At 50.3% G+C, this 1,070,444-nt stretch overlaps 10 protein-coding genes, 2 long non-coding RNA genes and 4 pseudogenes across 49 annotated transcripts; 7 read left to right on the top strand and 9 right to left on the bottom strand.

The window, feature by feature from the left end:
• Positions 1–120,393: 120,393 nt before the first annotated feature.
• Positions 120,394–125,335, top strand: Msx1 (msh homeobox 1). Its single transcript, XM_004847303.3, has 2 exons — positions 120,394–121,041; positions 123,174–125,335. The coding sequence occupies exons 1-2, from the start codon at positions 120,567–120,569 to the stop codon at positions 123,614–123,616; spliced, it is 918 nt and encodes a 305-aa protein (XP_004847360.1). The 5' UTR covers positions 120,394–120,566; the 3' UTR covers positions 123,617–125,335.
• Positions 125,336–144,337: 19,002 nt separating this feature from the next.
• LOC101717858 (polyhomeotic-like protein 2) lies at positions 144,338–145,471 on the bottom strand (annotated as a pseudogene).
• Positions 145,472–160,412: 14,941 nt separating this feature from the next.
• LOC110349670 (uncharacterized) lies at positions 160,413–161,418 on the bottom strand. The gene is made up of 2 exons (XR_002395823.2): positions 160,614–161,418; positions 160,413–160,529 (listed from the first exon to the last, which is right to left on the bottom strand). It is a non-coding gene; the product is annotated as an uncharacterized LOC110349670 (long non-coding RNA).
• Positions 161,419–171,870: 10,452 nt separating this feature from the next.
• On the bottom strand, positions 171,871–173,391 carry LOC101718200 (pre-mRNA-splicing factor 38A pseudogene; annotated as a pseudogene).
• A 58,125-nt stretch (positions 173,392–231,516) lies between these two features.
• Cytl1 (cytokine like 1) lies at positions 231,517–236,191 on the bottom strand. The gene is made up of 4 exons (XM_004847304.3): positions 235,896–236,191; positions 233,936–233,980; positions 233,653–233,781; positions 231,517–232,211 (listed from the first exon to the last, which is right to left on the bottom strand). Exons 1-4 carry the CDS (start codon positions 236,046–236,048, stop codon positions 232,128–232,130), a joined length of 411 nt encoding a protein of 136 aa, XP_004847361.1. The 5' UTR covers positions 236,049–236,191; the 3' UTR covers positions 231,517–232,127.
• A 19,344-nt stretch (positions 236,192–255,535) lies between these two features.
• Stk32b (serine/threonine kinase 32B) lies at positions 255,536–588,514 on the top strand. Of its 17 annotated transcripts, XM_087187325.1 has the most exons (14): positions 255,578–255,670; positions 260,855–261,021; positions 323,377–323,432; positions 339,145–339,296; positions 443,143–443,316; positions 480,274–480,462; positions 490,305–490,342; positions 503,525–503,614; positions 525,871–525,974; positions 531,773–531,889; positions 533,791–533,916; positions 536,695–536,826; positions 538,092–538,156; positions 555,109–556,176. In XM_087187325.1, exons 4-14 carry the CDS (start codon positions 339,178–339,180, stop codon positions 555,284–555,286), a joined length of 1,332 nt encoding a protein of 443 aa, XP_087043451.1. In that variant the 5' UTR covers positions 255,578–255,670; positions 260,855–261,021; positions 323,377–323,432; positions 339,145–339,177; the 3' UTR covers positions 555,287–556,176. The 17 variants fall into 17 exon arrangements, with proteins under 17 accessions (XP_087043445.1, XP_087043454.1, XP_012928513.2 ...); XM_087187319.1 differs by lacking the exon at positions 260,855–261,021 and having other exon boundaries at positions 255,536–255,670; XM_087187328.1 differs by lacking the exons at positions 260,855–261,021; positions 555,109–556,176 and adding an exon at positions 586,033–588,514 and having other exon boundaries at positions 255,537–255,670.
• On the top strand, positions 276,329–276,445 carry LOC147825054 (U2 spliceosomal RNA; annotated as a pseudogene).
• Positions 340,521–349,785, top strand: LOC101707569 (uncharacterized). Its single transcript, XR_205355.3, has 2 exons — positions 340,521–346,034; positions 346,948–349,785. It is a non-coding gene; the product is annotated as an uncharacterized LOC101707569 (long non-coding RNA).
• A 1,344-nt stretch (positions 588,515–589,858) lies between the features above and the next one.
• On the bottom strand, positions 589,859–694,400 carry Evc2 (EvC ciliary complex subunit 2). Of its 5 annotated transcripts, none has more exons than XM_087187305.1 (23): positions 694,048–694,400; positions 693,244–693,695; positions 684,125–684,179; positions 681,763–681,923; positions 679,906–679,974; positions 677,359–677,545; positions 675,427–675,536; positions 673,577–673,630; positions 662,256–662,390; positions 658,961–659,100; positions 644,779–645,103; positions 635,502–635,741; positions 632,701–632,876; positions 629,218–629,377; positions 626,731–627,185; positions 622,635–622,839; positions 621,636–621,752; positions 609,060–609,287; positions 600,791–601,005; positions 598,641–598,728; positions 597,369–597,565; positions 596,519–596,620; positions 589,859–594,917 (listed from the first exon to the last, which is right to left on the bottom strand). In XM_087187305.1, the coding sequence occupies exons 3-23, from the start codon at positions 684,165–684,167 to the stop codon at positions 594,650–594,652; spliced, it is 3,675 nt and encodes a 1,224-aa protein (XP_087043431.1). In that variant the 5' UTR covers positions 684,168–684,179; positions 693,244–693,695; positions 694,048–694,400; the 3' UTR covers positions 589,859–594,649. The 5 variants fall into 5 exon arrangements, with proteins under 5 accessions (XP_087043431.1, XP_087043432.1, XP_087043430.1 ...); XM_087187306.1 differs by having other exon boundaries at positions 694,103–694,400; XM_087187304.1 differs by lacking the exons at positions 693,244–693,695; positions 694,048–694,400 and adding an exon at positions 692,272–693,210 and having other exon boundaries at positions 589,859–591,744.
• On the top strand, positions 686,111–689,845 carry LOC147825053 (small ribosomal subunit protein uS7m pseudogene; annotated as a pseudogene).
• Positions 694,401–694,503: 103 nt separating the features above from the next.
• Evc (EvC ciliary complex subunit 1) lies at positions 694,504–742,047 on the top strand. 13 transcript variants are annotated; one of them, XM_087187314.1, is made up of 22 exons: positions 694,773–694,847; positions 695,473–695,663; positions 700,589–700,717; positions 706,043–706,126; positions 707,011–707,243; positions 709,213–709,297; positions 711,422–711,517; positions 714,921–715,058; positions 718,055–718,213; positions 721,840–722,056; positions 722,600–722,748; positions 724,124–724,222; positions 725,476–725,688; positions 734,188–734,297; positions 734,376–734,586; positions 735,229–735,435; positions 736,159–736,303; positions 737,476–737,578; positions 737,800–737,926; positions 738,652–738,745; positions 740,482–740,593; positions 741,029–742,047. In XM_087187314.1, exons 3-22 carry the CDS (start codon positions 700,691–700,693, stop codon positions 741,111–741,113), a joined length of 2,694 nt encoding a protein of 897 aa, XP_087043440.1. In that variant the 5' UTR covers positions 694,773–694,847; positions 695,473–695,663; positions 700,589–700,690; the 3' UTR covers positions 741,114–742,047. The 13 variants fall into 13 exon arrangements, 10 of the variants coding, with proteins under 10 accessions (XP_087043438.1, XP_087043436.1, XP_087043437.1 ...); XM_087187312.1 differs by lacking the exon at positions 695,473–695,663 and having other exon boundaries at positions 694,504–694,847; positions 725,536–725,688; XM_087187310.1 differs by lacking the exon at positions 695,473–695,663 and having other exon boundaries at positions 694,504–694,847; positions 738,652–738,727.
• Positions 742,048–748,177: 6,130 nt separating this feature from the next.
• On the bottom strand, positions 748,178–804,292 carry Crmp1 (collapsin response mediator protein 1). 2 transcript variants are annotated; one of them, XM_004847309.3, is made up of 14 exons: positions 803,846–804,292; positions 781,646–781,734; positions 779,444–779,628; positions 775,079–775,243; positions 770,669–770,730; positions 769,413–769,493; positions 764,805–764,873; positions 763,311–763,431; positions 760,765–760,921; positions 758,606–758,747; positions 757,962–758,132; positions 751,035–751,214; positions 749,419–749,584; positions 748,178–749,179 (listed from the first exon to the last, which is right to left on the bottom strand). In XM_004847309.3, exons 1-14 carry the CDS (start codon positions 804,224–804,226, stop codon positions 749,088–749,090), a joined length of 2,061 nt encoding a protein of 686 aa, XP_004847366.1. In that variant the 5' UTR covers positions 804,227–804,292; the 3' UTR covers positions 748,178–749,087. The 2 variants fall into 2 exon arrangements, with proteins under 2 accessions (XP_004847366.1, XP_012928566.1); XM_013073112.3 differs by lacking the exon at positions 803,846–804,292 and adding an exon at positions 800,416–801,285.
• A 5,305-nt stretch (positions 804,293–809,597) lies between these two features.
• Positions 809,598–905,417, bottom strand: CUNH4orf50 (chromosome unknown C4orf50 homolog). Its single transcript, XM_021260308.2, has 14 exons — positions 901,927–905,417; positions 900,129–900,529; positions 896,189–896,327; positions 893,737–894,228; positions 887,606–887,714; positions 886,008–886,135; positions 882,607–885,024; positions 868,352–868,537; positions 865,568–865,624; positions 864,026–864,208; positions 860,279–860,330; positions 859,570–859,691; positions 821,115–821,313; positions 809,598–816,136 (listed from the first exon to the last, which is right to left on the bottom strand). Exons 2-14 carry the CDS (start codon positions 900,413–900,415, stop codon positions 816,075–816,077), a joined length of 4,434 nt encoding a protein of 1,477 aa, XP_021115967.2. The 5' UTR covers positions 900,416–900,529; positions 901,927–905,417; the 3' UTR covers positions 809,598–816,074.
• Positions 905,418–905,507: 90 nt separating this feature from the next.
• Jakmip1 (janus kinase and microtubule interacting protein 1) lies at positions 905,508–1,025,033 on the bottom strand. Of its 5 annotated transcripts, none has more exons than XM_013073090.3 (23): positions 1,024,745–1,025,033; positions 970,323–970,587; positions 964,287–964,781; positions 949,716–949,925; positions 948,870–948,989; positions 945,490–945,636; positions 944,775–944,915; positions 943,196–943,255; positions 941,013–941,165; positions 934,842–934,970; positions 932,350–932,478; positions 931,219–931,302; positions 929,135–929,197; positions 927,316–927,414; positions 924,781–924,882; positions 924,111–924,164; positions 923,525–923,590; positions 918,287–918,355; positions 917,215–917,304; positions 914,037–914,240; positions 911,101–911,166; positions 906,774–906,849; positions 905,508–905,695 (listed from the first exon to the last, which is right to left on the bottom strand). In XM_013073090.3, the coding sequence occupies exons 2-22, from the start codon at positions 970,449–970,451 to the stop codon at positions 906,799–906,801; spliced, it is 2,661 nt and encodes an 886-aa protein (XP_012928544.2). In that variant the 5' UTR covers positions 970,452–970,587; positions 1,024,745–1,025,033; the 3' UTR covers positions 905,508–905,695; positions 906,774–906,798. The 5 variants fall into 5 exon arrangements, with proteins under 5 accessions (XP_012928544.2, XP_087043425.1, XP_087043426.1 ...); XM_087187299.1 differs by having other exon boundaries at positions 917,227–917,304; XM_087187300.1 differs by lacking the exon at positions 941,013–941,165 and having other exon boundaries at positions 1,024,745–1,025,032.
• Positions 934,977–941,006, bottom strand: LOC147825052 (uncharacterized). Its single transcript, XM_087187302.1, has one exon. It carries the CDS (start codon positions 937,377–937,379, stop codon positions 937,140–937,142), a length of 240 nt encoding a protein of 79 aa, XP_087043428.1. The 5' UTR covers positions 937,380–941,006; the 3' UTR covers positions 934,977–937,139.
• On the top strand, positions 1,024,940–1,063,681 carry LOC101710317 (uncharacterized). Its single transcript, XM_087187764.1, has 13 exons — positions 1,024,940–1,025,321; positions 1,032,011–1,032,436; positions 1,043,116–1,043,340; positions 1,046,311–1,046,474; positions 1,049,872–1,049,951; positions 1,050,805–1,050,928; positions 1,053,457–1,053,577; positions 1,055,045–1,055,103; positions 1,056,397–1,056,505; positions 1,057,973–1,058,176; positions 1,058,878–1,058,969; positions 1,060,478–1,060,607; positions 1,061,506–1,063,681. The coding sequence occupies exons 1-13, from the start codon at positions 1,024,940–1,024,942 to the stop codon at positions 1,061,508–1,061,510; spliced, it is 2,121 nt and encodes a 706-aa protein (XP_087043890.1). The 3' UTR covers positions 1,061,511–1,063,681.
• The last annotated feature ends 6,763 nt before the right edge of the window (positions 1,063,682–1,070,444 follow it).

Here is a 1,070,444-nt window from a genome sequence, read left to right as displayed (position 1 = left end):
ATCACTGAATAACAAATGCTTTCAAGGCTGTGGGGAAAAAGACCCCTTCTACACTGTTGGTGGGAATGTAAAGTAGCACAACCACCCTGGAGTCAGTATAGAGATTCCTCAAAAAAACTGAAACTAGAAATTCCATTAGACACAGCTATTCCCCTTCCAGGTATCTTCCCAAAAGAGTTAAAGACATTGTATTACAGTGAGCCATGCATACTCATGTTTAAATGAGCACAGTTCATAATAGCTAAGTCTTGGAAGCAGCCTATACATCTACTAACAGATAAATTGATAAAGATGTGGTATTTACACACCATGGAGTACTACCCTGCCATAAAAAAAGATAAACTTCAGTCACTTGTAGTAAAATGGATGGACCTTGAGATCATAATGTCAAGTGAAATCAAATCGGAATATAAGCTTAAATATTGCCTGGTTTCTCTTATTTCAGAACTCCAAAGTATACAAAGCAAAATAAAAGATAGAAAATTAGAAGTAGGGAGATAGATCTTTCTCAATTGGGAAGGGATCGACAGGGAGGAAGAGGAGGGAAAGGGGGTAAAAGGGAATGAAGCTGTGTCATGTCCATGTCCCAACTCCACACAAGGGTATAAACATGACATACTATAAGCACGTGCTAGTAAAAATTTAGAAAAATAAGAAAAAGAAAACCATAGACCTGAAATGCTAATCATTCCTGGTAAATTGTATATTCATGTCTCTGCTCTGGGCACAAGTTTGCTTCTCTGTTTAGCTAAGTGGCATTTGGAACCTTGAGCTCTTGCAGGATATTTCTAAGACCACATGCCGGTCTGCGATGGGAAGCAGCAATGCAGGTTTAACCTGAGGGACTCATGCAACCTTCACTGCCTACTCCCGTGTGGAGCAGCAAAGGGGTGGTTATCCACAATGCTCAGGAAGAGACACAGGGTTAACTTAGCCCTCTGACCAGCCAACTAAAGCCTAGCATGACCAGGAGAGAAAATTAGGGTAATGGTTTCAAGAAGGTCTGAGAGGAAGGTAACTAGAATGTTCCCAAATTTCTGAAAATTAAGCGATTATACTGTGAAATGTCAAAAAAATGTAATGAAATGTAGAAATTTCAAGAAATGAAGTGAAAGAGCAACAGAATCCATGGGGTGCACCTAAAGGTACACTTTGAGGAAGAGATTTAGCATCAAGTGCATCCATTAGAGAAAGGGAGGAGGTAGAAATCGTCACACCTGCAGCTGGTGCTCACTGCCGTCCAAACCTTCACGATGGATGCCTGAAACCCTCATTGTCCCCCTGCTGGTAATGTAGGTAGCTGACTGCTCCAAGATAAATCTCCTTGGGGCTATTGCCCTCGACTTAGGAGAACCACTTTGCCCAGGCTACACCCACTTCATGGAGGCCACTCACCTCCAATCACTAGACAACAAGGAAACAAAAGCCTGACCTCCTACTACAACTGTACCTTCAGGATTTTAAGTTATGGAGGCAACTGAGTGATAACACAGAGAGGCCAAGGCCTTGAAAGCTTTTTATTGCTTATACTTTCCAAGAGGAGGGGACATGCCACATGTGTCAGCCAGCTTACCACTGCCATACCAGATACCTCAGTTCATCAACTGAAAAAGAGAAAAGGTTTATTTGGGCTCATAGTTTGGAGGTTTCAGTCCATGGTCAGTTGACCCTGTTGTTTCTGGGTTTGTGGCAAGGTGTTTCATCACAGTGGGAGTATGTGACAATGGAAGCAAAAAGGAAAGAAGGGGCCAGGGTCTCCATATCCCCTCAGGAGCACATCTCAGTGACCTAATTTCCACCCACTGTGCTCCATCTTGGAAAGGTCCCACCACTTCCCCACATGACCTTTGGGTACCAGTTGCCTGGTACCTGGAGCTGGGCTGATTTAGGGCAGGGAAACCTGGAAGATGTGGGAGTCAGATAGGGAAGTGGTTCAGAATCAGCTCTGGACCACAGAGCCCAATGGATGCTCAGTGGACAAATGCAGAGTCTAAGAGCTCACTCACAGACACATGGACCCAACTCCAGGGCTTCATCCTCGGGATCTCCTGAGGCATTTTCTGGGATGAGATTGCAGTGAAGCTTCTCTCCCTGTGCAGTCCCACTTTTTTCCCTCCTTCACATGGATTGACCCTGCGGGCACTTCTTGTATCCAAATCTCTGTCTCAGAGTTTATTTGGAGGGAGCCTGCTCTGCACGGGAGTTCACCTAAATAAGGTCACATCTTAGCCTGTTTGGGCTGCTATAACAGACTATCACAGACTGAGAGGCGTGTGCACAATAGGAAGGCATTGCTCACAGTTCTGGAAACTGGTAAGTGCAAGATCAAGGCTCTGGCACATGCAGTGTTCAGTGAGGACCCAATCCCTGGTTCACATATGGCTGCCATCTTGCTGCTTCCTCACATGGTGAAAGGGGCACAGGGTCCACGGGAATCCTGTCTACAAAGGCACTCCTGGGAGGAGGCATGAGGCGACCTGGCCTGGAGACCGGCCCAGTGCGTAAGGCATGTGAAGGGCAGCCCCATTCCCAGCCTGCCTGGCAGATGCATGCTCCTCCTCAGGCCCACCCATGTCCAGGAGGCCTCACCATGTGCCTGGCCTTGTATTAGGAGCTGGGGCCCAGAGACGAGCCAGGCCTGGCCCTTGCCTCATGGAGCTTCCGAGTGCGAGAAAGAAGCAAACCCCACTGTGCCTGCACTGTAGGAAGAAGAGACAGTGACAGGGCCACTTGGCTTCAGGCCTCCTTGCCCTTGCATCTGCCGCCCCCCTGGTGTGCCCTCTCCTCAGCTACCCCTCCTGATGCCTTTGAACTCACCCTCGGGATCAAACTGGACTTTTCTCTTAGAAGCTGTTTCCCAGCTCCCATTCTCTGCCTCTGAGTCCAGTGCTGTCAAGGGGAAGGGCTCCTCCCTGTCTTGGGGACCCAGCTCTCCTGTCATGGTGGCACTGTGGGGACACAGGGTCTGCTTATTTCCCTCTGCTCAGAACCAGGACTGACATCAGTACAGCATTCAGGAAGCATGATTGGCTGGCTCAAAGAGCTAATGATCTGACTGGCACACTGGAGCAGGTTTCCTGACATACCCAGTCACTAGCACTTACCAGTGTCACTGGCCCACCACCGGGTGCCTTGTTCCTGCCATGCCTCAGTGAGCAGTCCTGAGCCTGACCTGCGTAGGCAGGGACTGCTTCCTCTCTAAGGTGACTACGTGACCGCTGGACTCCTCCCCTCACTCTGCGTGTGTCCCATAACCCTGAGGAGCCAGTCGCCCATGGCCAGCACTATCTGTGACCTCTCTGAGCGCACCTGTGGCTGAGGTGGATGATTTCAGGAACTCCCAGGTTCCCACCCCAGCATGGATCGCTCCATTTCCCTGCCTGAGGCTTTTGAGGTCCTCAGAAATGGGTGTCTGCCTGCAGGGCAGCCTGGGGGTGCTGGGGATGAGTGAGCCCCATGGAAGGCAGGAGTGAGTGGGTGAACCCCAAGCTCCTGTTGGCAGCTCCAGGAGGCCCTCCCTGCTCCTCAGAGGGTCCACATCAGTGCTGAGCTGATGCCCAGAGGGAGCCCTGCACGAACAATCTCTGCTGGCTTCCTCATGTCCATCTCGCTCCTCCTTCAGCCTGCTGCCCTCCAACACCTCCCAAATGAATTGTCTGCCCCCAAATCCTGTTTCATCACCTGCCTCCAGGGCACCCCAGATGGATCCTCTTAATCGCACCCTGCTGTGTCCCTCCCTTCTGAGCAGTGCTGCTGAGTGAGCTGGAGGAGAGCAGACCCCCGATCGGGGTCCATTGCTTGCGCATCTCTCGAATGCAGGGTGTTGTTCTCTCCCATCATGCATGTGCCAGCTTTCCATGCCTGTGATGAAACACCTGAGACCATTAACAAAGGAACAGGTTTATTTTGCTCGCAGTTTCTGAGTTCCAGTCCATGGTTGTCGGCTCTGTTGCTTTGGCCTGTGGGGAGGCAGGGCATCATGGCAGGCGTGTATATGGAGGGCACTATTCATCTCATGGCAGGCAGAAAGCAAAGAGAGAAAGAAGGACGAGGTGGTTCCAATACGCCCATTAAGACCACACCCCAGTGACCTCACTTCCTACCATTAGGCCCCACCCCTTAAAGGATCCACCAGCTCCCAGCAGTGCTGCAGGGTGGAAGCCAAGTATTCAACAGGTGGGCCTGGAGGAGATTCCAGGTGCAAACGAGAGATAACTGCTGACGTGGCAGGAAGGCGTTCTTGCCTCCTTCTGGAACATCCTGTGCACAGCAAGTCTGAAGGCCGCTCATAGTTCACAAGGGGCAGCAGCAGCCCTTGATCCCTTCCCATTTGCAAAAGCTCTATCTCGCCGTTTCCTATTAGCTATCTTTTATTTTGCCTTTAATTTATTTATACTTCGGTTGCTCCTATAAGAGAAGCCGTGCGGTATTTAAGTTTGTGTGTTTGATTTGGGGACCAAGAGAGGGAGGGAGAAGGAAGGGAGGGGAGAGGAAAGGGATGAAAAAGAATTAAGCTGCGTCGTGTCCATGTGCCAACTCCCCATGGTGAATGCGGTCATTGTGTACTGCAAACGTGGACCAATAAAAATAAAAAGGTGCTCAGGATTAAAATGGAGACAGGAAAGCATTAAACCTGGGGTAGGATGGGGATAGGCTGGGAGGTTCTGTGCGGGGGATTTGGCCGCAGCATACACCGCCTCCTGTGGCACACGGGGCTCATTGCTTTCTAATGGTCTGTGGGTCTTGTCTATTGCGTCCCGAAACATCGGCTCCCCACACCGCCATGTCAGCTTCACTCCCTGACAGTCCAGGCCTCCAGAATGGCTCTGCTGCTCCTCCAGCCTCCAGATAGCAGGTTAATGTTTGACCAGGAGGCAGAGGACCCATGGCTGCTGCTCTCACCCCTGCCAGGGTCTAGGACTGCAGCCCAATCCCCCATTTTGTTCGTGTCCACCAGCGCAGGACAAAGGTTAAAGCCAGTGCACGGTGAGTGCATGCTTTTTTGTTCATTGTTTATTTATGTATTTGAGGTGCTGGAGATTGAACCCAGGACCTTTGCATTGAGTGACATCCCCAGCCCTTTTAACTTTTATTTTTTAGTTTGAGCCAGGGTCTCGCTAAGTGGCTAAGTTACCCAGGCTGGGCTCGAACTTGGAATCCTCCTGCTTCAGCTTCCCAGTGTGCTGGAATTACAGATATGGGCCACCACGTCCAGCTTGCTACTTATTTTTCTTAGTTTCTTTCTTTTTTATTTTTATTGGTACATATTTGCAGTACTATTCATCATGGGGAGTTGGCACGTGGACACAACACAGCTTAATTCTTTTTCATCACCTTCCTCTCCCCTCTCTTCCACCCCTATCTCTTGGTCTCCTTCCCATTTGCAAAAGATCTATCTCCCTATTGCCTATTATATATATTTATTTTGCCTTTTAAATTATTTATACTTTGGGTTATCTCCTATAAGAGAAGCCATGAGTTACTTAAACTCTTGGGACTGATTTATTTCACTTAACATTGCTGCTCATTTTTAAAGCCTGGTGTAACTTAGAGTCTTTGGCCTCAATTTCCTCATCTGGACAATGGGGGGATCACAACATCCACCCTTGAGATGTTTGCTGCGCGACTGACACAAGCCATGGATCCCCTCAAGACAGGGTCTGGGGCCACAGGCTCCTCCCAGGGCTGCCACCTCCTTCCTAGGTGTCCCCTGGGGACAGAGCAGGCAGGGAGGGAGGGGGCTGCAGTAGGGAGGCGGGAGTAGACCCGCTCCTCATGGTGGTTTTGAGGCGATAACAGGAGAAAAGGGAGGAGACAGAGCCTGGCACAAAGTGGAGAAAGCGCCGCCTGGCCCCAGGCAGATGCACAGGCTGGATTGGCCCTGAACTTGCCAGCAGGCCAGGGGAAGTGACAGCAGAGAGGAGGCCGCCCCTGCCCTGCAGCCACCTCTGTTATGACTTACAGGATGTGTTTTGAAGACTCCAGCGAAAAGCTGCATAATTGATTTTGAAATATTTGAATTCTGGAACATGAAATGAAACCCATTAAGCTTTTCATGTCCCTTCTTCTCCCCCGTAACAACAAGAAGCTTATTTCAAACTTCAGAAATAACAAAAAGGACCCCCAGACCACCCCCTTAGCATAACTCACTGAGGCTGATGAAAGGCAGGCGTATCAAATTCACCCAGGGACAGAGGGGTTCTGAGAAATGGATTTCCACAATGTGGCAGTGGAGCCGCCTCTGGGATTCGGAATCCAGGAGGATCCGAGCTCCCGCTTGGCCCTCAGATGTCGAGGACGGTCAAGTTCACTGACCTGGAGCTGCCCAGAACACTTTGGATCCAGCTCGAAATGTTTAAAAACAACATGCAGCTCATGAATGAAACTGCTTGTCAGCAAGACTTTTTTTTTTAATTAATAGGCTTTGCTTTTTAGAGCAGTTTTAAGTTAGAGAAATTGAATGGAAAGTACAGAGAGTTCCATGGGCCGCATCCCCACCCCAGTTTCCCTTATTATTAACATCTTGGTTCTAAGCCACATTTGTTACAGTCGGAGCCAACATTGTTACTGTATCATGACCTAAAGCCTGCGGTTTACATTAGAGCTTATTCTTTGAGGGGTGCATTCTAGGGGCTTGGACAGGTATTATAATGACACCACAGTGTTCCCCAGAATAGTTTTACTGTCCTGAACATCCTGTGTCCCCCTTCACCCTCCATGCCTTCCCCGCCCCCCAGCCTCTGCCAACTGCTGATCCTTTGTCTCCACAGTTTTTCTAAAAATTGTGCCCTGAGTCGTTTATTGTGTCTTGGGGTAGAAGCTAATAACAGAAGGACATGCACGGAATTTACAAATAAATTAATCGACACACATTAACGGTCCAAATTTGTTTCCCTAAATGAGTACCAGATCAAAATAAATGGGAGATAAACTGATAGTGAAACAATTTTCTTTTTTTTTGGTACCAGGGATCGAACTCGGGTCCTTCTGCTTGCGAGGCAGGCAGCAGAACCACTGAGCTAAATCCCTGGCAAGTGAAACAATTTTCTAGGGGAGCTGACACATTTACACTTCAAAATTAAAATTCATTTGATAAACACTGTATTTTCACATCTGAGAGAAGCACTTTGGAATCTGCCAGGTGCTTTTGCCTCCATTTTTCTTCTCCATGGGATAAAAAGGTGAGGGCATTTTGAGCTCCATGTCAGTGGCGATGTTTGAGTGACTTTCTTGGTCTGCCAGCTTGTCTTCCTTGCTCTCCCTTTTCTGTCCCTTGAAGTGATGAGCTCAGTAACAAATGTTTTCTTCCACCACACTGGGCTTGTGCAGTGACCTCCCAGTCCCTGGCTGGGGGTAGAAGTATTCTTGCCGGTTCAAGTCGACTCAGTCATCTTGGTTTAGAATGTAGCTGCCTTGGTCAGTACTCCCTGGACTCTGGATTCTCTCCTTTCTACCAAATTCTTTCTCCTTCTACCTGGGGGCGATACACACCTTAGGGCTTAGTATTACATGCCCAATGGACCCTCCAGTTCCAGAACTGTATTTCATGCTCAATAAATGTTGAACAACAAATTAACTGCCTGCTAGCGATGGGGCCTGGAAGTTTGGAAAGCCCCAAACTAAACTGGTGGCTTCCTCTCCCATCCCGGCCACTGCCCTGCCTCAGGTGCCCTCCCCGCATGAGACCTGACTTCATTATCGAGCTGGTCGTTCAAGCCAGAAGTTGGTAGTCATACTTCAGAGTCTGCCCTTGGGTCCTGGCTCTGTCTTGGCTTTCATTGCCTCCATCTAATCTGCTCAAACATCTACAGGCTATAAAATAAAAACTTCTCATTGGCAGTCAGCTCACAGAACAGTAGGGACAGCCAATTTGTACAGCCTAAGTTTTCATTTTTGCAAATTTGTTCATGCAAACATCTGTGTCAAGGGGGGCTTCCTTGTGGGAGACTGGCTGGCAGTGCTTGTTCCACAGTAAGTAGGAGACAGGGACAGGACGAGCCACGAGCTGAGCAAGTCCCAGTTTTAAAGATGCCTCTCCCACCCTCACATCAGTGTTGTTCTGGGGTCAGGAAGACGCTGCTGACAAATGTGTGCTCACGTTCTTCAAGCTTGCTCAGTTCCGGGCCAGGGCTGTGGTCTCCTGACACGGCTGCCTCAGACCCAGGACCATGGCCACACTTTTGTTCCTTTCCTCATCTCCCTTTCTCTGGCAGCTTGTGAGGTGTACGGAGCAGGGCACCAGGAGGGTCCGTATTAATCTGCAAAATGGATCTAAAGAATTCTTTGCCAACTTAGTCCTTCTTGTGTCTCAGGCTCCTGGACAAGGGGCTTTCTGGATTTCAGACATGTGTCAGGAGCAGCGGCGGCTGGGGCAGAGGCTGGAGACCTAGCACTTTGGCAGGCTGCTACTCTCCCTTTCCCTGGCTCATCGCATGACCCTCCTCTTGGATTGGTGACATGGAGGCTGGCAAGAGGCCCCTCAGTGGCCAACCAGCCCACAGAGACCTGGAGCTGGCATGGTGGGGGCAGGTACCACACAGACACCGTGCAGTGGTCAAGCTCCAGGGAGGGGCCGGCCAGCCTCGGTCCCAAATGGACCTTTTGGAAGAAGCCACTCTGTTTTTGTGGTAGGCTTTGGCCCCGTAGTATCATCTCAACCTTACCAATGTGGAAAGTGCAGATAAGGAAATGCCAAGAGAGTAAATGACTTGTCCAAGATTCTGGAGCCAATGGCCAGAGCGGCATGTGGGGCTGGCTCGAAAGGCTCTGACTCTGAAGGTGTTGAATGGTGTTGGCCCCCGCTCCCCCGAGCATGCTTTGCCGTACAGAGCCAGACACTGCTGGGTCATCAGACTCGAGGTGCTCTGGAGCTGGCTAGCTCGGCCTCTGGTACTTAGAGACTCAGGAAGATAAAGTGACATTCCCAACACCATCTTTGTAGTTCATGGTAGACAGAGCCCACAGATTTGGGACATGGTCCAAATTTTTGGCTTTCTCATAACAACCAGATGGAATAAACTCTGAGTTCTCCATAAACTTTATTTAAATACAAAAAAGGCAGAACAGAGAAAAATTATTATTTTTCCCATCTGGGAGAAGCATAGCAATTAGGATTCCTGGGCCTTCATCCATTTTTCATAAAGGGACGATGGGAGAACAATATGAGAAATAATTGATGCTATCGAGCTCCCCTCCTGCACCACATCCACTTGGGCGGAGAGTCGATAGCTTGGCACCGTGGAGCACATGGTTTTGTTCCCAGCTAATCAACCCCGAAATGGTTTTAAAAGTTTGGAGTCCAGGCTGAAGATGAAGGCACAAATCCAATTTTACTTTTCTATTAAAAAATCACACACTTTCATTAAAACATTATTTGCACCGTGAGGGATGTAGCAGCTTTGCCACCAACTGGCCCTGTGACCTGAAGGGGTGGAGGCGTCTGGTGTCCTCTGTGTGACAGCAAGCTCCCCTCCCCGGGAGCTCAGAGGACCTGAGCTGCAGGCCGGTAGGTAGGATGCTCTTGGTGGATAGACTGACCTCAAATGACCTGGCCATCCCCATCTCTCTGGCTTGTAAGGGCGGCAAACACCTCATTTTTCCGACAGTGGGGAGGGAGAGAGCCCAGGCACCCATGGCTAGGGCCTGTTTTCTAAGCGTCCACTACCAGGGAAGACCAGTTCACCTGATCAAGATCCACAGGAAAGCACAGTGTGGTGGTGCATGCCTGTGAGCCCAGCACTGGGGCAGCTGAGGCAGGAAGATCTCTGTTAGTTCAAGGACAGCCTGGGCTACACAGCGAGAGGTCTGTGGACTTCCTTCCACAGGCAGGCAGAGACACCAGGGGCCCAAGCAGAACTTGTTGGGCAGTGAGCAGAGGCAGGGCCCAGACCAGGTCTCTGCTGAGGAGTGGGGCCAGGAGGGGCCTGTAGCCTGGGGAGAGGGAGGGGGGGAGCAGGGAGAGGGGTCTGAGTGACAGCTCAGGAGACTGCAGAGCCTGGCCAGGCCTTGCTGCGGAGAACCGGTGACTTTGCGCTGAGCTCACCAAGTTAGACGCTGATCTTGAAGGAGCAGCCAGGCAGAGATGCCCAGCGGTGTCTGACCAATATCTGGGCACCCCAGCACAGCCACAGTGGTGTAGAAGATGAGCCATGGCCAGGGTCCCCAGGTGGGTGGGTTTGGGCAGAATCGGGTCCAGTCCTGAAGATGCTCCTGGACCCATCACCGGCTCTGTGCATCTGTTGAGGGAGAGTGGCCGAGTGGGACATGAGAGCCCAACAGGCTGGGGTATCTTGGTGACGGGGGCAGGAGGACACTGAGCCTCTTCCAGCAATGACCTTCCGCCGCCATGACAGTACCCCTGAAGCAGGGACACATGTTGACCCCTGTTAAGTCTACACATCTGGAAGCCACTCTAGGAGGTGGCACGATGCCATGTGGGGAAACCACGGCGCAGCACCGTAACCATGGTCACAAATCCCAGGAGCGTCAGAACTGAAAAGGAGCCGATTCCCGTGCTGAATGGGCCCTGGAAACCAGTGGACTCTTGGGTATCTTCTTGGGAAGCTCCAGACCGTTCTCCGTACCCCCCACAAGCTCCTTGGTGTGCACACAGTATTTTTCCACAGTTTGCTTTCAGGAGGTCTTCTCAGAGGTCCAAGGAGGAAGATGGGTCTGATTGTTTTTCATGGCTCAGCTAACGGCAATCTGCAATTACAGGCTAGTGGGAAAGTTCCCTCTTGCTTTGTGGTAATATGGAGCAAATCCTGGGCTTCTCACTGAGGCCAGGCTGCAGGTAGAGCAGGGGCTGCATCCACCTCCTTCTTCCATGCCACAGGCCTCGGAGTGGAGCCTGTAGAGGTCTTGTCCCAGAACTGTGCAGGAAGACCAAAGCACTGATGAGGGAGTCGGTTTTGCAAAGGAAAGGCCTTAGAGTTCTGGGTAGCTTCCTTATACTAAAATCACAGAACGCTTCATACTCATCATACATTTTCCTTTACACGTATCTTCCCAAATAAAATCTTATTCCAACGAGATACTCCTTGCATAAACAATGTGATAAAAATGTGGTGTTTAAATTTTTAAAATGTATTACTCAAAATTCCCTTGCTTTGAACACACTCATTCTGTTGTTCTCGCCACTCTGTGAAGCAGCTCTGAAGTCCCTTTGTGAGTGCCTTTTGTTGCACTGTCGTGGCTGCCTCAATGTCCTGAATCGATTCAAAACGTTTACCTTTCATGGTCATTTTGACTGTGGGGAAGAGACTGAAGTCACACGGTGCCAGATCCGGTGACTAAGGTGGATGGGGGAACAGCGTCTTGTTTTTACAAACCTGCCTTTATGGCACTGGACAGCAGCATTCACTGCATTTTTGATCATAGTTTTAAAGACACTCGCGAGAGAGAATTCCTGAACTGCTTCAGAAAACCGTGAGAACGATTCAAGGAGTGAGTTCAAAGGGCGGGGGGTGCTCAGGGGATTCGTGGCAGTGTGTCATTTATTACATTTTAAAATGTAAACGATAGATGCTTTGTAGTTAAAAGTCTGCCAGTAGCAGAAGTCCTGTCGCCTCGAACCTCATTTTCCCCTCTCTGAAGGCTGCAATGACTTCCGCCCGAACTGCACGGGGGAGCTGACCGCAGAACCGGAAGTAAAGAGGGCGGTGAACGTGAGGTGCGGTTATTTCTCAGTCCTGACGCCCAGATCTTAGGCCACGCAGAGGAACGCCCCTTTCTGGGAGGCGCTGAGTAGGTCACATCTCAAGGCACTGCTGTAGCCCGGCCTCACCAACCGCGGTGGCTGCAACTGAGCACCCTCCCGTGGGGTCTGAGCGGGCAGGGCCGTGGCGGTGGCTGAGGCTGTAGGTCCCTTCCCAGGGCAGCTTTGCGAGTCCAGCTGGTCCCAGAGACTCAGTCTCCAGTGTCCAAATCCTGACACTGGTGTTTTCTGCCAGCAAAGGGCAGGTGGTTTTACTTCCCAGCTCCTCATGACCCAACAAGGATGGTGAAGGTCACAGTAGAAAGTCCCTCAAATCAGGAAATCAGGAGGTGCCATCCTGGCACAGGGAAGTGTTGAGAGGGCTGGATTTTAGGCAGCGTTTCTGTGTCTGTGAGTCCAGCATTGTCTCGGCTGCTCTGCATCTCCTGCCCACTTCACCTCTGTGGCAGGCTGCACGGCTTGTGCACAGCTCCTGTGAGCCCAGGCAGTGCCCCAAGCTGACAGGGAAAAGACTCTGTATTTGGCCTCACGTCCGGGAAGGGGAGCCCTGTCCCCATCTCCGGGCCCTGCCCTGGCTACATTCAGCTCCTCTGCCAGTCTCGCTGTGAAACCCCAGCCTCTTCCTGGAAATAGGAGTTGGAGCCTCGGCAGGAACCGGCCCCCGCCCCTCTCTGCTCAGCCTGGCTGGGCACCTGAGCTCTTGTCAGCCCCCTGGTCGCACCCACAGCTCCAGCTGCTTCTGCTTCCCCTGCAGCTCGAGCTGGGCTGGGGCAGCTTCTCCCAGCGGGGTTGGAGCCAGGCTCTCCCTCTGGAGGTGCGGGTCGGGGGGAGGAGGGATGGATCCCCCAGCCTGACTCGGTGCCCGCGTGGCTTCACCTCTGCTTCCTCTCAGGGCGGGCACCATCTCGGGTCCGTTTCACATCCTCCTCCCGCTGCCCCACATCCAAGTAGTCGATGACGTCCCTGTGTCTGTTCTGTCCCTGCCATGTGCCAGGGCATCTAGAGCTTACATCTAGAGGGGCAGAGCTGCAAAGACCGTCAAGTCCCCAAGCGCACGTCAAGCCCAGTGCACCCCGTGCAGCTGCGCAGCAGCCCCGGGCTCGCGAAGGCTGCGCAGGGCCACACGAGGGTCCACAGAACCCCGTGTCCCGCGTGCCCGAAATCTGGTCTACTCCCGGGCTGCAGCGGGTCCGGGGGATGAGTTTCTTCCCCGCTTCACGGGGGTGGGCTCAGCCGCCCCACGCGCTGCTCGGCCGGGGATCTCCGGGCCAGGATTAGAAGTTCATTTCGACCAGGGTCTGCTAACGGAGTTTCTGGTCCCCGCCAGAGGCAGATTACTGCGGAATCTCGGCGGAATGGATCCGAGGCCTGCTCTGGCGGTCGCTGTTTTAGCCAGGGAAAGATGACGAGTATGCCTTATCAGAGAGGAGGGTGCCTTCTTGTTTGGCTGCCAGAAAAACACCGTGAGGCAGAGGTCTGGAGACAGAAAACCCGAAGCTGTGTCGGCTGGAAAACTTTTGTTTTTATTTAGGAGACTGATTTGTATATGTTAAGGCCAATTGGTAGAAATTGGTTCATTTGCAAATTGGCAGGCACAGACAAATCTTGATTTAAGACTAAAAGCAACAAAGCTTAGGCAATAAAAAGAGAATCACTTTCATTAAGTTCAAAAAGCAGATGCCTAAGGGAGCTTTCTTTTCTTCTTAAATTCTTAACTTCTCTCACTGTGAAAGAGTTTGTGATTGTTTACAGAAATACAATGACAGCATACAAATAAATAGGATAAGAAATCAGGGAGAAGGAACAACAAGAGTAGAATAATAGAATGAACCCAGAGAAAAGATGATACACAGAAGTAAATATGATATTCTGGGGGACATCAAAATAGTTAATTTAAAAAATATTTACAGCATAAATGTATGTTAAGCATGAAAGCATTAAACCCAGCTCCGTGGCTTCTCCCACATGTATTTATCCAGGTGAGCACCACCAGTAGAGAGGTAGAGCACCGGAAGAGCCCGAGGGCCCTCCCTTCCGGTCAGTCCCTCACTGAAAAGCTAACCACTGTTCAGACTGTCCACGATGTATAATTGTGCCTGCACTTCCCACTTCATGTAAACAGCGTCACATGGAATGTTCCCTCTTGTGTCTGCCTTGTTTTCCTCCCATGATGCTGGGATAACAGCCACAGAGTAAGGGAGGAGAGGTTTATTTTTGACTCACATCTTTAGGAGTTTCAGTCCTTGCATGGTCTGCAGCATGGCACAAGGGGCAGAGCAGAGGAAAAGCTGTTCACATCGTGGTGGCCAGGAAGTGAGGAGCCAGGATGGGACACAGGCCTCCCAGGTCACACCCCCAGTGAGCCAGTTCTGAGCAGGCCCCACCGCCTAACAGCAAGCCAGCTGTAGTGCCGCCATGGTCCAGTCCCCTTTCAGAAGCCCCACCTGTGAGCACATGAGGCTTTGGGGAACACCTAAGTGTGAGCCACGGCTCCCCCTCTTACACCAGTAACATCAGTCCAGGTTAGTACATGTGGCTGCTGGCTGCTCTTGGCCACTGCTGTGTATTTTCTCTTGTATGAACCCACTGTCATGTGCTGGGCCTATCCCTTTTCCTGCTGATGGATATCTATAACATTTCCACCTTGTGGCTGTTATACGTACAACCACCATGAGCATTCTCGGACATGTCTCTTTGAAAGACAGCACTCCTTCCCTTTTGGTGGGCTGGTGGTTAGCTTTAGTAGGAACTGTCAAGCATTTCCCCTGCATCATTGTACCAGAAGCGCAGGGAGTGTTCCTGTTGCTCCACGTTCTTGTCAGCACTTTGTGTTATCAGTTTTTAATTTAGTCATTCCTGTATTCTAGGAGAACTTTCTCCTGTCCTAGGACACAGGCACTGCTTTTCAAAGGAATCCACCATTCACAAGCGCTGGGGAGAGCACACGACTCAGGTCTTAGCCAATCACTGCTCTGCCTTGCTTTACACTAGTGCAGTGACTAGCTGGGTGCGAGGTCCTCACATGGCCTCATAGTCCATTAGGAGGGGTCTGCAGCCTTTTGCTGAACTCAGGAGCACTAGGCAGGCACTCTGCAGCCACAAAGGGAAAGTCTGCCTGAGGACAGAGTCTACAGAAAGGGGAGAACCGGGAAGATGACGGGGGAAAGCAGCATCGGAGACCCTGCTTGATCTCTGCTTACAGTTGTGCCCAGATCTCTACCTGGCCATAATGGTGACATTTTCCCTTTCACAGTTCAATCAGGTTGAATGAGGTCAGTGACTGGGGAACCTCAGAGTCCCCCTCTGTCAGTCAAGCCTACAAACCCACTAAACACCAGTGAGGATCCAACTCCAGGCATCGCTCCTGTGAGCTATGGCTGGTCCCCTGGGGTGCCCTTTACAGCCTGGCTGGTCTTCCCATTTCCAAGCCTCCGGTCCAGGGCTCCTCCTCTCATGTCTGCCCACACTTGTGCCTTTTCCCATAGTTTATCTCATTTAGTGCTCATCGAGGGGCCCTCCCAACTGGCTGTGATTTTCATGGGTCAGGACCATCTCTGCTTTGTCTCGCCAGAAACCCCACACCTGGTCCATCGAAGGGATGTGGTCGATTTTTGTTGAGTGGATGAATAGGTGTTTACCTTGTTGTGGGCTCCCATCGACCTGGCATGAGACATCTCAGCATCGGGTGTGCCCCCAGCCCCATCCTACATGTCTTAGTCTGGATTTTCCCGGAGGTGGAACCTGAGATTGGGATTGGAGAGGAGAGGAAAGGAGACAAGGAGGGGAAGAATGTGTTATGAGCCAGGTTTGGGTGGATGCCTGCCAGGGACTTCTGGAAAGCGTGTTGTAGACAGGCCACCAGAGGGAGAGGGAGCTGTGGCTTTTGCACCTGACCTCCCTGAGCACCACTAAGCCATCCCTGGGCCACCGAATTCCTGACCTTCCAGCTCCTCCCGTGGTGGCCAGAGAAGCCGTGGTACAGGGAAATACAGGTGCTAGCCTTGGGCCACGGGGCAGTGAGTTCCGAAATGGCAAGGGAGAGGGGACAAAGGCAGGACATCCACAGGTGTGACACAGAGGTCTGTTGGCTGGGGTCCTTCCCACTCCCTGTCCTGAAGGTGCTCTCTGTCACTGGATCGGCCTTGCTCCTGCATGACTGTCTGGTCTCTTTACAGGGATGAGCTTCAGTTCCCTCCCCAGGATGTGGGGACACAGGACTCCCCCCAAAGGCTGTTGGCGGGCGCATTGGATGCTGCTTCCGGCTATAGGTGTTCACCACCACAGCTGCCCCCATACAACTCCCACCTCGGGCACTGCCTTCTCTCCAAGGCTGGCATGCGGCAGCTCAGAGCCACAGGTCTGCAGCCCAAGTCACTGAAATTGCCACGGACTCTGGCTCAGGCCATGGCTGACTCTTAACCCTGTGCTTCCCAACTCGAATCTGTCACTGAGGTGCACCTGAGACCTGACAATAACAGGGCTAAGAGAAGATGAGCCCAATTCTGGGAGCCCCCAGCCAGTGAAGAAGTATACAGGGCAATAGAAACATGCGGTAAAAGTTTAAATCTAAAAAGCTCAATATAGGGCTGGGGAATTTAGCTCAGTGGTTCTGCTGCCTGCCTCGAAAGTGCAAGGTCCTGAGTTCGATTCCCAGTACCAAAAAAAAAAAAAGCTCAATATAGTAAAAGACACATTGCCAAAAAATGATGGGATATGTGTGTATCCCCCAAGGGGGAGGATCTGGGAGGGTTAATAGCAAAGTGTCTTTTACTGCGGTAAAATGTTTAATGTATGCATTCACTGTATTTTTTTATCACCCTATTGGTGGACCACTTAAGTCAATTTCCTGTCAAATAAAAACACCACGCTGTGTCCTCATCCACCTTATTCACCTGATCTGGCACCGTGTGACTTCGGGCTCTTCCCCAAAGTCAAAAACCTCCACGAAGGGGAAACGTTTGGCAATGATTCCAGACATTGAGGCAGCTGTGACAGTCCAACTGAAGACTCTCAGGAAAGAGGACTCCAGAGCTGCTGCAGAAAGTGGTGAGGGAGATGGGATGAGCGTGTTCGAAGCCAGGGGGAGTATTTCGAAGGGGTGATGGCAGTGTGCATCTTTCCCTGTAATGAATCTGTGTAAAAAAATCTACACGTTCACTGTATTTGTTGACCATGCTGTCCTGTGCGTCCCACAAGGAGAGAGCCTGCTTGGTCTGATTCAAACAGCCCCTGCCCGCAGGCTGAGCAGCTACAGGCTGCTATGAGGCCCAGGAACACAGACTGGGCCTCCCTCTGAGAGCCAGCAGAAGATGGGATAAAACCCCAACCCTTCCCCATCTGCTAGAAGGATAAAATGGCCAGGACATCCCAGTTACACACCCTTTATAATCCTCACCACCCTTTTGCATCCAACTTTTCCTTTGATCCTTGAAACCAGCCCTACTGTGAGCAAATCTTGTATTCAATTTCACCCCCACCTAGGAGGCCCAGGGAGGGAAAGCAACCCACAGAGTGTCACACAGCGGAGCCAGGATAGGGAGCTGCATGTTGATTTCTGGCAGGGAAACTTTCCCCAGCAGGGCCCTCGGCACCCCAATATCAAGCCCTGAAGTTCCGGAAGGAAGGCGACGCCAGTCCCTTCCTGCCTTTTAAAAAGACCGCTCCCCTGGTCCCCACCCCCTTCTTCCTAGTAAGTAGAACCATTAGTTTTTATTGACGGGACTAATGCTTTTCATTTAGGGCCAATTACAATAGGAAGGGAGACGCTTAAGGGTAACTGGGCGATGAAAGGGCCCCATTAGGGAACAAGCTCTGGAGCTGCTGTTTCCCATTTGTAAGTCGGGCTCCACATGCGAGTTGTATTTAAGCCGTAAACGGTGGCGCCCAGGGAGCACTCTCGGCCGCCTTGAGAAACCCAATACTTTTATCAAATAGCCAGATGGCCCTGTATTAGAGGAACCATTTATTTCATGTAGTTTTTCTCTGCAGAGTTGCGAGATAATTCGAAGCTGGCTGTCCCTCACCCCGAGGACGGGCAGTAGCATCTCCGCTTCCCTTTGCAATAATCATCCTTTGGGTTTATTGGTGTCCTGCTGGCTCCTCATAAACTTTTGCTCATTTCTTTGCTTTTTGTGTTTTCAATTTTGCTCAGTAGGGGAAGATGAATGGGCCAGGCACTCCGTGCCTCCCCAGAGCCTGGGTGGAGGGGTTGGGTTCCACCCAGGGACCTTGCCCATTTCACAGAAAAGAGTAGAAGCAGGCGCGGTGGCGCATGCTTATAATGCCAGCACCCAGGAGGCTGAGGCAGGAGGATTGCCAGCCTGGGCTACACAGCGAGTTCAAGGCCAGCCTGAACCATGTAGTGAGACCCTGTCTCAAAACAAAAATCTAAAAAATAAATAAATAATTAAAAGTGGAGGCTGGGCTGGGAGTGAGTGTAAACAAAGCAAAGACCATAAGTAGCAAATCAGCCCAGGACAGTCAGGGATGGGCAGGAAGGGAATTCTATCTGCAGAGGGAAGGAGGTGGAGAGGGAAGCTGGAATCTGCTTTCAGAGTCCACAGGTGGACTGACACTGGGAGGGTGGACAGTCCAGAGCATGGGGACTCCTGCCTCCTGCTGGGGGCCAGAGGCCACTCACAGTGCGGTCAGAGGCAGCTGAGCCCAGGAGCTGTGAACACAGCCACACTGTCCTTCAGGTACCTTCGAGGACCAGAATTCTGGAGTCAGGATCTAAGAACAGGACGAGTGCATTTTGAATGCTGGGGTGGGTAAGAGTAACTCCCAGGCCACCTGCCCTCGGATCCTTTTTTGCACTGCTGGGGAACTGAACCCAGGACCTCATGTGCTAGGCAAGCGCTCTGCTGGGAGTTACAGCCCCAGGCCTCCACCCTTTGTAGCAGCCCTACAGGGCTCACTTTAGAGACAGCAGGTTGAGATCGGGCTGAACTTTTCTTCTAGGGAGCAAGTAGGAGGCTGGGATTTGAACCCCTGGTCAAAGTCTCTCTCTCTTCACTGGCTCCAGGAGGAGGAGGAAACAGACTCTAGGGCAAGCAAAGGATAGCTCAGCTTGAGGTCAGGGACGGCTTCCTGCAGGTAGGGGTGCGGGGCCAAGGGTCTGAGGATGGGAGCAGAGGGCGATGCAGGACATGGAGCAGAAGGGGGACCCAGCAAAGGCTGGAGGCTCAGCTCCGCCCATGGTGTCTGGGGACCTGACTGCAGGGTTTGGTATGAGGCTGAGGCAGTCAAGTTTGGGACTGTGGGCGGAGCGAGGAGGAGAATCCCACACAACCCTGCCTGTCACCCAGCCTGTCGACCTTTGCAGGGACAGCAGAGCATGCATGTGAGACGGGTGTCCAGGGTCCCTCTGGCCTCATCCGCACACGGCATCTGTGAGGCCCAGGGCGCAGACTTGGGCGGGAATTCTGAGGAGAGTTTGGTGAGATGCAAGTCAGGTCCAAGGGAAGGAGCCGCAGCCTCCGCTGAGAGAGGGGCAGAGATGGGATGCACTGACAGCTCCGTGAAGCTGCATTTCTGGTCCACCTAAACATGCCTCAGCTACAGTAAGGACACAGTGACAGTGTGAGAAACGCCAATGCAATGGCTCGGGCTCTCCTGTGGCTTCCTCGTATGGGCCTGGCTGTGCTACAATGGACGGCAAAGAATGGGAAAGACAAGACAAGCAGGGTCGCCCGTCCTCTCCAGCCCCTCACACCTGAGGAAGCTGGAGGCAGAGGTGGGAGGCAGTGTGCAGATCAGGAAGGGATGGTGCACGTCTGTAAGCCCAGCACTCTGGGAGGCTGAGGCAGGAAGATTGCCAGTTTGAGCCTCACCTGGGCACCTTCGTGAGGCCCTGCCTCAAAATGAAAAAATGCAGAAAGAGCTGGTGATGGAACTTAGTGCTTGGGTTCAACTGCCAGTACAGGAAAAATAAACAAACAAACGAATAAATAAATAAATAAATAAAAAGGGTCAGGGACTCAAAACCGCCAAGCCCTGTGCATGTATCCACTGCACAGGTGAGGACATACGAACACAGATATAAGACTGGCGCTATGGATGTCCAATGCCTGTAGTCTCTCCTGCCTACTAAGAGCTGTCCTAGGTGCATTTAAAACTGGCAACACACACTAGGAAGATGATAGAATGTAAAATTTTAATATGAACTGTTAACTTTGTTTCAAATTGAAAATGTCATTAACAACACCCATGTGGCAGGTGGGGACCGGAAGAACACTTATATTTCAGTTTGTTTTCTGGCACCCTCATCTTGCCTATGTGACAAGGGCCCCGAGCCACCTCTAGGGCAGCTCTGCTGCTAGGCGCTGTTCACTTTCTGGTCGTCCTTCCTTATCTCCCGCAGCATCGAGCGTCACAAAGCCTGGCACCTCCTTGGCCTCTTCTGGGTGCTGTTGAAATGAAGGCAGCGGGAAACAGATCAGAGTTGGGGACAGAGAAGGAACTCTGGCTGCACCGAGCGCAATGGGGCCTTGGGTATGTTGTCTCGTCTCTCAGAAGCAGCATTTCTTCGTCTGCAAAGAACGTCAAGGCTGACTGTGCCACGTGACGCTGGACAAGCAACCACACTAATGCCGCACAGAGCTGTCAGGAGACGACTTAGCAACATGGGGGGCAAAACAGTGACCATTTCATAGGCAAGTGGTTGCTTTTGTCTTGAAATGATTATCGAGGCGCACGGTAGGTGTACAGCCTCATAGCACCCTGCCTTTTCCCTGCCCACTTATCTCTTGGAGCAGCAGACAGTGACGCCCAGAAAGTTTTCTGTTCCTTGCATGGGGGCTCACAGTTTCCGGAGGCAGCCAGCCCTCCTCCCACGTGACTCCTCCTCTCCTCTTGCTGATTGGTCTCTGGTTGTCCCGTGACCAAGTCTGGCCAATCAGCAACCTCCAGTAGGATTTCTTAAATTGCAGTGGGCCATTTTTCCAGTAGTACCTGTTTCCATCAGAGGCTGTTTCCTGTTTTCGGCGGAGCGCCTCACAGTGGGGTTGATGCGGGAAGCACTGGCCAGAGCCAGAAAGAAAAGGGAGAAGCTACATCCTGTGGGGAGAAGGCCAGCTAGTTCTTATGAGACACAACTAAAGGTCCCTATGGTAAACTAAGATTGGGTATTCAGGTCCTTGCAGCCCAACATGTTTATAACTGATCCAAACTCCGAAAATGTGAATGCTGGAAGTGAGCAAATCCTGATCATTCCTTTCAGTCTAGATCAAAACTCCTGCTTCCCCACTTCACAGCCACAGACCTCCGTCAAGTTTCCAGGATTCTGCGTGCCTGTTTCCTCAAATGTATGTTACTAATAGCAGTGCTTGGTGTGATAATTTGTGTTTAGATTATCTCTGTAGGCTAGGAATAGAGGGGAGTAGCTCAACTTGATAAAATGCACCTGCAGAAGACCAGGAGCTAATGTCATGCATGACGGAGGAAGAGGAAATGAATGTTTTCCCACTAAGATCAGGACAAGGGGCATAGTGACTGTTCTCATCTCTCCTATTTCACACTGTGCAGTAGACTTCAGCTACTGTAATAAAGTAAGAAAAAACGGAAGACATTCAGACCAGAAAGGGAGAATTGAAACTCTTTATTCCCAGATATCATAATCATTTATGTAGAAAATTCTATGGAATCTACACAAAAGCTACTAGAACTAATAAGTAAGTTTGGAAAGGTTATAAGTTACAAGATGAATATACATCAATTAGTTGTGTTTCTGTATACTAGCACTGAATAACTGGAAATTGAAATAACAAAAGAATACTAGATATCAGGAGTCAGCACCCCTTTTCTGTAAAGGGTCAGATGGTAAAATGTTTAGGTATGTGGCCTATATAGTTTCTCCTTCACAGCTACGCAAGTGCTATTCAAGGGCAAAAGCAGTATGGATGACATGTAAATGAATGTGCATGCCTGTGTTTTAATAAAACTTTATTTACAAAAATGGGCAGTGGGCCACATTTGCCCTCTTGGGCATACTTTGCCAATCTCTGCCATATCCAATAGCAAAGAAGTATAACCTTTTAGGGCTACATTTGATCAAAAGATGTGTGAGCCCTACCCATTAAAATCCTCAAAGACATTGTCAGGGGAGATGAAAAAAGAGATCAATGAATGGAGAGATAGATTGTGTTCATGGATTAAAACTCAATATTATTAGGATTAATTCTTCCTAAATTGGTCTATAGATGCAGTGCAGTCCTAGTTAAAAATCCCAGAAGCCATTTGGGTTGAAGATGACAAGCTGGTTCTAAAATTGATACAGAATTGCAAAGGGTCCAGACTCGCCAAAACTTTTTAAAAAATGGAAGAACCTACTACTACTTGATTTCAACAATCATTATAAAGATACCATAAGAAGACTGTGCTATTGGCATAAAAACAAGACTAATAGCTAAAACAAATCAAACTCAATAAGTCAGAGAGTCTACAAACAGACTGCCAGGAGCTGAATGTTTATGTCCTCCCCAATTCACATGTTGAAGCCCAAATGGCAATATAAAGACATTTGGAGGTTGGGCATTTGAGAAGTGATTAGGTTGGGATTAGGCCACAGGGATGGGATCCTTGGGATGAGACTGGTGTCCTTGGAGGAACAGGAAGACAAAGAGATCTCTTCTCTCTTCACACATGTTCTCTAAGCCAAGGAGTGTGGTCCTCACACATCTCTGAATCTGTCTGCACCTTGATTTTACACTTCCCAGCCTCCAGAAATGTAAGAAGTAAATACCTGATCTATGTATTGTTATAGCCGCTTGAACTTGATTAAGACATGAACCTTCCCACACGACCCACATATGGTCTCCTGACTTCCAACAAAGGCATGAAGGCAACCCAGTGTCACCAAAGGCAGCTAGAAAAATCAGATATTCAGAGGCAAATGTTGAGTGGCAACTTACACCTTCCACTGTTCAAAGCCCTCTTCAAAAAAAGGATCACAGACTTAAAATTCTAAAACTTCTAGTAGTCTTGATTTTAGTCAAGATGTCTTAACTACAATTCCAAAAACACGTTGATAAAAGAACCATTAAAATAAACAACTTCTGTTAAGAGAATGAAAAAGCAGAGGCTGAGAGGAAATATTCATGATACTTGAATCAGCAAGAGTCTCCTATCCAGAATATATAAAGAACTCTTGGGGCTGGGGATTTAGCTCAGTGGTTCCAGTGCCTGCCTTGCAAGTGCAGGGTCCGGAGTTCAATTCCTGGTACCAAAAAAAAAAAAAAAAAAAAAAAGCTAGTGCTACATATGAATACCATGTATCACTAATATGGAAAGGGCCGGGGATTTAGCTCAGTGGTTTTGCTGCCTGCTGCGCAAGCACAAGGACCCAAGTTCGATCCCCGGTACCAAAAAAAAAAAAACTCTTCAGATTCAGTAATGAGAAAATAACTTAAAATTTAGGAAAAATGTGTGAACGGACACTTCAATAAAAAAAAAACATTCAGATGGAAAACAGCATTTTAAAAGATGCTTCCCATTATTAATATTTAAGAAATGCAAACCAGACCATGATGAGATACTACTGCATGCCAAGTAGAGTGACTGAAAGCAGGAAGGCAAACCACACTATGAGGGTGAGGACAGGAATCGGTGCATGCTCTCAGACCCTGCTGGTAGGAAGGCAGGGAGACAGGTGTTTAAATCGGGTTGGGATGAGCATCCCAATATAAGGCTGCTGAACTGGGATTCCCACCTCTTGATGTCCATGGCAGCCTTTGCCCCCCACCCTCAAGGAAAGCTGCTACTGACCCACGACGCCTCTTATCACGGGCTGTGTTTTAGCATGGAGGCAACACAGGTGCCTGTCCCCAGAAGCCACCCACATGGTATTCCCAGGAGGACGCTGCTTAAGGAGGTCACCCAGATTGTCCAGTGGTCTTTCATACCACTCCAAAGCCTTAGCCAGTATTTATTTTAAAAAATCATATTTATGTCCAAATAACGTAACATTTTCCCTAAATAAAATGATGAGCAGGAAAAATCTCCATTTTAAGTAGAATGCACAGACTCAGTATCACATCTGTGCCCATCAGCAAGCGGCGTGGGCATCTGAGATGATGCTGGCCCTGAGGGCCTGACAGCTTCCTCTGACTTGAGCCGTTCTGCACCATCCCGGGCTTGTGCAATTTGAGCAATTTGTTAAAATTATAGCAAGGAACGTGGTCATGGTAGAGGGAAGGGCTCTTCTGCACAAAGACTGTGTCTGCTGGCTGCTGCTGTGTGACAGGTCATCCCCAAAGCCCATGATTTCAAATAACAAGCATGGTAGCTGGAAGGGGCTGGTCCACCTGGATGTTCCAGGCAGAGTTGCCATCGACAGAGCTGGAAGAGATACTGGAATAAACAGGCTCAGGGGACAGGGTGCCTTGGGGCTGGGTGGAGGACCTGTGGAGATGGAGAGAACTATCAGACTTAAGCATGGGTGTTAGGCAGGAAGTCAGAGGCACCAGGACTGGAGAGACAGGTTTGGGGAGCCTGTGTGAGTGCACAATGCCACAGGTGGGATGAAGCCAGGCAGCAGTGAGCGGCCACAGATGTGAAGGAAAGGCTGCCAAGATAAGGAGGGTGGATTGCGGTCTAGGCTCATTCCACTCCTACAGGACTGAGGGCAGAGGAGGAGACCTGGGTGTCTCACAGTGGTGGCCCAAGAGCCATCCAATACCCAGAATGTGCTTCGTGCTTTTCAAAACTCTGAATTACGAGCAACATTTGAAAATCAAACAATTTCATCAAAAGCCTAAACTTTGCACTTCTTTTGTCAAAACAGAAGCTGGCCACATTGGACCTGCATTCTTCCTGGCCATACTCAGCCAGAGCTAAGAATCAGTGGCTGTGGACACAGTTGGACTCCTCAGTCCCTGGGGTCCTCATTAATCTCTAGTGCCTTATGCTGAGCCCACTTTGCCCTAACACCTGGTGACCATGAGTCACTACCATCTTGGCATGGCTCATGGGAGTTCTCCACACACTCCTACCTCATGGCCCAGGATTCCTGCCCCCAAAGAAGACATGACACTTCTAGAACCTTTCCCACCCCATGGGATGGGAGCCCCTTGGGAGATCAAATCAACTTTTCTACCACTGGAACAAAATACCTGACACTCCCAATTAAAGGATGAGAGATTTAATTAGGCTCATGGTTTCAGAGGGTTCAGTCCATGGTTTGTTGGCTCCAATGCAGAAACATCATGGGGGAAGGATATGGTGGAGCCAAGCTGCTTACTTCATAGTGGCTGCAGGGGAACAATGCCAGAGGAAGGAGCCAGGAACCAGACAGAGTGCCCAAGGTCATGCCCTCATGACCCACCTGGAAGCACTCAGAAGGGTGTTTTACTAATGTCCCAAAAGTCTCATCAAGTTGGCAGTGAAGGTTGACCATCACATCCCATACGTACCTTGATGCTCTGGGGGCCTGGGTTTGCTTCCCAGGGCCTAGAGTGTAAGAGTGGGATTAAGAATTGAGGAGCTTGCCTTCTAGGCTTGAGGGTGCCTATCTAGAATCCAGGTTTGGGCTGAACCTTCCCAAGGCCAAAGCAGGAAGAAAGAGAAGAGGAAGGAGGGAGGAGGAGGCCTTTCTCTGGGGGCCCCATCCTTTGTGGCCTTGCCAACCTTCCCTGGGGCTTCAGCCTGCTCTGGGGGTACCGAGATCTGAATGACCACAGCAGAAAAATGGTGAAGCGAATAGTTTTTCCGAGTGCTGCCCTCGAATGGAATGTTAAGTGGCTCCGGGTTGGGGGACCTGGCATAATTTGCAGCACTAAACACAAAGCAGATTTCAGTGGCGCAGCCTCTGAGCCTGGGCCTGGTTTGGTCTGGCATGTGTTGGACCAGCGAGGGGCAGCCAGTGGGAGATGGAAGAGTACAGGAGACACAGCTTTCTGGGGTCCAGACCCAACAGCCGAGTCAGTGCACCGCCATCAGCAGACACGCCCCTCTGCTCTCCTGGACCTGAATTTCCCATCTCTGAAATGGGAGAGGGGTGGCAGGTGGCAGCAACACCAAGGAAGTTTTTGCGACAGGATTCCAACCTTGGGCCTCAATACTGTTCCACGACACAGTGAGCACTGGTGTTTAGGGAGGTCGGGACCCTGGACTGAGTGGGACAGAGGGCACCAGAGGGCGTCCGGCACGCACCTCCTACCTCCAGAAGAGGCCTCCTGGGTCTTCTCAGCCAGACGAAGACAGAGGTCACCCAGCTTCCTGGCCTGGGACTTAATGGCCCGAACCAAAGTCCCCAGAAGCCAGGGGAGCCCATCAGCCAATCTAGGGTTCATGTGGAAGCTCCATCCTCTCACTCAGGTTACTATGGGGCTGCACTTTGGGTGACAAAGTCGATCCCATAGGCAGGGGTTGAATCAGCTCTTTGCAGCAGGCACGAAGGGTGGCTGGGAGCCCCGTCTAATTTGTGACAGTCCTGTGGTCGAGAAGGAAGCCCCCAGAAAAGAACAAAGCAGGCTTCTTGGAGGCCTGCAGTGTACCAGCAAGGGAGCACTCGCTTTCCCGTTCCCTGGCTCCCTTCTCCTGTGGCCACGGCTATGACCTGGCCCAGCTCTGGCTGAGCTGTCCAAGAGCCACACCGTGTTCCCCTAGGCCTTGATGCTGCCCAGGACAAAGAAGGGTGGGCTGGCAGCAGAATGGGAACCACTGAGAAGGAGCCACTTTTGGTATTAGATGGTGACCTTTGTGTCATATTAAGGCCATCGCATAATGAGAGGACAGGAGGAAAACTGGGTGGTGGCTGGAATTCTCTAGACTCTTTGTGTCATTTTAGGGCTAAGATGGAAAATGTAGAAATCCCTGGTGATTGCCACAGCCATCCAACATGGCCCTTCTGCATCTGCAGCCCCCTGCCAGCCAGGCCTAACATTGACTGCTTAAAAGCCTGACATATCTCCCCAGCAAATATGTTAGGGAAATCATTAGGCAGGGGGATAGGGAAGAGAATCTCAGGGCAGGAGGGTTTAACTAACTTACTTATATTCTCTGTTTTTAGACTCTGCCTCATGTTACAAAGGATTCTGAGACAAAGGGTTAGATTACTTTTAATGCAATAAGAAAGGAAAAGATGGAGGGCATTGGGTGCATGTGGAGAAGAGAAGTAGGAAAACAAAATAGAGGCAAGGCTGAGTTTTGGGGGAAGCACACAGGGCAGGGGAGGGGTAGTATGTGCCACATCAGAACTGCCAGGATGAATCTGTGCTTCCTGGTGGCCAAGACAAAGAGGTAAACATGCTCAGAGGCCAGCCTCACAGAGTTTGTAAGACAAAAATCAGCATCTGCTCAAGCTGGACATGGTGGTGGTGTCCATCTGTAGTCTGAGCACACTAGGAGGCTAAGGCGGAAGATACCAAGTTCTGGCCCACCTGGGCAATGTAGAACTTAGCAAGAGCCTGTCTCAAAATAATAATGATGATAATAATAATAATAATAATAATTATTATTATTATTATTATTATTATTAAAGGGCTGGGGATGTAGCTTGGTGTGAAGGCCTTGGGTTCAAGCCCCAGTATGGCAAAAATAATTAATTAAAAAATAATTACACACACACACAGAAAAAATAATTATACACATATATGCATACACACAACACATAAATGTCTGCTCAGGAAGTCCTCAGAAAGGGACTTCCCGGTTTGAGCTCAGCTTCCAACCCACTTATTTAATGGGGAGAATTTCTCAGCCAGAGGAAGAGGCTAAGCCTGGCCTGGCACTGGCAGGGAGCAAGGTATGGTGAGGGGGTGGGACATTGTGTCTGGAGCCCCAGGTGGGAATGACTAGGAGCTCTGCACCTGGAACACGACAGGCAGAAACAAGGGGTCCCTGAGTTTGAAGTCCTCACCTTTAGGTAAGAGGTGACTTTGTTCTGGGCTTGAGATGCTTCTGAACAGTTTGAAGTCAATACCAGGATGCCATCTTGCCTCGTGAATCCCTGAGTCCACGCTGCCCCACCCCTGGGGGGAGGGTCCCGTGGGTCATGTGACAGGCTTTGCCCAATGGAGTGGGCATGTGAGGAAGCCACACCCTTTCCACCTGGGCCTGGCCAGATGTGATGTCTCTGCCTCTCTCATCCTGGGACCAGGTGCCCAAGCTTGGAGTTGGCCAGGCAGCCATTCCAGAGACTCCTGCTGCTGCTGAGCAGCTCCTGGCACACATGTTCCCTGTACCACGTGTGTAAAGTGCCCAAGGCAAGGCGGGACAGGGGATGGGCCCACACCACGGTGAGTTCTCTGTACTCACCAGCGACCCCACTCTGGCTTGCCCATTGGCCTGATCCTGTTTGGCACGGAGAGAGAGCCAAAGGTGAATAACAAACCAAGTGGGCCCAAAGGGCATCTGTGCTAAGTGCCTGGCAGTGGAGCTCAGAGGAAGGAGGCCTCCCTGGGAGGTGCAACTGACCCGGATTTGCCCTGTGACCTCGGGTAAATCGCACAAGCTCTCTGAACACCAGTCATCTCAGGTGAGTAGGGCTGGCCAAACATGTGGCCACTCAGCTCTAACATTCCCTTCTGTGGATGGAAGAGCTGCATTTCCCACAGTGCCCTTCCCTGGATGGTACTGGGTTAAGGTTGCCTGGAGATAAGCCTGAGGGGGCTGTGAAAGGCAGAAGGGAAGCAGAGCCTTTGATTGGAGGCAGTCACAGCAACCAGACTTGGTGGCAGCCACAGAGTATTGTGATGGTCTGGGCTTGGCCTGCTGTCCTGTACTCCAGGTCCAGCTCCTCTTCCTGGCTGATGTTCCATTGATCAATGGTGATCCAAGCCCACCAGTGGCATCTGGTCCTGATACCATGTCTGTGGTTCTCCTGCAGGCTCCCTGGCCAGTGCCAGGCCTCTGTGATCATGCCTAGGACTCCCCAGCTTCACCTGCAGCACCTGTGTCCTCCCAGGTTGGGCTGCATGAACAGACTCCTGTATGCACTGCCCCATTCCCTAAGACCCCGGCAGCCCTGCCTTCCTGGCTGACCTGCTGGATGCAACACCACCCCTCCCCAAGGGTGTCACAGGGACAAGAGGGAGGCTGGGGGAAGACGACACTGACCATCTCCCTGGTAAACCATGTGTCTCCCCCAAAACCACTCCTGCTGCTGGGCAGGGATGGCCTGCTGGACAGCAAGCCACACCTTTTGTCCTTTTGCATTTGATCTGATAAGGGTGCTTCTGAAAGCTGAATGGGACACAGGCTCCTCTCGGCCAGGGTCCAGTGAGGCTTCCAGGTCCCACTCTGCCATGTGTACTGCTTGCCTAAGAGCTGAGCCAGGCTCTGCCGGGGAGACCAGGCCCAGGCTCTGGTGTGCAGGTGCAGGCTTATATCCAGAGCAGAGCCCAGCATTTCCCTGCTTTGCAGGGCCAGGGTCCTTTTGACCTTTTTATCTACCAGCATGGGGCCAGCTTTCCTGTGTCCCTGTAGATTCAGCACAGAGATAGCCAGGGAATGGCTGCTAAGCATTGCATTGACTATGGAACCCTTAGTTCATTTAAGGAGTCCCCTGTGGTTGGGACATCTGTTATTTCCAGTCCTCTAATATAACTAATACCATTGTGGATATTTTTGTTCATAGTCTTTATTCTGGAAATGGATTGTTATTATGGAAATATCTGATTATTTCCATAAGATGAGTTTCCAAAAGTGGAGTCATTCCCAAATCACAATTGAGACACTCTGTATAGAAAGTCAAATTGCTTTCGTAGAAATGAACTTTTACCAGAGAGATGAAGAAATGAGTCCCCGAGAGGGAGTAGGATTTGTTGCAGTCACAAAGCAAGGCCAGGCATGACTGGCCACTGGCATGGAGCGAGACAGCCCAGGGTTTGCTGGACCAGGGCTCTGACGGCCCTGGGGTGAGGGGTGGCAGGTGGCGGGGGTGAGGGGCTGTGGGGGCCGATTCTCCTGGTGGCTGGCCAGTCGCTTTCCACATTAGCTTTGTGAGCGCATGCTTGCATGCATGTGAGTGTGTGCGTGCGTGTGTGTGTGTGTGTGTGTGTGTGTAGATGGATTCATTTATTCCAAAGATGGATAAAGAAGCAGATTCAGACCAAGGATCATAACAGACAAGGATTGGAACTTGCTGCTATGCATGGTGTTGGGGTTTGGGGTAGGGCCTGAATTCCCCACGCCCAGTGAGCGGTCATGAAGTCCCCTTGCCTCTGCTTCCCTGAGCTGGCCTGGGACCCTGTGCATGCCAGGCTTCCTGGGTGCAAGGAGTGAGAAGCCTGGAGAGGGGACAGATGCCCAGAGCCACCCAGCCAGCTGGGCACAGTCTGCTGTGGGCTTACTGGGTCCTTTCCACTGAAATAACCTGACCCAAAGACAGGTGAGGAGGCTGGATTTACGGTACAGCGGTGGAACGGGCCACCTCCTTTGGGCCCTGTCTGGCGGGGCCCTGTCTGGCGGGGCCCTGTGTGTTCACCCTCCATTGGAGAAATGTCCCACCCAGGGCTGCTCCTCCTTCCCTGAATCCTTTGAGGATCTCCGGCCGCTCCCCAGGGCTGGTCCTGGGTGCACCAGCTGCACCACAGCTCTGGTTCTGAGTCGGGGTTAGGGAGAAAAGAAATGCAACCAAAGTCACTTGTGCAGAAAAAACCAGGACACGATCAATTCCCAAAGGCTGTATTTTATTTGCACCGTTTCCCTCATGTCTGTGGCCTAGGCAGGCAAGGAGTAATATATTAGCTCCGCTGGTTTAACTGGACAGCAGCATGAGCTTGTAATAAGGATGTGGTAATACACCACAAGATCTGTAGGCCCATAAAACTTGACCTTATAAATCTCCAAGTGTATGGATTCCATACAGCAGCCACTCCCTGCAGGGGAAGTCGCAGACTCCCAAAGCGGCTGTTGATAACACAGCAGCTCATCCCCACCCCACCTGCCTTCCTTCAAACTCCCCAGGACACTCCGATGGGGCACATTAATTTCTTCTGCGAACAGGAAAGCCACACTGGAACACTTACGACCCACTGTGGTTTCCAGGATGGGGGAATAGGGCCCTTTCTTTGAGGTTACCCACGCTGGTCAACAGTTAGGGTAACAGGACCTGAGGCTACTTTCCTCTTGCCCCCTGCAGCCTTGCTTTGGGGATGGGGGTGCCACTGTGTGACCTCTCACTCCAGATCAAGATTTGGCAAACTGCTGTTCAAGTCATGAATTTTTCATCCCAGCCTCTAACTCTGCTGTCATAGGGCAGAAACAGGCATAGACAATATGTAAATAATGGGTGTGGCTGTGTCCATAAAACTTTATTGACAAAAGCAGACAGGCCAAGTTTGGTCCTCCACCTGCAGTTCATCAGCAGGGTTTAGGTTGGCACCTGGGGCCTGCAGGGCCTCAACAGTGTGCGGTTTCCACTCACCATCTCGCCTGACTCTGAGAAAGAGGTGTTCTTGCCCCCTCCCATCTCAGAGGTGAGAAAACTGAGGTCTCCAGGGCTTAAACAATTCCCCCGGGGTTCCAACAGTTAGTATGAGCAGAGGTAGGATTTGAACCACCAGCTCTGAGCTCAAGTGCACAGGAAAGGGCAAGAGAGAAGGATACCACATGGGGAGGCATGCGGTGACATCATGCCATTAGCCTCAGATCCAAGTGCTTGCACATGTAATTATTGCTATATGCCCAGTCCTTTTCATTTTTTATTTTGAGGCAGGGTCTTGCTAAGTTCCTAAATTGCCCTGGCTGGGCTCAAACTTGGGATCCCCCTGCCTCAGCCTCCCAGCGTGTTGGGATGACAGGCCTGCACCATCACTCTTTTACTGTCTGAGTTTACACTCCTAGCTGTGTGGCCTCCGGCCAGTTACTCAAGCTCTCTGAGCCGTCCTGCAGGATTGTCACAAGGATTAAATAAAACATGTGGGAAACTTCTTGGGAGATGCTAAAATGTTGAGTAAATGTTAGTTTATCTAATTTTCATAAGGAGTCCAGGCTGATGGCTGGACAGCCCTCTTTTCCGAATTAAAAGGCTCTAGGTTGGTGTCTCCTTCCAGCGGTTCCTGGCTTTGGCACGAGTCTTTCACAGGTGGAGCCGAATGTGAATTTGATTAAAATCCCAACCCAGGGCTGAAAGTGGACATGAGCTGCTGGCTGAGCGGCCCCAGAGGGAGGCCTTTGAAGCCACTGGGACAGACAGGCGGGTGCAGGGGGCAGCTCCCTGCTGGCCCTGGCGAGGCGGCTCCCAGCAGCATGGGGTTCTGTTTAGGGCAGCGGCTTCCCTGTCTGGGCAGATGGCCTGCAGGAACGGGGCTCGGCTGATCTGGTTTCAACTAATTCTATTAAACGAAAAGTTCTGTAGAGCAGATTCCTCTGTGAGCCTCTGTCCACATGGTGATTTAATCGGGTAAATTAAAACATCGTTGCTTTCTGTCCGCCTCACTGCTTGCTGCAGTGGCCGACTAGGGGCTGGCAGGGCAGAGGGGAAGTCCGGATTTGTAGGGGCTTTGGCCACAGGGGCTGCTGGGAGCAGCACCCAGAGACAGAGCAGGGCTTGAGCTGGTGGCAGATGGCAGGAAGAGGGCATCGGGACCTGCTGGTGAGGGTGGCAGGGTGCACAGGATGCTTTTGGACTGTCCAGTCCAGCCCTTCCAGTGCAAGAGAAACTGAGGCCAGAGAGGGGTGTGGCTTGATACAGATCACCCAGGGATATGGTGCCAGTCAAACGGAGGAGATGGGGCCCCCAGGGCGTGGCAGCACTGAGCAGATCAGATGCCAGGTGCACCTCTGTTCCCAGGGCTCTGTGTGGCCCTGTCACCTCCTGGGAAAATGGGATTTGTTTCTTCTTTTTATTTGGCCAGGATTGGCCTCTCCTTCTGCTGGCCACTCAGCAGCAGCCCTGCCTATCTCGCCTGGGGTGATTTTGGGGTCCGTCTCCCCAGAAGTCCCTGACACTGAGCCATCTTGTGCTGTGGCCTTCAGAAGTCTCTGAAGGACTAGAACTCTCTTGTACTGAAATCTTAGCCTCCATGAGGCAGGAGGGGCCGAGCTGAGCTGGGAGGCCTGAGCTCAGCCGCCTGGGCCCTTTGCCCTGCCCCTATCTGACTCCCGAGGGGTGTCCCGGCCCCTCCAACTCACTTTATGGTCTGAACTGTGTCTTTTACTGGTCCTGTCATGTTCTCCTCCCCCATTCGGGTGGGCTGGCCAGGCCAGCATGAGGGTCACCCCATGTTATGGCAACCCCATGGGCCGAGGAGCCCAGATTCACATCTGGTGGTGCCGTCACCTGTCTACAGCTGGGAACAGAACAGTCATGGCACAGAATGCCCAAGAGGCTGTGCCACCAGGCTAGAGTTGGTCCTGGACAAAACTGCAGGTAGAGGAGGTCTGGGTTTCCGTGTGGCTGCCTCCAGCCACGCCCTTCCTCTAAGTCCCAGTCCTACCCAACACATCGTCCGTGCAGTTGGGTGGTGACCAGGCTGTGCCAGCTGCAAGGATGGGACTCAGGGTGGGATTCACTGCCTGGCAGAAGAGCAGCAACCTCCACCTGCACCCACAGGGGAAGCTGGCAGCCTGTCCCCTTCTGGGCCCGCCTCCTCCTGGTTGCCCTAAGAATGTGGAAAAGCTGGCAGCAGCTCCAGGGCCTCTCAGTTGTCATCTGTCCTGCTGAGAGGCCCTGTGACACGGCTGCCTGAGCCCGTCATGCAGGGTTCCAGGAGGGCTCATCCACCTCCGCTTCCACGGTCCCAACCCAATACGTGTGTTGATCTTATTGTCATCAAAGGGTCACCTGGGCAGAGCCCAGGCTTGCTCTGCCAGGCTGTCGGTGACGCTACTCCTGATGGTCACGCACATTAGGTGGGAAGCAGGCTGTGTGCACAGTGGGAGGGGCCTCAGTGTGCCACAGGTGGTGGCCACTGGGGCAGGCAGAGCTCTTCATGCATGGCTTGCTGATTGTCCTGAGAGGCTCAGGTCCTTGTCTGGACAGCTGCAAGCCTGCCGAGCACTTGCATCTTTAGGAAATGGGCTCTCAAGACTGAGGGGACAGGACTCTCAGCCTGCCTGTGCTGGGGACAGAGTGTGGGAGCCAGCAGTGGCATGAGCCCCGGCCCCGCATCAGGAAATCAAGCCTCCGGATTACGTGGACCTGGGGCAAAGCGCGTTTGTACAGGGGGTGATTGCTCATCCTTGGGCAATGCTGCAGAATTAGGAGGACCCTGTGCACATCGCTTGGGTGGGGTGCGTCTTTACACCCTGAGTCTTATCAGCACGACGCTCGCCACGAAGGCTATGAGAAGCCCACAGGCCAGCCACCAATGTGTGGGCTTTCGAGCCAGAACTGCAGGGATTGAGTGTGGGCCTGGATACGCGGGCCTTGAGCAGGTTGCTGGACCTCTCTGAGCATCAAGGGCCTTTTCACACCCAAGGGTACTACCATGAGACATCTCTGACTCAGCACAGGGACAAAAGCAACAAACGCAGAGTGTTCTTTGACCCTGGGGGCAGGCCGACCAGGAGGGCCTGAGATGTGCTTGGGGTCCCTGCTTTGTCCTTGTACGACCTTCAGGGCCTCCTCATCCCATCTGGACCAGGAACACTCAAGGCATGTTGCCCTTTGTCACCGGAAGTGCTTGCTTTGTTGCCAGAAGTATTTGATTCAGGTTTCTGCTGGGCCAAGGCAGGCCATTTTATTCCATTGTCTCTGGCACAGAAAACAGGACATGGATTTTACCCCTGTTGACATCATCACACTCGTCCCAGGCACACTGGCCACCCTTTCTACAGTTCGTGAGAGGTCAGTCACTTCCAGGCCACTGGGGTGGGCAGTGGGGAGGCAGCACCACATCGCCGCTGCAGGGAGACGGGCGAGGACTCCTCATCCCTTCAGAGTGGCCTCTGATCCTCTGCTCTCTTTCCAGGGAAGTGAGTCACAGCAGTGCTGATTTTGCTGTCTGTCACCTGTTCAGTCTTCTCTGAGTGCTGAGGATGGGCCAAGGAGTGTAAATGGCAGGCATGGTGCACACCTGTAATCCCAGAGGCAGGAGGATTCCCAAATTCAAGCCCAGCCCAGCTCGGATTTAGTCATTTAAGAAGATCCTGTTTCAAAATAAGAAAGAAAAAAGGGCTGGGGATATAGCTCAGCACAAAAGCCCTGGGTTCAACCCCCGGTCCTGCCAATGCCTTAAGAATACAGCCGCTCACATTAGCACTGCCCTCCCTGTTCACTGCTCATGTCCAACACCGATCTCTAACTGGCCCAGTCCAGACCCAGCCTTCAAGAGCTGCTTGGCTGCTCTATGCCACCGTGGATGCCTTAGACCCCTTCCGAGGCCTCCCTGTCTGAAGAAAATGAGTCAGTGGCCCAGCTCTGCCACTTAAAGTTCTGCTCTGTACTAGAAAAACTTTTCCGTCAAATTTCGAGCACAAAATTTACTCTGCATATTTTCAGAGACTTGCGTTTTATCCGTTTTTAATTAACTCATTCTGAAGCTTTCATACTTGCCCTCAAAATATTTTATTGGCATTTCATTGCCATTGTTTTCCCTGGGAAGGCCGCTGGGACCCCGGAGGAGGGTCACCCAGCAACACAGCTTGGCATCTGGACACGCTTTTGTTCCTTTCTCCCCGCCAGCCCTCTCCGGGGCACTTGCATTTACTGTTAAAATATTACAGAGGGCCGTGCGGCCATCGGCCCGGTGCTAGACTGTCTCTAATGGATTTCATTACTCATAATTGCCCAGCTGGGCCGATGCATACTGATGTGTGATTATGGGCAGCGGGTGGGGCTGTGGCCAATGGTGTGTCCCCTCCTGACTAGCAGAAGGGTCATGGAGTCACTGTGGGCCCCACACAGCCCGTGGACATTTGGACAACTCGTAGAAAGTTGGTGACTGAACCACTAAGGTGCTGGCATGAGCTCAGGGGCCACCGAGAAAACTCACTTTAATATGTGGGAATTTACAATTCTCGGTCCCGTGGAATTTAAAAGCAAAGGACACAGAATTGTTGGTGGGCAAGGGGTGGGAGGGAAAGGCAGGAGAAAGGCTGTTGCATGGAAGGCAGAAGTGCAGGCTCTGGAGTTGCAGATCCACAGGACCAGGGCACAGGGCTGTCTGCCCGCTGAGATGTCTGCAGAATCATGAATGCAGCCCTGCAGTGCAACCGGGCTCCTTGGGAAAAAAAACAAAGCCACCAATATCTGGGGGACATGGGGCAGGCCAAGGGATGCAGAAGCAAATTCCATCACAGGGAGACGAGATGTCATCAGCCTAAGGGTCTGTAATTGTCCCCATACGAGGCTTCTTAATTAATTCAAGACAAGTAAATGATATGAGCCCGTATGCATCGTGGGGCGGCTTCCTGGAGACTAATATTAGAGGCCATAAAAGGGGCTTTAACATTCTTGCTTCTTAATGGTCCCCAGTTGTCCTAGCCCAGAATGGCCCAGGTCCTTCTGTTTGTTTCAGAACATGGTGTGGGTGGAATTTGTGATGTTTTTGGACTTCTGGCATTTATACCTCCTCCTTCTTATTGTCTGAGCCTTGTGTCAAATCCCATTCGACAAGGAGGGAAACTGAGGTTCAGCAGGTAAAGTAACTCGCGGAAGATCTATTTCTCAGGGAAAGAGTGAATCGAGGACTCCCTTCCAGGAGCCCACCTTCACCCCCTCCCAGGAAAAGTTTCTAAAGAGCTCAGAACCTCTGTTTCTGTGTCCCTAGGGAGCCATCACAGTCTCAGAAGAGATGGAAACTGGAGGAGGAGGAAGAGGAGGCAGCTTCAAGATCACAGAGTGGCTTTCTGCTCACTTTCTCGTCCCTGTCCCTGATGACCCCCACAGAGTAGTTCCCCAAATCAGAGTGCAGTAAATCCCTGCAGTGTGAGTAGATGAGCCATGCTTGGGGAAACCTAGGCTGGGCGAAGTTAGGTGTCATCCTAGGAGGACCAGGACCCCACACCCCGTCATCCCATGCCACCTCTCCTGGGCCGCCCCTGGAGGGTCTGGGCAGGCAGTTTAATCGAAAGCAAATCCTAAAATAGTCCTCGAGATGATGAGCGGATCCTCAGCTCTGATTTGCCCTGCAGGAGCCTCGTAGGATCTTTTCTAAGAAAAACACAGGAATGGTTTTTTATAATCCAACCAACCGAACAGCTCCGTGACCCTAGAGAGAGATGGACGGGCAGCCAGCCGCAGCCTCTGTGAACTGCAGTGTATTATCAGAAGGATGTGATTTCACGTATTTATACACACTGATTCCGAACCAGGGAAGTTCAGGATGGCGCTGGAGCCAGAGAGAGACAGAGGCAGAGTCAGAGAAAACGAAAAGCAAAGCAAAGAATAGAAAGAAAAAGGCTTAAAAACTCCTGACAATAAGCAATTCTTCATGGGACAAAACTATTACAATAGCCAGTCTTTGATCTCACAGTCTCCTGTTGCCAATTGTATTTTGTCACCACCCGGCTGTCACCCACGAGGGAGCGCTTTTGAATTAAGCAGTCTACAGCAATTTAGCCCGCACGGGCTTTGAAGTGCCAACATCAGTCAGGCCAGGACTAACTTTTTTCATTAAAAATTTTTCAACTTCTCTAAGGGGGTTTTTGGCCTTTTTTTTCTTTCTAAGCCTGCCGGGGCATTTAGATAAGTTGGCCCTCCAACCCGTGGCCCCGAGACATCAAAAGGCCCTGGGCGCAGCAATGCTGGAGGCAGAGACCATTAAGCCCTAATGGAGTGCTTCATTAAGGTCGCTTCAAAGGCTCCTTGTTTACAGACTCGAGATTGACTAATTTACACATTGTGGGAAAATTGCTACCAGCTCTGCCTGGGCCCCAGCATGGGGAGACGCCCTCTTTCTTTGAAAGGCAGGAACTGCAAACAGACCTTCTGGGCCCAGAGTGGCCTCTTCCAGGCACAAACCTCCGGTGCTGTCCGACAATTTTAGAGCAGGCTGGCCAAGCACTGAGCATCACTGGCTGGGCAGAGTCAGTCTTCCTACAGATGGCTGGGTGGGAGCCCCACCCAGCTCCGGCCTCACCAGCCCGGAGACTTTGTGCAAGTGACTTAACCTTTCTGGGGCTCAGTTTCCCTCATCTGAAAATGGGTGTGGTCAACTCACCCCCCCAGAACTACTCCCCAGGTGGAGAGGGGAAAATCAGGGGAGAGAGTCAGGGCCCGCTGGCTGGTCTTACCTTAGCACAGTACAGATGCCACCCCTGAACCTGTGGCTGGGTTCCTGCACCTCCATTTCCGGGGCTCTTGGTCTGCTGGAATGCATCCGGGCACGGATGAGAGTCAGAGCCCAGGAAGGGGCAGCAGCGCCTGCTGCTCAATGTCTGGAGACCTCTGATCCGGCCCAGGGCAGTACATCATGGTGGCTCTGCCTGTCCTCCCTCCCATGTCGGAACTGGGAAGGGCGTGATGAGCATGCTGTCTTGGGATGCTTTTGTGTGGCCCCACGGTGCGGTCCCGGCAGCGTGGTCAGGGGAGGCTGGAGGGGACAGCACCAAGCCGGCACGGAGGTTCTCCCTCCCAGGCCAGGTCTGCCGCTTAAGTGCTGGGCAACATCAGGCCCACTGCCTGCCCTCTCTGGGCCTGAGAAGGTGGCGACTGGAGGAGCTCAAAGCTGCTCTGCAGCCTGCGCCCTGGGAGCCTCCCTCGTGTGGCCCCAGCATCACTGGGACCTTTGGCAAAACTTGAAGTCTTGGGCCTGCCAGGTGGGAATCCGCGTTGTCACAAGGCAACGACTGACTTGGGCATAGGGCAGGGCGCGTGGGTTGAGGAAAACCACAGTTATTCTCTCCCCAGGGCCTCCCACCCAGTGGCTCTGGCCTCGGAAGTCCTGATCTCTGCGACCGACAGCCTGGCCCCTTGTCTGCCACCCAACAGGGGCTTGCTGTCTTCATCTTCCTTTCCAGGGTCATTTGGGAAGCGAGTGAGTGGAAGGAGGGAAAAGGAAAGCTCCAGCGGCCCCTACTGTGTGCTAGGATCCTGCCGGGCACCACGCGGCTCAGGGATGAGTTCCCTAGGCATCTGCTCTTCCGGTTGAGTGAGCTGAGCGGAGGGGTTAAGTGACTTGCCCAGGGTCACACGGCCCGCGGGCTCTCTCCTAACCCTAACCCTACACCACAACACTCCAGGCCACCCCAACCCCAAAGAGGCCAGTAGGAGGGAAGCCCCAGGGTAGGGGAGCTTGCCAATTGCTTTGCTCCCAGGCCATCCCCCTCCACCTCCTATTTGCTGATCCTCCTAATTATAGGGGGAAAAATTCTACAGTCACTTCCTCTACCCAACCTTTCACTTAAAAAAAACTTCAACTCCCACCCCTTGGTTCCCAGCCTCGCAGGGAAGCCGCCCCGGCCTCGGGCAAGCATCGCAGCAAACCACTTAGCAAACCGCAAATTTCAGAGGCCTCCTCACATCTGCGTTTTATCAGCTTTTTCCGGATAGTATTACCCCGAGCAATTGTCTGCAGATCGGCCGACAGCTGAGACGTTCAAGCGCTGAATTACGGAGAAAGGGCCGGAGATAAAGCCGCGCGCACATGTATCCCATCAAAGTAATGAAAGCCGCCTGCCGCTGGGCCGCCCCGCCGCCTCCTTCCGAGCCGCTCCGCAGGAAGGCTGATTAACCCTTGCAGGGCAGGCGGGGAAGAAGAGTAGGGTCATTCAATACTCAGGCTAATCACAGCCCCCACAAGCAGAGGGGCCGGAGGGGCGGGTCGGAAGGAACAGCCGCTGCGCGGGGCCGCTCTGACCCTGGGATCAGCCCTGCCGCATTTCCTGTGGCAGGACTTGTGGGATGCGGGATAAGGGCAGCTCCCACATCCAAGGGGGAGGCTGAAGGCGACCATAGAGCGGAAGTGAAAGAAGAACTTGGTGCCGCGAGGTCGCCGGGACCCTGCCTGGCTGTGGGGCGATCTCCGAGCAGCAGGGGCAAGGGTGTCCTAGGCTTGAGCCTTGTGTCCCTGCAGACACCATGTTGGCAGAGCTGGGAACCAGTGTTCACTGAGCCCCCTGGTTCCCCTTGCTTCCTGTTCTACCGCAGAGTGGGGTGCACCCGGAGCTCTCCCTTGACCACCAGTATTTCCTAGTGAAGGGCCCCAGCCCTTGCTCCTGGGACAAGGCCACTTAGGCATCTGCTAGGGACGTGTGTGACAACTGCCTGCTATCCATAACTCCGAAGAGTGTAGTCTCAGGGACATGGGGTCCCCAGGTCTCCCTTCTCTTTGTGCTAAAAAGACTGTCCTGTCGACAGAGCACGAGAGCACTTGGCTCCCTGATGTCCAGCCAGCATTAGCTCATCCAATTGGGGTGACTTCTTTGAAAACGACCAACCTGCATGCAGTGGTGCACTCCAGTCATCCCAGCACTTGATTTTAAACGGGCTAAGGATGTAGCTCAGTGCAAAGGCCCTGGGTTCAATCCCCAGGACAGGGCGAAAGACCCCACCATTTCTCTTTTTGCTAACAAGCTTGAACATCTCATTATTCTTGTGAACCATTAGACCTCTTCTACCTTTTCACAAGCTGCGTCTCTTTTGTCTATTTTTCCACCAGTCTTCTTTTCCCTGTCATTTCATAAGAGTTCCTTGTACTTTCTAGGCAGTAACCATTGGTCAATTTCAGTCTTAGCAAGTACCAGTCTGTGCCCCCCATCTGCTACCTTTGCCTGTAGTGTCCTTTGTGAAAGGGAATCCTTGCTTTTGATGGAAACTCATCCTTTCCCCCATCTATCTTGTGTTTCAGGGTCTTCTGCAGTAGAGTTACTCCTTCCTTAGGCATAAAGCTATCTTCATATGTCTACTTAGATTAGCTCCACCATTTTAACTTCCACATTTAATCCCGCTGGAGCCCACCTTTGGGAAGGCTTTAGGTAGATAGTGTCGATTTTTACTGAAGCAAGACACCTCTGAATCAGACCCTTGATTTCTCAGCAGGGATCTCAGCTGTGGGCCACTGTCCTGGTTCTCTCTCCACCTGTGCGGTAGGAAGAGGTGCATCAACCAAAGTCTCCTTTCCTTCTTTCCCACTCCCATGACCTCAAGCTGCTGCTGCGACAGCTTCTCTGCTTTGTATTAAACCACAGTGAATGCGAGGAAAAGGAGACCAAGAGGATGGGAAAGTGTCACCGGGATGAGCGTTTCCCAGAGACCGGCGAGGCGAAGCCCACATTCTGTGTGGGACAGGCGAGCAAGTGTCCCATGTCCGGGCTGGTGCTGGGCTCAGTGTTGTTGGGTCCTGCTGGGGTTTGCAGTTAGGACTGCCGCCTTCGCCCTGGGTGCCGGGTCTTCACTCAGGCTGGGCCTTTGCCAGAGAGGATCTGCCTTTCCTCTGTCCTTCTGTCTTTCCTTCCATTGGACTGGCTGTCTCGTCCCTCAAGACTCTGCCTGTCGGTCTGACTGCCTGGGCATGTGTGGAAGAACTATGGCCACACTGCCTCTGCCGATGGCCCCTGGAGGGGAACCAGAGATGGGCTGTGGCAAGGCTTGGGGGACAGAAGGCGTGGGAAGACTCGACAAAGGTGCGAGGCTGGGATTGGGGTGGCTCTGGGCTTCTGGTTCCCGGCTGGTGGCCAAGAGGGTCAGACCCGTGACTGACATCCACCCTGGCCCTGGGCAGTAGGGGAGGGTTTGGTCCCAGAGGAAAACTTGGGACAGGGCTCCTGGGAGGCCAGATCCTGGCCATCCTTCATGGAGCCCTCATCCTGGACACAGGCTCTAAGAGTATGAGGGACCCTGGCATGGAGCCCCCAGTTCCTGCTCAAGAAGTCACAGCCAATAGGGCTGGGGATGTAGCTCAGTGGCGCCAGGCCTGCCTCACAGGGACCTGAGTGTGATCCCCAGTACCACAAAAAAAAGTCACAGCCAAGTGGAGGAGCCTGGCCACCAAGTGGGAGCGGGCTTGAAACAGCTTACAGGGTGCTAGGAAACAGGGGCCCCTAGGTGCAGGTGGGCATCCAGGAAGGCTTCCTGGAGGAGGAGGCGCTGGTTGGTGGGGAAGGCAGGGACAGGTGTTTTGGGTGAAGTGCATGAGCAGAGAAGAATCTCTGGGGTCGCCCAGGGCAGCAGGGGTGGGATGGAGAGGCCTGCAGGGCCAGGCAGGGGAGTCCCTGCCGATCGCTGCTGACTGGACTCCAGCAGGCTTGGTCTGAAGACACCGACTGGCACAAGAACCCCAGCCAGGCTCCTTCACCACGGTGCTTGGGTTCCACGGCTCCTCCTGCCCTGGGACTCAGGACGGGCCTCACAGCTCTACCTCAGCAGCAAATGTCTCAGGCCCCTGTCTCCACCACTGCCACGAGGCTCACTGGAGAAGCACAAATCCATGGTAAGGTCCCGTCCCAGAGGAGGAAACTGAGGCCCAGAGAGGGGAGATCCTTGGATTCCTCGTTGAGCCCCCCGGGGGATGGAGGCAGCGGGTCCAAGGCTTGTGTTACAAAAAGACTTTTTAGCTTTATTTAAAAACCATGATGTTACTTATTCACCGGCTAGGGTGGCTATGATCAAAAAAGGCAGAGCCAGGTGTAATGGCACACGCCTATAATCCCAGCACTTGGGAGGCTGAGGCAGGAAGAGCTCAAATTCAAGGCCAGCCTAGGCAACTGAGCCAGTATGAGGCCAGCCTGGGTACATAGCAAGACCCTGTCTCATAAAACCAAAACCAAACAAACAAAAAGAGGAAAACAAGTAAGCCTCCCCGGGGGCTACAGGGAAATTGGAACGCTGTGTATGACTGATGGGGAAGTTAAATGGTGCAGGCGCAGTGATTTCTCACAATGGCGCCCCCCAGCGTTCCCACAGGACGCCACAGTTTCCCCTGTACGCCTAAGAGAAAGGAGGGCAATGTCTGCCCAAAGACTTGTGCAGACACAGTCACAGGGGCACTACTAACAGTGTCCGCAAGGACGGACCAACAACGTCTGTCAGCTGATGAATGGGTTCCTCAGCGTGGCCACCTGTGTTGTGAAATATTACACAGCCGTGAAGATGAATGGACCACTGATAAGTCCTGCAGTTGCAGTGTGGGTGAGCCTCAAAGGCACTGGGCTGAGAGAGAGAGGTCACACGCAGGAGGCCAACTAGTGTATGAGTCATTTATATGAAATGTCTAGAATCTGCCCAAGCAAACCCATGCAGATGGAAGCAGATTAGTGATTGTCAGGGACAGGGATGGGGAGAACAGAGAGGACGGGAGAGTGGGTTGGGATTTTTCCCTCGAGAAAGTAGGAGTGTCTTGGGAGTAGAAGAGGTGGTTGTATGTGTAGATGGACTAAGGTGGCCCTGAAGTGTATGCTCTAGAATTGTTCATTTTATCTGGGTGAGTTTTCCCCCATGAAGAGAAAACCACATCGGCTGAAGACCAAGTGAGGGCAGAGGGTGGCACCTGCATTAGGGCAGGCCCTGTCCTCAGCCCCTTCCAACTCCTTTGCTGCCACCCTGTCACTGAGCTGCCCTCCACAGTGCCATTTTATAGATGGGGAAACTGAGGCCTGAATCCCAGGGTCATACAAGGACTGCTGCAGCTGGGATCTGAATCCAGAGCCCATTCCCTGAGCCCTGACTGCAACTCTGGCTTCGGGTGAGCCCTCTTGGTGTCACACGTGACAGGGCCAGAGGGAAGGGAAGGCACGGCCGGAAGGGGGGCCCGAGGGCGCTCTGCCAGCCAGCACCAGTCTCCCTCGCCTCACCTGGCCTCTTGCACACTCTGTGCACCTCAAGGTGTCATTTGGGAGCCTCCGGTGCCTCCCCTGAGGTTCTGAGTGACCACTGCTCCTGATGTGGGACAGTGTCCTCAAGGGCCCAGTCACTGCCATCTCCCCACTCCCCTCCTGCTGGACCCCTGCTGCGGGGGTCAGGGCAGCCTGTGGATCCCTTTCTGAGCTCTCTCAGGGGGCCATGCAGATGGACAGAAGAGGCTAAACCCCAAAGTGGATTTCTAAGTGGAAACCCAGGAGTAAGGGAGAGCTAGACCTTGGGGCCCAGGAAGGCCTTCATTGGGAACATCTGTATCAGCCGCTTGGACCTGAGTCTATCTTAAAACTGTGAGCGAGATTGCACTGGGGTCAATCAGTGGCTCTGGGACAGGAGTGGGGGTCCTCCCTGGGCCCCCAAAGCTCTTGTGCATTTACTTATACAGGAAAGCCGGTGTGGTCCCTGGATCATGCTGTTTTCTTCAATGCTGAACATTTTTTTTCATCCTGTGGGTACTAAGCAGTTCTGGAGCCCAAATGCATGTCATTCACCCACAAACTTGTATCCTGTGGGGAAGGGAGGATGGAAATCCCACTGATGGAACATCTGCCTCTTCTGCCCACGCTGCCCCCAGCAGGCCCTCATGGTCAGCATGCGAAGCTGGGCGTAGTTCTGCAGGTGGACATCTGAGGCCAGGGGTGGGGTGTCCTATGTTGGGGGGCAGAGCAGCAAACTAACCTCACTGTGTGATCCTGAGAAGGGGTGCCCTCTGACCCCACCAGACCTTCTGGGATGAGGGCTCTGGGGGCTGCAGAGTCCCTGTTTCCTCTGATCATAGGGATAAGCAATATCCTTTTTGTTTTTTTGGTACTGGGGATCGAACTTGGGTCCTTGTGCTTATGCAGCAGATGGTGAAACCACTGAGCTAAATCCCCCTCCCAAGGGATAAACAATATCCTGAAAAGAAGTCCTACTATTCTGGGTCCGATGGGGACACTGCTGTGTCACCATGGATGCAAATGTACTCAACAAGATCCTTCCTGCACGAAGGGAGAAATGCCACACAGACCATTGTTGGGATCATGAGTGAAGGCTGCACACGTGGGTTAGACGATAATACGATGCCCATGTCAAGCTTCCCCACTCTGACGGTGGGACCGTGGTTGTGTAGGAGAATGCCCTTGCTCTTTGGAAATCTGTGCAGGGCTGGGGTTGGTTCAGTTCTCTGTTATGTCCCAAACATGGGGACTTAAAAGGGCCTCCATTTATCATTCCTCACCTGCTGTGAGCTGTCGCTGGTGAGGCTCAGCTGGGCAGCTCTTCTGCTCCTGAGGCAGTGGTGGCTGGCTTGTGTGGTAGCACTCAGCTGGCAGCTTGGCGGGGCCAGCATGTTGTGAGGGGCTGGATCCCCCCTCTCCACTGGCCACCCCATCCGGTAGGCTCAGGGGAGCCTCTTCACATGGCTGCTGGGTCCCAGGCGGGCCAAGCAGAAGCTGCCACATTCTATCGGCCAAAGCAGGTCCTTAGTGTCCCAGCTTTCTGGGGGGGAAGTAGATGTCACTTCCTAAGTCACGCAAGGGTAGGATGCGAGGAGCTGGTGGCAGCCATCTTTGCAGGCCATCTAGCACCATGGAGTCCAGGGCTGAAGGGCACCATTCCTGCCCCGTTCTCTCAAATGTTCTAGAAAGCTACATGGATGTGGGAAGACAAGGCCCGAGACACCGAACCTGGGTGAAGGCTGGGCAAATGCTTCTTCATGCCCTTTCTAAAATTTGCTGCAAGCTTGAAATTATTTCTAAGGAAGAAATTAGAAGCAAGCTTTACCCCTTTCAGATTTGTGTGTTTCCCAATCCATAGAGACTAGGGAATGGCTGTCTTGTGGGGCTGGAGGCCTCTGCCCCACCGATAGGGTAAGGGCTGACAGCTCCAGGCGGACTAGACCGTCTTTCATTATTTGTTTATTTGTGCATGTTAGCAATACCCGACAGTTACATTTGTTTGGGGAGTTTGTATGTGTATATCGTATCTTGGTCATTTTCAGTTCTTTTACCCCCCCCCCGCCCACTGCCCTCCCCACATTCCTCTCACTAGCCGCAGAGTTCTTTTGAGATGGGAAGCCAAAGCAGCGAGGGACAAAGGTTTCTGCCCATGAATGCAGAAACCATGAACTAAGACTGGCAATGGCAGATATTAGTGCCTGAGCCCCTACCTGCTTTTTCCAAGCTCCCCTCAAAGAGGGCAGTGGTGCCTGCCTCCCCTACTCTCCCAGGCCCCCAAGAGGGAGACCTCTCATTGCTCCCCAGGGTAATGATCTGTGGCCTTCAGAGGCTGGGCACAGCCTGTCTCAGGTTAGCTGACAGTGCCTGATCCTGGTCAAGACAGGGTCTAGGTTCACAGGTGACCACCTGTGTGGTCTGTTTAACGTCAGTAAGAGGGAGCTGTTTCTTCCACTGCCAGGGCAGGAGCTCTTTTCTGAGGGATGCCCCTTGTCGTGGTTCAGATGTAATGTGTCCACCAAAAGTCTTCTGCGTTCAGAGGTGAAGATTTTGGTTGTCGTTCTTTTTTTTTTTTTCCTTTTGGTACCAGGGATTGAACTCAGGACCTTGGGCTTGTGAGGCAGGCGGTGGAGCCACTGAGCTAAATCCCTGGCCCAGGTGAAGATTTTGGAAGTTGATTACTCATCAGCAGATTCATCCATTGAGGAGGTCAAGGCTGAATGTGCTGTCAGGAGGTGGGGCCTGGTTGGAGGTGGTCACTGGGGGTGTGATCTGGAAGGGAGTGTTCTTGCTCTGGTTCCCCCTTCCTTTCACTCTGCTTCCTGGCCACCATTGTGTAAGCAGCTTTCCTCCACTAGGCCCTTCCACCATGCCATTTGTGCCTTGGAGCCAGCCAACCACAGACTGAACCCTCTGAAACTGTGAGCTAAACAAAGTTCTCTTCCTTTAAGTTACAGGTGTCAAGTATTATGTCTCAGCAATGGGAAGTGACTAATACACCCTCTTCAGGAAAAAACTATTTCAGAAAAACAACATTGGTGAGCTGTGTGCAAAGTGGAGAAATAGTTTCTTCCCTTTCTGCACAAAGAGGCTGCAGTCCTCAGGAAGAGGAGGCCTGGGGACAGTTTATCTTTATGGGATACTTGGGGCCCATCAGCCCACAGAGCTGGGTTCAAATCCTATTTCTTCCATCTGTGGGCCGAGGACTGAGCCTCTAAGATTCTGTATCCTCAGCTACAAACCAGGAACCACCAAAAGCAGCTATGAGAATTACATAGAAAGGTAAGTTGCAGGTTCCTGGCTCCATGGCTGTCACTATCAAGCCAGGGGACAGGACACAAATGACCCCGATTTTCCCAGGACCAAGGGGATTCAAAGGACACTGAAACCAGGAGAGTACCAGGCAGATGCGGGCACGTTGGTGGCCTGCTCGGCAGGCCTCCTTCCCGTGCTGCCTTACCCCCGTGGATTCTTACCAGGAGCCACCACAGCATTGAGGAGGAATGCTCATCATCTTGCAGAAGTGGAGCAGCACTGGTGTCGGCACAGACAAGAGCACCAGGCTCTATGAGGGAACACAGGCAGCAGGGGCCCAGGCTCAGGTCTCCACTGGCACTGGAGTGAACAAGCTGCACCCACAGAGGAAGCCCTCAGTATTTCAGGGCAGATGGGACAGCACCACGCGTCTTGGGTCAAGGGAGAATCAAGACAGTTTTACTTTGCTTTTTGGCCTCCCAAGAGGTGGGGTGAGCTATCCTCTCCTCCTTCCAGGCCTCCTTCCCTAGCGGGGCAAATGGCCCATGTGACAGGGATGAGAAGAGGGGACCAACCATACCAGTCTGCCCTGCACCGAGGGCTTTCCTGGGTCCAGGGACTTCAGTGTTAAAGCCGGGAAAATCCCGGGGAACGGGCCAGTTGCTTGTTATCCTTGTCTGTGACGCAGGGGCAGTGTCACCCCCCAGATCCCACATTCATCAGCAGAGTGCTAACTGGGCCCTCCTGTGTGCCAGCAGCTCTGGGGATTCATGAATGAACAAGACAGAACTGTCCCAGGGAGAGGTGGAAACGGGCAGCTGTGATGTCAGAAAGGGACAAGGGTCGTCCAGGCAGTGACAGTGCTGCCGGGAGGAAGAGGCCTGTGGCAGAGAGGACTTTGGAGGGCTGGGGAGAAGTAGCTCATGGGCCAGAGAATGCTTCCACCAGCAGATGGTTTAGAAACTGAGGCCAGAAAGTGAGAGGAAGCCCCTTGCAAAAGGGCCAGAAGCAGCACATTCCAGGCAGAGAATACAGTGGGTGCAAAGGGCCTGTGGCTGGCGCGAGCTTCCTCAACTGGCTTGTGGAAGTCAAGGGGAGTGAGGTAGAAATCAAGGCCAGAGTGGTGGGTGGGGGGCAGAGCATAAGGCCCTGGGAAGCCTTGATGAAAACTGGATTCTATGTGACTTGTCATGGGAAGTGGAAGGGAGTGTGGCTTGATGGTTAGGAAAGTGAGCCCAGCGCTGGATGGCCTGGGTTCAAATCCCAACTCTGCCTCTCCCTGCCTGGGTGACCCAGGAGCTAAGTAGAAGGAAGGGTGGGGACAAATGCCTAGCTTGATGCCCATCCCAGCCACTCTCCCTTCCCTGGCTCCCTGCCAGGCGCCCCAGAGTCACCTGTAGGCACCTCTAGTGAGAACTCACAGCTGCAGCCGCCCCCACTAAAGCACCGGAAGCCATGCAGAGCTTTAGAGGACAGACCAGACTCCACTTTCTATCTGTGTGACCTTAGCGCATCCTTCTGCTTCCTTTCTCCCACCCCAAACTCTGACACCAGTCTACTTCCGGCCTATAAACAGTCACAGCATAGGGCCGGGGATTTAGCTCAGTGGTTTCACCGCCTGCTGTGCAAGCGCAAGGACCTGAGTTCGATCCCCGGTACCAAAAAAACCCCAAAAAACAACAAAAAAAAACAGTCACAGCAGCAAATTAAGGAAAGCAAAAGAAGAGAAGAGGAAACCAGTCACTACAGGCACAGATGAAAAGACTTCGTCCCAGCCACTCCCCAGCTGTGTATCCCTTGGCAGTTTCCCCAGCCTCGCGGGGCTGTTTTCTTATCTCTAAACTGAGTGTAACAGGCCTACCTTGAAGGTATCACCCCTCATCCAATGTGAGGACAAACCCGCAAAGCAGGATTTGGCACAGTTCCTTGCAAATGATGCTCAAAAAATAGCTGTGTCATTGCCATCGCCATCCTCATCGCTGTGGTTACCACCAGCATCACTACGGTCCCTGTCATCGTCAGAGCGATAATGCCACTGCCATTGTGGTCAGTATTAGCATTGACTTCATCACCCTCCTCCTTGCTGTCACCACCACCACCACCACCACCATCATGGTCGCCAGATGGGCTGCCGGTGACTCCTTGTCACAGAATTCCCCTGGGGAGCCTGCTTGATGCTTTTAGAACTTGAAGCTGACTTTCCCTGGCTTGTGGCGGTTAAAACTACTGCCCTGGCATTCTTTCCGCTGTTTATTGTTTTAGAAAATCAAGTAGAAAATTGCTTTCTTCCCAATATGTTCTCAAATATGTGGCATCAGGATTTTCCACTGGCATCCAGGAATGTTCTCATCAGAAACTTTAAAGGCTCCATGGTTAGGCTGGAGCTGTGCCCCAGGGCATCTGGCAACTGAGCGGCTGAAACACGCTGTGCATGCCTGGCTCTTTCCACTTGCAATCCGTGTGGATAGCAAAGGCCTCTCGGAACAAGCCAAGCACACAGGGCCCTTGGAGGACAGTGAGCCTGGCTCCTGAATCCCACTACCTTCCTGCCTCATCACCACATGATCACTGTGCTTGTGCTCTGGCAATTGTGATGTCATGAACCATTGTGATGTCATCTGCCGCCAGGCCCTCACTAGGGGCCAATCAGATAAAGCCATGTAATCTTGGATTTTTCAGTCTTCAAAGTTTTGCCGTCTTCATAAAGTACTCTGCCTCAGTTATTTTATTATAACAACAGAAAATAGATTAATACAAATTGTAAGCTGAAATAGTCACTTTTTTTCATTGAACACCATTTCTATTGGAAAGTGTTATAGTTTAGATCCAAAATGCTCCCCCTAGAGCCTCACATCTGGATGTGGGGTCTTGTCAGAAGGGGCAGAACACTGGTGGCATGTGCTGGAAGGGGATATTCTCATCCTGGCTCGTTCCTTCTCTCTGCTTTCTAGCTGCCATGTGATGAGCAGCTTCCCTCCACCATGCCATTCTGCCATGCTGTTTCTTCCATGGAGCCAGCTGACCACGGACTGAATCTATGGAAACTGTGATCCAGAATGAGCCTCCCTTCCTTTAAGTTGTGAGTGTCAAGTATTTTGTCCCAGCATCTGGAAAGCTGAATAATTTAGAATATTGGTACCAGAGAAGTGCGGTCATTGCTGTGACTGTACCTGATGTGGTTCAGAAGCCTTTGGAACTGGTTTGGAGGAGGAGTTTGAAAGGGTTTGGAATGCCAGCTAAAGAAGCCTTAAAATGGTATAAACAGAGATTGATGGGAGATTCTAGTTGGAGCTCAGAAGACTAGAATATAGTCTTCTATAGAATAGAATATTAGGCTAGAATATAATAGACTAAAATAATAGAATTATAGAATATTCTATAATAGAATAATAGACTAAAATATAGTCTGACAGGTATGAAATAATGAAGGTCAGGCTCAGAAGGTTTCAGTTGGGAGTAAGAACTACACTGGCATTTGGACTAGAGGTCATGTGAGTTACACTCTGGCATAAAATTTGTCTACGATGTGCTCATGTTCTAAGACTTTGTGGGAGATCAAGGTCAGAAGTGGCAGACTAATTCATCTGGCAGAGGAAATGTTAAGGCATCTCAATGTTCAGACTGTGGCACAAGTACTGCTATCTGCTTTTACCCAGATTTACAGTGAAAATCAGGAACAAATAGTAGAGGTGAATGATTTGAAAAGTTGCAGTTTCACCAGAAAGAAAGTGCTGCAAAGTCAAGGCTGAGAAAAGCTTGGTTATGGAGAAGATTATCATTAAAAAGAAGCAAGTACTTTGCATCAGGACAATAGGGAAGATGGCTTGAAGGCAACAAAGGAATCAACATCACAGGCTTAAAGGTCAAAAAGTGTAAAGCTTTCATTTGAGAAGAGACCTCTGGGTCCCCTATGGGAGAAGGGCCTTCCAGGAAATTGGGTCCCTGGGATTAATTCCACCATGCTTGGCTATCCAGGCACTCAGAAGTCATGGCAGACATGGTCCAAATGGGGCAAGTACTGCTCAAACTATCAGCCAGCCTTGGCATCATCCACCTGATGCTGGTTTTTCAGGCGTGCAGAATGCAAGTTATGGGATCACAGAAGTGTTCACTCAGAATTCAGAAGAAGGCCAGAAGCCAGGCTACAATGTGTGGCAGAATCACAATCCCTGCTAGGAGCCCATGAGAGGGCAGTGCGTGAAGCTGTGAGAGGGATGCCAAAAGTACAGCAGAGAGCCTAGGAAGTTGTAGCTGCCAGGAATGTGGGTTTTCTGCTGATGAAAGCTGCAGACTATGAACAAATTCAGTCCAAGGGAGAGGCTCTGTGGGCTGCAACTGGTGATGCCATAGGGACAGGGCTTCCCAAGCCCATCGAAGCTTACATTTCACAGTCTGCCTCAGGTGCTGAACACAGAGCTTTAATGTTTACTGTGCTGGGTTTTGGCCTTGCTTTGGTCCAATCATTCTATTTCGCTATTCTTCCCTTTTGGAACAGGAATGTTTACCCTATGCCATTTTATGTTGAGAATAGCTGACTTTCTTTTGGATTTTTACGGGTACTCATAGCTAACAGTTTGCCTTGAGTCTCAGAGGATACTTTGGACTTTTCAGCAATGCTGGAATTGTTAAGACTTTGGAGACTCTTAGGGAGGGACTAAAACATTTTTCATAATGAGATTGACATACGCCTTTTGGGGGCCAGGGGCTGAATATTAAGGTTTGGATCTAAAATCTCCCCCCAAAGTCTCACTTTCAGAGGTGAGACCTGGTCAAAAGAGGCAGATCATTGGGAAAGGGGCTTGAAAGAGTCTCTTCTCATCCCTGGCTCTTTCCTTCTCTCTCTGTGCTTCCTGGCCACCATGTGGTAAACAGCTTTCCTCCACCATGCCATTCTTTCATGCTATTTCTGCCTTGCAGTTAGCTGACCATGGACTGAATCCACTGAAACTGAGAGCCCAAACAAATTTTTCCTCCCTTAAGTTGTGGGTGTTTAGTATTTTGTCCCAGCAATGGGAAACCTAAGACAGGAAGAAGGTTGACAGGTTAATCATGATTGTTAAGATTTGTGTTTTGTGCAGACATTTAAAAAAATAAGCAAAGTGAGCCTCATACTTTGAAGTGAACTAACAGCAGTATTTATGGCCAATGAGATTTAAGCTTTTGTCAAAATTTAGAATTTTGAAAATCTTGTATCTGTCATCCTAATCTTGCTCCTTAACACTGATTTTCCATGATGATAGTCATGAATGTGATTTTTTTTTTGATGTTGTAAAGTTAAATGTGTCAACACCTGGAAAATCTCATAAGTCAATAAACTAATATCTCTCACTGATGAATACATGATGTTTCAAAATCACACTTAAAAGATGCACTTAAAGAGCAAGACAGGTGAATAGATTTTAATGTAACAAAGAGCAGATGTTCACTGGTTTGCTTTTGTTTTATTCATTGCCACTGACTGATAAATACTGCTACTTGTCAAGTTGTGCATGATATCAAGACATTGTATGAAAAAGCTATAAAAATACTCTGTCCTTATCCAACTACACAAGTGCACAGGAAGTAGTTTGGGAAATGCTACATATTACGGCAACTTTTCCCACCAAGGTCATTGCCAGGGCTGAAGAGAACTGGATCTTTTGAATCCACAGGAAATGATGATCAGGGAGCTGGACCTGCAATCCGTGCCCAGGGAGGACAAGGATGATGGATGGTGGACTGGGCCTGGAAAGGGGCCTGATCTCACCCAAGTCTGTGCCAAATCACCCCATGAGCAGCTAAGAGACCTATCAGTGAGGAGAAAGCAAAAGAGGCCAGGCTGAGCATGAGGGAGTCTTTCCTGTAGCCTAGGCCATCCAAAGGTAGGGAGTAGTCTGGGGGAGGGGTGAGCTCCTCATCCCCATGGGTGTACAAGCCTGGCTGGAGGAGCTGTGGTAGGGATGCTGCAGAGGGACTCTGCCCTGGGTGGGGACCTCATCTTTGTGATATCCTGCATCCCTCATTCATTCATCATTCATTCACTCAGTGGTCCTGAAGGAGCACTGAGAGGGACTGGCCCATGTGTGGGATGCAGACAGGAATCCAGCAGTCCTGCTCTGGGGGAGCCACAGCCTCCTGTTTGCAGCCTGCAGCCCTTCCTTTGCCAGCTACTCCCAGGCAGTGTGGCAGACACCATCATGGTCTAAAGACAGGGGACCCGTGGGCTCCAGCATAGCACTGTCACTGGGAAGTAGTCTCCTCATCTGTAAAACAGAAAAGTGCATTGGGCATAGAGGTGCGTGCCTGTAGTCCCAGCACCCTAGGAGGCTAAGCAGGAAGATCTGGGGTTTGAGCCCATCATGGACAGTTTAGTGACTTAGTGAGACCCTGTCTTAAAATAAAAGATTTACAAAAGGGCTGGGGATACAGCTTAATGTGAAGGTCCTGGGTTCAATCTCCAGTACAAAAAGGAGGAGAAGGAAGTGCTAGAGACCCCTGCAGTTAGGTTCTAGTCTCCTGCTCAATTTGCAATGCAAGGCTGAAGGGAAAAAACTGAAAACAGAACTAAGAGAGACAGATAATGGGTACTGGAATGGCCAATGCTGGGTCCCCAGCAAAAGACCCTGTCAGTCTCATCCCCTGATTTTTATTGTTCATCAACTGAGGTAAAGGTGAGCTATGTGAACAGATGTGCAGCTTGGGCAGTTTCTATGGAAACTAATACAGGCAAGGCTTTAAAGAGAAGAGACAAAGCATTTTCATATTAGAAATAAGATAGACAAAATATATGGTTATAATTAGAACATTATCCTTCTAGTTACAAAGATACTAATTGTGGGTATGGAACTTGGGTGCGATTACTCTGTCCTCAGCTACAGATGTTATCTCGTATGAGCCTCACAGCTTCCTAGGCCATTACTCTGGTCTGGGCTGAGGCTGTCAGCGGGAAGGTCACGTTGACCTGTGTGCTACTGCAGTTCTCAGGAGGTGCTTCTGTGAGTCACATAGCTTCAGTCAGATTCATTTCTTAAAGTAAGTCAACTGAGGGATTGAATTCTTTACAGCCTGCGGTGCTTACAGCACGCTTTAGGCATAATCAATATTGAGGCTTCTGGCAAGGAAGTAGTGGAAGAGGAAGACATAGAAGAGGATATGGAGGAGGTGGTGGAGGAGGAAGAGGTAGAGGAAGAGGAAGAAGAGGTGGAGGAGGAGGTGGAAAAGGTGGAGGAGGTGTAGGAGGAGGAGGAGGAGGAGGCGGTGGAGAGCAGACTGAGCGGAGGGTCCAGCCCAGCCCTAGTCAGGCCTGGGAGCTGCAGAGCACCAAGACACAGTCTGAAGCTCCTGTGTGGCTTTCTTCTGTGCTCCACCCTGTAAGGCAGGTAGACAAGCTCACAGCCTTGCAGAAGTGAGGCTCAGAGAGGTTTAGCAATGTGGCTGTGGTCACAGAGCTGGGAGGCAGAGCAGGGCTCACAGCCTGAGTCAGCCTGCACACAGACCTCTGCTGGGCTATGGCTCTAAAGCCCCACAGGAGATCCCAGGAGCCTTCTCTGAAAACACGGATGGTAGCGAGATCTTCCGGCCTAGAATGATCAGTGGCAGACATTGGGGCAAAATCTTGGCCCTAGGTCTGATTGGACAGAGCAGAGTTCAAGCTGGAAGGGAATCCAGAGGCTGAGTCAGGCCCATGCTGATGGGCAAGTGCATCTCCCCGGCCTCAGCTTGCTCACCCCTGAAAGGGGGAATGGAGTTCCTGGTCACCACCTCCTGGGTGTGTTCTTTGTTATCATCTGTACATCGAGGGGTGGGTGCCTATTGTGTGTTGAGCTGTCCACTCTGAGAAGAGAGAAAGAGAAGGTGTCTGAGGCCAGGCTCCTGAACTGTAGCTCTGTGGTACCTGGGAAACATCCCCACAGTCTTAGCTCAGGAAGGAGGCTCAGCTGAGAGAAGATGGACCCCAGGAGCCCAAGTGCCTTCATTTTACCCACGGGGAAACAGAGGCCCAGAAATGGGAAGGGGTTTGCTCATGAGCTGCAGGCACACTGGTAGATAAACTTGTATGCTTGGCCGCCTCTTGCTTCAGAAAAGCAAGAGCTTTGGGTGCTATGTGTTGGGGGGCGGAGGGGACCTTCAGGGTTCAGGTGAATGGTACTGGCCTTGGCCAGAAGCCCCAGGTGCATCTGCCTTCGGCTTGGGGTTGCCGTTTGTCTTTAGCTATTTCACTTGTGGCTGGGATGAAGTAACAGACACCTGAAGCTAAAAGGAGAGGCCTATTTTGACTCAAGATTTGCAGAGGTTTAGTCCTTGCTTGTCTGGCTCCAAGGCAGGAAGGCACAGCAGGGAGGTCTGGCGAAGGAGAGCTGCTCAGGGCGTGGGGAACAGGAAGCAGAGGGTCAGAGAGATGGATCCACCCCGGTCACACCCCCAGGGACTTTCCTCTTTTACCCAGGCCCCACCTCCTAACAGCAAGTCAGCTTTAAGCCCCCTAATCCGTCACTTTCCCAAAGCCCCACCTGTAGGCACCTAAGGCTTTGAGGGGATAGAACTGACAGCCTCTGCCCCCTCTCTGCCCCGTGTCCCTCACATCCCCTCTCAAACCAAGCAAGGAACTTTGGCCAGATTTTCCCCACAGCAGCCAGCAGGGGATCCTGGATGGCACAGCTCAGCTCCACAAGCATTTATTAGGCACCAGCTGAGCGAAGAGGAAGGCCTAGTGCTAAAGCCGAAGTGCATAGTTTCTCCTCTCACAGCTGTGCAGGAGCTGAACCTGAACCCATAATTACCGTGAACCCTCAGCTTACGACCAGCCTAACATACAAGCAGCTTGAGTTACAACCTGAATTTTAGTTTTCACTTACGACCATTGTCTAGAGTTACGACCCGAATGCTGGCCGCTTGTGCTCCCAGTTGGTCTCAGATACAGATTTAACCCTTAAAGGGTTCTGGAAGGAACAGGACAACAGCCTCCCCTGTGTGGGGTTCACAGAGGAATCCTGGACCAGGGTCTCTCTAAGGACACTGAGATCCACCTGTGGACAGGAGAGAGACTGTGAAGGCCGTGTAGAGGAGCCTGAGCCTTCACTGACCAACCTGAGTTACAACCAGCCCTCAGGAATGAATTGAGTTTGTAAGTCAAGGGTCCGCTGTACCAGCAGGCCTCAACCTGAGGCTGGTCCTGCACCGAGGGCTGTGTGACCTTGAAGGACAGCTCCTCCAGCCTCAGTTTCTCCATCTGGACACAGCAGGCATGGCTCAGAGTCTGTAGGGGATGGAACACAGCAGGCAGAGGGGCCGAGTGCACCTCAGCCAGAGTCCTGGCAGCGAGTTCTCACCTCTCCACCTCAGCTAGGGGAAGAAGATTGCCCTTGGGTCCCTGAGCCTTTTGCACAGCTAAAGAAAAAGGGATCATAAAAAATAAACAGGAGGTCCGTGGGGCGGGCAGCGCTCTCCCAGGGGTGATTGCATCAGACCCCAGAGGTTGGGAGGGAGGTTATTGGCTGATAAGGCACCGCTGAGCATCCAGTCTCTGCCTCATCCAGTTTATGCATCAGATAAAGTGGGGTGGAAATTAGGGACACGTTTTCCGTTTTCCTGCACAGTTGGAAATGGCCTTGTCCTGTCTCCAGAGCTTTTTTGGTTTTTGGTTTTTTGAGACAGTGTCTCACTACGTACTTCAGGCTGACTTCGAACTTGCGGTGATCCTCCTGCCTCAGCCTCCCATGTGCTGGATTGCAGGCATGCATCATCACACTGGGCTCTTCCAGAGTTTTTTAGCTGCGCAATCCCTTGGTTCACTCCTGTTTCACATGATCAACCCCAAAACAGCTAGTGTGCACCCTGTGGTTCCCCAGGCCAGGGGTACACTGGGGCTCTCCCACGTAAGCTTAGTGGCCCTGCGGCAAGCACCTCGTCTATGAGCTTTGGTTTCCTGTCTGTGAATGTGGAAATCGCCTTACCCGAGGAGCAATGTTGCTGGGACATGGTGGAAACTGGAAGAAACCTTCAGAATATAAATTTAGAATGGGAGGGACTTGGCCTCTTTTGCTGAGGCTTCAAAATGTGCATAGAACATAGCAGGTGCTCATTAAAAGTTTACTGAGAGAACAGTACATAACTGCTCAATAAACGTTTGTTGAATGAGCAATTGAATAAGTATAGGTAAGGAAGTATATCTTTCCGGTTTTTACAGCATTTCCTGTTTTTGTTGTTGTTCATTTGTGTGTTGTGAGGTACTGGGGTTGAACTCAGGGCATTCCTACTGAGCTACATCCTCAGCCCTTTTTATTTTTTATTTTGAGATAGGGTCTCACTAAATCATTAAGTTGCCCAGGCTGGGCTCAAATTTGCAATCCTACTGCCTCAGCCTCCCAGAGTGCTGGGATTACAGGTCTGTGTTGCCTTACCTGGGTTGGAAATTTTTGGTTTTGAACGTTTTTTTGTGGAGACACTGTGTGCGTATGTGTGTGTGTGTGTGTGTGTGTGTGTGTTTATTGTAGTTGAGAGAAGTGGACTCAAAAAGTGATATGATATATCTGGGCCGGGGATTTAGCTCAGTGGTTCTGCTGCCTGCCTTGCAAGTGCAAGGATCCAAGTTCGATCCCCAGTACCAAAAGAAAAAAGAAAAAAGTGATACGTCCTGGCTCGTAGGCTTGGTTAGAGGCAGCCTTTCTCCAAACTCACTTGTGTTCAGTCCTATGCATCTGCCCAGTATGCCTGGAATTTTCTTCGAAGCCCTACCAGTTAGCAATGATTTCAACAGCCACTTGAGCAGGAAGGACACATGCTCCTCTCCCACAAGGACAGGTGGGAGGTGGCAATTTAATCTTGGGTCAGCCACTGACCCTTGGCATCGTGGAACCAAAACCATTTCATGTTTCTGCTCTGGCCTGCTCAGCCAACTGTTTTGTTTCTGTTTTTTTTTTTTTTTTGTCCTAATCTTGGTGCTTTATGGCCACAAATGGCTGCTACAGCTCCAGGCATCACAGCCAAGTTCAAAGGCAGGAAGCAGGAAAGAAGGAGGGGGAGGAACATTTCCTGAAGTGCAAAGGAGCATTGTTCTTATATTAGCAAAGTAGAAACGTCCCTGAGGCAGAGATCTCAGAAAGCTTCTTATAAAGCCTCACTAGCTGGACTGATTGTCCACATGGCCAGTGCTGGCTGCAAGGGAAGCTGGGATGTAGGCATCCAGCAAAGGCTGATGGGAGAGGCAGGCTGGCCCAGGCCAATCAGGAGGACTGTAACCCGGGGACGGGCTCACTGGGCTCCCTAAGCAGAGGCGCTGGGGCTTATCTGCCTTTATTTTCATCAGCACCAGTTTTCAGTGCGTAATCATCACAGTCCTCGTGGGGGGCTGGGGGCAGACATCACGCATCTCGGTTCTGCTCTCCTCCCCTTCCCCTTCCCTCCCCTCCCTCCACCTCCCGGTCCCCTTCCCTTTTGTGTGCTGGTTTCTTCCAGCACTAGCAGAGGGCAGGGTGCCCGGGAGGAGAGAGGACGTCTCTGTCCCACACCCACGCATGTGACAGGACCCTCGGGGAACCTTGCTTTCAGCTCTTGGCTTCTCTCCCCAGAGAAGGGACCGACAGTGCCCGAGTGTGCTTGCAACCTGGATTGACAAGGGGGAGAAAAGCTCTAAAGGATGAGGCCGAGTTTTTGGGGGATCTGAATGTGGATTGTGAATTAGCAATAGATCTGGGTTAATCCCTAGTAGTGGAAAAAAGAATCAGGTAATAGAATTAAGTCAATGTTAAATTTCCCAAGTGTGAGACTCATTATCATGGTTACGGAAGAGAACGTCTTTGTTCTAGAAGATCCTTGCTAAAATATTTAGGAGACAAGTGTCATGATTTTTGCAATGTATAAATATGTACATATGCAAACACATGCATATAAATGTACACACACACACATGGAATGCATACATACACATAAATACATGTGCACATAATGCTATGTATAATACATACACATACGGAGAGAAAGCAAATATAAACATTAATACCTGGTGAATGCAGACTTTAAATAAAAGGCAAATGGATGTTCATTGTACTAGTCAAGCAATTTTGTAGTAAGCTTGAAATGTTTCAAAATAAAAAATTGAAAAACAATACATTAGAATTTTTATAAGAGGGGCCGGGGATTTAGCTCAGTGGTGCTGCAGCCTGCCTTGCAAGTGCAAGGACCCAAGTTCAATCCCGGTATCCCCTCCCCAGCAAAAAAAAAATTTTTGTAAGAGAAAAACATTGTTTCAAACCTCACACACACCTGTTAATCAATGTCAGGGTGACGGGCAAAATCTGTGGGGTAGCTGCAGAGTGTGGAGGGGGACTTGGTGACAGTTTTGAGGGTATTCCCGGCATCCGGCAGCCCCATGTTGAGCCTGTCTCCTGCGGACAGGGACCCGGCAGGGTGTGGCGTACATTGTGACACAGTGCACAGGAACCAAAGGACCGGGTCACTCAGGGCTGCCGTGCATGTGGGGTGTCGTGGGCTGGACCAAGGTGTGCTTGGTGAGAGCTGGGTGTAGCTGGCTGGACCTGTGACTTCCCCTGAGTCCTGAACGGGACTTCAGGGGACTGTGGGCTCGCACCTCCACACTGCAACACACATACACACACAGGCACACACAAGGAGTCAGCACCCCAGGCCCCTGTGCATTGGGCGGAGCTAATTCCATTTCCCATCCCTCATCCCCCCAGGCCAGACCACCCCTCCAGGCACCCAGAGTCCTGTCCCCAGGCATTGCCTGGACGCCTGCCTGGTGTGCTAATCCCATTAGCACAAATGAAGATGTAATCACAACCCTCTCAAAGGCCCTGGCTGATCCCTCTTTGGAAGAGAAAAGAAACCGCAGTCGTCCAAGCCCCTGGCTTCCGAGGCAAGGCTCCTGCTGCGGTGAGGGACAGAAGTTACTCCAGGCTGCCAGCTGAGCAGGGCTGAAGCACCAGAACTGGGCCCTGGTGTGGGGATGAGCTCCCAGCTCGACTCCCACTGTGCGGTCCCTGAATCGGGCCATTAGCCTGCAGTTTTCTGCCCAAAGGATGCTACAGACTGAAGCTTCGTGTCCCCCCAAGATGTGCCTGTTAAAGCTCTGATCTCCTGTGGGATCGTCCTTGGAGGAGAGGCCCAGGGCGGAAGTGATGGTAGACAAAGTCCTGCAGGTGGCCTCAGGGTGGAGCTCACCCTCATGGAAAGAAGAGAACCAATAAAAGCTCACACTCCTCGCTGAGAGGTGAGTCCCAACCAGGAGGCAAATTGCAAACCGGAAGAGCCTTCACCAGACATCAGCCCTCCTACCACCTGATTTGGACTTCTATTAGACCCTCCAGTGCTGTGAGCAACAGCATTTGTAGTCTAAGCCCTACATTATGGCTTGGACCTAAGGTCTCTCCCAAAGGCCTTGTTCTGGGGATTTCAGAAGGTGACTGGATCATGAGGGCTCTGACAATATCATTGATGGGTGTCATGGCTTATATCCAGATGTCCTCTAAAGCCTCATGTGCTTACAGGTGGGGCTTTTGGGAGTGACTGGTCTTGGGTGTGTGATACTGTTAGTGCACTGATGGGTTTAGCATAGTTCTGTGTGTGGGTGATGGACTTACTGAGGAGAGAAGGCCCATTCTGGGTGTGGATGGCACTGACCAGTAAGCTTGCAGCCTGGATGGAATTAAAAAAGGAGACAAGAAGGAAGTCCATGCTGCCTTCTGCCTACCCTGCCGTGGACTGTTCCTCCTCTGCTCTGCCCCTCTTGTGATATTGCCCTGCCTTGGAGCCAGGCAACTATGGATTGAAACCTTTACAAACTGAGCTAAAATAACGGGTTCATCCACTGACAGAGTTCTAATCTGATGGCATTTTGGGAGGTAAGTGAAACAGGAAGTGGCGTGAAGGGAGTGGGTCATGGGAGTGTGACACTGGGGACTCTGTCTTATCCCTGGTCCCTTCCTCTCCGGTTCTGTCCCCCTCTCTCTGCTTCCCAGCTGCCACGAACTGAGGAGCTTTGCTCCACCACATCTTTCTGCCACATTTCTGCCTTGGAGCTGGCCCACTATGGACTGAATCTCCCTAACTGTGAGCCAGAATAAGCCTTTCCTCCCTTAAATTTGTCACACTGATAGAAAGCTGACTGGCACACCCATCTTTTTGTTACAGCAGCCAGTACAGTCTAAGATACCAGATGTCAGTGTCTAAGGAAACATTCCTCACTGGCATCCTGAATGACATCAGTGGTACATGATTAAATCTGTTAAATATTATCACTTAGGCATTTATTTCAATATGTGTTCAAAAATATTTCTGGCATGTTAGGAGCAGATTTCACTGCAAATGGCAAAATAAAAGAAAGCAATAAAAAAAAGAAAACACAAGCCAGTGGCACCAACAAGAATGTTTATTTCCCCTCTGGTGACACTCAAGGGCTGGCCTGGCTTCCCACAAGATCAAGGCCTCCCTCCTCCCATCTGATTGCTCACCTTATGGTCTAATCTGGCTGCTGTAGCTCCAGCTATCATGGCCATGTGCCCCATAAGTGTAACTGCTGTCATCAGCACGGCATTATGGGGGCTGTCATTGTTCATTCAGTCAGCAAACATCGACCCACCCGCAGGTGTACCAGACACTTCTTAGACTGTAGAGTTGGTAGTAAAAAAGGCAGAGCCCCTGTCCTGCTGGGAATGCAGACCTCAGATGATGGGGCCCACACTCAGGGGCTTAGGGTCGCCATCCATGCCAGGTGTGGTGACGGATAACGCCAGGGCACCAAGCTTAGCCAGCTGTTCCCTGGGGAGCAGCTGTCATGAGCCGAGTGCTTGGGAAGTGGCTGGAATCAGCCCAGTTCAGAGCGGGAGGATCTCACTGAGGCTGCACAGCAGGCCGGGAATGAAGGCCAGGAACAAAGTGGTGCTGCTGTAGTCACAGCTCAGCAGCCTCTGCCCCCAGGCCCAGGCTGGGACGGGGCCAGGCTGGCTCGGAGCAGGCACAGCCTTGGCAGATACCTGTGGACCGAGGGTGGGCAGTGCTGCTGGGCTGTCTCCCTGGCCCCTGCTTTGTGTGCCGAGTCCTGGGGATCTGGTTTCTTGGAGGCCGATGTGCAGGCCCACGATTGTTCTCTATCAGCAAGCCCGCAGGGCTCAGAGGACAGCGAGGCCCACACGCCTCTGTGTTCCAACTTGAAAAGAGCAGGCTTCTGTCAGTAGACGACACCCACCCGTTCTGTGCCAGCAGCCAAGCTCTTAATTGACTTGGGCTTAATGAATGATCTGGACATCATTCACCGTGAGCCTGGGCTCCCAGGGCAGGGCTGGGACTGGATGTATAATGCCAAGGACCACGGGGGCATTCTGCATGGAGCTGCCTGTGGTGGGTGGCAGTGCAGAGGGCAGTCAGGAAGGATTTGGTGAGAAATGCTCTCATTTGGGGGGGGAAGGTGTTTTTCTCTTTCAGACAGGGTCTCACTGTGTAGTCCAGGGTGGTCTCAAATTCACAATGATCCTCCTGCTTCAGCCTCCTGAATGCTAGGATTACAGGTGTAATCACACTCAGCTCATTGCCTGTGTGGGAGCTGTGCCTGCAGGGGCAGCCTGGACAAACCTGTCTTCACATCACCCCGAGAAAAGACACCAGTGCTCAGCGTCCTTCCGCAAAGTGACCCCCGAATGGGACCCGTCTTATCCTTGGTAGTTGTGACTCCTGAGAGAATTCTGCATGATTCCTTGGAATCCTCCCTGTGGTTTCTAGGAGAATTTAATGCAAATTCTGTGAACGTTTCATGGGAATCTTATTAGCATGCCACAAGGCTTAGTTGAGAATTCCACACTATTTCTTGGTTTTCATTAGTAGATGTTCACAGTCCAGAGTGACTGTGTTCACCGGGGGAGTCAGTACATGATCCATGATATTTCACGGAATTCACGGAGGATCGCTCCGCAGTGCTGGGTGGTTGTCGTGAAGATGCCTTGAGGATTGCACAGGTCTCCTGCGAACGCTCTGGGGACTCATGAGAAACAGGGCCTGCTGGTGTGGACCTCTGGGGGCGGCCCGAGAGGGTGTGGCGGGGCTTCCTGGAGGAAGGGGCCTCACAGACATCCATCCCATGCGCTCGGTTAGCAGAACCAGGGGAGGCTTTGCGCGTGTGTGGGAATTTTAACAGCACCCACGCTGCTGTCTTCTGTGGGAGTCGGGGCTGCATTCCTTCTGCTTCCCCCATGTTGGAACGCCTGCTTCCTGTCGCGGCCGGGGAAGTGCCCAAGATAAACGGCTCCTGCTGTCTTTCCCGTTCTTGGTTTCACTCTGGGGAAAGCGACAGATGACTGGCCATGGAAACACCAGGAAGGGAAAGAATCAGCACCACGGAGAGGACACTCAACCTCCTTGGCTCCCGAGCGTGTAGGGGAGAAGGTGGGGTGTGGGACAGCGCAACAGGGCCCGCAGCCCTGGGTCTACTTCTAGCTCTGCCATCACCTTGTGGGTAAGCCTGGGCCAGGCTCGTCTCAGTTTTTCCTTTTATAAGGTGAAGTTTAGGCTGAGGAACTTCCATGGGCTCCTCCAGCAGGGGCAGCCTGCGGTTCTGCCATGTGATGGGGCTGATGGTGGTGACGAGGCTGAAGACGGTGGGGAGATGGTGCTGCTGCTGCTGCTGCTGCTGCTGGCGACGGGAGGGATGGCTGTGAGAAAAGTGGTGGGGGTGGTATCTTGGTGACAACAAGGACTGTCACCACTGAGCTAATACATGTTGTGCCGAGCAGCTTCCATTTTTTGAGATGAGAATTACACTCTTCTCTTCTCATTTATAGATGAGGAAATTGCTGCCCTGGAGATGAGGGTCACATCGCTGGTGACAGTGGGCTCAGCTTCCAGTCTGGGAGTATCTCCTTCCCCAGCCCCCTCTCGGGCACCACACGGCTCCCTCCGCTGCTGGCGGTCCTAATCTTCAGGCCTCAGTGCGGTTCTCTAACACACCATGCCAAGGACCCGAGACAGCAAAGGCCTTCTTGAGGCCTCTGAGTTCCTCAGCTCTCGCCAGCTCCCGCCAGCTCCTGCCTCCCTTCCACTCCCTCCATTCTCCCTGTCCCGCTCAGTTTGATGTGCTCCCTCTGCTTCTGCCCTGGGACCCCGCCTGGTTCCAACTTCCCCCAGGGGCCGGGCGCACCCCCGGGGCGGGGCCTTCCTGCCGAGGTCTGTGCTCATCATAGTGTCCTTGTGCTCAAACATTTCCTGCGGCTCCTACTAACGAGGACTAGAGTAAGCGAAACTAGGAGCCCCAATGTCTTGGAGCTGCTTACCTCAGCCATCTACATCCCACGATGGCGCCTGAATGCCAGGGCTAAGTTCCACCTCTGCACTCTGCTGTGCAGCTGCTTCTGCCTAGAATGCCTTCCTCTCCTCTCCCTCTTGCTCCTACTCCTCCTCTTGCTTCTCTTCTTCTTCTTGCTCCTCCTCCCCTTTCTTCCTGCCTTCTCCAGCAGTGAGATTCCTGGGCCCCTCGTCTACATTCTGAAGCACAAAGAGTGCCCATTCCAGAGCAGCATGGTGTGACGCAGGGCCACACGTTGTTGGGGTCGCTCATTTCACATTGAGGAGACAGGGTAAGTAACTCAGGGCAAGGCCACACTGTGACAGAGACACTCAGACTGACCAGCTCTGTGACTGTGGGACAGTAGCTTCACTTCTCCTAGCCACTTTGGTCACCCATTAAAAAGTGGAATGGAAGCTGGGTGTGGTGTTGCATCCCTGTCATCCCAGCACTGAGGCTGGGAGGCTTAGGCAGGAAGACCACAAGTTGGAGACCGGTCAGGGAACTCAGCAAGTTAGTGAGACCCTGACTCAAGATTAAAAAAATAAGAAAGGGGTGGGGATACAGCTTAGTGTGAAGGCCCTGGGTTGAATCTCCAGTATCAGAAAAAGAAAAAAAAGGAATGGAAATAATTAATCCTAGCTGGCAGACATACGGTAAAAATGAAATGAGATGAAGCAGAAAGACCTTCCTGGTCTGCCTAGGAGTTTTAAAGACAATGGGGAATAGTAGGCACCGAGCACAGGGCTAGGAAAGGGATTTAGGGACACAAACGGATTCACATTGTAACAGGTCCCTTGAGCATAATACAAATGACCACATATTATGCACATATGTGTATCAACCTTCAGTATGCTAATATATGCTAATACTTATGTTTGCAAAGGAGTGGAGGAACAGAAAAAGGTAGAAATAATATTAGAAGAAACAGCAGCTAAACATTTTTAATTTTGCTGGGAACTGTAACCCACAGAGCCAGGAAGTTCAATGAACCTCAAAATGCAAGAAACACAAAAATTCATCAAGGCATATTATAATGCAATCACTTAAAAAACAATGATAAAAGCAAAGTCTTATGAGCAGTTTGCAAAAGCAAAAGGTGTATTTTATTTATTTATTTTTATTTTTTATTTTTTGGTACCAGGGATTGAACTCAGGTCCTTGCGCTTGCACAGCAGGTGGTGAAACCACTCAGGTAAATCCCCAGCCCCAAAAGGTGTATTTTATACAGAGGAAAAATGATAACAATAATAGCAGATTTCTTGTTCAAGCCAGAAACAAATGGAACAAAATCTTTAAAGTAGTAAAGGGGGGAGATGTCGAAAAACTGTCAACAAAAATTTTATACACAGTAAAACATTTTTTTTCTTTGAAAAGGAAGGTGATATTTATAAAAAAAAAAAGAAGCGAAAAAGATATACAAAGTTTAAAACAGCAGATCAGCAATGGAAGAAATAGTCAAGAAAGTTATTCAGGCAGAAGGAAAAGATCAGAAAGGGGAAAAACACTAGAAACAGTAAATATGGAAATGTGGTGGTTAATATAAAGGGTTTTTTATTCTTATTTTTTATCTCTTTAAAATATGATTGACAGTGTAAAGCAAAAAGTAATTATATATCAAGTGGTTTGTAACACATACAAGTTGAACATAAGACAACAGTCCAAAGGCCAGGAGGGTGTTGATTCATATGCGTGCAGTGATAAAATGCTACTCAAAGGTAAGTTATAGTAAGTTTAAAATGTATACTGTCAGGCCAAACTACCAGTAATAAAACCAGAGTTGTAATAAGCCAATAAATGAACTGCTGGGGCATAATTTTTAAAAATAAAAATAGACAACAGAAAAAAGGTAAAGTTAAAGAATAGATGAGAGTTAAAAAACCAAATAGCAAAATGGTAGATTTAGACCCAGCCATTTAAGTGATTATATTAAATATAAATGATCTAAACACTCCAGTTAATAGGCAGATATTCAGACTGGATAATAAAAAGTAAAATCCAACTCTTTGTTGCCTACTTGAGACTCACTCTTAGCATAAATATACAAATTGATTTTTACAAAAACAGATGGAAATGGACCATGCTAACCCTAACCAAAAGAAGGCTAGAGAGATTATATTAATAGCAGACCAAGTAGATTTCAGAGAAAAGAACAGTCCTAGGACTAAAGAGGGTAATTTAGAAATGGCAATGATAAGGAACCCACAGGTACCATGTGGTGCATGCCTGTAATTTCAGCGCTCAGGGAGTCTGAGGCAGAAGGACCACTAGTTTGAACTCGGTCTGGACAATTTAGTGACTTAGTGAGGCCTTGTTCAGAAATTAATTAATTAATTAAAAGGGCAGGAGATGTAGCTCAGTGCAAAGCCCTCAGTTTAGTTCTTAACACGGAAAAAAAAAGAATCCTAGAGAATGTGTAGTAGCAGAAAGAAGACCAAGGTTATGTTGGGTACATGGAGGAGCAGAAAGGGACCACAAAATGGGGGGAAACTTGAATGTGGGATGACTTTGATGTTTATTAACTTCACTGTGAGAACAGATTTGTGGTCATACAGATGCATTAATATTTTATTAAATTGTGCGCTCAAAATATGTGCATTTTAATGCATGTCAGTTGTATCTTATTAAAGCTGATTTTTAAAGATAGAACAAGAAGCTGAAATAATGGAGAACATTCAAAACTGAGTTGCAAATTCCAAACGTGACATTCTTCCAAGTAAGAGGACAATCATCCGGAAGTCGCCCGAGTTCCTAAGAAGGGGACCAGGGAGCGGGGCTGTGGGGTGCTGTCTCTGTGCCAACCCTTGGCCTTGGAGGGCAAGGTCATGGGTGGGGTGACCCCACTGCATGTTCCCAATCATGTGGTCCTCATTTCAGTGATGAGGAAGAAGCACAGAGAGGTGGAGTGACTGGCCCAAAGTTGAACAGCTGGAAAGTGGTCAAGCCTGAGACATGGCCCTTGACACCTTTCCCTTCCTGTCTCTGTTGCTCCTGATGCTTGGAGTTGTAGTACTCTTTCCCTGCCCCTCACTGTTGCTGCACTCGTTCAGAATGTCTGAGTTCCAGAACCTTCCAGAATCTTCCAGGCAGCTTCATGACTCTGTGTCTGCACGCTTGAGACTGTCCTGCTCGATGCCTTCCTCACTTTGCCAGCTGATCCAGCCCCTCATCTCAGTGTTGGCTCCTTTGTGTCCCTCAGGGGCCCTAGCCTGCCTTCCCCCAGCAGAACTGGCTCCTCTCCTCTGCTCCCATCCTGCGCCCCAAGGAGACTGTGGCAGGCAGAGCCTGGCTGTGAAGGATGCAGGACTCTGGGGAAGGAACCAAAAAGCCCACAGTAAATGACATGGGACAGGAAAAGGCTAATTGAGGTGTGAAACGTAGTTTATCCTATATTTCACAACATTTAGTCTCAAGAGATGAGAATTGCCCTTTCTGGAGGTCCCAACAAACCGTAGGGTGACAGGAAGCACCAAGTCAAGAGCACCGTTTTGTGGACTGTCTGAGGCTCTCACCAGTGTCCCCAGCACCCTTCATGGCTCAGGGGCATGACATGGTGAAGGTGCTTTCCACCATGTTCAAAGATGTAACTCCACCAGACCCTCACTTGTCCCAGTTTTACTTGTGACAGAAGACATTTTTGAAAAATAGAGTGGTAGGCAGAGAAAAGGTGCCAAGGCTGCCTACTTCCCGATCCTGGGGACCTATGAATGTGTCTCCTTGTGTGGGAAAGGAGACTCCGCGAGTGTGGTAATGTAAAGTATCTTGGGATCTGCAGAAGCCCTGGACTATCTGGGGGGCCCAGTGTCCTGAGAGGAGGCGGCAGGGCCAAAGTCACAAGCAGTAAGTGTGCGGAAGGATCCAGAGATGGAGCGTTGTGCTTTCAGAGGAAGAAAGGGCTGTGACCCATGGCAGACAGGCGGCCCCGGAAACCAGAGCAGGCCTGGAGTCAACTGCTGCTCCAAGGAACACAGCTTTGCCCAGCCCTTGATTTTACTCCCAGACAGACCTGCTGTAGATTTCTGACCTCCAGAATTGCAAGGTAATAACGTGTAGTTTAAATGACTAAGTTTGTGAACATCTGTTTTAGTAGCCAGATGAATCTGATACAAATACTCCCAGTTTTAGCCACTTTTAGAAAATCATGCATCTCTGAACTTTGCAATTGGCTTTTGTGATGTTTAACATGGACTGTCAACTTAATTGGCTTGGGAGCCACCTAGGGGATTAGTAAAGCCACTTCTAGATGTGTCTGGGTGGATCATGGGGCCTATATCTGGTCATTGGCCTGTCCCTCTGTGGCACTGTTCCCCTGCTCTGCTTCCCGGCCACCATCAACTAAGCAGCTTTGCTCTACCACACCCTTCTGCCATAATGTTCCTGCCCTGGAGCCACCAAGTGAGTTAGGAAACCATGGACTGAATCCCTTGAGACTGTGAGCCAAATCAAACCTCCCCTCCTTGTGTATGATGGGCAATTTGTCCAGCAATGGAAACTATGACTAACAGCAGCCGGCATGGTATGATCCGTGAATGCCAGAACCATATTCTGGCTTGATATGAGATGAACTCTCCTCCCAGCTCCAGGGCTCCCTCTCCGGGTGTCTCTGCCCCAGCTCACAAGACAGGACTCTCAGAGAGATTCCTCAGAACCCACGCCCCTCCCCCCTCCCCCACCCCGGAGACCACACACAGCACATGTAAGATTGCGGTGCTTGCTGTCCAGATAGCCGGATGGCCTCAGGGATCAGAAGGGAGCTTCAGACTTGCAACATAGCCAGGCACATGCTGGAGTGTAGCAGTGAGAGCTGCTTGCTGGGAATGCATTGTGAGTGGTCCCTCCAACGGTGAGACTCTGTTAGGAAGATGTTTGTTTCCTTCCACCACCTGTACCTGCCAGGATGGGTATGAGGAGCCCAGAGGTGGGGCTACCTTGCAGTGGCTTTCTACTTCTGCACTTCCCTTCAGCCCCGCCCAGCCAGCTGCCTGCCGAATGTCTGTAAGTGACCCCATCAGTGCCACATTCACCATAAAGCTCACCCAGGCCAGCCCTGACCCCTCACCCCCATCATGACAAAATGGGGTGTTTTGAGCCCGACTTTGGAGCTGTTTGTTGGGCAGCAGAGGGTAACTAGAACCCTGCTGCCCTTGCCTCTGACACTCACATGGGACATCATGTTACATGACTAGTAGACACCATGCAGGAATGGCAGGGCTGGGGGCATCTGCAAATCAGAAGGGCAAAAGAAAAGGTTTTGAGACTCCATGAAGTACGAGGCCCTGGGCCAAGCGTATCTTCCTCTGTTATCTCCAGGAGGCTGCCAATCACAGAGTGATATAGGAAGCCCTTTGTCCCTTCTGCCAAGGCCCGGGAGGGGTAAGGTGCCTTGCTGAAAGTCACACCACTAGTTACCAGCAAGCAAGTATTCATGCATGCACTCACTCAATCATTCAACAAACATCTCCTGCATGAGGTTCTGGAAAAGTGCTGGGAAACATCATGAAGGATGGTTAAGGATGGTTAAGGTTGGTTACAGGGCTTGGGAGTGTGTGTGGAGCGGGGAGGGCTTCAGGCTTAATTAGGGTGGCCAAGGTGAGTGATTCTAGAAGGAGAGAGGTAGCAGGACTGAGGGCCAAAGCCAGGCGGTCAGCACGGCAGCCCTGGGGCCCAGGTCTGCAGCCTACAGGGGACAGGTGCCCCACAAGCTCCTGCGCCCCTCCACCCTGGCGGTCCTTCCGTCAGGGCCTGGGTGGAGCAGGCAGCTTGGCACCAGATAATAATGGCTCCTGTCGCCCACACAGCCGTGCCAGCTGCGAACACCGTCCGGCGGCTGCAGCGTTCATTGCTCCGGAGCACAGGGGCCATATAATTTGGATCAAAAGGTCCCTTTCCATGAAGACATAATTGCAGCACCTCACACTGCCCTGGGGCCAGCTGAGCAGCCAGAGCGCTGCTTCTGGGGTAGTGTCTGGTCTCGGCTTTGGCATTTGCCCCTTTGTGTTTCTAAGCTTCTCCTAGCCTCAGTTTCTCACCTATAAAATGGGAGTGAAAAACTAACCCCTCAGCTACCTCCCAGCATCAAAGGTCAGGATCAAGCTGGGAGGTTTGTGTTTTAAAGAGTCCCCGAGTATATATTAACCTTAATTCTATCTGCTCTGGGCAACTTGCCATTCTTTGAACTCATCTTAAATATTTTTCTATCCATCTATCCACCCACCCATCCATCCACTCATCCATCTACCCACCCACCCACCCATCCATCTATCCATCCACCCGCCCATCCATCCCTCCGTCCATCCATCTACATGTAGGGAACAGGGAAAGGGGACGTTACCAGAACCTCTGCAGTAAGTCCTAGTCTCCTGCGAGCCACGGCAGCACACGGCGAATTACAGGAAATGTTCAAAAATGAGACTGAGAAGAAGCTGAGCTTTGGGTCTGATCAGTGCTGCTCTGGGCGGCAGAGATGAAATACCCCAGTTTATGCGCCTTTTATTCAGTACTCAGTACATCAGGAGAAACAAATGTAACAAATGACTTACAGAGAGTTCAGTACATCCTGCGTAAAAAAGATGTAACAATCCAAGAACAAGGAGGAACTGAGTAGGTGTTTGTTCCTCCCAGGATGTTTTCAGCTCCCAGGATGTTTCTTGTCCTGGAGAATCACAGCATCACCAGATCATTGAGGTCTCAGTTGTGACCGGAGGCCAAGATGCAATTATGTCTCGGAATTCCATAGCTGGGCTGTAGGCAGGAGAACTAGGCTAACCAAATGATTTTACCCTAAAATTAGGTAGCAATGCTCTCAACATCTACCCACCCAGTGGTGCCTTCTGGTCCCCCAGCTTCTGATGACCTGGCTCTGAAAGCCACAGGGGTTTCCCTGGGTAGCTGACTCCAGCCTCTTCCTTACTTCCCAGTGTCCTAACCCTCTGCATTAAATTGCCCTTGGAGCAAACAAAAGGGGCTCTGGGCATTGGTGATGAGGAGGCCCTGGGGACCAGTAAGCCGTGAGGTCCTGGGCAGGCTGGGGCTGGAGAGTGAGGACTGGAGGCTCCTGGGGTGGGCAGAGAAGCGAAGAGGTAGACCAGCAGCTGCTCCCTGGCCAGAACCTCCACTCCCATTGCCTTCTGCTCCCCCACCCCAGCCCCCAGGTCTCCTCCTGACCTCCAGAGGACTCCCTGACCTGCAGGCGTGGCCCCTTGTTGTGCACTTGTTATGATGCCTCATACACAGTCCTGTCTCTCTCGAGGACAGTGAGTCTGGGGAGGAACATAGGGCAGGGACACTGTGTCCCAGACTCCTGCTCTGTGCCTGAAGCAACAATCTCCCCAGCTGAGCAAAGCCCGCTCCATGCATTCTCCATTGGCAAAGACAGTGACGGGCGCCCTGTGGCCTAGGTACGGTGGCAGAGCCAGTCAGTCACCCAGAGCTTGGGCCCCTTGGGGAAGTGGAGGAGGAAGGATGACTGGGAAGGCCCCTGGACATCCCCATGGCTGGCCAACTTCCCCGGCTGCCTTCTCCAGCTCCATGGCTTCCTGTGCTGGGCAGGAATGGGGCCTGCTGACAGCACGTGTTTAGCTCCGAGTCCCTGAGCTGCACAGGGTGGAAAACACCCTCCTCAGGAGCCAGGGGACCTCAGTTCAAATCCCAGCTCCACCACTTACCAAAGCCTCGATTCACTCAGAATCTACAAAGGGCTTTTTCATTGAGGGATTTTACAAGGTGAGATTAACACATACAGAGAATGCTGCTGCCTAATGCCATTCAACAGAGAGGCAGCTCGTAAAATGATACTGTCCTCATCCACCTCATTCACTGGATCAGGCACCATGCAATTTCTGGCTTTTCCCTGAAGTCAAAATGACCATGAGAAGTAAATGTTTTGAATCTACTCATTCCCTTGAGGCAGCCACAACAGTGCACCTAAAGACACTCATGAAAGAGGACTTCCAGAACTGCTTCAGAAAGTGGCAGAAACAATGGAATAAGTGTGTTCAAAGTGTGTGTGTGTGGGGGGGGAAGTTGAGGGAGATTAGTGACAATGTGTTTTTACTGTGATTTTTTATTAAATTCTTTTATTGGTACATTGTAGGTATACAACACAATTACATTTCTCATTGGGAATTGTACCTTTATATAATGCATCTTGGTTCTTATATTTTTCCCCATTCCTAGCCCACCCTTCCCTATTTACAAAGACTTTATTTCCATTTTTTCCATTTCTCATCATTTTTCCTTTCCCTCCTTTCCTTTCCCCTGCCCCTCCCACTACCCCTACCCCTTTGGACTTTTTCTTCCTATTTTGCATTATCAATTATTCATTCTAATCATTGGTACATTTTAGGTATACAATATAATGACATTCATCATTGGAAATTTGCACCTTTACATAGTCTCATTTGGTTCTTATTTTTCACCCTTGCCCAGCCCTCCCTTCAACCTCTCCATTCCTCCCTATTTACAAAGATTTTGTTCCTATTTTTCCATTTTCTCATATTAATCCCATTCCCTTCTATCCTTTCCCCTAGCCCTCCCACTTCCTTCCCCTTTGCCCCTTTTCTTCCTATTTCACATTACCTATTATACATTTAGTCCTTATTTACACTTTCAGTTTCTCACACCAGAGAAACTATTTGGTATTTACACATGTGCGTCCTATTTATTTCACTTAAGAGTATTGCCTCAATGTGCATCCACTTAGCTATAAATTTCTCTAATTTCTCGTTTTTTTATGGCTGAGTGGTACTCCACTTTATAAAAAAACCACATTTTCTTTATCCAGTCTCCAGTTGATGGGCATTTGGGTTGTTTCCAAGTTTTAGCTATCACAAACTGTGCTGCTATGAACATGGGTGCACATATATCACTGTGGTATGATTCTTTTAATTCTTTGGGGAAGATCCCCAGCAGTGGAATAGCGGGGTCAAATGGGACTTCCAGTCCTAGTTCTTTGAGGTATCTCCATACTGATTTCCACAATGCTTGCACCAGTCTACACTCCCACCAGCAGTGGAGCAGGGTTCCTCTTTCCCCACAGCCCTGCCAGCATTTGTTATTGGTTGATTTCATGATAGCAGCCATTCTTTCTGGAGTGAAGTGGAATCTCAGCATTGTTTTCATTTGCATCTCTCAAATGACCGGTGATGTTGAACATTTTTTCATGTATTTATTTGCTAGTTCTACTTCTTTGAGAAATGTCTGTTCATTTCAGATGCCCATTTTCGGATTGGGTCTTCAAATTTGGGAGATCTGATCTTTTGAAGTGCTTTATAGATTCGAGATAGTAGACCTTTGTCTGAGGAAGAGCAGGTGAAGAATTTTTCCCACATTGTGGGTTGTCTCTTCACACTGCTGGTGGTTTCTCTTGCTGTGCAGAAGCCTTTTAATAAGAAGAGATCCCACTTGTTGATTGTTTGTGATAGCTCATGGGCAACTGAGGTTTTGTTCATAAAATCTTTTCCTACACCGATATCTGCAAGGGTTCTACCTAACTTCTGTTCCAACTGGTTCAGAGTTTCTATTTTAATATTTAGATCTTTAATCCATTTTGATTTTAGTTTAGTGCATGGTGAGAGATATAGGTCTAGTTTTAACCTTTGGCAAGTTGAAGCCCAATTTTTCCAGCACCATTTATTAAAGAGGCTATCTTTCCTCCAGTGAGGGTGTTTGGCTCCTTTATTGAAGATGAGATGGCTGAGTGTGTCTGGCATTGTTTCTGCATCTTCTAATCTGTTCCACTGGTCCTCAGGTCTGTTTCTTTGCCAGTCCCATGCTGTTTTTATCACAGTAGCTTTGTAGTATAGTTGCAGGTTGGGGATTGTGATACCCCCTGCCTTGTCTCTGTTACCTAGAATTGCTTTTGCTATTCTGGGTCTCTTCTGGTTCCAAATGAATTTTTGGATTGTTTTCTCAAGGTCCATGAAGTATGCTGCTGGGATCTCAATTGGGATTGCATTAAATCTATATAGCAGTTTTGGAAGTATGGCCATTTTCACTATATTAATCCTTCCTACCCAGGAGCAGGGGATGTTTGTCCATTTTCTGATATCATCTTCAATCTCTCTTTTTAGAGTGCCATAGTTTTCAGAGAAGAGGTCTTTGATTTCTTTCATCAGGATGATTCCTAGGTATTTCAGTTTTTTGGATACTATTGTGAAAGGAATTAGTTGTCCTATTTCTCTCTCAGTGAGTCTGTCATTGGTGTAGAGGAAAGCTATTGATTTTTGTGTGTTGACCTTGTAACCAGCTACTTGACTGAATTTGGTTATTAAGTCTAGAAGACTTTTGGTGATGTTCTTGGGGTCTTCTATATACAGTATCATGTCATCTGCAAATAATGACAATTTGACTTATTCATTTCCTATCTTTATTCCTTTTATTTCTTTCTCTTGTCTCATTGCTGTGGCTAATGTTTCCAGAACTATATTGAACAAGAGTGGTGATAGTGGACATCCTTGTCTTGTTCCTGATTTTAGTGTGAAGGATTTCAGTTTTTGACCATTTAGTATGATATTGGCTGTTGGTTTTTCATAGATGGCTTCTATCAGTTTGAGGTAGAGACCATCTATTCCAATTTTTTGTAGGGTTTTTATCATAAATGCATGTTGGATTTTGTCAAATGCTTTTTCTGCATCTATGGAGATAATCATATGGTTTTTGTCCTTGGCTCTATTGATATAGTGTATTACATTGATTGATTTGCATATATTGAAGGATCCCTGCATCCCTGGGATGAATCCCACTTGATCAGGGTATATGATCTTCTTGATGATCTTCTGCATTCTGTTTGCCAGTATCTTATTAGGGATTTTTGCATCTATGTTCATTAGTGAGATTGGCCTATAGTTCTCCTTTTCGGTTGGGTCTTTCTCTGCTTTGGGGATCAAGGTGATGCTTGCTTCCAGGAATGAATTTAGGAGTATTGCTTCCCTTTCAATTTCATTGAAGAGTTTAAACAGTAGTGGCAGCAGTTCCTCTCTAAATGTCTTGTAGAATTCAGCAGTGAAGCCATCAGGACCTGGGCCTTTCTTAGTTGATAAGTTTTAATTACGTTTTCAATTTCATTGGTTGATATTGGGTTGTTCAGAATTTTTAGGTCTTCTTCATTCAACTTTGGTAATTCATATGTATCTAGGAATCTGTCCATTTCTTCTGTGTTGTCCATCTTATTGGTGTATAGGTTCTGGAAGTAGGTATTGATGATCCTCTGGATTTCTGCTGGGTCTGTTGTCATTTCACCCTTTTCATTCCTAATTGCATGGATTTGGGCCTTTTCTTTCCCTTTTCTGACAAGGTTGGCTAAAGGTTTGTCAATTTTGTTGATTCTTTCGAAGAACTAACTCTTGGCTTCATCGATTTTTTGTATCATTCTCTTAGTCTCCATTGCATTGATTTCTCCTCTGATCTTTATAATTTCCTCCCTTGTATGAGCTTTGGGGTTGTCCTGCTCTTCTTTTTCTAGAAGCTTGAGGTTCAGCATCAGGTTGTTTAACTGGGCTCGTTCTGTTTTCCTAATATGTGCATTCACTGCTATGAATTTCCCTTGTAAGACTGCTTTCGTTGTGTCCCATAGATTCCAATATGTTGTATTGTCATTGTCATTTAATTGAAGGAACTGTCTGATTTCTTCTTTAATTCCCTCTGTGACCCATTGGTTATTCAGAAGTGGGTTGTTCAATTTCCATGTTTTTATGAAATTTTTTGAGTTTCCTTTGCTATGGATCTCCAATTTCATCACACTATGGTCTGATCGTATACAGGGGATAACTTCAATTCCCTTGCACTTACTTAAACCTGTTCTATGCGTGAGTATGTGGTCTATTTTGGAGAATGACCCATGTGCAGCTGAGAAGAAATGTGTATTCTGATTTTGAGGGGTGGATGACTCTGTAAACATCTGTTAAGTTCATTTGTTCAAGAGTTCGATTGAGTTCTAATATTTCATTACTTATTTTTTGTCTAGTTGATCTATCTATTTGTGACAGTGGGGTGTTGAGGTCCTCCACTACAATTGTATTAGTGCATATATGACTTTTCATGTCCGCTAGTATTTGTTTCATATAGTTGGGCACACTAGTGTTTGGTGCATAAATATTTATGATTGTCATCTCTTCCTCTTGAATTCTTCCCTTTATAAGGATGTAGTGTCCTTCTTCATCTCTCTTAATCAGTGTTGGTTTGAAATCTACTTGATCTGCAAAGAAGATAGCTACTCCTGTTTTTTTTTCAGGTTCCTGTTGCGTGGAGTATTGTTTTCCACCCTTTAACTTTCAGTCTATGAGTTTCCTTTTGAATTAAGTGTGTTTCTTGTATGTAGCATATTGTTGGATTTTGCTTCTTTACCCATTCTGCCAGTCTATTTCTTTTGATTGGTGAATTGAGACCATTAATGTTGATGGTTATAACTGAAACATATTGACTTGTCATTGTCATGACTTTTTCTTTTTGTTGGGTTCTCCCCCTTTACATTTAATTTCTTGTCATGCCAGATGGGTTCATTCTGCTTTGGTTTCTGGGGTTGTGATCCTCAATGTCTGTTCCTAGGATATTGTGTAAAATTCTTTGGAGTGCTGGTTTGGTATTCACGAAGTTCCTAAGGTGCTCTTTGTCATGAAAGTATCTTATTTCTCCATCACTTTTGAAAGATAGTTTTGCAGGGTACATCAATCTGGGTTGGAGGCTGTTTTCTTTTAGTAAAAGAATATGTCACTCCAAGCTCTTCTTGCCTTGATGGGCTTTCCTTTGTATATGATTTGTTTCTTTTCTCTAACTGCTTGGAGAACTTTGCTCTTCTGTTGAGTTTCTGGAATCCTAACAATTATATGCCTATGTGTAGATTTTTTTTGATCAAGGCTCTTTGGAGTCCTATATGCCTCACTTATCTGTATGTCAAGCTCTTTTCCCCTGCTTGGGAAGTTTTCTGCCATTATTTCTGTGAAGAGATTTTTTATGTCATCTGCACTCTCTCCTGTTTCTTCGTTGAGCCCAGTCAGTCTTATGTTATTCTTCTTTGCATCATCTAGCAGCTGCTGGATTGATTTCTCATGTTCCCTTAGAATTTTGAAGCAATTTTTCTTTTCCTGGTCACTAATTGCAATCTTATCTTCTATATCTGAAATTCTGTCCTCACATTGGCTCATTCTGCTGTGTAGACTTTCAGTGGAGTTTTTCATGTCCTGGAAATCTATTTGCATCTGTTTTATGGATTCCATTTGTTTCCTATGTTGGGATTCCATCATGTTCCTGAGCTCCTCTCTACATTTATTAATCATGTCTTGCACTAGGGGGACAATTTCTCCTGTTATCTGAGAAATTATTTCTGAGTTCATTTTTTCCAGATCCCCTTTTGTTGCCAGTTCAGTGGGTCCAGGTGGTTGAGTATCAGAGTGTTCCATCTCATTTCCCTTTGGGGTTGCTGTAGGTGATCTGGAAGTCTGGTTTTGAGACTTATTTATGTGTTTTCTCATTTCGACTGGGGGGTTGCTGTTGGCACCTGCACGAATTACCTCCTCTGAGTTGGGAGAGGTGGGACAGGGGCCGGGAGGGGCAGTAGGGATGGTGGCCCAAAAGCCCTTTCCTGTGGGCTAGGAGCAGCGGGAGGGATGGTGGCCAGGAAGCCCCTTCCTCTGGTCCAGGAGCAGTGGGACGGTGGCTGAGAAGCCCCTACCTCTGGGCTGGGAGCAGTGGGACTCAGTACCATGGTCTGGTGGTCCAGTGTCCTCTACGTCTTTGTAGTGTGGAGCCAGGTGGCTGTACAGAGGAGCGGGGTGGGGGTGCGGGGTCCAGTGGATTGTTGCCGGGGCGGGCTGATTCAGCGTGTTCCGCGCAACTCGGAACCTCAGTAGGGCATGCGCAGACCTGCCTGTCTTCAGCGGGCTCTCTAATTTTTCTGAAAGTTTAAATAGTCACTGTATTTTTCAATCACACCTCATAGTTCTCTATGCTAATGGATCCAGCAGAATGTCTGGACATTTGTAAGGGATCCATTTTCAGGGGACGCTATATAAACCAAGACTGAGCAACCCTAACAGGTGATAAGTGAAGGAGGTGGCGGCCATGGGAGAAAACAATCTGTCCCTAGACTCCAGAAGATGCCTTAACTGTGAACAAACAGACCTGTGGTGCACCAAGAGGCAAAGTCAAAGACAGAGCCAGGTGGCTAGGTCTGCTTTGGGCCTGTACATGTTTCCCAAATAAATAAACTGTTCACCAAGCAATTCCCCACTTAAAATAAACCCGCTTTCCCTGTGGAACATAAACTACAGCTTAGCATTTCTTGGCAGCCAATGGTTTCCAGGATTTCATGCAGGTTAAAAATAAAAATGCAAAGCACAGTGCTAATCCGCTCTGTTCTCCTGGCATTCCCCAGTTTGCAAAGTATTTTTTAGCCATCCTGCACTGTGACTCCTTCACAACAACCTTTTATTGTTTTATTCCAAATGACAAAAGAGAAAACTGAGGCACATAGGGCCCAGGTCAGCAAAGAAAGGTCACCAGGACTCAGCCCCTGCCCATTGGTTCCACATCAACACTCTCCCACTCTGCATATGTCTTTATAGAGAACCAAGGCCTGGGATCTTGAGAGGAGCTATTAGCAAATAATGTCTGGTTAAGGTACTGTGTGAGACTGCAAAGGGTTTTAAACATCAGTTCAAAGCTAACTGGCCAAATAGAGTTAGAATTTGTATCCTCATCTGCATCGGTCAGCTTTTTATTGCTGGGACAAAACACCTGGCATATATAACTTAAAAAAAATAAAAATAAAAGGTTTATTTGGTTTACAGTTTAAGAGGGTTCAGTTCATGGTCAGCTGACTCCAAAGCAGAAACATAATGGTAGAAAGCTGTGGTGCAACAAAGCTGCTCAACTTGTGATAGCCAGGAAGCAAAGAGCAGGGAAAGAGACAGAGAGGGAGACAGAAGAAGGCGCCAGGGACAAACTACAGTACACTTTGCAGGTCACAACCCCAGTGATCTACCTCCTCCCACCAGGCCCCACGTCCTAAAAGCACATCAGCTATGAATTCATCAATGGACAATGATGAGCATAGAGTCCCCATGGTTCAGTCACCTTCCAAAAGCTCCATCCTGGAATGCAGGAGACTTTTGAGGGGACTTTTTTTATTCAAACCATAACATCATCACTTGAAGCCAAGCCTAGGGGACATTTTCCAGTCTGCATTTTCCTTGGCACTGATGACGATGGGAAAGTGAGGGTAATTTCAGGCATGGTCATTTACGGAGGATTTGATGGTGAAACTATTTCCAAGATGATCAGCCTGGAGCCCAGGACACTGGAGAGGAAGAGGAGGCCTGTGAGCCCACTGGAGAGATGGGAGCTCTCACCACTGACCAAGAATACCATGAAAGTAATCCATGGCCTGGAAGTTGGACTGAGGTCACAGGCTGGTGGACAGATGGACTCAGGCAAAGGGTGTTAAGTAAAGCGCTGGCCAGGATTTAGGTCTCCAGAAATGGTGACTCAGAGAAAGACCTCTCCCCCTGGTGGGACCCAGCAGAAAATGGGATCTGGGGCTGAGCCCATCACTGCCAAAGTTCCTGGAGACTCTGGTCTCACTACCTTGGCAGATCATGATCATTCCACAATCCACTTCTCCACTGGCCAGCTGTGGGGTCATGCACTTGTTATGCACCCTGTCTGAGCTCCAGGTTGCTAATCTATAGCAGGGATTTCATGCCTGTGCTCCTGTCATTCACTTGTGCAAGAAAGGTGTGTCCGAAGTGCACTCGTAAAGTCATCCTCTGCGAAACGCCATGAAGGTACGTGTTGGGTGATGCCACGGAGTTTAGCCCTGTAGACACATAATTCCTGTTGCCTCTTGCAGGAAGTCTTCCCAGATGGATGCCAGCCTCCAGCTGAGTTTGGCATCTCTGCTGGTCTCCCACATTCCCCATGCCCGTCTCATAGCATTTATGAGTCCAGTCTTCAGGGTCCTTTTGTCTTCCCTTCCTTGACACCAGAGCTCTTTGAGAGCAGGGATCTTTTCTCTTGTTCTCTGTTCTCCCCATGCACAGATATGGCACATTTCCTGCCACATAGCTGTGCCCGGACTGAATATCTGTGTCCCCTTCAAATTCGTATGTTGAAATTTTAATCCCCAATGCAATGGTCATGGAGATGCTGCCTTTGAGAGGTGCTGGGTTGTGAGGATGGAGCCATCATGAGTGGGGTTATTGCCTGTATTAAAGAGACCCCAGAGAGCTCCCTCTTTCTTCTGCCTGGTGAGGACTCAGTGAGAAGATGCTATCTACGAACCAGGAAGCAGGCTTTTACCAGACAGTGAATCTGCCAGCACCTTGATCTTGGACTTTGAACCCTCCAGAGCTGAGAGAAATAAGTTTGTGTTGCTTCAGCTGCCCAGTCTCTGCTACGCTGTTCTAGCAGCACAAATGGCCCAATACAGGAAGACTGCCCCTCAGCAAGTGCTGAATGAATGATGAGTGAGTGAGTGAGTGAATGTATGGAAGAATGGATGAATGCATGAATGAATGAATGAATGAATGAATGAATCTGATCCTCCAGCAGCATCCTGAGCCAGGTGGAATGACAGTGCTGCCCCATCCTATAGAAATGGAAACATCCTGAGATCTGAGAACGGCCCCACTCCTCACCCACGGACAGGGCAGCAAGTCTGTAGCTGACTTCCGGTGGGAAAGTTTCAGCGGCTTCTGTGGGATGATGGACACTGGCCTCGACGTGTATCAAGCCGTCCACTGGGAGCCCTATCTTGGGGCCTGGGCAGTTCCTGCTACCCTGCAAAGGGCTAGGAGGAGCCCAGGGGCCCATGGCAGGCCAACAGGGAGAGAAAAATGTTTCTCACTGGCAAAATAATGGTGCCCAAATCCCTGCTTGCCTTATTTAATGCTCCAAATTTTCTTGGAGGCCCTAATTGAACATTCCTCTGCAGAGCCCTCTAGGTGGAACAATTAACCGGGCCCTTAGCAGCAAGCCGCTCCCTGGGCAGGCCCCAGATTTATGTCTCCCGGGGAGGCAGCCTATTAGCTGTTGCCATAAATCTTGGGGCCCCGACTGGCAAGGTGGATTTTAATAAAATCATAGGGGACGGAGCCAGGCTGGGGCCATGGATTTCTGAGGGGAGAGCCAACATTTGCCTGTAATTAATCCGGACGCCTTTGAGCTCTGGGGAAATGTCCAGGATTTTAATGAAAACTCAGGAGCTGGAAGCACTGACCAGTTGGCAGCCACAGAACCAGGGGAGCCTGGTCACCCCCACCCCGGGGGTCTTGAGTCAATCTTCAGTGGACACTGGGACGAGGATTCTGGCTGTGGAACTATTAGGAGACTTTGTGGTGGTTGGGAAGTTGTGTTCCCCAGGGCTGTCACTCTCCAGGGACCCTTGCCCAGGAAACCCAGGGCTGCTCATAATCCTGAGACAGAGGGTGAACGCCTGCCCAGAGAGGGGCCTCCTGGTTCTCCAGTCCTCTTTGCTCAGCTCAGGGCCTTCCTTTGCACTTGGCTGGCCCTTAAGGCAGAGTTACACTGTCAGAGGGCCCTGGAGCCCCTCCCCAGACCTCAGATTCCCCTTCTCTTGGGTCTTCCTTCCTCCCCTCTTCTTCTTTCCTTCTTTCCTCCCTCCCTGTCTCCCTTCTCTCAGTATTCTTACACATCTGTATCTCTCATCCTTACACTTGAACTCCAGGTTCACCTGCTTCCTTGACGTCTCCTCCGAGAGTCTGGTAGCCCCTCCTCTCCGACACGCCCCCCCCCCACAATGCCCCCCATGCCCGCCACCCACCCCGTCTGGACAGACCCCTCTACCTTCCATCTTTGCTCAGGCCAAAGCCTCGGCTGCCCTTGACTCCCCCCCCAACCCAGCCGGCCCTGCCAGCCCTTCCCGGACTTCCCAGTCCCTCCCGAGTCCGGCACAGCCAGCTCCTACTCCGTCTTTGTGTTTCCCTTCCAGCTGCCCTAGCTGCCCCACAATGACCCAAGGGAGCTCAAATGTCACCCCCAGAAAGGCCTCCCAGGCACCCTGTGGTCATAGCAGTGTCAGCTGACACTTCCTGCATGCAGGGCATCATCCCAAGCCCTGCACAGGCTCCTTGTTCAGCCCTCGGGACAGCCCTGTGGCAGTAAGCGCCGCTGTCCCAGTGGGGAAGCCAAGGCACTGGGTCGAATGGTTTACCCAGCGTCACACGGACAGTTGGCTTCAAAGGCCTCTGTGCCTCTCCATGGAGTCCTCCCCACCCCGGGCTCCGCCCAGCCCAGCCTCTTCCACCACTGGTGCCCCCACCCTAGTTTCCTCCATCCCTGGCCCCCTCCCCACCCCACGTCTCACCCATGACCCAAGTGTCCCCTGCCTGCTGTTTGTCACTGCCCCAATGCTTCTTCTCCTTGTGCCTGTGTGCTGTCTGCGTCCCCAGAGCCTGCAGCCTCCCGAGGGCTGGCTTTGGCAATGCAGGTCAGCTCTTGGAACATGGTAGCTGGGCCATGAAATGTGTCAGGTCGGGTCCATCTGTTCTCTGCAGACAGTGCATGGGAAACCACACGGGACCCCATGTCCCCTGTAGCAAAAGCGTTTTCCTGCCAGGGAAGGGATCTGCCTCCATGCCACAGAGTCCCACCTGGCACTGGGCATTTGGTCTTGGGATATGTCCTCCTGGGGAGTGTGGGGAGAAGATGTGTCCTCCTGAGGGTAAGACTGAGTATTTTCTAAGAGGGCAAGTCCTATGCTGAGCAGAAAGAGGGAGAGGGAGGGAGAGAGAGAAGGACAGGGGGAGAAAAAGCAAGAGAGAGTCAAACCGCTCATAGGAATTGGAAAGGATTTTAGAAAGCATCAACCATAATTTCACAACTCTATTGTATACCTGAGTGAACTTCGACAGTAAGAGGCTTGTTTGGCGCCATGGAAGTTTCTGGGGATGCTGAGACCAGCTGGAAGCCAGGTCCCCAACTCAAAGCCCGGGGTGTCTGCAGGTGGCAGACCCTGAGACTCATATGGCCTTCTCCTGGCCCTGGAGTGCATATCTGGAGAAGCTAGACCACATCTGGGGAAGGCACATTGGAGAAAGGCAGCAGAAAACTATACCAAGACTGATGTGAAGTCTACACACAGCAGGCTGGTGTCTGGATGGTGGGGCTTCAAGATGTGGAAAGGATTTCCCTCTAGTGAAAAGTATTTCCCTGGTATTTACTGTGTTCATGAAATTTGCTACCCATGACAAAGCCTTTTATTCCCCTAGATTTGATCAGTTTCTTTGTGAATGTCATGGGTAGGCAGAAAAAAACCTGGCAAAATCAAGCAAGATTTAAATGCCAGTTACACGGTATTTTCTTGATAATATCTTGTGACAGGAATAGTGAAGATGCTCTTGAAAGCCAGGGTGTGTGCGAGGGAGGTAAGGAAGGAATTCGGGATGAAAAATGTGAGCGCGTTAAAGGCAAATTTACCCTCACACTGCAAGGGAGCCCTGGGTTGAAGGCTCACACCTGAAAAGCTGTCATGCAGCGATAGCAGAGAAGCCGAAGTTGGACACAAATGGAGTTCGAAGGGGATGATGAAGCACAGATCTGCAAAACTAGAGCAGGAAAAGGGTTTTATAAAGACCTTGATTATCTAGACATTTTAGACAAATGAAATGGCTTGTCCCTTCAAAAGGAAAACAAAGCAAAAGAATCCCAGCCAACATAAAGTATGTCTGTGGGTTTGATGGCTTGTGTAAGGAATATATCCAGGAGATTGAAGGGCACTGTCAGAAATGCACGCAGATTCCAGGCTCGAGCTGGGCGTGGCAGCCCATGCCTGTAGTCTCAGCTGCTCAAGAGGCGGAAGCAGGAGGATCAGGTTTGAGGTCAGCTTGGACACCTTGGTGAGACCTTATCTCAAGATTTAAAAAATCTAAAAGACTGGGGATGTAGCGCAGTGGTAGAGTGCTTACCTAGAATGTTCTTTCCCTTCTGGGGCGTCTGTGCCAGGAACTGGGGGTGCCAGGGAAATGATTGTGAGAAGCAAACAATTCTATCCAGAGAGGAGCTTTTGCTAAAGGCTAACAAAGGCCTTTTGCTGGGTCCCTGGGCTGCCAGACAGGCAGTGTGAAGGGAAAGAGTGGGACAGATTTGCCTTCTCCTCCCTATTAACCCTGACCTCGGTTTCCCCATCTGTAACAGGGGAGCACATGTCTCCACCTGTGGGCCCACCTGGGGCTGCAACGGTGGGAAACAGGAAGGTGCTGTCGGGCCTGGCACAGTGGGCCTGGGCACAGGAAGGTGAAGCGAGCAGCAGAGCTGGGCCAGGCGGGATGTGTCACCCCTCGCTCTGGGTGCTGTCCCTTTGATTCCCGAGGATACGCCTCACTCCTGTGTGTCACCCTGAGACATGGGCCCTAGATGGCTGCACTGTTCCTCCTGCAGCCCCTGCCATAGCTCCTTGCACACATTAGGTGCTCGTGGGGCAGTGATGGATGACAGGGACCACGAGGGAGGCTGAGCTATGGGCCTCTGCTACCTTCTGCAAAACCAGGACCGAGCCCTTGGGAATCTGGGAGGACAGAACGAGATGAGGCAGTGCCAGGGCTTGGCAGAGGGAAAGCAGCTAGCCGGGGCCCACTGCACGAGTCCTCCCAGTGTCGCTCACAAAACACAGCACTTGGTCTTCACAAAGCACGGTGTCCCTCAGCCTCTGCGTCAGCCCCTCTGTGATGACCCTGCCGCTCTCCACCTTCTGCCAGGTCACTCTGATCACCTTCTTTGCCTCCAGAATCACTGCCTCGCTGACCACGCCCAGGCCCCTGCTCCTGGAGGGACCCAGCTCTGCACCTGCTGAGGACCCTCAGCTGTCATGTGTCACCTGTGCTGGGACAGCACACGTGGCCATTGCCATGGGGACACAGGGCGCCTCACAGCCAGATCCGCCAGCCTTGGGAGTGCTCACCCCAGAGGCAGACCTGGCCCCCAACGGGTGCGTCTGTCCGTGCCCTCATTGCTCCTTGCTGGCCTGTGCTTCCGTCTGTGCAGCTGTCAGCCTGGGCCTGTCTGCCCGACAGCTGTCTCTAGGCTTCAGCCCAAGCTGGCCACGCATGCAAGCCGCGGGCAGCGTTTTGAGGACACAGCACAAGAGCGGACCCTTCCGCTGGACACACACCCTGGGGTTAAGCAACAAAGGGCACCCAGAGAGGGCGCCTACCTGGGGCAGCTCCACTTCCTGTGGGATCAGGAACCCCTCTCCCCATCCACAGGGAAGCCGTGCACCCTTAACCAGCTTCCGGGCCTGCCCGGGAGTAAAGCAGCATAATTATATCTTAATAATTGTTTTGCAGCATAGGATTTATAATTACTAAATGTGTGATAACTGTTTCTTAAATGCCCATGCTCTTTAAAAAACCTAATTTATAATTTAAAAAGCTGACACTTCTCAGAGCGCTTTATTTTATCTTGTCGGGAGTAATGGAAGAGCAAGTTATTGAAAACCTTTATTTTTCATTAGCCTTAAATTCAACGACAATTAATGTGCCCAATTTGATTATAAACTGCACAAATTAAACAATAAAGAGCTGTCTAATGAGAAATTAATTATGAGGAAGGGAAGGGGAGCCTTGCAGGATAAAAGCAATAACTTACGGCCGGCGGCTTCGCGTGTCAGGTTTTAAAGGAGATGAAGGGCCGTCTCCTCAATGTGTGTCTTTGCTGATAGGACCCATCACAGATCAGTTGATCCAGAAACCATAACAGGCCAGTAATTGAAACTGCCGAAATCAATAGTGCTGACAGCCTTAATTAAATTAAATATGGCTGCTGTGGGCTCCCTGTGGCGGCGGCGGCGGGGCCACTTGACCCTGGCTCGGTGTGCCTGATCCAGAGCAGCCCGCAGGGCCGCATGATGGATCTGACCCCAGGGGACCGCTGGGGACCAGGCTTGCTCGGCAGGCAGAAGCTCCGAGCAAGGGAGCACTGGGTGCCGCCTGCCCCTGCTGCCTGGTGGAGCGGAGCGGGACTGGACTGACCAATTGGGGCCAGGATGCCTCCCCACTCCCAACTCCGGCTGGCTCTGTCCTTGGGGAGGTGCATCGATTTGGGGTGCAGGGGAGCCCCTGAGTTAGGGAAGGTGTGGAGAGGGGAAGCTTGAAAGTGCTGGTGAATTCCTCCTGACAAACGCTGCTGTTCACCTCGTCCTTGGTGAGAGGCATTTGCTTCTAGTTTATAGATGAGCTGCCAAAGTGAGCACTGAGGTATTTGCTTTTCACCCAAAGCCAAGGCAGGAGAAGCCAGGCAGACCCGGGTTCAGAGTGCAGATCTGCCATGGAGAAGGAGTGGGGGGACTTTGGCTGGGGGATTCACTGAGGCCGAGCCTCACTTCCCTCTTCTGTAAAATGGGTACACGGACTCAGAGTCAGTGCTGAAAGCACAAAATACGCACAGCTCATCGCAGCATTCTGGGAGGCTGAGGCAGAAAGAACGGAAGTCTGAGCTCGGCTTGGGCAATTTTGCAACTTAGAGAGATCCTGTCTTGAAATAAAAAATTAACAAATTAACAAAAAGAGCTTGGGATATAGCTCAGTGTGAAGGCCCTGGGTTCAATTCCCAGTACCACACACACACACACACACACACACACACACACACACACGATGCAGCTGACAAATGAACAAAGAAAGAGCAAACAGCTGCGGCTGCCACTGCCCAACCCTCCCCAGGTAACGAAATGAGCAAGCAGAGGCCCCGCAGGGGTCTACAGAGTTGGAGCTCAGCAGCTCTGACCCACACCATGCTCCTTGCTTCTTGCTTCTGCTTAGTGTTGGATGGACACTTTCCACACACTGAATCCCACCCTGTGTGCACAGTGGGGTCCCCAGCTCCATGTTCCAGAGGGGAAACTGAGTTTCAAAGTAGTTAGCAACTTGACTGTGGTCACAGAGTGGGCGAGAGCCTCCTACCCAGACGGAAAGGCGCCCAGAGATCGAAGCCCAGGATGGACGGCCACAGGGACCCCAGATGTGGGCCTAGGAGCCCTGGTAATTGCTGCACTGTGAGCCCCAGAATCTGCAGCCTTCCTTCCCTCTTCCCCCCAAACCCTGATGAAGGGGTCTGCTTCAGAAGCAGAAATACAAAACCAACTACAGCTAAGTTTTGTTTCTGTGGCTGCTCTTCCAAGAATTCCTTTTCTCCCCAGAAACCTTCAGGTTAATAAAACAAAAAAGAAAGATTTAGAGCACCCCCCAACACACACCTGCCACAACTGTGACGTTGGCTGTGGTTGAGGCCTCAGTTTTTGGGGGGTTCCCCAGAGGGAGGATCCAGTACAAAGTGGCAGAAAGAACTCAGGTATTTCTTAGAAAGCTCTGCTGGATGGCGCACACTTATAATCCTAGCACCCAGGGGAGGCTGAGGCAGGAGGGTTGCTGTGAGCTGGAGGCCAGCCTGGGCTGTGAATCAAGACCTTGGCTCAAAAAACAAAAAGCTCTGGTTAGATGTGAATCCTGGTTTCATCATTTGATAGCTGTGTGATGCTAGATCTGTCAATAAACCACGCTGTTTTCTTCCTCCACATCTGCAGGTGGGGACAAGAGCCACTTCCTCTCCAAACACGTGTGTTACTGAGGCAGATCAGGGGTCGGGGGCAAACGGTGGCCCCTCTTTTACCCTGACATTGGTGTCTGCTTGGCTTCGAGGTAGGTTAAATGAAGGAAAAAACAAAACAAAAAACCCCCCTGTGACCAGGTTCTGAGATGTTCTTTCCTGGTGGGGAAAAAAAATTCACCACTATGAAAAATGCTAGCCTCATGAACACTGGTCTCCACCAGAGGAAGCTGAACAAATAAGTATCTTCACAGTTTGCCCGGCTGTCGGCGGCTGGCCGAGCGGACTTCTGAGATGACAAGGCGAGGTGTTTCTGTCAGCCCTAACAAACTGTCCCTTCGGCACAGGCCTGCCGAGATCAGAGGCTCCGATGATGGACAGAGAGGCCTTTGAGAGGCCCAAGGGTTGCCATGACAACTGCAGGGGCGGGGCAGAGGGAGGAGGCTGTGGGCCTGGTCTGGGCAGGTTCCAGGCTGCTGCGGGGGCAGGGAGCAGATGACTCCAGCCCAGCACTTGGCCCGGGGACTGCCCGGCAGGCACCTGAGCTCACTGTGCCCGCCCCCCCCCACCAAGTCCTGGGGGAGGTGGGACCTCCTAGAGCCGGGGGAAAGTCAGCAGGCTGCGAGGGCCCACTTGAGAGTGAATTCAGAGCCTTTGCATAGAGCTGCATCCCCAGCCCTATTTCTTTTGCTTTTTTAATGTTGAGACGGGGTCTCGGTTTGAATTTGCAATCCTCCTGCCTCAGCCTCCCAGAGTGCTGGCATCACAGGCGGGCACCACCACACCTGGCTCCAATGTGATTTTCTTACCTCTGGTGCAGGCACAAAGTGAGCCGCACTGCCCAGCAAGGATGCCACGAGTGTCACTCTCGGCCACATCCCCACCCAGTGCCAACAGGCCCTGCTTTTGCCTCTGAACCCCACCAGGTGCGTGACCTCAGCAGATACTCGACCTCTCTGAGTGGCCTGCACTCACGCTGGCCGAGGCATCCTCACAGCTTCCACTGGACAGGCAGACTCCTCATCTGTAAAACAGGAACAGCAGCACCCAACCCAAATGCGTTGGTACCTAGGAAGCGTCGTTATGATTAAGAAAGTGTGTTGCTGGTCAGTATCCTCAGAACCAGCAGGCAGGCGGGCAGGATTCTGGTGCCTACACAGGAGGAATCTAAGTCTCACAAGGCTCAGGCTTCCTTGCCTGCACACCACGGCCCAAGCTCCCTCCACCAGGAGCCACAAGGACAGCAAGTCGCACACCCAGCACACGCACGTGCTGCCGTGGATCACGAGCTGCCAGAAATCATGGCTCCACTGAGAAAAGTTACAACAGCGCAGGAAAACTCACTGAGCCTCTCCCAGTAGCACTGCCCTGGCTGCTTACACAGAAGCCATCGCCAGCTGCTCTCGCCCCATACACCCCAGACTCCCAGGACACGGAGGAGGAAAGAATTTTCTCTCCTTACTGGGATTTGCAGTAGGAAATGGGAGTGCAGAGCCCTGGTCGGGTTCCTTCCTTCCTTCTCTCCTTCCGTGCACTGCCACAGGGTCCCTGCTTGGGAGGTGCCCAAGTGGAGATGCGTGAAATAAAGCATGGTTCCTTCCTTCAGCATCAAGAGCACCAAAACCTGTCCCCTTATATCCAGCAAAGTGCCGTGATGGAGTAACAGAGGGTGGTGTCGGTGAGAGCGTGGAGGAGCTGGAATCCCGTGTGCTCATGGGAGGGGAGAGGGTACATTTACTGTGGAGAACCCTATGTCTGTTCCTCAAGAAGAATTAACCCAGGATGCAGAAATCCTGCTTCTGCATACACCCACAGGATTCGCAGCAGAAACTCCGATGGATATTCGTACTGTGTACCTACTTTCGCAGCAGCCTTAATCACGCAAGCCAAAGGATGGAAAGAACGCAAATTCCCGGCAATGGATGGGTAAGTGAGATTTGGTGTAATGTGCTATAAAGTGTGTGCACATATGAGGTGTGATTGAAAAATACATAGTGTGTTTACATTTTAAATTGCTGGGAACGTAAACTAGTACCACCACTATGGCAATCAGTAGGGAGATTCCTCAAAAAACTAAAACTAGAAATTCCACATACCCCAGCTACTTCCTTTCTAGGTATCGTCCCAAAAGAGTTAAAGACATCATATTCCAGTGACCTATGTATACCCATGTTTATAGCAGCACAACTAAATAGCTAAATCTTGGAAGTGGCCTATATGTCCATCAACAGATCAATGGATAAAGAAAATGTGGTATCTATACACAATGGAGTACTACTGTGCCATAAAGGATAAACTTGAGTCATTTGTAGGAAATGGATGCACTCTGAGACCCTAATAAGTCAGGCACACAAGCTTAAGTATTGCATGGTTTCTCTGTATGAGAAATCCAAAATATAAAGAGCAAATTAAAATATAGATAACAAGAAACAGGGAGATAGGTCTTCTGTAAATGGGAAAGGGACTGAGAGACAGAAGGAGAGAGGGAGGGAGAGAGGATGAAAAACAAGTTCAGATGTGTTGTGGACATGGGCCAATTCCCCGCGAGCAATGTAATCATTACGTACTACAAGCATGCACTAATAAACAGTAAAATTTGGAAAAAAGTATTACAGTAAAAGACTCATTGCCATTAGTTCTCCTCAAAATATACTGATCCCATCGTCCTCGCCACTTCCTGCAGCAGCTCTGAAGTCCTCTTTCCTGAGTGAATTTAGTTGCACTGTCCTGGCTGCCTCAATGCTCTGAATGGATACAAAACATTGACCTCCATGGTCATTTTGACTTTGAGGAAGAGCCAGAGTCACACGGTGCCAGATCTGGTGAATAAGGTGGATGAGGACACAGCGTGATGCTTTTACAGCCCTGCCTTTCCACTCAACCGCACTCAGCACTAGCATTCACCCTGTTTTAATCATACTTGTAAAGACACTCAGGACACAAGACTTCTGGAACTCTTCAGGAAGTGGAAGAATGATGAAATCAGTGTGTTCAAAGCAAAGGAGAGTGTTTTGAAGGGGATTCATGACAACACGTCTTTTACTGTAGTAAATTTTTAAAATCTAAGCTTTCATTGTATTTTTTATCACTCCTGGCACATACCTATACATAACTGAATATTATGCAGCCTTAAAAAGGAAATTAGATCACATGCTACAATGTACAGTAGGTGAATCTTGAGGATGCTATGCTAAGTGAAACAAGACACTCACCAAAGGACAAACCTATAAAGTCTATAGGATTCCAGAGCATTGTAATTCACAGAGACAGGAAGTAGATGGGGCTGGATGGGCAGGCAGGTGGGAAGAGATGGGGACCAGAGTCCAGTGGGGACACTGTCACTTGAGGAAGATGGAAAGGTTCCTGAGATGCAGGGTACTGATGGTTGCACCACAATGTGAACGTATTTAACACCACCGAACTGTGCGTATAAAAATGTTTAAAATGGCAAATTTGATGTATATTTTACTACAATAAAAATAGTCTGGGCATTGAAATGAAAGTCTACACAGGAAATGAGACATACAGCAGATGGAAAGGCCAAGTGTGAACACCAAGCAGCCCACTGACATTTGGTAAGTGCCACTGGGTGCAAAGCAAGCAGTGTAGCAGGACAGGGCTTTGGGTAAGGTGGGTCCCTGCCTAGAAAGGGAGAAGAGCTCCTCTCCCTGCTGACCTGGCTTGTGAAAGTGCTGCTGCTCATCTCACTGGGCTGCACCAGCCGGAGACTCACATGTCCCACAGGCTCCCAGGCATTGCTGAAATACTACACTGCCCAGAACTCCAGAGCATGGTGAAGACAGAGTGGCCCTGTGTCCTCAGCTGGAATCATTTAGGGGCCTGTGTGAGGGAGAAGGCGGGGCAAAGGCTTGGTGTCAGTCCTGCATTGGAATCACTATTTTACTCTTTATCCATCCATCTGTCCATCTGTCTATCATGTCTCCATCCATGCATCTATCCAGCCATCCATCTCTCTGCCTAGCCTTCCACCCATGCACCATGGATATAGCTACACATGTATGCACACATCTACACTCTCCAGCAATCATCTGTCCATGTACTTGTCCACCCATCTGCCCATCCACCCATGCACCATATATGTACATCTGTCTATACATTACATACTTACTATCTGTCATTCCTTTATCATCTGGACATCTACCTGTCTAGCCATCCATCCAAGAACTCATTCACCTACCTATGCATGTATAATGTATTATGAATGCATGAATATATACGTGTGCATGATGTGTGTATATCTGCCTATCCATTCACCAATCCTCCTACCCATTCATTCATCCATCTACTTACCATCCACATATGTATGTATACACATACCCATTCAACTCTCCCTCTCTCCCTCTCCCTCTCTCTCTCTCTCTCTCCCTCTCTCTCTTTCTCTCCATCCATCTATCAAAATCTGAAGGCTGGAAAGGAGAGACTTTAAGGAATTGGCTTATGCAATGGTAGGGACTGGAAATCTGTGACACTGGTTGGGAGGTGGAAAACTCAGGAAAGAGTTGATGCTGAAGTCTTGAGCTCAGACTGCAGGCTGGAAATTCACACAGAGACTCTCCACTGTGGTCTGAGACCTGCCTCTTCTCCAGGGAAACGCAATCTGGATTCTTAGGAATTCAACTGATTGGACGGGGCCCCCGCACTAAGATCACCAGCTTCTCTCAGAGTTCGCTGATTCTAAATGCTGATCTCATCAGAGCAATGTCAAGCCTGGTATTTGACCAAATCAGTGGGCACCACGGCTTGGCGGAGTTGATGCATAAAAGTAACAATCGTGCTGCTCACTAGCTGTGTGAGCTCGGCAAGCTGCTGACACTCTCTGGGCCTTGGTGCCGGCCTCTGTAAAGTGGGGACGACCAAGTTCACAGAGCACAGCGGGCTGACAGGCTTGGCAGTGAGGAGCACAGTGCTGGGCACCCAGGAGGGGAGGAATCACAGCTCAAGCCTCCCACTGCTTTCAAGGAGCCTGAGCTTGGGAGCCCACTCACCAAGGGTGATCTCGTGTGCCCTGGGCTCCCTGACCCATGGTGACCTGGGACTGAGAGGCTCAGGACAGGCAGGGGTCTTGGCTGGAGGTGAGCAGGGCCTCCCTGTCTTCCAGACACAGGTCCTCCGCAGCAGGAAGAAAAATAGCTGCAGATGCAGGATGGATGCCCCGGCTGCAGCCACATTTCTCCGCCTTAGTTGCCTCTAAGGAATAAATCTGTAAGGTGTTGGCAGTGCAGCTGTAGCATCGAGGGTGAGGACAGTGCCCAGGGAGGCCCTCAGGGACCAACACCTACCTCCCTCGGCTTTGTTCTGCAAGCACCCTGTGCTCAGAGGCCCGTGCGCCCACGTTCCAGGAAGAGGACTTGTGATCGTTGGCTTCCATGTCGGCTCCAAGCCTCTGCATGGCCTTCCAGGTCCCCCAGGATCTGCCCACCTCTTCCTGTTCATCGCTGGCCAGCCCCCTCCACCTCAGTCACACTGAGAGGTCCGCAGCTTGTAACGGGTGGAACAGAGTCCCCGAAACTTCGCATCTACACGGGACCTGTAGAAGTGACCTTGGGAAATAGGGTCTTCATGCATGACATTAGAATGCGCCCGGTCCAGGTGAGGTGGGCCTCGTGCCGAGGGCTGGTGTCCTTCTCCAAGGGGCAGGAAGCAGAGACACGCAGGGAGAAGTGGTCAAGTGCAGGGGAAGGTGGAGGCTGGAGGAGCGCGTCTACAAGCCAAGGCTGGTGAGCGACCACCAGAAGCCGGAAGAGGCAAGGACAGATCCTCCCCCAGAACCTCAGAGGATCGAGGTCCTGGGGCCACCTGCCCTCAGGACTTGGCAGACGGTGAGAAAAAAATCCCTGCCATTTGAAGCCCTGGAATGGTGGCCATTTGGTTACAGCGCCCCTAGGAGGGAAAGGTGCGGCTCAGCACAGGACTTGGTGGCCCTATGCAACCTGGGACACACTGACATCACCCAATGCAGCAGGGACGCAAGCTCTGGGAAGCCTCCTCTGTGTCCCCAAACCCCAGTGCCTCCCTGTGTCTCGACGCTGATGACTGGTGACAGGGTCAGTCCCCTGTACCTCCCCAATACTTCATGATGGGGTTCCCAGGGCCTCGCCCCAGGATTCGGCAGCACCCAGCGCAACACCAGTAGGAGTCCCCCATGACCCCGGGTCTGGGGGCAGGCTGGGCTCCACGCTGAGGCCATGACGAAGTGTTTATTTCTGGCGTTGTTGTCCTGGAGGTGTAAACACATACCTGTTTGAGACACTGCCATTCCTATCTTAGGCTTCAAAATAAACTCGGGTCCATAATGGGCAGTCTGAGCATCAAGGGCCCTTATTAAGCCTGGCCGGATTTCCAAGGGCAGCGAGACTGGCTCCAGGATGTGGAGGACAGAGCCCTTTCCCTGGGCGGGGCCGGTGCCTAAGGAGGAGCCCAGCCCCTGCTCTCCCACTTCCCTCCTCCCAGGCTAGTGCCACTCTTCCTGGCCTTCCACTCCACCCTCCTCTCCCTCTACTCTTCCTCCCTCCCTCCTCTCTCTCTCGTCTCTTTTCTCTTTTCCAACTTTCCTCTCCCATCTCCCTCTTTCACTCTTCTTCCTTCCTCCCACCATTCTCTTCTCCGCCAGTCCTTCCCCTTCTCCTTCCTCTGCCCCCTACCCCACCCTGGGTTAAAGGAGCCCCTCCCCACTGTGCACCCATCCCAGGAACCTGGCAACCCTTCCCATCCTCCCACACCCCGCCAGCCCCAGCTCTGGATTCCCTGCTCCCCTCCACCCCCACAGGCCTCCTCTAGGGCAAAGCAGCTCCCCAACACTTGCCCTTGCTCTTTTCTTTCTCGAGTCTCAATCCTGCCTTTTCATTGAGCCAAGGGTGACTCAGTAAATCTGTCCCAGCATCTCCCCTTTGATGGCTTCCCTTTGTCTTCACGGTTAAAAATGGACTCGCACCATCCCATCAGCCTTTGGGAGATGGTTCCTGGCCCCAACCCTTCGTCATCTGCAAGCCTTCCTGTCCTCATTTGCTCACTCCACCTGGAGCTGGCCCATCACACACAGGGCAAATCCACCCCAGGACCTTTGAAATGCTGCTCTCTCTTCCCTACATCTTCCCAGGGGATCAGCTGCCTGTGCACCTGCACCAGGGGTCTGTGCTGTCCTGAGTCCTTCAATCTCAGAGCTCCAGGCATATTCTATCCTCAGTGTCCAGGCCCAGGCCCCTCTGTGGATGAAAGAAAGGAAGCAAGGAAGATGGGTGTCACAGCTGTGTCTAGATGTCCCCCAAAGCCTCATGCGGTCACAGGTGGGGCTTTTTCAGAGGAGGCTGAATCTAGAGTGTGTGACACTGGGATTGATTCATGGTGCAATGCTAGGCTCTAGGGCACCAGGATTAAGAGTGTGAGTGCTGCCCGCCCTAAGTAGCCTGGATAAGATATAAGGGACAGAAAGATCTGTGGTTGTCCTTTGCTTGCTTTTGCTTTGCTGCCTTCTGCCCACCATGAACTGTTTCTCCTCTGCCAAGCCCCTCTGCCCTGCCACCCTGCCTTGGAGCCAGCCAATGATGGACTGGAACCTCTACAAATTGTGATCCAAGTAAACCTTTCCTCCCTTAACTTTGGGTGTTGGGTATTTTGTCTCAGCAGCAAGAAAAGTAACTAAGACAGTGGGGAAGGAATGAAACTATACTCTATATATGCCTCAAGCATGCTCCCAAATACCCACTGTGATACTCATTGGAAGATTGGAGAGGCAGATGTGGAAACCAAGGCCCAGAGAAGCCCAGGTAAATTGCCCAAAACTACCCATTCTATGAGTCTGTGATTTGAATGCACATTGGTCTCATTCTTCCGATTGCCTGTGGCCAGGTCTGTGAACCTCAGTCAGCCCCTGCCTTTCCTGTCACTCTGTATAGTGAGTTTTTTCAGCACTGCTTCTGATGGGCAAACAGCTTTTTCATCCTAAAAGTAGTGTGTGCTCAAGCACAAGGACCTGAGTTCAATCCCCGGTAACAAAAAAAAAAAGTAGTGTGTGCTCATTTTAAAGAACCAGAAAAATAAAGAAAGGTATTTAAAACAACACATATAATTTCTATCAAAACCTTTATTCCAAGACAACCTCTGATAAAATTGTTTTCTTTCTAGCTTTTTCTCTATGTGCTTATTTTGCTGTGTACACAGCCAGGATCAGGATCTTTTTTTTTTTTTTTTGTACCAGGGATCGAACTCAAGTCCTTGCACTTGGGCAGCAGGTGGCAAAACCACTGAGCTAAATCCCCAGCCCCAGGATCAGGATCTTAATGGCAACTTAAATCCTACTTTTTCCACTTAATACTCTCCCTTCAGCATTTCTCCACATCCTTAGTGCCTCTTTGCAAGCGTAGCTCTTTAGCTTGCTTATTAAGCATTATCTGAGTGTCAAGCACTGTTCCCTATGTGGGTCTACAATTCACAACTCACTGTCTAGATGCCTCGTCATTTATCCTCTCTTGTGGTTAGGAATTTAAATGGTTTTGATTGTTCACTATGATAAAATTTCATAATAAACTTTTAATTTTTTTGGTACTGGAGATTGAACTCAGGATCTTGCACTTGCGAGGCTAGCATGGCACCACTGAGCTAAATCCCCGGCCCTCACAATAAACTTTGATGGGTAAAGATTTCTTCCCACATTTTGGTAAGCAGTTAGGTTCTGAAAGTTACATATTACTATAGACTGAATTGTGGCCACCCCAATTCATATATTGGAGCACCTAACCCCTCATGAGGCTTTTGGGAGGTAATTGAGGTTAAATAAAACCATCAAGGTGGGGTCTAACCCTACAGGACTGGAATCCTTAGAAGAAGAGAAGGTTTAGCTGAGGATAGTGGTGCATGCCTGTAATCCCAGCTACTCAGGAGGCTGAGGCAGAAGGATCACAGATTCAAAGCCAGCCTGGGCCACTTAGTGAGACCCCTTTCTCAAAATAATAAAATGAATAGGGGCTGGGAGTATAGCCAGTGGTAGAAGCCCCTGGGCTCAATCCCCAGCAGAGAGAAAGAGAGAGAGAGAGAGAGAGAGAGAGAGAGAGAGAGAGAGAGAGAGAGAGAGAGAGAGAGAGAGAGAGAGAGACTTGATCTCAAGGAAAGGCTGCCTTGCGCATACAGCTAGAAGGCACCATCCACACAAGCCTGGAAGCGAGCTCTCCCCAGGAACCAACCCTCTGGGATCTTGATCTTGGACTCCTGGCCTCCAGAACTGTGTGGAAGTACATTTCTGTTGCTTTCACTCTGTTTGTGGTGCTTTGCTCTGGCAGCCCAAGGAGACAAAGACAAATACTGTGAGCATGATTTGGGGTACAGTGAAGGTTAGGTGGGTGTCTACACTTGTCAAAACTAAAAACTGCACTTTAAATTCATATGTTTTATTTTATCTGATTGTGTTTGGAAGCTATTTTTAAAAGTAAATGTCGGGCTGGGGATTTAGCTCAGTGGTTCCGCCGCCTGCCTTGCAAGCAGAAGGACCCGAGTTCGATCCCCGGCACCAAAAAAAAAAAAACCAAAGTAAATGTCAATGTTTAGGCTGAACTGCACCCTATTTCACCTGGACGAGCCCCTCCCACCACTCAGAACTTTTGGCGACCCCTGAGGGACTCCACACTGGGCCCACCTTGTCTGCACCAACGGCACATGCTGGTGGGTCCCGGGCACCCCTGACTGCTTGTGCTTAGGCAGATCCTGTCCCTCTCTGAGCCTGTCTCCTCATCTGTGAAGTGGGATGGTTACCACTTCCTCTGGGTCACTGTGAGCTGAAGCCCATGAGCCGCTTTACAGGGCAGCTTTGGTGTGTGGAAAGAACCGAACACTTCCGGTATCATGAGGAAATCAGGAGGTGCTGGCAAATGCCTGCATCATCTCTGAACTGAGCACAGTCTCCCCAGGGGAAACTGAGGCCAGCTTCCTCCAAGTGCAGCCACTGCATCTGCATGACTTGGGAGCTTGTGTAAAATGTGGATTAAAGGTCTCTGAACTGGACTCTGCAGGGTGAGGGCCCTGGAGCGGGCATCGTAATGGGCACCCAGAAAGATCATAAGAACATCCTTAGCTCCTGTTTACGAGGACTGACCCAGCCAAGGCATGTCACTGAGAATACAAGGTGAATGATTTTCATGCAGGATGTCCACTGGGCACCCAGGAAGGGTGGGACTCAGTATCCCCATTTCACAGAGAGGCAAGGGAGGCTCAAACAAGTTGTCACTTGCTTCAAGTCACACTGCAGAATGGAGCTGGGTTTCCACGCCGGATCTGTCTTGTTTTGAAAGGCTGTGGTGTTAGTCACTAAGCTACTTTATGCACCTATTCAGTAATGGTGTCAACTAAATGGCAGGCATTTACCAAGTGCTGAGATCAAACCTGTTGTGCTAGAAACCAACAGCTAACAAAGCAGGCACAATCTCTTCTTACATTGCAAGAGTGGGTATTTTAAAAGTATGTTAGTGTGGGCTGGGGATTTAGCTCAGTGGTTCCAGCGCCTACCTCACAACTGAAAGGTCCCAAGTTTGATCCCTGGTACCAAAAAAAAAAGTATATTAGTGCACACACACACACAACTCCTGGAACTAATCAGCAGTCAAAAGAAGGTTGCAGGATATCAACTTCATATTTAAAATGCCAACTGTTATCCCCTACGCCAGAAGTGAACAGGTGCAATTTGGAATTATAAGCACGGTACCATTTATATTATCATCTCCCAGCATGAAACACGTGGGTATGAACCTAATAAATCATATACAAGCACTGTGGGAGGAAAACTCCAAAATACTGATGAAAGAAGGCAAAGAACTCAGTAAATGGAGAGGTGTTCTTTGTGTGTGGGCCAGAAGACCCAATGTTATCAAGGGGTCAGCTGTGCCCAATTTAATCTCTATTCAGTGTCATCTCAGTCAAAACTCCCAGCGAATTCCTGGACAGATATCAGCAAACTGATTCCAAAGTGTAAATGGAGAGACAAAAGACACAGAATAGCCAGCAAAACATTAAAGTAGAACAAAGTTGGAGGATGGATACTACCCAACTTCGAACTTGCTATTGAGCTACAGTCATCAAGACTGGCTTTGGCGTGCTGTAGAATGGGTTGGCATAGAATAGACAGAGCCGCAGAACAGAACAGAGAGCCTGGAAATAGATCCTCATGTAAATATCATCAACTGACCTTGACCATGAACAATGCAGTAGAGAAGGGTTGGTCTTTACAACAAATGGTGCTGGAACAAATGGACAACCACATACAAAAAATAATAATCTAGGGGCCGGGGATTTAGCTCAGTGGTTCCACTGCCTGCCTCGCGAGTGCAAGGACCTGAGTTAGATCTCTGGTACCAAAAACCCCCCAATAATAATAATAACCTAGGCACAAACCCTACACACTTTATAAAAATTAACTCAAAACTTATTATAGCCTTACGTGTGCAACCCCAAACTATGCAATTCCTAGAAGATAACTGGGGAGGAAACCAAGGTGATCTTGGATTCGATGGTGATTTTGCAGATGCCACAAAAAGACATAGTTGGTGAGAAAAAGTATTGGTAAACTGGACTTCATCAAAGTTAAAAATTTGTGCTCTGCAAAAGATGCTGCAAAGCCAGGAGTGGTGGCTCAGGCCCGTAATCCTACCACTCAGGAGGCTGAGGCAGGAGGATCATTGTGAATTCAAGGCCAGCCTGGGCTACATAGATGATGCAAAGTGATGCAAAGCAAATGAAAAGACAAAGCACTGGGAGAAAATATTTGCAAAACACATACCTGACAAAAAGACTATTTTCCAAAATATACAAAGAACTATTAAAACCAGTAATGAGAAAACAAAGAGCTAGATTTAAAAATGGGCCAAAGTTCATAACAGACATCTTATCAAACAAGATATACACATGGCCAAAAAGCATTCGAAAACATGCTCCACAATGTATATCACAAGGAAATGCAAATTAAACCAGCAGTGAGATGCCACTGCACACATATTAGAAAGGCCTGCATTCAGAACGCTGAAAATAGCAAATGTTGGAATGAGGTGTGGAGCAATAGGAACTCATCCATTGCTGGTGGAAATTTGAAATGGTGTGGCCATTCACCAAAACAGTCTGGCAATTTCTTATACAACTACATAAACTCCTCCCATGTGACCCAGCCATCATGCTCCTCCATATTTATCCAACAGAGCTAAAAGTTTAAATCCACACAAAATCCTGCACAGGATATTTATAACAGTTTTATTCACAATTGCCGAAACATGGAAGTAACCAAAATGTTTTTCCATGGGTAAATGAATAAATAAACTACAGGACATCCAGACAATGGGACACTATTCAACACTAAAAAGAAATGAGCCATAAAAAGGCACAGAGAAAACTTGAATGCATATTGTCAAGTGAAAGAAGCCAGTCCAAAAAGGCCAATACTCTGTGATTCCAATTGTGGGACATTCTAGAAAAGGCAAGACTCTGGAGAGAGTGAAAGGATGCGTAGTAGAGGGGAGTGAAGGATGACTCGATCCCTTGTCTGCATGGTGCTACAATGGTGGATATATGTCATTTTATATCACACATTGTATATTACATGGAGAATGTACAACAGCGAGAGTGAACTCTAGTGTACAATGTTGACTTAGGGTGATAATTCTAAGTCAAGGGAGGTTCATCAATTGTACCACTCTGGTGAAGGTTGTTGATAATGGGGTAAGTCATAATATGTGGGGACAAGGGCATATGGAATACCTCTGCACCTTCCTTTCAATTTTATTATAAGCCAAACTGCTCTAAAAATGTTTACTTTTTTTTCTTTTTAAAAAACAATGCATCAGTCAGTATAGGGTGGGTTATGCTGCAGTAACAAACAGTACCTTAGTCTCCATGCTTAGGCAACAAAATTCGATTTTCTTGTTCACACTGTGCATCTACCTTGGCTCACCAAGGGACCTCTGCTCATCACTCAGGACCAGACAAATGGAGCAGCCACTTCTCAAGTATTTCTGGTCACCCGGTCTGTGGGGAGACTCTCACAGCAGGTCTTAACTGTCACGTGGAAGCAACACAAGCCATTGCTGCTCACAGTCATGTGTCCCATCCACCCATGAGGAACAAGAAATGACTCTCCTCCACTCAGCATGTTTTCTGCTACTGCAACCAAATACCAGAAACTGGATAATATATAAAGAACTGAGATTCTTTAGCCCCATGGCTCTGGAAGCTCAAGGTCCAAGAGCGTGGCATTGCCATCTGGTGACAGCTGTTGTGCTACGTCAACCCATAGTGACAGGCAGAAGAACCAGAAAGGATGCACACCTTTTTTTTTTTTTCTTGAGGTTGGGTCTTACCAAGTTGCCTGGGATGTCCTTGAACTTGTGATCTTCCTGCCTCAGCCTTCTGAATAGCTGGGATTACCATGCCTAGCTGTAAACTCACCCTTGCAATCATTAACCCACTCCCACAGTCACTAGCCCACTGCTGCAATAAGGGTGTGAATCTCTTCCTGTGGGAATCACTTCGTGCCCCCAACACCCCCTCCCGGCCCCACTCTTAATACAGCTACAGCGGGCCTTAGACCGCACTGTGCACCTTCAAACACCGTGGTCTTGGGCAGAGAGCAGCACCACTGACAACTGCCAAGAGGAAGCTCTTGATGAGTGAAGACCATCACAGCAAGATGCAGCGGCAGCTGTGGTAGCTGCCATGAAAAAAACTACAGCAGAGTTGCGGGATACACAGAGATAGGGTTGGAGAGAGGGAGAAAGGAAAGAAGGGACCAGAAAAAGGTGAAAATAGAAGGAAAAATGGAAACAAAGCTTTTGTACATAGGGAGGGGAAGGGGCTTGAGGGGGATGGGATAAAATAAAATTTGATAAGAATTTAAAAGAGATTGAATGCAAAGGTCAGGGCGCCCCTTTAGACAGGCAGTCTGGGTGACTTTTGAGGTGATGCAATACTAACTGTGTGTTAATTGAGGTGACTGCTGCAATTAACTTCTCTTTGTTTGATGAATAATCTAGATTTACGAGGTTCAAATTGTTGAGAAACCCTAAAAGATCTTGGCTCTGTTACTTCTTTTGTCAATAAGCAGCTTAGAATTCATGGAAACACCTTTTCCCTTCCAGAATCTCAGTTTCCCTGCCTGTGAAACGGCCCCCTGCCAGCTGAGAGGTCCCGAATTGGCTGGGTGTGGTGGTACACACCTGTAGTTCCAGGTATTGGAGAGGCTGAGGCAGGGAGATTGCAAGTTCAAGGCCAGTCTGGGCAACATAATAAGACTCTGTGTCAAAATGAAACTGAGAAAGTACTGGGGATGTGCCTGGGGGTGGAGCACTTGCTTAGCGTGTGTGAGGCCCTGGGTTCAGTTCCTAGGGTTGTGCAAAACACAGAGGCCTCAAACTGGCTGCTCCAAGGACAGATCTCGCCTGTGGGGAGCTTGCTGCTGCTGTTGGTTGAAATGGTGACCAGTATTATAAATAAAAACATCCGGCTTCTCTCAAAATGCCCATGGGATGGGCCAGGCCAGCCCAGCCAGGACCTGCAGCCACAGTGAGTCTTGGCCGCCTCCTTCCCAAGGGCCAGCCCTGGGCAGACCAGCAGAGCGGGAAGAAAGCTGCTCCCCTGGACCTGAGGCTGCTGGGCATCCCTGGCAGCCTTAGCCACCTCAGAGAGCTGGGGATGAGGCAGGTGAGTGAGCGTGTGTGTGCGTGAACATGGGCGTGGGAGTTGCATGTTTGGATTGTGTGTAGGCCATGACTGTGCCTGAATGTGAGTGTGTGTGTGTTTGAGTGTGAGTGTGCTACAGGATGATGTGAGCACAGGGCTATGAGCATGTGTGCACGGTCAGGTGGTGTGTGTGCATGCGTGCTCGTGCATGACTGTGATGAGTGTGTGTGTGTGTTCAAATGGGAGGTGTTTGACGGGAGCACAAGGGTGCCCTGCAAAGTAAGACTGTGGCTGAGAGATCAGGATAAAACATTCACTTTTAAGACCCCAGGCAGGGCAAGAAACAGGATCTCCACACACACCCGGGCTCCTTAATGAGGCCTTTCACTGTGTAAGTTTACCTCCTGTTTTGCAAATCCTAATCCTGACTCTGACTCAGAGCTCAGCATTGGATGGAGGTGGAAGTCAATCTAACCGCCTGAGGTGATACCAGGTCTGTTTCTGGCAGCAGAAAGAAGGATGGAGAGAGAAAGTTCCAGGTGATAAAAGAAGCCAGGCTTAGCTGTGCACGGCACTCCATCCCCCCAAACACACACAGTGTGGTCCAGAGAGGGACCCAAGCAGGTTTGGAGGGGTGAGTGGGCCTTGGGCTCAGCACTCCCCAGATCCCTGGCCCAGCTGCCGTGAACCCTCTGCTGCTGGGCACCAGGGGCCCCCGGGAGATGAGGTGCAGCTAGGGAGCCCAGGTCAAGGGTCCCAGCCCTCAGAGACAGCTTGGCCACCAACCCTCTGACGCCAGGGCCTTGGCGTGTCCTCCCCCTCTCCCCCAAGCACTCAGACTGGGGGCACAAAGGGAGTGTTGCAGGTTGCTCCTCTTGGGGACTGCAGGGGGCACCCGGCCCTACCCCAGAGGAAGGCAACAAAGCCTCTACCTGGGCCACTGGCTGAGCCCAAATTCCAGGCCTGTGGTTGTTCTGCTCTTGTTTGTAATCATTTGGGTGAAGTCAGAATTGAAATCAGTTTCCGTGGTGAGAAAGGAGGAGGGACAGAAACACAGACACAGACAGGCACCAGACAGAGGAAGAAGGGAAAGAGGCAGGGTGGACCCAGGCTTCTGGCCTCCAGCTGGGCAGAGGGTGCAAGAACACGCAGTGGGGCAGTGATGGTGACAGTGAAGGTGGACCTTCAGGCCGCCTCCCCACAAGTCCCAGGAAGGCCTCCAGGAGTCAGGGGTTGGCCCCGGGGACACAGCTGTCACTGGGCTCTGCAGGCCAGGCTGTGTAGGTACCTCCCAGACTCCAGGGAGCATCCAGCCCTCGGAATCTTGTTAAATCACAGGCTCTGCTTCAGGAAGTCTAAACCCCAGATTCTACCCCTTGCCACCAATTTCCAGGTGAGGCTGATGCTTCCGGTCTGGGGGCTGTGCTTTGCAGCCCCCCTGGGCCTGAAGTGTTTATCAGTTTCCATCCATGTCACAAACGTGATCAAGACTGGAGGGGATACATGTAACCCCGCTGTTCCCCTGCTGGGTATGCTCCCAGAAGAATTAAAAGAATCGTACCACAGTGATATATGTGCACCCATGTTCATAGCAGCACAGTTTGTAACAGCCGAAGCTTGAAAACAGCCCAAGTGCCCATCGACTGGAAACTGGATAGAGAAGATGTGGTTTTTCTATAAAATGGAGTACTACTCACCATAAAGAACAAGAAACTAGAGACAATTATAGCTAAGTGGATGCACATTGAGGCCATACTCTTAAGTGAAATAAATAGGACACACATAAGTAAATACCAAATAGTTTCTCTGGTGTGAAAAACAAAAAATGTAAATAAGAATCAAAATGTATAATTGATATTGTGAAATAGGCAGAAAATGTCTAAAGGAGTAGGGGAAGTGGGAGGGGACGGGGAAAGGAAAGAAGGGAAAGGAAAAAATATGAGAAAAGGAAAAAATGGAAACAAAGTCTGTGTAAATAGGGAAGGGTGGAGGGGGTGAAGGGAGGGCAGGGGGATGGGGGAAAAAATAAGAACCAAGATGCATCATGTACAGGTACAAGATCCAATGATGAATGCAACTGTATTGTATACCTAAAATGTACCAATAGACTAAATGGAAAGAAAAAAAGAGAAATCTCTTTTCCTTATAGCTAATCGCAAAAAAAAAAAAATAATAATCAAATAAAAAAAACCCCAAAACTGGAGGGAATAAATCACCTTCTGAGGAGAGAATTTTGCCTCACAGTGCCAGAGGTTTCAGTCCGTGGCCACATGGCCCTGTTGCTTTGGGCCTGTGGTGACACAGGATATGATGGTGGGGCCACTGTGGTGGAGGACGCTGTTCACTTCCTGATGGCCCAAAAAGCAGAGAAAGACAGGAAAGGGCTGAAGTCCCAGCATGTCCTTCAAGGCCACGCCCACAATGACCTCACTTCCTCCCACTAGGCCCCACCTCCTGCAGTTCCACCACCACCCAATGCAGCCACCCACTGGGACCAAACCTTCAACATGCGTGCCTTTGGGGGACATTCCTGATCCAAACCACAGTACCTGGGCCTAGTCCTCCAATGTTGCAACCTGACAGACACTGTCAGGACGCCCTGAGTAGAAGCTGGGGAGCAGAAGGGCGTGAGTTGAAGACTGGAGGGTCTGGGTCCCGGGAACTCCGGGAGGACTGGTCACGGGCCATTGTTGGTGCCTCTGTTATGGGGACACTCAAGATGACTGAAGAGCCAGCCGCCAGGCTGCTTCCTCAGTCACCTAGGAGCTCACAGTTTAGAGGCAGATACATCCGGTTTGGGGTCCCAGTGACCCTGGGGAAGGTGCTTCACATTTCTGAGCCTTGGCCTCCGTGTCTGCATCATGAGGAATATCACACCCTCCTCACAGGGGTCCTCGAAGACTGAAACAAAATCTGACACCATTTCCTCGGGAGGAACAAAGCACTGCAAACTGGGTGCCTTTAAACAACAGACACATGTCCCCTCCCAGTCCTGGCGTGTTACGGTTTGGATTATAGGTGACTTTCAAAATTCTCCTGCGCCCAGAGGTGGGGCTTCCGGAAGGTGACGGGACCAGGAGGCCTGTAGAGCAGCGGGCCTGGCTAGAGGGTCACTGGCGGCATGGCCAGGAAGAGTTTCTGTCTTTCCTCTGTTCCTCCCTTCCTCTCTACTTCCTGTTCAGCACCACGTGAGCCCAGGCCCTTCTCCTGCCCAGGCCCTCCTGCCATGCTGTTTGTGCCCTGGAGTCAGCCAACCATGGATGGAAATCATGAGCCAAATGACCCTGTCCTCCTTTTTAAGTTGTGGGTTTCGGGTATTGTGTAGCAGCGACAAAGAAAATGGCTAAAACATGGAGGCCAGGAGGCCAGGGTCCAGCTATTGACCAGGCCCTGCCCTCTCTGCTGGCTCTCAGAGATATGCCTCCTGCCTCTTCTCCACCTTGGTGGTAGCTGGCAGCCCTCTGCTGTCCTCTGGGTCCTGCCTCAGAGGTCAGATCCCCCCTTCCCTGCATCTCTGGTGCACTCGGGGACTCCGAAGCTGTGGTTCCCACCCTGCACCCCCAGTTTCTGCTGTCAGGGGATTGCCAGGTGCTGGCCCCACCCCATCCACCTCTCCTGGGGAGGCAGAACAGTGAGCACAGGATGAGGAGGAGGCAGGTTTCTAGCTGCATTGGGCACCCCAGTTCCCCCTGAAGGGGCTGCATTTCCTTCCTGGAGCCCAGACAGGGAGGGGCATCCTGCCAACCTGGCACCACCTGCAGCTGCCAGCTGGGTCCTGTGGCTGCAGAACACACCCTTCATTTTGCCCAGCATCTCCCCATCAGAGCAGCATTTGCGGCTTTGTCATTTGTGCATGGAGGAAAGGACCCTGGAGTCCTCCTATGCTTCACTGTGCTGACTGCTTCTCCTGCGCTGTCTCACCTTGCCTTCAGCAACTCTCTAGGGAGGGCAGGGGATCACAACCTCGAGAGTATGTGTTAGTCAGCTTTCCAGCACTATAACAAAATACCCCAGAGAGTCAACTTGCGAAGAGGAAGGGTTTGTGTGGCTCACAGTTTCTGAGGTCCCAGCTCATGATGGACCAGCCTTGTGTTGTGCTGAAGCAAGTGCTGGGCCCACCCCAGGATTCCAGCCCAACAGTTCAAGGGAGGCAGGCTCTTTCATTCTCCTAGGCTGCCCAGTTACGCATTGCTGGTCCAGTAGGATAGGGTTTAAAGGGAGGAATGGTACGTTCAGAGAGGTAAAGTGATTTGCTCAAAGACACACAGCTGCTCACCTGTGCTTGATCTCACTTGGGTTGTGGCCAGTCCCCGACTAGTCTTCCTGGTGGCGTTCAAGACCCAACATGTCATCTGTCCCTGCAGTGCCCAACCATCCGCCCCACTCCCTGCCCTCCTTGCTGCCCCTTCTGTGCTCCAAGCCCCACGGCCCACAGCAAGTATGCCTTCTGCCCTCGGCCTTGAACATGGTGGCACCAGTGCCAGGTGACCAGAGCTCCAGCTGAGAACCACAGAGAGGTGTGAACGAGGCTGCTGCAGATGAGAACAAGCAGAACCGCGTGGCCTTGTGCAGGAGGGCTCTGGAGCCGGGCTTGGGAAGGAGCAAGGCTGCCAGGAGGACTCAAGGGCTCCATGGGCCCCACTGCCATGCATGACCCTCTCCACTCAGCCCCCATCTCTCTCTGCCATGGCCGAACACCCGAGGCTAGGTGATTTATAAAGGAACAGTTTTGTTCACTCGCGGGGCCAGAGCTGGTGATCCACGCACCTGACACCAGCCCCTGGGCGTCTGGTGGGGCCTTGCACTGGGTCATAAACTGGCACAGGGCTCCCACGGGAGATAGGCCTGGCTGCCAGCTCCAGTCTCTCCGCTTCTCCTTCTAAAGCCATCAGTGCATCATGGGGACATCTCTTGTGACCTTGGCTCCTCCTATTCACCTTCCTGTGACAGATGGAGTGAATCTGAGGGTTAAATTTCTGACCCCACTAGCCTGGACAGTCTGGCTCTGAGGGCCTGCGCTTGACCAGTGCCCTCCACTTCCCCAGGGGCAGAGGAGGGAAGGGGAAGAGAGGAGACAGGGAGGCCTCTGTCCCCAGGTTGAGTTGCTACTACTGTCATGGTCGCAAGCTGGGTGTGCAGTGACTGTAGCCAGCCAGGGCTGTCTGGTTTGTGACTGCTGGAGGTTACACACAGCCTTGGGCTGGGGAGCCATTCTTCAATTTCTAATAAAGTCCTTGAAGTGGGGATGACACACAGTAAATCAGCCTTCCTCGAGCCCCATCTCCGGGTAATCTTTTCAATTATCTGCTTGTGCAGTGCGCGTCCCCTAAGATGATCTGGAGGGTAGAGCTGGGATGCCGTCCCTGGGCGAGTCACCAAGCCTGGGTGGTGTGCGGCTCGGGGGTCCAGGCACCTGCATGACTCGGACTCCCCAGGCAGGGTCAAAGGCAGCAGAAAAGTGGGCACATGAGACCCGCCAGGAAGAGGCATCAGGGAGGGAAGAGGGGACCCGGGAGCAGCCAGGGGAGGCGCTCCAAGCACCCACCGTGTCCTGGTGCTGTGGACATAGCAGGGGCAACGCAAGGGCCAGGCCCACAGGGAGCTGGCCTTCCAGTGAGGAAAGGACCAGGGGCAAAGGATGGCACTGGAGTCTCAGAGAGAAGCTGAGTGCGACATACAGAAGGCACCCAGGAGGACAAGACATTGGAACTTCTCAAATCAGCTCTACCACCTAGTAGCATGGTGGCCCAGAGGAAGTAACTTAACCTCTCTGTATTTCCGTGGGGGCACCAAGAAGCACAGGAGACAAAAAGCCTGTGTAGGGGCAGTGGAGGGCTCTTCTGTCCACCATTCCCCGGAGCCTTCCCTGTCTCCCAGAGCCCCTCTCTCTTTCCTCGGTGGTCTCCTGCCTGCCCTTCTTCAGGTCAGCCTGCAATGCTCCTGGGACACACGTGAGAGTTCTCTCACCCCTACAAGACTGAAGGAGAATTGTTAGGGCCAGGGTCCTCATGTGACTTGACCCTGAGAACCCTGCAGGCCAAGCACAGGGGATGTCACTCAGCTACGCTACTCAGATATGGTGCCCATGCCAGTCTGCTGCCTTGATGGGTCCCTGGGTACGTGAACTGGCAGGTGCAGGGTAGATGTGTGGGTAGGCGAGCAAACTGATACAGTGATGGATGGATGGATGCATGGATGGATGGACTGGGAGTGGGTAAAGTGATGAATGGTTGGATAGGTTACTGGGTAGGTAGATGAGTGGTGAATGGGTAGGTGGTACATGAGAGCACAGATGGAAATGGAAGAGTTAACAGATAAAGTGAAGGGTAGATGTAGTATGGCTGATGGATGGATGGACGGATGGATGGAGAGTGAGTGAGTGAGTGGGTGGGCAAAATGATAGATGGATGTTGGAAGGGGTGGGTAGATGGTTACATGGAGAGCTGGATAGATGGGTTGTGAAAAGTGGGTGGAGAGATGGGTGAGTGAACAGGTGGATGAGTGAAATTCAGGACTTGAGAAAATAAGAGGATCAGAATTAAGGGCCATGTGAAGAAGTGTAGTTGTGCAGAGAAGGAATATTTCTTCTTAAGAGATGAGAACTTTGTTCTGAGGAGTACAGAAGGAATTTGAGAACACACCTCCATCTGTCGCTTCATTTATTCAAAAACTTTCTTGGCAGGATTCTGGGATCTAGGGACTTAAGGAAAAGGGTTGATGGTCGAATGAGGAAAGCAACAAACAAGCACACAGGGACCATGTGCTGTGGTCAGCACTGCTAGAGCAGCTCGTGGGTACAGCGGGGTCCCTTCCTGCTGGCTGGCACGAAGCAGGCTGGCACAGGATCTGCAGGCCAGGTGAGCCTCCATGCTAAGGGTCCTCAGTGCTCTGCGGGGGGCCACTTGGCACCTTTTCTTTGCCACCTCTGGTGAGTCTGCCTGTGCCTAAGCCTCTGCTCCGGAGCGCATGCCTGCCTGGGGGTTGGGGTGCCCCTGGGGACCGACTCTTGGCAGATGCTTGCAGAGAAGGAAACATTTCCTTCATCTACCCCATTGATCCCCATCTTGTGGAGGATCGACAGGAACCTCAGAAAAGAGATGGTTCTCACCCAGCTCACCCAGCTGCAGAACCTTCCCACCAGGCTGTGCCACTGCTCAGCATGGACGGCCCATCTCCGTTGCTAGGGCAACCTCTCTCCTGGCCCAACAGTCACCCCTCCTGGAGCGTGATTCCTGCACCTGACATCATAATCTTCCATGACATCTTAATCAGCTCCCAGGCAACTGACAGCACCAGGGCAATGGCATTAACGCCTGCCCTGTGAGTCAGTAGGACCTGGACAACCCAGCAGAGCCTCCTGCCCTACCCGATACTTACCCCTGCCTGACCACCCCAACCCCTAGCAGGCAAGGGGCTCGTGGGGGTTGATGTGGGATTCTGATAGCTTCTGTTTTAGATCCAAGTGCTACTAGGGATCTTTCTAGACTTTAGAATCCCCTTCTGCGAGTTGAGGATGGTGATGCCAGTCCATCTCATGTTCCAACTTCTAGAAGGGTTTTGCCAGAGGAGGTAGACGTGGCTGTGCCATCATCTTGCTGTGTCCAGTGGCACAGAACTTCCTACAGGTAGAAGAAGGGAACACACATGTGCTGTTGCGGATTTAACTGTGTCCCCCCAAAGGTTTTGTTAACCCCTGGTCCCTGGGAAGGTGGTCTTATTTGGAAAGGGGGCCTTTACAAGAAGAGAGTGTGTTAAGATGGGGCCATACCAGAGGATGACTTGTAAGAAGAGCAACGTTTGGACAGGACACGCAGGAAGCTGCTCTCGAGGTCACCTATGGTACCTCAAAGATGGCCCTGTGCCACGAGAAGAAAGACGGGTTCTCAGAGTCTGGGAGGGGGTGTGACCCTACGGACTCTGCAGCTCCAGACTTCTAGAACTGTGGAGAGAATCAACTTTGTTGTTTGAAGTCATACAATTTGTGGCATTTTGTCACTGCTGCCCTACAAAACAAAGACACCTCTTCTAAGGCCACTGCACTTCACAGTCCCACGTGGCAGGGCTGAGCATGCGCAGCAGGGACGCCGCTGCACTACCGGAGCTTTGCCAAGTCACCTGACTCCTTCTCCCAGAACCAGGCACCACGATGGCCACCTCACAGTAGCACGGGAAGAATAAATGGCCAGTCACAGTTGGGGTTATGTAATACACGGCGTTGTTACAAGCACTGAATTTTTAAAGTTCTCCTTGGGAAGCCCCAAGTCTGCCACCATGGCCCTGGCAGCCTGTAGAAGGTGGAAGGTGGTGGCCATCTTGGAGGAGGAGCCTTCTACAGGGCCCTCCCTCCTTTTAGGTTCCGCGCTTGCGCAGAGAAGGTGCCCTTGATGCGTGCTTCCTTCTGCTCCTGGCTTATTTGCCTTCTCCTCTCTCCCATCCTGGCTTGCTTTTGGTCTGACAGCTGGCACCTTGGGGCTCCAGGGCCGTTCTGTCCAAATGCTCTAGTCCCTGCTTGTGTGGGCAGGGGCACCCTGGGGGCTTTTCCTTCCGCTTTGGTTTCCCACGCCCTCTCCACTCCTCCACTAAGTGACAGCTTTTGCTAAATGCTGCTGTGCCCAGAATGACCTTGGGCCCGTTACTGCTTTCCCCATTTGTTCAATGGAGACCAGAGCACAGGCCCAGGTTGGCACGGAGCCTAAACCAGGTGACACCTTGAAGAGCCTACACATAGTGGATGCTTGGCAGGTGCAATGAGAGTAATTATTGCACTGTTCATTTTCTCCATGCACTGCACCGGTGAGAAGCAAACACAGCCCACTGAGCCACAGACCACAGCCTATTTGCTCCTCTGTTCAGTGGGCTCATGAGGGTTACTGACAACATTACCGGAAACAGTTCACCCAGAGGGAGCATCGGGTCTCCACCTCCTCTCCCCACTGCCTTCCTGTATGTGTTGGAGGGTAAGTTCAAAGGATGGTTGCAGACCCTTCCACATTCACCTCGCAAGATGCAAGCTCCAAGCCAGGCATTGTGGTGAGCACCTGTGATCCCAGCACTCTGTGAGGCTGAAGCAGGAAGACTGCAACGGAGAGCCCACCCCGGGCAACTCAGTGACTTAGCGAGACCCTGTCTCAAAATGAAGCATAAAAGAGGGCTGGGAGGTGGAGCTCAGAGCAAAGGCCCTGGGGTCAACCCCCCATATTAGCAAGAAAAGATGGAAGCCCGGGACACAGCCCCAGAGGCCGCCAATGGCCCGGCCCCAGGTAGGGCCTCCCTTTCTGGAAGTGCTGTCAGCAGGGGGTGATGGGGTCCTGGAGGGCGGCTGGTCTGACTGTCACTGCAGAGAGCCCAGAGCTGCTGTGCCCTCCTCCCACCTGCAGGAGCCCGGGCCCCTGGGCAGCTGGCATCACCCTGCCCCCCTGCCTCCCTGCCTTTGCCTTCCCTGCCTCTGCCTGTCCAGATCCCTCCACTTCAAGGGAAAGGGGCTGAGAGCTGTCCTGCAGGGAGCCCCGCCCTGCTGGGTCTGCTGTCCCCAGGACACACTGGGCACAGGTCCAAGCATGTGGACCGGGGCTGCCAGCCCTGGGCAGGGATTACTATCAGGGCAAGAGACTCCTGGGAATGGGAAGCAGCTCCTTAGCTGTGTGACCTCTCCAAGCCCTGTCCTTCTGCACGGGAACATCTCCTGGCCAGATCAGTCACTGCACAGCTTGGATGAAAGGTTGGACAGAGTGGCTTCATCTTCCAGGTGTGCTAGAAAAGCCCGGACCCAAAGCTGTTCCTGATACATCACTCTTCCCAAAAAGGAATCTTCTGGAAGGCTAGGTCCTCTGTCCTGGGGGAGGGGGGCGTGTTTCCTGCAGCCTTCTCCTGGCAAACACTTCATGTGCCTCCTCTGGTTTATTCCCCGCAGGAGGGTAGGGTGGGAGGCTTAGCAGGCCGTATCACAGAGAAGACTGGGTCAGAGGTGGTCAACAGTTTCCTAAGGCCACAGCGAGCTTGTCAAAGAGCCATTAGTCACCCAGAAATGCTTATCAAGCGGTAGTGTGTGCTCTGCTGTGTGCTGGGTGCTAGACCTGCGGATGCAAGACACAGGCAGGCAGCACCTGCCTGAGAGAGACAGGACAGACAGCAAGGAAACTGAGCCTCACTCTGGGCAGAAGGGCACCTGCGTCTGAAGAGACCTTGTGCAGGTTGGGTGGAGCCTGGCTTGAAGGGGCGGGGGTCAAGGGAAGCATAGGAGATGGGGAGAGGGCAGCCTGATGACTTGGGCAGGAGCCCCTGCAGGATGCCCACGCCGGCTTTGCCGGGTTGGGACACAGCAGACCTAAATCGTTGACCTCCCTGTCCCCTGGCTGTCTCAGTACCCGCCTTGCCGCGCTGAGTGGCTGCACGAACTCGCTGGACGCTCTGAGCCCACGCGGCTCCACACAGCCCAGAGAACTTCTGAGGCGTTTTGCGTCAACCTCACCTCCCTGGTAAACCGAAGCTCAGAGAGGCCCAGTAACTTGTCAGAGGCCCCAAAGCCCAAGGGGTGGAGCTGGGATTTGAACCCAGGGCGAAAACTCCGAGGGAGAGAATTCACTCTCTCTAGGGTTCTAGAGGGGGCTTCGTCGCGCTTGCTCCCCGGGTCCTTTTCCTCCTCCTGTCCCTGCCGGAGGGGCCTCCCCTACCTGGCCGCCCAGGCTGGCGCGGGTTACTGAAGGCCCCTGGGGTCTGTTTAATCGCGTGTCTGAGCAGGAAAATCAGACGGACCGGGGCAGCGCCGGACCACCCCGGGACTGAGCAGATAAGGCCGGATCTACTTTCACTGACCCGGACTGGGGCCAGGGGGCCACCCTGTGGTCAGACAGGGGTCTCCGGGGATGGGTCGGGTCCCCTCGGGAGGGTGAGGGACCTGTTCTTTCCTGAGGGCTGGCACAGATGGGGAGGGAGGTGCCTGGACCAGAGCCTCTCCGAAGTGAGGGCCTCTGGGTGAAGGTGCCCCCATCCCAGCCTCCCCAGCCTGTCTGGGTGCACAGCCAGGAGCAGCAGCGCCAGGGGCGAGTCAGGTCGAGACGCACACCTGGGGTCGGGCTATCTTCCTGAGCTGAACTCGGTGCCCTGCGAACCAGAGCTGAGCCGTTCCAGCAGGGCCAGCAACCAAGGAAGGGCAATTCAGCTTTCTTTTAGAAATGCCATTGGAGAAATAGTGGATTAATGCTCCTAGGGCTGTCCTCACCCTTGACCAGGCTCTGCCCTCACCCCCAGCCCAGTGTGGCCCAGGTAGAGGGGTGAGTGAGCTGGGTCAGAGGACCTGCTGGGGCAGAAGGGTCATCTTGCTGGTGGTCTCCCACTAGGGAGGGCCCCTCTCTACCGGCATTTCCAAAACAGGGCACCTCCATGTAACAGTGCACACTGCAAACCCCCTGGGGTGCCAGGATGGGTTCTCTACACTGAGCGACATCCCCATCCTTTATATGGATTTCTTTGTTTGTTTTGAGACAGGGTGTCTATTGCTAAGTCACCCGAGAGGGGCTTGAGCTTGTGATCCTCCTGCCTCAGCCTCCCTAAATGGAGACTTCTTAAGAAGAACACTGGTGCTTTTGCGTATGTTTTTGCTAGAGTGAGCAATTAAACTTGTTTCCCCGTGAGTCAGCTCAGGATAAAAATAGAGCTGCTGTCAAGGTTAAATGAGTTAGGACAGGTGAAGGGCTCAGACGGCACTTGGCAAAGGCAAAGTTCAATCACCCTGCGGACCACTATTAACCTTTTCCCGGGTCCCAGGACGCAGCTCCTCCTCACAGGCTGCAGGGAGGAAGGGGGCAGACCCAGCCCCTCACCCGAGTCAGCTTGGGGCTGGGGCGTTGGCTGGCGCCGGCCAACGGCCCAAGTCCCCTGAGGCAGGGAGGAGGTTTTGGCGCCCAGGACCCGAGGGCCCTGGCTGGGAAAGAAGCTCCACTGCCTTCCACTTTCCAGCACCAAACCTGTGGAGAGAAACAACCCCAGAGCCAGTGGCCTTTCCACCTTTCCAACCCTGTTCCCACCCGCCCCATGCAGAGGCCTGAAGGCAACACCGGGGGTGCCGGGACAGCGGCCCAGGGCCCTGGCTTCCAGTGCCGGTGTCCCCGTGCCGCACAACTAAGAATGCCACGCTCGCTCTTTTGCACCCGGGTCCCGCACGGATGTGGCCCTCTTGGGGGTCCCGAGGGCGCAGGCCTCTGTCATAGAGGACGGCGTTTAGGAGCCCTGGATGCCTAGGTTTCTCCCCTCTCTGGGAGGGGATGAGCGCCCCTGTGGTCACACTAGTTCTGCCAGTTTCCGCTTGGCTGGAGACCTGGGAAGTGACTCCTGTTTGCGCTCCCTTTCCTCAGCTATGGAAAGCGGGCCTTGCACCAAATTTCCAGTTCTCCCTGCTTTGGACGCCCCCACTCCCAGCCTGTGGAGGATTCAGCATTAGGCTTCCTGCCTCTCTGTCCTCTGCATCCCCACACTAGGTCTTGGCCACTTCTAACTGCCGGGCTCTGTCCGATTCCACAAGCAAGGACTCGGTGCTTATTGTCCACAGCAGACTTCACAGCTTCGGGGGACTGGAGGGTCAGTGTGAGAGGGCGCTGGGCACTCTGGCAGGACCGGGTCCTTTTTAGAGCCCTTCTGAGGGAAGTGAGAGCCCTGAAGGAAGTGGCTGGGGTTCATCTAAGTGTGCCGCCCTCTGCCTGCCCACTGTCCAGGAGGCTGCAGTCCCCCTGCCACCCTCCCGGACACTCCATTACTGGCCATGTCCATCTTGGGCTCCTGGGGACAGTGGGGGCGAAGAGCTCTAAAAGATCACCTCCTAAATTTGCCAGTTTTCCTTGGGTCCTCACAAAGACCCTTCAGAGAAGGTCCCTGGTGCAGGCCCTGGTCCAGACAGGGAAACTGAGGCTCAGAGTTTGCAATGACCAGCTGGAAGCCCTGGGCAGGGGAGGTTGGGGGAGGGACACTTCTGGCTGTCCCCAAGGTACCTCTGCTCCAGAGGGCATGCGCAGCTCTAGTGACTTGGGGGAGCAGTTCATACTGAATCCTGGCTGGGAGGAGGAGCACAGAGAGGGCGGGGAGACAGAGAAGGAAGCCAAGGTGACCCAGGGGGAGAGAACACCCCTGAGTAGGGTGGGGAGAGGACTCTGAGACAGACTGAGATGCTCAGAAGGACTCAGAGTCGGGAGACAGAAATGTGGGAAGCAGGGGAGGGAGGGTCCAGGCGACCTCCCCCCCCCCCGCCCAGTCCCTGTCCCCTCCCTTCTCCGCCTGGCTGGGCGACACCCCAGCAGCGCACACCCCAGGGTGCCCCAGCGGGTGGCTGGTGGACACGCTCCCCAGGGCCCTGGAGTCCCTGCTTTCCAGCCAGAGCTCCAGCCTGTCATAGCCTGTCCGGCCACCTTGCGGCTCCTTGAGCACCGCAGCATACCCAGGTTCTGGGCCTCACGATGCCAGTCCTTGGGTGCCTCTGCTGGGCTGTTTGGCCTGCCTCTCTCCCCACCGCTTCCACGTCAACTCCGAGCCTTTCGGAGCGGACATGAGCAGCCCCAGAAGCTTTGGCCCTCGGCAGCCTGTGCAGCGAGCCGCTGGGGCCGAGTTGACCTCAGATGCACTGGGATCGTGCACCTCTGATAAACTCGGGTTGGGGGGTGGGGCGCACGGACAGCGGCCAGGACGCCGGGGGCGGGGAGGTGGAGAGGGAGAGACCCATTTCCTGGATTGGGGGCGGGACAGGGAGGCGGTCCCAGCTAACCCTGCAAACATCCTAAGCGCTCCAGAGCATTTGATGTTTTGGAAACGCCCAGGGAGAGGCCGCTCCCGGGAGTGGAAAAAGTGGATTTTGGTGGTTCAGACTCACCAGCATCCAGAGCCTGACGCCTCCACTAATTGTGTGACCCTGAACAAGATACTGAACCTCTCTGATTCTGTTCTTTCATCTGGGGGCCTGAGCAGATAATAATACCATTTCCCACAGTCCAGAGAATTACATGAAGTCTGCGAAACCTGCACCCGAGGCCTGACTCCCAGCTCTCTCCCCGCATCCCCTCCAAAACCCTGCACTCCAGGCCAGGCTGGAACTGAGCTGGGGCCCTTGTCCAGCTGGGCAGGGCCAGGCTGGGGGCACTCGGTTGCCCCTGGAGCCTGGGGGTCTGCCCCACATCTCCAGGCTTAAATAACCGTGCGCCTTTGTTATTGGTAGGCAGCAAAGTGGTTCGTTACGCCTGATTGGTCTAATTGCTTTGAAATGGGATATATTATCTATAATTATAGAGCTCTAGGAGGAGCCCGACGGCCTCCGCTTTCATCTTGCCCAAGTGCACCCTCTTGTCCCGATCACATTAATTTGGGCCATTTGGGGGTGGGGGGGCTCTCTCTTCCCCGGATCCTACCTCCCACCGCTCCCCAATTTGAACACACAAGGAAGCAAATGGAGGAGGCTAGAGAGGGGCCCCGACCGGGGGTCTCTCTGTCTGTTCCCCTTTGGTGCTGGGTAGAACCCATCACTCTCGGGCAGATCCGCAGCAGATTGGGCCCTTGTAGGGGAGGAATTCGAGAGAAGGAGAGAACACTTCAAAAGAATAGTTATTTTGACATGAGTTCAAGGAAGAGTTCCAAAACTCTCAGAAGGCACACGAATTCCGCACAGGTCCCGGGCTGCCGAAAGCATCCTGCTCCCCATCTGCGTTGGGATCTTCAGTAGCTAGATTTCTCATCTCTTCGGCGGGCGGTTTTCTCTGGAAAGTTGTGACATTCTCCCAGAGTGTGTGTGTGGGGGGGGGCTCCCAGGCAGCTTCTCAAACCTGACTCCTGGCCGTCCTTTCACTCCTAGGGGACAGAGGCCCAAAGATGAGAGGGCGGGGTCGGGTCGGGAGGGCCCCTCCGCAGGTTAGCACAGCCAGGGGCGCAGCGTTCCGTCTCCTCGTCAACCCCCCACTCCCACCCTGGCACAAAATACTTCTTCGCTGCCCCCCTCCACCGCCCTCCCGGCGATTGGTGAATTCCCACCAAAATAAATCGTTCCGGGTAATCGGTTTTCATAGCACATTCATTCTATTAAAGAGGACTGTTCGGGGCTCCTAATTGCCGGGGGATCCCACTGAGCTGCACATTTTAAAAAGCGCACAAGGGATTCCTGGGCCCGGGCCACAGAATACATTGGAAAAGGGGGTGGGGGCGTAAAAAACTCTAGGGAGCCGACTACGAGTGCCGAAGCGACGGCCAGCCGGGGCCGCGCTCCAAGAGGAGCAGCCTTGAAAACGAAGTCCTGCTGAAAGTTAATTCTTGCCAAAGAGGGACGCATATCTAGGAACCACACCACCCTGCCACGAGGTTAGGTGCCCAGACAGCGGACGCAGGACAGCTGTCTTTAGGATGCGAGGTGCAGAGGAGCTTTGCTGGGGGCAGGCAGTGCCTTCGGACGAGGCAGACGGGAGGGGAGGGGCGGCGAGGGTGCCGGTGCTGGGCTTTATCTGCCGCAGGCCAGCCCTGCGCTTGCCAGGCATGAATTACAGCCTCGAGCCGGGCTCCGCCGCGGCGCCGGAACCGCGGGGCAGAAGCGCCCGGCTTGGTGCTGGGGGCGAGATAACAGGCGCAGCCCCAGCCCTGAAGCTCCTGAGCCCCCCAGCCCGGAAATCGGCGAAGGCCCGGACAAAAATCCAGGCAGGATGGGCCCTCTCTCTGCTCCCCAGCGCGCCGGCTCCCCCGGGAAAGAGCCACGGGCGGGCACGGAAACAGCGCGTCAGCCCTGTTCTCGCTCCCTCCCCCGGCCCCGCCGGCGCCTTCTCCGGGTGGCCCAGTGGCGGGGCCCGAGGAGCCCCGAGCTCTTCGGGTGCGCGCTCGAGGCCGAGCCCTTCGCTGGGCACACGCGTCCTCTCCGCCATGAGCCTTGTACCCCGAGGATGCGGCGGGGCTCGGGCCGCGCTCGGGAAGCAGCTCCGGCGTGGGGCCGGGGCCCGGGGCGCAGGCAGTTTGCTCCCTGGAGTAGAGGTCGCGACTTCAGGGCCCCCGCGCCGGCTGCAGCCTTTGATCCGGCCGCCGCTGGCGCCTAAAACCAACATCCTCGTCTGCCTGTTAGGCGCGCCGAGGGATCGTGACAGATTGTTTATCCCCGCAATTAGCGATGCGGCCCTTCTCAGGCCTCGGCCCCGGCCTGCGCCAGGCCTCCTGCGCCTGACCGCTGTGAGTTTTGCCAGAGTCCCCCCCGCCCCGCGCAGCTCCACTCTGGCGGTTCGAGCCCCCCTAGACCCTAACCCCTGACGGACTCCAAAAGGGTCCAGAGCCCCGGAGCTTGTCCAGTGCCAGAGATGCAGTTTGGCTGACGCGCACTTTCCCGACGAGGAAGGTCTTGGTTTCATCAGCTCCTCAAAGAGATGTGAGAACATTCTGAGTTGCAGGACGAGGGTGGAACAAAGCAAAGCCCTGACCGAAAGACACACTACTAAAATAGTGCTCTAAAAAGCTCAAGGGCCTGTTTCGCTCCCGCCTTTCCCCCAGCGGGCGCAGAGTGGGCTCTGCCTGAGGGGTTGGAGTGCTTATCCCGCCACAGTTTAATTAGAACTTCGAGGGAGAGTTCTTGGGCCCCGCTGGGCTTCGAACGAGGCGTTCCGCCTACAGCCTCGCGGAGCTGCAGCTCGCTTGGCTCTAACTGGGGACCGCACGGCCTTCTGCCCGGTATCCTCGGGCAAACTTCAGGGAACCCCAGGGCACCGGGTGTCCAGCCAGCGCGCCCGATGCCCCAAGCCCTGGCCAGCGCCCGAGGAGCTGCAATCTCCTCCGATCGCGAAGAAACCAGGGAGACGGTGTAAATCGCACAGATGCGAGTACTCGAGAACCCGCCCCAGGCCTCCGCACAGCTAGGGACCTGGCGTCCGCAGTCCGACCCCTTCCGCCAGGCCCGGACGCAGTCCCGGTAATAAAGTTCCTGGTCTAGTAATTCATTTTCCTTAATCTGGATGCCCCTAATCTACAGCTTCTATTGAGCCCAGTCAAAAGGCGAGGGAATTCGCTGTCGCTGCCCGCTCAGATAATTACCCCTAAACGGCCAAGGCAGCCCCTTGTGTTTCCTGGAGATTAGAACCCCGCGGCCCTCCAAGGCCGGCCGGGTGAGCCGCCAATCCCCTCGCCTTCACCCGGCAGCGCCGGCGGGGCCGGGGTTAGAGGCCATACAGGAGAAGGCAGAGAGGGTCGGGATCGCCCGAGCCTGCGGGACCCGCACGTCTCCCCGGCTCCAACTCATTTTCTCTGTCTTCCAACAGCAAAAATAAAATCACGTTTCCTCCGAAATTGACAAAACAAAAGTCTCCAGGCCGAACCCGGGGGATCCACTCCCAAGAACCGTTTTCCTTCTCCTGGCCTCCTCCCCGCGATGCGCCTTCACCGGGGTGACTAGCCACCCCGAAGTAGGGGCGTTTTGTTGTTTCCGCGGACGCCTCTGAGGTCACCTTAAGGCCAGATCAGTGTTTTGTTGACGTTTCTGTTGGTTTGATCTCGGTAAATGCTCTATCAAAAGGATCCGCCTGCTCCTTTCCCCGCCGGTCGGGGGTAGAGGCAGGACCCTCCCCGGGAAAGTTGGGGAGATGACGGTGGGAGCTAAACATAGGTCCTGAATGAAAACCAGTTCCAGATCGCAATGGCGTTGTCTGTTCCTGCGCCCGTGGGAACGGACAGCAGGTTTCGGCCAACTTTACTCCAACTCCTGGGTGGAGACAAAGGCCCACTTCTGGGAAACGTTGTGAAGATTGAAACAGGAATAAATTACGAGTTGTTAAAAAATATTATTCTGTCTTTCTACTGGGACAGATAGCCGTGCGCTTTTTTTTTTCTTTTACTAGAACAGGAATTTGTAAGAAATGAGCTCAAATTATTTGCTGGAGAAAAGGGCACAGATCGTGCAGGGGGGACAGGTAGAAAAAGCAGGATGGAAGGAGACGGTCAGAGAAACTGTGGCGAGAAACTGAAGGGAAGGGAAAGGGAGGGGAGGGCTGGGGCGATCAGAGAAGCGGGAAGACGTGAGCAGCGGGGAGCACGACTAGGTCCCCACCCCACCCCGAGCGCGGGGAGACAGGCGCAAGGGGATCAGGCCGGCCGGGCCGGGCACAGAGCGGACCTGAGTCGCGGGGCGCCCCTCCCGGCTCTGCGCCCGCGGCCGCCTCAGCCCCGCGCGCCCCCGGGCTCAGCGCCCCTCAGGGCTCGTCCCCGAGAGCCGGGCCCAATGGATCGCTCCGGGCCCGCCCCCTCGCGCAGTGATTGGTCGCCGCCGCGCGGGCCTCGCCTTATTAGCAAGTTCTCTGGGGAGAGGCGCGGGACCCCGAAGCGGCGAGTGCGCCCGGGAGCTCGGCCTGCGCGGGGCGGCGGCGGCGCGGAGCCAGGCCCAACGCCCCAGCTGCCTTCGGGAGCGGCGGGAGGCGCGCTCGGAGAGCAGCCCGGCCAGGGCCCCGGCCCGCCCGAAGCCCATGCGCGGCGGCTGGCCTGTGCTGCGGCTCGAGGGGCGCCCGGCTCTGCATGGCCCCGGCTGCTGATATGACTTCTCTGCCGCTCGGTGTCAAAGTGGAGGACTCCGCCTTCGCCAAGCCGGCCGGGGGAGGCGCGGGCCAGGGCCCCGCCGCCACCACGGCCACGGCCGCGGCCGCCGCCATGGGCGCCGAGGAGGAGGGGGCCAAGCCCAAAGCGCCCCCGTCGCTCCTGCCCTTCAGCGTGGAGGCGCTGATGGCCGATCACAGGAAGCCTGGGGCCAAGGAGAGCGCGCTGGCGGCCCCCGAGGGTGCGCAGGCGGCGGGCGGCTCGGTGCAGCCCCTGGGCGCCCGGGCCGGCTCCCTGGGCACCGCGGACGCACCCTCCCCGCCCCGTCCGCTCGGCCGTTTCTCAGTGGGAGGACTCCTCAAGCTGCCGGAAGATGCGCTGGTCAAGGCCGAGAGCCCCGAGAAGCCGGAGAGGACCCCGTGGATGCAGAGCCCCCGCTTCTCCCCGCCCCCCGCCAGTGAGTAGCTGAGTCCCGGCAGGGGCCAGGCTGGGAGGGGTGCGGGCCCTGGGCGCCCGGCGCCTGCCTGTCTCGCAGTCTGCGTACCTGTAGCTGGATACCTGGAGGCCACGCTGCGGGGTGTCGCGGGGTGGGGGGGCTTGGCTGCTGCCACCCAGGAAGAGCTCTCGGCCGGCCAGGCCCAGCTCCAGGTCTTTTTCCGCGGGCTTCTCGCCTTGGCGCCGTGACGCTGCGGGTGGGAGCCCCCTCCTTCCCGCACCCGAGAAAGGACCCTACCCTACCGTCTGACCCTAAAGCCCGTTACTTTGTATTTGTCCGAAGGATGGGTCGTAGGAGCCGGGCTTCCTTCGCTGTGCGCCGAGTTTCACTTTCTTCTCACAGCCTGTCCCTCACTCCAGCCGTTTAAAGTACTGTATCTCTTTACAGAAAGGTTCTTTGCTCCCTTCAAGTTTGAGGCAAATACTTGGTGCTTTGGGCGGATGGATGGTCGGAGTTGCCGTGGAGGGGGCGGGGCAGGCACCGAGTCTGGGGACGGCGCCTTCCGTCTGGTCCAGAGCTCCCAAGCTCTCCGACTGGGTCAGCGAAAAGGACACCAGCGGCCAAAGGCTCGTCCCGGGGCAGGCTAGTTCCAAGGCCTCGCGGGCCCCAGGCTTCTCTGCCCAGTGAACACTCCTTGGAGATATTTCAGGAGCACGGGAAATTCCCAAGTTTTCCTCGTTTCCTCCGATTATTTTGTGCTGCATAATGGCAGCACAAATTCAATGGCGTGATGGGGAGGAATGATTTTTATCTGGGGATTAAACGTCTTTGAAAAGCCGGCCCCTCCCTGGGCCTAATGGCCAGAGTAGGTGGCCCAGCACTGGGCTGTCGCCACCGAAGAAGGTGACGTCTCCCTCGGCGCCAGCCCCTCTGGCGGCCCGGAGGAAAGCGAGTTGGGGCCAACCGCTTCCCGGAGTCGCAGTGGCCTCGAGCAAGCCGGGAATAAGGGGATGTTAGCTCAAGATTTCGTTTGACTCACATCCTGGTGATCTGAGACCAAAGATCGTTGCGAAAAAAGGGGGAAAAAGGGAGGGGGCCCGAAGAAAAGCATGATCAGAACCCACGTGGTGCGCCATCCTCTGCAGTCCACCTTCCCCTAAGAAAGTTGCTTCCAGGGCAGAGCTTCCTCCCAGGCTTGAGAATTTGGCTTAGGGCTTTGGGCCCAGGGACCCTAAGGTGAACTGGATCCTGGTTGTCCTGGAAATACTCTGCTGCGTGTGTTTTATCTGTGTTCAGTGACCGGTGTAGCTTGGGGAAGTGCGCAGCGGCCCCGTCCTAGCCTGGTGCCAGCTCTCCGTCCACATCTCCGTCCTTGAGGGTTATCTGCAGGCCACAATCGAAAGACAGTTGGGCACCATGGGTGTCTGTGAACAGAGCCACAAGTGAAGTCGTCGTACACATTAGGATGTGTCTCAAGGCCCAAGAGAAAATGGAGACATCAGAAGCCGCCTTTTCCCCACTGCTCCAAGTGGCACTTTATATATTTCAGCGGGCAGCCCACAGTCCACCCTCTGTGACAGCCACTTCCCCCACCTAGGGACTGACCCCAGAACCCTGCAGCAACTCATTGTTTGAAGGGAGACCTGTGAAGTTTGGAGATCTGGAATCTATGCCAAATGGCAGCCCAACCCAGCTCTGAGCCTTGTGGGCACAGAGAAATGTCTGGCGATCGCATAGGGCTCGCTGCGACCTGGGCCGGGTGCAGGGTATCTTTCTATGTGTTTTGTTGCCTGTATTACAGTCCACCTTCCCTCTGTGTGTGGCTGTGGGCAGAGGTCCCACTGTGAAAGGCATCGTTGATCATAAAGGGGATTTTACCTGTGCCCAGCTGTGTCTGCCTTTACTGTGGGCACCAGGCTTTTGAACATCATTGTGTTTCCTCTGGACTCTTAGTTTGTTCGTTTGCAAAAAGTAGACAGGACCGGCTTCCTTGTGGGGTTGCAGTGGAAATTGAAGATATTTCTCAAGTGCCTTCTGTAGGCTGCTTGGTGGTATCAGGAGCTGGCACTGGTACTGACCGTTCCCATTTTATGGGTTGATTATGCTCCAGTGCCTCTCTTAACCCCCTGCCTTTTTCTCCCGTGGTCCCCTAGGGCGGCTGAGTCCCCCGGCCTGCACCCTTCGCAAGCACAAGACCAACCGCAAGCCGAGGACGCCTTTCACCACTGCCCAGCTGCTGGCTCTGGAGCGCAAGTTCCGCCAGAAGCAGTACCTGTCCATTGCAGAGCGCGCTGAGTTCTCCAGCTCCCTCAGCCTCACGGAGACCCAGGTGAAGATCTGGTTCCAGAACCGCCGCGCCAAGGCCAAGAGACTGCAGGAGGCCGAGCTGGAGAAACTGAAGATGGCAGCCAAGCCCATGCTGCCCCCGGCTGCCTTCGGCCTCTCCTTCCCCCTCGGTGGTCCAGCGGCTGTCGCTGCAGCGGCGGGCGCCTCGCTCTACAGTGCCTCTGGCCCCTTCCAGCGTGCTGCGCTCCCAGTGGCGCCCGTGGGACTCTACACGGCCCATGTAGGGTACAGCATGTACCATCTGACATAGGTGGTCCAGTGTTGCCCATCTGTGGTGCCAGCTGATTCTTCCAGCCCGAGCCATCTGTAAGCAGCAGGATTCCTACCACAGCTCCCCGCTCAGCACTGCTGGCCCCTTCCCTGTAACCCCCATACTGCACCCTGTTTCTCCTGGTTGCTCCCTGGTTCCTCTCCAAAGTCTGATCCTGTCCCAGAAGAGTGGCTGGAAGAGTCCATTAGTACTTTTCTAAAATCTAGATCTACACACACCCTCGAGTTACAGATGGGCAAACTAAGGCCAGACAGGCCAAGAGATTTCCTCAAGGTCCCGAGCAGAATTAGCCATGGGTGGAACAGGACTAAGAGGCCCCGAGTCTCCTGCATGGCTGCTCCTTGTCCTGACACCAAGCAGGAAAAGTGCAGAGAAATGAGAACAGTCTTGGAAAAGGAAGAGCACTGGGGGAGTTGGATGCCAGCCCCTTCATTTGGAAAATTTAAGAGAGATCCAACAGCCAAACATTGCTTTGAGGGGCAGGGCACACAGATGCATTTTGAAGGTAGGTTGAAGGGACCTCTCTTTTACCAGTACCAGAAAAAAATTGTAAAATTTTAAAAAATCTGTTTCTATTTAACAGTACATTTTCATGGCTCTCAAACATCCCTTTGGAAGGGATTGTGTGTACTATGTAATATACTGTATATTTGAAATTTTATTATCATTTATATTATAGCTATATTTGTTAAATAAATTAATTTTAAGCTACAAGAAATGATCTCTTTGGTGATTCAGTCTTGCATTTTAATTTTACTTCTTGCCTTCCCTTCACATATACAGTTGGTTTTTCCGTTTCAAGAGAGCTTTACACCAGCAGCTTCCAAAGGTGACAAGCGGATCTAGGGGAACACAGCAGGTATCATTTGGAACACACAGGACAGAGCTGCATTAGCAAAGTCAAGTGGAGAATCGGAGCAATTACCTAGGATAATTAGGCTCAATTTTCCAATTCACTTTAAGCTGAAATCGACACTTGCCCAGGCGACCCATAACCAACTCTTTCTTTTCTCTCTCCTTTTAACCTGTCTATGAAAACAAAGTGAGTCGCCCAAATGGTTTGAAGACTGTAGACAGCTAAAGGAGAGAATTCCCAGCTCCCTCCACTGCCTTTTTTGGGAGGCCAGGTGGGGGGTGGCAGCCACTGCTTCACTCCTCTACATCATCTCCAGGATAGGTTTGTGGAACTAACTGTCAGCTGCTGGAGTATGAGCAAATGCCTTTACACCCCTACTGCAATCTCTATTACAGAAATAGAAACACACATCACAGGGACATCAAACTTCACAGAAAACCCAGAGGGACCATACACCCTCCCTTGGCAACTTCTTTGCAAGGCCCTGCTTCACAGCGATCACAAACTTGGCTTTTCTTTTCGGTAGTAAGTCAAGTTCAGTGAACAAGTGCCAAGTTCGGCCTGTTGGCAGGAATTCTGCAAGGAGGTTGGAGACAGTAAATAAAGCCATTATGTTCCCCATACCTCTGTTCTCTTTGGTGTTGGGAGCCTCATTTAATTCTCACCAAATCTGTGCACTCCCTCTCCTAGCCTCTGTATGATAGGCAGTTTTTGCAACCAAACTCCAGGCAGGAAAGTCCTGATCAAGGGCTCCTAGAACCCTGACACTGGCACTGGACTTAAGGGGGAGCAGCCACCTCTCCAGGATAACAGGAGAAAGTCCAGAGCACACTGCCCTATCTAGCCCCAGGGTTGGAGATCGGCCTAGGAACTCCGAGGCCCCAGGGTTGAGAGGACCCAGATGTGCTCAGCACTGGCTCTGGGACCCCCGGCCCCTCCAGTCCCAGATGCTAGATAGAGCCAAGGTTCTGTCCCCTCCCAGTGGAGCTGGGACTGATCCTGGCACAGCCCCTGCCCTAAGAAAAGAAAGACAAACTTGCTGTGGAGCGCTGTCCCCCACCCCAGACAGTCTAAAGGGGACTGGGCAGTGACCCTCAGCCAGAACTGGGTTCTGGGACCCCTCATCCCCTGCCAGTGAGGAGTACTGCCCACCAGGTCTGACTTCTGTGCCATGGGGCCCTTAAAAGGCCTCGGAAGGCTAGCGCTCTCCTTTTTTGCTGCTTGCAGACAGACCCTTGTCACCTTTCTCTATGAACTCATCAGCTCCCCGGGGAAGCCTGCAGTGCACCCTCACCCCCAGAACAAATGTGGGTTCCTTCCTGAAGCCCCTCTGGCTATTCTCCGGGCTTGGGAATAGTGCTGAGTTAGAAATCAGACATGTGGACACGGTTCCCTGTGAGCCAAACCTGCCTGTTGCTGATTGTCTGGCCTTGGATAGGTTAGCTCGCGCCATCTCTCTACCTCGGTTTCCTCACCTGCGAAATGGGCCTGGGGATCCCCCACCAGTCCAGGAAGACTCCCAGGAAATACCGACCGGGTCTGAGATTTCTCAGCTCAAGCACGTTTGCAGCGCTAGAATCCTTTCCGCTCCTTGGGGATAGGGGAGTGGCGGGGCGGGATCGGGTATCTCCTCCGGCCGGGCTCCAGGGCCTCCTGGCTCCTCTGAATTTGGTAATTTAGGGTCGAGGCATATTTAGAGCAACATAATTGCGGTAATGAGCAACGGTTCGCGCTCTGCAGACGCTCCACGGCTCCAGCGAGGCTATAGCTGCAGGCGAGGCGGGCGCGCCTCCCCGCCCCCTGCGCCCCAGTCCCTGTGGAAAGGGCCTGGCCGCCCCGGGACCCCGCCCTCGAGTCTCGACCCTCAGTGCCGCCCGGACTTCCCTCTACTTCGGGCCCCTTGGGGTTTTTTGTTAAAATTTCTTTTCGTCGGGCCCTTTCTTTTTCCCCCGTTAGCCTCCGAATTCCTTTTCTCCACAAGGCGTGCGCACAAAAGGCGCTCAATAAATGCTGGCTGGATCGGGAAGGCGCGCAGCTCTAGGGTGACCCGGCGTGAGGTGACGCTCCGGGCCACATTCTGTCGGGTCGCGAGGGCATTCACTGCAGGGCCCCGCACTCCGCTTCTCGTCCACTCCAGTCCTCCAAACTCAGTTTCCAGTTAACAAACCACGGCGCTGCGCTGTGGGCAGAGGACCCGGGCCTGATCCTTTATGGATGTTTCCTGCCCCGGCTAGGACCTCAGGATTCGCCGTGCGGAGCAGCCGCCCACTGCGCTGCTCAGAGCCTACTGTGTGCCAAAGGTTACCGCTCGCAGCCGGCTCCGCCCTGCGCCGCAAACCTAGGAATCTGCACTTTTCCAGCCGGGAGGACTGCGGCCCGGCCCGGGAAGGGATCTGGTTTTCTCAAGATCTCACAGTTAAGAGGCAGAGCAGGGACTCGAACATAGACTTTACGCTCTCCTCGCTCTGCCCGTGCCCCTCAAGTGGAGGGTCACCCAGTGCCAGAATGGCTTTTCCCCAGTGCGAGTGTCCCTGGAAAACCGGGTGCTGGGGACCTGGGCCCAGCTCTGGGTCGAGCTGCTCCGAGGCCTGGCTCGCGGGGCTGCCCCGAGCAGTGACGGGCGTCTCGCCGGTCCGTGGGCGCTGGCGGGAGCCTCGGGCTGTGGGCTCGGCTTCTGACTGCGCCGCAGGACCAGGGCGTCCCTGGCCTGGACACTGGGCAGGGGCGAGGCCAGCGGGTGGCGGGGACCGGGGTGCCCAGCTCGGGACAGGTCGGCGGCATCCCGGCGTCTGACCCGCAAGGCTCTGCCCTCCCCGGGGAGCTCGCATCCACTGCGCTTCGTCCTAGGGTTTGCTTCTCCACTCGCGTCCTGAAGACGGCCACTCTCGAGGCGGGGACTGCGGGCGCGCATCTCACTGCTGTGTCCCCTTTCGTGACCCCAGACGCCGAGGTGAGCCCAGCCAGGTCCAGGCCTGCGCCCCGCCCGGAACCCTCGGGGGCTCAATGGGAAGCTGCGAGCAGAGGCCGCGGCCGCCTTTCAACTCGGCGGCTGGCGCCGGCCTGGCCGGGCCCCCGGGGCCGCGCGGCCTCTCTGGCTCCCTCCCGCCCTCCCGCCACTCGCTCAAACCACCGCTCGGCGGGGACAGTCCCCGCCACGGACGCCCCCAGAACCCCCACCAGGTGCCCCTCCCAAGTCTTCCGGGGCCCCCACCCGGACTCCCGGAAATCCCTACAGCTCCACTCCCCAGCTGGCGACCCCAGCGGGCACAGCGGCCGGGCTGGCCCGGGGGGAACTCGCGTCACCCTGCTGCTCCTCCACAGCGCCCTCCCGCGGCCCCAAGCCCTGCTGTCCACCGGCGCCTCCGAACTTGCTCGGCCAGCCTACAAGCGCAGCGCATGCGCCCGCACGCGTCTTGACCACGACGCGGCGGCAGCCACACACAATTCCGACACGCGCAGCACACGGAGCAGCCACGCCCACCCAACACACGCCGCACACGCGCAGTTAGCGCACGTCAGCAGCCGCACACAACCGAACCGGCACATTCGCCCAGCCGACGCACAACCGAACAGCGCCAGCACCCACACGCCCTGCACGCGGCCCCCACACAGCCGGACTTTATAGAGGGAACCATTCCACCCGCCGACGTCCATTCAGTTCTCAGACCGGCAACCTGCTGACCCGGAGACACCTAATCTTTCCGGGGAGGGAAGAGACCCAGAGTCAGACGTAGACAGATTCACACGAACCCCAGAAAGGAGGCCGGGGAAACTTCAGATGCAGGGATCGTGATTGCAGGAAGAGATCAACTCGGAATGGAAAGGCGCTGCGCCCGGCAGGAGGGAGAGGGGAGAGAGGGAGAGAGGGAATCCAGAGCCTGCTCCCACACGTGTGTGCAGGTCTCCCGCCTGCCTGTTCGCTCCCCGGCCTCACCGCGCCTGGGCTGCCTTGCTAGACCCTACACCCCGCGCCTGCTTGGGCGGAACCCAGGCCCGGTCCAGGACGTCCCTCCACCTGGCCTCGGAAGTCGGCCTGGGACCCACGCCGGCTGCCTGTCACGGGGGCAGCGTAAGCTCCTACCTGGAGCCGGCTCTCTGGGGAGGAGTTATGGTGCTTACTTCCTAGCTGTGCGGTTTGGGCCAGGTTACTTAGCTTCTCCGAGTCTCTCTCTCACGAGATATAAAGTGCGGACTTGCAAGAATGTTTTCCTGTTGGTATGGGAATAAACCAGAACGTGAGAAGCTCGCACCTCCAGCCATAAATGGCGATTGTGAATACTTAAAGAGGCGAATTTCGGAGCAGGGGTCGTGGTCTGCACCTCCCAGGAGCCCCGTGGAGTCCAGGCTTCTCCCCCGGGGTGGTGGCCTCCAGCGGGCCCCTGCGCCTCTCCTTCCCGAGATTTTGGAATTTGCCCCAGTGCCCGGCTCCCAGGGACACCAAAGACCTTGCGAGCCCTCGGAGAGCTGGGGGCGCATTCAAAATCCTGCCCTCAACTCGGGCCTCGTTAGGGGCAGGTGGCGCGAGACGCTCTGGCCCTGCGATCGGACCCCGCAAGTGCACCTCCGCGCGGGGCTTTCCTGCCCGTCTTTTAGGCTTGGAGCCTCTGGCTGTATCTGAACCCGGGATCGTGGGAGGCAGGGGTCGAGCCTTCCCCGCTTCCGTGTGCAGGGATTGAAAGACCTGGCCACCTGGCGGGGGGCCTCGCCACCCGCCCCGGGGGCGGTGCGTGGGTGCGCGCGTGCTCCTGCCGCGTGAGACCGAGGGAGTTGGTGTCACGGAGACTCGGGGAACCCGGCGACTCCAAAGCCTCTGCCCCAGCCGCTTCCCGGACTCCGAGCAGCGCCCTGCCGCTTTGTGGCCACCAGGGCTGTCCCCAGAGCGGGCGTTCAGTCCCTCGGTGTTGAGTCCTGAGAGGTTCGCGCCCGTTTCCCCCCGGGTGGGCTCCCCTGGGCTCCTGAGTGTGTGGGGGTGGGGGGGGGTGGGGGGTCTCCCCAACCCAGAAACACTGGAAGCCGGTGTTGGGGCAGGCTGAGACCCTGGGGTCCCCTCTCCCCTCAGGGCTTCTCTGTTAAAGACCTCACACAGTAGGGAACCCTGCAGGCTCGGTGGGAGCGGGAGGGACGGAGCTCTCTGCTGACCCTGTCTGTTTCCCGGGGTCCCAAGCTGGGGTTATCTTGTCCCCATGTCCTGCCGCAGCAGCGAGCTGTCCTGCAGCCTTGGCCGCACAGGGGTCTTCCTGAAGTCTCCACTCGGGCCACACCACCGAAGGCAAGCTGCCAGGCGCGCGTGCCACCCTCACCCCACTTCCCAGACGAGGAAACTGAGACACGTGGTGAAATGACTCCGGCAGGGTCACACAGCGGGTGAGGGTCCCAGCAGATCTCCTAACCACGCAGCCTTTGCCTGGGAGCTAAACCTCGGTTTTGCGGTTCGGAATGGAATCTCGCCCAGGCTGGGGCGAGGGAGCCGCGGTCAACGGGTTCCCACGCTCAGAGCGCAACGTGGAGACCAGAAGGGACGTTGCTCTGTGGCGGCCCCTCGCCGTCCTCTGAGGGAGAGGGGAGGGGGGTCTGAGGCTGGAGGGAGGAAGAAGGGGGTGCTCTGCCCCTGCACTTTGACAGGGAGGGTGGAAGACCACTGTCTGACCCGCCGCCATGGGCCCAGAATTAAGACACCGGTTTCGCCTACCAGGAGGAAGAGTTCCGGTGACCCAGACCAGGGGCCCGGGCAGGCAGAGGAAGTGACTCACTGAGCCTCACACGGGTGTCTAGGATAAGAGCCTGCATTCCCAGCCATCCCTTGCCTGCAGTGTGTATGCAAAACTGCACCCAAACGCCCCCCAGGCCACCGGGAGTGGCGAAGGGCTGGCCGGCTTTGCCTCCTCTGGGTGCCACGCTGGTGTCACTGTGGCCCAGCGTCTTCACTGGGAAACGGGCTGAAAGGGGTCCTGCAATTTGGTCAAGGGGGCAGAAAGTTCAGGCAGCACTGGATCTCGGATGCTGGCCCGGCGTTTGCTTGTTTGGTTTTCCCACTAATCCATGCAGCCTCGCTTGCTCTGCAAGACCCACCCTGGAACAGAGGATCTGAACTTCAGGTGGCAATGGATGCCTCCAAACTGGGGGTGACAGGCCACGCTGATGGGAAGCCCGGTTAGGGCTTATTTTCCACAGCGTGATCAAGCCCAGCCTCTGCACAGAGGCAGCTCGTGAGCCCAGACCAAAGGGAAAAGAGAAATGGAGTTCCAGGAATAGCCCAAAAGACATCTCCAGTGGAAACCTGGCATGGTGTCACTCGCCCGCCGAGAGCAGGAAGCTGAGGCTGAGGCAGGAGGATTGCTGACAGCTGGAGGCCAGCCTAAACTATAGTGAGACTCTGTCTCAAGAAAACCCAAAAGAAAACCCTGGAAAGGCCTTGGCAGTCGCAAAGTTCCCACGGTCAAGAGAGGCAGGCGGTGCTGCCACAAATGGGCTCTGGTGTTTCCAGTCCAAGGCCTGCGGAGGCCCTCTGCTCTTCTCAGGCATAGGGGAGAGCGACAGGGGTACAAGAAGAGGATCCGTGGGTCCCCAGAACATGGAAAGTGGTTGAGCCAGGGTTTAGTGCAGTGGTTCCGCCTCCTGCCCTGCAAGCTCAAGGATCGGAGTTGGATTCCTGGTACCGAAAAAAGAAAAATCATATGGAAAGTGGTGGTGATCTGGAGCCCTGGTGGTCAGGGGAGAAGCCTCGGGGAACCCCTCTTATCCTGTAGCGCCCCCCCTCCCCTGTCACTATTCTGTCCTGTCCCAGAGGATTCTGGGAGGAACTTCCAGGCTTCCAAGAGGGAAGCAGGCCCAGGACCGTGTGTGTTTCTCCTTGCCCTCAGCTCACCCAGCTCAGAGACCCAGCACTCCAGCTTGCATCGCAGGCCCTGGAGCACCCTGAATTCAGCTGCACTAGCTGGCCACACAGGGATGGAGGAGCTGGGCCTCAGCTGTGCAGCAGAGTATGCTGGGAGACACCCAGGGTCACCGGGACTCAGCACCTGGCCCTCCCTGTGACACCGGCCGCTGCTGCTCCCTGCCCAGCCCTGCACCAGCTGTGCAGGCCCTTGGATGTGCTCAGGTCTTTGTCCAGGCCCCGTGTCCACCCATGGCCTGGCCCCTAGGGTAGGAAGTTGGCTGCTGCCTTCTGACTGAGCAGCTATTGCCGGACCCTCTGCCAAAGTCTGGAGGGTGATACCACTTCCTTCTCACAAGGGCCAGCCAGGCAGGGTTATCCTTATAATCCCACCACACACACAAGCACACTGGCTCGGAGAGGCAAGGGCCTGACCAAGGCCTAGGCAGGCCAGACACCAACTCAGGAGGCCAGCCCTTGCCTGGGTGGCAGTGTCTAAGGAGGTACTGAATTGTGCAAGTGCAGGGTGGGCCTTGGAGGGGAGAGCGAAACGTCCTGAGGGAAGGTGTTCTCCAATTCGCCAAATACTTATCTCAGTTCCAGGCCCCAGCATCTAGCTATGCCCATTTCGGACAGGTGGAGCTTGAATCTCAGATTCTACCCTGCTTCCCACCAACTCCCCCTCCCGGCCAAGCTTCTGTGGCCCAGCAGCCAGATTTTATTCAAGCTTCCATTCTTGCACCAAGTAGCTCTGCCAGTCTCCTCTCCTCCAGCGAGCGATGGTGGGCACACTGTGGCTGAAACCCAGGACCCTGAATTTTTATTTTGCATGGGAGCCGCAAATTGCATAGCTGTCCTGCCCCCAGCTCCGTGGCTTGTGAGTGTGCTCCCTGGAGCTGCCACTGGAGCCAGGGCTGAGCACAAAGACACCTGGGTGCATGAAGAGCAGCTTCTCAGAGACACTCACACTTTCTAGGGAGGTGCTTGGGAAGAGGAAGTGAAATGCAGCCACCTCTGCAGAGCCAGGCTGGAATCAGAGTTGGAAGAACACAGGGTCGGCCACGGGGGAAACTGAGTCTCAGAGAGAGCCTGTGGCCATCCAGCATCACACAGATGGGGCAGAGCACTAGGGGGATCCGGTCCAATGTCAGCCTCTTGCTGAAGCCATCCAGGAACAAAAGCCTCTGCTACCCAGAGGGTTCTGCAGTCTCCAGGTGAATCTTCCTGGGTTCTGGCAGGGAATCATTCCAGGGTGCGTGCCCTGTGCCACCTCCGTGACCATGCAGGCCCTTGGCTCCTCATCTTGCCTCCTTTTGGCTCGGGCTGTCGTCCTCCCAGACACCCTGTTTGTCTTCTGGTTTTGCCTATGGTGATGTGAGCAGGGGTTTGCCAGTTTGGCTCATGGCGGTGACCCCAATGCCATCACAGGGGCCATTCAGGCAGTGTTTGTTGAGTGGATGAAGGAACGAATGAACCAGGCCACTCTCGGCTCCCATGCTTCCTCGTGCGTTCCCAGGAGCTGGGTGCTCATTACCTCGGGAAGTATTTAATTCATCCATCCATCCATCCATCACTGCCTCGCTCCTCATTCATCCTGTTCGTCATGGGCCCCAGTTAATTACTGTGCATCCCTATATGCCAAGAAGCTGGCTAGTGCCGGGGACACATGGCAAGGAAGGACGAAGACCAGCTCTGCGCCCGTGTGGACCCTCGGGCATAGGAGGAAACAGATATTAACTAAAGATTACATGAACGTGTGTAATAAAAATAAAAATAATAATCTTAATAATGTGACTGCTAGAAAGGCTTTAATGGTCATCATGCTATTTAACAATCCCCGTTAGCAGAAGGTCACGGAAGTCTTTGATGGTTTCTCGTCTCTCTCACAATAAGATGCATAATCCTTACCTGGAAACAAAGCCCTCTAGGACCCAGCTCCCTGTGACTCCCTGTCCTTGTGACTTTTGCAGTTACTCAGCCATTGTATCTTCTCTGGTCTCCTGGCTGACCCAGCCCTGCCTCAGGCCCTTTGCACTTGCTGTTCCCTTTCCTGGAGAGGTGTCCCTTGGAGCGATTGTAGATCTCTCTCCATCTCAGTTTTCTGTTGTAGTGTCTCAGAGAAGCCTTTTCTGCCTCTCTGTTTTTCTTCATATAAACTGCTCCAGGGCAGTAGAGGACACACTTACACGTTTGTGCATTCTCTGTCCCTCCTCAGCAGGTTCTCGGTTCCACGAGAGCAGGGACTTTTGAGGCAGTTCTCTGATCTCTCCAGCACCTCGGACAGTGCCAGCACACAGTAGGGCTTTGCTATAAATTAATTAAGTGAAAGATTACTCTCCCCTGGGCACGCCAGCAGGCCCTGCAGGCTGGGAGACTCTAAGCTCTGCTCTGGGCCTCTTTAGTGCTGCCTCTGGGGAGGCTCCAGAGGAAGAGGGTGGGCACTGAGGGTCAGCGGCCTTGCCCTCCGCTTCAGCCCAGGAATCCCTATTTGGGTTCTGCTGGCTGCAATCCCTCATGTCCCTGCTACTGTCCAGCGCAGAGCTGGGACACTGGAGATGGAGAGGCAGAATGGGCTCGGGGTGACCGGGTTTCCAGCAGAGGCGGACAGGAAGCGTCATTCTCCTGTCTTAATAAGCCAGGACCTTGATTTCCTCATTCCACCCCCACAGTGAAGCCGGAAGCTGGAATCTGATGGCGCCTCCCCTCTGCTCCTCAGACTGCAGACAATGTGGGCTCCTCACCCTTTCTCTGTAGTTGGAAATGCTCTCTGACATTTCCCAAAGGCTTCAGTTTTGTGGATATGAATGGGGAGTTGGCAGTCTGGAGCCTGGAAGCTTGGGTCAAATCCTGACCCTTCAGTAACTGTGACCCTGGGCACTTTTTTTCAGTGCTGGGAATCGAACCCACAGCTTCTCAGTGACCTGCACCTCCTCCTATTTCAGCTTCTCAGAGTGCTGGGACAGCAGGCAGGTGGCACCAAGCCTGGCTTGGGGACAGTCTCACCCTCTCTAAGTTACCAGTCTTTTCACCTGTACAATGGGAGTCTCAGTAGTTCCTGCCCTGCCCAGAGGATCATTCTGAGAATCGAGTGAGCTGATTGATGCAAGTGACCTCCTTGAGCCATCACTGTGCCCAGGCTCCGTGGACTCTGGAGCAGGAGGACTCAAGTTCTCTGCTCTTTCCTGGCTTCCCTTAGCTGGGTGGGCTCCCTCATCTTGTAGAGCCTCAGAGGTTGGTAAAGCTGAGGAGACCACCAGAAAGGGTGATCATTTTGCCCAGTGTTGCACAGCAAAGAATGAGACAGAATCAGGCAGACATGGGGATGGCTGGGCTAGAGATGTGTTCTGATCACACGTAAGCCCTGCACAGATCTGCTTTCTGCCTCGCAACTGGCTGATGCCTTTTTATTTTTCATTTTTTCAAGACTTGATGAGTTGGAGCCTTAAGATATAAGAGGGAGTCAGATCCAGTTTTACCACTAGCCTTCAGCCAGGTCCCACCCATGAAATTCTGTGACTTCTACAGGAGCTTTCTCTAGGCACTGTCAGACCATGAGACAATTATGACAAGAAGACGTTCCAAGAAGGGCCCAGAATGCAGGAAATGCAGGAAATCCAGCTTGGACGCGGTCATGGGGGGAGACACTGTGGTCCTTAGCAGTTGCCTACTTCTCGGGGTTTGGCTGACTTCTGATTACTGAGCACCTACTAGGTCACTCATGACTGTGCCTTAAGTTAATATCCACATCAGCAGCACAGGGAGGTGGGTGTCATGTTCCCATTTTTCAGGGAATCCTGGATTCCAGGGAGGGTGACTCAACTCCTTCAGGACCAGATCTGGGATTCAGATTAAGCCTGTCCGACTCTGGAGCTCACATACTCTTTCAACACACGCACACCAAGGGGCCTCCATTTGCTTTGGGTGCTGTCAAGCACAGAAATATGCTCCAAAATGACACTGGAGAGTGGTTGCAAAAAAAGTGGATCATGTATAATACTCAAAGGAAGAAGAATGTTAAAAGAAAAAGGAAAAAAAAAAAGGCAGAACCAAACCCAAACCCTCCCTGGGTGTTGGTGGCTTCACTAAAGAAGCAGAAACTCTTAAAGTCAGCCCACAGACTTGTTAATAACAGGCTGGTAAGAGGATGCTAATGAAACCTTATGAGTTTTTTTCTTGTTAAAATCTCATTTCAAATAACTCGTCATCCATTTTTTTTTTAATGAGGAACGAAAACAAATGTTTTCCAAAGCTTCAAACCAAAATCTCTGTGTGGGTTTCTAGTTTGGGGCCAAATATTCCATGTCTTCTCCCAGCTGTGAATTCCCTCCTCTCGCTCTCCTTTGGTCCAAGTCCTCCATGTCTTGCTGGTCTGAGCTCCCCGCCACTGCTTTTAGGTGACAGTCCTGTCCCCACCAAGAGTCAGAATCCTGGGTTCGAGTTCACCATGCATTTTAAAAATCATTAAAACTTAGTTTTTGTTTTAATACAAACCATACTTACACATATTTCCACTGTAGGATGAACAATGGATAAGGAGGACTCCAGAGCACAGGGCAGGGAATGTGGCTCAGTGGGGGAGCCTGTGCCTAGGATGTGTGAGGTGCTGGGTTCTAGCCCCCACTAAAAACCAAAAACCAAGCCCCCCCAAAAAGAAAAAAACCCAAAATCCTACATTTCCACTCCTCTCTGTAGAGTTTATCAGTTTTTTAAGTTTTTTGTAAAATTAATTTAGATTTTCTTGTATTAAAGAAGCTACACATACTTGTAAAAGTCAAATAGTTTTAAAAGACTTGTAATGCAAAAGAGCAGCCTAGACTGTGCCTCCTGCCTGCCCCAAATCTTTTCTCCAAATGTAATTATTTTCAGCTTGTAGTTATTTCTTCTAGCATTTTCCTACCTCCTTCTGAATAACATTTTACTCAAAAAAATCCTTGAGTTTTGGTATTAAATTTTGTCAATAGACTTTCTACTCCAAAGATTTATTCTTATACTGCTTACCCTAAATATTCTCTCATTCCTCTAATTATACTAATCAGTGTGCCATTTTTGGCTTAACTCAAATTCAGTGTTTACTGTAGTAACCATGTAAATGGTGTTCATAGTCATGCCACGTAATGTACTGACTTCAATTACACTTCCTGGCTTGTGTAACCCTTTGTTTTTCCTGGGGTTGATAGTTGCTGTTGTATTTTAGTTTCCTATGTTCCTGTTATTAATGAATCTCACCCTGCCAGAAATATAGAAATATTCTGGCAAATTTGCTCATACCAGGTGACCTCCCAGTTCCACTGCTCACTGGGAGTCATTTCTTCTGGGAAGTGTTGTCCTTCTGTGATTTTCTTCAGGTCACTGAAGCATGGCACTCCATTTTGAATTTCCCTTCTCCATCATCACAGAAGTCTCTTCCGTCTGTCTCTGGGGTTGAATCCCTAATTGATTGGGGTTCATGCCTTCCATTTGCTCAGTTTATTTCTTGTCGTGTTGATCATCTTTTGTAGTAACTTCCTGAGGCAGGGTGCATGGGAAGTAAATTGCGTGTCTGGCATATCTTCATTCTATCCTTACATTTACATTTTAGTGTGCTTGGGGGCAGAATTGTAGCTCTCTCAACCTTGGAACCATTTCTCTGCAATCTGACTTACAACTCTTGGTTGTCTGAATCTGTCTGATTTCCTCCTACTGTGGGTTTTTGGGATGTTTTCCTTAGATCTGCGGCTCAGAGATTTCATTGCCATGTACCTTGGTGTGATTCTTCTATTGTTTGTGTTGGGTCCCAGTGAGCACTTCTGATCTGGAGACCCTGTCTTCCTGGGTAAGAAAGTACTGCTCATTTGACCATTTATCCTTTCAGAATTCTTATTATGTCCTGAGAATTGGAATTGGATGTTAGGCTGCTTAGACTGATCTTTTAATTAAAAAAAAAATCTTTTCAAATCTCTTTTCTCCTATTTTAGCCTGGGAGATTTCTTCAATTTTATCTTTCATTACGTCACTTGATTCTTTCCTCTCTATTCTGATATTTGTAAAATTTATGAGCTCTTCTGTGTTCTTTGAATGTTCACTTTTTATAGCATTCCAGTCTTATTTATTTCACAGATGCAATATTTTATCTCTCTGATGCTTTGCATTACAGATCTAAATTTTTTTCTTCTTGGTGTGTTGTTTTTCTTTTCTCTGAGCTCCTCTGCTTGGTTTTCAGTCTTCTTTTATGTTGAGATGTGTTTTTCAAAGTGCTGGTGATCTGTGAACAAAAAAAGCTAAGAAGAGATCCCTGGGTGTGAGCTGGGCTGTGGCTAGGTGGGCTACATGGCCAGGCGACAAGTCTGTGACCAACCCAAGTTGCACTGGGACAGCCCCAGTTATAACGAAGCTGGAACTTGACCCTAGGAACAAGGCTGTCTTTTGACTCTGAGTCCCCACTCCCCTGAATATGCGTCTCTGGGACCTGGAAATGTCTTGCAATGGATCCACCCCTGAGCTCTACTCCCATAGACCCTGGGACAGGAGATAGAGTGAGCCCAAAGAAAGGAACCCACTTTAATAAGCAAGAGCTGCCTGAGCAAAGCAGCGAAGCTGGGTCAGAACCAGCCTCTGACCAGTATCTCCAGGGACAGGAGAGAGTGTCAACAGGTAAGCACCCCAAGTTACTGGTGGCCAGAAAGCCTGCCCTGACTGCCCTCAAGACACAGGCAGAGGAGGGCGGCTCAGGAGAGCTGGAGCTGGGGTCTCTGACAGAGTTGTGGAGGGCTAGGGTGTGCTATGGAGCCCCTGGGTCTCTTTCACCAGGGAGTGGGGCTGAACAGGCTGACTGGGCTAAGAGCAGTGGAGAGGGTGCAGGGGCTGGCTTGGGGGTCCTGCTGGGCCAGTTTCTGAATCTCTTTCTGGGGCCCCAGTTTCCCTGTAAGGACCCTGAGCAGGGTGTGAGGGGCGAGTCTGCCAGTCTGTGGGCAGCAAGGGCCTCGTGCTGTGTAGACTGAGCATCAGGCCCTGGGGTAGGAACACCTCACTTCCGGGCGGCCCCAGACTACCCCAGCAGCTCCTGGACTCCTCTGAGCCTCAGTGCCCTTGTCTGTTACATGGAATGACTACCCGCGATGACCCTTCCGAGGTTGATTAGGTTAAAGTGATGATGGCTAGGGTCCCGTCTCATACAAACACTGACATAAAAAATCATCAACTCTCCTGGTCCCATGTACCCTCACGGTCCCCTCCACAGTACTGGAACGCACTGGGTCATTGTCATTGTGTGTGTGTGTGTGTGTGTGTGCGCGCGCGCGAGTGTTTGGCCCTTGAACCCAGGACCTTCCCATTCAGCTATACGTCACAAAGTTGCTCAGGCTGGGCTTGAACTTACCACCCTCCCGCCTCAGCCTCCCAGAGGGCTGGGATTATAGGCATGCACCACCAGGCCCAGCTCATTGTCATTTCTAACATTTGTCTCCATTTTCAGGCTGAAGGCTTCGTGCCCGCAGGCTGCCTTCTGTTCGCCATTGTGTTGAATTCTCAGTTTTTAGCGATGCCTGATATATAGATCCCTAATCAACATTAGCTAAATGAATGTACTATCATTAGTGTGATATTGCAGGAGATAGAATCACAATACCTTTTGTCTTACGAATAGAGCATCATATACTGCAGTTGGTCTTCTAGTTTATCTGCAGGGACCATTTGCCAGTCTCAGATACTCTGCCTGTCTCTTTCTCTTCCATGACATTTTCATGCCAAGGCCTGGCCCTGGTCATACCTGGGTCTGGGCCCTCTGGAGCCCCTCTATTGGGCTCTGGTAGGACCCAGTGCCAGTCTCAGCGATGGACTGAAGCCACCACAGGCTGAAGGTGGGGGAGCCAGCCTCCTGGTCCAGAGAGAGATGTCAGAGATCTGAAATATATATATGCTTGGCAGGAGCCCTCCCTGCACCTCTGTTGAGCTGTCTTAAAGGAAAGGGTTTCTTTTTTCTTTTCTTTCTTTTTTTATTTGCATGCAGATTATCTGAGAGCTGCTTGGCACTTAGGAATTTTCCACTGGCGCGAGCGGAGCTTACTGGTGCCAAGAAAGGAGAAGAAAATCAGACAAAAAGGGTCCCATTCTCCCGCCAATCTCAATTTGAGAGACTTTTTCCATCCTTGGGGCCATTTGTGAGAAATTAAGCTTTGAGGCCTTCTAGGGAAAATCTTTGGACTTTTTCTCCTCCAGCGTGGAAATTCTGCACATTTGAATATTAAGTGGTGACTTGAGAAGGGAGTGCAGCAGCCGGGCCAGGACTGCTGCGTGCACTTTTTTCTGTTGTCATAGGGCAGCCATGTGGTTTCTGCATCCGGAAAGGGCGCAGCTGGGCTGGGGCTTTGCTACCTGCCTTGTGGGCTGGAGAGATCACCTCGTCTCCCGAGCCTCAGTGTCCTGCTCTGTAAAAGAGCTGATGGCACTTCCTTCATGGCTATTGTGAGGGGCTGTGTGTGTGTGTGTGTGTGTGTGTGTGTGTGTGTGTGTGTGTGTGTGCTGAATGCGGGACTTACCTGCATAATCATCTCTAAAAGGGTTTTCTGTTGTCAGCCCAGTGAAGAAGACCGGGTCCTCCCCTGGGAAGGCAGGCAGGGTGGAGCCTAACCACCGTGTCACCCAAGGCAGGTGTGTGTGGCAGGGTGGACTTCTGGGCCACCAGTGCTAAGAAGATGGACAGAAGCAGCTTAGAATTTAGCCAGGAGAGCCCGGCTTCATGGCGTGACATTGTTCCACATTCCTGTCCACATTTATCTCCATGCGCCAGTCCCTTGGCCTTTGAAAAAACTCCACAACAACTTGGAGTCCTGTCTCCACTGTGCCAAAGGAGATGGAGTGGAGAAACTTTGTAAAGAGAATGAAAACATGGGAGATCTGAGCAGACGGACAACTCAGGCTTCAAGCAGGTGTTTCCTCCTGCTCCTGCTGGGGTGGGGGCCAATGGGTTCATAGATGAGCCCCGAGGGAATTGGCTCAAGATCATCTTTGCTTTCGGAACACTTCCACTCCAGGCCAGACTTGCCCGCTTCGTGGGAACAGCAAAACATCTGCATTGCACTGAGCCCTCCCTAGTTGGATTAGACCAAACATCTGCTGATCTTCAAGCTTGTTTTCAGTGGATCTCATTTTTTAACCCATGGGGCCCCTTGCAGACTTTTTTCCAGCCATGTTGCAAAGTTTTATAATTCTTCCATCTTACTGTCCCAGGCATGATTTGGCTCCTTTTTATAGGCTGGCACTGGAGAGGTGCTCTGTTGTTGGTCCTCAAACTGGCTCTGAAAGGGTGTCTAAGAGAGACATTGCTCCATTCCTCCTCCTGCAGACCGGAGAGGGGGATCGTGCTAATAGCATGAGGTCCTTGAAGCACAGAATTGGTCCTTGAGGACCCCCACAACCCTCTGTGGGGATTTTCTCTCTGTTTTGAACTTTAAAGTTAAAGAAATAACATCAAAAATCAACAAATGAGATTCTATCAAATTCTGCACAGCAAAAGAAATAAGCAACAGCGTGCAGAGGCAACCCACAAGGTGGGAAAAATTTTTTCCAGCTGCACCTTGTACAGAGTATATATCTAGAATATATAAAGAACTTAAAAAAATTAGACCCCCCTACATGAAAGACCCAATAAAAAGATGGGCATCTGAAATGAATAGACAGTTCTCAGAAGAAGTACAAATTGTCAATAAATACATGAAAAAGTGTTCAATGTCGCTGGCCATTAGAAAAATGCAAATGAGGGCCGAGGATTTAGCTCAGTAGTTTCACCGCCTGCTACGCAAGCGCAAAGACCAGAGTTTGATCCCCGGTACCAAAAAAACAAAAAAAAAAACAACAAAGAAAAGAAAAATGCAAATGAGATTTCATCTTACTCCAGAAAGAATGGCTGTCATCAAGACATCAAATGAGAACAAATGCTGGAAAGGCTGCAGGGAGAAAGAAACCTTCTACAGTCTTGATGAGACTATAAACTAGAACAACCACTATGGGGATCAGTATGGAGATTCCCCAAAAAACTAAAACGAGAAATTCCATTTGGGCTAGCTATTCCCCTCCAGGTACCTCCCCCAAAGAGTTAACGATATATATAATATCCAGGGATACATGCATAGCCATGCTTATAGAGGGACAATTCATACTAGCTAAATCTTGGCACTGGTCTATCTGTCCATCGACAGATGAATGAGTAAAGCAAAAGTGGTGTTTACACACAATGGAGGAATACTCTGCTATCTAAAGGGATAAATTTGAGTCATTTGTAGGAGAAGGGATGTACCTTGAGACCATAATATTAAGTGACATAAATCACAGACACAACTTAAATATCACATGGTTTGTCTTATACAAGAAACTCAAAGTATAAATAAATTAAAGAGCAAAATAAAACACAGATGACAGGAAACAGGGAGACATATCTTTTGCAAATGGGAGGGGACCAAGAAGTGGAGGGAGAGGGAAGGGGATGTAAAGAAATTAAGATGTGTCATGTACATGTACCAACTGCCCGCAATGAATTTATTCATTGTGCATTCCAAGCATATGCTAATAAAAACTTACTTCAGTATATGAAGGAAACTGGCAGTTTACCATAGGTAAACACAGCACAGGTTCGACACACAGTAGGCGTTTCATGTGGAGCATGTGGTGCAGTGCCCATAAGAGTGGGCTTTTCAGCCAAACTTTCTGGTTTCAGATACACCCAGGATGCTCTGTGCGACCTGGGAAATGAGTATAAATCCTCTCCACCCCATCCCCCATCTGCAAGGCAGGGATGGTGGAGAACTTACCTCATTGCAGCTCTGAGGACTAAGGGAAGAGAGCTTTTAAAATGCTGGCCCTGGGAGTATCACAGTGTGGTCAGCAGAATGATGACCCTGAAGACACCCATGTCCTAGTCCCCAGGTACTGAGCCTAGGTAAGGTTCCAGGGCAGAGGAACTCAGGTGCCTGGTGAGGTTACAGAGGCCCACCAGCTACCTTTGGGATGAGGATGTGGTCCTGAGTTATCTCAGGGGCCCGCAGCAATCACAGGGTTCTCAGAAGCACAAGAGAGAGGCAGAGGAGACAGAAGCAGAGGCACATGGCATGGAAATGCTTGGGCCCAAAGATGCTGATAAAGATGAAGGAAAAGCAGGGAGTGAAGAAACATGCAAAGCCTGGAATGTTGCAAAGTCAAAGAAACCAGTTCTCACCTGCAGCTTCCAGGAAGGAATACAGCCCCGCAGCACCTCGGTTTAAGCTTGGACTTCTGACCTATAGGAACCTCCATTTGTGTAGTTTAAGCTGCTAAGTTTGTAGTGTGTTACAAGAGCAATAAAAAACCAATAAATGTATGGTGGGCATTGATGAAATATGAACTTGCAATTTTCCTTTTACAACATTTTAGATGTTTCTACTCTTGGTTGCTACTGGACAGAAATCGTTAATTATTTGCAGTGCCCAGCATCACCCTAAGCACATGGTAACTAATGAATGAGTAAACTAATCAATATGGAACTCTTGGCCAATTCTCATGGGTCATATTCCCAGTGTGACAGGCTGAATAATGCCTCCCTAGAGGGAGGCAAAGGGAATTTGCACATGTGATTAAGTTAAGGGTCTCGAGGTAATGTGATGTCTAATTTTATATGCTAACTTGACTGGGTTAAAGGATACCCAGACAGTTCATAAGCCATGATTTCTGGGTGTGTCTGTGAGGGTGTTTCTGGACATGACCAACATTTTTTTTTTTTTTTTTTGCAGATTTTACCAATTTATTTTTAAAAAATAGAAGGTTAAACGAAAGTCCTTCATTTCCAAACCTGCCTGGGGGTGTAGGTGGGGAATAGAACAAGCTGAGAACAGTGCCCACCCCTTCCTGGGAAGAGTCCGACTCTTCCCCCAGGAGCTGCTAGGACAGGGCAAGTCAGAGGCAGGCCCTCACCTTCCTGCCCTGCCTCCTCCTCAGGAACTGTTAACTGCTGCTAGGAAGTTTTACAAGCAAAGAAATGTGGAAATGGGAGGTCACAGGCTGTCTTCCTCACAGATCCTGCCTCTGGCTGTTCTCTCCTTTCAGCTCTTGGGCCCCACCATGGGGCTCCGAGGGTAGGCAGGTAGACCATCCAGGAGGCTCAGCCCAGCTCGGGCCCTGGGATACATGGCCCAGCCCACCGGCAGCTTCCTTAATGCTGTTTGTGAGACAGCAGGGCAGTCAGGGACATCACAGTGTGGGGAGGAGCTTCAGAGACCTCTTGACATGTCTGGAGAGGAAATCTAATCCCCATGGAGGCTGCCCTTCTTCTCTATTCCCCATCCTCAGGCCAAGAGGAGTCCAGGACAAAGCACTAAGGGGCCGTTTGTTACAAAACACCTGGCAATGCCACAGGGCAGCTCGTGGCCTGTCAGTCCAGGATCCTACACAGTCACTCAGTCACACACACAGCGTTAAGGCGTCTATGCCAGCAGGCATGGCCAAATTGGGGCCAGCTTCTCGCTCCACCTGCAGAGCGTACAGGGGGAGAAGCCCCTGTTGCTACCAAAATGGGCTGAGGGGGAGAAGCTGGCAACAGAAGGTTAACCAGGCCTGGAGAAGGAGGTGGGAAGAAGGAAGGCCAGGGCTTTCAAGGCCTCTACCCAGGCCTGCTGGCTGCCCTCGGAGGTAACCCAGCTCAAGTTGGGGAGCCCTGACCATAAACCCCCTGGAAAACGGGGGACAGAGAGAGGCGAAGAGAGCAGGGCTAGAGTATTGGGACTTTGGAGAAAGCCAGTGCTATCAATATTTACAAGCATAAAGCCCCATCTTCTACACCCCCGGCCTCTCTGCCCTCCCAAGAAATGAAAGGCCCCTGAGAGCCACTGAGGTGCCCAGACCTCCTCACCAGCTGCGCCCCTAGAGAGGCCCTTCCCTCTGACTGGGCCCATCTCCATGCCCCTCGGGAATGTCTATCTGGCTGTGCTCAGCTGGGAGCCCTGGGCCAGACCCTGCTGCCCCACCAGCCCTAGGAGTCCTTTAGCATACTGATGAGCGAGTAGATCTTCAGGGCAGGCCCCAGCTTGATGTTCATGGCACTCATCAGGTGGTCCTTGAGCAGCAGCAGGGCTTGCCCATCAATCTCCTGGGCATGAAATTCCGCTGTGATCTCCTGGTAGCCTGGCAGAGAGCGGATAAATTCATAGACATCTTCTTCTACGTTCCACTTGGTGGACTCACTTGGTAGGAAGTGGTGTCCCATGCCTACCAGACCCCGCATGTGCATGTCAGGGAGCTCCAGGTCCCGCTGACTTGTCACCGGTGGGAGGTGGAAGAGCTGGCTGAGATGGGTGACAAGGGTTCTTCATAGCTTGAGTTATCTGAGCAACGGTTGGAGTCTTCCTGACTGTGTCAGCTGCAATGCAGCAGTAACTGTTGGCTGCTTCTTGGTATCCTTGCTAAGTGTTGGCAGACTGGCCTTGCTAGCCCGGCAGCGGTTGTGGGTTGTGGCCCCTGACTTCTGCAGCTTGGTCCCATCTGAGTGGAAAAGTCCCACTTGCTTGGTGCACCCCACATTATACCTCTTTGCACCAGCCATGGAACAGAAGCGCTTGGACCGCTTGAACTTGCAGGCAAAGTCCACTCGGCCACAAAGCTCACACTTGAGTTTGAGGGGAGTACCCTCCTCTTTGGATTCTTGCAGGTAGGGCTCCTCCATCTCCGAGTCAGTGGTGGTGGTATGGTCTTGCTGTGGAAGTTTCTCAGGCAAGAATCCCTGTGCATACTTCTCCTTAAGATTTCCCACCAGCAGTGACGAGCGTCCCACCTGTCCAGGGCCCGGCTGGGCCTGTCCAGGCGGGGCCTACGCAGCCCCACGGCCCGGCGCCGCCTCGCGAGGGGTCCCCGGGCAGGGAGGGCCGACTGCTCTCCGCCGGGAGCCTCTGAGCCGGGGCCCAGGGCTGCCGCGGGGCATCGACCGCAGCAGTGGCCCGGCCGGCCTCAACAAAGGGCGACAGGAGCGCTGGCCCAGGCCGGGGCGCGAGGCCGGGCGGGGGGCGCGCGCGCTGGAGGGCTGCAGCTCCACGGAGACAATGCGGCGCGTCCAGGACGGCTCCCGCGGCCGCCTCCCGACCTGACCAACATTTGACTCAGTGGTGGCCATCAGGGAGTCCGCTGGAGGCCCAGAGAGAACAAAATGGCGGGGCATCCATCTTCTACCCTTAAGCAGTGGAGCTCCTGATTCCCCGGCATTTGGGCTCCAGCGCTTCTACCAGAAGAACCTTGAAGCCCCACACCTCAGGCCATTGGCCTCAGCCTGGAACACACATGGTCACCCCCTCTGGTTGTCAGGCTTTTGGACTCAGACTGAATCACAGTGCAGACACTCCTGGTCTCCACCTTGGAGACAGCATGTGGTGGACTTAGCTTCTATAACTACAGGAGCTGATCCCCACAGATCAGTTCCACGTATATCCGTACGTATCCTGTTGGCTCTGTTTCTCTGGAGAACCTTGACGAAGACAGACAATCCTTAATGACAGTTCAGTTTAGGATTTTTTTTTAAGCTTTGTGTTGAAGCAAAAGTGATGGGTGTTCAGGAGAAACTGTACTTTGAACTTGAAGTGTGATCGTTTCCCAGCTAAGACATGCAGTGTGATTTTCTTCCCCTTCTTCTCTCTGTCTCTCATAATGCTAGACAGTGATAGTGAGTTACAGGCTCCCATTGGCTACATGATCAAGAGGGGAAACAGCCCACACTTAACAGTGGCTGTGCTGCTTGCTGTGATGGTTGGTAGGGTGGGTGGATACAATACATTTCCCATTTATGATATTTTCAATTCATGGTGGTTTTACTGGGACATAACCCATCTTAAATTGAGGAGCATCTGTACAGATAGTTTTCCGCTGCTTTGTAACAATACCACACCACAAGTTTAGTAGCTTAAAAGAACACACATATAGCCAGGCACTGTGGTAAATGGCCATAATTCCAGGATTCAGGAGACTGAGACAGGAGGATGTTAAGTTCAAGGCCAACCTGGGCAACTTAGCAATTAAAGAAATTCTGCCTCAAAAAAAAAAAAGTAAAACACTAAAGCATACAGACATTTAAGCATCCTGGATTGTCTGGGTGGTCCAGTGTAGCCATGAAGATCTTTATGAAAGGAGTAGGAGAAGAGACAAGAATCGGAAAGTGACATGATGGGAGGAACAGAGGTTTGAGGATGTTACACTGCTGGCTTTGAAAATGAAAAAGGGACAGGAGCCAAGGAAGGCAGGCACTCTCCAGAAGCTGCAAAAGACCAGAAGAGGGGCCTTCCGGCCTCCAGAGGGAGCCAGCCCTGCCACATCTGCACCCTGGCTTCCGCCCAGCATGACTGGTTTCGGAATTCCAACTCCTGGAACAAAATGAATAAAGTTGTGTTGCTCTAAACCACGATGTCTGTTTATTCTGTGGAGGCATTCATCGAGAACCAAGCCAGCTGGGAACAGGAGATGGTTTCCTTCCCATGGGCTGAGTCTACACCTGGAAGGTGGTGCATTTTCCCCACTTTCAGCGGGGAACATGAAGGCCGGATTGGTTATGTGTGACTGCATAACAACACTACCACAACTTGGCAGCTTAACTGACTCTTATCTCATGGCTTCTGGGGGCCAGGAGTCTGAGTGAGGCTTCAGGTCTCTCAAGGTGGCGATGGAGCTGTGTGCTGGGGATGTGGTATCACCCAGAGGTTGCCTGGGAGGGATTCTCTTCCAAGCTCACAGGGCTCACCTGTTCTCTGCAGGCTGCTGGACTGAGAACCTTGCTTTCTTCTTTGGCTGCATGCTGGAGCTTCTGCTCACACTCGCTCGGGCAGAATCATCCCCTGGTAGTTCCTGCTGCAAGGAGCATGAGCCAGTGCTAGCTGGGTGGCCACGTGGCTCTCTCTAGGGGACGGCTTACAACACGGCAGCTGGCTTCGTCACATTCCACAAGAAGAGGTGCCGTCTAATGGCACCATGAACTCCCATCTCACACTAAGGGGAGGGGTCACGCACAGCCTGAACATTGGCGGGGGGTGGGGGGGCGCCCTAACCAGAAACAGAGAGATGGGGGCAGGGATTCTGTGACTCGAGGGCAGCAAAGTATTGTGGGACATTCTCTCTTCTCAAACAACAATGGCAACAGCAAAAGCAGCAGCAGCACTTATCACTAGAACAATTTCTCTATTAGAATGGGAAATGGACCAGTCCGATAAGACCTGGCACTACCTGGGAACCTGTGCTTCTCCTTATCTCTGCCCATGGTTCTTTCCCCCGAGAGTCGATGAGCTCACGTGACACTGGAAGCTCTGCTGGGATACTCAGGGATACTTTTGGCCCCTCTGTTTCTCAGGGCCATGCCTGAGAGGGTCTACGGTACTGCAGCAGTCCACTTCTATTCACACCCTGTAATGAACTGACCTCCTTCAGTTTTAGGGACACCCATGAATGATAAGTATGAGCTGAGGGAGAAATATTGGTGTACAGTGGTGGGTGACATCAGTGGCTGTCACTTGTTTGTTTGCTCAACATTCTAGGTCCCTTAGGACGCATGCTCAATCTCAGCTCCACCCCTTCCACCCAATGGGGAATTGTGCTGGGCACTCCTGTTTGCTGTCAGGCTCTGCTGCATGAGAGGGGCATTTTGTGCCTGTGTGTGTGTGTGTGTGTGTGTGTGTGTGTGTGTAACCAGGGATTGAACCCATGGCTTTACTCACATTAGCCAAGCACTCCACTACTGACCCCTTTTTATTTTTTATTTGACACAAGGTCTCTCACTAAATTGCTCAGGCTGGCCTTGTCCTTGTGATCCTTCTGCCTCCGTCTCCTGAATAGCTGGGATTACAGGTGTGTATCACAGTGCTAACTGTGGCAGGCACTTCTTCAGCATCATAACTCAGTGTCTTAAGGTTAGAAATCTCCACTGGAGTCTGCCAGCATGCTGGCTCCCACTTCCTGTGTGGGTTTTGGTATGCTCCTGCAGATGCATGGACTTGCACCCAAGGCCTAGGGGTCTGTACCGTGACTCTGTTTTTGAAGTTTGTAGACACCTCAAACAGTCCTTCCTGACTACAGTATCTCCAGATCCATATGTCCTCTGGATTATGTGCCCACTGGCTCAGGGATGTTTGAATCACAGCCTGAATCTGCTGCTGGGCTCTTTCTTAATCTGGTTTCCACTAAAAATAAGCAGCTTTTGTCTTTGCCTGACAGGAAGGCTGTGGTGGATTTCCAATGTGGAGTACGCCAATTCCAAAGCCCAATGTAGTCTACCAAGAGTTGTGCAGCAGTACTTTGGTCATGTTGGGGGGGATGTCTCAGTCTACCCTATTCCACTGAGCCTTTCAAAATTTCACCTATATGATGGCAGTTCCTGCTCTTTGGAGCTTATGCATCTCACCATGGAATCAGGTACAATGGGCAGGAGGCCACTGGTGTGGGGGACCAATGTAGTATCCTGAGCTACGTTAGATGGTGCAGGTTCCTCCAATCCATGTTGTGACAGAAGCAAGGAGAATGAACTTGGATCTGGGGGGAGGCATGAATGTGTACTCTTTCCCCTCCCACGAGCATGCACCCTATTTATGATCTAACAAAGAAAAAACAGCATATTCTGCACCTTGGTAGCCACGTAGGACAGATCAGAAGCTGGGGTAAATGTGTTCCAGTAAAGATGCAATGTGTATGTGGCTCAGCAACTGCAGTTGGAACTACTTCTATTTGTGGTCATCTGTCATCTGCCATGATCCACCCAGTTCCTCCAGAGGATATTCTGGTGAGTTCCATGGGCTATCACAGGGATGGCCATCTGTTTATTCTTCAAGTCTTTGAGGGTTTTACTAATTCCCCATATGTGAAATTGAGCTTGATTTACTATCCCAGCCAAAAGCAGAGTCTGTTTCCCACGTGTTTCCTACTATAAGGATTCTTATTGGAGTTCCACTCCATTGCCAAAGTTCTGACAATGCAACTACTCTGATTCTACTTTGGGAACCTGGAAACGGACCCAGGGGCTTACTGTGATGTGGACTGGAGTCCAGTCTTCTCTTACACCTGACACTCAGATGCCTCTATCCTCATAACAGAGCTACAATCATACTTGGGTATTTTTTGAAGTCATCTTGGACCATGTATTCAACAGTTCTCCAAAGATTTGGTCATTTCCTTTCCCTAGTATATGATTAGCTGGACAAATGTCCTAAGGCTTTTGTGTTGAAAGATCACAGAGAAGAATTTCAGTAACCCTTAAGCGTTACGTTGTCTTGACCATGGGAACTCAGATTCTTTCACAATCAATGGTTTTTTGAGAACTCATTCTTTAAAATGGCAAAGAGATTAGAACTTTCCATTGGGGCAATTCCTACCAGACTTCCGTTCGCTCATTCTTGACCTTTTTCTTCCCACCTCCTGTTACCACTTCTCCTCTGTGCTTTTGAGACTTTATCATTCCCCCCCTGCTGGGTAGCCCAGTTTATAACGATGCCTTCCACCATCAGCCCCAGGTTGCAGAACATAGCCACTGAAGTTTCTGAAAGGTGCTAGTGCCCTCCTTACCAGGGCAGTTCACGAAGCTGTGGCACATATTGTGTCTTTTGAGCTTTCTTGGAGAACAGAGTCACTCGGTGGTTTTCTGGTCAGATATAAAGGCCCTTATGGTACACTCACTTGCCCACTTCTCCTTTTGATTCTTTCTTCCAGCCTTCTGTCACTCTTCTGACGTCTCTGTATGATTAGATTTATCACTTTTTCTGGGCTTCTAAGAACAGGGTATTGGAGCCATCTCCAGGTCCTTTGCCAAAACATGAAACCCTATAAAATGGGAGTCTGTCCTCATCACAACACCCTCTACCCAGGTGCTGTTCCATTTGCTTGGCCAGCTTCTTGGGTACCAGGGATCAAACTCGGGTCCTTGCGCTTGTGCAGCAGGCAGCAGAACCACTGGAGCTAAATCCCCGGTCTTGACCAGCATCTTTAAGATCCAGCCACAGGAAGACTCTCAACTTCCTGCTAGTGTGTGTCAGCCAGTCCTGAGGTCTTGGGAGTACAAGGTTCCTCTTGGTCCTTAGGAGACTCAGTGCTTCTGCAAGTTGGCTCATGCTGAGATGTGGGCCTCACTATCCCTCTGAAGCTGAGAAGACTTCCTTTCTCAGTTCAGGCTGCTGCAACAAATGTATCTATCGCAGACTGGATGTCTCACACAACAGGAATTTATTTTTCATAGTTAGAGTCTGGGAAGTCCCAGGTCACAGTGCCAGGCAATTTGGCATCTGGTGAGGATTCTTCCTGGTTTGCAGACAGGTTTCTTCTGGCAGAAAGAGTTTCTCTTATGTCACTTCTTATAATGGCATCAGCCCCACCATGAAGATTCCACATTCGTGAGCTCAACTCTCCCTAGGTACCTCTCAGTGACCCCACCTCCTAATACCAGACAATCGGGGCTTAGGGCTTCAACATACAGAGCAAGGAGGACAGAGGCATTTAGCCCACAAACTTCTCAAGCTTCAGAGACCTGTCACGGGCCAGCGCCTCCCCTTCGCCTGTACATCGCCCCAGTGAAGACAGGTAAGGCTCTCGGCAATCTTGCTGCTTCAGGATGTCAGGGACAAAGCCCATTATGAGTGACAGGGCCCACAGGGATCCAACTCCAGATTTTTGTCCTTAGAGTCTGTTTCTTAGGACAATTCTAGCAACAAATGTGTTGTCTTGGGCACCCCAGGATCAGAGCCCAAGATAGAGGCCTTGTGCAATGCAGATGCAGGAATACTTTCGGATAAAACCAGGAAGAGAGCAAGGGACCCAGGACAGGGCATGGCAGGCCAGGTGTGGGTGCTGGCAAAGCTGCAGGCTCAGCTCAAGCCTGGGTTTAACATTTCCAGCATGGAGCTCTGGACAGTCTCATTTGAGGGAAGGTGGATGTGACCTGTATCTACAAGTTAGAAGCTGGCTGCAGGGTACCAGGCCAGCTTGCGACGGGCATAGTTCCTCCGATACATTCCCAAGGGTAAAGGGCAGGTCCCCATAGCAGGGCCTGCTGAGTCATGAGCAGAGTGTGTGTGGGGTGTGGACCCCACGGTGAAAGGGGCCTGGCCGTGGTTACCATCCATCTTTGGATAAACAGTTCATTCATTCTCTTGCCTTTTTCTTCATTAGCACCTATGATTTTTGTGCTAGAAATTCTAAAATAAAGTGAAACAAGCCACATGATGATGTGGAGCAAAGGACAGAGGGTAAAAGAAGGATTGAGCCAGGCCAGTGGAAATGCTTTGGCTCACAAAGCTGTTGCTACCTGCTAACCAAAGATCATTTTCACTGGACGTTTGCACTCGCAAATCTTTGCAACCCCAGTGGCCTACACAACTGCCTTGTGCACAGTGTCGTCTGTGTGTGGTCTCACTGTCCCCAGAGGACTGGAGTGACTGCTTCAAGGCCACCAAGCTGACAGGTGCAGAGCCAGAGAGGGAAGCCAGCCTCGGTCACCTCCCAGGTGCCGGGCTGTGGATGACACAGGTGCTATCCTTTGACCTACGTGTGGACTTCACTTGGAAGAACACACAGGTGAGTGCAGCCCATGCTGTCCTTGAACTACGATCTGCTGTTTCAGGGAAACAGATGTGACATCTAAGCTTTGGAAGGTGGCCACCAGAGCTTATCTCCCTATTAGTAGACATGGGGCCAAGGTAATGAAGCAAGTGTGCTTATCTGCCGATCTTTTTCTGCCTTGAACCAAGGCTCGCTTTGCCCTGCACTTGAGAACAGGGCTGGACATTTTGGTTTTGTTTTGTTTTGTTTGGTACCGGGGATTGAACTCGAGTCCTTGTGCTTGCAGAGCAGGTGGAGGAACCACTGAGCTAAATCCCCAGCCTGGGCTGGACATTTTGACTCAGGGAAACATTCGGTTCTGTCAGCAACTGTCTGCTTCTGGCAGCACCGTGGCGGATGCTGGCTTCCTCAGCGCAGTAGGCAGCTTTGTCCAGTTCTGTCTGGGGCGTGGCATGGCGGTGTCTCCAAGAAGATGTCCTGCAGCAGCTTCGTTATGCACAGCCGCCAATCACAATGGTGCGCCTTTGACATTTTCCTCACTGCAGGCTGGGCCAGTGGCTGCCTTTCCCCCTTTGCAATGATAGAAAACTACAGAATCCAACACGCAGGCCAGAGATCCTTTCTCCCACCCTGGCCGCAGCACGCCCAGTCCAGAGACCTCGCTTTTTGGTCTGGTCCAGCCTTGGAGCTCCTTTCCAGTCTCCCCCTGGTCTTTCTCTTCTCCAAGCTGATTGGTGACTGAAATTTGAGCATCCGCCCAGTCTCTGGCTCAACAATGTTCTCTGCTCTCTGCCTTGCTCCTGTTGCCATCGTTGTGTCCGGTTACAAGGTTCCTTAACTCTGCCCCTGCTATAAGTGACATCGCCAGGACTGGCCCCTCTTGCTCCCGTGGCACCTTTAGGGCCCTGGCACACAGTAGTACTCGGTAAATGTCTACTGAAGGCGTGTCTCGCGCTCTGAGTGCCTTGCACCCCAACCCTCCCTCCTCCTCTAGGAGACAGGAGACAGACCGATGGGAAGTGACTCTCCCGGAGGGCGCAGCCCATGTCACCGTGGTCTCCCCCAGGCTCATGGGCGTGGGGCTCACAGCTGTGTCTCGTGCTTCTTCTCGCTGGCCAGGAACTCTCATCTCCTCCGGAAGCTCCTGCTCACCACCACTCGGGGGGCACAAAGGATACCGAGGTCAAAGAGACCAAGAAGACAGGTAGGTAGGGGCTTGGGGACACTTTCTGGTGGATAAGAGGTCACCTAGGAGAAGGGAAGCCTGGTGGGGCAGTGTCCGTGCCGATCCCACACCCACGCCATGTGTCAAGGTGACAGCAGCTGAAAGCAGGGGGAGACGATGCCCTGGCCATGCACAAGGCTCCCCAGAGGCAAATCTGATCCTGGGCCTATGGAAGAGCAGTCTTTTAGACCTCGTTGCTGGGGCAGGTGTGGCTTAGAAGGGGCCAGGGTGTTAGGATCTTAACTGGAAGGAGGTGTTAGGAGGTGGGGCCTTTGGAGGACATCAAGTCCCGAGCACGGATGCGAATGGTGTCCTTAAGGGAGGCACAGAGCCAGTGAGCTCCCTCCCTGGCCGCCACACAAGGTGCACCTATGTCAGCCACCCGCACTCAGAAAGGCCCTCACCGCAGTCCGACCTCAGCTCCCCCAGCCTCCATACTGTGGGTCAGAAGCCGCCCAGTCCAGGTGCTCTGCAGTATTGGCCGGGACCGACTTAGGCAGACAGACTCGTGCCTGTCTGAGCACACAGCCACTGTCTACTTGTGGCACACGCCGTGGTGATTTCTCTGTCCATCTCTCTGTCTGCTTAGCATCTAACAATCCATCTCTGACTTGGTCCTCAGAAGATCTGAGAATTGTGACTTAAAACAAGCTGAGCAAAGAAAGTCAGGTCAAAGGGAAATAGAAGTGGGGGAAAAACTGGAGGTAAGCAGGGTGAACTTGGTCCAGAATACCTGGGCGGTGAAGTCAGGAGACTTGGCAGAGGTGGGTCCTGGATTCCGCTCTAACCTGCCCAGCAGCCAGTGCAAAGGGACACGTAACCAGGCCCGGGATGCAGGTGTCTGAAAGGGAAGACTAAACCAGCTCCTCAGAGCCCGTGCTGGCTGAGCGCTGTGACCCATCCCGGGGCTTCTCCTCTGGGTCTTCCAGGGTGGGTCCCTGACTGGGAAGAGGGAGCAACGTCCTCAACAGTGCCTGCCCTGTGACCGCAGTGGGTGTCGTTACAGCGTTCCCCAATGCAGCAAATAGCACGGCACCAGAATGGGAAATCAGGGGTGCTGGTGTCTTAGAGGGGCTGGTGGGATTACACTCAGGGCATACCCGGAAATGGCCAGACCCTCATCACCAGGAACTCCCCATCAGTACTTGCTTTTTCCTCCACTGAGCTTCCTGTACTTGGGTCCCTGGCACCCCATCTAAGGATACCATGATGCTCCCACTGGTGTGTGCCCCTCCACACTGGTCTGGACCCATCTCGGCCCAGCCCTGGGATGTCAGCATCATTCTCCATTCTCAGCGAGGCAAGAGGTCTGCTTGGCTGGACTGGGTTTGTCTCCAGCAGAACTTGCGTGGGGCTGCACCCTGGTTTGGGAGAACTGGGAGGAGAAGCTGAGTGGGAGGCATTTGGGTTTTTGGGGTAGCGCTCTCTGGAAGCCTTGAACTCCCTTCTCCAGCAGTGCTTGCTCGAGGGACCAGGTTAATTATCAGGAGAGCTGGTTGTCATAAAGCACAGCTCCCCCTTTGCCTTATGAGCCGTGTGCTGTTCTGCTCTCAGCCATGAGGTGATGAAGCTCCCCACACACGCCCAGTCTTGGGCTTCTAGCCAGACTTAACCTCGGTTCTTTATAAATCACAGAGTCATAGGTGTTCAGTTATAGCAACAGAAAATGAACTAAGACAAGACCAGACTAGCTCCATTTGTGCCACCAGGGAGCAGCAAACATGATTCCAAAGGCAGATGGGCCCCATTCATTCCCTGCCCAGCACCCTTGGGTGCTGCTCCTTGGGTGAGCAGCCCTGGTGAGGAAAGAGCACAGGGGGTTTCCAGACCCCTGCAAGGTGGCTGCACATCCCGCTGCACATGCCCCTCCCCTGTGTCCTCAGGAACCACCGAGCAGCCTGTTCTCTTGGGCTGGGAGCAAGCAGGATACATTTCAGAATTTCCTAACCAGGCTGTTCTCACCCCTGCCTTTGTGTGCAGCTCTCTTGCTTTCCAAACCCAGACCCTGACTGATGGTGGGCGGGTGCCAAGCACATCTGGCGCAAGGCATGTCGGGAGTGGCCAGTCATCCAGGTGTTGAGGAGGCACAGCCAGTGGGTCACCACGGTCAGCCGTGCAGCCCTCTGGTTGGCTCAGGCCCCTCCCTGCTTATCTGCCCAGCCTTCCTCTCCAGGACAGGCAGTGAGGGGGAGGCCAAGGCAAGACACTGGGCCAAACATTTGGAAATGCTTGGCTTGCAAAGACTCCGCCAAGAAAAGAGAGTCAAGCGTTTCTTCTACCCACACAACTCAGGAAAGCTTAGCTTGGAATTTCCTAATTTTTATGCTTAATTAAGATAAAGTGTCATAGAAGAACTTTCAGTTAAGACTCCCGTGAGCTGCCTGTGCTGGAGGCGGGTGGGGACCATGGAGACTCTGGGATGAACTCTGCATAGACACGGAAATGGCTGCAGAGGGAAAGGAACCTGCTCCTCATCACACAGAGGAGCGCACTGGGTTTGAGCCTGGGCCTCAGGAAACTTTGTTCTCCAGTGCACTCCTGCTTCTGCAAGGGGAGGGGCCTCCAGGACAGAGGGCACAGGCTGAGCTGGGCCAGGGCTGCTGGGTCCAGGGCCTTCCCAGCAGGGTCCGCCACATGGTCCTCAGACTACTGGCATCCAGTCGCAGAACAGCCATTGCTTTTCAGGTGCTGCTGCTGCTTACATCTGGGCTCAGAGCGAGCCAGTCTGCAGAGGCCCTTGGCGGGGTGACACTAGCATCCTGTCTGCCCGCCTCTGAGGTTACAGATGGGGACGTCAGGGCACAGGAAGACTATGAGACACTGCCACAGGGAAGAGCCAGGGTTTGCCTCCTGATGATTCTCTGCCTCCTTCCATGCTCTGGGCACCTGTGGGGCTTAGCAGAGTGCACACACTGCACACCCACTGTGTGCAGGCCAGGGAGCCGCTTCCACTGGAAAGGCCTGGGTTACAGTGATTTTGGAGGTTGCTAAGGAAAGCAGGAAGGGATGGGGAAGGGATGCTAAGGAAGGGATGAGGAGGCTCCCTGCAGGAGGAGCCAGATGTCAGTGCCTCCTCTGGGACCAGGGAGGCGATGGTGGCATTGGAGGCCAGCAAGAGCCACGGCGGGGACCTGAGTAATGCAATCCATGGCCTTGTCCCTAAAGATCATGTGGCATTTCTTCGAAACCCAGTCTTAACTGTCAACATTTATGAGCTAGAGACATCTGCTTAAATGCATCTCTGCCTTCTTTGGAGAAAGTGGAAAGATTTGGTACCAAATCTTTGGTAGACTTACATGCGTTGTAGCATCAGGTATGGTGGCATAGACTCCTGATCCTAGCACTCTGGGAGGCTGAGGCAGGAGGATTTCAAGTTTGAACTCAGCCTGGGCATCTTACCACTTAGCAAGGCTCTTGTCTCAAAAGAAAAAAACTTTTAAAAAAGACCCAGGGATGGAGTTCATTCAGTGTGAAGGCCCTGGGTTCCATCCTCAGCACCTTGAAGGAAAATAAAAGGGACCAATGGGAATGGAGAGCCAGGGAGAGGTGACTTTGCGGGGTCAACAGCACCATGGCAGTCCCCTCCTGCCCTGCTTCCCCAGGCTCTCGGGGCATGCACTGCAGTCTCCCAGGGGCCTTGCCCTCCACTATGGTGTCCCCAGCTCCCTCTGGCCTAGCACTCTTGACCTGTGACAGGGCCCAGCCTTCTCAGAGTCCATGCCAGGGAGCCCAGGGCCACTTCATGGTCAGTACCTTCCAGCAGGCAGCTAGAGAGGCTCTGTCCCTGAGGGCAGAGCTGCAGTCTGGGCTCCACCTGAGGGTTTATCGGTGATCCTGCCCTGTGCAAAGTACTAACCCAGCCGGTGTCCCTGCCCTACCCTGGATGGAGGCCAGCCTGGGCTGAGCGGGGATTCCACACACTCATCTTGCCCGGGTGTCACTGCAGGTCTCCCTAGGAAGGAGGTGGACCGGATGTGGAGAGAGGTTCCTGATGTCAGGTGGTGTTTTTTGTACAAAACTCATGGCAATCCTCCTGCCTCAGCCTCCCGAGTGCTGGGATTACAGGCATGCATCAACAGACCTGGCATCAATTTCAGCTTTTACATCTCACCAGATTGGCCGGACATCTGTGCCAGCTTGGCTTACAGAATGCCAGGACAAAGGTAGCTGAGTCTTGAAGAAGCTGAGCTCATGCTGGTGCCTGTGGATGCCACTTGGGCAGCCCCGGCATGGAGGCTGGGCCCTGCCCCTCTGGGCCCACAACTACAGTGTAGGCATCGTGATGCCCATCTGGAGTCTTCTGCTTGGCACGCAGGGCCATCCTGTCTGTTCAGCCCCTTCCTGTTCCTCAAAGGCTTCCTCCCCATCTCCAGAGCTGCCAGCCGTGCCCAAGCCTCTGGCTCCAGAACTGAACCCCAATGCTGTTGCCCCCACTTTGGTCACTGCTGCCTCTTGCAATCTCTGCCACCCACCTGAATGGGCCTTCAACCTGGGTGAATCACTAAATGCCGCCATCCTGATACCAACAGAAAGGAAGGCTCTCCAAAGAAGAGAATCTCATTGGGAAGAGCAGGGCAGGGGAAGCAGACCACAAGGGCCATGGTGAGCTTTTCATATGTTCAGGGTGGAACAGGAAGTGGGGAGAACTGACAGGTACAAGACCACTACATAAAGTGCCTTGAAACATTACCCTTGGGCACAGCAATCTGAGCAGGGTTGTGTCGCGCCCGCGCTGGACAGACAGCTGCTGGGCAGATGCCCTCGTGGGATGACTTTCTGTGGAGGCTGTGGTGGCCCTTGTACCAAGCTGTGGTCAGGCATGTGTGTGACAGCACTTCCTTCCTGGCTCTTCCTGGCTCCGTTGCATTGGGGTTTGGCACAAGTGGCTCCGTTCTTGGCAGACAAACTACACAACTGTGTCAGTTACTTTTCTCTTGTTGCTGAGACAAATACCAGACACCCAAAGTTGAAGAGGAAGAGGTTTATGTGGCTCACAGTTGGTAGGGGTTTCAGTCCATAATCAGCTGGCTCCAAAGCAGGGTGGTTGGCATCCCAGAGGAGAAACACGGTGTGCACCAGGTAGCAAAGGTGACAAGAGAAACTTCACAGCATCTTCTTGCCCTTTTTATCTTATTCAGGCTACTTAGGACAGCCAGCACGCACACCTTTCATCCTAGCCCCGTTGAGCCTAGCATTGCATCATGAATCCACTCCAGCTTCACACACTCTAGATCCAGCCTATGACCACATGAGGCTTTGGGGGGACATCAAGACCCGAACCATAACAACAACCCAAGACACATCCCCAGGGGCTCCCATGGGTTGGATCCACCCTCCAGGCTTGCAGTCCAGGATAGGGGTGGCAGAAGCATAAGCAAAGTATGCAGAGCCCCTGCCACCGGGAGATGGCACAGCCCTGAGGACCTAGCCATGCCGCATTCTTCCAGGTCTGGATCCTGGCTGGTGGTACAGAGCACACTGTGTCTTTGGCTGCGGGTATGGGACACCAGAGTGGCCAGCCCAAGGCCAGGAGGAACATCTCCTGGCTCGAGTCACCGAAGACAGCAGAGCAGATCAGTGAGTGCCCAGGCCAAGCACAGCTGGAAACAGTCTCTCTCCAGCTGTGTGTGCTTCTCTCTGCACACGGTGGCCGTTTCCTTACACCAGGATGACTCAGGACACACGGCCCCAGGCTCTGGCCTGGAGCAGAAGGGTTTTGTGTCCTGCCCCCATCCTGCAGGGCCTGGCAGAGACGCAGTTGGTCCAGCCGGGTTGTGAGCTCTCTTGGACCCATCCCATTGGTCTGGGGTGAGGCACCCGCAGGCGGCCTGGACATCCACGCACACCTCTGTGAGCAGGGTGACACAGGCACGTGCTGTGCTTAGAGAAGGAAGGAGGGGGTGGGGTCTCCCCCTGGGGTCTGGGCCCCACCCAAACTCCAGGGGCCCAGCCACCTCACTCCTCACGGGCCTGGGGTGGGGCCAGGTGCACCCCATTCTGATTACCCTGGAAGATCTTTGGAGCCGCTTTACTAAACACATCAGCTTTGTAAGCACACCGTCGGGGCCCAGAATTCTCAGAGGATGAATGACCTTGAAGGGCCAGCCTTCTGGGTGGCTTTGCCAGAATCTACTTCACTGGGAACAATCTTGGATCTTGGGTGATGAGGGTGGAAAGGCCCAGCATGCAAAGCAAGCAGATGGACTGTCGCATTGTCACAGGGAGAGGGAGCCTGACTACAGCAGCCGCCATGGGCTGCAGAGCCCACTCAGTGACACCGGAGCTCCAGAACGAGCAGCCCTCCTGTGGGTGGAGGCCCGGGACTCATCACTTGGGCCCAGCCTATCCGGTTCATCAGGCCTCTGGCTGCCCAGGCCAGGTCCCCGGTCCGCCGCCCAGCACAGCTGGGCAGCATTAAGGACTTGGCACCCTCGGAGCCGGCCGCAGCTCCTCGGGGCCTTTCTCTTGCTGGTGTTGTCAGGGGCTGATGGAGTCGGGAAGCAAGCGAGGGAGGAATGTGTCCAAGCCGGGCCAGGTTGACACCCAGCTGCAGGGCAGGGTCAGCGGAAGGTGAGAGCATCTATGGATGGCACACTTGGGCCACCAGCTCCAAGTCCCGGGTCCTGGGTCATTCAGTGCCCCAGGTAAGAAAGAGGGCTTCCGGGGACCCATACTATCCGTGGAGGGATGGGTGACCACACACAGGGAAGAGTCCAGAGCAGCCCTGTGCGTAGGAGCTGTGCAGCACAACTGGGCCATCCCTGTGCCTCAGTCTCCCTCTGTTCCCCCCGCTCTTCCCTCTGCCCTCCTCCTCTGCCTCTTCATCCACACAGGCCACAGTTTGACACCCACCTGCCCCTGACACCCTCTCAGGCCCACGTCACCAAGCTCTGCTCTGCAATCCAGCCTGGTCTAGAACCCCGGAACATTCCAGGTTCCAGGACACATTCTAGGCTTCCACGGAAGCCACTGGCTCATCCCGCCAGGCACATGTCTCCATGCCTGTGTTCACTCTGTCCCCTCCGCTGTCCCCACCTGCCTGCACCTCTCACAATGTCTTCCTCTCGAGGTGAAATCTGGGAGGAGACTGTCCACACACGTGAGAGACTGCCTCAGCTGTCAGCTCCTCCTCGAAGCTTTCCCTAACTTTGTCTCCACCCGAGGAGAACTGACTGTGCCTCCTTTGCCCTCCCTGAGCTCCAGGGTTGGAGAACCAGGCTGAGCCCCTGTCGGGGCAGCTTCTGACATTTTTTTTTGAGGAGAAATCAAGCACTGGCAGAAGGTGGAGGGCTCTCCTCTGGAGATCTCCAACGTCTTCCAATTTTCCCAAGTCCTTCATTGTTGTCGGGCGCTAACAGACCCGGGTGACCTTAGTGAAGAAACACTGGGCTTCCGTGTGGTAACAGTCCCCTCTTCTGTCCTCACAGGGAGGCTGGGAAGACAAGAATGATTTTCCGATTAAATGTAAGGTGGCCAGTGGGGCAGAGGCAGTGGGCTCAGCACCGGGACAACTCACAGATCTGGCTGTGACTTCTGCAGCTCAGAGTTACAAGAACTGTGCCATCACCCCCTCGGGCCTCCATTTCCCTCATCTGTGAAGAAGAGTCTAGGCTGCAGGATTTCACAGGCACTGCCCACTCCAGCTCCAGCCTTCTGGAAGACTGCATGCCCCATGTCCTCTTGACTTAGGCCCTTGGTTCCCACTGGATGTGGTGTGAGAATCTTCCAGAGGAGGCCGCCATTGGGATGCTGGCTCAGCACCCTTGTAGAAGCTTTGTCTCCTGTACCACATGGGCAGAGCCAGGCCTCCCACCTTCTGAGCTCCAGCCTGCAGTGACCTCTGACCTGGTAGCTCCCCTGATGGCTGGGCCATGTCCTGCTAGCTTGGCTGGTTGCACGGGGACCTCAGGTGAGAGGATTCCTGTGCAACCCACTCAGGACCAGGCATCCTTCTCAGGGGCTCTCTCTCCTGGTGGGCTTTTGTGCGTGTGATTGGAGGAGGACTTGCGTCCTAGGCCTTTCTGTTCTGCCACGTCCGGGCTGCGTAGTCTTGGAGAACCAAGGTCTCTGGGTCCCCGTGGGCAGAATGCTAGGAAAGGACACCCCTGCCCACCTTATCAGGTGGTACCAGGCTCAGAGGAGATGGCTGTGGAAGGGGCTTTATCATCCGAGGGAGGGGAGGCGCTGCCCTTGGGCAGGAGATGATGTTGCTGTGTTATGGTTACCTAGCAATGATAATGACAACACTATGCCGTGATGAGTCTCCTGGGCACCTTAGCCACTTAGCAAGACCCTGTCTCAAAATAAAAAATAAAAGAAGAGCTGGGGGTGTCGCTCAGTGTGAAGGCCCGAGGTTCAGTCCCCACTGCTATGCAAGATACATGTGATGCCGGTGGCAAGAATTTTACCAGTAGACAAGGAATTTAGATCAGGTACTCTGCCAAGAGGGACCGAGGGCACATTTCCAAGTGAGTCTGGGTGAGAGAGAGGGGTTTTTATTAGGGTTTGAGGATGTGGGGAAAGGGTCTAGGGAGCAAATGTGATTATCTAAAGAATGTCTTTTTTGTGGATCATTTAGCACCTTGCCAAGATCTTCTGGGAGCACCCACATTGTGTTTAAAATTATGTTTACAGTCACAATTTAACAAAAGCCATTTCCCTCTGGCTCACAGAGGATTTTAGCTTTAGATAAGGAGCTAATGAGGTCTGTGCATATCTTGTAGAGAAAGAAGTCAGATCCAGACTCATTTGGAGGAGTAGATTGGCCTTGCATCAAGAGGTTTGTTGCTGACTCAAGAGGTTTGTTGCTATCTGATGACCTCCTACCAAGAGTGAGAGATGTGGGTAAACAGAGTCCTTTGTTGTGGGATGGGATGGCTTTAACTGGATGCCAGGGTCTCACTCTTAAGGGTTTCAGTCCTGTTGCCAAGGGTGAGGATTATACCCATGCCAAAAAAGAAAAAGAGGAATGGTGGCAGCAGAGCCATGGCACAGGGAGCAAACACAGGAATGAGCATTGGTCCTGGCCTCCAGCTCCCCACCAGTTATCACCTCTGTGAGCAAGGGATCCCCAAACTGGTGACCCCCAAACATGGATTCCCCATCTACTAACCAAGAACAGTATGGGAGTATCCAGTAGTTAGAATGGTTTTCTCATAACCAGATCCCAGTATATAAATCTGATCAAAGAAATTGATTGGGTGATGGCCCAGGAAGGGAGAGGAGGGAGCTGGGAATGGAAGGTAGAAGGGATGGAGAGTCAGGGAAGTGGGAAAGGGCAAGGTGAGAAGGGCCTAGGAGCCTTTGGCAGAGTGTGGAAGACATCCAAGGGTTGCTCCCCGGGTGCAGGAACCTGAGGTGTTTACCCACCAGCCAGCTTCACTCTTAGTGTTACGGAAAAGTTTGATTGGCTTGGAAGCAACCCAGGGCACCAGTGGAGCTCACTTCTGGATGTACCTGGGTGGGTCATGGAGGCGTGTCCTTGGGGTCTATATTGGGTCCCTGGCCCCTTTCTCTCTGGCACTGTTCCCTGGCTGTGTTTCTTATTGCCATGAACTAAGCGGCTCTGCTCCACTAAGCCCTTCCACCATGATGCTCCTGCCTTGGAGTCAGCTAACCATGGACTGAATCTCCTTAAAACATAAGCCAAATTAAACCTCTCCTCCTCTAAGTTGTGGGCATTGGGTATTGTGTCTAGCAATGGGACAGCTGACTGATATGGTTACAGTGTTGATGCCTTAGAATCTCTGGCCTCCCGGGAGTGCCCCACCTCATGGCCCTGTGGCTGAGAGATGTTGGCAGCTGTGAGTGTGTTTGGAAGCCCTTGGGTGATGTCATGGCTTGTGTCTAACTTTGGGTGTCGGGTATTTTGTCTCAGTGAGAAAAGGAGCTAAGACAGGCAGGCTGAGGGTGGGCCAGTCCTGACAGCTACCACCAGGCCACCTTGTCTGGTGTCGTGAGAGTTCTGGGAGGTGATACCTGGCTTAGCACGTCCCTAACCCACAGTGTGCAGAACGAACAGTCTATTGTAAGTAGCTGGGCCCTTGCTCCCTCCATCCCAACCAAACTCCAAGGCTACCCTGAGAGCAACCCTTCCCCTGTGGCCCTGGCTAAAAGGGAGGCCATGACCCTCATCTCCAAGGCTGAGGTTGCGTTGGTCTCAGCCCACCATGTGCTGCTGGGTGTGGACTTGGGGTGCCATCCAGGTCTGGGGGACACCAGAGCACGTGGGCTCACTCCTGAGAAGCAGCCCCACAGAACACCTCAGGAAAGTGTGCGTGTGTCCCCGCACCTGGGCCACCTCAGACTCTTCTCCTGGCTCAGGTGCCTCAGCACAGGAAGGAGCAACATTCTGGTAACTTCTGGAAGGGGACCTCAGTCTGATAGCTCATTTCTAAGACCTCTCTCAAGCAGGCACCCAGATCCCAGAGTTAGCTCCAAGATCAGCTTCCTGGAGTCAGTATCCATGTGCTCCCTTCTTTGTGAGAAAGGAAAAAGAATGCGCTGGCATCTTGCCTTTAGCACTGCCTTTCCTGTCTCAAATTTGCAGTCAGCATTCGAGTCAAAGTGTGTGCTTCCCATGCTGACGTCTTCGGGCCGCCTGCAAAGAGGAAGGAGCTCACTGAGGGAAGAACCCAGAAGGTTGGAGGAAGAGGCCACATTCCTTCAAATTCACACCTCTGAGTCTGAGTGCCTGGCTTAGCCTTCCTCTAGCTCAGCCTCCTCCTGGGAGCCTGGGAGGCCCGGATGAAGTCACTGGATTATGAAGCAATGGACTTGGAATGAAGGGTGCGTGTTTTTCATTCCACAAAGAAACAACAGCATATATCTGGCTTTTTTCCTTCTTGGTCATTGATTTCAGGGTGCACACTGAATGCAATCAAGGTGTGGGAGGGCAGAGTCATTCTTGAGGTTGTCTTAGGGCTACAGAGCTGAGCAGTAGTCCTAATAAGCAAGACCATGGGCCTGGGGCTGGAGCAGAGGCTCATCGCTGACTCAAGGCCTTGACTGTGCTGGAGGGGCCTGGGGACAGCAGGGCACACACAGGACCAGAGATAGGGCCACCCTGGAGGCTGGGGCAACTCTGACGCCTTCTGAGTGGATCTTGGGGATGCTGTACTTGCCAGTGGGTTCATGCACTTATGAGTTCAGCAGCCATGTGCGGTTAGGAGGCGGAGCTTGGTTAGAGCTGGCTCATGGGGCGTGGCCTGGAAGGGTTAGGTCCCTCCCTGGCTTCTCCTCTCACTTCCTGCATCTTGGACACCGTGACAGGAGCTACTTCCTTTGGCTCGACCCTCCTACCACACCTTCCTGCCTTGGCTCACTAGGGACTGAGTCCACCTCTCTTCCTTTAAGTTGATGTCAGGTATTTTGTCCCAACAAAGAGAAAGGGACTAAATACCTGTGGGCCTCTGCGAGGTGAACGTTTGATGCTAACTTTATAAATGAGGAAACTGAGGCTCAGAGAGGCTTATCAGTTTGTCCAGGATCACGTGTTAGGTGCTAGAGTGGCCAAATATCCTAGTTTGTCATTTTAGCCCTGAAATTTCACAGCCCTGGAAACCTTCAGTTCTGAACAAACAAGGATGGTGTCACCATGTAGGTTCCAGAGCTAAGACTAAAGCCAGGGCTACTTGGGCCCCAGCCTGACGCTCAGCCTCCATCCACCCCTGCCAGTCTCAGGTTTCTTCCCTACAATGGCCTCACACACAAGGGGAAGCCCCTTTACCCGAAGTCACAGCAATAGAAAGCAGAAGAGGATGAACTTGAACCCAGGACCAGCTTTCTCCAAAGTCTGTTTTTCTGATCAGGCTGCCTGGACAGGACAGGAGCACCGTGTTGTTTGTACAGGAAGGTGGGAGGCTCCAGAGCACCTTTAGCCCAGTGGTGTGGCTGCACACAGCAAGGCAGTCCCAGCGGTACCCCCTTTCTCGGGTGGCACACACATCCTTGGGGGAGAAGCTGGGGTCTTTGCCAGGTCTGTGTCCTTGGAGCTGTGGGTGGCTCTAGCTTCGAGGGGCAGACAAGAGAAGAGATCACCCACCAGGGCTGCTTTTATTTCAATGGCAGCACAAAGTTCAACAGCTCTGTAATTGGCAGACATAAATACAGACATAAAGCAAGAGCTGATTTTAAAAGAGCTACAAACATGTGAAGTACAATGTAACTTTTCTCATTGGAATCAACACAGCCCCTCATTACTCTAATCTAACTCTGATATTCTCGGCTGGGCAGACTGATTTTCTCTCTTTCTGTATGTCTCTCTCTCTGCCTCTTCTCTCTCCCTCCTTATGAACACACACACACACACACACACACACACACACACACACACACCAGAATGAACATATTTATATTCATAGAGGTTTCCCAAGCTGTTTCTCTTTCACTGAAGCTGTTTTGAATTTATGAACAACTGCAGTGGAAAACTTGCTCTTTCATTACGACTGGCATTAAACACCACATTTAGCTGCTTGTCCTAATTATCCCGAGATTGTTTCTCTGTTCTGCTACTCCCCAGCATCCTGGTCTTTCCAGCTTCCCTAGTTCCAGCCCCACATCCTCATTCCTCGTTGCTAGAGCTGAGCCCAGAGCGGTGAGGGTGCTGGCAGAGTGGCTGAGTCTGTTTACAGTGACTCCTGCCTCCTGTCTGGTGGCAGGCTGCTGGCTAGTCTGATGTCCCTTCTCCTCTCTTCCCATGGTAATGGGAGCCTGCGTTTTGGCTGAGCACATGGCCACCTTCACAGCAAAGACTACGTTTTACAGCGCTGTTTGCCACCAACTGACTACTTGGCCCAGCTTTGACCAAAGAGTTGGGGACATGATTTGCACAAGTCCTAGCCGGACAGCTGTACCCCTCCCACACAATTTTTTCCCTTCCTGCTGTTTGGAACACAAGCACAGTACTGGTTGACTCGGGGAGCATTTGTTCATTCGTTCAATTAATGTAATGAAGAAAATAAGGAAATAAGGCTCCATGAGAGATGACCATCAGAAATAACAGACAGTAGAAGTAGACCTACAGCCTACAGCATCAGATATTGGACTGATCAGAGAAAGACTAAAAAAAAAAAATCATAGAGGTGACGAACAACAACAGCAACAACAAAAAGCAAGCTAGGAAAAGCACACAGGTCCGGGAAAACAGTTCTGTCTCAGACCTCTCCTGAGGTAACTGGCTCCACACCCTGGAAATGTGATCGTCTGGCTACTATTTTCACCCATGAGTTACTGTCTTCCAATGAGTGCAACAAGCGTATTGTGTGCACTATTGTATTTATTAGCATAGGTACAGTGTTAGCTTTCCACGACTTGCACATACTAAGATAACTCAACTTAGAAGGGGAAAAGACTCATTTGGCTCATGGTTTTGGTGTTTTGTCCCCTGGATCATTGGCTGCAATGCTTTGGGTCCCTGGGAAGGTAAACATGGCAGGAGCACGTGGCGGAGGACACCACTCTCCTCTCAGAGGCCAGGAAGCCAAAGAGCAAGAGAGGAAGAGACCAAGGTGCCTGACTCCCCTCCAGGGACACCCCAAAGGCCGAAGAGCTTTTCCTAAAGCTCTTAACCACCTCCCAGTGGCACTAACTTGGGGACCAAGCCCTTAGCACATGGGCACTGGGGACATTCCAGGGCCTGACTATAGCAGGTGCTGTCATGAAATAACTTAAGCTGAGGCCAAACAAAATCTTCAACTTCTAGGGCTTTTTGGAATCAGAATCTGAATACTTTTCTTAAAAGCCATTAGGAGGGGGTTGAAGGGAGGGGTGGGCAAGGGTGAAAAATAAGAACCAAGAGAGACTATGTAAAGGTGCAAATTTCCAACGATGAATGTCATTATATTGTATACCTAAAATGTACCAATGATTAGAATGAATAATCGATAATGTAAACTAGGACGAAAAGGTCCAAAGGGGTAGGGGGAGTGGGAGGGGCAGGGGAAAGGAAAGGAGGGAAAGGAAAAATGATGAGAAATGGAAAAAATGGAAATAAAGTCTTTGTAAATAGGGAAGGGTGGAGGGCGTGAAGGGAGGGCTAGGAATGGGGAAAAAATAAGAACCAAGATGCATTATGTAAAGGTACAATTCCCAGTGAGAAATGTAATTGCGTTGCATACCTACAATGTACCAATAAAAGAATTTAATACAAAAAAAAAAGCCATTAGGAGGCAATTGCAAGGGTCCAGAGACAGAGGTAGAACTGGTTAGAGAGGGTGATGGCAGAGGAAGTGTGCAGCATCTGACCTGTCCTGTGGACTTACAGGTGGGCTATCCTGTGAGTCCCAGAGGCTGACCCCACCCCACAGATGACCAGTGGAGGCTTCCTGACCAGGCTGGTCTCCCATGGTTTCTCAGTCACACTGTGCTTCCCTCTGTGAGGACAGCTTTGCATATGCTGTTCCCCATCTTGATACCCTTCCTACCTTGGGTTGCCAGACACTCAAAACAAAATTAACAAACAGGAGGCAAAATTAAATTTGAATTTCAGACACACAGTAAGGCATACTTCTATTATAAGCACGATCCACGCAACACGGTGATGTTCCACTAAGTATTAGTCACTTTCACCTGAAATCCACACTTAGCAGTGTGTCCTGTGTTTATCTGGTAGCCCTGCTTCTGTCCCAGTCCCTCAGTTTATCTGCATGTTCCCACTGAGCCTCCCTGTCCCAGCTCTGGTGCAGACACCTCAGGGGAGCCCTCCCTGACTTATCTCCAGCTCAGGCCCCTGTGTGACAGTGTCTCCCAGATTCCTCCTTGTCCGTGTCAGTCAGCTGTTCATCATTGTAACAGAACACCTGAGATCATCAATTTAAGAAGAGGAGAGGTTTATTTTGGTTTTTAGTTTTGGAGGTTTCAGCCCATGGTCTGTGGGCCCTGTTGCTTTGGGGCCATTGTGGTGGGAGTGTGTGGCTGGGGAACAAAAAGAAGAGGAAGGGGCGGGGTCCTAATATCCCCTTCTGGGGCCCCGCCTCCAATGACCTAATTTCCTCCCATAGCCACACCTTTTGAAGGCTCCTACCACCTCCCAGTGGTACCAAGGCGGAACCAAACCTTTGATACAGGGGGGGCACTTCAACCCCAGCAGCAAACTCTGAGCCCTTGTCTTCATATAACTGCTTGCTCAGCACCTTTCCCCTCAAGGTGACTGATTCCCTAGACGGTAGGTACACACTGGCTCACCATCACTCCTCTTCTCCCACCCCAGCACCGTGACCTGCACATCGTGGTTCCACAATAGATATTTGTGGAATGAAGTAAGTAGAGGTGGAGTAACTTATCTAAAGCCACTCACTTAGCAAGTAGAAGAATTAGGATTCAAATCTAAGGAGCAAAGGCATGAGGTGTTTTAAAGGAAACATAAGCCAGGTATGGTGATACCTGGCCGTACTCTCAACTGCTAGGGAGGCTGAAGCAGGAGGATTGCACTTTCTAGGACAGCCAGGAGAACTCAGTCAGACCTTGTCTCAAAATAAAATGAAAAGGCTGGGGGGTAGCTCAGTGATAGAACACTTGCCTAGCAAGGCCTTAGGGCCTGGGGGACACAGAAGTCCCCAGTCTCTAAGACAGAGACCAGAAGTGGAAGATGTGCAGAAAGATGACCCCTGTCGGACCTCCGGGGTTCGGCAAATGTCACCTCCTGCTGATCTTCGTGCCCTCGCTGTTTTAATAAAATCCAGTTGTGTGTTTGTGGGCACACACACTTGTCCCTATGTGTGGATTAGAAGGAGTGGCCAAGGGGGATTTAATTCAGGACAGGCATCTCAGAACGAAGCATCTCTCCCGCATGGGGACTGGTCAACCCTGGGAAGGGAAAGAAGGTATCAGTTAGGGTCTTCTTTATGTTTGCACTCAGCAAGGGCTCCTCCGTGCCAGGGCCTAGGCCCCACGGGGGCCAGATTCCAGTCCAGAGGGGCTGAAGGACGATCCACAATGCCCATAGAGCAACCAGGTGCTGGGAAGGGGGGCACAGAGAGCCGCGAGTCCACTGGTCTGTGGTTGAAACTGTCCACATCACAGTGTCCTCACTCAGGGCCTGGAAGGTGGCACGACCTCTCAGTCATTCTGCCCCACCCAGCGAGGCCAGCTGGAGAGGAATCGGAGGCTCCTTGTTCAAGAAAAGGAGAATTAGCTCAGTGGTTCTGCTGCCTGCCTCACAAGTGCAAGGTCCTGAGTTCAATCCCCGGTACCAAAAAAAAAAGGAGGGGGCACTCCTTTCAAGTTTGAAATCAACATCACGAAGACACTGGCCCTCCCTCGTGCATCTTGGCACTGCTCACAAAAGCCCAACCCAGGAATCAACCCAGGTGTCCACCTGCAGATGAATGGGCAAGAACACTATTCAGCCATGAAAAGGAGGGGATGCTGTCATTTGCAAGGAGCTGGATTCACCCAGAGATTTCGTTAAATAAAATATGCCAGGTACAGAAAGCCAATGCTACGTGATCTCACTCCTGGTCCCCAAAGGCTGGGGGTGGGGGTTGGCGTGGGGGAGCTGTTGGCAAAGAGCACATGGTTACAGGGAGACAGGAGGGACAGTCACGGAGTCTGACTGACAGCCTATGATGACACACTGTGTTCCTGAAAGACATAAACAGAGCGGATATTAAGTTTCTCGCCTCACAGATGGTCACTGTGTGAACTGATGCACATGCTGAGTAGCTAGGTTTAACCACTGCACAACAAATGCATGCTTCAAATGGTCATGTTGTACACAATAACACTGTCATCTGCATCCATTTGGAGACAAATTTAAAAATTCAAACATGGAGACCTGAGCTGTTTCTAGTTCACATCTTGACATTTACTGCGTTTGGAAACCCTGTAGCAGGCAGATTCCCTGGTACTGAAAGAAGGCCCAGGCATGAGGGCAGGAGCCCTCTCCCCAAGGGCCTCTGACTGTTTTCTATCGAATTCATGCTCACAAAGATCCACCTGGCTAACTCGCCTGAAAGTTTGCCCCTTGAATGTTTAAAGTCAGGAGCATGACATGTCTGTTTTCAGTTTTGCTTTTTTCTTGCAGTCACTTTTCTGAGGGTCCGGACTCGGACTCTGCAAACACAAAATGAAAACGTGAAGCACCCAATACAAATCTATCCGGACACCAAAAGTAGCCACCACTGGCTTGGAGACGACCGCTTGAGGGTCCCGTCACGCTGTCGTTTTCAGGGACGGCCGAAGATCTTGGCGAGTGCCTGTTCTTTCAGGGAGATCCCGCTGAGAGCTGCACTGCCCGGACCACACAGACAGGAAAGTGGGCCTGGGGGCATCGTCCGCAAGCCTGGCTGCACGGGCAAACACTGCCTGTTCCTGTTCTGAGTCAAAGCGGGTCCTGTGTTCTGTTGTGGCAGCAGCCCAGCCCAAGTCGGTGGGCCTGGGGCCTTCTCTTAGAAGGCAGAAGGTGGTACGTTTTCCGTGTTGATCACTTTTGACGACTAAAGCTGAAATGGGCTGATGAGTGCCGGGTAGTTGGAATTGGATCTCCTTAACCATGAGGGTTCAGCTTAGAGATTAGGAAACTGGGCAGGCTTAAAGCCAGGTGAGTCCTGGCTGGCCCGACTGTGGAACAATGTCTGTGAGCCTCGTGCTCCTGAGAGGTGGGGCAGAGCAAACAGCGGGCTGTTGTCCTCCTCAGCTATTTCCGTGTATTAGCACACATGTTCCCCAGAGCTCAGGAATTGCCTGGTTCTCTCCAGGCCTAGAAAATGTCAGTTTTATCTGAACGGTCATCCCTGGCCACCTGGGAGCTCAGCACAGGAGTGTCCGTGGGGACAGGTGAACTTCTGGAATGAAGACAAACTTCCCATCTTAGTGTCTAGGATCTAAAAGCACTCCCGTTATTTCCAGGCATGCTGGGTGTGGTAGAATGTTGTCTCCCGCACCCGCACACAGCTGAAGCAAATGCTGTTAGATACCTGGATTCTAACAATACTAAGCTGACCCATGATGCGGTTGGGGACATCAAGAGAGGGGAGTCCTGTCCCTGTGACCACCCTCCAAGGTGGATTCCGGGCTCGGCTAAAGTGCCTGGTCTACAGGGGCTGGCTGCTCAGAACAGAGAGGGTTCCTGTGGCCCGTCTGTGCTCCTCCTCCCCCGGAAATAGGTGGAGGGTTCCCTTGTTGCTTCTGGGCACAGTACTCCTCCTAGAGTTGACTCTCCAAAGAGGTGCTGTGCTTTTCTTTGGGCACAGATGACTCCCCCATATTTTCTGAATGAGTGTCCTGAGTGGACTTTAGGGCCACAGATGTCGCATCCTCACGCTGAGGTGCCCTGGCCAGATGCGCTGTTGGCAGGGACTGTGGGCAGCGACTGGGCTCCAGCCTGATCTCCAGGATTCTACAGCCAAGTGTGAGTGCCGCTGGAAGGCTGGGCCGTGGCTCCTCTTCAGGGGAGTGTTCGGCTGGGCAGGGCCATAAGGCAACCTTCAGGCCAACCAGGTTTTCCTGAAACCAGGCTCGTCTGTCACATCAGGCCTGCTCTTCTGGACTTTAGTATGGAATGGAACTGAATGAAAGTTGACATGAAACACTTTGACCTCAGAGTAGGTGGACTTCAGATTAAGCATCATGGGTTTGTCATAGACTTTCAATTTTTCTCACACCTGGCAGCATGAGATGCTACCAAATTCTCAGCTGGCCTGTTTGCGTTCACCATGTCTGCTGCTGTGGGTACACTGGGGTGTGTAAAACCTATATGGAAGCCACTGGGAGACAGGAAACTGTTGGCTTTGTCAGACTGTAGTGCTGTGTGCTTTCAGGCCAGACACGTGTGTGTCTGCACCCTGTGGTGTGTGCTGTATTCCGGTGTCCCTTGGTTTTTCTGCTCCCCTGTACTGCTTGTCTTAACATGAAGGAAGGCGAAGAAACATAGAAACTACTTCCCTTTTTTATTTTTATTGCTTCTCATTTATTTATTTTTCGGGGGTGTCTCAGGTTAAACAACAGAAAGGCAAAGGGTCACCAGGATGGCCAAATCTTTTCTCACTCACATCCCCAAGTCTCAGATCCTTTCCACCCCCATAATTTTGAATAAAGTTGCAAAAAGAGATACGAACTCAGCACCTCTCCCATAAAAAAAAAAAAAAAGAAAACGTGCGGAGGCAAAAACTGAAATACTCTGGCTGCCCGCAGAGCAGCTCTGAATCCTTCTCCATGTGACCCTCATATCCACAGCAGGCCGCTGGGACTCCTGGCCAGTTGAATTCAGGCCTCACTCCCTCTCCCGCCCTTCTTCTTCTTCTTGCTTTTCTTTGACCATTCAGGAGATTTGAGTGGCTCCTGTGTCTGTGAGTACGGTGATGACCCAGGGACTTGGAGCTGGATCTGAGTCGGGGAGCTGGGGGCTGCTTCTGCGCCGTCTTGGGCTCTTGCTGCGATGCTTTTCTCTGCGGGGTGAAGGACTTCTTCTCTGGGAAGATGCACTCCGCCTTGGCCTTCGGGGAGACCGGCTCCTGCTCCTCCTCCTCTAGCGCAGTGTGGGAGAGCCCTGGGGCTCGTCCAAGTCTCGGTAGCTTCTCCGGCCGTGACCTGGTGACCGCACGCTTTCCAGCTTCTCATCGTCTTCCTCTTCCTCTTCACTAGACTCCACATCCTCCATGTCTTCTTCTAGAGCACTCACTCGAGGCTCCAGTTGCTCAGCTTCTTGGAGCACGTAGCGTTTCTGTAGCCGGGGCAGAATGATCTCACAGACTGTCTCGCTGTGCAGCAGTACATCAATAAAGTCATCCACATGCATCAGTTCCAGCTCTCCATTTTGCTTCTGGCTCTTGATTTTGCGATAGTCCTTATACAAAGGTTCCAAGTACTTGTAGCAATCAATCGCAGTGCCGGTCAGCCTCGTGTAAAGTGCACCCAACAGGCGGACATACTTGCAATCTTCATTTTTTAGAAACTCTACGATGATCTCCTTCTCAGGTTGAATTTGCAGCATCTTCTAGGCCAAACACAGAAAGGGAGTTGGTTTGAGGTTTCCACGTAGACCCCGCCCAGAAGCCTTAAGTCCATGGCTCGATGAATTACAAGTTCAGCCGTAAGACCAAAGCACTCTTCTTTCCAGTACTTGGATTCGTCGATTCGTGTCCAAATGATCTACTCCACCAGATCCTGAGGGTTAGTGCCACGGATGCCGTGAGCGTCCTTCACTGTACGGTTCGCCATTTTAGAAGTGCGGTTCTGCGTATTTCTGTGGGTTGCTTTAGTGCATCACCTCCAGCTCAATCAAATGCCAGGAAAAGGATGGAGAAAGGTGGAGGAAAGGTCTCAATCGGCGGCCCAGCAACCCTCTTGGAAGCGGAAAGCTCAGCATGCAGAACTTCCGGAAAGCGCTCCAAAATCGAATGGATGGATGTTGGCTGTTGGCGCCAAGGGAAGTAGGTCGTGCTGTGCACCGCCCATTTGGGCGGGTACTTCCCTTGAGATTGCATCCGTTTCTTGCATGACACAGCGAATTTGAAGAGGAAGACGTGGGATGCCTGCGTCAGCCTCGTGGAATACGTGAACAGAACTCTTGCTTTGCTGGGATCTTTCACCGGAAACTTTCCCAAAGCCCGCCTGAGGTGGTCAGCGGTGGGTGTGTTAGGTAGCAGGCTGCTTCCCAACAAGAGCAGAGGGATGCTAGTGGGTGCAGTGAGCACTGAAGATAAACATCCCCTGAGCAGTGGTATTTGTGGCTCAGGGCACCAGGGCCACTCATTGATAGGGGACTCAGAAGGGGACTCGCGGGTCCCGTTCAGCTCGACAGCTGCGTCCCTCCTTGTCAGAGGTAGATGCATCTCCATCCTTCCTGGGGGCTTGGCACTGGGACTCTCAGCATGTCCCTTCCTCTGAACACCACCTCCCACTGCCCTGCTTCCAGATGGACATGGTTGGGGAGCCCCTTGAAGGATCTTGTGCTGTGCAGCAGAAAACCATGCGAGTCAGCTCAACTGGGGGCAGCATGACTGTAAGGCAGATGCAGGGCCAGCAGAGGGGTGCATCTGGTAGTAAGGCACTCACAGGCACACTCCGAAGATGCCACGTGGCTGGAGGGGAGGCCCAAGATGGCAGTGGGGAGGAAGTTGTGTGTAGGGAACAGGGGAAGGGGACGTTACTAGAAGTTCTGCAGTGAGTCCTAATCTCCTGCGAGCCATGGCAGCACACAGCGAATTACAGGAAAGGTTCAAAAACGAGACTGAGAAGAAGCTGAGCATTGGGTCTGATCAGTGCTGCTCTGGGCGGCAGAGACGACAGCCCCAGCTTACCACACCTTTTCTTCAGTACCTCGGGAGAAACAGATGTAACAATGACTCAGGACGGAGAGTTCAGTACAGTGGGAGAAACAAATGCGGCAGATGACTGAGGAGCCAGGGAATTCCTAGATCAATGAAGAGCTATGCAGATGAAGATTTTGTTCCTCCCAGGATGTCTTCAGCTGATGTAATCTTGTCCTGAAGCATCACAGCATCACTGGACCATTGAGTTCTCAGTTATGACCAGAGGCAGAAATGGAATTATGTCTCAAAATGCCATAGCTGGCCTGTAGGCAGGAAAACTAGGCCTAATCAAATGATTTTTCCCCAAAATTATGTAGCATTGCTCCCAACAGATGCCCATTTTCTCTTCTCCTTTGCCATCCTAGTCAGCATTGGGGAGAAAGGCCCGCCTAGGCCACGCCTCTCAGGACCTTGCTGTCCGGTGCACCTGGCCAGCTTCTGGCTCTAAAAAGAATGCAGACTGCCGCCTTTGCAGGGACTCCACACTGTCATCTCGGAGACTTGGGGCTTCTGAACTCAGCAGCATGGAGTCCCTGGAAATTCTGCTTCCTGGAGACAAGGGGCTCATGAAGCGGGGGCTCACACGGGCCCCGCCTCTGCTCACCTGCACCCTCAGTCACCACAAGGTTTTCATTCACAAACACAAACTCAGACGAAAGGGCGAAGATTTCATCTCAGAGGCTTCAATCATCAAGAATATTAATTTCAAGAAGATGGGCTGAATACAATATGCTTTTTTTTTTTTTTGGGTACCGGGGATTGAACTTGGGTCCTTGCGCTTGCACAACAGGCGGTGAAACTGCTGAGCTAAATCCCCGGCTACAAAATGCTTTTTTGGTGATGAAATCTGATGTATGATATTTACAGTGACATAAGCTTTCCTTTCTTCATGAAAAGCTAAATATGTTTTATGACATATATTTTTTTCTCAACATCTATTAAAGTTTTGAACCAAATGCGTTAAAGCTTACACTTTGCCATATAAATTTCCCAGAAGTGGAAAGTTCAACTGTATCTAACATCCAGCTATCGAGATCCGTCAGAAGTTGTTAAACATGGTTTACCATTTATCATACCTCCAGGTGCACACCTATAATCTCAGCTCTTTGGGAGGCTGAGGCAGGAGGATCACAAGTTTGAGGTCAGCATGGAAAACTTTGTGGGATCTTGTCTCAAAAGGAGAAAAAAGTCCAGGATATAGCTCAGTGGCAGAGTGCTCGCCAAGCATGTGTAAGGCCCTGGGTTTCATTTCTAGTACTAAAAGAAAAAAGGCATTGTTTCAACTTTGCATAGAGTTGTGCTATTTAATCCTAGGCACTATGCTGAGCAGCGTTCCAGTTACCATACATTGTGGCTTTACATAAGGAAATGTGTAGCTTTTATTTTAGACGTCTGTCTTATTTAAATACATTTATTAGCAAAACAAAAATAAAGAGAATTTCAAGGTGGGGACAGCAGAATGCTTAATGAAGCTTGGAGCCTAGGACTGTGGTCAGCTCCCCTGGGTCCTACTGGCTCAGGATCCATGCCCCACAGGTGTGGCTGAAGGCCCAGGCAGAGGGAGCCGGGCACAGAGGCCCCCTGGGGGGGGCTGGTGCTGCAGGTGGGAAAGCAGGGTTCCACTGGCATGCTGAAGGGTCCCGTGAGGCAAATAGGAAAGCTGCAGCCCATCCGCAAAGGACTTTGGTCTTCTACTAAGGACCTGGTCTGGTCTTCTGCTAAGGACCTGGTCTGCACCCCATGGCAGAGAGACACCCCTGAAGATGTGCTAGGTCTTGGCTCCCAGAGATGACTCTGTTGCAGGGTAGGTGGGCTGACGGCCAGGCTGCCCCCATCAGAGCATGGGGTTCGGACCCGGGTGTGCCAGGGGCTGGGAGGATCCCTTTGAGGGTCAATTAAGAGGGACCACCGAGAGCATGGCGGGCAGCTCCGAGGAGGCGGAGCTTGGAGCTCTGATCTGGACAGCCAGGCTGTAACTTGGACCTGGCCAGGCCTGGAGATCCTGCCCGGTTGCCAGACCCCTGGAAATCCCTTTGCGTCCTGCTGACTGCAGATTCTTTCTGCTCAGAACAGGGCACTTAAGCAAGGAAGGGAAAACACTGAACAGGCCATGTTGTTTTTTAGAAAACCCATTGTGCAAATAAAAACTGTGATATTTCAAGGCTTGGTTTATTTGCAGGGAAGCGACCCTGTCTGCCTGTAGGTTGCAAACATTGTCCCAAAGCCCACGGGGCTCTGTAAACACTCCTGGGTGACACAAAATAGCAGCACCATGTTAAGCCCCCTTGTTAGTGATTTTGGAAGCCCCTCTGGAGCAGCCTCTGGTGGTTCTCTTGAATTCCAAGAGACTTGTGATTCTGAAACAATGTAACTGCTAGAGGAAGACAGAAAGGCAAATCTGGGCAACAGAAAGTTGTTATTATTATTGATATTAGGTTTTGTTTTTTTAGGGTGCAAGCATCATCCATACCTTACACTTGCAATAGACAGTACTAAAACACAGCAAGATTCGAGGTGTGGTAGTTCAGGTTCTGGGAGGGAAGTTGGCAGTGGTTCCCTCTAAGGAGGAAAGTGTAATTTCAGACTAATAATTTATCTTAATTCGCACATACCTTGCGTCTCGCCGTATATTGTAACCAGGTGTTGTGTTTTTCTCTTCTCTGTGGTGTGAGGGACAGAATCCAGGGTCTCATGCACACCAGGCAAACACTGTTCCACTAAGCAACATCCTCAGCCCCAAGCACGTTTCTAACATAGAAAAATTTTGAATGGCTGTGGTTGTACAATTAATTTCCGGAAGAGAGCACTAGAAAAATATTTAAGGGAAAAGGAATCCTGGGAAGGCAGGAGTTCGCCTGATTTGGGAAGTAACTACTAATCTCCACGGATACGCTGGGCTGTTTGCTTCAGCAACCCCCGGCACACAATTAGAGCCACATTCAGTGCAGTATTTGTCTTTTCTCTTCAGCCAAGTAAAACAATTCTTCAAGCCAGAAGTCTTTATCTTTATTCTCCATGACACAGTCAATCCCCCAAACCCTGATAATCATAGAAAAGAGAAATTTGTGTGCTACTGATGGCCACAGAGCTGTGTGGCATTTCCAGATGCCGGCTCCCTTGGTTCTTGGAAGTTCTGAGGGAGGTGTTTGTACCCTTGGCTGACAGAGGGAGCTTGAAGGGATGGTGGGATTCCAACTCACTTTGGTCGGTTCTGGCTCTTCCCTGGCCAAAACTGGCATTAGAGACTTGTTATTTGATTACTTGATCAGTGACCAGAAACTACTGTTAAGATCATTTCTATTTTGATGGAGCAAAATGTGGGACAAGTATTCTTGGTGGCTCTTGTACCCTGGTTTTCAGGGCAGCATCCCTAGAAAATATTCTTCCTGATGATGAGGAGGTTTCTGGAATAGAATTCTCACTCTCTCTCTCTCTTAAATCAAAATCTGGACTTCAAATTAAGGAAGCACATCAGAAATTTCTAGGATTTTTCCAAATTTGAAAATGCTGCTATAATCCAGACTCTTGATTTTCCAGATGAGAAAACTGAGCTCCGAAAATGTGAGTGACATTCATTTTAGGGTCACCCAGCTAGGCGGTGGCCAAGTTTGAGTTTGTCAGGAAGTGCTCTGTCCCTAGGACCATGTGCCAGCCACTGCTCTCTCTGCCTCTCTGTCTCCCTGTTTTTGCCTCTCTCTGTCTTTCTATCTCTGTCTCATACACACATGCGCACACTCGCATGCGTGCACACACACACACACACACGCTGCCAAGCTGTGCAGGGCTGTGAGTCTGGGGCCCTGACAGCTCCTTGCAGGGAGACAACAGGCCACATTATCACCTCTGCCTGGGAGAGGGCATTGAACAACTGGTGAAGGCTGAGGCCTCGCTCCCGGATGCCACGGAGGCCGGGAATCTGTGGACACTTAGCACATTCACACAGCAGCCTTCGGCCTGCCATTTGAGCAGCTGCCCACGGGACCAGCTGCCCTCCAGAGGAGCTTTATTACAAGCACAGCTGAGCACAGAAGCTCTGTGGCTGGCAAAGAAGGGCCCATTCCAGGACAAGGACAAGCTGGATGCCTGAGGTGTCAAACAGGAAATGGATTCACGAGGCTGTTTCCGGTTGGCTGACTCCATGTGCGGGGGAAGCAGCCTGGGGTGTGATGCCTGTTTTGGCAGTCGTGGGCAGCTGGGGCCAAAGCTATGCTTCTCTCACACATGGCTAGGCCCTTCACAGGGCCCGGCTCATTCTGCCAGGTGACCAGCTCTGCTTCCTAAGACAGTGGGATCTGCGCTGGAGCACTGGGTCTGGCTTTACCACTCTCTGCTGTGGGATGTTGGGCAATCTACTTGGCTTCTCTCTGCCTCGGCTTCCTCTTCTTTAAAATGAGGACAAGAATAGTAGAGATCATTCACTTACATTAGTGGAGATTGAAGAACAAGAATTAGCTCATAACTCATTCACTTATGGAATTAAATTGAGTAATTTAGGCTTCGAACCACTCAGACAGAAGACATGCAGTCAACACTGGTTGATAATCTCACCATTTCTGACTTTGTCTCATCTGACCTTGAGACCAAGGAGAGAAGACTTTGGCTCCGAACACCTTTGGAAAGACAACCCTGCCAACACCTTGATCTTGGACTTCTGGCCTCCAGAACTGTGAGAGAACACTTATGTGATGTTGGAGCCACAAAGTCTGTAGTGCTTTGTTACACAGCCATAGCTGACTAATACAGCAGGTTGAAGTCAATGGCTCATTGCTGGTGGCAGAGCCAGATTTGAACCCAGGTCAGCTGACTCCAAGGTCCATTTGTTGATTTCTTCCCTATTGTGGTTAAGATGGAATGCAAACTTGATTGGTCTTGAGATCTGCCCAGGGGACTGGTGGAGCACACTTCTGGGTGTGGCTGGGTGGATCATGGAGATATGGCATTAGGGTCTATGTCTGGTCCCTTGCTCCTTCTTCTCTGATCCTGTTTTCCTGCTCTGCTTTCCAGCTGTCATAATTTAGGAGCTTTACTCCATCACAACCATCCACCATGCTGCTTCTGTCTTGGAGGCAGGTAATCATAGGCTCAATTGCCTTAAAACATGAGCCAAATTAAACCTTTCTTCCTTTAAATTATAGGTGTTGGGTTCTGTGTCCCATCAATAGGAAAGTTGGCTAATATAGAAAGTTGGTATCAGAGAAGGGGAATTGTTTAGAAGCCTTTGGCATTTTTGTGAGGAGTTTAAGGTTTAGAGATGTGAAGTAGACAAGCCTTAGAATGCTGCAGGCAGTGACTAATGGGTGATTCTGATCAGAACTCAGAAGATTAGAATGCTGATCAAAACACAGACAGTGAAGGCCAGGCTCAGGAGACTTCAGATGGGAACAAATTGGTAGTTTGACTAGAGACCGCGTTTCTTACATTCCGGCAGAAAAATTTGTCTATATTTTGCAGGACTTTGTAGGAGACTGAGATTAAGGACAGTGGACAAACTGATCTGTCAAATGAAATTTCAAAGCAGCCCAACATTCAGACTGTAGTGTGGGTACTGCTGCCTGCTTTTAATTAGATTTATACTGAGAAAAGAGGGCAAAAGACAGAGCAGAAAAATTTGAAAAACTTAATTTTGACTCAAAAGGAACAATGTGTAAAGTTGGGGCCAAGTAAGATGTGACTGCTAAAGAGATTAATACAATTAAAAAGAAACCAAATACTTTGTATAGGGACAAAAAAGAAAGATGCCTTAAGTGCATCTCAGGAATCAGCAAGACCCCACCCATCACAGGCTCAGTGGTGCAAAAGTGTAAAGTTTTATTTGAGAAGATAGCCCATGGGCCCCAGCTCCACAAGGTTTGAAGGGAATCAGTTCCCTGAGATTCACTTCACTGGTTGAGCTATCCAGACACTCAGAGGCTGCTGCAGCCATGGTCCAAGGGAGCCTGATTATGGTTTCCAGCAACAGCAGACATTGGTATCATCCTAGTAATGCTGGTTTCACTGACATGCAGTGTGCAAAAGTTGTGGGGTTAGGGAGGCTTGCACCCAGATTTCAAAGAAAAGCCTGGAAGGTCAGGCAAGGAGCCCCTGAGAGGGCAGTGTGTGAAGCTGTGGGAATAAAATGGGAGGTACAGTGGAGACTCCAGGAAGTTAGTGGTGCCAGGAATATGGAACATCTGTGAGGAAAGCAGTAGGCCATGAATAGAGCCCCCTAGAGAGGCCCTTGTGGCTGTAATCAGCAAGGACAGAGGGGTGGGACTCCCCAAACCCTGTGGAACTCACATTTTGCCACCATGTGCCCTAGATACTGGACACAGATCTATAGGACTTAATGTTTGCTCTGCTAGATTTCAGTCTTACTTTGGTCTAATTCTTTTCTATTTCCTTATTTCTCCCTTTTGGAGTGGGAACTGTTATGACTTAGATCTAGATGTCCCCCCCAAAGCCTCATTTGCTCGTATGTGGGGTTGTTCAGAGCTGGTTGGATCTAGGGCATATGATACTGGGATTAAGGATGTGGGTTACTAAATTAGTTCACTGATTAGAATTATCATAGTTCTGGATGTGGATAATGAAAGCCCCACTCTGGGTATGGGTGGAACTGATCAATAGGCTTATAGCCTGGATGGAACATAATGGGAGAGAGGGAAGGCAAGTTTGCTGCTCCTGCTTGCTGTTTGCTGCCTTCTGCCTGCAACACCATGAACTGCTTCTCCTCTGCCAGGCCCCTCTGCTATGCCACCCTGCTTTGGAGCCAGCCAACTATCGACTAAAACCTCTACAAACTGTGACCTAAAATAAACCTTTCTTCCTTTAACTTGTGGATGTTGGGTATTTTGTCTCAGTACTTAGAAAAAAGTAAACCAAGAATGTTTACTCTGTGCCATTGTACACAAGGGGTTGGTGTGGTGGTTAGGATGGTATGTCACATTGATTGGGGTTGGGATCTGCCTGGGGAATTGGTGGAACACACTTCTTGGTATGTCTGGGTAGATCATGGCTATATGGCCTTAGGATCTATATCTATTTCCTCACTTCTTCCTCTTTGGCACTATTTCCTTGCTGTGCTATCTGGCTGCTATGAACTGAACAGCTTGCTCTACTGTGCAATTCCACCATGATGTTCCTGCCTTGGAGCCAGCCAGCCATGGACTAAATCCCCTGAAACTGTGAACCAAGTTAAATCTCTCTTCCTTTCTCTTGTGTGTGTTGGTTATTGTGTCCATCCATGGGAAAGCTGACTAACGTACTCTCTCTCTGCAGACCAAGCTCTTCTTACATAACCTCTCATTTTCTTTTTAGAATAATAACCATACTTCTAATTACTTGACTTCTACTAACTGGCCTTCCCCTAGAAAGCAACTTGGGGGGCCGGGGATTTAGCTCAGTGGTTTCGCTGCCTGCTGCACAAGTGCAAGGACCCAAGTTCGATCTCCAGTACCAAAAAAAAAGACAGCAACTCTGTCAGCAAGAGAATGGTCATATGGAAGAAGACTATTGAGAGGCTGAGTTAAATACAATGCATATAACATCTGCTTACTGTTTTATGCTGATGAAATTTTTGCTGTAAAATCCATAAAACTACAGTGGCCCTCTGCACATCTTGTCTCAGGACTGAGTGCTTTATTGCTTCATTGCAACAAATGTGCCCTCATGGTTCCTTTGCATTTACACCAAGGAGTCCAATGAACATGCTGTGAGAGTTGGGGACAGAGCCCCACATCCCAGACCAGAATGCTTAAGCATGTCAACTATGAGGGGGCCTGCCTGGGCTCAAGTCCCCTCTTTACTAGAGTGACCTTGGGCAAGGTATCCAATCTCCCATACCTTAACTCGCTCCTCTTAAATGTAGGGACAGAAATCTTTATAATCTGCTTCTATATTTCCTTTTTCACCCCGAGAGGATTAAGTGAGGGGGGTGGTATGTGCCTGTGGTTACCGCAATGTCTGGCAGGTACCGGCTACTCCACCCGAGTGGGTTATTTTTATTATGTTCTTATTTTCCTTATGTCAGAAGATCTTGAAAATCTCAACAGGTCACAAAGGATCTTAAGTTATGAGAGTAATGTGAAGGTGTCTCACTCCTCCATCACAGAACATACCTCAAATGTTTGTGCATGTTACTGCCAAATGTTGTTCACACAGGAAAGCAGACACGCAGGATCACAAGCTTTCCCCCGCTCTCAACACAAGCCCTGCATCTCTGCCCAGCTCCTTTGTGTGCCTGGAGCTCTGTGGGGGGCTTTGTACACATGACGCCTCCCTCTCAGTGCCACAGCAGATCTGGGTACTGGGTGAGTCCCTGCCCCAAATCAGGAGCCAGGATGCTTCCTCCTGCACAGCCTGGTAGAGGCTGGCTGCCAACCACCTTCTCACTGTCTTCAAAGCCCTTCTTTGGGATGATTTCCATAGGGTCTAAGTCTCAGAACCCATTTTCCAGCCTCTGTGCTCTCTCTTACAGTCCCAAGGACATTATAATTCCTCAAAATCCCAGGGTCCAGGTTGAATGAATGAGGAAAACAAAGCAGTGGGTTTGATTCATGCCCTGCCACAGCCTGGGATGTCAGGGTAGACCTTCATGTTTTTAATTATTCAGCCAAGGCATGATCTGTTCTGCTCCTCCAGCTCCAGTGAGGGGAATCCCAGGAATGTGGACCCACTCTAGAGGCTGCTGATGGCACTCAGTTCACAGAAGGTGGTCCCAGCTCTGTCTCCACCAAGCCCTCCTTGGACAGGGTGAAGGTGTCCAGATGTTTCTTTTTCCCCAGGTGCTTTCTTCCAACTCTGCTTTCATCTGTACCTGGGATTGAGGCTTTGTAATCAAGGAACAGTTTGGGGATCTGGGACAACAGAGAAACTGATTCCTCTAAGGCATCTGCTGGGAAAGGGGCAAGAGGTGCATGAATTCCCTGGAGTTCCTGGAGCTGATATTAGTGTCTCATGGGGACAGTGGGAGGATGGACACAAACACTGGCTGTGATGCCATTGTGGACACCATAGTGACAATTGCTGGTGACAAGAAGTGATGGGTGAGAGATAAGTAGATGAAGACATGGAGAGTGATCATTAATCTGAAACTTCACACATGCCCCAAGGTTTGCAGTTGCTTCCAAAATGTGTCTGCAGCTCTGACAAACACATGCTGTTCTCTGTCGGTTAAACGTGAGGATTGAGGTCTCTCCTAAATCCATCTTGGCTCTAACTGCAACACTCTGTATTTCCTGTGATTTACTGGTGTAGTTTATATTGGCAGTAGGAGTAATGAAGATGAAACAAAATCTGAATAAATGTGTTTTACAAACTAAACTAATGGTCTGTTGTCCCCAGGATAAGGGGCTTTCTTTACACAGTGGCTCCAATGCTTGCTCCTGAAACATCTCAGGAAGGCGGGTTGCAGTGCCACCCTGAGACCTAGGAAAGTTCAGATGTCCCCGGGCCTGGCGCCTCCAGGCGCCTCAGGGACCTGCAGCTCTCACGCATCCCTGAGACCCCAGGACTCACTAGAGCCCTGACAGCCCCATCCCCTATCGGCTGTCACCTATCACTCTACTTCAGTCTCCCAGCAGTCCAAGGGACAGAAATGGTAAGCAAGGTTAATCCTATTTTTCAGATGAGCAAATTGGGATTCAGAGAAGTGAAGCTGCTTGCTGAGCTCACAGAGCCAGGGGTGACTGAGACAGGATTAAAGCCCAGGTCTGCAGTCTTTGCACTGACTTATCATTTCACTGAGCTTTGCCCCACACAGGAAAAACCAAGATCAAGGTATCTCCAGGCCCAGGCTGCCTCTACTCCAGGTTAACTATGGAGCCCCACACTGTGCAAATCAGGGGGACCAGGACACATTTCCCGGGATCCTCAGAGTCTCCTGGGACACACACATGCTTCATGACACCGGTCAGCTGTGCAGGGATGTGGTGGTGGGTGCAGCAGAGGGGAAGTGGCTTTGGGAGTAGCTGAGTGGAGTAGGCTGCTCTGTGGGTCACGCACAGTTCAACAGAGATGGGTTCTGTGGGACTGGCAGGACAGGAGCTGGAGAGTGTTACCAGACAGAACTTTCTCACCGAACTACACTCCTGCAATATTTGGGACATACTTAGACTAAATAATTATTGTTGTTTACCTGAAATTCAAATTTAACTGTGCACCCTGTATTTTTTATTTGCTAAATGAACAACTTTAGGTCTGGGTGACCGTCTCCAATACCACTGAAGTTTTGAAGGTCACTTGTGCTGTTCCTTGGGTTCCAGGAGGCTGGGGAATGAGAAGGAGGTGGGGAAATCTTGAGCCTTAAATGTGCCATGAAAGCAGCCCCATGGAGGAAGGAGCATATTCCTGACCATCTGCACCATCGTCGCCCCAGTTCCTGTGAGGTTGGTTCTTTTTCATATAATCCAAAGAGATCATCAGCAAATCGTTCATTTTGCTTCAGTCTATTCCTCCTGTTTTCTATACAGACCCAGTGAGTTATCTGCAAAGGCTCTGATTTGTTTCGTTTTCTTACTTGCTGAAGCAGATGATTTACAAGAATCTTCATCTCTTTGACTTTCTGATGGCAATAAAATGCTTTGCCTACCCCTCCCCTTTTTTTCCTGCTGGTCTTTGCTTAGGCTCCACCTCTCTCTGAAAGTGAATAAAGGAAGGAACCACTCTTTCTTATTATCTTGGGAGAAGTGGTTCAGGGCAGTGGTTTTCCTAGTGTGGTTCCAGGACCAACTGCATCAGCCTCCCTGCAATGGTTAGAAGCACAAATGATTGGAAACCCAGGATGTGGCTCTGTGAGCTGTTTCCACAAGGCCTCCAGGGCAGTCTCTGGCTTAGGGGAACCACCTTGAATGAGAAAGCCAGAGAGGAGTTTGGATCCAAGCACCATAAGCAAAGCCCTTGTTCTCCTGCAGTTTCCCTCAGTAGTGGCAGAGCAGAGGGTCTCGAGTCCCTGCTACTCTGCTTTGTGTCCTACCAGCCAATGTGGAAGCCTGCTGGGGGTCCCGGCACCATGCCACCAAGTGGGCAGTCTGATAGGCAGAGGACCATGATGCTTCTGGTCGGGGCCTCACCATGCCCGGTTCCCTGCCACCCAGCCTGCAGGTCCCCAGCCAAGAACAGAACGACACGTGCTGCCAGTTGGCCTTGGGAGGTGGCCCAGCGCCAGCCCCTGCTAATTGCTAATTTGCACTGAAACAGCAAACAAAAGGCCCTCAAGTGAATGCCCTGATTATTCGGTTGGTCCCCCCCACCCCAGACTCCTGTAGTTGCCACCCAGAGGGCCAGTCCCCAAATCTGGAGCCATTCACCCCAGGATTCCAGGAGGGCACTGAGGCCGAAGGCGCTTACCTAGCCCCAGGAGAAGCTGGCTTCTCCCTGCAGCTAACTGGGATAGGGGAGAAGCTGGCTATTACTCTGTTCTATTTCTTTCTAATGTTTATGCCTCACCATGAAGAAAAGAATACAATGATCTCCACCCCTCGTGGGCACAGAGCTCTTGGAGGAAAGAGAGAGGCGGAAGGAGCAGGGGCCTCAGCTCCTCAGCATTGCAACCTGGACAATTCCCAGCCTGTTCCAAGCTTCACTCAGACTCACACTGGCATCACAATGTGGGTGCCTCGCAGCAGGTGGGACCCGCTAGGAGTACCTTGAACCCCAATTCAGGGCCTCCAGGAAGAAATCTCAAAGCAGGCAGTCTGCTAACCCCAGGTTTTGCATTTTCCTGTTACAAGAAATAATGCCAGAGATGAAATATGAAATATTATATCTCCCAACCTGTTAACTGTATGATACGCCGAGTTCTTGTTCTCTAGAAATCGAAGAATGAGTCCTTGGAACAACGAAGGTTAAGAGTAGGAAGACATTTATTGATAGAAAAGCTTCCGAGGGGCAGGAGGGGTCCCGAGTGGGTAGCCCAGGGACCCCACTTTACAGAGGAGTTTTGTAGGGTGAAACCCACAGGGGTACAATGTGGGCCACAGCCATGAACATCCCATGAGGTTACAGGCACAGTCGCTTAGGTAATGGTGTCCAATTGGGAAACAAGTCACATAACAAGTGAGGATGGAAGAACAGAGATTCTCCTAGGAAGTGGTGGGTCCAGCGGTCTCTCGTCACCCTCCGGGGTGGCCGATGCCTATTGAGGCTTCGTTAGGCCCGGTGTTTGTCCTTTGAAGAAGTGTGCAGGTCTGGTCCTTTGTCTTTGTCTTGAGGCCTGGTTTTCAGCCGAGGTGTCTCGGTGCAGCTGTGGGGGGTTTCCGCTTCGTCCTGACCCTCTCCAGGACCTGGCCCTATCTGACGGCCTGTAGTACTTCTACCTAGCTCAGCTGTCTGTAAAACTCCTGGCTCACATCCTGTGTCCTTCTTCCTGTTGCCCTGATGCACACTCTGTCCCTTTGCCAGGCCCCACAGGACGGAAGAAATCTAATGCCCCAACTTTCAGTGATTTTGTAGCATTGAGGAAAAAATGGCAGGAGTGGAAAGGAGGACGGCGTGAGCTGCATGGCAGGTCCTACTCCTGGCTGCCCGCACAAAGCTTCCCCGGCTCTTGAGTGGCCTCAGGGCCCTGAGCCCAAGCAGGCTTCCTGACCACTGTCCCAGCAAGGCGACTGCTCCTCTCAGAGGAACTTGGCTTTCATGGACTGGTCCTTTCCTCCTCTCATTAGGTATATCTGTGAAAATGGACTGAGGCTCTGTCTGCTGAGAGCTTGTAGAGGGGCCAGCAGAATCTCACACACTCAATTGGATAAAGATTCAGATAGCAATAAGAGCCTGGGTTTGGACTGAGTCCCCAGTTCCTGCTTTCTAATTTGCATATCACTGGGACAAAAGCTTTAGGAGACAATATTTTTAAAAATAACTTTATTGAATATAAGTGACATACAATGAACTGCATTGTTGGTAAGAATGTAAGCTGGTACAACCACTGTGGAAATCAGTATGGAGATTCCTCAAAAATCTAGAACTAGAAATTCCATGTGACCTAGCTGTTCTCCTTCTAGGTATCTTCCTGAAAGAGTTAAAGACATCGTATCACAGTGATGTATGTGTGCACACCCATGTTTATAGCAGCACAATTTACAATGGCTAAATCTTAGAAGTGCCCATCAACAGATGAGAGGATAAGGAAAATGTGGTATTTATACATAGTAGAGTACTACTCCGCCATAAAGAAAGATAAACTTGAGTCATTTGTAGGAAAATGGATGCACCTTGAGACCATGACAGTAAGTGAAATAAATCTGACTCACAAGCGTAAATATTGCATGGTTTCTCTTGTTTGGGAAACTCAAAATATAAATAAAGAGCAAAATAAAAGACAGATAATAGGAGGTAGGGAGATAGATCTTTCTCAAATGGGCAGGGGTTTGAGAGATGGAGGGAGGGAGAAGAAGGGGAAGGAAAGGGATGAAAAAAGGAATTAAGGTATGTCTGATCCATATCCCAACTCCGCACAAGGTAAACATTATGTGCTGCAAAGATGGACCAATAGGTTTTGACAAATGTATACCCTTGTGAAGCCCTCATGGCCACTATAGTGAATGAATCCATTATCCCCACCCTTCTTCACGCTCCTTTTAAACATTTTTTAAAATTTAGTTTTAATTGAGGCATAGAATTGTATATATTTACCGGGCACCCAATGATGTTTCCACACGTTGTGTAATCATCAAGTCAGGGTGTGTATATTTACCTTCTCAAACATCATTTCTTTGTAGGGAAAACAATCAAAATCCTTTTTTCCCAGCTTTTTTGAAATATACATAGTGCATTATCATTATGCACAACCACCCTACTGAGAGACAGAACAGAACTTCTTTCTCCCTCCAGACTCTGACATGGAACCCACGGATCTAACTCCATCTCCCTCTCCCTCTCCAGCCTTCACCAATCCGCATTTTAATCTTGACTTCTTGAGATCAACTTTGTAACATTCCACTTTCTAAATTCCTCCCTCTGCTCCTCCTATCTCCTCACCATTCCCTTCCAGCCCTGGGCGACTGTACATTTACTTTCTGTTATCATAGATTAGGTTGCATCTTCAGGAATTTTGCATAAATGGAGCCATATGTTATACATTCATTATGCCTGGCTTCTTTCCCTTTGTGTAATTGTTTTAATTTTCATCTATGTTGGTATATTCATCAGTAGTCCATCCCTTTTTATTTCTGAGAATGTTCCTCTGGGTGGATGCATCATTGTTTCTTTCTTCATTTACCTATTGATGGATATTTGAATTGTTCCAATTTTTTACTATTAAAAATAAAGATGCCTTGAGCATTTGTGTATAAATCTGTGTACAGATACATATTTTCACTTACCATGGGGAAACACCTAGAGAGGAACAGTTACATCATAGAGTAGATGTATGTTTCACTGTTTAAAAACACTGCTAAATTGTTTCCCAAAGCAATTGCGTCATTTTACATTCTTACCAGCAGTTATGAGCCTTCCAGTCAGTCCACACCCTAGTCCAAATTTATACTACCAATATCTTTGATTTCAGACAGTCTGGTATGTAAATACTTAATACTGGTGTGCTTCGCACCATGTGATGACTAATAAAGTTAAATATCTTTTCAGCATTTATTTACTTTCCATATAGCGTATTGGATGAAGTGCCTGTTCAATTTTATTTTAACTATTCAAAAATCGAGTTGCTTTTTTTCTTACCATTGAGTCTTCAGTTTTCTCCACATATTCTAGATGGAAAGCCTGTGTCAGATAAATGCCTTACAAAGACTTCTTCCCTGTGTGTGCTCTTATCTTCTCTTTAACAATGTCATTTGAAGAGCAGGAGTTTTATATTTTCATGTAAACTAATCTATCAATTTTTTCTCTCCTGTATCATGCTTTTGGTGTCAGATCTAAAACATCGTTTCCAAGGCCATAAAGATTTTCTCTAGTTTTTTTTTTTTTCCCCCAAATGCTGAATGACTGTAGCCATTCCATTCAGGTCTATGACTCAGTTTAATTAATTATTGTATGTTGTACAAAGCAAAGATCAAAGTTCCATTTGTTTTGCAGAGAGGCCCAATTTTCCTAGCACTTGCTGTTGAGAAAACCACCCTTGCTTTATTGAATTGCTTCTGTGGTTTTATAGAAAATCAGCTGACCAATATATATCAAGAAATTATGTGCTTTATTTCTCAACCATATTCTATTTTATTGGTTTATTGGTCTATATTTTCACCATAATGCACTCTTTTCATTAAGGTAGATTTCTAATAAGTCCTTAAGACAAGTAGTAAAGATCCTCTAGCTTTATTCTCAATTTTTTTTGGTGTTCTGACGTCTTTGCGTTTATATACAGATTTAGAAATCAGTGGATCAGTTTCTACCAAAGAGTCTTGTGGGAAGAGAATAGGAAAGGGTTGATTGACTGTCTAAGTGAGTTGGGGGAGGACTGACACCTGAACAACTTAGTCTTCGTATCCACGGACACAGATTGTCTCTCTGTTTGTTTAGATTTTTCTTTACTTTCTCAGCAATGCTTATGTTTTCCGATATATAATCTTGCACACTTTCACAGACCTTTCCCCTGTGATTATTTATATCTTTTGGTACTATTGTAAGTGGTACTTTCAGTTTCAATTTCTGATTGTTAATTACTAGCAGTTAGAGATACATCTGGATTTTGTATATTGGTTTTCTAGCCTGCAATCTTTTTTTTTTTGGGGGTACGGGGGATCGAACTTGGGTCCTTGTGCTTGCTCAGCAGGCGACGAAACCACTGAGCTAAATCCCTGGCCCCTTCTAGCCTGCAATCTTGATAAATTAAATTATTAGTTCAGTAGCTTTTCTGGCTAGATTCTATCAGATTTTCTATATATAGGATCATATACTCTGTACCTCAAAAAGTTTTATTTCTCTCTTCTATCTGGATGTCTTGTATTTCTTTTTCTTGCCTTATTATATTGGCTACAACCTTCAGTACAGTGTTGAAGAGAGGAGGTGGAACTGGACATCTTTACCTTGTCCTTAATTTTCACGACTAATTAGAGTATCAACTCTAGATTTTTAAAATTATCATTATCACATTGAGGAAGTTCTCATATTCTGAGTTTGCTAAGAATTTAAAAAAATCAGATATGATAATTGGATTTTGTAAAATGTGTTTCATGAACATATGATGATATGTTTTTCCTTATTTGTTGTTAACAGTGTAAACTGCATTGATTCATTTTAAATTTTAAACCAATTTATATTCCTAATTGAAATCCCATTTAGTCATGACATATTTTTTAAATATATTGTTGGTTTCCAAAATTTTGATACAATTTTTTGCATCCGTGTTTATGAAGGATTCTGGTCTGTGGTTGTCATCTCATGCAACGTCTTGGGCCACTTTGGTCGTGGGCTAGCACTGGCTGTGGAGGATGGAAGGAGGGTGTGCACAGAGTTGACAGGAGCTGCTCCCATGTGTTTGGCAGAATTCAACAGTGAAACATCCTCAGCATGAAGTTTCTTTGTGCAGAGTTGTTAATTACAAATTAAGTTTCTTTAGCAGATATAGAGCTATTTCGGGTGATCTACTTCTTGAGAGATGTTGAGAGCTTGGCTTTCAAGGAGTTTGTTCATCTCAACCAAATTGTTGAATCCATTGGTATAAAGCTGCTTATAATGTTCTTATTTTCCTTTCACTGTCTGTAGAATCTGTAGTGAAGCTAACTTCGCAGTCTTAATGTGTTGGTAATTCATGACTTCTCTCATTGGTCCTGATCAGTATGGTGAGGAGCTTATTGGTAATACTGAACTTCTCAAAGAACCAGCTTTTGTTTGGTTTCGTTTTGTTTCAGTTTTTGCTTTCTTGATTCTATTCTGATTTATTTTCTTTCTTCTACTTACTTAAGTTTTGTTTCCTATTTCTAGTTTATTAAGGTAGAAATTGAGATCATTGATTAGATATTCCACTTCCTTTCAAATACAGACTTTCTGTGCTAGGTGTGATATTCTGAGACTTTAGCAATATTAAACATGTTCTCATTCAGTTGTAAGCATTTCTTAAGTTTTGTTTCCTTATGTTACCTACAGGTTTCTTCTCCCCACCCCCCCCTTTCTCTCTTCAGACTGAATCCAGGACCTTGGCATTGCTAAGTTTCCCAGGCTGGGCTTCAAATTTTGAGATCCTTCTGCCTCAGCCTCCCAGAGTGTTGGGATTATAGGCATATGTAGGCCACCATAGTACCCATATATACCATATATAGCTATATATACCCATATATATAGGACATCATAGTACCTGTGGGTTTCTTATCACTGTTTAGTTTCCAAAGATTAGTTGTTTTCTAGATATCTTTTATTACTATTTTCTAATTTAAATCTTTTATGAGCAGAAAACATACTTTGTATGATTAGATTTGTACAAACTTATTGTGACATGTTTTGTGGACAAGAATATGCACCACTATTTTTTGTTTGTGATCTGCTATTGTAAAGTAGAGTGTTTTCTAAATTTCAGTTAGGGTAAGTTGGTTGTTAGTGTATTTCAAGCACTTGCCATCCTTAGCAGTTTCCTCATTATTGTTTCTATCAGTTATTGAGGCAGAGTATTAAAGATCTGATATAACTGTGGATTTGTCTTCTTAATTCTGTCACTTTTTGCTTAGTGTTTTGAAACTCTGATGCCATAGTTCCACAAATGCTTAGAATTTTTATATCCTCTTAATGAGTCAACTTCTCATTACTGTTAAATTACCCTCTTTGTCCCTGGTAATATTCCTTGATTAAACACTACTGTTTGTCTCATCTGTTAATAGTTCCTTTTGTTATTCTTTATGCCTTGTTTTATATTGTGTATTTTTTAGTGATTCAATGTAATCAGTTCTTGATTTTGAAAGTGTGTGTGTGTGTGTGTCTGTGTGTGTTTTACTGGTTGATTTAGTTCATATTATGCTTCTTTTTTAAAAAAATAAAAATCTTATTATTTTTATTACAGAAGTCTCTGGATATAAATGGTTTTCTTTTTAGTATGAGTTGAAAGGTCTAATTTACCTGAAGAATTGAATATTGGTAGGGTGAAGCTATTGGTAAAATGAAAAAAGGAACTCTATTTTAAATAATCTCCTTTAAGAATATCAGACTTCCCCTACAATAAATATTAAAGATTATCCTTTGGACAAAAAGAAACTAATACCAGATGGAACCTGGGCTTACACAAAGGAATGAAGCACTCTAAACATCACAACTAGGTAGGTACATAGGAAACTCTTTTTCAGCTATGTTTAAAGATTTTTTTAAAAAGAATTAACTCTAAATTAGAGTTGATATTAATGCACATGTAATTTATAACATGTACAAGTTAAATATATAATAGCACAATGACTAAAGAGAAATAGATGTGGGGTTTCTTTTTTTTGTACTGGGGATCAAACTCGTGACCTTGTGCTTGTGAGGCAGGTGGTGGAATCACTGAGCTAAATCCCTAGCCCAGTGTGGGTTTTAAAATACTGCAGAGGGTAAGATTTTTTAAAACTTATAAGAGTACACCTCTCTCTCTCTCTCTCTCTCTCTCTCTCTCTCTCTCTATATATATATATATATATATATAATTTTTTTTTTTTTAAACTCAGACATTGTAGTTTTCAGCTCCATAAGTTAAATTTCAGCCTCTTTAGTGTCTTTTGTATGGCTTCTTCTTTTTTTTTTTTTTTGGTAACAGTGATCGAACTCAGGACCGCGTGCTTGCCAGGCAGGTGCAGAGCTACTGAGCTGAGCTACATCTCAGGCCTGTATTGCTTGGTTTTTTTTTTTTTATGTATTGCTTCTTAATATAGTCAATCTTTCATTTAGATTTTGGGTGTGTGGAATTCAACCTCTCTCCTCATTATGTGTTACATTTTCTTCCTTCTTTCCATGCCTAGTAAATTTTTAAAATTAATTATATTGGTACATTTAAGGTATACAATATAATGACATTCATTGTTGGAAATTTGCACCTTTACATAATCCATCTTGGTTCTTATTTTTTCTCCCTGCCCTCCCTTCAACCCCTCCATCCCTCCCTATTTACAAAGACTTTGTTTCCATTTTTCTTTTGCTCATATTAATTCCATTCCCTTCTTTCCTTTCCCCTACCTCTCACATTTCCCCTTCCCCTTTGCACCTTTTCTTTCTATTTCACATTATCTGTTATACCTCTTAGTCCTTATTTACACTTTGAGTTTCTCACATTAGAGAAACTATTTGATATTTACACATGTGTGTCCTATTTATTTCACTTAAGAGTATCACCTCAATGTGCATCCATTTAGTTATAAATGTCTGTAGTTTCTCATTCTTTATGGCTGAGTAATACTCCATTTTATTAAAAAGCCACATTTTCTTCATCCAGTCTCTGGTTGATGGGCAATTGGGTTGTTTCCAAGTTTTAGCTATCACAAATTGTGCTGCTATGAACATGGGTGCACATATATCACCATGGTATGATTCTTTTAATTCTTTGGGGAACATACCCAGCAGGCAAGTAGGTGGGTCAAATGGGACTTCCAGTACTAGTTCTTTGAAGTATCTCCATACTAATTTCCACAGTGGTTGCACCAGTCTACACTCCCACCAGCAGTGGAGCAGGGTTCCTCTTTCCCTACAGCCCCAGCAGCATTTGTTATTGGTTGATTTCATGATGGCACCCATTCTTTCTGGGTTGAGGTAGAATCTCAGCGTTGTTTTCATTTGCATCTCTCGAATGACCAGTGATGTTGAACATTTTTTCATATGTTTATTTGCTATTTCTACTTCTTTGTGTGAGAAATGTCTGTTCATTTCAGATGCCCATTTTTGAATTGGGTCTTTAAATTTGGGAGGTCTGATTTTTTTAAAGTTCTTTATATATTCTAGATAGTAGACCTTTGTCTGAGGGACTGCTGGTGAAAATTTTTTCCCACATTGTGGGTTGTCTCTTCACACTGCTGGTGGTGTCTCTTGCTGTGCAGAAGTTTTTTAGTAAGAAGAGATCCCACTTGTTAATTGTTTGTGCTAGTTCATGGGCAACTGAGGTTTTGTTCACAAAATCTTTTCCTACACCAATGGCTTCAAGAGTTCTACCTAACATCTCTTCTAGCCAATTTAGTGTTTCTGTTTTAATATTTAGATCTTCAATCCATTTTGATTTTAGTTTAGTGCATGGTGAAAGATATAGGTCTAGTTTTAATCTTTGGCAAGTTGAAGCCCAATTTTTCCAGCACCATTTATTAAAGAGGCTATCTTTTCTCCAGTGAGGGTGTTTGGCTCCTTTTCAAAGATGAGGTGGCTAAATGGGACTGGAGTTGTTTCTGCATCTTCTAATCTGTTCCACTTGTCCTCAGGTCTGTTTCTTTGCCAGTACCACGCTGTTTTTATCACAGTAGCTTTGTAGTATAATTGCAAGTTGGGGATTGTGATACCCCCTACCTTGTTTTTATTACCTAGTATTGCTTTTGCTATTCTAGGTATCTTCTTGTTCCAAATGAATTTTTGGATTGTTTTCTCCAGGTCTGTGAAGTATGCTGCTGGGATTTCAATTGGGATTGCATTGAATCTATATAGCAGTTTTGGAAGTATGGCCATTTTCACTATGTTGATTCTTCCTACCCAGGAGCAAGGGATGTCTTTCCATTTTCTGATATCCTCTTCAATCTCTTTTTTTCAGAGTGCTATAGTTTTCAGAGTAGAAGTCTTTGATTTCTTTTGTTAGGTTGATTCCTAGACATTTCAATCTTTTGGATGCTATTGTGAAAGGAATTGATTGCTCCATTTCTCTCTCAGTGAGTCTGTTTTTGTGTACAGAAAAACTATTGATTTTTGTGTGTTGACCTTGTATCCAGCTACTTTACTGAATTTGGTTATTAAGTCTAGAAGACTTTTGATGGAGTTCTTGGGGCCTTCTATATAGAGTATCATGTCATCTGCAAATAATGGCAATTTTACTTCTTTGTTTCCTATCTTTATTCCTTTTATTTCTTTCTTTTGTTTAATTGCTGTGGCTAATGTTTCGAAAACTATATTGAGCAGGAGTGGTGATAGTGGGCATCTTTGTCTTGTTCCTGATTTTAGTGTGAAGGATTTCAGTTTTTGACCATTTAGTATGATATTGGCTGTTGGTTTTTCATAGATTGCTTTTATCAGATTGAGGTAGAGACCATCTATTCCAATTTTTTGTAGGGTTTTTATCATAAATTCATGTTGGATTATGTCAAATGCTTTTTTTGCATCTATTGAAATGATTGTATCGTTTTTGTCCTTGGTTCTGTTAATATAGTGTATTACATTGATTGATTTTCATATGTTGAACCATCCCTGAATCCCTGGGATAAATCCCACTTGGTCAGGGTGTATGATCTTCTTGATGATCTTCTGCATTCTATTTGCCAGTATCTTATTAAGGATTTTTGCATCTATGTGCATTAGTGAGATTGGCCTATACTTCTTTTTTTTTGGTTGGGTCTTTCTCTGCTTTGGGGATCAAGGTGATGCTTGCTTCCAGGAATGAATTTAGGAGTCTTGCTTCCCTTTCAATTTCATTGAAGAGCTTAAACAGTAGTGGCAGTAGTTCCTCTCTAAATGTCTTGTAGAATTCAGCAGTGAAACCATCAGAACCCGGGCTTTTTTTGGTTGGTAAGTTTTTAAGTACATTTTCAATTTCATTGATTGATATTGGGTCATTTAGAATTTTTAGGTCATTTTCATTCAACTTTGGCAATTTACGTGTATCTAGGAATCTGTTTATTTCTTTTGTATTTTCCATCTTATTGATGTATAGGTTCTGGAAGTAGGTATTGATGATCCTCTGGATTTCTGCTGGGTCCATTGTAATTTCACCCTTTTCATTCCTAATTGAATGGATTTGGGCCATTTCTTTCCTTTTTTTGATAAGATTGGCTAAGGGTTTGTCAATTTTGTTTATTCAACTCTTGGCTTCATTGATTTTTTTTTGTATCGTTCTCTTAGTCTCCATTGAATTGATTTCTGCCCTGATCTTTATAATTTCCTCCCTTGTGTGAGCTTTGAGTTTGTCCTGTTCTTCTTTTTCTAGAAGCTTGAGGTTCAGCATCAGGTTGTTTAATTGGGCTCCCTCTGTTTTCCTAATATGAGTATTCACTGCTATGAATTTCCCTCATAAGACTGCTTTCATTGTGTTCCATAGATTCCAATATGTTGCATTGGCATTGTCATTTAGTTGTAGGAACTGTCTGATTTCTTCTTTAATTTTCTCTGTGACCAACTGGTTATTCAGAAGTGTGTTGTGCAGTTTCCATGTGTTTATGAAATTCTTGCAGTTTCTTTTGCTGTTGATCTCCAATTTCATCACACTATGGTCCAACAATATACAGGGGATAACTTCAATTCCTTTGCACTTACTTAATCATGTTCTATGAACTAGTATGTGGTCTATTTTAGAGAACGACCCATGTGCCACTGAAAAGAATGTGTATTCTGATTTTGTGTGGTGGAACATTCTGTAAACATCTGTTAAGTTCATGTGCTCAAGAGTTTGTTTGAGTTCTAGTATTTTGTTCTTTATTTTTTGTCTAGTTGATCTATCTATTTGTGAGAGTGGGATATTAAGGTCACCCACTACTGTTGTATTAGTGGATATATGACTTTTCATGTCCGTTAGTATTTGTTTTATGTAGTTGGGCTCACTAGTGTATGGTGCATATATATTTATGATTGTCATCTCTTCCTCTTAGATTGTTCCCTTTACAAGGATGTAGTATCCTTTTTGGTCTCTCTTAATCAGTGTTGGTTTGACATCCACTTTATCTGCAAAGAGAATAGCTATTCCTGCTTTTTTTCTGGTTCCTGTCACATGGAGTATTGTTTTCCACCCTTTAACTTTCAGTCTATGAGGTTTTTTTTGAATTAAGTGTGTTTCTTGTATGCAGCATATTGTTGGATCTTGCCTCTTGACCCATTTTTCCAGTCTATTCCTTTTTATTGGTGAATTTAGACCATTAACATTGATGGTTATAATTGATATGTATTGACTTATCCTTGTCATGACTTTTTCTTTTTGTTGGATTCTCCCCATTTGCATTTAATTTCTTGTTGTGCCTGATGGATTCATTCTGCAGGGCTTCCTGGGGTTGCTATCCTCTTTGTCTCTTCCTAGGATATTGTTTAAAATTTTTTGGAGTGCTGGTTTGGTATTCGTGAATTTCCTAAGGTGCTCTTTGTCGTGAAAGTATCTTATTTCTCCATCAATTTTGAAAGATAGTTTTGCAGGGTACATCAATCTGGGTTGGAGGTTGTTTTCTTTTAGGTCCTGAAATACATCACTCTATGCTCTTCTTGCCTTGTCGGGTGTTTTTGTTTTGTTTTGTTTTGTTTTGTTTTGTTTTGTTTTGGTTTTTTGTACCAGGGATTGAACTCGGGTCCTTGTGCTTGTGCAGCAGGCGGTGAAACCACTGAACTAAATCGCCAGCGCACCTTGTGAGTTTGTTTTGAGAAGTCTGCTGTGATTCTGTTAGGCTTTCCTTTGTATGTGATTTGTTTCTGTTCTCTGTTTGTAGAATTTTGTTCTTCTGTTGGGTTTCTGGAATCTTAACTATCATATGCCTATGTGTAGACTTTTTTTGATCATGGTTAGTTGGAGTCCTATATACCTCATTTATCTCTATGTCAAGTTCTTTCCCCCTATTTGGGAAGTTTTCTGCCATTACCTCTGTGAACAGTTTTTTTTTTTATGTCATCTGCACTCTCTCCTGTCTCTTCCTTGACTCCAATCACTCTGATGTTATTCTTCTTTGCATCGTCTAGCAGCTGCTGGATTGATTTCCTGTGGTTCTTTACTATTTGTAAGAAATTTTTCTTTTCCTGGTCACTAATTGCAACCCTATCTTCTATATCTGAAATTCTATCCTCACATTGGCTCATTCTGCTGTGTCAATTTTCAATGGGGTTTTTAATCTCCTGGAAATTTTTATGGGTTCCATTTGTTTCTTATGTTCGGATTCCATCATATTCCTCAGCTCCTCTATTTTTTTTAATCTATGTCCACTCTAGATTTATTAATCATGTCTTGTACTATGGGAACAATCTCTGCTGTTATCTGAGAAATTATTTCTGATTTCATTTTTTCCAGGTCCCCTTTCATTGCCAGTTCAGAGAGTCCAGGTAGTTGAGTATCAGGTTGTTCCATCTCGTTGCCCTTTGGTGTTCCCTTAGGTGATCTGGTTTTGGGAGTTCTTTACGTGTCTTCTCATTTCAACAGATGCAGCCTGCTGTGTCTTTGTTGAGGTGACTTTTTGCTCACCCAGTGGTCTTGAATTCTCAACAAGCCACCTAGCAGACTTTACTCTGCTGCTCACCAGTACACCAATTCCTGGGTTCAGAGTGGTGGCCTTCTGGATCCCTGAGCTAACCTGTTGTCTGGGCAGGCTTCTGGCTGGACCCTGAGCACACTTGGGATGGTATCTAGGCATGCCTTTCACTGGGGTCCCTATGTAGCTATTGTCTGGGAGGGCCTTTGGTTGGGATCTGTGCATCCCAGTTTCTGTTGTCTGCATAGGCTTTGGCTAGGGTCTCCTTGCACGTATCAATGGTATTGGGATGAGCCTGTGGGTATTGCTTGTGTACCTGTACAGCTCTTCTCCAGGTGGGTCCCTAGCTGTGGCCGTTGGTATGGAGAGCCTCTGGCTGAAGCCTGTGTGCCCTTGCAGCCTCTTTCTGGGCAGGCCTTTGGCTTGGGTGGGTGTGCCTGAGCCTCTGGGGTTGGGGTGGAGCCCCAGCTGGGATCCTTCTGCAGCCCCCACTGGTCTGGGACACACAGCTGCTCCCCAGGATCTGCACGCACTCACCAATGGAATGGCAGGCCTCTAGCAGGAGCCCGAATGCCCATGCAGCTCCTCTCTCCCTAGTAACTTTTTATTTGGTGCTAGACATTGTACATTTTACCTTTTAGGATACTGGACATTTTTATATGACCATAAATACTCTTGAGCTTTCTTTTGGTATATAGGTAAGTTACTCAAAAGAAGTTTAAATCTTAAGGTGTTTTATAAAACTTTGTTAGATGGGATCACAATATTCCATTAATCCAGGGACATTTTTCCCCCATGACTGAACATCTATCTGATTTTCACTAGCTAACAGGAAGAGTAACTCTTCTTGGACTCTTGTGAGCACCAGGGCTTTAGTGCCTTCACCTGTTCTGATGGTTCCTCCCATAGCCCAAGGTAGTTTAAGTGTGTTCCTCCATTTTCCTACATCTCCTGTGTGGTGCTTGTGAGCTCTGTAGCCTCACAGGACTCTTAGCTCAGACATTCTAACCCAGGGAGATCACTGAGCATACAAAATATCCAGCACCCAACAAGGTAAAACATGCAATGTCTGGCACCAAATGAAAAATTACTATGCATGCAAAGAAGCAGGAAAAGGTAACACATAATGAGGAGAAAGGTCAATCAACAAAAACAGACCTAAGAGTGACATAAATGTTAGAATATGTAGACAAGGACATCAAAGCTACGACAGTAACTGCATTCGCACATTCAAAATCTAGATGAAAGATCGAACATATTAAGAAGCAACACAACAATTCTAAAAAGACCCAAAGTAACCTTCTAGAGATAAAAACTATAATTTTGGAGATAAAGGTATGATAAATGGCCACTTCTAGGAAAGTCTCTCTAAACAGGGTGTGATAGAACAGCAGCCCCTCAAGAATTTCAACGTCCTAATTCCCAGAGCCTGTGGATATGTAATATTACATGCCAAAGGGAAATTCAAGTTGCAGATGAATCTAAGTTTGCTAATCCTTTGACCTTACAGAAAGGAGGTTATCCTGAGCTATCTGCATGGCTCACTGTCAACAAAAGCATTATTATATAGAAAAAGGATACAGAAGTGGCCGAATCAGAGAGACGTCAGCAAGAGGAGGTCAAGTCCAAAGACCATAAACCAAGAGATGTGGGCAATCTGCAGAAGGTGGGAAAGAAAAAGCAACATCCCCTTGCAACCTCTAGAAGGGGATACAGCAGCCTTGCCAACACATACTGTCAGCTCCTTGGGACCCACTTCAATGTCTGACCTCCTAAAAAGACAGATCATAATTTTGTGTGTGTTAGCCACTGATAAAGCAGCAACAGGAAATGACATACATATTTGGTACCACAAGTGAGGCGCTTCTGCAGCAAATACCTGAAAGTGTGGAAGTAGCTTTGGAATTGGGCAAGGGGCATAGTTCAGATGAATTTTAAGGCACTCAGTAGGAAAGTTCTAAATTGCCCTGAATGAAGTCTTAGTAGAAATATGGGTGTAACAGCTCTGTGGGTGAATACTTAGGATCAAGTAGAGGACATGCAGAGAAAACCAATAATGTGTTAGAGAATACTGAAATCATCATAAATAAACAGTAAAAATATGAATATTTTCAAAGGTGCTGCTGGTGAAGGCTCAGAAGGAAATGAAGACCATATTATTGAAATTTAGAGTGTAGGGGATCTTGTTATATAGTGGCAACAGATTTAGTGAAATTGTGACCTACTCTTCTGGAAAAGCAGAGCTTATAAGCTATGGAAGTGGGAATTTACTATGTCTGTTTTCATATTTCACCATTCTGTGTTTTTTTTGTATTAAATTCTTTTATTGGTACATTGTAGGTATACAACACAATTACATTTCCCATTGGGAATTGTACCTTTACGTAATGCATCTTGGTTCTTATTTTTTCCCCATTCCTAGCCCTCCCTTCACCCCCTCCACCCTTCCCTATTTACAAAGACTTTATTTCCATTTTTTCCATTTCTCATCATTTTTCCTTTCCCTTCTTTCCTTTCCCCCACCCCTCCCACTACCCCTACCCGTTTGGACCTTTTCTTCCTATTTTACATTATCAATTATTCATTCTAATCATTGGTACATTTTAGGTATACAGTATAATGACATTCATCATTGGAAATTTGCACCTTTACATAGTCTCTCTTGGTTCTTATTTTTCACCCTTGCCCAGCCCTCCCTTCAACCCCTCCAGTCCTATTTACAAAGATTTTGTTCCTATTTTTCCATTTTCTCACATTAATCCCATTCCCTTCTATCCTTTCCCCTAGCCCTCCCACTTCCTTCCCCTTTACCCCTTTTCTTCCTATTTCACAATTTGACCCCACTATTCCACTGCTGGGGACCTTCCCCAAAGAATTAAAAGAATCATACCACAGTGATATATGTGTACCCATGTTCACAGCAGCTCAGTTTGTAATAGCTAAAACTTGAAAACAGCCCAAATGCCCATCAACTGGAGACTGGATAAAGAAAATGTGGTTTTTTAATAAAATGGAGTACTACTCAGCCATAAAAAATGAGAAATTAGAGACATTTGTAGCTAAGTGGATGCACATTGAGGTGATACTCTTAAGTGAAATAAATAGGACACACATGTGTAAATACCGAATAGTGTCTCTGGTGTGAGAAACTGAAAGTGTAAACCATTCTGTATTTTTGGCATTTTAAAAAATGAAAAATTAGACTGTGCAAATTGAAAAATTTTGTGCATCAAAAGTTCTTATCAAGAGAATAAAAGCACAACACACAGGATGGTAAAAATATTTCCAAATCACCTATATAATAAGGGCTGATATCTAGAACATATGGAGAACTCCTAAAACTGAACACCAGCAAAAGAACTGTGTTCAAAATGGGCAGAGGACTCAGACTCAAACAGCTGTTTCACCAAAGATACACAAATGGCCAATAAGCGCCTGGAAAGATGCTCAGCATTGCTGATCATTACAGAAGTGGAAACCGAATCTCCATGGAATACTAAGGTCACCTCCGGGAGAGGGCTGCTGCCAATCCACCTGACAGTGAGTGTTGGGATGCGTGTACGGAGAGTGGGACCCCGGTTCGGTGTGGTGGGTGGTGTGCAAAATGGTGCAGCCCTTACGGACAGCAGTGTGGCGGTTCCTCAAATATTAAGAAACAAAATCGGCGTGTGATCCAGCAATTCCACTTCAGAAGGTTCTCTCAAAAGAAGTGAAAGCGGGCTCTTAAAGAGGCTTCTGCACACCCATGCTAATTGCAGCATTATTAGCACTGCAGTAGCTAAAACGTGGAAGCAACTCCAGCGCCCACTGACAGATCAACGGATAAACAAAATATGGTGTAGCTATATAATGGAGTACTATTTGACCTGAACAAGAAGGTTCTGATATCTGCTACAACACGGGTGACATTTGAGGACATTATGCTGGGTGGAATAAGCCAGTCATAACAAGATAAGTACTGACTGATTCCACTTGTATGAAGTGCACACAGTAGTCGGAACCATAAAGATGAGAGTGGAGTGGGGGTTTCCAGGGGCCAGGAGCAATGGGGAGTTGCTGTCAATGAGCTGCAGGTCCCCGACTGGCAGCTCCCACAGTAATCTTACTACAAATGAAGCCCAACCTCCTTGGATGGGGAGAAAGGGCGGTGTCATAGTTTAGTCTAATTTGTCCCCCCCAAAGCTCATGCATTCAGCGGTAATGGGACCATGGGGTGCTGTAATCATCAGTGGGTTCATCCCTAATGGTATCCACTATCCAGCCTCCCTGCATTGCTCCTCCCCGCTATCTTTTCTTTGTTCTTGTGCCTTTGAAGTCACATCTAAAAAGTCATTGCCAAATGCAGTGCCATAAAGCTCTGACCCCACTTATGTCAGGTGTGCAGGAGCTGAAGTTTGGAAACTGAAATTTGAAAACAAACCCAGGAGTCAGGATGATCTCTCAGCCTCACTCTTGTAGAGTTCAGCTTCCTCTGCCACTGTAAACATGCTTGGGAAACCTAGCAAGGCCTAATGAGGCTCATGGCTGCAGGCACCTTGGCCCTCACTGGTCACGGCAAGGGGGAACACAGCCTCTGTTATGGTTTAGATTTAAAATATCCCCCAAAAATCTCAAGTATTCAGAGGTGGGGCATCTAGAGGGTGACTGGGTCTTGGGGCGCCATACTCACAAGTGGGTTGACCCACTGAGTTCACAGGTAAATGTACTGTTAGGCGGTGGAGCCTGGTGAGAAAGTGTGTCACAGGGGCCTTTGGAGGGTGCATCTCCCTCCCCAGCTCCTTCCTGCTCTCGCTGCTTCCTGGCTGCCATGAGATGAGCAGCTCTCCTCCATGTCCTTCTGCCATGATGCTCCTGCCTTGGAGCCAGCTGACCATGGACTGAATATCTTGAACCATGAACCAAATGAAACCTCTCTTCCTTTAAACTGTGGGTGTTGGGTATCGTGTTCCAGTGATGCAAAGCTGACTAATGCAGCCTCACTGTCCTGCAAGTTGCTGGACATGACTGAGGGAAGGCAGCCATGGGAACAGATTTTTAACCTGTTAATCTGCCTGTTTGAGAGAAGTGGGTGAATTAAGGAACCTGACTATTTTCGGTGTTTTACTGCTGACAGCTTCTGTGCCTCAGCACCCCGCCCTTCCCTGATCTGGGCAAATAGATCCAAAACTTGGGGGCTCTGTCACAGACGCTGGCAGGAGAGAGCAGAGCCGGGCCATGCCATCCCCTGGCCACCACGCACCAGCCTCCTGCCCTGCTCTTGAGCTGTCTTGCACCTGTGTGAGAGGCCTGCCCTGCTTTCCCCAGAGATCCCTGTGGATCTTGCAGTGTGCCTGTGACATCGTCTCAACTTCTGGACACCATGGCTGGGCCCCATCAGCTGATGCAGAGGATGGCACATACCATCTTATCGACCAGAAAGACCACCCCATGTCCACATGTCATTTGCACACGTGATTATTTGGATAGCTGGTGCCACTCTCCACTATGTTGTGCACAAAGGAACCCTGGACTTGGCCTTGCTCCCTTGGGATAAGTTGTCAGGGGACTTCCTGGGGAGAATGAGCCTGATCTACTAGGGCTCCACAGTCACTGCCAAATTCTTTTCAAAGTGAGGAGGTGGCTTTGTTGTGAAAACTCTTGGTGGCCCCACTGGGGCCCTTGGGACTATGGAGCCATCCAGGACACTCCTACTACTTTCTCCCTCTCTTCCTTTCCGGGACAGGCAGGGACCATGGGTACACAGCTTTGCCAGCTGTCCTTGCCCCCTCGCCACTGTTTCCCCTTAAACAACTGGGGCTGAGGATTTAGCTCAGTGGTTCTGGTGCCTGCCTTGCAAGTGCAAAGTCCCGAATTTGAGCCCCAGTACCCTTAAACAACTGTGTGCCTTGCATCCCACCTCAGCATCTGCCTTCTGGGGTCCTAGACCGGCTCAGGGAGGAGGACGCACAGCTTCAGCCCTGACCTCTGAAATGCTGAGCTACAGGCTCACGTGGGCAGATGACCTGGCTCCTTCCAAACCCAGGTACTGCATCTGAAGAACTGGGTTGTGATACACACTTCAAAATGTCATCATTAGGCTACGTGTCTTGTCCAGGTTCTTGATATCCTAAACAAAGACTGGAGCAGGACACCCAAGAGTTGCATAGGATCAACGACTTATTTGAAAGAGAAAAGACAAGATCCACTCCACAGGGTGGAAGTAGGGCAGGGAGAGGTGCTCATGGCAGTGAGGTACTTGGTGCTGAGGGTTTTAAGCCTTGGGGTTTTACTGGGATTGAGGGTTTGGTTTGAGTTCAACTTCTGCTGATGCATGACCTGACCCAGCCCCTACAGCAGCTGGTGGAGCTTTTGACCATCTATGGCCCTTGGAGAAACTGGAGCCACATCCAAAGCCTGGGGGTCAGATCCGCACAGCCAGTGATGGATGATTAGGGTCAGGTCCTCCGGGGTCTCAGGAGACCCCCGGGCGTGTGCCCAGGACCCGCTGTGGGTGAGCTGGGTCACCAGGCCACCTCTCCCAGCGTGTGCAGACCTGGTGCCCCGGCCCTGGGCTAATGTCTGACTCCGAGTGGGTCCCGGGAAGCGGCTCACAGGTGGCTCCCTGCCTTCCCCGTTTCCCTAGCTTCCTCCCGCCTCCGTGTCACGGTGGAAACTTTAAAATGCACACGTGGCCCTGTTTCCTTCTTCCACATGGAACAGAGGTTTACCTCATGGAAAAAAGGGCAGCAGTGACCCAGAGGGCCGGCGCCAGGACACAGTTGTACTCGGGGCTGTCACATAGGACCCTGCAGGGCTCCAAGAGCCAACTCTGGACCCAGCTGTGGTGACTCACAGGCGGGCGGGGTCGAGGCCTCCTCAGTGTGACTCAGGGAGCGCAGCCCTGGGCCTGGCCGGTGACTCAGAGCTGACCACTGAGCAGGGTGGGGCTCCCAGTGGAGCGGCTGGGAGCAGAGATCAGCCCAGGGCTGAGACTTGCCAAGTCTCTGAAATCCGAAGGAGGGTTGCTGGGGCCCAGGGCAGGGCCTGATGTGTCACTCTGGGGAAGCCACTCCCTGAGCTTCTGCTTCTACTCTGCTTACCTTTTATGCATAACAGTACAGTGTGTATATTACGCAGTGATCAAACCCAGGTAATTAGCATATCCAGCCTCTTCAGCATCTATCATTTCTTGGTGATGAGATCATTCAAAATCTCTTCTAGTGGATTTGAAAAATACATTGTGCTGTTGTTAATGATAATCACCCTACTTTTCAACAGAACATGAGAATTACCCATCCTGTCTATTTATACTTTCTATCCCTTGACTAAGCTCTCCTGTTCCCTCTCTCCACCTTCTTCTCCCCAGTCACTACTGCTCTGTTTGCTGCTTCTAGGAGAGCTTTATAGATTCCACATACAATTGAGGTCATGTGGGACTTGTCTCTCTGTGGCTGGCTCTTTTCATTTAGTGTAATGTTGAGGCTCAGTTTTTAAATCTGTGGCATAAGAAGTCCTGGCTGCTGCTTATTCTTTGTTGGTTATCTTCTATTGTAAAAGTCCTGGAGTTTGACCTCCAATTTGAGAGAAGGTCATGAGTGAAAAGAGTATTGGATTTCCCCTTCCAGTGTGGCAAAGAGATGGGATAAGAAGTAATTGGTCAGCTGGGTGTGGTGCCCTTGTAATCCCAGCACTCCGGGAAGCTGAGGCAGGAGGATTGAAAGTCTGAACCCAGCCTGGGCAACTTAGCAAGACTTTGCTTCAAAATAAAAAATAAAATGTCCAGGGAATGTAACTCAGTGCAAAAGCCCTGGGTTCAATCCTTGATGCAAAGATAAAGAAGAGAGGTGGGAGGAGGAAAGTAGCAGAATAATGGTAACCATTAGAAAGCAACGACATTTGCTGAGTTACGTTCATGCACCAGGAGCTGCAGCGTCAGCCCCCTTAATCCTCTTCACCCTCCTGCCAGGCAGGTACTTATGCTGCCCTGTATTACAGATGAGGAAAGTGAGGCACAGAGGGGGAAGCTTACAAGCCAAAGTACGTGTTTAACTTTGATGGATCCTTCCTGCTGGTCCCAACCATTTTTTGCTTTTCTTTCTTGCTGTACTGAGTGTGGCTGTGATGGGTCCAGGAGAAGGCTCTGGTTGCTGTTCAGAATAAACTTTTTCTTTCTTTTTTGTTCTTACTTGAAAACAGTCAAACTTACTGCAAAGGATTCAATGTAATACAATAAACAAATACCTGTGCCCTATGTATCGGTTACTTTTTATGTTGCTGGGACAAAATACCCAACACCCACAAGTTAAAGGAAGAAAGGTTTATTTCAGCTCACAGTCTGTAGAGGTTTCAGTCCATAGTAAGCTGGCTCCAAGGGAGGGTGGCCTGGCAGAGAGGCCTGGTAGAGGAGAAACAGTCCCTGGCAGAGCAGACAGGAGGGAGGAAGCAGTGAGCCTTCCTTTCTCGTTTATCCCACCCAAGCTACAAGCCTATTGGATAGTACCACCCATACCCAGGGTGGGCCTTCTCATTATCCACTCCCAGCACTATGCTAAACCAACATGTGGACTAAGTTATTTCACACCCTTAATCCACAATCACACCCCCTAGATCCAGCCACCTCTGAAAAGACTCATCTATGACCACACAGGGTTTTGGGGGGACATCTAGATACAAGCCATAATATCCTACAACCATAATTTTCGAATCTTAACATTTTGTCCTATTTGGTCACATTTTTATTTTCTAAAGAAATTAAGCACTACAGAACCAGCAGGGGTTGAGCCTCTGCCTTTGTCTGGGCCTGTCCTCTCTGTACTGCCCCAGAAAACCCTGGGGTCTCCCTAAGAGGGTGACTTTCCCATCCATGTTTTCTGTGAATTACTCATATATTATGTTTATTTATTTTCTATTACATTATTTTTTCTGGTCATTTTAGAAAAATTTTAATTTGTTGCTTATTCTAAAGGTTACTAACATATTTTCTCAGGTTGGATTTTTGTCTTTCACATCTCTATGGTGCTTTTTGTTACATGGGCATTAAGTCTTAAGAAATCACATTTATTCATATGCTTATAATTTGTCTCGTGTTCTTATGGTCATAAAATATATCCCATGACATTTACCACATGAAGTAAAGTCTGTATGCAGTTCTGTGCCATTAAATCTGTTCGCACTATTTTGTAGCCATCAGCACCAGCCATCTTCAGAACTTTCTCATCTTCCCCGGGGGAAACTGAGACAAGCATTAAACACTAGCTCACCGTTTTCCACTTGTACTGGCCCTTGGAAGCCATCATTCTTCCTCCATCCCCTGGGGACCTCACAGACGGGGATCAAGACTGTTGGTCCTTCTGTGCCTGGCTCAGTTCACTTAGCAGAGTCTTCCAGGCTCATCCAAGGGAGCAGGCGCTACAGTTTCTTTTCTTTTAAGGTTGGATAATCTTCCACATGCACACAGAGATAGGCACACACGAGTATATGAACACGCACAGTTCGCGTATCCACTTATCTGTGGATGGCTGGTGGAGTTGTTTCCAAACTTTTAACTCTTGGGAATAATGCTGACAGAAAACAGGTGCACACATACCTCTTTAAGTCCCTGCCCTCACTTCTTCGGGGTGTGTGCCTTGTGCTGGAAAAACAAATTGTCTGTCTGTTCTCCTGCTTTCACACCACAATCAACACAGAAACTTCTGTGGCCCTAAAAGGTCTGAGTGTTTTTGGTCTTTTTTATTTTATGAAAGAATAAAACACAATTTCATAATGAAATAATAAGAGAATAACAATAGTCCATCTCCAAAGTAGTGACTCAGAGTACAAAACATTAACAGCAGGTTCTCACTTACAGAGAAGAAACAGATATTAGCATAAAACTTTCTTTTCAATGAACTAAGAGAAACTAGTAGTATAAATGAAACCAATTAGCATATATATTAGAATATCTTTGAAACAACGGCATCAGGTTTTCCCCACCAGTAAATAAGCTGTCACCAGGCACCTGCTGGTATCCTCTAAGTCCATTCAGTCAGCTCAGTGGACCCCGTCTACCTGGGGAGGGCGTCAGGCCCTGTAGGTGACAGCTCCACTTGAGTTGAGAGCCAGACAGTGACCTGGACTTCTGAGTGGGGCAGGGTGTGTGTGAATCCAGCTTCCCACTCCAAAACTCAGGGCAACACATTTCCTGCTTTACCGCAAAGGACTGAGAGGAAGCGGTATAGGGGGAGGAGGAGGGTGGAGGAGGGGCACGGAGCCTCCCTGCTCTCCAGGCACCTCTACCTGTCCTGCTCCACTCTCTGGAAGCACCCCAAACCCTGTCCTTTGGGTCCCTTACAGAGGCTTTGTTACCTAGGCATCACTGATGGAATCATCGGCCAGGGGTCCTCAACTTAACCTCTCTCCCTGCCCAGAGGTTGGGTGTGGCGCTGAAAGTCCCCACTCCATAATCCTGACTTGGGGTCTCTTGTGACCAGTACCTGTCCTGACCCAGCTAGGGGCTCCCAGCCTCAGTCAGCTGGCTGGCACACAGAGCACAATGCCACTGCAGAGTGAGCTTTATCCCTCCCCTCCCTCACCTCTCTCCTCTTCCTTCCTTCCTTCCTTCCTTCATTCCTTCCTTCCTTCTCTCTCTGTTTCTTCCTTCCTTCCTTCCTTCATTCCTTCTCTCTCTGTTTCTTCCTTCCTTCCTTCCTTCTCTCTCTGTTTCTCTTTCTTTCTTTCTTTCTTTCTTTCTTTCTTTCTTTCTTTCTTTCTTTCCTTCTTTCTTTCTTTTCTAAGGATCAAAGGCAGGATTTTTGCACTGAGCTGCATCCCCTGCCCTTTTTATAGTTTTTATTCTCAGCCACAGCCTCACTGAGTCCCATTGCCCACACTGAGCTCCAGCTTACCATCTTCCTGTGCCAGCCTTCAGCCCGCTGAGAGTACAGGTGTGCACTCCGGAGATGCAGAGGACTCAGTTATATGCCAGGAATGAGAAGAAGGCCGAGTGCGCATTTCACAGGGTCACCTGCTCAGGTGAAGAGTTGCTGGGTCATATTTTTAATGTTTAGATCCAGAGAACTGCAGCCTACATTCCCAGCTCCTGTGACTGTGGGCCCAGCAAGAGTCCACCGAAGTCCAGCTCTAGGATGAGTTTTGGAGGAAAGGAAGAAGGGACAGAAGGAAGGTAGGAAGGAAAGGAGAAAGGGAGGAAAGACAATAGAAAGAAGGAAGGAAGGAAGGAAGGAAAGAAAGAAAGAAAGAAAGAAAGAAAGAAAGAAAGAAAGAAAGAAAGAAAGAAAGAAAGAGAAGGGAGGGAGGGAGGGGAGTTCTCCTCTGGAGGCGCTCAGGGAACTCTAAGGGCAGCTCCGGCCTCACCCTGTGAGGCACTGATGTCAGGGCCTGGACGTCTTCCTGTGACCCGGATCCCACAGATTCCAGACTGTGCCCTTCCTGGGCTTTGCTCCCTTGCTTTCCAAGCTGTGGAAACTTCCAGTTCTCCCATCACAGCTCTTCCTGCTTCAGGTTCCCAGGTAGTTTCTTTTTTTCTGGTCAGACCCTGGCTGAATACAGTGCCTCCTTAGGCCTTCCTGTAAGTCGGCATGCCCTCTTGCTTGGTTGACCGAGTTCCATTTTCCTGCTTTGATAAAGGTAATAACATCTCCACGAGGTCCCGTTGCCCACAGTGCACCCGTGTAACTGCCATGGTCTGAATGCTTACGCGCCCCCCCCCCCAAAATTCATGTGGTAAAGCCTCATCACCAAGGTGATGGAGTTGGGGGGTGGCCTTTGGGGACGATTCCATCATGAAAATGAGGCTCTCAGGAATGGGGTAAAAGGAGTCCCAAGAGCGGCCTTGCCCTTCCCCCTGTGAGGACACAGCAGGATGTTCACATCCACCAGGAACCAGGAAGCAGCCCTCACAGGCCCAGCCCTGGCCTTGTCTTGGTCCTGGATGGTCCAGCATCCAGGCCCACGAGAGATGAATGTTCAGGTCACCAGCCACCCGCTCTGTGGCAGATGTAATGGCAGCTCGGAAAGCCTAAGACCCTAACACACACACTAGTTTCCTCCTTCCTTTCCCGTTTCACCCTCATTTTTCTATTCTTTCTTCCTCTGGTCTTTTTTCTCCATAAACTGCTCATACCTAAAGCCTTTCCCCCAAACAAAGAATGTCTTTGCTTGGGGGAAATCAAACCCAGACATGCCTCTACCCGGAGTCCTCACAGTGGTAGCTGCTGTGTATTGGGCACGTGCCCTGTGCTAGGCAGTGGTCACATGGAACAAACCTCATCTCCTTGAGTTCCCAACCTCTCCCTCCGGGGTGTTGCTCTCCTCTCTGTCCTACTGACAGGAAACCAGACAGAGTGAGAAAATCGGTTTTAGAAAGCAAGGAACTGGCAGGCCTGGCTGTGACCCTGGACTCTCGCTGCGCATCTCAGACCCTTGTCCCCTCACTCCCTCTGGAGGGTGCTGTGTGACCTTCGCAGATGGGATGGGACCCTCTCAGTGTCCCTTCTGAATGCCAGCAGGTTGTGGCTGAGAGACAGCTCCAGGATGCGGAAATCCTTCTGGAGGGGTCTGCAAGGGCCCTGCCCCTTGGCAACCCCCCGATAAAGGCTGGATCTGAGTCCAGACGTCCGTGGCTCAAGCAGAAAGATGGCACAAGCCTGGGCAGAGGGAATGAGCTTCCGGTGTGAGGCTGAGGGGCATGGGGAACCTCTTCCCCTTGCAGCCCCATGTGTGCCGGCTTCATGCTTTCCTGCACAGGGGCGGCCCACAAGGTGCACAAATCGAGCGCGGCTTGGTATTTATCGCCAGGCGAGGGCTCGGGAGTGCATTTTATATGTCTCTGTTTGTACGGCTTTAGCATCATACAGGCTGAAATTGATTCCGTGCAGGAGACGGCTGCTCACAAGCAGAGCCAAGAATTTCCTGAGCTGGGGTTGGGTCTGACTCTGGCAGCCACCGTGCAGTGATAAAGGCTCTCAGCTGGTCCCCCTCAGCCAGGGGCAACCAAGGCTGTTGCATGCTTTGGCTCCTGAGGGTTGTTTTGCCTTTTTCCAGAAAGCTGGGTGTGGAGCATGGGCTTGGAGTCAAGGCTGATTCACAGAGGGGAAGCGGACCCTGGCATTCCCCCTCCTTCCCTGGATCATTTCATGCACAGCCTGGTGAACGACAAACAGGTCAGCTACTGCCTGGTCCCAGAGCACCTGAGCCACGGGCCTGACCCTTGGCTGGCTCTGAACTTGGATCCTGGACAGTCACCCACGAGGGACCATTCTCCAAGCCCAGTGTCCTTGTTTCTGCCTCGGGTTGCTCTCATCCTCTTGTTTGCAAAGATCTTTCGGATGCTTTGTCCTCTCCAGGCCTCCCTGGAGCCCTGGGAATCAGGCAGTGATGATATTAGCACACTAATAGTCGCCAGGTCCTGAGCAGCTGCTCCATACCAACTTCCCACCCGCCCCTGCGCTTCTGCCTGGGCATGTGTGGCTTTGCCAGCGAGTCCGAGTGCAGGGTGAAGTGAGTAAGGCCGAGGCATCGCCTGGGCCTTGCATTCATGCCAGCCCCTCCACTCCCCGGTAGTTTCGCAATCCAGAACTACTGCACGGCTTGCCGCTTTCTGTGTTCATTTCCATCACTTTGCTGAGCCCCTTCCAGGTGCTTGCTTGGCGTTCCCTGGAAAATGCCACTGCATCCCCCGCAAGCCAGCTTCTGCGGTGTTTCCCTCAGCGAGCTCTCCTGGATTCTCCCAACTGATCGTACTGCTCACTCAACAAGCTTTTACTGGGGAGATTTCAAACTTCTAGCCAGCGTGCGCTCAGTTCAGCAGCTGCAGAGCATGGCCTGCCTCCCTCCTCCGAGCCCTGGGGACGGGGGTCTCACTGTCCGGTGCCTACCTGCTCCCTCACGCTCTGCCTGCCAGTTGGATGGCATCAGCAGGAGATGAAGGGAAGGGCCCTGCTCCCCTAGCTCCTCCTCGGGGTGGTGGATTCACTGTGTGTGTCTCTTATTTTCTGTCTTCTGATGCTTTGATCTTGCTGACAGGGTGGGCTGCACCTGTTGGGGCTGGACAGTTCTTACACACAGTGAGCAACTCACCCAGGGCACTTTCCGAATGCAAACAGTATTGCTTAGGGTTCTCTAGAGGGATAGAATAAACAGAAAGTAGATGTATGGCTACCACAGGATATATTAGGTTGGCTCCCAGGATCAGAGGCAGGACAGTCCAGCATGGCAGAGCAATGGGGGTTAAGGCCACAGTGCCAATCCGAGGTCGGTGTCCTGGACGCTCCCTGGAGAGACACCTGTGTTTGCATTGGAGGCTGAAGAAACCAGAGACCTAGAGGTCGATGTCCAACACAATGGCAGTGAAGAATGAACCTGCCTGGCAAGACTGGGGCTCTTCAAAATAGGCAGACTTCCTCCTTTCCCTTTTCATTCCATCCAGGCTACAAGCTTATTGGTGTGTGCCATACACATCCGGGGTGGGTCTTCCCCTTCATTTGCTGGGCTGCATGTCAATCATCCACAGACACACCCAGAGCTGTGCTTTACTAATCTGCTAGGTGTTTTTAATCGATTCAAACTGACATGGCATGGTTAATGGTCACATAAACCAACCATTCCAGAGCCCACACCTTCCAACCACTGTCCTTATGGAACGGTCACATTCCCAGCCCTCTGCACCCCTGCCCTGAGCATTCCTGGGCCAGGTACCAGACAACTAGGGGCAGCCGTATGTCCCAGTGAATTTTCAAATCAGCCACTCCTAAGCCAGTGTGCCTAGCCTGGCCTGTTTCTTCTTGCAGAAGCCAGAGTAAAAGCTCATGTCACAGGGCACCCTCCCTCTGCCCCACTGGACCCTGGCGCCCCCCATGGGGTGGCGTGTTCCCTCTTTTTGGGATCTGTCACGATAACAAACCATTTGTCAAGACAGGTGTCTCTTTGCCCATTGGCCTTACCACACTAAGCAATTATAAAGGATTTATCAGGCCCATGGCTTCTGGGGGTCTGGCTTCCTTCCAGGGCCTTGGACCCACACTTGGGCCCGCCTCTGTGGTCAGGGACCACTCCCATGATTCTCTTGAGGGACTGGGGGTAGTGTCAGCTCCTCCTACTGCCAGCCCCTGGGTTCCACACTGCCCGTTGTTGGGTACCCAGACCCCGTTCCCACCTTCCTAAGAGGTCTTTGAATTAGAGGATTCTTGGTTACCCTGGGATCATCTGTTTCCTGCCAAGACTGGGCTGAGACATCTGGGCCAGGCAGGATGGGCACTGGGGACTGTCTCGGTGCTGCCTCTAGCATCCAGCACCTGCACTTGTAGGTCTCCTATTCTACTTCTGGGCTCAGAGACTTGCAGGTCTCTAGATTCACCAGTGTTGGTGCCAGGCAGAGCAGGAGGGAGAAGGGAAATTCATCCAGGGTCTGACAAGTTGGAGGCTCCTATGGCATCTACACAGCCATGGATTGGTGGACGGGGGGGACATCATATGCAAAGAGAGACGAGAGTGGATCATGGGACCCGGGCCTACCTGTGGAGGCAGGAGTGAGGGCAGAGAGCTGAGCGGAGAAGACAGATTTGTTGAGCAAAGACCCTGGGTCCTAGACCATGACAGGCTGTGCCTTGGCCAGTGGGGCAGAGGCTGGCAAAGCAGCGAGGGCAGTGGAGGGAGGGAAGCAAGCACTGACCAGTGTGCTCAGAGTCAATGCATGTGCACGAGGAGCTCCAGGAGCACCTGGCGGGCCCGAGGGTGCATCATGAGCTGACTTGCGTCCCCCAAACTCACTCGGCAAAGCCCCAGCCCCATGTGACCCCATGTAGGGACAGCACCTTTGAGAGGCGATTACTGTGCGGTGAGGTCTGAAGGGTGGTCCCAGAGCCATGGGCCAGCGTCCTGGTGAGGGAGAGACTCCAGGGCTCCCCGTGAGCTCGAGCACAGGCAAGGACGCCTGGGGACATGGCGGGGAGGCGCCATCCACAAGCCTGGGGCAGGGTCCTTCTCCCCGATCCATCTCAGCAGCCCTGGTGGCTGGGCCAGGCGGGGCAGGGCGGGAAGGACGAGTGTGTGGGATTCACTGATAGTCAACTCAGAGCGCCCAGCCGAACTGAGTCAGCATGGTCTTGTGTGGAAGGCCCACCTGAGGATTGTTGCCAATGACATAAAAACAGAACCGGAGGGGAAGATCGGGGGCTGCCGATTTTCTTGGAGAAGCTCACCGTGGGCGGTTTCCTGATGCGGACTTGGCTGTTCTCTCCTCATAGGCGGACTTTGGGTGCTCGCCCTCACCGAATGGCTGCTGTTCTCCTCAGGGGAGCTCTGCTCTGCCTTGAACTTTGCTTCCTGGCTCCAGTGCAGACCCCTCAGCCCGGTGGCTCAGCTCAGGCTTTCTGGCTTCTACCACTGGCCTTGGGGCCTTCCCAGTGGACAAGCGTGAGACACTGCCATGGGCTCTAGGCCTCGGGCTGGACTCATGGAGGACACTGCCTTGGGCTCCAGGCCTTCAGCTGGACTTATGTGGGAGCTTGGTGTGGGATCCAGGCCCTCAGTTGGATTCTTTATGTTGTTAATGCGCAGCTCCATCTCTTGCACTCGTCTGCATTTGACCTTTGGGGTGAATATTATAAAATAGTCCTATAAATCATCTGTCCTGTATTAAATCTATTCCCTTGCAAAGCCTGCCTACAGCAGCGAGGAAGAGCAGGGAGCAGGGAGGGAAGCACAGGGCATGGCCTGTGGCTGAGCCAGTGAGAACGGCATTTCAGGCAGAGGGAACAGCAAGCTTTCGCGGGACGTGGAGGAAGTGGGACTCCCTGGAATACTGGAAAAGCCCACTATCGAGCAGGGTGTACGCACGTGCATGCGCATGTGTGGGTGCTTAGTCTTCCCTCGTTTTTCTTTCTTATTGGGCCTCACGTGCTGGTGCCTGAGCTCTCGTTTCCTGACACCCCGTTCGCACTGAGTGGGGAAAGCTTTTCTCTGCACCGACTTCTTCTTCTTCACACATACCCCATACCCAGGCCCTCCTCCTATGGGCGACCGTTCTGTGGTTTTCACATGTTACAAACTGTGTGCTGCTATGTGTATGGATCTAGCGCTAATTTCTGTATGGGGTTTGCTTGGGTCTTACATATCTGATGTCCGTCCTTCCTTCCTTCCTTCCTTCCTTCCTTCCTCCCGCCTTTCTTGTCCCACGGGGGCTCTGGGTCCATCCTGTCATTACACAGTGGTGGATTCTGTCCCTTCTAATTGCTATTCCTCTGCCCCCACCCCAGCCTGGACCCCCCCCACACACACACACATGCCAGGCTGTCTTCCTCTCTCTGTCCTGGGGTAATGGCAGAGCATCTGCGGAGGATGGAGGGAGAGGGGAGAGCAGGAGTCCCAGGGGGTTGTGGGAAAGGAAGAAGGATCCTCTGTGCCCTGGTGTGAGCTCCCGGGGGAGGACACGAGCAGACGATTCGCCAGGGCGGGGAAGCCAAGACTCAGAGGTGGCAGAGACTGCGGCAGATGATGCGACCCCTTCCAGAGCTCCCTTCCACCCCACGGCGAGCAGGGGGCCCGGCCTGAGTCTGGCCCGACACTGACCCACGGAGCAGTCCGCATCCCTTCAACACTTGGTGGCTTATGTGGTGGGGTGCAGGGAGGGACTGATTTTTATTAATAAAAACGGCATGCTGCTCTCTGTGCAAAATAAGAGATTTATTATATGCATTCATTAAGGGTGATTTTCCAAACCAGACAGCATCTTGGGAGGCGTATTAAAGAGTTTAAAGTGTAGATAATAAAATCAAGCCTGCATGTGGGGTGAGCAGCCCAACATAATACCTTGTTCTGTTTCTGATTCTTCGCTGGCAGCGCGTGCAGCTCTGCACTCCCAGCAGCCTGCAGAGCCTGGTGCATCCCAGGGCCGGATGGTTTTCTTTCCACTCCAGGCAGAGCCCTGAGGCAGGACCTGGTTTTAGGTGCCCACTTTGCCCTCTCTAAACCATCACATGTGCCACCCCTGGCCTGGCATTTCTGATCTACGCCTGTGACATTGCCATGCCCTACCTGATTGGTGCCCCAGGCAGACGTCAGCAGCCCTCACTTTACACACCACCAAGGCGGCTACTGTGACCCTCATCCCACGGCACAGGGGCTGAGGAACTTGCTGAAGGGCACCAGGGTCCTCCTCCATGGGGCAGGGTTCGATCTCAGAGCCCTATTTTTGCCCAGGGCTTCTTGGCATACTTACAGTGGCTTCCATTTTTGTCCTGTACTTTGATCTTGCTGCACCTTGCTGACCCTGCAGGGACTGTCCTCACAGGGTGGCTTGTCTTCCAAATTCAAGATAACCCAGCCAGGGCCCACAGCCCGATCACTGTCACCGGGCCTGATCACCCAGGGCCAGGCAAGGGACAGCAAGGGTCCTGCTGGAACGCCCCGCTCTACCCTTACCTTGCTCACCCTGCCCGCCGTGTCTTCCCATGTGTGGCGGATTAACTAGTGTTCAACTCGGAGTGCCCAGCTGAACTGAGTCAGTGTGGTCTGGGCGTGGAGGATCCACCTGAGGATTGTTGCCACTGGCATAAAAAGAGAACTAGAGGGAAAGAGTGTGGGCTGTTGGTTTTCTAGGAGAAGGCTGCTGGGGGTGGTTTTCCTGAACCAAACTTGTCTGTTCTCGTGGGAGGAGGAGCTCGGGGCCTCGCTGTTGCTGGGAATGGCTGCTGTTCTCCTCAGGGGAGCTCTGATCTTCACTGTGAGCATCACTTCCTGGCTCCAATGTAGAGCCCTCAGCCTGGTGGCACAAATCTTTCACCCCAGTGTAGGTTTTCTGGCTTCCACCACTGGCCTTTGGGGCCTCCAGGGGCAGATCCTCAAAACAGACAAGCACAAGACATTGCTGTGGGCTCTAGGCCTCGGGCTGGACTTGTGAAGGACACTACCTTAGACCTCAGGCTTCCAACTGGACTTGGGTGGAACATTGGCACAGGATCCAGGCCCTCGGCTGGATTCTTCTGGTCTCTAGTGTGTGGATAGATCTCTTGGACTCCTCTGCATTTGACGTTTTGGGTGAATATTATAAAATAATCTTATCAATTATGTGTCCTGTATTAAACCTATTTCCTTGCACACCATGGAATAAGACTCAGCACTGTGCACACCCGCAAGTGGCCCAGTGGAGCTCAAAGCTGCAGCAGCCTGGTGATGCCCCTCTCAGGAGGTGGCAGGTGGTGCTGATATCTTAGAAGATGAGGGCCTGCTGGCCTCTCACTATGCCCTGCATGTAAAGCTTCTTTTGCAAATGAGAACATCCACTTTACTGGGAGAGCATCCTGAGCAGCCTTCTGAATCATCACAGATATGGAGAGCAACCTGAGTGTCCAGCTCTAGGGGAACGGGTGGAAAAATGCACCGTGGTGGGTGCGCAACAGGCAGGATGGCTCGCTGTCTGACAAACGCTGCCCAAGGCTGCTGTTACTGGTGGGGAAAGTTGCCCATCCTCGGCGATTTCAAAAGGAACTTGTAAAATACGACACACATTGTGACCGTTTGGTCACATATTTGGAAATGGTCACAGGTACGTCTATTCATTGGGATTCAGGTGACTTTCATGTCTCTGACCCCATCCATGGGATTCTCTATTTCCATGTGAAACGAAATCATCTACACTTAGAACTGTCCCTCCCTGCTCTCTGCTAAGTCTAGTTGTTGGGCACGGGGATGGTCTGGGAGAAGAGAGGCCTGTCTTCCCCACTTGCGCCTCATACCTGACGCCTGCAACTTAAAGGAGGAGAGGTTGACCTTGGCTCACGTCCATAGTCGGCTGGCTCCAAGGCAGGACTGCATGGGAGGGGGCCTGGCAGAGGAGAGCTGCTCACTGCATGGGGGACAGGAAGCAGAGAGAAGAGAAGGGTCAGGAGGGAGACGAACCCTTCCAGGCCACGCCCCATGCCTGTCACTTCTGCCCAGGCCCAGTCTGGTAACAGCAAGTCAGCTATAAGCCCCATAATCCAGTCAGCTTCCAAAGCTCCATCTATGTGCAAATGTGGCTTTGAGGGACAGCTAGTTATAGACTGTAACCAGATCTTAGGGATACATGGGCCTGTCCCAGGGGCTAGGGATTGGATGCATCTCTTGCTCCCTGAAAACACCGCCCGGGCTCCAGGCTGGGCTGCCCTTCATCCTCCTGACTACCAGGTGACCTCACCTCGCCCTTGTCCTCAAGTCCCTTAATCCCAGTCTCTCTCACTTTGCTCTCTGGACAGGAAGGAGCAGCCCCTGTTGTGCATCTCCCCAAGCTTTCCCAGCAGTGTTACCTCCCGGGAGCTCCAGCACCTCCCAGGGGCGGAGAGAGCATCACGCTCCTCCTGCAGAAAGGGAAGCTGAGGTTCTGCCTGGCGAGCTGAACTCTGGGATCTGCCTGGGTGTCGTCTCAAGTCCCCGTGATCCTGTGTGTGCCTCGCGTAAGGACTGCGTCCCCTTTGCCTGGGCGCCGGGTGTGTGGTGATGCATCCCTGTGAAGCTCAGAGTGAGCAGGGCCCAGTCGGGGAGGACCCAGCACGGCGGTGGTCCCGCCTCCTGCCTCGCTGGTGACCAGCTCCTCCCAGGCTGGCACCTGTACACCCCGCGGGACCCTGAGGGGCACACACTGACCACCCCCAGGAACACAGTGGCTGTGCTATCTGGGCTGGGCCGGGGCCTGCGTGTCCTTGACAATGGCCTCAGTCCGCCGCACCCCGGGACAGGGACACACCGGCTTTCCCAGCCGAGCATCCTAAAGTGAGGGTCACAGCAAATTCATTTCTGCTCACTCAAGCGTCACCCGCCCAGTGTCCCCAGGCCCCAGGGAAGCCCAGCGTTTTCCCTTTGCTCCTGATGAACCAATAAGCTTGAAATTTTGAAAATAAAATGTCAGCAGCTCCCACAGCCTGCGAAGGCGGCGTGGCTTTGCAGACATTATAAAACATCATTAGATGGAAAATTGCCCCGGGTCCCTGTAAACGAAAATTACTCTTTTTTTATAAGGGAAAATGACCCTTAAAATTGCAACAAACAACGTTGGGCTCTTCCTTTTATGAACAACAGGCTCCCACGGCAACCCGTATCGGTTCTTCCAAGGCCCTGGCCCCAGCCAGCGTTTTAACAACATTTTGCTTTGCACAGTTTCACAGCATTGCAGCACGAAAAGGAGGCTCTGGCCCGTCTTTGGTTCCTGTCTCTGCTGCCCCCAAAGCCTCCTCCCTGTTGCTGGCTGGATGCCGCTGGCGAGGGGCGGTGGATGACGGAAGCGGCTGTGTGACTTTAGGCTGGTCGCTGAACCTTTCTGGGCCTCATTTCCTTCCACAGAGGAGGCAGTCGGACTGGATCCCGGAAGGCGCCCTCTGCCTCTGGCGCCAGCTACATGTGCCTGCGTGACGACGGTGGTGAAGTCCCTGTGCCCCCAGCTCAAGGTCAGGCCCAGGGTGGTGTCCATCCACCAATGTGCATGTTCCAACGTAAAAGTCCTCAACTCTCTTCCCTTCCTCTGGGATCTCATAGGAATATTTGGGGGACAGGGAGAACATGCTGTCGCTGGAGCATGGCGCTTCTCAAGTGGGGACCCATTGAGCTCCAGGGCTTTGGGCAGAGACGTCGGGAGTCGTCTTTCACGGTGGGGACTAGGGGTGTTTGTGCTGCTACTGCCATCTGGTGGTCGGAGGCCGCCACGCTGCACTACCTCCCGGGGGCCCTGGCCTGGCTGGGGGATGCGGGTGACCTGTCGGGGGGGACAAGAGAACTTCCGGTGCCGCCAAGCCCCAGCGGGGAGAAAGAAACGGGGGTGGGGTGTCGAGTGTCGGGGACCAGGGGACAAAGCAGCAGCAGCGATCAGGAAAGAACCACTTCCTGTCCCTGGCACGCTGCTTCCTTTCACAGCTCGGAGCGGGTAAAGTGAGCTCCTCCATGCCGAAGTGGCGCCCACGGAAGCCCAGTGGCCCCGACACGGGCCCTTGGATCTGCAGCTCGGAAACCCCGAAGGGTCGCCTTGTTCCATCCCCCAGTGCGGAGCCGCCCTCGGCTGGCTTTCTCCCCAAAAGGTGAGGCGGGGGCTCTTTCTCTCTGCTCTGGGGCGGCCGGAGAGCTCGGCCCTCGCCAGCCAGGCAGTGCTCTGGGCTGGGGTGCATGCTGGGACAGGAGCTCCTGGCTACACCCCATGGATACCACCTCCCTTGTTCTGACCACACTTCTCCTGTCAATGTGGACCAGGACGGTGCCAGCTATGACAGCAGTACCATCCAATGCACTCGTAATCCTAGGGGTGAGTCTCTGTGGGCTATTTTTTAAAGAGAGAACAAAGAGGGTTTCTGTGGTCTTACATCAGTGGGGAACCATCCAAAATGTCGGAGGGAATCTGCACAAAGACGAAGTGGTTCCAGATGAGAGGCACGGTCCATCCTGCTCACCCAGGGCACACTTTACGAGGTCCCGGAATCGACCCTGTCACCCCACTGTCCCTCTGCCTGCCGATCTGGTCCGCTGGCTTCTCATCCCCACAGCTATCGCCCCAGCCCCTGCCGCCGCCCCGCAGCAGCCCCGTGGTCTCATGCTGGGCACAGGTGCAGCCTCCGGGGCCTGCCCGGGCAAGTGCGCTGTCGGCTGCTCCGTGCCCTGCCCCTCCTAGCCGGCAGCCCCAGCGCGTGCCCAGACCCCCTCTGGGAGCCCCGGGGAGGCAGGAGCCAGTCAGGGCAGCGGGAATCAGACGGCCAGATCCAGAGAGGAAATCATTGGAGGCTTTATTTATTTATTCCTTTGCTCATTTTGGGCAGTGGTAGGGACTGAACCCAGGGCTTTCACGCTAAGCTACATCCCCAGCCCATTTGTTATTTTTTATTTTGAGACAGCATCTCACTAAGTCACTAAGTTGTCCTGGCTGTGCTTGAACTTTCCGTTCTCCTGCCTCAGCCTCCCAGAGCACGGGGATGACAGAAATCTCCTGAGTTTCAGCCCAGTCCTGATGATGAAGTCGGAACGTGGAAAGGGTAAGAAATAGGCCAGAGGGCAGGGGATTTAGCTCAGTGGTTCTGCTGCCTGCCTCACAAGTACAAGAACCCGAGTTCGATCCCCAGTAACAACAACAACAACAACTAGACAAGCTTAGGCCAGGGATTTAGCTCAGTGGTTTCGCCGTCTGCTGCTCAAGGATCCGAGTTCGATCCCCGGTACCAAAAAAAAAAAAGAAATAGGCCAGAGATCACAAAGCTAAAGGCCATGGGTGGCACCCATGTAGCCCAACCACCCGTCCCTCTCCAGGGTTAGGGCACACCTGGCCAGTGTGTATGTGTGTGTGTGTGCGTGCGTGCGTGCGTGCGTGTGTGTGTGTGTGTGTGTGTGTGTGTGTGTGTGTGTGTGTCCCAGGCTCTGGAACGGGTTTCTCCCAGAGCCGCCGGCGCAGCTTCGGGTCATTCCAGCCTGTGGCCACTAGAGGGCAGCGGTGCCTTTCAGACTGTGAAGCTCCCATCCAGGGCTGGGCCAGGCCGCCCTGGGGCCTCGCCGCTTCCTGGAAGGGACCCACCCCTCCCCACCCTCTGCGCACGCTGGAGAAGACCGAGCCCAGCACCCGGGAGGGAGGCTGGACAGGACCCCCGGGGCCACAGCCCAGACCCCCATCTTCTACCTGAGGAAGGAGGCCAAGAGAGAACAGGGGCTTGGGAGGCCACGGGGTCCCCGCGCCAGTGCTGTGGCTGAGCCTCTGACAGCAGCTCCGCCTTCTCCCCGGGAACCTTCCAGACTGTGGTGGGCGGGCCACGTGCAGGGACGCAAGGCCGATGGATGACCTGAAGGGGTCCCCGGCGGCCAGGAGGGGTCTGACTGGGAAGCCCCGGGCCTTCTCCTCTGTGCTTGATGCTCAGACTGGGAGCAAGGAGAGGTGATCCGTGCGGGGGACTTCGGCTCTCGGGTGTGCGTGAGTGTGCGTTGATTTGTACTCCGCGCACTATTGCAACGTGATCTCCGAGAATGCGCTGGAAGCCCGCGTGGATGCTCGCTCACAAAGTTCCTGTGTAAATATTTGCTAGCTGAGAACTGGGCTTGGTGTGTCAATGTGTTTCTAATTAATGACTGGTCAGGGCCCGGGCAGCTTCGAGGGTGGCTGGGGCTCCTGTCGCTGGCCTGTTCCTCTTCTCTGAGCCGTGTCCTCTACCTGCTCATCTTGGGGTTGGGTCTGCTCAGCTTGGTGCCCTTGGGCCCCTCTGTCCACTGCCTTCCTGCACCACGGGGTGGCAGGCGGCAGGCAGATGCTGTGCCCTGGGCGGTGGCTGAGTGCCAGCCGCTGGCCCCAGTGTCCTGCACTCAGTGCGTGTGGCTGAGCCCTTTTACAGATGTGGAAACGGAGGCCCAGAGATGTGAATCGGGGTAGACGAGGACTTGGGTGCAGAGCAGACCTCCCAAGAGAGAGTTCTTCCCCGAAACCCAGTGCGGTGCAGCCGGCAGGTTGGGCTGACTTCAAGGTCAAAGCAAAGCCCACTCTGCACAGAAAGCAGCATGAGCATCTTTTGGGGCACCTCATTCATTGTCCCAGTCCTGTCCCTGGCCTGGGTGATGTAGTATTTAACCTCTTCCCTGCCGAACACGGGACACGGAGAACTTTGCAGGATGATATGTGAAAACAGGCCTGAGAGAGGAAGGCCATTCTGCAGCTGCGGGTCCCTCACCAGCGCCCGGGCTTGGAAGGGGACACTCTCCTGGGGCTCCATCCCCTGGGAGAGGCACCCCCTGTGGCAGAGATAAGCGGGAGCCATAAATTCATTTCACCAAGGCCAGGATCCCAGGCTGCCCCGCTCCATGTGTGCCTTTATGGTATCGGAACTCCACCCCCAAAGCCAGCCTGGTGCCCGGAGAGGCTGGGCCAGCCTGAGAGAGCTCATCAGCCGTTTCAGGAGGCCTGAGGCACAGATAAGAGAGGAAGGAGAGCTCAGGACAGCACAGGGACCAAGGAGGGAGCCCTGGGGCTCTGGAGAGGACCCAGGGGAGGAGTGTCCACTCAGGCTCAGACCTTAGCAATCAAGGGCATCCTGCCCTGGTGGCATGCATCCTCTGGGCGATTCTCCCCAGGATAGGTCTGCAATTTGCCACCCTACTACTATGGCTCCAGATGAACTTTCCAGCATCCAAATTGCTTCCAAATTCGTTTTCTTTGCTCCATAATAAGCGTCTTAACCACGATATTCTGCCTTCCAGAAAAGGAGTTGCTGGATTTGACTAACTTTACAGTAATGAGTCCTTCATTGTCATTTCCGTACTCTTAATCAAAAGAGCAGTGTTTTCCTTATAAGATCGCTCCTCCCGGGGGTGAGTCTGCTGAATCCTTTGAGTCCCCTGCATCTGGGAGGACAGAGCAGGCGACGGTGCTAGAGGGAGGCTTGGGGAGGTGTCTGGGGCTGGGGGCCTCACTGCAATCCCAGGGACCCTGGGTCTAGGGGTGGCCTCAGAGGGAGGGAGGAGGAGGAGGAGGGAGTGGGTGAGGGCTGTGACTTCTCCAGGGCGACGTCACTTTCGAACTCCAAGCGAAGAGGGCAGGGGACCATCATGCAGACAGCCAGAGGCTTGGAAGGAACTGGAGCTGGCAGGGAGGTCAGGGACACGGAGCCCCGGCCCGAGCCCTCTTTCAGGCCCTGTGGGATGGCTGGGTGGGGGCAGTGTCCCCCTGTTTGGGAGATTCCTCTGACATCTTCTGGTACCCAGAACAGGGTGGCTCGAGGCCGGGACTGGGTGGCTGGGGGCACGAATGGGAAGACCCACGTTTGGCAGGCTCTGCCTGCTGTGTGGCCCTGGCTGGCCTCCCTGCCTCCCTGCCTCTCGGCCTTTTGAGCAATTGTTTAGCCTTCCGCCCAGCACCTGAACCCTCACTGGCGTAACCGCCATTCCCCCAAAGTCCTCCAGGGGGTTTTTCATGGAATTCCTCCAAAACTCGGAAGAGTGTTACAGTCAGGCTCTGTTTGCATCCCGGTCCTACCCCTGCAGCTGTGCCACCTTTAGCAAGTTACCAGCCCTCTCTGAGTGTCTGTCTCTCCAGCAGCTTTCTCTGACTTTGTTTTGAACGTTTTAAATTGACATTCACTCAAATCTTTGCAGGAAAACATGGTCTGTATATGAGGAATGTATAAACAAAAACGAAATCATTGAATACTTTTAATAGTAATTGGAAGTTGGTATCTGTTATTCCCAGGCATAGGATAATTTTAACATTTTAAATTCTGGAACACTGGAAACATTAAAAAAAGAGAATGACAAAAAAAACTCTGTGTACCCACCACTCTGGTCCAGTAAATGTTAGCATTTTCTTGTACGTGCTTAAATTTTTAAAATTTAGATTGTGGGTAAGGTTGAAATTCTCTAAGATTTCCCTTCCCCTTCTTCAGGTATGAGTGGTCTCATGAATGTGCTGTGTTTGAGTACATTCTCTATGCTTCTAAGACATTTTTGCATTTATGCATTCTCAGACATTTTTGAAAGTCTTTAAAAAGAGGCTGAGGCAGGAGGATCCTAAGTTCAAGTTCCCCCCGGGTAACTTAGAGAGAGCCTGTTTCAAAATAAAAAATTAAAAATGTAGGCCAGGGATTTAGCTCAGTGGTTCCATCTCCTGCCTTGCAAGCACAAGGACCCGAGTTCGATCTCTGGTACCAAAAAAAAAAAAAAATTAAAAATGGCTGGGAGTGTGGCTCAGTGCAAAGGCCCTGGGTTCATTCACTAGTACCACCTCCGAAAAAAGCCAGGTTAGGAGATTCATGTACACCATGGTGATCATAGTTAATAACACTGCTTTGTATTCTTGGACATTGCTGAGTAGATTTTTAAAAGTTCTTGCCACAGAAAAGGGGTTGGTGAGGTAATGGTTATGTTCATTGGTTTGCTTTAGTCAGGATGTATACATATTCCAAGACATTATACAGTACACTGGAAGTATGTGCAATTTTGTCAATTAAAAATAAACACAAATCTAAAAAAATATTCGTGCCAATTTACACTTCCAAAAGCAACACAGGAGACTTCCTGTTTCCCCCACGGTGCTAACAGTTGGTATTCGGAGACTCTTTGGCCCATTCATGGGCATAAAATTGTGTCGCATTGTTTTAATGTGTGTTTCTCTGTTTACCAGAAAGATTCAGCGACTCTTCACGTATTTAAATAACTGTTTAACCACTTCTCCTGTCAGAGCAGCAGTCTACATGCTTTCCGTCTTTTTTAATCTCTTCCCTGATTTGTAGACAATTTGGATAAAAATAGTAGTCAGTTAAAACATTATTTTTTCAAATTATGTGGTGTTTTTCCTTTAGCTTTGCTTATTTTGCATTTTAAAAGTTAATTATAGGTCTCTTCTACTGTATTTATCAATACTGATCGCACATGATCACTGTTTTTCTTTAGTAGGTGCTCTTAGGGACTTGTCTGGGGAGTCTCCCCTTCTCTAAGAGGGCAAAGGTGTTCTGTCTTGGGTTTGTCTCAGCATCTGAAATGTGGCTTTCCTCAGGGACCCTGTCATCCTGGTGAGTGGTGTGAGGGATGTAGAGAGATGGATTCTAGCTCCTTCTCCATGGGGGCTCTGTCCCCAGCCCAGCATGGCACTGTCTGTCGCCTCCCACCACCCATCCCTGTCCTGCACCTGCATTGCTGCCCTGCTGCGGACTGTTCTATGCGTCTCTGCTGTCTCCCCGGTTCCTCACTGTCCCGGCTGCAGTGCCCCATTTTGCTCCTCTCTGCACTTCACAAGAGGCCATGATACCCACAGCAGACGTGACAACTAACCTAGCCTTTCCCTCCCGTTCTTTCTCAAAATTTATTCTTCTTTTACATTTTTATACATGTGTTAGACTCAGTACAGAAAGATCCACTCTGTTGGATGTTCCCTGGAAACATAGAATTTTTCTTAAATTGAGGCTCATAAATATGGCTTATTATCTATTTACATAGGACACTGTTTATATCTTTAATAAAGTTTTTTAATTTTTTCCATTCAATTGTACATATATTTTCTCATATTGATTCTCAGGTCCCTTATAGTTTTTTTTGCTATGGCTTTCAGTGAGATTAGTTTTTAAATTGATTTTTCGTTTATGTATCATTCATTTTTATTATTAAATATTGGTTGAATTGTACAGATACCCAGAAATGGCAGAGCTATCACGTTTCAGGGGTGCCCATGCCTGGGTTTGGGGAGGAAGCGCTGCTGTTTTTTCGAAAGTTTCCCACTCCCATCCTCCTCCTCTGCTCCTCAGTGATCCCTTCCTGGATTTTGTCTTAGTCCCTTTTTGAACGTCTTTAAAGTCTGTTCTCATGTGTTTCTGTCCCCTCAAAATATATTTTTGCTTTTCCTGCTTTTGCTGTTGATGCGAATGGAGTCACTGGGCATACCTCTCTCCACAACCTTGATTTCCTCCTTCAGTGTCACACGCTTGCAGTTCAGCCAGACTCAGGTGTTGCTGTCGAGCAATAATTGCCATTATCCTTGTGAGACTCCACGGTTTATCGATCTGTTCCGTCACTGATGGGTTGGTTCCAGCCATTTGTTATTGTAAACATCCTGCCTTGAGAGTCTTTGTCGCATTTGCTGGTGCTTATGGAAAAGAACTTCTCAGGTCTATTTTGGGGTCACAATTTCCGGGGTCCTAAGATATACCTGCGTTCAAATTGCCTGGGCAGCATGAAATCATTTTTCAAGTAGCCTTCTTACCATGGGTCCTCACTGATGTTTCATTTGGTCAGATTGTAAAATTTTAAGTTGTAAGTAAAAAATTATATTTAATTGAAGATTCACTTTTAAATCTAGAAATGGAGATAAGCTTTCCTAACCCACCCATTCTCCAATATCAGTGGAAGCACTAAAGTTAACAAAAGGAGAGACTGTTGTGAAAATATTTTGTGAATTGGGACTTCCAGCACACACTAAGAGCGGCCACCCTCAGTGAGGAGAGAGGAATGCAGCATCCACAGAGCACGGTGTAGGAGCAGCTGCGGGACCGCCCTCCCCAGGTGGGCGACTTCCGGACTGTGAGTACTGTGCAGCTGCCAGGCCGGAGGAACATTGATCTTTGCCATCACAGTCACACTGCCCCTCCCCGCCACACTGGGGACCCTCCTGAACTGGGACCAGGAGCAAATGAAGTAAAGATTTGGAGCAAGTTTCTTTGTTTTTAGCTGGCAGCCAGAAAATTCCTGAAAAATAAGCAGAGCTACATTTCAGGAACTCGGCTGCAAACATGTTAGAAAGGTGTGTCTGGTGCCCCAAATAATTCCTGGAATGCCCTACCCTAAAGGAGCGTAAATCTAAGTCATTACCACTGACTCAGCCAACTTAGTAATTGCCCTTGATTTTTCTGTTTCTTTTTTCTCTCTTGCTTTCTCCTTTAACCCTTGATTGATGTCAGGGCCCTTCCTCTGTCCTTTGAGTTCTCAATCTGTAGACTCAAACATCCTACAAACGCAGAAGGCAATTTAGCATTCTTCGCATTTCTGGAGGTTGGGAGGCTTAAACTAAGGGGCTTTTTGCCTAATAATTCTCAGTTAGCTCAGATCGCCCCGGGGGTGAAGGTGCAGTGCTGACTTCAGCAAAGATCTGGGGAAGGCCAGAGTTGATGAGTCAGCTCTGAGACGCTCGCAGGAGGTGTGGGCTTGTTGGGCCTCCGCTGCTGGCGGGGGTCCAGACAGCTGTGTTTCATGGAAGAGTTCAGTGCCCCGTGAGAATGAATGTCCAGGAGATATTTGTGTCGAGAGTGTGGCGTGCGTGCGTGCATGCACACACAAACTGAACTTGACTAAACCAGCAAGAATAAGCAACTCTTACAAAGCACGTGAACCCAGCCATGAGGACCCGTGAACTTCACATTGCAAATAGCATGTATTTCATGGTACTTGCAAGATTTTAACGGGTGGCTCCTCTTGCCCCTCCCAGTAAGGGTGCAATAATCACAGATGTCCTAAGTCTGTTCACTGAGCACTAGTGTGTGTCAGGCCTGGTGCTGGTGCTGGAAATGAGAGCGTGAAGCAGGAAGACAGGATTCTGCCTGCCTTGGAGGGGCAGTCTAGGGGGAGAGATAAATACTTGCGTAAACAAAGATGATCCGGACTGTAGAATTAGAGGGTGCTTTCTAGAGAATAAGAGGGGAGGGATAAGGGTGTAGGCCTAGAAGTTCAGATTTCATTCAAAGTGGGAGCCATAAAAAGGAAGGAAGTGATTTAGTTGATGTTTTAAAGCCAACTGTCCTAGCTGCCCTTTGGGAATTGGATGTGAAGGGGGCTTGTGATGACCTGGATTTGTAGGTTAGTGATGGTTATAGGAAAAGCAGCACATGCTCAGTGGGCTGACTAGGGTTTTGTAGAGAAAGAGAAACAACGGAGTGTGTGTGAGTGTGAGTGTATGTGCTATTATAGGGAATTGGCTCATACAATTATGAGAGCTGATGGTGTAAGTTCTACTCTAAGTCAAAGGCCTGAAAACAAACAGAACAAAGAGTAGCAGAAGTTCCTGTCTGAGGGTGGGAGGTGGCATTCCCAGCTCAAACAGCCCAACAAGCCAGGTACAGAGGGACTCTGGCTCCCCTGCCTTTCACTCTGTTCTGATCTCCAGGGGGACTGGGTGGGTCTCAGCTGCTCTAGGAGGACAGGAAACATCCCCCGCAGACACATATGGAAATAAAGCTTAGCCAAAGATCGGTCTTTTGTGACCCAGTCAAATCGGCACATGGAATTAATCACCCCATCAATATATGCTTTGGAGGCAGAAAGTACAAGATTTGATGATTAAATGTAAAGGTTGGGGGTGGATGGGGAGAGAAAGGGAGAAATCGAGACACAAACCTGTGTTTCTGGGAGGAGCCGATGGCGTGCGGTGGGGCATTTCACTGGGCACAGGAGCCCAATGCTCGGAGGACCGGAGAGCCGACTGTGGAGGAGTTGGTGCAGAGGCACGCGTGACAGCCTGACTGCACACGGTGCGGAGCTGGGAAGTGTGAGCAGCCTGCGTGGGTGGGTGCTATAAACGAGGCTGATGGGGACCCCTGAGGAGTGGGCTGTAGAGAGAAGGGAAATGCTGGTCCAGGGAGAAACACTGGGGTGGGAAAAACGATCCCCCTTTATGTGGCCCCGATCATACAACTGGTGAGCGTCATAGTCAACACCATTTACCCATTGACCCTCCCACATCCGAAGCTCCACCACCTGGCTTCCCAACCACACCCCTGTGTTGGCCCTGTCCCCTCCGATGGAGCTCTCCATGCCTCTGGCTGTGTTGAGACAACTACAGTGGAGGATGGCCTTGGGTTCCTCCACCTTCTTCCAGCTCAGCAAGCTCCCAGTCCTGCTGCAAGGCCTGTCCCCATTCAGGTCCTCTAAGAGGACTTTCTTCCCTACCTCACAATTAGGTGTTTCTTCCACTGCTGTCTCCTAGATCTTGCAAATGTCTCTTTGGGGAGCTTATAAGGAAGAATTTCACTGCAGTGTTTGCCAAGTTCATAATAAACCCTTGATAAATATGGAAGAAATGAACTTATAGATGTCTAAAATGCTTAATTGAGTGCCTGTCTTTGATCACTTTGTCACCTACTAGGAACAAAAGGTCCTCGACCTTTGAACTGGACCCCTGCAGTGTCACAGTGAAGATGCAGAGAGCTATGGTCATGTGTGTGTCCTGTGCCAGGCACCCTGCCTCCCCTTTTCCTATGCCAGGGAGTGGCCAAGAGTTGTGGGGGTCATAAAAAGAGTATGTGGCATAGTCTTCCTCTGGGGAGGGGATATTTCTTAAAAGTGATTGTTGTACGTCATACTGGGTCTTCCAGAACTGTAAGTTAAAGTCCTAACCCCTCAGCTCTACACATGGTTGTAGGGTCTGTGCAGGTGCTGCCAATTTAGAGTGAAGCCAAGGGGCTGTAGCTCAGTGTTAGAGTGCTTGCCTGACATGCATAAGGCCCTGAATTCCATCCCCAGCTCTAAAATGTAAGATATGTGGTCATGCTGGATTGTGGCACAGCCTGATCGAATCATTGCTGCCTGTTAGGAAAGGGAAGTTTGGATCCCCCCTAGGAAAAGCACCATGTGTTGACAGGGGACTGAAGTGACTGTATCTAAATGCCAAGGGGAGCAAAGGATGGTCACTAATCAGAGACAAGAAGAGGCAGGGAGGGAGCAGACCCCAAAGCCTTCAGAGAACATGTGGTCCTGCTGGCACCTTGACTTAGATCCTGGGTTTCCAGCCTACAGGTCTGTGAGACACTGCAGTGCTCCTATTTGAACCCACCCAGTTTGGGATGCTGTGCTATGGCATCTCTAGGACTCCAGTACCTAATTTTGTGGTCTTGTACTTCTGAACAGAAAAGACCAGCCTAACCAGTCATTCTCAAGAGTCCTCTGGGAAGTCAGAGGCACCTGAGACCATGGAGAAGAAGCCTGACCGTGTATACAGAAGGGAGTAAAAGAAACAGAGATCCCAGTAGAGTGCATGGAACTTAATGAAATCAGCTTTTGAAGCATTTTTCTACCATCCAGTTGTTCAGCTGAGATTTTATTGTTGGGTTCATGAATTAACTAAATGAGCATGTTTCCTATGCAGGGAACCAGTTTTGGAGTGCTCTCAAGAGCAGAGGCTTTGGAGTCACACAGCCCTGGGTTCCACCCCAGATTCCCCACTGCTAGCTGGTGACCTGGGCAGGTCAAGTCCCTTAACCTAGGACAGCCTCCAACTACTCGGATGCCAATCCACAGGTTTCTGCTGCAGTCAAAGAACACAGGGCACTGTTCTGCTGTGGGTACAAAGCAACTGTCCCCAGCATCTACTCCCCAAAGGGACAGTCTGTCCCCAGCATGAATTGGAGCATCTTCAGACAATTTAGGAGCAGACATTCAGGGCAAGTGGGGTGAAACACAGCCAGACACCTGCACCTGACAGACACGTGGAGAAAAATGCAGCATGTGACACCTGGGAGCCCCCAGGGAAAGCGTGGAAAGAACCATCTGACACCACCAGGAACAAACACAGCGGGACACATACTTCTCACTGTGAAAAGGGTCTTTATTTGATTTCCACCACCTTTCTATGAAAGAGTGGTTTCTGTCAGCACTATAAATGCATCTCAAAAGCAGTAGTAAGATTTCTTAAAAATGAAAGGAAGGAGGGCTGGGGATTTAGCTCAGTGGTTCCGCTGCCTGCTGCGTAAGCAAAAGGTCTAGAGTTCAATCCCTGGTACCAAAAAAAAAAAGAAAAGCAAAAAAAAGAAAGGAAGGAAAGTGGTGGGAGAAGGTATAAAATAGAGGCTTGGTTAAGTGTAAGCAGGTTCCTATCCAGAAAGAAAAACAGCATGGTTCTTCCATCAGAGCAGGAATAAGGACACACTAGTTTGCTTGTTCTTGTTATTTGTTCACAAAGAGAGGCTGCTGAGCCTTTTTCTCCAGCACATCTAACCACTGTGGCAAGACGTAACCAAGCTGGCTTCTGACTCTGTGCTCCATGGAGGCTCCTGAGTAGGAGCCCCAAACCTACTTTCCGGAAGGGACAGACACGTGACAGGTCCAGACGCTACAGGAACAGGGAGGGAGGCCTGTGGGACGGAGGCACAGCTGGCGCAGCCCTGTCCTCTTGGGTTGTTCTTTGGCCTGGCTGCCTTAGCTCTGATGATCTGGAAGGCTGGTGGTTACTGGGATTGGGTATTCCAAGGCAGTGCAGTCATCCGACAGGAAGACCAAGTCCTGCAAAAGATGCATGGTGAGCAGGGTAGTCCTGAAGGTGGCCTGGAGCCATGTGTGAATGCAGGGCTTGGTCCTCCTTAGACCATTCAAATGTTCCCCGTTGTGTGAAAACGTCCCACCTCTGACTCCCCAAGGAGAGTTGGCCCTGTCTTTCTTCTCACTCTCGTAGGATCTCGTATGTTCTTAACATTCTTACATATGGGATTCACTCGTACATTGGTTTACCACATGCATGGGTGGTCAAATGGGCAGGAGAGTGAATGAATGATGAATGAATGAATGAATGTACCTGGACTACTGAGCAATGACTCAGGACCAGGCATTGGAAACATTGTGCAGAGCAGCACCAGTACTCACCTTTGGTCCCTTACAGTGAGTGCACATCACTTGCCAGACCATATCATGCTTGTATTATCTTTCCGTCTTCCCCCACTGTGGTGGTTAGGGCTGAACGTCAACTTGATTGGCTTGGGGATCCATCCAGGGGATTGGTGGAGTTCACTTCTGGGTGACTTGGGGGTCTATGTCTGCTCTCTCACCCCCTCCTCTCTGGCTCTGGCTCTGCTCCTAGGTCACCATGACCTAAGCACCTCTGCTCACCATGCCCTTCCACCATGATGTTTCTGCCTTGGAGCTAGCTGACCATGGACTGAACCCTCTGAAACCATGAGCCTATTCACCTTGCCTCCTTTAATTTATGGGTGTGAGGAATTGTGTCACAGTGACAGGAAAGCTGACATACACCCACAGACCGAGGAGAGAAGGGTAAAAGGAGGGTCAGAGCTTCAGAGGAAATATAGAACCGATCTTTGCTACAAGGACAAAGAAATGAAAATGTAATGTCTAATCATTAAAAGTTTGGGAAAGGCTTGCTGTGGCCAGCAGGTGCTAGGAACTCTAGGGCAGGTCACCCTGCTAAGCTTCCTAGGAGGGAGGCATTTGTGATATCGATGGCACACTGCAAGGGTATAATCAGTATTATCCTTCCAGCAATGGCAGGAGGTGGGCTCTGTGCTGTCCCCAGTTCATGTGTAAGGAGACCGTTCCTCAGCATGATGGGGAAGCTACCACCCAGTGCAAGGCACCTGGAGCTGGAGTCTGGGTCGTGAGGTCCATGGCTTTCCGTCCCCTTCCCTTCTCCTACCAGAACCACAGAGCACCTGTGGAGCCCCCTCCTCCTCAGGAAAGTCTCTCTGGCCTGCCCTGGGCAGGGAGGGGTCGCCCTGAGTGTGGCCCCACATCTGTGCAGCTCCTGGAGGTGAGGGGCCTCACCCTGACTGCATCACTCAGCTAGGGCCTGGGGTAGCCCAAGGGCTTTCTGGACAGGATGAGCCTTCTGAGCCTTCTAGCTCCTCCCCGCAGCCCACTCAGCCCCCTGCCCCCGAAGCTCAGCGCATCCAGCCTGGCGGCGAGCAGAGAGGACTCCCAAAGGCACACGCACCCGCCTGCAGAAGGAGTTCATGATGGTGTAGAGCTTCCGCACTTTGTCCCTCAGGGCGTCCACCTGGGCCACTTTCCAGCACTGTGGTGAGGCCACAAAGTCTCGCAGCTGGGCCAGCACGCAGTAATTCTGGGGTAGGCCACATGTGGGGGAAGTCAGCAGCCAAGGGGCGGCGCTAAGCTCCTCTCCTCCTGCACAGACCCCACCGACTCCCCACACCACGCTAGGCTTCAGCAGCAGGGGCTCAGACCCACCCCGCTCCCTCCCGAGGGCAGAGTCTTACGTGGATGTCCAGGTACAGACGGGGCAGGTACCGCACACAGGCCTCCTGCAGAAGAGACGCATGCTGGGTGCTCGCAGGGACACGCGTTCGGCCTGTCCCAGAGGGCCCTGGCAGCCCTGCCAACAGCAGCCCAGCCCGGGTCCCCGGCCCTTCCTGGTGCCACCACAGCCACAGTGCTTTCTTGTGCATGTGTCACACCTGCCCCAGATGGGGATCTGCTCTGGCAGAAATCAACTTTCAGAGCACAGCTCTCAAGATATTTGCTGTGCATTAGGGCACTCTATCACGCCTCCCCTGCCTATTTATATACACATATAAGAATTTTAGAGTTGTTTATTATATGGCAGTCATTAGCTATATTAATCTAGGCAGTTAGATATATTTATATATAAATAATATATAGTAACAAATGTATGTGATTTATGTTACTTATATCATTTACGTTCTTCAGTGGAACCTAGATTTACTAAAGTACAAAATATGGTAGTTGACAGGTACAGCTATCCGTGTGCTCCTACGCTGCTGTATGTTAGGGTTGTGTCTTGCAGGATGCAAGTCCGGGAGACGCTGTTCCTGTCCTACAGTAATTCCATGTGATTTGGGGCAAATAACTTCCTTTTCTGTGACTCCGTTTCTCAGCTGTGAAATCAAAGCAGTAGAATACATACATTTTCTTTCTACTTCCTTCCGGCTCTGCAGTTCCCAGCCTTTTCTTTTTTTTTTTTTGATTTTGTTTTTGTTTTGTTTGCCTTCTAAAATCAGATTCCTGTAAAAGATGAGCACTCTCTGTATTGGATAGCAAGGAATTGTGGCTAAGTAGTGCAACTATCCAACCAAATGCACAAAACAATGAACTGATTTGATGGTGTCATGAGTAAGTTGAAATTACGTGTGCCTTTGAATCTAAATTTTGTTGCACCCCCGTACCTCCAGTGGCATATATTTGACCACATCTGCTTAGACAGGAAGCAGAAATACCATCCTCCAGACCCTTAGAGCAGCAGTTACCTCTAGTGGTAGAATTACAAGCACTTTTTATTTTCTTCTTTGTCCTTTGTGCATTTTCAACAGTTCTACAAAGTATATTACTTTTATAGTGAGACATAAATGCATGCTCTTTTAAAAAGAAAATATAAAGAGGTGTGAGGGTACTGCAAGCCCCAACATCTGAGAAGCATTAGTTCTGTTTGAAGCCTTTACAAACAGTCCAGAGACACTTTAAAATTTTGCCCAAGCTCCTAATGAAGTTTAATGGCTTTGGTGTCTGTGCTGGATCCCGGGCCACGCTGCCCCTCGGGGCTTCTGCGCCAGAGTGCCTGGGTTTTGCTCCCTGCTAACCTCTGTCCTGCAGGCTCCTGTCAGCCTCTCTGAAGCCAGGCAGGGCTGGGTGCTCTTGTTACCCATTTCACAGAGAGGGAAACTGAGATGGGAGGCTGAGGGATCCGCTGCAGCCCCTCAGCAGGGCAGGGCAGGGCGAGGGCAGCTCTGTGTCACCCCTTGGCCCCGACAGCTCACCCACTGACATGGGGACTACAGAACGCTTACCTCTTCAACCCCTAATTCTTGGGTTTGGAGTCGGTGGAAGCTGATCTTTTCTTTTATTTTCTTTCCAGTTTTTTACATTTTACAAAGGCTTCTCTGGTATTTGCTAGCAAGTTCCAACACAACTTGTATCTTTGATTCCTTTTCTTCTAATTAAAAAGCCCCCCCCCTTCCGTACTGGGGACGGCACCCAGGGGTGCTCTACTCTCTACCCCTGAGCTACATCCCCAGTCCCCTCCAACCTTTTAAAAAAGTCTTGAGACGAGGTCTCCCTAAACTGCCCAAGTTGGATTCGAACAGGCAGCCGGCCTCCTGCTCAGCCTCTCCTGTGGCAGCTGTACTCACAGGCCAGCACCGCCACGCCTGGCCCTGGCCAAGGCTACGCTTCGGAGAGGAGATCTTTGCGGCCGAGACTCACCGCTGGCTCTGCAGCCTGCAGGAGCTGGAAGTCCCCCGTGATCTCGCGGCTGAGGCCCAGCATCCGGGAGTAGCAGGTCGGGGGTGCGGGCCTTCCTGCCGGGGGCCCGGCAAGGAGCAGCAGGAGGAGCAGGGCTGGCGAGCGGGGCGCCATGGTGCGGGCTTCCACCGGCACCGGCACCGCACGCCTTTATACAGCCCTGGGCTGGGGGTGGTCCAGGGCCAGTCCCGCCTCCGCTTCCTTTGGGCCCAAGGCGAGGGGTCCAGCTGGCAGGAGGAAGGTGCGCCACGCCCCCTGGCCCTCCCCATCCCGGGAGGGATCGGTTAGAGGACAGGCGCCTGGCAGGGAGCACCTGGAAGGGACGCAGCCTCACCCCTCCCGAGCTGGCGATCCGCTTCTGATGAGCGGGCTGAGAGAGAACACGGCAGCCTGGATCAGAGGCCAGGACGGGGCGGTCTGCCCGCACAGACAGGGCGGATTTTAAAGCTGGCTCACCTAGTGGAGCAGAACTGGGGGTTGGTGGACCAGATGTGACCCACCAAGCTCCTGCCTCCAGGCGGAGGGGTTTGGGGTCAGGCAGACTGGTGTCAGCCACCAGGGTCCAATCCCTGATCAGGCAGGTGCCCTGGGTGGGTCCCCACTTCCCCCCACATACAGGGGTCTTTTTGTCTGAGGCTGCCCTGGCACCAGGTGTGAGAGCCTCTCTGAGGCCCCTCACAAGGTCAGAAGTGGGCACAGGAAGGGCTGGGGCAGCGCTGGGGCAGTACCAGCTAGAGGAGGGAACCCCACTTAGGCACCTGAATGCCAGGGTGCAGAGCAGGGCCACTGTCTTCTGGCTGCATGTGGCCTTGGGCCAACTTCTCCTCCTCTTCCTCCTTGGAGATTAAACCTAGGGCCTTTGTACTGAGCTACATCCCCAGCCCTTTAAACTTTTCTTTTTTAAATTTTGAGACAGAGTTTTGCTAAGGCCCCCTTGCCCCAGCCTCCCAGAGTGCTGGGATTACAGCGTCACCACCACAGCCAGCCAGCCAGCTTCTTGTGTCCCCCTCTCCTCATGTGTGCAGTGGAGTGACAAGCGGCCCTAGCTCAGAAGTGCAAAGGAGATGGTGGAGGACTAAGCAGGACCCAGGCCAGACACACTGTGAAGATCCGGCAGTCCGAGCACTGAACCTCGCCATCTCCGTTGAATCCTACGAGTGTCCCTGCAGGCACTTGCCTCAGAGAACAGCCTGTTTACCAGTGGGGAAATGGAGGCCCAGAGAGCTTCAGCAGCGTGGCTGAGATCAGGAAGCCTAGATATGGCTCCATGCCTGTTCTCCTCACGTCCTTCTGTCCCTCCATGTGGAAGCCTCGGGGAGCAGGACCCTGGCCATTGGGTGAGTTGGATCCTTGTGCTGCCCCAAATCTGGGAACAGCCAGAAGGAGAGAGATCTCGCTCCCTTAGGCCGGCTACTCTTGCAATGCCCCGGGTGACAGACACCAAACCCAGTGGGCCATTGCCATTTCCCAGCAAGGAAGCTGAGGGGTACAGAGGGGCTAGGAACCCAGGCAGCAGTGGGCTGGCCTGGCTCCAAAGCCTTGTGCTCCAAGGGAGGGCAGGGGCAGGGCCAGGTGCCCTTGCAGTCCCTCAACAAACATCCAAAGATGACACCTGCAGGTACCAGGGAAACGGAGCGTGGTGTCCTGGGCTCCGGCGATCCTGTAAACAGGTAGAGTCACCCTGGCCGAAGTGTGCAGCCATTTCCAGTGCCCACGTCTTGTTGATCTAGTTTCTGGTGTGCACAGCCCAGGGCAGGGAGCAGAGCTGGGTCTTCCTGTTTTGGAGGCAGCGGCGTGTTCTCTAAACACAGCAAGTGGAGCGCCCGACCCAGACCCAGCTCATGTGTCTGGCAGCTGCTCGCAGGCAGACGGGGCAGGACTGATTGTGCTAGAGGCAGCCACAGCCCACAGACCTGTTTCCTCTGGACGGAGCATTCCAGCTCCCTCCCTGGGGGGTGGGGGGCACAGGCCTCCCTGGCTGACTTGAACCCAGATCGGCTTGAAATGCTCTGGCCTTCTGGGTGAGTTGATTACAGGCCTCACATTCAGAACTGGGGAGAAAAACAAGCCCAGGAGCCATCACCATGCTGGGAATTGGGGTCCTCTGCACCTGGTCTGGAAACTGAGAGTAATGTGTCGCTGGGAGGGTGACCTTGTTTCCCCAGCACATGGTACGGGGTTGTGGTCCCAGCTTCCAGGCACATGGGATTCTCGGAGCTGAGAGTTCGTGCACTTGTTTGTAGGGTGGAAGAGTGACAGGCTCTCCCCTCAGGTCTTCTTGTTCCAAATGAGATGTGGGGGTGCGGGGTCCCCAGGAGTCACAGCCCAGTGGGAGGCAGAGTGCAGGCCCCAGGCCACCCCACAGCCTACCCTCACCCTGCAGAGCCGGAAGCAGGGAGATGGGGAAGCTCCCAAGCAGGGGGAAAGCAGGTGTGCAGCTGTGTATCTGGGTGTCCCAGCTCCGCTAGGTCCCTGGGTCCTCTCCTGAGCCTGAGCATGGCAACACATGGGGTTCGCCTTACTAGTTGTGCCCTTCTCCAGGACTGGGCTGATCTGGTCACCCAGCACCAGCCAGGCAGAGGGGGACACAGTGAGATGGTGCCCGAGTGGCCACATGGCTGCTCTTGCGACTCAGTGGAGCACAAGCTTGACAAGAAGTCTGTGAAGTGGGGCTAGGAGTGGCTCAAAGGTGAGTGCTTGCCTGGTGTGCGAGAGGCCCTGGGTTCTATTTCCAGCATGGGCAGAACAGTGGAGAGAAACCCACATGCTCCAACTTGCATGGGCTGCTTGGCGGACCCTGAATGTAGACTGGCTCCGAGTGCCCGGGATACCCCTTCCCATCCAGCCCCTTCCAGGCATCCGGCTGAGGCCACCAGAGCCACGAGAAGCACCCACCTGTAGTCCCAGCACTCTGGGAGGCTGAGGCAGGAAGACTGGAAGTTCAAGCCCAGACTGGCAAATTGAGACTTAGGAAGATCTTGTTGCAAAAAAAAAAAAAAAAAAAAATTAAGGACTGGGAATGTAGCTCAGTGTAAAGGCCCTGGGTTCAATCCCCAGTATTGAGGGGGAAAAACTCCAGGCAGGAATCTCCCCATAGAAAACTAAGACCTTTGTTGTCCCCCAGAGGTCTCTCCACGCACAGACCCCATACCTGGGAGGTTCCTCCTTAGCCGCTCACCCAGAGCTCACGAGCCTGCAGGCACCTCAGCGAGAGCCATTGTGCTTCCCCAGGCACTGTCTACTGAGCACCTACTATGCGCAGAGCACTGTGGCAGCAGCCAGGATAAGACAGTGACAGACATGGGGCTGCTGTCCTCATGGAGGAGAATAGCAAGGGCAATGCACACGCCGGATAAGGACTCATGCTTTCCCGTCCCTGTCCCAGAGGCGACGCCTGCCCCATGACCACTGCAGCAGGCCTGGCTGCGTCCTGCCCTCAGCTCCTTGGCCCCCAGTCTCAGGGTGGCTGGCTGGCTGGGGGCTTCCTCTGGCCATGGCGCCCATCCTTGCCCCGCAGGGCACAGGCCAGAGGTAGCGGGTACTCTCAATGCCTCAGCCAGTAGGGGAAGGCTGGTTAAAGGCTTTACCTGCAGTCCCTGCACAGCCGGGTAGGGGGCTGCCGACCAGTGCGCTCTCCAGTCTCTGATGTCCCTAGCAGGACGCGGGCCCAGACCCCATGCTGGACCCCGAGATCCATTGGCTCCCTCCTGCCTTGTGTCCCTTCTCCACAGGAGCTTTGACCATCTGCATCCAAGTTCTTGCCTCAGTCTGCTTCTGGGGAACCCCAAACTATGACTTGGGGACTTGCCCAGCAAAGGCGTCCACCCCCAGCTGCAGCAGGGCAGATGTGATCACAGCTCTCCGCTCAGTCTGGGGATGGGTCGCAGAGCTGGGACATGGGAGGACGGTGGGCTGGGGGACGAGAGGTCATCACAATGTCCACTACACTCATCCTCTAACGTGGGCCACCACGGACCAAGGTTCCATGTCCCGCGGCCAATGCCCTGCGTCTCCCTGCTAAGCTTCTGCGATTCCCTACTGGCGGACACCACACCTCAGCTGCCAGAGCTGAGCTGCTCCCAGTGTGCTCTCTAGGACTTCTGCTTTAATGCGCCGGCTGCTGGGTTAAGTGTTAAGGATGGAGAGGAGGGAGCTTTGGGAAGTGGCTGGTCTTGGGCCTCTCTCTCTCATCTCCTCACCAGGAATTACTGCAGCTGTCCAGGAACTGGGTAGTGTTCTCAGGGCAGGTCTGCTGCCCGCTCTGTCTTCCCCCATGGCTGACTCACTAGGTGTCATCCCTTCTCCCTCCACCGTGGACGACCCCGTTAGATGGTGACGCCGTGCTCTGGAGTTCCCAGGCTCCAGAACCAGGAGCTAAATAAGCTGCTGTTACTTATAAACTACCCATCTCAGGTATTCAGCTGCAGAAGACAGATTCAGACAGCCCCCCTGTGTGCCCTGTGGTGTCTTCAGGGCTTGGGACACTTTTTTGGCATTGGTGGAGAAAGAGCACTTACTGAACCTTTTCCCTCGGGCTGTTCCAGACCAGCATGTTGCCACAGTGACGCAAGCAGCCAGGAAAGGACTCCTTGTTGTCAGCCCCAAGAGGGTGTGGGACATTCCTGAGGGTACCGCAGGAAACAGACAGGCTCTGGCTATTGCTCTGGCCCCACGGAGCTTGGCCCCACGGAACACAGACTAGCGCCTTTCCAGTCTGTGTCTCCCTGTTGTTACTTGTGACAGTGTCCAAGGCTGAAATCGCCACAGCTGATCTCGGTTCTCCTCTGTTGCCAGCTCTAGCCACAGAAGGAGTCTTTGCGGGTAACACAGGGATGACGCTGGTGGTCGCTTCCACAGGAAACGGTGCATGCGCTAGGTCACACAGAGTCCCAGCGAGCACCAAAGACCACTTTGACAGCAAGGGGCCACGTGTGTGTCTCCCCACTGCCACCTGCATTGAGGTCAGAAGCCAGGAGCCCAGGACATGGGCTGGCCCAATCCAGCAGTGCCAGCCTGGTGGAGTTGGGACAGGAAAGCAGTTGAGCCAGCAGCCAGGACACTGTGTCCTGTGTTCCCGCTGATGTTGGAACCCCACGGTTAAAAGCAGCACTTCTCCTGATGTTTATAGGACATGTTTTTAGCGTGTTACTTTTGCTCTTGGCAAACCCAATAGAAATTTGGCCCACTGGTGCAGAGGGAAGGAAGGGAGATCAACACTGAGGCTGGGCTTTGCTTTGGGGCCGGGATTATGAGAAGAGCCCTGTGTTTTAGAAGAGAGACCTCCCTCCGGATGCCCCCAAATACAGACTCATGCTCTCATAGGAACAGCATACAGGAGGGGCTCTGTCCCCAGTAACCCCCCCACACCTGCCTATGCGGAAGGGACTCAGCAAAAGCCTTTCGGGAAGAGTCCTGAAGTGTCTTCAGCTCAGATCCCACTTCTGTTAGCACATGACAGTGCAGATCTTGTCATCCTTTGGCAAGATGCAAAGATAACTTTGGTGAAGATGAAATAAACGTGAAACAGCTGGACTGACTCTGACAACCATGCTTTCATCCTCCCTCCCTCCCTCCCTCCCTCCCTTTTTTGTTTTTCATCTTTCTGTCCAATCAGCCTAGTCTTTAAACCTGTTTCGGAATAGTTCTTGCCTGCCTGTTGCAGGGATGGTGGTGGGCATATGGACCAGGATGGACCCATCAGAGTTTTCCCCGGGCTAGCAGATGGGCACAGGAGAGAGCCTCTTTCTCATGCCACTGCCATGGCTGTGTCATGGCTGCGCTGTGGCTGCCAGTGTGAGCCTCCTGCCTGGGAGCTGTCTGTCTGCAAGAGAACTAAGAGAGCTACAGGTGATAAGCAGAGAGGGAGATGGCCGGAGGAAGAGAAGGCAGATGGTGCTGCATTCCCATGTCCTCCACAGACACTGCAAGCTCCCTGGGTCATTTTCAGCTACAGAGCTAATACAGAGTCCTTTCAGTCTGAGGTGGTTTGGGGGAGGTTTCTTTCTGTCCCTTGCAAATGACAACCAATATGGCGCCCAGCAGAGTGGCTAGACAAAGTTGGAGCTCCTAGAGCTGTGCTCCTTTTGATGATTCCATGGTTGTGCCAGTCATTAGTGCTGGGCATCAAATGTGTCCAGCCTCCTCTTTTCTGGGCCCAGGTCAGGGGTGAGCCTCTGGTCCCTGGAAGTCACATGGATGATTTTGTGCAATGAGAAGGGAGAGCGGGAAGATGAGGAGGGTTCTTGTTTGGTGTTATCGTTAGATATTTATTTTTGAGATGAGGTCTTGTTATATGGCTCAGGCCAGCCTCTAACTCCTTGGCTTGAAGGTGCTCCCACCTCAGGCTCTCCAGCAACTGGGACTCCCGGCACGTGCCGCCATGCCTGCCCAAGGGGCTGGGTTTCTCTGCCAGGCAGAAGCCTTGAAAGCCTGTGCATGCTGTGCTGCATGCTCTGCCATGCTGTTTCCTCCTCCCTGCCATGTGAGGTCCTGGCTGAGGATATTCTCTCTCTCTCTCTCTCTCTCTCTCTCTCTCTCTCTCTCTCTCAATTTTAAAGAACTGACTCATCCAGTAGTGGACACTTGGTAAATTCAAAACTTACAGGGAAGGGAGGTGGACTGGAGGCCAAGGGAACAGCAGACTTTGCAGCTCAAGCCTAGGCAGTCTGGAGTCGGAATTCCTTCTTCCTCAGTGGGCGCCAGTCTTTTCCTGGGCCTTCAACTGATTGAACCAGGCCCACCTGCGATATGGTGCATAATCTGCATTACTCAGAATCTGTGATTTGAATGTGTATCTCATTTTTAAAATACCTTCACAGAAACATCTTAAATTGTTGACCAGCTATTTGGTGCTGTGGCCAAGCCACGCTGATGCATGCCATTAATCTTCATACTGTATAACCCCGGCTAGTCCCATGTTATCTTTGAACTTCACTTTCTATGGAAAATGAAGGTGGATTTTATTTATGGAGCAGTTTGGGGTCTGTTGCTCCATTCTCCTTGTAGAGATTCATTTCTCTGAAGAGTCCAGTTATCAGAGCACTCATTTCTCTTCTGGGAGTAGGCTGAGGTGACTGGCTGGGCCCTATCCAGTGCCACATTTAAGTCTGCCAGGGGTAGATGGCATTGACACCTGGCCTTGATCTCCTCAGCAGCCACACCAGGCTGCATTGCCAGCCCTGAAGTGGGCGCCCACCTTAGGCAGAAAGGGGTCCCCATCTTCAAAGCTGGTCTCCCCGCCAGACCCTCATCTCCGGAGCACTTAGAAACCCATCTGGTGGCAGAGACCACCTTGCGTGAGAGGCTGCATTTAAAGATGGCAGTGCTTTGCCCTTTGCTCTGTGTAGAGGATGCTGAATGACTCACCTCATAGACTCTTGCCAACAAATTAGCCAAACTGACTTAGCTGAACACGTTTGTGGTGTCTGCGTCCTGCGTCTGCAGCCTGGGACCGGAGACCCACAGCCACTGGGACTCCTGAGTTCCAAAATCAATCAATCCATCATCCAGACTGCAACTTCCATCTTTAGTGGTTCCTTTTATAATGAAAGATGATCCCTTATGTTTCGTGCAATGTAATAGTTATTTCCTACACTACGCTGTATTCCCCTGTACCCACGAAAAAATGCATTGCAGTAAAATATGCATCACATACATTAAAACCACTTTTACAGTTTGGTGGCATTAAGCACATTCACACAGTTGTACCTCCTCTGTCTCCAGAACTTTCTCATCTTCCCAGACTGGAGCTCTGCCCCCAGGAGACACCAACCCCTTGCAATCGCTTGCTATTCCTCGTTTTTTAGAAGCCTCTCCTACCTCTCCTACCTCTCCTACCAGCTCTGTCACTCCCTAGCAGGGTGACTTTTTCTTTCTCTTCATTTGTAAAGTGGAGTCAACGCTAGCATCTCCCACAGGAGGCTGAGAGAGGGCGTCTTAAATTTTTATTTTATTTACAGTTAGCACACAATGATGGTCCGTGCTGCTGAGGTACAACTTCATGCTTCGATTTACACGTACACTGGATTGTGGTCAAATCAGGGTAACTGCCGCATCCCTGACCCTAAACACCCGTCATTCCCGAGTGAGAGAACTCTGAGTCCTGAGAGAGGAGTAAGAGGGCCAGATGCACAAACCTCAGACTGAGTCTGGCCTGGGTGAGCACAGTGGCTTTGCTGTTACAGTTTATGTGACTGCCAGCCCCATAAACTTGGGTCCACACCGCCAAACACCCATGGGCACACAGGACCCGGAGGGGCTGGAGTGTGGGCTGGGCTGGGCCAGGACTCGGGTCCCAGCGCAAGGAGGACAAGGCCGGTCTGATGAATGAACAGATGATGCCCTTGCCTCCCCCTGTCAGCATGGCCGGCCACTTGGATCCGCAGCTGGAGGACAGGCTCCCAATAAGCCTTTTCCGGGCTGGCCCAGCCCCAGAACCCCTGCTCCCGGGCCTGTGGATGCCAGCATGTGAGGTTGGGGCTTCCTCCCTCCCTTGGGGAGTATCCTGAATGTTTTGGCTCCTGCGTCTCCGGGAAGCCCGCAGCCAGCACACACCAGGGTGGACAGAAAGCATTTCAGCCCTGGCAGAGACCGCTGTAGAAATTGGCTTGGCCTCCCGAGGATTCTGGCATGGTTTGCTGTGTCGAGCGTGACCTCCAGTTTTGAAAACTTTCATTTGAATAGGTCCTTCTTCTTCCTCCGGGAGGGAGACAGCTCCCGAGAGCTGGGCTTGCTGCAGCCTAAATAGAGAAGGTGAGAAGGGCAGAGACCTGTTGAAGCCCCGCGGCTGCTGCTTCTGGTAGTACTTTCTCTTTACAACCACTTTTGAAAAGGGATCTTGAAGATGCACAGGAGGGATTCCTCCTGCCTTTCTCACCAGGCACACCATAATAATAATCGCTTCGGTGTGGGCATCGGATGTTCACAAACCACGTGCCCCAGATTACCCCAGATTACCCCCTTCCCGCCTCCCTCTGGGCCTCTAGATGCACTATTCCTTATCCGGAGTGCTCTGAAAATACTCACCAGCTCCCCTTGCCCACATTCATGGGGTAATCAAAAACTACAGTGAATCTTTAGGTTTTTAAAAACTTACTACAGTAAAAGACCCATCTCCAAGTATGATGGGATGGGTATGTTTGAAGCAAGAGGGAGTATTTTGAGGGGGATTAATGCCAATGTGTCTTTTGCTGGAATCAATCATTTTACATAAGCATTCACCCTGTGTTTTGACCACCCCGTGTTGATCTAAAGTTTACAGCAATTTCTATCAAAGGAAAACATGACGCTGTCCTCAACCGGCAGATGGTCTGGGGCCATCTTGGATTCGCCACCAGGCTCCTTGGGGTAAGTGCAGCGGCCTCATGCAAGAGGAGGAGGAGGAGGATCATGTCAGGGGGACACTTTGTGCGACAGTGCTGGCTCTCACCGTGCTGGGCGACCCCGTGTACACCCACTGCAACATGGGGGATCCAGAGCATGGCTGTGGCTGAGGACTGTGCGCTTTGTCGGAAGTTGGGATAAGAACAGCGCAGCTTTCCAAATGAGAGATTACTAGGCCAGCCTTGGGGGCTAGGTAAGGTCCCCCAGGCAGGAAAGGGGTGATCGGGCTTCTCAGCAGGGACTTGGACTCATATTTAGTGAGCAAAAGTCTTTTACAAGGTTTGCGTTCAAAGTCAAAATAGTAGAATGTTTTTTGTTTTCTTTTTGAGACAAGGTCTTGCTATGTTAGCCCAGGCTGTCTTCAGACTCATGGCAGTTCTCCTGCCTCAGCCTCCTGAGAGCTGGGATGACAGGTATGTGCCACCACACCTAGCTCTGGAATGTATTTTTTTTTTTTATCAGAAATGCAAACTAAAGTAATTGTGAAAAACTCTGAAGGGCTCATGTTTGTTTTCAAAAAGTATAACTGGCTCACTTGTAATAAATATCGCTCCCCCGACATCGCAGGCTGGGGCAAAGCAAGCACAGTGGTGGCCGCTGCAGTCACAGAGCACAGAGTTCACTGGGCGGAGAGCCTCATTGTGCTCCTCCCTGCAGAACTCCCAGCCTTTTAGCACAGCCTTGAAGGGTAGTTGGTGCTCAACAAATATTGGCTGAAAAACTGCTTCCCTCACCATAGTTCACCCCTAGGGCATCATCACTGCGTTTCTCTCTGGACCCACCAAGGGCTCATTCTGGTTCTGATTATGCAAATTGGGTCTGTCCCTGGAATCAGAGAATAAACTCTGCAGTTGCAGTCAGACCGGAGCACAGGGATGCTTCCCGATGAGCCACAGAGCGGACCTGGGACACTTGGGTGAGGTCCTGGCAGCCACACGGACAGAAGGAACGGGAGCCCGGCTGCCACCACTTGGAAGCAAGTGCTTCCAGAATTCCCATGCAGTCACAGGCACGCTGTTTTATGATCATGTATTAAACCCCAAGGCAAGGCTGGCATTCAAATTGCACACCACAGGTCTCTAGTGAGCTGCTTTGTGTGGAGTTGGTATTTCGGGTGGTTTCTCCACAAAGACGCCTCTGAGTTAGGGTGGGGGCGCACTTCTGTGTTGGGGATGGGCTGTGCATTGTGGGATGGGGAACCCTATCCTTGGTCTCTGGGAGGGGCCAGCAGCACTGCTCCACTTCCACTTCAGTCACAACAATCAAAAATGTCTCCAGGCATTGTCAGGTGTGTGTGGGGGGGTGTCACGCCCTACTGAGAACTAGTAGGCCGCACCCCTGTGACTCATGCTCCCCACTCAGTGCCCACCATCATCACTGAGCCCTTGACAGGCTCGCTGTTGGGTATTTGACTGGAAGCTCACAGTGACGCTGCAAGATAGTGCAGTGTTGACATGGAAGTTAGAGGCTGCCTGATAAGCTGGCAAGGGACAGATCAACTGGGGAAAAGGCGAGCAAATTTATTGATCTGCATAAGAAGAGGGACCACAGATCCCAACAACCCAAGGAGATTTAGAAACTCCCATCCCTTCCTCCCAGAAGAGGGGGTGGTAGGGGTGTGGACAATTTGTAAATGGGTTTTCAGGGGAAATGACTGGGCCTAAAGGACAAGCGCTAGTGTGTGATAAAAGTTCCCCTGGGCTCATGAGGTGAGCCATGGAGGTCACTGAGAACAAAGCTGGCCTTAGTCTCGAGCTGCCCTTGGAAGAACAGATGAAGGTGTCTGGTGACAAAGTCCATCTCTTCCTCCCCAGTGATTAACATCTGCTTTCAGTTATGTCATGAGTTTCCTGGGAGGGTTTTGTGACCACTGCAATTCTTTTGGAAGAAGTCTCCTTGGTCAGGTGCCGGAAGTTCACAGGAAGCCTCTCTGAGCTTTGCTTTGGGAGGGAGAGAGGCTCTAAGATGACTGGGAGGCTGGGTGGGGGAGGTCAGAGGGACTTGGGTTCTGAGCCTGTGTCTCCAGCCCAGCAAGTCGGCATGTCAGGCTCTAGGGTATCATTTTCTGAGTCTGAACATTAGGAAAAGTGATCCCCATTTTGCAGATGAATAACTGGAAGCAGCAGCTTGTTCAAGCTGAAGGACTGAGTATGTGAGCCAGTGTCTTAGGGTCGGCAGAGGTGTGTACAGACAGCTACTTCTCTTCTTGCTGGGCTGGAGGCTTGTGTGCTCCTGAAAATGTCACCATGTTTCAGCTGGGTTCATCAGTGCTGCTCTTGTCACTGGGTGCTCCTGCCTTGACTCGAGAGGGTTGGCACAGGGACTATCTACACCTGCAGGTGCCTGGATGCAGTGGGCATTTGATTGTTGAGTGAATGCCTGATCAACGGAACGGACAGGAGAAGTGGAAGTGGTAGGTGTGTGCTCCATCTCCTTGCTCCCGCTGAGTCCTCCTCCGCCTCTGTCCTTCCTTTGGAAGACACTGGGGTAAGACAATGCCAGGCACCTTGAGTTCCTGGTCACACTTGGTTCTCAGAAGTAAGACGGAAGGGTTGCAGACATGGCCATGCTGGTTCACAAATCATGCCCGTGGTATTCCTGACTTGCCCATTAAAACCATGTGCTGCTCGTTTGTTCAATCATTCTGCAGTTTGCTGAACATCTGTTACATGCTTATGTCATCTCAGAAGTGAGGGAGGACAACAATGACCTTAGCCTCATCCTGTGTATATTAGTTAAGAAATGGGCTCAGGTAGTCAACCAAAGGAATCCCAAATCCACAATACAGGGGAATCGCCAAGATGGCGCACTGTTCTCCAGAACGGGGTGGGTGGTCCAAGTTCAGAAGGGTGTTCTGCTCCCAGAGCATGTCCTGGACTATGGTGCTTTTGCCTGGTTGCTCTGTCCCTCCGTAGGGGACTGTCCTCTCTAGCCTGGTTGGTGGTAGAGGGCAAGGAGAGTGCAGTCAATCTGCACATCATTCCTCATATCCTATTGGCTGGAGCCTATAATCACATGACCACTCTCACCTGTGAAGGAAGCTGGGAAATGCCATATCTAGCCAGGGGTCACATGCTCTGCTAAACCTGAGTGTATGTGTTGTCAGTACAACGAAAGAAAAGGAGCAAATAGATACTAAGGACCCAGTAGCAGTTTCTGCCACTCAGCCCAACTTCTTCATTTTTGCCGCTTGTAGATTGAGAAACTGAGGCCAGAGAAGGGAAGTAGCTTATTAAGGCCACAAGATGAGGCAGTGGCTGCAGACTCTCTGAGGCCCGTGATCTGCCTCCATGGTCACACACTTTCTGCCTCAGTATGTGGTGTCCTGTACTATGTCCTGCATCCTAATGGTGATTTCTGCTATGTGCTGTGCCTGGTTCCTGAGAGAAGAATCTTCTCCCAGATGCAGAAGATTCTTTGGATTAGTGCTTTAAGCTCTTTTCTTCAGGAAGACTCATACAGCCTTTTAAGGCGATGTGAAAGATCTGGACCACCTCCCCCTATGAAAATACTCAAATCCACATGTATGTGCATGCACGCACACACACACACGCACACACACGCACAAAGTTCCAGTACAGTTTCAGTGTTCATTGTGTTCATGGTGACTCCCTTAAGCTCCTAGGAATCCCCATAAACCCAGGCAGAAATCCAGGGAAACACACTCCGTGGATGTTGCATTTGGCAGTGAGGGGCCCCTGCTTCTGCCCCGGCCTGGTCTGCATTACAGCGGAGCTCTGCGCACACACTTCATTTGCGGTCACCATGGAGCTGCTATGCAAATTGTTTTAATGTAAGAAGGAGAAGCTCGGATTTGCTGGCCTACCAAGTTCCCAGCTCTGAAAATGCCTCTAGGGAGTTCCATAATGCCAAGATATGCAGACATACCACATTTGGAGCAATTTATGGACCCTTACTGTGAGTGAGCTTACACACACACACACACATACACGCAAGCATGCACACACACAACTCTTAACGACAAATGTCGTTTTGAAATTATTATTTCTTATTCATTAGGGATAATTCACCATCTGAGTGAGGTAATTTTCGTGCCAGCCCTGCATGTGCGAGCTGTTCCTTATCTTGGCAGGCCACAGAACACACATCCCATTTCTTTCTCTTTGTGATGTACAACACTGCCAAATGGAACATATTGAAACAGAGTTCAAGCAGACGGTATTTACTCTAAGTCAACAAGACTCAAGTTTTAAATAAAATAGGCTTAACGAAAACGATAACAAAATCTGATCCAGCAGACTCTAAAAAATGGCTTGGCACAGATGACACCCCACTCTCGGGAATCACATTAGCCTCTGGGGCACAATCACGTTACATAAAATTAAACGCTCCACCCATGGACACTGAATGCTCGAAATGGAATTGTCATGGATGCTGGGTCACGTTCTCAGTAATAGGAATAGCAGCTGCAGCGCTGTACAGTGCTTACATGCATTTAAGTCAGATTGAGGTGCTTGCATGTGGGATTGCAAAGTAGCAATCACATACTCAGTCTCTTGCCAGATTCGCAGAAGAATCCCCAAACCTGAGCTTCTGGGATCTCTCCATAGCCAACCTCGCAAGAAAGCCCAGCAGGCTGGGTGCAGAGAAGTAGAGGGGTTTTATTGTACCATTTAATTTTTGCACAGAGTTAGGAGACCACACAGAACGTTATCAGTTGTGAGCCAGGCGAGAGGGCCAGTCCCAGAGCCAGATTCATCTTAAGACAGCTGAGGTCAAGTTCAGAACTGCATCGTACAGGGTTGGGAGGAGGATGTGCTTGCTTCGGAGTAGTTCATCCAGGGTCCATTGGTATTAGGGGACAGATGCCTGTAGCCACAAGGAGTCATGGCAAGAGCGTCCTGGCTCCTGCTGCTAAAGGGATTGGGGATGGACAGGTGGTACCACATTGTCACCCCATCCCCTTTCCATTCCCAGAGACTTCTTCATGGAAAATGAGCCTTGCAGCCAGTGGAGGACAGTCCCGCTTGGGGTGTCCAGGTTACATGTGTGCCCCTGTCCCGTGACAAAAGATATCTTTACTTGAGCATCCGTTGAATGGTGTTCCAGTCTGGCTTCTGTGGGCAGCAGGCTGTGACCACAAATGTCCATCGAGTTTCCTCTGTCTCAAGCTTTCCCGACAATAGCTGCAAATTTTACTTCTGTGTGTACTTTAGAGCTACAAGCAGGAAGAGTTCAGAACTGCACCCTCTATTGGGAATGAAGACACACACTTGAACTTAGTAAATGGAGCACATTTGCCATGTGTTCTTGCTAACCGTGCATATAGTTTCATTTACATCTCTCACAAATCTGGAGCTCTATGTCTGACAGAGTCCTTGTGCCAAATGATTCCTTTATTCATGACTGCACACACAGAAGTCCGGCCTGTTTGCCTGAGAACTTCTGGGCTGGTCACAGGAGGCAGATTGTATTTACTTATCTTTCCTGGTCTGGCTCCTGCCCAGGGTCTGACACACAACCCAAGCTCAGAGCATGTTCGCTGAAGGAGGAAATGGCAGGGAGGAAGCCTTTTGCCAGCAGACGGCGGACCCCGCCCCATCCCAGCTTTCCTCAGCTTGGGTTGTCCTCCCACCCACCCAAGAGTCAACATGCATGGATGGTCGGGGAGGTACAGGTGCTGTTCTGCAGGCTTGTCTGGTCCAGAGCCCAGGTGTGCTGGGAAAGTGGGCCAAGAGACCAAAGAAAATACCCAGAGACCTTTCTTGTCAGCGACAGGGTTTCAGACTAATAGGCATCAGCTGCAACTTACTAGTGAGAGAGGTTCACAAGCAGCAGGCAGAGATCCAGCAACACTTCCTGGCCCAATCCCAGGGAAGGGGCGCACCAGTCAACAGTGAAATCAACAGGTGTGAAGTCCGCAGTGCTGCCTGGCAGGGTCAGCAGAGGGGTCAGGTGGTGCTCGGCAGCGGCTCTGCTCCAGGTCGCCGCAGGGAGGGGTTTGCAGAGGACCCCACAGGGCGGCGACATCAGAGCTCTTGGTTCCTTTGTGTGACTGGGACGCCCAGGAGCGGCAGGAGGGCAGCTCCCACAGGCAGCGCAGTTGTCTGTTCCCAGCCCCTCATATAACTTTATCCTCACACTCCAGGGCCTGTCTGCTGAGTATCCCCTTGACTTGTAGAGACTTGGGAACACCAAAGAGCATTTTGGGGACATGGTGCTAAGTGTCCTATATTCACCCCCAAGGACAATACATTGCCTTCTATGCGTCCACCTGCTCCAGCCACCTCTGGGGCGGGCGTCTTTCACTGGGCACAGGTGACCACACACTGGCTGTCCTCTGCGTGGCTCCCAGGGCCTCTGACACTTCTGACTTCCTCCACTCCGTCTCCTGGGTCCCTGGCTTGGCCTTGCATCTCCAAGGTCTTGGGTCTCCAACATTAGCTATCCACTCAGTACTCCTCATCTACATTTCTGGTCACAGTTTCTCCCCTGCACCCAGTCACATCTGCCCAGGGGCTGCCACCCCCCAGCAGACCTCTTACATGTGACCTGTCCTTCTGTCCTCCTAAGAGTTAACATGCATCGATGGTCGGGTCTATACCGGTGCTGTTCTGCAAGGCCACTCTTGGCCTCCACCTTCTTCCCCTGCCCACCACACCATGACCCCATCTTTATTCTTACAACTGTCCAGGCACAAAGCTTTCATCATCCTTTATGTCTCCTTCATTCCGTTCAACCAGCCCGTCAGGAAATCCTGTGAGCTCTGCCTCCAAAACCTGTCCAGGACCTGACTGAGCCTCACTGCCTCCCCCGTGCCTCTACTGGGTCCGCACCACCAACCTCGCCCACCTGCATTACATAAGAGACCCCAAAGCCACTGGATCTGCTCAGCATTCTGCCCTGCCTCAGTTTCTCCTCAACAGAATGGGACAGTCCTTTCACATACATCAGCCACACGCTTCATCCTGCTTACAGAGGGGGATCCTAGATCCTTGGACATGTGAAGTTGCCAGCAGAGGCTGGAGTCCTGCAGTCCCCAGCCAGGGACAGCTGAGTCACAAGGCATGGGGCAAATCCTCCTCAGGGAAGCAGTCCGACACATTCTCACTTCAGGTTTCTGGGCTCCAGAACAGCGACAGAAGACAGCTCTGCTATTTTGAGCCACTACGTGTGTGGTAAGTTCTTACAGCAGCCCTAGGAAATGAAGCCCCTTCACTGTGGCACTAGGGACAAGTTATTTGACACCTTGGGTCCCCCTCTTTCCATCTGTCAAGTAGGACAATTGTACCAACACCTTGTTATGCAGTCAATGTAGTGATAACCTGTGTCTTATCAGGGGTAGGTTAGTGTTTGAAAAACAATTTTTTCAAAGTGACAGTATTCATCATTGTTTCAATAAACGCTAAGATACTATGTAAATATGCATTTATAAGGGAAAAATTTTAAATTTGAATTTTACACCTGCAGAAATAGTCACACTTCATTTTGCAGTTACCCACGCAGAGCTGATACACGTATTTCACTTTTGAGTCCTAGGCCCACCATGCTTCAGCCCCTCCACCTGCCTCAGCCTCCTGGTGCCTCAGTTTCTCTGTCCCTAGATGATGACTACAACAACCTCCAGGGTCCTGGTAAGGATGGAAAGGGGCACCATGAGCAGCACCTGAAGTCTCTGGGGCTGGCACATTGTCTCTAAGTGGGGAGAGGAAGGAGGGTCACTGAGGCCCAGGCACCCCACTGAGTGTTAGCCCTTGCACAAGCACGTCACATGTCCTCACTGGTCACCCGTGTCGTGGGCGCCCCCAGGCTGCTGCCAGGTGCCCTTTCCGCTGGGCCCCAGGCTGGCATGGGCAGCCCTCTCTTTGCTTCTTCAGAGAGGAAAAATGTTGAACCTTCTTTGCTCTTCTAGTGCATAAATGCCACCTCTCCCAGGAAGCCCCCTTGGCCCTGGGTGAATTCTGGAGGCTCCTAGGGCTCTCCCAGCCCTGCGTTCTTCCATTCACACCATCAAAGCTGCCCCATGCCCTGCCAGTTTCTAAGCTGAACAAAGGAGGCAGAGGAAGGGACAAATGCTCATGAACCACTTCTGGGGATCTTCTGCCTTCCTGGCCCAGCAGGGCTGGGGCAAATGCCTCCCCTATCCCGAAGCCTTCAAGGCATTCCTTCTACCACAGCACGAATCAGTCATAGTTTTTATTACTGGTGTGCATGACTTGATTTCATGTATACACACCAGTCAGCTATTCCTATGATAATGCTTTAAAAAAAAATCCCCCAACCTCAGTGGCGTATGAGAGCACACATTTTTCTTGCCGGTGAGCCTGTAGGTGTGCCTCGGGATGCATGTGGGGCTCCAGTCTGCATCCTGGGCCCATTGATCTGCAAACACAGTCTACTCTGGTAGCTCTTCTCAGGCGGTCGGGGAAGCATGATAGAGGGCACACATGTGGCATCCCTATGTCCTCCGTGCAGGCCTGGCACAGTCACTTCCTCCTACACACCTACCTGCCCACATTTGTCCCCAGACTCTTGAGGCGCCTCCTTTGTGCTGTATTCAGTGTGGCCTGGCGTAGCTGGGCTGCACCACCGGGGCTTGCTGGCAGAGTGAAAGGCGGGAACTGTTTCCCAATCACTAATATGGTATTAGAAACATCATCAGGTAGAATCCTAACAGCAACCTGGGACGTTAAGGCCCACCCCATTTCACAGACAACTTCCGGGAACACACAGCTCCGGAAATGGGTGGTTAGGGCCAGGAGTCGGGCTGCCTGGGGCTGGGAGGGGCAGGTCCAAGCTTAGCTCCTCTTGTGCCGCTGGAGTCCTGTTCAGGAAGTCCTTGCCTGTGCTCGTGGCTTCAAGGGGCTCCCCTGGTTGTCTTCCAGCAGTTTCGATGTTTCTGATTTTACCTGTCTTCGCTCCATTTTAATTTAATTTTAGTACAGGGTAAGAGCTAGGGATCTAGCTTCAGTCCTCTGCACGCGGATACCCAGCTTTCCCAGCACTGTTGGCTAAAAAGGATGGATTTTCTCTGCTTCAAAAAGCGGAGTGGGATGGAGGTCTACCACTGATAGCTCACTTTAATTGGAGGAGCATTTTGCCAAGAGGCTAAGGATGATTCTTTAAACTTTTTGTGTGCCTTCCTGCGCTTTATAAAAATGAAAAGTAAAATGTGGAAATGCAGCCAATTGGAGTAAATCTTTTATAAGGAAATAAAAGGAAAGAGGAAAAGAAGACTTAAGTGGAAAGGCAAGGAAAGGAAAAGAGAAGAAAGGGGAAGAGATGGGAAGGGGAAGCGGAAGGGGAAAAGAAGAGAAGAGGAGACAAAAACCCAAACCTCTTTCTAGCAAAGCAAGCACCCAGCAGATGGCAGGACGAGGCCAGAGACTCGGCCGCGCAGCAGGAGGCCGGGTGGGCGGCCCCGCGCGGCCCTGAACGGTGTGGCGCTAGCGGAGGAGCCCTGGGCGGGTGCCACCCACCTGACCGGCGAGCCTGCGTGCATCCTGGCGCCCCAGTCCTTAGCAGGCCAGGTACCCGAGTCTTTTCCCCGTGAGCTCCGGCCGAGCCCAGGAATCCTGAAGGGAACCCCGCCCCTCAATCTGGTGCCCGTGCCGGCCAGGCAGTTTGGGGGAATCCCGAGGCCCACGCCCGGCTATCCCCAGGGAGACCAATTTGGGGCGGTAAACCACAGCTCCCTTGGGCCTCAGTTTCCCTACACGCAGAGTGGAATCAGACTGGGCCCGCGAGGTCTGGGCTCTACTTTCATTCATCAGGACACGCAGGAGCACACAAAGGAGCAGACGCCGCGCCCGCGTCTCCACCGAGGGCCCGGGGGAGGGGGCGCCTGGCTCCGGCCCAGGCGGGGCCCGCACTGCCCCCAGCGGGGAGCAGGGGTGTCTTCCTCTTGGCGTTGGAGGGGGGCGTGGATGGTGGCGCCAGCGCCGTGCAGCCGGCCGGCCCGTCCTCCTCGCCACACGGGGGCTGCGCTCCTCGGCCGCGCCCCCTCCGCGGCCCTCGCCCGCTCCTCGCTCTCCTCCTCCTCCTCCCCTCCCCGCCTCCACCGTCTCCCGCCCGCCGCAGCCTGCGAGCCGCGCGGCACGGTGGCCCGGCGCGGGGATCCCCGGTCCCGGAGCCCTCAGCCCGGGGGCGCCCGGAGGAGGGGGCAGCGGTGCGGACCCCGCCTTGCGAGCGCTCGGCCCCTCCGGCTCCGCGCAACTCCGACCTGAGGAGGGAGCTCGCCCCGCCCGCCCCGCGCGTCCCGCCCCCCGCGCCCCGCGCCCCGCACCCGCGCCCCGCGCCGGGCATGTAGCAGCGGCAGCAGCGGCGGTCGCCGCGGCGGAATATGGGCGGGAACCACTCCCACAGGCCCCCCGTGTTTGACGAGAATGAGGAAGGTAAGAGGCCAGGGGAGCCGGTCTCCCTCCCCTTCCCGCCCCGCTCGCCGGCTCGGGCGTCGGCCCGGCTCGCTTCTCCGCCGTCCTTCCCTGCGGGGCGCGGGGACCCAGGCGCGGCCACGTCGCAGCGCGCGCGGGCGGAGGGCCGGGCCGGGTGCCAGGTGCGGGGCTTCCACTCGGGCTACTCCTGGGCATCGCGTGCCCTTAGGGGCCGGACGCGGCGGAGCGCAGAGCTGAGGCGGCAGATTCGCAGAAGAAAGAGGGGCCCAAACTTGCGGTGTCGCAGAGAGGACTTGGCTTGGGCAGCTAGACGGGGCTTGAGGTTGCAGGAGGTGGCCTAGGCTGACTGATGCACCGTGCCTCTGTGTATGTGTGTGTGTGTGTGCGCGCGCGCGCGCGTGCCCTCCGCCCCGTTGGACCCGGACCCGTGCACGGCCTGGGACAGTTTAAGGAAACTTTCTTGGCTGACTCCTCGCTTTTGAGGAGGGCGTCCTGCTGGCCATGCCCTCTCTAGTGAGGAGGCTCCAGCCTCCTCCAAACTCCAGGGTTGGGGTCCTGTGGCTTAGGTCCATAGAGCTAGGCGTTCGGCCCAGCAGAACCCTTTTCCAGCGCTGTGTGTCCACTGGCAACTTATTAACCTCTCTGAAACACCTTCCTTCCCCTAGGAGCTCAGAGCATTACAGACTCCCCACTCCCTTGTAGGATTAAGTTTAACCACCAGCAATCCAGCTGGAAAGCCTTATCAATACATGCAAGAAGCCCAGAGCTGTACAAATACTGCTGGTTTTCTGTTCACAAACCTCTGCCGCAAAAACTTGACTTCCCCCTGGGCCAACCCCCATGTCCACTGTTCCCAAGGAACAGCAGGCAGCACTGAGCCTTGCTGTGGGCCAGGCACTATTCTGGGGTTCCTTCCCTGTGCCCCCAAGACCCACCCTGTTGTCCTCCCTATTTTACAGCCAGGAATGGGGCTGTTCTGTCACAGCTGACCTGGGGCTAAACAGTCTGCCTTTGGAAGCTGGCTTGTCACTACTGCTCAGGGCACAGGTTTGTATGCGCAGAGCTGGCTCCTAGAGCAGCCTGCACCAGGGGTGCTACGCAGATACTCCCAGAAGCCCCCGTGCATAGCCAAGCACATCAGCGAAGTCAGGGCAGCCAGGGCCTGCTGTGTGTGCCAGGCCTTCCTGGAAGGGTTTGCTTCTCTGCTGACACCAAATGACTATCCGTGGTGACCAGGGCAGTGAGGGGCCAGCACAGACCTGTGGAGCCAGAGAGAGGCCTTGGCTATTCCTGGCGTTTGGTGCTGGGAACAGAGAGAGAGAGATTGCAGAGGCTTTTTGAAGGCTCTTTTGCATCCTTGTGAGAGTGGACACCATGTAGCTTCACTCTCAATTTTAGGGATTCATTGTTCCAGCCTGGGTCAAGGTCTTGCTTTAGGTAATTTTTTCAACATCTTCCCATCTCTTTTCTCTTTCCTTTTGTTGACAGAGGACACTTGCTACCTTTGTATTGACAACTATCCTTCACCCCCAAAAATGTGCTTTAAAATATTTATTGGCAAAATTGTTGTTTCCAGTGTAGCCAACCTATTTTCCTACTGTGGTTCCTCGTCCTGAAAGTGGATTGGAACGAAGGTTAATTACCTGTTCCGGTGCCGGTTGAAATCCAAGGCTGGGGCTCTCTAGCCCTGTGAAACATTAACTTGTTGGATTTTGCCAGAGTATTTCTCACAGATCTACCTGTGCAAGCAGAGCAATGTTATTTGCCACCAACAGATGCATTTATTTCCTTAGCTTTTACTGCACATTTTTACTGCTCATAGCACCTACTCCCTGTGCTGGACGCCAGGAACGGGGGAAGAGGGAGGGTCCTCAACCCTGGCAGTAGTGAGGGGAGTCAGGGCTCACCACCCGCTTTTAGACTCAACTACTTCTGGAATGGCAGGAGTTATCCAGGGGAAGAAGTGGACAGTGGAAAAGAAAGGCCAGTGCAGAGGGAGGGGACAGGCTGCCGATGCAGCTGGCGAGGAGTAAGTGTGGCTCTGTGGGGGCCCCAGTGCTGGGCCAGCCTCACAAGATCCCTTGACCACAGGAAGGTGCTGGAGCTTGATCTTTAGGCAGTCAGGCGTCACCTCCGGATTAGGCACTTAGAAAGTGACACGGTCCAGTGAGCAACACTCCTGAACCTTAGCTTTGGCGGTCAGGTGGGTGAGAGCACAAACAGACGCTGACCAGGGCAAGTGTAACTTAAGCGCCTTAATGCTGAGCCATAGCTGGACACTCGCCGTTGCTCCAATGTTAGGGCAGAGCTTGGCTCACTGTGGACCCGCTCACTCCAGCAGGCTGATGTGACAGATAAGAAAGTGAGGGAGCTCTCTTATGGGACAGGAAGAGACCTGCCTTAGGTCCCGGGCAGCATTTCTTTCTTCGGGTGGTGCATGAAAGACCGATGTTTTTGCTGGCGATGGCAGCTGAGGTTCTGTGGAGAGTGGCCCCGTCACTGAGCCCCCTGAGTTGCAAATGACAGAAAGCAACATGAAGTGCTTTTGAGGGAATTCATTGGCTGTGGCCACTTCACAGCACCTTTGCTGCTACCACTCTGCTTCACGCTTGCATAGATTATTGCAGTGGCTCCTGCACTGTCCTGCTCTGCCCCACCGTCTCGGGGTTGCCTCAGTGCAGCAGCCAGGCGATCCTGCCGTTATCAGTCCTCTGCTCAGCCCCCACAGCCCGCCCCCACCCCTGGCCCAGTGCACCTCACATCAAGGAGACAGTAAAAGCTGATGTCCTTCTAGATGCCCAGTGGGCCCTGCCCTCAGACCTCACCTGCCTCTCCTGCTTCTCAGAGGCCCGGCACCCTCACACCTGGGCACTGGCACTTGCTTCTTCTGCCTGAGCTCCCACCCTGTGGATCTGCGTGGGGCCTTCACTGCTGGGCCTGTTTGAATGGAGCTCCCAGCCCTTTCCTTGCTTCGTTTCCTATCACTGCCTCTCAGACTGTTTGACTGTTTTCTTAGTTGCTGGTCTTCCTTCCCACCCTCAGTTGCAGATGCCTTAAAAGCAGTGGTTTGTGTGTGGTTGTTTGTCTCCTCCTAAAGAGTTACAAGCTCCTTACATTAGGAATCCTGTCGATTGGATTCAGTGTTGTATTCCTGAGACCTAAGGTAACGCCTGGACTATCCGATGCCCTGAATAAATGAATGAGTCAGCCGCATCAGCTGTGGTTGGAACTGGGGCCCCACGTGACAGCAGGGATCCTCCTCCTTGTACGTTCTGCCCTTCTGGGACTGTGGTCTTGGGCAGGGTCTCTCACCATGAGACCCCACCCACAGGCTCATAGCCTTGTAGCTCCGTGTGGAGAGAGTTCGAGGGGACTTAGGGTCCGTTCTGACTCAGATGCGGGACATCCTTGAACCATTTCCTGTACCCAGGGAGAGATGAGGCTCTAACTGGGGCAGCTGGATTACAGGCCCATGCTGGGAACAGGCAACAGACTCAGCTTCAGCTGAGGCATTTGTATGAGAAAAAATTCCCCAAGAAATATTGAAGTATCACCAGACAGAGGCTGAGGGATACTTCTGAGCAGGCAGCTTAAACAAGCAAAAACCCACCTGTTCCAGCACCTGTTCTTTGGAACACTTTGGCTTATCTCATTCAGTTGTTGGATTCCTCCTATAAATTTCTGTTGCTGTAACAAAATACCTGAGACAGCTGACTTACAAAGAGACGGTTTCTTTTGGCTCACAGGGTTGAAGGTTTCATTCCAGGATTGACTGGACTGCTGTTTTGGGTCTGTGGTGAGGCAGCACATCATGGTGGGAGTGCATAGTAGAAGAAAACCAAGAAGCGAAAGAGTGTGAGGAGACCAGGTCCCACTGTCCCCTCCACATGCAGGATCTCAGCGACAGCAAGTCCCCAACTGGGCCCGGCCTTGTGAAGGCTCCGTGCCTCCCAGCACTGCCCTGGAAACCAGGCCTTTAACATGCAGGTCTTTGGGAACACTCACTATCCAACTGCAGCCCACACGCACTTTTCACACTAGGCTGGGGCCTCTTAGAGCAGCAGTTACTTCGGTTTCATCTTTGCATCTGCAAGACCTCAAGCAGAGCCACTGAAGGCCTATGGCAGCTCTATTTTGAAAGACAGAGAGCTGTTTCTTTTTGAAGAAAAGATGAAAGCAGTCACTTACCGGGGGCGGATTTCCTGTAGATTTCTGGGTTCTGAAGCCCTCAGGAAGCAGCCCATCCATTTCAGGTTTGTCACCCATCAGGTTTGTTTGGAGAACATTCCTTGGATTTGAGCATGGCCTTCCTTCCCCTGTCGCTCAGTCTCTGTCTTGGGACTCCCTTGAGCAGAGAACTGAGCCTTCAGATTGGACCCTACACTTCCAGCAGGGGCTCCTGATCATGGTGCCCAGAGGACCCCTGGGAAACTCCTGCAGATTTAGGGTAGAATCAGCGGTTGTCAGACTCCCATGTACCAAGACTCAGGTCATCAGTTCTTCCCATCCAGAGAGAAAGCAGAGCTTCTCCCTACTCCTGTGCTGCCGGCAGCGGGGGTGGGGTGGCTGTCCCTTGGGGAGTGAATTGTTTTAGGAAGGAGGCAGGATTTCTGTAGAGTCCTAAGGAAAGGGATTAAAGGCCTTTAGAGAAAAGGGATTAGTATTTTAGGAGGATCAAACAGCGTAAGCTAGCACTGAGCTTAGGCATTTTCCCGGGAGAATCAGAAGGAACAAATATTCTTAGTAATACACAGTTAATCTAAAATTAGGATTTGGAGCAATCATACACAGAGGTGGAGAAACCGTTCAGATCCTGCCACTCTAAAGGGATTGGCTAGTTCAGACAGCAATAACAACAGGAAGTTGAGGGTACCAGACCTAAACTATCCAAGAAGAGAAGCCGAGGTTATTCTCTGAGCCAGAGCCACCCAAGGAAAGTGCAGAGGTCAGAGTTGTTACCAGGCCTGGAATCTTTCTCATTCTGTCCTTCCTCCCCCATCCTTGGAGTGTCCTTCTTCATTGAAGAGTTTGCCTTTTGCTCATCTTACAGAGATGCTCCATCTGTGAAGCCAGTGCTATAAATGTCCCATCCTCTCAACATGGGACACTCCCAGTGTCCCCTAGCACCTAGTCCCCCTCTACTTCCATGTATGCAAGATAAGTTATGCCTTCCCTTTCCTGCAGAGTTGTCTGGGGCCATGTGAATGGCTTGGCCAATGTGAGTGGAGGTGACGTGTGTAACATCTGGACAAGCGTAGAACTGCTGGTGTCACTCCATACATCTCCATCTTGGGCAACCACAGTGATCCAAAGGGGCCCGATTCCCAGACCTGGAACAACACAGAGCACAGGTGACGCCCTCTACCACCCAGACCCTAGTGGGATCCGACACCAGTGAGACCTTTACTTTTCCAACATGTTGACGATGAGGCCATAATTCATATGTCTTACTGCCAGGTGGCTTGGATTACCTGTGATACCTGCATGACTGACCCATCGGGTGACTTTTTATTAATTTTATTAGTAGAAAGACCTACAAAAGTGGTTAGATCCATTTAGACCAGCAGGTAGTTCAAGCCAGCGGAATGGAGTTAAGCCAGTGAGACTCGGGTTGCTTGTTCCCTCAGAATAAACCAGCCTCTCCTGATGGGCACACTTAGCAAAGCCAACCCCCACTCAACCGGAAAGCATTGCTATTTTATGGCTACCTTTTATGCTAACTCTGCTGTACTTGTGTATATGCTTCATCTTAAGAAGACATTTCTTTCAATCTTGATTTTCTGGTGGCTTACCTCCCCTGTTGGAGGTTGAATTTAACCAAATGCTTTCTATGCATCTATTCAAATGAGATATGGCTTTTCTCTTTTTTTTCTGGTCAGATTGAAAATTTTATTGATTTTAAAGGTTCCATTAAGTTTTTATTATTAGAGTAACCCCACTTCATCAGGATGTGATATATTCTTGGATTTGATTTGCTAATATTCTGCTTATAACTCTTCATAGGATGATATTATAAACATTATTATATGTTTGAAACATAAAATAACTATGCAGAAAAAGTACCACTTAATAAAAATAACATAAGTAATTTAAATGTCAGAAAAGTTCTATAGTTTTGTAACTGCTGCATCTGTAATAAAACTTTTAAATGAACTAAAATTTAAATACAGGTTTTTCTTCCTGTGGCCCAGATGTCTTCATAGGTGAATTAGTTCAAACATTAGAAATAATGATAACCCTCTACAAAGGCTTCTAGAGAATAGGAAGAAAGTACACATTTTTGATAGCTAGCTTTCTTCATTTTTTGTATCCTTATTTTTGTTTGTTTGTTTGATTGTTTTTTGGTACTGGGGATCGAACTCGGGTCCTTGCACTTGCGCAGCAGGCAGCAAAACCACTGAGCTAAATCTCGGCCCTATGTATCCTTATTTTAATGAGATAATGCTGGGCTCATTAAAAGAACTGGGATGTATCCCATATCTTGCTATTTTCTGGAAGAGTTTGTGAAGAACTGTTATTATTTCTAAGTGTCTAATATTTTGATATAATATTCATTATTTTTATTCACTATTTTTTCTCATTTTTATAAGATCTATAGTAATATCTCCTTTTTCAATTTTGATTTTGGCAATTTGTGCTTTTCCTTCATTTATTTGTATTGATTGGTTCCCACTGGGTCATCAGCTGTCTTTTAAAGTTTAAAAACAGTTTTTGGCTGTAATTTTTATTTGCTTGCTTTATGATTCATTGATTTCTGTTCTAATTTTATTTTATTTTATTTTTATTTTTATTTTTTTGCGTACTGGGGATCAAACTCGGGTCCTTGCGCTTGCGAGGCAGGCGGTAGAACCACTGAGCTAAATCCCCGGCCCTCTGTTCTAATTTTAATTGTTTTCTTTTGTATGTATTTTGGGTTTAATTTACTAGGTTATTTTCTAGGTTTTCAAGGTAGTCTTGGATTGTGGATTACATTTACTCACTTATGGCTCTTTATTCCTTATTTCTCTGTGAGTTTCCATTCAAATTATTTCCCTTTGACTGAAGTGTTTATTTAGCATTTCTTTTAGTGTATGCCTCCTGGTGACAGTTTTTCTCTTTTTACTTGTCTGAAAATGTTTTTATGTAGACTTCTATTTATAAATGTTTATTTTGTTGGCTATCTCAAAGTTTATATTTGCAGGTTTTTTTCTTCAGCAGTTTGAAAATATGACTTTAATGTCTTTTATCAGCCATTGTTTCTGATAGAAATGCAGCCATCAATACTACTTTTTGTTCATTTTAAGCATATGTTTTCCTTGTGTAGCTGTTTTTAAGCTTTTATGGTCCATTTCAGAAATCTAACACAATGGGCAGAAGTATGATGTTCTGTTTTCTGCTTGTGGCTGGTGCTTCTTGAATCTATGACTTAGTGGCTATGTTAGCTTTGTAGAATTTTGTCTTCAATATTGTGTCTGAAATTTTCTCTTCTCCTTAGATTATCAAACTCAATTTGCACAGGTGTGAGACTTTATCACCCTGTCCCCGTATGGTTCTTACACTATCTCTGTATTCTTCGTTCTTTTGCCTCTCTCTGAGTTTAGTAGGAATATTTTTTCCCAGCCTATTTAATTTTAAGTCACTTCAAGTCTATCTTTCTGCTAGTAAGTACAGATATTAAGTTCTTAACATTAATTATGCATTTCAGTTCTAGAATTACTAGTTTATTCTCTTCAATAGCTTTTAATTCTCTGTTGAAATTCTCAAAAACTTGCTTTTTAATTTCTTAAAGCTATTAATTTAAGTTCATTCAGAAGACATATTTGATAATTCCATTCTTTGGCAACCCAGTGGGTCCATTTCTAGTCTCTGTTGCTTCTTTTTAGACATACAGTAATACCTCAGTTAAAAACTGCCTCTATTCATGAACTGAATTGTTCGTGAACAGAAATATTGAGTGAAAATTTGCTTCCTTTCTCAAATTCCACATCAGATGACCACGGCCATCTTTCCCAGAAACATGGAATGAATTAAGTTTGTGAACTGAGGTACCACTGTAGTTTGTCTTCTCATTCTATGATCTATGCGATGTGATAGATAAATATGGTGAATGTTTAAGTTTTTAAAAAGCTCATTACAGTAGAAGACACATTGCTCTTATTCCCCGCAGAATTCTTCCCTTCCTTTGTAACACATTCCTCCCCTCACTCCTGCCACTTTCTGAAGCAGTTCTGGAAGTCTGCCGCCGTGAGTGTCTTTAGTTGCCCTGCTGTCATAGGTATCTGAGTGGCCCAAATTGTTTCACAGTGTTTAGCTTTCAGAGTCATTTTGGCTTTGGGCAGAGCCAGAAGTTGCATGGTGCCAGATCTGGTGAATTTCCAAGCCTGCCTTTTCATTGGATGGCACCTGACAGCAGTATTCATTGTAGTTTTGATCATACCGCATAAAGACCACATAGGTTATTTTACATTTTATACTAATACCATTATAAAAGTAGAAAAACAGGAGAATTTAATTTTTTTGGTAGATCCTCAGCCCTTTTAAATTTTTTATTTAGAAACAGGGTCTTACTAAATCACTAAGTTTACCCAAGCTGGCTTCAGACTTGCAATCCTCCTGCCTCAGCTTCCCAAAGTGCTAGCTTTGTAGGTTAGAATTGTATTGCCTAATTTTAGTGATACATTTTATTAAACCAAGTGTATTCAAGATATTATTGCAACATATACATAAGCATCAAAATTATTAATGAAATGTTTTACATTCTTTTATTGCTACCAAGTCTTTGAGGCTGTGTATTTTATATTCTCAGTACATGTTAATTCGGGTTAACACATTTAAATGACCCACAAGCCTCATGTGGTCCATGGCTAGCATAGAAGACAGCCTGACTTTATGGCCTTGCTGATATTTTGTTATAGACTGTTTCATATTTGCCAGTTGAAAGAGCATAAATTGGCATTCTGCTATTTTCAGTTGCATTTCCTCACTAACAACGGTGAGGTTTCTTCATGTATTTAGTTTCCAGTCATGTTTCTGCTTTTGTGAAGGACCTGTTCAAGGCTTTGTTGATTTTTCTATTAGAAGTCTGTCTTTCGTGATATATAGAGGTTCTTACAAATTTTCTGTCATTTGTGTGCTGCAAATATTCTCTCCTGATGTTACTTTTCTAGTCCTTTATGGTGCCTGCTGATACCATAAATGCCTTTATTTTAATGTCCTACCGATCAAACTTTCCTCATGGTTTATATTTTTGTGTATAAGGAAATCTTCTCCACCATAAGACTTATGCTTATTATTTATTGAAGCAGTTTTCCCCCTTTGATTCCATACCATTATGCCTTCCTGGGTTTCTCCCATGTCTCTGGCTCTTCCTTCTCTGCTTTGCAGGCCTGACCTCCTACCCCTGGCAATGAATCTCAGAGTTTCCCAAGACTGAGTACTTGGACTTCTCCCTTGGCTCTCTGTGCTGCTTCCCTAGTTGATCTGGTTGATCTCAACATGTTCAATCACACTGTATCATCAGGATACAGTCAGGAGCCCGAAGCCACACCAACTGTCACAAAGGGGAAATGTAATTCAAAGACCTGCCAACCAGTAAAAAGGTTAACTACTAAAGGAGTCAAAGAGAGCTCCAAGGGGCATAGCAGAAGCAACTTCCCAAAGGCAGATACTCCCTTAAGGGCTGAGGAAGAGTGAACAAGGAAAAGATGCTTATAACAGGGACCTCCACCTAATCCCGACCCACATCAAGGCTGGGATGCTTGTTGTCTTGGTTACCTTCTCACTGCTGAGACATAATATCCAATACCCACACCTTAAAGGAGGAGAGGTTTGTTTTACATCATGTTTTTAGAGAATTCAGGCCATAGTTGAGTGGCTCAGAGGCAGGAAGGGTGGTGGGTCTGGTAGAGGAAAACGGCTCATGTCATGGTGGCCAGGAAGCAGAGAGAGAGAGAAGGGAAGGGCCAGAGAGGAAGATACAGCCATTCAGGTCACACCTCCAGTGATAGGCCTCTTCTGACCAGGTCCAACCGCCTAACAGCACATTCAGCTCTGAACTTCTGATCTAATCACTTTCCAAGAGTACCACTTCTGAATACATGAGACTTGGAAGACATTCTAGATCTAAACCATAACATTCTATTTCTGGTCCCTAAAAGACTGTCCTTTTCATCATGAAAAGTGCATTTAGTTCATGTCTAAAAGTCACCAGAATCTTAGCAATTCCATCATTGCTGAAAAGTCCAAATCCAAAGTCTCCTCAGAGACTCAAGGCAAACTCTTAGCTGTGAGTCCCTGCAAAGTCAAAAAGAAAGATCAATACAGTACTTTCATCATATAGTGGCACAAGGTAAACGTTCACATTCCAAAAGGAAGAAGAGAGGGATAGAATGGAATGGAACCAAAGCAAGACTGAAACCCAGCAGGACAAACATTTAAGTCCCATAGCTCAGTGTCCAGTTCCTGGAGCAAGTTGTAAGCTGTGAGCTCCAAATGGCTGGTGTAGGTCCACCCCTATGGCATTGCTGGTTTCAGCCCTCAGGGCTTCTCCCCTAGAGTGACTCTGCTTACTGTATGCAGCGTTTCTCAACAGATGATCCATGTTCCTCTCATCTCCAGATTCCTGGTGTCTCCATTATACTTTCTGCCTCCCATGCTGCCCTCTCAGGAGCACACTGCCTAGTCTCCCAGGCCTTCTTCTGAAATCTAGGAGGAAGCTACCCTGACCCCACAACTCTTGCATTCAGCATGCCTGTAAAATCATCACCACATGGATAGCACCAAGGTCTTCTACTAGCTCAAGTGGTAGCCAGGCACCACTGGATCATAGCTGCAGAGGCCTGAGTGTCTGGATGGATGAGCACTGTGAACTGCATCCAGAAGAACAATGGTAGCCCTTCTCTAGCAAGGCACTTGGAGGCTCTCTTTTTTAAACCAAAGTCTTTCAAAGAAATTTATCTTTACCCTTTTACATCCTTGAGTCAGTGAAGGGTGGGACCTTGCTGATTTCTGAGATGCCCTCAAGCCATCTTCCCTATTGTTCTAATGTAAAGCACCTGGCTTCTTTTTAATGCTAATCTTTTCAGCAACCATGCTCTTCTTTGCCCCAACTTTGTAGGGGCTTCCCTTCTGGCAAAACTCTTAACTTTTCAAATCATTGAGATTTACCAAATCATTGAGCTCTACCATTTACTCCTGATTCTCACTGTAGATCTAGCTGAAAGCTCCCAGCAGTCCCCATAGTACAGCCTGAGTATTGGGATGCCCTGAAAGTTCCACTGCCAGATTAATTAGACCATTGTCCTTAATCTCAGTCTTCTGCAAAGTCTAAGAACATGGGTAAAATGTAGACAAATTTTCTATCACAGACAACACACATGGCCTTGAATCCAACCACCAATGGTGTCCTTATTTTCAACTGAAATCTCCTGAGCCTGGCCTTTATTACATACACTTCTATTAGCCTTCTGGTATTCTGAGATCAGAGCAGAATCTCCCATCAAATTTGGCTTACAGCATTGTAGGACTCCTCTACCTGGCTTCTCTACTAGTTTGTCCACAAACTAGTTCCAAAGGATTCTAAACCACATGATCAGGTACAGTCACAGTGAGGATCCCATTTCTCTCATGCCAAAACTTGTTTTAGCTAGTTTATCTTCACTTGAGCAAATACCTGACATCCACAATTTAAAGGAGGAGAGGTTTATTTTGGCTCAAAATTTTAGAGGATTTGGTGCATAATTGGCTGGCTTCAAGGCAGGAAGGGTAGAGTGGAAGGATCTGGTGGCAGAAAGCTGCTCATGTCATGGTGGCCAGGTGACAGAAAGAGAGGGTAGTAGCTCTGGCACAAGAATACACTCTTCCAGGTCACACCGCCAGTGACTCATCTCCAGTGAGGCTCCATCTTCTAACAGCACTTTCAGCTCTGATCTCATCAATGGATGAATCCACGGATGACTATAGTGCCCCATGATTCAATCATCTCCCAAAAGCCCCACCCCTGGACACATGAGACTTCCTGGACACATTCTAGATGTAAATCATAATACTTTCTCTCCGAAAAAGCATAGTTACCAGAAGAATTCACAGCCCATTTGGTGGCAGAGAAACTTGCTGGAGGCTGCTGGTTACAGCGGGTTCATGAGAGCTGCTGAGGAGTGGGCCTCACACCCATCTACTGGGTTCCAGGTGGAATACCACATGCCAGAAGGAGGAAAGTCCCTTCCTCCCAGCCTGTCATTGCAGGGTCTCTCCTGCGCCCCCTATTGGCAATGACTAACACAAAGCAAGTTGGAAAAGGAGAACAATCAGTGTAGGGACCAGCATCACAAATTTGATTTGGAGCTGAGAGACAGTAAATTATCAAAACATATTACTGTATGAGAGAGACTCAGTAACTAATTACCTTAATTCAGATTTCTCCTCTGGTTTCCAAATCTGTGTTTCTATTTATAATTCCACCTGGATGTCTCAAAATAATATCTCAAATTCAGCATGACTTCACCAGGCTAATTTTATTCTGGAGTTTACCAGTTTAGTATACATTATCATCACTCAACTGTGGAAGCCAAAATAGCTGAGGTTTTCCTTGACATATTCATCTCCATCACCTCCACACATTCACTTTGGCTCCTGGCTGTGCTGATTTCATTTCCTCAGTATTCAAACTCTGCTCTTTCCAGGCATACCACTACCAGCTCAGTTCACACACCACTCGGGAACTTGATCTGTGGAGCAGTGTAACTGTTCTCTTGTACACCCTTTCCACTGGCAGAGTGTCCTCCAACCTGCAGCCAGAATAACTGTAGACCACAAATACAATCATGATGGTTCCTTGTAACAATTACTCACTGCTCTTAGAATAAATACTAGAGTAGGTAATGTGGTCTTCAAGGTCTGTATGGCAGAACCTGCACACCCTCCCCAGCACATCTCATTTTACATTGCTCTTCACTGCGTGAGTTAAATCAGTCAATGCACTTAAAGTTCTTAGCTCAATCTCTGGCACATGGCATTCCTCCTATAAAGGTAGCTATTTCCTTCATCTTATAATCAATGTTAATGTTTATTATTGTTTGTACTCATTCAACCACACAGCAGTTCCTTTAGCTTCTTGAAAGTTTCATGTTTACTCCTGCTGCAGCGCTATTTTCTTTGCCTGAAATACTCTTTGCACCCTACCTGTTTGGGTTAGTCCTCCCCCTCCACCCTTCAAGGGTCCTTATCCCCAGGCTGGGTCAAATCTCTAACCGTCCCGCAACCCTGGCAAATTACCACATGATCTTTCATGGCGTTCATCACAGTTTTAAGTCTGCAGTTATTTTGGTGAATATTTCATTAATGTTTGTCTCCCCCTTGAGCCTATGTGATGCTTGTGGTGTCTCACTTGGATCCCATCACTTTAGAAGATGCCTGTCATTGTACCTGCTTTTTCTTGAGTTGTATCAGAAAAGACAAAGAAAACTCACTACGTAACATTTAAAGACTACAGATTCCTTCCAGGTGACAAAAGGAAATACTCTGGGGAAGAGAAAAAGAATTATATTTAATAAAAACTTACTATAGATGTCTTAGCTTTTCATCACTGGGACCAAATACCTGACATACACAACTTAAAGGAAAAGAAGTTTGTTTGACTCATGGTTTCAGAGGACTCAGTCCATGGTCTGCAGGCTCCAGAACAGTCATGGGATAGAGGAAGGGTCTGTTGAAGGAAAGTTGCTCAACCTTTGGCAGCCAGAGGCAGAGTGAGAGAATAGCACCAGAGAGGAAAGGAACAGGGACCAGATATAGGACCAAAGCTACACATCCATGATCCACTCAGACACATCCCAAAGTGTACTTTGATATTCCACTAGGTGGCTCTGAGCCAATTAAATGGACAGTTCAGTTTAACTGTCACAGTGGGCATTTTTCATACACAGTGTTATCTGATCTTTAGCAGTGTAAGAAGTATGTTGGGGATATTGAGATTAGCTAACTTGTCTCAGGTGATAAATTGTGGCACTTGATCTCACTTCCTTCTGTATACCGAAAAGCTTTTTCCTCACGCTGATCTTTCCCACAACTCAATAATTTGCATCCTGCCTGCAGATTTTTTTTTTTTTTTTTTGCCCCCATAGCCATGTACTACCTGTACTGTTACTTAATACTTTCCTCTATCCTGGCTGATACTACTTTAATAGAACTTTTTGCTGTGGAAATTTATATTTCTGCTTTAAATTAGAAATGGATTGAGACTTCTATAAATAGCAAGTAAGATCAAGATAGATGCAAAACAATGATATTTGGTGTAAGCTGTATTTTTTCCAGTTAATACATCTATCACCCTGCAGCTCTGTGTTTGTGTGTGTGTGTGTGTTGAGAACACCTGAGATATCCTATCTTGGCAAATTTCAAATATATTGACTATAGTCAGTAAGATTGTTAATCTTTTGGGGGAGTCTCAGCTTAGGACTTTCACAGTGGATGATTTAGAATGAGCTTGTAAATGAATGAACTCTCAGTAGTATTGGATGAAGGTTGTACAGGTGCAGGATTGGTGCTTAACTGAAATTTTGCATGTTGGTTCAGAGTAATAGAAAATCCCAGGAGGGATTGGGCATTACTCTCCACCCATCCCTGGAGCTGTAGCCTGATGCTGGATGAATCAGCTCTCTCTACCCTAAGTCCACACTCCACCTTCCAGCCCAGTCTAGAGCCAGGCCATGGAACTTGGGTCATGTTCCAGAGCCTCTGCCCAGGCATACCTTGGACTCTTCCAGCAGGAATGCCCCATGGGACAGTGGTTAAGGCCACAGATCCTGGAGCCAGTGAGCCTGGAGTCCACCGTTGGGTCTGCCATTTGCTGGATGAATGATTCTAAGTTCTTCACCTCTCTGACCCTCAGTCTTCCCATCTGTAAAATGAAGGTGAAATGGTATTTCATAAATTGTGAGGAATGGATGAGTTAATATCTGTAAATTGCTTACATAGTCTGATAGTAGTAAGACATCTATAAGGTTTATTAAAATTAAATTTGTTACTGAAGACCACCACATGGAGGTTAAGGGCACAGACTTTGGCATTACACAGATCTGAGTTCAAATCCTGTTTTTTCTGCATATCCGTGGTATCGCCTTGGAGGCCCTGCTGAACCTCTTGAGCCTTAGTTTCTTCCTCTGGAGGATGGGGGCACTGTGACATGGTTGGTAGTGGGAAGAGTGCGGCGGGGTCCGGTAAGTGCTCTGGATACTGTGTGTAGAAGTCAGGTGCAAGAGGAAGCTGTTTATTCACCCGAGAAGGTGCTTCTGACCCCTCCTGGCCAACATTCCATCCTGGCTGTCAGGAGGTTCGTTCTCAGTTCCATTCTCCTAGGAAACAGCGTGTGCTGCTCTGGCCGAGTCCTCACTGCACCTGTCACCTGGAGCCCGAGTGGGGGCAGCCATCCTCTGCTTCCCGGCGGGCGCCACCCAAGTCCATCCAGCTGACTGCCAAGCAGTCACAGGGTCTCGTTCTCGGTCAGTTTCTTGGCAGGCCCCGGAAGAGACTTGAGACTGGGGTGCAGGGATTCGTGAGGATTAGACACCAAGCCCCTGTCCTTTAGAAAATGTCTGTCATCGCAGGTGTTTGGGAGCAACAAAGAAAAGCCTGTGGATGCCTGTGGTTGCAGGCTGCTGTGTCTCCTGAAGTGAGATTCGCTGAAGCCCTCACCCATGGGGTAGAAAAATGAGGCTGACCCTCCCCTTTTCCCTCCAGCAGTCAGAGAGGGTGTCGTCTGACTGGCGCTGTTCATCCCTCCTGTCTCCCTGAGGTGACGCCCGGGGTCTTCCCCTCAGCTCCGTGGCTGCCCTCGCTGCAGCCGACAGGAGCACGCTCAGCAGACAGCCTCAACGCTTGCCCTTCTCGGGCTGTTCCAGCTGCCGCCACCTCTGAGGAGCAGCCAGGAAACTGCCTGAAAGGGATCAGGGTCAATCAGTCACTGATATCCCTTAAATTCCCAAACCCAGGTAGCCACAGTCAACCTGCCTGGCTCTCCTGGGGACTCCTCCATAGTGACGGGGATGGGCCATAATTTTAACCCTGCCATTTTTGCAGAATCACAGGAGCTGTTGTAATCAAGCAGCTGATTCTCTCCAAGTTTTGATGCCCCATGGCCGCTCAGAAAAACACTTGCTTTGGCCACAGGAGGCTTGGAATGTGGACTTCCTCACTGTGGTCAGGCTTTGGCAAGGGAATATATTTAATACAGGACACATAATTTATAGGATTATTCTATGATATTTGCCCAAAAAGTCAAATGCAGAGGAGTGGAAGAGATTAACCGCACTCTAGAGGCCCAAAGAATCCAGCCAAGGGCCTGGATCCCACAGCAGTGTCCCACACACGTCCAGCTAAAGGCCTAGAGTCCAAGGCAATGTCCTCCATGAGTCCAGCCAGTGGCCTACAGCCCGCGGCAATGTCTCGTATTTGTCTGTATTGAGGAACTGCCCTGGGAGGCCCCAAAGGCCAGTGGTGGAAGCCAGAAAACCTGCGCTGGTGGGATGAAGGATTTGTGCCACAGGGCTGAGGGCCAGGAAGTGGAGCCAGGAAGTGATGTTCACGGTGAAGATCAGAGCTCCCCTGAGGAGAACAGCAGCCATTCCCAGCAACAGCGAGGCCCTGAGCTCCTCTGACGATGAGAACAGCCAAGTTCACATCACAGAAACCATCCACAGCAAGCTTCTCCTAGAACATCAACGGCATCTGATCTTCCCCTCCAGTTCTCTTTTTATGCCATTGGCAACAATCCTCAGGTGGATCCTCCACGCCCAGACCACACTGACTCAGTTCAGCTGGGTGCTCCGAGTTGACCACTAGTTAATCCACCACATCCCCCAAGTGACCCTGCCCCATGACCTCCCAATGACCAAGCCGCCTCTGTTACTGCTCTGAAAGCACCCCTATGCCTGCTCAGGCACAGCTCCCCTCCCTGCAGATAAGCAGTGCTCCCTTAGACTCTTTGAACCCATGCAGCATGGTGTGCTCTGGTGCATTAACCACCCTGGACTATAGCATAGGTTCCAGTAAAGCCTCACCTGAGTGGTCCTGTTGCTTACTTGCAGTTCTTATCTCTGGTGGACTGAGATAAGAGGGCTGCATTAATAAGAGCTGCTAAGGCTCTTAGCCCTGAAGAGGTCCACAGAGCAGAGGAGCAGCAAAGAACCCTGACTGGTGCACCTGCCAGTGACCAGTAGACAGCCTCAGAGAACAATGGCAACTGGCAGAGACCCAAGGAGACCTGCAGGGAACCCCAGACAGGCAGCTGAAGCTGCTTGAAGAGCTGCAGTAAGCCGCCAGGTCTATGAGCCTTGGCTGCTGAAGAGCTGATGGGGTGGCTGGGAGCTGCCAAGAGCTGAACACTAAGAGCTGCAACAAGAAGAGCTAAGGGACGTTGGCACTCGAAGCTCAGGGATGTGACACGAAGGAGTGGGAACCATTGGCACCCATGGCTCAGATCTGCCAGCATCAGGAGAACCGCACTTTGCACCAAGCCCTTCTGGCTGTAGGGTTCCATGTGCTCGTACAGGTTATGTGCCCCTAAAGCTGGCTCTGATACTAGAAGATGAGGGGACTCACATGTCTTTGAACTGGGAGTGACCACCATATGTTCCGTTTGGAATGGTCATGCTACCTACAGACTGAAGGTTGGATTGGCAAGGAAAGATTGGTGGCATGAAGACATTAAAAAATCTGCAAGAAAAGGAGGAGGGTCCTAAATACCCATGGTATTGGACGTGTTTGCAAGTATATACAAGGTATGATCAAAAGTAGTGAGTAAACTTTAAACATTAAAAAATTATTCAGTAAAAGACACACTGCCATGAATTGCCCTCAGAATACTCCCCTCACTGCAAAAACACGTATCCCACCATTCTTACCACTTTCTGCAGAACGTCTGTAATTCCTCTTTCATTTCATACACTGTCACGGCTGCCTTAATAACCTGCATAGATTCAGAATGTTTCCCTTGCATGGTCATTTTAACTCTAGGGAAGAACCAGAAGGTGCACAGTGCCAGAGCTAGTGAAGAAAGTAGATGAGGACAGAGCGTTGTGTTTTTATGAGCCTGACCTGCTGCTGACAGCACTCAGCAGCAACACTGACTGTAGTTTTATCACACCTCATAAAGACACTCACGAAAGAGGACTTCCAGAACTGCTTCCAAAAGTGGAAATAATGATGGAACAAGTGTATTCAAAGTGGAGTGGAATATTTTGAGGGGGATTAATGGTTATATATCATTTACTGCAATAATTTAAAAAACAAATACTGTATATCTTGATCAGCCCCTGTACACAGTTCTTGTTACCACTCATGTTAACATCAATACACCTTCAGAGCCTTCACACACCTGCTAGCCCTTGATCCTGGGGAAAACTCAAGTGAGTTCCCCTTGTGGGCAGTATAGCTTATCAGATGTAACAAAATGGGGCTGTAGAAGAATTCTCTGCTGATCACTTAGGTGGTATAAGATATTTATAAATTCCATTAAAATGTAATTATTTTCAAATACACTTTTCAAACAAAATCGAAAAGTTGCTTCATGTTGTATTTAATAAGTTCCAACACAGTTTCCTAACCTTTCTCTCCAGAGCATAATTACTCCATCAGTCTTCCAGGAGAATCAAAAGAGCTCCATAGAACACACCTTTCATGCGTTAACCAGAATTGTGCTTGCTTTGAATTTGCATTTGAAACTGATTTGCATTGGCATTTGATTCTTCTGAAAATAACAAATGTTTCTGATCTTTCTGAAGTATCATGGTCTTAAACTGAGATTATAAATCTTGCAGAACTTTCATTTGACCAGTTCCCTTAAATTTCCGTGATATGAAATTTGAGAGAAACAAAACTATAATTCATGATTATTTTTCTTTTGTGGTGATTAAATAAGATGCAAGACAAGGCGTCAGTCTTGGGTAAGTTGGGAGTTTGTTTTCTTTCTTGGCTTGTACCTCTGGTTCCCTCTGCAGGAGAGTCCCCTACTCCCCATCTCTCTAGATGCATTTATATGTTTGTAAGAACAGGCTGTGACTTCAATTATAGCAGAAGACTGTAGTGCAGAGGTTCTCAGAGATCGTGATGATTTGAGATGAGTTGAAAGCAATATCTATTTTAAAAACCACTCCTATATTACATGCTGATGACTTCCTCTTTTTTCTGATGTTGTTTGTTTCCAGGGTCATTTTACCACCTGCAAGCTAAAGTTTTAATTAACAGCTCCAAATTTTCATGTGGCTCTCCAGTAGGAAAATCACATTTAGTGTCCCACACTTTTTTACTAGATTCTCTCCCTCTTTCCCAAATCTGCTGCTCCCAGTCTCCCCTGGTTCACCAGCAGTGATCCCAGAGTTATCTGGGCTTTGGTGTGCACATCACACAGCCCTCCGACTTGCGCTGCTTCTGCTCTTGGCCCTGTATTCTCATCTTTCAACCCCAAGGTTTCAAGGCCAAGACTGTGGTATCTAAGATGACTTTCCTCTCTGAGTTGTCCAAGAATCCCACTCCCAATACGATGTACTTCCATCCTCTAGAGCATATTGAGACTTCTGTCGCCGTAGTTTATGAGTCTTGATGAACAGGCCGTGTATATTGGGGAAGAACGTGCATCGTACGTTGACCTGTGCAGTGTTCCACGAACGTCATTACGGGTTGTTCTGGTCTCCTGTATCCTTATTGAATTTTGTTGCTTTTTATAAAGTAAGTACTGAATAAGGAGTGTAAATGTTTTTATTTAAAATTGTGAATTTTGGGGTTCTTAGTTTTGTCAAGGTTTATGTATTTTCAAGTTGTGTTAATGATTATGCACATTTAGGATTATTATGTCTTTTTTATGAATTGACTCTTACTATGAAGTGTGCTTTATGTCTGGAAAGGCTATTTGTTTTGAATCCTAAATGGCTGCTGTTAATGTGGTCACACCAGACTTTTACTATATCTATACCTTTGAACTTAAGCATCACTTTAAGCAACATATAGTTGGCTGTTCTTTTATGTTTTGTCTGAAAAGCTCTGCCTTTTATTTGGAGTAATTAGTTCATTTTTGTGTAATACAGTTATTGATGTACTTGGGTTTAATTTTATCCCTTTTTATTAGTTTCCTATCCATTCCCTTTCTTTTTTTCTTTTTTATTAATCTAATAACTTTTGCTTTTCATCCTATCTCAGCTATTGACTTCTTAGATAAATGTCTTTCTATTTAGTGTCTTTTTTGGGGATTATAATATACTTTAATTTACTGTTTGATTTGGATTGTTATACCATTACCTGTGTATTAAAGAGACTTCATCAGTATATTTTCATTATGTATTTTTATTTCTACAGGTGATATAAAACATGATAAATACCATGTGGTTATTATTATTCTTTAATATCAGTTGTTTGTAAGAAGAGAAAAATGTTTTTATTTACCCACACATATAATATTTCCAGTGCTCTTAATTATTTTCCTTAGATTCAGAGTTTTCTTATATCATATCCCTTTAGCCTGAAAAATTTCCTTTATGCATTTTGGTAATGCAATCTTTTTTTTTTTTGCTACCGGGGATCAAACTCAGGTCCTTGTGCCTACAGGGCAGGTGGCAGAACCACTGAGCTAAATCCTGGGCCCTTGGTAATACAATCTTGCTAGTAACAAATAACTTTAGTTTCTGTTTAATTATCGCTTCTCGGCCTTTTGGCTAAGATCAAGTGTAGTTTCTGTTTAATTAAAGTATCTTTTATTTTTGAAGAGTGTTTTCACTGGACCTAAGTTGACAATTTGTGTTAGCACTTTAAAGATATCATTACTTTATCTTCTTGATGTTGTTGTTTCTGAGAAATCATATTTTCCTCAAATCATGGTTCTTCTCTATGTAATGTTTCTTTTAATCCCTGTTGTTCTGAGGATATTTCTCTATTTTTGGATTTCATCAGTTTGCCTATGATGGCCCAGGTGTGGCTCTCTTTGTTGTTATTCTTCTCAGATTTGTAGAGCTTCTTAATTGTAGACTGACATTTAAAATTAGATTTGGAAAACTTTTGGCCAATTAGTTTTCTATTTTTGTGCCACGTTCTCTCTCTTCTGTCCTCTGATCTCCTATCTTAGCACTCAGACAACATGTATGTCAGGCCACTTGACGACATTCTGCAGGTCTTGGAGTCTGAGTGTGCATGTGAAATATGTTTCTCACCGTGTGTGCTTCAATTTGGAAACTTCTACATTGAACTATCCTCAGGTTCACAGATCTCTTCCATCTGCTCTTTCCATTCAGTGAACTTCACAATTTAAGATATAATGTTTTTCAGTTCTAGGGTTTTGGTTTCTTTTTCAAATTTTCCATATTTCTCCAAAAATTCTTCATGTCTTTATCCACTGTGCTTGGCTTTCTTCTTTAAATTCTTTGACAATTCTGCTAACTTTAACATCAGAACCCTGCTGGGTCTGATCTTATGGATGTTGTTTTCTTCACTGTGCAATGTGTTTTTCTGGTTCTTTATATGTGTAGTACTTTTTGTATGCTAGACATTGTAGGTGGTTCATTGTAGATGTCATATGCAAAGCACTAAACGTATGCCTTCCATGATAAATATTAGCAAGTATTATCTTAAAGTGTTTTATATATACTATTCCATTTTATGCAATGAACTTTTAGTTTCAGATGTTTGTATTTTTCAGTTGTATTACTTTCCTTGGCTATTGTCTTCCTCAGAAGAGTTGAATTTTGTTCTCATAGGAAAATGAATCACTGACAATTCATTTGGATTGTTAGGTATTTGTCTTCACACTTTGTTTGGATGGATCTCTTTTGGTTTTACTCTTCATTCTAGAGTGTAGCCTTTGCTTTGGGACTTGGTACTTATTCCTACTGGGCTGAGTTTACTCCTGATTCTGTGTCTCCAGCACTGGAGAGCTGGTGTAATCTATGCTCTGCTCTTTTAACTTTTGACCTGTTGTTCGACTGTATTCCTCAGAGTCTCACCCTACTCATGCCCATTATAGGAATCAGCCAGTGGTCTGCAGGGGTTTGTGTACACAGTTGGGGACATTAAAATTTATTTTTGTGTCCTGTTACTTCTTTAGCATAGAATCAACGAAATGTCATTATTGGACTAAAAGGTGTGAATGTCTTTGTAATTTATAATTCATAAGGCATTGACATTTCAAAACATTTGTCTTAAGATTTGGTGGTACCAGCACAGCACAAGCCATGCTGCAATGGAGTTAGGTCCATGTCGTGCAGCGTCAGAAGTGCAAAATGTGCAGGCCAGTGCTAAGGCACATTTCACACTTCTACTTGGGTCATAGCTATTACCATCCCATTGGGTAAAGTAAGTCACATGGCCAAACAAACCCAAGTCACATGACTATGAAGGCACAGTGTATATGTGAATGCATAGTACAGCTATGAGGATTGAAAAACAGGGGCAAATAATGCCATCTAAACAGTGGATAAATGTTATATTGTAACAATTGCATATTCTCCCATTGTGGGAATAAGCTGCAATTTTCTTAACTTATCCTTTCTTTTTGGCATTTAGCTTATTCCTAATTCTGCCTTCTTATAAATGAAGCCAAATTGGCCATCTTTGTTTATAATTTATTTCCTTTGCATTCAGGATCATTTTCTTTTAGTTGTTAATTTCCCAAGGCAAAATTACTGGGCCAAAGTGTGGGGGAATTTTTAGTGTATTATGAGTCACAGTGTTACTCTGGATCGCTTACAGTCATCTTTCTTTACATTGCTGTTTTCATCGACCAGTGTCCAGAAGGTTGATCTATACTGATGCAATCTGCATTTTGCATCTTATCAGCTAATACTGTGGAAAATGTGCTAAAGGGATTTTGAACGTTAAGCTGGTGACCTGTGCACATTGTAATTACAGGTTGCAATATGGTAATGATGATAAACTCTGCATGTGTAAATCTTTGCCATGGTTACAGTGGCCTCCTTATGGGAGGAGATACTGATATTATAAAGTACTTGGACTTTTTTTAAAAACTAAATTTGTTCAGAAGGGAAATCTTGATTCCCTCATTGTCAAATTTAACTGGGCAGTGATTTTCCTCTGAATTACGATGGAGGGCTAGGTCACTGAGTGCAGAAGGTCAGGGAGAAGAGAGAATAGGGAATTTCTGCAGTTCGGGTTTTATTATCTGGGGTGGTGCCCTGCTCAGATGCCGTTTCTGAGCTGCACCCTGGACGTCAGCTCCGTGTGAGCAGGAGCATTGCTCGCTGCGTTTCTTTCCGAATAATGAAACAAAATAGTGTGTGGCACACTGTAGTTTTCATGTAATGTTTGTTGAATGAGTAAGGGAGCCCGCTCGTGTTTGTTACTCATAGTACGGTCTGCCCAATGCCATTGTACCCATGACAGGGACAAAGCAGATTCCCAGCAAAATACTGCAGATTTCTCACTACCCTGTCCATCTTCCACTGGCCTGTCCATGTCTCTGTGCTGCCCCAGGAGACTTCCTTTTACGGCCCAGGCCTCTCGTTAGTGCTTCCTTATCCTTCAGTCTCACCCCAGCTGCTAACACATCACTACTGTGTGCTACCAGTTTCCTGGCCAGCTGAGAGAAGAGACACGCAGTGAACTCAGATTAGCTTCAGAACCCACCACCACCCCAGGATGCTTCCAGGAAGTTCTCTCCAGTGGTCAAAGCAGACCCTGGAGGTGAATCCTCTCCCTGGTTGACCCTGTTGTGAGCATCTCCTGGATCTCTTTGGAGGCTTCTACTCCCCTCCAGGTTAGATGCTTGAAATACCTATTTCCACACCCAAGACACCTGGCTCGAAGCTCCATGCTTGAGTTCCATGCAGTCCTTTGTAAAGTGGCTCCTCGGAAGGCAGGACATCAGGTTTCCTTCTAACATAAGAGGATCTCATCCAGAGGAAGTGGCCCAGGGAATGGCTTGGGATGCAATAGTCACTGAAAATCCTGGATTTTTCTTTCCTGCTCCATCACTCTCCAATTATTGGCAATTTCCCTGTAGGCCCATCTCTCAGGGTCCCTGTGTGGCTGCCCCACTTCTGCACATTCCCACATGACAGCACCCAAAGCAGGAAGGGAGTGGAGTGAAAAAGAGCTTTTGTTCCCTTGCCTCTCTCATCAGGCAGCACAACACTTCCTGGAAGCTACCTGCAGGCTTTCTTTTTGCAGCTCATTGGTCACTAGTAGGTCGTCTGTCCACACGCTGGACCAATCACTGGCCATATGCATTAAGTCCTAAACCACCATCTTTGTCCTGGATCAACATGGACTGTGCTGAAGACACCTGGAGCCTTCAGCCAGGAAAGCGGGAGGATCGCTTCAGTGTTGACAGACTCTGGTGTCTGTCACGGTCCCAAACAAAACAAAACTGCCATGATCTGAAGAGTGGAAGCTAAAAAATTCAGCCGCATAAGATGCAAGTTCACAATATGGCGAAAGTGGGATCTAAGTGCTGGGAGCCCGTTCCCCCACGGAGCAGAATCTTGGGCTTTGCCTCCCCAGCCCGAATCCGATCAGGGCCAGATTCCCATCAGGGACCTCACAGTGGGTTTTGTGCACTCCGGTTTGGAAACCACCTGGATGCCTCTGTTACTGGGTTTGGGAGAATACCGGGACGTGGGGGCCCCTGCGACTCCCCTTGGCAAGTCAGTGTTACCAGCATCTTTCTGCCTGGCCCCAACCTCCCCTCTGCACCCACCTTTTCCGGAAGACCCCTCACCCCATTCCCACTTTGCCCAGAAGACCAATCTCTGGGACCCAGGAAGGGGGCCGTCTGGGGGCAGGCAGTGTCAGAGGGGAGCTGGTGCTTTTCGTGTCTTTCACTGTATATCTGTCTCAAAGACCTGTGAGGTTAGAATAACTATCTGCACTAAAGTGAAATTGTTTTCATTATAAAATTAAAACAAAACCATTGGAAACGCTGCAGTCAGAAGAAAATAGAATTTTTATAACCTAGAGAAAATTGCTATGCTCTGGCAATTTCTACCCCTATTTTGTATACATTGTTTATTGTACATTGTAGCCATACTGCAATATATTTTACATTCCCACTTTCTTTAAAATTATATTCCAAATTCTTAATAAAAATTTTTAATAGCTGCAGAATATTCTGTTGTTGGGCATATAATACCATATTTAACTGTATCCCTACTGGTAATTTGGGCTCTTTCCAGTTTTTTATTTTTAGAAATCTGAGAGTAGGAACTTTACGCATCAATCCTTGATTATTCTTTTTTAAAGACTAAGTTACTTAAGGGAAATTAAAAAGGTGAGGTTTATGAGCACCACTCAGAGTCTTGGTTTTGGCTCCCGTACTATTTTTCATAAATTTTATGTCAGCACGTAGATACACACGTCCTGGCCAGCAAAGAGAGTTACCTAATATTTCAGGTATTTGCTAATTAACAGGCAGTGCTTCACCTTGCTGTTGCGTAGGGAGTTAGAATGTTTTCCCACATGGTCATTGCTGTGGGCACAGAGCTGAACTCGTAGTCTTTACCCCAAGCAGCTTCTGCCTGCAGTTCATGGATGGCCAGGCCGAAAGCTCAGGTTGTCCTTGGCTCTGGTTTCTCGCCCTCATCCCTCCTCCAGTCTGAGTCCCTCTTCATGCCCCCTACTGTTCCTCCCTGGTTCAGACCAAGTCATTGCAGTGGCCTCCTGATTGTTTTCCCTTTTGTGAGTCCTCAGCGTGGCAGCCAGGATCACCTCAATTGAGCTGCAGCTCAGATCATGTTACTGCAGTGCACAGAACCATCTATGGCTCCCCATTGCACTTAAAGCAAAGGCCAAAGGATCAAATTCTGTAAGCCTCTTTTTGACAGGGCCCTCCCTCATCTGAGACCCATCTCCTTTCTCCCCATCCCTTTCTTGCTGGTCCATGCATGTCTCAGGACCTCTGATCTTTCTGTTTGCCTCTATTGTATTCACTTTCTTGCTACTCTTGAATACTCCAGTACCACCTCCGGACATTTGCATTTGCTTTTCCTTCTGCTGGAAATGTTCTCCCCCAGGTAAGTCGCATAGGACTATCCTCTCTGCTTTCTTTAGAGCTTGGATGTTTAAACTTCTGGCTGGCCTGAGCTGCACTGAGTGAAGAGAAATTGTCTTGGGCCACATATAAAATACATAATGTGGTTAATAATATAAGCAACAAAACGTCCCTTTTTAATACTTTAGCTTACACGTTATCTTATGAAATAACTCAAGCCCAAGTTTAATAATTAAAGAACAAAACAGTAAGTGCCTGTGTTCACAGGCACACGTACGTAGGGTGAAATATTATTATCAATACTCGCTGCATTTGCCTTGCCAAGCCTCACAGGCCCACAGACCTCCGCGTGCACCTGGGTTTCTGTCAGACTGACTGTGTGAGGTGGGGACAGGAGGTAGAGTTAGTACTGTGCAGGCTCCTCCAGCACCGTGCACTCAGGTCAGGAAAAATGTGGCTATAAATCACATAGTAATGCTAAAAATCTATGAGCTTTGGGGCCGCGTTACTGGCTGTCCAGGGATTCGGTTGGACGTTCCTGCTTTAGAGTCTTTTCTTAAATGCTGCTTCTCTGTGAGGTCCTTCCTGCCCTTCCTATCTCAGCTTTCTATCAACACTAACATTTCACCACACTTTTATTGCCAACTACTATGCCTTCCTTATTCATCTTAATTGTTTGCAGCCCTGCCACAATCAAGCTATAACAAGGCAGAGATTACTTTCACCTTGTTGCGATGACAGGCACAGTTGTATATTAAGGCACGTAACATGTTCTGATACACATTTGCATTTGAAATGACTGTCACCACCAGTGGATTAACGTGTGCATCACCTCCCGTAATTACCTTCTTTGGTGTATGTGGTGAGAACCCTGGAGAGTCACTCTCAGCACATTTCAAGTCCATGATACATCATTGTTGACTGGAGTGATCTGGCTGTACCATGAGCTTTCTAGGACTTAAAAAAAATGTATATCTGAAATCAGTACCCTTTATCCAATATCTCCCATTTCCCCTACCCCACAGCCCCTGGTAACTGCCATTCTAGCATCGGATTCTGAGTTCAGCTTTTTTAGATTCCACAAATAAGTGAAATCATGCAGAATTAGTCTTTCTATGTCTGAGTTATTTCACTCAGGATAATGTCCTCTAGGTATATCCATGTCGAAGCTAATGGTGGGGTCATTGTTTTAAGGGTGAATATTATGGCATAAAAGCATACCACATTTTCTTTATCCACTTGTCTATCAGCAGACATGGAGGTTATTTTCATATCTGGGCTACTGTGAATAATGCTGTAATGAATGTGGGAGTTAAAAAATCTCTCTTCTGATTTCATTTCCTCTGAAGATATTCAGAACTAGAATTAAGGATCATAAAAATTCTACTTTCAATTTTTTGAAGAACACCCATAACATATTCTGTAATGGCTGTCCTAATTTACATCCCATCAACAGGTTACAAGGGATCTTTATTTTCCCCTGCATCATTGTCAAGACTTGTTGTTTTTTAAACCATTCTAATAGGTATGAAGTGATATCTCACTGTGGTTTTAATTTGTATTTCTTGGATGCTTAGTGAAACAGAGTTTTTAAAATACATCTTTTGGACACTTTTATGTTTTCTTTTGAGAAATGTCTATTGAGGTCTTTTGCCTTTTTTTTGGTATTGGGGTGTTTTCTTGCTATTGAGTAGAGTTCTTTATATATATTAGATAGTAATCCCTTATTAGATGTATTGTTTCAAAATATATTTTCCTATTTGGTCGGTTGTCTTTTTGGTGATTATTTCTTTGCTGTACAGAAGCTTCTTAGTTTGATGTATTCACATTTATTTATTTTCGCTTCTGTTGCCTGTGCTTTTGGTGTTGTGTCTCAGAAAATCATTACCTTTTTTTCCTGAGCTTTTTCCTCCATATTTTCTTCTCAGGATTTTACAGTTTCATGTCTTACATTTAAATGTTGAGTCCATTCTGAGTAGATTTTTGTGTATGGTGTTAGTTAAGGGTCTAATTTCCTTCTTGTACCTACAGATGTTTCATTTTCCCATCACCATTTATTGAAGAGACTCTTCTTACTGTATACTAGTTACCTTTGTTGGAGTTTAGTTGACCATTTATGTGTGAATTTATTGCTGGTCCCTCTTCTGTTCCATTAACCGATGTGTCTGCTTTTCTGCCAGCATCAGAGTGATCTGATTACTACACATTTGAAATATAATTCAGAGTCAGGAAGTGTGGTGCTTCCAGCTTTGTTCTTTTGGTTCAGGATTGCTTTAGCTACTCAGATCTTTTATAGTTCTGTGCTAATTTTAGAATTGTTTTTAATTTCCATGGAAACATCATTTAAATTTTGATGTGGTTGAATCTGTAGATTATTTTGAGTAGCGGCAATATTTTAACTATGGTGATCCTTCCAACCCATGTATGTGGGTAATTTTCAATTTATTTGTCATTTATTTGATTTCTTTCATTAATGCTTTCTAGTTTTCAGTGCACAGACCTTTCACCTTAATTAAATTTACTTTTAAATACTTTATTCTTTCTGATGCAATAGATTAGGGATTCCCTATCCAAAATGCTTGGGACCATAAGTGTTTTGGGTTTTAACTTTTTTTTTTGAATTTTGGAACATTTGCATACACAAAAGGAAATATCTCAGGGTGTGGGACTCAAGTCTAAGTCCTAAATACATTCAGGGTTCATATACACTTAATATGTTTAGCCTGAAAGTAATTTTATGCAATATTTTTAGTGTACTTTCATTTTGGCTGTAAATCATTCCATGTAGTCAGGGAGAGAGTTTTTTACTTGTAGCATTATATGGACACTCAAAAAGTTTCAGATTTTGGAGTATTTCAGATTTTTCAGAAAAGTGATACTTATGTACATGACCCCTCTCCCTCCTTCCTCCTTTCCTCTTTTCCTCTCTCCCTCCCACCCTTCCTTACATGGTCTTTCTGCCTCCCTTTCTCTCTCTCTCTCTCTTTCCTTCCTTCCCTTCCTTTCTTGTTTGTACATAGAAATGCAGTTGATATTTGTATGTTCACTTGAGAGCTTGAAAATTTACTAAATTTGCTTATTAGTTTTAAGAGGTTTTTTTTGCTAGAGTCTTTAAGTTTATACATACAAGTTCATGTAATCTGCAAAGAGAGATCATTTAACTTCCTCTTTTCAACGTGGGTACCTTTATTACCTTTTCTTGTCTGATTGCTTGGGCTAGGACTTCCAGTACTATACTGAATAAAAGAGTTCAGTTGAACTTACAGCTTTTCACTGTTGAGTACAATATTAGCTGTGATTTTGTCACGTATGCCCTTTATCATTTTCAGGCATATTATTCTGTATCTAATTTGTTGGCTTTTTATCAAGGAAGAATATTGAAGTTTGTCAAATATTTTATTTGAAATGATGTGATTTTATTCTTCTTTTAATATAATGTGTCACATTTACTGATTGCATATATTAAACCATCCTTATAGCTCAGGGATAAATTCCACTTGATCATGGTGTGTGATCCTTTTAATGTGCTGTGAATTTGGTTTGCTGCTATTTGTGAGATTTTTACACCTATATTCCTCAGAGATATTAAGTGTAATTTTCTTTCCTTATAGTATCTTTGTCCTGATTTGATATCAAGATAATGCTAGGTTCATCAAATACATTTGAAAGTGTTCCTTCCTCTTCAGTTTTCTTTGCAAGAGTTTGAGAAGGAATTTGGTGCTCATTCTTTAAGGGATTGGTAGAATTAACCAGTGAAGCCATCTAGTCCTAGGCTTTTCTTTTTTGGGAGGTTTTTGATTACTGATTGAATCTTCTCACTTGATATTGGTGGGTTATGATTTTAACTTCATGATTTAGTCTTGGTAGGAGTCTAGATAATAGTTCATCCATTTCCTGGGGTGTCCCCTTTGTTGGCATGTAATTACCAGTATTAGTATTTTATAATTATTGTTTGTATTTCTGTAATATCAGGTATGGATCCTCTTACTTTATTTTGAATGTTTTCTTCTTTCAGTCTAGCTAAAAGTTTGTTGATTTTATTAATTTTTTTGAAAAACAACTTTCAGTTTTGCTGATCTTTTCTACTGTTTTTCTAGTCTAATTCAGTGGTTTATACATTTGGTTATTTCCTTCTTCCTGCTAACTTTGGGGTTCATTTATTCTTCTTCTTCAGGTTCCGTGAGATGTAGTGTTACATTGTTTATTTGACATAATCTTTGACATACTTCTTTGACATACTCTTTAATGCAAGCATTTATTGTTGTAAGTTTCTTAGTACTGATTTTACTGCATCCTTGAAATTTTATCAAATTATGTACCCATTTTTATTTGTCTCAGGATTTAAAAATTTCCTTGACTCTCTTATTCAGAAGTATATTGTTGGGCTGGGGATTTAGCTCAGTGGTTCTGGCGCCTGCCTTGCAAGCGCAAGGTCCCAAGTTCAATCCCTGGTACCAAAAAAAACCAACAAAAAAACCCCAAAACAGAAGTATATTGTTTAATATTCACAGATTGTTAATTTTGTGGTTTTCCTTATGTTATTAATTTCTAGTTTTGTAGTATTGTAGTCAGAAAAGATATTTGACATGATTTCAGTCTTCTTGAAGTTGTTTAGATTTGTTTTGTGGACTAGCATATGATTATTCTGGAGAATGTTTTATGTATATGAAAGAAGAATATGTATCCTGCTGTTATTGGATGTACTGATAGTTCATACATTGTTCCCATATTGATTTTCTGTCTGGTTGACCTATGCATTATGTAAAAGTCGGATACTGAATTACCCGACTATTATGGTATTGCTATATTTTCTTCTTACATCTGTGAATGCATGTTTTATACATTTAGGTCCACCAGTGTTGGTATATACATATTTAAAATTGTTATAGATTGATGAATTGAACCCCATATCATAATAGCCTTCCTCATCCCTTGTTTCAAGTTTTGACTTCTGATGTATTTATCTAATGTAAGTGTAGTTACTGCTGCTCTTTTTTGGCTTCCATTTTCATAGAATATCTGCTTCCTCTCTTCTCTTTCAGCTTGAATTTTTCCTTTAAAATGAATTGATTCTACTGTAGGCAACATATACTTGGATCTTATTTTTTATCCATTTAGCCATTCATTGTCTTTTCATTGGAGAATTTAATCTATTTATACCTGAAGTAATTATTAGTAGTTAGGGATTTCATATTAATATTCTGTTAATTTTTTCCTGGCTATTTTGTGTTTCTTTTGTGTCTTTTTTCCTCTTACTGGCTTTCCTTGTGATTTGATGATTTTTTTGTAGCATTATGTTTTGGATTACTTTATCTTTGTGTATCAGCTATAAGTTTTTGCTTTGTAGTTACCATGAGGCTTATATAAATAATCTGTAGTTATAAAAGTCTATTTTGAGCTAATAAAAACTTAACTTTCATTGTATACAAAACTCTACTTCAGTTTTGCTTTGTATGTCACAACTGACATCTTTTTGTTTTGTAACTCTATTACAATCATTGTAAATATCATTATTTGTGATAGTTTTGTCTATGAACCTTCAAATGAAAGATATTACTGTGTCACACAACACCATCACAGTATGCTGGGTTTGACTGTGTACTTTGTTTTACCAGTGAGGTTTATAGGTTTTCTTTATGCGGTACCGAGGATCCAACTCAAGACCTTGTGTTTGCAAGGCAGACGCAACACCAAGGGGCTAAATCTCCAGCCCATTTATAGTTTTGTGTGTTTTTGTGTTACTAATTACAGTTCTTTTCTCTCAGCTGGGAGAACTCCTTTTAGCATTTATGTGAGACAGGTCTGTTGATGACGAACTCCATCAGTCTGTGTTTATCTCTCCTTCATTTCTGTAGGAAATCTTTGCTTGGAGCTTTGTTGTTGTTGGCAGTGTTTTCCTTCAGAACTTTGAGTAAATCAACCTGTGTTCTCCCTCTGTGTAAGATTTCTTTTTTTTTTTTTTCCATTTAGTTTATTGGTACATTTTAGGTATACAATACAACATTCATCATTGGGATCTTGAACCTTTACATGATGTATCTTGGTTCTTATTTTTTCCCCATTCCCCTGCCCTCCCTTCACCCCCTCCACCCTTCCCTATTTACAAAGACTTCATTTCTATGTTTTTCCTTTTCTCATATTTTTTCTTTTCCCTTCTTTCTTTTCCCCTTCCCCTCCCACGTCCCCTATTCCTTTAGACATTTTCTGCCTATTTTACAATATCAGTTATACATTTTGATTCTTATTCACACTTTTAGTTTTTCACACCAGAGAAACTATTCGGTATTTACACGTGTGTCCTATTTATTTCACTTAAGAGTATGGCCTCAATGTGCATCCGCTTAGCTATAAATGTTTCTAGTTTCTCATTCTTTATGGCTGGTTAGTACTCCATTTTATTAAAAAAAACCCCACATCTTCTTTATCCAGTCTCCAGTTGATGAACAATTGGGCTGTTTCCAAGTTTTAGCTATTACAAACTGTGCCACTATAAACATGGGTGCACATATATCACTGTGGTATGATTCTTTTAATTCTTTGGGGAAGATCCCCAGCAGGGGAATAGCGGGGTCAAATGGGACTTCCAGTCCTAGTTCTTTGAGGTATCTCCATACTGATTTCCACAGTGGTTGCACCAGTCTACACTCCCACCAGCAGTGGAGCAGGGTTCCTCTTTCCCCCACAGCCCCGCCAGGATTTGTTATTGGTTGATTTCATGATAGCAGTATAAAATAAGGAATTGATAATAGGAAAAGTTGGAAAACTTTTTTTTTCCACAAGTATGTGGAAATTAACCAACACATTTCTAAATAACCAAAATTAAAGAATAATTTGAGGTGAACAAAATAAAAATACAATACATCAGACTTTTTGAGATGCTATAAATGCAGTGCTCAACAAAATTTGTAACGCAATCCCCAAAAAGAAGAAACATCTCAAACCAATAACCCCTGACCTTCCATTTTAAAATCCAGACAAAGAGGAGCACACGAAACGCAGTGCAACCAGTGTGAAGGAAATAATAAAGGACATCACTGCAGTCAATGAAATAGAAAACAATAAAGCAACAGAGTAAAGAAATCATCAGAGCTAACAGTTTGCTCTTGGGAAGACCAACAGTTTTTTCAAGTCTTTAGCAAGGTTAAGAAGGAGGAAGACACAAAGTACTAAAATCAGGAATGAGAGTGGGGAATTTACAGAAGTAAAAAGGGTTGTAAGGGACCAATTACATGCCAATAAATTATAAAACCTAGGATAAATGGACAAATTCTTAGAAAACCAGAAACTACCAAAACCAATTTAACAACAAATAGAAAATCTAGACTTAAGAGTTTAACAAAAACAGAGCTTTTAATAGTAACAAAAAACCTTCTAACAAAGAGAAATTCAAGCCCAGATGGTTTCACTGGTAAATTTTGCAAAATATAAAGAAGAATTAATACCAATTCTTCTCACATTCCTTGAAAAATATGAGAGAGAGAGAGCTTCCTAACACATTCTGTGAGGTCAGTATTATCTTTTACCATAAGCCAGCCTTGGACTACCTAGCAACTTCTTATAGATGACCAAAAGCAGAAGCAAGCAAAGAAAAGAATAAGTTAATTTCATCAAAGTTGAATACTTTTGTGTGCCAAGCGACACTATCAAGAATGTGTGAAGACAAGGCAGAGAATGGGAGAAACTACTTATAAATCATATACATGTTTGAAAAAGGTCTATTGTACAAAATATTTTTTTAAAACTTTTGTAATTCAACAATAAAAAAATTAATTTCACAATGGGCAAAGGATTTAAATAAACATTTGTACACTCACATGCAAATGATCTATAATTATACAAAAGGGTGCTCAATATTACTAATCACTAGGGAAATACAAATCCAAACCACCACAATATACCACTTCATACTGACTAAGATGGAATAATAATAAAACACAGTGTTGTTAAGAAGGTGAAGAATTGGGACCCTTTATACACTGTAGGCAGATTTCTAGAATCCATGGACTGTGGAAGCAGTTTGATATTTTTCTCAAAACATTAAAGACAGAATTACAATATGATCTGGCAGTGCTAGTTCTAGGTATAGTGGCGCTTTGGTTCATGAACACTTTTGTTTGCAAACAATTTGATTTGCAAACAGAAGCATTTGGAAAAATTTAGTTTCTGTTTGCGAACTGCTTCAGGTGACAAACATGAGTGTGGCCATCTTTCCCACACAACACAAATGTGGCTATCTTTTCCAAAATTGTAGAACAAATTAAGTTTGTGAACTGAGGTATCACTGTATATAATGAAGAGAATTGAAAGCACACATTCATGTAAAAATACATAGAATTTTTCATAACAACCAAAAAGTTGGACCGACATGAATGTTTATCAACTAGCAAATGGATGAACAAAATGTGTATATCCATATATGGAATATTACTCAGCCACGGAAAGAGTGAAGTGCTGGTATGTGCCATGACATGGGTGAACTTTGAAAGCACGATGCTAACTGAAAGAAGTCTAGCACTTAAGGCCATATCGTGTGACTTCATTTGTAGGAACTGCCTAGAATATACAGATGTCCTTGTGTGATCATGCAGAACTCGATGTCAGGCTGGCAGTTTAGACTGTGACTTAATGCTAAGCCTAAAATGATACGGCTTTAAGAACATCAATAGAAATCATGTTCTATGGATATAACAGGGTTTATCCATTACAGTACTAAGCATTGATTAGCTTGAATAAGGGACTGCCTGCCCCACATAACCCTTCCATTGTGTGAATAGAAGTCTTTGTGGAAAAATGTTTTATAATGAACATCACATGTAACATGTTCCAGTATCCAAAGCTAAGAGAATGAGACTGAGGAGAGGATGTGCTATGATGTACTGTTATTCATCGTTCAGAGTCATTCCATTGGTAATTCGGGTTGGAAATGTGCAAGATTTAAGTGAGAAAGCAGGTTGAAAATAGACTGAAAAAATTACCATGGTGAATTATACCTGTGAGTTCATGGGGTGGTAGAATTATGAATGATTTTCATTCCCTTCTGCATACTTTTCTATGCAGAGAAATATTTTCTACACTGAGCATGTGTTACAGCCATAAAAATTGTTTAAAACACCTTAGTAATATTTTCTACAATGAACAAGTGCTGTAACAGTATAAAAATATTTAGAATGCTGTTTTTCTACAAGCTAAAACCTTGGATTGACACTAAAATATCCATCTAGACTTTTCAGGCAGCTGGGAGGAAGTGCAAGGAGAGTACTATCCTAGCACTTCAGGTTCTCTGCAGTTGTGCTAAGAAGGATAATAAAACATTCTCTCCTTTTGAGTGTGGTTAGCACAGTGCTGGAAAACCCAGCAGGAAATCTGCGTTTTTATCATCACTGTCAGGATGTTGACTGCGTAACCCATGGAAATCGACCTCGAGGTTTTCCTCATCCCAGATGGCATTCTGACAACAAAGAGAGCCTTGGGTGCACACGTCTGGCTCGGCTCCCTGAGATGCCCTCCTCTCACCCTGCATCTGTCGAGGGAGTGGCTTTATTTTTAGATCACCTCTGAATGAGAGGAGTGCCTTCCGTTAGTGTGGCTGTGAGCTTTGTGCTGCTTTTTGTTTGGGATTTTTTAGAAAGTCAGCATCTTCAGCACCCAATGCCACTGAGCCCCACCTGGAGCTCTACTTGAGCTTGTGGAGGGAAGCATGTGGGCTGCCCATGTCAGCCCAGGTCAGAGACGCCCCAGTGCCCTTTGCAGCTGGGGACTTGTGGACTGCCCCATAAGGAGGCTGGGGACTGCCAGTGGCAGAAAGACAAGAGTAAATCCGAGTTCTCCAAGCGCCTGAGACCAATTTCCCATTTGGAAAGGAGGAAGGACCAGTGTGTATCTAGCTCCTGCCAAGTGCCGGGTGCAGGCGCACCTGGCATCCCCAAGTATGTGTTTGGAGGTTCTTGTTTCCGCTTTACAGAGGACAAAATTGAAGCTGAAGAAGCACTGAACTCAGTCAACTCATATGACATGTGATAAGAAAAAAAATGGAAACAAAATCTATGTGAATAGGGAAGGGCGCACAGCTAATGGGGAAAAAATAAGAACCAAGATACATCTTGTCCAGGTACAAGCACCCAATGATAAATGTAAACGTGTTGTATACCTAAAATGTACCAATAAAAGAATTTTTTAAAAATGCAGTGAATGCTTAAATTTTAAAAATTATTGCAGTAAAAGACACATTGCCATTACTTCCCCTCAGAATCCCTTCCCCTTGATTTGAACACACTTATCCCATCATTCTAGCCACTCTCTGAAGCAGCTCTGGAAGTCTTATTTCCTGAGTGTGTGTAGTGTGCAGCTGTGGCTGCCTACTTCTCCTGAGTTGATTCAAAACATCTGCCTTTCGTGATCATTTTGACTGTGGGGAGAAGTAAGAAGTCACACAGTGCCAGATCTGGTGAATGAGGTTGGATGAGGACATACTGTAATGGTTTTTCACAAGTCTGCCTTTCCATTAGATGGCACTGGACAGCAGCATTCACTGGGGTTTTTTAAAATCACATTTTGTAAAGACACTCATGAAAGAGGACTCCAGAGCTGCTTCAGAAAGTGGCACGAATGATGGGATAGGTGAGTTTTGAAGCTAAGTGTGTTTGAAGCTAATGGGAGTATTCTGAGGGGGATAAATGGCAATGTGTCTCTTACAGTAATAAGTTTATTTATTTATTATTTTGGTTTTTTGAGACAGGGTCTCACTGTGGAGTTCAGGGTGGTCTTGAACTCACTATGTAGCTTGGGCTGGCCTTAAGCTTGTGGTGATCCTCTTGTCTCAGCCTCCCAAGTGCTGCAATGAGAGACATGCAACACCACACCCACTTACTGGAATAAATTTTTATTTTCATTTTATTTTATTTTTTTGGTACTGGGGATTGAACTCAGGTCCTTGCGCTTGCGAGGCAGCCAGCGGAACCACTGAGCTAAATCCCCAGCCCTACTGTAATAAATTTTTAAAATTTAAACATTCACCCTGTAGTTTGATGACACTCATAAATGGCAGAGCTGGGCTTTGAACCTGGTTGGTTCCATTCTCCAGGTGTGTTTCCTCTTGTCTTGTGCCTTTAGGAGTGTGAAACCTCATGGATTCATTCACATTGGCTTTCTTGCTCTCGGTATCTTCATGGTAGGTTGGGAGAGGGGATGTGAACTCGGCTCCTCCCTTGTTAGGGAAGCCTGCCTGGCCTCTGCCTGGTGTGGATGTGGACAGGCTGAGCCTGGTCTGAGCGCCTCCTCTGAAACCCGAGTTGAAAGTTCATTGCCATCGTCACAGTGTCGGGAGGGGGGGCTTCCACACGATTATTGAGAGATTGGTACCATCACCGCAGGGTGGGTTAGGTGTCTTGAGAGCGGTCGGTAGAGAAGTGGGTTTTCTCCTGCTGGCACCCTCTCTCACAGCACTCTTGCCACACAGTGGCCTCTGCCGGCTTATGACCTGGCATAGGCATCCTGTGCAGGTGCCGGCAGCTCGATGTTGGACTCCCCAGGCTTCGCACTGTTACGCATGCATACATTTCTTCTCTTTATAAATTACTCAGTCTTGAGTATTTTATTAGCAGAAAATGAACTACGATGCTTCGTCAATGTTTGCTGAATGAACGGATGATATACTTCAAATGCATAAGCCTTGAAAATGGTACAAATGTCATGAATTGGTCTTTCCTGAGGAGTCGGTAGAATTTAGACGAAATCCTCCACCTCCTGCTCAGGGAACTCATTGGCTGCATCCTGCAGGATGGCTTTTGGCAGGAATGCCTCCACATGGACATGTGGGCTCCATGGGTGCACAGCGGGGCCTTCCGCACAGGCCCCTTCTCAGCCCTGTGTTGTTCCCAATGTCCTGGCCCTGGGAACTGCAGTGCTGCCCGGAGAGGCGGCTGCCCAGGAATCTGTGTCTGTGTTGGGCGACTCCAACAGACTCTTTTCAGAGCACTGAAATAAAACATTGATACATAATAACTGTACCTGTGTATGGGAGATAGTGTGCTATTTTGATATCTGGATGTGATGCATGATTATAATCAGAGCAATTTGCGTACTCATCACCTCAAACATTTATCATTTCTTTGGGATGGGAACATTTACAATCACCATGGAAATCAGTGTGGAGATTCCTTAAAATTCTGTCTGACCCAGCTATTCCCTTGTAGGTATTTTCCCAAAAGAGTTAAAGACATCATTTAACAATGATACATGCATACCCGTGTTTATAGCAGCACGAATCAAATAGCTAAATCTTGGAATCAGCCTACATGTCCATCAACAGATGAATGGATAAGAAAATGTGTTTACACACAATAGAGTGTTTATTTCCCTGCCAAAAAGAAGAATAAACAAGTCATTAGAAGGAAAATGGATGCACCTTGGGACCATAATGATAAGTGAAATAAGTCAGATATGTGAGTTTAAATATTGCATAATTTCTCTTACATGAGAAACCTAAAGCATAAATAATTTAAAGAGCTAAGGAAAATATAGACAATAGGAAATAGGGAGATAGAGCTTTTGCAAATGGGAAGGAAACCAACAGCTGGGGGGATTCCGATCTTGTACTCATAACCAAGCTCTCCCTAGATTTTTCTCACTTTATATCTCCCAGTCTTCAGTAACCAAAATCCTACTATTCTATCAACTCTTTGATTTCCAAATATGAGAGAAGACACAAGGTCCTTGTGTTTCTGTCCCTGGGTGATTTCACTTAATATAATGGTCTCCAGTCCCATCCATGTTGTCCCAGCTGGGATGGTTTCATATTTTTATGGCTGAATAGTATTCCATGATGTGTAAGTACCATATTTTCTTTATCCGCTGATGGGCTCTTAGGTGGGTTCCATATCTTGGCTATTGCAAACAGTGCTGCATTAAACATGGGGGTGCAGATGTCTCTTCAACACACTGATTTCATACCCATTGGGTTTATACCCAGTAGCGGGATTGTGGGGTCAAGTGGTAGTTCTATTTTTAGAAATTTTATTTGGAGGAGACAAGATGCTGTTACCTGTGATAGTTGTATTTACTTACATTCCCACCCACAGTGTGCAAGATTTTCTCTTTCTTTGAATCTTTACCAGCTTTTTTGTTTTGTTTTGTTTTTTTGAGACAAAGTCCAGCTTTGTAGCCCAGGCTGGCCTTGAACTCATGGTGATCCTCCTGCCTCAGCCTGCTGAGGGCTGGGATTAATGAATGACATGACCCACCATGCCTGGCTTCTCATTATGTTTTTTTTTAATAGCAAAACATTTATTGGTATATTTTAGGCATACATAGTGGTAACACTTATTATAGGGAATTTGAGCCTGTACATAATACATCTGGCTTTGATTATTTGTGATACTGAATATTTTTCATATACCTTTAGAGCATTTTTATATCTTCCTTTGACAAATGTCTGTTTAGATCATTTGCCCATTTTTAACTTGGAAGTTTTGTTGTTGTTGAGTTTCTTCCATATTCTGGATAGCAATTCCCTGTCAGAAGAAGTTTGCAACTATTTTCTCCCATTCTGAAGCTTATCTCTTCACTTTAGTGATTGTTTCCTTTTCTGTGTAGAAATTTTAAAATTTGGTAAGACCCATTTATGTGTTTTTACTTCGGTTGCCTGTGTTGTGGGGTCATCTCCCCCAAATCTTCATATACATAAATGTCCCTAAGTGTTTCCTCTGTGTTTTATTCTTGCAAGTTTGTAGTTTGGGTCTTATATCTAAGTCTTTCATCCATATAGAGTTGACTTTTGCCTATGGTGAGAGTCGGGTCCAGTTCCATTCTTCTGCATATGTATATTTAGTGTTCCTGCATCATTTATTGAAGAGCCTGTTCTTTTTCCAGTGTATGTTCTTGGGACTTTTTTGCAAAATAAATTGGCTGGAAATACATGGATTTATTTCTGGATTCTCTATTCTGCTGGATTGGTCTCTGTGTCTGCTTTTATACCGATATCAAAGTTTTGTTTTGTTTTGTTTTTTGGTACTGGGGATAGAACTCTTGACCTTGTGTTTGCCAGGCAGGCACAGTGCCACTGAGCTACATCCCCGGGACACCATAGTTTTGATTAGTATTACTTAGTGTTCTATTTTGAAATCAATTGATATGATGGCTTCTGGTTTGTTCTTTTTGGTGAGGATTGATTTGATAACAGGGGATCTTTCGTGCTTCTATGTGAATTTTAGAATTGATTTTTCTATTTCTGTGAAGAATGCAATCTGCACTATACTTTTTCAAGGGGTTAAAGTTTATTGCTCTAAATGAGACCCTGATCATTTACTCATTGATCATCCTGATATGCAATTTGGATGTTTTTCCAGTCATTATAAAAAGAAGAGAGTGTATTAGTTAGCTACTGCTGCATAACAAATCACCCTAAACCCCCATGGCTTAAAACAAGAAGACTTGACCCTTGTTTACATGGAGCTCTATTTGTAGATTCTGTAAGTTGATGGGGTACTGTTGTCTATCTGGCTTGGGCTTAGATTGCCTCAAAAGGATCATTCATGTGTCTGCATGGTGCCAGTAGGTCAGCGAGGCACTGGCTGGTCTAAGCTGGCCTTGGCTAGAGTGAATTGTCCCTGCTGTACCACGTCTCTCCTCTGCAAGCTACCTAGCACATGCTCATAAGTGATGTCAGGTTTCCAAGGGAAAGGAAACAATTACAGAAGTTCCCCTAAGGCCAAGGCGTGGAACTGATAGGACAAATTTCCTATTACAGAGTATTGACAAAGTCAAGTCTCAAGCCAGCCCAGATGCAAGAAGAAAATGGACTCAATCATTTAATGGCAGGTACTGAGAAGTTACACTGCAAAAAGTGTGGTATAGAAAGCAGCGAAAAAAAAAAAAAAAAAAAAAAGGTGTCAGCCAATGATTTGGAGCAGAGAATTATTATATTCACAGTCATTCAGGGGAGGAGATAGGAGATCAAGAGCTACATAAATTATTTATCGAATGGAAGAACCCCAGAAACAAGTATACCCTGGGACTGGGCTAAGAACCAGAACTATTTCACTGGTTTTAACCCCCTCACCCCGGCATCAGCAGGGAATGGGGCGAAGTGTTGTCCTAGGAGTTGTCATGAGGGTGTGTGTGATGTGTGCACTGAGTGTGTGAAGTCAATCTCATGACCCCGTGCCTAGTGTGCACCAGTCATTTCTCAGCTTCTGCAAGGAGATCCTGCTAGTCCCATTTGAGACTCCTCAAAGTGCAGTAACTCATTTACGATCACCACAGCTACCAGGTGATGAGCCAGGATCCCTGCCTCTACCTTCTAGAGCTAGGTCCTATGCCAACTTCCTTTTCCAGTGTTTTCCCTTTTACAAGCTGGTTTTTTGTCAGGAGTATGGTGGTGTACCCCACTAACTCCGCAGTGTGGGGTGACCTACAGCACAGCAGTCAACTTGATACAAGTCTGAGATCTAGGGGAAGAGAGTGCTATCAGATTCAGCATCTACAAGTGTACATTAGTTTCTGCTTAGTGAAAGGGTGTATGTGTTTCTTATTGCTGCTGTAACAAATCACCACCATCATCAATGGCTTCAATACAACACACATGCACTGTTGTAGTTCTGGAAGTCAGAAGTCCACAGAGGATTTCACTAGAGTGGTATCAAGATATCTGCAGGGCTACCACCTCCCAGAGAATCAGGGGAGAATCCTTTCCTTGCCTTTTTGAGTCTTTACTGGCTGCCCACAACCCTTGGTCCTTAGCCTCCTCCTGTCTTCAAAGCCAGCAAAGGTGGAGTGAGTCTTCTCCCATCCAGCCACTGGGACTCCGTGTTGTGATTACACTGGGACTCCAACTAGACAAGCAGGGTCATGTTCTCATCTCAGTGTCAGCTGATTCGTAGCCTCAGTTCCATCTGCAGCCTTAATTCCACTTTCCCATGTAATGGAACATTGGGAGGTAGGTTTCAGGAAATAGAGTGTGGGCATTATTCTTCCCACTATAGAGAGACCATGGACAAGATTGGGAACACAGATGAATTAGGGTGTCTACCTTCAAGGGACTTATGGAGTATGGTGTATGCTGTGTGCATGTATGTGCGTGTGTGTACACATAGATACACATGTTCACAACTAAGTGGAGTAAGGTTGGTTGTGAAGAGTGCTGAGGCAAGATCCGCTGTAGGAGTGAGAGGGAGCAAGGGAAGAAGCATTGTTTCCAGTGGAGTTTGGATGGCTAGGGGCTTTGTGGTGCAGATGGTCTGTGAACTTGGCCTTGAAGGATGGATAGGGTTTCAGAACAAAGTTGGTAGGGAGAACATCCCAGGCAAACGGAATGGCTCAGAAACACAGTTAAGAAGAGGTGATCGCCATGTTGGAGTTGTGCATGTGGTGGTCCCCAGCTCAGCTACCTCCTAGGAGCAGTGAAGGGCTTGTCCCAGCCAGAGTGAGTCACCACCACCCAGCTCCTGCAAATTGTCCTGCAGGATCTTTGCCAGGATGGTTGCCAGATGATTGGTTTTCTGAGAAAGAAGCCAGAAATCTGGATACTGATGTGAAATGTTTAGATTTTAAAAGTTCGTATCTAATCAGTTCTTTAAATAAATACACTGACGAGGTCAAATAGAAGCCAGAGGACCTTGATTTGTAGATTTTGAAATGAGGCACAGAGAGGTTGAGTGATTGGCTGTGGCTACACAGCTGAGATGTGCCAAGGCCTGCGTAGTTAGCAATCTTGGACTCCTGATGCTAGCTGAAAATCTCACTGCCACAGTGGGCACCCACAGGAGGTGCCTAGATCAAGACGAGGTGGCTGTGTCCAGAGAGACAACATCACAGGAGCACTGAGGCATGAGAAAATTTCTTTCAACCCCGAGTTACTGTCATTGTGAGGGGATCTGGGTCCATCTTTGGCTTTCCCGGAGGGGCTGCACCTTTCCACAACATACAGTGAAGCCTCATGGGCAGATTTAGGTCTTTATGCTGCCATTTTCTCTCTGCAAAAGAGAGAGGGAGGGAGGAAAGAAACAGGGAAGTGGAGGAAGAATCAGGAGGAGAAGCTGAGAAAGAAAAACTAAAATGACTTCCTTTGTCAGTGCCCAAAAGAAAGACATTTGGCTCAAAAATGGCATGGGTAATTAGAACCATCATGGATATGAAAGTTCATTGAAAACTGTTTTGTTTTTTTTTCAAGAATGGAATGATAGAAATTATTCCTTTATCTTCATCTGTGATACAATGGAAATTTTATTCCATCTTGTACCCCAATTACTGACTATAATGACTTGGGCTTCTGAAAGAGCTTTTTTTCTTCTTTAATTCAAAACATTTCTTTAATTTGCATTTCCACCCCCTGGGACTGAATAACAGGCTGAGCAGTGATAAAACTGCAAACAAAATTCCAGCCTTCTGTGAATTGCAAATTTACATTTAGAGCATTTTTAAAAAAGCGAATATATGTTGTGAGTAAAATTCAGTTTTGTAAATATGTCTTGCTCCGTGTTATATGATGGGTAAAATCCAGCCTCAAGGAAGGCAGGCCTGAGTTCATTCATTCCACAGGTATTTACTGATAGACGGACCTTACTTCCTAGTTTATTCAGAGTGCTCCTGATTCTTCTAGCATCCCTCAAGTGCATATCCATCTACTTTTATTTTCAGAAGCATCCTGTTCAGATAGTAGAGTGGCCACACTATGGCGTGCTTTTTCTGAGTCCAGCCCTGCTCTCAGGGAGGGAAAGGGTAAAAGCAGACAATCCCTGCCCTTTCCTGATATAACCACGGCAGAGCTTTGTGACCCCAGGCAAGTTACTTAACCACTGTCTCTCATTTCCTTGTCTATAAAATTCAGATAGTTGTGTCTGCTTAACAAGATTGTGTGAAGACTAGATGACTTATCCCATACCAGTGTTCTGTGGAGTCCCTTGCACACAGAGAAAGCTGAATTCATGTTAGTGTCATAGTCTGTTTTGTGTTGCTACCACAAGATACCCAAGGATGTGTACTTTATACAGAAAAGAGATCTGTTTGAGCCTGTGGTCTTGGGAGCCAGTATCCCTAGAGTTGGTAAGAATCTCATGAGATGACCATAACCAGATAGGAGCATGTAAGAGAGCCAAAGCACATGGGGTGGCCTTGTTGGATAATGAGATCATTCTTCCTATTGTTTTCTCTCACTTGCCCTTATTTTAAATGCTAATTCATAGGATTCTGTCCATTTAATCTCACTGCTGTGCAGCATTCCCCACCATAGTGTGTTGACTCATGGTCTTATTGATGAGGGAGGTGGACATTCTCCTTTGTGTTTCCTTCTGCACATCCCGTGTGGAGTCTCTGTGTAGCACACACCATAGGACACTCGCTGAGAAATGGTGGGATTGCTGGGTGACAGGATTTGCTCAACTTGAGATTGACAACCTCTGGACAAATTACTACCCAAATGGGTAATTTGCATTTCCACTTGCAATTTTTGGTAGTTCCTCCTTTTCCATACCTAGCCAGCACTTGATAGTATCAGATTTGACTTTTATATTGGCGTGATGGGTGGTTTCTCACTATATATTCTTTAAATAGCATCTCCTAATACTAGTGAAGTTGAGCCTCTTTTGAAATATGTATTCTCCACTCATACTTCTCAAAGGCTTCTGAATGCTGTCCATTCAGATCTTTGCCTGTTTCCTCCAACAGGTTGACTTGTTGAGTAGCATCTGTAACAGGGGAAATCCTTGTTTTATTCCTGACTTTGGTGGAAATGTTTCTAAAGCTTAACATTAAGAATGATGCTAGTTGTAGGTTTTTGACAGGTAACTATTGACATTTTAAGGAAGTTCACTGTTTCCCAGTTTGCTAAGGGTTTTACGAAGCATTATGACTGAATAGTAATTTCAACTTTTTAGTTGAAGTACCAAGTACCTAAAAGTACATAAGAAATAAGTATAAAACTGGACATATTTTCAGGAAGTCCAGATATCCATGTGTTTAGCAACCAATCAAAGACAACATTAGCAATTACTTAGAATCTCCATTTCATGACTCTACCCTATATCTTCTTTCATAGGTCATCTTCATGAATTCCACACTATCGATCAGTTGTTAGGTTTGTGTTTAGATGTCCCCAAAGCCTCATGCGATGAGGTGGGATTTTCTTTATCAGAGGTAGTTGAATCTGGAACGTGTGATGCTGGGGTTAAGGGTGTGTGATTACTAAACCACTGCATGTGAGTGATTGGTTTGGCACTGCCCTAATCCTGGTAGTCTGAATAAGATAAAAGGGGCAGAAAGACACTGTTAAACACTCTTGTTGCTTTTGCTAGTGTGTGGATGCCATATTGTTTCTCCTCTGCAATGTCTGTTTGCCATCCTTGTCTTGGAGCCAGCCAATTATGGACTGAAACCTCTATGAACCTTAAGCCAAATAAAACCTGTCCCCTCAAAAAAAAGAAAAAAAGATAAAAGGGACAGAAAGATGCTTTTGAACTCTCTTGTCTTTGCTACCTTGTTTCTCCTCTTCGAGGCCTGTTTATCATCCCTGTTTTGAAGCCAGCTGACTATGGACTGGAACCTCTAAGAACTGTAAGCCAAATAAGCCCCTTCCCCTTCCCTTTGAATGTCAGGTATTTTGTCCCAGCAACGAGAGAAGAGTAACTAGAACATCAGCTTTGCCTGTTTTTTGAACCCTACAGAAAAGAATCACAAATGTGCATTGTTTTGTGTCTGACTACCTTTCCTCAACACTAATATTTGTCCATGTTGCATGTGGCTCCAGCTTACTGGTTTCCACTACTGCTATGTCCATTGTATGACTACATTATCTTGTTATTCCAATCTTGGTAAACATTTGTCAATAGATTAATACTCATCATTTAGCACTATGCCCACTAGTGAAACTTCCAGGGCATAGGATGTGCCCGTGCTTAATTTTCAAAAGCAGTTGCACCAATTTACATTTACTCATTCCATCCTTGCTAACAATTGATGTTTGTCATTTAATTGTAGATGTACTGGTAGATGTATAGTGACATTTCCTTGCAGTTTTCCCATTGTTAATGATGTGGAATACTGTTCACATGACCATTTGCATTTACACATTGTCTTCTGTGAAATTTCTCTTCAAGTCTCTTCCTTGTTGACTGATAGGAATTTTCTGTCAGTTCTCTGGGTATCATCAGGACCGTGGGGATCTTAGCTCTATGACAGAATTATCTCCTCCTCTCTCACTTTGTGCACCTGCATTCTCTTGCTGGTGTATTTTGACGAACAGCTATTCTTTAACTTAGTTTATTAGTCTTTTCCTTTAGGGTTGCTTTGCTTCCTTTAGCATCATGCAGACATCCCAGATGGAATATCTTTTGGGTTCTGCACCCATATTTTTTATTTTTTAGATCCATTTGTTGACTGGCATTATTAATGGAAGGTACCCTTAGGGTTATTTTATTCCCCCTTTTCCCCTAAAAAGTTGGTTTTACCAGTTATGCTCATGTCTACATCATACTTGAAATAGATTTTTAATAAAGATGTAAAATGAGATCTTTATCAAAATACAGTGAACAATAGCCACTTAATATATTCAGATTTCCTGTATGGCCTGAAGTATGTCTTTCAGAGAGTGTTTACTGAAATTAAGTCCGAACAGTGCCCCACCTATTCTTTGCTTCTTAGATGCTGTAACCTCTCCCATTTCATTGCTCCTTTTAGTCTATAAACATTGTCTCTCTTTAAATGTTACTTTTCCATTATATTTCCTTGTATGAGGTTTGTTTTCCTAAAAAGTGTTTCAGTATTGAATTTTATTCTTACTTCCCTGAGGGGTCATCTAATTTGCTTCCCTGGCCCATGTCCATCCTGTAGTTCCTCCGTTATATATTAAGTATGAATTAGACTTTAATTGGGTAATTTCAGCATGAGCTCTTCACATGTGGAGCTATGCACTGGATTCATTGTTGGGCTGTGTCATTTTTAGCAGTGCTCGGATTTATCAGTGGTTTAGGTAGTGACAGTATGATCCCTTCCTTATGATGTCCCTCCAGCTTCTACTTGGTAACTTTACCATCCAGCAGTGATCTCTCCAGAATCAGCAATTAATTGAAGAATTGAGAAGCGATAACATTAAATTCTGTCTTTTCTGTATTTACTAAGTGAAAGAACTCTACCTCACGCTCTGCTATTTGGTTACTCCAAAATAAAATTCATTCTAGAATGGCAGAGTAAAGGCTTAATTTTCCTCTTTATTTTTCAAATATCAGAGAAGTTGGGCTTTTTGCAAATTCCTGTATCATCCAGGGATATATTCTCCTCCCCTTTCTTCGTTTTATGTGTGTAGTACTGGGGATTAACCAATAGTCTCGCACATGCTAAGCAAAGGTTTTGCTTAGCATCCTCATTCTCTTTTTTTTGAAGTTCACTGTGAATCCAGTGTGTTTGTGAATCCCATGTATTTTAATAAATTGCAGCCACATTTCACAAAGATTGCTGAAGCATAACAAACACACAGATGATTGTGCAAGTCACCACGGAACAGCTCAAAGTGCTCCTCACCAGGTGACCATATCTGGAACCACTGCTCACATCAGTAATTCCAACACTACCAGCCCTGCAGGGCCCAATTCCAGTCCTTTCCACTGACCAGCTCCCACAGCTGACCACTGCCCTGGCTTCAGCAGCATCACTAGCTTGTTCCTGGTTTGGAACTTCATGTAAAGGCAACCCTGTGGGACGTCTTTGATATGTGACTTTTTCATTCAACACGATGTAGCTGAAGACGCCCTGTGCTGTTTCACATAGCTGTAGGTTTTCCATCTCTTTGGTACTTTGCATTTCAGCATGTCAGCATTCTACACTCTGTCCACCCTGCTACTGAGGGTCTTTGGGCTGTTTTCAGTTTGAGACTAGAACAAGTCTTGTTGATGTCTTACACGTGTTTTTGATGCACCTGCAATTTTTGAGCATGTGCTCTGGAGTGGAGCATGGTTGTAGCCCATTGCTCAGCCTTGGTTGGCATCATTATAGTTTCCCAAAGTGTTCTTCTCATGTTTTTGTGTCAGAGCTATATGGATCTTATAAAACTTGTCAAGTGTACACAATTTTAGTGTTCTTTCATCCTTCAGTGAAAGAGTTCACCACTACTGTCACCAGGGCCTGAAGATTTATTTGTGGCAATATGCTTAATTGTAGATTCAACTGATAAGCATGGGGCTATTGGAATTTTCTATGCATTTATTTTTGTGTGTCAAATGCTCAAGTAACTTTTACAGCAAGCACCTTAGGTTCACGTGCATGATGCATCTTTGCAGGACCACCTGAAAACACAAAGTTCTCCAAGGCCATGGTTCTGCTGACTCCACGAAGCAGGCACATCATCAGCCTCCTAGAACTGCAAGTGGAAATCAGGAGAAAACAGGAGAGTGACTAAAGCAATAATTAGGAAAGAACAGTTATGTTTAAGTCTGGAGTACTCATTAGTCATGAAGAATGGAGACCTTAAACAGCAATTTATATGCAGACAATCCCAAGGCTGGGGCTGCACAAGGCTGCATGGCATTATTAGCCATCAAAGACCACCACCAAGGAGGACTTGCCCCTCTCAGTCCTTCTTCCTTCCTAATTGCTGCAATCTCCCCAGTGTCCTTGTCCAATTAATGTGGCCCAAAGCCATGTTCTTATCCAGAGCCTTGTCTGGTAATAACACCACACATGATCTTTATTATCCCACCAGGCCTGACATCTCAGAATCTCAGGATGTAAAAGCCAGAAGCCACTTCCAGATGCCACACACAGAGTTTTATGCCTAACGAGGAAGCTGACATCGGGGAGGGGGAAGGCTGGTGTCTCGTGTTAATTTCTCAATCATTCATTCCTTCAACAGATACTTAGTGAAGAATGCCTCATACAAGGTGCAGGGACACAGGGAGAGATGTGCCCTTGTCACAGACATACTGAAATAATGAAGAAATGTAGAAACAATTAGTGAATACAGTGTGTGCTGGGAAGGAAATCTGCAGGGTTCTATGGTAGGGATGATGTGTGTGGACCTCCTCAGTGAGTGTGTCTTGGGTTGAGCTTTTCTACAAGTAGATCAGGAGACAAGGATCCACCTGCTACTGGTTTCTTTGGAATGTGGTCCCAGGAAACAGGTGAGGTGGGAGGAGAGTGAGACAGGGAAAGGAAAGCAGCCCCACAGCATGGTGGGCACCTGTGGACCCTGGAAGCAGAGTGGAACACACTCAGAATCATGCCTGCCTATGTGTAGGACACCTAGGATATTGATCCACCACACTCACCAATCCCTGGGCTAGGAGGATCCCAGGAGCCTTTACATTCTGGGCATTTCCCACTGCTGGGCAGGGCAGAGAGACCACTCATGGCAGGCTTTGTGTGAGCCACATGGCCGTTTACTTAACACCTGGGCCCCAGTGAACGGGATAAATCAGAACGGGAAGTCAGCATGGTGGGGGGCAAAGACTGTTAAGGGGGAGTTGGCAGGAATGTGGTTGTTGGCCTCGGTCTGGAGTAAGAAGTGTGGAGGCAGGGATAGGGTGGCCTGTGATCCCCAGCTGGATGGCAGTATAATGTTTCCTGGAACCGAGGGGGTGTAGCGGCTCTTTCCACAGGCAGGTAAGCTGCTGGCACGTGGGGTGAGTCAAAGCCTTTCTTGCTGGAGCTCGGTAATGGTTCTTCCCACTGGTGCCAGGCTGGTGGATGGCGACCAGGCTATGTCTTGTCACAGGCATGACAGTAACCACCCCATGAGGAAGTCCTCCTGCAGAGAGAGGCAGGACTGAAATAGCAGGGATAGAAGGAAATGGTCAGGACTCACAGTGTCTGCTACAAGTCTGAGTTCTCCAGAGAAACAGAACTAAGAGAAAGAGATTTATTGTAAGGAGTGGACTCAGGCAGCTGTTGGGCTAAGAAGTTCTCAGACCTGCAGTCAACAGGCAGACTGGGGGACTAGGAGAATCCACAGGCTCGAGACCCACAAGGAGCTGATGGTTCCATTCATGTTCAAAGGCAGAACACTGATGTCCCAGCTCAAGGCAGTGAGGCAGAAGGCCCTGTTATAGGGGAGGGTCAGCAGTTTTGTTCTTTTCAGGCCTTCAAAGGATTAGATGAGCCCACCTATGCAGGAAGGGGATCATCTTTCCTCCCAGTGCTTCCAATGGTAATCTCTCCCAAAACAATTTGAGAGATGCACCCAGGATAACATTTGACCCAATATCTGGGCATCCTGTGTCCAGGTTACGTCGACACATACAATAGACATCACAAAAGTGGTGTGGGGGAGAGATTTGAGCAGAGATTGGTAAAGGGAGACAGGGCTAGGTTCACAAAGCTGGAGAAGACAGTCCAGGGATGGATGGGTGAAGGGGCTTGCTGCAGGATCTGACAGGTGAGTGTGACTGATCAAAATCAACATGATCCATTTACTCCACGGATGTTATTGAGTGCTTGAACTGACCAGGCCCTAAGGATTAAAGCAGGAACAAAACAGACAAACATGCCACAGCTTAAGGGGAGAGACACACAAAACCAGGGAAATAGTAGTATAGTAGTGTAGTAGATGAGATGGAGCCTGACACCTGGGTCCCCGAGAGCTGTGGACTTGATGCTTATGTCTCCTCTTCCAATTCATACAGTAAACCCTAACCTTCAATATGATGGTGTTAGGAAATGGGGCCTTAGGGAGGCAATTAGGTCATGGGGTGGGGCCCCTATGAATAGGATTAGTGCCTTTATCCAAGAGCCCCAGGAGATCTTTCATCCCTTCTGCCATGTGAGAAAGACACAAGGTGGAACAGGAAGAGAAGCGCCCTCACTAGACACCAGACCCGCTGATGCCTGATCTTGGACTTCCTGGCTTCCAGATCATGAGCAGTAATGCCTGTGGCTTATGAGGCAGCCATCTGTGGTGGTTAATGTGGCAGTTTTAATACACTAAGACACATATGGGTGCATCAGGAAGAGTCCATGGCTGTTCCAGGTAGACACAGGCTCTGAGTGAAAAACAAACGAGTCTTGAGACACACCATTGAGAGTTCGGGTTTTGTTTGTTACACAGCATAGTTTGGCCATACTGACTAATGAGCTAACTTGTTCAATGGCAAAACCAAATCTGTTACTCTATCCCTTTACACATACACACACACACACACACACACACACACACGCACACACACACACGTCCCCTCAACCACTCAAACCTGCCAGACTCCCATTGCCATTAGGTTAAAGAGTATCCTCTTTACCAAAGCCTCCAGGTTCCATAAGCTCAGCGCCCACCCACCTGTCCAGTTTCATCTCCCCCACCCTCTTCTCTCTAGGGCAGCCACACTGGAATCCTGTACCCTTACCCTATCTCCATGTCTGCACTTCCCATCCTTCTACTTGGATTCGTCTCTCAGACCCTGCCCAGCTCCCCACTCTTTCTTCTGGACATTGCCCAACTCCCATGTATCCTTCTGGTCTCACTCCAAGGTCCACTTCCTCAGAGCAGCCTCCTGGCCCTAAAACGCTCTTTCCCAGCACATCTGTTCTTACAGTGCTTGGTGCCCTCTTTCAAGTTGCAGGTGCCCCTCCCATCTGGCGCCAGGCTTCCTGCTAGACATTAGTCTCTCCAGACCAGGATGATATCTGCTGTGTGTCGTCTGGCATCTCCAGCACATAGTGCCAACAATGACAAAGATGGAGGCCCCATCAACATGTGTGGGGGAATAAATAAAAGATCTTCCTGACACTTCCCACTGGAGTCCTTTTATTGAGTGCCAGATTTTCTTTATGAAAGAGTCCCGAGTAGAGACATAGAGATCACTTTCGTTCAGACCTTTCCACACAGCTCCTTTCCATCTCCCCAGAAAGGAGAGAAGCAGGGATCTATGATAATGCCAGCCCAGAACATGCCATTGCTTTCCAGGGTAGGGGCATGCTGATTGGAGCAGCACAGGCTTGTCACCTGCGGGGCAGTGGCCTGCTGCTGCATGTCAGGGTAGAGTCTGCCGAATGCTCGTGATCACTCAGCACCCTGATCCCACACAAGCCCTGTCTGGGCAACAGTTCCTGTCCCAATGACCCTGAGTGACCACAGGATGCCAGGCATCAGCTCTGCCCGGGAAGTCTTGCCAGCTCATTGCAAAAGCGATGGCAAGATGATTATTTCATCTGGCTGGAGGTTTCGGGGTTTGGACCATGCTCTGTGTGTAGGTGTCATAGCTCAAGCTGTCCTGTGTTACTGGTTGGCTTTGCTGTATTTGGTTATTGTCCAGCCATGACTGTGACCTTCTAGGCACAGTCAACAAGGGCCTCTCATGGTGACTGACACCCAATAGACTAACCCCAAGCCCCATTCCAACTTTTGCACCACTGTGCCGCTCCAAAGCCTCTGCCCTGAGAAAAGGATCAGTGTTCGTGGAGGAGACTTGCGTGCTTTCCTACCCTATTTCCTTACTCCAGGAAAGACTTCAGTGGCCCCATGGGCACTGGAAGTATAACAAGATGGCATAAATGGGCATCTTGATTAAGACAAAGAAGAAAAACAAGGCCAGAAACTGTGTTGTGTTGTGGATCTTTAAATTCCTCACACAGATGTGAGCTTCCTCATGGCCAAGGTAAAAAGAGCAACCTGCACAGTAATCCACTTCACAGATCTATGCAGGGCAACCAGAGGACAGTCCCAGCCCAGGAGAAGTCCCTCTGGAGGGACAGCCAAGGCACATTGTCCTCAAGAGAGCTGACCTTCACTGTGGTCATGGGGACATGGCGAACTCACTTGATTCCTCATAAAGTCAAAGAGAAGCATTTCTGTTCTGGCCCCTTCCAGTCCATCAATGAAGGTCCAGTGAAGGGAAACTGCTTTCTGAACCAGAAAGAACCATACAAGTGTGAGACTTTCTTAACTCCAAGATTGATGATCTTGACCTTCCCAAGCTTCTGTCATCCTAGCTGTAAAGGTACATAAAAATCTTCACTGGGTTTTTGTAAGAATATAAATTACTGGATTCATGGGAGACTTTCGCTGATCTGAATTTTCTCTGTCCTTGACTCCATCATTCACTAAGCAGGAGAGTCACACCTAAGACAGAAGAGGATCCAAGTTGTAATATTGTGGATTCTAAGTCAGACATGTCACACACACACACACACACACACACACACACACACACGTGCATGAGCAGTGTGCTATATCACCTACAAGCCAGAGTAGCTTCTTGGGTGTGTTACCTGGGCAGTTGCACAGGCTGCTCACTGAGAAGGGACCTGTGCTTAGTTTAATGCTCTATTGCCATCTTGAAATTCTAAATAAATTGTTCTTCTTTGTGTTGTGCATTCCTTTATTTAAACTGACAAAATTGTATATATTTGTGGTATACAAAGGGCTAACTCAGCTAATTTATACATCTATCATTCCATATACTTATTTCATAGTTAGAACATTTAATTTCTATCTCTTAGAAATTTTCATTTATCCAAAGTACTGTTACCGAGCATAGTTACCATGGCACGCAGTAGTTCCCTTCTCCTTATTCCACCCATCTCACTGCAATTTTGTACTCTTTGACCAGCATCTCCACATCTCCTTGCCACACCCCACCATCCCCTGCCATCCACCCTGCTTCTTGCTGTTCCTATGGGGTGAACTTCTCTTAGATTCCACAGATGCATGAGACCACACAGTATTTGTCTTTCTCTGCATGCCTTATTTTGATTACAAAAAGTTCCCAAGGTCCATTCATGTTTTTGCAATTGGCTTGATGGTATTTTCTTCATCCATTCACCTGTTGATGGACCCTTGCTTCGTTTCTGTAGCTTGACCATTGTGGGTAAGACTGCAATGAGCATGTGTGGACAGGCATTCCCTCATTGTACGGATAGCATTTCCTGCAGACAGGTACTCAGATGTGGAATTGCTGGCCTTCTATTTTTAGTTTTCCGAGGAGCCTCATACTGAGTTCCATATTGGTAGACTGATTTGCATTCCCACTGACAGTGTGTGAGGCTTCCTTCTTCTTCATGTTCTCGCCAGCTCTCATCTTTCCTCATTTTGATAGCGGCCATTCAGGCAATGAGAGGCGATATCTCATTGTGCTCTTAATTTGCATCTTTGATGATTAGTGATCTTGGGCACATTTCTGTCTTCTTTTGGGATATTTTTATTCAAGTCCTTTGTGCATATTTCAATTGAGTTATTTGGGTTATTTGTTTTGCTATTGAGTTGTTTGAACTTTTTTATGTATTTTAGTTATTAACTCTCTATTAGATGTATGGTTTACAAATACTTTCTCAGAATCCATAGGTTGTCCTTTCATCCTGTGGATTGGCTCCATTGTTGTACAGAGATTTTCAGCCTGATGCAGTCTTGTTCAAATATTTTTGCTTTTGTTACTTATGCTTCTTTTTTTTTTTTTTGTACCGGGGATCGAACTCAGGACCTTGCACTTGCAAGGCAGGCTCAGTGTCGCTGAGCTAAACCCCTGGCCCTTGTTACCTATGCTTTTGGTGCCATAGCTAAACAATTATTGTTGTCTTAGTTACTTTTCTCATAGCTGAGAAAAAATACCCAACAGCCGAAGTTAAAGGAGGAAAGGTTTATTTGGCTCACAGTTTGTAGAGGTTTCAGTCCATAGTTAGCTGGCTCCATGTCAGGGTGATGTGGCAGAGGGGCATTGCAGAAGAGGAAAAAACAGTTCATTCATGGAAGGCAGGAAGCAGCAAAAGCAGAAAGCAACAAGCAACAAGTGACCAAAAAAGTAGCCTTTTTTCTGTCCCTTATCTTCTGTCCAGGCTACCTGGCTTTAAGGTGAGTAGCACTGGCACCCAGGGAGGGCCTTCCCGTTAGCCACACCCTGAACTATGCCACACCAATAGTGAACTAATTTAGTAATCACACAGCCTTGATCCTAGCATCACACACTTAATTCCAGCATCACACACTCTTAATCCAGCCACCTCTATGAAGCCCCACCTATGACCACATGAGGCTTTGGGGGACATCTAGACACAGCCATAACAATTACAATTGTCTAGATCAGTGCCAAGGATATTTTTCTCTGTGTGTTTCTTCTAGTTTTGCAGCTTCAGTTTTTTCAGCTTCAGTCTTCAATCCATTTGAGTTAATTTTTTATATGGTGTGTTAGTCAGTGTTCACTAGAGAAACAGATTTAATGCAAGATATATAAATATATAAGGATTTACAAGGCAGACTTGCAAGGGCCACTTGCAGACTCAGGTATGGAAGAGTGTCAAAGGCCTGGAGCTCACTGTAGTGCAGTTCTGTACCAGGAAGCCAAAGGGTCTGTGCCGGAAGCTAGGAGACGATGTCCAAGGTGAAGATTAAGTCTGAAGGCCCTTTGAAGAAACAGAAGCAAGGCTTCCTTCTTTGTTTCCCTTTTATTCCATTTAGGCTACAAGCCTATTGGTGCCACTTAGACCCAGGATGAGTCTTCTCTCTTCAGTAGACCCCTTCAGCCACACCCAGAACTATGCCAATTCAATTTAGTTGGGAATTTCTTGCTCAAGTTAACACAGTTAGCTATCACAGTGTAAGACAAGGTTCTGGTTTAATTTTTTTTTTTTTTTTTTTTTTTTTGCATGTGGACATCCAGTTTTTCCAACACTCGACTATCTTTTTCCCTTTGCATGATCTTGCCACCTTTGTCAAAAGTTAATGGATTTTAATTGTGTGGATTTAAGTCTAGGCTCTCTATTCTATTCCACTGGTCTGTTTTTATACCACTATTATGCTGTTTAGATGACGTTAGCTCTGTAATCGAATTTCAAATGAGATGGTGTGATGACTCCAGTTTTGTTCATTTTACTCCAGATTGCTAGGACTCATCAAAGTATTTTGTCACTTCGTGTAAATTTTAGGATTGATTTTCTGTTTCTATGAAAAATGCTGTAAGTGGGCCGGGGATTTAGCTCATTGGTTTCGCTGCCTGCTGAGCAAGCACAAGGACCCGAGTTCGATCCCCGGTACAAAAGAAAAAAAAAAGAAAAATGCCATAAGAATTCTGATAGAGATTGCATTGATTCTGTAGATTCTCAACAATATTGATTCCTTTGATGCATGAAAATATATTTCCACCTATTTGTATCTTCGGTTTTCTTTGTCAGCGTCATAGAATTTTCAATGCACAGTTCTCTCAGACACTTGTTTAAATTTATACCCAAGTATTTTATTCTTTTCAGTGTTGTTGTAAATATGATTACTTTCTTAATTTCTTTTACAGATAGTTCATTTTTAGTGTGTAGAAATCAACCAGTTTTGTGTTGCTTTTATATTCTGCAAATTTATGAATCATTTATTATTTTCAACCTTCCTTGGTGGTGTCTTTAGGATTTGAGGATCTCTTTATGATAGGTCATCTACAAACAGAGATAATTTAACTTCTTCCTTTTAAATGTGAATGCCTTTTTCTTTTTCTTGCCTAATTTCTATGGCTGAGACCTCAAGTAGTGTGTTGAATAGCAGTATTAGAATGGGAACTCCTGTATTGTTCTTCATCTTATAGGAAAAGCTTTCAGCCTTTCACTGTTGAGTGTGATATTTGCCCTGGTCTTCTCATGCATTATATTGAGATGCATTTTTCTGAGAGCTTTTGTAATGAAGTTTGTCAGTCAACTTTTCATTGCTGTGACCAAACACCTGAGAAAAAGAACTTCAAAAGGAAGAATTTATTTTGACTCACAGTTTTAGAGGGTTCAGTCCATAGTTTGCTGCTCCCTTGATTTTAGGCCTATGGTAAGCTGAAACATCATGTTGGAAGGGCATGGTGGAAGAAACCTGTTCACCTCATGGCAGCTGGAAAGGGAAGACCCAGGCAGGAAGAGACCATCTATCGGATATAGTCCCTAGGGTTACACCTCAATGATGTACTCCCTTCAATGAGGCCCCACATCCTGTGTCACCCCTTACCTCCCAACAATGCCATCATCAATAGATTAATCCATTGATGAAGTCAGACTGGTCACAATCCAGTTGCTTCTCAAAAGCCCTTCAGCAACCAGAACTTCAATACAATGAGTCTTTGGAAGATGTATGTCCAAATCATAATGTGATGCAATGTTGAATTTTGTCAAATGCTTTTTCTGCATCTATTGGGATGATCATATGATTTTATCTTTCATTTGTTAATGTGGTATATGTCATGTACCTATTTGCATATGTTGAACATCTTCATGTCCTAGGGATACATTCCACTCAATTGTGGTGTATGATCCTTTTAATGTGCTGCTAAATTTGGCTTGCTGCTATCTTCTTGAGGATTTTATGTCTATATTCCTGAAGGATATTGGCCTATATTTTTCTTTCCTTGTAGTATCCTTGCCTGTATTTGGTGTCAGGGTAATGTGAGCCTCTTAAAACAAATTGAAAGTATTCTTTCTTTGATTTTTTGCAGAAGTTTGAGAAAGATGGGTATCCATTCTTTAATAGTTTGGTAGAATTCACCAGTTAAGCCACCTTGTCCTTTGGAAGTTTTTGATTACTGATTGAATCTTCTTATTTGCTATTGTATCAGTCAGCTTTCCCATTCCTGGGACAAAATGCCTGACACCTACCACTTAAAAAGGAGGGGAAGTTTACTTTGTCTCACAGAGTCAGGGGGTTCAGTCCAAGGTTTCTGGCTCCAAGCAGGAACATCACAGTGGAAGAATGTGATAGAGCAAAGCTGCTTAGTTCATGGTAGCTAGGAGGCAGAGCAAGGATACAGCACCTGAGAGGAAGAAGCCAGGGACCATATAGGAAATGTGATAAAAATGTACAGTAAATGTTTAAATTTTAAAAATTATACAGCAGAAGACACATATTACTGTTTATTCTCCCTCAAAATATGCCTCCTCATTTCAACACATACTTAGCACATAATTCTTACTACTTTCTGAAGCAGTTCTAGTTCTCTTTTATGAGTGTCTTTACAAGATGTGATAAAAAATATGGTGAATCCCTATTTTCCCCCCATTACCTGTGTGCCTTTCACCCTCTCCACCCTTCCCTATTTACGTAGACTTTGTTTCCATATTTTTTCTTTTCTCATAATTTTTCCTTTCCCTTCTTTCCTTTCCCCTTCCCCTCCCACCACCCTTACCCCTTTGGACCTTTTCTTCCTATTTCAAATGATCAATTATTTGTTTTAAGGAAAAAAAATACAGTGAATCCTGTTGCAAAGTGGAATCCAATGAAAGGGCAGCTCATAAAAGCATGACAATGTGTCCTTATGCAGCTTATTCGCTGGATCTGGCACCATGTGACTTCTGGTTCTTTCCCAAAGTCAAAATGACCATGAAAGGGAAACATCTTGAATCTCTTCAGACATAACAGTGCAACCAAAGACACTTAGGAAAGAGGACTTCCAGAACCGCTTCAGAAAGTGGCAAGAATGATGGGATAGTCATGTTGAAAGCAAGGGGGAGTATTTTGAATGAGATTAATGACAATGTGGCTTTTACTATAATACATTTTGAAAAAATTTGAACATTCACCGTGTATTTTGATTGCACTGCCTTTTGTATGTCTGATCACATAACCTGCACTTGTCTGTTTAGCCTGCAAGCAAATGAGATGATTTCCCAGCACCCGGTCCCCCTTCTTGCTGAGACAGGGTAGGCGGCTGGGAGTTCCATGGTGGGCATATCCAGAGCTTAGCCAGGCTGCCACTTCAGCGTCATGTCCACAGACCTGTGTGCTCCAGGACAGAGTCAGAGCACATCTCACCACTGGGCCCTGGGAACATTTCACTACTATGTCAAATCATTTTCCGTCTCCACATGGGAAAAAAGGGAAATAGGTTTTAAAAACAACTTCATGAAAATGAGTGCTCCAGAGTGCTGCTCAACAGTGGGAAGTATGGGAATTCCAGGAAGCTTTCATTTCATTTGTTTTCTCTGATACTGTCACTTCTTTTCAAACTTCTGTTCCCAAGGTTTTTCTCTTTCCAAGAATCTGACAAAACTCAAGCATATGCTCAGGAATTTGTGATATGACTATAAAATTCTGTTTAAAAGCTCTTTTTAAAATAAGTTAAATAAGATTCATGTTCAGTTCTGAAAGGACACACTGAGCTTATAAATAGGAGGAACAAACATCATATGTAAGCAAGTCAAGTTCGAAATGATGTCTTTATGTTCCGAAGATAATGTGATAGAGCTCCAAAAGTTGCTTGTTTTGCATAGATTCCATTATTTCCTTACAGTTTTAATAATTTTTTCTCTTCAATATACGTTTCTTTCAACATCCAATCATTGTATAATTACACAAAGACATCCAGGGATCAAATAGTCACTTGTTGAATGAACAAATGTAATGTTTAGAGACAATGTGTGAAATTATGAGAATTTTTGCGATTTCCTGCCAATGACAAAACAACAAAATGACAAATATTAGTGATCGACAACCTACCAGACACCACAATCTGTTCTAAGTATTTTTCTTTTTTAGTGCCGAGGATTGAACTGGGAATTGAAAATGCCTTTTCATTGAGCTCAATCTCAAGACCTTTTTCATTTTTTTAAATTTTGAGAGAGTCTCCCTAAATTGCTCTATTGTCAGGTGGGCTTGAACTTGTGATCTTTCATCCCAGGCTCACGGAGTGCTGAGATTACAGGTGTGCATCACCACATCCCTCCTCTCCTAAGCACTCTATCTGTATTGAGGGATTTGACCATACCACAGCTCTGTCATGTAGCTGTTGTGATTCCCATAATGCCTTTTGAAGGTGAGTGTATTAGTCTTATTCCTGTCACAGAGACATAATACCTGACACCCACAACTTAAAGGAAGAGAGGTTTATTTGACTCAGTTTCAGAGGGTGCAGTCCATGGTCCTCTGGCTCTAAGGCAAGGACATCATGGCAGAAGGTTGTGGCATAAGAACATAGCAGGGCAGGTGCTTAGTTCATGGTGGCTGGGGAACAGAGCAGGCAAACAGCAGAGAAAAAGGGGCCAGGGACCAGATAGAGAACCCAGAGTCACACCTCCCTGACCCGTTTCGATGCACCTAGAGGTGCGCTCTGCCATTCGCCTAGGTGGATCCCAAAGCCAATCAAGTTGACACTCTACCCTAACTGCTACAGTAAGTGATCTTAACTGTTCCCATTTTGCATACATGGCAACAAGGCCCTGGGTCATGGGGGGTGGAGGGGCTGGGGCTGGAGTTCAGCCAGCCTTGGACCAAGACTGTGTTCACTCTTCCTGCCAGCACTAAAGACTTCTGTCCCCAGTGATACGCAGAGAAAGGAAGGTCACCCTGCTGAAGACACTTGTTCTGAACACCAGTTGGCAGCCTGTGATGATGGAGGCCAGGAGAACTGAGAAGAAGCTCAGGCCTGTTCTGGAAGACCTCAGTCAGTTGGGGAGAGCAGCAGGAGAAACCGCCCTAGTACTGTGGGAGTGACTGTGTGTTCATCCACCATCATCCATCCCCCCATCCATCTTGCTGTCTACTTACCATCCCTGGGAGGCCGACTGCATGTAGGCCCTGGCTCCATCAGGATGCTGTGCTGTCCATGCCAGTGTGGTGGACTTTTCCCTTACTACTCTGCTGCCCTGGGGTTTGTGGTATTCTCCTGGCTCTCCCCTCCTCTCTGAACCCCTCCTCCTTCTCTTCCTCCTGAGTCCCTTCTCTGCTGCTGCCAGCTCTTGACTTAGGTCAGGCTCCATTCTCAGCCTGGTCTCCCCATGCTCTGCCTGGACCATCTTCCCTACTCCCCCCATGCCAAGAGCCCAGATCCCAGCTCCTTTTCCTGCTTCCTTAAGGCCCTCAGGCAGCTCAAACCCAGTGGGCCCCAAACCAAACTTACCATCCTCCCCACGAATTGTCCCTCTTTCTCCCAGGTTCCTTGTGGCCCCCATGAGCAGAGCGGGAGGTCCTCTCCCTTCTATGCTGCCCACAGCCAGTGCTCTTGATGTTTTGCTTCCTGTGGGTTTCTGTCTTCTTTTCTTCTCCACTCCTACCCTGGCTCCAGTTGCACATTCCCACTCTTGCCTCTGTACCATGCGTCCCTGAGCTGCTCTTTACTCCTCACTCATCTTCCGTGACCACACTGCAGTAGGTGCTATGGTCTGATCTAAAATGTCTCCCCAGAGTCTCATGTGTTTCAGAGGTGGGGCTTTCAGGAGGTGATTGGATCATGGGGTCCAAGCTGTACTTTTGGGTAGATTTGTCCATTGAGGACTTCCTAGATGAACATGCTGTGAAGAGGTGGGGCCAGGTTGGAGGAGATGACTTGGAAGGGTGTGTTCTTGTCCCCATCTCTCTCCCTCTGACTCTTTCTCTCTCTCTCTTTCTCTCTGACTGTTTCTCTCTCTCTTTCCCTGTTGCTCCTTCCCTCCATTTCTTTCCCTCTCCTTCTCTCTCCCCTCCTCTCTGTCTCTCTGTCTCTCTTCCCTGGATCCCAGGAGATGAGCAGATTTCCTCCACCAGATGCTTCCACCATGCCATTTCTGCCTTGGAGCCTTGCCAACCATGGCCTGAATTCTCTAAAAGCTTGAGCCAGAATAAGCCCCTCCTCCTTTAATAAGCCCCTCCAGGCGTGGTCTATTTTGTCCCAGCCACGGTAAAAGGATTAACACAGTGAGATGAACAGTTATTGGATGGGGAGTTTCCTCTATAACCCACGCCCCTGATGACAGCTCTTTGCTTTTTCACTAATGTCAGCAGGATGATCGACGTATTCACATCCAGGGCTGCCATAATAAAGCACATAACAACCAGGGCTTATACAACACATATTTATCTTTCAGGGCTCTGGAGACCGGAAGTCCAAGGCCAAAGTGTGGAGCAGGTCGAGTTTCTCCTCTTCCTTAGCTTGTACGCGGCCATCTTCTCCCTGTGTCCCCTCATGCTGGGCCCTCTGTGTTTGTCCATGCCATAATCTCCTCTTCGTATAAGGACACCGGATGTATTTGGATTAATCCTCACCCCAGTGACTCCATTTATCCTTAATCACCTCCTCAGGGGCCCCATCTGCTTTTGTAGTCACATTTGCGGCACTGAGTGATAAGATTTAGCGCATATATTTTGGGGGACATGGTTCAGCCCATCACAGTGATCATGATCACCGTCCTCCTCCTCACCAGCCATTAGGCTTTGTCTTCTCTCCCAGCTACCTTTTACTGATTGGTCCACGTGTGCCCACTGAAGCCTCTCCTTAGTGACCTCACTTGATCATTGCAGCGTACCTGTAACCTGCGTTTTACAGGCTAAGAGTGCTGAGGCTGATTCCCTTTGTCATCTACTCAGGCAAGGTGCTCTCTCTTGTCCTCTCCCCTCCCGCAATTTGCAGACCAGGGGGCTGTCATGCACCCCTCAGCTTGTAAAAGCAAACGCAGTTCTCCAAATTGCACCATTAGGCTCTCTCAGAGAGAAGAAGTCCTGAAACCTTTGGCTGATCCAGGTTCCTGCACGCTTTAGCGATCTGGAATTTCCCTGCACTGAGAGGGACCTGTGTGTGGCTCTCTACCCTTCCCTGAAACCATCAGCCTTTCCCCAGCTCTGTGGGCCTCGGTGCCCTGAGAGAAGTCTCGGCTTTCTTCCTCAGCCCCAGCCACGGCCCAGTGTGCTTCTCCACCCCTGGGTCTTATGGCTTCTATCTCGTGTCCCCTAAAGCCTCAGGTGATCATAGACAGGACCCTTGGGGGATGATTGGGCTATAGGGGTGTATAGCTGACTTGCTATGGGGAGGCAGGGTCAGGTGGGAAGAGGGAGATCACTGTGGGCCTGGCCTTAGTTCCTCCTTTCTCTCTGTGCTTACTGTCCACTGTGCCAGGAGTAGCTCTCCTCCACCATGCTCCTCTGCTGTGCTGCCCTGCCTTGGGGCCAGCCGACTGTTGACTGAAACATGAGCCCAAATCAACCTGCACTCCTGTAAGTTGTGGGTGTGGGGAATTGTGTCTCAGCGACGCAAAAGTGACCGTGATGCCACCGTGCTTACCTCGCCGTATCTGCTCACCCCCCAGACCTGAGTTGCCACAGCCTGGTTTGGCTGCTGGTCAGGAAGGAAAGACAAACAGATCTGTAGCCCTAGAGAGACACTGGAAACCAAAGAAATACAAGGTTTCAATGAGGCTTCTCACCTCCATATTCTGGTCTGTGTTGGTGAAGGAGTGAGGTTTGTGTGGAGCTGGGTGTGGGAGTACACTCCTGTAATGCCAGCACTCCAGGAAGCTGAGGCAGGAGCATTGCAAATTTGAGCCCAGCCTGGGCAAAATAGTGATTTAGTGAGACACTGTCTCAAAATAAAAAATCAAAAGGGCTGGGGATGGGGTTCAGTGAGAGGGGCCTGGGTTCAATCCAGAACCAACATCAAAAATATATATATATACATCCCTACTCTAGCGGATCCTAACAAGGGATTCATCATTTATGGGGCCCTGTAGAAGGTGGAATTTGCAGACAGCCATAATCTGCCCTCTGATGTTACTCCTGGGGCCATGATTCATTCTGCTGTAAAGAGGAGATTGTCAGGCAGACCTAATCTGATCATCAGAACCTTCTCAACGAAGAGGGGTGAGGGAGGCTTGAAGCAGCAGGAGGTCTGCTCGCCCCATTGCAGCCTAAAGCAGCCTCCAGATGCTGAGAAAACTCCCCACTCATGGGCAGCAAAGAGCCCAGGGAGCTGCATTCTGCAACGACCCCAAAGAGCCAGGAAGTGGGCTCTTCTCCTGGATGCTCAGGGGCAGCCCGGTGGACACTGTGGTCCTGACCTGGAATACCCTAGACCAGTGGTGGTGAACCTGTGACACTTGTGAATGCTCTAATAGCTTCTCCATCACTGCCCTAGGAAGAGATCCCCCAATCCTGCTCAGATTTCTGGCCTACAGGACAATGAGCTGGTTAGTAAGTGCCTGTTTTAAGCTGCTGTATTTGTGGTGATTTCTTGGGAGGCCAGGAAAACCAATCAGAGGCTTTCCTGTGGTGGCTCTGAGTGGGGAACAGGCAGTGTGGGGATTACAGGTCTTTGCTCACCTGCGCTCAAAGTCAGCTGCAGGAATCCGAGGTTCAGGTGGCCACAGAGGCCCCCTCTGCAGCGGGTGTTGGGGACAGTCCTGGGGACAGGGTATCCTCTGTGGGACCCGGCAGGGCTGCAGGGAGGATGTCAGGCAGGCTGACCCTGGGAGACCTTTCTTGAGTCGCTGGGCCACATGGATGTGTCTGGGCTCTGGCTCTGTCCAGGGCACCTCTCCCTGGCTGTCCTCTCTCCTGCTGTCCCTGAAGCCCCACCACCTCTCATTCTTCACCTGCCTCCATAAGGAATCTCCATCCCCTTCCTTCAGTCCTTGCCCCCAACTGCCAGTGTCACCATGTCTCCATGTGGGGCAGTCTCACTCCCTCTAGGTGAGCTGCTCAGTGACCTGGCCCAGCCCCCTGCCCAAAGGCTCCCCTTTGCAGTTTGCTGGGGCCTCCCCTGTGTGTTCAGCCCCTCAGTATTGGTGGTGATTCCTTAGGACTGATGGGGCACGGAGGAAGGTGTGTCTATGAGAGTTTGCTTTCTAGGAATTGACAGCTTCAATCCTGTCCTCTCTCTGAAACACATGCTTGATGCTTTTCTTATCATGGACTCCACATTTCCACCAGCACCCAGATCAGCTTCTGTCCCCAGGGTATCGCCATCTGATACTGTTCTGTATGATCAGGCAGGTGATCCCCTGCCTGCTGATAGTTCACTGTTTCTGCTGATAAGAGGGCAGAGTGAGAGGAAAAAGGCTGCAGGGCTTTATTAAACACATTTATCACCTGGAAAACAAAACCATTTTTACTGAGGCCAAGAGAAGCGGTCGAAGCTCAGTGCAGCACACACCATCTACTCTGCACCGGGCAGCATGTGGGCACCGGGCACATGGAGGAGAGCGGGAACAGTCTGCCCCGCACCATGGGCCCTGCACTGCCCTGCCAGCCACAGTGGACACTGGCCAGGAGCTGCGTTTCCCTCCAGCCCCAGCTCAGCTCTGGATGTGAACGTGAAGGAGATCTGTCGTGTCCCAGAAGACCCGAAGATGAAGAGCGAGGCTGCGTGTGTAGACAGGTCCACTCCAGGGCGGAGTGTGAGGATGGGCCTGTGAATGGGGCACAGCTGGGACTCCCGGGTGAAACTAGTAACCATCGGTATTTGGAGTAAGCCTCAGTGACTCTCGGGGTGTCTATCTGGGACCCCCTCAGATACCCCAATCCAAAGATGTTCAAACCCCTCACATAAAATGTATAGAGTTTGCCTAAGACCCACCCCACTACCCATGCTCTGAATTATCTCTAGATGACTTACACCGAATACCGTGGAAATGCTGTGCAAATGGTTGTCACAGCATATTGATTAGGGAATAGTGACAGGAAAAATAGCCTGCACATGCTTAGTCTTCTTCGGCCACTCCAGGCTTCTTACCACAGTCAGTGACCTGACTACCTGATGAATGAATGGACTCTGCATTCTTATGTATGAAGAACAAGACTTTTCAGAACTCTAGGATCAGGACAGAGGGCCTGTTCTCTCCCACTTACTCTACCAAGGAGAAGGTGCTTTGCTCCTCAGGGTGAGGGCAGCTTCACAAGACAGCAGGCGCCTCACCTCCGTGGTGTGTGGAGGGCCAGGGAGGGGTGTCTCCAGATAAGGGGTGTGGAGGGATGGCCTTCCAGGAGGGGACACAGCAGTGTGGAGACAGGGCAGCTTGGAGCATCACAGGGACTCTGGGGACCGGGACTGCTTTCTGGAGGGCAGCTAACACCTGCCTTGTGCCCCTCGGGGCCTATGGAGGAGACACATGCATTTCCTAGCACACTCATGGTTACGGCTCTGTGGTCCAAGCGCATTGCTTTTTTCCTCTCCTTGACCTCTGGTGAGCGGAAAAGAGGTCAAAGTCAGGAATTTCTTCCCCCGGCAAGTGATTCTGGGAATAAGCCAGTGTAGCTCAGAGAACAGGCTTTTGCTGGGTTAACCATTAACCCCATCTTTGTATTCTGAGCATGCTGGGCATTTGATAGCTCAGTGGATTCTGACTTCGACTTGACTGGAACACAGTTCAACACAATTATCCTCAGTCTCATATGTTTCATACACGAGGAGCTAATTGTATTCACCAACTTCCCCACACCCCTGCTTCATTATGGAGTGAACTAATCAATTCACTTTATCTCTGTAAATAATGTGTCTTTCCTAGTTATTGGAAACTGACTGTAATTCAATGTAATTCAGAAATATTTACCGAACACATTATGTAGCAGGAGTGGTGTGCGGCACTATGAATATGGAGATTAGCACATTCAATCATCCCTTTGGTTAATGAGTATTTATTGAATATTGTGTAGTAAGCACTCTGCTAGGTGCTAAGAGAACAACAGCAAAAAATAAACATGGCCTTTGACCTCGGGAGCTTGGAGTGTGGTAGGGAAAAGCGAACTTAATCAGATAAACAAATGCACGCAAAACTATTCAGAGTGGTGCATACGGAGAAAGTCTGGCTGCTCTGGGGAACTGCCTGGTAGGGGGCTGGGATGTGGGCTGGATGTGGAAGTGGCCCCTGGGGACACAGAAGAGGAGCAGAGCTGGAGTGCAGGGCTCAGAGAAGCACACCGGGGCATAGGGAGCAGAGCCACTGTTCCAGGCAAGGCAGCAGCCTAGCTGGAGCGATGGGTATAGGGTGGGGGCAGGAGAGGCAGGGGGTTTGCTTTCCTGGGGGGACACAGGGGTGCAGGAGGGAGTGAGGGAGTACCAGCAAGGCTGTCCTGCTGTCACACTCAGGCCAGGCCCGAGGGGCAGGTGAGCAGCCACCGTGACAGTGCAGGTGGCAGAAGATGGGCGAGACCTAGGTGGCCTCGGGGCCCAGAAGGCAGAGACACGGAAGAGGCAAACAGAGCCGCCCGGTAACGGACTGAGAGGCAGGTTGGGGGAGGAAGGGGGCCTACAGGATTTGAGCTGAACGTCACCACCACTCATCCGGGTTCTGCTGCAGCTGTGAATTTGAGGTGGCTTTGAAACCTCCGAGAGGAGCACCGGGGTGGCCAGAGCCTAGAGGCCAGGGACACCTTGGGTAGTCATTGGCATGTGACTGAAGCCTGTGGAGAGGAGAAACGGAGAGAAGTGAAGAGAACGGAAGCTGTGAGAGGAGGAAGGTGGCAGGTTGTAGGGTGGAGGTGGCCGACTGTGGCATTTGACTGGCCGAGCGTGCAGTGTGTCTGAGGTGTGGAGGGGACAGTGGCGCAGGAGAGGGTGGTCAGGACGAAGAGCACAGCCAGATGCCCAGGAGGCTCGAGGTCAGGACTGCACTCTTGACCGAAGTGGGCTGGGGGGCGCGGTGGGGAGCAGGAGGATGGAGGGAGCCCTGCAGGAGTGTGATGAGCTGGGAAGGCGTGGGCAGGGCCACGGCGGAAGGTGGTGTGGCCCAGCGACTCATCCTCCAGTGCCCACAGGCCAGGCCCGAGACAGGCAGGCAGGAAGGGACAGCAGGGTCGCAGGGACCGAGGTCTGGGGGCGACAGCACCAGGGGGACCAGGACCGGCGTGTGCAAGAATTTAAAAATCTCTGTGCTCAAGTGGTCCCTCCTGGGCCCCCCAAACCTGTCCCTTGTCTTGTGTGCCATTGCTGATGTTTTCGCTGCGTCCCGAACACGGGTGGGGAGAAAGTGGCTGGTGTGGAGTACCACGCAGCCCTCTTCAGGGCAGGGCCGGGGGCAGCTACAGCCAAGGCAGTGCCGGTTACACTGGAAGCCACTGAGGAAGTGGGTGGGCATGTGGGCAAAGGGGCTGAAGAAGCCAGGCAAGGTTTGGCAAATCTGATTTGTTTCCTTCCTTCTTCTTCCTTTGCAGTCAACTTTGACCATTTTCAGATTCTGCGGGCCATTGGTAAAGGGAGTTTTGGAAAGGTAAGACTAATGTATTTTATTAAAAAATTCATCAACAGAATATGAGATGTGATCAAACATATGGGGAATATTTAAATATAAAAAATTATTCAATGAAAGACACATTGCCATTGATCCCCTCATTTCAAAACACTTATTCCATCATTCTTGGCAATGTATCTTTTACTGCGGTATTTTTTTATGTAAGCATTAATCTTATTTTTCAGTCACTCACATATGAAAGTCTAGACTAGGCTTAAGTGTATGTGTAAATTTGTGTCTGTTTTGACGTCTGTTTCTAGGCACAGTGAATTTCCTGTCCACAGAAAGATTTCAGTTTGACAAATCTGAAAAGTGAAAGGGCGTCTGGACAGTTTCCTTGGGGCCCGGTGTAATTTCATTCTGAAAATTAAATTACCACAGCAGCCCTGGTTTAGGAGAATTGCAGCAGTAATTATTTTAAAATTGCTAATGGTGTGCCTTCCTTGGGAATCTAAATGAAGAAAGTAGAAATAAGAGCCCACAAATGATCACAAAAGTAGCTCTTCCGGCAGCATACACATTTATTTTTCAGAAAGTTCACGTTTGTGATCTTTGATTGCTTTGGATGAAACTCTATAAAAATTATGAGAATGCGGGGGCTTTTAGAAAGTAAGGGTTTCCCTCAAAAAAAGTGATTTCCTTGAGAACCTTTTGAATGCTAGGTTTTCTATGCTATTTAAATAAGTATTATAATTATTTGCATTTTACAGGTAGAGTAACTTAGAAGTAAAACCTGAGACTCAGTAACTCGAGAAACAGGAACATTGTACTTATGGCCACACAGGCAACAGGTTTCAAAGCTGGGATTTGAACCCAAGGCTGCTCGGTGACCAGGGACGCGCTGTGTCAGGAACCTCATATGGTCACCAGAGTGTTCACAGCTTACAGGGTTCATTGAGACGTTTGACCCAAGAAATTGAATAGACTCAAGCAACCCCTCTCTCCTTTTTCTTCCTCTTCTTTTATTAATCCAATCTAGGACTATTAATTGAATGCATACTTTGTACCGGGCACTCTGTTGATCAAAGACACCCAGAGCCTTTTCTCACCGATCGTTTAACATTTAAAAAGGAAACAGCTGGCAAAAAGATGAATGTGGACATTGGTGGTGTATTAGGCAGTGATCAGTGCATATGAAAAATGCAGTGGGGGATATGGAGTTTTAGGTGGAGAGGGACAGGAAGACATTGCTGTTTTATACAGCTGGGCTGCCAATCGGATCACCACTAACCACATGTGAATATTGAATTTAATTAATTAACATCAAGTGAAATGACAGATTGAGCAGCCCCTCAGCAGCACTGGCCACATGTCAAGTGCTCGGCAGCCACGTGTGGCCCATAGCTGCTTTGAAGAAAGACCCTTTTCTAATGAATAGGCAAAGCCCCGAGGGCGGTGACAGAGGTGACATGCAGGTTCCAGGCAGAAGGCTCTAGTGCAGAGACCAGGAAGGGGGTGTGCTTGGTGGTGCTGAGGGGCTTCCATGCAGTGGGGTGCTGGGAGGTGGGGTGCTGGGAGGTGGGGCATCGGGAGTCACCCAGCACTGGGTCGTGGTGGACCTCACTGGAGGTGGTGCACATGTTGGTCGTTTCTCAGAGGGACAGGGGTAGGCCCTAAGGGGGTTCAGATGTAGGAGTGGCACGTCTGTTTGTAGCTGTGGAGGAGCAATTTGGCTACAGTGTTGGGCAGAGCCTGGGAGGGCCAAGGGCAGAAGCGAGGAGCAGCAAGAAGGCCCCTGCAGTACCCAGGAGGGCTGGTGGCTCAGGTCAGGGTGTTGTGCTGGAGGTGGAGTGCAAGACAAATTTTTGTCTGGAGTATAGATACATTTTGAAGGTGTCACCAAATCCCACAGTCCACAGATGCAGGCTTTCTGATGGTCTGAAGAGGTTGCACAGGTTCTGTGTGTCACATTGTCACCCAACTAGGACTCATTTTGTGACTTTATAGTGAATGTCCATCCCAGAATCCCCCAGCAGAATTCTCCTCTCTCACTGGCTGTAACTGGTCACATTATCACACCTAGCTGCTGAGAATGCTGGGAATGGAAGCCTCTTTGTTCAGCCAGATGGCTGCAGGCAAGCTCTTTAGTGGAGAGAGTGGGAGAATAGCTGGGGCTACCAATGCCTTTGGGATGTGCAGTGTGCTGAGATCACTGTGCTTGCTGCTTGGGAAGCCAAGCTGAGTGAGATGGGCATGTCCACAGCTGCTGACTGGACCTTAGCAAAGCTGTCCTTCACTTCTATCCCTGACCCTCCTTGGTCCATCCTGGCCTCGTCCTCCACTGGGGCTCTTCCAAAAAAGTGTCTCAAGTGGATAATTTGCCTCTGGACACTCATTGCAAATCCATCCCCTCACCAGCCAGGGTGCAGGGGTGCCCATGGCTTCCCTCCCCCTATAAGCCAGCTCTCTCCCTGAGCCACACTCACTCCGCCCACCCTTCGAGTCGGGCTCTGCTGTGCAGGGATTCCGAGGCTACCTGATGGCTCCTAAGCATGGTATCTTTGGGCAGCAAGGGTTCCTCTTGGAGTACTTTCCAGCACGGTCACTAAGCATGTGAGGCAGCCTGGGACAGCATGGACAGCATTTCGCCTGTCAGGCAGATGGGGCACAGATGCTGACCGATCTGCGCTGAATCTCACTCTGAGTCTGTGTGTCACCTGTGAAGTGGGCGTGCCCTGTCTTCTGCACAGGGCTGTGGTGAGAAGTAAGAGATAGCAGAGGAGAGTGCCAGACATGGTTGCCACACCGAGGTCCAGCACATGCATCTCTTTTGCCTGGGGTACTTTTGCCCCTGGACAGTGGCAAGGGAGGAATTGAGGGCTTTGTACTGGGTGTGCTGAGTTGAAGTATGTGGCGTGGGAGCTTCTGCTTGGAGAGGCCTGCGATTGTACAGAAACCTGGCACTGGGGACTGCTGATAAACGGTGGCTCAGAACAAGGTCTGGCAAGGTTCATGCCCTCACGTGACACTCATTCTTCTTGGAAACACTCATTCGTTCTTGGCTTAACAGTAGTCTTGTCACTGTGCTGTCTCTGAATCTGTCTTCTCCAGCTATTGGCAGTTTGTGTGGATTTGGTTAAAGATTAGCTACAATCTGTTTGTTCATTCTTACGTTGACTCATCCCCATTCATCCATCCATCCCACCCATCTCATCCCAGCCCATCCCATCCATCCGTCCAACATACGTGGGGCAAATAGATCCTATTATAGGTTCTGAGGTTATAAAACTGAACCAGGTGTTGCCTGCTCTGTATCAGTTCAGTATGAGAGTTTGCAAACATACAGTGAAGGTGAAAGAATTTTATAGTGGACACCCATATCCACTATGTATAATCTATGTTAGCATTTTACCAAACTTACAGTATACCTGTCCTCTACCCATCTGCCAATCCATTTTGTTACGTCTCATAGCGAATTGCAAATATCTGTACACTTCCCTGTAAGTATTTCAGCATAGAGGTTTGCATATAGTTTTTCTTTTGAGGTAAAAGGTCCATACAACAAAATGCAAAAATTTTGACTTTTGAGAAATGCATTTGCCGAGTATGCAGAATCCCTACTGGAATGTGGAATATCAAAAGTCCCGTTTTTGATCCTCTCCAGCCAGAACCCATCCCCAACTTGACCACCGCATCCACTACAGGTTAGATTTGCCATTTGCAAAAGTTGCTATGAAGTGAAGCCACACAGTCACATTCTTTGCAGTACAGTGTTTTTGAGGTTCGTCCACATTGCTGAGCATCAATACGCTCCTCTTCCTATCAGTGAACAGGATTCCATTTTATTAATAGCTCACAGCTTATTAACCCATTCTCATCACAATAGACTCCAGGACTTTTTTGTAGCTTGAACTATTTTGCCTAAAGTTGCTATGAGACTTTGTGTAGAAGTCTTTTTTGGTAGACATACATTTGTATTTCTCTTAGGCAAATAGGATTGGACTGTCTGGATCATGCAGTAGGTATGCATATGCTGTATACAACACTGTTGAGTTTACAGTGTGGTTGAACCATTTTATTCTCCTGAGGCAGGAGGATTGGGCAAATTTGAGCAGTTCCTGGGCAAGTTCAAGCCCAGCCTGAGCAACTTAAGAAGACCTCGTTTCAAAGTAAATAATAAATCTGGGCATGTAGCTCAGTGCAAAAGTCCTAGGTTCAATCTCCAGTACCACAGGAAAAAAAAAAAACCCATGTGTTTCATTCTTTGCCAACATATGGTGGTAATTAATATTTTTAATGTAAGTTATTCTGATCAGTATTTTGTAGTAGCTCAACATAGTTTTAATTTGGGTTGGCCCTGAAAATGATGATGAACTTTTTTCACGTGCTTAGGGACCAGTCATGTATCTTTTATTTGTGACCTGTCCATTCAAAACTTTTTTTGCCACTTTTAAGAAATGAGCTGTGTTTTTATTATTGAGTTATAATATACATTTTCAGACGTAGTCCGGTGTCAGATATGTGAGTATTTTCTGCCAGCCTGGCTTATCTGTTAATTTTATGTATGACTAACATTTTTATTCACAGAAGGTTTCAAAGTTAATGAGGTTTTATTTCTTGAGTATTTTTCCTTTTAAGATAACTGCTTTATGTAGCTTGCGGAGGAAAATTTGGCTCAAGAAAGCATACTGAAGTCATGAAGTTTCCTATGTTTACTTTCTAGAGGTTTTGTGGCTTTAGCTTTCAGTCCTGTGATTAATCTTGAATTAATTGTTTTGTAGGGTGTGAGGCAGGGCCAAGGTTCATATGTTCCATATGGATATCCATTCCTTGAAAACATTTTCCCTTTTTCATTGGCTTCCTTTGATGTCTGTGTGGAAAATCAGATGACTTGGAATAGTAGGAGACCTTCTCAGTTCTTTGTTCCTTTGACCTACTTATTGATCTTATGCAAGTCCAGACTGCCTTAATTGCCATAGATTTCTAGTAAGTCTTGAAATTGGAAAATGTATATTCTCCAAATTTATTCTTTTACAAAAGTGTTTTGGATATTTTAGGTCTTTGGATTTTTCTAGAAACTTCTCAATTGTCAGTTTGTACAAAAGAAATATGATGGGGTTATCCTTGGGATCACATTAAATCTGTTTGCCCATTTGAAATAGTTGACAATGGTAGTGAATCTTCCAATCAATGCCCCTGGTATATCAGGCGGGGGCCGTAGCTGAGTATAGCACTCGCTCAGCATCCATGTAGCTCTGGGTTCAATTCCTAGAACTGAAAAACAAAATCTCATCGTTTATACTTATCTATTTCGGTTAGGTGTTTCAAAATGTATGTGTTAATCAGATTTCTGTCACCATGACAACATCCCTGAGAAAATCAATGTAAAGGAAGAGAGACTTATTTTAGCTCATGGTTTCAGAGGTTTCAGTCCATGGTCACTGGGCTTCCTTGGAGTGCATAACATCATGGTGGGGACTCATGGTGTGGGGAAGCTGCTCATCCCATAGTAGTGAGGAGGGAGGAGGTGTGTATGGATAATAATATACATCCTTAGTTTACTCCATGTTCTGTTGAGAGTTACCTTTTACATAAAATACAGAAACGCTGCAACAGTCCTTTTACTGTCTCAGGCTTTATTCTATAGTTGTCAAATGTACTGCTGTTTCTAAAATTTTAAAATTCCAATACCATACAATATAGGGGATTTTTTTTGGCTCAAAGGCATAACCTATGTCTTAATAACTATAATATATATGTTTGTAATTTGCTTTTAAACATTAGAGAGTGAATAGTCCTTGATCTTTTATAAAGATCAGAGTTACATCCAGTATAATTTCCATGTAACCTGAAGAGTACTCTTTAGTAGTTTTTGTGATGCAGTTCTCCTACTAATTAATTTTTCTTTTTTCTTTTTTGGTACTGGGGATTGAACTTGGGTCCTTGCGCTTGCGCAGCAGGCGGCGAAACCACTAAGCTAAATCCCCAGCCCTTTTCTTTTCTTTTTCTCTAAAGTATATCTTGTTCAGTTTCTTTCCTGAAGAATATTTCTGCAGAAAGTAGATTTTTGGATTGACAGATTTTTCTCATTTCAGTACTTTAAAGACTTTGTACCATTGTCATATCTGACGAAAAGTCATCAAATTTTGAATTATTGTCCAGTATATAATGTGTCACTTGTCTCTCTCCTTTCAAAAATTTCCTTTAATTTTTTTTACTTTTAAGAAGTTTAACTCTGATATGCCTAGGTGGGAATTCTTCATTTAAAATAATAAACTTTCACTCACTCTTTGATTAGATTTCCTTTTAGTTTGTTTCAACTATATTGACCTTTATATGAGATAGAATTATCATAATAGCTGCTTTCACATCCTTTATGCTAATTCTAGCATCTGAGCCATACATATTGAATATTGACCATCAATTCCATTGCGAATGGGTCAGGTTTTCCTGCTCTTTTTTTTTCTTGTCAGTACTGGGGGTTGAACTCAGTCTTCACACTGAACTACATCCCCGACCTTTTTTATTTTAATTTTTAAAATATTTAGACAGTGTCTTGCTACGTTGCCAAGTTGTTCAGAGTGGCCTCAAATTGTGAGGCCCTACCTCAGCCTCCCAGAGTGTGGAGATTACAGATGTGTACCGCCCTGCATGGCTCTCTTGGTTCTTTATAGGAGAAATATTTCGGGGTTATATTCTAGACTGTTACCTTGCAGAAACGTTGAATTATATTGGATTTCTTTAAAAATACATTTTTAACATACTCACTAATTTGGTAGGACTGACACACCATATTCTTGCTCTTCTGCAGGCACACTAACTGTTGTTCACTGTCTTTTCTCAGCTGGCCTTCTTTCAGGCTACACCCTACATGTGACCTTTTGGGGCCCACAAGCAATGGGCAGTGTATGGGCCATATTTGAGGTTCCTCTTTTCCGGATTTCTTAGCAGAGTTGTGGCCCAGTGAACTCAGGTTTACCACTGATCTCATAGATTGTGGCTGAACCTCAACAACAACAAAAACAACAACAGTAAAACATTTTAAAATCCCATTGAACCTTTACTTTCTGTTGTTTCTTATCTTGATGTTGAGATTTCCTAGCTCCAGGAGACCTGAGGCCTTGTATTAATGAGGATTCACCAAAAGAATGAATCAATATAAATAAAAATTTATGAGTAATTATGCAAGAGATTTATTAAGTAGGCTTACAGGATCACAATGGGAGGAGCCCCAGGGGCCATCTGTTGAATCAGAGGTGGAAGAATCTAAAATGGCCATCTGTACGCTGGAGAGTTGGAAGATCAAAGTTTGGAGCTAAGTTTGCAGGCCTGGAGCTCCCTGCAGAGTCTGGTGTGTTGGAAAGCTGAAGAGTCTGCAATGGAACCCTGAATGAGAGGCCAATATCTGAAGGAAATGGCAAAGACCAGGGCTCCACCAAAGAAAAGAGAAAGACTTCCTTCTTTTCCTTTTTATTCATTCCAGGCTATACACCTATTGGTTGGTCCCATCCACATCCGGGGTGGGTCATCCCTCCTGTTTGCTGGCCTACCTGTCAATCACCCGCAGACACATCCAGAGCTTTGCTAATCTGCAAGGTGGTTCTTACTCAAGTAAAGTTGACAGGTCACAATTAGTGATCACAGGCATCGCTTTAAATCTGTAACACAGTTGCTGTCAACAGAGGCATTTACCTTAATCTGTATTTCACAGTGGATTTGGTCCTGAGCCCTTTGTGCCCCCTTATGGCATTCACTCAAATCTGTTAGCATCTGGCTTTAGGGTTTTTAAATGGGTTACAGCCTGTTTCCATCCCTTGAACACTTTTTCCAGTTTTCTGCTTACACTTGAGGTGCTGTTTGGCTTTGGCTCTTGGAACCTGTAGTCTGGAGCGTAACTTTCTGAACACTATGGTTGTAATGGATCTTTTGAAAAGCACAAGCTTTCTACTATAGGGTCTGTTTTTAAGTCACTCAGGCTATAGCAATACCCTGATCATATGCAAATTCATGTAGAATGTACACAAACATCCAGTATTTGGGATGAGGTTAGCTTACTTTAAGGGAATAGAACATAGCCTTTTCTGATCAGAGTACCAAATAATTGTTCCTTTTTATGGTAAAATGCAGGTGAGGTTTACATAGCTATTACTAACTCAAGTTGAGGTGGCCTAGCATAAGATGAAGAAAACTATTTTCCTAACAATCAACACATATTTTGGTTTGGCTTTCTGTCTTTGGCAGGCCTGCTATCTAGTATTTATGAAGAATTTCAAGAAAGGTGTTTCATTGTAGACTATGACAATAGTGGTGGCTGTCAGGCCGCACACATGTGAGCTCCCAGAATCGCATTTTACTTTCATGCTGGGAGAGGTTGTGTCTTCCTGGTGGCACCTGCATAAACAGCACAGTGCAATCAGCTGATTTGAGCAAGAAGTTGCTGACAGCTTTTATAACCCTTGGGTGACCAAATTCTGGGGCAGTTTGGGCACAGTAGATTAATTTCTGTATGTCTGGTGCAGACACTAGATTTTAGGTCTGGCTGATTCTGATCTGAATTAGTTGTGGACACCTGGGAAAGTAACCCAAGCCCTCTGATGCTTGGTTTCCCCATCTGTAGCATGGGAAGGGGACAGAGGCCCACAGGCCTGGGTGCTGCTGTCTCCCTGACCAGCGTACCCTTTTGTTTTCTTTTCTAGTTTTTATCAGGATAGGGTCCCTTCCTTGAAGAGCATCTCCCCTGCTCCCTGTGGGCCCAGGGTGTCACTCACTCACCGCCATGGGATGTGATAGGAGCGGGCATGGTGCTTGGTCCATAGGGTGCCTGTGTGGTCCTAGCCGTACCGTTCAGGGCCCTTCCACGCAGTCAGAGAGGAAAGACTTCTGCTCCTCTTGTGTATCATGGGCAGTAAGAAAAGAGCTCTGCATTGGTTGGTGGTTATTTTCCTCACGATTGGAGAAGTTGAAAGTCTATTTATAGAAGGAAAAGTGTTTTAAGGCAAAGACATGGAGACAGGTATCAGGGGTGGGTGGGAGATGGAGCCCTGTGGGTGAGGGTCCAGGTTGAGATGGCACAAGCAAGCCCCTGTTCCCAGAAGGGGTGACCCCCAGCACCTCATCAGCCTCTCCTGGTTCTGGCCCTGCTGATGACTGGCTTGGCTCAGGTTCCTCCAGAAGCTGAGCTTGAGAGCTTTAATCCTTACACTCAAGATACACCCTACTCAAAACACACCTAGTATATAGATAACGCATTCACATGCACACTCTGCATTTGTCAGCTTCCCATTCCTCGAGCAAACCACCTGAGACGGACTGCTTAGGAAGGAAGAAGGTTTATTCAGTGTACATACTTTAAGGGTCAAGTCCAAGGTGGGGCAGCCTCTGGGTGGGGTGGCAGGTGGTGGGGCATGTGTTGCAGCTGGTAGTCATATCTCAAGCCAGGACGCAGAGGGGCACAGAGACCAGGTCCCTCAGTCCTCTTCTAGAGCACTGTCCCCGTGACCCAAGGACCTCCCCCAGTTGACGTCACCTGTTAGATGTGCACGGTGCTTCCCTACACTGCCCATCTTGAGCTCCATGCCTTTATATCTGGACCCTTTGGAGTCATGATCCATATTAGAACCAGAGCACACACACACACCCTCAGCAAACAGTGTATATATGTATACACACATATGTCTTACAAGGGATGATCAAAATGCACAATGAATGTTTACATTTAAAATTTATTACTGCACGAGATACATTGCCATTAACCCCCCTCCCTTTGAATGGCCATGGATGCCTCCATGTTCTGAGCCATTTCAAACCCTCTACCTTTCATGGTCATTTTGACTTTGGGCAAGACCCAAAGTTGCCCTGCCATAGACCCAGTGAATAAGGTGGAGGAGGACTCAGCCTCATGTTTTTATGGGCTGCCTGTCCAAGGGATGGGACTCGGCGGCAGCATTCACTGGGTTTTTATCACCTCTCATAAAGGAACTCAGGAAAGAGGGCTCCTGAACTGCTTCAGGAAGTGGCAAGAACCCTGGCATGAATGTGTTTAAAGCAAGGGGGAGGATTTTGAGGAAGATTAATGGCAATGTAAAAATGTAATAAATTTTTAAAAATTTAAGCATTCACTCTGTATGTTGATCACATGCCGTGTGTGTGTACGTGTGTGTATGTGTGTGTGTGTGTGTGTGTGTGTGTACGTGTACGTGTGCTCTGGCATTAGTTTCTAAAACACAGGGTCACCTCTCAAATTGTCCCCATACCACTCTCCCCGGCTGACAGAAAGAGCTTCCTCCGCAAGCCAAGTTCTCCATGTTGTTTCTGTGTTGATTCTTTCCTTCCTTCATCGGTTCACAGTTAAAACCTCAGATCTACTTTTGAGTCCCTGCAGCAGCTCCCCAGCACCTTCAGAACAAAAGCCAGAAGTTTGAGTTTGCTGGGCTGCTAGAACATGGCAGCCCAGCAGGAGCTTTAACTGTGGACACTGTCCTCAAAGGGCACCAGTTAAAGTGCCCTGTTCATCTAAAGGCACCCTGACACACATGCCCACAGTCAAGTTTGACCACGCATCAGTCACCACGGCCCAGCCAAGGTGATGCAGAATGATGAACCACACACCATGGTGAGTCTCCAGGGTCCTTTTTGGGTGTCTTCTGACCATCCCCGTCTTCACAGCAGCCACAAGGAGGGCCTGTTTCAGTCGTAACAAGGGATATTATGGTTTGGACTTGAAATGTCTCCCAAATTCGTGGTCACCAGCTGATGGGGTTTGGAGCGGTGACCGGATCACAAAGGCTCCAACTTCCTTAGTGTGTTCATCCATGGGTGGATTCCTAATTTGATGATGACATTGGCAGGTGATGGAAATAGGAAGTGGGGCCTAGATGAAGGGAGTGGGCAATGGGGGGCGTGGCCTTGGGGACTGTGTCTTGTCTCAGCCCCTCCTCTCTGGCTGCCTTGCTGTCTCTTTGCTTCCTGGCCACTATACTGTGAGCAGCCTTCTTCCACCATACTCTTTCACCGTGATGTTCCTGCCTCACCAGAGTCCTAAAGCAAAGAGCCAACTGGCCCTAGACTGAACCCTCTGAAACCACGAGCCAAACTAACACTCCCGGCTTTTAAGTTGATTCTCTGGTATTTTGTCCCAAAGCCAACCAACACAAGCAGCTCCCTTGTCTACCCTTGGGCCCTCTTAGCCCTTTCAGGTAGGCACAGCTCTCATCCCCATGACCCGGAGGAGGAAGTGGGGATGACACCAGCACCTCTGTCCCCATGAGGCCAGCCCTGGGCACCCGACATGCAGCCCAGACACCATCTTTGCAGGGTGCCCTCCCCAGTCCCTCTCTCCTGGAGTCCTTAGCCACTCTCCTGCAGCACTGCACCTCCTAGCGGTGGTCATTCCTTCATGGACCAGTGCCACCCAGGGGCCTGCTCTGTGATGGGCACTGAGGGACAACACGGAACAGAGGAGAGGTGAGTCCCTGCTGCCCGGGGCTTTGATGGGGAAATGACACGGTGGACAGTTGTGTGGGTGTGGGCTTAGGGCCACAGCACAGTGGTGGCACAGAGCCTGGGGACGGCCCTGTGGCCCCTGAGGGGACAGGACAGCCCCAGAAATGGCCTAGGGCTGGGTGGAGAGGAGGGAGCAGGGCCAGGCCATGTCTGATTGTCCCTAACCCTTGTATCCCAGCAGTGTGCGGTCTCCATGTCCCCCATGCTACCAGGCCTGCAGCAAGCATGCAGTATGTTTTTATGGGAGAAATATTCAAGCAAATGAGTGTTACTTGAGGCCAACTTTTTTATTCCTGTGGTACCGAAGACTGAACACAGGACCTTCGCACTGAGCTACATCCCCAGTAACACCCTCTTTTTGTTTTACTTTTTTTTGAAATAAGGTCTCCTTAAGTCACTAAGTTGCCCAGGTTGGGCTCAAATTTGCCATCCTCCTGCCTCAGCCTCCCAGATTGAGATCAACTTTGGATGACCCCAGTGAGGCCACCATTGACCAGAGCCCACATGGGATATGTGTGCTGTGAAAAGTCACAGTTTGTGTGTCAGTTGAGGTCAACAGCATGAAACAAAACCTGCCTCATGGTGGCTTAAACCAAGGGGGGGGGGGGGCTGAGGTTGCCTGTCCCACACCCCTGCCTGGCCCCTGTGGCTGCCAGGGCCTCAGTGTGAACCTGGCATGGGGCTGCGACACCCAATCTCTGCTGGCCCTCCTGTGGCTCCCACTGTCTTCTCTCCTTTACGCTTGTCATTTGACCCAGGTCCCCAAATCCTGGGTGTCTTCATCTTGGGACCCTTAGTTCAGTCTCAAAGGCGCTTTTCCGAGTGAGTCTGTCCGGGCTGCCCTAACCTCAGCACCAGACCAGTGGCGTTGGTTTCTCCCTCCTCTGGAAGCCAGAAGCCTGAGACCGGGGTGGCGTGGATGCATCCTGCCCGGGCGCTGCCAGGCTGCAGTCTGCTGACTTCTCACCTCGTTCTCCATGGTGAAGAGCAAAAGCTCTGCTGAGCACAGGCCCAGAGAGGGTGGGCCACTTCCCCCCAGTTGCACAGCAGAGAGGGGATTTCAGCCCTGGTCAGAGTGGCCCAGAGTTCAAGCCGTGTCTCCGTCCCTGTGTAGCCAGAGCTCTGTCCCCACTCTGTGCATCAGACTCTCCAGCCCTCTTTATTCCACATTAGCTTCTCTGTCTCCTAGTAGCTGGAGTTGAACTGGGTTTTGAGAGCTGCTCTAATTCCTGAGCCCTCATGGAGCCAAGGTCAGCGCCCTGCTGCCTTCCTGGCAATCTCTGCCCTTCGGAACCCATGGATGGGCGGATGTCTTTGCCTGGACCTCCCACAACTCTAGTCCCAGCCTCATGTTCTCAGCACAGTGCAGTGAGTCTGCTGGATGCCAGCCCCCAGCCCTCGAGGCAGCTGTTGGTGAGGACGCAGCAGAGAAGTGGAGACGAGAGGCCCGCGGCGCGGTGGCCTTGTCTTGCCTCTCCTGTCTGCCTTCTTTCGTGGGCTCCGGGGTGCAGAAATCAGCCTGGATCCCCACCACGCCGGCCTTCCTTTGCACGAGGCGTCTGTGCCTGCCTGAGTTTCTTTCTTATTTTCCAGTTTGCTGCCAATGGGAGTTCCACAGACCTTCAACCTCATGCCATCGATTGGATTTTTTTGGAGGTTTTGTGACATGTGCTGTTTAATTCAAGTGACATTTGTCACCTTCCTCATACTTCCTTGTTCTCCTTGAGGTTCACCCCATGGTGCAGGGTGAATCTAACTCGGTTCAGGGAGGACCAGAGCTAGAGTCAGATGCAGGCTTGGCCTCTCTGTCCTATCTCTGTCCCTGGAGATTACCAGCTCCTCAGAGATTATGTGGGTCTGACATCCAGCAGAAGAGCAACCCATGGAGCCAGGAGAAAACCTGAGCTCTAGCCTGGTCCCCCTGCCCACTGTCTTCCTGCCAGGGTCTTCCAGTGCACCCCTTTCCCAGGAGATAGGGAGCCTGAGCTTCAGACTTGAGCCTAGAGCAAGGACTGGGCCCTCCTTTCCCTTATCTGTGGGTAGGGATAGGAATAATACCAGGACTATTTGAATAGCATCCCCCAAATTGGAATCCTCCTGAAACCCCAGAACCTAACCTTATTTGGAGGCATAGTAATCTCCCTTAAACCTTGGGGGATATGTTCTCAGACCTCCAGTGGTAAATGCCTGAGACCTCAATAGTACCAAACTATTCATACTGTATTTTTCCTATACATGCCTTCCAGTGATAGAGTGATAATTTATGGGTCAGGCACAGTCAGAGATCGCCAACAATAACATAATACAATGGAACCATCTTAATAATTACTGTAGTAAGGGTTATTTGAATGTGATCTTTCCTTTTCTCTCTCAGTATACCTTATGGTCCTCTGCTTGCCCCAATTGTGATACTATAAGATGGCACAAAATGAAGGAGGTGACACAGCTTCAGGCTAGTGTGTAAGGGCTACTTGGACCCAGGCAACGTGGCATCACATCAGTCTATATGACCACCTGGAGGGCTGCCAAATGATTATCGTGTGGGTAGTATATACAGCATGGATACGCTGGCACAGGGATGATGCATACCCTGGAAGGGTAGAGTGGGACAATGTGGGATTTCACTGTGGTACTTAGAACAGCATGATATTTATTCATCTCTGAAATTTTCCATTCAGGATTTTCAGGCAATAATTGACTGTAGGTTACTGAAAACAAAGAAAATAAAGTATAGGTTTTTTTGCAGATATAAGTATTTAAGATGGGTCATACTGGATTAGAGTACACCATAAACTGCTGTGATTGGTGTCCATATTAAAAGATGCAAATTTGGGTCCTGAGACAGACACAGAGGTGGGGGAGCCAGGTGTCCTCCCTGTGATCCTTCAGAGGGAGCTGCCCTGCCTGCACCTTGAACTTGGACTTTTGGTCCCCAAAGCTTGGAGACCACATGTTCCTTCTGTGTAAGCTGCCTGACCTGTGGCACTGAGGGAAGGGACACTGTTCCTCACCACACTGTTGGAAAGAGTGGATCCCCAGGCCTGCTACTGTTCCTGTTCTAGGCCATGTGGCCCACGTATGTCTCTGGCCATGTGTGACTCTGAGGCACCACCCGTGCCCCATCCCTGCTGCACTGCACCCCCTTGCCCTTGGCCCATCCTGTCTTTTCGTGCTCTCCTACATGGATTCCTGGGCAGATCCATCTCAAAAGCCTGTCCCCACCCCACCCAGGGACTCACTCTTCGTCACCAGACATGAGTGTGAATCCTACCCCAGCATGCAGTGGCTTCAGGGAATGTGGCAGGTTCATCATGACACCTGGGCTTCTCCCACTAGAGGGAGGGTGGAGGCGTGCCCCACAGATTACAGAGTTGATCAGAGACAGTTGTCAGTACCTGGCCTGCACCAGGGCTCACACTACGCGGGGCTGTCATGGCTCCCCAGAACCTGGCACCATGGCTGGCATTCCCCAGAAGGAGGGTCTGAGGGAAGGAAGAGGAGACAAAGAAACCTCCCGGTGAACTGGGCAGGGAATAGGGGAGGAGCAGCAGGAGGACCCGTGCGAGGAGGAAAGTCAGGCCTGTTCCCCACCAGCCCTGGCCTACTGCGGAGGCAGCAAGAAACACCAGCCTTCGACTTCCCACCCAGCAGACAAGGGCACCTGGGTGCTGGACCCCTTCCCTTCAGTAAAGGGCTTGGGTTGAGAACACTGATTTTCTGGCATTGCTGCTCTGTTGCCTGGGCTGGAGTGGGCTCTGCTTGGCAGGGAAGTGTCCCCAGGCAGAGGGGAGACAGATGCCAGGCAGGTGTGCTCCGAGGTGGGGAAGGCACAGGAATCACTCAGGCACAGATAGGGTTTGCAGCTCCCATGCACACCTGTGCTCCAGGGCTGTGTCACTGGACAGGTCCTCAGCGCGCCTGCATGTACACAAATGTCCCAGGGGCACAAATGTCACTAGGACAGGGTCTGGCACAGGGTGTGCACACGCGAGTTCCAGGGCTGTGGTTGCTGGTGCCCTTGCCTGCTTTCCTCCTGCTTCGAGCTCTCCAGGTCACACTGCAGCTTCTGGCTCCTGAACCTGCTCCTGCTTCCCCAGCAGAGCTGCTGATACTAAAGGGATGACGCTGGGCCCATGCCACGCTTGACAGGCGCAGGGAGGTTTGGGCTTCCAGGTGCACAGAGGAGACTGGAGCCCGGGTGTGAAGCGCAGGGAGGGGCTGACCTTGCTTTTCGTGTTCTGCTGGTCAGGTGTGCATCGTGCAGAAGCGAGACACGAAGAAGATGTATGCCATGAAGTACATGAACAAGCAGAAGTGCATCGAGCGCGATGAAGTGCGGAACGTGTTCCGGGAGCTGCAGATCATGCAGGGGCTGGAGCACCCGCTCCTGGTCAACCTGTGGTGAGTGGCTGTGCCAGCTCTGGACGCCCCGTCCCTACTGGATGCACCCCCTTGCCGCTGCGCACCCTATCTTTTCGTGTTCTCTTTCTGCATGGATTCCCGGCCAGGTCCATCCCAGCCCGCCTGTCCCCAGCCCACCCAGGGACTCACGCTCTGGTCATGCGTCATGGGTGTGAGTCCTGCCCTGCGGTGTGTGGCTTCAGTGAGCATGGCCATGAGGCGGGGATGAGATGCCCAGGTTCCAGCGTCCAGGGCCCTTGCCGCCTTCGCTGGCTGCTGAAGTCTTAGGCCTGTGTTTCGTGTTCAGTTTCACTCTGTTCTCTGATCTGAGGAATCTGGGCTGAAGATAGGTTTAACAGAGAAGGTTTTGTGCATTGGAGAAAATACATGGCATGTGGTGAGACCATGCCTCGTAGCATCTTCACAGGGAGTCCAGCTCTTCAGAAGGTCACTTCTGTTGTGCCAGTCACAGGAGGACAACTGGGAGCCCGAGTTTCACTCCATGCAGAGGGAGCACAGCATGGATGGATGTGCTCAATTCCAGGTCCTGAATCTGGCCCACAAGGCCTGTCGTAATCCGCATTCCAGAACCTTCTTTATTTTGAGACAGGGTCTTGCTAAGATCCCCAGGCTGGGCTAGAACTTCCCATCCTCCTACCTCAGCCTTCCAGAGTGCTAGGATTACAGATGTGCACTGCCTGTATGAAGCATCTCCTTTTCCTGGAGACCTTGCGTCCCCATTTCCTTCAGTGACCCATCCAGCTCCTGCACGTTCCTGGCTCAAGCATAGGTACCCCCAGCACAGGAGCTGTGGCCGCCACATGGGCTGGGTGAGCGTTCCTCATGGCCTCTGCCTTGCCCGTGTGGACCCAACACAGCCTTTGCCACCGAGCACCCACATTGCTGGTTTTCTCACCGTCTCTGAGAAATGCCTCCTCCTGGGAAGCTGGGCTGCTTCCTGTGCTTCCCTCTGGGAGTCTAACCCAGCCTCCACAGGGCCGGCTCCTCGAAGTTTCTTAAGCTGGATTTAGTGGGAGGAGTGAGGGCTGGCTGCTCTGGGAAAGGAATTCAGAGTGGCTCCTTCAGCAGCTGCGTTCACTCCTGACCTTGACGGTGGCAAGGCGACCCCGATGGGAACGTCCACCATGTGCTTCTTGCTCGCTTGCTGGCTCCGGTGAGGTCCACGCTCTTCGTACCCAGAGGCACTTGGAGCCTTAGGTGGGTGAAGAATAAGAGGGCACACAGGTCTTTCTGTCTGGGAAAATCAAGGTGGGTGTGGTGTGGGCCCCAATTTGGCATTTCCACGTGGAAAACCCTGGCCAGATATGGGGCATCAAGTCTGGGTAGGTACAGAAAGTTATTCATCCGACTCTTCCATCATTTGGGGGAAGTAACCTTACTATTTTGATACTGGACAAGAGAATTTAAAAAAAATAAATTTCTTTTGTTTTTTTGGTACCGGGGATCAAACTCAGGACCTTGTGCTTTCAGGCAGGCGGTGGAACCACTGAGCTAAATCCCTGGCACAAAAAGAAATAAATTTCTAATCAGAAAAATAACCTCCATTCTTTGCAAAATACAGAAGATAAAGTATATAAGAAAGCGACAATGAGCCAGAATCCCACCAGGCCTGCATATTTCCACCTGTTTTGCAATGAAGCCAGTCTCCTGAGCTTCAGACAAACACAGCAAGAGAGAATGAAAAAGAAAAATCACCCCAGAGAGGGAGGGTGGCCTGGGGAGGGCGCTGGAGCAGAGGACAGGGGCTCAGCACGTGGCTCCAAGGTCTGACCTCCCGGTCCAGTCCCAGCTCCACCTCACCAGCCCTGAGGTCGCCACGGACCAGTGCGCGCGTCCCTGATTGGTAGACTGGGTCCCTAACTTCACAGTAACCATATGTGGAAATGGGGAATTGTGGAGGTGAATATGGCTGAAGTCATAGAGGGAGGCCGTAATCTGCCAAGATGGTGGCTGATGCGAGGGAGAGAAAGGAAGCTGAGAACACAGTGAGAAGGTGGCCGTCGGCAATCCCGAAAGAGACTCCTCAGCAGGCCTGGATGCAGCTGCTGCCCTGAGCCCAGAAGCCCAGCCTGCAGAGCTGTGAGAACCATGATGCCAGTCCGCTGGTGTTGGTGCAGCAGCTGGAGCTGGTAACACTGAGACCGTAAGAGTAAGGCCATTTGCCTGTCAATGTCTGTTTCCTTATTTGTAAAACAGAAATGAAAGAATAAAGAAGTCCTCAAGTTGTTCTATAAATTAGACAGGTGATGTGTACTCTTGGCCACTTTCCTCCTGGCTGAGACACAACATAGGACCCCCACAACTTAAAGGGAAAGAGGTGTACTTAGGCTCATTTCAGTCCCCAGTCTGCTGGCTCCAAGGCAGGGCAGCACGGCGAAGGGGCCTGGTGGAGGAGAGCTGCTCACGGCTTGGGGCCCAGGAAGCAGAGAGAAGGGAGGGACCAGGAGGGAGATGAACCCTTCCAGGCCACGCCCCAGTGACGCCTCTTTCCACAGGCCCCGCCTCCTAACACCCAGCCAGCTGTGATATCCTTGTAATCCAGTCACCTTCCGAAGGTCCTGTCTGTGATCCCAGGAGGCTTTAGGGGGTCATCTAGTAGAAACCAAGTATCCCTAAGTCTAGGACAGGCAGAACCACCCAGGAAGGCCTGCTGGGTCACTTGTGTCCGAGGTCAGTTCTGGCTGGCTGAGCCCTTAGCAGTCAGGTGGCTCCGGTCTCGGGGTGTGGACTGTGTGCATCTCCTACAGCACCGGATGTGGAAGCTTTCAGTTTCCTGAGCTTTCAGTGCCAGACTATTTCCTGAATGAAGGTTCATGAGTAGGTGGTTCATGCGTGTTTTCATACTGTGTCCAAAATTCATTTCCATTTCCCCATTTGGCTGTGTTTACTAGACTCATTGTTCAGATGCTTTGTTTACAATCAACAAAGGGGCACCTGCTGCTCTGTCAACACAACTTGACTGGAAACACCTGGCCGGTGTGTTGGGGCTGGCGACCACAGATTCCTGAAGCTGGCACAGCACTTCTAACTGCCCTTTGTTTCTAGAGCCTTCTGTGAGTGGTAGTCAATACCCAGATGTCTACATGTCACTGTGAGCCAAGAAAGCCACAGAAATCGGTAGCAAGGTCTTAAGTGTTGAGACCTTCAATTAAGAGGAAATTAAATAAATATTTAAGGGCAGAGCTGCCCTGGCTGAAGCAGGGGGCAGCCAAAGAGGCTGGGGGAGCACATTGACTGGAGGTCCCTGGGGACCCGTGACAAAGGATTTATCTGCAGCTGCCAAGCTGCATCGTTCTATAGAAGTCATCGTCACTGGCTCTGGCTGTGGCTCCAGCCTCTTAAGTTGCATTCCAAGCTTCAGCCACAGTTACCTGTCCCCACTTTGCCCTATGGGAGGCAAATCTTGTTTATCAAAGGGCCAACTGAGCCTGCCACTCCTCTGCCAACGGTGCCATGGGGGCTCCCCGCAGGCCCCAGAATAAATGCCCTTGTGTGATGCGGCCTCTGCCACCATGTCCAGTCCTGCTGCCATCTTGGTTCCTGGGAGTGGCAGCCACTCTGATGGGCTTGTGGAGTGTTTGATACATATGTGCTGCTGTTCTTACCCCTCCATTCTCTCACACACGCTGCTGCTCAGCCTGGAATGTGTATCCCCCCTCCCCTGGGCCCACTCTGAGAATTCTGCTCCTTCTCAGGTATCTACTGGGCTTTGCTGGTGCCAGGTACCGGCCTGATTCTCCAGGGTCCAGAGATCCAGACCCAGCATGGCTGCTGTCCTCTTGGGGGTCCTATGCAGCCACCATCTGCTCCTTTGAGCTTCTGCAGGATGCCCCACTCCCAGTGGTGGCCTCTTCCAGCCTGGCGAAGGCCCAGCAGCTCCACTTCGCTTCTGTTCCCTGCATTAGCAGTGAGGCACTCCAGGAGGGCACTGTGCCTTGTTCACAGCTGTGTTGCCAGCACTGCTATCAGTGAATGCATCCGTTTGGTCTGTTATGGGCCCGTGATGGGCCAAGTGCTGTGCTGGATGTGTAGAACAATGCGACCCCTCATCACAGAGCCTGCTGATGATGGAAGAGCAGTGTCACACTGACTGTGCCTGTGCAGTCCTGTCCTCCTCGCCCATCTTCAGTAGTGTCCTCTGGTGACCCAAGATCACTTTAAAATGATAGATTTCAAACTCCCACCATGCCCTGTGTATCAAGGGGTGTCCCGGTCCATTCCCCATACTCAGAGAGGAGAAGGCCAGTTCCAACTAGTAGGGTTTTCTTCAGTCTCTGGCATCTCTGGGACACTCTCATCACCATGGCAACCTCAAGCATCACAGGGAAGAGGTGATGCTCAATGTCCAGGGTCCATTTCTCATCCTGGTCTATTTTGACTCATGCAGCATCTCTGTGGCTTCAGCCATGCTTTGAGGGTGCTAGATTCCTGACCTTTCTTTGGTGGCATGGGGACGGGGCTGTGATTCTGAAGGGGCAAACTGGGGCCTGCGAGTGTGAGCTACAGGAGGTGCCAGGCTGCACCCTGACATTCAGAGAGCCCCACTGAGCTGCGGGAGGGGAATGTGAAGAGCCAGGGGCTACACATGGCTCAGAGAGGGTGCAGCTGGGCCAGGGACTGGTCCCCAGTGTGCTGGGCAAGTCCTGTGAGCGGGTGGGAGACCCAGCAATCCACCGGGCAGCCATGGGGGTTTATTTGTTTACTGAGATTGCAGAGCTCATGAACGGCGGCCCTGGGAGTAGAGGCAGTGGTGTACCAGTCAGTGCTTAGCACCCGGCTCCCTGGGGTAAAGGAAGGGACACAAACCCTGATCTGCAGTGTGGCCATTCTCCAAGTGTGACTCCCCCCAGCGTGCTTGATTTCCGTCTACCAACCGTTCTGAAATTCAGCAGCTGATTCACAAGGGCCAGCAGGAACTGGCTCCAGGATGGACCTCCCGGGCCCAGACAGAACACCAAAGCTAGGGCCCCTTGAAACTCCCCTTCTGGGGGGCAAGCACAGAGCAAAGCCCTAGAAGTATGAAGATGAGTAGATAATGGGCCTTCCCCGGGGGAAGAATGGCTTCCCACAGGAAAAGGAGGAAGTGTCAGGTCTGTGCTCCTGATGGGAGTGGCTGTGGGAAATCTCCCCCGGGGTGCACATCCCTGGGAAACCTCAGTTTTCTCCCCTCACAGACACACCAGGGAATGTGCTGTGCTGATTTTCAAGGCATCTTTCAATCCAGGCAAGTTGACAGCCAAGATGAACTGTCACAGTCACCGTGCCATACGCTAAATCCTCAGACACCTGTCGGTCTTGTGACCAACGTTCCCCTTGTCTCCTCCTCCACTGCCCGGCTGACCTCCTACCCTCTGCTTCTACGAGTCTTACTTTTCTAGAACCATGTGTTGGTCCATTTTCTGTGGCTGTGAGAAAAATCCGAGCCTGGGTCATTTTAAAGAACACAAGTCATTTGGCTCACGGTGCTGGAGGCTGGGCAAGTACGTGCAGGGTGCTGGCTTCGGGCAAGGACTCTAGCTGCATCGTAGCCTGGCAGAGGGCAGCTCCAGGGAGAAAGGGCAAGTGTGCTGGCTCATCTCTTCTAGCCGTCTGAAGCCACTAGTGCCGCCCGGGGCCCCTGCTCAGGACCTCCTCTAACGCTAGCTCCTGCCCAGTATTATCAGCATACAGGTTTGAGGAACGACTTCAGACCTCAGCAGCGTCTCAGAGGACGGACCCAGGTCCAAGCTCTGTGCTGCTGTCTTCCCACTCTCTGCTCCCAAGGGTGGTCCCAGTCTCCCCCATCCCCTCCCTTCATGCAGCCACTGAGGAAGGCATCCGCCACCCCCTGCCCTTTCCGAGCATTGCTGCCCCTCTCGGAGACGTCCAGGCCCGGACCCCAGCACACTCCCTCGCTCTGTCTCTGTCAGTCCATTTGCTTGTATCTTAGACTGTTTCCCATCACCAACGGGCGCAAACCCTCTGCAGCCTGGGCTCCTGCTTGCAGTGCTCTCTGCAGCAATCCCAGGCTCTAAAGGAGGATCTGTCACCGTGGCCGCCTGACAGTTCATTTGTTATGTTGCATTGGATGTTTGTACCTGGCCCACTGCTCGGGACACGGTGGGTTGGGAGGAGCTGCCCATCCCAGTGGGCTGTGGGACCCTCATGGGACAGGAACCTTTCCCTGTGCCTGTCCTAAGCCTTCGCTCCCAGCACGGGAGGACACACTTTGCATGGGAGATAGATTATCCCCATAACGTGCTGAGGTTATGTGCAGACCCTCATGCTGGAGCAATTAAAGGATGAACTTTCATGTTTCTTGATCTCAAATATTCTTTCCAGTTTCCATTTTTCATTATTCTGTCTGTAATTCATACTAGGAGCATATTTCCTTTCTGATTAGTAGGGCACACATCTTTGATTTTCCAATGGGTTCTGCAGAGGTCTGTGGCTCTTCACTCACCAGAAGTAGGGAATTCCATGTTTATAAAATGTACATCAATCAGACTCATACCTGCTGGCTTTCCACTTCCTCCCCTCCTACTTTTCCTTCCCTGGGCCAACAACCTGGTGCCCTGGACACATTGCACCAGTAAAAGAACTGTTGAGTGACCCTGCCAAGTGATTACCCATTTTCTAGATGGCGATCCAGTCTGTGACACCCTGGAGAAGGGCATCAGAAGGCCCAGGGTTACGTGCTGCGTGTGCACTTTTTATCTGAGAACTCTGCATTGTTAGGTACTTGACATTTTCATATCAGCTCACTTTCGTGTTTATATGGACTTGATTTCTTATAATGTGATATTTCCCCTCGAAAAAACTAACTTCAGTTGTCTTAAATAGTAAGCTATCCTAAAAATACATACCAGAGAATTTGCATGGTGTCATTAGACCCTTATGTGGTAGTAGTCATTTATCTTCATGCCAAGCCTGCCGCACTTCCCCTGTCTAAGGTGGAGGTTGACGGGGACAGGAAAGTGGTAAGGACAGGCCAATGTCAAGCCACGACTGTCCCTCCATATCATCAGTCTGCAAATGCAGATGAGTTATTACTGAGCAAGAAAACAAAAAGGAAAAATGAATGCATGGCATGAATATGCAGCTAAGAATAAATCCAAGTACACAGTACCGCCCTTGCTCATGCTGACCTTGAGCCAAGCAGGCTCATGACGCCATATAGACCTGGTCCTCTCCTTTCCTTTCCAATGCGTTTACAAGCAGCAGGTTCCTGTGCAGCCAGGACCTCTGCTAGTCTCTGTCCATGAGCAGGAGGGCTTGGAAGTGGCCTTTGAAAGCCAGGCCCCGCCAGGACTCACTCAGACGCCGGCGGGGCAGGCAAGTGGGAAATGAGTGGAGGGTGTGGGGTGAGAGATTCCAGGGAGTGGTGGGGACCTTAGCACATCGTCACCTTGTGGGTGGCATAAGTGACGCTGGGGGTGGAGCTGGTAGGGGCACCCAGCTCTGTAGCTCACTGGCTGTCTGGCTGACTCTGTGCCACAACTTGTCATCCTCTTGGTGACAGATGGTTCAAGCTGGACTCTCTTGCAGTCCTTTAATGCCATACGTAGTAGGGGAATTAAAGGAGAAGATGCAGTGGGCAGGATCTGAGGATCAGGAATGTCCTCATTGTTTATCTCCTCTACCAAAATAGAGGCACCATTTTTGGACCACGAGAGATTTAATCACAAAGAATCCACTCAAGCAATATTGGAAGAATGGGAGAATGATGCAACGAAGAATACGTGTTCCACCTTTCCAGTAGTGACATCCTTCACTTGTTCCCATGTTGGGCCACACCGGAAGTCTTTGGATGTTATCTTTTCATTCTTGTTTTCCTAAGAAGGTTTTAAAATTGATCTTTGGAATTGACTTTGAATTTTATTAGATCCTTTTAATGAACCATCAAGATGCTCAGATGTTTGGATTTCTTGATTGTGAGATATGGTTAATCACATTATAAATTTATCATCCACAATGCACTCTCCCTTCTTGGGATAAATCTCATTTTGTCATATGTCATGGTGGAACATTGCTGTGGTTTTCAGCAAGTGACGATGACAATAATAAGAGTATCTGAAGCCCACTGCCTTCCCTCTACATCTCAGTGTCTCTTCTGTATGCAAGATGTGGCTGTTCTTGTCATCCTTCCACCCTGGCATGGACAATTCCTCCTTCACAAAGGGAAGAACTTCACACAGTCTACCTGGGGCCAGGACATGGTGCCCAGTGGTGAGTGGTGGGTACACCTGAAAGTTAGCTCTCATTAGTGATGTTCACTGTGCACCTGATTATTTGCTAGAATATAAATTCATAGACATCAGTAAGCACTCTAGATCACACAGGCTTTTGAAATGTGCTATAAAATTGCCTTTGAGAATTTGTACCAGACAGAAAGCCCCTTCCAGCTCTTCCCGCTAACTCCTTGCTCATTTGTTGGAGGATAAAGATGGTGCCTTGGAGGAGTTTGCATTCACATGTCATAGGCTCCTTTTAATGCTGGTAATTCTTTTGGAAAGTCACTGGCCATTAGGTCGCTGGGTGCTGTCCGAATGAATGTGTGAGTTGCATCCTGGGGACAAGAGGAGAAGCCACTGCTGTGCTTCAGCCTCTGGGGTCTCCAAGCGCCTGGAGGGTGAAGGGTGGGGAAAGACCCTTTTCCGCCCCACGTGCTCCACACTGAGCCTGACCGTCCCTGGGGTGACAGTGTCACACTCCGTCCCCAGGAGGCAGCAAAGAAGAGACAGGCAGCACGGGGGTGGGGGTGTGCGCCCTCCCTGCCCGAGCTCAGGAGGCACTGTCTGCTGAGAGACACCCCTGGAAGGCGGAGTTTGGTGTTGGGCCAGTGGGAAACTCCTGCTATGCAGTCTTTATCTAGTGGCAGCTGCTCTATCTTTCTGCACTCCTATCTGGGGTGCAGTGAGGGAAAAATCACTGACCCTCTCATGATTTCCGTTTCGCCCACACCCTGAAGGTCTGTACCAGGAGCAATGAGATTTCCGAGGAGTCACAAGGCAGGCGTGGGGTTTTGCACCCAGGTGACAATCGAGGGCATCCTGGCCTTTACAGGACCTTGCAGCAGGTGGATGGCTGTGGCTTGTCTTCTCACCCTCACGCCCAGCTAAAGGCAGGCACATGAAATGAGGATCATTTTAATTAAGGCAGCAAGGTGGTGATTTGTGCAGAAGCCACCTGAATGAACAGGTCTCCCTGCATCAACATCATGCAGAAGGTAGAAGGACTAATAAGGTGTGTGCAGAAGTGGTACCTCGGGGACCTACTTTAATGAATATATGAAGTGCTTGTCATTAGCATATCTTCGTTGCTATGTGACCACATACAGCTGAAAACCCATTGGTTCCTTATGTGCTGTGGAACTGGCATCTCCAATCTTGCTTCTATTGTAAATCTGCCTTCCAAATGCTTCCATTTACCTCTCTGAATTACTGCATGTTCCAAATTAGTGGAGCTTGTTTTAATACGATTTTTTTTTTACCTCTTTGAATTAAATTTTCTTTTCTTTTCTCTTTGGTTTTCCAAATTGACCAAGCTTAAAAACATTATTAAATTAGAGAATCTCACATTGCATGCCACACATCCTGGCCTCCAACACCAGCTGCTTCGTATGGGGACCCAGGCCCTTGTGTGTGTTTGTCCAGAATTTCCTCCCACCCCTGCCTGCCTGGTGAGTTTCTGTGTGTGCCACAGAGCCCCACCGGCTGTTCCTCTCTCAGCCTTCCTCAGTTCTGCCCAAGAGATGACGTTTTCTGACTTTAGTGCTTGAAAAAAAACTTGTTTTTCCTAGGGAATTGAAATACTTGTTCCTTTCTGATAATGACGTGTGTGTGCGTGTGTGTGTGTGTGTGTGTGTGTGTGTGTGTGTGTGTCATTGCTAACATTAGGGCTTTAAATGTCTACCACAGGGCCTCATGTTGGGGCTTGGCTGAGGACTTCTGGGAGGTGACAGAACCTTTAAGGGGGGGCTAGGAAGTGGTCTTTGGGCCCTTGGGGTACAGCTTCTAAGTGGACTGTAGGCGTCCCACCCCTTCTACTTCCTCTCCTTTGCTTCCTGCCCATGGGGTAACCATGGCTAGACCATAACTTCCTGTCTGAATGTACCCTACAAGCAACAGGGCCCCTGATCGTGGACTGGAACCTCCAAAGCTGCAAACCCAAATAAACCTTTCCTCTTCATAAGCTGTTTCTTGTGAGTATTCATTATAGTGACAGAAAGCTGACTGCTAAACCACCTTGGAGAGGCCACCCAGTGCCTAAGAGCAGAGACTCATAGCCAGGTCACAGCTACGAGACTTCAGACATCTCTTGAGTCTCAATTGCATCATCTCTAACACAGGGATCGTGTAGTTCTTTGATTGAAATCGCACACATAGAAAAGGGCCAGGGATTTAGCTCAGTGGTTTCGCTGCTTGCTGCGCAAGTGCAAGGACCCGAGTTTGATCCCCGGTACCAAAAAAAAAAAAAAGAAAAGAAATGAAAGTCGCTGGTGGCTCTATGGCCTCAAAGAATCTCAGCACATACCCCACTTCCTGCTTTGATTTGAGTCTGCATTTTCCACTCTCCTTCCCATCGTTTTTCTTGCCACTTGACATTCCAGTTCCTTGCTCCCAAATCTCTATTTGCATCTTTATCATACTTGGTTTTCTCAGTGGATGTTGTGAGCCACCTGAAGTCATTTGTGGACCTGGCCAAGATGTCTGGAAATAAGCCATTCTATTTTTAAAGCGGTTGAAAGTCTTTGGTGCTCTTTGTGAGGGAGACTTGGTGCCCAGTTCCTCCCACGCACCACTCTTCTCCAGGATGCGGGGTGACACACAGGTCCCCAGGGATCTCTGGCAGATGGGACAGCGCTGCCTTATTAATATATTGGCAAGCACCTCGCGTCTCCCCACACTGTTCTGCCAAGAGCAGTTTTGGAGAGCTTGGCTGAGGTTCCAAAACAAAATGAAGCCTTCTTCCTCCACTCGAATCATGAACCCAGAGGCAGCTGCAGAGAGGGGTGAGCCACAGTGAGTACTACATGGCAGCCCCATGACAGCCTGGCTTGCCCGAGCTTCCTGTTGCCCAGGGTTCAGAGCCCCACTCCCCGGATGTCTGCTGATCTGAGACTGGAGCCGGGCATCAGATGTTAGCGAGCTCCCATGGGACCCTAAGGTGCAGCCACGGAAGAGCCAGCACCTCAGTACCGAGTGGTGTGCACGGCATGGTGCCGAAGCAGGGGCCAGGCCTCTCCTTGGGACCCCTACATGCGGCTGGCTTTGGCTGGAGATGCAGAGGCTGACATTGGGAAGCAGGCTCAGCAAATGAGGGGATCCACTGGGTGGGCCCCATCTCCCCTGGGGCAGGAGAGTAGGTGAAGCAGGAGGAGAGTGACCTGGGCACACTCAACAGGTCCTGGAGGAGGGGGCAGGAGCTCTTCTTGGACAAGGGCAGCTTTGCTGATGGGCAGCACCTGGTCCTAGCACCTGCCCTGTGTGTCGTGGGCACCACCCCAGCCCTGGCTCTGAGTGGGCCCCACAGGTATGAGGGTGGACAGCTTTGGCCCAGACTCAGCCAGGGAGGGAGCTTGCCCTGTTTCTTGCTTAGGAAATGTCTCTTTGGAAAGCCAAACGCAGCTCAGTGATGGGGAGTCGGTTGTACCCCTTAGTGTAGCTCCTGGCATCTTGGACTTTCTGAGCAGCTTGAGTGGATCAGCAGCAAACACGGCTTGGGAGGCTTCTCTAGGCTCCACCTCCTTTCTCCAGAGATGGTTGAATTTAGGCATCAATTTGATTGCACTCCGGATGGCCAGGGAGACAGTAAGGCATTGCTGCTGGCATCTATGGGGTCGCTCTGCAAGGGATTCATGTTGGAATTGGTGGGGTGGACTTGCCTGCCCTCCCCGTGTGGACATTAGCCACTCCTCCAAGGTGCAAAGAAGTGGAGCAGTGAATTCATTCTCTTTTTGAGCTGGACATCCACTTCTGCCCCCAGACGTCAGAGTTTCCAGGTTCTCTGGACTAAATCAGGTCCCACTAGGACTCACTCCATGGTCTATCTTGCTTCTCAGGCCGGCCCTGAATGACACCAGTGACCTTCCTGGGTCTCTTGCAGATGGCAGATGGTGGGACTGCTAGGCTTCCTTGATCCTCTAGATAGATAGATAGATGATAGATAGATGATAGATAGATGATACATAGGTGAAAATGAGATGATAGACAGTAGATATAAATAGCAGCTATAGATAGATAGATATAGGTAGACAGACAGAGAGATCTCATTGGCTGTGCTTCACTGGGAAACTCTCCCTCACTCTCTCCAAAGACAAGGCAGGGTCTGGGGCCTGGGAGGACATGGGAGAGGAGGGTAATGCTCATGGATCTCACTGGCCTGTGAGGTCTGGGTCTCAGGCGTTCAGGGCTTCCCTGGGCTCTGGTAGTGCAGGTTTTTCACATTTGCTGAGCTGTAATTGAAGAGATTTGGGCCTGGAGGGGTGAGGGGGCGGGTGAGGATGGGGTGCAGTGGCAGTGGTGGTGGTGGACTGCGTGCGTGCGTGCGTGCGTGCGTGTGTGTGTGTGTTATACTTTTCCCTGGGAAGGCCTGGGATTGGGCAGTGCCCACATCCAGTACTGGGGTTTTAGGGAGAAATCCTTTGCTGCCCCAGAAGATCCCCTCTCTTCCTCTCTCCATCAGACAACTCAGGGACATACAGTTAGGGTGGAGACCTGGGGTAAAGGAATAGAACAGACCAGTTCAGACCCTTCGGGCATCTCAGCCAGGGCCAGAAGGAGTGGTCTCAGCACAGGCGGCCCAGCCGAGGCTCCACAGAGGGCTGGGCCTAATGGCTTTGTAGCACTGAACCCCAGACCTGGCCCCGAGTGTCCTTTGCTGCTTCCTTTGGAGCTTATGCCAGTGAGAGACCGAGTGTTGTGGGCCATGGTCAGCTGTCTTCACACATCACGGCACCCAGCAAAAACAAAAACAGAAGAGAAAAGGAAAGCCTTTCACTCCAATGCGAGCTCCTCTAACTTTCCTCTCGTACAGTGGTTAGCTGGAAGCTTCATCTGGCCCCCAGGAGTGCCCGCGGGACTATCCTGCCGAGCACCCTCCTGTCACATCCCCTGCTCTGCGCTGCTTTGAGCCATGGTGCCTCATGAGACGGAGCCTGGCCAGGGCTGCCCATACTTATTGCTGGACAGATCGAAGCCCCACGCCATGGCTCCCCGTAGTAGCAATCATCTCTGTGGTGGAGGCAGTGGCTGGCTGGGGAGCCAGCAGATGGACAGACGGCTCGGTGATCCAGAAACGGGGAGTGAGGCACACTGCCGGGGAAGGCCAGGCGCATCTGCTCGATCTTTATGATCCCAGATCCGCTTCTGCCCACAGACAGCTCTGCCAGAACTGTGCAGCACCCATGGGGCCAAGCAAGACACATCCAGGGCAAAGCCCACGGCCAGGCCTAGGGAGACAGGGGCACAGGGCTGCTTGCAGGGCCTGCTGGAGTCTCTGCCTTGCTCCTCTGAGCCCTCTGCTCTCCTGATTCTCCTTGCTGCATCCTTCCCACCATGCAGCGATTCCTAGGCTGAGGAGCCGTTCCACCCTGCTCTTTCACAGCTTGGTTGGTTCTGAACTCCTTTGGATGCTCTGGGATTATTTTTTTTTTAAGTTTTAAGGTTTTTTTTTAAAGTTTTAAGTACGTGTTTGCAGTATGTGATGTTCACATTCATCCTTGGGAGTAAGTACACGCACTTAACACATCTTAATTCTGTTTATTCCCTTCCCCTCCCCTTCTGCTGCCCTTCACCTCTTGGTCCCCTTACCATTTGCAAAAGATCTCGTTTCCAATTTCTATCTTTTATTTTGTTTTTTAATTTATACTTTGGATTTCTCATATAAGAGAAAACATACGATATTTAAGCTTGTGTGTCTGATTTATTTCACTTAGCGTTATGGCCTCAAGTGCATCCATTTTCCTACAGATGATTCAAGTTGATCCTTCATTATGGCAAAAGAGTGACTCCGTTGTGTGTAAATACCCCATTTTCTCTATCCATTCCCCTGTTGATGGACATATACACTGCTTCCAAGAGTTCACACTTGGTAAATATGCACCCGCGACTTTTAGTCTCAAGAGCCAGTCAGCTATGGCTCCTAGGACAACTCTGGGTTCCTTGGGTGTATAAAGAAAGTTTCATTGTGATACAGCCAGCGCCACTCCTTGGCATTGTGTGTCTGCTGCAGTGGCAGAGCAGGGTTCCCAGGACAGGGACAGAGCAGTGGCCCTCTGGGGCTGAGCAGATCATTTCTGCTGTGTGCTCAGTCCTGGCAACAGCTGGCTGACCCCTCTGTCCACCCTCATGGTGGCCTCTGCCTCCGTCCTCTCTGGCCCCTGGGGACTGGCTGCCTCCTGCCTGGCCTTGTCCTGGGACCTGCCTCTCTGACACCTGCTCCCAGCCAGGCTAGCGCGGGGGCACAGGAGGCAGCACGGGCTCCAGCTTTCCTCCCAGGAATGGCCAGGGTGGCTTCCTGGGGCACCACCTTGTGAGAGGGGCCATGATGCTGCTGAAGAGGGAAGGTCCTCGGCAGGAAGGCGCTGAGGTCCCTTGGGGGAGCCAGAAGGTGTGCGTCACGTTTGATGTTTTTCCCTCCCCTCTGGACACTTCCTTTTACACCTTTCTTTTCTTTACTCCCTTTTTTTTTTGACATCACCAGTGAATGAGCCCAGGACCTTTACAGGGAACCACATCCCCAGCCCTTTTTGAGACAAGCTTTCATTAATTTGCTGATTTTTCAGGCTGAGCTTTAGCTTGTGATCCTGCCCCAGCCTCCCAGAGTGCTGGCATTACAGGTCTGTGCCTCCACTCCCAGCTTCCTCCTCTTCTTTTATCCTTCTTTCTCTCTAAAGATTCACTGGGACTTACCATGTGGTTACATCACAGTAAACCTATTGAAAATTGAGAATATTCTAAGCTGAAAATACATTTACTCTCAGTTGCTATTATGTTACAGCACAGGCACAGCTGTACCAGTCAGGATCAGCTAAGCTATGCTGCAGTAACAAAGGTCCCCTGCTTCTCAGTGGCTTAAACAACAAGGCATCCTCCTTGTTCCCACTGCAGTATGTTCAGCACGGGCAGGCAGAGGTCCTGTCCACCATCACAATCCAGGCACATGGGTGGGTGGTGTCTTCTGAGCTCTGCCCGTGTCAGGGCCCAGCCAGGAGTGACACCCATTTCTGCTCACAGTTCAGTTGCATGGCTCCGTCCAGCCACAGGAGTTCAGCAAATATATTTTGATCATGTGCCTTGACAGGAAAGTGCCAGATACTGCTGAGGAGGAGGGCGATCGTCATACTCTGGTGAGATAGAGGTAAATAAGAACAAACCATCTGATCTCATAGCAGCCATGAGAAGTTTTCCCCCTGGCTCAGTCTCAGGGCAGAAAAGCTGAGTCCCAGCAGGACTGGCTTGGTTAGAGCCACTCAGCTGGAGGGCTCGCAGGCACAACTCAACTTCCATGTCTGAGCTCTGTCCGAGATGCCCTGGGGTCCTCTACACCCTGCTCTCACCTTGCCTTGGGTTCCTGCCTGTGATGTAACAAAGCTGCTGGCCCATGAGGTAGCCGGGTCTCCTAGGAACCCTGGGCAGAGTGAGGAATTTACTGATTACCCTGTTTGTGTTGTGGTTTGGATCTTAAATTTCCCTGGAAGTTCCTGTGTGAAACCTGGGTCTCCAGCTGATGCCCTTATTGGTGGGTATCAGAACCTTTAGGGGCTGGGGCCTTGTTGGAAGAAGTTAGGTCATTGCAGGTGTGCCCTTAAAGGGACATGGTGACCCCAGCCCCTCCTCTTCCTCTCTCTGCTTTCTGGGCACCAGGAAGATGAGCAGCCTTGCTGTGCCCACACCGCACCAGTGCATCTGTCCAGCTACAGGCCCAAGGTGATGGGGCCAAGCGACCATGGATGGAAACTTCTGAAACAATGCAGCAAATTAAGCTTTCCTCTTTTTAAATTCTCCAGGGTATTTTGTCACAGGGTCATAAAGCTCACTAACAGTGGATAGAGAAAAGATGAATGATCGTACTCCTGACTTGATTTCACCCAAGTCAAGCCCATCTGGCAGATATGATTATTTTGCCTCTTGTGGGATAAATGATCATAGTGTTTCCAAACGATCTTCACTTGACTCCATTTTATACAAATCATTTCCTCCCCACTGTAAGACTCATCAATGACACCTTCAGGGCAAAGTCTGAATTTCTTTCTTAGGTTTTCCACATCATTCCTAGTTGGCACCCTTCCTCCTTGTTCAGTGAGCCCTTCTCAGCCTCTCCCAGCTGCCTCCCCTTGCTGCTGCTTCACAAACAGGGGTGCAGGGCAGAAGAGATACAAGTCTGGACCAAGACATTGGCAGGAGGACGGTAAGGGAGAGAGGGACGGAGACTACATATGAGGAAGGAAATTTGTGGTCCCCGAGTGGGGCAGTTGATGGGCAGGATCCCGCAGACAAGGCCAGCGAGGGAGAAACTTCGTGAGACAGATTCACCTCCACCCTGCCCTCTGTGCCCAGGAAGCAGGAGCCAACCTTTCTTTCTCCTGTCTCTCACAGGTGTGACACACAGGACCAACCACATGTCACATAGTCATTGTGTTGCGGCACAGCAGAGCAGCTCAGTGATAGCCAAGTGTTACAGCTCAGTGTTACAGCTGAGCACCACAGCTCTGAGATATTGCTGAGCCTTACAACTCAGTGTGGTGGCTCTGGAACACAGCTCTGAGGCACAGCTGAGCATTATAGCTCAGTGTGGTGGCTCTGGAAAACAGCTCTCATAATTTGAAGACTCGCAAATCTGATGGTCAGTTGAAGGGGTGGAGAAAAAAACCTTTATTACATAGGTGAGCTCTGGTGGCCTCACAGGAGTCTGAGGGCTCTATCAGAAGTAAGAGCCTCCTTATATAGGGATCTACAGGGTAGGCAAGCATGCTCACTGAAGCAGAGGGGCGGAGTTACAGAACATTCCTGAAGCAGAGGGGTGGAGTTACAGAACATTCCTGAAACACATGCTGTGTGAGCATGCTCACTGAAGCAGAGGGGAGGAGTTACAGAACATTCCTGAGGGGCGGGGCTTAACACAACACTCCTGAAAGGTCACACAGTTCAGTCACAAACCATTTTGATACATTGGGCAGGAGCCCAGCAGCACAAACTTACATTTCCAAAACAGAACAGTCTGTGGGGAAAAAACGGTGGCAAGACACAGGCCTGTGTTATCGTACAGCACTTCTCTATCATTTGAGTCACTCAGTGCACAGTCATTACTTGTAACCGAATTGACAGATATAAACACCTGCCAGCTGCAGGCTCTATGGAACACCTGCTGTATGTCAGTCTCTGTGCTAGACCCACGCTGCCTGTCTTAGGGAGCGTTCATGATACCTCCAGTCCACATATGGGAAGTGGACTGCATGTTTCCATGGCCTTGTCCAAAATTGCAAGGTGAAAATGAACCGGAACCAAGATGTGACCCCACAACTGTCTGCTCCCCGAGCCTATTCTAGACAGCTAAGAGCTAAGTTAGGTAGAAATACAGTAGACCCTTGACTTAGGAATTCAGTTCATTCTCCAGGGCTGGTTGTAAACTCAAGTTGGTCGATTGAAAGGTCAGGCTCCTCTACAGAGCCTTCAAAGCCTCTCTCCTGTACACAGGCGGATCTCAATGTCCTTAGAGACACATTGGCCCAGGATTTCTCAGCCCCACACAGGAGAGGATGTTGTCATGTTCCTTCCAGAACTCTTTAAGGGTTAAATCTGTATCTGAGGTCATCTGGAAACACAAGCGGCCAGCATTTGGGTCGTAACTCAAGACTTTGATCCTAAGCTAAAACTAAAATTCTAGTCGTAACCCAAGTTGTTCTTAGGTTAGACCAGTCATAACTTGAGGGTCCACTGTTTTATAGACAGATAGGGCTGGGCCCTGGAGAGAGTCAGTGCAAAAGATGAAAACAAATTACAACCATGCCCCAATAAAGTCTAGATAGACAGCAGTCACCCTGGTGGGTGACCAAGACCTCCAAATCCTAAAAAAATTCTTTGATCTTTCCATGTACACTTGCTATGTGACTTGCTTCCCCATTGGGTCAATATTACTTAATCAGCTGTACTTGTAATCTTATTGGTTGATCATAATTTTGACCCACATTGTACCCACTTTGTGATTTTGCTCTATAAAACTTCCCCTGTGAAGTGGTCCCTAGCAACTCATTCTGGTCCTCTCCTGTCTCTTTCAGGAGCTATCTCTTTCAATATATATTTCCTACTTTTTAACCTTTTTTGTCCTTAGAATTCATTCTTTGATTTTAGGGAACATGAACTTGGCATATCTGACATCTAGCAGGTTGGGAGTTATATTATTTCTTATATCATTTGGAGAGCCTATGGTGTCCCCAAGGGCTTCCTGTTGCTGACCCAGGAATTTAGGTCAAATACAAGGAGTGATCAAAAATTACACTGAGTTTAAGTTTTTAAAAATTTCTTACCGTGAAAGACACATTGCCATTAATCCCCCTCAAAATCATCCCCCTCACCTCATATGTACTTATCCATCATTCTTGCCACTTTCTGAAGCAGTTCTGGAAGTCCTCTTTCATAAGTGTCTAGATGTCCCCTAAAGCCTCATGCAGTCATAGGTGGGGCTTTTTCAGAGGTGGCTGGATCAAGAGTGTGTGATGTTGGAATTGATTCATGGTGCAAGGCTAGGCTCAAGGGCAGTAGAATTAAGGAGGTGAATTTTACCCCCCCCACCCCCAAGTAGTCTGAATAAGATAAAAGGGGCAGAAAGATCCAGTTAAGGTCCCTTGTTGTCTTCTACTTGCCATGAACTTCTCTGCCATGTCACTCTGCCAAGCCACCGTGCCTTGGAGCCAGCTGATTATGGACTGAAATCTCTACTAACTGTGAGCTAAATAAACCTTTCCCCCTTTAACTTTTGGTGTTGGGTATTTTGTCTCAGCAATGAGAAAAATAAGTGTTCCCTAAGATAACTGTCTTTATGAGGTGTGATCAAAAATACTGTTAATACCACCACCAAGTGCCATCCAGTAGAAAGACAGACTGCTACAAACATTGTGGTGTGTCCTCGTCCACCTTACTGACTGGATCACACACTATGTGACTTTTGACTCCCCCCAAAAGCCAAAATGACCATGAAAGATAAATGTTCTGAACCAATTCAGAACATGGGTGGCCAGTTCAGCTCAGCTACGGATACGCATTGAAGACTTCCAGAACTGCTGCGGGAAGTGGCCAGAATCATGGGATAAATGTATTCAAAAGGAGGGGGAGTATTTTTGATGTGTCTTTTACTGTAATACTTTTAAGAAAATTGAAACACACACTGTAGTTTTCAATACACCTTACGTGACAAGGTCTCCTTTCTCAGGTAAGGAAACTGAGGTTCAGAACAGTTAAGCAAACTGTCTCAGACCACACAGCCAGCAAGTGGAGGAGCCAGGCTGAGCCCAAGGTTTCCTGCTTCCAGAGCCCACACCCCTCACTGAGCCACAGGACAGTTCCTCTGCCTCCGAGAGCTCCTGGGTGATTTAAACCAGTCGTGAAAGATGTCAAGTGGCTTACAGCGGCCAGAATATGCTCAGGAAGGAGAAGTGGTTTCCATAGTTGTGGTGCCAGATTCAGTGCAGCTTTCTCCCCTCCCCCCTCCCCTCCCCTCCCCCCTCCCCTCCCCCCCCCTCCCCTCCCCCTCCCCCTCCCCTTCCTCCCCTCCCCCCCCCCCTCCTCCCCCTCCCTCTCTCCTTCTCCCCCTTCCTCCCCCCTCTCCCTCCCCCTCCTTTTCCTCCCTCTCCCCGTCCCCTTCCCTCCCCCCTCCCCTTACCCCTCCCCCTCCTCCCCTCCCCTTCCCCTCCCCCTCCCCCTCCCTCCTCCCTCCCCCTCCCTCTCCCCCTCCCCCCTTCCCCACACAGGGTTTCCAGGGAGCCTCTCACCTGTACCTTGCCTGCCGTACCTTCCACCTGCCCCCTTTCCTCGGGCAGCACACAACCTGGAACCCAGGCTCTCCGGCCACCTTGCCCATCCATACTGTTTCTTATCCCCACCATCTCTCCACACCCACACCAGTTGGGTGTCTGTCCAGACACTTCCTTTTCCCTGAACAACAACTTTTAAAATTCTTATGAGCACCTGTTTGCGGTACATAATGACCACACTCCTCCGTGAGGAGTTGTCCATCCATACACATAACGCGTCTTCATTCATTTTCTTCCCCTCCCCTCTCTTCTTCCTCCCCTCCCTCCACCCCTCAGGCCTCATCCTATTTGCAAAAGATCCATCTCCCTGATCCCTATTATCCACCTTTTATTTTGCTCTTTCATTTACTTATACTTTGGGTTTCTCATGTAAGAGAAACCAAGTGGTATTTAAGCTTGCGTGTCTGATTTATTTCACTTAACATTATGGTCTCATCCAAAATGGCATATCCATTTTCCTACAAATGACTCAATCTGTCGTCCTTTACAGCAGAGTAGTACTCCGTGCTGTCTAAACACCACATTTTCTGTATCCATTCATCCAGTGACGGACATGTAGGCCTCTCCCATGATTTAGCTTCTTGTCCTACCCTCACCCAGCTCAACTGAGCAGCTGAGTTTTGAGTCCTCAGGGGTCTGCAGAGAAGCTAGACTGAGGCTCCCGAAGGACTCATTGGTTCTTTTCTTACTAAGCTGCAGGGCCTGGTGCAGTGCCCTGCTCCTGATGCTGTGGTCTTTCAGAAGCAGATGAGTGAGCACTTCTTACCTCTCAGCCCTGTCACCTGGACCCTGGTTACACGCAGCATGCAGAAGTGCGTTCTACCCTCAGGTTTGTGAAGCCGACCAGTTAGAAGTGCTGGGCCCCCTCCTGAGGTAGGAGCTGAGGGCTCCAGGCTCTGACAAGTCCTGCATAACAAAGCTCCTCTTCATCTTTAGAAAATAGCAAACACTCATCATCAGCCCAGTTTCCCACAAATCCTCTTCAGAGCCCTTCCTTGGAGCCTGTGGGACAAACCAAGAAGCTTTCCAGGTGTAAGGCTCATGGAAGAGGTGCAGTTCTGCCCCGGAGAAGTTGTGGTTGTGGTTGTTTGTTTGGGGAAGGGGATGCTGTCAAATACCGGTCATTTTCTTTTCTTGTTTCCAGACTAGTTTCTCTTTTTGTTCGTTTTTGATTAATGTTGTCATTGCGTGTTTACGAGGTGCAGCAGGGTCCCTTGGTGCAGTACACAGTGTGTGCGGGATCCTTGCCTTCCCCTTGGACTCGGTCACCTCTCCGTGCTGGGGACCTTGACCCCTCTGCTGTGCTTCCCAGGGTGTGCAGTGGGTGCTATAAGAGTGGTCACCCTGCTGCACTGCTGTGGGACCCAGGTCTGCCCCTCCCCTTGATGCATTGGAGTCATAATTCCCGAGGTCAGAGCTGTCGGCTTCCACTTGTGAAAGAGAACGCACAGTGTCTGTCTTTCTGTGTCCACCTTATCATCTCACTTAGACCTTCTGTTCCACCATTTTGCCACAAATGACAGGATCCTGTGGTTTCTTGTGGCTGAATAGCATTTCCTTGTGTGTGTATATGTGTTTTTCCTTTTCCTTTTTTCTTCCGCACGCCTGTGTGTGTGTGTGTGTGTGTGTGTGTGTGTGTGTTACTGAGGATGGAACTCAGGGCCTTCACACTGAGCTCCATCCCCCTTTTTTAAATTGTTTATTTTGAGACACAGTCTTGCTAAGTCACTAAGTTGCCCGGACTGGGCTTGAATTTGCCATCTTCCTGCCTCAGCCTCCCAGAGTGCTAGGAATACAGTGTTACATTTCCTTTACCCACTTGTCTACTGGTGCACACTTTGGCCGATTCCCTGCCTTGATCATTCTGAGTAGTGCACCATGGAGTTTGGGGACATGGCTCCCAGATGGCAGCCTTCTCCCTGGTGTGGATCCACTGGCCCTAGGAGGTGGCCTCATCCACTCTGAGGGAGAAAAACACACCCACAATCTTGTTTGTTCCACAGTTTAGAACACTAGCCTGTTCATTAGCACAACAAGCAAGCTTGCATTAAAGAGAGGAACCAGCATGCTCTAAAACCATCAAGCGACCAAGCCACAGGTCTCCCGGAATGGAGCCTTTACAGTTCATTTCCTAAAGTGCCATTTATCGGTATTTGTCACTTTGTCTTCATGACAACCTTGGGAGTTGATGTCACCCTCTCTTCCACCAGGGAGGAAACAGAGGCTGGGAGGGTAGAGATGACCCCCACACACACTCGTGCAGCGCCACTGTGTGTCTGGTGCCGTCACAGAGCCCATGTGGGGGTCTCATTCTGTCACCTGCTAATCTGGCCTGAGCATGTGCTATGCACCAGGCACTGTTCTGGTTCATTTAAATCTTCGCAATTAGTAGGAAAATAGATACAATTACTGCTGACATTTAACAGCTAGGGAGACTAAGGCACAGGAGGCAGAAAAACCTGTTTAGTGTGACACAGATACCAAAGAAAGGACCAGGATTCAGACCCACATGAGCAGGATTATTCGTCCAAGCGATGCTCATCCCTGACATCTCACAAAATAAATGATCCACCATTCCCTGCAGCTGCCGCCTTGCTGTCAGCCTGATGAAGAGCTCTCGAAACAATCCAGGGCTCTCTGCACTGCGGTGACAGCATGGACTGCATGGGGTTCAGAGGTGTGAGCGCATCCCAGTATCCCCAAGGTTCCTCTAAAGAAGCCCTGCTGGCTGCCTAATCAAAGTTAACGGCACCCGAGAAGTCAGAATGCCCTGCACTCCTGTGATTTCACCCCAAGACTTTCCGATTTTGTTATCTTCCCAAAGGCCACCAGGCGATCTCTCTCACATTTGTCATTGGTCCTTAAAACATGATATAATTGGAAGTTGCTCTGTCGGTTGAGGGTAGGATGACATTTCCTGTGCACTCAGTTCGGACAGAAATGTCATATTTGCACAAGGTTGGGGTTGCTGTCGGCTAAGAGGATAAAATGTTCATGAGTGAGAGGCAGGCTGAGGAGAAACCTTAGGGGGTGAGAGGAAACCAGCTTCCTAAGACACTGCAGAGGCTGCCGGTGCGATGTTCTTTCTAAAGCAGGTGCTTGCTTTCTTTGCACTTTATTCTTCTGATGCTACAAAATAGTCCCTCCATCATCCAGGCTAAAACTCAAATCAAATTTCATCAGCATGAAATCACTTAAAAATATGTATGGACCCATGCAACCACTTATGGAGCAGGATGGTTTCTGGGAAACACGTTGGTAGGCAATTTCATAATGGCAGACATCCTAGGGTGTCCTGGTACCGATGTGGAAGGCACAGGTCTCCTCTGTTCACGGGCTCCAATGCCATCAGGAGATCCAGTCAACCCAGTCGGTGGAGGCTGCTGCCAGTGAGCAGGACAGGGCGTTGTGTTCCAAGTAAACTCTGGTTGGTAAGAAGAAGAATCCTCTAAAGTAACAACAGGTGAGCAGAATAAATACACAGTCCAGCAGCATAGCCATTTGTTACCCTCATCATCAGGTGTTACACACTGAACATAATTGTGTGTGCTCTGTTTTCTATGGCTGGCAGCACAGTGGGTGAGTGTACCCCACCCAGCATCAAACATGTGAGTGCTGGAATTCATCCTGCGGTGACATCCTGGTGGCTCTGATGTCACTCATTGTTAGGAACTTTTCAGCTCCATTATACTCTTACGGGACCATTGTCCTACATGCAGCCTGTTGTTGCCCAGAACACTGTGAGGTGTATGAGGTGTGTGTATGTGCGCGCGTGCATGTGAAACCTCGAGAAGGCACTGGGAACTCACGCCTCTATCTCCAGGACACCTTGTATCCATCACGCCTTTTCCTTTCAGTTTAATCCTAGGGCTCATCCTGGATTCCTTTTCCTCCCTCCCCTGCCACCTCTGTTCAGAGCAACAGCAAACCACAAAGGCCCTGATGGCTCATTATTTCTCTCCTGCTGCAGCCTGCCTGTCCTGGGTTAGGGCAAAAGCTAAACTAATGATCTTTTCCTTTATCTTTGTCCCTGCAGTTCATTCTCCATACAGCCACTGGGCTGAACCTCACAAAAGCTTAAGTCAGAGCATGTCATCCTTGTACTTGTTCAGTACCATCCGCAATAAGATCCAAGTTCCTCTCTATTGGGATTGGGGTCTAATAAACAATATACCCATCCGTTTTGCCTGCCCCAACTTAGACCCAATTGAGAAATACGCCCAGAAGTGAAGCAGATAGAGGTCAAAGTACCACATTTATGACTGACAAAGATTGCTAAAAATGTGGCTTGACTCTGCTTGTCATGTGAGCTTCCAGTACATCTTTTTTTTTCAAGGTAACTTTCTCCCCCTTAAGAGACTCTTATCTCTGTGCAATTATACATATTTCCTCTTCTTGAAGCTGTCTTGTTCCCTGCTTTAGGTTCCAAGCCTCCCATCTGCATTCAGGCCATTTTCAGCAAGGTTGTCTTTTCCTTACTAGTTTATGGGATTTATGTATGCAGTTTTGTAGCACGTGTTTCCATTTCATGATGACTTTTGGAAAAAAGATGTGTTTTAAAACAATTAAATTACCAGTCTTTTTCTCTGAAAGTTAGAGTATTTGATGTCTGCTTTGCAAAGTCCTTTCCAAACCTGAAGTCATAATGACATTTATTTCTCAGTTTGAAGCTTGGCTTTTCACACTTGATTCTTAAAATTAAGAAATGTCTGTGGATTATATGAGGCCTTGACTTTTGCAGATGGTGATATTTAGGTCCAGATTCAGTTTGTTCTTTAGCGAGAACCCTTTATCCCAGCATCGTTTATCACAGCTGCTCATGATAAACGATAGAGGGTCCCTCTCCCTTGCGGCCCCCAGTGCCACGCTTCCTTCTCTCTGTGGGTTGGCTGCTGGGTCACCCATCTTGTTTCTGTGCCCTATTTGCCCAACCCTGCATCACAGTCCCACTACCTTTATTATCACAACTTGACAATAATACAAGGCAGTTAACAAGAAATTGACCTTATGTGTCTTAGTCTTCATGCATTTGGGATTTCTTTTTAGTCTTTTGTTTATTCCTATTTTCTTATGTTCAGAAGCCTGAATGTACAGATTTGCATTTCCATTTTTTTCCATAACATTACATTTTGGTACATTTCACCCAATGTTCCAAATCTGTGCTTCTATTATGAGAGAGGCATGAACAGAATGTTAAAGCTTCAAGAGAAGACAGCAGAGCATTTTGATCTGGGAGAAATTGGAGAAGATTTAGTACATTTGTCTTTCCTGGTTGGATAGATGAGCTGTAACAATACATGGAAAAGGTAGGACCATTATTTAAAAGTCTGACACGAAGACGTCTAGGATTGATGGATGTATTCAAAGTCTGAACATCATTTCTCAAGTGTCTGTGGTGGGATCAAGCTACTTGGTATGCTCGATCATCACTGGACTATTTATTTCAGGAATAAATAATGACACAGAGACCTGTGGAAACCTTCTCTGCTGCCATGGGCCAGGAGCTCTGAGAACATGGTGTTCGACCAGGTTCTAAGTCACAGTGAAGTGTTCTGGAGTCTGCAGTGACATTAGGTGAAAGGCAGGGCTGCCAGGGAGCCCTTGTGCTGATGGTTGTTGGGAGCCAGTCACCTCGGTCAGATTTTACATCTTCCTTTGGTCTGCAGGACTCTGACATCCTGAGGCTCCTAGTGATCACCTGTGCACTCAGCCCTGATTAAGAGCCTGTGGTAGCCCAGACCACCTTTCACACCGGAGCAAGTTCCCTTTGATTTCCAAAGGAGGCAGCTCCTTCTTGTGGGATCTCCTGGAGACAGAGGCTTCTTTGTTCTGTGAAATAGCTTCCTACTTGGATTTAATTGAGTTCTTTATTTGTAGTCATTTATAAAGTCCACATTGCTTGGCTTCCCCGGGGGCAAAGGAGTGCTTATGGATTTTGTCATATTTACTCAACATTAGATGTTGTTTTATCCTAAGCCAACTCCATGCTTTATCGTATTTCTTGAAACCCCCACAGCAGGCAAAATTGAGGTGTCTCTAGGAGTCTTAGAGATGAGTGGGAACATAGAAACAGCTAACCTTGCCAGACTCAGATGCCTTCTGCCATAGTCATGTCGAAATTTATAAGTGCTACGTCCAAGCCAGAAAATGCACCTGCACAATCAGGTGCCTGTGGTTCTCTGATCACTCGTATTTCTTACAGTTTCTCTAGATGCCCCCCATCCCTGTAGCCTCATGCATTCATAGAGGGGGCTTTGGGGAGGTACAAAGCTTTTCCACCACCAGGCCCTTCTGCCATGCATTCTGCCTTGGAGCCAGGGTACTAGGACTAAGGCATGAGCTGAAATAACCCTCTCCTTAAGTTGTGAGTGTCCCAGAAATGAGGGAAATGACTAAAGCACATTCAAGTCCATTTTATCAAGGAACTTCCTAATCTTGAGAAAGTCCTGGCTGCCCTGTTCCTAGGACCGTGAGTGCCTCATGGTCACCGGCTGAAGTGCATCAGGATCAACCCAAGTGCTGCTTAGAGCTCAGGTCCCCGGGCCCCACCCCTGTTTCTGACCCTGCAGGTCTGGGCAGGGATCAGAGCATCTGCTTTCTAACAAGTCTCCAGGGGGTGCCGATACCTCCAGTTCAGGGACCACACTTTGAGAACTGCTGTTAAAGCCAATAGCGCCCCTTTATGTAGGTCCTAAGTATTTGGTTGGGTGGCAAGGATACTATGGTGATCACAGCAGGTAGGCTCTTGACCTTCATGGGGCTTCGGGTGCAGCTGAGCTTACTGGAAACATAGTCAAGAAGGTGAGGTGGTTCTTCTGATGCAGACAGGTTGAGAAACTATGAGACTATGAGGTAGGGAGCCTCATCTGCACCAAGGTCTCCTTGCAGCCATGATTTTGAGCTATTGCCTGAAAAATAGGCTAGAGTTTGTAAGAAAGAGCAGAAGAGGTAGGAGGAGGGAAAAGAAGCACTAGTGAGAAGGCAGCAGGGATGACTGTGGACGGTGTGTTCGTACATGACACACAAGCACAGCCAGGGCGGTGGGCTGGGCACGCAGAGGTGGGCAAGGCTGCAGGACCTGGAGGGCTTCCGGAAGCAGCTCCCTGGGTTTAGTTCCGGTCTTTAGCTTACCTGGAGCCCATCAAAACCCCACCCAGCTTCTCAGCCAGGTGGAGTGGGTGTGCTATGAACTGACTTGTTAGTCTACAAAGTAGTTTTTCTTTGCCTCTATTTCCTGTGTCTCCCATTCTGAAGCTTAAATGCTGTTCACCTTGTGCAACGTGGGTGCTTGATTTTTAGTGCTTTGGCACATGTGTGTTTGTGTGTGTGTTGAACACCTTCCTTTTTTAGGGCATCCATGTCTGCATGTACTGGTGACACAGTAAATAAATAGCTCTAGCACAGCAGAGTCACGTGAACTGCTTCCCTGCAGCTGATTGTATGTTCCCATGTGAATAACACCATGGCTCTGGCCCCCTTACACCATGTGTAATTTAAATTATAGATTACATTGATTTGGAGGAGGTGTAATTTTACATTCTTTCAGAAGTAGGACAAGATTATGATTGACTAATATAATTTAAGGTTCATAAAAGTAAGGCTGACCTACAGAACAGAAATATTTTGGTTCTCCCTGGCCAGGAGGTCATTTTGCATTTTGTGAGAGGGAAGCTGAATGCAAAGAGGTGGAGGGGCAGCAGGGGAGGAATTGTTTTGAAGAGTGGCCTTAGGCACAGACTTTGCCGTGACTGAAGTGACACAGGGATGCCAGCTTTATACCTCATTAGGAGTTTGGAAGAGCAGTGAGATTGGGAGGGAGGGAAGATGTGCTGGTGTTTGGGGAAGCAGTTAACATATGGTTTCAATTACAGAATTTGCCCTTGTGCTTATGGGAAGTTTCTTAGGGCAAGATGAATATCACAGTTGTGTAATGTGGCATGCAAGAGCCATGTGACTGATTGTTTTAATAATTTGGAGAAAATAAGAGCTCATCAACAACTGGACTCATCTCTTGAGTCTAATGTCTAAAAGTGGGGAATTGCAGCCCCTTAGTAGAAAGGAAGACTTGGGAATTTCTCATCAGGGTGGAAAGGAGAAGGACTAAGCCCAGATTTTGATGCCAGCTTCTGGTTTGTTGGGGAAATTAGTCTTTTAGAGCTCATGTGAAAAACAGGGCTAGGTATACTAACCACCCAGGACTTTGAGACCTAGGGAAATGTATATATATCTAAAGCTCTCTTAAAAGCTTTACTTTGCTGCTATTCATAGTTGTTGTGTTTTTCCATGTGTGTCAGTGGCTCAAGTGCCTGTTGTCCACCTTGCAGAGCCTTGTAAACTGCCGAAGTCTGTGCAACTGCTACTCAGAATCCAGTCCTGGAGGCTACACAGAGAGCCCTCTGCTACATCCTGTCACTAACCTGGGCCACTGTGCCAGCCCAGACTCAGAGAAGAGACAGGAAGTGATTCCTCTTCTTGCTAGGAGTAGAGGCAGAGAACAAATTCCAAGATGTCCATCTTACTACACAAAGCTGATTTATCATTTTAAAAGATGGAGTCTGACTGTTATATGGAGGATGGATTGAGGGGTGGAAGGGACAGGCCTATTTAGGAGGCTTCTGTGGTGACCCAGGAAAGACAATAGCATCGTAGGTAGGCATGCAAGAAGAAATAAGTGCAAAGTAGATAGATTTGAAATAGTTTTTTGATGTAGAGCCAGCGAATAGATGAAATCTCCCAGCAGGAACTATAAAGGGCAATCTAAAAAATCAGAGGGACCCCAGCAGTTGAGAGTCCCAGAGAAAATAGGATCACCCCAACTACACTCACTTAACATGGCCTCGGAGGCCTCAGCAAAGGCTTCCCGGAACTGTCCAGGGTCCTGAAGAGTTTCTGCCCTTTCATCCATTCAGCACTCTTGGGTCTCAGGCTTGGTGCCAGGCTTTGTGATGAGTGCTAGAACAGCGATCAGTAGGGTAGGAACCCAGCGCCCTATGAGCTCACAGTTCTATTATGACGAATGGCAAGAAGTTCCAGGGTAGTGTGGATCAGTGCTAAGGTTGAGAGCACAGAAAGGGGACCTACATCAGCCGGAGGACATTAGATAAGGCTTCCTGGTAAGGGTGACATGAAGCTGAGCACTGGCAGGTTTCGCATCAGGATGAAGCAGTGAGGAGGCCTCTCATGCATGCACAGTCACAAAGACAGCATGCACAAGGTCAAAGAGCTGGCGTACAGGCTAGAAAAGCAGGGAGGAGATCACCAAGGAGCTTGCATGGGAGGCTTAGGAGCTTACATTTCACCCTGGAGACAACACAGGGGCTTGGAAGTAGGAAGGGGACACATGACGTGATTGGCACCTTAGCTGGAACTCCTTGGGAGCACAGAATTGGGTGGCAGCAGAAACAGCAGAGGCAGGGAGTCAGGGAGGCCTCCATTGCAGTCAGCTAAGGCAGTGGCAGAAGGGATAGAAAATGTAGAGAGATGCATTTCCTCTCTCATTACTAAGCTGATCACTCAAACAGGAATTTCTACCAAAAATTCCATCCTTTAAAGAACATATGGAGGGACAAGCTATTAGCATCTCTTCCTACTGCTCATAGCCTTATTGGACTTCAGAGTTATTGTGCATTGAACATCACTTAGGCCTCCTTCTCCATGGGAACAGATGGCCAAATGGGAGGCAAGCATTGCTGTGATGGTGCCTACCTTTCCTGTTACCTGGAGATGGCTGTCCAGGAGCAGGTTGATGTCTTCTGTCTGTCGCTCCCTCCCTGCTCAAGGCTGGTGGGTTAAGAATCTATTCTACAGCTCCAACTCTTTCAATGCAGAGCTAGAAGGAGGCACCAGCTCACACTCCTACTTTGGCAATAGAGTAAGCTGCGTCCTCCACCTCGACTTTGTAGAAATAAAATGCATCCAGGATTCTTAATGGGCATGCACTCCTGAGATGTCAAAGCAGTAAAAACTGACAATTAGTCACCACATTTTTACAAGAGATGGGAGGCAAGGGAAGGGGAGTCCTGGATAACACCTACGCTTCAGTCTTGGAAGGATGCTGTGTGATCCTGTGTATAATCTGTCTTCTCAGGGAGACACGCTGGATGGGAGGGAGGTAGCTTAGCTCACCTGTGAAATGGGACATGGAAGATGCCACCTGTGCCCGTGCTCATGCCCACTGACACCCTTGCTGTGGCCCCAACATGTCCCCTCCACACTGCAGTGCTGTCAGGTGACAGTAACAAGAAGCGAGGCTGCTAAGAGGTGATTAGGCATGAGCTGTCCTTCCTCACGAATGGGATTAAGGACCTTTCCATCTTCCACCTTTTGCCATGTGAGAACACACAGCATTTCTGCAAAGGCACCATCCTGGAAGCAGAGGGCAGCTCCGACCAGGCACCCAACTTGTTCGTGCCCAGATCTTGGACTTCCTTGCCTCCTGATCTGTGAGAAAATTACTCTACACTCTGTATAAACTACCAGTCTCGGGTGTGCTGTTATAGTAGCACAAACAACTAAGACGATCCATTCTGCAGTTGTCAGCTCCCAAAGTACTTTGCTTGAGCTTGCCAGCATAGTTTTTGGGAGGGAGGGCTGCTCTCAGGCCACTGGTACCTTCTTTGCCTGATGACTAAAGAGCTGAAATCTCCTAGACTGGTGCGTTCTCCCGGAGAGCCTCGTGCACAGGGGTGTTAGTCCTACTGCCTTGCAGCCCTGGCAGGGACGCTCTGAGAAATGACTCACCACAGAGCACCCCTTTGGCACCTCCCTGGGCCCTGAATTGACATCACATGTCTTCTCCACATCTCTAGGCCCTGGTAGCTTTCTAGGATCCTTTCCTAGTGACTACTGTCAAACGAATTATAGAGAGAGTTGTGAGAATTCAATCGTGTTCGTAAAGCATTTTTTAGGGTGTTTGGCAATACTACACATTCCAGAATTGTTAGCTAATGGTTTTTTCAAAGTGAGGTTTTCAAAATGCTCCTTTGAGGTACCCATAATCATCCCTGCAGATATCCAATAGACATTCAGAGCAGTCCCCGCAAGGTGCAGTCCCAGGACCTCTTACGTTAGAAAAACTATCGATGCTCTCAAAGAGCTTTCGTTTAAGTAAATGATATCTACCGACATTGAAAAATAAAAGTTGAGAAGTTAAAAATATTTATCCATTTATGCATTTTTAAAAATAATAAGCCCTCAGGGCTGGGGATTTAGCTCAATGGTTCCAGTGCCTACCTCGCAAGCACAAGGTCCCAAGTTCGATCCTCGATACCAGAAAAAAAGTAATAATAAGCCCTCTACCCAAATAATATTTTAATAAAAATGTCTGGTTTTTTCCAAAACAAAACTATGGAGAAAATATGTCATTTACTCTTTGCAAATCTTTTTAATATCTGATTTTATTGAAAATAGTATTTTCATAACTGCTTCTGCACTCAATCTAACACAAGTGATGTTTTGGTTGAAATGTAAGAAAAAACCCCTCAATTTCTGATAGATAAGTTGTTAGAGAAATGAGAAGTATTTTAATAGCATATTTTTCAGATAATTTTGGATATTAATTTTTGGTATTGTGCCAAATAGAACAGATGGTTGTTCTTTAATGGTTAGTTCCAGTATAGAATCTGAAATCATGGCAGTGAGCTTTTCATTGTCTGTTGCACTAAAATCTTTCAGTCCATCTTTAAAATGTAAGTGTTTTCTAACCTATTCATGATTTTTTGACATAATACATTGATAATTTGAAAACAGCCACTGATTTACACAGATATTCCACGTGTTGGCATATTCCAGTATACAGTATTTACCAACCAACCACATTTCTAACACTATGCTAAGCTCATCAGAGAAGTCTGTAAGTTTTGGAAGCTATCAAACTTGTGATGGGCCCAAATTTTCTCCAAGTTTAACTTTCACTTGTAAACTCAAATTAGGTATTAGCCATGTGCGTATTTAGACATCTTCCTTGAAATGACCACCTTTCATTCATCCTCAGACTTGCAAGTCACTCATACTTTGAAGTAAAAATGATGTCCCGTGAAAAGCAGCAGTTTGCAACCTAATCACAGGTGCTTCTGTCTGGTCAGAGATACCTATGCATGCTTCCCATTTTGTCACGTAGAATATTAAAAAGACATGTTCAAGAGTGAAACCCGTAATAAGTTAACCTTTTCTTCCTGTTTCCTCAATGCCATTCCTAAGTGAAATGGCTTTTATTGAGGATTTTGTGGCCATGAGCAGTACATGCCTGGTTTGGCTTGGCACTGCCACCTGGATGCATGCAGGCGCGTGCAGAGGAACCTGCAGTGTTGTCCACCATGGCATTCTCGGCAGCAAGGAGGTCACATCATGCTGAAATTCAGCCTGACTGCATGTGGAATGAGGTGTCCACTCCAGAGGTCTTCACAATGGCTGGCGCTGGTACCAGATAACTGCAAGCCAAGCTGTGTCCATAGGTCCAGCTCTTTGTAAGACAAAGATGCACATCCACAGCTGAACGGTGACTCAGTCTTCATGTACACAGCTCAACCTTTAATTCCCAGGGTGACCATGTGGCTGGAACTTGGCAGTGCTGTTTCTGCCACTGACGTGTCAGCCTGCAGACTCTCCTGTGCCTCTCACCTCCTTTTCATGCTTCTCTGGCCAGTGTGATGTAGGACTCATCCTGTGCCCTGTTTCAGTGGCTTCTTCCTTTACAGTTTAAAAAAATCACAATACATAAGTGTTTGGCTTTTAAGAAACTTGTTCTGTCTCTGTTTAGCTGTTTAACTTATGTAGTTCTTTTTTCTTTAAACTCTGAATAATTGGTCACACAGTGATGCCATGGCTTGTCTAGTACCATAGACTTATTGCAAAGTGCTCTATTCCATAAGATGCAATGAGATAAATTATTCATATCTATAAAGCTAAAGGAAAGTAGTTTGCGTGGTTTCAATGCAGTTTCCTTTGTTATTTGACCCAGTTTCTTTGAAGCAGCTCTCTCTTAAGTTAAAATTCAAAGATATCAGTGTCATTTTTTCTAGCATCCTTCTCCATGGATGATACCATGATGGGCTGAGGGAGTGAGAACTCTAAATTTTTCAAGATGAATGATCTATCCATAAATATAAGAAAAATATATTGTGAATAATTCTTACTTATTTTAAAGTAGAATATCACTGCATTTTAAAATACCAATGGATTTGAGTATAAGATTTAACATTTTATATTTTTATTTTCTAGAAATTGTGAAATTATTTCTATTATCACAAAACAAGATACAAAGTACAGTTACTTTTTGTGTGTTTGAGTAAGTACAAAGAAAACTTGGATTTCAAATGAATCATATATTGGATAATGTAACAAAGATTAAGCAGGTACAGTTAAAGAAGGCTTAAGAACCCGATAAAAGTTCTGAGAACAAACTGAGATAATCTTTGAAAATGCACCTATTTATACCTCAAACTCTAGAAAACACAATATCGAAAAGCATGCATTCCACTTCACTTTCTGTCACACATGTCCACAGCCTGCAGAAAACTTGCACACTCAGGAGCAAGTGAACAGTTTGGCAAATAAAGTCTTAATATAATGAAAATAGTTCTGACCCTGTGGACATCCTGAAAGGGACTTGGAGGACCTCCCAGTACCCTGTTTTAAGTGCTGGTCTCACCACATCCTGGGCTGGTGACAGAGTATGAGAAGCACCTGGGCTGGTGCACCTGTGTAACATACCTGGTGCAGGTGCTGGCATGGAAAATGAAGGAAGCAGGGCAGCCATGATTGCAGAGGACAGAAGAAAATCTCCCCAGAATAAGATGGCAAAGAGCATAGAATGGAACGCTGGGATCCCCGTATTTAAGGAATGAATTGGAAAGAGGCTCCTAGAATGGTGGAGGTGGGGAGACCACGTTTGTCTCTCTGTTGGCTGAGACAAAGGAGCCAACACAGACAGAGAAGACAGAGACAAAAGAGAAAGGAGCCCCATGATAGATGTGATAAAAACCCATTCACCCATTCATTAACAAACACTAAAAGAGTGCTCATCTTGTGCTGGTTGGTTGCTGGAAATGCGGTGGTGAAGGATAGGGGCACATCCCTGCCATTGCCCTGCCTGGATCCCAGCCCAGACATTTGCATACAGGTGGACCTGGACCTCTTAGGGACACCTATGGATCCTATCTCAGAGTAATGCTTTTAACTGTATACAGCAGAAAAACACAGAACACACTACATCAGTGATATTGAGATCATTTTATTGAAACTCTTACAAAATAATTTTGTGACTTAATAATTTATAGGTTTCATTATTAATGTATTCACTAAGACCTAAAAGTGTGAGAAGGCAATGACAGAGATATGCATAATAGCTATGATGTGATATCAAAATATTTGCACTTTCTACTGTTGCCAAAACCACAGGCACTGCTAACACAGTTATGGTTGGTTACCTTCTTAATTAAAGGGCAGGCTGGTTTCAGTTAGATGTGAACTGGAATTCATTGATTTCTAAATTAAGGGACTTCCTAATTCTATCCAGTACCCTTGTCTGAAGATCCAGGTGCAGACCTCCTGGCAGAGAGGGTGCGGTGCACATGTTTTCTGGGCCTGGAGAGGACACTAGGAGCAGACAGTTCTGTCTTACTGACTTTTCTCATTTCTGAGACAAAACCCAAAACCCAAAGTACAAGGTGGAAAGATTTAATTCAGCTCACTGTTTCTAGAGGTTTCAGTCCATAGTCACTGGCTTCAAAACAGTGTGGCACGGCAGAGGGGCATCGTGAGGAGAAACAGTTCATGGCAGGTAGAAGGTAGCAAAGCAAGAAAGTAGCAAAGAGACAGTAGCCAGCCTGCCTGTTTTCTGTCCCTTGATATCCATCCAGGCTTCCACCATTTGAGTGGATAGCACTCACTGCCAGGGTGAGACACTCTTAATCCCAGCTTTGAACATTTAATCCCAGCATCATACATTCTATATCCAGCCACCTCTGAAAAGCCCCACTCATGACCTCATGAGGCTTTGGGGACCTCTAATACAAACCATAATACTGTCCACAGTGAGAGCTGCAAGTGTGGGCATTTAATATTAGTTTCCAGCAAGTAGGAGGTGGAGCCACTCACTGAGGGTTGAATGGTGGGGGGTGGACACGTCCCTCTATCCTCCAGCCGTGCTCTCTGTCCCACTTTGTGCTCTACTTCAGCCTGGTTCTGTTGGGTCAGGCCACTGGGGAGCACCAGTAGAACACTGAAGGAAGGAGGCAGGAACTGGAAGGTCACAGTAGCTCTCTCCGCACAGGGCCCATTTCCTGGGCTTTAGGATGTGATTCCTCTGTCACCAGTCTTGGGGATCACATGTCACAGTGGTTCCCCCTGCTCACACCTTTTATTAAAATGACTTCAGCTTACCTAAGGGATGCACCCATTTGTCTGCTGCTGTGACCTTGATGAGATAGTTTGGGAGATTTATATAGATCTTGAGAGCTTGGAGCATGGCCCTGGGGAATGGACAGACTGCGGGCAGCACTAAGATTTTGAATCAGATGAGGTCCACGTGGAGTTACAGGAACACGAGGTGGCATGGTGTTCTCCAGGAACCTTCGCTTGCAGGATGTCCCTTACCAGCACTGAGAGATGGCTCGTGGATGAAGGAGGCAGGAAAGCGTGAGCATAAGGGACCTGGGCTCTGGGCCAGATTGGAGACTTTATGATTCAAGACGAGAGCTGATATATTGCAAAACAGTAGAGGGCTTAAAGGACTAGACATCTCAACAAGGTTGAAGTTCAAGTGCAGAGGGGAGAGAGTGCCAGGGAGATGGAAAGCTAGGTGCTGGGGTCATGAATTTGATGTTTCAATAGTGGATCAAGAGGGTAGATAGTGAATCCCATATTAATGGATGGGTGGAATGGACAGTATCACTGGGGATGGGAAATCAAGTAACTCAGAGACCAGAGTGTGGGATGAGGCATGCGCATGGAGGCTGGACTTACCCACTCTGGAGGAAGGACTTCAGAGGACATCTGAGGGCCAGGACCTGAGGTGAAGAGAGTGGTGAATGGCAGAAACAGGAAGGGAAAGCAGATGGTGAGATCTCTAAGGAAGAAGATTCATCGAGGAGGTGGAGGACAGTATATGGGAATGGGAAGATGACTAGTGTGGATAAACATCCCACCTCCGTACCTGGCCTGGCTTGTGTCTTGCTGTCTTGACTCCTGGGACACCCTCTTACTCTGGCCTGAGTGTGCCCTGATTCCAGTGGAATCTGAGCCACTTCAGTGACCTCATGTCATCTGGTGAGGTTGAGCCTGTCCTGAGATCTCATCTGTAGTATAAGTCACACTTCATTCCAACATGGGATTAGATTATTAGAGGCATGGTGTACCCCAACAAGTGCCTGCTATTTTGAATCAACACCACTACTAACTTAGGTACAAATTTAAAACTCTGCCTGTATTTTGTTTTGCTCATGTGTAAAATGGGCATAATAATAGCTATGTCTGAAACGAGTTTTATACACAACTTGTTCATTGCACATTGCCTAGGACATAGGACAAGCTCAGTTACATGGTAGCTATTTTAAAGCTGCATGTTTTTGCAGACTAATCCAGAAAAAAAGATTAATTGACCTTCATAGATGAGCACTTATCCCTCTTCAGCACTGCTGTGTTCCATAAACAAAGTGCCTGGCACATGGGAGGGGATTCATGAATGTAGGTTCATTGGGTTAGTGCCAGTTGAAACTCATAAAAATGAACTTGTGGGTTTATAAACTCTTCTCTTTCCTTTTTACTTTTATGCTCTACCTAAAAAAGATCAGCTTGGGATGGGCTGATTCTCACTCTTACAGGCTTTTACTCTTTAGTTGTTTTCAAAGCACCTTCATCTGGCTCTGTGTTGAAGTCACAACAATCCAGAAGAGACAGTGACAAGGATATGGGTCCCTATCTTTGGGAAGAAATTGCAACAGATAGCTGTGTTTCTTGCCCAAGAGCACACAAAGCATAAAAGATCAAATTGGGGCTGCCAGGTGGGAAGAATTTTCCTGGGAAGTCCTTCTCTCCAAAGAATTTGAAATACTTCATGTCTTAATTATATTTCTCATGCTGGAACACAATACCCAACACTCACAACTTGAAAAAGGAAAGGTTTCTTCTGGCTCATGTTTTAGGAGTTTCAGTCCTTGCATGATTGGTAGCATGGTGGAAGGCCCTGGGTGGAGGAAAGCTGCTCACCTCATGGCCTCCGGGAAGCAGAGCATCAACAAAGGACCTGGGAAGGGAAATGTAAACATCCACAGTGACCCGCCTCTTCCAGGCCCCAGCTCCTAACGCAAAGCCAGCTAAAATGTCCCACAATCCAGTCACCTTCCAAAGACCTTGTTGATGACTGCATGAGCCTTTAGGGACACATCTAGATATGAACCGTAACTCTGGAAATACATCCATGGGTCCAACCAAATGAGTGCGTGTGGACATATAATTAGGAGGGAAAGAAATGGGCTTACTGAGAACTTGTTACAAACCAAGAACAGTGCAGGGAATTCTCCACATGGTGGTTGAGATAACTGTGAAATTAAGTAAACCTGGAGACTCCACTTTTGGGGCGGAGAATACATGGATGTGGAGAGGGGGTGGTCTTGGCTCTGTCCGTTGCAGTGGATCACCTTGAGGAAGAAGCTCTACCTCTGCACATTGCACTTTCCTCTAGCATGTGAGCATCGTGCTGCCTGTGGCACATGTGGATGTACAGAGTGCTGTGTGTGACACCTGGTGTGCAGCAGGTGCCAGCAACAGAGGTTGGTGGTCAAGAGTGTGCTCTCCAGGACCTAACTCCCTGGCTTGGAACCCCAGCTCCCTGCTCCCCATGTTACAGAACCTGCCCAGCCTCAGCTCCCTCCTGTTGGAAAGGGAATGACCACAGCGTGTCCCCCACTGTGAGAGGGAAGCTGAAGTACGTTTTAGTGGCAGGCTCTCAGGACAGTGCCAGGTACACAGGTCACCCTGGATTGCACCTCCAGCTCAACCTAGCAACTCCAAGGTCCTGTCTGTATGAAGAGACTTTAAGCAAATAGGTTCTACCTTTGCCAAATAGATCAGAAACTTGCTCACCCTGGAAAAGCTGGCCTCCTACTTTAATAAGTCCAAGTTATACTGCAACTTATTATTGTCTGGGTTAAAGAATCCACCCTTGTGTAAGAGTCTTCCCAGTGCAGTCTGCTCCGGTCCCCTTTTACCAAAAATAGAGGCTTCGATTTGAACCTTTGACTCCAGCAGCACTTCAGATGTGCAACATGGCTGATGACTGAGGAGGACAGAAAGGCAGCCAGGTGCAGAAGGGACAGAGTAGCCTTTCAGTTGCAGCCAGGGCAGGTCCTGTCCTCGTGCCAAGCCAGCTCTTCAAGCAAACTGAGTTTCTGGCAGGAGGGACACCAGCATCAAAGGACAGGGAGGATTCGAGCAGGGAAACAAGGTCTGAGATGGCCAGACAGTGGCATCCGGACTCTCCCTGGGCACCATCTGATTGGCCAGCCCAGCTTAGGCAGCTCCACCTGCAAAGTGATGGGGGCTTTGTGATTGACAGCTGCCTGAGAGACTATTGGAAGAAGGAAAGCACTCTGCAGAGGTTCGTTGTTCGTGTCCTGCTTCCATTCCACCCGTTACTGAGGAGCATGTCCACACCCCGGAGATTAGTAAGGAAGAGCTCGCTTCTTCTTCAATGAGGTCTCCAGACCCAGCTGGATTTAACTGTTGGGGAGTTGAAAAACCTGCAGATGTTTTCTCTGAGGGCTGCTCAGAAATATGAAGACAACAAATCTAGGATGAGGGAAAGGCCTCATTAAGAAAGGAAATGTGTGCAGGAAGGGAAGTGAGTGGGAGGTGCATGAGAATGGGCCCCTAGGAAGAGTGGGGTATGCTCACAGAGAGAAGCGGGCAGTGGCATGTCTCCTCCAGGACAGTGCCACTGCACAGGGGCCCTTCCCCATGGTGACCACGTCCAGGTGGTGGCGGTGTCTTCACTACCAGTCACGCCTGGTGATGTCGAAGATTTAGAGTGGGTTTTGTGGTGAATGGCCAAAGACCCTTTCCTTTGTTCTAACATTTCAGCATTTCCCTGGGTTAGTAAAATGGAAAGAATCAGAGTGACTGCATCGGGAGTCAAAGTTAGAAGCCTTTCTTTTCTCTCTTCTGCTCTTAGCTTTCTCATCAGAAATGAGGGTGTTGGCTGTGAGGATTCCACAGTGGTGTTGGGCTCCTGTTCTGGGATCCTGAGCTTCTTTGATGGAAACACGGAAGGGGGCAGAGCAAGCATATTGGTTTCCCAGGGCTGCCATAACAAACTACTGCAAATGAGGGGTCTTAAAACCACAGGTATTTCAGCTCTCACAGTTCTGGAGGTCAGAAGCTTGAAATCAGAGAGTCAGAAGATGTGCGCCCTCCTGGGCTCTGGTGGAAAACCTTCCTGGCCCTCGCAGCTCAGCTGCCTCTAGGACTTCCTTGGAATCTCACTCCAGTCTCTGCCTTGATCTTCACAGCAGTGCACTGTGGTTCTCCTCTCCCTCCTTGTCTCTTATGCACACACTTGTTGGATTCCAGGCCCGCTCTGCTTCAGAATGATCTCCCTCAAGACCCTTCATTGCACTTGCAGAGAACCTTTTCTTCAAATAAGTTCCCATTCACACATCTCCATGGATGTGCAGAAGTTCTGTGTGGCATCCGCTCAAGGAGATATTTAAATCAGCATCCACTGTGTACCAGGGATGGTGGTACATGTGCCAGCACCACCAGCATACATCAGAGCCATACACAAGTTCACTGCCTAGCTGAGAATTTGGGCAAGTAAGTCATTCGAATGTACCATTTGAGTGCCATACAGAAAAGAGAAAAAGTACTGTGGAAAGCAGAGGTTTTGTTTAAAGCTCTTGAGAGATTCTAGAGGTGCCTAAGTGAGGGGGCACGTTTCCTGCATTTGGGGGGATGACGGGGTTGGCATCTTGCAAAGACAGCATTTTGGAGCAGGAGTACATTCGGGGCTTCAGGGGGGCAGGGTGAGGAGCTGATGCTCCCTGAGCCCCACACGCATGATCGGGCGAGGGAGACAGGTGCCAGGAGAGGAGAACAAGGAGAGGGCTGGTTTCATGGCTAAGTCTGGGAAGCTGCTCGAGGGTTTTCACAAGCAGAAGAGATCATATTTTCCTGAAAAACTACTTCTCTGCTTCGGGGTCAGTCAGGGAGTGCAGGGGTTAGGGTCATCCAGGGGACGCCTAGAGAAGCCAAGGGGACAACAGAATTAGAAGAGGTGCACCACACTCTCAGGGCTTTTGTCCCCTTCCTGGGGAACTCACTTGTGGCCTGGTGGGTGGAGGGTTATGGGCAGCAGGATTCAGCCCCTGGGGAGATCTGGCCAAAGCGAGGTGCCGGCTCTGACTCCGCTAAGCCAAGGTGCTGGAGGCCCCAGGTCTAGAGTGAGACTTCCAGGGCTCTCCAGATAGGGTGCTGAGCAGGTGCGGTACCTGGCCTGGTCAGGTGCTGGGTGGGGCTGGCCTGCAGGTGGCGCTCATTTTCAGGAAGCCCAGAGGTGCTTTTCCTGGAAAGAGTCTCAAAGGCAAGTAGTAAGTTGTAGTGTTGTGCAGTACAGTGGGGGAACTGTAGTTCACAATAACTTGTTATATATTTTATGAATAACTAGAAGTTGAGCTCAAAGTCTGTGAACATAAGTGATGAGAAGACGTTGGAAATGAAAGTTGCTCTGCTTTGATCAGCACATATTGTATACATCTACTAAAATATGGCACTGTACCTCCTAATACATACAATGTTTAATTATCGACAATAATGTAAAACAAAAATTTTTAAGGAGATGGAAATTGCAGTTAACCTGACTTGGTCATTATACTGTATGCATGTATTTACTTATCTTGGTACCCCATAAATTTGCACAATTAAAATAATAATTAATAAAAATAAAAGATATGGGAATTGGCTAGCAGCTTTAACTATCTATATGGTTATAAAAATAACAGGGAGAATCTCCCCACTAATGACTGGAGGTTAGAACTGTCTCTGGGCTTCGACTTCATCCCCCAGCTGAACATCCGGGTCCCAGCAATATGAACCTGGATGTGTCACAGAGGCACTGTGTGCTCTTATGCCTGCCTGCCTGGGTCTCCACCTTGCCCCTGCATCCTCTGCACAACTCCCCTCCCATCCTTCACACCTCCCGAAGCTCTCTTCCCTGACACCCCAGGCTTCCCCAGAGGCTCAGTTTTTGTCCCCCACCAGCTGGGTTCTCGCATCACAGCACTTTGCTCTCTGCCACACCAGGGAGAGGAGCTCACTGAAGACAGGATCCATGGCCAACTTTTGTGGCTGGGGTTTTGATTCGAACCTAGGCTATCAGTAAATGGTTTTGAATGAGAGAGTAAGTTGCAAGAGTATCATTGAATAAAACTAAAGCCAACAATGGTGTTCTGCTCCAAGGAGACAGCTTTCTTCTCACATTAGGAGAGAACTTTCTCGCAGGTTCACCTGCCAGAGACGGAACAGGCTGCCCTTGGCATGGGCCGACCTCCATCTGAAGGTCAAGGCCATGGAACAGGGAGTTCCTGTCTCAAATGGGAGGCTGGTTGAAATATTTTTGTAGTTGTTTTAAGTTGCAATCCATCATTGATTTGTGGGATTGTTTCTATGTTGGTGACTTACAGGGATCTATTACATATTCTGGATATATAGGCAAAACCTCTAACTTTCTTTTTTGCTCTTTATTTACAAAATGAATCATGTCTAGAATGAATAGTATTTTCAGGAATGACAACTTATTGCCATTTATAAATAATGAAATCAAATAAAGTTAATTTGTAACTATATGCATCCAAAAGCATAAGAAAATGAAGTGGAGAAATTGTCTTTGACCACCAAATATCTCCTACTCATGTATCATGATTTTATCTCTAACAATCAATTATGTTTTTCATACTTATCATAGACTTTAATATATCATCTTTCAAAATGATAAATTGCAGAGTTTTTTATCCTGAAAATCTAAATTTGTAGTTATTCAATCATTAAAGCAACAAATATTTATTAGTACTTACGTATGCTGTGTGCTTTTTTATTCTCTCACTTAAAAAAATTCTGCAAAGTGTGCATAACCTTTCCAGTTGAGAATATTAACCAGTGAACTTATCTCTTCCACAAGATAATATGACCTTCTCCAGTTGTGATGTTTACATTAATTACTTTTCTGCATATGAGTATGTCACTAAGGAATAAGCTGTGTCATTCGCATGTTTTTAAATGTCCCCAAAATAATACATGTTTGCAATTTGCTTTGCTGCTGTTTCCTGTTTGGAGGTTTATCCATAGCAATATGCTGGACTCTAGTTTTCTCATTATTACAGCTACAAGGATTTTTTGCATGAAAATCTTGGAACATACATATTCATTCTTCTACTGGGAATACTGGTGTTGTTTCCAGTGTCCTGTTATTACAAATAATGCTGGTCTGAATCTTAACATGTTGTTGGATTGCGTGTGATGTGTTAGTGGGTCTTCGTGTTTGTTATTATGTCATGTTAGAAGTCATCTTACGGATATTGTGCAGCACCCTTTAGCATCACCAGTCTGATGCTGATTGGCAGCTCCTGGGGTGATTTTACCACCTTGTGTCACTTCAAGGATTCTGATCATTACTGTTGTTCCACATCCTCACCAACACATGCTATTTTGTATATTAAAGGACTTTGGCAATGTGATGTGTGTGAAATAATTTTGTTGTTGTTTTAAATTGCAGCCTGCCATTGATTTGTGGTATTGTTTGTAAGCTCTTGTTGACTTATGGAGTCTATTTCATATTCTGGGTATGAGTGCCTTTTCAGATGCATACTACAAATATTTTTCCACCAGTCCTTGGCTTGTTATTAACTTTCTTACTAGTATTTTGGTGAGAAAAAGTTTAACTTTTGATAAAGTTCAGTCTATCTCTTTTCTTTTTCTCTTGTGGGCTATTGCTTGTTTTTTCTGTCCTATCTAAAAAATCCCTATCTTACATGAAGCATCAAAAATTCTGTCCTGTGGACTGTTCTGTTTTTAGGTTTGTGGCCCGTTAACTTTGAATATGGAGTCATTGCGATAGAGATTCATTTTTTTCCTCACAAATATCTAGTTGTTTCAGTACCACTTGTTAAAAAGATTTCTTTCCTGCTGAATTGCCACTCCCCCATGTCACTGACAATCAATTGACAATGAACATGGAGATGTATTTTCTTTTTTTTTTTCCATTTAGTTTATTGTTACATTTTAGGTATAAAATACAGTTACATTCATCATTGGGATCTTGTACCTGTACATGAATATCTTGGTTCTTATTTTTTCCCCATTCCCCTGCCCTCCCTTCATCCCTCCACCCTTCCTTATTTGCAAAGACTTTGTTTCCATTTTTTTCCTTTTCTCATATTTTTTCTTTTCCCTTCTTTTCCTTTCCCTACCCCTCCCACTTCCCCTGCTCCTTTAGACCTTTTCATACATGGGGATGTATTTTCAAATTCTTTATTTTACTCTAATAACATATTTATCTCTATTTACTCCTATAACACATTAATTTGAACAATGTGGCCTTATAGTAAGTTTGAAAATCAGGTACTCCAATTTTATTTTTATTTTTCAAAGTATTTTGTCTATTTTACATCTTTTGCATTTCTGTATTATTTTTAGAATCCGTTTGTTTCTTTAGGCAAGTTCACTGCAATTTTGATAGAGATTGCATAGGAACCCATATATTATTTAGGAAGATACATAGTTTATCAATATTGAGTCTTTGAGAACATAAAATTGTATATTACTGCTATTATTTATTTCTTTGCATTTTCTGTTTGAAAAAATTTTTTTGTAGTTTTGGGAGGACGCCCTTGTGTATCTTTGGCTTATTCCTGAGTTTCATGTTTTTATTATTGTTGTAAGTTCTGATAGTATTAGGATCATTTTATATTGAGAAGTTAGATCTTCATGGTTTACATTTTGGTATGTGTTTAGTATGCATACATTTGCTTCTTCTGTTTTTCTCTTTTCCTGCTTTCTGAATAACATGTCTTTTTATTCCACTTTATCTTCTGTATTGACTTCTTCACTGGGCCTTTTTAAATGGTGTCTCTAAAGATTGCACTATATATTAAGTTATCAGAGTGTACATTGAAATTTTATTATACCCTGAATGAACAATATAAGAAACTCACAATATTAAAGCATTATTTGCCTCTCTTACCCTTTGTCTCTGTTTTCTCATGTGTTTCCATATAAAACCCAAGTCCCACAAGTCACTATTATTTCATTTTCAGTAGTTAACTTTTAAAGGTATACATATATGTGATTGTTGTATGTGCCCATGTCATATCCTTTTATGCTCTTCATTTCTTCCTGAGATCTTTGTTTCCGCCTGGCATTGTCCCCCTTCAGCCTCCTCTTGGCTCAGCTTTGTCAGCGTCTCTGTGGGGCAGGCCTGCTGGAAGTCACACCTCTGTTTCTGTTCTGGAATGTTTTCATTTCATCTTCAAGTATAAATGATATTTTCACTGGGTATAGTTTTGGTTGATATATTTCTCCTCTCAGTACATTACATGTCTGCTCTACTGTCTTCTGGGATTCATTATTCTTGATAGGAAGTCAGTTGTCACTCATACGTGGGCTGAACTGTACCGAGCTCTTCTCTCCTCTCTCCTCCCCTGCCCTCCTCCTCACCTTCTCTGTCCTCTCTCTGTTACTCCCTCCCCCTTTCCCTGTTTCGCATTTTCTCTGACACACACACAGTTTTGGCTTTGGCTTTAGCTTAGGGGTGTTTGACTGTCCTCTGTCTATATCTGATTTATTTATATTAACCTCCTTGGGATTCGTGAAACCTCTATTAATCTGTTTTCGCTTTTTCTTTTGGTACTAGTGATTGAACCCAGGACCTTTGCACTGAGCTACATCCCCAGTACATCCCAGTCCTTTTTATTTTGAAACAGGTTCTCTCTACAGTGCAAAATTCCCCAGGCTGGGCTTAAACTTAAAATCCTCCTGCCTCAGCTTCCCAGTGCTTACAGGCCTATGCTCTATGCCCAGCTTTGATTTCACTTTTATGTGTGTGAGTGTATTTCAATTTGAAGACTTCCCATTGTCTTGTCTTGAAATCAATTGATTTTTTTCCTTATATACTCGAGTCTGTATTCCATGACTTTTTCTATTTCTGATGCTGTAACATTGGTTCCTACCACTACATTTAATTCTTTTTTATAGTTTCATACCTCTGGTAAAATTTCCTATTTCTGCACACAGCCACATTTTATACTAGATCATTTAGTACTCATAATTATTTTAAAGTGTCTCTGACAAATCCAATTTCTGAGCAGCATTTGTGTGTGCTGTTGCGTACTATTTCCTTGATATTGAATGTCTTTATTTTTCCCTGTGTTTTGTAATTTTCATTGCATCCTGGAAATGTTGTATGAAAGAATAGTAGATAGTAAACTTAGGCATATTTATGTCCAGAAAAGGCTCTATGCTCTTTGTCAGGCCCCTGGAGTCAGAGGACAAAATTAATCTGGTCTATTGATCTGAGGTCTTCACCTTATTGCAGCTTTAATATATTTTATTTTAAAATATAGTTTAACCAACTTGGTGCCGTGGCACATGCCTGCAACCTCAGCACTGGGAAACTGAGGCAAGATCACTGTAAGTTTGAGACCAGGGGCTGATCATTGTGAACTACACGATGAGACCTTGTCTCAAAAAAAATCAAAAACTAAAAAGGATAGTTTAATGAAAAATTGCTTTATTTCTCTCCCTAAAGATGAAAGTAAGTAGACAATTAGTATTTCTCAATGACCAGTCACGAAAGAAGCAAAGATACCTGAAAGATACCATTCCTGGAATACAAGAAAGCTGAGTTGTTCTTTTGGGAATGAAATTATTACTGGAGGAACTCTGGCCATAAGCCAAATGCTAAGAGGAGAGTGTTTTCCCCCTTTCCTTTCTGAGCCTCGTATTAAGGTGTATGCATTGTGCATTGAATGGACTACAGCACGATACTGCACGCATGCACACGGGTGCACTGATCAAACTGGGTTGGCGAGCATTTCCAACCTGGTCGCTGCCCCTTGTTTGAAGCCCTGGAGCTCCTCCCTTCCAGGCCATCATAAGGTCTATAATAGCCCCTTGTGCACTACATCCCACTGTGTGCTGCTTTAACCTGACTCAGTTCATCCTGGCCTCATGTGCTGTGAATGTGGGCGTCAGGGCCCCTTTCCGCTGGGCTTGGGCACAGCACTGGTGACTCCGGAAGTCCTTTCTCCTTAGCAGCTGAGTTTCTAACTTCTCGGTGCCAGGGTAGGTAGCACCCTTTGCTCTCTAGCCTGGCTACTGGATTTTGAGTCCCTGGCAGCTTCTATCTCCCTCCAGCCCAGCCCAGGCCTCTATGCCAGGGGCCATCTCCACCCTGGCTCTCATAGGACTTCTCCCAGTTCTTACCCCAGCAGCCCTGGCAGGGACCTATCTCTCCCAGCTCTCCTGACCTGCCACTTTCAAAAGCAACCATCATGGCCTTGGGGAAGGTCTGTGGTCATGGAGGAAGGTCCCAGCCATTGTCCCTTCAGTCCTTTGGGCCTTTGACATAAACCCATGGCAAAGAGTTGGTGTTGGAGCCATCCACTCTATCTGAATTATCTGTATGTCTCAGTCTCTGATCAGCTCACAAGCTGATGCTGTAGCATCACCAAAGCCTCAGCCAGTTTCTCCCCACTGCAACCAATGATGCATTCTCCTCTTCCCCCTCCTGGTGCCCAGTCAAAGATGAGCACAGTGGTTGGGCCGAGGATTTAGCTCAGTGGCACCACGCCTGCCTAAGTGCAAGTTCCTGAGTTCAGTCCCCTGTACTGAAAATTTAAAAAGAAAAAAAGTGATGAGCACAGTGGTGTCCTCCTTCTGCACAAATGGCTCATTGCTTGTTGCTTTCTGTGATTTCATTCACTTTCATTTACACTCCAGCCTTCCCTGACGGGTTTAGAAAACAGTGATGTTACATTTTGGGGGGATTTCTTTTGACTGTTGGGTGGAGAGAATTCTCCTGCGAGACTTACCTGGAAGAGAAGACTTCTTACAATTTTTGGTGTATTCCGTTCACACTTGGGTTTACCTCTTTGTGACCTACACATTTTGTACTTTTGCATTTTCTTCTTGGCCATTGCTTTTTAAAAACTAACGTGTGATTTCTTTGTACAACATGGATAGTATAACCATTATCAATTAGATACATTACAAATACTTTCTCAGTCTGTGGCTTATCTTTTCGTTCTCCTGTGACCCCTGTGGATGCATCCAAGTTTCAGTTTAATGTGTGGGATTAACCACTCTTATCCATGATGATTGGGTTTTTTGACTGTGTTCTTCATTGATCTACAGACGTCCCTTCTGCCCTGGCCGTGTCTCCACATGGTTGTGGGTCTCACCTGAGCTCTCAGGTCTGTCTCTGTTGCTCAATCCCTTCATCAGTATCTGACTTTCTTACTGCTTGTTGCTGTATGAGACATCTTAGCGTCTGCTGAGGAAGTCCTTCCATCCTGCTCTCCTCCCAAATTCGTCTTCGGTATCTTCATCCTTTCTTCCTCCATACACTCTTTAGAATCAATTTGTCAAGTTCCATTGAAACTCTCAAGTTTTGGCAGCAGAAGCATTGAATTTGTAGATTAATTTGGCGAGAGCTGACATATTTATATTATCAAATCTGTGAACATGGCATTTCTCTCCTCTTACCTAGGTCATTTTACACCTTTCATCAAAGTGTTATAATTTTCTCCACAAATAATTGCACATCAGTTGTGGAATTTAATCCTAAATTCTGTATACTTCTCTACTGTTTAAGATTATATATTCTGTTTGTTTGATTCTGTTGGTGATTGAAAAGCAGTTTGTTTTTTGTACTGATTTCTATGCAGAAACATCATAATAGTTTGTATTAGATTCTGCAGGGTTTTTCTAGTTAAGCAATGATTTCATCTGCAAATAAAGATGGTCCTGTTTCTTCCTTAACAGACTTCATAGTTTCCATTCTTCTTTTTCATCACACTACTTTGGCTGAGATCTTTGATCCAATATCTTAATCCTGATTTAAAGGGAATGCTTCTAACATCTTTCCAGATTATTCCTAGTGTGGAGATTGTTATTGTTATGAACGAGTGTCCAATTTTATCATATGTCTTCCTGTATGTGTTAAAAGTGTAACATAGTTTTTTCTCCTTTATTCTGGCAATGTGGTTTATTTATTTTTTAAAATTTTTATTAGTACATGGTTTAGATACATAATGTTTATATTAATTGTAGGGAGTTGCTACATGTGCAGACACATCTTATACTGGTAGATTTTTCACATATTAAACTCTCTCTGAGTACCTGGCTTTATAGGACCTCCAATAGCTCTTCGTGTTGCATAGGCCTGAGGCTTGGACTAACCTCCTTGGGGTAATTAAAACACAGGCTTGTTTTCTTCTGAGTGCCACTAAGTGCTCAGGATTAGCTTCTACCTGCACCTTTTATTTTTAAGTCTGCTGCTGGCAGCCTCAGCCACAAATGCATCTATTCTATCCAGCATTTCTAGGGTAAGACAGTGGGTGTTCTTAGGATATGCAATCTGCCATATTGCTGAAAATTCAGCTTCCAGCATTCCCATTTTGTCGGTGAGAAATGGGATGCAGAGTGATAGGAAGGACCCCCCCACCCACTGTAACCCCGCTGGAGATGCAGGAACATAAACCCAGATGTCTGTGTCTGAGATCCACACTGTCTGCTCTGTGCACTCTCTTCTCCGTTAATAAATTCAGGGGCGCAGGCACTTTCCGCTTGCAGTGAGCATCTCTTCCCCAGGGCTACTCACAGGTTCCCAGGAAAGTGACCAGGACACATACTGTACCCTGGTGTGCCTCATGTAGGCGATTGTTATACTTTGCTAGGTAGGAAAGAGATTCATAGTTTTCCCTTTGCTTTCTAAACATAAGACCAAACTCTGCAAAACTATGCTGGTCAATTTCATTGCTCTTGTTTGTCCAGTTAGGTATGTAGGAAACTCTAGTCCTTTTATCCAGTGAGTACCATTGCTGGACTACTCTTCGGTGATTTATTTTAGAGGTTTTCCAAACTACAAATATAAAACACCACATCTTTCTATTCGAGTGTTTTCATTCTCTCCTGCTGTTGCCATAGACAAGCATTTTTACTGAGTTTGTAATTTACAGAAGGTTTCTACCTTCATTACCTCAGTGCCCAAAAGAATTCTGGCCAGTGGCTAATATTGCCCCAATGTAACAGATGGTAGAATGGGGCTCAGGGCCATTGGTTGATTTTATTAAGGTTACACAAGTAATAAGGTTCAAAGGGGAGCCACAAAAGTTTTTGGACACAAGGTCCTGAGTTTGAATCTGGTACCAAAAAAATTTTTTTGAATACATGGATTAATGAATGAATTATGACAACTGATATGATTCCTTCTTTCTTTCTTTTTCTCCTTCATTTCTTAATTTAATAAGCATTTGCAGAACTTATTATTTTTTGAGGTTGAAAAACATAAATCACACTGCTGTCTAATACATCTCTAGAACTTTTTCATCTTCCCAAGCTGAAACTCATCTCCCATCAAGCCCTCATCCTCCGTCCTCTCTCCCCAGCCTCTGGAAATCTCCATTCCACTCTGTCTCTGCGAAGCAACCTCCTATCAGTGGCGTCATGCACTGTGTGTCCTCTGTGACTTGCTTATTTCGCTGAGCATGATGTCCTCAAGGGTTACCTACTGTAGCACCAGACAGCATATGTTTCCTGTTTGGTGTTGAATCAGATCCCTGTGTCCGGCTGCACTATATTCCACTCTCTGTTGAGCTGTTGGTGGGCATTTGGGGGCTCCCACCTCTTGGCCAGTGTGAATAAGGCGTCTATGAACCTGGGACTGCAGATACCTCTTCACATCCTCATTCCAATTCTTTTGGATACTCAGAGCTGGGGTTGCTGGATTATTTGGTAATTCCATTTTTAATACTTTGGGGTCTTCTTGCTGTTTTCCATAGCAGCAACATTGTACCTTTCTGACAACTTGAGTGTGTCTGTGTGTGTGTGCGTGCGTGTGTGTGTGCGTTTTATAGTAGCCATCCTAACAGGTGCGAGGTGGTGTACCACTTTTATTTGCATTTTGTTCCTAGCACTTGGCACACATTTTCTTTAGACTCTGCCATTCTTTGCGTTAGCTATTGCACTGACAGGCATTTATTGTATTTGTGGAAACAGGGAATAGAAAAAAACTAAAGGATGCTCTATTATCAAGCATGAGAACTAAATTTGAAGCCTGGCATATCTGATTCTGGCTCATTACCTTTTAAAATATTAAAAATAACAACAGATATATACTGTTTCAGCATCAACCCTTAGATGGGTTACTTCTTTTTCGTACACATGTTATATTAGTGCATGTTTGTTGTTACATGTCCCCAGCACGTCTTATTTCACACACATGGGTCTCACGTATTTCTCTTTAAAAGCTTCTCAGAGTGTAAATGCTGCAGTTGCTGCCCTCGGGAAGCTGTGGCTCAGACAGCAGATGTGATTCTCTGACCTCCCTGTCTATCGAGCACCTGCTGTGTCCCTGTCCTGTGGGTACCGAGACAGGCACACCGCGGACCACAGAGTGGGGATTGGATGGGTCATTATGGCTTCTCAGCTTCTGAGGGGACAAAACATCAGTCCCACCACTCGTGGCTGGAAGGAGCCCTGTGGCAGGGAAATGCAAAGCTTGAGCTGTGTTCAGTCAGCGTGCGGAGAAAGCGCATTGCTTCCAGCATCTCTCTCAACCATGAGGGCTGCATGGGCTTCTCAGGAGCCACCAGCCACGGGCGTCAGCTCTGTGGGGCAAGCAAGCCGGTGGGCAGGGAGATGGGAGCCTTTCAGGCCAGTGAGAAAGACCTGCGCCCTTTGCTGGTCAGACAGGTCGGTGGTTTTTCCAATCACTGCTGAGAAATTCCTTCTAGGGGAGGAGTTTATCTTTCCAAAGTGTTAGATGATGGCGGAGGATTTCTCTTTGATTCAAACATGTACTCTTTGGCATTCAGCACATTCATTCAGCTGCTAGACACCAATAACTGAGTGTCAGTTCACTTTTGCGGCAAAATGAGCCCTTCCAAAATGAAAGAAGGCAGGGCTTAAAATAACTGTTAGTTTGGTTAGTTTGCTCACTGGCCAGGAGTTTTGGCTGGGCTCGGTGGGCTGTTGGTTTCAGCTGGGCTGTCCTCCGCATTTGCGGTCACCACCAGTCCCTAAAGGTCTCTGTATCAGCTCCGGGCTGGGAGCAGTGCTACCTCCTTCTCACCAGCAGACAGGGCCAGTGTGTCCACAGGGAGAGCAGCGGGTGAGCCACACCCACAGCATGGGCCCCGTGTGTGCCCTTTCTGTTCCCTTGGGCACCATCCATAATCAGTGCAAATCCCAGGATCGGTGCAGCAGGGATTCCTGACATAGTGGAGAGAGGCAGGTGTAACAAACAAGCCCTGGCTTTTACCAGGCCACCGCAAGGTATATGCCTGTGGCAGTGGCATTAAGGACAACCATGGACTCAGAGCCACACGGACCTTGGCTTGGGTCCCAGCTCTGCTGCTTAACAGGTGACATCTGTCATTTCTCTATCCCTCTTTTTCTTCCCTTTCTGTTTTTTTCTGGTACTGGGGGTTGAGCCCAGAGCCTGCTACATCCTCAACCCTTTTTAATTTTTTTATTTTAAGTCAGAGTCTCACTAAGTTGCTAAGGTGTCCAGTTTGGACTCAAACTTGCAGTCTTCCTTCCGCCACTTCCCAGAATGCTAGTATTACAGGCATGTGCCACCATGCCTGGCTTGTCACCTCTGTCTGTTAGTCACCTTTCCCCTCTGAAAAACAGTAGTGTGTACCTGGAAGGGATGCTCTGCTGACTAAATGAAAAGGGCCAGTGTCCATGGACGCACCTGGTCTGCAGCTATTACCCCTCCTCCTGTGTCCTGGCCCTCATCCCGCCTGGATTACAAACCCTTAGAGCTACATCTACAGGCTGTGCTTCTTCCTCAGTCTCTTTCTTTGATGCTGCCTCAGCCCCATCTAATGCACTTCTTGAAAGTGGTTTTGCAGACCTTGCCACATTGTAGTCTTTGCTCTCTGCTTCACTGTGACATCCTCAAGGACAAGGTCAAAGCCCTAAGCCTCCTATGCTCTCCCAGTCCCACTGCATTGTAGCACTGTGTCTTCACCGTAATTTCCACATCCTTTTGACCCCTTGACTCTGTGCTGTGCAGGGTGAAACAGGAGCCCTGTGTCACGTATTCTGGGTCCCAAAAGACTTGGTCATTGCCTGGCCCTCGCTCAGCCGGTTCTCTGCCATCTGGTGGTGTGAGACTGGCCTTTGTCCTGCTGTCCTTCCACCCGAACACACTGCCCTCTGTTTCTTCTGCTCACCTCATTCAAATTTACGCCACCCCCCCACCCCCGCAGCACTCGCCCGTATTTGAAAGACTGCTTCCCTTGGACCTGAACTCTCAGCGTGCCCAGGGCTGGCCTCTACCATGTCAGTTACTGTCCTTTATAAAAATGGCCAGGTCACCCACATAAAGCACCTACCAGTTCCTCAGTCCTTGAGGGAAGGGCTAGCGATGTTTGAGAGGATGAATGACACGTCCTTCTCCAAACCAGAATCCAGGCTGCAGCTCCCCAGGCTCTAATACCTAAAGATTGACAGTTGGATGTTCTGGGCAGCAGAGAGCAAGACATTTCACCAGGAGGGAGAGAAGAGCGATGGTTTTAATGTACACAAAGCATCTGTGTATCAGAGCTAATTAGAAGATGTTTTACTCTTGTTCTTATCACAGTCGAAGACCCTTCAGCCTCAACATCACCTCTCAGAGGATCTGTGTGAACTGGCCTGGAATGAAGTGGCCACTCTTGCTCAAACATCATTTCTCTCCCTGGATTATCCCCTCCTCTTCCTAATCTCAGCTGCTAGAAGCAAGCCCTTTGCTTTTTAGCTGAAATGAGTTATTGAAGCCCTTGCTGGTAAAACGTGTGGCACCTACACAGCGGGCTGGGTTCACTGCAGGGAGCTCCACGCCCTGGGGGCTCTGACGCCATGGAAAACCCACTTGTCCCAAGCGGTGTTTGCCAGACTCTACCACAGTTGGTGAGAAGCGGCAGGGGCTTTGGAGCTGGGCTGCATCCCAGCCTCACGGCAAGTCCCCAGCAAGCCACCAACCTTGGAGTCTCAAGGTCCTTCTTTACAAAGCACATGCAGAGGCTCACCCTACCTGTGGGCTGGAGCTTGGCTGCCGGATGTCGAGGGGGATCAGAGAGGTGGGGTGACCTGCCTGAGGGCCCAAATGGTAAGAGATGGTGTTCAAACCCAGCAGCCATGGTGCTGGAACTCAAACTCTACTTCCACCTTCTCACCCTCCCTCCTGCCCTACTTCCTTCCTCCTCCTTCCTTCCCTCCTTTTCTCTCCTTCTTTGGATGCTTCTCAGGTACCTGTATGCTGAACACTATGGCAAGCATCAGGGATACAACAGTGACCAAAGTTCAATGTGATTCATGCCCTTAAGAAGTTGATAGTGTGGGGGAGGGGAGTTGAAATTTTCAGGTTATAAAATTCCAAGGAACTATGGCAGAAATTAATCTACTCAAGAAGCACTGGGGACTGGGTAGGTGATGAGCAATACCGCATAGACGATGGGTGCCTCTGTGTGTGCCTACTGGGCTAGCAAACATCCAGAGCAACATAAGACTCACAGCTAAATGCACATTTAATATGCACTAAAATAATTTTCTCAGTATGATTTCACTCTTGATTTAGATATCAAGCACAGAGATGGATTAAAAGCTCTTTTCTTTAGTCGGAGAACCTGGCTTCTCAGCCTGGCTCTTCTACCTGTTTGTTCTGGGACCTTGGATAAGATGTCACCCCCGGGTGGGCACCAACCTCCAGGCCTTGGGGGCCCCCATGCCGTCGCTGCTCTTCAGCAGGTGATGGAGGAACAGGAAGGACTTTGTGGCAGCACTGAGAAGGCACACATTGTACCTGGACCTGTGTGAGGCTCACAGCCTTGAACTGCACCTGGATGGATCCCCAAGTGGTCCCTGAAGCCCAGCTCGGCTGTGCGGGCTGCAAGGCTTCTGCTCAGATCGCCTGGAGGAGCTGCTTGGAGAAACGGGAGAGGGACAGTGTTGCCCCCGGGACACAATACCTTTTCTTTGCCCAGAGTCCCTGATCTTTAGCCCTCCCTTCCCCAGTACAACTGCCTACTGGGTATTTGTTACATTGGCTGTACCAGTGCCAGGCAGGGAGTATCCTGTGTGTTCCCAGACCTGTGCTGGGCACACTGGACAAGGAATCTTCAGTTCTTACAAGAGAACCGTGAGATTGGTCTTCATGTCCCCATTTTACAGAAAAGAAAACTGAGGCTCATGGGCCCAATGACCCAGTAGTTGTTCCCACTTGAAAGAGCTGGACTTACGATCTGTATCCAGTATGACAAAGACAGTGCTACTGTGTGTCGTCCCAGAGAGTGGAACTGGCAGAGGATGAGTGAGTGGTACTGGGTAGACGGTGAGGGGTCCCACCTGCAGATCATCCTCTGGTCTGCCTCTTCCTTGGTCCTCACCATCTGATCAGTCTGCGTCCAGCCTGTCTGTCTGCTGCCCTAACCCATCCCCTCTCCTCTGGGCTGTTTGGCTCACACCTGGCTGGAAACCCCTGTATCGCTTCTGACCTGTGTGATATTAGTCTATTTGGCCTGTGCTCTGCCCCCATCTGCAAAATGGAGACTGGTGTCAGAGAGTTACAGTCACTGACCAGTACCCAGGGTGTGACCTCACGCTGAGCAGGGCTGAGTGAAGGTGAGTTACTTTCTGTTCCGCCCAGTTTGTGGTAAGCTGCCAACTGATCGGTGTGTTCTGTTCTCTAATTATTTGTCTCTTCCACTCCTTCCACCACCACTTGCACTGTAGTCTTCCCAGAGGCTTATCTTCGCTGCTCCGTGGCTCCCACACACCTAAATAACCACAGACTCTTCTTCCTGGCTTGTCAGGATCGCCAAAATCTGGCCTTCATGCCCCTTCCTGTGCTGCCCTGGGAGGCCTCTGGGAAGGCTTCCGGCAGCAGAGGGCCTCTGCTTGGTCAGCTGCCACCTGGGCCAGGTGTGCTGTCCCCTGTCCTGAGAGACCCCCTCCAGCTCCACCTGAAGAGCCTCCACCAGACCTGGCTGCCAGTGACACTTAATTTCAATACTGAGTGTTTTTGTTGAACAGAGGCGGTAGCTTTTTTATCCGACCTCTCTAGAAACTAGCAAAGTGTTTGTATTTCATATATATATTTAGCCTTCGTATTTCTCCACATGTTAGCTTTGGTAAACTATGCACTTGTAAAATTTTCAATTTATTTAAATTTTCAAATGTATCAGTTTTTCTTCTATTTGGAATGAATGATGATGGGATTTGTAATAATACCCTTTTAGTTTTTCATTCCCTATGTCATTTATATTGTTTCCCTATTTTCTTTCTCTTCATCTGTGTTGCCAGAAAATTATCCATTAGTGATTTCCAAGAACAACTTCCAGGTTTATTGGTTTTTCCACATTTTACATTTGTTTCTATTTTATCAATGCTGTCCTTTAAAACATTATTCCCTAACTTATAATGTGTTAATACTCTTTTCCTAATTTCTTTTTTTCCCCTGGGGATTTTTAAAATTCATTGTATTGGTACATTTTAGATGTACATAATAATAACATTCATCACAGGGGATTTGTACTTGTAATGATGTATCTTGATTCTTCTTTTTTTCCCATTCCCCTCTCCCCCTTTCAACCTTCTACCCCTCCTTATTTACAAAAACTTTCTTTCCATTTTCCCTTCTATTCTCTTTTTTTCCTTTTTCCTTCTTTCCTTTCCTCCTCCCCCTTCCCTCATTCCCCTTCCCCCTTGAACATTTTTTTCCTATTTCACAATATCTATTATACATTTTGGTCCTTATTTACCCTTTCAGTTTTCCTTAAATTTACAGATTCCTCATTAATTTTCAACATTCATTTTCATTTCCGTGATACACTTAAGGCTGTAAATTTTTCCTAAGCATCGCTTTTTCTGTGCCACACAGGCTTTAATGTCACATTCTCATTATCATTCCGTTCAAATTACTTTCTAATTTCCATTTTGACTCATGAATTTTGAGAAGTATTTTTTGTTTCCAGACCTTTGGGGATTGTTGGGTTTTCTTACAGAATTCTACCTTAAATTTAGCTAGAACAGACTGTTAACTGCCTGGTTCTAATGGCCTTGACCACAGTTGGGTCTTGTCCTCTGATTCATAGGCACTATGTTCTTTGATTACAATTTTTCAGATTTTACCCAGGCATTTTGTAAGATTATAAAAAATACAGTTAAAAGATGCAGATCATGAAACAAAGTAGAGGCTGCCATCTTGGTTTTTCTTTTAGGTTATCTTCAAGCCTCCATGAATATTCCATTTACAGGATTCCTCATTTATTTCTTAAAAACCATTCATTGATCATCTTTGAGACACTCATCTAGATGTTGGGAATGCTGGGGATTCCACAATGTGCAAAATCAGACCCCTCCCAGCTTCCATAGCCCAGTGGGGCCAACCAGACCAACATTAATCACACAGTCAGCATAACTGTGAGTTACTGTAAGCTGACATAGATGCCTTAGGAAAATGAACCTGGTTCCCTGGAAGCATGGAGCAAAGGATCTTGCCTGCCTCTCCAGGACTAGGGTGAGAATGGGAGGTCTGGACCCACACATCAGTTGTCACTGCGTGTCGGAACACTACTAAGGTTTGGAGTCTCAAAGACAAGGTTGATACTGCCTCTGCAGAATTCTTGAATTATTTTGAAACCATCATAACCATTTGATTTCTTTCTTCTGTTAATTAATATTTACCTCAGAAGGTTTTTTAATTTTACTGCTTTAGTTGAAGTAACATATGTACAGCTAAGTGATTTAATTGTAATGCTACAGGTCAATAAATTTATATACATGTTGGCATCTTCATGAGAGCCACCCAGTGAGGATGTGGGAAATTATCAGCCTCCCTGTGGCTCCCTCCTTCCCCTGTGCTCAGTCAGTACGCCACCAGGAGGCTGGTGCTATTCCAGTCTCCATCACTAAACATTAGCGTAGCTTCTCTTTAAGATTTATATGAGTAGAATCTTTGAATAAATATTCTCTTACATCTGACATCTCTCACTTAACAAAATGTCTTTGAGACCACTCGTAATTTCATTGGTACACTCATGTCAGAACCACATCCTCTTTAACTGCTGTGTATAATTCTGTGGTGTGAATATTCTGCCATTTAATTAATTATTGTACTCTTGTTGGACAGTTGAGTTGCTTATTATTTGAGACTGTTGTGAATAATGCTTCTGTGAACGCTCTCATCCACAGTGAACACATGCACTCACATCTCTCGGGCAATTTACACTCACTGGGTAAAATATACAGAACATGTAGCATTTGCAAAGGCATTTCCAGCCTCTGTGGACTAAGCATGTCGATAGTGGCTCTGGTTCTCTATTAATCTGACAGGAGTGGGAGGAAGCCGTGGAACATGGCTCTGGAGGTCGCTTTGATCTCATCAGGTGTCCCAGCTGTGCTGGCGATGCAAACACCAAGAGCTGAGAGAAGACAAGACCTTCCCACGACCACACAGTGATCAGTGGCTTCTGACCACCCCATGAGATTTGCTAACGTTTCATCTCCCAAACACAACATCTTTGAAGCCAGAGGCCACGTCTCCTCGATATGTGTGAAATTTAATTGACAGAAGTGTTTCACCATAGGCTGAAAACTATTGGAGCTGTTGACATAGTGTGAGCTTGGGCTCCCAGGATGAGAGTCTGAGGTTGCCTGGTGGTGGGGGGAGGAAGCTGAGAGGAGTTTGATGCTTAACAGAGGAGCCCACAGTGAGCATCTTTCAACCTCCCCAGCCCTCCTCCCTCCATGCTCTCCTAAGTACATCCCTTAGTCCAGATTTATTTTCTTCTTCGAAGTCTTGTCTGTTATTCCCATATGAGCACATAGACATGTAGGAGTTGGCTTAGTTCAGGCTATTCTTCTTTTTTTACTTTTTTGTATGGGATATACAGATGAAGGATTTCATTCTGGCAGATTTATACATGCACATAACCTACTTTGATCATTTTTACCCTTCACATCCCTTTACCCTTCCCTCCCCCATAGTTTCACATTGAGAGATGTTCAGTGCTTATAATATGCTGTGCTCATATACATCCCTCTTAATATCTACCTCTATATCCCTCCACCATATTCTTTTCCTCTTGTCTAATAATAGTCTCCCTGCTACTTTCTTGTTATCTTTTTAAGATTTCACATATTGGGGAGAACATGAAATATTTTGTCTTTCTGAGTCTGGCTTATTTCACTCCACGTGATAATGGTCTCAGTTCCATCAATTTTCCTGCAAAGGATATAACTTTTTTCTTCCTTATGGATGCCTAATACTCCATTGTGTATACATACCACATTTTCTTTATCCATTTATGTGTCAATGGGCACTAGGCTGGTTCCATGTCTTTGCTATTGTGAATTGTGCAGCAATAAACATAGGTATGCAGGTATTCTTGTAGTGTGCTGACTTTAGTTCATGCAGGTATATACCGAGGAGTGGTATAGCTGGATCAAATGGTAGCTCTATTTTTATTTTTTTGAGGATCTTCCATACTGATTTTCACAGTAACTGTACTAATTTACATTCCTACTAGCAGTGTAGAAAGGTTCCCTTTTCTCCACATCCTTTCTGGCATTTATTGTTTTTGTATTCTTGATGATAGCCATTTTGATTGGGGCAAGGTGGCATATTAATGTAATTTTGATTTATATTTCTTTAATAGCTAAAGATATCGAACATTTTCCAAATATTTATTGACCTTTTGTACTTCTTTTGAGAAGTGTCTATTCAATTCATTTATCCATTTATTAATTGAACTATTCAATTTTTTAGTGTTTTTTGGGTTCTTTATGTATTTTCAATATTAATATTCTGTTGGAAGAGTAGCTGGTAAAGATTTTCTCCCAGTCTGTAGACCAGTGGTTCCCACTCCTTTTTGCACCAGGAACCAGTTTCATCAAAGACAATTTTTCCACAGAACAGGGCAGGATGACTCAAGTGTGTGATATTTATTGTGCACTTTATTTCTATTATTATTATATTGTAATATATAGTGAAATAATTATACCAATAACCACAATGCAGAATCAATGAGAGCCCTGAATTGTTTTGCTGCAACTATCTGGTCCTATCTAGGGGTGATAGGACAGTGACACATTAAATGTACTGTTTATTTCCAGTCTACCCCATAACCTTGTTTTAATTGCCGTCACTACAAAAAAACCTGCTTCAGAAAGATCAGATGTTAGAAATGAAAGCAGGCTTTTCATTGCTTTTTGTGGCAATCTCAGGATATTTGGCCCTGTCTTTAATCCAGAACATATGGAGATTTGAAGTTGTCCCAAACATACTTTAAAGGCCACCATCATTGGCAGTCTCAAGCAGTTGATCCTCTTCTACCATGGACAAAGTTGATGTACTTGGTTTATTCACAAAGGGGTCATGGATCCATTCCTTCCCAACTTTTTTTGTTTTTGGTGGTGGTGAGGATAATGCTCAAACTCCTTTGCAAGCTGAGTTACATGATCATACACCAGCTGGGAGAAAAGGGGCCCTACCTCAGTCTCTTTTAAAAATCTCTGCTAATGTTTGAAACATGTCAAAAATATTAATGTTTTCAACCCCATAATCTAGTTTATCTTTGAATGCAACCACTTTATTTGCTGATATGAACACACTCATTGTTCTGCCCTGTAGTGACATATTGAGTTCTTTGAATAGGTTGGATATATCACAGAAGTAAGCAAATTTTGTGACCCATTCAGTGTCACTGAAATGTGCTGCCAGTGGTAACTGTTTTTCTAAAAGAAATCTCTGCAGTCATTCTCCAGAGAACTAAGAAGCTCTTACCGTGATCTATCTTTAGAAAGCCATCTTACTTCTGTGTGTAAGAGAAGATGTGTGTGTTCTGGGTTCATCTCCTCACAGAGGTGCATAAACAGATGTGAGTTAAGGGCATGTACTTTAATGTGTTTGATAATTTTAACCACACCTTACAAAACAATGTTGAGTTCAGGTGACAGTTTTGGCTAGCCAACATTGGGATGGCATACTGCATAGACTCACGTAGTGAAACCAGAAAGCTGTCCAGTCATGGCAGCTGATCCATGCAGTACATACCAATACAAAATTACCAATTCAGTTTTCTTGATGTACAATTAGTCAAAGATGTGACTAGTTCTTCATTTGTGGTGTTGGTTGGCAACAAAGGTGCTCATAAGATGTCCTCATGCACATCTTTCTGAAAAAATATATCACCCAGAAACATTGTTGCCTTTTTGTCAGTGTTAGCAGACGCATCAACCTGAATTGAAACCAAGGTGACTTATTAATCCTATCTAACAGTGCCTCAGTATCCTTTGATAGTCCATTAATTTGTCTAGCTATGGTGATACCCAAAAGAGGACTATGTACCACCTTTTGAACTGCAAAGTCCGAAAAGTTCATGACAAGTGTCCTTAGCAGCAGGCAGGATCAGCTCTTCACCAATAGTAAAGGGCTTGTTAGTTTTACCAATGCAGTTAGCCACTAAGAATGATGTTCTCAGTGCAGACACAATTGATGAAGTGGTGGCCTTCACGTACACTTTTTTCTCGTGAAAAATTCCAGGGGTCCACCACAGTGCTGGTCAGGAGGTGGGGGACCCTTTGGGAGCTGGGGCCTGGGACAAGCTCTTCAGGTCATCAGGGCCGTGAGGTGTTTCTCATGGATCCCTGTGGGCATTCTCTCTAGAGAAGGTCACACACAGACTGACCCCTCCACCCTGTTCCCCTTTTCTCTGCTCCTGTTCAAGATCTGGTCACTCCTCCTTCTGCCGTGGTACATCTCCATGTACCACCCTCCCCGGAGACCGAGCCAGTGGGGCTGCTGTGTCTTGGAATCTGTTTCCTCAAAGCTGTGAGCTGAATAAGCCTCCTCTTCTCTACAAGGAGCCTGTGCTGGGATAGCTCATTGCAGTGATGAAGAGCTGTCTGATACACACACACACGCGCACACACACACACACACACACACACACACACTCAGAACCTTATGCAGCACAATTTACAGCTGCCCAAGGTTTTTCTTCAAGTCTTCATTAAGTGAAACAAAAAGGAAGCTTCCAAATGCTGCTGAGTTTCTCCAACAGTGCCAATAAGAAACATCCTCACCAAACATCCATCAGTTTCCCAGCACTGGGCATGGGAAGATTTTTGTACATTAAGCAGAAATTTGCTAACCTCCCATCGTGTGCCAGACCCAGGGTGGGCACTGCAGTGATTGAGATGTAGCCAGAAGGGGTGCATGGCTGGGCTGGAAGCAGACAGCTAATTGGAGATCACAGTTCAGTGAGGTCAGCACTGCCCAGAGGCCCAAACAGCCCTCGCAGGCCAAGAGAACCCAGATCTTGGTTGCCTGGAGTGTTGGGGGGGGATCTTCTGAGCAGAGCCTCACTGCTGAGTGTGAAAGAGCCTAGAAAAGGAGGGAAGCGGGAGTAAGTCAGGGAGCTGCCAGGGAATGATGCAGTTGGGAGGGGAAGCCATCAGCACATGTCTGTCGCCAGGCAGGCAGGCAGATCTGCAAGAGCAGCCTGTGTGGCAAGGCAGTTACTTAGGGAGCAGACCCTGGGTGGAAACCAGCAGCAGGGAGTATACAGGGGGCACCTAATTAGGGACAGCCTGAGGGACCCATGTTTGCAGGAAGGAGTGGTAGGGAAGGAGAAAGAGTGGGGTAGGGGTGGACAGAGCGGCTGGCCTTGGTGCACACCAGGAAGCCTTGGTGACCTCACAGGCCCCCAAGCTGGACAGCTCCCTGGAGTTGGGCAGGGCCAGGTGTCCTATGGGGTGGCCCCAGGAAGGCCGCACCCTGGCCAAGGCAGTGCTCTGCAGCCCATGCTATTCTAAACCTGTGTCCTCAGCACACCCTAAAGCCGGGGTGAGTCCACAGTCCTCCGGGGCTCTGGATAGCCTCATTGTTCACGCCACAGCCTGGCCCAGTCTGTGCAGTCTGGAGGCTTGGAAATCGCCCTGCAGCCTGCAGAGAGCCATCAAATCTAGGAACACGGACAAGACATGCTCCTGGATTTGTGCGTTAGAAAGACCAGCTGTGAAGCAGTTAGTGGAGAGAGGGAGGGGACCGTGACTGCAGCTGGAGCTAGTTACATCAGCCCAGGGAGTGACAATGGGGCCTTCGCAAAGACAGAGACCATGGGGGCCCAGAGGGTTTCTGGGTGATTGAGAGAAATAACAGTCACCATGTGCCAAGCCCCTGCCACACACCGGGCCTTCTAGCCTATTGCTGTTCATAGTTCTGCACAACAGTTCTGCAGTGTGTGCTTTTTTAGACATGAGAATGTTGAGGATCAGAGAGGTTTAGAAAGTTGCCCAATGTCACAGAGTAGTACCTTTCCTGAAGTAACACAGTAGTAAAGAACTGAGCCAGAAATGAACTTCGATTCTATCAAATGCAAAATTCGGCACTCTCTTGTGAACCAATACCTAGGACAGCTCCGGAGACCCAACGGACGCTCTGACCAGTCATCCTGAGTATGACTGCCATCATCTCAACTGTTGCTGTCATTATTTGGCTGGATGAAAACTCTGATAGCAGATCTGCATTTCATTAGCAGAAGATGCACTGAGAATTGCTGACAGCTAATGATGATCTTGATGGTATTAGTGGCAGAAATATTCAAATGCAATTAAAAAATGACAAATATAATAATCAAATGTAAATGAGCAGCAGTCAACAATTACTGGTGCATATACAATTAGCACATATGGTAATTTAGCGGGAGGCATAACTCGCTTCATTTCATTGCCTCCAACAAATTGCCGATTCCCTGGCCCCTCCTTTCCCCTCTTCTTTGCCACTAACAATTTGCTCCCATGTTTGTCCACTCTCTCTGCTGGCAGACAGGAGTCTAATTAACTGGCCCCTCAAAGCCAGGATGCATCCAGTTGCAACTCAGAGGAGGAGCAGAGACCACAGCCTGCCCAGGGCTGTTGGGCAGGAGCTGAGGAGATAATGCCCTCGCTCTTGCTGAGCAGTGACTGCTCTGGAGAAATGTGGAGCATTCTCCTCTTGAAGAAGCACTTGCTCAGGAACCACGGTGTGCCACGGCCTGTGCTGGGTGCAGGAAATATGGGGGTGCACTTGTTTACCCCTGTGTTAATTTATCTACCGATCAGCTGCCAACCACCTGCTGCAGCCCAGCCTCAGGGAGAGACGGCAGGGACTCGGGGAGAAATAGGACAAGGCTTTCATCATTAGCAAACTCACAGATGCTGGCAAGAAAGTGTGGAGCAAAGTAGAGATCCCCTGCTGCCTGCCCTGTGGGGCTGCAGAGGGCGGGCTGTGTGCTGTGCAGTTTGACCCTGGACCTCCACCCTCAAGCTGGGTGATGTTGTCCACAGTACTTGCCTGTGCTGTGTGTTTCCCATGGTGATGATTAACAGAACGGACTCACAGGGGTGGTTGCAAAGACTAAGTGAGTTGTTACAGGTGAAGTACTTAGCACAGTACCTGGCACATAGCAAGTGCTCAGCAAGTGTCAGCTTGTGGCTCCTGTGGAAACTGGAGGGGGGTGGCTTGGAGCTCTGCTGGGAAGGAGTGGGATTCACCAAACTAGAAGGAGAAGGTGACATGCTGCAGAAGGTTGGAACAGAGTTCATGCTGTGGAAGGTATATGCCTCGCCTCAGCAGCTCATATGGTCACTTCCCTCGGCCTAGTCTCCACATCCTCAGCACACAGTTGGTCCTCATCATCTGTGGGTTGCTCTGGGAGCCACTTCATCCCTGTAGGCTGATATCCCCCATGAGTGATAGAGGGGAAATGGGACCAAAGCAGGATCCATCAGCAACATGTGGACCAGCCCAGGCATCAATGTCCCACCCAGAGGCAAGCAGTATCCTGCTACAAGCTTCTTCCTCCTCAAGGATATGGGCTTCCATCCTCAGCTGGAAGAAGGAGGGCAGACAAGGTGACAGGGACCCAGCCACTAGAAGCACTGTGGCTAGGGAGCCATGAGGGCCTTCCACCAAGAAACACCAGCATCTGCCCTGGGGAAGCCGCTCCTGCACCTGCAGTCAGTACCAGCCAGGGCTAACTACAGCCCAGCAGCATCAGCTGCACCAAGCGGGTCACTGTCATGTCACAAAGGCTCTGAGGACACTGCTGGCCCAGAGTACCAAGACTTGCATACTATGCAGAAGCAGGGCAAGTGGCTGCCAGAATAAATTTAAATGGGACCCTGAGTCTCCACGTATAAAGGACAAACGGTCCAAGATACAAAAGAAAATCACTCATTATACCAAGAACCAGAGAAATTACAACTTGAATGAGAAAGACAATGAGCTGATGCCAACAGGAGGCGAATCAGATGTCAGCTTTATCTAATGGGGATTTTAAAGCAGCCTTCACACAAATCCTCTAGCAATCAATTACAAAATATCTTGAGACAAATGAGGGGGAAAAAACGCTGAGCTAAGAAATAGAAGTTATAAAAAAGAACTGAAAGGACATTGTAGAGCTGAAAAGTACAATAACACAAATTATACCCATAGAAGAGCACAGATGACAGAAGCTAGCATCCGTGAACTTGAGGACAAATCAATAGAATTCACCAGTCTGAATAACATAGAAAAAAGGAGACTAGAATTTTTTTTTAAAAAAAGAATACCGTTTTAGGGATATTCATGTCACTAGAGTTTCAGGAAGAAGAAAAAGAGAGAGCTTAAAAGAGTATTTGAAAGAATAATAGCTGAAATTTTCCAAAATTTGATAGGAGACTGATATGGTTTAGATCTAAAACGTACCCCCAAATTTCCATTTGCATGTGTTCAGATGTAAGGCATAGACAGAAAAGACCACCACTGGGGTGTGACCTAGAAGGTTGTACTCTTGCTCCCAGCTCCTTCCTCCCCACTGCCCCCTGCCCGCCCCCCCCATTCCTGGCTTCCCTTCACCATGCTGTTTCCGCCTTGGAGCCAGCCGTGGACTGAACTGACTAAAGCCATAAGACAAAATAAACCTCTCCTCCTTTAACTTGTGAACGTCACGTATTTTCTCCCAGCAACAGGAAAGTGACTAAATACAGAGACCTAAACATATCATTCAAGGATCCCAGAAAACTCTGAGTAGGATAAACCCAGCGAAATCCACACCATGACACTCATAACTAAAAATCTGAAAATTAAAGACAAATTTCATGAAATCAGAGAGAAATGATACCTTATTTACAGGGGACACCAATTAGAACATCAAAAGATTTCTTTTGTCTGAAAACAACCAAGAACTCTACACTCAGTGAAACTATCCTTCAGAAATGAAGGTGAATAAGACATTCCCAGATCAAGGAAAACCAAAGGAATGCATCAGTCAGGAGGCCCACCTTTAAAAAATGAAGAACTTTTACAGATAAAAATAAAATAACGAAATAACTTCTCAGCAGCCGGAAGGAAGAAAGAATAACAGAAAAGCAAAGGTACAGGTATGAATATTAGACTATTCTTTTCTTATAGGAGTTTTATAAATCATATTTAGGGACTTAAAGTCATACCACCATACTATACACAGGACAATGATATTCAAAGTGGGAGAGGTAAAAGGATAGTCTTAGTTACTTTTCTCATTGCTGAGACAAAATATCCAACACCCACAAGTCAAAGGAGAAAAGGTTTATTTTGGTTCACAGTTTGTAGAGATTTCAGTCTGTAGCTAGCTGGCTTCAAGGCAGGGCATCCTGGCACAAGGACGTGGCAGAGGGGAAATAGTCCATGGCATGTCAGGCAGGAGGCAGCAAGGGCAGTGAGCCTCCCTTTTCCTTTTATCCCATCCAGGCTACAAACCCATTGGATGTTGCTGTCCACACCAGGGTGGGGCTTCCCGTTATCCACACCCAACTCTATGGTAAGCCCGTCAGTTGACTGATTCAGTTATCACACCTTCTTAATCCATTTTCACAGTCCTAGATCCAGCCACCTCCAAAAAGTCTCGCCCATGAGTGCATGGGGTTTGGAGGGAACATCTAGATGCAAGCCATAATAGGGACCTAGAAAAAAAATGAGGTTTTTCCTCTCTCCTTGACATGATGACAATTAGAACCAATAGACCGAGAAAAGTCACATACGTATATTGTAATACCCAGAGCAGCCACCAAGAAATAACACACAGAGAGAAACTCACACAGAACACCAATAGAAATCAAATGGAATGTTAAAAAGTATTCAAGTAACCCAATGCTATCAAGAAAATAGAGAGCACCGAGTGTCACGCCATACAGTCCTCCGGGATGCCCACCTTCAGGGAGCTCTCACTTGCTTCCTCCCTCTTTGGGGTCCCACACCTGTCTCCTTTCCCCCAGCTCACTCTGCTACTTCTCAGACCCATGTCTGCCTTTGTGTGTCCTTTGGCTTGGTTCCCCCTCACCTCTTTGGCCGAAAGACCTCACCTGGTTTCTGTCCTTCGCTTCCTTTAATTCTCTTACACTGAAACTTGGGTAGTTACTTGGATTTCTTGATCATCTTTTATTCAGAGATCACAACCTTGGAGTGGGAGAATGCTCGTCTCACATCCTGTCTGCCTCCAGGGGCCCATTCATTCCACCCACTCTGTCCTCATAGGCCACCCCTGAAATGCATCCCTGAGCCCCGCAGTCTGCCCAGACACCCGGTGCCCGTAGCCAAGTCGAGCTTCCCAATAGCTGTCCAAAGCGTCCTGGTCTTCGCAGGCAACAGCTCAAAGCCCGGACCTCTCCACCAGCGGCTCCTGGTGTTGATTGAGCCCCTGTGGTCTGGGCGGGAGGTGTCTCCCGAAGTGACCAGAATGGACGCCCAGGATCTCAGGCCGGAAGGCGACAGTGTACTCAGGCTGAGAGGAGCGATCCTGCTCAAACAAGCTGCTGGTGTCGCCCTGCTGAGTCCACCTTGTGATGTGCTGTTGGGGTCAAATGCAAATCTGTAGTCTCACCATTAAGACCCTGTGTGTGTCGACTGTCGTCTCCCATCTCAGCTGTCATGTGCTGTACATGTCCCCTTCCCCAGCTTCACAGAATGACGTGCTTCCCCTCAAAGCCTGATGCCTATTTCAGGCCTTGGCCTCTACAATCCTTTCTTCTTCTTCCCCTTTCATGTCTTCTTGGAAGCTCTTTCTTCTTTAAGAACAATGTAAACAGTTATGAACCATGCCAAGTAACTTGAAACAATTGTAAATGATCCTGGACAAATCTGGGTAAATAATGACATACCCTCTGGTATGGAATACTACACAGCCAATAAAATGGCAATGCAGACTCCCATAGGTTATAAAGAGCTAGCAACAATATCCAGTAAAGTACTTTTGAAAAATATACTTATGTGTACATGGGTGAAACAAGTACATAATGGGATCCCATTCTCACACTGAGTACACAGAGAGCACTTAACAGGGTGTCTGGCAAGAAAAAGCCCTGTGATGGTTTCCTAGCTTAGATTTGAATGGTAGGATCTGGGTCAATATTCGCTTAATACTTAGTGCTTTTTTCTACTTTCTAATTTTTTACAGGAAGCCCCTAGTACATTAATAATAAAGTAAAGCCAGTACTCATGTGGGAGAAGGCTTGGCTCAAATACCAATAGCTCTACCCTGAAGCTTCCCTCAGCCCCCCAATCCTAACAGCTGCTAGTCGCTTGCCCCCCGCCCCGTCTTAGCACTTATTAAATTTCCTGCACAGCCTTTCCCCACTAGACTGTGAGCCCTTAGAAGAGGGTAATGGGAACCAGTGCTCACTCAGGCCCTGAAGAGACAGAAGCCCCTCACTGGGGAAGCCCACATGGGTCAGCACAGCTCACGTCACGTGTGTATCACTGGGAGTCTCTGAGATTAGCTCTGATGTCCAGCTGATGACAAGATTGCACTCCACCCAGGCTCCTAACGCCACGGAGGGGTCCCAGCCCCTGTGTCCCCATGGGCCTCCACCCGCAGAACTTCTGTTGGAGCATGGTTGACGTCCATCCCCTCAGAGAACTGAGATACTGTTGCAGAGCTCCACTCTGTCCACCTGTGTGAAAGATCACCTGGCCTGGCAAACCATCACATGGATGCGGAGTATCGGGGGAGCGTGTCCTTGCATTCGACACGCACATGTGATGATGTACAAACACCTTGGTGTACCGTTCAGTTTGGGTGCATGGATTAGTTTGATTGTTTTTGGCGAATGGTCAGTTTTGACGAAAGTACCCACATCACCCACACTCTTAGCAACACATAGAGTATTTCTGTCACTCTCAGAATTTCTTTTACATACCTTTCCTGTCAATCTTTGTAACTATGTTTTGGGGAATCACTTTAGTATTTCTAGCACCATAGATTGTTTTGCCTATTTCAGAATTTCATGTGAATATAGATATTATATTTGGCTTCTTTTATTCAGATTATCAAATGAAATCTTCACTACTCTTTTTAATAGTGTCAGACTGTCTCATAATAAGAGTTTATCGTAATACATTGAGCCCCTCCCAGCCCACTATTGCTGGATATTTGGCTAATTTGAAGCTTTGGGGGCTGAGGTCTATTAGAACAATGGTAAAGAAATGCTCCTGACCCTATGTCTCTGTCAGTCTCGTATTTCTTTGGTATTTCTATGACATTTTTCATCAATTAATATTTTAACATGTTACAGTTATGCATGTTCAGGGGGTACAGGGTGATATTTCAACTTACATATATAGCATACACTTATCATCGGGGTCATTATAATTTCCATCTCCTTGTCCTTTCTTTCTGTTTGAAGACTGAGATTCTCTCTTTCAATTCTTTATAAAATCTATAATAGTTTTTTTGGCACTACAGTCGCCCCACAGGGCTGTGGGATGCTGCAAATTACTTCTATATAACTAGTTTTATTACCTGGTTTTCAAACTCTTCTATCTCTCCTCTTCTCATCTTTCCCAGGCTCTAGTAATTGCTATTCTACATTTGTGGCTTGGGTTTTTGTTGTTATTGTTTTTGTTTTTTCTAATTTCCACCTATGAGAAATAACGTGATATTAGTCATGTGGTGCCTGACTTACTTCACTTAACATAATGTCCTCTAGTCCTACCCATTTTGTTGCAAATGGCTCATTTCTTTTTTTATGGCTGAAGAGTATTACATACCTATCACATTTTCTTTCTGCATTCATCCATTGATGGACCCCAGGTTGATTCCATACGTGAATTATTATGAATAATGCCACAATAAACTTGGGAATGTATGTATCTGACATGTGGATTTCTAGCTGGGGCATGACAGATCTATTTTAGCTTTTTGAGGAACTGCTATATCATTCTCCATAATGACTATTCTAATTTACATTCCCACCAACAGTGTATGAGTTCCCTCTTTTCCACATCCTCACCAAAGTTTATTATTTTTGTCTTTTTTTAAATTGCCATTTTTACTGGGGTTAGATGATATCTCATTGTGGTTTTGATTTGCATTTACCCAACAGCTAAAGATGTTAAAAATGTACTGCCTTTTTTGAGACGTGTCTGTTCAAATCATTTGCCCATTTTTATTGGATTGTTTTGTTATTAATTTTTTAATTCCACATATTTTCTGAATAGTTATCCTTTGTCAGCTGAACAATTTACAGATATTTTCTCCCATCCTGCAGGTTGTCTCTTCTCTCTGTTGTATCCTTTTGTGATGAAAAAGCTTCTTTGTTGGATACAATCCCATTTGTCTGTTTGTTTTTGTTGCCTGTCTTTTTGGGATCTTATCAAAAACTGTATTGCCTATTCTGATATCTAAAAAGAGTTCTTCCTCCTTTTTCTTCTAGTAGTTTCATATTTCTAGATCTTAGATTTAGGTGTCTGATTCATTTTGAATTGATTTTTATATAGTGTGAAATCTAGGGCTTGGGTATCAGTTGTCCAAATATGGTTACCCAATTTTTCATCCTGCACCATCTATTGGAAGGCTGACCTTTCCCTGGTGTTTCTTTGGGGTCTCTGGTGAGCATCAGTTGAGTATAGATTTGTGGCTCCATTTCTGGGATCTCTGTTCTGTCCATTGGTCTGTGGGTAAGTTTTCATGCCAACACCATGCTGGTTTGGTCACAATAACTCTGTAGTAAGTCTTAACATCAGGCACCGTGATGTCTCTATTTGTTCTTTTTGTTCAGTGCTTTGGTTATTTAGGGCCTTTGTGCTTTTATATGAATTTTAGGATTGTTTTTTCTAGTTCTGTGAAGAATAACATTGATATATTTATGGAGATAGTATTGAATCTGAAAGTTGCTTTGAATAGTAATTCTTCCAATATACAGACATGAGAGGTTTTTTGTTTTGTTTTGTTTTGTTTTGTTGGGTTTTGTTTTTGTTTTTGATTTTTTGCATTTTAACATTTCTCCAGTGTTCTATAATTTTCATTATGGAGATCTTTCACTTCCTTGGTTAAATTTATTCCTAGATGTTTGTTGGTTGGTTGATTGGTTGGTTGGTTTGTCGTAAGTACAGTATTGTGAATGAGGTTGCTTTCCTGATTTCCTTTTTAGCAAGTTTGCTAATGGTGTGTAAAAATGCTACTTATTTTTGTACATTTATTTTGTATCCTGTGACTTTACTGAATTCAGTTCTAGTAGTCTTTTGCTTGGAGTCTTTCAGCTTTTTCTACTTATGGAGTCATATCATCTGTAAACAGGCATTATTGACCTCCCCTCTGTTTGTATACCTTTTATTTCTTTCTCTTGTCTCATTGTTCTGGTTACAATTTCCAGTACTGTGTTGAATAAGGGCAGTGAGAATGGATAGCCTCTTTTTCTTCCAAATCTTAGAGGAAATGCTTTCAGCTTTTCCCATACACTATGATGTTGGCCACGGGTTTATCAAATATAGCTTTTATTATGTTGAGATATAGTCCTATACCTAATTTGTTTAAGGTTTTTATCATGAAAAATGATGAGTTTTAGTGAATGTTTTTCTGCATCTTTTGAGAGGCTATGATTTCTGTCCTTCATTCTGATGCTGTGCTGTATTAGGTCTATTGATTTACTGAAATATCCTTTCTGTGATAAATCCCACTTGATCACAGTGAGTGATGTGCTGGTGGCTTCAATTTTCTAGAACCTGTATTTGGTGAGAATTTTTGCATCTATTTCACCAAGGATATTGGTCTGTAATTTTCTTTTTTACTGTGTCCTTGTCTGGTTTTGGTAGTAAGAGCAATGCTGGCCTCATAGAAAGTTTGGAAGATTCCCTCACTTTCAATTTTTTGGAATAGTTTGAGAAGAGTCGGTGTTAGTTCTTCCTTAAAATTGTGGTAGAATCCAACAGTAAATCCATCAGATCTTGAGCTCTTCTTTGTTGGGAAAACATTATTACTGATTCAATCTTATGATATGTTATGGGTCTGTCTCAATACAAGATATGATCAAAACTATGGTGTGTGATTGAATTAAAAATTATTACAGTAAATGATATATGGCCATTAACATCCCTCAAAATACTCCCCCATTGCTTCAGCACACTTCTGCCATCATTCTTGCCACTTTCTGAAGCAGTTCTGGAATCCTCTGAGTATCATTAGTTGCCATATGGTAGCTTCTTCAAGATCCTAATCAATTTTAAAAGTTTACCTTTCATAATCACTTTCACTGTGGGGAAGATCCAGAAGTCGCACATTGCCATATTCAGTGACTAAGGCGTATGAGGATGCACCATCATTCCTTCATGAGCCTGCCTTTCTGTTGGATGGCACTCGGCAGCAGCATTCACCGTATGTTTTATCCCACTATAAAAGACTCTCGTGAAAGAGGACTTCCAGCACTGCTTGGGAAAGTGGCAAGAACAGCGGATTAAGTGTGTTTAAAGGAGCAGGGCGTGCAGATATTTAAGGAATATGAATGGCTATGTGTCTTTTACTGTAATGCAATTTTAAAAATTGAAGCATGCTCCATATTTTTGATCATCCCTTGGAGGTTTGCCATGTCTTCGATTTTGGTAGGTTATATGTGTCCAGAAATTAATCCATTTCTTACCAGTTTTCCAATTTGTTGTTACTTACTTCTTCATAGTCATCCCTAATGATCCTTTGTATTTCTGCAATATCACTTACAATGACTTCTTTTTCATCCCTGATTTTATTTTGATTCTGTCTTTACACACATATGCACACACACACACACACACACACACGTACGTTTTCTCTCTTTAACTCAGGGCCTGCTGCATGTTAAGCACTGAGCTACATATTCAGCTTCCATCTCTATCTTTCTTGTTTAGTCTAGCTAAAGACTCATTTATTTTGTTTATTTTTTTCAAAAAACTAACTGATTCATTGATCTTCTGTGGGAGGTTTTGGTCTTTTATTTCTACTGTGATGTTTGGTATTCTTTTCCTCTTACTAATGTGGGATATGGTTTGTTTTCATTTTTTCATGTCCTTGAAATGAATCATTGTGTTTTTAAAATCTACCTTTTAGCATAGACATTTATTGCTATAAACTTCCATCTTGGTATTGCTTTTGCTGTATCCCATAAGTTTTGGTATGTTGTGTTTTTATTTCTTTGACATTTTAAAATTTCCCTTTTGATTTCTTCAGTGACTCACTGTGTATTCAATAACATATTGTTCACTACTCATATGTTTGTATAGTTTCCTAAATCTTATTTGGTGTTAACTTCTAGTTTTATTCCATTGTGGTCAGAAAACAATATATGATATGATTTTGATAGTTTGGAACCTGTTACACTTGTTTTGTAGTGTAGTATGCAGTGTATTCCAGAGAATATTTCATTTGCCAATGAAAAGATTGTATTCTGCAGCTGTTAGATGAAATATTCTTTAAAAGTCTGTTAGATCCATTTGTTAATACAGTTTTAATTGAGGTTCTTTTGTTGATTTTTGTCTGTAAGATAGTTCTGTTGATGAAAGTCAGGAGTTAAAGTCTCCCAATATCATTGTATTGGAATCTATTTTCCCTTTGGATCTTGTAATGTTTGTTTTATAAAATTAGGTTTTCCAGCATTAGCTTCATATACATTTACAATCATAACTTCTCATTAAGTCAATCTCTTGATCATTGTATAGTGAACTACTTTGTCTCTATCTGAATCATTTTCTCATCACTCTGACCCAATATCTAACACCCACAGCTTAGAGGAGGAAAGGTTTATTTTGGTTTAGTTTATAGAAATTTCAGTCCGTAGTCAACTGGCTCCCATAAGGAAAGGAATGAGGAAGGACCTGCAGAGGAAAGCTACTCAAGTCCTGGTGGTCAGACAGGAAACAGTCAAGGAGGAGCTAGGAAGGGATGTCCTTCCAGGTCATGTCAAGCTCACAGTGCTCATCCGTTCCAACCATACCCCACCTCCCAACAGCAAGTCAGCTATGGGACCCTGTAATCCAATCACCTTCCAAATACATGGGCTTTTGGGGACCATTTTTTATCTAAACCATAATGATCTCTTTATAGATTTTTGTCTTAAAATCTGTTCTGTCTGATATAAATATAGCTGTTCTTATTCACTTTGGGTTTTCATCTGCATGGAGTATATTTTTCATCATTTCACATTTAGTCTATGTGTGTATTTACTAGTGAAGTGCAATTCTTGTAGGCAGCCTATCATTAAGTCTTGTGGCTTTATTCATTCAGACAACCTGTATCTTTTTATTAAAGTTTCTGTCTATTTACATTCAAGGTTATTTGTTTTCTTGGTTTGTTTGTTTGTTTGGTACCAGGGATCGAACTTGGGACCTTGCACTTGCGAGGCAGGCGGCAGAACCACTGAGCTACATCCCCGGCCCTGTTATTTGTTAATTTTCTTGTGATTGTTCTGAATACCCTCTGTTCTTCTCTTCCTCTTATGTTGCCCATCACTGTAATTTGATGTACTGTACTGATGCATTTTTATTCTTTTCTCTTTTGTGTATGTGCTCTTCTAGTGGTTCTTACATATTCATGATGATAGCTATCTTTATTTCACTTCTAGTTGTAGGACTCCCTTTAAGCATCATTTATAAAGCTGGTCTGGGTATGATGAATTGACTCAGTCTTTGCTTGTCTTGCAATGTCTTCATTTATCCTTTATTTCTGAAGTATAGCTTTCCTAAATATATTATACATGCCTGGCATGTATAATATGCCAAAATTAGTAAAAATTTTTTCTTTTAAAATTAGTGAAATGTCATTCCATTCTCTCTTGGGTGTAAGGATTGTGCTCAGTTATAAGTCTTATGAAGCCTCGCACTTGGAGTCAGTGTATATTGATATTTCTTTGTGATTTTCTTTTTCTCTGATGATTAATGATGTTGGGAAATTTTCTTCTTATTACTGATAATTCTATATCCTTCCTTTGTGAAGTGCTTCCCAAGTCTTTTGTCTATTTTTATATTTTTTAATTGCTGAGTTGTAGAAGTCTTTTATACATTCTTGATAAACCTCTTTTGTCAGGGGTATGTTTTGTGAATATTTTATCTCAGTTGATGTTACCACAAGTAAGATTTTAATTTGGATGAACTACAATTTATCACTTTCCCTTCTTATGTTCACTGCTTCCTTCTCCTCTGTCTATGAATTTTTTTCTGCCTCGGATCACAAAGATAGTCTGCTCAGTTGCTTCCAGAAAAGTATATTGAATTCACAGATCTCTTATTTATGCCAAATTATCATTTGCCTATAGTGTGAGGTAGTTAGTGATTGTTATTTCTTTTATCCCATATAGATAACCAGTGATGTGATTGCTAAAATTTAGAAAATCGTTTCTTTTCCCAGCAACTCTCTTTGATCCTGTTAGAATCAAGGCAATGGTGTCTGACACCCACCTGAGAATCATGTCACCTACCAGATGAGAAACCGCGGGTATTTTGACCCATCCTGAGAGTAGATGGAGGCTGCTCCTAGGAAAGCATTAATTCTTTGCTTCTTCAACCTTCTGTTCACACCGATGTCTAAAAAATGCTTCTGAAACAAGGTTGTGCAGATACTAGCCATGGGAGGCGCCTTGGGCTGACTACGCAGTGAGGTCCCAGGTTTGTTGGAGGGCACGGACACATCTGCTGCGGAGATCACTTCTCAAGGGTCCTGAGTCACATCGCGAACACTGAGATGTTCCCGAAATACTCTGAGTCGTGACAGCCTTACTTTTATTTTTAAATGAATATTAACTTAAACACACAGATGCACCTACCCTAATCTGTGACTTCAGATTGAATTTTTCATTTCTATCTGGGTCATTGCATTCTTTGGCCATCGATATGTACTTTAAATTTTTTATCTTTATTTTCCACTTGATATATTCCAAGTACTTTTGTTGTAACAGCATAGCATTGAGTTTAACATCAGCATAATATTCCATAATAGGGATGTCCCAAGGTATTTAGTCACCCTCCTATTATTAAGTAATAAAATCAAATAGACATGATAGTTGATAATGTGGAAACTATTGATTTTGATTAATTTCTTTAAGATCATTTTCTAGGTGTTGGTTTCCTAGATGAAAGGGATAAGTATACGGGTATTTTGAGTCTCCTGTTATGCATTAGTCTCCTGATAATCAAATGTGTGAGTGGGCTTAGGACTTAAATCAAGGATGCTATAATGAATTATATCAATATTTTTCTTAATTTCCTAATAACAGCACATGGACAGCGTTAGAAGCAATTTCTTCTGTCTGGGTTTTGAAAAACCATATTCAGAGCTGCCACTGAAGAAACGAACTTTTTGAAATGGTGCAGTTAAAAACTCAACTTGCAAACTGGGCATATAATGTGGGGTTAAAATAAACAGTTCTCTTCAGAGTTGCACAGAGGTCTCCAAGGAATGGCTGAGGGTAAAGGGTTAGGTCTTGTTTCAAAGAAAATCTTAATTAATGATCTGGAAGATGGTGATGGCAGCTGGCCAATTAAATTCACAGTTGGGACTCAGCTGAGAGGTGGTGTGAACTCTGGGAAAAGGTGAAAAATCAGATAAAGAACTGCTGCAATTGCCAAGGAACACAAAGCAGAAGTCTGAGGGTTTGCAGTTGTCTGAATTCAAATAATTTGGTCTCCTGAGTTCAGTGGGGCCTCTCCTAACTTGGCTTGTGCAAAGGAGTGCTGAGTGTGGGGTCAAAACTGGGTGGGTGTCCCTTTCCATCATCCCTGGGGTCTTTAGCGTTTCCCCTGGACCTCTTGGAGGCTGAGAGTCCTGGCTCTCCACAGGGATACTAGCTACGCGGTCTTTGCAAAATGAAGTGAAAGCAAGAGTGAAAAATGCTTGGTCAACCTTCAACTTTCTTTACGTGGAATTCCTTTTCAACTTCCGGCGTCTCTTGCCCAATCATTGACCATATACTATTGTGTGCATGCATGTTAATGGTGTGTGTATGTGTGTGTGTGTGTGTGTGTGTGTGTGTGTTATTGGGGATGGAACCCAGGGCCTTTGCACTGAGCTGCATTCCCAGCCCTCCCTTTTTAAAATTTGAAACAGGCTCTCCCTAAGTTGCTAAGTTGCCTAAGCTATGTTTGAACTAGTGATCCTCCCAAAAGGCCTCTGCCCCCCAAGCGCTGGTATTACAGGCCTGTGCCACCAAGCCTGCACAAAAATATACTATTGGATATATTTTTGCCCACTACAGAACAAGGTAAATGAAAGCCAATCAAAGGTTCCATCCTAAACACCTGAACTCTTTGGGGACTATGGACCAACATGGGACCCGATACATGAGATCCTGGACCCTGAAACCGGAATGGGATGCGATACTTGGGTGGAGGACTTTGCATGAAAGTGGATGTGACTTGCAAGGAGCAAAGCCCATGTTCAATGCTTTCGTTGAAACTGAGTGAGGAAGATCTGACAGATTCCCAGTGAGCAATGAGTGGTAAACAGGAAAGATATGTCTGGTGCTTGTGATGGCTAGGTCTTGGGTGAGACGCTGTGACTATGCCCCTAAATTCAGTTGTCTTTGTACTTTTAAAATTGAATTAAAGGAAAAAGACTTGTCACAGCCTATGATCTTGATTCCTTTGCCCCCCTGCATGCCTTCCCTGAGTCTCAGCTCAGTGCCACATCCCCTGCATGGAAGTTTGTGTGTTCTAGGGCCCCATAGTAGGATGGGAAGGGCGTCGTTATCACCATCGTGGTCATCTGTGGCTTTCCAGAGAGCATAGGAAGATGAGAGAGCATCCTCATGTCTCAGGGAAAGAAGTGAAGTCTTGAATAGGTAAATGACATGTCCAAGGTCACGCAGTAGGAAGGTCACACTGCTGGGAATAAAATCAAGTTTACTCATCTGTCCTGCAAGTGACTCATCCAGTGTCACCGCCAAAGTGTAGAGTAGACACAGGACAAGCTGCGCTAGAGGGTGGCCAAAGGAAACTGGGAAATGGTTCTACTTATTACTGTAAATGGCAGCCCACATGAGAGAGATGTAGTCTGTACCACATTTTCCAATAAAAAGAGAATATCTAAATACCTCGTCTATGCCTCGACTCTCCACCTCTGGAAGGAGATGTGGCAGCTGCCCAAGGTCTTGGAGCTCTGCTGCCTCTCTTCTGAGGAGAGGGCAAGGGGAACAGATGCCAACTCAGAGCTCCCAGCACCTCTAGAGGTGGCCAGGAACATGGTGCAGGGATGGCTATGGTACAGCAGCTGGCCTGAGAGCCATCCCTGCTACCCTGTGTATCTCTGCTGCTTGCAGTGTGCCCCGTCAGAGGGAGGAAGGTCCGAAGTGACCCATTGACATTTCCTTCAGTGCCCCTTCCTCCACTGAGCACTGTGTGTTGGTTGACTTCATCCTCACTAAACCATGAGCTTGGCAGCTCAGGGACCTTTCGCCCTCTTCACCATATGTCCCTGTACCGACCCAGCCATGGTTGTTAATTCCACAAACATTTCCTTTGAAACATCTCCCTTACATCAAAAAATCAACTAGCTTCTGCCTCCAGTCAAGATGGAATAACAGGGACTAGATTTACTCTTATGCCTGAAACAACTCCCCTTCCCCAAAACAAAAAATGTAGGAAACCATGGTTTGGAAGCCTCTGGTTGCTGGGCAGTGATCCCCAAGCAATGGAAAATTAATGAAGGCAGCTTTCTGATGACCCCACCTTACTGGCTGAGGAGTTTTCAGGATGTACCTTAGGAAGGGGGCTCGAGGGGAGCCTAGAATGTCCCTGAGTAGAAGATATAGGTAGATGGAGACTAGGAAGACCATGGCAGGAAGAGCTCCTAGGACAGAGGAGGGTGTGCATCAGGTAAAGCCCTGGAAATACGAAGAGGACTTACCATGAGGAGTGGGCTGAATGATGACCGGGGATTGTATGGGAGAAGCTACCTGAGGCAGGGAAAGGACTTGATGTAGGTAGAGCTCACACAGGCTGAGAATAGTGCTGTATCCACAGGCAGCCAGCCCAGACAGCCTTGGAATTCAGGGGGCATTGGGTCTCAGGAGCAGGGAGCATGAAGCATTAGGTTGCGTACTGCTCCAGAAGTCCTAACCCAAAGCAAGCCTTAGAAGGATCAGACTGTTTCCAAGTGAATGAAATACGCTTGCAAACAAAGCGTGGGGTTTTTTTTTCGGAATGAAACAAGGTGAAAAATTGCACAAGACTCAGCCTGTATAAAGGCAGAAATGTATGAGACATCATGACCAAAATGATGTAAGAATCAGCAGACAAGGACATTAAAATGCTCTTTTCACTGTATTCTACACATTTGGAAGGTAAATAGAGACATGGCAAATATTTTTAAGAGACCTAGATCAAACTTCTAGAAATGAAATCTGGGATCTTTGGGTTGAAAGACACACTGGATGGATTAATGGATTAATAGCAGCTTAGACACTACAAAAAAAACTGTTGGTGTGCTTTAAGGTGTGGATTACAAACGTGTGAATAAAAGGATAAAAAATCAAATCCAATAAAATCTATAAAAATAGTAGAACTAGTGAAGTTAGCATTTGAAGTTAGGATAAAAATATAAAATTGTATTTCTATATACCAACAATCAGAAATTGAAATTTTAGAAGTGCCATTTATAATATCATCAAAATTGTAAAATACTAAAGAATAAACCTGGATAAACGTGTAAAAGACTCAAGTGGAGACACACATAGTGTTCATGGATTTTGAGACTTAATATTCTTTTTTTTTTTTTGGTACTGGGGATCGAACTCAGGTCCTTGCGCTTGCGCAGCAGGCGGCGAAACCACTGAGCTAAATCTCCAGTCCCTGACTTAATATTCTTATGCTATCAATTCTGCCCCAAGTGATCCATAGACTCCACATAATCTCCATCAAAATCCTAGAAAACTTTTATATAGAAATTGGGAAAACTCATTCTAAAATGTATGTGGAAATGCAAAGGCCCTAGAATAGCCAAAACAGCTTTAAGTAGTATAAACATAGTTACAAAATCAGTGTTACTTAGTTTCCAGACTTACTGGCATCAGGATGGACGTTGGTATCAATGGAATAAAGTGGCATCCAAAATAGGCCTACAAGATCCAGTCAATAGGTTTTGGGCAAGACCCCTGCCCTCTTTGTGGACCTAGGCTCCTCACAGTGGGGCCAGCATAGGACAGGAGATACTCAGGCAGACAGAAACCAGCTGTATGATGTCAAGGGACCCTGTGGAGTCAGCTTAGCCACTTCCTGCCTGAGTTCCATCATCACAGATACAGTGAATTGACTGTGTTCCAATTTGTCAGATTGAATTTTCTGGTAGGACATTGTTTTCCAATTATGATCTCAAGGGTCTGTTTTATTTAAAACTGTCACTAATCAATTTTGATGCAAATACTGTGGTCCATGCCTGGGTGCTCTCTAACCCAGTCTGGTCCAGGGGATGTAAAGAGCCCCGTTTCCAAGGAGACGCACCCTGGCACCCTGGCCCAGGTTGGAGTTGCATCTGCACCATCCCTCAGGGCCCCGTGAGTCCTCTGCTGGGCAACTCATGTTCGCTCTGCAGATCTTGCCTCCCCTGCCTCCCTGCCAGCTTCTGCAGTGGCTGGGCCTACAGGTGCTCTGGGAGCTTTGCCAGAATGGAAAGAGCGATGAACAGGGTGGCTGGCTGAGGTGAGGATGTTCTGGGAGGGCACCCCGTGAGCAGAACCTCCCTGAGCGTGGTTCACAGTGGTGGGCAGAGGGGGCTGGTGGGGAGGGCAGGGCCCACACCCAGAGCTCACGGAAGCCTGGGAAAGGTCCCAGGGTTTCAAGCAGGACCAGCCTGCAACACGCAGCAGCCAGCCCTTCGGTGCCTGGCACCATGCCTACCGCCTGCCTCAGAGGTGCCAAAGTGGTTCTTCATTGAAGAACAAAGTGGGAATACAGCCTACTTCTTAAACAACCTCGTTTTTATCAAGTTTGCCTCTCTTTTAAAAATTATGCCCACTCATGAAGTGCATGTCCCACTCTGAGGAGTTCAGTCAGGGCCCCCCTTTGGGGCCCCCTTTGTCATGCAAAGGCTCCACCCTGAAGTTTCCCAGCAGCTGCTTGAACACAGAGAAGCTGATGTTTCCAGGTCTCAGGTCAAATCGTGAAGGCGCTGGAATCAAAGGGTTGTTACACATCTTGGAGCAGGTTCTTTGCCAAGGAGAAAACCAAAGGACTTAAAATACAGGGGAAGTTTTTTCTTTAATTCACTATTTTAATAGAATCGTAATTGTGTCTACTTTTCTTAATGACTTATGTATCACAGATATCCTGTGCAGACATCTTCTCATCTGGCTTATATCACAGCCCTGTGAGTGCTTCTCACTCTACACTAACCCCATTACCAGGAAGGCAAATGCAGCCTGGACACAAACGCCCAGCCCTCGTTCCTTTCTCTGGTGGGCACCAAGTTGCCTTCCATCTGCATGGGAGCCTGCAGGGTGTCGCGTGTGTCCCTCAGCTGGCTGGGACAGAGGGTGACCTACAAACCCTCATCCCCACTCCGCACCTGGGCTGGTTCCGCTGGACCCGACGCCCACACTTTGGAAGGGACAGCATCTTCTCCACAGAACTCTCACCCCCTGGGACATCCCAAAGCCCGAATTTGCTCGGTATTGTTTCTGCCTGCCTGCTGGCTGGCTCGGTTAGAAGACATTAACATTTAATTTTGCCTCTTAGGAAGGGTGTGGGTAGAGAGGGTGCTGCGTGTTGCAGAACTCACTTCAGCATGCCGACTTCGTGGGAATTATTCTTTGCACCAGTGCACATCTTGCTTTTTATTTTCAGCAAAAGACATGGAGGAACTGTTTGAAAGCAGGTCGTTCACAGAACCAGAAAGCTGCCTGGAGCACCCGTTGTACGCAGCTGATCATTCTGCTTAAATGGCCTTGGAAGTGTTAGAATGTCACACTCAGACAGTGGTGTCTTAATGGGGGGCCAGTGGGTCGGCTGAAGCAGGAGGTAACAAGTTGCAGTCTCAGATTCTGTTTCTCTTTTGGCTCCCCTGGACTTATTGTCTCCTTTGTAAAATGTGGGCAAATCCTTTTTTCTCCTGCCCATCCTACTGTGCTGTGAAAATTAATAGGATGGCTGTTACTCAAAAAAATTAAAAGGCAATATAAAGAGCTATTCCTCATAGCTTCTACTTCTGCAGCTCGTCATAGATGGGCTGAGAGGTGTTCAGACTGCCAAGTTATCGAAGAGCTTTCACATTTTTCTTTTTCTTTTATATATTTGCAGAGGTTATATTGATAGACACAGAATTTTTTAAAGTATCTCTTACTCATAACTGGTAATCTGGTCCTTCTGGAGCCTGTCTTTGACCATCCATAAGGATATTTCTGGCCACACTAAGCCTCTTCTGTCACTCAGCACTCATTCAGTCATTAATCAGTTGTTCCATAAATAAATGCTTGAGTGACCTAGCAAGGGACATGGTCTACTGCTCGATGTGCACCTTACCACATAGCTGCCCTCAGTCGGTCCTGAAGGAGGACCACTGATCCGGAAACCACACTGCGCAGTAGCCATCACTGCTGATCAGGGACGAGCAGGTCCCAGGGCAGTGCAAGGGGGAAGAGCAGATGCGGGTGATGATGACACTGTGGCTTCCACTTCTGTCTGCAAGGAGATGGGCTAATACAGAACATAACGCCTATCTGCAAAACACCAAGAAATGCTGGGGAAAACACACACTTAAATTAAGGAGCTCAGCAAGGTACAGCATCATCAAATTATCGAAAAATCAAAGACAACAGGAGACACTGAAATCAGCAAGAGATAGGAAACACTGCACTCAAAGAAGCCACAGTAAGGCTTTGGCAGATTCCTCAGCGGGAGCCCTGCAGGCCAGGAGGGAGTGCTACAGTGTGTTCAGATTGCTCCTGGGGAAACCCGCCAACCAAGGGTACTTTATCTAGTAAAGCTGCCCTTCAAAAATGAGGAAGAAATAAAAACTTTCCTGATGGAAAAAAAAAAAACCCTCAGGTCTGCTTTACAGGAATCACTGAAGGCAATTCTTTTTTTTTTTTTTGGTACCAGGGATCGAACTCAGGACCTTGCGTTTGCAAGGCAGGCACTGGAATCACTGAGCTAAATCCCTGGCCCCAACTGAAGGCAATTCTTTAAGCTGAAAAAAAATTATAATTAATAACAAAAATATAAGTAAAGAGCTCAGTGATATAAGTTATAGAAACACTCAGAATTCTCTAATAACTGTCAGGGTAGTGTAGAAAGCAATTTTATCCCTATTAGGAGAGTTAGAAGACAAAACTATTTAAAAGCTATTTACTATAGTTGAAATAAAGGACACAAATTACAAAAATAAATGTAAGTTTTGACATCAAATTATAAAAGGTAAGGAAGAGGGAAAATATAAAGTGTCTGTGATAGAAGGAAATTGTTATAGTTTAAAGTAGTCTCTTCTAAGGATATTTTATGTTGACTTCATGATAATCAGAGAATATACTTCAGTTTAAATAATTTTAAATTTATCACAGTGTGTTTTCTGGCCTAACATATGTTCTATCTCAGAGAATATTTTATATGTACTTGACAATACATTTGTCAGAATTTTTGGATTGTACCGTAACTCAATTCTTCTATTTCCTTATTTATCTAAGATAGAAGGGGACTTCCTCATCTATAAAGAGCATATATCACAAGCCTACAGCTAACATACTAAATGGTGAAGGAATGAACGGGCTTCCCCCTAAGATTGGGCAGAAGCAACGACTTTACTGTCACCACTGTTATTTAGCCACTAGAAGTTCTAGACACTGGAATAAGTCAAGGAAAAATAAGGCATAGAGATTGGAAAGAAAACTGCTCCTGTTTTCAGATATATGAATGCATATAGTACATATATATGAATTGTATAGCTATATCAATTTACTAGTTCTAAAAAATTTTTATTTTAGTAAGCTCCTTGGGACGTCCTATATAAACTATCATGTCACCGGAAGTAAGGATAAATAAATATTAACTCCTAGAGCTCTGGGAGCAAGGTTGCAGGATATAAGATTGACACAAAAAATAATCACATTTCTATATACGAACAAAAATCACGTGGATGCCAAAAAATAAAAATGGTTGAAGTGCCATTTACATTTCGTTACTCTTTAGATAGCAAAATACTTAGATATACGTCCAACAAAAATATCTACACACTCTAGATGCTGAAGATTAAAGAAAACTAATGACAGAAATAAACGGAAAGCCATTTAATGTCCACGGATTGGGAGACTTAACATAATAAATACAGCAATTCATTTCCAAGTGACTTAACACAGTTACTATAAGTGCAAGAAAATTCTCATTGTCGACTTGAACTTGTTCTATAATTAATATTAGAATAGCTGTACTCCACAATAGCCAAAGAGTCTTGAAAAAGAAGAAAAATACTGGTGGAATCAATACTCACTGTTAGAACTTGTTATGTAGCTACATATTAGCTACATAATTGGAGGGGGACAATACAAAAATCAATGGAACATAACCCAGACAAAAATACAGTACGGATGTTCCTTGTTCAACGACCTACCTGCTGAATGACCGCTCAAACTTATGACCAAGGCATCCTTGGACTTAGGACCAGCATTTGGACTAACAACACAGAAACCTGAGTGGCAGTGCAGCTTTCAAGTGGCTTCTTCTACAATATAATACTGTAATTTTTTCTCATTGTACTGTATAGTACAGTACCATAGTTTTGTTCTGTTATACATTATAGTACTGCATGTAAGAGTTATGCAAATAAAAACAAAGTCACCAAGTTAGAGTTCCCTTTGACTGTTTCTTTGTTCTGAATATTGTAATGCACATACTACATACAATTCCTCATTTAGCAACCAATTCTTTTAACAACCCAGCTGCATGACCAGAAATTGGCCATTAAACAAGGAATGTTTGTATATCCAACTGATTTTTGACAAAGTTTCAAAATGAGTACAATTCAGAAAGGGGACTTTTTCAACAAACAGATGAAGGAAAAAAATAAGATATACACATTAGAAAAGAATCTTTCCAACTGGACAGCTGCAAGGCAAAAAAAATAATTTATGACCAAACCTCACACTTCATACTTTTTTAAAAACTCAAAATGAATCATGGAATTAAATGTAAACTTTAGGGAAAAAATCATAAGAGAGTATCTTCATTACCTTTGGGCAGGTGAAGAGTTTTCAGATTTAACACTAAAAGAATGATCTATGATGTAAAAACTAATAAATTAGATGATATTTAAATTAAAGATTTATGCTGTACAAAAGACTTTTGCAAAGATTTTATCTACATATATAAAGAATTCTCAAAACTCAATGAAATTTTAAAAAACTAGTTAAGTCTGGGGATGGATCCTCATGGTAGAGTACTTTCCTAGCATGTGCAAAGCCCTGAGTTTAGTCCTCAGCATTGAAAAAAAAAAAAACTCCAATTATAAAATGAGAAAAAAGACATGAACAGACATTTTATAGGAGGTCATACAAGTAAACAAATGAAAACCTTTTTTAGACATTAGGCAAATGCATGCAAATTAAAACCATCCATCAGCATGGTTAACTTAAAAGTGTTAAGAACAGTAACTAAGTCAAATAGGTCTACATGTATCAAGGATAATTCAGAAAAGAATTACCCAAGAGGGAAGATAAGTCACTAAATAGTGATAATACTCAGTAACACTTATTGAGTATTTATTCATATGTTAAATACTACAGTACTATTCATTAACTCTGTATTATATGAAACTGTATATGTTTATCTATTTTACTATTTTACACCACTTATGGATTCATATATTGTGCTAAAAGACAAAAAATTATATATATGGTATAGCCCAACTGAGAATGCTAATTATCTCCAGAGTTTATAGAGGAAGGAATGAATGTGGCATAGCAATTCTTGTAGGGTTTTTGTTATTTTCAAAGGGGACTAATAGCAACAGGGAAAAATGTAACATTTGTTTACTTTTGATGGGGCATGTGTGTGTGTGTGCATTTGCATTCATTCTATATTTTGTATGTAAATTTTAAATGATAAAAATATATAAAACTTGAAAAATATTTGAAGATGACATCAACATGCCCTCAACACTCTTGCCCGGAACAAGCCCAGAGCAGATCCTGGAGGATTATGGGACATCAGGCAAGGTACCACCTCAGAGAGTTCCTGGGTGATGTCTCAGGGGAGGCGACACTGGATTTGAGCTTGAACGATGCCAAAGAGTTGAAAGTTTACTGATTAAAACCGACTGAAGACCTACAGTGCCCGGTAGGCACTCATCTCATTGTTCAGATGGAATAGTGAAGAAGGTAGATCAGCACTTCTTGAAGTGTGGTCCCTGCACCAACAGCTTCAGCCTCACCTGAGAATCTGGCACCAATAAAAAATGTCAAGGCTCTTCTCAGACCTGCCAAGTCAGAAGCTCAGGCTGCGGGCCCAGCAATCTGTTTTTCCAGGCCCTCCAGAGCTTCCAGTGCTCAAGCTTGAGCTCCACTAGTGGAAACAGGTATGGCATTCAGGGCTTACACGTGTGTATATCTGTGTGTGCATGGTACAGGGAGAGACAGCGCACAATCAAATACATGTGTATACAGGTGATCTCAAATCAGGGTAAATATCATCAAGAAAAGCTTAAATGGTTTGGAATCATAGGATGTCAGACAGGAGTGGGGCATCTAAAGCTGGGTATCGAGGGAGGCTCGCCCTCTGAGTTGTGTTTTGAGCTGAGACCACGTAGTGAGAAGAGAGGACAGCAGGATGGAGAAGGGATGGGCTACTGACACTTCCACGTGGTTCAGCCCTGTGTGTATCCACCAATACATTTGCAACTGTTCTTTATGTTGAGAAAAATAGATTCACCACCCTAAAACTCGATACAACATTTTCAAGAAGGTGACATCAGGGAAAGTCTCAAGCTACATTCTACATCCAACTAACAACATGTCAGGACCATGGGTAGTCAATTTAAAAGGTCACACTAAGTATTAGTTGACAGAGGGGATGTGGGTCTTAGAGATACAATAGAGGGAAAAAGAGGCCATGTTACTGCAAAAAAAACTAATCAGGATGGAATGTTTAAAGCATTTTACATGTTAACGTATGGATGTTTGATCTATTTCATTGTGTTTGCATTGTATTTTAAGAAAGTACTTTGAGAATCTTGGGTTGATAGGTAATGCCTTGCAATTTTTCCCATTTTAAAATTTGTCTTCATAGAGAACAGCTGGCTTCCCAAATAGGGTGCTGATCTCAGTGGAGGATCCGTATATTGTAAATGAGAGGAGGGGGAAGCGCATCTCTGAGACTGAACCAGCAGTGTAGTAGACCATGAGGCCGAAAGGAAGGGTCCCTGGGAGGGCAGAGGGGGGCTGTGCAAAAGAAGTTCAGAGCAGCGGGCACCAGAGAAAAGCTGAGCATGACAGTGGGCGAGTTCCTCAGCTTCTCCGAACCTCACCAGTCACCCATAAAACGGAGATAAAATACCACCATGGAGACGAGGAAAAGGTTAAGCATGAGGAGCTCCTCAGAGCCCGGAGTCTCAGTAAGTGATGCTGAAAGCCCCTCTGACCACACCTGTCACTCAGGAAGCACTCAACACACGAGAGTCACCACGATGTCCCCCTGTCCTCTCTTCAGACAATGCCCCAGCTAAGAGAATGCAAGTTACAGATCTTTCAGAACATTGCCGAAGTGAAGCAGTCCGGCCCTCTCTCACTCATCAAACAGCAAGAGCCAGTCTTCCTTCCACATGGCCCTTCATTTTCTTTGCACCATGAATGGGTTCGAGCTACTACTTCAAGCTCGTAGTCTCTTGTCCCAGTGAACAGGCCATTTGCCTCCCTCTTGTTCCACTTTTTCCCTATCTCTTCCATCGTTACCACCTGTCCTGTGTCAGCCACCGCAGATCCTTTAGCATCTGAAGGCTATAAATTAAAACCAATAAAATCCTTCTCCGTGAGAACAGTCCTCTGCAGACATGTGGCTGTGCCCTGCGGGGTTTGCCCCACCCTTCTGGGTAAATGACAGGTGGGGACTCAAACTTGCCACTCATCTTGGCCTCATCCCACAGCTTCTTCTGCCTTAGCCTAAAGAGCTGGAAGTCATCTAGAGTCCCCTCACATAGTCAGCTGACCTGCGTGGGCAGAAGGCAGCTGACCAGCTTCATCTGACTGCTCAGGAAGGGGACAGCAGATGGAAATCAGCCTAGCAGGAAGAACAGTAAGAGCCATCATGTTTGAAAGAGTCAAGGACTTTTGTGGCTCAAGTCAACTTTTAAAAAGAAAGAGAAAAGCTTATTATTGTGAATGTTATTAAAAATGTTATTAAAGACTTCTATGTATCGAGCACCACTCAGGTTTGATTATCTCCTTTTTACTTGTATAAGATAACTGACAGCAAGTCTAGCCGCCCATTGTTGGATTTCTTTACCAGACAAGGCTATTTTTAGCTTCTTTCTTCTCTTCTTTTTTCTTTTTTATGAACTTAGGGCTGGGCTGGTTAGGCCTCACTAGCCACAATGAAATCAGATGCACCATTATTTTCTCTCACTTTATTTCTTGATCGTGGTGGTGCTGGGTTGGAGCGCAGGGCTGATGCATGCTAGCCAAGCATTCCACCACTGAACTGCGTCCCGACCCCAGCTCCCTTCTTGCTGCATGTTAAATTGATGAGAATCACTGGGGGTGAGCATGGTGGATGAGCCCCCCTCTCCAGTCGTGTCCTCAGGAGATGGATTGGATGTGAGATGATCTGGAGGGTCACTCTTCCCTTTGCCCCTGGCAGAGCCTCACAGGAAAGACCCAGGAGATGAGTACAGGAGACAAGGGCTTGTCCGACCACTGGGGTTTCCCCAGTGGCCATCCCTGGGGTCATCTCTGGGTACTCAATGACTTTTGCCACAGGAAGAAAAAGGGGAGGAAGATATCCAGATAGTCCAAGTGCCCTTTGGGTTCCCTGCAGAGGCCTCCTTTCCTTTCCCTATCCCCTTTGTGATTAATGACAATATTTTTATGGAAGTTCTTCTGGGTGCCAGGCCCTGGGCTAGGTGAGGTGGAGATTCAGTCACTTATGGAGTAAGAGAGGCAGCTGGACAGAGGTGATCTTTCAGATCTTCCTGTGTGTTTTTGTGCCCACTTCCGGGCTGCTGATAGAGACAGGTCACGCCTACCAAGAAGAGGTCAGAGGGTTCATGAAAAGTTCCTGTGATGGGTAGGGAAGAATGTCAACTTGAGTAGCTTGGGGATCTGTCCCAGAGATCGGTGGAGCACACTTCTGGTTGAGTCATGAAGGCACAGTCTTAAGGTCTACATCTGGACCCTGGCTCCTTCCTCTCTGGCATTGTTCTGCTCTGCTTCCTGGCTGCCATGAACTAAGCAGCTTTGTTCCACTATACCCTTCTGCCATGATGCTCCTTCTTGGAGCCAGCTGATCATGCACTGAAGCCCCTGAAACCATTAGCCAAATAAACCTTTGCTCCTTTAAATTGTGGGGGTCAGGTATTGTGTCAGCAACAAGAAAGCTGACAGAACATCATCCCCCTTCCTGAGTTTGGAGCTAATTGAGAGACAGACAGGAGTCTGACAGATGGAGGCAGAAACATCTACTTTGTAGCTGACCCAGTCGTTTGGAGAACCCAGACTTACACCTGCATCACAAAAGGCATACTGACACTTCAGCTCTGAAGCACAATCACACATAGCACCCAGGGCTGGAAACAGTGATTGCCTGCGAGCCTCATTCCTCAGCCAGACACTGGCCATGGAGAAGCCAGGCAGCTTCGTATGCTGAGCAGGGCTGCTCCTTCCTCCGGTCTTGCTCACAGATGGGTTATGTCTGCCCTCTGGGCTGCAGAGAGGGCAGGATGGGCCCTCTGACCAGTGGCAGTTCCCAATCTTTCACAAGAGGAAGCCAGAGAAGAAGGTAGTAACAGTAGGCAGTGGCGTAAATAGTGCCTGACACAGGGCTTTCCTTCCCCATCAGCCCCCTCCCCATCCATCATTCTGTACAACTCCTGCTTCTGTTGAGCATGTGAGCGAATTATGTGCCACACAGAGCATGGGTGCTTTGAGAGTCTGTGACCCATTCACAGGTGTGATGCTCTGGCCACATGCTCAATGCAAGGGACACAGTGTGGGACAGGCATCAGGAGAAGTGGTCACAATCCCATGAGGTCAGCATTCTGGAATAGCAAGCACAGACTGCAAATTCTGGAGATGAGCTCGCTTGTTCCAACTTCCAGCTTTGCCATTTCCCCTTGGATATGTTATTTAACCCCAGCCTTGACGGGTGCTGAGATAAAAGGATGATTCACAATAATATTACCTCAAAGGATCATTAGGAGAATTAAACTAGTGCATCTATAAACCATTTGGGAGGGAGCTGGGTATGGTGGGACACACCTGGAATCCCAGCACTTGGGAAGTAGGAGAATTGAAAGTTCGAGACCAGCCCTGGCTATATAGTAAGTTCAAGGACAGCCTGGACTATTTATAGTGAGGCATTGCCTCAAAAAAAAAAACCCAAAATGATAAAGCATTTAAGGAGGAGCCTGACACATCATAAGCACAATCTCTGTTATTATTATTGGGCACAAAGCAGATCTGCCACCTCAGTGTCCCAGGGTTAGAGAAAGCTGGTTTGGTATTTTTGTTTGGGGTTTTTTTGGGTACCAGGGATCAAACTTGGGACCTTGCTCTTTCGAGGCAGGCGGCGGAACCACTGAGCTAAATCCCTGGCCCAAGAAAGCTTCTTAAAGAAGGCAGCATCAGTCTGAAACAGGGTCTCTCATCTAGGCACTATGCACACTTGGGACCAGTCCCTTTTTTGTGACAGGGGCTGCTCTGGGCAATGTGGGACATTTAGAAGCATCTTTGGCCTCTACACACGAGATGCTGGCAGCCCCCTCCCAGTTGCAATAACAAACTAACTCCACATATTGTCCAAGTCCAGTGTCTCCTGTGGGGCAAAATTGCTCCCAGTTGGGAACCCTGTAAACCAGGAAGTGAATGACAGGCAAGAGGAGAGTGGTGGTACCCCAGCTAAGGAATACCGCAAGTGGCAGTGAGATGTGGGTACATGCAGAGGGCTTGATATGTGACATCAAATCCAGGTTCTTTTTTTTTTTTTTGTATTAAATTCTTTTATTGGTACATTGTAGGTATGACAACACAATTACATTTCTCATTGGGAATTGTACCTTTACATAATGCATCTTGGTTCTTATTTTTTCCCCATTCCTAGCCCTCCCTTCACCCCCTCCACCCTTCCCTATTTACAAAGACTTTATTTCCATTTTTTCCATTTCTCATCATTTTTCCTTTCCCTTCTTTCCTTTCCCCTGCCCTTCCCAAGACCCCTACCCCTTTGGACTTTTTCTTCCTATTTTGCATTATCGATTATTCATTCTAATCATTGGTACATTTTAGGTATACAATATAATGACATTCATCGTTGGAAATTTGCACCTTTACATAGTCTCTCTTGGTTCTTATTTTTCACCCTTGCCCAGCCCTCCCTTCAACCCCTCCAGTCCTCCCTATTTACAAAGATTTTGTTCCTATTTTTCCATTTTCTCATATTAATTCCATTCCCTTCTATCCTTTCCCCTAGCTCTCCCACTTCCTTCCCCTTTGTCCCTTTTCTTCCTATTTCACATGACCTATTATACATTTAGTCCTTATTTACACTTTCAGTTTCTCACACCAGAGAAACTATTTGGTATTTACACATGTGTGTCCTATTTATTTCACTTAAGAGTATTGCCTCAATGTGCATCCACTTAGCTATAAATATCTCTAATTTCTCATTTTTTATGGCTGAGTAGTACTCCATTTTATAAAAAAACACATTTTCTTTATCCAGTCTCTAGTTGATAGGCATTTGGGCTGTTTCCAAGTTTTAGCTATTACAAATTGTGCTGCTATGAACATGGGCACACATATATCACTGTGGTATGATTCTTTTAATTCTTTGGGGAAGATCCCCAGCAGTGGAACAGCGGGGTCAAATGGGACTTCCAGTCCTAGTTCTTTGAGGTATCTCCATACTGATTTCCACAGTGCTTGCACCAGTCTACACTCCCACCAGCAGTGGAGCAGGGTTCCTCTTTCCCCAGAGCCCCACCAGCATTTGTTATTGGTTGATTTCATGATAGCAGCCATTCTTTCTGGAGTGAAGTGGAATCTCAGCGTTGTTTTCATTTGCATCTCTTGAATGACCAGTGATGTTGAACATTTTTTCATATGTTTATTTGCTATTTCTACTTCTTTGTGTGAGAAATGTCTGTTCATTTCAGCTGCCCATTTTTGGATTGGGTCTTTAAATTTGGGAGGTCTGATCTTTTTAAGTTCTTTATAGATTCGAGATAGTAGACCTTTGTCTGAGGAAGAGCAGGTGAAGATTTTTTCCCACATTGTGGGTTGTCTCTTCACACTGCTGGTGGTTTCTCTTGCTGTGCAGAAGCTTTTTAATAAGAAGAGATCCCATTTGTTGATTGTTTATGCTAATTCACGGGCAACTGAGGTTTTGTTCATAAAATCTTTTCCTACATTGATGTCTTCAAGGGTTCTACCTAACCTCTGTTCCAACTGGTTCAGAGTTTCTATTTTAATATTTAGATCTTTAAACCATTTTGATTTTAGTTTAGTGCATGGTGAGAGATATAGGTCTAGTTTTAATCTTTGGCAAGTTGAAGCCCAATTTTTCCAACACCATTTATTAAAGAGGCTATCTTTCCTCCACTGAGGGTGTTTAGCTCCTTTGTTGAAGATGAGATGGCTGAGTGTGTCTGGCGTTGTTTCTGCATCTTCTAATCTGTTCCACTGGTCCTCAGGTCTGTTTCTTTGCCAGTACCATGCTGTTTTTCTCACAGTAGCTTTGTAGTATAGTTGCAGATTGGGGATTGTGATACCCCATGCCATGTCTCTGTTCTATTCTGGGTCTCCTCTTGCTCCAAATGAATTTTTGGATTGTTTTCTCAAGGTCCATGAAGTATGCTGCTGGGATTTCAATTGGAATTGCATTAAATCTATATAGCAGTTTTGGAAGTATGCCCATTTTCACTATATTAATCCTTCCTACCCAGGAGCAGGGGATGTCTGTCCATTTTCTGATATCATCTTCAATCTCTCTTTTCAGAGTGCCATAGTTTTCAGAGAAGAGGTCTTTGATTTCTTTCGTTAGGATGATTCCTAGGTATTTCAGTTTTTTGGATGCTATTGTGAAAGGAATTATTTGCCCTGTTTCTCTCTCAGTGAGTCTGTCATTGGTGTAGAGGAAAGCTATTGATTTTTGTGTGTTGACCTTGTAACTAGCTACTTGACTGAATTTGGTTATTAAGTCTAGAAGACTTTTGGTGGAGTTCTTGGGGTCTTCTGTATAGAGTATCATGTCATCTGCAAATAATGACAATTTGACTTTTTCATTACCTATCTTTATTCCTTTTATTTCTTTCTCTTGTCTAATTGCCGTGGCTAATGTTTCCAGAACTATATTGAACAAGAGTGGTGATAGTGGACATCCTTGTCTTGTTCCTGATTTGAGTGTGAAGGATTTCAGTTTTTGACCATTTAGTATGATGTTGGCTGTTGGTTTTTCATAGATGGCGTTTTATCAGTTTGAGGTAGAGACCATCTATTCCAATTGTTTGTAGGGTTTTTATCATAAATGAATGTTGGATTTTGTCAAATGCTTTTTCTGCATCTATGGAGATAATCATATGGTTTTTGTCCTTGGCTCTATTGATATAGTGTATTACATTAATTGATTTTCATATATTGAACCATCCCTGCATCCCTGGGATGAATCCCACTTGATCAGGGTGTATGATCTTCTTGATGATCTTCTGCATTCTGTTTGCCAGTATCTTATTAAGGATTTTTGCATCTATGTTCATTAGTGAGATTGGCCTATAGTTCTCTTTTTCAGTTGGGTCTTTCTCCGCTTTGAGGATCAAGGTGATGCTTGCTTCCAGGAATGAATTTGGGAGTATTGCTTCCCTTTCAATTTCATTGAAGAGTTTAAACAGTAGTGGCAGCAGTTCCTCTCTAAATGTCTTGTAGAATTCAACAGTGAAGCCATCAGGGCCCGGGCTTTTCTTAGGTGATAAGTTTTTAATTACATTTTCAATTTCATTGGTTGATATTGGGTTGTTCAGAATATTTAGGTCTTCTTTGTTCAACTTTGGTAATTCATATGTATCTAGGAATCTGTCCATTTCTTCTGTGTTGTCCATCTTATTGGTGTATAGGTTCTGGAAGTAGGTATTGATGATCCTCTGGATTTCTGCTGGGTCTGTTGTAATTTCACCCTTTTCATTCCTAATTGCATGGATTTGGGCCTTTTCTTTCCTTTTTCTGACAAGGTTGGCCAAAGGTTTGTCAATGTTGTTTATTCTTTCGAAGAACCAACTCTTGGCTTCATTGATTTTTTGTATCATTCTCTTAGTCTCCATTGCATTGATTTCTCCTCTGATCTTTATAATTTCCTCCCTTGTATGAACTTTGGGGTTGTCCTGCTCTTCTTTTTCTAGAAGCTTGAGGTTCAGCATCAGGTTGTTTAATTGGGTTCGTTCTGTTTTCCTAATATGCATATTCACTGCTATGAATTTCCCTCGTAAGACTGCTTTCATTGTGTCCCATAGATTCTAATATGTTGTATCGTCATTGTCATCTTCTTTAATTTCCTCTGTGACCCATTGGTTATTCAGAAGTGGGTTGTTCAATTTCCTCATGTTTATGAAATTTTTTGAGTTTCTTTTGCTATGGATCTCCAATTTCATCACACTATGGTCTGATAATATACAGGGGATAACTTCAATTCCTTTGCACTTACTTAAACAATGTTCTATGTGTGAGTATGTGGTCTATTTTTGAGAATGACCCATGTTCAGCTGAGAAGAATGTATATTCTGATTTTTGGGGGTGGAAAACTCTGTAAACATCCATTAAGTTCATTTGTTCAAGAGTTTGATTGAGTTCTAGTATTTCATTACTTATTTTTAGTCTAGTTGATCTATCTATTTGTGACAGTGGGGTGTTGAGGTCCCCCACTACAATTGTATTAGTGCATATATGACTTTTCATGTCCGTTAGTATTTGTTTTATATAGTTGGGTGCACTAGTGTTTGGTGCATAGATATTTATGATTGTCATCTCTTCCTCTTGAATTCTTCCCTTTACAAGGATGTAGTGTTCTTCTTCATCTCTCTTAATCAGTGTTGGTTTGAAATCTACTTGATCTGCCAAGAAGATAGCTACTCCTGCTTTTTTTCAGGTTCCTGTCACATGCAGTATTGTTTTCCACCCTTTAACTTTCAGTCTATGAGTTTCCTTTTGAATGAAGTGTGTTTCTTGTATGTAGCATATTGTTGGATTTTGCTTCTTGACCCATTCTGCTAGTCTATTTCTTTTGATTGGTGAATTGAGACCATTAACGTTGATGGTTATAACTGAAATGTATTGACTTGTCATTGCCATGACTTTTTCTTTTTGTTGGGTTCCCCCCTTTACATTTAATTTCTTGTCATGCCAGATGGGTTCATTCTGCTTTGCTTCCTGGGGTTGTGATCCTCAATGTCTGTTCCTAGGATATTGTGTAAAATTCTTTGGAGTGCTGGTTTGGTATTCATGAAGTTCCTAAGGTGCTCTTTGTCATGAAAGTATCTTATTTCTCCATCCATTTTGAAAGATAGTTTTGCAGGGTACATCAATCTGGGTTGGAGGATGTTTTCTTTTAGGGCTTGGAATATGTCACTCCAAGCTCTTCTTGCCTTGATGGTTTGTGTTGAGAAGTCTGCTGTGATTCTGATGGGCTTTCCTTTGTATGTGATTTGTTTCTTTTCTCTGACTGCTTGGAGAACTTTGTTCTTCTGTTGAGTTTCTGGAATCTTAACAATTATATGCCTATGTGTAGATTTTTTTTGATCAAGGCTATTTGGAGTCCTATATGCCTCACTTATCTGTATGCCAAGCTCTTTTCCCCTGCTTGGGAAGTTTTCTGCCATTATTTCTGTGAAGAGATTTTTTATGTCATCTGCACTCTCTCCTGTTTCTTCATTGAGCCCAATCAGTCTTATGTTATTCTTCTTTGCATCATCTAGCAGCTGCTGGATTGATTTCTCATGTTCCCTTATAATTTTGAAGCAATTTTTCTTTTCCTGGTCACTAATTGCAATCTTATCTTCTCTATCTGAAATTCTGTCCTCACATTGGCTCATTCTGCTGTGTAGACTTTCAAGGGAGTTTTTCATCTCCTGGAAATCTATTTGCATCTGTTTTATGGATTCCATTTGTTTCTTATGTTGGGATTCCATCATGTTCCTGAGCTCCTCTCTAGATTTATTAATCATGTCTTGCACTAGGGGGACAATTTCTCCTGTTATCTGTGAAATTATTTTTGATTTCATTTTTTCCAGATCCCCTTTTTTTGCCAGTTTAGTGGGTCCAGATGGTTAAGTATCAGAGTGTTCCATCTCATTTCCCTTTGGGGTTGCTGTAGGTGATCTGGAAGTCTGATTTTGAGACTTATTTACATGTTTTCTCATTTCGACTGGGGCGGGGGGCTGTTAGCGCCTGCAATGGATTACCTCCTCTGAGCTGGGTGAGGTGGGACAGGGGCCAGGAGCAGCAGTAGGGATGGTGACCCAAAAGCCCTTTCCTGTGGGCTGGGAGTAGTCGGAGGGATGGTGGCTGGGAAACCCCTTCCTCTGGACCAGGAGCAGTGGGATGGTGGCTCAGAAGCCCCTCCCTCTGGGCCAGGAGCGGTGGGAGGGATGGTGGCCCGGAAGCCCCTTCCTGTGGGCCAGGAGCAGCGGGACAGAAGGTGGCCCAAAAGCCCTTTCCTGTGGGCTGGGAGCAGCGGGAGGGATGGTGACTGGGAAGCCCCTTCCTCTGGACCAGGAGCAGTGGGACGATGGCTCAGAAGCCCCTACCTGTGGGCCAGGAACAGTGGAACTCAGTACCTTGGTCTGGTGGTCTGGTGTCCTCTACATCTTTGTAGTGTGGAATCAGGTGGCTGCCTGTCTGCAGTGGGGTGATTCAGCATCTTCCACGCGACTCAGGACCTTGGTAGCAAATCCAGATTCTTTAGAAACACCCCAAACTCTGGTGAGTGGCCACTGGCTGACCTCCTGGCTAAATTCTCGACTTTTTGCAAGGGCTTGGCAGGTGGAACCCATCTTCCCTGTTTGCCAGCATGAGCATGCGCTGACCATCATGCATTGCGAGGGCCTCCTGACGCACACTCAGGGCAGACCATGCAGCGTTTATCCCGGATAGCATCGTTTTCGTGGAGTGGGAATTTAATATCTCCAGGCTTCCTTGGACATCACGCGCTCACACAGATACATGGACATGCACACTTGAGCACATCCTTCACCCCCTTACTCTGTTTAGTGTGGTTTTATGTGAACATACAGTTCAGCATGTTACAGAGCAGCATCTTTACAAGAATCAGTGGGCGAAATTGTGCTCCGACACTGGTAGAAGGAAAAAAATTATCCTTTTCATTGTACATTTTGGAAAAACTACAAGAAAGGATTTCCAACATTCCCAAAACAAAGAAATGATAAGCATTTGAGGTGATGAGTATGCCACATACACTGGTTTTATCATTGTACATCATATACACTCATTTATGTCAAAATATCACCCTGGAACTCATAAGTAGAGTCATTATGTGTCAGCCAAATCATCATGCATTTCCTAAACAATTGATTGTTTTTCATAGGCTTGATCATAGTTGTGTCTTTGCTCCGGATATTGGGAAGGTTAGAGATACACACTGGGCCCATTTCAGGCAAGGACACAGAATCTTTGGGCATAAATTGGGGATATATTTGCCTACTTCCATTTACTTGGTTTTCTTTTTCATCCCTTGACTTGATCTTTGGCTTGCTTATTCTTAATTTTATGTTATGAATTTTGTAAGTCATTTGAATCCTTTGGAGGGCAAAGTTGGAAATCAATAAAATTTTTAAATGAAAAATAATAAACAAGTATTGCATTCTTCACATTGGTGTATTGCAACAGCGAGGCCAGGATCTATGGCTCCCCAGCTTACAACCCACTGTGTTTCTGCAAGGGAGACGTCATTGCTCAGACTTCTCTATGGGTCATGTTACTTTATCTGTGATTGCCATCATTTCCAGGACAATATGCAACACTATTATGAGAACATCATTATAATTCTAGACCAAGAAGAAGCAAAAAAGACAAAGACACAAAGTTGCAGAATGACACAAAACTCCCAGGAGGTCAACAAAAGGACATTATCTGTTCTCCAGTAATAACATTGAGTCTCCTTGGCCACAGGCCTTGTAGCCCAGGGCAAAATATGAATCTGTAGCAAGAAAAAAAAATCACAACTTGAATTATTGCTTAAATTATGGTTCCCTTTTCATCTTAGTATTGTTCTTTTGTCCTCTTTAGAATTCATTCCAGTTTGCAAGTTTCCTTCTGAAAATTCATGGTGCTCCTCCAAAGACTTCTGATGGAATATTGAGTTGCCCTTGACTGTTTGGCAGCGATGGAGAGTGAAGAGCACACTGATTGTTAATGTGATATTTCAATGATCCATCATCTATTAGAATACAAATTGGGCATCTGTGGGAGGTAGATTATATTTGAATCCTGTGGTTTCTCTTTGACATCTAAGACCTTCCATATAGTAGCAATACATGAAAAGATGTATCAGAAGACCTTTTGGAATCTGCTGTGATTTGACTGAATTCTCTCATAGTCCATGAGTTGGAAACTCAGCCATAAATTAATGGCATTTGGAGATGGGGCCTTTGGGAAGCAGTAAGAGTCAGATGAGGTCATGTGGGTGGGACTGCCAATGATGGGATTAGTGGCTTTACAAGAAGAGAAAGGGAGACCAGACCTGAAAAGCTTTCTGTGTCTCACCATGAGATGCCCTCTGCCGTGTTAAGAAGATCCTCACCAGATGCCTGCACCATGCTCTTGGACTTCCTGCCCTCCAGAATCATAAGTTAGATAAACTCCTACTCTATAAATTACCCACACTCGGGTATTTTGTTATAATAATGGAAAACAGACTAAGACAAGTTCCAAGTGATAGTAACACAATGTAAAATGGCTTAAGTCAAAAAGCCACAGTCAGTATCCATGTACATACAAAGTTCAAGAATGGATCTTTCTTCTGTCCAGGTTGGAACTGCACCTCCAACAGCACCCGTCTCTGTGTCCAGCCCTTGTCCTTGCTTGATTGTCTGCAGCCTCACTTTATAGAGAGGGCTTGTCCCCATGTGGAGCAGCAGGGTCCCAGGCAGACTCTCAGTCATAGCCTATAGCCTAGAAAAACTAGAGGAAGGGGGCTTTCCTTTCAGCAGCCTCATGAGTATCACAGAGAACACCTCACAAGGTCCTAATGGGTCACTGGCCACCCCTGGACCAGTGACATCTTACTCACGTGCATCCTACTCAGCTGGGGACATTTATTTCCCAGGTCTTTGTTGTGTAGAAAGAGTGTGAGTCACCTTTCAGCAACAAGAGGAAATACATTGAGTGAGGAAGTAGAATCTTAGATGAGTAGCAGTAGGGGAACAGAGAACTGTGTGAGACCGACTGTTTACAAACACACGTGACCTCTCATACACTCTTCTTCGGTGCCAACAAGAGGGTGCCAGCTAACAGCTCCACCCTTTGAGGCCAGTGCTACCATGGACAGCAAAACTGGGCCAGGACAATGGACACAGGGAAAAAAGGGTTCAGTCCCTTGGAACATCGGATGCTGCAATCCTAAATGAAATCTGTAAAATGTGTGAGTATGTACTTGTGTGTGTTTATTAATAGGTAGTGTTTAGTTCAGAAATGCAAAGACAGTTTACAATTTTTAAAAAACACTTCACCTGCTCATAATAAAAATTCTTAGAAGTGTGGAAAGAATTTTCTTATCGGATAAATGATACTCATCAAATTCAGCAAACAGTTTGCTTAATAATGAAGCATTTTTTCAAGTTTGATACAAGATTAATGTGCCTATCACTATTTCTTATAATCAATGTTTTATTGGAAGCCTGAAATACAAATACAAGAAAAACAAATTGGCATAAATATTGGAATAATATAAACATGGCGGGTTTTGTAGAAGATATAATCATCTTCATATAGTAACCCTAGAACATCAGATCAAAAGCATTAGGAGTAATAACTAAGGGATTGGTCAAGTGTCTGAATAGACAATAAACATACAATTCCAGAGTTCCACTTTATCTTCTCAATGACCAGTTAGTAAACCATTTTGAGGACTATAGTTATAATAGCAACACAACTATCTTTAAAATCTTGGGATAAAAATACATATATGCTGAATCTTTAAATAGGAAATTCTATAAAACATTATTGATAAACATAAATGACCAGAATAAATAGATGTACCATGTTCATGATTAAAAAGATTTAACATTGTAAAAAGGTTGTCTTTTTACATTTACCTGTGAATTCAATATAAGTTCAACAAAAGGCAGAGCGGAGGTTTTCAAGAAATGCTTTGCTTATTTTAGAATTGGATGGAAGAGAAAAGGTACACAGAAGGCTACAACAGCGTTGAAGAGGGAGATTAGGGAGGGATGTTTGTCCTATCCGCTGTCAAGGCAGCCGACAGCCACCTCCCAAGCTCCAAGGTGGCAAGTTTCCTTGTTTGATTTTTTATCTATTCTTGCTGGAGCCCAGGTGGGGCTTGCTTGCCCTGGTGGGCAAGTAGGAAGCATTGGGTCTACAAAAGACCCGTGCCTCCAGCCTGTGAGGCTCTGTGTGCACAGCCTTTGCTCCAGCACCCTCACATACCCAGTCTCCACCTGTACCCAGAGAGATCTTTGTGAAAGACCAGGCATCCCAGGTCACCTCCTGGACTAAACTCTCTGAAGATTTTCCACTTTCCTGAAAATGGAATCTGAAGTCCTTCGCTCTGTGTCTTAGTTCATTTATTGTAATAACTGAAAACCACAGTCTGGGAAACAAGAAGGAGGAGGAGAAGGGGAAGGAGAAGAAGGAGGAGGAGGAGGAGAGGGAGAGGAAGAGGAAGAGGAGGAGGAGGAGGAGAAGGAGGAGGAGCTTATTTAGCTCCCAATCTACAAGTCCAAGAGCACATCGCCAGCATCTTCTGCACCTGGTGAGGGCCTTGTTTCTGTGTCACAATAGGCCAGGGGGCATCACTTGGAGAGGCCGAGCAAGTGCAGCAGAGGGAGCTGCTTTGTAACAAAGCCATCCTGCCGGGATAAGCCTCTAATTGACCAGTCCAAGAGGGAGTTGATCTGTGTGTGAAGCCAGACCTGTGATCCAGTCACAGCCCTCTCAATGCCCCACCTGGCCCCACCCCTCACTGCCCCACCCTGGGATTAGATTGCAGCATGAGGTTGGGGGCCTTCACACCACAGCCCTTGGCCCCCAGGCCTCCAGCTCAGGCACTGTCCATTGTGCCCACTCTTCCTGGCCACGCTGGCTTTTCACTCACTGCTGTGGGATGCTCTTGGCTTTGTCTGGCCCCAGAGCATTTGCACTGGCTGACTCTCCAACAGAACACTGTTCCCACACTGCACCTTGCAGTCCCCAGCCTTGCACAGCAGTCTCAGCTCATGTCTGACTTGTGATTCCATGGTCCTTGTCACTCTCTGGTGGGCCATGTTTCCTCCCTGAGGACCTAAGCTCCATGGAAAGGACCAGCCCTGCTATGCTGCTGCAGCCCTATGGGCCCTGCTCAGTGTCTGCATGTGGAAGTATCACAGTGGGAAATGTTTGTCGAATGAACGAATGAATGCCCAGTGACAGGCAAATAGATCTAAGAAACAGAATATAAGAATATATTTTTTCTATGCATTTAAATTCTTGATATCACAAATTTTCAATTATATAAGAGAATTTTAAAAATGAAATTTTCTAGGCAAACAAATATTTTCTTACTGAAACTTCTAGAAATGGTGCCCTTGGACCCAATAACCACCAGATATTGGGATATCTAAGACCCTGCTGGGAGTCCCAGAGGCTCAGGCCGGGGAGGACAGGGAGCAGCCTGGCAAGCATCGCTCTTGGCAGTGGTCTCCAGTGGAGATCCATTCCCATCCCGCGGGCCTTGTCCTCATCTCCTCTCCATGACAGCATGGTGACTCCCTGAGATGGCTCACAAGGGGCCATGACTCCTCCTCTGAATCACAGCCCTGCTATTGTCCCTGGCCCGGGGCTCCCCTCCCACCCACAGCCACCTGCCTAGAGCTGACTCTTGCCCTCTCTGCCTCCCACTGCCCCACAAGGAAGCCTAGAGCTGCAGCCCAGGTGCCAGCACTGCTAGCCAGCCCTCTTCCTCCAGGGGCTGAATGCACCTTCAGACCAAGGACACTTTCCTTGTCCTTGTCCCCGGAACAGAGCCCAATGCCTATCAGAAGTAGGTGCACAGTAAACATCTGGGAAACTCATGATTTGGGGACACAATAATGCGCTCCCTCTTCCTGGCCTTTATCCTAGATGATCAGAAGCAGCACGGGGTGGACAAGGACAACTGTGAAGCCCCTCTCTGACCTCAAGTCTCCGTCACAAGAGGCTTCAAGGCTGGATGGCACTCAGTCCTTCCAGCCTGTTGGCAGGTAGTTTGTCGCCTCTCCTGTGACTGGATCATGGGTCAGGACCCTCCCAAGGCTGCTGGCCGAGGTCACTGAAACACTGCATACACAATGACACCCCAGTAGTGCAGGCATCATGGGGTGCTGGAGTTCTTGTCCCCAGCCTGACAGTGACCCCCTAGTCCCTCCTTCCCTCTGGGTCTCCCCATGCTCTTCTGTTGAGCAGGGAAATGATGCAGACCTAATACTCAGAGATCTAACATGCAGTTCCCAGCACCCAGATACCATTCTGTAATTGTGGGATTCTATTACAGGATTCCATGGTTACATTCTGTGAATCCGTAAGGAATGTCACAATGTCCTGTGATGTCAGATGCTATTCTACAACTGCTTGACAACATCTCAGATTCTGTGTGCTAGCTCCTCAGTCCTTAGGAAGCCCAAATGCACTTTTAAAAAATGAATTCAGTATTGTATCCATTTTCTGTTCAGAAACAAAAGAAAAAAGTTAAATACCACCCTAAAATATAGTGGGTCAGAAACAGCACATGTTTCAATCTCATGCTCTGTAGGTTGGCTGAGCTCAGCTGAGTGGTTCTTCTGCTCCATGTGAAGTTAGGCATCTGCAGAGGAATATCCAGGGGCCCCGGGGGCTCACATGTGGCCAGCCACTGGTGCTAGCTGTCCTTGGGAGCCTGGTGGGGCTTATCGGCCAGATTATTTCAGTTTCCCCCTCAGGGTCTCTCCCTGGGGCTGGGATCCAACTGTTCTCTTGGTGCCTGGACCTGGATGTCCTGGAGCATTGCTTTATTGAGGGATTCCAGAAGCAAACTCCCAACAGGGAGGAGCATCAGCATCCCATCACTGAGACAAATTACCTGAGGTGATCAGCTCATAGGAGCAAAGCTTTATTCCCGCTCTGGTTTCAGAGCTTTCAGTCCATGGCCACATAACCTACTGCTCTGGGCCTGGGGCAGCATTCATGTCATGGTGCAGGTGCAGGGGTACAGGAGTCTGCTTACCTCAAAGCAGCCAGGAAGTAAAAGAGGAAGGGGCTGGGTCTTGATATCCACTGTGAGGCCATGACCCTGGTGACCTCACTTCTTCCTGCTGGCCCCTCCCCCTAAAGGATCCAACACTTCCCAGTAGAGCCCCAGGCTGGGGACAAAGCCTTTAACATGGGAGCATTTGGAGACATTCCAGGTACAAATTATAGCCATGTGGAATCATAGCATCTGCTGAAGACAGTTGAAGCCACCCGTTGGAGCCTAGCACTGATTACAGCACACCTGTAATCCCTCTGAAAGGCTGAGGCAGGAAGATTGTGAGTTAGAGCCCACCATGAGCAATGTAGCGACTTAGAGAGACCTTGCTGCAAAATAAAAACTAAAAAGGGCCAGGACATAACGCAGTGTGAAGGCTCTAGGTTATAGCCCCAGTACCAGAAATAAATGTCTGCCTGCCAGAACCTGGGAACTGATGCCGGGTATCTTGCTTACTTTCCCCATGCTGAGGATACAGAGACCTCAAAGACATGCAGAGAAATGAAAGCCTTTCCCCCTTTTCCCTCCACTTCGAAGCTCTGTGACTTAGGCAACTTCAGCACCTCTCTCTGGGCCTCTGTTTGCTCTTCTAGAAGACGGGCACGGGTCTTGAGGGTGCTGAGAGCCTCCTCCCTAACCTCTGTCACCTGTGCTCCTAGGTACTCCTTCCAGGATGAGGAGGACATGTTCATGGTGGTGGACCTGCTGCTGGGCGGGGACCTTCGCTACCACCTGCAGCAGAGCGTGCATTTCACAGAGGGCGCGGTGAAGCTCTACATCTGCGAGCTGGCGCTGGCCCTGGAGTACCTGCAGCAGTGCCACATCGTCCACAGGTACCAGCTCGGGTGCGCCGGGGGCCAGGGCTTGCGGGGCGGCAGGTGCAACTCAGGGAAGATTTTCCCCTGACACTGTCTGGGAGTGGCTATGCCTGGGGACAATAAAAAGCAGGACAGCTTTCCTATTGCTTTTACCTTCTCTGCAGACAGCCACCTTCCTGCCTGGCTGAAGGAGAACTGCTGGGGACAGGGGCAGGGCTGGGGTTGGCTATGGCTTCACCCCAAGACATAACTCAATGTGGTGTCTGAGATGTGCTGTCCCTCCTGTCCCAGGTCAGCAGGGTCATGGTGACATTACTCCACTAATGAGTCAGGAGCGTGAGGGCTGCTATTCTCTTCCTTCCCATCCTTTGAGGGCTGTTGTGCATCGCGGAGGATTTGTGCTGCTTGAAGCCTCAGTGCTGATTCTAGGGTTGGATAAAAGCTTTCGCACTGCTGCTCCTTGGGCTCAGTGGCTTTCTTCCTGCCTGTGTCCAGCAGTGTGGTGCCCAACACAGGTGAACAAAGCAAGTTGGCCACAGAGCAGCAGCTTAGCAAGAGGCCTCAGAGCGCTGTGGCTTTCCCCAGCTGCAGGCAGGGCTGGGACAAAAAGCTCCAAATTTGTTTACCTGTGGTCTTGCACGGTGTCCACCTGACCTGCTTCTAATGTAAACCTTTGGAAGACCTGGAAAAGATAAGGACTTAAACTTCTAGGTGAAGAAGGCAGATTAAGTGTGTGTGCGCACACACACACATGCACGCACACACACCTCTATATTTTCTCCCTTCTAAAATCCTAATGAAATTGTTAACGTTAGATTCATAAGGATGAGAAAGTGGAATAGTGACTGTTGCACATTAGGAGATGGAAAGAAGATGCAGTCATGAATGGCTCAGGGCATCAGAAACCGAATTTTCAATTGTCTTTGGGGGAGTCAAGATTGGTTGACGCTAAAGAAACCTCAAAGGCTCACAGATTTGGAAAACCGGGCTATGGTAAGGGGAATTGTTGAAAACCTCCAAGAAGTCCCGAAAGCCCAGGCTTCTTTCTCTGCTCAGCATCACCACTGTCTCTGGCTGCCCCTCCATGCCCAGGAAGAAGACTGAAGGTTGGTCCCCAGGGAGAGTCATAGAGCTTCCGGGCTGAAGGTCAGCATCCCCGGCTGGGCATCTAAGCAGCAAAGCTGTCTAAATCTATGTATATCAGCTGCTGCGATAACACTGCCCTGTTCCGACTAGGGTCAGAGAACAGTGCCCGTGAGCCTGTATCCTCCAGGAAAAATACAAGCTCTTTCCATGGGAATGAGATGGAGCCATGAGCAAGGGATTGTGGTGCCAGGGGTTCCCATGACAGCTTAGTGTGTACCTCAGAGTGCACAAGCCCCACGTTCAGTACCCATCCCAGCTAGGTGGGTAAAACCAAGGACCGTCAGACATCCAGGGAGTAAGGTCCAAGCAAACGGGAAAAAAGAGAGCTAGAAATAAACAGTGGTTCAGAAAACATTAAAATAACTAAGATCAGCATTTTCAGAGGGATAAGAGAAGATTTTTGCAAATGTAAAATAAGAAAGGTACTTTCTTCAATTTAGAAAACAAACAGAGCTCTTATAAATTAAAAGAGTAAAAGCATAAATGAAAAGCTCAAAAGGTATGTTGGAAGATAAAGTTTCTGTACTCTTCCACAAAGCACAATAAAAAGATAAGAACAAGTGTGAGAGAAAAGACAAGGAAATTAGGGTCACAGTGCAAAAATTTTAACAACAGCAGAAGAGAAGACACAGAGGAAGAAATCACTAATGAAATAATTCAAGAAAACCTCCCCAACCTGAAATACAGAATGATCCTGATTGAAAGACCCTTTCATGGGCTCAGAGCCATGGCTAGAAAGAGAAGCACATCAAATAAACTTCCATAAGCTTCCAGGGAGGAGCCACTGACCATAAAGCCGGAAGGATTGGAGTAGTTTGGATTGCTCAAATGCTGGAAATGCACATTCCCATGAGCTACAGGTCTCAAAAACCATGCCTTCTGTACACATTCTCTTGAGTGCAAGAAAGGCAGGTAGACTCTAAAATGGAGTCAGTCAAGGAGGAGGCAGAAGAAGATGGGGAAAGCTGGAACTCTGGCCAAGAAGAGAGGCAGGAGGTCCCTGGGGTGGTGCAGAAGGGGTCTGGTGTCTACAGCATGGACTGGAGTGGCTGGGGAGACCCCGGAGAACCTCGCCAGGAAGGATGAGGTGCTGGGACTCTTGGTGGATCTGGCTGCTGTCAACGGAGATTCATTTAGTTGGCAAAGGATCTGAAGTTGAATTAAAATGAGGAATTCCTTCATAAAACCTCAACAACAAAAATTAGGACATTATTAATTCTAGGGAGTGAGAGTGTTGTATAAGACATCGTGTGCCATGCAGTTCACGTATGGGTCATCTCTGCATATAACACCTCATCAGAATTCCCCCAAAGTGGATCTCCTGATCCAGATACAGGAGTCATCTCCAGAGAACAGAGGAGGGGCACAGAGAGATGTGTCTCCGGGACTGTGGAGACGCAAGCCTGCCAGATTCTCAGCTTCCATAACAGAGACAGCCTGAAACTAAAATGTGAGAAGGGGTTAAGTCTATCATGCAGAAATGAGGGATAAATGTCAAATTTATAATCAGAAAAGGATGGATGGATGGATGAATGATTGCTAGAGAAGGATGAATAGTTAGAAAGTGGTAGGAATTGTCACTGTGCTATAGCAAAACTTACAGAACATTTGGTCCTGAATATTTGCATGTATAAATTTTTTTAAATTCTTTTATTGGGATGTTTTAGGTATACAATACATTTACATTTATCATTGGGTGCTTGTACCTGTACATGATGTATCTTGGTTCTTATTTTTCCCCATTCCCTGTCCTCCCTTCACCCCCTCCACCCTTCCCTATTTACATAGACTTTGTTTCCATTTTTTCCTTTTGTCATAATTTTTCCTTTCCCCTTCCCTTCCCATTTCCCCTAACCCTTTGGAACTTTTCTTCCTATTTCAACTTATCAATTGTTTGTTTTAATCATTTTAATCTTTATTTACACTTTCAGTTTCTCACACTAGAGAAACTATTCAGTATTTACACATGTGTGTTCTATTTATTTCACTTAAGAGTATGGCCTCAATATGCATCCATTTAGCTATAAATGTCTCTAGTTTCTTGTTCTTTATAGCTGAGTAGTACTCCATTTTGTAAAAAAACAAAAACCCACATCTTCCTTATCTAGTTGATGGGCACTTGGGCTGTTTCCAAGTTGTAGCTATCACAAACTGTGCCACTATAAACATGGGTGCACATATATCACTGTGGTATGATTCTTTTAATTCTTTTGGGAAGATACCCAGCAGGGGAATAGCTGGGTCAAATGGGACCTCTAGCCCTAGTTCTTTTGAGGTATCTCCATACTGATATCCACAGTGGTTGCACCAGTCTGCACTCCCATCAACAATGGAGAAGGGTTCCTTTCTCTCCACACCCCCACCAGCATTTATTATTTGTTGATTTCTTGATAGCAGCCATTCTTTCTGGAGTGAGGTGGAATCTCAGTGTGGTTTTCATCTCCATCTCTTGACTGACCAGTGATGTTGAACATTTTTTCATATGTTTATTTGTTGCTTTTACTTCTTTGTCTGAGAAATGTCTGTTCATTTCAGATGCCCATTTTTTAATTGGATCTTTGAATTTGGGGGGGGGGTCTGATTTTTTTTCAGTTCTTTATATATTCTAGATGGTAGTCCTTTGTCTAAGGTACAGCTGCTAAAATTTCTGTCCCACATTGTAGGTTGTCTCTTAGCTCTGTTGGTGGTTTCTCTTGCAGTGCAGAAGCTTTTTAATAAGATGAGATCCCAGTTGTTGATTCTTTGTGCTAGTTCCCATGCTACTAAGGATTTGTTCATAAAGCCCTTTCCTATGCCAATGTCTTTGAGAGTTCTACTTAACTTGTCTTCTAGCAAGTTTAGTGTTTCTGTTTTAATATTTAGGTCTTTAATCCACTTCAATCTTAGTTTAGTGCATTGTGATAGATATGGGTCTAGTTTTAATCTTTGGCAGATTGAAATCCAGTTTTTCCAACACCATTTATTAAATAAGCTATCTTTCCTCCAATGAGTGTGGTTTGTTCCTGTTTATTACACTCCTGGGTGTCTACACTACTGTAAAATATATACATGTGTAGATATAAATTTAAATATATGCATGTGTGTATATATATGCACATGAGGGCATATATATGTGCATGCACATATATATAGCATATATAAATATATTTCATAGATACACATAATATACACCCATGCACACACACAGAATCGTCTCATTAACCCTCGCTACAATAAAATGAGCTGGGTACTGTAATGACCCCCACTTGGTAGACACTGGGGGATTTGCCCCAGGACACAGCTGGCAGGTCATGGAACTGCGCTCCAAGCTGGGCCTTTCAGACCCAGATCTCAGAGTCTGAGCCACTGAACCGCACAGCTCCCTCCTCATTCCAGTTGCAAGGAGCTGTTTGTGAAGGGCCTGTAGGGTCGAGTGTGCCCAGATGTGTTCACATCCAGCTAAGCACACGTGGAGCCAGCCTGCGGCGTCCTCACACTCACCCCCAAGGAAGGCACTGCTCCCCTGGTGTAGGTGAGGCAGCACCATTTCTGGGGTTCACCTTTGAACCTAAAGTTACTGCCAGTGAGCCCTGGAATCAGAGCTCAGAAATGGAATCTGCCTTGCAGTCAAGGGCTCTCTCTACACCCACTGCTTTCCCAGGGCCAAAAGGCAAATTATAGTTATGTCCTGTCCACCGTCGCCTCCATCCAGCTAATCCACAGACAGCTCCATGTCAGACAGAAGAGCCCTACTTCTTTTGAGGGTGTTCCTGACCCTACTTTATCTGAGCTTGGTTCCAGCTGTGTGCCCCACTTCCTGTCCCTCGTGGTACACCTTTTGTCCCTCCTGCCTGACAGGCGACCCCAATGTCACTGATTCCTTGCTATTAGTCCTCATTTTTAGGCAGCCCAGAACATACCTGCCTGTCTGTAAGTCCTCAAAGACAGGCACATTTCCTATCTCTTTCATCTCCACATCTTCAAGACGTAACACAGTGAGTGCCTGGCTCATGGGTCATAGCTTCCTAACTACTGGTTGAGTCAGTGAAGAAATACAGTAATGAAGAAAAGAAGGGCCTATTTTTCTCAAAATTATGAGGTTATGGTTAAAAATATTGCAAATGTTTAACGCTTTTTAAGCCTGGGATCAAACTCAGGGCTTTGCACTTGCAAGGCAAATGTGATGCCACTGAGCTAAATCCCCGGCCCGTGTTTAACATTTTAAAAAATTCATTCCAGTAAAAGATATATTGCTATTAATCCCCCTCAGAATAGCTTTCATGGCCATCATGTCTTTGGGAAAGAACTGGAAATTGCACTGTGACACATTTGGTAAAGAAGATGGACGAGAGAGGCCGGGGATTCAGCTCAGAGGTGCCACTGCCTGCCTTGCAAGTGCAAGGTCCTGAGTTCAATCCGTGGTGCCAAAAAAAAATAACAGAAAAAGAAGGTAGATGCGGTTCCTTTAATGCTCTTATTTGACAGAAATTGCCATAAATGGTTTGAATTGATTCAGGACATTGAGGCGACTATGAGGACATTCATGAAAGAGGACTTCTAGCAGTGCTTCAGAAAATGGAAGGAATAATGGGATAAATGCATTCAGTGGGTGGAAGAATTTTCAGGGGGGTTAATGGCAATGTGTCATTTGCTGCAATTTTTTTTTTCACTCAAACACACCATATTTTTTAACCAGGCCTTGTGCTTAAAAACCAGGTTCACATTCACAAAGTCAATATCCACATCATGTGACTCTTCTGCCCCAATATTCCTTGATAGCTGGGGAGCTTGCTCTGGAAAGTTTGTGGTGGAGCCCATGTCACAAGCATGAAATTCCCCTGAAGTCTTGTTTGGTGTTAAAAATTTCCCCAAGGTGGGCCGGGGATTTAGCTCAGTGGTTCTGCCACCTGCCTCAAAAGCACAAGGTCCTGAGTTCGATCCCCAGTACCCCCAAAAAAAATCCAACCCAGAGTCCCATAAATATGAGGTAATCATTTGTTCACTGTTACAAACAGAGCAGTTATTAGTAATCAAAGTTGGTTTAAACAATACTTTTGGTAAAACTTTTCACCAGTGGAGTTGTCTGCATTAAATCATGGTCTGAAAATGCCTGAGGCCCATGGGAATGGTCAAGTTCTCCAACAGTACTTGCACCTAGAATCTCTCCACTACTTAAGCTTTTGAAAAGGAAAAATTACATGATCAGCTCTTGTAGAACGGTGAAACTATTTTTGCTTATGTCTGCAAGTAAAATATAATATTCTAAGTTGTGCCATTCAACTTCCTCTATTCTCGAAGCTCTTGGCTTTGCCAGGCAGACTGTTATATTCTGCAGGGTAGTGTGGACTGACCGTGTGTGGGTAGAGGCTGTTATTTTTGTATATGGACCATTGCCTTGTAGTTGTTCTTCTAAGTCCTACAAAGATAAACTATCTTGACTTTTGATAAACTGGCAAAATTGCCTGTTGCCTTTCCCAGAAAAGTGATCACAGAATGTGTCTGGGTTGTGGTCCCCATTTGCCATTAGCACTTAGTGGGAAGTCAAGTGTGTCCAAGTCACAGGGACAGGGATGACACCAAGTAGCACAATAAGGTCAGGCTCCCAGTCCCACATCCATGTAGGAAAAGGCTTTTCACTCAGGAATCACAGTGCAAGTCCAAGAATGGAAGAGTCCAGATTTTCCTAACCCACAGCCTTACTGGCTTTAGTTGAGTCTGGGGCAGTATCCTGCTCTCTCTGGACTGTCCAGTTTGCATCCCTTCTGGTGAGCCATGGAGTTCACAAACAAATCAAAATCTCTGATCCAGTCCTCAAGGTGATGAGACACAGGGAATGAGATTTTGAAGAGGAAAAACCCAGACTCCATAACCAAGGGCAGGAAGGGGCTGGGCAGCCCTGTGTGCGGGCAGGGCCTGGCCTGGCCACAGTCACTGTGAACACAGGGCTGGGAGTGCTCTCATCGTGTGTCAGCCCAGAGGCCCTGGGTCAGCCTGTTACAGCTCTGGAGTTGATGCTTCTGCTCTGTTACCAAGGGGGAACCATCACCTGGCACAGAGTAGCGGGTAGTAAGTAAGAGGATGTAGGCTCCATGGAAAGTGCTCTTTAATTGCAGCTCATTTGTCTTGTGAAAGCTCAGTGGTGAAAGCCAGGATCTGGCTAATAACAGCCTGGCTCCCTCAGTCTGGGCTCAGTCATATCATCTAATCTCTCCGAGGCTCTGGTTTATTTTCTGTAGCTAAAAACACCTGTGGTGGGCAGAAAAATACCTCCCTGAGATGTCCACATCTTAATACCCAGAACTTACAAATATGTTCCTGAGTGGCAAAAGAAAATGAAGGCACAGATAAAATTAAAAGTGTTCATCTGCTACCCTGAGATGGGCAGATTCTCCTGGATTATCTAAGTAGATCTGATTGTGTTAGTTCATTTCCCATTGCCTGAGGCTGGATACTCAGTAAAGAAAAGAGGTTTTCTTAGCTCGTGGTTCTGGAGGTTGAAAGCCTAACCTGCATAGAGCTGGCTCTGGTGAGGATCTCATAATTGATGGCATCACAGTGGCAGTGGGGGGCAGGATGTGATCACATAGGGAAACAGGAAACAGGGCTGCGGGGGGCGGGCGGTGAGAGCCATGTTAATCCTTTCCAAGGGCCCCAGTGACCTAACAACCTCCCACTAGGCTCCGTCTATTAAAGGGCCCAGTACTCTTCACATTGCAGTGCTGGAAACCAGACTTCCAACACACGACCCCTTGGGGAACACACTCAAACCACACCAAAGCATAGCACCAATGTGATCACAAAGGTTTTCAAACGTGAAAAAGAAGCAAAAGAGGAGGATAAAGTGACGCAAGATGAGAAGAACTCAACCCTCGACTATTGCTGGTTGACCATGCAGGAAGAGGCCAAGGGCCACAACATGCAGATGCATCTAGAACCTAGAAAAAGGAAGGAAACATATTCTCCCTAGGGTTCCCCAGAAGGAACCCAGCAGTGCTGACACCTTGACATTCCACATCAGACTCTGCCCTCCAGAACCGTAAGACAACAAATGTTATTGTTTTAAGCCGCAAAGTCTGTGGTAAGCCAATACTCTACTTTACTGGAAAACTGAAAAAACAAACTGGAATAATGTGTGTTACGCATTCAAACTCGGTACTTGGGAAGTGCTCAGTAAACATGAGCCTCTGCCACGATGGCACGTTATTCCATGTGGGAACCTTGGGCGCCAGCCTGCCTCCTGCCCATTTCCATGGTCCAGCCTCTTCAACCTCCTCTTCTGACTTAGCCCAGGCCTAGGGAGTGCACTCACCCGGGCTCCCTGCTTTCCTCCAGGCTCCTGCTGTCTTCCGTGATGATCTCCCTGTGAGACGTCTTCTAACATACCCTCGCCGCCTGGTTAACCTTTTCTCACTTGTCTGAACTCAAATGAGATTCAGGATTTCCCAGCCTCAGCACTCCTGACATTTGGATATTTCTTTGTTGGAGGTGCAGGGCCATCCTAAATGCCTGACGCTTTTCTCATGCTCACCCTCAAGTTGTGAGAATCAAAACTGTCTCCTGGCATTTTCAAGTATGTCCTGGAGGTCAGCATGGCCTGTGGTGGAGAATGACTGCATTGGGGGAATATTATCCCAAATTCTGCCCCAAACCACAGCCGAGCAGCCTTGTTGCTTCCTGGAGGAACACAACTCTACAGAAAATGCTTCGTTTTTAGTCCCAAACCTCATACAGACTTGTCTAGGATCAGAGCTGGATGATGTGGAGCCCCAACCCTCCAGAGAGTTGGGATGAGCACCTTCAGACCACAGGCAGGTGTGTCTATCCCACCCAGAAGTGCCAGAAGGGTGCCCAGTGCAGGCAGTGAGAAAGCCTGGCCTTGCCACGTGCTGAGCAGGCACACACCTCATCCCACTGGGGCAGGCCATGTCCTGGACACAGCTGCAGTAATGGAGAGGACGGAACAGGGAGAAGGTGGCTTTGACACTGACTGCCAGGAAGGGAGGACAGCGAACCACACATCTGTGCTCACCTTTGCAAACACAGGAACCAGCATCCAAGAAAATGCAGCCCAGTCCATAGCCTAGACCTTGACCTCTAAGAGGAGACAGTGGAGAAGAGGAGAGGCAGGGTAAGGAGCCAGTACTGAGTATTACGTTTGTTTCCTAAGGCTTCTGGAACAAATCACCAAAATCTTTCTGGCTGAAAGCAACAGAAATGCATTCTCCTGTAATTTTGGAAGACGGAAGTCCAAAATCAAGGTGTTGGGAGAACCACACTTCCTGAAAGTCCTCAGTGAGTGTCCTTCCTTGCCAGCTCCACGACTGCTGCTTTGTGAAGACCCCGCTGTTCCAGGGAGAGCTGGGCAGCCCCCTCCTTTGAGTGCCCACATGGGCTCTGTCCCTCCCTTAATAAGAGTTTCATCCAGTGGCACACTGAGGACAGGAGTGTAGAACTGGGAGCTCCTCAGAGCATCCTTCAAGATTATCTCCATTTCCTGCTTCTTAACACTGGTCCTGGAACATAGTAGGTGTTCAGCGAATGTGCAAGCCATAAGGCCCAAGGGATTAAAATGATTTGCCCAGGTAGTAAGTTCTTTCCACCCTGGTAGGAACTGAAGTAACCCAAATCTCAGGGTCACATTAGGTCAGTCAGTAAGTACTTAATAGTCATTTCTTCTGTGAGAGACAACAGAATGCAAACATGATACATCTGTAGATGCATGGTCCTTTCTTCATAAGTACACACTGAGCACGGCAATGCCTCTGCCACTTGGGTCCAGGTGGCCCAGGGAGACAGGTGTGGCCACAGTGCTAGCTTGTTCAGAAAGGGTGGGTCAGAGATTTCCAACAGTTCTGTAGAGTATGGAGCAGCAAGGATGAACCAGAGCCAAGGATCAACTAGACTTTTAGGGGATGGTGATATTGGGCTTAGCCTTTGGGAAAAGAGAGTACATCTTGACATAAAGCACCCTGGAAAAATGCTCCCTGGGAGGCCTGAGCACGCATTTGCTAGTGGAAGTAGAAATTGTTACAACCCCTTTGGAAAGATATTTGCCAATAAGCATCAAGTACTTTTTAAATATTAACATGCTTTGTCCTACTAATTTTGCTTACTGGAATCTATCTGAGTCTCCAGTCTGGTCTATGTAAAAAGTTGTAAACATCAGGATATTTAATACAGCATTGTTTAAGAAAACCAATAATTCTGAAAGAACGTAAAGGAGAGCAATTGGCTCAGTAGACTATACACATCCTTTTAAGACACTATGAAACTATACTATACCCATATATAATGCTTAAGATGAAAACCCAGTGCAAAGGGTTATTTTTATGATCTTGTGAGAAAATTATACCTTATGAAGTGGTGTGACTATGTAAAGAAATGTCTGCTTGTTACATAGGAAGGACAAAGAAGCAGTTTCCCAAGGAATTAGGATCAAAGGGTGATTCCACATAATTTCCCTCTTCTTGTTTTTCTACTTTGAAATTTTTTTAATCAGTATATCAGCCAATTAATGACAAAAACTCAAAGCATAATTAGCTTTCTCCCTAAAGGGAAAATGTTTATCAAACACAATCTTTCAATGGAATTCCCTGGTTGGAAGCCTTGTCCCACCTCTTAGCCAACTATAAGAAAGCCCAGAAAGTTAACCTCTTTCTGCCTTTCTTTTTCATCTTGAAAATGGGCTCAGGTGAGAATGAAATGATATGGTCTATGGAGAACACACAGCAAGATGTTGCTCGGCACCTGCCTTGCAAGCACAAGGTCCTGAGTTCGATCCCTGGTACCAAAAAAATAAAATGTTGCCTACCGCACACTGAGCTCTTAATAAGATCAGTAATAAAATAGCAACAAATAAACTATAAAATTAATATAACTTGCTTTTACACCCTGGATAATTCCCCCACCTCCTCTACTTCCATTGTACCAAAAACAAACTGTCATTTTCCATCCCCTTAAAGAACTACTCTAGTAGTTCTTCTTAATTACCCTGTGGTTCTGGAGTCATACAAACTTTAATATTAAAGAAATATTCACATAAAAATATTGAAGACATGCTGGAATGTCATTTAGGATGTAAATTCCAATTTGATTTCAGGAGTAATTTCATTACTTTGAGGCAGAGAACTTCAGTTTCCCTTCCACTTCCATTACAGGGTAGCATTTTGAGAATTTATGGCTTTGTGATGATAGAAGAGTAAGATACAAGAGAATCCAATTTATTCCTCAAAGGGATTGTTCCATCTCTTGGGTACAAATTGCACCCACAATTGGGTAGAGTGTTTATGTTAGATAATAAATTTTGAAATAGAGACCCAGGTCTCAGCTTAATGTCAAAGACATTGGAATGAAATCTGGGAGCAGAATATGAAAGGAGAAAACAAATCTCTGAAAAGATCCAATAAATTACAGGCTGTTTTACAGAGGATGTTCAAAAGCAAGACAAAGAGTGCAGCATCAGAAAATCACATCAGCATTTTTTGAAATGTCAGCATGCAATAAGAACACTCGGATTTCTAAAGTTTAATTCCTGCATTCCCCCTATAGCTCTGAGTTCCTTCCCTGAGTGGAATCTTTCACTGCTTCACCCAGTCATTCAATGCACTATCATGGGGAAGTTCAAAGCTTGGGACAGAGACATTAAAAAAAAAACAAAGCAAGGGAATAAAACCTCTGTATTTGAGAAGATTCAATCCTTATGGAAGAAGCCCACTAGTTATTATAAGCAACAGTTACCATATTTTTACACACACAGAGGGAAGGGGACAGGGAGGGAGGAAAGGAGGGGGAATAATTAGAATGATTATAGAATCATAAGAGAGATGGGTAAGGACAGAGTGCTCTGAGATCTAAGAGTTCCAAGAGGGGACAAATGGAATATGCTCTATGCTTTTCCTGGGCTCATGAAGGAGGTGAGCTTTGATGTCTCAATAGCATTGTGACAAGTGCGCATGGTGGAGAACATTTTCCAGAGGAGTAATTGACATAAATAGGGGCTTGGAGATTCATAGACCAACAGACTTTCTCATGTGTTTACTTCAGGTCATTCTGTGCAGGACCTTGAGCACAAAGTTACTAAATGTGGGCTCTTTCTTGGAAAAGTTGTCAGAAGGATTGTTGAAATAATTCCTTACAGTCAGTTGGGGACTGAGATGAGGAAGACCTGTATATTTTCCATATTTACACATTGGTGATTCCTACCATGGAACTTCAGTTATCTCCCTTGTGCTGGACCTGGCTTCCTGTGCAGTCTGGGAAGAGCTCAGGTATTTACCCATTCATCTATTTATCCACCCACTCATCCATCCATCCGCTTGGCCATTCATCCATCCACTCATCCATCCACACTCATCCATCCACTCGTCCATCCATCCAGTTATCCACTCATCCACTATTCATACATATGTACGTACATACATCTATCCACTCATCCATCCATCTGTCCATGAATCCATGCATCCATCCACCTGGCCATCTACTCAATAGTGAGTTATCAGGAACCTACGTCATGCCAGGCTAAGGATCAGTGAAGACTGATCTTGTGTCTGCCTAATTAATGGATACATTTTCATAGAAAGAAACAGGTGACAGACACCCACATGTGCTTACAATATGTCAGGTGGTTATAAGTGCTGTGAAATACTAGAGCAACATAGTCAAAACCATAGGAGAGGATCTGGTTTCTTTATAGGAAACAGTTAGATAAAGAGGCAGGTTAGCAAAGAGCTGAGGAAGTGAGTGGTGAAATGTGGCCATACAGATAATATTTCTAGATAGAAATATGGTGGTTTCACAAATGAGTGTGCTCAGCATTTCTCAGGAACAGTGTGGAGGCCAGAATGACTGGAGCAGTGTGGACAGCAGGAGAGTGGTGGGAGGCTAGGCCGGGGGGAAGGTGAGACAGAGGATGACGGGGATTTATAGCCTTTGCTTTTACCCTGAGGGAGTGGAAAGCTATTGCCAGGTTTCCAGCAGAGGAATGACATGATTTGATCTATGCCTTCAATAGAGTGGCACGCTGGGTGCTCCTTACCAACTCATTCTGGCTGCAGAGTGGAAGGTGAACTGCGGGCAGAAGGAGGAGAAGCCTCCCCCTACCCATAGGAAGAAGACAAAAACTTTTGCTGGAAACCAGAGGAACATTCTGATGGAAACCTGGGTAACCTGTGTCCATTTCTCTTTTGGACAAACCAATCATGGTTCTATCATCTGGAAAGACTCAAAGGCCACTTGTCCATTTAAAAAATTGCACTGTGGGATGCCAGATCCAGTACCACATTTAGGGGTGACAGAATTGAGGGAGAACTGTGCTAATTTTCAAAGCATGCTATGCTTTGGGGACATCTCACAGGCAACAATAACAAGGAGGAAAACCCCACATGCTTTGAGAGGGGAAACCCTTTGTCTGGGTGACATCACTGTGGACCAGACCTGGCGAGGGTGTCCAGAGGGGCTAGGACAACTCTTGGAGCAGGAAGGGCGTGTGCCCTGAATGATGGCCTGGTTGCTTTGTGATCCCTGGCGATGGTGATGGTTGGGGGCATCACAGATCCGGGAGCCACAGGATCTCTTTTGGGAGGTGTCATGAATGTGGCTTTATATCTAGAGAATGAAGCTGCAAAGTTGAACCAGAATATTTCTTTTTAATTGTGATAAAATACACATAACCTAAAATTTACTGTCTTAACTATTTTGGGTGCACAGTAGTAGTGCTAACTACATTCACAGTGTCATACAACCAGTAACCAGAACTCGTATCATCTTGCATTATATAGTAACTCCCTATTTCTCATCTCCACCCCGCTCTGGTCACCACCACTCTACCCCTGTTTCTGATGTTTTCTATCCTAGGTACTTCACACAAATGCAGTCCTACGGTATTTGTCATTTTGTGACTGTCTTATTTCGCTTAATGTAAGGTCCTCAAAGTTCATCTCTATTGTAGCATGGATTAGAATTTCCTTCTTTTTAAAGCTAAATGAATGTCATTGTGTGGCTACACGTGTTTGTTTACCCAGTCATATGGTAATGGACATTGGGGCTGTTTTCAACGTTTGACTATTGTGAACAATGCTGCTATGAACCTAACTGCACAAATCTAAGATCTTATTTTTAATTATTTGGGGTGTATACTCAGAAGTGAAGTCACTGGATCATATAGGAATTCTATTTTTAAGTTTTTAAAATAACCACCTGGACCAGAATTTTATGGTGCAGATCTTCAACTGCTGGATTAAACAATTTGGGATTTATTTTGTAGAACATAGGACATGAATTGTAAACTCTGGGGAGAGGAACATCTAGCGGCTACCCACAGCAAGTATCCTAACAAGAGAGGTTTAGAGCAGGGTACCCAATTAGGAGATGGCTACAAATGTTAATGCCTACTGATTCCCACCTAAAATGAAAATTGAGGTCATTGCACCATTTGAAGCATGCCAGACATTAGATTAATCTTTAATACCCACACTAATTAAGATTTCTTCCTTTCCAGCACCATCAAAGGGACTTAGATATTCTGTTTTTATATGAAAGCCAGATTTCTGTCTGTGATAGTAAGCAAGTCTTTTTTTTTAATATATGAAGAACTTCATCATCGTCGAGATGCATAGATCATTGGTTTTATTTAAGCAATAAAAATTGTGTATTTTGGGAATAAAAGAGGTAGAAAGATGCGGTGAAGCTCCCCCTTGTTACATTTGGTACCTTGTGTGCACCATGTTGTTTCTCCTCTGTGAGGCCTGTTTGTCATCCCTGTCTTGGAGCCAACTGATTATGGACTGAAACATCTACAAACTTTGTGCCAAATCTTTGGAATGTTGATGGAGAAGTCACTGTCCTGGAACAGAAGCCTGGAGAAGTTGCTGAAGAGCTAGCAAGCTCCTACGAAAGGAAGCTCATCGAGCCTCGCACGGAATTTTGAAGAATTCTATATCAGGAGCACAGAGGAGGCCTCCAGGTTGGCGCACCATGGCTCCCAGCCCAGAGAAGACTTCCGGGTTGGTACACCACAGCTCCCAGCACAGAGGAGGTGAGTAGCATGGGCGCCAGGAACACACACACACACACACACACACACACACACACACACTGCGTCAAAATGAGAAGGCAGGTAAACTAGCCTCAGAACCAGACTTCCAGATCACCTACAGCAACCCCAAAGGGAAACGAGATGGAACACTCAGATACTCAACCACCTGTACTCCCTGAAGTAGCAAAGAAAGAGAATCTGGAAAAAATGAAACCAGAAATAATTTCTCACATAACAGCAAAGATTGTGCCCATAGTGTAAGATGTGATTAATGAATCTAGGGAGGATATAGATAAAAAAAATAGAGGAGCTGAGGAACATGATGGAATGCCACCATAGGAAATAAATTGAATCCATAAAACAGATGCAAACAGATTTCCAGGAGATTAAAAACTCTATTGAAAGTCTATGCAGCAGAAAGAGCCAATGTGAAGACAGAATTTCAGATACAGAAGATAAGATTGCAATCAGTGACCAGGAAAAGAAAAAATTCTTTAAAATTTTAAGGGACCATGAGAAATCAATCCAGCAGCTTCTAGATGATGCAAAGAAAAATAACATAAGACTGATTGGAGTCAATGAAGAAAGAGGAGAGAGTGCAGATGACATAAAAAAAACTTTACAGAAGTGATGGCAGGAAACTTCCCAAGCAGGGGAAAAGAATTTGACATACAGATAAGCAAGGTATATAGGACTCCAACTAGCCTTCATAAAAAAAAATCTACACATAGGCATATAATTGTTAAGATTCCAGAAACCCAACAGAAGAACAAAATTCTACAAGCAGTGAGAGAAAAGAAACAAATCACATACAAGGGAAAGCCCATCAGAGTCACAGCAGACTTCTCAGTGCAAACACTCAAGGCAAGAAGAGCTTGGAGTGATGTGTTTCAAGCCCTAAAGGAAAACAACCTCCAACCCAAATTGATGTACCCTGCAAAACTATCTTTCAAAATTGATGGAGAAATAAGATACTTTCATGACAAAGAGCACCTTAGGAACTTCATGAATACCAAACCAGCACTCCAAAAAATTTTAGACAAAATCCTAGGAAAAGACAATGAGGATCACAACCCCAGGAAGCCCAGCAGAATGAATCCACTGGGCAGGACAAGAAATTAAAAGCAAAGGGGGAGGATCAAACAAAAAGAAAAAGTCATGACAATGATAACTCAATATGTATCAGTTATAACTATCAATGTTAATGGTCTCAACTCACCAACTAAAAGAAATAGACTGGCAGAATGGGTCAAGAAGCAAGATCCAACAATGTGCTGCATACAAGAAACACACTTAATTCAAAAAGATACTCATAGACTGAAAGTTAAAGGGTGGAAAACAATACTCTATGCAATGGGAACCAAAAAAAAGCTGGAGTAGCTATCCTCTTTGCAGACCAAGTGGATTTCAAACCAACACTGATTAAGAGAGACAAAGAAGGACACTATATCCTTATAAAAGGAACAATCCTAGAGGAAGAGATGACGATCATAAATATCTATGCACCAAACACTAGTGCTCCCAACTATATAAAACAAATACTAACAGACATGAAAAACCATATAAGCACTAATACAATAGTAGTGGGGGACCTCAATACCCCATTCTCACAAATAGATAGGTCAACTAGACAAAAAGCAAGCAAGGAAATACTAGAACTAAATCAAACTCTTGAACAAATGAACTTAACATATGTTTACAGAGTGTTTCACCCCACAAAATCAGAATAAACATTCTTTTCAGCTGCACATGGGTCATTCTCCAAAATAGACCACATATTCACACATAGAACGTGTTTAAGTAAGTGCAAAGGAATTGAAGTTATCCCCTGTATATTATCAGACCATAGTGCAATGAAATTGGAGATCAACAGCAAAAGAAACTGCAAAAACTTCATAAATACCTGGAAATTGAACAACCCACTTCTGAATAACCAATGGGTCACAGAGGAAATTAAAGAAGAAATGAGACAGTTTCTTCAAATAAATGACAATGACAGTACAACATATTGGAATCTATGGGACACAATGAAAGCAGTCTTACGAGGGAAATTCATAGCAGTGAATATGCATATTAGGAAAACAGAGCGAGCCCAGTTGAACAACCTGATGCTGAACCTCAAGCTTCTAAAAAGAGAAGAATGGGACAACCCCAAAGCTCATACAAGGGAGGAAATTATAAAGATCAGGGGACAGAAATCAATGCAATGGAGGCTAAGGAACAATACAAAAAATCAATGAAGCCAAGAATTGGTTCTTCGAAAGAATAAACAAAATTGACAAACCCTTAGCCAACCTTATCAGAAAAAGGAAAGAAAAGGCCCAAATCCATGCAATTAGGAATGAAAAGGGTGAAATTACAACAGACCCAGCAGAAATCCAGAGGATCATCAATACCTACTTCCAGAACCTATATGCCAATAAGATGGAAAACACAGAAGAAATGGACAGATTCCTAGACATGTATGAATTACCAAAGTTGAATGAAGAAGACCTAAAAATTCTAAACAACCCAATATCAATCAATGAAATTGAAAACATAATTAAAACTTACCAACCAAGAAAATCCCGGGTCCTGATGGCTTCACTGCTGAAGTCTAGAAGACATTTAGAGAGGAACTACTGCCACTACTGTTAAAACTCTTCAATGAAATTGAAAGGGAAGCAATACTCCCAAATTCATTCCTGGAAGCAAACATCACCTTGATCCCCAAAGCAGAGAAAGACCCAACCAAAAAAAGAGAACTATGGGCGAATCTTACTAATGAACATAGATGCAAAAATCCTTAATAAGATACTGGCAAATAGAATGCAGAAGATCATCAAGAAGATCATACACCCTGACCAAGTGGGATTCATCCCAGGGATGCAGGGATGGTTCAACATATGCAAATCAATCAATGTAATACACTGTATCAATAGAGCCAAGGGCAAAAACCATATGATCATCTCAATAGATGCAGAAAAAGCATTTGACAAAATCCAACATGCATTTATGATAAAAACCCTACAAAAAATCGGAATAGACGATCTCTACCTCAATCTGGTAAAAGCCATCTATGAAAATCCAACAACCAATATCATAATAAATGGTCAAAAACTGAAATCCTTCACACTAAAGTCAGGAACAAGACAAGGATGTCCACTATCACCACTCCTGTTCAACATAGTTTTGGAAACATTAGCCAGAGCAATTAGACAAGAGAAAAAAATAAAAGGAATAAAGATAGAAAATGAAGAAGTCAAATTGTCATTATTTGCAGATGACATGATACTGTATATAGAAGACCCCAAGAACATCACCAAAAGTCTTCTAGACTTAATAACCAAATTCAGTCAAGTAGCTGGTTACAAGGTCAACACACAAAAATCAATAGCTTTCCTCTACACAAACAACAGACTCACAGAGAGAGAAATAGGACAAACAATTCCTTTCACTATAAAGGAAAAAACTGAAAAAAACCCTGAAATACCTAGGAATCAACCTAACAAAAGAAATCAAAGACCTCTTCTCTGAAAACTATGACACCCTGAAAAGAGAGATTGAAGGGGATATCAGAAAACAGAAAGACATCCATTGCTCCTGGGTAGGAAGAATCAACATAGTGAAAATGGCTATACTTCCAAAACTGCTATATAGATTCAATGCAATCCCAATTGAGATCCCAGCACCATACTTCATAGACCTTGAGAAAACAATCCAAAAATTCATTTGGAACCAGAAGAGACCCAGAATAGCAAAAGCAATTCTAGGTAACAGAGACCTGGCAGGAGGTATTACAACTCCCAACTTGAAACTATACTACAAAGCTACTGTGATAAAAACAGCATGGTACTGACAAAGAAACAAAGCTGAAGACCAGTGGAACAGATTAGAAGATGCAGAAACAACGCCAGACACACTCAGCCACCTCATCTTTGACAAAGGAGTCAAACATCCTCGCTGGAGGAAAGATAGTCTCTTTAATAAATGGTGCTGGAGAAATTGGGTTTCAACTTGCCAAAGATTAATACTAGACCTATATCTCTCACCATGCACTAAACTAAAATTGAAATGGATTAAAGATCTAAATATAAAAACAGAAATGCTGAACCAGCTGGAACAGAGGTTAGGTAGAACTCTTGAAGACATTGGGGTAGGAAAAGACTTTGTGAACAAAACCTCACTTGCCCATGAACTAGCACACACAATCAACAAATGGGATCTCTTTTTACTAAAAAGCTTCTGCACAGCAAGAGAAACCACCAGCAGTGTGAAGAGACAACCCACAATGTGGGAAAAAATTTTCACCAGCAGTCCCTCAGAAAAAGGTCTACTATCTCGAATCTATAAAGAACTTAAAACAATCAGACCTCCCAAATTTAAAGACCCAATACAAAAATGGGCATCAGAAATGAACAGACATTTCTCAGACAAAGAAGTAGACATGGCAAATAAACATATGAAAAAATGTTCAACATCACTAGTCTTTCGAGAGATGCAAATGAAAACAACACTGAGATTCCACTTCACTCCAGAAAGAATGGCAGTTATCATGAAATCAACCAAAAATAAATGCTGATGGGGCTGTGGGGAAAGAGGAACCCTGCTCCACTGCTGGTGGGAGTGTAGACTGGTGCAACCACTGTGGAAATCAGTATGGAGATACCTCAAAGAACTAGGACTGGAAGTCCCATTTGACCCCACTATTCCCCTGCTGGGTATCTTCCCCAAAGAATTAAAAGAATCATATCACAGTGATATATGTGTGCCCATGTTCATAGCAGCACAATTTGTGATAGCTAAAACTTGGAAACAGCCCAAATGCCCATCAACAGGAGACTGGATCAAGAAAATGTGGTTTTTTAATAAAATGGAGTACTACTTGCCAACAAAAACAAGAAATTAGAGACATTTATTGCTAAATGGATGCACATTGAGGCCATACTCTTAAGTGAAATAAACAGGACACACGTGTAAATACAATAGTTTCTCTAGTGTGAGAAACTGAAAGTATAAATAAGGACTAAAAGGTATAATAGATAATGTGAAATAGGAAGAAAAGGGGCAAAGGGGAGGGGGAAGTGGGAGGAGTAGGAGAAAGGAAGAAAGGGAATGGAATTAATATGAGAAAAGGAAAAAATGGAAACAAAGTCTTTGTAAATAGGGAGGGATGGAAGAGTGGAAGGGAGGATTGGGGAAGGGGGAAAAAATAAGAACAAAGAGAGATTGCGTAAAGGTGCATATCTCTAATGATGAATGTCGTTATATTGTACACCTAAAATGTACCAATAAAAGGATATACAAAAAAAATTGTATATGTTCCAGGGGGACTCTCCTTGGTGCTGAAAGCAGAAATTGTACTGGTGTTTCTTGTCTTGAGGTTGGAATTGCAGATACGAAAGCACACGTAAATCATAGACAGCCAGGTTAGCCCCAGGGATTTAATGAATAAATTTCAGCCCTTAGAGACTCATGATCTATTTGCAAATTGGCAGGTACTGTCTTGGGAATTATTCTCCAACTCTTCCTCTCTCTCATTCCCATATCCGCTGAAGTTCAAATTCCTCATGGTTTCTCTCTCTGCCCCTATCCATCACCATTTCTCACTTGGGATAATTCATTGGCCTCTGAATAAGTCAGGATGCAGGCAGAAACAGAAACTAACCTGGGCTTTCATACAGAGGGAGAGAGAGTTGGTGACACGCATGTCTTTCCCTTGCATCCAGGAGTAAACAGGGACTGATGAACCAACCCAGAGATTAATGGCATCTAGAAACTGCCTGCTCCAGAGCTGGCAGTTCCCAGGGGTAGGAAGCAGGGTTCAGTCATTGAGCCCCAGAGCCAAGTCCGTGCAGTGCAAGCTGAAGCCTGAGAGAATCTTCTTAGAGAGCTGGGCACCACCACGGAGCCAGGGGCTATGTGATAAAATGGAAAAGCAACAGCAGAGGAGGAGATGCAGCCTGCCAGAGGCACCACCCAAACAAGGGGGTGTGCCCTGGTTTCTCTCCAACTCCCACTCTCCAGTGGTCCACTTGCACCTCCCACAGGTAAACCCATCTGCAGCCCAGAGGACAGGGTGTGGTGTTCTGTGATACAGGAAAGAGAAAGAAACAGATCTGACAGCAAACAGGCATGACCGCTACATCCTTCTCATGACGCAGGTTATACTTAAGACTTCTTTCCTTCCAACTTCCACACTGCCTGGGGAATTTGCCTAAAACATTGTTGTCAAGATGTTACTCCCAATTCTTTATTGTCCCTTCCCTAATTTCAGAGGGAAATACATGGGGTGGTGCTTTGTCCTCTCTGCTGCAAAGTACCAGATACATTCACTGCCAGTGCCACAGTGACCACATCCCTGTTGTCCTTAATTAATGCATTTCACTCACTAGAACTCAGTTCCTGAGAGTTTGAATTCACATTCCTCATCAATACATCCTAATGCCTATGCTTAATGCCAACAGAGCCTGGCTGTCATGAATGTGGGATGCCCATAATAAATCACATACCTGCAACATAAACATGGCTTTTATATGCATGTTTTGGTGGATTGAATGTTAACAAGTACTGCATTGTTGCAACACGTCTTTAGCTTAGACTATATTTTATTATTTAATTTACTCTTCAGATGAAATAAATGGAAGTTCTGAGCTATGATTTGGCAAGGGCTTGGGGCCAGCCAAGTAATGCCCCAAGTCTTGCCTTTGGTGTGTGACTCAGCATCCAGGGATTGGTGACATGTCTCCAGATTTGTACCTTAAAGGCAGACTCTGGCTTGGTGCTGGATCCACAGCCTTGGTTCAGCTGCTGAGCCTGGTATTACTTCTTTTAGAAATTACAAGGATTGTCAAAGACCGAAACTCTGAGACTCAACAAAATAACTTCCAAGCCAGAGAGTGAAGAATGAAATAATAGAGTAGTGCCAGTCTCATCCGCCAAAGAATTAGGGATGGAAAAACTGCGTCCATGAGCCTCCCTATTGTTATGATTCCCTTTGTTTCCTTTATTAATTGATGTACTGGGTAATTGTGACACATTTCCTGTTACCTGTGGGGTTTTCTTCTGTGGGAAATGTTCTTTTGAAGTGTTTACCCCATTATTTAATATAAAAGAATTTAATTTCCATTGCTAATTAAACAGTCTTAGTTAGTAAGGAGGAAAATTCCCTCCTGGTATATTAAGATGAAGTTAGCAGTTTCACAGTATACATCCTTCTCTCTCTATCTCCACTACATTACTTGAGACTCTCTCAATATTTACATGAATCACCGAATGTCACATCTGTCTAATAGACATGCCTTCCTGAAGCAAAATCGAACTGTATCACTTCGCTCCTTTAAATGTCATTCACTGACTCTCCACTGTCCACAGAATCATCTGGATTCCTTAGCCTTGTTGTTCCAAGCCCGTCATGATTAGATTCCTTGTTTCCATTTTTGGCTCTTGGTCCATTGAAGCTACTAGGGTGCATCCATTTGCCATAGTTATTCAGAGTCACAGAAGCCCACCTCAACCCAGTTTAAAGAAAGAGAAGATTTTATTTAAAAATGTAGAAATCCAGCATGGCCGATACTGGGGAGGAGGGGCCTTCCTTTGTATGTCTCCTGATCTCTGCCAGCTTCATTATTACAAACTTTCTTATGATGGGCCCGCAGTGAGGCTCCCAGTGCCTTCACACTGCCATGTACCTCACTGGGCCACCACAGAGAGGGGCTCTTTGCTCATACCAAGTTCATATGTCAACCCCGGAGAAGCCTCTAACTCAGTCTCCTGGAGTCACGTGTCCATCCCAGACAAAGCTCTGATTGGTTCTCAGTCACATGACTAACTCTGAACTAATTCTTGTGATCAGATGGAATGTTCCAATTTAGACAGCTTAAACTATATCTCAACACCTCTGGTGGTCTGACCCCCACAGACAACCTCCCCAGGGCCATATTAAGTGGAAAGGGTTTCCCTAAGGGAAGCAGAAGAAGGGGGCAGGAAACCATGCTAAGGAGAAGAAACCAAGAGCTCTAGTGCAAACATACTGTTAGGCCCTCCTGTGCTCCTGAATGCCCTACTTTCTTGACTCTTCCTGGAAAATAAAGCAGAAGCTCCCCCAAATTCTCCTGAACACTGTCATCCCTCTCTTTTCTGTGTTCTCACTGACCATACACCTACTTCTGTGGTAGAAACGTCTTCGTTACCCGTCTCCTCCAGGCCCTGGGTTTACTCACTTGAACTCTTTTATGCACCTTGTGTTCTTCAGCCTGAAACACAGTGCCTGGCACACAAGTGCTTCTAGATATTTCTACAGCAAATGAGTGATTTGAGCAATAAGAACCTCTAAGTGAAACCCTAAATACAACCTATTTTCATTCTTATTTTCAAATTCCTTAAATTTTCTCACCATTCACCCAAGTCACCTCATAGTTAAAAGGCTGCACATCAGGGAACACCCTATGTCAGAGTGGGGATATTAGATGCTGAGCTGAAGAAAAAGCTTTCATATTTGAAAACCTTGAACTCCACCAATTGCGTGGAAATGTAGAGCTTCTACCAAGGGCGGCAGCAGGTGGCATTTTTAACATTTAAACACACATTCTCCTGGAGCACTGCAAAGGTAACTCGGGAGCTGGTCTTCTATGTGGATGTTACTCATTTTTTCTAAAGCACTGACTAGTGAGTCACTGGGAAGAGGAAATTAGCGTGGACTGGAGTGTGTGTCCGCATGTCGCAAAGGTGTACTGTTGAGAACCAGGGAGCTGCGGGTGAGGGATTTTTGAGAGTGGCATTAGAAAGACATAATTTAGAGCTTGTGATTCAGCACCCCACACTCATCAGTGTTCACAGATGTCCTTGAAGAGCAGTTAGGTGACCTGAAGTTGTACAGACTCTGAAAGCATCCTCCTGCCAACTCCTGTTTCTGTGAGAGGCATGCATGTCCTGTGCCCACTTCCAGGGAATTTGGGCGACCTAGAAATGGAAGGAGATGAAGTCCATGAGCAAAGGGTCTCACTTCACAGCTCACATCTTGATTATCTACACTCTCACCCTGCAGTCTGGAGGAAGTGGCCTGTATTCCTTGAGCCCTGGTCCAGCCCTGATCCAGGCAAGGAAAGCCTCAGAGTTGCTGTGAGGTCCAAAGAGAAAAGATACCCAAGTGCTGAAAAGTGGGGGTGTCCCGTCACAGCTGGGGCCACTCATACCTTCCTCCTCTCCTCCCACCTTCCTGAAGAGTTCCACAGGGAAGCTAGACTAAAACAGAGTGAAACATTTCTTAAGCAAAACTGAGTTTAGAGCCTGTCTTTGCCACCTGCTCGCTGTGTCACAGGAACAAGCTTATTAATCTCTCGGGCCCTCATTTTCCTCATTTTTAAGACGAGCTAACCACACAGATGAGGAGAGATGACCTATGAGAAGATACTCCCTGTCCTGGAGATGCCAAAGGGACAAGCATGAGGCGAAAACGCGTGCCCAGCATCCCCTCAGGAGTAAGAAGCAAGAGTAGCTGGTGCAGTCAGCTGGTGCAGTCAGCTGGTGCAGATGATACTAAAGTGACAATTGATATATCTGGCTGTCCAATGGCCTCTTAATATTTTGCACCAAGTAGAAGTAGTTGGCATTTTACATAGACGAACTCAGGTCCAAATTCTGACCCTGTCAGAATTGATGCCACATTCTTTGACTCCTGAGTTGGAGAAAGCAAACTCGAGTAGCAGTGTCGACAGTGGACCTGGTGGTGGCTGTCATCCGGTGCCTGTCCCATGCATCGCAAGGCTGTGCTAAGTGTGTTGCATGCTCACATCATTCTCACATCACCCAGCTGTTAGGCACTTTAGCCTCACCCCTCCCTCTCTGCAGCTGTGAGCACCAAGGCCCGGGAGACAACTGGCTCATGGAAGGTTACGAGGGTCATCAGTGGTGGCACTTTAAACCTACATCTTTCCAGCTCCAGTGCCCCCCACTTCCCCAACACTCCACACTTACATTTTAATTTGGAAGAAAAATCACCCTTATCTCCTGGAGAGAACTCACATTTCCCTCCAGAACTAAGCTAGCAGAAGTGTAACACATAAGCTTTCATAAGACATCCGAGATGCCTTCATCAGCTCTAGGGTGGTGCTTTCTACCTTTGGATTGTCAGAGGAAGAGTAAAGATGCCTAAATTGTGCAGTCCCCAAGGGCCAGTGGATGTGGAGGAAAGCTGACTGGATTTGGCATCACCTGGAGAAGGACATGGAGCTGCTGTCCCCCTGCGGGGCTGCAGCACTGCATGTCCCTGGATCCCAGGAATCCTGCAGCAGGATGTGGGAGAGGGCGACCCAGGAACCAGCATGGGCAGGAGGGCTGCAGCCCTCCTCCCAGGGCTGGGACTCTAGCACTGACCTCCCATGGGTTTGCTGAACTTGGCTGGGTGTAAGTCACGTCTTAGGAAAGTCATGTGAGCATAGGTAATTTGTTATGGGTTTCCTGTTCCTGGGCTACTGAAACCAAGTAGTTTTTCTTTTTCATGCTAATCCTTTCTCTGTTGGGTAGGAGAGGTCAGCTTGGGTTGTGCTCTAGTTGAACCATGGTTTGGCCCCTCCAAAACTCTGGTCCCCCAAGTAGCAGTGTTGAAAAGTGATGGGAGATTTAAGAGGGTTTTGGGCCAGGAAGGTTCTTCTCTCATGAAGGGGTTAATGCCACTCCCTCAGGACTGTTAATTCTCCCAGCAGGGCCTGAGTTCTCACGTTTGGGACTGAACTGTATACTGGGAGAGTGGATGTTAGAAAGCAAGCCTGCGCCTCACGTTTTGTCTCTTCTGCATGTGCCTTCCTGTCAGAGCTTTTCCCTCCCGTGTCACCACTCAGGTGCAGCTTGGGAAAGCTGTGGGGGGAGGGACTTCATGATCTGCCATTCCCTTTCCCTCCTTTCTCACCTTGTGTGAGTGTGACAACAGGGTCTGCCTCTGTGACGCGCACCCACTTCCTCCCTCTTCTGACTGTCTTGCTTCTCTGACGTATTGGGTCAGAGGAGAGAGATGGAAAGGAACTTGCACAGCCCCATGTTAGTGCTCTACTGGTGACTCACTGGCCATTGACGATGTCCCCTACCTGGAGATGGCCTAATAACAACAGCAGACTTAGCCCTTGTCAGCTCGGGTTCCAAAGGGCTCACAGTCGATAATCCACCAGCCCTCACAGCACGAGTTAGGCCTTCACTGTTTCCAGTTATAAGTGAGGAAGCTCAGCCACAGAGAGGGACAGCAACATGTCAGATGAAACAGGACGCACACCCAGGCTGTCTGGCACTGATGGCCTCGTCTCTCACAGGGCACGAGTGAGCGCCTAGGAAGCTGACAGGAACTCGCTGACATGGGAGTTGCAGAGCAAACCCTCCTCCTTCCATCCCCATCAGTTCTCAGAAAAATACCTCCCAATCTTGCTGGTGGCACCCCCTGGGGACAGCTAAGTGGAGTCGTGCACTTCCCAGGAACCCATACATCTTTGCAGCGTCAGATGCTGCGCTGGTGGGGGATCACTTCCTGCTCTTCTCTGGCCTCTGCCATGTTGGGGAAGAGAAAACGACTTGTATGCCCACAGATGTCGATAGAACTGTAGCTGAGCATGTGGCTGGCCAGAATAAATGCCACACGTAAATGTCCAGAATAAAGCCATTTGCTGTAGTCATGGGACTGGGTCCTGCCCAATGAGGCTGAGCAAAAATATCACAAGGCAATATCCAGGAATTTCCCTAAGGCCCTTCTAGCACGCTCCACCTCTTCTTCCACCTGCTGTCCACCCTGATGCTTTGATGAAGATGTGAAGCCTGGAGCTCCATCCCAGGGAAGAGGAGCCAGACCCTGAAGATGAAAACTTCACTCTGGTACCCAAAGACACCATGTTGCCCAGCTGCTATGCCAGCTGTGGATGAACTAACTCTAGATCTCTACATGGAAATAGATAGCTTTCTTCTTCAGGAAAGCCTGGGTTAGCTGGGGCCCAAAGCTAACTCTAGCTGACTACCTGTGTCTCATTCTCATTCTTTCTCCCATGGTTCAGATGTGCAGACTGCAGGCCCACTGTTCCTGCAGTCGTGTGAGCAGGGACGGAAGCCACTCAGCTGCTCTGGAAGGCAATTCTGATGTCTGCCTGTGAGTCTCTGGCTTCCGAGGGTGGGGACACCTCCTCCCATCCTCACAGGCAGGCGAGGAAAATGCAGGGCCTCCCCCTCCATGCTGATGAGTCACACCTGTGCACACCATTTCTATGTGATGGTTTGAAGCAAGGAGCAATGGCAGCTGGTGGCCAGGCAGATGGTGCTGAAGCTTGGCCACTCCTGCAGACTCAGGCCAGTCCTCAGGCAACACGAAGATCTCATCCTGACCTTGTTAGGGGGGTTTGCCAGATGTGAGCCAAGATCCATTATCTCTGGGGCTGTGCCGGAGCACAGGAGGGAAACAGTACTAAGCAGTGCTCCAGGCTTCGAGGGCCTTGCAGAGGTCTCCTACTCACAGGGCTAAGCCCATTGGCTGATCAGCACCTGCCACACTGGAGGTGCACCATATTCATGAATGAGCAAATGGACGAATGAAGTCTTGGGAAATGCTTTTGAGAGACTGCAATGACCATGACGACATCGGTGGGCAATGATGGTAAGAGTCCAAGTTTTGTTTATACTTCTCTGGTGAGGAACAACCTTTATTCAAGCAAATTGGACTCTAAAATTCAACTGCAGAGCCTAGTATGTGTAAGATGCTTCTGAGCTCAGATTCCTGTTGAGAGAGGTGGGTGACCCAGAGTGAAGCCACTGGATTCTGTTGCCACAGAACCTGGTTTGGAGGCCTGGTGCCTCTACTACTGCCCATGGGACCTCAGATGAGGACTTATCTCTTGTTTTAAAGAATCGTTTCAGCACTTCAAAGCAGTAAAGAAGACTTTATTCAGGACTATTATGATGAATGTCACAACTATCCTAGTGTCAGGGAAAGAACTGAGCTCAACTCCAAAGCAACAGGGACAAATGGAGATTCATAGCCAATGAGCAAAATGAGCAGCCAGTGGATGGAAAGTTGTAAAGAGAAGCCAACAAGGGCAGGGACCTTTAGTAGACTTGGGTAACAAGACTTGGGTTGTTGGCCGCAACCCAAGGTATATATCCAAGGCTGGGAAAGAGGAATCTGATCAGATATGAAGGTGATTGGATATCAAGGGTGGGGCTTCCCACTGAACTGACTTAGCAGGATTCTTGCTAAAACTGAACTCAGCAGACTGAAGACAGAGCCCAAGGCTGAGACCAAGTTGGAAAGAGGGCACAGAGGACCTGTCCAAGGTTTGGTCAAGGAAAGACTTGGTCACTCTTGAGCCTGATTCTCGCCTGATGTCCCTCAGAAGGCAGATATGAGGATGGCACAAAGCCGGAGGGAGGGAGGGAGGGAGGGAGGGAGGGAGGGGCTGTGCTGGCTCACAGGTCATGATCCCTCACCTCTCTCCTCACAGTGTGAAAGCACCCAGAACATCAACACATCTACAAAGGGAAGTGACCGTGTTGTAATAAGACTTTATTTACAAGACAGGATTCAACCCAGAACACAGAGAGGGAGACCTCTCAATACAGACAAAACACCATCTGGATGAGTAGTCAGGTTTGCATGGGGCTTGCCCAGGGCCTCTCTCCCAGCGTCACTGTCACTAGTGAATATGGAATCTATGATTGTGTGTGTGATATTTTCAACAACATATGATCACACAGTTCCGGTCTATGGAAATTGGAGCAGGGAGAGGCAGTCTCTGGGTGGTGGCCTGCCCCATGAGGTGACAGCATCGCCCCAGCAGCAGAACATGCCCAGATGACCACAGGGGACCAGCCAGTTCTCTGCAGCCCTGAAGCAGGTTCCCTCACCTCTGAAACAGGCAAGCAAGCACAGCAGATGGGACAGCAAGAAGCACCATAAAAATGAGGCAACAGTGGGCCAACCACAGGTCAGGAGCCTGTGCCTGGGAGCCAGAAGGGCTCACATTGGAGGAAGCAAAGACAAAGGACTGGGCATCATGGAAGCAGGAGATCAGGAAATGTGGAAGCAGAGGTTGGACACAGGTTCTGGAAAACCCCTGACCCCTGAGTAAGGTAGGGGCAGCATTTTCTGAAGGGCCATGTCCCGGCTCTGTCACCTCCATCCAGCTGGGCTGTGGATGCCCTTGGTCATCTTCCATGGAGGTGGCATCCTGGTCACATCTGAAGCTTCAGGGCGCCCAGGACTGCTAGTATCTCTTGCCCCTTAGCTCTCATTTCCATCTGAGACACTCTCATTACTATTTTATACTGCTATCCTACCAAAACAAGTGTCATGAATATTTCATCCTATGTGAGACCAAAACTTTCAGGATGTTTAAAAAAGAGATGATGGCTCTGCTTCCATCTTTTCTGGATCAGTGGACTATTTAATAGGATTTCGGCTTCAGCCCCGTCATTACAATAATGACTGTATCCACACTCTCCGAGCCCAAGGCCCCAGCAGGAGGAAGGGGGTTCTGTCAGACTGATGTTCCTGGCTCTTCCTCTCCATCACCTGTCTCCATCTCTCTCCTCGATTCAGATTGATTTTGGCCAAGGATTTCATGCTGCAGAGCATAAACACCAAGTTTTCTGCCATGAGCCCAATAAAGTTGAAGTTTGGCTTCAGCACAGTTGAGCCCCTCGAAGACATCAGGCCCATGACTCAGAAGATAAATCCTCATTTTATTCAACTGAGGTCCACAAAAGTTACCCAAATCCTTGCTCTAAGTCAGGGTTTTGCTCACAGCAGTTGGAAGGTGTGACTAGGATTATTAACCTGTGGAGCCACATTATGGAAAGCAATCCACTTGACTTAAAATTCACTAATTCAAATGTTTATCTCATTCGAAAACACCCACCAAGTAGAAACATCCAGGATAATGTCTAACCACGTATCTGGGCGTAGTGGCCCAGCCAAGTTAACGTATTAAATTAGCCATTACACCTCCTCTCCAACTCTCCTCTCACCTAGTGCAGACTCACCACCTCTCACCTGCACCTGGCAACCTGTTTGCTGTCTGCAGTTAATAGTCTGCCTCCTCCCAGCACAGGGTAGATTTCCTGAGAACAAGGACCTCCTGCTTTCTTATTCCCCACTGTGTCCCAGTACCAGAAACCACAGTGAATGCTCACACATGGTTAAGATGTTGCAGGGAGGAAATGAGTGGGATAAGGCTGAGAATAAGCAGCTGCATCTGGGGCTTTCTCACGGGAGAGTGTTGTCTATCAAGTGACCGGGTTGGGAGAAGAAGCAGAGCCATGGTGATTCCTGCCTGGTGGTGGGAGCACAGGGTGGGATAGGAGGTGAAAACAGTGCAGATCCTGGGTCCTAGTGTGCAAGAGTGACATCATCAAGGACGTGATAGGCAGGAAGGTTGAGGAAGGGATGTTCATCGTGTCACTGGATGCACTGGAACAGGACTGAGTACAGGCAAAGGAGAACTTTAGAACCGGGCTCATTTAAGAGCTGCAGGAAAGTGTAACGTGGCAATGGAAGTCCCAGAAGGGTCAAGGAGAACCGGGGAGAGCAAAGTGGGGAGCGTGGCGTAAGAGACAGGGAGGAATCTCTTCCTCCAGGCCACATGGAGCATGAGCTTCTGCAGCTTCTCCCAGGTCACAGAGCCACTGGCTGGGCTTCCCTGATGCCAGACACACCATGCTCCAGAGTTGTGAAGAATGAGACAGCAAATGCTGTCCCTTGCCTCAGCACATTACCTGGCCCTCACCAAGCTTTAATAACAATCAAGGCTTCCCAAGTCTCCCAGGGAGAAAATGGCACAGTTAGGATTAAATCCCACTACTAGGATTTGGTGCTGCCCTTACTATTGGCCCAGAAATCATCACAGAAGAGGCTTGATGCTCCTTGTCACCATGCCATGTGTCTTGGTCACTTTCCTCGTTGCTCAGACACTGTACCTGACACACACAGGGTAAAGCAGGAACGGCTTATTCTAACTCACAGTTTGTAGAAGTTTCAGCCCATAGCCAGCTGGCTCCAAAGCAGGACAGCTTGGCAGAGGAGAGCTGCTCACCTCACAGCACCCAGGAAGCAGCGAGATCAAGGGAAGCTCCAGGGAGGGAGAGAAACCCTTCCGGTGGCTCGTGCTCCTGACCAGACCCCACCTCCTGTCAGCACACACACCAGTCACTTACAAAAGCCCTGCCTATGGGTGCACGAGGCTCTTGACGGACATCTAGACCCTCATAACACCATGATTGTGCACTTTTTCTTTTACTCATCCATTTATCCATTCATCCATCCACTCATCCATCTATCCATTCATTCATCCCTGCATCAATCTACACATTCATCCATTTATTCATCCATTCATCTATGTATTTATCCATCTACTCATTTGCCTGCTCATTTACCCACCCACCCATCCATCCTCCACCCATGCATTCTTCTATGCAATCAGTGTTCGTGGAGCGCTACCTTCCAGTGCAGGAGACGTGCGGTAAACAGTTCTGAAGTGGCCAGATTCAGGTAGAAGTGAAGGTAGGAATGGAAGGACTAAGAAGCTGGCAATTGTGAGGAAGGTAGAACTGAGAGGCATTGTAGAAGGTAGCACATGTGAGAACTTGGAATCCGAGTTCTCCAGAAAAGGAGGAACTGTAGAAAATGTAGAGGAAACTGTGTTTGGAGAACAGTGGTGTGAAATGTTCAGGAAATAGAAAGCCTGTGGAAAGTCAGGGACATTGGCTGGACAGGTAGGCAGCACCTGGATACTTCCGGCCTTGGAGAGGAAGCATGATAGCTGGAAATGTAGCTTTTTGGCAACATTTTCCCTATATTGGGGCATAGGATGATATGTGAGATAATGAAAAACGGATGCAATAGTAACCAATACCTTCCTTTCTGTTCGAAGGCAGAAGGAATTTTTCTGCTGAGTAGCAAAGTGTCATTTGTTTCCATCTGTCCAGATCCAACTTCTTGCAGGCAGATGGGGATAATCATAGTCACTTTTCTCATTGCTGGGACACAATAGCTGACACAACTTAAAGGAGCAGAGGTTTATTTTGGCTCGCATTTTTCAGACGTTTCAGTGCAGCACTGGCAGGCTCAAGTGCCGCAAAGGACGTGGTGGACGGGCCTGGTGAAGACAGCTGCTCCTGTCCTGGTGGCCAGGAAGCAGAGAGAGAAGGGAGGAGCTGAAGAGAGAAATAACCCCTTCCAGGCCACGCCCCTGGTGAGCATCTCTTCCTGCCAGGCCCCGCCTCCCAACAGCACATTCAGTGACCCCGTGATCCAATCACCTTCCAAATCTCTGCCTAAGAGCACGAGGCTGCTCTTGGTGAAAAAGTCTTGTTTCTGTCATTCTAAGGACCAGCCAATTACCACAAGCATATTTTTTCTCAGGTTAGGATTTCTCAGGCATTATCTTAAGAGCTGGACCCAGTGGCTGGCCCAGAAAGTCGGAGCAGGCCTGAGGTTTGGCCCAATCTACTTTCAAAGCACTCACGGTCTTAGAAATCCACGTCTCTGCTATGAATTTCCAACCCAATTGTGACATGGTCAACTCCACCTGGAGTCTCCCAGCCATCTCAAATGCGTCAGGGTCAGCGTGGAAATCACTACCCTCCCACAGGCTGTTCCTTCTTCAGCCTTGTCCACCTCAGTGAGCGAGGCCGCCCTCAAGTGGCCACCAGGACCCGAAACCCTCATGGCAGACCCCACCCGTGAGTTCCTTTGTAGCCTCTGAGCCCCTTGGAAAGTTGTCTGTTATCTGCCCCCTCCTCCGACCCAAACGTTCCAGACCTTGATCCAGGTTCAGAGTCTGCCGAGGACCTGTTGTTCCTCACAGACGGTACTTCCTATGTGTCCTCAGCAGGAAAGGAGGTGAGGTTGCTCCCTTTGACCTCTCTGACAAGGGCACTGATCCCATCCATGAGGGCTCTGCCCTCAGGACTCAGTCACCTCCTAAGCACTTACACACACCTCTTTTCATTGCTTGGCGAGTTAGGCTTCAGCATCTGAGCGGGGAGGGCAATCAGTATTCAAGCCATAGCAGTGACATAAAAATAACTGCAGTGAAACAAAACAATGTTAGGAATTGCTGGTTATTGCCACCTGCCAAATGTACTGATCCTCTCCTTTGTTAAAAAGGAAGACAGCAAGTGTCTGAGATGAAGGAGATAGCAAGATGGAACTGAGCCTCCTCTTCTACCTAGTTCAAGGGATAAATGAGAATTCCTAGGAATAATTTCCTCACCCTTGACACAGGATGTTGAGTGAGGTCAGCATCACTTCATAACGTCACAGCTCAACCCCAGTGCTCTTCATGGTCCCCATTTGTAGGGGCTCAGTGGGTCCCACACCCTTCCTGGATCCTGGATCTCTTGCTCTCTCTCTCTCTCTCTCTCTCTCTCTCTCTCTCTCTCTCTCTCTCTCTCTCTGTCTGTCTGTCTCTGTCTCTGTCTCTGTCTTTCCTTGCAGCTGCCATCATTGCATGTTAAAATTGCTAGATCAATTCTTCTACTTTGTTTCCCTGGAACTTTTTGTTCTATTTTCTGGGATGTTTCCTTGACTTCATCTTCCACACCTTCCTATTGCATTTCTTCCATTTCACATACACTTGGTTTCTGAGAGTCTTCCTTTCTTATAACTTCTCGTGTTTTACTGACACAGTATCTCCCTCGACCTCTCTGAGAGTATTCGTCTCAGTTGTTTTGAAGTTTCCTCTTCCCTGTATTTCTTCTGAGTTTCCTGTGAAGTCCTTTTCTCTATTATTTTGCTCTCATCTTTTCACTTTGAAGGTTCCCCCCCTGCGGGTGTGGGTGCCTGCAATCCGCTCTGGGCCTTGGACTGGGAGTGGCATTGGCCTTGGCCTGGCTGCCGAGGATGTGGCAGCTGGACCAGGGGAGGGAGCCGAGGTCAGGGACCCCATTTAAGATTCAGACCCTGCTATATTGTACCCCACCTTCTCAACCCTCCACCCACTTCACCCACTTCCAGCTCGACCAGTGGAGGAGTGCAGAGACCCCACAGTCTGGAAGCAGAGCCCCCACTGCTTGGCCCTTGCATGCCCTGACCGCGGGCCCTGGCCATTTCCAGGTCTGGAGATGCTCAGGGATCTGGGCTGACTGGTTTCCTGGCTTCCCCAACATCAGAGCGTCCTCCACTTGGTCAGATCAGCTTCTTCATCTGCCTTTGTGTTTTGAACATGAGATGGGAAGACCTCATGCTTTGGTATTCAGGGTCCTCAACTCTGTGTCTATGAGGATGATTTTTATTTGTTTTTCAGTCCTGGGGACTGAACCCAGAACCTTTGCCCTGAGCTACATCCCCAGCCCTCTTTATTTTTTTATTTTGAGACAGGATCTTGCTAACTCAGTAAGTTCCCAGGCTGGACTGGAACTTACAGTCCTCTGTCTCAGCCTCCCCAAGTGCTGGAATCAGGCTCACACAGTTGTCTTGCTAGGGACTCATCCAGTCACAGAGTAGATGTGCCCTATGCCAAGGACTCTTCTGTGACACAGAGCAAGTCTGCAAACACCCTTGCATCTGGAGCACGGGTTCCTGAGGTTGCAGTGGGCCTGGTCCCCTGACCCGGGAGCTGCACTGACACCACTCAGGCCTGTCCCTCCCTGGTGGAATCCACACTGCCATCAACCTCCCGATGAGAGTGGGGCCTGGTGTGGTCACTATGGGGCTCCTCCCTTCCAGCTTCTCCCTGGTTCTCTGTCCTCACTTCCTGACCCTGTTCTTAACTCAGAGCCTCCTTTGGACTCGGGGGCCCCATCTTCACTCAGGTCAAAACCTCTCCTTGCGGACTCAGCTCCTTGGCCACCTCCTCTGGACCATTGCAGCTCTTCCTCCGAAGCTGCAGAGCCTGGAGTGCATGGACTTCTTTGTTGACTTTGCTGTCTGTTGGCCTTCTCTCCCTTCCTCTTCCTCCTCCCTCCAGAGGCAGGTCCTTGTCCCTTTGATGTGTCAGTCATTTGCCATGGCCAGGAGCATTCAGTAACCACACATTAACATAAGACTACTGTCACACGTCATCAGGGCCGGCTTCTCAGTGCTCCTGGGAGAAAGGAGCTGTGGGCTCCATTCCGGGTGGGGAAATGAAGCTCCCTTTGAGGACACAACGCCCCCTCTGCCGCCACCGCCGCCCCAGCCAACTCTGCCATCCGTGGGACAAGGGTCAAAGGATGCTCTATTCAGAACACTGACAAGACCCAGAGCCAGGGCCCTAGTTGTCTTGGAAAGGCCACCAACACTTCGATTTACCTCTTTTCTCTGCCATGAGGACACAGATCCCAGGAACTGTCACAGATGTGGCCATGTGTCAGCTTCAGACTGATAGAAAGGAAACGAAGCCCTGCTCACATTTAGCTGGTCTGAGTCTGTGACCACCCCCACCCCGTGTCTGTCCCTCAGGGCTCCCCTCCCTCCCAGCTCCCCTGCTGCTCCTTGGGCGTCCCCTGCCATGTCTCCCCCAGCATCCTCCATGGTGCTGGGCATGGCAATTTCCAGGAGCTGAGTGCACAGCTCAGGACAGAGTTGGGAGCCTTCCCTGCAGCCTACCCAGCACCCCCTCCTGAAGCTCCTAGCACTCAACTCCATGGGAGGGGACTGAGCACCCCCACCCCTGTGAGATCTTTTTTTCTACTCCATGGGCCTGAACCTGGGGACCCTCGGCTTCTACACAGTGGGATGTGACACAGTAGAAATAACCTCCTTCAAAGTATATCTGACTTCTGCCTAAAATTTCACCACTAAAAATTCAGACTTTTCAATTCAAGCATAGACAAGAGTTCTCAAATTAAAAATAGCAACAGAATGGGTTAAACACTGAAAATTTACCTTCATAAACTATGCTCCTGGACTTGTTCCCCTAGCTGCCAAAAGACCCATAGGAATGATTCCCAACCTCGATCGGTGGAATTTCATCACAGTATCTGTCCTCTCACACCAGCCACCAAAGCCTTCCTTGTAACTTTTCTTTATCAATTTATCTTTCATGTAATGCGTATATTTTAAAGGAGAACGTTAGAGCAGTATCTCAAAAGGCAAGCCAGCATCATTTGCTTTCAATAGAAGGTAACTATAAGGAAAAATAAATAATCACCAATCGGTAGTATCAAACTCTGGTTAGGTAGTATCAAACTCTGATGTGATGCAGCAGACCCGTGATTCCAGCCGCTTCCTGTGGACAGAGAACCCAAGAAGCCCGCTGCCCCTTTCCTGGGGGCCAGTGTGAAGGTGTTTATTATTCTGGTGGAGCGACGCCTCGCCAGACACTTCCTGCAGTAGGCTGTTCCGCGATCATCTCCTCCAGAACAGATGAAGATGAAAATGCGCTGGGGCAGGCTGAGTCAGAGCCACCCCCGCGCACCTGCACAGCCTGGGTGCCCCATTCAGCTCTCGATTCCCTCCTCTGCAGCCCTCTCCAGTGCTACCCGAGAAAGCCCAGCAGGCCTTTCAGAATGACTTGGAGAATGACGTGCAGGTGTGTTGCCTAGAAGAGATACAGGGCTTTGCTGATGTGCTGATATTACAAAGCGCCCTGCACCACTCACTAAGGCGAGCTTGATCCGGCAACTCCTGCCGAGCTCCCTCGTCCTGTGCAGGGTAGGGGAGACCTTCCCACCTTAGTGACCCACGCTGGCCGAGGCGCTCTGTGTACAGGGACCTCTTCCCGGGGCAGCTTCTCACCCAAGGCCCCCACGCCGAAGGGCCACCCCTTGCCTTCATGCTTTGCTCCCGCTGTCTTGAAATTATTTAAAAACTTGACAAGGGCCACATGTTGGTTCTGCCCTGGACCTCACTACCTATGTAGCCAATCCTGCTGTTACTTCTGGTCCTGTAGTCCTACATCGACCTACAAGGGAGGACCCAGCACCCTCCTGGTGCAGATGAGAAACCAGACCAGAGAAATAAAGATGGCCCATGGTCCCTCAGGGAAGTGGCACCTCCCACATCCCGGCCTTCGTCATCAACCTCCTCAACCCCTGCAGCCGGCTCCAGCAGTGGCAGTCCAGCAGAGCAACTTCGCAGTGTGAGTGGCCACGCCCATGCCTTGTTTTTCTATTTTCTGAGTCCCTCCCTAGCAGAGTGCCGGCTCCCTGAGCATGAGAACTGAGTGCTGCCTGGCGGCCTTGCTGAGTGAGTAGAAAGAGTAGAAAATTCCCACAACCCCATTGCTTGGGACCCTGTTGTTACCCTAGGTCAGGCACATCCAGCCCGTGACCCAGAGCCCATGTGTAGTCCTGGGCAGTTGGTGATGCAGCCCCACAAGGTCATAAGCTTTCAATGGTACTGTGTGATTTTTAGTGATATTCTTCATGACTGGGTTGTGTGATGCTTGAGTGTGGACTCTGCAGGCAACAGTGGTCGCTGTGTAGCGGAAGGGATCTGGTCAGTGATTAGTGCTGACCCAGCCTCTGGCGCTGGACACACACGCAGTCTGTCCAATCATAACTAAAGCGTATCGGGCATTACCAAGCTTGTGCAACTCAGTGAGTCAAGGGCAGAAGTAGCAGACAATAATATTGCTTTTTTCCTGTTTTTATTAGTACATATTTATGATACATAAAAAATACATTTATTGTGGAGAACTGGTATCTATTCATATTGCATCTTGATCCTTTTTATTTCCCCTTCCCCTACCCTCCCTCCCATGTCCCCCCCTCCTCAGGTCACCTTCCTTCTATTGAGGCCTTCAGCTGATTAGAGCAGACCCACCCACACGGTAGAGAGCAATTTACGATCCTCAGTGTGCAGGGATTGGATGTTAATCCCATCTCAAACACCACCATGCAACATCCAGAATTACACCAAATAATCCAGAAACGTGGTCCAGCCACGTCCACACATAAAATTACCAATCCCACTGTGTGACTCCCAGCAAGCATATGAGACTCCGGGTGTCAGAATCTTTATCTGTAAAATGGGAGTGATGATATCCTCTATGGCACAGGATGGATGTGGGAATCAAACGAAAAGTGCATCTTTATGCGTGCTGGGGACAGTGCCCCACAGCATGGCCAGTATGAACACAGGACCAGACTCACTCCCGCAGGGTGCCTGACTTCTTCCCTCTGGGCTACATCCTCCCTAGGGAGGGAAACATGAGAGGCTCCCCACGTTCCTCTCTGCCATCACCCTGAGAAGCATGATTCTCAACAGCCTAGAGGAAAATACTGGGATTCCCATGCTGGTCTCCATCCTGCTGCCCTCTCCACAACCCTCTTTCTTATTTAGAAATTAAGCATGTTCTCAACATCTGATGTATTCATTAAACCCTTGGTGTATGCAAGGCTGGGCTAACTGCTAAATGATGTTAGCATCATCACGTTGAATTCTCACCCTGACCCTTCCAGGAGGACCCAGTGATGGGTTCACTTTACAGATGAAGAAACTAAGGCTCAGAAAGGCTTAGAGACCCAGGGGTGGTTGGTTTCTGATAGAGTTAATGTCCCTTCCAGCCTTGACAGTCTGGGACTCTAGGATGCTCGTGCCTTTTGGCAGCAAGCCCTGTTGGATGATACTCAGAGAGACTGAGCCCTAAAAATAGCAACTCTTAAAATATTAACTCACTGAGATGTCTTCAACAGACTCTGCTTTGAAACTGGGGCTCCCACATTCCTGGGAAAATCAAGGAAAGGAAATCCTTCCCTCCACGGTGCCACCACGGGCCATGCGGCCGGCTGCAGGTAGTGTGTGCTGGGACATGTGCTTGTTTGCTCTCCCACGGACCTTGCCAGGGAGCCCCAGTCCCACACACGTGTGTTCATGCACTGAATCCAGAGGTGACTAACACCCCCTGCACGTGCCTGTCACAGCCACCGAGCTGAACGAGCCTGGCCTGCAGGGAGCCCGCAGGACGCAGCTACTGGAACACAGCCATCCTATCTGTTTCCCAGAGGAATGAGGGGCAGGATGGTCCCCAGAGCCTGTGTCTTAATAAGCCCATGCTGGAGTTGGAGATGAATTCCAAAAAAACACCCCAGATCAGCTCAGGGTAACCCTTGTTGTCCCATGGCTTAGTCTGTTTTCTGTTGCTCTAACTGAATGCCACAGGCTGGGTAGTTTATAGGGAACAGAGGTTTATTTAGCTGGAGGCTCTGGAGGCTGGGAAGTCTAGTATCAAGGGGCCAGTGTCTTGTAAGACCTTTTGTGCCGTAACATGGCAATAGGCAATAGAACACTGGCCAGCACCCTGAGAACTCACCGAGAATTGCAGCCCCTTCCATGAATCCGCCATCCCTGCATCAGTTTCACAAAATCAAAGTCAAAAATCCCACTAGTTTTATGTTTATGTTGCTCTCTTTTTTAAAATATTGTAACAAACATGTTAAAAATAAAGTTTCCCCAACATGTGTCCCATCGTAAAGTGGTGCAGGACTCTCCGTGGTCCTAAGATGGGCTGAGCAGAAGGTGACAGTGCTGCAGTGAGGAGAAGACAGAGAAGCAAGGACCCAGGGCACGGCGGGAGCAGGGAGCAGGGCCCACTGTCCAGCGCTGCAGGCTGTGAACACCAGGACTTCGGGGCCAGAAGGGCAGGGTGGATGGGACTATGCAGGGCCACATGCTGCTGGTGCCCAGGGACCCAGAGCGGACGGCATTGCAGTTCTCTCCTCGTGGGCCCAGGCCGTCATGAGAAAGAAGAACTGGACCGGGGTCTGGGTTTCACCAGTGTCCAGGTTCAGTGGGGCCTCTGGAGGTATAGCACATGGACTGCAGGTGGGCACAGTGCCAGGCGGGGCTGCAGACCTGGCCACAGGCCCCACTCAGTGGCATCAGTGCTGACAGACGTGGAGGGTCCCACCACACACCTGTCCTCGTGGGCACTGCTGAGGCAGTGAGGTACCTGAGAAAATGCAGGTGTGACTTGGTCCTCGTGGGGCATCAAGCAGGGCTTCTAGGAGGAGGTGGCACCCAGTAAAGAGCTGGCAGATGGGGTGGGCTGACTGGGGGCAGTAGGAACCAGAGGAAGAGCTCCGGGAGGCCGGGCAGTCGCTCAGGAACAAGAGCTGCGATGTATCTGTGATGTGCACAAGTCAGTCGTGTGGCTCTGCCCCTGACACCTACACCCTATACAGACAGCTGAAAAGAATGAATACCCTCTGTGTACCTGTGGGCTGGGTTCGAATCCTGCTTCAGCCACTTTTTCCCTATGCTGGCAGGGAAGCCTCTTCATCTCCCTGGGCTCTGCTTTCCTCATTTCTAAGAACACCAGGCAGTTTCTCTTGGGCTGGCAGGTGGATTCAGTGAATTAGATGGAAAGGGGCTTGGTGAGTGATAAAAATGCACAAACACTGGAGGTGGACGTGATCGTTGTGAAGTTGGCTTCTAATTTTTGCCACTTCGTGCTTCTCCCAAACTCCCTGGGGAGTGGGGGTGGGGTGGGGACGGGAGAAGTGACCGTCACTGCATGAGCACCTACCACATGCTAGGAACTGGGCCAGGTGTTACTCATGCACGGTTTCATTTCATCCTCACGTGACAGGTGAGGAAACCGAGGCCCACAGAGTAGCCCTGCAGTAAGGATCTGAAGTGTCACTCTCGGGTTAAAAAGCTGCATAGCTTCCCTGATCACCACAGGTTGTCTTCCAGCCGCTCCAGGGCATGCAGCTAGCTTCCTCCTCTGTGGCAGGTTTTTGTTATTCTACATCTGCTGCTTCAGCAGTGCCTGCCTGGAGAAGTTGGCGCCTGGGAGAGCAGGCTGGCTCCTGGACGGACCGACAGGTGAAATGTGGCATTCTAAGAGCAACCAGCAAGACATCACACCAAGCTGAGTAGGGGTGCAGGTGACACCTGAGCTGCTCGGGAAGGGCAACCCCCTCACTGTGCCTGAACAGCAGCATGGCTGGGCCCACTCCCCATGGAGGAGTTCATGGAGCCCACTGCCTCCGTGGACATGTCTGCGAATCCTAACACCCTCCAAGTGTCCAGGAGATGCGCTGGGAAATAATCAGCCATGCAGTCGCCTTGGAGATGGAGTTTACACCCGCCCCATGGAGGGTACAGCTCTGGAACCGACCTGATCAGCGCTGCCCGTGCTGATACCTGTTTGGCAGGAGAGACACAAGGAGAGCGAAGTGTTCAGCTCAGGTCAGAACTAGCCCAGCAGGCTGTGTGCACATTTTTAAAAATGCTCCCCAGCCTTTCAATAAAGTCACGACCATTTTGTCCACGTAGGATGTAAGCGTTCGTCCTTAGTCGACAGATTTAGAAGTTGGCAAATGTTGCACCCAGTGAGAAAGAACCAACCAGAGACCGATATTAAATCCACACAGGAGTTTATTACCAGCCGGGACCCGAGCCGAGCATCGGCTCGAGCCTCAACTGGGGGAAGACAAACATGTTTTATACACCTTTGAGGCCAACAGTTCCTAGGCCCCCCTATGGGATAGAACTAGTAAAGCAAGCAAAAGGTACAGAAGCAGAACATCCTGCTGTTAGAACATTTGTAAAACAATAGTTGATTAATTGTTATTTCTAAAGAGACTTTCTAAGGGGAGGAGGTTTTTAAGCTTCCTCCTTCTGAGTTCATCTAAAGGGCAGGCAGGTGAGTCAAGCAGCAATATGGAGTCTGTCTTGCTAACTAGGGTCCTTCAGCAAATACATCCCAGTGGACACTTTCATTTCTGAGATTCTTTTTTGAAACACAAAATTGCAGTCTGCCAACCGGTGCTGTGGGCACCAGAAGCCATTAAGGGGTCTTATGTAGAGGAAAGACAGGGTCAATTTAATGTTTTCTAAAGCCATTTGAGTCATATTAAAAAAGAAATGCAGCCTGACTTGAAGGGGTTGTAATAAATAAAAAGCAGACTGGAATGTGAATAAAGTAATTTTTAAAAGAATACATTCCTTGTAAGCACACTGCTTAAATGATGATTGCTTACTTTAGAGTTCTGAGAATCTTAATTCTTTTATAGCGCCCCCCACCACCACCATTCACGCAACCAGAGGACATTGATGGGCAACTTAAAAAGAGGTCAGATCTTTGCGAACATTTGATCTCCGACAAGTCTCAAGGGGAAGCTGGGACTTTACTGACCTTCTGTGGATAGTTTTTCCTTCACCCATAAAGTACTGCCTCCTCCGAAAGTCGTGTCGGGCTTAAGAGAGGTGACACATGAAACGTCCCCGCAGCGTGCAGTACTACATAGCCCACTACACATCGTCAAATGTGCTCGAGTGGCACCCAGTAGGCACGCGGGATGGTGCCAAGATAACCAGCACTGCTGGGAACATGGAAGCGTCATGCTGGGGTCTGTGCCCTGCACCCTGTCCCTGCCACCACGGGACACAGGAGACAGAGGAGTGGAAGAAGTGATAGTCGATGCGTAGTGATGCTGTCCACCTTCTTAATTGCTACCGCGCGTGCCAGTGTAGTGTGATTCCAAAACGTGGGAACCAAGTTCATTAGCTCTTGTCCCTCATCAGCTTGTCCCATTCTAGCCGACCAAGGCAAAGGTCAAGCAAGGGCATCCCGAAAAATCACTGCCCGAACAAGACCCAGGGAACGCATCTGGCCACCCTTCCCTGGCACCCACGCTCTTGGCTGGACCCCAGCACTGACAAGCGTCTGCCACTTCCTGCAACAAAGCAGCCCTGCCTCCATTGTGCCTGGCCCGGGGCCAGTTGCTGTCATAAGAAGCCTCTCAGCGAATCCTCACTGCAACCCTCTAGAGTGGGTGTTACTGCCTGAGGCTCGGAGCGGGCTGTGTGCCCGTCCACTTGGCCTGCAAGAGGCAGCCAGGCCTGGGACTCTCGCCCTTCTCCATCCTCCTCCCACCCCCCAAGTACCCCACCCCATGCCATATCCAGAAGGGCCAACTTTTCGGCTGAAAAACAGACATTTCACCAGCCTAGCCTGCCCCTTCCCCACCAGGGCTTGATTTGTCTTCAGGTCTCCAGGAGATTGCCAGCACGGAATACCAAGAAGCACCCACAAGGGACACAGGCAGACCTGTTCCCATGGCTCTCCCTGGCATCTCCTTTTAAAGTAGCCCAGCTGATGGCTTATGTGGGGTTTGACTGGAGCGGGGGAAGGAACCAGGTTTTGTAGCCTCTCCTGACCACTTTCTGTCATCACAATGTCAGCCTGCCCAGCTCTGAAATTATAGCCCTGTCCTCAGAAAACATCGCCACAGCCTCCCCCATCCACGTTGGGCTTCGGGTGCCCTTTCTGGATGCAAGAGCCCTGGTTTTCAGCAGGATGACGCTGGAGGCCTGAGATACAATCAGTGTAGAAAATAGGGCTGGAGGAAACTGTTCAAAGAAAGGCTCTGATAAGATGCTCAGCCGGCACAATGTCCTTCTCGCTCAAGGACTCAGAGGTTTCCCCTCCTCCATGGGGCTCTGTGGGAGTCGGCCCGGGAGTCTCCTGGGAAAGCGACCTAATTCACTCTGCTGACCTTCCAGACGGTGCCCCAGAGCTCTCCTGAGCTCCTCTGAGAAGAGCCACAGTGGTCCTCCCATGTCCCTTATTTCCATACTTCGTACACACCCGGAGCTGAGCTGAGCTGAGCATTGTACCAATGCCATTGCCTCCAACGGTCACAGTTACCCTGAGGGAGCTACTATTCTCCCCATTTTCATGATAAAGAAAATGAAGCCAGGTGTGGTGGTGTACATTTGTCATCCCAGCACTCAGGAAGCTGAGATAGGAGGGTTGCCATGAGTTTGAGGCCAACCTGGGCTACATAGTGAGTTCAAGGCCAGACCAAACTGCATAGCCAGACCCTATCTCAAAAAGAAAAAAAAAAAAAATTAAAAAGATGAAGAAAATGAGGCTCAGAAAAGTTGCCCAAGATCACATGACCAGTGTGATTGTTTCCTCTTGCTGCCTAACTAATTACCACTGCTGTGATGATGTCCTTGAGCCAGGGGTGAAGCCCAGATCTCCCGGGAACTCTGCTTGGGGTGTCCCAAACTGCAAACCAATGCTCCTCTTTTCTCTCAAGCTCTCACAAAGCTTGGCAGAAGGACTATGGTCCCCACTTTCTCGCTACTCACTGACTAGAGACCATGCTCAACTCCTAGAGGGGCCGCATGTCCCTCCAAGCCCCTCCTCCCTTGTGCCAGCGTGGGTCCTCCGAGCCAGCAAGAGAGGGTCTCCCTCCAGGCTGCTGGGACAGAGTCTTACAGTGTTGCTATGTGATGTAACCTGATCAAAGGGCCCAGAGTGTGTCACAGTCAGCCCATTTCTCCTTGTGGCCGTTTGCTGCCCAGGCAGCTCCCTGGGGTGTCCAGAGCCGGCTCTGCTGTTCTGAGAGGCCTCCTCTGGCCGTGTGGAGAGGTGGGGCCCTTCTGCGGTCTCTTCTCCAGGCCCTGGTGTCTTGTCTTTGAAGCAGTCACCTCAACTTGGGAACTGCCATTTGTTCACACGCCTGCCTCCCTCCTAAACAGCAAGGACCCTGTCAGACTGGGCTTACTCTGTGGTTCCCCCGTGACCACAGAGGGCCCTTGTGAGTGCTGTGTGCTGAGAGCCTCACAGAGGCACGTGTCCTGTACTAGATGCTTCCTCCACTCAGTAAAGGAAACCCAGGCAGGGATGACCGTGCTGGCAGGAGAGGCCTTGGTGTGGAATGCCAGGCCCTGTGGTGGTCTACAATGATGTAAGTCTACTCTCATCATTTCGGCCACACGTGCGAAGCCACAGTATGCCTGGGCCATGTTTCCTCAGGGCGTCTTGGGGACAGTCATCCCTGGATTCCCCAATTTCTGTTCCTTGGCTGCTTTGCTCTGATCTCTGTCCCTGTCTCCGCATGGCTGTCTGCTCCCCTGTGTCTGTGTCCACATCTGCAGCTCCTTTCTCCTCTGAAGACATGAGTCATCGGATTAGGGACCCACCCCGAATCCGGGATAATTTCATCTTCAGACCCTTAACTAATTACATCTGCAAAGACTCCATTTCCACATAAGGTCCTGTTCTGAAGTTACAGGGGCTGTGGATTTGGGGGCACACTGTTCAGCCCGTGCACAGGATCACACTTTCTCAGTCTCGCAGCTCAGCTGCCTGCCTTTGTCTTCCTGCTCACGATCTCCGTGGGTCACGGCCCTGACGCCTCCTAGACCACAGCCACAGCCTCCCGTCTCCATGCCCCGAACAAGGTCATCCCCATCTGTTATGGCTGTGTCGTGATGCCCCCCAAAGCCTCATGGAGTCGTAGGCGGGGCCTTTTCTGAAATCGGTTCATGGAGCAAGGCTAGGCTCAAGGGCACTAGGATTGAAGGTGTGAGTGCTGCCCACCCTAAGTAATCTGCTTAAGATAAAAGGGCCAGAGAGACGCTGTTGAGGGCCCCCTGGTTCTCCTGTTGCTTTGCTACCTTTGGCCCAACAGGAACTGTGGCCCCTCTGCCTTGGAGCCAGCTCCAGCCTGTTATGGACTTTCCACCTTAAAGGATGAGCTGAGCATTTGCTACTACATCATTTTAATTCTTGACAAGTCTTTCATTTCCCTGCTGGGAGCCACCCTGCCACCCTGCCCCGGGAGCCACTCACACTTGACACTGGGGCTTCTGGCTTTTGTTTTGATTTTGTCCCTTCTCGAGTTTGTGCCTCCCACGGGACTCCCTGGCCGCCTCTGCACATAATCGCTTTGTTTGCAGAAGATATTTTGTGAACTGGGCAGCAGGGGCCCTTTTACTTAATGCTCATCAAAATTCATGGGCTCCAAGAGTCACGATGAGACTAAACGTTTAAATATATAGGCCGAGTGTCTCTTTCCTCCCGAGGAAGCCAGCGTTTGACCTTATTACAGACAACCTCAGTGCGTTCTCGGGTAGAATGAGTATTTGATAAACTCTGGGTGATTGCGCTTTATTGCCAAGAAAGCTGTCATTAGTCTCAGTTACTTTGACATTTATTATAAACGACTGTGTGCAGCGTGCGTTTCTGCAATCCGTGTTTCAGCGCAGAGCTTTGGCAAGTGCGTGCACATTTGCAGTAAGCCAAGGTCCTACGTCACCTTCCCTTCCATGCTGGCCTGTGCCCCACCTTCCTTCATGGTGCCCAGCATTGCTCCCCCCCCCTTTAAAAGTGCCACTTGGAAAGATGGGCATGGTGGCACACACTTGTACTCCTAGCACTCCAGGAGGCTGACACAGAGGGATCACAAATCCAAGCCCAGCCTGGGCAATTCAGCAATCTAGTGAGGGCCTGTCTCAAAATAGAATATTAAAAAAAGGATTAGGGATACAGCTCAGTGCAAAGGCCCTAGGTTCAATCTTTAGTATTGGAAAAACAAAATTTTATAAAGTGCCACTTGGGAGTAGGGAGGCCTATTGCTATAATGGTGACACGGGCCTCTGATTTTGCCACATAGACCACTGTGTGAAATGCTCTTCACAGAGGGCCAGAGAGTAAGAACTTCAGGGCTGCATGGTTACATCAGTCCCTGTTGTATACTCTTTGCCACTTTTGTTCATTTGTTTGTGAGTTACTTTGTTTTTACAACCTTTTAAAGATATAAAAGCGATCTAAGCTTACAGAGCATACACACAGAACCAGGCGGGGGTCTGGATATGGCCAGAGTGTGCTGTCCTCTGACTCCCTGTGTTCCTGTGTGGGACAAGGCAACCTCATAGCAGGCACGTGCCTCAGCCAACTGGCACAGACACCATCTAGTCTCTACTGGAACAACAAAATAAAACTGCGGATGTATATGTCAAGAGGTTCTTGGATACTTAGAGCAGAGATGTCAAAAATTCAAAATATTTAGGAAAAACAATAGTCAAGCAATCTGCCTGCAGTTCCAGACCAGAAAAGAAAATGTTAGCATGATGACTCTTCTGCCCCATCTGAGACCTGGCAGGGGCAGGCATCAGGGTCCCCTCAGCAGACCCCAGGAATCACATGGCCCACTTCTCTGTTTTCTCTTCCAGGGACATCAAGCCGGACAACATCTTGCTGGACGAGCACGGTAAGCCCGTGGGGGCTCCTTGGGGACACTGCAGTGGACAGCATGGGGTTCTGGGCAGCGGGTGGCCTGGTGAGCTGGTCTAGGGCTGGCAAGCAAAGCCTCCCTCTGTTCCCATCCTGGAGGGTGGGCATCAGGCCGAGTTGAGTTCCTCTGAAGGTTTGGCCTCTGAAGTCATTGCTGTTCATCCCCTGCTTTGGGGACTGCAGGGTGCAGTGGGGACAGGTGTGGGAACCCCAGGTCGCTCACTCATGACCCTTTGGAATCTCTCTGATCCTCAGTGTCAAGATGGGGAAGTGGTGCTCCATTTCCGGGTCCCCTGGTACCTTCTCAGGTTGGCTTAGAGGTCTGAGTGGGCCTGAGACCTTGAGTCTCCACTGCTCCCCCAGGAGGGCAACACGGGTGCTCTCAGGACCACATCTTGGACAGTGAGATGCCCTTGGTAGGTGTCCCAGGCAGCCCTGTCCTACCTCAGTGAGCTAGTCCTCCAGGTTCTGTGTTAGATTCCGGGGTTTAGTGCTTTGGGTTCTGCTCTGAGGTCCATAGGAGCCACAGAAGAATAACTGCCCAGTGGGGTTTAGAGCAACCACTGGAGTTGACGGATGGAAAAATGGACCAGGAAGAGCAGATGAGCCCCATCAGGAACCAGGTGTGTCATCTGCTAGGGCCACCAGAGCAAATTCCCTGGGGACCTGGGGTCTTAACCCACAAATATTCACTTCCAGCACATCTGAGATTCAGGAGTCATTGAGGGGCAGGGGGCATCTCTTCCCTGGGTCCTCACACGTGTCCCTCTCTGCAGCCTGTGACCTCATCTCCTCTTCTTCTAAGGTCACCAGGCAGATGGGACCAGGGCCATCCTTGTGACTTCCTTTTAATGTTTCAATTAAACAACTTATCTCCAAATGCAGTTACATCCCAAGGTGCTGGGGGTCTGGGATCCGTATCCCCAAACATGAATGTAGAAGGAAGACAATCCTAGGCAGAACAGAGGACAAACAGGAGAAGGGGTGGCCCCGGGACCCAAAAGGCTCCCCTGGGTCTGGCTCAGGTCACTGGGTGGTGCCCACAGAGGGAGCTCACTCCAGCTATGGCAAAGCAGGTCTTCTAAGGTACTCGGCATTCAGTGGACCAGGGAGGCATCCTGACGGCCACTTCTACTCCTTCTACTAACAGCTCCCACTATCATTTTCAGACTTTCACCTACATATGAAAACCACCCAGGGATTTTCTCCCAAGCCAACCAGGGATTTCCTGGAGCTCACAGAAGCACCTGGGCCAGAGGTCAGGTGAAAACTCACATCTGATATCTCCGAGCTGATGACAACACAAGGAATGTGACTTTCAGGTCCCTCCACAAGAATTTAATTCTATGCATTCATTTTGGGTGGTCATTCAATTGGAGTGCTCTCCATTGAGTGAAATGCTACGCCTGTTCCCACATGGGTTACAGGTACACTTGCAATGGCATCTACCACACCTGCTGTAATCCACTCTCCAAGGCCGTGTTCAACACCGGGAACTCCCTGCTGCTATTTAAAGGCCCCATCGTGGGGCTTGTTAAGTGTTGTCTCAGAGAACAAGCTGGTGAGCCTTGTTTCCAATGAAATATAAACAGCATTAAATATGAGGTGTGATCAAAATATATACTGAATGTTTAAATTCTAAAAATGTATTACATGAAGCCCCCTCAGAATCCTCCCCCTCAGTTCAAACACACTCACCCCACTGGTCCTGCTACTTTCTAAAGCAGTTCAGGAAGTTCTCTTTCCTCAGTGTCTTTATAAGGTGTGAGCAAAAATACACAAATGCTGCTGCCGAGCACCATCCAACGGAAAGGCAGGCTTGTAAAAACAAGGCGCGGTGTCCTCATCCACCTTATTCGCTGGAACTGGCATCTTGTGACTTCTGGCTCTTCCTCAAAGTCACAATGACCATGAAAGGGAAATATTTTGAATGGATTGAGGACAGTGAGGTGTCCGTGACAGTGCAGCTAAAGACACTCATGAAAGAGGACTTCCAGAACTGCTACAGAAAATGGCAAGAACATTAAGTATGTTTGAAGCAAGAGAGACGATTTTGAAAGAGATTCACCGCAATGTGTCTTTTATTGCAATACAATTTTTCGTAAACATTCCCTGTATCTTTAATCACACCTTTTAAACTCATTAATGTTCTATTCATCATGCTCAGCCCGCTAGTTACACAGTCCCCACATCCCCACGGGCCTCTCTGCTCCATGGTGTCTGCCAGCTTCCTGCTCTTTCGGGGTGGATGTTCAGTCTTAGGACGGGCACAAGCAACAGCCCGTCAGCTCCAGGTTGTGGGGTGAAGGGTTCAGGCTGGGCCCAGCTGGTCTTGGCTGGATTTGCTGCCAATGGTGGAAGCAGCAGGGACCACAGGCATAGGTGAGCTCTGGGTCTTTCCCCACACGGTGATAAACTGCCGCAAAGACTGGCACAGAGGGGAGTCAGCACCACAAGGGAGGCATTGTGTTGGGCACTGTGTGTCTCCAGTTCAGAGCTCCTTGGATCTTATTCCCATCCTCTTCCCTATTCCAGAAATGGTCCCTGCCTTGCGGTGGCAGACCTGCTATCAGCCAGCATTGACCTGTGGTTGAATGATGAGCAGCCTCTGTCCCCAAGGACCCCCTGCTCCGGGGTGACAGTTCCCAGGATACCTGCCCATCACCCACCGAGCATCAGTGGGACCCCAGCTCTCCCCCAACCCTCTTGCAGGCAGGGCACTGGGACTTTTATAGTTCCCAGGTCATTCTAAGCCCTCACACAGGGCTGATGCAGGGACAGAAACCTGAACAGGTGTGTGGCCTAGCAGGACCCGTGCTGGGCACTGGGAGGGCAGAAGGCACGGAGGCCGGGACAGTGGGGAAGGAGGGCTTCCCCGGTAAGACTCGTCCATGTTGGATCCTGAGCCCTGGGGGTCCACAGAGCCTCACCGAAGCCCAGTCCCTCCCCACCACCTTGCAGGAGCACTGAGGGAGATCACAAGCTGAGCCGGATCTGGACAGCTGCTAATGCAGGGGCTGCACCCAGGGCATGTTCGTTCCCCTCCAGTATGGGCCCTGGCTTTTGTTTTCTGCATTCTGCTGCTTCAGTGCTGGGGCCTTGCTGACCCCTGCCAGGCCTAGCCAGGCCTCGAGCTGGGAGGAAACAACTCCCAAGCGGTATGCTCTTCAGACACAAGCCAGCCGACTCAGAGGCCCCAACACTGGCTGTATGTGGCTCTACTTTGGGCCATGGTGCACCTGCCCTGACACCCCTGTGCTGAAATTGTCCTAATTAGCCGATCCCAAGCTGCTCACCCTGCAGGCCCTGTCCTTCCTGCAAAAACCACACCACGGCCCCTCCCCTCCTGACCCCCCCTGGGGCTCCCTGTGTGGCCCTTCTCTGAACCGTCTGCCTCCTTTTGGAACTGCAGCCATCCACCTTTCCAATGGTGACTGGCCCCTGGTCTGCTGGCCTTCCTGCACCTCCAGTTTCCTGTTAATACACTCAATCCCAAGACGCTCGTTAACTGGGCTTGTTTCACGGAAGCACCCCCCCATCTGTTGTTAGCACTTGTGGTGATAAACTTGATGACTGCGCCCCTGAATGGCCATGGCCAGCAGCATCAACACCACTCCTCCCTTGTCAAAACATTCAATAGGCTGTTCCCTGCCATGCCAGCAGGAGGAGACTCCAAGAAGTTTTAAAACTGGGCATGTGTTGTTGACAGTGTATCAGATCTGGGAAGTGGAACAGCCAAAGGGAAGGGGGGAGCCCCAGACAAGGAGGGCAGACATGTTTCTTCCAAGTCTCAGGAGCCAATGGTGAGCGCTATCAATCTAGAAAGGGCTCTAAGAGTTTGAGGACAAAGATAGAAGTGGGTTTAAACTGCCCCAGGTGACCTTGGAAGGCTGGAAGGCTGCTGGGAATGGAGTTTCCACCAGAGTGCTGTGCAGGGGAGGGTGCTGATGTCCTACAGACCCAGTATGTGAGACTCAGGGGCCCCAGTAGCCACCCCTGTGTTCCCTAAAGTTACCATGACAAAGTCTCACAACTGAAGGCTGAAGCAGCAGCAATGTTCCTTCTTGCTGTCCAGAAGTCCCAGGTCAAGGGTCAGCAGGACTCTGCTCCCTCTGGAGGCTCCCAGGAAGCACCTGCCCCAGGCCCTTCTCCTCACTTCTTGTGGCTTCTTGGTCCATGGCAGTACAAACCCAGTCTTCACATCCTGTTCCCCCTGGGGGCAAGACTATGGCCAAATTCCCCTTTGTTCCAAAGTCACCAGTCAGATCAGATTAGGGGCCACGCTATTCCAGTACGACCTTATCTTAACTAATGACATCTGCAGAGTTATGGTTTCTATCTAGACGTTCCCCAATAGCCTCGTACACTCATAGGCAGGGCTTTTGGAAAAGGATTGGACCAGAGGAGTCCAGTGGCTAAATTGTAATTAGAAGATGGAGCCTGGTCAGAAGGTGGTCACCGGGAGTGACCTGGAAGGGTTCGTCTCTCCTCCCTTCTCTCTGCCTCCTGGCCACCATGGCCTGAGCAGCTCTCCTCCCCCAGCTTCCCACCAGGCCCTTCCTGCCTTGGACCCAGCCAACCATGGACTGAAACTTCTACAGACCATGAGCCAAAAGAAATCTTTCCTCCTTTAAATCATGGGGTCAGTATTGTGTCCCAGTGATAAGAAAGTGACTAAGACATCCCGTGATTCTATTTCCAAATAAGGGCATATTCTGGATTTCAGTATATGAGTGGGAGGGCTGCCTTCCTTCCCCCATGAGATTTGGATAAAGAAGAAAACACGGGAGTGGCTGACAGAGCCAAGGTAACCTCCCCGGGTAGGGAACAGGGGAAGGGGACGTTACCAGAACCTCTGCAGTGAGTCCTAGGCTCCTGCGAGCCATGGCAGCACACAGCGAATTACAGGAGAGGTAGAAAAATGAGACTGAGAAGAAGCTGAGCTTTGGGTCTGATCAGTGCTGCTCTGAGCGTCAGAGACGCAAGCCTCCAGTTTACCACATCGGGAGAAACAAAGGTAACAAATGACTTGCAGAGAGTTCAGTACATCCAAGTAAATAAGTTGTAACAATCCAAAAACAAAGAGAAACTGAGTAGATGTTTGTTCCTCCCTGGATGTTCTCAGCTCCCAAGATGTTTCTTGTCCTGAAAAATCACAGCATCACTGGATCATTGAGGTCTCAGCTGTGACCAGAGGCCAAAATGGAATTATGTCTCGAAATTTCATAGCTGGGCTGTAGGCAGGAGAACTAGGATAACCAAATGATTTTACCCTAAAATTATGTAACATTGCTCCCAACATCCTTGCTGCTGATAGAGGCTTGGGTTTGTGTGAGGGCCAGAAGAGGCTCCGACCCCAGGACAGGCAGCCCCCTGGTGAAGGACAGCTCCCCATAGAACGTGTGGCTGGGACCCTGTGCACTGCTAAGGGGACCTGGACACAGCTGAACTGAGTGAGTTTGCTCACCCCAAATAACCACTGTGTCGTGGTCAGAATGTCTGCATCCCCCAAGATCAAATGTTGAATCCTAACCCCAGGCTGATGGTCTTAGGAGATGAGGACTCGGTGAAGCGCAAGGGCTGAGCCCTTGGAAAAGAGTCCCCAGAGAGCTCCCTCACCCGTGCACTGGGTGAGGACAGCGTGAGAAGGTTCCTGACAGCTCTGCCTCACCAGACACTGGCTCTGGCACTCTGACCTTGGCTCTCCCAGGCTGTGGACTGAAAGAAATGCAGGTCCGTGGTTCATAGGCCTCCAGCCTGTGGGAGTGTCTGTCACAAATGCCTGCCCTGGCCCAGGCGGTTCAGTGGAGTAAGAGGCTGGCTGTGCGCTTCCCCCAGATTCTGTGTGTGGGAGCCACAGTGAGTGTGGCAGCTCTTCCTCCCCTGTTCCCTCTGGTGCCGGCCCCTGATTCCAGCTCAGGCTCAAAAGGACCGTCCTAGGGCTCAGTGTTCCCAGGCTGCCCTGGCTGCATGAGGCACAGTTCCCTGGAAAGGGCAGGTTACCTGTACTGCAATGGGCAGAAAGAGTGATCCTGCCACCCTGTGCCCTGGGCAGAAGTGGTGCCATTACTAGGCCACCCAAGAGAAAGGGCTTGGTGAGGCAGAGGGCTGTGGGCCAGAGGAAACCTGCCTGGGCTCAGAGTCCAACTCTGGGACCTTAGCAGGACAGTCAGTTCCTCAGCTGCTCCTGTCATGAAAGCTGACCAGAAAGTGCTTCAACCATGTCATGTCTGGAGCCTGCTCCCCCTTGGATTCTCTCCCGGGAAGGTGAGAGCATCTCATCAGCAGAACCTAAACCTGGCGGAGAGCTGAGCTGCAAGAGAGTTAGGGCAGGAGGTTCCTGCTGCCCTTGTGACACAGGAGGTAGCAAAGAAAGGGGTAGGAGAGGATGTGAGTGCTGAAAGATGCTGTCAAGGGTGGCACCTGGTAGAATCACTGTAGAGGAGGTCATGGTTAGGAAAGGAAAACTTCACAACTGCTATCTATTTCATTGTGATGAACAGGATTGAGTCAAATCGCATGCCCAGCACAGCCAGGTGGACGGGAAGTGTATCAGTCAGGTGACAGGGCCCTTGGCAGTAACCCACTGAGGCAGAAATCTAGTTGCATGGTTTCGAGAGCCACAGAAGCAGGGAAAAGGTGTGAGGAACTCAAACTTTCTGAGCTCCCTCAAGGCTCTTGCAGGCGGGTGGTCTCCACAGGGCATGAGCTCAGATAGGGTGCAAATAAAGGCAGGCTTTGTGGGGTTGCAGTGTGTCCAGAGGAGAGCACCGGAAAGAACAGGGACAGGAGTGTCCCTGCCAAATCTCACCAAAGGGGCTACAGTCCCCTGCAGTGTGGACCTGCATAGCTTCCATTTTATAGTTTACCTGTGCACCGGGGCAGCCTAGAGCAGATAGATTTTTCTCCAGAGCCCTAGGTTCCCATCTCATGACCAGGACACAGGAAGAACCCCAATCCAACAGAATAGAAAGAATCCAACAGAACAGAAAGAATCCAACAGAACAGAAAGACCCCCTTCGTTCTTTATCAGACAAAGGCTTGTTCGCAAACAGCCAGTCCTGCTGCTGGAAGCCAAGTGAAGCTCGGATAAGCTTGTGATGGAGTTTGATTGGATTTCTTTCTTCTTTTTGTTGTGGTTCTGCGATAAGTCCGCTGTGATTTCCATGAAGATAAGCGGGAGGCAAGGGTAGCTCTGCACGATCCCGCATGGAGGATGGGCGGCCAGCGCTCCAGGCCACACAGACGCCTCAGAAGCACAGCTATTTTTAGCATCGAGTGCAGGGGAGCTGGGGACACTGGGACCGTGGGCAAGGCAGCTGGGCTCACAGCTCTGGTCCTCCCCTCCCTCGGGCTTCCGGTTCCTTCATTTCTCCAGCACCGCGCTGACCTCGGGCTCAGGCATGATGCAGACCCTGTCATGCAGCTGAGTCACAACAGACATTTGTGCGAGGGTTCCTCCAAATTCAAGTGTGACGCCAGAGGACGCTGTGGAAGCAGACTGCTGCCTGTGGGTGTCCCGCCCGAGCTCCTGGCCTGTCCCTCTAGGGGGCGCTGTCTCTGTGCCCATCCCACGGACTCCCAGGGGCGCCTGGCCCCCATCAAAGGGGCTTCCAGAGATCAGATCTGGAAGGAATCCACTGCGCCCAACCAAGGCCGCCCACTCAAGGCTGACTGTCCCCTTCACATCCCCTCTCCCGCTGTGGCCTGGTAGGTCCCAGGCCACCAGGCCCTCGTCCATTTGATGAACACTTCTTCGCGGGATGCAGCAGGAGAGGGGAAGGGAAGATGCTCAGTGGACCAGGGTCGCCGTTGGTGGATTGAAGAGCGACCTGGGAGGCTCCGGGTGCTCCCTCCCAGATCTGCGGAGAAGTTGCCCCCGTCTGGGGTATCATGAACAGATTGCAGCCCCAAAAAGAGGAGTGTGGGAGCTCACCCTCTGTCCTCCTCCAATCCGTGACATCCATAACTGACCGGGGTTCAGAGTCTGTGGGCTCAACCCCGCCTCCCCTCCAACAGATAGTAAGTGCTCAGCAAAGAAGGGCTGCATAGACGAAAAAAGAACACGGCTCCTTCAGCTACCTGGTGTCATATTTTTCACACTCAGAAAATAACCCAACTTTCAGCTCCCTGTGGTGACAAACCTAACACTAGCCTGGACGATTATAAAATCATGGAGAGAGAGCCTGGCTCCAGCCATCTGAAAAAGTGACCTTGCTACAGTCTTAACCCAGAGTGCAGTCCACTCCTGTGAGCACCATGACATCTCTGTGAGCATAAAGAATGAAGGAAGCCAACAGGCTTTGCTGGCGAGGCTTTTTGAGTTCAGTCTTTTATTTGGGTGGTTAGTTGGTCAGTCAGCAACCCCTCTAGGAGTCAGCAGAAGAGCGGAGCCTGTCTTGGTCCGTCCCTGCTGCTGTAACAAAATACCCCAGCTTGAGCAGTTTACAAAGAACAGAAGTTTGTCTTGGTTCTGGAGCTGAAAGTCTCAGATCAAGGCACCGGCAGATTCTATGTCTGATGAGCACTGTGTGGGTGCACAGCAGCATCACGGCACTGTATCCTCACCCAGCAGGGGCAGGAGGGCAAAGGGGCCACACTGGGAGCCTCTTCATAAGGGCTCAAATCCATTCACAGGGCAGAGGCTTTGTGGCAGAGGACTCCGCCTCAAGCACTGTTGCGCTGGCAGCTAAAGTTCAGAATGGTTCTGGAGGGACACAAACACAGAAACCACAGCAAGGACTCTCACCAGCACCAGCCATGCACCCACTGACCTGACTTCCCCTCCAGAGCTCCGAGGAATGTGTCTGCTGAGAGCCGCCCAGCCCACAGCATTCTATCAAAGAAGCCAAACAGACTAAGTCACAGTCAGATAAACCACCCTGTGTATTCGAGAGTGAGCTTCCTGTGGGCAGAAGTACTCGAGCACAGGCTAGCTATACATCTGTTAGTAATGTAACTCTTGGGCCAGGTTTTAAAGGGTAAATGCAGGTGATCGGGCAGAGAGGGATGTGTATTCTAAATGGCATCAGACAGAGGCTCAGAGGGGAGGGGAATCTCTGTGCAAGAGAGAAGCATGTCAGAGGACGGGATGTGGAGTGTGGATTATCAGCTATCCATACTTTCCTAGAACTGTGCTAATGGGTACTGCACAATGCCTGAGTTAGATGTGTATGGGAAGCAAATGGCCTAGCAGTCAGCTCTGATTTGCACATGTGCTGGCACATTTCCATCCCTCCAAGGAGGATCTCAGGTCACCTGAGTGGACCCTCACGAGGATGACCCTAGATGAAGCAGAAAAGGTGCACCCTTGGCCCATGGATAGTAAGTTACAGCAACACCTATCCAAACCCGAAGGGGAGTGTTTTCCAAAACCAGATGGAATTTGTCTTAGGTTCATTCAGAAGAGTAAATACCTGAGAACTCCCAAATTACATTGGAAAGAAAAGAGAGCCAGGGGGCACCAACCCTAACAGTACACGAGCCACACGACTGTTGAGGTTAAACCAATATAGCACCAGATAAACAGGACCGCAGAACACAAGACAGCATCCATAAGAAGACCCAGGCGTATGTGGGGCTGGATACGGAATGGTCACATTGCAAGTTATCGGGGATGGATGAAGTTCTAGTAAATGTTGGCACAAGTGGCTGTCCATTTGGGAGAAATAAAAATCAGAATTCTATCTCATACCATAGACAAAAGTGTTGCAAAATTTAAATATAAAAGGTAAATTGTGTAAGTATTATAAGAAAATATAATCTCTGACTATGTAAAATCTTAGGGTGGAGGCCTCTGGAAAATGGAAAGTTATAAGAAAAACAGCACTTAGAAACTAGAAATTAATGCAAACAATATTGTTTGCATTTCTAAACTACATGACAAAAGACACTCTAGACAAAGTCAAAAGAAAAGCAACAGGCTTAGAGAAATATCAGCATCATACATTGTAGGGAACAGGGGAAGGGGACGTTACCAGAACCTCTGCAGTTAGTCCTGGTCTCCTGTGAGCCACGGCAGCACACGGTGAATTACAGGAAAGGTAGACAAATGAGACTGAGAAGAAGCTGAGCTTTGGGTCCGATCAGTGCTGCTCTGGGCAGCAAAGACAAAAACCCCTAGCTTGCAGCACCTTTTATTCAGTACATCAGGAGAAACAAATGTAACAAATGAATAGGTAGATTTCAGTACTTCACAATGGGATAAATAAGGTGTAACAAAAGACTGGGTGGGGGTGGCCGAAATCTAAGAACAATAAGGAACTATGCAGATGAAGATTTAGTTCCTCCCTGGTGTCTCCCGCAGGTGTGGTCTTGTCCTGGAGATTACAGCATCTGGGGATCCCTGAAGTCTCAGTTGTGACCCGAGGCCAAAATGCAATTATGTCTGAAATGTTGTAGCTGGTCTGTGGGCAGGAGAACTAGGCCTACTCAAATGATTTTTCCCTAGAATTATGTAGCATTGCTCCTAACAATACATAACAGAAAAAGGTAAGTGTATCTTGTACATAAGGAGCTCATTTAAAACTGGCCAAGGTCCCACACAGGAAATCCGTGGTGGAAGCTGATCACATCAAAAGTGGTGGGCTCCTCAGCATGGAAACATCATTTCCCACCACCTGAGTTGTACCACCAAAGATTACTGACAACAACTAATGCTAGTGAAACTTTGGAGAAATGCACTTACATTCTGTTTATTGTACCATGAATCACAACTTTTTGGAACATAATCTGTATACCCTTGATCTCCACTTCTGGGAATTTATTCAGTTGGAGTAAAAGAACCAATGCTTAAAGATACATCTAAGACTGCTTGTTGCTGCATGTTTAATAACAAGGTAAACAATTCAGCAAAAACACTAGAAACAGACTGACTACCCACAGCATCAAAGTGTTGCATAAAATAGGATACAGTGGTACAGTGGAACACTTTGCAACTTCAAGTCCACAGTTTCTTACTTGAAATTCCTGGGGGTAGATACGTTTTCCCAATTCAGAATTTTTCAGATTTAAAGTCATTTATATTAAATAATATACAATGGTAACCTCAGTTCATGAACTTGATTCTTTTCATCATTCTGGTAGCAAACTGAGTTGGATGAGAACCAAATCAAATTCAGTGGTTTGGGTCAATGTTGACCTTATGGGGAAATTTGATTCGGTTCTCGTCCAGTTTGGTTTGCGACCAGAATCATGAAGAAAATTGAGTTTGTGAACCAACGTACCATGTGTATCATAATTATAATAAAAACAATATGTGTCTAACATACAATGTGTACTAATATCTTAAAATAATGCATACTCTGTATTATGTAACACTCCATAGGGACTGGGAGGTGTACCGTGTTAATTTAAAAAGCATTATGATTTCTACAGTAAAAAATGTGAAAGTCCACAAAAAAGTAAAACTTCAGCTCACGTTTTATCCCCTAATTAATTGTAGGGGAAATGGATTTAGAATAAACGAGGACCGTAGTGGTGTGGTTTTGGGTGTGGTTTGTGCTCCAAGAGTTCATGAGCAGGTGGCCTGGTGGCAGCATTAGGGGTGTTGGAACCTGTGAGATGTGGGGTCCATCAGAGCATGGTGAGGGTGCTGGGGCATTCCCCTCAGAAGAGGTTAATCCTGCTCTCACGCAGTGCCTCCGTCCCCACAAGAGCTGACTGTGACCAGAGAGGGATGCAGGGGACAGCCTTGCTCTCCTGCTCACCACGTGGCCCCCCGCAAGCATGTGCTCCTGCCAGGAACCCACCGCTCTGCCATAACACAGCCAGGGCCTCCCTCCAGGGGTGGCAGAGACAGATGAGGTCACCTGAGCTTAAATTTTAAGCCTCCAAACCTATAAGCTAAATAAACCTCTTTATGTGTGTGCAGCCCGAGGTATTTGTTAGAGCCACAGAAAATGAACTAATCCACAGCATAGTGGACTGAATGCCTCACCGACATCTGTGTGCACTAAGTTGCAAAGATGTCCTTGAACATAGCCAAGTGCAAACATAACTTTAAGAATGACTCCTGGATACAATCTCATTGTTTAAAAACAAACCCAAGTTCCAAGACATGTGGATGTGTGTTTGTGTAAACACAGGGAAAATGCTGGGGAAGCAACATAAATTGGTGTGATTTCATGGGGTAGAGGAGCTACACAAGGGCAGGGGTTAAAAAGGACTCAAAATCGAGTTCTGTGCTCTTTGACTTACAGCAATGAGCTGACATTCTTTCCAAAATGCGGATGCCAAACGTTTTAAAGAGAGGAAGAAATGAAAGAAAATCAAATGAAAGCTGGGTCCAAAGGCCCCAGATCCTCTCACGGTGGTGGTGTGCATGCTGTGTGTGGCCCGGGCCACAGCAAGGATGTGAACCTGCCTCTGTGTTAGTATGCAAAAAGGAGATGGGGGTGTGGGGCAGGTTGGGCCTGGCTGGAGAAAGTGGTTCTGAGCCGTGCCTTGGCAGGATAATATGCTACAGGCAAAGACTTATGCATCCCAGAAAATACCAGCTTCGCAACAGCACCTGAAGAGAATTACAGATCATTACTACATGAGAGCATTGCTGCAGCGTGTCACCTGGGGCTCTGGATGGGGCCCGGAGCAGCAGCATGCACACACTTCATGTTGGCAGCTGAGCCTGGGATGCAGGATGTGCATGTGACACCTGATGTCTTTGCCGTGTACCCTGGCCGATCATATCAGACACTCCCCTCTCCCAGGCCTGCCGTCATACCTGCTGCAGACAGTGTCCTCCTGTCTCTTGAAGGTGCTCTCCGAGTCCCCTCAAAGCCAATTTTCTGTATGCCACTTATCTACAAGATGTGATCCCAAACTATGGTGAAGTTTAAATATTTTAAAATATATTACAAGGGCCGGGGATTTAGCTCAGTGGTTCCTCCACCTGCCTCGCAAGCAGAAGGACCCAAGTTCAATCCCCACTACCAGAAAATACACTAAAGGACACTTTGCCATTAACCCTCTTCAAAATACTCACTTCAAAACATTTGTGGCCATTTATGTCAATTAAAAACATTATAGTGTGTCCTTATCCGCCTCATTCTGATACTTTCTCCCTACACTTCACCTTGCAGACCACAGGTTTCGACCACACAAGGAAAGAGTGCACCACCTATAGCTCCCACTAACTGAGTTTCTGTATCTGTCATTGCAGGACACGTTCACATAACAGACTTCAACATAGCAACCGTCATAAGGGGAGCAGAGAAGGCCTCCTCCATGGCTGGGACCAAGCCTTACATGGGTGAGTGTCCAGGGTCCACACCCAGGGCTTCCTTCCCCTCCAGCTTCCTGGTTGTCCCTCCATCCTACACCCACTCCTCCTGTTCCAAGGGTGTGCTGGTCTCTCTCCAGCTCTCTGCCTTTCCCTCGTTGTCTGCCCTGCTGGGAGGCCCTCCTCTCCAGGGTTTTCCAGAAAATCTTGGATCAGAATTGCACAGGTGGGACCAAAACAATCATTTTCTTTCCCATTGAAGTCCAGTAATATTGCCCGCATATAACTTGGTGTCGGTCATTTTGCCTCTCTATTCCTGGGTACATGGTGCTCTTTCAGTGCATAATTTCTTACTGGTTTTCCTGTTGGAACTTTTTATAGAAGCATCACTTTCCTATGTATTCTGTTCCCTTGCTTTATCTTTAAATGTCACCTGTTATTTGAATGTTGTGTCTTCTTTGCCAGTCTTCAGTATTTGTCAATTTCTCTCTAATACTTTTACTTCTTATTTCATTTTAAAAATTTTTCTCATTGTTATCTTTCTCTGAAGGTTTTATTTATTGTGTTCATTTGTTTTGTGTGTTTTCCAGTGAAATTTTTTCTGATACAATTTGTTTTTATTTCTATTTATTTTCTGGTATTCTTTTGCCTGATTTCTTAGGTTGCTTTTCATGTTTTGTTTAATTTTCTTCGTGTCTTTACTTTTAATTCTGAATGTTTATATTAGCTATCAATTCCTGTGTATCAAACTTTGTCAAAACTTAGGGTTGGAACAATAACAATGTATTATTCATCTGTGTTGGTTGGGGGAGGTTGCTATATCTGGCTGGGCTCACTGAAGCACATGCATTTAGCTGGAGGGGTGGGGTCAGCAGAGATGAGCAGACCTCTCTTCATGTCATCTCCCATCATCAAAGGACGCCTATGAGCATCTTCAGCTGGTGGACCACTTTCAAAATGGTGCACCCAAGCTCCACATACTGCCCAAGACTGCTTGTTCCTCATTCCTGAGCTTCAATTGGCCACAGTAAATCACATGACCAACCCTGTGGGAGGGACCCCAGGGCCATGGATACCAAAAGGCATGATCCACTGGGGACCATGCATGATACAACCAACCGCAATGCTTTTGACCTCTTTTGAAAAAGTTTGCAAACTTTTTATCTGTTTTGTTGGCACAACTTTCTAGTGTGCTTTCATTGTAACAGTATTATAATAATATTATATGAAATATGACTTTGATACTTTTCAGTCATTTATTTTTGAAGTGAAACATGTTTTCTTGAACTTTTAGAAGAAGATATGGATCAGGAGAGATTTGCTAGGTAAATGGAATCCATCATTGTGTAGTTTTATGGAGTATTAAAACCTAAAACCATCTGAGAGTTCCTGGCTCTCCTTCCTTATTTTTCTCTGGGCACCTTACCTCTGCATGTAGGGTCCCCATCCTGCTCCACTGTTGTCCATCCACAGATCTTCCTTAGGGCTCCTTCCTAGAAAGGCTGTGTGGTCGAGAATTTTGTGTCCGGAACTGGTTTGCTCCTTCAGAGCTCCCCCTTGGGGCCAGGAGAGTTCCTGCCAGGTCAACTGATCCGTGAACACCTGATGGCTGTTTTGGAGATCTTGGCTCTCCGGACCCTCAGTATGCTTTATTGCTGCTCTGTTTCTTTTTGTACAGAAGTCACCACCATGGAGGTCTTGTCATTATTGGTTTTTTTCCCACTCACGTGTATTTTGGGGATGTGAGGACAACTTAGCTTTAAAGTAAATACACCCAAGAGCTTTTGGTGTAGCGGTCTGTTTGCTCTGTCAGTTTGTATGAGCAGATTTGTAGAAATTCAGAGTCCACTTAGATAAGTTAAGTTGGTCAGGAAGCAATGGTAAGAACATGGTTTTGAGTGTTTGCTGTGTATCAGGCCCTGAGCTAAGTACTTCCCATCCGTAACTTCACTGGTTGCCCGGGAATAGGCGGATGGAGTCATTTATTCCTGTTTATAGGTGAGGGAGCAGAGGCTTGGAGAGCAGCGTGACTTCAAGTGGACATGGTTGGTGACTCAGACCCAGGTTGGTGTGACGATGAGCACCGAGCTCTGCGGTGCTGTCCGCCTGGCCTCAGTGACAGGGGCTGCCCTTAGCAGAAATGCCGGAAGCTGTGCACATTCCTGAGTTAGTTTTCCGAAAAGGTGTCCCTGGGACACTGGATACTCACTGCTACAGGCATTCCCTGCTGACCACCTTTCTGAAGTCCCTTCCAGAAGGATCTGGCACTGCTGCAACTGACCAAGGTGATCACTGCCTTTAGACTCAAGAGAAAAGAGACAAGCAGGACTCGGGGACTGATCAGGCGGGGAACAGAGTGAGGAGGGGCAATGCTGGCTGCTCGGGTGTTTGCATTGTGCAGCTGACGGATTATAGACCTGGGTTCACTGTAGGGAGAACATAGCAGCAGCCACAGGCTTGTGGGGTGATGGGGCTCCTGGGTGATGAGTCTGAACACAAGATCTCCATGGGGCCTCAGAGTAGCTAGGTGTTCAAGAGTCTGGGAGCAATGTACACTGCATGTGCTCATGGCCGCGGTCCAAGCACTAAGATGGCGCAGCAGAGGCCGGGCGGGATGCTGGGAATGTAGGAGAGGGCACACCAGCAGGGACACAGGAGTACCATACTAGACACCAAGGGCACGAGATACCCACAGTGCATGCTGAGGACACAGACCCCAGACAGCAGGCAGGAGCCCCCATTGGCAGCCTCCTCCATGATCCTACAAAGTAGCTGTGACTGTCTTCAGGCTGTTTCCAGAAAGCAAACTGAGCTCAAGGAATTTGATCCTGGTCCACTGGAGAAGTTCAGGGCCATTTCCCACCGGGCCCACCCGCCCTGCCTTTGACACCGAACCCTGCACATTTACCCCACAGAGACTCCACTTGGCCTCCCACTGAGCATGAGGCAGCTCCCCACCTTCAAGAGGAAGGAAACCCGAGTATTGTGGCCCTGCTATGCATCTGCTGCTGTGTTTCATCCTGTACATCCCTGCCCCTTCCCACAACAGGAAGGCCAGACTGTTGCCTTCTTGACAGAGCTCTAGAAGCAAAAAGCTGTGTCTCTCCGATGAGACAGAAGTTGGTGTCCAAGCTGTGCAGAAGATTTACAGCTGCTGCCATCCTAATTCAAAGAGCCTCTGGCCTGAGTTAATGAACAAGTGCCCAGAGGAAATCTGCGTGGCTCTGTGGGCATCCTGGCATTCCACATGGTTGTGTTTCAGAGGCTGCTGTGGTAACACTACAGGCAGTGAGTCTGGTGCAGAGGGTGGGAGAAAGGGAGTCTGTCTCACTGGAGTCTAATCCTGCAGGTCCCGGGGATGTGAATTCCTGATGCCAAGTGACAGATTTGCCCACTTCACTCATTTGAGCTGCCCAGTTCACAGGCTCAATAGCAAGCTCCCAGAATGTTCCAAACCCAGATTCAGGGAACTAGCTGATGAGTAAAGTCCCCACAGGTTGCCCACTAGGGATGATCCTGCAAGACGCATTTGCATAGAACTGAATTTTCATTCATTAGAAGAGCAGATGGGATTCACAATTGGAGAGGGGATGAAAACCCTCAAATGTGTCAGATTGGAAATCAGAAATGTTCTAGCCACCATCTAGGGCTTCAGTTTGTGAATTTGAGGAGCAAGAGAGCTGAGTTTACACATGACAAACATTTACAGAGTGCAGCGGAGGACCGGAGACCGGAAGGGGCATCCAGCTGCGGGCATGAAGCTCAGAACTGGTGGTGAGGTGGGCAGATGTGTGAGCGAAGTCTGGAGATCACAGTCAAGGGAGAAGGCAGGTGGCCACAGGAGGAGTCGTCCGGGAAGAGGGGAGGTGCATCTTTCATGGACAATTTCAGGATGAGCCTTTAGACACGGTGACAGCCTGAGCTGGACTCAAAGTGTGTGTTCTGTTGGGTCAGGACAGGGAGCAGTATGCAGACAGAGAGAAAGGCAAATGGGGGTGGAATTGTTATGTGCTGGGAGAACTAGCAGGGCCACTTTTCATAGCTTAAAAACTAAGAAGGAGAGAGAGAGGAGCCAGGCCACCAGAGCATGGGCCTCGGGTACCCTGGTAAGATCCAGAGGAGCCAGAGAGAGGTCAGTACCAGGACTGTCATGATGCGACTCATGAGGGTGACCTTGGAGTAGCCATGGAGGCTAGGCTGTCCAGGGTGGGGCCAGAGGACGTGAGGCCTCACTGTGGGCCAAATTTGATGTCTCCTGCCTGGTGGCTGGGTGGTGGGCTGGGGTCAATCTTGTCACCCATCACAATGCATTACGTGTTCACAGCCAGGAGACACTCAGGAAATGCTGACTCCCAGACAGAGGGGCTCCCGGTGTCCTCACCTGGAAGTGGGATTGGCATCGTTCACAGTGTGCCCCACGGTGGTCAGTGACAGTGTGTTGTCCTCAGGGCAGAAGGCACAGTGCCTGAGGATGACGGGCACTCCACACTGATAGCTGGTCCTCTTGCTGTTGCCAGCATCAGTCCTTCGCTGTGGTTGCTCATTTGGGATGTAAGTGGGAGCCTGAGCCACGGCTGACCATCCCTGGCCTGACGGAGCACACAGTCTAGTGAGGGAAACAATCCCAAAGGAGTCCTACTTTCCTACTGGTGCAGGTGTCTGGGAGAAGATGGCACAGGTGCAGAGCTGGTTGGTCCTCGCTGCATATCAGCTCCTCCCCCAAGGAGGCTGGGCGAGGAAATCAAGATGCCAGGGTGGGTCCCCTTGGCGAAATGCTCACACTCTCCTTGTAGAAATAACTGCAGCTAAGGACATGGAGGCGGCTTCCTGCACCACAGAAAGTGGCAAGGCCAGCATTCAACCCTGGGTCAGTGGGACTCCTACCCCTTGTCTTCTGTGGGAACCTGCCCTTCCTTCCTCCCCTCCTTCCTCCCCTCCTTCCTTCCCTCCTTCCTTACTCCTTCCCTCCCTTTCTTCAGGGAGCACCTAGTGTTCCAGAGACTGAAATGACAACTGTGAACGAAACCGGCAATACCCATGCCTTCGCTGGTGATAGACGTGGTCACTTTAAAAATCTGCGAACTATTTTGTAGTGTAAGATTTCTTTTGAGGGATAATTCTCATGTCCTAAAATGTATTCTTTACTGAGTTCTTTGATTCAGACAAACACATACAGCCATGTAAGCACCACAGCTGAGACAGACAAAGTCCTGCACCTCACTGATCCCTCTGTGTGCAGTCCTTGGCAACCAAGGTATAGGTGGGGAGCCATGTGGGCAGAGCCTTCTGATCTCCTTTTCCCTCAGAATGATGTGTGGGAGCTCTGCTCATGCCATGTGTCCCAGCAGCCTCTTCCTGTCTTTCATTGAGCAGAACTCCGTCGGTGAATACACACACAATTGCCCATTCATCATCCCCTGAGGGGCTTTCGAGTTGTTTCCAGGTTATGTAATTACTCATAAAACCATTTGCATTCATATACATTTGCAAACAGGTTTTTGTACAAACAGAAGTTTTCGCGTCGCCATAGTAACTACCTGATAAGTTTATACTTCTCCATAATAACTACTTATGAGTAGGACTGTCACCAGATCATATGGTGAGTGTAGGTTTAACTTTCTAAGAAACTGCCCGACATTTCCCTGGTGACTGGACCGTTTTACATTCCCACAGGCACTGTGGGAGAGATCCAGCTGCCCAGAATCCTTGCCAGTCCTTGATATCGTCCTGTTGTTGGTGTTGCTAGCCATTCAGATAGGTGGGGAGTGGATTTAACTTGCAAACCCCCACTCCATACGGTGCTGAGCATTTTTTACCTGCCTGTTTGCCCATGCATCTTTTGTGCAATGTATCTGTTCAAAGCATTTGCCCGGTAATTTTTTGGATTTGGGGGGATCTTTTCCCTTATAATAATTTTTATTGTGAACAGGTAACCAAAAGAAGTCAGTTATTTCTAATACTAGGGTAATATAAACCTTGATTTCTAATGATGAGGCTGTACATTAAACATCTCATAGGAAATTTAACCAAATAGTCTCAATTTGTAAATCAAATACTCCGCCCTTATGTGTCAGAGTTCATCCATCATTTTTTGTTTGTTGAGTTGGTTTTTTAATTATTAAGTTTTAAGGGTTCTTTATATTTCCTTTATCAGATATGTATTTTGCAAATATTTTCTTCAAGTCCATGGCTTGGCATCCTAGTGTCTTAAAAGAATCTTTTAAAAGGCAAAAGCTGTAATTTGATGAAGTCCAGTTTTGCACCTTTACATTTATTGAGCATGTGTTTGGTGTTACAAGTAACCCTATTTTTCTTACAGGAGGTCACAAAGATTTTCTCATCCACTCTTCATGGAAGTGCAATACTTTGGGGCCTTGCATGTAGAGGTGCAGTCCATTTCCAGTTAATTTTGGAACATGATAGGTGGTGTGGCACTGGCTTTCTCAGGCTTCCAGTACTATGCGTTGAAAATATTTTCACTTTTCTAATAAGTGACCTTTGCAACTGTGTCAAAACTCAATTGGCCATAAATGCCAGAGTCTATTTCTGAATTCTGTTCTGTTTCATCAATCTGTTTGTTTATGCTTTAGCTAGAATCACATTTTCATGTAGCTTCATAATAATACTTGACATCAAGAACTGAGAATCCTTCAAGCCCTTTTCTTCTTCTCAAAGCTATCTTGGCTGTGCTGGACCCTTTGCTACATCCTTTGCCTTTCCACATAAATTTTAGAACCAAGTTGCTGATTTCTACAAAAACAACACAAAGCACTTTGGCTGGATTTTTGTTGGGATTGCATTGAATCTATGTTTCATTCCAGAGAAAAGTGCCTGCATAGCAGTGTGGAATCTTCCAACCATGAGCATAGAATATTTTTCCAGATACTGGTATTAAATCATCTTGAATTCTTTCCTCCACGCTGTATAGTATTCAGCATACAGATTTGCCACACATTTTGTTACACTTGTACTTAGGTATTGAGAATTTGGAGGGCTACTCCTGATGTTACTATTTTAAAATGTAAGTTCTCAATCATTAATTTCAAATTTTTAGAAATATAATTGATTTTTATATTGACCTTATATCTTGTGACTTTTCTAAATTCATTTATCAGTTCTAGCAGCTTCTCTTAGTCAATTATTTTTTTTTTTTTTTTTTTTTTTTTTTTTTTGGTACCGGGGATCAAACTCGGGTCCTTGAGCTTCTTAGTCAATTTTTAATCACAGGAAATTTAACCAATAAATTTATAAATCCAGTACTCTGCCCTTGTCTGCCAGAGTTCATCCATCATTTTTATTTGTTTCTTGAGATTTCTACATATACAACCATGTTTGAAGGTAGAGTTTTATTTCCTCTTTTTCATTGTATGTATCTTCCTCCCTTTGTCCTGTGACCTTAGCTAGAACATTTGACAAACTTGTCTTGATCCTGATTTAAGTTAGAAAGCATTTCATATTTTACCATCCAGTGTTAAGTCAGCTGTGTGGTGGTGGTGGTGGTAGTTAAACCACTGATAATTGAATCCAAGGTCTCATCAGCCCAGGCAAGCACTCTGAGCTACATCCCTAGCCCTTTTTAAAATGTTTATTTTGAGACAGGGTCTTGTTTAGTTGCCCGGGCTGGCCTTACACTTATGATCTTCCTGCCTCAGCTTCTTGAGTACCTGAGATTAAATAGTAAATTCTCTGTAAATGTTCCCTATCAAGTGGAAGAAATTCCTTCTATTTCCAGTTTTGGTGTTTCTTTTAAATCATAAATGCACGTTGAATTTTGCCAAATAGGCTTTCTGGATCTATTGAGATAATGAGATGGTTTTGCTTCTATACTCTGTTGAAATACTTTGTTGATTTTGAGATGCTGAACCAGCCTGAACATTCCCAGAATAAACCCCATTAGTCATGATGGCATTCCTTTTTTATGTAGCTGGAATCAATTTGCTAATATCTTGTTCACAATATTTACATCTACATTCATGAGGAATATTCATCTATATTCCCATAACAATTTTGAGTGGTTTGAGTATCAGCATACTGCTGGCAACATAAGACAAGTTGAGAGATGTTCCCTTTGCTTCTGTTTTCTGAAAAAAATGTGCAGAATTGGGATTATTTCTACATGACTTGATAAACTTGTCCAGTGAAGACATTTAGGCCTGAGATTTCTTTGCCACAAAGTTTTTAAATGTGAATTCAAATTTCTACAAATAAGTAAATTTTAAGCAAAATTTGGTAGTTTACATCTTTCAAAGAATTTGCCTATTTCATCTAAATTTTCAGATATTTGGGCATACGTTATTTATAATACTCCCTTCTTATTCTTTTAATGAGAGTAGATTCCACAACGATGGCCCCTCTTTCATTCCCAAATTGGTTATTTGCACTTTTCCCTCTGATTTTCCTGGCCATTCTGGTTAGTTTATCCTATTTATTGATTTGCTTAATGAGCCAGTTTTTTGGGGGGTTTTTTTGTTTGTTTGTTTTGGTACCGGGGATTGAACTTGGGTCCTTGCGTGAGCCAGTTTTTAATCTTTACTGAATTCACTTATTTTTCTATTTTCCATTTTATTGATTTTTTCCTCTCTTCATAATTTTCTTCTTGCTACTTAATTTGGGCTTCATTTGTTCTTATTCTGTTTTCTTAAGGTGGAAGTCTACTAATTTCAGACTTGTGTTCTGTTGCAATGTAAGCATTCAGTGCTATAAATTTCAAGCCTAGCCTTAACTGTGCCCCACAAGTTTTGATATGTTATGTTTTCATTTTCTTTCAGTTACAAACATTTCCTGCAGGGCCAGGGATTTAGCTCAGTGGTTTCGCAGCCTGCTGCCCAAGCGCAAGGACCCGAGTTTGATCCCTGGTACCAAAAAAAAAAAAAAAAAATTCCTGCAATATTTGTATATTCTTCATATATTTTTCTGTTATTGAGATCCAACTTAATTCTGTGAGGTTCTTTTTAATTGACAAAGTTTGTCCTGTGGTCTACATGGCATATTTTGGTGAATATTCCTTGCATACTTGCAAATAATGTGTACTTTCTTGCATCTCATGTGTTCTTTAAATGTCAGTTGGGTCAAGATGTTTGGTAGTGTTGCTTAGGTCTTTTTTATGTCTATATTGATTTTCTGTCTACTTCTATACCAGTAACTAAGATAAGAGTGTTGACATTCCTAACTTCAGTAGAATTGTAAATTTCCCTATTTTTCCTTGCACTTCCGTTTTGTCTTGTGTATTTTGATGCTGTGTTGGAAGATGTGCACATGTGTAGGATGGTTTATATCTTCTTGGTAAATTGCCCAATTTGTCATTATATCATGTCCTTCTTATTCCTTGTTCTGAAGTCTACATTGTCTGACACAATTGTCCCTGGGACTCAATGAAAGACTGGTTCCTGGACTGACCCCACCCCATCCCTAGCATACCAACATTCACAGATGCTCAAATCCCCCATGTAAAATGGTACAGTATTCCCATATAACCTCTGTACATCTTCCTATATCCTTTACTTTACATCATCTCTAGATGATTATAACACGGAGTAAATACAAAGAAACTCCATGAAAAAGTTCTTTTATTCTATTTGCCTAGGGAATAATGACGAGGAAAAAGTCTTTACATGTTCAGAACAGATGCAATTATTTTCTGAGTATCTTCATTTCGTGGTTGGTTGGCCTGTGGATGCAGAACCAGTAAGTACAGAGGGCCCAATTATATTAGCATACCAAATTTGGCTTTCTTTAGTCTTTGCATGATATATTCATTAGTGTGCTGGTAAATGTTTAGCAAGTAGTTCTCCAGTGAACAAAAGAGAAAGTCTTGATTTGTAGATTGTGGTGTTTTCAGTGATACAAGCACTCCCACTGTGGCTGACTTCAGTTACCAACATGACATCCTCACGCACAATGACAGTGAGCCCTGGTGAGCCAGCATAAACCTGCTCTACCACGGCCCTGACAATATCTTTTCCCATCTTTTATTTTTACCCCATCTTGGTATCTTTATATTTCAGGTAGGTTTCCTATAACCAGTCTTTTTTATGTAGCCAAACAGCCTTTTCTTTTTATTGACATTATACCATTTGTCCTTAATGTAATTATTGATATGGTTGGGTTTTAAGCTATCATCTTGCTTTTTCTTCCATTCATACCACTTAATCTTTGTTCCCTTTCTTCTGCCTTATCTGAGATTTGGTCATTATTATTTATGATTCTGCTCTAATTTCTCTATTAGCTTAGTATTTGTACTTTAAAGAAATACAGAAATCGTCTTAGATTTGCAATATATACATTACCAATTAATCAGAATCTACTTTGAAATATGTACGATATACAAATCTCATAATAATATATTCTTAAATCCTGCCTCCTATCATTTGTTTTATTTGCTATAAATACATAATTCACTGATTTTATTTTTGCTTCTAGTATCTAATTACATTTTGTTGTGGTTAAAAAGAAGGAAAACTGTGTATATTTATGTTCTTTTTCTCATTTTCAGTATTCAAATAAGGAAAAACTTTGTATATTTATTCTCTTTTTCTCATTTTCGATATTCTTCAACTCCTTGTGTAGCTTCAATTCTACTTGCAGGCTTCATTTCCTTGCAATGAAAATCTAATGGTAATTAATTCTTTCCTGTTTTCAATTTTTGCATTGGGAAATTATTTCTCTTGCATTTTTAAAACATATATTAATTGGATACATAATTCTAAATTAATAGTTTTTTCTCCTTTAGCACTTAAATATGTCTCCCATTGCTCCTGACTTGCAACTATTCCTGATAATAAATCTGCAGCATTTCCTATCTTTGTTCCTCTGTATGTACAATGGCTTCTTCCTTGAGCTGCCTTCAAGATTTTCTCTGTATCTTTTGTTTTAGATATGATATACTTGAATGTATTGAATTTTGTTTTCATTTTTTTACATTTATTCCAGTTGATGCTCTCTGACTTTCTTGAATATCTAGTCTGATAACTCATCATTTCTGGAAAATTCTTCATCATTATCTCTGTAAATATTTTTTTCTGACCCACTCTTTACCTGTTCACGCTGCTTCCGGGATTTCAATCATGTGTATGTTAGGCTTTTGATATTTTACTCCACAGCCTTTAGATACTCTGTTCTTTTATTTTCCCTACTTTGTTTTCTCAGAATTTCACTTTAGGTTGCTTCTTCTGACCTCTCCTCAGGTCTCTGTGTGATCCTGACAGAGGCATCTTCATTCCAAGCACTAAGTTCATTGGGGTTTAGCATTTTCATCTGATTATTTATATAGTTTCCCTCTTTCTGTTGAAATCCTCCTGTGTTAATATGTGCCCTCCACTTTTCCGCTAGCAACTTTGAAATATTTTAAATTCCTTGTCTGTTAGCTTCAACTTCTGGTTCCCATCTGGACATGGTTCTCTTGATTTCTTTTTCTCTTTACAGTGAGGTTTGGTTTTGGCTTTGTCTAGTGTCTTCCAGCTTTTGGTTAAAGTTTAGACATCAAATGTAAGACCAGTTTTACGCCTGGAATGACCATGGCATCTGTGCTCCTTGCCTTCAGTTGTGTCTGGGGAGGACCTAGTCAGTTTAATCCACCGCTGGGTTTGATTTGGGTTTCCTTATTGTCATGGTTGTTTTCAGTACACAACCTCTGCAGTGATATTGAGATCCCATAGGGCTTGCCTCAGTGTTCCTGTTCCACCTTCACTTGAGAGTTTGCCTGGAGACCTGGACCTCTTCATGTTTTTTTTCTTCTGTCATAGGTTTCTGTTTCCTGGTTCTTGACTCCAGCTGCCTGGGGTGGTTGGGGGCAAATCGTGGTGTTAGCTGTTTTGCTTCAGCCTCAGGTTCTGTGTCTATGGGTCTTGAGCATCTCAGGGGTATTTATCTTGCCTCTCTCCCAACAGTAGGAACCACTAGCTGTCTGGGCCCAGGATGGTTTTCTGTCCTTTTCCCATGGCAGAGGTTATTTTTCTGTACCATCCCCTTCCCTCATGAATATTTGTCCATACCCTGTAGTGATAGAGTCTTTTGCCATTCTGCCAGTAGCCTAAGGCCTCCGTTCCATCAGGGCATTGAGAAATGGGTTGAGGAAGGGCACCAGGCCTCTTCAGAAGTGTTGGCTGTTTTCTCCCCTAAGGCCCTATGTCCTCAAGGCAAGCTTCTGTGGTCTCCTTTCCTATCCCAATCTCTTTCATGAGTACATAGTGAGGCTGCAGAAAAGAAATTGTGTGTGGATGCAAATTCCCCATGTACCTGGACAAACAGAGGTTCAATTCCCTCACTGAAGCCCACACACTGCCTTTAGCATTCATTAAGCATTTTAGATGCAATCTTGCCCTCTCTGGGTTATTCCTGTCTTCTTTCCATGGCACCCCCAGGGGGAGCCAGTACTCACATCCCTGCCTGTGCAGGAGGCTCCTGACCTCCAGACTTCAAGACCGTGGGGTTCCAGAGCCATATGTTGGTACAGATTAACCAGCTTCCTCTCATTGTTAGGCCAGATGTGACACTCCAACTTCTACACTGTAAACACAGCAGATTCATTTGAGATCTTTAGGAGAATTCCAGTGGAAAAGAGAGACCATGATGGGGTAGATGAGTTAGACTGGAAGAGCCCTAAGTAATGTGGCTAAGAAAGTTACTTGAGAATGAGTCAGTGCTGTTCCGTAAAAGGAATGTGAAAGCATTGCAGGGAGACAGAGCTGCATTTGCCAAGGCCCAGAGGAACTTGGCCAACAGAACCAAAGGAAAGTTTGTGTGTCCTCAGCAAATATGGTTCTGTGGATTTTTCTTTCTCTGCACAGTGGATTTGCTGAACAAAGCAAGCAAGGAGGAGGGACTTTAGGCGTGGTCAGACTACAGTATCTGTGTGCCACAGTAGGGCTTTGGGTTTCTATAGCAAGCTCAGAGAGAAATGGTAAAGAGCATTCATTACATTGGCAAACAGAGAATGCGGAATCCTTTTAGGGAGTGGCCTTAAGGCTGAGCATCCTCAACCTGAAAACCTGAAATCCAAACTACGCCAAAACTCAAAACATTTTGAGTGCTGATATGATGCCATAAGTGAAAGAAATCTATACTTGACCTCATGACAGATCACAGTCAAAACACAGGTGCACTAAAAATGTTGTTTACATTACCTTCAGGCTACGTGTGTAATGTGTGTATCAAACCTAAAGGATTTCATGTTAGAGCTGAGTCCCATCATCAGATATCTCATTTTACACATACAAATACTCCAGAGCCTTGGGGGAAGAAATAAATTCAAAAACACTTCTGGTCCCAAGCATTGTGGAGAAGGGATATTCAACCAGTATGGAAAGTAAGTTTTCCACCGTCATGAGATGCTAGTTGGAAGCTTATCTCCAGCCTCACATATTAACTTTGTAAAATGCACTGATCTAATCTGTGCCTCCAGATAGAACATCACTGTCCATAAAAACCTTTTTTTTCAGTCTGCTAGCTGAATTGGATACATTTAACATGAAGCCATTTTCTGGTATTTGATCAGGATTTATTTCTGCATCTCATCAGAGCTTTCCTGTTTATCCATCAGCCAGTTAAACTTCTCCTCCTCTTCCTCTTCCCATGCAGATTTTGAAATCCTAATGGTCAAGGGCTGAGTGGTTTCTTACACTTTAATGAAATCAGTTTTCTGTTATTATTAATGCTATTCACACCCCTAGAAAGAGAGAAATTATCAGGCTAGTGTGGTGGTTTCTTTTATCTCAAATTAACATGTACAAGTGTGATACCTCAGTTCATCCCGCTAGCTAAGACCAGAGAAAATTAAATTAGCCCTGAGGATTCAGAGAGAGGCAGGGCATGCTGCTTATCTCTGCTCCCCACAGCTTCTTGGTTCACTGTAATGCAAAGAATGATGACTGAGGTCTTGAGTCATTTGGGGAACGTGTGCAGCATGTACTTCCCATTTATGCCTCTCACTGGCCATGCAATAATGAGTTGACATACTAAAACTCAGCTCACATCTGTTGGGAACTTGCTTTGTGGCAGTCTCGGAACTAAGCACACACATTATCACATATGTTACTTCATTCTGTGAACTCCAAGGCTTGCTCACAGCTGAAGTACTTGCCTGGTGACTGACAGCCAGCCAAAGCAGCCAGGACTCAGGGACTTCAAAGTCTCTGCTACTCAGATGCGATGAGCATCTGCTTCTAGACCAGCTTCATGATAACCCTGAAGACCTGAAGCTGACTTAGTCATGTCCCTGTCCCCCAGAGCTCACAGCCCAGTGAGGAAGTTGGATATGAATCCCATTTGCTGAAATTCTACATGATTGGTGCTGCAAGGAGGAATAGACAAGAGTGGGAAAGAATCTAGGACATAGATGGAGATCCTGGACTGAGAGAGGATGAAAGAGGGGAATGGGGGAATCATAATAAGAGACGTGATGAATACTCAGGGAGGGATGAAATTTCACCTGAGTCTTGAAGTATGAATAGGAGTTCATGAAAACAGGGTAAAGATTATCAGGAAGGTCAATCATAAAAGGTTTAAAATAATGCATGTCCTTTTCTTTGAAGTTGGCACAGTGATTGAACTGAGGACAGTAGCCAGCTATGAGGCTGTGGTTGGGATGGCTGGGGCCTGTTTGAGGAAGTTTTCAGGCTAGCATTGTGAAATTTCTTGTATAGGAAATAGGAAAACTTTTAATGACTGTAGCATGTGATTTGAATGTGGAAATAGTACTACAACGATAATTTAAGGTAAAACTTACAAGTATGGAGCTGAGGCTGAGCAGCAACTCCTCTGCAGCCCTGACCTCTCCTTTCATGGATCCACTGACTTTCGGAGGTCTCTTGGGGCAGGCGGAGGTGGGGGTAAATGGCACCAGGCTGGAGGCCATCAGGGGAGCGAGGGAGCTGGCGTGAGTGCAGGCAGAGACGAAAAAGGGCCAGCAGAGAGGTGGAGAGGAGGGGAGGGCAACAGGACTAGAATCAGAGATCCAACGGAGCAAGGACTGAGACTGAGAAGAGAGGAAAGAGGGCTGTCCGGGAGGGAGGCGTCTGGCTGGGTCAGGGAAGTGTGCCGTGTCCATGGGGCCTGTAGGTGGAGGTGTCCAGGGAGGGCTGGCTGCACAGTCCTGGCCGCCCTGAGGCTGCAACGTCACGCTGGAGGCATGGTCTTGCCGTGACAGCATCAGTGGGAAGGAGAAATGAGTTCTAATCCTGGCTGGGCCAGATGACACTGGAGAACTCCAACAGGCCTTGGCTTCCGTGTCTGTAACATTTTGGGAAGGAGAGAACTGATCTCCAAGGCCCTTGCTGGCTCGGATACACGGTGCAACGTTCAGGGTCCAGCAGGGAGTACAGACCTGCAGAACCAGGGCCAGAATCCCTGTGGACCCACAGGCTGGATGTTGAATGGCATTTCACACTTGGCTGCAGCCATCCAACCCGCAGCAATATTCACAGAGCTAAAGCAGCAGGCTGAGAACAATAATTGAGGAGGTTATTGTATTTTTTCATATTTTTAGTCTAATGAGGAAAGAAACTCTGCATGGGTGGCAAATTCCACCAAATGCATATTTACATCTCTGAGGGGAAGAAAGACAACCTCTTTCAGGAGACTCTGCATGCCCTTGCTCTCCTGGAAGGCCAGTTATGAGAATCCCTGATGTCCCTTGGAATTAAACTCGTTTTCCATTTTAAACTTGCTCAGCTGCTGGTGGAGATACTGAGGTGAGGATGATCTTCCACACCCCTGGGCCATGCTGGGCACAGCCAAAGTCCCATGGCACCCGTGCCCACCCAGCATGTTCGTGGGAATCCACTAAGCACACGCCATGTGCCTGGCACTGCTGCAGGCCCTGGGGAGTCAGCAGGGAAGGGGAGAGGCCCCGGGGGAGCGTGAGCGAGGACCAGATTCCAGAGGCTTTCAAGCCATCCTTACTAATGTGCACATTAGTGGTGAAAACCACTAATGTTTCTTTTGGGCTATGCTGAAACCCTAATTTCCTCAACTGCACACTTTCAAGCTCTTCGTACATACTCTTGGGTTTGGTTCCAACTGAATTATCAAGTTTACTCCACTGGTCACGGGAAGATTTTGGAATATAAGATACATAAACAATGCACAGTACCGTGTGTGGATGGCTTTTGTTTTACACATAAAGGTAGCCTGAATTGATGGAGAATAAGTGGTCCCTGCAGGAGTGAGAGCTAGGTTCTGGCCGTCACTCTGATTGCCCCAGGAAATTGGAAGAGGCTGGGTTCACTTACAGCTCAGAGCCTCATTGTCCGGGTCCCCTTGAGCATTTGGCTTAATCTCCCCAAGCCTCAGTTTCCTGAAATGGACATAGTAATAGCCCTCTCATCACTAAGGTCCTCCTGAGGATAGGATGAGGTAAAGCCCGTGAGACAGCATTGTCTTGGCATCTAGCAGTCCTCTGTTGGTTTGCATTCCAGGGAGAAAGTAATATATACACAGAATGTGCTTTCTGGCACAGGATAGATGCTCAATACATGGCTGCTTTAGTGTGGCAACTACTGGTGCTACAAACAGAGCTGCTTTTCATGGTAATAATGGAGCAGCTGTATCGAGCTGCAGGCTTCAGATTTTAGAGATGCCATTTCAGTCCAGGGTCACCACTCACCGTCTCCATGGCTGTATATGCCCTTGGCCTCCCTAGACCTGTTTCTACAACTACAGCCTAGGACACCTCAAGGATGGGACAGGTGGCACATGAACGAGTCTTTGTGCCCTCCAAAGCTCTGCACAAACGCTGCACACAATGATGACACTGAGAGTTGTACTTTCCAAGTTGCCATTTCTGGACACAGCGTTGGCTGTTCCCCTCCCCCAATAAGGGCACTGGAAGAAGTTGCTGTTGTTTCTTCCTGGAAGGCCCTGTACACCATAATATAAGAAGGTGCATCCAGATCTTGGATCCTGGACACCCTTTCCAGAAGTGGGCACGGGCTATTCTTAGTATTTACTTAGTTGTCATTTGTTGTCCAGGTGCCCCTGGAGTCCTTTGTCCCAGGCCTGAGTGTTGGCCCAGAGCATCTCAGTGGGATGCCTGAGCAGCTAACCCAGATTCCATGCAGTTGTGAAGATGAATTAATACTTGCTAAGCACTTGAAACAAGGTTTTGGCCCATAGCAGCTGCTCCTTAAAGACTGGCTATTTTTATTAGCAGTATGTGAAAAGGTTAGAACAGGACTTGGCACATAGGAAGAGTGATATAAGCTTTTGCTGTTTTTACCATGATCATTTTTTCAGTCAACAAAATTTTCCTAAATGGAATACCAGAGAAAATAAATAGTCCTTTCCCTCAAGGAACCTGGAGTCTAGAGAGAAAGCAGACCGGAGAGAAAAATACAACAGGACAATAGGAGGTGGAGAGAGTGGAGGGCAAAGAGGAGGTGGGGAGGAAATAAAGGCAGCCCAGATGTAAGTCCACACATTCAGCGATGCATGGGAAGACATAAGTTCCTGGAGGACACAATCCTGGTGCTGTACCTTTGTTGACAGAGCCCAGCACAGAGGAAAGAGAGGCACAGAGATCAAGATGGGGTGTGCCAGGAACAAACAGCACAAAGCATGAGAAGCTGGAGCCTGGCATGGCTAGGAGCAGTCACGGTGGCACAATGTTTGTCCCCATGCATTCTTTACTTCCCAGTGTTTCAGGTACCCATGGTCAACTGTGGTCCAAAAATGTTTATCTTTTTTTTTTTTTTTGGTACCGGGGATCAAACTCGAGTCCTTATGCTTGCGCAGCAGGCAGCGAAACAAAAATGTTAAATGAAGGATTCCACAAGTAAAGTGTTCGGAAGTTTTTAATTGTGCAGCATTCTGAATAATGTAATAGAATCCCACTCCACCCAGCCCTGGGGTGAATCACCCCTTTTGTCTGGTGTGCACCTGCTGTATACATTACCCTCCTGTTAGTCACTTAACTGTCTGAGGTATCAGATCAACCGTCATAGGACCTCCACGCTTTTGTTCAGTAACCTTTTCGTGGCAGCCTAAGGCCACATCACAATGCCCACATCATCCATCTCTCTTCCTCTGATCATGTGGGCTTCTGTCTCACATCATAAGAAGAGTTAGTACAATATAGTAAGATATTTTCTGAGAGAAAGAGGCCACATTCACATAACTTTTGTTGCAACCTATTCTTAGACTTGTTCTGTTTTGTTATTAGTTATTGCTCTTAACTCCTGACTGCACCTGGTTCCTCAGTTATCATGGGTGTGTATGCATAGGAATAAACAGTGTACACAGGGAGTGCTGCCATTGGGATTCTAGGCATCCACTGATTGCTATACAGCTGGGCCCAGACCCATGCAGATGCTGAGGAGCCCAAGTTCTGGGCTCTAGAATCTGGAGTCACCTTCTAGGCCACGTCAGACCCCAGCCCCAGCACCTACAGTGCTCCTCCAAAGAAGAAAAGCAGAAAAAATTCCAGGATCAAGTCGGACACATTTCCACACCACACCTGCTGTTGCATTGGGCTCCTCTGAGATGCCCCCCAAGTACGTTGTCACGCGACAGACTCTGAGGAGGCCAGCAGGGAAGAAAGTGGCCCAGCCTCATTGCCCAGGCGGTTTGGACCCCAGTCTTCCCCTCCTCTGGCATCAGTGAGCCTCCAGTGCTGGTGGTGTTACAAGGATCAGTGTGTGAAGCCAGTTATGGCAGGATGTCCTGCAGGAGCATCCTTTGTGGGCTGAGTCTCACATCAGAAAGCTGAGATGGATGAGGGGTCTGCAGGAGATAGGAGGGGAGGCTGCTGTCAGAACCAAGGTGTGAGCTGGGGAGGAAGCAGAACCACCTAGAACTGCCAGCCACACGTTACAGTGACGAGCATGGACACTCTGAAGCCTGGAGCCAGCACCGGGAGGTCTAGACTCCTCCCCGGAGAGGGTAAAGAGGTGCCCAAGGCAAGTCACTCTGCTTTCTCCCGCCTGTGGCCAATCTAACAAGGAGGGGACATGACAGTGGTTTTCCAAGCACCTGTCACCTCTGCCAGGCTGACCTCCCGAAAGCCCAAAAGCTGTTTCTACTTCCCAGGCAGCTGTCAAAAAGCGGCACCCGCTGCACAGCCTCAGGGGTGAAAGAGCCAATAGACACACATTTATTAAGTGCTTGCTTGTACCTGGGTGAGTACCAAGCAACTCAGTCCCTCCTAGGGGTCCCCTGAATGGAAGAAAGAATTCTGCTGTCAGAAAACCCAGACCTGCTGGACAGGTAACTGACTTGGGCATTTCTTACCCTTGCAGGGGTTGTGGCCAAGAAGCAAATCTCTAGTGTTATGAAAGAACAGAGATTCTTTTGTTCACAGTCCTGAAGAATAGTGCCCCATATCAAGGTGTGGGCAGGGTGAGGCTCCCCGGGAGGATCTCAGGAGACTCTTTCCCACTTCTTTCAATTTCTGGGGGCTCCTGGGTGCTTCTCTTGGGTTTGAGGCTCCAACACCCCAGTCTCTGCCTCTGTCTCCAAGTTCTATGTTCTTTCTCTTACAAAGACATCAGCCATTGGTTTTAGGGCCCAATATAAATCTAGGACGATTTTTATCTTGAGACCCTTAACTTATTTACACCTGCAGAAACTCTATTTCCAAATAGAGCCCCATTCACAGGTGCAAGGCTCGGATGTGGACGTATCTTAGGGGTGCTCCCGTTCAGCCTCAACCTTCCCATCCTCCCGGTACCCATCTCACTGCATGGCTGTGAGGGTTTGAGAGGCAGCAGGCATAAACCCCGGCACCCCCCGGCCGTCACGATGGCCGGTGCTCATCCATCCACATGTGGAGGATGTCATCAGGAACAGGGCTGTGACTGTCCTTCCAGCTCTAACCCTGCATGACTCCCTCAAGTCTAAGTGCTACGGTTCCCCACCACCAGAGTGGTAATTTTGGTGTCATAGGGATTAAGACATAAATGCTGTTCGTGTTGTGTCATGAACCCCAACTATGCGGGGGGGGAGAGAATGCCACCTTCCCTATCAGTGCAGACATTTGCCACTTGACTGCTCCTGACAGCTGGAGCAGGATAAATCACCCGGGGAATTTCCCTCGAATTCCAAGTGGACTCGGGGATGCTGGGCATGAAGGGGACTCGTGGGTGTCACCGAGCCACACGCACCCATTCCTGCATCCAAGGGAGCTGTTGGAGGTGGTGGTGGGCAGACTAGCTGCTGTCCAGGCCCAAGGAAGTTCAGTCCGGCACCACATGGACCCTCTCCCAGAACTCTGGGGACAGAAGGAAGAGGGACAGGGCATGACTCCTGCAGGGATGGACTACCCTGTGCATTAGAGCTCAGCTCTGGGCGTGGTGGTGGCATCCAGGTGGGATCCTGAATAGCACACCTCCGGGCCTTGCATGTGCTGGAAAATCAGTAAATATTTGCTCCCCAGTGGCTTAAGGAAAAGGAAGCTCACAGACCTGGGAGTCAGCCTAATCTAGGATGGACAAGAAAGGACAGATAAAAAGATAGAAAAAATACAGAACCTACAGGGTTTGGAGGCCAGTGGTCTGGACTGAGGAGGAGGGAGTTTAGGATGGTCCCCAGGCCTCTGGGTGGGTGGTGGGGTGGCAAAGCAAGACAGAGGAAGAGCAGGTCTGAGTGACAATCCGAGCCCGATCAACCATGCCCCGTGTTTGCAGAGCATCACGCCCAGCGATGGGCATGTCGTGTGCTATGTAGTCCTCACCACAGGCCGATGATAGCCATTCTTACTACCCACGTTTACAAAAGGAGAGGTTAAGGCACTTGTCGGCCTCTGCTCCAACCAAGCCACCTGTCTTCCTGTCTCCCCGCATGCCGCCGCCGTGGTTCCTTTGTGTTACATAACCTAAAGGGACACTTCCTGAAACCCCTCATTTCATCATCCCTGGGGTGACCCTGAGGATAGCTTTGTAGTGAAAGAATGTTGAATCACGCCTTATTTCAAACAGCAGTACAAAGATTTTGTAAATAGAGAGGGGAAGAGGGGTTGAAGGGAGAGAGGGAGAGGAGGGGAATGGGAAAAAAAGAAGCAAGATATATCATGACAGGTACAAATTCCCTATGACGAATGCTCTCATTGTGTATATCTAAAATGCACAAATAAAACACACCAAACAAACAGGGGTACTGCAAAAGGGTAAGCATTTCTCAGCTGTGTACTCCCTGGCTGTGTGCTTTCCTTCACACCCATACCACTCTCTGAACCTGATCCTGTGTCACATGGTAACAGTCGCCAAAGGCTCTTATAAAGACAGCCCGTGAGTGAGAGAGAGCATGCTGTCAAATACAAAGCAAGAGGAGAATCCACAGATCAGACCCCAGTGTCCAGCTGCCCACCCACCGCCTGCTCTTCCCCCATCCGGCCCTTTCCTCCCTGGCCAACTCTGCCTGGAAGTGGAGTGGAGACAGCTTCAGTCCCAACACATGTGACTGCACGGACAGGCTGCAGCGGCTCTGACAGCTGTGAAATGAAATTATCTCCACGAGTTAATGTGCTGGGATTATCAGCATCTTACACAATCATCCAGGAAGCCAGCGAGAGCAGGGAGACCTTGGGATGCGCTCCTGCTGGGGACCCCCAGAGGGATGTGGTCCCCAATATAATTAGGGTACATCACATTTGGGCTACTATCCTTCACTTTCTTTCTTATCTTGGTGAAATCAACGTAACATAAACGAGCCGTGGCCAAGTGTACAATTCAGTGGTATTGAGTACACTTGCAATGTTGGGCGACCGTCATGTGTATCTAGTTCCCAAGTGTTTCATGCCTCAAAGGGACCACAGCCCCTTAAAGCAGCTGCTCCCACTCCCCGCCCCATATTTTGCCCCCCGCCTCTGGTGTCTGTGGTGTCACCTGTCCTGGCGTTCCACGTGAGGCCCCGATGACAGCATGCTCCCAGAAAGGCAGGGGCGGCATGGAGCATCCTGTGGGCAGGCCGGAAGCAGTGGATTGGCCCAGGTCTTCCCGACTTGGCTCCATCTCTTCCTTTTCACTGTAGGCCTCGGTCCCGTCCACGCTGCACAGTGACCTTGACTCATGCTGTGTTGACCCAACCCCTCCTGCTTAGGCCTGACTGTCACTGAGGGGCCACTCTTTCCTGGGCCACATTGGTGCTCTCCCTGGAGGGCACGTCACGGGCCCTCCAGTGACACCAGCTCCTTGCTCCCCAGCTGCTTCTGGCTCCCTGAGAGCAGGCGCTGCGGGCACAGGGGAAGCCCTACTGGCTGTGCTGTCCAAACCCTCGGGCTTCGTGGGCCCCGTCCCTCTGCAGGGAGGGGCTGCGACCCTCGGTGTACAATGATGTTCTCTTTGCCTTATCTCTGACAGCCCCAGAAGTGTTCCAGGTGTACGTGGATGGAGGCCCTGGGTACTCGTACCCCGTCGACTGGTGGTCCCTGGGCATCACGGCCTACGAGCTGCTGCGGGGCTGGGTGAGACGGGGACGTGCGGGACCGACCGCGACAGGGCTGGCAGCAGGGTGGGCTGGGGGCAGGGCCGGTAAGGAGCAGGGCCAGCTTCTGTCTCCCCTGCCTGGCCTCCGAGCCACCTCAACGGGCCCTGGGCATCTGGACCCCCACCGGTGAGCGCTGGTCCAGCCCCTCAGGCCACTGCTGCGGATGGGGCCCAGAGGGGAGGGGAGGGGAGGGGTCCCACACGAGGTCTGCAGGTGACCGGGCCAGGTCACACCCCAAGGCGCCGTGGCTACAGGCTTTCACACCCTCTCACCTTTAAATCCGCAACACAACACTTCGAGCCTAGGTTCCTGGGTTGACTGGAAGCTCTGTTTTCTGTCTTGCGTTATTGTCCTTGTCGCTGTTTGTCTGGGTCCCATCTTCCCCAGAATACATTACTCAGCGCCCTATACAAATGAGCTAGGATGTTCACTATCCATCTTTATTGTAGTTCATTTACATGTAATAGCTGGAGATGACTAAGGAAGTGACTTAGCAACTAATAACTCATTTTTATTTGAGCAGAAAGCTTTATGACTAAAACTCATATTGAGGCATGTTTTTGTTGCACGAGTAGCTTTGGAAAATGCTGTCACCATACCTCCCGGGACCCCTCCCATTGTACAGCACGGAGGAAAAGGCCCTTCCAATGCGCTCCCAGGGCTGGGGCTGTAGGATGTGTGTGTGCACCCGGGACTGGGGGAGCCACAGTCTGTGTTTTATTCCTCTGTAAGGCTCCGGAGTCCACAGGCTGCAATTTTAACATTGCTTGGAAGTCATTTGTATACATGCATATTCATGTAGCAGAGGGTACCCTTCTCAAGGGTGGGGCAGGGTGTGTCACAGCGGGGTCCCCAAGGCATGGTGATAATGGGGACTAAATGAATGATGACCGCAGTCTATCAACCATAAGCCCTCTGAGTGCAAATATTATTTATCACCCTCTAGTTCAGGCAACTACTTCCTGCTCTTGAAGTCAATTCTTCATCCAAGTAATCTCTGAATTCCTCAAAATGTAATTATTGCACTTGGTGGTTCCTACAATGCAAAGAAAAGATGAACTTGTTCATTTTTGCAGTCACTGGATGAGAGAATTAATGTCCCATGGGTTTGCTTGCTTCTGGCTGGCTCCTCTGGTTCTGCTGATGCCCAGCTGGGAGGAGGACAGGAGGGCCGGGGGTACCATAGGGGTCTTAGTCATAAATCTGTCACACTGTGACCTTGGCCAGCACTGCCCTAAGCATGACTGGAGACTGCCAAGCAGGAAGGACTGTGGCAGTTGTTCCTCAGGGGTCAGGACAGCCAAAGACGAGGACTTGCAAAAAGCCCTATTTTTGATGCTTCAAAAATAAACTGCTTCATTTTTAATCCTTCTGCATTTTCTGCTCAAAGATCCAGATGCCACTTTCAGCAGACAAGGGGAAACAAATGGTCAGCTGGGAGCTAAATGGCATGGGGACAAAGTGATGGAATGAAGGCCACCTGTTATGAACCAGCATAAACCTTTCTCCCAAATGCTGTGGCCTGGCTTAATTTTCCACCCAAAGGGCAATGGGCCTGAACAAGTAGCTTCCTCTTGGCATTTCATACTGGGAAAGATTTAGTCCAAAAGCCACAGGGAGAAACACCCCTACTCACCCATGGACTATGTGCATGAAGGAGTTACACTTCCTCCTTACACCTGCTCTGTCATGTCAGCCACCACACCCCCAACAGGTCCCTTCTGGAAAAGGAAAGGTCAGTTGATTACCCTTGGGATTCAGATAGCTCCTTACCTCCAGAAAGAGTCTATTTCATTTTGGACAGCTCTAATGACCTACAGGTTTTCCTCTTGCTCAACTGAAAGCTGCCTCCTTGTAACAGAGAAAGAACCTTAAAGGAATCTCACAGGCTCAGACCCTGGTTCTACCAGATACCTCATTGCAGCCAGCAGTCTGTAAACATAGCTTCCTTCCCTTTGCCCATGGGACTCCCACCCTGGAGGCACCCAGTGACTGGCCTGTGTTCTAAATTGGCACTCTCCAAATGATAGAGTCAGGCCTGAGAGCACAGGCTGTTGGATGTGTTGGTCAGCTTTTTATCACTGGCATGAAAAGGCTACTGCAGAGGAGTGCTCTCAATATGGGCTTGGAGTGTTCCCAGAAAACCTACTCTGTAGCACTGTAAGGTTTGACCTGGTGCTGCTCACCCATGGACCCTGTGTGAGACCCTTCCCCTCTGGGCAACCATTTCCCAGCAGTAGAATGAGGGGCTGGACCAGACAAACAGAACTTAAAGGGGGAAAAGCATTATTGATTGGCTCATAGTTTCAGAGGATTCAGTCCATGGTTGGCTGGCTCCAGGACAAGAACATCATAGCAAAAGGGAATTGGTGGAGCAAAGCTGCTTAGTTCATGGTGAGTAGGAAGCTGAACAGGGGACCAGTGCCAGAGAGGAGAAGGCCAGGGAGCATATATAGTACCCAAGCCACACTTCCATAACCCATACAGACACACCCATAAGTGTGCTTTACTAATACTCTGGACAGTTCATAAACTAACCAAGTTGACAACTAAGCTTAACCATCCCATTGGATCACACCTGGGGGCCAACCCTTAGCAGGTCAAGATTGACTGAGTCCCTGAATGTGAGACTCCTGATGTGAGCTTAGAGTGGCCCCAGAAGGCTCACTCTGTGGCACATGCTTGCCCACCACCACCACCCCCTTCACCTGTGTTACTCTGACCCAAGTTATCTGCATAAATGGAGAAGCTGGGGTGTAGAGAGGCCAGGGCATAGGACAAGACTGTCAAGAGCTCCCTCTACCCATTGGAGTGCACAACTAAGAATGACAGAGTGCACACCTGGTAGGTAAGTTCAAGTTAACAAAAGGAGAAGGAGGCCTGTCTTGGTTACTTTTCTCTCCTTGCTGAGCCAAAATGCCACCACCTCAACATTAGACTGCCTTGAAATTTCTTCTGCCAGATTAATTAGTCCACCACCCTTAATCTCAGCCTCAGGCAAAGTCTCTGGACACAAACAAAATGCACACAAACTTTCTGCCAAACATAATACACATCATCTGGAGTCCAGCAGCAAATTCATCCTTCCCAATAGAAACCTCCTTAGCCTGGTCTTTACCAGCTTTCTGGTCTTCTGAGCTCTGATCAGAATCTCCATAAAGTACAGCCTAAGGTGTTCCAGCTCTACTTTTTCATCCAGCAGCTCCGAACCTTTCCCAACTCTTCCCCTTCCCACAAGCCAGTTCCAAAGGCTCTTGAACCACATGGCCAGGTAATGTCACAGCAATGACCCCACTCTGGGTACCAAATTCTGTCTTCTCTCATTGCTGAGACAAAATACCCAACACCCAAAGTTAAAGAGGAAAGGATTTATTTAACTCACAGTCTATAGAGGTTTCAGTCCATAATCGGTTGGCTCCAATGACAGAGTGTTGTTTTGGAGGAGAAACAGTTCATTGCATGCAGAAGACAACAGAAGCAACAGGGAGCCTTAACAGCTGCTTTCTGCCCCTTTTATCTTTTCCAGACTACCAGGATTAGGGTGGTGCCAAACTAATCAGTGTCCTGATTTAGTAATCACACACCCTTAATCCTAGCATCACACACTAGATCCAACCACCTCTGCAAAAGCCCTATGACTGCCTGACGCTTTGAGGGACATCTGGACACAAGCCATAACAAGGGCCTTGGGTTGAATACTGACTTCTGGTCTCTTAGTAAAGCAGACAGAGCACCAGGACAGGAGTCAGGAACTTGGGAGGTAGAGGACTCCCTTCCAAAGGAGGAGGAGGAACCTCTTGGATTATCCTGAGGTTTTAAGCTGTTTCCTGAGCTCTGGGCCCCTGCAGAGGTGATTGGACGGTTCCAGAGTGGGAAATCTTCTCAAGCTTTGAAGGTTTAAAATGCCTGAGGAACTGTCCTTCACTTTCATCTATTCTATACAGGGATTTGGAGTAAAGAGATTTTAGGGGGAAAAACATTGGATCAGATGGTCTCCAAATCCCAGCTAGGCCCTAACAGTTAAAATAACTGGACTACAGCAGTTCTTTTCCTCTGTATTCCCTCTGTTTCATGGTAAATTGGTACTTTTTATAAACCAAGTTTCCTGGAATAGAGACACCTGCACTTCAGAATGAGTATATCCAATGTCCGGCTGCTAAAATCGCTGTTACCTGAGCACATGCATTACTTCACCGAGTAAACCCCTTGCCTGCCTGAGTCACCCCATCCTGAGGCCAGTGAATGAGCCCTAGCATCAGTAGATTCTCCACTACCAGCGGATCGGATATTGATCTTACTATTGGCCAGTGAGTCCTGAAAGAGGACCTGGGACTCCATAGAACCATCCAAACAGGCGAGGGCAGGGCCTGGGATATAACTCAGTGGTTCCGCCACCTGCCTTGAAAACACAAAGACCTGAGTTTGATCCCTGGTACCAAACCCAGAGCCTAAAGGTTTGGGAGTGTTTGGGACAGGCTTATTTCTCAGTGCTTTCACCACACCGGCCTCGAGGTGTCTTAGAGTCCTCATGACATTGTTGTTCCCTCTCCTTAGAGAAGTGGAGAGAACTGCAGTTTAGGGAGAGGTCGGCTCGGCTCACCTGGCGGTCTGGTGGAAACAGAGCTAATGAGGTCCTGGAAGTGGCCAGGAAGGAAGCAGAGATGAGGGCCCTCAGTGCAGGAGGTCTCTGCCTTTGTTCCCGCTGGCTCTGCCCCAGGGTACTGGGATTCGCCACCCTCTGGAAGCATTGCAGAGAGAGCTTGGTGGAATACTCTGTATCTCTCTGGGACACAAGAAAGTCTCTTTTCATCTCTGAGCCTTGGTTTCCTGACTTTTTCGTGAGAATCAGATGAGACTCTTCTCGAAGCACCCCAGGTGCGGGCACAGGGTGGGAAGAATAGTATACTGAAAGGAGAAGGATGGGAAGACAGGGCGGCCCCAAACAGTCCAGAAGCCCCTCTACCAAGCCCTGGCCACCCAGAGAGCTTGTGGGCCCTCCCAGGATCCCGGCACCCCACAGCACATCTCCGCACCCCGACACCTCTGCTCCCTGGCTCTCCGCCCCAGCCAGGCCAGAGCAGCAGGGACCATCCGCCCTCCTCCTTGGGACCTGACCACAGAGGGAGCGGTACATCCCGGAGCAGAGCCAGACCCTTGGGTCAGAGCTCTGCATGTGGACACGGGGGTGGTTGTGTTTGTTTCCTGTGCCTCCACAGCAGTCGCACAGCCTGGGGCTCAAGCAGCAGCAATCTATCATCGCACACCTCTGGAGGCTGGAGGCCGAGGCCAAGGCATGGGCAGGGCCCCTTCCTCCTGGGGTGAGCTGTTCTAGGGTCCTCTCCTTGGCTCGTACGTGCTTGTCTTCTTCCTGTGTCCCTTCATGTCATCTGTAATGTCAGCCCTGCCCACTCACAGGCAGGCCAGCCTCAGGGTAAGGTGGCAATCAAGGTCCACCAGAAGATGAGGTCTATCCCTGGAGGTGTCCCTGGGTGACTGTGACCAGAACAGGGATCCAGGCCAGGAAGCTGGGTGTGAATTCTGCCTCTGCCAGTGACAGAATAGGTGAGCCCGGAGAGTCACCTGACTTCCTGTGGCCCTGGCAGCACCACCCTCCTGCTGGGCTCCTGCACTCCCCATGCTGGCTCCTCTGGGCACACTGGTCCAGGCCACCAGATTGCCATGGAAGAGGGCCACCTGCTGTGACCTGAGGGGAGAGCAAACCGTCCCTGGGCGTTACACTCCTAGTCTGACTCTGGGGTTGTCCCTTGGTTGCAGAGACCCTATGAAATCCACTCATCCACGCCCATCGATGAGATCCTCAACATGTTCAAGGTGGAGCGTGTCCACTACTCCTCCACGTGGTGCACGGGCATGGTGGCCCTGCTGAAGAAGGTAGGAGGGCAGCCCCACCTGGAGGGTCGTCTAGTGTGGACACAGGCGTGCAGGGTATGCTGAAATGGGACACGGGGCACAGGGTCAGTGGAGACCTGGTGCCTGGCCTCTGAGGCTGAGTGGGAAGCCCCACCACCGGATGCAGATGGGTGGCAAGGAGCGTAGGCTCTGGGACAGCAAGCCCCAGGCACTTTTCCCTCTACTCCCAGCTCCTCAGGAGTAGAAACACTCCAGGCCTGTGGCTTGAGATGAATCTCTTGAGCTTTAGAAAACTGGTCACCTCCTGGCTTCTGGCAGGAGCTGCTGCAGGTGTGGCCCCTGGCCCAGCAGCATCCCCTGTTGCATGTTTCCCAGTTTCCCCTCCAGATCCCTGAGTCAGACCCTGGGCTGGGCCCCTCTCTCTATGTGATGTGTTTTCCGTGACTCTGGTGCCAGCTCCAGATTGGCAGAGGTAAGAGGTCTGGGTGCCCCTCTAGGTTCCCTTCACATGCCCAGACCAGGGTCTGTGGCATGGTTGGCAGAGCCATTTATGCAAGAATTGATGAGCACAGCTGCAGTGTGGGTGGAGGGCCACGTGTTCTACACCCCGTGGGACTCTTCCCCACTGGACCCCACCAGCCCTGTGACCAAGGTGCTGTCATTATCCCCGTAGGAGAGACAAAGAAGCCAAGGCTCGGGAAAGGAAACCCCTTCCACAACTGCCACAGAGCTGCTCAGGGGCAGAGGCAGGGCTAGAACCCAAGTCCTGCTACCCCAGGGCTGGCTTTCAGTCTGATACAGCTAGGACTTGTGGCTAATTAGCCCAGTCATCCCAAGGGAGACCCAGCACATGGATCTAACAAGGCAGTGGGCCTCAGCCCTGAGGTGGCTGAAGCACCTGGAAGCCCACACTGCCCCTCCCAGCATCCCCATGGAGTCCCAGGGAGTGTTCAGAACAACCGTCCATGGTGGCTTCCCGATGGCAGTGAAGTGGCAGTCTACACCAGCACCTTTGGGGCAGCCCCTGAATAGAGGCCCTTGTGGACAGCAGTTGCCGGCCCTGCCCGTGTCCCTCAGGTGATGTGACTCCAGCGTGCTCAGTGGGCATAGCTGGGACATTTCCACAATGAGAGGTGAAATCCTTGGTGTAGGGGCCCCAATTTCCAGGTCCCCACTGGTGACACACTGCTCCTCAGAAAGTGCCACATCCTTACCAGTCCTGTGTGGGTCTCACCCTCACCACGAGCTGGAAAAGAAGAGAAGAGCTGCCCTTGTGCTTCCCACTTTCACGTGGAGACGAGTGCACATGCATTCAGCAGCTCAGCAGAGGCCAGCGGCCGGGGGTGACAGTCCCAGGGGTATGGCTCCCAGCAGGGACCTTTGCACCTGGCAAGCTGGAATGTTTGGAAAGGACAAGAGCGCCTCAGGTGTAAGCCGAGTCTGTGGCTGCTTTCATACTGCATCGCCCATGTGAGCAGAACTCAATTTGAAGCTCAAAGTGGTCCCCTGGGGTGCAGATGAGGCCACACCAGAAGGCCACAGAGGTCACTCATAGCTGGGGGTATCGCTACGAGGCTGTTGTAGCTCGCATGAGCAAGTTGGAAATGCTAAGACAAGGCAGCTGGTCTTTTTTCTTCCTAACTGAAGCCTCTGCAGCTATCAGGGAGAGGTGGAACATCACAGGGCTCTGTCCCAAAATGGAACATGGAAGCTGAAAGTCTAGGAAATCTAGGCCCTGCCCCGAGAGTTCCCTGTCTGAGGACCTTGCAGACACAGCCTGTCCTCTGGCTGTAAGTGATGTGCAGACGGCACTGCCGATGACCCAGACGGGCCATGACAAGCATGGCAGCCGGGACACCCTGGCTGTCCCCAGCGGGATGGCCATGCACAGATCCAGTGACATGTTTGCCTTCTGACCTCAGCTCCTGACCAAGGACCCCGAGAGCCGCCTGTCCAGCCTCAGCGACATTCAGAGTGTGCCCTACCTGGCCGACATGAACTGGGACGCCGTGTTCGAGAAGGCGCTGATGCCCGGCTTTGTGCCCAATGTGAGTAGGGCCCTGTAGGTGGCATGCCACCCCTCAGCAGGTCCCCATCTGGGTGTGAAGCCTGGGCCCTGAAGCTGGCCGGGGAGCCGTCTTCGGGCCAGGGCCACCAGAGCACTAGGGCTTCATGTTTCCCTGAGAGCCAGGGTGACTTGGGCTTGAACTTGTGATCCTCCTGCCTCAGCCTCCCAGAGTGCTGGGATGGCAGGCGTATGCCACCAGGCCCAGCTATTGTCTTTACTCACTGACCCCCTGGAACACGCCCTCTGTCCCTGAGCTGCCTGCTTCAGGATGCCCGCTACGGACCCTCCAGAGAAATGCCTGGCATCCCTGAGGCCTCCGACCTGCAGGCCCAGGGTCTCAGCTCTCCAGGAAGCCATGCACGTGTGCACACACCCTAATTCCTGCTTTCCCTGCCCAGTCCTGGATCCCCTGGGCTGTGTGCAGGTGCTCTGGGGCCCTGGGGCCAACATGTGGCCCTGTCAGTTAGTGGATGAGCCTGCTGTAGATGAGCACCTGCCTCTACCACGCTCACCAGCCCCTGCTCCCCAGTCCCCTCCAAATGCACACCCACTCCCCCCCCCCCCAACACACACACACTTACACAGAGGCCCGGCCTGTCACATGAGCTGCCTGCAGCCAGCCCTGCTGTTGCTTGGCTCTCCCTGGTCCTCTCGGCCCCAACCCTTAGTGGTCTCCTACCCCTCCCATGAGGCTCAGGTGAGAGGCTCAGCAAAGGCCTTTTTCGTGAAAGATGCACCAGATGTGACCCATCCCCCTCCTTCCCTGTAGTGCATCTGAGCCTCTCTCTCCCTCCGGACAGGTGCCCGGGCTGTGTTAGGATTGACCCTGCTGGGTACAGCACATCTGCCGTCACCTTGAGAGCTTAGGGTTGACTGCCTCTGTCTAGAGGGCCCCCAGAGCAATGGTGGCTCAGTGTGTGCTTGTCACGGGCGCATGGAGTAAATGGTAACAGCCAGCAGGACCGTGCCTGTCCCCATGCCAGGCATTGTTCTAGGAGCATCACACTCATCATCTCTTAGAAGCTTCACATGAGACCTGAGAGGTGATCCTGCTGGCATTCTGCTGAAGTGCAGTGGCTTACCCAAGATTGCCTGGTGAGAAACCAGAAGGGCTTGAATTCAGGCAGGCTGGATGCGGGCCCTCCATTGGCAGGGACGGACGGACAGACGGGTGGACCATGGATGGATGGACGGACGGACGGACAGATGGATGGATGGATGGCAGATAAAGGAGCCAGGAGAGACCTGGGCCAGGAGTTGGAGCTGGTCCTTGGAAAAGGACAAGCACCAGAGGACAGCACGATGTAATAAGGGGAGGGGAGGCTTAGGCATGTTCTAGAAGTCGGTGGTGAAGAAGCCCTGTGGCCCCAGGGGAGAGTCCTGGGCTCCAGAGGACCCAATGGGGATTCCCAGCAGGAGGGTGAGGCCCTGCCTCTCAGACCGAGGAAATACAGGCCATCACTCCACTTCCCGAGGAAACAGGAACCACAGCTGTAGTGTTGGGCCTCCTGCGGGGCAGGGACCTAGGGAGAGGCTTCTCCTTGTTGCCTTACATTGGCCTCACAGATTTGTGTTGCTGCCTTCATTTTACAGTTGTGGAAACTGAGCCCCAGAGAGGTTCCGACACTTACCCCAGTTCCACCTGCAAAGCCAGTCCTCCTCTCGCCCTCAGGCTGTGACACGGGCACTGGCCGGGTGCTAAGTAGCTGAGCCCAGCCCTGCTAAGTTGCAGCAGCTCGTCCTGGCCTGTGAGCTGGGCTGGAGGCCCAGAGCTCTGTGGGAGGTTCAAGGGCTGGAAGCAGCAGGGGGAGTGTCCTCGGCTGCAGGTCAGGCAGGAGCCGGCTCAGGCCTCCTTCCCAGAGTGGTGGGAGGGTGTGAGTGCAGTGCACAGCCAGGCTGCCCAACCCCAGGTCTGCATCCTGCCTCACTCATAGCCAAGCCACAGCAGGCCCGTCCTCTACAGGTTCAAGGACAGCTAATTCAGAAGGACCTGCTTCCTGCCTGGCCGCCCAAAGCACTTGGGAGGGATGATTCGAGCCACCTTGTAGGACAGGCTCTGCTCTCCAGGCTGCAGGTGATGAACAGAGTCTGAGGAAGCCATGGGCCTGCCAAGGTCCGGGCAGCAGCACCAGGCCTCCCTGTGTGAGGCCTCCCTGCGTGACTCCAGGGCCGCTGTAACTGCTGGACTGCACTGCAAGGGGATTGGTGTCTGGGGCAGTCACCAAGGCAGGCCTGGGGACCAGGAATGGCTCTCAGGAGCCTGGAGTCCCAAAGTCAGAGTAGGGGGAGCCTGGGCCTGCGGCATGGTCAGGGCTGGAGGGTGGCTGGCTCCAGCTGTGAGGAAACAGGAAACCAGGACAGGCAACTGGACAGATGTTGATCGGAAATGGCATTTTTTAAAAATTAAATTGTTGAAAAAGAGACTAATGAGCTGAGAATGCCTGTATGATAAAATAATCAGTGGAAAAATCGAATGGGAAAGCAGAATTCAATCTCATGTACAAATCATGCATAGGAGTAAGACTAAGGAATGGTGACAGGGTGGGGCCACCCTGGAGTGGGACGATGGCTCTGAGTCAAGGATGGATGCAGGGATGTGTTGCCTTTATCACCAGAAAGAAATGCAGCTGATGCGTCCCAGGGAGGTAGTTCATCCTTATCTGATGAATGACCAAGTGGCTGATTCAGTGAATGAAGAGAAAACTCAGTGGCTGGTGAGATGCTGACCGACCATGTCTTCTTTTCCTCTTCCCTTCAGAAAGGCAGGCTGAACTGTGACCCCACCTTTGAACTTGAGGAAATGATTCTAGAATCCAAGCCACTTCACAAAAAGAAGAAGAGGTTGGCAAAGCACAGGTCCAGAGATGGCACGAAGGACACCTGTCCCCTGGTGAGCTCCCCTCAGGGACAGTGGGTGTGAGACAAAATACTGGCAGGCCTCCTTTCTGGACAAAGGGCCTTTTCACTTCGCCCTTCCTGCCCAAGTCATCCCCCTGTCTTAGCTTGGGGGATTGGCACCAGCAACCTGAAGAGAATCAATGGAATCAATCAATCCCCAGTAGTCCTGGGGCACCCATTAGGAAGATTTTACACTGCAGAGGCCCCAGGGCCATGTTGTGACTTTCAAGAGCCCTGGCACTTTTACTTTAAGGGCCTCTGAGTTAGTGTCCCAGGCTAATAATCAAGCACCAGAGATTAGTGGCTTCAAACAACCAGCATGTATTCTCTCCCCATTCTGAAGGCCAGAAGTTCTCAGTGGAGATAACACCTGTGTTCTCCAAAGGTGGTGGGGCTGGGCTGGGCCCTCCTTGGCCCTTCCAGCTTCTGGCTTTTGCTGGGAACCCTTGATGTCCCTTGGAGGGCAGCATCACCACCATCTCTGCCTCCATGTCCCCCTGGCCTGTCTCTGTGTCTTCTTGTGGTCTTCATATCAGGACACCAGTCATAGGCTCTAGGGCCCCTCCTCATCCGCTATGGCCATGATTACACCTGCAAAGACCTTTTGCCAGATAAGGTCACATTCACAGATACCAGGGCTTAACAGTTGAACACATTTGGGAGACACAGTTCAAGCCACAATACTGCCCTCCTCTATCAAAAATAAATGTTTCCTTTTATGACTGCATTGGTATGAAGATGAGTACAAACTTCAATACTGAAAGTTCTTTTTCTCCTTCTTACTTTAATAGTAATTAAAACATCTTCCCAGCCCCTAAAAGTCTCATGGATCCCAGGCCCTGGCCAGTGGTGCCCACTGCAGAACTGGCCTGGAGCCTCTGGCCTGTGGGTTCAGAGAGGAGCCTGCTTTCTGCCCTGAGTGCCATCTAACCCCGCCTTTGAGGGCCTTTGGGGCACCTGCCAGAGGGGATCTGTGGCCCTAAGGAGGACGGGCCCTTGCATGGTGGTCTTGAATTTCTCCTCCTCTGGTGTCTGAAGCAGGCCCAGTGGACAGCCAGATGCCAGGAGACCAAGCCAGGCCTATTGTCCATCTTCCATGCTAAATGAGATGAACACCTGCCCACCATCCATCCCTGGGTTGCAGCCACCTGTATAGTCAGCACCCGCCCTGGCCCCAAGCGGTGACTCAATCCTTGACCTTCAGCCACAAGTCCCTGGACAGCACTGTCACCTAGTCCTCTCTGTGCTCTTTGGCAGAACGGGCACCTGCAGCAGTGTCTGGAGACGGTGCGGAAGGAATTCATCATCTTCAACAGAGAGAAGTAAGTCTTCCAGGCAGCATGCCCAGAAGAGTCATGGTTCAGGCCCTGGTGGATGCTGCCCAAGGGTGGGAGGGAAGGGGAGGCAGAGTGAGACCCAGGGCCCTGGTGGGAACGGAGCTGGGGTCCAATCGTGCCTCTGCTGCTGTGAGGCCTGACCCCCACTAACCTCCTCTTGGGGCCCCGGTTGTCCCATGACAATAGAGATGGCTGAGCACAGAGACCTGTGGTAGGAGCCCTCATAGGGAGCCGCTTGGGGCTACCTGGCTCTGCCCTATCAGAGCGACCTGAGGCAGGGTCCTTCAGCTTGCTGAGCCTCCTGGCCAGTGTCCACATGGAAATAGTTCTTACAATGTAGGGGTTATAAAAATTCATCGAGGCTGTTGATGCCATGCCTGAAGAGCCAGGAGCACTCTCAGGTGAACACTAGATCCTCACTGTGTAGGGGCTAGTGTTCAGGTACCTCTGCACCCTGGGCTCATAGGGAGCAGAAGGACACGGAGTCTGGGAGTGGCTGCAGGAGTGCCCCTGGCCACCAGCTCACCCTCACAGGTGCTGGTCAGCAGAGGAAGTGGAGGAGTCAGGCTTGCTCCCTGCAAATGTTGGTATCTAGGGTCCAAATACCTGTGGCTAATTTGCCAGAGCAGGGTGTGGACTGGGGTGGCCCCATTTGACCTCCTCCAGAGTCAGGCTGTGAACTTGCAGACCTCAGAGATGGTCCTGCAGGGTCAGATAGAGGTCAGGGGGGGTCAGTGCCTTCGCCTGTGTTCACCTGCTTTTGGGCCTTAGCAGATGACACAGGGAAAGGCAGTGGGCCTCATGACTGCCTCCTGGGGGGAGGGTGTGGAGGCCCCATGCCCAGCTGGTCCTGGGCGAGGCATTAGAGGAATAAGGACGACACATGGAGAAAGGAGACTGCATGGCAGACTCAGGGACCTGCTGTGGGAAGGAAGCTTGGATTCCCTGTCCCTGAGCTTTCAGGGGGCAGACAGTGGTAGGACAGGGACAGGGCAGGACAGGGCTCCTCTCCCAGAGGGAACCTGGGGAGGTGACAGAGGCAGCAGCCTGTCATTCGTGCCATGGAGCTGCAGCTCTATGGACTGGTGGGTGCCAGGTCAGTCCAGACACACATCCCAGGCCCCACCTGCCAGAGCTCCACAGCTCCTTGACCCCCTGCTTGGGCTGCAGAAGGGAAGGACTTCAGTGACCACAGCCCGTGGGACATGAGAAGTGGGGCTGCTGTCGTGAGTGGTTCTGACTCCTTGCTGCCCCCTCACCATCCAGCCAGCTTTGAGAAACTGGGAGCTGGGAAGCTCTTTCAGGTCAGCAGCTGAGGGCTTGGGTGGCCTGGCATCTGGCCAGCAGAACCAGACACCACGAAGACACCCAGCTGGCAAATGGGGGTCTGTGAAAGGCTGAGCCAGGGGGAACCCAAGCACATGGCAGCACCAGCTCACATTTAGCTGTGTGCCAGAAGAGGCTTCAATTTGGATTCTTCCAAACCAAAACCATTTCCTTTTCAAAGGAAATGAGAACATACTATCCCTCCTGTGTCGTTTAGGGGCTATGTCTGGCTGTGTTGAGCAGAAACCCAGCTTTATAGTAGCTTCAGCCAATTCGGTGTTCCCCTTCTCAGGTGGAGTGTTTGGTGATCAGGGAAATGCAGAGTCGCCCAGCTATGCTGAGGATCCCTGTGAGATGCATGATAATGAGGCTGGCAAAATCAAGGAAGAGAGAGGAAGTCATTTTGCAGACAGGGCAGTGGACAGAAGGGTATTTGTAACTGCAGGAGGCATAAAAGGACATACCCGTGGGGGCGCTGTCGCATGGGGTCTGACCTAGGGTTCCTGCTCCTTCATCGCAGCCTCTCTGTTCTCTTGACCACTGCCTGGTGGCCCTGAAGTCTGGAGCCATCAGTCAGTGCATGTGCACTCCTTGTCTACCATAAGGGACACAGGTGAGAGAACTTGGCCTTGGCCCCTCATGACATCATTCCATGCCAGATGCCATCCTTCTCCATTGCTTAGGAAGGGAGGCACATTCCCACCATCCACAGCCTTCCCTGCCATAGTTGCTCAGCTGTAAAATGGCTATGACATGTCACAAAGCCAAGAGTTTATACTTTAAACCAAGAATAAAGTGGAACTTTTATCCACCTCTTCTTGCAATCCCACATTTGAGGCACCTGCTGTGTTGGTGCTTGAGTAGCTGGAAAATTAGATCAAGTACCTTTTTCTCAAGGTCTGCTCTGTAGGGATTTGAAGGATGGATCTAGGATGCTGAGCACAGAGGCAGGCTGTGAACATGCCCAACACCTCCAACAGCTCCAGCTCTTTTTATTTTTCACAGACCTGGTATATTAGTCACTTTCTACTCACTGGGACAATGTACTCAGCACCTATAACTTAAAGGAGGAGAGATTTATATTAGTTCATGGTTTCATTGAGCTCAGTTCATACTTGGATAGCTCCAAGGATGTAGATCTGGCTAAAGGCAACTAGCAGCACCCATGCCACAGTCTGAACACTGGGCTGCCTTGAAATTTCTTCCAAAAGATTAATTAGTCCACTGCCCTCAATCTCAGTTTTCCATAAAATTTCAGGATATGGGCAAAATGTAGACAAATTTTCTGCCAGGATGCAACACACCTGGACTTCCATCTGACTGCCAGTGGAGTCCTTTTTCACAACTCAAACTTCCTGAGCTTACCCTTTCCTGTCTGCATTTCTGTCACCATTCTGGTCTTCTGAGCTCCAACAGTCCCATCATGTTTGGCTTACAGCATTCTAGAACTTCTCTAGTCTGCATTCCCAAGCCATTCCAAATTCTACCCACAAACCACTTCCAAAGGGCTCTGAACGACATGATCAGGTATACCCACAGCAATGACCCCACTTCTCCAGTACCAATTTCCATCTTAGTTGCTTTCCCATTGCTGAGACACAATACTTGACACTCACAAAGAAGGAAAGGTTTATTTGGCTCACAGTTTGTAGAGGTTTCTGTCCATAGTCCACTGGCTCCAAGGCAGGACAGCATGGCAGAGGGACCTGGCAGAGGAAAAGGGGCTCAAACCATGGCACCAGGAAGCAGAGAGAGAGAAGAGAGGAGCTGGGGAGAAGAATACACCCTTCCAGGTCACACCCATAGTGACCTAACTCCAACAGGCCCCACCTGCTAACAGCACATTCAGCTCTGAGTTCATTAGTGGATAAGTATACTTATCATCACTGATAAGTATAGTGCTCCCATGATTCAATCACGTTCCAAACATCTGAGGCTTTGGGGGGCCATTTTATATCTAAACCATAAAATGTGTGAAGTCAGCAGAACCTGGAGCAAGGCAGCTACAAGCCGAGGATCACAGCAGCCACCAGCAGCTGGGAGAGAGGCCTGGGACAGATTCTCCCTCAGAGGAGATCAGCTCTGCCAACACATTGATTCGGGCTTCCGGGCTCCAGAACTATGAGACAACAAATTTCTGGGATTTTCAGCCACCCAGTTGATGGTATTCTGTTATTGCTCCTTCCCCCTTCCCACCAAAAAGTTTGAACTACACCTTCTAAACCAGAAGCAGAGAGAGCAGGCCTGAGGATCTGCATTTTATCCTAGTCTCAAAGTCATTCTGACGCCTGGTACTTTGCGGACTTCTGCAGTAGAAGAGTGTGGTCGAACCATGCATCTTCTATTTGGTTCTGAGCTGAGTCACAAGGACCCAGTGGAAAGCTGCCAACTGGGCCAGCTCTGTATTCCTCACCCAGGAGTATCATCTGCAAGTCCCAGCCTCGCCGGCTGCAGGGCACTCCCTAGGCCTTCATCCCACTTCACAGCTCAGGGTCTCTTGCATGGACCAAATGCTTCCCCCCTAGAAGAAGCTCTTGGGCAGAAATGGTCCTACAATGTTCACTGTGATGAAGGAGACTTCATCAGCACCAAGCAGTGAGTGAGGGCCAAGGGCAGTTGGGCAGGACATCAGCCACACCAGCCCCCATAGATCTCCGTATGTGCAATAGATACGTCATAACCCTAGGCTGGGCTCCGGGTTACAGAACAGAGTATACCAGGATGGTGTCCTCAGGCTTCCCTCAGCCTGCAGGGGGTCAGTGACCACCCATTCCAGGGTGTGCTGGGGTGCAGACATTGTGACCTATTGTGGGAACATGAAGAAATGCTGGAGTCTAACCTCCTTGACCTTAGTTCCTAAACAGAGAACAAAATTAAAATTGGCACCACTTAATTCTCTGGCAATGCAGATTTCATTGGATAATGGTTTCAGCTGACAAAAGGCCACTGAGCCAGGTGGCGTTCTTGTCCAGGGACTGATCAGGGCTCTGAAGGTCATGGCAGCTGAGGCTTCCATTCATCTGGCAAATGTACTTTTGGTCTTCTCCCTTCATTTTTGGTCAAGGACTTGAGCAGGAGTGACTTTTCTATACCATTTCATAAAGATTCACAGAGTAAGGAGGCCCTGATGAACACAGTTTCAGGAGTTGAATTTTCTACCCTTGTCATTTCTTAAAGAAACAAAAAACATTTAAAATCACATTATATTTGCCTTTGGAACCCTTGAAAGTATTACATCTTAAAAACCAAATATTGGAATACTGCATTCAATACATGTAGTAGGACTGAGTACTAACCAATATTAGCATATGACTTTATGGTTTTAGATTGTGTTCCTTTGATCTAAGCCTTCTCGACCTCACCACTACTGGTTTTTGATGAATGTTTGCCCTCAATTCTTAGATCTAGGGGTGTTCTGTGCTCTGTAAGATGTTTAACAGGACTCCTGGCCTCTGTGCACCAGAAACCAGTAACATCTCTTCAATAAGATATCCAAAAATGTCTCCAGACATTTCCAGGTGTTCCTGGCAGGCAAAAATCACCCAACCACTGCTTCTTCCTTGCAGACCACATATTCGGAAGGTCCATCTCTTTCACATTCCCACTGACTTGCACCTCTTCACTGCAATAGGAAAGACTTGACCTCGAATCTCCCATTCCATATGTTCCAGGCTCTTTCTGCTATGTGCAGTTGTTCAGCAGGTGTGCATCTAGCATCCCCAGGGCCAGGTGCATGGGTACTGTGGAGCAAAGCCCCTTCCCTTGGGGAGCTAACAGCCCCGTGGGCGGGGCTTGTGACTTGCTGGAAGGGGTCCCTGTCCACCTCGATGTCTTTGAAGTCTCTCCAACGCGCCTGGGGAGAGCGGTTTCCATGGCAAGGCAGCATCAGCACTCCTTGTACTGGGCACCTGCCCTGCGCCCTTCAGTCTGAGCGTGCGTCCTGTGAGCTGTTCATCTCAATTCCCCATCTTACAGGTGAGGAAGCTCAAGCACAGAGTGGGAGCTCTGCCGTAACTAAGAGGTGCCACAGCTGAGGTTCCATGGACAGTCTGGCTCGAGCCCAAGACCTGAGTCACAATTCAGGGTGGCCTCTCACCCTGCAGATCACATGTGGGACAAGGAGCCACCATGGTCCCTGAAGGCACCGCCTGGTGGTGAACCCAGGCATCTTTGAGCAAGGCTGGGCCATTAACAGGACCACAACCCTCTTGCCTTACTTCTCCCCAGGCGCCAAGGCAGCAGAGCACAGCCAGGCTTTGGCCCAGGCCAAGGGCCAGCAAGATGAACAGTCCCAGTGTATTTCAAGTTTGCTGCCTCCATTGGCCCCAGTGGCCTCTGTGGAGAACCTGGGAGGACCTGGCACAATGATAGGGATCCTGTGCTGTAGCCTGGAGCCACAAGGATCTGGAGCTAAGCAGGTCTGAGGGCTGTGACTCATCGCGGGCGTGGGCACTGGAGAGACAGGGTCAGGTTCGGCTCGTGCTGCTTGCTATGCTGGGAACTTGGTGGTCCTGGGCTGCTCCAAGCGCCTTCTTCATCTGATGGGCCAGATATCAATGGCTTCTTGACTGTACCAAGATCTGTGCTGTTTGCAAAATGCTTTCACATCCATTTTATCTCTTCAACAGCCCCCTTGGCCTTCTGCACATTAACCTGTAAAACAAGGAAAACTCCTCTTGAAGCTCTATTGCTAGGAAGTAGCAAACTGAAAATCCAGACTCTGAAATCAGAGCCAGAGCATGTAGCTTCCTCCAGTCATGGAATTAAATGCTGCAGCCCAGCCTTGATTGTATGAGAGAGAATAAACAGGGAGGCCGCCTTCTGTGTGAGAGGCTCCTGGGAGTCTCTGGCCACCGTTGTCTCGTTCTATTCTCATCAGAGTTCTATCAGCAGGTGTTTAATGCCCATTTCTCAGGCATCGAAACTGATGAAAACGTAATTGTGATTCAAATGGTGCCTCAGACTCTCATCCCAGTCTGAGGGAAGGGCAAGGCAGGGAATGAGCATGAAGGCCAAGCTTCCTGGGGCCCCAGCGACGAGAGCAGGCTCCAGCCTCAGAAAAAGGGCCAGAGACAATCAGCTCAGTGACCCGAAACAGCAGGGGGAACTGTAGGCAGGGGTGAAGGTAGCCCCAAAAGGCTGCTTGGATTGCAGATTCTCAATAGTTCCAGGAACACTCAAAATCAAGAAATTGCACCAGAATCAGGGCCCCACGACAATTTCACTCAGGTCTCCATCAAAGGAAATTGCAGCCTGGTGTAAAGAGGGCAGCTGATCTGGATGTATTCATCTCAGCCAATAAAAGACAAATGGAGGGGATGAAAAGGACCTGAAAATGCTCACAATCATTTTTTTGAGTGTCTTGAAAAGCTGTTCTATGCCATGCATTGTGCTTGGTGTTCTGTATTCATTTCCATTTGCTCCACAATTAATCCTCACCACCACCCAAAGTGTGTGTTGAATCTAGAGAGAGTGAGCCCTTTGCCCAAGGTCACTGTAGAGGGATGTGGAGATAGGATTCCGGGCAACTCCAGGCTTTTCAAGCCCATATTTTTCTCATTATACAACACCATTCTGACTCTCACATTTAATTATTTTACAAACATAGAACCAGTGCTGCTAGGAATGTATGTAAAATATGGAAATAAACAATCAGACATCTGAAATAAGGGCTTAGGGGCAACGGTAACCTCTCACTTCTCCTATGAGTCCTTAACATTGATTTCCACTGCTTAACCTGTTATTGTATAACCCAAGCTTCTTGTGAAAAAGCCATATTTGTCTGCCTGAGACCCCTCTGTTGTAAGTTGAACATCCCCGAGGATGTGTGGAAGTCCTAACACTCGGTATCTATGAATGCAACCTTATTTGGAAATAGTCTTTGCAGGAACAATCGAGTTACTATGAGGTTAGAGTGGATTAGGCTGGGCCCTAGATCCAGTGACACACCAGAGAGAAGCCCATGTGAAGACAGGGCAAGAGCAGAGCAACCCAAGGAACACCAGAAACAACTGGCCACCACTACGAGGTGGAAGGAGGAGGAAGGATTTTTCCCAGACCCCTCAGACACAGCACGGCCCTGGCAACACCTTGACTTCAGACTTCTGGCTCCAGAACTGTTAGAATATTTTTGTGTAAGTCAATCTTAATTGTCAACTCTACTGGATTAAGAGACTCCTGGAGAGGTCAGTGAACTGTGAGGGTGCTAGCAATACATAGCAGTGGATTAATCCACTTATGCTTACAGCTGACTGCGGCATCAGGAGGTGGGGCCCAGTTGGAGACAGTGGGTCCCTGGAAGTCTCCTTTAGAGATCATATCTCTCCCTCGTGCTCTTCCTCTGTGTTTTGCTTCCCAGCTGCCATGAGCCAAGCAGCTTTGCTCCACCTTGCCCTTCTGCCACGATGTTTCTGCCTTGAAGCCAGCTGACCATGGACTGCATCTTCTGAAATCACAAACTAAATTAAACCTCTCCTCCTTCATGTTGTGGGTGTCAGGTATTTTGTTTTAAGCCACTCAGTTTGTGGAAATTTACTCAGGACTCCAAGGAAACCAAGACAAACTGACTGATACACTTCTGTGCTACGCCATGCTGCTGCCATTAAACTCTTCATTTCCCCCAAATTTCAACCTCAAATTTGAACATGCCTATTATTATCAGAAAAGTTATTTTACAAATAGTGAATGTAAGATAAATAAAAATCACAGTAATTTAGAAAGCACGGACACGAATTAGAGAGTTCATACACACATTCAGTTTTAATAGAGATTATCATTAGCAGCTGTACAGACCTTTCTCATTTCCTGCGACTCAGTTGTTAAATGAACTGGTCGCTAAATGAGGAATTGTGTATAGTATGAACATTACAATGTTCAGAACAAAGAAATGGTCAAAGGAAACTCCAACTTGATGACTTTGCTTTTTCTTGCATAACTCTTACATGCAGTACTGTAATGTATAACAGAACATAAAACTATAGCACTGTACAGTACAACCAGCAACAATTACAGTATTGTATAAACAAGGTGTGCTGGACCAAGAAAAGATGTTGAGGTTCTATACATAAGATGTACAGAAGTGTACCCCAGAAAGACCAATTTTAAGTCTGAGTGGCAGGTTGTACGTCTGACCAGCATCCCCCTGACATAGGTCTGAACAGTTGTTAACCAGGTAGGTTGTTAAGCAAGGAATCCCCACGACGTGCCTTGTTCTCACTGGCTGACCTTTGGGCCGTTCTGCAGGGTCCTCACACCTCACTAGAAGATGGCACTGTGGACAAGGTTGCACCATCACCCATTTTATAGGACAGTTGAATATCGTTCCCCAGCTGGTGGAGCTGAAGCGAAACCCAGGACTCTGGATCACAGGGCCTTCCCTGTGCTCCCTAGGACATGCTGTGAGCATTACTGTGACTGGCTAATCCCAGTAACAAGACAGGACCGTCAGTGGGAGAGAGAGTTCATCCAGAGTCCCAAAGAGGTACACCTCTTGTTTACTGGCAAATATTTACAGACCTCTTCCCCACTATTAAGCATTTGGGAGAAGAGATACTAGAATGTGGACCTGCATACATCCTGTGTGAAGGAATCTATTCTCTAAGTGCCAAAGCACCACACAGACTAGAAATAATAGATATCCATTTAAACAGTGTGTGTCAAGCCAGAGACTCTGATAGCTCCTTGCTTTAACTTCCTGAGCTTGGCCAAAAAGACCTGGTCAGAGGGTTCCACCAGCAATCAGATCTGCATCCAGGTCTGGTTCTGACAGTTGGCTGTGTGGCCTTGGACAAGTGGCTCAACATCACTGAACCTGAGGCTTCGTGCACTAAAGGGTTTGGCTAAGCACAAATACAGTCCTTCTGCCTCCTCCCAGGGTTGTTGTGAGTAACCAATGAGACACTGAAGGGTATAGCTTGTTCAGTGAAGCCTGCTGGAAAATATGAGGAAGTGGTCTTGCAGTTGTGTTAAGTATGAAAATGGGCTGTTGGCAAAAGCGCTTTGTACACTGCACAGCTTGTGTTAAGATGAAGATGTACCCTGAGCCCACTGCTCAGCTTAGAAAAACTGTCACTCTCGGAGGTCAGGGCTGGATACCAGCATGAGTGTGGACTCTGTGCAACTGCAATGGCTTCGAGGGAGAGAAACAAACACCAAACCGTTTAGGTGAAATGGGAACTGACTGGAAGAGTCACGCAGTTGCAGGGAGAGATGGGGTGTGATGGGGTGCCAAGGTAGACTAGGCAGGGAGCTAAAGCAAAGGCAAAGGAAGCTTTCTGATCTCAGACTCAAGGATCCTGGGGGATGGCTCTGCTTGTCCTCACTTGGGTCAGGTGCTGTTCCCTGGCCCCTGGGAGCAGAGTCTGAGCAGTGTTTTGGGCCCAGTGCCCACCCGTAGGCCAACAGATGTGAGGAGAGGAGAGGTCTATAAAAGGCGCCAGCTCCTGTTTGCCCCCACTGTCCAAATGACAAAACAGTGGCAGCACACGCTCCCTGGAGAGCAGAAGTGATGGGGGACGGCTTCAGAGTCAGAGGAGGAGAGAAGACAGAGCAACCGGACCTGGGGCAGATTAGGAAAGAGCCGCTGGGTGCTGTCTTCCCTGGGCTCCTCGGGCTCCTGTCCTCCACCTCGGGACAGGAAGGACACAGTAACTGCAAGTGGATTGTCCGAGTTATCTTCCTTGTTGCTGAGACAAAATACCCAGACTCACAACTGAAGGAGGGAGAGATTTATCTTGGCTCACATTTCAGTCCGTGGTCATCTGGCTCCAAGGCCCGGTGGCATGGCAGAGGGGCCTGGCAGAGGACAGCAGCTCACAGCATAGCACAGGAGGCCGAGAGAGCACAAAGGAGGAACTGGAGGAAGCTAAACCCTCCCGTCCACTCCCACAGTGGCCCACTTCTGACCAGACCCTACCCCAACAGCAGTCAGCTATAAGCCTCAATAACCCAATCACCGGCCAGAAGCCGAGCCCATGAGCGCATGAGGCTCTCCAGGGACATCTAGATAACAACCATAAAATGAATGGGGCTGGGGTGGGGACTCACAGAGGGGCCAGCTGCCCAGGCATCGAAGGAGTGGCCCCAGCAGGGATCACTACTCAGGCCCTTGACCATCATGGTCCTCTCTCCTACCTGGATCCCAGGAGTTTCTGACGGAAACACCTTGGCCCTGAACTCTCCACCCCTCTCCAGGTTCTTTTTCTGGCCTGATGACCAGGTACAAACCCCCATCCTCAGCAGCTTCCAACAACAAAGTTTGTTTCTCATTCACCCTGTATGTCCATGGCAGCTGGGGAGCTGCTCCTACATCCTCTTCCTCTTCCTCCAGGTGATCTGTGGTGCATGGGGATGACGTGACAGAGGAAGGAACTCTGGAAAGCCCCACCTTGCCAAATCAATATTCCAGCCTGATAGGAGCATTTGGCACTTCTTCTTCTTGAGGGCGGGGGAGACGGGATTGAACACAAGGCCTTCACACTGAGCTACATCTCAGCCTTTTTTTTTTTTTTTTTTTAGCAAGTCTTGCTAAGTTATTAAGTTGTTTAGGCTGGACTTGAACATTCAGTCCTCTTGCCTCCGCCTGCCAGAGTACTGAGATTACAGGTGTGCACCCCATGCCCCCAAGCACATGGCACTTCTACTCTCTGGCCAAGACCAGTCACATGGCCCCATCTGATCCCAGGGGAGCCAGAAAGTGCCATCTGCTATGTGGCAAACTTCTGGTGAGCAGTTAGTGACTAACCATCCGTCAGCTGTTAAATGAGAAGGGGTTGAATGGAAGACACCCAAGCAATCTCAGTCCCCCAGTATTCGGAATCCTGACTCTGGCACCCCTTCAGTTCCACCAGAGTTGACTTCTTTTGCAGAGGGGAAGACCTGGGAGAGGAGAAGGCGGAGGGCTCCCATGCCACTCCACAGTTTTGCTGACTCCCTCAAGCTTCCTCAAACATGTTTTGCTTCAGGCAATAGTGGATAAAGCAAACTTTTAACACTCCTGGCCAAAAGCTGTTATTGAATTTGTGAGATAAGAATTTCATCCCAGACAATCTCCCCAATAAGCGATGAGATTTCAAAGAGGAACAGCTGGTTACACTGAGTTTTCATTTAAGGAAGAGAAGTCTCGGGGGCTTGGATAACGAGGTTGTATCAATCAAATTCCTAGAGGAAACACTAGGGAGAGTTTATTTACAATGGACCATTTACATCTCAGTGAGTATGGGGTCACCACAGAGGCTAGCACAATAACCTGGGCTTTCGTGTGATCACCTAAGAGGCCGGACAGGGAGAGATAGAGACTCTAGGTGGTAGCATCCATGTAGGGCCCTCTTGACTGGAGCAGTGACTGTCCAGTGTTCCCAGAAGCTCAAGGCTATGCCTGGGCCCGACCCCCCTTGCTCTTCTGGGTCTCTGCTCCTCACTGCCCAGAAGCTCCTTCCACTTGGAAGCCCACGGGCACGCGCCCCTTGAGGGTGGCCCCAAAGCCTGAGAACAGCAGACGGAAGGCCAGTGGGGCACTGGCCACCAGAAGGCCACTCAGGCTGCAGATCTCTCAGTGTGAATTCAGTGTGAAGGAATCGTGTTTCTGGATTTGAGCTGATATGAGGCGCAGTGCACTGGCTCTGGAGTGGGGAGCTGAGGTGGGGGAGACTGGCAGGCCTCTGCGGGGGATGCTGGAGGGGCACAGAGGAATGCACCCACAGGGCTCATGGTGTTTTGCTTTCTTCCCTTCGACGTCCACCCTCCACCCTCCACCAGAAAATCATGGTTCAGTTTGGCGGCCACCCTTGCAAAACTTCCCGGTAATTTCAACTCTGTTCTTTGTTTCTCTGTAACTATAGAGAGGAGGACAGGTTGAGTCTCCCTCATCCAGAATGCTTGGGACCACAAGGGCAAATTGTTTTGGATTCAGACTATCTGCATATTCATAACGAAATATCTTGGAGATGAGACTCAAGTCTAAACACAATGTTCATGTGTGTTTTATATACACCTTATACACACAGCCAGCAGGTAATGTCATACAATATTTTTATAATTTTGCGCATGAAACAAAGTTCCACAGGGTAAAAATTTCACTTGTGAACTCTTGTTGGCACTCAGAAATTGTGGGTTCTAGAACTCTATCACTTAGGGCTGGCTCACTAGAGGAGCAGATTTGACTGGGTTTACTCCGTGGGTTCACCACGGCCGCCCGCAGAATCGGGTGGAGGAGTGCAAAGGACATCTGTGCACTGGAGAGCGGGGGTCAAAAGTCGAAGGCCTGGAGCTCACTGCGGAGTCCCATGCGAGTCTGTGTCGGAAAGCCAAAGAGTCTGCATTGAAAGGCTGAAGGGCCTGCACTGGAAAGGAACTGGAGACAAACCTCCAAAGATGGTGGCACGACCTGAGCTCCTTCAAAGAAGCAAAGGAAAGATGGCCTTCTTCCTTCCCCTTTTATTCTATCCAGGCCGCAACCCTATTGGTCAGTGCCAGCCATATCCGGGGCGGGTCTTCCCTCCTCAATGTGCAGTTTATGTGTCAATCATCCAGACACACCCAGAACTGTGCTCCGTTAATCTGCTAGGCGTTTCTTAGTCCATTCAATTTGATGCCCCAATTAATTGTCACAGGAACATTTGGCTTTCACATTTTCCCTTGAGGGATGCTCAACCTGGGTGCGTAACAACTAAGAGCACAGACTCAGGAACAAAGCTGTCTAGGGTTGAGTCCTGATCCTTGTTAGCTTCCTGACCTCAGATCTCACACCACTACCTCAGTTTCCTCATTTTTAAGATGCAGTATTAATATCAACTGACGAAGACTGCTGTAAGGGATAAACGACTTAACACATGCTAAGCATTTAGCTCCTGTGACAGCACCACACGTGTTTGCCAGTGATATTAATTATGCATAAAATCATCAGTCCAGAGTAGGGACACTTAATTAAGTGCTGTGTCAAATATTATCTTGTCTTCATTTTTCTAAGCAACACACGTACACACACAGAAAATAATTAACAACTGCTTTTTGGGCCACGAGAGCTAACATTCTTCACACACGAACTCATTCAAACACAAACTGACACCCACAGGGGCTCCCGCTCTCCAGTTCTGCAGCTGGCAATCCAGTTTCGTCCCACGAAGACACCCCATCCTCCCTTTCATTACAGCCAGCCTCCTTTCCCCTGGGAATGTGACCCAGAGCTGCCAGCCTGGGCACACATGAAGGGTGAAACCAGGCTGAGCCATTCATCCATTCATTCACCCGCCCATTGCCCCAGCACCTTGACTGTGCCCTTGCCTCTGGCTGGTCACCATGCTGGAACCCATGGGGCCACAGATGGCCCAGTGTGGCCCTTTCCAGTGGGCAGAGGAGAGACCCATACAGACAGCAGACCGGGTCACAGTGAGTCCCTCCTGCTCAGACTGTTACCCTGTTGCCCACACTGTGCGTGTTCAGTCCAGTACCCCACAAATTCCTCCGGTCTTCTACCCTGGTCTTTTGCAGGACAAAGCCTGCAAAACCAGCTGTGTCCCCCATCCACCGACCCACCCAGTGTCAAGAGATAGGCACTGGAGTGACAGCAGGAAGTTACACCTTGCTGATCTGCAGTTTTGCCATCTGTAAAATGGGAGCACATCCACATGGCAGGCATCACAGTGAACCAGCTGCCCCGCACAAGGATCCCTATGGGGCAGGCAGATGACCCACATGTGCTCCTCTTCCTCTTTCAGGAAGTGTTGTTGCCCCATGTCACGTATGAAGGAAGAAGGCTGAAAGAAGCAGAGCTGAGTTCCTCCAGGGCATAGCCAGTAAATGGCAGAGCTGGGACTCTGATCCAAGTCCTCAGGCCTCCAGAGCCACACCATGTACCACTCTAGAATGTCATGGGCTCAGGAAGTGACACGGATAGGTGGATAGGTGCGTACGCACCAGGAAACAGTGTGAGTTTTCAGTCCACACTGGACTCTCACACAGAGATTGGGCCTCATCCACATCTTGCAGTCAGCTGCAGGCTGGCCTGGACACTAATACGACCCCAGCGGAGTGTGGGCAACAGCTGGATGTGAAATTAGTTTGTTTGCTAGCCTTTTCCTTCTACCCCTCGGTAGTCCTTTGACTTTGAAAACTCCTCCCAGCCCAACTGCTGTGGGTCTCAGTCTGTGTCCTCTCCCTGTTGACTGTAGGTCCCTGTCACAGAGTGCTTCCTTCTGGCACCTCCAGGTTGAGTTCAAACAGTTCAGACCACTCCCATCCATCCCTCAGAATTCTGGTCACAAAGCCGACATTGATTTGATCAGTTGGTTGGGAAATGAACTATGCCTGCCTCTGCAGAGAGAACTAGCTGATTTGCATCAGTAGGAGTGAGCTGCACCTGCTGGTGTATGTATGTGCATCCTTTTTCACCTCCTCAAGGGCTTCAAGACACTGGGGCTGGGGGCTGGTGCGGTAGTGAGCTCTCAGGGCTGGCCGTCTTTCTTGGTCCCACTGGACCATGTGAGCCTAATTCCTTTGGAGCATGGAAAAATCATTCTACACTCTCTTCTTTCCTGGTATGGAATGAACAGCACAAGATATAGCAAAAAGAGCAGAGGTCTTGGAGACAGGCAGCCCTGAGTTTGAATCCAGCTTCCGAAAGTCAAAGGGCTAGTGAGTGGCATGCCCCAGCCCTACTGTGATGCATACTTCCCTCTAGCAGAGATGTCTTCGTGGTCAGTGTTCCCTGTGCTGTCTGTCCTGTCCCCTGGCCACTTCACCTGGGAGGCTGGTGTGCAGACAGGATGAGTGGAAAGAGGGGGATCTTGGGGGCGGGCAGGGATCAATGGAGGGAGGGATAGGAAATGAGTGGGTGCGTGGATGGGTGAGTGATGGATGAGTGGATGTCATGATGGATGGGTGGATGATGAATGGATGGGTGGAGATGGCTAGATGGGTAAATAGATGGATGAGTGGTACGTGGGAGATAAATGGGCTGGGGAGGAAATAGGTAGTGGATGAGGAGTGGGCAGGCAGGTAGGAAGATGGGGTAGACAAGTGTGGCTGGGAAAGATGGATGGACGTATGGAAATGGATGGATAGACGGACGGTGGGGCATACAAGTGTAAAGATGGGTAAGTAAATGACAGACTTGGGAATAAGAAGATAAAAATGAATGCATGGGAGATGTATTTGTGCATGGCTGCATGAAGTATGATTGAAAAATACAGTGAATGTTTAAATAAAATTATTATAGTAAAAGATATGTGGCCATGAATCCTCCTCAAATTCCTCCCCTTGCTTAAAAACACACTAATCCCATCATTCTTGCCACTTTCTGAAGCAGTTCTGGCAGTCCTCTTTCATGAGTGTCTTTAGTTGTGCTGTCATGGTTGCCTCAGTGTCCTGAATTGATGCAAAACATTTACCTCTCACCATCATTTTGACTTTGAGAAAGACCCAGAAGTCTTATGGTGCTAGATCTGATGAATAAAGTGGATGAGGACACTTGGTCATGCTTTCCGTTGACTAATACATGGCAGCAGCAGTGCCATTCACAGAGTTTTGATCATACCCCACAGACACTCAGGAAGGAAGACTTCCAGAACTGCTTCAGACAGCAGCAAGAACAATGGGATGAGTATGTTTGAAGTGAAGGAGAGGATTTTGGGGGGGGGGTTCGTAGCCATGTGTCTTTTAGTGTGATACATTTTTAAAAATTTAAACATTCACTATGTATTCCGATCGCCCTGTGTGTGATGAATAGATGGTACATAGCTGGGTGGGAGGTGAGGAGTGTGCGTGTAGTGGGGAAACGGGCTTTTGAGGCTCCCCAAGTCAGATTGGCCCCCAGCTTTGTAGGCCTGTGGGTGGATGGTGGATACCCACAGGAGGGCACTTCCTTCTTGCCTTCTCCTTGCTCAGACACTGCATCCGGTGGTGAGTTGCAAGGAACATAACCCACACCTCCTTCACCCCTGCATGAGGCCTCCACGCTCACAGTGATAGTGCTCAGAAGAATGCTTCCGAGCCAGGCAGGCTTGAGACAGCTGGCGCTGCTTCTTCAAGTAGCTCTGGCCCAAAGAATAAGCCAGGTGGCAGAAGAGGTCAGCTCCAGAGAGGGCCGGGTCATTACTGAAGTGTTTTTGTGCTTTCCCACCCTTCCCCATTCAGGCCCTTTCATGTCAAACTTCTCCCGCTCTCCCCTACCTACCCACACTGCACACCCAACAGTGGGCGCCTATCCTGTGCTTGCAGCCTAGCTCAGGGCCGCCTCTCACAGGAACTCTTCCCAGATCCACACAGGATTCAGCTCCCCACCATCCAAACCCCTTCGGCACACACGAGACTTTAGGGGGACGTTTTAGATCTAAACCTGTAAGATAAGGTCAATCCCACTGAGGCCTGTCTTTCAGAACACAGTCGAACCAGCAGTAACTATGATTCCTTCCATCCCTGGACTTGGTATTCTACATATATCCTCTTTGATCCCCCAGCCTCCTGCAAAGTGAGCGGTAGAATCTCCACTTTTTAATAAGAAAGCTGAGGCAGAAAAGCTGAGCAGCTTGACTCGTGTAACCCAGGCGGCCAATGTTGGGAGCCAGGGATTGGCCGGAATTCTTCCCTGCTCTGAAGCTCCTCCCTGCCCCCTTTAGATCTCTCAGTTCCTTCTCCTGCCTGCACCATGCACATCCAGTGACAGCTGTGGTACAGGGAATGAATCTGAACTCTTCCAACAGGCAGAAGGTGACCAGATGTCTGGCTGGTAGGAAATGCAGTGTTCAGAATTACACTCCCTCAGCCCTGTTTGCAGTGGGCATTTTGTCAGTCTGAGCATCTGACCATTGAGATATTTGGGGGTGGGATTCTCTGATCAGTGCCCTCTGCCCTTTGGACAGTGAGCCCTGTGAGGACAAACAGGCTACCCTGAGGTGGCCAGGCTACCCTGCTCCCAGGCTGGTGGCCGGGACATCAGTGAACACTCAGTAAGGACATATGGAGTGAATGATGCACGGTGCTCATCAGCTGTCTACAAACCATGAGCTTGGGAAAATTGCATGCCTGACCTCCCATAAATTTCACCAGGACTCGTGAGATGGGAACAACCATCTTCATTTCACAGATGGAGAAACTGAGGCTCTGGGTATTAATTCACCAAGTGCACCAGAGCCCAGTACCCCAAACCCCACGGTTGTTGTGCATCCGAGGCAAGAGAAGGCACTAGCTAAAGACTTCTGTTACAGTTTGGACCTAAAATGTCCCCCACAAGACTCACATGTTCAGAGGCAAGGCTTTTGGAAGGTTATTGGGTCATGACAGCACCAAACTCATTGGTGGATTTGCCCATTAATGGACACACCATTGGGAGGTGATGGAAACTTTGGAGGTGGGGCCTAATTGGAGGGAGTGGGTCATGAGGGTGCGAACTTGGGGCTATGTCTTGTCCCCAGCCCCTTCCTTGCAGGCTCCTCTTCACAAGGTCTGCCATAGGGTGAACAGCTTTCCTTTCACCATGATATAGTACCTCAGCACAGGTCCAGGAACAGTGGAGCCAGCCAACCATGGACTGAAGCCTCTGAAACCATGAGCCAAATTTCTACTCTCAGGTATTTTGTCACAGGAACAGAAAGCAGACTGATGTAGCTTCTGATGCTCTGCTATCCAAGTGTGTCTCTGAGCATGTGACCATGCTTCAGCTCTGCAGCACTAAGTGCCACTGACGCACATCTGTCCTGTACTTGTTCACAGGCTCAGGAGGCAGCAGGGACACGGCGACCCTGAAGGCCGAGCCGGGAGCCAGGCCCAGAGCAAGCTCCAAGATGGCTGCAACAACAACATCCTGGCCCACAACTGCCCCCAGGGCTGCAGCAGCTAAGCCTCCACCTGCAGCTGCCCAGGGGACAGCAGGCCTCTCTGCCCTGCCCATCCAGAGCCCCTCTCTGTGCTGTGATGGTCCCCATCTACCCCCAGAAACCTCAGATGCAGAAAGAGCCCCTGACTTGGAGCTGGGAAGCCTGTGTTTGGATCCCAGCTGATTTGCTCTGTGACCTCGGACAAGTCACAGCCTATCTGTGCCTCAGTTTTCTGCATCTGCCAAGAAAGTTAAACAGCTCTCTTTTCCACCTCCAGGTACAAGGTTATTGTGAGAATCCAGTTGGATAGGAGATATGCAAACTTTGGGGCATTTATAAAATTGTTTGTACCTGCAAAATAGAATCCTAGTATTTGAAGCACATTCCCACCCTTGCTTCGCAGTTTGGCCCTCGCTTGCTGGATGGCACTTTGGAAATCTACAGCCCCAGGGGAACCCTAACTATTGCACATGTCTGCCCTCTGATGAGACACTGCTCCCAAATCCTGGAGCAGCCCTGGGGTGGCTTCACTGGCATTCTCTGCTGGCCACAGACTCTGACATTGCAGGAAGTGCAGCATGCAGATCGGCTGGGCCTGAGGGCTCTGTGCCCCAGCTGTGCTCTTCCCTGGGTCCCCAAGAGTGCTCCACCTGAATGTCAGCAGCCTTCCAACCCTGTGCCCTGGGGTTGGGGTGCCACACAGGTGCCCTTTCAGATGAGAATCGCCTCACTGGTCAGTGGTTACTCCCACACTGTCCTCCACGCTGCAGCAGAATGCCCTTCCCAGAATGCCGGTCATGGAGACAGCCTGAAAGAGAATCAAAGGACCTGACGGGCGTGGATGGGAACAGCTTCCTGTCAGTAACTTAGGGGGTATGGGTGTTTGGAAAGTCTGTTCCGGAAGGAAAGTGGCTTTACCCAAAGGCCAGCTGCTTTACACTGAGGTCAGGAACAACTTGCCCTTGAACTGGGAGGCACTGAGGCTTAAAAAGTAAAGTGGGCTTTGCAGTCAGACTCATGTGCAGAATCCAGTCCTGCTGCTGACCTGTTGGAAGACCTTAGGCAAGTCACATGATCACACAAATGTCACATGATCACACTAATGCACATGACCACGCAAGAGTCAGGGAACTCATTTTAAAATTGGGATAAAAATGGGGCTGGGCCTGGTGGCACACAACTGTAATCCCAGCACTTGGGGGGCTGGGGTAGGAGGACTGTGAGTTCAGGACAGCCTGGGCCAGTTGAAAAGACTATCACACAAAAAAGAAAAAAAAAAGGAAAATCAATAAAATAAAATGGGATTTCATAAGATTCTGTATGTAGCACATTCAAAGAGCAAATGACTACTTGATTTGCAGCCATTTTTCAAGATCTTCACTGTCTTCATCTTCGTCACTGTTTGGAGACTGTTTCACAGACCCGGCACGGCAGTTTCCTGTGTAGACAAACTGCACTCCTATTTCCAACTCTTTTTATCTTTCCTCCTGCAGGCACCGATGTCTGCACATCCCTGCTGCAAACGTTCAACTGTGATTTTACTTTTCATCCAGTTTCCACTTTCTACTTTTTAACATGACAGATCAATCCTTGAGGCTGTCTGTCCTCTCTTAGATTTAAGAGACATTTTAATGTATGATGCGGTTTTAAAAAGTAGTCATTGTTTCCCCTTCGCACTGAGGCTGTTTCTGGGTTGTGTTGAGCACATCCGTCTGTGTCAGCGCCCTTTTTGGTCTCCTGTCCCCACGGGCACTGTCCTGCCCCCTCTGCCAAATAGTGCGGCTGCTCCGCTCTTCACTGTGACCTGGAAGTGTTCAGATTTCATCCTGGGCTGAGCTGGTGAGTGGGGGCAGGAGCCTGACGCAGCCCTGGAGACTCCAGGTTTCCCAGCTCTGTCCATGTGCCATTCTTCGTTCAGAATAAACTATTTCTCAGACATTCCTTCCTACAGCTTTGTTCTTGTTTGGGTTTTTTGTTTGGGGGTTTTTTGGTACCAGGGATCGAACTCGGGACCTTGCACTTTCGAGGCAGGTGGTGGGACCACTGAGCTAAACCCCCTGTCCTCTGCAGCTTTGTTCTTAATTAAGGCTGGGTGGGATGTGGGGGCCCGAGACCCTGCACCTGTGACACCAGTTGTGCTGATCGGCCTGGGCCAGGGATGGCACTGAGCCGAGTACAGACCTAGGCTCTAGCACTCCTGCTCCCAGCCAAGCAGACCACACCTGTTGTTTCCCCCACGGCCTGTGGCTGCTTTCTCACTGCAACTGCAGTGTTACACAGCTGCACCAGAGACCCTGTGGGCCATGATGCTGAAAATATTTCCCCTCTGCCCCTTTAGGGAAGGAGCTTGTGGACCCTCAGTCTAGAAGATACTCGTGTGTTCCTGGGGGCAGGTGGCAAGTGTACAGTCGCCGTCTCACCTGCAGAAACCTTTCACTATCTGGCTGGTGGGGTTTCCAGGTGCAGGGAAACTCATGGTCCATTCTGCCTGGCTGGCTGACTGCTAGGCTCTTCCCAAATTGTGGGGCCCTTGCCAACCACCCTTGGCTGGTGGGTGCTATGGAAAGTCAACCTCTCCCTGTCTCTTCTTCCCTGTTTCCACAAGTCTTCCTAGCCAGGCCCTGTCGAGTGATTCTTCTCTGTACAGTTTTATTCCCACGGTCCTTGTCACAGCTCTGTGCTGGCCACTTGCAGTCCCCTCCCTCCTGCAGGCTGTGGGCTCCATCAGAGGGGCTGGCTCAGGTGGCCCAACACAGCGGCTGAAAGGCAGGTTCTCAGTGAACGTGGAAGTTGCAGACACTCCCACCTCGCCCCCTCCCAGGGCCACACTTAGCAAACACCTGTCAATTTGACACTTCAGTCCACCCAGCAAGAAGCTGCTCCATCCAGGGCAATTGCAGACATTCAGATGACTGATTTCCTCTCGGGGTCTCTGGACTGTATGTTTATTCTCCACCCCCACCTCACCCTCACCTCTAATTCTTTCCACTCTGCAGGGAAAGGGGAGAGTTAAGCATAAGTGCTTTGAAATGAAGCTGTCATCTTTGCTTGTCCTAATGCTAGAACTCTTTTTGTACAAACTTCTGTGGTCAATTCAACAGCATTTGCTAATAGGAATTCGTTCCACACATTGCTATGGTATGAGTGTGTGTATTCCTCCAAAATTCACATCTGAGATCCCACCCCTCGCCAAGGTGATAGTGTCGGGAAGTAGGACCTTTAGGAGGGGATTAGGTCAAGAGGTTAGACTTCAGAAGTGGGATTGGGGCCCCTGTAAAAGAGGCTGAAGAGAGCTCAATTCCAGCTCTCTCCATGTGAAGACGCAGGGAGAAGGCACCACGTATGAACCAGGAAGTGAATCACCCGAGGATCTTGGACTTCATCTCTAGAACTGTGAGAAATAAATTTCTGCTGTTCATAACCCACCCAGTCTGGCATTTTGTTACAGCACCCTGAACAGACTAAGACACCTGTCGTGTCTTTGGCCAACTCTTGCCAATTAAGTTTAAGATTGGGTACATCTCTATTAAAGTTCTAGTTAAGGTAAAAAAAAAAAAAAACAAAAAAAAAAACCTGGATCCATTCTTAGCATCCCCTTCCCCATCTTCCTCAAACCCCATCCCTCACCACTACCATTCTGGGATCTCAAGGAAGCTCACTATGGCCATTAATCACGCCACATCAACTTGAGTGGATTAGGAAATGCCTAGAGGATTAGTGGAGCGCAGTTCTGGGTGTGTCTGTGGATGATTGACATGTACACCAGCAAATTGAGGAGGGGAGACCCACCTCAGATGTGGGTGGTCCTAACCAATAGGCTTGTAGTTTGGATGGAATTAAAAGGGGAAGAAAAGGAAGTGTGCCCGTTTCTAAGAGTTCCAGATTTCCTGACTAGGTCTGCCCTTTACTGTCATTGCCTTTGGATGTCCATCCAGACGTCTCCACCTCAGACATCAGTCTCCAGGTCTGCAGTTTCTTCAGCCTCCCAACAGAGATTATCAGCAGTGCCCCTCCAGAGAGCCTCAAGGCCTTTGGCCTTGGACTTGTGCAGCATCCTTGATCCCTCTTGTCCTGCAGCTTCCATCTTGGCTGAGCAGCTGCTGGCTTCTCCCACATCTGATCCCACAGATGGCCATTGTGGTTGCTTCTACCTGTGATCCTTTAAGCCTGCCCAATAAATCCTCTCCCATGATTACACATAAATGTAGGTAGCAGAATTATGGAGGGCCAAGAAGCTTGTGCTACTATAGCCTGCTAACACTGGGCATAGGTGTCTGCTACGGGTAAGCATTGATCTCAGATGATCCTGGCAGAGGAAAATGGGCAAACATCCTTTTTATATTCATTGCTAAGCTGTGAGAGAGCTCTGCTGTATCATAAAGATCAAAATCCAAGAGGCCCAGTCACTTGCCTTCTTTGATTTAGTCACTCACCTTCTAGATAATTTCCTCCCCGAGATTTCCCCACACTCACCACTCTAAGGTCACAAGAACATAAAGGTGCAGAGTCCACTCCACTTTGTACCTCTGGGAGAACCGGGGGACTCTGGGTGCTGCTGATGTGTTGACTCTGGCCACCCCACCACACCTTGGCAGTGTGGGCCCTGGATTGGGGGTGCTGTCAGGGACTCCTGATGAGATGTGCTGGAAAGGATGGCTCATCCCTGCAGTCTACTGCCCAAGCATCCACATCCTTCATCTAGTTGTCATAAGACATCAGAAAAACCTCAGTTGAGGAACATTCTACAAAATACCTGACTGTGTTAGTTACTTTTCTCTCATTGCTGAGACAAAATACCCAACACCCCAAATTAAAGGAGGAGAGGTTTACTTGGTTTACAGTTTGTAGAGGTTTCAGTCCATAATTGACTGGCTCTAAGGCAGGGTGGCAGAGGGGAACAGTTCACAGCAGAGGAAGGCAGCAAAAGCAATAAGAGATTTAACAGTGTCATTCTGCTCCTTTTATCCAATCCAGACTACTGGGATTAGGGCAGTGCCAAACCAATCACTCAGGGGTAGTGGTTTAGTAATCACAACTCTTAATCCCAGCATCACACTCTCCAGATTCAGCCCCACCTTACGACTGCATGAGGCTTTGGGGGACATCTAGGCACAAGCCATGACACTGACCATCATTCACCTAAGCATCAAGGCCACGCAAGAGATGCAAAAACTAAGTCTCACAAGAGACTGAGGAAATGTGATAACTAAACGAAATGAGGTGTCCCGGACTGGATCTTAGACCAGAGAATGGGCAGTAGCTGAACACTACTGAAGTCCACATCACCTGTCCATATTAGCCAATAAGAACGCACCAATGCTGATTTCTTGGCTTTGACAAACACGCCACAGTTATGCAGGACATTTCCACTAGGGAGGAGTGAGTGAAGGGCCTTTAGGAACTTTGTAACGCAATCTTTGAAGTCTTTTGATAAATTAAACTGATTTCATAAATCAGAGGGTTTTGAAAACTGTCTAAAAAGAACCAGGCTTCAGCCCACCCAGCCTTGCTCTTTCTATTCTCCCCTGACTGTAGCTTCATTTGTCCAAGATCAAAACTTTCACTCTCTGAGGAAGCTGATAGAAACATGTAGGAAGGGCAAACGTTCAGCTATAGGTATCAGCAGAGCTTCTATCTGGGCAGTGGCAGTGCTCTGTACAGGTGGATGTCAAGTCTGCTCTCTGACAGGTGCCATCCCCAGGTGCAAAAGTCACAGCCCCCCCAGCCCCATGGGGGACACCAAGATCCCAACACACACAGAACCAGGGCTGAAACCCTTGGAGCCTCCTCTGCTCACCAGTTTGCTCCTTTGTTGATAAACCTAAAGGACAGGGGAAGGTGACCAGACACTGAGGGAAACTGATAGCACAGAGAAGACCAGAATGACGCTCTGGACCACACGAAGCAGCCCTTTCCAAAGGAAACAGCCAATTCTGGGAAGAGAACTTTGAAAGACTGAATTCATATTCTCACACAGATGGAAGAGGCTATTGCAGCCATAAAACAACAGAGCAAGCTACTCTGAAAAAAAAAAAAGAGGAAAGAATGGTAAGAAGTTCCTAGAAATTAAAAATTATTGCCAAAATAAAAAACTTCATAAAGGGTCTGGAGGGATAAGTGGGGAAAGTCTCATAGGACTGCCAGAAAAGAGACCTTGAGCAAAATCTGGCTGGGAAGTTGAGACCTGGAAGATCCATATTCTTAGCGCAATGAGGCTCATCGAGTGCTTGCTATGGGCTAAGCACTGTGAGACTCAAGGGGGACCCTGGACACAGATGCACTCAGAATTCCCCTTTCCTACAGGAGGAAACTGAGGCACAGAGATGAGGGCTGATGTGAGAAGGTCACGCAGCTACTGAAGAAGAGAACTGGACCCCAGTCCCTGGCCTGGACCACAGCCCTCTGTGCTTTCTCCCGGCTGCTTCTGCAGAAGGCTAAGCAGACTCCTTGGCTCCTTGGAGAACCACATCCACGGAAACATAATGTTCCATAAACTTTCGTTGCTTGTAGTGTTTAGAATCAAATCACGGACAAAGCACAGATGTTTTCCTTCTATTTCTTAAGGAGGATGTGATTGCGATGCAGCTGGTAGAAATCCGGAGGTGGGGGCGGGAGCTGGAGAGAGGTGACAAAGCACCAGTCAACTCATTTCCCACAGGGGTCCACAGGGCCACTCTCAAGTGACAGACAAGAAGTAGAGCTTATTGTCACCCTCATTATGTCGCAGTGATCACAACTTGTGAGTGTTGTTAACTTGCATTTATAGAGTCAGTGGAGCAGATTAAATTTTGAAGGGGCTGGGGCTGATATAATTTAAGGAAGCACTGTTCCCCTGCTCTGCTCCCTGACTGCCACGAACTGAGTAGCCTTCCTCCACCATGCCCTTCCACCATGATGTTCCTGCCTGGGAGTCAGCTGACCATGGACTGAATCCCTTGAAACCATGAGCCAAATCAAACCTCTTCTTTAAGTTGTGGGTGTTGGGTAATACATCTCAGTGACAAAAAAGCTGACTAATACAGTCAGAGACCTGGAAAGCCAGCCCCTGGCCTCTGTCCAGCTCCACACAAAGTCAATGCACACTGCAGGGAAGCCTGAGCCAGGTAAGAGAGAGCTGACTAACATACCCTACATGCTTTGCTGTGGAGGGTTTCTCCCTGCCACCTCACAGGACTGCCCTGGGCACCAGAGCCTTCCCTGGAGAGCTGAAAGAGCTGGAACTCACCCCTAGCCCTTCCCACTCTCTGACCCCTGGCTTGGTACTGATCAACGTGCAAGTACAACTGCCCAGCACCTTCACCTGGGGCCACACAAACTGTCGTCTCTGCTCTGCACCCCTCTCAAGGTTAAGATGAGCCTGGGACATCACCGGAGATCATATATTCAGTAAGGCTCTTCTTCTCTCCCCCCACTCCCTACTGGTACTTTCTGGAAACCACTTTTTTTGTGCTCCCGGAGGAGAATAAACCCAGAGTCTTTGCACTGACCTATGTCACTGACTCTTTTTTATTTTTTTGAGGCAAGGTCTCTCTAATTCACTGGGCTCAAACTTGCAATCTTCCTGCCTCAGCCTCCCAAGCATTTCTTGAATAGATTCCTTACACTGAATTCTTTGATCTTGCTCTGCTTCTGGGAGACTGGCCTCCAGGAGGAATAGTGATTATGAATATAGCAGTCAACTAAATAATATAGCCTCAATTTCATGAAGCTAGTGAAGAAAATCAGCCACCATAATCAGACTCTGAGGGAGGGCTGAGTTGCCTATTCTCATAGACAAAGTTTGCTGGCCGAAGTTACGGGTTGCTTCAACCATCTCCTATGTAAGCTCTTGCTTTTCTGCTGCAGTTGAAATGTTTTGTGAGAGACCATGAGTTGACATTCTATTCCCACTGAGAAGTAGAAAGAAGGGGAAACTAAATCCAGCTATAGTGGTGTGATCATTAGCTGTGGTGTCACCGTGAACAAGAAACGCCCAGCTGATTGGTTTACAAGGTCTTGGGTATGTCTGGGTGATGGACTCACTGAAGAGGGACGACCCAGCCTGGGTGTGGGGGCACTGACCAGGAGACTTGTAGCCTGGGTGGAGTAAAAAGGGAAGGAAGAAGGAAGTCTCGCTTCTGCTTCTCCAGAGGAGCTCCAGTCTTCACCATCACCTTTGGACATCCATCTCTAGGCTTCCACCACAGACCCTTCAGGTTCCTGGTATGAACAGGACTCTGCAGGGAGCTCCAGGTCTTTGACTTTTTGACAGCTCTCCAGTGTGCAGACAGCCCTTTTCCACACCCGACTCTGCAGGCAGCCATGGTAACCTTTCCTACATCACATCTATATTAAATCTGCTTCTCTAGCAAGCCCTAAGTGATCCAGGTGCTTACAGACAGGCCCTTGGGAGATGATTATGTTCCAATAAGCACCCCTGATTCAATTCTAGTGGCTTCACAGGAAGAGAGAGAGAGAGAGACACACACACACACAAACATGCATGCACACACACATACATACGTACATGCTCAAACACACACATGCATACTCCCTGGCTCACCACTGGACAATGCCCTGCACCACCTCAGGACCCTGCCCGCAGAGGCCATCAATAGATGTATCTTCTCAACTTTCAACCTCCAAAATCATGAGCCAAAATAAATCTTATTTTCTGAAAACATTCCCAGTCCGGGCTTCTGTGTTATTAGCTGCAGAGGTGGACTGATGTACCTCTGGGCCATCCCCAGCATGAAGCTCCTTAGGGACATCACACGCAGAGCTTCTGGGCCCCACACTGAGTGACAGGTGAACACTCAGCCCAGGCCGCCCTTGGCTGCCAGTCCTCCCACAAACAAACATGCAGCTCATAGCCCCCAAAAGCAAGCACAGTGGGACAGAGGCCTAGTTCCCTTCACCCCCGACCATAGTCTCCTGGGATTCCACTTGGAAGAAGTAGCATTGCTTCCGATGTTTGTGTTTGTGAAGGTGTATTTTTGTTTTCTTTTTTATCTTCCCTGAGAAGACAGAACTGAATATTAGCAAACAGTGGAAGATGACAAGCTTGGGGGATGAGAGGCGAACTTTTCCCACCCTCCCAAGCATGGCTCCCAGCTCCCTGCTGCGAGAAAGCAGTGTGATGAAAGATGAAAAGAGAGGGAGCACAGCATGATCACATCCTCCCCAGGCAGCATACAATTGCATCTGATTGGACAAGATGCTTTCCAACCGGAGGAGCCAACCTGGGGTGCCGGTGTTTCTCAGCATCACCCCAGGGAGCCAGCACAACCACATAAGACTCACATACCTGACCCCACTCGGTAATGGAAGGAGGAAATGCAGCAGGTTAAAGGACTTGCTGAGGTTGCTCAGGTGATAAAAGAACCTGGATTAGAACATAGAGGCATTCAAGATCTTCTTACAGTTATTACATGAAGTACAGTTATTGCATGGATATCATTTCACCCACAATCTCTGCTCGCTCTACCTTCAAAGATCAGTCCCGGGAGGGTCCAAGGAAACAACATATTGCACTTCTAGATGGAGCCTGGGTAAAAGAAACCTCTGGAAGCACCACCCAGTATTGTCATGTTGCTGTTGATGGGCTGCTGCCTCTCCTACTTGGGTTGCTGTTGTTATTGGTGTGGTGCTGCTGCTGCTGTTATTACTGCAGCTGCTGTTGTTAGTGTTAATGCTGCTGTTATTGCTGCTGTTGTTGTTATTATTGCTAATGCTACTTTGTTATTGTTATTGCTGCTGGAGACGTCATCATTACTATGACTGCTGCTACACTGTTATTTCTGCACCAGGTTGTGGTCGTGTACTGATGCTGTTGCTGTTGCTGAGGTTGTTGTCAATACACTTATCCAGAGCCATTCTTCCAAATTACAGACTTCCAAACCAGGCAAAATCTAAACCAGCCAACTTGGCAACATTCCTAGGCCTTCTCCAGACTATTGGGAGCTTTCTCTCTTCTTACACTTCCAATAAACACTCCTTGTAAAGGCCTCCTTGGTCCCTGATTTCATTTTTTTACTTTGTGAGACACCAACCTGGTTTGGACAGTGACCCCCTCACATTGTCACATTGTGTTTCTGTGGAGGTGAGGGAATTTCCTTCTGGCTCCCAGGGGACAGTCCTTGGAGTGATCTCCTGCATTCTGGGTCTCAGCACTCCCTCTCAGAGACCTCTGCTGGCTAGTGAGGCCTGGGACTAGGGTAGTAGGTCATTGAATTCAGGGGCTGAATGAGAAGGAATCTGCTGTGGCTGCCACGTTGTGGGCATGGGCCAGTGCAGGCTTAAAGATGGTGTTCTTGTCTCTGTCTACAGCACTCCTGAGGCGTCTTAGTTTAAAACTTGGAGATTAAGAAAAATTGGGGGTTTTGCCTCCAAAAGACCAGACTTTGTACAATATTATTCTTGTTCCTCTCCCCAAGAAATCTTCTCTTATTGCTAATCCTGCAGATCATATCCACCTGTGAATTTTAGTAGGCATTTACTATTTATTCACACCCAAGATATACCATAAAGCATGTGAATCCAGCTGGATCATGAGCTCCTTCAGGCTGAGAACATATCTTTTTAAAAAAATTTTTAAATTCAATTAACATAATAATTGCACATATTTATAGGATATAGGGTAATAACTCAATACATCTATATGGTATGTAAGATGGAACCAGGGTAATTAGCATTTCCATTTCTTTATCCATTTCTCATTTATTTGTGTTAGAAACCTTCTCCCTCCTCTCTCCTAGTTCTTCATAAAATATGTAACAAATGGCTATGAACAATAGTCACTCTACCATTCTGTAAGTTGTATTTTAAGGATCTGCTTTAACTTGGTGTTAGAAACATAACAGATGCTTAATAAATGCTTGTACAATGACGTAAGTTGAGACCTGAACACTTAGGAGTGTTCTGTGGGGTTGATGTTTTATGCCTAGGATGTGTATGGCTAGTTTATGTCTAGGATGCATGGGTGCCCTGATGGGTACGGGAGTGGAGAGAACTGATTAACCCTTCTCCAGAACGGCCCTAAGCCATGGCATTTAAAATTCTTTTAAGGTCCGTGGCTTGATGTCAACTTCTTGCCATTATATGCAGTTCCATGAAAGAGGAAGACTCTACCATGTGGAGGCTCCAGTAGACGCCAGGCCTCTAAAGCTACACAGGAAAACCCCAGGGGCTGAAAAGTAATTCATTCTCCCATGCAATGCTTCAACTCACAAATGAGACTTTGCCAGCAGCCCCGAGGGGTCTTAGGACCTGAACAACATTTCATGAATCTTCCCACAGAATCAAGTGTGTGGTTTCCTGTGCTGCTTGTCCCTGAGTCCCTGGGATATTTATTAATTCATTCATTATTATACAGAGAGTGTACAACATGATGTTTTGATGTACTTAGGGAAATGATTACTACAGCTGAGCAAATTAGCATATTCATGTCCTCACCTATTTGCTGTCTGTGCACACTGAGTGTTAAAAGACTCCTAGAATGGAGACTCTTGGCAGGTTTCCACCCTACGCCACACTGTTTACTGCAGCCCTCACTCTGTGTGTGAGACCTCCAGACTTATCCCTTCTCCCTGCCGGTTATACCCTTCAAAATGCAACCACTCGGATTTTTTCAACTCCTGGATTTCCTGGCAAGTTGTGATGATTGGGGTTACCAGAGGTCTGACCACCTTGTAAGACAAATTCTTGTTGAAAAGGTATTTCAGACTTCCCATAGGTGCAGGTATATTTATTTTTATTAGCACATGTTTGCAGTACACAATGATTACATTCTTCATGAGGAGTTGGTGCATACACGTAACACATCTTCATTCTTTTTACATCCTCTCCTCCTTCCCTTCCTCCTCCCTCCCTCCACGAACCAGGTTTTCCTGGTTTACAAACAAACCAGGATGGTATTGCATTAATACCATCTCATGGGGACCAAGAGCTTGGCATGGGCCAGGCCTGCCACAGACTTGGACTACAGGGGTGAAGGGCTTTGGCATTGTCTTGACAATGTGAACTGAGATTACCCACAATGCAGTAAACACAGTAATGTGAGAAGTCCTTTGGCACCAGGGGGCACTGGCATGTTTGAGTCTCACAGTAACCCTTGGGGTGGGGGGCGCTGTTACCCTCCTGCCCTGCAGAAGAAGCCAAAGCTCAGAGGGGCTCAGTCATCTGCCTAAGGCCTCTGAGCTAGAGAGAGCAAGTGAGCAGGGAGCCAGGTGGGCTGTGGCTGAAGGCTGGATGTTGCCCACCAACTCCATTGCTTTGCAGCGGTGAGTAGATGACCCTAGGGTTGCTTGAGGCACACAGAGCCTCACCTGTGTGCTCTTTGGTCTGATCCAGAAGATCAGAGCCTCTGGTGTAGACGATGTGTGTAGGTGTCCATAAGCGATTTCCTGGAAAGAGGCTGGTGAGTCCAGAAGCTGCAGGGCAGTGCAGCAGGCTGGAGGCCCAGGCGGAGCCAGTGCCACAGCATCACAGAATCCCTCCAGCTTGGGAAGAGTGTGGGAAGTGGCTTGTGGGCCTTGTGATCTGAACCTCAGTGTCCATATGGAAAACGCTTCTTGTCTGCAGAGGTGCAGAGGTCACGGGAGAAGCGCTGAGGGTGGAAACTCACTTGACCCAGGAAGGGTGGGGCTTCCCAGGTGGTGATCATTGCTGCATGTGCAATTCTGGGATGCAGCCTGGCATGCAGCAGAAAACCCGATTGCCTGACTGACCCATTGGATGGCTAGATGGGTGGGTGGGTGGGTGGACAGGTGGATGGACGTGTGGTGGGTGAGTGGGTGGATGAATTGCTAAGAAAACTGAGTGGCAGCAGATCAAGGTGAGAGATGGGAAGTTTTGCAAGACCATCAGCGTTTAAAGTAGTCTCCCAGCCCCTAACTCAGCAATGGAAATGAGGGGGTTAATCTCACTTCTGAAGATTTCCTTCCAGGGCACTGTCATTCCTATGGTCTTTCATTGTCATTTGGTGCTAACCAAGTTCCTGTGATCTCCTTGGATGGGGGTGGGGAAGCTACCTCCTGCTAATTTGTCAAATTAACACGTTTGGGCTTCCTGCTCAGTTACTTGAAATGCTTCGCCTCTGTGCTGCTGACACAGGGTGGTTTTCAGATGTTGCTGCCCTGAGCGCTGGGGGGCTTTGTGTTTCTGAGTGTCCCACAGGTCCGGGAATTCTGTGTCTGTCCTGGTTTTCTCTGCCACTGCTCACAGTGAACGCTCACTTAGTACAGAACTCCTCAGGCTCCTGAGAGAATGAGCAAAAGAAACAGCTGGGGGCCATAGCACAGTGGCTTCGTTTGGTCTCATCTTCATGATTTGGGAAAGACAAGAATTTTTTTCTTATTTTTCTCCTTCTTTGTGACTCATTTTGTCAAATGTGTTTCCTGGATGAAGCCTTGGTGATGAGCGTGCATCAGACGTTCCTTCACTGTCAGTTTAAAGAGATCAGGGACTTGACAGGCCTCAGAAGGCCTGAGGTCTAGTGGCTCCGTATGCAGGAACAATGCCCACATGCCCTGCTGCCACCTCCCGAGGGCTGCCCACCACCATGTCACCTGTGCACAGAGGTCTGGGCCCACGCTGCTGATGGGGACACTGGGCCGGAGCCACTCACTCCCTGCTGCCCCCTGCTGTCCTCGGTGAGTGGGTGCCCCAGTGCATCCCCTCCTCCAGTCATCTCTTCCAAACCAAAGCTCCTAGGTGTGTGTCTGATCTGTGAGCCTTCAGTCACCTGTCTGTCCAGGGTGGCCAGGGCAGCTGGGAAACTGAGTCACTGATGTCTGCTTTGGCCTTTGTCCTCTGGAGCTGCTGTCACTAAGTCCTAAGGACTGGCTGGCATTTATTTCTCTCAGTTTTGGAGGCCAGAGGCTGAGATCAGTGAGCCTACATGGTTAAATGTTGACCTCTTTCCTGCTATGTCCTCAAGTGACCTTTCTGTGACCTGTCACAGGACTCCTCCCTTATGGCTTCCTCTAAACCCAATCATCTCCTGCCACTGTGTAGATCCGGACAGCCTCCAAAGGCTGTGTTGAAGACTTGGTCCTCAGCCCATGGCACTCTTAGGTGGCACCTTTCAGTGGGAGGGCCTTTAAGAGGCAGGGCCCAGGCTCCTAGGATGGAGAAGGTGAGCTGGTCCCAGCACCTGGAGGGAAGCTCCCCTAGCACCATCCCAAGCTCCTGGGGCAGAGAGGCTGAGCCGGTCCTGGAACCCAGAGGGGGGTTCCCCCGCTGCCATCCCAGGCTCCTAGGGCAGAGAAGGTGAGCCGCATGGGTGCCAGCACCCCCCCCCCCGCCGTGGAAATGAGAAGACACATAAACAAGCCTCAAAAACAGACTTCTGGATCCCCTACAGCAACCATCTGATACTCAACCACCTGGACTCTCGGAACTGGCAACAAAAGAGAATCTGGGAAAAATGAAATCAGAAATAATTACTCAGACAACAGCAAAGATTTTGCTCATGGTGCAAGACATGATTAATAAACCTAGAGAGGACACAGATAAAAAAAATAGAGGATCTGAGGAACATGATGGAATCTCAACATAGGAAAAAAATGGAATCCATAAAACAGATGCAAACAGATTTCCAGGAGATTAAAAACTCCATCTAAAGTCTGCACAGCAGAATGAACCAATGTGAGGATAGAATTTCAGATATAGAAGAAAAGATTGCAATTAGTGACCAGGAAAAGAAAAATTGCTTTAAAATTGGAAAGGAACACGAGAGATCAATCCAGCAGCGGCTAGACCATGCAAAGAAGAATAGCATAAGACTGACTGGAGTCAATGAAGAAAGAGAAGAGAGTGAGGATGACGTAAAAAAACTGTTCACAGAAGTGATGGCAGAAAACTTCCCAAGCAGGGGAAAAGAACTTGATATACAGATAAGTGAGGCATATAGGACTCCAAATAGCCTTGATCAAAAAAAATCTACACATAGGCATATAATAGTTAGGATTCCAGAAATCCAACAGAAAAACAAAATTCTACAAGCAGTGAAAGAAAAGAAACAAATCACATATAAAGGAAAGCCCATCAGAATCACAGCAGACTTCTCAATGCAAACCCTCAAGGCAAGAAGAGCTTGGAGTGATGTATTTCAAGCCCTAAAGGAAAACAGCCTCCTAACCAGATTGATGTATCCTGCAAAACTATCTTTCAGAATTGATAGAGAAATAAGATACTTTCATGATAAAGAGCACCTCAGGAACTTCATGAATACCAAACCGGCACTCCAAAAAATTTTACACAATACCCTAGGAAAAGACAATAAGGATCACAACCCCAGGAAACCCAGCAGAATGAATCCATTGGGCGTGAAAAATTAAACACAAAGGGGGAGAATCCAACAACAAAAAAAGTCATTACAAGGCTTTTAAAACTTTTAACTTCATCTCCCTAATGAGTGTATAATTCAATCTTGTTATTGTACTGATTAGTATTTTTCTGATTCTAGAGTTGCACACCTTTCCTTGTGCTGTACTGGCTATTTATCATTTTCTTATGTCTACTTTTTAATTGGGTTGTCTATTAATGAGCTCTAAGAATCCTTTATATATTCTGGTCATAGGTTATATGCATTGTAAATATGGTCTGTTTAAGGACTACTTTTCACTTTAATGATGTCATTTAAAGTTCTAAATTTTGATGGAATCTCATGTATCAATTTTTTTCTTTTATACATCATGTCTTTTGTATACTAGGTAGTTCTTGCCTACCCTGAATTCATAAACGTTTTCCCTTATAATTTCTTCTTAAAGTTTTATACTTTTAGGCTTTCATATTTAGGTTCATAGATCCCTTCAAGTTATTTTCATGTATGGAAAAAAAGGGTTGAGGTTAATTTTTTATATATGGATACCAGGTGTTCTAGTGCCGTTTGCTGAAGACACTATCTCTTCCTCAGCTCTTGAATCAAGTTTATATTCTATAAAATGCTAACGTTAAATAATCTTTCAAAACTCAATGGACCATATATGTGTGGTTCTATTTCTAGATTCTCTGTTTTATTCCAATGATCTATATGTCTTTCCTTACACCAACACTGCCTTGATTACTGTAGCTTTAGAAGAAGTCTTAAAATTAGGTACTAAACATCTTCCAACACTGTTGTTGTTGTTGTTGTTTTTAACTTTTCTAGGTCCTTTGTACTCCTACATAACTTTTAAATTTCAATATCCAATTCTTCATTTATAGCAAGTATACACAGACCTGAATTTTTATATATACCTTATGTTTTCTAATCCTGCTAAATTCAAATACAAGTTCTAGGGGCTCCTAGAGATTTCTTAGTATTTTCTCTGTAGATGATCATTTCAACTACATATAAAGATTTTGCTTCTGCCATGCCAGTCCTATCCTAATTGTGTCATTTTATTGCCAGACTATTTTGGTGGGGCCTAGGTTTCAAAGTTTCATGGACAGATAAAGAGCAAGCATATCTGCCCTTGTTCCCCACCTTAAGGAGAAAGCATTGTGTCTTCTCCATTTATATAAGGCATTCTCGCTGGAAGTATGGAGTACATGTCTTTAATCTGTTGAGAAGGTTCTGTTCTACTTCTAGTCTCCTGATAGCTTTTACCATGAACAGCTGTAGAATTTAGTCCAATACTTTTTCTCCAACTAGTGACAGGATCATATGGCTTTTTCCTTTCCTCTGTTAAAATGATGACTTTTGGGGGGGGATCTTCCAATGCTGAACCAACACTGCCATCCCTATAACAAAACCACTTTCTACATACTGCCAGATCTGACTTCTAATAATTTCTTTTGTTAAACAAATTTCAATCTATGTTCATACTTTTTTCTTCTATCATCTTTATCCAGTTTTAGGATTAGCACAATGTTGAGTTCCTAAAATGAGGGGAGAAGTGTTCCTTCTTTTTTCTGCTTTAATTGTTTGATATAATTTATCAGCTAAAATGTGTATGACCTGCTGTTGTCATATAGGTAGGTTTTCAAGCTAGGAATATACTTTCTTTAATAGGTGCTATTCAAATTTTGTATTTCCTCCAGAGTTAGTTTCATTAATTTGTCTTCCAAGGTACTTCTTAGAAGTTGTCAAATTTATTTCAAAACAGATTTTTGAAATATGCTTTCTATATCCTTTTAAATTCTGTAAAATCTGTGGTAATGTCTCCTAGATCTTGATATTGTAATTTTAAAAATTTATAATTGATATTGTGTAACAGGAAGAAAAGGTCTAAAGGTGCAGGGGAAGTGGGAGGGGTAGGAGAAAGGAAAAAAGGGAAAAGAAAAAATATGAGAAAAGGAAAAAAATGGAAACAAAGTCTTTGCAAATAGGGAAGGGTGGAGGGGATGAAGGGAGGGCAGGGGAAGGGGAAAAAAAAAGAACCAAGATACTCATGTAATGGTACAAGATCCCAATGATGAATGTAACTGTATTTTATACCTAAAATGTACCAATAAACTTAATGGGGAAAACAAAAGACGCATGGCCAAGTGGGAGGAGGTTAGGTCACTGGGATGTGTCCTTAAAGGGGATATTGAAACCCTCACTTCCTGTTTCTTTGGGTTTTGCTCTCCAGCTGCCATGAGGTGAGCAGCCTTCTTCTCCATCCACCACCACCATGATATGTGCCTCACCACAGGCCCAGACACAATGGGGCCAATGAACCATGGACTGATGCCGGAAGGCCTATGAGCCTAAATAAACCTTTCCTGCTTTTACACTGACTATCTCAGGTATTTTATTACAATAATAGAAAGCTGTCTAAAATACCTCCTAAAGGCTTTATCTCTTAACACCATCACAGGGGGAGGGCTGCTCAGACATCTAGTGTATGAGTTGAGGGTGAGGGAGTCACAAACATTCAGTCTACAGTGCACTTTATAAGGAGGGAAACTTTCCAGGTGTGGAAAGGGCATTCCAAAGAGAAGGCCAGCACACCCATGACAGTGTCCACCACCGCCTTTCTCCCATGCAATCATGCTTCATCCCGTGTCTGCCATGTGCTGGGGCTCAGAAATGGTGGCACTTTTTCCTCTCTGACCATCCCTGAGGCTGCTCTCTCTGGGTTCCTTACTTAGAATTTCTTCCATGGACCACCAGAACTTGGAAAAGGAGAGCAGTTGTGTGCAGTACACTGTTCGCTTTATGAAACTTTAGGAACCAATTTCAAACACAGGTACATATAAATATTCAACACAAATGTATTTTTGAGATAATCTTCAGGGAAAAATATATGACTGCTGACAGTCCACCTGTTTTATCGGACCCTTGCTGCCCCTTGTTCCCATGGTGCTTATAGAATTAATCTGCATTGCTTGGTTCCCACCTAATGTGCTTATTTATGTTTTTTTAAGAAATACATTTAATAATGTAGAAGCAATAAGGTAAAATATTTTTACATAAAAATTTTTAAAACATCATTGTGAAAAAGACATAACTATTAAAATCACAAAGATTCTGCCGGGGAAATATTTCAGATTTAAATCATGATAACTGTGGAGTTATTATCCCTAATATATAAATCTCCATAGAGATTTCCAAAATTATGGGAAGAATAAAAACTCTAGATAAGAAAAATGGGCTAAGAAACGAATAGACAATTCAGAGAGGAAGAACAAAAGCGTGAACATTGTATAAGCTTGCTCTGAGAAAGGCAAATTAGAACTATCCTAGAACTTCCAACGAGGTGTCAAATTCACCCTCTGACCTAGAAAAGTCTTTTAAATGGACAGAAGGTATGAAACCCTAACCCTCAAGATGTTGGGCATTAGGTGACAAAGGACAGGGATGCTAAGGGACAGGGAACAGACAGAATGAACCTACAACCGCCCTGCTTTCTGCCCTGCCTTGAGAGGCTGTCCCAGTACTGCATTGGGAAAGGGCCCATGCAGAGCCTGGGCCGCTAGCACAGGTGGTGGGAGATGGCAGTCAGAATGTGGAGAGGGAGCAGTCTTGAGAGCCAGACTTCAGAGAGCTGAAGAAGGCACCATGGCTCCACAGCAGAGTATTAGCAGTGGCTGGGGAGAAACAGTGGCGATCAGAGAGAGAACCACCAGAATGGACTCGGGAGAGCAGTGTCTAGAGCTCACGCAAGGCTGGGCACCTCTGTCTTTCAGAAGAGAACTCAGAAAAATCTTATCTTCATAGTGGGTAATAATTAGCCATAGACTAAATACTGTTTTAACCTCCCTTGATAAATCTTTGAAAAATCGACCAAAAGGAATCAAAGCATTTCCAAGTTCTTAACTACCTCCTAGAGCAAAACTCAAAAACACTCCTGTTGTGTAGGAATGCCAAAATATCCAGCACAAGCCAAAATGATGGACATCCAACCAAGGAAAAGCAGGTTTGGATGCCAAATTAGCAGGATAACAAATCAGTTGAACACTGCCCAGAACTGACACTATCAAAATTTGTTGCTTGAGTGAGGTTATGGCTCAGTAAAAGATAGAGCACATGTTCTGAGGCCCTGGATTCAATCTCTAGCACCACACAAAACAATGTTGAATGTCCTTAACATATTTACAGATTTAATTCAAGGTAAAATTTGTAACATAAATGGCTTTATTAGAAAAGAAGTCTCCAATCTATGACTTCGGATTCCTCATTAAGAAATTAGGAAAAGAAGAGCAAAGTAAACCTAAATTGCCCAATAAAGGAAATAGCAGAAGTAAGAGCAGAAATAAATGAAACTTTAAAATTTAATTAAAAAGGAAGGAAGATAACTAATATAGAATCAGAATAGTGGCATCACTATAGATAGAAGTTAAAGACAGTAAGGAAGTATTACAAATAATCTTATGCCAATAAATTCAACAACTTTCACAAAATGGGAAAATTCCTTGAAGGACATAAACTACTCAATATTTTCAAGAAGAAACAGATGAGTTCTATATATCAAATAAATTGAATTTTTCCCAATAAAGAAAACTAGGCACTAAAATTCACTAGTGAACTCAATCAATTATTTAAGGAAATTAATAATATGAATTCTTCTCATGCTCTTCCAGGAAGGTGAATTGAGAATATGCTTTTCAACACGTCCTCTGAGGCCACCAGGACTCTTGTGTCTTCTTTTCTTTCCCATCACTGGGACACAATCCTCAACACCCACAACTTCAAGGAGGAGGAGCTTATTTTGGCTCATGGTTTTAGTCCATCGTGGCCAGCTCCAAGGCAGGAAGGCATAGTGGAAGGGTCTAGCAGAGGAAATCTGCTCACGTCATGGCAGGAGAGAGGGGAGAAGCCGGGGAAGGGATATACCTTCCAGGTGATACTCTTCAGACCAGACCCCACCTCCACAGAAAGTCAGCTCTGTCATCCTCATCATTTAACCCAAAGCCCCATTTATGAGCACATGAGGCTCTTGGGCATGTAACACATAACACCTGGTTCAAAGCCAAACAAAGAAAAGCACAGGGAAATATTCCTTGTGCACTTAAATGCAGGGGGAATAAAAGTTCTTAACAGAACTTTGTCAGATAAATACAAATAATACATTTTAAAAGAACAGTATATGGGCCGGGGATTTAGCTCAGTGGTTCTGCTGCCTGCCTCGAAAGCACAAGGACCCAAGTTCAATCCCCGGTACCAAAAAAAAAAAAAAAGGACAGTATATTATGACCAAATCGAGTTTATCCCAAGAATGTAAAGTTGATTTAGTATTTTAAATCAATGTGATTTGAGCTGGGGACAGTAGTGCATGCCTGAAATCCTAGCACTCTGGGAGGCTGAAAGAAGAGGATAACAAATCTGAGCCCAGCCTGGGCAACTTAGTGACTTAGAGAGACCCTGTCTCAAAAATTAAAAGGGATGGGGATGTAGCTCAATGCTAGGGTCCTAGGTTCAATCCCCAAGATTGGAAAAAAATAAAATAATTCATTCTTCAGAAGGATGAAAAAAAAAACATATTACTCTCTCAGGAGATTAAAGGGGGAGCAGTTGATGAAACAACATAAGTTTCTAATGAAAACTATTAACAAAGTAGGCATTGAAGGGAAATCTCTTTTATGATCATGAGTATTCATAAGAAATCTACAGGCTCAGTGTGTTTGTATAATATGTTTTATTTTTTTAAAGCAAATTTTATTTGTACTTAAAAACAATGTTTCAATGTAATAAGAGTAGATTTTTTTGTGTTGTTAAATTCTTTTATTGGTACATTGTAGGTATACAACACAATTACATTTCTCATTGGGAATTGTACCTTTACATAATGCATCTTGGTTCTTATTTTTTCCCCATTCCTAGCCCTCCCTTCACCCCTCCACTCTTCCTTATTTACAAAGACTTTATTTCCATTTTTTCCATTTCTTATCATTTCTCCTTTCCCTTCTTTCCTTTCCCCTGCCCCTCCCACTACTGGACCTTTTCTTGCTATTTTGCATTATCGATTATTCATTCTAATCATTGGTACATTTTAGGTATACAATATAATGAAATTCATCATTGGAAATTTGCACCTTTACATAATCTCTCTTGGTTTTTATTTTTCACCCTTGCCCAGCCCTCCCTTCAACCCCTCCAGTCCTCCCTATTTATAAAGATTTTGTTCCTATTTTCCATTTTCTCATATTAATTCCATTCCCTTCTTTCCTTTCCCCTACCCCTCCCACTTCCTTCCCCTTTGCCCCTTTTCTTCCTATTTCACATTATCTATTATACTTTTTGGTCCTTATTTACACTTTCAGTTTCTCACACCAGAGAAACTATTCGGTATTTATACATATGTGTCCTATTTATTTCACTTAAGAGTATCGCCTCAATGTCCATCCACTTAGCTATAAATGTCTCTAATTTCTCATTTTTTATGGCTGAGTAGTACTCCATTTTATTTTTAAAAACCACATTTTCTTTATCCAGTCTCCAGTTGATGGGCATTTGGGCTGTTTCCAAGGTTTAGCTATCACAAACTGTGCTGCTATGAACATGGGTGCACATATATCACTGTGGTATGATTCTTTTAATTCTTTGGGGAAGATCCCCAGCAGTGGAATAGCAGGGTCAAATGGGACTTCCAGTCCTAGTTCTCTGAGGTATCTCCATACTGATTTCCACAGTGGTTGCACCAGTCTACACTCCCACCAGCAGTGGAGCAGGGTTCCTCTTTCCCCACAGCCCCACCAGCATTTGTCATTGGTTGATTTCATGATAGCAGCCATTCTTTGTGGGGTGAGGTGGAATCTCAGTGTTGTTTTCATTTGCATCTCTCAAATGACCAGTGATGTTGAACATTTTTTCATGTATTTATTTGCTATTTCTACTTCTTTGTCTGAGAAATGTCTGTTCATTTCTGATGCCCATTTTTTGATTGGGTCTTTAAATTTGAGAGGTCTGATCTTTTTAAATTCTTTATAGATTCGAGATAGTAGACCTTTGTCTGAGGAAAAGCAGGTGAAGATTTTTTCCCACATTGTGGGTTGTCTCTTCACACTGCTGGTGGTTTCTCTTGCTGTGGAGAAGCTTTTTAATAAGAAGAGATCCCCCTTGTTAATTGTTTGTGCTAGTTCAGGGCAACTGAGGTTTTGTTCATAAAATCTTTTCCTACCCCAATGTCTTCAAGAGTTCTACCTAACCTCTGTTCCGACTGGTTCAGAGTTTCTATTTGAATATTTAGATCTTCAATCCATTTCAATTTTAGTTTAGTGCATGGTGAGAGATATAGGTTTAGTTTTAATCTTTGGCAAGTTGAAAGCCAATTTTTCCAGCACCATTTATTAAGGAGGCTATCTTTCCTCCAGTGAGGGTGCTTGGCTCCTTTATCAAAGATGAGATGGCTGAATGTGTCTGGCATTGTTTCTGCATCTTCTAATCTGTTCCACTGGTCCTCAGGTCTGTTTCTTTGCCAGTACCATGCTGTTTTTATCACAGTAGCTTTGTAGTAGAGTTGCAGGTTGGGGATTGTGATACCCCATGCCATGTCTCTGTTACCTAGAATTGCTTTTGCTATTCTGGGTCTCTTCTGGTTCCAAATGAATTTTTGGATTGTTTTCTCAAGGTCCATGAAGTATGCTGCTGGGATCTCAATTGGAATTGCATTGAATCTATATAGCAGTTTTGGAAGTATGGCCATTTTCACTATATTAATCCTTCCTATCCAGGAGCAGGGGATGTCTGTCCATTTTCTGATATCATCTTCAATCTCTCTTTTCAGAGTGCTAGAGTTTTCAGAGAAGAGGTCTTTGATTTCTTTCATTAGGTTGATTCCTAGGTATTTCAGTTTTTTGGATGCTATTGTGAAAGGAATTATTTGCCCTATTTCTCTCTCAGTGAGTCTGTCATTTGTGTAGAGGAAAGCTATTGATTTTTGTGAGTTGACCTTGTAACCAGCTACTTGACTGAATTTGGTTATTAAGTCTAGAAGACTTTTGGTGGAGTTCTTGGGGTCTTCTGTATAGAGTATCATGTCATCTGCAAATAATGACAATTTGACTTTTTCATTACCTATCTTTATTCCTTTTATTTCTTTCTCTTGTCTAATTGCCGTGGCTAATGTTTCCAGAACTATATTGAACAAGAGTGGTGATAGTGGACATCCTCGTCTTGCTCCTGATTTTAGTGTGAAGGATTTCAGTTTTTGACCATTTAGTATGATATTGGCTGTTGGTTTTTCATAGATGGCTTTTTATCAGTTTGAGGTAGAGACCATCTATTCCAATTGTTTGTAGGGTTTTTATCATAAATGCATGTTGGATTTTGTCAAATGCTTTTTCTGCATCTATGGAGATAATCATATGGTTTTTGTCCTTGGCTCCATTGATATAGTGTATTACATTGATTGATTTGCGTATGGTGAATCATCCCTGCATCCCTGGGATGAATCCCACCTGGTCAGGTTGTATGATCTTCTTGATGATCTTCTGCATTCTATTTGCCATTATCTTATTAAGGATTTTTGCATCTATGTTCATTAGTGAGATTGGCCTATAGTTCTCCTTTTCGGTTGGGTCTTTCTCTGCTTTGGGGATCAAGGTGATGCTTGCTTCCAGGAATGAATTTGGGAGTATTGCTTCCTTTTCAATTTCATTGAAGAGTTTAAACAGTAGTGGCAGCAGTTCCTCTCTAAATGTCTTGTAGAATTCAGCAGTGAAGCCATCAGGGCCCGGGATTTTCCTAGTTGATAAGTTTTTAATTACATTTTCAATTTCATTGGTTGATATTGGGTTGTTTAGAATTTTTAGGTCTTCTTCATTCAACTTTGGTAATTCATTATGTATCTAGGAATCTGTCCATTTCTTCTGTGTTTTCCATCTTATTGGCATATAGGTTCTGGAAGTAGGTATTGATAATCCTCTGGATTTCTGCTGGGTCTGTTGTAATTTCACCCTTTTCATTCCTAATTGCATGGATTTGGGCCTTTTCTTTCCTTTTTCTGATAAGGTTGGCTAAAGGTTTGCCAATTTTGTTGATTCTTTCAAAGAACTAACTCTTGGCTTGATTGATTTTTTTTGTATCATTCTCTTAGTCTCCATTGCATTGATTTCTCCTCTGATCTTTATAATTTCCTCCCTTGTATGAGCTTTGGGGTTGTCCTGCTCTTCTTTTTCTAGAAGCTTGAGGTTCAGCATCAGGTTGTTTAATTGGGCCTGTTCTGTTTTCCCAATATGCATATTCACTGCTATGAATTTCCCTCATAAGACTGCTTTCATTGTGTCCCATAGATTCTGATATGTTGTACTGTCATTGTCATTTAACTGAAGGAACTGTCTGATTTCTTCTTTAATTTCCTCTGTGACCCATTGGTTATTCAGAAGTGGGTTGTTCAATTTCCTCATGTTTATGAAATTTTTTGAGTTTCTTTTGCTATGGATCTCCAATTTCATCGCACTATGGTCTGATAATATACAGGGGATAACTTCAATTCCTTTGCACTTACTTAAACATGTTCTATGTGTGAGTATGTGGTCTCTTTTGGAGAATGACCCATGTGCAGCTGAGAAGAATGTGTATTCTGATTTTGAGGGGTGGAAGACTCTGTAAACATCTGTTAAGTTCATTTGTTCAAGAGTTCGATTGAGTTCTAGTATTTCATTACTTATTTTTTGTCTAGTTGATCTATCTATTTGTGACAGTGGGGTTTGAGGTCCCCCACTACAATTGTATTAGTGCATATATGACTTTTCATGTCCGTTAGTATTTGTTTCATATAATTGGGTGCACTAGTGTTTGGTGCATAGATATTTATGATTGTCATCTCTTCCTCTTGGATTCTTCCCTTTACAAGGATGTAGTATCCTTCTTGGTCTCTCTTAATCAGTGTTGGTTTGAAATCTACTTGATCTGCAAAGAGGATAGCTACTCCTGCTTTTTTTTGGGTTCCCATTGCATGGAGTATTGTTTTCCACCCTTTAACTTTCAGGCTATGAGTTTCATTTTGAATGAAGTATGTTTCTTGTATGCAGCATATTGTTGGATTTTGCTTCTTGGCCCATTCTGCCAGTCTATTTCTTTTGATTGGTGAATTGAGACCATCAATGTTGATGGTTATAACTGAAACATATTGACTTGTCATTGCTGTGACTTTTTCTTTTTATTGGGTTCTCCCCCTTTACATTTAATTTCTTGTCTTGCCAGATGGGTTCATTCTGCTTTGCTTCCTGGGGTTGTGATCCTCAATGTCTGTTCCTAGGATATTGTGTAAAATTTTTTGGAGTGCTGGTTTGGTATTCACAAAGTTTTTAAGGTGCTCTTTGTCATGAAAGTATCTTATTTCTCCATCCATTTTGAAAGATAGTTTTGCAGGGTACATCAGTCTGGGTTGGAGGGTGTTTTCCTTTAGGGCTTGGAATATGTCACTCCAAGCTCTTCTTGCCTTGATGGTTTGTGTCGAGAAGTCTGCTGTGATTCTGATGGGCTTTCCTTTTTATGTGATTTGTTTCTTTTCTCTAACTGCTTGTAGAACTTTGTTCTTCTGTTGAGTTTCTGGAATCTTAACAATTATATGCCTATGTGTAGATTTTTTTTGATCAAGGCTATTTGGAGTCCTATATGCCTCACTTACCTGTATGTCAAGTTCTTTTCCCCTGCTTGGGAAGTTTTCTTCCATTACTTCTGTGAAGAGTTTTTTTTTAATGCCATCTTCACTCTCTCCTGTTTCTTCATTGAGCCCAATCAGTCTTATGTTATTCTTCTTTGCATCATCTAGCAGCTGCTGGATTGATTTCTCATGTTCCCTTATAATTTTGAAGCAATTTTTCTTTTCCTGGTCATTAATTGCAATCTTATCTTCTCTATCTGAAATTCTGTCCTCACATTGGCTCATTCTGCTGTGTAGACTTTCAAGGGAGTTTTTCATCTCCTGGAAATCTATTTGCATCTCTTTTATGGATTCCATTTGTTTCCTATGTTGGGATTCCATCATGTTCCTCAGCTCCTCTCTAGATTTATTAATCATGTCTTGCACTAGGAGCACAACTTCTCCTGTTATCTGAGAAATTATTTCTGATTTCATTTTTTCCAGATGCCCTTTTGTTGCCAGTTCAGTGGGTCCAGGTGGTTGAATATCAGAGTGTCCCATCTCATTTCCCTTTGGGGTTGCTGTAGGTGATCTGGAAGTCTGGCTTTGAGACTTATTTATGTGTTTTCTCATTTTGACTGCGGGGGTGGGGAGGTGCTGTTGGCACCCGTGCGGCTCACCTCCTCTGAGCTGGGAGAGGTGGGACAGGGGCCAGGAGCAGCAGGCCAGAAGGTGGCTCAAAAGCCCTTTCCTCTGGGCTGGGAAGAGTGGGAGGGATGGTGGCTGGGAAGCCCCTTCCTGTGGACCAGGAGCAGTGCGACGGCGGCTCAGAAGCCCCTACCTCTGGGCCAGGAGTGGCGGGAGGGATGGTGGCTGGGAAGCAGGACCAGGAGTGGCAGGATAGACGGCGGCCCCAAAGCCCTTTCCTCTGGGCTGGGAGTGGTGGGAGGGATCAAGAGTAGATATTAATAAAGGAAATATTTTTTAAAACCACCTTCTATGAAAAAATAAAGCAAGATACATAAGATAACATATTTTTAAAGCATATTATAGTGATATGTGCACACCTGTGCTTATAGCAGTAGAACTCACAATAACTAACTAAATCTTGAATGCAGCCTCTTTGTCCTTCAACAGTAATGGATAAAGAAAATGTGGTATATTTACTCAATGGAGTACTACTATGCTGTAAAGAAGGATAAATCTGAGTCGTTCGTAGGAAAATTGATGCACCTTGAGACCAGAAGTCTAAGTGAAATAAATTAGACACACAAGCTTACATATTGCATGGTTTCTTTTATATGAGAGACTCAAAGTATAAATAATTTAAAGAGCAAAATTTAAGAGGAAACAGGCAGGTAGGCTTCGTGGATATGGGAAGGGGATGAGGGAATGGGGGAGATGGGAGGGAGGAGAGGGGAAGGAGAATTTGTGGAGATTGAGCTGGGCTATATCTGTGTACCAGCGCCCCATGACGACTGTATTCACTGTGCTACAAAAAGGTACAGTTAATAAATAAGTGAAATGAAAACCTTAAAATAATGCAAGCTAACCCACAGTGACAGAAAGGTTGGGTGGCCTGGGAATGGGCTGAGGGACTCACTAGAGAGAGTTACTCGGAGCCACCAGAAACCGCGTGGAGGATGAGAATACTCCTGTCTTCACCGTGGAGACCATGGCCCGCTGCCTCCGGATTTGGGGTTCGAGTCACCCATCTCAAACACCTGCGGTTCCTGACAGAGCAGCACCCCTTGGTCTGGGTTTTAAGCTGCCTTCATTCACAAGCTCTCACCTCTCTGATGGCCGAAACTCTGAAACCTGGACACCCACCCACCGGCAAGGTCCTGGGCCTCTCTCCCCTCAGACACCCCGCACCCTGAGTCTGAGGAGCCCTTTGGCTGTGCACACATCCACACTGATGAGTTGTAAAAGTTAATTTTGGCTCTTCCAGCTGCCTTGCACCTTTCCAGACCATGGAGTGTTAGCGTAACTACAGTAAGAAAATTTCTTGGACAGAATACAGACTTTTAGAGGAAGAACTGGGATACACAAAAAGGAAAGCAGCACTCCCATCCCCTCTTTCCTGCACACGCACCCCTCTAAGCTGCTGGTGCCTGCTGCTCTGGGAGCCTGCTGGGCGCCAGGCACCATTCTAGGCTTGGAGCTGGGTCCCGGTGCTGGCTGCAGACTGCAATAAACCATAGCCTACAGCTTCCCTGTGCATGCTAGGAACGTGGCAATGGCTTCGACCTTCGGCCCCGCCTCTCCGCAGAGCTGCCAGGCATGTCTCTGGCACACCACACATGTGTGTGCCATCTACGCCCACAGTCTGCGGCTGGGTGCCAGCTCTCAGCAGGCCACCACTCAGAGCCTCCTCCTAGATGGTAAGTCAGGCATTCACTCAACAAACGTGGACCAAGCAGTTATCATGTGCCTGGCTAGTGCTGGGGGGGTAGTGGAGATTAGGACAAAGTCCCTGCTTGCACTGAGTTGTCGTCCAGGGTGATGGATTGAAGTTTGTGTCCCCACAGAAGCCCTGTGTTGGAATCTAATTCCAGTGCGACAGAGTGACCTGGGCACATGATGAGATCCCGAGGCTGGGGCCCTCATCAACACCATTAGTGCCTCTATGAGGACAGCGTGAGGGGCTGCTTGCCGCTTCCCCAGGTGAGGACACGGCGTGAAGTCTGCCATCTCTGGCCGTGCTGGTGCCCTGGCCTCGGACCTCCAGCCTCAGGAGATGAGCATTCACACCGCAGCCTGCCCACTGCGCCTCGTCAGAGAGGCCCCATCAGACATGGGTGGGGCACACTGATGTGTGAAGTTCCCACAAACAGGAGGTGGCTCCAACAAGGCACACGGGGACCGTGGCACAGAGAGAGGGACGGAACCTGTGTGCAGCCTGGGAACGCTGCCCAGGGAAGGGACATAACGCTGGCCACATGGAGGCGTCACTCACCCTCTCTGAGCCTGTTTCCTCCTGCTATGGTTTAGATCTCAAACATCTCCCCAAAGTCTCCTTGCTGGGAGGCGGGGCTTGGGGAAGGAGTCTGCATCATGGCGTGCTGTACTCATCGGTGGCTTCATCAGGTCAGTTCACAGCTGACTGTTTGTTGGGAGGTGGGGCCTGGTTTCGGGGATCCCTAGGGGCAAGCGAGACCTGGAAGGACGTACTCCTCCCCAGCTCTTCACAAGCTCTGCTTCCTGGCCACCAGGACATGAGCAGCTGTCCTCCACCACTCCCTTCCACCATGTGCTTCTGCCTCCGAGCCAGCTGACCATGGACTGAGCCCACTAAAGCTGTGAGCCAAAATAAACCTCCCCTCCTTTAAGATGTGGGTGTCGGGCGTTATGTTCCCGTGACAGGAAAGTGACTAGTACGTCTTACACGTAAAATGAGACCAGAAGCGTCCAGTCCTGACATCACTGTCACTGTAACAAGCTATAAAGAGGAACTGAGAGTCCATAGGGGAAAATGGTTCAGAGGACCCTGCTCCCTGCAAGAGAAAGGGCCAGACCTTCTCTGGTCCTCCACAGCTCATACAGGAACTTGATAGAGATGTTGAAACTTTCCACCAAATCTTCCTCCCCTCCTGTCTTTCAAAAGAACCCCAATCTGGGGAATGCCTCTCAAAATGGCATTTCCTATTCTCCTATCCGCCTTTGTAGTTGATCATGGGACTCCGTTCTAGGCGATGATTTTCAGGAAACATCATTAAGAATGGGCGGGAGGGTGGGAAAAGCACTTTAATGAGGACTGACACAGCTGATTAATTTGTTCTTTCCCTTTCTCTTTCTCATGGCCTAGAATGACAATGTAATGACTGGAGTTGCAGCAGTTACCTTGGGACCATGAGGAAACCTAGGATGATGGACCAGGACAATGGCATTAATGACATTGTGGAACTCTTGTCCTGGCCTAGACTGCCCATTCTACGTTTCATGCTGATGAGAAAAAGAAGTAAACGCCAATTTATTGAACTCATCTGCATTTTTCTGTTCCATTCGGGGAAACTCAACCCTTATTTGATATGGTGAGTGTCTGAAGATCACTCAAATCCCCAGGGTCAGTGGTCCCCAAACTTTCTGGCATCAGGGACCAGTTTTGTGCAGGACAATTTTTCTGTGCATGGCAGTGGGGGTTCAGGTTGATTCAGAGAGTGAGCAACCTAGATCCCTCATATGCGAAGTCCACAGTGCGGTTAGAGCTCCTGTGAGAAGCCAATGCTCTGCTGATCTGATGGAAGACAGAGCTCTGGTGGTGGCGGAGCGATGGGGAGCAGCTGTAACAGGCCAGTTACTGGTCCAGAGCCGGGGGGTGAAGACCTCTTCACTTGAACATGGCAGCCATGCTGACTGGAGAAGGGGGCATCATGGCTCATCACTGCTGTGTGAAATGGGTCTCAGACACTCCTACACTAAGGACATGATCACAAGGAAATATGAAACCATCTTCCCTATTGAAAAACCTCTGATTTGAGACATCATTTTTTGTGCTCTTATCTGATTACAAAGCAATAGACATTCATTTTAACAAATCCAGAAACTATTGAAAAGAATAAAGGGAAAATAAAATCACCTATAATCAACCTCCAGTGACCAAGCAATGCCAGCACTCTGCCCGCTTTCCTCCAGTTCTCTATTTATATTTACACTTAAAAAACAAGGCTCGCTCCTCCCTCCTGCCTTCCTTCCCTGGACAGACATTGAGGAAGGCTGGACCTTATCACCTCATTGATTCTTTTTTACTAAAGACTTCTCGTGTCATTAAATATTCCTGAGTATAATTAAAGACTGGGAATGACAGTGAAACAAATGTATAACTTCCATATCGTGTGCTATTATTATAACATCAGTACAATTCCATCCCTAATGCATCCAGCCAGCCATCAGGGATCAGGTCCCGAGCACTGGAGTTTGCTTTCTGTCTCCCTGCTCATGGTGATCATAGCAAGGTGCTAGTCCCGGGCCTCGTTCTGCTGTGAGTCCAGGGAGTGAAGAGGAGGAGGAGCCGAGCCAGGGTCCGACAGTTCATTGCTGTGCTGCACAAATCCCAAGGTCCACATCTGATTCCAGACAAAAGCCATGTGTGCTTCTCCCATTTGGACACACAGTTTCTCGGTGTCTCCATATACAGCATCCAGATGCTGTCCTCAACACTGGGCACATTGTCTGGTCTTCACACCAGCTGGCTTGCCCAGTGACGTCAGTGTCCAATCACAGACAAGGACCCTGAAGGTGTGAGGGGTCCAATCACATGTCCGGGGTCACTCAGGAAGTGACAGAACCAAGAAGGAGCCTAGGACTCTGATTCCAAACACCAAGGCCTTTCAGGTTTTTAACAAAAGCAATGTGTTGAGTGTAAAAGCACATGGTTAACTGGATTTCGTGGCACAAGACATCAGACCCTGCTGGCTGTTCCCCACTCTTGATTTCTTTTCCCAAGAAGCACCTGCAGTGGGCCCTAGGTATCCTCAATTCCTGGACCCACAGGATTCAACCAAGTGCAGATGTAAAGTATTCCCCCAAACTGTGTCTGTAGCAAACATGTATAGATGCTTTTGCTTTGTCATTATTGCCTAAACAATAAACTATAGCAACAATGTTCATAGCACTTACATTCCATTAAGTATAATAAGGAATCATTTAAGTACATGGGAGGATTGTGCAGGTTTGGTGTAAATTGTAACTTATACAGGAAACTTGAGCATCATGGATTTTGATATCTGTGCTGGTCCTAGAACCAACCTCCCACACACACTAAGGGATGATTGTATTTACGTTTAGTTACTTCAATGGCATTCACATTTCTATTTCTAAAGAACAGACTGCAACTTCTCAATGTTTTATTACCCACATATTGTCCGTCTGGGTGCTAACCGTCTACGATGAGAGATGACTCTCTTACTCTCATATGCACATGCATTACTGGGCTCAAGTCCATTTCCTCACCACTCAAAAGCCGATACCTGGGAGACAGGCGTTGGTAGAAAGGAAATTAGGTTTATTCAAGGGACAGCACTGTGAAAAGATCAGGGAGCTGTCATCCGCCACAAAAGACCATCTTGGGGAACACAAAAGACCATCTTGGGGAACATAGACAAATAGCTTTTATAGGGAGGAAAAGGAAGCATGGAAGGAAATGAGCAGGAAGACTATGCACTGGGCAAGTTTTACCAACCAGGGCCCCCCAGTCTCTCTCTCTCTCTCTCTCTCTCTCTCTCTCTCTCTCTCTGCACATCCAGAATACTGAAATCAACCTCAACCTCCTCTTTCATTCCTGTAGTTCTTTCAGCACATATTACTTCTCTGCAAGTTAAACATCACAGCAATATATATTCTTTATGTTAGTTATTACACAGAAGGAAAGAATAAGGAGAGGAATTACATATGTTATCTGAGGATCAACAGATATTATGGGTTTTGTAAATCTAAAAAAAAATTATTAAGGAGTTAATATCTTTCCTTTTTTAATGTAGTGTTGGACATTGAACCCAAGGCTTTCCAAATGCTAGGCAAGTGCTTTACTACTGAGCTACATCCCCAACCCAATAGTTAATACCTTAATCATTTTGGTGTGGCTTTCCTTTAGAATTTAGAATACCAGGCAAAGGGAGAAGAAGTAACTTTGTGAAGAATAGCTCCCAAAAGAGCACAACACACACACACACACACACACACACACACACACTTCTTTTCTGTCCAATTATCTAAAGTATAATTAAAGCATAATTTTAAGTGTTAATTTTAAGTATTTAATATATGACATTTCCATCAATATAGTAATTATGTTTTGTTTGAAGTTAAAGTGGATTTGAATTAAATTTCCATCTTGGTGAAACATTTTGTTTTCCTTAGAGTTAGTAATTGCCTCCTGTTATGCTAAAAGATTTTTTAAAAGCCAGGTATGGAGGTGCACACCCATAATCCCAGCACTGTGAGAGGCTGAGGCAGAAGGATCACAAGTTTGAACCCAGCCTGGGCAACTTAGTGATTTAGGGAGAACTTGTCTCAAAATAAAAATAAAAAAGGGCCTGGAGATGTAGCTCAATGCTGAGGCACTAGGTTCAATCCCCAGTACTGCAAAAAGAAAAAAGAAAAAAAAGGTTCTGTGGAGCTCAATCTGCATCCCACCCCCTTCCCAGGAGCTATGGGAGGGTGTGGGGGTGGTGAAAGCTCCAACTTTTTAATCACTAGGTCTTTCTGGGATGAGCCCCATCCTGAGGCCTTCCAGGGGCCCGACACTAAGCCAGCAGCCCATAGCACAAACTCAGGTGTGATAAAAAGCCACTCCTGTGAGTAACAAGACTCTCCTGACACAAGATACTTGGGAACCCAAGTCGAGCTCAGCACTAAGAACTGGAGACAATGACTAAATGTATCTCTTAGTATAGCACAGTTGTACATATGGATCTACATTTCAGAATATCAGATACTGTGAATATTTTCATAAATATGAAAGACATTTTATCTAATTTCAACCTGTTCAAAAGCTAATCACATATTGATAATAAAATAGCATCAGCATATGTGGGGGTCCCAACAGAAGTAAAAGTGAAATGCAGATAACAGTGGCAGAAAGAACTGCATTAGTCACTCTCTGTTACTGTAACAAAACACCTGAGACAATTCACTTGCAAAGAGACCAGGTTTAATTCCGCTCACAGTTTCAGAGGTTTCAGTTCATGAGCAGTTGGCCCGTGGGGAGGAGATACATCACGGTGGGAGGGGGCAGCAAAGCAAAGCTGTTGACTTCATGGCCAGGAACCACAGGAGTGAGGAAGGGGCTGGGCTCCCACAATCCCCTTCAGGGACACACCCCCATGGCCTAAAGACCTCCCACCAACCCTGCCTCTTAAAAGCCCCATCACCTCCCAGTAGTATCAGGCTGGAGAAACAAACCTTCACCAAATGAGCCTTTGGGGGAGCCTTAAGATCCAAACTGCAGCAAGAATGAAAGAAGGAAATGAGGGGAAAATGTCTCACCATGTATGTGAAGGAGCAGATTTTAAGTCAAAGATGTACAATGCAAATACTAAGTCAGCCACTAAATAGAAAGAAGATGGAGAGCTAATACACCAACAGTGGATACAAAAGTCATTAAAGACACTGAGTTAATATAAAAGAAAGCAGAAAAAGGTGGAAAGGGGGACAAACAGCAGCTGGAAGAATAGAAAACTAAATAGCAATATGGTAGCCTATCCATAAATGCATTAAATACAACAGCCTAAACACACCCAGTTAAAAACCAAAGTTTGTTATTCTCCCCCTCACACCTGTTAGGAAACTCTGAGGTCCAATGAGCTTCATGCCCTGGGGCTGAGAAAGGAACCCCCTTCCTCCAGCATGTGACTGTCCCCAGGAAGATGGGGCGGCGGAGAGGAGGGAGAGGGAAAATGCTGCTGGGTGGGTGAGAAATAGTGATGGCCACGTACATGTGATGATGGGTGGGTGATTTCACCACCTGTCACCTGTCAGATGGGCAGCATCTCCGTGCCCAGGCTCTTTGAGGATCACAAAATTTCAGCATAAAGGTTCAAGTGACAATGCCTGGCACAGATCAGGCAAGCTCCGTGGTGCTGGCTTTGTGGTACTTTGGCTGTCGTGGTGGTGGCTGTTCTTATTGGCAAATTCTAGGGACCAGAGTGGCAGTGACTCACACAAGACAGCAGCAGAGCTGATCTCCTCGCTCTCTTCCCTGCAGCTGCCACTGGAGGCCAGAAATCAGGGGAAAGCTGGAGCAACAGCTTCTACTTCCTGTTCATCGTGACCACAGTCTTTAGCATTGTCTCCCTAAAGCACAAATCAGATCACAGCACTCCTGTTTAAAACTCTCAAAGACAACAATAAGATTAGCTCTCATGGACCTTGTGTTCCCTGTTTCCAGGCACAGTACAGGTTTATCACACTCCTGATTCTGTAAAGCAGGTGAGGAATCGGGAGTCATGGAGGTTAGGTGGCTTCCCAAGGGCCGCACAGCCTGGAACTGGCAGATCCCAGGGGTGAACCCAGCTGTGCCTGCCCCACTTAGCAGCTCCTGGAGGAGGTGCTGCCTACCACAGACACAGCCAGGAGGTCCTGGGGACCACTTGGTGAGGTCTGATTGCAGTCCAGGCCTGTATAGAGTCTTTTAGCAGGGAGTGACTGAGCCAGAGGGGACTGTCGAGTGCACAAATCAGGCAGGGCCAGCCTGGGGAGCAGGCAGTTGGTGATGCCCTGGCCCAGGGAGGGGGAAGGGAAGGGTAAAGGAAGGCTCATATGTGAAGGCTAACTCTGTCATATAATCAGCAAGGTTCGGGCATCCGATGGGAGGCTGAGAACCAGAGAGATGTCTTGGATCTTGTAGGTGTCTGGCTTGGTGCCATTCACTTGGAGAGGAGATGTCCACAGTGAAACAGGGTTCATAGGAGAATCTGCTGTTCACTGATTGACAAATTGAGGCTGAGACACCTGTGTGCTCCCCAGGAGCAGGTGTCCTGTAAGCCCCAGGCATACATGTCTACAGCCCATGAAGTGCAGTCTGCAGAAAAAGATGTGGGAGTCAGAGCAGGAAACTGTCCCCAAATATCCTCAGCCAGATTTGATCTCACTCTCAAATTCCCACAACAGAATTGTCATCAGTCTCCTTTATCTCTGGCATGGAACAATTACTCATGTTTGTGTCTGTTGAAGCAGCTAGATGGAATTCTCAGAAGTCAGAGGGCCCTGAAAGCCAAACCTCAGAGGAGCTTAACTATCTCCCCAGTCACCCAGCTTGTAAGTAATGGAGCTGAAACTTGAGCCCAAATTCTCTCTGCTGAGTTCCCTAAGCTTCCCTCCCATAAGAGGCTTCCATGTGCACTAGTGTGCTTTTCACTGATGTGATGAAATACCCAGGCAGCCTCATTTATAAAGAAAAGAGGGTTAGTTGGTTCATAGTTCTGAAGTTCAAGGCTGTCTGAGTCCGTGGCAGCACCAAGCATCCCATGGCAAGAGACAGGGAGGGCGTCTCTTGTACCTCGTCTTTCCTCCTCCTCTGAACAAGCCACCAGGACTGAACGTTGGGGACTCTGCCCTAAGGACCTTATCTAATCCTAATCACCTGTCAAAGGTCTCACCTCTAAACAGCATGGGTTAAGTCTCGATCCTCTTAATACCATTAACATATGACTTGGGGATTAAACTTCAGAGTGAATAAACCATCTTCATCCAGAGCAGAAACAGGAATGAAAGTACCAGGCTCGCTCAACTTTGTGAATACTTAAAAATACAATAAAGCAACTGAGCTACCTTTACTGTGCTTCAACATTCTGCCAGACCCTGTAGATACAGTATCCAGTACCTTCACTCTTTACATCTCTAAAGTGGATATGGAAACCCATGTTTTATAGATGAAGAGGCGGACGGTCAGAGGGGTAAAATGTCTTGCTCTGAAGCAGTACGGCTGGATTTGAAACCGATCCTGACTGCAGAAACACAGGCTTTCCTCAACACGCCTTGGTGTCTCTGTGCAGTGAGTTTATAGAAGGGAAATCTTCCTCCGCCTAACAACATGGGGAGCTATTATCAGGTTCTGAGCTGGATTTTGAATAGCCTGGCACCTCCTGTTCTCACTAACAGGCTCTTCAATCAGCCTTCGGCTGAGAATTTTGCACTAATTTTTGGAATCCTTAGGTGCAATCTACTTGCACCCGCGCATGACTGCAGCAGAGTCCTGCCAGAAGCAGGAAATGATCAGAAAGGCAGACCATCACCTTCACAGGTTGGGAAGGACACCAACATGGCTGGCCCACACCACCAAGAGCTTCACAGACCTGTTGCATCCATCCTTGCAAGGGAGTCTTAGTCTTATTTTGTTACAGAAGAAAATAAACTCAGAAAAGTCAGGTGACTTGCCTGGGAACACACAGCCCCCGAGCAGCGGCTCAGGATTGGTCTTTTCCATGCCACCAGCTCGTGTGTGACAGTCAGTGTTCTTTCTTTGTCCTCGCTCTCCCCCTGAACCTTCTGAGTGGAAAACTGGCCCCGTCAAGTCCTGTCCTGAATTCAAACTGCTCACTCGTGCATGCATAGCTGCTAATGTTGCAATGTGGCCAGCTGGCAGCTCATGGCCATGGCACCCAGAGAAAGTGCAGCCCTAGCTCAACATCCTGCCTACCATGCTGCATCTAGACTGGGCCTGTGGGTTGCCAGGGATCTAAAGGGGACATTCCAGGGCAGACAAGGGCTTTGCAGGGAGGAGACCCAGGTTCAAATCCGGGATTCCTCCCTCATGGGTGGTAAGATTGCAGACAAGTCTCTTATCTTCTCTAAGCCTCGGCTCCTAGGCTGTAAGATGGGAACAGTGACATACCCTGTGGGGTGTCAGTGACAATTTGGACTGTGTTAATGCAGCCAGGAGGGCCTAGCAGCAACTCTACTACAACAGAGGCTTCGCCAGAGACCCCTTTTCTTCCTAATCATTTCCTGCCCTCAGGAAAAGACCTCTACAGGTGTGGTCTTGGGCTCTCAGAAAAGCTCAAAGGTGAGCGATGTGGCCCGGCTCCCAGCAGACATCACTGCCTCCACCACGTCATGAAGCAGAAGGGTCAGAACACAGAAGGGCAGTGTGAACAACAGGGACTCGATGTGATTATTTGTTGGATCGAGTTAAACCCCTACATGTCTCCTGATCAGAAGAAGAAGGCCATAAAGCAGGATCCTGGTTTTGCTGCTTATAGGCTTCGTGATCTTGTAAAAATTCCTTCTTCATATGCCCCTGAATTTCCTTATCTGTAAAATGGGATTGGCAACTTGGGTCTGAACTGGTAATACCATGCCCCAGCACCGGCACATTTTCTGGCAACTCCAAATCTCTCCAAAACTCCAAATCTCCAAAGCACAGCAGGGAGCCAAACTCTAGAAGTAATTAAAAATAAACAGTTCCCGCAGAAAGCAGAAAAGAGTTCAAGTATAAAGAGCTGTGCCTGAAATACATTTATTTCCTGAGGTTCCTTTTATGAACCCTCAGGGCATAACAAACACTCAATGTACAAATAGAGTCTTGCCTCGCACTCGTAGACTGCTTGTCATACAGCATGGCTCTGGGGTGTGACAGGGGGAGGCGTCTCCTCCAGATCTTTGGTGGCCCATGCCTGAGAGGGAGGAGTGTCCGTGTCCCTGGGATACAGACAGTAGCCAAACGGAAGTTCTCAGAACCAAAGCAAACAGAGGCTTCAGAAGGCAGCAGGTGTGAGGGTCCCTGTTACACATGGTACCCAGAGAAAGAGCAACCCCAGCCCAAGGCCCCACCTACCACGCTATGTCTACACTGGGCCCGCAGGTTGCCAATGGCAATGGGCCATCCCAAGACAGTCTACTGCAAGTTGTATGTTATGGACAAAACAAACACAGGTGCACAGAAAGAATAAGTCTGGCTTCAGGTGCTCCCGGGGCTTTCCCTTGGACTAGTCCAACCCCAGGGCCCTGCCGGCCTTCTTGGCATTCAGGAAGTTCTTTTTCTTCCTGGGAGGAACGTGCAGTGAGATTGCTGGTTCCTTTGGGTTTCTGAATATAAAGAGCTTTTCACCCGTGTTTAACACATCAATGGCATCAGTCCCTATGATGGGGACAGGGGCCAGTTGGCCAATAGGCTCCAGGGACAGGTGGGGCCAACTTCCTTTTCCCGAGAACATCAGCCTGTCTCTGATGGGGAGACACGTCTTCTTCAATATGCTACAGAGAGAGTGAAAGATCACATTCAGCATTTGGGGCTATTTGGGCCCTCCCAGTGTCTGACAGAGCTCTCCAGGAGACACCCTTGGGGTCCTGACATCCCCGACTGAGTGTCACTTTAAAGGACCTGCTTTCCATTCACTCAGCAGCATGGCCCTGACACCAGCTGAAGCCTGTATCAGTGGTATGCTGAGTCAACCCAAGACCGTGGCTGCTAGATGTTCAGGATCTTGGAGCCACTGTCATCTCATGGTCACCCTGAGGTCAGCCATGCTGGGAGGATGTGCCACATTTATCCACATTTATCCATACGCATTGATCCATACACTGTTTGGGCCCCGCCCCAAAAGCAGGTGGATGGAGCTGGGTGATAAAGTAAAGATTGGAGTTAGGCAAAGTGTGTTCATTCCAGAAGGACTGCTGGGATCCTGTCCTCAAGCTGCCCTCCACCCCTTGATGCTCTTGGAAAAGCCATCACTGCCCCTCAGAGCCACAGGGCTCTCTCTCTGCCCAAGCAGAGCAGGTCAAGGCCGTGTCACCAGGGCCTACCTGGCAGACACTCCTGGCAGGTGTGCTGGCCCTCCTTGAAGGAACATGGCAGATTCCGCTCCATGCCATCAAGACCAAGTCCTGTCCTCAAGCTTGCATAGTGCTGCCTACCCACCCACCATAGGTTCACAGTGCCTCTGGTGGAGTGAAGACTGCCACACTGAACCAGGACAGCCATGGCCTCTTAGTGAGCATGCTCCATGGCTAGCAGTGTCACCTAGGAAAGTGCCCTGTGGAACACTACAGTTCACATAGTGTGGACTTAATTTCTTGATCTGGGTTTGAATTTACTTCTCTTGACCACTGTGCTGATCCAATTTCTTTGGAACCATGTTCTAATACAAGCCCAATACTGATGACTCCAAGCTTTGTATCACGAACGATCCCTATGTAGGGTCAACACCTTCCCCTGGGCTGAGAAATTATGGGAGGGCCAGCACTTGGGTAAACACTTTCCTTGGACAGCCACTATTTCCCGAGCACAGGGTGGCTGCCGCTAAAGCCACTGAGTCTATGATATTACATTGTCTCTGACTCTTCTCTAGTTGGAACCACCGGAGACACTTGGCGAACAGTTTGAAGAAACCCAAAGCCTCTCTGCCCCTCACTTCCCCCGATCCCTACTTCTGCAAAAGTCACAACAGAAAGATTGCAGGCCTGGAAGTTTCAGGAAACAAAAGGAGCAGTTGGAGGGTCCCAAGGGCCACGGCCACCACCTACTAGCTGCCGTCTTGGCCGCTCCAAGGGACCCCAGAGCTGCAGTTGCCCCACCCCACTTTCTAGAAGGTTCAATAGAACGTGACGTGGAAGGGCTTTGGCTGCGATAAAATCTGAACGGCTCTATGAAATTCTTCTAATTATATCCCATTAAAAATAGCTATTAGAGAAAATAAATAGCTATGAGCTTATCTTCCTTCAGCTTCTGCACCAGGCCCCAGGATTAGGATGTGCAGTCCTCGGGGAAGAAGCCCTCCTCTTCCCTGTGCCCTCCGGATCCCTGCCCACTCACAGCAGCATGAGTCGCCCTCCCGGCCCTGGAGCAGGCTCATTACCTCTCCTTCCTCTGGTGCGCCCAGAGCATCTTCTCCAGGCCTCTGCTTCTCAGATCTGCCTGCAGTCTGTTGTCCAGGGCTTGCCACCAGCTCTGGTGTTTCCTGACAGCGGGAAGGGAAGGTCTTATTGTTGAGAGAAGAACAGTGTTGGAGTGATTAGTTACTCTAACAAGGGCCACAGGACTCCGTTCTCCAAAGAGACCGCTGATGGGCAGGAGGGGCCCTGAGCGCTCCCACCCTGTGTTCTGTCACTCGCTCAATGCACAGCGATCAAGCACCTTCTTGGGCCTTGTGATGATTTATGTTACAAATTCGCCTAGAGGGGATGGAGCCCATTGTAAGTCAAGAGGCACCTGTACACACATTTATGCACACAAACACACTGCTATGCTCTCATACACAGTAACACACACACACACAGGGGATGCAGCAGAGGAATGTAACCAAATGGAAGGAATGCAGGAAGGAATGTAACCAAATGCTAACAGCCATTTTCTCCAGGTAGTAAAACCATGCATTCTTTTTCTCTTCATGGATTTCATACATTTTCTTAACTCATTCTCCATTAAAACTAAAAAAGTGCAGCTTTCCCCCCAAGCAGCATTCTCTGGGCAATTGGGAAATGGGTTAATGGGTATGTATGACACATTTACGGAAATGGTTACATTTTCTTAAGATTCTACTTGAAAAATAAATTGGTGGCAGCATTAGAAAATACTGGGGCCTGCCATGACTCGGGCTCTGGAAGACGTGGTGAACGCGAGGAGCCAGCTGGAGAGGAACGTGGGTCTGGTCCTCCCCTCTGTGGCTGTGTCCCATGTCAGGTTCTGTGGCCACGCAGGGCACTCACCTCCTCCTGCCTGGGTCAGGCTGCTCCCCACTGCCCAGGTTCTCCACTGTGTGCTCCAAGTGCTTCTCGCTGACCGAGTCCAGCAGGGTCAGCAGCTGGGGCTGCGGGGCGGTGGGCATCACCACGCTCAGGAGGCGGCGTAGTGTGGCACCAGGCACCATTGTCATCTTCGAGAGGTAAGTCGCCAGCCTCAGCTCCTGGGGACCAGGCAGGGGGAGCTCAAACCCTGGCCGTCACTACACTGCGTGATTAAGTTTTAATTTACTATATTCTTAAGGCTTTTGTTCTCAGGGCAGTGAATATTTTAGCAGCTCAGTCTGAAAACAAGCTCCAAATTCGCAGGGCTGTCAAGAAAATGCAGTCAGCAACCTTGGCACCTCACGATGTTCTGAAAGGCTTCGTGCTCCCCTCCCGACTGTTCTCAGCCCATGTTCGGGGCCAAGTCCCTGCAGAGCAGCCTGGAGGGTGGCGGCAGAGTCGTTAGTAAGGTTCCCCTCCTCCTGGTTGACTGAGGGAGCCACGCAGCCCCAGGGAACAGGCAGGCTCTGCGGCCACCCGGAGCATCCACTAGCAGGCGGGTGCCCAGCAACACTGACCTCACTGGATACCGCTCTGCAGTGAGCGAAAGGACTGGATGGGTCTCAGGCACACTGTATGGTGTGGACTCGGCCAGCATCTAGAAGCTGCAGCCCGTGGAGTACATGCTCATATCAGTGCAGCCTGGACACAATTTAGAGGTGGAGAACAGAGCCCTGGCTGTCAGGGGCTGGGGGCACTGGGGTGTGGGTGCTACAGAGGGGCAGCTCAGGGAGGCCTTTATGGTGGCAGACAGCAAAGAACCTTTTCCTTTTTTTTCTTTTTTCCCCTAGTACTAGGGATTGAACCGCGGGACTCTGCACTGAGCCACGTCTCCAGACCTTCTCAATTATTTTAAGATAAGGTCTCACTATGCTACTAAATTATCCAGGCTGGGCTTGAACTGGCCGTCCTCCTGCCTCCCACGTGCTAGGCTTACAGGTGTGTGCCACCACACCCAGCCTTTAAAAAAAATACGTTGATCCACAGTTGGCTGAACCTGGGGCTGTGAGCTGAGGGTACGAGGGGCAACTGTACTGGCTGCTGCCTGCCGAGCCTGTGCTCAGGGCTTCTCGCCACCTGATCTGCAGTCTCAGAATTGGCTTTAGCATCCCCACCCGACAGCAAGATGCAGTTTCTGACCAGGGAAGTCCCGTGGGCAGGAGAAAGACCACAAGCATGCTGGCATCTTCTCACCTGGCTGCACAGGGTGGCGAAGGTGTCAGTCTCCATGTTTTCCAGCAAATCTTCCAGCCCCGCACTGCTCTGCTGCTCTTCTCTCAAACTACAGTGGAGACAAGTCCAGGCTCGTGAGTCCAACTGCGTATAAAGGGGCAGCTACGGGAAGGTCAGCCAGTTGTTTCATTAATGAAGAGTTACAGATCTAAGCTACAAGACGCAATGTGTATACAAAAATTATACATCTGTATGAGGCAGGATCCACAAATGCAGAGAATATTTACATTTTTTACAATGTGTTAGAGCAGGGCTGGGGATTTAGCTCAATGGTTCTGCCACTTGCCTTGTAAACGCAAGGTCCAGAGTTCAATCCCCAATACCAAAAAAAAAAATGTATTAGAGTAAAAGATACATTGCTACTAGTTCCCCTCAAGATCTTTCCCCTAACTTCAATCACATTTATCCCATCATTCTTGCTGCTTTCTGAAGCAGCTCTGGAGTCCTCTTTCCTGAGTGTCTTTAGTTGCACTGTGGGGCTGCCTCAATGACTTGAATCAATCCAAAACATTTCCCTTTCATAATCATTTAGACTTTGAGGAAGAGCCAGAAGTCACACGATGCCAGATCTGGTGAATTAGGTGAATAAAACATGAGGACACCATTATGTTTTTACAAGCTGCCCTTCCATTGGATGGCACTGAGCAGCAGCATTTACTGTATTTTTGCTCACATCTCATAAGAACAGTCAGGAAAGAGGACTCCAGAGCTGCTTCAGAAAGTGGCAAGAACCATGGGATAAGCGTGTTCAAAGTGCGTGGTGGTACCGTGAGGGGATTGATGACATGTCTTTTACTGTACTAAAATGTTTAATCTATACCTTTGCTGTATTTTTCAATCACCTGTGTATATAAAAACTAGTACACACATCCATGTACATACAAAAGGAGATGGGTGGAGGGTTTCCTCTCCTCACCTGGTCTGCTTCCCAAATAGCTCGGAGAGCTCTCGAGGCAGATGGGGTGCTCAGTGAGAAGCTCTGTAGGAGCCTAAGGCCACTCTAGCGGCCCTGAGGAGCTGTGGTTCCACTGTGAGAGTTCTGCCTTGCTCCTCGTGGCCAGCGCCAAGAAGGCCAAGACCTGGGGTCCGTACCCCTCGGCCCTAGGCGATAGCCGACCCAGAGCCACTGGGCCTGGATGGCCCTGGCTCTGACCACGAGACGGCCGGCACCTTTTCACCGGAGGCGTCAGGACCGCCACCCCTCCCTCACGATGAGGGCTGGCATCCTGGATCGCCCCATTCCCACTGCCACCGCCCAGCGCTGGCTTCTGCAGGTCAGACCCACACCTGACTGACAAGCACGCCCCTCCAGAGCACGGGAGTCCTTCACCCCCAAAGCCAGCCTCACCACACATCTCAACCATACACAATCACTCCAATGGAACCGAGCTGCACTTTGATGCTGTTTACACAGAAGTGCATGATCGAGTAAGTTAAAATCATCTGTAATCTCGTCACCTGGAGACCACATCCATCAAAGCTGGGTCTGTTTCCTTCCAATTAATTTCTGTGTTCTGCAAAATTAGCCCCACCTTGTCTAGTATACAGTTTGCATTCTATCCTTTCCACATCAATATTGTATTCACAGGAGAAAATTAGGGAGCTGTAATGATTGCTTTTTCCAAGAGTATTAATGTCTCGGACAAAGGCTAATCTTCTAGTTTAACTGAAAAGGAATTCAAAGAACAAGATTGAGGTCTGTTTTATAATTCTACAAAAGCAGTACACAAAATGCTACATCTGTGGAGAAATCTTAATAAAGCTCATCGTGGGCCAATGTCAAGTCCTGGTTTTGATGACACACTATGATTACGTATGATGTTTCCAGGCAGGGAAACTGAGTGAAGGGCATATGGGATCTCTCTACATTGTTTTCACAGCTTCTTGTGGGTCTATAATTTTTTGAAAATAAAAAGTCTAAACATATTATTAGTAAACTTCAATGATCTTCAGGGAAAACACTGAAGAAGGACGTCAGGGAAGAGGAAAGCTGGGGTCCTCCAAAGCTAGCAGCGCTGTCTGAGCATTGGGATGGCTCCTTAGAGGGAGGGTGGAAGCCAGTGCCCCCCAGGCCTGCAGGGGGCAACATCCCAGGCCGTGGGCACTCCTACCTCTGCTGATGGCGCTCCAGCATCTGCTGGGCCTTGCTCAGGGCCTGCTGCAGGATGGAGGAGATGGGCCCTTCAGAGTCTGCCTCCCCTGGCTCGTTTGGGGCCCCAGGCCCATCAGCCACCCACTGCTGCCAGCTCGCCATGGCCCGCTGCTGCTGGGCAGCCTCCTGCTGGGCCAGGTGCTCCTCCAGCTTCCGCTCCAGCTCCTGGAGCTCCTGCATGGAGAGGGGGTGGTGGTGAGTCCAGTCCATGGTCACGGCATCTTCCGCAGGCACCTAGGGCTTGCCTGGCTCCCTGTGCAGCTGTGCCCGACCATGCACCGTGCATGCTGCCCCCTTCATTGGTGGTGCCCCTGCCCACCTGCCCAAGTATCCAAGACTTTACAAATCCGGTTTCAGAAGCCCTCAATGACAGGCTCCCAAGTCCCTGGGAGAGGTGGACAGCCCCTGGTTTATGCCCCCTTTCAGTCACTTGAACCATGGAGCTGTACCCCTGGCTACAGTGTGAGCTCCCTGAGGGCAGGGCTGAGTTGCCTGCTCCCTGTCTGCAGTGTGGTTGGCAGCTGGCGACTGTCACTGGCTTACTGCAGAGCCTCTGCCTGTGTCCACCATGGGCGGACACCGTGCTGGATGCAGCAGCCATGGTAGGGATTGGTGACGGAAAGTGCCACATGCCAGCCTATTCGAGGACTCTACACGGGCAGTGCCCAGCTTACAATGGCTGCACTTACAACTTGTGACTCACAATGGTGTGAAAGCAATACAGGTTCAGTACAAACTGTACTTTGAGTTTCAAATTTGCATCTCTTCCTGGGCTAGAGATACACAGCATGGTGTTTTCTTACGATGCTGGACCACACTAGCAGCACAGGTCTAGGCAGCCGTGTGACTAACAGGAAAATCCCGCCTCTCTCAATGTGCTGGGTTGCTAAGCTGTGATGGTCCACGGCTTAGACAGATTCGGTGTCACTTCAATCTACGACATTTTCGACTTACCATGGTTTATCGGGGGGTTTGATAGAAATATACAGTGACTGTTTCTCCTTTAAAAAAAATTATTACAGTAAAAGACATATTCCAGAGCTGCTTCAGAAAGTGGCAAGAACAATGGGGTAAGTGTGTTCCAAGTGAGAGGGAGGATTTTGAGGGCCATTCATGGCAACGTGTCTCTCACTGTAATAAATTTTGAAAAATTTAAGCATTCACTGTATATTTCAATTGTGCCTCCTAAGCCTGGAAGTATCTTTACTGATCTCATTGAATCCTTCTAACAACCCTTTAGAAAACGTGCTCTTACTCCCCTTGTCCTGCAGACCAGGATAAGGAGGCAGAGAGGGTGAAGGTCATTTGCCAGGTGATGCAATTATTGAGTGGCAGAACTAGAATCTGGGGCCAGGCCAGCTGGGTGCAGAGTTCGTGCTCTTAACCACTAGGCGACACTGCCACTGCTTGGCCAAACACAAGGAATCTGCATTCCTGAAGCCACCGAATTAGAAGAGCTCCCTCCAAGGTGGGAGGGTAGAGAAGAGGCCCCAGCCTGGGAGAATGCAAACTCACTTAACCGGTTATTTGGTTATTCGGAGTGGCCATGCAGTGAGGGCTGGGGCTGGGTGGGGCTCATCCTGAGCATCCTGGATGGCCCTGGTCAGAGCACACCGGTCCTGATCTGCACGGAATGGCTTTGCAGCAAACTCTCAAAAGGATCCCAAAGCCCTCAAGGCTCTGGAACACTACTCAAAACCCAAGACAAAAGGGAAAACAGCCAGAGAGCACAGGGAGCCTGACATCCAAGCCACTCACTTGGGGTTTGTCCCCAAAGACTAGGAAAGCTCCGGAAGCCCCTGGGCCAGACTTCTAACAGGCTGAGATCTGGAATTATGAGCATCACTCTCACTGCAGCCGCCAAGTGGGAAAATAACTCGGTGTGGTTTCCAACAGCGAGTTCTGTCCGGCCGTTGGCAGTGTCACCAGGGAAAGCAGTAGTGCACAGAGGGCTGGCTTTTCTGCAAGCAGCCTGCAAAGCCTTGGTTGGGAACAGACGCTAGGTGAATGTGTGTCCTGCAGTTTATCATGTGGATGGCATGTTCTTCCAGCGCGTCAGTCTTGGCCCCTGACATTTGCTCCTCTGTCTATATCTGCTGCCACTCAGCACAACTGGAATCTGAAACTCACTTCTGGATTTGCTTTAATGCCTGCCTCCCTCCCTGATCTCTAAATGCCGAGGGCAGGAATGCTGGGATATAGTGCCTGGTTTACCTTTGTTGCAGCAGGGAGCTCAGGGCCCAGTTCATGGAAAAATCAGCAATGAAGACAATGAGGAAGAGGAGGTATTGGAGGCAGAAGAGGAGGAAGAGGTCAGCTGGCATTAACTGAAGGCCTATACTATATCAAATTTCACTCTGAGTATTTTTACATAAATTAGTTTATGCAATCTTCGAAAAATAACTCAAGGTAGGAATTTATTATTATCCCATTTTGTAGATAAGGTAACTGAGGCAACAAACAATAGAAGTAAATTTCCTGAAATCGTGGGGCTGGGCAGGGACAGAGCCAAGAGAGATTTTCGTTCTGTCTGACTCTGAGTTCCATGTCTTAGTGTTGGAGCCTCTCTTCAGCACTCGGTGGATACCCAGGAGGCGAGTGAACAGAGATGACAGACAATGGCATTGGTGGATGGGTGGACAGATAGATGGCTAGATAAAAGAGAAAGAAGGAAGGAAGGCATGGAGGGAGGAAGGACGGAGAAATGAAGGGAGGAAAAAAAGAGAGAGAGGGAAGGAGGGAGGGAGGGGAAGAGAGAAAAGGAGAAAGAAAATGGAGTTCCAGGCCTTTTCTGGGCACAGGGACTAAGTGTGAATGGGAATGAGACATGGCTTCCAGATTCTGCAAACTCAGAGTGCTAAGGAAGGCAGCTGCGTGCACACAGGTACCAAGACCGGAAACACTATCGCCTGAGATCACAGAATTCTGACGGGGGAACTGGGAGAGACCCACGCTGCCTGAGGGGCGATAGTGGGGCTCACTTAGAATACGCACAGGAGGAGTTTGCAAGGAGGTGTGGCAGAAGCAGTCTAGGGGAGGTCCCTCAAAAGGACCACGCCTGAATGTATCTCCAGGGCTAGGAGCAGCGGGATGGAAGGGGCATTGAAGCTCAGGGGCCATGGTAGAGAACATTTTAAATGCAGAGCTGGGGAGGGCTGTGAAAGATCTACTATTTTCCAGAGAAATCCCTGGAGGGGAGACGGGATCAGGGAAGGAGGGAGCAGATAGGCATGACGTTGGAACAGGACCATGGCTTCACAGGCAGGGAGAGGTCTGCTTTGCCTCTGTGGGCCCTGGTGAAATGACTTCCCCTCCCCAGCCTCCTCCAGCGCCTGCACAATGGGCTGGGGCTCAGGCTCTTTACAGGGTGCCTTGGCCTTGGGGTGAGCTCAGTTAATGCTGGCCGACAGTGGTGCTGTTTTTGTTTTGGAGCTCTAGATTTGTCAAGCAGTGAGCAGAAGCCGGAAGTGAGAAAACTCAGGAGGAATCAACGGCCAGTGAGGCAGAGGGAAGAGGGGAGGAAGGCACAACTGGGGAAGTGGATGTTCAGCACTTTCCACTGAAATGCAGCTACAGTGGGTACAGTTAGTTAAGGGTCACTTCATCTGCTCCCCAGTAAGTCCATCCTATTTGAATGCACACAGCATTGCCCCTTGGCACTCCTATCTAATTATACCTTGCATATGTTCCAATCTCACAAAATGGGCCTAAATCGTCCATCAAATGAGGAGCACTGGATATAGTTTTCTTAGGAGTCATTTCTTCCCAAAGCATTTCATTTCATGCTTTTTAATTCTCCAGAATGTTTAGCAGCTTAAACGCTCATTCCCAACAGGAAAGTGGTTCACAATTGCAGAATGAAAGTCTAATATCTAGAGCAAAACAGGCTGTGTCCCCTACAAATGCAAAGCGAAGGGAAAGGAGCAGGTGTCCCCGGCCAGCAACATAGTTAACACATCAGCCATGTCGCTACCTGTGGCTTCCAAGTGAGGACACACGGACGCTCCTCTTCCAAATGGACCAGCGAGCAAAGGCTCTGATGGTACCAGAAGGAGCTTGGAGGTCAAGTGGAAAAGGGAAGTGCTGTAGCCCACGGCACTCATAGAAGTCGGCGGTCTCGCAAACAGCGTGGCTCATTGGGCATTTCTCGGGCAGTTGGGGTGAGTAGATAATTGTGAGCCGAAAGCCAGGGCTCCAGGGTCTCGCTGGGTCCTAACCACTAAGTGACCGTGGACTGCCCCGGGGATGGAACTCGGGTCCTTGTGCTTGCGGGGCAGGCACTGGAACCACTGAGCTAAATCCCCAGCCCCAAATATTTATTCTGTATATACTAAAATGATCATATGCGTTGTTTCCCCCTTTAACCTGCTAGTCAGGTGAATTTTGTAAGTGGATGTTCTAATGTTAAACCAACCTTACATTCCTGGGATAAACTGAACCTGGCCTTGATGTATCTAAATTATCTATAAATGGATGGATTATATGAATAGTGTTCTGTTTACAAACTGTACATCTATATTCACAAATGCAATTGTTTTCTTGGATTGGTTTTTGGTGTCAAGGTTATCTGAGAATCATAAAATGAGCTGAGGACTATTCTGTTTTTTCTGACACTGGGAATAATGGATAATGTGTACACAAAATTGACAAAATACCTTCAGGCAGTGATGGCGAACCTTTTAGAGACTGAGTGCCCAATCTGCAACCCCAAACCCATTTATTTATGGCAAAGTGCCAACAGTGCCCCTGTGTGCGCTGCTACCTGATGCCCAGGTGCCGAGGTGATGCCAGATGACCTGGCTCGTGTGCAGACAGAGAGGGCTCTGAGTGCCCACTGCGGCACACCTGCCACAGGCTCATCACCACTACCCCAAGGTTTGGCAGAGCAAACCTATAAAACTACTGGGCTTCAGTGCAATTGTGTTCAGGGAAAGATTTTAACATCTGAACCAATTTCATTCAAAGTATATGAATGAAAAAAATTATACAATTTTTTCCTACTTAAGTTAATATTTGTGATATATATTGTTCTAGAAATTATTTCATTTTCAAACTCCTCTACAAAAAGTTGTTCATAGTATTCTCTTATTTTTTAAAATTCTATGTAGTGATAGTTATTAATTTTTTAACTTTTGATACTATTTATTTGTTCCTTATTTTTTTCAATAATTTTACCAGAGATTTGGACATTGCATTAAGACTTTTTTTTTCCCAAAAAATGCAATGTTAACTGTATTGATTCTCTATAGTTTTATTTATTTATTTATTTTTGGTACCGAGGATTGAACTTGGGTCCTTGTGCTTGCACAGCAGGCAGCAAAACCACTGAACTAAATCCCTGGCCCTACAGTTTTATTTTTAATTTTGTTTAGGCTATTTTCTTTCCTCCTGCTTCCCAAGGTTCATCTGTTATTTCCCCTCTAATATCCTATTTTATATGATATTAATTATGGGATTTTCTTCTTTTCTAATGTAAGTTTAGGATACAAATTTCCCTCTGAAAACTGCTTTAGCTGAATTCCATGTATTTTGATATATCACAGGCACATTCAGCTCTATGTACTTTACAATTTCTACTATTCCTTTGACCCACAAATAATTCAGAAGTATATTTTTTAAATTTTCAAAATATGAACTTTTTGTAGTGCTCTGAATAAAACTGATTTAAAATTAACTGGCATTTGTCCAAAGGTAGCCAAAGGGAGATCATACGGCTGATTATTCATAATCACTCTGGTATGTGGTGAAGAACACAGACTGGTTGCTTGTTGGCTGGCAAATCCTATAAGTATATGTTAAAAACTGCTTCTTGTGCAGTGCTCAGCTTATCTGTGTCTTGTGTTTTATTTGACCAACAAATCACACTAAAACAGGTGTGCTGAAATTTCCTACGATGATGATGGGATTTACCAATTGCTCCCCCCATTCTACCAGTTTTTCTTTTGTTATTTTGAGTCTTTTTTAAATACATGAAAAGTTCAGACTTGCTACATGCTCCAAGTAAGATTTTAAAATAAGTTTTGTATTATCTTTAATTTCTTTAACAATTTCATAAGACAGTGCTTTAAATTCTGTGCTGATAAACCGACTATTTGAGGTCTTCTGGAATCTTCATCTGTTATCTTTCTGCCTCTCCCACACAGAGGTCCTGAATGTGCTCCATGACTTTCTTTCCCTTTGAGAAGCTCACAGCTGGTGAACGTAATCTGCAGAAATCCCAAAGTTCCCAAACAAGAATACTTCTCTCTAGAGACCACTGGTCTTTGGACCAGGACCGTCAGCCAACCGGGAGCCTCTTCAATTTATCAGCATGGCGATGTCCTGACTCAGTGGTTGCACTGCACCTGGGCCCCTTCCCCACCTTAGCAGAGCCTTTCACTAGCTGCTCACAGGGAGGGCTCCCACACAGGAGAAGGTGGGGACAGGCAGGCTTTGGGGTAGGTGGCTTCCTGTCCCAGCCCTCACTCCTGTCCTTCCTCCTGTCTTCTGCTTCCTACGGATGCATGTTGTTCTTCCCCTCTATTTCACACGATCTTAATCCTGAGCCCCATCACCCCATGGCAGAATGTACCTCTGATTTGCTATCATTGCCCTCTGAGGGCTCTGCTGACTCCAGGAAAGCTCTGACCCTTGGGGATTTTCCATAATCCCTGTGAGCTCACAAAGTGTGTGTTATTTTAATTTCTGCAGAACCTGAACTTTTTGTGCTAGAATACCAACAATGACCCTAGTTTCATGCTCTCTTAGTCCTTTCCTTGTTGCTTGGACAAAACACCCAGCTCCCACAACTTAAAGGAAGAGAGGTTTATTTTGGCTCATATTTTATAAGTTTCAGTGCTTGCATGGTCAGCCGGCTCCAGGCAGAAGCAATGGTGGAAGGGCCTGGGGAAGGACAGCTGTTCATGGCATGGTGGACAGGAAGCAGAGAGAAGGGAGGAGCTGGAAGGGAGATGAACCCTCCAGACCACACCCCGAGGGACTCACCTCTTCCTAAAAGCACTTTTAGCTATAAACTCATCAGTAGACAAATCCACCAATGATTACAGTGGCCCCATAATCCAATCACCTCCCGAAAGCCCCTGAGTGCATGAGGCTTGGGGGTGGGGAGACATCTAGAGATAAACCACAACACATGCTATCCTTAAAACAGTTGTCACACGCAGGGCAGAGTGTTTGCCAAAAAGTAGTGGTGGACTCTTCAAGGTTTAGTGTCATTTGCTACTTTTAAAAGAAATGATGGGAAGCCACATTGGCAAACTCAACAGGGATACAACATGAACATGACAGAGCGTGTTGAAGTCAGAAATAGGTCCAACTTCTGGCTCCTTTCATTTATTAGCCATGTGATCTTCACAAGGAAGGTGACCTGCTACCTGCCGAGTCTCAATTTATTTACCTAAGGATTGGGCATAGCAGGACCTAGTTCACAGCATGGCTCAGCAACAAAGACAATGTATGACAAAGAGCAGAATTACAAAGCAGCACAACATTGTGACTTATTATTAATTGTGCTTAAATGATAATCTTAAAAAGTATAATTAAAAATTACTAATGGTTAAATGAGACCATTTTCCCTCACTATAAAATGCTGCTGTTATTATTTTTTATTATTATCACTTGTGTGTGGTAGTGGAAATTGAACCCAGGGCCATCACACTGAATCCTTTTTTATTTTTTATTTTGAGACAAGGTCTCACTAAATGGGTAAATTACACAGTCTGGGCTTGAACTTGAGATTCCCCTGCCTCGCTGTCCAGAGCGCTGGGATGATAGGCATGTGCCACCAATCCCTGATTATAAATAATTATTATAGTAACAGGTAATATATAAAATTCTAAAATCTACACATAACAGGCCTAAAATTAGCCCTCAAAACAGTTATTGCCATAGCTTTTGTTTCATGGATATACTTCTCATATCTTCAAAGAATGTAGCATGTAAGAACATTGATAAGAATTAATTTATTCAAATAAATAATGCAATGTACGGCTGCACGTATGACGCCCATAACAGAAGGACGCACTGTTGTTTGTCGGGGCTCTACTGAAGAGACAGCAGTGCCGAAGGAAACTCTCTGGCATGTTCCCTGCCTGGAAGATGCGTCAAATTTCAGAGGTGTGAAAAGTCCCAAGGGCCGCTTCTCCCAGGCAAGGACCCTGAGCTGTTTTGTTCAAAGCAAGGGTGATGGGGCTTCCTGGCTTCCTCCCCCGTCCCCGGCCCACACTCACCGGGCTGTGTGACTCCAGGATCTGGCTGCAGGCCAGCTTGGTCAGCGTCTCAGACTCGCTCAGCTCCTCCAGCAGCAGGTCCTGGAGGGTGAGCAGGGCAGTGTAGGCTGACAGGGTCTCGGTGAAGCGGGATGCCTTCTGGAACTGCAGAGCAACAAGTGACTCTGCAAAGCAAGCTTCCTGTGCCTCCAGCCGCTGCACCCTCTCCCTCAGCAGCTCTCCGCGCACCTGGAGGGGGCAGAGCAGCATCAGAGATGGTGAGGGGTAGGGAGAAGGGCAGCAGGCTTTCAGAGGGCACCAGCCAGGGCCTGAGGGCCAACTTGAGGGAGGAGGTAGAGCAAAGACAAGCAAACAACAGGAAGCCATGGGGACAAGAATCAAGAAACCAGACAGGGCATGGATGACTATGTCAAAATATGAGAAAACTGACAGATAAAGGTCACTTTGCTCCCCGCCAAGACTCCCCCAGGCATGAGCAAACTCAAAAGTACAGGGCCCTGGCCTGTGTCCAATCTCACTTGCATTGTGGTTTTGGTACTCCACCCCTCATCGGGCTTTGGATGCCATGACATGTGCTTTCAAAACTTTGTATGGTCAAAAATTTCCCCTCCCAGTGGGTAAGCCCAGTCAGGTACCCCACTCAGCCACTGTCAATCCCAAGCCATAGACCCTTCCATAACCCCAGGACCTGAAGAGACACCATGTCTGGCCCTGTGGAGCAGTGAGCTGTTCTCACTGGCCCACTTCTCCCTTGAGGTGTGGAGATTTTCTTTTTGTATTTTTAATACATCTCACTCTTGTCACTCCAAAGGTCCTTCTCAGTTCTTTGTTAGGATACCAAGAACCCGGAAACAATTCCCCAAGACTCCTCCATCTGATAACATCTGGTTTGGCGAGCCAGCCAGGAGGTAAGGAGACCCCACGTCTTACTGTCTCCTTGTCTTATCTGGCTGGACTCTTGTGGGCATGGATCAGATAGTTACATGCTAGTAGGACAACTGCTGCTTGGAAACTTGTGACAGGATAACTGAGTCATGGGAAGTCACATCATAGCCTCTGCAGGCTCAAGACAACTCCTGTGCACCTGCTAGATTTATGTTTTATGCTTGTATAACAAAATGATAAAAACGTTCTCATTGCACAATATTTTCCTACAACCTGAATGTTTTTCCCCTAGTTGCTTCTGAGTTTTGGGACTCTTACCCACATCCTTTGCATACTAATATCTTTTTCAGATCCCTCTCCCTTTTTGGAGTCTATATCCTTGGTCACTTCTTATGTGTCACATCTCTTTCTGTCACTCAAACTCTTCTCCTTCTACCATCCCCATCCATCAAATTGCTCTCCTATCTCCCTGGACATCAGAAAAACTGGTGCTTTTAGACAGAAGTTATGGCTTTCATTTCTGGAACCTCATTAAACCACAAAGCTGGGTGTCAGGTGTGAAAAATGGTTCTTGGACACTGTACGGTCTGCATCAGATACTAGTGGGTAACAAAGCTGGGTTTGACTTCTCTCTAGGGATTCCAGGGGAGGTAACCAACCTTTCTCCGACCTATAAGGAGTTAACAGGAGCCCACAGGGATGCATCATGGCCCATTAGTAAATTTACTTCTGTATTCCAATCTAAATTGATATTTTGGTCTAAATGGCATGCTTAAAACATTTCTTGTGCATTAGGGTAGTTCTTAAACTGCAATTACAGGGTTAATTTGCCCTACTTTCTGTTTTCTATTTGAACTAAGATAATTTTGCTACTCCAGGTTACTTGGAAGTCTGTTGTTTAGCCAATCCTAATTGGAATGAAAACATCTGTGTGTTAACTGAGACCAAAGAGGGAAAAGATGTCTCAAAAGCATTTAAAAATTCAAGCAGTGGGCTGGGGATTTAGCTCACTGGTTCTGCCACTTGCCTCACAACCACAAGGACCTGAGTTTGATCCCTGGTACCAAAAAAAAAAAAAATTCAAGCAGCTACTAGGCTTGTTACGGAAGGGAAGCAGTGATTAGGATAGAGGAGATGTAAAGACACTTATGTGTATGAAGATACATTTTTAGTATGAAAGGATTTTGTATGGTAAGATATTGCCTGGCCAGGATGGGAGAAAAAGAAAAAATAAGGTCAAAACTGGGAGGTCTGAGTAGTTAGAAAGCTTTGTGGAGGATGAAGATTAGGAATGGAAACCTGTATGTTTGCCTAACCTGAGTTTTCGCTAATGTTGATTTTATTGGGCCTAAGAGCTATTCCTTCTAATCCTCCTTGTTGCTCAAATGTGGTCAAAGGCACATGACACTGACTCAGTCCCTGCCTGACACACACACACACAGTGTGGGACCAGATAAGATCAACAGCCAGAACAGCAGTCTAGTGACAAAGGACAGTAGAAAGTGACTGATCGGCAATGCCTGCAGAGACACTTTCACAAGGAAAGCATGAGAGTTATGGGTATCACTTGTGTCAGCCCTATGGAAAGGTAAAGAAAACCAGGAGGTTATAAAGGAAGAGGTCTTATGCATAAGTCCCTGATGATAACTATCATGAAGGACTCTGCTGGAATCGTGTTTGTCCCAAATCAATTTAAACACACTCTAACAAACTTGTCATTAGAAAATCCATATCCTGACATGTTCACAGGTAAAGAAGACCAAGCTTACGCTAAGGGTGGATGTGCCATTGGGGCACACCCTGCATACCAGTCAGAGAATTCTGCATGTATGTGTGTATTTGTTAAATAGGCAAGGTTCACAAATGCAGTGTGTGCAGTTGAGCAAACAAGGATCCAACAAAACTGTCTGCCCATGTGGGATGATTAATAACAAACAGTATACACTGAAGGAACTGCCCACTCACAGTCCTTTCAGCAGCCTGGTATAGCTGGTAAAGACACTGGATTGCTCACAGAGCATACAGTGGGCTACCAGGAGCTACCTAAGGTGCTGCCCACCCACCCCCATTCATGCCTCTACGTCCAGTACTGCCCTCCTGGCAGAACAACTAATGCAAGCCATGGGGTCCTATCATGTCTATGCTTTCTTTAGCTGCTGAGACTGAGGACCAGGGTGTGTTCACCTGGAATAAACAGCAAAGGACTTCTCAAGAACTCCCAGGACCACCTACACAGCCCCACCACAGCATGATATCATGCTGACCTCCGAGTGTCTTACAGGTTTAAGAAAACACCTGGAGAATATTCAGGGACACCTGAAGGAGCAGAAATGAGAAATCAATCCCCATAAGGCAAGGGCCTGGTACCATCGGAATGTTTTGGGTCTTTTATGGTTGGGTGAGACATGGATGATACCTGAGAAGGTTGCTGAGAACATCACCTCTCCCCACGTCCCAACTCCCCTCTCTAGTCTGGCTCTCACCAATGGTCTTTCTTTCTCATCTCCTCTGGATCAAGGATCCAAGGAAGGGACACCAAATTGGTCAAAGGCTCATGGTCAAGGTACCCACTTAGCCCCTAGAGGCCTTATCTGGTGTCTTAAGTTATGGAGAGAAAGAGACAAACACATGAGGAACTAAAGGGCACTGAACTAAAGGCCACCTGCTTCACCAGAAAAGTCCGATAGGAAACTTGAGCTTTTAGGGGGACGCCTCAGAGCTCAGTGGGTCTCCATCCTCCTATGGGGACGCCCTCAGGAGGATCCTAGGCCTGGTCTTCTCTCCATAAGCCCTCGGCATGAGGCTGTACCCTTAACAATGTGGCCCTGATAACCTGAGAAAGAAGCAGCTTCTTTTCTATTGCAATATGGCTTGGCCTGATATAAACTTGAGGATAGAGAACAATGGCTGGAAATTGGCAGTCTAAATTACAATGCTATTATCCAGTTAGATCTCTTTTGCAAAAGGCAAGGAAATGGTCAGAAATCCCTTATGTTGAGGATTTTATGGCTCTCTATCAAAAACCATCACTTTGCCAAGGCCAAGAGACACCACCCTTAGAAAGGCTTCCAAGCCAGAGATTGATTATTGATTACCCCTTCTTTACACCTCCACGTCTCTCGGGGGAACACGTGGAGTGGCCTCACCCCCATTCTCATAATGCTCAGGCCAGTGCACTGGCATCACCCTCTCCCAGGGACTCGGAAACCCCATCCACAGCTAGCTCTCCAGAGAGGACCAGGACCCCTCGAGCTCCTCTGGGTGACCCCCAGGCCACATGCATTAAGTTCTGTGGGACATTCACGGAGCAGAGCCTCTTACTCTCTCAAGACACAACTTCCCTTCTTTAAAAACACTCAAGGGTTATATGTGGTCATTAATAGGGCCATTGATAATGTTCTTGTATTAATTATTCTTGTTTGCATTTGGGAACCTTGCCTATTTAACAAACTTCTATAAACTCTTTCTTTCAGACTTCAAACAATGTTCCACCACAGGCTTCCGACTCAACAAACCCCACCTGTTGAAGAAGCAGCCGCACTGGGACCCAAGGCACCGTCTGTCTGACTGTGACTCCATATTCATTTCTTTATCCCACTGCCACGGGCACACAGGCCAGGGCCCTGTCTGTCACACCTGCGTGTCCCCTCAGTGTCAGGAATCCCTGCTACACTGATCCCAGCATGCATGCTGACCGAGGATGCCCTAGCAGACAGGAAGCCCGCACACTGCACCATGCCTGTGCATGGTCTTCATATGCTGCTGTGTACCCCACCTGCCTGCTGGGTGACCAGAGGCAACCCTCTCCCGACAGAGGACGCAGAGACACCTAGCAGACCCAGGGTGACTGCAAATGCATGCATGCCCAGCTGAAACCAGCAGCCTGACAGTCCACCGAGCCCAGCTCAAAATCCTAACCACAGAAGCATGAAAACCAAACTAATGGCCGTTTTAAGCCCTGCACTTTCTTCATTTTAGAGGTGCTCATTTTGCCACAAAAGTGAACTGACACTCAGTTATTGGTGTCTAGCAGCTGAATGAATGTGCTGAATGCCAAAGAGTACATGTTTGAATCAAAGAGAAATCCTCCGCCATCATCTAACACTTTGGAAAGATAAACTCCTCCCCTAGAAGGAATTTCTCGGCAGCTATTGGAAAAACCACCGACCTGTCTGACCAGCAAAGGGCGCAGGTCTTTCTCACTGGCCTGAAAGGCTCCCATCTCCCTGCCCACCAGCTTGCTTGCCCCACAGAGCTGACGCCCGTGGCTGGTGGCTCCTGAGAAGCCCACGCAGCCCTCATGGGTTGAGAGAGATGCTGGAAGCAATGTGCTTTCTCCGCACGCTGACTGAACACAGCTCAAGCTTTGCATTTCCCTGCCACAGGGCTCCTTCCAGCCACGAGTGGTGGGACTGATGTTTTGTCCCCTCAGAAGCTGAGAAGCCATAATGACCCATCCAATCCCCACTCTGTGGTCCGCGGTGTGCCTGTCTCGGTACCCACAGGACAGGGACACAGCAGGTGCTCGATAGACAGGGAGGTCAGAGAATCACATCTGCTGTCTGAGCCACAGCTTCCCGAGGGCAGCAACTGCAGCATTTACACTCTGAGAAGCTTTTAAAGAGAAACGTGTGAGACCCATGTGTGTGAAATAACTCAGTTAAGGGTTACTGCTGAAACAGTACACACCTGCCATTATTTTTTTTTAAAAATAAGGGCTCATGTGCCCAACTTCAAATTTGGTGCATGTCTCTTACAATTTTCTATTCTGTTTCCTCAAATAGAATAAACATGAACGACAATATCTAATGCAAGGAACTGCCCTAGGGTTTAAAGAAAATGTATGCAAAAGGCTAGGAATGAAATGCAAATACAAACTGCTCCCCCCCAACTGGGAGGGTTTGCAGCCTGGCTGGAGGGAGCTGCCAGGATCCCCAGCCCCACATGAACACTGAGTACGTCTCTCTTAGACCTCTTGCTGTTCCTTCCCCTGGCTGTGGGTGACTTCTTCATATGCAAGTGCTGAGGAGGCCTCAGTTAAATACTGGCGGGGACCCAGTCCCTGTGGCCTGAGTCCTCTCTCTGCATAGCCCCTTCCTTTCTGGTTCTCTGTCCTGTAAAATCTAGCTGACTTGGTTTCCCCAGACTTAGTTTCGCCTCCTCCACCCACAGAATGCCAGGCCCTCCCTGGGCTCCTTCTCACTTCGGTCAGCCTGGAAACTTTCAGGGCAGGCAATTGGAACAACTTGTAGACTCATTCACTTCCCATTTCCCAGGGGCCACTTTTGACTGCTCTCCATTTTCCTGAAACCATGGCTTCAGAGCATGGTGGTGCACACCTGTAATCCCAGCACTCTGTCAGGCTAGGGCAGGAAGATCACAAGTTCCAGCCCTGCCTGGGCAACCTTAGCAACTTAGTGAGACACTGACTCAAAATAAAAATAGGGGCCAGGCAGCTGGGAATGGAGCTCAGTGCAAAGGCCCCGGCTTCAGCTTCACCCTCTAATGCCACAAAACAAATGAACCAAAAGACAAACAAACAAAAAATGGCTTCACACATTATATTATTTCTTGTTTTAATCAAGGGGTAATTCCAATCCACTCATTACATCTTGTGTGGATGCAGAAGTCCCTTATGGGTTAAACTAATTATTAAATAACTGAATGCTCAGAAGAGTGCCTAGCACCCTGGAGTGTTTAATAAATGTTGGCTGCGGTCGTCACTGCTGGTGAGTGAAGGCAGGACAGGGCAGGCACCATAAGGGGCCACAGACAGCTCAGGTGGCACAGCAGATGAAAGAGACACAGGGACAGGGAATATGAAGATGTGCACATCTCAAGTGGACAATGAAGGGTCCAAGCATCCAGGAGAAGAGGTGGCAGGATCAGAGGCCCTGGGGCAGGAGGGCCACAGAGACCTGAGAAAGAATGAATTAGACCACAGCTGAGAGAAGACAGAGCCTTAGAGGCTGGGCATCGACAATACTGCAACCGCCCTGACTGTGGGTATGAGAGGCAGACTTCATCCTGAGACAACAGGCAGGGAAGGACAGTCAGCGGAAGTCCCCAAACAGGAGAAGCACGGTGGGGCTGGAGGAGAGGACTCCTTTATCCTATCACATGCCTGCGTGAGCCGGGAGCTTCGTGTGTCACCCATGCCTGGATGCAGTCTTCCCTCGGGCTGGGTGGCGGGCCAAGTGTCTGTAAGACCCCATCCTCTGAGGAGATGCAGGCCAACCCGGCCCTGAGGGGTAGCCCAAGCTCTATTTGTGCAAATGCACACCTAAAATGTCGAGGAAACACAAAACCTTTGCATAAGCTGTAAGAACAATGTAAATAGTGAAATAAGTTCTTCCAAATCCTTTTTTTCTTCTTCTTCTTTGGAAAACTTAATTTGTTAATTCTAACTGTATGAGATTATGTTTCTAGAGAAAGTTTGAATCCTTGTCTAAAAGAAATCCTGGGAAAGGACAGACTTACATTTCTATGCGGTATTGATGACAGGTTTCATTCAATTCTGAAGCATCTAAAATAATGAAAATTCATTTGCAGAACAACATGCTGCCAAATGCTTTTATTTCAAATGGGAAGTGCAAACAATATCCTTACTAGTTTTCCCTGACAACTTGTGGTGTTCAAAGGAAAAGTTCTTTCTATGCAGTGCACAAGAGAACCAACCTTTGCCAACCTGGATCTGCAGACTTACAGGAATTCTAGGGAGCTCAATTAATCATGTTCCTCTTTCTTGAACAAACAAACACAGCTAGATGCAAAGGTAAGCCAGACGGACATCAGATGTCAGCTTTAACACTGATGAAGATGAGACTGGAGAATAGGGCTGAGTGTCTGAACCAGTTCACCCTCCTGTCAACTGCAGGCCTCTGGCAAGTTCACCACCAACCAGAGAAGAATGGAGCTCCCAGTGACAGGGGTGAGCCGAGCAGGGCCTGCCCTGTTTCTTTTTTATTGGTATATGTTTGTGACACATAATGCATAACAACAAATTAACACATTAGTTTTGGAGGAAAAAATATATCTATATATTTTTTTTGGTACGGGGGATCGAACTCTGGTCCTTGCACTGACGCAGCAGGCGGTGGAACCACTGAGCTAAATTCCCTGTCCTATGTCTATATTCTTGATGGGTTTTGATTCCCTTTACCCTCCCCGTTCCCTGATCCCCTTCCCATTTCCAAACGGACTCTGCCTCTCTATGTCCTCGCCTCTCTCCATTTTTTTTCCTTCCTTAATCCCACCAATCACATCACACCTCCTTGAAGAAACGTGTGCAAGGGGTGGAAAGAAGCCAGGAGGGTCACCAGCCAGGGCTGTTCTTTCTGGAGAGAGGCCACCAGAGAGTCACTTGGACTCTTCCCTCCTCACGCTGGGAGAGGAAGGCGGAGGGGACCCTAAACCTAGCGTGCTCCGAGGATTCCCATTCTAGGGCTGGTCCTCTTTTGCTGGATGGATTCAAGGTGCCCCAGAAGGAAGATGCACAGTATAGAAGACTGTCTCTGCCATACTGCATCAGGAAGAAAGTGAACCCAGGAGAGGTCTGTCGAATTAGCGTTTGCTGAATGAAACACCACCTTGGTAAAGAAGTATCGTTAGTGCATAGATATTCAAGATAGAAAACTGTATTTGTATGCCTCAAAAGATACTCCTGCCCATCCCCACCATCTATAACACCAGGGTGCAAACATCCCACACCACTTGGCACTCAGCGTGGTTGGTTTGGTTTGGTTTGAGATTGCTCTGTTATCTCTTCCATCTGAGCTTACCATGGAACTAGCTGTGCGACCCTGGCAAGTTCTTAACCTCTCTCAGTTTCAGATTTGTCTATGAAAACAAAACAGTTCAGCAATAGGAGGCGATTCTATACCAGGGTCTCCCAAGTCTCAGAAAACACAGGCCTCAGATACATCTAGAAATGAGGATGAGAAAGGGTGGACATCTAATTAAGAAGCAGGTGCCCAGAGCTCCCCCCCCCAACCTCTGCCTGGCAGATCACTGTCCCTTCCTCCACTAGTGGGTGACAGGGGATTTGCTCTCTGGAGTCCTCTTTCTTGAGTGTCTAGTTGAGCTGTCGTGGCTGCCTTGAGGACCTGAGTTGATTGAAAACATTCCCCTTTATGGTTATTGTGACTTTAGGGAAGAGGCAGTCACACGGTGCCGGATTCGGTGAATAAGGTGGATGAGGACACAGAGTCGTGTTTTTACAAGCTGCCTTTTCCTTGGATGGCGCTCGGCAGCAGCATTCACCAAGCTGCTCATGTCCTAAAGACACTCAGGAAAGAGGACTCCAGAGCTGCTTCAGAAAGTGGCAAGAAAGATGGGACAAGTGTCCAAAGGGAGGGGGAGGATACTGAGGGGGACTCGGCAATGTGTCTTCTACTGCAACACATTTATTTAAGGTGAATGTTCAGCATGTTTTTGATCTCCCCTTGAATCCTGTTCCTCCGGAGACCCCTGGGTACCCTAGTGAACTGGCAGTCCTCACACAGAGTGAGTGCTGTCACCTCCCTCTCCAATTGCCCTGCAAATGAAACCTCGGCCAAGCTACCCGAGTGTAAGAGCTGTCACCAATCCATGTCGGGAGCAGCATCAAAGCCGTGGGCCCAAGAGCGCATACACTGTGGGCACCTGCCAGAGTAAGGATCCCGACTGAAAGGATGCCCATCACTCAAAGGCCACAGCTGCGATGCCTCAGGCCATGTTCTCTTCAGGGCCTGCATCAGGCAGCCCGGGGAGGAGACACAGCCTGGGCTCTGCATCTGCCACTGTCCGGCTCCCAGGTCCTGAGTGCGCTCCCTCGCTCCTGAGACTCAGTGTGCCTTTCTGTGAAGTGGGGACACTGGCTGTTCTCACTTCGCGGGGAAATCGGAAGGTTTAACCACAGAAGGAATAGGGCAGACCAGCATGGTGGCAAGAGGGCGGGCAACAGTGTGGCCCTAGTTATCTCACCTCTGGATGCTGAGGGCTGCTGGACCCTCTCACTGGCTATTCGAGGATGAAAGGAGCAGATTAGAGGCAAAGCATTTACTGCTCAGCAAACCCCATCGGCATAAGCACGAATATACAGTTGCTTCTGCTCTGCAAGTTCCACAGCTGCAGAGTCAATCAGCTAAGGACCAAACTATTCAAAAACATCCCGTGTCCACACTGAGCGGGCACACGCTTTGTTCTTGTCATTATCTCCTGAGCAATAGGGAATGGCAGGTCACACTGTATTTGCACCACATTGGCTGGGAGTCTGGAGAGGATTTAAAGTATTCAGGAGTATGCTTGTAAGTTAGATGCAGTGTCACACCAGGGACTCAAGGCTCCTCTGGGACCACTCCCTCACGGACACGGAGGGACAACTCAATGGACAGTGTTTGGCGGGGCATCTGGAAAGCCACCAGTGCACAAAAGCAAACAAATAAGCAGGGACCGCTCCTATTAAATGCTGTCACATTTAGATGAAGAGAGAAAAGTTCTTAAACCAGTGCATGACAAAAATGGAGTCTAAACCCCTTTGAAAATGCCCTGGGGAGCAGGCTGGCCGCTTCTGGGTGCCAGAGTGGATGGCTGTGTCCTCGGCACAGGGCCTGGGAAGGATGGGCTTGTGCCGGGGCCGTGGTGCAGACCAAGGCTCGCCTCACCCGTAAACCAGAGGGGCTTGGGGCAGGGAGGGGCTGCCAAGTGGCCAGGGAGCCCAAGCCCTTGCACATCCCACGGAGAGGCAGCCCGGGCAGCTGGTCTTCTGTCTTCCGTCCTCCCTGCCTGCTCTCCTTGCTCACTGAATTCTCTCTCCCCTCCGTTTGTTCCTAAATGCCTCGTGGGAGCTTCCAGGTGACACATGCCTGCCAGTGTCTGCAAAGGCATGACGAGCGGGTTGGGGTGGGCATCTGAAAGGGTCTGGGCTTGGAGCCACGGCCCGGACAACCACACTGTCCACTCGAGTGCCCACCTGCTACGGTGGCCCGGGACACAATCTGCACTACAGGAAGAGAATGCTCCTGCCTCATAGAGAATCAACTGGAAGGGAGAGGGAAAAATTTAGGAGTCTGCTGCATACAACAAGGGCTAAAAATAGTGTTGAACACTGGTGGGGATGTGAGAAAGACACAGATTAGAGAAAATCACTCTGGGAGGCTGAGGCAAGAGGATCACAAGTTTGAGCCCAGCCTAGGCACCTTAACAACTTGGCAAGGCCATGTCTCAAAAAACAAAAAGGACTGAGGATGTAGCTCAGTACAAAGGCCCTGGATTCAATCCCTAGTAGCACGGAAGAAAGGAAGGCAGGGAGGGAGGGAGATGATAACCAGAGAAGAGTAGGGGCAGGAGCTGGAAAGGGCTGGGGTGGTCAAGGTGGACGCTGAGGTCCACCTGGAGCTGAGGGGCAGGGACAGAGCCGTGTGCACCTGGTTTCTCCACAGCCGGCCCCTCTTTCCTGACTCTTCCTTCCGCGGTGCAGGCCAGCGCACCTTCCTCCTCCTCGGCCTGACACATGAGGATGTCCCCCTGGGGCCCAGGCTCCTCCAGACCAACACTGTGTCCCTCCAAACTCTGCATTGCAGAGGATCCCAAATGCACAGGTGCCAGAGGAAAGGCTCCTCCACCAACCCCCTTGCTGTTATTTCTTGGTCTACCTCTTCCTCCCCTCTGGGTGGCAAACGGGACTCCCGAGGTACATAGCTCTTTTCTAGCTTCCTGTGGCAACTCCACTTCCATTCTGTATCTGCAGGAGCGGGCTGTGCACCCCAGGGGCCCCTGGGGATGCCAGGATCAGGCAACAGAGTCTGTTTCATTCCTAGGCTGTGGCGTGAGCCCATTGGAACCTGACAGTGACTGCCACCTTCTGGACCCATCTGAACTTTAGAGGGTGACAAGAACCAGCTCTCGGGGCTGTGCAGGGAGGACAACATGCACCAATTCTGAGAGTCCTCAACCTTATTTAGAGCCTGACAAGAACAGGCCTGCTACTTGGGTCCCTTAAGACAATGGCTCCTAAAGTTTCTGGCACCAGCGACAGGTTTCAGGGAAGATAATTTTTCCACTGTCAGGGGAGTGGTGGTTTTTGGACTATTCAAAGGAGCCCACAACCTAGACCTCACACATGTGCAGTTCACAGTGGGGTTCGAACTCCTGGGAGAATCTAATCTGGGTGGCTCAGTTCACAACAGGCCTTGGATTCTGGCCGGGGGCTCGAGACCCCTACCTTAAGACATCAAACACACCGCACCTGAAAGGGCACACTGACTCACCCAGAGCCAATGCTGGAACAATTCACCATGCATTTGTGTTCTGAGAAATACATTTGCATTAAAAATATAAAGTTTAGGGCCGGGGATTTAGCTCACTGGTTCTGCTGCCTGCCTCACAAGCGCAAGATCTGGAGTTTGATCCCTGTTACCAAAAATACAAAAATTTTAAAAAGAAAAAATATAAAGTTTAAATTTTTTTTAAAAACCATTAGGCCAAGGACAGAAGGTAGGCGCCAAAACAGCACTCACAAGCATGGTACAAAGCACCCATTCCCCGAACACATCCACCAGACAGAGAAGCATAGGAGCCGTGGGGAGGAGGGGCCCTATGTGGAGGATCACAGGTTTCGGGGTGCAGCGCTTTGGTGGCCCTGTGCACTCGAGAACAGTCACTGTCCGACCTGCTGGTGCAGAGAAGCCCGAATGACACGGAGGCACCCACCTTTTCTGCCAAGTGTGTGGGGGGCTGCTCCTCGAAGAGGCGGATCTTGTCCTCGGTGCACTTTTTCAGAAGGTCCACCTTGCTTTTACTCTTGGACCTCGGCTTTCTGGCCTTAGACTGTGGGTAGAGTGGAGCCAGAGCAAACACTGGTAAGAAGGCCGACCTCCCACAAGCTCACACAGCCCTGGGGGGTCACAGAGACCAAGGCTCACAGAACTACAAGACTAGGCCTCAGGCCCGGAGGGGTGCAGATGCTTCAGACCCTGGGACAGAGAGTGGCTGGGAGGAGGGTTACTTTAGACGGACGCTCGAGGAGGGCTTCCCTGTGGCCGTGATGCTGAGTGGAGGCCTGGAAAGACTGCTGATCGTGATGGCAGGGGAAGCAGCAAGTTCAAAGGCATTGTTGTCCCAGGTCCAGTTCCCTGCAGGCAGAGCCTGAGCCCGGAGCTGCTCATGGCTTCCTAAGAGAAGAATCTTTGTAGAACAGGGACCAGGCCAGAAAGGTGCAGGGCTAAGTAGGGCTGGGCCTCGGGTCAAATCCAGTCTAGACCAGTGTGTGTGGTGGCTCTGGTGGACAAATGCACCACAGAGCCATGTGTGCTGGGGCACATCACAGGGGCTCACTGAAAACAGCTGCCGTTCTTTGAGACCCAGTGCGAGATGCCCTTTTCTGCCCTCCATTTACAGGGGCCTCTGAACCCCAAGTCAGTCACTGTCCATGGCTGAGGGTGGGTGCAGAAGGAAGGCTGACACTTTAGGCCAGGTGGCTCTTGTAGAAGGGCACAGAATGAGGCCATGTTCAGGGCTGCTGGTTGACACAGCACAGCCCGAGGGAGGGTGTCTGGGTACCTTCCAGCCAGGACAAAGTGGCTGCAGACTCCACCATGGCAGCAGAGGCAGGGATGGGGGCAAGGGAGATGAGCAAGCTCAGGGAGGGTGGGGACCCAGGACCCCACGGCATCATCAGGAGCTGGGGACACCACAAGACATCCCTCCTACCTGCAGCTCGGGGGCAGCCAGCGCCTGGTCCAGTTTCAGGAGCTCCGCTTCCCGCCAGGCAGACTGGAACCGCTGCAGCAGGACTCGGGCCCGCACCTTGGGGAGGGCCAAGCTCCTGTCCATCTGGGCGAAGCAGCTGTGGGCCTCCCGCCTCACTGCCAGCAGCTCCTCCTCCGACAACGAGAAGGTGGCACCACAGAGCTTCCTGGGAAGGGAAGCAATGGTTTCCATCAGGGGAAAACCTGCACGGGCTGGGCTGGGGCGGGGAAGCTGGAACTTCAGAGTTCATAAGCTAAAGCCCTGTCCAGACACAAAAGCATCAGCTCCCCATCTGTGGTTCACTCCATAAGCAGGTCTCGAGTGCCTGCCAGACACCATGCTGGACACGTATCTTATGAGACCCGAGATGCAGAGCTGAGTGAGATGACCCCAGATGTCTTTGAGAGGCAGGAGGTGCTCCTGTGTTCATGACCTTGAGGTGACCTATTCTTACTGTAGTGACAATGACAGTGTGCACCCAGCCCAGGGAGCAGCACTCGCCTCAGCTCAGGGTCAGCAAAGGGTGCTTGGGCTTTGGGTGTTGGCAACTGTCACTGAAGCAAAAGCCTGCTCCATGCAGGAAGCCTGCTGCATGATGCGCTGTTATGGATTGAACTGTGTCCCCCAAGTCCTCACCCTGCTCCCTGTCGATGTGGCCTTATTTGGTAGTAGTGTCTTTCCAGCTGGAATTAAGAAGTTCAGATAAGGTCATACGGGGGTAGAGCAGACCCCTCACCTTCTATGACAGGCATCCTTCCAAGATAAGGAGAGACAAATGCCCAGGGTGAAGGCCATGTGCCCACCAAGGCCGAGATCAGAGAAATGTGCCTACCAGCCAAGAAATGCCAACCACTGCCCACAGCCACAGAGGCAAGAGGAAGGCAAGGGACAGAGTCTCCTCCCCTGGAGCTTTCCAGGCCTTGGAGCCCGGCACCTTGGACTTCCAGCCGCCAGCACCACAAGTTAATGCATTTCTGTGGCTCACACTACCCGGTTTGTGGTACTCAGTTATGGCAGCACTCAGAATCAGAGGCACTGACCTACGTCACTGTGAACCCCTACCCACCCAGCCACTGACTTACACTGCTCTATCTTCCTTGCTGACACAGGCCACTGCCCACTCCAAGGGACAGAATGGCCACATGCTCTTGTTTCCTGCCTTGGGCCCCAGTTCTGGCCAGGGTTTCCTCCTCAGCTGCAGAGCACATGATGCAGGGAGAAGCCTGTTCCATGCCTCTAGCTTCGGAGAAGTGTGTATTCATGCATTCACTCAACAAATATCCTCTGGAGACGAGCACGGATGCGCCTGGTCATTCTATCAACAAGGCTATAAAAAGCACCCTCTGGGGGTGCTTAAACTTCAGAGCTTTTGGAGACCAACGGCCACGAGAAGCTAGAGCAAGGCTCACCAAGCCCAGATCTCAATGGGAACACTGGGCTGTGGCTCCACTGAAAGTTCTGGAAATAGAAGTGGACTTTCAGATGATGCAGGTTTTCAGCTAAAAATAGTCTGAAGGCCCCAAGGCCACACCACCGGACACCCTGTCTTGGGGATCCTCCCTCCAAGGGATCCTGATTTTTAAAGCCTCTCTGGAAACTGCAGCCTCCCTTTGCACCACGCCTCATGGATGGTAACATGGATTCTGAAACGAAAGCAACTCTGAAGTGCATATAAGTCCATCTTCTTGCCCACCTTCTAGCACAGTGATGGCGAACCTTTTAGAGCTTTCAATGATACAAACAGCCCTCTGTGGCACACATGCCATAGGTTCGCCACCACTGTTCTAGCAGATCAGCCCTTGGGCTTGTCCAGTCCACTGGCAAGCGGGCACTAAGAGAACATAGAAATATAGGAGGCAGGGTCGTTGCCCTGACGGTCTTTAAAATCAGGGCAGAAACTCAGGAAAGGAGTCTCAAGATACACTTTTCCTCATAAAAATTCTCCCCCTTATTCATATGTATTTTAGCTGACCAGGTTTCTGCAGCCCCCTCTTAATTACCCTTGAGAAGCTTACAAAAATGCATTGCAAATCTCTGGCATGAGGCCATTTTTACATAATGCCTCAGATATAAAGGCTGCAACCTTCAGCGCCTTAAATAAGCAAAGCACATAAGTAGCTCACATTGTGGGCGCTGCAGGCTGACCGTCTTTAACCCTGAGAAAAATCGAAAAGCGTCTCTGATAGCCAAGTGAGATTTCTCTTTTTCTCACTGAACAGCTAACCCAGCAGCAGTTCAGCTATGCTGCCTGCAAAGTAGATCCGAATGAAGCTGAAGCAAATGAATGCCCAGTAATGGGAATGTCAAATTGAATCCAGACGCGATGAAGAGTCCAACACCAACTAGAATGGGTAAAGATCTTGGGTTGAATATAGAGTGAGCTGACTAAATTCTGTGGAGGACAGGCTGGAGCATGAGATTCTCATGAGTTTAGAAAAGACAGCATCTTGTTTCCATTGTCAAGAAAGCAATAATTAACCTGGGCTGGAAAATTAATGAGGCCAGAGGCACAAGAGAGAAATGGGAAGGAGCTGGTGGTCACTTAATGCAAACCAAAGTAGCCTCACTCTCTGCAGCACACGTGGGGACCCTCTCCCGGCAGGAGGTGAGGGCCTAGAAAGAGTGCCACACTGGACGGAGAGGTATTAAGTCATGGGGGCAGCAAGATCCTGGATCCCGGGCCTTGCAGGAAGATGCTCTGCACCCAGCACCTAACGAGGGTGCCCTCGAAGATCACAGGCCCTCACAGACACACCCTCTTCCCATTTAACCCACCTGACAGTATCATGCACGGCTGGAAGCACCCCAAATGACTTAGTATCATCTTTATTTTACAGGCTGGAAAGACGAGCCTCAGCAAGCTGCAGTGAGTTGCCCGCATTCACACAGCAGCCGGTGATGCTAGGATTGAAATCCTTGCCTTCCGTCTACACTGCCCCTAACTCACTCCACACGGGTGACCACATGTAGTGTCCACTCTAACGAGCCGGCCCTAAATGAGCACCTGACACTTCGCTGGTCCACATGACACACACCAAGGTGCCCTTCCTGGGCCAAGCCAAACTTCAGTCTCCCAGAAGTGGACGGCTATCAGACAGAGGCCCCTCGGAATTGGAATCCCCAGCTCCCCTGGGTTGAACGCACTTTCCCTGTCTTTGATTGCTAGTTACTAGCTACTGCGGGGGGAGTGCGGGGGGAGCTGTGGTGTGAGGATTTAGAACATGACGTCCCCTGAAGGCCTCATGGGATCACAGCTGGAAGGGGAGGCTCTGGAAGGTGATGGATTGTGGGGCTCTCGTAGCTGACTTGCTGTGAGGAGGCAGAGCCTGGTGGGAAGTGGTGGTCACTGTGGGTGTAACCCAGGTTCTATCTTCCTTCCCGCCTCCTCCCCGCTCTCTTTGCTCCCTGGACGCCATGAGGTGAGCAGCTCTCCTCCGCCAGGCCTTTTGCCTTGGAGCCAGCTGCCTATGGACTGGAACTATGAGTCAAGATAAACCTCTCCTCCTTTCAGCGGTGGGTTTGGGGTATCAGGTCTCAGTGAGAAGACCATCACTAAGACATGTGGTCTACAGCATGCTGCTCAGGAGTGGAAATCACTGCAAGGTTCTTATATTGATGTATTAATGATGAAAATAAATGGCCCAAACAATGATGTGGTGAATGAAAGGGCCAGGTGCAAAGAGGGCCCAGTGTGGGGTAGGCACTGAGCCTTCAGCCTGGAGTCATGTGCCTCCTGGACACTGGATGGGACACGAGGGCCTGGGGCAGCCTCCACAAAAGGCCCCTCCTGTCCTGCAAGTCGTGCCCGAATGACACTTCCTATGGCGGGGACCAGGCGCAGCATTGCCCAGAGAACCCAGCCACCCCTCCTGTCGGGGCACAGCCCCGTCCCCAACCCTGCTTTGCACTCTTCCACTCTGCATAGTCCTCGCCAGCTATGAGCTTGTGTGACCGAGAAAAGCAGTGGACCTCACGCTTTCGGAGTCAGAGTCACGCACTCAGCCATCCCTGTCCCCAGCAGGTTCCCTGGCCAGAGGGGCGCAGCAGGGCCACTCACATGAAGACCAAGTGCTCCCAGCGTCTCAGCTCTGCCTGCTCCTCCGCAGCAGCCTCGGGGGCGTCGTCCTGCAGCCTCTGCCTCACACGCTGAACGCCCTCCTGGCCCCGCGCCCACTCCTCGGCCTCCAGCTGCTCAGTCCGAGCCGCCAGCTCCCGGGCCTGCTCCTCCAGGATTTGCTGCAGGAAGAGCCAGGGAACACTGCGCTTGAGCAGCTCCTGCGTCATCGCCGAGCTCTGCAGGCGCCGCAGCTCCTCGGTGGCCTTCTCAGAGAGCAACAGGGTCAAGGCCCGGACATCATCTAGGGCGGCCTGGTCCAGGCTCTCCTGAAGCTCCTCCAGGGCGGCGCTGTGCTCGGCCACCATGCTCCTCCACTGGCACAGGTAATGGCCAGCATCCTCAGAGGCTCGCAACGCCTCGGCTGTGGACAGCTGCTCCTTCCGCTGCTCCCGGTGCTTTGGGAATTCGGGAAAGGACAATCACATGTCTGGGGGAGGCGTTGGCACAGAGGATTTTCCCCAACAAGCTCATGCTCAAAACCCATCCTTAAGTAAATCACACAACAAGGCAAGGGGATCATAAATTCATGCCCAGCCTGGCCTAAAGCAACTTGGCAACGCGGCGAGACCCTGTCTCAAAAATTAAAAGTAATAAAAAAGGCTGAGAATGTGGCTCAGTGCAAAAGACTCAGGCTTAGTCCCCAGTACTACTAAAAATGTTTTAAAATCTACAGGGACCATGCATTTATTGGGTAGGTGAAGCCCCAGGGGTGACCACCTGGCTTCCCACCCTGGCTCCTCCATTCACATGCTGAGTGACCCAAAGTGCGTGCCTTACCCCTCCAGGCCTCTGTAAAGCTGGGCTGGTGATAGGACCAGCGCCACAGAGCAGTTATGAGGATTCTACAAGTCGCTCACTGCATGGACAGCTCTCAGAACAGTGCCCACTGCAGAGTCCACAGCCAGTGTGTCCGCTGTGATTGTTGCCCGTGCCAGGCTCACAGTCACTGCAAAGTGTGCTAGTCACACGCACTTCAAAAGCAACCCTGAGACTCATGCGAGCCGACTTCAATGAGGAGGTCAGGAAAGGCCTTTTAGGGAAAAATTTAGCAAGGCCTGAGGATGAGCTCTCATCTTAACCAAGTTAAGAAGGGGTGGACAAATGATTGATATTCCTGGGAGAAAGAATAGCAGGTAGGAAAAGGCTCCACAGTGGGAAAACCTGACGGGCATAAAGCTGTCCGTCGTGCTGTCACTCAGCATCGCGGTCCCACAGACCTGGATCAATTTCACCAGAACACGAAATGGTCTTCATTTTATTCATGAGTCCTGGTGACTTAAGTGTCAACTCACTCGTTGGCAAAATATTTACTGAGACAAATATTTATTGACTGCAAGTGTCAGGCAGTAACTTCAGCGTTGGGGGCACAATAGAAATTTTTGAGTTTATGGAGCTATCTGCTCATTCGGGGCCACTGACAATATTTATCAAAAGGAAGTGCAAGAAATAGTATTTGCAGAAGGTTGCCAGAATCTCTCGTAGAGCTGGAGTCCATCCCTCCCGGGCCACACCATCAAGAACACGTGGACCTGGGTGCCACTGTTCCGGGCCCTCAGCCAGAGGCTCAGAGAGGAAGAAGGTGGCCCTCAGCATGGGGAACACGTCCAAGATCAGGGTCAGAATGGTGGCTTCCCACTGGACTCAAATGATAATAAGAAGTAGTTTCCACTGATCAAAGTTATCCTGCACCCCTCTTCTCCCTCGTGATTGGTGCCAGAATACTGGTCCATCCAATGAGGTTGAAAGGTTCTTACCCAGGTATCACTCCCATACCCCACACATCCTCTGAGCAGCACCAACATGGCCACGTGCTCGGGTCCTGCATGGCTCTATCTCCCCAGGCTCCTCCACCTCCATCGCACCAGCTCCCCAAACCACAAGTCTGGCATCGCTTTCTGCACCCCAAATCCATCTCTGTTCCCTGCTATCCTCCAGTGAACGCTGAGCCCTCACCCTGGCACACTGGGCCTCACTGCCTTGGGATGCCCCCCAGGCAGCTCCTCTCCTGCCCCTGCCTCACCCCTGGGCATGCTCCAGCCTCCTCGTGGGCTCAGAGCTCTGGACACAGAATTGCCCTGGATTTCATGTTTCCACTATGAGCAAAATGCTCCATCCTGGTGAGCATCAAATGCATCCTGTCCTCGGGACTCTGCACCTGCTCTGGAAAACCTTCCCCAGCAAGACTCTCCAATTCCCTTGCTCAAGCAGACATTACCAATATACCATGAGCCTGCAGAATGCTCTTTGATGCAACATTCCAAAAAGTCACTAGCAATCAACTGTAGATGGCACATCATGATGTTTGCTGAGCTGCCCTTGCAGTCCTCGTGTGCTGACAGCCATGCCTGGCATGGATCCCAGCACTCAGTGGGTGTTGGGAAAGGCTTATAGAAAGAAGAAATAGCACAATGCCTCATATACTCGTACCTTTTGTAGCAACTCTCGTCTTCTCTTAATTATTAATTTTTGGTGGAGTTTTTTCTTTTCCTGCTTTAAGTCATTGTCCAACTTCTGTTTTATAGAAAAGACTTCCATCTGAACCCGTTCCAGTAGCATTTCCATTTGATCTTCATCCAAGTACCCTGCCCTAGGTGGAGAAGACTAAAAGTTAGTGAATGCAGCCTCCAAACCCCCCCTGGCTTGGCAGATTGTGGCTGAACATCTATTTCCATGTCAGTTTGGGCTGCATCAGAAATATCTTCACCCTCCAGAAAGAGGAGGAGCATCCACTGCATTACTAAGAGGGTGGCAGAGTAAGGTCAGTGTCCTAAGAGACAGGCAGAGAACGCAGGACAGAAGGATCTGTTAGGGCAAGAGTCCTGGGAGAGAGAAACAACCGAGAGAACCAGTGAGGCGCAGAGAGAATTTTCCAAGAGGAGATGATGGGCCAGTAATACAGCTGTCAGGAATGGCACAGAGCAAGCCATGGAGGTAAATGTCGAATGTTCCTATGCGATGCTCAGTGAGACAGACCCAGACCCTACGATCCCTGGGCCTGTCTGTGGAGGGCTGTCTTAGTTACTCTTCTCTCATTGCTGAGACAAAACACCCAACACCCAAAGTTAAAGGGGAAAGGGTTTATTTAATCACAGTTTGTAGAGTTTCAGTCCATAGTCAGCTGGCTCCAAAGCAGAGTGGCACACAGCAGAGGGGTGCCCCCGGGGAGGAACAGTTCATGGAGCCCATATGGCAGCAAAAGCAACAAGGGAACCTTACCAGCATCTTTCTGGCCCTTTTATCCAGTCTACCAGGATGAGGGCGGGGCCAAACTCATCAGTGGGCTGATTCAGTAATCACCCACCTTAATCCCAGCATCACACACTCTAGATTCCGCCACCTCTGAAGAAACCCTATGCCCATGAGGCTTTGGGGGACCTCTAAACATAAACCATAGCAAGCTTGTTTCCACTTGCTGTAAACCAGGGGATGCAAGCCACGGTCTGCACATCTCCTCCAAGCCTGACGTTGACATTTAGCTGCCACTGTGAAGGTATTTAGTGAAACCAAAACTCAAGATTAGGTTAATGCTGTTATCACAGGGGTCTGGCTCCCTTTCCTCCCACTCTCCTCTGCTCTCGCCCTTGGACACCTTGTGCCATATTAGGATTCAGAAAAAAGGCTCTCAGCAAATCTGGCCCTGACTTGGACTTCCCAGCCTCCAGAACCATGATTCAAAGAAGCCTCTAGTTTATAATTTACCCAGCCTGTGGCATTCTGTTACTGCAGCAGCAAACTGACTAAAACATCTCAGTGTAAGCAGATTGCCCATCCTAACTGAATGGGCCCATCCACTATGCTGATTAACAAGATGGCAGAGGAAGGAGGGGCCCTTTCTTCCTGCTGCCCAGCTCACAGTGAGGTGTTTCATATCCTCTCCTGCCCTTAGACTGGGATTCATATCACCAGCTACCTGGGTTCTCAGGCCTTTGATCTGGACCCAGCTTCTCTGCATCTCCAGCTGTGAGAAAGAAAATGGTGGGACTTCGGCCTCCAAGATGACATGAGCCCATTCGTACACAAAGTCTCCTCAGGCTATCCAGATGGTCCTGTTTCTCTGAGAGCTTTGACTGGTGCACACTTCTCCTATCAGCACAACTAGCCTTGTTTCCTCTGCACCCCTAGGCTGATCCCCAGCTCGGCACAGGGCAGACTCTCCACAGAGGCTTCCTTAAGGGGTGAAAAGGTGAAGGAATGGGGAGAAGTACATGTTTTAGAAATGTAAGCCTGTGCTAGCCCTTTCAAATAGATTCTAAAAATAAGAGGTAAGACAGCCTTCCCTGGCAACAGCTCAGCTCGCCACAGGCAATCAGCCGAGGGCTTCTTCAATTCAAAGCCAGGATCTGTTCCTTTAACTACCGTGCAAATTAATCAGCAATGTCATACAAACTGCAGTGATGAATTCATTAGCATCTCAAGGTGGGGAGTGTTCGCATAATTTGCACCTTAAAGAATCCTCATTCAACAGTGCAGGAAGCTGCCCGGTCTTACTAAAATTGTCTGGGTTGTAGGACCAATTCATAAAGCCACAGACTGTCCTAAGAAAGCCAACTTTATAGTCAGGTCCCTACTCATGTGACAGCTTCTTGTAAACTACTGTTTACAAGTAAGCTACCTCAAGGGACAGCTGGGCAGAAACCCTAGGGAGAGAGAGGGTAGGCCTTGGAAGAACTCTGCCTTTCTGCCATCCGTGGATTGTGGATACCTCAGGTATGAGGGGACCTTTCTACGTCGTACAACCCTTGTGGAAATCTGTGTAGAGATTTCTCACAAAACCAAGCTAGAAATTCCATGTGACCCAGCTCTACCTCTTCTGGGTAAATTCTTGAAAATTAAAGTCATCAAATCACAGCAGCACGTGCATATCCGTGTTTACAGCAGCACAATTCATCACAGCTAAATCCTGGAAGCAGCCTTTACATCCATCAACAGATGAATAGATAAAGAAAATGTGGTGTATGCAGTCACGAGGGAGGGTAAATTTGAGTCATTTGTAGGAAAATGGATGCATCTTGAGACCATAATGTTAAGTGTATAAATCAGACACAGAAGTGTCTATTTCATGGTTTCTGTTTTATAAGAAACCCAAAATGTAAATAATTTAAAGAGCAAAATAAAAAAGATGATGGGAAATAGGGAGATCGAATTTGTGGAGATAGGAAGGAAATCTGGGCAGGGCAGAGAGGAAGGTTGGGAGGGGAGGAGAAATAAAAATGATTAAGGTGGAATATGCATGTGTACCATTCATTCCTCAAGATGAGTGTAGTTATTACGTGTCACAATATTACCAATAAATATGTATATATAATTTTCTATATAACCAATCAAATCCCAGAAAAGAATCTGGGCTTTACACTTAATGCCAAAGGCAAACGCTACAGCCAGCGTGCACTGCAGCCCCAGGAGAAGTGGGAGTTCCCGGGACACGGTCAGTGCGAGCCTCCACTTGGGACTTCTGCAGCCAGTGTGGTTGGGAAATTGCTCCAAAATGATGTGGGACAGAGAGTGCAGCTGCACTGGAAGTGGCTGCAAGCTGGGGCCTGAGGAAGTTGGGTGGTGGCATGCGGGGCTCAGCACTCGATTGTCCTGATGACTGACCATGCCTGCCTGCCTTTATTTTGTTTGTTTGTTTATTTGTTTGTTTCTAGAGACATGGTCTCACTGTGTAGTTCAGTCCTTGAACTCACTATGTAGCCCAGGCTGGTCTTGAACTCATCGAGATCCTCCTGCCTCAGCCTCTTGAGTGCTGGGATTACAGGTATAAAGTCAACAGTGCAAAGATCTTGGGAGCTGGGGAATCCCTTTGAAGAATGAGGCCAGAGCAGCCTGTGCATACGATGAGCAACCAGAAATGGCTGGCCTTGGATGGGGAAGGCATGGCAGAGCTGAGTTGCAGGCGGCCTCGGAGCTTACCTCTCGTGCTTCTGGATGAGCTGGGTCAGCTGGGCCGCCGCAGCGCTCAGGAGGCCCTGCACGCGGGTCTCCGTGGACCGCAGGTTCTGGACCAGGTACTCCCGGTGGCCAAACCTTTTACTTAGATGGTACCGCTTAGTGGCCTGGAGGAAGTCCATCGACTCTTCTATGTTCTCCTGTTGAGAATTTTACTGCAAGTATGTTTGCTGGTTTTGAAAAGAAAATCTTTGCAAACTTTTGAAATATTACGTTTCCAGTCAGAAGAAAATTCTCGGGCGCAGAAGCAGCGGGATTAACACCTTTAACCTCCCTGCTTGCAGCAATGGCTCATAAGAAAATCAGGTGCAGGCTGAGGATGTAGCTCAGTGGTTCCACCACCTGCCTCGCAAGCACAAGGTCCCGAGTTTGATACCCAGTACCAAAAAAAAAAAACAGAAAGAAAGAAAATCAGGTGCGAATAAGAGGAGCACTTTGAAAAGTGGTCCCAAAACCCACAGGAAAGAATTCCTGCCCCACGGAGCTGGACGCACGTCCCACCTACCGGGCACTCACCCCGCCTGGGAGTCCCAACAAGGCTGCACTACGGATGGGACACTGTGGGCTGCATCGGCCCCTGGCCCAGTCTCCAGAGGAAACCAGACAAGCAGGCACAGCTTGGAGTGCAGTAAGAAATTCCCCTCCGCCTGCGCCATGAACAAACCCAGGCCTAGCAGCCTGGCTCACACCGGCCGTGTCCTCCGGGCTGACACAGCCCAGAGCACTCTTCCTCCAGGCCGAGAGCATTCCCATTCCCATCTCACAGAAGGGGAAACCGAGTCTGGATCGCAGAGCTGCTAAATGGCTGTGCATGGATTAGAGGTCAGCAAGCTGCCGCCCAGGCCTGAGGTCTAACATCATCGTAGGCTGCCTCTGAATGCCCAGCTTTAGCAATGCCTTGGTGGTCTTATCCCATTAGTAGCTGCTGATTTTCTTTTTTCCATCTATGGAAAATCTGTCCTCACAATGGATCGCCAAAAGGATGGACAGTGAGAACCCTGTGAGGCCCGGACATTCTCCTTTCTACCCAGCAGCTGTGACATCTCTGGCATCAGTGGTCTAGGATTAGCACTGAGGCAGGAAAGGCTGGGCGGTCAGTGAAACCCAGCTCCAAACCCACACTTCCCTGGGTGTCCCGCAGCAGCACCAAGAAGCCAGGACACAGCACGAACAGAGAGACCCACAAGCCAGCTCCCTCGAGCCCACCATCCAAGGAACTCAGAGTTGGCACACAACTACTCTGATGGCTGTGGTCAGGAAAGACTGCGTCTGCATGCCATTGTCACCCTCATTAGCCACAATACTAGGACAGTGGTGCCCGGTGGGGGACTTGTCGTTAACTGGTTCCAGGAAGGCAGGACAAGCACCAAAACAATGACCAGCACACAAATTGCTTTGGCTGCAACGAGGCACGAGGCAATCAACACCCTCAACTTCTAACTGGAGCCCTGAGTACCAAACAAAGGGCAAGACTTTCATGTCAATATGTACCTTGCTCTGTCTCAGCCCTGCACACTCAGCCCCAGCCAGGACCACAAGGAGGACGCCAGGAGGACACACGGCAGCCTGGTGAATGCTGAGTGCAGTGGCCTCTCTGCTGGGACCTGCACACACGCACGCACACACACAGAGGCAAGGATGTGCGTACATTCCACGCCTCCTCCAGCTGGTCTACCTCATTCCCGCTTTGGCATGGGCAGTGCCAAAGGCTGGGGACACACTCTGCTTCAGCTGGCTGGACGCAGCTTGTTCTCATGCTGAACTTGCCCTGCCGAGGCCCACAGGGAATCTCAAGGGAAATGAGCCGACCGGCCTTCTGGGACCACTTCCCTGTGAAGACACAGCCCAAGTGGCTGTGACAGCTATGAGAGAGGAGCAAGGGGCTGCAGAGCCAATGACATTAACCTCACAGTTGTGAGTGCCTTGGTGTGACCCAGGTCCTCGGCACCCTGAGGGCCTCTGCTGCTCCACCCCAACCAGCTCACCAGCTGGGACGGGGCTGTATCTGCACGTCTGGAGTATCCCACTCAACAGTCGGGACACAGGATTTCCTCGGCAAAGTAGGAATTTATTCTCCGTGATCATCGTCATCACCTGGAGCAAGCTGTTGGCACTGCGGCACACCTCTCCAGACAAACGAGGAAGGCACACCAGTGCACACGAATGATTCTTGTATGTATACACGCACGTGACATGCCTCACGCAGGCCTCGTGAGAAATTCCACAGTAACACCGTCACTCAAAAAAACACGCTCACCATCAGCTAGGAATTTCTTCAGTCTAGATTAAAAATACACTGTGCTTGTGTGCAAAAATACATACAGACTGACCCAAGCATACGAAGACACAAATCCTAAACCCAAGTGCTGCGCACCAATCTGCACAAACATATACATGTGCGTATCTACTTATCTTTATCACTGTGTACGTTCAAAACATCTTGTGCCAAACACTGACTTGCCCTGGATGAGCTCATTAAATCTTCCTCACCCCTCTGTGATAGAGGCCTGCCTTGCACACTTCACAGCAGAGGAGTTGAGGGGCTTGCTCAGCTTCACACAGTTGACAGGGATGCACCTGGGATCAATTCAGATCCACCCAGGTGCTAGACATGCGGCCCCACATCAGGTGGTAAGAGGAGAGGAAGTTAGCTCAGTAGCATCTTGTGAAAGGAGAGACAGCACTCAGCCCGGGGAGAGGAGAGAATTCCTGCAAACACTTAGAAAACCACTCTGCCATCACCGCGGCCTGACAGAGGCCATTACCTGGAGTTTAGAATAATCTTGCAGCAGCATTTTAGCTGCCTCTGGCTTCAGTTCCCCTTTGAAGATCGCATTTTTCATTTGGGCAAAAAAGATGCTGTGCAATTCATTTCTCTGGAAAACGGCGAGCTGCCTGTGAGCCTGGGCAAAGTCCTCCTCCTGGTGCAAAGCCAGCGACCTCCACAGGTGCTCCTGCTCCAGGCCGTGCAGGGTCCGCAGGAGGCTGCTGTACTCTGCGGCAGACTGCGGAGAAGAGGCAGTGCATGAGAGACAGACACACTGAGTGTGAGCGTGCACACACACATACCACGTGTGCACACACACATAGACAACATGGACACTCACAGTCAAAGGACAGCCCATTCAACATGTTCAATATGTCCACAGCACATACATGTGCCAGTGTGTGTGATGTATAAGTGAACCTGCATGCAGTGTGTGGATGCACACATGCACAACCACCCACATGCAATGCGTATGTGTGAATGTGTGCACACACATTCACATACATGCACACACAGCACATGCTCCCTCATAGACACATGCATATTTGTGTAGACATGGTATACACAGCCACACAATGCACACAGACACAGGAGCACGGATCCCACAGAGCACACTCACACGGAACATATACGTGCACATGTATACACAAGCACACATCCGGCCCACGCTGCAACAGGTCGAGACTGCAAAGCCTGGGAAGATGCTGTTCCCACCTGCCCCTCACTGTTATCGGAATGTTTTCCAAAAAAATCACAAAGTGGAAAATTCACCAAGGTGGAAATTTGCAAATCAAAGTGATTGAAAAGAGCCTGCAAAAAATGGAAATCCCTCTTGAGTATCAGTGGATCATGCAGTTAGTCACACACAAATTACTTCTATCCTCTTTTCATTCTCAATCTTGTTGAAGATAAAAAGACCAGCAATCAAGTCCAAGTTGGGATCCCTGGGTAGGAAGAGGCACGTGAGAGGTTGAGAAATGGCTACCTGGCAGCCTGCGTTTTAAGCAGTCCAGTGTGGGGACAGAAAGAAGCATTCTCAAGCTCAGCTCCCGATGCAGCTGCGTCACGTGGGGAGGAAGGCTCCCAGGATGACCCCAGGATGCCTGCCATGCCCTGATGTGCACATGATGCAATTCCCTCCCTCCTTGGAGTGTGAGTAGAAACTGGAATATGATATGATATGATATAATGTCACTCTTTGACTGGGTGACAGTACATGGGAAGTGAAGGCCTCCTATCAATGTGATTGGGTCCCTAGTTAGACTTTGGGTTAATCAGGAGGGAGCCACCCAACATTAATTCTTCACCCCAGCCACCAGATAATAACCACAGTAGGTCTTTAATTAAAGCTGGCTTTATAAAAATGACTGGGTTATATTTTCTGAGCCACCCTATTGAAGACAATTGGTATTGATTTACAGGTGACTTGATCTAGAGGAAAGAATGCAACTCAACAACCACGAGGGTGTCTGGACCCTGACCTGCTGCAGCCGAGGAGCTGGAGCTATTGGGCCAGTTCAGCCATCAAAGTGACCGTTCTTCACCGTCCTGAATTTTACATGCTCAAACCTCAATTTATTTTAATCAATAGGAATAAAGCATGGAGTAAAATCCATTTCATTTCTTGCAGCCAGAAAAGAAATCACAGCAAAAAGACACACACACACACACACACACACACACACACACACACACATGCATGCACGCACACACATGCATGCACATGCACTCAAACACACATAAATCCTAAAACAAAATTTTCTGTCCTTGTTCAGCATTCTATTTCCACTAAAAGATACAGCACAAGGCAATGAAATGTTTATAATTTGTATCCTAGTGAGAGGCTCCCTAAGTAAACCTGGATCCTCCAGATCAATTTCCAAATAACTGTCCTGTAAGAGGAGGAGCTGTGAGCCTTAAAGAAATGTGCTCAACAACCCACAATGTGGGAAAAAATCTTCACCTGCTCTTCCTCAGACAAAGGTCTACTATCTCGAATCTATAAAGAATTTAAAAAGATCAGACCTCCCAAATTTAAAGACCCAATCCAAAAATGGACATTTGAAATGAACAGACATTTCTCACACAAAGAAGTAGAAATAGCAAATAAGTACATGAAAAAATGTTCAACATCACTGGTCATTCGAGAGATGCAAATGAAAACAACACTGAGATTCCACCTCACCCCACAAAGAATGGCTGCTATCATGAAATCAACCAATAACCAATGCTGGCAGGGCTGTGGGGAAAGAGGAACCCTGCTCCACTGCTGGTGGGAGTGTAGACTGGTGCAAGCACTGTGGAAATCAGTATGGAGATACCTCAAAGAACTAGGACTGGAAGTCCCATTTGACCCCGCTGTTCCACTGCTGGGGATCTTCCCCAAAGATTTAAAAGACTCATACCACAGTGATATATGTGCGCCCATGTTCATAGCAGCGCAGTTTGTAATAGCTAAACCTTGGAAACAGCCCGAATGCCCATCAACTGGAGACTGGATAAAGAAAATGTGTTTTTTTTTATAAAATGGAGTACTACTCAGCCATAAAAAATGAGAAATTAGAGACATTTATAGCTAAGTGGATGCACATTGAGGCAATACTCTTAAGTGAAATAAATAGGACACACATGTGTAAATACCGAATAGTTTCTCTGGTGTGAGAAACTGAAAGTGTAAATAAAGACTAAATGTATAATAGGTCATGTGAAATAGGAAGAAAAGGGGCAAAAGGGAAGGAAGTGGGAGGGCTAGGGGAAAGGATAGAAGGGAATGGGATTAATATGAGAAAATGGAAAAATAGGAACAAAATCTTTGTAAATAGGGAGGACTGGAGGGGTTGAAGGGAGGGCTGGGCAAGGGTGAAAAATAAGAACCAAGAGAGACTATGTAAAGGTGCAAATTTCCAATGATGAATGTCATTATGTTGTATACCTAAAATGTACCAATGATTAGAATGAATAATTGATAATGTAAAATAGAAAGAAAAAGTCCAAAGGGGTAGGGGTAGTGGGAGGGGCAGGGGAAAGGAAAGAAGGGAAAGGAAAAAATGATGAGAAATGGAAAAAATGGAAATAAAGTCTTTGTAAATAGGGAAGGGTGGAGGGGGTGAAGGGAGGGCTAGGAATGGGGAAAAAATAAGAACCAAGATGCATCATGTAAAGGCACAATTCCCAATGAGAAATGTAATTGTGTTTCATACCTACAATGTACCAATAAAAGAATTTAATACAAAAAAAAAAAGAAAAAAGAAATGTGCTCAAGCCCTGGCCTTCTTCAACATCCAGCGGTACAGGGGTACAGGTGGGAGCAGCAAGCCCTCAGCAGGGGTGCGAGCAGGGAGGTCGTGCAGGGAGGATGGGGGTGGTCTGGTGTGTAAGGGGCTAGGGTGGTGAGCACTGGGGCAGAGTGCAGACAGCCAGGGCAGCTGCAGTCAGCCTGGCCAGGGAGGCCTTGAGGGAACCAGGGCCCAACGTGGCCAAATCTTCCCCTTCTTTCAAAGAAGCAGGCCATCTGGATTTGTACTCTGTTTTAAATATTGTCCTATGTGCATTTCTGAAGTAAAGCTAAGATAGTGACCACTGACCCCCAGCTCCCTATGGGAGTTTCCGGGAGAGGAGGTGCGGATGGGGGCACTTCCGTTCCAGATGAGCCGGCCGTCCCAGGGCAAGTGCTATGCATAATGCTGACTCCACACCTTGGAAAATGGGGAACCATGCGGGAAGGCATGACTGTGCTACATTATGCTCCTTGTGCTCAATTTAGCAAGACAGGCAAATTGTAGAACTGTTTTATAAAAATAAATCCATCAGAGATGGTTAAAACGGAAGAGTTCCTATGCACAAGGAATCTTCCTTCAAGTTCCTCACAAGGGAGTCAGGAAGCCTCAGGCAGCCCGGGCGGGATGCACACAGCCTCCTGTCCTTAGGACAGGACCAGAGAGGAGCACTGCCCTGCACACCAGTGGGTGGCTGCAGGAAGCCAGGCTGCAAGGCCTTGCCCACCTGGGCCTCGGTTTCCCCAATCCCAATGGAAACACATCACACTGACTGTTCTACATCCCAGACGTTTTTTAAAAAAATGATTTGACACTATGAACCACAACAAACATCTGGACAAAGCTGATGTTGTTGCCAAGCATTAGAGTTCTTTGTTGTTCTTTTCTTTTTAAATTTCAGCTGATTCAGAAAAACATAAAAATTGTACATGTGAATGAGGTACCATACGATATTTGAAACATGTAAACATGATAAATGTTTAAATTGGATTAAATAAATATCTTTCTTCATTTGTTGTTTGTTGAGTTGAAAATATTCAAAATCCTCTCTTCTAGCTCTTTAAGATACACAGTTCATTTTGCAGCCAGCCTGCTCTGCAAAAGCACCTGGACCTTGCAGCTCCTGTGAGACTGGCAGTGCCATGGGCAGCCTCTCCCGTCCAGCTGAAGTTCTTTACAAACACTAACTTATTTCTCAAAACAGCCCCAAGACAGGCACCAACCTCATCCCCACTTTCAGAGGGGAAGGAGCCCGGGGAGACCCACCTGTGTGCCTTTTTAAGTATGAAGGGGCGATCCAAGCCCAGGCAACAGCCTTCTGAGTCTATATCCTCCCGGCTGGCCTGGGGCCTCTCGGGAGAGATGGGCTTGAAAACCATAAAGAGCAAAATAAAGGAGAATAGCAAACAGGAGGGAAGAGGAAGAGAAGAGAAGGGGATGAAAATGTGTTATGTGCATGTACCAGCTCCCCAAGAGAAATGCGACTGTTAAGGCTGTGTCTAGATGTCCCCCAGAGCCTCATGTGGCCATAGGTGGGGCTTTTCAGAGGTGGCTGGATCTGGGGTGTGTGATGCTGGGATTAAAGATGTGATGCTGCTTCCTAGAGAATTTGTTCCTCGGGATTGGGTTCACAGTGCTCAGAAGTCCAAGCCCTTGACCTCTACAGCCAAGAAAGAAGAAAGCCTGGCTACTGCTCCAGCTGGCGGCAGGCCCTGGCATCATCCGTGTGGTGCTGATTTTAAGTCCATGCAGAATGCAAGAAATGTGGGGTTGGGAAGTCTTCCAACCAGAACTCAGAAGAAGGCCTGGGAGGCCAGGCAGTGTGCCCCTGACGGGGCACCGTGTGAAGCTGTCAGTGTGAAGCTGAAGATGCGGTGGAGACCCCAGAAGACTGAAGAAGCCAGAAACATGGATCACCTGAGGAAAGTAGAAAGGAGTGAGCAAAGCGAGCCCAAGAGAGAAGCTGTGAGAGCTCCAATCACTTGCAGTGCCAGAGGGGTGGAGCCACCCAAGCCCGCTGGAATTTGCCATAGACTGTCCTGGATGCTAGACATGGAACTGTAGGACTTAATGTTTGCCCTGCTGGGTACTGGACTTGCTCTGGTCCCTTTCTTTTCTATGCCCCTCTTTGTACCTTTTGGAATGGTAATGTTTATTTTGTGTCACTGTATATTAGACGTGTTTAACTTTCTTTTCATTTGTACGGGGACCTGCAGCTAAGAGTTTGCCTTAAATCTCAGAGGAGACTTTGGACTTAAATTTTTCACAATGCTGAAACTGTTAGGACCTTGGCATCACTTAGAGATGGACTAAATGCCTTTAGTATAAAGGGAACCACATGAGTCTTTGGAGGGCCAGGGGCAGAATGTTATGGCTTGTATTTAGATGGCTCCCAAGTCCTCATCCAGTCATAGGTGGGCCTTTTTGGAGCTGGTGTGAGATGCTAGGATTAAGGATGTGATGCTGAGATTAAGTGTGCAATGCTGGAATTAAGGGTGCCCCATCCTGGGTGTGAGTGCTACCTGCCCTTCGGGCATGTAGCCTAGATGGAATACAAGGGACAAAAAAAGGGCTGCCATGGTCACTTGCTACTGCTGCCCCTCTTTCTACTTCTGCTGCTGCTTCTTGCTGCTTTGCTGTCTTCTGCCCTCCTGCCATTAACTGTTTCTCCTCTGTGATGGCCCAGCCAATACAGAACTGAAACCTCTAAAAACTGTGAGCTACAATAAACTTTTCCTCCTTCAACTTTGAGTGTTGGGTATTTTATTTCATCAATGAGAAAAGTAACTAAGACAGTGATCATTATGTGCTGCCAACATGTGCTAATAAAAAATATAAATTGAAGAAATAAACATAGACAGATTTTCATCTTTATACTCATTACTGAATTCTTAAACTTTACTCCAAAACACTTATGCTATTTACTTTCCTTCCCCTGCCCCTTAAACTAAATCTGGTGGAATAATATATCCAAAATATTTCTCTGAATCTTATTAAAAATGACCACACCATGTGGCAGATAGTATAAGAATGTGGTTTCTATGAGATGGGGCAGCTGCATGGATGGGAAGGGAATGACTTCTATTAATTTTTGTAGCTCAGATGCTATTTTTGGAAGCAGATTTTCTCAAATAAGGCAGTCTGTGTGCCCTTGGTGACCCCCTGGGATTCAGAGCAGTGTTGTCCCCTGGTGCATAGCAATAGGGACAGGACCCAAGCAGGAGAGGATGCAGCAAGCCCTGCAGAACACAGGTTCAGAGCTTGAGAAGGGTAGGGACCAGGTGCAGAAATGGAAGCAGAGGCAGTACCAACTCCTGCCCTCCACACCCCTGCCAACAAACCTGGCACCTCAGGTCGTCTTCAGGTAGCAAAAGCACTAGCAACACTACAGATGCCCAGTAGCATGGGTTAACACGGAGCACACAGCACAAGGATACAACATTCCACTGTACAAGGGTGGCCATGGGGATGCAGTGGTTAGGGGCAGACTGCCTGGGTGTGAGTCCTGGCGCCACCTGCAGGATTTGGACAACATCTTCATGTCCCAGTCTCCTTGCCAAAGTGGAATTTCTCCCACTCGATGTGCGTAGACTGATGTCCAGCACACAAGCAGCTCTAAGTAAATTCGAACTTTTTGCTTTGCATCATAGTTTTAAAAGGATTTAATAGAATCAGAAAATTGTTTATGGTGTGATGCAAAGTGAAAATGGGCAAGATGTAATTATGCACATGGTATAAACCACATATTCATGGACCTACACGAGGCTGGGAGGTACGCAGGAACGTGGGGCAGTGGGCACCAACCCACACTGCGGGTCTGTGTGAGGCCCACAGCCGGAAGGCAGTCGGTGGCCCAATGCTTGGGCCTCTGCTGCTCAGTGGTTGGATGCTTTTCCCTTGACTATTTTATTTTCAGATTTCTTTGTCCTTTTAGGCTTAATTGGCAAACTTTTCTGCAAAGAGCCAGATAAATCTTCTGGATTTTATAGGCCTCAGAAGGTCTCTGTCACATATTCTTCGCTGACTTTTATCTGTTTGCTGTTTCACAACTCTTCTAAAATGTAAAAACCGTTCTCAACTTGTGGGCCATATAGAAACAGGCTGGGGCAATTGGGCTCATGGGCGTTTATTTGATAACAGCTGCTCTGAAGTACTTGAGCATGTACACTGTATACAGGAAAAAATTCTAACAAATTAGAAAAGAAAGAGAGAGGTGGTGAGATCATTCAGGGCTTTCCATACACTTGTCCTGAGGGCCAGGCTCAGGGAAACATGGTGCTCATCACCTGCCCAGTTCTGACAGCAGCATGAAGCAGAGAGCAGGGCCAGTCAGGGAGGCTGGAGGTGGATGAATTATGTGGTCCCTGCCATCTATCTCCAGGTCCTCCTCCAGAACCTGTGAACGTGGCCTCATTTGGAAGAAAGGGCTTTGCTCTTAGGAGATCATCTTGGGTTATCTGATGCACCCTAAATCCAATGACACCTGGGCGATCCCTAGATGCAATGGCAAGTGTCTTGATAAGAGGCAGAAGAGGAGATGGCAGGGCCCCAGGAAAAAGGCCATGTGAAGATGGAGTAGAGATCAAAGTGATTCAGCTATAACCCAAAGAACACTCGGACCCACCAGAAGCTGGATCAAGCAAAGAAGAACCCTCCCCTTGGGACCTGGGATGGACACAGCCCTGCCCAGCACACCTTGATTTGGACCTCTGGCCTCCAGAACTATGACAAAATTAATGCTTGTTCTTTTAAGGCACCAATCAATGGTAATTTCTTCTGGCAGCCATAGGAAAGTAATACCAACACCAGACAGTACCCAAGTCACAGGCTAAAGCAAGACACCATTATGGCAAGGAAGGGCCCAGGTGCAAGGGAACAGGTCAGGGACAGGGAGGGTCAGCTCTGTCTTTACTGCCCAGGCAATGTCTGAGATAAGTGACCTCTTCTGACCCACAAGCTGGCAACCCGAGAGCTATTTACCAGCTTCTGGGAAACCCTGTGTTTAGCTGGCAAAAGGGACGTGGACACTGAGCTCAGAAACTTGCTCCTAAGCAGCTGTCAGGCCTCCTTCAGATGCCAGGTGTCCAAACAGGACACGCAGGCTTAAGGCTGAGCATGGACTGAACAAGCCGACTCTCTCTCAGGAAAAGACAGAAGCCAGGCTTGATTGGATCTGGCACACCTGGGCTACTCTGCTTCTTCCAAGGCAGTGATGGGCACCTCCTTTGAAAGACGGAGCTGCTCTCTGACCAGCACAGTGGCCCTGGGGATGCTCAGCACCCAGCACCCTCAGAACTGAGCACCCACACTGAGTGCCATCTGCAGCCAGGCCCCGGTGGCTGCTCCTTCTGTATTCCTTCTCCCAGCCCATCTGATATGTGCAGTCAGACTTGGAAAGGTGAGTACGGCTCCCAGGAGCAGAAGCAGAAACATGGGAATCCAGTTTGTCTGACACCAGGTCTGTGGAGGAGAGAACGGTGACCTAGCAGACTGACGGCAGCCCAAAGACAGATCTGCACCCTGACGTCACCATCATCTGGGAACCATGCCCTCTGCAAACAGTGCCTTTCCACTCAGCCCAGGACCTCCCAGGACACCACAGAAAGCTGTTATAACATGGCTCATTTTTCATTTGTGAGGATCCTTTGTTAGGCTACAGACCCCTTGAACACAAGAACTATGTCTTATTTTACTCAGTACCTACAGGGCCTACTCCAGTGTCCTGTGAAATAGTAAGTGATCACTAAATGTTTGCTAAATGAATCCAGGAGAGATGGATGGATGAGTAGGTGGATGAATGGATGAACAGGTAGGTAGGTAAAAGGGATGGATGGAGGGATGGATGAATAGGTAGGTGGATGATGAGCTGGTGGATCAGTGAATAGGTGGATAGGTGGATGTGTGGGTGGATGGGTGGATGGATGGACAGATGGGTGAATGAGTAAATGATGAATATCTGAGGAGAAATGAGGCATGTGAATGCCTTCAGTGCTGCCTTACCCTCTCACTAACACATTTCAGCAACTCTTCTGCTTCCTCCATTGCCACCATCTCCTTCTGGTATTGGTTTTCTGTCTTCTTTCTCATTTCCAGGTCACATTCAGCTGTCAATGCCAACATCTTACGATCATACTCTTCTTGTACTTCATTTTCCAGAAGCAGAAACTGTTTTTTCAAAACAGAACCTATCCTCCTCTCCACCTGGGGGGAGAGGTGACCTCCACTGGTCAGACTTCTCAGCAGAAGGCCAATGATATCCTTGCTGATTTGGGTTCGACAAGCCTCCAGATCTGCATCGGCCCGATTCAGGGTTGCAATCTCCAACCTGGGAAACACAGAGGTCAAAAGAACTCTATTCTATGAAACCACAAGAGAAACCAGAGTCCCTCAGAGCGCCTGCGCTTCACAGGTTAGGCCTTTCTTTCTTCCTTTCTCTTCTTTCTTTTCCCTTCTCCCTTCTGCTCCATCTAGTTATTGAAGGCCAGTCACTAAATGAGCAGATTCTTACTGCGTAAATTTGTAAGTTAAGATGCCAGGAACCATAGGGATAGAACTAATATAAAACATGGTCTTTGTCAACAAGTCAACAACTACAAGACCAAGAGGGAAGAGGAGAGCTAATATATTTAAGGATTTTAAAATAAAGTTTATTTTTCATTTTTCCAATTAAAAATTAAGTTACAGATATGACACATACATGTAATGTTATATCCTGAATGAGATCCTGGGATAGAAAAAAAGAATCAAACTAAAAACTGAGGAAATCTAAACAAAGTATGGACTTTAGGTAATAACAATGTATTGGCATTTAGTTTGTTAGTTGTGACAAATGTACTGTTGTGGTTTGGATCTAAAATGTCCCCCAAATGTACCCACTGCTGAGTTCACAGCTGAATGTGCTGTTAGGAGGTGGGCTCCCGTTGTAGGAAGTAGGTCACTGCAGTGTACCTCAAGGGGATATCCTGTCTGGGCCCCTTCCTCTCTCTGTGGCTCTCTTCCTGTTCTCTCTGTGCTGCTGGCTGCCAGGACTTGAGTAGCTTTCTTCCCCCATGCTTTCACCATGATGGTTCTTCCTGGGAGCCAGTCAACCATGGACTGAACCTCTGAAACCATGGGCCCCTCCTTCTTCTTGTAAGTTGTGTATATCAGGTATTTTGTCCCAGTCTGGGAAGCTAATAAATGTATCTTATTAATATGAGATGTTAATAATGGGGAAACATGGGTACAAGATGTATGGGAATTCCTGTGTTATCATCTGAATTTTCCTATAAATCTAACATTGATCTAAAAATAAAGTCTACTTGAGAAATATTTATGAGATGCTTCACAGGGTCATAGCATCTAAAAACAATTGTGTTAGTGATGGTATGACTGTATACAGTTATAATACACACCAGACTACACTCATAAATAGGTGAGGCTTATGGTATGTTAATTAGACTTCTAAAAAAGCTAGAAAAAATTTATGTTCATAATTTTTAAAATCTGGAAAGTAGAGAATATAGAAAAAGACTTTATTTGCTGTGGGTCCACCACTGAATTACAATCAATGAAGACATTTTGCAACATTTTTCCACTGTTTCTTTTCATGTATGTCTTTTTCACAAATGTACACTATCTGTATAGTTGTAAGTACAACTGTGTCCTCCTTTTCCCAATTAACGTTGTAACAGGCATCTTTAAAACTGTATATTTCCTTTGTATTGGCTGCAAATCTTCCACCATCTGATATACCACCATTCAATTAACTGTTCTCCTACTGTACATTCAGGTTACCTGCAAATTTTAAAATCTAAAATAACCATGAAGTAAACATCATTGTACAGAGTTTTTGATATCCACAATAATTTTCTCTGTACAGAATCCCACAAATAGAATCAGAAGGTCAAATGTTAGCACCATTTCACAACCCCCTGAAAAATAAAATGGCTTTCTGGAAAAGTGACCCAGCAGTGCATTAAATCCTTCCTTTATCCCACCCACTATACAATTAAAAATCTTTGACAATTTGATAGGAGAAAATGGCATCTACTTGTAAAAATATAAGGCTTCAAAGAAAATACTATAGAAATATTAAGCATTTAAAAGTAGAGATAATAGTATGACTCTAACGTTACCTGGTTTAAAAATGGTTACTGCTCTTATTTTATCTACTCCCTTCAATGTTTTGGAACATTTTAAAGCAAATTGATCATCTTACCTGCAAATACCTCAACATGCTTTAACGGTCAGGGAGAGACAGAGACAGATAAGCAGATAGGCAGATAAACAGAGAGACAGGGAAGTAGATGTGTATGTCTGCCTTTCTAGTAATCTATTTATATTTACCTAACCTTGCTGCTAAGAGGTAGCAGAACACGTCTCCCCAAAATGTGTTGTTTTAGCATACTGACTATTTTAAGTTAAAGGCACTTTGAAAACAAATACAAGCAGGTACAAGATCAGGTTGATCTTCGTGCTGTGTTTCAAAAGCAGGAGGTACAACTGTCAGGTGAAATTCGGCCTCCCTGTGCCAGCAGGGAAGCAATCCCAATCATCAAGCTTGGAAAGCTGAGACCATGAGAATTCTGTCCAAACAGACTTTGTTAAAATAATTCTCACCTTTCTTTAAAATCCCCACATCATTTAGTTGCTTCTTAACACCTTGCTATTCTTTAGCCACTCCATACACACATCCTTCCTTCCTTAATCCACTTACTAACTTCCATGGGAAGGCACGGTGGCCTGTATTGGACAAATGGCGGTACTTTCCCAGGTACTTTACTGGTGGTTTGCTGCCAAACCGCTTAGTTGCTAAAGAAACTCAGGACAGGACTTAGTTTCCCCACGGAGTAATGGGGGATCCCCCTCCAAGCGTTGTTCGGGGCTTAAAATACACACTGCACAGCACAGCCTGCCATTCTGCTGGCTCTAAATAACAGTTTCCTCCATTGTTTGGTCTCCCGGGACACTGGGTTTAGAATAGCAGAGCACACAGCTCCCCTTCCCCGCGGCCCAGGAAGACCATTGCAGAGCCACCTGCAGTTGGAGCAGTTCTGGTGTCAATCATGATGGATACGCTCTCAGAACTAGCAGCAAGAAAAACTGTGTCCCAGAGCCACGAAGGGAAGAAAAACGGCCCTGAAAATTGATTAAAATACCATGCTATTAATGAAACTCTCATCTGTTTATTTCCCAAATGGTCTCAGAAGAAAATAAATATTAAGAATTCAGCACTTGCATACAGATAGGATTAGGTTCACTGGCAAAGATGCAACTTTCCATCGCCCCCCAGTGGCACTTTTTAATTACAATGAAACATGATGAATGTTAAAATTAAAAATAAAAAAATATTACAGTAAAAGACACATTGCCATTAATATCCCTGAAAAAGGGCTGGGGACTTAGCTCGGTGGTTCTGGTGCCTGCCTCACAAGCGCAAGGTCCCAAGTTCGATCCCCGGTACCAAAAAAACCCCAAAAAACCAAATATCCCTGAAAACTCTCTCACTTCAACCATACTTATCCCATTGTCCTTGCCCCTTTCTGCAGCAGCTCTGGAAGTCCTCTTTCATGAGTGTCTTTAGTTGCATTGTCATGGCTGCCTCAATGTCCTGGGTCATTTCAAAACATTTACATTTCATGGTCATTTTGACTTTAAGGAAGAGCCAGAAGTCACACTGTACCAGATCCAGTGAATAAGATGGATGAGGATACACCAACTTGACAGATATTGCTGTTAAAGTTTTGAAATGACTCTAGACAGCAAGGCAGCCATGATAGTGTAACTAAAGACACTCTTGAAAGAGGACTCCAGAGCTGCTGCAGAAAGGGGCAAGAATGATGGGATGAGTGCTCTTGAAGACAGGAGGAGTGTTCTGGGAGCGATTCATGGCATTGTGTCTTTTACTATAATAAGTTTTTTAAAATATAAGCAGCCCCCATAATTTGATGACACCCCATACATGGACAGTAAGTCCCTGACTTAACAAACATTAAGTTGCGAACTTTCACAGGTACACTGGGTAGGACTCACTTTGTTGGCTTAGGAATGAATCTGACTTACAAACAATTCTCCCAGAATGGAACTTGTTCATAAACTGGGGACTTACTGTACTTTTCCTTCCCCAAAAAAGTCCCTAAAGACACCGTAAGGCAGACTAAGACATTCTGAGCCACATGTGCTGGGCTCTGATTCTTAAACTTCTTCACTATTTAAAAAACTTGCAGAGTTGGCAGCATCCACATACTGCTTTCCTGGGGAAATTTCTTTTTTTTTTTTTTTCAGGTCACAAAAACGTCATTTTGTCCCTGGACTTAGAAGACAAACATAGTTGCTCAGCCCAGGTCTGTGCATATACAAACTGTAGGAGGATCATCCCTCTTGTAAATGACAGAATTTACAGGAGTGTGGAGCCACGTTCAGCATGTAGGATGCACTTCCTAAGCGTAGACCATTACACTGATGATTGGGCTCGCCACGATAACATCTTTCTACAAGAAATGGCACAGCTTAAATTATCTAAGAGCTGATTAATACTTTGATTAGCTATTGATGATAAAAAGAGAGGGAGCATGACATTAATGTCTTTTTTCTTGTTTGGCTCATATAAAAATTAATCAAGTTCTCACTGAATGGTGAGCAAGGTGTCAGATTAAAACTAGGACAAAATTTAGTGCACAGGGCAGTAAATGTTCATTTAAACATTTAATCAACATGATCATCAACTGGGAGAAGACCTTAAGAACCACAGCCCTTTTTACATATAAATCTAGCATCTTCAAGTTGCTGGTGTAAGCAGAGTAAAACTACAAAAACTAATTCAGAATTAGTGAGACTGGAATATCCTCATCAGAAGCCAACTTTCATGGACAGATAATTCCCCAAGACTGCATGCTGGGGCCAGGAATCACATTTACAGCCTGTCCAATTGAGGGCCTGAACAATAGAAATTTGGGGAAAATACCTCCTGAGGATGGTCAGTGCCTAAGTTGTAGCTGGGGGTTAAGTAAGGGTACAAATAAAAATAAATGAATATCGTTTGAAGCAATGTGGAAAAAAAACCTTCAAAAAATAATTAAATAAGTAAGGATACAAATAACCACTGTATGTGAGCAAAGCATCAGTAAAACTTATGCATCAGGGTAACCATTGAGCTGTTATGAACACAAATAGACCATAAGATACCAGGGGTCTGCAGTTTCCGTCTGTCCACCGGACATTTCCCCTCTTAGACTTTATGATTAAAAGTCAGACTGGGCGCTCTGTCCCCAAGCACTGAGCTATTCCTTGGGGGATGGATGCACAAACTCTATCCTGAGAGTTCCATACAGCTGCCCACGCCCCGTCTGCTCTCTGGCCACACCCAACAGGACAGGCAGCTCAGGAACAGAGGAAGGGATGTGAGCGCCCCTTCCCACCTCAAGTCCTCTGTGAACTTCCCTCCTGACTTTCTACCAAGCACAGCCAATCATTTCCGGGTGGGGGTGTGATCTTACCCCCCACAGAAGCGCAGGCTTGACACCCCCGTTTAGCTTCCAATCTCAGCTTCACTCCTCAGGAACTGGGTTCGCTCAGGCAAGTCAGTAACACCCCTGAGCCTCGTTTCCTTAGGTAACGTGAGACTGGGATCACCACATCAAATGGACCTCACTGAGAGGATTAATAGTAAGCCTCCAATGTACAGGCTTTGTTTTAATAGCTTTACATAACTTATGCATTTCATCCTCACATTAATTTTATAAGGATGGTGATTAACCTGTTTTTCACAGTTGAAGAAACTAGGCAAGAAAAAATTAAAGATCCTCGCTCAAAGTCATGTAACTGTTAAGTGGCAGATCTGGGGACTGAACCTGTGACATGAGGCACCTGCATCCTTGTTCTACCCTCTGCCCCACTGCGTCACAACAGCAGGCACAAAACACAAAGTAGAAAAGTGTTACTTCTCATTGTGGTTGCTGTTGTTATGCCTGCCACAGGCTTCATCAGTATCATTCTTTATGGTAAAGAAGATGATGAGAACAAACACATGGATGGCTGGGTAGATGGGTAAATGAATGGATGGCTAGGTGGTTTCGTGGAAGGAAGGGTGGGTGGGTGGTGGGGAGAGAGGTGCGTAGGTGAATGGATGGATAGAGGCATGTCTGAGTAGATAAACTCTATTTTGAAAGACAGAGTGTTCTACCTGAAGATTCAAAGAATGTCACAGGAAAGAAGCTTAAGGATGGAAAATTTAAAGACGCTTTTAGAAATGGAAACCTTGGACATCAGCTAAATCATCGTCCCCACCAGCACTCAGATTCCCTCAGTATCTTCCGTGCCAAGGGTTCCCCCACCTCTCTGCTTTGCACACTCATGCATGAGGGCGAACTGTCTCCCCAGGCAGGTGGTCCCGGTAGGTGCCAAGCTCAGACCGATAGAGAGGTTCTCCTCAGAAGAACCTGGTACCTGCCTCCCTAAAATTCCCTTTGTAGTACAGGTTTCACTGATTCCTCCACACGCTTCCGGAAGGTTGAGAACTGTGATCACATGAACACAAGTAACTCCAGTCCAGGCCGTGTGGCCCTGAGCAGACGACACAGGCCCTCAGAAGCCAAACTGAGGGTAGGACTGTACCAAGGGCAGCAGGAAGCTGACAGAGGTTTACAGCACCAGGCGGCCGGAAGAGTCACTGGAAAGACTCCTCTGGCTGGTGTGGAAAGAATGGCCTGGAGGTCAGAGACAGGCATAGGGTCAGCGTCTGAGGTCCAGAAAGACACAGCGATGGGGCCCGATGCGAGGACCAGAGAGGAAGGGGGGAGAGTCGATGTCAGATGACATCACAATCCACTGGACTGTGTGTGCCCCGACCTCCTTAAGGGGGATGGGGAGGCCCTTCTTCAACCCCTAGGGCCCTGCCTGCCTGCCCAGTGAAGATGCTGACTAAGGATCACCCCCAGACAGGGCTGCAGCAGCCACGGCCCAGGGCCACTGCGTCACTGCCAGGGTTTACTTCGGTTCCTTACATCCCACAGTGCCTGGAGCTGGGCTACTCATGGATTCCCACACGGAAAACTCGGAACACAACCTTGACTTGGAGGGCAGCCTAACGAAGAACAAGGTGTAAAGGCTCCCCCACCCCAGGCAGCCCCAGATGCTGCTGCCGCTGCTGAAGGAAGCCACACTGGGGCCAAGTCAGAGCAAGTGGGCGGAGCAGCGACTTGGGGAGGAGGGAGAAATGCAGTGAATGTCTTAGGTCTTTAAGTCAAGGAGATTCATTCTGGATCTCAGTTCTTCTCTGTTAACAATAATTAAGGGAACCATGTCACCCCAAGTTGGGACATCCTTTACATATTATTTTGGGAACAGGAGGTTCTTGCATAACCTCTGCAGAGAATGAGGAAGGCTTGAAGTCAGAGGCCTGGCTCTGAGCCCTGGCCAGCCAAGGTTTCATGGAAAGGTGACCTCCCCACTATGCCACTGTCAGGCAGAATCCTCAGGAACATCCCAGAAGCAATCTTATGACTCACCTCACTAAGCCAACGACCCTTCCTCCACTGTTCCCATGGCTCCACCGCTTCCTCATTCTCTTCAGGTTTCATGGTCACTTCCTTGAGTAACAACCCAGAGAGTTCAGGGCCTCATCCCTGGAACCTCCGGATGGGACCCTATGAGGAGAAGGAGTCTTTCGGATCCAGTGACGTGAAGGAGATGGACACGGGGTCTCTGGACAGATCTGTCACCCATCTGGCCACCACGGCCACCAGAAACTGGAAGAGGCCGGGAGCACTTGTCCCCAGGGCATCTAGAGAGAGTGTGGCCCTGCTTAGTCCTCGACTTCAGCCCAGCGGAACTGACTCAGGCCTGGGACTGGGAAAGAGGAAACCTCTGCTGTTTCAAGCCACTGAGGACCCAGTAACGTGACACAACAGCCAGAGGACATTCCCTGTCCTCTCCCTCACCTGCAAAAGCCATTAACGTGCAGAGCGCTGGGTTGGCCTTGGGCCTGGCCTGACCCACGTGCAGTGAGCACTGTCTCCCCATTGTCACAGAAACCCAAGAGGCAGTGCTGGGACTCAAGCCCCGCTGCCCGGATGTTCAGCCTGAGTTCCTTCCCATGGGCCCCACACCCAGTCCATCCAGGCCACAGAGGGAAAGGTGCCTGGAACAGCCACAGGACCCCAGCTGCACAGGGACACTCAGTGTGACCAAAATCCCTGTGCTTCTCTAGGGAAACGAGGGGACCCCTGGACTGTGCCTGACTTTTCCCCTCCCCTTCTCTGCCCTGGTGTCCTCACCTTGCCCTTAACTGAGAAGCATCGAGCAGGTGCGTCACATGTGCCCCCCAGGCCACACACCTGCTGCGCATGACCTCCTGTCTTCCCAGCGTGAGGGGCGCTGGCTCTGCTTGTGCCTGGCCCCTCCTCCAGCAGAATCTCACCCAGCCAGGGTGTCCCAGCTGCGGCCAGACATCCCCAAGACCTCTCGGTGGCCTCTGAGGCTACACCACATCTGGCCATTGTCTTCTGGCTTGCATGACATTAGTCCTTTTCCTAATCTGCATGGTAACCTCAGAGTCTCTAAGTGAACTGCAAGGACTTTCTAAGAAGGCTACCACTTCTTAGTGGCATCGGCCACATGTGCCAGGCACTATCTGAGGCCCTGGGGACAAACCATGAGCGGGATGGAGAGTCCCTGCCCACCTAGAATGCCTGCTTCGCAAGCTGAGATAGAATATAAAGGCATCAAATTTACAGGGATAAGAGAGGTCTTGGGCAGCCTTGAGTGTCAGAAGATAACCCCGGGCTGTAGGACCCAGAGCAGAGGTGACGCTGCCACTCAGTAGCTCTGCAGGACCCTCCCTCCCCTGTGCCCTGTACCTGCCAGCCTGGCCTGCTCCTCTTTCTGATCCTCGAATGCTCACAGCCCTCCTGGCCCCCGAGAAAGGGGCAGGGCCTCTTTTTTCCAATCCTAGTGATTGAACCCAGGGCCTTCATACTGAGAAACAGCCTCCCCGAGTTCTGGGGTTGCAGGCTTGTGTCATGGTACCCTTTGCCCCTTTTCAGCTCCACCACATGGCATGGACTCAAACAGCTATCGCGATGTGCAGTGTGGGTACTCTGCTTGTGTCCACTCGACAGGGACAAAACCAAGGCTCTTGTTCACCACTAGCCTGCCAGGACCACCCCAGGGCCTGGCACAGAAGGAAGCTTGGCAAAGACCTGCTGAAATGACTGATTGGTTACTGTTTTCAAAGTGCCGCACATGTGAACAAGCAACCCAGAGAAGGAATGAACAGAAGAGCCTCAGACAAGTGGCTTCATTCTCTCAGGCTTCGGGTTTTTACAGGAGAAATACAATCACCTCTCTGCAGAAGTTTGCAAAGAATACAAGAGACATGAACAGGTACTAAGAAAAATAAAAAATTTTAAAAGAGACAGGAGTCGTAACAAAAAAAAACACACATATGGTTGGCCCATGAAGAACTGCTCGATGCATGTACTTAAAAATCCGACTCAACAAACACTGCACACTTTCCTTATACAGAACAATCTAGAGATGGTTGAAGCAATGTTGGTAGCATCACGATGGTGACCAGCTTCCTTCAAGTAACAGGAAATACACACAGGTTTGGGCTGCTTCTTGTTCTTACTTTCTTTGCCTTTATCAGAAATCTAAGCTCTACCTTTATAAAGGGTTGTTCTCTCAGCAGAACAATGGAGTTGGAAGCACTCAGGTCTGGATGCAAGTCTGTTACCTCTTGTGAGACCTTAGGGGAAACCAGCAAGCCACACTGAACCTCAGCGTCCTGCTCTAAGAACGGCAGCTGGTGCAGGAAACTAATAAAAATCACAGGCGTGAGGGGCCAGGCCTCGGTCAGCCCCAAGCCCAGCCCGAGCTGGCCTGGCCGGAGCCACAGTGCTGTGAGCTTCCAGATCCCGCCAGTCTGCCCACCCACCAGCCTGCCGGCCCTGCCTCCCTTCTGGTCCCTGGCATCTGTTGGGTCCCAGCCCCCTCCATCATGACAATAGTCAAGGAGTCAGATAAAAATCAAAGCAAACAGTCTCCTTCAAACCCTCTCTGTAAGAAGCAGCCTATGAATAAATGATGCAGAAGCCAAATCAAGCTGTCCAAGGAACGCTGTTCAAGAAAAGTAAATCCAAAGAGAGAACAAAGGTACGGCACAGATCTACTCGGAAATGAGGTGACAGGCAAGTCACCTGATGGCATATTTAGAATCCCAGCCAAACCTCGAGTAGGAATTACAAACAGAATAAATGATGTGCTGGAGAAAAAGGCTATTTTCAGTGGGGAGACTATCAGGGATTTCCATGCATACTGGGCCCCTCACATTCTGAGTGATATTTTCTTTCTAGGCACTCCTAAGCCTGACTATAGGTAAGATAGAAAGATTAAAAGTAATTGAAAATGCTATGATTAAAAGAAAGAAAAGACCAGGTCCCTGCAACCAGCATCCAACCACCCTCTCTGATACTGAATTGGCATTCGATAAATATCAAATGCTGGGGTAAGGGTGAGTGGGGGAGGACGGAAAGCGAGGGAAAAGAAGGGATAAATTTAGCTCTCAAGCTGAACACTCTCAGGCCACGCCTGATAATCAATGTTACACACTCTTCAGGCAAAATCCGATCCGCTCCCAAGGAGAAATAAACACAAAACTCAAGGGCCGCGGTGCGATTGCAGTAATGGAATCTTCGTGAACATCAACATCTCTATTCCACTCAAGCATCACAACCAGCAAATTGCAGACCCTGCCTACAATTTCACGTAGCACAGGAACAAAGACTGGGCTTCTTGTACTCCATCACTTTTTAAAGCAAAAACAAACATGAGAGGATTAAGACTTTCCTATTTTAAAGCACCACTTAATGTGGTTGGAAGGTTACAGAGTGCTACCTGTTTACAAATTAAATATCCTGGTACTGATTACACAAATCAAATCCATCTCGCTCTGCTTTTCATTTTTGTGAGGTTTTCTTTGGGGGGACAACTCTTATCTGGAAACACTGCTAATTAGCTGTTCTCATCACATACGATACTAAGTGACATTCAGGAACCTCTGCCACGAACCTTCCTCCCTGGGGTTGAGGAAGGAGACAAGGCGGCAACTTTCAAATCGTCATTCTTGGCATTCTTTTCAGGGAATGAAGGGAAGAAGGGCACTGGGATGGCTGCCTGACGCTGAAACACCCAAGCTACACGTGAGAGTCAGACAGGACAAACCAGGCCCAACTCCCTTCACGCTGCAAGTTCGCTCCTGCACACAGTGGGCTCCAGGCCTAGGTCACAAAGGTACAGGGGAAGGAGGGCGCACCCTTCCCACGGGATGAGAATTCTTCCCAACAGGCACCACTCAGCTCCCAAAGGGGAATGAGGCGGACACAGTAGGGCTTTTCTCCCTGCCCTGTAAGTAGAAGAGCCAGGGCCGCCCGGGCTCTGTCTGGGGATCATCTCTACTTCCCAGGCCCAAGCAGACAGAATCGGCAGCTGCTCAATTTTGCTTCTAAGCCCTCCCATTTTCAGTACTGTTTTCTTTCCAGAAAATGTTTATTGGTGTGGGTTTGCCATACATAGTGATTACATTCACCATGGGGAGTGGTGCTGTGATCTTGGGAAAGACTAAAGGAAGCGCCAGTGGTCTGAATGCTTCCCTCAGTATCTGCCCATGTGACCCAGGCTCAGAGGCCCTAAGGATGCTTTTGCATCAAGTGTCTTTCACGTCATTATCTGCACAGCATCCCAAGAGGCAGGTTATGGACTCACCAGCGAAGAGGTGAGAAGCCTGAGGCCCAGAGGATCTTTGTTAAATCTAATGCGTTCAAACCTAATGAGGAAAAGAGTGCTTTGCATTCACCAGATGCGTAACAATGTAAAACCTCTTAGCCCTAACTGAACCACAAACTATTTGACTATCAAACACCAAAACTAAGATGCCCTTCCAAGAGCACCAAACTAAGTAGGGAGTCTGAAAGCAACCAGACACCTTTAAATGCACCACGAATATACAGCATTATTTTTAAAACATAAGGTATTGCAGGTTATCGGCATCATGGTGATTCTGAGTCCACAGAAATTGCTTCCCAGTGGGCAGTGAGTGAGTGAAGCTAAGCATCTTGAGCTAGAATCAGAAAGGTTTCCTATAAATAGGACCCAATTTCAGGTGTTCCCATGTGGCTCTGTTATTAACAGGCAGGACTCTCACAAGAAAGCAAGGAAAGTAAAAGTCAAAATAATCAATTACAATCAGATACGAGTTCGATTTGGAGGATGTGGAGCTCAGCTTGAAAAGATCTGAACTTCCTAGCTGGCTGGAAGAAGCCAGTATCATCCTCATCCTCAAGGTGTCAGCCCAGTTCTCACACACAATGCCTGCTACACAATCAAAAATACTCAGGCACATGAGAACAGAAGAAAACACAATAACAACTAAGAGGAACAAAAAAAAAGGGAAAAGAAAGGAGGACCAGATAACATTTTTAAAGACTTTAAAATAATTATACTTACTATGCTTGCTGAAACAAAGGTAAGAGAATCATAAAAGACAACTGGAGGGCCGGAGATTTAGCTCAGTGGTTCTGCTGCTTGCCTCATAAGCACAAGGACCCGAGTTCGATCCCCAGTACCAAAAAAAAAAAAAAAAAGACAACTAGAAACTGCAGAAAGGAAACATATGCACCAGTCATCTGCAAATATTTGTCAAAAGGAAAGAAGGGAAGGCCAGGTTGGGGGACCTCATCTGGTGATATAAGTTAGGAGGCTAGACTTAGGTGCCCGTAGAAGAAGTCCTGGGCTGTGTGGCATCCTCAGAGCCTTGATTCTGGAGCTGTACTGCCCGCTGTGAGCCCCAAGCCTGCATCCACTGGCCTGTGCCCTTGAGCAAATTGCTCACCCTCTCTCAAGTCCTCATCTGTACGATGTAAAAACAATACTGACTTCCTAGGATTACTAAGAGGATTCTTAAAATTGCTGTCTGGCATGAAGTTCTATTGTACATATGCACTACGATGTAATTCTCCATTAACAAAACAAAAAGAACTGAGTTCAAAGGATCACAACACATGGTCTGGCCTCTCCTCCCTTTTTTCTAGACTCCTCAATGACATTCAGCCACTCACATGTCATCAATTGTATCTAGCTTGTTTACATCCTTCCCTCTGTCCTTCCTGCCCTCACCCTGAGAAGGCTTTTCTCGCTTAATGCGCTCAGAAAGCTTCTCCTCACCCTGCTCTGCTGCTGGTGGGAGCGTAGACTGGTGCAACCACTGTGGGAATCAGTAAGGAGATACCTCAAAGAACTAGGACTGGAAGTCCCATTTGACCCAGCTATTCCCCTGTGGGAATCTTGCCCAAAGAATTAAAAGAATCATACCACAGTGATATATGTGCGCCCATGTTCATAGCAACACAATTTGTAATAGCTAAAACTTGGAAGCAGCCCAAGTGCCCATCAACTGGAGACTGGATAAAGAAAATGTGGTGTGTTTTTTTTTATAAAATGGAGTACTACTCAGCCATAAAAAATGAGAAATTAGAGACATTTATAGCTAAATGGATGCACACTGAGGTGATACTCTTAAGTGAAATCAATAGGGCACACATGTGTAAATACCAAATAGTTTCTCTAGTGTGAGAAACTGAAAGTGTAAATAAGGACTAAAAGGTATAATAGATAATGTGAAATAGGAAGAAAAGGGGCAAAGGGGAAGGGGAAGTGGGAGGGGTAGGGGAAAGGAAAGAAGGGAAAGGAATTAATATGAGAAAATGAAAAAATGGAAACAAAAAAAATGGTTCTTAGGGGTGTTGCCATCTGTTACAAGGCAGAAATAAACTTCCAAACAGCAGCTTTAAAACAAAAAGAAAGAAAGCTTCTCCTCTCCTCCACCAATAGGAATTAGTTACACCAACCGCTCCCCTGGGAAACATTGTCTATGACCCCCAGAAGTAACGACTTCCTCTCTGGCCCTCGCCAGCCCTTACCTTCCTGTTAGCAAACTGTATGACTGCATCTGTTACACATCTGTCTTCCCCAACACACTGCACCACCTTACAGCACTAGCTGTGTCTTACAGGTCCTTTGACTAAATGCCAAGCTAGTATTCAATGCGTAGCAATTGTTGGATTATGGCTACTGAATGATGAATGAATGATGAGCCAAATGAAGGTTCATCTCCTCCATCAAACCACAGTGAGACTGAGAAGCTTACTCTTCCAAGGCCTGCAGCATACTCCCGGGGTCCTCGGATGTGAGGATGTCGATCATTTGGTCGTTAAGGGAGAGGTCCTCACTGATACCATCGGCTGAGGCGAATGGCAAGGGCTCCAGCTTGCTCTCAGGATGCTGCGTCTGGAGGAGAATTGCAGAAATGACAGCTGAGCAGGCCCTCTTGGGGTGCCACGCACTGGGACAGGAGGGAGGCCAGGTCTGCAGGCAGAGGACCTGGCCAGCCTGCCACACTGGGGACTCCTAGAATGCCAGATGGAGTCCCACAGGCCACTGCGTTTCCCTGGGGCCATAGCTGCAACAGCCCTATTCAAGGGCACTGTGGGGATAAAGCAAAGCAATGATGAAAGAGCCTTTCAACCTGCAGAGACCTACAGAAACATTTCACCACCATCATCATCACGTAACTGGCTTGATGCACCTCAACACCACGGATCTGGCTGGTTTCTAATTGAAACACAGGATTAGGACAGCAAAATGACATCAAAGAAAATTAAGCCCAATTTTCTTATTGGATAGATGGGATCTCTGCTTTTTTCTCCAAGATCATTAATTCTGCAGAAATGGCTGACAGTTACAGCCCACATTTAAGAATTCTTGTTCCTGTACCATGTAGCACTGGGGGAGCTTTGTATGTTTTATACCATGAAACTGCCACAAAAAGCATTGGTGTCCTCAGTTTGCATATGAAGAGACCGAGGCTCAGAGCAGTGCAATAATATGCTGCAGCTCACACAGCTCAGAAGGAGCCAGGCTTATATTCTCCCGAGTTGCTCTGACTTGGAAGCTCGCTTCCGTTTTATAGCACATGGTCTCATCGGCTGGCACCATGCTGGCAAGAAGGAAAGAGAGAGAGAGAGAGAGAGAGAGAGGAAGAAAGGAAGGAAGGAAGGAGGAAGGAAGGAAGGAAGGAAGGAAGAAAGAAAGAAAGAAAGAAAGAAAGAAAGAAAGAAAGAAAGAAAGAAAGAAAGAAAGAAAGAAGGAAATGTGCACAACTTCATTCTGCAACGCCAGGGGAAAAATACTTCGAGGGTCTGGGGCCTTCATCACGTTCACCCTCTGTGCAGTTGTCCTCCCGATGTTGCAACAATTTGCCTTTAATCTCCAGGAAATAAATCCTGCCCCTGTCGCAGCAGCAGGGCGCGTCTGTCCCCTGATGGATGACAGCCTGGGGGAATGCACACAGGCAGTTTTCTTCTCCTCGCTCTCTCTCGCCAAGGAGACAGAGGGCTGGATGCACTCTGAAATGGCAACCTCTCCTTCACCCCCAGCAGGCAGGAACAGAGCCAGCAAGGGGCCCCGCGGTGGGGACAAGACTTCTGCCTCTGAAGAGATGGGGTCCCCAGAAGCCGGGTCCCACCCTGGCTTGGCTGCCTGACTTCAGGGCCCACAGTGTTCTCCACAGAGCAAGAGGGGATGGATGGCAGGTGCTCCGCTCCAGGTGTGGGACCTGTGAGTGACACTGAGTCACAGTGGCTCCGACCCTCAATGGCCCTGCAGCAACGGACCCACCTACCAAGGATGCTCCTGAGGAAGGAAGGGAGCCCCAGTGGCCCTCAGGCAGCCCCATTGCTGTCCCTCCACCCAGCAACTGGAAGAGTGCTCAGTTACACTATCCCTATGCAGGGTCCTTCAAGCACAGCTCCTCCAGGCAAGGGGACCACAGCAGGCCAGTGGGCCTCTGCCACCCCTCCAACAACTGCTGAGCACCACTCAGCAAACTCCCCGCTGGCATCTGCATCCCTTCCCAAAGGGTGACGCTGGCCTTCACACCCCAGGCCAAGGCATGGTGTCGCCCCTCCTCCTGGCCTCCCCTGCCCCGAACATCCTCAACCAGTGACTAATGGATCTTGGTGGGTGTCACCCCAGCCCCACCATGCCTCAGGCGAAGTGCTTGGTTCTGGTTCTGCACCCTTCCCAGTGCCCCCAGGCAGGACTCAGCCCCAGGCACTGGTGCTCACAAGTCTCCCTCGGTTCACTTCCTCACCCCTACCATTATTTCTGGGGGCCACTTCCCACGCAACCTACCAGAAACTGAAACGTGTCTCAGGATGTGCTTCTGCAGGAACCCAGACAAAGGGATGGAGGGGTACAGAGTCAGAGCTGGTGCATTCCGGCAAGTGCTGCTGGAGCCCACAGAAGCTGGGGGAACCCAGAGAGACCCGCTACCCTGCCAGGAAGTGGCCAACGATGGCTTCCGGGGAAGGAGATGCCAGAGTTTAGACAAAGATGGGTAAGAAGTGCGCCAGTCTGGGGAGGGAGGAGAAGCACACGAGTGTGGGGAGTGCCCTTGGGGACACTGAGTCATGGGCATGGCAGCAAGCGATGTGACATGAAGAAGAACAGGAGAGGTAGCAGAAGCCAGGCTGAGGAGGCTGGGTTTCCCTGAGGATGGCAGTGGTGTGGAATGGGGCCTGAACTGGGCAGCAAGAATCTACCTGCCCTACAGCTGGGTGCTTGAGTGTGGGGACCTCACAGCCATCCACTAGTGAAAAATCACTCAGCAGGGGAGGGCAAGTACAGAATTAACCAAAGTGTCCATCAAAGATGAAGAGAAAGGGCCGGGGACTTAGCTCAGTGGTTTGGCCGCCTGCTGGGCAAGCTCAAGGACCTGAGTTCGATCCCCCGTACCAAAAAAAAAAAAAAAAAAAAAAAATGAAGACAAAGAAAATGGGACACGTACACACAGTGGAATACTGTGTTCTCTGCAAAAAGACCACAGGCTGTCACGAGGTGGATGAGCTGGACAACGTTATGTGGAGTGAAATAAGCCAGGCACAGAGGGACAAGGGCCGCGTGATCTCGCTCAGATGCGGAGCCCACCCTCACTTCAGGACCTGGGCTGGGAAAGTGGCCAGCGGGCACAGTGTCACAGCCGGGTGAGAGGAGTGGGCGAGGACAGTCGGTAAGGACATGCTATGCATTCCCAAGCAGAAGGGAGGACGCTGAACATGAAGACAATGCCAGCAAGAAGAAACCGTGAACGTTGGATACCTGCGCTCACAACTCTGGTTGATCATCACAGCACACACCTGCATCAAAATACACCGCTGTGCCCTGGAAGCTTGTGCATTGTTTGTTAATTAAAAACAGAGCCTGAAGGAGAATCCCGCAGAGAGCTTTTGAAAAGGACTCATGGTGAGAGCACCCAGGAGGAGCCCCTCAGTCTCTGGAGGGGTCCGAGTGTCGGCATCTGTCCTCAGATCACTGTCAGGCTGGGATGAATGTCCACCCTGAACCTCCCCGGGGAGCTTCGATGCCTTGAGAGGAGGACTCACCTGGTGTCCGGCAAGCAGGCTTCCAGGCAGACACCAATAACGCGCCAGGAAGAAAAGGGCCACCCAGCTCAGCACCAAGGAGATGAGGAAGGCAATGAAGAATCCTGCTGCATGGAGACCGTGGTGCGGGAGGACCTGCAGGGGCAGCAGGGAGACAGAGAGTCACACGTGGTCACACGGCCCCTCTCCCAGGTCAAGCGGATGGCCAAGAGGCTTTGCAAAACACACAGGGGCTAGAGAGACCATCAGGGTCTGGACTGAGCTCTACCAGAGACCAGCTGGTCGCCCTGAGGCCTCAATGGCTCTCTCTGAGCCTGAGCTGCCCGGTGGGGTCCAAAGGGGCAGGCAAGGGCTGATCAGCGGGGGCACATGGCAGAGCCACCCAGCCCCACAGCTGGCACATCACACACTGAGCGTGTTAAGTTCCCATATCGAATATGCGCCAAATCTGAGGCAGGCCAGGATGAGATGAGGCTGTCCCCAGGAGGACTTCCCATCACAGGCCCAGAGGAGGAGGCAGGCAGCGTCCCAGGCAACTCTGCAGCCTGACAGGGTGGGCAGGAGGTCACTCACAGGCTGAGTATGGCTGGTGGGTGAGGAGCTGCATCACCCAGATCCCCTTCCAGGAAGGACTGGGTCCCCAGATATGGGCAGATGGCACCGTGGCAACCTCCAGGTTCCAGGGCAAAATCAGCAGCAGCAGGGAGAGCCACTGCATTTGACGTCATGCCCTGCCCGGGACAGCCGACATCAGGTGGCAGAGCACAGCAGGGGCCTGACGACAGCCATCCCAGCCTTACGGTCACCGTGATGGGCAGCACCTGGCCCCGGGGTTCCAGCCAGGGTGGCTGAGCTCTGCTGGCCAGATCACAACCCATGCTTTTCCTGCATCCAGTCCTGGTCTTCCCCTGCACCCTCACAGGAGGCACTGACTGTCAGGTCCCGAGATCACCCACAGGTTTGACGACTCACTGTGTGGGCTCACCATGGTCCTGTTCACAGAAGGTCACAGCACGAAGATGCCCAGCAAAACCAGACAGGGGAGGAGAAGCATCGGGCAAAGCCCTGTGAGGCCACAGCTTCCCAGGTCCCTCCAGGGAGCACACAGGACCCGCCCAGACCACCAAGTACGCACTGTGACAATGCATATGAAACACGAGGAGACTCAGAGCCCAGGTCTAAGCTCAGCGCTGACCCCTCCGGCCCCTCTGCAGGTGCTTACAAGAGTCCAGACCCCCAGAGGAAGGCAAGTGTACAGCGTAAATAAGGTTTCTTTGTAAAACTGGTTTAGTCACCGTGAGCAGGACTGATCAGCTTGGGGAGTGGGAAGATCCTGCGATCCCAGGTCTCAGAGGCCAGCCCAGAACACCTTGCACACTGGCTTCCTAAGGACAGTGGTCTCAGGCCCGCTAAGTTCACATTTTTCTGCTCATGGCAAACATACCATACCCATCTCTGTCTCCATAGCTGCTTCCAGAGAAGCCAGTCTGGGACAGCAGGTTTAATTCACAGCAGCCACAGAGGAGGGCAACATTTATCGCTTAGAAGCCAGAAGGCAACTAACCTGTCCCTCGTCCCTGTGGCCACAGTGCAGGGGACAGTCAAGGTTAAATCTTCCCACACACCAACAAGCCCAACCCAACCTTGCAGACCGTGAAGCTAAGTTAGGCCAAACAGCGGCTCCCTTCCAGATGTCCGTGGGGCGTGAATGAAACCAGGATGGCATGCACATCATGCCGAGGAGGACTGGACTTTGTCACACCGATGGGCAGGAGCCAAACCTGCTTCCTGCTCTGCCCTCTTGAATCTTGCCTTTTGATTAGCACCAAAATGAAATGCAGGTCCTCCGTTTGTGCTGGAAATATTACTCTGAGCCCTGAGCCTGAGTCAGCCCTGTGCTAACTGCGCATCTACCCGACAAGAAAAAGATCAATAACTGGGTAAGAACAACACTGCATGGGGATGAGGTTAAAATGTTGACAGGATGGAGACAAAGTCTCTAAAGAGAACAGACACTGGGGGCAGCAGTCTGTATCCAAGGCTCGATCTCTCCAAGGAGGCAGCAACCTGCTTTTCCAGGGTGAGGAAGGAGGTGGGGCTAAAGGGAATTAAGATTGTGAGCGCCTACAACACGCCACACTCTGCGGGAGGTGTATATGTGAGCTTAACGGTGCCCTGCAAAGAGACACGCTAAAGTCCTAGCCTGCAGTACCACCAATGTGACCTTATTGGGAAATACAGTCTTTGTTGACATAATCGAATTAAGATGAGGTGGCACTGGGTTGCGGTGGCCCTAATCCAACGAACGTGTCCTCATAAGGAGAGGATGATTTAGAGGCAGGGGGCACACAGAGGAAACACAGCCCTAAAAGATGGGGGCAGAGATTAGAGTCGTGCAGCTGAAGGCCCAGGGTTTCTCAAGCCGAGAGGCTGGGAATACACAAGGAAGGATGGCTCTTAGAACCTTCAGCTGGAATGTGGACCTGCCAGCCCCAGGATTGTGAGAGAATAAACTTCTATGTGCTCAGGCACCAAGCTCACAGTGATTCACTACGGCAGCCTGAGGGCACCGATACAGCACATTATACTTCACCTCCCAGAATCTTCAGCAGCCCCCAGTCTACCGATAGACAAATCGGGGTGCAGAGATTAATAATTAGTATCTACAGCTGAGAAATGACAGCCTTAGCTGTGCTGGACTCCAATGTCTGCAGTCTTCCCACCAGATCACATTACCTTCTGTCTAGGAGGTTGTGGACTTTTCTAAAACATTCTTAGTCCCAACTTCCTACTCCCTGGTAGAAAGTATAGTACTTGCCTGACTGATGAGAACAGAAGCAAAGACTGAGACAGAATTACATGTGGCCAAGGTACTGCAGAAGGCAGCAAAAGAAGTCCCAAACACATTCATCCCACCACCACCTCTGAATCTGTCTCTTGAGATCTGACTTCCTTTGGTCATGTGCATGGCCAAGAGGATTTGAAAAGTAGGACACTGTGGGCCATTCCACAGAGCAGGATCTAGCTTAGTTAGCAGCACAGTCACAGGAGTGATGCTCATATCTAGAAAGACCAAGGCCAGCTCTGGGAATGCCACCAGCCCTTTTATCTTGCAATTCTTCCTGATACCAAGTACAGGCAAACATGGATGAAGCCCGCCTCTTTGGAGCAAGCCCACTCCAACCACACATTCTTCAGTCATTTGTGGTGCTATATTACACAAGGGCCTGCTTCCTGCATGCCCACAACACCTCAATTCTTCAACATCCTCTGTGAAGATGGTCAAAGAAGAGTAAGATTTCATGATGCAGCTTTCTGGGAAGAAGCTTCATACGCCACTAATTACCATTACCACCATCATCATTCTCACTATCACCATCAATACCACCATTATCACCATTATCTCCATCACCACCACCATAACCATCATCACCGAAATCATTATCATCACCATCACCACTGTCGTATCTAGATGTCCCTCCAAAGTCCCACACGTGGGGCTGTTTAGAGGTGGCTGGATCTAGTGTGCGTGAATATGGATTAAAGGTGTGTGATACCTAAATTACTCCACTGACTGGCTTAGCATAATTCTGGGTGTGGATAATGGGAGGTTCTGATCAATAGACTTGTAGCTTGAAAGGAATAAAAGGGAAAGGGATATTCACTGCTCACTGCCTCCTGCCTGCTCTGCCATGGACTGTTTCTCCTCCACCAGGCCCCTCTGCCAGGCCACCCTGCCTTGGAGTCAGGCAACTATGGACTGAAACCGCTACACATCATGAGCTAAAATAAAGCCTTCCTCCTTTTACTTATGGGCATCATGTATTTTGTCCCAGCAAAGAGAAAGTAACTAAGACAACCACCATCATCTCCACCATCATTGTCATCACATCACCAACATCACCACCACCATTGATTAGATGACACCAAGCTTGTTTCCATGTTTTACATATTTTAAGCCCTACAATGGTAGTGTGAGGTGGGCAGTATTTCAATCCCAATGTTATAAATTATGGCAAAGTACAAATAAGTAAATGACCCAAGTCCCAGATTCACACCCAGGATTCCAGTGACCTTCATAACTACAGCTGCCACTCTAGGGTCAAGCTGCACCTAGGCCTCTCCTAGGGGCCCTGGGTCAGGTCACTAGGGGCTGTATTACTATTATATGTTGGTTCCCCCTCTGAATATGTAGTTTGCCTTTCTGGGAATTAGTAAGTTAGCAGGGAAGGATTTTTAATTCATGTCTCTAGTCAAAAACCATTACAATCTCTTTTTTTTTTGGTACCGGGGATCGAACTCAGGTCCTTGCGCTTGCACAGCAGGCGGCGAAACCACTGAGCTAAATCCCTGGCCCCCATTATAATCTCTTTATAATCATCCCTAACCATCAGCACCTTTATTTAATTTCTTTACGGACCAGGCTTTATTCACTTTTTATCTTTCAAATATTTCAGAATATTCAGAATTCTCTGCCCATTTCGCATGTACAGAGACAGAACTCCGCTACAGTTCAACTTGCATGAAACTCTACTTAAATGGCTATGTCACAGCAGGTTTCCAGGTGTGACCCAGACGGTGGATGTGGTGATAAACTTTCCTGATCAGGCCTAGGTAATTCCCCAAGATGATGAGCCTTGTTGTGGGCCATAGAAGGAAAGAGGGAAGTGGCCCTGCTCTGAGGAGGAATGCATGGTATGTGGACACCAGGGGCCAGTGTGCCTAGCCCAGCCTGGGAAGCTGGTAGACTGAGGGGGGAAGTCCTATCTCAGCTCAAAGGACCAAAGGACGCTTCCCACAAGGTGGCCTGGTGCGCGTGGAGAATAAGTCAGGGAGAGGGAGTCACAGGAAGGACCTACAGTTGCCAAGAGAAGCAGCCTGGGGCCCAGACGCCTTTGAGAGCAGGTTTGAGATTCACCACATCATCCCAAGGACCTAGGAGGAAGGGGTGGCAGTTTCAAGCAGAAAGACACACGGCCAGATCAGCCGGGTAGGACGACTCTGGCTGCTGCATGGCCTCAGTGGGGAGAAGGTAAGGAATGATGGGTGAGAAATGAGGTTGCGGACACAGCAGGAAGTGAAGACCTCGGACTCTGACCCTAGCTGAGAGGTCAACTCCAGCTCTGCCCCAACCACACTGCAGGATGCTGGCCTCCCCCTCCCTGAGCTCCAGGTGCCTCATCTGTAAAACAAGAACTAAAGTAGCACCTGTGGCTCCTCAACACCTTACAAACCAAACTGCCATGCACCTGAAACTTCATTTCCGAGTACGCACTGAAAAGGTTCGGAAGCAGGTGTTCCCACAAAACCTGCACCCAAATCTTCTCAGTAGAACCATTCATAAGAGCAGACAGGGTGGAGGAGCATCCTGATAAATAGTGAAATAACAAAATGCTGCACAGCCACACCATGGAATACTCAGCCAACGAGGGAAAGATGATCTGATGTGAGCCACACCAGGCAGGAACACAAAACAGAGTAGTAACCTGAAGAAGCCGGTCTCTTCAAAAGGTGCACATTCATGGGCAATGTCCAGGTCAGCAAATCCAGAGAGAAGGAAGGGTGGGATGGGAGGCAGCACACAAAGGGCACCGTGTTTCCTCTTGCGGTGGCAAGACAGCATTGTGAACGTGTGATTTGCCACACACGCATACGTGCACACATGGTGTCGCTGTTACACCACAAAGCACATTGAGATGGGTCAGTACATGTGAGCTACAGCTACTTTTAGGCCGGAGGGAAGGGCAGAGTGAGGGGACAGTGATGGTGTGACAGAATGGGCATGTGGGATACCTGAGACGGGAGCAGGCAGTGGCCCTGAAGGTCTTTGGGGTCACCACTGCAGGGACAAGCACTGGAATTGAAGTTGTGCGGAGCACAAGGATCAGCCCCAAATTAATCATAGCTCTGAGATTCTCCCCAAAATGCTGCAGCCCAATTCCATCACAACCCATTCAAAGCATGGATTCCAAAGAGCATGTCTGCCTTACACAGCACTGTCTCAGGAATAAAGAAAGAGGTGGCTATCCCCAATTCCCACCCCCACAATTCTCGCTAACTTTCCTTCTGTCTCCTGAGAAGAATCATCCGTTATCGCCACCCCTTTAATCACACATTAGCTGGGGCAGATGCCTTTGATGAATTCTATCGCTGCATTTAGGAAGAGTGATGCTGGAAAAAAAGGCCTTTCAAAAGAGATGCTTAAAGGCTGAGAATCCAACAGCAAGTTCCAAAGACAGGCTGAAGAATTGTTTATAGAGTTTGGCTTCAGTTATGTAATAATATATTCATAGCCTCGCAGAGGCAAGAGGCTAACATCTTAGCAAGGGTTCTCTCTGGTGGTAGGAATGTTATTTTACTCTTCCAGCTTTTCTGTTTGTGGACAGGTACAAAGGAGATGTCAAAGGTCCACCATGGGCATGCATTAAATCCTGGCCACTACCCTCCACAGCCCAGACCACAGTTTGGAGGCAATGGGGAACCATACAGAATGATTTTCCTGGAAGACATTTTAAGAGAAACTTTGTTGAAATCCTTTGCTTTGAGCTGAAGATCCAAGGAGCAGAGGACATTGGTGGCTTGCTAATCCTTGTCCCATAGCCCAAGTGCACAAACTTTCATCCTTTAGGTGACAGTCCTGGGAAAAGAGAGAACTTGGTGGCAATCACAGGTAAGGACACTTCTTGACAATCTTTACTAACTCATCCATTCAGTGACTAGAACTTGGTTAGAGAAAAAAGTGCACACAGCAGGACTCCCTCCCTCAGGGTGGCTCTGAGCGTCAGAACCTTGGCCAGTTCCCAGGTTTGTACTTAGAATGACGAAGTGGGAATAGATCATCTTTAAGGTCTTGTCCAGCCCAGAACTTCCCTTGTGATGCCAACACACACAACTTAAGTGTCATCCAGAGGAATAACCTCACTGCTACAGAGTGACAAGGCTTAGCAGGTGGTGCCGTGCCATGGAGCCCAGCAAGGCAGGCAACCAACTCACGCAGGCAGCTACAGAATCGGAGGTGGAGATGCCTCTCGGGGTCTTGCAGGATGTTTATGAGTTGTCCACAGCACAAGTAAGAAGAGACCAAAACCAAAAAGATGAGGAAAACCAATGTCCCCGTGGCCCCAGGAGGAAGTCCTGAATGGGGGCCCCTCAGAGGCAGGAAGTGGGAGGCTCATGCAGGAAGGAAGAGCACTTTAGTGCGGACCTTGGGCTGTCGGGAGCACATGGAGAGCACATCTGGGAAGTGGGCGGGACAATACCTGGTGGGCACAGAGAAGCTGTAATACGAGATTCCTTGCACACCCCGAGTCCTCTGACTTCAACTCAAAGCCAAATGATTTTGCCAACCGTTCTATCTTCCCTCTGCCGAACTTCAAGGGCACCTGGTAAAATCTTCTATGTGTGAAATTCTCATATTGTAGATGCTATCTATTGAGGGATTCCTTTCTCATTAATTAACACATGTTCTTTACATATGAAAGACATTAATCTTCTGTTTCTTTCATATACTATACTTTCCCAAGTTCCTCATTTATCTTTCTTGCATTGTTTCTAAATGTAAAGTTTCCAAATATTTCTATATTCAAACCCATGGTTTTCTTCTTGCCCAATTTTTATTTTTTACAAATTGTTTTATCTATTTAGACTTGAATCTGATTATTTTATTTTTCCTTACAAAAGACCCACTCATTTGCCCCCAAGTTCATGTAGGACAGTTTTCTCCCAGTCATTTAACGCACCATTTTGTCACAATACACACGGGCAGATACTCTCTTTCGCTCCATTGGCCTGCCTTCTTGCAGCAGCTGTATGCTGCAATACTGTAGTTCGGTGACATATTTAACATCTGCGGGGGCAAATCTTCCCACCTACTCATTCTCAAAATCCCCCCATCGAGTTTCATAAATGCGTATTTTCAGGTGAAACTTGACTCGATCACATTCCCCCCAAAGGCACATTAGAACTATTGTTGGAATCGGGTGCCATAACAACGGGTGTGGGCTCTCGTCTGATGAGACCCGAGATGCTGGGGGCAGAGAATGCAACCTGCTGTCCTGGCCAGCCCCCTTCACAGGTGCACCTGATGAACCCCAGGGATTGCAGGGGGCGCTGCAGCCATCTGAGACCTGCATGGGGCCTGGCACAGTGTGACGTCTTTGCTCTCACAGGTGCTACTCATCCAGCAGGCAGAGAGGGGCAGATGACTTCCTGAGAGGGAATGGAAAGAAACTCCTGAAAGCCTCAGGTTCTGTGACTAACAGGTGTCAGTCTCAGCTTCAGGAAAGTAACAGGAAGTGAAGGAAATGACGGGGTTGCTTTCATGCACTACAAAGTGGGCGACTTCGCATGTTTCCTGTGTTTTTAACTGTGAGAGGGAAATTTCAGGGAAGCTGTGGCCCACATTGGTGGCCCCTCCTACTCATCACCTTTCGTCTGACAGCTCTGCATCACTGTGAAGGAAGACCTGAGAAAGACAACTTAAAGGAGGAAAGGTTTATTTTGGCTCACAGCATGAGCCATGGTTTCAGTCCACAGTCAGCTGGCTCCTGCCTTGAGGCCTGGGGTGAGGGAAGAACATCGCGGTGGAAGGGTGTCGGGGAGGAGAGCTGCTCACCTCACACAGCCAGGAGGCAGAGAGGAAGGCAGTGTCCCCAAGGTCATGCCCCTCATGACCCAGTCCCTTCCCCCAGGCCCCGCCTCCTGTTTCCATCACCTCCCAATAACACCATCCATCAAACTTATGATCTTCTCGATGGACTGAGGAAGTCAGGAAAAGCCCATCAGCAGGGAACATTTCCAATCCAAACCATAATAGCCCTCACAGTGTCCCACAGGATCCTGTCATCCCTGCTGAGCACACACTGGGTGCCCAGGGCCCTGTTCACCCTCCCGTGTCCCCGCAGTGGACCTGGCTCATGTCCAACCAGTGTGGCCGGCTTCACCGACTGTAGCACCTGCTCTGCAGCTGTACACTTTAACATCCCCCCTCCCTGACCTTCACAATGTGACTCTTCCAGGAAGCCTGCCAGGCTGGCCATGTTCAGAGCCCACGCTCCCTCCTGTCAAGGCCTTTTCGCAGTGCACATCCAACCTATATTTTAAGTTACAAACTCTTAGATTCAGTTATAACTTTGCATTGATTAGGTTTTTGGGGGGACAGTGCGGTGAGGGGTGATCTGCATCCCTGGTGGGTCCCAGACTCCATTTCAACCCCTAATCTTGCACTGGGCCCCCCACACACTTCTAGCACCTGCATGGTCCCTTGGGTGCTTCAGCATGATATCCTAAGAAATGACATTCTTTCACGATTATCACAGGTCACTGAGCACAGCTGGATGTTCTCATGTAACCTGACAATGACCCTGGTGACAACTGCTGACGTTCACTGAGACTCACTAAAGAACAGCACTGTGAAGCCTACTGAGCCACTGATCTCCACAACCACCCTATGAGGTGGGCAATGTCAGGATTCTCACTTTACCACTGGAGAAACTGAGGTAGAGAGGCAAGTAACATGCCATAGCCGCCTACAATCAGGGAGCCAAAGTCAGGTCTTCCAGCCCGAGAGCCAGTTGTGTTCCCAGCACTCAGGCTGCCCACTGCACAGTGGGCTCCTAGCACAGGGTCCCAGCCCAAGGGCACCTGGGAGGGGCAGCCTGCTTCCCAGGTGGACACCTGTCCTGCTGCCCCTGAAGGCAATCTGCCCACGAGAGGCATCCCTACACCCTGGGAAGGCTCCTCTCTGTCCCCACTGGAAGGCCCTGGGCAAGGAGCAAGGGCACAAATGTCCTCTGACATTCATTACAATCATGGAGCCACCAACCACCTCCTCCACTGAGCGTTGATCATCGTCACTGATGACAATCAGCTCAATCAAGGGATGTTTATTGGTTGAGTGTCACCTACAAGGTAAGGCACTGCAGGGGACACAGGGTAAATCAGACATGGCCTCTCCCACCAGGAACTCAGACCAGGATGGAGGGCTGGGAGCTGTGTTGCTAATGCCCCAGCTAGACTGCCCGCTTGGCCAGGCCATCTCTTCTGTGAAGGGCTCTCCAGGCCACTAGGAGGCGCTGTGGGCCACTGATTGACCACAGGGCTCTGCAACCACACCGCCTGGGCTGTTTCCACCTCCGTGAAGCCCAGCTGAAAGGAGTTAAACAGACAACCCGACGTGCCACCCTCCAGATGGCCTGTGTGCCGGCTCAGCTGGCGGGGCTCGCAGACGCTGGCGGCTGGCTTTCTCCACGCTGCACCCTGAGCCTTTTCCCTCGGCTGACTGCTCTGAGTCCTCTCACTGGAGGCAGTCGGAGCCCTTAGTCCTGTGAGTCCTCCCAGAGGTCACCAGCCTGGGGGCCTCTTGGGGATGGTGACGTTCTAGACATGAGACCTTGGGCAAATGACTTGTTCTTGGTATGGATGCCTTGGCTTCCTATCTGCTAAATGGGGTTCACCTATAATCTCTCACCCCATGCTGGTGACGATGACAAGGGGTGGCGTCAGTAAACTGCTTAGAAGCCTTGGCACCCAGCAGGGGTGCAGTCGGGTAGGCCATGTTCGGTGTCGGCTGGACTGGGGAGAGCGTTAGTGGGCGTGTCTGGGAGGTGAGTAGCATGAGTCGAAGCAGACCGAGGAGGGATGCTCCCTCCTCCATGCAGTCGGCTGGGTCCCACACAGGGCACAGACAGACGACAGGAGAAGGTGCCTGCGAGCTCCTGGGCAGAGGTGGAGTCTTCCACCCTTGGACATCGGCGCCCAGGCTCCGCAGCTGGGAGTGCAGGACTTACGCAGCAGCCCCCAGGTTCTCAGGCTGTGGCCTTGGACACACCGTTAGCCCCTTGGTTCTGAGCCAATTTCTCTGACAAACCCCCTCTCGTACAATCTGCACACGTAGCCCCCAGGCCCCATCTCTTTGGAGAACCCTGATGGGCGACGCACTAGTGACTGAACCGCCAAGAAATAGCACCGTGGTGAGCAGCAATGCAAAGTGCTAATGGTGGCCGGGCGCACTGCAGGGCTCTGGGTGAAACACAACCCCAGCCAAAGCTGGTGGCAAACACTGGGGACAGGAAGGAATGGGATAAACAGCTATGCAGATGGCCAGGTGGCATTCATGTCGGCCTGTCCAGGGAGTGGGCCACCGCGCCCCGCCCCCCAGATAGCCAGTTATCCCAGAGAGCCAGCCAGCCAGCCTATGGCCACACAGGGACCCGACACTGCATGCAGCCCCCAGCACCTCTCCCAGGCTCCCAGGACAAACCAGAGACCCGCACACCCCAGGTCAAGGACAGGCAGGGGCTTACCCATGCACTGTCACTTACTGTTATCCTTTCAGCCACTGTTATGGTGAAAAGGGCTTGCAGCTGCGTTCTGTTCTAGAAGAGAAAGAAGAGGGTGCTTTAGCTGACCGATTCTGGAGTCTGCTACATGGGGTAGCACCTGGTATTAGTTCCAACCAGCTGTGCCTGGGGGTGCAATTGCCCTAGCTGCCAGGTGAGGTGGAGCTGGAGGGGTCCTAGGGTCCCTTTGGGGCACAGGTCTGTGGCATGAGGATATGGCCTTCTCTACTGGAGGCTCATGGGAAACCCAAACACTAATTTCCCAAACCCCAGTGCCTAAGGATCTATACCCAGCACCTCTAGTGCTCTGCTGCTGAGAAGACACAGGTCCCAGGAAAATGAAGGGGGATGCCACCATGTCTAATGGTGCCATGGCGGGGTGCCTGAGCCTTCTTTCTGGGGGTGGAGGCAGGACACCCTGCAACTGGAAGGCAGCACAGGCTTCTGGGTTCCTGCATTGCTCCATCACTCCCAGGCTGTCTGTGCCTCAGCGCTCTGGGAAATGAGACCCACACGCATAGGATTGCTTTGAGATCAAACCAGGGAATTCAGAGCCGGGAAGCGCACAGTGCACACTGGGAGTAGTGCTGCTCGTGGTAGCAAGGGCAGGACTAGTAGGATGGGAAACCCTAACCCTGGGCCTCACCCTGTTCCTAGCCAGTCCTGCTGGGGACACTGGGCCTCAGGGCTGCACCACAGCCCTGGCTCCAGGGCCTGACTCTCCCACCGGAGGAGACAGGAGCTTCCAATGTCATTTCATTCTGAGTTTCTGACACTTAACTTAAATTTTTATTTTCACTGACTCAGTTTCCTGCACTCTGAAATGGCTGATGGCACTCGTGGGCCATTTTATCCTTCCTTCTTATCTCTCTGTTCTCTTTTCTTTGACTTTGTACCTAATCATGTCCTGACAGATCTATCTTTTCTGCCAGTTTCACATGGCTTTCTTGTATCTGGTCTTTATCTTTTAAGCATCTTTTTTTTTTTGCCTAATTTTATCTGCAGTTTTTTCCCTGAGGCAGCAGAGAGGCTGCACAGGCCCCACGACGGCCTTGGGCACCAAGAGTTCCTGGGGCGGGGGGGCCCTGCTGTGGCCCTGATTTGATTCTGTCACGTGACCGGGCACAGTCACACTTGAAGCCATACTTTCTTTGCCTACAAAAAGGTCTTTCTCCAGGGCCCGAAGTCAGAGAAAAATGGCAAAAGGAACAGAGGCACCATGAGCTCCTTGCAAACAAGGCCCACGTCTCCCCACTGAGTACCTGGGGCAGGCAGTGCTGCCCAGGAGGCACAGCCAGCAGCACTCACTGCACAAGCTGGTGCTCGCTCAGAAAGAGACATGGGCAGTGGAGAAGCTAACAGCAATGCTGTTTGGAGAGAGGGCCTTTAAAGCAGTGGTCAGGGTAAAATGAGGCCACTGGGGGGTCCTAGTCCGACATGGCTGGTGTCCTTATAAAAAGAGGACAGGAGGACACAGATGTGCACAGAGGGACAATCACGAGAGGATACAGGGAGAAGATACCCTCTGCAAGCCAAGGAGAGAGGCTCAGGAGGAGCCAGCCTCGACCTCCCACCGTCAGAAGACGTGACAATACCTTGTTGTTTGGGAGCCACCCGGTTTGCGGCCCTGTTTCTACAGCCCTGACAAACTCACAGAAATGCTAACTGGTTACTGCTATGAGGTGGAGAAGGTCTGGAGTGTTCACCCTCACAATGCCGTGTGAGGCACTGAAGGAAGGGAAGACGCAAGGATCTTGCACCCTTCCCACTCCCGTTCCTGAAACAACCTCTCACCAGTGAGAAGACAGAAATCAAAGCAACCAAGGAGATACCCGTGACGAGCTCTGAAAAGTGAGCTGGGCAGGAAGGCTCAGGCGCTCCCCGGTGACGACGGCTCCACGCTCCAGCGATGCGGAGTAGCTAACCAAGTAGGAGTCGCCCACTGTTCGGAGAGAAGTACTGTGGGTCAGGGAGGGGCTGGCCACGCCCCCAGCCCAGCCGCGTTCATTTCACACACTGGGATGGAGGATTCTGGGAGTGGGCGGCTGTGGAGAATAAGCTGGCTCTGCTGGTCACTGTGGTCACCTCTGCCCATCCTCCAGTCCTGCCTTCCTGCCTAACAGGTTATGGTTTAGCCCTAATATGCTACTGGATCTTCACTTCTTAACTCATGGAGACCTCAAACAATAAATAAGTCAACTTGTAGAGATGAGGGGGAAGATGAGCACTGATTCTAGGAATCACTGGGGATTTAAAGCTCCTTAATGGTTTCATGTTTTTCTACATAAGGACAAAAGCTAAGCCAATGGAGATACGATGATAAATATAATGATCACAAAAATGATCCTGGCAAAGGTCACTGTAGTCAAGCCTCCCTGGCACAGTGATTTGCCACTCCCACTCCCCTAGCACAGTGATTTGCCACACATTAACCCAACCGATCCCCAAATTCTGCCTCAAATTCTGCCTCAGTGCATGGATGGAGAACACACAATCTGCAATGTTCAGAAGAATAAACCAAGACTGAGAGAGGCTGACTGGCTTAAAATCAATCCATTAATAAGGAGAAAGGCCCCATCTCTCTTGGTGCCAACTCTTTTCCTTAAATCACATTAGCTTTACTATGGAAAAAGCATCAAATGATAATGGAGTCAGAGCAGCAATGAACTGGGCTCCAACTGATCATTTGATTACAGTCATCTACTTAATCTGCAGGGGGAAAGGTGCTGCCCCCGAGGTTAAAAATCAGCCTCTCAGCCTTTGACATAATGGTGAGTGCAGGGGTAAGCTCCCAGGCAGAGGTGACGGGGCATAAGTAACAACAAGCATACAGTAACAAGAACAAAAATAACAACACAACACTAGGAGTACTTCCCACCATCCAGGCCATGTGACTGTGTGTTGGAACGCTTTTCCCAGGTTAACTTCCTTACCCTCCCTGGGGGAAATCATGATGGCTCAGGGCAGGGACCAAGAGATGTGCAGTGTGGCCATATATTATGGTTTGTATCTAGCTGTTCCCCCAAAGTCTCATGTACTCATAGGTAGGGTTTTTGGGCAGATCGTGGGTATGTGATACTGGGATTAAGGCTGTGTGATAACTAAAATTGATTTAGCATAGTTCTAAGTGTGGATAATGGAAGCCCCAATCTGTGTGTAGGTGGCACCAATCAATAGGCTTGTAGCCTGCATGGAATATAAAGGGACAGAAAGAAGACAGGCTGCTGCTTGCTGCTTTGCTGCCTCCTCTCTGCCCTGCCATGGACTGTTTCTCCTCTGAGATGCCCTCTGCCATGCCACCCTGCCTTGGAGCCAGCCAAATATGGACTGAAATCTCAACAAATTGTGAGCCAAAATAAGCTTTTCCTCTTTTACCTTGAGGTTGTTGAGTATTTTGTCAAAGAAACAAGACAAGTAACTAAGACACCATGTTAGAAAAAATTTAGTGAGTCCACATGTGGAAAGTGCTTGAAATTCCTGAATTTCCTGTCTGCTTGAAATTCCTCATAATAAAAACTGAATTTTAAAAAAATCTCACAGAATTCTGTCCCCAAACCCTATCTCTCTCTAACAAAATAATCAAGCTTTTTGACTGCAGATACCGAGTGGTGGTCTCTTCCTTTGCTACCCTGGTCATCAGAGGGTCTGTGAGCCTTAACTAAGTGAACATAAACACGTCTAGAATGAGCTGCAATCGACAGCACATTAACCTGCAAGTATTTTCATCATTTTCCATTCCTGGCCTAACCACGCACTGCTGTTACCTGGCAGAAACTTCTTTCTGAAAGCCTGCAATCCATCCGGGGTCTTATTTCCAGTCGAGTCTCTGACAGTGAGGCCACTGATGTCATCCAGCAAGAGCAGATCCGAGAGGTTAGCTGACAAGGGTGCCCGGGTGTTGTTCACGACCAGATGCACATGCACTGTCTGTGATTCACTCTGCCCGGAAACCTGGGACAGGAGGAGGTGGACAGAGGGCACATGTGCTGCCAAGTCCAGCTTCCAAACATGATACACCAGCCCAACTGTGCACATCCATTCTGACAGAGGCTCTAAGAATTTATTGGGGTCCCTAATTTCCAAGCCCAGGAGGGTTCTGACCCATACTTGCCAAGCTGTTGCTTGGAGACAGGTTCAAAGAAACTGGGACTCTGAAATGCCATGCAATTATCCCTGCAGAGAATCTCAGAAGAAAAAGATCCAAGTGCAGAAGTACAGTCAGGGCGGCGAGATGGTGATATTCAGTGCTCCAAGAAGAGCGAACAATGGCTCTTCTGCAATCAATTACTTTGAAGATGCAGCTTCAGCCCCAGAGCCAAGGTCTGTGATGGCCACTGAGCTCTCAGAACAACCTGAGCTGCTCACTGTCTCCTGGCCCATCTTCTCCACACAGGTTCTTCCAGCAACAGGGTGAGTGGCTCAAATGGGGACCCTGTCCAGTGGCCCAGGCAGCTGGCTCCCCACCTGGTGGGCTCTGCCACTCTGCTCTGCTCCCCTCTCTCCTGCCTTATTCCTACCACATCTGCACCCACTTCTCCGAGCTCTGCTGAAATAGTGGAAGGAGCTGGAGAAAAGAGAAGGAAGCAGTGTATTTTCCAGGATGGGTGAGCTCCGGAATATAAGCAAAGAAAGCAAGCTTGAGAATTGTGTATGTAATCGATGTCACCTACAGAAAAGGGGGAGGGAAGGCATATGCATGTATAGATGCATGTACATACACACATACATACATGCACACTCAGAACTGCATGTAGAAGCCAGGCCGTGTCATTAGAAGTAGACGTGAGAGGGGCCAGGGATTTAGCTCAGTGGTTCTGCCACCTGCCTCGCAAGCTCAAGGTCCCAAGTTTGATCCCCGGTACCAAAAAAAGAAAAGTAGACATGAGAAAGAGGTGACATTGATAGTACCCAGGAAGATGAACAGGGTAGTGCACAACCCACAATAAAACGAGGCTGGTGCCATGAATGAACTCAGCAGGCTCACGCTGTCCAAATCCTGCCCATTCCAAGGGACTGGCCCTCAACCTGCTCCGAGGAGATAACCTCCAATGTTCTTGAAACATCCTGCCTGGAAAGGTTTTGGATACCTGGGGCCCTGAACCACACCAGGTATTTGATGCCAACAATGTGATTGTGGTGAGTGTCGGGGGCCATACTGTCAAGGTGACCTCTGGAGGGACAGGAGATGGCGTAACTGAGGCCAGTCTTACAGGAGCTCCAAGCCTGTGTGACTGAGCCCTGAGAAAAACCCGCACACCAGGGCTCAGGGGAGGTTTCCCTGCTTGTTGATCTGTTTGTCACACATCATCATGGGGAGAGCAGGGTGCTGTGCACACAGCTCCCTTGGGTAAGGACACCTGGAACCTCAAGCTTGGTCTGTGCTGGGAGAGCCCAGCGCCTTATCCCTTTGTCGACTCTATCTGTACCTGTTGCTGTCATAAACTGTGCATATTGACTTTTCTGACTTGTGTGAGTCCCAGGAGTCAATAGGCCTGAGGGTGGCCCCAGAGACCCCTAACAGGGGTAATGTGAATAACCAACCACTTTCTGGGATTAGCAAGACTAAAGAGCTAACAGACTTCAGGCAAAGTTTTAAAACCATCAAGTACCACATTAATGTCTGTAATCAGAAAGTAAATGCATCATACTTTCTTCCCTGTTCCAAATGACACTGTAAATTTTTACTAACAATAATCTGTTACCTAAAGAAGCCTCTAATCTTAGTGTTGCCGTAAAATGGATCCGACCCTGCTATGCCTGGGATCCAAAATAACCCCAAAGCCAAAGGTGATTAAGTCTTGGTTGCTGGCTAACAGAATTTGAGAAACTGAATGGATCAGCAGGATGCTAACAACATCACGTGGATTAATCCATTAATGAGTTCATGGCTCAATGGGCTCATTGGGAATTAGGGCCTAATTGGATGAAGCAGGCCCCTGGGGGTGCCTTTCGAGGGTACCTCTGTCCCTGGCCCCCTTCCTCTCTGGCTCTTTCCCTCCATCTCTGTTTCCCAGCTGCCATGAAGTGAGCAGCTTTCCTCCTTCAGGGCCCTCTGCATGATTCTTCCTTGAGCCAGCTGACCATGGACTGAAACCTCTGAAACCATGAGCCAAATAAACCTGTCCTCCTTTCAGTTGTGCACATCAGGCATTTTGTCCCAGCAATGAAACAAGTAACTAATACAGACCCCTTACTGTTTTTGTCATCACTCATGGGTCTAGACATGGGCAGAGAAGCCCAGGATTTACCACTTCTTAAATACATGACTCTACTAATGTGTGTTAGGAATAAGCCACTTTATGGAAACTTACCAGTGCACATTTTTGAAAAATTACTCCATTCTCAGAAGTCCCTTGAATGTCTCTTGAAATGTCTCCATACTACAATAAAATACAGAAATTATTAGAGAATGAAAAAGATTTTATGCTGCACATATTTAATAAAAGAACAAGATGATAAACTTTTTAAAGGAGTATAAAGGGATTACTTCCATTAATCCCTTCTTAAGTAATCTCAAAGATATTTTTCAAGAGCATTGAAGGATTGGAATTGAAACTTATAGGGAAGGGAGAATGTGGACATGAAATGACCCATTCCTGGTCAGGTAGCTGGTGGAGACCATCTGTTGTCACAAGGACTCAGCTGCACCCTCAGCCAGAGGAATATGAGCAGAATTTCGAAAAGTCACCTAACGACCAGAACCAAGGACCCTGAGGCATCGTGTTCCTGGACTGGGCTGACTCAGCACAACCACCACACTGTGGCAGGGAATGTGTGGAACACAGGATGTCTCTCCATGAGTGGGTCTCTCACGCATGCAGAATCCACCCAGGTCTGCCCTCCACCAGCCCAACAATGGCTCCCGTGAAGAGACACAGTAAAAAGCCCAGCCTCACCATCATCTGCGAGCCTCCTGCTGCCCTGTAAACCTCAGGGTTCTGTTTCCTTCACAATGTTCATGCCACCCTTGCCACTGCCCCAACCCCAGCACCCTAGCCCCTTGGTATCAATGCACAGCCTTTGAACTGGCCTGGGCCCTTCCCTCCTTGAGGTAGCTTTCTGCGACACTCCCCGCAGGGGTAGCCATGCCTCCCTCCTCTCTGCCTCAGCCCCCTGCCACCTGCAATGGGCTGAGCAGCCACCTGAGCCCCAGACTATCACGACTGCAGGTGATATTATCATCAGATCAATGGTGACAGCATCTTCCAAGTACCCAACACTCTGTCCATCATTCTGCATGCAGGAATTCTAGCTCTCCTATTTTACAGATGAGAAAACTAAGGCTCAGGCAATTGTCCTTATACATAGCAGAAGAGACACAGACACAGAGGAGGCCATGTGAAGATGGGGCCAGAGACAGGGGTGATGCAACCACAACCCAAGGAGACCTGGAGACCCCAGGAGCTAGAGGAGCCAGGAAGGGTTCCCCCTAGAGCCTTCAGGGGGAGGACGGTCCTGTCCACACTTTAGTTTCAGGCTCCTCATCTCCAGCATGGTGAGAATGCATTTCTGTTGAATTAAGTCACCAGGTTTGAGTTAATTTGCCACAGGTAAGCTCAAGGGTTCCAGTACCATTTTAAGACACTAAATCTTACACTGAAAGACTGCTATGAGGAGCCAAGAGATAAAACAGAATATAAAACAACAGCAGGGGCACAGAGCTGTACTTTAGAGCAGAGGCTTTGGACCTCGGTTCTGCCACTTCTACCCATGAGATCCGGAACAAGTTTCTTAATCTCTCTAATGCTGTTTGTGTGCAAAATGGGAATAAAAGTACGACCTGCAATACTAAACTTGGAATGAGCCTCGAGTCAGATCATACACATAAAGTGCTAAGCACCCGGGAAATATGTGCTAAGTGCCTGTTGCTGTTATCATAGCATCCTTCTTCCACACCTGGGTGTGAATCATTCCGGGTTGCAGAATTGAAGCCAAATGCACTAGGACTGGCTGTCTAAGGCTCAGATTTCTCTTCATCCAAACACTCTGTGTCATGCAGCAGGAAGAGCATGGTAGAAAGATGCATGAGTTTGCTCCTCAATGATGAATACACTTAGAGACGAAATGGGCTTTTTTGAGGAGCAAAAGTCCTTTATGCAGAGTGAGCTCAAAACTGGTTTCTTTCCAACTTGTGCTATTTGTACTGAAGTGTAGAATTTGTTCCTTACCAGGTGCTGCATTATAGGAGACTCTCTTTTAAAGAAGCTCTTCTTGGGCCATGGAGGTATGAAAGCAAAGAAGGAACGAGCCCTCGGCCCAGGGGAGGCTGCAGAAGTCAGAACCGAGGGTTCGCTGTTCTCCCTGGATTGCACTCCGCGTGGTGCTTCTGCTGCAAGACAACCGCAGATGTGCGTCATATAACGCACAGGGGCAGCAGGGCAGTCACTCAGCTCTGGAGACAGGATCCATAGTATGCGGAAGGCATCTGGAAAATGTGTGCTGAGCAAGCGAAGGTGTTAATGGATGGGTAGATAGATGGATGAATGGACCAATGGATGGACGGATGGATGGATGGAAGAAATGAACAACTTATCCCTTCTTGGCTAGCAAAATGAGACCTGCAGACTAGACAACTAAGGGCTTACAGGGTATCTTTCCAAAAGTGTGATCTCCTTATCCATCGGGGTTGTGTGCTAGAATACACATTCTTTGGCCTCAGCCATGAATCAGAACCAAACCAGAAAAGCTCTGATTCTTATGCACATGGGATCGGACAGCTCTGGGATCAAACCTTGGCTCTGCCCCTCATCAGCTGAATCTTTGTGGAAGTCACTAAACTTCTCTGTGCCTCAGTTTCCTTAAATGCTGTGGTTTAGATATGTTCTATGGCCCAAAAGTTTATGTGCTGAAGAGCTTGGTCCCCTGTGTAGCAGCACTAGGAGGTGGTGAGGTCTTTAAGAGGTAAGGTGAGTGGACAGAACAGGGCCACAGCTGCCCTCAGCAGGGATCAGTGCTGGTATTGTGGGGTGGATTAGGTCTTCCAGGAGTAGATTTGTCCCCACGAGAGAAGGTTGTTACAATAGAGGGAGCCCAGCACCTCCCTCCCTGGTCTCTTGCTCCCTGTCTTGCTGAGAGCTCCTGCCAGGTGATAACATCTGCCATGTTTTGCAGCATAAACGCCCTCATCAGAGTCCCAACTGATGCCCCATCTTAGACTTTTGGCTTCCAAGAATGTGAGCTAAATAAACTTCTTTTCTTTATGAGGTAAACAGCCTCTGGTGTTTTGTCACAGCGATGCAGAACAGACTCAGACATTAACTCTAAAGTGGACAGAGTCCTTCTGACCTCAGTGGTTCCTTCTTGGCATCTGCCTACTGTGGCACAAGCTCTGATGGCCATCACAGGGGGACCAGAGCACAGCCAGACACAAATGCCCACTGGACTGTCCAACACAAAGGACTCCCTCTAAAATCTCTGCTTCAACATATTTTGAAAATGCATGATCATTAAATACAAAGCATGGAAATGTCACCAAAGCAACCCTGGGCTGAGTACAAGTATCCTGAGTGGACACTGTTTAGTTGCTGGTCACCTATGGGACTCTGGGCAGGTCACATGCATTCTCTGAGTCTCAGTTCTTCTCAGAAGGGACTTTGGTGTAGAAACCAATTGTCAGGGTTGTCCTCAAAGACAATTAATTGCCACACTGTATATGGAAATACTTAGGAGTATGAAATGCTTAAGGATAGAAAAAACAACATTTAGAAGGCCCCTCACTATATTTCCAAGGTAGACCTCAACACCTAGGCTCAAGTCATCCTCCTGTCTCAGCCTCCCAAGAAGCTGGGTCTACAGATTCATGCAACAGATAAGATTAAATTAAGGGCCCGTCAAGGGGGAGATAACCTAGGTTATCCAGGTGGACCCTACATGTCATCACAGGTGCCCTCATAATAGGAAGGCAAAGGGTGGCTGGACAGACAGAAGAGGTGTGACCACCGATGCAAGATGCCACTCTGCTGGCCATGAAGAGCAAGGAAGAGGAATGAGCCCCTGGCCCAGGGGAAGCTGCAGAAGAAATAGAAGTGAGTGAAGACCTTCATTTTTTCCCTGGATTTCATTCCAAGTAGTGCTTCTGCTGCAAGACACCAATGCACATGTGTTATATAATGCACACAGGCAGAGGGACTATAGCATTCAAGGAATGGTACACAAACCCTGGAGGAGGAAGGGAACAGGCATCCCTGGGGTCACAGAGGGAGCCAGCTCTGCCACACCTTCATTTCAGCGCAGTGAGACTGAGTATGGACTCCTAGCCTCAAGACTCTAGGGGAACAAAGTGGGTTGTTTAAAGCCCCCAAGTTTGTGAAGTTTGTTACAGCAACCACCAGGATGCAGTGATACAGTTGGCTAAAGTGGCCTGGGCACTGAAGCTCACATGGGCAAGGTCAAGGGACAGCCTCAAAGCCCTTGGGCCCTCCTGGGGAGATGCTGAGAACCAGCAGAGTGTGAGGACTATGGAGGGCAGAGGCTTTAGGGTTCTCCTGGCAAGGTCAGAACAATGAAAAATTTAACAAAAGCAAAACTTACCTGCAGTCTCCGGGTGAGAGCTTTCTGCATGGAGCCAAACCATACAGGGCAAGTCCTAAAAAATCCAAAGGCACAAAGTTGCATGCTGAACAACACACTAGAAGTAAGTGAAAGTCATTTCCATCAGCAGCTCTCAAGAAGGTGAGCTGCACCTCTACCCAGAAGTCTGCGACCTTTTCTAAGTCCACTGCCCCCAGCAGCTTCCAAGCCCAGTAGTAACAGCATCTGCCCAATACAGGGGCTCTTCTGGCAGCCATCTGGTAGCAGCACCATGAGGCTGGGATTTCACATCAGACAAGGCTGGGCTAGAATCCCAGCTCTGCTTTCATGAACCCTGGGACCGTGGACAATCCCCAAGCCTCAGAATCCCCAGGATCCTACACGCTGTCAGAGTGACTCAAAAACACCGCACAAGGAGTCAGGACAACTGGGGTTCCTTGCTCTGTGTCCTTGGCCAAGCCTCTCAGCCTCTTTGAGCCTCAGGTCCCCCTTTGAAGAGCAATGGCCTCAAAGCTTCCTCCCAGCTTACTTAGCCTCCCTGAGTCATGAAATCATGGCAAACTCTTCCCAGTCAAAGCTCTTACACTCCACTTTGAGATCTCAAAGGGCCAGCCCTCTCTGCTGTATAATAACAACTGCTTTGTATGGAGCCCTGTTTATGTGTCCAGTCCTGTGCTGTGCACACAAGTGAATGGCACCACCAGTCCTCAGAGGACAATCCTCATTCTCTAGTGACCTCTCTTGTCTCAGGATAACCAGGTAACCAGGTAACCTGCTCCAGGCACAGATGGTGAGTAAGAGAAACTAGCTTTGTGCCCAGGCAGCCTGGCTCTGGATAAGTGCACACACTACACAGTCTCACTGACTTCTGTGGAAATAGAAAGGATGAGTGGGAAACACTCAGTCCTGGCTCCAGGCTCCACTCCGTGGCCTTGAGTGAGTGGGTGCCTTAATCCATTTGTGCTGCTTTAGCAAAATACTGAAGACTGAGTCCTTTATAAATAAGATGATTTAGTACCAGGAGTGGGGTGTTGCTGCAACACATACTAGAAAACTAAGAAAACCAGGTAAGGAGCAGAGGCTGGACTGTTCAGAGCTTAGAGGAGAGAAAAACTGCAGGGAAAACTGGGAGCTTCTTTCAGATGATATATGTGGTTGTAAGCAGAATGCTGACAAAAAACACACACAGTAAAGACCACTCTGATGAATGTTTAGACAAAAATGAGAAATAAAATATTGGTAACCAGAAGAGAGGCCATCCTGTTGCAAGTGGCAAAGAAAATGGTTGAATTGTGCCATGTTCCAATGCTCTGTGGAAGACAGAACTTATTAGCAATTAACAAGGACACTTGGCTGAAGAATTCTCTAAACCAAGTGGTGGGGTGTAGCATGGCTTCTCCTGGATGCTTACAGTAGAATGCAAGAAGAGAATAATGAATTAAAGGTACACTCTAAAATTGAAAGAGAAGCAGGTTTAATATTTCAAAGACTGTAAAGGCTGTAAAGACTGAGTGTGTTCAGGAGAGAACACCCAGGCAGTTGGCAAGGAGCATGGGCAAGAAAGGCAGTGTAGATCTGAGGACACCAGGTGCTGGTCTTCAGGACAATGGAGGAACCACCCTGAAAGCATCTCAGAGATCGTCCAGGCTGCTGTTCCCATCCCAGGCCCAGGGTAGCCAGGTTGGGCAGGCAGGCCTGTTTCAAAGGAGGGGCCCATGGTGCCTGTGGGACCTTGGGCTTCACTGCCCAGGGCCATCTCAAATCCCTGCCTCCTGTACTGCAGTGTGGATCTACTTGGTTGATCCAGCTATGGCTCAAGAGCCCCTGTGTGACGTGGGTGGCCATAATGGAGGGCCTAAGCAGTAGGCCTTGGTAGCACTAATCTACAGGTAGAGGTGCTACAGAAATGTAGCTGTTCTTACCTGGATTTCAAAAGATGCCTTTGGGAGCCTTGGGGTCCCAGCAGAGAATCATCACACAAGGGCAATGTCTACTGGAGCTGTGGAGGTGGAGCTGCTGGCTACAGAACAGGAGGGCAAGGAGCATGCAGTGCCAGCCTGGAAGGAGCACAAGCACTCATTCCAACCTGTGAGCCCTGCTGTGTGCCCAGAAAAGTATTGGGGTTGGGACTTTGGCACCCACCCCTGGGTCCAGACAGCTGGAAATGGAGTCCAAGATTATTCTCCAGCCTTAAGAGTCCACATTTGCCCTACTGGTTTGGGGACTTTGTGGAGACCTGTATTCCTTTCTGTTTCCTTCACCCTGTGGCATGGGAGTATCATCTAGTGCTGGCTCTACCACTGTATTGCAGAAGCACACATTCATTGGATTTCAAGATTCAGCCTCAGAGGGAATCTGTCTCAGATGAACCATAGTTCGAGTCTCACCCACATCTGATGTAGGTAATGTTGAGATGAGGAGTGGACTTAGACTTTAAAGCTGATGATGGAACCAGCTAAGACTCAGGGAATGGAATGAATGCATTCTGTACAAAAGAAGACCATGAATTTAGGGGACCAAGAACAAGATGCTATGATTTAAATGCTCGTGTCCCTCCAAAATTCAAGTGAGCCTTCATTCCCAATGGAAGAGTACTAAGAGTATTAACAGTACTAAGGATGGGACTTAGGAGGTGATAAGACCATGAGGGCTCCAGAGCCTTACAAAGGAACTAAAGGGCTGGAATGGGAGTGAAGCTCAGCAGTAGAGTATTCATCTAGCACACACAAGGCCCTCCCCAAACCTCAAAATTAGATAAATAAACAGGCTGGGAGAACTGGCTCCTTTTTTCCCTTTGCCCTTCTCTCCCTCCTGCCATATGAGGACACAATGTCCAAGGTGCCATCTTGGAAGCAGAGACTGAACCCTCCCCAGACACCAAACCTACTGGAGTCCTGATCTTGGACTCCCCTGCCTATGGGACTGTGAGGAATATGTTGCTATTATTTATAGGTGGCCCAGTCTGTGGTATTTGTCACAGCAGTACAAATGGCCGAACACAGTGGGACACCATGGCAAGCCTGAGATCAACTTGGAAGGATGAGGAACCCATGGCTACTGTCCCCATCCACTGCATGATCTTTTCCTGTGTCCTTTCCATGGTCAGAGTAAGCCCATCCCTGTGGCCACAGCAGGGTCCCTGCTCCAGCACTGGTCCTTACAAACCTACAAGCCCCTGGACACAGCCCTGGCCAGGGCGGCTCTGCTGGAATAACAAGATTCCAGTTGCATGGAGGAGACCCAGCCACAGGGATGGAGCAGGATGCCCATTCAAGGAGAGATCCAGATGGAATGAAGGAGAAGCAGAAACAGATGGCAAGGTGGAAGAACGAGGGAGAACTACTGCAGCTGGTCCAGGCAGCCCTGCTCAAATCCACCCAGAATCCCAGATAGGGAGCCAGACTAGGGGCTCAGCTCATTCACATGGGGTTTACACCATCAGCGGCTTAAAAATACTATTTTAAATAGCAAGTTATAGTACCACCACCCAATAGAGTACTACGTAACTATTACAAAGAATGAGGCAGTATGGTCCAGCAATTCTGCTTCTAGGAATTTGCCCAAAGGAACTGCAAGCAGGACTCAAAGAGACGCTGGTATGCCATGTCCATACAACACCATTACCAACAGCCGAGGGCCCAGGGTTTGGCCGTAGGACCTCCCCTGGCAATTGGGATTGCTGGGGCAAGGTGAGCCCAAAAGGCCCCTGACAGACAGTCAAGGCCATGGGCCACTTTCCAAGGTCAATCTCTAGTTCAGATTTCTCCCTGAAATACAGGCTTCCCCACCGGACACACCTCTGCACGTTTCTACTTGGATATCTAAGTGGCATGTTAGCGTCAACAAGGCCAAAGCAGGACTCGTGTTTTCCGAATATTACCAAACTGCTTCCCTCTTTTCCACTGACTCGGGCTGAACTTGGTTTTGTCTCTCTCTCCCTCAACCCCAAACTAACCCCAGCATATCCCGTTGGCTCTACCTCCAAAATATACCCAAACCCAACAACTTCTCAGCAGCTCCTCACAGCCCCTCGCCCGATGCACTGTCCTCATGCAGCTGGTCTCCCCCAGCCTCCCAGTTGATTTCCTGCCCACAACTCTGCCCTGCTGTCCCCTGTCACACCTGCCATGGGGTTGCTTCAGAATGTCATTTAGCCAGGCCTGTTCATCGTTTTCCATCTTCCCAGAATGCCAGCCAGCATCCTGTTCACAACGCTCTTCTCCCAGACCTCCCTCGTTCCACGCAGGGCTCCACCTATCCTGCAGCTCTCAAACGCCTTCCCCGACCACCCTGTGCAGACAGAGCCCACCCATCTCCTGTCCACCCTGCCCACTGTGTGGATCTGGGCGGCCCCACCCCTCAACATTTCCTTCCTGAAGTTCTCCTGTTCTGAGACGCAAGACCCTTGGGGGCAGGGACCCCTCTGGGTCCGCCTTGTTCTCTGGTTCCAAACGCCCAGGACAGTGCCCAGCACCAGGAGGGAACAGCGGGCACAGAGGCCCCGTCTGCACTCAGCCTTCACCACATTCTCTCCATCTCCTTAGCTCCAAGGAAGCCCTCTGCAGAGCTGGCACTGTCCCTGTGGGGCTGTTCAACACTGCAGCCTCACCCCAGGGCTGCTGAGCCCCGGAAATGTGTCCACTTAAACAGCCACAAGTGGCCAGCTGCTGATGCACTGCTCCAACTGGGAAACAGCTGGAACTGCCTGATAGAGGGGAGAGACAGGAGGGGCCACGTTCAGCCTGAGCATTTATGCTCCAGGTTGAGTCCTGTTTGTTTCAAGACTCTTTCTATACTGCACAACTGTTGAGAACTCCGAAGAACTTCAGTCTGTGCAGGCTATACTTCTCAATACTTACTGTATTTCCTCAGCACTGATGAAAACTGTGTTTAAACTTAAAATTAGAATATTATAAGCAGGCATTAATTCATTTTAAATAGGAATGATAATTCTACTGCGCATTCACCTAAATAGTATATCTTATGAAAAATAACTACATTTTCCAAAATTAAAAATGGTGAGAGGCAATCCTGGCCCGGCCCAGCCCCAGGATCACGTGCACTGTCTGGCGTGTTCCAGGGCCAACCCAGGTGAGACAGAGCCGCTATGGTCCTGAATTCAGGAATCCTCTAGTTGATAAAGAACATTACCGCAAGCCTGAGACCGAGCTCAACGAGGAGGAGAAATATGACCAGGAGCTCAAGCAGACTCAGCTCATCAAAGCAGCCCCAGAGATGACAACATGCTCTGTGTTTGCAGACCCAGTGATCAGTAAATTCACCAACACAATGATGAAAGCAGGAAATAAAATACTGGCCAGATCGCTCGTGAACCAGACTCTGGAAGCTGTGAAAAGGAAACAGCTTGAGAAGTACCATGCTGCTTCTGCAGAGGAACAGGCAACCATAGAACACAACCCCTACACCATCTTCCACCAAGCACTGAACAACTATGAGTCTGTCACTGGCCTCGTACCCATCCTCAGGGGTGGCCATTTCCACCAGGTCCCTGTGCCCCTACCTGACCGACGTCGCCGCTTCCTGGTCACAAAGTGGATGATCGCTGAGTGCCGAGATAGTAACCACCAGCCGACATTGATGCCAGAGAAGTTGTCACGTGAGCTGCTGCAGGCTTCTCACAATTGGGGCCCCGTGATCAAGAGGAAGCAGGACATGCACAAGATGGCCGAGGCCAACCATGCCCTGGCCCATTACTGCTGAGGGTCTGGAAGGAGCCGAGGCCTCTACCCTACTGAAAAGTCCCTGTGTGTGAAGGATGTAGGTCCAAGCTGGGCATGGGGGTGCATGCCTATAACTCCAGTACTTGGGAGGGTGAGGCAGGAGGATTTCTGGGTGTTTGAGGCCTGCCTGGACGACAAAGTAAGTTCAAGGACAGCCTGAACTACATAGGGAGACCTTGTCTCAAAACAAAACAACAAAAACAATGACAAACACAAACAAAGGCTGTGGTTCCTTTTTGAGAAGGAGGGAGTGGCCTGTTTGTTGTCCATGGACCCCTTGTCAGTGGGGCTGGAACTGGCTCTCTGCGCCCCGTCTCCGTGTAAAGAGGAAACACTGACTTGGGAATTTCCTCTGAGAAACTCGGGGCCCAGTCTCCCCTTTCCTCAGCTCAGGACCGACCTTTGGATGCAAAAGGAAGACACCGTAGCATCAGCAGATACTTGCCCTTTATTAGAAAATCCTCTCCCTGATACAGAAGTACCACTGATTAAAACTCATTGGAGGAAAAAAAAATGCTGAGAAAAATGCTACTGTTTTATACTTTTGCAAATCTCATCTATGTCGGGATTAATGGGAGAAGGTGGATTCTCAAATCTGCTTCTACATTGAAGGTGCTGCAATACCACATGCCAGGTCACTTCTGAAAAAGCCCATGCATCCTTGTGAGAAAACGTGTAGAAAAGATAAATCATGCTGCAGTACTGGTGTGAAAATAGCGCTGACTCCTTAGACCCCCGAAGTGGATTGATTCCTGAACTCCACGTTGAGAACCACAGAGAATGAGAGGCATTCTCAGTGAGCATCAGACAAAGGAAAGAACAAACCTGCCCCTCAAGAGCTCACCATTCAGCAAAGCAGAAGGACAAGTAGCCCAAGCAATAACAGACACAATGGTTCTAACCAAGGGATGTCCAGGCATTGTGGGACCGTGGGGGTGTTTGCTAAGCCCCTCCCACCAGGTGGCCCCTCCAGCTGGTCCCTGACCTTCTGCACACCTAGGAGTTCTCTCTCACTCTTTCCCTGGCTAAGCCTACACATCCTTCAAGTCTAAACTGCGAATTTCCCTCTGACTCCAGAACTGAATAGACACCTCCCTAGTCCTCCTTCATGGCTCCCACCAGGGTCCTCAATGCATTTAATCACTGTAGAATTGTGACTGGTCTCAAACCCCAGAGGGGAGTGGCCATGAGGGGACACCCTAGGCCCACAGAAGGCCCAAGTTTTTTCCTGGACAGCTCACGGAGACAGCCCCGAGTGATGGAAGAGTGGACGGTGGGTCAGGCATGGGCAGCGCCAGGACACAGGTGAGGCAGGTGCTCAAGGTGCAGAGGGCACCTGGACACAGGTGTTCATGCCAGGTCCCTGCATGGGCAGGGGTGGCCCTTGAGAGTGAGGCGCCACAGGCTCTCCCTGTCCTAGATGCCTTCCCAGAGGGCACAGCCCCTTTCCCTCGGCAGGGACCACCCTCCACACCCGACTCCAGCTCCTGACAGACACAGAACTGCACCACGATGTTCCAGCATCAGCTTCCAGAATCAGGTCCATGTTCAAAGCAAGGGGGCTGATAAAGCAGGCTCCGTATGTGGGGGACCCAGCAAGAGCAGAGAATGGCCGGGGGGGGGGGGGGGGGCGTGCCTTCCTGGGCCTTGGTTTTCTTCTCGAAAAAAATAGGCCTGACACTTCCCATCTCCCTTGGAGGAGCCAGCAAAAGGACCCTGGGGAAAAGTTCTGTCATGGGGCTGTGCAAAGCTCGGTACATTGACGACAGTGCTTAGCTAAAGACAACCTAGGAAAACACGTGACCGGAAGGGAAGGGATCCTTGTCCAGACCCCTGAACTTTCGGGGTAGCAAGCATATCAAGCGCCCTGTGTCTGCAGGTAGGGTATCTAGAGTGACAGCCAGAGCCGGTGCCTTTCAAAGTTCGGGGCCAGAGAGGAGGAGGACCACTGTGAGGGGGCCAGAAAATCCATAGTCCTTCATCCAGGAGAGTGACGTCAGGTAGAACTCCGGCCGGTGACCCAACTCGCACCTCACAACCGCCACCACGAGGCACCTGTAGAGCTTGCCTGCCCAGGACGCGCCACTGACACTCACAGACCTCTGGGGCCCGCAATGGCCCCACAGTACAGACCAGGGCGGGGAGGCAGGGGAGGCGACGCGGAGGCCCTAGAGTACGGAGCGGATTCGAACCTCGGTCACCAGCCAAGCTGCAACCGCAACCACCAGCGCGCGGAGCCTCCCTTTTCCCCTCAGTTGCCTGCACACACGCTGAATGCACCCAAGGGACACCGCGACCTCCCATTCACACCCTGCCCTCCCTTCCCGACCCTCAGCCAACACGAAGGGCCGCCGGTGTAGACAGTCGGCCCTGAGTCCGCTCGTCACCGGGTCGGGCGCTCCTTACCTGCGGTCCGGACGGGGCCCCCAGCGCCAGGGCCGCGGCCAGAGCGCCCCCGGCCAGCACCCATGTGGCGCGACCCCGGGCGCCCGCGGGGACCATCGCCTCCGGGGACGGCGAGCCCGAGCTGGTGCGCCCCGAGGATTCGCCTGAGCTTCCGGACCCCGGGCCCGCCCCGCCGCCGAGCATGCTCAGTGCGGGCGCCCGAAAGTTTGCTGGCACGAACGCGCGCATCTGGGGCTCGGCGCCGGGAGGGAAGCGCGGGCACGCTCAGGAGGGGCTGCGGGGGTGAAGCCTGGGCGGCCGCAGGCCGCACGGAGCTTGCTTGGCCCAACTCGAGATCCCACAGTACCCAGACCAGATGGGTCGCTCTCCGGACCTCAAGGCCCCTCCACGAACCCCTACTCAGCTCTGTCTTCCCTCCTTTAGGAAATCTTCCTTGATACGCGGGAACCTCGGATCTCCGCCAATCTCACCACCGCCATCAGCACTGTTGGAAAACAGCAGCCTTCGGAGAGGCAGAGGCACGAGTCAGATCCGACAGGGCAGCACAGAGGCACAGAGAGAGCAGAGAGGGAAAAAGGCCCCTCACTTCCGGTTGGGTTCAGCTCCTTCCAGTCCTGTACCCTCTGCCTGAGCCCTTGCTGTGGATAAGCCCCCGACCTGCTGCATGGCCTGGGGAGGCAGGAAGTCAAGCCTGGCCCTGGGCCACCTCTTTGGAGAACCAGAAAGCCACCTGAGCCTTTCAAGCGCGGGAGAGGGCCCTGGACGGGCTTCCTCTCTCTTCCCCAGACCCCTCCTGGCCAGGGTGACAGCGCAGGGCTGCTCATGGGAAGAGTGCACCTCTTCTGCCAGCCTCTCCTCCACTCTGGCTGTCTGTGGGCTTCTGCCTGGGAGCCTGGCACCTGGCGACCCCTTTCCCCTCCGAGGACAGGCCTCTCCCGACCTAATGTGGACGAGGTGGTGGGATTTGAGCACCTGAGAATGTATTAGCTGAGCTTCTCACACTGGATGTGCTGCCTCGGGGGCCCCAGCAGCATGGCTGCGGGGTTAAATGCTGAGCATCTTGTTGGAGCCAATGTCAAGTGACAGTGATCAAAGAAGGAGTTTAATATCCAAACAACTCTAAAATAAGGTAAATGCAAAAAACATTATATTTTTAAACCAAAGCTGGAACACCAAAGAAATACCCAGGGGAAAGCAAGAACTCCGGGTTACTGTCACACAGAGGTCCCCAGGAACCATGCTGTTTCTTCCAGGGAAGGCCTAAGAAGCTCCACAGAGCAGAGGGTGACACACCCCAGGCCTGAGCACACCCTGTCCACTCCATAGTTGCAAGAGCTTGAACAAATCACTGCTCCTCTCTAGCTATCTGTTTCTTCATCCGTGTGAAAGACGGAGAATTAGGAGATAGCTTCCATCTCTTCCACCTAGAAAAGTAGGGGAGGAAACGATGCAACAGATTAGACGTTTTCCAGAACTCCAGGCTGAGCGCACAGCCCACCTCAGGGTTGCAGCCTTTCCCCCGGGACCTCCCGCCCCTGGCCTCACGGGAAATGAGGGCAGACGTGTGTGCACAAGCGTGTGTGTGCGCATGTGCACGGTGTGTTCGCTGCTGCACCCCCAGCTCCCAGACGTGGCTAGCACCGGCTCAGGAAGAGCTTGCTCAAAAGAGCAGGACGAGGCAGTCCTCTGTTTTTCCTGCAGGGCCTGGAGAACCTCAGTGTCTCCTCTGGTTCCTGCCTGGCCCGGCTGCAAGCACACAGCGAATTCTCCACCTACGCGCAGTGATCCGACGACCAAGCGCTCTCTCGGTTCTGCCAGGCAAAGCACTGACCCTCGCGGGGAAGACGGAAGTCTTCAGGGATCGCGTTCAGAGGCAGTTTCGGGCCGTGTGCTCCAGGAAGCCAACATGGAGTCCCCAGGACCAGGGGCTGCTGTTGCTCCAGCGTTAGGGCCCTGACAGCTCCCTCCTCCGAAGCACGGGAGTTTACCAGCACCCGTCCCCAAGGGCTGGGAGGAAAGTTATCCTGGACTTTGGGCTAACTGCTTCCTAAGCGCTCTGTAAACTCAAAGGAGCAAGGCTTTCTAGGTGCTGGGGGTTCCCTTCCTCCCGAGCCTGCGGAAGGGCTATCCTGGGAGCTGTGCTGGGCATGCTCAGTGCTGCAGGGGGGCTGGGGTGGGGAAGGCTCAAAGTTTTGGGCGGGCGGTGCAGGCTCCTCCCTCACTCTCGGGCGGATCTGGGAAAGTGGAGAGAATCCGGAAAGTCGGCGAGCGCCCCTGGCCCCAGGCCACCTGAGCGCTGAGGCCCCCGTCGCCAGGCTGCCGGGGACAGAGCCAAGCCAGGCAGTGCGCGGCGGCGGGGGGGGGGGGGGGGGTGCGGCCGGTCCCCCGCCTGAGCAACCCCGATGGCCCGCGGCGCGGCGGCCTGCGAGAGCGACGCGCGGCTGCTACTCGGCCGGGAGACGCTGCGCCCGGTGCCCGCGCTGCTGGCCCCCGCCGTGCTGCTGGGCGCTGCGCTCGGTCTCGGCCTCGGCCTCTGGCTCGGCCGTCGCGCGGGCCGCCTGCGCGCCAGACTCCAGGTGGGTATGCGAGCCGAGCTCCGAGCCCGCCCTGAGCGCCACCGCTCCGGCCTCGGGGGCCGGGGGGGGGGGTCAGAGAGAGGTAGCTTGAGTGACCGAAAGGTTTGGCCCTGGGTCTCCGCAGAAGAGACAGCGGCACCCTACCCCGCGGTGTGATCTTGAGCCCCTAAGCCCATCCAGGTCTCAGTGTCCCCATCTGTAGAGGGAGAATGGACCCGAAGCTGGCAGCCCTGGCAAGGGGTGGAGGACAGAGGAGGGCTGTGGTGCCGCCCTGGTCGCGCCTTCCTCTCCTGCGCGCCCCTTCCGGCATGGCCCCTCTTGAGTCCCTCCAGTCGAGGGCTGGGTTCTTCCTTTCGCTCATCCCTGCAACAACAGCGTGCTGAGTGTCTGCCACCAGCGGCTCGGGTGTCCTCTGGGTGAGCAGGAGCGACCCTGCCCTTGCCAGTTTGAGGCCCAGGCCTGGAGAAGGAGGCAGGCACACGTAAACACCGCTTATAACATCACCCAATGATTTTACCACGGAGAAATAGTAAGGCCACCATCATTGAGTGCTGATGAGCTGGAACCTCTGCCTGAATCATCTCAACAGCTTTAAGTGGGCTCCATTGATGACTCTGTTTTGCAGATATGGAAACTGAGGCACAGAGAGCCCAAATGACAGATGTGTGTCTAATCCCAGAGCCCCTGTACTCTGTGTGGTGAGGGTCAAGGGTAGCCACCTGAAGACTCACAGATGCTTCCTGTCACCATTGTCCTGCAATGGGACTCTTGTGGAGGTGGCTGGTCTGCGGGCCTTCGCTCGGTGGTGAGGGGTAGGTAGGTGACTATTTCAGATCCTCTCGGCTGAGAGGCAAAGTCTGGTAGGATCGGAGATCAGGTGACATGGTCTTACTGACCCCAGATTTCCTACCCTCCTGCAAAGGAGAAAGTCCTTTTCCCTGGGAAGTGTTGCGCTACAGCAAAGGGTTGCTGAGGACAGACACTGAAGTAGTGCCAGGGCAGGGTTTCCAGGCGTTTGATCTTCTATCCTCACGCCAAGCCCATAACGTAGGAGCTGTCGTCTCACTTTCCAGCCAAGTGGTTGAGATCTGCAGTGTCGTTATTTCTCCAGGATCCTGTGATGAACCAAAGTCGGGGCTGGATTTCAACCTCCGTCTGCCTGAGCCTCACGCCAGAGCTGCCATCACCTGCTACCTGCTCGGTGGCGATCTGTATCCCGTATGGGAGCTGAGGCTCACGTGTAACCACGCCATCTGGGTTGGCACTGCTGGTCCCTCGAGGGTGACAGTGGCTCAGACCAGGGTGGTAGCTGTGGTGGGGGCTCTGGCTCAGTGGTAGGGTGACAGGTTTCTGTATGGTTTGGATGTGACCTTTGAAACCACCTCCTTTCTACTGGGAGTCCTTTTCCTCCTGTCTCCACTCCAGTCTGCGTTTCTAGACTGCACATCTGACAGTGGCTCTCCTGATGTAAGAGCTCCAGGTATGCCTGGCTGCCTGCAAAGATGATGGCATGGAGCACCTTCTCCAGACACCCAGCCTGGAACACGGGTGCCAGGGTGCCCACCCGACGAGAATCACTGTCCCCTGGGTGCCTCCTCTACTCTTCTGCACAAATTCTGTTCCACCTATGACCTTGCTCAGTCTCAAGACCCAGAGAGAAGGTCCCCTGGGCGGCCTTGCTGGTTCTGCCTTCCAGACAGGATGCTTCTTCCTGCTTCCTGGGCAATCCTGTTCTTTTCTGGTCCAAGTCCCACAGCTCATAATTTCATCTTGCACCACTTTCCTGTTTTTCTTCCTTTTGTTTTATTTATTTTATCATTACAGCTTCTTAGTTTGCATCAGTTACCCATGCATATGAAGTGTTAGTTTGCAAACAGCACCACCCCCCACTCCCACTCATTCCCACTTCTCCTAAGCCAGAGTGCCCAGCTCTTTCATCTGGCTCTTTTGTTAATTGCTCCCCATCTCCAACTCAACTGCATTGCTGCAGTTTGCATTTTTAGCTTTAGGCAGTAGCCACGGATTCCCAAGCAGAAAGGTAGGAAGTCTTAGCCTCTTCCCTTCTTCATGAGCACATCCACCCCTCCCAATACCACTGTGCACTTAGAAGGTAATTTAGGTTAAATCCATGTTCATTGTTTCCACTATCATGATTCTGTAAACATCACTCACTATAAATCAGGAACTTGATGTGATTATGATTGCCTTCCTTTTCTGTACAACCTTTACTTTCCCTGAAATTAAGTTATCAGATTTTTTATTTGCTTAGATCGTATGAGCTTAGCCTTCATTTAACACTGAACTCTCCCTCACTTGTGCACATTTCTTTTCAAGACATTTGAACTCATAACGTATTTGATCAGCTTTATCTTCTTAACAAATATATTTCTCCCAGAAATGTCTGGCGTGCCCCACTTGGAATGGGCTGTTCTCTAAACAGAGAACCAGACCAGCAACAGCAACATGGGAAGACAAGGTCCTGGTCCCCACCCAGACACAAAGCAAGCTGTTATTAACAACCTCTCCCATGAATTCCTTCTTAGATTTTGAGGAGCAACTTCTCTGGGCCATCACTGTCACCACTAAGATCTTTCCAGGCTACCATGCTGAGGTTTCCTTGCCTCCTTTCCTGGTTGGCTCCTGTTTCAGGGATCCCTAGCATTTGTCTTCTTTCACTAATGTTCTTGTGTGGTTGGAGCATATCCTGCAGTAGCTTTCTGAGAAGGGGATGGATGCAACTCTTTTGAAAACTTTCATGTCTGAAAATATCTCTATTCTTCCATCTTTATATTTAATTTGTTTACATTAGGTAAGTAATTCCATTTTCCATTTAAAGTTAGAAGGCATTTTCTTCTAACTTCCATTGTTAGTGTTGAGAAATTTAAATCTGTTCTGATTCTTGATACTCTGCATGAAACTTTTTTTTCTTTTGACATCTATAGAATCTTAAAGAATCTATTCTTTGCCCCAGTATATGAAATTGCATCAGGATAAGCTTTGGTGGGAGTCTGTTATAATCCCATGAGTTGGCCCTTTGGCAGGATCTTGCATTCTAGAAACTTGTTTTTCTGTTTGTTTGGGGGGGGTTGTTGTTTTGGGGGGTTTTTTGGCTTCTTTGAAGATTCTTACATATTTTCGTCTTTCAAAAACTCCTACTGTGCTTAGGTTGAATTTGGCCTCTAATTATATTATTCTTTCCAGCATCCCATCTCTTTATCTTTTTTCATGATACTACTTTCTGGCAGGCTTTTCTTCGTCTTTGTAATTGAGCTTTTCACAATTTTATTTTTATTAGTATGTGTTTGCAGTGCATAACAATTACATCCATCATGGGGAGTTGGTGCATATACATAACATATCTTAATTCTCTTTACACCCCTTTCTTCTCTCCTCCCTCATCTCTTGGTCCCCTCCCATACAAAAGGTCTTTCTCCTGGTTTCCTCTTGTCTTTTACTTTGTTCTTTATTTATTCTTTGGGTTTTTCATATAATAGGAACCATGCAATATTTAAGCTGTGTGTCTGATTATTTCATTTAACATCATGTTCTCAAGGTGCATCCATTGTCCTACAAATGGCTCAAATTTACCCTTATTCATAGCAAAGTAGTATTCCATTGTATATAAACATCAGTTTCTTTGTCCATTACATAATTTTAATGTTTGAGCTCTTCGTTGTTCTCAGAATCTTCTGTTTATACTACTCTGTTCTTTTTTTTTTGGTACTGGGGGATCAAACTCGGGTCCTTGCACTTGCAAGGCAGGCAGTGGCACCACTAAGCTAAATCCCTGGCCCTACTGTTCTTATTTTGTGGGATATATTCTTTCATCTCTCTGAGGATATTATTGTTGTTATGTGTTTTTTCTTTTTCCAGTGCAGTGTCAGATTCATGCTTTCTTTTTCCTTTTGCTTATTTTGAATTTTTCTGTTCAGATAAGAGTCTGTTTTCAGGTGGCTGGAGACTCTTTGCAACCTGGTCACTTTTAAGGGATCTCTAAAAACGGGGTTCTCCTGTGGGGTCAGAGGACTTTTCTTCTAGGGTCTTTATTACAGGATGATCCTATCAAGTCCTTCCTTACAGAACTCTTGTGCTGGTCAGCTACAGTTGCTAAACAAACAAATGCAAAATCTCTGGCCATATCTACCATCTCTACCCCAAGATCCACCCGAGAGTGCTCCAGACACAGACTTCCCCAGATGGGCAGGGCCTGTGCCTGTCCCAGGCTCTTGCACCTGCTGTTCTCTCTTCCCAGAATGCTCTTCTCTGGGTATCTCAAAGGCTTTTCCCCTTATTTCTTTTAATTGTTTTTAAATACTACCTTGTCTGAGAGGCTTTCCTTCAGTCATTCTCCATCCTCCCACCCTCCTTGTCTTTCTCTATAGCACTTATCATCCCCACCAGGCTGCATATTTGTCTACGCCTCTCTTCTCTTCCTGCAATGTCAGCTCCTAGAAGGCAGGGGCTTTGCATATTCATGACCATACACAGGACCTGGAACAAGGCTTGGTGCTTACCAGATGCTTGGTGATAGTTGCTGACAAACCCTATAACAAACTGGTGATGCTGCTTTGATGCAAAAATTATATCTTTTAGCAACTGGTGACCAAAGAAGGAGATACAAGTGTCTCTGCCATAACAAAATTCTAAATACAGTCCATTCTCACTATTTGTGATAGTTATGTTCATCAGAGTCACTAAGATCACTGAATTGGTGAATGCAGACCCTGGGAGATTCTACTTGAAGCATTCTTATTAACTCACCTTTCAGGATATTGTGCCATGGGTGTTTCTGTTTAAAGACCCTCATTTAATACATGTTGCTGATGGCCACCATTGTGCTCACAGCCAGTGGCACTGAAGTTGGCCTGAATCAGCTCATCATCTCCGTTGAGCTCATCATTTCCATTGAGCTCCTCATCACTGTTGAGTTCATCACAGCCCTCCAGCACCCTTGAGCACTGGACAGCATGTTAGCTCCACAGCTGGGGACAGCTTTAAACAGCAAAAACACCTACAAAACACACAAAATTGCAAAAATGTGCCATATTAATTAGGCTACAGGAAGAACATTTGTTTATAGAATGAGAGGGGGTAAGGAGGGGAGGACCTCAACTGACCATGCAAGTCAGCAACTCTTGCGTTTCCACACCCTGCATGTGTCTGTATCTGGCTGTGACAGCCCCTCAGTCACCCAGTCCCTTGGTTACCAATACATTTTTGTCAGTATGTGAATTTGCAAATGCAAAATCCACACGATTATGGTTCACAATAGAAACAGCTCTGTCGTTTAAGTTAGCATCAGATCTTTTCTTATAACTCATTCAGTGCCATTGTTGAAAGCAGCAGGAAAAATGATATTTATGTGCCATTTTCAAAGCAAAACAGACACCTTCAAGGAGCCCATGGTCCATTGGGGACCACAACCAAACTAGAAGAGAAATGGTAGATCCTTGGCTCAAAGTCTGGCATCTGGGTCCTGAGGGCTCCTTCAGCTGGGACGTCTCAGGGGATTCTGGCTTCCTTATCCTGGGGAGTATCCTTCTTTATCCTGAGATGAGTGTTCTGGGGACTTCTGGGGAAAGTGACCTAGGCAGTCTGGAAGGCTGGGCCAGACTGCAGGGCACACAGAGGTGAGTAGAAATAACTGCTAAGTGGAGGATTGGGTTGGCTAAAGCCCAGGGCATGACAACCTGAGCTGGTTAACTTTAGTATAATATTTCTGTCCATTGCCTGGGGTTTAGAAAGACGACACTCGATGTCTGCTCAAGAATCTGGAGCCTGATGCACAGAGCCCCTCAGAAGCCGGCTCCCCGTCGTCAAAGAGGAAGAAGAGAGAAACACAGATGCCCCAGGATGAGGAGGCTGTGGAGGTGAGCTTCCTGTCTTATCTGTTTGCTTGGGTGCACCCCAGGTGTCGAGTGGCCTGCCTGGTGTCATGCCACCATCTCTGACAGGTATATTTTCCCATTATGCTTCCTCTTTGAGGCATCATTTACATACAATAAAATACAATAAAATGCACAAATTTTAAGTTCAAAGTTTGATGAGTTTTAACAAACGTCTATATCCTGGGAACCAATACCCCCATGGAGAAAGTTTTCATCAACCCAGAAAGCTCCTTAGTGTTCCCTACTGGTCACCTCCTGGAGTGCACACTTGCAGAGGCTTTGATTCCCAAAGTCACCGGTAGGCTTTGCTCATCTAGACCTTGATATAAATGGAACCCTGTCCTCTTCGAGTGCACATTCCCACCACAGTGCGCTTCTGAGATTTCACTGTCTTGTGAACTTCTGTAACTGGTCCCTCTCTGTTGTTCAGTGGTGATTGGTTGTGTGGTTTCTCACCCACCACTTGGTGGGCATTTGGTTGCTGGATGGAATGGTTCGCCATATTTGGCTCTTATGGGCAAGGCTGCCAAGAACATATAAGTAAGTCTCTTTTCACTTATTTCTTTCAAGTAAATATCTTGGGAAGAAGTGCTGTACCCCGGACAGGATGTTAAACTCCAGGCAGAGTCCCCCTATTCCTTCCAGGGTCCACGCAGCCTACCTGCACCCGTACAGCATCACCCTGGGGAGCTCTCTGGGGGGTGAGGATGAGACATTTCTACTCTCTCCCTGGTTCCCTGAAAAGCATTGCAAATTTGTCTCCTAGGGAAGGAAAAGGTGGAAGTGGCATTTTTAGTGCCTGCTGATACCACATGGTTGTTCCTGTCTCCTTGGTGAGTGATGTAACCACCCCTGTGGGTTATCTCACACAGTTCTTCTTGTCCTCATTTTCCAAATGAGGAAACTGAGGCTCAGGGAGATAGGTGCTTTCCCCAGGCCTATACCTGGGGAGTGGCCAGCTGAGTCTTGTTCCTGGCTCTGTCTGGCCTCTGCCCAGCAAGTGCCGCTGTCCCCAGGCCATCGGCCACTGCCACTTTACATCACCATCATCTCGTTCCACAATCCGATTGACTGCAGAGGAGAGGGCGCTGGTGAGAGACGAACCTGACTAGAGGTCAGACATCAGGGCCTCAGCTACTGGTGACGCTCAGTCACCCCGCCTGTGCTTCCCAGGCCTGTCCTTATGATGGTGACAGGACCCTGTGGACCCTGTAGAAGGGAGGGTGGCCCCGAGCTGAGCTGGAGGTCCTAGAGATGGAGAGGGAGCTCCCTGTGTTCCTGAGCAGGGCTGGCACTCCTCACAGTGCTATGCATCCCTGCCCCTACCCCTGCTCCCTGTCTCTGTTCCTGTGTGTTTGACCGTGCACGTGTGTGTGTGTGTGTGTGTGTGTGCGCGCGCGCGTGCATCAGTGTGTCTCTGCACAGCCCTCAGTCCCTGACTCCACATGGATCTCTGGGGTCTGGAGGCTTGGGAGGTCACCTTGTGACAGTGTGTGAGTCCCTATGTGTGGTGTCTGTCTGTCTGTCTCTCTGTCTCCCCCATCCTCCTGTCATACTATTAAAACCCTGCCCACAGAAAGGAGACAGATGTCCATACAGCATGGACCCAAAAGTTCTCCCAGTACTGTCCTCAGCAGCCAAAATGGGAAAAGAACCCAAATGGCCATTGACTAACAGTAAGGTAAATGCAATGTGGTCACACTGCACAAAGGAATATTACTTGCCAATAAAAAGGAATGAAGTGCTGATAGATGCTACTGCACATTGTAGAAGAACCTTGAAATTGTTATGCTAAGTGAAAGAGCAGTTGAATACCACTGGCAAATTTCCATTCATAGGAAATGTCCAGAACTGATTGTTCTGGAGGTGATTGTTATCAAGGTTTCTCTTTGGTTCGGCAAACATTTCTGAAATTGGCCATGGTGACAGTCACTCCTCTCCGGAAAGATACTGAAAATTATCAAATTATATACTGCACATGGGTGACCTGTACAGTGCAGATGTACAGATTCCATCTTGATATAACTGTTAATAAGAAAAATAAGAAACAACCCCACTCGCCCTGGCCTTGGGAACCAGCACTAAACCCCATCCCAGTTCTGCTATTATGGGATGTTGGGTAAGAAACTTCACCGCCTGTACTCAGACACCTCAGTTTTACAATGAGGTCACAGTGATTCCTTCTGCACCATCCCTGGGGTTCTCTAATATGTTCCCTTCAGTGTTTGCAGGGCAAGAACATGTCTTTCTACCCCCTGGGCGGTCAACTTGTGTTTTTCCTGCCCAGTAATTAATGTTTTACTTGCTAACTATTCAGCTATGCCCATTACCAGGCTAATCATTGTCCTGAGTTAAGTTAGTGTTTGCCTGTTGGGCTGGCTGGACAGAGCGCCCCCTGCTGCAGACTCCAGTGTAACGGGCTGTTCTGGACGCCTCGCTTGCATACTAATATGCAGCCAACCCGGGCAGTCTGGCCCCTGCACTGCTCACGTGACCTCTGCTTAATGAGTAGCTCCTGTGAGCCAGAACTGCACAGGGAAATCCACGGGCTCTGAAGCTGCTTCCCGTAGCCTGGCTCTCCGTCCCCACCTCTGCTGTGGAGAGGGAGAGGACACTGACCCACTGCGGGGTGCACTTATGCATGTACTGCAAACAACACCTTTATGTCGGTGAGCAAAATGGCTTTTCTCCTACAATTATGCTCTAACCAATTTTCCAAATGATTGCATTGCTTCAGCTCAACTGCAAATTTGTGCTACAACCAGTTTTCTGAGTAATTGTATTTCCTCAGCAGGGGAGTTTGGGAATGTGGAGAACACCTGAACTTTTATAACACAGCTTTGAAAAACTAAAGTCCTTTGGTCCTGTTTGGGTAGCAGACCCCTGTTCTTGATCCCTTATGCCAAGGGCTCCTGGCCACTTCCTCCCCCAGCCAAGACTGACATCCCTCAGGCCCTGCCCTTCAGGGCACTGCAGGCTGCAGGTGAGAGGGGTGGAAGATTCAGGTGTCCACAGGGTGGAGCCACCACCGACTGGGCAGCCTCAATGCCCTGCCTAGGCTCCTGTTCCCGGCTCCCACCCCAGGCTGCTGCTTCACAGGTCGCAGCTGGCCCAGCTCCGACTCTTTTTCTTTATGTTTTTCACACCAAGTGCAATTTCTGTTTTTCATCTCTCCTTTAGAAGATGAGCTACAGGCAGGCAGAGGCCAGGCTTTCCTCCTGTCTTTCACCCCTTTCCTCACTTCTTTTCACCTCTGTAGGAAGTCTAAAAATCCACAAAGCAAGGGCCGGGGGCTGAGGCAAGATTATTGCAGTAAAAGACATGTTGCCAAGAATCCCCCTCAAAACACTCTCCCTGGCTTTGAACACACTCATCCCATCGACCTCGCCACTTTCTGCAGCAGCTCTGGAGTCCTCTTTCCTGAGTGCCTTTAGCTGTGCTGTTGTGGCTTCCTCAAGGTCCTGAATTGCTTCCAAACTTTTCCCTCTCATGGTCATTTTGATGTTGGGGAGGAGCCAGAGTCACTCGGTGCCGGATCGGGTGAGTAAGCTGGATGAGGACGCACTGTAATGCTTTTCTAAGCCGCCCTTCCATTGGCTGGCACTGGGCAGCAGCACTTACTGTATTTTTTTAATCTCACCTCGTAAAAACATTCAGGAAAGAGAAGTCCAGAGCTGCTTCAGAAAGTGGCAAGAATCGTGAGTTAAGTGTGCTAGAAGTGAGAAGGAGGAGTTTGAGGAGGACTCATGGCAATGCATCTTTTCTCTTTTTTTTTGGTATTGGGGATCAAACTCGGGTCCTTGCGCTAGCACGGCAGGTGGCGAAACCACTGAGCTAAATCCCCGGGCCCAGTGCATCTTTTCTTGTGATACTGTAAACACTTTATTTAAACATTTGCTGAAGCTGTGATCACCTTTTATACAGGGTGCATTGTGGCTCCTCAGCTCCTAGGTCAGCACTGCAGTGTGAGTCACAGATGAACTCCTGAGTCCCTGAGCAGGTGTCTGGGCCGGGGTGGGCCTGGCAGCTGGAGACTGGTCACATTCTCTGCAGCTCTTCCTTCAGGGCGAGGCCAGAAAGCGAGGCCTGCAGCAGAGGAGACTGCTTGAAGGGGGAGCCTCCTGCCGCCACTCCTCGCCTGCTGGTTCCCAAGCAAAGATTCAGGGACCTGCAGGGGGTGAGCCTGTGGGTGAGAGAGAGGCACCAGGCTTGGGGGAGACAGGGCAGGCTGGGAACAAGTCCATCCTGCTGGAGTCAGGGGAGGCTTCTCAGAGGAGGCGACTCCCCAGCAGGGGGAGAGGAGCTCGTGACCAGAGCTACACCAGCTGCCTGGGCCTTAGCACCTCTGTTCTGACCCCTCAGGTGGGTGCCTGGTCCCTGCAGTCCTTGGGGACAGACACCCTGGACCTCTTTATGCCTGGGAAAATGGAGGCTGCGTGAAGTTCAAAGACATGCTGGACCACTTCTTTTTTGTTTTAGGGTGTAATCCAGAATCTTGTGTGTATGATGCCCCATGTGTTTAGACCCTAACAATGCTAAATTTTTTAACCAACCATTTTTAATTGACAATTAATCACTGTACGTATTTACGCAGTACCATATGATAATTTACTACCTGTATTGATAAAATAAGGGCAATTAGCATTTCCCTCTCCTCGAAATTTATCATTTTGATGTGCCAGGAAACCAGACTGCTCCACCAGTTGTTTTGAAATACATCATAAATTGTTGTAGGCGGTAGTTAACTACTGTGCTTCAGAAAGCTAGGACTAACTCCTCGTGCCTTAAAATTATTTCATGTGTTCACTTTTTCCATTTAAAGATGGTTCACAATTCTTTAAAAAACTCTTGTTAATTAGTGTCAAGTTGTTAAAATCCTTATTACTTCCAAAGCTGAAGAATCAGAATTAAATGACACCATCTGTCCAAGAATTTGTCAATATATCCACTCATACCTCCATCATCCACCCACCCACCCATCAACCCGTCTTCCCCTCCTTCTCTTCATCCATATTTTGTTCATCCCTCTATCCGTCTGTCTATGTGCATCCATTCATCCTTTCATCCATCCACCCACCTAACCATCTGTTCACCCATCCATCCACGTGCCCGCCCATCCATTGGTCCATCTCTACCTGTTCATCCGTCCTCCTAGGAGGTGAGCACTTACACGGATCTCATTGGGCCTATCGTGGTGCCTTCTTGAAGCCCCTGTTAGGATTAGCATATGGCATTTTGGAGACTCTTGGCAGTTTTCCTTCATTCTCCTGAAAGCCTCCTGTGCCATTTATTCTCTCTGCTTCCCAGGAATGTGAGCCGCCTTTCAACAGTAACATCACAGCATTTGCGATGAAGGCCAAGGTCATTTACCCTATCAATCAGAAGTTCCGGGTGAGATTCTGAGCTCCTTCTTAGAAATGCAGTTAACTCTGGAATCTCCTAGAGTTTGGGGTGGGGTGGAGGGATTAAATCTGTGATTTTCAGTCCTATTCAAGGGTTTTATGGCAGGTCATTTTCCACAGAACCTTTAACTGGCTATAGTTCACGGCCCTGTCCCTGGAACACGCAGTCGGACCCGAGCACTTTACTTAGCTGTGTGGCGTGGTTGGTGGATGAAGGGCGTTTACACATGAGCAGTAACCATTGCTGGCCCTGGCAGGCAGCCTGGCAGGAGCCCTGGGGCTTTCTGCAGCTGGGAGACCATCGACCAGGAGAAGTTGGTGCAGAGAGGGAGGAGCGATTCAGCCCAGCAAGCAAGGAACGAGGCTGCTCTAGGCAGGGGGGCCAGAGTCTGGGGAGACCTGGAAACAGGCATGACGAGAGGGTCTGGAGCTGCAGCCAGCATGGCCGGCTCAGATTGGGCAGCAGGAGATGGGCATGTGACACTGGGGGCTGAGGGAGGGCAGAGGAGCCCCTGGAGACCTGGGCCTGAAGGTGTCCCTGTGGGAGGAGCAAAGCAGGTGTGCAGATCAGCGGGTGTGGGGACAGACACCGGTCACAGCACGTGGGCAGGCTGCTCGGGAGAGGTCAGGCCAGCCGCTGGATGCGGGTGCAGGTGGGTGTTGGGAAACACAGCCAGGTGAGGTTTTTGAGGTAGAAGCCTGGGGCTGGGCTCATGGGACAAATGAGCTGCGATGCGGGTCCCTGGAGCCTGGCTGTGGCTGAGACCCTGGGCCATGAGCAGCCTGCCACAGCCAGGCCCCACCCGCCACCAGCCTCCAGCACGCGTCTCAGTGCAGCTGCCTCCCTAGACTAATGGGCTGCTCTGCTTCCAGCCCCTGGCTGACGGGTCCTCCAACCCGTCCCTGCACGAGACCCTGAAGCCAACAGCCCTGCCACACCAGCCAGGGGGGCCCTCGCCGTCCAGCAGCCTGGGCAGCCTGAGCCCTGCCGAGAAAGAGGACTGCAGCTCCTCCTGCAGCTCCCGCTCCGCCGCCAGTGAGGACAGGCTGCTGTGCCGTGCCTTCCTGCGGGTCGGCAGCTTCCCTGAGGTGCTGGCCTGCGAGAGGTAGGCACCGTGGGTAGGGAGGGCCCGGGCTCAGAGTTCAGGGCAGACAGAGCCCCAGAGAGGTTAAGTGGCTCCTGCCGGGACACACAGTGGCCAGGGTCAGAGCTGGGACCCCAGATGCTCTAGTCACTCACTGTGCACACAGCGTTGATGATGCTGGAGTGACAGGGTCAGGCCTGTGCCCTGGGAGGGACAGGGGCCCTTGCTCAGCGCAGGTGTGCCCTGGGCACTGCAGCCGCAGCGGGCCGTGATGGGCACCTTCGGAGGACAGGGCAGATGCTCATTGCTTGGTGGAAGCAGTGACCTCATGAACCAAGGCCCGGGTCCCTGCTGCTGGCCCCTCTGCCCTGTTGCCCAGCAGGGCAGCCTGGACCGGGTTCCGTGGGCCATAAGTAGGAATCAGGGAGTGTTCCCCCAACGACCCAGCGAGGCAGATGCCGCCGGTTCGCCCCACTTCACGAAGATGGGAGCAAGACACAAAGAAGCTGAGTCACTTCCCCAAGGACACACAGCAGAGAGGGAGGGAGTTTTGTTAACCCAGACATCTCATCTTCCAAGCTTGTGCTCCAAAGCACCAAGCTTCAGCCCAGAGCAGGCTCGGGCTGCATTCCTCAGACCACTCTGTTCTACAGTTCCAGGAGCCTGGGCTGGATGAACAAGGCCCAGCTTGGCTCAGGACTGAGAAGGGGTGGGTCCAAGGCTTTGAGTTCAGTGTGGACCCTGAAGGTGGCCTAAGGGAGAGAGCTGTAGCAAAAGCAAGCTTCCGGGGTGGGTGAGCAGGCCAGCCCTGCTGTGCAGTGGCTGCTCTTCAGCATTTGTCACCCTTGGGTGGGTGCGTTGTCATTTAAAATGTGTTTGCTTCTCAGGGACAAAAAGGTTCAAAAAGGCGACCTTGTGGCCATCACCTGACCCAGGTCCTATCTTCCCTGGGTCAGTTTCCTCATCTGTGAAGTGGCACTGAGGGAACAGGTCATGTGGTGACAGAGGTGACAGTGTTCCAGGGAGGATGTGGGATGCTGACACCATTCTCTTTGGCCATTAGGGTGTGCCCAGCAGCTCGCTGGCCTCCTTTCTGTCACCCTTGGGGGTGTGAGGAGCGTCAGCACTGCAGAATGAGGGCCAGGACACACCCTGCAGTGCACTGACCTCTCTCCTCCCACCGACACACTGCCCTTCCATCTTAGTCACTTTCCCAGGCCTGGGACACAAAACCTAACACCCAAAACTCAAAGAGAGAAAGGTTTATTCAATTCAGTTTCCAGTGGGTTCAGTCCATGGCTGGCTCCAAGACAGAAAAGCACGGTGTTAGGGTCTAGTGGAGCAAAGCTCCCCATGTCATGGTGGCCAGGACGTAGAAAGAGAAGGGAGGAGCCAGGACAAGAATACACCTTTCCATCGTCATATCAATAGTGTCATTTTTATCCTCCCAACCACTGCCACCAATATCACCATGCCCTCCCTTGCTCTGCACCGTCACCATGACCACCATCATCACCATCATTGTGTAGTTATCAGTCTTCTCATCACCATCATCACTTGCCCATTGCTGAGACAAAATACCAACATCCACAACTTAAAGGAGAAGTTTAGTTGACTCATGCTTTCAGAGGGTTTAGTCCATGGTGGGTTGGCTGCAAGGCAGAAACATTATGGTGGAAAGATTTATCCGAGGAAAGCTCTTCACATCACAGCATCCAGGAATCAAAGAGAGAGAAGGGAGGAGCCTAGACATGAATATACCTTTTCAGGTCACATTTCCAGTGACCCACTTCCTCCAGCCAGGCCCCAGCACCTCCTAACTAACAGCACAGTCAGCCATTAACTCATCAATGGATGAATCCGCTAATGAGTAGAGCATCCCATTATCCAGTCACCTTCCAAAAGCCCCACTCTGAGCACAGGAGACTTTTGGGGGACATTCTAGACCTAAACCATAACACCATCTCTCCTGCTTCTTTGGCTCCTTCAGTGCAGACATCGAGCTATGTATCTATAACCTTCACCTCAAAGACATGAAGCTCTTGGATGCTGCGCTGAGGCAGGAGCAGCACATGGTAGGTGGGGAACGTGGCTCTCCCTCTCCTGGGGTTGGGAACGAGGAGGAGAGGTTGTCTGTGTTCCTGAGCCCCAGAGGCCCTTGGGATACAGACTTCAGTGAAGAGGAGCAGTCTGGGGAAGGGCGTGCTGTGTCAGGCCTCAGAGCGTGGCATGGGAGAGCAGGTCCGGCCTTACTTTAACTAGAGTTGGGGCTGAGCAGAACGGTGAGCGCCACTCCCTGGATGGAGAACAGAGGAGAGCTGTTCCAAAGAGGACAACACTTTTGAAAGGGCAATAACCATGCTAATAATATTGATGAGCACTCGTTTATTGAGTGCCTGCTATGTGCTAGCCCCTGGAGGTATTACACAGGCCATTGCATTGACCTCACCACAAGACAGAGAGGCAGGTGCTGCCATTATTAGTGGAGGAAACTGAGGCACAGAGAGGAAGACTTGGCCGAAGTCAGAGAGCTGCAGATGGAGCTAGTGTCCTCTGAGTGAATAAATGAGGACACGGAGCATGAACATCAGGAGCACAGGATTGCAGTGCTCATGTGCCTGCTGTCTGACCAGATCTGCCAGCGAGACCAGAGAGAGACTCTGAGTCTTCATACCGGGACTGTGGGAGTTGCAAAGAGCAATGCGTCCTCCCTGGGACAGATTCTCTGCATTACTGGAGGAGGACAGGGACCTCCAGAGGCAGGGCACGGGACAAAGCCTGTAGGGAAGAGGAAGGGAATACAGAAGAAGCACAGACTCCCCTACAGCGCCCTGGGCTGTGGAACAGAGGGAAGAGAGCAAACTCCACGTGGGCAGGCCTGGCCTTTAGGCAGGTGGCAGTGTGTGAACCCACAAATGACGCTAGAATTCAAGGAACACAGCGGGCCTCCTTACCCTCTATGTCATGCCTACAGAGGTCCCCAGGCATGTGTCGCATGCTGCTTTCTGTGGGCCACAGCTGGTCTCCGTGGGGGCAGGGACCCTGGCTGTTCTCTCAAAGGCTCCATGCTCCCCAGAAGGACCAGTGACTTCTGTCCTCAGAGCCCCATGCAGCTGGCCAGCAGAGGTCCTGGGGAGCCTCAGCCTGCTGTCACAGAGCTGCCCACTGTTGCTGCCCGCCCTGGACAGCTGTGTGGCCTCCACTTCCTGCTGGGTGCAGTGACATCAGCTTCTGCAGCACAGGGCTGGAGTTGACAGCAACCCTTGGGCTTTCGCGGCCCCCCACCTAGGGGGCCCTGTTTGGTCTCCATCTGTTAGGACAGGAGGTGGAGGGGTCTTGACTCCTGTGGAAATGGGGACCAGGGGCCTTACACACAGTAGGCACCTAGTAAATACTTGATGAATAAATGTATGAGGAAAAAGTGAAAGATTCTTTAGCACCGTCACTAAAATGCATCCGACGTAGGCTGACGTGTCAATGTGTAATCAGAAGTCTTTTCCTGCTTCAAACAAGTACAAAGGTGAATGAATACAATAAGTGGTGAATGTTTAAAGTATTAAAAAATTTATTACAGTAAGTGACATATTGCCATGAATCCCCCTCAAAATCCTCTTCCTTACTTCAAAGACTCTCATCCCATTGTTGCTGCCATTTTTCTGAAGCAGTTCTGGAAGTCTTCTTTTGTGAGTGTCTTTATGAAGTGTGATCAAAAATATGGTGAATGTTGCTGGCCAGTGCTGAGAAAGACAGGTTTGAAAGTCATGACGCTGTGTCCTCGTCCACCTTATTCACCAGATCTGGCACTGTGCAACCTCTGGCTCCTCCCCAAAGTCAAATGAAAAGGAAATGTTTTGAATCCACTCAGGACATGGAGGCAGTTGGGACAGCACAACTAAAGACACACAAAACAGGACTCCAGAGCTGCTGCAGAAAGTGGCAAGAATGGTGGGATGAATGTGCCCAAAGTGAGAGGAGGAGTTTGGAGAGGATTCATGGCAGTGTCTTTTACTGTAATAGTTTCTTTAAAACTTGAAATATTCACCATATTTTTCAATCACAGCTTGTATATGAAGGGAGAGACAGACAGAGGGAGGGAGAAAGAGGAAAGAGAAGGGGAAAGGAGGGAGGAGGAGAGAAACAGGAAGAAAGTTACTGCTGTTCAAACCTTTCTCTTACTAACTTTCCCTTTTTACCAACAGATGTTTATTCAGATTTTTAAACTGTGCCTCCTGGACCTTCTTCCTAAGAAGTCAGATGATGAGTTGCACCAGAAGATTCTTTCAAAACAAGAACATGTAAGTCATTAACCTATATTGCAAAGTAACTTATAAAATAGGTACACATAATAATAATACATATGATATACAACACAAAAGTATTTTCGCTTTTCTATAAAAAAATAGTTTATTACACTGTGGGTTTTTTAATGATGTATAAATGCATGTATACAAACATATAAAAAAGAATGTGTAATATCTAAAATGTGTTAAAATATTCAAAGCAGGCAAAAGAGACAAATAAATGTTTGCCATATGCACTGTTGAATGACAATCTCTGTAAGTGTTATTTCTGCACAAGTTTGGGGGTATTTTTAAGAATAAAATATGTTCATTGATTGTAACTGCTGCTACTACTTTGTATTCTACTCTTCTTGGTCTTTTCTAGAAAAGACCCAGTTTCATACACAGCCCAGACAGGGCTTGGAGTAAGCCCTGGTGTAGTTGGAATACTGGCTCTATCTTTTTTGTTTTATGTTTGCAATATCTGATCCTTCTATTCATCCTGAGACACTGGGCCATCTACAGATTCCATTGCAGTCATTTTTATCCCCATCTGCACTCTTGGCTGTCCCCTGAGCCTCAGTCTCAAGATCCCCTTCCAAGATCCACAAAGTCTACCTCCTGTTTCCTATTGTTTCTCTTTTATTTGTCTCTTTAGATTATTTAGACGTTGGGTCTCTCATTTGAGAGAAACCATGGAGTATTTAACCTTCTGCGTCTGATTTATTTCACTTAGCATTATGGCCTTAAGAGCCACCCACTTTTCTATGAATGACTCAGATTTATCACTCTGTGACTGGATAGTACTCTATTGTGTGTATATACCACATTTTCTGCATACATACTGGCTGCTTCCAAAATTCAGCTGTTACAAACTGATGGTATGATCACGGGTATCCATGTCTTTTACAAGCTCTCAGGATCCTAGTGTCAGATTATGATCTGTGATACCTGCTAGTACCTTTATCACCACTACCACCGCCATAGTCCCACCACCATAATCATCATCATCATGATCTTCATCATCTTCATTGTGTTACCACCATCACCACTGGATCAGTAACTTTCCCACTGCTGGGGCAAAACACCCAACACCCACAACTTAAGGGAGAGGTTTATTTGGCTCATGGTTTCAGAGGGTTTAGTCCACGGTCAGCTGGTTGCAAAACAGAAACAGCATGGCAGAAGGGCCTGGCAGAAGAAAGCTGCTCAACCAAAAGCAGCCAGGAAGCAGAGAGAATGGAAAGCCAGACAGAGAAGGAAGAAGCTGGGGACAACAATAGACCCTTCCAGGTCATACCCCAGGACCCACCTCCAATCAGGCTCCAGGCCCTAACAGCACATTCAGCTATGAACTCATCAATGGATTAATCCTCTAATGAAGATGGCACCCCCATGATCAGTCACCTCCTGGAAGACCCATCTCGGATCACATGAGACTTTCAGGGACATTTTAGATCTAAAGCATAACAATGACCAGAATCGTCTTCATCAACCCCCTTAGCCCCACCACTGCCGTCATTTTCATTCGTCATTGTCATGGTCATTGCTACTCTCACCACCACCGTCTGTATCATTCCTATTACTGTTGCTACTGCCTTCACCGTCATCACCATCTTCCTCATCTCCACCACCATGACACTGGAGGTTGGTAGAGGTTTCTTCGCCAAAACCCCTGGATCCCATGGGGAGGATCACTCCCTCCACCCCGGGGGGAATGGCACACATCACCCTCTCCGTCATCAGCACCATTGTCCTCTTCCTCAGCACCACTGTCAGGACCACCAGCAGTGCACATAGTGCTCATGTACATGATTTAACTTTCATGACAACCCTGTGAATGGCCTTATGATTTTTATTTAACAGCTAAAGAAATTGATGCTCGATGGGTTTAAATGATTTTCCAAGGATAAAAACAATGATAACGTTGATGGTGTTTGCAGTAGTAATAGTGATAATGAAATAATGCTGCATGTTACAATGCCAGGAATAGATATGGAGTCTGTAGATCTCAGATCAAATCCCAGTCCCACCTCTATTTGATATTGGGCTCTACTACTAAGCTACATTTCCAGCCCTCCCCCACCCCCTTCTTTTTTAAATTTTGAGACAAGATCTCACTAAGTTGCCCAGGCTGAGCTCAACTTTGCAATCCTCCTACCTCAGCCTCCTGAGTAGCTGGCATCACAGGTTTGCAAGACAATGCCTGACAAATGACTTGATTGTAGTAGTGGCTGCCATTTTTGAGGGAGTCTAGCTAAGTGCTTTAAGTGTATAATTTCATTTAATGCCCTCACCATTCTTGGAATTTCTAGAAAAAGACAAGAAGAGGTGAGAAATGTCAGCTGCTCTTAAAAAGGAAAGTGGTATGACGCAGAATTTTAAAGGGTGGGACAAGCCTAGCACTACCTCTTCCTGCCTGAGAGTCTTAGGGCACAATACCTGAACTTGCCATTTATCTTGGTCCCATCAGGAAAAAGCCATCCTTTGTCTCTTGTAGAGCTATTGTGAGGATTAGAACCACATATGCCCTCAGTACAGGCTGTCAATAGCAGTTTTTACCCATGTTATTTTTCCTAGTGAAGCTAGCCCACACCTGCACAGGTTATGTGACAGTGACGACAGCTCTGGAGAAGAGAGATCTGCCTCCTGCCCTGGATGTTGGGTTTGAAGGAAGACAGAGGACTCACGCATTTTTTTCCCAAATTCAGTCACTTGAGAGACAGAGTCGAGACAGATACAGAAATGTAGCTTTATTACTGATATTGGCTGAAGACACAGTAATCATGGAGGCCTTTCTCATACTAAATTCCAGAATTAGCTCAGCTTCCTGCCTCACACCTGTGTGACTGGGCCCCCTCAGCCTTCTGCCCTTGGAACCAGGGCCTTGCTACCTTGCTCAATCCGGGCTGGACCACAACAAAACAGTGAGCTCCCCTGATTTGTATATCCCAAAAAGGAAGTGGAAGTTAAGCCACTGTGCTCACTTCCTGTTCTTGAACCCACCCATCATGTACACATCACTTCCTCCCCTGAGGTATAGCATATAACCTTCCCCACGGAAACTAGGTGAGTATGGAAGAAACTTTTCCCTCCTAAACTTTTCCCATAAAAATCATGACATTTTCTAGGACTTTGTAATGATTGAAAGATGTGATTTCAGTGTTTTTAAGTATGGCCTAGTCTTTTTGAGAAGGGAGTATAGAACAAAATAATCCTTTATTCTTAAGTTTCTGTGTTTAATGAGGAAAGTAAATTTGAATCAATCAAACCTTAAGCAGGGCAACACCTAGAGCATGTAATTATTGTTACAAAAAATTTGCTGGTAATGTGGGGAAAATGAAAGCATTTGTTTATCTAGAATTTAAAACATGGTAGATTTTCTCTTTGTTTATTTGATTTCCTTTCTTCCTCCCAGGATTTGGAGGAATTAGAGAAGGGACTTCAGGTCAAACTGTCGAACATGGAAATGCTGGGCACCAGCGACTCTGGGTACATCAGCCTGGCAGACGTGGAGAAGAAGGAGAGAGAATCCTCAGAGCACCTCATGGACCACGTATGCAATGTCTTTTCTCTCCCTTTGGTTTCTGGGCCAGTGACATTGGCAAGATTGAAGAGACGGTGCTTAGGAGCGTGTTCACAATAATTCAATTCCCTGTTGCATTCTGCCCCAGATCAGGGATCCAGCTTCTGTAGTTAAGCCATGCAGAAAGTATAATTAGGGAGCAAAGGTTTACAGAGCAAAGGTTTTTTGGTTTTTTTCATTTAAATTTTAAATTGATCTTTTTATCATTCGAAGCAAAGATTGCTGTGACCCTCAATGTCATTACTGCCCTGTGGGGTAGAGGTGAGCGACTCACTTCTCAAACTTGAAGCGTCATAGAAAGCATGTTTAAATTCCAGAGAGGATGGCTGCTTTGAGACCTCCTTTTTTGGGGGGGACTCCCCTTCCCCAGTCATATACTGCATGTTAAATAGGCATTGCCTTGGCACACGCCCTTGGTCATTCCTCGTGTTAGGCGGGGGGAATTCAACATTCATTGTTCAGTAGCTTTGTCCTGGAGTTGTCAGGCCAGACCCTTTGTGAGCTTGTGAGGACTCCTGACTGCAGGTGTGGTGACAGAAGGGTACACGGAGAGGACCGAGGCACAGTGGAGGGAGGATTGCTTCCCTCCATTGAGGAAGGGACCCCAAAAGGCTAGGTAGGGAAGGAGGATGCTGGCCAGTAGGTTGCAGGTGGGATCCAGGGAGGGCAGCAGGCAGCAAGAGCAAAAGAAAGCCAGACAGGTCCAGCCAAGGTTCTCATCTCACGCCTGGAAGGTGGGCGTCACAGGTTTGAGGTGAGGTGGCTCGGCCCAGCTTCCATGTGAGACCGGCCCCTGGGCTCTGTGTGGAGGACCATTAAGTGCTGTTGGGCAAACCCAGCTCCAGCAGGAACTTCTGGAAGGCAACTGCAGCAGGGATGGAGAGGAAGGAAAGGTCCAAGAGCTGACGTGGTGGGATGCCATGGGGCAGGAGCAGGAGGAAGAGGAGAGAAGGGCTCAGCACTGCCAACAAAGGATCCAGATGAGCAACAAGCTGGGGGGGAGATGGGAGGTCTGGCTTGGATGCCTTGGGGGGAGAAGTCTGGAGGAGGAGGGTCCCCACTGAGGCCTAGGGAACAGGACATGGGGCACAGGGATGTCCCTAGAATGGGGAGCCAGGAAGAGATGGCTAAGGAGCAGTGCTTAGCCCAGATTCTTGTGACTCCCCAGAACTGTGGAACAGCAGGGAGAGGGCTCATAGATTTCACAAGGCCTTAAAGTGCCAGTGGCCTCCCAGAACGGGCTCTGGTCTGGGAGCGTGGCCCCAAATCTTGGATCCTGCCAGGAGGTCAGAAGAGGAGTCCAGGAGGACTGAGACAAGGAAGTCCCTGTGCTGGAAGGAGGAGGCAGAGCTCGTGGGACATGGAACTGTGGGTCTGGGTGTTCAGGGAGCTTGCATTCTCTTGCACAAGTTGTTGGGGTGCAGTGAGGGCAGGGAGAGAGCATGAGAGTGCTGGGGTGTAGTCTCTCCTGAGGGGAAGGAAGGAAGGGCTGGGCAGCGGCAGGACCAGGTGTCCGGCCTGCAGTGAGGCCCCTGAGGTAGATGCTGTCCGTTCCCAAGGCACCCTCTGTCTTGGCAGGGTTGGAAGGATTCAGCGCTCTGGGCTGATGCATCGTGGCCTTTGGTCACAGAAACAAGGTCAGCATGACTTTCTGGTGCCACCATCTCCTGTCCCCTCCCATGCCCTGCTAGCAGGGAGGGTCAGTATTGGTATCTGAGAGGCCAAGCAAAGGTGGAGGAAATCTGGGCCATGGGCCTGAGGAAAATCCTGTGTCTTTGTCACTTCCCTGTCTCTGAGCAGACCTAATACCCAACACCCACAACTTGCGGAAGAGGCTTATTTTGGCTTGGAGGTACAGTCGCTGGTCAGCAGTCTCAAGGGCAGGAGGGCCTGGCACAGGGGCCGGGCGGAGTGGAGCTGCTCACACCATGGGGCACAGGAAGTAGAGGGAAGGGAGGGGCCAGGAGGGAGATGATCCATCCAGGCCACGCCCCGTGACTGCCTCTTCCCCCAGGCCCCGCCTCCCACCGCACACTCAGCCCCCAAACGCCACAGTGGCTCCATCCCCCAGTAAGTACAGTGCCCCCATGACCTGACCACCCTGCACAAGCCCCAGCTCTGAGCCTTTGGGGCTCATTCAGAATGAAGCCATAACATCCTGCTTCTTGCTGGCCCCAGCTCTGTGACTTGTGAGCCCCCTCCCACGCTCTCCCCACACCATTTTATCTGGACACAGCCCAGCACACTCCATGCCAACTAAGCAGTTGTTAGCCTTCCTGGTATCGTTGTTCTTCTGGTGCCCAGAGGCTGCAATGCCACAAATTAAAGCACCCAATGGTGTAAGCCCCATGTTGCTGTCCAGCTGTGCCCCTGACAAGACAGAAGAAAGGAAGTGATTTTATTACTTTTTTTTTTTGGTACCAGGGATCGAACTTGGGACCTTGCACTTGCAAGGCAGGCACCGGAACCACTGAGCTAAATCCCCAGCCCGAAAGGAAGTGTTTTCAAAGACAGGTGTTTTACAGTCAGCATCATCTCTGCCATGCTCCTTTGCACGCTCAGGACATTAACTACTATTAAATGGCCATTGATGCTTTTATCTCCAGGCCTGGCTGAATCCCTTTCAAAGACTCTGAAGCCTCCAGCACACTGTCACATTCCATGTGCCCCAGGTAGTACTTAAGGCTTGTGTAAGAGCCCAGGGTTAGTTCATAGTTTGCCTTCTGGAGCAGCAGGGCCCTGTCCTTGCTGAAAAGCCATTTCTAAAAGACCCACTGCCTTCGGTGGCCAGGGAGCGCCCTCTGTAAGAATGCAGTTGTTGCCAAAAATAAACTCTCCAGGACTGTAGGATGCTTCAGAATCTCTGTTTGAGATCAAAAAGGAATTGTGATTCCCAAGCACAAGCCCAATAGCTTTCTTAAATAAGTTTTCTCCCCTAACTCTTGCCTCTCATGCTCATTTCACAGATGGAAGCTTTCTGGAAACAGATGGAAAACATCCAGCACTTTCTTGTGGACCAATTTAAATGTTCCAGCACCAAGGCACGGCAACTCACAATGACTCTGACGGAAAGAATGATTGTGGCCGAAGAGCTCCTGCAGCAGTCTCAGGATCTGCAGACTCTGGTAATCCTGGAGGGAGCGAGGGAGGGGGAAGACACTTGGGCCAGAGGAGGGAAGGCTGAGTCCTGAAGCATCTTGGACTTCTTTAAGTCACACACCTTCCTGTGGTGGATGAGCAGGGAATCCAACCAACCACTTACCCAGCATCCATCCACCACCCATGCATGCACCCACCCACCCATCCACCCGCCTGCCTGCCGTTCTTAGAGGAGGTGCTGACCAGCTGGGTCTTCTGCAGCCTGGCACATGCATTTGCAAGCCCAGCTGCACCTTGGCAGCATCTGGGGAGCTTGGAGAGGTTCTGCTGCTCGGGCCTTGGCTGACTCCCCACCCAGAGCTCAGCTTCATCTGCCTCACTCGCAACCTGGACACTGGGGTTTTTCAAGCTCTCAGATGATGACGCTGAGCAGCAGGGTGAGACGGTGTAGACGGGGCGTCTGGGTATAGAAGGTGTAGATGACGATGGGCGTCTGTGTGTCACCTGTACCTGTGCCCCATCCTCACTCCCAAGGAATCTGATCTGCTTGCCCTGGACTGGAGGCCCTGGCTTGAGGATTCTGATTGCAGCAAGGGATGGTGGCTGCTAGTGTAGAGGAGCCCCAGAACCCAGCCCGGAAGTGAGCTCAGCAACTGGAGCTGTGTGATGCTAAACGCTAACTGCCTGAGGTTCTAGCGCCATTTATAAAATCATGGTTCCACAGGCAGGGCCCAAGACCTCTGTCACCATCAGGGGTCCTGTGTGTGAAAGGGCTGAGCAGAGCCCAGGTGACACTGGCTCAGAACCCCACCTGCCCGGGACATGGCGGCCCCAGCAGGTAGGGCCTGGGGATGGACGGCAGCAGCCTCACTGCAGCCATGCCACCATCCTCCCGTTCAGCACTGCCAAATACACAGCGGCCTGGGGAGTTGATATAGCATTTGTTTGTCTGTTTGTGGCACTGAGGTTTGAACCCAGGGCCTTTGTAATGAGCTCCATCCCTAGCCCTTTTTATTTCTTGAGACAGTCTCACAAAGTTGCTAAGTTGCTCAGGCTGGGCTCTAATATGTGACCCCCCTGCCTCAGCCTCCTGGAGTGTTTATTTATTTGCTTATTTTAGGGGTGCTGGGGATGGATCCCAAGACCTCAAGCATGCTAGGCAGGCATGCTAGCACTGAGCCACACTCCCAGCCCTGGTTTGCTCTTTTCTCAGATAGGCACAGCAAATATTCAGTTACAGTGAACAGATCAGGAGCAAGCCAAGTAGCTAAGTGATGCATCTGGGGCCCCACCCCACCTAGTGACATCACCAAGCTGAGACCCCAAGCCCTTCATATGCTGCCCGGGCCTTGGACTTGACTGTTAATTTGAGAAGGCTGCTGACTCCCGTGAATGCACGTCAGAGATGAAAGACTTCTTTCTCTCTGTGATCAGCCGGATATTGATTCAGGGGAAAAAAATCCTTGCTGGAATATCAGCCAGTAATATCCAAACAGGACAAAGGGAAGTTTAGCAGCCTGATTGTGCTTCTGCCAATGTGCCAATAATGAGCACTCCCTTCATGCCACACCCTGTTAGGGGAACGTTGTGGTGGTTAAAATGCAGCTCAAGGGAGAAGCCCAGCCCTTAACACTGTCTTTCCACTTGCTAGCTGTGTGGTCTTGGGCAGGTTGCTTAACGCCTCTGTGACCCAGCTTCGTCATCTGCAGTGGGGACAATGACACAGGCCCTGGGGTTTGTGTGTGGCTGAGGGTCTGAGGCCATGCGTAGTGCAGAGCTGAGCACACAGGAGGCACTCAGTGAGCACCAGTCCTTAGATCCCGACAGCCACCGGTTACACAGCAGCCAGAACAAAGCCTCACGACGCCGCGTGGAAAGGACCACAGCCCAAGTCTACAGATGAGGGACGCACAGCTCTGCCCGTGTCGTCCTTGACTTCAGAGGACATAGAGCCGCCACAGAGCAGACGGGCGTCCCCGGTTCTCAGGACGCATCTCAGAACAGCTCTGGGGGGGAGGGGGACCCTGGCATGTGTCACTGCAGCGGCGCTCAGTACTGGACAGCCCCGAAAAGGAACCCAGAGGCATCAGACAGGGATGGGGACAGAATCCACAACGCTAAGAGGCGCCACTGCTGGGCCCCCCACGAAGACAGCTGGCACCCACGCAGCGCGGCTCGCTCTGGCTCGAGATGCCTGGAGCAGGCTGATGCCTGACGTGGTTACCTGATGCTCGCTGGGTGGAGCCCTCAGGTGTGGCACCCCTGCCCTTGGTCTGCATCCGAGACAGTGCCTGGGAACCCTGCCATGCCCCTCGCACCTCTCTCCACACGGAGCTCCAATGACTAAGCCCAGAGATGGCGCTGTCACTCAGCCCTGCGGCCCTGCGCGGTTCTCCGCTTCCCGCCGCTCCAGGTGCTGCGCCCGCCCCCTGCCTTCCGCACCTGCACGCCACGGTCCTCGTTCGCCCTCTAGCGGCCGCGCCGGGAGCACCGCCAGTTCTACTCGGAGAATTGTGCGAGGATCTATTAGGGAGGCTCACAGGACAGGCGGGGTCCACATGGCCATCTGCGTGCTGGATCAAGGAGCTGACGCCGCAAGACAAGACGGGCCAAGGAGGCAGTGCCAGTCCGAGGCCGCAGGCCTGGAAGCTCCCTGGGGAGCCGCTGGTGTGAGTCTGCCTTGCAAGGCTGGAGAAGCTGGAGTCTGGTGTCCTCAGGGGACGGCAGCAAAAGACGCCCAGGCTCTGCAGAAGGGAGCTCTTCAAGTGCAGGCCGACTTCCTCCTTCCCTTTCATTCCATCTGCCTGCAAGCCGATTGGCTGGAGCCCCCCCCGCCAGGGCGGGCCTTCCCCCCCATTTGCTAACCCTCGTGCCAGTCTCACTCCCAGGAGTGTGCTCTACTAATCTGGGGGTGACTCTTAACCGGGACAAATTCGCATTGTGAACTTGAGTAACAGTCACTGCTGTGGTCTGGCCCTGGCCTGACCCCTAGACTAGCTCCTCAAAGTCAGAAGCACGGGGCCCTGGAGCACAGAAGATGGCCAGGGAGGGGAAGGTCAGGGAAGGACCACAGAGCCGGTGAGCAGAAGTGGAACTCAGCCAGGCAGCATGGAAGGAGGCAGCACGGCTGTTTTGGGCAGCAGGCTCAGCATGTGCAAAGGCCCCGCACATGCAGCTGAGAGCCTGTCATGGCCAAAGGCCCAGAGCGGAAGGAGGGGGCACAAGACCTCAAAGGGCCTTGCATGCCACACTCAGGAGTTTGGACCTGATTTGGAGGCCATGGGGACAGCGGGTGGTAGAGCCACGTCTGCATCTCTCAAAGTCCCCCATGTGCTGTGGGAGTGGGGCGGGGAGAGCAGGAACTGCTTGCTGCTCTAAACTCCGGGGTGTCGCTCCTCCTGCCCTTCTCCCCCTGACACACTGAAGCCCAGGACTCAGACTCCCTGAGCCTCCAGGGCCAAGAACTGTGTTACTTTCACTGCTGCCCTTGCGGTTCTTTGCAGGGCTGCAGAGGACACGGGCCGCGCTAGCCGGAGAGGGGGGACCTTGAGAAAGAAGGGCTTCCTCTTCTGTCCTGGGTGCATGCTGGGTTCCTGCCCTAAGGGTGACCCCAGGGGACACCCCCAGGGCCTCAGTGTCTGTGTCCCCACAGGACACCCTGGAGAGGACACTGGGCCGGGTGCACATGGCCAAGCTGGTTGAGTGCCTGCGGATGCAGATCCAGGAGGAGACCAAGTGCCACCTGGCTGCCATGTCCCATAGCCTGGAACTGCTGGCCGTGCAGGGGATGCTGTCAGGGCAGCAGAAGGAGGAGCTGCTGGCCCAGCAGCACAAGGCCTTCTGGGAGGAGGCAGAGCACTTCAGCCGGGGTGAGTGGGTGGCATGGTCCCCGTGCAGTGCAGGAGGTATGGGAGACGTGGCCCGTGTCACCAAACACGGGCTGCAATCCCCAGCCGCTGCCTTCTCAGAGTCTGGAGTCCCTCTTTGTGGAGCAGAGCTGGGGCCAGGGTCCCCACCTGGAACTGGGGCAAAGCAGGGTGAAGGGTCTCAGCCAGACACAGGAGTGCCCAGAAGTGAGCAGGAGCTGTGTGGCCCTGCCAGTTGCTGGGAGCAAGGGGCCTGGGGCAGCGTGGGGAGAAGCTGCACCATGTAGTTGAGCTGCAGGTGCCCCATCCTGGCTCCTGTCCCCAGTGCCAGCCTTGGGGTAGGCGGGGCAGGACTCAAGACTTAGGGGATACTTAGGGCTTTGTGGCACTCCCACAGTTGGTGGAACCCTCAGGGAGAAACCCAGGTCTGTCACCTACAGGGAGAGGAGCATCCCTGCCCTGCGCCATGTCCTCACCCCCTTGGTAGAGCATAGGAGTGGCTCTGCTGAGCAGTCACCCCCTGCCCTGCGGCCCTTTCACTCCCAGAGTTCATCCAGCGCAGCAAAGCCCTGGTCCAGGCATCTCTGGCTCGCCAGGCGGAGGAGGCGGCCAGGCTCACACTGGCCCACGAGGAGGAGCGGAGGAGCTTCCTGGCCACTTCCCTGCCGGTCCCGGACCCGGAGGATTTCCTCAAGGTGAGCTGTCCCTGGGTGCACGTGGTGGAGGGGTGTCCCTGTGTGTAAGGCAGGCTCATCAGCTGGGCGTGTGGAGCTGAGCCACTGGGACTGGGGGGTGGCCAAGCTGGAAGCATTCTTGGCCTTGTCTAGGAGGGGGACGGGAGACCCGCAGGAGGACAGGATGCAAGAGGGTAGAGGGCTCAGCTTGCTTGGGACACACTTACTCTGTCTTCTTTGCCACTTTCTGAAGCAGCTCTGGAAATCCTCTTTCTCGAGCGTCTTTTTGGGGTGTGATCCAAAACACGGTGACTGCTGCTGCCAAGTGTCATCTAATAGAAAGGCAGCTCCTACAAACAGGCTGCTGTGTCCCCCACCTCAGTCACACTCCTGTCCCTGTGTGCTTCTGGCTCCTCCCCAAAGTCAAAATGGACATGAAAGGTGAATGTTGTGAATTGATTCAAGGCATCGAGAGAGCCACGACAGCGCAACTAAGACACAAAAGAGGGCTCCAGAGCTGCTTCAGAAAGCAGCAAGAATGATGGGATGAGTGTTCCGAGCAAGGGGAGGATTTTGAGGTAGATTAATAGAATTGTGTCTTTTACTGTGATATTCTTTTAATTGAAACACTCACCATACATTTTAATCATACTGCATGTCGTGTCCCCCCCCCGCCCTGGTCCTGGCCTTCCTCATCCGAAAGGGGGTGACTTCACCTGTGTCATAGGACCCCAGGCCCAGTGAGATGCAGCTCTGCCTCGCCGAGGCCCGCCCAGCCCCTCTTACCCTTTGGTACAGCCCCTCCCAGCCATGTGTGGCAGGGTGGCATGGAGAGGGGTCGGGGCTCGGGGCCCAGCATAGTGTGCATGGCAGCACCCGGAGAGCGGCCACGGGCTCCCCCTGCGTCCTCAGAGACACAGCCCAGCATCTCCCTACAACGTCCTCTCCCTTCCCTTCCTGTGCGGGGTTCCCCGGTGCCTGCACCCCCGTGCCCTCTGCTGATGCTGGGTCTCTGTACATCCCTGCCCCCCCCATCACCCTGCTGGGCTCCCCGGGTCCTCCCTGAGCCTGGGTGGGGTCCACAGCAGAGTTGCCACAGTGATGTCTCCATGGCTGGGGACCAGGACGAGACAGTGGGGTACCTGGCGGTCCCTTCTCACGCTGGGTGTGAGGAAAGAATGTCTTGTGCGTCTCCTGGGAAGCGGGTTTGCTGGTCCTAGCCTTGTCCACAGTTTGCAAGCCACAGAAGCCATGTGATAGTCCTGTGCCTCAGCTCCCCTGAGTGTAACTCAGGTGGACACCCCTCCCCCTGAGCAGCAGGGCAGGCTGGGGAGAAGTCCTAGAAAAAGCGAAGCTTGCAGCTTAGTACCAGAGTCAGTTCCTGTTGGAACCGCAGGATTTCCACGAGGTCCTGGAGCAGCAGCGGCTGATGCAGAGGGACCTGGAGGAGGAGGAGGAGGTGAGAGCCACTGAGGCCGCAGCTGCGTTCTGCCAGGTAGGTGGCCCCGGTCAGGACGTCCTCTGGGTCAGGGACCCCAAGCAGGCTGAGGTCCACCTGCACTCAGGCAAGGTGACTGGGCAGGCCACTGCCCCCAGCAGGGTCCTCCCGGCCATGCTAGAAGCGGCAAGTCAGTCCCCCGTTTGATCAGGAGAAAGCACACAAGGTCACCAAGTGGCAGGGGCCAGTGGGACAGAGGCAGCATGCAGAGCCGAGGGCACCTGGTGGGGAGGATGTGACAGGACCTGTGGGCTCAGCACTCTGACGGAGGATCCACGTGCCTGGCCCAGTTCCCTGGCTCTTCCCCTGCCTCTCTGCGTAGCCACAAGACCATCACCCCATCCCTGGCTCTCAGTGTGCCTGGCTGTGCGATGGGGTTGTGACAGTCCTTCTCAGCAGTGCTCTGTGGACTGAACGCCTGGAGCCCTGCGGTGGTGGGTGCTCTTGGGACATCCCAGCCATGTGCCTGGTGTGGGCCCAGGAGTGAGGGCGGGAAGCCCGGAGGAGGCCAGGGCCAAGGGCAGCTGCCTGCTGCAGGGGACAGGGAGGCAGGTGGGAGGGAGAAATTGCCCTCGCCGTGGTCACCAGCCTGAGCTGCCCTACCAGGACGCCACAGACAGGGCCTGCACAGCTGGTGCCTGCAGCCCCAGGGGTCTCAGGCTGACTTCCCCTATAAGGTTGGGTGTTTTCAATTTAAAAAAAGAAAATAAAAAAAGATCAGAGCATGTGCTCACAGGTGTTTCACATATTACCTGTGGTGTGGGACATTTTTCACAATTTAAAGAAATACATCTGGAGAGAGACCGGTCGGGGAGGTGGGGGGAGACCTGGAGACCCGAAGCAGGACAGCGGGGGCTGGGTCAGCCAGCCTGTAGGCCTGAGGGCCAGTTTTGACTGCAGTGGGGACAGGATCTTCCCAGGAATTTTAGCGGGGAGATTCGGGGAAGATCCGAGGTCTCCACAAACAACTCACCTCTGTGTGGAGGCCGAGGGGGACAAGCGGCCACAGGGGCTGAACATAATCCAGGTGGTGGCACAGGAGGCCTCTGGGGCCTAGCGGAGGCACCAGAGGTGGAGGGCTGAGGTGAGCAGGGCTGGAACAGGGCTGGGTGGGGTGCGAGCGCCGGAAGGCAGCAGGTGTGTCCCAGGACCGTGTGTGTTCAGGTCCCCGTGTGCACAGTGTGAGGTGTGTCTGTGCATGTGTGTGCAGGGTGGTGCCCGTGACCCAGTGTGATTCTCACCGCACGCAGGAACTGTACCACAGCACCGTGGACACCTTCCAGCAGTTTGTGGACACCCTGTTCCTGCAGACGCTCCCGGGAGTCAGTGGCCTCCACAGGACAGAGTGCGAGTCCCTAAGGCAGGTGACGCAGGAGGAGGCAGCTCGGCAGCTGGGGCACTCGGACCGCTTCCGGAGACAGCAGTGGGGCCTCCTGCAGGACCTCCTGGAGCAAGACAGGCAGGTGGGCCACGAGTTTGAGACTTAGGAGCGTAATGAGGGGTTCCTTGCATGTGGCATCCCCAGTGCCGTGCCAGGTGGAATTGCAGAGGCTGGTGACATGGGGAGGGGGGATTTAGCAAGATCAGAATAAAAAAGACAAGAGTTTATTCGGATCAGAGTGCACTGTGGAGAGGGACAGCAGGCGAGTTTCCAAGCAAGGAGTCATGCAGTACAGGTGAGAGATTAGGATTCCACTGAGGCTTTGAGGATCAGGCAGAGGGTCCGGGCAGCCAATCTGGGTGTCTCAGGAAGGCTCCTGGGTCACCTGGCTCCAGCTGATGTTCCCGGAACACCTGTGTTGTGTCTGAAGTTCTACATTAAAGGTATAATGGGGAGGGACGCCAGTGGGGGCTGCGCACTCGGGAAACCTGGAACTGACGCCCTGGTCAGCACAGTGGCCCCCAGAGAGGTCCTCAGCCTGATCCCGGTACTAAGCATAGGTGACCCTGTGGCAAAAGGGACTTTGCCATGTAATGAAGTTAAGGATCTTGGGATGGTGAGATCGTGGTGGCCCGATGTCCAGACAAGGGTCCTGCAGGGTCAGAGGTCAACCTCTGGTGTGAACAGAGGCATGAGTGGGACAGCCCAGAGCCTGGGGTGCTGACCCCTTCTAGAAGCTGGAAGGGAGAAGGGACAAGGGACAGATTCTTCCCCAGGGCCTCCAGAAGGAACCAGCTCTACAATGGCCTGACTTTAGCCTGGGAAGAGTCATTTCAGACCAACTTCTGAAACTGTAAGGAAGTGAACTTGCATGTCTTAAGCCACAGGGTTTGTGGCAATGAGTTACAGTGGCAATAAGAAGCTAATACAATGAAACATTAAAACCTGTTAAATAGAAGAAGCAATTTCCAAGTGAGACAGACACCCAAACCACTCGACTACCCTTTCTCCCTTGCTTTCTGCACCCCAGAGGCTGACACTAACATGCTTAATACCCAGTGTCCTTTGCAGTTAGCAGCGGCCAAGTGACACGGCTCTGACCTGTGAGACATGGTGTGGTAACTGCAGAGGTTCCTCATTCCTGATGCCACAGCCACACCTTGCTAGCAGCACTGCTCTTCCCCAGTGCTCCCCTCTTCCTGCCTAGAATGTGTGCCCCTGCCATGCCTGACTTAGACTCAGTCAGCTGAGCACACGGGAGCACACAAGACACCCAGAGCCGCAGGGCCGTGGGGAAAGAGCCGCTGTGCCTGCCCTGGCCCATCCACTCCTAGGTGCCTGTTGTAAGAAAAACTCCTGTTTCTTTCCTTTTTTTCTTTGCAGTGCTGGGGCTAGAACCCAGGGCCCTGTGCATACTGGGCAAGTGTTCTGCCCCTGAGCTACACCCCACACTCTCCTCCATAGGGTTTTCAGTTGGTTATAAAAAAGCTGCAGCAATTGGTGCCTGTAACAGAAGTTTATTGGTGCCATTCATTGGGGCTGTAGAAAGTGCACAGGAAGTGGAGGAATGCATTATGCAAAGGGCAGCCACACAGCCCAGTACACTGCCAGTCTGAATCCTGCCATAGATAACTTGCGCACTTCCTGCATTTGGCTGCGAGTTCTTTTCGGACAGCAGCTGATTTTCCTGTTCACATGCCCTCCTTCAGAGCCCAGAGCTGGATGTGGCAAGTGTTTAGGAAAACTCAGCTGCATTTCCAGCAACAACAATGCAGCTTGGAAGTGATCACAGGGTCACCTAGACCCCATTCTGCCAAGAGATCTAAATGGAGCAGAATTCATCACAAAATACTAGGGCCCAAAGCAATCAGTTACCAGCCTGGGAAGTAGGAGACCTGGGCTTTCAAAAGCTCACCAAGTGAGAATATTGCAAATGGGAATGAGGGCCTTTAAAGGCCACTGGGGTTTTGCAAGGGACCCCACCCACCCAACCTTGGAGGCTCAGGACGTGGATTTGAGTTTGAACTCATGACAGGCTGGTGGCTTTGCTGCTTAGCTGACCCCCTGCTACTCTGTTGTGTTGCATGACTTTCTAGAAATCTCCAAACCCCAGCTTCTGTATAAAACCCAGGGATCAAAATGCCCAACAGGTGGCTATGCAGTGATACATGTTACCATCTTCTGCACAAAACCTGTTTAAATATTTAATGATTTTTTTTAATACTGGGGATCGAACTCAGGACCTTGTGCTCGAGAGGCAGTTGTGATGCCACTGAGCTAAATCCCCTGCCCTACTTAATGGTACTGATCCTAAAACAAATCCAGAATTTTATTTCTGATGAAATACCCACTGTTCTAGTTATATTTTTCTCAATGCTAATACAAAATACTTGAGACTCAAAGATAAAGGGGGACAGGCTTATTGAGCTCCCAGTTTGTAGAGGTTTTAATCTATAATCAGCTGCTCCAAGGCAGGGTGGCATGGCAGAGGAGCATCAAGAGGAGAAACAGTTCATGCCAGGTAGAAGGTAACAAAGCAACAAGGAATGACTACAACTCTTTTTATCTCTTATAATTTATTTAGGCTCTTTAGGGCAGGTAGCACTCACATCTTTAATCCTAGTGCCCCTGATCTTAGTGTTGTAACAGGAATCAATTTCAGTGTCACACACTCTAGATCCAGCCACCTCTGAAAAAGCCCCACCTATGACTGCATGAGGCTTTGGGGGACCTCTAAACACAAATGATAACATTCTGCCCCTGGCCCCCAAAGACTCATGTGCGCCCTTATATGTTAAAGCCATCTAGGGCATCTCTAAGAGTGGCCATGGACCTAACAGCTTCAGCATTGCTGAAGAGTCCAAAGTCTCCTCTGAGATTTAAGGCAGACTCTTAGCTGTAAGCCCCTGTATAAATGAAAAGAAAGTTAAACACTTTTAACATTTAATGGCATAAAACAGACATTTTTATTCTAAAACTACAAATGAGGATAGCAAGGAATGGGAACAAAGCAAGACCAAAATCTAACAGGGCAAACATTAAATCTCAGTTTTACTTTTAGCATTTTTGGCAATCTGTGGCAAGTTCTGAACTCCAAAGGGCCTGGGTGGCTCCGCCCCTGCAGCCCTACCCGTGGCTATAGCTCTCATGGCTTCTCTCTGCAGCAGGCTCTGTTCTCTCTTTGTAGTTTTTCTCAGATGATCCATGTTTTTGGCTTTTTCTAAATTTTGGTGGTCTGTACTGCACCTTCGGCTTCACACAGCTTCACACACTGCGCTCTCAGGGGTACCCTGCCTGGCCTCCCAGGCCTTCTTCTGAAATCTGGGTGGAAGCCTTTTTGACCCCCAATTCTTGTATTTTGCATGCACCTAAAACCAGCACCGTGTGGATGATGCCAAGGTCTGCTGCCAGCTGGAGCTGTAGCCAGACTTTCTTCTCTCTTGGCTATAGGGCTCCAGTGCCTAGGAGCCAAATCCCAAGGAACAATTTCCGTAGGCTGCCGCCATCCTGGAACATGGTGCTCAGGGGCTTTCTTTTTAAGGCAAAGTCTTTTACCTGCAACTCTGACTCTGCAGAGGCTGAGTCCTGTTGGGTTTTGTTCTTTGATGTCTTTGGGCCATCTTTTTTGTTGTCTTCTTTTGAAATACTGGGCTTTTTCTTGCTAGTGTTTTCAGCGACCAGTTTCTCCTCTGTTCTATCTTTGCAAGCCTAAATTTTACAGGAGCTTTGCAATGTTTTAAATTGTTCTGCTGGGCTCTTTGCTCTTGATTCTCAACATAAATCTGGCTTTAAAAGCCCCCAACAGAAGCCATGCCACCACCTCAACTTTAGACTGCTTTGAAATTTCTTCTGCCAGATTAATTAGTCTGCTGCCCTTAATCTCAGTCTCAGGCAAAGACCCTGGACAAGAGCAAAATTGAGACAAATTTTCTGCCAAACTGGAGCACACATTGTCTGAGGTCCAGCAGCCAGTGCATCCCTCTTCCCACCAGAAACCTCCTGAGCTTGGTTTTTACTGACAGAATTTCTATCAGCATTCTGGCCTTCTGAGCTCTGACCAGAATCTCCCATCAAGTACAGCCTCGTGTGTTCCATGCTCTACTTTTGTAGCCAGCATTCCAAGCCTTTCCTAACTCTGCAACCTCACAAGCCAGCTCCAGGTACAGTCAAAGCAACGACCCCACTTCTCTGGTACCAAATTCTGTCTTAGTTACTTTCTTCTTGTTGTTGAAACAAAGTACCCGACACCCAAATTTAAAGAGGGAAAGATTTATTTAGCTCAGTTTTCAGAAGTTTTAGTCTCTTAATTGGCTGGCTCCAAGGCAGGGTGGCAGGGCAGAGGGCATCACAGAGGGCATCGCAGAGGAGAAACAGTTCATGGCAGACAGAAGGTAACAAAGCAACAGGGCTCTTCCTGTCTCTTATATCTTATCCAGGCTACTTAGGACAGGCAGCACTCACACCCTTAAACCTACTGCCCTTGAGCCTAGCACTGCACCATGAATCAATGCCAGTGTCTAGATCCAGCCACCTCTGCAAAACACACTCTAGATCCAGCCACCTCTGACCACATGAGGCTTTGAGGGACCTCTAGACACAGCCATAACACCCACAATTCAGCTAAAACTCTCTGGTTAAATTATTTAAGTGGCAGATTATGCGTAGCTGTTTTTTATATTTTATGTATTTACTTGCTAACGAGTGTAACGTTCTGAATTTTTCTTGGCTCTCGGGGAAGTTTCTCAAGGGGAGTTTTGCTTTCAAGAAGCAAGTGGAAGAATTAATGACCTCATCAACTGATTAAATAAGTATAATCCGAGACTGCTTTCTGGAGGTGCCTATGTCATGGTTAATCTACCGATTGATTGCCGAATAGCCCTAAATTGTCAGAAGACATTTACAGGTCATTTACAGGTTGATGGAAAAAAGAAGGAAAGAACTTCCTGTGGTTCAGATGAGTGTTAGTCATGAGAAGGAAAGCAAAACTCTTGGGCATGAGAAGCAGCCCTAGACACCAGCTGTCTTTTCCCAGTTGCATTTTGTTTTTTGTGGGGTTTTTTGTACCAGGGATTGAACTTGGGTCCTTGCGCTTGCGCAGCAGGTGGCAAAACCACTGAGCTAAATCCCTGGCTCTTCCCAGTTGCATTTTAACGAGGCCTGGGAGACTTTAGAGCCTGTTTTTGTAGGAAGTTGTTATAAATGAGGGGATGTGTGGAGGCAGCACCAGAACAGGTGCTGGGATGTGTTTGTGAGTGGCGGTCTGCTCCAGGGAGGTGTGGGACCCTTCTCCGGCCCGGCCCTGTGACCAGGGCAGGATCATGGCCAGAAGGACTTGCAAATGTGATGATCTTCAGAGCTTGAGATGGGGGCTCCCCTGCTTCGCTAGCCGGACCCCTGTATTCATGAGGTCCTTCTCAGCAGGGGTCGAGGACGCTGGGGTCCGAAGGAGGCAGTGTAAGGCGGGCTCTGTGCTGGGCGTGGCGGTGGAAGAAGCACTGTGAGCTAAGCAGTGCAGGGGCCTAGGAGTTGGAGAAGCCAAGAACAGGGCGTCTGCTGAGACCCCCGGGAGGAACACAGGCTGCTCACCCCTTATCTGAGCCCCGTAAGACCCCTTTCAAACTCCTGAGCTCCGGATGAGTGAGGTGATCAGTCTGGGTTGCTCTAATCCACCAGGTTTGTGCTCCTTTGTTATAACAGCCACGGGGAGCTAATACACCACTGCAGCTGAATGCTGCATGACAGATAGTCCCCAACCCAGCAGCCTGAAACACCACACATTCATCACCTCGGTTTCTGTGGGTGGGGAGCCCAGCCCCAGCATAGCTGCTCCTCCTCTCGGTCTCCCCAAGGAAGACCTGGGTGTTAGGGAGGGCTGGGGTCTCGTCCAAGGCTCTGTGGAGCAGAATCTCTCCCAAGCTCACATTCATGGTTCCTCGGACAGTGCCGAAGTTTCCATCTCCAGCTCACACTTTGCTTCTGAGCGGGGCTCTCTGTGTGCAGGGTCCACTAGATGGCCAGGGCTGGGATTTAGCATGTGTCAGACAGAGCTGTCCCCTCCCTGCCACCTGCTCAGTCCACAGACACATTGGAGACAGGCCTCGAAGTTGTCCTTGACCCACTTCCTTCTGCACCTTTCACCTCATTGACAGGGAGTCCTCCTGGCTGCAGCTCCAGCCTAAACCGGAAGGTATCCACCTCCTTCCCCAAAGTCTGGCTGAAGCCACCCTGCCTCCGGCCTGGATCACTGTGATGGGGCCCACTGGTCTCCCCGATTCTCAGTGCCTAGCCACAGTGATACTTTGAAGATATTCCACACGCCAGGCATTCTTAGGATTCACATTTGAAAATATCTTAACATGCCTCGAATTGAAATGCATCTTAATTGAAATGGCAATGCCTTTCGCTTTTATTGGTAACTAAAGCATTGGGCATCTTTAGTTGTCAGCACTGTAGATGTGATAAAAGACACCGCTTCACTTCCCTGCCCAGACCCCTGGTGGCTTCTCGTTCCAAGCAGGTTAAACATAGGTCCTCACTGCGCCCCATGAGGCCCCCGGCTCAGGTGCTAGTTGTCCCCCCTGCCTCACCTACTCATTCAGTGGCCAGCTCTCCTCCTGCAGCCTCGCTGGCCTGCTCTGCTCCCGAATCCTGCTCCAAGGCCCACGTCTCTCGCACTTCGAGGCCAGCCTTGACCTCACTTTTACACTGCATGCCCCCCTCCCCCAGCACCCAGTGTCTGCCTCCCTTGTGGACTTCAGGGCCTGCCCCCTCTGTGAGCCCTCCCTGCTTTCTGTGGGGGGATCACTGTTGAGCCTTGAGCACTCCATGGATATTAGTGTCTTTTCTTTCTCCCCGCAGTATATGAAAGTTTGGAACAAAAACCAAAAGATATGTGTCTTAGTCACTTTCCTGATGGCTGAGACACAACACCAGATGCCCCAACTTAAAGGGAGAGGTTTAGCCCGTGTTTGAGAAGTTTCAGCCCCTGCATGGTGGGGCAGCAGGGTGGAAGGGCCTGGGGGGAGGAAGGCTGCTCACCTCATGGGGGTCAGGAAGCAGAGCATGAAGGGAGGAGATGAAGCCCTCTAGGCCATGCCCAGGGACCACTTCTCCCCACAGCCCAAGCCAGCTGTAATCCAGGCACCCCTCATGCCTCTGAGTGCATGAGCCTTGGGGGACATCTAGATATAAACCATGACACTATCTGAGGCACAGAATGACCTGGTGGTGGCCAGAGAACCTTGCTGCTTCTGAGCTTGGGCTACCAAGTCTGCGACTTACCACACTTTGCTTATTTGTTTTGTTTGGTCTTTATGGTACTGGCAGTTGAACCCAGGGCCTTTGCACTGAGCTACATCCCCAGCCCTTTTTACTTTTTATTTTGAGATAGGGTCTCACTAGATTCCCCAGGCTAGGCTTGAATTTGCAGTTCTTCTGCCTGAGCCTCCAAGAGTGGCAGGATTGCAGGTGTGCATTATCTAGACACCCGGCTCTGTCTAACCATATTGAAGAGGTGGATGTGGCAGCTGCAGGCACTGTCTATTCTGGGGATCCTTGGTAATCCTTGAATTCTGTTGCTACTTTAATCTGTTATTAAAATTTACAGCAGGGCCGGGGATTTAGCTCAGTGGTTCCACCGCCTGCCTCGCAAGTTCAAGGACCCAAGTTCGATCCCTGGTACCAAAAAACCCCACAAAAAACAAAAAACAATAAAATTTACAGCAAAGACCCTCGTATGCTTTAGATACAATATTTTTTTTTTTTTTTTTTTTTTTTTTTTGCTATTTTTGAGACTGGATTTAGGGCTTTTTACTTAGGCAAGCAGTCTGACATTGAGCCTCATCCCAGCCCTTAATTCACCTTTGAAAGAATCAAAACTGACCAGGTCCACTGGCACACGCCTGTAACTGCAGCACTCTGGGAGGCTGAGGCAGAAGGACTGCAAGTTGGAGCCCAGCCTGGGCAACTCAGTGACTTAAGAACAACCTGTCTAAAAAAAAAAAAAAAAAACTGGGCTGGGAATTTAGCTCAGTGGTTCCAGTGCCTGCCTCGCAAGCGCAAGGTCCCGAGTTCGATCCCCGGTACCAAAAAAGATTAAAAAGCAAACTCTGGGGGTGTAGTTCAGTGCAGAGGCCCTGGGTTCAATCCCAGTATTGCCAAAATTTAAAAAAAAAAAAAAAAAGACTAAAATTTTCTAGAACGTTCTGGTTTCCCAAGCACTTTGAGAGATTCTCCTAAACTCAGGAGAGGAATGAGAGCCTAGTTTTAATGGAATGCTCCTGGTAAGGCAGTGTCGTCTGAGGGGGATCGAGGAATCCAGTGTGAGCGTTGGGAGCACAGGCCAGGATGGCCGAGGTCCCGGGGTCAGACCCTCCGTGGGTCCCACCCGTGGGCCGTGCGTCCCGGCCGCCTTGGTGTCAGCCTCGGTGTTCACGGGTCTTGATGAGTCCGGAGCACATTTCTCCTGGCGTTTAGACGGCCGGGGTGCGGCCTGGTGCTGCGGGGAGCAAATTTAACAGGACGGGGCAGAAAGCGGCTGTTACACAGGAAACCGAGGGCGCCCGCCCGCCCCTGTGTGCAGGGGTGGCTGGAGGACGGCGCGCTGTCCGCGGTGCTGCAGGCCCAGCTGCGCGAGGAGCAGGAGAGCGCCGTCCGCGGGGTGCTGGCCCGGCTGGGCGGCCTGGCGGAAGAGTGAGTGCAGCCCGGGGCGGGCGGGGGCCGCGGGACACCCCGGAGCAGGCTCGCCGACCCGGCCCTCTGTGCCCACAGGTCCGCGCGGGGCGTCGTCCGGGGCCACCGGCTGCTCCTGCGCGCCGCACTCCGCAGGCTGGGCCTCCGCGGCGGCGCCCTGGCCGTGCTGGCGCGCATGAGGCTGTCGGGGAGGAGGCGGCTGCTGCAGGAGCTGCGCGAGCAGCAGGCGCTGGAGCGGGGCGCCTCGCCCTGCCTGGACGAGCACGCGTGGCAGCTGCTCCGAGCCCTGGTGAGGCCCGCGCCGCCCCTGCCCACCGCAGGCCGGCAGTGCACTCCTCGTGGTCGTCCAGACCCCGGGTGGCGCCCGCGTCTGCTGGGGACCCCGAAACCAGCCCCACAGGCCAGGGGCTTAAGCAGCCCAGCTTCCCCTCACCCGCCCGGGAGACCAAGCTGGGCCGGAAGCCCAGGAGGGCGACTGCCGCTCTCAGGAGCTCAGAAGCCTGCGGCCCAACGGCTGTGACCCCTAGCGAGGCACTGGCCCCAGCTCCGACCCCTCGCCTCCTGCCTCTTACTCCTGCAAGGACGGCAGTCCCAGGCCCCGTGTCCTTGCCACAGCTTACGTGATGTCCCCAGCCCTAGCCCGGGCTCGGATCCGACCCCTAACCTGGCTCCACTGTGTGACTTCTGGAAAGTCGCTCAACTTCTCTGAGCCTTCGGGGCCGCATCAGTCCTAGTGTCCAGGCCTCACCGTGTGGAGGCGAGAGGACGAGGCCCTGCGTTGCGTGAGGGGCCACAGCTGGCCCTGGACACACAGTTGGCCAATAAATGCTCTTCTCTGGGGAGGGAGGAGAAGTCAGCGGGCACCTGGGCTCAGCTGTTGCCAGGCGGCCGCCTCTTCCGCCCGGCGCCCCGACCCTCTCCTTGCCTGCAGGAGGCTCGCGTCCGGGAGGAGGCCGGCCGGCTGGAGGAGGACGCGCAGCGCACGCGGATGCAGCTCCAGCTGCAGCTGCTGGCCGAGGCCCAGGACGCGCGGCAGCGGCTGCAGGGGCACACGGAGCGGGCCGCGGGGCAAGCGCTGCTGGCGCACGCGCGGAACGCGGCCACCAGGAGCCGCGCCAAGAACCGGGACGACTTCAAGGTACGCAGCTGCCGCGGGGCTGAGAGTTCTGGACTCGGGCGGGCGGGCAGGCGGGAGGCTGCGCCCGAGGTTCCAGGCCCGCGGTGCTCCCTGGCCTCTGGTAGTAGTCAGCCTGCTCACCTGCAGGCCGAGGTTGGACCCACATTTCCGCGGCGCCCCACGCAGATCCCACGTGCGCCTCTGGTCATCGCCCCCACGCCCCGGGCTGAGCTCCGGTAGGGAGGGCTCCGTGGCCTCATTCTCCAAACAGAAATGTGGAGCGAGTGGTACCAGGCAGCCAGTGTCTCGTCTCCGCAGTGAGAGCAGGGACTAGCTTTCTCTTCCCAATCCATCGTCCTTGCCTGTATATATATGGGGGGGGGCCCTCATGGTCTCAAAAGAGCTGCTGTCTCTCCACATATCATATCTGCATCTACCCAGGAAGAAGGAAGGCCACAGTCTTTCAACCCATCGAGTCCTTACCAAATATTAGAGAGGGGGCTTCCCCAGCACCGTCCCTAACGTTGCGCCTTACTGGCCAGCGCCAGGCCACATCCCCAATAGCCCACGGTCCTTGACCCGGGAAAATAAGATTATCCGTCACGACTGGTTTACGCCAACCGTGCACACCGCCGCTCGCTAACCGGCCCAGGCTGGGAGTGGGCGGGAGGGGAGCCCTGGGCAGGGGAAGGGGCACCAAGAAGGCTGTGGCTTCCTGCTGTCTCCCCGCCCCTCCTCCCGCAGAGGACTCTGGTGGAGACTGCGGCGGAGAGCGTCTACGTGACCCGCGCCAGCGCGGGCCGCCTGGTGCAGACCTATTACCAGCGCGCTGGCAGGCTGGCGCAGGAGCACGAGGAGCGGACGCTGGAGCAGCTGAAGACGCTGCAGGGTGCGCCGCCCAGAGACCCGAGGCCCGCGGGGCGCTTGCAGTTTCCGTGCGGGGTTGGAGATTCACGTTCGGGGGTTTTTTAAGTGGCGCTTTAAAATCGCATAATGTAGTGTGACAGCAGGGCGAGGACACGGCTAGGCCGGCAGGGGGAGGCAGGGGAGGTCGCTCTCTGGGACCCAGACCCGCAGCCCCTTCCTGGGGGTACAGGGAGACCCTGTCCGAGCTTCCTGGCAGCCGAAGAGATAAGCTCCCTTGGGAAAACTCACTGTCCCGACTGCGAGTGAGAGCAGGCCCATGTGAGGTTTCCCAGACCCTGGGAATCGGCTCCCGTGGGCTGCCGCCAAGGTCCCGTACCGGGTAACGGGGTAGACGGTGCCCGGTCCCAGAGGCCAGTCCAAAGCCGCTCACAGCCGCCTTCCTCACCAGAGCCTCGGGACGGGCCGGGTCCCACGCGCTGAGGCTTCCCTGCCGCCTGAGAACTGGCTGTGACCCATCCTCTAGGGGGACAGGCGGAGCCCCGGGCCCTGCGTGCCTGCGCTGCTCCCAGCTGCCCGCTGTCTCCCTGGTCCTGGGGTTCCCGAAACCTGGCCCCGCCCAGACACCTGCGCCTCCTCCTCTGTCCCCCTCACTAAGGGCCGAGAATTCCAGCCCACACGCAGCTCACTGAGGGTTCCCTGAGGCCCCACCAGATCAGCACCCGCGGGGCACCTCGCAGCGGGGAGTGTGGTGCCCTCTAGTGTCCCCCGGAACTGCCGGCTGAGCTTAGCCGGAAGGGGTCCCCTGCAGCTTGCTGTCCTCAGCGGGACCCTCCGGAGCACAGGGGCGCCATGGTAATATCAGTCTGGCCGATGGCGTGCACCAAGCCCATCCCAGGCACCTGGGCACTACTGAAAGATTTTAAAAGCCGCGCATATTCTGAGCAGCTGAGTGCAAAACAAGGAAGAGCTCAAGGTGGGGGCGTGGGTTAGTTTCAGCCCCTGCTGCGAGTCCTGCTCCCCGAGCCATGGGTGCCAGGCTGCCGTGATGCCCCTTCCTGGCACCTGAGACCCGGCCACGGCAGCTGCCACCTCAGGTGCACCCCACTCTGGGAACAGCTGTGTCCCACTCCCCTGGGACCCTGTACCCGCACCCGGGCCCACAGCTGACTGTTGTGTGTTTGCTGACTGACGCAGGTGAGCGGATCGACAGCTACAAGCTGCAGAAAAAGCAAGAACTCAGTGAGCCCTCGCCGGGGAGCCAGGCAGCGGGCAGTGGCCCCCAGGGGCTCCCCCAGAGGTGAACCCCAGCAGGGTTCCCCACCCCACCCTGTCCTGTGCTTCTCCTGCATGTCAGCAGATGACCCTGCCTGCGTCCACTCCTTCCCCGGGGCCCGATCCACTCTGCCCCACACACAGAGCCCAGAGCAAACACGGGGTTGCAATTCCTGTTGACATGGGACAGGGACGCAGAGTGACCTGGGGCTCAAGCGGCACTGACAGCCTCCGTCCGGCCCCCAGGGTGCTGTCCCGGCAGCAGAGTTTCCGGGCCCGATTCACCGCACACCAGCGGCTCCGCCTGGACGCGCAGAGGCAGAAAGCCCGGGCCCTGGACCAGCTGGAGACCCAGCTGGAGGCCCAGCTGCAGGTAGGGCCGCCTTTGAGGGCCGTGCAAAGAGGAATGGAAGTAGCACAGCCCACGGGGCCACTGGGGGGACCCTGTGTGCCCACCCCAGCCTCTGCGCTTCCGTGTCTGTGGCATCTTTGAGCTGCCGAGTCCCATTGGCCAGGGCCGGCATGCAGGTCTGTGGAGGCAGCCGGGTCAAGTGAGTCCCTCCGTGCTGATCAGCACCTTTGGGCCGTGCCGGTGACGACTGAGGCGTCACTGAATGTGAGAATGCAGGGCGCTCGCTCTGGAGACATAAAGTCGCCATTCCACCCAGAGGTCCCGTTCCCGTGAGAGTTAGCTACGATGCCGGTGAGCTCCTTAGAAATCTGCCAGAATGGGCGCGTGTGGGTTTTGACCCTCAGTGTAACCAGACAGCATGGCCTTAGTGACCTGACCACCATGAGATGTGACAGCTGGTTGTGAACGTGTGTTCTCTGGGGCCTGTCCCAGGCAGTCGCCGAGCCCGAGGCTTTGCACAGAGGAGGAAACTGAGGCTCGCAGCGGGGAGGAGACTGGCCAGGGGCACACAGCTTGCAGGGCGTGGCCCCAGGTCTGTCCCCTGTGCTCTCCCCTGCTCCGGAGCTCTCTGGCAGCGTCCTCTGCACCGGGGTCATGTCTCCCGGCCAGCGACGGGATCAGGCTCCAACCTGGTGGAGGGGACCCGTTGGGGGGCGGCCAGCTGATGCCCTGTGTTCGCCTGTCAGGAATCCGAGCAGACCTTTGTCACGGAGCTGGCGGCGCTGGCCCGAGTGCCCCTTGTGGACAACAAGCCAGTCTCCAGTAAGCGAGGGCAGCCGGGTGAGTCACTGGTCAGGTGGGCAGGGAAACCCGGGCTCCTGGCCCACCACGACCCAGCTGTGTAGGAGTCATGAGATGTGATCAAAGTATGCAGTGAATGTTTACTTTTCTAAAAATTATTACAGTAAAAGACACGTTGCCCGAGTCCCTCACAGCCCTCCCACTTGCTTCCCATATGCATGTCCCATTGTGCCTGCCGTTTTCTGCAGCAAGTCCGGAGTCCTCTTTCTTGAGGGTCTTCAGTGCCCTGTCATGGCTGCCTTCGGGGCCTGGATTGACTACACATGTTTTGCTTTCATGGTCATTTTAACTTTTTCTGAGAGCAGGAAGTCGCACAATGCCAGATCCAGTGAGTAAGTTGGATGAGGACCAGCGTCTTGTTCTTATTTAACAGAAATTTCTTTCCATATTTGATCGAGAGGTGGCCCAAAAGTATGATGATGTTTAAATTAAAAATTTATTATAGTAAAAGACACATTGCCATTAATCCCCTGAAAATATCCCCTCTCCCTTCCAACACACTTATCCCATCTTTTTGGCAATGTGTCTTTTACTGCAATAATTTTTTTTTATTTAAACACCGGATCCTTCTGTACCTAACATCTCTGGGCTCCTAGTCCCATGTCTAAAAAATTAGACAGCTTCCCAAAATAAAAGACCCAGTCAAAAATAGGCAACTGAAATGAATGGACGGTTCCCAGAAGGACAAACGGACAGTAAATACATGGAAAATGCTCAACATCACTGGCCACTAGAAAAATGCAAATTAAAGCAGCAACAAGAATGGCCATCATCAAGAAAGCAGATAACAGGTGGTGGGGTTGGGGATGTAGCTCAGTGGCACCACGCCTGCCTGGCAAGTGCAAGATCCCAAATTCGATTTCCAGTCCAAAACCAAAAGAGCTGGAGAGGCTGCAGTGGGGAAAGAAACCCTTCTGCATTGCTGGTGGGAGTGAAAACTGGTACAATTTGGAACCACTATGGAAATCAGTACGGAAATTCCTCCAAAAACTAAAACTAGAAATTCCATGTGACCCCTTCTAGGTGTCTTGCTGAAAGTTAAGACATCATACTACAGGGATCCATGCACACCCATGTTTATAGCAGCACAACTCATAATAGTGAAATTTCAGAAGCACCCTATGTGTCCATGAAATGGTATTTATACACAATGGAGCACTACTGTGCCTTAAAGAAAGATAAACTTGAGTCATTTGTAGGGAGATGGATGCACCTTGAGACTGTTATGTTCAGTGAAATAAATCAGACACACAAGCTTAAATATTGCATGGTTTCTCTTATATGAGAAGCCCAAAGAATAAATACATTAAAGAGAAAAATAAAATAGATAATAGAACATAGGGAGACAGATTTTGTTTTGTTTTGTAAAATGGAAGGAAGGGACCAAGACATGGAGGGAGAGGAGAGGGCAGGGAGAGAGGAGATGTAAAGAGAATTAGGATGTGTCGTGTGCATGTACCAACAGCCCACGATGAATGCAGCCCTCATGGACTGCAAATGTGTAGTAATAAAAATGAGAATGAAAGAAACGCAGAGGGAGCCTGACAGGTGGGTTCTCCTCCGCTCTGCCCCTCAGTGCTGTGGTGGCTGGGAGGGAACTTGCCTTCCCTTCCTGGGCCTCAGTTTCCCTGCTGGTGAAGGCCCACAGAAGGGACATGCAGTGTGAGGCAGGGCATCCAGTCACAGAGCCGGCCTTCCGTGTCTGTCTTCTGCAGAGAAGCCACTGAGGACCAAAAGGAAGAAACCCCCACCCCGGGACAGAGGGGACCTGGGGTCCCCCACCGATGACGACCCCGCCTCTGTGGACCCCACGTCAGGATCTCCCAGGTGCCAGGGGTCCCCAGCTTGTCAACCGGGTGCTGCCTGACCCCAGTGGGGGCGGGGTTGGCAGGAAGGGGGGCCCTTCTCGAGAGGGCCCAGGAGGCAGTGACTGGCAGGGCTGGAACAGTGACCAGGCAAGGCGCTGGCACGGGCACCTGGGCATTGCTGCCCGGCTGGGGGCGGGGCGGGTCACCCCATGCCCCGGGTACAGCGGGAGCTGAGCCCACACCTGCGTGAGGCCCTCGTCGCCTGGCCTCAGATGCTCCCCGCTTCCCTCAGCGGAGGCCGGGGTCTCTGCTTGCAGTCTCGTTCCCGCTGCCAAGCTCCTGTGGCCGCCTGTCGCTGCTGCTCCTCTCTGCCCTCACTTGGCTGAGTTGGGACAGAGGGGCTGGGTCCCCCAAGCCTTCCGGTCTCACGGCTGCCTTCATTCCGTGTCCTAAGCAGCAGAAGGCGGAGTCAGCAAGAAAGCGACACAGGCGACGGCACCCGTGCTAGGAAGGTGTTGAGGAAAAGAAACGATCTGTAGCTGCCCGCCAGGCTCTGGCCGGACGTCGGTGGGGCCGGGCGCGCACAGTATGTCCCTGCGTGCTGAGGGCACTGGCGCAGGGCCTGACAGTCCCCAGAAAGCGCGCTGGGGACAGCAGTCCCCGGGTGGGGACCGTGGGGAGCTGGCATCGGGAAGGTCTGGGCTCCACATCTCATTCTCTGTGGGCCCCAGCGCCATCCCTCCTGGTTCCCCTTTCCCCCGAGAGTCCCCCTTCCATCCCGGCCCTCTGGCCCCCACTGCAGAACTGGCCCGTCCGTTCTGCACTGAGGTCCTTGTCACAGCTCAGCACAGCCCAGCACCCTGGCTCCTGGGCCCCGTGGGGTCTCTGCCGCCTCCGTCCGGCTCTGAGCTCCACCGCACCCCACACTGGCCATCACCCACCCTGCTCTCTGCATCACATCGGGAGCAATGCCTGGCCTGGGAGCTTCCCGTCCCCTGCTCAGCCCCTGCTGACACCAGGGCCCCCCTCAGGAGGGGTCTGAGTCCAGGTCCCCAACTCCAGCTCAGACCTGGGTCCCTGGCCACAGGCCTCCCCTAGGCACCCGGCCAGACCCCCAGACACCATCACCTCCAGCCGGGCTGCTCTTCGGGGCCCTTGAGGACAGGCACGGAGCCCTGGCACCAACCAGCAGCCCTGTGGGGAAGGCCCCGGTCACCTGCTTTCCCCCAGCCCCACATACGCCACAGCCCGGGGCCCCAGCTGGCGGCCTGCACTCGGGTGAGGGGATTCCTTGTTTGGGACGTGAAGGCCACAGTGCAAGATGCGGTCCCTCACGTCAGACCCCAAAGGAGTGGAGCCCTCGGGCAGGGGGACACCGGCCTTCCTGCCTTCGGCCTCCCAGAGCCTGGCCCCCGGGATCTGCCCCAACACATCCCTACCCACTCCTGAATAAACGCAGGCATTTAAAATTCAGTGTCACGGCACGTTTGCAATACGGGGCTGCTTTCAATGTGGGAACTCCGGGCATGCACACGACACACCTTAATTTTCACATCCCCTTCCCTGTCCCTTCCCATCTGCAGGAGCTCTGTCTCCCCGCTTCCCATCATCCAGCTTTCATTGTGCTCTTCATTTATACTATGGATTTCTCACATGAGAGAAACATATGGTCTGCAAGCTTGTGTGTCTGCTTTACTTCACTTAACATTATGGTCTCCAGGTGCATCCATTTTCCTACAGATGACTCAGGTTTATCCTTCTTTAAGGCAGAGTAGTGCTCCATTGTGTGTAAACACCACGTTTCTTTATCCATTCATCTGCTGATGGACATGTAGGCTGCTTCCAAGATATAGCTGTCATGAACTAGGCTGCTATGAACATGGGTGTGCGTACATCACTGTAATGTGATGCCTGTAACTCTTATGGGAAGGCAGACTCCACCGACAGTGCAGCTTCTGCAGCATTTGTTTTTATTTGATTTCTTGAGGATGACCATGTTTTCTGAGGCAAGATGAAATCTCAGTGTTATTTTAACTTGCATTTCTCTAGTAGCCAGTGATGTCGAGCATTTTCCATGCATTTATTGTCCGTTTGTCCTCCTGGGAACAGTCTATTCCTTTCAGTTGCCCATTTTTGATTGGGTCTTTTATTTTGGGGGTCTAAGATTTCGTGTTCTTTATATATTCTAGATATTAGTCCTCTGTCTGGGGAGTAGCTGGCAAAGAATTTCCCATTCTGTGGGCTGTCTCTTCACTCTCTTGGTGGTTTGCTTTGCTGAGCAGAAGCTTCTCGTTTTGACAGCCCGTTTGCTGGCTCTTGATGTTGTTTCTTGTGCAGCCGAGGCTCTGTTCAGAAAGTCCTTGCCTGCGCCTGTGACTTCGAGGGTTTTATCTGTGTTATCTTCCAGGGGGTTAAGCTGGACGCGTGTGTTCTGAGAGCCCCCCTTCCGCATTACGCAGGCCGATGAGGATAGCACCCTCGTCCACGGTAGACTGGCTGTGACACCAGCAGTGTCCGGAGGTGCCCAGGTCCCCGGGTCACCAGTCACTGACCAGGACCGGCCTCCCTCCCGGGACAAGGCCAGGCAGGGACATCTCCGTGCTGCCTGAGCGTCAGAACTTAACGAGTAGCCGTGACTCTGGAAGCCCGTCTTGGAGATCTTCGGGGCCACTTGTGGATTTTAATTTCTCAAAATCCGAATTAGACTCTGCTAGAAGTTTTGCGGAAGCAGCGATCCGTCCTCTGCTGTTAGAAGCTTCCGCCCATCCTTAACCCCTAGCTGACGTCCCGGGTGGGGTTTTCAGATTTAGCCAACAGTGCCCTCTGGTGGCTCTGTGCGGCACTGCAGCCATCGAGTGAAAAGCTGAATTGTGCAACACTCAGGACAAAGTTTAGGCGGTGACTGTCCCGCGGGTCCTCGGAACTAGGAGTCTGAGCAGGTGGCGCTTGTGTGCAGATGCCTAGTTCGGTAGCGGGACTGTGGCAAATGCAAACCCAGCCCCACCCCTCCAGCGCCATGGCCTGAAGTCCTTGGCGCCCTTTAAGTACCCCAAGGCCGAACCCAAACCCTCCCCTCCTCCCCAGCCCACTGCGCAGCCTGCTTCCAAGTGTCCCCTCCTTAGCCCAAGGGAATTTGCCGTGCGCTCCTAGACCCCGCCCCATGCTTGCCTCTCACCTGCCCTGCTGTGACTTCACACCTGGGACTGGGGCAGGAATAGCTCACCTGGGAAGAAAGGTCGGCCCTCGGAGCCGCTTTCAGGGCCTGGACGCAGTAACAGAACTACCCCTGATTAAAACACCGGGCAGCTTGCTCAGCAGGGTCCCGGGCGTGGGGACACCCGAGGCTGGGTCAGAGGAGATCAGGCAGGAGGCCCCAGGATGAGGCAAAGGGCCTGTGCCCACTGTGGAGCCCCTGCACCATTGTGAGGGGCTCTGACCCCTGCCAGCCGGTCACCCCGAGTCACCTAGGACCAGTGACCTGGGCTGCTGCCCGGCGGGGGAGGCTGGAGGCCTTCCATAGCTCTCCCAGCAAGGCCCGGACCCCCGCACCCTGGAAGGAGCCACCAGCGAGCGACAAGCGCCTTTTCTATGAGGCCGAGTGGCCCCTGCCCTTTCAGGCAGGACTTCTGTGGGTCAGCAGCACGGAAAATAGGAACTGCGGTTTGCTGGGAGCCCCTTGTTTAGGAACCCCCTGCTCTCGCTCTGGGCCCTTACATGGAATGGACGAGAGGGAAACTTCAGGAACTGCCGCCGTGTATGTGCACAGGCTTTCTGCCCAGTGCAGAGTGAAGGGGTGGGTCCTGTGGGCCCTTGGGCAGCAGCCCACTCCGTCCCCAGTCCACGGCAGCTGCCACGCTGGGGTGCGGGACATGCTGGGCCATGCAGGCCACCTGCAAATGGCCCAGGCTGTGCAGACAGGAAGTCAGGCAAAGGCCCAGCCACGCATCCCGCTCTGTAGAGGAGGCGGTGTCGGCCAGGAGGGTAGACAGGCACTTCGTGTGTTCGCAGCCCACCGGCTCCATGGAGCCAGCTGCGGTGAGAACACTCGCCCCGTGGGGGAGGTAGACACTGCCCAGAAGGGTCTCCACCCCACAGGGGCAACACTGTGGGCCGCTGTCACAAGGAAGCCACACGGTGTAGTCACCTGGTGTGGGCAAAGGCTTCACTGGAGAACGGGCTTTGTCATCTAAGCTGCGGCTCCATCCGAGACCACAAGGGGGCACTGACCTCCAGTCTCGCCGTCCATCACACAGGAGTCATTGCGAGGCGGCTCGGAGTCCTACGGGGAAACTACAAATTCGAAAAGAAAACTGGCCGAGATGCCCACGGCTAAGCTGCAGCCCGGCAAGGGGCTCCCGTGGGAGGTCGCTGAGGCCGCAGGGCTGAGGGAGAGAACAAGTCGCCCTCCCTGGAGCGTTCTCGAAATCCCTCCCCACCTCCCACGCTCTCACGAGACGGAAGGAAACCGTGCCTGAAAAGGAATGGCGCGATCCAGCCTGGGCAACTTAGTGATTTACTGAGACCTCGTCTCAAAAAAAACACTAGAATTACAAAAGGACAGGGCATGTAGCTCAGGGTGAAGGCCCTGGGTTCAGTCCCCTGTTCTGTAAAGAAAAAGGGCGAGGTCATTGCAGCTCAGCTCCAAGGTGAAGACCCCCCTGTCTTACTGTGCTGCTGTCCCCTGCACCTGTGTCCCTTGGAGCTCCTGCCCTTGGTTCCAGGTGACCCTGCTGGGGCTGCAGCCACCTGACCCATCAGACTGCCCTAGGAGCAGACATTAGGACCCCTTCCGCTTCCACCCTGGGGTGGGGTGGGGGTGAGGAGGTGCAGCTCTGCAGGCTCGGGTCACCTGCTTCCTGTGTCGCCCTGTAATGGTTCAAATGGGCCCACCCCAAACATCACAGCCAGCCACTCTTCCACCCATGTTCCTCCAGCCGCAGCTTCCAGCCTGGATTCCAGAAAGTCTAGCAGACCCAAGGCAATAACACACTTTTGACCTTGGTGCACCTTTGGGGTTCTAACGGGGCTGAGGGGCTGGGGGAGGCAGCTAAACCATCCCCAGCCTCCCACCTCCAACTGCAGATCCTTATGCCAAACTCCCTGGGTCCCAGGTTCAAATCCCAGTTCTGACCCTTTCTCACTCTGTGATCTTAGAAGAGTTGTTGGCCAGACTGTGACTCAGTTTCCTCACCTGTACAACGGGGCTGTGGTTTGAATGGCCCCATGGGCTGATGGTTAATCCCCACAGGGAGGTGGAAACTGAACCAGCCATGGTGTTTAGAGGCAGAGCCTTTGGGGTGATCAGGGCTAGATGAGGTTGTGGCGGGGGGACCAATCCTGTTGGCTTTATAAGCAGAGACCAAAGGAGACACACCTGTGGGCAACCTGCACTCCCAGCCTGGCCAGCTGGGGACCGCCAGCCGGGGCCCAGACTGCACCTCTAGAACCTTGAGCCGAGCTCATTGTAGTAATGCAGAACAGACCAATGCACAGATGTTAATATCCCCACACAGCCCCTGCCTTACAGCAAACACGAGCCGGTGCCAGCCTGAGACCATCTCCCCTCATCCTCACCATCGCTAAAAGCTGCTGCACATGCACCATGCCCGCGTTGTTGCCTTCTTAGAATGCATGAAGTGTGATCAAAATACACAGTGAATGCTTAAATTTTAAAAACTTACTACAGTAAAAGACAGTGCCATGAATCCTCCTAAAAATCCTCCCTCTTGCTTTAAACACACTTATCCCATTGTTCTCACCACTTTCCACTTTCTGGAGTCCCCTGATGTATCTCTGTGAGGTACAATCAAAAACACAGTGAATGTGGCTGCCAAGAACCATCCAACACAAAGACAAAAGACATGACACTGTCCTCGTCCACCTTTAGCCACCCGGTCTGCCTGTGACTTCTGGCTCTTCTCCAAAGTCAAAATAACCACAAAAGGGAAATGTTTTGAATCCATTCAGGACACTGAGGCAGCCAGAACAGCACAGCTAAAGACACTCAGGAGAGAGGACTCCAGAGCTGCTGCAGAAATGGGCAAGAACCATGGGATAAGTGTTTCAAATGGGAGCATTCTGAGGAGGATTCATGGTAATTTGTCTTTTACTGAAAACATATTTTAAAATTTAAACATTCACCGTAATTTCATCACACCTCATAGGTATGGCTCATGGTAGTGGAAGGAAGAAATAAGCAGTCTGGGTCAGTTTCCAATCTCAGGCGGACAGCACAACCCGAGAGGACAGAGGGAAGGCGGAGCGTGAGGGGCCCACACCGCGACATCCCCATTTTGTCTTCCTGTCCGTGGGTTTTAGGGTCAGAGCCTAACACTCCCCAAGTTGGGAGCTGGTTCTCCTTCCTCCCTCCTCTGCCTCCCCAGCTGAGCCCCCGATGTTCATTACAGGGTTGGAACTGCAGAGCACAGCCCAAGTGACCCAGCCTGTGCCAGACATGGAAGTGCAAGCCTGTAATCCCAGCACTCTAGGAGGCTGAGTCAGAAGGATTCCAGTTTGGGCCCAGCCTAGACAACTTAGCAAGACCATGTCAAAATTAAAAATAAGGGCTGGGGACATAGCTCAGTGTGAAGTCCCTGGGTTCCAAGTTTGAGTCATTTGTAGGAAAATAGATTCTGTAGGGAACGGGAAAGAGAATGTTACTAGAACCCGTGCAGGAGGCCCTGGTCTCCTGTGAGCCACAACAGCACAAGGGCTACAGAATAAAGACAGGAAGAGACTTAGAGAAAAGGCTGGGTTCGGGGCCTGATTAAGTGCTGCTCTGGACAGTAAAGTCAAAGGCACCCTGAGATTGCCATTATTTATTGGGTTCATAGGGAGTAACAGATGAGTCAGAGGACAGTGATAATCCTAAATTGATGAGGATCTTATAATCAGAGGGGTTATCAGATGACTGGAGGGTGGCTATAATCCTATGATGATGAGCATCTTTGGTCGCTAAGGAGCTTATGTGGATTAGGATGGTAAGATGAGCAAAAGTTCTCACAAGAGTAGGTGGAATGAGTTAACCTGATAAGGAACTTGTCCCTTAAAGTGAAACCTTTCTCTTTTTGTATTACTACTAGGTTCTCAAAGAACCAGGATGTCTTCAGTTTATGTAATCCTGCCCTGGAGTGTCATAGCATCAGGGGACCATTGAGGACTCAGCTGTGACCAGAGGCAAAATGGAATTATGTTTCCACATGCCATAGCTGGCCCACAGGCAAGAAGACTAGGCTTCAGACAACCCTAATCATAATTTAATTGTGAAATGATTTTTCCCTCCAAATTATGTAGGATGGCTCCCAACAGGATTTACCTTGAAACCATAATGCTAAGTAAAATGAATCAGGCACAGAAAATATTGCATGGTTTCTCTTATATGAGACCCAAAGTATAAAGAATTTCAAGATTAGAATAAAGATGGGTGAGAGGAAAGGCAGAGGTCAACCTTGTGGAGACAGAAAATGTAGGGATGGTGGTAGATGGGAGGGAAGATGCAGTGTGAACCTGTGCCAATGTCCCACGAAGGATGCATTTATTACTGTATTACTGCAAATGTATACTACTAAAAAGTAATGACAGAAAAAGAAGAGCCACAGTCAGGTCAGCGAGCAGTTCAATTTCTTTATTTTTTTTTCACAAGCTTTGAATTCAGAAATAAGAACCACAACAAGTCAGTCATTAAGTAAAAATGGGGGTGATTACAAAGGAAAACTGTACAAAACGTTAAAAATCTGAATGCCCCATCCACCTCCTTGGAGGTGACGGGGCAGGGCACCTGGGCAGCTGTCCCCCACCGTCCGCAGCCTGAACAGGGATGGGGCCCCTGTGAACCGGGCCCAGCCAGAAGCCCAGAGCTGGCTGGACGGACACAGAGCAGAGAGATGTGGGCAAGGGGGTCACAGAGACAGGGTCTGACACAGGACACGCGGAGTTGGAGACCAGGTGGGAGGCCCTGCCGTTCTGAGAAATCACAGGTCTCCGTGGGGCGGGGCGGGGTGGGGCCGCTTCTTTCTGGGGCAGACCAGGGCGGGGTGTTCGGCAAACAGCTTCTTTCTGAGTTTGGGCCTGGCCCTGAGGCTGAGGTCTCGGGTGGTGTCTCCCACAGTCCTTGGTCATGGCTGTGGCCGCACTCAGACTCGCATACACAGCTTAGAACATGCATCAAACTATCCTAGGTCACTACGAGGCGCAAAGGAGCCGCCACTCACAGGGTCATGGAGCCACTGAGGTCACAGTGGGGGACAGGACAAGACAATGCTAAACCTGCGGAGCACGAGGGAGGGGAACGGAAGCCACGCTCCCAGGCGGGTTCGGCGTGAGCACACAGCTGTGGGCAGGGGTTTCCAAGCAAACACACCACACTACACCACTTCTTCCTAGGCCAAAAGGGAAAGGACATCACTCAGTCCCCAGCAGTACCAACTAAAGCTGTGGGTTTCAGGGGCAGGGACAGGAGGAGGGTGGACTGTGCTCCCAGCATCCTTCGCTCTCTCCCATCGGCTCCTGCGGGGTCAACCGAGGCTGGTGATGTTGGAGCGGCCACCAGGGGGTGCCACGATGCGGTGGCCCGTGCGCCGGGGGTTGTTGTCATCTATCTGGGCACCTGGGGAGACAAGAGACGTCACGGCTGGGCGAGGTGGCTCAGTTTTGTGGGGGCCTCAGCTTCCTCTGTAAATCGCAGGAGCAGCCCACTGCACACACAGGGCGCGGGGAGGACAAAACCAGCGGGAGGGTGGGCCGAGCAGGGGCAGGGCGCAAACGGCCCGCTGTGGCTGTGCCGGGCACTTCCAGCCATGTTAGGATCGCCCCGCTGCCCTCGGGGCGGGGAGGGCCCGCGCCCACCTGACAGGCTGAAGTTGGACTGGTGCAGGTTCCTGATGGGCGGCGGCTGGTGCTTGGAAGGCGAGGACTTGGCGGAAGGAGCGGGGGTTGCATATTTGGGTGTGGCTGGCACCTCGTACACAGGCCCGTCGTACATGCCCCGGGAGACCCCGTGCAGCCCCGAGACCTGCGGAGCGGCGGAGGGGGTGCTGATGTGGCGTGTGCATCTGCGTGTGCCAGCGTTCCTTACACACGAGGGCGCCCTGCAGGGGAGAGGTCACCCCCACAGGCACACAACCGGATCGACACTCATAAGTATGCACACGTATGTATACACACAAGGACACACAGCTCCAGGCAGAGGACCCCAAATCCACCCACAGAAGCAATCTCTCTCCCTGACCCCACCCCCGCCCGGCCAGCCCGAGTCCCAGGCCCGCACCTAAGGCCTGTTCTCCTCTGCCCCTCAGAGCCGCATGGGAGCCAAGGTCCCAAGCCAAGGAGATGATTCCAGAAAGGGGTAAGGAGGGGGGTGGGCAGGCAGAGCATGAGTGGGCCAGGCCTTCGGACAGTGGCTGCAGGGGCCCCACGAGGGGCCCAGCTCTGCCCTTGGGAGCACAGGGGCGACTGCCCGGTGATGGGAACCCTGCCGGCAGAGCTGCTGGCACCACTGGGCTGGCTGCTCAGGAAGCCGAATGCGTAGCCAGCGGCCTTGGACAGAGCCGTAGGGTGGCTAGAGTCTGCCAGGCCTTGGAGCACAGTGTCCAGGGACCGTTCAGGGCCAGTCAGTGTCCTGACCCCATCCCCAGTCCTCCCTCTCCTCTCTACAGCAGGCTAGTTTCGGCTCCAAGTTCACAGGCCCAGACCAGGCACAGGCTCAGCCCTCCCGCATCCCAGCCAGGACTCTGTCACCTGCACCCTTCCTCCTGTGTCCTGGGCCACGCTCCCAGCTGTGTGGCCAGCGCCAGGCTCTGTGTAGCCTCTGCCCCTGGCCTGGCCTCTCCTGTCTCCAGCCTGTGCGAGGGGACCCGGGGGCTTTCTGCCCCCACACAGAGGCACTGGTGCCCGAGGGCAGGCACCTGTTCTTCCAGAAGCCAACTGTCTGCCTCGCACCTCAGCCCTGACCAACTTGGAGGGGAGAGGGCGGACCGGGGGTGTCCCAGCCGGACAGCCCCAGAGTCCCCTGTTATGCCCCTTCCACCCTGGGCCTGCAGTGTTCTTCTCCGCATGCAGCTCTGCGTGACAGAGGGGCAGCAGCCGGCTGGGAGCACCCACAGGTGCTGGGGTCGGGCGAGGTGCCTTCAGTCTGCATGGGGAACAGCGCAGCTGCACAGCAGAGCCTCACACATTCTAACGCTCATGCACAACACACGTGCACACACCCTGCTGGCCCTTCTGGCACCTGACACAGGCTGGCCCTGTGGGAAGCTGGTTGCCATGGTGACGGGGACTCGCCACCTAGGAGCTGCAGCAGATGGGACAGAGCCTCCTCCGTGCCTCCGCTGGGGCCTCCCGGGGGCAGGGTGAGGTGTACAAAGGGGGCATACGTGGCTGTGACACTTGTCACCTCTGCCCAGGACAGAGCCTGAGCCCCCACACAGGACATGGCTCCGACCGACTCCCGCGCCCCCACGAACCTTGTTGCGGATCTTGACGCGCTGGTAGAGGTGCTCGGGGAAGGGCTTCCTCGGGATGAAGCGGCCCACGCCCTTGTTGACGTTGATGTTGCCGTCTTCAAAGACGATCTTGCCCTGGCTGATGACCACCAGCGGGGAGCCATGGCACTCCATGCCCTCGAAGATGTTGTATTCCACCGCCTGCCACCCAAGATGCACAATGCAAGCTTCACTCAGCCGTGACTCCTGGGGTTTTGCTCTGCATGAACTGTGTCACTCTCATGGGTGACTTTGCTTAACATTGGGGAGCAGGGTTTTCCCAGGTGATCACCCCTCTCTGAAAGCATCTCTTCAGGGCTGCAAGTGTCTCTCAAGGTCTACAGTGTGCATGAACCACACCCCTTGCTGGGCACTTAGGTCACCGGTGGCTTGAGAGAATCAAACAAATACTGCTCTGGGGCATCATGAGTGTGACACGCAATACGGCAGCTATGACTACACTGGACATCCCTGTGCCTTTGTTAAAAACTGATTTTTTTTTTTGGTACCGGGGATCTAACTTTGGGACCTTGTGCTTTCGAGGCAGGCGGTGGAACCCCCAAGATACATCCCCTGCCCAAAAACTGATTTTTTAAAGTTAGCTTTCTAAAATGAAGCTACCAAGTCAAAGGGTGTGGACTTCCTTGAAGTACTTGTTACACACTCTATTTCCAAATTCCTGTCCAAAGGGCTCAGACCACATTGCTCCATCTGGCATCGAGGGAAAGAGACACATCTCCAGCATGGGGCGAACTGCAAGGACTAAAGAACACTGCCTTAAAAGTGCGCATTTCCTGCCATTAGCCCTGACGTGAACACCTACCCTGTCTGGTAACTACCACCAGCCAATTGCTCTTTATTTATTCTTCTGAAAATAGGTCATGTATGTAGTTGGAAAAAAAGAGGGTACAAGATATTCTACTAAAACTGGTCTCTCTTCTACCACTGAGGTACATGCCTATAAGAGCCTCTTCTGTACACCAAGACACTTCCTGTGTGTGAATAACTTGCTGTGCCCCAGGCAGTCCCAGCCCACACAGGCGCCCTGAGTGTCCCCCACCCAGAAGTGGCACACATATATGGTTCCAAAAGGTAACCTGCTCTACTGCACGTGTCACGCGGATGCGCAGTCCTCCTGCTGCCTGGTTCCACATTTGGGTCATTTCTACGCTTCTGCTGAAAACAATGGTAAAACACACCATGTGCGCCGAGCTGTGGGCACAGTCAGGAAGTGGAGTTGTGGATTTCCACCTCTGAGAGCTCCACGCCCGTGACACTGCATGAGGCCCCCTGTCCGCCCGGCTGCTTCTATTAACATCTCCACATCTTCTCCACTCCTGGATCTCACTGCTGCCCTGCAGCACCCGCTGCTGCTACCTGCCTTTGTTAGTGAGATTCCGCTCTCTTCAAAAAATCAACACACGCCTCTGCGCCTCTTTTCTACCTTAGGTTTTCCTGTCTCTCACTGATCTCCGACCACGCGTGTGGTAGTAAGGAATCTTTCTTATCACATGTTGCAAATACCTCTCGATTGCATCTACAGCCACTCTTTGGCCACACAGAAGGCTATTCTGTGGCCAACAGTCCGACAGACCAATCTTGCTTTTATGACTTCTAAGTTTTATGCCTTGTTTCCCCTTCAAAGTTGTCATTCTTAAGAGGACTTTATTCTTCTTTCTTTCCTTACTCTTGGATCCCTTTTGGTTCTTTTTATGATAAAGTAGGGCAGAAGTGAAGCCTTCTGAGCTAGGTGTTCCAACATCTCTGGTCGATAGCTCTATTTCCCTTTCACTGCTTCCTTTACTGTAGAACAGGTCTACACGTACTAATCTAATTCTTGGCTCTCTGTTCCCTCATCCCATACCACATAGCTTGGTTTACTGTGGCTTTGTAACATGTTTTAATAACTTGGAGAACTAACCCGCCCTCTTTACTACTTTCCTCTCTGTTCAGAATTCTTTTGATCATTTCCGTATTTGCCATTGAGAACTCTGCTTATCTAGTTAAAAAAAAAAATCTGTTGCTTTCAGGTGACCTCAAATTTACAGATTAAATTAGAAAGCAGTGATGTACTCACTATAATGAATTTTCTTAGTGTTAAAGTCCTTGCATTTAGATAAGCTTTGAGTTTTTCTTGCTGTTAGAAATAGGAGCTCGGTTTCCATTCCATTTTCCAAGGTTGTCTTTAATGCCAAAGAAATGCCACTGACTCATTGGACTGATTTATAATCAGCCAAGAGATTCTCTTGGTTTTTGATGATTTTTAGGTGCATACATGGGGTTTTCAGGCAAACAACCACAACTGTAAACAGCACCCCACTCTGTGACAGCAGCATCCCCAGGAGCCAGGCAGCCAAGGAATCTGCATTCAGATCCTTCCTGGGCCCCCTGAGGTGTCCTGCCCAGTGTACTGGGTAACTGCGTGAGTACCGTGTGGACCGAGTCTGCTGGAGGAGGCACAGGAGCAGGCACATGCTCTCCGGCTGACGCCGACCCCGCCTGCCCACTCAGCTCCCGTGGCCCAGAGCAGGCCTGCGGCTCCTGCCCCTCGAGGGGGACATGCTGCATTTCTAGACTGTGGGACTCGCAGGAAGCTGGGGTTATAGCACTCATAAAAGTCACACTCTGTATTTCACAGCCACACAGAATTTTATAGGTTGATGACTTCCTCTCTTAAAGGTAGTATGTGAGCAATTTTACAACACAAGGACTGTGAGAAAACACTCTTGTCTAGCCCATCTGCAAGCCCCAGTGCCTAGTTCCCTCCTAAGGGCGATCGCCTTAGGGATGCTTTTATACCCTTTAAAGTCATCCACCGATGGCTGCGTAAACAGAAAGCAGAATACTGGTGCAGTGGAGACCGGTTCCACCAGAAAGGAGTGAGGCACTGATCCCTGCTACAGCCTGGACGACCGGCTAAAACGTTACGCTAAAGGAAAAGCAGGTCACAAAGGTCACATGTGGTAAGAGTCCAATTAAGGGCAACAGCAAATGGGATCAGCGAATCCAGAGAAAAAGAAAGTAGGTTAGTGGCTGCTGGGGACTGGGAGGAGAAGGAATGGGGGAATGACTGCTGAGGAGTACAAGGTGGAGCGGGGTGTAAGGGGGCAGTGGAAAGGTGCTGGAATCAGTGACTGTGCAACCTTCTGAACACCCCAAGACCGCTGCAGTTTCAGTAACCGAACTGACAGTATGTGAATTATATCTCGGTTTCGAAAGTTAAAAAGCCAGCCTAGGATTCAAGGTGTTTGTATCCCTACGATGTAGCACTTTGAAGCAACTAAGTTTTCTACCACGATATGAAAGAAACTGTGACCTTGATACAGAAAGGAAGAGTTTAAACATGAAACCCAGGTCAGTTATCGTACAGGAACTTTTAACTTAGATACAGTGGCTGATCAGAAAATACAGTGTGTATTTAAATCAAAACATTATTACCATAAAAGACACATTGCCATGAATCCCCCTCAAAATCCTCCCCCTCGCTACAAACACACTTATGCCATCTTCTGGCCTCTGCCTGCAGCAGCTCTGGACCCCTCTTTCCTGAGTGTCTTTACGAGATGTGAGGCAAAGTACGGTGAAAGCTGCTGCCCAGCGTCGTCCAACAGAAAGTCGGGCTTGTGAAAACAACGCTGTCTTCACCTACCTCACTCACCAGACCATGCACTGTGAGACTCTGCCTCTTTACCAAAGTCAAAATGACCATGGAAGGGAGATGTTTTGAACTGATTCAGGACATCGAGGCAGGCACGACAGCACAACAAAAGACACTCAGGAGAGAGGACTCCAGAGCTGCTGCAGGAAGTGGCCAGGATGATGGGATGCGTGTGTTTGGAGCAAGGGGAAGGATTGTGTGGGGGATTCATGGCAATATGTATTCTACTGTAATGAAATGTGTAAAATTTAAACACGCACCATACTTTTTTTATCGCACCTCTGTAAGACTAACCTCTGGCCCAACGTTTCTCCCTCCGTGCTCTGAAAATCAGGACCATCCCTGGGGCAAAGAATGGGACAGACAAAGTCTTCTGGCCAATTGTCCCATGGGGTCCTGAACGGTGCTCTGCTCTGGAAAGGGTTCAGGCCTGGCCTGGCACTGACAGGGAGGACTCCCTTCCCCGAGGTGACCTGACCTGAAACAGCAACTTCCCAGACGGCGCCCACAGGTGTGTGACCAGAGCTCTGGGTCCAATGTGAGGGGCCTTGTTTGGAAACAGGGTCGCAGCAGATGTGACTCTGAGAGCTCATCCTGGCGCAGGGTGGGCCCTGAATCAGTGACTGCGGTTCTTGTAAGAAGAGGACAAGATACAAGGAGAAGCCTTGTGGGGACAGAGACGGACGCTGGAGTGACACATCTACAGGCCCGGGAACAAGGAGGACTGCAGTGACAAGAGAAGCCAAGGAAAGCACGGGACCAGGTCGAACCCAGAACCTGCTAAGTCTGGATCTCTGCCCTCGGGGGCATGACAGAGGACGCTGCTGTTGTTCTAGCTGCCCAGTCTGTGCCACTTATTTACAGCAGCCACAGGAGACACACGCTTACCCTCCTGTGTCCATGCTGCTATTTATTAATAGCCATGCAGCTCACTTAGAAGAGGAAGGATTAAGAGAGATGTGGGGACCCAGTAGGATGATCCGTACATGGAGAACGCTAAGCAGCGAGTCCCTACCAAATGGCATCGAATCACAGTAACGGCTGGAACTGTGCGGAGCCCAGCCTGAGCCCTGACCACGCACTGGAATAAGAATGCGGGGCCCTGTGTACCCGGCTCAGCTGCTTCCCTTTCGGTCCTGGCCTGTGGCCTTGGGAAGCTGACTTGGACCTTTGGGTTCCTCTCTAGGCCAGAGCCAGATCTCATCTCCCAGAGACGTGGGGTGCAGGAAGCCAGAGGTGTTACCAGGAGCGCTGTGTACATCTAAACAACCCTGACCAAGGACCACGTGCAACTACGAAGAGCCCTACATCCCCAGGAAGGGCCTGTTGGGGACTCAGGGCGGGGCGCAGGCCCTCCTGTGAGCCACAAGTGGCTGCTCATGAGACTCCCCGTGCCTGCTGCCCTGCCCCATGATGCAGTTGTGCCCCTCCTGGCCAGGGGCCCGGGGTGCTGACACTCCCACAGCAGAGCCCCCACTGTCTGCACACCGTGCTTCCAGCCTGGGCCCTGTAACAGACTCCGGGGAGCAGGGACTGGGCTGTGGCCTCCTCAGTCTTATGACCTTGGCTGGTCCTGCAGAGGAGGGGCTCCAGGGAGCCCTCGACAGACATGAAGGAGCCTGATGCCATCTCCGCATCCTTCGTGGGCTCACTGGATGGGCAGAAATCAAAGGCAGGTGAGACACAAAGCAGACGTAACCGAGTCACAGGCCTGGGTCCCCACAGAGTACAGAACACTGCACCTGTTGTGGTTTCTATCTAGATGCCCCCAAGGGCCTGTGTGCTCCTAGGTGGGGCCTTTGGAAGGTGATGGATTCCAGGACTCCTAGCCACAGGGAGCGGGGCCTGGTGGGAAGAGGCGTCACTGGGCGTGGCCTGGAAGGGCTCCTCTCCCTCCCAGCTCCTCCCTTCTCTCTGCTTCCTGTCCCCCATGCCGAGAGCAGCTCTCCTCTGCCAGACCCCTGTGCCGTGCGTCCTGCTGACTATGGACTGAAATGGGGCCCAAATCAACCTGTCCTTCCTCAAGGTGTGGATGTGGGGTACTGTGTCTCAGTGGTGGGGAAGTGACTGAGACAGCACCCCTGGGCTGAGCTCGGACTTGGTGCACCTCAGCGCCCACCCTTTGCTGCTGGCTGGTAGGAGGTTTCATACTGGCAAGGGGGAGGTTTCTGATAACCAGATCAGATGCTCTCAAGCTCGAAGGTGCCGTTGGAGAGTCTTGGACCTAACTCTTCCCCGTCTGGGCCAGTGGCTTACTGCGCAGTCATGAACTGTGGGATGAGAACATGAGTGTCCATTCAGAGGACTCGGCCAGGGCACGAGGACACGTACAAGATCCTAGCAACAACCACCGTGGAAACCAGTATGGAGAGTCCCCAGACAACTAAAATTAGGAATTGCCTTCTACCTAGCTATTCCCCTTCTGGGTATCTTCCGGAAAAAGTTAGACATTATATTATACACCCATGTTTATAGCAGCACAACTCACAAGTGGTTATCTTGGAAGTGGCGTGTATGTCTATCAACAGACAAATGGATAAAGAAAATGTGGTATTTATACACTACGGAGTACTACTCTGCCATAAAGAAGGATAAATTGAGTTATATGTAGGAACCATAATGTTTAGTGAAATAAATCAGACACACAGCTTACATATTGGATTGGTCCTCTTAAGTGAGAAACCCAAAGTATAAATAATAAAGAGTGAAATAAAAGCTAGATAATAGGAAACAGGGAGACAGATCTTTTGCAAATAGGAAAGGGATCAAGACATGGAGGGAGGGGGAGAGAGAAGAGGAAGAAGAAGATGTATAAAGAATTAGCCAATGTCTACTGGTCTATGTTTGGGATGCCCTAACAATGGAATATAATGAAATGTGTTCTCTTCAAATTCTTATTCCTTGAACTTTTCTGGGTAACATATAAGAATTTCATGCAAAAATTCCAAAACTTTCAGTCTCTGGCACAAATGGGTTAAACTCTGTCACGTGCACGTACCAACTCTGCACGGGAAGGTGAGCATCATGCACTGCAGACGCGTGCTAAAAATATAAAGATGCGAAGGCCCCACAACGGCACGGTGGGGCTGCTCTGAGCCGCTCTCTGATCTGCTCTCCGATCTCTCCAGTTGTTGGCTAGACAGCAGACCCCGAAAGTTCCCAAGGTTTTCAACCGGAAGCTTCCGCGAGGAGGGAGGAAGACTCCTCCTCCGCCGCCGCAGCCGCGCACACCGAGACGCGCCAGCACTCACCGACTTGTGGCTCTTGGCGGTTATGGTCTTCACCTTGTCGGGGTCCCAGATGACCACGTCGGCGTCGGAGCCCACAGCGATCCGCCCTTTCCTCGGGTACAGGTTGAAGATCTTGGCTGCGTTGGTGCTGGTCACGGCCACGAACTGGTTCTCGTCCATTTTGCCCGTGCCCTGAAGGCAAGAGGCGCGGGTGAGCCAGCACCCCGGGGGGTGGAGAAGGGGGCGGCCCAAGTCTGGCCCCGCAGCGGGCTTCCCGCAGGGCGTGTGGCGCCCCCTCCTCCCCGGCTGGGGCACCGCTGCCTCCCCACGGGCCTGGGGACATCTGCCCCCAGGCCACGCTGATGCCTGGTCAGTGCCAGTGAGCCCGAGTGTCACAGTGAGCGGGAACGAGCACGAACTCTCTCCACTTGGAGCCACACCGACGCCAACATGCATGCGCACGCACACACGTACACGCACGCAAGCACGCATTACGTAGCGTGGTCTCTACAGGAACTGCAGCGTGGCTCTCCGCAAATCCTTCTCATCCTCCAAGAGCAAGGACAATGTGGCGCCTGCGAGTGCCGCGGGACCCGCACCGTCCCCTCCCAGGACCGAGAGCTGTGGGGACCCAGGCCAGGGCGCGAGGCGAGGCGGGACCTTACCACCGCCTTGTCCCACACCACGGTCATCCGCTCCTCTATGCCGTTGACGCCCTCGGGGATCAGGGTGAAGTTGTCCTTGCCCACAGCCTTCTGGGCAGTGCTGTAGGGACAGTGGCCGCTGCCTGTCACCTGCAGGTCCCCACTGGGGACAAAAGACACGGTTCAGCCCTGAGCTCACGTGGAAGGGCAAGTCCCGCTCTCGGTCATCTGGAGCAGGCTGTGCAAGTGCAACCCTAACCCGAGGAGGCTTTGGGGGGATGGTGGGTGCGGAATAGTGGTGTTTTACTTTTGGGTTTTTATTTAATTTAATTTTTTCTTCGTTTTCTTTTTATTCCCCCAGTACTGAGGTTTGAATCCAAGGCCTTGGCACCGAACTACATACCTAAACGTTTTTTAATTTATTTTTTATTTTTATTTTCAGATAGGGTCTCACTGAGTTGCTAAATTACCCAGGATAGGCTCAGACTTGCGATCCTCCTACCTCACCTCCCAGAATGCTGGGATTGCCGGCCTGGACCAGCACACCTGGCTTATCTCAATTTTTTAAAAAGGAAAAAGCTTTGGCCAATATATCAATGAACAGGCAAACAAACCCGTCAGGCAGGCAGTGAGACCAAGCCCTATGCCACACACCTGTGTATCTCAGGAGCCGGGGCCACCAGTTTATACCCCGGCCTCGTGTCCCTTGTCACAGGGTCTCAATGCTGATGTCTGCTTCCTAACCTGGGGCTTCCAGCTGATGGCACCTGGAGTTTTCCTGCTGGGCTCCCAGAACAAAGCGCTGTCAAGAGGTGACAGTAAAGTGACACCAGTTCCCAGGTTTGCCTTTTGTCCCTCGGCACCTTCAGGAGGGGGCAGACACAGCCCGCAGCTTTGTGACAAGCGCAGCGCCCCGAACATACCCCCGTCACTGGAGTGTTGGTGACACGCCAGAAAACCACATGCTGTGCACACTTCCTGTGTGCTGCTACCACGTAAGGCAGCGGGATGCGGCTCAGAAGGGAGAAACGAGGGCCGAACTCCGGAGCGGGCAGAAAGAGGGCTGGGGGCTCAGGTGATGAACAGAGGTGAGTGGATGGTGCCACTTGGCGAGAACAAGTGCTAGGGATGGGTCAGGGGGCCCTGGGCCGGCTGGGAGCGCTAGGCCGGCTGTTCTAGACGTGGTGGGCAGCAAACACCCCACCAAGTGGAATCCTCTCAGCAAAGCTCAGCAGGCAGCCAGGGATAACCCATGTGACTCTGGGAGAGTGCAGGGGGAAGGGCAGTAGTGAGTGCAAAGGCCCTGGGGTTTAGAGTCAGCAGGGGGCAGTGGGGACAGCCAGGGAGGAAAAGGGGCCCAGGCAAGGGAGCTGAACACACAACAATAGTGGAGGGTGAGGACCGCATCACACCTGCCTGGCAGGCTTCACCGTGACGAAAGTCGCTGGGGGTGTCCTCGTACAGGGTGGCTTGGTCTGCTCCACATCTGAGCCCGTGTGGGAGCCGCGGGGTGCACAGGGATACAGAATTGGGGGCAGACATGCCAGCAGCAGGAGCCAGAGCAGCTCAGGAGAGCGGTCCCATAGCAGGCCAGGACACTGAGCCCCCACCAGGCCTCAGCAGCAGACGCCCCGTGGACCCGAAGGTGAGGAGCCAACGTTTCTGCCCATTCCAGCTGGGGACACACCCGGCTCCCCGCCCTGCCCTATCCTCCCCTGGCCCACCTCCCCCAGGAAGCCTTGCACACCCTCCTGCCTCTGCCTCACCTGTGGCCTCGCTGCTGCCAGCAGTGTCTTCACGGGCTCACAGGAGGCACAAGGCGGAAGTGGCTGCTCTCCTACTAGGAGCTCACACTACAGGGACTCGGTAAGCAATGGTGACCTCTTCTTGAATCCTGTACCACAGGGCTTCTTTTGTTTGTTTGTTTTGTTTTACAGCACCAGGCACTGACCCCAGGGCCTTTGCACTGAGCTACATCCCTGTTCCCTTTTTCATTTTTTATGTTGAGACAGGGTCTTAAATTACTAAGTTGCCCAGGCTGAGCTTGAATTTGCGATCCTCCTGCCTCAGCCTCAGCATGGAGTGCAGACCTGGCAGAACCGGAGCCCCATGCCCCTTCCCTGTGTCTAACGCAGCCGTCCACACCACACTTCCCCAGCCTCGCATCCCCCTGCTCTCACCAGGCCAGCAGCGAGGTCAAGTAGTCAGGCGTGGTGGGGTCCGGGCTCAGGGGAGGGGATGTCACGAACGCCGCCGCTTTGGCCCAGTTCTTGCTCCAGTAGTGGGTGCCATCTGTGCCCAAGCTGGCAGCAATGGGCTCGCCAAAAACGAGGGGCCCTGGGGAGGATGGACACAAACAAGCAGGTCCCACACACAGCGACGGGGAGATGTCACAGGCACAGAAGCAGAGGCGTGGAGGCCGAGGCATCCTTCAGGGCAGCACCGCGACCTTGGCAGTGAGCACCTGGCTCCACAAGTCCCCAGCACAGCAGCCAAGCCGCTGGGAACCCTGACGACACAGTGACGCTCGGAGCATTTGCACCTTATTACCACTGCCTCTGTTCACAGATTTGCACAGCGAGCCACAGAGGTGCGCTGCTGTCCCAGCTTCTCCTGCACCAGCCGATAGCAGCCCCAGGGCTCCCCGCACGGACAAACGCCACACACCTGTGGCCTGCAGCCCTATGCAGTTTCCAGGCCCCTGCTGCGCTGCCAGAGTGGCCGGACGTGGGCTTCAGCAGCCCAGCTCTGCCTGCGAACCATTGCCACCAAGAAACTTAACTTTCCAGTTGTGTTAAATGAGTTAAATAAAAGTCAACCCATGGGGTAGTGGCCACGGCGTTGCCCGGAAGAACCTGCATCCTTAACCCCCACCCCCACCCCCCTAGCTGCTGCCTCCAGATTTCTGTAACAGCTCTGAGCCTCAGTTTCCCTATCTTTAAAGTGGAGCAAATTCCAGGCAAGCTGTGCTAGTCTGGCCCTCACCCATCAGCTTGCTGCTAAGAACCCTACCAAGGTATTGGGGCTCCAAGCTGCTCTGCCAGTCAGGCAGCTGCCAGACACAGGAGGCCATCGAGGGCCTGAGTAGTGGCCGCCTGGTCTGGACTGAGATGCGTCCTGAGCATGGAACACCCTGGGCTGGGCAGGCTGCACAGAGTACCAGATAGGGTGTCATTAAAGATCCCTTATGCTGAGTGCCTGTTGTACTGTTTCAGTACTTTATGGATTAGCGTTTATCCCGAGAGGAGAGGCTGGGTTCTCAGAGGCAGGAGCAGGTCTCGCGGGACTTGACTGGTCACCACGAGAGCGTGTCAGGCTTCCGTCTCACCATGTGAGTGCTTGTGACACCACCTGCCATGTTAGGACACAGCCCTGAGGCCCTCAACAGAGGCCAGCAAGATGAGGACACCTCATCTTAGGCTTTCGGCCTCCAAACTGTGAGCTCAGTGAGCCTCTGTTCTTCGTAAAGTACTTGCCTCGGGTGTTGTTACAGCAACAGAAAACGGACGCATACAGCAGCCTTCTTCACTCTGGGTCTGGGGCTGGCTGGGCCCAGCAGACCTCACTGCCAAAGGCCCCAGGCCACACTGGGCCCCTCTGAGTCTCCTGCTGAGAACCCTGAGCCCAGAGAGGGCCCATGGAGCAAGCACCCCAGCTGCACGGGCTGTGACCTGCACCCCACAGTCTTCTGTTCCCAGGAGGAGAGCGCTCCAACCTCAACGGGGGATGAGGAAGCAGAGACAGGACGTGAACAGTGACCAAGAGGTGACGAAGACACTAAGCAGCACCCACTGGATGCTCAGGATGTGGCACGGGCATGGAAAGGGCTCCACATCCATTGGCTGGAGGAGTCCACTTCAGAGGGGACAGAGGTCAAAGAAGGAAAGGGTGGCACTGTCTGAGTGCCACTGCCGGGCAGCTGGCGTCCTGGGCCAGCACCACCATGTCCAGTTCACGCTGTCCCTGGACCTCCACCTCTGGGGAAACATCGTCCTCTTTCCCAGCGCATGGTCCCAGGCACCCATGACCAGGGCCCAGGACAGCAGGCCAGGGTGAGGTGCCCAGGGGTGGACTAAGAGGAGGGCAGGCAGGACCCAAGGCCCACAGGCCAGTCCAGCTCACTACAGAGGGGCTTCAGAGCTGGCGGAGCTCCAGGCACAGAGTTTCATGTGGCCCCACCAGGCCCGGGACCATCACCCCAGCCACACACAAGGAAGCTGAGCCTCAGAACAGGCCAAGGACTTGCGCAAGGCCACATGGCTGGCACATGGACACACCAGGAATCAAGCCTAAAACCCACACTGTGCTGCCCCCACCTCACACCATCCTCCCTTCAGAGTGGCCTTGGAAAGAAACTTGAACCGCTGGACACCCCGCACCTTGAGACTGTGACAATTAAGCTTAACTGTCAAACGTGATTGGCTTGGGGACCACCTGTGGACTAGTAAAGCACTCTACTTGGTGTGTCTGGGTGGTCATGGCCTCGGGGTCTGTGTCTGGTGCCTCACCTCTTCCTCTCTGGCTCTGCTACCTGGCTCCCTTGCACCCTTCCAACATGATAGTCCTGCCTTGGAGCAGCTGACCATGAACTGAATCCCCTGAAACCACAAGCCAAATAAATCTCCCCTCCTTTAAACTGTGCCTGTCGGGTATTGTGTCCCAGAAACAGGACAGCGGACAGACTCAGGGACCTGCTGCCCCTCAGGAGACCAGGGTCAGTGCATACCCTTCTTCCTGGCCAGTGTGATGATGTCCGCTGCGCTCTTGCTCATGACCTTGGTGATGTACACGGGGCAGTTGATCCGACCCGCAATGGTGATGGCCCGGAACACGGCCTCGGCTTCCAGCTGGGGACACAGCAAGAACAAGGGTCACAGAAGGCTGGGGGGACAGTCACCACCCACCCCAAATTCCCAGGGCTTTCCCCCAGTCAGGTCTTTGGATGTTCCTTGATTGCATGTGATCAGAAGGGAAACCGACCACATCAACAGAGGGTTATGTTGTAAATTGAAAAAAGAAAGAAGTCAAGGTGAGTTTGGTTAGAGGGCTGGGAGACAGGATTATGCCATTAGGCTTGTTTGGAGGTTTTCTCCCCACCCCAGGGGAGAAACATGGGCAGAATATGACATCAAAGGCACAGATAGGGTCCGTGGCGTGTTGCTGCCAGGCACAGGTCCCCCCATCCTCTGGTAAGTGGTCCTCTGCTCACTCACAGTTCCACCTCCAGTCCCTCTAGGGCAGCTGTGTTCAGGGGACCAGGTAACAAAAGGACCAGATGTGTCTCGGTTTGTTGTGCTCCGTTTAGGGTTACTGGAGATTGTATGCAGGACCTTCAGACTGAGCTACGACACCAGTCATTCACTTACTGGCTTTTTAAAAATTTCAGACGGGGTCTAAATAACTGAGTGGCCCAGGCTGGGCTCAAACCTGAGATCTTCCTGCCTCCGCCTCCCAGAGTGCTGGGGTTACAGGGTTTACCAGCATGTCTGGCAATGTTTGGCTTTTGTTTTCAATTTCCAATCTGCTGTGGCCCTGTATGTTATTTGGAAAACCTGCTCTCTGGGATGAAACCATTAGTCCCATGCCCTGGTGTGACAGCAACACCCACGGGCTCTAAGAGCTGACAATCGCTATTCCCCACTCCGCCCCAATCTGTCCATGGCCCAGGATCAAGCAGCTCCAGCATACCCGGGGCCCGGCATAGCCCACGAGCTCGCTCATGATTGGATGAGGACAAGGAAAAATCCTCCACTCGGGGTGGCTGCTCGGGCAGCACCCAGCATGGCGCAGTTCTGTGCCAGGTCTGCTGCCTTCCGTCCCCTCTCTTGCACACGTGCACACACTCACGCTCACACACACTGTCGCCCCGGGGGAATGAATCCATTTTTCAACTCCGGAACACTGGCAGGCAGGGGTGCTCACTTCCGGGACCCCAGACTGGGGGACAGTCGCTCTGTTTTCCTGTCATCCAACACAACATCCGGCACAGGCTTCGTCCAGTTTGGACACTGGGGGGTGCACAGGGTCTCAGTGCGAAGCCTCCAGACCCGGGCACAGGCAGAACCTCTTGCCAGCCTCCCTGACTGACCAGTTGCCCCCAGACCCCAGGGAAGGAGCAGAGGGAAGGGTAGGAAGCCGGGCACAGGGTGCGCTGCTCCGGCTGGAAGGGCATTGGGGCGAGCTCCATGGGGTCAGAGGCGCCCAGCCGGGGAGTCTTTACCTCCTCAGGTCTGCTTAGAGCGTGGCCCTCGGGACCTGTGATGCCCATCTCCAGGATCCGCTTTTGTTCCTAGGAGACAGTGACACAGAGTGGGGTTACAGAAGGGCAGAGCCAGGAGTTGCTCCCCCAACCCCAGCTTGGGGAGAAGGGGCGGCTGAGGCTGGGCAGGGGCTGTGGGAGGCCTAATAGTGGAGCACAGTGTGAGCCAGGTCCTTGTCTACATCACCCTGCTGTCCACACCCGCCCTGCTTTATCTCCATCTCCCAAGAGCGGTGGGAGGAAGCAGTAAACTACAGCTGGATTCGGTTTGTCCACCAAATCTCTGTGGAGGCTGAGTCACCAGCCTAACAGTGTTGAGAGGCCCTGAGAGAGGGCCACATGAATCCTTTTCTTGCTTCAGTGAGTGTTCACTCAGCAGGGGTCAACTCTTGCAGGACTGGTTGTCAAGCCAGCTCAGCACTTCCCCTGGACCCTTGCACACTCGCTTTTGCTCCACCTGCTCCCCTCTCCCACCATGCAGGAAGCAGCGTGCAGCCCTCCAGAACCAGGACCCCAAAACAAACTTCCTTTATTTATACCCAGCCTCAGGTATTTTGTTACAGCAACAGAAAACAGACTGAAACAGAAGGCTGGCACCAAGAAGCAGAGTTGGGCTGTAAGGATGTCTGACAATGTGGATGTGGCTTTGGAACTGGTGATGGGTGGAAACAGGAGAGCATAGAGGAGCAGGCTGGAGGCTGGGATGCCTCCAACACACAACAGCTGATTCCAGTGAGAGCTCAGGTTGAGAAGGCTGGGGAAGCAGAAGTCCTCAGACTGGCTGGGCGTTGGTGACCAGCATGCTGTGGGGATGCAGGGAGGAAAGGCCTCTTTGTGAGATCTCAGGTGGCAACGAGGACCTCTCACTAGCAGACAGCTTTGAAGTCAAAAAGACCTTGGCTGGACTTCGGTCGGCCCTCAGATTTCACAGAAGACAGATTTTAAAGGGTGAACTAGAATTTCCGGCTAAAAGCAAAAGGCGGAATGAACTGAGTGGTTACTTCTCAGTGCTTCTGCTGAGATTAAGGAAAAGGGAATTGCTTAGCGACGGAATTTATCATTTGAAAAGGAAAAAGAGCATGAAAATGTGGAGGTGTGGCCAGATCACATGCAGAACAAGCAAGCACAGTGGGCAGAGGATTCCTGCACTATGGCCCAGAGGTGGGATCCTAAAAAGACCGGACCCAGTAACACAGAGCCAGGTGCTGCACCCAGACCTCGGAGAAAAGGTCTCAGCCCATCAGAGATCTCTGGGCCCCCGCGGGAATGGGTGCTGAGGGCAGGAAGGGGTCCCTTCCGGTCACACCAGGTCTCAGCTCCATGTACCCAGCCCTGGCTCCCACAGACCCACTCGAGCTCAGGCCACAGCCCCACAGGTGATAAGACCTGGCAGGGTCCATGGGGGCCAATTCCACAGGTGCTCAGAATACAAGAGTTACAGCAGCTCAGTGGCTTCCACCCAGATTTCAAAAGTCGTCTGTCATAGTTTGTGTCTAGATGTCCCCCCAAAGCCTCATGTACTCATAGGCTTTTTCAGAGGCGGCTGAATCTAGAGTGTGTGATGCCGCAGTTGAGGGTGTGTGATCACTAAACCAGTCCACTGATTAGTTTGGCACCGCCCTAATCCCGGTAGCCTGGATAAAATAAAAGGGGCAGAAAGACTAAGGTTCCCTTGTTGCTTTTGCTGTCTTCTGCTGCCATGAACTGTTGCCCCTCTGCCGCTCTGCCATGGAGCCAGCCGACTATGGACTGAACCGCTATGAACTGTGAGCCACATAAACCTTTCCTTCACTGGAACCCCAGTTCTGCAGCGCCAGTGGCCTGTGTGGCACCTGCCTGGGAAAGCAAGGCCAGCTGACTCTGATCCCAGGCAGCAGCCACAAGGACTGAACCCAGCAAAGCCATGGGTTGGTACAGCTGCGACCTGGGCCCCAGCTCTGCCCTGGGGTGTCCAAGAGGTGACACACGGAGTCCAGCATTATGAGTTAACACCTACCCTGCTGGGCTTCGAGCTTGCTTTAGACAGTTGCCCCTTCTGTGTGCAACTGCTGATATTAAGGATGGAGCCCAGGGCCTTTACATGGAGTTATATCCTTCAGCCCTTTTTTATTTTTTATTTTGAGACAGGGTCTTGCTAAATCACTAAAGCTGGGCTCAAACTTGCAATCCTCCTGCCTCAGCGTCCCAGAGCGCAGGGATTACAGGAAGTGCACCACCACGTCTAGCCTCTCTTCCAGTTTTCTGCCATGCCTGCAGTCTGAGGCCCTCACCAGAAGCTGAATAGACACCAGCACCATGCTCCTGGACCTCCAGAACCGTGAGCCAAAATAAACCCTTTTCTTTCTAAATAACTCAGACTCGAGTATCTGTTATAGCAACAGAAAAACAATGCAGACACAGGGTTCTAGGAAATGAGCTTTAAAACCCACCAACTGCCCTTCCAACCTCCGAGACTCTTGCAGGGCTCTCCTTTGGGAAGAAACATGGCCTTGGGGTATCACATGGACATTGGGTCACATGACTCCAGCTCCAGACCCGCCCATCTCTGTGACCCCAGGCAAGTGGGCAGGCTCTCCAGGCCTCAGCTTCTCTTCTGTGCACTGGGGCCGGTGTTTGTATCAGCAGGTGGCCTGGCCGGGTTGAGTATCTAGACAGCCTTGTAAACACCTAGCTTGCTACCTGGGGGCGGGGTGAGCCTGCCCTGGGCTGGGTCGGCAACTCCCCACGTGCTCCTCCCCTTCATCAGTCTTCCCAGCAGGAAGCCGCTACTTAGATTTATGCTGTGACCCTGGAATGGTTCCCTGGGCTGCTGGCCCAGATTCAAACCCTCACTTGCAAGGCTTCCTCCTAGCCCCAGGAACACTTCAATCTCTTCTTTCTCTCTTTAATACATCACCCCGATGCCAGCTGTGCCGCTGCTCATTTTAACTCCCCCTATTTCTGCTTCACTCCCCACTTCTCAGACACATCTGTACCAGGAGCTCCAGCCCCATCAGCCACAAAAACATCACAATTCCATCGACAGCTATGAAGCGTGAGTTTATTATATGAACATAAACTAGAGAAGGCAAGGTCTAACAGCTGGGGCAGATTTAAGTAAACTATGGCATAATTTCAGATACTGAAGATGGTTTTTGCAAAAGCGTCTTTGGATACTGTTTACAAGATTTTATGGTGCGGAGAAGTCTGCTGAATGGGTTATGTGCGGCTTTCTATTTCTGCAAGGAAGGAAGGAAGGGGAGAAAGTGAGGGAGGAAACAGATGACATGATGGGGAGACAGCAAGTGTCCTTGCAGCAGAAAACTCGGCAATCTGTCTTCGAGGCTGCCTGGGGGCAGAACTCCTGGCTCGTGAACAAGAGTCAGCCAAGGCCCCTCCCAGCACACTGCTGAGGGTACGGCACTGTCTGATTCCTTCCTGCTGTTTATATGAAAAGGCTGGAGGGCAGAGGTGAGTCCAGGGAAGGTCTGTTAGACAAAAAGCAACCAGGACCGGATGGCTTTGGAAATTCCCAGCCTCTCCAAAGAGCAAAGGAAAAGGATTCTGAGCTCACCTCAAATCTGGGACACTGGCAGGTAACAGCGGTCCTGTCTTGTGATAAGAAGCCAAGGGTGCGGCCTGCGCACTTTTGAAAGGACTCAGAGACACAGGGCGCTGCTGCCTTTTACATTCTGCCATAAAAGACCCTTTAAAGGCACCAACAGGACCACAGGGCTCCCGGGAGTTCCAGGTATGCTCCTCAGCTCTCTGCCCAGGCAGAGCCAGGCTCATCTGGAAGAAATCTGCGGGTGTCTTTCCCCTAATGGAGGGGAGCCCCGATGAGGTTCACAGGAGGCTCACGAAGTAAGTGAGAGAATTACTTCAGCAACACACAGGCAGCTTGGGCTGCATGAGCCAAAGGCAAAGTGAAAGGAGGCCATCAGACCCCCCAAATCCTACCAGGCAGGAAGCCGGTGGAGAATGCTACTAGCTGCAGAAGCATGCTTTCTTTCCCCAAAACAACGCAGGACTCAGAGGACAGAGCCAGGAAGATGGGCCAAGAGCACCAGAGGATTACACAACCTGTGTCTCTCCCCAGCGGCCCCATGGCCACCCTGACCTCCTCCTGCAGATGGAGCTTCTCCCGCCTACCATGCCTGCCTCTCCCACCTCCCCTCTCTGGCTGCTCTTCCTGCCCTGGGAGAACAGAGAATTGCCCAGCCACTCCCTGGCTAACTCTGTTCTTTCCTCACCCAGGGAGACTGGCTTGTTTCCTCCTGTCCCACCCACAACTTCCGAAGCCTTTGGGTGTCAGGATGAGTGGGACCTGCAGTCACTGGCCCCAACACCAGCTCCGGGGTGGGTGTTTCTGCAGGACAAGCGCTGTTTGGGCTGAAGTCCCCAGGCCCCGGCCACAGGTACAGGGAGCCGAACCTACGCTCTGCTCATCTCCAGGACAATGCAACTTCCGGGTGCCCAGATCCGGGTCTGGCCCTCACCACCCCCGCCCGGTCCTCCTTAACCAAGCCCACGATGCCCTTTTCTGGGCCCATCCGGGCAGACGGAGGAGTGGGCGTCCCCACCACTCACCTGAGCGATCAAGTCTCCGTTCTCCGCGTGCACCAAGATCACAGCTCCCAACCCCTTCAGGAAGGTGAAGGCTTCGTACAGCTGAGGAGGGAGAGGGCAGGGGTGAGATCGGAGCCACGGCGGGCACACACATCAGCAGGGACTGCTCCTGTCCCTGCCTCAGTCACCGCCAGCCTCCACTCACCCAGCAAGGCTGCTCCCACAAGGACGCTGCCTGCCCAACCTCCAGCCCCAGGGAAAGGAGCCTCAGCCAGCGCCTTCCAGGCCTTCTGGGACCCTGACGTGCACAGGGTTATGACATCTGGGACCCAAGTCATCGCAGACCTCTGTGGCTGCAAGAACACGCTCCCGGGACCCTGGCACTCAGGCAGCACACGCCACACTGGGCCTGTGTCCCCTGCCCATGGTGGCCACCCGGTGCCCAGCACCTCCTGCCACCCAAGAGGGAGCTGCAGTCACTCATTCACCCTGGTGAGGACCAAAGCCCTGAGCTCCTCCTCCTCCAAGGGCCCCTGCATGTGTATCAACAGCCCTGGGACACCCCTCTGGCCCCAAGGCAATGCCCTAACACCTGGTGGCACCAGCGGTGGCCCAGGCTCAGCCCCTGCTTTCAGTTCTTTGCAGAGCTCCACAAGACAAATGTTGTTATGAGCCTAAAGGCCCAGAGAGGTTGGGAAAGCAGCTCCAGGCTGCACAGCAAGCAGCAGGCATGGCGGGGGCTTGCAGCCCACCAGGCCAGTGGGAGCATCTGTGGCTCCCTGTCCCACTAACAAGCAGACAGGAGTGATGAGGGAACCAAGCAAGAGACCCAGCGGTGGGAGAAGGCCAGGTGCCCGGTAAACGTCAAGCCCTGGAGAACAGCTCCTAGCCTCGTCCTCCCGGCTCCCTACACCCCCATCACAACTGCTGGAAGCTGGTGGGGCAGAGATTTTACGACTCCTTTGGGTGGGAAACTGAAAAAGGAAGGGACTTGCCAGAAGTCTCGCTCACTCCTCTGCTACAATAGAGCCATGGCCCACAGCTTGGTCCGAACCCCAGAATCTACAGCGAAGCTCAGCCTCAAGCCCACACTTGAGCATCTGCCATTCTCCAGGAGCTGTGTGCCAGGGACCTCCATGGGGAACACCGAGGCGTCCCCAAGGTGGGGGCCATTGTGCCAGGAGGGGTGGGCCCCAGGGATCTCCCCACTGGTCCCCGGGGCCCCCTGCCCTGCTCATCAGCCCTGCCGGGTGGCGAGGAGACACAGGGCCACCTACCTGGCTGTCCGACATTTGGTAGAGGTCCTTATAGGCCATGTAGACTAGGAAGGAATTGACACCTGTGGGAGATTGAAAGGGGAAGAGAGACCCGTGTTGAAGAAGAACTGAGACACGTCATTTCCATAAGTCATGGGCAATGAACACCCACCAATCGTGCTCCCTGTTCCAGGCACGCGCTCCCTCTGGGGTGCAGGTGGAGAAGAGCACTGTGGGGAACCCACCACAGCCCCCATATCTGCAGCTCTGCCTGGGGCCAGGTCCAGACCCAGACACACACTGGTGACCAGAGAAGCAAAGCCCGGCCCCAGCTCATGGTCCTTGGGCCAGCAGCTTTGGGAAACCAAGGCATCTTAGTATCAGAAACCCATGGAGGGGGTGCCAGGGGGCTGTGGGTGGGCAACAGGGAAGGCTTCCTTGTGCCTTTTTATGGAAATCAGTGTGGGTTACCCCCAAATTAAATATAAATAGAGCCACATAGGATCTATCCTCCTGGGTGTATATCCAAAGGAAGTGAGATCGGTCTGTCAAAGAGACCTCTGCACTTCATGTTCATTGCAGCACTGTTCAATACAACCAAGAAGTGGATTCAACCTAAGTGTCCACTCACAGATGACTGGATAAAGAAAATGTGTTATAGCAAGGGATTTAGCTCAGTGGTTCTGCCACCTGCCCCCCAAGTGCAAGGACCTGAGTTCAATCCCTGGTACCAAAAAAAAAAAAGAAGATATCTTTCCATTTTCACCTGCTGCACAAGCACAAAGACTCAAGTTCGATCCCCAGTACCAAAAAAAGAAAATGTGATATATACACCTGATGGAATACTATGCAGCCACAAACAAGGAGATCCTGTCATTTGGAACCACATGGACGAACCTGGAGGACATCAGGCTAAGTAAAGTAAACTAGGCACAGACAAATGGCACATGAGCTCACTGATAGTGGGGATCTAAAACAACTGAGCTTATAGCGGCAGAGAGTAGAATGGTGGTTATCAGGGGCTGGTGGGGGAGGAGATAGAAAGATCCTGAGCAAAGAACATAGATTTTCAGCTCGACAGGAGGAATAAATTCTGGAGATCTGGTGCAGAGCACGGTGACTACAGTTAATAATGTCTGATATACTTGGAAACTGCCCAGACCACAGGTCTTCAATGTCTTCCTCACAAAAACACTAAGAAGGTGAGGTAGCAGGAAAGCAGCTGGGAAAGGCAGTTCTCTCCCCAGCTCCTATTGTCTGGACACTTCAGGAAGGAGCACAGCCCCGTCAGCGCCTTGCTTCTAGCCCTGGAAGACCCCTATTCCATGTCTGACCTCCAAAACCATAAGGTCATAAATGTGTTATGTGGGGGGTTTTGTTATAGCAGCAAATGAGGACCGATCCTGAACTGACTTCTTGTGGGCCCAGCTCTGCCCCAGCATTTCCTTTCCTCACAGCCCTGACAAGACACGTACACATGTGTGTGCTGACATGCAGGGACAGTGCAAGGAACCGCTGGTGACAGGGAGGCTTAGCTAGCAGCCAGTGCTGCTCCAAGCACTGGACACGCATCTACCTGTCTGACCTCAAGATATCCTCTGGCTGGCTCCTCACCCCCTGGACAAACAGGCACAGAGAGGCCAAGCGTCGGGCAGGATGGGGGGGTCGGCTACTAAATGGAGGGGCTGGGGTGTCCCTGAGGTGTTACTTCATAGACACAGGGCAGAATACGAGGCGCACTAGGGTTCCAGTGATGGGAAGGCCACACAAACCCGAGTGCCACACGTAGACAAGGAATATGTGCATATACTCAGCACTTTTGCATATAATATTCAGTGGTCTAAAAAGATGCTGGATGTTTAAATTTTAAAATTTATCACAGTAACAGGCATCTTGCCATGAATGTCCCTGAAAATACTCCCCATCATGTTGAACACTCATCCTATGGTCCTTGCCACCTTCTGCAGCAGCCCCGGGATCCTCTTTCCTGAGTCTTTAGTTGGCTGTTGTGGCTGCCTCAGTGACTTGACTAGATTCAAAACATTTCCCTTTCATGATCATTTTGACCTGAGGGAAGAGCCAGGAGTCACACGGTGCCAAATCCGGTGAATGAGGCGGATGAGGACACAGCATCATGTTTTCACAAGCCTGCCTTTCCACTGAATGGCACTGGGCAGGAGCAGACCCTGGATTCTGAAGCAAGAGGAAGATTTGGCGGGGAGACTAATGGCCGTGTGACTTTTTCTGTAATCATTTTTAAAAATTTAAACATTTGCTGTATATTTTGATCACACCTCTTATATAAATAAAAAAACTAGAAAGTCAAATCCAAATTATCACTTTTTAGTGCAAACACCTCTTTATCTCTTCGATGAGCATGTAAGGGCTCCGAAACTTGTCAGCACAGGCAGCCGCGATGGAGCCAGATGTGTAAACCCCACACCGGCACCCGACAGGCCCCCAGCCACAGCAAGAAATCAGCTCAGGGCAATGCCATGAATACTGAGACCCCGACAAGCATCCCCTGCCCAGCACAGCCTGGTGGCCCCTCTGCTCTGACAGTGACTAGGCCTGGTGTGCTCTCTTTTGCCATCTCCATGTCCCCTGTCGCTCCTGTCCTCGTGGGTCCTCAGGCTGCTAAACTAACAAGCTGCAGTGCACAGGGTTAGATGGAGATGGCTCGGGACAGAAGGCCAGGTAGGGAAGGGCAAGCTGTGAAACCACGAGTCCCCTGAAGGATGGCTCTGTGAGGTCGCAGAGGGATTCAGGGGCCAAGGAGGAGGGACAAGGCTTCTAGACAGACGTACAGTAAGCCTGACAGGTGGGCAGAGGAGGCCCTCGGATGTTCACAGGAGGAGAAATACATGGAATGTCTGTGTGGTCAGTAATGAAAGAGCCACAGTGACAAGGACAACTGACAGGTGGAATTTGCCTGTGGCATCAGCAAGGACACACACAGGGCCAGGGATGCTGACTGGCCACACGCTGAGCAGGGGCGCACTTCCAGGAAACTGATTTCACCATCAATGTCGTGACCCTGGGGAACTCTAAAACCTTTGACTTCAAAATTTCATTTCTAGAAATCTAAGAAAGTAATTAGAATACAAACAGATGCTTATGTATGAAGGTGTTCATCATAACACGATTTATGCTAAAACAAATCGAAACCCTAAGCGTCCAACAAAAAGACAACAGCTAAGCAAATTTGCCATTATATTTTATGCTATGAGCTATTAAAAAGTTACTGATGAAGAGTAATGTTATGCAAACAGTGAGTGAAAAAAGAAAGATTCCAAGGAATCGCTATCATCCAACTACATAAGGCAAAAAATCCACCAATTGAGATGGGAATGAAGGCAATACTCTGTTACATCCCAGAAAACTGGGCCTGGAGCTTGAACCGGAGCAAAGATGTTATCCTTCCTTGATTTTCTGACTCTCTGTGTATTAGAAATGGTGACATATTTATCATGAAAAAACCCAGCATATGTATTTCCAAAATCCAAAGCACAGCCCAGCTGTGGTGGTACACACCCAGAATCCCAGCACTTGGGGAGCCTGAGTCAGGAGAATCATTCGGGTGAGATCTTCCTGGGCAACCTAATGACTTGGCAAGGCCCTCTCTCGAATACAAGGAAAATAAAATGAAAAGAGCTGGCCCACAGCTCAGTGTCATGCCCTAGATTCAGTTCCCCATACAGGAAAAACAAATGAGCACCCAGCCTGGCTCTCCTCAAATCCCTCCCCGGGCGCCTCCTCAGAGAGGGGGCTGCCCCGCTGGTCGGGCCACCCTCAGCCCGACTCCTGTCCTGCCCACCTGAGCCCCTCTCCTGGCAACACAAGGCATCTGCATGGGGCAGGGTCCCCGGTGTGAGGCTGCTCAGCAGACAGCCAGGGGGACACAGGTGTGCGGGCATATACATCCCTCCCAGGGTGCAGGGTTCAAAGGAAGAGCCAGACAGACAACAATGTCCCATAATCCAAGAGAGTGACAAAGGTGTCCCCAAAGAGGGCCGGGGACTGGCTCCAGACACCAAAGGAAGACAGTGATGTTGAGGGGATGTGGGGAGGGGTCACAGAGCTGGGTCCTGAAGGTGAGCAGCACCTGAAAGGCAGAGAGAAAGGATGCTCCTGGCAGGGGCACACCTTGACAAAGGGCCGGCAGGTCACAGGTGGCTGGGGTGGCAGCCAGGACGGTGAGTACCCAGGACGGGTTATGGTAGAGAAAGAAAAGTGAGGTCAGGCCAGCGAAGGCCTTGAACGCCAGGCTATGGACACTCAGGAGGAAGAGGACAGATGTCCTAAGAGGGCTGCCTATCTTCTCACTGTGCGGCAGTGTGTGGCTCCTCACAAAGGGATTTTCCCACCTCTGAGCCTCTGGGTCCACCAGGAACTGAGGACCCCAGAGCCCCCTCTGCAGCTGCTACTGACCTTTGTCCTGCACCAGCACCTCCAGCTCTTCCCGGATCCCATCGTACCAGCTGGTGAGGTCCACGTGGAGGGAGTAGTCACAGCAGGATTTGGTGTCAGCTGCTTCGTGCCACTTCTCAAAGGAGGTGAGCAAGCTGGAGCCAGGTTCAGGAACCACATGGTCGACTGAGAAAGAAACCTGTGTTACGATTCTTCCGAATGACCCACACTGTGCCACCACTCTCTCCACTGATATCCGCACCACCACTGCCATCACCACCACCAGTATCAGCCACTCACGATCACCACCACAACCACTAATACCATCATCTTCACCATCAGCATCACTACCAGTATGAGTTCATCACCACAGTTATGTCCATGTCATTCTCCTCATACCATCAGCATCAGCATCAGCATCAGCATCAGTATCAGCATCACTACCAGTATGAGTTCATCACCACCATTATCTCCATGTCATCCTCCTCATACCATCAGCACCAGCATCAGCATCAGCATCACCACCATCAGCATCAGCATCACCATCAGCATCACCATCAGCACCATCAGCATCACCACCATCAGCATCACAATCACCATCAGCATCACCATCAGCATCAGCATCACCACCATCAGCATCAGCACCATCAGCATCAGCATCACCATCAGCATCGGCATCACCATCATCATCATTGCCATCAGCATCGCCACTAATGCCTCACCATCCTCCCCTCACAGCCCACCTCCAACAGCAGTGGCGTCTATGCCAGCATCTTCAGGCTTTGTCAGCCTGACCGTGACCACTGCCCCCTCCTCACGAGGACCCATGGTGCCTGTCCCACCAGTGGGAGCTCAGGGCTCAGTGAGCTCACTCAGCCCTCGGACCACCCACGCAGTGAGTATGAGCAACCCAGGGCTGCAGGTGGAAAACCCGGGCTCAGAGGGAGCCAGGAACTTGTCCAGGGGAGACCATCAGAGACCTATGTGACGGCCTGACCCTTAGGCCAACCCAGGCATGGAACGCCACAGTGGAGAGGAGCTCAGAGACCAAGAAAAGCAACTTCATCACCTCTTTTCTGATAAAACCTAAAACACAAAGCTGACCCCAAAAGGGAACCTCCCTCCTGGCCTTGCCTGCCTCCCTCTGGTTACTGCCCTGTTTCTCTTGCACCCCCTCCCCAGCCTGACATCCATAACGATTTCCAGACAGTGGGCCCTGCCTTCCTCTTCCCTCTCATCTCCTCCATTCTTCTAAAGCATCAGCCTTTGCTAATCAGACCTTCCAGTCTCCAGGTCTGAGGGAAGTGTCCAATCATCACTCAGCTTGCCCCTGGAGGCAGAGTGAATAGCTCCTCCCCACTTTGTATTTGCTTTACCCCAGCTTCTGAAGCAACACATCCTTCTGGCCTTTTGTCCTACTTTTCGGGGGTTCTCTCTGTCCCTGAAGACTCTTCTACTTGCCATTAAAGGATGCGGCCCATGAGGCCTGGTCCTAGAACTGCTCTGTCTCTGCCCTTCCCACAGCCCACTGCAAGCCTGCCCACCCCACTGGGAGGACAGCACAGCCTGACAGCCACAGGCAGGGGGCACAGCCCAAGGCACCCCCACATCCACCCCGTCCCAGGTCTGCTGATGACTCCCACATGCCTGGGACCTGTCTGCTGCCCCCCATGGCCAGCCACACCGAGCAGCTGAACTACGCCACCACCTCCCCATTGGCGCAGCCACATCTGATGGGAGCCACTCTATTCTGTTCCCTGAAAAACCCATCAGAGAGTTGGGTGTGGGGGCATGTGCCTGGAATCCCAGCTATTCAGGAGGCTGAGGCAGGAGGATCCCAAGTTTGAGCCTAGCCTAAGCAACTTAGCAAAACCCTGTCTGAAAATAAAATTGAATTAAAAAGGGCTGGAATGTAGCTCTGTGGCCTTAGCATGTGTGAGGCCCTGGGTCCGATGCCCAGCACCAAGAAAAAAACCCAAAAAAGATCATTATCACTTCCTGCTTCTGTGTAGAATCCTTCTGATTTCCACTGCCCTCATGAGAAAGAGCAAAACTGTCACCTTCCTTTGAGGCCCAGTGCTCCCTTCCAGCCTCACAATTCGCCCTCAGTGCTGCCCTCCCATCATCACGGACCTCCGCCTCCTGACGGTGGGGTACACTCTCACACGGGACCTCTGCACACCACTTCCGGCCTCCCTGGCTCTGCTCCTCGCCCAGACCGCCGAGGGAAGCGGGGGACCTGGCGCCTCAGGGTGTCCTCACCATGCTCTCCTCTCCGGTGCCCCTCGCCTCGCTTTCTCAGGCAGAGGCCTCCTCGTGGTCCCTGGGAAATGCCCATTCACAGTGGGGAGGCCGAGGTCCCAGGGCGGGGCTCCCCAGGCCTCCCAGCAGGGATGGGGAGACAGCAAGGGGGGCCCCGGGGTCCTGGCTCCTCTCCTCCTCTCCCCACATGCTAGGCACTGCACCAGGGAACCAAGGGGCCGGGACCCCGAAGCCCACACTGCAGGTGCAGAAGGCGAAGGCCTGGACTCTGGGACAAACCCAGCAGCAGGGTCCCGGCCAGCCAGGTCCAAGGCTGCGTTCTTCCAGGTTTCCCACCCACAGGTTCACGGACTGCTGCTAGAAACAGGATCAGGATTTTGTTGCCCAGAAGTTGAGCCGCACCCTCCTGACAGCTTGGGCACCCGGTTCTGCCTGGGGCAGCCGGATCTCGTTGGGGTAGGGGGTGGGGGGAGCTGAGAAGGGGACCCCTCAGGGGACAGAGGCAGGCAGGGTCGGGCCAACTCACAGCTCAGTTGCTGGGAATCACAAAGCCTCACAGTTGAAAGAATATTTACAATCAACTGATGCCTGTTTTAATTAAAGGCACTTATTAAAGTGGACACCAAGCAGAAGCAACTATTCAAACAACAGAACAGTATTTGTCAACTTTCCCCTCGCTGGGACACCCGCAACTTAAAGGTGGAGTTGGGGTTCACTGTCACCCATAGCTTGGGTCAGGCTCCGTGGCCTGCAGCTCCAAGGCAGGACCATCCTGGTGGAGGGTGTGGCAGAGGAACCTGCTCACCTCATAGCGAACAGGAAGCAGAGAGGGAGGACCTGGGACAAGGACTCACCCTTCCAGGCCACACCCCAGTGATGAGTACAGCGTCCACGAACCAGGCATCTTTCCAAAGCCTCCCCTCTGGACACGGGAGACTCTGGGGCACACTCTAGATCCAAACCACAAGAGCCTTGGGCTGCCCAGGGCAGAGGTGGGAGAGCAGCCAGGCTGCTCTGAGTAAGAAAAACAAGCGTTGCTTGAGATCTGGGGCCACCAGGGTTGGCACAGGACTTGCTTATGTCCCCAGAGGGGTCAGACAGCAGAGGCTGGGTCCTTGGGGTAGGAGATGGGGAGGTGGTGGGGCCGTCAGGAGGAGGAGCCCAGTGAAAGTCATCAGAGCCCTGGGGACACCACCCTCGGAAGGGACTGAGAGCAGGACGGGCCCCTCCCCACTTGTGATCTCTCCCTGTCACATGTTCCCATCATGGTGCCAGCTGCCATGCTGTCACTCAGCCAACGGGGTCCTCACCAGAGACTGAATGAAGGGGCACCTGGTCTTGGGCTTTCAGCCTCCAAAACCATGAGCTAAACCTTCTTTCTTTAAATAGGTAAAATGACCAAGCCATGGGTATTTTGCCATAGCAATGGAAATCAGAATAGAGGAGCTGTTTGTTACGTAGCATTACTACAGAAATTCTGACTAATACAACCACCACTTAGCTCTGCAACCTTGGACAAGTTACTTCAACTCTCTGAGCCTCTATACCTCATCTAGCATCATAATATCTATGTCACTGTTTCCCAAAGTTTAGTCATCTTCACACTTCCAGGACATTTTTTTTTTTTGGCTTTATCTCCATATAATCCAGATCATTCTTTACATAATAGTTTTAAACTCATCCAGTTACTTTTCTTTTTCCTTTCTGGTGTTTTGAGACAGGGTCTCAGTGTACAGTTCAGAGTTCAGGCTGGCCTCGAATATACTATGTAGTGCAGGCTGGCTATGAACTCACAGTGGTCCGCCTGCCTCAGCCTCCCAAGTGCTGGGATTGCAGGCATGCATCACTGCAGCTGGCTATTATGTTTCTAAGACTCTAAGAATCTAAACGCTATCTGTAATCTCATCCTGAGCAATCATAATACCCATAATGTGCTAGTTATTTTGCTTCAATACACACTGAAACAGTTTAAATTTGAAGGTCTGCATGCCTATAAAGTCACCTTGTACACCCCCAGCGGCACACGACACCCTAGTCGAATGGTACCCTGAGCAAAGTGCCTGGAAGCACGGGCAGGGGCAGTGTGCAGACTGCACTGCAGGTGAGAAGGGGCAGCACACTCACTGATCATTGTGGTCCCGCCCACCAGCGCTGCTCTGGTCCCCTGGAAGAAGTCATCCACGGCAGTCATCCCCTGGCAGGGCTTCTGCAGGTATGTGTTGACGTCGATGCCCCCCGGGATGACCATGCGCCCATTGGCCTCAATGGTCTTCACCCCACCAGGGACGATCAAATTCTCCCCGATTTGTCTGGAGATAAACAACAGAGAGGCCTTTGGTTCTTAAAAAAGAGGTGAAAGGGGCATAAGGTGCACAACTCAGGTCCACCGAAAGAACACCTGAGCCAGCCCAACACAGGCACGGTGTGGACAGAGGACTCAGGCCGGGGCCGCCCTCATGTCTAAGACAAGCAGATCGAGAGGCTGGCAGGGCTGGGTCCAGCAGAGGCGAGCAGCCCCTCCACCACTCGGCACAGGACTTTACACAGCTCTGGTAACGTCCTTGGGACAGGGACTCGGTCCCTGAACACGGCAGTGAAAAGTCCCCTCAGCTCTTGGGCTTTCAGAGGGTTGGGGTTCAGGTCTCCAGTCTCCCCCAAGTCTCATGTGCTCAGAGGTGGGGCCCTACAAGATGACTGGATGCTGAGGTGCTGTGCTCATCAGTGGATGCATCCATGGATGGGCTCACAGCCGACTACTGTGGGCAGAGCGGTCTGGTTGGAGGTGGCCACTGGGGTGTGAACAGAAGGGAGTGTTCTTGCCCCTGACTCCTTCCTCTCTCTGCCTCCTGGCTACCATGACGTGAGCAGCTTCTTCCACCAGGCCCTTCCGCCATGCGGTTTCTGCTCCAGAACCAGTTAACCATGGACTGAATCCTCTGAAACCATGAGCCAAATACACCTCTCCTTTAAATTCCAGATGTCAGGTGTTTTGTCTCAGTGATGAGAAAATGACTGAGACAAAGACACACTGCTATGGGCTGAACTGCATGCCCTCAAAATTTATACGGTGAAGCCTGAGCCCCCAATAACTTGGAGAGTAACTGTATTTAGAGACAAGATCGTCACAGCAGCTATAAAGGAAAAAGGAGGCCCCACGGGTGGGCCCTAAGCCAATGTGACCAGTGTCCTAGTAAGAAGAGAAGGTCAGGGTGCAGACACAGAAGAAAGGCAGTGCATGGGAGGTCAGAAGAGAAGACCCCGCCTGCATGTCAAGGAGAGGCCTCAGGAGGACCCACACCACCCACAGCTTGTGTCAGACGCCAGCCTCCACACTGGAAGACATACATTTCTCCTGTTGAGCCCAGAGCTGCGATTACAGCAGCACGAGCAAGCTGGACAGGCCCTGACAGGCCCTGCATTCTCATTTCTGCCAAAAACACTGGGCTCTGGCCTCAGGAAAGCCACCAGTACCATGGACTCTGCATCGGAGACTTGGCAGGTAGGCGAAGGTTTCCAAACATGGACTTCTGTTCCCTGCTGCAATGGTCTGTGGACCTCCAGGGCAGGGAGAACCTAAGCATTAGCAGCCTGGCTGCAGTAGTCCAAGCAAGGGACTTATCTGATGACAACTCGTGACCTCCGAATGTCACCACCTGGCTGAGACCACTACCTCTGAGTGTGAGCAATTTTTATTTGAAAAAAAGAAATCCAGATACTCTGAACTCCTGGGGATTAGGCCACATCTTGATTTCTCTAAGTCACTTAAAATCCCAGTAATAAAGACTTAAGAAAATGTTGCTTCGGTGACCAAAAGTCAGGGCTCAAACAGAGCCCATCCTGGGCGGCAGAGAGATGCCCCAGCCCTGGGACTGCTGGGCAGGGCTAGTCCAGGCAGCATGGCAGTGTCTAAGCCCCCCAGCCTGTGACGTCCAGTTACAGCAGCCTGAACGAAGCCCAGACCCGGGTCGCCATGGGCAGGGCTGAAGGGGAAGCCCCAGGAGACACAGCCGAGGCTCTGTGGGGAAGCCAAGTGCCCCCATTTCTCCTGCTCCCCTCACCCCAACCCCAGGACCAGCATCCACTGAGGAGACAGGGTGTGTCTCGGTGGGGTGCACTGAAGCCACTTCCATAACAAAGCAGGGGCCTCATCTGCACCCCGCAGCCTGGAGAGGAGGGACCGCGACATGACAGGCACACCCAAGGTGGAGCAGAGAGCTGGCCAGCCTGGGGGACCCACTCCACCCAGTGCGACCCCAATCTGCATCCCAGACTCAGGAGCACAGCCTTCCGACAGACCGCGCCAGAGGTCTGCTCCGCGCGACCCACTTGATAAGTCCGTCTTCCAAGTAGACGTCGGCGTAGAAGGACTGGTCATCGTTGATGATTCGTCCCCCTTTGATGAGGAGCCGGTCACTCTGAAAAGCAAAGCGAAGTGCTCAGTGTCACGAGGGAGAAACCAGGAGAATTTTTTTTTTCTTTTAGCTTTTAATATAAAAATTCTCACAAGTACAGAAAGGGGTCTGGCAACCCCGCAGGGCCATCCCAAGGGCAGAGGGATTTCTATCCCCCTCTAATCCCAAATACCGTATCGCCCACCGTAGACGGTTTTGCATTTAGCTCTAACCGCTAAGGACTTTTCAAATAAGCAAAACCACAATCCGTGACTCCAAGGAACAAAGCAAACATTAATTCCTTCATCTCAGCCCATAACCAGAGCAAGTTCAGCTTTGCTTGATGGTCCCCCAAATGTCTGTCCACGGCTGTCTGCTTTGAAGCAGGGCGCACGCCAAGGCCCCCAGCACCCCCAGCTTACAGTGCTCTGCTGTCTCTCACTGCCACGGGGCTCCTCCCTTCTGAAGGAAGAAACTGGGTCATTTGTAGAACAGGAATTTCTTTAAACATGATTGTGAACAATTTGGAGACATTGTAAGAGATAATGGAAAGGCTAAAAATAACTACTCCCGCACACATGCTCCAGTGACATTGATGTTTTCATCTCTTTCCCCCCTGATTCTAGGACATCCACCCATCTGCTCGTGCACACAAGGACCATCTCAGCACCCAGAGCAAGCAGAGCAGCTGGCCTCTGCTCCCTCAGGCTGGCCGATGAGGGGCAGATATTTAACTAGTGCTGCAGGGGTCTGTGGGGGAGGTGGGGCAAAGGGAAGAGGCTGCCAGCCTCACCTTCAGGGTCAGTCAGGGCCAGCTCAGACTTAGAAAGGAAGTGGAAGCGGCTGGACCAGACCAGGGGCTGCAAAGGGAGGAGGCTAGAGGTTGCAGGTCAGTGTTTGGGGCAGACAGAAGGTGTGTGGGGCCCAGAAAATCCCAGAACACAGGGACCCAGCTCTGCCCTGTTTTGCACTTCCCATAAGCATGTCCCAGGCCATGGCATGCTCTTCATAACCACAGTTTTCTAAATGGCTACAAAATACTCCATCCCACGAATGCACAGTAAGTTGTTTAACTAGTCCCCCAGTGTGGGACACTCAAGGTAGTCTTTATTTTTTCATTGTGATATATACTGCTTCAGTGAACATCCTTGTGCACCAAACTTTTCCTTAGTCTAGATGATTTGTTAGCCAAACTTCTCAGAAACTAACTGAAGAAGTGACTCAAACAGCACAAACCTTATCTACAGCCCTTGATAAATATGACCAAGTTGCTTTCCAAAGGGATTGCCCCAGTTTTCCAGGCATGGGAACACTAAGTACCCTGCTTACCATTAATTTGTATTCATGCACTTTCTGGAGGCTGAGAATTTTTTCCCACATGCTTATTACCGTGGCTCTCAGCACCATCCCCTGGGCAGAGGGGTTAGCAGATAGTAAGGATACAACGTAGCCCCCTTGAAGGGGCAGCTGAGAGCCTGAGGGCGTGTGGCTGAGGAGGGGATCACAGGAACTGAGTGAGGGTACAGAGAAAGGAGGGAGGCACAGTAGTCCAATAAAGGCTCAACTGGGGGCAGTGGGGGCTTGATCCCGCAGGACCCCGGAGGAACTGTAGAGAAAGCACCCCAGATAGGTCCCCTGGCATCTGCCATGAGAGGAAGGCAGAGGATGCTCTGCAAGCTTGGAGAAGAAACTAAAGAATCGGGGGACTTTCTGAGCAGAAGTGGATCATGCCACCTGCACCCAGAAGCCCTCAGCGGTTCTTGCATCTGTGTTGTGCTTCCCTCGGAGTGAAGGCCAAGGCTGGCAAGACCAGTCCATCTAGAATCCCCTCTCCTGGCACACCTCTGCTCAGTGTCACTTATCTGAGAGCCCTGTCCTGTTAGGAACACCACACACTGCTGCCAGCCAGCAGATCCTACACCCCCTACCCACTTCCTAGCTCTCATCACAGTAAGCTGGCAGACTGCCTATCTACACACTCACTGGGTTCCAATCTTTGATGTGTTAACCACTGGCTGTGCAAGGCAAAACCATGCAAGGGACCACCTGTGTATGGGCTGAAGTAGGCTAGAGCTTGCCCTGCAGATGCCCTTACTCGACTGTTGGCTCCCTGGGGGCAGGCCCTTTGGCTGTTTCTGTACCACGGTAACTCTGATATCTTGAACCCAGCTTGGCCAGAGGGGCAGAGGGACAGCGGGCTGGCTGGTTGGATGGATGATGGCTGGATGGTTGGGTAGATGACAGATGGGTACTATGAATGGATGGATGGATGATGGATTGGGTACCATGAATAGATGCAGATATGTATGATGGATAGATAAAATGAAGGAGTGTGTGGGCTGGCTGGATGGATAGGGACCATGAAAAGATGGATGGATGGATGGATGGATGATGAATGGGTACCATGTATGTATGTATGTATGATGGATGGGTAAAATGAATGGATGGATGGATGGCTAGATGGACTGATAGATGACTGATGGGTACCATGGATGGATGGATGGATGGAAGGACAGACGGATGATGAATGGATACCATGTATGTATGTATGTATGATAGCTGGATGGGTAAAATGAATGGGTGGATGGGATGGATGGATGGATGATGAATGGGTAACATGTATGTATGTATGTATGTGCGTATGATAGCTGGATGGGTAAATGGATGGATGGATGGATGGATGGGCGAGTGGGTGGAATGGTGCCTGAACTGGGTCTTGAAGGATGAATGAGTGAAGATGGAGAGAAAAGGCTTCACAGCTGTAAGCTATAACAGAGAAATATAAAACAGCACCTTCTGTTTCCTGGCAGTAGGGTCTGAAGATCAGTCTCTCTCGGGCTCAAAACTTGCCCTGGATCCCTGAGATAGAAGCCAGCCATAGGGTGTGCATCCCCAGTGAGGAGGCCCACCAAGCTCTCTGGAAGATACTCCAGAACCCAGAGAAAGAGGCCTGGACTCTGCCTGTCCAGGAAGCACAGACAGGCTGGAGCAGAAAGCAGGAAAACGTGAATCAGCAGCAGCTGGCGCAGGCTTCCAAAGCCTGGCCCCGCTGGCAGTGGCACAGCCTCGTCACATTCACTAGCTTTTCTGGCTCAGTCTGACAGGGCTGTTGTAGTGCACCATGTGCCAGGAAAGGAGCCCCAGCCTGCTCTCCACTTCCACAATGGCAGAGCTTGGTTCAAATCTAGGGGTCCAAGCTCTTGGAGTGTCTCAGGTGCCAGTATAGTTCTGAAAAATATAAATAAATAAACCCATAATAAAGCAAGAGCTGATGTGACTTCCTCATTTTCTTTCATGAAATTAATTGTCCTTCTGCCTTTTAATCAGGATTTTCAAGCCATGTCCTACAGAACCTGAGCTCAGGGGCTCTTCATCCCAGAACAGGGTCCCTAGGTACAGAGCTGAGAAGATGCTGCCTTCAAGAGAAGTAAAGCTGATCAGAGACCGCCCTTCCCAGGGCCTTTCCTCCAACACGTGCAACATGCAGCAAAGCGTCAGCAGAGGAACTGAGCTCCTTCCATGGTGTGGGGTCCTTTCCACAGCAGACGCCAGAGGACAGGTGTCTTCTGGGTCCTTGGTGACCACCACCTGCCCTGACGGTCTATAGGGACGCAGGACCTGGTCTGACTTTGGATGGAAACTTCGTTGGGGAATAGGTGTGGCCCCTGATTTCACGCAAGTAACCAGGGTGCAGGTCACTCTGGGTTTCTTCACTTCCTGCCCGGGTGTGTGGGCCACCAAGCCATGCACTGTGGCATTTGTAAACAGTTCCATGCTCTAGAATCCATGACAGCCACAACAGACGGAGGACAGGGTCACCCCAAGGCCTGGCCCAAAGACCTCACGCTCCAAGGTCCCTTCTTCCTGTGCAGAACCTCACAGACCCGCACAGCGGAAGAGTGAATTTTACCATATACATATATAAAATATGCACTTTATATACATTTTTTAATTCTAAATGAAATTCATACACTTAGAACAATGGCGTCACTGTCTGCCATGCGTAGTAAATAGCAGATGTGAACAAAGACAAAGCTTTGTACAGAAATCACTATTTATAGGCTCCAAAGAAAATAACATCTCTCATGAAAAATTCAATGGAAATCTAGCAGCTGAATCTGATTGTATGCCAGGGGCAGCCGGCTCATCCCAAGCGATAGCAGGGATCTAACTGAACCACGCCCAGTGTGGCTCCCGTCCTCGGATCAGTAATGGGTAGGAGCAGTCGATTCTTCAGACAGATGGACGATGCTGTGATCTCTACCCTACTTAGTACCCATGTGATTTAACTGCCCCAGGCCTCAGTTTCCCCAGCTGTGAAGTGGAATAATTAGCCAGGAGTGGTGGCATATACCTGTCATCCCAGCACTCTGGGAGGCTGAGGCAGCAGGAATGCAATTTGGAGCACAGACAGCTTGGACAATTTAAACAACTTAGCAAGACCTTGTCTCAGAGTAGAAAATAAAAGAGGATGGGGGACACAGCTCCGTGCAAAGGCCCTGGGTTGTATGCGTGTGTGTGTAATGCATTGCACGTGGCCTGGCAAGTGTGTGTCTCAGCAGCAATGTGCCTGCTGACTCCCTGCCATTTCCTGGGGCTGGAGCTGCACTTTGTAAACAGCTGCTTAAAGAAGGGGTGTGTGCAGCTAAGAAAAGTGGCCCCCAGTCGGAAGAGGGGCCCAGGCCAGCAGGAGGCGGAGGATCACCAGGCCTTTGCACCTCATGTGGGAAGATAGGAACAGGGACACAGAGAGGCCCACAGGGTACAAATGAGGCTCCACTCCGCCTTCCCAGGGAAACACGTGTGCAGTGTGTGAAGGATACCTAGGAACTGGCCACATGGTGAAGGGAAACAAAGATTCCAGAGACAAAGGAGGAACCTGGCGTGCGCGGTGGCTGCAGGTGGCTTCAGTCCCCTGGCCCTGAGCCATCCACAGACACCAAAGTCCGCAGAGGCTCAGGCCCCGACAGCAAAGGTGTATGTAGTATTAGCGTCTGACCCCCACACACCCGCCTGGACCTTAAACCATCCCTAGGCGACTTGCGACACTGACAGCAAGTGCATGCTACGCAACAGCAGCCATGCCGTCTTGTTTGGGTAATGATTGGCGAGGAAGAAGTCTGTTCATTTCAGGGAAAATTCTTCCCAACATTTTCCATCTGTGGTGAATCTGCAGATGTTGGACCCACAGTCACAAGGGTCGTCTCTGCAACCTCAGAGTGGGGACCTCAGGAAGTCTGCAGGTGTAAGCAGAGGGGGACAGAAGGGCTCTCCTCCTCCGGGAAGAGCTCGAACACGGAAACATCTCAAGACTGATCACCTTTAGATTCCCTTCCGAGCTGGGGTTTCTCAGCGAGTGGTGACAGGCTGGGAGGATGTGTGGAGAGACTGAGCTCCTGTGGTCTATGACCCAGCCATGCGCTTTGGTGATCTGTCCTTAGGAAAATAGCCCCAACCAGGGTCAGAGAGTTCACACCGCGCTGTGACATAACCAATCACAGTGGAGGACTACGCCACCGAGGCCATGTCATTCAGCTACCAAATCCCCCTAGGAAGCTCTAAGGACAAATAAAAGATAACAAATATCAGGAGGGAAAGGGAAATATGGAGCTATCTAGAGGTATCCAACTCCTGCAGAGACCCTGGGGCCCTCCCACGTCCAGGCCCATAGCGTGGGTCCCTCTCCTGCTGAGCTGGGCGCCCTCAGCACTACAGCCCGTGCATTTATCCCTACACCCCCAGGAGCCAGCCAGGGCCTCTCGAATGGAGCAAATGATGCTGAGCCAGTGTGCATGTGTGTGGGGGGGAGACAGACAGGAAGCAATGGAAGAGGAGGAAGAAGAAAGTTTGAAAAGAACGAGAGAAGGAGACAGAGAGACAAGAGGATGAGATAAAGAATGATAAATGGGGAAGACAGTCAGGAGTGATGGTGCAGGCCTACAATTCCAGCACAGCAGGAGGCTGAGGCAGGAAGACTACAAGTTAGAGCCCAGACTGAACCACTAAGCAAATTAGTGAGCCCCTGTCCCAAAAGAAAAAGAGGCAAAGGATGTAAACTCAGTGGAAAGGTCTTGGGCTCAATTCCCTTTACACACACACACACACACACACACACACAATGGACCAAAAATACATATCTTTTCTGCTTGTAAAATTCCTAGAAGCCTCACCCTGCTGGCTGGAAACCAAAGCAAGCCAAAGGCAAGTATAGGCCGATGGATAAGCCCCGTGAGCAGTTTGAGTAAGCCAGGCCCTAGGCAGCTGTCGAATCTGCACCGCATTGTGAGCCGAGGAGGGGAAGAGCAGCCAGGCCAAGGGCAGCTTCTCCAAACCCACCACTACCTCCCACCAGCCCCAACTGGGAGGGGCATGGCTGCTGGCAGGCTTTGTCCTTGTCACCAGCACTAAGCCCTAAAGCTCTGGGGATTCTAACTCCACAACAGCAGAATAAACACCGGGCAGCCTCAGCTGGGGGTGGGGGTGCACCAGAACCCCCTGCGTCGCTGTCGTCCCCTATGGAAGATGAAGGCGTCCCGGTCTGTCCTCCCACACACGCACGGAAGCGGCTCTCAGAGGTGTGTGAGAGCCACAAGGTCTGAGAGTGCTCAGAAGGAAATGAGAGGTGGCGTTCTCACTGAACCAACATTTATCCAGAAATCACTGACAGCCACCTCAACGAGCTGGAAATAGTAGAGGACCAAATCTGTGATCACAGAGGCAGAGAAAGGCAGTGACTGTCATCAAGGAGGGGCTGTGTGGGCTGAGTGCCGGGATGAGTACAAATTCATAAAACCGGGAACACAGGGAGAAGGGGGCACCTGGGAAAAATGAGCAACACAGATTGGGGGTGATCAAAGTGTATGGTGGGTGTTTACATTTTTAAAAATTATTACAGTAAAAGACGCATTACCATTGAGCCCCTTCAAAATCCTCCCCCTCCCATCGTTCCTGCCACCTTCCGAAACAGTTCAGGAAGTTCTCTTTGGTGACAGTCTTTACGAGGCATGATCAAAAATATGGTGAATGTTACTGCTGAGCACCATCCGACAGAAAGGCACCTTGTAAAAACATAACAGTGTGTCTTCATTCCCCTTACTCACTGGATCTGGCACCATGCAACTTGCGGCTCTTCCCCAAAGCCAAATGACCAGGAAAGGGAAATGTTTGGAATCAGTTCAGGACCTTGAGGCAGCCACGACAGCACAGCTAAAGACACTCAGGAAAGCGGACTCCAGAGCTGCTCCAGAGAGTGGTAAGGACCATGGGATACGCGTGCTTGAAGAAAGGAGTACTCTGAGGGAAATAAGTACCAATGTGTCTTTTACTGTAACAAATTTCTTTAAACGCTCGCTGGAGTGTTTTGAAAGCCCCAGGCGAGGGAACGCGTGGGTGCTGTCTGTGGTCCTGAAACACACCGGGTCCTGATTATCATACCCACAGAACCCAGAAAATAATGACATTATCCACCTTGGGCGTAGCTGGCTTCCAATAGCTTTACGTCTTAGGGTCACCCCTTCCATATTTTAATTTCCTTTCCCCAGGAAGTACGGGTGGGGTATGACCCTATGGCCCCTTCCCTCTGATGCCCCACTAATGCCAAGATTGGAATCTGGGGCCAACGAACAAGGGTCAACATGGGATCTCAAAGGTCACAGATTCTGATGAGGCTGCCGAATCTATCCACGGAACGTGGAGAAAAGCCTGGGGTAACTAAATGACCCGTCAATCTTTGATATTAAAAAACAAACAAACAAACAAACAAAACCTTCCTTTCCAAAGGACAAACATGAAAATGAGCTGGAAAATGATCGGGGAAGCCTCATCTCAGTGGAAACATGCTTGACCATGCACTGAATGTGCATGAATCCAGAACCACTTTCTCTTAAGACAAATAAAAACATGAAGGTGCATTTTGAGTTATTTAATCCTTTAAAACCCTACAAGCCAGTGACACCAAAGCTCACATCTGCACCTCAGAAATTCAGTACGATAGACAGGGATACACACACACACATGCAAAACCCACAGCAAGGCATCATGGCCAAGCTGGTCCTCACAATGCCCTGGGACTGTCAGGTATTAATTCCACACTGGGTGCCTTTATCCACATCTTTGCTTACCAGATCTAGGCTATGAGCTAGGAAAGTACACTGACGACCAGGTAATGGTGTGGGGCTCTCTGTAGCATGCTGTGCTTTATGTACAATCACCTTGCCTTGCTCCAAGGTGGGTACAGAGCAGCTACCTGCTCCACTAACTCTGGATGTGCCATGTACACTGTTCTGACCCACAGGAGAAGAAGTTATGAAGGCACCAGTTCCTGAACAACCTTTAAGAGGCAGGTGGGTTTCAGCTTTCTCTCTTGGAAGTCTGTCCCCACCCCATGAAAACCACGTGAGCCGAGGAATGGCACTCCAGAGAGAGACAATAAAAGGAGCCATAGCAGTCAGCTTTCCTGTCTCTGTGACACAATACCCAACAACTTAAAGAAGAGATCTTTTAGCTCGCAGTTTCGGGGATTCAGTCCATGATCGGCTGGGTCCAATGCAGGAACATCATGGGGGAAGGGTGCAGCACAGCAAAACTGCTTAACTCATGGTGGCTGAGGAGCGGGGGGCCAAAGCTAGAGAAGAAGGGCTAGGTAGACCCCAACCAAGATCACACCCCTGTAACCCACCCATCCAGACACACCCAGAACTGTACTCTACTTTCTACCTGATGTTCCTTAATCCAGTGAAGTTGTCATATCAGGATTAATGGTTGCAGACACACACTCTACTCAAACAGAAGCCTAAAGACAAATGTGGCTAAGCTCCACTAAGCCTCTGCCACAAAGACACTGAGGCTGTAAAGTTATCTGTTGCTGTCAGCCAGAATTTAGAGGGGGATGTTTGTTACACAGCACTACTGCATCAGAGTGAATTGATGGAGTGAACTATGGAGGCTTTGGGCCGGAAGCCACAAGAATTGCATATCTGAGAGGTTTTGTAACTGTAAGTGACTCGGGTCCGACCTTTACTGATCGGAGTCTCCTCCTCCCTGACCCCATCCACCCCAGGCTCCCCCCCCATCATCTTTCTATCCTCCTTGCAAGGGCAAGTACAGCCATGCAGCCCAGCTGCACACTCACACTTGTTCACATAAAAGCATCCCATGTGCCTCTGGCTCTGCCCCAGAGATAGCCTTCCTGCTTGCAGCTCTTTGGCACATCATCCACAGAAGCAAGCCAGGAAGTGGCCATGTATATGAGGCTAAAACTAATGATCACACTTCACTCTCCCCTTGCCTGGGTGGGGGGCAGAGGGGCTTTTCCTTTTTGAAGAATTAGAAATGCAGGTGGTCCCCAGGGATGCAGTCTTGTTTCAACTACAGCTTGTGACAACTACAGCTATAACATCAGGATCTCAGGCCCCATCACACCTGTAGATGCTCTGGAAAATGTTCCCATTAGATGGGCGGACTTTCAAAATAACATGCTTCTCTTGGGACCCCAGGATTGGGGGGACCTTCAATCTGCCTGAGAGAGGGTGATGCTGGCTCTCTCCACATCCACATCTCCACCCAGTTCTGTACCTGCTTGTCTCTGCTTTTTACCTCACAGGAAGAAATCTAAACAGAAAGGCTTTGCCTATAAGAAAATCATACTCCTAAAACTCACACTAAGCATCAGCTCTGCATTGCATGAGTTTTTCACTTTTAATCCTTAAACCACCTTTCTCATGACATGAGCACGACTGCTACAAATGAGGAAACTCAGAGACAGGAAGGAATTTTCTCAAGATCACACAGCCAAGAGGTAGTGGAACCATGACTGGAGCCTGGCTGCACTGGTACCTGAAGTGATGACCCCACTCCCTGCTGGTGGGTGGGCCAGTGCAGTGTCCTCTGCATCTGGTTATTACCTCTGAGCCTCAGTTTCCTCCTCTGTAAAGTGGGGATAAGAAACACGACTACTCTTCAAACCTGTGCCCTGTGCCTTGCACACCACCTGCCCTCCCGGTGGGATTGCTGGGACTGATGGCAGGGCATCAGGCAGATTCAAGGGCTCTGAAAGCTTGGGCAGACTGTCTGGGGCAGAACAGTAAATATCATTTACCTAACTGATCTAGCTGACACAGGCAATGCCTCCTGCAGGCCAGCTGTCTTCACATTGAACACTCGTGTGCCCACGAGGCAGAGTGGCTGAGGACACCTGGGCAGGGCCAGACAGCGGGGCTCCACACTGGCAACACCTCTCGACCCTGCAACATGGACAAGTTCACCTCCATGTTTCAGTTTCCCAACCGTGACATCAAAGGATTATGGAAATCCAATGAATTAAAACATGGAAAAGCCCTTAGAACAGTGCCTGATTAAAAAAAAAATCCTTGCTAAATCTTATCAAAAGGCTCAATTTCATCTTTCCCTTCTAACTTCAAACATTGTGTCTTGGTCCATTTTGCCTGGTGTAACAGAACACCTGAGACTGGGGACTTTATAAACAACACGTTTATTCAGCTCATGGCTATAGAGGTTGGAGTATCCGAAAGCATGGCACTGGCATCTGGCGAGGACTTTTGCACCACGTCCTCCAGGCCAGAAGGGCAGGAGCGCACACTGGCAAGAAGGAGAGGGGCTGAAGTCACTGCTGAAAGAGCTCGCTCTTGCATTAACAAGCCCAGCCCCCGGTGACCACATTCATCCGCTCATTAGGGCGAAGCCTCAGGACCGCAACACCTCTCCTTGGGCTCTGCTTCCCAACACCACGCTATGGGGACCAAGATTCCAGCACATGCACTGTGCACACAGCACACTTTAGCCTCAATGCTCTGCCAGGTCCAGCTGCACCTGCTCTGAAAATGTTCTCAGAGCCACCAGCCAATTCCCATCTCCCCCTGCAACTCCCCAGGGTGTCCCTCACCTCTCCTGCCGTCCATCTGTCCCTGCTCATGACAGCTGGAGTGACCTTTCTGAAACACAAATGCAAAAATGCTCCACCTCTGCTCAGAACCAGTCACTGATTTCTCCTCCCTGTAGGACAACGCACACCTTCTTAGACTCCTGCAGCCTCATCCTGCCCTCTCTCAGCCTTGACTCCCTATATTCATCCATTCCCACTGTCCTGACTCCCTAAACTGCACCTTCACAGCCCCGTGCTTTCAGCACAGCCTTCCTGTGGCTGGATCACCCGCCAGATCCACTCTGCCCACTGACTTCCACCTCCTCCAACACAGGGAGCTCCTGCTTCCCAGCCACATGGCCTTCGGTAAGGGACTTATCTCAGGAGGCAGCAGTCTCATCAGCTGCAAACGGAATCAGTCAAGTACCAACCTCAGAGGACTGTGTGAGGTAACATGTAAAAGCGCTCCATGCATTGAACAGTGGCCTACAAGATCTAATACTCTGTGCCCTGTTCTGTGTTCAGACATTTGAGGAAGCAGGAAAAAACTTTCCATTGGTTTTTCTCAGTTTCTTGAAGTCTATGACACTAGAAAGTTTTAAACCGTGCTAAAAACTGGCACCCAATCATTAAAGTTTTTTAAAAATTCTTTTTTGTGTGCCATGTGTAGAAATAAAGTGTTTGATTTACATCTAGATGTCGGCCCAAAGCCTCATGTACTCATAGGTGGGGGTTCTGGGAGATACTTGGATCATGGGGTTGTGATTAGTCTACTGATGAATTTATTGTTAAATGTGAGCTTGGGAGGCGAAGCCCGGTTGAAGGAGGTGAGTCACTGGTAGTGTGGCCTGGAAAAATCTATCCCTCCATCCTTGATATCTTTCTCTCTCTCTCTCTCTCTCTCTCTCTCTCTCCCCCCTCTCTCTCTCCCTCTCTGTCTCCTGCCTGCCATGCCATGGACTGTTTCTCCTCCATGATGTCCCTCTGCCATGCCGCCCTGCCTTGGATCCAGCTGCCTATGGACTGAAACCCCTACGAACTGTGAGCCAAATAAACCTTTCCTCTTTTAAGTTGTGGGTGTCAGGTATTGCATCTCAGCAAAGAAAAGTAAGATAAAAAGTAGAACCAAAAAAAAAAGGATTAAAAAAAGAAAAGGAAAATCCGAACACTGTAACTATAAATCATGCTTGATGCGCAATAAAGAACTGGGTCAGTTTTGGAAAAGAGAGGCCCTTGGTAAGGAAGAAACACCTTTGTGGGTCCCTAGTCTGCCATCTCCCCACTGCCAAAGTGCCACTTTAGAAGCTTCCCCTCCCTTCTTTCTTTGAGCCCCGAAGCTTTCCTGCCACCCCATCTCCTGCCACCCACAGATGGGCTTGTCCAGGAAGGCCATGTGCAGGTGTAGCTGAAACCTCATTCAGCCAGGAAGCACAGTGTGCAACCTCAGCTTCATCCACCCAGTCCCACTGTGGGGAGCCCCTGCTATGAATTACTGGTATGCAAATGTGTAAGCGTGCTCCTGAGGAGAGGCTGAGGGCAGACCTCCAAGTCCTCCAGCTGCTCCAAGGGGAGCAGATGGACCAGAGATGAACCACAGATGCCAAGGTGGGAGTGCTCACAAACCCAGTCCCAGGAGGAGGGATGCTCCAGAGAGCCAGAGGACCAATGGAGGGGAGCCTAGTCCAGTAGAACGCTCTACAGGCCTGCACCCCCATCTCCACATCTATTGTTTCCCTCCATTTACCTGCTTGTTCTTGTTTTCTACATCATCTTCTCTACAGGGCAGCCCAGTACCCAGCCCATCCACATCCATGCAAGCCATCCGCACCAATCCAAAGCTGTCTCTTCCTAGAGCAAAGGTATGATTTGGTTATTACATCTCCCTAGGGCAGAGAATACTTTCACATAATACAAACTCTGGCAGCATTCTTGAAAGGTTGAAAGATGAAACAACACCAATGAAGTCCACAACCACGACCATGCCCTCCCTCCCATAGTGTCTCTGTCTCCCGGAGCCCTGGGCAGCACCTAGCCCAGTGATGGTGAACCTTTTAAAGCTTTCACTGATAACAAGCTGCCCACTGCAGCACCTGTGCCATAGGTTTGCCACCACTGTCCTGGCCGCACTGGTTCACTCTTCAGCACCACAGCGCTGTCCACTGCCCAGAGCTTGTTCTCCTAAAAGCTCAGGGCAAAGTCCTCTGAAGTCCCCTTTCCATGGCTTGTGTCCCTTTTTACTCACGGCAAGTTAGAGCAGAATTCAGCACTTTCCTGCTGTGGGTGCTCAGGGCCACACTTGCAAGATGTTGCTAAGGCCATTTGCAGGCTTGGTTGTGGCAAACAAACTGCACACTAATCAACTTTGAGCAGCACATCTGGAGAGGAGTTTGTCAGCTGACATGTGCGCTCGCAGCACATGGGCTCAGCACCAGTGGCTGCAGTGTCTTGCATTTTCCTGGTTTCCAATTGTCTCAAGCGCCACATTTGTGCCTCTTTTCCCTTCTCACTCCCATACTTCCTGACTACTCAGCATCAGTTTCAGCAGGTGCTTCTTAGCGTCCCTTATGCTCCAGAACTTTGCATATGACCCTCACATTTCCTCCAGAAAGACCCACTCTGGGCTTCTCCACATTGACCTAGGACTGGGACACATGACACTTTCACCAGCAGACTGTGATCAGATATGAAATGGGCCACATTTGAGCAGGAATTCCTGGTGACATCTCAGGCTGCTGCCGATGTCTTGTGTTCTTCTGTTCCTTCCACCTAGGTCTCAAAATGAGGCAACATGTTCAGCAGATCCAGCATCTGCCAGCAGCTAGGGCCAAAAGTATAGCCACCCACAGCCACATGCAGCACTAACAAGAAATAAACACAGGTGCTGTTGAGATCTTATGGTTGTGTGCCGGAACAAAGCAAATACACTGGCCCAGTGGGCTGATAATATGCTCTCACATTGCATTTGCTATGTGCATTGTTGTAAGAATTTTATGTATGTTGTCATCTACATTCCAGGGGGGAAATCCTATAAGCTATTATTCTTCTTCCCATTTTACAAACATAAACTTGTGTGGACAAAATTGGTGCACAGAGTAAGTGAATTGCCCGGATTACACCTCTAGTATGTGCAGCAATCAGGATGCAAACCCACACAGTGTGACTTCTAAATCCACATTCTTATGTCCTGCTTCCCTCCCAGCTTAAGAACTTCTAGTGGCTCCCTGTTCCCCTCAGGTGAAGGTCAGAGAATCCTATAACTCGGACCTGAATCATCTAACTCTTTCACTTGCTCAAGATCAAATAACTCAGTAGAGTCTGAGGCTGCCATTTCCATCAGCTTGGGTACATCCTGCCCGACTTCCAAAGCCACACAGAATCTGCCCACCTCCCCACCCATTCAAACTCCTACCAAGTGCTTCACCTTCTGATTTAGCTGTGTGGGGGCCCTCACCCTTTTGGTCATCTTCCTCCTGCCCAGGTCCCATCCCTGGTGTTCCCACCCGTCCCATGTGTCTCCCTGGCATTTAGCACCCTCTGTACCCAGGGACGCTACCTCCATGTTTCTGCCCATGCTGGATCCTCTCTACTGAGCTCCTCTGGCTCCAGTGCTTTGATGTAGTTTGTCCTTTAGCACCCTTAGCTTGTTTCCTGTGTGTATACTTCAAGCTCCTAAGGGACCTTGCACAGTCCAAAGAACAGAAGGGATGTGTGGCCAACACTGATCGTTAGCTGAAACTCTGAATTTTTATTTCCTCAAAGATTGGAGAAAAGAGTTTGGATGCTGGGGATTTAGCTCAGTGGTTCTGCTGCCTTCCTCGAAAGTACAAGGTCCCAAGTTCGATCCCTGGTACCAAAAAAAAAAAAAAAAAAGAGTTTGGAGAAAGAACCTATGACCTGTCACTTACAATATGCCTGGCACACTCCTGTATGTGTTCCACACGTTAAGTCCTGACCAAGTTCATTACAAGAAACAAGCATTCAGGGCTAAAGTGAGAGTTGTGAGAGATGTCATAAGTCAGTATCACTTTTATGTTCCCTCTGAGATACTTTTTAAGAATTTGACTTAAACACAAAACTTTCCTTAGAATACAATACAGCCCACATCTCCCTTCCTGATCTGGGTGTTTTCTTCTCTACGCTGGATGACAGAAGCTCCCTTCTGGTAATCTGACCACTGGCAGGTTTGCACTGTGCTCTGCTGGGACACTCACATCTGCTTTTCTACCTCCACCAGACTTCACAGCGTTCATGACACATCATGTGACCGCAGGCACCTCCAACCCTTCGTGCACCTCCAACCCTTCGTGCACAAAGGGAGACCAAAGCCCACACCAGACGGGACCCCATCCTGGGAAGCAGGACCCCGGGCCTCCCAGGGCTGCCTGCACTCAGCACCTTAGAGAAACTAATTCAGTGACACAAATCACACTGAATGATCTAACGCCCACACATGGACACACAAACACACATTACACACCAGACACACAACCATTTACAAATACATACACACAGTGGTTTTCTCGGCAGGTGGAGCTACCCATCTGCTCTCCTCCTGAAGGTGCACTTGAATATAGATCCTTCCCCACAGCCTGAAGCAAGACTTGGATGTGCCACTAGGTGTCTTTGGACCTCAGGCCACTCTTGGGAAACAAGGATGATCCATCCCAGCTGCCTTCCTTGTGACAGGGTCTGAGAACCAAGTCAGCAATCCAGGAAGTCATTCTGAAGGCTTGGACTAGTGCAAGAGCAGGCGTGACCAGCGCTCCCTGGGTCCTATTTTTGTGGGGTTTTTTTGGTACCAGGGATTGAACTCAGGTCCTTGTGCTTGCGAGGCAGGCGGCAAAACCACTGAGCTAAATCTCCAGCCCCCTGGGTCCTATTTTTAATAGTAGTAACTGCAACCACAGTGGTGTACAAACGTCTCACACATACACACACACACACACACACACACACACACACACACACACACACACACACACACACACACACACACACCGAGCAGGCTTCCCCTTTTGGAGCCAGGAACTTCTGCAGGGCCTCACAGCCATGTGCCTTTGTTTGCCCAGAGCCACACCCAGGATGTTGTACTTGCTGATGCACACCGGGCACCTAGAAACAGCTTCAGCGAAGTTAATCCCCAGCAGTGCCATTCATTAAAAAAAAAGCTACACAAGAAAGAGAGCTTCATCAAGATTTTAAACCGTCCCTGAGGGCAGAAGCTAAGTGTCTGAGCTTTTCCCTTCCTCCTTTCCTGTCAGGCTGGTCCACGTCCTCAGAAACAGGCTGAGATGGAGAAAAGAGCAAAGGGCTCCCCGACCACCTCAGCCCTTGGTCTCCGCCCTTTGCAGTCCATTCTGACCCCTTCTCCTCCCTACTCTGGAACCCATCTCGGGATTCTGGGAATCTAGGAATCTGGTGAAGCTGGGATCTTCATGCTCATTTTCAAATGGGACAGCAGAGACTGAGAGGGCACAGAGTGGGAGAGCAGGCATCAAGTACAGGGGACCAGGGGCTGCCGGTGAGAGCTGTGCCCACCGCCTCTGCTCCCGGGAACCACCTCCTATCCTGACGCCCCAGCTCTCTCCACGGGGCTTGGGCCTTGCTCTAACTGCAGGTGGGCTGCACACAGAACGGGGCCTCTCCACGCCTCGGCCCTAGTCCTCTCAGGAGCAGGCTGAGTGTCCCTGCTGGGGTTTCCTCCAGCCCGCTGCATGTCACCCCTTCAAGGCCATTCCAGTCTGCGAGGGCGAGGCCACCTCTTTCTTCCCACTTCCTGCAGCCTAGCACGGTGCGCTGCCCACACCAGGTGCTTGTTACCAGATAACTCCCCGAGTGACTGCTGCGGGACAGGCGAGGAGTGCAGCATTTGGGAAGCCGTAGTGGCATTTGTGGAAAGAATCTGGTCCCCTCGTGACAAGTGCATTATTAGCAAAAGGTCTTCGGGCAGTTGAAGGGTCCATAAAGCAGCCCCACCCTCATCTGTCCTGTCTGGTGTTTTGTTTTCTCCTTAAAATCACAGGTCTTTCTGGCTGGGAAGGACAATGTGTACCAAATGAACAAGGAGCCCTCCAGGGCGAGGCCCCTTTCTGGGTCACACATCACCTTCAGCATCCCCCACCACCCCTACAGGGCCTCCCTGCAGTGTCCCTCACCCTCAGAGGGGCCTCTTGCTTCCCGTGAAGGACCAAAGCCAGATCTGCACCCTTCCCAGTCAGGTGTACCTCATACACCTACAGGGTTCGGGGTGGCCGAGGATGCTCAGGAGCCCCGCAGGGTACCCACCGTGGCTGTCAGGACACCAAGGTGTGGAGAGGAGCACAGAAATGCACACCCCGAGCCATCTGGCGCAAAAGGCCAGCAGCTCACATCCACTGCAGAGGGTCACAGCAGGGCAGGCCCTGTGGCGGGCCAGGCTGAGGGTGTGCCACTCAAGGACTGCATTCCCTCAGACCTGCCTCCCAGACCATCTGTTAGGCCTCCATCTGGGCACTGGCAACCTGGGGGCCACAGACCTGCCGTGGGCACACAGCCACGAGGGCAGGTTTGAGGGTCCCCAGAGGGGGACATGCTTGCTTCCTGCATCACCTAGCCCTGCATTGCCACCTTCCTGGGGTGGACTCTCCCAGCTGTTTGCAGATTGACCTTGAGTCCTGGAGGGCAGAGCACGGAGACGGAAAGAGCACCCGGGGTCACACCTTGACAGGAGCTTAGCAAAGGCCTGACGCCAAGAGCTGAAGGTGCTGTGACCAGGAGAAAGTCGTGAGCTCAATACCCACCTAAAGTTGGGTGGACACGGGGCAGTGAAGGGGAGGCCCTTCCCTCACCTGCACCCCACCCATGGTCCAGCCTCTGGGTGCTTCAAGCTGACAAAGTCTCCCTCAAAGGAGCACGGCCGCACTGCCTGGCCAGTTGTGTGGAACATGCCAGGTCCCTCCGCTGACCCAAGGCTGCCCTCCTGCAGGCGGCCCTGGGGCTGCCCCCATGCCAGCCACAAAAGTGCACCAGAGAGCTGGCAGGTCTCCGTCCTCACCGCAGGAGTGGCCCTGGGGAATTCCACCACTCTGGGAACAGCCTGGGGCTCCCACTGCAGGGGTCTGGGCATCTCCGGCACGGGTCAGCTGGACTCTGACTCCGAGGTGGAGGCCCCATCGGCCCCTGACAGCTAAGCCCTCAGCTCCCCGCCAAGACAAAGCCTCAAGACCAGGGCTCCTTTGTTTCCGGCCACACCCAGGGACCCAGCCGGACCGCTCAGCCCACTCCGCAGTTCCCCACGCTGGGCGGTGCAGCCTCAGCCGGAGTTAACCCTTGGGAGTCACTGCCACCAGGGCCGCCCCGAGGCTGTTCAGAGCTGCGGGCAGGGGTGGGAACCAGCTTCCATCATGGCGCTGCCCGTCTGGACTTCCACCCGCGCAGGGCTGGGGGCGGGAGCCAGGGTTCACCTCTTCCCTTCCTCAGGAGGGGCGGAGGTGCAGGAAACGCGCTCACCCGCACCCTCCCCAAGCCCGCGCAGGGGCCGCGGGAGGGGGTTCGGACCCCGCGCCCCTCCCTCTTTTGTTCAGCCGTCGTCCCGGCCGCGCCGTCCTCCGGCACAGCCCGCGCGGAGAAGGGGCCGCCCGCCAACGGGGAGAGGGGCCCCAGCTCCAGCCCCGCCCCGCCACGCGCCCCCTTTGTCCCCAGAGGCGGGGGAGGGGGCTGCCGGGCCCAGACCGGCCCCGCCCCGCCCGAGGCGACGCAGGAAGCCTCCCCGGCGCCCCGCAGCCCCCACCCGTGGATCTGGACCCTGGCGGCGGCGAGCACCCCACGCCCCCAGGCGCGGCGCTTACCGTGATGTGCGGGATGCTCTTCTTGCCCTGGTAGGACATGGTCCCTCCGGCCCCTGCGCCCGGCCGCAGGCCTCACTCGGTCGCGCTGGCTCTCGGGCCCGCGGGCGCGGTGACAAAGGCCCAGAGGCCACGGAGGGAGGCGCGAATCGGCGCGCCCGGGTGCCCGCGAGGATGCCCGGCTGTGGCCCGCGTTCCGCTGCCAGCGCCGCGCGGCTCGAGCAGGGCGGGAGGAGGAGGAGGCAGGGCGGGAGGAGGGGGCTGCAGACAGACAGCTCCTCCCGCGGCGGCCGCCGAGCCGATTCGCCCCTCTCGGCTCGAACCAGGAAGCGCTTCCCTTCCGACCCCAGCCCGCCCCGCCCGCCGGCGCGCGCGCCCTCGCAGCCCGGCCGCGCTCCCCAGAAAGGGGGGGTGGGGGGTGGTGCGCTTAAAAGCGAAAGAAATCGCTTTCGGGCGCGCGGGAGGCGGTGCGGACCTGCGGGGGGGGGGGCGACCGCGCCCAGCGACCGCCCCTCCGGCCACTCCTTCCACTGCCTCCCGGGGTCCCCTGCGCCTCTCCCAGAAGGGACCAAGCCCTTTCCCTCGCCAGCTCCAAGCCTTTAGATTCGCGCTGGCCCTTCTCCCTGAATATCCCATCCCACACTGGAGGTTATTCATCCCAGACCCTCCATCGCTTCCCTCCCTGAAGCCTCCCGGCCGCCTCCCGACCCTACTCCCCGAGCTGCCTTCCGGAGGGCCTCCCGGGCAGAGGGATGCGGCCGAGAGGGAAGGCCAAGCCCAGTGCCCCCACGGCCCTGCGGACCTGAGGGGGGGACGCGGCAGGGTGCTCAGCAGCCCCAGGGACGTCACCCAGATGGAGCCCCGGACGGGTGAGCGGGAAGCCAGGACACTGCCCGATGGATTTCCGGAGAGGAGAAAGGACGCGGGAGGGAGGGAAGGTGGAGCCGCAGGAAGCCCCGAAAGCACTGGACCGGCCCCCACCCATCAGGCAGAATACAGCGCCACCCTTCCCTGCCGCTAAAATCCAGACTGAGGAGCCCTGTGAGGTGAACCAGCTCTCCTGCTTTCAAACTGCGCCCGAGGGCGGGCGGGCCCGGCCTGGTAAAGCCCCTCCGCGTGCGGATGGGGGCTGGAATCCCGGCTCCATCCGTGTGGTCGGTTCCTCAGGCCACCCGGGACCGGAGATTCGGTCTTAAAATGTCCTGGGGCCGTAGGTTCACGTAGCACAACCAGGAGCGCCGTCCAGTGTCCTCATTTTAGGCGGAAAACATGCTTACTGAGGTAAAATTATGTGCCCCAGGGGTAAAACGCAAGGGCGGAAGCGCAGCAGCAGGTGGAAGCCCTGTCCCCGCGCTGGGCTCTAGGTGTCCCCAACCCCACCTTTCCAGCCCGGCTCTGAGCGGACCCTGCGCGCTCCCGGGTGACCGGAAATGCAAGTGGGAGCAGGGCCCTCTCTCTGACTCCTCCACCCTCTGAGGTTCCGCGCATCGCCTGGGGTCCGCCCGGCGAACTGGGTAAGAAAGCTGCGGGTTGGGGACAGGGCCACGTGCGAGCTGAGGGGAGGAGCACGTGCTCCAGGCTGGCCAAACAGATCGCTGCTCCCAAGCAGACTTCGGGGTACAAAGCGCCGCTGCCGAAGGCGGCGCGCCTGCGCCCAGCAACCCCTCCTCCAGCTCGGGGCCCAGCCGGCGGGCCGGGAGGGGCCGGCACCGGCGGCGGAGCCGGACCAGAGAGGCCGCCCCAAACCTGCAGCCACTCGGCTCGCAGAAAGTCAAATGCTCCCTCCTGGGGGCCCGAGAGCCCCTCCGTGCCATGGTCCGGAACTCAGAGTGCCCTCTGCGTGCCCGGGCGCCACCTTTGTCCGGGCCTTAAGAGACCGCAGAGTCAGGGCATCGGGGACCGGAGCGGGGACAGGAAGGAGCCAGGGTGGGTGGGATCGGGCGAGGCGAAGCGACCCGCGTACCCTGAGGGTTCCCGGGCGCAGCCCAGGGCCAGGATGGCGCCGGCGACACCGGCCACGGCCCAGGCAGGGACGCGCCTCGTGGACAGCTCCCAGCCTGCACAAAGCGCTCTCGCACCCCGCCGCTTCGCCACGCCTCAAGGAAGGGAGACCCGCGCAGGTGGAGACCCCGAGGGTTAACGGAGAAGCGCCGGGCTGGTTCCGGGTGGAGCCAGGAGCCACATCCCAAGGTGGTCAGACCACCGGGGAGGAGAAGTGGCAGAGCGAGTTAAGGAAGGGGTGGGAGGAGGAGACGACTGTGCACTCTCACCACCACCGCACCCCCCCGGCCGGGTCCCGGGTTCAGGACCGCGGAGAGCTCCGGGCGGCGGAGCCCGCGGCCCCCCACGCCAAACGCCGAGAACCCCCGGGGCGGCCGCCCGCGGCTGCGCCTCCAGGGAGCCCTCCCCGATTTCCATCAGGACCAGGCCTCCGTCCCTCCCTCCGGTTCACGTTATGCCTCTGATAGCATTAAGGGGAGAATGATTAGTTAAAATGATAAAGATAATAACAAAACTCAACCGCAAAACATCGAGTGCTCGCTACCTATGGGCCTTAAAACTGATGTAATTCTCGCAAGGAACCAGTCGCTCAACCCAGCCTGGGAACTTCTGGAAGGTGGGGCCTGGTGACTTAGCCAGGGACCAGCCCCCCGGGAGCCCCGAGTGCTGGACCTAGCGCACGCAGGGCTCGCCCGCCCTCTGGGGCTCCAACTTCCGTTTTCCAGGCCCCTGCCCCTCACTCCGCCATCCCAGGGCTCAGCCGTCCGTCAGTCCACTTCCTCCAGTTCCATGGCAACCTCCACTCGCGCGAGGAGACCCCTGGGGTTCCCACTCCCTGCCGCCCCGCCCCCACCCCACCTCGAGGGGGAGGAAACCTCCAGGAGCCGGCCTGAGGGTGCGGCGGAGGTCCCTGCTCAAATCCCAGCCCTCCTGCAACTTGCTCTGCCAGGCAGGTGCCGCGGCCTCGTGCCCCGCGCCCCGGAGCGTGCCCCGGAGACGTCAGCACTGGCGGCCAGGGGCTCCGACGGCCGCCACCTAAATCCTCAGCCCTCGCCCGGAGAGCAGGAGAGCGCCTGGGGACGGCTCTTTCCAGCTGGAAGCCGTGAGACCTCGGCGAGTCCCCGAGCCTCTCCCGGCGCCGGGGCCACAGGAAGTGCTCTGTGACCGCGTGGATGGCCAAGCGCAGGACGCGCTGGCCTTGCTTTCGGGGAATGCAGGCGCCCTGGGCACATTCACCCGGCAGCTTTGCACAACTTCCCCTCTCGGGCCTCGCTCTCCCTTTCTGCGGCTCAGCAGCCGGCGCCCGACCTCGGAGGTCCCTCGGGGCTCTGGCGGACGACGCCGACCACCCGGGCCGAGTCTCGAGCCGGGCACGGGGCGGTGGGGGAGGGGCCGTAGCTTTGCCCCGCGCCCGCCCCCGCGCCCCACGTACCTGGCCATTGTCCCGGCCGAGCGGCAGGTCGCGGGGCGCGGGGCAGCGGATGCGCAGGGCGGGCGGCCGCTCGTCGCGCTCTCCGGGGGAGCTGACGGCCGAGCCCGAGGGCTCGCTCACGTCGCTGGCGGTGTCCTCGCTGCCGCCAGGCCCCGGCAGCCCCACGGCGTCCGGCCGGCCCGCGCTGCGCGGGGTGCGCGCCGAGCCGCGGCGGCCCACGCTGTAGGCGTCGAAGTCTATGGTCTTGTTCTCGTAGGCGCCCTCCACCGCGGCGAACATGCCGCCGTGCTTCTGCCTCGGGGTCTGCGCCGCGCTGCCCGGCCGCGCCAGGTACACGGGCAGGTCGTCCTCCGTGTTCCATGCGCGCCGCCGCTCCGCCATCCCCGCCCGGCCCTCGCCTCCGCCGTGTGCCGCGCTCCGCGCCTCGGTGCGGGCCCGCGGCGGCCCAGGCGCGACTGCGGCCGGCAGGGCGGGGAGGGAGGGCGGCCCGGACGGGAGGGGCGGGGCCTCCGCGCGGCTGCGGGCCGACGCCAGCCAGCCACAAAGGGCCGGGGCGGGGCCGCGGCTGGGCGGGCGGAGCGCGGGGACGCTGGAGCCGAGCCGCAGCGCCCTCCGCTCACCCCGCTCCCCTCCCACAGGCGGAGCGCAGGGTGCGAGCAGAGCCGGGGCCGGGCGCCGCGTGCGTGCACACACGCGCGCACACGCAGACACACACTGCAGGCACACACGGGCTCGGGCGCACATCAGTTGCACCAAACCCGTGAGAGATGCAGGCACGCGTCGGCACGCGCGGTCCCTTACACAGCCGGTCTACGCGCCAGCATGGGCAGTGTCGCACGCACAGACATAGACGTTCGCGCACAGGCCCAGGCGATGACACGCACCAGCGGTCCTCATCCTCACACGGCCCCGGGTTCCCACAGGGTCACACCGAAATTAACTGCTCCCCAGAGAGACTGCGCTTTGGAGCCGCTGCTCAGCCGCGCCACGCTGCTGGACAGCCCCCCCGCTAGTGCCGGCCTGCGCAGGTGCTGGGGACAGGGTCAGGACCAGAATACAGTCCCTGCCCTCCAGGAGCGACCTTCTAGGGAGGTGAGGACGCAAACGCGAAGGGTCAGGAGGGTCGGCAGGGCCAGAGGGACGTGCTGGCAGCGCACTCGCAGGACACATGGACAAAGCCACTCTTGGCCCTGAACCAGTGACTCATACGCACTCCAGGCACCAGCCAGTGACGCCAGCCACAAAGGGATTTTCCACACCAGTGCAAGTAACAAGCCAGCTCCACACACGTGAGCTCTTAGACCCCAACAGGACACCACGCAGCCGTCCACAGCGGAAATCAAGGCAGTCAGAATCTTGACTAGGAACAAGCCAGACAAACGCAGACAGATCACCGCATACGCACTTGACACCCGGGGCAGCCCACCCTTGCTGGCCTGGAGGTTGCAGCCTGGGCCCCCCACCCAGGGTTCCTCTGAGATGGCTCGGGGACATGAGGACCTGGGTTGCTCTGCGGGGTCTTCCCCACCCGTCCTTGGAGGCCAGGCATCCGTGTGCCGCCTTCTCTAGACCAGGGCCCTCGTCTCTCCATGATTTTCAAGCAAGGGTCCTGAGAGTCTCCAGGAACCCAGAATCCCCGCTGCACCTTCTGGACTGGAGAATAATCAGCTGCCGACGCCCTCCCCAGAGCAGTCCGGACATACAGAGCCAAGGCCGGAGGGGCTGCAGTGGGGAACCAGCATGGCTTCCCCAGCCCCTGGGCTGCTCCTCAGGGGCCGGGAGCTGTCCTTTCAGCACCCCGCCAGGCTGGTCAGACTCAGATATCCAGACGGCCCGGTCCGGCTCCTATTTCTGCGACTGTTGAGATCCGCAGACTGAGGACTCTGGGGACATCGGATCCACAGCCTCTGCTAACGCCTTGCTGCATGCACTGCCTGTGGGCGTTAATCTTGACTGTCAACCTGACTGGCTGGAAAGACACCTCCGAGATTGGTAAAGCACTCTTGGGGGGTGTCTGGGTGGGCCGTGGGGATGTGACCCTGAGGGCCATATCTTGCTCCTGCCCTCTGCCTGACTGGCACTGGTCCTCTCTGCTCTGCCTCCTGGTCCCCATTAAGTGAGCAGCTTTGCTGCACCATGCCCTTCCGCCATGATCTTCCGGCCTTGGAGCCAGCTGATCATGGACTGAAACCATGAGCCAAGTTGTGAGTGTTGGGTGCCATGTCCCAGCAACAGGAAAGCTGACCGGTGCATTGTCTTTCAGCTGGGAACAAGCCAGTCTGTGTGGCACATAGGAGTCATTTTACTGAGGCAGGACAGGAAGGGTGTGAGGCAGCTGCCTATCCCTCCATCCCATGGCTCCTCTGCCCAGCCTGGACCTCAGCTCGTCCACTCTATGGGCATCTGGCAAATCCTTCTGTGCTGGAGAGACAAGTGCTGGGGGCCCGGGTCCGTATTATCAAGTCCCTAACTTCTAGTACCCAAGAGAGTGCCAAACACAAGAATACTGAACCCCTGGACCAAATGCTGCAGCCCAGCCCATCCAAACCCTGGCTCCTCTTCTTCTTGTCCTTGCACCCCGTATAGATTTTTGAACAAGATATTTGGTGAATGTTATATACTTGCAAACATGTATGAATAAAAAGGAAAAATTGTACAAAAAAGATATATGATGAATGTTTCAAATTTTTTAAATTGCAGTAAAGGACACATTGTCCTTAGGCCCCTCCAAAATCCTCCCCCTCACTTCTAACACACATCCTATCCTTCTTGCTACTTTCCGAAGCAGCTCTGAAAGTCCTCTTGTGTGAGTGTCTTTGTAGGGCATGATAAATACCATGAATGCTGCTGCTGAGCACCATCCAGTGGAAAGACGGGCTCTTGAAAACATCACTGTGTGTCCTCATCCACCTTATTCACCTGACCTGGCACCATGAGACTTCTGGCTTTTTCCCAAAATTGAAATGACCATGAAAGGTAAATGTTTTGAATGGATTCAGGACATCAAGGCACCTACAACTGTGCAACTAGAGACACTCATGAAAAAGGCTTCCAGAACTTCTTCAGAAAGTGGCAAGAATGATGGAACAAGTGTGGTCCACACATGGGAGAGTGTTTTCAGGGGTACTAATGGCAGTGTGTTTTTACTATAGTACATCTTTTAGTTTAAACGTTCTCCACATTTTTCAACCACACCTCACAGGTGCAGTTGAGTCAGCTCCTCTCAAGTCAAAAGGGCTCCAGGCTACTGCAAATGCTTTCAATTTTTCCTGGGAACCCTTTCTGTCATGTGAAATATTATTCCCAGCACATTTCAGGCAAGGAAAGTTCACATCGAACACATGGAAACTTCTGTACCCCACAAATATCCACAGGGATTTTAAAAAATTTATAGAAATGCCAGGGGATCTGAGAATCTGAGTTAGACAGAAATTGGGTGTCAGTCTTTCTAATCCAGGCTCAGTTCTACCCTCACCATCTCAGGAGTGCCGTGTGGGCTCATGGGCTTTGCCGATGGTGATGGAGATCTTTCTAGTTTTTAGGAAGAACCCTTGTGTTGTGAGAAAGGGCCAGGCAGTCATCATGAGTAGAGGGAGGAATACAAGGGAGGGGTAGGGCGAGAAGGGTCTTTATTCAGAAGAGAGGAAGGATGATGGTCATTCCCCCTTACACAGATTACCACACACCCGGGACCACTGTGAGCACTTCACAGAGAGCAGCTCCACTTGCCTGATAGCAGCCTTTAGAATATCCTATTAGGCAAGAAACCCGAGGGATTCACAGAGGGAAAATGAGTCTGCTAGGATCTGAACACCTCCCCTTTAGTCTCCCAAGCAGCCTGCCTGCCTGAGGGGTCCCGCTGAGAGAGGACAGAGGAAGACACTGATGTGGTGTGCTCCAAGAGTCTGGACTTGGGAGGACTCCACGCCCCCTTGGCAGCTAATCACCCCACATTCACCCAGCACACATTCAGAGTGCCCTGTGTCAGTCTCTCAGTCCTCCTCCTCATGCTGCCCTCCCCTGTGGGGCACATCTGACATTCCTGGGGGGCCACCACCCACAAGTCTCTGCTTCCAGAGCCCATTGCCTGCCACACAGGCCATTAGCTCCTCCAGCTGCCCTTTGGGGCAGACAGTGCCACCTCCACCTTCGGGCCAGTGTTCTGAGGATGGCAAACCTTAAACCATTGCTGGGTTAACCTCCAGGATGGGACCCACTGGGTTTCCAGCACAGACTCCCCAGAGTCCTCCCACCACATCTCCTCTGCTCCAGGCCAGCACCCAAGTGCAACAGAGAAAGGGAGGCAGAGAGCAAAGCCATGAGAAATGTGCCCATCTGCTTGCCATAGGCCGAGGGGAGCAATCCAGCAGGGACCACAGTGGAAAACCCGGACGCCCAAGCGACTCCAGCATCCTGATAGCGGTGACCTCCTCCATCCCTTTCTGTCATCCTCTGGGAAGGACCAACCATAAATGAGCTCCACCGTGGCACTTGACAGGGACAACCTTGAACTTATCCTCTCAGAACATGAAGCCTTTCAGGTGACAGCAGAGAGCAGAAAGGGGCAGGTCAGCTGGCTGCAGGGAGAGGACAAGAGGCTAGTTCAGCTCCAATTGTGTTTAGTTTAGGCAAAAATTGAAGAATTTTTTAAAAGTAAGTTATAGGGCTGAAGATTTAGCTCAGTGGTTCTGCCATCTGCCTCACAAGCACAAGGTCCAGAGTTCGAACCCTGGCACCAAAAAAAAAAGTAAGTTGTAAGAATATTTCAGAGAATAAAGAAGGGGGAGCTGCAGCTCACTGTCAGGGATGTACTATGCCAAGCAAGTCTGCAAGGCAAGTCGAGAACGACTGTGCTCTTTGAAGATAGAAGAGAGGCTCAGGGGATTAAGCAAGCTGCCTCATCTCATGTGGCCAGCAAGTGACAAAGACGTAGGCTGGTTTGATTCTAAAACATTTGCTCTTTCTGCCTCCTCCACATCAACACACAGGCGATTGCAGTAGGATGGCAATGCCCCTCAAAGATGTCCACGCGATCCCCAGCCCCTGTGTAATCCACAGCACAGGCAGGAGTTTCAGAGTGCACTGAACGACTAAAGGGAGAGCATCCTGGGTTATCTGCTAGGTTCAGTGTAGGTACAAGGTCCCTTAATGTGAAAGGGGGACATCAGAGTGAGGGGATGTGACACCAGGAGCAGAGGTCCGAGTTAGACTTGAGGATGCCAGGATGTGGGCTTTAGAGATGGAGGAAGGAGACACAAGTCAAAGGAAGGCAGGTGACCTCTAGAAGCTGGAAAAGGCCAGGAAATAGAGCCTCCCCCAGCCTGCTGCAGAAACCCAGCTTGACTGAGAGAGACCCCGGTCAGGCTTCCACTCTCCACAGCCGAAAGACAATAATCATGCGTGGCTTTGTGTACCTTTAGCCACAGGCTCAGGATGATGCATCAGAGCGGCAACAGGAAATGAATGCAGGAATGTAATGGATCCTAAAGGAAATGACTGCATTATTTGTGCACCCTGGATTGGATTGGTGAGAAAATAAGGTGTTTAACACTGAAATGAAGAGTCACTGCCTTTGTGTTACAAGTTGCCTTTGGCTTCGTTGTGTTTGTGTTGTGTCAGGGCTTCTAACAGTCTGTGAGAGAACCAATAATGGATTAAAAGGTCAAAAGGAACAAAACCCTCTAATTATGAAAAAGCATACATTTTATTGTACAAAATTACACAAAGTATACATTTAACTGACATAGAAAAATACATCTCAGTAACAAGAGAAAACCCGGGCCTGTTGTACACAAGACAGAACGATCGCTACAAATCTCAGAAACCTGGAGGCAGACTGAGCCCGGACACGGCAGATGGAGAGTCTGACGAACATCTCTGGGGACGGTGACAAGGAGGGTCCCGCTGAACGGCACGGGGAGGGGTCTGCGTGTATCGCCAGGCCACCCCAGGGCTGCACTGCCAGCATCCGGTCCTGGGGCTGGGGAAGGCAGACCCACACGAGCCTGCCTTCAGGTCCGTGCAGCCTCAGGCATGGAGTGACCATGCACACAGGCCCCCGAGGGGAAGCACACACTTTCCACATGGATGTGTGCATCACCCTTTCCTTGTGATCTCTGTCCTGATTTAACCTGGGAGGAAGGACACAGGGAGGTTCTGCCGAGAAACTGCAAGACTTACTCACGGTCTGGCCAGGGACACTCACCCCTTCCCAGGGCTGCGGAAGAGACCATCGCAGCCCGGCTCGGGTGGCACACACCAGCCCTCTGTGATGTCTGCACGCAGCCTTCCTGGGGAGAGGCTGAGGGGTGTGAGCACGCTGTGCAACTGTGCACAGCCACGGTGCAAACCCAGGCGTGCAAGTGGCCCCACACTCGCCCTCCTGCCTCTGGGAGGTGTCCTGTCCTGGTCCCAGCGAAGAGTCTAAGGGAACGGTCCGATCGTCACTGCATAGGCCCTCGTTGCCCTGTCACTTCGATGTCATGGTTACAAGTGCAAAAAGGCAATGTGTTACTTTACTTTAAAATATATTGATAGAGTCAAAACCGAGTTTCCAGCCATGTTGAACAACGTCATTCCTGGCGAGACTTCTTTCTCTCCCTTTTTTCTACCATCCCATGAAAGTGCCATCGGTCCGCCCTTTATCAAAGCCCAATGTTTTCAAAGACCAAAAAGACGGTGTTGAAGAGAACCTTACATCCCTGGGATCAGTGTTCCTTAGTCTTCCTACAGCTCTGAAAACTGTATTTACACCCGGCACGCTGGGGTCGGATTTGGAAGGGAGCTGTGCTTGCTGAAAGCAGAGCAGGATTTAGAAAGAATCAAATGGGATAAAGAAATCCCAATCCTTCAATCCCAACTCTGCCAACTTACTGAAGACAGTTTTAGGCTCAAGGTATGAATTATCTTTTTCTAGAAATTCTTATGACACAGAGAAAATGACTAAATACATCAACAGACCCCAGAGGTTTTCCTCCCGCCACTTCCTTAGGGCCCTAGAGATTTCACTTCAAGGCCAAGTAGGAATACAGTTGGCAACCAGAGCAAGAGCTGAATACAAATCGACTCCTGTTTGCTTGCACAGTTGATGCTTCCGCCTCTCCTAGAGTTTCTATTTCTGGTAGAGTTGGGGTGCTGGCCATGACTGTAGCCAAGAGATTCGTTCATTGCATCTGTGGAGTCAGTCACACATTTTGGGGACTTGCGGGTATAGGGCAGTGACCAACTCCCAAAAGCCGAGGGTCAGTACATGTCACGTGTGCCATTTCCGGCAGGTCATCTGCTTAAAAGGCCTCTAAGGGGGAAGCTCTGCAGGTGACTCAGGGCCAGAAATACTCCACAGTTAAGAAGCTTCCTCCTGCGGACCCTTCTTTCCCAGTGAGGAGGAGTAATAAACATGAGTCTCAGCCAGGAGAAGCCCGGGGGAGATCGGGGGATTTAATCAGCACAGGCTCAGGCCGCAGTCTGATGGTTCTTGCCCTGACTGTGGGATGGAACCCCACAGACTTTGCAGGGGCCCCTGAGGTGGTGTCAGTGGGCTAGGAGGGGCCGGGCAGCCTGCCTTCTTTTCAAAGGCTCTGCGGCGGGAATCTCTGCGGTGGGAATCGCCACCACAGGACCAATCTTCACGTCCTACAGACAGCCCAGAGGCCGCAGCAGGCAGCGAGTGTGAAGCGCTTGAGAACACCCACCCAGCCCTGGCCTCCCTGCCTTTCCTCTGTGGGGAACAGCTACGTGGAGAAGAGAACGGTGAGCATCTGAAACACGTCAAGCGAGTCTAGCGCCCTGTTCCCAGAGGTCGATGAGTTCTCTGAAAGTCTCACATTCCAGAACTGGGATTTCTCTCTGGAATCCAAGGGAGGCTGTGAGTCTCCTACAAGAAGCTCAGCAGCCCGAGGGAGAACATCTCCCCTCAAGTTTACAGAGTTTGCTTGATAAATTGCTGCCTAAAGCAAAAGAGCTCTTCTTGGCGAGGACTTGTGCTCGCTGCCCTCCCATGATAGTTGCATCACGGAGTGGTTTCTGTGTTCAATCAGCTTAGCTGCTGGATTTTGCACACTGAGCAACTAGGTAGGGAAGGTCATGGGGCCGGATTAGAACTTCAATCATAAGCCAGGAGTGGTGCCACACATCTGTAACCTCAGTGAGGCCAGAGGCTGAGGCAGGAGGATACAAGTTTAAGTCCAGCCTGGGCAGCTTAGCAATTTAGTGAGACTCTGTCTCAGAATAAAAAATAAAAATAAGTAAAAAATAACTTTAAAAAAAGGGGCTGGGGTTGTAGCTCAGTGCAAAGGCCATGGATTCATCCTCAATTCCAGATGAACAATCGTGTAAGTCCAGCCAAGAAGTAGGTGAGTTTAAGCCTCAGGAGACACAAATGGCTTCTACACAAAAGGAAAGATCCCTCACACTCATGCATGTTGCTTAGTGATGCTGTGCAGATTGCAGCCCAGTGAAAATGAGCCACTTCCTAGGACAGTGACCGGAAACGACTACACTGTGCCACCGCCAGGAATCCTCCGCAAAAGCCACCAGAACCAAGTTTGGTCCATCTGGGGTCAAGGGGCCAGGCCACGTGACTGTGGATTGCCACTTAACCTGTTACAGCTTCAGCTTCCTCACCCAGACAATCCGGAGGAAGGACAGGGCCTACGCTAAGGTCTGAGGCCCTCCCCAGCTCCCACTGTGGGTGTTTCTCACCTCTGATTGCAGCCCAGTTAGCAGGCAAGGGCATGACCCCAGAGTATACTGCCCTTCTCCATCCACAGAGCAGTCCGGTCCGGCCCTGCTGCCTCTGCCTGCTCAGCACTCGCCACACCTCCAGCATACCTATTTTAAGCGCACTGCCTGGCAGTTCATGGGGGAATGTTGCCATGCCAACCCGCTGGCTGTTGCTAATCATAATCTATGAATGTGCAGTACAGCCATCTCACAAGCGATTCTTTCCTCCCTTACCCTGGGGACTTTTTCCACATTGTCCTTAGACAGCTTGTTCACCTTGTTCTTAATGGCATACAGTAGGTACCTAATAAATAGGCACTGGATTAATGACTGGAGTCTGCAGCACACTGGAACCTGCGGGGTGCTTTCCCATACGGTTCATCCATCCACACCACTGCAGATGCCGAGGCAGATATTTGTTACCCCACTTGCCAGGTGAGGAAACTGAGAAAGTTGCTCTCACTGGTCTCAGAGCTAACAAGTCACAGAATTCACACTGCATCCTTGTTATTCTGATTTCAACCCGAATCTTCTCTGACACCAGTTGACCTCATTGTCTCTAGCATGTGGAAGTCAATACCAATCCACATACTTATGAGAATGAAGGAGTCTGCAAAGTGCCTTCCCATCCGTGTCCCTGCTTCACTCAGACCCCAGAGCCAGGCCCTGCAGGCAGGGAGCACTTAAGCACTTGACCGCCGCGGACATCGGCTCCAGGAGGGCAGAGGTTGGGGTTCTGCTCTCTCCCAGGACCCAGGGCCCACTGCAGTGCTGGTGCTGAGTGGTCGTCCCTTAGTGTCTGTTGCTGAGTGAGTGAATGACACTTGGTGAGTGGCCTGTGCCCCTAGGGTGAGCCAGTGGGGAGCCGGAAGCCACTTGCTCCCTCGTCAATTGTGAAATACCTGGAAAACAGGCCATGGCTTTAACCCAGGAGGCAGACTCCTACTGGGGAAGGGAAGGGAGAGACCCAGACTGTACCAAGCATGGACTACGTGCCAAGTGCCCAGGGTTCTCACTTGTCCTGGTGCTGGAGAGGACAGTACGGTGGCCCCATCTCCCTGCGGAGGACTGCAGCTCAGACAGGATCTGGCCGGCGCAGGGTGGGCTTTGGAGCCAGGGTGGCAGATACCAAAGCTGGACTGTCCCCATGACATCACGCCTCGCTTAGGGAAGGCCGGGGCTCTCAGGCGCCAGGTCCCTTTCCCGTGTGCAGCTCCGGAATCAGACCCAACACCAGGCCACTGACTTTCGACTTGCTCTGTGCATTGTTCATGCCTCAGATGCCCCAGTGGGTACCCAGCGCTCTGTCTTCACTATCACTCTCACGTCCTGGCCAAAGGGGAAACCGAAGTTCAGAACAGTTAGGGGCTCTGCCCCAGGTCACTGGGATGGGCAGGTGGCAGAGCTGGAAGAGGAACCAGTCCAGGCCGTGGAAGACATCGGTGGTGTCACTGTCATCCTGGGAGCCTGAAGAGGGGCTCGTGTCCCTCCCTGGGCCTCAGCATCACCACCCATAATGTGAGGGTGGGGAGCGGGGCAGGTGTCGCCAGGGCCTAGCCAGGGGAACAGGCAGCTTACGTGGTGAGCAGAGAAGATGCCCACGGGGCGGGTGCCCTGTAGAGGAGAGGGAGGGCTGACCTCACGCAGCTCCAACCATGGCCAGGAAGACAGGGGTCCAAAGTTCTCAGGTCCACTGATTTTCAAAGAGAAGCCAGACACCCAGATTTTATAAGAAATCATTTGGTTTTGAAAGATGAACTTATTAATTCCAATATTAACAAACACAACAGAGGTGTGTACACTGATTTTCAGAGCAGAATTATTCACAATAGCCGAAAGGTGGAAGTGACCCTAATTGATGAGGGAGTGGAGAAACAAAATCTGATCTATCTATATGGTAGAATACTATTCACCCTGAAAAAAGGAAGGGCATTCTGACCCACAATCCAACATGGATGAACCTTGGAAACATTATGCTGAATGAATTAAGCCAGCCACAAAAGGTCGAACTGTGTGCGATTCCACTCAGATGAGCTCCCTGAAGCAGTCATATTCACAGAGAAAGAGCAGAATGAGGTTGCTCGTGCTGGAGGAGGGGTAAGAAGGCCTGGGGTTTAATGAGGACAGAGTTGAAATGTTCCAGAGGTGGATGGATCGGTGGCTGCAGAATGATGTGACTGTGCTAATGCCACTGAGCTGGACACGTAATAGGTCCAAACAGCAAGTTTTCTGTTAGGTGCATTTTACCACAAGAACAAGAAAAGATGGAAGGCAAACAGGACAGGTGTGTGTGCCAGGTCTGGTCCAGGGTGGCCTTCGTTCCTGCCATGGACTAGCAACTTGGGTTGGGGGGCTCTCTGTCCTTGCTCCCTCTGACCAGAGCTCCAGGTGCTGTGGACCTGTCTGCCCACCTGCTCCCACCATCAGCTGTGTCGTGCAGGAGCAAGGACCAGGGGAAATCAGCCCACAGAAGTCTTGCCAGCAGTGCCGGCTTTACGCCTGGACTTCCTGGGTGATGCTGGAATTTCAAATGTCCCTGTCCGCATCCCTGGCTGCCCTCAGTAGCCAGCCTCACTGTCCTGCAGCTCCCAGGACACAATGTGAGGGAGCGGTTGCCAAAGGTCTATCCCAGCAACGGGGCCGAGATGCTCTTCAACTGAAGGCCAGAAGGAGCTCAGATGGGCTGCGGGCCTGGGGTGCTTTGGGCTGCTGTGGTTACCTGTGGGACACAAGTTACTTGAAGCGGCACAAGTTTAGAGAAGGACTCTCCACGTCTTCTAGAAGCAGGATGCCTCCCCAAGGGCCACAGAGTGCTTATGAGCATGGGCCCTGTAAACAGGCGAGAACGTGGGGTGTGGCAGGGACAAGCTGCACACTCATCAGGTGTCGGAGGGGCCAGGAAGCTGTGTGGCCACCTCCACTGTCCAGGTGAGGAACAGGCCCGGAGAAGCCAGGGGTGGCTTGGAAGTGGCTGGCAAGTTAGAGGCAGAGCTGGGTGTCTGGGTTCCTTGATGGACTCACACCCCATCCAGTAGCGGTGCTGGACCACAGAGGGTCCTGGGCTCCTTTGAGAACTTGCCAAAGCCCCCGGAATTCTCTGTCTCCCTAGACAACACCCTGCACAGGCTGGGAGCCCCACAGGAGGCAATGTGCAGTACCCGAGGCACCATCCGGGTCTGGAGTGCACTTGGCCCGCAGAACAGAATCATCATGCAGGCAGAGGAGAGGAGGATGCTTGGAGAAGCCGAGCAACCTGAACAAGGTGACATGGCCTAGCAGAGGCAGAGCCAGCCCAGTGCTTGGGGCTCCAGACCCCGGTTTCCTGCCACCAGCCCTGGCCAATAAACACAGCTTCTTATGGTCAACGGGCATCGCCTGGGCTCCTGGTTGGAACCGTGCAAGGTAGGAACATTTCCCATAGGTGGTGTGGGCAGGCTGATGGTCGTTTGGCTTTTACTTGGCTCCCAGGAAGGGATCGTAAATCTCAGGGCCACCTGCACTCCACAGGTCATGTGGGAGGGGTGTCACATTTTCCAGAGGGACGTGTTTGCCTCTCTATGGTCTTCTTTCCTGAAACAACCAAAGCAGGAAGATTAGTCCTGAGAGGAAGCTACCAACCAAGCGACTTCTGCATGCAGCTGTCCAAATGCACCAGCTTCCAGAGGCGGGAGGGTGCTCCTCCCTCTGTGTCCTGGGTGTGCCATGGGCATCTTCACCACAACCCTCAGCTGCTCTCTAGAAAAGAATCTGATTCCTGGAATTCACAGGGAGAAGACTCTTTATTTGGGATGTTTTGAATCCTTGGTGTAATACAGAGGTTTTACGTGACTCAGCATCCATGCACATTGGACAAAGGGTTTCCAACCCCCAAGCCTGTCCCAGAGGCCAACAGCCAACAGAAGGTCAAGAACCAATGGCTCAAAAAAAGAGAGAAACTGAGGTTTGAGGATGTGTTCGTTCCTCCATGCAATGAAAGTTACCAGACACCTGGTGCATGCCACTCTCAGTGCCAGGCTCCAGGGTCATGGGCTTGCACGCGGAGACAGTGGGTAATGCAGGAATCACAGGACGAATGCACACACCAGCTGTAGCCATAAAGAGGGAGGGCAGAGTGAGACCACTGCAGGGGACCGAGTGGAGGTGAGGATAGCAGGGCCGAGGCAGGGGCAGGGGAGACCACCAGGTAGCCAGTGCAAGAGGCCCCGCAGAGAGGGGGAGGGAGCTCGAGAAGCCAGCGTGCAGAGACACGAGGGGCTGCATGGCAGGAGATGTGGGGACACTGGGTGCTCTTGGGCAGTGCTCAGAGAGGGAGGGCTCCTTAATGAGTCTGGAGGGATGGTAGGGAGGTGAGAAAGGGATACATGTAAAATTTCGAGATGAGTGGGGTTTTCTGAGCAGGGAATACAGCTTGAGCAGAAGCCAGGAGGTGTGAGGCAGTGCAGGCCAGAAGGGAGCAGGGAGGTGGTGGCAGAGCACAGGTCTTGGGCCCTCAGTTTCCCAAGAGGAGCCTGCATGTATGCTGGCAGATTCCTAAGCACATCTGGGGATGCAACAGCTTACAGAGGGGAACTCAGGAAAATGAAAACCCCTCAGAGCACAACGTCCCTGTGCAGTTCCAGGGACTCCCCAGAGTAGGGGCAGGCTGGGCTATGATGCAGGGAGCATGGGGCCTGTGGGGTGGCACAGTGACGGTGCACACACAGCCTGAGCTGCACCTGTCCCAAGGACGGCAGCAAGGACACCATCCCAGCGCCACCCGTGTGGCCCCATCTTGGCACAAAGTCAGATCTTGCTCATTTAGCGTGTTTGTGTAGGTGTTTCCAGTCTGCTTTTCCAAATGTATTTTTATCTCTGTGCACAGCACTGCAGGCTTTTTTGGGGAGGGAATCAGCAAGATAAAAATAAACTCAATTCAAATCTTCCATCCTCAGAGGACCACTGGTACTCTCACTTCACTGTGCGTCAGAATCACTTCACCCTGGAAGAATTCAGATGCCCAGGCTCAATCCCAGATTTGAGGACCCAGTGTCTGTGAGAGAGAGCTCAGAAATCTGTTAGCAGTGAGTATTAAACTCCTGCAATATGCTGGGGATTATTCACTGAGGGATCTGGGATTCCATTGAGCACCTGATGTCTAAGTGTCACCATATTGAGCAATGCCCCAATCTGAGGACAAGGCAGAAAAACCAAGTCATTAGAAGCATCTGAGTGATGTCATACACAAGTCATCATCAATGCCTTGCCTGCATCCCAAGGAAAGCTGATACAGTCTTGTTGATCTTGCATTCACCAGGAAAATAATGCAACAACTGCTCCAGAATTAATGAATATCATTGGTCCCCTCCAAAGCCCAGGGAGTACACTCATTGATAATTCCTGGTAAAGATACATTGTTTTCAAACTACAGTTACAAAGATACACCCTGAGAGATGGTCAGCAGATGCAAAGAAATAGGAGAAAATCACTTTGAAGGTATTACACGGCTTACAGGTTCTAGAAAGGGCTTTAAAATAAGAATGACCACAACTGTGACACAGGTATTGTAGAAACCAAAAACTGAGTTCCTGACATAAGACCTTTATGGGCAGGTTAGACAGTAGACTAAACACAGATGGAGAGACTGAGGGAACTGAAAGACAGACCAGAGGAAATCACCCAGGGTTCAGCACGGAGAGATAGGTCTAAGGGAGGGGTTGCTCTAGATTGAGTAGAAAAGCAAAGTCACTAGAAGCAGCTGAGTGGTCTCACTGCAGAGGTGACATTTGAGTTGAGGCCCAAATAACAAAGAGACTCAACCATGGAAAGAAACAGGGTCAAGGGTCCCAGGCATCAGGGGCAGAGTGCACAGTCCCGGGGGAACATTGGGCGGGAGCAGGCTGCTGCATCTGGAGAACAGGAAACAGACCCTGCAGCCCCAAGTATGAAAAGCAATGAGGGCCCAGCTCAGAAGTGTGGGTGAGGGGGCCAGGCTCCAGCTGGGGCCAATAAGGGCTTTCCCGTGGTGAGAGCTGAGCATGCACCCACTCACTCACTGGCTTATCTGCCCATCACCAAGTTCCCACTCTGAGGCAAGCACCATGCTCAAGGCCAGAGGGCATGTAGAGTAGAACCCAGCAAAATGCACGAGTGAACAAACTTCAAAGCTGGACAGAGTGAACTGCTGTGGGGAGCAGATCCAGCAGAGACATCAGGGAGAAGGTGGGGAGCTCAGCACCACAGTGTGGGGTATCAGAGAGGAGCATTTAACCAGCCCTCCCAGATGCTCGAGTTTATACAGCCACGGCGGCATCCCTATGTCCGGGGAGGCAAGAGCAGCCCACAGAGAGCAGGCAGGAACGAGTGAGCAGGCTGTGGCAGAGATACTAGGCAGGGAGGCGGCCGCAAGGCAGGCAGGCAGAGGCCTTGGGGTATCAGGAAATGAGGCCAGAAACGGGGACACCAGTCCTTGCCCTACTTAGTTCCAGAGCCTTGTGAAGACAGGAGCTCCTCGACAGCAGAACACAGGCCGTCAGGAGAGCAGCGCAGACGTGACTGCCCTTGACACCAGGCCCAAGGTCACACAGCTCTGGGGATGCACGGGGGATGGGAAAGCCAGACTGGGACTGCTGGGTCACTGTCCTTTGTCCCACCCCGATCTGTCAGTCAAAGCAGAGCTGAGCGGACCCACCTTGCAGATGAAGAGCACCTGGAAGAACCTGGTCCCTGCTCCACCCCCAGTCACCCACTGTCACCCCGTGCCTGGACCCCTGTGACAGCTTCCTCACAGGCCCCTGCTGCAGGTGGGTCCTGCCCCATGCAGGCAGCAGCCAGAACTGCCAGCTGCTCTCCGGAAATTAAGGCCCGTGCAGTCCTGCACTGGCCACGTGGACTTGCTGCAGACCGAGCACCACGCATGGCGGGGTGGGTGGCGAGCGCTCCCGGTGAGGACGGCAGGCCAGGGGCTTCTCTCTTCAGCTTCCTTGTCTTCTTACTGTTTGGGGCTTATGGTCTTCCATTCCCTCTGATGCTTCCCCAGGGACACTTCCTGGGCCAGAAATAGCTTCACTTTTCAAGTGTCTGTGAAGTCCAGCTTGGTCCATCAACCAAAGCTCCGCTCCAGGCACATTCTGGACACTGCCCAGGGCTTGGGCCAGGTGGCAGGGCGGAGTGTAGGCTCCCAGGAGTTCACAGCTTCCAGAACAGGGGGGCACCAGGGCACAGGGACCATAAGGAGGGCGCCTGTGGGGTCCAGGCAAGGAGGGCTATTTGAGCACCAAGGGGCGCCTGTTCCAGGACCCAACATGCAGGAGCAGCCCTGTGCTCCAGCAGGAGGAAGAGCAGGTGAAGTGTGTTACCCAAGAGTCATGGGGCCAGGGATTTAGCTCAGTGGTTCCGCTGCCTGCCTCAAGAGCACAAGGTTCCTGGTACCAAAAAAAAAAAAAAGAGTCACAGGACAGCGACTACACCCAGCCTGCGACAGCCTGGGACAGCCACCAGCGGAATCCTCACGATCCCTGCGATGTGCGTGTGTCACCCCTGGTGCAGAGGGACGCCAGGGGCCCTTGGTGCACGTGGTGGCGCTGGGATCTTAAGGAGACCCGCTGGGCTCCAGGACCCATGTCCTTGTGGAAGACACAGAGAAACACATGGGGCACAGCCTCTGGTGGACACGGACCAGCTCGTGAGAACACAGGACGGACTGAATCCACTCACATCGTGTGACTCTTACTGAATGAGGCTCAGGTTCAGCCCGGTTCCCCAGGAACGACTCAGCGTGTTTGTGGTAGGGAAAGGGAATCAAATGTAAAAGTCAGGATTTTTTTTTTTTTCAGACAAAAGCCTTCAAAATGTGCTTCAACACAGTCTACCCCATCTGGTCACTGATTTTTCTATTTCCAATGATGCCTGTGTTTATGAGGCAAACTACACTGTACACAGGTTTGGTGTGAATCTTGGGGTTTTAATTAGTGCACTAGTTATTCCTACGAAGGCATCTAGAATACATCCTGTATAATTAGCATAGAAAATAGATCCCAGAGGAAGAAAGGCCCCCTGGTAATGCCCCTGCTTAATCATGGCCAAGCACAGAGGGTTCTGGGTTCCAAACAATGGCTTCTCTACTCACCTCACTCGGGGTGGCATTCACTGAGGAGCTTAGCCACCAGCCTTGGGCAAGAACCTATTTGAGGGCTCAGGGAGAAATAAGATGAAGCCTCCCTCCTTGGGCTGCCTTTTCTGGGGGACGCCTCCCCTTTGAACTTGAATGTGGTCTTACCATGTCACTATTACTCCAACAGATGTTTCTGCAGGGACGTTGGGGCTCTTCCTGCTCTACGCTCAGTGAACTTGAGCTGTCTGACCCTTCTCAAAGCCAGATCCCCGGCCCTGCTGCAGCATCTAGGAGAGATGGCTGTTCAAACTCTCCTTGGATCCATTCTCTGACAGGGAGCTTATTACCACCTGCGCCTGGGAAGCCTGCTCCATCGGGCAGCTCTACCCACTGGGAAAACCGTGTGTGAGTGCTTGGGACTTGCTAGACTGTGTGTGGAAGGAATATTTCACAAGTTACCTGGGTCTGCTGACAGAGACAGCCTTCTCTCCCGACATGTGGAGCTGGTTCCAGGTGATTCCCTGGCTGCCCTGTGGCTTCTCCACATGGACAGAGCACTCGCTGAAGGACAGCTTTGCCTCCTCCTGCCCAGAGCAGCACGAGCCCCTTGATCACCACCAAGTCGAGGACAAGAAGGGGTTCCTGCTGCTCTCAGGCCCTGGTGGGCACAGAAGAGGAGAAAGTGGAATCTGGTAAATGCCTAAGAACTGACTCTCAGACAAATGCAGACCCGATTTTTGGAATCCGTTCATTTCTGCTGTGTAAACACTCCCGCCATCGCTGATTTCAAGCCACGGACAATGAGGTCACGGAGGAGCTGGTAATAAATGCACACATGTGGGTCTCGAAAGCCAGGAGGAGCTGTCTCCAGCACCTGTGTGCATGGGGGTGGGGGTTAGAGGAGTATGAACGTAAGAGAATGAATGAATACAGGCATGAATGAGAGGAGAGAAGAACCCCAATTCTGCAAAGTGATAGGAAGGAACTGGAAAGAGCAAACTACATAGCTGTGATACAACATTAGGAAGAAACCCAGCTGGGATCAGTGTCAAAAGCATTTTTAGCAGTGTCTCCAAATTATCTTCAAGGAACTATGTCCTCATGTAAGAAGCCTGACGGCAAAGTGTGTCCGTGTCCTTACAGCTACCTGGGAGTGGGTTGTAAGCAGCTATGGAAACGTCCCAGACACAGAGCCAGCACCCTAGAGGGAAGAGTTCACCACTCATGTTCCACGGAGGAGGAGGAAGCCCGGCATGGCCTCCCAGCAAGCACCGGGCACACTGGAGGTGAAAGGAGGGAGGGAAAGCATGGTCTAGGGCTTCTCTTAGGGACAAGTGATGCACGGTGGACAGCTGAGGGAGCCCAGGATTGGGCAGTCTGAGGGCGCTGGGCAAAGGGCTGTCACCCTGACCCCGGGGTGACACGGGCCAGATGAGGCCTCCGCTTGCTCTGTCCAGGTCAGATACAGAAGGCTGCAGCGCATTCCGACCTGGCCCACCCCTGGGGCTTGCGCAGATCCCTGGACTGGGGCAGATGGCAGCCCCTGTTCTGGGCCTGACTGTGAGCAAGAGCAGTAGGTGTGGGAAGTGAGTGTGCGCTTCTGCATCCTATGTGCTGAAAACCTCAAGATAAAATGCTCTTTTCTCAACTCACTAATCTGTGTTTCGGGACTGAGACTCATCGAGGCCATTTCCACTTTCCTGTTCTTAACATTCTGCTCTAATTGATGGATTTGTTCAGTAGTCAGGGCCTCTGAATCTCATTACACTGGGGCTCCTGGGCGTATTGATCCTGTGTGGAAATACAGCAATAAATTGTCCAGCAGGCTGCCCGAGGAAGGAGTGGGGAAGCAACAGGGCCTTGCTGTACAGTCTTGTCTGCTTTTAATTCAATCTTCATCACAAGTTCAATTTCCGAGCCAGCAATAGGTATCAATGGCTTTGAAAATGTTTCTTCCCTTTAAGGAAATAATTTCATTCCTGAGATTCAAATCTCCCAGAAATGGCCTTCTATGAAGACAAAGATTTATACACAGTGATAATCAGCATGGTATTTATTATAGAAAAAGGAAGCAGCCCAAATAGTCAATAACAGGCATCAAGTTTTGTGTTATGAAAAGCGAAGTTTATGGGCCGGGGATTTAGCTCAGTGGTGCGGCCTGTCTGGCAAGCGCAAGGTCCTGAGTTCGATCCTGGGTACCGCCAAAAAAAAAAAAAAAAAGTGAAGTTTAGGAAGACAATGTTAGCATGGAAGAAATGCCCACAAGAGGAGGCTAGATTCAAATGCAGCATAGGAATTTCATATTGATTGTGATCATAAATACTGGAAGGAAATTTACCCTTTCAGGACATGTGCCAAAGGTGATTTTGTTCATATGGATTTTGATGTTTTCTTCTTAATTGCTTTTCTCTATTTTCTATTTTTCTCTGAAAATCAACACACATCACCTAAAATTAATTTGCATAATTTGAATTTCTTGATAGCTAGTTGAGTAAACTATGGCTTTGCTTACAAAGCCAGCAAATCTAGTGGGACGAACGTGTACATTGGTACTTCTCCTTTTTCCCTTGTTAGAAATAACTAGAGAGGGGCCAGGGGTTTAGCTCAGTGGTTCCACTGCCTGTCTCACAAGCACAAGGTCCCAAGTTCAATCCCTGGTACCAAAAAAAAAAAAAAAAAAAAAAAACCCAGAAATATCTAGAGAGTCTCATGTCCTAGTTCCTGGTATTTTTTAAAAAATTTTTAATCAGTGTATCTTTGCAGCATGTAGCAATCACATTCACCCATGTCCACAACAAAACACATTTTTACTCTTTCTACCTCCCCTTCATCTGCCCTCCCTAGTGTTAAAGTTATTTGTACTCTGTCTCACTTGGGCTTGTCTTACATGGCTGAGTCAGTAAGTTAATGCAGCCTAGAATTTGCTAATGCACACAAAAATGCAAATAAAACCACTCCCATCAACTAAAAAGAGCCACATCCAGGTGGCATCTCAATCCATTTCTGCACCAGGACCAACTCTCCCGTGTTCCTTCCTCAGGAGCTTCAGCCTCAACTGTCCACCCCACTACTTCCCCATCCACTCCTATTGGTTGTCCTTTTATGTTTTGCTTTGTTTCATTTGTAGTGCTGAGAATCAAACCCAGGACCTCGCACGTGCTAGGCAAGATTCCACCCCTGAGCTACACCCCCAGCCCCACCTTGATCCACACAGCAGAGCATGGAGTCACTGGGAAATAGCACCCTCGGGTCTCCAAATGCCTCTGGTCTCCTCCCAGGCCAAGTCCCTTCCCAGCTGGCTGTCCAGAAGATCCAGTCCTGAAAAATCCCCTTCCACCACCTGGCTTAAGAATAGGAGAAAAGGACCCCTTCTACCTTGTTGCTGGGAATGTAAACTAGTACAACCACCATGGAGAGCAGTCTGGAGAGTCCTCAAAAAACTGAAACTAGAAATTGCATTCATCACAGCTATTCCCCTTCTAGGTATCTTCCCAAAAGAGAAAGACATCATATTACAGTGATCCATGCAGCATGTTTATGGCAGCACAATTCATAACAGTTAAATCTTGGAAGCAGCCTGTATGTCCATCAGCAGGTGAATGGATAAAGAAAATGTGGTATTTACATACAATGGAGTACCACTCTGCCATAAAGAAAGATAAACTGGAGTCATTTGTGGGAAAATGGATGCACCTTGAGACCATAATGTTAAGTGAAATAAATCAGATGCACAAGCTTAAATATCACATAACTTCTCTTATATGAATAATCTAAAAGTATAAATAATTTTTTTAAATAAAAGCTAGATAATAGGAGAGATGGAGATAGATCTTTTTGCAAATGGGAAAGGGATCTAGAGTTGCAGGAAGGGGAACAGAAGGGAAATAAAAAGTTCAAATGTGTTAAGTATATGTACCTCCTCCCTAAGACGAGGATAAACATTATGTACTATAAACACCTAGTATCAAAAAAATTTAAATGGCCCCTTTAGGTCCTCCTCCCTCTTACCTGTTGACATCATTTTTCCCATCCTGCCATCCACTCAAAGGTGCAATCATTTCCAGTTCCTATCATTGCCAGACAGCTTTTTCCTTACACCATCGTGTCTGCTCATGCTACTAGGGAAAGACACAGTTTGTTGGCCAAGCCACCACTATTTCCAATCTCTTTCTCCCTCACTGCCTCCTATGCTACAGGTTGGAAAGGTGGCTATTGGCTGTCAGGTAGAAGTGGCCAGACTTCTGGGCAGATCTGGCCAATGAGATACAAAATCATGCCTTTTGGAGCCATCGAGGAAAGACTGACCTCCTCTGCTCTTGACACACACATGAAGCCTGAAGCCGAGGCAATTGCTGTGCCTGTACCATGAGGCCATAACCAGCAGAGCCACAAGCAGAAGACAGAGAATCTGAAGAATGGAGGGCACCTCAGAGCCGCCCGACAGCCGAGGTCAGGCACTGGGCCCCTTGATGAGTGAGGCGTAAACAGGTGGTGCTTCAGAGCGAGGTGTTCCAGTTCCCACAGCTCAGCAGCTGCTGCTTGGCTCCCTGTGCTGTCCTGCATGGAGGTGGAGTCCAGGGCCCGGCACGATCGAGGAGCCAACCTGTGAACTCTGGGCCACACTGCCCATCTGCTGGGAATTCATGGTACCTAGAACCAAGTGGTTTCCACCGGGTGCTCTTGGCGTGGGCTTCCCCAAATTCAGAGCCTGAGACCAGGATGTGGTGCTGATGGGCACAGGAGTGAGGGAGTCGGCAGGTGAGGCAGAGAAGACAGAGGAGCGACATCCAGGTGGGTACTGAGGTCTCCTGCAGCCCGGGATCCTGAATGCAGAGGCCTCCAAGATTTTCTGCCTGGAGGACAGAAGCCAGTGCTTGAGGTGGGCCCAGGACAGTGAGCTCCCAGCTGCAAGCTGAGGGGAGAAGCAGCCTCAGGAGCTGGGTATATGGCTCCAAAGCATCCACTGCGCAGGCGAGCAGGTGTGAGGCCAGGCCAAGCTTTCCTAGGAGATGGCAACCAGCCTGACCCCTGGCCTAGCAGAAGCAGCCCCAGCATTCCCGGCCACCCACACCCTGCCTAGCCTACCAGTGCCTCCGCATCTCTTCCAGGTAGTCCTCTAGTCCTACAATGACTACGTCTTTATCCCAGGTTTATGTTCTACAGGAGGAAAACAGATCTGCCTTGGTCCACAGCCCAGGCTCTGAGATTTGGCCCAGGCTGTCCCAGAGATTTTCAGCCACAAGAAAAAGTGGGATGAGATCCAGTCCTAAGAGCTGCAGAGAAGTGGCCTGCTTTACTCAGCCCTGCACAGCGAGCCTGGGGTTGACAAAGCTCAGTGTTCTTACCATTTACAATAAAATGTGTTTGTGAACTGCAGCATGCGGCAAGTGCAACTGGGAAATGTAAGTGATCCTTCAAAAAAGAGTAACGGCCTTGAGCCCCCAGTGCAGGAGCCTCCGAGGGCTCCAACCCTGTTTGCACCAGAAGCCATGGTGCATTTCATTCTGGTGTCCTGGAGACCCACGCCTAGCCCTGGCCCCAGAAGGCTTGTAATTATCCAGCCCTCCAGTGTTTCAGCTGCACCCACCCGGGCCTTAATTTGCACGGGTCTTGGGGAGTCACCTCGCCTTGGACTCCCATAAATCATCAAAGGCTAGCAGAGGCCTGGTTGGGGAGGGACTGGGCAGCCCAATCAGTGCAGAGTGCGATGGACACAGAGGGTCATCCATCAGAGAGCCACCATGCAGAGGACAGCGAAAAGCAGCCACTCCAGGGCACCCGGGGCCAGGTAAGGAGGGAAGGGCTGCCCTGGGAAGAGAAAGTATGTCAGTCTGATGTCAGGAAGAGGACCCCAGAGGTGGGAGGAGAGGCCCTGTGCAGGGCCACCTCTGCCATTGCACAGTGGGCGGGACTGCAGGGCTCCAGGATTGAATTATGTTTTCACAAAGAAGCTTTAAGAGGGAAGAGAGCAAATCGCGCCTCAGCTGGGCTTATAAATCAACTTTTCCCTGCCTCCTCGTCCCAAAGGCACACTAAGAATCTGACAGCTGCTCCCAGGCCTGCTGCATTTCATTTCTTCTCTGCATGTGGCTCCCAGCACTTTCTGGGGGCTGGGTGGGTTCCCGCCTCGGAGGTCACCTGCCTGAGCCTTGCAGCCCAGCCACGCAGGCTGTTCAGGGTGGCAGCCCCTGGCCCTCAGGACATACGTGAAGTCAGGGCAGGGACTGGGCACTGCTGTCTTCTACACACCCGGGGGATGCGGGTGTGTGTCCAGGGCTGACTCCCAGCCCTCGGTCACCTGCCCTTCTGCACAGGTGGGGAAACTGAGACCCTCTGGGTGCGGAGGGCTCGGTGCTTCTCAAAGAGGCCTTGCCGGCTCTCTGGACAGACGCAGCTCTCTCTCCAAGGAAGACACACTGAGTGGGCTGCTGCTGGGTCTCAGTGTTCCTTTCCCGGCCCCGCTGCCGTGCCATTTCTGGAGCCAAAAGTGCTGTGCTGACGCAAGGTTGTTTCCATTCAGAGGAGACAGAGCCTGCGCCCGGTTTCCATGGGTTCCATAGCTTGGGAAGGTTCTAGAAGTCTGGATGGCCAGCTTGGGGGAGGTATCAGGGCCCCGGTGACACAGCGCCTCCTCTGCTCACTCTGTGGGTGCAGGGACTAAGGCGGAGGGGGCCACAGCCAGGGCACCCACCCTGACCCAAGCGGGTGTCTCAGCAACCGAGGTCAGCAAACCCCACACCTGCTTCCACAGGGCGCTGAAAGGACCATGCTGGGTGAAACGTCACCAAAGGGAAGGGGCAGGGACGGAAATGTGTTCTCACTGAGCCTCAGCGAGGAACACCATGGACGGTGCTTTCCAGGAGTCCACTCTGAAGTAGGAAGAAGCCGTATTCTTACTACTGCTGCATCGCAGTGAGGAGCTCTGCTCTGCCATGTTCAAGTCCCACCTCTGCCACTCCCCGGCTGAATAACCTTGGGCAAGTGAGTCAGCCTCTCTGTTTCCACGTCAATGAAGACAGTGTGGCAACACCTCCATTGGAGCCAGTTGTGATGGCAAAGCCAGTTGATGAGTGCAAAGCACTCGCAGCAGGGCCTGGAGCATCATAAGCACTTGTGACGTGTTTGTTGTGAATATCATTTCAGCCTGGATGATGCAGGATGGAACCAATATTGCCTTTGTTTTTCCATCACAAGTACTATGAGAGAGGAGCAGAGGTAAGCAGCTTTGTCCATATTGGCGATTGCTGACCTGGTCCACTGCAGCAGCGCTGAGACCTGAGCTGGGCCAAGCCCCTGTACCTCCACGCCTGAGCTTTCCCTGGGTCACCATCATCGCCCTGTGGCCAGGAGCTGGTGTGCTGGGGCAGAGCTGGGCTGTGGTCGCTTGGTGGTGTAGCTTCCCATAGGGAGCTCGGCAGTGCCCTTCCTGTCCGATGGGGGAGCTGGGCCTCCTCTTGCTGAGCCTACAGGGCTGCTCCACTGCCCGTTCTCCCCACCTCCCGGTGCCAGCTCTCAGCCTGCACTTTCTTTAGGAGGGCAGCGCTTTTCACATCCCTCTTCCACCCCCACCCCCCGCCCCACTGGTGTCTGCAAGGCGAGGTCCACACTCCTTCTCTGGGCACCAGATCCTTGCAGGTGGGGCCAGCAGCTGGGAGCCAGGTCGAGCTCTGCCTCATGCTCTGCATTGTCCACGCCTCTGTCCCTTCTCCATCCACAGCTGAGTGGGCACCACCATCGGCAGACACAGACACCAGGGCTGATGCTTCAGGGAAGTGGGAACATTGGGGAGAAGGCTCAGAGTGCAGAGTGTCAGCAGGCATGGAGGGAGTGCTGGCCCTGCAGCATCAGGCCTGCTGCAGTGGGGACCATGAGAGCCCAGCTACAGTATCTCCTCAGCCTCGGGAGCTGTGTCTTTCAGGAAAACTGTGGGAAAGGATGCAGATCTCAGGTTTCCTCCAAAGCCCTAAACAGACTCCCCTGTGGGTGGGTAACACATGCCGCCCCATCCCAAACCCCTGTCCCAAGTTGGCTGTCACTCCTCGTCCAATCTGGCACTCACTGGTCCTCCTCCTAGGCACCTGGGTCAGGCGTTGGGGACATGCAGGGACATGAGGCACTGTCCCTGGCTCCAAGGGGGCTGGGGGTGGACTGAACCACAAAAGAGGCCAGGCACGACCTGCGGCGGGCCAGTCCGCAGAGGAGGCTGGCTTAGTCACTTTCCTAATACCTGACACCCACAGCTGAAGGAGAGGTTGATTTGGGGTCCCGTTTCAGTCGGCCGGCTCCAAGGAAGGGCAGCACGGCACAGGGGCCTGGCGGAGGAGAGCTGTTCAGGGCGTGGGACACAGGAAGCAGAGAGAACGGAGGGGCTGGGAGGGGAGGAGCCCGTCCAGACCACACCCAGTGACCACACCTCCTCCCACCAGGCTCCGCCCCCTACAGCAGTTGCTATGAGCTCGTGGTCCATCCCCTCCCAAAGCCCGGCCTGTGAGTGCAGGAGGCTTGGGTGCATCTAGATAGCAACCACACAGAGCGGAGGGAACCTGTCTTCCTCACTATGGCCCACCCAATGTCTCACCCAGGACCACAGCAATCCAAGGGCAGGAGCCGGGCTGTCTCCCTGCCCCCAGTCCCAACGTCCACGGTGGCGCCAGGCACGGGGCAGCTGCCCGTCCTGTGCTGGTGGAAGACTGAGGGAAGGGCAGAGGGGCCGCGCCGCCGCCACCTTTCGGGTGCCACAGCTCATGGCTCGTCAAGGCTTATGATTTCTCACTCTGTCTCTAAGACCCCTGGAGGGGAGGGGAGCTCAGCACCACACACCACGCAGCTCTAAATTTTAATTAGTAATAATCATCCTAAACGGTTTTATAGCACTTGAGCACTTACAAACCACTTTCCACACATTATCTCCCTGGGAGCCCGCAGCTGCAAGCGGATGCGCGCTCTTCCTGCTGTGGGAGCCCGAGGCCGAGCTGGTCTCCTGCACAGCCTGCTGCCGCCGTCCTTCATTCTGCACGTGGGTTTCATTAGTCTCCGGCCCACTGCCGGGGAGCCATGTGACCCCAGCTTCTGGGTGGGAACCTGATGTGCAGACAGACTGGGCATTCACCCACAGATGGCAGCTGGACAGTGCAGAGCGGGGACCCCAGGGCCCCAAGCCTGGAAACCATGGCAACAGTGAGGACCACTCAGGTCACTGACTGATGCTAACTTGGAGCCAAGCACAGGGCCTGGCCCTTGGCATTGTCTTTCCTGTACCGGGGATTGAGCCCTGTGCCTTTGCACTGAGCTACATCCCCAACTCTTCTAACTGTTTTTATTTTTAAATTTTCAGACACGGACTCACGAAGTTGCCCAGGCTGGGCTGGAACTTGTGATCCTTTTGCCTCAGCCTCTCGGAGTCCTGGGTTATAGCCATGTGCCACCACGCCCGGCTTATTGTTCAACACAGGACCACTAGAAGACTCATGGAGTCTGGAAGCCCAGCTTTGTGAGGTGCTTCCGAGTGGGGACTTCAGTCACAGAGGTGATCAGGTGGGCTCCTGGCCCTGCCGTGTGGTCAGGGAGACAGATGCTGACACCAGGGTGCAGGGTGAGGACAGGGCTGGGGCAGCACCAGGTACCAGGGAGGAGCTACAGTTACAGGAGCTTAGAGGGGATTGGGGCCAGGGCGGGCGCGGCCCGGGGAAACACCCAGCAACAGAGAGGAATTTGGAGACCACAGGGACGGCTGGGACCGTGTGTAAAGAAGGGGCACAGGGAGGTGGCTGTACATAAGGGGGTCCCGGAGGAGCACACTGGCCCCGGAGAAGGCAGAGCCATGGTGAAGGAAGCATGGTGATCATCGCTGGGATGATCGTGGAGCTGAGGAAAAGTTTATTTTACTCTATGTGTCTTTCTTTAAGATTTAGATTTTTATAATGAACACATGTATTAACTTGGTAACTTAAATATGCCTAATTGACAGAAAATGGAAACAACCCAAATGTTTGCCAACTGGAGAATGGGTGACAGAACTGTGGTCTGTCCACACGGTGGAATATTATGCACCCATGAAAAGGGATGGCATGCTTTAGCTGCTACAACATGAAAACACCATGCTAAGTGAACGAAGCCAGACAAGAAGACCATACACTGTGTGATTCTATTTATGTGAATCCCCCAGAAGAGGCAAAGTCATGCAGATGGGAGCAGATCAGCAGCTTCAGAAACGGAGAGGCACTGGTTAAAGGGGACCGAGGTTCTTCTTTTTTTTTTTTGGTACCGGGGATCGAACTCGGGTCCTTGCACTTGCACAGCAGGCGGCGAAACCACTGAGCTAAATCCCCAGCCCCAAAGGACCGAGGTTATTTTCAGGACAGTGCAAATGCTCCAAAATTAGATAGTCTGATGGTGCCCTGCACTGCAGCTACGGCGAATGCTCCCGAATCGCACTTTACAATGGTGACCTCAGATCCTTGTAGAGTAGGAGGACCCAGTAGACCACCTGTACCCCAGCCTGTAAGATGGCCTCTCTGAGCCAGACGGAGAGCTAAGAAACTGGACAAAGCCAGTTTACCAACACCAAGGCCACCTCCTGCCCACCCCTGACCTCCTGACCCCCTGTCTCCCACCCCCAGGACTCCGGCTCGGGCCCCTGAGGGGCCCTGTCCCTCATCCGCTTTACTCACCTCACCCACTCAGGTGTGTCCATCCACCCAGTAAACGGTCTGTGAACTCAGTGACTGGGGGGCTGCAGGGGTTCCTGCTCCCCAGGGTCTTCCCAGAAGGAGTCAGGTGACGGTCACATTCGGCAAATCTTGGGAGCAGCCACACAGGGTGAGAGGCACCCAGGCCTGGCTCGGTGGCCCAGCTGCCCTGCAGGCTGTGCCAGTCCCCACCACAGTGCCAGTTGTCAGAAGGCAGCTGGGTGACCAGGGACTGGCAAGCAGATCCCGGAGCAGTGGCTCTGATGCCACCTGGGTGCCAGGTCACCGAGCGGACCCTGCTCCTCGAGGGCAGGGTCCTCTCACTGGGCCCTCTTCAGGCGTTGCCACCCACTGCTCCTCCCTGCTGCCCGCACTCAGCTCCTCCACCCTCTGCCTCCCCCCGCCACGCCAGCCTTCGTAGCTCTTTGGGGTGCAGCCTCCTCCTCCCAGGAGCCCTCCAGGAAACTGCACGCCAACCCCTCCCTGGGGTCCAGGTTTGTGTCCCTGAGTGTGGGCCCCAAGCCCCACTAGGACAGGAGCCTGATCTCACCCTCCCTGAGCCCGGATACAGCCCCTCTGAGGCCTCTACAAATATGCAGCTGATATTACTGTGTGGAACTTGCAATACTAAGGAACACAGCGTTTATAGTCTTCTATAAACCATAAATGTTCATAATACACACAGTAATGTAACTGAGGTGGAGCTAATTACGGTGAAAATAAAAATAAAACCTGTTCACAAAATTCCCCAGAAACAGTGCTTATTTTATGCTCCCCAAGTGTGTCCTTCGGGCAGGTCCCAGAACATAAACAATTGGCAGGAGTTCGTGCTCGGTCAAGGGCGAGACGGGCAGCAGAGCCCTCAGGGCCCCTCCGTGTGCTGAGCGCACCCCGCCCTGCACGTGCCCCACACGGGGGGGGGGGGGGACCTTGTGTTCTCCCACAGGTGCAGAGATTGCAACATGCACACGCAAAGCCTCACTTCTACCTGAACGTGGCAAATGTTTCTCAAAACTGCCCTTGTCTTCCCCACTATGCAAGTTTTATGTGCTCTTAAAGGCATTTGGGGAAACAGATAAAAAGGAAAACAAGTCGACTTCACCAGGGCTGTGTGTGCAGAGGTGGAATCGTAATGTTTCACAGGGGGTTTCGACACAGCACTGGAAGATGCCTCCAGCCTCAGGCTCCCAGCGGGCGCTGCTAACAGCTATGTAGCCTGCTGCCCTGGGCACACAGCCGGCACTCAATAAATGCGTGCTGGATGCATGGTAAAGGACCAGCATTTCACTGAGTGGATACACCATCATTTACTTCATGCAAAAGGACGCTTTCTGTTCCTAATCAGTTGCTATTAGGAGTCAAACTATGATAAATTGTCCAATTAGTTTACATTCACGTCTGCATGGCCAACCAAAACTCCCCAAAAGGAGCTACTACCTGCTCCAAGGTGTGAACATTTCTCATGCTTCTGACTCATCTGCCAGTGGACACTTTTTAAAGCCAGGGCACACATCCTTTTGGAGGCTGAAGTGATGTCAGTCTCCTGTATCCCAAGCCCAGTGACCAAGGTGGACAGAATTTCCATTTTGTTTCCCAAAAGCAAGCACGCACTCCTCCAGGGATAGCTCTGCATTTTCTTGACTTCTGTGCCCACAGGAAACGTATACTTTGGAGAAGCCAAGGAGAACGGCTCGGCAGTGAATTGTGTCTTGAGAACAAGGACATGGATTGGAAGCAAAAGTCTAGAAGGAAATGGAAATTTCCTGTTTCCTTCTTGTAAGCAGAACAAGAAAAGCAGGAGTCGGGCCCTGCAGAGGGCGTGAAGTACATCCAGAACTGTGCGGCCCAGCCCATAGGATGCTTCCAGAATCCCCCCTGGAGATGGGGCTATGCGGGTCACATGAGCAGGAGCAACCCTCGAGTGCGGGGCTCCATCGCAGTCGGGACAACTGCATCCCCTCCTGAATGTTTACAGCCTTCCAATTTCCCTCCTGTGGCGACACGGCTCAGGTGACACTTCCAGGCAGGATGACACCCAGTGCTGATTCCAGGCAGAGGCTTTCCCGTATGCTTGGGGTGTGGGGCTGAGAGTCAGGGGTCCGGGTGGGCGTCATGTCACAGCTGTGCCCTGACAGCAATGGGTCCAGCTCGAGGCTCTGCCGCTCCGGGACACAGCTCCTCCTCTGCCCGGGGGGACCTTGGACCAGATGCTTTTTCTGCGCCTGCCCTTTCTTAGGGAAGCAGCAACTAGCAATGGGGGATGACGTTGTTATTTCATAGTGCGTGCCGGGTGCGCTTCCAACTCTGCAGGCCCCGCCCTCTCTTGGCTCTCTTTCGTGTCCTGATCTTTCTATCACTTCCGGCTGTCTCTGGTGTCCATTTCTGCCCAGTCCACCGAACCTTCCCGAGCCCATTTGTTTCCAGTTGATGCTCATCAGGCTGTCAGGAGAATCACAATACCTGGCACTTGCAAACCTCGAAATACTAGACACTTTTAACAACTTTGATCAAGTGTGCCTGCGTAGTCCAGTCCCCAGAGTTACTGTGGGGCCCCGGGCAGCAGCTCTCTGTAGGGTGTGTGCAGTGGAAGCCACACCCACCCGGGCAGGTCTGAGGCCCACCCTGGGGTGCCTCAGAACCTTGTCACGGTTTGCAGGGAGTGGTGCTCAGCAGCAGCATCACTGCCACATTCCTGTCTCTAGGACACACCTGACACCCACAGTTTAACAGGAGGAGAGGGTTGTTTTGGCTCATGGCTTCGGTCCATGGCTGTCCGGCTCCAAGGCAGGAAGAGCACGGTGGAAGGGTCTGGCAGAGGAAAGGTGCTCAACTCACAGCAGCCAGAAGCAGAGAGAGAAGGGAGGAACTGGGAGGGAGATACACCCTTCCAGGCCACGCCCCCGTGACCACCTCCAACCAGGCCCCGCCTCCCACAGCAGTCAGCCAGGAGCTCATCTGTAGATGGGTCTTCCCATGAGCACAGTGTCCCAGGATCCATCGCCTTCCACCCACGGGAGACTCCGGGGGACACTTTAGATCTGAACCGTGAGGGCCCTCGAGGTCAGGGCTACTCTTGGATTCACCTCTGCCATCCATGAGGCCTGGACACTAATGCAGGAAGAGAGGTGGGGTGGGAGAGGAGAAGCGCAAAGAGGGAGGGAAGGAGGGAGGGAGGGGGAGGGAGAGGGAGGGGGCCCGGCTTCGAGCCTTACGCGTAAGGGGAGCACTCAGTCCTTCTGGCAGAGCTAGGGTGGAGCGAGTCTGGACTGAATGTGGGATGGAGCAGGAGCGGAGAACAGTTTCATGCGTTCCCGGCCGAGACTGGCACAAAGCCCCTGGAAGGAGCCCGGGGCCTCGCTCAGAGTCAGGGCAACGGGGCTGAGGTGGTTTGGGTCCCCCTCGGGGAAGGCAGAGGAAGGGCGGCTGCTCCTGGGAATCCTCCCTTTCAGTGCGAGCCTCTCACGTAGGAAGAAGACGCAATGATTGACAGCTTCTCTACAGGAAACCCGAAATATCAATAGGAGCAAAATAAGAGACAGATCATCGGAAACGGAAACGGAGACAGAGCTTTTGCAAATGGGAAGGAAACCAGGAGACAGAGGGAGGGGAGGGGATGAAAGAAGAATTAAGATGTGGTCGGCACAGGTACCGTGCCTCACGAGGGGTGTGGCCTTGTACTGCAACAAAAGTAAAACTTGAAAAAATAAAGATGGAATGATCGATCCCAACTTTTGACTTAGGATTTTTCAGCATTACCGTGGCGGGAAAGTGGTACGCACTTGGTAGACACCAAATCTGAGTTTCAACTTTCAATCTCCAGAGCCAGGAACACAAAGCCAGATCCTCTCCAGCGACCCTGGTCAGGAGTGCGCAGCCTGGGCCCCCAGTTGGCTCCTGGTCAGGAGCGGGCAGTCGGCTCTGCGGCGCCTGTGTTCGCAAGGTCAGGCGGGGTTTGGTGCTGCCAGCATATGATGAGTCTGTCCAGGTTCGGCCCCGGGTGAGCTGAGTGGCATGTGGATTTTCATTCCACAGAAGAGAAAAACACGATGCTTAGAAGCAAAGCCCTGCTTTCCCTGGGGTGGGCAGTGAGGAGGATGAAGAGGTCGCACAGAAAGAACGAAACGTCTGCCCTCGGGCTTTGTTTGCCTCCTCCCATCCTCTGATGGCCACACTCTGGTGTAGCTGTCATCTTCTGTCCGATTGTGTAAAAACCCACAGGGAAAGCCAGGTGAGCAGGCTTGCGAGGATGCACTCAGCGCACATTCAGCAATCGCAGCCTGTGACCCCACCTCTGAAGCTCTTTTGCACAGCGTGTGGGTTTCCACCCATTGTCCCTCGGCCACAGAGCAGGTGTAACTGACACCCACCTGCTCAGTGACCCCGGCCACAGCTCGGGCTGAATGTCATTGTCCCCACTGTCACCCACTCTGCCTTGCACCATACCTGGAGGACCACCTAAGCAGCTGGCTCTGCCATCCCAGGGGCTGGGCAGGGACTGAGGTGACCAGGAGGCGGTCTGCCCCAGAGGAAGCTGCCAGCTGGTGGTGGGGACACACATATTTAAGATGGATTGGATTTCAGTCCCCATCTAGCCCAGACAGAAAGCGGCTCCGGGGCTCCCTGCTCCATGGAGTTTAGATGGGATCATGGGAGGTGGGAAGATCATCTTTATTTTCTTTCTGTGCAAAGAACATCGACTGCAAATTCTTCTGCAAGTTCCCTTTTACGGGGACCTTGGCACAGACCTGAGACCCCAGTTTGTACCTTTGGCTCGGAAGGCTCGTGACTTGTCATCCCTTGTGGGACAGAGTCTGGGCTCCCCGGCCCTGGCTGAGGTCCCCGTCACCTGGCCCACTGTCTTCTCTGTGCCTTGTGGCTCTGTTGCAAATCCCCCTCCCAGCCACCCCAGTCCCTGGCGCACTCAAGAGGCTGCGCTTTGTAGGCTGAGGAGCACAGCTTTGGGCCTCAACTGCCTGGGTTCAAATCCCAGCACTCACTGATCCGGGACATCTTGGGGTCCCTCGCAGTGGCTGTCTGAGGAGAGCAATCTGCAGATGAGGGGACCGAGGCTTAGTGACTAAGGTGCAGGGGGAAAAGGACCAGGGATTAGTCTGAGCCTCCTCTCCACATTGCTTTTGTGGGGGGCGGGGGTTCTGGACGTTGGATCCAGGGCCTTTGCACCGAGTTATATTCTTAACCTCCCACCCTTACACTGTTTGTTTGTTTGTTTTTTAAGAAAGAATATTACTAAGTTACTAAGTTGCCCACGTTGGGCTCAAACTTGCAATCCTCCTGCTTCAGCCTCCCAAAATGCTGGGATTACAGCTGGGCACCACCGTGTCCAGTGGGCTGAACTCTTAACTCAGTTTTTTCCCTTGGAATCATCTGTGATCCCTGGAGTTTGCTGGAACCACATGAGCTCAGGCCTCCAGCTGCAGCACCAGCACCCTCTGACACTCCCCGGGCAACTGGCACAAACCCTGGGCTGCAGGAGCAAGGCCTGCGAGCTCCAGCAGGGCAGGCCTGGCCCAACTCACTCTCTGCTGGGCCTGGGCCAGGCAGCCTCAGGCCGGGTGGGCTGCCCAGGAAACATGTGTGCACTGACTGCAGAAGATAATCGTGTGTCCCTTCCAGGCAGTGTCCCACAGTGAAGACCAGGCTCCTGGGCAGAAGGGCCCACATGGTGCTCACAGCTCCCCGCAGCAGCCCTGGACTGAGTCCTCCCAGATGGACTGTCCCTTCAACAAGTGTCCCAGAGCCGCAGACTGAGCTGGACCTGCTCATGGTGTGTGTGTGTGGCGTGGAACAACCAGAGGGCTTCTGTCTTCTGTGTCGTGACCAGAGCACTCTCACATGGCAAAGCAGGGAAGGCATCTTCTGCAGGAAGTCATGGAGCCACAAGCCAGATAAGGGACATCTGCGTGAGAGACAATGCCTCAGCTGCAGGGAGCTGGAGGCAGAACTGGGCCAGGACCCTTGGAGGGCCATTAGGAGGTGTCAAGTGTGTCTGTCAGATTTCCATCGTGGTGACAAAGTACCCGAGAGAATCAACTTCTAAAGAGGAAAGGTTCATTTGGGCTCTTGGTTTCAGAGGTTGCAGTCCATGGTAGCTTGGCCCTGTTACTTTGGGCAGATGGCGGCACAGGACATCACGACAGCACTGTGCGGCACAGGAGCCCTGCTTACCTCATGTAGGCTGGGAAGAGAGAGAAGAAGGGGCCGGAGTTCCACGTCCCTTTGCAGGGTGTGCACCCCCCCTGAACCAACTTTGTCCCACTAGGACCCAAGTCCCAGTAGTGACCCAGGCTGGGGACCAAACATTCAACACAGAGGCCCAGAGGGGACATTCACAGCCCAACCCTAACAAGAAGGAAGCTTGTCTCGGCCTGAGTCCAGGTGGGGAAGGGCCTCCCGGGAGGATAAGGAAGCCTAGGCTTTCCTCTCCTGGGAACTGGGTGTTGACCTCATACTCCCTACATGGCTCAAACCTCCAGTCAGTGCGTGACCACACTATTCCTGATGCCACAAAACAAAACACCTCCGATATCCCTGAGACCGTGATGCCCTGGGGCCAAAGCTGAGACACAGAGAGTTCCTGCACATGCAACCCATGGGCCAAGGTTACACAACAGCTGACACCTCCTTCCTTAGTGGGGACATAAGATGTATTCTTCAGTAGGGCCAGGTGCCTAAGACACCCAATCGTAGAACTACTGAGTAGAGACCATTAAGTAGACTCTTGAGACAATTAAAATCATGTCTGATGTTCTCGCAGCCCTGGGTCAGCTGCTGCTCTAAGAGCTTTGTCTCCATCACCTCCTTCAACCTTAGGGGGCAGCATCATGGTGGCCCCCATTGCAGAGATGAGGCTGGGGCACAGAGAGGTCGCCCGGCCCAGGTCTGAGCCCCAGCGCTCTGGTACAGTCTTCACCCCACAGGAGAAACGGGGAGCACGTGGAGTCATCTGAAGAAATTACCTAACTTATGTTAGGAGAGGCAGAGTTAGAAAACGTGGAAAACAGCCATGGGACACGGAGGGGGAAGGCGGCAGCCCCCTGAGGTTAATGAGTTCCAGAAGGGAGAGACAGTGAGAGGGACTCAACTTTGAGTGACTCAGCATTGTCCAGAGACGCTGAAAGATAAAAACTTTCAGATGCAGAAATCACAAGCCCCAAGAAATACAATTAAAAATCAAGGTATCTCTTGTAACAGAGATCTAGACTCCTAAAGACAAAGAAAAGATGCTAAAGACAATAGAGAGAGACCTAAAAATACTACACAGCCGTTACCCCACTGTAGGCATTTGACAGAAGCCACCAGGCGACTATGTGTAGCATCATTGTGTTATGGAAAAGAATGATCCCCTCACATTGAAAACAAAATATTCTCATGCCAAGATGGGGATATTTTACTGAGAGGTCTTGCTGGAAAATATTATAAATATGAATAAAAAATGTGTTCCAGAGAGAACTAAATTGAATCCAAAAGGGGAAATTAAAGTACAAGAAAGAAGGGAAGCAAAGAAGTGAATCTAAACAAGAACTGATGATGTAAAAATAACAGTGACGACAATGAGAAGTGTAAAAGCAGAGAGGAAATGTATTACAGGCAATACAAAAGACACCAAAGGAGGTAGAGGAATTAAAGCCTTCTAGAATCCTGGAGGATTCCAGTGCAGAGGAAGTTAGAAATATTAAACCAAAATGCACACTAAAATTCAAAAGAGTAATTGCTAAACAAATAGAAATATAATGTATACCTAGGGTGAAATGTAGGATACAGAAAATATAATCAGTTTTATAGAAAGTAAGAAAAGAGAAAAATAAGAAACAGCAAATGATAATAACCATAATTGGACTAACCCATTTAAAACACACAGGTCATTCTAAAGCTTAAAAATTTTAAATGCGCAATTTGCCCTTCCCAGAGACATATCTAAAGTAAGAAGATGAGAAACGTTGTCTATACAAGACTAGGAGAAGTTCTGCCCAGCAAACACTATTCAAAGGAACCCAAGAGAGCTATATTAATATTAAAACCGACTCAAAAGCACAATTAAACCATTGTCAAAGCATAACGGTCACCATTTAATTGTGAAACAGAGATTCACAAAATTATTGAAAAATTATAGATGCAGATGCACTGAATAACCCAGCTGCAAAATATACAAACTAAATATTAAGAAAACTGGAAAAAGAAATTGTGAAATCTGTCATTATGGTTAGATGTTTAGACACATCTTCCTCAGAATTTGACAGATTATGTACACAAAAATATGCTGATAAGCTCACAGAAAATTTGAAGGATGCAATTAACAAATTTAATACAGTGGACATAAGCAGAAGTATGAAACCATGTTATTCTGAATATGAATACATGTTATTCTCAAACATACCTACAACATTTGCAAAATGTGTTGATGATCTTGGAAACACAGCAAGTCCTCACAAGTAAAAAGACTGACTTCTTGTAGACCATATTCTCTGATCATAATGGAATTAAAATACCAATATTAAAAACAAATGAGGAAAAATCCAAACATTAAGAATTGAAAATATGCTGTTAAATAACTCATGGATCAAAGACGAACTGTATGTTAATAGGAACTGGGGGACTCGCAGAGCTTCTGCTACCAAGGGGCTCAGTCCAGCGACTCTAACCAGTGATGCATTACAACATGCCAAGTGCCTGTGGGTGGCAAATGGAGGAGCCATCTGAGCCAGGGAGGTGGCCCAAGGTGAGAAAAGACAAGACTTCTCAGCCCCGATAAGAAAAGAGTTAGGCGTGGTGGTGCATGCCTGTCATCCCAGCACTCAGGAGGCTGAGGCAGGAGGATTGCCCTGAGTTCAAGGCCAGACTGAACTACATAGTGAGACCCTGTCTCAGAAACAACAAAAGAGGGCTGGGGATTTAGCTCAGTGGCTAAATTGCAAGCACAAGGTCCTGAGTTCAATCCCTGGTACCAAGAAAGAAAGAAAGAAAAGAAAGAAAGAAAGAAAGAAAGAAAGAAAGAAAGAAAGAAAGAAAGAAAGAAAGAAAGAAAGAAAGAAAGAAAGAAAGAAAGAAAGAGAAAGAAAGAAAGGAAGGAAGGAAGGAGAGAGAGAGAGAGAGAAAACAGGCTGGCTTTGCAATCAGGCTCCTGGATCACTTGAACAAGCCATTTTTCTCCCTGAGACTCCATTTTCAGTAATGAGACAGCCAGGCTGATCTAACCCCAAGTCTTAGATTACTGGGTTTTTAAAAACTTAATTTGAATCCATCCTCAGTTTCAATTCTGCTTAATATCCCGCTGATCAAGACAAATTCTTCTCTCTCATTGCAAAAACCTGTCAAGCCCCTTTCATAATATAATGTCAGTTTTTGCTTCCTTTTTCTTATTTAAGACAAATGATGCCTCTCTCCCGCCTCTGCTGCACCTCGTCTCCCGGTTTGCTGCCGAGACAGATGGCTCTTCCATCGAGTTGCCAGCATGCTCTGTCTGCTCCTGTTTATCTGCTTCTTTGATTTATGGAAGGAACGGGACAAATTCATCACCACCGGCCCAGCCGTGGCCCACAGCCGGCGATGCCTCCCTCACGATCCCCTCTTCCGACTCTCTCCTTCTCTCCAGTCCCCTCTTTCTACTGGACCCAAACAGTATCCTGAAGCCCACGTGGTCACCACACTGCCTGCAGCTCCTACTTGGCTCCCAGGGGCCAAGAGCTCCAAGTCCACAGCCTCCCCCGCATGCCACTGTGCCCCTCTCCCAGGCAGAGCCTTGGCATGAGGACAGCGGTGACCCTGGCTCAGCCGTTGCAGCCTCTCCTCCCTCTTCCTCCTTCCTCCAGGCCCTGCCCAGCTGCAGGACCTGGCATGTGTGTGAGCAGGAATCCAGCCAGCATGCAAAGCCCTCCAGTCTCTCCTCTGTGATCTCCAGCAGGAACTGTCTGTCCTCTGGATCGGGGCTGATTCTCAGCTTTCATTACTGTAACAAAGTACCTGAGATAATCAACTTAAAAACAAGAAAAGCTTATTTTGGATCACAGTTTTGGAGTTTCAGTCCAGGGTTTCTTGGCCCTGTTGATTTGGGGCCTGTGGTATAGAGGGACATGGCAGGAAACCTGCTCACCTCATGGGGACCAGGAAGCAGAGACAGAGGGAGAGAGAGGGGAGAGGGGAAAGGGGAGAGAGAGGAAGAGGTGGGGGGCCTGTCAAGGCCACACCCCCAGTGACCTCACTTCCTCCCACTTGGCCCCTCCTCTTAAAGGTACCACCACCTCCCAATAGTACCATGGCTGGGACGAAGTCTTCAACCCATGAGCCTTTGGAGAGCATTGAACCAGATGTGAACCTAGCACCAGGGCTAGACTCAGCCTTGTACCAGGTCTCCACATGGCAAAGAACTCCAGTGACACCCTCCCCCCTGCTAGAATATGGTTCCTTTAGTCCTAACTGCTTTCGCTGTCCTCTGAGGATTTAGTTGGATAATTTTTATGTTTTACATTGAACAGCCTTTTTCATTGCTCTTAATGGAGAGGTTTTCTGCTGTAAACTACTCCATCCAACTCAGAACAGCATCTTACTTTTTTCTTTTTGTTTAGTACTGGGAGTTGAACCCAGGGCCGTTGCACTGAGCTCCCGTACATCTCTAGCTCTTTTTATTTGTTTCTCCCTAAGTTGCTAGTGGCCCAGGCTGGGCTTGAACTTGAGACCCTCCTGCCTCAGCCTCCCGGAGTGCTGGGGTTACAGGTGCATGCCCATACTCACTCAGCTCTGCATCTCACATTTTAACCAAAAGCCTACAGGCTTTCAAAGTTCAACAGCTGGAGCAATGAGTGTGTGGATGGAGAGGCCCTGTGACGAGGACACTTAACAGGGCTGCAAGACTGAGGGCAGCCAGGTCATTCCACCTCCCAGGCTCTGAGGGCCCCTCAAAACTCTGTGTCCCCTGCTGTTGGGGCTCCGGGGTCTGCAAAATCCAGCCTGCCTGTGCGGCCGCCCTCGCCAGAGCACTGTGTGCCCGCCTTCAGTGTGCCTGCCACCGCACTGCTCATGCGGGTGGAGCTGCAACCCCACTGTCTTGCTGTGTTGAACGTTCCTGGCAACACTGAGATCCTGGCCTCACTCCGCTGGCGGCTTTGCTGTGCGGATGATGCGTGTGTGGGTCAAAGGGCCTGGCGAGCCATCGGGCCTCCGCAGGGCGGCCACATCTGTGTGCCCATCTGTGTGCCCACAGCTCCCCTGCTCGCCCAGCAAGAGGCGGGGCCTCACGTGGTCACGGTCACTGGGACAGAGGTTAGGTTAGGGTCAGTGACCTGACCACAACCATCTTGAGTCGTAACTACCATCACTGGCCTTGAGGGACCCTGGCTGGTTTTTCCCAAACAATTTTCCGGCATAGAAGACAAAGCCGTGAAAGAGGTCAGAGGATCCTGGCTGCGGGAGTGGCCTGCCTTTTGGATATGAGTTAAGATGAAGCAGGTCCATGCCCGTCAGCCGGAAGTCACTTGTCCTGACAACACTGCCACCCCTGCTTTGGACCAGACCGCAGAGGTCCACCTGGTGCTGGTGCTGGTGCTGGTGCTGCCTGGGTAAGTTCCAGGAAGGGAAGTGAGGGCGCTAACTACAACACAGCAGAGGAGGGCCTGGGGTCTCAGCCTGTGCCGGCACACGGGAGGCTCGGAGCAGCTCCCTGCTGGGAGGCAGCCTCACCCTCACCCTTACTGATGGAGGAGGCGGAGGGAAGCAATGTGTCCCGGGTCACGCCGAGTTCGAACCCGCTGATGTCCACTGAGCCTTTTCCCATTTACCGTGGGGCCCCCTTTCCTCTACGTACTCCTGGGGCTTGGGGGCCGCAAGTCCTCTCCAGACTAAAGACCCCAGTCCTCTCTGTGTCCTCCTGGGTCCTGCGGAGGTCCCTGCTTTCACTGAGTGTGGGCACATGCATAGAATGCCAGGCACCTGCCGGCCCGGGGGTGGGGTCAGGGACGCTGGGTCCCAGATGCCTGTGGGGCCTCGAGGGGGCAGCTGGCTGGCCGTAATTAGGGGCAGAGTGTGGCTGCGAATGGATGGACAGGCTTCCCACTGAGCGCACGCAGCCAGCCCCAGGGAGCACAGCAGTCACAGGGAGCAGACAGATCGAAGGCGGCACCACCAAGGGACCGGGGAGGGCCGACGGGTGGGGGTGCCACCCGGTCTCCAGGCTCCCTCAGCTCCGGCCTCTGAGAAACGGGCGGCAACACATTTCTTGGCGCCATTTAGAAAGTAAATGTGGCAGCCTGTGTGGAAAAAGCCCAGCACGGAGTCGGTGGTGGGTGGAGCTTAGCTATAGTGATAATCTGTCAATAATGAAATGAGAATAGCATCAACTGTCCCGTGAGAACTCGTGGTATGCCAGCCGCGCTCAGCCTTTATTTATGGATTCTGCTTCTTCCTACGAGGGGCTGTGTGAGAGGGGCTTCCTGCCTCACAGATGAGGGAATAGAGGCCCAGAAGGTTACGCAAACCCTCCCACGGAGAGGAGGGGGTGCAAACAACGAGAGCCACCGTCCTGGCCAAATGCCACCCCGTCCCTTCAGCAGGGCCTGCGGGTGATACTCACTGAACAGTGCAGTGAACAGTTACTGAGCACAGGGCCACCTCAGTCTCCGTGAAGAGGCTAAGTGTCAGAATGGAAGGTGAACATCACTCCGTGGGGGAACTCCGTGTGTGTTGGTTACCTTACTTTCAGTGTTTTCCAAATGTACCCAAATCAATATACCTTAATCTACAGAAGCGGGAAGGTGTCGTGTAGAGTACGACCCTTACTGCCCGCTGGGCCAGGCTTGGTTGGCGCTGGGCACGTTTATTCCAGTTCCCCAGGCAGCGCCGAGCTGATGAGCGATGCCAGTGGCTCCTGCTGTGACCTCAGGCGTCCGGGGTGGGGACCCACAGTCAGCGTCTTAGAAGGCGCAGCTGTTCCCCAACCACTCTGCACACAGCAGAGCCAAGCAGCACCTCAGGAGCTGTATCTCCACACTCACTCCGGGATGCGCCTCTGCCACGCTCCGTACCTAATGGGTGGGTGTCACTGGGGTGCACCGTGGTGAGGGTGTCTGAGCGCAGCAGGGGGACCCTGGAACGGCCCAGATACGCTTTCTAGAAGGTTCCTTGGGAGCTGGCGGTCAGAGGAAGCCTGCCCTCCACCCAGCCGAGTGATCATGCGAAGGTTCATCAGCCTCACCGTGCCTGTTTCCCGATGTGTTAAACAGGTACCCGCTTCCTGTCCCTCGTCCTCATGCGGGTGTCACAAGCACACATAAGGAGATGCCAGCCCTGAGCCCCCTCTCTCTTGCCAGGCAACGATGAGGAACTGCATCACAGCCCATGGGACAGGAAGTCCCAGCCCCACACGCGGGTAGTCTGGATGTGTCGCCGGGTTCCAGACTCTTCCGGGTCTCCCGACAGCCATGCACAGACTGGGCTCTCGGCCTCTCCTGGGCTTGCCTGGGGTTCCTCCTCAGAACCCCACTGCGGTAGGAGGCCCCTCCTGCCCGCACAGCCACTGCATGAACCGTCTGTTGTTTGTTTGCAGCACTGGGATTAAACGCTGGGCCTTTGCACTGAGCCACATCCCCAGCCACTCTTTTATTCCGAGACAGGGTCTCCCTAATTGCCCAGGCTGGGCTTGAACTTATGATCCTCCTGCTTCCACCTCCCCAGGTACTAGGACTACCAGTATACACCGCCATGCCAGGCTGGGAATGGCCCTATGTTTAGTGTGTCTGTCTGACTGTCTGTCTGTCTGTCTCTTGTTCCTCTGCTCCCCGGCACTCCATGGCACGAAGCAAACATTTGTGGGATGAAGCCGAGAAGGACAGAACAAGCATCAAGGCACTGTGACCTCTGGCTTCCCTGGGGGCTGCTCTCCCTGTGCACCTGTGGATCCTGTCCCTCCCCCGGGGCCACAGGACCCCGCTCTCCTGTCTCTCTCCTCTCACTCCATGACGAGTGGGTGGGCAGATCTGGGACCCCCAAGCCATGCAGAGCAGGCAGCCAGTGACTGTTAAGGACTCTGTGTATGTGTGCACACATGTGCGCCCTGGAGGCCGTCGAAAGTTAAAGGAGCTGAGTCACCAAAGAGCATGACAGGGGATCCTGGCTATCTATCAGGGGAGGGTGTGACAGGGGGAGACTTCTCCAGGTTCTCGAATCCAGGTTCCTGCAGCAGAGGCGCATCACAAAATGACACAGCCAGCCAGACCTGTGCTCCTGGCAGAAGAACACACACACCTTTAAGTGTCTTGTGGGAGGCTGAGGCAGGAGGATCCAAAGCTCAGTCCAGCCAGGGCAACTCAACAACTTAGAAAAATTCTGGTGCAAAATGTTAAAAAATTTAAAAATGGCTAAGGGACATAGCTCAGTGCTAAGGCTCTGGGTTCAACCCACAATATCAGATTTAAAGAGTCTTGAAAAATACCTTTGAACACAGACCACATCAGACCTCCAGATCCAGCAGCCGCCGAGAGGGCACAGGGAGGAGGCGGGACACAGGCACCATGGCACAGGGGCTGGAGGACTCAGCCTCCGAAAGATCCTGACCCCGGGAACCAGCTGGGCTAAACCCAGAGGACGTCACGCTGCTGGAGAGAGGCTGGTCCCGGGACAAATGCCGCGTGACCTCACTCCTCGGGTCCCCGGCAGGGAATCCATGGGCCAAAGGGGACGGCGGTGCCAGGTGTGGGGACCGAGTTCCAGTCTGGGAGGACGGAGGGAGGGAGCCTGTGGAGCACTGTAAGTGTCGTTATGGTGACCGTGCCCCACTGTCCATCACATCTGTTTTCCCACAAACAAGGTTCGCCAACCCATCACAGCGAGAGGACCTGACCCAGAGCCTGACTCGAATAAACTGCAAAAACACAAAAATTAGCCACAACATTTGTAAGATAATTAGAAATTTGGACAGATGGGACGTTTGGTGGAATCAGTCATCACGTACAGTGTTTAGCAAAACTCAAGTCATCCTGGCCTACCGTGGGGCACGGGGTGATGACTTCAGAAATATTTCTGAATTGCACAGCACAGGTTTTTCCACCCGCGACCATGGGGGCCATGGAGGGAATCGGTCACTCCTGACTCGGCCGCTGAAGCCACAGGATGGCTGCCCTGGCTCCTTGCATTTGCAGGTGTGCTGGTGCCAGCGCCTGGCATTTTCTGTAATGGAATGCTTTCAGGACATCAGTCGGGTCTCTCTTCCATCTTTTGCCTCTGGGCCAATCCTGTCATCTCCCCAGGACCCCTTCCTGTGCCAGCGTGTCCGCTCCTCTGGGAAGCCGGGACTGAGACACCCCACGTGAGGGAGCGCCCATCCGATGCCGATCCCCGTGGGACTCACTCGAGGTCTGCCCTTCTCCTCCCACCCCCTCTCACTAGCATCTCCCAAGGTGCATGTGCCCCGTGCATGAATGAGTGACACCTCCCATAAGTCCCCGCAGCAGCCCGCCCACCTGCAGGCACCGTGGGGCGTGGCCAGCAAGGTGCTCCCCCAGGCCAGCCAGCCAGGAGCGGTGCCTCCCAGGGAGGACCCAGGTCCCCCTGACTCTGGGGCTTAGCTGGTTTCCTGCCAGCCTTAGGGCCTGGGGCGGTGTGAACAGCAGGCTGGGCCCTTAGGTACGACCAGAGGTGGCACAGGCAGCTGCCCCCCTGGGACCCTGAGGCCTGAGAGGTTGACGGCTGAAGGGCTCGGACTAGGGGGGCAGAGGGCTGAACCGGCAAGAAAGGGTCTGTGGAGGCCCGTGGGGTTAGCCCAGGGCCTGTGCTCCAGCTGGCCGGGAGATCCGTGGCCATGGGGAGGAGTCAAGGCTTTCTAGCGGAAGGGAGGTGAAGAGCCCGGAGGCCGTGAGTGGACCCAGGAAGTCCTGCACTGACCTTACAGGCACTAAAGGACACCATCCGGGAATTCCAGCACTCTGCGAGGCTGAGGCAGGAGGATGGAAACCTGGAGCCCACCCTGGGCAACTTAGAAAGTCAGCGAGACCCCATCTCAAAATAAAAAATAAACAAAGGGCTGCGGAGGTAGCTGAGTGCAAAGGCCCTGGGCTCAATCCCCAGTAGCACCAAAAACAAAACCAAACCAGCAAGAGGACTGTATGGCATGAAGACTGCTCTGGACAGACCTCAGGTGCACGCAGGATGGTCGACCCCATTCCACAAAACCTCCCCTTCTTTCTGCTGCAAACCCTCATCAACAGGCCGATCCCCTGCTCTGCTCCATCACTGCCCACACAGTGGGAAGGCAGGCGGTGTCTGCAACCCAATTTACAACCAGAGGATGGGTGCCTCCGAGCTGGGACATCAGTCACCAACTCTTCCTGCTTAGTAACTTGACACACTGTTTTCTTTGGGGTTCCCATGTGTCCAACTGATACATTTGCAGTTTCCCTCCAACCTAAGTATGACTCTGTGACCAAATTCTGGATTTAGTGGAAGTTACTACATGCAACTTTTGAGAAGCTACCTTGAAGGATTCCTTAAAGGGAGTCATTTGTTTCACCATCTTGCTACCACAGACAAGAACACCTGTTTTCTGCTCCCTGGAACTTGGACTTAATGGCTGGCACTCCAACAGCCATCTTGGGTAATGGTGACTTTAAGAATGGAAGCTGAATGGAGATGTTGGAGAACATAGAAGCCTGATGTCTGTGGAGCCCCCAGGAGACCTCTGGATGTCACCTTCTCAGGTGGAGCGAGAAACTGAAACTTGGAGGTTGTGTCATCTTAGATCCCATAGCTAGAGACAGATCCAGGACCCGTGTTCAATCCATAGCACTCTGAGTCACTGCTGATGACTCTGCCAACAGCCCTGGAGAATAACGTCATGATATGAAAACTAGGACAGGAAGCAGAGGAAAGCTGTCCCTTCATCTGCAAGATGGAATGCATGGCCCTGATAATCGTGGCACAGAGAGATGTCCCTCTTGCCTGGACAAAGATGCACACAGAAGTACCGGTCCTTCCAGCAGACAAAGGAAATCTCGAAGACTGAGAGAGAGTGCAGAGCCCCCCTGCCACGGTCTTCTCCCTGTCCCCTCTGCATCCCTCACTGGCCCACCTTCTTCGGGCCCCAGCAATCCCAGTGGCTGTGAGCAGTGCACAGGAAGGGGACGTGGCGGGGTGGGGGCAGGAATTGCTCCTTCCTCTCTCCTCTTGGAGCCATTTACTTCCGCCTCTCCACTCCCAAAGCAAAAATAACACGGATAATGACACTTCCTCACCCAGAGGAGCCTGCACCAGGGACGCCAGACAGAATACAAGACATGCTGAGAGGCAGCCCTGAAATAAAACCAGCAGCTCGTTCACACCCCCAGTGGATAAGCATAGCCGGGTGGCAACCAGAAACTTTCAAGTGCGCATCTTATTTTGTCGTTTCTGCTTTTTCCCAAGTGCCTCTGTGTATAAAGCCCCCTCCTTGTTGGAACACTTCATCTCTCCTGGGCAGCGAAACGCTGGCTCATTGTAGGAGTGCAAAGAAAGCCAATTAGGGCCTTTAAACTAACTGTTATATTTCTGCCTTTGACCCACCAGGGGAAACAGTCCAGAGAGAGGGCTGACACTCACGGGCCCTTCCGCTGGGTGCTCTTCCCCAAGGACACCTCCCATGGCCATCAGAGGTGCCATGTGCTTGCTTCCTCCTCCTGTGCCCACCACAAGACCAGGCTTGGTGGTTCCCAGTCCGAGAACGAGGCCACACATGGCACAGCCAGACCCCAGCCCAGCCTGGTAGGCCAGTCCCCAATTGGGGTGACAATGAGAGGTCGGAAGTCTCCTGCTTTGGCTGGCCTGTCATCTGCCAGCTACAAGTGACCCCGTGGAGACACACAGCTAGGGAGCAGCAGCCCTGCCTGCGACTGGACGACTGGCCCTTGTCCCGGGCTCGCCTGGCTTCTGACATGGGCTGGGTGGGGGCAGACTGTTCCTAGCAAGGGACCAGATGAGGGTGTTTGGGCAACTGGTGGACTTGGGGGGCAGCTCCCTAACTAGACCAGTGAGCAGGGAACACTGCCCCACTGTCCCATCAATGACCGGCCCCTACAGGCTCCCCAAAGCTCTGGATTTCTAAGCTAGCCTGAGGGCGCGTGGGGAGGGCCAGGGCCGCCTGTGGTGGCCAGCATGGGACAGAGTGCAGCCACTTTGGGTCAGCCAGCCACCCCTCCTTCCTGCCTCAGTTTCCCCCTAAACACTGCCCCACGCAGAGTACAGACTTCCCTGTTATGCTTTTCTTTGACTCCGTTTCTTCTGGATAAATTCTTTTCCCACCCTCGTTCCTGGCCTCCGAGTTGCTGATCCCTGCAGCTCCTCCAGGCCCTGTGACCTCAACTGCTGACCGGGCACCTCCTGGGGTCACACAGTCACAGGGCCATGCCCCTCCCTCCGGACAGAGCTGGTAGGGCTGAGGTGGCCTCTGCAGAGCCCTGGAAAAGGCACAGTATCCTGCAGACAGCACAGCCCTTGTCAAGGGGACAGCAAGGCTGGATTTCATTCTCTTTTGCCCTTGGGCCAGCCTTGCTCAGTACACAACCTGAACCACCAGATGGAGTGGCCCTAGAAAAGTGGGGGTCAGTGTCTGCTTAGCCCTACTGCCCCCAGCTGGTGTACCATGCCCTTTCCCAGTATGCCTCTCGCCAGCAGCACCAGAGCACAGCAGGGATACACATGTGTCCGTGACAGGCGGGGACCCAGGCCTCCCAAGCAGCCTGCTGGAGGGCCTGCAGCTGCTTGGCGTTGGACTGGCTCGTGTCCAGAAGGCACAAATGAGTGGGACAGACAGACTTGGGCGTTTACGGAAGGGCAGACAATGGCCCAGGCGACTCTAGAAGGGCCCTGAAAATAACCCCCAAATCTAAAGGAAACTTTTCCCAAGTTTAGATTGGGTACTAGGTCCCAGTGACAAGAAAGCCACTAAGACCCCCATGTAGAGAGAGCACGTAGGGCTCGTCTGTGGCTCCTACCACGTCCCAGGGCCCTTCCCACGCACCACAGGCAGCGACTGCCACCCGCATCCCCGCCCGCAACCCTAGGAGGAAGCAAGCGTTTCACAGGCAACAAGGCTCGGGCTGGCAGGGTGAGGACAGGCAGGTGTACTTAAGGCCACCTGCTTCCCAGCATGAAAGGGGACAGCAGGACAGGGTCCCCTGGGCTGAGGGACACAGCTGGGTCCAGTCATGGACACTCGCCAGCTGTGTCGGCTGAGATGGCACCAGCCCTGGGTGAGTGGCGGACAGGCCTGCACCTGGGGCCTGTGTCCTCGGGGCTCACACACCAGCCACGTCTTTCAGGCCACCTGTCCATGCACCCTCAGCCGATGCCCCAGACACACCCATGCCTGGCGTCCTCTGTTACCACCAGACTTCCTGTCCCCAGAGGTTTCCAGAGCAGAACACAGTGCCATGCCGGGCACAGAGCCCCGCCCCGCCCACCCCCACTCCGGGATGCCACCCTGCACAATATCACCTTCATAGTGTGGCCCAAAGCCACCCTCTCTGCTGCCCACAGCCCTCAGCCACCCGAAGCGGCCAGGTCACAGCTTCCGGGCTGAGGTCTTGACTGCCATGTGTCCCTGCCCTCCTGGGCACCTGCAGACAGGAACAGGTGGCCCTTCGTAGAGGTCAGAAGGCAAAATGGAGTCACTCACATCTGTCCAGCCCCAGCAAAACAAAAAGTGATGATAAGGAAGCCAGAGGTCACGAAGAAGGAGTTGTCCCTGTGCATGCCTGGTGACAGACTGTCACAAAGGCTGTCCCAGGTCGGGTGTCTCCACCCTGCAGCCCAGGACTATGGCATCAGAGGAACTGTGAGCACCAGGTCCCCCAGTGTACACACGTTCTCACTGTTCTCACGGTTCCTGGCAACTCAGTTACCCATGGAGATTTGCTTTGTTCCGAGGTTGGCAAGGGGCCTCCATCTGCAGGTACAACTGAGAAGACTGAGCCCTGGGCCAGGCCCAACTGGACCAGCATATCACAAGGGGAGCGGATGGCACTGGGGACACACGTGGCCTGGGCCATGCATGAGGAGGCAGCAGCTTTCATGCCAAGATGGCATGGAACTCTTCCTCCAGGAAGCCCTGTCTCTCTTCTCACTGCGCAGCCACCCCTGGGCCCCAAATCTCCCCATTCATGCTCCCGCCACAGGCAACACAGTGTCTCCCCAGAAGCTGGGAGGGCAGAGGCCTGGAGCAGGGTCCTGTGACCTTCCCAGCAGGTGACAGGACCTGTGGGCAGCAGATCGCTGCAGCCTCTGGCTCCAGCTACACCTCCCCGAGGGCAGGAGATGAGCCAGGCTGCCCGTAAGGAAACTGCAGGCCACGTGCCCCTGCCTGGCCCAGGGCCAAGCCACACTCTGCTGGATTTGCCTGGAAGCCAAGGGAAGCGGGGACTGACCTTGCTGGCTGGTTCACTGGCTCTGGGGAGCCCTCCCTTGTTGCCTGCTGACAGTCAGTTGACAAACGGCTTTGTGCTGCAGCCACAGGGCTGCTCCATCCGGCCTGTCTCCAGAAGCCTCTGGTCATGGGTCACACACAGTGCGGTGCCTGCAGGCCAACTTCCTGCCTCCCCCCCACCCCGCCGGCCCCAGGGGGCATCCCTCAACATCTGCCCACCGGTGGGGTGGCAGAGGCCACTGTTGCCTTGCCAAGGGCTGCAGCCTTCAGAGCAGGCAGAGGAAGCCGGAGTCTGCCACCCATGCTGCAGAAGTGCCCAGAGAGTCAGGGAGCAAATTAGGACTCAGTTTGAGGGGCCTCAGAGTGCCAGCCCCAGGCAAGAGCCCACAGCCGGTGGCAGTAGCAGCGGCGGCGGCAGCGTTTTGGGCCTGGTGCATGATTTATTACAGGATCCCAGGGCTAAGCCGTATAGATTGCCCAAGTGTCTGTGAGGCCCGGGATTTGAGCAGAGGCGGGAGTGGGCAGAAGTGTCCAGTGCCTGACTTCTGAGCCTTCCGAGAGCGTCCTGGACTCCAGCAGTGGTTCTGGGCTGCACCCTGCTCCAGGCTCGCACATAAAATTGTCCCAAAATAAAGGGGCAAGAGGCTCACAAAGCCAACATATTAACCAGCTCTGCAGGCGCCTGACCTTTGGAAATGATGGTTCACGTGACAAAGGGAGGCTGTATGTATCAGTTAAAAAGAAACTTAAAAGTACCCTGGAGGATCAGTGTCTTCCCATCAGGGGACTCCGTCAGGTAGTGCCAGGGCCACAGGTTCCCAAGGGGTCTCTGAGGGTGGAGAAGAGGCGCCTTCTCTCCTTCTCTTTCCTTGGGCGCCTGTGCCAGACCCAGCAAGCATGAAGGAGTGACCTTGAATCCTCGTGAATGAATGACGGACAAATTCCTGGCGAATCAGCCCGAGACACATGGACAGGCATGACAGCTGCCCATCTAGCCACCAAGCTCACTGAAGTGCCAGCAGCTTACATCTCGATGGCTCCCCAGCTTCCCTGGAAATAAAATCCACTGATCTCTAGAATTGTACTGTGGCTGGCTGCATGAGGAGCCAACATGGTGGTGAGGGGAGACGGTCAGCATGCTGGGAACTCTGCACTTTTCCTTTCAAAATAAAGGCCGAGGGCTGGGGATGTGGCTCAGTGGTGCCATGCCTGCCTGGCAAGCGCAAGGTCCTGCGCTTGATCCCCGGTACCAAAAATAAAAATAAAAAAACAAAACAGAAAAAGCTAACACGTGCTAACACAAAGTCTGTGGACGTCGGTTACTTCCAGGACCCTTGGTCCCTGTCCTTGTGCTTACAGGAAGCAACAGCTACTTCCAGGAAGGAGCAGAGGAAGGTGACAGCTGGCCTTTCCCCCAAGGCCCTCGGGCCCCTTCCCTAAGCAGGGGCTGGGGTGACCCCAGAGGGCGAGTCCTGTGTCTGGCTCCCCAGGCCCCTAAACCAGGCACCCTGACCCTCCCTTCCGCCTGTCTCTGGGCACACGCAACCCCTGACTGCGGACAGGCAGCGGACATGTGTGTCTCCTGTCACCCGTGAGGGCTGCATCAGCCTGTGTCACTGTCACACCACACTGTGCCTGACATCCGGTCAGTAGCAACATGATTATGGAGTGAATGGACCAATTAGAGAGTTCTGGTTGCTTTTAATTTTTGTGTTTTTCTTTGTTTTGTTTTTGGTACTGGGAATCGAACTCAGGACCTTGCACTTGCGAGGCAGGCACGGTGTGCTTTTAATATTTTTAAATATAATTAAGCATCTCATTGAGTAGACAAAACTCTTTTAACACAGGGAGGAAAATAAAACTATTCCCTGTCCCTGACAATTTAGGAGCTACTAAGCCAGTCCCGACTCCCTCCCTGCTCCTCCTCCTCCTCCTCCTCGGCACGGTGGCATTGGGGCTGGGTGGCTTTGTCCTGGAGGCTCAGTGCATGAAGGACATCTCGCAGTGTCCCTGCCCAATGCCCACTGGGGCCAGCCGCCTCCCAGCTGTCATCACAAATGTCTCTAGGCACGGCCACATTTGGCCACGCAGGGTAAATGCCATCCTGGCTGAGAACCAGGACCACCAAGCCAGAGGCCCTGTGTTGCCACCCTGGTGTTTCCCAAAGCTCAGCTCCTCAGAACCCACACGGCACAGCCCCAGCAGCTGATGCAAATCCCTGGGCCAGGCAAGACCACTTGCCACTAAATGAGGGCTTTGATTGCTACCAGTTTCTTAAAGCCCTCTCGGAAGGTTCTGCTTCAAATATTTATGGAGTCTATGAAATGGCCCCAGAGAATGAGCAGAGCTGTGAGATTTATAACTCCAGCAGTGATTTATTGACCCAGGAATTGCCGTGAAGGCTTTGTCTGAACTCACGGTGGAAAGCCAGGAGCCTCACCAGGCAGGAGCTAGGGGGTGGCAGGGGCTGTGGGCATGGAGGGCGGGCAGAGCACAGAACTGCTGTCCTGTAGCCCTCGTGCAGGGAGTCCAGGTTCCCTGGCGACCGTCACCGGGCTGGCTCCCGGTCCCCACGTGGGCAGGGACAGCTGAAGACGAGGACACAGTGGACCAGCCTCTGCTTCTGCACTCTCACGAAGTCCTCTGGGTCCCCCTCGAAACCCAGGACATCAGATGTTCCTGGCCCTTTGCTCGCTTCCTGCTGTTACATCCCAGGGTGGCATTGACCCCGCGTCCTGGCCGCAAAGGTGCCAGCCACCAGGGGTGCCTGACTGGCAGGTCAGAGGCAGGGCTGGGGGTGGGGGGGTGAAGGGGTCCACCCAGTGGCACATTTTTGGGGCCTCATTATTGGCCAAACGGGAAAGGATATTGTAACAATTTACTCCATTTAATTCAAGTACACGGAAATGCAAATGTTACATCTGCAGTGTGTTACGCTGTTATGATGTCACCTCAGTTTTTACTGAATGCCTTCTTTGCAACATTTGTCACGTTTTGTAAAGAATTCTTTAAAAATAATATTAGCAGGGCCGGGGATTTAGCTCAGTGGTTTCGCCACCTGTTGCGCAAGCACAAGGACCTGAGTTCGATCCCTGGTACCAAAAAAATATTTTAAAAAATATATTATTAGCAACGTGATTGTTAGTATTTTCTATACTCACACCAGTTAACTGTTATCATAATTTATTATGGATCATTATAATAACACTTTATGGTTCTTTTGAGCTAAACCTTAAGCTAAGGTTTCGGTTCCTACGTGCATCTCCAGCCGTATGATGCTTTCAGACTAACTGTACCAAGCGGTTTCCACACGCGTCTCCTCCACTGCAGCCACTCGCACAATCGTGAGTAAGCCTTCTGGAGTAGAGACCATCGCTGTGCCAACCGCGGAGACGCCCTGCAGCAGAGACAGCGCTTGCACCCTGGGCCTGGTTCCCAGGAACATATTTTTTTAGCTGTAAGATGTTGTGGAAATTTTGCAGCAGGATTACATTAATCTATATATTTAACATATTAAGTAAATCTATGCAAAGTTTATCTTAATTTTTCTCTATAGGTCATTTTAATTTTCTACTTTCACACTGCAGACGACTGTATTGTTTTATTTGATAAATAAATAATTGTAAAAATTTCCACATTTTTCTCTCTACATCATTTTAAGTTTCTATGTAGACAGGTTCACATACGCAGATGTGTCAGAGGTGGCGAATTCAAGGACCTCCCTGAACAGCACGAACTCCAGCTACACCACTGGTGGCGGTCCCCACAGACCAGAGGTCCTCTCCAAAGTTTCTTGTCCCCATGGCAAGAGAAATGGGTGTCTTGGGTGTCCCTGTCATGGCCAGCACTGCCAGGCCTCTCCCAAAGGCCCCACTGGGCTCAACCCCTGACCGACAGGAGAGAGCACTCGGCTTCTGGGACAGCGACACCACGCCCCGTCCAAAGACGCAGCTGCCACCCAGCTCTCGGCCACACCCAGGCCATCTGATTTCAGGCGCCCCTCTATCTGTCTGTCCTCCACCAGCCACTTCCACACACAGCCAGCCCTCTGTCATCCACGTCTCTTGGCCACTAACACCCTCCTTCCCAGAAATGCAGGCAGCACCGCCTGGCTCAGCAGCCTTTGCATTCTCCTGTCTCTTCCTCCCCTCAGCCTCATCAGAGCAAGGAAGCAGAGCACAGGCGGGAACACAGGAGAGGAACAGTGGTTGCCCAGCCTCCCAGTGCTCCAAGCTTGGCCAGCTGGGCACTCAGAGTGTGCCATCCCATAGGTGGCAGGCATACATGGTGGTGGGTGGAAGGCATACAATGCCAACTATTCTGCAGAGTGCAGGGGAAGAGACCCCACATGGGCAGGGGCGTGAATAGTCAACTTTCCTGTCACTGGGACAAAATATCTGACACCCACAACTTTAAGGAGTAGAGGTTTAATTTGGCTCACAGTTCAGGGAATTCAGTCCATGGATGGCCAGCTCCAAGGCAGAAGCTGCATGGTGGAAGCTGAGGCCGGAGAGAGCTGCTCAGGGCATGGCAGATGGGAAGCGGAGAAGGGAGGAGCCAGGAACAAGGACACACCCTTCCAGGTCACACCCCAGGGACAGCCTCTTCCCACCAGGCTCCGCCTCCTACAGCACATTCATCTATGAACTCATCCACAGCTGGAGCCACTGATAAGTATAGCACCCCATGATCCAATCACCTTCCATACACAGGAGAGTTGGGGGGGCACTTTAGATCTAAACCAATACAGGAATCTTGTGAGCTGGACTTTTAGGGAGGAGCAGAATACCTCTGCGTGATAAGAATTAAAGGTTTTCCTGGGTGGAGTAAGCGCACATGGAACACAAACACCAGCTTCATGCTGGCACATTTTATTTTGCATTGATAATAATCATAGATTAAACCATACGATAGGACCATTTTTGCAGGGAAAAAATAGTGTGACATTGGCAGCTTCATAGGGTCCGGTTCATTGTGACAGTGACCCTAACCGAGTTTTTCTGAATTGCCAGCACCCATGACCGTGCTCTACACATACAGATTCATTTAATCCCTTCCAAGACTGCCCAAGGAGGTAAGTGTCACGGCTCCACACGCAGATAAAGAGTCCCAGAGAGTCGAGGCAACTGCCCAAGGCCACAGAGCAAAGGAAGCAGAGGCAAGACCCAAACCCAGCCCAGGTGGCTCCTGAGCTTTCGCTGATGCCCCCTACTCTAGCTGCCCCCTCCCAAGTCTGCTGCTAAAGCCAGGGACACGGCAATGGGTCCTAAGTGGGAGGGTGATGGATCAGGCTTACAAAGTATGATTTAAAAAATACAGTGAATGTTAAATTTTTTAAAAAAGTATCACAGTCAAACATGCACTGCCATGAATCCCCTTCACAATACTCCCGCTCATTTGAAACACACTTATCCCATTGTTGTTGTCACTTTCTCCAGCCGTTCGTGAGTGTCTAGTTGAGCTGTCATGGCTGCCTGGATGTTCTAAATTGGTTCCAAATGTTTCCCTTTAGGGTCATTTCGACTTTGGGGAAGAGTCAGACAAGGTAGATGAGGACACAGTGTCACGTTTTATGAGCCTGCCTTTCCCTTGGATGAGACTTGGCAGCGGAATTTGCTGTGTTTTCATCACACCTCATAAGGACACTCAGGGAAGAGGACTCCAGAGCTGCTTCAGAAAGTGGCAAGAACCATGCAATAAGTGTGTTCAAAGCAAAGGTGAATATTTTGAGGGGCGCAAGAGCAATGAGCTTCTACTGTCATAATTTTTAAGATTTGCACTCACACCATATTTTTGGATCAATCCTGGTGTGTTAAAAGGGCTATTTCTTTAATCACTAAAGGCTTTCCAGCCTGGTCAGGATATTTTGCGTCTTCTCAGCCTGCCCTGCTTCTTTCTTCTTTCAGGTCAAACACATAATGCCATACCTGACACGTGACAGACTGAGATGCTGTCCTTCCAAACTCCATGACCTCCTCTGCTCTGGGTCTCTGATGCCCTGGCACAGTTCCTAGCATGCAGTTCCCCGTGGGAGGCCCTTCCCAAAGCCAGTCCCGTGGGCACCCAATCTGCTTCTGCCCAGGGCAGGGGGCTCTGTTCCCAAGGATCTGTGACAATTGAACCAGACCAAGCCTGCAGCCACACATACAGCTGGACAAGGTGCCTGTGATCTTCTAGAGAAAGAGCCAGCATCCCTGCCTTATTCATCCAACCCCTATTCAGAGGCCTCTTAAGGGCCAGGTGCTCAGCAAACACAGGGACAAAACATTTCAGCCTCTTGCCACCGACACACACAAACCCCCATAGACTGGAAATCTACAACCACAGGAAGCTCCCCTGGGGCTGGCCACACTGTGGGGCTGATGCTGAAGGACTCAGAACAGCTGAGGAGCCTGGCATCAGGCACCGAGCTGCACTTCCGTCTCGCCATTCACTGTTTCTTTCTCCTGTGTTCCCAAACTTCTGCCGTAGATTTTTGCCCGGTATCAGTGAGAGCAGGAATCAGAGGTTTCTTTCCTGGCACAGAGCTCCCAGGGTGGGACTTGGGGAGGAAGCCCCAGCCCCACCGGGTCCCCCATGCACTGGTCACGTAATGGTCAGAGCACCAGCTCTGAGACCACCGGCTGGGTTGGGGTCCCAGCTCTGCCACTCAGAACTGTGTGGCCCAGGACACCCATTCCATCCTCTCTGCTCCAGTCACATGCGAGTCCCCCATGCCCTGTGAGCACAAAATCACCCCATCTTCACAGATACTCCCTTTGCACATGGTGCCTTCCACTGCTTGGGCTCAGAGGTGAAAATCAAGTCAGAGGTGACTGTCCCAAGAGGACATCAAAGCTGCGAAGAAGTTCCTGATGCTAGGCCTGTAGACAAGTCTGCCAGTCAGAGCAGAGGAGCTCAGGGCCGGTCACAACAGTGCTCCCGTTCTGAATGCCTCATCTTGTGCTGGCACCTTAACCAATGCTTTCTATGCGTGAGTTCAGTGAGTGTCCCAACAACCCAGAGAGGCGTTGTCTTCATGTTTTAGATTAAAAATTAATGTAATCATGGAGACCGGAAAGAAGCCATGGGAATAAGAGAAGGAAAAAGCAATAGAATATTGAAATAAAATGAATATGATCGGTTTCCCCCTAACCAATGGCTGCTTTTTTTTCTTTAGCATCTGTAATGCTCTCAGCACACACAGCTGTTTCCCTGATTTTTATTCCCATGATGGCAGCAGTTGCTGCTGTCCCCATTTTACAGGTATGGAGAGTTACACACAGGCAGAGTGTGCAATATCACACTGGACTAGCTGGGGTTTGGACTCAGGTCTGCTGGACCCCAAAGCTCACAAGTTGGGCTTCGCCAAGAGGGGAGAGGACTCTGATAGCCCTCGGGCTCCCAGGCCCCAGGAGCAGGAGGAGCGAGGTGTTGGGCAGAGCATCTCCAGGCTGGGGCCCATCTTTCCCCCCGCCCTACTGTGAGAAGGTGACTTCTGGAACAGCCTGTCACAGCAAAAGTAAGTGGGCCTGCATGAAGTGACCGCCAGCAGGGCCCCGAGTCAAGCCTCCAGCTTTTCATACTTGATGTCCAGCGTTCAAGGAAAAATAACAAGACACACAGCACACAACTTGGCCAGAAACAAAACATTAAAAATAAATAATAGAAAGAAGCCAGGAATGAGGCGCTAGGGGGTCACTGGGTAGTGGTCAGGTTCTATTTGTTGACCTGGCAGTGGCTTTCTTGGGGGTATGACACTTGGATAATTGGATGAACATACTTAGACTTTGCATGTGAGCTATCCTTTCAATAAAAAAGAGAGGAAGGATAGTTGACAGGGTTCTCTCACCTTGAGAGATGCCGGATGGGCTGCCTCTGCTGGCCACTCAGCCTCAGGGGCAGGCCAGGACCCCGGACACTGTGGGCTCTGGAGGACAGTGTCCATTCTGGAATCTGGCAGATATTCCTGAGCTAGAAGAGAATATTCCCAATCAAGCCTCTACTCAGGAATCTATTTTTAAAGCCAAGAAGTCTCGAACCTGGGAGCAAGCCTTTTCTTTCTCTTGCTGTCCCTAGCCATGCTCAGAGGTCCACACCCCGTGACAGGTCCCTCTCTATGCCTCTGAACTCTGTGAGGGCCACATCCCCAGTGACCCTGTCATGGTCTGGGCCATCCTAGAACACCGCCCACCTGCCTCGACTTCCCCTGCTGGCTGCAAGTCCCTGCAGTGCATAGCTACCACCTCTGCTCCTACAGATCCTGTGTCCCCACCATCTCTTTCTGGGGGTGGGGTGCACAGCAGCCCCCACAGAGCTCTCCTGTGTGTGGAATTATTCACTGGGGATGAATTCCAGGACCGGAGGAAAAAACAATATTCACAGGGAAACGGGCTGTGGCACATGGGTCTCTCTGTATTTCCCAGGTGTGCCCAGGTGCTGAGAGATGATGACAGGGAAGGGAGAAGCAGGTTCCCGCCCCCTCTCCTGTCCGCGCCCCTGGCGGTGGGTGGTTCCGTCCTGCTCCCCCCACCCATCCTGCGGGCCTGGGCTGCACTGACCTCTTCCTGCGGCAGTGGCAGCGTCCTCGGAGCCCAAGTCCAGGTGGCTGGTCTGGAAGAAAAGACACTGGGTTACTCTGCGACTGCAGCCAGAGGGTGGAACTGGGCCAAAGCAGGGCCAGGCACCTGCCCTGTAGCCCCTGTGCTCCGGGCCAATGAGCTCTGCCTGTGTGGGAAACTGCAGCCTGGCCCTGCACTTTGGGCCACCACCTTGGAGGAAGCTGGATTCAAATTCAGGTTTGCCCTCAGGACACACCAGGAAAGAAACAATTCCATCCCTCTACTCAAATCAAATCTCCAATCCCAGCCTGAAACAAATGCTTTTTTAGAAGCTGCTGTACGGCAAACATGGACCAATCAGCATACAAATTTAATAACAAAAAACAAAAAATAAAATGAGGGTGTGTGGTGCTCTGGCACCTCCCTGGGCCCCTGATTTGTTGGCATGGGATCTGGGGGTTTGGTGTGACCTCAAGCCCCCCTTGAACAGATCTGCAGAGGCGGGTCACCACAGACACTCTGTGGGTTACCCACAGGCCCTGCAAAGGCGGAACCAGAGCCCCAAAGGCATTAAACAGACTTCCAGGCAGCTCTGTCCTCAGGGGGGATGCGGGGCCTGTGGATCCCAGTCTCTGTCCCATCACCCCCAGGCTGGGCCCACCTGCACCTGCAGACCCGAGCTCTGCACTCCAAAAGCAATGAGGAAACCGGAACAGGCCACAGATGCAGCTCCTCCTCCCGCTCCCTTGCTGTGCCCCATGTGCACTTTGGGGAAATATTCCACAAGTCCTACAAGGTGGGAGCTAACGGGAAAACAATCATCTGATCCTTGGCAGTCTGGGCTTGGGCCTGGGCTTTGGGGAGCACAGAGCCCCAAGAAGCAGCTGCCCTGCATCCCGAGCTGTGACGGCCCTACTTCAGGTGACAGTGCAGTCACCCAAGACCTCAGGGGGAAAGGCTGGGGTGGGTCAATGGAGGCAGCCTGTCCAGGGGACCCGGGCAGCACCAGGGCAGGGCCGGTACAGTATGGGCACCCGGGGTGTGCACCCCCCAGGGAGGGTCCTGCCCTCCCCAGTCAGGCCTTGGGCGCAGGAAACCCCTCTCCATCCTACACCCCAAAACCCATTAGGGTCTCCCCAGCTGCCAGGCCTCCCTATCCGCTCTCAGCCAGAGCCAAGGCGGCCAGTGGGAGCCATCTGTGCTCCCTGAAGCGACAGTTATTGCCCTGCGGGGAGCTCTGGACCCGCTTTCCTCCGGCTGCCAGGGGGAGGAGCCATCCCCAAGCGCATCATCGGCTGTTGGAGCAGAGGCTGCACAGCCTGATCCGGGACCTCTAGCACCCCAGCCATCTCCCCAAAGCTGCCCCAACAGCCCAGGTCACTAAGGCACTGGGTGCAAAGTACCTGCAGGTGGCTGCTGGGTGCCAGACCCAGGGTGCAGCCCCCTCCCACCACGCCTCCTTCCGGGACCCCGCCCTGCAGCTGGCCCTGGGCTCTCTTGGCTTCTTCAACACATCACACTCTTCTCACTGCCTTACACCTGGACACCCTCCACACACTTCCAGCAACAACAGCCACAGCCTAGCAGGGCGCTGGCAGGTGCCAGACCCGAGCTACTGCTCGCCTGCCTTCTCCAGCCCAGCTGCGGGCCGTGTACTGACTCCCACCACCGTGTCCCAGCCCAGCACCCTTGGCAAGACACAAGCTGCTCAGGGACACACATGTTCGGGCAAGACCTGTACCCTCGGGAGCCTCAGAGTCCTCGTCTGGAAAGGGGATCGGAACAGCGCGGGCCTCTGAGGGGCTCCCCCAGTTCACTCACAGCCAGCACTCTGAGCAGCAGTACAGGCATGGTCCCCTCTTACAGCCCAGAGCTAAGGAACCTGGCCCAGGAACCCCGGTCGAAGGCACCACAACTGCCAGGCAGGTTGGACCACCTCCATTGTACAGCTCCAGAAATCGGGGTCTCACCCCAGGACACACTCATGCAAGTCGGCCCCCATGTGGGCCCCTTCATGACCCTCCTACAAGGAGTGATCCTGCCTCTGCACTGGTCCCTCTTCCTCCCCCACACCCGGCACCAGGCCTGGCTGGGGGCAGCGGGTGCTCGGTGAACACTGTGGCAGGAAGTGGCAGAGCCAGGGTTTCATGTCTTCCAGACCACAGAAATGAGGTGTCCTGGGAGAGCTGAGGTGTCAAATAGCACAACGTGGACTGGGCAGACTAAGGTCGCCATCGGGCTGGGGTGAGCTCGGAGCTCAGGCAGAACCGGAACGGGAAGTGGCGACATGACACGCTGCCATTGCATGGAGCACACGGCCGTTAGCAGGGCAGGTGGCGCAGATTTAAGAGTCTGTGGCCCTGGATTCACACTCTGGCTCTGACCCAGCTGCCAAGCAGCACCAGGCAGACCTTGTGGCCCCCAAGGTCCCCTCCTGCAGGGCGGGGTGGGGCAGGAGGGGACTCAGATAGACTGGAGTGGCCTGGCGCAGCCCCTCAGGGAGCAGCCAGACAGCCCCAGCTGTGTTTACGCGGGAGCTTTGTCCGCCCTCGCGCCATCAGGAGCCCAGCTAGTCTTCGGGGCGTTGCTGGCTGGTGCCCAGGAATAGGGCGGTGTGTGCGCGCATGGGCAGCCCTGGCTGAGGGCCCACAGGTCCCTGATGGGCACTGCTGTTCAGAGTCAGGCAGAGCCCAGGAGCACTGTGTGGCCCTGGGCCTGGAGACCCAGCACCCACCATGGCCAGGTGACATCCAGCAACACTCCTGCCCGGGCTCTTGTCCACTCTTGTCAGGAGGGGACAGCCTCATTCACAAGGTCGTTATCTCACTGCTCAGCAAACAGTCCCTGCAAGCTTCTCCACGCCAGGCACTGGGGAGACACAGAGGGCTGTGGAGCTGCCCAGGCCCCAGCAAAGGGGACAGTCCCCCTGCATGTGTCATGTCATGTGGGTTCCTGCATAATGGTGCTTGGGGCAGCTGCCTGGGCAGGTCCCATGGATCTGCGCCTTGAATGATGGGTAAGAGGCTGCCGGGAAGACCACACCAGCTGCCAGGCAAGGGCAGAGGTTGGAGGCACGCGTGACAACATCAGCACCATGTTTAAATACAAAGTGTCCCCCCAAAAAAGACTCACGTGTTGAAGCCTGATCCCCATGTAGTAATGTGCAGGGATTGAGAGAAGGGACTGGATCATGGGGTGATCATCTCATCAGTGGACTGTTGGTGACATCACAGCCGAATCTCTCCCTCTCTCTCTCTCTCTCTCTCTCTCTCTCTCTTTCTCCCTCTCTCTCCTTCCCAGCTGCCACAAGCTGAGCAGCTCCCTCTGGCACCCCCTTCCTCCATGATATTTCTGCCTTGCCACCACCACCCACAAATGACAGCACCAAGGGACCATGAACTGCGCCAAGGGACCATGAACTGCGCCCTCCGGAAGCCAACATAAGACCTTCCCCCTTAGAGCCAACATCCTCAGGCATTTGGTCCCAGTGACAGAAAGCTGATGCACATGGGACACTGAATTACAGTCACTGTGTCTGTCCCCTGCACATGTCCCGAGCACTGTGAAGGATGCAGGGGCAATCCCCACACGAGTGTGGAGCACAGGCAGCATCCAGAGCAGGAGGCGCCAATGCTACAGGCAGGGTCAGCCAACAGAGGGGAGAGGAACAGTAGGCCAGGCAGGTGAACAGGGACAGATGTGTCCCACCTCCCCAGGAAGTGGGACAGGGCTGTCTGTGGGACCCACCTCCGAGACTCCAGGGGTCAGGAAGGTGGCTGCGTACTCCACCAGCGCCACGTCCTGGACCATGCTGTGCGCCAGCTCTGAGAGCAGCGGGCTGGCCAGGCCGTGTCTGTGCAGCTTCTGCAGCAGGTGCATGATCAGGCGGTTCCTCTGGAGGCACTTCTGGACCAGGGATGCCAGCTTGGCCTGCACAGGGGAGACAGAGGGCACAGGGGTCCCGGGGATGCCTGGCTGATCTGGGGACACCCTGCACTCCACCTCGGCTCGACCTCAGCCCAGTGCAGCCTCCTCCTCCTCCCAGAAGCCTGGCCCCAGCTCCCCACTGCCCTCCCCATGGGGTCCAGGCTAGGAGGCAGGGATGGGAGCGTGGGCGTGGGCGTGGGCTCTGTACCAGGCTCCTGCCCACATTTGTCCGCCTGTCTGGTGGGGCTGGGAGGACACCAGGAGCTGTCACAAGCCAAGCCCCAGGGAGCCCTGAGATTCCATCTTTCACTACTGTTGGTAAAGCACAGGGGCCATCGAGGTCCCCATGAAAATTGGGGTGCATCCAGTGAGGAACAAGGGCAGGGGCTGGCGCTTCCCCAGGCTCAATCTCTCCTTTACAATGCAGACTTGAGCTCGGGGACGCGGTTTCCTGGGAGGGGAACTGGCTTTAGAGACTGAGGGGCTCGAAGCTCTGATTTAAGGGCTAAGGAAACTGAGGCCCCTGACAGCATCAGCGAACCTGGGTGCCCCCGAGTTCTGCCGATACCTACTCCAGGACCCCACCCTGCCCGCCACCCAGAGAGCAGAAAGGCAGGGCAGCCCGGCAGCCCCAACCCAGATCCAGGCCTAGATGAAATGTGTCTGCTTAGCAACTTCCGTGTCCAGTCAGCAAGGGGCACATGAGCCCCTTCAGCCAGCGGGGCTGCTTTTGGGTCCTATCCCTAACACTGATGCCAGATAGGTGGGGGTGCTCTAAGGAGAATGCACAGCAGGGCGCCTGTGTGGAACAGCATGTATGGGGAGCCAGACAGGCAGACAGACGGACAGAAGCATGCTGGAGCAGTGCTCGAACTGAGTGCTTCAACATGGAAAGCACCAAGGGTGGTTTCAGGGACTGCAGCCCTCCAGATGTCTCTGGGCCCGCGTGAGTGACAGTCTCCAGCTCACCACTGAGACCCTTTCTTTCTAATATGGTCCCGCGCCCTGAACTGAGGGTCTTGGCACTGAGCTACGTTCCCGGCCCTTCTTATTTTTCTATTTTGAGACAGGGTCTCACTAAGTCACTAAGTTGCTCAGGCTATGCTTGAAGTTGTGATCCTCCTGTCTCAGCCTCCAGAGGGCTAGGATGACAGGTGTGGGTCACCATACCCGGCTCTGGCCTGGGAGAAAACAGACCAGGAGAGAATACCTAAGGGCCACACTCAGAGGGGTCTGGGGGACCTTGGTCTCCATGGAAACCCTCTCCAGAATCTCCAGAGGACAGAGACAGGCAACCTCCACAGCAGGAAAGACAGCGGCCCTGCTCCAGAGCACAGGTCGCCGGCCCTGGGGACAGCTTACCTTCAGGGGACTCACAGCCAGGCGCGCTTCCCACTGCTCTTTCTGAAGCTCTTCAAGCTGAAACAGAAGCACAGATGAGCTGCTCCTCGGGGCCGGGTGGCTCTTTCCCTCCTGCTCGAGGACTCAGTACCCACACGGGCCTTTCCCACCCCCCAGGCAGGACTGCCCCGGGCTGAGCCGCTCAGAGTGGACTCCGTGGGGGACCCACACGTACCCATGGTTACAGCAGCACAACTCACAATAGCTAAACCTTGGAAGCAGCCTACATGTCCACCAATGGATGAATAGATAAAGCAAACGTGGTACTCACACCCAGAGGAGTACTACTGTGCCACAAAGAAGGATAAACTCGTGTCACCAATGGGACAAAGGGTGCACCTTGAGACCTCAGTGCTAAGTGAAATAAATCAGATGCAGTTTAAATATCACATGGTTTTTCTTACATGAGAACCCAAAGTATAGATGAAAGATAGATGACAGGATCAGGTGTGCAGTGAGCACGTTCCAGCCTCCAGGTGAATGCACTCACTGTGAATTGCAAACGTGGACTAATACAGAATTCAAACGTTTTTAAAAACCCTGAACTCTGTAGGCTGAAGTCTCCCCAGGCCAGCACTGAAGCCTCTTCCTCAGGAAGGACCCTGCCCTCATCCCTGGGCAGAGCCACCGAGATCGGGAGAGAAACACGGGCTCCTTGGCTTGGCCGCTCGAGTGAGCTCAGGCAGGTCCCTGGTCGCTCTCTGCCTCGGTTTCCTCATCTGGAAAGTGGGGGTGTGGCCCACAGTGAGGCCACTGACGTGCAGGGCACAGAGTCAGGCCTGGCACCTGGGCAGCACTCAGTCAATGCCAGCTACTGAGCCCAGCGTGGTGGTGTATGCCTATCATTCCAGCACTCTGAGAGGCTGAGACAGGAGGATTCCAAGTTCAAGCCCAGCCTGGGCAACTTAGTAACTTAGTGAGGCCTTGTCTCAAAATTTAAAGAAAAACAAGAACACCTAATTTTTTTAAAAGGCTGGCAAAACAGATCAGTGAGAAGGACCCTGAGTACAGCCCCCAGTTCTGGGGGGCAAAAGCCACCTACTGCCGCTATGGAGGAAGGTGGAAGGTGGGGACGGACTCCTTGATTCGGCTCCTGAGAGAGGGGCGGGGTCAGGTCTGCTGCCTGGCCCTGGGTGCCCTGTGTGCCTGGCACAAGTGGAAGTGACACGGTTGCCTTTCTGGTCCAGCCTCGGGAGGCCTGGAAGCTTCTCTTTACTCTCTCTTCTGGGGAGACACAAGGGAGGCCTGGGGCTGGCACACAGGGGGAGCAGGCAGTCCAGGGCCACCTTCTAGCCACCTGCACAAGGACTAGCACGTGCCTGTGCGCATGGAGCCATCTTGGGCCTCTGGCCCAGCCCAGTGTCCAGCTGGTAACCCACAGCTGCCTAACCAAGCGCCAGCTGAATGCCTGACGCAAGGGACGTGATAAAGCAAGTATCCATGAGCTCCTGTCACTGCTGTCCTGCTCCCTCTGTCATTAGAAAGGAAAAGACAAGTCCTTCTTCCTCCCACCAACCACTGCTGACTTCTAATGAGGTTTTAGCGTTACACAGCCACATGAATCAGAATGAAGTTCTGTAAAACATGTGTTGCATCGTGTTTTGTCATTTAATAGAAAATGTCAAAGTTGGGTACGGTGGTGCACGCCTGTCATCCCAGCACTAGGGAGGCTGAGGCAGGAGGATCACTGGGAGTTCAAGGCCAGCCTGGGCTACACACCAAGACCCAGCCTCAATAAACAAAACAAAACAAACAAAAGTTTTGGTGATATTTCCATAACATCATACACAATCTGACCTCATCCACTTAACCACTTTGAGTATTCTTTAATCGTGAGACTGAAACGTGATTGATTTAACCCACTGTCCGTGGAGATGTACACTGTTTCTCTTCTTTGTTTCAGGAAAGTGGCTTCTGTGGACAGTTCTTGCAGCTATTTTGGCCTGAATTCTGGGTGGAGTCCGAGCCCGGCTGGAGCAGACTCAGATTCGAAAGGCGCCTGGTGATGCTCACAGCTTCAGCGAACCTTCGCTGGCTTGGTTAGGAAATGGCACATCTGTGTCTCTGTGGGCTCTGTGCATGGCCTCTGCCATCACAAAGCGAACACAGATGACAGCACTCGGGGAGCACGCTCTCTGATCACACGTCTAACTCATCGTTTCCAAACTGCTCATCTTGTGGACTCTCGGTTCTCCTTACAAAAGATTATGTGTGATCATTATGCACCATTAAAATTAGTTAATTAACTAAAAACCGAGATAATCGTGGCTTTGTGTGCCGTTGTCAGAAGTGATTTGGAGGGGTCTCTAGTGCCCCTTGTCCGACTTCCCCGGGTGGGAACATTCTGCAGGACAGCATCGCACCTGGGGGGGGGGGGGCGGTATGCGGCAGCTGGGCTCCCCCCTCAGCGGGGATCGGGTCGGCAGGAGAATTGCTCAAGGCCAAGGCCCTGAGGGCTCCCACGGTTCAGGGTCCCTTCTGCTGCCTTTCTAGCCACACTTGTGTCTCTCCCCACAGAGGAAGGTCTTGCGCCTTTCCTTAGAAAACCCTACATGACTATTTTTTTAAAATTTCCCTAACAGTTGCGTTGGATGGAGAGATAACCATCCAACTGGTATTGTTCTATATTTTAATTCTAATAAACTGTCCCATGTGCAGGGTCCGAACCTGAACAGACTGTTTCCTGCCCAGGACCTCCTGTGGAGGGGAATCCCTCACCGGAAGGGATGGAAGCGCCCCGCCTACCTTGGCCCTGAGCTCGCTCTGCTCATGCGCAGCCTGGTCCCTCACGGCCTGCAGCTCCCGGTTCGCCCAGCCCTGGTCCCTCAGCTGGCACTGCAGAGTCTGCACCTGGTGATGGAGCTGCTGGACACACAGCCCGGGGTCTTCCTCCGCCCCCTTGGCCTCGGAGTCCTGGGAATGCCTGCAGCACTGATCAGATGCAGTGGGGGTTAGCGCCCGAGCGACTAACAAACAGCCAGCACCTGCTTTTTTGTCTGCTTACATTTTCCTCATAGTAAAAACAATTTAGAAAATGAGGAGACACCCTGGCATGGTGGCACACGCCTATAATCCCAGCACTCCAGAGGCTGAGGCAGGAGAAACGCCATGAGTTCAAGGCCAGGTTGGGCTACATAAGTGAGTTCAAGGCCAGCCTGGAACACCACGCAAGACCTTGTCTTAAAAAGAAAACAAAAGAAAGAGGGGACAAAAATCACCCCAAACGCTACCATCCAGCATACCCATGTTACTATCCCCGTGTCTTCCACACAGCCTGTCCACTGTACCCCTGCGTGCACACGGATGTGGGGCTCAGGCTGGGTGTCTGAGGGGGTCCTGAGGGGCTGGGAAATCCCAGAAAAACATCCTAGAACGTTACTCTCAAAGATATGAAAAACGGAATCAAAAACAGGGCCTGGCTTAATCGCTGTTCATCACTATTATACGGAAACAGCACAATGATGCAATTTCACATCCAAACCGAGTCATGAGACGCTCGTTCCACGCCAGCGGCGTATCTTCATATAAAACAGAAAATGCTGAGTTTCCCACAGGGAATTAGGGCAATTTTGTCTTAGGCTGGCACAGAATCGCCTTTCTTGGAGGGAGGTGAGGGCGGTGGAGCCACATTGGAGCCCCGGGAGCTGCTAGGACATGGCCTGAACAGCAGGGACACTACTGCCCCCTAGTGGCCCTGCAGTCTAAATCCTCGTTTGTAGTAACAGAAACGCAGGCATGCGCACACACATACGTGCACTTACTTCTTCGTTATAAGACTGAATATACAATGCAGATCTTTGCTCTCTCCCTTAACACTGCAGCACTAGCACTTTCCCATGAGAACTGACTGCTGCTGGCACTGTGGCCGGCATCTGGGTGGCCTCTAATCCTGGAGCCCTGTGGCCATGTGGGCGACTCTGACCCTGAGTGGCATGACAGACCCCCTTGCCCGTGATTCCTGAGCTCACCTCTGCACTCTTTCCTAAGACACAGCAGGGGAATTCCACAGCCCAAGGGAGTCATCATTCAGCTCTTGCTTCCTGCCACAAAGGTGGTGTCTGCTGCTGCCCTAAAAGTTCCCTTTAGGAAGGAATGGGGAGCCTAGAAATTCAAAATGCCTTTCCCTGGCTTGGCACCTTCCACCTGTATTTAAAGCAGCCATGGACATTTTAGGACACATAAAGCTCATGTCTCCACCACGCCTGACCCAGAGGGGGTGGGTCAGAGGAGGACCCCAGGCTCCTCCACTTGGGAAAGGCAGAGAAGAGACAGCAGGGGGTCAAAGAGTAGCAGTCACGTGACTCCACACTTCAGCATCTCCTGCCAACAGGGACTCTGGCAGCTGAGTGTGATGTGTTCTCCAGAATTACTTGAAATTCACTCTGCGTGGGCCTGAGACACACAGGCTGGGCCCGGACAGGAACAGATGGGTGCCCTAATGCCTGCATTCAATTCCGCTCCAACTCTTCAAAATAACTTGGCCTTTCGGGGAGTTTGGTGCTGTGCTGCCGCCTCCCTCTTCTGGTAGTGACTGAGGCAAGACTTTGTCCCGGGGTTCTGAGAAAGCGTCCACACAGTCCCTGGAGAGAATGGCAGTGGGGCGGGGCCACCTGCCTGTCACCTGGTGCTGTCCACACAGCAGACCCTAGGAGCACGCTCCAGCCACATGCTGCACTCGGGCTTGGGACAGTGTCACACTGCCACCGAGGAGGTGGGGGGAGGGACACAGACACAGACGACTTTACACGGCGAGGTACAGGGAGGCCAGGAGGGCTGAGGAGGCCCTGGGAGGGACTGGGCTGAGGCCTTGTCCATGCCACAGTGGCAAATGCTGCCATCCCTGCACCTGCCCATGCTCATGGTGTAAAAGCCCCACCACGACCAAATGCAGACCAAAAAAACGACACCAGTGGACCCAGAGTTAGGAAGAGATGCATGTGAATCAACCCAACACCCCTCACCCTGAGCCCCAACATGAGACCTGAAGATGGGAAGTGGATCCCAGGAGAAAGTGAGGTGCAAAGAGGGCCAAGGAAAGTGCACAGAACCTGGGCTGAGGCTGCAGCTCAGTGTGAGGGACCAGGAGTGGAAGGGGTAACTGAGGATCACAGGGCTCGGGCTGGGCCATTACCGAGCATGAGAATCTGGATTTTACACCCAGTGCAGCAGGGAGCCATGGGAGGTTTCAGGCCAGGACTCATGTGATTAGGAGCTTTCCTCACCTCTGCTTCTGTCCATGCCTAAACCCCATGGATTCCATCTCCTGTTGCTGATTCAAAATTCCTCAGCCCTAGGACAACACTTGGCTATAATACCCAACCTCCTGCTCTCCACTGCTCCCTTCAATCCACCTGGCCCCTTCTCCTTACAGCAGGCTGTGATCTTTTCCTGCTCAAGATCATGCTGTATATGGAAAGGATCAAAGGAGGGCCCCAGAGCCTCCTGTGACCTATGTCATGACAGCCTCTCCAACTTCATCTCCTACCAACTGTTCCTGCCCACTGTGTCACAGTGACGCCAGCCACCCGTCTTTCAGCAAGTCCAGCTCTTTCCTGCTTCGGAGCCTGGCCACTTGCCCTGAAATGCTCTTCTTCACTGTTTCTTTCCAGCCTTGAAAGTCTCAACTCCATAGTCACCTTCTCAGAGTTCCTGCTAGGCCAGAAGAGCTAGTATTAGAAAACTGAACTCTGTGGAGAATTTATAAGCATCATTCTTTCCAGGCCCTGGAAAGTAATCAAGGCAGGACTACAATCCTTGAGAACAAGGAAGCATGATAAGGCAAACCCTAAATTCCCTGGATTTCCCTCTGAAATGTTTTACAAAGCATAGTTCAGGAAAGTCCTATGTGAGAATGGAGCTGCAGCTGGGTGGAGGCAGAGATGGGATCCGGGGCTGCAAAGACAGCTAGGCCTGTGGGACCGAGAGGAGAGAACTTCAGAGGGAACATCAAATGCCGTCCTACAAATGTCCCTAAAATATCTTTGGCTGAATCATAAGCTGTGTGGCATGGTGCAAAACTCGACCCTTTGCACAGGACAGCAGCTGGAAGTCAATCCCCAGAGATCCAGAGCTTACACGGCTCTGAGAAGGTGGCATCAGCCTAAGCCAAGAGGAAGTGGCCTTGGTGAATATGCTGGTAATTCAGTCAATATCACTAAAAGGCCATGTGTAGGGGTGAAGGCCATACCATGGGAGCCACAGCAACTCCACACTTGTACATGAATAAGATGATCTGCCAATCATTCAACCACCTGCCACTCATTCGCCCATCCACCAAAATGAAACCCACTCAGCATTCTCTGGAGGAAGGTGGTAATCAGGGATCTCCACAACATATATAAGTCCAATGTCAAAAATTATTTTAATTCCTGGACATGTGATGAAGCAAGAAAAGGTGACTGTAATCAAAAAACTAAAGGCCGGGGATTTAGCTCAGTGGTTCCACCGCCTGTCTCCTCAAAAGTGCAAGGCCCTAAATTCAATCCCGATACAAAAAAAAAAAAAAAAGAGAGCAATCAAAAAACTAAAACAGCCAATAGAAGCAAGCAAGAAGATGATCCAGGTACTGGTAGTAACTGACAAGGCTTGCAAAAGAACTATAATGTACATGTTTATACATATAAAAAGATGAGTAAAATGGATGAGAACATGAAGTATTGCAACAAAGAATTGAAATTTCTTTTTCTAAAAAGGAATTAAATGAGTATTCTAGCTCACAAAATACAAACTAAAATTAGAAACTCATTAGGTGGATTTAACAAAAGACAGACACAGTGGAAGACATGATGAGAAAATAAAAGAAAGGTCAGCAGAAAATCCAATCTGAAATAAAGAGGAAAAAGTACAACACAGTTTTCAAAAGATGTGGGATTCAGATGACAAATCTGGATTTCTTAGAAGAAAGACAGCAAAATGAGGCAGGATAAAATATCTGAAGAAATAACAACAAAGAGTTTTTCAAGTCTGATAAAAGACATAAATATACAACTTCAAGCAGTTCAGAAAAACCAAGTAGGATAAACACAAATAAAACCATCCCAAAGTCAAATCATGTTCAAGCTACCAAACCTCAAGGAGAAAAGGGAAATCTTAAATGAAGTAAAAAACAAACAAATACATTTCTTTCAGGGGGAAAAAAATCACAACTGATTTCTGAACCAAAACTATGGGAGGCAGAAGGGAATGGAACAAGATCTTTCAGGCCAGGGATTTAGCTCAGTGGTTTCACCACCTGCCTCACAAGTGCAAGGTCCCAAGTTCGATCCCCATTACCAAAAAAAAAAACCCAAAAAACAAAGCAACTGCATCCTTAACTGACATTTGGCCACGGAAGGAGCTGAGTGGCACCACACCTGCCTGGCAAGTGCAAGGTCCTGAGTTCAATCCCCAGTTCCACCAAAAAAAAAAAAGATCTTTCAGTGCCTGAAGAGGGGGAAATACCTGCCTATCCAAATTCTGAATCCAGGGGGAAAGAACCTTTAAATGGGATGATGGAAAACTGTTTTCATAAAGAGAAGCATGAAATAGCCAATCACTAGCAAATCTCACCATAAGAAACACCAATGATCTTAAGGCAGAAAGAAAAAGAATCCACAGCCCAAGAATCTGTGGAGATGTAGGTAAACAGAATTTAACAACAACATAAAACAACAGTAACAGGATTGGGGATTTAGCTCAGTGGTGCCACTGTCTGCTTTGCAAGTGCAAGGTCCCGAGTTCAATCCCCGGTACAAAAAAAAAGTAAAAATGCTTTGTAAAATTTAGTACACACAGGTATAATGTGCATGACAAAAACAAAAAAAAGAGGCCCACCTAAGATCAGCGAGATGATGAGGACCCCTCGGCATGCCCACCAGCAAGCAGCTCAGGCACACGGGCACCTGCAACCCCTGCCCCCCCATCACCCCCTCCCCCTGCCTCTGGCCTCCTGGCTGTGCTGCTACCTGGTTCCACACTACAGAGGCACAGGGGGGCATAAAGCCCATTGTCCTGAGCTGCAGAAGTGAAAAACAGATAGAGGCCTTCTCTCAGGCTACTTGATGAAAACTGAAGCCCACTGGAAAAGTGAAGAGAATCTCTGCAATAAAGGCACACCAGACCACCATAATTGGTAAGTTGGAGGGATCATTACCTCCCATCAGAACCTGGACTATCTTCAGGAGAAAGGCAACTGGAACCTGCAATAGAACCTTGCACAGTTCAACCCTGCAGGAGGACAGGAGCTCAATTTAGGACTTGCAGCCAGAAATCTGCCTGGATTTCATGGGTCTGCAACTGGCTTGCTGAGACTCATTGACTTATATCTACACACTGCTCCCCACGATGTCTATTGTGATAGCAGAGACATACCCTAAAGGAGGCCCCTCATTTTTATCTTTTATTTGTTATTTTCTTTAAAAAAAATTTTTTTTTTGGTACTGGGGATCAAACTCAGGTCCTTGCACTTGCGAGGCAGGCAGCAGAATCACTTAGCTAAATCCCCAGCTTATTTGTTATTTTCAAAATTATTAGTAGTATTTTTTGCTCTTATTTTTAATTTTTATTTTTTCCACTCTTTTCAAATTTTTATTTTTCTCTTTTTCTTTCTTTTCTCTTTTCTTTCTCTCTGTCTCTCTCTCTCACTCACTCACTTGCTATTCCACATTGTTCTTCATCTCCCTTTGTGTTCCTGTTCTGGCCCTAATACATATTTCTTCTTTATTTTTCTTTCTCTCACCTTTGTCCTCTAGCCTCACTGCTAACCTTCCCTATCCTTCTATCTACCTCTCTTTCCCTCTCTAATTCCTTCTAACTCCCCATCCTGAAGGGTAAAGTTGCTATATTGAAGAGTTTATTCACTATAAACATATGTTGGGTTGGTCCTCAATTTTGATTTAATTCACACAGTTAAAGCTGATAGATTAATAACTACCACAAATTGTCATTTTCTAAGATGTACTTGATGCTACATGTTGTTGATTGTATCACTTGGGCTAATGTGTTATGATTGATCTAATCAGTTGTCCTTCCTGGTATAATGAAAATGAGACAGCCTCAGAGCCATTAGAGTCTCAAAACCTAAAGACCAGCTATATCTGGAAGAAATCACTGAGAAGCAATCATTCCATAACGGTTCTAACTACAAGCAGCAAAGATACTTATAATAAGCAACTTCAAAGTATCAACCCAGGAATTAAACTAAGGACAATAACAAAAACAAAAATGAGAAGACATTTAAGCAAGGCACAAATTCAGACTTCCACCGCACCAAAGGCAAATTCTGGGGGAAACAAAGTGGAAAAGTCTGATAATCAACCACCTTGACACCCTGAACTGAGAGCACAGAAAGTAACATCATCAGAAACATTCATCAAAAACAGATGAATGAGGCTTTAGGAAAATTCAATGCAGAAATAATCTCCCAGATAACTACAGAGATGGTGAGCAGAGTGAAAGACATGATTAGAAGCTCTAGAACAGACATAGATTTTTTTAAAAACAGATGAGCTCAGAAACGTGCTGGAAGCCATGAATGCCCAGCATAAGAAATGGAAGCCATGATCGCCCAACATAAGAAAGAAATGGAATCCATGAAACAGATTCAAACAGATATCCAAGAGATCAAAAACTCCACTGAAACTATGCACAGCAGATTAAGGGAATGTGAAGATAGAAAATCAGATATAGAAGACAGGATTGTGGTTAGAGACCATGAAAACAGTGATTTCTTAAAAATAGTAAGGGACCATGACAAATCAATTCAGCAGCTGCTAGATGATGCAAAGAAGAATAACATAAGACTGATAGGAGTCCATGAAAAAACAGGAGAAAGTACAATTGACATAAAAAAAACTGTTCCCAGAAGTAATAGTAGAAAACTTCCCAGACAGAGGTAGAGAATTGGACATACAGGTAAGTGAGGCATATAGAACACCAACTAGCCATGATCAAAAAAGATCTACACCTAGACATATAATAGTCAAGATCCCAGATACCCAACAGAAGAACAAAATCCTACAGGCAGTTAGAGAAAAGAAACAAATCACCTACAAAGGAAAGCCCATCAGAATCATGGCAGACTTCTCAACACAAACCCTCAAATCAAGGAGAGCCTGGAGTGAAGTATTTCAAACCCTAAAAGAAAATAACTTCCAACCAAGACTGTTGTATCCTGCAAAATTATCTTTCAAAATCAATGGGAAAATTAGATACTTCCACGACAAAGAACACCTGAGAAATTTCATGAACACCAAACCAGCACTCCAAACAATTATAAACAATATCCTAGAAAAAGAGAGTGAAGGTCACAACTCCATGAGGGAAGCCACCAGGCAAAGTAAGAAACTAAAGGGCAAGGGAGAAAAATAAGAAATAAAAGAGCCAACAATAGTAAAACATCATGACAAGAATGAGTCAATATCTATCAATTATAACCATCAATGTTAATGCTCTCAATTCACCAATCAAAAGAAATAGACTGGCAGAATGGATTAAGGAGCAAAATCCAACAATATACTGTATGCAAGAAACACACCTAACTCAAAAGGAAATTCATAGACTGAAAGTAAAAGGATGGAAAACAGTTCTCCACACCACAGGAAACCAGAAAAAAGCAGGGGGAGTAATCTTATTTGCAGACAAAGTAGATTTCAAACCAAAGCTAATTAAGAGAGACAAAGATGGGCACTACATCCTTGTGAAGGGAACAATCCAAGAGGAAGAGATGACAATCATAAATATATATGCACCAAATACGAATGCCCCTAACTATACAAAACAAATATCAATGGACATGAAAAACCAAATAAACACTAATACAATTGTAGTGGGGGACCTCAATACCCCACTGTCACAAATAGACAGATCATCCAGACAAAAAATTAACCATGAAATTCTAGAACTGAACCAAGTTATTGAACAAATGGACTTAATAGATGCTTACAGAGTGTTCCACCCCAAAAAATCAGAATACACATTCTTTTCAGTTGCACATGGGTCATTCTCCAAAATGGACCACATGCTAGCTCATAGAACATGTCTAAGTAAATGTAAAAGAATTGAAGTTATCCCCTGTATATTATCAGATCATAGTGCAATAAAATTGGAGATCAATAACAAAAGAAATTGCAAACCCCCCCAAACACATGGAAATTGAATAAAACCCTCCTGAACAACCAATGGGTGACAGAGGAAATTAAAGAAGAAATTAGACAGTTTCTACAAGTAAATGATAATGCCAGTACAACATACAGGAATCTATGGGACAGAATGAAATCAGTTCTACGTGGGAAATTCATAGCAGTGAATGCCCATATTAGGAAAACAGAGAGAACTCAAATAAATAACCTAATGCAGAACCTCAAGCTCCTCGAAAATGAAGAGCAAAATAAACACAAAGCTCGTACAAGAGAGGAAATTATAAAGATGAGAGCAGAAATCAATGCAATGGAGACTAAGAGAATGATACAAAAAATTAATGAATCAAAGAGTTGGTTTTTTGAAAGAATAAATAAAATCGACAAACCTTTAGCCAACCTTATCAAAAAAAGAAAAGGCTCAAATCCATGCAATTAAGAACAAAAAAGGTGAACTTACAACAGACCCATCAGAAATCCAGAGGATCATCAATACCTACTTCGAGAACTTGTACTCTAATAAAATGGAAAACACAGATGAAATGGACAGATTCCTAGATACATATGAATTGCCAAAGTTAAATGAAGAAGATATAGAAATTCTAAACACCCCAATTATAATGAGTGAAATTGAAAATGTAATAAAAAATTTACCAACAAAGAAAAGCCCAGGTCCCAGTGGCTTCACTGCTGAATTCTACAAGACATTTAAAGAAGAACTATTGCCATTACTCTTTAAACTCATCAATGAAATTGAAAAGCAAGCAATACTTCCAAATTCATTCCTGGAAGTAAGTGTTACTTTGATTCCAAAACCAGGGAAAAGACCAACCCAAAAAGAGAACTACAGGCCAATCTCCCTAATGAACATAGATGCAGAAATCCTCAACAAGATACTGGCAAACAGAATACACAGGGTCATCAAGAAGATCATACACCCTGACCAAGCTGGATTTATCCCAGGGATGCAAGGATGGTTCAACATATGTAAATCAATAAATGTAGTACACTATACTAACAGAGCCAAGGACAAAAACCATATGATCATCTCAATAGATGCAGAAAAAGCATTTGACAAAATCCAACACCATTCATTGTAAAAAATTCTACAGAAAATTGGAATAGAAGGTCTTTATCTCAACCTGATTAAGGCTATCTATGAAAAACCAACACCCAACATCATAATAAATGGTCAAAAACTGAAAACTTGCACTAAAATCAGGAAAGACAAGGATGCCCACTATCACCACTCCTATTCAATATAGTTCTGGAAACATTAGCCACAACAATCAGAAAAGAGAAAGAAATAAAAGGAATAAAGATAGGAAAGGAAGAAGTTAAACTGTCATTATTTGCTGATGATATGATACTTTACATAGAAGACCCAAAAAACTCTACCAAAAGACTTCTAGACTTAATTGACAGATTCAGTCGAGTAGCTGGATACAAGGTCAACACTCAAAAAACAATAGCCTTCTTATAACACAAATAACAGACTCACTGAGAGAGAAATTAGGGAAACAATCCCTTTTACAATAGCACCCAAAAACATGAAGTATTTAGGAATCAGTCTAAGGAAGGAAGCAAAAGACCTCTATATTGAGAACTATAGCACTCTGAAAAAAGAGACCGAAGAGGACATAAGAAAATAGAAAAACCTCCCTTGTTCCTCCATAGGAAGAACCAATATAGTGAAAATGGCCATACTTCCAAAACTTCTATACAAATTCAATGCAGTCCCAATTGAAATCCCAACAGCATATTTCACAGAACTAGAGAAAACAATCCAAAAGTTCATCTAGAACCAGAAGAGATTTAGAATAGCAAAAGCAATTCTAGGCAACAGAGTCATGGCAGGGGCTATCACAATTCCCAACTTGAAACTGTACTACAAAACCACTGTGAGAAAAACAGCATGGTACTGGCAAAGAAACAGACCCAAGAATCAGGGGAATAGATTAGAAGCTCCAGAAACAATTCCAGACACACTCAGCCACTCATCTTTGACAAAGGAGCCAACCACCCTCATTGGAGGAAAGATAGCCTCTTTAATAAATGGTGTTGGAAAAACTGGATTTCAACCTGCCAAAGACTAAAACTAGACCCATATCTATCTACCATGCACTACACTAAGATCAAAGTGAATTAAAGATCTAAATATTAAAACAGAAACACTAAACTTGCTGGAAGATAAGTTAGGTAGAACTCTTGAAGACATTGGCATAGGAAAAGACTTTATGAACAAAACCTCAGTAGCACAGGAACTAGCACAAAGAATCAACAACTGGGATCTCATCTTATTAAAAAGCTTCTGCACTTGCAAGAGAAACCACCAACAGAGTTAAGAGACAACTTACAATGTGGGAAAAAATTTTTAGCAGCTGTATCTCAGACAAAAGACTACTATGTAGAATATATAAAGAACTGAAAATAATCAGAACCCCCAAATTCAAAGACCCAATTCAATAATGAGCATCTGAAATGAACAGACATTTCTCAGACAAAGAAGTAAAAGCAGCAAATAAACATATGAAAAAATGTTCACATATCACTGGTCATTCGAGAGATGGAGATGAAAACCACACTGAGATTCCACCTCACTCCAGAAATAATGGCTGTAATCAAGAAATCAACCAATAACAAATGCTGGTGGGGGTGTGGGGAGGAAAGAGCCCTTCTCCATTGTTGGTGGGAGTGCAGACTGCTGCAACCACTGTGGAAATCACTATGGAGATACCTCAAAGAATTAGGGTTAGAGGTACCATTTGACCCAGCTATTCCTCTGCTGGGTATCTTCCCAAAAGAATTAAAAGAATCATACCACAGCAATATATGTGCACCTATGTTTATAGTGGCACACTTTGTGATAGCTAAAGCTTGGAAACAGCCCAAGTGCCCATCAGCTGGAAACTGGATAGAGAAGATGCAGGGTTTTTTTAATAAAATGGAGTACTACTCAGCCATAAAGAACAAGAAACTAGAGACATTTATAGCTAAATGGATGCATATTGAGCCCTTACTCTTAAGTGAAATAAATAGGACACACATGGGTAAATACCGAATAGTTTCTCTAGTGTGAGAAACTGAAAGTGTAAATAAGGACTAAAACAATTAAAATGAATAATTGATAATTTGAAATAGGAAGAAAATGTCCAAAGGGGTAGGGGAAGTGGGAGGGGAAGGGGAAGGAAAGAAGGGAAAGGAAAAATTATGAGAAAAGAAAAAAATGGAAACAAAGTCTATGTAAATAGGGAAGGGTTGTGGGACTGCAAAACCTTGTAATCTTAGAATTCTTGTAGCCCTGACTGCAATTAAATGTGAGCTAATGATTAAGAAGCTTGTTAGTTCTGGGAAGCTAGATAAAATTTGTAACAGACATAGAGTTTTAAAGGTAAATTACTCAACTCCTTGTTTGCCTGGAGAACGGACGTTCCCGGACCCACTATCTGTAGGACAATCCATCAATGTGTCTGCCGACCATCAGTACGTGACAGTCGTGACCATTAGTGTGTGTGTGTCTGCCAACCATCAGTACGTGACAGTCAACCACTAACCCTTGTTTCTTTTCTCTTAAATCTGCATGTTAACCTCCCCCTCAACCCCCTATAAAAACAGCCCCGGACTCTGAGCCAGTTGCCTCTCTAAACTACTTTGCTTTGGGAGTGCCGTCTGGCCAGACTAATGAAGGTCTGTTTTACTTTCCAACTTGTCCGGTGTGCTCCCTCCCGGGTGTTCTTCGCTACAGTCAGCTCCTCGGAGTGTTTGGTAAGATCCATGGTCTTACAGGGTGGAGGGAGTGAAGGGAGAACAGGGAATGGGGAAAAAATAAGAACCAAGATGCATCATGTACAGGTACAAGCACCCAATGATAAATGTAAACATATTATATACCTAAAATGTGCCAATAAAAGAATTTAACCAGGCCGGGGATTTAACTCAGTGGTTCCGCTGCTTGCCTTGCAAGCGCAAGGACCTGAGTTCGGTCCCCAGTACCAAAAAAAAAAAGAAAGAAAGAAAGAAAGAATTTTACCAAAAAAGAAAAAGAAACCCACCATGCTGGTGTCTCTGGGACTCCAGCACCATGGGTAGAAAAAAAAAAGAGAGAGAGTGAATAAGAAGAGTTAAACTATTAAAAGACTTTTGTGTAATTTGGAATATGAAAAAATACTAATTCAAGATCATTAGTAGATACATTTTGGAATTTCTAGGGTGCTCACTAAAAGAATGAAACTAAAATATATGACACAACAAGCCACTGAGAAAGAAAATGGGATAATGAAAAAAACTATGCATGACCAATACCAAAAACAAAGACAGGAAAGGAAGAATATAAGGAAATAGAATAGATGAGACAACTAGAAAAACTAGCAAATAAATAACATAATAATACAGGAGTCTAAAATAACATAACAAAAAGAAACACACACAAATGCACACTCAGAGTTGGAGATTTTACATCTTGGTAAATGACAACACAGCAGTGAAAATGTGAAGATTTTGTTTAGCCGTTAGCCAGCTTGTTCTAACATGCGTTGACCACAGAATAGCCATTATTTACAAAGATACGTGGATTATTTATCAGAATAAATCATAACTTGGTCAATAAAATAAGTCTCAGCAAAAAAAAAATCTTGGGACCGGGGATATAGCTCAGTGGTTCCGCCGCCTGCCCTGCAAGCGCAAGGACCTGAGTTCGATCTCAGGTACCAAAAAAAAAAATCTTGCCCTTTCAAACACTGAAACGATATAGCCTATGTTTTCTGACAACAATGAGGTCAAACTAGAACTCAATGGCAAAAATAATACCACTGCCCCAGAGGCTTGAAAATTAAGCAACATACTTCTAAATATCCCAGAGGTCAAAGAAGAAATCGCAAAGAAATGAAATAAGAAACGCTGGCAGTTTGAACTGAATGGGTATCATCTCACAATGTGTAGGGTGCTTGGAGAGAAAATTATAGCTTTAAATGCACAGGTTACAAGAGAAGAAGTTGGAAACCAATGATCTAAGCTTTCAACACAAGAAGGGAATAAAAAACAAAAAGAAAGGGGAAGAAAAAAAAAGAAAAGGGAAGAAAGAAAATAATGAAGCTATAAAAAGAAGCCCAATGAAATGAAATTCAGACAAATAAGAAAATTAATAGAAGCAGGGCCCAGGATTTAGCCGCTGCTTGCCTCCCAAGCGCAGGGTCCCGAGTTTGATCCCTGGTGCCAGAAAACCCAAGAAAATCAAGAGAAGCAAAAGCTGATTCTTATCAAAGTGTTGATTAAATTTCTGGGGGAGATGAAGGTGAAAGAGAGAGAAGATCAGGAGACAGAGATGGGGAGGGGAAGAGGAAGGGAGACGGGGAGAGAGACAGAGAAGCAGGGAGGACACACAGCTCAGCACTGACTGCCCCAGGTATTAAAGGACCACAGGAGCATCCTGCGCACCTCACCCTGGGCGCCCGGAAGTGAGCATCTGAGGGAGGAGAGTGATCAGAGATTTGACCACATGCAGGGCCTACTGCTCCATCCACGGCAACCTTCACGACCCAGTGTGCATAATGATGACCTGGACTCTTGGGAAACTCCCAGACCGGGAAATCCCGGGCCTGATCCTAAAGCACAAGCACCCCTGCAGGCTCCTGTGGATCCACCTGGATGCAGGTGTGAGTCTCACCCGGCAGCTCAGAAGGGAGATCTGCAGCCAGACCGCCTGGGTGAGGCCAGCTCCACCCCTCCCAGCTGTGTGCCCTCAGGCACCTCCTTGGCCTCCCTGTGCCCGTGTTTGTGTTTCCTCACCTCGTATAAGGGGATGCTGAGGGCACCCCCTCTGAACACCTGGGGCTGTGGAGAGGACAGGGGGTCAGGGCCAGCACTATAGGAAGCAGCAAGTCAGCTTACCTGGGGGCCACTGCCGGGGCTCTCAGAGCCGTCCCCGGCCCACAGAACACCAAGTCTTTTCTCCTCTTTTTCCAGATTCGTTTCTTTTCCTGCTGCCCCCTCAGTGCTTCCTTGCAGCGCACTGGGTCCCTCTGATTGCTCCAGCGATGGCCAAGTGGGGGAAGTAGCAGCACATCTGGAATCCTGTGAGTCTAAGGAGAGGCCTGTCTGCCCTCCGTGCACAACCACTTCCTCCTCTAAGGGGGCCCCGCCGACTCTCAGGATCAGGGGCCCTGAGGCTCCGGTCACCTCTTTGTCTGCAGTGCGCACCTTGTCCCCTGTCCTTGTGGTGTTTCCCTGGGGGCGCTGCCCCCTGCACACCAAAAGCCCCATATTGCTGCTCATCCGCAAGGCAACTTCCCGCTCTAGCCCTCGGACACTGCGAAGAAGATGCTCATTCTCCCTCTTGAAGGCCTGCAGCGTGTCTTCTATGGCCAGCTCCACCTCTCTTAGCAGCTCCTTATACCTGGCCCCAAGCCGTGACAGCAGCACCTTGAGCTCCCTGTTTCCCAGGGTGACACCATCTGTCTCCCCTTGAGGCTTCCTCTTGCGCTCAGACATGGCTTCCTGCAGCTGTGCCCGGCCCCCTTTCAGTTTCTCGTTCTCCTCCTCGAGCTGCATGATCTTGCCATAACTCTCGCGGTTGCAGGCCTCCAGGTCGGAGATGGCCTGCAGACACGGGCTGAGCTTGCCCTGCAGATGCGCCAGGTCCGCCGCCAGCTCCCGGTTCACCTGCTCCAGCCTGCATATCTCGGCGGCGTCTCTCGCCCTCGCTTTTTCAAGGTGGCATGCTTTACGAGGGCATCTGTCCTGGTCACCAGGAAGTGTGGCGTTGTCACATGCGGCCTGCCTTCTCTCCTCCTTCAGTGCAGAAAGGAGCTGATGAAACCTGTCCCTCGCCCTCTCCAGTGCCGGCCATGGCTCTGCAGGGCCCAGGCTGGCTGTGTTGCAACTGGGCACCATCCCTGGAACAGCCCCGCTGGTGCAGGAGGCCCTGTTCTCCTGCAGTCTGACACCTTCGCCACCCACCTTGGGCTCTCCTTCTGCGGCAGGACAGGCATCCCAGCCCTGGCTTGTCACATCCTGCTGAGAATAAGCGCACTCCTCCCCACCGCTGTGCCATCGGGAAGCAAAGCTCCAATTCTCTCCTGCCAAAGCAGACATCTTCCACCGGTTCCCCCTGCTGCCAAGGTGTAGGGTGTGCAGCTGCTGGAAACAAGCCTCCACCTCCCTCTCAAATGCATCTATTTGCAGAGCACACCTGTCTTGTCCCTCGCCCCAGGGAGAACCAGCGGCTTCACACCTGGCAGCGGGCACAGCTGGGCTGGGAAGCTGCAGCTGACAGTGCTCTCGGGTACAGAAAAGCTTTTCCTGGCCTGCGAGCGCCTGAGGGCCGGGCTGCCCGGGGACACGGCTGCGGCCCAGACTGGACACATCTCCAGGCGGCGCCTTCTCTTCCTCTGGTCCCGCCCGTGCCCTTTCCTCCTGCAGAGGCAGTGCACTCCCAAAGTACCGCTTCCGGTCCTCCTTGTCCTGCAGCGTCCTCTGGGGGGCCCTGCCCTGCCCCGCAGTGAGCTGGTCATCACCAAGCTGAGACGTTCCAGTCCCCCGGGCCCTGGAGCCTGTGGCCAGGGGCACCACTTCCTCTCCTGATGACAGCTCTTCCGGGAAGCCCCAATCACTTCCTTCCACCCTCCCGCTCCTGCTCAGGGACTGGGGACCCTCGAGGGCCACTCCCTGCAGAAGAGGCACTGGATGCTCCTGCCAGGGCCACAGGCAGCAGGCGGTGGCCAGGGTATCCGGAGCCCCAGTGTCACCCTGCTCAGCCTCAGGGGCTTGGATCACGCTCCCTGGGCTCAGGTCCTTGCAGCCTTCCTGTCCCAGCTGCCATCTGTCACCGTGCTCTCCCTCTGCCCTGTCAGAAGTCCCCCTCGCCGCCCCGTCCTCTGCTGTCCCCACTGGGGTCCATCCTCCCCTGTTCCAGGCACCTTGGAGACTCCCGGGCCCCGTCCTCAGAGATGGGTGGTTGGAAGTCCATGGCGACTCCTGGTGGAGGGAGGCATGGTGGCTCCTTGTCGGGTGACAGCCCCCGCCAGGGTGTGCCGTGGGCCTGGTGCCCAGCTCTTCCTGGGCTTGGAGCCTTTCTGGAGGCGCCTCCCGGAGTGGCAGCAGCAGCAGGGTCTCAGCATCCCTGGCCAGCCCCCAGGGAGGGAGCGTGGACGCCTGCACTGGGACCGAGCGCTCCTGGGCAGCCAAGAGACTCTCTAAAATCCGGGCCAGGTCGGCGGGGAGGAGCGAGCCTTCCACAAACTGGCCTGAGGGGCAGCCCCACACCAGGACGAGCAGCTGTCCATCCAGGCTGTGCTCCGCTGGAGAGAGCTGCAGGCAGAAAGGGGAGACCGGGTGTGACGCACCCACTGCTGCTGGCCACAGCCCCACCCCCTGTTCCCTGTGTGTCCTCACCCAGCGGCACTGTGTCCAGCTCTCCCCACAGGACTTTGCATCGGCTCTCTCCTCTGCACAGCACCTCCCCACGGTGCCTGCCCAGATTCCTTCCCAAGCCAGCTCAGAAGCCACTTCTTCCCCAAGGCCCCTGGTCACAGCAGCTCTGTCTGCCATTCACCCTCTCACGTCCCCTGCTTCTCCCTTCTCTCTGCCTCCTGGCTGCCATGGGTTGAGCAGCTCCTTCACCCACCCCTTCCACCATGATGTTCCTGCCTTGGGCCCAGCCAGCCATGGTCTGAACCCTCTGAAACCATGAGCCGAGTAACCGGCTCCTCCTTTAACTCGCTGAGGTTAGGGATTGTGTCCCAGCAATGGGAAGCTGCTGAATACACACAGCACACTCAGCTCTTTTCCCACTTAAGATGGATCAGTGCCCTGTTCTGCTCAGAACCACAGAACCACCCTGGCGCTGGGGAGAAACGCCAGCCAGCTCAGCTCTGTTCTTTAGCAAGGGGAAACAGACGTGGAGAAAGGGAGTGACCCAGGCCAAGCAAGAGGAGACCTTGGCTCCTGACCCAGAGGGGCAGCGAGGGGGGCGTGAGGAGGGAGTCTGCCGCTTTGGGCGCCCCAGGGCTGGGTACCCCAGGGAGGCCCAGCTCCTTCGGGGTCGGGTCCTCCTCCAGGGTGACATGAGGCCCCAGCACATGGCAGCCGAGTCTTCACACAGTTGGGCTCTCCTTCCTCCCCCTCCCTAGCAAGTCTCAAGACGGCACCTTCCATCCCCAGATCTCCTCCCAACCATTTCTAGAAGGTTGTTCCCAACCCAGAGCTCCCCCTCAGCCAGCCTCCTGCAGCAGCCACACTGCTGTGTGCACAGTAGGACCGACGGGGTCCGCGCAGCAGCCCTCTCTCCTCACCTGTTCACAGCCAGGCCCTGCCCAGTCTCCCGGGAACTCGCTCATTCTCTCCAGGGCTGGCGCCATGACACGGGGGCTCTGTCCACCTCCAATGCAGCTGCAGGTGCAGGGTCCCTCCAAGAACCGGCCTGGGAGCAATGTGACACAGAGGTGCCGAGCGTTAGAGCTAAAGCCCCCTAAAGCTCGTGTGCTCACGAAGGCAACTGGACCACAAAGGGCTCTGACTTCATCAGTGGATTCATCCATCAAGGGGCTCATAATTTGATGGCACTATTGGGAGGGATGGAAACAGGAAGTAGGGCCCATGTGGATGCCGTGGGTCAGGGGCCATGACCTTGGGAGTGTATTGGGCCCCTGGCCCCTTCTCCTCTGGCTCTTTCCCCCTCTCCTCTCAACCATGATGTTTCTGCCTCACCACAGGCCCAAAAGCAATGGGGCAGCTGACCATGGACCAAATGCTCTGAAACCATGAACCAGAACAGCCCCCTCTTCTCAGCTGCGTATCTCAGGCATTTCGTCACAGGAACAAGCAGCGACTCAGACAAGGTTAGGGAGCCTCTCCCACCAGGGACCACGCCAACTGTGTGAGGATGAGACAGCCCCTGCTGACCTTGAGCCCACAGTGCAGGCAGCCTGATGGTCCCCACCCTTGTCACGTGAGAAAACAGGCCCCGAGAGGTGGCAGGACCATCAGCCCCCAGGAGGGTCTCCACGGCACCTCCCCCGAGCACAGCACTCTACATGGACAGAGTCCGGGACTCTTCCAGACCTCCACGTTCCCACAGCTGTCCCCAGGGTGGAAACCACCCCACTGAGGGGGTGTAAGGACAGGGAACAAAAGCAGCCTGCTCTGATCAGACCTGGGGTGACTACAGCTCTGCTCCCCAGAAAGGGGCTGAGGGCCGCAGGCTGAGCAGTTGGTAGTGCAGATAATACACAACACAAATGCAGAATGCGCAGCGGGGAGCGGGGAGCGGAGAGCCATGCCTGGTCTGCCATGAGAGATAACGGCAACCCAAGAACAATGCCGCATGCTTGGGATCCCAGCCAGCACTCTGGGAGGCTGAGGCAGGAGGATGGCAAGTTTGAGCCCAGCCTGGGCAACTTAGTGACTTGGTGAGACCCTGTCTCAGGAGAAAAAATAAAAAAGGGCTGGGGATGGAGCTCAGTGCAAAGGCCCTGGGTAAGACACTAGAGAAAACAGCTCATACGACAGACTCATCAGAGCCAAGGGGCTGCTGAGCCCTAGCAGTTCCTGGGCATGCCAGGTGGCTCCCTCCCTCACACTTGAGCCGTCACCAGGCCATCACGCACATGTCCCCTGGTGTGGCAGGTCCCCTGGATGGCACCCCTGGGGCTGTGTGTAGCTGAATCTCAGTCTGAGACCCCTGTGTGGGTGCTGCACACTCTGATCCTGCCTTCACCAGCTGTGAGCCACCAAACAAGTGGCACTAGCTGTCCGAGCCTCCGTTTCCCGTCTGTGGAGAGGGCGAGACTGTGCTCTCCTCCTGCACCACCAGGACTCATGAGGCCTGAGCTCACCCAGGCTGGGGGTCCTGAAGGCGCCCTGTCGTTCCCGAGCTGTGGCCCCCACAAACCTGCTGAGGCCTGAGGCCTTTGGGCCTCCTCCTGGGGGCCGTGGGTCCTGCTAGGGTCCTGCTGCTGGGACAGAGGTGGAGAGTCGGCCTGCAGACAGCCCAGGGTGGCCTGCAGGGAGACAGAGGTTAAGAGAGGCCCACGTGTCCACACCACACTTGTCCTCACAGGTCCCCCCCCAGCTAGGCGGCCACAAAGGGCAAACAGCCTGGCCCCTGTGCCCCTGGCCCACAAGGCTACCCTGCTCCTAGGGCACGGGGCTCCCTCAGCAGGTGACAGGGGTGGCACTCTTCTCACCGAGTCTGTCTCCCCACCCGAGGCACCGAGCTCCGTGCAGGGCAGCGTGCCCAGCCCCTCCTTCCTGTGTGGCTCTGCAACCCCCGGGGACCCGGTGTCTGCGCAAGGGCTGACTTCTGAGTGCCCATCCTGTCCTTCCGCTGTCAACAAGGCCACGGCAGGGACCGGGCAGTGCCCTCTCCCCTGGGCTCCCGGGGGGCAAGCCGAGTGCAGACCCCACATTCAGACCCACTCCCTCGGGGCCAGTCGAGGCCCTGGCAGCAAACAGGGGCTCAAGGCAGGTCTCCCTGTCCCCACCGCACAGGGCGCCACCCTCAGGCGGCTGCTGGCTGACACCCTCCTTCCCCGGGACCTTGGCTGCTGCCCCCCCGGACAACCCCCCTCCCTGGCACCTGGCTCCAGCTCCTCTCTGCTCCCCTCTAGCACTGAGCAGAACTCAGGCTGACACAGAACCCAGAGCAAGCTGTTCCCTGGTTCTGAGCTCCCTTCGTCCCTGCAGACAGAGCCCCTCTGCACCCCACCCAGTCTGGGTTCCCACACAGACCTCGGAGCCAGGCTGAGGCCCAGGCCACGTGGATCCGAGGGGCACTGGACAGGCCCGGGGCCCTGAACCTCAGCTCCTCATCTGCAGATGAGGCTTGGTGACAGGCCTCTCCGGAGCACCCCTGTCATGATCCGGTGCTAAGGAGACTCCAGAAAAGCACCTGGTGCCCACAGAAATGCCGGCAGATCCTCAGCGAGACTCCCCGGCCTTCCTTGACCATCCCCCAAGTTCGGTCCCCATTGCCCTCCCTCAAGGGCTCTGGTCCCAGCCTGTGACATCCTGCTTCTCTGTATGACGGTTTGTGCTGTATCTAGGTCTGCCCGTGAATCGGGACCCCAATCCTGGCCACAGAATAGAACCACCCGGAATCTCTCAGCACATGCCAAGGTGGGACCCTCAGGCCACACCCACACCCACCAGAGGGCTGGGGCACTGGTTCAAGTCCTGGCGGCACCTGCGCTCTGTCTCTGCCTCTCATCCCCTCGTGCGGGCCTCACTTGATGGGAACTGAAGGCGCCTGTCCAGGGTGAAATATCCCTCATTCAAGTGAGAGGGAAAAGAACCCCGGATGAAGGAGAGAGGAGAGGCAGGCAGGAAAGAAGGTGAAGGAGAAAGGAAAGAGCGAGAAAATAGGGTGGAGAAAGGAAGAGTCAGAAATTAAAACTGACAAGGCGAGAGAAGCTGGCAGAAAAGGGAGAAGGGGCCGGGATGGGCGCAGTGTCAAAGGCCCCGTCACTTCTCAGGAAGGGACACCTGCTCACCATCGTGCTGGACCCAGGCCCTGCTCAGATTTTGTTTCAGTACCCAGGTTGGTGTCAGAGCAACTCCACCAGGGCATAGTGACCAGCTGTGTGGCAGGGCCTGTCCCAGAGCTGGGGGCCCGGTCAGGCACAGCACATATGCGTTCCTGTGCGTCCCGGACGAGGCTGTGCTGAGGGTCCCGCTGTCCAGTCAGCTGGCTTCACTCGCTACCGAGGAAATCAGTCCTCAGAGATGGGGAGCAAGCTCGCCTGGTCACACAGCCAGTGGGCAGGAGCAAAACCGGCGCTCGCGTCTCTGAGCCTGGCCCTGAACTCCTCCCTCCTTGCACTGCACTCCGGTCAGCCCTGTCATGTGTCCTGCTTCCCAACACCGGAGGAGAGAAACATCTGCCCGGACCTTCGTCCAGCTCACGCCTGAATGTGCATTTTTTGTTTTGGGGGGGTTTTGGCAGGGTCTCTCCCTTAATAGTTCAAGCTGGCCCTGAACTCACTATGTAGCCCAGGCTGGCCTCAAACTCGAGGTGATCCTCCTGCCTCAGCCTCCCGAGTCCTGGGATCACAGGCGTGCGGCACCACATCTAGCGAATGTGCATTTTTGGAAAGCAAAGCAAATGGTAGCGAAAGAGCAATAGGATGGTCTTCGGCAGAGCCTCCTGTGTCGGAACAGCCCTGGCTTTTTCTCTGCAGATGTCTCCCCATGCAGAGGCCCTGTAAATACTCTGTCTGTACAAAGTGCAAATTTTCGCCGAGTGTGGTTTTTTAATATTTCGGCAGGATCATTTCTCACCTGGTCTTTCTGCTGAGCAACTCTGTGCGCCTGCTGAGATTCCCTGCCATGTAGCGTCCCTAAAGCCACCAAGCCGGCTCCCTTAGGGAAATCTGGGTGGTTCCAGACTGTGCCCACCACGGGCCGCTGGGGTGGGCATCACAGCTGCCTGCTCCTGCCTCCTTTGCATGCGTTCATGGGAGTCACGTCAGGCCAGGCTCTGTAAGGGCTTTACTACTCACTGATGCCCCCAGAGACTGATGCCCACTGATGCCACTGTTATACTCTAATGGCTCAGATTCTCCACAACGGGGGAGCCAAATATAGCAGAAAAAATGGAATCCTGAGAAATCTTTTTTAAAAATTCTTTCACCCCATAAATGTATACAATTAAAAATAATTTTGACTTAAAGAAAGAGGAAGTCTCCAATCCCGTATCATTTTACCAGTGCAAGCTTCCACCTCAAGAATCTCAAAGATGAGCAAAATAGACCCAAAACATGCAGAAGGGGGAAATGACAAAGGTGACAAAGTGCACTCTGACTTTATGTCTGCACGGTGGCTCTGACTTCGAGCGTCCACAGTAGGGTTGCGGTTTCTCCAAGCCTGGCTCCCTAATGCAAGTCCATGTCCCCTCAGAATGAAGCCACTCCTGCAGCTGCCACCAGGGGTAGCGCTCTGCAAGCTGTCAGGGCAGGGAAGTCAAGGAGCATCCGGCGAAGCCCCTGCCGCCCTCTAGCGGCCTGAATCGCCACTGTCCACACCTGAACCAATGTCCCCGTGAGGCTTGGAAGAGCCGGCCAGGTCTCACTCTGCTCTCACTCTAACTCAGGCCATGGCTCCCGAGCCCGGGGTAGTGGAGTAAAGTCTGCGCCCTTTTCAGTTCTGCTTCTTTAATTAGCTTGAGTGAGTGACTTTATCTCCCTGCCTCGGTTTCCTCATCTGCAAAATGAAGCTCACTATTTAACGACCCCATAAGCTTGTCGGGACACAGCATGCTGCTGTGCCAGGTGAGGATAAGTCCCAGACGGACATCAGCCTCCTCGGTGGTGACGTGTGTGACACACTTGTGTCCCAATTTCTCACTGGTCTTCTCTGCACCACCATTTTGAGGTGTTCACTTGGGCCGGAAGTGAACCAGTGAGCCCGAGCCATCTTAGAGTCACTTTCCCACTGAATCACCTATTCCCCAAGTCTGTGTCGGGGTGGGGGGTGGATTCTGAGCTGAGCTGCACCCACAGCCCAGACACGAGGAGGCCCATAGCTGCAGGGGTGGGTGAGCAGCTGGCATAATGAAGGTTAAGGCAGCCAAAGAGGGTCACAGCGTGGAGGGGCGCTGCAGAGCCATCCTGAGGTGAGGGAGGTCTTCCTGGAGCAGGTGGCGGTCCCCAGGCCTGACGGAGTGGCTGGTGGAGGCAGGGGAGACCTTCGGATCCAAGGAAGCTGCAGGTTGCAGGGCTTGGCAAACTCGGGGCCCGGGAGAGCACAGCAGGGGACAGGGAGCCGCTGAGCTCAAGGAGGAGGCCTAGGCCAGAGCACCAGGGGCCTCGAGTGCCATGTTTAGGAGAGGAGGTCCCACAGGGGGACCCAGGGGCTTGTCAAAGAGACCCCTGGTGGTCGCTAGTTACCAGAGAAAGCTGCTGAAGACCGGAGTGGCCTCTCACAATGCCCCGGCAGCTTCGCAAATTCACAGAGGACCCGTGACACTGTGGGACTTGGCCCAGAAGCTGCCAGCATGGACCATGGAGGCTGTGCAGCTCCACCCAGGCAGGGAGCTTAGCACCCAGCTTGGCAGCTTCCTCACCAGCAGCTGCAGCTGTGAGTGTGGCCCCGCCAGCTCCCCAGAGCCCCGGTGGCCAGTGGCCCTCTGCTGCCCACCACACTGCAAGGCTGGGCTATCGCCGCCCTCCAAGAAAAGCCTGCCCTGCAGACTGGGTCCAGCCCCGTGCCAATACCAAGGCCTTCAAGGGGTCCCCAGTCCTTTCTTCTGTCCCTGCCGTCTTCCTCGGGCTGTTTCATCACGCTGTGAGGGCAGGGCCTTGTCTTAGTCCCCTTCCTGTCTGAGTTCGGGCCAGAGCTGAGCATGGGCACCAAGAGGACCTCAGTAATACTGACCAAGCTGCATCGCTGGAGTGTAGGCCATGCGAGGTCCAGAGCCTGGCCATGCCTTGCTATGGCCCTGGTGTCTGTGTCCTCACCCCCGATTTGTGTTCACCCTAAACCCGCAGTGTGACAGCAGTAGGAGGTGGAGTCTCTGGGTGGTGATCCGGTCACAGGCATGGAGCCCCCCAATGAGATGAGTGCCCTTATGCCCTCCTGTCCTGTGCACAGTGAGAAGGCACCACCGTAGCCAGGAAGGGGGTGGTGTGGCTCAACATCCACACCTGTCACAAATACCAGAGATACAAACTTAAAAAGAAGAAAGGTTTATTTTGGCTCACAACTTTGGAGGTTTCAGTCCATGGGTCCATGGTCTTTGGCTCTGTTGCTTCTGGACCTGTGGCAAGCCAGCCATCACGGCAGGAGGCGTGTGTGGGGAGGAGGGGGCTCCTCTCGAGGTTCCCAGGAAGCAGAAGGAGAGAGGCAGAGGAGCCAGGTCCCGATGTCCCCTCCGAGGGTGCGCCCCAGTGACCTAACTCTCTTGTCTCCTAAAGGTTCCCTGCTTCCGCGATGCCACCGCTGAACACCAAGCCCCTGACACCTGGGAATTGGAGACACCGATTCAAACCCTGCAGGTGCCTGGATCTCGGATGTCCAGGCTCTAGAACTGTGAGGAACAAACATCTGTTGTTTAAGCCATGCAGACCTTGTAAACTTGTACAAAGGGACTAAGACGCGACACTTACTATCTGCAGGTCAGGCACCTCCTTCTCTGTACAATGGGGCCAAGGCCAGCAGCAGCGCCTAGCGCACGGCCGCCGTTGATACTGTGTGGGACTTTCCAGGGCCACTGGGCACAGCGGGAGACAGAGCTCACACTCTGGCCGGCACCAAACCGCAGCCCAAGGTGCTCAGCAGCTTTCAGATCCTCACAACAGCGCACGCAGAGGAGTCCTTTATGGGCTGAATTGTGTTCCCCACAACTCCTATGTCAAAATCTCGACTCCTGGTCCTCAGAGTACGATCTTATTTGGAAATGGGGTCGTCGTGGATGTTCACAGTCACGATAAGGGGAGGGGTGAGCCAAGCCAGCATCCTCACACAGCGAGCTGAGCTGCGTCTCCCCAGTCGCTGAAGTCCTAACGCGTTTCCTTGTTTGGAAATGAGGGCTCTGCAAGGTGACCAGGCTGAGGTGAGGCCCCGGTGGGGCAGACCGGCACTGACTCCATGAGGTCCGCGTCTGCACGCGAGGAGACAGGAAGCAGACGCGGGAGGAAAGACCCCACGTGAGGCCGCAAGCACAGCCCGAGTCCACCGGCCGACCGGAAGCGGGAAGAGGCGAGGAGCCGGCCGTCTCCTGCCCCCTCTCGATTTCACTTCTCCTCCCGGACCAGAGAGGGCAAAGGTCTGTCGCTTCACCACCCAGTTTGCGGCGCTCTGTGGCACGTGTTGCAGGACACTGCCGCGCCGGGCCCCGTCTCTTCCCTGTAATCCTAGCACTTGGGAGGATGAGGCAGGAGGACCTCCGGAGCTGGAGACCAGCCTAGGCTCCTGAGTTCAAAGTCTGCCTGAACTACATAGAGAGACCCTGCCTCAAAACCAAAAAAGGAAAAAGAAAAAGAGAAAAGCGCACGGTCACTCCTGCCCCGGGTTACGGCCACTTACCGGGCTGGAGCGTCTGGCGACCAGCTGCTCCCGCAGGCCGCGCTTCTGCTCGGCGAGCTCCGCCTCCCCGGCCCACGGGCCAATCTCCGACAGCCGCAGCCCGGACACGCGGCCAGGCAGCGCCCCCAGCGGCCTGCGCTCCTCCGCGCCCTCGTGTTCCCTGCGCTCGGCCCTGAACTGCGGCGCGCGCGGCTCCGCCGACGCCTCGGGGGCGCCCAGAACTCCCAGAACCCGGGCCGGGGCGCCACGCTGGGTCAGCAGGAGGCCCGCGGCGCGGCACAGGCGCCGCACGTCCCGCTCCAGCCGCTGCACCTGCGCCCGCAGCGCGCGCTCCTGGCCGCGCACCAAGCACAGCTGCCGCCGCTGGCTCTGCCTACAGCGCTCCAGGGCTGCCGCCTGCAGCCCCAGCGCCTCGTCCTTGCGCCGCAGCCGCTCCCGCCACCGCCGCAGCTGCTCCCGCTGCCGCTGGGCCGTGAGCTCCTCTTCCCGGACCTACAAGTTGGCGGGGACCCGGGTCAGGACGCCCCCAGGGCGCGCGATCGCTCACCTGATCCTAGCTTTACCCTACATTTCCACGGCTGCGCATGGTGCGGGTTTTTGCGTTCTATTTTTGCCCCAAAACAGTACCACATTTCGATGACTGAGGTCTTTGGTTCTCGCTAACATTTTGCCCAGGAGCCAAGAGCCCCCTTTACCCCGTCCTAGTCCTGGCCCTGCACCACCATGGGCTCCTTGGGTCCTTGGACGGGAACTCACGGGGTGGAGGGGCAGGAGAGCCGCAGAGTCGCCCAGTGCCGGTACACCCACACCAGTCTGCAAACTCCACTCCCAGAGCCCCCAGAGTCGATGCCGCCCAGGCAGGCTCAGCTGGCCTGGCCGCCCACAGCTGCCTTGAGGACTGCCCCGTCTCCACCCCACTGGGAACATCTCTATAGCAGGGCTGGGCCGGCGTCGCCTTGGAAACCCACAGGCAGAGGGCACAGCTGCGAACCCTTTGTCACAGTGCCCTCCGTGTAAAATGTCCCTCGGGATGGACGGGAAGAGCCACGGAGCCAAGGAGGGAACAGGCTGGACTCTACACTGAGGGGGTGCACGGGGACATCCGGCTGGACGTCCCTGGCAGCCGAGGACTCGGCGAGCCCCGACTCCCACCTCCTGCCCTCCAAACTGCCGCTGCCGGCCATCCCTGTGCTTTTCCAGTGTCCTCGATGGCTTCCCGTGGCCAGCGCCACACCTGACCATCACGCCTCATTGTGTTATCCATGCTCGAGCGTGACCAAAGGAAACCCAAGTTTCTTGAAGCAGCACTCCCAGCATGCACTGCGCCTGTCATGTTTCGTGGTCCATTTCAGGGACAAATGCTGGTCATGGCCCACAGAACCCATCCTACAGCCCATCTGCGGGTGCAGCACTGTGGGCTGCGCTCCAGAGAGCCATCAGCTACACCGGGTAAGTCTGGGGGCGCCCTGGGCACCAGAGCACCCTAAGCCTGGTCCTCCCCACCTCTGCAAAACTTCCCAAAAGTGGCCTGTCCTCTGCCCCCTCAACTCTCCCGGAGGACTTCAGTGATGGCCAAGAATTCGACAGTAAAAGCAAGCCGTGCTTTTTAAATGCCTGCCATGCCAGTGCTTTACACGCACTGACCCAACCCATGCAACAACATGAGGGGCTGGCGCGTGTCATCCCCACTTCACAGATGAGAAACTGGGGCCCAGAGAGGTGAAGCCACTTGCCCAAGGTCGCTCAGCTGGTTTGGTGGCAGAGCCGGGTTTAGCTCCGGAGCCGCCCACCCTGCTTCTCCATGGAGCCCTCCAGTCTGCACCCTGCTCTCCGCCCTCACTTTCCCCGGCGCAGTTAAAATGACCGCCTGACCGAGCATCCCCACTCCCGTCCCCAGAGCCCGCTCCCCTGCACACACCCACACTCCGCCCTGTCGGCTCCTTCCATCCCCGCCAGGGAGCCTTGGTGCACCTCCTGCCCACACCCTGCAGGCCCTTCCCGACATAGCCTGGTTCTCCGTAGCTTCCCTCCCTCTGGCCCCAGCATGCTGGGCAAGGTGCCCACACCCCCTCCCTGCCCCCAGCTCTGGGTTGTTTTGTGTTTGGGTTGGTTTTGGTTTTTTGAGATGGAGTCTCACTATGTAGCCAGGCTGGACTTAACTCACGGTAATCCTCCTGCCTCGGCCTCCCAAGAACTGGGACTACAGGTGTGTGTCAACACGCCTGGCTCGCCGGCCCCCACTTTTAGAGTTTTTTGTTCCTGTCATTGCTGAGGCCAGCGTCAGCATCTCCTGTCCTTGGGCCCAGAGGCAGGACACAGCCTGTGAGAAGGGCCCATGGCCGCTGGGTGCTCTGCCATCCACCGTCTCAGGGCCTGCAAGGCCAGCAGGCAGATGCGGCTGCACAGCCGGGACAGGAGCGAACCCGGGAAGAGAGGGACGCGGGACACGTACCCGGCTGGCCAGCTCCGCCTGCAGCGCCCGCCGCTGTTCATGGGCACGGAGCGCCGCACTGCGCTCCTGGGCCACACGGGCGCTCAGCGCCTCTACCCTCCGCAGCAGCTTCCTCTCAGCCAGCTCCAGCTCCCGGATCCTGCAGCAGAAGCGGGCACACTGCTCAGGACGGGCCGGCGCAGCCCAGGGGCCCACGGGGCCACACTTCCTCATCATGTAGCCAACCCAACGCCCAGACAAAATTGCATTTTTAAAACCATTCCTACCTGTCGTGTTAAAGATCATCTCCACTGCTTCGAGACCATCATCAGAATAACGAATAAGCTGCCAGGTGTCAGAATCTAAAATCTGCTCACCTCAAACCAGTAATCCCATGTTCAGGTGATATCAAGAACAGCTGAGCGGAGCCGGGTGGGCTGAGAGCTTTATCTACGTTTGCTCCAGTTAAGGCTCACATTACCAGCCTTGGGGCAGGGGCAGGGGGTTAACCCTACTCCTACTTCCCAGGGAGCACACTGAGGATCAGAGGGCCTAAGCAGTTTCCCCAAACTCACACAGCACTGCAGAGCCCAGGCTGTCTGATTCCTGAACTCGCACTGGTCATGCTTTGCTGTGCTGGCTCCCCTTTAGCTACGTTCGTGTGAATCTCTTCTAAGGAAGGAACAGAATTTAGGAAAAGGCTGCAATGAAAAGAAAATCATCTCTGTATCCCTCACACTTCCCGGTGAGCAGGGACCTGGCCTGACCGTGGAGCAGTGAGGAACAGCCCAGCCCCAGGGGCTCCTTCATCCTTCCCAGGCCCCCCGGGTCCAGGCTGGGGCCCCTCGAACCCAGGATGACACCCTGCACACACACACACCAAGAATCCCTGGCTCTGGTGCCTGGCCTGGCATCTGCCAGCCACAGGCTTTGATCTTTGTCGAGAGACGGGGTAGCCACTCCTCACTCAGGCTTGCTGGAGGAGGAGATAAAGGAGGCATTCCCACTGATAACCAGCCCAAGAGGCCTCTCTGGGGGTCTCCAGGGAACAAAGGGTGTGTGACCCCCCTGGGGCGAGGATGACCTGGCCCCTTCCTAATCCTAAATGAAGAGACTGGCAGCCTGGTTCCAGGGTCCAGAGCCGGGCTTGGGCGCTTCTGGTTGCTACGATACGGTGAGAACTAGAAGGGGAAAGAAAGACCTTCCTGCTTTTGAGACCAACCAGCAACAGAAAATGTGGGGCTTGGTTTAATTCCGACACAATGGCTGCACTTGAACTGAACGGAATCCCGGCCCCCTGGACCGGGGATGCAGCCTTTTTAGGGCAGAGGGGCTGCAGGTGCGGTCAGGTCCAGGCTGGGAGCATCCTGGATGACATCGAGGGTCCTTGTCAGGGGCATGGACAGCTGGCTGCCAGGAGGGAAGCCTCATGACCTGCAGGTGGACGATGGGACAGGACAGGAGCCCTGGGTGCAAGGAGCCAGGAGTTCCGGGCCCACAAGGAGACAAATCCCCACAGACCCTGGGACACTGCTCGAGAGCCCAGGGAGCCTGATCTCCAACTTCCGCCCTCCCAGCTGTGAAATTATCTGCGTGCACTGCGGTCATTTGTCACGGCAGTCACAGGGGCCTCACAGGCCCACACACGTGGGCTAGCAATGAGGTGCCGTGTGTTTACCCATTAAACTACGGCAGGTTTTCCAAACATTGGTAGGCAGTCCAATAAAGAGTGCTACGAGACTGGGAGACATCATCTCGCTGCAGGCCCTGTCGGGGATGGGCCACTGGGGAGAAATCTGCTTCCCCACTGGCGGGGGGACCTCGGGATAAGTCACTCACTCCCTGGTGTCATCTCTGTGTCGTGTTGTTTTAAGGAAGATGCTAACACGCATCAGGCACATAAATGCTCCAGGGAGGGCTCGCCCTCGAGAATGCTGCTGCCTTTAGTCTGCACAGAGGAGCCGCTTATGAAACCAGGAGTGCGGTCTTCTGTCTCAAGTATTTAGCAATCCTGATACACTATTTTTTTCCTGATACACTATTTTTAAAATAAATACTTTAAGTTTTAACTCTTTCATTGAAGTAACTCCAGTGAATATCGCCAATCCTTTATTATCCTCTGGCTAGACCAAAGCCAGAGCTGAAATTAGCCTGAAATCTGCCCTCAGGGTTGTGCTCTTGGTGACAGTGGGCAATGGATCTCATCCTCCCAGCCTCAAGTTTCCCCACCGGTGAAAGAAGATAATGGCACTACCCATCATGGGACTTGAGGGAGCCTGGAGGTGCTTTTCTCCTTCACCCACCATGAGCCTGACCTCCTCAACCCTGGACCCCTTCCCACAAGATGGCGACCCATCTTCAGAGAGATGCAGTCCACAGCTCAAGGCGGGGCCCCTCCTCCAGGTGCTCATGCTGTCCCCAGGGCTCTCCTCCCCCAGGACCTCCTATCTCCCTGGACCTGTGGCCTTTCCTTTTCCTGCTCAGGAGGAAGTGCTATCTACCTCCCGGGCTGCCTACAGCCCCAGGACTTCCTCTGAGCTGACTTCCTGTCATCCTCAAATTCTCTGTGTTGAAGTTCCGATCCCCAGGACACCAGAGCAGGGCTGGCAAAGAGGTGATTATGTTAAAGGGAAGTACTAGGATGGCCCTTTCCCTCCCATGTGACCAGTGTCCTCGTAAGAAGAAGAGGTGGGGACACAGACACACACAGAGGGACGAACACAGGCGGGCAGGAGAACTGGCATCTGCCAGCCAAGGAGAAAGGCCTCAGGAGGAACTGCCCTTGACCATGGGCTTCCAGCCTCCAGAAACATGTGGAAAAGTATTCTGTTAGGTCTTAATCTGCAGTTCTTATTCCGACAGCCCAAGGCCAGGCAAAGGGGCATAGCTTCTCTGTGATTCACAGTGCAGAGTGAATGGATGGATGGATGGCAATCACAGAGCAAAAGAAAAAAGGAATTTTTCTGATTTGTAAATTTCTTCATGTGAACATTTTTACCTAGGTGAAAAACAGTGCATCACATGTAAATACAGTTAATGATTTGCCTTTATTAAAACAAAGGCAAATACCAGAAAACAGGGAGGTCGCACAGAAGTCCAAGGTGCCTGGTCGCTGGGATATCAGTAAACCCATCGGCACGGACCCAGCCCCAATGCACTGTGGGCCCCATTCTGCTGGCCGAGGGTCAAGATGTCACTGGGGAGGCTGGAGGTGTGGCTGAGCCATAGAGCGTTTGCCTAGCAGGCTCAAGCCCTGGGTTCCAGTCCCAGCACTGGAAAGAAAACAGAATGAGAAGAAAGAAAGGAAGAAGAGATGGAGGAAAAATGGAACGAAGGAAGGGAGGAAGGGAGGGAGGAAGGAGATGGATAAAAGGAAAGAAGGAAGGAGGGATGGAAGACAGATAAAAGGGAGGGAGGGAGGGAAGAGGAAGAAGGAAAGAAACAGTCAGAAAATCCTGGGCTTTGGAGAAAGGCCCAGGTGAAACACCAGCCTCGGGACATGCCATCCCGTTGTGGAAGCAGAGCCACGGCAGGGCTCAGCGGAGAGAGACAAGGCGGAGCTCCTAACATGAAGACAGGAGGACAGAGGAAGAGGCAGAAGGCAGAGAGAGACAACAGCCACCCAGATTAGCAACTCTGGAGCCAGGGCACCCAGCAGGGGCTGGGATGGGAGGAGACACAGCCAGGGCAGAAGGGGGAGACACCTGGGCTCTGCCCCCACCACTCCCTTCCGGTGCCTCTCACGGGCTGCACCCAGGGGAGCCAGGAGCTGGGAAACCGCTTAGGTGCAGAGTGGAGGACGGGAAGGTCAGGAGGCCAGGGTGATGACCCCCGCAGGCAGGCTGTGCACCCTGGCAAGCCAGGCCCTCAGCTGGAGCGATGGCCCCGTGTGACACCGGAACACAACTGTGATGCCCAGGACTTGTCGAGCGCAGAGACCGGCCCCAGATGGCACGCATACCTGCTCCTCAGCTCGGACTCCAACAAGACTCGCTGGTCCACTGCTGCCGACAGCTTTGGCTCTGAGGACTCCAGCTGTTTCCTGAGCCCAGTGGTGTCCACATCTGGGCTGCCAGATGCTTCCTCCGCAAGACAACCCTGCTCCTCACCGCTGCCCTCCTCGTCCTGGAACATCCAGCACGTGTCTATCTTCACATCGACATTCACAGCATCAAACCCGTCGCTGCTGGGGACTCTGACGACATAGCTAAAGCTTTTCTCAGTCCGTCCTTGGGAGGTGGGCTCCATCTCGTAAATATTTCATGGGTGGAGACTTAATAAAATTAAGCGAAGTCACATCATGGAGTTTCTGGAGATTTTGAGGTGGCTGCAAGGCCTGCAGATTGCTCAGGAAAATATCGTCTGAGGAGCGCAAGAACAGGTGGATTATTCATGAGTAGGAGACTTGGGTTTCACTGGCACAAACCTCATGCAATATGGATGAGGCTCTCGTTTTACACGTGGGCATGCCAGAACTCACCTAGTGCGAGGACCCAGCACAGAAAAGTCAGCTGGAACCAAGTGTTAGCGATGCACCCAAAGAGGAAAAATCAGATCTCCAGGCGGGACCATCACAGTGTCACAAATTCTTGGTAGCAAATGAGGCTCAAGTTTCCACCCACAATGAAGGACGGCCTACACTTCGTTCTGAGCTCAGCGCCTATTTATGGAGGACCTGGGGTTTGCTAGGCGAACGGAATGGAAATCAACACTGCCCTGGGCTCCCTTCATGCCTTTCCTGGTCCAGTTCTCCTGGTGACCCCATGGGGGATCGACGTGACCATTAGACAAGGCAAAAGGGAGGCTTTGGAAGCAGGGAGCTTTCCTGGCCCACAGATGGGATGGAGCATGGCAGGATCAGGGTTCAAACCCAGGTCTGACTCCAAAACTGAGAGACCACGTTCTACCTTGGGAGCTACAACTCAGGCGTGGTGCACTCCAGGCCCCCGGGCAGGAGAAATCACAAGGCTGAGAGCCATGGGGCCTCTGAGAGCCCAGAGGTGGGAGGCAGAGGTGACCAAGGCCTAGTGCAACAAGACTCTCAGGCCCCAGCCACGCGCGATGGAGCAGCTGGGTGGGGCGGCCCAGGGCACACAGTGCTTGGGGCTGTGTCCTCCCAGGTTCCCGAGGACTGTGGCCTCTCTATGTGGGCCCGGGAGCCCCTGGGAGACTCTGGCCCAGGGAGGTACTGGTCCAATGTGTCACCAAGGACCGAGCCCTCTGAGGTTTGCAGGGCTGAAAAGGAAAGAGCCATGGGCAGAGGCATCCAGGCTGGGGCTGTGATAAGGACAAGCGAAAACTCAACACCAGAGGCTCAATTCTCCCTGTGGAAATCATGGGAGAGACTCCCACACGCTCCTTTGTCTTAGGACATTAGAACCCGTGCCAACTTTTTTCTCCAGGTCCTAGAAACAGAGACCTCCTGTGGCAGCTGCAGGGGACCCTCCTGGACACAGTCTTTCCTCTTGGTGCACACTGCCGTGGTCTCAGGTGACTTCTCTGGGACTCCTTCCTGCTGTAGGCGAGCCCCAGCACCCCTGAACACCCACACAACCACAACACATGGGGGCTGAAGTCCCTTACATGAAATAGTTCAGCATTTCCACAACCACACAATCCTCCCACATCCTGGGCATCGCCCCAGATGACTACGATACCCCACACACGATGCCTCCCTCATATTACAGTGTCTAATGTAAAGCCAGTGCTGTGTATGCCCATGTCAGACAGCATCATTAGAAATAATGACCGGAAAGCACCTGTCGATGTTCAGTAGAGACGTGCTGTCTTCAGATATTTCCTACCCAGGATACAGAGCGAGGAACCGGATACAGAGCACTGAGCCATCGACATGAATCTTTCTTCAGGCTAAAGAAAAGCTTTCTTCAGCTTCCTGGCCTGGGAAAGTCTTCCTCAGGGACCTGGGGAGCAGCCCCTGCTGTAGGAAGATGACCTGGCAGCCGAAGGTCTCAGACAGCCAGACCCTCACCAGGGCCCGCTCCATCCCTCTCCCCACATTGCTCCCCCTCCCTGCACAGGTGGAGAGGCAGCTGGAGCTTGGGCCTCTGCCTGATGGGGAGAAGAAAGGAGGTGACTCACTGGCCCCCTCCTCTGCCGAGTGAAGGCCAAGCCCGCAGCCTCCAGCCTGCCTGCCCCATGGGCTCTGGAGGGGACAGAAGCAGATGGACAGGAAGCAGCTGTAAGGACAGGGCCTGTGCCCCCTGGGAGCCTGATGAGGTCCCCGCTGCTGAAGGAGGTCACAGGAAGGACACAAGCAACAGGTGACAGCAGGGCTTGGAGCCCCAGGACCTGCACCCTGGAAAGGCAAGGAGGGAAGTGGGAAGGGAGGCCCAGGCCCTGGAGACCTGGGCTCCACCTGCCACACAGGGGACTCTGGGGCATGGGCTAGAATCTGCAGAAGCCCCACGACAAGCTGAGGGAGGAAGAGGGGCCCACACTGGCTCCTGGGGTGTTCCCCCTCCGTGTGGCACCCTGTTACAGTTATAGCTAGATGTGCCCCAAGAGCCCCCAAGAGACTCGTGTGCTGTGATCATAGGCAGGGCTTTTGGAAGGTGATGGATTATGGGGGTGCTCTGGCTGACTTGCTGTGGGGAGGCGGGGCCTGGTGAGAAGAGGGGGTCACCGAGGGCATGGCCTGGAACGGCTTATCTCCCTCCCTGGCTCCTCCCTTGCTCTCTGCTTCCTGTCCACCTTGCTGCGAACACTTCCACCAGGCGCCTTTGCCATGCAGCCCTGCCTTGGAGCCAGCTGACTATGCAAAGACTGAAACTTCTACAAACAAACCTCTCCTCCTCTAAGTTATAGGTGTCAGGTATTTTGTCCCAGCAATGAGAAAAGTGACTTAAGACCCACTCCTAGCAGGTTCGAGCTACAGGTAAGGAATAAACTAAAATCAGTCTCTTGGAGTTTGTCCTTCGGATATTGGGGGGACTCCTGGGACCTGCTGGTTATGGAGTCAGGGAAAGTAGGAGCCACTGAGCCCCAACCTGTGGAAGGGAGAAACTCAGGGTGGACACAGCTCCGCCAGGGCCCTGCCCCAGGCTGCAGGCACACAGTGGACCTCAGGCTGGGTGGACACTAAACACAGCGGCCTGGGTTACAGGTTCTGCCTCCCATATTCTGGGTGACAGTGCCCACGCTGGGGTCAAAACCTGTCCATGGCCAGCAGGAGCCCCACAGTGAAGGGCAGTTGTGGGGAGACTTCCCCATCCTCAGCTTCTCTGTTCCAGCCCTGGCTGGCTGCCACTGACTGGAGAGGATAGAGGTGTAAGGGTGAGAAGCAGAAACCCAGGTGTGCAGGCTGCATGGGTAAATGAAGAACAGGGGAGAGGACTGTGGGAAGGGGTCCACCGGCCCTCTCCTTTCTGCCTGAGAAAGTGACCTTGGGGTTGACCTTGTAGCTCTCCTCCCCTGGAAACTACATAGATGTTTCTAGGCAACACAGCCCTGAGGCTGTGCCTCACCTGGACACAGGTGTCATGGAGGGAGACTGTACCTGGTGGCCTTCAGCTCTGCACCATCCCAGGCACGGCTCTCTACCCAGGCCTGTCCCTAGCAGAGACCCGGATGATGACAAGAAAAGTTCGTTCCTACTAGGAACTTGGGGCTCCAGAGGCGAGCAGCTCCCACACCTGCCTATGTGTGTCTCACTCCCTGGGCCTGAGCTGTGGTCTAGGGTCAGATGTAGCTGTTTCGACTCCTGTTCCAGCTGTGCAGCTGTTGAGGTGGCCGAGGTCTACAGCAGGGATGTGGCCCGGCTGGGAGTGACAAGGTGCATCTGACTCCAAGGCCAGGCCACTCTGTCACACGTTGTCTGAGGAGGAGAGCCAGGCAGACAGAGACGCTACCCTGTCCTTTGACAAGAGGGCATGAGGACCTCCATGCCACAGGAGCAGAGAGCTGCAGGCGCCTCGGTGACAGCTCCATGCTGTGCTTTCCTTCCCCTCACCGGGACTGCACCCCACCTCGATGCCCACATATCCATTCCTTCACACAGGATGTCACCTCCATGGCCTTTGGCCACCTAATCTTGGTTCTCCACCAGCCGGGGTCGTGGGTGCTTGAGGCTTGGGTTTTGACAGAGATCGGCACGTCTCAGCTGTTCTGCCTGTGTCCGCTTCAAGCCCCAAATCCTGCTCAGAGTTCGTGTCCTTCCTTCTCCACCCTTGCATCTGGCCTTCTAAGAATGTCAGTTTCTCAAGGTAGCCTGAATCTCAGTCATTTCTGTTTCCTCCAAAGTTGTTGTCACGAGAAATCACAGGTGGCCCCATAGCCAGCAAACACAGAGCATGGATGTTCCCTGGCCAGTGAGGTGCTGTGTCCTGGCCTGCCACTGGTTCCTTCTCGTCCACACTCCCAAACTACACCACGTAGACTGACAGCAGGCATCCTCCCGGCCCCATGTTCTGGGGAGGATAGCCACCTGCGCAGGTGCCTTCTGGGGGTCCCACCCTGGGACAATGGCAGGAATGGCATTTGAAGTTCATTTGTCTTGTCCCTACTCCGGAATTTCCTCCTGGGGTCCACTTCCGGCAGCTGGTGTCTGGCCATCCCAGCCTGCCCTTCGCCCACTCTCGGGCGCATCCACTACCCCTCAAACTCTCCTGCTCTGCTCAGCATCCAGGGTACTCCCTGTGTGATGTGGCAGTGCCCCTGCTCTGACCCAGAAAGGGCCTCATTCCCAAGGGGCTTCAGGGGTCTCCTCCCCAGTGGTCCCGTGAAAACCGTAACCAAGCCATGAGGCAGGCAAGTGTCACCTCATCGATGGTGGTGTCTGTTCTCAGTCCTCCACCCACCTGGCCCTAAGGACACCATGTTCTTGGGCTTTCGCTGTGTTGAACCACAAGAGTGGCACATCCTTCAGCTTCCCATGGAAATCTGGGGCTCCAGGGACCCGGCCTTCTACCTCCACCAGGCTCCAACTCTCTCTCCAGCCACCCGCTGCTGCTACATCCAGTTTAGAGGGTTCTGGTGACGGGGCCGGACTGGCTTAGGATTCTGATCCAGGGACCTGTGTGAGTCACCCTGAGAGACAGACTCTGGGGTGGACACAGCACGGTTCATGGGGTTTATGTACACAGGGTGGAGGGGGCTTGTGCGTCCAGCTGCACACACACCGCAACCAGGGGAGGTATGTGCATAGGGACAGAGACTCCAGCCTGTCCCACCCTGCAGCGGCTCTCCAGCCCCTTGCTGTCTGTTAATTGCACTTAGTTTCCTGATGTTCAGGTCTCTGCCCCTCGGGCTCTAAGGTGCCACGGCTGGAACACAGCACTAGCTCCAAGTGGGACACGGTCCCCTCGTCCCTGTTGAGCCCATGCAGCATGGGCTGGCCAGGACCCAGTGGGACATCCAAAAGGCCTCCCGTTAAAGCTGTTGTCAAATAAATATGAATACTGTTTCCAGTCTCTGGACTTTGAATAGCTTGTTTTGCTGCTGAGTTTGGGTTTGAGTAGGGTTGGGGTGGCCGTAAGGGATTCCGTTTATTCCGCAGGCTCTTTTTCTATCCTGTAAGATTAAACACAATTTGCAGTGACACCAAAACCAAGGTTAAAATGGCTCCACCCACCACTGCCATCTCTCCCACCTGGCCTGTGGTGGAGGAAGCAGGATTGGTTCAGAGTGCTGTCCTCCAGTCCTCACCCAGCCTGGTACACCCCGCCCCATCAGTGGGGCTCAGTTTGCATTGTCCCCCAGACCGAAGTCACACTCTCATTTATGCCACACTAAGGAAGAGTCACCACCGGCCAGGCCAGCCCAGCTCCAGACGGAGGTGCCAGACCCATGCACTGTGGCCAGGGTCAGCATCAGGGACGCTGGAGACATCAGGCAGGGTCAGGACCAGAGCTCAGTGTGTGGTGTCAAGACATCTAGCAGGCACTGGTGGTCCCTGAAGCTGGGGACCTCAGCCTGGGCTGGGTCAAGGGTAGAACCCTAGAATCTCGGGGTCCTTGCAGACCCAGTCCTGAGTCAGGTGCTCAGCACAGGGAGCACGGGGTAAGGCCTGGGGATCAGGCAGAGACTTGGAGGCAGCTGGGTTCTGGGAACACACGGCTCAATGGTCAAGAAGGGCCTAGGTTCCAGGGTTCTGGCAGTCCCCAAGCAGACAGGCATCCAAACAGGCATGGGGATGAGGGCAGCAGGAGGGCCAGGGTGCCGGGTCCCTGGGTCCTGGGCATTTTGCAGGCAGCTGAGAGTCTGGCCTCCTGAGCCACTTGCCTGACCTCCTGCTTGTGCAGATCCCTCACCTTGGAAAACCCCTTGCTCCTTGCTGGGCACCCCACAGAAGATGTATTGGTCCCCATGGCAACAGAGAGGACCCGGAACTGAGCCTATTGGAGAGAGCCTTTGGGATAAAGCAAAGACCCCTCCGCAGATGAAACCGCTAGAGGGGTCCTTATTTCCACCGAGACCTCCCCATCTTCCTCCCACGGAGGGACTCCCAAGGACCCCAAACCCCCAGACCTGAGGACCCAAGAGCCGAGGATCCCAGCCTCAGCCACACTCCAGGCCCTGATCCCTTAAGGAATGCTCAGCCAGTGCTGGCAAGTCCCAGCTCTACCCAGGGGAAGGAGAGGATACCAACCCGAGCGCTCAGCTCCCTGGAGTCATCAAGGCCACAGAATGAATGCTAGTGAGAAAAACAAAAAAAGGAACAAAAACTATAACATAAGACCAAAAGAAAATGAGGGAAAGAAAAAGGAAAAGAAAAGAAAAAAGATGTAAGACATGTGGCGTGGAGGTCAATGACAGCATCTTACAAGAACTACAACACCAGGTCGGGTGCAGGGGGCAAGCAGAGGGAGCAGGCCTCAGGAGGGTGTGCGCCAAGTTCCAGGCTCTGGCCTGCCCTGCTGAGTGGGCTGTCCCCACACTGCCAGTGCCCAGCCAACCAGGATGCCAGCACCGTCTACACCACGGAGCGGGACTTTGATGCTAATACTCGGCGGGGCAGGACAGGGTAGAATGTGGGTGACTGCACTGAGAGATGAGGAATTGTCTGGGGCTGCATACAAAACATATAATGTAGTTAATGTTTATAAGTAACGAAACGGCTTTTTATATGGTTTGTTCTCACATTTAAAAAAAAAGAGGGCAACAGAAAACTAGCGGGATGTTGATCTCGTTTTGGTGAAACTAATGTGCCTGTGTTTGTTTCGATGGAAGTGGTTGTGATTCTCAGTGAGTTCTCGGGGTGCTCGTGAGAAACCGTCAATCTGGTTTCATGCTTCGTGTGCTCCAGCCTCGAGGTGGTCTGAACAAACACCCGACCTGCCAAATATCACGATGCGGTGAGTGTGATTGTGCAGTGAGGGGCAGTTCTGTCTGGGAAGACAGCAAAAGGTCTAGTAATGAGACACAGTCAGATTTTTCTTTTGAGTTGAATGTCCAACTGCAACTTTATGCAGTTCAAAAATTAATAAGCAACTCGTTTATTTTTCTGGTATTAGTGAGGTTGCATGTGTGATTAGAACAGTATCATGAGCAAAGGCCTACTTGATACATTTTTGTATCTCCTACACCACAGCTGCTAAAAATCCATTTTAACTTATTATTCTATGAAATAACACAAGCCCTGGTTTAAGAATTTTTAAAATATACACAGCTGCTTAATACCCCTAAAAGCCTGTCTTCCAGGTACGCACGTGGGGAGGCAGGCTAAAACACTATTATCTCAAAGTCCCATTAGCACCTGTAACCTCGGGTCCATGAGGGTTTGGATGGACCAGCCATGGGCGCTCAGCTACATGGCGACCACTGTCACCCATGAAGCCTGCCCTTGAGCACTGCATAACTGAAGCATGAGAGACACTCGGGGAAATCACTCAGTTATGTTACAAGTTATGACCTCGTGGGGCTGCATCACTCACTGCAGTCCAGGGCCACGTGAGTCTGTGGACCGTGGCTCAGACACACCTGGAACAGAGCCAAGGACCTTTCCAAGGTCACTGCTGGGCTCCAAAAACGCTGGGCATGGCCTGCACCCCCAGGCCAGGAGAGAAAAGCTCAGGGACCCAGTCCCCTCACAGACAAGCAACCCTCCCAACACCATCCCTGCTGGCTTCTTCTTCCAAGAGATACAGTACTGAAATTTTTTCTTTATTTAAAATTGTTTTCTTTCACTAGTTTTTTAAAAATAGGGAAAAAACAGCCTTAAAGGAATTAAAACCCACACAAGCCAGTGTAAAAGACTTTTTTTAACTTATTCATGACTTGCTTTGTTCATACAGAATTGCTGTGCATTAAATGAAACATCTCAACATTACCTGGGAGTCCTGAAAGTAATTCTTCTTCACCCCAAACAAGGTGATAGCTCCCCTATATTATACAGTGAGCAAGCTAAACTCCAAACAGCCACCCACTTCTCTTAAGTCTCAGAAAGAGAGCTGGAAAGGCCACTGGAATCACCCCGCCCTTCATGTTCTACACGGGGAAACTGAGGCATGGGAGGGGGAAGGACTTGCTAAGGCCACACAGTGGGGTGTAGCCAAGAGTCTCTGACCACTGGGGGAGAGACAGATGCCCCACCAACAATGGCACTAATGCCGGTGGGAAACAAGGGTGACAAGGAGGCCTCGTAGAAAGCTCCTAGTCCTATGGCCTCCCCAGGAATCCAACCTGCCTCTCCCTTCCACTCCTACCCCTGCTGGTGCGACTCCCTTGTAGGACAAAGGTGGCAGAGCAGCCCACACACGTCGGCTTTGAGAAGAGTAAAAAAGAGCCAACAAGAGATTCAAGCATTTCTGTGTGGTTCCCACCTGAAGTGTCCCCAAAGCCTCAAGTGCTCACAGGCAGGGCTTTGGGAAGGTAACAGATTATGGGACTGACAGAGCTGACTGCAGCGGGAGGCGGGGCCTGGTGGGAGGCGTGGTCACAGGGCGTGGCCTGGAAGGCCCCTCCCCTCCCAGCCCCTCCCTCCTCTCTGCTTCCTAACCCCCATGCCCTGAGCAGCTCTCCTCTGCCAGGCACCCAGGCCATGCCCCCCTGCCTCAGAGCAGGCTATGGACTGAAATGTGACCCAAAATGAACATGTCCTTCCTTAAGTTGTGGGCTTCAGGTACTGTGTCCCAGCAACAAGCAAGTGACTAAGACCCCAAGGGATCCTCTCCTACCCAGCATGGAGCCCATCACTTATGTGTATGTCTTTCCCACTTGAGTTTTTAAATTTTCATCTGCAAGGACAATTGTAGCCATGTTTTAAGCCCTTTTTTGCGATCAATGGCTCTGTCGATGGACAACCCATGGCTGTGACCCGCTTGGCCATCCAAGTCACCAAGCTGCTGGGAGAACAGAAGGCAGAGAGAATCCAAGCTGTCAGTCCCCATGCCCTCCCCTCACCGAGCCTTGGACAAAGCCTTCTCAGCACTATCCAATGGAGCCTAGAACCTGTGGGCCTCCCTGGGAGACGGAGCGCATCACTCCCAGCAGCAAATTCAAACCTGAGCAGGGGTGGGCAGGGCAGAGGATGCCTTCCCCACCCCAATTCCAAGCCACCTGGCAGAGCTGGATGTGGACCAAAGTCAGCCCAGCCCCCAAGACTCGTTCTTCACTGAATCCTACCTGCAGTCTCTGTTCTTCTGGGAGGCTGAGGAGGGACCCCACGAGGCCCCATCCCTGCACTCAGAGCCCCCACATGACCAGTTGTCCCTACACAGGGAGGGGAGGACAGGGTGACTTAACCTGCAAAAAAGCTCCCTCTCAGAGCCTGGGATTTAGCTCAGTGGCACAACACCTGTCTCATAAGCACAAGGTCCTGAAATTGATCCCTGGAACCAGTACCAAAAAAAAAAAAAGAAAGAAAGCTCCCTCTCAGGAGAGCACGGTGGGGGACCTTCGGAGGTATCCTCTTTCTCATACACTGGGCAGGACGGGGTGGGCTCTCATCCTTGTACAGACAGCCCCGACGTCTGCCCTCCCAGTTCAGCCCCGGAGGAGTCAGCTTCCCCTCTCTCTCAGGACACCTGAGACGGTCAAGCCCAGCATATCCCTTCCCCTCACCACTGTCTCCTGTCACCCTCTAAGGTTCACACGGGGTCTCTCCTGGGACATCCCTGCTGGACCGACCCACTGGCTCTGCACCTTGTCCCCAGGCATGGACTTACCTCTGTGAAACTGACACCCCTGTGCCTTGGCCTGTCCCCATCCATGCCCACATGTCTTCGTGACCACAGACACCAGGCGGTGCCCCACCCTGCCTTAGCGAGATGAGTAAACTTGCTCCCTGTCCTCGGGGACCTCACGGCCAGCAGGTGCGTGCACAGGAAGTAGTCAATGGCACACTGAGTCCCTCCACACATGAGGTCCTGAACCAGACTTGTGTGTCTGCCCTGATGAGCGTTGTGATGTCGGGAGGCAGGGGGACACCCACATGCCTGGGGAGACCCCACTGTCCCTTCCTGCCGCAGTCCTCGGCACCTGGGGCTAAGCGGAAAGCCCTGAGCAGCCTGCAAAGCCCAGGGGAGGCCAGGCTGGCTCGCTTCCGGGAGGAAAGAGACTGCGTCTCCTGGGAACACACGACTAGCTGTGGTGTATGGAAGCCACTTAAAATGAGTGATCTGGGGAGATGATCATGTCTGTAGCTGGGGACACGAGGGCCTTATCTCAGCGTGACCAGTCACCTTGTGCTTCCTGTGAGGGGGCAGCAGAGGGAGGGGGGTGGGCTGTGGGAAACACACACACCCACACACACGTACACTCACACACACACGCACACTCACACACAAGCATGCAAGCACAGACCCAGCTGCAGTGGTCCTGGGAGCCACTGAGAAGGAAAGGTCTGCCAGGGAGTGCCTGGGGAGGCTCAGATTCCCTGGGGCTGTGATTTGGGGGGGCAGAGCCTCCTCTTGGGCGCTAGGAAACCAGTGGGAAGACCACGCCCTCACGGGTGTCTGGGGACAGAGCCGCCCTACCTTCTCCTCCAGCTCCTTCAGCTGCCGCTTCTGAAGCTCCAGCTTGGCCTCCAAGTCTCGGACCCTCTGAAACACACAGGGGATGAATCACACAGCGGGCTCCGCCCGGACCTTCCCTTCTTTCATGTGGTCCAGCAACAAGCAGCGAAGCCTCAAACAGGTGATGGGCAGCTCCGGGAGCCTGGCTCAGTGTGTGACGCTGGCATTGCCTCATGGTGCAAGGCTTGGCTCAGGGCACTGGGATGAAGGGTATGAGTGCTGCCCGCCCTAAGCAGCCTGGGTAAGATATGAGAGACAGGAAGAGCTCAGTTGCTTTGCTGCCTTCTGCCCACCATGAACTGTTTCTCCTGCAATGCCCTCTGCCCTGCCACCCTGCCTTGGAGCCAGCCGATTATGACTGAAATCTATAAACTGCGGGCTAAATAAACCTTTCCTCCTTTAACTTTGGGTGTGGAGTATTTTGTCTCAGCAGTGAGAAAAGTGACTAAGACAGCTCAGCTCCCCTCCAATCAGAGCTCCCAAAGGAGCTCTATTCTGGCTTTTATGATGGGTGGATTTTGTCCGTGCACAGTGGCACACACTAGTAATCCCAGCTATTTGGGAGGCTGAGGTAGGAGGATCGCAAGTTTGAGTCCAGCCTGGGCAACTTTATGAGACTGTCTCAAAATTTTTAAAAATAAACAAGGGCTAAGGACGTAGCTCACTGGCAGAGCACTCCTGGGTTCAACTTCCAGTACAACAAAAAAGAAAATGATGGATGTATGTTGTGACTTCTTCAAGTTCATGGAAACAGAACTGAACACCGTGTGCTCCGAAGATCTTTCGAGAATACGAGCACCAAGACTGCACCAAGATACCAGGACGCCTGGGGCAGGCTGGCAGAGATCAGAGACAGGACTCCACATCAGGCACCTGCCCCACTCATCTGGCCCGGGTGCTGGCGGAGCAGGGGATAGGACGACCACCCATGCGGGGTCCTGGGCCTTTCTCATTTCAGGAGTGAGCCCCGCCCAGCAGACCGGGACAGCTGGTCACTCCTGGCACTGTGCATGCCCTGCCCGGTCACCACGCAGTGCCACCTTTCCCACTCCAGTTTGCCCTGTGCCCATCACCCCAAGATGGTGCATGTGCAATAGCCCCTGCCAGCCCTGCATGCGCTGCCAACCTCACTCACCAAGAGGGAGCTATCAGGCCAAGGGCGGGCCATCCAAGGCAGGAATGGCCCCTTCCTCTGGCCCAGAGAAGCCCTCTGCACGCAGAGCCCGACTCCACTGTGGGTCCGCATGCCTAGAGGGCCTGCTAAGGATGGGCGCTGGCCCTGCCCAGAGTGGGACTAAGAAGGCGCAGTCCCAGCAAGTCGCAGGGGACCCACTTTGAGAACCAACACCACGTACTCACTCAGCAAGCAGGGCCGCGCGCCCTGAGGAGACAAGGTCCCTGCCCCTGAGAGCTTACAGTCCAGTTAGGGTTCTGACAATGGTGACAGTGAGTATCCGGGAGGAGAGGGGCGGGGCAGGGTAGGGCTTGGGGAGGCTGGGGGAAGGGAGGACGGGCTGCGGGAGCTGGGATGCGGGGCCCAGCCTGAGCCTCTGCGACTTCACACCTCCGCTGTCCCTGGCCTGAGGCAGCCCACCCAGCCCACGCCAGATCACAGCCCTGTGTCACGCGCAGTCTTCCTCTGCGGAGGAGCAACACCAGGGCCAGGGCCGGCGCATGCGCAAGGGGTGCCTGCTAGCTACCTCCAGCCGGGTTCTCGACCAGTCTGGAAATGCTAACCCCACTTCCCGCCCGCTTCCCCTCGAAGCTTAGCACATAGATGGCCAGGGGAAGGTCAGCAGAGCCATGTGTCCCGGGCCTTCTTCAAATCCTCCAAAGACTGCATTTCAAGTGACTTCAATGACTTCTCCTTTTTTTCTTTTTTTAATAGTAATGGGATTGGAACCAGGGCCTATGCACTGAGCTATTTTCCCAACCTTTTTTAATTTTGAGACAAGGTCTGGCTAAGTTGCCCGGGCTAGCTTGAACTCGCCATCCTCCAGCCTCAGCTTCCTAGAGTGCCAGGACTGCAGGCGTGCAGCACCACAAACCTGACTTCTTTTCCTTCAGGCACCTGAGCCCTCACACTGCCCCGCAGGCAGACGGCATTGTGGCCCATTCTGTCCTTTTTGCTCAAATCTCCCAGGTCCTGGGTTTGTTTCTCAGCATGTGCCACTCGGGGACTTTCCAGCTTCACAGCCCGGGGTGGCACTGCCCTGCACTTGTGCTTAGCGTAGGCTCCTGGCTCATCATCCAGGTCACATGGAGGCCACCACAACCAGCACATTCCACGAGATCAGAGCCTTCAGGGCAGAGAACTATGATTTTATTTTTATTCGGACACACAAACATCCTCTGTGAGCTCAATTCCTGACCACAGAGAGAGCACCTTCATCCTCGGTGTGCTCGGTGGCAGGTCCCACAAGCGGGGCGCAGTCCAGACCCTCGAGCATACCCAGCGCCGACCCCCCCATCTGGCCTCTTCCTGCACAACTCCCCAGTGGGACAGCAGCATTGCCGTCCCCGCCAGGCAGCAGAAGCCCAGAGGGGCTCGGGAACAACCTGCACAAGGCCACACTGCCGGCCCTGGAGAGCCAGGGTTCACAGCCAGGCTGTGTGGCCCCAGGGTCTGCATTTTCAACCTCTGTAACCCTGAGCTACCACGCTAGGCCCCTGGGAGCTGTTCTGCCTCGGGCTGGTTCATGTTGCACCAGCTCACCAATATGGCTGGACACGGGACCTGCACGCCGTAGTAAGGGCTGGGAGCGCCGGCTTTGGTTGGCTAGCATGGTTAGCTGGTGAGGAGAAGAGTTTGCCAATACACTGCCCCTCGCCCTTTGCAGGTGTCAGTGCTCCAGGGGACCTCAGCACGCATGGCATGGGGTGGACGGACGCCCTACCTGCTGGGCCTGCTGCAGCATCTCCATGCGCTCTCGGAGGATCTGGCTGTCGAACTCGCGGCTCTGCCTCAGGATCTGCCTGCGCACCTTCTCCACAGCCGCCTGCAGGTCCTCACGCTGGCCCACACTCAGCGCCTCACTGGCCCGAAGCCCCGGCTCCTGCTGCAGTGCGTTGTACAGTGTGGCCTCCAGGTCCTGGATTTTCTGTGAGGCCCAAATCACACAGACAGGTGCAGGTTGCAAAGGGGTGGACAGGCACCCTCAGGAGGCTGGAGGCTGAGCCAGGAGGCGTCTGGGACAGGTAGGGGCACACAGGTCTGAGCAGAGCTGCAAGCAATAGGAGGCCAGTGGGGGGGCCTCCTGTCCCGTGCAGACATCACTGGGAATGCTTCTGGCCAAGCAACCCTCCTGCTTACATGGGGGACAAGGGCAAGCAAGAGAAATAACTATAACCTCCCGTTCTGTGTGAGCCAAAGGACGTTGGGGTTCAACTGCTTTTTGAGTCAGGGTCTTGCTAAGTAGTTCAGGCTGGCCTTAAACTCACTATGTAGCTGAGGCTGGCCTCAAACTCACAGAGATCCTCCTGCCTCAGCCTCCCATGTGCTGGGATTACAGGCTTGCCACCGTGCCCAGCTTGAACTACTTTGATCTGATTCTGGGCTTCCAATGTGGTCTCCTCATTTTGGAAACAGAGCACCCCTTTATTATGGGTGCCAAGGGGACGAGGTGCCTGTTGCGCACATTTGTTTTGGGGCAGCATTGGAAACACAATTTTAACCCAAAGCAAATGCTCGCAGTGTTCTAATTGCTGCTTCGCCCCCAAAAGCCAGTTATGCTGGTGGAGCAGAATAGGCCCTTAGAGCCCACTGGAGCATCCTGGGAAAGCTCAGAGCTTTAATCCTTGCAGGAAGTCCCTTCTCCCCTTAATCCAGGAAGCTTAGGGATGTAGGGAGCGGAGAGAACTGTCTCCTCTCCTGCCTCCACCCCATCCTCCTCCTCTTCCAAGGGAGCTGCTGGCACTGAGGCACAGTCCCATCATTGTCCCACTGGACCCTGAGTCCCCAAACAGCCCGTCAGCCGGCTCTATGAGCCTGCCCGAGCCACAGGGGACCTCAGCTCCATAGGCCCTGACTGAGTGTCACCACAGGCATCACATTCCCCTGCCCTCCTTGTCCCTGGAAACACGATGGTTGGCATCCACCTGTGGCAGAGCAGGGGAGCCCCAAGTGGCACTGCCAGTGCCTGCCAGCCCACCCCTCCACCCAGTGCTCAAGGATCCCTGTGTCACCAGCTTCCAGATGGGTCCCCTCCCGCCACTCCTGGTGAGGACAGGGAGATGGGCCAGCCCAGCATGCTGGACCACAAGCTTACACCCTGCACCCCAGCAGGGGCCCCAGGACGGGCGTGCCGATACCCGTGGGTGATACCCAGCTTGGCATCAGTGCCTTCGCTTTTTATCTGTCCTCTGTCACCTTGAATCTCTGGGTCAGAGACCTGCTCAGGCCCGACACAGGCGTGCCCGTCACCACAGGAGCCTCTGTCTACAAGATGCTGACAGAAGCCTATGGTTCCTGGGCCCATCTCCTCTCCTTTCAAGACTGCAACTGTTAGAGGAGCTACGGCATTTTCAGGCTCTGCAGGGACAGTCGACTACTGCTTCGTTTGGTACCCGGGGATCAAACTCGGGTCCTTACGCTTTCAAGGCAGGTGGCGGCACCACTGAGCTAAATCCCTAGCCCCTAGACTGCCTGCTTTAGACCTGCTGAATGGGTGCCTAGAAGTCCCAGTCATTGTTCCAAATCTGCAGGGACCTCGGATTCCAGGAAAAGCAGAGCCTTCCACACAGACCATCTAGGAAGAAAGTTCAGCCATCGCCAAGCAGAGCACCAGTCCTCCCGTGGGGCCCAGGCTGTCCCCGCAGGCCATAGGACTTCTCCAGAGCCACCTCCAAAACTAGTCCCACAACAGTGGTCAGCCAGACCACATCTTGACCACGAGGACCTGTGCTGCTGGATGTGTGAACCCCAAACCTCGCCTTTGTTCCTCTTCTCTGCACACCTCAAAGCTTTTATCACCCTGAAGGCCAACCCTGAGCCCCATGTCTGGGCCTCCCACACAGTTAAAGCTCCTCTCCTGCCCTCCGCGCTGCTCCTCTCCTTGACAGACGTTTGGGACAGGGCCCAGGCCTAAGGATCTGGGCAAAGCGTTGCCCAAGACTGTTAGGCTGAGTCTAGAAGCCCCTAAAGCCTCATGCGGTCATAGGCGGGGCTTTTCAGAGGTGGCTGGATCTAGAGTGTGTGACTAATTCATGGTGCAATGCTAGGATCAAGGGTGAGTGATTACTAAACCCGTCCACTGATTGGCTGGGCACCACCCTAATCCCTAATCCGGTAACCAAGACAGAGTATAAAAGGAGCAGAAAGAAGCTACTAAGATTCTCCCACTTGCTTTGCTGTCTGCTGCCTGCCAAGGACTGCCTCTCTGCAACACCACTCTGCCCTGCCACCCTGCCTTACAGCCAGCCGACTATGGACTGAAACTCTACAAACTGCGAGCTAAGTAAACCTTTCCTCCCCTAACTTTGGGTGTCAAGTATTCTGTCTCAGCAACGAGACAAGTAAATGTCCGTCATCTCCCCCTCACCCCAGCCAACAGTTTCTCAGTGACAGAGTGTGTGGCTTTGAGCATGAGGACACAGGAGCTCGGACTTTAAGCACCAGGAAGCCCAGATCCATTTTGGGGCCCAAACACAGTATTATGCAGGGCTTTACAACTTGTCACCTTGGGTTGGATATCTACGTCTGACCCTAATTTGGCAGCTCTGTATTTTGGGGGGACCAACTCTTTTTGCTATTTACAGGAAAACTCACTTTGGGATTTTAAGTATAAATGAGTATTTAAGTCTAAATAAACATATAAGAAAGAGCATCTTCCTGTCCATCTCAAATGATGACTAGAACTTCATAAGCACATCTAGAGAAAGCATTAAGGTAACTGAATATTTTTGGAAATCACAATTGGTTTGGAAACCCAGCCAGCTGCCAGCCTTTGTCTGCACAGGTGGGGATGGAACACTGTCATCCCCCAGCAGCCCAGTGAGCACCCCAAATGTGGTCATAGCCTGAGGGGAAAGCTGCCCTCTAATGGTCAGTCTGAAAAGCCAAAGTGTCAAACCCACTTCTGGTCCTACCAGGTAAGCCTGGTCAAGCGCTTGCTTCCTGTAGTCCAGCTCCTCCTCCAGGTAGCCTTTCTGCCTGCTGAACAGGTCCTGCAAGAGAGGAGGACACAGGTCAGGGACGCAGCCAGAGCCAGCATCCAGGTCAGCGCAGGTCTCTAGCACCCAGCTGCCCTTCTTCTGCTAGAAGGGCCCTGTCACCGAGCTGGGACACTGCTCGAGGAGCTTGATGGTCTTCCTGGCTGCTCCTGCATGGAACCCTGGCAGGGGCCTCACAACTGTGACTGCCTGGGCCATCCGTGGGAACCATGGCCAACAGGTCCAGCCTCTCCTGGCCTCCCCTCCTCCCCTGTGCCTGGCTGTAGTGGAGGAAACAGGGCCAGAGAGCCTCAGGGCTTTGTCTTTGATGCCCCAGTGCATTGGTGGCAGGCGTGGGACTAGAAACCCAGGCTTATAACAGCTGTATGGTGCTCATTCCACACCACACCTGCTCTTGGGCTCTGTGTACTCCCTCCCTCCTTCACCTCATGGCTACTTGGAGAGCTGCAGTCAGTTTTAGAGGACTCGAGACCTGCTGGGAAGCCACCTCTGCGAGTCTCAGCAGGGGGAAATGGCCAGCGAGGGACCCTCCACCTCCACCAATCAGGTGCCCCGGTGCCGAGCCCCGTGGGACACTGGGTGTGCATCAGCATCTCACAGCCACGACCCAGAGGCGCAGGTGAGAAGCCAGCCCATCCATAGGCCCAAGCCTCCCCAACTCATGGTCAGCAAAGATGGAGCCGCCGCAGTGCCTCCAGGGCCACCGGCCCAGGCCTGTGTGTCACACTGTGTCTCTGATGTCCCCAGGCTGTGCCCATGTGGGCAACAGCACAGGACCCCAGGGGACACAGCAGAGGCTCTGAAAATGGACTTGCATGAACAGCTGCGTGGGAGCCAGGACACCAGGGGATGCTAACTACTCAGGACAGCCAAGAGGCCGAAGAGAAATAAGGATGCAAATGCATGCGTTGCCCTCCTATGAGAATTCTCACCTCCCGCTGCCGCCCCACCCCTACCAGGGGGTTGGGTCTTCTACCTTTTCCTTCTCGAGGTCCAGCATCTTCTGGGTCAGGGCTGCCTCGGTCCCCTCTATTTGCTTCAGCCACTAGAAAACAGCAGGGACAAGAGGACACAGCAAGGTGAGAGCTGACTCGCTGGGGCCCAGGGTCCACAGCCTACACAGAGGTCCTGCTTCACCAGGCCTGCAGGGCTGGGCAGGGTCATGAGAGCCTGGGGCCTGCAGGTGTGCGCAGTGTGGCTGTGTCACAGTCAGGCCTGGGGGAAGGAGGCGGGAGGCATGCTGGTGGCTCCTGTGTGGGTGGAGCTGTGGCTCTGGTGCTGGGGGACAGGCATGTGGAAGGCAGAATGTGTGAGTGTTCCGGAGATTTAAGGCTGACACCAGCATGTGTGCGTGCAGCTAATGTCTTATCACCAAATGTGTCACACAGGTGACCTCACCTGAGCCTCATGACCTCCCTGTCTCACTGCTGAAGACGTGGAGGCTGATCAACTGCCTTGACAAGGTCACACGGTAGGGCATGGGGACCCCAGCCACCAACCTCCCCCTCCAGCAGGGTGCACCACGGCTGAGGGGTGACAGGAAAGCGGGTGCCAGGGTAACCTCCACCCCGCACCTGAATAGTAGGCAAGAGGCGGAAGGTGTGGGTAGGCGCAGGAGGTGCGTGCAGTGCCTTCGCGGGGAGCCACCTGAGAGGGGAAGTCCCTGTCCCCGTGACTGACATGCAGGAGGGGCACAGGCGTCACAGGCAGGGGCCTTCCAGGTGGTGATGGATCCCAGTGCCTTTGGCCCCTCCTTGCTAAAGCCCGTGCACCCCTCACCCAACCCCAAGCTCCCATAGTTGCCCTGGGCTCCCTGCTTCTTCTTCCTCTTCCTCTGACCACAGCTCCTCAGCCCCTCGCAGCCATCCTGAACTCTCCTGCCTCAGCTTCCTGTTCCAGCCTGCCCTCTGCTACTCCAGCCCAGACTCGCCCTCGCCCGAGCACCCGCTGCCCCCTGCAGTCTCTCCTCTGCTCCTAGCTCTGCAAGACCCCAGGGGAGAGCTCCCCTCAGCTCCCCTCTTCTGTTTCTCAGGCCACTCACCCGGCTCCAACCTCTGCCCAGCACCTGCACCTCAAATCCTTCCAGCTTCCCCGTACCCCGTGCCCTCCAAACCCTCATCTGCCGGGGAGGCTGCAGCTCATGGCTAGCACTCCTCAGACAGCGAGTCTCCCTCTTCTCAGGGACTTTGCACTTACTGTTGGCGCTGCTCAGAACATCCCCATCCAGCCTCGGCCCTGGCCTTTACAGAGCCAGTGTCTGCCTGTCCTTCAGGCCCTATGTTAGCATCACCTCCCCCAGGACACCCACCCTGCTTCCCAGGCCACAGGTCACCATGTGACTGTCCTGTCACCACACCCAGGCAGAGGGGGTGGTCAGCCCCCACCCCTCAGCCCCCAGGTGGGGACACGTCTGACTCCTGGTGCTGCTCCCCGCCCAGCCCAGGGCCTGGTGCACAGCAGGTGCCTAACAGACGCCTGTGGCTTGAGGGGCACTGTGGCACTGGGGGCTCGGTGTGGGTGTGGGTGGCTGCCCAGGGAGGGAGAGGTGGCAAAGCCACAGCCACAGAGGGTCCCCAACAATGTCAAGGTCAGCAGGCTCTGAAGCCAGCAGCAGAAGCAGGGCCGAGGTTGGGCAGGCCCTTAAAACAGGGTCACTTTTCTGATACCCTAATGTAAACAATCATAAAGGGACGAAAACGAAGACGAGAGAATTTTCCAGTCTGAATCTCCTACTAGCCACTCTCAGAGCAGCTTCTGTGGAGGCCTGCGAGCGGGGGTGGCTGTTAACATAAATACGAGTGACAGTTGGGTGACAGGTCCTCCTGCAAGGGCCGAAAAAGCTGGCCCAGGTCCTGGGCTACCACAGGGCAGGGGTCTCTCAAAGCCCATCAGGGACTCATGGGCCTCCCTCACCCCCAGGAGACACTGGAAGCTCCTGGTCCACTCAGCACCTGTGAGTGGGACCCCTGGGAGATAGGAGCCCACCCATAGGGAATGGGGGCTTGGGGGCAGTCGAGGGTATGAAGCCAGGTCTCTGTGCCCCACTCCCAGGGCTCCCCAAGGTCAGGACTGATCCAGCGCAGCTGGGGACCAGCGTCTCCCCTGGCTCTGGAGACAGCCCTCGGACCTGGACCAGTATCAGAAGGTGCGGCTGTGGCCCTGGTCTCAAACTCCTTCAGTCCACTGCTACAGCGAGGGCCGGGAGGTGTAAGACTCCCCTCTTCCTGAGCCCTGGGCCTACTTCTCCATGGCTCGTAACTGTTCGAGAGAAGGGCCATGCCTGGCCGTGACCCACATGCCCTCTCGGGTCTTACGCTAAGCGCCTCTGCTGGGTGCCAGCCTCATGCCAAGGTGAGCAAGTCTTGGTTGCTGGCTGCGTAGGCAGCTAACCAGGGAGGCATCCAACAGGGCAGCCAGCATGCTGCACGAACCCCAAGGGGGCACTGCATGGGGAGGCTGCTGGCAGGAAGATCATCCCAGCACTCCAGGCCAGGTTGATGCGCTAAGGCACGCTGGCTTGGCGCCTCTACCAGGACACTGAGGCGCGCTTCCGTTTGCTCAGACACCAGCATTGTACTGCGCAACCGCCCGTGCTGTGAGGTGCATGTGGCAGGGAGGGGCTGTCCCAGGGCCCAGTGACACTGCAGGGACCCATTTCCTCTGCCACCACCTCTGCAGTGCCCAGCAGTTCTAGGGTGACCAACTTGTTCCCATTTTCCCTCGACTGTCCCTGTTTTAGCATGGAAGTTTCCGCATCCCAGGACCCCTCTGTCCCAGGCAAAGTGGGCTGTTTGTCACTCAGCTGTCCTCCCCTCATCCTCAGGGTGCTGCTAATCCAGCACCCACCCTGCCCAACGGCCCCCTTTGCTTCTCAAGCCTTCTGTCCAGCAGGGAGAAGATGTATACCCACTCCAGACTAATGTCGCCTTTATTCACTGACTAGCAGCACAGCCCAGGTCTCCCGGGACCCAGCCCAAGAGACAGTGCTTGCAGTCCTGCTCCCAGAGACTCCCAGATGGGAACTGGGCCCCTCTGCACCAGCCCGAGTTGGGGCTCCATAAATGTCAGGCCTGGAGTCCTCCCTTCCTCCCACTGTCAGGTCTGTGCAGAGCCGAAGGTCAGGGCATTGCTCTTGGGCATTTGAGTGCTAAGAACGGTGCCAGGCTGGCTGGTGAGTGAGGCTCCAGTAGTCAGAGGCAGATGGGCAGCTGCTAGCAGGTGGAAGCTAGCAGGTGGTGGAAGCGGGCAGGGTGCAAACTGGGAGGTGGCATGGATGGCAAGGGTCAAAGCAGACAGTGGCTGGATGCCACACAGGTCCCCCTTCCCCAGCAGGAGAGAGTGCTAATCTGGAGCGGACAGGAGTGGAGGCCCCAGGATTCAGGTGCACAGCCAGGAGCGGCTGCAGGCTGTTGGAGTGCAGCAGCAGGCGGGAGGGACCAGGGATAGACTCCGTGCAGTGGAGGCTAATAAAGGCCTGAGTGCCTCGCCTGCGGCCCTGGAGCCCCAGAGACTAGGGGCTGGAGAGGTGGTAACCACGACACCCTCCAGCCCAGGCCCACCGCCAAGCTTCCACTCCAAGTCCTGGGCAGTCTTCCGCTCTGTCCACCACCTGCGAGCACTGCTCCGGGGATGCTGAGTTCTGTGGCCACAGGGCCGGGGTGACTAAACTGCCAACCTGCAGTGGGGACAAGGAGAGGGTTGAGGACCCGGCTGGGAAAGGCCACTCTGACACTGAGCCAGGAGCCTGCAGACCTGGAGGCTTTTTCAGTGAAGTCTCAAGGCACAGGGACTGACCTGACCCAGCACTTCCTGTAACACTACAGAGCCCTGCTCCAGGAGGCCAGACAACCCGCCTGGTTCTGCTGAAGTTGAGGGTGTGTCCCGAAAGTGCCCACAGGGGACCAGGGACCTGCACTGCACGGGTCGCCAGCCATCCTTGCCCTACTGGGGGAAGCAAGGGGAAAAGAGCAGGCGCCGGAGAGGGCTCTGCTCCACCCAGGCTCACCCTTCCCAACCGTGTGACCGTGGGCCAAGTGTGGCCATAATCTGTCAACAACATTCAGTGTCCTTTGCTCTACTGGGAGGGGCTGGACAGATTCGTAGGCAAGGAGACTCTTAATGCCCTTCGCAAAATTCTGGAAGGAATCTCAACTAAGATCATTAAGACCTCATCATTTCAAAAGTAGCATTTTAAAGTTTAATTTCTGTGCTGTGAAAGGAAAAGATGTGTAGAAAGGACTCTTCTGTGTGTCTAAAATAACCCACACCAGTGTGCAACACAAATAGACCAGGTATGTGGATTTTACAAAACAGGTCAATGTTAGCATCTTTAATATGTAAAGGACGCGGAGAAGTCAGCAAGAAAAATAATTGCAGCAAATACTAATTTGTTGCATGGATGGATAGATGGATGAACGGGTGGTAGAAAATCCTCAAAAGAAATGCAATTACAACCACACAGAACAAAACAGATAACACACACCAAAAGATTCACTGACACCCAAATAAATGAAAATGGAAACAGTGATATCCTATTGTCCTCTGCCTATCAGACGGACCGAGCTCTGTGAGTGGCAGACGTCATGTGGAGCAAGAAGGCAGCAACACGGCAGCTGATGCTGCAGGTAGAAAGGGAACTGGGGCCGCTGTTCTAGAAACTGTTTGCCAACACCAATGCCCGTGGGAATGTTCTTACCGTCTGGCCCAGTGATTCCACTTCTACACCCTCTCCCGGAGAGGGGTTCCCCAGTGAGATGGGGTCTATGTGCAAAGATGCTCGTGTGTTCACGCTCCGTAACAGAGAAAGAGGGGGAGCGCCCAGACACCTGTCTGTGGAGGCTGCTACAGCAGTCTGGGGTGTACCTGCACGAGCAGGTGGCCCAGCCAGTGGGACAGATGTCAGGCCCATTCTAAATGGCTGACACAGAGGGGTAAGAAAGTGGGGTGTTCGGGTACGATTCCCACTAAGCACAGGAAAACAGGTGTGGGAAAACCTGTGCAGAAATACACCGCGGGCCAGGACTGTTCCCTGCCAAGGCCTGTGTTTCCGCAGCCCTGCCATTGCTACACCAGCACGTGACGAGGCATGCCTGGGCACATGCAGACGCAGACAGACCCTTACATGCTCCCCGCCAAGCGCAACACCACGGTGCGGTTTCTCATGTGGTGCAGGGTGTGAGACAGGCACGCGCACAGAACCGCCGCTGGGCTCTACCTTTTCACACAGGGCAAGCACAGTTCCGGCTTGGATTATTGCAACCTGTTCTTCATTTCTCAAATTCTAAAACACAAAAACGGGCAAGGGCATTTTACACTGGATCCCCGGCCCACAGGCAGACAGTCAGCACTGGGCTCCTCTCTGAGCTACATCCCGAGAATCCACCCCACTCACTAAGGGGGGCTAGCAGTTCAAGGCAGACAGATGGCTCCCGTCCCTCTGCTTGGAGACTCTTTGTGTACTGGCTCTTTGCAAAACAGCCTCTTCAAGCCAATCTTTTAGAAAGACAAAAACCTCACTTTCTGACTTCAGCAATCTCGAGTAACCCTGTTTTCCTCCGGTAACTTGCTCTTCAGGTCCTTGTCCCCTTTGTCACTCACAGGCTCTAAGGACGCTTTGGAACCCCACTCTGACCAAAGCAGACCCGACCACCCACTCAGGAGCACGGCTACCAAAGCCTCACATTGTACTTATTGGAGCTCTTAAATTAGAGAGAAATTTTAAAACCAAACAAAAAAATCACACAGAATACACCCAGATCAAAACAAGAACACAAAACCAGAAACCGATCGCTCATAGTTACCCCATTATCGCCAAGGATATCTAATTTCTTCATAAGTTCAGAAATATTCACATCCTGGAAAAGATTTCCAACGTTCATTTTTGTGTGAGCTGAAAGTCCATGCACAGCAATTCCTAGAGGCCTCGGCATGCCTACAGAGGCCAGAGCTCTGCACTCAGCCGTGCCCCCAGGGCAGAGGTGGGCACCCTGGCAAGGCCCTGGGTGGGTCTGGAGGGTGCCATCCCAGGACCTAGTAGGGCTCCAGGCCAGGCAAACCCTGGGCCTTACAGCAACCACAGCTCCTTCTGCAGAGCCCTTCCTGCCCGCAGGTACTGGGCTGCGCACTCGCCTGGGTTCATTGTCTAAAGGCGTGGCCACCCCAGCTCCATACACAGCGGCTGCCATTTGCATTTCAGAGCCCAAAACTGGGCTTCGGAGGGGCTCAGGCCAGAGCCAGGCATTTAGAGTGGAGTGCATTTAGCCCACATCCCAAGTACTGAGGCTTTCCATATGGATAGAGGGGACATTTGGTGGCCTTTCAAAAAACCAACTATGGCTTTCAATGGGCATCTTGGACATCCAGTGCTACCAATGCTATCCCTGGCCCAGGGACACGATCCCCCTTGACCCCAGAGCCTGGTACTCGGGGATCCCTTGCCATTGGCTCAGCCAAGGCCCCCCCGCACGCTACCTTCACTCCTTCCTGGTGACAGAACAGCTGGAGGGCGCTGCTGTTGTTCTCGGGGAAGGCGGTGATTCGGAGGTTAAAGGCTGAAGACCCCCGCTCTCTCTCCTGGGGAAAAGATTCGGTTTCAAGATGGAACTTGATTGGATTATTTACCACTTGCCATTTTCCCCTGTTAGCAAAAACCAACACATTCCGGTTGGCCAAGATTCAACAATCACAAAGCACATATCCGGACCACTTGATCCTTGTCCAAGAATACGAAGCCTTTGGGGCTGTCCAGAGAGGGACCCTTCAGGCATCTGTTTACTTCTTACCTACTCAGCTAGGAAGAAGCAGTTAACAGGGCCTCGGGAGTCTGCCTACTGCAAGATCAAAACCCAGGGTGTCACAGGATCACAAATCTGCTAAGAGCAATGGCACTGTGCTTTGATGGGGAACAAAAGCCACAGGTGCGGTGGATCGCTCTGTCCAGGCACATGGTTATCCATTTAACCCTCATGCAAACTAAGGAAGCAGGCAGCACCGTTCTCCCTTTGTAGACAAAGCTCAGGGACACAGAGTCCAAGATGGGGGAGCAGCAGGGCCAGGCCCAGCTGCTGTCTTCACTTCCTTTCCATATAAGCAGTTGGCTCTGCTCACAATTTTCTTTGAACCACATGAACAGAACCAATGATGATTCTGTCCCTCCCTTAGATTTATCGTCACATCTCAAGAAGGGAGAATTTTCCTCAAAGAGGCATTTAGGAATCATACACCACATGACAAGGCCTTAGAAAGGCTAGGAGGAGCCATAGTGCTCATACACTGTCAGGACAGAACCCTGGTCTCAAATGTGGCTTAAACCTTCAGCACCGGCGGGAGTCACTGGGCCGGTAGGGAAGGCTCTTTCAAATCACACTTAAAATCAAATTGCTTTGATTTGATTGAAGAAACTACAGTATGATAAAAATAACTTGCTTTGGGTGAGGCTAGTGGAATTGGGCCAATGGGCTCGGATAATTCAAACACAGGAAATAACAGGATGAGCATGAGTTTAGCAGGCAGGTCACACACTGCTCTTGTGGGGCCAGAGAGCTGAAGAAAGAGGAGGAACTGCCAATTCCATGATTTCCAGGAAGTCCCAGCCCAGCCAACCTAGGTGTCAGTCTTTGAGTCCTTCCACCAGTGATTCGAGTTTGAGTGGAGTCTCCACAGAAGACACGAGCCAAGAAGCTTATATTTTCTAAGAATAGAAGTCAGAAATCTGATTTCCAATGGCTCTGAAGGCCACTGGACACATTTAAAGAAAGTTCCAGTAAACCATGCAGTGTCTCCTAACAGGGACATGTGCAAGTTCTGCTCACGGTGGCAGAGGTATTAACAACGACCTCCCACGACCTCCTGCTTCAGAATCATGAATGAAATATTCAGGTCAGGTAAGCAGTGAGTCACACGGTACCCTTGGTGCTGGGAGATTCTCGGCCCAGTCCCTGGCAACAGGACAAGATTTGGGCAGTGAGTTCTAATGCAGACAGAAGTTTTAACTCAAGCAGGAGAGAAAATAAAATCAGAAAAGCCACAGACACTGTGAGGTGCTCACTCAGACGGAGGGTCACACATGCAAGGTGTCAGCGGAGAGCAGCAGCGCCACGTCGCTGCGAGAGCTCAGGGAAGCTCGTCACAAACTTAAGTGATGTTGGAGATGCCGATGACTTTTAAATGGAAACAAAGGGGGATTATGAAGTACCATGAGCGCAGGCAATGCAGTAACACACCCGAGGCAATACTGTAGGTGGGAACAAGAAAACCAACAATATCCATTCTCCGTGCGTCCCCTTGGTGCACGGCAGGGGTTCTCAGAAGTCCCTCCCACTCTGCCCCAGGAGTTCTGAGTCACAGTCTAAATCTCACACACTAATTCCTTTACCCCATTTGCTGCGGTGCCCAGCCTGCATTTACTGGAATAAAGTTTGAGCAAAGTGACTAGTTGCAAATACACCCTTCTCCCCTGCCTCTACTTACCTTGAGTGTCCCTCAGCAAATAGAAAAGGGGCCCAAACTGACACTAAAAGCACTAGAGGGCCAAGGGCTGGCTGGGTCGGACTCTCGACTTTGAGAGGTGAGAACTGCTACATGCAAGGTACTGAAAAAGGTGTTATCAACTGCTGCCAGCAGTGCTTCTGTCTGGGTTTGCAGAACGCAGACCCGGTGACTACACATGCAGGGAAGAAGTAGTTATGGAAATGAAACACAAATAAAAAAGGCAAAATATTGCAAAAACAAATTATTTTATTAAGTGCAAAACAAGCCGTAGGCAATAAATATATTAGCTCTGGTACAGGTCCACAGACTTCGGCGAGCATCCTCCCCAGAACATGTTAAGGCAGTGAAATATTCTGAACATACAGATTTTTAAAAAAGAAGAAAGAGAGGAGAGAAACGATAACATGTCCCTTCACACATGCTTGGAAACGGCAGGGGGCTTTACACGAATTTCAATTTGGGCTCAAAGAGAATGTCTGCTCCATTTGAGAGCTTACAACAGATAGAGTCTCTTACTTCGAGTTCTAGCACTCTGAATTCTAACAGCTCGTTCTGATCCTTCGCATCTTGCATTTCGCTCTTCAGCTGGTTCTCCTCCATTTCTAGCCTGTAAATCTAGAGCAGAGACACCTGGGTGTTAACGGGTGGTGGCTGCTGCTGTCTCGCACCTGGGTCCCCAATGGGGAACTGGCCACCAGGGGAGGGGGCAGGAAGGGCAGGGCTTGCTGCAAGAGCTCCGGCAGACACTGGGGGAAGGAAGGAGAGAGACAGGGGCTGGGCTGGCTTCACCCCCACAGCACCAAGTCTGGCTGCTTGTACACTTGCTGAACGAAGGGATGGTGAGGAAACAAGACACAGAGCCATCCAGCCCCTTGCCCAACGTCACCTCGGTGGGGGAGGAGGGTGCAATATGGGGCTTCTGCTCTCAAAGCCTGTCTAGGGTCCCTCCAACTCAAGCCCAGACCAGCCCACCTGGGCAGGACCCAGCAGGCTACGGCTCAGGTCTCGCTCAATTCCTGCAAAGCTTTAAGACACGGATAGCACAGGCCAGTCAGGGAGGGAGATCACTAGCATCGCTGCCCGGCTGCATGATACGATACGCAGCTGCTTCAGGCCTGGCTTTCTACCCAGGGAGGGTGACAGCTGCACCATGGCCCAGCAGCACGGCCCAGCAGCACAGCCCAGGGGGGGATCACCAGACAGCGTGCAAAGGCTTGGGCACTGGGCGTCCCCTGAACCCATGCACCACCACACTCCTCCAGTCAGGAGGAGGACACAGAAGCGCTCCCTTCTGGGCTGGTCTCAAACCCAGGGGACATTTAGAAATGGGCTCCCGGAGCTCACCAAGCAAAGTCAAGGTTGCTGAAGCTCTCCTGACCCAGGGCTGTCTCACAGGACAGTGAGTGGTCTCACCCAAGCGCCCAGATGAAAGCAAGGCTAAGAGCCAGCAGTGGCCACACAACTGACCAGCAGCAGGGCTAGGATAGACCAGCACTGCTCCCGAGGGGCAAGGCCCAGCCCATCCAGTGCAGGCATTCAGGGAGGCTCCACAGCGGAGGCCCAGCCCAGGGATTGGGCCCCTTCTCGAGATTGCCCACAAAAGACATTCGACTCCACAGACTTAAGAAGCACGGGTGGGGGGTGCTGGGACCCAGAGGGCAGGGAATACTGAGTAACCCAAATGGGCAGGGCTGAAGCATCCTAACCTTGGAACTTGAAATTTATTTGAAAATGACTAGCTGGGTGCGGTGGTGCATGCTTGTAATCCCAGCACTCGGGAGGCAAAGGCAGGAGGATCCCTAAGAGTTCGAGGCCAGCCTGGGCTATATAGTGAGTCCAAGGCCAGCCTGAACTAGTGAGACCCTGTCTCAAAAAACCAAAACAAACAAACCAACAAAATGACTGAGCTGTACACCAGCAAGAAGCCACAATCTTTGTCCCGACACATTTGATTGCCCCACGTGGTCTCCGGGGGGAGCTCTGGACCTCTGGGACCAAAGGGCTGGATGGAGGCTCAGCTCCCACTTGGCCTGGCCAGGCCTGAGGGCCTGCCTTAGTGTCCCCCACCCAAGGGGACTCTGGAACCCCAAAGCAACGACAGAGGCGACCTGGAAGTCCACTGCTGGGGACAGGTCAGCACTTCCGCAGGGCACCCTGGGGATGGTCTCATCGGCTCCACAGGCCCAGCCAAGAGGACAGAAGCAGGGCTGGGCATCATCTCAGAAGAGAGGGGAATGCGCCTCTGAGAGCTGCCAGCCCTGGGCCCTGGGCCCCAGACGGCACCGAGGGCGGGCCCAACGCAGTAGCCTCACCGAGGCTCTGCGGGGTGACATACCTTCTCCAGCAGGTCTTGGTTTGTCCTGATGAGCAGCTGCTTCTCCTCCACCCACGTGGAATCCTGTGGGAAAGCACTGAGTGTGTTCACCCCCGAGGGAGCAAAGGCGGCCAGTGACACACTCGCAGTGAGAAAGCCCACGGCCCATCAAGAGGTGACTCATCCTCTCTCTGGGCCTTAAAACCCAGGAAAGCGGGAGATGGGTGTGCGGGGCACCTTCCCGCCTTGCTCAGCCCCACAGGCGCCGCACCTGCTGGGTGTCACACACACAGACGCTGCTCCTGTGGCAGACTCACCCCCAAGGCCACACACCTGAGTCCTCGAGAGCAAAGTCCCCATCTAGGGTCTGATCTCAGGCAAGTGGAAGGTCCAGGGAGGCCCCAGAGGCTCTCAGCTTCCCCTGAGCACAGAGCCGCGTCCATCCACCTTGTCTTCGCTCTGCAATGGGACTCAAGCCCTTCCAGCAACCCCAACCCTGAGGCTGGCCTGGCTGAGAAGCGCTGTGGCTGCTGGGACATCAGCAAATGCAATTCGAGCAGAGACCTGGAGAGCGCTGTGCGCGGGAGGGCTGCCTATGTTTGCTGCCTTCAGACCACCAGCCAAGGAGGCTGGGCTACATCTTGGAGGAGATGACCAGGCCCCAGCTGGTACCAATGACCCAGTGGGAAGGCAAGGCCATTCTGGGCTATCTCGTCTCAGGGACAAAACTGGCCCCTTCCTTCAGCAGGCACAGGAGGCTGAACTGGCCCGAAAACATAGGATCTCTCATATCCTAATCCAGGAGGCAGAGTCAGTCGTAGCCTGTGATCAGGCAAGTTATAAACACGAGCTTAGCCTGGAAGAGGGAAACAGGCCAGTGGAAAGTTAGGATGCCGTCTGGGAAAGCCTGTCCTCTCTCACGCGGTTCTCTCCTTTCAGGTCTCCCCACTTCCCACTCCCCAGGTGCTCAGTACTATCATTAGCACCATCTTAAAATAAGGACACTGAGGTTACACAGCCTGGCCGAAGTCACACAAGAAGCGGCAGGGCCATCGCCTGGCTCCAGGTGTGCTCTCTGCAGCACCTTCCTGCCTCGGGGAGAGACCACGACTCCCACACCCGGTCCTGGGCCAGGCGCCCACACACCCAACCCAGTCTCTTCACAGCTGGGGCTGCCACACACGCACCTCAGCCACACTGAGCGCTCGCCCCCGACGGGGGTCGGTGAAAAACGGCCCCTGAGCCCCGTGCTCTGCAGCGCCCTCCCCAGGTTCCTCCCTGTGTGGCCTGGCACCACTCACGGACCCTTCTCTTCACTCACCACCCTGCTCCCAACTCCCCACCAGCCCCGCACCCGGGGGCAGGGCCAGCATGCCACAAGCCACCCCACCCACCCACATGCTCCCCGCCCCTTGGCCAGCAGTGGGGCCAATAAATGACGCCAAGGCAGGGAGAGCTGCAGGTGGAAGAGAGCTCTGGGTGGTGGCCTCCAAGGACCAGCAGATGACCCTCAGCCTATGGACACAGGGGGCTAGCAGGAAATAAATCAAACCCATCAAGATGCCCTGGCTGTCTGCTACCATGACCAAGCTTTTCTGACTCAGGCAGGGCCACCATACAGCCTCCAGGCTGGTTCCGCTGCAGGGGACACCCCCATGTCACCCTGGTCCAGGGGCAGGGCTGGGCCCAGGAGCCACCTCTCCAGGCCCAACCTGACTGAACCCAGAGCCCAGACTCAGTGGTAACTCCCCCACGTGCACAGGGCTGGATTCCCCTGTGACGCTCCGTGACCTACAGTGCCTCTGAGATCACTCTGTTAGTCTCAGGAGTTGGGAAATGGCAGTTTTCCTCAGGGTCGAGTCAGAAAAGGTTCTGGTCACCACTTTGCTTTGGAAACTATCTCCTATTCTTACGCATTTGGCAAACAAAAGGAAGAAAAAGCCAAATTAGACCTTTATTACACTGGGTAGCATACTGTAGCCTGGGTTCAGCTCATGCTTTTTTCCCATTGTTCCCGGAATGCCCACTGAGCTCCACAGAACGGCGACACCACTGTGAGGACAGAAGCATAAAGATGCACGGAGCACACGACCATTCCTGCTCACCTGTCCCCTCTCAGCCAGCAACTTCTCCAAGTCTTCGATCTTGGCCTGACACCGCAGCAGATCAGCCTGCAGCTGCTCCCGAGTCTGGAACAGAAAGGACCCAGAAGTGAGCAGGTCACCTGGGCGCACACAGGGGACCCCGGGGACGGCCCTTGCCCTAGGACCTCAGGTCCAGACCTGGCCTGGAACGGCACTGAGCTCATCTACCAGCTGCTGACATAAAACTGAGGAACCAAGACGTCTCAAGAGCTTCGGCTCTAACTCCCTTGACTTCAGACAAGGAACCCGAAGCACGGAGAGGACACCGGTTGCTCTCGGGGGATGAGTGAGCCAGAAACCAGAAAGTCGGGGTGCGAAGCCCAGCAGTGCGCTCATTCAGCAATCACCACGATGTCAAGCACGTTCCTCCATGCTTAGCTGCCTGCTCGGGTCCTTTGGCAGCTGCAGCAAGGGCTAAAAACCAGACTGCTTCAAGGACCAGGCAAGGTATGTAAGCCGGGGAGCCACGTGAGCACAGGCAAACAGAAGGCACGGGTCCCACCCAGGGCCACTGCTACTCGGCCACAGCCAAATACTGCGGGGGGAACAGGAAGCCCAGGGTTGCTGCATGGTCTGACCTTGCAGGAGGATCAGGATTTCTCTCTACGTGTCCCCTGTGCTCTCAGAAGGGTGAGCAGATCCCGGTCTATGTGCCTCCCAGGTGGGAGAGGGGCTGGGGAGGAAGTTTCTAGAAGACGGAGCACAGCCCAGCATGAGAACGAGTGGCCAGGACCAAGGGGAGCTGGCCAAGTGCCCATCACTGATACTCAGGGAAGCCCTGCAGGAGAGGAGTCCGTAGCCCCTGGACTGGCTGAGCCTGTGGCCCCAGATCCAGGCCGAGGTCCTGAAAGCATTGTCTCTTGCCCAGGTGACAGATGACAGGCAACTCCAGGTGCTGGGGCCCCTGCTGCCCTACCAAGGACAGAGATAGCTCCAGAACAGTGTCACGACAGAGAGCTTGCTATGAGTGTTCCGTCACCTCCAGAAACCCTCCAGGTGCCACCGGCAGGGGCCACGAGAGGACCACCCCCCCCCGCAAAGGACGCGCATGACTTGCCTCCAGCCCCAGCAGCCCGCGGGCCGGGCACTCACCCGGGCCTCCCGCTCAGCATCCAGCGTCCCCCCGACCTGCTCCTGAAGCAGGGCGTAGGCCCGCTGCAGGGCCTGGTACTCCCGGGTCAGCTGGCAGAACCGCAGGTCGGCCTCTTCTCTGGCCGTGCTCTTAGGGTAACAGAGAAGGAAGATCAACCCACCGGTGATGCCGTGTGGCTTCGAGTGCCGGAGCCAACGCAGACAAACTCTCCTGTCCGTGTGTCACAGCTGTCACAGCCGCGGCCTACAGGAGCCTAGCGAGCTGGTCACCGCCAGACACCTTCACCCACCCTCGGCATCCTTCCCAGGAGCTCCCTGACCCCTAGGAGTCACTGAGTTACGTGGGAGTGGGAGAAAGGGGAGGGAACCACGGAGCCACCCGACCCCAGCACGGGTGATTAAGCTGTGGGCCACCCGAGCCCCACGTCTGGCTCTGGGAGTTTCTCCTAATCAGGGAGCCACATAAGCACGCAAAGACGCAAATTCCATTAGGGCACCAGCGCATCGTTGCAGCTGTGCAGAGCTGGAAACCACATAAAAGCCCAGATGGGGACCATGAAACAAACGGAGGATGGACACGCATGTAAAGTCCCCATGAGGTCACGGGAGGGGAAGACGCAGAGTCACATATTTTGGTGCTAAAAGAAGCCCATTGCCTGTCTTCGGCTGAAAAGAAAAGCAAATCATTTATAAAAGCCCATGTCTGGGGCTGGGGATGTAGCTTAGTGGCACCATACCTGCCTCGCAAGCACAAGGTCCTGAGTTCGATCCCTGGTACCAAAAATAAAAGTGTCTGGATGATCCTGTTCAGATTCATGTAAGAGAACAGCAAAATGGGACTCAGCATGGGGCCAGAAGCCCCATCAGACACTCAGGCAGGAAGCGAGATGGACCACAGTGTCTCTGTTACGACCAAGGGCCCTCCCTGTCAGTGAGGCCTGAGGCCGATGGGCTGATGGGACGACAGCATCTTCCTCCCAGTGTGAAAAAGGGTGTCAGGGGGACCGCTAGGAGAGGTGACATGAATCTCCTAAAGTTTGGACACACAATAGCAGAGCAAAGAGGAGGCCATCCCTGGGGACAGGTTTGAGAGTGCCCACAGCACGTGCCAGGTTTTCCTGTGGCCTCATGGACTCATGGAGGGAGGCAGCCTGGATGTCATTCTAAAAGGCCACCATGCAGGGGAAAAAGACCCCAGCCTGAATCTATGGGAGCCAGCTCTATCTGGGGTCCGAGGTGGGGATGCCTGGAGTTGCCATGCCCATCCCCCAGCTGAGAAGCTGCAGGGAGCAGTCCTGGCCCAGAGCTTGTGAGAACCCAGGCAAGCTCCACGGAAAGCCACAGCAGCCACCTACTCCAGCCACTGGCCACAGGTCTACGATCCAACTGTGCCTGGCAAGGCCACTTAACCACTGTTAAGCCTAAATGTCAACTTGATTGGCTGGGGAGCTGCCTAGGGGATTAGTAGAGCACACTTCTGTGTGTGTCTGGGTGGTCATGGAGCTGTGACCTTGGGGACTATATCTGGTCCCTGCCCCTCCTCTCTGGCACTGTTCCCCTGCTCTGCTCCTGGCCACCATGAACTAAGCAGCTCTGCTCCTCCACACCCTTCCACCAGGATGTTGCTGCCTTGGAGCCAGCCGACCATGGACTGAATCCCCAGAAATTGTGAGCAACCTAAGCCTCCCCTCCTGTAAGTAGTAGGCCAGTATTGTGTCCCAGTGATGAGACAGCTGGCACTGGATGCAGCCACCCGTGCCTCATCCAGGGCCCTGCCTGGGCTCAAAGCCACAAGGAGCTGCAGGGAGAGAGGCAGAAGAGCCAGGGAGGGGACAGTAGCCAGGCAGACAGGGTGGGTGGGCAGGAAGGGAAGGTCACCAGGCATGGCCACTAATGTCACTGAAAGATCCAGAAATCCACAGGGTTTATGTGGTGCTCCTGTGGGAATTCGGCAGGGGTGAGGAGCAGAGAGAAGGAAGCGCTCTGTGCACCTGGGACACAGCCCAAACCCCAGGAGGGGTTACAACTGAGGTGGCCCAGATGGTCAGGAGAGGGGGATGCGGTGACCCAGGGTGATAGGGCTTTGGACAGTTTCTTCCTGCCTCTCTACTCAGCAGGGTTTGGATTTTCTGCTACAATGATGCTTCCACTTTGTACTCAAAAAGGCAATGATGCTGCTTCCACCGGGTGGGGTGTGTGTGTGTCTGTGTGTGTGTGCATGTACACATGGGGGGGGGCGGTGTGGAACAGCTGCAGATGGCAACCATACCAGGGCGACACAGATGCTGTCCTTGCTGAACTCACCGCCGGGAAAGAGGTCCCAGGCAGCCCCACTGCCAGTCGTAGAAGGTCCATCCGTGCCAGCAGGCACCACCCTCCCACGGGCCGAGGCTCGGACAATGCAGTGAGGAACCGAGACCGGGGTGGAGCTCCGGGGGAGCAGCCTGGCACGAGACACAGGTGGGCGTCTGGCACACACCCTGTCTGCTTACCTCGTCCAAGTCCTCCTCAGGGGTGGCCGGGGTCCTGTCGGTCCTGTCTGTGTTGTAGGACATCTCCGACAAAGTCTCCGAGTCCACGGACTCCTCGTCAAATCCAAAAAATGTCTCCACAACATGCTTCTGTAAGAGGCAACAGGCAGGATGTCAGGAACAGACTGAAGACTGCGAAGCCCTTACACTCCCACCAACCACTCAGGCTCGGGCGGTTCCCGCGTCCTGGTTGGTTGGTTGGTTGGTTTGATTTTTTGTTTTTTGAGACAAGATCTCACTATGTAGCCCAGTCTGGCCTTGAACTAGGTGATCCTCCTGCCTCAGCCTCCCCTGTGCTGGGATTACAGGAGCGCACCACCACACCTGGCTCTATGGCCCATGCCCTGTACACCAGGTTCCAGGTTACCTGCCCTGCACTTCTCCACTCCAAACACCACTGGATCTGAGGCTTCATTTACTCATTCAGCAAACCCTGCCTGAGTAGCTTCCACAGCCCAGATGCTGGGTTGTTCCCTGGGGGTCACATGATCACAGAGCCCCAACCCAGGCCCATCCGGGCTCTCACCTCTCACCGGCTGCTGCAGACCCCTGGCACCCATGGCGGGGCAGGGCGCACCCCACGCAGAGGGCTCCTCCCACCCTGGTGCTTCAGCCAGTGCTGTCTGCAGTCATGGGATTATGACACTGAGGCCACCATCAACAAGGCCATCAGCACTGCCCTCTAGGTTTAACTGTGTGGGGCGCCTGCCTGTCCCGAACCCCAAACCCATGTGTTGGCCATGCCCGCAACACAGGGTCCCGGTGGGTGTTGGATGAAGCCCCCAGCCCCGCCCCCCTCCTATCTGTGTCCATGGTGGCAGCAGCTCCTGCCTCTCAGGCGCTCAGGCCCACAGCCAGGACCCCACACCCTGCCTGCCCTCGCCCATCCTCCACCCTCAGCCCATCCAAGCCACTGTCATCTCTTCGGAAACCACTGAACCACCCTACCTGCCTCCCTGCTCCTCCTGCCCTGGGTCCTCGGCCTGCAGCCAGAGTGACTGGTATAAAACAAGCAGACACCCTGGGGGCGCCCCGATACCATGGGGGGCTGGCCCTGTCACTCCCCTCCTCCTCTGGCCCAGAACGTGCAGCAGCCCTGGGAGCTCCTCTGCATCCCCGCCCTGCGTCCCTGCCCTGCATCCCTGCTCACCCTCGGCACCTTACTTCTTGTAAACACTGCTAATTGCCAGGCCTCTGGTGACATCTGTTCTCCTCCGTGGCTATGGAGGCGGCAGTGATCCCTGCCCTGCCCCAAGGCTTCCAAACAACCAGGACAGCCCTGTGGCCAGGACCACAGACTGGCCTGGAGATATCGACTTCACTACCGAGGATGAAACCTCAGGGGGCTTCAGGTTAAGTCCTCCATTGCCAGGCCCAACACCAGGCATTAACTACGGCTTCCACTCTGGGCTTGGAGCAGAGGGTCACTTGTCAACAGCCTGAGTCAGACCCCAGGGGACCCGGAGGGTGCACGCTCCCCCCTGGGACCAAAACCAAAGGACCAGGCTGGACTAAGGGCAGCCGGAAGTGGCTCCCAGGAACCCAACTCGAACACAGACAGTGCCCTGGGCCCTGCAGCACCCGAGGGGATCTGGCGACACAATCCCCGGGACTTCTGCAGCAGTGAGAGGGGAGCCGGAATCCCAGCTTCTATGCCACATGGACAGGGCCTGTGTGTCTCCTCTACGGGCTCCTCCACCTGAAGGTGGCAGGAGGGGGCTGATGTAACTCATCTGCTTGCGGCTTCAGCGCTACAAAGCGAGGCAGACGCATCTTGGTGCTGAAAGTGAACATGGGGCTGTATGAAGGTGACACAGCCTGTTCCATGCTGCTTCTCCAGACCTACGGGAGCCATGCCTGCTTCCCAGGGCAGGGGAGGGCCGCCCAGGAGACCCTGCTTCTCAGGTGCCTGGAATAGACCGGGCTTTGCAAAGACGCAGAGCACCGGAGAGACGAAATTTTTACATCTCGATTACGCTACCCCTCCATGGGCATTTCCTGTGGTACCTTAAAGCACAGGTCCCCATCATTTGCTCGTTCTGAGCATATCTACATTTAAAAAGGGAGGCCGAGGCAGGAGGTTCCCAGGTTTCAGCCCAGCCCAGGCAACTTAGCAACCTGGTGAGACTCTGTTTCAAAATAAGAAATAAAAAACCAGGTTGGGGGTGTGCTCAGTACAAAGGCCCTGGGTTCCATCCCCAGTGATTTCCATTCTCCTTACCTTGCCTGGCTGAGTTCTTTTTACAAATGAAGCAGACTTTAAAATGCAGTTTGGGCACCAATGACTGCAAAGCAAACCCCGCCTCTCCCTGGACACTTAGTGTGCAGGGCGCCCTTGTGCAGCGTCAGGGCACAGCTGGGGATGGTCACAGCCCAGCCAGGCAGCTGCCTACCTTCATGCCTGTAGGTCATTTCCTGGCAGCCCGAGAAGTAGAGGCACACCAGGGTGCAGAGGCAGAGGAAGAAGGAGAAGTAGAGCACGAAGAGGATGTACTCCATGGGGCGGGCTGACAGCTCAGCAGGCAGCCCCAGGGCCCATGCTCATCTCCAAGCCTCTCTGCAGTGCTAGGAAAACGCGGGTCCTCCCCCAAAGCCTTCTCCTGTCCTCCAGGCCACCTGCCCCACGTCCAGAGACTTCCTTCAGATCCCCAGGCTGCAGAGGCCTGGGCACGGGACACGGGGAAGGCACAGCCGGGCAGCAGGTCCCAGATGCCAGTGACGCCATAGAGCTGGGGAGACGGTTTCCAGGCCAGCCTGGAGCGCGTACATCGCAGGGGACAGCCTCCCACCAGCCTGTCCCTGGGGTCCTCACTCCCAGGGCCGTTGTCAACACCACAGCACAGGCTCCGTCCCCGGACAGCTGTGAGGCCCCAGGGGCAGCCGTAGCAATGGTGACAGGCGAGAGCCTTTGCCCTCCAGCCCAGCGCCCCAGTGAGAAGCCTCCCCTGGGAGAAGCCTCCCCTGGGAGGTGTCCCTGCTGACCGCCGCCTGCTCCCAGGTGCTTAATTCACTGGCTCGCTGGCAATCATTTCTCCAGGATTTGCCTACGATCTATGCAGCCAGAAATAAGTTGCTGTCCAGGGAAAACTGCAACTCGTGAGTGACAGCAAAGTCCCGGAGTCTCTGCCCAGGAGAGTTGTGCATTTCTTTAGTGGACAGCCCCTGCTAGGCCAGACATCAGAATTCCAGACCCTTGAGTGCAGCATTAGAAAAAGAAGCCAGCTTTTACATAAAAGACTAAGACACCTAGACTTTGACAGCCACCACAGCCACATTAAAAGACAACAGCCAGGGCCGAGGATTTAGCTTAGTGGTTCCAGCGCCTGCCTCGCAAGCTCAAGGTCCCAAGTTCGATCCCTGGTACCGAAAAAAAAAAAAAAAAAAAGACAATGGCCAGCTGGGTGTGGTGGCCTACACCGCACCTGTAATCCTAGGAACTGGGAGGCCGAGGCACAAGGACACAGGTGTGAGGCCGGCCTGGACAATGTATCAAAATAAGAAAAAGCTGAGGGTGCAGCTCAATGGCAAAGCGCCTGCCTACCATGCAGAAGCCCCAGGGTTCAATCCCCAGGACCACACACACACACACACACACACACACACACACAGCAACAGTCAATTCATAGCAGAGGAAACACAGCTAAGTGCCCAGATATAGTTCCACTTCAGTACTCCAAGATAGCCTCTTCCCTCTAAAGCGTCCACCCCATAAGCTGTGGAGCTGCATCCTGCTTTCCAGTTCAGTGCCCATGAGCCCTTGGCATCCTGCTTCCCTCCGAGGTACCCTCCAGTCAAGGAACAGCAGGTCTGGGCTTCTGCTGGACCCAAAGAGATACCCTCTCACTGAACAGATTGTTAGGCAGGCAGAGTGCAAACCATCAACACAGCCAGAGCCCTTTTGGGTCACCATCTGGAAAGCATCTACTAGCTACAAAAGCCAGTCTGGAGGACAGCAGAGCTGAGACAGGTTCTGAGCAACAGTGAGTGCCTGACTCCAGCCTCACCTAGACACCTCAGTTTCATAAATTGCTTTCTTCATTGAAGGGACTCAGTTTTTGACACCAGGCAAAGAAAAACCATTGACTAATGGGGGAAGAGTTAATCCTGGAAATCCAGTCACCTGCCAACTGCTGAGCTCTGGGATAAGCCCAAAGGCTGACTTCCACCCTGATCCACTCCAAACACCAAGGCTAGGGCCGTCAGCCTGGGAAGCACTGGTGGACAGGACAGCCTCTGGGCCTTGGGGACTCTTGGCTCTGCAGAACCATGAGCCATGTCCCGCCGGGCTGGCTCCTAGACCTGCTTAGACTCACACCCCTGCAAAAGGCTCTATGCCCTGTCACCTGGCAAAGCTGCCATACCTAAGGCAGACAAGTCTGAGAGATGGAGGACAGGCAGGGACAAGAGCCGCACTTCTGCAGCTTCCACCACAGAGCCGTCTGCATCCAGCATCAGGCCCTGGGCCAGCTCAGAGCAGGCAGGACGTCTGCAACGCCCTCTGCTTCTCCTAGCACGGAACACAGGAGCCGGACTGGAGGTCTGGGACGCAGACACGGTGCTGGGCTCCAGCCTCGCTCCTGGGCACAGGCGAATACGGCCCCAACCCAGGCCCCCAGCCCCACAGCACCATTATCTGGCCACCGCATCTGCTCACCTGTCCTGCGAATGTGGGTATGGGTGGTGGAAGGCACGGCACTATCTAGCTCAGCACCTGGCTGGCAACAGCCCGATCCTGGGGGCGCTGAGGCAGTGGTCAGAGGAGAAGCGGGGAATGCACACACTCATGGATGTGCGAGCGAGCTGCATGCGGGAGGAAGGAAACAGAATGCTGCGGCCTTGGGAGGGAGGACAGGGAGGTGGCCCAGGCTAGAGGCAGCCCTGGGAAGCTAATGCGCATGCCCAGGGTGCAGACCACCCCAAGGTCCACTCCATCAGGCCCTGCACAATGCTGGGGTTGGTGGGAGCAAGGGAGGGAAACAGGCCACACTGAATCTTGGGGAAAAGAGGAGAGGGAAGACACTGGCGGCCTCAGGACACAGGGGAGCTGCCTCGGGAAGTTTCTGTGCAGATTCCTAGACTGGCCTTCTCTCAGTGCAGGACCCTTTTTCTAGAAGTGACGTCCCTGTTCACGCAGATGCATTGCTCCAGGACAGCAGTGTATTTAGCCCCCCAGTTGCTCCCCAGGACCCTGTGGTGTGCTTCAAAGTGAGCAGGACGGGAGGGCGGAAGGCAGCCTCGTGCTTGTCTGTGGTACCCACAAGTGTGCAAACCCTCTGTAAGTTCCCTTCCCGTCGATATACTCAGAAAGCAGGAAAAGGTGGGGAAAGAAACTTTTTCATTCCAGGAGTCAAGTATCCCTCATCAGAAATGCTTGGGACCAGAAATGTCTCAATCTTCGAAGTTTTCCAGACTTCAGAACATTTGTATAGATTTTATCAGTTGAGTACCCATAACCCAGAAATCCCAAAATCCAAAATCCGAAAAGTTCTGAGCATTATGTTAATGCTCAAAAACTTTTGGATTTCCAATTCAGGGCCTTTGCATTAGGGATTCACTTCCTGCATAAGTTTGAAAAATAAAGTCATAGTTCAACAACAGGTTTCCTAAAAACCCCACCCATAAGATTTACAGGGTGTATAATGCCAAGCATATCTAGTCAAGCTACATACCCTTTAGATTTTAACACCCGTCCCATGGAGAAAATGGAGCTCTATGCTTAAATTGAGTCAGCTGCACAAAACAATGCAACTCTTCCATACAGCAGCAGGGGGCGCAGGTACCCCGGTCAAGCCTTTCACCATGGGCTCCACATTGCAACCATAGAGAACCCATTCGTGGGAACAATTCACTGTGGACGCAGTGCTCTGCACAAAGGGGCTTTGCTTTGGTGACATTTATAGAAGCAGAAAGTCCAACAACAGGGGAAAGGGTAACTAAATAATTGCGTAGCCATTGAATGGAATGTTCAACAGTCGGGGAATAAAATGGAACTGGCCCGGAAAGGCAGAAACACATTTACTGCGGCATTATTCATGACCCCAAGACACTGGAAGCAACATGCCCATGAGCTAAGGGTAGCAGACAAATTTATGGCCCATCTACTCAACAGATCACACAGCAATAAACACTTACCTGTATCACCGCCGTATATGACAGGGATAAACGCTTATAGAATAATGTGAAGGGGAAATCCAGGGTACAAAGGAGCATTCCACAGTCACAGCTGGAGGAACACATCCAAACCCCAATGCTCTTTTTATTTCCCCGTTCTTCTGAAAGCCGGATCTATCATTTCCATGAGAAAAATACATGTTATGTTGTAAGCAAACTCCTCTCACGCTGCTCCATTTGAGAGCTTCTGAGCTCAGCGTGCAGAGGTGCTCCCTGGTCAGCTCTGCTCCCTGGTCAGCCCCGCCTGGAGCCTGGAGCGAAACACCTGAGCCTCAAGGTCCCAGGCTGGAGTTTGGGCCTCAGCCCTGGCAATCTACCCTTTGTCTTTGAGCTGTTCCTGCATTTTACATCTGCAAGATTTCTTTTGAACTGGGAAATGGGAAAATTAACACCGACCTCACTGGGTGGCTGTGGGGATCCGATTAGACAATGTAAGAAACCACTCACCTGAGTATCCAGGACACAGCAAAAAAGTCAACTCACCCAGACCGTGCTGAGCAGTGCCAACCCATGTGCACTACCAGCCACCCGGCTCCCAGGTGCATTTTCTTTACCCCACACACGTATGGTCTATTTGGCCTCCAGTATCCTAGGCATCTGACCAGTGTTCAAAACCCCTAGATTTCACACAGTGAGGTGCTCCAGACTGAGCTGATCCTCAAAGAAGACATGGAGAAGTCCCAACCCCTGCGCTGCAGGGCGTGACCTCACAAGAAGCAGGGTCACTGCAGATGCAATTATCACATTAATGCAAGGTCGCAGCTGAGTAGGCTGAGCACCTACTCCAGTCTGCCTTGTGACCTTCTAGAAGGCCGTGATGTAAGGACACAGAGGCCCACGGGGGAGCCACATGGGGACCAAGGCAGAAAGCGAAGTGACACAGATCCAAGCAAGGAACATCTGGGACCGCTGAGAAGAGGTGACAGAGTCCCCAGGGTGGGAGCATGGCCCTGCCAAAACCCTCCCGGAGTTCAGACTCTGGCCTCTGCACCCTTAGAGAAGACATTTCTGCTGTCCCGAGTGACCCATTTTGTGGCACTCTGTTAACGCTGCCCTAGGAAACTAATATACAAGGATTTACACTTCTGGGGTGTCGGACACTGCCTGGTCCACCTTCTTTTTCTTTTCTAGTACTGGGCACTGAAGCCAAGGCCTTTGTAGTGAGCTACAGCCCCACCCTCTTCAATCTGATTTAATCTTTTCGAGACAGGGTCTCACTAAGTTGCTAAGTCATCCAGGCCGGCATCACACTTGTGGTCCTCCTGCCTCAGCCTCCCAGAGTGCTGAAATGACAGGCATGCAGCGCCACGGCTGGCTTGGTCTGGGCTCTTACACCCACCGGTGTGCTGGGCCAGTCTGGTACATCCCCTCCGCTCCCTACTGCCGCTGCGCACTCAAGGCCACACATCGCTGGTCATCCACTATCACGCCTGCACGGCTGTTCCGCTCCCCTAAGACAGACGTCTCGCTATAGCTCCAGCCCTGGCAGAAGTAAAACAGGCAGGTGCCCAGCTCCACAAAGGGAGAGGAGTCCGAGCCTCTGGACAGCATGCCCTTCTTTATGTTGGTACCGGGATTCTTTATGTTGATACCAGGAATCAAACTCGGGACCTTGCGCTTGCAAGGCAGGCGGCGGCACCACTGAGCCACATCCCCGGGCCCTAACCATGTCCTTCTTTTGAAGTCGCTCCTGTCTTTTTAACCCTGAGGCCTGGCCTAGTGGGCATCTGGGTCTCACAAGCCCAGCTCTCCGCTCTCCCTGCCATGACATTCAGACGCTGTCACCGTCAGACGGCAGGGCTACGTTTTACAAAAGGAACATGGTCCTGCATGACTGTAGGGAAAAACCCAAAGCTCCTGAGTGCCCAGAAGAGGATATTAGATGGTATAGACCGAGCCTGGGTGTCCTTTAGATCCTGCAAAAGGTCTGAGTGCTCATGTTTTTCATTTTGGGTGACTACACCCGGAGGCCTAAGTACAGAATCCATCGGTAAGTTCTCCATGAATAAATCACCATAAGTGGGTCTCATTGCACAGCCAGTGTGCACTGCTTTAAGAGGCAGCAATGGCAGCCCCTCCCAGAGGCCAGGCCGGCACCACTGTGACCCAGTCCCAGGACAGGGCAGGGCCACCGAGGAGCTCACCTTGGGCGGCTTCAGGCTTTTCCCTCGATGCCTCTTGGAGCGCAACAGCCGTTCTCTCTCCTGCAAGGAAACACAGCCCACTCCTGTCACAGCAAGCAAGCAGCAGGCTCCTGAAGCCCACGACACCACCACGGCTTCCTGGGTCCACAGGACAAGGTGGGTGGCTCCATGCATTCAGGCGACTCTGCTCGTCACCACAGAGCACTGCAGGTATGAGCAGGTGTGAGCCTGTCTGGAAACAGGCCCAGCTGGGCCGGTGCCTGCCACTCACACCACCTTTGTCTCCTTCTCCGGGGTCACCAAGCAGTGGGGACCGTACGCTGGCCCCCGTGCTCTTGGCAGACTCTGCCCACGCCAGCCGTGGAATGGGGACACGTGCGGCTCTGCGTGTGGCCGGAGCTGGGGTCAAAAACCCCCAGAGCCCCCTCCCAGCCAGGGGCTGGCCTTTTTCTCCACCCTCAGGCTCCTCCTCTGCTGGGTGGGGCCAGAGCCTGCCTGCAGCATTGCTGACAGAGGAACTAGAGGCACGGGCAGCGGGTTCCTGGTGGCCACTGTGGGTAGGAAAGGCTCCCTAGGGCCAGAGCAGGAGGAGGAGCAGGCGCACCATGCCCTGCGGAAAACCTGGGACACTTTCCCTGTTTCCACCCGCCTCCTGCGGCAGCTCACGGAGGGCACTGAGCTCCAGTCTTCCTGATCTTCACCAAGGTTGTCTTTATTTTCCCTAGTCTCGGTTTTGGTTTATTATTCCTCACTTGATTTTATCATCGCTTTATTGGGTATGTGTTTTCCTCCTAAGCTGCATCAAGTTTGTAATGAAGCAAAGGTGGATGGACAATGGATAGGCGGAGGGAAAGGAAGAGAGAGGGAAGGAAGGAGGGAAGGGAGAAAGATTGAAAGAGCCCAAGGAGGCAGGCAGAGTGGGCCTGACCATTAGGGTCAAAGCCTTTCCCAGAATTCCAGGCGCCAGCTCTCCTACCCTTCAAAGCCCCCTGAACATGAAGGGAGGGACCCAGGCCTCTCCTCTGCGGCGGGCAGAACACACAGTGCCCCTAAGACCCAGCCACAGCTCCCCGAAGGCAGACCCCAGCGGGTGCCCTGCGGAACCCTCTGCAGAGGACACCTCACCCGCCTAAGCAGGCCCACTGCACCCCAGTGGTCACAAAACACATACAGCCTCAGCAAGCCCTCGAGTTCTGGTCCAATCACAAGGTCCGGGTGTGCAGCCTCAGGCTCACGCTTTCCAGCTGCTGAACTAAATAAAGAAGAATTCAAAGGCTTTTTAGGGACAGGTCAGGCCCACTCTGCAGAAGCCGGAGACTCAATCACCAAAAGAAGACTGCTTCGTAGGCATGGCAACCAGAGGACCACGGGAAGCAAGAGTCACCATGGAAACCATTCCCAGGTAGCAGTGATGGGATTTAAAGAAGCTGGGGCTGCTTTCTGGCAGAACAAATTGAGAGAGTGCACATCTCGATGAGGCTGGGTTCCCAACACTTCGCTGCCTCATCCCAGCCCTGGCTCCCCCGACGCCCACTCTGGTGCCACACATCACCTGCCACCCGTGCCAAGCAGGACCTACCAGTGAGAGGTCGTCTATGACGTGCTGCTGCTCCAGCACCTGGAGTCTCAGGAACTCTATCTCCTGCTCGTCCCTTGTCAGGCTGAGGTCGGTTAGGGACGTGTGGCGCTTCAGTGAGGCCTGGGCTGAGAGCTTCTCTTTCTACAGCCAAACGAGAGATCATGTGCCAAAGGGGGTCAGGGACACACTGGACGTGGGCTTGGAGGCACAGGGATAGGACACTGGGGGCATAGCAGCCACCTGGCCACCGAGCTGGGGGCTGCAGCCAAACCCAAGCCTGCGAGGTGGGTGACAGGCTCCTGCTGCTCTGACCCAAGCTCTGAAAGGTGGCAGGAAGTGGAAACAAGAGGTCCCCACAACAGTGGCCACACACTCACACCTGGATCTGCCACCGCAGGGGGAGATGGGCTCGCCTCACGAGCCTCAGTCCTCCAGGCTGTGAAATGGGTGGAGGATGCTGCTGCATAAACAAACTGGAGAACATCTTCCAACCCGTCCTGGCCACAGAGACCAGCCGCCCGCTGGAGGAAGAATTTCTCCTGCACAGCAGCCAGAGCAGGAGTGGGGTTTCCTGGGCCTTGCAGGGCACCTTTTTCCCACGGGAGGGCGCTGCAGTGTGGGCTTCAGGAGGAAACTGAGGCTCAGGGAGCACAGGAGTGGGACCAGAGGGGCAGAGGAAAGGGCAGCCGCGCTGCACTGGGTGGCACTGCCTCACCATCTCCACGTTCTCCCGAGTGAGGTTCTTGAGCTTCTCCTCCATCCGCTGGATGCTCTGCAGCAGGTCCTCATTCTTCTTGTTCATGCGCTTGTTCTTCTCCACCAGCGGCTTCAGCTGCACCTCAGTCTCCCGTGCCCGCTTCAGCTACAGCAGCAAGAGACACGGGCTCAGGAGGCTGCAAGGGTCCTCGGGCTGCTGGGCTCTGCCATCCAGGCGAGGGGATGGGGTGGCCACAGGGGCTCGGGCGGCCCGCTGGCCAGTGGCTGTGCTGTGCCCACCCTCCCACCTCGTCCACCGCCTGGGCATGACTCAGAGGTCAGGGGTCACACACAGCCACCTGGCTCCTCCTGCCCACCCTGCCTATTTCCCCTGTACAGAGGAGGCCGCAGCTCAGCAATGTTCAAAAAACAGACACACCATGGGCCAAGCCGGCCAGGCTCAGAGCTGGGCACACAGGTCCTCAGAGCAGGCGGTCCTGAGATACATGGGGTGCCACCAGGAACAGCCCCAATGTGCCCCTCTTGGCCATCTGGTCTCCACCCCCTGCCCCTGGGGACTTTGAAGCAGGAGGATTCTGTGGTCAGGTTGGCCTTCTAGAACCATCCATGGCTCTGACTGCAGTGTGGAGGCCAGATCAAGGAGCAGAGACCGTGAGAAGCCACCGATTGGGGGACAGGAAGGGGGACCCAGGCAGGTGCTATGCGACCAGAAGAGCCCACTCCTCCTCCTCTGCAGTGTCCCTGGTGACATGCTCGTTTTTTAGCTGCATAATCACAGTCAAGTTCCTCCCCTCAGTTTCCTCCTCTGCGGAAAGGGAACCATGAGAACACCTGCCCCAGACTGCACTGGGAATTAAATGCACAGTGGCTATCTCCACGGTGGTGCTTTAGTGAACAAAAATTAGAAAATAACATCCATCGACACCACGACAGTCATAAGCACAGCCCATGTACCGAGTCCTCACCATGGACTGACACAGCCCTGGCTCCTTCCTGCTGAACCCTCAGAGACCGGAGAGAAGGGTTCCACTGTTGCCAAAGGTCACCCGGATGTCTCAAATGCCTTGCACCACCCAGGCTGCATCAGGGGCCTTTGGCCTTTGGCTACTCTGGGAGCTTTTTGCTCCCGCTGCAGCCAGCTCCATGCACAGACCTAACTCAAATGACCCTACCCTGCATCCCCTCTAGATGACTCTGCCCTCTGCAGCCTCCTCAATCAGGTCCTCAAAGGGCCCTCCCCTACCCATGACCTAACAGGAAGTGTGACACTGCACATGCGCGAGACCACCCTTTTCCTTGGTAAACAGTCTCCTCACACCCTTAGCAGGTTCAGCCCACGTGCTGCTGGTCCTTACAGGGCAGTGGGAGTCCTAACAAACACTCTTCCCGATGCTGTGTTCCAGAGCATCATGATTGCTATCAGCACACAGCATGCTGAGCTGATACACCAGAGCCGGTGATGTCAAAGGCTGCTGGCACCGAAAACCGCCAGCAGCCAGTGCTGGTGGCACTGATGCAAAGAATCATTCTGTGCTGGTGACGCAGGAGCAGGGAATGATGGGGGAGCAATGGAGGGGAGTGGATCTGCCATCTTGGGGGCCGGAAGCGCTGAAGCCTGCTGACAGAGCTGGTGGCCCTGGGCTGTTACTGCCTAAAGAGCTACACTTTGCCAATTTGTGATTTCTGTAAGAACTGAACAAGAACTCTCAGCTTACAGCTAACATCTTGGAAGTGGTTATGGGGACCCTCCCCTCGAGAGGGCCTTGAGAAAGAGGGGGACAACAGTGACAGTCAAAAGCAGAGACAAGAGCCTGAGCACAGACCAGGTGCTAGAACCAAGAATCGAACACAGAGGACAGATTCCAGACCCCGGCTCCATCACCGACTGTGTGTGTTAAACACTGGCCACACCTGCTAAGATACAGAGGTACCATGGGGCCCGCTTCTACTTCTAGAATCTGCCTTGCAGAAATAAAGCTTCCAGCCCGGAAAGAGACAGGCGCCTACCAGGTGCATTTATAACAGCAAAAAACCGGTGCAGCCTCCTCATCCGGGGAATAGCTGGGCAGGCACAGTGCATCCACAGGACAGAGCGCAGGCTGCCCAGGACAGACCCCAACAGCTGTGGCTGACAGAATGGGGAGGGAAGTGAGTGGCACAGCACACAGGGCACAAATACCCACTGTGTCGCCACAAAGCCAAACCAAAGGCCTCGAGAGGGTGTTGAGGTGTGCATAAAGGCACCCCAGTCTCATGCGACTTGCGGATATAGCTCGTGATTAGAAGCTCAAAGTCCTGGCAGATTCATCCCTTTCTCTTTTGAACACCTCAGCATGGTTATTTCAACCAATCTGCGTGTTTCCTAAACCACCCAGTAAATTACTCTGCAGCTAATGAGTATTTTTTTGGCTCAAGAATATTTAGTGAAAAGTGGAAACATATTAGATGTACAGTCTGATTAAAGCTGTATAAAATATGCCTTTAAAAATACTAGAAGCAGGGCCAGGGATTTAGCTCGGTGGTTCTGCTGCCTGCCTTGCAAGTGCAAGGTCCCGAGTTTGATCCCCAGTACCAAAAAAAAAAACACAAAAAACAAAACAAAACAAAATACTAGAAGTAAACCAGTTTATTTTGATACTGTTGAAATTGTAAAGAAGGGATACTTTTTAATACTTTTCATCTTCTATGTTTTAAAAATATTCTATAAGTACACTTCCCTTCATAATAAAAATCAGGATAAAGATAAAACACTATGAGCCGTTTGTCAAATAGTTTATGTTTTGCCTACTGCTATGTAAAAACGAGGCTAGCTATTTATCCTGTGAATTTAAACATATTGGTGAAATTGCTATTTTTATAGATTTTTTTTTTTTCGGTACAGGAGATCAAACTCAGGACCTTGCATTTATGAGGCAGATGCGGCACCACTGAGCTAAATCCCCAGCCCATAAGAGATTTATTTTTAACCAGAAGTCCATGTGTGTTATTCTAAAAATTAGAAGTATATGACCTTTAATGCAAAAGAAAGTAGAGGTTAGGAAAAACTGAAATTATCCATCATCCTCACACCACCCAAAAGAACAATTTTGCTATCCCGGATGATGATGATTTGTCTTTGGTTATAAACTGCTTTCATCATTTAATTTACTGAGCACCAAACACCCGCTCCACACTTCCCACTGAGCTCCTCCAACTGCTAAGGGTAAATCCCCGCAGAAGCAGCAGCAGCAGGCAGTAAGTGCATGTCTGATTTTAATAAAAAAGAAATGAGAAAGAAAGGAAAGAAATCTAGGAGGCCTCTGCGTGAACTTCACGGCCCGGGCCGTCTTCCCCTGCCCCTTCCCGGCCCCACACGACACCCTGTCACCAGCTGATTACCAGCTCGTTCCTCTCATCTGCCAACAGGGTATTTCTGTCTTCCAGCTTCCGGATCACTGAATTCAGCTCAGCAATTTTTAGTTGGAATCGCCTCGCATCTCGTTCATCCATATGCTGATCCTAAGGAAGAATTAAGAAACAAATGCACTCTGAAGGAGCTGAACCGACTCCGAGCACCCTGTAGAGCCTGGGAAAATTCCCATGATGACACAGCAGGTGAGCGCCACCTGGTGAGCTGACAGCACCCCACACCCTGCCACATACTTGGGGGCAGTCACGTCTAAGGCTTCAGACCCCTCAGTGGCCTGTGGGGCATGACACAGCCCTGGCCCACCTCTATATTGCATAGGCCCATCACACACAACTCGGCTGGCAGAACGGCCAGTACGATTCTCAAGGGTGGACTCTGTGTCCTTGGCCAGCGCAGAGCAGTCAATAGGATGCCCCTTATCCAGTGAATAAATGAATGCTTCAGCCTCCCCTGCCTGTGAAGGGCCAAGCTGTGGCCCCAAGGCCCTTCTGTTGGCACTGGCTGAGCTCCTCTTGGTCTTGCGGGGCTCTGCCTCTGTCACTCCCTGACTGCTTGGGTCCCCTCCTGAGCTCCACCGTGCACTCTGCTGTGAGGTCACCAGGTCTTGCAATGAGCTCCCTGGCACAGCAGGCAGAGGCAGGCTGTCTTCACCTCAATGTCCCAGTGTCCAGGGCCCAGCCGGGCTGCTGGTAGACATTAGTACATCTGGGAAGAGACACGGGAGGGAGGAAAGAACGTACGGATGGGAGGAGGAAGGCAGTCCGGCTGGCAGGACCATGACCAGCAGAAGAGGAATAGGCAGATGCAGCCCTCACCTGGTTGCCCATGAGCTCCGCCATGTCCCCGATGCCTGGCGGCAGCTCCCTCTTTGGGCTGCTGTGGTGCCGCTCAGCCTCCTTGACCTGGACCAGCTGCTCATCCAAAGCCTCTTTCTGCAGAAGCAGCCGCTGGGTCTGCCCAGCCTGCACACCCAGCTCCTTCTCCAGGGCCAAGATCACCCGGTCTTTCCCTTTGATCTCATCCATCTGGAAGAGAGAGGAGCAGTCACCGCAGGGCTCTGGCCAAGGAAACCTCTCCATGCTCCGGGGCTCGGGTGGTGTCAGCCGAGCTGGCACACTGGGGACACAGAGTAGTGCAGGGTCAAGAGCCCGGGCCTCACCTTACTCCCTGGAGAGCAGATGAGATGGAGCTCTGGGTCCAAGGTCCTACCAAGTCACCCCGACATGTGTCATAGCAATTCAGCCATGCACAGTCCGCCCCACCTTAAGGAAACACATGGAATCCTTACCAGAGGCTCAGCTGCTCTACCAGGTCCTCTGCTGCCTGTCCCCAGGCCTCCCTCATTCATCGACCCTCCTCTCTCTGGCCATTCACACCAGAAGTGGCCACTGTTCTCTTGGGCCCCAGCCACTGGATGATTGTCTGTTTTCCAGCTTTGATGTGACCAACACCCAACAGGGTCACCTGGACACCCAGTCACCTGCTGCCCACTTGGATACCTTGGTTTCTATCCTCTTTCCGGATGCAGAAGTGTCCTCGCACATGGCAGGAACTCCATGTGTAGCTGATGCTCAAAGGCACACGCCCACCCTGACTGCCCACACCAAAGCCACAGAGCTGGCTGGCTGCTGGCCTGCTTGACCTCGGGGGACCTCCCCTCTGGTCCCCCTGGTCCTGTCCAGCCTTCCCTGGGGCAGCAAGTCAGGCAGGCGACACAGCCTGCACACGCTGGGCCAGGTGACAGCAGGGAACAGAGCCAAAAGTTTACAGAGAAAGCTTTGGCCTCAGGCCATCCCTTCAACCTCACCCAAAGCTAAGGGTGGGAACTGCCCAGAGATGGCACTGGTGGGGTGGGGCAGCGCCCCATGTCCTTCCTGGGAGCTCCCAAGGTTACCTTTTTGGAAGCAGGGCTGATGCAGACACCGTTAGCTAAGGTGAGGCCATAATGGAGCACATGGTTCTTATGACTGGTGTCCTCACGAGGGAGTGGGGGACAAGGCCACATGAAGGGGAGGTGGAGACCAGAGGGATGCTGCCCCGACCATAGTGACACTGGGAGCAGGAGGCAGGAAGGCACAGGGTCCTACCCACACCCTGGCTCTGAGGCCAGGCTCGACCGTGAGCTGCACTTCTGATGTCCAAGCCACCCACTCTAACAGTGCCTTATCACAGCGGCCGCAGCAAAGGACAGCAGACAGGGAAGGGCAAGCTTTCCGATCACTGGAGTCAATTAACTGACAAAACCACAACAGCTTGAACTGCGGCAACCACCCTGCCATTGTGGGGTACAGCAACAAGTCTATTCCGATGTGGTACATAAAAAAGCTCTGTAGAAGAACACTGGTGCCCACCACTGTTTGCGGGGAAGGACAGACAGTAAGAAATATAAGGAGAAAGTAGATGCAGTACCGGACTTGAGAGCGATGAGAGCGAGGAGAAAACCAAGCACAGTGCAGGGAACCGGTACAGGAGCTGGGGAGCAAGGGCACAGGGCTTACACACACCCCACGCCCCAGTCACTACATAAAGGTTCCTAGAAAATATTCTCAACCAGTGCAGACAGCACCCAGGGATGCACGGATGGTGCAGAACATTCCGGAGCTGACGTCTTCCAGACTGCTGGTCTCCCAGCCAGACTCCTGAGGCTCCAGACATCAAGAGCCTGGCCAGGCCAACATGGCCAACGCCAAGCACTCTCACCATCTGCTCGTGTCTGGCTGGCTCCAGGCTGAGCTCTGGGAGATCCTGCCCCTGCCTCAGGAGCCCCACGGAGTGCAGTCACTGATGCTAAGCTCCCCAAGCCCTGAACCATTCACTGCTGCACAGGACCACCCTCATTTTCCTCCCTGTACCCATTTTCCCTTCTGCCACACCCCATTCTCGGAATGCGGATTAGGAGAGTGGGACTGAAACCACTCCACATTTCCAGGGCAGCCCGATTGGCTCATGCTGCTCGCATGGCCCACCCTGACAGTGATTGGTTTTTGGATGGATGGGATGGATACATGACCCAGTCAGAGCCAACATCCTGAAAAGCAAATCTCTAGGCCCCTCCTTTTGTCCTTCAGAGCTAAGGAGACCTTCGGCTGTGTTTAAGGATGTGGGTATGCACAGGGGTGGCATCTCACCAGCACAACCTCAGAGCCCATGGCCTCTGCATGTTGCGACAGGAGATGGGGCACAGCCCCCAAACCTGGATCTGGGTGACATCGTTTGTGTCCCTGGCACTGTGCTGGTGTGAGGTAGAATTCCCACCACTTGGAACCAAAAACCTCATGCTGACAGAGTCTGGGAAAGAGCAGCAAAGGTGACAAAGGCCATCACCTCTCCTTCCAGGCTTGTGTGATCTGGCGCCATGTCTGAACATCAGGGACTCACTCAAGCAATCTTCAACGCAGATGTCATTCACCCCATTTTACATGCAAACTTGAGGCCCAGAGAGCTGTATGTGTCCCCACTCCAGCTGGTGGCAGAACCATGACCCAAACTCAGATGGCCTCTCCTGGCCTTCCCTGTCCCCACTGCCCCACAGGACCAGGATCTGGTCACTTCTCACAGGCCCCTCCAGGATAGGCAGCTCAGGGGATCCGTAGCTTGGCCAGTTGTGAAAGGCCCAGCCATTTTGCCAACTTCCTTGCCAAGTTGAGGGGATCAAAGACTGAAGCAGAGGCCACCACCCCAACACCCATTCCCATCCTCCTCCCCTGGCGTGTGTGGGAGGGAGGACAGAATCCTCCAAGCTGCCACACCTACCTGGAAAGTCCGGACGGGACTCGCTTTGGAAAGAGGGCCTCTGCAGCCGTAATGAAGATGTACTTAAAGTAAGGTCATGCCGGGTTAGAGCGGGCCCCAAATCCACCCACTGGTGTCCCTATAAGGAGAGGACAAGCCGAGGACACCAAGGAGGGCCATACGAAGACGGAGCCTGGAGAGGTGCGGTGACACTCCAAGGAACGGCAGGGACGTCAGCCCCTGAAGAGGGCTTGGCGGCCACAGGAAGCTTCGTCCAGAACCTCTGCAGGGAGCATGGCCCTGCTGATCCCTTGGTTTCGGACTTCGGGGATGCTGAGAGGAAAAGGCTGTGTTATGGCGAACCAGCAGGTCAGTGTCGTCTGTTAGGGCAGCCCTAGACCAAGAGAGCGCCAGGCCCAGGCTCATTAGCAGCTGAGGGCACTGAGTGAAGGACAGTACTTCAAGGGGCCCTTGCAGCCAGCTGCAGCTGGGTAACTCTGGCCACCGAGGTGAGAGTTAGGAGGCTTCCAGAAGGAAAAGTGTTCTCCAACGAAGACCAAAGACGTAACACGGAGCTGAGAGGCTGCAGGCATTGGGCCACATCCCAGGGCCCCTTCTGAGCGACAAGCTGGGAGACACTTATGTCCCTCACAACCCTCTGGGGCCTCAAAAACCCCATGATCTCCAGACTTTAAAGGACAGAATTAGAACCTCGAAGCCCCTGGGAGTGTGGCAGAGTCCTCCATTGGGAACAGCCAGACCCAATCCTAACTGATCCAGGGAACATGCACAGACACCAGCACATCAGCACTCCATGGTGACCAGAAATGCCCTTCTTCCTGGCCTTTCTTCAGAGCCATATGAATTGTGGGAGTTTGAAAACCTCCTCGCAGGCCTAATCCACATGGCTGACCAGGGAGTGAAGCCGGAAGCCCACCTTCCCAGCATGCTGCCATGGGTGACAGACATGCCAGAGGAGCGACATTGGTCCACAGTGGATACCAGTAAAATGGACATCGTTCCTCCACTCCTGCTCCTCCACGTCCCTTTGCAAGCTGCACCCACACTGAGACACCTGAATTGGGGATATTTGTGTTTGGCCCTTGCTATGGTTTGTGTTTAGGTGCCCCCCCAAAGCCTCATGCAGATGAGGTGGGACTTTCTTTTTTAGAGGCCGTTGAATCTGGAACTGTGATGCAGGGGTTAAGGGCGTGTGATTACTAAACCACTACAGATGAGTGATTAGTTTGGCACCGCCCTAATCCCGGCAGTCTGGAAGGGATAAAAGAGCCAGTGCGCGCCATGCTGTTTCTCCTCTGTAGTCTGTTCGCCATCCCTGTCTTGGAGCCAGCTGACTATGGACCGAAACCTCTGAACTGTGAGCTAAATGAACCCCTTCCCCTTTAACTTTGGGTGTCGGGTATTTTGTCTCAGCAATGAGAGAAAAGTAAGTAACACAGCCCTAAAATTGGAAACAGCCTTCATGCCACCGAATCCTTGGTACCATTTAAATGTGTAAATACACAGGTTCTTTCCTGTTTTCCTTCTTTTAAATCTACACTGTGCCTGTAACAGAATATAGTTTACATGTCTCCTACTACAGAAATTACTAGCTGCTGGTGGATGCGCTAGTGCCTTTAATTCTCCTATCTCGGGGCAGATGTGTACTTAGCCCCATTTTACAGCAGAGGCACTGGAGGATCAGAGACAATAAGCTTCCCCGGAGTCACACCCCTCTCCTCCTGCTCCCCCCGCTGGGGAGCATCACTTACCTTGCACACTTCACATTGAGCCAGGCTGGTCTCTGGGGACAAAGCATCAAGGTGTCACCGGCCACCTGCTAAAGAGCGCCATGGCCTGGCCTTCCCTCCAGCCTGCCCCAGTGGGCATTTAGCTAATATCCCGTGAACGGATAACATTTCTATTTAGGAATTATGGTTTCCTAAGAGCACAAAATAGGGCTGGATGTAGCCCAGGGGTAGAACACTAACCTCGTATGCGCAAGGCCCTTTGTTCGATCTCCAGCACTGCCAAAAGAGCAGTAAAATAAAGCATATAGTAAAATCCCAGGGGCTGGGGATTTAGCTCAGTGGTTCCAGCACCTGCCTTGCAAGCCCAAGGTCCCGAGTTCGATCCCCGGTACCAAAATAAATAAATAGATAAATAAATAAAATCACTAAGAATTTTTGCCAGTACAGGGTCTAGCTTGGAGCAGACGCTCATTAAATGGAATTCCGCGGACAACTGTAAAACTGGAGCCTCTCTCCTGTCATTGTTGGGGTGAGGAATGGGAAGAAAGGCCAAGGCAGGGGCAGAGAGGACTTCCTCTCACCTGGCTGGGCAGAGGAAACCCTTCGTCCACGTAATCCCCTGCTTGTGTCCCAGTGCCTAGGGCCTGGGGTGGCATCAAGTTCTTCCGCCTGGTCACTCCATTTCCTATGAGCAGCGCTTCTCTAAACACTAAGTTTCACCCCTTACCGTGAGAGAATACACTCATTACTACAAAGGAGAAGTGTACCAGAGGACAGAGAAGAGACAGAGAGCGCTGTGACCCCTCCAGCACCCACAGGCCACTGCCTCCTTCGCCCACCTGACTCCTCCTCACTGCCGTTCTGTGACTGCAACTGTGCACCCTGGTTTTGAACCCTTAACTTTATCATGTGTTCACTTCCCCAAGTCCCTACAGTTGTATGAATGCCGCTGTCCAGACACAGGAGTCGGAGGTGGCACATGAGGATGCCGCAGAGCCACCCGCAGAGGAAACTGACCGGGAGGCAGGCAGACCGGAAGGCCAGGTGAGAAGCACTGTGGCAGGGTCAGGAAAGTCACCGTGAGAGTGGCCGGGACACGGGCGGGGGCAGGCGTCCCCGCAGAGGGGACCTGGGTGCTGGGCCAGGCCTCTCAGAGCAGACACCAGCTCGGGGTGCTCAGCGAGAAAGACCAGAGGCCACGACCTGGAAAGAACACTGCCAACCGCAGGACACGGGAGTCCCCAAAGTTCCCGAGGCCAGAGGCGGCCTACAGACGCCCACCCAGCTGGCTCGACGCTGCTCCTGGAGTCCTCCCACAGTCACTGGGGCTTTGCAGCTGCAGACCCCACTTCCTTTTGTACTTAACCAGCGCGGCTTGTCTTCCCTGCACCCGTGCTTTCCCTTGTGTGACTAAGAAGGAAATGAGCGGTTTTCTACTAAATTTGGTGAACTCTCCACCTCGAAGATGGTAACTCTGCTCTTTTCAGAACTCCCCCACTCAATCCCATACTCTTTATTTCCCGAATCCTCTGCATGCCGCGTGCGTGGAAGACCCTGCTGGAGAAACTGAGGTAGGGTAGTACCTGCCTTTACCACTGCAACCGGAAATTCTTTCGGAGCTCACTGGGCATTGCTTTTTAACCACACAGTTGAATTTCTAAAGATGATCAATTACCTGAGACAGAGAGAAAACCCCACTCGACTTCCAGTATAAAACGGGAGCATACAACCATCACCCTCCAAAATCTCCAGGACATCGGGGAGCTTTACAGACCCCCTATCTGCCAACAGTAACCGTGATGGGGCTTGTGGGCTCCATGGCCATCAAGCAGCCGGTGTGGGGCCCATCAGTCTCCACAGGAAAAGCCAGGATGCACTCACTTCTGGATGCAGGGGGAAGCCACATTGTTGGCTTTGAGTGAGGGAACTCGAGGGCAGGATGGCGGGGTTGCTTCTGGAATACTTCACAATCCCAAAAGCCCTCTCTGTAGAACCAGAAAAATCACTTAGATGCAATGAGCTCCCTGGCTCCCTTGCTCTGGCGGGACCAAGTGGGGGCCTAGGTCAGAGGGAGCACAAGCATAGTGGGGATGCGGTCCCTGGCCATCTTCCAGTGTGCCCAGGTGCCTGGCAGAGTGGGTGCCCCGCAGCCCGCCCGGGTGGTCACCTGCGCCTCCCCCGGCCTCCTGCCCTCTCAGCTCTCTGGGTCGGGCCACCTGCCTTGCCCACGTTCCTTGCGGGTCAGTGGGCCTGCCCTGCACCCCTCGGCCTCTGCCCGGAAACAAGCACCAGCAGGTGTGGAGCTAGAGAAAGTCACACTGCCCGCTGCCATCTACTCCCTCTGGTCTGGCAGTGACACAGCTCAGGGGACAGAAGGGTTGTGAGTTAAGAGAGGGGAAGGCCTAGGCCCAGGCTCCCTTTGCACCTCTCCATGCAGCAGCCCCTAACGCCAGAGGCCCACGGTTCTTCCTCATGTGAGCCGGTCAATCCTGTATCTGCTCCACTCCTTGCCACTGCTTTCCGCCCCTCGCAGCCATGGGGCTGGAGGAGGACAGTCTATCCATGCTGTTGGGGAAACAACTCCACAAAGCACTGGGTCCCAAGAGGGACTCTTTTCCCCAGACGTGCATCCCAGACCTTTCTGCCGGATGCTTCTCCATCCAGGGGAGCGAAGCTGTCCAAGTCCTGAACGTCAGGGACTCTGTCTTCATCCTCCTCCTTCACCTGGACCGGCAGGACTCGGGACGCAGGTGGGGCCATGTGTCTGCGCTACAGATTCAGATGTCCCTTAAATAAGCCACTGGAGTCCAGACAGCAACAGAAATGGGAGCCCTTTCAGCTTTTACAGAAAACCATATTGTCTGCCTCCCCCTCTGCAGAACACTTGTCTTATTCTTTGGATGCTTCAGAGTCAGTCCAGAAGGTAATAGGGTGCTGTATACTGATGCCCTCAAAAGCCCTAATAGTGCTGGTTATTTATTTTTAAACATCTAACTTTTTAACTGAGGTATACCTACAGAAGTATGCAAAGCTTAACTTCGAACACAATGAATGTTTGTGGGTACAGGCAGCCCTCGCTCGCTCCACAGGGCACTCTTGTGGTCAGAAGTCATGCAAATTAGAACGAAGGCCTTGTGCTGCACAGTTCTGCCATGATGGGTGTGAGTTGTTCCCAGTCACCAGAAACATGCAAAGTGAGGCCCCAGCTCAGATATGCGTGAGTGCTGAGCACTGTGCGGGTCAGGAACTGCGCACATGCGTGATGTATCCTCCTCCCAGCTGGAAACGAGAAACATTCCTGACACCCGGAGCTCAAAGAGTGCCTTCCTCAGAACCCCCTCCCGGGGGTAATCCGAGCTCCCGTATCCAGAACCAAAGGCTAGCTGTGCCTTCTCAAGGCATGCAGCACACGGACGGCATATGTGAACAGAGATAAGAGGTGCACACTGGGGAGTTTCTATGCTGACCTTTGGTTTTCATTTTTCTGACTTCTGTCTACAAATCTCATCCACCCCTGTACCAGAAATTCCTTCTTTCCCACCGTTTGCAGTATCCCAGTCTGGACACAGCAAGTGTGGCTTTTGTCTCTGGTATCCAGTCTGACAACTTCCACCTCTCAGTGGGGTCGGTCTCTCACCTTTAAAGTAACTACTGCAGGATCTGTGTGATTCTACCATTTTCCCATCTCTCGTTTGTCTTGTTACTTTTCCCCCCTCTTCTTGATCCCTCTTCCTGCTTTCTTTTAGTATAAACAAATATATTTTAGTATCTCATTTTATTTACTCAATTAGCTTGCTAGCTGAGTCTTTTTTTTGTCCTTGATTTATGTCTCCCTGAATTAATGTCATGCATCTCAGGTAAGACGTAAGGACTTGAAGAGAATACAGTGGTGCCTTGGCTCACAAACCTAACTTGTTCCACAATTTTGGAAAAAATGGACACATTTGTGTTTGTGCAGGAAAGATGGCTGTGGGCGTGTTTGTCACCCAATGCAGTTTGCAAATAAAAACAAAATTTTGCCAAATGCTTTTGTGTGAGAACCAAATTTTTCGTCAACGAAAGCATTCGTGAACCAAGGAGGTGCCACTATAAACCCCTTTACAGCCAATATCTCACCCCGCTGTGTACTGCTGTCTTACGCATTTTGCTTCTGCGTGTGACAAACCTTACAGCGCCATGTTAAGATTTTGCTTTAAATAGTCACTTGCATTTTAAGGAAATTAATAGCCTCATATATTACTCTCATTTATCCAAATCTGATGCTTTTTATTCCCTTCCTACAGAACCAAATTTCTACTTGGTGTTGCTTGCTTCACCTTCAGAATTTCCTTTAGCATTTCCGGTGGTGCGAGCTCTGCTGACAAATTAGCTTGCCTTCCATTTAGGAGAAAATACCTTCGTTTCACAAATATTTTTCGAAGAGTGTTCTGGCTGGATGTGGAATTCGGAGTTGACTGATTCCTGCTTTATTTCAGGGCACTTTCACATCTGAAGTAGTGCAAGAGAGCTCCAGGTGCTCCACACCATCATTTCCTATATAACCATTAGCCTTACTTCAGCCAGCCTGCCGCCTGTGTGCCTCTTCTCCTACTATTCATAGGGGGATTATTTTTCAATACAGACACAAGATCCACAACTACATTTTGATCAGTGTTATTTATGTTTCCCAGATTTCCGATGTGTGTGTCATTTTAAACATTTTCAGATAACATGTACCATAATGCCTACCCACCTTTAGTAAGTTTCCTAAATTGTGTAACCATAATTACAGTGTTTTAGAACATTTTTCAGCTCATCTCCATTCAGTTCCTCATCAGCTGCTAATCTAGCTTCTGACGGCACAGATCTCACTAGTCTGGACACCTCGTAGGAATAGCTCAGTGCAGCATGCAGTCTTCTGTAGCGATCACTTAGCATACTGTTTCTGCGGTCTCCATACTGCAGCCTGTATCAATATATCACTCCTTTTTACTGCTGAATGGCATTTCCTTACACGGCTATACCACATTTTATGGATTCACCAACTGACAGACTCTTGGGTTGTTTCCAGTGTTGGACTATAATGAACGATGCTGCTATGAACATTTACACACAAGTCTTTATGTAGACTCATGTTTTCATTTCTCTCTGGTAGATACCTAGGTGGGGAACTGCTGAGTCAGTGGGAAGTCTCATGTTTAACTTTTTAAGAAGCCACCAAACCATTTTCCAAAGTGGAAAGTTTAACTACTTAATAAGTCTGGTAGCAAACAATGTGCAAGGGAGTCTCCCACTGTTCCCCATTATACTCAATATTTGGTATTTTAAAAAAAAATAATAGTTATTATACTGGATGTAAAATGATAACTTCGTTGTAATTTTAATTTGCATTTCCCTGATGATCAATGAGGTTGGGAAACTTTCCATAAGTTTATTAGTCATTTAAGTATCCTTTGAAGCGCTCTTTCAAGCTTTGGCCCATTTTTCAACTGGGTTATTTTCTTTACAGTTTTATGGTTCTTATTCTAACCTGAGCACAATTTCTTCCTGACATACGTCCTGAAAATACTTCTTCCGGTCTGCAGGTTGCCTTGTCTCTCTCACTGGTGCCCTTTGATGGCAGAAATTCTTTATGGTCCCGGGTACTACCTTTTCTGAATATTGACTAGTGCATGATTATGAACAGTGTACTTACATGAATAGTGTACAAGTAGCCTGCCTGAGATAATCTACCTACCAAGACCTGCGGTCCTCTGTTTTCTTCTAGTAGCTTCATTGTTTTACTTTGTTTAGGTCCACGGCCCACTTTGAATTAATCTTTGAAGACAGCACAATATAGGGGTCAGCATTCATTTTCTTCCCTTCCTCACAGATATCCCACTCTTGCCACACTGTTTATCGGGAGATCACCCCTTCCCTGCTGACCCGCAGTGCCATCTTTCTCCTGGATCACGTGATCGGATCCAACTGCTCAGATCTGTCCCTAGACTATTCTGCTCTCTTGACCCATCTCTCCTTCAGCCTCACTGACTTCACTGCTGCAGCACTGGAGCAAGCACTGTTAAGAGACTGTAGAAGGCTCCAATTTTTTTCTTCTTCCAGCTTGAGATTCCAAGTCATTTAAATTCCTTTTTTGTTCTCAAATATTTTAATTAGTATATTTTTGCAACACATAGTAAATACATTCACCACGGGGGAGCTGGCACATATACAAATCACATCTTGATCCTTTCTACTCCCCCTTCCCCTCCTCTCCCTCCTGTCTCCCCCTCCCTTGGTCCGCTTCCCATCCTTTCAAAGAACAAATTCTTTCATTTATTGATCCTTTGTATTGTTTTTTCAGTCTCAACTTCATTAGTTTCTGCTCTTATCTTTGTGATTTTTTTCCGTTAGTTTCAGATTTAGCTTGTTCGTGTCTTTCAAGACCTTGCGATGCATGGTTAGGGCCCACCTCCATCTCTTAATGCAATCATGCTGACACCAGAATTAACCATCACGAATCTATAGATCAACTGTGGAAAAGCTGTTATCTCTACTTGTTCTAATCAATGAATATGGCATTTCTTTTCACTTATTTAGGTCTCTTAATCTTTTTTGTAATATTTGTTAGTTTCAGGGTAGAAACCTTATATTTCTTCCATTAGATTTATTCCCGGGTATTTAATTTTTCTGGTGCTTTATTTTTAAATGCCATTTTTAAAATTTTCATTTTACAGTTGTTTATTGCTCCTCTATAGAAACAAAATTTACTTTTATGTATTTACTTTGTATCTAGACACTTTGATAAATTCACTTTTTAATTCTAATAGTTTGTATTGCCCTCCCATGGTCTGAATGTGTCCCACCAACATTCACATGCTGAAATTTAACTGCCAATGTGATGTTATGGAGAGACAGGGCCCTATGAAGTGATTAGATTAGCAACCTTAAAGAAGAGGAGAGAGGGAACTGGCCGCCACTACCCTGCCCTTCATTCCCTCCTGCCAGGTACAGACACAGCATTCAAGGTGATCTTTTGGGGAGCAAGGCCAGGCCTCCACCAGCTATAACCTGCTGGTGCCTGGTCTTGGATGTCTCAGCCTTGAGAACCATGAAAAATAAATTCCACAGTTGTTTACAAATTGCACAGTTGGTGGTACTTTGTTATCGCAGCAGGAACAGACTAAGCCTTGAGTATCTGAGAATAATTAGGTTTCCTTTTATTGCAATTTAAAAACTCTTATTTCTTTTATTGTCTTTTGTATTTGATGCCCTAGCCAGTGAAATATTGAACAGAAGGAGTGACAACGGCCATTCTGTTTTGGCCCTGAATTTGAGTGGGAAATGTTAAATATTTCATCTTTATGTACATGTTAGCTTTTTGACAGAACAATACATCAGATTAGGGAAATTCCATTCCATTCCTGATTTGCTAGGAGTTTACATCATGAAGTTGAATTTTATCAAATGCTTCTTCTGTGTCAGTTAAAATGATCATAATGGGGGGCCGGGGATTTAGCTCAGTGGTTCTGGCGCCTGCCTTGCAAGCGCAAGGTCCCGAGTTCAATCCCTGGTACCAAAAAAAAAAAAAAATGATCATATTGGTTTTTCTTTTTTTATAACATTAGTACATTGAATTATATTCACTGATTTTAGAATATTAAATCAATCTTTACATTTCTAGAATAAACTCAACTTGATCGTGACTAGCTTTTTTATTTATTGATGGATCTAATTTGTTAATACCTTATTACTATTCTACTTATGTTCACAGATAAGAACCACAAAATTTTCTTTTTTAATAATATCCTTGGTTTTGGAATTGGAGTTGTGCTGGCTTTATAAATAAGCTCAAATATGTTCCCACTGATTGGCTGGAATTAGTTTTATTCCTTAAATAATTGAAAGAATTTAACTGTGAAGCCAGCTGGGTCTGGGCTTTTGTGTGGAAAAAGTATTAATTATTAATTTAATTTCTTTAACAGCCATAGGACTACTCAGATTTTCTCTTTCTTCTTATGTCAGTTAAGTTGTGCTTGTTCACAGAATATGTCCATTTCATCTAAGTTTCACTTGAAGCTTACCTGCATATGCTGCTCATAATGTTTTCCACATCTATGGGAGCTGTGGTATTTCACATTTTTTGTGTGAATTAATTGCTTCTTCCTCTTTCACATTTTTTGGTGAATTAGTTGCTTTTTCCTTTTGGCAATGTTGTTAGGACTATGTCAACTTACCAATTTTAATTAACTATTGAACTTGTTGATTTTCTGTATTGACTTTATTTCAATGACTCCTGCACTTTATAATTTCCTTCATTCTACTTTCTGGGAGTTTAATTGGCTACTCTTTTTCTTCTTGAGATGGCAGCTCAGATGTTTGATTTCCAGCATTTTTTCTTTTGTCTAAAATATGTTTTGCTCTATGGACTGATTTAATGACAACTCACAAATTTTGAAATATAGCCAATTTGATAAATTGTCCCCTTGAAAAGAACAGTGTCCTACCACTGGCTGGAATATAGTTTAGCCTAACTTGGTTAACCACATTTAAATCTTTCATAGCCTTATTATTCTTTAATCTCCATGTTCCATCACTTGCTGGTAGATATATGTTTATCTTCAACTATAATTGTGGATTTGTCTATTGATCCTTTTAGTTTTGACAATTTTTCTTATATACATTTTAAACTTTTGTCATTAGATACATTCCTATTGGCATTCTATTAGTAAGAATCGCCCTTATTTATATTTGGGATTACTTTTTTCTCTGAAGTCTTTGGCATTAATATAGCCAGGCCAGCTTTCCTTTTGGTTAATGTTTCTGTAAAGTATCTTTTTCTGTCGACTTACTCTACCTGGCTCTGTCCTCATCACCAAAATGTGTCTCTTGTCAGCTGGGAATGGTCATCCGAGTCATCCCAGCCACTTGGGAGGCCAAAGCAGACAAGGAAGACTGGAAGTTCAAGACCATCCTGGGCAACTCAGTAAGACCCTGTCTCAAAATAAAATACAAAGAGCCTGGCACTTGGCTAGCATGCATGAGGCCCTGGGTTTAATCCCCAGTATAAACGAATAAACAAGTAAATAAATCTCTTTCTTCTGGCCTGAGAAGCTCAGCCTCCCGCACCACACTGGTTAGGCCCTGTGTCTGCCATAGGGCCCATCCTCCACGGAGCGGAGTGCTGCTTCCTGTCTCTACTGATGCTGTGGGGGATGTCACTCTGTCTTCCCTGGGGGCTCACTGGCCTCTCACAGCACCCCAGAACTCAGAAAATGTCCTGCAGAGCACTTTTTCACGTGACCCCTGAGAGATAGCAAAAAAATCCTACTTCTCTCTCAACACGCAGGTGGGCTCAGCCCCAGGGAGCCCCACCCTCCGCCCTACCCAGACTCAGAACGTCCCGGGGGTTGGCTGTGACTATCCTCTCAGGAAGGGCTCCTTCCCCTGCCGGGGGAGTTTTGGTGCACCCAGACCTCACAGCTTCCCAGCTCCCGGGCATCTCTGAAAGTCTGTTTGCCACTGATGTCTCTCTTGGGTGTCACAGCAGCATGGCTGGCCCACCCTGGCCCTACTTACCGCGGCTTACCTGGAGGCATGGGTCTGCGAATGAATGAAGAAGCACCTAGTGCTTTGATCCCATAGTATGGTCCTGTCGTGCCACGGCCCTGCCTCCTTACCCAGCGGCCACACTGACAGATGAGAGCACTACTCCGCGTCACCTAGTGGCCACGCACCAAATGAGGGGAGACCTGTAGCCACGGCCACGCGTCCTTACTGCCCCCCGGGTGGGGAGGACTTTGCTGAAACCCCACAGCCTGGAGCAGCAGCTGGAGCACCGTGGGCCTTCAAAACCTCGCGCAAACCGAGTGTGCACGCTGCACGTGGGCAGGAAGGGAAGGGGGCACCGCGTGGCACGGGGTGGGGTGGGGGCGGGGCACGTACCAGCCTGCGGATGTCGCGTTCGCACTCCCGCTTGATGCGGTGCGCCTCGTCCTGGTGCGCCTGGTAGGCGGCGCGCAGGTCGGCCGCCTTGGCCTTGTCCGCCTGCACGCAGTTGCTGAGCGCCTCCTCCGCCTGCTTGCGTGCCGCTTTGAGCTCCAAGATGTCCTGCTGCAGGCGCAGGCGCTCGCCATCGAAGGCCCTGCGCGCCTCGTCGCGCGCCTCGGCCAGCAGCGCCGACTTGACCTTGTCGGCCGCCCCGTCGCGCAGCACGTTCAGCGTGGCCTGCAGCCGCTGCAGCTCGCCCTCCTTGATCTTGGCTGTGCGCGCCGCCTCCTGCTCGTGCTGCCGGATGAGAGCCTCGCGCAGAGCCTGCAGCTCCTTGGTCTTCTCCTCGTGCAGCTTGGCCTTGAGCTCCGAGATGTGCGCCGTGTGCCGCCGCTGCTCCTGCTCGCGCTCCAGCTTGGCCTCCTGCAGCCGCTCGCGCAGCCTCCCCACCTGCAGCAGGGGGCCGGCCGTCAGGGTCGGGCATGGCGGGGGCGCTGGGCACCCCACTGCTCCCGCCCAGACCCCCGTCCCCACACTCCCGCTCCCGAGTCAGTCAGCTTGGCAGCCCCGACCCAACCCCACCAGCACCCTCCCCCTGCAGTGTCGACTCGGGATTTTTCCTGGAGGTGGCAAGCCTCTGAGCATGTTGGCCAGCTGAGCCCTGGTGGCCCTTTTCATTCCAAGGTGAACAGGAGTGGGTGTGCACCGGCCACGGACACACCGGGGAGCCCACCTGTCAGTGACGTCAGGGAGGGTCTGGGCCGGAAACGCCTCTCCAGCGCCATGCATGGGGCTGCGGCCTGGGAGAAGGGCGGGCAGCTGCTGGGGAGGGAAGGAAGGCTCCCCAACGCCCCGGGACCCCGGCTCCCGAGCCTGTGCTCCGCAGGTGCTGGGCCACCAGATATGAGCGTGCGTCTGATTGGCAATTTAAAAGGTTTTTTGTAAAATGTGCATGTGTTTTCTTAAAACATTCCAGAGTGCTTTACTGGAGTTTTCATTTCAAATGCCACACAGCACCCACGTCCCACAGGGCCCTGTGCAGCCCGTTTCTACCCCGGGCAACAGCAGGCTCCACAGGACTGCGGCCAGCGCCCCTCGGTGGACAGGCGGCTCTGGTAGAAAATGGCACCGATCCCCAGACCACATGGTTCACTGCTGACTATGGAACAATTAAGTTTAGTTGAGTTATATGACATCCGGGTATCGATAAATCCTTCCTTGGAACATCAGGAAAAGAAGCAAAGCCATCGAGCAAGCACACATCTCCTTAGATGAAACACAGGCACAGAAGTAGAACAAGGCGACCAGCCGTCCCTGGTCCACCTTGCCCAGATCTGAAACTGAGTCTTTTCCTAGTGGATTTAGTGCCAGGAAGCCAAGACTTTTAAGTCTTTACATGATTTCCCAAGTCAGGGACAAAACACTCTGTCTTCTCCTTTCTAGGAGGCCACAGGGTCCCAACCTCCCTGGTTAGCGTTGGCAGTGACCTGAGTCAGAAGGGCAGGGTCCATTAGATTCCAGACCTGCTCTGGTTCATTTTCTGAGTCAACCTGGCCGGGCCGTGCTACCAATCATTTGGTCAATTACCAAACTACACCTTGTGTGGGGGATTTCTTAGCTGAAGTCAGCATTTATATTAGTAGACTGAGTGAAGCGGAGTGGGTGGGGCTCACCTGGTCAGCTGAAGGTCTTGGGTGAAACCTCCAAAGATTCCCCTGGAGGAAAGAGTTCTACCCAGGCTGCTCTTGGGCTCAAGACTGCAAGATGAGCCCTTCCCTCAGGCTTGTCCTGCCCACTTCAAACCTGCCAGCCAGGGAAGGGGAAAGCTACCAAGTGCCACCCAGAGGTCTGCTCTTGTGGTCTGGAGTATGCAAGCCGGGTGAGAGCTCTCCCGGCCATGAGTCACAGGGAGGAAGGGAGGGGAGTGGACAGGGAGCATGGGGTATTCGGGGCACTGGGCGAAGTCTGGGGCTGCCTCCAGGGTGGGACAGAGGGTGCCGGCCAGGAGGAGCTGGGTGGCACAGGCGTGTGGGGCCGAGATGGGTCACACCCTCCATCACGCCAAGCCCTGAGTCCCACGGGGTGCAGCTGAGCTCTTCCAGAGCCACTACACACAGCTGAACAGCTGGGAAAGAGGAGGGCACCCGGCTTCTCGCTGTGATGAGGAGGCTCTGAGGAGAGGGGCGGGACTGAGGCGGCCACTGTGGATTAGTGTAGGGGACATCAGCGAGAAGCCATGCCTAACGTCACACAGACACGGGTATCACATGCAGAACCACGTACAGACACGTGCCAGTGCACGCAATGCTCCTGGCCCCGTTGTCAGCTGAGAAGCAGTGTACCCGGCCAGCTGTGGGCACCCCAGCAACCCCACTTTGGTTTCTAAACACTATTCTCCCGTAAGAAGCAGCACCAGGGTCCTCTGAGAAAGACTGGTCCCAAGACTGGGGCAGGGCACGTGTGAGATGAGCCAGAAAGTATAGAAAAGCAAAATAAATAAATAAACCAATAATGACAAAACCTCCTCCTCGATGACAGGTGCCACAGGGACACGGGCGCCAGTGGGACAGCTCTGTGTGCCCAAAGCTCACACAGCCTAAGCAGCAGAATAATCAAGGTGCCGTGAGTCCACACGGACCTAAAAACCATTGAATAAACCCTAAAATATAAATTAACGAAAAACCCTGAGAGCCCCACAGTACTCAGAACTCAGCCCAACCCTCCGGCCCCTGGGACCGACCTCTGTGGCTCTCTGCTCCATGTCCTACCCGGGCCCTGACTGCTCAGCTCTGGAGCCCCTGGACCCTGCAGCCGGCGGGCTCAGCCACCCCCACCCAGCAGCTCCTGGCCCCGACCTGTGACTCTCCCCAGGGCACCCACGCCCTCGTCTCCCTTCAGGTTCACAGGCGCCTTCTTGACTGAATAAATGATGCGTGAATCTGCATTCACTCCCCACACAAGCCGCAGAAAGACCTCGGCTTCTGCGACAAAGCAGCCACACAGCAGACACTCAGGACCGAGCTGCGGGAAGAACGGGGGGTGACCGGCCTGGCAGAGCTGGGAATAAGAAGGCCCTCAAGAGCACAGGGCAGCAAGGCCAGGCGGGAGAGCGCCCACCATCATCATCAGGCCCCGGCTTGCAGGGGCCCACCCCCTGCCTGGGCACCCTCCGCCTGTGCCGCCCTCCACACTCCAAGGGGGCGGGCGACGCCTCCCTGAGGCCTGGATGGGTCTGTGCTGCCTCCTGGGTCTCCACTCAGATGGCACCTGAATGCCAGCCTTCCTGCCCCATGCTCTGAAGCCCTTGAGGACAGGGCGAGGTCCACACCCTCCTGCAGCTCCGGGTCGGCGCTGGCCAGAGTGCCAGTTACAGCAGAAGCAGTAACTCCCTGCTTAGCGAGTAGGTGGCAGCTGGAACCTGGGAGGCCTGGGTCCGGCAGGGGGCTGCCCACTGGCCTTGCCCACCATGCCCCTGACTGTGGGCTCTGCCTGCCCCTGACTGGCCCTCAGGCTGCCCATGAGTGGGTGCCACTGGGCCCATGGGGCAGTGTGAACACCCCTCCCTTCCCCTCCAGCAGCACATCCTCAGGGTTTGCTCCACTATGCAGACTCACAGGCCCCTCTTTCCTCACACGTCTTCTATGAGCCAAGTGCTGTTGGGCCGTGATCCCTGTGGGTCTCTGCATCACCCTGCATGAGGGCACAGGCTGTTTCTGAGTCACTCCCAAATGCGAGTCACAGCCCAGGCCCGCAGCATACCTGCAGGGGGCTCGCTACATGAACAAATGAATGAATGAATACATTTTCCACATTCCCTTGCCCTACAGTGTTTAACAGGAATCTTTTGCTAAAATAACAGCACTGTAGAGCCAGCTGTGGTGGCACATGCCTGTAATCCCAGCACTCGGGAGGCTGAGGCTGGAGGATTACCAAGAGTTCAAGGCCAGCCTGGGCTACATAGGGAGTTCAGGGCCTGCCTGAACTGCAAAGGGAGACCCTGCCTCAAAAAAACCAAAAAAATAAGTAAATAAAATAACAGCACTGTAAATGTGACACTGACAGTATGAGATCAAAACAAAGATAACATTTTTAAAAAATAACATTTAAGTGCAACTGTAAAGTTTACATTTATGTTTTTCATACCAGACAGCAAGCACACTGCTGAATGCCCCAAGAACGCAAATACTCCCCGTGGCCAGATGGGTAAAGCCCTGCAGAGCAGGCCCCAGGGCCTGGGTGGACAAGATGGGCGGCCAGCACATGTGCATGTAGAAATCACCATGTGTCCCGGAGGTAAGAAGGTCACCTGAGGACGGGGCCTCCCGCAGACCCAGTGTCCTCGGACCAGCACCACCTGCCACTGTGCTGGTCGCTGTGTGGGCTGAAGTGCGTCTCTCCCCAAAACTCACATGCTGAAGCCCCAACACCCAGGATGTGAGAAGATGACTATTCGGAGACAGGGCCATTAAAGAGGTGATCAAGGTAAAATGAGGTCATTAGGAAGGGTCCTCATTCAATTGAACTGTGTTCTTATAAAAGCAGACAAGGAAATAAAGTCCTGCTGTGTACAGCTCCAGTCTGCGGCTCTTCCCCTGGGCTGTCACCTCTCTTCTTGAACCTTGAGTTTTCCCCCCACACAGCAGACAGGACCTCATAGCTCACTGCAGGGTCACGTACCTCTAAAGCCCCTGGTGCACAGTGACACAGAAACATCAGCACTCGGGCCACCAAGTCAGTGCAGGTGACAGGCAACTTCCAGGCCCTGGGTCCAACTGCCTCACTCATTCCTCCAACAACTAGGGGCAGACATTTAATAGCTGGGGAAGCTGAGCCATGGGTCATTCCTGGCTTCAAGGTTAGGTGGTGGGGTGGCATGGAGCCTGGCATGACTCAGGGGTGCAGCTTCCCCTGGAAGGACCCCGGCAGGTGCAGCCCACCTGGCCAGGCAGGGTGTGGGCAGGGGCATCACCAGCAGCCTCAGCCGGAAGATGCACTGTGCAGGCAGGAATCACAAGTGCCTGGGCGGCAGGTGGGCCCTGCCCCTGAGCTCCAGATGCTGGCCTCCTGGCACAGTCACAGGTCAGATGCAGCTGCTGCTCCCTGTGGACGTCCTGATCTGGGCTGGGAGCCAGGACCAAGACCCCTGCCAGGAGCTGGACCCCACTCAGACATCAGCTGGGCCTGAGCCCCAGCACTCAATAGGACAGGCCACCTGCTGCCTCTCACAGTCCAGTGCCACAGCAGGGCCAGCGTCACCTCCCCAGCTGGGCCAGGCCCTCTGCTGCTCACACCACCCAGGCATAGACCCTAACCCCACCCCTTTCTGTGGTCACAGAGCGCAGGCCAGTGCTACCCAAACCCACCCGAGGCCAGCTACACCGACGAAGAGGACAGTGGCACCCAAGGACACCAGATGCCATGGGGCTTTTCACTGTGTCCACTGCATCGGGCCTTCATGACAACCTCAAGCGGGGCAGCTATTACTTACTACAGCACGGACAAGCTCAGGACACAGAGGCTCGGAGGCCCCAAGTCACCTGCCCGAGAGGGTGAAGCCAGTCAGGGGCCCAGTCTGCAGGATGATGGGCTCTGCGTCACGGCTGTGCCCTAACTGCACTCCTGCGGCCGGCCACCACCCGGCAGCACTGCCCTATCTGGCTTACACCCGGCCTACCAGGGGAATACAGCTCACAGGACTGAGCGGGCCTGTCCCAGGCTCTTTCCGCAGTGCCAAGTCCTGTCTGCAGCCCAGCGAGGCGACTCTTCCGCCTCCCACCTTGCAGGCAAGGGAAATGAAGCTTACGCTTGTGCACCCAACCTGAGTCTCAGCGGCACATGGTAGGGCTTCGGTCTGCACCTCTGCGGACACCTAGGGGAGGAAGTGCCCACCATGCCCAGGCGGGAGCATGCCCTCCACACGTACATAGGACACACTCAGCCGAAGCCCGTCCACTGCCAGGCCCTCTCGGAGACTGGGCCCGCGCTGCCCACCTTGCTCTTCTCCTGCTGGAACTCGATCTGGATGCTGGTCAGCTTGGCCCGCAGCTCCTCGTTGGCCATCTGCACCGGGTCCATCTCCATCTCGGGCTTCTCGCCCTTGCTCCGGGCTTTTTTAGACATGCTTCCTCTTGGGTTCAACGTCGAGGTCCTGAGGTTCACCCCCGCCCTCCAGCAGGCGTGGCGAGCAGCTCAGCCGGGCTAACCACTCGTGCAGGGCTCAGCCTGTCCTCTGCATAAGCCACCATCACTCGGGACCCTGGGGAGGAGGAGCTGAGTTAGCAGAGGAAGGAGCTGGCACCCTCCCAGCCTGGGACGCCCCCCGAGCCAGACGCTGCCCTCTGGAGCATGCGCCTCCTCCCGGGATGAAACCTGGCGATTCTCCGAGGGCTGTCCCATCACCTTGCGGTTGTGAGGGGCTCATCACTGCACTCACTGTGTCCCCATCTACGCAAACTAGACCTTACGCTGCCAACCTCAGTGAGCCGGGTCACAGGGTCGTCTGGGTCCCTGTTCCAGAAGGCAGGTCCCAGGCCTCCCCCAGAGTGGGGACCTCGAGCCTCTCCCACCCGTGCTCCCAGCAATTCCGGAGCAGGGTCTGAGGACCACGCATGGAGATCCAGGGTTTTAGACTTCGCGAGGTGAGTGGTTCTCCCCAACTAGGTATCTGAGGTCACCAAGGTTACAGATGAGGAAACTGAGGCCACCCAGGCTGAGTGCCCGGGTGCCACGCAGCTCACAAGAAAGACACTATGAACCTGGCCAATGTCTGTAGCCAGAAGTGGACGGTGAGGACTTGGCCAGGCCTCCAGGCTTCACATCCTGCACTAACCTAGCCACAGCCTGAGCCTCTGCGCCTCCCTGCTCCTCCTCCTCCTCACCACGCCTTGCTGCTGCTTCCCATGACAGACTCCACGCCCACTTATTTCTGTTCCTCTACCTCGGGATCTAGGCTCCAGGTACACAAGACCTGGGTCCATCTGGATCTGCACTGTATCTTTGTGCCTAACTCTGTGTCCAAGCTGTATGAAGCACCCCAGAAAGATCTGTCATATGAGCAATGGGTGTCTGAGGGCCAACAGGGGACAGCCATGAGGCCTTTGCTATGTGCCCACTCCTCTGGTGCCACTCTGCTATCCTTGGGCACAGATGAAGAGGTCATCTACTCACTAGACCCGCAAAAACGGAGCCAGAGCGGCTGAGTGAGCTACCTAAAGCCACATGGCTGGGAAGTGGTGCGCTGGGACTTGGTCACCTGGGGAAAGAATGCAGAGAGGACAAAAGGCTGTTCCAGTCCAGCGGGAAGGGTGTCAGCCTTGGGGTACTGGAGAGAAACTGGCACGGAGCACCCTAGACAAGAAGCATGCAGATAAAGAAAAAGGAGAACAGGGAGGTAAGAGAAGACAGCGTTCCTAGAAGAGGCCTCAGGGGCAGCTCCAGGGCCTCCGCTGGAGACAACACGCTGGCCGCTGATTCACCTGGAGCTGGTGTGGTGAGTGCTGGGTGCTGGGAGGCGGAAGTACAGGCCTCTGGGCGCACTGGGGTCTCGAGATGACAGTGTGCCTCGGATGGGAAGTCTCCAAGACCTGCCTAGCCCAAGTGTGCGCCCACACTTTCATTCCTTGCAGTACTGGGAATGGAGCCCAGGGCCTCCTGCAGGTGAGCCAAGCCCTCTGCCACTGAGCCAAAGCCCCAGCCCTTCTGAGTTCTTTACTTTGAGACAGTGCCTCACTAAGTTGCTCCAACTGGCCTGGAAGTTTGGATCCTCCTGCCTGTGCCCCACACCCGATTAGCTACGTTCCTCTCGAGCTGAGAGTGCAGAGTTCTACTGCTGCAGGAGGATTATCCAGGGGTCATCAGCACTGCCACCGATCGATCCCAGAAAGGTACATTCTGTCTTCAGATAAGCATGAGCTCCATTTGCTCTGATTTGCCTTATTAGAGCTTAATGCATAATTCACTCCCCAGCTCCTCTGACCTGGCTGCTCTCTCTACCCATGGCAGTTCTCAGAAACCAGCTCCTCTTCCCATGCTGAGCAGGAAGCACTCTGCAGGTGGAAGTTTCTATTCCCACCCATGGCCACTGCTAGGCACTGCCCAGGGATGGAACATGGTCTCGTCTGTCCCAGGGGCACCAGCTCAGCCCTGGGCACAGATTATGAAATTATGTCAACGCCCTCAGGACAAACTCCACCTGGAGACGGGCTAATGTTATCCAGAGTGAGAAGGGCAGAGTGCAAGGCCAAATATTTATGAGCTCAGTTTTCTGAACCACATATTTCTTGATTCTTTTTACTAAGTCAAAAATATTCACTGAGCACCAGCTCAGTGCCAGGCCCTGCTCCCTAGGGATACAAAAGGTTAACGAGAGGTTCTAGGTGACACTCATTTTCTTCTTTATCCTCTTCCAGATAAATCTAATTATAAATTTTTATTACTGCTTTTGAAAGAAAACAATGCAGGTTTTTTTTTCCTCAAAGGAAGGCACGCAAATTTCAGAAAACCACCTGCATTTAGCAGGGGAGGATACAAGGAAGAGCAGGAGAGGAATAGCCAGCGACCTGTGTGGAGGCTGCAGCCCCCCGCTGTCACCCCAGGGAGACTGGCACTTTGACTTCTGTCCACCCGCTCTGGGCCCAGCCCTGAGCTCAGTGTTTCCAGGATGGATAAACCAGCTGCATGAGCTGCCTCCAAGCCCACACCTCAACACCTCATCCCCAGCGTGTGCCAGGAGGGGCCTCAGGGGGGCGGGGGCAGGGGCTGCCCAAGGTGCTGGGCTCAGGCAAGCTCAAGGGGCCTGCAGTGCTGCTACTCAGCACCTCCATCATCACCCCACCGATGCTGAATCCACGAAGGCCTCGCTGCGGGAGAGCAGAGCCACCTCCCCCAAGGCCACCTCCTCAGGCATTTTGTTTTGGGTTCACAGCACCCGGGCAGGAGACGGTGCAATGCCCACTGCTGCCAACCAGGCCATCGGATGCTCAGCATGGCAGGGGAGATGGGACTTCCTCTCTTCCCAACTGCAGAGGCCTTGAGGAGCCAGATGGAGAGGGCAGGACTCTTGTCCCACCTGCTGGAGGTGAGGCCCAGCGGCAAGTGGCCTGTGCCAGGGTCCACGTGAAGCAGAACCTACCTTTCAGGGCGTCTTCGTTACCACAGCTGGGACTGGCCAAGCCTGGCTAACACTCTCCCCCAGCCCTCTTCCTCCTCCTTCCACTACCCATCTTCTTCAAATTTCCCCTTGGACATGGCCTCCCAGGGGCTCTGGCTGGCACTGCTTCCCAACCCCAGGTGCGGTGGGGTCTCCCCTGCACACCCTAGGCCCTGTGCTCCCCTTTGGCACAGTCCTGTGAAATCATGCTGTGTTGGTACTACCTGTCTCCCCCTCAGACGTCAGTCGGGTGCTCTGTGCCGGCCACGGCTGCTTTCGCGGCCGCTTCCCCCAACCCTGGCTCCATGCTGCCCCAAGAGTCCGGAGGCCGGCGAGTGCGCACACCTGTCCACCCACTGGGCCCAACGAAAATGGTCCTGGAACCACGGGCCACAGAAGTGCCTTCCGGCCGGGGAGAACATGCAGAGGACAGTGTATGAGCTGGCCCGGCAGGACCAACAAGCCAGGGACAGGTGCACACATGTCTGACAGGCCGGGGGGCTAGAGCAGGGGCTCTTCATCTTCTCGGGGCCACTCCCCTCCTACTGCCAAGCTGGGGTGTCACGGGCTGCATTTATCCCTGCTGAATTCACGTGCTGAGTCCCAACCTCAGGACCTCAGCCTGCGACTGCGTTTGGAGATGGAAACTGTACAGAGGTAGTGAAGATCCAACAACGGGCAGGCCGCGTAAACCTTCATCCAACCTGACTGGCCCCCTTCTGAGACCAGGACGCCGACAAGCAGAGGGAGAAGACAGACATCTGCAAGCCCTGGGGACAGAAAGCAACCCTGCTGACACCGTGACCTTGGGCTTGGAGGGAACACAGCCTGCTGCTGCAGGCTACACAAGGGGAGGCCACCTGGGGGCCCCACCCTGGCCCAGGGACAGTCACCTCCCACACGCACACAGCAGCCTGACGTGATCCAGCCACCACGGCCCCAGCAGCTGTCTGCTGCCCATCCTGCGCACAGGAAAGCGAGCGGTGTTCTTAAGCCAGTTTGGACTTGGACCGAAACCTCCTAAAGCCCAAGCCCCAAGCCCGGCAGAATGGCCGGCTCCCGTGGGACGTCTTCTGGTTTCAAATGGGCACTCGGGACCTTGACTGGGGTCCTGGGGAATTAAGAAACCTCACAACAGGTACAGGGAGTCTGGCATCTCGGCGCAGCCCCGAGGCACCTGCACTTTAGTCTGTTCAAAGCCAAATGACCGTGAGATTACTTAAGCACTTCGATAAATTCTGTTTTCACACCCTAGTGGTAACAGCTCCTCTGGGAGCAGGACTGAGGGAAGGAAACCATGCCTGGGGCTGTTAGAACATGCCAGGGTCAGCAGGGTTAGCAAGGGCCATCTGCTTACTGCTCTCAGGGCCGATTTCTGCAGTTTGTAAGTGAGGCAAACGGCACCCATAACCCAAGCTAAAGAATCTAGAGTTGCAGGAAAGGCTCACGCAGAATGAATTAGTGGTCAGCTTGCCACCAGGCAGCAGACCTTGACAATACAGAAAGCTCTGGAGCCACTCAGAAATCAAAAGAGCAGCGACTGAGGATGTCACTCCTCATCACATATCAGGCCTTGTATGGAAGGAATCTCAATGAGGAGCTCACGGAATTTGGCTACTGAGCCTTTTTTTTTGGGTACCAGAGATCGAACTCGGGACCTTGCACTTGCAAGGCAGGCACCGGAACCACTAAGCTAAATCCCTGGCCCTGACAAGCCCATTTTACAGGAGAGGAAACCAAGGCTCCCAGAGGTAACAGGAAGAACCATGGCTCTGCCTGCTCGTGCCTCCTCCAGGCCTCTACCCGGCGGAGCCAGTGCTGCGCAACGCCTTGCTTCTTCACAATGCACGGGCAGTGGGGCCACCAGGCAGGGAGGGGTACAGCAGCAGAGGGAGCCACAGCCAGGGAAAGGCCAGAGCAGTGTGGCTGCCTCGCCCTGCACCAGGGTGCAGGAAACTCACGGGGCACTGCCGGCATCACACCGGACACAGTCCCCACAGGCCTCACAACCCCGAGGCAGCAGGCACGAGAGGCGGGGACTCTGCATCCTTGCTCCCGGGAGAGCAAGTGCGCCCAGCTCCCACCGTCCAGGCCGCACTGTGGAGGAAGCGCTGTCCCTGGCCACACTCTCAGGGCCCTCAGGAGATCACCCCAGATGGGACCTGAGGTGCTGCCTGAACCCCAGAGGTTGGGGAGCCCCCAACCACCTTCCCCAGACTCCCTTGGGGCTTGGGTTCTGAAAGGGACAAAGGTCCCATCGTTCCCTCAGTCCTTGCAATCATTCACTCTCACGGCCAGATCCCCAGCGCACTGGGAGCCAGGCGAGGGGCGCAGCACCCTTTGCTGTCCGGGCCAGCAGATGCAGAGGGCCCCGCTGCTCAGGGCCCATGATGGCCTTCTCGTCCTGCCCCACAGCCGGGGCCCTGCCCCAGCGCCCCAGGATGGCAGGGGTGGAGGCTCCTGGGCCTGGTAGAGATGCTGCCCCCCCACTTTCCAACCACAGAGTGGCTTCTGGGGTGCACCCCAAGCACCTGTGGAAGCCGGGGTGCCCAGAACTTGAGCAGAACTAAAGGGGGATGCGCAACACAATTTTAAAGGAAGAAGCAGAAAATCAACTATTTAGTTCCTGATAGCGACGTACCCTCCACGCCCTGCTGGGACCGGATGCTCCTGAGCCTCAGATGCTGGGGCTGAAGTGCTCTCAGGCCCCCCTGGCCACGGCCTGTCTGAGACAGAATCCTGACTCTACCACTCGTTAGCTGTGTGAGCTGGGCCAGGTGACTTGTCCTCTCTGGGCTTCAATCCCCACTCCCCCGGAGAAATGAAGAAAATGATGGCTATCCTGAGTATTCTGGAGTTGAGGCACACGGTGCAGGACACAGCAAGGCGCAGGTGGCCCTGAACAATGCCTTCTGTGCGGCCTCGATGGCTGGGGTCACAGCGTCCCCCAGAGCCTCCTTCTGTCTAGAACATGCTCCCACCCCACTCCTCTTCTGCCTCCTCCAAGGCCTTAATCAACCTGTAACTTCCGCTATGTGAAGCCAACACACACAACAGCAGAGAATAGCCTTGCCCCTCAGCTTCTCTGAAGACTGGGTGCCAGTCCCCCAACCTCGTCCTGCTTTTGAAGGTTCACATGGGCTCCAAGATAAGATTTCAGTATTTAAAGGGCCCCACCCAGGCTCCAGACCATTGAAAACCACAGTCTCAAAAGGACGCCAGTGACAGAGGAAAATGCCCAGGACATCCGCTCTCAACAGGTTAAATCTTGTGCCCCTACCCCCACCCCAACCCAGGTCACAAGCTGAACTCGGAAGCCCCAGAGCCTGCAAAGTGATCTCTTCGGGACTGTGGGATGCAATTAAGGAGAAATGAGCCCCCAGAGTGAGTCACAATGCACTGTGACCAGCATCTTCATTAGAAGAGATGAGGATCGCTTCTCGGCCTTCTGGCTAAGATCAAGTGTAGAAGAGATGAGGACACAGAGACAAGAAAACGTCATGCAAAGACCATGAGGAGGTCAGGGCGCTGCCTCTGTGAGCCAAGGAACCCAAAGGCAGCCATGCAGCAGCAGGAGCAGCACTCCCAGGACAGGTCCTTCTGCACAGCCCCAGGGGGACCAGGCACTGACGGCGAATCCAGGCTCCCGGCCTCAGCTCCGAGAAAGTAGTGAGAATGGACAGGAAATACTGGCCCAGCTGTATCCACTTTATGATCCACTTTATGTTTGCAGAGGACAGGGCCATACGGGATGGACAGGTGGAGAAATAAGTGATTTTAATCTCCTCTGTATCGGTCTTCTCCGAGATGTTGTCCACAGTGAAAATGTAGTACTTTCACATAGGAAGAGGATTTAAAAGCCCCAGAGAGGACTTGGCAGAACAGTATTCCTCTCACCTGCTGGTACCCTTTGGGCATCAAGAGAGACATAAACAAGCAATTGCGATAAAGATAATTAAAAGTCAACCAAAGGCACCTGTGGGAGCACATCCATCCTCAACACAATGCCTGGCACACAGTACAACTCAAAACTAGTGGCATCCTTCCCTTGCCCCTTACAGACTCAGAAAGTGAGGTTTGCCCAAGACCCCAGAGCTAAGGGTCAGAAGATCCAGGTGCCTGGGACCTGTGCCCTCAGCACACAGCAGGCCCCAGCCTGGCCTCATAGCGAGGGGCACATGGGGTGGCAGGGGCCACGCCTCTCTGTCATTACAAGAGACTACCCTGACTGAGCCACACAGAACGAGAAGCAGCAACAATGTCGACACTGAACACTACACCCTTCCTGCATAGCTGCTTCCCAAACAGCCTACGTTTCTCCTGGCCCCTCTATAAACTGCAGGCAGAAGCCCGTCCCTGCCCGCTGCCCGACCTCAGTGAGTCCCTTCTCCACCCTGCCTCAGGAGTTGCTCCTTCTTAATCCACTGGTTGCATTCCAGCCCTCCCCTGCAGAAGCCAGCTGAGAGAGGCAAGAGCTATTTCTGCACAGAATGGAAAGCTCCCGCTGGACAGCAACATGAAGGGCCTATTGACCGTCACCACCTACAGTGACCTCGCTGGCCATAAGCAGTCCAGAGGGACCAAGTGTTAATGGGGAAACCACTCATCATTTCAGCCTTCGGGCCCTAGGAAGGTCGGGGCCAAGAGCTCCTGCTGGGGAAGGGTATTAGCCATCTTTGCCTCATTTTTATAGTCAAGTATAAACTGGGTTTAGCATATGTCTCTGATCCCAGCTACTCAGGAGGCTGAGGCAGGAGAATTGCAACTTCAAGACCAGCCTGGGAAACTTAGTGAGCCCTTGTCTGAAAAACTTTAAAAGGGCTGAGGATGTAGCTCAGTGGTAGAGAGCCTGCATGCACGCGGCCCTGGATTCAAGCTCCAGAACACAAAGTACAAAAATTTTTTAAAGTCAAGTAAACTCTGTGGAAGAAACCTCGAAAAGGAAGAGAAAAGGACGCTGCTCTCATGTCCCTCACCTTACCCTGAGTGCAGCTCATATCTGGTAACTTCCTCCCAGGCTGTTTCCTACATGTCATTTTTAATTATTTTTAAACTCATGCCTACCGATCATCCAGCTTCTCAGCAGGGACCCGGGGAAGCCCTGCTGCCTCCACTCCTCCCAGTCTCCGCTCTTCGTCTCCCAGTCTGCAGCACCGGCTGCTGTGGGATGCAAGGGGTGGGGCCCAGCCTGGTGTCTGGTGTCCCGAGGAGAATTAGGAGGATCAAGAAGACACTGATTATGTCTGCACAGGCAAACACCAGGTGGCAGATCTAATGTAAATGGCCCTTAAAACCCCTGCCTGTGTCAGCTGCTCCTCTCCAATTCAGGTACAGCTCTGAGGCCACAACGAAGAGATGAATGCCGGGAGATGCAAACATCCAGAGACACCAAAGCAAGCCAGGACTAAAGGCCCGTGGCTGAATTCTACCAAGGTTGAATGAAGAATCAATACTGAACCCTCCCAAAAGCAGAAGAGGAAGGAACTCTCCCCAACTCAATGGTACACTTACCAGGAGAGGCAAAGACATCATAAGAAAGGGAAACCACAGGCTGATCTCCCTTGTGAATAAAGGTGGAAAAAGCCTCAACACATAGCAGAGGCCCAGATCCTGCAATACACAAACACATCCTCTAAGTGGGTGGGATTTATCCAGAAGTGCAAAGTTGGTTTAAGGTGGAAAAACACATCCAGAAATATTACAGGCCGTCAGATAGGGCCAGGTCCTGGAGAGGGTCAGGACGAAGCTGAGACCCCCCACAGCTGCACCAAGACACCTCGGCTGAAAACCAGGCCTCAAGATAAAGACAAAGGACCAGACCTGCACACTTCTTCAAAGGACAAACACCGGGCCTAACGAAGCTTCGACAGGCATCGGCCACCCCGGAGAGTGACCAGAGACCGCTGGACCCACCACTTCCTAGGAGAATCTCTGTTCTTCCATCCTCGCTTGGTACGTGATTCACTTCCCAATTGGACACCATTACCTAAGCGACTGTGCTTGGAACCTCATGGGATGTTCGTGGCTGTGGCCCATATTGTACCCCTGTGGGTTTCACCCTACAAAACTCTGTAAAGTGGGGTCCCTGGGCTACCCACTGGGGACCCCTCCGGGAGCTTTCCTATCAATCAGTATCTTCCTACTCTTGACCTCCGTTGTTCCAAGGACTCATTCTTCAATTTCTAGAGAAAAGGACTTGGCGTACCATACAGTTAACAGGTTGGAGGATATAATATTTCATATTTCATCTCTGGTATTATTCCCTTAACAATATTATATCATATGAATACAACAAAGGGTAGAAATCTTGCAATCCTGTCAATAGACGGAGAAAGGGGCATGGGACAAAATCCAATGGCCTTTCACATAAAAGCACTCAATGATCAATGAACAAGGGAACTTCCTCAGCCCTACACAGGGCGCTGTGAGAAAAAGACAGCTAACACCTTACTGATGCTGAAAGACTGGGTGCTTTGCTCTAAAATTAGAAATAAGTCTAGGATGTCCATTCTCCAATTCTATTCAATATATGGCAACATTTGCCAAAACCAAACACCAGGGATGGTGTGGGCTTAACTACAGAAAGTGGCTCTCTCACAATTCTGGAGACCAGAGGTCCCAGTTCACAGCACTGGCGGGTCGGTTCCTCCTGAGGCCTCTCTCCTCCGTGTGTCCTCACAGTCTTCCCTCTCGGGTGTCTGTGTCCTGACCTCCTCTTCTTATAGGACAGTCAGGTTGCCCAGAGCCCCTCCTAATAACCCCATTTCACCTGTTTACTTCTGTAAAGGCCCCTTCTCTGGGCTGGGGATTTAGCTCAGTGGTTTCACTGCCTGCTGCACAAGCGCAAGGACCCGAGTTCGATCCCGGTACCAAAAAAAAAAAAAAAAGGCCCCTTCTCCAAACACAGTCACTAAGGTACAGGGGCTTCAACACATGAACTTAGAGGAGGCACCTTCAGCCCAAGCACCACGGGAATATCCACAGGTGGATGGACAGAGTGGGGGGACAAACATACAAAGGAATATTAGCTTTCAAGAGGAAGGAGATCCTGACGCATGTGTGCCAGGGCAAGCCTTGAGGACATCGTGACATGAGAAATACGCCATTCACAAGAGCACGAACGCTAGAGGAGTCAGACTCGAGGTGGGGGAAGGGCACACAGAGCTGTTTAATGGGCAAAGGTGCAGTTTTACGATGAGAAACTTCTGGAGATTGTCGACAATGTGAATAGAGTCAGCACTGCTGAAGTGGATGGTTCAGTAGAAGGTTGAGATGGTCCATGTGATGGTCTGCGTATTTTGCCCCTGGTGGAGGATCTGCTTTGACTCACCTGGAATCAGACACTGGTATTTTCTAAGCAGCCAGGTGATTTTCTTTCATTCTGGTGCCAAAACCCGGGAAGGCAACGGTCGGGATTTTGCCACAGTCCCCCATTGGTTGGGGTTGATTGGCCTCCTGACCGAGCTTCCTGGATCCTGTTGGATGAGCACCCAACCAGGGACCTTCACCTTTGCCTTGCAGACACCCCGCATCCACACCCGTCCCTAATCTCTGGGTGAGTACTCAGATCAGCCTCTCTCTCTCTTTCTCTTTCTCTCTCAGAAAATCCTAGCACTAGGTCAGATGGACTTCTCAGCCCGTGGCCAGGACTGCTGCCCCACTGGCCCAGCCCCTCTCATTCTCTCTCCGGAGGTCGTCAAAGCGGGGGACGACGCTTTTCCCTTTTGCCCTTCTCCTGGGGAGCTATCTGATACTCACCCTCCACATCTGGCCCTCCCTCGACATGGGAGTTACACAATTGAAACCTCCCCAGTCAACATCGCTGGGATGTTTGCTAGCTAATCTCAAAATTCTCGGGCTCTCAGGCCACATCAAGCCCCAATGCCTTATTTTGTTTATTGCAATCAGGCCCCAGTATAAATTAAACGACTACCACTGGCCAGAAAATGGAACATTCAACCCGAACATTTTACAGGATCTTTACAACTTTTGTCAACTCAACGGCGAACGGTCTGAAGTCCCCTACGTGCAGGCTTTCTCCTACCTTCATACCCGTCCCTCCCTCTGTCAATCCCGTACCGCCTCTCAGAGTCTCCTTACCCACACCACGTCACCCACGAACCCCAATCCCTGCCCAGAGCCTGACACGCCTGCCTTGGACCCGACGGACCACTCCCCTCTCGCTCCCCCTCTTCCTCCCGCCATCGCCATGCCATCCTTGGCTCCCTCCTCCTGCTCTCCCTCCCCACAGCAATCTCACTTGCCACACCCACAGCTGCCCCACTTCACCACACAACTGCGCTCTCTCTCCAGGCTGTGCCGGCCCCTGCCAAACAGGAGAGTGAGTTAGGACCCCTGCCTCCTCAGATGCTGCGGCAACCCTCTGCCTCTATGTTTCCTCTTACCCTCTATTCCCAAGTTACACAAAAGGCTGCGAAGACAGATAAGACTATTAAGGTGCCAAACCCACTGCTCTGCCTGCTCTCCCGGTCTCAGCTTCCCCTGAGGAGAGAGGGAAGCAAGACTCGACAAAAAAAAAAAAAGTAAAATCCTCTCCTGGCCCTGCCTAGTTTTACATATAAACAACTTGTTCGGCAGGCTACATTACCAAGAAATTTCACTGGGCCCTATTGTTTCCTACATAGACATTGGAAAATCCTTCCCTTCTCTCCTCTTTCTGCTTACAGACTTCTGACAATAACTGTAACACAAGATTATGCTACTGTTACAAAGCGCTTTTATTCCTTCTCATTCTAATTATAAGAGATCTGTTAATTGACCTACAAAAGTTTTAACTAGTCTTAATTAAAACATGTTATAATTCAATTGGCCAAATACATTTGAGTGCACTCTAGTTTCATAAATTCTCTTATATGTTTGTCTGTGTCTGTCCAATTGTTTGTGTTTGTCCCATTGTATTTTTGATAAATGTTACTAAAGGCATGCCTGCCTTTTCTCCCAGGTTGCTACATGATCAAAATGACATCAAAGATTAATTTTGATTGTAATGCATATTGCTGTCTACATTCTCTAATTCAAAAAGTATATATATGTTACTGGTTACAAATAAATTGTTAATTGTTACAATCTGGTTTTTACTGGTCATATAAAAAGGAAATTGTCAAGATAATTAAAAACTTTTAGGTTTGGGGAGATGGCTGGATGATGGGACTCCCCTTAAAGTATAAAGAAGCAGCTGCTCAGAAAAGTTATTTCTGGTTTTTGTTCACTAATGGGAGCCCCAATAATTTTCATAGCCTTATGGGAAGACACACCCCCAATTAACATTGCTTAAATATGTTATTGTAGTATGTTTATATTGCTTATCTTCAAAACACAAAATTTTTGGTGGGAAAAACAAGATGTTATTAAAAGATCCTTCTGGTACCAAGCTACATTACAGGACATAAGGTTTCATATAATTGTAGTAATTATTATTGCTACTTTTCTGGTATACAAAATGTATTCATGCTTTCTGACTGTACAGGCTTTCTAATATTTATAGTAATAACCTTTTGATCCAGGTATTCATCCTTCTCCTCTGCTCCAGCTACTCATGATAACAGGTACATTTGTAGGCCCATACATTTTCCTTAGATGGCATCCTATCAAAAGGTAATAACCTAAGAGTTTCCTGGGTTTTGTGTGTTTTTGGAGGGTAGTGAGTGCATTTAACAATGGCTATCTTATACTAAGATACATATTTAAGTTTGTTACAAAGATAACGTCATCATGATTGTCATGCAAAAGTATTATTATGTGTGGTTCCTGATTTAAAGTTTTTTCTGTTAATATTCTATAGGAAATCAACTACTAGAACAACCACGATTGATAAAAATAATACTCTAACTATATTTTAGACTCCAAAATGCTTGCTATCCATGTAAAATTATAATAGTTAAGCTCACTGCTCCTACTGCACTGCTAATGTCACTGATCGTTTCTTTGGGGTGTTCAACAACTAAAGTTTGGAGACCAGAACTAGAAAGGTATCTGGGCTATGAGGACAGCCAATACTTTGGCCCTGGCCCCTCAAGGTCAACACCATGTCCAGGACATGAGGGAACCTTTTCTATGGGATCCTACATCATTGCTAAGTCACCCAACCTCCTGAGCAGGGAGATTGCTGGACACCAGAGGACAAATGAAGCGTGTGCCAAAGGAGGGTCACAAAGAGGGAAAAATGTCCCATGCTTTCACTGAAAGCGACATGGTCAAGCAAGGCCTTGACCATCCTGACGGCTGACACTGACAGAGGAGCTGAGAGGCTCTGTGCATGGTTCCAAAATAATGCCTGAAGAGACCTAATTGACCTTGATAGATAGCAAGAGGTTAATTTTATTTAATATAGGTCTCACTGGAACTTGGTCTTAAACACCCAATAGAAAAGCATAACTAAAGATACATATCTATATAGCTAGACTTAAAAAGAGGCTTTAGGGCCGGAGATTTAGCTCAGTGGTTCTGCCACCTGCCTCGAAAGCGCAAGGACCCGAGTTCGATCCCTGGTACCAAAAAAAAAGGCTTTAAAAACCCCTCTTCCACACAGGGGAACTGATTTATCATCCCTAAAAAGGCAGTTCAAACACATCAGAGACTCCAACATCTCTTTAACACTGCCTTGTTAAATCTTCCAGGAAACCAGAATGAATGTTGGATGTGCCTATCGCCCGGATTTCAGCCATGTGTTCCCATACCTGTACCCTTCCCCGCCCCCCATTAAAACCTGATTCCCCACAACATGCCACCACAATGCTAGGTCCTTTTGCATCCCAACTAGAGTCCACCAAACATGACAATTAGACATGTACATATTTGTCCAAGCTTAAACAAAACATATCTACCCCTTGTGCTCCCATTGTCAACATTCCTGAGCCTTCCATAACCTGTCTCTCCATCTGTGATTCCCAAGCTTTCTGCTGCGTAAACAGAACCCCTTCCTCCCTGTGTAACGTGGGATTCCTTGGCCCTCCCCTCACCATCTCTACTGAAACCCAAATGTCACAACAGATTTCTCCCCACCATCTTAACAAGCGTGCCCTGGGCTGGGAATTTAGCTCAGTGGTTCCGCCGCTTGCCTCACAAGTGCCAGGTCCTGAGTTCGATTTCCAGTACCAAAAAAAAATACCAAACAAGCGTGCCCTTCCCGTACTCCCTTTCCTAATGGGAGCCAGAGTTCTGGCGGGAATTGGCACTGGGGCAGGAATCTCACACCAACACACTTCTATTACTCCCCGGCCCAAGAGCTAAGTGAAGACGTGGAAAAGGTCGCTGACTCTCTGGTCACCCTGCAGTCCCAAATCAATTCACTGCAGCTGTGGCACTCCAAAATGGATGAGCTCTGGATATAATGACAGCAGAAAGAGGGGGATCATGCCTCCTATCAGGAGAAGAGTGTTGTTACTTTGTAAACCAACCTGGCATTGCTGGAGACAAAGCAAAGGAGCTCAGGGAGTGCGTAGAAAAGCCTAGAGGAGACCTAGACTGACTACAATCTCTGCCAGGATACTTTGACCAATGGCTTCCATGGCTTCTTCCTTTCCTGGGACCCCTCACCATCCTCTGCATAATCCTGCTTTTCAGACCCTGTCTGTTGTGCTGTTTTCAAAATTTCTTACAGGAACACATGCAGGCCTTTACCAACCAGATGGTCGGCGAACTCATCATGGCTGGCTACCAGCCCCTCACTACTGATGCTGGCCCCACCTAAGGAGACCACACCTGGGCCGTCTAGAGCCCTCACTCAACAACCACCCTCTGCCAGCAGGAAGCAGCTGCAGAAAAAGAGACCTTCACCCCTATTCCATAATAACAAGAGTCTGAAATGATAGAGTTCTCTACCAGACAAAATGGCCCCAATGGTCCTACATTCTCAAAAGGCTCCCATTCCTAAAATGGTTCCCGAAACCTACCCCCTCTGGAGAAGCAAAAGCTCACTTGTTGCTCCACCCTGCTACCCACGCGATCCTTCCCGTTGCTCAATTCTCCCACTGCACCGCCCTATATAAACCTCACCCCAGTGAGTCTTCCCTTCTCTCGCCATTGTTCGAGGCACCCGCCAGCTCCTTCCCCAGTAAACCCTTGCCTCGGGTGCTCCTGTTTCTGCTCATTTTCTTTCAATTCCTACAGGCAGCCTGGGCGCCAGGGCCAAGAGCACTGCCCTGGCCACCAGCGCCTCCTCACTCTGCCCTCCAGGAAGGAGCAGGCTGCTTCCTTTCAGAGACACCAGGCAGGCCTCACCTGGGGACCTCTGCTGAGCAGACTCCCCTCAAACCCACACATCCTAACCTGTAAGAGCTCTCCTGACACTGACTGTTGTTCAGACCACCGTTATTTGTAAGACTCACCGTCACCCTCAGCGGAATGCCTACAAGGTCACGCACGGCAACATGATGAAAGCACAGGCTCAAGACCAAGCATCAGACCTCTGCGGCTGGACGGTCAGCTCCGGGCCTCTCATGTTTGCCCAGGCACCACAAGGAGACAGGAAGTGCAGGGTGCATTAGCTCAGAAATTCTCGTAATTCTTTCAGGGCGATGTCTTTATCCTCCCCACCCAGCCTGTGACAGAGGAAGAGGCACAAAGCGGTTGCCAAGACCAGGGCCCGGATCCGGCGCCCACAGTCACTGCTCCCCAACTGAATCCCCACTGAACAGGGAACTTCTCGAGGAGCAAGAGAGGCCCAGCCACCTCCGGGTCCCTGGGGCCTACCCAGGGCCTGATGCAGCAGATCCACTGCGCTGTATGCTGAACTGAGTGGTTTCTGCATCCAGGAATAGCCACCTGCACAGGGCTGGCACTGCACTGCATGCTGACCACACGCTCCAGGGGACTGGCAGGTGCCTACATCAGCATCTATCTGCCCTCCTCCTCCAACCTCATAGGCTCCCTCTGGGCCCTAGAAAATCGCCCTAAGGCTACAACAAACAAAACTCCTGTGCAAATACAGGAGCTAAAGCAGCTTCCAGATTGTCCAAGACAGAGCCACACCCCAGCATCTGGGTCCCCACCTTAGCCAGCCAGCCCTGACATCTCCAAATGGACACCTGGTGTGCTCAGGTGACACCCACGTCCAGCCTTACAGTGGCTCTGGCGGCCACCAAGAGCGATGAGGCTGGACCTTGTCCAGCCCCATCTAACACCCTACCCCTCTCCCACTCTCTCCAGGCCACGGTCCAGGTGCTCTGCCCTCTGGCACCTCCCTCCCTCCGCCTGTGACACAGCCACACCAGCCCACAGCCAAGAATGAAACCAGTGTCCACCGAGTGTTCCACGCCTGTGTTACCTCCCTTAACCTCACAACACCAAGGAATAAATTCCACTCTTACCCCATTCTACACATGGGAAAACCAGGCTCAAGATCTGAAGCCTTGAAATGGCTGAGCCAAGATGAAAGACCCTTGATCTTACTCACAGACTGCTGCCTACTGACCCCCCAGGCACTGTGCCCTCGTGCCTGCAGCATGGCCCAGGCTGTCCGCCCCACCTAGAAGTGAGCTCCCTTAGCAATTCCATCCACTGTGTACCTGTGGACGGCTGCTTTCCTGTAACAAGCCACCTAGCCATGTCCGCTCCCACCCACCTGATGACCATGCAGGTAAAGGCACGGCCCCTGCCAGGGCTCCAAACTCAGCTCCACCGGATGCTCAGACACAAGCCCACACCAACAGCCACCCCTGCCCACAGAGCCTCAGCTCCTGGGCCTTCCGCACCCAGCATCCTCTCTACAGGACTTGGTCCCTGGCTGGATCTGGGCCGGGAAAGAGAGCCTTGAGCTTTAACACTCATTCCCCTCTCAACTCTGTCTGACCTTGGCCCACAATAGGCCTCAAGTTGGTCCTGTGGAAAATGAGCAATCAGATTGGACAGAATCTCCCAAACTCAGGTATCCTGGTGCTGCTGTTGAGATTTCTGCCAAAGTAGTGCACATGACGCACATTAATGTTCAAATCTTTACTTCAGTGTAGTCCACACTTAAACAAATAGCTCAGAGAGTTTTGACTACAGAGATAGAGAATACTTTTGGTAACCCCCAAAAGTGCCTGCACACCACTTTGCAATGCATCTTTATTTACTTAAAATTTCTCTTCGGAGTTACTTTTGAAATAAATATATTTATTTATATTAATTCAATGAGTCTAAGCAAATATCTTCCTTCATATACACTAACATATTAAGATAAAATATTTGTCTACACAAAACCTAAAATCTTGCGCAGCAACATAGGCGGGTCCCACAAGAAACCCCCAGTGAAATACTGGCTCTGGTTGGCTCTGACAGTCCAGATGCCGCATCTCAACTTGGAGCCTAGCCCGGGCCTGTGCAGAGCAGGTGCAGACTAAATGCTGACAGCTGAGTCACAGCGAGGGTGCAAGGCCCATCTTCACAGCCCCAAACCACACCTGCTGGCAGAGGGACCACGCTCAGGAGACACCTACTTCAGCGGGAGGCGCCAGGGTCGGGGCAGCAGACAGGCAGCGGCAGAGCCATGTAAGCGCAGAGAGGCTGTGTCTGACCAAGTGGCTCCTAATTCTTAGCCTGCATTTGAGTCCATTAAGTTATTTTAGTAATTCCATCATTTTCCCATCAAAACCCCTGCAAGAAAAATTGGCCAGGATGCCAAGTCTGCACTCCCAGAAGGGATTTACTACAGAACACGCTGGTCCCCTTCCAAGTCTCTGTTCCACGAGCTAAACAACTGAAGGGAAGCCTTCTGTGCCCTGAGCAGTTAGGCAGGGAACCTGTCAGATGTCCACCGTCCTTTAAAAAATGGAAATAAAACATGCAGAGGGGAGGGGTGCATTTCTGCTAGAAAGAGGTGGGACTGATGAGGAAGCCACATGGAGACTTGGTAGGACTGCCAGCATCCCCAGGACCTCACCCCACTGTGTGCAAAGCCACACCCAGCCCTACAGCCGGTGGCCAGGGAGCTGTGGAGTCATTATCAGCCACTTACTGTCCCACCCTACTCCCAACGCCCTGTCCTTTCACAATGACCCACGGATGTCACCCTTAACACACCTCTACGCCTGGGCCTGTGCTGGCTCCTCACCTGACAGCCCTTCACTCTTTTTCTGCTTGGGAAACTCCTGCTCATCCCTCAAGGCCCTTCAACCCCCTACTTCTCACAGGAAGTCTTCCCCAGAGACTCGCTCACTCCACAAGCCAGCCCAGAGCAGGTGGGCAGACAGGGGTTTGCTGCTCATCCCAAACACCAGGAAGTCGGGCAAGAAATGTGAGTGCAGAAACACACACCCAGACCAGTGTGGTGGGAAGATTCTTCTGGTGCCAGCGTGGGGGGTGGATTAAAATCGGATCTGGGACAATGAAGTTGATTCTCGGGCAGCAAAAGGTGTATAGGTGCTTCACTCCTCCTGTCCAGAGCATCCCTCCACAGCGACACTGCCAAGAAAGCTATGCCACTTACTCCCAGCAACCTGCACTGGCACAGCTAATACCCTGGCCTTGCCAGGCACGGGCTCTGTCCTCTGCACTTTACAGTCAATCCCTACAACCTAAAAAAAGTTACAGATCGGCAAAGGAAGCTGTGCAACACCCCACAGCTCCGGGAGGGATTCTAATGAGACAGCCAGGCTCCAGGGCTGTGGTAGTGGTTGGAGGAATTAGAGCAAACGCCTAACTCCCCCTTAGAAATCCACCTGCGGCATGGAGGGCCCCGAAGCCTGTGGGGATGTACACAAGTGGGCGGCTGCAGGACACTCGCAGGTGTGCTGTTTCCGGTAGGAAAAGAAGAACCCAAGGAAATATTCACCACACCTCCAGCAACTGAACGTGCCATGGAATGTGAGCTAGACGACGAGGGATCATTCAAGCCGAGGCTCTCCTATCTCCATTCCTGGTCTGCAGCCCTGCTCCAATCCCTGGGTGCTGCTTCGATGCCCGCTCCCTGAGTTCCAGCCTAACTCTAGTGAAGGCCCATGTCTGGAGGCCACGCCTGGCAATCGAAACTTCTACACCTCAGTTTTCCTGCAAAGTGATGTTTGAGACCGTCGCTGGGGATGGACACTTGCTGCCATGGAAAAACTCAGCTCTGTGAGTAGCTTTATCCACCATGGGGCCCCCTGAGCCTGGCTCACAGTGGATGTTCAAGAAATATATGGTGATTGAGTGAGGCCATCGATCCACCCACTACTCTAAAGTGACCTGTCAGAATTTCTAAACACCTGGCCTGCCCGTGCGTTTCTTGGGAGCAAATGGGTTCTGCAATCACCTTCTCATCTCCCAGTGCCCAGCACAGGGCCAGCCAGGCAGGAACAAAGCAGTCCTCAGAAGTGAGGCAGGAAAATCACCATGAGTTTAAGGCCAACCTGGGCTACATAGCAGGTCCCTGTCTCAAAAAGCCAAAAAAAAAAAAAGAAAGAAAAAGAAACATTCTGCCAGCAATGAACACATGAATGCTACCATATGGCACTGATCTGGCCATGCACATTTTCACTTCCTAACATTTCTGCAATCAGGATGCCCTGTCATCACTTAATTGGCAGCATTTCCCCCTTTCTTTGGTGGTAAAAAGCACTGATGCGTCTCGAAATTGATGGCATCTTTGATTTTCTAAAATATGGCGCCTAACACAGTCCATAATCCTGATTTAAAAGTTTAAATCAGATGCCAACACAGCCAACAGATTGCTGTACATTCCCTTTCCTATGATTTGCAAAGATAAAAGCAACGCCATCTGTTCGGAGCTCTGGACTTCAGCCCCGGTCATCCTGGTGACCCACGGGCTCAGCCAATGCAATGCAAATCGGAGGTCAGAGGCAAACACAAGGCTTCCACTCAGCTCCACCTGGGAACTTCCGACAGCATCAGCCAGCTCTCCAAGCCTCTCCTTCCAGAAGGGGGAGTCAGTGCCAAGCTCCACTTGCCCCCTCCCAGCCCCACTGCCCACACCTGCCCAAGGGGATCTCATGGCCAAGCCCAGCACATAGAGACTGCTGGTTCTTCTGGAATGGTTCGGGCTCATGCCCCTTAGCCAATGCCCACAGCCCTGCATTTCCTATAATTATTCATTGCCAGGCAGGGCCCAGGGCTCCTTGGGACAGGCGTGGGCTGGAATGTGGGGTGGGGATCTGGATGTTCTGAGAACCAAAGGAGACTAGTTGAAATTTCTCTGAAAAGCAGAAAAATCCATATAAATACAGGTATTTTGCCATATTTAGGAAACTACAAACATGGAGATGTGGAAATCCTCAAATTTTCTTTTTTTTTTGTTTTTTTTGGGGGGGGGATTTTGGGGGGGGGAATCCTCAAATTCTCAAAGAAAACCTTGGCATATATGTTCCATAACACTTTTGGACTAAAATCTCTCATTTTCCTAACCTTTTCATAAGCCAGTGGCATAAACCATTACACAATTCAGAGCTGGGATCTCTAAGCTGGAATCCCGGCAAGCCACCTTCCCTGGGAGCCTCGGACCCAGCAGCCTGGGCGCCTGCGTGTGGACCGGTGCTAAGCATCTCTGGTTTTGCCATCGCTGTGCAGGCCAGGCCAGTCTCCCCGCCAAACGCCAGCCTGAAGCACTGAGTGAGGGACCTATTCCCAGGGTGGCTCTGTTGCCACCAGCAGCACTAGCTCTCAATGCAGCTGGCTTTCTTTCTCTGGGTCATTTTCCTCCCTAAAGGGAGACAGCTACTACAACCTCAGAAGAGTTATCTGGGCCACATTTCAAAGGCTACATCGATACAGAACTGCACCATGAGACAGGGCCACCTGTCTCCTCCTCCCCAGCCTGGAGGATGATGGGAGAGAGGACTGACCATGCCCAGCCAGACCCACACACCCAGCCGAGCCCTCCAGACACCAGGTTTCCTACCAGTGCACACAGCTCTCTATAAAGCAACTGAGAGGCAAGAACCTTCCATGAGAAGGACAGGGCAGGGGCGGGAAAGGGGTCATATGCCTGCCAACCTGCTTCCAGGTAGACGAGCATGGATCCAGGATGGGCCCAGTGGGTGAGAAAACCCCTAGGGGCCTGGGGGAAGGCACCCCACCCCCTTCACCGGGCTCTGCCTCCACAGGCCTGGTCGGACAGGGCTGTGCAGAGACCTGTGCACCTTAAAGGCTCGGGGTGGGACCATGGTGGGCCATGTCTGGGTAGGAAGAAAGGATGAGGCTGGGTGTGGGGTGATTCGGACCCCTCCAGAGAGTAACAGTCATTCAGTCAGGAAGTCCCTCTTTTCAGTTGAGGAAAGAAATTTGGTTGGAAAACTTCAAGGTAGAAGTGTATGCCTCTCTCCTTAGGGACAGCAGTCAGGCTTCTCGGTAGATCAGTGAGCCAGAACAGCAAGTACCGAAGCACACTGGAGGGGCCATGAAGGCGGAGCGGGGACTGCCTGTCAACACCTCGATCCCCCCGGAGCCTGACAGCAAGCAGCTTCCAGAGATTACAAATCTCAACAAAAACAGGAATCTCGACTCTCCTATTTACAGACTCTCAGGTAAGAGGGGAAGGGGCCGAGCATCCACAAAGTAGCAAAAATCTTAAGCCCCTGCACAGCAAAAGCATCACAGAGCAGAAACATCAACCATGAGCTGAGGAAAAAATACTTGCAACATGTAATAGACCACGAGTTAACAAATTAAGAGGTTCTACGAGCCAAAATTGTTAGCAGCAACATGCCAAAGGAAAAATCAGTGTAAATAATGAAGAAGTAATTCTCAGAAGAAAGGCAAACGAGCCACACGCAGAAGACAAGAGGCTCAACCCCACAGGTAACCAATGCGATGAGCATGGGGTGAGGACTGCCCCTGTCACGTGAACAGAGACCTTAGCCACGCGTGATGGCAAGTAGGGGGAAGCACTATTCGCATTTGTGCTCAGCAGGTAAAATCGGACATGAATTTTCTGGAAAGCTGGGGGCCAATTTCGGTGAAGTCTTTCGGTGTGGGCTGCTTCTGCTCGGCCGACGGGATAATCACAGGAGCCGTTTGCCGGCCCCAGGCAGACCCAAGCCGGGAGGCCAAGGAGACAACCTTCACACCCGCTGCCCGAAAGTGGGTCACAAATGGTGCCATCCTGCTCTCCAGGAGAAAAGGCCCACATCAAACACTCATTAGGGTCACAGCTCTGAAGATCAGAAGCCACTTCCTCTGGGCGCAAAGGAACGGGGCTGTAGGAAAAAAGAATTCTTAGAAAGCGAAGGTGGTGAGCTCCAGACAAAGGCAGCTAAAGCCAAGAAAGCAGAGAAGAAATCAGGTCAGAGAGAAAAACATCAGTGATGCCCAGGAGGTCAAAATGTCAGGGCACAAGATAAGTCCTGGGGTTCAGAGCCCCCTAAAGTTGCTGGGTGGGACCTCAGATACCCAAGAGCAGTGATCTTTTTTCCCATCTACCAGCAACAAGCAACTAGTGGATAAAACTGGAAGGTCATTTCATTTATAACTGAATCGAAGGAGCTGGGAATAAACTGCACAGAATGTGCAGGAGACAGCAGAAAATGGTATTTTTCTCTTTTTTTTTGGTACCGGGGATCAAACTCGGGTCCTTGTGCTTGCGCAGCAGGCGGTGAAACCACTGAGCTAAATCCCCAGCCCGATATTTTTCTTTATGAAGGACACAAAAGAAAACCAAACTGAGAACCAGATGGGCGCACGCGCCAGCCCCACCCCCAAGGGGACACCCCTGTCCCCGGTCTCCTCCCGACCCAGGCCCCTTCTCCTTCCCCCTCTCCCCAACCTCACTCCTGCACCCTGGCTCCTGCAGGTCCCTCCTCCCGATTACCTTGCTAACACCTGGGGTCATTCTCACTCAACACAAGCCACCTCTCTTTGTCCCCAACACCCCCGACTTCTGTCCCTCCCGGTCCTTCGGGGCTTTCTCACCTGTGTCTGCAGTGCGGCCAGGCTCTTCATTCCTCTGCCTGGTGGATCCAGCCCTGCACCCCACACAGATGCCCTGTCCTCCCTCCCTCTGCATTACCAGGTTTAACCCGCATTTTGTAAGCCTCGTGGGCTCTGACACTGCCAGCCCACCTCCTGCTAAGGCTCTCCTCCCTTCTGACTGCTGCTCCCTTCAGTCCACAGCAGTCCCGGGCACCAAGCGGAGCATCACAGCTCCGTCATCCAGTTCAGCCAGTGGTCCAGGGGACACTGACAACAGGGCGCAAGGGGCCAGGGGGCCTGGGACATAATGACCCAGGCTGGTCCCACCCAGCGCCCAATCTTCCCATCCCCATCCTTCGGCAGGGTGGGGTGAGGTCTGTGGAAACAGCCGTCCTCACACAGAGGCGGACACTATCTGCCCACATATCCCCAAGATACGTATCAGTGTCCTGTGGCTGCTGAAAGGAATAACTGCACAGCAGGAACAAAGCACAGTGGTGCACATCTGTCATTCCAGCATGCCAGGGACTGAGGCAGGAGGATCCCAAGCCCTAGTCCAGCCTAAGCAACTTAGTGATTTAGGGAGACCCTGACTCAGATTAAAAATAAAACTTGGCTAGAGATGTAGCTTAGGTTCAGTCCCCAGGGCTGCAAAACCAAGTAACAGGTATTCTCTCACAGTTCCAGAGGCCCAGGTCGAAATCCAGCCTCACCAGGCCAAAGTGAAGGTGTAGGTGGGTCCTCACTCCCTCTGGGGCTCAGGGGTGAGCACTGTGCCCCCCTATCCCTGCCGGCTGTTGGCTCACTCGGTCGGGGTGGTTGCATCACTGTCCTGTCTCGGCTCCCTCTGCCTGGCCCTCAGGAGGACACTGCTCACAGAGGCCGGGCACACCCAGGAGCAGGGCCTCCTCTCAGAGCCCTGATCACATCTTCTGCCGTAGCAGGTCAAGTCCTCAGGCTCCAAGAATTAGGATGGGGCCCTCTCCATTCAGCCCCCAAGAGCGACAGGCAGGGTGTCACCTTGTCCGAAGCAGCTGCGGAGGGGGAGCCCACACACGGCTCCAGGCTCGCCCCCCTAGCTGCGTAGTCTTGGGTAGATTTCTCACCTCGCTGTGCCTCAGTCTCCTGTAATAATGGTGCCCACCTCTCAGCCCTAGCAGGCACTGCACGTGGTATCCCGTGTCAAGTACTCGGCATGGTGTCCAGCCACAGGAGCACACTCTGTGTTGCGTGCGTTATGGGAATATTCAGAATCCACTGTCTTCCCGTAGAGCTCCTCCCCCTCCCCCTCCTCCCCAAGGCTGGGTCACAGCCATGAGCAGGAACTTCCAGCCAGGCACGCAGGCCTAAACCCGGGACACCTAGGGAACCTCTCCTCCCTCTCAGCCATGAGCCCCCGAGTCCTCCCAGAGCAGCTCCTCCTGTCTCACGTGCCCCTCCTAGCAGTGGCCATCATCCCCTGCCAGCCACCTCTTCCTCCACCTTACACACCCTCCTTTCCACGAGGTGCACAGGACTCATGACAGCCAGGGCTGTTGGCCGAACTGGCACCCCGGCATGCAGCCTGCACACTGCAGAGCATCTGGCCTTTGAAGGGCCCACACCTGGCTTAATACTCTTGCACTGCCAGCTAGAAACTCAGAGGTCTCTGAACAATGGGCCCTGGAAACCAGGTAGCCATTCCTGACGTCCTTCCGTGGGCCGAGCTCAGCATCTCCCCTGGCCTCACATGTGTCACCTGCCCAGGGCCACAGCTTCAGTAGCTCGAGGGATGCCTTAAAGTCCATTTGTGGGCACCTCAACTTTCAAATCAGGGACAAATGAATGCGACAAATGTTTTGGTTTGGAACCTGCTGGAAATGACTGGTGGCTGGGACTAGTTGGCCTGACCTAGCCGGGTCACTGAGCCGATTGGAGGTGACCCTGCCCCGACCCCACCCTGGGGCTCTCAAAAGAAAACACACAAGTGGCGGAGGAGAGCTGCTCCACAGTCAGCAGCGCCAGCGAAGGTGCGTCACAGCCACCAGGATCGCGGCACTGCAGGAGGCAACATCACACGCTGCTCGGGGTGGGCAGAAACCAGCTCCACATGTGCTCCTGCTGCCTCAACTGTCTTCGAAATGTCATAGTGCTGCCTGCAATGCAGCTCCTGAGCATATCATAGGAGGAACTGGAAACGTACGCACACACAAAATGTGTGCACGAATGTCTATGGCAGCATTATTCATAATAGCCCAAAATGAAATCAACCCAAATGCGCATCTGCTGTGAATGGGTAACCAGGTGTTGTTGTATAGCATACACATATATGCTGGAACGTGGAGTATCCTTTGGCCTTGAGAAGGGATGAAGTACTGATTTCTGCTTCAACATGGTCAAATCTTGAAAACGACACACTAAGTGAAGCAACCCAGTCACAAAAGATGACATACTGCAAATTCCACTTATATCAGTGTCTGCCACAGGCAATGACTGTCGGGAGGAAGGTTGTTGGGAGTGACTGCTAACACGTGTGGGGTGCAGGGTTTCCTTTCTCAGGAGATGAGGGTGTTCTGCAATTGGACCATGGTGATATTTGAACAACACGATGAACAACATATTGCAAACACATGAACCAGAGTTATACACTTCAAAGGGGTGAGTGATATGGTATCTGAATCACGACTCAATAAAACTATTATTATTGAAAATGCAGATATTAATATACAGGCTCAAAAGCGTCCCCCAGAACACACACCCTTCCCAGAACCTCAGAATGGGACCTCAGAACGGGCACTGCAGGTGTCCTCAGTTAAGATGAGGTGTGCTGGATAGGGGTGGCCCTTAACCCAGGTGACAGTGTCCTTGTATGATGGAGACCCGCAGGAGGAGGCCACTGAGACTGAGGCAGGGCCCCGCGTGAGGAGCTCACAAGCGAAGGCACCCTACCCCCAACTCAGCTTCAGCCTTCAGTCTTTCTACCTCAAGCCACCAGTTTGCAGCAATGTGTTCCAGTAGCCACATGAAACTTGCATGTGTGGGTGTGTGTGTGGATGGATGTGTATGTACATGCATACGTGTGTGTGCACACATACTCTATGATCTATCTTCAAGATGACTTTTAACCATCAGGCAAATGAACCAAACCAAAGCTCTGAGACCCACAGAAGCTCTGTCCCGGCCCCGAGCTCACCAAGGTCAGCTGTGACCTGGCCAAGTGGAGACACAAACCATGGCCTCAGTGATACAGCCTGGAGAGGGGTGGCCCAGGGTTCACAGCATATCAGGAGGCAGCAGTCAGAGACTCAGGGCCACAGCCTCAGGGACAGGGACACACAAAACAGCAGACCTTCAGTAAAGCAGGTGACATTCTGCCAGGTCCAGCATCAAAGGGACTGACACCAAAAGTGTCTCCTCGTAGGATCGGCTGTTGCTGACCTGGGGCAACAGGCATGTGGGTGTCCTGAGTTTCAGACCCGCGTGCCTCCTGCTGGCCTGCACAGTCCTCACTCCCCAGCCCCACAAGGGCTCCCATCCCCTGCATGTTTGCACTTCCGCCGTCTCCCCATCCCAGAAGGCCCTGCCAGCCCCCAAGCCGGAAGTCTCCAAGTCCTCCTCAGCTGCTAGCCACCAGAGCCACCAGAGGTGGCCCAGGCCCCGGGCAACTCCCACGCCACACCACTGGAGAGCTGCCGAATCTGACCACATGGACGCAGCTATGGGTCTTGGGGGGCTCTGGGTGCCGCCCTGGAAACCACTTACAGACGGTGTTCCTCCTGGGACCCTGGAGAACACACACAGTCACATACCATGAACAGTGGTCCCATGAGATTATAGCTCCTGGTGACACCGTGGCCAGCTCAGATTTTAGAAGTACACTCTGGTGTTCTCATAACAAACTCACCTAATGATGCATTTCTCAGAACACATCCCTGTCATTAAGTGACCCATGACTGTAGTTTATTTCCCACTTCACAGAGGAAAAAAGGGCTCAAGAGAATTATGTCTCTGGAGGTCACACACGGGGCAGGAGAATGACAGAGCAGGGTGCCCTTTGGGCCCCTCTGGTACAGGGTGCTTCTGCCCCACCAGCAGGAAGGAGGGGCTGTGAACCTGAAGCCGGCCCTCAAGGCCATGCTTCACAGCTGGCAGGGAGTCGTGGGGGTTGGGGAGCATCACTTACCTCAGAGCACTGGAATTAGCCCTGGTCTACTCCACTGCCCACTCTGGTGGGGCCAGAGCCAGGTCCTCACCACTCAGGTGGTTCTAACAGGCAACAGAGGCAGAAGAAACCACTCTGCAGCAGCAGTTCCAGCATTAACTGAACACAACAACCATCAAATTATAACAAGACCCCCAGGTGACAGGGTCACACATACAAGAGCAAAGAACACCTGCCCTCCCACCCACCCACCTACACCTTGCCCCAAAAGGCCCAAGTCCTGTCCCAAGGGGATGCTGGGCCTCTCACAGTCCCCACTGAGGGGCAAAGCCAGAGTTACACAAGCCAGGCCCAAAGCTGACCAGGAACCTCTCAGGCAGGAACTTCAGAGGTTTGGGGCAGCAGTTCTCAGACTTTGCCCCTGTGCAAGAACCTCCTAGTGAACACTCCAATTCTGCCTGTGCTGGCCCCTCCCCAGTGAACAGGCATGTCTTCATTATTTTTTCATTGGTAGGTCAAAGTACTCAACACCCACAAGTTAAAGCTCACAGTTTGTAGAAGTTTCAGTCCATAGTCAGCTGGCTCCAAGGCAGGGCTGCATGGCTGAGGGGCATCACAGAGAAGAAACAGTCCATGGCAGGGCAGGCAGGAGGCGGGAAGCAGCGAGCCTGCTTTCCTTCTTTCCCTTTATATTCCACCTAGGCTACAAGCCTATTGATTAGTGCCACCCACACCCAGGGTGAGGCTTCCTTCTTCAATAATTCCATCACCTATAACTATTCTAAGCCAATCAGTGGACTAATCCAGTTGCCACACCCATAATCCAGTATCACACAATATGATCCAGCTACTCCCAAAAACCCCACCTTTGAGAGTGTGACACTTTGAGGGGACATCTAGATACAAGGCATAACAGGGTGCTCCTGCTCCAGCAACCAGGTGACATGACACAGGTGATCTGCTGTGTTTGAGGCCTAAAAGGTCCCCCCAAATTCTCATGTGTTCAGAAGTGAGACTTTTGGAATGTGATTGGATCTTAGGGGCACTAAGCACTGACTTGCTATTAAGTGAAGTCTGGTCAGAAAAGGCAGGTCATAGAGGGTGTGGCCTAGACAGGTTCATCTCCCTCTCGGCTCCTCCCTTCTCTGCTTCCTGCCCACCAAGCTGTGGGCAGCTCTCCTCCATCAGACCCTTCCGCTATGCTTTCCTGCCTTGCAGCCAGTCAACTAGGGACTAAATCCTCTAAAATCCTGAGCCAAAATAAACCTCTCCTCCTTTAAATTGTGGGAGTCAGATATCATGTCTCAGCACCAAAGAAGTGACTAAGACATGGTCCAGGGATCATTTTGGGTCACCCTAGTTTAGTACAGGCCCTGCAGCCAACCTACGGAGGTCTGAATCCCAAGTCTGTATGCATTGTGTGACCTTGTGCTGTAGGGGTGTCACCTGGAAAACAGCCAAGTGGTGGTGTCTACCTCAAAAATTCTTACAAGGAGGCAATAGATTGATACAGCACAGTACTGTGAGAGTGCCTGTTTCTCCCTCCTTACCACCAGCACCCTAATGACCACACCTCCCCTTACCACATGCAAATCAACACTACCATCATTACGCTCACCATCAACACAGCCTCCGTCCCGCCTCCACCTTCACTCCCACCCTCCTTACCACCATCAACCCCCATTGCAATCTCCAACTGCCACCCCTACTACCCTTACCACAGCCAGCACCAGTACCGGTGTGCATCATGAAACAAGTCCAGCCATCAGAGGACACCACCCTAGGGCGGGCACCCTCGGGTGAGAGGATACAGAGCCCACTCAATGGAAGCAATAATGATTCTCTTCACTACTTGTTCAGTAGGAAAAGCCCGAAGCACACGGTAAAACAGTGATGGGTGCGGGCAGACAGAATCTTTATGGGCAGTAAATGTTGGTGATTCAACCCCAAAAGGTACCTAGTCCAACAGTGCACTGAGGCAGGACTGTCTTCTCCTGTCAGCTCCTGACTAAAAGTGTCAACACACTCTGCCTTCACAAATGTACTGCACCACTCAGTTTATGCCTCTATGAAGTGGGCACATGCTTATTTTTAATCTAGTGACGTTTATATCCTTCAAAGCCATGCAGATGTCTAATAGCCAAGCATTACTGATGTTTACCATTAATAAGCAACAACTAGTAGTGATGTTTTCCCCTAATAAGTGACACTGCTCACTCCTCCTGGACCCACCCCACACCTCCACGCAGGAGTTCCCAGCCCACTCTTTTCCCAGATGTGAATGCTTCTGAAACACTAGTCCAATGCCTCCGATCTCTAGGCCCACAATCACATCAGCCCACACCCCTCCAGTCTGACTTGGCAGGAGGCCTGCCCAGGGCACAGGATGCTGCCCGGGTGCACCCAACCAAGAAGCCAGCCCTTCAGCAACTTCACATCCTGCCGAGCTTTCAGCTTCCCCAAGGGTCAGTGACCTGGTCCCTCGGCATCAATCACATGATGTGCAGATTGCATTAATAAGACCCAGCTGCAGGAAAGTGTCTCCTGTGAGGAAGGAGGAAGGAGGAAGGATTGTGCACAGAGAGAGACCAGGGCAGGGCCACAATTAAATCCTGCACTGCTCCAGCCCTGGCCTGTGCACCTTCCTGTCACCCCCAAGAGATGTGGCTAGCTAGGCCTGTTCTGGACCCTAGGAAGGAGAGAGGACCCAGCCCTGGCCAATCCTAGGTAGTTCATGGACATCCCATCGGGCCTAGTTCTAGGGCAGAACTAGCCAGGGCATGGGCGCCCCAGGATGGCAGTGACCACGTTTCCCCTAGTGCCCAGCGTCCTGGGGCTAGAAGTACTTGGGCCAGAAAGCTGCTCTAGTCTGCAAGGCTCTGTGCAGGTGGCTGCCTCTCCCAGGACACTGGCCTTGCCCTCTGCACCAAAAACTGCCATCTCCTCGGCTCCCAGCTCCACACAGATGGTGACATGGTGTCACCTGAGAGGGGAGAAGAGGCAGGTTGGAATCAGACGAGTTTGCTGAAGTGAGGTTGGTGCTCAGAGCTCGGTGCTCCCTGAAGAAAGTGAGTCTTCCTGGGAGCTACGCATTAACAAAGGACAAACATCTCAATGAAGAAATGCAGCCCTCAGGCCCCAGGAGGCCTGCACGGGCATCTGGCCTGAGTCCCCACTCAGGAAATGGCTCAGGAGGTCGGGGGACCACTGGCTACCTGCAGGGACAGATCTGGAGCACTGGAGAGAAACAAGATCCTTATTCTCTTCTCTATCTGAATAGTTACAATAACAAACACCACTTCAGTGATTTTAAGAGGTATGAAGGCCTTAAGGAAAATACAAGGGAAGAAAAGACAATGAAAATTAGAAGGAAAACTGGTCAAAACACAATCTAAAAACATAATGATGTCTCTATAGGGGGAGGAATGAATTTCATCAAAATTTTCTGCCTTTATTTCAAAGCTGCCCCCCCCTCACCAAGACTGCCCAGGATGCAACTGGGGGTGATGGATTCCCACCACCCCAAGGTCACTGAGACCTAGAGGGGCAGAGGCCACAGGTCAGATGGGAGACACAGCAACTGTCACCTCAAGATGCCTCTGCCACTAGCAACACATTTGAAAACTTTATTTTACAAAGTTTTCAGACCTAGAGAAAAGTTCCAAGAATAGTACAATGAATGCCCTGATACGTTAATCTGGATTCACCAACTGTTCGCACTTCCCCGCATCTCCTTTATCTACCATAAAGACACACTGCTCAACAGATGTGTCTATTTTTATGAATTATTTGAATACGCAGATGCCAGGACATCTTACCCTAAGTGCTATGACTTTGATCTTTCAAGACCAAGACCATTATAAAATCACAAAATAGCCCTCCGTGTCTGTGGGTTCCACACCCATGAATTCAACGAACCGCCAATCAAAAACATTTTTCAAAAATTGCATCTGTACTGAACATATGTAGGTAGATCTTTTCCTTGCCATTCCTCCCTGAATGAGACCGTGTAACAACTCCCGGTGGCATGGACACTGTATGAGGTACAATAAATCTTCTAGAGATGATTTCAAGCACACTAGCCAATGAGTGTAGATAAATGCAAAGGCAACACCATTTTCTATAAGGGACGTAAGCATCCTCAGGCTTTGGTTTCTGAGCGGATCCTGGAACGAATCCCCAGTGAATACCGAAGGACAACTGCACAATTTTCAAAATCAGAAATTTTGTCACTGATGTATTTGTCACCTTTCAAGTATCACAATAATGTCCTATAAACAAAATTACTATTGTCCTTGACCCAGGCCTCAGAGCACTTATTTAAGAGCAGTCACATATAGGATCAGCAGGTCTCTGTTGGGAGTGCTCTGAACCCACAAATTCCCCAACATAACTACGTGGAAATGGACAACTTAATGAGAACAAGAATGGCCACCATCATCAGGTAAAGAATATTCTTTGATACATAATAAGGCTAGGAGCGATGACAAAGGTCTAAGGCTTCTCAGCCAATGCCAGGCCTGATCTTTGGTGCCATGTTGAAGAAATCAGAAGCCATGCACCCTGGGACCTCACGGCAGCTGTCCCCTCTGTCCCTGGCAGCTGGACCAGAGCAGGCGATAGCACAGATGACCTAGGAAACTGGGCTCACAACTCTCAACCTGTGAGATCACTGTGGAGAGGTCACACTGCTGCCACAGGGCTCAGTTACCCATCTGCAAAGCCACCAGCTCTTCTCTAAAACCCTCGGAGCAGCTAAACATGCTCTTAGTTCACCACACCTCAAGCCCCTCCCCTTGTCTCTTAGCACCTCTGAACTAGGCATGAACCCCAGCTCCCAGGAAGCCACCGTGTGTCAAAAATCAGTTCCTTCTGTGCCCACAATCTGTTGTGCACCTGGCCACTTCCTCCCCTCGGCCCCCTACCATGTGGCCTTATCTGCCCCCTTGCCCACGGTCGCTCTGAGCCCTGCAGACTTCTGACCAAGTGTCCCTTCACGTTGGCAGTTATCATTATTTTTGTTAGTATCAGAAGACCATATTCACCAACTACCCTTGGCTCCCCTACTGCCTGATGGTAAAATCCAAACTCCCTGCCTGGCCCCCACTCCCCCCATTCCACCATCCTCTCCACATTCTCCTGCCCTGCCAAGCAACTAAGGCCAGAGGCAGCAAGTAGGTGGCGTTCTCCACAGAGCCTCAGACAGACTGAGGAACGCACTCAGAGTCACACAGCTCCTGTGTGATAGAAACAGGGCACAAATAAATGAAGTCCAAATCGGGCTCCCTTTGTGCTGTGTGAAAAACTAAAATATTTGTCAACATCAACCATTTCTGCATGCATGTTGCCTCTGGACAAAGTCTGAACAGCACTAAAATGGAACTGCAGAGTATGGCAGGGATGCAGATGGAAGCCCTTCTTTTTCCTTGTACAATATTTTCATCATTTTCATTTCATTCTGCACACAGGGTTAAGTGTTCACAGTAGCAATCACGACTAGAATTTAGCAGATTCCAAGCGACAGAGATTAGAGAGCAGATTCCCTGGCATCTCGTGCATAGCTCATACACTATGTGCAGGTGATCAAAGGGGGCCTGATCTCAGTGGAGGACTCACCCCAGCATGGCTGCCCCAGGCCTCTCTCACCGACCCAGCTGTGCCCAGGCAGATGGACGCTGCCCCAGAACACTCCCCACACATCCACACTCGCAACATGCCTACCAGTCCTTCCTTGGCTCTGTGCATTTGAAAAAGAATTTAAGATTCAGGGCTCAGAATCTTCTTTCCAATTAAAGAGATGCCTGAGGTCTCCCTTGAAAGAAGGTAAAAGGTGAAAGATATATTCACCGAACAGTCATCTCGACCTATCAAAGCCTCTGTCCTGTCTGACCCTGTCTCCTCATCTGTGTGACAGAGACAATTCTGACACTGTCTCTAGGGCTATGACTAAAATTCCTCATGGGAGACGAGGCGCCCTGCTCAGTGGACACACAGGGGTAGTGCAAAGGTTCTCCAAATCAAAATGGAGCCACTTACGTCAAATGCTAATCAAATGGAATCAAGAAGCCGCAATGGGAAAGTCCCACACATATTTGCCTAATAACAAGAACTATCACACATGCAAAAACCTCGGCCAAAACCACACTTCTGCAGTTAAGGCCGCTTCTATAAGGGCATCTTTCCAGTAACAGGCAGTCCAAACTAAATTCAACTGTGTAATCATCAGTACACACATCACTGTCTACAACAGGCCCTGAAACCAGTCAACTCTTGCTTCCAAACAACCTGCATACACTTTTCCTTTTTGGTTTTGACTTTCTCCTTTAAAAAAAGGTAAATAAAATGGAAGTTTCTCCTCGCCTCTAGCTCCCCAGACATACCTACGATCTGTCCAAGCACACATATTCCAGACTGCAAACCCCTGCCTGTCCCTGCTGAATTAATTTCACTGGAGAGCACCTCTCTCTGCTGGTACTTTAGACTGACAATAGCTGGCATCATTACCATCTACTGAGAATCACTGCATGTGCTCTGCAGTTCAGACACCTAATGAAAAGAAAGGACTGTAAGTCACTGACAGGCTTGAACTTGACCTTAAGCACAGAAGGGAACCTTGAGACCCAAAAACTCAAGAGAGCCACATATTTCAGAGCAGGAGCTTCAGGATGAAGGTGGAAGGCTGCCTGGAGAGGGTTCCCTGGAGGCAGAGAGACAGTGCAGAGGCTGTGCCTTTGTCCGGGAGAAGACTAAGAAGCTGGGGTGAGTTATAGATATGAATGTTTGGGGAGGTAAAACCAAACAGGTCTTACAGCCCAACTGAATACAGACAAGAAACAAACTCTCACGCACACATTAAAGCTGTACTGCACATTTTAATCTGTTTGCCAAGCTCCTTATCCCCCTTATCATTTCTACCATGGAGTTGCTTTTCTGCAGAAGGAAAGCAGTGCTGAGCTACATTGCCCTGACTCGCTCAGGATGGGGCCCTGGGGTCAAAGGCTGGATGATATCATCTCTGTGTTTACCAACAGAGAAACTAAGGCTCACAGCAGGGATAATTCACGGAAACTTCCACCAAACACAGCATTTAAGGACAACTCTGCCAGGTAGCATGACTTCCGTTGAGGTGTCACCCCCATGGGTAAAATTCAAAGCAGCATTGTCAGCTTGCATGGCCAGAAAGGCCTGGTGTTTGTTACTTTGCTGTCATGTACAGTGACCCAGCCTGGACACTCACTGGCATCTGAAACCACAAAGGAGCTTGGGGTGGGAGAAGGTATTGGTGGAGAGATGTCAATCACACCAAATGGAAAAATATGCGGCAAACTTCCCCATATATAGACGGGATGAGACACTCAAAGGAGGGTGGGTCTCACCCAGAAGTACACAGAGAGAAAGAATTTGAACCCAGCCTCTTCATTCCCAATTCTGTGCTCTTCTACCCTAGATCCTATCCATGCTTGGCCTGGTAAGGCCTTTGAGCCACCTCCTCCAGGAAGCTTTCTGACAGTCAAGGCTCCTGCCCCGGAACACCCTGATCCTCTCCAGAGAGTTGCAGAATGTAGAAAAAAGGGACTTCTCTGTCAGACCTAGAGTCAGGTCCCAGCTCCAGCCCTGTGTGTCCTTCAGGTCGTGTCATCTGAGTTCCAGTACTGTTGCACATGAATGAACGTATCCACTGCAGGATCTGAGGCACAGCAGCGCCCTTGCATGGAATGACACAGGTAAAGGTCATACTAACAATGGCTACAATCCCCTAATTAGAGAACCCTCTGAGCACTTCCAATGCCACTACCTTATCAAGACTACCCTCTTCACTGCTACCTGGGCTCCGTCCTGCCTCAAATCGCTGCACCTGCACCAGGCCATACCTCTTCCCACAACTCTCCTTCTCCCCCAGCCCTACAACCCTTCTCAACTCCACAGATGACTTTAAACAGAAAAGTGAGTAGATGAACTCTTAGGCCTTGTCAACCACTTCCGTTTCCGGTACATCAGACTTCACTTCCGGTCTACCAGGTTTCACTTCCAGTCTGGCTTTAAAGTCAACCTAGCCCTTCCCTTTCCAGCCTGCCCCAAGCCCTGCTGCCACGCCCACTTTTCCGCCCTTTGTTCTTGGCCTGCACCCCTGGGTAGAGGACTAAAAGGAAGGCCCGCCTTTGAAATAATTAGCCAAGCCCTTTGGTGGGTATTTAAAAAATGAATCCTTTAATGTTTCCTATCTTTTTTTTTTTTTTGCGGTACTGGGGATCGAACTCAGGACTTTGTGCTTGTGAGGCAGGCACAGGTCCACTGAGCTAAATCCCCAGCCCCTCCTGTTTCTTTTAATTGAGTGACCTGGATCCCTGCTGGTAAGCAGCTCATCCTGTCATATTCTCTGGTCACTTCCATCCAGACCACACCCCACCCAAAACCAGGTCTCCCGCTTTCCTCCCAGCCCCTTGTACTTAGTCGAGTCCTTTCTCTGTCAGGGGGCTGTCACAGCTGTCTACACCACCGACAGTGCCTGCCTGCCTGGGGCACTCCTGGTCATTCATTGTTATCGGTTGCTTCTGTGGGACAGAGAAACTGCTCCAAAGTTAGCAAGTGACTGAAGTCTTCAGGACAGATTGCTACATCTACAAGGATAAGCTTACAAAGTTGATGCAGTGTGTTCCCAGGAAAAAATAAAACTGGCATATATGCTGGGGGGAGGGGGGACAGAAGAAGATGTTTTATAAACATTTCACTCTCTTTCAGCAGTCCACATGAAGCTGCTCCAGGAAGGGCACCTCCACAATGCCTTGCCTTCTACTCTCCTGCATGGAAACCACCTGGAAAAGAGGGCACAACTCTCATCCCCAGCCCAGAATCACTAACTCTGACCCTGCAGTGACCATTCGACCTCTCCACATCTGGGCTTCCTCCTCTTCCTTGCATGGTGGTTGAGAAGTGGAGGGAGGACCATAAAGCACCCACCCCAGGAAGCACTCAGTAAATGCAGCTGCCTAGAGGCCGAATGGGTGGAAGGACACAGGAAGGCTAAGCCCAGCCCAGGAGACCCTGCCCCATCCACAACCTGCCTCCTGGTCCTGCCTGAAACCTCACAGGCACTGTCAACGAGACAACACTGCAAAGCCACAAACCCACAGGAAACTGGGCCTCTCACCACACACACACACACACACACACACACACACACACACACCCTCCTCCTGTGCAGGTGGTGACCCTGCCCATTGTGCCAGTCTGAGAACAAGGGCAAGGAAGTAGCCCAGGGTGGCCCCAAGACAGGCGTGCCAGGGAAATCTCCCCTGCTCGCAGGCCTCCAAGCAGTAGCTAAACTGAGAGCTGCCATTTCTAAAAAGCTGCTCTGTGCCATCACCATTATCTCCCAAACAGTGGCAGTACTGTCCCCATTGCACAGGGAAGGAAACTGGGCTCAAAGAAGAATTAAGCCCCATGCCAGTGCCTACACCACTCTCCCCTCGGACAGAATCAGATACGAGCCAATAAACATCCAACAAGTAATAATGACAACAGTCTCCACTACGTGGCTCTCGTGTGTGCCAGGAACCGTTCTAAAGTTTCCGAATTACTGCATTCTGCTGCCTATGACCTGGGTATGTCCACACTAACTGTAACACAACAGTTACCAAGTGGCAGTGGGGATGACAGCCAGGCAGGCTGGCCTGAGTGTCTGGGCTCTCACTTGCTCTACTCTGGGGCTCCCTGGTCCCAGGTATCACACTAGGACCTGAGGATACAGCCACAAGAGGCAGCTCAGAAACTGTTCCACCGGAGTCCAGAGTGATTTTATTTATAGGGCCAGAAGCTCCAGCCAGCCAGCACACCAGGGGGCTGATGGCTGCCCCTACCTAGGTGGTGAGAGACCGTGGGGCTATTTTGGCTTAGATCTGAGTGTCCCCAAGAGCCTCCTGCGCTCACAGATGGGCATGTTTGCATGGCGATTGGATTACAGGGGCTTACAGCTGATTTGCTGTTTGGTGGGACCTCGTCTGAAGAGGCAGCCCTGTGGGCGTGGCCTGGAAAGGTTCATCTCCCTCCCCAGCACCTCCCTTCTCTCTGCTTTCAGCCCACCATGATGTGTGCAGCTCTCCTTCCCCCAGGCCCTTCCTGCCTTGGAGTTGGCAGACCATGCAAGAACAGTGAGCCAAATAAACCTCCCTCCTTTAAATTGTAGATGTCAGGTATTTTGTCCCAGTGATGAGGAAAGTGATTAAGATAGTTGCTTTACACATAATTTTGGTGCGCTTGAGTTCCTGGAGAAGCACCTATGGATTCCCTCGTTTACAGGAAGAAACTTCACCGTAGAGCAGTTCAGCAACTCGCTCAAGTTTTCACCCAAATACAAAGCCTTTGCTTTTTCAATTCCTCCTTGCTGGCCCTTGGCAAACTCCCTGCATCATTTAGGAATCCCCCTTCATTGATGGGCAAAGGCCTCTTAAGATCTTCCAGAAAAGGCCCCAACCATCCGCTGATTTCTGTCTCACATCTGCTGAAATGAGTCACGAGGCTGACAAGTAACCACACCGGCAAAAAACGAGCAGGGGCAGCCGGTGACTTCCGAGCAAAGAGCAACCCCTTTCTGTGGTTCCCATGTCCTTTCTGCGCCAGCCTCTCGACATGGCTTGACGTGCCGGGACACAGCCGGACAGCCACCCACTGAGAGCCCGCTGTGTGCACAAAACAGGTGAAGCACGCTGGTGGCCTGAGGAGTGAGGGACCAGGGTTCACACGTGACCTGGTCCTGCAAGATGGTGGGGGGAGGGGAAGCTGGGACAGGCAGGGAGAGACAGGACCCGGTGGGTGACACTCATTACAGGCGCAGGTGCTCAGCCAGGTGACTGCCAGGTGACTCACTGCAGCTCGGTGGAGGCAGGGGAGGGGACCTTACAGGTATACAATCGCCTTATCATGCTAGCCAGGCCTGGGTGTCCTAATGGCTCTCCCACAGTTGGGAAGACAAGGCCGGGTGGTACCTGGGAGCCGAGGGGACCCTTGTGGTGGAGGAGGGGACATCAGAAGTGTACTCTGGCAGTAGTACATTCCAGGTGTGCAAACACAGGAGTGGCACTTGGGCAGGGAGAGTAGAGGAATAAGAGCCTCATTCATTCATTCATTTACTGATCCATCCATCCACTCTGCAGCATCCCCGGGGCTCTGCTAAGCACATGGGCCTCAAACATGAATCCCACACAGGGAAGAAAGACTGAAAGGCGAGAGCCACACAGTGTGACCGGGGCTGTGACGGGGAGATGCAGGAGGTCCCTGCCTTGGCTTGGAAGGGGAAGAGAGGACAGTGCCCAGGGACAGAGGCTGGGCCACCTGTAGAGGGAGAGGGCACAGGTGTGCAGACAGGATGAGCGCGGTCGAGGACACAGTTCCGTAGCATTTGGGTCCGTGCTAAGACTCCACAACTGCTCCGTGGAGACCCAAGCCCTTGTGTCAGGGTTTTAGGAGGAGGGGCTTTGGGGAGGGTGAGACCCTCTTGATGAGGATAGTGACCTTAGAAGAAGACACATGAGAGCTTGCTTCCACTGTGTCCCATCACAGGAGAGGACAGCAAGGTAGCCCTGCAGACCAGGAGGAGAGCCCTCACTGGGAACGAAAGTGGCCGCACCTTGACCTCGGACTTCAGCCTCCAGCACCAAGAGAAGTGAATCTGTTGCTAACCCCGCCCCCAGTCCACGGTGTGTTTCACTAAAACAGCCGGAGGTTAACAGGGCAGCCAGCACAGGCAGGAGCCTCACATCTCGAGGCCGCACACACGCTGACAAGCAGAGTCTGTGCTTCCTGCTGGGGGGGGGATCCTTGAGCAGTGGGTGACACACAGCCTGCCCTAAGCTCCAAGGAGACAGCTCCCTGTCTCAGTTCAACTGCTGCTCCTGCCAAGCTCTCCCTGTAACTCCAGAGCTACTGAAGAAGAGGCGCAGGCAGAACCCGGGTGCTCCGGAAGGCACGGACGCTCACAGCCTGGTCAGACCCCTCTCCATCCACTCAGCTCAGCTCAGCTCAGCCAGCGGGGTCCTGAGTCTCTAGCTTTTCCGGTCCCTGCTCTGGAGACACGAGGACACTCAGGCTGGGACAAAGAGCCCAGCCCAACAGTGACAGTCAGAAGCCAACTCAGAGACACACAGGCCCAGGGAAGATCAGCGCTCGGGTGTGGCGCCCGCCTTTCACCCGACCTGCAGTGGAGCCCACAGCTCCTCCAGGATGCTCAGGGGCTGAGCAAGGGAGCCTCATGCCATTTTTTTTTTCTAAGTGTAACAATTTTAAACTAAGAAAAAATGCCATTCCAATGCACAAGCTGCACGCTGAATGCCAGCCCTCTGCAGGCCCCACAGCAAGACCCAGGGTGCAGGTGTGCACATGGCCTTGGGTGGGGGATCTCCTGCCACCTCCAGTGACAGGCACCCAGGCATTTGCAGCTACAGAAGTGCAGTGTGGAATGTCACTACATAGATACTTCCATGACCGACCACCAAGGCCACTGATAGTGATGCCGTGGCTATGTCCACTACAGCACTGCCCCCAATTTTCCATTTGAAAGTTAAGGTCATTATAGCACAATGGACTTAAAATAAAAACAGTATTATTACAGATAAAGAGCTGACATTTTATAACTAGGAGCACCATAGGTTTAAAAACATAAGGTAATGTAATAATGAACCATCACTCCCCTTTTGTACATTGGTTGTTATGGCTGTGTCTAGATATCCCCCCAAAGCCTCCTGCAGTCATAGGTGGGACTTTTCAGAGGTGGCTGGATCTAGGGTGTGTGCATGTGGATTAATGGTGTGTGCATATGGATTAAGGGTGTGTGAATATGGATTAAGGGTGTGATAACTAAATTAGTTCACTGATTGGTTTAGTTAGCATGGTTCTGGGTCTGGATAATGGAAAGCCTCACCCTAGGTGTGAGTGGTACCACCCAAAAGGCTGGTAGCCTGGATGGGATAAAAGGGAAAGGGACACTTATTTTGCCCCTCCCCTCTCCTGGTCCTTTGCTGCCGCCTGCCTACCCTGCCATGGACTGTTTCTCCTCTGCCATGACATCCTGCCTTGGAGCCAGCCAACTATGAACTAAAGTCTCTACAAACTGTGAAGTAAAATAAACCTTTCCTGCTTTAACTTAAGGTGTCAGGTATTTTGTCCCAGCAACAAGAAAAGTAATTTACGACATTGGTTAAAATACTTCTTTTTTATTTTATTTTTTTATTTTTTTGGGTACCAGGGATAGAACTCAGGTCCTTGCGCTTGCACAGCAGGTGGCAAAACCACTGAGCTAAATCCCCGGCCCCTAAAATACTTCTTTTTTAGAAACATCTATTTTGTGGATGGGGAACTAAGTATGTGTTACATATGGTGGGCTGACAGTGCTGTTGAAGCTTGCTACTTCCTTCCTGACTGCCCATTGCTGACAGTCAGGCACTGAAGTCTCCAGCTATGATAGCTGAATTGGCCCCTCCTCCCTCCATTTCTCTCAGGTCTTGCTTCCTGCACATTAGTGCTCTGTCACTGGGTGCAAATGTTTATGGTGGTTATATATTCCTGATGAGTTGACCCTTTTGTAGAATATTGCTCTTTATGCCATGTAACGGTTCCTATTTGCATGAAATATCTTTTTCCCTCCATGTGTGCCTTTGAATCTAAGGTGCGTATCCTGGTCTGAATGTTAATGTCACCCCAGAATTCATGTTTAAACCTAAGCATCAAAGGCATTAGTTTCCTTATGAGGCCCCTGCTGGGCGTGGTGGTACATGCCTGTAATCTCAGCACTATGGGAGGCTGAGACAGGCAGATCACATGTTCAAGTCCAGTCTGGGCAACTTGCTGACTTAGTGAGACCCTGTTTCAAAATAAAATAAAGAATGAGGTATAGCTTGGTGTGAAGGCCTTGGGTTCATTTCCCAGTACTGGGGGAAAAAAAGACTTCAAAGACCCCAGAAGGGCAGCCCATGTCTCCTACCACATGGGGTCACAGTGATTAAACCTCTATCTATTAGAAACAGGCTGCCCCCAAACAATGAACCTGCTCAGGCCCTGTGTGATAGCAGCCCGACCAAGATAGCACATAGTTGGAGAACACACTGTATCCAGTCTGACAACAGCTATTTTTTGACTGAGCTTCATGACCCATTCTAATCTTATGTTACCAACACAGCTGGATTTACACCTGCCACCTAACTTTTTGGTTTCTATATCTCACATCCTTCAGTTCCTTTATCCCTCTTTTACTGTTCTTTCACATTAAATGAACCACACACTGTGTTTGCCGTGGAAATCGGGGCAAGGACTCCAAAGAGCTGTTTCCTTTAGTTTAGATAGCAAAACTGCCTCTCTGACAATTTTGTTTGCTTTTTTTTGTACCGGGGATCAAACTCGGGTCCTTGCGCTTGCGAGGCAGGCGCCAGAACCACTGAGCTAAATCCCCAGCCAATTTTAAGTTTTTTTAATGGGTCATTTTTTCAAACCTATCATGATTTCTTTTCCCTCTCAGTTTCCACTCATCAAAGGACACTATCTACAAAAATGTCCATTACCAGCTTCCTGAGTTGGAGGATTTGAGGTCTACAACTTTATTTCCCCACATGGAGGTGGGACAGGCCATTGTGTTTGGAGGATCTCTTTTGTGACATATCGTAACAGCTCAAAGCTTCAGACCAAAGTGGGACGGGAAGGTCAGATTCACAACACAGTCTACAGGATGGGGATTTTCAAATACTGGCACAGACACCTGGCATAGGTGTTAAGAAGCTATGATAAGAGTGGGGTGGCCCACACCTATGATGGCAGCGCTCAGAATGCCGAGGCAGGAGGACTGCCAAGAGTTCAAAGGCCAAGCTGAGGCTACAGAGCCAGACCTTGTCTCCAAAAATAAAAATAAATAAAAAGATTTTTTAAATAAATAAAAATTTAAAAGGCTCTGATGGGCAGAGGGCTTCCTGCCCCTGCAGCAATGATCAAGTAAGAGGCCCTCCAGACTGCTCACCCACATCCCTTCCTAAACACAGAGGGACTGGGGATTTAGCTCAGTGGTGCCACTGCCTGCCTCACAAGCACAAGGTCCCAAGTTCGACCCCCAGTACCTAAAAATAAAAACTAAAAACATTAAAACAATAAACACAGGGACATAGCACATCTCCAAACCTCATCACTTTCCTCTTAAGTTTGCCTACACAGCCTTCTCTATTCATAACAAAACTGAGGGGAAACTACAACCCAGGGCCTGGGAATTGTGAGACCCGCCCAAAGCGCGGGCATCACAGGCGTCCATCTTCGCGCACACTTCGCTAGGACTTGCTAGCGTCGTCAGTCTGAAGCATCTTCTATTCGTTTTTAGCCATCTCTACAGAAAAATCCAGAATCTGTCACACACCACACGCAGGCCGCATGAACTTGCCTCACCCTAGGGGACAAGCGTGCTCCGGGGAGGGACAAATCATGTCAGTAAAGCACCCAGGCACCCAGCCGCTGAAACAGGTCATGGAGCGTGGGAGTGCCATGCTTTTTTTCAAAAGAAGCCATCGGGTTGCAAAAGGAAGTGCTGTGGGCCCCGAGCCTGGAAGGCTCCAAGCCTGGCTACAGAAATCCAATTACCGCCGCCTAACAAGCTCACTCACCCAGCTGCCGGCCCCGGCCAGGCAGCCCTGCCAAAGTCCAGAGAGGCCCGTCTTCCAAAGCGCCTGCCCAGGGTCAGCTGGGAGAAAGGAAATAAGGCCAACTTAGTAAGTATAGCCACTGTCAACTCAGAACACCGTTCGGGTCTGGAAGAACACCTTTCTAACATTTCCTGCTGCCATAATCTAAAATCAGCTGCACTATGAGACAAAGAAATCCCCATCCACAGAGGGGAAACTGAGGTTCAGAGGCTTCCCAAGTGTCCCCTGGGCCGACACAACGCCCTGGTGTACTGGACCAGAGCACCATGGTTCTGAGGTCTTCTGGCTGTCACTAGAGGGGACTGCAGGTCCCGTACCACGTCCTGGGCTCCCGCTGAAGCCCTTCCCCTCACTCAGGTTAGGGGACCCTGAGACTAAAAGCCATGATCTGCTGACCACTCCAGAGCAGCCGGACAACAGGACAGCAGCAGCAGTGGGCTATGCCCGCACTGGCAGGATCACAGACCAGGGGCGGCCCCTTGCACGTTCGTCCTTGCCCAGGGGCTGTTTCCTTCTGAATCCGGCCCTCTGACCTCATTCATCACTCTGCATTTACAGAGTAACTGGCAGTCTCTCCTGGGGACCCAGGGAGGGCACAGTGGCATCCAGGAAGGCAGGTCAGAGGGAAGGCGGAGCTCAGAAAAGGGTACAGCTCTGACAGGGGAAGAGGAAGAAGAGAGGGAAAGGAGCTGGGAAGGCCAAGAGCACCTGAGGCCAGGACAAGAGGGTTACACTCTTTTTTTAATAAATTTTATTGTATATATTTGAGGCTGACAACACGCTAAGGGAGATACAGAGATAGCAAAATAGTTAACACAGTGAAGCCCATTAACATATCTGTCACCTCACACAGTTGTTTGTGTCCGTGACTAGCTGCTCCATATATCTATCTACTCATTTAAGAAAAATTCCCAACGTGATACACTGTCACCAGCGATGGTCCTGGTGCTGGCGTGTGATCTCTGGTCTGGCTCACCGCACTCTAGCTGTGAACCGGCAGTGCCCTTAGGAGACAGAGCCATCTGAACCCCACCACTACCACTTCTGGGCAACCCTAGACTCGTCACTGTTCCCAGCAACAAGATGGTTCAGGCCCGTGGCGGCTGGAGAGGGTGGGCTGCTGCTGCCCTCAGGAGTCCACCCTGGGCAGATGATCTGAGCTGCTGGTATCTGCATCTCCCTACTAGCTGAGGATAAGGAATCTGTGTCCGTGTACTCACCTACTGACCATCTGCACTTCTTCCAAGACATGTCTATTCAGCCCATTTGTCCACTTGTTGTTTGGGGAAGGGGTTTAGTTCTTCAGATATTCTAGGTATTAGTCCTCTCCTAAAAGAGTAGCTGGCAATTTCGTTCCCACTGTGTTCACTCTGTTGACTGTTTCTTTCCTTTCCAGGAGCTTTTTAATTTAATGCAACCTCATTTGTTGATTCCTGGTTTTACTTCTTGCACTCCTGGAGTTTTCGGGTCAGCAAGGCTTTGCCTGTGCCTGTGGCTTTCAGCATCTCCCCTATGTTGTCTTCCAGTAGTTTCAATGTTTCTGTTTTTATATCTAGGTCTTGTGTCCATTTTGATTTTAATTTAGTGCATGATTCAATCTTCTGCATGTGATACCCAGTTTCCCCAGCATATTTGTTAAAGAAGTTATCTTCTCTCCACCATATGTTTTGGATTCCTTTGTCAAAAACCTGACAGTGCATGGGGCTGCTTATGTCTCTTCGGTTCTGCTCCACTGGCTCACGGTGTCTATTTTTGTGCCTGTACCATGCCGTTTTGTCACTGTGGCTTTGTAGTATAGCTTGACGTCTGGAATTGTGCTCAGGACTGCTTTGGCTATTTTGGGTCTCTTCTGGTTCCAAGTGAATTTTAGGATGGGGGGGTATTGGTAAAGAATGTTTTTGGTATTTTAATAGGGATTACATTAAATTTAAAGATGGTTTTTGGTAATATGGTCATTTAACAATATAAATTCTACTGGTCCAAAAACAAAATCATTATGTATACTTAAAATGAGTCAATAAACTTAATTTATTATTTAAAACAGATGAATAAATAAAATAAATAAACTATTTACACACCTAAAAAAAAGGGATGTCTTTCCACTTTCTTTCGTGGTCATTTTTTTTTTTTTTTGGTACCAGGGATTGAACTCGGGACCTTGTGCTTGCGAGACAGGCGCTGGAACCACTGAGCTAAATCCCTTGCCCTCTCCACTTTCTAATGTCAATTTTTTTCTTAGAGTTCTGTAGTTTTTATTGTAGATGTCTCTCATCTCTTTGTTTAGTTTGATTGCTAGGTGAGTTGTTTTGTTTTTGTGGGGTTTGTGTGTGTGTGTGTGTGTGTGTATGTGTTGAAGCTACTGTGAATGGAAATGTTTTCCTGGTGTGTGTGTGTGTGTGTGCGTGTTGAAGCTACTGTGAATGGAATTGTTTTCCTGATTTCTTTCTCAGTGAGTTTATTATTAATGTATAGGAAAGCAATTGATTTTTGTGTGTTGACTTTTTTTTTTAACCCTGCCACTTTGCTGAATTTATCAGATCTAAAAGTCTTCTGGTGGAGTTTTTTGGGTCTTCTATGTGAAGAATCATATTATCTACAAATACAGTTAATTTGACTTCCTTTCCTACTTGTGCCCTTTTTCTTTCTTTCTCTTGGCTAAAGTTTCAAGTACTACATTGAACAGAAGTGCTAAGAGTGGACACCCTCCTCTCATTTCTGATTTTAGAGGAAATGCTGTCAGTTTTTCCCCATTCAGCATGACACTGGTGGGGGGTTTATGATCTTACCCCAGTTAGAATGGCTATCATTAAAACACAAAGAGAAACAAATGCTGGTAAGAACATGGAGGGGAAAGGGACCCTTTCACATTGTTGGTGAGAATGCAAACTAGTACAACCAATATGAAAATCAGTATGGAGAGGCCTCAAAAAGCTAAACATAGAAATTCCATTTGACCCCACTACACTTCTCTTGGGTGTATCCCTGAAAGAGTTAAAGACATCCTACTACAGTGAAACATGCATACCATGTGTTATGGTTTGTGTTTTGATGCCCCCTGCCCCAAACCCTCACACAGATGATGTGGGACTTTCTTTTTCAGAGGTAGTTGAATCTGGAATGTGTGATGCTGGGGTTAAGGGTGTGTGATTACTAAACCACTGCATGTGAGTGATTGGTTTGGCACCACCCTAATCTCAGTAGTCTGAATAAGATAAAAGGGGCAGAAAGATGCTGTTAAACCCTCTTGTTACCTGTTTCTCCTCTGTGATGTGTTTGGCATCTTTGCCTTGGAGCCAGCTGATTATGGACTGAAACCTCTGAACTGTGAGCCAAATGAACCCCTTCCCCTCTAACTCTGGGTGTCAGGTATTTTGTCTCAGCAAGGAGAGAAAAGTAAGTAACACACCATGCTTATAGCTTCACAATTCAAAATAATTAAGCTGTGGAAATGGCCTCTCTGGCCATCAACAGACAAATGGATAAAGAGAATGTGGTATTTATATACAATGGAGTATTATTTTCCCATAAATAAGAATGAAATCGTGTCATTTGCAGGAAAGTGGATGGAACTTGAGACCGTAATGCTAAATGAAGTGAGTAAGACACAGAAAGTTACATAGCACATGATTTCTCTTATATAAGAAAACTAAGCTATAAATAAATGAGTAAAATGAAGGAGAGATCATAGAAAACAAGAAGGCAGACTTTGTGGATATGGGATGAGGTTGGGGGGGTAGGGGAACAGGGGGTAAAGGGACCAAAAGTGATCAGGGTGCATCATATGCCTGAACCAACTCCTCCAATTCCCCGACATGAACACCACAAGCATGTACTGCAAATATATGCTGATAAAAAATTATTGTCTTGGTTACTTTCCTTGTTGCTGAGACAAAATACCGAACACCCACAAGCGAAGGGAGGAGCGGTTTATTTGGCTCAGTCTGCAGTGGTTTCAGTCCATAGGTGCCTGGCTCCAAGGTGGGCAGCACGGGAGAGGGGCAGAGCAGCGGAGGCAGCAGAAGAGAGCAGCAGTAGCAGCAGGAGCAGCAAGCAACAAGCGACAAGGCTCTTTCTATCCTTCACATCTAATCCAGGCTCCCCACCCTTAGGACAGATAGCACTCACACCCTTAATCCCAGCATCACATTCCAGACCCAGCCACCTCCCAAAAGCCCCCCCCCATAACCACAGGAGGCTTTGGGGGACATCTAGACACAGCCATCACAATTACAGTCCTCCCCAGGGCTCGGCTTAGGTTTTCTGGGAACACAACCCACCCTGGGAGGGCAGCACACTGCCAGGCACCTGCAGAGGGCTATGCAGGAAAGAGAGGACCCTGCAAGGCCCAGGACCGCCTCTTCCCAGGCAGCTCTCCGCCGGGAGCACACACAGGACACACAGGTCCCCAGGCGGAGGGGCTCATCTCCCTCCTGACTCCTGCCTGGTGGGGCCTTGACCTGCGGTCCTTTCCTGGGCCAGGGAAAGCAGCAGATTGGGGGAGCAGAGGGACTGTGAGAGCAGCCTGCGCCACACCCTGAAACCACTGTGCCCATCATCTGTCTGCCCGTCCATGGGGCAGTGGCAGGCTAGGACCGAGCAGAAGCCACACCCACACTGGGAGGGGCCCATAGAGCTCCCTGGGTTCCTGGATTTCGGGTCGTGGAAAGCGAGCCTGGGGTTCCAGACACTGCGGTGCTGGTGCGATTGATGTCTCGGAGGATGGGAAAGGCTGCAGGGGCAGTGGGGGCCACTCGGCAATGGGCTGAGCTCTGGGAATGCCAAGGGATCTCCTTGGCTGCTGGCTGGCATGAAGAAACTGTACGGCATCCTGACAGCTCACGGCCAGGGACCAGGCTGTCCCAGGGGCTGTCCCCATGACTCCTGTGTACACCCTTCGGGGAACCATGTGCCACCGAGTTCCACATAGATTTCGGATAGTGGATCCCGCCTCCCAGAAAGCAAGCAGCTGCAGTGGGCGCATCTCATCTTCCTGGGGCCCGGGGCATAAGGAGGGGGGCTAGGAACAAATGTGCCTTGTCATCATCTGTCATCAGACTGAGCTTCCTGATTACTGGTGGAAACCACAGCACAACAGGCTGAATTGCCCTACCCACAGTCACTTGGGCCACAGGAGGCAGAGCCCAGGTGCCCAGCCAGGAACACCACACGTGGAGCCAGATCCCCACCCTCGGGGACCTCATAGCCTACAGCAGCACTGTCCACAGGGGCATCATGCAAGCCTTCCAAGGAATTCTAAACTTTCCAGCAGTCACGTTAAAAAAAAAGTAAAAAGTGGGTGCACCTCTACATTCCCAGCTACTCAGTAGGCTGATGCAGGAGGATTACAAGTTTGAGGCCAGCTTGGGCCACTTAGCAAGAACTTCTCAAAATAAAATTTTTAAAACGGCTCAGAATGTAGCCCCATGGTGGAGAACTTGCCTACCATGTGCCAGTTCCGGGTACCATCCCCAGTTCCACAAAAATAAACAAGCAGATAAATAAAGAAAAACAGGTAAAATGAAAAATGCACTTCATTTAGCCCAAAATATGCAAGGTAGTTTCATTTCAACATGTACTCAACCTGAAAATTATGACAGACCTTTCAGGTTTTCTACTTTTAACAGAAACCCAGGGTGTGCTCCTCACTCTTGCCTGGGCCATATAGCCCATGCTGGTGATTCGCCTGTGCTGCCCCACCCACATACGCCACTTTGAGGAATGCCCACGCGGACCCCAAGAGGCGGGGATGTCCTCCAGATTTCATAAAAGGAAATGGAGCCAGAATGATGGAGCAACGCAGCCTCCATCACAGAACCATGAGGCGGAGTTAGGACTCGAAGTCACACTGAATGCCATGCAGCCCATGGAGTATTTGCTGAGCAGCTACTCTGCCCCCAACGCCGGTGCATGGACAGGAAGGCTGAGGGGCGGGCTCCCGGCCTCCTGCACTTCCCTCTAGCTTCCGGGGAGGTGGGAACGATGATCAAGGAGTCCACACAGTCACTCCAGGCCATGATGGCTCTCTGAACAAAGCAGGGAGCCACACGGCAGGAGCAGGGCAGAGCGGCTTCCTGGGACAGGAGGAGAACTGAAGCCGGGCCGGGAGAGGGCAGGGGGGAGCGTCCCAGACGGCAGGCACAGGCACATACGCTCCGAGCGTCGGGCCTGCCGCAGGAAGGACAGAGAGGCAGCCAGGAATCCCTGCCCCATGCCAGCTGCCCCTCTCGGCCACTCCACTGGCCCCAACCTCAACCCTTGCCTCGGGGCACCCTCACACCCTGCTGGGAAAACAGGGAGCCCACAAACCCATCTCCGGGTTTTAAGAGCAAGCCAGGGCAGCATCTGTATGGAGGGTAGGACATTCACGGCTGTCTGATGGGTGTCAGGACTGATGACTTAATGAGCCCGGGGACAGAGAAAATGTTAGCACAACACACACTGCTTCCAACACAGGTCATAAGGGTCAAAGCTGAACACAATGGACAAACACAGTGGAATAATACTCAGCTGTTAAAAAGAATGGAACAAGGGCCGGGGATTTAGCTCAGCAGTTTCGCGGCCTGCTGCACAAGCACAAGGACCCAAGTTCAATCCCCTGTACCAAAAAAAAAGAATGGAACAAGACATCCACTACCACACGGGTGAACCTATGAAACGGGAAGTGAAAGAAGCCAGGCACAAAAAGCCATATACCATATGGTCCCATTTATATGAAATGTGTCCCAAAGAGGTAAATTCACAGAGATTGAATGCAGATCAGGACTGTCAGGGCTGGATGGGGGCAATGAGGAGCAAATACTGACAGGTGGTAAAAGTGTTTTGGAACTAGACAGATAAAGATTGCACAATATTATACATTTATCAAATAAACACCAGTGAATTGTGCACCTTAAGGGGACAGAAGAAAAGAGCTGCTTCAACAGAAGCTGTGTATGGCAATTGCATCAAATAAAATCCCGAGTTGGAGCAAGGAGATACAGGCAACTGAGTAACGTGGGAGGAGCGGGATGAGGGGCTCCAGGGGCCAAAGACGGGGAAGCCATGCCACTGGCTCGCTGCTCCCTGACCGGTGCGCCCACAGGAGGCAGCACACTCCCAGGCACGGGCCGACTCAAAACAGCCGGGGAGAGGCTGGCAGGCCAGCGCGTCCCGACCTGGCACACACAAGAGCATTACTGCCACAGCGACGGCCCAGCCCGTGCACACAGAACCCTTTTCATTCCTTAAGCGGCCCTTGAGCCAAGTCTGGGCCATGGGGACAGGAGGGCAGCGGCTGTCCCCGCACAGTCTCTGGGTCCCTGCAGCCCGGTCAGGAGCTCTGGACATGTAACAGGCCCTGAGGGAGCGTCCAGGTCCTGGAAAGGACAAAGGGGACATTTCAGGTCACAGAGAGGCATGGATCGACCCAACAGCCAACGAGGGTGCTGCCGGGGGGACCTCATCGGAGCCGCTGTCCCTGCCCAGTCCTGGACTCAGCCCTGCCCTGTCTTCCTTCTCATCCTCACAGCCCCGTGATTTTCAGGGAAGGACCCTGGAGCAGTCGCCACTCCCAACATGAGGACAGAGTTGTACAGGGTCCCCAGCAGTGCAGGCTCCAGGACAGGAACCCCAGGCTGACTTAATGCCTTCTCTGCCACACCCACAAGCAGCTAACCTTGCTTTTCCTACAAACTGCCCCCAGGCGGCAGGGGCATCGATGGGAGCCCCACTGCCCGCTGAGAACGCTGGGAAGGCCTGAAGGTGCATGGTGAGGGTTACACAGCAATGTCAATGTGCTTAATGCCACTGAGCTGTGTACTTTCAAAGGGTTGGCAGGGTAGCCATTATGGAATATTAAATATGTGCATTTACCATAAAATAGTTTAAGAATGGATCTGGTAATGGGCTCTTAAAAAACTGTCAATAATTTTTTTTAAGTAGATATCATACATACCACCAGGTAAAATTTAGTGAAAAGACAATAAAAAATAGCAATCTCCTGGGGGTGAGGTGGGCTCCTTGGATTCAAATCCCTGCCCTGGAACTTACTAGCCGTGTGACCCTTCTACGCTCCTCTCTTAAAGGCCAAAGTCAAGTGTGCCTTTCTCAAGGATGGAACCAGCTCAGTCGGATCAGAGAAAGCACAGCCGGGAGGATACCCAGCCCCTCCTGCAAAGGTCTGGGTAGGGGGCCGGGGATTTAGCTCAGTGGTTCCACCTGCCTCGTAAGTGAAAGGTCCTCAGTTCGATTCCTGGTACCAAAAATAAAAGGGTTGTTGGAAGTGTCTCTGATCCCCCAGGGTCTGCCAGGGAGGCTCCAGTCTGCCAACATGGTGCTGAAGCAGCCACAGCCGTCACTACATAAATGAGTGTGGCTGATCCAATAAAACTTTATTTATAAAAATCATAGCTTGCCAGCCCCCGGCAAGGACCCTGTTGTAACATGCCTGATTCTAAAAATAAATGGTAACACTCAAGACAAGAACAGAGCCCTGTCCATGGAGCTGCCCCGGACGGCCCACCTACTCTCTTCCTGCACCTGAGTGTGCATGGCCCCCTGCTGATCTCCACCAGCACCTCGTACCCCTGCCTCCCACAGACCTGTGTCCCTGCACTGTGCACCTGGCTGTGGAGAGCCGTAAGCAGAGCAGACCCTTTCTGAGGGCATCCAGGGCCACATAGGACACGGTGGGCCCTCTACCAGCTAGCCGGGAGTCCTTTCACAGCCTCTGATCCCTACAGCACCAGGGCCACGACAGCGGCCATCGCCGGGTTGGCATGCCTGTGGGGCCAGCCCTGCCGGGACGCCTCTGCCCTGGGGCTGCTCCCCTGAAGGTGCCCATGTGTTCCTTACCTAAGGGGAGGCGCGCAGCTAAAATAAGAAAACTCACAGGAGTGGGAGGTGGAATGATTGCAGCTATTCTTCTTATATAACCTCACGCCCACCCTCCAGAAGACTCGAGGAGCTCAGAGAGGCTGAGCCACTTGCCCAAGGTCACAGAGCCAGTGCAGTCTGGGCTGAGCCACAGTGCAGCCCCTCGGTCCAGGCCTGCTCACCCAGCCCCGCTGGTAGCGGGAGAAGCACGAGAGGGCCCCTAACGTGGGCATCTGCTATGACCATGCCAAGGCAAGCAGGCTTCTCCACAGCTCACACATGCTTCCTCCTTTTGTGACTACCTATTAAGTTCTGATTGGGCCCAGGGACCACACCTGTGATCCCCATACCCACCCAGCAGGGCCACTGCCCTGATTTGTACAGGAAATGAAGGCTCAGAAAGGTCAATCCTCTTGCCCAAGACCACACAGCAAAGGGAATAAAACACAGGCCAGTCCAACTTCAGAAGCCCTGCAGGTTGATCCCACCCCGGTGGGAAAGGAGACTGACCCAGGAGAACTGGGGCACACTGAGTCACCCCCAATCTCTCCCAGGGAGGATCCCATTTGGTTCGAAACTCAGGTGGAAGGCAGGGTCTAGATGGGATCCCTGGGGCCTGCAGGAAGAGTGGAACGACCATGTGTGGCTGGCCTTGGGGACTGTCCCTCCTGTGCCTCTTCCTCACCTCCAGCCCCACACACCAGCAGAGCGGCCCAGAGGCCACCCCTCCCCATGAAGTCTTCCTGGTCAGGCTGGGGGAGCGGGATGCTCTCCCCCTGCAGTCCTGCATGTGTCCCTCTTACAGGGCAAGCAGCATCTCGTGGCCTGACCCCCTGCCCAGGAAGGCAGAGCCCCCACCACAGGGAGCTGATGCTCTGACCTCCCTGTGGCCCCAGTCTGCAGCAGGCAAGATTGGCCTAAGGACAACTACACATATGTGCACGTACATGGAGTCTGAAGATGAGAAAACACACAACCTGGCAGTCATGAAAGGAACGTGAGTGTTGGGCCGTATAGTATGAATAGGAGTTCTACAAATAGACCAGGAAGGGGGAGACTTTGGGAGAAAAACAGTATGAGGAAAACTCCATGTGAAGACAGATGTGTGGAACATACAGGTGGCACACTGGCAGAGACAGCCACAGGGGAGGGGACAGGTGGGCCTGGGAAGCCAGGATGTGAGGGACTTGTGAGGTCAGGGGCAGCGGGAGCATGGATGGTTTGAAAAAGGAAAACAGCAACCGTCTCACTGCTTGGGCCCAAACTGGAGTTTCTTGCTGTAAGAAGACTCCAGAGTCACCCACACCCAAGCCTGGAGCGGGGAGGCGGGCAATGCAGGCCTTGGGGTACCAGAGTTTCCAAACAACACTCTGTAACAACCCCACGCCCCGCAGCCTGGCACCCCCAGTTTTCTCCATGGCCAGGGTCTCCGGGGAGTTGACTGCGCCCTGCTAGACCAGGCCCCTTGGGGAGGAGAGGTCCTCAGCAGGCAGGTCCCAAACCGGCCCCTCCCCAGCCCAGGCCCGAGTCTCCACCCCGCCCGCTGCTCCCACAGCCTGGCCCTCCAGCCAGTGCCAGGCCAGCGGTCACCTGCGTGAGAGAGGTGACATTCACTGGGCGGGTGGAGCCCTGGGTGGGCGGCCGGGCTGGGGCTGCGCTGGCCTTCCCCCACCTCCCCTTCTGGTCTGGGAGGCACAGGCGGTACAGGCATCCGATGGGAGAGAGCAGAGTGACTGGCCTGACACAGGGGAAGCTCAGGCGACACAGGGGAAGCTCAGGCGGGACCAGGGGCTCCCCGACCTCAGCGTGCCGTGCCGGGAGCCGAAGGAAGGGCGTTCCCACAGGGGGAACAGCACGACCAAAGGCCAAGGTCAGTGTGAGGGAGTGGCGCAGAAGTGGCAGTGGCAGAGGAGGCTGGAGGTTAGATACACTGTCGCTGGAGCTTAAAGGGCCGGGCAGACACTGGCGGGGAGCCCAGGGCGGCCAGGCCTCGGGGAGAGGTGTGTGGGAAGGGGGCTTTTAAGGCCGAAGGCGGCAGCCCGGCAAACGGCCTCGATGGGTGTGGAGGCCCAACCTCAGCAGCCCGATCTACAGTGGGGAGGATGGGGCGCAGGGCTGGGGACCAGCAGGGCGCCCGCATGGTGCCCGCACCGCAGGGCCGATCCTTGCTCGTCCGTGCGCCCAGGGCAAGCCGGCCGGTGGCAGGGTGGGTTGCAGCCTTTCTTCCATCTGGCCAGCCTTCCTCTCCGCGCCCACGTGGGCGGAGCGGCGCGAGGGTGTGCGTGGCGCGGCTGTGGCAGCGGGTGCTGTGTCTGGGGTGGAGCGGGGTGCGGCCAGGGCGGACGCCCCCTCCCGGCCCCCCGCTGCCCCGGAGTGGCCCTGCCTCCAGCTCCATCCTCGGTGCTACCTCCACAGGGGTCCGGGGGACAACGGGGAGCCCCGCTGGCCACGCCCCCCACGCCACTCCCGGAGGCGACGAATGCCCCCCCTGGGCTGGGGCGGAACGGGGAGAGGAGTGGAAACGGGGTGGCGTGAGGGACGGGGGCGGGACGCGGAGAGAGCTGGGGCAGGCGACGTGGCTGGGAGGTATGGGGGGGGGTCTGGGCGAGTGGGGGATGGGAGGGCAAGGGGGGGGCCGCGGGGCGGGGTGCGCGCTGGCTGGGGGCGCGCGGCTGCGGGGACACGGGCCGCCCTGTCCCCTGCCCCCGGGCCCGCCCATCGGGCGCGGTCTGCAGAGGCCCTTCCGCGGCGCACCTGTACCCACCTGCTCGGCGTCCCGGCCCGAGCCGGGCAGCAGAGGCGGGCGTCGCCAGCGCAGTCCCGCGCGCATCCTCGGGCCGCGCCTCCCGCCCCGCGCGCACGCCGCGGTCGCTGTCGCTGCTGTCGCCCTGGCCTCCGCCGCCTTAGAAAGGACTGAGGAACAGAAAATAAATGGACGCAAAATCGTAAAAACCAAGTGATGCGCAAGGACAGCAGCGGCTGCGGGACCGGCAGGGCGGGCGACCGGCGCGTGCCGCACTCTCGCGGCTGCAGCTCCCGCGGCAGCCGGGCGCCGGTTCGAAGCCCATCCCCAGCCCTCCCGCGGCGCCCCTCCGATTGGCCCGTTCTCCCGCCAGTCAGGGAGGGGGCGTGGCGCTCTCCCTGCCCCGCCCGGCCCAACGCCCGGAGCCGGTCTGCCCCCGCGAGGCTAGGCGCAGCCGAGCGTGCGCACTGGGGCCAGAGCCGGGGTCCCGCGGCGGCCGAGCAGCCCTGGGGGTCTTCCAGGCTCCCATCAGGGCCAAAGTCCTGGGGAGCGCGCCCCTGCGCTCACCAGGTTCATACCCGGGAGGCGGGGAAGTGGGGTGGGGGTGGGGGTGGGGGTGGGGGTGTCTAAGGCGATCGGAGCCATCGTAGGCCAAGCAGTGGCCAGGGCCGATGGAACAATCGCGGGTGTGCATTTCCTTCTTTGTGCAGACCAGGAATTTGAAGGTCAGGGGTTAAAGGGAAAGGTTCAAGGAAACAGAAGTAGCTAGTGACAGAGCAGGTGTTCCAACCAGGGAATCCTAGTTCTGAGCCCATAACCTTCACCACGGGGCCAAGCACCTCACCGAGCAGTGAGTGCTTCCGTGAACAACGTGAGGTCAGTCTGAGTCCTGGAGGAGGGCAGTTTGGCCAGGCAAAGATGCAGTCCTTTGTCCTGGGACACAGCTATTTACTGAGCATCTACTACAACAGTCTGTAAGTCTAGGGGTACCAAAGAGAGAGAAAGTCCCCACCGGAGTGGGCTTAAGTGCTGTCAGGGAGGAGAGGAAAAAGCGACCACACCCTGGAAGGCCTCAGGTTAGCACTCTGCGGAAAATGGGGCACACCTGAGAGCCTGGAGGGCAGCAGGTGTCCCTGGCAGCAGAGAGGTGAGAGGAGGGTGAGGAAAGATGAAGATGGGGAAGCGGGCAGAGGCCAACCCTTGTGAGGTTCTGTAGGCTACGGGACAGAAGTCAGAGCTCACCCTAGACGCTGTCACCCGGAGGACAGGCCTTGGGACCAGGTTTGCGGTTCTAAAATGTGTAAGATGAGCTGTGTTGAGCCGCAGTAACAAACAAGCTCAGAGCTCAGTGATTTCTGTTTCTTGCTCACACTTTGCATCCCTCATCCAGTGGCTGGAGCTGTCAGGACTCTGCCTCCGCGGAGTGCCCACGGCCTGTATGGCAGATGAACGAAAGGTGGTGGCCTGTGCTGGCTTTTAAAGCTTAGGCCTTGCTGGTGCTTGGACCTGGGTGGGAGGGAGGAGCTGTGGGCTGAGGCTCAGGTGTGAAGGGCTGAGCTGCGCGCCCCCCCGTGGTACCTTGAAGTCCTAACTCCCGGTGCCTCGGAGTGCGCCCTGTTTGGAAACAGGATAGCTGCAGATGTAATGAGGTAAGACAAGGTCATGCTGGAGTAGGGCAGGCCCTTAATCCAGTCTGACTGGCGTCCATATAGAAGGGAGAACGGGGGACCTCAGATGCACACAGAGAGAACACCCATGCTCGTGGCCGGCCTGTATATCAGCTAGCCAAGGGTGCCAGAGACTTAAGCCAGGGAGAGTGGGGAGAGAGGCCTGGGGCACCCTGTCCCTGGCATCCTCCAGAGGACAGCACCCTGCTGACGTGGAGAGCACCAGCCCCCAGCTTGCAGAACTGAGATACTAAATGTCTCTTTTTGGAGTATTTTAATAGGATTATGTTTAGCTCTGAGTGAACAGAACCACAATTACACAATGGTTTAAACAAATCTTTCGGCCACTTAACAGGAAACCCAAAAGCCAGCCAGCCCTCATGTATTCTGCTTTCACTCCTTCCTGCTCAGCATGCAGTTTTCTTTCTCATAATATCTTCAAGGTGACAAGATGGCTGCCTCTCCGCCAGCACCCATCATACTTCCAACCAAGAAGGAGAAAGGCAAAAGGCACCCCCCCGTCGACATCAGTTCTCTTTGATCACTTTTCTAGAAGCTCTTCCCTGAGACTTGTTTTCTCTGGTGGGCTAGAACAGTGTCACATGGCCATTCTGGCATCAGAGGAGGCTGGGAAATTTAAAATATATATAAATGGAGGGCACATTGCCTCCTGGAAAGAAAGAACAAAACAAAGAAACACGGTTCTGTTAGAAAAGAGAGGAAGGACTGGGGTTTGGGGGGGTTTTCTTTTTGGTTGTTTGTTTGTTTTTTGAGACAGGAACTTGCTAGGAAGCCCAGGCTGACATTGAACTCAAGGCAAAGCTCCTGCCTCAGCCTCCTGAGTGCTGGGATTATGGGTGTATGCTAACCTGGCTAACCTATCCCTTTTTGTGCTTTTACTTTGAGGCAGGTCTTCCTAAATTGCTAAGTTGCCCAGGCTGGGCTCCCACTTGCCACCCTCCTGCCTCAGCCTTCAGAAGTGCTAGGATTACAGGCATTCACCACCACATCTGGTTCTTTTTCTTTTTTTTTTTTTTGGTACCGGGGATCGAACTCATGTCCTTGCACTTGGGAGGCAGGATGCGGAACCACTGAGCTAAATCCCCAGCCCTGGTTCTTTTTCTCTTAACCTCCAGTGTCATTTCCATTATTTAATGGATTTTGAACACCTAACCAACTAACTGTGCTGGATCCTGGCTTCATAACACTTTATACAATTTGGGGACCTACCCTTAAGAAAAAAAATTAAAATAATTACAAATACCAATTTACAAAGTGAATACTTAGAGTAGTAACAAAACACAACAAATTTTTTAGTGTTTTAAATTAAGAAATATCACAAATATTACAAAATCCAGCAAAGTGACATCATAATTTCATTACTTAAGTACCTGACATCCACCATTATAATAATTTCTACATCCTTTAGTTTCCTTGCCTTTTGGGATTGTCTCTTCATAGAACAGTGATTTTATACTAAAAATCACTGCGTACAATAGATAAAATAGAAAGATAAGTCAAAGTTCCCTATGATGATGGGGAAAAAATTTTAATGTAGGTTAGAAAGCTTTCCTCGGCCTCGGAACTCATTATTGGTAATGTATGTACATATTGGGGATTTTTTCAAACTGGGAAAACTACCACTCATAAGTGAGTGCTAAGATATGGAAGAATTACATTTATTCCAGTTTTCTTCCTGTGACTATTAATTTTCATGATGAAAGCGGACTGCACAGTTTCACCACAGAAAGTGCCTAGACCAGGGCTTCCTGAATTTCCATCCTGGGCACCTGGAGAAGAGGGAAACGCAGATGCTCAGGGTCCCCCACATCCTGCTTGGCATTTTGCTGAGCTAACACCTGCTGAAGCTAAGTCATCTCAGATTAGGTGGCCCCAGGTTGCCCTGTGGCTCTGAGTCCCCCAGCTCCCCATGCCCTGTTGGCAGAATTACATTTTCCACCTCTGTCTCTTCTGCCCACATAGTTCTGGTCTAGCCACGTGTATTGCATGTCTCCAGCTGACGCCCATGGATTGGCACAGTGGGTGGAGTCACTCCTGGAAGCCATGGCACCTGCTCAGGGAGCAAAAACTGGACCTATACAGCAGACGGGCTCAGACTCAGGTAAACACATCCCATGGGACCCAAGCCAGGCACCCTGACGAAACTTCCCTTCATCTGCAAGCCAGAATGTCCAGCCGCTCCCAATAGGAGAGGAGGCACCATGACAGAAAGTCAGAGGGTCAGAGGGTCAGAGGGTGTCATCATCCACTGAGTCTGACTCCCAAGACCCATATGTTGACATTCTAACCCCAGCACTCAGAATGCGACTGTGTCTGGAGACAGGGTCTTGACAGAGGTGATGAAGGTAATATTAGGTCGTTAGGATGGGCCGTCGTCCAGTCTGGCTGATGTCCTCACGAATAAGAGAAGATCAGAATGCAGACACAGACCAAGCAATGAGAGTGTGAGGGTGCAGGGGCAAGGGGCCGTGTGCAGGCCACGAGCGAGCCTCAGGAGGAACAGCCCTGCCCACCTCTGATCTTGGACTCCAGCCTCCAGAGCTGGAAGGAAATAATGTCTGTGTTTCAGCCCCCTTGGGGTCCTTGGCCGTGGGAGCCCTAGCAGGGCTGAGCCAACCGCAGCTCAAGGGTCTCATCTGGCAAAACACCCCAGATGCGCAGCCACGTGAACCCAGAGCTCAGGCCTTGAGAGGGTCTGGAGCTCAGACTGCCCAGCTGGGCAGGGAACCCACCCCTGCGGCCACCGTGCGTCACCACATGGCCTCAAGGTGGCCCTGAAGGTGGATGCCGTCAGGATCTCAGGAGGACTCTCCTGAGGCCCGGGAGTGACATGTCCCAGGACACCCAGCGCACACCCAGAGTACCTCTGCTGCCTGCAGGACACCACGTGACAGGGGTGGCCCGAACACACCTGGAAGTCACAGGAGGTTCACTTTGGCTCAACATGAAAGTGAGGGTCCTGTGAGAGAGGGGACTTGGGGCCAGAAAGAACCTGAGGACACACAGAGTGACCTGCAGGAGCTCCAGTGCCACTCTGCCACATACACTGATGACCTTGACACGGAATTGAGCCTTTAGTTTCCTCAGTTTCCTCGTCTGTCAGATGGAGTTGGTAATCACCGTAACCTCTGAGGCTCAGGTGGGGCTGAAATGAGTTGGCTCTGAACCTGACCAGCTCCCAGGGCCACTGTCAAAAATAACCACAGCCTGGGGAGCTGAACAGGACAGGCGTGTTCTCTCACACTTCTGAGGGGCCGGAGTCTGGGAGCTGGATGTCCAGGGCTCCCTGGCCCAGGGCTCCGGGGGAGGAGCCTTCCTGCGTCTTCTGGCTCCTGGTGGCAGTGGGCATGCCTTGGCCGGAGCTGCCTTGCTCCAGCCGCTGCCTCTGCCTTGCTGGGGCCCTCTGTATTGTCTCTTCTGTTTTTTGTAAGGACATTTCTCATTGGCTTTTGGACTCCCCACAAGCATCCAGGATGATCTCATCACAAATGCTTAACATAATAGCATCTACAAAGCGCCTTTTCCCAAATAAGTTCCCCTATCACTGATCTCGGGATGCGGACCCATCTTTAGTCCCTGTACGTATGCAGTTCTTTCTACACAGATGCAATAGTTCCTGTGGAGGAGGAGGGGATGGTGAGAGGAACTCACTTGGCCAGAGGGCCTGGTCTTGGGGAGCTGAGCTCTGGGCACTGGCTCACTAGGAGAGGAAGAGGAAGACAGTGCCAGGGAAGGCAAACACCGTGGAGGCCTGGAGTTTGCGTCTCACCTCCAGCTGAAAGGAAGCCATCAGGGGTTCCTGACAAGGGCCCAGGCAGGATGAAAGGAGCCTGGGTAGCAGTGTGGAAGGGCAGCTCTGCCCAGAGCCGGGAACACTGCCCTCCAGGGCTCAGGGCCAAGGGAGGGCGAAGAGGATGGGGGGCTGTTGCAGCAGATCTGCAGCAAAAGGAACTGGCGGTGATCCAAAACGGTGAATGGCGCTGCCCAGTGCTATCCAGTGGAAATGCAGCCTCATAAAAACATGACGCTGTGTCTTCGTCCACTTATTCACCGGATCTGGCACCCTGTGACTTCTGACTCTTCCCCGAAGTCAAAATGATCATGAAAGGGAAACATTTTGAATCCACTCAGGACATTGAGGCAGCTAGGACAGCACAGCTAAAGACACTCTGGAATAAAGACTTCCAGAGCTGCTGCAGAAAGTGACAAGAACCATGGGATAAGTGTGTGCAAGGTGAGGGGGAGTTTTTTAAGGGGGATTCATGGCCATGTGTGTTTTACTGAATTAAATTAAATTTAAACAATCGTTGTATTTCTCGATCACACCTCTTGTGCTGGCTCCTTTCAATTCCCACTGAGAGGAATGGACAGTTTCAGTTGCTTGGTCACCTCAGGCAAATGGCAGCACTGAGTCTGTCCCCTGCTCAGCACCTCCTGCATGGCAGGAATCTACTTCTGTGCTTCTGGACAGAAGTGAAAGGAAAGCTGCAGAGTCCCCTGAGACAGCGGACCCAGGAAAGTGCGGACTCTCCGATTTAGCTGTGTCCCGGGGCAAGGCCCTTCCTCCCTGCAGGTAGACATGGGGCCACACCCACACCAGTGGATCATCGAGCTTTGAATCCTGCATGCTGTTTGTCCCAAATCACCTTGAACCTCAGCCCCTTCGTTTACGTAAAGGACATGTCCATGTTCTCCATCTATTCACTTTCAAATCCAATAAAGCAGAGCTGAGAATTAGGCTGAGTGAAAAAAACCATTTGATCCCATTTATATAACTATAAAAATGACCAAATCAGAGTAGTTGGAAAAGATGTGTGGCTGCCAGGAGTACGGGAAGGGAGGAGGATGGCTGTGGCCACTCAGGCACCAGGGGGTTCTTGGACCAGAACCACTGTGGACCTTGACACGCTTGGGGGACAACTCGTCTACACATGTGAGCACACACACACAAAACACATGCAGAAACACATGCACATATGCAAGCTCACATCAAACCAGGAAAGTCTGGATCATGTCCAGGTTAATTTCCTGGTTGTGATACTGCACTGAAATTCTGCAAGATGCTGCCCTTTGCGGGAAGTCCACAGAGGGTGTGTGGGACTCCGCTGCACTATTCCTTCCAACTGCATGGGACTCTACTAGGATCTCAGAATAGAAAAGGCTAAAAAAAATAAAGGCAACAGCAAACATTGTTCATCCTTTGCTGACCACAATGGTCATGGACCTAGGTCTCGCTCTGCACGGGGCTCCTCTCTGCCTGGAGAGATAGACCAGCTCCCCCTCCCTGGTCCCAAGACTTGCTTCCTTCCTTTCTTTGCCATGTTCAATAAAATCAGCCTTTTCGTGAGTTTTATTGGTTCCACGAATAGCATGTGCTTAATGTAAAGAATGCAAGTATTTGGCCGGGGATTTAGCTCAGTGGTTCCGCCTCCTGCCTCACAAGCACAAGGTCCCGAGTTTGATCCCCGGTACCAAAAAAGACTGCAAGTATTGCAGGCAGATATCAAGAAGGAAGCAAAGGTCACCTTGACCTGTTCCACCCCAGGGTGACCCCATAACCACTCGGGGGCTGTAGCTTTGTGTCTCTGCTTGTGTGCAGATACGTGTGTAGAATTTTCCACGGGCGAGCTCATGGAGACCAAGGCTTTCTGGTGCTCCCTCCTCCTCACTTCCGCATCACACCCAGCCAGGCCTCCGTCTCCACAGCGCTGCTTGTTTCGTTTCACGTTCTCGGGTGCACCCGTGACAACGTCCAACCAGACAGGGCCTGGGGTGGGGCGTGACCCACAAAACCGGGCCATTGGAGCCACGTTGTTCTGCTTCTCGCTCTTCACACTCATCCACGCCCTTGGAGGTGCATCCGGGCCTCTCGGGGTCTCCAGTTCCCCCTCGTGGGAGCTTTCGTCCCGTGTGACGCCACGCCACCTCACCGTGCCACTTCCTCTTGGAAGGAACTTCCTTCTCTTCGTCTTGGCCGCCGATGAACACGGGTCCGAAACGCTCTTCCACAGCCCTCCGGAGATCGGTGCTTCTGTCCCGGGGGAGGGAGTCCAGGGCGGAAATCACGGGTGCAGAGGGGAAGCTTAGCCTTTAACAAATGCCCACAGGTTATCTCACGGGACTCTCTGCGTGGCCCCCTGCCGCCTCGAGGCATGTATTTCCTGTGTTCCCGTCTTCAGTCCCTGTGACAGCATGCTGCATATTGAGTACTGTCCATGGGTATAGCATGAAGTGGTCTTCTTACTTTAATGAGCATTTCTTTGTCTATTGGGAAAATATGTATAGATAGTATATATATTCAAAGGAGAAAATCTGAAAGTATACACAATAGTCTATTCCCCATTTTTTTTCCGAAACTGGGGATCAAACCCAAGGGTACTCTTCCACTGAGCTACATCTCCAGCCCCTTTTGATTTTTATTTTAAGTCAGGATCTCGGTAAGTTGCCCAGGCGGGACTCAAACTTGCGATCCTCCTGCCCCAGTCCTCCAAAGTGCTGGGGTTACAGGTCTACACCACTGAGTCCAACTCTTTTGCTCATTTTACCTGGGGCTTTTTGTTCTGCCAAGTTTTTAGAGCCACCTATGAAGCATCTACAGCTTTGGTTATTCAAATTCTCTCTCCAGATCTTGTGTTCGTCTCTTGATTTTGTGGCATCTTTTACCGCATAACAACAACCTCTTTATAGAGTCAAAAATATCACTCAGTCAGGTGTGGTGATGCAGGCCTGCAGCCCTGGGGAAGCTGAAGCAGAATTCCAGGCTCAAGCTAGTGAGACCTCTCTCAAAATAAACACAAAGAGCTGAGGACGAGGCACAGTGTGAAGGTCCTGAGTTCATTTTCCAGTGCTGAAAAAAATCGTGTCTTTCACTTTTTAAAAAATAGTTTCCAAGTTTCACATCCAAGACATGCCACCTCCTAGATTTTCTTGTAAGTACAAGAAAACTTGGTTTCCTTGGACAGATACTCTGCTTGTTTATTCACAATACAAAAAAATTACAAGTGATCTGGTTGGAAAATGTAACCCCCCACACATCAATACCATTAAGTAGAGAAGTTTCCTATTATGCAAAAAAAGGTTTTTAGTGTGAATAATGCAAGAATGCCAAATAATATACATAACATATATTTTCCCTAAAGCTCAGTAAGGGAGTGGCCAACAAAAACCTCAGCTGTATTTTGGTATTGTCTCAAAATACAAAAGCAAAGAGAGTGAAATCGCACCATTTACAAGTGGCTTTGCATGGACCTGAGCAGACCCCAGGTAATATTGCCATCTGTCCCACTGCTGTCCCGCCAGGTGGAAATTTTGGTCCCCTTTTTGTAGAAAAGTGGTGAACAGAGGACAACTCATTCAGTAAGAACTTGAGCTCTCATTGGACACATTACTCCAAGATTTTGCAATATTCAAGGCATATAAAATAATAAGCATTAGTGGACCTGCTATTCAACTTCAGTAACAAAGTAGGAGCCCTGCCCCATATGACTCTCCCCAGCTTAACCATTGTCCTCAAGTGTGTCTTTATCTTTTTCCTAAGTTCATGTACATGGTGTTGTATCTGTACATATCTTCTTCCACATTTTACTTTTTAGCTAAATATCAAGTGTTAACAATTCATCCATTTTGAAGCCTGTAGCTGAACTGAAAATAGAATTCCTTTTTTAAAATATTTAAACCATGCTACTATGGATGTGTGCATTTATATCTTGTGATTTCTAGAGCAAGATTCCTCAACAGTGGAATGCTTGCTATTTTAGGCAGGATCATCCCTGGGACGGGGCTCTCCTATGCATGGTACACTGGGTAGCAGCATCTCTGCCTTCCAGCCTACAGATCCTCCCGTGAGAGGTGACAGGTGAAAATATTTCCATGCAGTGCCACAGGTCCCCCTGGAGGGCAAAGGCATCCCTGGTTGAGAACCATGGACCTAGAGCTTATACTGTAGGAATGGGATGGCTGGCTGCATCATGGGACACGAACATCCTCCACTTTTCAAGTACTACAGAACTGTCTTCCAAAATCCTATGCCAATTTATTTTTCAATTGCTAGGACCTGAATGTGCAGCCCTAAAATTCATATGCTGAATCCCTACTCCCAGAGTGATGGTATCTGCAGATGAGGGTCTTTTCAAGGGAAAGTCATAAGAGTAGAGCCCTTGTGAATGGGATTAGTGCTGTTCTCAGAGAAGACATGAGAAATCTCCTCCCTGCCATGTGAGGATACAACTACACCTGGTCGTCGATAAACCAGGAAAACAGCTGTATTGGTCAGCCCTTTCCCATTGCTGGAACAAAATACCCAATCCCCCCAACTTAGAGGACAGCAGCTTTGATTTGCCTCATGGTTTCAGAGGATTCAGTCCATGGTTGGCTGGCTCCAAAGAAGAAATGTCATGATGGAAGGGCACAGTGGAACAAAGATGCTTTGTTTATGGTGGCCAGGAAGCAGAGCAGGAGAACAGTGCCAAAGAGGAAGGAGTGAGGGACCAGACCTAGACCCCTTCAGACACACCTAAAGTGTGCTTTACTAACCCCTGGGTGGCTCCCAAGCCAATCACGCTGATGATCTTAACCTTCACACCCTCCAAAAGTGTGCCCCAGTGATCCGTCTCCTCCCACTCAGCCCCACCTCCTAACCACGCACCCACTGATGAGCCCCTCACCCCCACGATCCAATCACTGCTCCAGGAGTCTCTCTCACCAGTCAAGTTGCCATTTAAGTTTAACTGGCACAGGGCCCTCACCATGCTGGCACCCCGATCCTGGATTTGGGCCTCCAGGACTGTAAAGAATACATTTCTGTTGTTTAGTCCGCCCAGTCTATAATATTTCCTATAGAATCCCACGCTGACGACAACACCAGCGATCTAAGCAAACCAGTTCCTCCACATCTTTATGAGCACATGGTGATGGCTGAATGTACATTTGCCAGTCTGGTGAGCGTGAAGTATCTCAGCACGACTCGTGAGTTCCTCTGATCACTAATGACCCTGAGCCTCTTTCTCTGCTTTTGGTTCTTCATCCTTTCTTTTCAGTACATACGCCCTTTCATGTATCCTGCTGTCCTCTAACTGGCTTGTCTTTTCTGTATTGATTTTTAGGGATTCTGGACACCCGAAGGATCTTTGGGTATCTGTATTGCTTATCGCCTCTTAGTTACGGGCTTACTGTATCATACTGTTTCCTTTGGGGGATAGAAATATTGCTTTTAATATAGTCAGTGTTTTCAATATTTCCCTTTATGATTTATGCTTTTTGAGTTTTATTTAAGCAATTCTTCTCTATCTTGAAGCAATAAAAATATTCTCCCATATTCCTTTCAGAATGTTTTAAAGCTTTGCTTTTCCATTTTGAGAATTAATGCTCCTGGAATTGAGTTTTGCATACAGTGCGAATGACAGATCCTATTTCATTTTTTTCCTGGAGGAAATACCCGGTGGTCCCATGCCTTACTGAAAACTCACTTTCTCCCTCCCGATGCAGGCTGCGATGCATCTCCAGTGACCACCACACACGGCCTGTGGAACTTGATCCACCTGTCTACTTGTCTCTACACACTGTCAGTCATACTTACTTAACCTTTACAGAAGTCTCCACATCTGTCACAGCAAGTTTCCCTAGCTTGTTCACCTTTTCTGAGCATTTAAGCTATTCTTAGCCCTTTTCTCTTCCATGTGAATCTTAGAATTAGCTTGGCAACTTTTGCAAAGAATCCTGTTGGGATTTGGATCAAAACTGCATTGAATTGATCAGTTCAGAGAGAGAGATCTTAGAAAATGGACTCCTCCCAGTTAGAAGTTCTTCTCTCTGTTCAGGCCTTTCAAACATCTTTCAGGACAGGTTACCATTCTCTGTGGAAAGGCTTTGTGTATCTGTCAATATGTATATTCTTCAGTAGATTTGTTCTGTTACTTAAGTGAAATCTTTCTTAAAATGATAAATGTTATTTGTAAGAGAGGTAGATTCTGTGTGTGTTCATCAGATCAAGCCTTTGAGTTGTATTATTCACATCTTCTGTCGTTACCAATATCTTTCACTCTATGGCTTATCAATGGAAGAGGCAGGTTGACTCTTAGTGCCCATTAGGATGGCTACTAGGGTTTCAGTGTTCATGTCCCCCAAATTTTATGGGTTGAAACCTAATCTGCATATAACAGTATTAAGAAGTGAGGCCTTCGGGGTGAGATTGAGTCGTAAGGATGGAACCTCTGTCAATGGGATTAGTGACCTTGTGAAAAAGGTCCAAGGGAGCTTGGTCGCCACTCTGCCTTGTAAGGATGGGGCCCAGAGAGGCCCTTGTCAGGCCTCAAATCTGCTGACACCTGGACCTTGGGCTTCCCAGCCTCCAAAACTTTAAGCCCTAAATTTTTATTGTTTATAAATTATTTAGTCTAAGGTGTTCTTATTCTAGCAGCCCAAATTGACAGTGACTGTTATGAAAAAGAAGAAAATAACAAATGTTGGCAAGGACCTGGAGAAGCTGGAACCCTCACGCTCGCTTGGTGGGGATTTAAGATGGTACAGCCAGTCTGGAAAACACTATGGAAGCTCCTCAGACACACATGGAGACTGGCATGTGGTCCAGCAATTCCATTTCTGGGTATACACAAGAAAAGTGACAGCAGGAATTGGCACAGATACTTTGGTACCCACATTCAAAGCAGCCTTAGTCACCATCGCCAACATAGGGAAGCAATCCAAGTGTCTGTGACACAGGATACATGTGTGGGGCGTGAATGCACTGGAGTACAGTATTATCCACCCTGACACATATGACACATATTAATGATGGGTGACATTATGCTAAGTGAGGAAAACCAACCATGAAGACAAATATTTTCTGACTCTGCTTCGGTGGGGTCCTAGGTAGAGAAATCGAATTCACAGGTTGCCAGGGACCAGGAGGAGGAGCTTGGGGAGGCCATGTTTAATGAGGGCAGAGTCTCCAGGTGGGAAGATGTGAAAGTTCTGGACACAGATGGTGACAGTGGAGGCACAATGATGCAGGTGAGGTAATGCCACCAAATGGTGCACTTAGAAATGGTTAAAATGGGCTGGGGATTTAGCTCAGTGGTTCCATCACCTGCCTCACAAGTGCAAGGACCCGAGTTCGATCCCTGGTACCAAAGAAATGGTTAAAATGGCAAGTATTATATTACGTACACTTGATCACAGTAAAGAAATCGTTTAAGAGCTATGCTGAAACAGCCCTCTAAGATGGTAGATCTGTGGATTCCCCCGCCTAGTTCTCTCAATCCTGGTGTCCGATATATTTTTGTTTCAAATTCCATGCAGGAACTTCTAGACAGTAACCTCTTCCTGATGAACTGACTTAAGTAGCAAACCCCTGTATCCAATGATGACTGACTCTACTTGTCCACTATTAAAGCGACTACAGCTTTCTCTCGCCCCTGGGTCCCTTCCCATCCTTTGTCGTCTGCTTCGTGAATCCTCTTCATGCTCTAGGTGAGAATAGTGAACCCCGGGCTCTGCATTTCACCCAGCCTGACTCTCCACCTTCGGCAGAGAGGCTGTCCGTCCACACAGGCTCCAGTTGTGGGCATGGCGGGAGCTGTTCATGTCCATCCTGTTTTTTACTTTCTTCACCTTTTTCTCCACTTCTCCCTTCCTTTGGATTGCTTGCGCAGTCTTTCCTCTTCCGCTATCTTCTACTGTCTGAAAGTTATACAGGTTATTTCCTTTTTTCAGTGATTAACCTGGATCAGGATGCATCACTGTTTGTTTTAATCGAAATCTCGGTTATCATCATAGACAAGTGCTTTGCTCTCATCACTTCTTTCCTAAGGTATGTGCTTTTTGTCCAGGATTTAATTCTGCCTTCTCTATTTTATTCTATAAAGTAGACCACTAATTTTATATGCACAATATGTGTTATCATCCAGTTTTAAATATTTTCTATTTTCCCCTATTTCCAATCATACTCTTAATTTGGGGGACTTGGTAGACATGTTTTGTTTGGTCTTGGGTTTTGTTTCTGTTTTGTTTTTGGTTTTTGTTTTTTTGGTACCAGGGATCGAACTCGGGTCCTTGCACTTGTGCAGCAGGCGACGAAACCACTGAGCTAAATCCCTGGCCCTTGTTTTTGTTTTTTGAGATAGGGTCTCACTATGTGGCCCGGGCTGATCTAGGATTCATGATCTTCCTGCCTCAGCCTCCTGAGTAGCTGGAATTATAGGCATGCTCTACCATGCCCAGATTTTGTGCATATCTTATTGTTACAAAATTCTAATTGAATATTGTCATCAAAGAACATACTTTGTATGGTTTTCTTCCTTTTAAATGTATTGAGATGTGTTCTGTGGTCTAGCATGTGTTCTATCTTAGTAAATTTTCCACACAGCTCTTAAAGACACATGATTTCTGCTGCTACTGGGTGGGAGGTTCTAGAAATATCAATGAGGTCAAGTCAGTGGCAGAGCCGTGCATAATCTTCTTGCACACTGACTGTCTGCCTCATGTTTCTAGCAGTTTCTGGGAGAGTGATATTGGAAAGCATGCGCTGCAATGGTGAATTTGTCCATTTCCCTTTCAGTTTTTCCCATTTGATTCTGGTGTTTTGAAGTTTTATTATCAGAGACATGCATGACTGATATTCTCACATCTTCTTGATGAATTGATCTTCTTTTCATCATGAAGCTGGTACTGTTTCCTATTGTGCAGTGTGGTTTATCTGATGTGTATATAGTTTGCAAAATGCCTTCGCCGTCTTTTTTGCGTGGTCTGCTCTCTCCACCTGTTTACTCTCAGCCCACCCTCTTTGTGTTTAGAGAGGGCTTCCTGCCAGCAGCACATGCTTGGGTCTCCATATTTATCCGCTCTGAAGAGCAGTCTCATGTATTGCAGGGCCAATCTACTTATCCTGAATGGAACTGTGGAGACAGCTGGGTTGCAGTCTACCATCTTGGTATTTGTTTTTTATTTTTCCACCTGCTCTTTATTCCTTTATCTTCTTTCTCTTCCTTATTTTGGATTAAATGTTTTTAAAACACTGTACTATGATTCTCTCATTAGCTATTCCTCTTTATTTTTTTAAACCAATTGGGCTAGAACTTTTAGTGTGTGTCTCTAACTTCCTACACTAAGTCAATAACATGCAGTGCTTTCTATATCCTGGGAGAACATCACCATCTCATACTTCATTTTACTCCATCCTTTCTTTGTGCCATTGTCAACTATCTTACTTCTAAATTTCTTCTAAATTCAAAACTACATCATAAGGGTCTTCACTGAAAACTGTCCATTAAATTTTCCTTTTTGTAATGATTGTATTGAGATACAGTTGGTGTGGAATAAAGTGCATATCCATAAATACAGGCATATTTTCCCACATGACACACCTGCTCATCCACCCCCACATCCCCGACAATGAGCAGATCATCACCCAGAAGTTTCTTCCCGCCCCTCACTTCCTCCTTCTCATTAGCACCCAACCCACATCCCGAGCACCCTTTCTGGTCATGTCTCACCAGGCACCATTATTCTGAGACTTGCCAGATGGTTGTATGTGTCAGTAAGTCACTTTTTATGTTTCTTTTTTTGCGGTGCTATGGATCAAACCTAGGGATGTTCCACTGCATCCCCAGCCCCCTTTAGTCTCCTTTTAATTTTTTTAAAATTTGAGACAAATTGCCCAGGCACGATCTGAACTTGGATCTTCCTGCCTCAGCTTCCCTCAGTGCTGGGATTACAGGTGTGCTCCATCACCCCGGCTCATCCTGGCATCTCTGCTGAATGCTGTTGAGACTCAGCAAGGTCTTTCCGCTCTGGGTGACTCATCCCCAAATTCTCCAGCCTCTCAGGGATCCAACAGTTACTCAATGTTTTGCTCCCTTGTGGCTTTCTTTGCCTGGGTGCAGGCAGTCTCACCAGGCTCCACTTTGCCACAGCGGAGAAAGTGGCTCCAGCCCGATGTGCTCTCCTTCTCGAAGGCATCCCTGCTCTGCTCTGTCTGCTGCCAGTATCTGAGAATAATTTTTAAATATGGTTTGGCCAGTTCTTCTCATGGTCAGAAACAGGAATCTCAGTCCTGTGTTTTCTCAGCACCTGGAGTACATTGGTTCAGGCCTTTGGTTTCTGAGTTGCTGTTGATGGGTCTGTGGCCAGTTGGCTACATTCACAGCTCAGAGACGCATCTGCATGCATGGCCCGCCGTGAGAAGGAAGGACGCTGTCCCTCATAGCTGTCAGGTCCAGCAGAGGAAAGATCAGTCCCAACTTCAGACATGGTAAACTGTGGTGGAAAGTGTTCCTCTAAACTGATGAAATACTGTATGGTCATTTTCTTTTTGTTTTTTTTTTTTTTTTTTTGGTTCTCAGGATTGAGCTCAGGACCTTGCACTGGAGAGGCAGGCGGTAGCACCTCTGAGCTAAATCCCTGGCTTATTTTCATTCTTTTGTAAAATACCTGTATTTTCTTTCATTTTGTTGCAATGTCTAAGTTTCCTCTTTGATGTCTTTTAATTTAATCTGCTATGTTTATATGTAGTTTTTTATTTATGTTGCTTAGCATATATTGTTTTACCCGGATCTGAGATATGGTATCTTTAAGCAACCATGAAAACTGCATAGCCATCATCTCTTCAAATATGGCCTTTCCTCAGTTTTCTCTATTTTAATCTGCTAAAACTCCAATTAGACAGAGGATATTCTTTCATATCTGTCACGAGTGTCTCCAAAATCCTTTCCTATTTCTCATTCCCCTTTCAGTTTGAGTTGCACTCTGGGTAATGCACATCTGTGCTCTAGTTAACTGACCAATATGGTCAGCTACATAACCTATCAGTGGAGGATTGTATTTCAATTATTATATTCTTATTACAAAATACTTGGTTCTTTTCCAAATTTTCCTGGTCATTTTGACTTCATTCTTTGTACTTGTGTGTGTGTGTGTGTGTGTGTGTGTGTGTGTGTGTGTGTGAGACAGGATCTCACTACATAGCCCAGGCTGGCCTCAAACTCGTGGTGATCCTCACGTCTTTGCACTTTTTATTACTCCATTTTAAATTTTAAAAAACATTTTGTGGCCAGGTGTGGTGCCACACAACTGAAATCCCAGCACTTGGGAGGCTGAGGCAGGAGGATTGCTGTGAGTTAAGGTCAGCCTGGGCTACATAGTGAGACCTTGTCTCAGAAAACCGAAAAAAAAAAAAAGAAGAAGTGTTTCTATTTGATTAGTTTTGCCCTGTGAAGTATGTGTCTACTAGCAGAAGTACTTAGGAATCTAAATCTATTGTTTTTCAACTGACTGTAGCTCACATTGAGGGTGATAGTGTTGGAATCCCAAGGCCTTCTTGGAAGATGTTTGTTATTTATTACATTTAGGTCTTTTCCTTGAACCTGCTTTAGTATTTGAAATAAGATCGGAGCCCACTTTTCCCCTTTTCAGACGGCCAGCCAGTTCCCCTTCCTTCTTTTTCACGGAGCTGGGCAGCAGTGTTTGCCCTAAACAAACCCACTCCGTGCTCTGGATTGATTCTGGTGCTGTCTGGGTTCCACTCCTCTGTCCATCCATCTCCGCAGTGATGCCCCACGGCTTGCATCCACTGGCTTCCCTATGGTCTAAACTGAACACACCAGAGTCTCACTGCCCAGCGTCCGTTTTGCGACCTTCTGTGCTATTCTCAAGGTTTGCTTCAGAGAATCTTTTTTCCTCACTTTTGTAAGGAAGTGGATCTCAGAGTGTGTTTGCTACACTTAACTGGACAGAATGGGGAGGCCGGTGGGGAGGTAGGAGGAGCCCCAGCCCAGGGTGACCCGCCCTGGGGAAAACAGGAGCTGTTTAATTCGCACTGGCCAAGACACACACAGCAGCACGGACCAGTTACATGAACTTTCATGGTCCAGCCTAGGGAACAGCCTCACTTAATCCTGTAGCATCCCTTGGGGGGCAGGTGCTGTAGATACCGCCTTAATCCCGTAGAGAAAGAAGCTGGCGAACAGAGGGCTTTAGTGACATTTGCCGAGTTTGTGGGTTGATTACAAAAAGAAAACAGGGAAATCGAGTCGGGACTTTGGATATGAAGTGGCCGATTGTTACTGCGTGATTAGTGCTCACTGTCCTGGACACATGCACAAGAGCTCAGCAATAACAGCTCAGCTGTTGGTGGAATGTTTCCCGTGCACTTTAGGAATATTAACTCAGTACATCCCGGAAACGTCGTGTCTGACGCACATTCTTACTGTCCCCACCTAACGGACGGACGGCAAGATCAGGGTCCAGAGACAAGCGCACCGGCCCAGGGACACCCAGCCGAGGCGGGAGGACGAACGCGGCCTCTGGCTACAGGGACAGTGCCCACAGGCGACCTCCAAAGTGACCAAGAGGATGGCCTCAGGGTCACCTGGGCGATGGAAAGTTAATGGAAGCGCTGCAATGGAAAGACCGGGTGGCGCTCGTCACTATTTGTAAATAATTATCATTTACATTTCATTTTTAATTTCTTTTAATATGAGTGAGGCATGCCAACAGACTAACAGGTGGCTCGGTCATAGTAGCATGTGTTCCTGTGTGATCTGAAAATACAAAAAGACATACAAGTAATTTAGAAGAGGAGCCCTGGCCAACCAGCTCGCAGGGCCCCTTATGTAACTGCGCGCGGGGGGAGGAGCCCGACTCCCGGAACAGCCGATGGGGCGGGGCTGCCGGGCCTCGGTCCCGCCCACTCTGCGCCACCACCCCGCTCAGCCACCCCCACCCCCCAGCCCCGGCTACTCGCAAAACCCGGAGCCCGGAGTCCGGAGAGCGGGCCGGACCCTGCTGGGCGCCCGCGACCCGGTCCGGAGCCGCGGGAGCCCGAGCCCCGGGACCGCTTCGGCTCCCGGGAGCGGCAGCAGGCGGATCCCGCCCACGGTCCCGGGAGCGGCAGCCGGCGGGCGGGCGCCATGCAGCGGGACGGCGGCCAGGCTGCGGGTCAGTGGCTGGACTTGCGTCCCCGCCCCCGGTCGCGCGCGCCCCGCTCCCGGGGGGAAGGGGGTCCCGGGCCGGGGCTGCTCGGCGGGGGCGCGGACTCCCCGGGGTCCCGGGCCCCGGCAAATGACTCGGGCCTGCGCCCCGCCGGCTCCGCGCGCGCGCGTGGCCGGGCGCAGGTGCCTGGAGCGCGCCCCGGAGACGAACACGGTGCCCTCCCGGAGGGCCTCGGAGCCCCTGTGCTCGCCTGTCCCGTGAGGCGTCACTGCCCCAATCCCGGCGAGGACCGAGACGTTTAGCAACTTGACCCCACGCCCAACCCTATGACTGAGTGGCGCAGACAGGATTTGAACCCCTGCCGGGAGGGGGTGTCAGCCTCAGGGCTGGCCGTGCAGATGTGGAAATTGAGGCTGGCTGGATCAGGGTCTGACCAGAGCGTTCCTTGTGCAGAAACCTGGATGCCGGCACTGGAGGATAACTAGGGAGAATCGTGTAATCCGCTTCTGGCTACTGTGAGACTCCCGCGGCAGGACAAGAGTCCTTGGCCCAAAATTTGACTCACAGGCAGTTTTCTTGTGTTCCAGGATAGAGTGAGCAATGGTGCTCGCCTTTAGTCCTAGCTGCCCGGGAGGCTGAGGCAGGAGGATCCAAGTTCGAGGCCAGCCAGGACAACTTAGTGAGACCCTGTCTCGAAATGTGGAAAGGGTTGGGAGCGCTCCTGGGGCCAGGCCTTGCAATGACCTAGTGAATCCTCAGGGACCTCCTCTTAGTATCCCCATCTCACGGGCGCGGAAGCTGAGGGTGGACAGATGACATGGCCAGTAATGGCTCCAAATTGAGGCTCTGTGAGTCATAGGTGTGGCCGCTGCAACTTCCAGTGGTCTGATGGCCTGGGGCCCCTGGGCAGACGCCTCCTCTCTGGGGTAGAGGTCTTGGGCAAGTCATCCAGCACCTCTGAGCCTCCATTCACCCATAATGAAAAGTGCTAGGCAAAGCAGTCGCCATCGCCCTGCTCCCGGGACTTACCCTTGGTACTGACTGAGTTCCCCACCACCCACCAGCTGCTTCTGTGGCCCCTGCCAGGGGCCCGACACGCTCTCCTGCTTGTGTCTGAAGGGCCCTGGCCAGGGTCAGTCTTCAGGCGCCTCCTCCAGCAGGGCTGTTCCCTGGTGGGAGGGGTTCCACCCTTTCAGGAGCCACTGCCGAGGTGGGAAGAACGGGCCAGGGTGTCACTTGCTGAGGGTCTTGTCCAGGTCTTGATGCCCAAAGCAAAGGATTGAGCAGGACACCTGAGAGTGGCAGCTGGATCCATGATTTATTTAAAGGAGAAAAGACAAGATCCATCCCCAGCGGGCCAGCTCAGGGTTAGCACCTTAAAACCCAACTCGGGGTTTTGAGTCTTAGGGTTTGGACTGGGATTGAGGGTTTGATCTGAGCTCTGACTCCCGCCGATGAGCGGCCTGGCTCAGCCCCTCTGTCAGGAGGTGTTTGAGACCGTCTATGGCCCTGGCAGAATTGACACAGTATCCAAAGCCTGGGGGGTCAGATCCGCACAGCCAGTGACGTGGTAAATAGAGTTGGGTCCTCCAGGTCTCGTGAGACCCCTGGGCTTGTGCCAGGAAAACACTGTGCTTAGCTGAGTCACCTGGCTACCTTTCCCAGCAGGTGTAGACCTGGCCTTTTGGCCCCAGGCTAATGTCTGACTCAGAGTGGATCCTGCTGCAGGAAGTGGCTCTGAGACAGCTCCCTGCCTTCCCAGTGGTTTCCTTGGTTACCCGATGCCTCAGATCTCACTCAGAAGGCAGCTCCAAGGCAGGCCTACCTTCCCTTCTTTCTCAGCCGTTTCCCTAGCTACCTCCTGCCTCCTGCCTCCTGCCTCTGCCCCTGCCCTGCCCAGGGCCTCCCCAGAATGATTATGTACATTTCCATAGTGAACAGGGTCCAGGTGGAGATCACCTGGGAGGAGGTGTGGACAGGGTGTGACCATCCTCCATTCCAGGGCGGGCCTGGAGCCTCCGATGGCAGGCTGGGGCACGTGGGCTTCGTGCCTGAGGATGATGCAGCGGAGGAGATGGTGGGGTGCTCACCTGTGGGCCCAGAGGCAGGATCCCAGGGAGGATGGCAAGGTGATGGGGTGCATCCCTGGAGCAGGCCCTTCCGCCCTGGGTTACAAACACACGAGCCCTTTGCCCCAGCAACCTGGGTCCTGCTTCCCTGCAACTTGGTGTCCCCATCTACACCTGTGTGTACCTGTGTGTGAGAAAGAGAAATGATAAATCATGGGCACCTGCTGGGCCTGAGCCACGCCAGCGCCCCCTGCCTCCTGCCTCCTCCCATATGTAAGGTGAGACCCTAATCCCTGCCTCCTCCGTCCGCTTCGGGTAACTTGACACCTCCAGTGACCGAAAGCTGCAGACTCGCCCATTAAGAACGCCTCTGGAATAACAGCTAACATTTACCAAGGCCGCGCTGCCAGGAGGAGTCTGTTTTTATTGAATCCCTCCTGCTCCCTGGAATGTAAATTCGGGATCTGAGGTGTTTGCTCTGTGTGCTGATGTCGCCAGCCTGGCACACAGAGGGCACTCTGCAAGTATGCAAGGTGTGCACGGGCCTTGCAGCGGCCCTGGAAGAAAGGAGGTCTGGGATTTGCCCTCTGTTATCGCAGAGGAAACCAAGGTCGCCCCGGGTGATGCATGGAGCCAACGATGTGCAGCTAACTTGTGGAGCTGGTGTTTGAATCTGGGTTCAGGGTGCAGAGCCCACACTCACCTGTGATGCCCTGCTGGGTGAAAGGCTGCGTGTCAGGTCTGGCAGCGTGGGCTTCTCCCTCGGCACCATGGAGTCATTGGGCCAGAACAGTGAGCACTGACTGAGGTTTCAGGGTTCACACGCTGTCCCTGTGCCTATGCTAACAGACTTGAGGGCTGGGGACCGCACAGCGCTGACCTGGTGGGACTGTTTCCACTCTTTCAGTGCCCGCAGAGCTCCTCTTCCTGCCTCCCAGCTGCGCGGGTGACCCGTGCCCCGGGAGCTCCGTGATCCGGACCCACAGCCATGACCTGGCCTCTCTGCCCATGCAGCTCACCATGCCGGCCCAGCCGGGGGGCACGAAGGAGCAGGACACAGAGGAGCCAAAGGCAAGTGCAGCCCCCAGGGGCTCAGGTTCCCATTTCCAGTGTGACGTCTCCGCCCTGGGAGGTCGGTGTTGTCGCCCTCGCTTTCCACCAGGGACACAGTGGGGGCCTGGAGCCCTGCAGGAACCTGCCCAGGGCCACCAGTGGCAGCTGAGTCTGGCACCGGGGCCCGAGCGAATCAAACTTGGGCGGCAGGTGAGGGTGCAGGGGTGAAGGAGCCTCTCCCCAGCCTGGGCCCGGGCCCTTCTCTGGGACTGGGAAGGCGGCTGCTGAGGACCCTGTGAGAGAACGGAAAGGTGCTGGGGCTAGGAGGGGATGACCCTGGCCTGCAGACAGCTGCCTTCTCCCTGTGTCTTCACGCCATGTGGAGAGGAAGAGAGAGAGAGAGAGGAGAAGGACAGAGACAGAGAGATCTTGTAAGGCCACAGTCCCGAACACAGGATTAGGGTGCCATTTACCCTTAATTACTTCTCGAAGACCCCATGTTCAGGTGCTGTACAGTCACCGGTTCCCTGGTGGGAGTGGTTCCTGGCTCAGCCCCTCTGTCAGGAGGTGTTTGCGACTGTCTATGGTCCTGGGGGTTAGGGCTTCACCGTGTGACTTCTGGGAGACACACTTCAGCCCAAAGCACAGTGTCAGCTTAATTCAGAAGTAAATGAACTGGAATCCTAACTCAAGTCAGGGCCGTGATATCTAAGCAGATCCCGGCCTTCAGCAGTTCTCCTCGTGCCTGGGATGGTGAGGAGTGAGTGTCATCTTGTAACATACATCCTCGCTGGTCCAGCATAGGCCTGTGACCCCAGCATTCCTGGAGGCTGAGTCAGGAGGATCGCAAGTTTGAGCCCAGCCTGGACAACTTAGTGACTTAATGAGACCCTGTCACAAATTTTAAAAAATATATAAAAAGGAGAGACTGAGGATGTAGCTCAGCGAATGTCCTGGGTTCCATTTCCTGTACTGCAAAACAAGCATAAACCATCTTCACCATTCAGACAAGGAGGAGTACTGGGTGCCCCTGACTGAGTCATTGTCCATGTGGAAACAGCAGCACCTGGATGTTGCTAAGGAACTTGTTTGTAAAACCTACAGAGAGCACGGGTGTTTCTTAACCACCCTCTGGGCCTGGGTCTGGGTCCTGTGGCACCCTGCAGCTCGCTTCCTGCTTGAGCCTTGCTCCTTTCTGATGAGGAGAGGGAAGGTGGTCGTGTGCCGAGCGCACCGGCTCCTGTACCCATCTCGGCCTTTTGTTGTTTTGCAGTTGGGAGCCAGGGAGGTAAAGGGGCTGACAGTCACACGTTGCTGGCCTGGGGCCACGCCATGCCGTCGCGCCAGCCCCGCTGACTCCCAAAGGAGGTTTTCTTTGTGAAACAGCCCTGCTTGTAGGGCCAACTCCCTCAATGCAGGGTCTGCTGCGATTTGCGTGTCGGAGACCTGCACTGGTGGAGAACCCTATCGGCACAGAGTTTTCCTCCTAAAATTTTGCCCATCAGTGGGTTTTCTGCTGTGCTGCAAGCTCCACTCTTATTAAACCCCACCCTGTCCTGCTCAGCACCTCCTCTCTCACCCCTTCCTTTCTAGCCGATGTGCCCAAGTCGGTGGCAGTGCTGTCCTCAAGCTGACGCCCTGTGCTAATGATGAGCTCCAGGCCTGCCTGGCTCTGTTTGGGGCAGAGGCAGTTCGGTATATGCCCTGCATGAGACATTTAGCAAGGACAAAAGCTTCGCAGAAAAAGACCCCTGCAGCCTCCCCAGTGCCTTTGCCTCAGTCACTATGGTTTCTGGGCAGACTCACTCAGGCAGGACTTTTATTTTGTTTGTTTGTTTGTTTGTTTTTTGTTTTTGTTTTTTTTGTTTGGTACCGGGGATTGAACTCGGGTCCTTGCGTTTGCACAGCAGGCGGCGAGAAACCACTGAGCTAAATCCCCGGCCAGGACTTTTATTTTAATAAAGAGGCTGAAACAAAGGGCCGAGGATGGCCGTACAGAGATTCATTCTTGATTTTTGACTGATTGCACCAGGATGTGGAGAGTTTGCCGTACAAGGTATTGAAACATTCCTTCTAAGCACATGGGAGGTGCTTCTGTGTGCTGCATCAGAGGACCGAGGAGGGAAAGAGGATGAGGTGGCCGCGTGATCTGGGACAGAGGTCACCTGGACCGCATGGCACCTGTGCCCAGGCAGTTGTGGGGTCTCCAGGGGAGGGGCCAGGTCTAACGAAGCCGTGAGTGTGCTAGCAGCACCCGTGGGGCCAAGTCACATCGTCCAAGTGACTTCCTTTGACGTGGGATTGTCAAGTGGGGGATGGGAGGGCCCGGTCCAGAGTGTGCACTGTTAGAGCCCGCCGTGACCACACACGCAGAGAAGGTGCCCGTGCTCTCAGGAGTCGGCGGCAGAGGAGACCAGGGCTGGCCCGGGTGGGGCTGTCCATGGTGCTGACAGTTTGCACAGCTCAGCCTGGGCCCCGTCTCTGCAGTGACGGCAGTGTCTCTGGAGTGAGACGGCAGCACCTCCTGTGTGCCCGAGCCTGCTGCCTCTCCGGGGTTACCTCCTTAACACACGTGGTCACCGCCTGGCTCTGTGCCGCTGCCCGGCCCAGGCGCTGCCCTCCAGCTCTCTAAGCCCAGATGCCTCCTGCTGCCCTGACCACTCCTGTCCTTCCATCCCCAAGCATGGCACAGGGTCCCGACTGGAGTGAGGGCTCTGTCAGCTGATTGCTGAACCAAGAAATGAGATGGATGGGCGAGTGGGGCTGGGACCTGGACCCCTGCCCACCAGCCTCGCTGGGAGAGGGTCCTGGGTGGTTGTAAGTGCCTGGATGTGTTGAGCGCTTACTAGGTTCCCCGCTCTGATCTCAGAACTGCGTGACTAATAGTGCAGTTCATCCTCGTTGCACTCCATGAGATAGGGATGACTATGATCCTCCCTGTGCAAATGCGGAAACTGAGGCACAGAGCGGTTACTAATTTGCCAAATGCCACACTGCAGGTAAGTGGCAGGGCTGATGTGGAGACCCCAGGTGACCATCACTGAAGCTCAGTTGTCAGCCCCCTTCCCCCTGGGCCCCTGTGCCAAGGCTGTGTCCCGTCCCCTTGCGAACCTAGTGGCTTATGCCATGATTGCTTTCTTCACTGTGTGTGATGACCGTTGTGCAGCTTGGACAGGAAGGAAAGTCCTGGCTGCCCCGCCTGCTGGGTGATGCTGGGCAGCCATTGCATCTCTGTCTGTGCCTCAGTTTCCCCTCCAAGAGGATGCTCCCTCCTGCTCTCTGCGGAGCTGAGAGGAGATTAGCGGCTCCCTGTGTGCAGAGGACCCTGTCGCTGAATAGTCATTGCTGCACATTATGGTGAGAAGATGCCAAGTGCATATGACAATCTAGAGGTCTGTCTCTGGATTTGTTTCAGAAACGGAAAGGGGGGTGGCCCAAAGGCAAGAAAAGGAAGCCCCCGAAGGACCTGTCTGTGCCCCGTGCACCCACAACAGGGTAAGATGAGGGTGGGATGCTTGTTGTTTAGGCTGCAGATCTGTCTGGTGCTGGAAAGACTGGGCCTGGGTCACAGACGAGAGTGGGGAGCTCGCAGGCAGCGAGCCTGGGCCTGGGTTATGGGGTGGGGGGCTCTGGACAGCCCACTGGTTTCCATTTCAGGCATGCAGCACAGGTACCCTGTGGCCATGGCAAGCTGGGTGACCTTCGCCAGGCTCCACACCCCTCCCCAGCAGCCTGCGAACTTGTGCCTTGCCTGGTCGTCATCCTCTGCATCTTGTGCTGCAGCAGAGAGGCTCTGGCCAGCCACTGTCACTGCCCTCAGGGTCCCTTATCTCCTCTGGAAGCCTATGCAGTTCCTCTTCACCTCAGGGTGCAGCCGAGGGGCTTCCTGGGTTCCCATGACACCCAGGGATGGACTTCCGGTCTGAGACTGGTATAGCCCCCGGCCTTCCCTGTTTCTCTCAGAATGCAGCCTTGGTCCTGAGGGTGGGAAGGCCGACACCTGGAGCACTAGGCTGCAAGCAGGTGGCATTGTGTCCATGATACAGAGGGGAAACTGAGGCTTGGATGGGCCAAGTGACTTCCCTGTAGAAGGCAGCATGGGGATCTGAACCTGTCCCCTGTCCTGCCAGGCCACCCTGTCTGTGCACACCTCCTGTCGCCAGCAGCCCGTCTGCTGGACCTCAGTCTTTCGTCAGACTCTGGATGAGGCATCCGGATGAGGCATCCGGATGAGTACCGTCCTCCCTAGCTCTGACCTCCATTGTGCTGGTTAGATTGAAATTCCAGGTAAACCAGACAGTGGACCCTGTGCCAGGCCCTCTGACTCCTCCCTTTCTTTCCTGAACAGGTACGTGATTTTCCTGAATGAGCAAAGAAGCCAGCTGCGGGCCAAATATCCCGACCTGCCTTTCACGGAAATAACAAAAATACTGGCTGCCCAGTGGGCGCAGCTGTCTCAGGAGAGAAAGCAAGTGAGTCCTTTTCTTCCCAGTGTGCAGAGGTCCTGGCTGTAAAGGGCCTGGCAGTTGCAACCTCGATCAGGGCCCCTCGCTCCTCGTCTGTCTGTCCACACTGAAGGCGGGGGGGGGGGTCTTTCTAGACTGCAGATGCATGGCGCCAATGGCTGGTTCTTCTTGCTTGTTTTTTTAAGTACTGAGACCTGAACCCAGGGTCATCCATTGAACTATATCCCCAGCCCTTTTAAAAATTTTTATTTTGAGACAGGATCTCGGTAAGTCACTAAATTATCCAGGCTGGGCTCATACTTGGATCCTCCTGCCTCAGCCTCCCTCAGTGCTGGGATTACAGGTGTGCACCACAACACCCAGCTCCCCATTGCTTTTGTATCATCTCCTAAACAGGGTTAGGCAGAATGGCCAATCCCTGAAATGTGGGTGAGTTGTCTCATAAGCACAGGAGGCTCTGGAAGAGTGAGAGAAATATGTTTCCCCTTACAGAACTTGGTATAGTTTTGTTCACTTAAAGAAAATATTCCTGGGTGCTCCCTGTGTGCCTCGCACTGTTTTCTAGCTGCTGGGGACACAGCCAGGAGCAAGAATGCAGCACGCTGTCCTGGAGTGGGACAGGTGGGGAGACAACTCAGTGCACTGTGGCAGGCGAGTCTGAGCGTTGGAGGGCAGCCTGCCTCCCTCCCGGGAAATGTGTGCTGGGGGCCACAGGAAGCAAACATCCACCTAGGGGCCGCAGAGCACAAAACATCACTGCCCAGTGCCACTTCACTGCCCCTGCCCCACCACCAGCCCCTTCTGATGAAGCCTGACCTGGTCCAGTGTCGTCACCTCCGAGAAGCCCTCCCGTACCCCTTACAAGGATGTCTGGTCCCAAAGCCTGCACCTTCCCTCATACAGCTCCTCACTCTCAGTCTCCTTCCTCTGAGTCAAATGCAAAGCCCTGAAGTGAGCTTCTTTAGATTTCTGCACTTACAGCTTGTTTTGGTCATAAACTCGTGGTTTATGTTAACAACTACATAAAAATGCTAATTGTAGGGTGGGGGGGTCAGTCACACAAGGTCACATGCACACACATTTGCACAGGGCCACACACACACTAAATATGCCACAGATCAAGCCATGCTGCTGTGATTAAAACCATCTGAGGACAGTTAATCTTGCCTGCCACTGTGACAAGCCCCTAGCATTTCCAGACCCACTGGCAGAGATGGACAACAGCTGCCTTTGCAAATTCTCAGGGCGACCTCAAGGCACAGGGGTGCTCCCGGGGAGCGAGGCACAGAGTCTCCCATCCGAGGTGTAGGGTCTCCAACTGCTGTCACATATCGGAGCCCCTTGCTGCTCTGCTCCCGAGCCCTGTCCTAGGAGCTCTGCCTGACACCACAGCCAGCTGTCTGCTTGGCCTGGCTCCAGTGCCTCAGGCATGGGACAAAGGTCAGAGCCAGAAGGGTCTGGGAGGCTGAGGAAAGAGGCTTTCTAGGAAGCGTCAGCCCAGCCCATCAGCGCTTTTTAGTTGTACTTGACAACATGATCATTTGTGTCCAGTACCAGATGCTAAAACATTGCTGTGACTCTCACTTACCCAGCAGACATCCTTAGGGAGGACCTTTGCCATCCCTGGCCATCCTGCATCTACTCCTGGCCACCCTCCAGTGTCCCAAACACCAGTCCAGGCTGCCCTGTGCAGCTGGGGACCAACCACAGCCCTGCCCTCCAGTACCCAGTCCCATTGTGACACATCCAATCCAGGGCAGGGATTCTGGGACTCCAGTCTCTGCCAGGGCCTGGGGCCTGCAGGCAACCAGCACAGCCTGGAGACATCAAAGAGGACTCTCTGAGGACATGGCTGTTCTGGGGCAGGTCTGGAAGGACGACATGGATTTGGCTGAGAGAGGCGGTGAGACAGCATTACTGGTGGAAGAGGACAGAAGATGGGCAGCTTGGGGAGCATCCTGGGGCTTGGGGCTCGGTCCAATGCATCTCTGTGTCTCAGGGCCCACCCCAGGGTCCTGCATGGAACAAAGCACTCAGGTTCACATGAGCAACAATCCCATAGAAGTCCAGTGTCCTTGGCCAGGCTTTGTGGTGCACACCTGTAACTGCAGCACTCTGGGAGCCCAAGGCTGGAGGATTGCAGATTTGAGCCCAGCCTTGGCAACTTAGTGACACAGGGAGAGACCCTGTCTCAAAATAAAAAAGGGCTGGGGATGTAGCTGAGTGTGAAGGCCTTGAGTTCAATCCTCAGTACTGGAAGAAAACAACAGTCTAATGTCCTCCAAGAAGGAGCTGATAGCACTCCCTTCCCTGTGGTTCTCAGGCCACGCCCTGCAGAATCAAAGGGAAAGTTTCTGACTTCTACAAGTCCTTAAAACAAGGGATGAGCTTGTTGGGAGGTAATGAGGCTCCCATCCCTGGGGGTGTGCACGCAGAAGCTGAGCTTTGCTTTAAACAGCCCCTGGCTGGTTGGACAAGAAGACAGCTGGGCCCCAGACCAGGAGGGCCTCCGAATCTGTGTCCCCTTCCTCCAGAGGTACATTTACGAGGCCGATGAGGACAAGCAGCGCTACATCCGCGAGCTGCAGGCCTACCAGAGCTCCGAGGCCTACCGGGCCTTCCTTCGGAGGCGGGCAGCCCACAGGGCTCTGTGCGGTGAGTGGGGCAGACCTGGGGCCTCTGTGTGAGCCCACCGTGTCCACATGGGTCAGGCCTTCGATTGAAAATCCACACCCTCCCTGCCCCGCCCGAGCAGGACATCAGCGGGATTCAGTCCCATCCTGAACTTGATTTGAGACAGGAGGCATCTGGTTCCCTCCAGTTGCCAGGGCTGAGGACAGTCCATGCTGGGGCCGTGGCTACTTTTCAGCTTAGGGGAAAGAGAAGGCATCCTGTGGTTATGGAGCAGCTGCTTCTCCAACTTGCACCCAGAGCAGGGGCTCATGGGCATGCAGGTTCCGCTCCACTAGTCAGCGGTGTGCCTGGGAATCTGCATTTCCAACACTGGGAAGCTGCTGTTACCGGTGCTGCTATGTGGACCGCACTGATTGTGCCCAGCCCCATGTCCCTGCAACACTCACCACCCCACGCGCCAGTCAGTCTGTGGCTGTAGCAGGACAGGGCCACAGATGGTGTGTCAACAAAGGGCTGTGGCTGGGGGGCAATAAAGTTTTATTAACAAAAACAATATGAGGCCCAGATTGATCCAGGGGCAGCTGCATCCTGGCCCATTGTACCTTGTGGGTTTCCACCCAACATCTGTTTCAACTGAACACCTGCAGATAAAAATAATCAATTGGAAACTGGTCCCACAAATGAGGTAGAAATGTGCTCAGGCCCCAGCACCTGGTCTCCAATAGCCTGTCATTGTCGTGGATGTGAAGTTGAGTCACCCAATTTACCTGAGACCTTGTGCCTCCTCTGTAATGGCCAGGGCATGGGGCCTGGGGTTCCGACACAGTGTCCCTGTGGGCAGCTGTCACCCCCTGCCCATGCTTGCCCCGGATATGCTGAGAGTCGTAGCTGAGTACAGAAGTCTCATCCTGCTTAACTCTATTTGAGCAGAGGCCCCAGGGCCTCTCCTTGCCATGAGCGTAAATTGCACTGCCATCGTGTCAAAACCTGGCATGTTACCAGGAAAGGTCACTACAACACAGCTTGGTTTTTGGGGGGGTTTTTTTGGGTACTGGGATTCGGGTCCTTGCGCTTGCACAGCAGGCAGCGAAACCACTGAGCTAAATCCCCGACCCGCAGCTTGGCTTTTAAACAAGTAAAATGTGTTACTGCCTCATTTATGACACGGTAATTTTTTCATGCTTGCTTTATAAAAATATAATCGTGATCATCATGATAGACTTAAAAAAACGAAACAAGTATTACCCACAATCTGCCGCCCTGAGAAATGACCTGCTTTCGTTTTTTCTTGTTCCTCCTTCGCCTTCACACCATACCTGGCTGGGTGTTAACGCTGTGGTTTGCTGGGATGTCCATGGGGCCTGGAGCCTAGCAGGAAGCAGGGACCCCGAGAGAATGGCTGTGCCAGAGAGGCACTGCTGGGCCCCCGCTGCTGCCCAGTTCTGGGACAGTCTCTTGTCTCACTGACATCCTCTGTGTCTCCATCAGGACCAGGGGCCCCAGGAGGCGAACTTGGGCGTGAGGACCTTGACTTCTCAGCCATCGATGTAAGTGTGGGGAGTGAGATTCGCAGTGTCAGAGCCTCAGGCTGAACGATGTCCCCACCCCAACCCTGGGCTGTTGTCTAGCCTGAGACACAAAGGGGGAGTCTTTGATATTCTCTGAGCCCCTCTTTGCACATCACTTGTAGCTCAGAGCTCTAGGGGTATGGCTGTGAGCCCTGAAGGCTCCTGGCTCCCTCCCTCCCTCCCTGTGGCCATCTTCAGAGCAGCCATGGGGAACGTGAGGCATAGTGGCACCCCCTCCTGGTGGACAGAGGTATGGGACAGGAAACAGCAGTGGTGGCCGACATTTTCCGTAGAGGCCTCAGGGATGTGATGCTTATACCCATTCCATTTCTGGGCGCTGAGTCACAGTTTTAAAGTAAGCACAGGTAGGCACCAGCCACCCGGTCAGGAGCAGAAGAAGGGCTCAGAAGAGAAGCAGCCATGAGATACCTCATCACAGCCTGTAGTGGCGTGGATCGGAGTGGCCCCCACGGCCCCTGTGTGGAAGGCTCAGTCACCCCCTGTGGCGTCCTTAACGCAAAGCTGTGGCTGTGGCATCTTTTGTGACACTCCTTGTCATCAGGCATAAACACGAGATCTCTTCTTTCATGACCTCCTGGCTTCACTTATTTTTGTTGATTGCTTTACAAAAGTGGATCCATTTTTATTCTAACAACTTTCACAAATCGTTAGCAAATGTGGACAGTTACATATGCTTTTTTAACTAACTAGGTCTCTTGTTTAAAAATAATACATGTTCGTGATTTAAACATGCAAAGATGCAAAGAATCTGCTGCGAGGTGTGGCGCACAGCTGTAATCCTGGCACCTGGGGGACTGAGGCAGGAGCATTGCTGAGTTTGAGGCCAGCCGGGGCTACATAGTGAGACCCTGTCTTTAAAAAAATGCCAAGAATTGAACAAGAATAGGTCCTCTCCCGGGCTGGAGCTCCATCCCTTAGATCCAGAGCCCACACCCTGAGACATCAGCTGGGACCAGTCCCTAGAACACCAAGCAGAAGTACTGCACGCGTACACACCCCTACGCTTGGACACATCCCTGTCCCATAGCTGTAGATGTCACTTTGGTTTAGGATCAAGGCGAACTCTTCTGCCATGTACCTGACACTTCTGCCCAGTGACCGGGGCTGGAGACGCCGCAGTTCTCAGCTGCGACCAGAACGCCTCCCACGGGCCGGGGTGTCCTGTGGGCCACACATCCTCTCAGCTGGGCCGTGCTCTGGGGCCCGGCGCCTTAGCCCCTCCTGCTCACCAGAGCCCCTTCCTGTCCACAGGGCACAGAGGATGGGGACCTGCACTGCCGTACCTGCCACCAGTGCTTCAGCTCGCGGCACAACAAGAGGGAGCACCTGCTAGGCAGGCAGCACCTGCACAACCTCACAGGTGACCCTGTCTCACAGGGGACCCAGACTCAGCGGCAAACGTCACTGCCACCGTCCCTCCCCCTGGGCAGGTTCCCCAGCAGCTCTGCCACGGGGCCCCAGTCCCGGCCCCTATCTAAGCGCAGTCTCAGGACTCAGGACCGAATCAGTGACCCTCATTCGGTGCTGGGCCGGGGTTGGGTGGGGTGGGCCTTCCGGGGAGCTCTGCATCGGTTGGCTCCTTTTCAGGTTTATCTTTTGATTGACAGAGAGTAAAGGTAGCTGTTTCCGGTGCGATGCCCTGTTTTTGTACTTGTGCATGCGTGTGAAGATCCACCACCTGTGGTTATTAACTAGACCCTTCTGTGGCATGACGACCACCGCTTGCTCCTGCTCTCTGCTGTGATTTGTACCCATGACCAAGCGCTCCCCGCCCCTGCCCCTCTCAGCCTCTGATAACCGCTGACCCCCACTACTTCTGTGACATCGGTGTGCTGCTGAATTAACAAGGTCACCTCCTCCAGCCATCCCTGGGCCTTGGCTCCTCTTAGGGACCTCACTGATGTTGCTACAGCCCCTGGCTCCTACCCTCTCCCTAGCGCATGCCCGGCCATGCCCCACCTGGGTACTGCATTCTCTCCATGCACAGACATGGCCTTGTTTAACTGTCCCAGCCCAGGGAACCCATCCCTGGCCACCTGTGCAGTCAGCCTGCCTTTGGCTTCCCTCCTCCCCTGCCTTATTTCTCTTCATCGTTCCACTCTAGCGCCCTTCCTAGCTTGCTCACCTCTATTGTTGTCTGTCATCTCCCACCAGAATTTAAGCCCCTGGGGTTCGGGATGGTTTTGCCTGTTTAGTTCATTGTAGAGGACCCTGCCAGAGTCCTGCCTGGCACCCACAGCAGGCCCTCAGTGAGTACTGGATGGACGGACGGATGGATGGACAGGTGGATGGACAGATGGATGGATGGATGGACGGATGGATGAGTGGATGGGTTGATGGATGGGTGGATGGATGGACAGATGGATGGACAGGTTGATGGATGGGTTGATGGATGGGTGGATGTGTTTGACAAGTACCCAGAGCACTTACTCCTTCCAGTCCCTGAACCAGGTCAGCTTTTCATCACAGTGACAAACTCCCGAGAAAAACAAGTTGGAGAAGAAAAGATTTATTTTGACTCATGGTTTGAGAGGATTGTGTCCACGGCTGGGTGGTTCCATCGCTGTGGGCGTGAGGTGAAGCAGAGCATCATGGTGGAAGGGCATGGCAGAGCTGTTCACCTCATGGCAGCCAGGAAGCCAGGCTCTTAGCCATGGAACTTCCCACAGGAAGCCCACCCTGCTGCTCCATCCCCAGGACCTGATGCCTGGCTTCCACATACTCTGCCCGGGGCCCAAGGTGGGGCCAGCAGAGGCTGGCTCGACACAGCTGTGCCCTCTGTGCCCCTGGAGGGCCGGGCTTTGCCATAGATGTCTTTGCCTTCTAGGGGAATTCAAGAAAGACTCTGCCGAGTACTTGAGGCACCTGGAACCTCCAGAGGAAGAGGAAGGTCGGAATTTGCACAAACCCGAGTCGGAGGAGGAAGCCGAGGGCCCCAGTGTGATTGAGCTTGGGGCTCTGGCTCCAGGGGAGAGCTTTGCTTCCCTCGACCTGTGCTTCTGGCAAGAGTTTATCTGGAAACTGCTGAAAAGTGAGTGGTGGGGTCCCCTGCTCCCGGCCTGTGTGGAATCCAGGATTACGGGGTCTGGTGGGAGCCCCGTTTCGTAGATCAGCAGACAGGGGGAGTGAGCGAGGAAGGCGAGGAGAAGCAAGGGGGAAGAACAGGAAAAATAACACCCAGGGGCAGGTGAGCTGCAGGTGCAGGCGACCTCGTTCCGGAAGGAGCCACAGGTGCAATGGCTTAGCCTCCACCTGGCAAGGGACAGTGTGGCACACAGGCGCCGTCCCCGTCCCCTGGAGGGGCTGGCGAGGGGCTGTGCTGCGGATGGGCCAGGCTGCCAGCCTCCAGGCTTCCAGCCCCTGTTCTTCCCAGCCTCCCCGTCAGGCCTGCTGTGTGACGCAGGGGTGAATGGCGGCAGGGGCTCCAGTTCTTTATTGTGCTGCGTGCCGGCCCAGTTTCTCCACAGGTGTCACCAGAGGAAGAAACGAATACCCCTGTGCGTGCTGGGCCTGCAGCCTACAGCACTGTTTGAAAGGATTTCGGGGGGGCTTCGTGTGCTAGGGCCCAGCCCTCGCCTGTGTGAGGGAGGCACTGGTCGCACCTCCTTCTGAAGGTGCTGATGGTGGGGCACCGAGAGGTGAAGGAACTGGTTCAGGGCTGCACCGCTGGGACGGGGAGGCTTGGGCTGGGAGGAGCAGACGGTGAGGGCTTCCTCTTGCCTTGGGTCGCAGTGAAGGAATTTGAGCTGGGGGAGCTGCGGAGCACTCTGGAGAGAGCCCAGGTGGAGCAGGAGGCCCTGCAGAGGCAGCTGGCGGAGTTCCAGGTGGGAGCCGTCGGAGCTGGGGGGGGGGGGTCCCTGCCGCCTCCCTGTGGGGTTGCTCGGGAAGCTAAGGGTGGAGACCACAGAGTTGCTAAAGATAATGCTTGGGGCTGGAGTGTGGCCCCCAGGGTCCCGGCTTACATATTCAGTACCCAAAAAGCCCCCCAAACAGAAAGCTTTACAAACCCCAGTGCAACTTGCCTGCCCACACAGGTGCCTTATAAAACGCATAGTCGCCCGGGTGTGGTGGTGCACCCCTGTGATCTCAGCACTCGGGAGGCTGAGGCAGGAGGATCCCCACAACCTCAAGGCCAGCCTGGGCTACATAGTGAGTTTGGGGCCAGCCTGGACTACACAGGAAGACCCTGTCTCAAAAAACAAAACAGAACAAAACCATTCATGCTCTGTCCCTTCACATCTCCATGCACAGAAATGTGACCTGCCACACACGAGGCCACCTGGTTTTCTGACTGGAGACTGCGGCTCCCGCTGGGACAGTCCCAGTCCTTCAGGAAGGCTGCTCAGCCCCATCTGTGCCTCGACCCCAGCCCTGCCTTTTGTAGCCATGGGCCCTGCCTTCCCCACTGCCGGTCACCAGTGATGGCCTCAGAGTGGGCCCAGGGGCCCGGTGGCCATGGATGAGCAGACACACAGGGAGTACTCAGCACAGTACCCAACAGGTACCCAGCACCCAGGGATGTCCCCTGGGGTCACAGTCACAGCGTATCCTCTGAGCGTGGCCTGCTCCCATTCCCCCAACAGCCCCTTCATCCCAGACTTCTGTGCACCCCAAACTCCATGGGAATTTCTTTTCCCTGGAGTGTAGTCGATGCCTTCCCCTGCGCTTGTTAGAGAATGCTGCAGAGCACTGCATGTTAAGCTGAAAAGCTGAAAGACACCTCGGTTATGCAGAGCCACACACAGGACCCGTCTGAGACAGATCCCCAGAAAGTAGCTGGTCAGGGCTCCCTGGGGTCTGACGCCCTCTCGGCTCAGTGCCTCAGCTGGCTGAGCACAGTTTTGCCTCCCCCAGGATGCCAGGGGCCAGAGGTAGTGGCGGGAGAGGGCCCGGCAGACGCCCTGTTCCCAGGAGCCCGCAGCATACACACAGCAGTCCCAGGGGCTCCCCAATGGCCCGGGGTCCCCACATTTCTGCCCCCGAGGCCCTGCAGGTGGACCTGAGACCAAGCCAGCCAGCGACAGGCCCAACTCCCTGAGGCCCTGGAATCCCCTTCCCCAGCCCATGAACTGAGTCCATGCCTCCACAGGGCCACCATCATTGACTTATTTGTGTACTTATTTACTTAATCACCTAGTTATTATGTGCTTATTTATTCCGTTACTTCCATATTTACTTGTTCACTGTTATATATTTATTTACTCACCTCCTTGGGTATTGGCTTACTGACACCTATGTCTGCTTGCCTCCCTGTTCACATTTGGATCCACCTGTCCGTCTCTCTGTCTGTCCGTCTATCATCTGTCTGTCCCCCCGCCCCTGCGACGTGCAGAGCCAGCAGCAGCGGCTGGAGGTGGAGCTGGCCAGCCTGCGGACATGCGGCCTGGTGCTGGAGAAGGAGCTGGAGAACCTCAACATGCTGCTGCTGCTGTCCTGCTTCGGCCTGCAGATGGCGGACACAGGTGAGCCAGCCTCTCCGCTCTGCCCCCTTCCCCTTGGTCCTCGCTGGTGCAGAAGGCCCCAGCCCAAGACTCCCATCCGTCCACTCTCTGAGCCACGCCTGTGGCCACTTTCTTTCCTTCATTCCACAAATGTCCCATGTCCCCAGTGCATCCCAGTTTGTGCTGGCTGCTGGGGACATGGTGATGGGCAATGATATTGGTCCTCCCTAGTGCGGTGCCCATGGTGGCAGCCCCAAGCTGGGCACTGGGCTGGGGATGCAGAGACAAGGGGGTCCTGGCTGTAGCTTCTGGGCAGGTAGAGAGCCCGGGGCACGGAGACTGTTGGGGTGCAGCAGCCTCTTTCCTGAGACCCGGGTCTGCTTCCTGCAGTGGTGACTCCGGCCGCTTTGGGGACCGTTGGGGTGCTGGGAGGGGCTGGCTGTCATCCAGGCATGCTCATGTGAGTGTCCTGCTGGTACTGGACCCAGCACCAGGCCTGTGCGATGTGGAGGAAGCAGCTTTCAGAATGCATTTACCGATGTCCAGCAAGCAGCCTGGCCCCAGCTGCTTCTCGGCTCCAACCACTGCTTCCTGCACCCCTCCCGACCCCCCTGCCCTCCGGTTCATGCACCTCCGAGCGCCTCCTGCACACATGCCCCAGACTGAGTCTTGTGACCTCACACAGCTCGAAGGGATGGCACCAGGGTAACTTGGGGCTGGTAACTGGGGTGCAGGTGACGCCCCGTGTGGCCTTCCTCTCGGGCCAGGAGGGAGTGGAGAGGGCTCATCCTTCCAGGCCCAGTCACAGCAGAGCTCTGAGTTCAGTCCCAGCTGCAGTGCAGTCTCGGGACGGTTGGGGATAGGAGCAGGGACTGAAAAGCAGATGTCCTTTGTGCTTGGCTCCCCCTGAACTCTGCAGCATGAAGCTCAGCCCCATCAAGGCACCCCCAGGCTGTCACCCAGGCACCTGAGATGGCAGAGGGACATTCAGACACAGTGGGAAATAAACCGTGTGTGCGCGTGTGTGAGCAGCAGACTTCGCCTGTGTCCTGTGTCTGTCCCAGAGAGTCTCCCGGTAACCATGAGTCCCCAGTTTGACCAAAGAGCTGGGCAGAACACTGCCTGTCCACAGCGGACTCCCTCAGAGGACCTGGGCCAAGCAGCCATGGGGAACCGGGACCACCTCTGGCCTTGGCCCCTGGGACCCTGAACTTGAACCCAGACCTTCCTCTTGGGATCCATCTCAGAAACCCGGGGGACGCTTTGCTTTTCTCCACCCGATTATAAGACAATTGCTGCTTCTCATGGGCTTCTCACGTGTCCCGGTGGGGTCCTCCAGAACCGACCTTGACAGCAGGATCTGCAGGCAAATGGGTTCTTCAGGAGGTGACTCCAGGGAGGAAGAGGGGGAAGGACAACCACACAGGATGTGGAGGAGCCAGCGCCAGTGTGGGGGCTGATGGCGAGGGGCGGGGTTTTTACTGCCCCCCCACCGGCTCCCTGTGGTCTCTGTTGGGATGAGGGTCCCCCCCCTTCTACTTCCAGCCTGTGGTGCTGCAGGCAAAGTGGGCTCAGGCCAGGATGGCCCCAGGCCAGGCAGATGCAGCGACTGTGTGCGGGGCAGATCGGGGGTCTGGCCAGGGTGCCCAGGGAGTCAGCACAAGGTGGGAACACAGCAGCTTCTGCTAGAGACTGCCATGGCACTTTGAACTGTAAATGGACATACAACTATGAGATGTGGTGGAGGTCAGGTGGTCCTGCACAGCACAGAGGTGTAGGCAGCAGGGTGTGGGGACAGCCCCCTCCAGCAGAGGCCTTGTCACAGCGCATCACCACATGAGGCAAAGTCCAGGGGTGAGCAGCGAGGGCCAGGTGCCTGCTGCCTTTCTCCAGCACATGGTGGTGTTTTTACGACCACTGGCCCTAGCGTGGCTGCCTGACCTCCACCATCACTTCTGTGCTTCAGCAGGAAGGAGGCAAAGGGAACAGAAAAAGGCTGCTCTACCTTCTTGTAAGGAGCTTCCAGAAGGCACCAACCAGCACCCTCCATTGCATCTCAAGGACCAAGATGGTGTCACTTTAGCCACTCCCAGCTGCAAGGGAGGCTGGGAGATGTAGTTTTAGCTGAAATTGTGCCTATCATGAGCAAAATTAGGGTTGCGTGAGGGATGAAGGGAACAGAAATGCATAGGGAGGGCAGAGAGCAGGGTCACACAAAGTCTGCATTGCATCGAGAGCTTTCCTCAGGTCACGTCATGCACGTGACACCCCAGCCCTGCACAGATGGCTAGAGGGCCCCCATCCTTGGTCAAGCCTCGGCAGAGGGCTGGCTTTCCTCTCTGTCGTGACTGGGACTGACTGAAAGGCTGCCTCTCTGCTCCAGCCATGGGGCCTCAGGAGGAGGAGAAGGGGCGTCTTTCATTTCAGGGCCAGCTCCTTCCCTGTGCTGGACGTGCTCCCACCGCCCCTGGACTGGGTGCTCCCCCAGAGCCACCCTTGGACCTGCCCGCCCAGTCAGCCTTGACGGGTTCCCAAGAACACACAGGTTGTCGACACATTATGGACAGCTAAGTTAGTTAAAATATTATAGGCAGTCAGACAAGCCTGGGCGCTCCATAGTCAGCGCTGAAGATAAGGGCATTTACAGCCACATACCTCCCCTCGGGGTGAGCAGTGGTGATTCATACCTAAACAGGCACCAATCACCTTGGATGGGGGACTAAAACCTCCCTGGCCCATTCCTTCCCAGGGAATCCTTATTTGTTCCATGTACGCTTGCTACGTGACTTGCCTCCCCATTTAATCAATATTACCTAAGCGACTATACTCGTAATCTTATTGGTTGACCATAGTTTTGTCCCACCTCATACCGACCTTGGGATTTTCCATTGGATCAATAAAGCCTAAGTGACTATACTTATAATCTTAGTAGTCAACTATAGTTTTGTCCCACTTATACCCGACTCACCTCGTGGTTTTGCTCTATAAAACTCCCTTGAGCAACAAGGTCCCCAGGCAACCCACTTTCTGGGTCTCCCTTCTGTCTCTCTTAGACAGAAGCTATCTTTCCCTTAATAAATATTTCTTACTCTTAACCTCCATTGCTAAGAATTTATTCTTCCATTTTAGAGAACACACACTCGGCATTCCAGACATCTAACAGGTTGGGAGTTCTGATATTTCCCTTACATCATTTGGAGGTCCTATATCATCCCTATATCATACGCCCTATATCACAAATGAGACCATGAATAGGTTGGCAGGCAAAGTAAATGAAAATACAGGACACTGGCAAAATCTGAATTTCAGATGAACAACAGATAACCGCATAAGTTGATGCAATATTTGCGATATGTTTATATTGAAAAGTTACCCATTGCCTATCTGAAACTCAGATGTAGTTGAGTATCTTGTGTTTTAGCTGGCAACCTTAACACGAATGCCAGACTAACCTTGGAGCTCATTTAGCTTGCACTTTGCATTTCATCACCTCAACAGCTGGTACCCAGAGAAGGGAGGGGTTTCTCAGGACACACAACACACCGTTAGCGGCTAGCTCCAGGCACCTGGGGCCCGGGGCTTTTTCAGGAAACCACACAAAAAGGTAAACCACCAAGAGAAGCAGGAAATGGCAGGTTGGAAGGGAGGAGGGTGCAGGAGGTGAGCATGGGGCGGGGGGGGGGGGTTCTGACCCCGGCTCCACCCCCTAGAGCCACGGGACCTCCAGCCCTCCCTTCACCTGTGTCGCCTTCGCCTCCCCACCTGCCACCAGGAAGCAAGGTTGCCTACTTCCGGTCTGAATGTCAAAAAGACAGCCAGCCCCCAGACTCGGGAGCCAGGGCCCCTTAGCGGGGGTGGGGAGCTGAGCAAGCGCTTCCTCCCTGAGCCTCGGTTTTCTGATCTGTGGAATGGGGCTCTTGATGCCTGGTGGGATCACTGCAAGGATGAAAGCAGGTGCACTTCAGGAAGGTCACTCCCCAGGCCCTGGCACTCTGCAGGGCTCCAGGATCCTTACTGAGGATCGCTTGCTGTGCCCGTCACCCGCCTGGTGAGCTGGCACTTGCAGGACCCAAGCGGGTCCTCTATCTGGGTTGGATCCGGGCTGAGTGTGGGCAGGAGAATGCCAAAGCCCTTGGGATGTGGCTGGGACACAGGACACTGGGATGCAGCCCTTGCTGCCTGTGGCTCCTGAAATGAGACTCCTAGCCATCATGCACCCCATGCCGCACCAGCCTCAGCAGGACATGCTTTTCTGGGTCCCTTGGGGTGATGGGGCTCAGGACGAGACAGCACTGCCCCTGGACAGACCAGTGCACTGTGCAAAGGCGGCTCCCTGGAGATGTGGAAGAGCAAGGAGGGTGACCCAGTGGCCTGCTCTCACACCCTTGTCCAAGTCCAGCTTCTCACACAAGGAGGTCCCGAAGAGACGCGTTTCCCAGGGACCCAGCCCACAGACTCAGCAGGACCAAAACCATGCCCTGCAGTATTCGCCTCCTCTGGGACCCGCTCCAACCTCGCGTTCCGTTTCATGTTTTACAAGAGCTAGGCACTGTCCACCACAGTGACTTCCAGACGTCCTCACAGGTCTTGAGCTATCCAATTTAAAAATCCCACGTGGGGCTGGGAATTTAGCTCAGTGGTTTTGCTGCCTGCTGCACAAGCACAAGGACCGGAGTTCGATCCCCAGTACCAAAAAAAAAAAAAAAATCCCATGTGATCCTCCCCACAGACCCCTAAGTCTGATCACCCACATTTGGGACTAAACAGAGAACCCCATACATGGGAATCTTTCCTCTGCTCACTCTAGGCCAGGTCTGGTGGACACTGACAGCCCGGGAACCAAGGCCAGGTGATGCTCGGACCATGGACCAAGGATGGAGCCATGAGGCCCAGCCCCAGGAGCAGCAGCTGCAGGCGCTGACTACACACATCCACCTCATAATGGCTGACCTCCTGGATTGTCTCCTAGGATGCTCAGTTTCCCTGTCTGTACCCTCAGAAAGGCCTCTCACTGGGCTAATGCCATGCTGTCACCACCTTGAAAATCTCAATTTTATCTTTGAGCTTATGTTTTGTAAGTGTCCAGGGACAGCAGAGAGTCCACTTGTGTGGACTGTGCACTGTGAGCCCTGGGTGTGCTGGGACCCAGGCCTGGGGTGCCACGGTGACAGTGGCAGTCGTGGGCTCACCGGGAGACAGGAGGCATCCTGTGCCTGAGGTGCCTATGTGAAGACCAGCTCTGGCCAGAGTAACAAGACCTCGGGCTTGGGATAAACTGAGTCAGCAAGTTAGGAGAGAACAGAGGTGTGCAGAGCACAGTAGGGGTGATTAGAACACATCAGCAGGTTCCAAAAACAACTGCAGCTCTGTAAAGTGAGAGTCTTAGAAATAGAAATCAAATGTAAAGGTGGTCACATTGGCCACAAGGAACACTGTTTTCATATCAGGCTTTGATGAAACAATTATTAATGAGAAAGTCTATTTCAAAAGTGAGTTTCTGGGGCCAGGGATTTAGCTCAGTGGTTTCATCGCCTGCTGCGCAAGTGCAAGGACCCGAGTTCAATCCCTGGTACCAAAAAAAAAAAAAAGTGAGTTTCTGTGTAATTCAAGATACACTGGCAGAATGTATAAACAGGCAATTGAACCATACACAAACCGAGAAACCATAGTTGGCTTTTTGTAGCCTCCACTGGTTACACGACATTAAAATGCCACTGCATACACTGGAAACGAAAGGTGGATTTACAGGAACCTGACTTGCGTGAGGAGTTAATCTTTCTAGAAAAACTGTTCTGCAAGAATCTCAGCTCTAGATGTCTTAAAAATGTGCAATTCAGAAGCATTCATCAGAAATTCATCCCAGTGTTACCCTAGTCTGCAAGATACTCATGCTAGTACCAACTGCCTCTGCAGAAGTGTCCCTTTCAGAATGATAAATGATCAACAGTGATTGCTTCTGCCAAGAGCAATTGACATTACTTTCAGTTTTATTGATTAAAAATGAATTTGTTTGAAGTATTGACTTTGCAACCTAGTGGATTTGGGGGAAATGTTGCAGAGTCCCAGAGGCAGGAGAAGCCACTGGGAAACAGGAGGATTTTACTGGGTATACTGACTATAGCCAGACTTGTGTCCAAAGGGCTGAGCTCTGAACAAAGGTAAAGCTCCAGTTTTAATACATTTGTCAGGGGGCTTGACAAAGACATTTATTTAGTGACAGTTTAACCGTTTAACCTTGAAAGAAATCAGACATAATTTCAGAATGTCATAAGACCTTGTTTAGAGGAACACAGTTGTCAATATTATCTGTAGAGAACAATGTCTTTTTTTTTTTTTTTTGAGACAGGGTCTCTGTAATTCATGCTGGACTTGAACTCACTATGCAGCTCAGGCTGGCCTCAAACTCACAGCAATCCTCCTGCCTCAGCCTCCCAAGTGGGAGTACAGGCATGTGCCACCATGCCCGGCTTTGAGAGAACAGTTTCTAAACTGTAAAAGAACTCCATTTATAGAAATATATTTGTCTACCTTTTCAGTACCGGGCCAGAGGTCAGCCTTGAAGGGAAACAGATTCCTGAGAAACCAGGCCATCACAGGACTCTGTTTGCAAGAATCTTGGTATTTACCTTACCTGGAGCAGAGCAGAGGTCAGCAGTTATGGGGAGGAGGAATTCCAGAAGGAAACTGCATGGAGTGGGAGAAACTGCTTAAAGCCAGGGGAAAAAACTGATTTTTTTCCAAGTTCTGTTTCAAAAATAGAACCAGAAAAATCTTCTAATCAAGCTATCACATTAATAGAGCATTATTTGTTAAGTATAAATTATGATTCTCAAATATTGTTTCTAAAATTTGTAAGTTTGTTACTCATGCATCAGTATTTTTATTTTTTGAAACAAGGTCTCACTATGTAGCCAAGGCTGGCCTTGAACTCACAGAGATCATCCTGCCTCAGCCTTCCAAGTGCTGGGATTACAGGTGTGCATCACCATACTCAGCAGTATTATTCCTAGTATACTGTATAATTATTATATATAATATATATTTGGGGGTCCTGGGGATTGAACCCAGGACCTCTCACATGCTAGGCAAGTGATCTATGACTGAGCTATATCTCCAGCCCTTTTTATTTAGAAGCAAGTTCTCACTAAGTTGCCCAGACTGGCCTCAAACTTGTGCTCCTCCTGCCTCAGCCTATCAAGTAGCTGGGATTACAGCTGTGTACCACCTCCCCTGCAGAAATAAATTTTTAAGGAGAAAAGCTTTCTATTTAATCTCTTTATCTGCACTTTATCCCCTGCTTTTTGATCTAGGTGCCTACATTTTCATTTTATACTGGCCCTCAAACTATGCAGCCCCTCAAATTATATAGATGACCCTCAGGTGGAACGCTCTGTGCACTTGGGATCTGGTCCTAGCTACTACTATTCAAAATGTGGCCACCAGGGGACGCCAGAGCAGCAGATTGGTGATTCCATGAGTTAACCGGAAGCATAGACAGTGTCGGAGAGGGCGGATTCCTCCTCCCCACCCACCCTGTTCCTGGACCAGGACTGTAAGTGCCCCGGATCCCAGGAGCTGTGCACTTTCGTGTCTAGCAGTGTGAGCCTGGGCAGAGGTGTAAGATGATGCACGGCGACCACCCCGATGCAGCACAGATGGGGAAACTGAGGGCCAGGAGAGGGTGTGGCCACACTCCAGGGCTTGAGAGACCACAGCAGCAGCTCAGTGCCGCAGGCCTCCTTGCAAAGGGGGACCCAGAGCTGGTTGGGTTCTCAGTGCCCAGGACCTGCTGCCCAGCGAACGGCTCCAAGCCTTGGCCGGCAGAGCAGGGTGAGGCTCGGGGTGTCCACAGTCCTGATGCTCTTGGGGTTTCTGCCCAGATAACAAGAACAGAGCCCGGGTGTGGTGGCATAATCCTAGTACTTGGGAGGCTGAGGCAGGGGAATCACTGTGCATTCGAGGCCAGCCTGGGCTACGTACCAAGACCCTGTCTCAAAAAACTAAAAAAGTAAATAAATACATAAACAAGAGCAGGATTCTCCACGGTGACTGTATCCTCCTCACTCTACTTGGCCCCAGACACATTGGCTGGAGACCTCTGGCCGGCTGTGTCATCCTGGAACACAGACAGGTCCCGGCCACTGCTGCTCAAAAGCCTGCAGCAGCTCCCTGTTCCCCGGGCCACGGAGCAGTTGGCATCTGCACTGTCAGCCTGCCTCTGCCGTCCTTCAGACGTGGGCCCCGCCTTCCTGGCTGGGGCACACCTGGTCACCCTCTCCCAGAGCCTTCGGCCGCCATTCACAGAGCTGCTATGCACCACTCTGGACACTGGGGGCAGCAGTGGGCAAGCAACAAACCTGACCAGGAGAACCGCAAGTGCTGGGGAGGCCTGGCTGGATTGAGGCCATGGTGTGTGGACAGCTATGTGGGCCACAGGCCCCCCAGACCTGATGCCATCAACTGCCCCCACCCTGGGTCGAAACGCCTCCTTTGCCCCTGAGTTCTCACTTTCCTGGGGCTCGTTCCTTGTAGATCCCCACAAAACTTCTCTCTCATGTAAATGTCTTCTGTTCCTGAACTGGCTGCTGAGCCTTGAGGGCAGCACCCCGCTTGTCCCGCCACCCTGGAGCCAAGCAGGAGGCCGGCCGTGTGCACAAGCCAACGTCCAGCATGTGCAAAGGCCCCGGGGCATCGAGCAGGGCCTCCTGAGCAGTGTCCCCCAGAGTGGACCTGAGGCTCCACATGTCCCCCACCCCAGTGGTGGTGATGCCACTGGTCCTGCCGAGGGCACTTTGAGTGGTGAGATGCAATCCCACCCCAGGCTCATGAAGGAGAATCCGCCCTGCCACCCTGTTCACATGGCCCTGTCGGAGAATTGCTGCTGCGGGACTTGGAAACCACTCACCTGGGGACACAGCGTGGTCTAGACACAGGCCAGCACACACCTCTGTCCCTCCAGTGGCTTTTCAGCAACTGCTAGGGTCTCTCTCAGTTTGCTTTGGTTTCTCATTATTTAGATAATGTTATAGGTGGCATACATAAATCCAGCTGTTTAAAATGGGCTTTTGAAAGAAAAGTTCTTTCCAGTGAACAGAGACTAAAATCAGGGACTAAAGTCAGGGAGATTGGAGCAGCCAGCCGGGAAAAGCCAAGTTTATTCCACCTGTGTGTGGCTGGCCCGAAACTGGGAGGCAGCCCCTAGCTGGGAGAGATTTCACCCGTGAGTGGCTGGGCTGACACCAGGCGAGAGATAGCAGCAGTGTACTGGGAAAGGAATTTGGCTTCTCTAGGTACTGAAGGGGCTGAGGATGTGGGGTGAATGTTTATGACTCAGTCCAAGGACCAGCTTCGAAAGTGTGCAGACACTCGCTGGGCTGTTCAGCCCCAGGGGGGTTTTATAGTTTGTTTGGAGTCCATTTGTCCTATTTACTGAGAAGCTACTGCTGTTTGCTGAAAGCAGCCTGTTTGCTTTGTCCTGTTTGTTTAGGGCAGGCTCAAAGAGAATACCCCAGCCCACTCAACGAAACCTTTGGAGACCAACACATGCCTGGCTCTAGGTCAGTTTGACCATTGTGAAAATGGAGGATTTGAAGGCATTCATTCATTCATTCATTCAAGGAGTAATGATATTAGTGAACACCCACGGCCAGGCCTAGGGAGGGAGGAGATGGCTGAGAGAGGGCCTGGGCTGCTCAGGGCTGGCACTTGAGGATGACTTTGGAGCAGAGGCAAGGATGGGCTTCTAGCAGGCCAGAGATGGGGTCTCTAGGCAGGGCCATGGCCCTGCACCCGCTTGCTCTCCACCAGGCTTCTCTCCTCCGGCTTCCTGCACCGTGCTGCCCTATTTCTCTCTCTCTC

The sequence above is a fragment of the Heterocephalus glaber genome, unplaced genomic scaffold, assembly GCF_053883595.1.
Source record: "Heterocephalus glaber isolate CG9 unplaced genomic scaffold, H.glaber_assembly_v1.0 deba00001509, whole genome shotgun sequence".
Classification (NCBI taxonomy): domain Eukaryota; kingdom Metazoa; phylum Chordata; class Mammalia; order Rodentia; family Bathyergidae; genus Heterocephalus; species Heterocephalus glaber.
The sequence above is the reverse complement of the archived record's forward strand: the minus strand, read 5'-3'. Positions and strand labels throughout refer to the sequence as shown.

Excerpts from the sequence above, each read along its gene's own strand:
- Msx1 (XM_004847303.3), top strand. The coding sequence starts at position 120,567 with ATGGCCCCGGCTGCTGATATGACTTCTCTGCCGCTCGGTGTCAAAGTG. Across the intron at positions 121,042-123,173 it reads CTTCTCCCCGCCCCCCGCCA|GGCGGCTGAGTCCCCCGGCC; the intron begins GTGAGTAGCTGA and ends GTGGTCCCCTAG.
- Cytl1 (XM_004847304.3), bottom strand. The coding sequence starts at position 236,048 with ATGGCGCCCCGCTCGCCAGCCCTGCTCCTCCTGCTGCTCCTTGCCGGG. Across the intron at positions 233,782-233,935 it reads GTCTGTACCTGGACATCCAC|AATTACTGCGTGCTGGCCCA; the intron begins GTAAGACTCTGC and ends GGCCTACCCCAG. Across the intron at positions 232,212-233,652 it reads TGAACTCCTTCTGCAGGCGG|GACTTGGTCTTCCTGTCGGA; the intron begins GTGCGTGTGCCT and ends CATCTTTTGCAG.
- Stk32b (XM_087187319.1), top strand. The coding sequence starts at position 255,619 with ATGGGCGGGAACCACTCCCACAGGCCCCCCGTGTTTGACGAGAATGAG. Across the intron at positions 503,615-525,870 it reads TGGGACCAAGCCTTACATGG|CCCCAGAAGTGTTCCAGGTG; the intron begins GTGAGTGTCCAG and ends TATCTCTGACAG. Across the intron at positions 525,975-531,772 it reads ACGAGCTGCTGCGGGGCTGG|AGACCCTATGAAATCCACTC; the intron begins GTGAGACGGGGA and ends CCTTGGTTGCAG.
- Evc2 (XM_087187303.1), bottom strand. The coding sequence starts at position 692,499 with ATGCGCGCGTTCGTGCCAGCAAACTTTCGGGCGCCCGCACTGAGCATG. Across the intron at positions 621,753-622,634 it reads TGGCTGCCCCCGAGCTGCAG|TCTAAGGCCAGAAAGCCGAG; the intron begins GTAGGAGGGATG and ends CTCTACCCACAG. Across the intron at positions 609,288-621,635 it reads CCACACACTTGGCAGAAAAG|GTGCGCGGAGAGCTGCTGAG; the intron begins GTGGGTGCCTCC and ends TGCCCCCTCCAG.
- Evc (XM_087187308.1), top strand. The coding sequence starts at position 694,674 with ATGGCCCGCGGCGCGGCGGCCTGCGAGAGCGACGCGCGGCTGCTACTC. Across the intron at positions 725,689-734,187 it reads TCCTGGAGCAAGACAGGCAG|GGGTGGCTGGAGGACGGCGC; the intron begins GTGGGCCACGAG and ends CCCTGTGTGCAG. Across the intron at positions 737,927-738,651 it reads AGCTGGAGGCCCAGCTGCAG|GAATCCGAGCAGACCTTTGT; the intron begins GTAGGGCCGCCT and ends TTCGCCTGTCAG.
- Crmp1 (XM_004847309.3), bottom strand. The coding sequence starts at position 804,226 with ATGGCGGAGCGGCGGCGCGCATGGAACACGGAGGACGACCTGCCCGTG. Across the intron at positions 779,629-781,645 it reads TTGGAAGACGGACTTATCAA|ACAAATCGGGGAGAATTTGA; the intron begins GTGGGTCGCGCG and ends GTTTATCTCCAG. Across the intron at positions 764,874-769,412 it reads ACGGAGACTTGATCGCTCAG|GAACAAAAGCGGATCCTGGA; the intron begins GTGAGTGGTGGG and ends ACTGTCTCCTAG.
- CUNH4orf50 (XM_021260308.2), bottom strand. The coding sequence starts at position 900,415 with ATGGAGCCCACCTCCCAAGGACGGACTGAGAAAAGCTTTAGCTATGTC. Across the intron at positions 886,136-887,605 it reads AAGGCCTCAGGCCTCAGCAG|GCCGGTTCTTGGAGGGACCC; the intron begins GTTTGTGGGGGC and ends CATTGCTCCCAG. Across the intron at positions 864,209-865,567 it reads TGGCTGTGAGTCCCCTGAAG|GCCAAGCTGGCATCCCTGGT; the intron begins GTAAGCTGTCCC and ends TCCCCTGTGCAG.
- LOC147825052 (XM_087187302.1), bottom strand. The coding sequence starts at position 937,379 with ATGGAGTACATCCTCTTCGTGCTCTACTTCTCCTTCTTCCTCTGCCTC.
- Jakmip1 (XM_013073090.3), bottom strand. The coding sequence starts at position 970,451 with ATGTCTAAAAAAGCCCGGAGCAAGGGCGAGAAGCCCGAGATGGAGATG. Across the intron at positions 948,990-949,715 it reads CGGAGCTCATGGGCAACCAG|GATCAGCATATGGATGAACG; the intron begins GTGAGGGCTGCA and ends ATTCTTCCTTAG. Across the intron at positions 934,971-941,012 it reads CATATACGGCGGTGATACAG|AAGCATGTTGTGGAGACATT; the intron begins GTAAGTGTTTAT and ends TGCCTCTTACAG.
- LOC101710317 (XM_087187764.1), top strand. The coding sequence starts at position 1,024,940 with ATGCGCAAGGACAGCAGCGGCTGCGGGACCGGCAGGGCGGGCGACCGG. Across the intron at positions 1,046,475-1,049,871 it reads AGGACACAGAGGAGCCAAAG|AAACGGAAAGGGGGGTGGCC; the intron begins GCAAGTGCAGCC and ends GATTTGTTTCAG. Across the intron at positions 1,056,506-1,057,972 it reads GCACCTGCACAACCTCACAG|GGGAATTCAAGAAAGACTCT; the intron begins GTGACCCTGTCT and ends TTTGCCTTCTAG.